The sequence below is a fragment of the Aquarana catesbeiana genome, linkage group LG02, assembly GCF_042186555.1.
Source record: "Aquarana catesbeiana isolate 2022-GZ linkage group LG02, ASM4218655v1, whole genome shotgun sequence".
Taxonomy (NCBI): Eukaryota; Metazoa; Chordata; class Amphibia; order Anura; family Ranidae; genus Aquarana; species Aquarana catesbeiana.
In genome coordinates, this window is record NC_133325.1 from 272234483 (window position 1) to 273387915 (window position 1153433).

Consider the following 1153433-nt stretch of genomic DNA (forward strand, 5'->3'; position numbering starts at 1 on the left):
ACCGTTTTTGAAAAGGCCTTTATTAAAAATGAAGAGTGTCCCACATCGTAGCTCCGTGTCTTCTTCCTCCAGTCTTCTCCCTTGGTTCTTCTCCCTCCGTTCCTTCTCCCTCTGCTTCTTCTCCTAATTCTTCTCCCTCTGCTTTTTTTCCCGGTTCTTATCCATCTGCTTCTTCTCCCGGTTCTTCTCGCTCTGCCGATGACTTCTTCCCCTGCTGACCTGGTCCTCCTCCGATGTAGGCTCCCGCTGTTGTGTCAGGTCTGGTGTTTGCCAGTTCTTATATAGCCATGGGGTGTGGCCATCCGGGGACGTCACCTGGAGACCCGCCTCTTGTGACATCACACGGAGACCACACTACTGCCATGAGGGGGCAGGGTCTCCAAGTGACGTCCCCGGATGGCCACACCCCATGACTATATAAGAACTGGCAGACACCGGACCTGGCACAACAGCGGCAGCCAGCATCAGAGGAGGACCGGGTCAGAGGAGGAAGAAGTCATCGGCGGAGGGAGAGGAACCGGAAGAAGAAGCGAAGGGAGAAGCCCGGAGGAAGAAGACATGGAGCTACGACGGGGACATTCCTAATTTTGAATAAAGGACTTTTCAAAAGCCATCTCTTTTTTTGTAACACTACACTTCTTTTTTTTTGGTGAATGGGTAGGGGTACCCCCTACCCATTCACATGGGGGGGCAGGATCTGGGGACCCCCTTGTTAAAGGGGGCCTCCAGATTCCAATAAGCCCCCTGCCCGCAGACCCCCACAAATACTGCCCAGGGTTGTCGGGAAGAGGCCCTTGTCCCCATGAACATGGGGTCAAGTTGCTTTGGGGTGGGGGTGCAGAACCCCCCTGCCCCAAAGCACCTATCCCCCCATGCTGAGGGCATGAGGCCTGGTATGGTCGCTCGACCCCCCTTTCCTGACCTGCCAGGCTGCATGCTTGTATAAGGGTTTGCTATGCATATTGGTGGGACCCCACACCATTTTTTATTTTTTTTTATTTTTTGGCTTGTGGTTCACTCTCAAGATCCATATCAGACTCAAAGGGCCTGGTATGGATCTGGGGGGGACCCCAGGCGTTTTATTTTTATTTTGGCGTGGGATTTTCCCTCAAGATCCTCAGAGCACAAGACTCATGTCACAAGTTGGATCAGTTAAGATGATGATCCTAACTTCCGTTCAAATCAATGGACTGAAATCGTGCCCAAGTCGGACCAAAGTAGAACAGGAAGCATTTTTAAAGTTGGACCAACACAAGTCGGACCAGTTAAAATGGTTCTCATAGGGAACCATTGATTTACATGTCATGTGACTTATGCTGTTGAAGTCGGAACTTTCAGGAAGTTGTACGCATGGAATCCTATGGCGGGGGTAGTACATTTTGAAGCCCCTGCTTAGAGCCAGAGGCTCTAATAGGCTTCAAAATAGGGTGGGCTCGGGGCGCAGAGAGTGCACCCTGATGCAACCCAATTGTGTGACCATAGCAAATTAATTTTCGCTATTTTCACACTAACCTTCCTCCCCGCCAAACAGGAGGCAGGACGTCAGACCTGATTGGCCAAAGCGCCAGGCCACCCCATTGGATGCCTGGCGCTTAGGAAGATGAGCGAGGCCACCGCTGCTCTGAGAGGTAAGTCCCCTCGGCTGAGTCAGCTGCATCCTGACCATACCCCCACGCGGATTGCAGCTCTGACACCCCCCCAGTGCCAGAGCCACAATCTGCGTGCGGGGGGTGCCAGAGTGGTGATCCGTGCGCGCGAGGGGGATGCAGCCAGAGACGCAAACCCCGCGAGTGGGGGGAGGTCGGTGGGCACAGGTGTCTGCATTTGATGGGTACAGGTGTCTGCATTTGATGGGCACAGGTGTCTGCATTTAGTGGGCAAGTGGCTGCATTTGATGTGCACAGGTGGCTGCATTTGATGGGCAAGTGGCTACATATGATGGGCACAGGTGGCTGCTTTTAATAGGCAAGTGGCTGCATTTGATAGGCACAGGTGGCTGCATACGATGGGCACAATTGGCTACATTTGAGCACAAGTAGCCAGGTTTGATGGGCACAATGGCTGCATTTGATGGGCACAGGTGGCTGCGTTTGGGCACAGGTGGCTGCATATGATGGGCACAGGTGGCTGCATATGATGGGCACAGGTGGTTGCATACGATGGGCACAATTGGCTACATTTGAGCACAAGTAGCCATGTGCCATGGATGTGTTTGATGGGCACAAGTGGCTGCGTTTGATGGGCACAAGTGGCTGCATTTGATGGGCACAGGTGGCTGCATTTGATGGGCAAGTGGCTGCATTTGATGGGCACAGGTGGCTGCATTTGATGGGCAGGTGGCTGCATATGATGGGCAGGTGGCTGCATATCATGGGCCCAGGTGGCTGGGTTTGATGGGCACAAGTGGCTGCATTTGATGGACACAGGTGGCTGCAATTGATGGGCAAATGGCTGCATTTGATGGGTACAGGTGGCTGTGTTTGATGGGCACAGGTGGCTGCGTTTGGGCACACGTGGCTGCATTTGATGGGCACATGTGGCTGCATATGATGGGCACAGCTGGCTGCATATGATGGGCACAGGTGGCTATGTTTGGGCACAAGTGGCTGCGTTTGATGGGCACAAGTGGCTGCGTTTGATGGGCACAAGTGGCTGCGTTTGATGGGCACAAGTGGCTGCATTTGATGGGCACAGGTGGCTTCATTTGATGGGTAAGTGGCTGCATTTTATGGGCACAGGTGGCTGCATTTGATGGGCACAGGTGGCTGCGTCTGATGGGCACAAGTGGCTGCATTTGATGGGCACAGGTGGCTGCATTTAATGGGCACAGGTGGCTGCATTTGATGGGCACAGGTAGCTGCATATAATGGGCACAAGTGGCTGCATTTGATGGGTACAGGTTGCTGCATATGATGGGCACAAGTGGCTGTGTTTTGGGCACAAATGGCTGCATTTTATGGCCACAGGTGGCCGCATTTGATGGGCACAGGTGGCTGCATTTGATGGGCACAAGTGGCTGCATTTGATGGGCACAGGTGGCTGCATTTGATGGGCAAGTGGCTGCATTTGATGGGCACAGGTGGCTGCATTTGATGGGCAAGTGGCTGAATATGATGGGCACAGGTGGCTGCATTTGATGGGCATAAGTGGCTGTGTTTGGGCACAGGTGGCTGTATTTGATGGGCACAGGTGGCTGCATTTGATGGGCAAGTGGCTGCATATGATGGGCACAGGTGGCTGCTTTGATGGGCATAAGTGGCTGTGTTTGGGCACAGGTGGCTGCATTTGATGAGCACAGGTGGCTGCATTTGATGGGCAAGTGGCTGCATTTGATGGGCACAGGTGGCTGCATATGATGGGCACAAGTGGCTGCGTTTGGGCACCAGTGGCTGCGTTTGGGCACAAGTGGCTGCATTTGATGGGCACAATGGCTGCCTTTGATGGGCACAAGTGGCTGTATTTGATGGGCACAGGTGGCTGCATTTGATGGTAAAGTGGCTGAGTTTGATGGGCACAATGGATGCGTTTGATGGGCACAAGTGGCTGCGTTTGATGGGCACAAGTGGCTGCATTTAATGGGGACAATGGCTGCGTTTGATGGGCACAATGGCTGCATATGATGGGCACAGTGGCTGCATATGATGGGCACAAGTGGCTGCAGATGATGGGCACAGTGTCTGCATATTTGGGCACAATCGCTGCATTTGATGGACACAAGTGGCTGCGCTTGGGCACAGTGAGGCTGCAATTGATGGGGGGGGGGGGTTTCAGTAATTTTCAGTTTGTTTTGCGCCCCCCCAAAAATTTTGAGCACCAGCTGCCACTGTAAGGAAATAGTTAACTTAGAGAGACCTATGCTATGTGTCTAGTGGTATTTCATTTCATTGCTGGGAGGGAAGTAAGGAATGTGCCAGTGGCAGCTGGTGGGGGCGGCAAACAATGCACCCATAGCCAACCACCCCCCTCAGGTGGTCGCCAGGTCACCTGCACCCGGCGCTGCACTTATCATATCTAGGTCGCGGCTGCTCCGGGCGGCAGACGGCAGCTTCCCCTGTGTCTCCTCCTCCCCTGCATCATACCGTGTGCCTCCTCCCTCCTCTCCTCCATGCGCCGTGCATCTCCTCCCTCCTTCACCTAGGTGGCCAATCGGATCGCCTCTTGTTTTGGCCAACGAGGTGACAGGTCTCAGGACCCACTTCCTGATTGACCAGGAGAACAATAAGGAAGACAATAGTGAATGTTCATTCACTATTGTCACACAAGAGGGTGTGCTCGGGGCTCGGGGAGCCCCTGGCTCTAATCACGTGCTTCAAAATAAAAAAAAAAACATTTAAATACATGCGTCCGGACGCTTGGATAGGGGGGCGGTACCCCTACGCCCCTTATGTACGGGCCGCCACTGGAAGGTACGCTGGACTGGTGGAGTGGGTAGTGGATCTGCATGTCCCTCCGAATGCAACACATACATTAGTTATATATGAGTAGATATTTGGAATGGAACATCTATGGAAGAACGCTGCACATTATTGCTGCACACACGTGGCTCGTCTCTAAGCCAATGGATTGCTCTTATGTTTGATTCTTCACATGATTGCAGCCTTTGCCTGATCCCGGGCATTGGTGAGCACACCTTTGGGGCATTAACCCACGTTCACGGGCGCAGTTAGACCCCGCCCACATAGGGGATGCATAAAGTGTAGAGTAAGATGTAAGGGGGTTCAGGGGGTGGGCGGTGCATCATGAAGTAAAATTTAAAAGGGTGTTCAACTGGTACAAAGCATGGAATTGTGGGCACTGCTGCTGATGATACACAGGAAGCATAAATGTAGCCATGCGCTTTAAGACTGGGTTCACACTATAGAACGCAGTGGCTCACAGCAGTAGTCTGGTGGGTCTCCATTCCCTATATCAGGTTTGGGCTGAATTCAGACCTGTAATGGACCAAAAGACACATAGGGAGCTGCTGTGGAGATGTGTGAACCTACTCCATAAGAGATTGGATGAGGAGAAACTCACATCCAATTCGCAATAGTGTGAACCCAGCCTTAAAGTGTTCCTAAATCCACAACAGTAAAATCTGTCTGTATATGCAGCATAGCATGCTTGTTATACTCACCGTGGAACTTAAAGTGGAAGTAAACCCATCCACAAAATGGTTTTATTTCCAGTACGTGCCGGAAATGTAACACTCCCATTAGTTGTGCTCTCAACCAAACTGTCAAACCATCCAATGGCTGGTGTCATAACTGATCACATGTGCAGCATCATGGTAGTTGTAGATTAAACAGAGGCCAATATGGCAGCTTCCTTGGCTGAAAACGATAGGAGGGTTCACTTACACTTTAAGGGTTTAATCCTCTGCATTGTGTAAAAAGGCTGTTTTATTCTGTATGCACAGATCATCCCCTCCCTGCACTGTCTATCTGGGGAAGGCCAGCTAACACAGTCAGGGTAGCTGACCTGCACATGCTCAGTCTTTTATGCTGGAGAGAACATTTACTTGTTTTCAGAGCTAGCCAGGTCACATGATATTTACATCACACATGTGGGTGTGTATACAGGCTGAAGTGGAAATCTCCTCCTACCTGAACTCTCAGCACTGAAGAAACTGTGCAGTTTATCACTGACCATGGTATACAGATCATCCAAAAAGGTATGTAGTGGCAGTATTTTAATGTAAAAAGAAGATTTATAAGCTGTGGGCACTGTAGGGAACTATTTTCATATTACTGGATTTAGTAACACATCTTATTCGCACATTTCTATGCATGGTTCTTTTGCATGGGGGACGAGAAAAATGGGACGAGAAAAATGTGCGGTTCTGCCCCAAAAAAGTTTGTGAAGGTTTTTTTGAATTTCACACAACAGGCATAGCTCCCAATTGTCCCTGATTTCGAGGGACTGTCCCTGATTTGGAGCAATGTCCCTCTGTCCCTCATTCCTCCTCATTTGTCCCTCATTTTGTCCTGATCTATACAGTTGTATATACAATTCACTTTTTATCTATCAAAAAGTGTTTTCCAGCACTAAACCTTTAACCACTTAAGGACCAGCCTCGTTTTGGATTTTAGGTGTTTACATGTTTAAAACAGTTTTTTTTTACTAGAAAATTACTTAGAACCCCCAAACATTCTATATGGTTTTTCTTCTAACACCCTAGAGAATAAAATGGCGGTTGTTGCAATACTTTTTTTTGCACCGTATTTGCACAGCGGTCTTAAAAGCGCACTTTTTTTGGAAAAAATTCACTTTTTTGAATAAAAAAATAACACAACAGTAAAGTTAGCCCAATTTTTTTTTATATTGTGAAATAAAATGTTACGCCAAGTAAATTGATACCCAACATGTCACGCTTGAAAATTGCGCCCGCTCGTGGAATGACGTCAAACTTTTACCCTCAAAAATCTCCATAGGCGACGTTTAAAAAAAATTCTACAGGTTGCATATTTTGCGGTACAGAGAAGGTCTAGGGCTAGAATTATTGCTCTCACTCTACCGGTCGCTGCGATACTTCACATGTGTGGTTTGACCACCGTTTTCATATGCTGGCGCTACTCGCGTATGCCTTCGCTTCTGCGCGCGAGCTCGTCGGGACGGGGGGTTTTAAAATTTTTTTTTTTTTTTTTTATTATTTATTTTACAATATTTTATTTATTTTTACACTGTTTAAAAAAAAATGGTGTCACTTTTATTCCTATTACAAGGAATGTAAACATCCCTTGTAATAGAAAAAAGCATGGCAGGACCTCTTAAATATGAGATCTGGGGTCAAAAAGACCTCAGATCTCATATTTACACTAAAATGCAATTTAAAAAAAAAAAAAAAGTCATTTAAAAAAATGACATTTGAAAAAATGTTCCTTTAAGAGGCGTGGACGGAAGTGACGTTTTTGACGTCGCTTCCGCCCAGCAGTGTCATGGAGACGAGTGGTCGCCATCTTAGCCTCACTCGTCTCCAGACACACCACAGAGGAGGACGCGATCGCCTCCGCCGCTACCGACGGCTCCGGTAAGCGGCGGAGGGCACTGGCTCTCAGCGGGAGGGGGGGGGGCCCTCTCCCACCACCGATAAAAGTGATCTCGCCGCAGGGACCACTTTTATCTGAAAGCCAGCCGCCGCAGGAAAACGGGGGATACCGTGGTTATAGCAGCTAGCTGCTGCCATAACCACGATATCCGCCGCCAAAGTTTGGACGTACATCGTAAGTGGTTAATCTGATTTCTAAATTGCTGCATTTGTAGATTCCAAAAGCCAATATAAATGAATTGTAGTGGTAAAAAAAGCACTTGTGAGTTTAACCAATCTTGTGTTTTTATTTTTTTTTTTCCTTTAAGGGGGCATGACAAGGGGTGTGTCCTATACCTGCATACTTTTGCTGATAGGTGTCCCTCATTCCCATCTCAAAACATTGGGAGGTATGCAACAGGTGACAAATGACACAACGCTCAGGTGTGAACAGGTTTACAAATAACGTGATTCTTCATCTTCTGGAAGGGTGCAACAAATCGCTCAGGTGGGAATGAGGGCTAAGCCATGCTTACCATTATTTCCAGAGACAAACCAAAATCTGAGAGCATCTCACAGCATTAACAGTTAGCAGCTACGCTCCTGTAAAGTGCTCGTGGTTGATAGGAATTGCCTGGAATGGGTGATGACAGGAAATCAGGAAGCAGCCAGCAGCAGCAGTGAGCAGAATCTCTCCATCAAAGGCACTGCTGCCTCCCTGGCTGCTGTAGAGTGTGTGCAGCTGTTCCTGCGTGTATGCCTGTGTCTCCCTTATCTGCCACCTCTAAGGAGGAAGGACCAGCACAATCACTCATCTCCATCCTCTCTGCACACACTACAAGCAGCCAGTGAGAATGAATAGAAGCTAGAGATGCAGGCTAAACTTCCATGCAAATGAAGGCAAAGGCAGTGCAATAGGTAGGTTGTGATCTCCTCGCTCCATGTTGTTGTATTGTTCATCTCCTATCTCTGACCCCCCCCTTGCTGTGTCCCCCATCCTCTGCTGCTGGGTATCTGCTGCTGCTGCAAGTGTTGGCTGCTGCTTTATGGCTTGGGGTGTCTAGGGGGGCCAGGGGACATCGAAGCAGCCAAGCAGGCCATTTGTTTGTCTTTGTAATGCTTTTACGTCTACGTGATATGCAGAGAATATTTCCGCCCATTTCGTAGAAGCTCATCAATGACATGCACATCAAGCCACTTCAGTATTTCTATTTGCAGCTCATTTGTACATTTTTTTTTTTGTGTGGCGTATATCTCTTCCATTTCTATGGTTCAGATAATATGTGTGTGCACAGCTTATAGAGATGAAGGATACAGTGCTTTGGTCCCCTCCCCCAAATGACAGGGGTTGTCATGGTGATGAGGCTGCCAGCTGCAGCATCCTAGTTATCAATGAGGAGGAGGAGGGGGAGGTGAATGGGAGATGTAGGAGAGTCCAAGGTTCACATGTACACAGACAAACCAGGCAAACACGGAAGAGACGAGGTGGGCAGGTATATCGACTTTATTTAACATATAGACAAGTTTAATGGCAGTCAAATACACAATTCTAGCAAATCAGCAAGAGCACCTTAAAAATCACAGATATGCTGCTGCGACTTAAATAAAGGTCACCATACATGTTACAATCTGAATGTGCAATCAATTTCAGTTACCAAAACTATGTAATATGAGGACCTATCCAAATGATCCAGTCAATCTCTTTCCAATCAGACATGCCCTTGTACAACATGTTGCTGGTAGATCTAAAGAAGATTGTACAGAAAAATTGTACCATGTGTGGTGAACTTAAATTAGAACTAGTGACAAACTTTTTTTTTTTTTTTTTTTTTTTTCATTTTGGATGGAGTAAAGCTGCCCTTACATTATGTAATTTTCTTTCCTTCCCCCATAGGTAGAGGGAAAGAAACTTGCTTGATTCCCCCATCAACACATCCCCTCCGCAGCACTATTGTGTTCTGCCAGCGGGGAGCCTTCCCTGCCTTCAGACCACAATGATCCGTGATTGCATGAAAAAAAACCTGACAGGTTGGTTGTACTGATGTCGATCGATGGATTGATCGACTTCAGTACGAACCAACCTGTCCATACATGCATTAAATCTCGAGCTGGTTCCTGCTGAACCAGTCAAGATTCGATCGATCTATGGCCGGCTTAAAGCTGACCATACACTAGTAGAATTTTAGTTTTTTTTTTCTAATTGTTAGTGGGGGGGGGGGGGGGTCAAATTGGTGTTCTTTTTCAACCACAGTGGTGACAAAATTTGACTGAGCAGTATGGAATATTTTTCTCAAAACAAATTTCTAACAGTGTGAGTGAGTTCTTGTTCAGGAAAGTACTTTTGAATGACATCAACTCATCAGATGTACTGAGGATTTTCAGGGGAACTGTTGTTCGAATATTTACTAGTGTATGGCCAGCTTTAGGGAGGGTTATGTCCACTGCTATATTTATTTAATTTTGTCATCTATGTCACACTGGGGAGGTTTCCCTTCACTTAAAAGAGAAGTATGGGTTTTTTTTTTTTCCTCCAATCATACTTACCTAGGTGGATGCAGCAAGGGTGTCAGTCCAGGCACCTGGCGGATCCAGACTTTGTCGGGATGATGCGGTGCCTGGACTGATATCCATAATGTCAGCAGAGAGTGGACTTCAGCCCGCTCTTTGCTGAAAATGGGTCACAGGAGTGCAAAACGAATTGCACTCCTGTGATCCATAGGAGAAGTACAGCCAAATGAGCTCAGGCTGGACTTCTCCTTTAATGTCCCATAGTCACAACAGGATGTAAGTGGAAATCACTCCTTGTCACTAGAACTAGTATTCTCCCTGGTAGATTTCCCTTCTATTTCTGTTCTGTTAACCACTCAAAATTTGGGACTTTCTTCACTCTCAGTGATGACGCGAACGGGACAAATAAAGCAGTATGAACCTCCCTAATCGTAGCCATACATGCTTCAATAATCCATTTCCAATCGATTTTTCCTGAAAGAAATATTTGATCCACAGTTGATAACCCATTCGATCACACATAGGAAAGTGAATTTTGATCGATAGTTAAGATATGATCATACCTTACCATTGTAAGTTATCAATGGAATCTCTGAAGATGTCTCTCTATGATGATGATCATGAAGAAATGATCTAAATGCAGCCAATTGATGCACAATGATCCAAACATTTCTGCTCCAGCTGAAAAACTCAGTTTAATCAAATCCAATCGAAATTGAGTCGAAATCGATGGGAAGGGAAGTTATGGCTTTTTGATTGTTTGTATCATTTTGATTCACACATTGATCGGATAAATAAATTGCAGTATGTGTGACTACCGTAACAGAGACACAGACAGAAGACAGGAGTTCCCTGTCCACTCTATCCAAATGTAAAAAAAAAAAAAAAAGTAGTTGTACTCAAAGTAGAGTAGAGTACTTTTAACATAAGTTACCATTTGTATAAAGAAACTGTATCTAAATAGGAACTATATCTTGGCACAGTTAATGTAAACCCAATTACTAAAATCTCATATAAGCTTTAACATGTTCATATCATTTCAATAGTCATTTAAAAGTTATTTTCAATGTTTTTTTTAAAATCTGCTGCTTTCATTATATTAATACCTCAAATCCATGATCCTTCCATTTCAGGTACTGATAGTGGGTGACAGTGCTTTGTCCCTGTCCCCTAATTGTACTTCTGTGTTGTCACCCTGTTACACAGACATCTGATGGAGATGGCTCTTCTGTTACACATTAGGCAGACATGGTCTGCTGCTGTCCCTGTACTGAGAAATTCTATGTAGCCATTGTTGAAGTACATAATGTAGACAGCAAGTGGTTGTAGGAGATCGGAGGCATGGAAGTGAACCAAAGAATGAAAAAAGGCTAAAATAAGTATGTTTAAAAAAAGGAGATCATTTTATGTCTTGTATTTTCGCAATTAATGCAAGATGTTTTCTGACTGGATGAGGCAGAGGGGCAGATGACATCACAATCTCTGATTCATCAAATTTGAGAATGCCTTGAATTAATATTCATTAAAAAAATACAAAACGATCTCTGATTGTGTAGGTGCGCAATGAGCAACTCCCTGTAGGCCCCATTCACACAAGCAGACCAAACTGGTCAACTTGTCAGTTTTTTAGGCAGACCTGTTCGGACCCTCTTTTCTCCTCAATGGAGTGGCGAGTGTAAAAGGGCATTTGTCCGTTTACACCCACTTACATCCAATCTGATCTGATCCGCTAAAAACAGGTGAATGAGGATCTGATCCCCTTTCATCTAGCAGATTGGATCAGATGGCAGTCTGGTGTAAATGGACAGACGGTCTGTTTACATCCGACTGCCCATAGAGGAGAGCGGGCTGTGTCTGTGTCCGCTCTGCATAAGCTGATCAGACAGGGACCAGCCATTTACCTGCTCAGCCGGGATCAGCGGACAGATTCCCTGCTGAGCAAGCGGACTTCTGGCAGAGTCTGCCCAATGTGGAAGGGGCCTTAGTCAGCTTAAAGAAGGTATGTCACTCGAGCAGTACCTGATGAAGTCCAGCGCTTACTGTATGTAGCATAGACGACTGTAAGGAATTTCTGTATTCCCAGTGGCTCCTGGATGTGGCTTTAGAATGCAACCAAACTGGGCCAATGTAAGTTTTAAAAAACAACAGATCATTCCTGAAGTCCAGCTTTACATTTAAGGCTCACAACACACATTACCGTCTGATTGTACAATCTCCGTTAGCTCTACCAGCAAGTATGTAGTAAAAAAGGTCTGCCTGATTGCATACAAACTGATTGAACAGTTTAGACAGGTCCTCTTCTTACATAGTTTTGGCAGATTTAAGTTGATTGTACAGTGAGATTATATTGTGTGTGTGATCAATCTTGTGGTCACCACACACATTACAAGCTGACCATAAAATCTTTCTACAATCAACTTTAGATTTATCAAAAAGTTATTAATATGAGAACGTACTTACTCTATCCAATCAATCTGTATATCAGACAGACCCCTGCATTACATTGTTGGCAGATCTGACAGAGATTGTACAGAAAAATTGAAAAGTGTGTTAAGCATTAGGCCTGATAAATACTTAAAACCCCAAAACATTATATATTTTCTGAAAGTGGAAAACCTGGGGAATAAAAAAATGGTAGCTGCAAATTTTTATGTGAGCGTAATTGTTTATCAAAACCATCAGTACAAAATACACTAAAATTATTTTAGTGTAAAAAATTCACAATATACTTTGTTTTTGTAAAATTTAAGAGAAGACTGTGTTGAGTAAATTGACAACATAGAAATGTAAATCCCTAAAAATGTGTGCATCCACGAAATACCAAAAAATTATGATAATCCAAATTATCTATAGGCAGTGCTTTAACAAACCATTTACGACTCGTTAGTTTGGAAAATACCATAAACAGCAACCCTAAAATTGGGAGGTGAAACTTCCTAGGTGTGTGTAAATATGGGTATCTGTGTGTGGTGGTGGTGGTGGTGGTGGTGGGGGGGGGGGGGGCTGGTGTGAAGGCATGTCTAAATCTTTTTTTATTTTTCGCTTTTTTCAAATTTATTTTATTAGACTTTATTTTTTGTTTTCGCTTTATTTTCTTACTATCACAAGGGTGCTAATAAGGCCCTATGTGATAGCACATTTTATATGACAAATCCTCTCTGCTCTGTGCAAAACCATTGCACAGAGCAGGTAAGTGTGACACGTTTATTATTTTAATTTAAAAAAAAATGGAAGCTTTAAAAAACACATTAAAGTAGTTGTATAGCCGCATTATCCATTATAACATTTGTTTCTAAAATAAGCAGTGTGTTTATTTAGAAAAAAATAAAATCTCTCAATCCCTTTTTGGGGTTTTCCTATAATGCAGTCACGTGTTCCCGAGCACAGGGACTCATCTGATAGGGGCTGCTATTCCTCTCCTGATGTATGTAACACAGCAGCTTTAAAGAGTAACTCCACTTTTGTTGGAAAAAACAACAACATTCCCCCCTGGGTGATCCGTGTACATTGCAGGGATTTTAACAAACGTTGTTGCAGATTCCTACCTTTTGTTATTCTGAAGAAATAGCTGTTTGTCTGCGTTCATGTGCAAAGTGAATCTGTATGGGACTGGTTTTATAATTATCAATCAGCTGCTGCACCTGCAGGGCTCTAAGTGCAGGGTAATTTCCCTTTGGGGGAAAAATGAAATTTTTGTTGCAGGGGATGCTCAAAATCTGATTTGTATCTTAGCGCAGACAGGGAAATTTGGTAAGCCAATCACACAAGTAGGAAATAATATTTCTGGGGGCATTCTGAACACTGTCTGTATCCCCTCCGCTAGCTGTCAAAGTGGGGGAGCGGGAGCTGGTCCTTTCATAACATGTTACACCCTGAATATGGATGTAAGATGTAACATGTTATTAAAGGTGAACTTATCATTTATGTCTTGTAATTCCATAGCCTGTTAACAAAAGCCTATTGACACAATTCTTTTTGTTATAGTGTGTATGTATAACTAGCAAACGTTCTAGTTCCAGTACAGACAAGGTTGGAGGATTTTACAATTTATTTAAAATGTAATGGGACAAGTAAACTGAGGAGTAGATGGGTATCTTTAGAGAGGGAGGTGTGGGGAGTGATGTGTCCGGCAGGAGTATGGATGTTAGCTGCAGGTAAGGCATCCATCAAGGAATGAATGCGAGGGCAGGTGAGGTTTCTGGCTGGAGAAAGTTATATGTATGTGTATCAGCTGACGGTAAGACGTCCGAATGGGGGCGGGGGGGATTAATGTGTGTCAGCAAAGGTTAGGTGAATGGGGTGGTAGAGGATCAGGCATGGGGGTGGAATGGTGACACCGAGGGGGGGGGGTTAGGGTGTCAACCACAGCTGTCTGGTAAGGGTAGGGGTTGCAGAGGCCAAACTGTAGGCACAGTAATGAGAATAGTGGAATACAGTTATGCATGAGAGCAGGGTAAGAACAAGGGGCAGGATGAAGGTCAGGTGAGTGGTGAGAGTGTTGGAGGAGTTAGGGTATCAGGTGCAGCAACATGGTGAAGGGTGATCTCAGAGGGTATCACATAACATAACAGAGAGGTATTGTAATCTGCACTAAGACTCAGGGAGTGGTGGTGTCAGCTGGAGAAGCCTCAGTGCTTGCTGCTCTCTTATACGGACTCTTTGTTGGGTGCCACAACAGCATCAGAACTCGCGGGGGATTGACTTGTGAACTGACAGGTCAGGGGCAGCCGAAACGTTGACTTCCTCTTGGGGTTGAAGACTGCCATCCTGCTACAGCAGTGTCAGAACTTGGGGCCGTGTCAGGTTACATTGCTGTGCACTGCCAAAAATGCTGCATGCCCTTTTTGATGCCTCTTGGTGCATTAGCTCATTCAAATTATTAGAATGCCTTAACACAACACACACTAGCGCTTGTGAAAGGGGCCACTAATTAGCCTGCCTAATGCACAAAAACACACCAAAAAGTGTATGTAGCATTTTTAACAGTGGAAGGCAACACATGGTAACACGTAGGTAAGGTGCTGGGGTACCATTCAGAATGAATTGCATCACATCCGTGAACTAGTCAAATCCAACGTGTGTACGCTTTCAACGTCTCAAAAACGGCAGAAAAAAATCGAAAAAAATAAAATACCCCATTCAAGATGTAGCACCCTGGTGTTTAGGCAGGGTTGCTACTAAATTTACATGCCAGGTATAGCTGCTTCGGCTAATTGTTGAGGATTAATTGGTTTCACTCTAAGTCTGGAAGATTTGTAAATATAGTATAATAGTATAATATTAGTCAAATTCTGTTTGCCATCAAGCGAGATGGTGTCAGTCACTCAAGCCCCACCCAACATGTTTCATCACTACAGAACAGGAGCCAGACTTAGCTTAGCTGTAGTTACAAGAGTGCAGTGCAGCACAGAAAAAAAATAGCTCATTTTTACTAGACCTGAATCAAACAGACATGTGCAGCAGAAGCCTACATTGTTGTCACTCTTTGTGTGCAGTAGAGATGTAGACAGGATAAATGTAAACAATACAATATTTATATTGGCCTGACCCTGCAAAAATCGCTAGGTACGAAGTTATGCTTTCAAAGTTGCTTGGCATCACTGGATATAATAAAATAGTTAATATGATTTTGCAGTTATCCTTAGTTGCATTGCAAATAAGAATAGTATATGAGAAACAAATCAGAATAAATTATATATTTTTATTGACAAATAAAATACCTTGTACTGACTGAGATGTTCGTTTTACAGATACTTGTACTTCTAATTTGTGTTGACCTTTTTTAAAAGTATAGTTTTTACTAAGTATGTACTAAGCACAAGAAAAGAAGTGGAAAGCATAGTGTGGGAGAGCCCTTATGACATAGTATTTAGTGACTCACGGATGTAAGAGAGAGTAGTTGGGATAATGACTGCAACCTGGATGTAACTCTTGTGGAGACTGTCTCCATGCAGATGTTGAGACGGTTGCTTTAGATGTTCAGGGAACTTTGGTCCAAAGTTCATCTGGCATACATTGGGATGGCAGAGTAAACTTAATCAATGTAAAAAGGCTGGGAGTGGTGTGTGGGCCACAGAAGAGTCCATCGATGGGTGGTGTAGGTGTACTCAGTGACTATACTGTGTAAAAAGAAAAGGATTCTGATAGCAAAAGTAAGCTTGATATTTAAATATTTAATACATCACCAATGATGCCTTTCGTGACTACAGTTACTTCCTCAGAAATATGGTGTAAACATTGATTGTTTAACAGTAATAGACAGGCATATGTAGCTATTCTAACAGGGCGTAAGTGCAATTTGCCTTGGCTCAGTTCTCATATGCACAAGGGAGGCCCCTTGCTCCGGTACAGCCTTCCTAACCAGCTGCGATATCTCTCTTTCAGCCAATCCAACTCCAGACATTCTCACAACTGTAGCCAACTCCAGTTGACCCCCATGCTCTCTGCCCCAGTCAGTGACGGTAACCGAGTCCATTCTCTCTTCAGTCCTGGACTCATCACATGACTTGCTTGAGCATCCCATGAGGGGTCTCTCGGACAAGCGACCAAATGTAGTGCTACCCCCCCATGAGGGCTTGCCTAAGAATCTGTACCCTACAGGTTGCTCTGACCTTGCAAGTCCTCTGACACCTCTGATATTCTGGGTTCCGACATTCTTGTTGTGACAAAAGATACTTAGAAACAGACTGAAGTATTAGTAGCATTGAAATTCAGCAAGATAAAATCGTTATCTGATGAGGATTTACTATGACAAATAACCCTGAAAAAACACAGTTAGAAGAATGATAACTGAGTGTAGTAAAATATAAAAATTTATACCGGACCAACTCTGCCTGGATTGAGCTCTATGGGCACAGGTAGAAGAAGGGCAGAGGAATGACCAGATTCGTGTCAGACCACTCCCTTCCGTTCCCCCGACATCACAGTCCCAAAGAACCGTATAAATCCTGTATTTAACTGAATTCAAATGGTATGACCAAAAAGTCTTTAGACCCACTATTTAGTGGTGTGCTTGAAGTGTCCTGACAAGTAGCGTGATGTAAAATGTGCTTGCGGTGTCCTGGCAAGCAGGTCGAACACTGTCGCTGCTTGCGGAAACTAATGCCGCGTACACACGAGCGGACTTTACGGCAGACTTGGTCCAGCGGACTTTTCAACGGACCTTCCGACGGACTTTACGAATGAACGGACTTGCGTACACACGATAAACTAAAGTCCGATGGATTCGTACGTGATGACGTACGACCGGACTAAAACAAGGAAGTTCATAGCCAGTAGCCAATAGCTGCCCTAGCGTCGGTTTTTGTCCGTCGGGCTAGCATACAGACGAGTGGACTTTTCGACCCGACTCGAGTCCGTCGGAAAGATTTGAAACATGTTTCATTTCTAGGTCTGTCAAACTTTTGGGAAAAAAAAGTCAGTTGGAGCCCACACACGATCGAATTGTCCGGCGGACCAAATCTGCCGTAAAGTCAGCTCATGTGTACGCGGCATTAGAGTAGCAGAAAGTTCTCCTACAAGTTTTAGTCAGAGAAACAATACAATGGTGTTTGCATGTTGTGTCTTTTGTTAAAGGAAGATCGGCAAGTGCCTGCTCAACAATCCCAGCGACTTTCGATATTAACCGATTCAGCCCCGGAAGAATTTACCCCTTTCCTGACCAGAGCGTTTTTTGGCGATTTGGCACTGCGTTGCTTTAACTGACAATTGCGTGGTCGTGCCACGTTGTACCCAAACAAAATTGACGTCCTTTTTTCCCCACAAATAGAGCTTTCTTTTGGTGGTATTTGATCGCCTCTGCATTTTTTATTTTTTGCACTGTAAACAAAAAAAGAGCGACAATTTTGAAAAAAAAGCAATATTTTTTACTTTTTTCTATAATAAATATTCCCCAAAAATATATTAAAATTTTTTTTTTCCTGAATTTATGCCGATACGTATTCTTCTACATATTTTTGGTAAAAAAAATCGCAATAAGTGTTTATTGATTGGTTTGCGCAAAAGTTATAGCGTCTATAAAATAGGGGATAGATTTATGGCATTTTTATTAATATTTTTTTAACTAGTAATGACAGCGATCAGTGATTTTTATTGTGACTGCGACATTATGGTGGCTACATCGGACACTTTTGGTGCTATTTTGGGACCATTCACATTTATACAGCGATCAGTGCGATTAAAAATGCACTGATTACTGTGTAAATGTGACTGGCAGTGAAGGGGTTAACCAGGAGGGGGTGCTGCAGGGGTTAAAGCGGGGTTCCACCCAAATTTTGAACAATATCTGTATGTATTCTCTTCCTTGCCTAGATGCTGACATGCCATTTAAAAAAATTTAAATCGCCGTAATTACCTTTTATTTTTCTATTCTTCTTTGCACTTCCTGGTTCTCCTCCAATGGGAGTAGCCATGTTTCTAGCCTCTCCCAGACTCCTGGGAGCTAGTCTCAGGCTTCCCAGGATGCCACTGAGCATGTGCGGGAACGAGCAGTGAATGCTGGGAGCACAGCATTCACCACATCCAGGAAATAAATGCTTGTGGGCTTCAAATGCCCACAATGAAGATGGAAACCGCCTGCAGTGAATAATATAAGTTATTCTTTCCGACGAAATCTGACACAGGCGGACATATTACACACAATATGTGAGTATGTAATGCTGAGAAGAAAAGTTTGTGAATGAACTCAAAAAAAAAAAACGATAGATAGGTGGACCCCCGCTTTAAGTGTGTCCTAGGGAGTGATTATAACTGTGGGAGGGATGGTAGCTGTGATCAGTGTCCTGTTACGGGGAAATGTTTGATTACATCAGCATTTCCCCGTTCTTCCTCTCCTTGAGATGATCACGGGTATCCCCACGGACGTTCGCGGGACCCACGGTCGGACTCACGGAGCTCACAGCAGGTGCGTGCGCCTGCTATCCGGACCTCGCAAGATCACATACATTAGCATGATTTCGTGCAGCGAAGCCAACCTGCCACAGTAAAACTGCGGTGGCTGGTCCGCAACCGGTTAAAGAGTGGCGTGAGGGTTCCGCAGCAGGCCTCTGCAAAGTCTGGCTCAAGGGATGGTGCTAAACCCCGTGTCGCACTGCGCTGCAGCCCAGCTAGATCAGGCATGGATGTGATGAGAGCAGCCTCCAGGCTGCCGCGGAATGACCATAAGTGGCTTGCAGTGGATGCTCCGGCACCTGTTCGAGATGACTCTCTTTCTCCCTGTTGCACAGGCTGCAACTCAGTGGCAGCACAGTCTAACACAGAGTCACTGCTTGCAGATCCAGGCCATGGTCCCAAGAGAGTGATTCTGTCCCCACGCAGGCTTTTTATTTCCTCTCCTAGCATTCTGTTCTTCCTCATCCGGCTGGGATTTGTAGTTCATAACAGTCCGACTGAATATAGAACTTGACTCTTTGGACTACATGTCCCAAGATGCTTTGCTCCATTCTTAGTTCTCATTCACCCTGACTTCAGGATGTGATGACATAGAGTCCGCGCTGGGCACTAGGGGGAAATACTGGGTCTCACTGTAAAGAAAAAAAATAATAAAAAAGAAAATAAAGAATAACATATGCATATATTTTCAATAGGTTTCATATGTAAAAAATACATTTCAACCAATTTCATTAAAGTGGTTGTAAACCTCTGACATGAAAGTATATCCCTCTGTAGCAGGGGTATTTAATTAAAATCCACGGAGGTCAAATTTTATTCCTGCAGAGGTCCGAATAACATGTTTGATTAATAATAGCCCCTCTGGGTATCGGCAAATGCAGTGAGTGCCAAACTGTATGTTGCTGCAGCACCATGTGGCTCAGCTTGGTGCAATTTAAAATAGGGACAGGGACCTCTTTTTTTATGCGTTTCTGCATGTAAGGCAGCCCATTAAAAAGGAATGAGCTGCCTACATGCACAACACAGGTTGCAATGAACGTAAATGTAACTCCAGATCCTTCACATCACAATCCCATTAATACATCAGTATTCTCAGTCCCCCTTCATATGACCCTCCCCCTTCACATCCCTGCCTTCAGTCCCCCTTTATATCATCCCCCTCCTCCTTCACATCCCTGCCCTCAGTCCCCCTTTATATCATCCCCCTCCTCCTTCACATCCCTGCCCTCAGTCCCCCTTTATATCATCCCCCTCCTCCTTCACATTCCTGTCCTGGTTTCTCGCCATATCACCCCTGTATTCCTTTTGCATTCCAGTCCTCTTTTATACAGTATCACCCCCATGGGAGTCTATGCCCCTTCCTGTCCCACCGCGCTGTCTGCTGGGACACACACAGGTCCCAGGAGATCATAGCGGGGACCAGTTAGGGCACGCAGTGCGATTCGCGTATGCACAGTAGGGAATCGGGAAGTGAAACCGCAACGCTTCACTTCCTGATTCCCTCACAGAGAATGGTGGCCGCAGCTGTCGAGGACCGAGGGACAGTTCAGCCTTGGGTGCCGACACTGCTCGATTCGGGAACAGGTGAGTGTCCTTATTTTAAAAGTCAGCAGCTGCAGTATTTGTAGCTGCTGACTTTTGAAAAAAAAATTTTCATGGGACTACCTCTTTAAATCATCAGTTCCCTTTGCATTAATAGTGTCTTCCTTTTTCTTCATCCACCCCGTGAATATTATTCCAAAAATGATTGTTAATGGCACTCCCATGAATCTGCAAATGCTGTTTGATGCTGCACATTTATGGAAAACTGTCAAAAATGTATTTTCTGCATTTCTTGCGCAGAGGGCAGCCAATTAAAATGAATGTAGATATAAATCAAGCCTAAATTACTGAATCCCCAGTGCTTTTGTAATGCAGCCCAGAAGATCCTAGAAGTTGTCTTTGACCATATTCCTGACTGCTATGTGTATATGTAAATAACTCAGATAGGGAACTTTACGGTCTCAGGGAATCTCTGTTAAAAATGTACTATATGTACAACTCATAATACATTAGTGTGATGGTCAGTGGGAAGAATTCCTCTCATACAAATAGCTAAAAAGATCAGTGGTGTCAGTGGGAACTTATCTCAGAGGCAGAACTTGCTCATTGCTCAATGAACCCCTAGCAACCTCTGAAGGAACCTTAGGGTTCCATGGAACCCTGATTGAGAAACCCTGGAGTAGAGAACAGATAGAGAGGGATCACTTTGATGCAGTTGGTCAGTTTGAACACATATTGTGATATATACAAATCAAGATTCCCTGTTATAGTTTGCAATGATATAAGGGTTGACATGTGGTTACAACTTTAGTATCTCATTTGTTGTATGTATCGACTTGAGCACAGGCATATCTTCTTTCCTACTCTAGAGTGTAGTTCAGTCATTGAAAGGGCAGGGATGTCTAAAGTTGCTGGATTATTCTTTAATAGGAACAATACATTATTCTCTATGTGCTGTACCTCTCTTGTATTGATACTCATTTATGTATAGGGCCACTCTACAAAGTCACAAGGGCCTCTAAAAGGCAGGGTTATGTATACCCTAAAAATGGCTTGGTGTTATGGGAATCCTGTCCTATATATTCCCTGGGGTATAGTGTGTATATTCCCATACTAGACCCCCAGTATATTTTTGTCCCATATACATGAAGGCAGTAAAAGTAACAGCAATAAAAGTTAATAAAAGATCTATTTGAGAGGGACCATGCATTAATATTTGTTTTATTTATATCAAGACATTTTTGTGACACTTGTAACCGAGTGTATTTATGGCTATACAAATACAGTTGACTACAAGTGTCACGGGACTGACGTAATATAAATAAAAAACACAATTATTTGTCTATGGTCCCCTAACCAATAGTTTTTTTTTTTTATTAATTTTATGTTAATTTATTTATTTGTTTTTAACTTAATTTTTCACTTTTTATATTTTAATTTTTATTGAGGAGTATTTGAGTTCTTGATCACACAAGATAAGATAATGGGCACAAATATCACTTACACTAAACTACATAGCCATTCACCATGTATTCCATTCACTTCTGTTCTCAGTCAGAGAATAGGAGTACAATTGGTAATAAACATGCTGTCCTCTGACAGCTTTATACACAGTGAATAGCCACAATGTACTATATAAAGGCAGGCCAGATTACTGGTTAATAAATAGACAACTACGTGTATCGCAGTTATAAATGTAAACATACTATTGAAAAAAAGCACACAGTATGTCCAGCCATAGTATATGCCATTAAAAAACAGTAGTATAATTCCATACTTGCCAATATCTTGTCTCAGTCTCTGGGACATGGTCACCCCCACCTATGACCCACACATCTCATGCCTTCCTTCTGGAAGGTCCTGCCCAGATCACACCTAATTTGTTGGTGGCTCTGCCCCAAGTTATGCTGGAACCGCACACTCAGCTGCAATTCCCTCACACTCAGCTGCAATTCCCTCAGTAATCCCCTCCTTTGAGTTATTGCGCATGCTCAGTAACTTAAATAAAGGGGATGCTGTGATCTCAGGGTGCAGTCCAAGACACAGCATCATTAGCACAGAGCACCTAGATGCAGGACTGTCCTGCCAAATCCAAGACAGTTGAAGTCTATGTAATTCGTAAATAGGACATGTAATGTTCATATTATGTATGTACATTCTGCCTAACTATTTTAAAATTGCTATTTTAAAAATTATTTGGATTCATATTATTCCTGAAGTCTGTTAGGCTATTGCCATCATATAGCATAGTCTAAAGGTTCCTTTGGCCAGAACCTAAAGACTAGCTTGAATACCAATATTATCTTACCCCAAGGAGATTTATTGTTCTTATTACTTTTCACTTCTTGCTGTTTTGGAAATCCATTAAATCCCAATTTCATATTATAGTTTGTTTATCTTTGATTTTCTCTCAAAGCTCCTTTCCTGTCTCAAAAAAGTCTGTTTTGCAATGCTGGCCTGTACAGTTTTTTTAGTAGTTTTTTATAGTCAAGACAACCCATATAAGTTGCCACGTGCTTGGGCTCATTTTGCGGGTCAGTCATCAAACTCATTGTAAAGTCCAAAAATTGTGAACGGAAATTCAAACCCCATTGCCAGCACTGTTTTATAGCCAAAGTCTAGGGACAAAATGGAAACATATTAGTGTAATGGCATCTGTGTCTCACCTAACTTGCTCCTGAAAGATAAAGTAAATGGTGAGCAGTGGATTCTGTAAGTTAAATTACATATTAATATTACAGTGTGTGCACCTCTGCCCCCTACTGTGGCTGTGGGACATGATTTGTACAATAATGTGTGCTTTGTGTACCTGAAAAAGTCAACTAATCAAGGGATCAAAGGCAACCATGCAACTGCTTTGATTGTTTTAGGCTTGCTTCACATGGGCTTCAGCTTGTTTAAGAGCAGTGTGAATAGTAAGCTTTGACAAAGTCTTTGCAGAGCTTTCAGCAAGCGTTGAAAATGTTTTCAAATGTTGAGCACAGATCCTAATGGGAGAGTTAACTGCTAGTGGGCTTTCAACAAGCTTTCATAAGTTCTGAAGCCTGCTAGCAGCTTGTGTAACCCTTTTGCTGCTTACAAACTGGAGCTAAATGGTACTTTAACCACTTGACAACTGGGCACTTAAACCCTCTTCCTAACCAGACCAATTTTCAGCTTTCGGTGCTCTCACATTTTGAATGACAATTACTCAGTTATACAATACTGTACCCATATGAAATTTTTGTCCTTTTTTCCACACAAATAGAGCTTTCTTTTGGTGGTATTTAATCACCGTTGGGTTTTTTATTTTTTGCGCTATAAAAGAAAAAAGACTGAAAATTTGGTAAAAAAATGAATTTTTCTTTGTTTCCGTTATAAAATTTAGCAAATTCGTAATTTTTCTTTGTAAATTTTGGCCAAAATTTATACTGCTACATATCTTTGGTAAAAAATAAGTACACATTGGTGTATATTATTTGGTCTTTGTGAAAGTTATAGAGTCCAAAAGCTGTGGTGCCAATATCTGAAAATTGATCACACCTGAAGTACTGACGGCCTATCTAATTTCTTGAGACCCTAACATGCCAGAAAAGTACAAATACGTAAATATTAAGTTGTCATTTTTTCCCACAATTCTTTGCAAAATCAAGATTTTTTTTTTCTTTTTCTTTTTTTCACAAAATTGTCATATTAGTAGGTTATTTCTTACACACAGCATATGCATACCACAAATTACACCCCAAAACACATTCTGCTATTACTCTCGAGTATTGCGATACCACACGTGTGAGATTTTTACACAGCGTGGCCACATACAGAGGGCCAACATGCATGGAGCACCTTCAGGCGTTCAGGAGCACCCAGGCCAATTCTGACATTTCTCTCCTACATGTAAAAATCATCATTTATTTGCTAGAAAATTACATACAACCCCAAAACATTATATATGCTTTTTTAGCAAAGACCCTAGAGAATACAATGGCGGTTGTTGCAACTTTTTATCTCGCACGGTATTTGCACAGCAATTTTTTTAACGTTTTTTTTGGGGGAAAAAAAATGTTTTGTGCTTTAAAAAAAAAACAAAACAGTAAAGTTAGCCCAATGTTTTTGCATAATGTGAAAGATGAAGTTATGCCAAGTAAATAGATACCTAACATGTCACCCTTTAAAATTTCACACGCTCGTGAAATGGCACCAAACTTCACTACTTAAAAATCCCCATAGGCGACGCTTTAAAATTTTTTACTGGTTACATGTTTTGAGTTACAGAGGAGGTCTAGGGCCAAAATTATTGCTCTCACTCTAACATTCACAGCGATACCTCACATGTGTGGTTTAAACACCGTTTTCATATGTGGGCGGGACTTACATGTGCGTTCACTTCTGCATGCGAGCACATGGACAGGGGCGCTTTAAAAAATGTTTTTTTCTTTTTATTGTTCATTTTACTTTATTTATTTTAGTTTTACACTTTGTTCCAAAAAAACATTTTTTTGACCACTTTTATTCCTATTACAAGGAATGTACACATTCCTTGTAATAGGAATATGGCATGACAGGTCCTCTTTACAGTGATATATGGGGTCAATAAGACTGAAATAAAAAAAATAAATAAACGATCCTGGCTTCAATCATAGCAGTGAGTCGGTAGAAGCACCGGAGGGCGGCTGGAAGGGGGGGGCATCCCCTCTTGCCTCCCGTAAGAATGATCAAGCAGTGGAACAGCTGCTATGATCATTCTTATGGTGTAGGGAATCGCCGGCTGAAAAAGTTGATATCTGAATGATGCCTGTAGCTGCAGGCATCATTCAGATATCCCCGCACAAAGTCAAGGACGTCGCATGATGGCCGATGGGCGGGAAGTGGTTAAAACGCATTTTTTTTTAACACAAAGTTGTCCATTTATACAATATTTCTAACACATAGCATGTACATACCAAAAATGACACCCCAAAATAGATTCTCCTACTTCTCCTGAGTACGGCGATACCACATGTGTGAGACTTCCACAGCCTGGCCACATACATAGGCCGCCGAGTATGGCTGAGCATGGCAGAGCATGGCCGAGTATGGCTCAGCATGGCAGGGTATTGCAGGGTATCGCCGAGTATGACTGGGTATGGCAGAGTATGGCTGGGTATCACCGAGTATTGCGGGGTATTGCAGAGTATTGCGGGGTATTGCAGAGTATTGCAGAGTATTGTGGGGTATTGCAGAGTATTCCGGGGTATTGCAGAGTATTCTGGGGTATTGCAGAGTATTGCGGGGTATTGCAGGGTATTGCGGGGTATTGCAGAGTATTGTGGGGTATTGCAGAGAATTGCGGGATATTGCAGGGTATTGCAGAGTATTGCGGGGTATTGCAGAGTAGTGCAGGGTAGTGCCAGGGTATTGCAGAGTAGTGGGAAAAGAAATTGACTCGCGCTAAAACAAAAAAAACTAGCACATGTATGATTACAAAAGTGCAAAGATAAACCTTATGTGAACATATAATATAATGTGACAACACCAAAATAGGTTGATAAATGAAAACAACCTCCCCTTAAGTAAGAAATAAAAAATGAATTATAAAAATTATATATAAAAAAAATCCATGTACAAAAATTCAATATAAAAGTCCATGTACAAGAAGCCCAAAAAAAAGTGCAGTAATGTGCAAAAAAAATTAATTAATTGAATGAAATCCCAGATGTGTGGGTCCACCACCATAGATGAAGTGCCTGGCCGCTTACCGGAACCCCATGACCCCCCGTTACAGAGGGTCTAACTGGGCATTGTAGTCATGTTGCTTCGGGCAACCCAGGAATCAGGATGGAACCGGAATGGAACCTCAGAAGCTGTAGTGCAAATGGATCCCCAGGGGAAGATAAAGCCCTGCCCTCAATGGAATGTTAACATCATGTGGGGAAAACAGAAGAAGGCTCCCATAGTGTAAAATCCAATGGTATTTATTGAAAAAATTTAATAAACACTCACATATAGAAAAACAATTCGTCCTCTGATGAAAGGACAGTCTGTGACACCAGCCGGATAGTCACAGGCCGCCCGTCCTGCTGGAGTGACAACGACAGAGGGAGGTGACGCGATGACACCGCTCAGCCCTACGCTGCGTTTCGCAAAAATTTGCGTCTTTTTTTGCACATTACTGCACTTTTTTTTGGGCTTCTTGTATATGGACTTTTATATTGAATTTTTGTACATGGATTTTTTTTATATATAATTTTTATAATTCATTTTTTATTTCTTACTTAAGGGGAGGTTGGTTTCATTTATCAACCTATTTTGGTGTTGTCACATTATATTATATGTTCACATAAGGTTTATCTTTGCACTTTTGTAATCATACATGTGCTAGTTTTTTTTTGTTTTAGCGCGAGTCAATTTCTTTTCCCATTCAAATTTGTGTGTTTGTGTCATATATAGGACTCTGCAGCATAGAAGGTCAATATCATTTACTAATTTTCGTTGCGCAGTTTTTCCTCTCTTTTTTTTCTCTATTGCAGAGTAGTGCAGGATATTGCATGGTATTGCACGGTATTGCACGGTATTGCAGAGTAGTGCAGGGTATTGCAGAGTAGTGCATGGTATTGCAGAGTAGTGCATGGTATTGTAGAGTATTGCACGGTATTGTAGAGTATTGCACGGTATTGTAGAGTATTGCACGGTATTGTAGAGTATTGCACGGTATTGCAGGGTATTGCAGAGTATTGCAGGTATTGCAGAGTAGTGCAGAGTATTGCACGGTATTGCAGGGTATGGCAGAGTATTGCATGGTATTGCACGTTATTGCAGAGTATTGCAGAGTATTGCACCGGTATTGCACGGTATAGTCCATGGACGCCCTCCCAGAATAAGCCGACCGCGCTGTAGCCGTCTTTCGGCTATGGCCCAGTCGGCAAGTGGTTAAAAGTTTGCTGAAAGCTCTGCAAATGCTTTGTCAAATCTTGCTGTTCACACTACTCTTATACAAGCAGAAATCCGAAACAGGCCTTAGAAGAAGCTGCTTTTACATTTGTCTAGTAAATTCTTACAAATCTTAACTAAAGTGATTGTAAAGGCAGAAGGTTTTTTATCTTAAAGCGGAGTTCCGCTTAAAAAAAAAGAAAAGTCAGCAGCTACAAATACTGCAGCTGCTGACTTTTAATAATCGGACACTTCTGTCACAGGGTCCAGTGTTGTGGGGGAACAAATCCCCGCTTGTCTCCCCCTCCTCTCTGCGGAGCTGGCATTGTCACTGTGGGCGCCCGGCTGTGGCTTCGCAGCCGGGCACGCACTGCGCATGCTCAAGCCGCACGCTGTGACTGGCCGGGCAATCATCTGGGACCTGTGACGTGTCCCAGATGATTGCCGAGAGGGAGGGGGGAGAGTTGATCTTCCTTCCGGTGTCGTGGTGCCCGGGAGGAAGTGGGAGCTGGAACCCTCTAAAAAGAGGGAAAAAAAAATTACATCCCAGATCTGGCATGTCAGGGGTCACCTTTCCTTAAAGCGGAAGTTCCATTTTTGGGTGGAACGCTGCTTTAATGCATTCTATGCATTAAGATAAAAAGCCTTCTGTATGCAGCAGCCCCTCTCAGCCCCTCTAATACTTACCTGAGCCCCATCTAGATCCAGCGGTGTTGTAGGAGTATGTCGGCTGCCCGGGACTCCCCTTCTCATTGGTTGAGACAGCAGCACGGCGTCATTGGCTCCCGCTGCTGTCAATCAAAGTCAGTCAGCCAATGAGGAGAGAAAGGGGGTGAGGTCACGATTCCGTGTCTGAATGGACACAGGGAGCTGTGGCTCGGCTCGGCACCGAAGAGGGACCCGAGAAGTGGGGGATCCTGGCTGCTCTGTGCAAATTCACTGCACAGGGCAGGAAAGTACAACATGTTTGTTATTTTTATAGAAAAAAAATGAGACTTTAGTATCACTTTAAGCCAAGGTATGTTCCTTGACAGAAAGACACTGGGATTGATTTACTAAAGGCAAATATACTGTGCACTGCAAATGCACTTGCTCCAGAGCTTCTCCTCATTTGAGAGCTTATCCTCAAATCAACTGCACTTGCAGTGCACAATATTCAGTGCCTTGAAAAAGTATTCATACCCCTTGAAATGTTCCACATTTTGTCATGTTACAATCAAATCCGTAAATATATTTTATTGGGATTTTATGTGATAGGACAACACAAAGTGGCACATAACTATGAAGTGGAAGGAAAATGATAAATGGTTTTCAACATTTTTTCGAATAAATATGTGAAAAGTGTGGTGTGTATTTGTATTCAGCCCCCTTTACTCTGATACCTCTAACTAAAATCTAGTGGAACCAATTGTCTTCAGAAGTTACTTAATTAGTAAATAGAGTCCACCCGTGTGTAATTTAATCTCAGTATAAATACAGCTGTTCTGTGAAGCCCTTAGAGGTTTGTTAGAGAACCTTAGTGAACAAACAGGATCATGAAGGCCAAGGAACACACCAGACAGGTCAGAGATAAAGATGTGGAGAAGTTTAAAGCAGGGTTAGGTTATAAAAAAATATCCCAAGCTTTGAACTTCTCATGGAGCACTGTTCAATCCATCATCCGAAAACAGAAAGAGTATAGCACAACTGCAAACCTACCAAGACATGGCCGTTCACCTAAACTGACGGGCTAGGCAAGGAGAATATTAATCAGAAAAGTAGTCAAGAGGCCCATGGTAACCCTGGAGGAGCTGCAGAGATCCACAGCTCAGGTGGGAGAATCTGTCCACAGGACAACTATTAATCATGCACTCCACAAATCTGGCATTTATGGAAGAGTGACAAGAAGAAAGCCATTGTTGAAAGAAAGCCATAAGAAGTCCCTTTTGCAGTTTGCGAGAAGCCATGTGGGGGACCCAGCAAACATGGAAGAAAGTGCTCTGGTCAGATGAGACCAAAATTTAACTTTGTGGCCTAAAAGCAAAACACTATGTCTGGCGGAAAACTAACACTGTACATCACCCTGAACACCCCATCCCCACCATGCAACATGGTGGTGGCAGCATCATGATGTAGGGATGTTTTTCTTCAGCAGGGACAGGGAAGCTGGTCAGAGTTGATGGGAAGAAGGATGGAGCCAAAAACCTGTTATGCCGCGCACACACGGTCGGATTTTCCGACGGGAAATGTTGGATGCGAGCTTGTTGTCGGAAAAACCGACCGTGTGTATGCTCAAATGAACATTTGCTGTTGGACTTTCCACCAGCAAATGTTTGCTAGCAGGTTCTCAAATTTTCCGCCAACAAAACTTTGTTGTTGGAAAGTCGAAATTTGTGTACACAAGTCCGTGCACAAAAGTTCACGCGTGCTCGGAATCAAGTACGAGCCGGAATTGCTCAGTCTTGTAAAACTAGCGTTCGTAATGGTGATAGCACATTCGTCACACGGCAGATTTTGAAATCTCTCAATGCAGCGCATTCTCTTCTTCTTTATAATGCTATAATAATGAAGTTGCTTTGCTGCTGATATTCACAGAGTTCCGACAAACATATTTTTTATTATTCCTCGTGATCTCATGAATAATATTTGTTTTTGTTGTTTTTTTTCTCGTGATCTCCAGAATAATCTTTTTTTTTTTCCTAGTGATCTCCATTTTTTTTTTTTTTGTTTTTTTTGTGATCTCCAGAATAATCTTTTTTTTTTTTTTTTCTAGTGATCTCCATTTTTTTATTTTTTTTTTCTAGTGATCTCCGTAATTTTTTTGTTGTTTTGTATGTCAGGTTACCACAACACCATTATTATCTTGTATTTTTTAACCTCAAATATACAACTATGTTGGTGTCCCTTGTTAATTTGACATTGTATTTTTGAAATGCACCTGCCTACTCACAAGCAAACTGTCCTTTTTGAAGTAAAACACATAGCCAAGTATTTGTCAAAACAAAAATGAGAAATTTAATAGTGGTCATAACAAAATAAAGAGGAAGGCAACGCTGGAGAAACAGTTGGCATTGGTGAAGCCTTTGTACCCCAGGGCAGACGTCAGTTATTTGACTGTCAAAATTGGTAACCTGAGGAGTCCATTTAATAGGGAGCACAATACAGTCCTGGACTCTGCGAGATCGGGAGCAGCAGCAGATGACATATATGTCCCGAGGCTGTGGTCTTACAACAGCCTGCATTTTTTACCAGACCACACCAAACCCAGGCCATCACTCTCAACACTTCCTTCCACACTTCCTTCCATGCTGCTGTGGTGGGTTGGGTGGCTGTGGTGTTGGTGGTGTTGCTGGAGGTGGTGGAGGAGTATGGTCCAACTCAAACAGGTGGATCTTATTTGTAAGTTCGCCCCTCATCCCCTTGTTTAGGGACTTCAAAATGATTTCCTCACAGATTGTGCCTTGGCCCTCCTCTGTGTGTTCGAGCCAGTCAAATGGCTGGTGGACACCAGCCTGCCATAGTAGCCTGGCGAAGGAAAACAGTCGCTGACTCCTCCGGCTTCCTCGCCTTCCTGGTCCTTTTGGTTGGAGGGCGGATGGGAGGAACCTGGGATTCTGTCAGGCTGCTTGCCACGACCACCTCCTGGCTAAGACTTTCCTATGTATGAAAATGGTACATAGTTTTAGTTTTTTGGTCATCAATCACACACAATTTAGCGCTCATGACTGTTGCAAATTGAATGTTAACAAATATAAAAGACTATCATTCTGACCCCAGCATTTTTCATTCTTGTCCCAATCATTTTTGGCTACTACTGTTTATTGATATGTAAACCACTTTGTTAAATCTGAAATTAGTCATCAATAACATTTAGTTAACATCATTCAATTTTTAAGAAATATGTTTAACAATGCTATACCTAGCTCAAGCTGGGCTCTTCCACATCTTCTTTCTGGGTGGAAGGCCCATGTTGGACTTCAGGAGCCTCAGCTGATGTGGAAGGAAGTGTTGAAGGAAGTGTAGATAGTGATGGCCTGGGTTCTGTTTGGTCTGACAAAAAACGCAGTCTGTCGTAGTACCACAGCCTGTGTACATATACGTCATCTGCTGCTGCTCCGGATCTCATGGAATCCTGGACCTTCTTGCGCTCCCTATTATATGTGCTCCTCAGGCTACCAATTTTGGCCTTCAAATAGTTAACGTCTGCCGTGGGATACACAGTCTTCACCAATTCCAAAACTTTATCCAGCGTTGCCTTCCTCTTTTGCTTGTTGGAGTAGTCCCTGTTTTGGACTTGCCAGAGACATGGCTGCTCCCTCTACATGTCTAGGAATTTGGGCAGGAAGTCCAGGTCAGTGAATTTATCCACCACTTTAGCTAAAAGACACAACACAAGACAAACCCTAATGTCAGGCTAAACTCTCCTAATCTTGTCCCAATATAGACCTCAATCTACAAGCAGTATAGGCCACTAACCACTAATGCCCCAAGTTACAATTGTACCTTTGTTTGCACGATCGGCGCTTACGATCCTCCGTCCTCCACTCACAGATCGTACGCCCGTGTGTTATACTTCATATACACTGCGCATGCGTCAAACTCCACCTCTATCCTTCTTTCTAGTGTATTCCCCGCCTCTTCTCTTTCGGGGCAGTGGGAGAGCACAGGGCGGAGACACAGCAGGCGTGTGCTGAGAGCAGCAATGACAAGGAAAGCTCAGGAGGAGATATAAGGCCTCAAATATGTCTTTTGAAGAGATAGTGGACATCTTGAAGAGGGCAGAGGATGATGGGAAGTATGGACCGTACAGAAACCCAAATGTGAGAAAGGCCAAGATCGTGACTAAATTTGTGAGAAGTCTGCACAGGACTTTTGGGGTAAGACGATCCAAGGAGCAATTGAGGAAACGCTGGTCAGACCTTAAATTGAGGGAGCTGGATCAGTATAGAAGGATCAGGAAAGTGCAGCAAAAAAGTAAGTATCTGTCCTGTGTTCCTATTGTTATCATTATTACTTTCGTGCTGGTACATGTGCTTTTCTTTACTGTTGTTCAGTTTAAAATGCCAAGTTTGAGGTTCGTGGGCACAGTAATTGTTTGTATTAAACATTGTTCGTTCGACCACTAATACGATGTTTTTGGCAGATGCAGTTTAACTACATTTGTTCATGCCTATTTGGATTAAAAGAAGTTTATTACATTGTTGTCTAGATGTGTTTGAAACTATAATGAAATTCCAACTTGATTCAGTGTAAGGAGAGGACATTCAGCAGCTGTTTACACATCTGGACGCAGGAGCACTAGTGTGGGACACCATAGCAACCTTTTTATGGTGTCCCACGCAGGTGCACAAGTAGATACTAGGAGTCTCTCCATGTGCGAAACTTGCACAAAACAGGTAAGTATTCCTGCTTTGGAAAGGGAAAAAATCATGTCTTCAGCTTGGAACTCTGCCAAAACAGACAATTGGAGGACACTTCCAAGCAATGTTTCATATTACTATTTCTCGCCTCAAATATCTATCTGCTAAGTATACTTTTTGTATTCACATAGGGGAGAAAAGAATTGTGACATTTGAGGACACCACGAACCCCACATCTCCTGAAGAAGGGGAACTCAGCACACAACCCGATGATGTGGGGGCAGAGGTTCAGGAAGTGGTCGAAATGGTGACCACAACAGGTCAGTGTCTGAGACCACAGCTTCAGGTAATAGATGTATGCCTGCATATTTATAATACATGGTGTGTTTTTTTATTTTTAGGTGATGTGGATGTTGTGACAGAAGAAACTCACTTCAACTGCAAGTGCACAAGTACTCATCAGTGAGATAATGGTGTGCAATCGGGATTTAGAGAAGGTCAAGCAAAATATCACTGATGTTCAAAAAAGACTGACCAGCATCAATGATGTTTTAGCCAAAATCTAAAACCATCAAAAAATGTCAATTTTGTCGTTATTGTTTTTAGCTTTTTAAAAGTTTTAAAGTAATTGCAAAGTCAAATTTTGAAGATGCACACAGTGTGTCAACATGTGCTATCTCCTATCATGGGATATCAATGTACGCGTTTTTTGGGTGCAACCTCTTCCTCGCAACTAAAGTAGGTGAGAGGAAGGGGTTGTACCCCCGAAACTGGTCCATTGATCCCCTATGATGGGAGCTAGCATATGTTGACACACGGCTTATTTGGGTAAGTCCCACTGCTGTTCGAATTGGGAGGCCACAGTCTGCCATTCCTGTGGGTTGGAAGGAAACTGTGGAGTCAAACAAGAAAATAAAAATGAGTACTTTTTGCACATAACATTGCAAGCAGATTAGACACAAACATTCTTGGCCAACATAAGTAGAACATTTATTGAAATAAGTATTTAAAGACAAAAGTATAAGGTCCACTTAGCAGATCCCCCCCCCCTCTGATGGCCCATTGGAAAACTTTTATGGTGGGGGGGAGATGTTTTGGACAGGTAACCGTCTCCCCTTCATTGAGAGCCCAAATGCATAAATAATGTGTGTTACTTTGGCCAGCACCTCCTTACTAACACTATTGGCAGCCCACTGGACAGGTAAGAAGTGTCATAATACAAAAATATGAATACACACTGTCCGAATTGAAGCACATTTTTACATTCTACAATTACCTGAAAAGATAATAAGAGAACAAAACAGTTCCATTTGAAAGTATTCAGGCAGGCACTTGCACTACATGCTTTGGTTAATTCATCCATAAATATGAACACAAAAGAGGTATAGTGTGTATGGGTTTGGCAAAGTCAGCAGATAGAGTATTGGTATTGGTTTCCAAATGAGTTTTGGCCCCAATAAAAAGCCTCTTGCACTATGCCTGAATTTAAGGATAACAATAATATTTGTACACATTTTAGGGGGTGTTTATGGTAAGCACTACAATGGAGCTGACAAAATACATTAAGTGACTAGGCTAGGTGTGTATGGGCCCAGGATTGCATGCTGGGGAGGTTAGTGAAGGCAAATATGCATGAAGGACAAAAAAGGAGCATTAAAAGCTTACAGCATGCATGAGGATAAAGAGGACATTCATAGCATATTACATTCATGGTAATTATGGAATGATGAAATAAATACAATACATTAGCAAACATTAAATGCATAGAATGTGATGTTAAAGGATAAAACTTACCTAAATATAGTCCTTCTGCAAGACCTGAATGATGGCAGAACAGGTCTCTCTAATAAAGATTCCCAGAGCCTGGGGGAGATCCCAGTCATGAACTTGATATCCTGGAGTCTTCTCCCTGTCGCCAAGTACTGCAAGGTGGCGACGAGCCTTTGCTCGGGAGTGATGGCTTGCCGCATGCAGGTGTCCTGCTTGGTAATATAGGGGACAGCAAAGCCAACAGACCGTGAAAAACAGGGTCCGTCATCTGGAGATAGTTCCTGAAATCATCAGAATTATTCTCCTGGAGCTCCCGCAGCAAAGGCATATGAGAGAATTGGTCACGATTAAGTAACCAGTTCTTTGTCCTTGAACTCCTCCTCCCCCTGTTCATGGACTGGACTTGGTTCAAAGCAAGAACTCCAACACCAAGCCCAACAACAGCACGAACTCTGTGATGAGTACATAACCGCAACATGGCTAGAAAATGGTCGGCTGCTCAAAACGAACTGACAGAAAGCACTAAAAATCAGGACCTGAGAAGAATGAGCTGAAAATCAGAAACGAGCAGACAAGAACGCACTAAAAAACAGAAGCGAACTATAAATAGAATGCACTGAAAGACAGGAACGAACTGACAACATGCACTGAAGAACAGATACGAACCGACAAGTACAAACTGAAAAGCAGAAACGAATTGAAAAGCACGAGGCTGAAAAGCGTGAATCGTCTCTCACCAAACTTCTACTAACACGAGATAAACACAAGATTAGCGGAAGGAGCCCAAAGGGTGGCGCACTGGCTATTGAACTTTCTTTTTATTTGCTTGTCATACGCGTTGTACATCACCGCGTTCCCACGTGTGTATGCAAAACAAGTTTAAGCCAACAACCTTCGAACAAAAATCCACGGTTTTGTTGGCGGAAAGTCCGATCGTGTGTACGCGACATTAGAGTCTGCAAAAGACTTGAGACTGGGGTGAAGGTTCACTTTCCAGCAGGACAAGGACCCTAAACATGGAATGGTTCAAAGCATATTCATGTGTTAGAATGGCCCAGTCAAAGTCCAGACCTAAATCCAATTGAGAATCTGTGGCAACACTTGAAAATTGCTGTTCAGAGATGCTCTCCATCCAATCTGACAGAGCTTGAGCTATTTTGCAAAGAAGAATGGGCAAACATGTAACTCTCTAGATGTGCAAAGCTGGTAGAGACATATCCAAAAAGACTTGCAGTTGTAATTGCAGCAAAAGGTGGTTCTACAAAGTATTCACTCAGGGGGGCTAAATACAAATGCACACCACACTTTACAGATATTTATTTGTAAAAAATGTTGAAAACCATTTAGCATTTTCCTTCCACTTCACAATTATGTGCCACTTTGTGTTGGTCTATCACATAAAATCCCAATAAAATACATATACGTTTTTGGTTGTAACATGACAAAATGTGGAAAATTTCAAGGGGTATGAATACTTTTTTCAAGGCACTGTATTTGCCTTTAGTAAATCAACCTCACTGTGTGGAGGCAGGCTTGCATGTAAGAACATCTGTTTATTTGAATCCCTACTATAGAAGGATTTTGGGAGTTAAGCCTGGTACACACTATGACCCGGTTGAACGAAAAAAAAACCTGTCAGCTATGCAAAGTTAGTGCAGCGATCTCGCCCGCTGAGCTATTGTGTTCTGACAGGGGGACGCACCCCCAAAACCCCCCCTGGCAGAACACTCCGATCAGCACTCTCTATCATTGGCTGAGAAAGCTGATTGGGAGTTGGTTGGCTGCTGGTTTTCCAGCATGCTTGTCAGACATAAGCTGACCAAACTGCCGGCTTCTGTCGGACAGACCGACATACACACGGGCCTAATGTAGGCCCTTTTTTTTTTTTTTTTTTTTAACCGGCTGATGTCTCCCGACATTCGGCCCGTGTGTATCAGGTTTAAGAGACAGACATGCTAGCATTTTAATTTTTATATGTTATATTGTTGGGGATCAGAACTGTTGACTATGTTTTCTGATGCTGGAAGCACAATAAAGCTGGTTGTGGTCAGTTTAAAACCTACCTCTACATAATTAAAGATAATTTTAGTGCTAGAGGCCTGCATGTTATTAACCCACTAGCATGTTCTTTATTCACTCAGCTTCTTCCAATACTTCTCTGAAGAGGCTATTTATCAAGGCACATTCACCTGTCTAGATTTTCTGCCAGTCATCCAACCCATTTGTAAAGCTTTCTGGTAACTGTTTTGCAAAGATGAGTGGCAACAAATGCAAAAGAAGGGTTGAGTGAAGGCATGACTAATTTGCACTGAAATAAACTTAAACATATCTTCATAGAAATCATTTGATTTTGCTAGATTACAGTGGCAAATGATGCCATTTTTTTAAAAGGTGAATATGTTGGTGATTATTAACAGCTAATATGCGTTATAAACCAGTGAGAAAGCAAATGTATGATGAACCTGATATTCAAGCCCTTAGATATTAACAATATATAAACAAATCAGCAGTAAGCATAACACTTTAATCCAATTTTGTAAATTTAACATCCTTTAGTAAGTTGTTAAAAAAAATGTAGCTGGATTTTTAAGGCTCACTAGTGATTAATTACTAATCTCAATTTCCTGGGAAGTGAGATGTTCAAGTAGGTGGGCATAGCAAATTATTTTGATTCAGATGCTTTCTAAGTGATACACATAATTCATTTTTCCATGGATAATATTACTGTAAAAAAAAAAAAAATTATTATATATATATATTTTCTTTATTATGGCTGTTTCTACAATTGTCAGATTGATTATAACATACTCTGGGTTGTTAGTCTATGCTTTTTCATTATTAGTGTGATGATTTTTATTTTTCCCTTAAAGCTTCGTACAAACGGGCTGAATGTCGAGACATCAGCCGGTTAAAAAAAAAATAGTTGACATTCGACCTGTGTGTATGTCAGTCTGTCTGATAGAAACCGGCCATTTGGCTGGCTTCTGTTGGATGAGCATGCTGGAAAACCAACAGCCGACCAACTCCCGAACAGTGCTCTATGGTGGAGAGTGTTGATAGGATGTTTTGGCGGGGGGGCTGTCTCATGCCGTGTACACACGAGTGGAATTTTCGACAGAAAGAGTGCGATGGGAGCTTTTCATTGTGTATTCCGATCGTGTGTGTGCCCCATCGGACTTTCTCCGTCGAAAATTCAGACGGACTTAGATCGAGAACATGTCCTATATTTTTCCCATGGAACAAATTACTATCGGAAAAACTGATCGTCTGTATGCTGTTCCGACGCACCAAAAACAATGCATGCTCTGAAGCAAGTACAAGACGGAAGCTATTGGCTTCTGGTTATTGAACTTCCATTTTCTAGTCCCATCGTACGCGCTGTACGTCACCGCGTTCTGGACGGTCAGAATTTGGTGTGAACGTGTGTATGCAACACAGTTTGAGCAGAATTCCATCTGAACTCCGTCAGAAAAACCTTCAGAGTTTATTCCGACGGCAAAACCGGTCGTGTGTACAGGGCATCACTGTTAGAACACAACAGCTCAGCAGGGGAGATCACTATACTAACTTTGCATAGCTAGTACAGCGGCTCCGAACGGAACTGAACTTTTTTTTTTTTTCTTTTAACCCACTAGGTTGAACAAAAAAACAATAGTGTGTACCAGGCTTTAGAAAAAAATGGTGGGGGGGGGGTCATTTACTAAAGGAGACTATTTATGATGTAAACATGTACTGACCTTAATAGATAAGGTGCCGCTGTGATCACTTGATTGGTTATTTATAGTGAATACAGTTTCGACTTATGCCAGATCGAAATTTTATCGGATCAGCAGGAACCGACCGAATTTCGAACCATGTATGGGAAGGGTGGTTGTATAGAGGTTCATATACTGATTGACTTCTGTACAACTGCCCTGTTGAATTTTTCTGCTCAATTGGTGAAAAAATGTCAGCAAGGCTGATAGCTCGCTGATCAGTGTATTCTGATGGTGGGGAAGTCTCTCCGCTGTCAGAATGCAATACTGTAGCTCAGTGTTGTGGGTTCCCCCATCCATACAGAATGTGTGGATGGAGAAATGAAAAAAATGGTTGAACAAAAAAAATTACTCCTCTATGGCTAGCCCCATTTACTATGTTTGACTTTTCAATGTGAACAGTTCCTGCTTCTTTAGTAAGTCAGCCCCATTGTTAAACACAGTAGTTCTGCTGCACTTAAGTTTGTAAAATGTAAACCTGCCTTTGTCTTAACATTCTGCTAAAACTTTTTGTGTGTTTAGTACTGCTTGGACCTTGAAGAAGGGGGTACACTGGGAAAGCTTGTCCTGTTTGTACAAATAAAAAAGTATTGTTCTTGTTGCAATTGTACTATTACAGCCAGGGCCGCCATCAGGGGGGTACAGGCAGTAGTTTTGTAAGGGGCCCAAGCATCTCAAGGGGCCCGGCGGTGGGCCCACTCTCTGACCTCCCCTCACATGAAAAGAAACTGTCATCTTCAGCCAACCGCTGGCCCGAGTGGCGCCCACAATAGGGAAAAATAGAGAATACAAGCCTGGGCCTCCACCACCGCTGCCTTTCACTAGCACACCCCAACCAACCCCCCCACACCACCACGGGCGGTGATCGCAGCTGGCACGCGCTCCGCTTCTTTCCCTGCTGAGGCAGAGCCTACTAAATGCTGCTGCTAGGTTGCAATTACATTGGTTGGTACCCGGGCAGGGGGTGTGGTCAGTTTGTTAGTGTTGAAAGAGGACCCAGCCCTCTCAGATGCCTGCAGATACAAGAGAGCGGCGTGTAGAGTAAATCACAGAGAGATATTGTGTACTGCTGTGCCCCCTGTGCTGTAGATGTTGCAGCGTCACTTAGTCACTCACTTAATCCATGGATGAAACACGGACACCTAAAGCTGACAAGCTGCCATGTTTGAGATGCATTGTGAAAATGTTTGAGGATGATTCTGGGTGGGGATGAGAGTTACATTGTGGAGAGCCTCTTCACTATGTAACTCTCATCCCCACCCAGAGTCATCCTCATCCCGCTCCATGATGTATTCCCATCCACGCCCAGAATCATCCATCCCTCTCCACAATATATCCCTACCTCCACCCAGCATTATCCATCCCTCTCCACAATATATCCCCACCTGTGCCCAGCATCATCCATCCCTCTCCACGATATATCTCCACCTCCGCCCAGCATCATCCATCTCTCTCCACAATATATCTCCACCTCCGCCCAGCATCATCCATCCCTCTCCACAATATATCCCCATCTCTGCCCGGAATCCTGGGGAGGCATGGATGATGCTGGGCGTGGATGGGGATATATTGTGGAGAGGGAAGGAGGATGCTGGGCGTGGATGGGAATATATTGTGGAGAGGGATGGATGATGTTGGGCAGAGGTGGGGATATATTGTAGAGAGGGATGGATGATGCTGGGCGGAGGTGGGGCTATATTGTGGAGAGGAATGGATGATGCTGGGCGGAGGTGGGGATATATTATGGAGAGGGATGGATAATGCTGGACGCAGGTGGAGTTAGTGTTAAAATAAAAGTGGGTGCACCGAAGGACTCAGTGGGATGGCCAGTGGGCATATCCGGTGGGACAGCCAGTGGGCAGGCCTTGGGGAAAGTTGGTGGTCAGGCCCTGGGGGGCCCAGGCCTGAAGCTGTGTAGGGGGCCCAAAAATTTCTGATGGCTGCCCTGATTATGGCTACAGTTGCCTCACAGTGGAAAAGAAAAACTGCTTTTCCTTTGTGTTAAAACTTTTTTACTGTCTGCAAGAGGACTACTGCATTTCTTAACCACTTCAGCCCCGGAAGGATTTACCCCCTTCCTGACCAGAGCACTTTTTACAATTCGGCACTGCGTCGCTTTAACTGCTAATTGCGCGGTCATGCAATGCTCTACCCAAACGAAATTTGCGTCCTTTTCTTCCCACAAATAGAGCTTTCTTTTGATGGTATTTGATCACCTCTGCCGTTTTTATTTTTTGCGCTATAAACGGAAAAAGACTGAAAATTTTGAAAAAAAATGATATTTTCTACTTTTTGTTATAAAAAAAATCCAATAAACTAAATTTTAGTCATACATTTAGGCCAAAATGTATTCGGCCACATGTCTTTGGTAAAAAAAATGTCAATAAGCGTATATTTATTAGTTTGCGCAAAAGTTATAGCGTCTACAAACTAGGGTACATTTTCTGGAATTTACACAGCTTTTAGTTTATGACTGCCTATGTCATTTCTTGAGGTGCTAAAATGGCAGGGCAGTACAAACCCCCCCCAAATGACCCCATTTTGGAAAGTAGACACCCCAAGGAAATTGCTGAGAGGCATGTTGAACCCATTGAATATTTATTTTTTTTGTCCCAAGTGATTGAATAATGACAAAAAAAAAAAAAAAAAAAAAAATTTACAAAAAGTTGTCACTAAATGATATATTGCTCACATAGGCCATGGGCATATGTGGAATTGCACCCCAAAATACATTCAGCTGCTTCTCCTGAGTATGGGGATACCACATGTGTGGCACTTTTTGGGAGCCTAGCCGCGTACGGGGCCCCGAAAACCCAGCACCACCTTCAGGATTTCTAAGGGCATACATTTTTGATTTCACTCCTCACTACCTATCACAGTTTTGAAGGCCATAAAATGCCAAGATGGCACAACCCCCCCCCAAATGACCCCATTTTGGAAAGTAGACACCCCAAGCTATTTGCTGAGAGGCATGGTGAGTATTTTGCAGCTCTCATTTGTTTTTGAAAATGAAGAAAGACCAGAAAAAAAATTTTTTTTTTTTCTTTTTTCAATTTTCAAAACCTTGTGACAAAAAGTGAGGTCTGCAAAATACTCACTATACCTCTCAGCAAATAGCTTGGGGTGTCTACTTTCCAAAATGGGGTCATTTGAGGGGGTTTTGTGCCACCTGGGCTTTCCATGGCCTCCGAAACTGTGATAGGCAGTGAAGAGTGAAATCAAAAATTTACGGCCTTAGAAAGCCTGAAGGCGGTTCTTGGTTTTCGGGGTCCCGTACGCGGCTAGGCTCCCAAAAAGTCCCACACATGTGGTATCCCCGTACTCAGGAGAAGCAACAGAATTTATTTTGGGGTGTAATTTCACAAATCCCCATGGTGTGTTTGAGCAATATAACATTTAGTGACAACTTTGTGCAAAAAAAAAAAATTTGTCTCTTTCCCGCAACTTGTGTCACAATATAAAATATTCCATGGACTCGACATGCCTCTCAGCAAATAGCTTGGGGTGTCTACTTTCCAAAATGGGGTCATTTGGGGGGGTTTTGTGCCACCTGGGCTTTCCATGGCCTCCGAAACTGTGATAGGCAGTGAAGAGTGAAATCAAAAATTTACGGCCTTAGAAAGCCTGAAGGCGGTTCTTGGTTTTCGGGGTCCCGTACGCGGCTAGGCTCCCAAAAAGTCCCACACATGTGGTATCCCCGTACTCAGGAGAAGCAACAGAATTTATTTTGGGGTGTAATTTCACAAATCCCCATGGTGTGTTTGAGCAATATAACATTTAGTGACAACTTTGTGCAAAAAAAAAAAATTTGTCTCTTTCCCGCAACTTGTGTCACAATATAAAATATTCCATGGACTCGACATGCCTCTCAGCAAATAGCTTGGGGTGTCTACTTTCCAAAATGGGGTCATTTGGGGGGGTTTGAACTGTCCTGGCATTTTATGCACAACATTTAGAAGCTTACGTCACACATCACCCACTCTTCTAACCACTTGAAGACAAAGCCCTTTCTGACACTTTTTGATTACATGAAAAAATTATTTTTTTTTGCAAGAAAATTACTTTGAACCCCCAAACATTATATATTATTTTAAAGCAAATGCCCTACAGATTAAAATGGTGGGTGTTTCATTTTTTTTTTTCACACAGTAATTGCGCAGCGATTTTTCAAACGCATTTTTTGTGGAAAAAACACACTTTTTTAAATTTTAATGCACTAAAACACACTATATTGCCCAAATGTTTGATGAAATAAAAAAGATGATCTTAGGCCGAGTACATGGATACCAAACATGACATGCTTTACAATTGCGCACAAACGTGCAGTGGCAACAAAATTAATACATTTTTAAAAGCCTTTAAAAGCCTTTACAGGTTACCACTTTAGATTTACAGAGGAGGTCTACTGCTAAAATTACTGCCCTCGATCTGACCTTCGCGGTGATACCTCACATGCATGGTGCAATTGCTGTTTACATTTGACGCCAGACCGACGCTTGCGTTCGCCTTAGCGCGAGAGCAGGGGGGACAGGGGTGCTTTTTTTTTTTTTTTTTTTTTTCTTTATTATTTTTTTGCTTTTTTATCTTATTTTTAAACTGTTCCTTTCATATTTTTTTTTAAATCATTTTTATTGTTATCTCAGGGAATGTAAATATCCCCTATGATAGCAATAGGTAGTGACAGGTACTCTTTTTTGAAAAAATTGGGGTCTATTAGACCCTAGATTTCTCCTCTGCCCTCAAAGCATCTGACCACACCAAGATCGGTGTGATAAAATGCTTTCCCAATTTCCCAATGGCGCTGTTTACATCCGGCGAAATCTAAGTCCTAAAATGCTCGTAGCTTCCGGTTTCTTAGGCCATAGAGATGTTTGGAGCCACTCTGGTCTCTGATCAGCTCTATGGTCAGCTGGCTGAATCACCGGCTGCATTCTCAGGTTCCCTGTTGAGACAGGAGAGCCAGAGAAAAACACGGAAGACGGTGGGGGGGGGGGGGGGGCATTCCCTCCCACTGCTTGTAAAAGCAGTCTAGAGGCTAATTAGCCACTAGGATTGCTTTTACATGAAAGCCGACCGCTGGCTGAAAAGAATGATACCAAGATGATACCTAAACCTGCAGGCATCATTCTGGTATAACCACTCAAAGTCGTGAATGGCGTACCTGAAGACAAAAAAATGGTTAACAATAAAGCACAGTAAACGGTAAAGTATAAAAAATTGCATACCTGAAAAGCAAACATGATAAAACATAATAACAATAAAACATTGCAGAATAGAATACAGTAAAAAAGAGCAGAACACCAGAGAGAGAATAGAGAGAGAGAGAACAATAAAACGACAACTATTTTTTTTTATTTTTGTTTGTGTTTTTTTTTTTTTACACTTTTTTTTGTAACTGTAACTTTTATAACTGTAACCGGTTCCAGGTTCGGGTCTCTCAAAATGCGATGGCATCTTGGGAGACCCTGTGAAAGTGTGTCCTAGTCTGTGCAATGCTGTACCCTACGCTAATACTCAACTAGTGAATGGTAGCGTTCAAAACATTCACCAATGCAAAGACCAGGATTGTCAGGACAGGAGGGACAATAATAGCGGGTGTCACGTCTATATACGCGCTTGCTGCAGACACATCTTTTTTGGGGGGGTTCGTTGGGTAGGGGTACTCGGGAGGACATATAAATGCCTCTCATGCAGCCGACTGCATTTGGTTGGGGATGTGAATGGGGGAAATACGGGCGCTGCAGAAGTGGTGGGTTCCCAATTAGGATTGGCAAATGCAGCAGGAAGGGCATTATGGGCACGACGGGCCTGTGTTTGTCTTTTTGGTGGCAGCGGGACACTACTTGTGCTTGCCACCTCACCAGCTTGAACTGCACTTATGGGACTCGCCACGTCACCAAGTGTTACTGCAGTGCTGGTATGACTACGACTGGGGTGTACTAGGCCGCTGGCGCTTGCCAGTTCACCAAAACGCTACAAAAAAAAGTGACGGTGATCGATCGATACTGCACTTGGGTGGGCTGGGCTGGGCCGGGCGGAGAGGCAAAACGCAGGTGCTAGCAGGTATCTGGGCTGATCCCACTAACACTGCGTTTTTGGGAACCCTAAACTGCTGGGGACGCTAGTATAGATCTGATCGGATCAGATATTGATCCGATCAGATACTATACCACTAAGGGAGGTGTACGGTGCGTGCGTGGGTGTTAGTGGTACTGGCGCTAATCTGACGCTACTTGGGGCTGGTGCTTGCCAGTTCACCAAAATGCTACCAAAAAAACTGTTAGCGATCGCAGGGATCAGGCCTGACTCTGCAAACGCTGCAGTTATGCGTTTAGTGTTTTGTAAGTGACAGTGATCGATCGATACTGCACTTGGGTGGGCTGGGCGGAGGGGCAAAACGCAGGTGCTAGCAGGTATCTGGGCTGATCCCGCTAACACTGCGTTTTTGGGAACCCTAAACTGCTGGGGACGCTAGTATAGATCTGATCGGATCAGATATTGATGTGTTCAGATACTATACCACTAAGGGAGGTGTACGGTGCGTGTACGGTGCGTGCGTAGGTGTTCGCGGTACTGGCGCTAATCTGACGCTGCCTGGGGCGACGCATATCACCGCCGGGCGATCAGGGGGCTAAACCTTTATTCGGTAATAAACGGCGGGTGCCCTGACACTAAAAAAAATAAACGAACTAACCAGCGTCACCCGTAACAGTTATACGGTGATCAGTGGTGAAAGGGTTAACTAGGGGGCAATCAAGGGGTTAAAACATTTATTAGGTAGTATATGGGGGTCCCTGTCGCTATAAAACGCTGACAGCGAACCTAAATATTTACGTTCCTAACTAGCGTCACCAGCGACACTAATACAGCGATCAGAAAAATGATCGCTTAGCGACACTGGTGACAGGGGGTGATCAAGGGGTTAAAACTTTATTAGGGGGGGTTAGGGGGGTACCCTAGACCTACAGGGGGCTAATACTAACTGTCCTACCACTGCTAACTGTCACAAACTGACACCATGCAGTAATCAGGAAAAAAACAAAACAAAACAAAAAAACCTGCTTGCTGTCAGTTTGTGACGGGGGGGGGGGGTGATTGGGGGGGGATCGGGGGGCGATCGGGGGTGTTTAGTGTGCCTGGCATGTTCTACTGTGTTGTGTGTGTGTGTTGTGCACTTACATGTCTTCTCTCCTCGGTGCTGGAACGGAAACTGGCCAGCCGAGGAGAGATGACATCACATCCTCTGCCTCTGTGTACTATACAGAGGCAGGGGATGTTTCTCATTGGCTGGGAGCGATCGCGAGGGGGGGGCCACGATCGGATGGTCTCCCCCTCGTCTCTCAACCCTCCCAGCCAAACGCCGACCGCCGATGGCACCGGGGGGGGGTCCGATCGGACCCCCCGCCCGCGGGAAGGCAATCACGTACCAGGTACGTGATTTTGCCTGCCCGTGCCGCTCTGCTCACGTATATATGCGTGAGGCGGTCGGCAAGTGGTTAATAAAAGAAAGTGACAAATGGAGGATTAATCATCCTAAAACACAATTCTTAGTCATTTAAACTATGTTATGTTGCCCTAGGTTGTGCCATAAACAATTTGTCAAAATTTCTCCAAGATTATTACTACATAGTCATTATATATGTTAAATCTAATTAGGTCATTGCATGTCTTGATAACCCATCTTAACAATATAAGGAAGATTTTTTGTATCTTAAAATATAAAGCCAGGCAAAATAATTCTATTTTTCATGGATATCCTATGTCTCTTATGATAATTTAAAGTAGTTCTAAACGCCATCTCTAAAATCTCTTTTAATATTTAACATGTCAGTGTAATTTCAAAAGTGATTTTCAATTATTATTGTTTTACTCTATAGTTCTTATTAAAATAATAACCTACAAACCTGTCATGAATGTCCTTGTTCAGGCACTTTCTGTTATGGGGTGACCAGGTTCCTGTTCCTGTCTTTCAATTGTGTTCAATTTCATTGTTCTCTCACATATGGACTATGGGGTTGTTTTACTAAAACCAAATAGACTGTTCCCTTTGCAAGGGAAGTTATACTTTGCAAGTGCATTTTCCCCAGAGGAAATGTGGTAAAATGTAACTTTGCAAAGAATATCATATCTTGTGCCAGAAAATAATTTGCTTGCACATGATTGGATAATGAAAGGCAGCCAAACGTTACATCATTCGCTAAGCTCTGGGGAAAATTCCCTTGCAAAGTGATCAGTCTATTTGCCTTTATTAGATAATCCAACGTCATTTGCTAAGCTCTGGGGAAAATTTCCTTGCAAAGTGCGACTTACCTTGCAAAGTGAACAGTCTACTTGCCTTTAGTAGATCATCCCCTATAAGTATCCTTATCGGGCCCTAAAGTGTTACTAAACCCACAACAGAAAAATCAGTCTGCATATGCAGAAAATCATGCTTGTTATACTCACTGCAGAACCTAAAGGGTTAATCCTTTGCATTGTGTAAAAAGGCTATTTGATCCTGTCTTCTCTGATCCTTCCCTTCTTCCACTGTCCCTAATCCATCTGCTAATAAGACAGAGCCTCTGGAGTTACTCTGCACATGCTCAGTTTGGTGTGTATTGCTAGAGGGTTTTTTTTTTTCTAGGGAGGGTGCATGTAATCAGCACAAGGCCAATCAGAATCGTGTAGACAGAGGGTCAAGGGTCCTGCAGCCTCATAGGACTGTCAGAGTAGAATGAAAACTCCTTCTACGAGCTTTAACCAGACACTGATAGAAGTCATAGGACTGCTATATACTGCTGATGAGAAAAAGTATTCAGCAGTTTATGGACTGAAATCACAAAGTAAAACAGAGGATGCACGGGCCTGGGAAATTATCCTCAATATAAATCTTTAATTAGTAAAAAAGTATGTATTATATTCAAAAATAAACACATGTATCTTCCTCAGAGCCAACAAGAGGCAAGTTCTTGAAACGCATTAGCCTGCTGTACTGCTGGATATTTGATCTGTTATGTGTTTAGTCTCATTGTGGACCTAAAGCTGCTGTCTTTTATGAAAAGCTGTGGTACATGCGTTTATTTCTGAGTATAATACTTACTTGTTTATTTATGAAAGGGTAAGTTCACCTTTACAGAAAAATCTGTGAGGTGAACTTACACAGGTCCCCCATCTCGCCCCCCCCCCCCCCCCAGGTCCCGCTGACCTGCATGGCGATGATCGCCCGTTCTGAGCCCCGGTATAGCCACCTCATGGCTCCGATGCTTAGAAATCCCCAGAGCTTAATCTTCTAAACATACCATGTCAGGAGGTATGTTTAGGAGCATTTTATTTGGTCGGCGTTGTCACATGGGCGGCACGGACCAATCAGAAGCCGCGTAACCCATCCTCTCAACGGGAAAGAAGAATAGAGAAAGCTGAGAAGATTTCTAAGCTCCGGAGCCATGAGACGGCTATACCGAGGCTTAGAACGTGCGATCGTCGCCATGCAGGTCAGCCGGACTGGGGGGGCGAGGTGGGGGTCCTGCGTAAGTTCACCTTACAGATTTTTCTGTAAAGGTGAACTTACACTTTAAAGATTTATGTTGAGAATAATGCACTGAGGGCAGCAAGGCATGGCATATCCAGATAAGCCAGGATGAGAGTCCAGACAAGAACCACATATAGGCCCACTTCTAAGCGCAGGAGATTGTATGTTTTGAACTTTGATTTAGCAGTTTATATTTATTAAAATAATTGCATTTCCATCTTCTGTGTACTGTAGCAGACCAGATATCGTGAATGCAGGATATAGAAACACTTTAATGCACAGGCATGTTCCCCCACTGTCACCATTAGAAAGCCCACTAGGAGTTGGAGCACTTCCTTACGGACATATGTAAAAGAAGAAAAACATACCAAGTGTTTTATACTTGATGCTTTTTCAAATTGAGACAGGGTTCACACTTTTCTGTAGTGCACCAAAATGCACAGAGTGTGTGCTTTTTTGGATGTTTTGGTGGCTTGCCAACCTATTCATTTGAATAAGCTACTTTAACGCAGCAGATGTTAATGCATGATAATACGCTGCACTGAACAAGTGTAAACCCAGATTATTTTTTGTTTGTTTTTTTTGGAGTTTTGGATTGAGGAAGGAATGGTTAAAAACATATCTCTGGCTTTTTTGCTGTTTGCTAAAAATGTGTTTTCATATCTGTGTGCCACTTGAAGAGTTCTAACTTTCTGCACTGGGGCTGGAGGAGAGTCTCCCCAACAAGACCAAAGTGAGCAGTGAAATGGGACAGAGGTTCTAACTCCAGTATCAGTAGTCTGCCTGAAGATTTGTACAGAGTGGAGAAGGGCTGAACTCTGTCAAATTTTTATTGCTGTTGGTGTCCCTACTGGGAAGAGTCACCCTTCTATCTGTACTGGTGACCCTTGTCACCAAAAAAAATAAAGGGAAAATCCTAAGTTTTAGCGCTGTCCTTAGAACAGGTGTTGAATAGGGGCACCTGTTCTGGGGACAACAGTTTAAGAGGCGAATTCCCCTCGCTTTGGCTTTTGCCATTTTGGTTCTCCTAAAATGTCTTATAGTTCCTAAATTAGAATGGGCCATCTTTTAAGGATTTTGTTGATAGGCATTGGGAAGCCCCCTTAAAACCCCTCTTTGCCATTGCAGCCAGCTATTGCTGCTATGTCTATTTGCCAGACTATTGCTACCTGGACAAGCAAATGGAACAGAGACCAAGAACCTATCTTTGAGGGCCCTGCCCTCTTATAACAATTGCAGCTGTTGCCCTCAGCATTGTTTTGTATTGAGCCATGTCTCTAGTAGGTCCCTTATCAGATGTGTGGGATTTTGTGGTTAAAAACTTGGTCTGCTGAACTTGCTTGCTGTCTTCTATGCACACCTTTTGACAGTGAATTGCTATGTGGAGAATCCCTTAATAAATCCATCAAATCACTGGGGAAAAGGAACACCCATGCCTTAAGGAAAAGCTCTCCTCAGGTGTGGACTTCCAAAACAAGGCTTAGTCTTTTGTCACAAGCCATGGACTTCCAAGTGTAGCAAGCCTACTCAAAAGCCCTCCTCACAAGGAAGGACACCTCTACTCCTCAGAGTGGGGGGACATCTACTCACATTTGCTCTAGTCTGGATTCAAGATGTCTGGGACATCAGGGTCCAATGTGTTATTTTTTCATGTACTCAGACTCAAGATCTGTTAATGTTTTACTCAGATAAGGGGAATTTCTGAAAGATGTCTGTCTATGCATCTCCTCACATCAAAAGATTCTACTTGCTTTCGGAGACCAACAGTTCCAATTTGTAGCACTACCATTCTGGTTCACCTGTTCACAAGTGCTTTCCCCACATCTGGTTCTTCTGTGAAATCAGGAATATTATATAAATCATAGAATGGACCTTGGAAATAGATGGGTACCCATAGTACACCACCATGTGATTTTAGCAGGCACATTTCCCTACCCCAGTTGCAGTTGTTGAACCGTAAAAATAAATTCTATCCCAGCCATCTATATTCTCAGTGTCTAGTGCTTGGCCAAATTGCCAGCACTGCAACTGCTGCCTTTTTAGCTGGTAAACTCTGCCCCTTTTTGTGAATTTGTGGAATATGCTGTACCTTAGTGGCAAGTTTCAAAAAAACATTTCTTTTCACGGAAGGCCATTCCGGCTCTCTACCGGCATGTGGAAGGCAATGTTTTGGCCTTGTTGGACAGTTTGTGGAATTATGGACAGAGCACTTGAGGCAGAACAGTGGGAGGAAGAGGAGGAGGACTTCCTTACCTCTCAAGGCCCCCTTTAGCCAGATAGCATTCCTGAGGGCCTGCCAAACACACAGGACGAAGAGGAGGATTGTGTCAGCCTGGATGCAGAGGATAACACTCAGCAGCAGTCTTCAAGGGATGGTTTTCAGTCCCCAGAAACCCAACGAGTAGTACGTGGCTGTGAGGAGGTAGTTACGGATCCTTAGTGGCCCAGAGGACTCGGAATCGCATGCCTCTGCAAACTTACACTGCATGGCCTTCCTGATTCTGCAAAGCCTGCGAAAGGACCCCAGGATTCGTGGTATCAAGGAGAGGGATCATTACTGGCTGGCAACCCTTCTTGATACACGTTACAAGGGTTAGGTTGCAGAACTCATCCTGCCTTCGCAGAGGGAGCAGAGAAAGAAGCATCTTCAGGGGGCCTTGAAAAAAACGCATTTCCAGACCCTGGGAGGTTACAATTTCCTGGTGCTGGACAATGTGTTGCTGAGGCTTTGTTCAGTCAGAGAAAGAGAGGTGGAGAAGGTGGCCGGCTGACCAATGCCTTTTAACAATTTTTCAGTCCTCAGCGCCAAGGTCTGATTGTTCAAACAACCATCGCCAGCATCTGCATTACATGGTACAGGAATATCTAGGGGAAAGAGCAGACTTGGAGACCTTTCCAACAGAGCATCCACTGGTTTACTGGGTCTTGAGGATGGACCACTGGCCAGAACTTGCTCAATATGCAATTGAGCTACTGGCCTGTCCTGCATCCAGCGTGCTTTCTGTATGCACATTCAGTGCTGCTGGAGGGTTCGTAATGGATCAAAGAGTGCGTCTGTCCACAGTCTCTGTTGATAGGCTCACATTCATAAAAATGAATCAGTCTTGGATCAGCAGCTATCAAGCACCTGATGCTGATCCCTTGAAGACTGCCTATGCTGACTATCCTATTCCTCCTCAATCATGATGATGCTAGCTTCCAACAATATTTTTGGTTTAGGGCACCACCACCAGCCAAGGCCCAATTTTTCTGCCCCTGTTCAACAGGGGCATGTAATTACAATTTTTGATCTAATATTTCACAGCAGGGCCCATTCTTGCGCCCAACAAGAGTATCTGTGAGGGGTTACAGTGTTGTGACACCACCACCCAAGGCCCAATTTTTCTGCCCCTGTTTAACAGGGGCATATAATTACAATTTTTGACCTAATATTTCACAACAGGGCCCGTTCTTGTGCCCAACAAGAGTATCTGTGAGGGGTTAAAGTGTTGTGGCACCACCACCCAAGGCCCAATTTTCTGCGGAGTATATAGGACAGGCTGTATAATATATATACTGTTGTTTAGAGTATATAGTGCCTGGGGGAACCCCACGCCATTTCTGTTTTTAAATTTGGGTGCGGTAATCCCTGTAATATCCATACCAGACCTGAAGGGCCTGGTAATGGACTGAGGGGGGGGACCCATGATTTTGCTGTGGTATTGTTCTAAACACAGTAAAATGCGCTACTTTACAGGCATACTAAGGACACCCCACAGGCATGATATTTAAAGGAATATTTCATTTTTATTGTTTCACTTTAAGCATTATTAAAATCACTGTTCCTTAAAAAACGGGTCATTTTTAAAACTTTTTTTTGCATTGATACATGTCCCCTGGGGCAGGCCCCGGGTCCCCAAACACTTTTTATGGCAATAACTTTCATACAAGCCTTTAAAATGAGCACTTTTGATTTTTCACGTTCGTGTCCCATAGACTTTAATGGTGTTTGCGTGTTCGAACTAATTTTTTGCCTGTTCGCATGTTCTACTGTGAACCGAACCTGGGGGTGTTTGGCTCATCCCTACTTCTTAGTCACTAGCTTTAATGGCATGGATGTTGAGACCCAAGTAATAAAGGATAGGGGTATCTCTGACTCAGTTATTTCCACCTTAGAGGAAGAAAATCTAACTACCACAAAATTTGCAAGGTGGATGTTCAGGCCTCAGCTGATGTACACTTCAGCTGCAAGATTCTTCAGACTGTTATCTGGGCCTGTTAGCTGTTCTGTTTGCTAAGTTGTTGCCAACCGCTCAAGGTTTTTTGCTTGGGTGTGTGCTATGGTCTATGATAACAAGTCCAGTGTCCTGTACTGTACAACTAAGATAATAAACATTTTGAGACATGACCAAAAAACACTACAGCGCTGACACTGTGCCTATCCTATAGTGATAAAATGTCATATACCAGGTTAAAAAAAGTATTGAAAGATACTTATTCCCGGAGGTATAGGAATAAAAATGTCAATTAGTAGAAAATGGCTGACATTGTGGTGGTGCTGGTAAGGCTGCTTTCATATATGGGCTGGAAATCCACAATCTGTAAATTAGGAAGGGAAGGGAAGAAAGCGCCAAACCAGCATAGTGTAGCACAATTTATTAAGTAAAATACCATATAAAACAAATGGAACTCACAAATGGGTGAGGGGAAGAGAGAGGATGACAGTCCACAGTGGATTGTAATGAACTGGGAGTGTGTGGTAGCTGTGTGGTAGTCCTTGGTGGAGAAGAATGCCGGCTGTGGAGGGGAGCAAGATGAGCCTAGAGTCCGTGCAGGGAGACCGGTGTCAGGCTGCACTGTGTGGCCATGATAGTATATCCAGAAATCGGATAACCGCCCAAAGACGATGTGTCAAGCTGGAGTGGTGAGAGGAGCTGTCAGTCCAACCGCTGTGTGAGCCAATTGGGATGTGTTTCGGAAGCTTAACCACACCAGGTGTGGTTAAGCTTCCAAAACGCATCCCGAATGGCTCACACAGCATATCCCAAGCTTTGAATTTCTCACGGAGCACTGTTCAATAACGGAGAGCATTAATCAGAGAAGCAACCAAGAGGCCCATGGTAACTCTAGAGGAGCTGCAGAGCTCAGGTGGGAGAATCTGTCCACAGGACAACTATTAGTTATGCACTCCATAAATCTGGCCTTTATGGAAGAGTGGCAAGAAGAAAGCCATTATTGAAAGAAAGCCATAAGAAGTCCCATTTGCAGTTTGCGAGAAGCCGTGTGGGGGACACAGCAAACATGTAGAAGAAGGTCCTCTGGTCAAATGAGACCAAAATTTTACTTTTTGACCTAAAAGCAAAACGCTACGTGTGATGGAAACTAACTGCACATCACCCTGAACATACCATCCCCACCGTGAAACATGGTGGTGGCAGCATCATGTTGTAGGGATGCTTTTCTTCAGCAGGGACAGGGAAGCTGGTCAGAGTTGATGGGAAGATGAATGGAGCCAAATACAGGGCAATCTTAGAAGAAAACCTGTTAGAGTCTGCAAAAGACTTGATACGGGGCGGAGGTTCACCTTCCAGCAGGACATTGAACCTAAACATACAGCCAGAGCTACAATGGAATGGTTTAGATCAATGCATATTCATGTATTAGAATGGCCCAGTCAAAGTCCAGACCTAAATCCAATTGAGAATCTATGGCAAGATTTGAAAATTTCTGTTCACAGACAGACAATCTCCATCTAATCTGACAGAGCTTATGCTATTTTGCAAAGAACAATGGGCAAAAATGTCACTCTCTAGATGTGCTGAAAACAAGCAGACTAAGGATAGGGATTAGACCAATATAAACCTATTTGGTTCAGATGGTGTCAAGTGTGTGTGGCTGCAGCACAGTGGCTGCAGCTACGTTGTTCAGTTAAAGTGTTACTAAACCCACAGTAAACAGTAAAATCAGTCTGTATATGCAGCATAGCATTCTTGTTATACTCACTGTGGAACTTAAAGGGTTAATCCTCTGCATTGTGTAAAAAAAGGCTGTTTTATCCTGTATTCACAGATCCTCCCCCTCCTGCAATGTCTTTCTGGGGAAGGCCAGCTAACACAGGCAGGGTAGCCCACCTGCACATGCTCAGTTGTGTCTTTTATGCAGGAGAGAACATTTACTTGTTCTCAGAGCTAGCCAGGTCACATGATATTGACATCACACATGTGGGCGTGTATACAGGCTGTAGTGGAAATCTCCTACCTGAACTCTCAGCACTGGAGAAACTGTGCAGTTTATCATGTGACCATGGTATACAGATCATCCAAAAAGGTATATAGTGGCAGTATTTTAATGTAAAAAGAAGATTCATAAACTGTGGGCACTGTGGGGAGGGGGAGGGGCAGACAAACTATTTTCATATTATTGGGTTTAGTAACACTTTAATGGGGCGTACACACGGTCGGACTTTTCGGCTACAAAAGTCCGACAGACTTTCGACGGACTTTTGGCAGACTTTTGGCGGACTTGCGGCAGACTTTCTTACGAACGGACTTGCCTACATACGATCACACAAAAGTCTGACGGATTCATACGTGATGACGTACACCGGACCAAAATAAGGAAGTTGATAGCCAGTAGCCAAAAGCTGCCCTAGCGTGGGTTTTTGTCTGTCGGACTAGCACACAGACGAGCGGATTTCTGGGTCCGGCGTAGTTACGACGTAAAGATTTGAAGCATGTTTCAAATCTAAAGTCCGTTGGATTTGAGGCTTAAAAAGTCCGCTGAAAGTCCGGGGAAGCCCACACACGATCGGATTGACAGCCAGCTTTAGTCCGTCGGCTTATGTCTGACTTTTGTAGACGAAAAGTCCGACCGTGTGTACGCCCCATAAGGCTTCTTTTAAAGCTTATTTACTGTTAAGAACTTATTTAAATATCTATGAGTTAGTGGATCCCCCAGTAAACTAGCTAAACTAGCAGACACCCATCAGGCCCCTTGTATGTTGCGTTGTACATAAAAAAAAAGACTATTAATTTGCAAGGTAGTAGGACTGATTCCATGTCAAAGGAAAAGGTCCATAAGCCGCACATCATGAAGCAGACCCATGTGTATGAAGTGAGATAAATGGCAGCCTCAGCCCACATTTCGCTCCACCCCTTGGAGCCTAATCATGATCCCCATGATTAAACTCCAAGAGGTGGAGCGAAATGCATTGGAGGCATGACCTGGCTGGAGTCCGGGCTGAGACTTCATAATGAGTGGCTTATGGACCTTTTCCTTTGCCATTGCTGCAGCTTGGAGCTAGGACTAGCTCCCTATCCCTGCCTGCACTCACAGTGGTCTAGTTGGACTTCACCTCTGTACCTGAGCGTCACCTAAATTTTGTCATTTTGGATCACAGTAGAACTGGTTCATGTTTATAAAATATTCCTACCGAGAACCAAAACAGTTTGCTAGGCATTCTGAAATTCTTACAGATAAAGGGTTGCATTCTTTTTTTATGTATCAGGACAGCAAGGAGGCTTAGACTTTCATCTCTGTATACACAGAGGTAATTTAATTGTGGATTATTAATGTTTGTATTTTTCTGTGCTTGCTTTGGTGAACCATTTTTGAAATGTGGACAGGTGTGTCAGGATGATCATTTAATAGACTCAGTGGGGATTGCAGGAGATTGCAGTGCACTTTCTTGCTGCAGTCTTAAAAATCCCAAAAGCACATAACTGATTGAATTTTGCATATTTCTTGATTTCTTTTAAAATAGCAAATCTATTTGGTAACCTAACTATATAGATAGAGATTTGTGTGTTGGAAAACAAAGACTTTTTGTTGATTATAAACAAAAGGGAGCGCTCAGTGGAAAGAATTAAAAATATATACTATATATATGTAGCATATTTTTTTTTTATTTCATTAATACCCATCAGGTAAATGCAATATATATATATATATATATATATATATATATATATATATATATATATATATATATATATATATAGTATATATTTTTCTTTAATTTGTAATTTATTTTCACTGAGCACTCCCTTTTGTTTATAATTCACCTGGTCTAAAGCACATTGTCACTTTAGTGGGGATAGCAGCTGTTCTATTTAGAGCACTATATTTAAATTACGAGGCGCAAAGTTTATTTACTATTTACAAAGACTTTTTGTTGTATGCCTTAAAGGGTAACTCTACTTTTGTGGGAAACAAATTTGCAAATAAAAACAAATATAGTGTATACAATTGTGACACAAATTTTTTAATCTACGCAGCACTGTATTAGCACTGTAACTTTCTGTAAAATGCAATGCAATATGGCAACTTGGAGGCATGCTGTACACAGATGGTGTACAGCATGCCCCCCCCGGAAATTTAATTTCCTGCTTATGTGATTGGCTCACTGATTTTTCCATAAGTATGCACTAAGATATAAGTCCGATTTTGGGCATCCCCTGAAACAAAAATGTAAATCACGTCTAAAGGAATGCAGACCCTGAAACTTTCCTCAATAGAGCCCTGCAGGTACAGAAGGTGAGTGATCACTTTAAAACCATTCCCATACAGATTCACTGTGCACATGGACACAGGCAAACAAACAGCTATTTCTTCAGAATAACTAAAGGTTATGCAGCAACAAAGTTTGTTAAAAGCCCTGCAATGTAAATAGATCATAGATATTTTTTTTCTCAACAAAAGTGGAGTTACTTTTTAAAGCAGTTGTTTGGTGACCTTTTACATGCATCTGTACAAATCACAAGCAAATATATTTTCTGTATTATACCATACAACCTGATCAAAAATATACTGTATACTGAAAACACTTACTCAAGACACCTTTGATAACAGCTGTCAAAAAATCCTCTGAGCAGTTACAGGCAAAAGGGCTTTTATCAATTCTGATACAGCAGATGAATAGAAAACTGTGGTGCAGCATAAAGCCTCATGTACACTGCTGCTGGTAAACGGACGTTTAGGAGCAGTTGGGCATTTTTTTTTCAGCTGCCCCTGAACTCTCCTCTATGTTATCTTATCAGTACATGTACACAGGTTTGTTTATAGTCGTTTCTAGGCAGTTGCGTTTAGAGGCTTTTTTTGGAACCCAAAAAAATGCGTTCAAAAGATAAGTTTAGAGGCATTTCAAGCGCCAAACGCTTCTAAACATGGCTAAAAACATTTATCCATGTTTTGTTTTACAGGTGTTTTTAATTTTTGGCTATTTAAAAAAAAAAAACTAATTTTTTTTCAAACGTTTCTAAACGCAAACACTGTTAAACGCGGCAAAATGGACGTTTTAAATGCGGGGTGTTATCTGTCAAGATAAATCGTTCAGGAGAGGTTGTAAAAACGTCCCGTGTACATTAAGCCTAATATGTAGAAATCATATGATGTGTTTCATGTTTGTTAGGGTAAAATGTGGTACAAATTGGTTTCACAATTTTTAAAATAATGTACCTGGGTTTTAGAGAAGCGCGTGGGCTTTCCATTCATCTACTGCTTTAAACCTGATCAAAAATGTTTTCTAATACTTTGTTTTTCCAACCCAACCATTAATATAGCATGCTTCCCAGGGCCTAAAATCCAAGAGCATGTCTCAATAATCAGTTTAAATTACATTTCACACATTTCATTAGTATTATTTTATTCAAACTGGGTTTCATAATGGTGATGTTTTTGCCAAATAGAAGTTGAGCTAAAAGTTGGAGAATGAATGGAACCAGACTTTCCAAACCGTTGCTTATCACACATATTATCTAAGCCATGGAATTTTGATTTGTGCATTTGCCAAGTGAAACTGTAATTGCTACTCTAGGAGCATTAGTGGAGGCCTTTCAGTGTTAATTGCACATTTTAACCAATAACAACACGCTAACCCAAAGAATACAGTCTTATAGTGCCTAACAGCTTGATAAACAGCTGTGGTTGTAAATAGTACTGGGGTTGTAGTGACAACATAAATGACATAATCAAAGAATTATTGATAGGTGGGTGACAGCGGAAGACTGATATAGTCTTTGAGCAGCTATCAATTGATGTAGATTCAAAGAAAACAGCATATAATTTATACCATTGTGTTCTGATTAACAGAGAGGCTAAACAGGCAAAATAGAATGTATACTTGTTGGTTAGTGGTTAACTCAGACAGTGAAACAATTACTAACTAACACAACTGACCTGAGCATCACAAATGATGATCTGATGGCATAGAAGTGGAGAAAAACACTTTGAAACACTTTGACATAAGTGGAAGTCTCCAGCATTTGTCATAGATATTACCCATTATCCAGGGTGCCTGTAATAGAAATGTTTCCAACACAAATGGCAATGAGTGTAATTAACAATCAGATTTGCAATAGATTTCTAAACATAGGAGTCATGACAGGCATAAATAGATTTTTTCACTTTATTACATGTAGCACCAGTTTAGGGTTTCCTAGCAGTAAGCTTGGAGTGATTAGAAATGCTAATTACCATGTTTAGGAATACTGGAGGCAAGGATGCAACATTTGAAATCATTCTAATGTTTGTAATGTCACCTGTTATGCGTGTCAGAATCCTAGGTGTTTGCCATCTCACCATATGTATATGTTGGGAGGGGTTGTTGTGATTGGTGTTGTTGTTGTGTATCTGATAATTGTGTTTTCTGGGGTGGGGGGCTAACTAGTTATGGGAGGTCAGCAGCACCCTGTGAACATTGCCCACTTCCTACCTTCATGTCAGCTGCAGAGCATGGAACTGGGCTGGCTGCTGCTTCTGTAATCTTTCAACCACTGCAAGGCATCGCAGGAAGAAGCCAGACAAAGGCAGACGGACTTGCATACAAAAAGAGGAAAAGCTAGAGAAGAACAACAGAGAAACAAAGAGGCATGGTATGTGCTGCTGTTATTGTATGTGAAGTGCCTTGACTTTGATATTTTTTCATAAATGCTTTAATAGAGTCAAAGAATCTTTTTTGATTCTGATTGTTTTCAAACCATATTTAACAATCTCATTTAACAGGTATCCGTTTTGATTAGGTTAAATGCCATGTTTGTTTTTATACCTTTTGCATTGCAAGCAAACAGCTTGGTGTTTTTTAGAAAATTCTTTGGATAATGAACATCATCTTTCCAAATATAAGTTTTGGTTTGCTCAATGGACATACACTTTTTAACCACCCTTAAGTCATAATAATATAAGTTTCTTTGTGCTGGAGTTATTATACAGTATGTGGCCTTTTACAATACAAAGTTCTTATTTTGAAGGGCTAATTTTTAAAGTGGTTGTAAACCCTCACTCTGTATAACCACTTTTACCTACAGGTGAGCCTATAATAAGGCTTACCTGTAGGTACCGTGAATTTCTCCTAAACTTGCACACTTTAGGAGATATTCACTGTATCCGCATGTGCCAACGTCATCAGCACATGCGCACTGAAGAAACGGCTCACTCGTGCCGTTTCTTCAGCTTCTGCAGCTTCTGTGCCGTTACTGGCGGCTCCCGTGCGGATTTTGCTCCGGCAATCACAGCGCCAGAGCCCGCAAACCCGGAAATAGCTCTGAGACGACATTGTTCTAAGGTAAGTATTTCATAATGAGCTAGTATGCGATGCATACTAGCTTATTATGTCTTTGTCCTGCAGGGTTTTTTTGTTTTTTTTCATCTCGGTTTACAACCGCTTTAAGAAGAGTTACCCATGGCAATTATTACCTATCCAACTAGCACTGGTCTAACTTATGAAGAAAGAATTCTAATTGCTTGCTAATGGATGCTTCAATTAGATACTAGCGTTTAGGAATATGAGCGTATACATAGCATGTACCCATTATATTTTTCTGAAGAGTCAAGAACAGATTCCTTTTTATAGTTCTCAAAATAACTTCGTGAAGCCTTAGAAACGTATTAAATTTCTTCCTGAATGGTTTTAAATGTCACCAGACGACAACTACTGTAGGTTATAAGCTGTATTATAACATTTCAATATCTCAAAAAACTTATTGATTAAGTATTTGAACCTTTAGTGCAATGATATCTTGAAAATTAAGTCAGACTATCCAATCCTTTAATTACCGTATATAAAAGCTCAGTTAGAGCTTCTTGGGTTTTTTTTCGCAAACTTTAGTTTTTCTATCAAGGATTATGCCAAAATCAATTTCCTTTTGACAGTGGGAGATTTTGCCTTCAGTAGTGATTTCTCCTCCTCCTTCCTTATCCTCTCCCCACCTCTTTCGCACCATTAACCAGTTACACTAGCAAAAATGCTATGCAAACCTCTGATCAGTTACACCTTCTAAACAACTACTGTCTTAAGTGCCTGTTCTTCTTCTGTCCAGGACCAATACAACATAACAGATCTGATAACTCAGCCTACTCAAGTGCCTGCTCTTCTACCCCTGTAATTGGCTTTTCCACATTACTGCTTTCTCTGACAGTGAGTGCATCACCTCTTAGACCGCTGTGCTCCTTGTCAATGGTTCAAATCGATCCCCTTCCTGCCCGCTCACACACCCTGAGGTGGAGTCAAGCATGCTCACTGGTTACCTCAACAGCCAAGGTGTTTCTGCAGCCACCTGTCCCCCCAACTGTGGAGCTCCCTAAGTGACATGGTGGGGGAGATTCTTCACATACCTGGAGTCATATTGGGGAGAAATGCATAGAGCCCGGAAGCCCCCGATTCTGGAGGAGACCCGCCTAAGCAGCTGGATGAGAGCTGTGGGGGTTGGAGTGGAGCATCTCTTTTCTCACCACCCAACATGCCTGACTGCCCCTTTTACCTCAATTTGGACAAATCTTACAATAAAATTCTATGCAGTCTTGGTGTGACTACACCACCTGAGAAATTTGCAAACTACCCTAACTGCATTAAAAAAATGTAACGGGAACCCAAAAATCACAAGGCCACATCTACATAAGAGAGTACTGTTTTTAAGCAACCCTGTACTGAACATAAAATATTTAAAGTAATAAAGTTTTACCACTGCTGTATCTACAGACCACTGTTGGAGCCATCTTATCAAAAAGCACCACATTTTTTTCACTGAGAGTTCCAGCAGCAGGAGCACAGGAGGCTATCCTCAGGTTGGAGCAGATACCATATAGAGCCTCCCTTACAGATTCACCATTACTTTGATACTTTCTCAGTACAAGGTTGCTTTAAGGAAATCCGATGATGATATTAATATGGAGGCTGCTGTTGCTGATGTCCTGAAAAGGTAGTGGTCTCACATCCTTAGTTGCAAGAAAGGTTAGTTATTTTCAGGTGAGTCCAATTAAGTTTGATAGTTCCATGGGCTGGTGCTAACGCTTTGTGAATTGAGTCTCTTGAGCCACAAAACTAGAAAAATCAGCAAGTGAAATCATACTAGAGTCCGAGCTCCTAAACTACATGGTTGAAGCCACAGGAATCGCATGACTGCAAGTCTGTTTTCAGAAGGTGTTTAGTAGTGACATCTCCTATATTTCTCTTCTGAAAGAATTCCTTTAATTCGGACCCCCAAACATCCCAGGTGTGCAAAATGTGATCCCGCTGCTCCTCTGTTTTATTCAGGACCAAGGTCAGACTCCCATTTGCTAAAGAAAGGAGGGACAAAACCCTCTCCTGAACTTGAGATCAATGTATATGTCACTGACTGCTATGTGACTGACTGTCAAAATGGCAAGGGGGAATCATAACTTGTATTTCCCTGATGGACTTCTACACAATACTTTTCACAAAGTCCTTGAGTTGAAATTGGTTGGAAATAAGCAACTGTTTAAAGCACGGATCAGAAACATTAGACAGCCTGTTTCCCCAATTACCCGTTACATACAAGAAGGATCAGCATTAAGAGAGGGAATACAGCCAGAGTTGCAATGAATCTTTAGAGTAACATCTGTTAATGGATGAAATTTGACTGCTGGAGGGAGGGAGGAATATTGCCAAGGCAGAGTTTGCAAGGGGCTGTGTCCTGTTCCAGCCTCATCAGGCATTTTAATGAGGTGTGTTTAATCCAATCTAAGACCCTGCAGAGGTGGACAGCCTGATGGTAGTTTGAACTTTGCCTTTTCTGTCAGCAGTGCCTGAAACTTCCCTCTCGCTATCCCAAGATCCCTTGCAGCCTGGGCCATGAGGGATTGTTTGTGTAACATCTCCAAGGTGCAAACCTGGTCTAACAGGAAGGACAGTGCAGCCTATCTCTCCTGCTTATTCCACATACTCAGTTTAACAAACTAACCCAGATCAAATATTTGTGGGCTTCCCAAAAAAATAAGAGTGAAACATCCAAGGATGAATTCACACAAGGCCTGCTGGACCTCTTGAGCATATTGGAGGTTTTGGATAAGGCTGTTATTCAAGCATCAAGAATCTTTCGGCTGTTAGCACTCACCAAGAATAATCAAAATGTGAACAGGGGCATTAGCAGACACAATCATAGTACTCATGTCTTCTGAACAAGCGATAGCAGTGATTACTGTACTAGAAAATAATCTAGAAACAAGTACAAGTTGTGCAGTGGGGAATAAAATGTGTAGTCCCGGACATCATTGTGAAAAATCGTCCAGTCATCTACTAGTTGTAGTGACATAAGTAGTTTTTTGAGTCTTCAAGGTTGCATAAGACAAGTGGGATGTGCCCCTGGAAACATTCACCAGAGGGTCTAAGACAACATTAAAGCATACAGTATATGTTAGTGAGGGTATCTTTATGACCCGAGATGCTGCCCTTAAAGGAATTGTAAAGTCAGAAGGTTTTTTACTCTTAATGCATTCTATGCATTAAGATAAAAGCCTTCTATGTGCAGCAGACCCCCTTAACCTCCCTAATACTTACCTGAGCCTCATCTCTGTCCAGCGATGTCTGCTCCCTCCTGATTGGCGGAGACACAGCAGTGGAGCCATTGGCTCCTGATGTTGTCAATCAAAGTCAGCCAGCCAATCAGGGGATAGAGGGGGTGGGGCCGGGCTGCAGCTCCGTGTCTGAATGGACACAGTAAGTTGTGACTTGGCTCGGGTGGGGGCCTTCGACAGGAGGGAGGGGCCAAGTGTAGTAAAGAGGGACCCAAGAAGAGGGGGATCTGGGCTGCTCTGTGCAAATTCACTGCACAGAGGTAAGTATAACATGTTTGTTATTTTTATTGAAAAAAACAAGACTTTACAATCACTTTAAGGAAGAGGGACCTACTAAGCTCATTCAACACCGAATCAAAGAAGGACCATTGAGCAATCCTTGAGATAAGTATGCTTACCCCCATCAGTCAGGCAAGCAACTCTGATATTTAAACCAGAAAATGGTGTGCAGTGACGTGATTGGAGAAAAACTTCTGTGTGTTCAAAATAATTCCAATGATGTGTGTTGTGGATTTGGACAGCCACAAACATGCACCTCCACCAATCTAGACAATCTAGACACTCACCAGATAGCGGACATCAATGAGCCTAGAATTATTGCTGTGAAGCAAAGTGGCCTCCTGCTCAGATGTTGTAATCAGATGATGAATTCCAGAGGGATTATCCACGAATGGTGAACATCAATGCACAATGATCACTTGCTATGAAGCATAATGGCCCCTGCCCTAGTGTAACGATCAGGTGATGATATCCAAAGGAGCCATACACTGTATAAAAAAAGGTCGCAACCGGAAGCCCAAATGATGCTCACATAGTGCAGCATAAAAAGATAAAAATTGTCCAGAAAAAACTTACAAGAGTAGCTGCTGTTTCTGCCATGTCATGTGACTCATTAGTGTTACAAGGTCTCAGGGGTGAATGGGGAGCAGGTGTATTAAATTTGGTGTCATCGCTCTCACGTTCTCATACTGGTCACTGGAAGTTCAACATGGCACCACATGGAAAAGAACTCTGAGAATCTGAAATAAAAAATTGTTTCTCTACATAAAGATGACCTAGGCTATAAAAAGATTGCCAGGACCCTGAATATGAGTTGCAGCACGGTGACAAAGACCATACAGCGATTTAACAGGACAGGTTCCACTCAGAACAGACCTCGCCATGGTTGACCAAAAAGGTTGAGTGCAGGTGCTCAGCGTCCTATCCAAAGGTTGTCTTTGGGAAATAGACATATGAGTGCTGCCAGCATTGCTGCAGAGGTTGAAGGGGTGGGCATTCAGCCTGTCAGTGCTCAGACCATACGCCGCACACTGCATCAAATTGGTCTGCAAGGCTGTCATTCCAGAAGGAAGCCTCTTCTAAAGATGATGCACAAGAAAGCCCGCAGTTTGAAGACAAGCAGACTAAGGACATGGATTACTGGGACCATGTCCTGTGATCTAATGAGACTAAGATAAACTTATTTGGTTCAAATGGTGTCAAGCGTGTGTGGCGGCAAACAGGTGAGGAGCACAAAGACAAGTGTGTCTTGCCTACTTCAGTCAAGCATGGTGGTGTCATGGTCTGGGGCTGCATGAATGCTGCCGGCACTGGGGAGCCACAGCTCATTGAGGGAACCATGAATGCCAACATGATCCCCTCCCTTCGAAGACTGGGCCGCAAGGCAGTATTCCAATATGATAACAACCCCAAACACACCTCCAAGACGACCACTGCCTCGCTAAAGAAGCTGAGGGTAAAGGTGATGGATTGGCCAAGCATGTCTCCAGATCTAAACCCTATTGAGCATCTGTGGGGCATCCTCAAGTGGAAGGTGGAGGAGTGCAAGGTCTCTAACATCCACCAGCTCCGTGATGTCATCATGGATGAGTGGAAGAGGACTCCATTGGCAACCTGTGAAGCTCTGGTGAACTCCATGTCCAAGAGGGTTAAGGCAGTGCTGGAAAATAATGGTGACCACACAAAATATTGACACTTTGGGCCCAAATTGGACATTTTCACTTAGGGGTGTATTCACTTTTTGTTGCCAGCGGTTTAGACCTTAATGGCTGTTTGTTTAGTTATTTTGAGGGGACAGCAAATTGACACTGTTATACAAGCTGTACACTCACTACTTTACATTGTAGCAAAGTGTCATTTCTTCGGTGTTGTCACATGAAAAGATATAATCAAATATTTACAAAAATGTGAGGGGTGTACTTACTTTTGTGAGATACTGTATATTCACTTTTGTGTGCTAAGCTGCTTATTTTTCTATACAGCGTCCACTTCATTTTGTTACTAAAACTCTGATATATGGTTGGATAACCGAAATTGGAGAGGTGTGGGGCCTCCCAATTGTAATTTGGGAAAGCATTCTCCAAATGTCTCCCAGGACTTGAGAACACTTTTCAGGGGTGTGCAATCCCCTCACATTTAGGGATGTGAAAAGCAGTTAGGTTGGACATAGGTTGGACTTGATGGACTTGTGTCTTTTTTCAACCTCACCTTCTATGTAACTATGTAACTATGTAACAGTTGAGGCATACCACCAGAGTTAAATCAAGGTGGACCAGGAGTAGGGGTGGGTAGAAAAAAGGGGAATAGGGAGAAACTGAAGAGGAATGAAAGAAAAGGAGGATAACAAGAAGAAAGGAAATGAGCCAGTAGACAAGATGTGATGGTAGGAATAGCAGAGAGAAAACAAAGGGATGTATAGTAATCACACGCACCCTGTTCTGCATACCTAAAGTAGGACCAAGGCCTATGCAAGGTGAAAGCGGAAACTGCATTAAGATGTCCGGTCCCTATATGGGTACATCGTAATGCCTTTAAATCAAACCCAGGGATGCTTAGGAGCTTGATGAGGAGTGCATGGGAGGAAGGGCAAGGAAAATCGGAAATTCAGCCATCGTCCACCCCTAAGGCTCCCCACGAAGAATGTTGGCTAAAGGAGAATGAATAACTTTTAGAGGTCCAGCCTGATTGGCATGTCAAAAAAAGGAGAAAAAATACAACATGTAAACCGTCATAATGAATGAATGAATGAATGAATGATTTATAAAGCGCTGCAAATGCGAACTGAATCGCCTCAAGGCGCTGGATGCATGATAATGGATAATGATTGCTTCATAATCATAGACTTAATAATGGACCCCCACTGGGCCAAAGGCATGAGGACCACAATGGCAGGTAGTCTAAATAGATGCACAGGCATATAAATAGGCAAACCCCCATAATGGGGACCCAGCTTCCCACATCTCTTATCGAACATATTGTAGGTGGCTGCCCCAGAAGCCCACAAGACCTATTGAGGTCAGGCTAGGGGCAGTTGAAAATGAACATTTAATGTGGTATAGGCCAGTAGGTACCATACATTAGTATGGTAAAAATTACTCCGGGGACAATGACTGGGGTTGCCTGAGCAAAGATGACATCCCCAACACCTTAAACATGTTATAACCTTATACCTTACTCCTGATAAAGAGTGCCTAGAAAGTACCTGACATCATGATCTCAAGCTCACAATTAAAGTCACACATACAACATAAAAAAAAATACAACTGGAAAACATTATAGCAAAGTGTGTGCAGAAAAAGAAGATGCTGGGTCCTGCCTGCTGGAAATTTGATTTCTCTACTCTGGAAGCTACATTGGGCAAGCAACCAGCCAAGGCTAGAAAAGTACCCCCGAGATCAGGAGATCTAGTCCCATTGCCAAAGTCTGTTCTCCATCCCAAAAACTCTAATGACCAGAGAAAACAGGATGATACAGGCCACTCACTCACCAATAACATACTACCTAAAACCAAGGAGACCTGCTAAATGGGGGGAGAACCTTGTTAGGGTTTGTTTACTAAAAATAACACTCAGTGTATGTCAGGAAATGTTCCATCCGCTGGTAATATCTGTTATTTGGCATGCAGTACTGAGGTCCACCAGCAGGTGTCTCCTGGCAGTTTGGAACTGTCAGGAGAGCTTTTCCCTGTTAATGTTATGTCATCTTTGACCCACAGTACTGGCGTCCACCAGCGGATGGATCCTGGCAGTATGGAGCAGGTATTCCCCTCTGCAGACAGGTGTCACCTGACGTTAATTAGCAGAGCTGCAGTATAAATACCCGGCAATTGCACACTTATGTTGCCCTGGTATTGTCCTTGAGCCCTGATCTGCATCCTGTTACCCTGATCCTGTAGTCTGATCCTGTAACCTGAACCCGAACCTGAACCCGAACCTGAACCCTGATTCCTGGAACCTGGAACCTGTTGATCCTGTTTCCTGTCCGTTACCTGAACCCTGAACCCTGGACTCTGGACTCTGAGCCTTGTACCTGACCCGTCCCTCCTGTATCCATCCATCCTCTCTTGTCCTGTTTATCTCCCTTCCCAGCTACTGATTCCCTGTTTATGACCCCAGCCTGGCTTGACTACGATTCTGGTACTCCCTCTTGCTACATATGCTGGTTGGTTTTATATCACTGATTGTTTGGTTGTTCACTCTGTATTGGTGGTGTGTTCACATATGCATTTTCCTTAAATAAACTTACTTTCACCTATTTATGTCTGGTTCATTCTGTTGCAGTCACACAGTTCTGGTCACATCTGGTTTATGACAGAATACCAGGGCCATCCCTGACCAGAAGTGGCTGCACTGGGGAACCATTTTGATTCAGTTGGTTGCAAACATGAATGCCGATGAGGTTATTTATTTTTCTCTGCTGGCATCTGAAAGTAGTGATTATTTCTGCCAGGCTTTGAAAGGATGGTCTAGTGACCTGTTGTTTGCCACTATACGTTTGGCTCACTCACTGGTCGATCAGGGTTATATATTGTTTGGGGAGGTGCAGCCTTTGATCAAGATCTGTACTGAGCTGGCCCTGCCCTGTATTCCAGAGGGCCGTGATGATTTCACTCCTCCTTTTGATTTGAATCAGGTTGTATCCCTAGTGTGGCTTTTTGAAGATGATCCAGCCGATTTTTGTGAGCACTATTCAGCCTGTTCCCCACAGGTGATTGCGGAGTGTATTGTGTCTGCTCAGTCTTTTGTTAGACAGGGAGATTTAAAAGCACAGTTTGTACAACCTATACTTTCAGCATGGTCTGACATGATGCAAGCAGCTCCAGCCAAACAAACCACCTCTGCCACCAAACACCAGCCTACCCAAATGTATGTTTCCCCATCACCCGTGTCAACTGCAGTGCAGCTCAGTATACGCTGCTGCCAACCAAATATTCATATCCAGTCTCTGCTCCCTGTACCTATCCTGCATTCAACCCACCTGTCTCTTCTCAGCTGCCCACAAATGCACAGGTACTTTGTCCAGCTACTGTTACCTCTTCTCTGCCATATCCAAATCCTCCTTTCCAGTCTGCTGCACCCCTCACCTACAGAGCTTCAGTGGCTAAGCCAAAGAAAAAACGAAAGTTTTTTCCAACCAAGACAATCCTGCCAGTAACCCAACCTGCCTCCGCACCAGCTAATCCAATCCAGCCTGACGTCTCGGTGCCTGCCTTCCAGCCTGATGTCTCGGTGCCTGCCTTCCAGCCTGATGTCTCGGTGCCTGCCTTCCAGCCTGACGTCTCGGTGCCTGCCTTCCAGCCTGACGCCTCGGTGCCTGCCTTCCAGCCTGACGCCTCGGTGCCTGCCTTCCAGCCTGACGCCTCGGTGCCTGCCTTCCAGCCTGACACCTCGGTGCCTGCCTGCCAGCCTGACGCCTCGGTGCCTGCCTTCCAGCCTGACGTTTCGGCGCCTGCCTTCCAGCCTTACGTCTCGGTGCCTGCCTCCCAGCCTGACGTCTCGGTGCCTGCCTCCCAGCCTGACGTCTCGGTGCCTGCCTCCCAGCCTGACGTCTCGGTGCCTGCCTCCCAGCCTGACGTCTCGGTGCCAGTGTTCCAGCCGGAAGTGCCAGTGCCTGCTCTCCAGCTTGATGAGCCTGCTCTCCAGTCTGATGTGCCCACTCTCCAGCCTGATGAGCCCGCTGCCGAGCTTGAAGTGCCCATGCCTGCTGCCGAGCTGGAAGTGCCCATGCCTGCTGCCGAGCTGGAAGTGCCCATGCCTGCTTCCCAGCTTGAAGTGCCCATGCCTGCTTCCCAGCTTGAAGTGCCCATGCCTGCTTCCCAGCTTGAAGTGCCCATGCCTGCTTCCCAGCTTGAAGTGCCCATGCCTGCTGCCCAGCTTGAAGTGCCCATGCCTGCTGCCCAGCTTGTTGTGCCACCGTCTGCTGCCCAGCCTGTTGTGCCACCGTCTGCTGCCCAGCTTGTTGTGCCACCGTCTGCTGCGCAGCTTGAAGTGCCCATGCCTGCTGCCCAGCTTGAAGTGCCCATGCCTGCTGCCCAGCTTGTTGTGCCACCGTCTGCTGCCCAGCCTGTTGTGCCACCGTCTGCTGCCCAGCTTGTTGTGCCACCGTCTGCTGCCCAGCTTGAAGTGCCCATGCCTGCTGCCCAGCTTGAAGTGCCCATGCCTGCTGCCCAGCTTGAAGTGCCCATGCCTGCTGCCCAGCTTGAAGTGCACATGCCTGCTGCCCAGCTTGTTGTGCCACCGTCTGCTGCCCAGCCTGTTGTGCCACCGTCTGCTGCCCAGCTTGTTGTGCCACCGTCTGCTGCCCAGCTTGAAGTGCCCATGCCTGCTGCCCAGCTTGAAGTGCCCATGCCTGCTGCCCAGCTTGTTGTGCCACCGTCTGCTGCCCAGCCTGTTGTGCCACCGTCTGCTGCCCAGCTTGTTGTGCCACCGTCTGCTGCCCAGCTTGAAGTGCCCATGCCTGCTGCCCAGCTTGTTGTGCCACCGTCTGCTGCCCAGCCTGTTGTGCCACCGTCTGCTGCCCAGCCTGTTGTGCCACCATCTGCTGCCCAGCCTGCTGTGCCACCGTCTGCTGCCCAACCTGTTGTGCCACCGTCCGCTGCCCAGCCTGAGGTGCCAGTGTCTGCTACTCAGCCTGTTGTACCAATGCCTGTGCCCGCTGTCCAGATTGAGGGTCCAGTACCTGCTGCCTGGTCTGATGTCTCGGTACCCGCTGTCCAGTCCGATGAGCCTGCTGCCCAGTTCAAGGACCCGGAGCCCGCTGTCTGGCCTGATGTGCCCGCTGTCTGCCCTGAGGTACCTGGTGCCCCGCCTGAAGTGCCTGTGGCCCAGCCTGATGTACCCCCATCTGTTGTTCTGCTTGATGCCATAGACTATGGACAATTACAACCAGTTGGAGCGTCCGGAGGCCGCTCCTTTGAGGGGGGGTACTGTCAGGAAATGTTCCATCCGCTGGTAATATCTGTTATTTGGCATGCAGTACTGAAGTCCACCAGCAGGTGTCTCCTGGCAGTTTGGAACTGTCAGGAGAGCTTTTCCCTGTTAATAATATGTCATCTTTGGGCTGCAGTACTGGCGTCCACAGCGGATGGATCCTGGCAGTATGGAGCAGGTATTCCCCTCTGCAGACAGGTGTCACCTGACGTTAATTAGCAGAGCTGCAGTATAAATACCCGGCAATTGCACACTTATGTTGCCCTGGTATTGTCCTTGAGCCCTGATCTGCATCCTGTTACCCTGATCCTGTAGTCTGATCCTGTAACCTGAACCCGAACCTGAACCCTGATTCCTGGAATCTGGAACCTGTTGATCCTGTTTCCTGTCTGTTACCTGAAACCTGAACCCTGGACTCTGGACTCTGAGCCTTGTACCTGACCCGTCCCTCCTGTATCCATCCATCCTCTCTTGTCCTGTTTATCTCCCTTCCCAGCTACTGATTCCCTGTTTATGACCCCGGCCTGGCTTGACTATGATTTTGGTACTCCCTCTTGCTACATATGCTGGTTGGTTTTATATCACTGATTGTTTGGTTGTTCACTCTGTATTGGTGGTGTGTTCACATATGCATTTTCCTTAAATAAACTTACTTTCACCTATTTATGTCTGGTTCATTCTGTTGCAGTCACACAGTTCTGGTCACATCTGGTTTATGACAGTGTAGCTGGCCTGCAGCTTTATCAGCAGCCACCAACCGATTTTGGACTGAAATTGGAGGGATTATTGGAAATTTCCTTCATCATGAAAAATTGCACCCTGTGTAATACATCCCTTGGAAAGGCCTGTCTGGGCTTCCTAGGGCCTGAGACTCATTGCATACGATCTAGTTCTAATTCCATCTCACGGTCCCAGTCCAGGTACCGATTCAGGGTCGCAATTGCCTTGCGTTTGACATCAGACACCAAGGTAGCCTCTAGGATGCCACGGAGTCCTATGTTGCTTCTGATTTCACTGTCCTCCACCCACAGCTGAAGGTGTGTGAGCCTCCTCTATACCTGCTTTGTGGCCGACTCCAGGGACGAGATGCAGGAGCCCTGGGTATTCAGCCGAGAGTCCAGTGCTGTTAGTTTAGTTTTGTTGGCAGCTACTTGAGACTTCATGGTCTCAACCTCAGCTTTCAGGGAGGTTTCAATGAGTGTGGCCCATTGATATAACTCCAGCCTGGTGGGCAACATGGAAAGCATAACCTATATGTCTGCAGATGCAGCAATTCAACAATGGAGGCACCAGAGCTTTCAGAGCTGACAGGAGAGTAGAGAGGATTAGATGCTGCATAGGTGAGTTAGCCCCATCACCCAGACTCTGAAGTGGTACACAGAGGGTGATCCTCTCCCCTGTTGTATTGGTGTCTCCCTGCCTTCAGTAATGAAGACGAAGAAGGCACCATGTTGGGATCAAGCCACACTGGTACCGCCAATGCCAGAGGGCCAAAAAACACCTGAATATCAGACACCTGGCAATCGTGGATGAGGTTCTAGGACTTCCTTCTCTTCAGCATGTAGTGTGAAAAGTCCACTGTAAGCACCCCTAGAAGCCAGAGCTCAGTCAGACATGTCCAAGCAGCTCCACAGTCATCCATGCCCCTTATATATTGTCTATTTAATAATCAGAGGGATTCCAGCTGAACATTCCAAAATGTTATCCAGAAAATAAAAATGTACAATATCTTTTGTGGACACAATTTAACTGGGTAAAATAGCTGGTAATTTAGTGTCAAAGAAAATAAAAGAGTCTATTATTTTTACAGATTAACATAACATAAGGTTTAAAGTGATACAGTACCTTTAGCGGCTAACCAAAGTAGAAATCAATGGAAGCCTCAAAAAGGCAATAATCTGTCAGATGAAGGAGCCCTTTTGAACCTTGGAAGTTTGTAATGACGCCATACTGTATTTGAAAATATCAATTTAAAAAATAAAGCACATATTAACTTATATTCTACTTGTAACATATTTGGCATGCTTTCTTCATTTTCCCAGTTATGCTTAACTGCCTAATATCAAAAAGTGCAGCGCAACACTGTGAATAACTAAAAAAGAAAAATCATGTTTGATCAGATATTTATGGACTTTATTATTACCTTTCACTGAGTGTCTGATACTTTTGTGTTTTTTTTTTTCTTTTTTACAGTTATTCACACTGTTGCGCTGCACTTTTCAATATTATGCATTTTTTAGGTGTGGGAACACTTGGCAGCTGTTTGTGGCAACACGCATATATACGTTTATATATTTTTTGAGTTTTTATGTTTAACTGTCTATTTTTCTACTTTTTGCTCTATTGCTTCAAAATTACTGGATGCCATGATGTTTGAAGGCAACAAATGAAAATAAATAAATAACTTGCCACGCTAGACTGTGATGTGCAATCAAAATAATCACTCAATTAATGTGAATTTCAAAAAACAAAACCCGTATACAGGTTTTTCACGAGATCCACTGCTGCACTGATAGTTAGAGACACTGACAGAAGTGAAACTTCTAAGAAGTTTCACTTCTATCAGTGCAGCAGTGGATCTCGTGAAATATATGGGTGGCCATTGATTTTAGCATACACTGGAAAGTGGGAGACATTGCAGAATTCCAGCCAAGCAGCACGGGTTGAACTCCTTCATAATGAGGCTATCATTTTCAGGCTGATTTGACTCTGTAAGGCTCGATTCACACCTATGCATGTTGCTTTTGAGCGTTTTTGGAGGTTTTTTTTTCATGCTTGCCACGTTTTTGAGCCGCTTTTATGCCGCGTTTTTGCGGCGTTTTTGCCGCGTTTTTGCCGCGATTTGCATTTTGCGTTTTTTTTTTTTTTTTTTTTTTTTCATTTTTTTTTACAGTCTTAAAAAAAAATTACAAAAAAAAAAAAACGGCAAAAACGCACCAAAAACGCACCAAAAACGCATCAAAAACGCTGCAAAAACGGTGCACTTGCGTTTTTGATGCTTGTCCATTGAAAACCATTACATGCAAAACGCTGCTTTTTGCATGAAAAAAAGTCCCCGACCCTTTCTAAAAACGCAGAGATACAAAAAAGCATTGATGTGAACATGTTCCATAGGAACCCATGTTAAAAAATTCCCATGCATTTCTGCAAAATGCAAAATGCATCAAAAAACGCGCTAGTGTGAATGGGGCCTTATAGGGTCTATCTGTTCCAGTAAGAGTCTCTTATGGTGAAGATTTGATTCAACATAATATTTGTAACAGTATGGTGGTGATTTGGCATTCATTTGAGACTCTCATTTTTTGCACATGTGTAAATTGGAGTTTATAATTTTTGGGGGATTTCACATTAATTAATTGAATGATTATTTTGTTTGCACATCATCACAGTTTACCCCAAGTTATTTATTATTATTAGACAGGTTTTATATAGCGCCAACAGTTTGCGCAGAGCTTTACAACATGAGGGCAGACATTACAGTTACATTACAATTTGGTACAAGAGGAATCAGAGAGCCCTGCTCGTTAGAGCTTACAATTTAAAAAGGAAGGGTCAATTGATACAAAAGGTAATAGCTGTGGGGGATGAGCTGATGGAGGAAGTAAAACAGTGTTAGTTAGAAGCAGGATAGACTTCTTTGAAGAGAAGGGTTTTCAGGGATCGCCTAAAGATTGATAGATTAGGGGATTGAGTCAGACAGATTGGGGTAGGGAGTTCCAAAGGATGGGAGAAGCTCTGGAGAAATCCTAGAGACGAGCATGGGAGGAGGTGACAAGGGAGCTAGAGAGTAGGAGGTCTTGGGATGACCGAAGAGAGAGGCTTGGTTGGTATTTTGGGACTAGGTTAGTGATGTAGCTGGGGGCAGAGTTATGGATGGCTTTGTAAATTATTGTTAGTGAGTACTCAAGTTAAAGTGCACCAAATATCACTTTCCATTGATTAAAGTAAATCCACGTACACATTTCCACATCTTTATTACATTTTGTTAATAAGCGCTCCCCCCATCATGTCTGGGAGGCCAACAAGGAGAGGCAAAAGTCCCCATGGCACTATGAGGGGGCAAGCAGTGTATGTGTTCACAGGCAATGGTGGATGTGATCCGTCCTCAGGCAGGGCCCCATTTCCTCTGTTTAGTGATGTTGTCCGTGCTATCCTGCCACAGTATGCAGAGGAGGTGGTGGACTGGCTTACTAAACCATCCTTATCCTCCTCATCCTCCCTCACTGAAGCAGAGACTAGTGAACAGTCCACAGCAGCTGCAAGAGTGGCTTATTCTGCCTCCTTGTCCACATCTACTTTTGCCATAGCCCTAGCATCAGGCATGGAGGAGTCAGCTGAGTTCTTTGAACACAGCGTTAGCCACTTCCTCCTTGACCATTCACAGCCATTACTTGATTCTGATGTTGGTTCTGAGGTTGAAGAAGGTAGGGACATGAGCCTACAGAGAGGGGAGAACACTGGTAAACAACAAATTTGCAGTCATGTTCCCCCAGCCGCAGCTTACTGGAGTTGTCTCCAGTGATAATGAGGATGGAGGGGATGATGATAATGAGGTCACTGATGTGACTTGGGTGCCGGATAGAGCAGAGGAGGAAAGTGAGGGTGAGGCACGACCCCAAAGGGGCAGCCATCATGGAAGTATAGAGAGCAGCTACCCTATTCCATCAGATTGTGGAGTTGTTATTTCCCAGCCCACTTCCTACAGCTCAGCTGTTTGGGCCTTTTTTAGCACATGTGCAGCCAATCGCACTGTTGCAATTTGCAAACTTTGCCTCAAGCAGATCAAGCTTGGCCAAAAACACCGGCCATTTGGGTACCACATGCGTGACAAGGCATTTAACCTCCCACCGCTCAGCCCGTTGCTAAGAGCACCTGAAAGCCACACAAAAGGGACGCAATTCTGCCCCTCCTCACTCCTCACCCTTCCAGTCTACCCCCGCTATACCTCATGACCTCTCAGCAGCCTCCACTGACAGGGATGATGGTATAGCGCAGGGTATCCCAGGTCCTTGCAGCACGTCTGCCAGTAGCACACCACCAGCTGTAGACTATAGCTGGCAAATTTCTCTGCCCCATCTGCTTCAGCGGGAAAAAAAAAAAAAAATCGCCACAACCCACATGCCCAGCATCTAAATCCAAGCTTGGCAAAGCTGCTGGCTTTACAACTCTTGCCTTTCTGTCTGGTGGATTGAGAGAATGGCTACCATATACGATGGCTTGAAGATAAAATTTAAACAGCTGGTTCGATCACCACTTTCTAGTAATAGTCTCCATATCTTCCAGAGCTCAAACATATAACAAAAGAGAAAACAATAGTGTGATATTGCAGAAACTGGTGTCAGCTGTCTAAAGCTGATACACTCACATGCGTTCACTGATAAAGCAGCGTGTATGACAGTCAGATTTCCCTTGAGAATGTCACGTGACCTTTGACGCAACGCGTTGGGAGGAGGAGCCAGCGACGTCAGCCACGAGTGTGCAGCTACTCGGACGAGCTGTGAGGAGTAGTGAGCCTGACTGCCATACACGCTGCTTTATCAGTGAACGCATGTGAGAGTATCAGCTTTAGACAGCTGACACCAGTTTCTGCAATACCACACTATTGTTTTCTCTTTTGTTATATGTTTGAGCTCTGGAAGATATGGAGATCATTACTAGAAAGGGGTGATCGAACCAGCTGTTTAAATTTTATCTTCAAGCCATCGTATGTGGTAGCCATTCTCTGGAGGATCTGTTATTTTAATTTTTGCTATAGATTTCTTATGCCTTTTTACCTGGCTGCAGTTTCACCAGCAGAAACAACAATGGACAGGACTTTTTAATACGTACTCTCTGCTGATAATTGGCTAATATCATTGATATCTAGTTCATTGCTATTTCAATAGTGTATATACCTGGTTTTATGTTACCAGCAGGATTTACTTTGGATGTGATTGGTTTAAACATGTATTTTTTACATTTTTGTTGTATTTACCACTATAGTGGGAATTAGTTCATTGTGCACATTCAACATTTAGCACATTTGTCTCTATTTGTTAATCACTAGCTATCCTGAAACACTTGGCACTTTATATAGTGGTTTAGCAATTTATAGGAATCACTACAGCACAAAGCACTTATCATTATCAGCATTTAGGATATTAGCGCACCATATATTTTATTTTTCATATTTATTAGTGAGAGATCACCGTTTTGGTTGCAGCTTTTATCACTTATATATACATTTATATACAATTTTATTTTTCATTATTTTACCAGCGCTAGGGATGAGCCGAACACCCCCCCTGTTCAGTTCGCACCAGAACTTGCGAACAGGCAAAAAATTCGTTCAAACACGCGAACACCGTTAAAGTCTATGGGACACGAACATGAATATTGAAAAGTGCTCATTTTAAAGGCTTATATGCAAGTTTATTGTCATAAAAAGTGTTTGGGGACCTGGGTCCTGCCCCAGGGGACAAGGATCAATGCAAAAAAAAGTTTTAAAAACGGCCCTTTTTTTGGGAGCAGTGATTTTAATAATGCTTAAAGTCAAACAATAAAAGTGTAATATCCCTTTAAATTTCGGACCTGGGGGGGTGTCTATAGTATGCATGTAAAGGGGCATATGTTTCCCGTGTTTAAAACAGTCTGACAGCAAAATGACATTTCAAAGGAAAAAAAGTCATTTAAAACTACTCACGGCTGGGGGGCGTGGCCTGGAAAGGAATGGAGTAGGACGCTTGCAGTGAGTGCTCCGCTCGTCCATACTCCTGCAACATCATCCTGCTTCCATCCTTACGATCCTGCCTAAAATCTACATCCCAACAGGCTTGCCATCTCCTCCGCCTGGCCCCTGGAGCTATTTGGCCGTTTTGGGCGCCATCCGCGGCCGCGATCGCCGGATCTCACCGCTCTGGGGCTGCCTCTAGGAAAGACCGCGGCTTCGGCCTACATCTCGGAGCGGCGGCCATTTTACTGCACCCGGCGGCGGCTCTCTCACACCTCCCTGCTACACCTTGCTCCCCTGAAGACTGCTCTCTCCCAGCCTTGGCCACCGAACTACCTCTGGACACTGCCACAACGATTTTATACCCTGCAGCAGTTGGTGGGATAGCCTGAGGCTCCGGCCTGGTCCCTGGAGCAGCGGCCATCTTGCTACACCCAGAGACTGCCTTACAAGTTTCCCTGGCCTGCTCAGCTCCCCAGAAACTGATGTCTGCCTGCCCTGACCACAAGAGCTTCTTCAGCAGCTAAGGTAGTACCCTCTCCTTCAGTGACAACCAGTGAGACGTGTGCAGCTTTGGGCCTGGTCCCTGGATAGGCGACCATCTTGCTTCACCCACAGTAAGTCTATGCAAGTGCTGCAAGAATACTTGATCCCCCTGAGCCCGATTTTCTCCATACTACAATCACCTACTCTCACACTCATCTGCAACTTATAGTCCCTATTGGGCCACTCGTGGGCTGCGGCGGGAGGGGATCATCGAGAACTCGGCCCTGTGAGCAGCGGCCACATTGGTGCACCCCGGAACTCCTCTGACCACCTTTGGACCATGTCTCCAGCGAAAAAGGCTTCCGAGACTACTGACAAACTTGCCAAATACCGTCGCCTTGAGGAAGACCAACAGGCTAAGGGTTCCCCCGGTCCATCCCCAGACACGGAACAATCCACGGCAGACACAAACAAAGTACTCGACGCTATTGCCCTATGCCAGACCACGCTCACCACCAAAATTGAAGAAGTCAAAATCGATGTGTCTCTTATCCGACAAGACCTCTCTGCCTTGCGGGACCGTGTGGCGGAGACAGAGACCCGTATTAGTAGAGCGGAAGATATATTGCACCCCCTCCAACATACTACTGACGAGATCCGCCGCCAACTCCAACAGATCAGTGCAAAACAGGACGACATGGAGAATCGCCTCCGGAGATGTAATCTCCGATTTATCGGCCTCCCTGAGAACGCCGAGGGCAACGACGCGGCAAGTTTTCTTGAAAACCTTCTAACATCCACCTTTGGCAGAGATGCATTCTCAGTAATGTTTGCGGTGGAAAGGGCTCATCGAATCCCTACCCGTCCTCCTCCTCCAGGGGCTCCACCGCGTACCCTGATAGCGAAGTTCCTTAACTTCAGGGACCGCGACAAGATCCTCCGCCTGACCAGAGAGAAGGGGAATATCCCCCATACCAATACACATGTGGCCGTGTTTCCGGACTTTTCCAATAAAGTACAACGACAAAGATCCAAATTTCAGGATGTTAAACGATGACTCCGAGTGCTGCACCTCAAATACGCTAAGCTGTATCCTGCAAAGCTCCGTGTCGAGTGTGAGGGCCGAACCCATTTTTTTGAAGACCCTGAATTAGCATCCGCTTGGATTGACCAGAGGGATCATCGAGACTGAATATACCACCTTACTTATAAGCTGTGAGTACTTTGGCCCCCCCCTTCCCATTCACTGACTCGTGATCCCCATTTCCCCTTTACATGCGAGATGCCTGTAGAGATCAGTAGATTGAAGGATACTAATGACTCTGTTAACTACTTATTCATCAACCTGATGGCAAGCGGAGCCTCCCCCCTGCACAGCTGTAATGACGCTGCACTTTTGCGGCCCCTACACCCCATGCACTTCTCAGAGAAGAAGTCGCCCCCCTAGTGTTTCTGTGAATCTTTTCATTCCACATTTGTTTGACGGTTTTTTTTTCCTTTTTGTTTTCTTTCTTGTCCTCATGGGTATCTATACTCCTTCGAAATTAAGTCCCTTGCCTCCAACGGGTCCTAAACGTTGGATGTCCCCTGTTGATACCTGGTTACGGGATATTATGTCCATGCCAAGTTTGGGAGGCATTGGACTGGGAGGGAGGGAAAATGTTGTCGTTGTTATTTTTCTCACACCACCATTTTTGCAACTGCTAATTTATGCTAAAGGTACTATGTTATTATCATACATGCACTGTCATTATTGGTTATCGCTGTGTTTTATACTGTCTGATGTGGCTATATCTGCTCTGCTGGTCCTGGTCCAACTGTGGTCCACCATATACACCCTTTTTCCGCCATGACTTCTCTGAAGTTCCTAACATGGAATGTTAGAGGCCTGCGTAATAAGATTAAGCGTACAGCCGCCCTGACATTCCTTAAATCCCAACAGGCCGACATTATTACGCTAGTTGAGACCCACATTACGGGCCACCTACAATCCTCTCTTAAAAAACCTTGGATTGGGTGGGCATATCACGCCACCCATACCTCTTACTCTAGAGGTGTGTCAGTCCTGATCGCCAAAAGGGTTCCGTTTGACCTAATACTGCTCCAGACGGACCAGCAGGGCAGATATGTATTTATACATGCCGCTATTAATGGATCCCCTATCCTGATACTAGCCTGCTATATCCCCCCTCCATACAACTCACTTGTGATAAAGGAGGGCTTAGCCTTTATGGCACAATACACCTCCGTACCGGCGGTGTGGATGGGGGACTTTAATATGACCCTCATTGTCACACTAGACCGAATGGGCACACCAGACCCCCCCTAGACCCGCCAACCCATACCAGACTGCACCGAATACTGACTGACTTCGCTCTTGTAGACACTTGGCGCCACAAGCACCCACACTCTAAAGTCTTTTCCTGTTTCTCAGCCAGCCATAACACAATGTCACGAATTGATTTTATTATAATTTCACAGACCCTGACGCCTAAACTAGAAGACGCAGGCTTTGCTCCGAGAATACTATTGGATCACGCACCCTACTGGATTACGATCCAGCTCCTGAAGGCCCCCCCTGCCCCTGTTTGGCGGTTAAACCCGTTTTGGCTGACTGCCCTGCAGGACCAGGATGATATCCCCACGGAACTGCAATACTATTTTGCAGCCAATGGGGAGTCTGCCGCACACGATGTAGTGTGGGAGACGTTCAAACTTCACGCTCGCTCCCTGCTCTCCACACGTATTAACAGACTTAAGCGATCATCGCAACTTATTGTCCAACAGGCCACAGAACACTTACAGGTGCTGGAGGAGGCGTTTCACCGGGACCCCTCGCCTAGTACTGCCAACAATCTCAAGATTCAGACACGGCAGGTCTCCCAATTGCATATTGAGAAGGCCAAGCAGCGCAACTTTTTCTGTAGGCAAAGGATATTTGAATATGGAGAAAGATCGGGCAAACTGCTTGCATATCTTGCTCACTTAGATTGGCGTCCCCCGGTGGTGGTGTCGTTGACCGACCCCGGGGGAAACGACATCACTGATCCGCAACAAGTAGCGGAGGATTTCGCAAGATTTTATCGTGCACTTTACACCTCCCGGGTCACTCACACTCCCCAAGATACCAAAGACTACTTAGAGAGAATTAAATTCCCTAGATTGACTGATGTACAACGTGAACTTTTAGAAGCTCCCATTACTAGGGAAGATATCTCTGAGGCTATCTCCTGTTTGGCTGCATCTAAGGCTCCAGGGTCAGACGGCTTACTACTTGAATTTTACGCCACCTACTCTGAAATTTTAACCCCTAAACTTCATGATTTATATAAATCTATATTTGATACGGGAATCCTACCCCTCTCTATGAGAGAAGCCCAAATTGTAGTAATCCCTAAGCCTGGTAAGGACCCCAAATACCCTGAATCATATAGACCCATCTCCTTACTACAGGTCGACATTAAAATACTCGCCAAGATTCTAGCCTCCCGCCTTAATCAAGTCATTCTTTCCCTGATTCACCCTGATCAGACAGGCTTCATGCCAGGGAAGAACACTGCTATGAATATCCGCCGGCTATTTATGAATCTCCAGGGCTCCCACAACGAAGTTGGCTCGAGGGTCGTGGTGGCTCTAGACGCCGCCAAGGCTTTCGACTCAGTGGAGTGGAACTACCTATGGGAGTGCCTCTCGAGATTTGGACTTGGCCCCAATTTTATCCGCTGGGTTCAACTCCTGTATCAGTCCCCAAAGGCCAAGGTGCTCGTAAATGGCTGGCTCTCTGATCAATTCTCACTAGAGAGAGGGACCCGACAAGGCTGCCCCCTCTCCCCCATGCTGTATGCATTGGCTGTGGAACCGCTGGCCATCATGGTTCGTGCGGACACTAATATCAGAGGCCTCAAGATAGGGAATCTGGAAGAAAAGATTGGGATGTACGCAGACGATACGCTCCTCTATTTAGCCGACTCTGGTCCCTCCCTCATTGCAGCCCTCCACTCCATAGAGCAAATTGGCAGTCACTCGGGCCTAAGTATTAATTGGTCCAAATCCCAGATCCTCCCGATTGACCATTTCCCCCCTTCACTCACATCCCCCCCTCTGACGCTCTCAAGGGTTTCTGTAATTAAGTACCTCGGAGTGCAAGTTACTAGATCACTTACAGACTACACACTCTTGAATATTGAACCCCTGTACACTCTGATCAAGACTAAGACACAAAATTGGGCTCGACTACCCCTGGGTGTCATGGGACGCATCAGTCTAGTCAAAATGATACTTCTCCCAAAAATACTTTATCTGGTGTGGCACGCTCCCCTATATATACCACAAAAATTTTTCAAAACAATTGAGTCTATTCTTAATTCGTTTATATGGGGACACAGCAGACACAAATTATCTTGGAGAATACTTAAGAACCCAGTGACATTGGGAGGAGCTGCCCTTCCAGATTTTCAGGACTATTATCTTGCCTCCCAACTGTCCCATTTCTATCATTTTGACAAGAGCGAGCTACCAAGATACCAACTACTACTCTGTGAACACCCTGATAACCCAGCTCACACCCCACTTCAGTCAGTCCTTAGGGCCCCATCGACAGGGCATACCCCCCAACACAAAGCGGGCATGTTGACACATCATCAGAGGGTGTGGCGGTTGGCACTTCAGAAACTTGGGACCCCACAGGTTCACTCCCACACCCCCCTATGGTTCAACACACGCCTGCCTGAGCTGTTGTCTATCCCAGACCCTACGGTTTGGATATGCAACGGGATCTTGTACATACACCAGATCATGACCACCACGGGACTTAAAACATTCCAAATGTTAAAAGACGAATTCTCACTTCCCAATCACCTCCTTTTCAGGTACTTACAACTCCGCCATGCTATACAAACTCAGTTTGCTGGTTCTAACCCATCCCTTACAGTCCCCTCCATAGTTGACACGATCACAGGTGCTGAGCCTGCCAAACTAATCTCCACTCTTTACTCCGCTATCCGTCTTCCAGACTCCACAGCCTTGGCCTATGGTGCTAAGACTAAATGGGAGGCGGACGTTGGATTGATTGAGGATGAGGACTGGGACGAGATCTTGGAAGACGCGAAAAAAGTCTCCCCTAAACTGTCAGACCGCCTAACACAATTGTATATTATACATAGGACATATTTGACCCCTCAGAGGTTAGCGCGTTTCAAACCCATGTATAATCCAGGTTGCCGTTTATGTGACCACACCCCAGGCTCTTTCTACCACCTTATATGGTCCTGCCCAACTATCCAAGCATACTGGATACAAGTGATTCGCTTCCTACACGACCAGATGGGCTCTCCGGCTACTCTAGACCCTAAGATGTGTCTACTCGGTTTGCTACCTGAATTAGACACTGACAAACCCCTCCGTACCTTTCTACATGAAACACTATTCTTGGCAAGAAAAGCGATAGCCCGCAATTGGATGCAGGCCCTACCCCCTACAATACAGTGCTGGAAAAAAGAAATTAACGACACTCTCCCATATAAGAAACTGATTTATATACATAGAGGATGCCCACATAAATACGAGCAGGTCTGGAACAGATGGTTAGAAGACGATGAAACATGTACTTGAAACGTTGTTATGTTCATCTCTTATTTTCCCCTCTCCTCTCCCCCATTCTTTTTTCTTTTCTGTTTTTTCTTCCCCCTTCTTCTCTATGGTGTACTGGCTTCATGTCCGGTGGATATTTCACTCTATATTACGTGGATAATTTAATGTGTTCATGTATGTACTACTGATTTTGCCATGTTGGCATATATTATTTTTATGTACCAAGCATATATTTTCTTAATAAAGTTGTTTTTTTCCAATTAAAAAAAAAAAAAAACTACTCGCGGCTATTAATGAAAATACACATAAAAGTTCATTGATAAAAACGGCATGGGAATTCCCCACAGGGGAACCCCGAACCAAAATTAAAAAAAAAAAAATGACGTGGGGGTCCCCCTAAATTCCATACCAGGCTCTTCAGGTCTGGTATGGATATTAAGGGGAACCCGGCCAAAATTTAAAAAAAAAAATGGTGTGGGGTCCCCCTCAAAATCTATACCAGACCCTTCAGGTCTGGTATGGATTTTAAGGGGAACCCCGCGCCAAAATTAAAAAAGAAAATGGCGTGGGGTCCCCCTAAAAATCCATACCAGACCCTTATCCGAGCACGCAACCTGACAGGCTGCAGGAAAAGAGGGGGGATGAGAGAGCGCCCCCTCCTGAACCGTACTAGGCCATATGCTCTCAACATTGGGAGGGTGCTTTGGGGTAGCCCCCCAAAACACCTTGTCTCCATGTTGATGAGGACAAGGGCCTCATCCCCACAACCCTGGCCGGTGGTTGTGGGGGTCTGCACGCGGGGGGCTTATCGAAATCTGGAAGCACCCTTTAACATGGGGACCCCCAGATCCCGGCCCTCCCCCGTGTGAAATGGTAAGGGGGTACAAAAGTACCCCTACCATTTTCACAAAAAAACTGTCAAAAATGTTAAAAATGACAATAGAAAGTTTTTGACAATTCCTTTATTTAAATGCTTCTTCTTTCTTCTTTCTTCCTTCGGTTTCTTCCTCCATCTTCTTCTTCTTCTGGTTCTTCTGGTTCTTCTGGTTCTTCCTCCAGTGTTCTCATCCGCCATCTTCCTCCGCGGAGACGGCGTCTTCTTCCCTTATTCTCCGGGCCGCTCAAATAATTCCGATAAGCCCCCCGCCCGCAGACCCCCACAACCACTGGCCAGGGTTGTGGGGATGAGGCCCTAGTCCTTATCAACATAGGGACAAGGTGTTTTGGGGGGCTACCCCAAAGCACCCTCCCAATGTTGAGGGCATGTGGCCTGGTACGGTTCAGGAGGGGGGGCGCTCTCTCGTTCCCCCCCTCTTTTCCTGCGGCCTGCCAGGTTGCGTGCTCGGATAAGGGTCTGGTATAGATTTTTGGGGGGACCCCACACCATTTTTTTTATTTTGGCGCGGGGTTCCCCTTAAAATCCATACCAGACCTAAAGGGTCTGGTATAGATTTTGAGGGGGACCCCACGCCATTTTTTTTGTAAATTTGGGCCAGGGTTCCCTCTAATATCCATACCAGACCTGAAGGGCCTGGTATGGAATTTAGGGGGACCCCCCACGTCATTTTTTTTTTAAGTTTGGTTCGGGGTTCCCCTGTGGGGAATTCCCATGCCATTTTTATCAATGATCAATTTTGGGGAAGGGAGTGATCTTTGTTCGGTTTGGGTATTAGGGACATGTTCGCCAGCAACATGTCCTCTGGGAAGGTGTGGCCTTCTAGTATGTGGTTAAAGAGCTTTACTAAATGGGGGATCAACTGACCTGAAATTTTTTTATAATATGTAGAAGAAAATCGGTCAGGTCCTGGGGCCTTAGAGGGTGTCAGGAAAGGATCCGTCCGCTGGCAAGATACATCGTTTGGCATGCAGTACTGGGGTCCACCAGCAGGTGTCTCCTGGCAGTGTTGAACTGTCAGGAGAATATTTCCTTGCTGGTGTCATTTCATCTTTTGGCCGCAGTACTGACGTCCACCAGCGGATGGATCCTGGCAGTATGGAGCAGACAACACTCCCTGCGCTCAGGTGTGACTTGAAGTCAATCACAGTCAGTCCTATAAATACCCGGCCAGCCCTCATATGCTTGCCTTGGTATCTCTCTCCTTGAGCCCTGACCTTGTTCGCCTGTTACCCGATCCTGAACCTGCATCTGACCTTGTGCCCGAGCTTATCCTGACCCGATCCCTTCAGTGTTCCTGTACCCTTCTGCCCGATCCATCCCCTCTCTGTCCTGTTGGTTCCCTGTCCCTCATTTACTGATCTTCCTGTGTATGACCTTGGCTTGGCTAAACAATTATGTCTCTGGTATATCCCTTGTTCTTGCTGACCTGCTGTGTATGACCCTGGCCTGGCTGACATCTGTGATTCCGGTATTGCCCCTTGCTGTAGATATTGTTGTTTGTAGTGGGTTTGTTGGGTTGGTTGTTTACTGTTTGTCTTTTCTAATTATCACCTATTTTAATAAATATCACTATTCACTTACATGTGTTTTGGGTTATCTCTGTGCAGTCCACACAGTCTGGTCTACTAGTCTCCTGACAGAGGGTTTCAGGGAGGCAATTATTGCCCAGATTTCTTTGGCGCTGCAGGGGGCATTCAGGGCATTGGTTTGCTCTTCAGTTAGAGAAGAGAGGGTCAGTCTGTCAAACCATGATTTGGTTGAGGGTCCAGGCAGGGATGAAGGGGTTGCTAGTAGGTCCTGGTAAAATTTGGAGAAGATCTTGAGTACCTCTGAGGGAAGGATGGCCATATCCCCCCTATCATTTCCAAGTTTATAAGAGTGTAGAGGTTGGATGGTGGAATTTAGTTTTCTAGCGAACATTGCTGAAGCTTTGTTGCTGTGCAATAAGAACTTAGCTTTCGACCATCTCAGTGTCTTTTCTGTTTGCTCAGAGAGGATCGTGTCTAACTCGATTCTCTTGGTGTTAATCTGCTTGAGGTTGTCGGGGGAGTGGGACTGGTTGTGTATATCATACAGTTTGGTCAACTCTCAGGAGAGTCTGGTGATATCTGCGAGTTTATGTTTTTTCCTAGCCATGGCTAGTACTATCAGATATCCCTGAATAACCGCCTTATGGGCAGCCCACAGCATAGTGGGGGGGTGTCCCATGTTTTATTTATCTGGAAGTATTCGTCTAGGTGGTCCGTGACTTTAGCAACCAGTTCAGGGTCTGAAAGGAGGGAGTCATTGAGGCGACAGGTAGCATTTATAGGTGAGATGCCAATATGTTTAATAGCTAACAGTACCATGTGGTGATCTGACCATGGGCACAGATGTATGTTTGCTGCACTGGAGTTGGCTAGTAGGACTGTGGTACTGAAGATATAGTCTAGCCTAGAATAGCTCTCATGGGGGTGTGAGTAGAAGGTGTAGTCTCGAGCACCTACATTGTGGGCCCGCCAAGAGTCTATCAGTTGGTGGGAGCTGAGCAAACGGGTGAGGGTCTTTGGAAATGCGTTGGCATTACTTACAACTCGACTTCTGTCTGGTCCCAAATTAGCCACCATATTGAAATCTCCTCCAATCACTAGGTGTGGGGAAAGATACCTGTCCAGGACCTGAAAAAAGGAAGCAAAAAATGAGGCTTGTGAGACATTAGGAACGTAAACATTTGCTATTGTAATCGCTTTGCCACAAATTGAGCCCTGGATTATCAGGAACCTGCTTGTGGGGTCCCTATACACGTGCTGCACATCCAATAACACTGAGCTTTTTATAAAAATGGCCACCCCCTTAGACGTTGAGTTAAAAGTAGTATAAAAGTGCTGTTTATATTGGCGGTCAAAGTAACTAAGGTGGTTGGAGTCAGAAGAGTGTGTCTCCTGAAGAAGCAGTATATCCGCTCCTAGGTGTCTATATAATCTAAAGGCCTTCTTCCTCTTTTGTGGGAAGTTAAAGCCTTCAAAATTATGTGATATTATTCTAATCCCCATGGTTACATCTTAACGAGTAGAAGATTGGGTTGATGTCAAGTGGAAAGATATGTTCAAAATTTAGCAAGTCCCCCCTGGGAAGCAGGAAACCCAAAGGTGCACAACAAAGGCGGCATACTGTAGACTTCCTCTCCTCCATAAGCAGCATAAGTACCTTACAATAATCATAACATTTTGCACGAGAACGAAAAAACAGTACAAAAAAATAAAAAAATAAAAAAGGGGAAAAATTAAGTGTATAGGAACATGTAAACAAAAAGGGACAAACATGAAAACCATGTTTGAATGGCGTCGGGGAGGAAGTAAGAACCAGTAAAAACATTACTTCCCCGCTGACTAACAGAAAAAACCTTCTTGGAGGACTGTGTAGTCCAATGCTCTAATATTCCAAATGAACCGTTAGAGTTCAGTGCAGGTGATCTCAACAGGGCCTGAGGTCTGGATGACCAGTATCTTGTAGGTTACCAAAGACCTTCAGACCAGGCTGTGAAAATGTAGAGCAGGGGGTCGATTAAGTGGGCTCAACAAGACTGGGAAGCCATCTTGCGACACATTTTGCTGAAAAGTAAAAAGGTGAGCGATCAGAAAGTCAGCAGCATACTGTAGATAATATAACTGATTCTCCTTTCTGTCAGAAGTGCGCCTCAGCTCTGTAGCTCTCGAAGCTCCTGGCGTTGTCTTCTACGATCTCGTTGGGGAGAAGGGGTGGCCCAGATCAGTGAGGGGCAAGGTGTAGAAGGCTGTCTGGGTAGGTGCTCAGGTGCTAAGAGTCCCAATTCAACCAGCAACTCCTTGCCATTTTGTAGCGTGGTGACCGTATAGGTAGTACCATTATGGGGGACCTGTAACTTAAAGGGGAAGCCCCATCTATAACTGATTCTTGCTGACTGCAGTACCGTGGTGACTTTTGTCAGGGTCCTGCGTCTCTCCAAAGTGGCTGGAGAGAGGTCAGGATAGATCTGGACAATGGTCCCGTCCAGTTGTATTATGTGGGTATTGTGGGATGCTCTTAGGATATCCTCTTTAATGAGATAATCCTTGAGACAAAGCACAATGTCCCTTGGTGGTTTGTCGTCTGGAGGCTTGGGGCACAGGGCTCTGTGAATCCTGTTGCAGGCAAAAGAGGCATCAGGGGTATCTGGCAACAGGGACAGAAACTGTCTCTTGATTGCTGGGAGTAAGTCTGTGGTCTGCTCTGGGACCCCCCTTACTCTCAAATTATTGCGCCTATTGCGATTGTCAGCTGGATGACTGTGTCTGTAAGTGATTCATGATCCCTGCAGAGGTCAGAATAGGCCAGCTGGAGTTCGTCGCGTTTTGTCTCCAACAAGTCAGTCCTCCCCCCTAGCACTGGCAGTTCCTGAGTCAGTGTGTTAGTGGACTTATGGAGCTCCACTTGGAACTTGTCAGCAAGCTTCTCATACATGGCAGAGAGGCTATCATCCAGCTCTGCCTTTGTGAGATAAACTGGGTACTCATAGTCTCCTAGCTGGAGAGGGTCCCGGGCCATGTGCTGCTGCCTGAGCACGTGGTGGCTGGGCGCCATTTTGCGACATCCCGCTCTGCTCCCGGACCCGAAGAAGGTAGTTAGTTAAGTATTTCTGCGCTGGTTTTCCGCGGCGAGCTTTGTGTCGGCATGCACCTCTGTGTCCCCCAGGGGTGCGGGCAGTTTGGGGTGGATTTCGGATAGTAATGGCCCCAGGGGAATGATAGAAGTCTCTGTTGCTTACAGAGCTCTCACTATAGGCATCCTTTTCCCATTGCACCGCGCATGCGCCTCTCTTGCTTTCTACTTATTTTGTTACATTACAGCCTTTTGTTCAATGTTTTTTTAATCTGAATTATATGTGATGGATCAGAACACAATAGTCTAAGTTGGTGAAGTAAAATTAGAAAAATATATACATAAAAATATTTTTCAGAAATAAAAAAATGATAATTGGCATGTGCATATGTATTCACCCCCTTTGTTATGAAGCCCATAAAAAGCTCTGGTGCAACCAATTACCTTCAGAAGTATCATAATTAGTAAAATTATGTCCATCTGTGTGCAATCTAAGTGTCACACTATCTGTCATTACATATACACACCTTTTTGAAAGGCCCCAGAGGCTGCAACACCTAAGCAAGAGGCACCAATAACCAAACACTGCCATGAAGACCAAGGAACTCTCAAAACAAGTAACGGACAATGTTGTTGAGAAGTACAAGTCAAGGTTATAAAAAAAATCCAAATCTTTGATGATCCCTAGGAGCACCATCAAATCTATCATAACCAAATGGAAAGAACATGGCACAACAGCAAACCTGTCAAGAGACGGCAGCACACCAAAACTCACAGACCGGGCAAGGAGGGCATTAACCAGAGAGGCAGCACAGAGACCTAAGGTAACCCTGGAGGAGCTGCAGAATTCCACAGCAGAGACTGGAGTATCTGTACATAGGACAACAATAAGCCGTACGCTCCATAGAGTTGGGCTTTATGGCAGAGTGGCCAGAAGAAAGCCATTACTTTCAGCAAAAAACAAAATGGCATGTTTCGAGTTTGCCTAAAGGCATGTGGGAGACTCCCAAAATGTATGGAGGAAGGTGCTCTGGTCTGACGAGACTAAAATTGAACTTTTTGGCCATCAAAGGAAACGCTATGTCTGGCACAAACCCAACACATCACATCACTCAAAAAACACCATCCCCACAGTGAAACGTGGTGGCAGCATCATGCTGTGGGGATGTTTTTCAGCAGTTGGGACTGGGAAACTGGATGGTGCTAAATTTAGGGATATTCTTGAGCAAAACCTGTACCATTATGTGTGTGATTTGAGGTTGGGACGGAGGTTCACCTTCCAGCAGGACAATGATTCCAAACACACTGCTAAAGCAACACTTGAGTGGTTAAAGGGGAAATATGTAAATGTGTTGGAATGGCTTAGTCAAAGCCCAGACCTCAATCCAATAGAAAATCTGTGGACAGACTTTAAGATTGCTGTTCACAAGCGCAAACCATCCAACTTGAAGGAGCTGGAGCAGTTTTGCAAGGAGGAATGGCCAAAAAATCCCAGTGGTAAGATGTGGCAAACTCATAGAGGCTTATCCAAAGCGACTTGGAGCTGTGATAGCCACAAAAGGTGGCTCTACAAAGTATTGACTTTAGGGGGGCGAATAGTTATACACATTGACTTTTTCTGTTATTTTGTCCTATTTGTTGTTTGCTTCACAATTAAAAAAAAAATCTTCAAGGTTGTGGGCATGTTCTGTAAATTAAATGATGCAAATCCTCAAATGATCCATGTTAATTCCAGGTTGTGAGGCAACAAAACACGAAAAATGCCAAGGGGGTGAATACTTTTGCAAGGCACTGTACTGCCTTTCCAGACTCTAGGAGGTTACAGTCTGGTGTAAAACGTAGTTTTGAAGCCTCTCTTGGTCAAGAGAGGAGCCTCAGGGATGCATTTCAAATTTTTTTTAGTCCTCTGTGCCCAGGGCTGTCAACTTTCATATCCCATCAGCAGCATGTGCATCATATGATGGGAGATTATCTAGGGGCGAAAACAGACATGGAGTGCTTTCCAGTTGACAATCCACTGGGTTATTGGGTCATGAGAATAAACCACTGGCCAGAACTTGCCCAGTATGCAATTAAGCTGCTGGGCTGCCCTGTCCTGAAATGCTTTCCAAACGGGCATTCAGTGCTGCCGGAGGTTTTGTGACAGGTAAGAGAGCCTGTGTGTCCACAGACTCTGTGAACCGCTGACATTTCTCAAAATGAATCAGTCCTGGTTTAGCAGCACCTATCAAGCCCCCGATGTCAATGTCGCTGTGCTTTCTGGATCTTGAATCTCTGAAAGACTGTCTAGGCTGCCTAGCTTTGTGGGTGTTGATTTCATCTGGAAGACATTTTTTGGTGTAAGTTTCATGGGCACAATTAACACCCACGGACCAATTTTTCTGCACCTGTTTGACAGCTGCATATCATTTGAATTTTTGACAGCAAAGCCAATTCTTATTTTCATCAAGCGTACCTCTATAGGGTTATGGTGTAAAGGCACCACCAACACCCAAAGATCAATTTTTCCACACCTGTTACTTCTATCCAAAGTATGCGAAAGAGACACCAGAACTTATCCAAAAAATCTCTAATCTTGTTCTGAGTGCGCTAAATTGTGGCCTCATCATAAAGACTACCTCCACAAGCTGTTGTTTATAAAACAAAAGAAAGCTTGAATGGAAAATGTCATTTTTTTTTGTTCTGCCACAAACCGAACAGAAGGTCGTTCGGCCCATCTCCAATCACCATTTCAGGATCTCCAGACTACAGGCAAAAGGTAGAATGATGAGTAGGTGCAGTACAGCAATGTCTGGGTGAAAAAGTAGACTACTCAACAGGTAGATAATGCTTGTCAGGGTTTAGTCCTCGACTTTTCCTGGCGTGTACCTTTAGTGTAGATCTAAATCCTAACTAGATAACATTTAAATGGAAAGGGGGAGGGTGTTATTTGTTTGGGACTTTAAATAAGGCACAAGATCTATGTGCCTCCATCCCTGTTACATGAACAAGAAGAATGGGTTGGGACTTTGAATGAGGTGCGTCACTACCAGTGGATAGTAGATGTTACATATGAATAAAACGATTATAAAAAATATTAATAAAAAAGTATTTTTATTAAATGGCCTTAATGGCGAGTCATAAAAAATATTATTATACATCATGGTTACACCAATACATGCAGTATAAAATTTACATGTTAGTAGGATAAAGCCATTCCACACTAACATGCGAATGTGGGATGTAAAGCTGATAATGTGAGGGGTCGCAGTTACAATGTATGTACATATCAAACAACCATAGTGGCATTACTAATCGAAAAGTATGACTAACGAAAAGATTGCATCCTTATTGCTCGACGTGTTTCATGGGATTCCAATTCCTCAGGAGCCTATGCAATCAGCATATCTACAGGGATCATATAGACAACAGTAAAGTAGAGTAATAAACAGAAAATACAAATATATAGAGAGACCAAAAAAATGAGTGCTCTTCAAGACTTCAACTCACAATTTAGCTTGTACTTTTGGCGTGTGATGTAAAGGGCCATATGGTGATGTCTAAACTGGGAACATCCCAACAATGCAAGGGACATTTGCGAGGACTGCAGGAGAAATGAAGATCTCCATAGTAGGAAAAATAACACAGCTTGCCATCCATATGAGATTCTATAAAAATGTTAATATTCCATATAAGTATATACAGTGCCTTGCAAAAGTATTCACCCCCTTGGCATTTTTCGTGTTTTGTTGCCTCACAACCTTGAAATAACATGGATTGCTTGAGGATTTGCATCATTTAATTTACAGAACATGCCCACAACTTTGAAGATGTGTTTTTTTTTTTATTGTGAAGCAAACAACAATAGGACAAAATAACAAAAAAGTCAATGTGCATAACTATTCACCCCCCTAAAGTCAATAATTTGTAGAGCCACCTTTTGCGGCTATCACAGCTCCAAGTCGCTTTGGATAAGTCTCTATGAGCTTGCCACATCTTACCACTGGGATTTTTTGGCCATTCCTCCTTGCAAAACTGCTCCAGCTCCTTCAAGTTGGATGGTTTGCGCTTGTGAACAGCAATCTTTAAGTTTGACCACAGATTTTCTATTGGATTGAGGTCTGGGATTTGACTAGGCCATTCCAACACATTTACATGTTTCCCCTTAAACCACTCAAGTGTTGCTTTAGCAGTGTGCTTGGGGTCATTGTCCTGCTGGAAGGCGAACCTCCATCCAAGCCTCAAATCACACAGAGTGGTACAGGTTTTGCTCAAGAATATCCCTGAATTTATCACCATCCACCTTTCCCTCAACTCTGACCAGTTTCCCAGTCTGACTGCTGAAAAACATCCCCACAGCATGATGTTGCCACCACGTTTCACTGTGTGGATGATGTTCTTTGAGTGATGTGATGTGTTGAGTTTGCGCCAGACATAGTGTTTTATTTGATAGCCAAAAAGTTCAACTCTAGTCTCATCAGACCAGAGCACCTTCCTCCATACATTTTGGGAGTCTCCCACATGCCTTTTCGCAAACTCAAAATGTGCCATTTTGTTTTTTGCTGAAAGTAATGGCTTTCTTCTGGCCACTCTGCCATAAAACCCAACTCTATGGAACGCACGGGTTATTGTCATCCTATGTACAGATACTCCAGTCTTTGGTGTGGAACTCTACAGCTCCTCCAGGGTTACCTTAGGTCTCTGTGCTGCCTCTCTGGTTAATGCCCTCCTTGCCCGGTCCGTGAGTTTTGGTGTGTGGCTGTCTCTTGGCAGGTTTGCTGTTGTGCCATGTTCTTTCCATTTGGTTATGATAGAATTGATGGTGCTCCTAGGGATCATCAAAGATTTGGATATTTTGTATAACCTATCCCTGACTTGTACTTCTCAACAACATTGTCCCTTACTTGTTTGGAGAGTTCCTTGGTCTTCATGGCAGTGTTTGGATAGTGGTGCCTCTTGCTTAGGTGTTGCAGCCTCTGGGGCCTTTCAAAAAGGTGTGTATATGTGATGACAGATCATGTGACACTTAGATTGCACACAGGTGGACATCATTTCACTAATTATGTGACTTCTGAAGGTAATTGGTTGCAATAGAGCTTTTTATGGGCTTCATAACAAAGGGGGTGAATACATACGCACATGCCAAGTATCAGTTTTTTATTTCTGAAAAATAGTTTCAAGTATATATTTTTCTAATTTTACTTCACCAACTTGGACTATTGTGTTCTGATCCATCACGTATAATTCAGATTTAAAAAAAGCATTGAACTGAAGGCTGTAATGTAACAAAACAGGTAAAAAGCCAAGGGGGGTGAATACTTTTGCAAGGCACTGTATTAAAAAAAAGAAAGTTGAACGTATATCTGATACTTGGTAGTAATTAATATGTGTTAGATGATTGCTGGTTAGATCCCAAAACTAGGAGAAAAAGTAAAAGGAAAAAGAAAAAACCCTGATTGAAGTGCAACTGATGTGTCACAATGCAAATGTGAACTTTTAGTGAAGCTACAATTTTGCAAGCCCAATTGAGATATACAGAGGAGAGTAAAGTGAATGAAGGTCAGTGTGTAAATAAAGTGAGGTATACAGATACAGCAAAGAAAATAGGAGAAAAAGGTGAAAAACAAGAGTGAACAAATAAGAGATCAAGTTAGAATTGGTTCCAGAGAGTTAGATAAAAGTGAATGCTAATGAAAGTGACAATATAAAATAACTTGATTGGAATAGCCAAACTCAGTTACCCAATGATACCTGTTAACGCCTGTTAATGATGAAAGTGTGGTAACGAATATCTTCAAAGAAAAAACAAGTGCAGTCCTGTTTTTAGAGGAAGTGTAAATACCCCCTCATAATTAGTCAAGGTAAATTCCCAAGGCCACGTGTGCACTCACCATGAGGGAACGTGTCATCACCTGGTCGGTAACATGCCGTCCAAGTGATTGGCGCCAAAAAGCTCCTTCGTGGGGTGAGTGCCGATGCTCACACTTCCGTTGGCCTGCTGACGTTGCCATAATGATACCACACATCAAACGCGGAGGGCATGGACCCGCCCGAACCTCCGCATCAGGAAGATGAAGAGGAAGGGGCGGGCAACCGAGGAGCATCGCAGTTCCCGGAAATAGACTAAAAAACAAACAGCCCTACATGTTCACACCAATTGGAAAATATTCAGGCCAAAGGTCCTAAAAACAAAATATAATGTAGACATATCCAGCAATGTTGCTGCAAGGTATTTTGTGTAGGAGAGTATTATAGACCGCAAATTAAAGGGCCAGCCACCTAATAACATAACCATGGGGCCATATAAACTACCAATAGTAGTGAATGCATCACCATCCTTACATATTGCAATGGAAAAGGGGGGGGGGGTTATTTGTTTGGGACTTTAAATGAGGCTCAAGATCCACGTGCCTCCATCCCTGATATATGAAAAAGAAGAATGGGTTGGGACTTTGAATGAGGTGTGTCACCACCAGTGGATAGTAAATGTTACATTTACATTGAACAAAATGAAGGCTCATGCATACAAACGAAAAAAAAAAAAAAATGAAACTAAAAAAAACAAGCATTTTTATTAAATGGCCTTAATGGTGAGTTGTTTTTTTTTTTTTTTGTTTTTTTGTTTTTTTGTTTTTAGATAACATTTCATTTTTGATAAAGCACAATGTATCATAAACCACCGCCAATCTGATTTTCATAGAATAAGATTTTACTTTTTCTCCATATTTTTAAATCTCAGGCTTGCTGATCTAAACCAGCCTCTTTCAGCCACATCCTATGTACAGCAGTGTTTCTTGCACATCATTGCTCTGGGCAAGTTTCAGGACTGCCATCTGTACCCTCCACCAGAGCAGCAAGTGGGAGGGTGACAATCCGTGAACATAATTGGAGACTGTTGTCCCCCCATAACAGGAAGTGCCTGAACAACTACCTTCATGGTAGAGTAATCATGTTTTTTTTAATGAAACCTACATATTTAAAAAGATTAAAAAACACTTTTGAAATTACATTGGCATGTTTAGTCTTATAAGAGATTTTAGTGATTGGGTTTAAATCCACTTTGAATCTCTGGCCATATTACTAGATGTCCACACCAAATGTAGAAAAGTTCATATCCATTATTTAACTGGACCATACTCTGACTGATTTGCCTCCTTAAATATTGTTTATATATTTGTCTTGTTCAAAAGATTTCATTCAAATGTTGTATGTTCAAATAATCAAATTGTACATAAATCTACAATAGGGTGTGCATATATGATGGATTGAACAGTATTCTAGAGGCTGGAACCAGGAAAGCATGGTAAAAAAAATTGCAGCACTACAGAGACTGATCCTATGACTTCCACATTGTAACAGCTTGCTCATGTTAGTGCGTCCCATTCAAAGGGCCAGGAAGGAAGGGCTGGAAGATGGGTTAAACATAGGGGAGTTCCTGGGGGCCTGGATCAAGGTAATGAAGCAGCTTTGAATTTATTTCAAAAGCTGGAAATAAATTAATATTGGTTGAGAAGAGGGAAGAAAATTATCTACCCATGGCTGCCAGATTTTAGTGTATTTGGAAATACAGTCTTGCAGAGTTGCTTCAATTCTGCAATGAATTATAATGCGCGTGGTCTGATTTTTAAGTTCGATTAGGCTAATGCCGGTCATTGACAGTTTGAACCTTGACTGGTTCAATAATTGAATCATTAACTTGGGTACAACCAGCCTGTAGGATTTTACATGAGATTGTTGCTAGCGGCTATTATAGCCAGTAGTGATAATCACTGTGTTCTTCCAGCAAAGCCGTCATAACTCCCTCCCCCCGCCGGGAGAACACAATGAAGTGAAGTGAATATTTGATAATAAACCACTGTGTTATACCTTAATTAGTCTTCCAAACTAGATGTAGAAAGTTGAAGAGTTTAGAATATGTATACTACAATAAATTAGTAGCAGATGCCTTGAACCTTGTGTGTGTACACATTTAGCAGGGTGTGGTGCTATGAACTAGTGGTATCCATTAACTAATTCAAACGGAAATGGATGAATAGATAAAGAAAAAGGAAAAAAGGAAAAAACATGTGTGTTACACACCCTGGCAACTAGTTGACAGTGGATTTAAAATGTGTCTGGGTTGTGTGACAGTTTCTGGCGGCTGCTTAGCAATGTAGTTTCAGTAGCCAAAAGTGATGCTTCATTGCAAAATAGTGTCTCATATGGATATTAGGCCCTGTAAGTGTTTATGCGAAATTTAAATAAATACTATTCACCAATGTTGTGATGAGGTTGCAAAAATAAATATGACATACAATAAATAAATATATTTTGTAAAAGTGCGTTTGAAAAAAGTGCTTAGTGATCAGAGAAAAATGCTACTTAGCAACAAAGAGCTAATTGCAAATTGACTTGTGCTCAAAAATGGAAAAAACAGTGCTTGCTGAAAAAACAATATTGTTTTTGAAGGAAAATTGTCTTATGCTCAAAAAGAAGCAGTTCTTATTGAAAGACGATATTGTTTAAAAGGTCTTCTTATTCAAGTGCTGGCTTGGTGATGGTGCTTCTTAATTTGTGCTCCTAATGTGCATACACTCACCAAATAGCCTTACCCCTGCAGGGGTATTGCGCGGTCACAGTATCTGCCACTGTGTAGCAACCTTTGGCAGCTCTGGTCTGTGCTTTAAATGTTGTCTAGCGACTTTTGGTGTGTTCAACATGTGAAAGAGAAGGGATGCCTATAGCGTAAAACCGTTTTTAAAACTTTATTTTGTACATGACAAAATAAAGTTTTAAAAAAGATGGTACTCACATTTTAAAAGATTAGTATAAGCATGAAAGGATCAATGGAAAAAAGCCATCAGAAAAACCTGTGTTCGTCTAACCGGAGGTGACGCAAGACGTTCGTAAACCCCACCCTACGCGTTTCGTCATTGGACGTCAACAGGACCGTCCATCTTGCTACACCTCCCGCTCTTAAATAGCATGCCGTGTCCTCAATGCGGTTGCGCACTTATGTTTAGCGGCGGCCATTTTGGCAAAGATAATGCAGACCGAAGCCCGCGCCGCTCGGATGATGGGGATGACTCCCAGCTATGACCCACCAGTCCACCGCAATGAAGTTTAGATTGATATCCGAGTCGGTGACACAAACGTCCTGTCACTGTCAGCATCCAAAAGTGTTTTTAGGATTAATTGTGCATATCCAAAGGTTAATCAGAGGAAAGAAAATTTATTAAAATAGATCACCGCATGTTGGCATTCAGGGTACATTGTTCTGACGGTATATACACAACAATTTATTAAAACATAATAAAATAATAAAAAATAATAAAATACAAATCAAATATGTAGAATGTGATAGTAAAATGAAATAAATAAAATAGAATTAAATAAATGAAATATCATGAAAGATAAATGTATTTATCTCTCATGATATTTATCTCTCATGATTTTATTTATCAATTTTATAGATTGAAATATTTTACACATATACATTTATTTAGTTATCATTCTTGTCACATTAATTATTAGGTTATTGGTTTAGATATTATCAATATGGATTGCACATCATGAGAGAAATAATTGACATTCAAACATATTATTACATAAACCAATATTCAATTATTTTTATCCTTTTTTCATTCACTCTACATTTCATTTTCATAAATTTTTATTTCACACCTTCTTTATCTTTATGGTTCTCTCCATCCTTATTATTAATCTACATCTTTTTCCATAACTCAGTAGCAACACAGATTCTAATAGTAAATAGATTTTATATATCATTAATTTCACCCAGTAGGAGACGGATCTTGATTTTGATTTTTTCTATTTTAATTTATTTCATTTTATTTTATTTCATATTACTATCACATGCTACATATTTGATTTGTATTTTATTATGTTTTAATAAATTGTTGTGTATATACCGTCAGAACAACGTACCCTGAATGCCAACATGCGGTGATCTATTTTAATAAATTTTCTTTCCTCTGATTAACCTTTGGATATGCACAATTAATCCTAAAAACACTTTCAGATGCTGACAGTGACAGGTCGTTTGTGTCACCGATCCGGATATCAGTCTAAACTTCATTGCGGTGGACTGGTGGGTCATAGCTGGGAGTCATCCCCATCATCCGAGCGGCGCGGGCTTCGGTCTGCATTATCTTCGCCAAAATGGCCGCCGCTAAACATAAGTGTGCAACCGCATCGAGGACATGGCATGCTATTTAAGAGCGGGAGGTGTAGCAAGATGGACGTTCCTGTTGACGTCCAATGATGAAACGCTTAGGGCGGGGTTTACGAACGTCTTGCGTCACCTCCAGTTAGACGAACACAGGTTTTTCTGATGGCTTTTTTCCATTGATCCTTTCATGCTTATACTAATCTTTTAAAATGTGAGTACCATCTTTGCTTATGTACAAAATAAAGCTTTAAAAATGGTTTTACGCTATGGGCATCCCTTCTCTTTCACATGTTGAACACACCAAAAGTCGCTAGACAACATTTAAAGTACAGACCAGAGCTGCCAAAGGTTGCTACACAGTGGCAGATACTGTGACCGCGCAATACCCCTGCAGGGGTAAGGCTATTTGGTGAGTGTATGCACATTAGGAGCACGATTAAGAAGCACCATCACCAAGCCAGCACTTGAATAAGAAGACCTTTTAAACAATATCGTCTTTCAATAAGAACTGCTTCTTTTTGAGCATAAGTCATTTTGCCTTCAAAAAAAATATTGTTTTTTTCAGCAAGCACTGTTTTTTCCATTTTTGAGCACAAGTCAATTTGCAATTAGCTCTTTGTTGCTAAGTAGCATTTTTCTCTGATCACTAAGCACTTTTTTCAAATGCACTTTTACAAAATATATTTATTTATTGTATGTCATATTTATTTTTGCAACCTCATCACAACATTGGTGAATAGTATTTATTTAAATTTTGCATAAACACTTACAGGGTGTAATATCCATATGAGACACTATTTTGCAATGAAGCATCACTTCTGGCTACTGAAACTACATTGCTAAGCAGCCGCAGGAAACTGTCACACAACCCAGACACATTTTAAATCCACCGTCAACTAGTTGCCAGGGGTTGTAACACACATGTTTTTTTTCCTTTTTTTCCTTTTTCTTTATCTATTCATCCATTTCCGTTTGAATTAGTTAATGGATACCACTAGTTCATGGCACCACACCCTGCTAAATGTGTACACACGCAAGGTTCAAGGCATCTACTACTAATTTATTGTAGTATACATATTCTAAACTCTTCAACTTTCTACATCTAGTTTGGAAGACTAATTAAGGTGTAACACAGTGGTTTATTATCGAACATTCACATCACTAGAACAGCGCCATACCTACATTTGCTTTTATTTTATTTATTCCAGTACACTCCACTCAGGTGGAATTGTACCTGTAGGGGCAGCAGTTCTATATTCTATCTGTAGTTATATCCACTGCGCGGATTCATTTTTACATTTCAGCAACCACTATTTGCTTTACTGAAGTCATGATTTGTAGGAAAAGCTTGAATTGTATAGCGGTTAAGCTATTGAGAGAATAGTAATAGGTTTGTTAAGTGCTGCTGAGAGGAGGTCAAAAATCTCTGTCCAAAATGTATAGGCTATTGTCCACCAGACATGCAGATGTGTTCCTAATTCTTTGCAGCCCCAAAAACACTCTGAGGGGTAATTTGGTAGCTTAGTAAATGTTAGGTCAACCCAGGCATGGAAGGAGGTTGAGGAGGTGTAGGCTGAGTAGAAGGGGTTCTGCATAAAGGATAGCATGGGAGACTTGGGGGGGGGGAGACCTGCTTGGTCTTTAATACAGCCCCAGATGGTGAGGAAATGTAGGGTAATAGAATTTTTGATGACTCTGTGATCATTTGGGGCTATGGAAAGGAAGTTAGTAATTGTTAGTGAGTCACACTCTGCCACTTCCCAACTCACCCAGTGGGGGACTCCTGTCTTTGTGTGCAATTTAGTCAATTGGGCCACCTGAGAGGCATGGTAATATATTATTAGGTGAGGAAGACCTAGGCCATTGCCTGATTTTGGCAAAAAGATGGTGGGTGTAAGAAGTCTTTAGTGAACATGTTCTCAAATTAAATGAAAGATGCGTCTTTGAAGAAGAGGTAGATAATGTATGTGCACCTTAAGCAGTAACACTAGGAAAAAATATAAGATTGTATGGAGAAGGGTTATTTTGACCACTGTAATTTTGCAGTGCCACGATACATGCAGAGGTGCCCACTGTTTCATTAAAGAGGTAAGTTTAGCTAATATGGGAGGGGTAGTTGGCCCTGTACAATGATTTCTATGTCTTGGTAAGGTTCATACCTAGTTTTGGGATTGAATTGGTAGCCAATGAGGGTTGAAGATTGTGGGGAGGTAAAATCTTGTGGGGAAAGTGTCAGGTTAAAGGCCTGTCATTTAGATTATCTGATCTCTAAGCCAGAGATGGTAACAAACTTTTCAAGGACCCTGGGTCCTGCTTAGGCTCCCCTCAAGATACCGAAATCCTGTGAGGTACATGCCACTGTTTATTTAGGGTGCAGGCTGGGAATGAGTCCATCCTGACTCAAGGCACACAGAGGAGATGAACAGAAGTGTCCTGGCTGCTGCACACCAGTGAAACGCATTGGAAACGTGGCCTCGATGGAGTGATCTGTAACTGCTATCTATATGGCTGGGTGAGGTGTGCAGTGGCCTAAACACTTCTCTTTATCTCCTCTGTGAACTTTTCAAGGACGTGTAATAGATTGAGAGTCATGACATATTGGTAGGTGATGAAGAGGAGGACATCATCAGCAGACAAAAAACAGACAAAGCAGTAAAAGAACATCCCAAATTTTGTGTTTACTCCAGAAAACTAATAGAGGGGAAATCATCCAATGGGGACACTAGTTCTGGTGACCTGGGGGGGACCAAGAGATTCCCTTAAATTTATAGGGATTTACTCTCACTGCCTGTTTGGCTATGGGACAGGAAGTGAAGGTAAATCTCCCCAATAGAACAATAATGGAAAAATTAACCTCACAGGGGTTATAACCCTCCTTTACCCTATCCAAAATGACCAAAAAACATTTTTCTTATAGTTCTACTTTAAAAATAACAGGAAATAATATGTTCTAGAATTGGATTATTGAATTTAAGAGAAAAGTGTAAGACTGCTAAATCTCAAATAAATTAGTGTTAAGGTTTTCTATATTTAAAGTCATCACATTATTGGAAAATTGTTAGAAAGCTTTGATTTTGTAACCTCTGATGGATAGTTTTTTGCAGTGTTTTTATCTAGCTGGTTTAATCCAGTAATTAAAAAACCAATGAAAGTGAACAGTCTCTCTGATTCTGTTGACATAGTCTGTCCATCTACTTAACCTTTGCTTGGGCTTGTGAGGCCAGTTTATGTGCTGCATGTATTACGTGATGAAAATAAAGTCAGAATCTTTTGTCTCTTATCCCTTGTGGTTGTTGCGGTGGCCTATCTTTTGAGGTCATTTGTTTTTGTACCTGTGGGTTGTTGATGATCGGCTTTTTGTTGCAAGCATATACTGTAGATATAGATAGTATGTTGCACATTACCCTTTTTTTAGCAACACGGTGCATCAAAAAGTATGGTATGGCATTGTGGTGCATTGCGGTGCATCGTGTATTGCACTCTACTGTACAGTGCCTTGGTGCGCCATTCATGATGAAAAGTACCACAACACACCACACACAGAGCAGATGTGTTGCAGAAAAATGCGCTAGTTTTACCATGCATGATCACAAAGCACAAATGTGTATTGGCCCTGCATGTTTGTAACTATTGTTAAAACTACTTTTTTTATGACCTGCACTGCAAACGAGAATTTAAAATGTTTTCTACTCCCTGTTAAAAACTGTTTAGGCATTAAAAAGTCCAACATTTATATAGTGTTTGGCTTATCGCTTTTGGATTGGCAGATGAGTAAAATTGCTTAGTATAGCATATTTTATGGTATTCATCTGATCTCAATAATCCCTTTCCACTTCCTCTGTTATACCCCTTGGAGACAGAACAGCAATGCTGACTTGACAACATTGCATAGGATACTTCATTCAATCCCTAAAGAGTTACTTTACTTCTAGTGTTCCGTGTCCCCACATTATTGAATAAATGCATGAACTTGTTCTAAAACCTTTATCAGCAAGTGTTACTGCAGCCTGGTGTTCATGCATTTTTCACATAAATATTATTTATTCTGATAACAAGTAATTCTTTTCTACTTGCATATAAGACCTATAACACAAAATACTGGGAAATGTACCCCTTTTACTTTGTTTGAGCTGTTATTTCTTATGCCGAATTATTATTTATGTACAAGGGCTACTTAATGTAATTCTTACCATATGTCTAACGCAAGAAATACATACTAGTCATATAACTTTCTTTTGGAAATTGATAAAAGGTATACTGCACTCAAATGAAAATAAAGAAAACCTTACAGTGCAGAAAGAGCTTTTGTTCTTGATTCAGTCGTACCTGTAGCACATCTGATCACGCCAGTGCTTTAAATCACCTTGTTTCAAATTATCTGTTTTTCTAGGGATATCCCTTGCTTGGATTTGTGCAGGTCAGGTATTCCTAGTCCCAGGTCAGGTATTCCTAGCCCCACACAAAACAGTTTTGTTGATAACTCTCACACACAAAGAGAAGGCAAAGAACCCTCTGTCTTGAGCTGCATTGCAATCCACGAAAATATGTGAGTAACTCATTAGTTTTCATCTTCTGAAATTTGCCTTGTTTGTTTTTGGCTTGCTCTTTTGGCACCAAAAATTTCTTCACAGGTATGTATGTTTTATCAAAAGTCCTTTCATATGCCACAAACACCTATATGTAAGGGTTTATATAGCATGAACGTTTTGAAGTATTTATACCTGGAGGCTCAAAAAATCCTTGAGCCATTTCTGTTTCATTGTTTTATAGATTGATATACACTAAGTGTTATACTATATATTTGTCACTGTTGATTGGCAAACTGCCCTGGGTTCGGTTCGCAAAAGGATTTGTGAACCTAGCCTGAAACCTGTGAACCCTGAACATAGCATCCAAGCCGCAATGAAGTTTATTTGAGCGAAATCTTGTTATTTTTTTTTTCTGCCATCAATGCCAATTGCACACCTTTGGTAAAAAGTAGCCCTGCCAACAAAATCATGTATCAATGCAAAAAAAGATACTGTTCTATGGGATTTTTTTTTTTAATAAGGCTTAATGAGCAACATTAAAAATACACAATTCCTTTAAATGACATGTTTGGAGGATGCCTTAAGCTTGCACATGAAATTGGGCATTGTTCATCATGACTGCTGATGGATCTATACAGCAATGTAGTTATGGACTGCTCTCCTAACAGTGCTCGATCTTGGTGACCAGTGGGTGCTTGTAGTGACACTTGCGAATGGCACAACGTAAACCACAGTAAGAAAGATGGGATATCACCACAATGCAAATAACATACACTTTTATTAGTGCAAAGTCACATATGTCATGTAAAGCCAATGTTTGAATGCTACGCAAGGTCCCATCCTCAAGGTGACAGTGATCACAAATGATTCAGAAGTATCTACCTATAAATAAATGCAGCAACTGACTAAATATTTCCATTGCGCAACTGTTCTGACATCCTGCCCCTGGGCGGGAATTAAAGTGGCTCTGGTGAACGTCCGGATGTGCCATTCATTGGGTACGCATGGTATGTATCCCGCACATGTGCACTGCACCAATCACTTGTGTTGAGCATGGGGTTCGCTGGGGCAATCCGCAAACATTGCTGCTGTCCAAACCTGTTACATAAGTATATCACCCATAGCATACACAGTTAATAAGCGAATGAAGGGAAGAAAAGGGTACTGCATACTCTGTGCATGCTACAGGCCATATACCCATGCGATAGGCTTTGGCAGCTGAATGCCTCAGGAAACCCCATTCAATGCACGACTGATTGGTGCAGAGCTAGATGTGTAGAATACATACTAAGCAAATTTCAATCTGGACTTTCAACATAGCTTTCTTTAGCATATGTCATGACTGTATTTGACAGAGCCCTTTTGCTCTTTCCCATACAATGACTATGGTGCTATCAAAAACTTTGGTTTTTATTTTTGCCCACAGGTCATTTGCTAATGGTTTTGTATTTTTTCCTTTCTTGTAATTTTTCTGCTTACATTATATTGCATTTGTTCACAATTTGATTCCTGTGTGTAATTTAGTGTGTTGTGGTGCGATTCTGATGTCATTATGACGTCTGAGGGTGTGTGCACGTTTGTCAGTTGTTGCATTTATACAGTATATGGTTGGATACCTCTGTGTCTTTTGTGGTAGCTGTTGCTTTGAACAAGGCACCCTGTGCTGCGCTAAAATGTTGACTTTACATGACACATGTGACTTTGCACTAGGAAAAGTGTATGGTATTTGCATCAGAGTGCTGTTGATGGCTCATATTTCTTACGGTAGTGATGGAACTATGTACCTTGGACAAAGTGATTGAATTTGAATTCTTGGTATTTTTTTAATAAAATGCTTTTCCAGTACTGTGAGTTTGGTCTCCAATTTACATTTTGTGAATGAGTAACAGGATCTATGTACCCTTTACTTATTAATGTAAGGAGGAGGGCTTGATATCTAAGTGTTCCTTTATCTTAAAAGGAGTTTTCAGATTCCAATATTCCAATTCCTCCCCCGCAGGCCTTCACATTTAACAGACATGGGGATCCTTTACGCTATCAAAATGGATACAAGGCACACTGCCAAGGGCCTTCGCTATATTGAGGGATAGTGGCCTGATATGTTTCTGGAGGGGGTGGCCACACTCATCCCTTTCCTGGCCTGCCATGCTGCATCTCATGCTAAGGGCCTCGTATGGATTTTGGAGGAACCCCATGCCATTTTGTAATTTCATTTATTTGCATAACGTCTTAATTGTTAACAAGCTCGTGGGCAGGCAAAAGTTATCATTTTTGTGTTGGAGTAATACTACTACTACTGCACAGTATGAATGACTTCTGACTGCAGCAGCCAGAGATTTGGGCAGGTGAACAAACTGGCCATATCTGGTAATTTTTTTGCCTGTTTGATAAATTGCAGGCCCGGGTACGACACAAACCCAATCCTCCTCCCTTAATATCAAACCAATGAATCATATAAAAAAATGTAATAGTCACTTGACATAAAATGTCAATGTGACAAGTTTCCCATAATAGAATAGGATTCCCAAAACTGATGAATCAAACTTTTTCCCATTTTTCTCTTTATATGCTGACTGATCATTATGTTAAATCATGCTAAATCAGAATTATTATTATTATTATTTTTTTTTTTAATGTCAACACTCAGAAATTGCAAGTTAAAAATAGTAAATGTGAGCACACTTGTAAATCTGTGTTTTGAAGTCTCTAAGCAGGTGCAAAGACAGTGTAGGACCTTTTGGTTTCAGCTCTTCTGACTAAACAGCTCACAGGTCATAGATTTTTCACACTTACCCCTTACACATGAACATTTAGCCCTTGTGCATGTAATTCCAGCATCTTTTTTTTTTTTTTTAATTACTTTATTTTTTTTATTCTTTAAATATCAAAAAGAGAACATACAATGGCATAAGATTGTATAACATCTCATAGTACAAAAAAACAAAACTGTTATTACTTTATCTTCCCTTTCCCTCCCAACCTGCTACCACCCACCCTCCCACACACCACCCAATTATTAGTTATGCATATATTTCTGTTAGTCACATGGCCAAAAGGGTAAGGGGGAAACCATCTCTTGGGGCAGGAGAAATGTAAAAGAGAAAAGCATCCAAGGCCACGTAAGGGCAAGAAGCAAGAACGAGGGACTGGCAAGGAATGAGAGAGAGTCTCTCACCATCCCCTTATAGGGGGTACCCCATCTCGTCCAGCCAGGGCCTCCACAATCTTTCAAACGTATTATAATTACCCTGCCTAATACCCTCTCGCTCCAAACCATTGAATTAATGGTCTAAACCCAGCTCTCCATTGTCGGGGGAGTCTGTGCCTGCCATTTCTGTGCTATTAATTTTCTTGCCTGAAACAGGCATCTCAACACTACTTCAATGGCGCCAGTCGGGACTCTACCTTCTTCCAAGCTTCCTAATAGGCAAGTCTTGACCTCCGGTTCCAGTGTGGTCCCAAAAGTTTTATTTATCCTAGCTACTATCTCCTCCCAGTATCTAAATAGCTTAGGACACTTCCACATCATATGAATCAGGTCGCCTGACACCTTACATCTGGGGCACTCATCATTTTGTCTCCTTCCAAATCTAAACATTTTTTGGGGGGTATAATAGACTCTATGAATTAGGAACAAATAGGATACTTTCTGCGAGGGAGAAATCGAGACCGAGTCTCCTCGTTCTAAGATCTTGTCCCATTGTTCCATAGTCATTGCCCCCACGTTTCTCTCCCACCCCGCTTTACTCCTGGATGGTCCTACTCCACTTATTATTCTAGCCCCCAATCTAGCATACAACTAAGGGATTAATCCTTTAGTTCTGGTTGGTTTATTTTTAGAAGTGTTGGGATCTGAGTCCATTAAATGGTTTGTGACCTAAACTGTGCTTGAATGGCATGCCTAATCTGCAGATATTTGTAATCTCAGCATCTTAGCATGCCTAGGAAGTGCCACAGGTGCAGCTTCAAGCCCTGCTGTCTGCAGCCTGTCTGTCACGTACCTGGTCTTGAGACTAAAATGACGAGAGGGCTAAATGCTCCACACCCTTGAGAATCATAACAGGGGATGCTGAACCCAAAGAAGCAGGGGTTTCCAGCTTTACTGAAGATAAGTAGCACTGTAGCGGTGAGACCTCTGCAGATGGTAACTAGATGAAGAGTGCAGTTGATCCTTCAGTAAGACACTGGATCATACAGGCAGAGATAGCAGTAGTTGAAGGAAGATTACAGCAAGTAGGTCAAAGAAGGCAGGGCAAGACAAGAGACGATGTCAGGAGTGAGTGCCAGGGTCAGAACACCGTAGTCAGCAGAGGGAAGATCAGGAGCATAGTCAGAGGCTAGCCAAGCTCATACACAGGAAGCAAACAGGAGCAGATCCGCGGAACAAGCAGAAGTCAGTGCCGGAAGAGAAGCAAGGGTAAGTGCAAAAGCTAGCTGGGTCAATAATAGTAAATCCAGTAGTATAAGCACACAGGAAACATGGGTAACAGGAAGCTGAAGGTCAGTCAGCAAAGTCTGTGGGCATCTGCCATCCTTATAGGGCATGAAAATCTATTGCACGTTCACATGAGCATGCAGCGGCACGTTTTCATAATGTTTGTGTGCAGATAGGCATGCCATGCTGGGCATTGGCGAGTGTGCCAGGTCTCTAAGCCAATCTTCTCCAGCTTGTCCCCTGACACTGTCAGTCTATGGAGGGTAAGATATGCTCTGGTTGGATGGTGCTGACTACTGTACCTAATGACATCCGTGTTTAGGGCCATATGCATTCAGGGACAAATGCCTAGAATGCAGAATAGCTGCTTATTTCCCATATTTTCCCACATCCTGTTGCCTGTTCACTTTGCCTGTTTGGATAGAATGCACTGTCCATCGTTATGACACAGTTTTTTCACTACATTATGTTTCCTGCTTCTGAATAAGAAACACCCTTCTAACATCAGGTGACCATGGCTGAAGCTCTTGTCTTAGTGTGGGTGCTCGACTGGTGTAGCAGAAAGGATTGAAAACGAGTCATAGCTCTGAAATGGGGAGAAACCTGCCTAGAGCGTTGTGGGACACAGGGGGCTCAATGAGCAACTGGTGTGGCAGCGGAGGAAATACCCTTCCCTCTGGGGACAACTTAGGGTTTCTGCCTATCTCGTATTATGTGGAATTGTCCCATTTTCTAGATTGACATTCTGCATTCTGTATCAACTCAACACAGGACACAGTTTCTCCCATATTTCCCCACCTCCTACTGCCTACCTCCTCACTCAGCCAATGGGTGCTGCTTGTGGGCATTAGGTCAACTACCAGTTCCAGTGTGTCTGCTTTGCTTCAGAGAAGACCAGTAGGCATACTAGATTACAGTTTACTAGGCCACCTTTTACCCCATCTCGCTCTCTGCCGTCCCACTCTACCCTCTTTATCTCCTTCCTCAGTCTTTCTCTACCTCTTTGCTCTTTTCCCCTTTCCCATTCTCCCTCCCTCACTCTTTCTATCCCTCTCTCACTCTTTCCCTTCTTGTCTCTCTCTCCTCTCCTTGCACTCTTTTGCCCTCTCCCTCCCTCTTTCTCTCTCTCACCCTCTCTCTCATGCTCTTGCTCTATTCTCATTACTCTTTGATCTCTTACTCCCTCCTTTGCAGTCTACCTCCCTTGTTCTCTCTCTCCTCTCTTTCTCCCTCCCATCTCACTCTCTCAGCCTCCTTACTTTAACCCCCCCCCCCCCACTCTCTCCTCCATTCACACCGTGTGGGCTGACCTTTGTTAATCTGCACAATACAATGTAGGCTCAGTGCTAGGGCACATAGAAAAATGTTTTTCTCTGTACCCCGCTTACACCACAACACTGCCTTTAGCTGGGTTGTAATGAGTTGCGTAAAAATGCAGACATGCTGCATGTTTCCACACTACACTGAACTTTCATCTCATACCACTGCTGGTCACCACAGCTCTGTCGTGGTGAACAAGAATGAATGAAATCTCATTTGTGATATTTCATTTGTGAAGTAAAAAAAAAAGTACACTATGCCTTACTTTGACAGGTGTTCTCTATTGGGTTACAGCCTGTGATGGCCTTAATCATCCTAGCATAATATGATTATGTATTCATAGGCCCCCTAGGTTATAATAAGTGTTACAAAAATCAGGAAAGCACATCTTTTCTAAAACTGACATTACCTGAGATTGACCGTGTCTATAGTTACCAACAGACCTCAGATATCCATGGCCAGGGCAAGGGGTGGGCAGGAGGGGCACTGTGGTATTATGTGAGGGGGCACCACAGGGATATTGGGGGAGGGGGATTTGTGTTGGAAGGGGGAATTTTGGGGGGGGTTACTAAGAGTGGTGATTTAGGGGGATTTGTGTTGGTGGGAGGGATGGGGAAGAAGATTTGCACTAGGGGGGAGATTTGGGGGGTAATTTGTGCAGGGAGGGGGGATTTGAAGTGGGGGGGAGAAGATGTGTACTAAGAGGGGTAATTTTAGGGGTAGAGGATTTGTGCTAGGAGGGATTCATTTTTTTTTGGGTGGGAGAGCATTTGAGATGGGGGGGGGGGGTTGGGGGGTGAGGGGGGGCAAATATTTGGGCTGAGAAGGAGGATTTAAGGAGGGGGTGGAGTTGTAGTGGCAGAAGGGGGGATTTATTCTTAGGAGGGGATTAGTGCTCAGTGTTTTTGTGGGGTAAATTTTGCTGGCACATAATGCTCATACATCTGGGGGGGGGGGCACAGTTTGGAATGTTTGCCCTGAGCTCTAGATGACGTTGTCCCAGCACTGTTCGTGGCTGTTTCATCTAGATTAAATAGGGTCTGGTCATGTCTGTTCTTTCTTAAACAAAAAAGCAATGGTTTAGCCCTGAAGTAAACCAGTGCCTAGTATATTCTCCTATTCTAGTCCACCTCCATTGCTGTAAACATGGCATTTCATGTTTGCATAGGATGTTTTGCCTTGATGTTTAAATGTCTTCTGTTCACTATAGATACTCTTTGAATAAGCTGTCCACAGTAACACTGTGCACCCTTTTCTTAAATTATGCTTTTCCTCTCTGTATATGGAAATGATCAAAAACAATTTTTCTGACTTCCATTGCAATGTTGCAGTGCTTGCTGTGAACCAGCTACTGAATAATGCATCAGCTATTTGGAGTTAAGTACAGACTTCTATTACCAAACATTAACAGAATGAAATCTGCTTATTTGTATGAAGGAAATGTTCCAAAGAAGAAAGATGGTGAAAAAAAAAGAAAACACATGGAAAAGGCCATTAGTACTCCAGAAATTACATTCAAAAGCACACTATTTTTTTCAAAGTAGGCAAAAAAGTTTGTAGGCAACTTGACAAAGGTACCCTGTGAATTCCTAGAACTTTGTTTCTCTGACTACTTCCACAATAAATGGTGTGTTTTTCATTGCAGCTTTTGGACTGCTGCTGGTCATTTCTAAACATTGTATGTGAATCAAGAACCTAACATCTTTGGAACATCACTGCTTAAACCTTCCATTTAATAAAACCATGTTATAGGTTTCTGTCTGAATTTTTGTAATTTGTTTTCTTCTCATTTTACATTTTGAACTTCTCTGTGGCTATCTTATTGGTGTGATCTGGATGTGAAGAACGAGACTTTACACTGCTCATAGGTTTTAGGGAATGTTTTATTGAAATTAAAAAAAAGCTGAGTACCCCATCCCCTACAATAGATTTATTTGCAGTGTCCCCATGGCTGAGGGTTTTAAAATGTGCTGAGGCCCCTGTCATGCGCATACAATCTGTATGTTGTTCAACATCTGTTACAGGGGTCCCCAGACTTTTTAAACAAAGGGCCAGTTTGTCACACATCAATCTGTTTGCTCTGTCATTGGAGGTCAGTAGGAGTAAAAATGCCCTTACGTTGGTGGTCAGTGGAATAGAATTTAAAAAAAGCCTTTACATTGATGGTTAGTGATATTAATAAATGGCCCTGCATCAAGTGGTCAGTGGGAGTACAAAATGCACTTGTGTCGGCAGTAATTGGGAGTAAAAAATGTCCTCAAATCAGAGCTCAACTGGAGTAAAAATGCCTTTGCATCTGTGATCATGCCTGGCCCTCTACTGTGGTCAGGGGAATAGCAAAAGATTGCTTGACATACACTGGTAGCCTAGCTCTTTCTCACCTGCTGCTCATTTTGACATCATGGCTGAGGTATTCTGTTATTCTGGTATTATTAGGCAGGAGTCATTATCTATGTTCTGGTATCATTAGGCAGGAGATCACTCTGCCTAATATTACTGTTTTTATTACCTGTGCCTGCCACCCACTTCCACAATGCGTGGCAGCTCCCCAGGTGTGCAGGGCCCTCTTGATGCAGGGGATGCTTCATGACAACCAATTGTTGTTCATCACCAATGCCCCAGAAGGTGGTGTGGGCAATGTAGAGGGCTTCCTGGCAACCACATATTAGGTTAAAAACATACAAGTTAAAAAAAAAAAAATATATATATATATATATATATATATATATTAGAAATAATGTCAAAATGGCCAAAAAGCCATAGGGATTCTATCCTCTGATTCTGATCCATATCTCCTCTTCTGTTAAAGAGCCCAGTCACTGCTGACACCAGTGTAAAAGGCCTTTAAATATCCAGTAAGCAAAAAACACCTCCCTTTAGTAGTCACTGAAAATGTTTCCCTTAGTACTTTTTCTGAGTTAGGTTAGGTATTACTAAAGCCATGTATTTATTTTTTTGAATAGAATAGGAGAGGGCTTTTTTGCCACTTGTGTTCCAATGGGGATATTCCCCTCCACTTCCTGACTCATAGCTATAACAGAAAATAAGACAACATCTTTCCATTGTGGGGAAATCCCCTCTTAGACAATTATCACCAAAACTAGCGTCCCCTACTGGAAGATTTCCCCTCTTTTCCTCCTGATTACATCACCAATGTGATTGGGTGTCACAGTGATCCGTGATTATTTTTCCCTCTGTTCATAAAAAGTACCCGGTCAAAGCTCAGTTAGTGTGCTGGGAGCAGGCAGGGAGCAAATACTCAGCACAGAACCTCAGAGCCCCATGCATACAAATGTGTGTTTTGGCTGAGCATGAAAGCCCACTGGTCCTGCCGCTGCATTATATGCATGTTAGCAAGAGGTTAAGGTAAGGGCCAGGTTCATGACTACCTCAGGGTAGTGGTCAATTTGTAAAAGCTTTGTTTATTCTACTTGGGATTGGCTTATGTTAGTTTGTGAAGTGCAAGGAATTTTGTCTTTGGCATGATGCCTTCTTTTTCAGCGTTTGTTTTGTTGCTTTTCCCCGCTCAGTTCCAGCCTGTATAGGTTACAATTTTAGCTCTGGCGAAATACACAATTGAACTTAAATTCTACACTTTTCTGTATACTCTATGGGGTTGATTTTCTAAGGGAAAATAGGCTATTCACTTTGCAAGGAAATTACCCCCAGAGCTTGGGGAATGAGGTGAAGCTCTGTCGATTTCAATCATCTAATCATGTGCAAGCAGAAATTCTGTATTTGTATTTATTTTCCATGCACTTAATTGGGTATGCTTTGCAAAGTGGGACTGTACCATATTCACTAATGCTCTGGGGAAATATCCCCTGCAAGTTCAACTTCCCTTGCAAAGTGAACAGCCTATTTGCTTTTAGTAAAGCAAAACTTATGACTGTTAACCATTATACTCAGTTCCAGGAGTTGCTTCAGTCTGTCACTGGTCAATACAGGAGCAGCAGCACACTGAATAGGTTATTCTGTGCTCTGCTCTCATGTAATTAAATTGACCATGTTAGACTGTAGGCTGCAGACATAGGCCCCTTCAACTCCTTTTCCCATACATCCCTGAATTCCTAGACCTACCGAGGGAAGGTACGTTTATTTGTTTCCCTCCCTTAGCAGTTTAGAGAGGCCACAGCTGAAGGGGTAGAGGTAGCTTGATAAGTGATTTGCAGCCAGGTAAGGATTCCCTCCACTCTCAAAATGGGCAGCTGGACCTGAGCCGAATAGCATGTTTCTACTCCAAAAGACCCTGCTACTGTGGGAAGCTCCTTCCCAATTGCTACCAGAGTACTCAAGTTTCAATGCTTGTCCTTGAGCCTTTGATCCATCCAACTGTTTACCTGTGTCACCAGAGCTACCCTGGACTTCACCGTAAGGTTGTGGGAAAATAACTTAAAGGGGCCTGTGGCTGCATCTGACCATGGTGAGTAAATGGGCACTCCACTACAGTCTAACACTGTAAATTAGATTATGGGAGAGCACAACACAAGTTTGCTGCTGCTCCTTGATACTTGGCATCTTACGTACAGGTACACGTCAGACAGTGGCAGTAGTGATGCTACAGCAGAACTTGTACTAGTACTACTCCAGAGGGAAGCAAGCAACTGCTTAGCAGGCACAACTAGCCAATAATACTTTCACAGGGAGCAAAAAGATTAATCCTGCTCCTTACAGCAGACCAAGTTTCCTTTGACAAAAAGCTAACTGTTTAGTAGTGGTGTATAGCCAAGCGGCAAAATCAGGGAACCTTATAGCCCACTTAATCAGCAGAAAGCAGAGAGGGGGTCAACCCATCATGCAATATGCACTTGATAGCCAGATGAAGGAACATTTTGTCAATGGACTACTGTCTGAAAAGGTCAGAGTAATCTTGCAAGGAAAGGAAAGCAAGGTAGGAGCCATTCTAATTTGAGGTTCCACAAACTGTTAGAAGCAGCCATAGCATGTCAGGAGACATACACGAACCTATGGTCATAGTAGGTGGGAAATCAGTAGACTGACCTGCAATTAAGCAAATGGCTCAATGGAAGGTGGCTATCCAGAAACTGATGACTCAGATCTAGACAGAGATTTGATGCATTGAAGCACATACAGGAAACTCCTCTAAGGGACAAGGAAAGTTACCCTCCATGAGCTGGGGCTGTCGAGTTGGGCCATCTTCAGAGAGACTGCTCCTTAATGTACAAATTAGAATGACTCCCTATTCAAGAAACAATGTGGATGAAGACGTTGGAGATAGAAAATCCTTGCCTTGACTGAGGGCCTCAGATGAAACTCATCTCTGTATTGGAAAGAATAATTGGGCAGAGACACATATGTAGCACCCTGATGTTTAGGCAGTGTTGCTCCTAAAATTTACCTGCCAGGTGTAGTTACCTTGGCTCAGTGTTAGGGACCAATTGAGTTCACCCTAAGTCTGGAATTGTTGCACTTTTCTCTTCTGCCGCTAGGTGGCCGGGTACCTGGTGACATTAGATAAGACAAGGGCAAAGCAAGGACAGACTAAGTGTATATGGGGTAGCTCAGCCAATGGACAGGGGTTTTCTTAAATCTCTTGGCCTGCTGGGAGAACCTATATTTTTGGGTGGAGTCAGGTGATCAGTGTTCTGTGCCATCCAGATGGCTATCTGGGTGGACGTGTGCTGTATTGCCCAGGCTGCTAGGCCGGAGTTTGAGCCTATCCTGGGCACATCTGGCTGCTAGGCTGTCTGAGGGCCTATCCAGAAGCAGGAGAATAGCATAGGGGTGGTATTGCGGCTTGCAGTCCAACCAGAAGTGATGGTCCTGCCGGCCGGAGAACCTGTCGTGGTCAGGGGTAGAGGGGAAGCTGTCGCCACTAAAGGACCAACCACCTTATTACCAGGGACCACAGTGAGTAGCTGAAGCAAGTACCGGAGCAGTATTCTCACCAACCTAAACCCTCTCTCCCAAAGTTCTGTTCAAGAGAAATAAAATCTCTTTGCATTCAAGAAGTGTCTGGCACCCATGAATATACCTTGCACTACACCTACTATGCCTTACAACCCACTCTATATGGAAGGATGGCAGCAGCTCTGGGCTCTGGAGGTTCTCATTAGACTAAAGGAGGCCTGGGACCTGGCTACACATAGGATGCAGTGGCTGTTCCACCAATAGAAGCAATATAGTTACAGCAGTGCTCAAGTCCTAGCGAAAGATTGAAGCTATTAACAAAACCAACAAATGGCTGAATGAGTGGTCCTCTCTTGTCCTGAGGAGTGATATACTGTACAGCAGAATAATGATCCCCCGTGACTCATCAGTGGTCATACTGTTAAAAGACTGGGCCCTCTCTGTGGCAGAAATAATCCAGTGTAAGTGGGACACTGGGTTGTCCACAAATGCCATCACTATTATGACATAAAGGTGCACACCAGCAAGAAAAACTCTTCAAGCCCATTGAGACCCACAGAGAAGGCCATAAGGGCATTTTTGAAGAACCTGTCCAGTGGTGGCTGCTTATTTCTTATTCACCGTTTTCTCCAAGATGCCAAGGAGAAGCTTTGGATCCTGACAATATTCCACAGCCCAGCAGGGCTGGACTGGGACAAAAATTTGGCCCTGGACTTCCTCATGACCGGCCCACTTTAATTTTGAGTGTCCCCAACAGCGCCCCCCTTACATCAGAGTGTCCCCAACAGCACCCCCCTTACATCACAATGTCCCCAACAGCATCCCCCTTACATCAGAGTGTCCCCAACAGCGCCCCCCTTACACCAGAGTGTCCCCAACAGCGCCCCCCTTACATCAGAGTGTCCCCAACAGCATCCCCCTTACATCATAGTGTCCCTAACAGTGTCCCCCTTACATCAGAGTGTCCTCAACAGCACCCCCCTTACATCAGAGTGTCCCCAACAGCACCCCCTTACATCAGAGTGTCCCCAACAGCATCCCCCTTACATCAAAGTGTCCCCAACAGCGCCCCCTTTCCATCAGAGTATCCCCAACAGAATCCCCCTTACATCAGAGAGTCTCAATCAGCAGCCCACTTCACATCAGAGTCCCCATCAGAGAGTCCCCACCAGCAGCTCCCTTCACATCAGTGTGTCCCCATCAGAAGCCCTTCACATCAGAGTCCCCACCAGCAGCCCACTTCACATCAATGTGTCCTCCCTCTCCTCCCCCTCACACATGTACTCACCGTTTTGAAGGCAGCTTCTCGTTCCTCTCTCCAGTCATGTGATAACAAGTGATAGAGGAGAGAGGAAGGAAAGTCTGCCGTTTGTCTATCTCCCCCTGCAGGCTGGAGGGAGCATAACGCCTAATGCTCTCTCCAGCATATGACGGAAGCAGCTCCTCCTGACAGGAATGAAATTGTGATCACTCACTGTCAGTGAGGAGCAGCTCCAGGACCGCACCTGACTGGCCCACTGAGCCATCAGCCCACCGGCAATCTCCCGGTAGTCCCGATGGCCAGTACATGCCTGCAGCCCAATGGTCACCCAGCTTAAGTTCATGTTCCCACTGTGAAGCCCTCTGAAGCACCATCCACTGATGTGCCTGAAGGCAGGGATGCATTGTCTTTTTCCCAAGAAAATGTGATTGAAACTCGAGGCACTCTCAGACCTACAGTGCCTTGAAAAGTATTCATACCCCTTGAAATTTTCCACATTTTGTCATGTTACAACCAAAAACGTAATTGTATTTTATTGGGATTTGTTATGATAGACCAAAACAAAGAAGCACATAATTGTTAAGTGGAAGGAAAATGATTAATGCTTTTCAACATTTTTTACAAATAAATATGTGAAAAATGTGACGTGCATTTGTATTTAGCCTCCCTGAGTCAATACTTTGTAGAACCACCTTTTGCTGCAACTACAGCTGCAAGTCTTTTTGGATATGTCTCTACTAGAAATGAGCTGAACACCCCCCAGGTTCGGTTCGCAGAAGAACATGCGAAGAGGCAAAAAATTTGTTCGAACACGCGAACACCATTAAAGTCTATGGGACACGAACGTGAAAAATCAAAAGTGATCATTTTAAAGGCTTATATACAAGTTATTGCCATAAAAAGTGTTTGGGGACCCGGGTCCTGCCTCAGGGGACATGTGTTAATGCAAAAAACAGTTTTAAAAAACGGACATTTTTTCGGGAGCAGTGATTTTAATAATGCTTAAAGTGAAACATAAAAATTAAATATTCCTTTAAATATTGTGTCTGGGGTGTGTCCTTAGTATGCCTGCAAATTAGCGCATGTTTCCCGTGTTTAGAACAATACCACAGCAAAATAACATTTCTAAAGGAAAAAATGTAATTTAAAACTACTCGCTGCTGTAATGTATTGTCGGGTCCCGGCATTATAGATGAAAATCATTGAAGAAAAACGGAATGGGTACCCCCCGTCCATTACCAGGCCCTTTGGGTCTGGTATGGATATTAAGAGGAACCCCGCACCCAAAAAAAAATGCCCAGGCCCCAAGGCACTATATACTCTGAACAGCAGTATATACTATACGGCCTGCCCTATATACTCTGCAGAAAATTGGACCTTAGGTGTTGGTGGTACCAGAACACTGTAAGCCCTCACAGTTACTCTTGGTGGGTGCAGGAACGGGCCCTGCTGTGAATATTATATCAAGAATTGTAATTACATGCCCCTGTTAAACAGGGGCAGAAAAATTGGGCCTTGGGTGGTGGTGGTGCCACAACACTGTAAGCCCTCACAGATACTCTTGTTGGGCACAGGAACGGGCCCTGCGTTGAAATATTGTATCAAAAATTCTAATTACATGCCCCTGTTAAACAGGGGCAGAAAAATTGGGCCTTGGGTGGTGATGCCCTAAACCAAAAATATTGTTGGAAGCTAGCATCATTAGATTGAGGAGGAATAGGATAGTTAGCATAGGCAGTCTTCAAGGGATCCCACATCCATAGCAAATTCAATCAGTTACATCAGCATCAGGTGTTTGATAGCTGATAAATAACATGCAACACAAAGGGATGGCTCCATCGTGCAGTATTTCCAAAACTTTTTTTTCAAAAAAACAGCAGTAACTTAGTTTAAAATTCGTATTCCAGCTAACAACATAGTACTTCTGGTCTCGGCCACGACCGGAAGTGATGACACCTGGCTCCTCCCTCAGACGACTTAAATAAAAGTTTTGGAAATACTGCACGATGGAGCCATCCCTTTGTATTGCATGTCCTCACAGCATTGGCCAAGCCTGAAGTTACCTTCCAAAAATCCGCCATTGTCGTGACGATCGTTGGAAGTCGATCGATTGCTGTGATCTGTTTAGTCAAAACTGAAGGCTTGGCTTGGCCCGTAGGGGTCTCCATTAGAGGTGAGAGGCTGGGGGAATTGTGTGGTGCACCACAGAATGTGTTAATGATTGGAGGAAGTTGACACCGATCAAATATATTTTTTGCACATGCACTTTGTGTTTTTTGCATGAACTATTATATGGAGGTTTGCTCCCTCCTCATTGGAGCTTAACTGCACTTCTTTGAACTATGCAATTTATTTCACTATATGCACTTTATGAGAATATTGGATGTATATAGAATTTTTATATTTTTTTCATATTTAAATTATCTGCACACCTTGTATGAATTATCCAACATTACAGTGAAGAGTTGTCACTTTTATGTGTTTACACACTGGCCGCGGCATTCTTTGTTAGCGGCTGAAAGTTTTTCTCTGTTTAGATTTACCTTTTCTTATGTCACATTAGTTTGTGCCACTTACTTTATCCCTTGAAGACTGCTGCTGAGTGTTATCCTCTACATCAGGAATATGCAATTAGCGGACCTCCAGCTGTTGCAGAACTACAAGTCCCATGAGGCATAGCAAGACTCTGACAGCCACAAGCATGACACACAGAGGCAGAAGCATGATGGGACTTGTAGTTTTGCAACAGCTGGGGGTCCGCTAATTGCATATCCCAGCTCTACATCCATGCTGACACAATCCTCATCCTCCTCCTCTTCTGCCTGTGTGTTCGGCGGGCCCACAGGAATGCTATCTGGATAAAGGGGGCCTTGAGAGGTAAGCAAGTCCTCCTCTTCCTCCCGCTGTTCTGCCTCAAGTGCCCTGTCCATAATTCCACAAAGCGTGTGCTCCAACAGGTAGACTAGAGGGACAGTGTCACTGATGCATGCATTGTCGCTGCTCACCATCCTTGTGGCCTCCTCAAATGGTGACAGGACAGTGCATGCAACCTTGATCAGTAGCCATTGGCATGGCGAAAAGATGCCAAGCTCCCCTGACCCTGTCCTGGTGCCATACTCGCACAGGTACTCATTGATGGCCCTCTGCTGTGTGTGCAGCCACTGCAGCATTGCCAAAGTTGAGTTCCACCTGGTGGGCATGTCACAAATGAGGCGGTTGGTGGGCAGGTTGCATTCCCTTTGAATGTCAGCCACCTGAGCACTGGCATTGTATGACTGGCGGAAATGACCACAGACTTTTCTGGCGTGCCTCTGGAGATTCTGTAAGCCTGGATACCTGCTCAAGAACCACTGCACCACCAAAGTCAGGACGTGTGCCAAACATGGAACATGAGTTAAGTGTCCCCGTTGGAGGGCAGAGAGATGGTTGGTGCCATTGTCGCATACAACCATTCCTGGCTGAAGCTGACATGGCGTCAACAACCTCTGAGCCTGCCCCTGCAGAGCTGACAGAATCTCTGCTCCAGTGTGGCTCCTGTCCCCTAGGCAGACCACAGAGGAAGAAGAAAAAGAGGGGGTGGAGAGAGCTGTGGCAGAATCACCACTAGCATTTTGGAAGCATAGTGGCGGAACAAGCTCCAACAACACTGAACCCTGTCCTGCATCCTTCACAGCTGCCAACAGAGTTACCCAGTGCACTGTGAAGGAAAGGTAACGTCCCTGCCCATGCCTGCTGGACCATGAGTTAGCAGTAATATGCACCTTACTGCTGACCGCCCTGTCCAAGGAGCCCAAAACATTGCCTTCAACATGCCGGTAGAGAGCCGGAATGGCCTTCCAGGAAAAGAAGTGACATTTTGGAACCTGCCACTGAGGTACAGCACATTTCACATATTCACAAAAGAGGGCAGAGTCTAGAAGCTGAAAAGGCAGCAGTTGCAGTGCTAGCAATTTGGTCAAGCTAGCATTTAGATGCTGAGCATGTGGATGGCTGGGACCAAATTTCTTTTTGGGGTTCAGCAACTGGAGTAGGGAAATTTGCCTGCTGAAATCAGATGGTGGTGTACTGCTAGCAGATTGGATGCAAGTACTTGGGACACCTATTGCTATACCTTCAGGTTTTTGAGAGGACTGGAGGTATAGTAGGGTTGGAGATCCCAGATAAGGAGCAAGGAGAAGTCCGCCTTTTTCTTTGATGTGGGTCTTTCAATTGCTGTGGCCAACAAACTGCATGGCAGGTCGTCATATGTCTGGTCAAGCATGTGGTGCCCAAGCGGCTGCTGTTCAGGCCAAAAAAAAAGGTCCACACCAAGGACATTTTAAAAGTCAGCGGAGAGCCAGCAGTGCCCTGCACCTGCGGAGCTCTGCGGTTTGATGCAATAGGGTGGCTGCCCTTAAGCTGCCCTCTGGAGGACATCCTGCCTCGTTGGAGTTGTGTCTCCTCCTCCTCCCTTCTCTCAGGCACCCATGTACAGTCAGTGACCCCATCATCCCCTCCCTCCTCATCACTGGAGCAAACTTGGCAGTAGACTGCAGCTGGGGGAACATGACTGCCAGTTTCCTGGCTTTCTTGGGAACCCCCTCTCTCTAGGCTCACGTTACTCCTTTCCTCAACCTGGGAACCAACATCGAAGCCTTCAAATCGCTGCGCATCCTCCAGCAGCATGTACCCAACACTGTGGTCGAATAATTCTGGGGACTCCACCGTGCATGGTGGTGGGGCTACAGAAGGAGTGACTGCGGACAAGGAGCCGGTGGAATAGGCCAATTTGGCAGCTGCATTGGAAGGCAAACTACTCTGAGCCTGGGTGACAGAGGATGAGGAGGATGAGGATGGCTTTGTTATCCACTCCATAGAAAATTGAGTACTGTCCGTGATATTTTTTTTATTTGCACTAACATACATACAATTTTTCAGGACAAGCTTTCGGGGTATGTCCTCTTCTTACTGATGCAGTACTGATTCACACATTTTTTTTTCTTTTACATTCTGCTTAAAAATGTGTGAATCAGTACTGCTTGGAACTTGAAGAAGGGGACATACCCCGAAAGCTTGTACTGAAAAATTGTGTGTTAGTGCAAATAAAAAAAGTATCACGGGCAGTACTCAATTTTCTATGTCACAATTGCACTAATACGGCTACAATCAAATCAAGTATGTTATCCACTCCACAAACTCTTCTGCATGTTCTGGCTCAATATCACAGCCAGCAGCAGAAAAAAAGGACAAGCGTGCCCCACGGCCACCTGCAGAGGATGCACCATGTCCACGACCAGTACTGCTGACTGTAGACACAGAGGCTGCTTGCCCTCTTTTAGTGGCCTGTGAGCGTCTGCCTCTCCTTGGTGGCCTTCTGGACATGATGTATATTTTGTTTTGCAACACCACACTACACTGTATTCGATACTGTATACACCACCAGAAGTGTAGTAGAAACTATACACACTGTTTTAGATACTGTGTACACCACCAGAAGTGTAGTAGAAACTGTACGCACTGTATTAGATACTGTGTACGCGGCCTGCACTGTATTAACAACTGTACTACTGCTGCAATGTATTGTGTAGACCAACAGAAGTGTAGTAGAACCTGTACACAATGTTTTAGATACTGTGTACACCGCCTGCACTGTATTTTATACTTTGTACACCACCAGAAGTGTAGTAGACACTGTACACACTGTATTAGATACTATGTACACTGCCTGCAGTGTATTGGCAACTGTACTACGGCTGCACTGTATTGTGTACACCACCAGAAGTGTAGCAGAAACTGTACACACTTTATTGGATACTGTGTACACCGCCTGCACTGTATTGGAAACTGTACTACGGCTGCACTGTATTGTGTACACCACCAGAAGTGTAGCAGAAACTGTACACACTGTATTAGATACTGTGTACACCACCTGCACTGTATTAGAAACTGTACAAAGGCTGCACTGTATTTTATACTTTCTACACCACCAGAAGTGTAGTAGACACTGTACACATTGTATTAGATACTGTGTACACTGCCTGCACTGTATTAGAAACTATACAACGGCTGCACTATATTTTATACTTTGTACACCACCAGAAGTGTAGTAGACACTGTACACACTTTATTAGATACCGTGTACACCGCCTGAAGTGTATCAGAAACAGTACACCACAGAATGCACTGTATATATAGGCTACACTGGATGCAGAGTGTATATAATTATATATATATATATATATATATATAGTGACGGTATGCGAGGTGAGGTCATACATTATCGGTATATTTCACCGAGCATTTGTTCTATTGTCAGAGACAGAACCGGAATCCGGCCCGGATTTTTCCAGCCTCTGTGGCAGGCTTGGTTCCGGTGCGGGTCTTCTGGTACACTTGAGTTCATGCTCAGGTGGACTTTAAATGACCAGGAAGAGAGCACAGCAGTGCTCTGGCCTGAGGCTCAGAAGGGAATCTGAGAGAGAGGAGTCCTGTTTGGATTGAAAATGAAGGTTTGCTTTACCCCTTGTTTTGTGGGTGACGGGGACCAGCCCTACACTGTATAGAGAGCACTGTACTGTTTAGTTTAGCGCTGGACGGCAAGGATTTGTTTTACTGTTTTGTTTATTTTTATGACTTTGCAAACCACCTGTAAATAAAGCTGGCAACCCGCCAGATTTTAAAGAAACTGCCTGTACGCTGACCTTCATTTCAAGAAAAGGTGATCCCCACGAGCTAATCACCCCACGTGTGGTGGATTCAGCGAGCAATTTCTGAAGATGGAGGAAATGATAAAGACCCTGCTACAGGCCAATGCAGCTCAGTGGGAAACCAACCGCCAAGTCACAGAGGCTGCTGCAGCTCAACAGGCAGTCGCTGCAGAACAACAGGCGAACCAGCAGGAGATGAACTGACAGTTCACAGAGGCTCTAGTGGAACTGAAAAAGAGGTCTGCACCTCCTGTGCCAGTGGAACAAAAGATGGTATGTGCCTCCTACCACCTACAGAAAATTACACTTGCTGATGATGTCGAGACATACCTTGCGACTTTTGAGAGAGTTGCTGTCCGAGAAGGATGGCCAAAAGAACAGTGGGCGGGTCTGTTGGCCCTAGGGTTGCCACATCATCCCTTTAATCCAGGACACATATGAATTACACAGGTTCTAAAGCTGATTTAATGCAGATAAGGCAGCAAGTGAGTTTAATTACCACCTTAATCAGCCACAGAATCTGTGTAATTAATGTGTGTCCTGGATTAAAGGGATGATGTGGCAACCCTAGTTGGCCCCATTTCTGACAGGAGAACCTCAAAGGCCCATTTTGATCTGGAACCGGATAAGGCCCAGGACTTTAAGACTCTGAAGACAGAGATACTCGCACGCTTGGGTGTCACTATGGCAGTGGATCTACTCCAGCAACCAGCCACCCCATTCTCAAATGTTCGACCTGGTCCACCTCACCAGGCAGTGGTTGCAGCCAGGGACCTTGACAGGCCCTCAGATCGTGGAGCTTGTGGTAATGGACCGGTACCTGTGTGCGCTCCCTGCTGCTCTGAGGAAGTGGGTCGGACAGGGGAACCCCAAAGCTGCAACCCAGTTGATGGACCTAGTGGAGTGGTACATTGCTACTGTGGACTTGGTGAACCCATCTACGCCCCACTTCGGTGTGTTCAGGAGTACAAGATCACCCAGCCATTCTGGTAAGACTGTTCCAGCGTTCAAGAGCATGGGAAAGTTAGATAAGACTGTTATGGCTGATGAGACTGTGGGTCCTAGACCTGGAGACTGGCCAAAGAAGCCAGGAAGCTCTTTGGGACCGTTAAGAGGACTGGGGGTAGAGCATATACTGTGTTTTCATTGCCATGCCTTAGGGCATATTTCTGCAAACTGTCCTATAAATGATGAACCCATGCAATGTGATTATGCTTTCATGAGAAGACTCATGTCTCTGTTTGCATAGGTCGCATGTACTGCATCATGTCAGGCTCGCATTGAAAAACAAATGTGTGTTATTTCAGTGGATGGGAAGCCACTCACAGCCCTGCTAGACTCTGGTAGTGTGGTGACCCTAGTCAGGGATGATTGTGTAAACCCCACAAAACTACACCCCAGTACTATTGGGGTAATTTACATCCATGGGGACACCCTGGACTACCAGACAGCGGTGGTTGAGATTGATACCCCCTGGGGCAGTGTAACACATTCAGTGGGGGTGGTACCTTCGCTGCTTCATGAAGCTTTAGTGGGGAAAGATTTTCCCCATTTTTGGAATTTATGGGAGAGAAAAGGGAGGCTGGTAGGTAGAGCCCCCCCCTGCTGGGGAAGCACGGGAACTCTCACCAGACCCTTTTTGCCAAAAGGAAGGGGATGCTGTTGGTGGGATCAAGGAATCCTCTTCCTTTCTCTGTCATGGCCGGGGAGCCAGAGGACCTGGAAGCTAGCTCCCAGCCTGCAGGTAATGAATGGGAGAACACCTCTGACCCTGACTGTCAGGAAAGGTCCCCTCCTAATATCGATCATTTGGCGTGCAGTGCTGAGGTCCACCAGCAGGTGTCTCCTGGCAGTTTGGAGCTGTCAGGAGAGCTTTTTCCTGCTGGTATTTTGTCACCTTTGGGTCGCAATACTGGCGTCCACCAGCGAAGGAATCCTGGCAGTATGGAGCAGGTATTCCCCTCTGCAGACAGGTGTCACCTGACCTTAAAGCGGAGTTCCACACAAAAATGGAACTTCCGCTTTTCGGAACCCTCCCCCCCTCCGGTGTCACATTTGGCACCTTTCAGGGGGGAGGGGGGTGCAGATACCTGTCTAAGACAGGTATTTGCACCCACTTCCGGCATAGACTCCCATGGGAGTCTATGCCTCTTCCTGTCCCCACCGCGCTGTCTCCTGGGAACACACAGCTCCCAGGAGAGAGCGGGGACCACTCGGGACGCGCAGCGCGACTCGTGCATGCGCAGTAGGGAACCGGGAAGTGAAGCCGCAACGCTTCACTTCCTGATTCCCTCACCTAGGATGGCGGCGGCAGCTGCCGAGAACCGAGCGGGTTCTCGGCGTCCCCTGCCGACATCGCTGGACCCTGGGACAGGTAAGTGGTCATGTATTAAAAGTCAGCAGCTGCAGTATTTGTAGCTGCTGGCTTTTAATATTTTTTTTTTTTTGGCGGTGTGGGTGAACCCCCGCTTTAATTAGCAGCTGCAGTATAAATACCCGGCAAGTGCACACTCATCTTGCCCTGGTATTCTCCTTGAGCCCTGACCCGCAGCCTGTATCCTGATTACCTGATTTCTAGAACCTGTGGATCCTGTTCCCTGTCTGTTACCTGAACCCTGGACCCTGAGCCTTGTATCTTACCCGTCCCTCCTGTGATCCATCCATCCTCTCTTTGTCCTGTTTGTTTCCCTTCCCCAGCTGCTGACCTCCTGTTGACGACCCTGGCCTGGCTCTGTTTACGATCTCGGTATTTCCCTTACTTGTATATACTTGTTCTGTTATTATTATTTGTGGGGTTCTGTTTTGTATTGGTTGTGGTGCACTGAGTGATATTGGAGGTGGTTGTGTTATATTTATTCATTTATCTTTAATAAATCATATTTATTTTCACTTATACACATCTGGGTTTCCTCTGTTGCAGGCCACACAGTTCTGGTCTTATCTGGTACATGACAGAATACCAGTGCCATCCCTGACCAGAAGTGGCTGCACAGAGGAACCATCTTGGTTCTGCTGGCTTTGCTGAAATGAATCCCAATGTGATCCCATATTATGCTCTGCTGGCGTCAGAAAGTGGCGAGTATCTCTGCCAGTCACTAAAAGAGTGGACCAATGACCAGCTACTTGAGCTCATCCGTTTGGCTCACTCCCTGGTTGACCAGGGCTGTATGTTGTTTGGGGATGTGCAGCCTTTGATCCAAATATGTGCTGAGCTAGCCCTGTCCTAGGTTCCTAAGACCAGTGATGATTTTTCTCCCCCTTTCAGTGCTGATCAGGTGGAGTCTCTGGTGTGGCTGTTAGAGGATTATTCCGCATGCTTTTTTGAGCACTATTCCATCTGTTCTCAGCAGAAGCTTTTGGAGTGTATCCACTCAGTACAGACTCTTGTTAGACAGGCAGCATGTGATCCGTCCTTTGTCCAACCCATACACTCAGCATGGTCTGATATGTTACAACCAGCCCCAACCAATCCACAACAAACCACCTCTGCCATCAGACACCTACCTGCCCACAAATCTGTCTCCCCATCACCCACGCCAAACTCAGTTGCAACTCAGTATACATTGCTCCCAACCAGATACTCATATCCAGTCTCTGCTCCCTGTACCTGTCCTGCATTCAACCCACCTGCCTCTTCTCAGCTGCCTATTAATCCACAAAAACTTCCCCCAGCTACTGTTATCTCTTCTCCACCATATCCCAATCCTCCTTTCCAGTCTGCTGCACCCCCCACCTACAGAGCCTCAGTGACTAAACCCAAGAAAAAACGAAAGTTTTTTCCAACCAAGATGATCCTGCCAGTAACCCAACCTGCTTCCGCACCAGCTAATCCAATCCAGTCTGACGTCCCAGTGCTTGCAACCCAGTCTGACGTCCCAGTGCTTGCAACCCAGTCTGACGTCCCAGTGCTTGCAACCCAGTCTGACGTCCCAGTGCTTGCAACCCAGTCTGACGTCCCAGTGCTTGCAACCCAGTCTGACGTCCCAGTGCTTGCAACCCAGTCTGACGTCCCAGTGCTTGCAACCCAGTCTGACGTCCCAGTGCCTGCTATCCAGTCTGACGTCCCAGTGCCTGCTATCCAGTCTGACGTCCCAGTGCCTGCTATCCAGTCTGACGTCCCAGTGCCTGCTATCCAGTCTGACATCCCAGTGCCTGCTATCCAGTCTGACGTCCCAGTGCCTGCTATCCAGTCTGACGTCCCAGTGCCTGTTATCCAATCTGATGTCCGGTTTCCAGCCTGATGTCCTGGTACCTGCCTTCCAGCCTGAGGGGCCAGTGTTCCAGCCGGAGGGGCTCCAGCTGGAGGTGCCAGTGTTCCAGCCGGAGGTGTTCCAGCCGGAGGGGCCAGTGTTCCAGCTGGAGGGGCCAGTGTTCCAGACGGAGGTGCCAGTGCCTACTTTCCAGCCTGATGTTCCTGCTCTCCAGCCTGATGTGCCCGCCTTCCAGCCTGATGTGCCACTGTCTGCTGCCCAGCTTGATGACCCAAAGCTTGCTGCCCAGCCTGATGACCCGGAGCTTGCTGCCCAGCCTGTGCCCATGCCCGCTGCCCAGCTTGAAGTGCCCGTGCCTGCTGCCCCACTTGATATGCCTGCTGCCCCACTTGATGTGCCTGCTGCCCAGCTTGAAGCGCCCGTGCCTGCTGCCCAGCTTGAAGCGCCCGCTGCCCAGCATGAAGTGCCCGTGCCTGCTGCCCAGCCCGGTGTGTTCCTTACCGCTGCCCAACCTAATATATTTCTGTCTGCTGCCCAGCCTGATGTGTCCCTGTCTGCTACCCTGCCTGATGTGCCACTGCCCACTGCCCAGCTTGAAGTGCTCGCTGCCCAGCTTAACGTGCCCGCTGCCCGGCTGGACACCATGGACTTTCCCCAGCAATGGCTAGTTGGAGCATCCGGAGGTCGCTCCTTCGAGAGGGGGTACTGTCAGGAAAGGTCCCCTCCACTGGTAATATCGATCATTTGGTATGCAGTACTGAGGTCCACCAGCAGGTGTCTCCTGGCAGTTTGGAGCTGTCAGAAGAGCTTTTTCCTGCTGGTATTCTGTCACCTTTGGGCCGCAGTACTGGCGTCCACCAGCGGAGGAATCCTGGCAGTATGGAGCAGGTATTCCCCTCTGCAGACAGGTGTCACCTGACCTTAATTAGCAGCTGCAGTATAAATACCCGGCAAGTGAACACTCATCTTGCCCTGGTATTTTCCTTGAGCCCTGACCCGCAGCCTGCATCCTGATTACCTGATTCCTCAAACCTGATTCCTAGAACCTGTGGATCCTGTTCCCTCTCTGTTACCTGAACTCTGCACCCTGAGCCTTGTATCTTACCCGTCCCTCCTGTGATCCATCCATCCTCTCTTTATCCTGTTTGTTTCCCTTCCCCAGCTGCTGACCTCCTGTTGACGAACCTGGCCTGGCTCTGTTTACGATCTCGGTATTTCCCTTACTTGTATATACTTGTTCTGTTATTATTTGTGGGGTTCTGTTTTGTATTGGTTGTGGTGCACTGAGTGATATTGGAGGTGGTTGTGTTATATTTATTCATTTATCTTTAATAAGTCATTTATATTTTCACTTATACATGTCTGGGTTTCCTCTGTAGCAGTCCACACAGTTCTGGTCTTATCTGGTACATGACACTGACAATGAGAGTAGCCAGAATGTGGTACCTGACTTAGAGGTCAGGAGAGAGGATTTCTGTACCGAGCAACTCCGAGATGCCACCCCCATGAGAGCCAGAGAAAACGTTAAGATGGTGGATGGGGAACCGGTGGATCGTAATTGGGGGGTGTCTCTCCCTTACATGGCCGTTAAAAACCACTTACTGTATCAGGTGATAAAACGGGGAGAGGACGTGGTAGAACATCTACTGGTTCCCAAACCCTTCCGTAGGGTGGTGCTAGACCTGGCCCATGGTCATGTAATGGGGGGATATCTTGGTATCAAAAAGACCAGGGGGAGAATCGCCCAGAGATTTTTCTGGCCCAGGTTGTATGCAGATGTCAGGGAGTACTGTGAATTTTGCCCTGAGTGCCAAATGTCGGCACCGTCGCCACATTTTCGCAGTCCCCTTGTTCCTGTAGCAATAATCAAAGTTCTGTTTGAGAGAACTGGCATGGACCTGGTGGGGCCAGTAGTGAAGTCTGCCCAGGGTCACCAGCATTTTTGGTAATCCTGGACTATGTGACGTGCTATCCTGAGGATGTTCCCTTGTGTTACACCTCGGCTAAGGCTATCGCCAAGGATCTAGTCCAGGTGTTTAGTCAAGTGGGGATCCCAAAAGAGGTCTTAACCGATCAGGGCACCCCATTTATGTCCAGGGTTACCAAGGAACTGTGTAAGTTATACAAAATCTCCCATCTCCGTACCTCTGTCTTCCACTCCCAAACAGATGGTCTTGTCGAAAGATTTAAAACTTTCAAAAGTATGCTGAAAAAGGTGGTTGACAAAGATGGGAGAAACTGGGATTTTTTTGCTACCTTATCTCATGTTTGCCATACGTGAGGTTCCAAAGGCATCCACAGGCTATTCCCCCTTTGAGCTCTTGTATGGTAGACATCCCAGGGGGCTACTAGATGTTGCCAAAGAAATGGGAAGGAGAGGCCACCCCATATAGAAGCATCATAGAGCATGTCTCCTGGATGCAGGATTGAATCGCAGCTGTCCTGCCCCTGGTACGAGAACATATGGAGCAAGCCCAGGAGGCTCAGTGGAGGGTCTATGATTGGGGTGCCAAGGTCCGTACTTTCAGCCCCGGGGACAGTGTTGGTACTGGTGCCCACGGTGGAAAGCAAGTTCCTAGCCAAGTGGCAGGGTCCCTTTGAGGTTGTCGAAAGGGTGGTGGAGGTAAACTACAAAGTCTACCAGCCAGGGAAAAGGAAACCATACCAAATTTCTTGTGAATTTCTTAAAACCCTGGAAGGACAGAGACTTTACTGGCCGGATCCCCACCTCCCACAGACCAGGTACTGGTGACACAGATTCTCTGTCCTTGGCACAACAAAGTGAAGTTAGGGCGTTTGTGTACAAAAATAGAGACATTTTCTCCCCCTTACCCAGACTGACCAAAGTGATCCAGCATGACATAACGACGGAACCTGGGGTTTGTGTAAATGTAAAGCCATATAGCATCCCAGAGGCCAGGCGAGAGGCAGTTGCGAAGGAAATCAAAAATATGTTAGAGTTGGATGTGATAGAGTCCCACAGTGACTGGTCGAGCCCCACAGTGCTCGTCCCAAAACCTGATGGCACTATCAGGTTTTGTAATGACTTTAGGAAACTCAACAGGGTGTCTAAGTTCGATGTATACCTGATGCCTCGGATCGACGAACTCGTGGACAGGTTGGGATAGGCTCACTACATAACAACCCTAGACCTAACGAAAGGCTATTGGCAAATACCGCTAACTGAATCAGCCAAAGAGAAGACTGCCTTTTCCACTCCTGAGGGCTTGTTTTAGTACGAGCGGATGCTTTTTGGTCTGTATGGAGCCCCTGCATCATTCCAGCGAATAATAGAAAAAACCTTGAGACTACATCGCCCTTATGCAGCTGCTTATTTGGACGATGTGGTCATCCACAGCCCAGATTGGGAATCGCACCTTCTCCGAGTACAAGCAGTGGTAGATTCCCTTAGGAAAGCAGGTCTCACGGCCAACCCAAAAAAGTGTGCCATAGGCCTGGAGGAGGCCAAATACCTTGGGTATGTTATTGGCCGGGGACTGGTCAAGCCCCAGACCAATAAGGTTGAGGCCATTCAAAAATGGCCCCAACCGGTAAACAAAAAAACAAGTTCGGGCCTTCTTGGGCATTACAGGGTATTACAGACGGTTTATACCCAACTTTGCCACCATTGCCACCCCTATGATCGACCTGACAAAGGGTAGAAGGTTGGTCATGGTTCAATGGAACCCTGAAGCCGAGGAGGCGTTCCAGAAATTAAAGCAGGTCCTTTGTGTACTACCGGTGCTAGTGACCCCGGACTTCACAAAGGAGTTTGTGGTACAGACGGATGCCTCTGAGGTGGGACTAGGGGCTGTACCATCTCAGAACAGAGATGGTGAGGAACACCTGGTTGTATACATGAGCCAGAAACTGAACAAGCACGAAAAAAAACTATGCCAGTGTCGAAAAGGAGTGTCTCGCTATTAAATGGGCCTTAGACTCCCTGAAGTAACTTGTTAGGAAGGTCATTTAAGCTCGTCACCGACCATGCTCCCCTAAAGTGGATGTGTGACACCAGAGAGAAAAATGGCCACGTGACAAGGTGGTTCCTGGCTTTACAACCCTTTAAATTTACAGTAAAGCATAGACCGGGCAAGCTCCAAAATAATGTAGATGCCCTCTCCCGCATACACTGTATGTTTGGGACAATTGCTCAGCCGCGGGGGCTTGATCAGAGGGGGAGGATATGTGACGGTATGCGAGGTGAGGTCATCGATTATCGGTATATTTCACCTCGCGTTTGTTCTATTGTCAGAGACTGAACCGGAATCCGGCCTGGATTTTTCCAGCCTCTGTGGCAGGCTTGGTGCTGGTCCAGGTCATCTGGTCCACTTGAGCTCATGCTCAGGTGGACTTTAAATGACCAGGAAGAGAGCACAGCAGTGCTCTGGCCTGAGACTCAGAAGGGAATCTGAGAGAGAGGAGCCCTGTTTGGATTGAAAACGAAGGTTTGCTTTACCTCCTTGTTTTGTGGGTGATGGAGACCAGCCCCACACCGTATAGAGAGCACTGTACTGTTTAGTTTAGCGCCGGACGGCAAGAATTTTTTTTACTGTTTTGTTGATTTCTATGACTTTGCAAACCACCTATAAATAAAGCTGGCAACCCGCCAGATTTTAAAGAAACTGCCTGTACGCTGACCTTCATTTCAAGAAAAGGTGATCCCCACAAGCTAATCACACATATATATATATATATATATATATATATATATATATATACACAGTGGGGACGAAAAGTATTCAGACCCCCTTAAATTTTTCACTCTTTTCTTTGTTATATTGCAGCCATTTGCTAAAATCATTTAGGTTAGTTTTTTCATCATTAATGTACACACAGCACCCCATATTGACAGAAAAACACAGAATTGTTGACATTTTTGCAGATTTATTAAAAAAGAAAAACTGAAATATCACATGGTCCTAAGTATTCAGACCCTTTGCTGTGACACTCATATATTTAACTCAGGTGCTGTCCATTTCTTCTGATCATCCTTGAGATGGTTCTACACCTTCATTTGAGTCCAGCTGTGTTTGATTATACTGATTGGACTTGATTAGAAAAGCTGCACACCTGTCTATATAAGAGCTTACAGCTCACAGTGCATGTCAGAGCAAATGAGAATCATGAGGTGAAAGGAACTGCCTGAAGAGCTCAGAGACAGAATTGTGGCAAGGCACAGATCTGGCCAAGGTTACAAAAAAATTTCTGCTGCACTTAAGGTTCCTAAGAGCACAGTGGCCTCCATAATCCTTAAATGGAAAACGTTTGTTACGACCAGAACCCTTCCTAGAGCTGGCCGTCCGGCCAAACTGAGTTATCGGGGGAGAAGAGCCTTGATGAGTGAGGTAAAGAAGAACCCAAAGATCACTGTGGCTGAGCTCCAGAGATGCAGTCGGGAGATGGGAGAAAGTTGCAGAAAGTCAACCATCACTGCAGCCCTCCACCAGTCGGGGCTTTATGGCAGAGTGGCCTGACGGAAACCTCTCCTCAGTGCAAGACACATGAAAGCCTGCGTGGAGTTTGCTAAAAAACACCTGAAGGACTCCAAGATGGTGAGAAATAAGATTCTCTGGTCTGATGAGACCAAGATAGAACTGTTTTTGGCCTTAATTCTAAGTGGTATGTGTGGAGAAAAACCAGGCACTGCTCATCACCTGTCCAATACAGTCCCAACAGTGAAGAATGGTGGTGGCAGTATCATGCTGTGGGGGTGTTTTTCAGCTGCAGGCACAGGACAACTGGTTGCAATCAAGGGAAAGAAGAATGCGGCCAAGTACAGGGATATCCTGGACAAAAACCTTCTACAGAGTGCTCAGGACCTCAGACTGGGCCGAAGGCTTACCTTCCAACAAGACAATGACCCTAAGCACACAGCTAAAATAACGAAGGAGTGGCTTCAAAACAACTCCATGACTGTTCTTGAATGGCCCAGCCAGAGCCCTGACTTAAGCGCAATTGAGCATCTCTGGAGAGATCTAAAAATGGCTGTCCACCAACGTTTACCATCCAACCTGACAGAACTGGAGAGGATCAGCAAGGAGGAATGGCAGAGGATCCCAAATCCAGGTGTGAAAAACTTGTTGCATCTTTCCCAAAAAGACTCATGGTTGTATTAGATCAAAAGGGTGCTTCTACTAAATACTGAGCAAAGGGTCTGAATAACTAGGACCATGTGATATTTCAGTTTTTTCTTTTTTAATAAATCTGCAAAAATGTCAACAATTCTGTGTTTTTCTGTGAATATGGGGTGCTGTGTGTACATTAATGAGGAAAAAAAATGAATTTAAATGATTATAGCAAATGGCTGCAATATTGTCTGTGTTTCCCAGGCAGAGAGTGAAGGCTGTCTGTCACAGGGGAGTCGTGTCCCCATCTCAACACCTGGCTTGTGTTTTACAGTGAAGGAGTAATCCTGTAGAGCCAAAAACCACATGTTCACCTATTAGTCTCCTTTTGGGCCGTCCTTCTTTAAGACTCAAAATTATTCCTCTGCTACTGGGGACCATTTCACCATTACGGAGTCTTTCCTTTTCATAAGGTCCGTCAGTGGGGCAGCTATAGTTGCAAAATTTGGGATAAACCTTCTATAATACCCCGCGATCCCAAGATAGGCCCTGACTTGCTTCTTGTTTGCAGGTTGTCGCCACTCCTGGATGGCTTCTATTTTATTCATTTCAGGTTCTATGTCACCACGGCCAATAGTGTAGCCCAAATATCTGGCTTCCTCTAAACCAACCAAACTTTTTTTGGATTTGCCGTAAAACCTTCTTTGAAGAGGGAATCAAGGACAGCCTGGACACGGGGGGGTAGTGAGATTCCCAGTCAGTGCTATGTACCACTATGCCATCTAGATAGGCTGCTGCATACCATCAGTGGGGTCTTAGGGTCCTGTCCATGGCTCTCTGAAATGTCGCAGGGGCATTTTGTAACCCAAAAAGCATTTTTTTTTTTTTTTTTTGAAAGGAACCCTCCGGGGTCACAAATGCAGTCTTCTCTTTGGTGCTACCAGCCAGGGGTATTTGCCATTAACCTTTTGTCAAGTCCAAAGTGGTCAGATAGCGGGCCTTGCCAAGTCAGTCTATAAGTTCGTCTACCCTGGGCAGTGGGTACGTGTCAAACTTTGTCACTGCATTAAGCCTTCTGAAGTTGTTACAAAACCTCCACGTGTCATCCGATTTTGGGACTAACACGATGGGGCTAGACCAGTCACTATTGGACTCCTCAATGACATCTAGCTCCAACATCCTTTTAATTTCATCACTGATATCCTTTCTTCTAGCTTCAGGAATTTAGTAGGGTTTGAGCTTGACACGGACCCCAGGTTCAGTAACTATATCAGGCTGAACTGCAGAAGTAATGCCAGGTAACTGAAAATTTCTCTCTATTCCTTATTAGGAACTCTAGCTTCCTGTTTTTGGGAATACGACAAGGTGTCTGGAATTGTGACCTCAGGGATCAGAGGGGACTCAGTACCCTTAGGCATTACTAGAAGGGACCTTGCAGTTAATGTAAGTCTATCCTTCCAGGGCTTTAACAGGTTTATGTGGTAAATCTGTTCAGGCTTCCTTTTACCTGGTTGATATACTTTGTAATTGACCTCCCCAACTCTTTCAATTACTTTGAAGGGACCCTGCCACTTAGCCAGGAATTTGCTTTCAACAGTGGGAACCAACACCAGGACCCTGTCACCAGGTGAGAAAACACGGAGTTGGGCCCCCCTGTTGTATATTCTCTGTTGGGCTGCTTGGGCCTGCAGCAAGTGTTCTGTTACCATAGGCACGATTGTTGCAATCCTGTCCTGCATTTGAGCGATATGCTCTATGACACTTTTGTGGGGTGTCTGCTCCCCCTCCCAGGATTCCTTGGCTATGTCTAAGAGTCCCCGAGGGTGTCTCCCATAAAGCAACTCAAATGGGGAGCACCCCATAGAGGACTGGGGAACCTCCCTGATGGTAAACATCAAGTATGGAATCAGGAAGTCCCAGTTTTTCCGATCCTTGTCAACATGCTCTTTAATGTTTTATTGAAGCGTTCAACCAAGCCATCAGTTTGGGGGTGGTACACAGAGGTTTGCAACTGCGTCACCTTAAATAACTTGCACAGCTCCCTAGTTATTCGTGACATAAATGGGGTGCCCTGGTCCGTAAGGACCTCCTTAGGGATGCCAGCATAGCTGAGCACCATGAACGGCTCTTTGGTAATGTTCTTAGCAGATGCGGTATGTAAGGGAATTGCCTCGGGGTAATGAGTAGCATAATCCATAATTACAAGGATATGCTGGTGACCCCGGGCAGACTTGGGGAGTGGACCCACAAGGTCCATGGCAATCCTCTCAAAGGGCACTTCAGTAATGGTCAAGGGCACTAAAGGACTTCGGAAGTGGGGTAGTGGGGCTGACATCTGACACAGAGGATAGGATTGACAATAATTCTAAATATCTTTCTGTATTCCGGGCCAGTTACACCTGTGTAACACCCTTTCAGTGGTTTTCTCAACCCCTAAATGACCTCCTAGCAAGTGCCCATGGGCAAGTTCCAACACCACCCGTCTGTATGGCTTGGGGACCACCAACTGTTCAACAATTTCATCATTCTTTTTATAGACATGATATAGTAAATTCTCATTGCTGCTGAAATAAGGAAAACAAGGCCTGTCCCCTAGTTCGACATCGTTAATCACTATTACATTTTCCCAGGCCCTGGCAAGAGTAGGGTCTTTTCTTTGCTCGGTACCAAAGTTTTCCTTGTGCACATTAAGGTCAGCAAACTATAATGTAGCCTCAGAATCAAAAGACGGCTGTCCACCTTCATTGGTTGTGGGGACTTCCTCAGGCTCCTCCAGTTTTCTTGCCATAACTGAGAAAGCAAAACCCGGGGGAACCCTGAGAGGAGTCTCCTGAACCCACATTGTTGGTGCTGGCCAAGAGTTCTGGCTCTGCCACTGAGTCAGTTACTGTGACCGAGTCGGGACGATCCCACAGTTCTCAAAACTTAGGGAAATCCGTAGCAATGATGGCCTCGTGCATCAGGTAGGGCACAAGTCCGACCGGATTGGTTACTGTACCTAAGTCAGTTTTAAAGTGAACAGTGGATACTCCCAGATATCCCCATGTACACAGATCACAGCAACTTTTTTAGCATGAAAATTTAAAGTTTCAACCATCTCAGCTTTAACCAAAGTCAATAGACTTCCAGAGTCCAGCAAGGCCATAATAGGCTTATTATCCCCAGTCATTTGGCACATGTGTTTCCTACATTTGGGGCTGCAGCGCATGAAACAGCAACAAACATAGACTGCCTTCTAATAGATGCATCATACTGCATGGGTTCATCTGTCAACAGACAGTTTGCTGCAACATGTCCCAGTTCTTGGAAACGGAAACACCTGATGTTGCCCCAGTTTGGTTTGCTGACAGGCAGTGGTTTCCCCTGTTTGGGACGCCAAACTTCAGTCCTGGCGCCAAAAATCTTCCCCCCCCTTATCTCCTTACCATGCTTACCACCCACTTCCCCTGGAACAGTCTTACGGGTTGCCTGGGGAGACCGTGGCTTTGGGTGGAAAGTGCAGCTCTCACAGACCCCAGTGTTGTCTGTGTTTTCCAGGTAGAGAGCAAAGGCTGTCTGTCACAGGTGAGTTTAAATTGGCCTGTGGGAGAGGACCAAGATCCGAACTGGATCGTGGAGAGATCCCTAAACGTGTATGAGAGGAGCCTGGGAGATGTATAAACCCCGAACAGGACTTTTCCTAGCTCTCTCTGGAACACTCTGCTACAATATACAGTATCTCACAAAAGTGAGTACACCCCTCACATTTTTGTAAATATTTTATTCTATCTTTTTATGTGACAACACTGAAGAAATGACACTTTGCTACAATGTATAGTAGTAAGTGTTCAGCTTGTATAATAGTGTAAATTTGCTGTCCTCTCAAAATAACTCAACACACAGCCATTAATGTCTAAGCCCCTGGCAACAAAAGTGAGTACACCCCTAAGTGAAAATGTCCAAATTGGGCCCAATTAGCCATTTTCCCTCCCCGGTGTCATGTGACTCGTTAGTGTTATAAGGTCTCAGGTGTGAATGGGGAGCAGGTGTGTTAAATTTGGTGTTATTGCTCTCACTCTCTCATACTGGTCACTGGAAGTTCAACATGGCACCTCATGGCAAAGAACTCTCTGAGGATCTAAAAAAAAAAAGAATTGTTGCTCTACATAAAGATGGCCTAGGCTATAAGAAGATCGCCAAGACCCTGAAATTGAGCTGCAGCACAGTGACCAAGACCATAAAGTTGTTTAACAGGTCAGGTTCCACTCAGAACAGGCCTCGCCGTAGTCGACCAAAGAAGCTGAGTGCACATGCTCAGCGTCATATCTAGAGATTGTCTTTGCGAAATAGACGTATGAGTGCTGCCAGCATTGCTGCAGAGGTTGAAGGGGTGGGGGGTCAGCCTATTAGTGCTCAGACCATACGCCGCACAGTGCATCAAATTGCTCTGCATGGCTGTAGTCCCAGAAGGAAGCCTCTTCCAAAGATGATGCACAAGAAAGCCCACAAACAGTTTGCTGAAGACTAGCAGACTAGGACATGGACTACTGGAATCATGTCCTGTGGTCTGATGATGCCAAGAAAAACTTATTTGGTTCAGATGGTGTTAAGCATGTGTGGTGGCAACCAGGTGAGGAGTACAAAGACAAGTCTGTCTTGCCTGCATTCAAGCATGGTGGTGGGAATGTCATGGTCTGGGGCTGCATAAGTGCTGCCGGCACTGGAGAGCTACAGTTCATTGAGGGAACCATGAATGTCAACAAGTACTGTGACATACTGAAGCAGAGCATGAGCCCCTCCCAGTATTTCAACATAACAATCCCAAACACACCTCCAAGATGACCACTGCCTTGCTAAAGAAGCTGAGGGTACAGTGGGGACTGAAAGTATTTAGACCCCCTTACATTTTTCACTCTTTGTTATATTGCAGCCAGTTAATTTTTTTCCTCATTAATGTACACACAGCACCCCACATTGACAGAAAAACACAGAATTGTTGACATTTTTGCAGATCTATTAATCACATGCTGACCGGGCCATAGCCAAAAGACGGCTACAGCGCGGTCGGCTTGTTCTGGGTGGACGTCCGTCGGACGTCCTCCAGAACTCTCACTCCCCACGCACCCGGTGGGGCACATGCACGATAATGTCCCTCGCAACATGGATCATGGTACAGGGCCAATGACAGCGGCCCTTTACCACGTGATCGCTCCCTCCAATGAGGGAGCGATCATAATGTCAACAAACTGGGGTCATGCAAAGGTCCCAGCTCTTTTCTCTAATCACACCGATACAGCGTGAGAGGAGAGAAGAGAGATTGAGTGACAAATCGACTGAGAAATAGTGAGTGAAAGTACTACAGTGCCCAGCAGTGCCATACAGTGCCACACAAGTGCCACTACAGTGCTAAATTGTGCCCTACAGTGCCACCAGTGCCACTACACTTCCCATCAGTGCCACTACAGTACCCATCTGTCCCATCAGTGCCACTACAGTACCCATCTGTGCCATCAGTGCCACTACAGTACCCATCTGTGCCACCTGTGCCACTACAGTACCCATCAGTGCCACTACAGTACCCATCAGTGCCACTAAAGTGTCCATCAGTGCCACAACAGTGCTCATCTGTGCCATCAGTGCCACTATAGTGCTCATCAGTGCCACATCAGTGCCACCAGTGCCCATCAGTGCCACCTCTGCCACTACAGTGCCCATCTGTGCCGCCAGTGCCACGTCAGTGCTCCGTCAGTGCCACACCAGTGCCCAGTGCCACTACAGTGCTCATCTATGCCACCAGTACCACATCGGTGCCACCTCTGCCACTTCAGTGCCCATCTGTGCTGTCAGTGCCATGTCAGTGCTCCGTCAGTGCCCAGTGCCACTACAGTGCTCATCTGTGCCACCAGTACCACATCGGTGCCACTAGTGCCCATCAGTGCCACCTGTGCCACTACAGTGCCGATCGTGCCACCAGTGCCACGTCAGTGCTCCATCAGTGCCACACCAGTGCCACTACAGTGCCCAGTGCCACTACAGTGCTCATCAGTGCCACATTAGTGCCAATACAGTGCTCATTTGTGCCATCAGTACCACATCGGCATCACTAGAGTGCTCATCTGCGCCACTACATTGCTCATCAGTGCCACTACAGAGCTCATCGGTGCCACTACAGTACAGTAGTCATCAGCGCCCATCAGTGCTACCTTATCAGTGCACATCAGTGCCAGATAATCAGTGCATCCTCAGTGTGGTAGATTAGTGTACATCAGGGCAACCTTATCAGTACCCATCAGTGCACCCTCATCGGTTCCCATCAGTGCACCCTCATCAGTACCCAGCAGTGCAGCCTTTTCAGCATCCAGCAGTGTAGCCTCATTAGACCAGCCTCATCAGCACCCATCAGTGCAACCATATCTGTCCAAGTGTCCCTACCACAGCAGTTTGTCACCACAGCCCACAGTCACCAGTATGGCGAAAAAAAATTTTCCCGCTGAGGAGGCATACCAACAGCTTAGCTTGACTGACGAGAGCAGCGGGGAGCTCTCTTGAGTCTGCGTCTGATGCTGGTTCAGAATATGAACCCGTTGTAAGCAGTGGGTCTGATACAGAAATGGAGGAAGAGCAAAGTGTGCCTGCGAAACAAAGGTGTTCTGGCATGGAGCAGCAGGCTACCACAAGTAGTGCTATGGCATCAACCAGCAGCTCAGTGGCATCCACCAAAAATGCAGTGGCTTCAACTAGCAGCTCAGTGCCATCCACCAGTAGCACAGTGCCATCCAGAAGAAATGAAGTACCATTGCAGCAAAGGCCAAGAACTAGCGGGGTGTCATCTCGGCCCCAAAAGCGTTAGGACCCATGCCAGCCTTCCCTATGCCCTTGAAAACCCTCTATGGCTCCCTCCTAATTCAGGAGCAGCAAACATCCCCCTTTCACCGCCCAGCCAGGTGTTCAGGTGAACACAGAAAATTTTGCCCCTATTGATTTTTTTAATTTAATTTTTACCCAAGACCTATTGTCCTCCATCGTGGCCCAGTGCAATCTCTATGCACAACAATTTATAACAAGCAACCCTGGTTCAAGTTATGCCCGTCCCTATGAGTGGAGAGCATTGACAGTGGAGGAATTTAAATTATTTTTTGGCCTAACATTCAATATGGGACTCACAAAAAAAATGAATTATACTCTTATTGGTCCACCAACCCCATCCACCATATGCCAATCTATTCATCCACTATGCGAAGATCAAGATACCTCATGATAATGCGTTTCCTCCATTACTATGACAACACCCAGTGCCCTCCCCGAAATAACCCATCACATGACAAATTATCTAATATTCGGCCACTTCTAAATTTTTTTCTCTGAGAAATTCCTGCAGTTATTTATCCCCGACCAAAACATCTCCGTGGATGAGTCATTGGTCCACTTCACAGGCAGGCTTGGCTTCAAGCAGTTTATCCCCAGCAAAAGGGCTTGATATGGGGTTAAGCTCTACAAGCTATGTGACCGAGTAACAGGGTGCATCTACGCCTTCCGGGTGTACGAAGGGAAGGACACCCAACTGCATTCCCCTGAATGTCCAGAGTACATCGGAGCCAACGGAAAGGTTGTTTGGGAGCTTGTATATCCACTCCTTGGAAAGGGTTACCACCTTTATGTGGATAATTACTATACAAGCTTGCCCATCTTCCGCAATCTTTACCACAAGGACACTCCAGCATGTGGTACAGTGCGAGCCAATAGGAAGGGCTTCCCGCAAAGGCTTGTTACTGAAAGACTACGACAAGGGGAGACGGCGTCTTTGCGGAATGAAGAGATATTGGCTCTCAGATGGAGGGACAGACGAAACATCCACATGCTCACAGCGATCCACAACGACACCTATGTGGAAATCCTCAGAAGAAACGGCCCAATCCAGAAACCAAAATGTGTCCATGATTATAATTTGTTCATGGGGGGAGTGGACTTCAATGATCAGATCATCGTACCCTACCTTCCCACAAGAAAAAGCCGCTTTTGGTATAAAAAAGTCTCCATATATCTTTTCAGTTTGGCCATTTACAATAGATTTGTTATTTACCATAAATCTACAGAGAGCCCCATATCTTATCTTCAGTACCAAGAAGAAATTATCTCCACCCTTTTGTACCCTAAAGGCGCACCAGAAAGCATTAGCTCGGATTCAGTGAGCAGACTCCACGAACGCCACTTTCCTGAGAAACTCCCTCACCATGAAACAGGCTGGAAACATCAGAAGAAATGCCAGGTGTGCTCCAGGGAAGGAGCTAGAAAAGACATCGTGTATTATTGTCCCAATTGTCCTTCCCAACCAGGCCTTTGTATTGATGAATGTTTCCGCCGTTACCATACTTCTCTATTATTAGGGAAGTATGGTAAACGTAATTGTCATTTACCGCCCCCCCCTTTATGCCACTGTACATACTGCTGCCTTCTCCGAAACTGACCCTGGCTTGCTAAATGACCACGCTTCTGCCTAACGCTAAACTGTACCTACCTCTGCCTGCTCTGGAACTGACCCTGGCCTGATATACGACCACGCTTCTGCCTAACGCTAAACTGTACCTACCTCTGCCTGCTCTGGAACTGATCTTGGACTGTTTGACCATGTTTTTTGTCTGCCTCTTGGACTGGTCTTTTACTCTGCTACTGGAGTAGTGGGCTTCATAACACAGGGGTCTCACATATGTGAGGGGCTCCAGAATTGTTTTTCTGGATGAAGAAAACTAATTTTTTAGTTTTCTCATTCCCGGATTAGGGTCTGGAGACTCGGAGGCTTCAAAGAGATTTGGGTGGGAGAAGCCTCTACCCCTGTCCCCATTCTTTCCTGGACTGCTACTTGGACTATGTTCCTGCTTACTACCAGGACCAATATTTTGGCACTGCTGGCAATGTCTCTACTTGCACTGACCCTGGACTGTATATGGACAGTATCCCTGCCTGTACTGACTATGGACAATATTCCTGCCTGCTGCCTGGACAATTACATTCACTGTCGCTGACCACGTCCCTGCCTGGATCAGGGCTCTCCTCCTGTGGACAACTGCACTACTAAAACCACAGGTAATTTTTTGTTTACCCTTTGCTTAGCAGAATTTATTTTAGGGTGTAATTCTTGGTTCATGCTATGTGTTAGAAATATGAAGGGCCTTAAAAAATGTGATAGATTGTAAGGAAATTACCACTTCAATGTTGGGCCTCTGTATGTGGCCAGGCTGTGTAAAAGTCTCATACATGTGGTATCGCCATACTCAGGAGGAGTAGCAGAATATATTTTGGGGTGTCATTTTTGCTATGTACATGCTATGTGTTGGAAATATCTTAGAAATGGACAACTTTATGTAAAAAAAAAAAAAATGCGTTTTCATTTTTTTTTCCACATTTTCCAAAAACTTCTGGAAAAAAATCAACTGTTCAAAAGACTCATTATGCCTCATAGATTATACGTTGGGGTGTTTGCTTTCCAAAATGGGGTCACTTTGTGGGCGTCTCCATTGTCCTTGTGCTCCAGGGCCTTCAAAAGTGTAATAGGTGGTTGAGAGATTAGATATGCAATTTATGCTCCTAGAACGCCTGAATTTGCTACTTCAATGTTCGGCCTCTGTATGTGGCCAGGCTGTGTAAAAGTCTCACACATGTGGTATTGCCATACTCAGGAGGAGTAGCAGAATATATTTTGGGGTGTCATTTGTGGAATGTACATGCCATGTGAGAGAAATAACCTGTTATAATGACAATTTGGTGTGAAAAAAAATAAAAATAAAAAAAATCTTAATTTTGCAAAGAATTGTGGGAAAAAATGACCACTTCAAAAAACTCACCATGCCTCTTACTAAATACCTTGGAATGTCTTCTTTCCAAAAAGGGGTCATTTTGTGGGTATTTGTACTTTCCTGGCTTGTTAGGGTCTCAATAAATGAGGCCTCAGTATATCAGGTGTGATCAGATGTGATCAATTTTCAGTGATTAGCACCATAGCTTGTAGACGCTATAACTTGCACACAGACTAAATAATATCTACTAATTTGGGTTATTTTTACCAAAGATATGTAGTAGTATAAATTTTGGCCCAAAATTTATGAAGAAAAATTACTTATTTGCAAAATTTTATAAAAGAAATTAAGAAAAATTCATTTTTGTTGGTCTTTTTTCATTTATAGCACAGAAAATAAAAAACCCAGAGGTGATCAAATACCACCAAAAGAAAGCTCTATTTGTGTGAAAAAAAGGAGACAAATTTCATATGGGTACAGTGTTGCATGACTAATTGTCATTCAAAGTGTGAGAGCACAGAAAGCTGAAAATTGGTCTGGTTAGGAAGGGGGTTTAAGTGCCCAGTGGTCAAGTGGTTAAAAAAGAAAAACTGAAATATCACATGGTCCTAAGTATTCAGACCCTTTGCTGTGACACTCATATATTTAACTCAGGTGCTGTCCATTTCTTCTGATCATCCTTGAGATGGTTCTACACCTTCATTTGAGTCCAGCTGTGTTTGATTAAACTGATTGGACTTGAAAGCCACACACCTGTCTATATAAGGCTCGATTCACACCTATGCATGTTGCTTTTGGGCGTTTTTGGAGGGTTTTTTTTCATGCTTGCAGCGTTTTTGCCGCGTTTTTGCCGCGATTTGCGTTTTGCGTTTTTTTTTTTTTTTTTTACAGTTTTTTTTTACAGTCTAAAAAAAAAAATGTAAAAAAAATAAAAAAAAAAAAAACCGGCAAAAACGCATCAAAAACGCTGCAAAAACGCTGCAAAAATGGTGCACTTGCGTTTTTGATGCTTGTCCATTGAAATCCATTACATGCAAAACGCTGCTTTTTGCATGAAAAAAAGTCCCTGACCCTTTCCAAAAATGCAGAGAAACAAAAAGGCATTGATGTGAACATGTTCCATAGGAACCCATGTTAAAAAATTCCCGTGCATTTCTGCAAAATGCAAAATGCATCAAAAAACGTGCTAGTGTGAATGGAGCCTAAGACCTTACAGCTCACAGTGCATGTCAGAGCAAACGAGAATCATGAGGTCAAAGGAACTGCCTGAAGAGCTCAGAAACAGAATCTGGCCAAGGTTACAAAAACATTTCTGCTGCACTTAAGGTTCCTAAGAGCACAGTGGCCTCCATAATCCTTAAATGGAAGACGTTTGGGATGACCAGAACCCTTCCTAGAGCTGGCCGTCCGGCCAAACTGAGCTATCGGGGGAGAAGAGCCTTGGTGAGAGAGGTAAAGAAGAACCCAAAGATCACTGTGGCTGAGCTCCAGAGATGCAGTCGGGAGATGGGAGAAAGTTTTAGAAAGTCAACCATCACTGCAGCCCTCCACCAGTCAGGGCTTTATGGCAGAATGGCCCGACGGAAGCCTTTCCTCAGTGCAAGACAGATGAAAGCCCGCGTGGAGTTTGCTAAAAAAACACCTGAAGGACTCCAAGATGGTGAGAAATAAGATTCTCTGGTCTGATGAGACCAAGATAGACCTTTTTGGCCTTAATTCTAAGCAGTATGTGTGGAGAAAACCAGGCACTGCTCATCACCTGTCCAATACAGTCCCAACAGTGAAGCATGGTGGTGGCAGCATCATGCTGTGAGGGTGTTTTTCAGCTGCAGGGGCAGGACGACTGGTTGCAATCGAGGGAAAGATGAATGCGGCCAAGTACAGGGGTATCCTGGACGAAAACCTTCTACAGAGTGCTCAGGACCTCAGACTAGGCCGAAGGTTTAACTTCCAACAAGATAATGACCCTAAGCACACAGCTAAAATAACGAAGGAGTGGCTTCACAACAACTCCGTGACTGTTCTTGAATGGCCCAGCCAGAGCCCTGACTTAAACCCAATTGAACATCTCTGGAGAGACCTAAAAATGGCTGTCGACCAACGTTTACCATCCAACCTGACAGAACTGGAGAGGATCTGCAAGGAGGAATGGCAGAGAATCCCAAAATCCAGGTGTGAAAAACTTGTTGCATCTTTCCCAAAAAGACTCATGGCTGTATGAGATCAAAAGGGTGCTTCTACTAAATACTGAGCAAAGGGTCTGAATACTTAGGACCATGTGATATTTCAATTTTTATTTTTTAATAAATCTGCAAAAATATCAACAATTCTGTGTTTTTCTGTCAATATGGGGTGCTGTGTGTACATTAATGAGGAAAAAAAATGAACTTAAATGATTTTAGCAAATGCCTGCAATATAACAGAGTGAACAATTTAAGGGGGTCTGAATACTTTCCATCCCCACTGTAAAGGTAATAGACTGGCCAAACATGTCTCCAGACCTAAGCCCTATTGAGCATCTGTGCGGCATTCTCAAATGGAAGGTGAAGGAGTGCAAGGTCTCTAACATCCACCAGCTCCGTCATGTCATCATGGAGAAGTGAAAGACGACTCCACTGGCAACCTGTGAAGCTCTGGTGAACTCCATGCCCAAGATGGTTAAGGCAGTGCTGGGAAATAATGGTGGCCACACAAAATATTGACACTTTGGGCCCAATTTGGACATTTTCATTTATGGGTGTACTCACTTTTGTTGCCAGTGGTTTAGACATCAATGGCTGTGTGTTGAGGTATTTTGAAGGGACAGCAAATTTACACTGTTATACAAGCTGTACACTCACTAGTTTACATTGTAACAAAGATATAATAAAATATTCACAAAAATGTGAGGGGTGTACTCATGCTGGATGCAGAATATATATACACACACACACACACACACACACACACACACACACACACACACACACACACACACACTGCCTGCACTGACTGAATATAAACACTGAATATATAGACTATGCTAAATGCAGAATATATATACTAGACTGACTGTATATATCAAATACACTGTCACTAACTGAATAACCTGCCTGTTTAATCCAAATCAATCTCTCGGTCCACACCAACAACACTACACACGGCCTCCGTGTAAGCAGCCTTATATAGTGTGGGGCATGGACTTAGTCGCCTTGAGCCATGATTGGTCAAAGGCACCCTGCCTTTGGCCAATTATGGCTCTCTTAGCAGAGGGCGCTGTGATTGGACAAAGCATGCAGGTCAGGTGCATGCTTTGGCCAATCATCATACAGCAATGCACTGTGATCTCGCAGTGCATTATGGGGCATTCCGCGGTGCTCTAATTTGCCGCGAACGCCCCTTAACCCCTTCCCGCCGACCATACGCAGATATGCGTACTCGGCTTTCGGGGGTTATACCGGGATGATGCCCGCAGCTGCAGGCATCATCCCGGTACCGCTGTTTAGAGCCGGCGATTGGCTATCCGTGTATAACAACCGATGCGGCTAAAAGCCGCTCGGCTGTTATACCGGAGCAGCGGGAGGGGACGTCCCCCCCCTCCCGCCGCGTCCCGCCGCTCTTACCGGGCCTCCTGGTCGATCCGGAGGCTCGATGACCAATCCGATGCCTCCGGGAGCTCTGGGCAGGCTGGAACGAAGCTGTGGGCGGCTTCGTTCCAGCCTTCAAATTGTAAGCGTGGAAGCGACGTCATGACGTCACTTCCCGTTTACTCGGCTGCCAATGGCACCGGTTTTTAAAAAGTACACAGTATTCAGAATCGCCGATCTGAATGCTTTGAAGTGTAAAGGAGGGATGGGGGGTCTTTTAGACCCCCGATCTCTCCATAAAGAGTACCTGTCACCACCTATTACTGTCACAAGGGATGTTTACATCCCTTGTGACAGCAATAAAAGTCATCAAAACATTTTTTTTTTTAAACACAATTTATGAATTTAAAAATAAATAAAATAAATAAGAAAAAAAAAATTTTTTTTAAAGCGCCCCCGTCCCCGCGAGCTCGCACAGCGAAGAAAACGCATACGGAAGTCGCGCCCGCATATGTAAACGGTGTTCAAATCACACATGTGACATATCGCCGTGATCGTCAGAGCGAGAGCAATAATTCTAGCACTAGACCTCCTCTGTAACTCTAACCTGGTAACCGTAAAAAATGTTTTAAAGCGTCGCATATGGAAATTCTTAGGTACCGTAGTTTGTCGCCATTCCACGAGTGTGTGCAATTATAAAGCCTGACATGTTTGGTATCTATTTACTCGGCGTAACATCATCTTTCACATTATACAAAAAAATTGGGGTAACTTTACTGTTTGGATTTTTTAAAATTCATGAAAGTGTCCCTTTTCCAAAAATTTGCGTTTAAAACACCGCTGCACAAATACCGTGTGATATAAAATATTGCAACAATCTCCATTTTATTCTCTAGATTCTCTGCTAAAAAAATATACATAATGTTTGGGGGTTCTAGGTAATTTTCTAGCAAAAAATACGGATTTTAACTTGTAAACACCAAATTTCAAAAATAGGCTTAGTCATGAAAGGGATCATGTTCGCTCTTCAGCAAACGGACAAACACCCGATGTTCGAGTCGGACTTACAGTATGTTCGACCCGAACATCAAGCTCATCCCTAGTCTCTACCAGCTTTGCACATCTAGAGAGTCAAATTTTTGCCCATTCTTTGCAAAATAGCTCAAGCTTTGTCAGATTGAATGGAGAGCGTCTGCAAATAGCAATTTTCAAGTGCCACAGATTCTCAATTGGATTTATGTCTGGAATTTGACTGGGCCATTCTAACACATGAATATGCTTTGATCTAAACCATTTCATTGTAGCTCTGGCTGTATGTTTAGGGTTGTTGTCCTGCTGGAAGTTAAACCTCCGCCCCAGTCTCAAGTCTTTTGCAGACTGTAACGGGTTTTCTTCTAAGATTGCCTTGTATTTGGCTCCATCATCTCTGATCAGCTTCTCTGTCCCCGCTGAAGAAGAATCCCCACAATATGATGCTGCCACCACCATGTTTCACGGTGGGGATGGTGTATTCAGGGTGATGTGTAGCGTTAGTTTTCCACTACACATAGCATTTTGCTATTAAGCCAGAAATTCAATTTTGGTCTCCTCTGACCAGAGCACCTTCTTCCACATATTTTCTGTGTCCCCCCACATGGCTTCTTGCAAACTGCAAATGGGAATTCTTATGGCTTTCTTTGAACAATGACTTTCTTCTTGCCACTCTTCCATAAATGCCAGATTTGTGGAGAGCACGCTAATAGTTATCCTGTGGACAGATTCTGCCACCTGAGCTGTGGATCTCTACAGCTCCTCCAGAGTTACCATGGGCCTCTTGGCTGCTTCTCTGATTAATGCTCTCCTTGCTCAGGCCTGTCAGTTTGTGTGGATGACCATGTCTTCGTAGGTTTGCAGTTGTGCCATACTCTTTCCATTTTCGGATGATGAATTGAACAGTGCTCCATGAGATGTTCAAAGCTTAGGATATTTTTTTTATAACCCAACCCTGCTTTAAACTTCTCCACAACTTTATCCCTGACCTGTATGGTATGTTCATTGGCCTTCATGATGCTGTTTGTTCACTAAGGTTCTCTAACAAACCTCTGAGGGTGTCACAGAAGAGCTGTATTTATAATGAGATTAAATTACACACAGGTGGAGTCTATTTACTAATTAGGTGACTTCTGAAGGCAATTGGTTCCACTAGATTTTCGTTAGGGGTATCAAAGTAAAGGGGGCTGAATACAAATGCACACCACACTTTTCAGATATTTATTTGTAAACAATTTTGAAAAACATTTATCATTTCCCTATCATTTCCATTTCCCTTCCACTTCACAATTATGCGCCACTTTGTGTTGGTCTATCACATAAAATTCCAATAAAATACATTTACGTTTTTGGTTGTAAAATGACAAAATGTGGAAAATGTTAAAGGGTATGAATACTAATACCCTTGTACACTTTGAGCAGGATGAATTTAAATGATCTGCAAATTTTGCAGGGACTGCAAGTTCAAGTGGGGTAGAGTATAACAGACTGGTCACTTATTCACCATGCTCAGATACCAGCACAGACTCTTTTTAACTAATTTTTTCACAACTCCCTGGGTGCCTACACACAGACACACAAAGATGGAAGTAAAGTTTCTCTGCTCCCTTTTCTCAGAAGCTCAGAGAGGCCACAACCAATGAGACAAAGGTAGCTGGGCAAGTGATCTGCAGCCAGGTGAGAAGCACTCCACTGTCTGAGTTGGCAGTGAAACGGGGGGTTGAGCTTTAACAGAGAAGCTGACCTTTAATAAAACAAATCAGACCTGGTTCACAGAGAAATGCCAAACACCCACTGCAGATATTACTGATAAAATCAACACATTTATTTATCTTATGTTTAACCACTTGCGGACAACCCGCCTCAGTTGTACGTCGGCTGTTTAAAGTGGAATACCGTTCTTATGGCAGCAGATAGCTGCCATAACCCCGGTATCCTCTTCAACAGCGTGCTTTTAGATAAAAGTGGTCTCTGCGGCAGATTCGCAGAATAAAAACCGTGTTCAAACCACACGTGAGGTATCGCCGTGACCATTAGAGCGAGAGCAATAATTCTAGCACTAGACCTCCTCCATAACTCAAAACTGGTAACCTGTAGAAATTTTTAAACGTTGCCTATGGAGATTTTTAAGGGTCAAAGTTTGTCACCATTCCACGAGCGGGCACAATTTTAAACCGTGACATGTTGGGTATCAATTTACTCAGCATACCATTTACTTTCACAATATATATATATATAAAAAAAAATTGGGCTAACTTTACTGTCTTTTTTTTTTTTATTCAAAAAAGTGTTTTTTTTTGTTTTTTTTTAAATGTGCTTGTAAGACCGCTACACAAATACAGTGTGACATAAAGTATTGCAATGACCGCTGTAACGACACCCCGAGTATGAAAGGGGTTAAAGTCGTTTAGGACATTCCATACCCAAACACAAAGGCAGCTACCGAACACTTCAATCAGCCAAACAATGAACCCATACAAATAATCCACCCCAAAAATTAGACAAGATGCTCTGTCTTCAGGGTCAAGCAGGAATCAATTCATTTATTATAACACATGGACACAACACATAAAATAACTCAGAGACTCTTCCCCCCCACCCTTGGAAAAGAGGCGGGTTAAACTGTCCAATGACCATGGACACACAGGTCAGGTGTGTTTAACGCCTCATCAGTACACAGTGTTAGCAGGGAGAGCTGTTGGAAGAATCCCCCCTCCCTCCAATGCAATACACATCCTGTGATCCAAGGCAGACAAACACAAACCCTCCAATGCAATACACATCCTGTGATCAAAGACAGACAAACACAAACCCTCCAATGCAATAAACATCCTGTGATCCAAGGCAGACAAACATAATAGAACATTGGTTTGCAGGAGGCTGGCATTCAGTCCCTTCCAAAAGTCTCTCTCCCGGCTAGGTCTGTCACATTTCTCCCCTTTTGGCAGGAGACTAACACAGGAGGAGACCCCAGACGGGTTGACTCTGAAGTTAGTCAGTAGTTCCAGTCCTCTAATGCTGGTATCCACACCATACCCCAAACAAATTGTTCCAAACAGATCATTACTTACCCAGGCAACCTCTTCCTCTCTCGGAGAACACGCCCGCCGCTGGGGAGAGGCCTGGACTGGCCCTTCTCCCTGTAGTCTTTTCAGCCGCTGGAGAGAAGACAGGGTGGCTGGGCTCAAGCCATCATGCTGTTGGGGATCTGGGCACGGATAGTCAATGGATTGGCTTCAGCGGGGCCTATCGGGGCGTAAGCAGAAATGAGGGGGGCCAAATCATTCCCCAGTAGTACATCCGCTGGCAAATCCTTCATCACCCCTACATTCACATGTCCCGAACCAACCCCCCAATCCAGGTGAACACGGGCAACGGGTAGCCGGAAAATGGTGCCTCCCGCTACCCTTACGACTACAGTGTCCTCGGTGTGTTGGCTCTCTGGGATGAGGTTCTTCCGTAGTAGGGTCATGGTGGCGCTAGTATCACGTAGGCCATTGGCTACCTTTCCATTAACCCGGACGGTCTGCCTGTGTTGCTGCCGGTTGTCCTGGTTAGCTGCTTGTACTAGATCAGCCTCGTGCAGGACACCCCAACGTTCTTCCTCCTCAATGCAGTGAGCCGCAGGCATGGATGTGCGAGGATTCCCTCCTGCTGGCTTTCTCCACAAGTGGGACTGCCTGGCTGGATTCAACGGACAGTCTGGCTTTTTGTGCCCTAGCTGTTTACACCCGAAACACCTGAGGCATTGTGAGTAGTCCTGGGAGTTGAACCTGGGCTGCCGAGAATAAGTGGCTACTGGAGGTGGTGCTGTAGGGCGGTACAACTGTGATTTGTAGGCACCAGCTGGAGGGGGTGCCGCTGATCGATTAACCACCCAAGCTGTTGTCTTGACCACAAGGTTATCCAGTTTGCGGGCGTCTGTGTATTCATCCGCCAGGCGAGCTGCTTCAGGCAAGATGAAAGGTTTTCGGTCCCGGACCCACTCTCTGACTTCCGGGGACAGCTTGTCAAAGAAGTGCTCCAGCAGGAACAGCTGCAGCACCTCTTCCCCGGATACTGCTTGGCATCCAGCGACCCAGTGGGATGCCGTGCGGTGTAGGCGGCATGCCCACTCAGTATATGAGTCTCCAGTCCACTTGCTCGTCTCTCGGAACCGCCTCCGGTATGCCTCCTTTGTGACGGCATACCTGGCCAAAAGTGCTTCTTTTACCAGCCCATAGTTCATAATATCTTCATCTGGGATGGCCCTAAATGCTTCACTGGCCCGGCTGGACAATTTCCCAGACAAAATGGTAACCCATTCCTCTGTGGGCAATCGGTGTAGGGCACATTGCTGTTCAAAATCTACAAGGTACCCATCAATCTCCCCTTCTGCTTCAATGAAGTTTTTAAAAGCAGCAAAATGTACCTTTCTCCTTTCAGTTGGTGCTGTTGTGACTCCCGCTGCTGCAGCAACTCTTTGCTGTAGCCAATTTGCATCAACAGCCGCTATAACTCGGTCTATGATCTCTGCTGTAGGGTTAGGGCCATAATGTACCAGTCTTATGTTAACAGCCCGATCAAAACTTGCCTCTTCGGGTGTCCTGTCTGTTACGCTGGGCCTTTCGATTATGTTGGGTCTTTCAGCTCTATCCATTTTGACTAGTTCTGCGATAATGTCCCTCTTCTTACGGTTGTTGGCCGGTTGGCCCCGGTTCTCCAGTAAGTCCTTGAGGGTAGAGAGCTTTAGCCGTCCATACTGTGCTTCCATTGTCCTGTGTCCTCTTGTAGCTGTCCTTCTGGGCTGTGGGAATGATCCCGCTGCTAGCCACCAGTGTAACGACACCCCGAGTATGAAAGAGGTTAAAGTCGTTTAGGACATTCCATACCCAAACACAAAGGCAGCTACCGAACACTTCAATCAGCCGAACAATGAATCCATACAAATAATCCACCCCAAAAACGAGACAAGATGCTCTGTCTTCAGGGTCAAGCAGGAATCAACTCATTTATTATAACACATGGACACAACACATAAAATAACTCAGAGACTCTTCCCCCCCACCCTTGGAAAAGAGGGCGGGTTAAACTGTCCAATTACCATGCACACACAGGTCAGGTGTGTTTAACGTCTCATAAGTACACAGTGTTAGCAGGGAGAGCTGTTGGAAGAATCCCCCCTCCCTCCAATGCAATACACATCCTGTGATCCAAGGCAGACAAACACAAACCCTCCAATGCAATACACATCCTGTGATCAAAGACAGACAAACACAAACCCTCCAATGCAATAAACAACCTGTGATCCAAGGCAGATAAACATAATAGAACATTGGTTTGCAGGAGGCTGGCATTCAGTCCCCTCCAAAAGTCTCTCTCCCGGCTAGGTCTTTCACAACTGCCATTTTATTCTCTAGGGTGTCTGGAAAAAAAAATCATGTTTGGGGTTCTAAGTCTGAAGTCTGAAAAATAGGCCCGGTCCTTAATTAGTTAATGAAAGGAAGACTAAACAAATTTCCCTGCAAGTTGTGGCTTCTGCTACTGCCAACATTTCTGCCTCCTGGCACCTCTCTTCCTTCTTTCCCTTCTCTTTGCCAATCAGTTGGCCCCTCAAATCCAGAACAAGCTGATTTTTTTTTTGAGAAATTTCTGTGCCATTTGTCTCAACATTGGCCCTTTTAAGGGCCACCTGGCCTAAGTTCAAAGGCCGGGTAGTGCCATATGGATACAAAGAATTAGGTATGGCCAATTCCCACAATAATTTGCTTGGATGATGGATTTTGAACATGCAAGGTTTGCCTTTTACTCATGGTGGAGATAAACCCGATTTTCATGCATAAAGGCATTATAAACCTTCCTACCTATGCGTTATGTTTTTCACCTTTATAAGATGTGCACTGATCATGTAATGCAATTTGTTTCCCTGTATGCACAGCCTATAGTAGAGTAAATCTCCACATGCCTGTGTCAGAAATATATGTTTGTGTTCCAATATGAGGCATACTGTATGGCATTGTACAGCTTAATGCATGACCTCTAAAGTCTACAAACTGACACTTCCTGTTAAGAAAATACGTATCCCACAATCCCTTGGTCTCTCAGTCTAGTGTTCTGTAGGTGAAAACTGCATAGTAATTAAATCTGACAGACACAATCAGAGCAATGAAGGAAACAGATGTGTTTAATCATATTAATACTCCTGAATGTGTGACATCACACATTGATTGGACACTGCGTGACCTGCAACAAGAAGTTATCAGTTCCTTTACACTAGGTTCACACTTATGCGTTTTTTAGTGCATTTTGCAGTTTGCAGAATACAGTCCATTTAATATGGCATCCTATAGTACACATTCACATCTATACGTTTTTCAGCCAATGCATTTTTGGAAAGGGTCAGGGGCTTTTTTTGCCTCAGTAGATTGCGTTTTGCGCCTAATAGACTTCAATGGACCCTCACCAAAAACGCAAGTGTTGCGTTTTTGATGCATCTTGCATTTTTTTCCCCCATAGCAAACTGTGTATAGCTGGTTGTTAAGGGACGGGCCAGGAAGCAGGCCGTAAAAACAACAATTGCCAGCAAAAAAAAATCTGGAAGAAAACAGCATGGGGTCCTCCACCCAATCCATACCAGGGCTTCCAGGTCTGGTATGGATTTTGAGGGGAACCCACGCAAATTTAAAAAAAAATGGCATTGTATCATGCCCAAAATCAATACCAGGCCCTTATCCGAGCATGCAGCCGGGCAAGTCAGGAAAGCGAGGGGTCCAGTGAGCGCCCTGAACCATTCCAGGCCATGTGCCTTCAACATAGGGTGGACTTTGGGGCAGAGGGGCTCTGCCCCCCCCAAAGCACATTGTCACCATGTTGATGGGGACAAGGGCCTTTTCCCCACAACTCTGGCTGGTGGTTGTGGGGGTCTTAGGGCGAGGGGCTTATTTGGAATTTGGAAGTCCCCTTAAACAAAGGGGCCCCCAGATCCCACCCCCCATGTGAATGACTATGGGGTACATAGTACCTTTACTCATTCACCCCCAAAAAAGGTGTAGTATAAAAAATTACAGTAGGCAGTTTCTGACAAGTCGTTTATTTAAAAAATAAAAATAAGAAACGATCCCCTGATGTAGATCGATCGTCAATCACGATGCCTGCTGCCACCGCCGACCTGAAAAAAGAAAGAAAAACGGTCCACTCCCGCCGTCTGCCATTTTCTAAATAACTAAGTAGAAGGGTCCCCCGCTGGCGTCAATGGGTGGCCCGCCCCCCTTGTGACGTCAGCCAGGGGCATGCTGGATCGACAATGTCACAAGGGGGCGGGGCCACCCAGTGATGTCAGCAGGTGACCCTGCCCCTTTGTTACTTAAGAACTGGCAGACAGCAGAGCTGAAAGAGGGAGGGGGTGGACTTTTTTTTTTTCCTTTTTTGTGGTCTGTGGTGGCAACGAGTGTCATGATTGATGATGGATCTATATCAGGGGACATTGTTTGTTTTTTAAATAAAGGAGGTCAAAAACTGTCTACTGTAATTTTTTACACTACAGTTTTTTTTTTTGTGAATTAGTATGGGTACTGTGCACCCCATTGTCATTCACATAGGGATCACATAGGGGTCATTCACATAGGTATCTCCTTGTTAAAGGGGGGCTTCCAGATTTTGAATAAGCCCCCACCCTCAGACTCCCACAATCACTGGTCAGGGTTGTGGGAAAGAGGCCCTTGTCCCCATCAACTTGAGGACAAGTCACTTTAGGGTGTGGAGGGGCAGAGCCCCTGCACCAAAGAACCCCCCATGTTGAGGGCATGTGGCCTGGTATGGTTCAGGAGGGAGGAGGTGCTCTCTCGCCCCCCCCCCCCTCCTGGCCTGCCAGGCTGCATGCTCAGAAAAGGGCCTGGTATGGATTTTGGGGGGGACTCCACTGCAGTTTTTTTTTTTTTATTTGGTGTGGGATTCCCCTCAAACTCCATACCAGGCCCTTTGGGGAAGAGGAACCCCACGCCGTTTTTTTCCCAATATTTTTTTTTTTCTGGCAATTCTTGTTTTTACATTCAGCTGCCAGACAGCTGATGACTCATTGGTTATTAAGGACATGGCAGCTGGCTTCCCAGCACACTCCTTAACAACCAACTATACACAGTTTGTTAAAGGGAAAAAGAAAAAATTGCAAAATGCATAAAAAACTCATGTTCAAAAATGCAAAACCCACCGCAAAACTTGATTGAAAACCGCATCAACCACAACCGCATAGATGTGAACCTAGGGTTAGTGAATAGGGACAAGCTAGGTAGATGAATACATGGACATAAGGGAATTAATCAGCCATGACAGTACAAACTAAGACAGCAACATGCAAGCCCATCGTTACAAGGTCAGGCAAACAAATCACACAGGGAAAATAACTACAGTAATATCTAGTTATTTAAAACAAAAACATTTGAGTGTACAATGATGCCTTTAATCCACAGGCATGAATGTGTTTGTGGCACACATGCTCAATAATGGGACCCAGCAGGGGCATTACTTTCTAATGGTTGTGTGGCCCTGGGCAGGGCAATACAGTGAGTATTGCTGGAATGGGAAGCAAGGTATCTTACCAGTTAGAATGAGTTTTGCTTGCAATTGGGTGTGTTGGCAGCCTATTCAAAATTAGTGTGCTGCTTTAACTCGGCACACATAATCTGTGCAGTGTTTTGTTTTACTGCACTGAAATGGTGTAAACCTAGCCTAACAATGGCCCATGAACAACTTAGCAGTCTAGGTGACTAACCCATTATTGCAAAGAGATTCTTTTCAGTTAGTTCCACTAGAAAGCATTTATTTTGTTAGCATGCCCCCTCTTGATAGAGCTAAAAAGTGCAGTTCTCAACATTGGCTCTCTTATTGTGTTAAATTTGAATAAAATGTTATGTACTTTTCAATGAATGTGCCAAATATTGTATAACACATTGCTCACACTTTAGTTCCCTAAAATGGAGGTGCTAGCTTGGAAGGTTTTTGTAAAAATTGTGAGATAAAAAAATGGATGATCTGTTAGTGGTGGTAAAAAAGAACATCCTCTACATGTTAATATTGTAACTATGTAAAAGTACTGGTAGTACTTAATATTCGTTTTTTTTTTTTCTTATCAGAATTTAGAGTATATTAAATCTTGTTCTTTTCTTGTCCAGTATTTTTTTTTTTGACTTTGAGAAAAGGAAAACAAAAAGGCAACCCAAAAGGTTACCAAAATCAGTACAATAGCAAAGCAGGTACATTGTATAACAGCAGCACAATTATTTATTCTGCTCAAGTACAATTAACAGCAACATATGGATAGGGATACCGAGAATAGCTATACAATCAGAGTATAGATCTGGTTAAAACTTTTAGTGTATATAATAGAGTATGAAATCTCTTCTTGATACCTTGAGGTAAACTAGAACTGGTAAGTGCGGGGGGGGGGGCGCAATGTATGGTATTTATAGTCGTTGTTATTTACCAGAAATGTTGATAGTAACTTACCCAATGAATAATCAACACCCTAGCAATACACCTCTTGTGTTGAATGTTGGGATCTGGCATAGAATATTCCTAAACCTCCATTTTCAGGCAGTAGAGGTAAGTGCACTACACCTTGCAGCCCTCTCAGGACTGGGGAAAAAAGTACTGGAAAAGAACAAAAAGAGGGCACACCAACCAAGTGCATTTTATCGTTAAAAGTAAGCAAGTGATTACTTACAGACATAGCAGTAAACAGAGCTCATCCTAGCGACAGACTTGTTCTGGCCACTCCGTATGCTCCTGTGGCTTAGGACATCTTCCTGGATCCAACCGACTTACGCGTTTCAAGGGTAAACTCAGACCCCCCCAAAAAAACAGAAGTGACAAAATCCTCATCACTTTCTGATTTTTACATTCCAGTGGGTAGGTGCGTACAGATGTACCTTCCTCCCCTGTCAGAGCAGAAACACACTGAGTAGCAACAGTATTGGGCTCCCTGATCACACCGGAGAGCCCAGTAAAGGTGGTCGTGGGGGGCCTCTTTCTGCACTGTGTAGAAGTGTTCGAGCAGCTATATAGCCACTCTGATCTATTCAACATGAAACCCAATCACTAAAAATTTTGATACTGGGATGATGTCTGCACCTCCCGGTATACCCACTTCAATTCAAGGAAGTACAGGTATGTCCTAAGAAGTTGAATTGTTTATGTAGCAGAAAAGAAGGCAAAAAAGGAAAGACAAAAAAAAAACTGTAAGGGCTCTTTCACACATGCGGACCGTTTAGGTCCGCCTGTCGGTTTTTCAGGTGGACCTGAACAGACGCCCCATGTACCTCTATGGAGCGACGGATGTCAGTGGTGATATGTCCGCTGACATCCGATCCGCTAAATGCAGACGGATGAAAACCCTATTTTCCATCCGCCTGGCGGATGGGATCGGATGAAAACTGACAGGCAGTTTGTTTTCATCCGATCCCCCATAGAGGAAAGCGAGGCTCTGACAGGTCTGTCTCTGCACAGTGAGTGGAGACGGACCTGTCATCTGCCGGCTCAGCGGGGATCAACAGATTTGACAGACTCTGCTTGCTCAGCAGGGATCAAACGGACATATTTGTGTGAAAGGGGCCTTATAGGAATCTACATTTACTATAAAAATGATTGCTAGTTCATAACATTGACCAATGCATCTCTGACTAATCTGACTAAAAAATGAGAGCAAGAAAAGAAAATATCCATTCAAAAAAAAATGCCAAATGTAGAAAGACTTAAAACTGAACTTTTTGCATTCCCTGGTTCCAACTTTCTACTTTTATCAACATGCTAATACAAATTGTAAATACAACCTTTCCATTTTAAATAGATACCTTATTTAAGATCCTATGATGTCACCACTGGGTTGCTGTGCTTCACTGTGCAATGAAGGCAGATAATGGCTGGTGGGAGGGGTCGACCGAGTGCTGTACATCGCTTCCTAAAAATATCACAGCACCCAGCCTGAGCACTCCCATCAGCCCTGATGCAGTCAGGGCGATGGCTCTTAAAAGGAGTAATACAAATGTCAAAAGTCCTTGGTGAGTGGATATCAGTCTTGGGACGTGAGCATTTCTAAGCAGGCAGCATTTGCATGCAAGAGGTTCAGTGCAGTGAAACCAGAATAAGTAATTTCAGTAAAAGAAAGGAGCCTGTGAAATGGTAGAAGACTGAAGGTAAGGCTGGAGTGCAACTTTAAATATCTCAATTTAGAAGATGATAGCTGAGATTAAAATAATAGATTTAAAAAAACAAAACCTAACTTGCACCCTGATGACTGAACTCCTTTAAAATATTATACAAATAATAGGCAGCATTGGATTTGGGAAACAAAAAAAAAAAAGACTATTTGGTTAAATGATTAGACAGTTTCCATTAGTAAAAGTGCCTAAACATTTCACTGCAACACTGCTTCTTCCTCCATTATACCTAACTTAATTTCCTTTCAATTCCCTTCACAACATTTCATATCTTTTTACTGCAGTTTAATAGCAATTGAAAACACAATGAGTATGTATGAAGCACTGTATATATGCACGGTTTTAAACGTATTTGTTTTGTGGACATTGACAAATTTAATGGGAAATAGTAATGGTTTTTAGTTAGTTTTCTTTTACTGTTTTAAGTTTTTAAACTGGTATTTTATATACAGTGTGTACATAGGGGTCTGTGTGTGTATATTCAGGATACATCCATGGTGCTCACTTTGTAGAGGAAGCAGGCTTTCTAGTAGGAAAGCCCAGCAATGTCTGTATACTTGTTGGTAACCTGTGCCTGTAATTTTTGTCATGAAATAAAAATAAGTCATAAATAACAATATACAGTCCATTTTCTTGAATATAAAATGAAACATCTGTTTGGGGGAAGAAGGTATTTTAAATTATTACCAGGGAAGTATTTAACTAAGTACCTACTGGGCACTCTTACCCCTTTCCTGCCCAGGCCAATTTTCAGCTTTCAGCGCTGTCACAAATTAAATGACAATTGTGCAGTAATGCAATGCTGTACCCAAACAAAAGTGTGATGAACAGTGCCCTGACTATCTGTTCAGAACTCCCCTGTGAGGAAATGCCGCTGATAAGCTCTCTTCTCCTCACACGCTGTCAGTGTGAGGAAAGGAATGCTAATTACTGGCATTTCCTTGTTTACATGTAATCAGCTGTGATTGGACACTGCGGGTCACATGGGAAAAGAGCCTCATCATTAGCTCTTTACCAAGATTGGTAATGCTCCATGTCCCAGGGACAGAGCACACTACCGATTGCTGCACCGCCTCTCTCTCGTTCTGGGATAACATCACATGACATCGTCCCACGTCCCAGAACAAAAGAGCCGCCACCTGCGACAATACAACGGGTGTGAGGTGGTTAAAGGGTAACTCCACTTTCATGAAAATATATATAAAAAAATAATATTGTATATGTAATTGCTACACAAGTAAAATTGTAATGCAGTGTTATTAACCACTTCAGGACTGTCCATCTGCATTATACTGCAGGCAGGCGGCTCCTACAGGCACAGCACAGTACCTGTACCCACCACCCATGACTTTCACTGTGAATGGACACAGCAGGATTTTCATTCATGCCTGAGACCTGCTGATTGGCTTTGTCCAATCAAAGCCTAGTGTCCTGTGTTAACCAACAACACATTTTTCTGATAGAGGGAACACTCCCTTTGTTTATTCTCCCAAGCAGCCCATAATACACACATTAACACTTATTAGGCATGCACTTAACCCCTTGATTACCCTGAGATGTTAACCCCTTCCCAGCCAGTGTATAGGATGCTCACTGTATTAGTGTCACTGGTGATGCCAGTGTCAGTCAGTTCCCACTGACTGTCAATTAGTGTCAATTAGTGCCGGTTCACACAGGGGCGGCACGACTTGCAGGTCGCCTCACCTAGGTGACCTGCACGCGACTTCAGCGGCGACTTGCAAAATGACTTCTGTATAGAAGTCAATGCAAGTCGCCTGAAGTCGCCCCAAAAATACTACAGGAACCTTTTTGCGTCGCTCCTATTAGAATGGTTCAGTAGTACAGAATGGGAGGCGACTCGTCAGGCGGCTAGGTCGCCTGACAAGTCGCCCCTGTGTGAACCGGCACTTAGTATCAAATTGCTATCACAATCCCACTACAAGTCACTGATCACCACCATTACAAGTATAAAAAAAAATACAAATTCCAATATATATACACCATAGATTGTAGACACTATAACTTTCACACAAACCAATCAATATACACTAATTGGGATTTATTTTTAATTTTTTTTACCAAAGACATGTAGCAGAATACTTTTTAGCCTAAATTTATGAAGACTTTTTTTTTTTTTTATTGGATATGCTTTATAGCAGAAAGTAAAAAAAGTTTTTTTATTTTATTTATATAATAAAAAAATAAAAAGCCCTATGGTGATCAAATACCACCAAAAGAAAGCTATATTTGTGTGAAAAAACTATATATAATTTTCATTTGCATACAGTTTCACATGACCGCCACCAGCTAAAGTAGCGCAGTGCTAAATAGCAAAAAATGGCCTGGTCATGAAGGGGGTAAAACCTTCCAGAGCTCAAATGGTTAAAAAATTTACTTTCTTTTTCAATCTGCAGAGCTGCAATTTTCTGTAAAATTCAATGCAATATGGCAAGCTGGAGGTGTTCTGTACACAGTTGGTATATGCAAGGCCCCCCTAGAAATGTAATTTCCTGTTTGTGTGCTTGGCTCACGGATTTTCCCAGAAGTCTGCATTAAGATACAAGTAACATTCTAGGCCAGTGTTTCTCAACTGCAGTCCTCAAGGCACCCCAACAGGTCATGTTTTCAGGATTTCCCTCAGATTAAATGGCTGTGGTAATTACTAAGGCAGTGAAACTGATCAAAATCACCTGAGCAAAATGATGGAGAGCCTGAAAACATTACCTGTTGGGGCGCCTTGAGGACTGGAAATGAGAAACACTGTTTTAGGCATCCTCTAAAATAGCAATTATATTTTTGGTGAGATATTCCCTAAGGGTTCATTACTTCTAAAGGGTTGCAGACACTGTAACTTTCCACAATAGAGCACTGCAAGTGTATCAGCTGATTTAGATGGAACACAGACACTCCCTTTCAGGAATCAGGTTTCCAAGGACATAGTAGAACTAATAACTTTTTCTCAAAGCGGAGCTCTACCCAACAGGGGAAGCCCTGCTTGTTCGCACCCTCCCACCTCCACTGCCACATTTGGCACTTTTTTGGGGGGAAGGGGAAGTGGATACCTGCTTTTGACAGGTACCCGCTCCTACTTCGGGGTAAGATTGCCACGGTGATCTATGAGTATGTCTGGCCCCTCCTCCTTCCGCCTGCAGCCTTCTGGGACACACACAGGTCCCAGAAGACTGCAGGACCATTCACAAAGCGAAGTGCGACTCGTGAATGCGCAGCACGAAACTAGCTGAAGGCTTCACCACTGGCTTCTGTTAGTGAAGATGCCGGCGCCTGCACCTGACGCCGATTGAAGAATCAGCTTGGGTGTCGCCATCACTGGACAGGTACAGTAGTTTGTTAAAATCCTTGCAATGTACTGTACATTTATTTTCAGAGGGGATTATTTTTTTCTCAACAAAAGTGGAGTTACTCGTTAGGCAACATAACTTTCTGGAGTTAGTATTTATTAAAATTTATTTTATAGCATTGCAACTTGTTTGACCATAGGAGGACATCTAAAATAACAGGTTTGCAACAACACAGCAGTAGATGATCACCTCCAGCATACTTCTAACTTAGGCTCGATTCACACAGGGGCAACACGACTTCAACGCGACTTTGCAACGCGACTTTAACCCGACTTCAACACGACTTGTGGATCCGACTTTCAATGAACGGGGATCCGACTTGGATCCCCGCCACTGTGTTTGGTATGAATCTTTAGGGGGAACACCGCGCCAAATTTTAAATAAAAATCCGGCATGGGTTCCCCCCCCCAGGGGCATACCAGGCCCTTGGGTCCGGTATGGATCTTGAGGGGAACCCCCCTACGCCGAAAGGACGGCGTGGGGGGTCCCCCCAATCCATACCAGACCCTTATCCGAGCACGCAGCCCGGCCGGACAGGAATGGGGGTGGGGACGAGCGAGCGCCCCCCCCCCCTCCTGAGCCGTACCAGGCCGCATGCCCTCAACATGGGGGGGGTTGGTGCCTTGGGGGAGGGGGGCGCGCTGCGGCCCCCCCCACCCCAAAGCACCTTGTCCCCATGTTGATGAGGACAAGGGCCTCTTCCCGACAACCCTGGCCGTTGGTTGTCGGGGTCTGCGGGCGGGGGGCTTATCGGAATCTGGGAGCCCCCTTTAATAAGGGGGCCCCCAGATCCCGGCCCCCCACCCTATGTGAATGAGTATGGGGTACATGGTACCCCTACCCATTCACCTAGGGGAAAAAAGCGTCAATAAAACAAACAGTACACAGGTTTTTTAAAATAATTTATTAGGCAGCTCCGGGATCTTCTTCCGACTTCGGGGGTCCTCTTCCGACTTCGGGGGTCTCTCCGCCGTCTCCTCCCGGTGTCCGCATCTTCTGCCGGCTCCTCCGCTATCTTCTGCAGCTCAATTGCTAGCGGTGGTCCGGACTTCTGCCTTCTTCTTTTCTTCCAAAGATGTTGACACGACGCTCTCTCCAGCTGGAATGGTCTCTGAACGCTCCGCAACGGACTTATATAGGCGGTGACCCCGCCCCCTTATGAGGTCACTGTCCCAGGGCATGCTGGGGCTGTGCCGTCATAAGGGGGTGTGGTCATCACCCGGTGACCACGCCTCCTAAAACGTCACAGACCCAGCATGCCCAGGGACTGTGACGGCATAAGGGGGCGGGGTCACGGCCTATATAAGTCCCTTGCAGAGCGCACAGAAACCATTCTGGCTGGGGAGAGCGTCGTGTCAACATCTCTGGAAGAGAAGAGGGAAGAAGATGATCCAGAGGTCCGGACCACCGCTAGCAAAAGAGCGCCAGAAGATAGCGGTGGAGCCGGCAGAAGATGCGGACACCGGGAGAAGACGCCGGAGAGACCCCCGGAGTCGGAAGAAGATCCCGGAGCTGCCTAATAAATTATTTTAAATACCTGTGTACTGTGTTTTTTATTGACGCTTTTTTCCCTAGGTGAATGGGTAGGGGTACCATGTACCCCATACCTATTCACATAGGGTGGGGGGCCGGGATCTGGGGGCCCCCTTATTAAAGGGGGCTCCCAGATTCCGATAAGCCCCCCGCCCGCAGACCCCGACAACCAACGGCCAGGGTTGTCGGGAAGAGGCCCTTGTCCTCATCAACATGGGGACAAGGTGCTTTGGGGTGGGGGGGGCCGCAGCGCGCCCCCCTCCCCCAAGGCACCAAACCCCCCATGTTGAGGGCATGCGGCCTGGTACGGTTCAGGAGGGGGGGGGGGCGCTCGCTCGTCCCCACCCCCATTCCTGTCCGGCCGGGCTGCGTGCTCGGATAAGGGTCTGGTATGGATGGGGGGGACCCCCCACGCCGTTTTTTTCGGCGTAGGGGGTTCTCCTCAAGGTCCATACCAGACCCAAGGGCCTGGTATGCCCCTGGAGGGGGAACCCATGCCGGATTTTTATTTAAAATTTGGCGCGGAGTTCCCCTCAAGATCATTTGAGCACAAGTCGCATGCCGAAGTCGGATCATGCGAGACGGCGATCCGACTTCAATGATAGTCAATAGGCTGAAGTCGGATCAAAGTCGGATCCAAGTAGTACAGGGAGTACGCTCTGAAGTCGGAGCGACTTCAGTAGTGTCTATTAAGACGCTCCCATGCACTGTAATGTGAATCTCTTTCTGGGGAGACTTGAGGGCTTACAAGTCGGATCCCAAGTCGCGGTAGTGTGAACCGAGCCTAGGCTCGGTTCACACTGGGGCGACTTGGGATCCGACTTGTACGTCCTCAAGTCGCCCCAAGTCGCTCCAGAAATAGTTTCAATGGGAGTTAACGCTAGCGTCTTAATAGAGACTACTGAAGTCGCTCCGACTTCAGAGCGTACTCCCTGTACTACTTTGATCCGACTTTGATCCGACTTCAGCCTATTGACTATCATTGAAGTCGGATCGCCGTCTCGCATGATCCGACTTCGGCATGCGACTTGTGCTCAAATGATCTTGAGGGGAACTCCGCGCCAAATTTTAAATAAAAATCCGGCATGGGTTCCCCCTCCAGGGGCATACCAGGCCCTTGGGTCTGGTATGGACCTTGAGGAGAACCCCCTACGCCGAAAAAACGGCGTGGGGGGTCCCCCCCAATCCATACCAGACCCTTATCCGAGCACGCAGCCCGGCCGGACAGGAATGGGGGTGGGGACGAGCGAGCGCCCCCCCCCTCCTGAGCCGTACCAGGCCGCATGCCCTCAACATGGGGGGGTTGGTGCCTTGGGGGAGGGGGCGCGCTGCGGCCCCCCCCACCCCAAAGCACCTTGTCCCCATGTTGATGAGGACAAGGGCCTCTTCCCGACAACCCTGGCCGTTGGTTGTCGGGGTCTGCGGGCGGGGGGCTTATCGGAATCTGGGAGCCCCCTTTAATAAGGGGGCCCCCAGATCCCGGCCCCCCACCCTATGTGAATGAGTATGGGGTACATGGTACCCCTACCCATTCACCTAGGGGAAAAAAGCATCAATAAAAAACACAGTACACAGGTATTTAAAATAATTTATTAGGCAGCTCCGGGATCTTCTTCCGACTCCGGGGGTCTCTCCGGCGTCTTCTCCCGGTGTCCGCATCTTCTGCCGGCTCCACCGCTATCTTCTGGCGCTCTTTTGCCAGCGGTGGTCCGGACCTCTGGATCATCTTCTTCCCTCTTCTCTTCCAGAGATGTTGACACGACGCTCTCCCCAGCCAGAATGGTTTCTGTGCGCTCTGCAAGGGACTTATATAGGCGGTGACCCCGCCCCCTTATGCCGTCACAGTCCCTGGGCATGCTGGGTCTGTGACGTTTTAGGAGGCGTGGTCACCGGGTGATGACCACGCCCCCTTATGACGGCACAGCCCCAGCATGCCCTGGGACAGTGACCTCATAAGGGGGCGGGGTCACCGCCTATATAAGTCCGTTGCGGAGCGTTCAGAGACCATTCCAGCTGGAGAGAGCGTCGTGTCAACATCTCTGGAAGAAAAGAAGAAGGCAGAAGTCCGGACCACCGCTAGCAATTGAGCTGCAGAAGATAGCGGAGGAGCCGGCAGAAGATGCGGACACCGGGAGGAGACGGCGGAGAGACCCCCGAAGTCGGAAGAAGATCCCGGAGCTGCCTAATAAATTATTTTAAAAAACCTGTGTACTGTTTGTTTTATTGACGCTTTTTTCCCCTAGGTGAATGGGTAGGGGTACCATGTACCCCATACTCATTCACATAGGGTGGGGGGCCGGGATCTGGGGGCCCCTTATTAAAGGGGGCTCCCAGATTCCGATAAGCCCCCCGCCCGCAGACCCCGACAACCAACGGCCAGGGTTGTCGGGAAGAGGCCCTTGTCCTCATCAACATGGGGACAAGGTGCTTTGGGGTGGGGGGGCCGCAGCGCGCCCCCCTCCCCCAAGGCACCAACCCCCCCCCATGTTGAGGGCATGTGGCCTGGTACGGTTCAGGAGGGGGGGGGGCGCTCGCTCGTCCCCACCCCCATTCCTGTCCGGCCGGGCTGCGTGCTCGGATAAGGGTCTGGTATGGATTGGGGGGACCCCCCACGCCGTCCTTTCGGCGTAGGGGGGTTCCCCTCAAGATCCATACCGGACCCAAGGGCCTGGTATGCCCCTGGGGGGGGAACCCATGCCGGATTTTTATTTAAAAATTGGCGCGGAGTTCCCCCTAAAGATTCATACCAAACACAGTGGCGGGGATCCAAGTCGGATCCCCGTTCATTGAAAGTCGGATCCACAAGTCGTGTTGAAGTCGGGTTGAAGTCGTGTTGCAAAGTCGCGTTGAAGTCGTGTTGCCCATGAGATGTAATATAAAATCCCAAGCCTGATAGAAACAGCAGCACCATACTTTGATACACTGACATTTTAAATCATTAAAACAACAGGAAAATGGAAAGCATGATACCTGATGCCAAAAAAAACTTGCTGTAAAGTTTCAAAAAACGTTTGCAATGTTTATTTCAAGGGAGGCCATGTTTTACAAACTTGTCAAAAGTTTGCAAACTTTCAGTTTTTGTATATAGTAACCCAGGGGTACAGGTTATGAAATGTGAACAGACCTCTTGTCCATGGTGCATCGGGCCACCCACTTCCCTAAATCATAGTTTTGTTAGTAACCATGTGTTTTGAGGACACAAGCTTTTCTCCTGTTTGAATATGTGGGGGGGGGGGGGTAAACCTTATCCCACCCACACAGTCATGAAACCAATAGATGCTCCAGAGGCCACTTCAAAGACATCAATCATTGACTGTGGCTCCTTGCTGCTCTAGCACATTTTGGACTTTATGTGTATGAAAGCTGAAATTGAAGACTTTATATTTGTAATGTATATTTATACTGTGTGGCAGGGGTTCTAGGATGCAGAGTTGAAATGATACATAAGGGGATCATTTGCATGACTCTTACCACCATTATAAAATAAGAAATAAACCCCTTGTTTTTTTAATTTGTGATGTGAGCTTTAAAAGCTTTTGATGTGTTTCATAATATAATTTAATGTGCTACTAATGTAGCGCTGGTAGATTTATGATCTGCATTCTGGGAGAGGGTATTTATGGGACAGACGCCATTGTTTAGGGGTTCCTTTTTCAGCCACCTGCTGGCCCTCCTGGCCGACAGATATGTGTTAGAGTACCACCTCGTGGTCCTCCGTTCCGGAGGCCCGCGTCGCTGCGGCGCGTGGGTGGGCCCAGAAGCCTGTCTGGGGCCTACCACAGCAGCCGAGGAATGGTCCTGAGCTGTCTATCCAGAGTGAAGAAGCTGGACAACCGAGAAGATCCCAGGGGAGGACCCATCATGGAAGGATCATGCAGAGTGCTGGTCTGGAGAGGGGCCTGGTGACTCGGTTGGAGGACGTATCCTGAAGTAGTCTTGTTACATGGTACTGCCGGGTTGGCTTAGAGGTTCAAGTACTGTGTCTGACATTCATCGTGACCAATACATCCTGTGGCAGAGGATCGTACGGGTTTATTTCAAGCAAGTCTGTGGCAGAGACTTTTGTTCGTGCTGCGTACTGGCTGCTAGGCAAGTGAGAGAGGCCTATCCAGGCGAGCAAAGATCGTGTCCCACAAAAGGGGATTGCATTCAATGACAGTATTCAACTTTAAAGTATGTTCTAAAGAAACCTAAAGAAAGGTATTTGAGCTTCCCTGCAGTTTTCCTCCTGCCTCTTTCCTGCTACTTCCTTCGTTACTTGGTTCAATAAAGCATTGAAAACGTACTCAAGTGTTTGGTGCTTATATCGTCCAGAGATAAACTCAATGGGACCCTAGACCCGGTGAAACAGAGGTATCAAGAGTGAAGGTAACAGCCCGCTTAAACCAGCAGCTCCACCGAGAGTTAGTGCTACACTAATTTGAACACTTGTTCACTATTTTGACATCTAGAAAACATAATTTTAGAGACCCAGATGATGTTTTTGGAAAAAAAATGGAACATAGAAAATTGAAGGTAGCAAGTTATATTTCATTTTCTTAGTGTAGGTTGAATGTTTGATTGGCCAAATGGTCTATTCCAGATTACATGCATCTCTCATTTTAGATAATCAAACAATTGTTATTGCAATATATACGGTATTAGTGTTTTATACATAATAATAATTCCTCCTGACCCTGAAAGTACAAGTTGGTTGGGATTTGGTTTATTAAACCACACATTAAATTGTTATCCTGGTTCTGCGATATAGATAGATTTGTAAGTGAAGGTCCTCTTGCCTTTTCAACGCTGTCTTGAAGGATTCTGGCTCAATTAAAACTCAGAGGTCACATCCTCACCTCTGACTTTGGTATGAAAAGTAACATCAGACTGGACTTATCTTAAAAATATTCTAACTCAGTGATGTATTAAACTCTATGCATCCATAAACATGTTTCTTTAGCAAGGGTCTGATTTTGTTTAGCAGTACACAGTGAACCCGGTTTGCAACATTTTATTAGTTTATTACATTTGCTTCCTGGGAGGCCCACCTATTATGTTATGTTACGTTATGTTAAAGATGTTGCCTAACAACCAGAGCCATTAGCATCCAACACACTGAAGGACTTATATTAAGTATCTAGGACAGCAGGTAAAAACTATAAACCACATAAAAAAAACAATAATCGTGAGATGTACCAGCTAAGCAGCTTATAATATGTTTCATTGCTCTTTGAATGTTGTGTACTTTTACTATACATACATAAATATTCTTAAAGTGTTAGAGCCACCAAAGTAAACTGTTCATAGAATGGTATCCCAGTTACCTCTAGGTACCTTCACATGGCTTCATTTAGCTTGTAGAACATTCTAGGAACCCCAAACCCAGGCTATAATATGTAAGTCCTGGCTTCAGTTAGGATGTCAGCCTTTGTCTCTGCTTCCTGCACCTTACAATTAGTCAGTGAGGCTGCCCATCACATTGATGGGCCAATATCAAACCATGTGAGATAGGAGAATGTGGAGTCCAGAAACATCAATACCATACATGAGATGTGCCTTTTTTAAGAAGATTATTGTGTGCCAATGAAATATGTTATGGAAGCGTGTTACATTTTTGCCCCAAGTAAAGCAAGTTCCAGAAGAAAAGAGCAAACTTGGGTTGAAGGGCTTTTAAGTTTCTGAGGTAAGAGACAGTGGAAGATTGAGGTACCTTCTGTACCATTCTATAAGCGGTTAAATACTGTGTCACTGGCTATAGGTTTGCTTTATGAAGAATGGGTGCAATTTTCACAAACAGTCAAATCCATTAAATGATATCAGTATGAATTCTCATATCAGTCCCTATTTGAAGCAAACTAATATGCATGATTGGTTAACCACAGAGTGAGAACATGTAGACATTTCTTGTACATAAAGCAAAAACAATCACAAGTAACTCTTTGCATTACTTGTAGTTCACACAAGATGACAATATGGGCTTTTTTTTCATTTCTATTTGCCAATAAATCTGTTATCTCTTCATTATTAACTACCTCCTAAAACATTTTTGGTTTCCTTGTCAACAACCCACCAATGGATATTTTGAGTAAATCCAGCAGCTAAACATCTAATTAATTTGTACTTAAGAATAATGAAGGATGCACAAATTACTTTAATTACAAGTGCTTACTCATAATGCTCTTAGAAAACTGCCATATTGTAGACCCTTATTCTCCCCGATCTTCAGCCCCCAATTATTTCAGCATTGCTCTCTATCTAAATAGAGCATGTACACTGATTCTAGATAGTATAATGTATAGTAAATACTATTTGTCATATATACTTGGTATATAGTTGTGTTTTAGCGCTTTTGCAGGGTTTTTAGTACAAAATGTAGAAAATTGTACTCATCAGTTTGCCAGAGTGCAATCCTTTGTATTGTGTATAGATAAAGTACAAAACATTTTACGTTATTATCACTACTTCTGTCCTGATAAAAAAAAAAAGCAGAGTAAAATGCAGCCATATGTGTTCTTTGATTTGAACGATTAACATAATCATCAGCAGTAACTACCAGGCAAGATTAAAATAAGTCAAAATTCAAAGTTGTTTTTTTTTATTTCACTTGCATGCTTTTGTTGTTGTTTCCATGGAGGTATTAGGTAGTACAAGAAATAGCTTTTATGACTGTGCTCATTGTTCATGCTTTTTTTATCTCAGAAAACCAAAAGTGACAACAGCATGCTGAAGCGAAAGCAGAGCTCCAGGGTAGAGGCCCAGCCAGTAACTGATTTTGGTCCAGATGAATCACTGTCTGATAATGCAGATATTCTGTGGATCAATAAGCCAGTAAGTGCTTTATTTTCTCTTTATTGTTAGTTTTTTTTTGTTTACCATTTCTTAATTATTGTTTATTTTCAGCATGTGGAAAAATAGGTTATGTTTCTGCCTAAGGCTTCGTTCAACTGGAGCTGGCAACCATCCAGGGTACAGGCTGCCTTTGCTTTTGCAGCTACATTTGCCCTGAGCTGCATACAGGCAGCCTATAGAGGTGCATGCATACGCAGCAGCTGCATGGACACAGCCACATGTCAAGATTTGACAACTTTGTCAGATATTAAATGCAGGTGTATCTCTGCAGCTGTTATAGGCTGCCTGCATGCAGCTCGGGGTGGTTGCAGACACCAAAACAAAGGTAGCATACATACAGGACAAGTGCAATTGCATATTTGAATGAAGCCTAAAGCCTATTTAACATGAGAATTTATTGCACCATTCAAGCATTTTATGGTGGTGTAATAATAATTTCCTTGTGTATCTAGCAGAATTCTGCATCTGTGAAAATGGGCTAATATTAATAGGGCAGAAATACTAACTAATAGGGAAACCCCATGACATGCACTGAGTAGTAGGTGTAAGGGACCATTCACATCATAATGCAGGCAACAAACTTCAACACATAAAACATAGGTCCTATCCATTTTTTTCAGTGCATGCCAATGCAACGCATGGAGCATATGCAACCTAAACCACAGGTGCATGGCAGTGCACCATGGATATGCATTGTTTAAGCCCATTTCCATTTTTGCAGTCAAATTGGAGGAACCACCACTGTATGTTTGTAATGTGTTCTTTTTCACACAACATACTTAATAAAATACTGTAAAAAATGACTCTTACCTTTCTAGTTGTTTCTTTACAGCAGGTTTATACATTGGACTGCAAGCTTTTCTGAACAATTTCAAAGTGTAATTAAAAGGACAAATTGGTGGAACATGAAATGTTCCACCCAAACCTTGAGATATTTAACCCTTGTTAGGACAGACAGTATTCAGTTCTAGTTTACAACTGGCATTGAGATCTGCCAGCACAGTGCAGGTAGGGACAATTAAAGTAAACATAGCTCCCCAGCCCCCACCTTAACATTACATAGAAGGTTAAATCTAGGTTAGTTTTTACGCAAGAAAAATCAACTAAAAAGCTAAGCAATATTTCTTATTTGTTTTTTTTTATTCTGCTTTGTGAACAAAAGCAAATATAAAGTTGGTGTTGTCCCCGTTTGGCTGCAGAAGTGGAAATACACTTTAAAATGGAATTATATCGCAATCCATCAGGACATACTCCTCCATTACTGTGCACGTGATAACACATATTATGTTGTGAATGAACCCAAAGTGTCAAGTGTGGAGAAATATTGTTTATGGATCTTAGTTTTGCCATATGATCTCAATGGTCACCTTACCCCCAAAGAAATGGGAATGAAAAAAAAAAACAAATCGTTTTAATACTGTACTTTTGGATCTGTCCCAAGGAAACACTGCAGTACTAGAAATGTCAGAGTCAATTATTACAGTGAAAAAATAGAGAAACTTTAATAATTTAACGTTAGTTGTATTTTGTACACTTTATGTTTTTTCTATAATATTTTATATATACTTTGTATATATACTTGTATACTTGTATTTATATATACTTTTATATATACTTTTATATATACTTATATTAAATCCTGTGAACTCTTTTAGGTAGTTAACTACATGACTGAATCTCCATACACCCCCCCACTGTGTGGGTGAATGTAATGAGCTCAATAAACCACTGTGCGACTACGATCTCTCTACCTCAAAGCCCTATTAGGTGAAATGCGTTGGAGAGGCAGTCCTAAGGCAAAGACTATTAATCTATTAATGTATGTGAAGCTTGTGGATATCCCATGCAACAAACATGGATAATAGTGATCCCTCTTGTGTGCAGTGGCTTTCTTTTCTCAGCATCTAGTCTTTGAATGGAGAATGGAGATGGCTTGCCCAGAGATGGCTTGCCCAGAGTAGGAGACACTTAAAGACTTCCATTGTTGACTTCTCCTGCTGAAAACAGTAGTTACTGGATGCCTTGTTGCCCTTCTGGCTTCAGTATCTTTTAGTCAGTGTGCTGGAATGAGAATGGTCTCTGGCTATTTTTTCACATTCCACATCTGTAAACCACTTACCGTATTCATAAAATCCAGTTAAACAGCAGAAAGAGGTCAGCAATGGACCTCTTGTATTTGTCTCATGACAGGACTGCTTTAGCATACTGCATCTCACAAAAGCTGATTTTTCAATGATAAATGCTATAATTCTTCAACACTGGAGATGTTTAATAGCGGCAGCCTTTTTTTTCCCACAAGGGAGAAACTGAAAAGAGAAGTATGGGATTTTTTTTATCCCATAATTATACTTACCTAGGTGGATGCAGCATCGGCCCGATGCTGCATCTGTTTACCGCCGCCTCTTCACTGAGAACCGAGTGATCGAACATCGCCGATGATGCGGTTCTCTCAGCTCCCCGAGCAGAGAGCTGCTGCCTGTCAATCATCAGGTCTCCTGCTCTGCTCCTCCACGCTCATTGGAGCACTGAGCTTTGGAGGGGCGGGGAGCGTCCGTCTCAGCCTCTCAGTGGCTCACTGAGAGGCTGAGACGGTTATCAGTCTTGCTGATCTTGATGACGTCAGTACAGAGCGGCCCACAGACTGCTCTTGGCTGAAAACAGGTTACAGGAGTGCAAAGTGAATTGCACTCCTGTGATCCATAGGAAAAGCCCAGCCGAACGAGCTCAGGCTGGACTTCTCCTTTAAAGTAGAACTAGAGGTGAAACTTTTTTTTCATTTTGGATAATGTAAAGGAGGGTAATAACCACTGAAAGGTTTATTTTTTGCCATCTTTGTCTTATTGGGGAGATTTACCTTCACTTCCTGTCCCATAGCCAAAACAGGAAGTGAGGGAAATCCCTGCAAATTAAGGGAATTCATTGGGGACCCCCAGGTCACTAGAACTAGTGTCCCCATTGGAAAATCTCTGCTGTATAAATTTTCTGGGGACAACCCAACATTTGGGGTTTTCTTTTACTTTCACTTTCGATGATAATGGTAAACAGGACAAACAGAGAGGGTAAATTATTCTAACAGGGGCACAGACCTAATAGGTGTTCTAATCCATCTCCAGTCTGTCCAAAACAAAAAATAAAGTTTTGCCTTTAGTTATAGTTTAACCACTTCCCGCCCGCCCTATAGCGGATTGACGTCCGGGAAGTGGTTCTGTTATCCTGACTGGACGTCATATGACGTCCAGCAGGATAACATGCCGCAGCGCGCCCCCGGGGGCGCGCATCGCGGCGATTGGTGGAGCGGTGTGTCAATCTGACACACCGCTACACTGGTCTTGGTAAAAAGCCTCCGGCGGAGGCTCTTTACCAAGTGATCAGCTGTGTCCAATCACGGCTGATCAGGCTGTCAAAAGCCGTTGATCGGCTCTTCCTCACTCGCATCTGACAGACGCAAGTAGAGGAGAGCCGATCAGCGGCTCTCCTGGCAGGGGGGGTCTGCGCTGATTGTTTATCAGCACAGCCCCCCCTCAGATCACCCCACTGGACTACCAGGGATGCCACTAGGACCACCAGGGAAGGGGCAACGTGGATGGCCAGGTATGTACCCCATGGCCATCCACATGTGCCCAATCTGTGCCAATCAGTGCCCACAAATGGGCACTGATTGGCACTATTATGTCAATGATCTGCCCAGCAATGCCCAGATCTGCCCAGCAATGCTTTATCAGTTCCACCTGTCATTGCCCATCTGTGCCACCTGTCAGTGCCCATCTGTGCCCATCAGTGCCCACCTATCAGTGCCCATCAGTGCCACACATCAGTGCCACACATAAGTACCCATCAGTGCCACCCATATATACAAATCAATGCCACCTACGAGTGCCCATCAGTGCCGCCTATGTGTGCCCATTGGTGCCACCTATGAGTGCCCATCAGTGCCGCATACCAGTGCCACCTATCAGTGCCCATCAGTGCCGCCTATCAGTGCCCATCATCAGTGCCTGTTAGTGCCACCTCATCAGTGCCACCTCATTGGTGCCACCTCATCTGTGCCCATCAGTGCAGCCATATCAGTGCCCATTATTGAAGGAGAAAGCGTACTTATTTACAAAAAAATTTAACAGAAACAAAGAAAAACTTGGTTTTTTTCGAAAATTTTCGGTCTTTTTTTATTTGTTGTGCAAAAAATAAAAACCACAGAGGTGATCAAATACCACCAAAAGAAAGCTCTATTTGTGGGAACAAAATGATAAAAAATTTGTTTGGGTACAGTGTAGCATGATCGCGCAATTGTCATTCAAATTGCAACAGCGCTGAAAGGTGAAAATTGGGCTGGGCGGGAAGGTGTCTAAGTGCCTGGTATTGAAGTGGTTAAGGAACACTAAAACAGTATCCAGAATTTCTACATGTAAATACATTGTAACTCAAATCATCTTACTACTGTTAGGCAGTCTATTTTCAATGGCCATCAAACTGCCTCTATGATTCTTTGGTAGTCTATGGAAAGCATTGCCAAGTGCAGATATCGCTCAAGAATCATATTCCATTAATATTAGCCTGTGATCACATGGAAAAACAAAATATAACAGGGCTAGCATCAGTGGTTTATGAGAAATATGACATGAGAGAAATACAGTATATAGGCTGCCAATGCTGATATCTAATCAATACCTCACAACTTTCAATTGGAATTAGGATGTAGATAAGGGGTTTTGAAATTTGCTGCATGCATTTTTCTGGGTCAGCTATGGCAGCCCATGTATTATATAACTTATTTACTTTAAATGTAACATTACACACAGGCAAAAACCCTTTTGTGTACCATACAAAATGATGTAAGCCACCAAAGACATCATGCTGACAGGTGGAAGTTGGCTTTTAAGCGTTAAAATTGCAAAGATGATATAGGTTAAATCAGTGTGAAATTCACATCTGCTGCATATATGAAACTCACATCTGTCAGATTTTTTGAATAAATGAATTTTTATAAACTGTATTTATTTTTGTAATTTAGTTCCAATGCCAATTTTGTAACAGCCGGGCACATGCTGAAAAGACTCCTAGTTTTAAGTAAATTTGTGCACATAGATTTGTCTGTGCAGTGTTAATTATGCTTGTCATACAGCCGTGCTTTCAGGAAGAAATGTATAATAAAATGTTCTTCTCTTTCAGTGGGTGCACTCATTACTACGCATCTGTGCAATTATCAGTGTCATTTCCGTTTGTATGAACACCCCGAAGACCTTTGAGCATTATCCTCCCCTTCAGTATGTGACAATTGCCCTTGATACTCTATTGATGTTTCTTTATACTGCAGAGATGATTGCAAAAATGCACATAAGAGGAATTGTCAAGGTGAGATAAACATTTTTTAATTTGACAGCATTGTGGGGGAGTTTTCCACACAGCTTTTTGTATGAATTACCAGAATCATTTACATTATATCCAAATGGTTACAAATGGTTTATACTGGAGCTCTTTAACACTAGGTGTTCACATTTTATATTCAACTTTGTTGAATAAAAAAAAAAAAGATGACCCACTTCAGGTGAACTATATACTCTACAAGAAAACATTATTGCAGATTTGTATGTGTATTTGTCTTAAGGAAACTAATGTTAGCCTTTTCATAGTCTTATTCCTTAAAGTGGAGTGCCAGGCTACACCTAACTTATCTTAAAAAATGCTCCTTCCTCCCTCCTAACACCTATGCTGACTAACCGTTTTTATTTATTTATTTTATTTTTAGCCTGCTTCAGTCCAGTTGCACAATCTTATTCCTGTGTCAGCCAGCTGCGGCTGCAGGGGAGAGGAGGGAGTTCCGGTGTTCTGCCGAGAAAGTTCCGCTCGGCGTATAAGTTCCCCCCTCTACTGCGCCTGCGCAGTAGGTATCGGCGGAAATAGCCGAAGCACAACAGCTGAAAATCAGCTGTACACGGCACCTGGAAGAGGGCCCCTTGCGGGCTCGCTTCGCTCGCCACGCTTCGGGCACGGCCTCGCTGCGCTCGGCACTTTTAGATTCCCCCTCTAGGTCCACTTGGATGGTGGGGAAGGAACCTGGACCCAGAGCGCAGGCGCCGTGTACAGCTGATTGAAGCATTTGAGCTTCGGCTATCTCCGGCGGCTGAGAGTAGTATGTACTGCGCAGGCGCTGTGTCTGCGCAGTACAGGGGGGAACTTATCCGCCGAGGGAACATTCTCGGCAAGACACCGGCATTGAATTGGCCTTAGGAGCTTATTGGTGATGTCACTGCTCCCAGGCATTTCAGCCTTGACAAGCACACTCCCCTCCTCTCTCCCTGCAGCTGGTGCTGGCTAACACAGAGGAGATCATGTAACTGGACCGGAGTGGCCTGAAAGTAGGTAAATATACAGATCTTTCTTAGGTTAGTCAGCATAGGTGTTGGGGGGGGGGGGGGGGGGCATTTTTAACATTAGGTGTAGCCTGGAATGCCACTTTAAAGTGTATCTAAACCTGAAGGCAAAAATGTAATCAATTTCAGCTTAGTAATCCTTTAATGTGGTGATTGCATTTGTTTTCTTTTTAATCCCTTTCTTCACTGTATTTTCACCTGTTTTTTAGTTTTTTGAGGTATTACTGCCTTAATTAATAATTGGGTGCATCTGCCTTCCTTTTCACCACCTGAGCAGCTAAAGCATTTTATTAAGAAATTAAACCATTACAGCATTCCTTTAAGAACTTTTTGAAAGTGGAACTTGCAGGAGATGTTGGAAATTTGACTTCAAGCTCTGTGGAGGCATCTTGGAAAACCAGTGTGCCAAACACACAAAAGGAAAATTATGTTATCATACACAAGCAGCACACAGAGAAGCCATGTGTTTTCTTTAAACACATTTTATGCACTGTACACCCCTGATGAAGCCTTGCTTTTAGGCAAAGCATGTTGGATCAAGGGATTTTTTTGTGGTTTTTATTATTTTTAATTATTTTTCATTACGGCACTTAGACTTATTGGGGCAATGTGGACTTATTGGCGCAATGTGGATTCAGTTGTAGGAGGAAAAGGGGGATTTTTGTGGACTGGTGGAGATAATGAATTGATAGACTTGAATGGTACTGTGGAATATTTGATGTTGATGGGCATTTGAGTCTTTTAGTAATCACACTAAACCTTTAATATCAATTCATAAACAAAAAAAGACTGACCAGTTTAAAAAACAATATTATTTACTTTCTGCTATAAAACACATCCAATACAAATTATTGAAAATAAAAAAAATGTCTTCATCAATTTAGGCCAATATGTATTCTGCTACATATTTTTGGTAAAAAAAATTGTTGTTTATATGGGCAGACCGCCACTCTCTCTCTGTACCAAACGATCGGCGGGTGGAGGCGGACATTGAGTCTGCGGTACCCGGTGGCACGCATTCAGCCCCTGCCCGGAAGTACTCGCTATCCGGATTATCCAGCACAGCCGTGGCACTATGCCGCCGTATATCTAAGTTATACGGTCGGCAAGTGGTTAATATTTCCCACGTAAAGATCAGTCGTACAAGTATACATCAGGTTGTTTTTTGTTTGTTTAGCATATAGAGAAGCTCAGAATAATGTAAGAAACATTTTTTTTTGTTTTTGGTCAGTTGTAGAACATTAGCTTTAGGTTAAAATGAAAAGGTATTGAAAAAACAAAATATATTACAAAAAGTTACTGTTATGTTTGCTGTATGTACGTATGTTTCATGCAGCTGCCTTTTCGGTCTTCTATCTGTGTTGATCCCACACCAGGTTTTCCCTTTAGTTAAAATATATCCTGTCTCAAGGGTCAAAATGTAGAGCAGATATTTCTCATGGTTTTACAGTGGAGCACCCAGCTTCATTCTGACACAATCTAATTGTTGTTCGTGTAACCACAAAAATTCCAATTGAATTAATTAACTAATTAACTATGACAATGTAGAAAACTATATGAATCTCCCAGAATACGGGAGTATATATATTTGAATGAATCACTATTAGATTATAGAAATGTAATATAAATTACTGAGCATTATCGGGTTTATTTAAAAATAAAGTGCTGCTGCCAACAGCAGTTCTCTTTTTTTTTTTTTTTCCCGACTGCTCTAAAATGAAAGCCAAAATTGAATGAATATGCTACAGCTTAATAGGTTACTGTGACATTGTACATCAACATGATGCATTTTCCTATTAAATAGTCCTGTATGTGTATTTTAATCCAGTATCTATGGCTTTTGTTTTAAAGATGGTGAATATGTCTCATTAGATTATAGTATGTAGTTGTGCGTCTTTATTTCATTGCATTAAAAACATCTGTCACTCGCTACACCAGCCTTATAGAGGCAGATGTTTTACTCACAGAACCTTAAATTAAGGTTTAGTATGTATTCCCAAAGACACAAGACTTTTAGATATAATGACTCTCAAAGATGTCAGCTGATTTGCTTACTTTTGACTTTTGGTTAACTATGTAAAGCCATTATTTCCTAGAAATTTGATATAATTATAACTGAAGATTGGCACTTGGCAGTATCACATTAATTGCAGCATAGCTCCATGCAAAGTTGTATATAAAATCTGAGTGAAAATTTTTGGTAATCCCTTTGTCTTTTAACAATGCATTTACATTGTAAGGTCAATTTACTAAAGACAAATAGGCTTTTTGCCTTGCAAGGGAATTTCCCCCAAAGCTTAGTGATCTGCTGTCAGTCATTTACTACTGACAATCCCCTGCAAGTATTCCTGACTGTAATGAGGTATAGATTTAAAGAATATGTTACTTCAACATTTCACATTTGTGATATGTGTCTGTTGTACCATGTACTTATATTAAAACGTATTTCCTTTGTGTGAATTGGTGTTCCTGCCAGTTCCCCTGCTTTCCAATTTCTAACTGACCAAGCTAGGCACATCTATCTCAGCTTGGTCAGTTTTCTGACACTAGTAGTGTGAGAAAGCAGGATTTAACCACTTGACCACTGGGCACTTAAACCCCCCTTCCTAACCAGACCAATTTTCAGCTTTCAGTGCTCTCACATTTTGAATGACAATTACTCAGTCATGCAACACTGTACCCATATGAAATTTTTGTCCTTTTTTTCATACAAATAGAGCTTTCTTTTGGTGGTATTTAATCACCGCTGGGTATTTTATTTTGTGCGCTATAAATCCAAAAAAAACTGAAAATTCGGTAAAAAAAAAATAAAAATTTTTGTTTCTGTTAAAATTTATTGGCAGAGTATTGGCAAGTATTGGCAGAGTAGGTATTGTAGGGTATTGTAGAGTATTGGCAGAGTATTGCACATTATTGCACATTATTGCAAAGTCTTGCACATTATTGCAGAGTATTGCACATTATTGCAGAGTATTGGCAGAGTATTGAACATTATTGCAGAGTACTGCAGAGTATGATATGACGCCAGTTCCGTCATTTGACAAAGCGATCATGTGGTAAACGGCTGCTACAAGCAGCCATTTACCATGATCCGTGATGCACCGGGTCTTCCGGGGCGCGCAAGAGCAACATTCTGGGAAGTCGTCCCACGGACGCCCACCCAGAATAACCCAACCGTGCTGTAGCCGTCTTTCGGCTATGGCCCGGTCGGCAAGTGGTTAAAAAAAAAATTCCTGCCAATGTATATACTTTTATTGAACGGTCTCTTTATACACTTTTTTGTTTCTCTTTAGTTCATGGACGGACACAGCGCTCCATTAAACTTGACTATAGGGTTATATCGCCCTCTACAGGAGTAGGACTAGGCAGAACAAAAAACTTGGCTACGCCCATGGGCTGTCCTCAGCTGGTATATAACCCCCTCCCTGCTATAGGCATGCAGTTTGTTTCTGTCTAGTCAGGAGTAAGGACCTAGGCTCCCTGCTAGGATCTTCTGGTCCTAGCAATTTTTTTCTCCTTCCGTGCATCTTTTTGCCTTTTTTCCTGGGAGTTCCACAATCAACTGTCGGGCTGGGCGACAGGCTGGATAATCTAGATCTAGTGTTTCCTCCAGTCCTGCCAGCGAGCGCATGCAGACAGCAGCTACGCGCTAGGTTGGCTGTGACATAGACTCAACGGACAGAGGCTGACCCCCGAGTTAAACGTCTCACAGGGTTGCATACAACTGTGCTCTGGTGTGAGTCGCAGTTTCCCCCTGGCCGACAGTCCCCCACTTCGGTGGAAAGGGGTACTGTCTGGAGCAACACCCACATCCATGGAGTGGTAAATATCTTCTCCTTTGTGCGGGGTGGGGTGGATGCACGTACCCTCCTGGGATGATTGGACCTGCCTATAGGTTCTCCTCCTCCCATCCTAGATCCCTCAGTTAAGCTGGGGTCCCCCCCCTTATTCATCCCCTCTTTTTGGATGTTCCCTGGGGGGCTCATGGGTGTGGGGTGCAGTACCTTTGTCTGGGACTGTTGGGGGGTGTAGTCCCAGTGCAGAGAACGTAATCTCTCCATTTCAGCGGTAGTGATTAGGCGCGTGTTGTGGCTTAGAATTGGTCTGCAGACCAAGCCTCCAAGAAAGCCCTCAGCAATCTGTCCTTTTAAGGTGATCGCCTGTTTGGGGCTACTCTGGATGACATCATTAAGGGTCTCACGGGGGGACGAGTATTTTCCTGCCGGAGTCTAGGAAAGGAAATGAGCTTTGTCGCAAACGTAGGCCCTCCTTCTCAGCCCATAAAAGATTCTTTCGTGTTTCCGGGACTGCAGATATGGGAAATAGATCTTTCAAATCTTCCCCGGCAGGTTCCAAGCAACCTTGGTCTCGTAAGCCTAGAGCTGGCTTCTCTGGACCCATAGACAAGATCCCTTTAGTATGACGGTCTGCCCTCACCCATAACCGGGGTGGGGGGACATTTTTGCTGGTTTCTGGCCTTGTGGATCTCCTTTGTGAGCATCAAGGGGATCCACTAAATTATCCCTTTTGGGGATACCAAAGAAGGGGGACAGAGTTTGTCCGTTTCTGGGTTTTTAGGCCCTGAGTCTCCTTGTGCGAATGTAGTTCCTGGAAAGGTTCAGGTGATATCCGAACTACCCAAAGTCCCCCCTGTCCCCATCCAGGAAATAGAATCACCTGGGTCTGACTCTGGATTTAATGTTAACCAGGTTGACCCTTATTCTGGTCAAACTTTGGAAACCATAGGCTGCTGTCACATGGACAGTCTTCTCTCCTGACTTGCATACAGGTTCTGCGTCTGGTGGTGTCAACCTTCAAGGCAGTTCCACTTGCACAGTCCTGTATGCAGTTCTTGGAGGGACCACGCAGCGTGCTGGTCTATAGAGGGGCCTGGTGACTCGGTTGGAGGACGTATCCGAAACTATACAGCATAGTGTTGCCGGGTTGGCTTAAAGGTTCAGGCACTGTGACTGACATTCAATACAGAAAATCTGATACATCCTGTGGCAGAGGATCGTATGGATTTTGTTCCCAAGCAAGTCTGTGGCAGAGACTTTGATTCGTGCTGCGTGCTGGCTGCTAGGCTGGTGAGAGAGGCCTATCCAGAGTTATTGCTACATGTGGGGGCATCGTCCGGGATTTGTTGACCGTCAATTCTCGCAACCCAGTGGAGTGTTTTACCGGGAGTTTACGAAGAGAATCTTTCAGGAAAAGGAAAGATAAAACTGCAGGACTTTATACGCCGGTATGGCATAACAAGAACCTTCCTGAGTTTTACAAAATTCATGACACATTTTTATGGTCCAAGCAGGGAGTATTTTACCTACACCACCTATTAAAAGATGGACATCTCAAAACCTTTGATTCACTTAAAGAAGAATTTGCAATTCAGAATCAGATGTTCTTTAGATTTCTACAAGTCCGTCATGCGACACAAGCACAATTTCCTGACTCCCGTCCAAACCCCACTCCTAATGTTCTCATGGCAGTAATTAAGAGCACAGACCCCCATAAATTGATCTCAGCTTTTTATAACATGCTCTCCACCCCTGTATCTACTAAAATAGCATATGATCTCAAACCAAGATGGGAAAGAGAGGTGGGACCAATAGAGGATGAGGAGTGGGGGGAGGCACTGGAGTCTTGCAAAGCTGTATCCCCCCAAATTATCAGACCGTCTGTCACAGCTTTACATTATTCACAGGGCATATCTTACACCCCTTAGAGTGGCAAGATATAAACGAACACAATCTACTACGTGCCAGATGTGTGGGAGGGAGACAGGCACTTTTTTCCACTTAATCTGGACATGTCCTAGGATTCAAGGCTTCTGGGAACAAATTGTGACATTTCTGCACGACACAATGGGCTCACCCATAGCTCTAGACCTAAAACAATGCCTTCTGGGTATAATTTCAGACACAATAGACAAATACACAAAAACATTTCTACATGAAACACTTTTTGCAGCAAGAAAGGTTATAGCCAAAAAGTGGATGAGACAAGCGCCTCCCAAAATAGTGGACTGGAAGGTGGAAGTAAATCATACCTTACCGTATAAAAAATGCATATATATTAATAGAGGGTGCCCTACCAAGTACAACAAGATATGGGATCGATGGCTGCAAGAATCTGATACCTGTGTATAACACAACTTAATTGATATAGAATGATTTACTGGATATGCGTTTGGATGTATTGTGTTTACGTGATAAGTGTATATACCCTGAATATCCCTTCACAACAAGCATATAGTATTTACTATCATCTGTATTGGATTTACAATAATTGATGTACTAATTACAGAGTTCATGTGTTAAAGCAAACATATTATGTATGCACCTGTTAATCAATAAAACCTTGTTTGATTTAAAAAAAACTGCAGGACTTTATTTCTGAGTGCGTAGACGGCGGGCGCCAGTAAAAGGCTCGAGAGCTACGTGACTAGAAGAACAAGTGGGATGAGTGACCCTACTTGCTACCGCGTGGGACGTGGGTATGTGTTTGGCGCCAGAGGAAAAGAGAAGCCTCGTGATCATGCTAAGAAGATCAGAGTGTGGCCATGTCTTGGGATCTCCTCGGTTGTCCAGCTTCGCCACACAGGACCGACAGCTCAGGACCATTCCTCAGCCGCAGTGGTAGTCCCCAGACAAGCCTCTAGACCCACCCCTGTGCCGTAGTATCGTGGGCCTCCGGAACGGAGGACCACGAGGTAGCTCCTTAACGCATACCTGTCGGCCAGGAGGGCCAGTAGGTGGCTAAAAAAAAGAACCCCAAAATATGGCGTCTGTCCCATAAATACCCTCGCCCAGAATGCAACTCAGAGGACCACCTCCACCGAGTTGTCTCCGGGACAGAAGAGCATCCATACGCTTCAACACGTTGCCTTTCCAACACTAACCAGTGATAACAGCGACACCCACCATTCAGCATGGAAACACACACAACGTCAGCCAAGCTGGAACAGAGGCAAACTTAACCTTCCTAACGAACAAGTTACTAATTTTACCTAACGTGCGGTAGATTGCAAATCTATCAGCGCTACATTTATTTTTGTGGTACTTTTTTAGCCACATCATGTTTGACCTTAATCCAAAATAAACATTTTTTTGACTATTTCATTGGGGTCAATTTCTCTTTTGGGCATTTTCTTGTTTTTGTGTGTTTATACAATATGAAAAAAAAAAGAATCTGAATAGCAACTTGAAAAATATAAAAAGACAATACATCATGTTTTACATTTTTTGATACTTTTTGGTGTTCTTGGTTCATATTTGAGATTTGTTCGACAATAGCAAAAGAAAAATAAATGGGCTGTAATAGCAAATGTAGTACTTTTACCACAGGGCATATGCTTGTTTCTTTTCTTTTTTTACATTTGTGTCTTTAAATTTTAAAGCTGATCTTTTTTAATATTGTCTGAAAAACCTCTAATAATAACAAATGTACTGCAGCGGCTGGTGCGAACATACTCTGAGAGGTTGATATAAGGACATAGTAATAATGCACCATGTTGTCATTCACACTCATGAATAGGCATTTGTTTACAAAATCAAGTGGCCATTTATGGCAGGGAGCCAGATGACTTTGATTACGTATCAAGGTCTCCTTGCATGGTGTGTGTGTTATGCTGATTTATCATTTAACTTGGAAGTATAAGAATATGAGGGAAAGCTCCAATTTGAAGGTGGGTATTGCAGCAAAATTAGCTTTTTATTTCAATTTTATCTTTTGATGGGCTATTACTTTTTTATTTTTGAATTCTGCTTTTAAAAATATCAAAAGCTTGAGGGTGACCTCAGTCATGGAATTTGAGCAAAGCACATATAGTATCTCACAAAAGTGAGCACACCCCTCACATTTTTGTAAATATTTTCATATATCTTTTCATGTGACAAACCCTGAAGAAATGACACTTTGCTACAATGTAAAGTAGTGAGTGTACAGCTTGTATAACTATGTAAATGTGATGTCCCCTCAAAATAACTCAACACACAGCCATTAATGTCTAAACCGCTGGCAAGAAAAGTGAGTACTGTATATCAGTAGTGTTTACTTATCTCTCTCGAAAAGCTCTGAGTGTTGTTTCTCTCTGGTGCTTTGTTTCTCTGTTATCAACATAAGTCACTTCTGAAAAGTTTTCCCGACACATGGGGGGAGGGGGAGGAGCTCAGCAGACAGCTTGTCTATTCAGAACACAATTCTTCTGCTGTGTGGAGGGGGTGTGTGCCTTTCATCCAATCAGCTCTCACGCACTGTAACTGCAGCCTCTCTGCCCCCACCTCTGTGCTCCTGACAGATGAAGAAAGATTTTAACACCTTTCTGCCCTTTTGAAGGGGCGTAGGGAAAAGAAGATGCAGATAAACAGGTCAAACCTATGTAGGAGGATTTGTCTCATCTCTGTGTATCATCTGAGGCTGTTTAATTCACTGAATATATGTGAGGATTTACAACCACTTTAATTCCGGCATGCTCATTACTCAATAGTTAATTCACAAATGCATTTAAACACATATAATTGTTTCTGTTTCTTATACATTATATATTTAATTATATCTGTTATTAAAAGTAGACTGACAGCTACATTTACTAATATAATACTATTAAATAGAATACATTTTTTTTTACAATAAAAATCTCATTAAAATGTAAATTATGCCCCATGCATTTGTGTAGTATTTTGCATTTTTTAATGGCAATATCTTACAACTGCTGTATGGTATACACATATTTTCATTATTTTATATTTATTGTTTCAAGGTTTACCAAAAATATCTTTTCAATGAACAAAATTGGCAAGGTAGTTTTCAGTGCAACGTTTTCTGTGGTAGAACTTTTATCACACCCAAAAATATAATTTGTAAACTCACCTGGCAGAAGCAGCAGCACAAGCCTTTGAGGAAAGAAGTGTGGTCCTGAAACTACTGCTGTGTGTCATTTTTAGTTACCAGTTGTGGGTGTGGCCTATTTACCCTGCAAGTACCTTTTTTGTGTACGCGCTCATCAATGCCCGGGACCAGGAGGGGCCACGTTCATGTAAAAGTCAAACATTATGGGGTTACACCGGTTTAGAGATCAGCTGTGCACAGTGTGCAGTAGGTAAATGTTCCTCTGAGAAACGTGCTGTCCTGTGTTACTACTCACCTTCCTTGTGTTTGATGCATTTAGGAGAGACACTGCTGAGCCTGTGCCCTCTCCATCAGTCCAGCGTACCTCTGCCACCTCACTCCCAGTGATAGAATGGGGGCCAGCTGAGCACCTAGTTTGGACCTCATGCGTGCTCTCACTTAACTCCTTCACTCTCTCCTACCATTCAGCTAGATACATGGGGTCCCCATACAGTGGGTTCATTCTCAGTTGATGTTGGCGAACCAACTGATATGGAGGGAGCCAGGACACTGACCCCCTCGCTCCCAGAGGACCTGTCACCTTCGCCAGCTACCACACTTCATGACCATCTGAAATACACTCCTCATCAGTTCTTGGTTACCCATAGCAACTGCTCTCCAACTCTCCTGCTAAATCAACCTTTCATTGTGGCCTTGCATTCATACCCGATGTGCTTTACAAGCCCAGTTTCTCTGAATGTACCACCATGCACCCCTTAAATAACTTCAGACCAGGCTTAAAACCGTTAACAGCTTTACTGAAAATTCAGCAATACAGTTCAATAGCACCTGCAATGACCCGACTTTACATGAACACACTTTATCCAGTTTATATGGACTTTATTAACTACTTCCTGCCCACCCTATACTACATATATGGCCTCATGGCCATTCTCTAGTTCTGGGAGGGCGTCCTTGGATGTCCTCCTGCTTGCCCCCTGGGGCACACATCGGAAACTCTCTGTGACCGCTGTGTGCCTTGGACACAGCGCATCACAGATTGGGGTAAAGGGTCAATCATCGCGGCCCTTTACCACATGAACGCTGTGTCCAATCACAAGTGATCACAGATGTAAACAAAGCAGGTCCTTGCCGGTTAACAGCTTTCCTTCCCTCACACACAGACTGCATGTGAGGAAAGGAGATCTGGATTTGTGAGGTGAGCAGTGAGTGTTTAGTTCACAGTGCTTTTAAAGTGTTTTACTGTGCCACATATCAGTGCCCTGATCATTAGTGCAGCTTCATCTGTGCCCTGATCATCAGTGCAGCCTCATCCATGCCTTGACCATCAGTGCACATCAGTGCCCTGATCATTCACATCTGTGCAGCCACATCTGTCCCAGTGTCACCATCACCGCAGTATAGTGTGACCAGAGCCAGTGTACACCATTTCCAAAAAAATCTACACCAGCGAGGAAGCATTTAAAATCCTTAGCATGACAGATGAGAACAGCAGAGAGCTCCCTCTGTCAGATTCGGATTTGGAGCATGAACCGGTGGAAAGTAGTGAGTCAGTAACAGAATCAGATGAGGAGCAAAGGGTGCCTGCAAAAAGGATGAAACATTCTGGAGAGGAGCAGGCAACCATCAGTAGTGCAATATCCTTGGATGAAAGGCCAAGTGCTAGTGGGGTGTCATGCCATTCACAAATGTAAGGGTCTATACCAGTATCCCACAGGCAAATACAAGCCAGGTATGGCTTCCAGCTAACTCAGGTTCAGTTAATACCCCCCTTTTACCACACAAGCAGGTGTTCAGGCCAACACAGAAACATTTTCACCATTTTTTTTTTCATTTTTTTTTACTGATTATTTATTCCTTTGAATTTTGAACCAGTACAACTTTATACCCAGAAATACATCACCAATAACCCAAATTTATGTTATGCCCCTCCATTTGAATGGAGACCTGTCACAGTGAAGGAATTCACAATCTTTTTGGGCCTTACACTAAATATGGAGTTCACAAAAATATTAGGTACATGCTTAGGGGTCCATGCTCCCCATTCATTATATGCCCGTGTATTTATCTGTTATGCTGAGAACACAATATAAAATGATCATGCGGTTTCTCCAATTCAGCAAAAATTCACAGTGCTCTCCCCAAAATCACCCTGCATATGACAAACTTTATAACATTTAGCCACCTGTTCATTTTTTTCCAGAGAAATTCTCCCAGTTGTATATCCCGGACAAACACATCTGTGTTGATGAGTTGCTTGTATACAGTATCTCACAAAAGTGAGTACACCCCCCTTTTTGTAAATATTTTATTATATCTTTTCATGTAACAACACTGAAGAAATGACACTTCGCTACAATGTAAAGTAGTGAGTGTACAGCTTGTATAACAGTGTAAATTTGCTGTCCCCTCAAAATAATTCAACACACAACCATTAATGTCTAAACCGCTGGCAACAAAAGTGAGTACACCCCTAAGTGAAAATGTTCAAATTGGACCCAAAGTGTAAATATTTTGTGTGGCCACCATTATTTTCCAGCACTGCCTTAACCCCCTTGGGCATGGAGTTCACCAGAGCTTCACAGGTTTTCACGGGAGTCCTCTTCCACTCCTCCATGACGACATCACGGAGCTGGTGGATGTTAGAGACTTTGCACTCCTCCACTTTCCATTTGAGGATGCTCCACAGCTGCTCAACAGGGTTTAGGTCTGGAGACATGCTTGGCCTGTCCATCACCTTTACCCTCAGCTTCTTTAACAAGGCAGTGGTCATCTTGGAGGTGTGTTTGGGGTGTTTATCATTCAGGGTTCCCTCAATGAACTGTAGCTCCCCAGTGCCGGCAGCAACATTTATGCAGCCCCAGACCATGACACTCCCACCACCATGCTTGACTGTAGGCAAGACACACTTGTCTTTGCACTCCTCACCTGGTTGCCACCACACACGCTTGACACCATTTGAACCAAATAAGTTTATCTTGGTCTCATCAGACCACAGGACATGGTTCCAGTAATCCATGTCCTTAGTCTGCTTGTCTTTAGCAAACTGTTGGTGGGCTTTCTTGTGCATCGTCTTTAGAAGAGGCTTCCTTCTGGGAAGACAGCCATGCAGACCAATTTAATGCACTGCGCGGCGCATGGTCTGAGCACTGACAGGCTCATCCCCCACCCCTTCAACCTCTGCAGCAATGCTGGCAGCACTCATACGTCTATTTCCCAAAGACAACCTCTGGATATGATGCTGAGCATGTGCACTCAACTTCTTTGGTCGACCATGGCGAGGCCTGTTCTGAGTGGAACCTGTCCTGTTAAACCGATGTATGGTCTTGGCCACTGTCCTGCAGCTCAGTTTCAGGGTCTTGGCAATTTTCTTATAGCCTAGGCCATCTTCATGTACAGCAACAATTCTTTTTTTCAGATCCTCAGAGAGTTCTTTGCCATGAGGTGCCATGTTGAACTTCCAGTGACCAGTATGAGAGAGTGAGAGCGATAACACCAAATTTAGCACACCTGCTCCCCATTCACACCTGAGACCTTGTAACACTAACGGGTCACAAGACACCGGGGAGGAGAAAAGGCTAATTGTGTCCAATCTAGATATTTTCACTTGGAGGTGTACTCACCTTTGTTGCCAATGGTTTAGACATGAATGGCTGTGTGTTTAGTTTTTTTGAGGGGACAGCGCATTTACACTGTTATACAAGCTGTACACTCACTACTTTACATTGCAGCAAAGTGTCATATCTTCTGTGTTGTCACATGAAAAGATAGAATAAAATATTTACAAAAATGTGAGGGGTGTACTCACTTTTGTGAGATACTGTATTTTACTGGCAGGCCAGATATGGGATTAAGCTGTACAAAATGTGTGAAAGAGTCACAGAGTACACATATGCCTTCCACATGTATGAAGGAAAGGACACACAGCTGCATCCCTCTGACTGCCCAGGCTATATTTTAACCAATGGAACAGTAATTTAAGACCATTTCCAGTATTCAGAAAGGGGTATCATCTGTATGTAGAAAACTACTACACCAGCCTGCTCATTTTCTGCCATGTTTACCTAAAGAAAACTCTAGCATGTGGCACAATGAGAGCTAATAAGAAGGGCTTCCCACAAAGGCTGGTGAATACAAAGCTACAAAGAGCAAAGTCAGTGAGCTTGCGGAACAAAGAAGTGTTGGCTATGAAGTGGAGGGACAAACACGATGTATGTATGCTTTCTTCAATCCACAGCAACACATCCGTGGAAATCCAACGAATGCATTGTCCAGTCCAGACACCTGAATGTGTACATCAGTACAAGCGGGTCATTGGGGGTGTCAATTATAATGATCAGGTGATACAGCCCTACCTAGCAACAAGAACAACCCACCACTGGTACAAAACTGTTTCCATTTACCTCTTTATTTGGCAATTTAAAATTCTTCTGTTATCAATCATAAATCTACTGAAAGATCCGGATCCTTTCTCAAATATTACAAGGATATTGTCACTGCCCTTGTGTACCAGGAAGGCCCTCCTCTAGAAAACATTTGCTCAGATGCAGTGAGCAGGCACCACAAAAGACATATAATCTCTTGCAGAGAAACAGGCCAAAAACTGCAAAAAAAAAAAAAGTCAGGTATGCACCACAGGGGGAGTTAGACGTGACATCTGTTGTTATTGTCCACAATGTCCCTCCCAACCAGCCCCTTTGCATAGGAGACTGCTTCCATCCTTACCATACTTCACTACAATGTTAGTGAAGTATGGTGAACGTAATTCTAATTCTAATTCCTTTATCCAATGTCCTTCTAATGTGCTGACCGTTTGCCTTTATACTGATCATGCTTCTGATCATGCTTCCTACTGCCTGAACTGACCATGCCTCTGTCTGCTCCTGAACTGAGAATGGCCTGTTAATAGATTATGCCTCTGCCTGCCATCTGCCACTCTCACCAGTGAGATTCAAGATAATACGGGGGAGGGGGGGGTCTCACGTATGTGAGGGGCTTCAGAGTAGTTTTCCAAGTGGAGAAAAACTATTTTTGTTTTTTTCTGGGTTTTGTTATTCCCGGATCAGGATCTGGAGTCCGGGGGCTTTGAAGGGATTTGGGTGGGAAGAAGCCTCTACCCCTGTGCCCACGTCTTACCTGACCGAGGCCCCAAGCCTGATTCTTCTGCCTGCTGCCGTCTGACCCTGGCCTGTTAATTGACCATGCCTTGTCTGCCTCCTGAACTGACTATGCCTCTGCCTGCTGCCTGTACTTACCTAGGCATGTTTATGGACCATGTTCCTGCCTACTGCCTGGACAAAACCTTTGGTTGTGCTGATCATGGCTCTGAATATTGCCTGGACAATTCCTTTGACTGTTGCTGACCACATCTCTGCCTGCTGTCTGGACCAATGGTTTGCTTGTTTTCTGTTTCCCTGGCTGGCACCAGTACTGACCCATTTACAAGTTCACTGATCCTCTGCAGACAACTGCACTACTAAAACCACAGGTAATCATTTTTTGACCCTTTGTTCAGCCTCCTGTACTTGACTAGGGCAGTCAGATAACTCACTACCCCAAACCACACATGTATACTGACTTACCATTATTAAAAATGATGACACTGACACCTGCTGGATGTAAATTATTTATTAACTAAAACCAAATAAATAACTTCTTATTTAAACATTATTCCAGCTCCAATCCCACTCCTTGGTTGCAGGTCCCTGACGACCCCATCTTCAACTTTTTGGTCTGTAATATTTCTTAGTTAGCATCTGTCCCCAGCCGCCAAAATTGCCTCGAGGACCACTAACTTACCACAGACCCCCAACAACTTATTACCCGGTAGTCTAAACTTAAACCAGACTAACCGGGAAGACTCCATACCTGAGAATGGGTCCCCATTCTTTCAATACCTCATGTATTTTAACCTTATCGCCAAGGACCCAACCGCCACCGCGGCACAAGTATAACGCCTTACACTTGTGCCCGCCGCCACACCAGCAAAGCTCTACGATTGCCATCTTCCAAACCTAAAGCCCAGAGGTCAATCCCGACTGGGTTGAGATGTACTCCATCCCCTCGTAAGTACCTCCAGGTGTCCACCTCCAATTCCAGGTGTCTCACCACCACCTCACCATTACGGGCAACAAACCTGCCCACCTCCTTGTTGACCTTTATACGAGTCTTATTAATTTTTTCAATAGACCGTGCCCCCCTCCAAGCCAAGCGTGCTACAATGTCCGACCAGACTACAATCATGTCAGGGAAGGAGGTCCCCAACCTAAGAAAATCCTACTTAATGTCTTTTATGACCTGTCTCATGGGTCTAATGGATAAATCATTGCCCCCCACATGGAGGACCAATATATCTGGAGGCTGGTCCAGCCGTGCAAAGCGATGTACCTCAGGGACCACCTTATGCCACATCATACCTGGCATCCCAATCCACCTGATCCTGCCTTCCTCTCTAGCCAGCCTCAACTGTTTCCCTTCTGGTCTAACATCCACCCTTTTTGCCCCCCAAAAAACATATGAGTGTGCCATTATCCAGATGAGACATTGTGGAGGATCTGAAAAGACATAACAAAGACATACAAGCCAGAGGCAACAAACACACATAAAACATGTAACGTTCAATATGATAAACAAATTATAACAAATGTGGTCGAACATACAACTGATATCTAGTAGATTCCCACCTACCAATCTTTTTTATGGCCTCCACCAGAAGTACCCACCTGGACGCCTCAGTGGCCGCCCCAATGCGAAATGAATGCACTGCAAAATCCCCAGGGCTAAGACCTGCTGCCAGTAGACCTTTTCGGAAAACCGCTGTAAATTGAAACCTTGACAAACATGATCTGTCAAGATGCACTAACAACACACCATCCCCTTGTGGACGAAGAGCCATGAACCGCTCTAACGCTGCCACTGGACAGAATTTTGTGCAATTTCCCCTGAATAATTCCACTACAACCCCTCTTCCGAGCTGATCCATTTTTGATCGCCTTACCAAAATCTTCACTGATTCCCCCAAACACTGTACCTCCCCAAGCCGTAAACCCCCCGCCACCTGTTTAGAGGGTGAAACCAGCTCCCCGATTCTAAAGGCTCCAAAGCCAGCACAAAAGCCGCCTGGAAAAGTACCCGCTCATATTCTGATGCACAGACTTCTTCCAGCTTTTCCAGAATTATTCCCAGCACCTCAAAAGACACCGGGCGTCTGGAATCCTTATTGGAACTGTCTTTGCAGTATCCCTGCAACGCCTTCCGGACCACAAAAGATTTAGTAAAATCTATATAACCCGCCAACTGAAACAAAAAGGCCAAGGCCGACATTTTTTTTCCTATAGCCGCCCCCGAAACACCATTCGAATAATTACTACATATAAACCACAAAAACCATGCTTGTATATCCTCAGAATCCTCCGACCTGCCTACCTCCTCCAGCAGCGCGAACCATTCCTGCCACACTTTTGAATACGCCTTCCAAAATCCAGCGCTGAGAGACTGCCTGATCAATCCAGTGGCGACTCCATTGCAATGTTCCATAAACCTGGCGGACAAGGCTCCCCTGCGAGATCCACCTCCGGTGCCAGCGTACGAAATTCCTCCCACTGGAAACGAGATAAAGCATCCGCTAACTTGTTATCCACCCCAGGAATATGAACTGCGTATATAGAAGCATTAAGCCTTAAACAATTAAGCACCAAGCGACACAACAACCTTATCACGGGGGGGAGGACTCTGTAATGTTATTAATCGCCGACACCACCCCCATGTTGTCGCAATTAAAATGTACTTTTTTGTTCCTCAATACCTCTCCCCAAATTTCAACCGACAAAACAATAGGAAATAGCTCCAACAACACTAAATTCTTCAGGAACCCAGCCTCCCGCCAAGTCGCAGGCCATGGATCTGCACTCCATCGTCCTTGACAGTAAGCACCATAACCCACGGACCCAGCCGCGTCCGTGAACAAGACCAAATTACCATTGCTAACCGGCCCCGCCTGCCACAAGGAATGACCATTGAAAGATTCTAGAAAGGCATCCCAAATCTTCAAATCATCATGCAATTCCTTGTTCAGGCGCACAAAGTGATTGGGTACACGTACCCCAGATGTTGCTGCCGACAGCCGTCAGCAAAAAATGCGACTCATGGGAATAATCCTGCAGGCAAAATTCAATTTACCTAATAACGATTGCAGCTCCTTCAATCGTATCTTATTCCTGCCACTCGCCATACTCACCTCCCTCCGCAGTGCCACCAGTTTGTCCTACATTCCATGGCCACAGAATGAATAGTGATTCCCAGAAAAACCAACTCCAAGGTCGGTCCTTCTGTTTTGCCGGCCGCCAATGGAATCTTGAAACCTCTCAGCCAGGTGTTGAACCGTCCCTAGCAAAACCCCACAACAGCAGGACTCCGGAGGGCCGATGCATAGGAAGTCATCCAGGTAATGGATCACCGAGTTAACCCCAGCAACTCCCCTAACTGCCCACTCGACAAACAAACTGAAGGCCTCAAACAGGGCACAGGATATGGAACAACCCATTGGAAAGCAACAATCTATAAAATAAGACCCCTGCCAACAACATCCTAACAAGTGACAACTTTGGGGATGCACCGGTAGTAGCCGAAACGCTGATTACACATCGGTTTTCGCCATCAGTGCCCCTCTCCCATATTTTCTAACCCATGAGATCGCCGCATCGAATGACGTATAGGTAACCGCACAAACTTGCGGGTCAATACCATCATTCACCGAACCTCCCTTGGGGTAAGACAGATGATGAATCATCTGAAACTGCCCTGGCTCCTTCTTCGGAACCACTCCAAATGGGGGAACTATTAGACCTGGCAATGGTGGGGCAGGGAATGGGCCAGCCATCCAGCCTAAAGCCACTTCCTTGAACAATTTGGCCAACACCACCTCGTGATGAAGAAGTGCCGACCTAAAATTTTCCGATACAGGAGGAACCTCCCGCATTGTGCTCGGAATTTTAAAACCTTCCCTAAAACCCACTTCTAACAAACCTGCCGTTGCACTATCAGGATACCTACTTAGAAAAGGCAACATCCTTTCCAATCTCACCAGCGTCATCCCTTTTTCCAGCAACATCCCCTATCCTTGTTAGAAATAGCGCATGAGGGGGTGTGCACCACTACACCCGGAGCATTCCTGTTTGTAGCGACATGAGCTGCCGAAACGGCACGTCCCCTCATTAAACTGCCAACATACCCCTTTCTTTCTAAGGGCCAGCGATCCTGCGGAGGAAGCGCCGCCGGCCCCCTGGAAAAAACTGACTGGTGGCCCTAGAAGAAGTCATCAACTTCATCCAGAGGCTAATATCCTTGTGGTCCCACCTAATAGAGGGACGAATGGCTTTCCGCTGACGAAATTGTTCGTCATACCGAAGCCATGCTAAACCTCCATACACCCTATGCGCCTCACTAATAGCTTCTAGGTAGCAGAACAAAGCCGAGCAATTCTCAGGGGCTTTTTCCCCAATCACACTCGCAAATATCGCAAACGCCTGCAACCAGTTTGCAAACGTGCGTGGAATAAGCCTGTACCTCCTCTTTTCTTCCTCTTCCTCCTTGCTCTCGTCCAGCTTTACCCGATCTAGATTGAATTTCTACAACGGGAGCAGAGAAAATATCTCCACAAACTTGTCTTTCCATATTTTTTCACGCACCTCTTGCTTCAAATGAGTCCCTAGGGGTCCTTCAAAGCACACGTATACTACGCACTTGGCCGCATCTGCCAAACGTACCTTTTCCGCGTCCTTGTCCTTTTGTGGCACTACCGCCACCGAACCCTCGCCCTCCTTTTCTGTTTGTGTCCCTGCCACCACCCCTGCCTTCTGCGGGGGGGGGCAATCGTGACCGGGGGCTCCCTAACCCCTGCGGGGGGCGCTGCCCAGGGCCTAACCGGTGCCGAGTTCTGCGATATCCTGCTCTCCAAGCGGCGAAGCAGCTCCTGCAAGGATTCCCAAATACCGTCCTCCCTGCTGCCCCCTAAATGACCTTGGACCTCACTAAGCACCCCCCCCCCCACACTATGAGCAGCAGACATGACAGAAGAAGATACAGGTACAGTTATCTTACCTGGCTGCGTAGGGCGAGAAGACCTTCCAGCCGTCGGTCCCGATACCACCGCCGCCTCCTGAGGATCTTCCGTCAGCTCACCGTCTTCACTGCTGCTGTTGTCTCCAGTAACTGATGTCACTCTGCCACTGCTCTCTCCTTCCCTTCCGGTGCGGCATGAGTGACTGGCGGTGTACAGCTGACTGTTCCCTGAGGGCTCCATCCATCCATGCTGCGTCCCTCCTCGCTGACATCATCCAGCTGCGCCCGCCGACGCGGCCAGCTCGCAGGCATCTCTCTGGCCAACCCTCCCAGGCCCTGACTGTGACCTGGAGGCGGGGCCTCTCAACCGACGTGTGCTACAGCCTGTAGAGCCTCTACCACGAGGCAAGATGGCGCCCCCCCGGGCGAGCCGCTGGCTGCAATCACGGAATGGCCGGCGAGGGGGTCTGCTTAGCAGGGGGGCCTGAAGGGGCCCAACTGGGACTCCCAAGCCGGCGTTGAGTCCTGGGGGTATTATCAGGGCTAAGGCGCTCCGGAGGCCTGGACCTCCTAGCCCGTGTGGAAGCAGGCCCTGGTGTAGAGGGGCCCTGTGTCACCCCCTGCAGAGATGCCGCAATCTGACTCTGTAGCCATTCAGTGCCATGGATCTCTGCTGAAGCCCTAAGCTGCCCTGAACTTTCCAACCTGCTTCTTCCTTCAACTGCTGAACTCTGAGTCTCACCTCCTGGACGTTACTTAACACCCCTCCCCCACTCATCTTATCCTCCAATCCAGTAAGTCTAAAACTTTCTCAAACACCCCTCCTTTATTTAACCCTTTTTTCTCCTTACGTTACTTACACCCTGTCATGTATGTCCTGCGTCTACATTTGCAATTCTGGCTACGTACATGTCTTCCTGGTCAGTGAACATAGCATTGTGCGATGGGGCAACTATGTTCCAGCATTTTATGACTTCTTGGCTTTTAGAAACAGGATCTGCTGTAGGTGAAGCTACACTATGCTATCTTTACTGAGCACTCTTACAGAGGCAACAATTACAGTAAATTATTTCTATACAGTGTTGGTTGATTTTTGTGTTATACTGTACATGTTGAATACACAATCAGTCCACACAATGAAAAGATCTTACATATGTGGTATCCCCATACTTGAGAGTAGCGCTTTCCAAAATGTAATAATTTTGTGGATGTTGCCATTGTCCTGGTGCTGTCCTGGTGCTCCTTCAAAAATGTGATAGTCAGGAAATGTATGTGTAATTCATGTGTAATTCATATGTAATTTATGCTCCTTGAAAGCCCAAAGCTGCTTCTTGGATTTTGGGCCCTCCCCTTACTTGGGAGGAGTAGCAGGATGTGCTTTGGGGTGTAACTGAAAGTATGTCTATGACGTGTTTGAGAAATAACTTGTTAAAAGGACAATTTTGAAAATTGTAAAATAATAAAAAATAATAAAAATAATAATTTATTTATTTGTTACTTATTTTATTATTAACTGCTTGCTGACCAGCCGCCATCATTATACTGTGGCAGGTTGGTAGCTATACGGCAGTGAGTGCATGAGAGATAGCGGGCTGTGCGCAGTGGGTCCGACGGATTTGATGTCCCTCACGATTGCGGTGTACAGAGGCAGAACGAGGATCTGCCAGTGTAAACAAGGCAGATCCCCATTCTGCCAGATGACATGTCAGAGATCTTCTGTTCCCAGTGATTGAGAACAGTGATCTCTGTCATGTCCCTGGCAGCCCATCCCCCCCTACAGTTAGAGCACACCCAGGGAACACACTTAACCCCTTGATCACCCCCTAGTGTTAACCCCTTCTCTGTCATTTATACATTGATCAGTGCAAAAACAATAAAAAATAAATAAAAGTCCCTAAATCTATCCCATAGTTTGTAGACGTGATAACTTTTGCGCAAACCAATCAATATACACCTATTGTGATTTTTTTTACCAAAAATATGTAGAAGAATATATATCGGCCTAAACTGATTAAAAAAAATGTATATTTTTTTTGGATATGTATTATAGCAGAATGTAAAAAAAAATGTTTTTTTTTTCACAATTGTCATTCTTTTTTTGTTCATAGCACAAAAAATAAAAACTGCAGAGGTGATCAAATACCACCAAAAGAAAGCTCTATTTTGTGGAAAACAAAAGGACATGAATTTTGTTTGGGTACCACATCGCACCAATGCACAATTGTCAATTAAAGCGATGCAGTGCCGTATCGCAGAAAATTGCCTGGTCGGGAAGTGGATAAATCCTTCCGGGGCTGAGTGGTTAAAGGCTCAAGGTTTTTTCTACGCATGAAGGTAAAAAACCTTATGTGTGCAGCAGCCCCCCCCCCCCAGCCTCCCAAATATTTACCTGAGCCTCATCATGACCAGCGATGCATGAAAGTCTCCGCTCTCTGGGGACTCTCCCTCCTCATTGGATGAGACTGTCAATCGCAGCCTGTGAGCTCATTAGAAGAGAGGGGGGCAGGACTGAGCCGCCACTCTATGTCTGAATGGACATGCAGAGCAGTGGCTAGGGAGTGGGCCTGCTTGGGTGCACTTGGCAGGAGGGTGGAGCCCGGAGCTCCGGAAAGGGACCCGTGAAGAGGGCAAAACCACTGCACAGAGCAGGTAAGTATAGCATGTTTGTTATCTTTTACATTTAAAAAATTGACTTTAGAATTACTTTAATTTCTTCATTTTCCAAAGAATTGTTGGAAAAAATTATAGCTTCAAAAAAATCACAATTCCTCTTACTAAATCTCTTGGGGTGTCTTCTTTCCAAAAAGGTGTCATTTGGGGGGAATTTGTACTGTCCTGGCATTTTAAGGCCTCAAGAAATGAGGCAGTCAGTACATTGGGATTGATCAATTTTCAGTTATATGTACCATAGCTTGTAGGCTCTATAACTTTCACACAGACTTAAACAATATACACTAATTTGGGTTATTTTTATCAAAGAAATGTGGCAGTATAAATTCTGGCTTAAATTTATGAAGAATAATTACTTATTTGAAACATTTTATAACAGAAACTAAGAACTTTTTTTTTTCAAAATTGTTGGTCTTATTTCATTTATTTAGCAAATAATTAAAAACCCAGCGGTGAAAAAATACCACCGAAAGGAAGCTCTATCTGTCTAAAAAAAATACAATTTTATTTGGGTACAGTGTTGCATGACTAAGTAATTGTCATTAAAAGTGTCACAGTGCTGAAAACTTAAAAATGGCCTGTGCAGGAAGGGGGTGAAAGTGTCTGATATTGAGGTGCTGAAACAGAATTAAAGTGATTGTAAAGTCTCGTTTCTTTTTTGTTTGTTTTTTTAATAACAAACATGTCATACTTACCTCCTATGTGCAGTGGTTTTGCACAGTGGTTTTGCACAGGGCAGCCTGGATCCTCCTCTTCTCGAGTCCCCCTTTGCTGCTCCTGGCCCTTCCCTCCTGTCTAGTGCCCCCACAGCAAGCAGCTTGCTATAGGAGCACTGAGCTGAGCTGCAGCTCCATGTGTCCATTCAGACACGGAGCTGCAGTTCGGCCCCGAACCCCTCTCTCTCCTGATTAGCTAACTGACTTTGATTGACAGCCGCGGGAGCCAATGGTGCCGCTGCTTTGTCTCAGCCAATCAGGAGGAGAGTCCCGGATGGCCCAGGGACTCGTGGACATCGCTGGATAGAGATGGGGCTCAGGTAAGTATTAGGGGGTGCTGGGGAGGCTGCTGCACATAGAAGGCTTTTTATCTTAATGCATAGAATGCATATGCATTAAGATAAAAAGCCTTCTGCCTTTGCAACTCTTTTAATCCATGTAAGTGAGAACTTTATTAAACAGAATTAGGCCATGTAAGAGAATGTTTTAGTTAGTTTCTAAGAAAATACAGTTTCAGTATCCTAGCAAGTGCTCTATCACAAAGTACAGAGTGTCACTGATAATTCCCCACAGCTGCCTATGAAATAACTGTTCAGGCTCACACTCTAGCTGAGAGAATGATATTTACACAGTGGTATTAAAACCAAATAATGCAGTGAGATAAACAGACACCATGGCATATCTATATACTGTAAATCCTATCTAAATGCAACTGCCCTACCTGGATCTCTGGCCAGTAAACCCTATAACTAAAGCACTGCCACTACACCTGGCATACAAACACGAATGAAAACGACAGCAAATGAGACACCACCCTTGTTAGCGACACACTGTTTTGAGAAGGATAAGGTGAAAACACTACAAGAACTTACATGGATAAAAGGGCTAAAAACATTATCCTACTGGGAATACCGCCAAATATGTAGTTTCATTTCAAATCCCAATAAGCGTAAACATTATACTAGGCCTCTGCAACCGCTTGAAGGATTTTGCTTACAGGCTGATAAAACTGATAAAACTATCTCTTTGGCATTACGTGGCTGCAGTCTTCAGGCACTACTAACTTAAATACCCATAAAAGACTATGGGAAGAAGCATTAAACACCTCACTTAGCGAGCAACAATGGCTACACGCCTGTGTGTTCGCACACAAATGCTCAATCAGCACGTGCCACCAGGAAACCTCATACAAACTCTTGACAAACTGGTACAATACACCTTCTAAAATTCATAAATGGTTCCCCATGGCTTCAGATGTCTGCTGGAGATGCAATGGGACCAGAGGAACCGCATACCACATTTGGTGGGAATGCAACCTTTATACGTCTATTTTGGCAAAAGGTTTGTGAGATCATGAAAAAAATTACCGAAACTTCGATTCAACTGATGGCAGCATGTTACCTATTACATATCACCAAACGTCCAATGAAAAAATATAAGAGTTCCCTAACAAGATTTTTACTCACTGCTGCCAAAGCCTTAATACCCAGGCATTGGAAATCCACCAAAACTCCCTCTATTAAAGAATGGCTCCTCAACGTACAGGAGATGTATAGTATGGAGGAAATACAGTCTACAGCTCTCGAAAACATAGAAAAATGTAACTCCTTATGGAGAGTATGGGTGGTTTACAGATATTCTGACTAGGGATGAGCTTCGAGTTCGAGTCGAACTCATGTTCTCCGAACAGCGAACAATTTGGGGTGTTCGCGGCAAATTCGAATGCCGCGGAACACCCTTTAAAAGTCTATGGGAGAAATCAAAAGTGCTAATTTTAAAGGCTAATATGCAAGTTATTGTCATAAAAAGTGTTTGGGGACCTGGGTCCTGCCCCAGGGGACATGGATCAATGCAAAAAAAAGTTTTAAAAACGGCCGTTTTTTCAGGAGCAGTGATTTTAATAATGCTTAAAGTCAAACAATAAAAGTGTAATATCCCTTTAAATTTTGTACCTGGGGGTGTCTATAGTATGCCTGTAAAGGAGCGCATGTTTCCTGTGTTTAGAACAGTCTGACAGCAAAATGACATTTTGAAGGAAAAAACTCATTTAAAACTATCCGCGGCTATTGCATTGCCGACAATACACATAGAAGTTCATTGATAAAAACGGCATGGGAATTCCCCAAAAGGGAACCCCGAACCAAAATTTTAAAAAAAAAATGACGTGAGAGTCCCCCTAAATTTCATACCAGGCCCTTCAGGTCTGATATGGATATTAAGGGGAACCCCGGCCAAAATTTAAAAAAAAAAATGACGTGGGGTTCCCCCTAAATTCCATACCAGACCCTTCAGGTCTGGTATGGATTTTAAGGGGAACCCCGCGCCAAAAAAAAAAAAAAAAACTGCGTGGGGTCCCCCCAAAAATCCATACCAGACCCTTATCCGAGCACGCAACCTGGCAGGCCGCAGAAAAAGAGGGGGGGACGAAAGTGCGGCCCCCCCCCTCCTGAACCGTACCAGGCCACATGCCCTCAACATTGGGAGGGTGCTTTGGGGTAGCCCCCCAAAACACCTTGTCCCCATGTTGATGAGGACAAGGGCCTCATCCCCACAACCCTGGCCGGTGGTTGTGGGGGTCTGCGGGTGGGGGGCTTATCGGGATCTGGAAGCCCCCTTTAACAAGGGGACCCCCAGATCCCGACCCCCCCCTGTGTGAAATGGTAAGGGGGTACTTACCCCTACCATTTCACTAAAAAACTGTCAAAAATGTTAAAAATGACACGAGATAGTTTTTGACAATTCCTTTATTTAAATACTTCTTCTTTCTTCTATCTTCCTTCATCTTCTGGTTCTTCTGGTTCTTCTGGCTCTTCTGGTTCTTCCTCTGGCGTTCTCGTCCAGCATCTCCTCCGCGGCGTCTTCTATCTTCTTCTCCTCGGGCCGCTCCGCACCCATGGCATGGGGGGGGGGCTCCCGCTCTTCTCTTCTTCTTTTCTTCTCTTCTTCTCTTCTTCTCCTCTTCTCTTCTTCATTTTCTTCTCCGGGCCGCTCCGCACCCATGCTGGCATGGAGGGAGGCTCCCGCTGTGTGACGGCGCTCCTCGTCTGACAGTTCTTAAATAACGGGGGGCGGGGCCACCCAGTGACCCCAGCCCCCCTCTGACGCATGGGACATGACGGGACTTCCCTGTGGCATTCCCCGTGACGTCACAGGGAAGTCCCGTCAAGTCACCGTGCGTCAGAGGGGGCGGGGTCACCGGGTGGCCCCGCCCCCCATTATTTAAGAACTGTCAGGCGAGGAGCGCCGTCACACAGCGGGAGCCTCCCTCCATGCCAGCATGGGTGCGGAGCGGCCCGGAGAAGAAAATGAAGAAGAGAAGAAAAGAACAAGAGAAGAGCGGGAGCCTCCCGCCATGCCATGGGTGCGGAGTGGCCCGAGGAGAAGAAGATAGAAGACGCCGCGGAGGAGATGCTGGATGAGAACGCCGAAGGAAGAACCAGAAGAGCTAGAAGAACCAGAAGAACCAGAAGATGAAGGAAGATAGAAGAAAGAAGAAGCATTTAAATAAAGGAATTGTCAAAAACTGTCTCTTGTCATTTTTAACATTTTTGACAGTTTTTTAGTGAAATGGTAGGGGTAAGTACCCCCTTACCATTTCACACAGGGGGGGGGGCCGGGATCTGGGGGTCCCCTTGTTAAAGGGGGCTTCCAGATTCTGATAAGCCCCCCGCCCGCAGACCCCCACAACCACCGGCCAGGGTTGTGGGGATGAGGCCCTTGTCCTCATCAACATGGGGACAAGGTGTTTTGGGGGGCTACCCCAAAGCACCCTCCCAATGTTGAGGGCATGTGGCCTGGTACGGTTCAGGAGGGGGGGCCGCACTCTCGTCCCCCCCTCTTTTCCTGCGGCCTGCCAGGTTGCGTGCTCGGATAAGGGTCTGGTATGGATTTTTCGGGGGACCCCACGCCGTTTTTTTTTTTGGCGCGGGGTTCCCCTTAAAATCCATACCAGACCTGAAGGGTCTGGTATGGAATTTAGGGGGAACCCCACGTCATTTTTTTTTTTAAATTTTGGCCGGGGTTCCCCTTAATATCCATATCAGACCTGAAGGGCCTGGTATGGAATTTAGGGGGACTCCCACATCATTTTTTTTTAAATTTTGGTTCGGGGTTCCCCTTGGGGGAACTCCCATGCCGTTTTTATCAATGAACTTCTATGTGTATTGTCGGCAATGCAATAGCCGCGAGTAGTTTTAAATGAGTTTTTTCCTTCAAAATGTCATTTTGCTGTCAGACTGTTCTAAACACAGGAAACATGCGCCCCTTTACAGGCATACTATAGACACCCCCCAGCTATGAAATTTAAAGGGATATTACACTTTTATTGTTTGACTTTAAGCATTATTAAAATCACTGCTCCTGAAAAAACGGCCGTTTTTAAAACTTTTTTTTGCATTGATCCATGTCCCCTGGGGCAGGACCCAGGTCCCCAAACACTTTTTTATGACAATAACTTGCATATTAGCCTTTAAAATTAGCACTTTTGATTATTCATGTTCGTGTCCCATAGACTTTAACGGTGTTCGCATGTTCGAACAAACTTTTTTCCTGTTCGCATGTTCTGGTGCGAACCGAACAGGGGGGTGTTCGGCTCATCCCTAATTCTGACGAATATAAAATGCTCACAGATACCTGAACTGCAGGTGTAGTCCCAGCAATCGCAAGATGTCTATCCTTCTCTTTTCATCCTCTTTCCTTTCTATTCTATTTGGACTATCTTTGGTCCCACACATACCTTGATAAAATGTGAAGTTACCATGATTAACACTACAATTTAATTGTATCTTTTTTGAGTTTTCTACATTTTATAGATAAGTATGCTTGTGCGGGGCACCCGGTTACGAATGGGAAACCAACAAGGTCATGTTCTTAATTCACTGTGTGAATGAGTGTTAAAGTGGTGTTCCGGACGAAATTATACTTTTTAAATAAAAATACCCCTATAATACACAAGCTTAATGTATTCTAGTAAAGTTAGTCTGTAAACTAAGGTCTGTTTTGTTAGTTTATAGCAGTAGTTTGTTATTTTATAAACTTACAGCAGGCCATGGCCATCTTAAGTGTGGGCATCTGAAGCCAGACTGTATTTCTTCCTGATCTCATCCTTGCATATCTCACACATGCTCAGTGCAGCACAAGCAGTGTAATAGGTTTCAGGTCAGGTTTCCATAGCAACGGCAGTTTCAGAGGAAGTTGCTGCCCCTTCCCAGAAGGCATTGCAAACAGGAAATGATGCAATGGGCCGCGGCCAGGAAGGAGGAAGTGAAAAATGAATACAGCAGATATACAGTAGGTGCTGAGAAAAAAAAAATTAAAAATATCCAATTTGTTTACAGTGCACAGTTTAGTGAGGGATGCTGAAGAGTTGTAAAAGTGGGTGGAACTCCACTTTAATGCATAAAGGTTTTAGATTGTTAGTAGAGTATTACAAGTTAAGCTCACACAAATTTTCATGTAATTCAATGAGCAATGTATGATTATGACTGTTTATGATACTGTTATGCTTCACTGTATTTCAATAAAAATTTTATTGTAAAAAAAAAAATAAAAAAAAAATAAAGCACTTCCACTATTGGGTCCCTTTCCTCACTGTGGAGCTCTTTTCCCAACAGGGGAATATGCAGTTAGCTGTAAAAAAAAAGTACAGTCCCCCTTGATAAAACTCCTTGCAGACAATGATCATTTCTGTTTCCAAGCTGGACCGTGTAACTATGTAAAAGTATTCATAGCCCTTAACATTTTCCACATTTGGTCATGTTACAACCAAAAATAAATGGCTTTTATTGGGATTTTATGTGATAAACCAACTCAAAGTGGCATATCATTGTGAAGTGGAAGGAAAATGATAAATGGTTTTCAATTTTTTTTTTACAAAGAAATATCTTAAAAGTGTGGCGTGCATTTGTATTCAGCCCCCCTGCGTCAATACTTTGTAGAACCACCTTTCGCTGCAATTACAGCTGCAAGTCTTTTTGGGGATGTCTCTACCAGCTTTGCACATCTAGAGAGGGCCATTTTTGCTCATTCTTCTTTGCAAAATAGCTCAAGCTCTGTCAGATTGGATGGAGAGCGTCTGTGAACAGCAATTTTCAAATATTGCCACTGATTCTCAATTGGATTTACAGTAGGTCTGGACTTTGACTAGGCCATTCTAACACATGAATATGCTTTGATCTAAACCACTTCATTGTAGCTCTGGTTTTATATTTAGGATCGTTGTCCTGCTGGAAGGTGAACCTCCACCCCAGTCTCAAGTCTTTTGCAGACTCTAACAAGTGTTCTTCTAAGATTGCCCTGTATTTGGCTACATCTATCTTCCCATCAACTCTGACCAGCTTTCCTGTCCCTGCTGAAGAAAAGCATCCCCACAACATGATGCTGCCACCACCATGTTTCACGGTGGGGATGGTGTGTTCAGGGTAATATGTTAGTTTTAGGCCAAAAAGTAAAATTTTGGTCTCATCTGATCAGAGCACCTTCTTCCACATGTTTGCTGTGTCCCCCACATGCCTCCTCCCAATCTGCAAACAGGACTTCTTATGGCTTTCTTTCATCAATGGCTTTCTTCTTGCCACTCTTCCAGAAGGACTAATAGTTGTCCTGTGGACAGATTCTCCCACCTGAGCTGTGGATCTCTGCAGCTCCTCCAGAGTTACCATGGGCCTCTTGGCTGCTTCTCTGATTAATGCTCTCCTTGCCCACGCCTGTCATTTTAGGTGGGTTTGAAGTAGTGCCATACTCTTTCCATTTTCGGATGATGGATTGAACAGTGCTCCTTGAGATGTTCAAAGCTTGGGCTATTTTTTTATAACCTAACCTTGCTTAAAACTTCTCCACAGCTTTATCCCTGGCCTGTCTGGTATGTTCATTGGCCTTCATGATGTTTTTTGTTCACTAAGGTTCTATAACAAACCTCTGAGGGCTTCACAGAACTGCTGTATTCATGCTGAGATTAAATTACACACAGGTGGACTCTATTTACCAATTAGGTGACTTCTGAAGGCAAATGGTTGCACTAGATTTTAGTTAGGGATATCAGAGTAAAGGGGCTGGATACAAATGCACGCCACACTTTTCAGATATTTACAGTTGTGCTCATAAGTTTACATACCCTGGCAGAATTTATGATAAACCATTTATCATTTTCCTTCCACCTCACAATTATGTGCCACTTTGTGTTGGTCTATCACATAAAAATACATTTAGGTTTTTGGTTGTAACATGACGAAATGTGGAAAATGTCAAGGGGTATGAATACTTTTTAAAGGCACTGTATACTGTAAGTCCTATCTAAATGTATCTGCCCTACCTGGATCACTGGCCAGTATACCCTATATCTAAAGCACTGCCACCATTGGGTCCCTTTTCCTGTGGAGCTCTCTTCCCCCCACATAAAACTCCTTTCGGACAATGACCATTTTGTATACATCTTCAGGCTGCAGTTACAGCTGATGCATAATGGTGTAGTGATATAGTATAGTGGTGTATGATAATTAATTTGTAGTTATTATAATGATGATGAAAGTACTCTTCCGCAGCAACCCAATTCTTCCAGAGAGATGCACTTTATTGACTTCCAACACAGAACAAAGTACAAAGTCCAAAGTCCACAGATGACAAAAAATCCAACAGAGTAAATATAACTCAGAGTCCCATTTTTCCTAGATCTGCACCATCATAGTCACACATAGTCAGACTAGACTATAGACTGAACGCCATTTTATATTCACTAGACACTGAATGGCTGAGCAATTTGATTGGCCGTTTACATTTAGGCCTTTGATATGCTTCTATCTTTCAGAGTCTTTCAGACAATAACCCCTAGCCGTGAACAGCTGCAGTCATAAACTGCCCTAATTTGCATTCTTGCATATTAACATCAACAAGTCCCCTTTGATATGTGTAATTAGATTAACAGATACCACCTTAACACCCTTTTGAGTCCTGGAATGCCTACATTCCTAATCTGTATTCTTGCATATTTACATCAACAAGTCCCCTTTGATATGTGTAACTAGATTAACAGATACCAATGTGGCCTGCTTAGAATGGACATGTCCTAGAATGCCTACATATTACACCATATACATAATAAAAATACATGCACACATATATACATACATGCACACATATATACATATATATATATATATATATATATATATATATATATATATATATATATATATATACACAGTGGGGACGGAATGTATTCAGACCCCCTTAAATTGTTCACTCTTTGTTATATTGCAGCTGTGATAGTGTGGTACCCCACCAGTGTATTGGTCCAGGATTCTCAACCAGGTAGGTTGAGGGGCTCCAGGGTATTTGCTTGTTTGAGAGGAAATTGGCTTTTCAGTTTCCTCATTATTTAGTAAGGTCCATTTTGGGACCTGGAGCCTGGGGATTTCTTAGAGATCCGGGTGGGATGAAATTCCCAGTCCTGAGTCCAGGTTTTGGGACTCACCGGCGCACTGATTGTTCAGGTGTGTGTGGGCCTGATAGCAGAGTCAGGACCATGATTCTGGGCTCCACCCACAGAGACAGGAGGTCTCCAGGAGTCCAGGCGTCCAAGGGAGAACCCAGAGAGTGCAGGGGTGCACTGAAGTATCCAGAGAGTGCAGGGGTGCACTGAAGTATCCAGAGAGTGCAGGCTGTAAGGTAAAAGCCAGAGACCTGATTCTGAGGTCGCTGACAGTAGTCAGGAGAGCTCCATGTGGGAGCCTGAGCAGTGGTGTGTCTGCTGCTGAAGAGAGCAAGGTGGCTCGGGTATTTTGTTTGCAATGCTGCATGTGTAAGCCAGGAGGCTAAATATCCTTTTGTTTAAAGCTGATGGTGAAAACCCGCTGCGAGGGAAACTACTTTTGTTTTTCATTTCTGGAACTTTGATTTTCTTTAATAAAAGTGGGCCAAAAAAGCCTTGAAAAGGAATCATCTGTGTGGACTGTTCTCGCTAGCAGGTGCTACACTTGAGCTAAACAAACCCAAAACTCACAAGTGGTGTTCGAATGCGGGCAGAGCTGGAGATCCCTGAAAAAAGTGAGTTCATCTGTTTTATATGAACTGTGTTTGTATGCATGATACAGCACAATCTGTGTGTGCAGGCGAGGGAAGCTTGCGTGAAGAAAAAAGCAACGTGCTTTAAAGTGACTGTGCTCCATTTTGTTGCTGGAATGCACAAAAGTGTTGTGGAGTGACTGCGAAGATGAAGCAAGGGTTTGAGCCTGCCGGCGAGTATTGCAGACTGTTTTTTGCTTCACCAACTCCAGTTAAAGGGAAAGTGCATGTTGTTGCCCCTGACAACACTGGTGCAAGCCGGTCAGCTATCAATGTGCAGAGGCCTAAGTTTGAAAGAGGATGCAATTGGGGAAGCCCTGTTAAGGCTCTGAAGCAAGAGCGCTGTTTGCGGTGCAGAGAGTGGGGTCATGTTGTCTCCAAGTGCCCATTGTCTCAGTCTCCAATACAAGGTGACATGGCCAGACAAAGGTCTACAACAATGTTTGGGAAGCCTGATTTGAGTGCCAGGAGTGATCAACAGGCTGACCGGAAGCTGAAGTATGTGTTTGCCCGTAGCAACAGTGGTAATGTCAAGGCTGCGGACCACAACGTGAGAAACGTATTGCCAACAGAGGATCGTGGCAAGTTGAAAGCAAGAATGCTTCAGGGAGCGCAAAGTCGCTGGGTTTGGGAGAGTCAGCAAACTACAGCTGGAAGAGTGCCATCTCCCTTAGCAACGAGAGATCAAGTGTTAACCAGAAGGAGGAGCTACATTGGAGATGTGGAGCAGCGACCCACTAAAGATATGTGCAGAAATGTACCATGCCTAGAATGTGGTCAACTGGGGCATGGAATTTTTTCTTGTCCCAGGTTGTGGAAAATAGCTGGTGATACTGGTCAAAAGTCTCTTTCTGCAAGCCCAGGTTCCTGTTTAAAAATGTTTTCAGTCACCTCTGGAAACAGTGAGGAAGTACCTGTTGTGCCTGCAGGGGGTGCTACGGAGTCAGAAATGGCTGCTGCAATTTCATCCCATGGCCACCAGGGAGAGTTGGCCAGTGAAAGTGCAACAAAAAGGATAGACCACGTACTCAAGTGAACATGCCAACTCCTGTTACATTGATGGGTAAGACTGGTGCTGGTAAATGCATAGAAGAGACTGAGTATGTGACTGTGCACACTGGAGTGGAGGTGACTCCAAATGGGAGATCCACTATCTGTGTGGAAAAGGACTTGCCTCGCTGCAGTGCCCTGTCCAGTGGGGAGGCAAGTGGTAAACTTGAATGTGACAGTGTGATGGGTAAAACTGATAATATTGTGTTGGCTAAAGTTGATGGTCCAGTTGCTAATGAGCTAGTGTAGCTCACTAGAGGTAAAAACATTGCGGTGACGAATTCCACAGAGGTTTCCCTAGAAACCCCCAGGGAGCTCTGCGTTTTGGAGCCAGGGGTTGCCTGGGACAACTATGGTGCTGCTCTGAGGGATAAGAGGGTACCTGAACATGGTGATGACAGGATGTTAAATGTTAAAACTAAAATGTTTGAAAACGCTCATGGTGGAAATGGGTTAATGCAGTCTGGCAATGACAGATATGAAAGCGTTCATGCGTTTAATGAAGCACCACCAGAGCAAGGTGGTGAAGGTGTGGTATTGCAGTCTGCTATGGTTAAAAATGTAGTGCCACAATCTTATGTGAACCAAAGTGATATGTGCAATGTGTTGGTTGCTGAACCACTCTGTCCCTCTGGGTCTCCTTGTGCAGTAGGAGCGGTACTGCGTGGTACCTCTGGGAGCATGGAAATAACAGACTGGGACAGGTGAACAAAAAGTCTGTTGGCTTTGTTGGAAAAGGCCTCTGTTGGTAAAAGTGGAGCAGACATGATTTCTGCGGTGCCAGATGAAGGACCTGCAGAGCCACTTATATGCAAGGGTACACTTGCTACTGCAGACGATGTTGCTCATGAGATTGAAACGCCAAGTAAGGGCGAACGCACAGAAGAGGTCGTGTCTGTGATCCACAAAGGGCCTAATGATGTGGTAATAGATAATGCCGTGCCAAATGAGCTGGTGTGGGTAGAAGTACCAGATGGCACAGCAATACATGAAGTGATTGTAGTCACAGGTCCAAATGTTTTATGCGATGATGGTCAGGAGTCAGGACAGTTGTTGGCACAGGATCTCACGCCAGTGGAGTTGGTGTATAGTGAAGCTGCCATAGACAACCCCTCCGCTGGGTGCAGTTCCTCTTCAGACACTGCCCTGCCGAACATGAGTGAAATGAAATATGGCAAATGCATTGATATTTCTGACCGTGATGAAAAGTGCAGCGCATTGTCAATTTTTGATGGTTTGGTTAGCATGGGTGACAACAAAAATAATGGCAGACCTGATGGTCTTGATCAAGTTGATCTGGTTGTAGCAAACCCTGAAAAATGTAATGAGATAGGGAATGGTATCATTGACACAGAAGAGGTAGAGAAATTTCTAAGGTCTGAGAAGAACCGTGGTAAACAATGGTCGGAAGGAAATAGCCCAAAGCGCAGCAAGGTGTCACAGGACTTAAAAACCTCAGAGTGGCAAGCCGGTCAGGATGTCCTTCAGAGGGAGACTAGGATGGGACTGCAGTCATATGAGGATGTTAATGATGAAACTGACAAAAGGGAGCATGCAGTGTACAGGAAACAAGTGACGCTGAGTTTGGACGGTAAGAGGGTGCCCATACATAGAGCGCAGAGAGGGACCAGTGTCACCCCAATAAAAGAGCCCCTGCTTATCACTAAACATGAGTTTAAAAATTGGATTCCTTCCAAATTAATTAAAGAGAAAAAGGGTGGTCTAGTGGAAATTAAGGGAGCACTTTATAACTTTACCAATGTCCGACCCTTAAAGCTCAGATGTCCGCCTCATGTTAAAAAAGGAACCAAGATTAGTAAACTCCCTACTGTCAAGGTGGCTAGTGTAGGCCCAAGGGAAATAGAAAGACATTGCTTTTGGAAGCGTACGTGTAAAAAGGCATGGGAGTGTCTTTGTAGAGCCCGAGTAAATGTAGCAGGGCGACGTGGAGAAAGTCACCTGATGGGACAAGATTTGGCCCATGTGGGTGGTAGCTTGCATGGTCATGCCAAAGTGAGGAGGTTGTACTGGTGTGTTCTGCCCTCTGGGTCGAAACAAGGGGGAGGGATATGTTTTAGTGTGGTACCCCACCAGTGTATTGGTCCAGGATTCTCAACCAGGCAGGTTGGGGGGCTCCAGGGTATTTGATTGTTTGAGAGGAAACTGGCTTTTCAGTTTCCTCATTATTTAGTAAGGTCCATTTTGGGACCTGGAGCCTGGGGATTTCTTATGCCCCGTACACATGGTCGGATTTTCCGACGGAAAATGTGTGATAGGACCTTGTTGTCGGAAATTCCGACCGTGTGTAGGCTCCATCACACATTTTCCATCGGATTTTCCGACACACTAAGTTTGAGAGCAGGATATAAAATTTTCCGACAACAAAATTCGTTGTCGGAAATTCCGATCGTGTGTACACAAATCCGACGGACAAAGTGCCACGCATGCTCAGAATAAATAAAGAGATGAAAGCTATTGGCCACTGCCCCGTTTATAGTCCTGACGTACATGTTTTACGTCACCGCGTTTAGAACGATCGGATTTTCCGACAACTTTGTGTGACTGTGTGTATGCAAGACAAGTTTGAGCCAACATCCGTGGAACTTTGATTTTCTTTAATAAAAGTGGGCCAAAAAAGCCCTGAAAAGGAATCATCTGTGTGGACTGTTCTCGCTAGCAGGTGCTACACTTGAGTTAAACAACCCCCAAACCTCACACAGCCATATTCTAAAATCATTAAAGTTCATTTTTTTTTTCCTCATTAATGTACACACAGCACCCCATATTGACAGAAAAACACAGAATTGTTGACATTTTTGCAGATTTATTAAAAAAGAAAAACTGAAATGTCACATGGTCCTAAGTAGGGCTGGGGAAAAAATTGATTCAAATCTTGAATCGAGTTGAGAGGTCAAATCGATTCAAAATTTAAACAAATCGATTTTTTTTTTTTTTTTTACCACGCCGGTCCTTAGGCGCTGCGGGCATGAGTTTTTAGCCAGACACGGCGGACTAAGCCGAAGCCGCGGTCTCGCCTAAACACTCATGCCCGCAGCGCCTCAGGACCGGCGCGGTTTCCAAAAAAAAAAATTTGAATCGTGAATCGAGTTATTTTTTTTTAAGAAAATCTCCCAGCCCTAGTCCTAAGTATTCGGACCCTTTGCTGTGACACTCATATATTTAACTCAGGTGCTGTCCATTTCTTCTGATCATCCTTGAGATGGTTCTACACCTTCATTTGAGCCCAGCTGTGTTTGATTATACTGATTGGACTTGATTAGGAAAGCCACACACCTGTCTATATAAGACCTTACAGCTCACAGTGCATGTCAGAGCCAATGAGAATAATGAGGACAAAGGAACTGCCTGAAGAGCTCAGAGACAGAATGGTGGCAAGGCACAGATCTGGCCAAGGTTACAAACAAATTTCTGCTGCACTTAAGGTTCCTAAGAGCACAGTGGCCTCCATAATCCTTAAATGGAAGACGTTTGGGACGACCAGAACCCTTCCTAGAGCTGGCTGTCCAGCCAAACTGAGCTATCGGGAGAGAAGAGCCTTGGTGAGAGAGGTAAAGAAGAACCCAAAGATCTGAGCTCCAGAGATGCAGTCGGGAGATGGGAGAGAGTTGTAGAAAGTCAACCATCACTGCAGCCCTCCACCAGTCGGGGCTTTATGGCAGAGTGGCCCGACGGAAGCCTCTCCTCAGTGCAAGACACATAAAAGCCTGCATGGTGTTTGCTAAAAAACACCTGAAGGACTCCAAGATGGTGAGAAATAAGATTCTTTGGTCTGATGAGACCAAGATAGAACTTTTTGGCCTTAATTCTAAGCGGTATGTGTGGAGAAAACCAGGCACTTCTCATCACCTGTCCAATACAGTCCCAACAGTGAACCATGGTTGTGGCAGCATCATGCTGTGGGAGTGTTTTTCAGCTGCAGGGACAGGACAACTGGTTGCAATTGAGGGAAAGATGAATGCGGCCAAGTACAGGGATATCCTGGATGAAAACCTTCTCCAGAGTGCTCAGGACCTCAGACTCTGCTGAAGGTTTACCTTCCAACAAGACAATGACCCTAAGCACACAGCTAAAATAATGGAGTGGCTTCACAACAACTCCGTGACTGTTCTTGAATGGCCCAGCCAGAGCCCTGACTTAAACCCAATTGAGCATCTCTGGAGAGACCTAAAAATGGCTGTCCACCAATGTTTACCATCCAACCTGACAGAACTGGAGAGGATCTGCAAGGAGGAATGGCAGAGGATCCCCAAATCCAGGTGTGATAAACTTGTTGCATCTTTCCCAAAAAGACTCATGGCTGTATTAGATCAAAAGGGTGCTTCTACTAAATACTGAGCAAAGGGTCTGAATACTTAGGACCATGTAATATTTCAGTTTTTCTTTTTTAATACAGCTGCAAAAATGTCAATAATTCTGTGTTTTTCTGTCAATATGGGTTGCTGTGTGTACATTAATGAGGAAAAAAACGAGCTTAAATTATTTTAGCAAATGGCCTTGCCGTCCCCACTGTGTGTGTGTGTGTATGTATGTATATATATATATATATATATATATATATATATATATATATACAAATATACAAAACACTACAGATGGCTATCTTTATTTTTTAAAACCAATTTGCATGTCATCAGTGTCATAGCTGACAGAGAGATCACATGATCTGGAACCACCTTGATTGCTCCCTGATTAATGGGCATCGGAGCTGTCAGTGACACAGCTCTGTAGGTTAAGGTTTCCTCTGTAGGAACCATTGTGCAAGGGAGAAATAATCTACGTAGATGCCAAAGGGCTAAATTGGAGACCACTTTAAAGTAGATGTTTAATCTTCTACAAAATGTATAATATTTAAAACAACATTTTAGATGCACATGTAAAGTGGTCAGCTTGATGTTAATAATGGTATTAGCATGTAGTCATTTTTAACAATTGTTTTTTTTTTGTTTAGTTTGTAGTTCACAAAGCAAATCTATGAATCTGCTGTTTTTTGAAAACCATGCACTCCCTAACGTGGTTGCAGTTGCTAAGCAGGGAGGTTACATAAGGCAGATTCAGATATCTGCTCTGCGTAATGGTTAATCTTCAAAGTTTTATTTATATTGTAGAATAATAAAAATATGTTCATTGCAAGCATTTAAAATTGTAAAAAAAGTCTTTAAAGTAAACACTGTGATATTAGAAATACACACTATACTTTCCATTTAAAAATGGCATGTATAGGACCGAAAGTTCAGATGTAAGAAAAAAAACAGTTAAAGTAAAGTTTGAAGGTTGTTCCGTTTTAGGAAAAAAAAAGTATACATACTGTACATCATTTGAATTATTGCAATTAATTTTACTGTACAAATCTTGTAATTGAAAATGAAACTCGCAAGAGTAGAATATCATATGAAATGTAAGCCCAAGATAAAAATCTCAGCATAAAGGGATTCCACCAAAAATGAATCTGCAAGCAGATGGCTGAGACGGAAATGAAGTGACCCCAGGGAATGAGATATGAATAGAGAAAATTTTCATGCTGTGATAAAGAAACGGGGAAACCCTTTCATATCTTCTGGGCAGATTAATTACTTATACTTTTGTATTAAGCACAGAACACATTAAATACCGGATGGTTTTAAGTCCAGGCTATAATACGGGTATATGCTGTGTATCTTTTGTGTATCTAGAATTATAGGTGGTTGAAGTGAGAAGAAATAAGACTTTTTTGCTTTGTATTGTTCATCGGGAAACTTTGAACAGCAATAGTGAATATTTGTTTTTTGATTCAGAAGGTACTAAAGTTAGGTACAGTTAAAAATGTAAACTTATGGCAAACAATAAATGTAGATGTTGTTTTCCTATGAGTATAATCTGAAAAATAACAATGAACAGTACAAATTAAAAGATATAAAGAGAAACGAAGGCTTATTTACACATATCAGAGGCAACATAGAAAGATTCCAACTTTCTCTAATCCAGAATAGCTAATTTAAATGTATCCTCACATTTCCTGACACAGCATGACAGCATATACATGTGGGTAGGCTCCGCCCTCTGCCCTATCACAGGACAGGTTATACTATAAGATTAGGTCTCCTCCCTACCTCCAGTATTCTATTTTTTTTTTCCCCTCACTGCTAACAGCCGGTTATGCTGCTGCTGAAAGAGCAGGATTTTTTCCCTCACCTGTCAGACACTTCTGACCAAGCTGCACAGGTTCGAGCCTCTCCTGTGACGAAGCTCCCCGCTGTAAAGGCTGACATGAATGCCTATATGAGGGAGACCTCACCCCACAAGGATCCTGGAGCGGGGTGCAGATATCTGGTCTCTAGGGATTGCTCCTTTATCATGACGCCATGGATGGACATTCATTGTACTTTCTGTTTGGACTTGAAGCATGCAGGTGGTAAGGCACCACCTGGTGCACAATCAATAATATTCAGTTACTGCTGCAAGTATGTTAAGCTTTCATCTCTGAAAGGTTGTGGTTTGTGTCTGCAATACTGCTATGCTGATAGCAGGTGTGCTGTGCTGTGCTAAACCTTCCTATTAAACGGTGCAAAATCTGGTCCTACAGGCTTGACTTGTTGTCTGCATGTATGCTGTTAGTTTGCATTTCTGAAAAGCATATATCACACATGCGAATCTTACTGGCTGTCTATAGGGCCACTCTGTTTACGAAAGTTTCACAGGTTGAAGTCTGTGTCTGCAGTATTGCTAATGCTTGGACTGATAACAGGTGATGCTGAGCCCTTTTCTATTAACGCAGGGCCTGGCCCTGCAGATTGGGCTCACTGTGTATTGATGTTTGGTTGTGGTATGATCCTTGGCAGTACATGTGTCTGAGGTAGGTTAACCTACTAGTGCCAATTGTCAGATGACTATTAACTTGCGCTGCTTACCTGTGATTACATTAACTCTACAGTATCAATGACTGTTATGTGTTTATTTCTATGCATTAACATGCTGACCTTGCTGCTAAAATAAAAGTCAGGATCTGTTTAGTCACATTCCTTAGTACTTGTTAGCAATGTGTAATTGCTTGTGTTATTTGGGGTACCCCCACAGAGAGATATGTGGTTTGTTGTGGTTACTACTTATGGCAAATACTCTCACTCATGACTCCAGGCTTTCAGCTCATCTGTAAACCAGTAGCAATCGGCCTTCCTAGAGACCAGCAACTTTAACTAAAAGGTGAGGGTAGCTAGGTATATACTATATCCTAAAAGAGTGCACATTATGGGCATAATGAGTGTAATCTCTCTAGCCCTCAACACTAGTCAACCTGCTTCTGCCACAGGGGACAGGCCCTTTGCAGCCCTGAAGGAACCACTATGTATTTAACTGCCAGAAGAAGAAATCTCTACAGTAATCATAGTGGTCTGGTGGTAAATGGTGTGTTGGCCAGAAGCAGTGACAAATGGGCAGAGACTGAGAAAGCCTACAGTCACTAATGGTTACATACCAAGCCTAATCAAACAGCTGTGTTTATTTAAAGGCAACCTCTACCTAAGAGGCACTTCACCAGGGAGTTTATATCAGACTGGCCAGAGGGGTCAGCCTTAGCTTGCTTCTGGGAAATTGCTATGGCAAGTTGGCATATCAGAAGCAAAGGTGGATACTTTAACCCCATCCAAACTGACTGTGTGGAGCTCAGGTACTAAGCTATTCAAACAGTCATCTAAAAGGTACCTCTACCTCAAAAGCAGCCGGCCAAACAGGCTTCATCAGATTAACCAAAGGTGCCATTCTTCCAACAGAAGAAACAATATCCTTTGCAGAGACCCTGGGACAGAAAATTAGAGTCAGAGATGAAGAAGGTTCATACGACTGTTAAGTAGTGTTTTGTGACCTGGGTCTGACCTCACTTCGGTAGCCAGAGTGTCAGGACCCCAGACAGGATGAAAGCAGAGCTCTGGTCAGTGATAAACTCTCTATGATGGCGGATCCTATATTGAAAATGGAGTAGCCAATGATTCAGTTCAGCCACTGCGGATACAAGACTGTATGCTGTTTCTCCAGTAATCATTGTGGTCAGTGAACCCTTATGGCTCATCCCACAAACACATGTCGCTTTAAGTCAGAGTGGTGACTGTTCAAGTCTGATCTGGTGATATCTAGAAGGAGGATTAATCCCTTATGTTAATCGCCAATGACCAGAGGATAGCCAAAAAGGCAAAGTAACGAAGAGTGAATGACAGGCTATACCTAGGGGAACTATAGCAGAAAATAAAGAATCCATTATCATCTTTATTTGCCTAAACCCAAGCCGCCCAGTAGGGCAGCTGACAGTTCTATGTAAATTTGAGCTTAGGATCCATGGGTCCTGTGCATTAAGGAAACAGATGGAATTTTCATTCCTCTCTGCCAATTCATTGCATCCCCTCCATGACGCATTCGAAGCACAAGGGTTATGACTACATGGTCATTAGTCAAAAGTAAGACTTGAATAACAAGCAGAAGGATGAGGATCCAAAATTGAATAGGCCATCATTGCAATTAATCTCTTCAGCCGTCAGTAAGGCTTGGCCTCCACAAATCATACCCCATGATTTTCAAGAAGTATCGTTTATAGCGGTGCAACTCCAAGTCGCAGCGACTTCAAAGTAGTCCCTACACTACTTTTGATCCCACTGTGATGTACTTGGGACCATGGACATCAAGAATACGCAGGCATTGATTCAAGTCGCATAGAAATCGCAGTAAAATCGCACGATTTTTAGGTCGTAATAGTGGAAACCTAGGCTAAGACTGTAGATGGTCTTTGGACCTAGCAAGTTGCATGGTTGCAAAGTGGGTGAGGTTGAGGATAGACACAAGTCGATCAAGTCCAACCTATGTGTGTGATATGTTGGTATTACCTTGTATATCCTGTATGTTGTGGTCGTTCACAAGTGGTGTGTGTGTGTTTGAGTGTATACTGTATACACACTTTGAGATTCCCATGTTTCGGCAAGTACCTTCGCTTGGCCGTTAGAGTTCACTACGAGTTCATCGGGCAGACTGTGACTTTTTCACAAACTCCAGGCATTTTGCGGGATATTGGGTCCAGTAGGGGCCAACTTGCTGGAGCAAGGACTTCTGGTGAGCCTTGTTTGAGCAACAGACTGGCGCAAAGACTTCCAGGTTCTGGGAAAAGAGTCCCAGGACAGAATCTGAACGAGTCAGAAGGAGTCCTCATCTAGAGACCAACTAGTCTCATTACAACAATGACCTATCAGGAAGCAGTTCTGAATCTCTGAAAAAATACAATAAAGTTACCCTCAGAGAGAGCAACAGTATAAGTATCTCACTTGAACAAATATATCTCTTTTCCATTGGTTGCATCCCATGGTCGCAAGAGGGATAAAGTAACCTGTAGTAACCCAGGTGGTCCAAAGGGCCCAAGGGAAGGTTGACAACTGTATTAACTGTTTTTTCGTAGTAAGGCAAGAATTACTTCCTGCACCAGGAACAGTGAATCCACAGAGGAAACGAGTCCCCTTTTGAGGAGGTAGCTAAGCTAACTAATCTTTCAGTGTATCAGCTATTGGGCATATCAATCATCACAAGTTGTTACACGTCGGGTATTCATGCAGATGAAGGACAAGGTGTCCAAAAGTCAGAGTTGCAGTGGTCGCAGACTTAAGTCTTTCCGAAACGCAACAAAAAGAGCCTCAACTATGCTGCAAAGACTCAGCAAAATGGGGAAGGCCTATCTTTGCTGTCAAGAATAAATGCAGAACTAGTCAACTTCTGTCAGAGGTATCTCCCAGTCAGGTCTACCAGCACGTTAGGTAGGGTTTCTAGAACTTACTGCCAGACAGCGTAAGGTACAAAGGCCGTTGGATGACAAATGGATAGTCTCCAAGCCAATCAAGGGATCGGCAACAAGTAAAGGCTATCAAGATATTGGTCTGACAATAACCTGGGTGGCATCCCAGAGGTGGAAGCAGAGAAACTAATCCCAGCCAGCTGGGCATACAGACTGGCCAATATGTATATTGAACAAACCTAACAGTCTCCAGGATCCTTATCCGGATTCACGGCCGTTCAGTGGTGATAACAATAATGGCCCTGTGGCTTGCAGGCCATGATATACGCAGGTACAATATCATCCTATGCTCCTGCCAGAGGTCCAACACCTTATACAGCGTGGTCAACGGTATCTTTTAATTCCATACAAGTTATATCTAGATGCTGGAGACCAAGAAGGGGAGGTCTCACCTTTTTAGTGTTTGAAATCCTATGGAGGTCAGAACGCCTACTCCAGACTTCAAGTACATTAGATACGAGAAAAACCTACAGAATTTAAAGGATGGAATTCTGTTTCTTGCTGTAAGGATTGAATTGTATACAAGTAAGCCTAGAGACAGCATTAAAGGATACAGGAAACTCCGTCGTGTCCTCGCCCTCTGGGATCCAATAAGGGTTACACATCTTGGCAACCAATACCGAAAGAACTGGGCAGATTATTCTTTCCCCCATGGGGTCTTCCAAATAGTGTGAGTCACACTTCATCCAGAAGGATAAAACATCCCCAACATGGCCAGTAACACGGAATAAGTATTCTGTATGGCAAATGGGTCTAGAAGGATCTCAGACATCCAAGTGTCAAGCCATAAACTGCCTTGTTGCTGAAATTATCAGGCAAAATGGCTCTAGTTTTTTCCAACACTATACAAAGGTTAGTGTCTTTGCAACCTGGGTTAGAACCTCATCCTTCTGGCATATCCAAACTAAAGTGTTTGAAGTACCACAAACCTTGAAAATAGATTCAAGGTTGAAGATGATAGACATAGAATTGGCCCTTCTTCAAGAAGCAAAATGATAGGCTCGTCAGGCCTAACGACATCAGAAGACAAGCACTGTCCAATAAAGACAATCGCAGGAGTGCAGATCAAGTCAGTCAAAGGGCTTAGATGGCTAGGACAAATCTATCACATAAGGGCAGAGACCGCTCTTCCAAACTGATTACGCATCCATAGGCAGAACTCCAAAGGAGTCCCTCCAGAGTTAATATGTAAACTAAGACCTGGTCTACATTCAATACGCTGGAGGTCCATTCTTATGGACCAGCATCCTGTCATGCTGTGTCAGGAATGAGGAAAATTTTATACTTCCCTAACGGTAATTTTCCTTTCCTGATGCAAGCATGACAGCATATAGGGGTCCCTCCCGTAAAAAATAAATAAAATTTTTTTTATATATATAAACGAAAGGCCTCGCAGTGATACTAAATTACGAGAATAGAGGTAGGGAGGAGACCTAATCTTATAGTATAACCGTTCCTGTGATAGGGCAGGGGGCGGAGCCTACCCACACGTATATGCTGTCATGCTTGCATCAGTAAAGGAAAATTGCCGTTGGGTAAGTATAAAATTTTCGGCATTTCCATATATACAGAATAACTGTGCATTTATGTGAAAAAACACAAACATTAATTTACATGAACATGCATACATAGAGAGTGAGATTGTAAGCTTACCCTTGATATCCAATGGTTTTCTTTATATTGGCATGTCTGCCCTGCTGTTATACAAAAATCAAATGCAGCAGCTGGGCAAGTTTTCTGACAGCTGCTGGTGGTGGCTGTTATAAAACAATGGGTGGCGTTAAAGATTTGTCCTTCTGTGCTCAATAGCTTGGATGGAGGGATCTGCTAGTTTTTTTTTTTTTTGTTTTTTTTTTTTTTTTTTCAGCTCATAAGCTGAACAAATAAAAATTAACAGTTTATGACCACTCAAGAAGCTGCAGATTGGCATTCCATGTTGTTATTAAATCTGTTACAGTATCTACCAGAACACACAGGCCAACCTTGACTTACCGAGTTTTACTCCTAAAGATGCATGCATGTTTGAGCCATAGCTCCAAACTGTCCCTCTTTTGGAGGTACTGTCCCTCATTTGTAACCAAATCCCTATGTTTTTCTTTCATTCTATGTTGTCCCTCCATGTATTAGTCCTCTTTAAAAAAAAATCTACCATTTAACTACCAAAAAAAGTTATACTGCTTTTAAAGTAAAAATAAAGGCAAAACTTTTTTTATTTTGGATAGAGTAAGGTAGGGTTAAAACCCCTGTCATGTTTTTTGTTTTGTGATTATTATTTTTTTTTTTTTTTTTTTGCCATCTGTGTCTGAAGAGATTTCGCTTCACTTCCTGTCCCGTAGCTACTGTAAAACAGGAAGTAAGAAGAAATCCCTCCAAAGTGATCGAAATCCCAGGTTGTCACCAGAACTATTGGAAGATTTCCACTCTATTACTGTTCTGGGGACAACACAATATTTGGGATTCTCTTTTACTTTAACTTTTGTTGATAACCATAAACAGAACAAATAGAGAAGGTAGATTTCTTGAAGGCCCCTTTCACACTGAAGCGCTTGTAAACTGCCAGTAAAACACTGAGCACTTTTGAAGAGCTTTTCAGGTGCTTTTGAAGTGCTTTCCATTCATTTCAGTGGAGAGGGGCATTTTTGTCACCACCCTGCCAGCGCACTGCCCCAGTGTGAAAGCATTCAATGATTTTAATGAAAATAGGTTTTCATGAGCTTTTCAGGCGCTTTTTTTAGCGTGAAAGCACCTAAAAAAGCACCTCAGTGTGAAAGGGGTCGAACAGGGAGGGGCCCAGACAGCAAAAAAACCTGCCAAGTGTTCCAATCCCTCTCCACTCTATCCAAATGTAAAGAAAACGTTTGCCTAATGCGCGTTGACTTGTGGTGATCTGTGTTTTAGTGCACTTATAAAATGCAGGTCAATGCATAGACACATAAAAGAATTATTGTTTTTCTATGTCAAACACGCATAAAATGGATGGAAATGTACATGTATTTTCCCGGCATTTTATAGCAAGCCAGTGTGAATTCAGCCTTATACTTTAATTATACTAAGCCTCGGGCACATTTATACCAGGTACTTTGACCTGCTTAGATCTACATTAATCAACACAGGCCCAAAGCAAGGGCACACAGAAAACAATTGTTCCATGTGGCCTATTAACACCAAGTGTGTGCAGTTTGTGCATTGCATAAAAATTCAGCTTTCCTGTATTTTTATGCAGCACAAGGAATGTCGCCACATGTCAATGGTGCATAGAGTTCAATCAAGTGTTTTATTGTAATTTTAAAGGTAAAAACAAGAAATGTGCAATGTGTTTACATTACACTGTCCCTACACAATGCACACCAGCGATCTGTTTAGGATAACACGAGCAGACTGGTGACCTTCTTTCTAAATTATTGTGATTTTTAAAATTTTTTTTTTTTTAAATATAAAGAAAAACCCATATGTGAAAAAAACTAGTTTTTTTGTGCATTCATTTTTTTTTTTTTTTTTTTTCTTTGTTGAGAGGTATGGTTTTAGCCTCTAAGTGCATAGTGCAACATTTAGGATTAAGGCCATGTTCACACTGGTGCAACACGAAAGTCGCATGACTTTCGATCCGACTTTGCCCTGTGACTTCGGTCCGACTTCTATGCGACTTTAATGACCAGGATCCAGTTATGATCCAACTTTGAGATGAGTGCAACTTGTCCTTTGACAAATCAAAACAATTCCTTTTGGCTCTGGTATGGATGAAACCTCATGCCAAATTTATTTTTAAGCCTGGTTTCACACATGTGCGGTGCGAATTGAAGCTCAGGTTTCACTGGGGAGATAACAATCTCCTGTTCAACGGATTCATTGCGTTTTTGCTCAGGATTAGAGAGCAGGGAGAAGGGGAGGGAGGGGGGGGGGAGAGGGGGAGGTGTAGTGAGGAGAAAGAGAAAATCCTTGTTCAGAACGCAATGCATCTGCGAATCAGATGCGTTCCCATAGGAGATAATAGGCTTGTAGTTCGCACCGCAATGCCCAAAAAACGCACACGTTTTTTGTGCAATGCGCAGTGCGAATGCAACGCACATATGTGAACCAGATACATTCATATGAATGTATTTTAAAATGTCCTGCGAATTAGATGCGGTGTAAGCCGCATCTAATTCGCATAGGTGTGAACCCGGGCTAAAAGACGGCGTGAGGTCCCCCCTCAAATTCATCCTAGGTCTTTTGGGTCTTGTGTGGATCTTGAGGGGGGATCCCCATGCCAAAAAAAAGAAAACGGCGTGGGTTACCCCCCCCCCCCCCCCCCAAGACCATACCAGACCCTTCAGTCCCTTCAAAGGCCAAATGAAAGGGTTGTAGTCTACAAATTCCTGCTATCATTTTAGGTCAGATGTTTCTACTTAAACTACTAAAAAATAGCCAAGTTTGTGGAGAGATCTGCTAGGTATTTTAACCCAGAATTTTAGGGACCTCAGAGGTACCTTTCTGTACTTAAAGTTCGGTTATTCTCTAACTTAAAATGTTTGCTACCCCCTGTTGTGCCCTCACTGTGTGCTTGAGGTACAAGGCTTGGCAGACAGCTAACAACTTCTCAATAAAGACTCAGGAGGAAGGGCTTGTAATCTTTAATGAGAATTAGTTTTTTTATAACTGCAAAACACAAATTCTAAAAATATGCATTAGCATTTTACATTACAAAATTCAAATAGTGACAGGCATGCTACAATACTGTTAGAGCCCTTGCACACTGGGGCGGTTTGCAGGCGCTATTGCGCTAATAATAGCGCCTGCAAACCGCCCCGAAAGTGCCGCTGCTGTCATCCCAGTGTGAAAGCCCCGAGGGCTTGCACACTGGAGCGATGCGCTGGCAGGACGGTAAAAAAAGTCCTGCCAGCAGCATCTTCAGAGCGGTGAAGGAGCGGTGTGTATACCGCTCCTTTACCGCTCCTGCCCATTGAAATCAATGGGACGGCGCGGCTATACCGCCGGCAATGCGCCTCTGCAGAGGCGCTTTGCGGTGGTATTTAACCCTTTCTCGGCCGCTAGCGGGGGGTAAAACCGCCCCGCTAGCGGCCGCATACCGACGGTAAAACGCAGCTAATAATAGCGGCGTTTTACCGCCGACGCCGCCCCCCGCCCCAGTGTGCAAGGGCTCTTAAGGCTCTAGCTAACAGGAAATGAGGCCTAGCTAAAAGAACTCCTTGACAGAAAAATACTGCCAAACATATCAAAATGTAGTTGAATTAGTAGAACATATACTAATTAATTGAAAACTAATGACAGCCTACTTACAGACTGATGCTTCCAAGGCTAGTATTAAAAAATAGTGGAGCTCTTCTGATACTACTTAACTGTAGAAGGAATTAAGCAAAATGTCTGCTGGGCAGGAAGTGGGCGTAATAGACTACGATTTCTGTCAGTAATGGATGCCAATTTATAGCAACATTAAAAAAATGCATGTCTGTGTTGCTCTCAGCAGCATGCCAGTTAGGCATCTGGGTGGATCCCAAAATTATCATTGGGATCCCTGCAGAGCGAAGTGGAATCCTTTGACCTACAGGAGAAGTATGGCCAAAAAAGCTTTGACAGAGAGCGGCCCATCCATTATGGGCACCGCATCCCCTATCCCTCCTGCCACCCCCCCGTATTCATGCGCCGATTACAGGATGCCGGGCGCATGAATTTTTATGGCGTCGGTGGGCGGGGGTGTGTTTTTGAAGCAGCTGATTAGAGCCAAAGGCTCTAATAGGCTTCAAAATAGGGTGGGCTCGGAGCACAGAGCATTGTGTCTGGAGCCCACCCAGGTGTGTTGCAACAGCGAGTCCAATCGGGAAGTGGGTCTGATACCTGTCACCCGATTGGCTGAAAGGACAGGCGATCCTATTGGACGCCTAGGAGGGGAGGAGCTGGAAGTCGCCATGGAGGAGAGGATGCAGAGCTGAGCCGCTGCACGCTGCCTGCCACCCACCACGATGGGGTACGTGCCGGACCGACCGCAAACAGTGGGGGGGTTCATCAGCCTGTGCAGTGTCCCTGTGCTGGTGTTGGGTGTCATAGATCAGCTGGACTCGTCTCCCTCATTCCTCCAGCAGCAGTTCCCGGTGTCTGGCTGTCAGTCTGGGTGTGTAGATGGGAGGGGATCAGAGCACACACAGCCCTTTAGTACTGGGAGCCCAGACCAACCAGCAGGGGGAGGGTTTTTTTTTTTTTTTTGTGGGGGGGTGGCAAACAAACCACTCGACCCCGCCCCATTTGGTCGGTAAAGCCCCCCACCTCCCCTTGCTTGATCAGGGAACAAACCTGCCCCTCCGCTATTCCCCCATCTGCCCACCAGCCCCGCACTTACCCCATCCAGGTCACGGGCAGCTTCGGTGGCTTCCCCCTGCATCTCCTCCTCAGCACCTTCTCCCTTGCTTCTGCTCCTGGCCAATATGGTCGCTCGGCTCCAAAAACCCACCCCTTTTGAAGCCAATTAGAACCTCAGGTTTTAATCACGTGCTTCAAAAAAACCCCCAAAACATTAAAATCCATGCGTCCATCGCCCTGCAGGTAGATTAGGGGCCGGGCGCTTGGATTAGGGGGGTGAGTCCCCTGCGCCCCTAATGGAGCGCCCACCACTGGCTTTGACCATACTTCTTCTCCTTTAAAAACCCATGGTCTTGACAATTGTTCTTCATTGTTGTCATTCTGAGCACACTAACCACAGAAACGCATCCATGCTCGTGTGGTCAGTTTGCATATTTGTTGTTCCTCCATAAAGATGCAGGACTCCGTTCCTATATCTCAGTCTGTTTAGCTGGTGCACCCCCTGACTGGCCCTGCTGTGTTGATTGACAGTGGTACCCAGCAATAGCTGTCAAAGCTGAAGAGGGTATTGTACTGTACTTCCCTGCTATGTGTGATCTCACTCTGCCCGTCCAGTAGTACATCGCACTGTTTGCACACTAGTCTGTCACCCTGCCCACCTTCCTTCTAACATAGACATGCCCACCACTTTGGAGGAATGAACATGAAGAGAGGCTGTGCAGTAACATGACTGTAAATAAAATATTTTTAAAAAGGTACATAACCATTAGTTTGTATTTTTGTTAAAAAGCTACAATATGATTAGAGTTTATAGCACTAGGTTTTACAAAAAAATTAAGATGTTTCAGTTCAAAGGGTTCTGTGGGGTTGCTAAAAACTATAGGCCACGTGTTGATAATCTTATGTCTAACTGATGTAAATATTACAGCAGTAGAAGCATTTTTATATTGTAAATTACAGGAAATGACACCCGCATTTACAACATCCTTTGCCATTATCAGTGAAGAAATACTTGGCAATCAAGTTTAATTCATATTTATATCAAACTTCATTTAGTTCTTTTGTATAACAGCTGGTCTTTTGAAATATTTATTTTCCAAGTAAATTGTCAGTGGCCTTCATTTATTTAGCATGGTAAATGAAAATTGGTGGGTTTTTTTTTTTTTTTTGCAAAATTGTTATATGGAATCACCCTTTTCCTTTTTAAATTTCTTGCCATTAAAGTGATTCTAAAGTCAGAAGGTTTTTTATCTTAATGCATTCTATACATTAAAATAAAAAAACCTTCTGTGTGTAGCAGCCCCCCTAATACTTATCTGAGCCCCCTATCAATACAGCGATGTGCATAACTGCCTCGGCCGCCTCTGACACTCTCTCTCCTGACTGGCTGAAACACAGCAGCGTCGCCATTGGCACCTGATGCTCTCAATCAAATTGGTTAGCCAAACAGGAGAGGGTGTGGGGCTAAATCGCGGCTCCGCGTCTGAATGGACATACGGAGCTGCAGATCGGCTCAGGTGCCCCCGTAGCAAGCTATCTGCTGTGGGGGCACTCGACAGGAGGGAGGGGCCAAGAGAGCCAGGGAAGGACCCAAAAAGAGGAGGATCGGTGCTGCTCTGTGCAAAACCATTTCACAGAGCAGGTAATTATAACATGTTTGTTATTAAAGAAAAAACGAGTTTTTAGTATTTAAGTTTGAGGAGTATACCTTTTTTTTTTTTTTTTTTTTTTTTTTTTTTTTTAATATATGTTTATAACCCTAAAACATACTAAAGTATGCACATATGACATCAATAAAACAAGCAATAATTACTAAGAGCTTGAAGGACTAGTGGTAGGAGTTTTGAGTGCAAGCAAATAATCCTGTCCCAGGAAACTATTAAAATTCTTATGCCAACTCTTGCAGTTTTCAACTTTCAATGCTGCTGGCTCCTGCTACCTCAGTGCTGCTTCTCTGAACTTCAGGTCTTCACAATAAAAAGTTAACAGTGGATAGTGCTGTGTGGAGTCAGTCTGTTAGTTTGGAGATTGAATAGGGGGAAAAGAGGGAGGAGCAGGGAATGCCTTACCATCCTAGGCTATGGGGTTGTGTGTTTCTATTGATGAACAAAGTGTAGGGAGACACAACTCTAGCCCCTGCATGCAAGGCCACCCTGCAACAAGAAACCTTGGGGAACGGTTACAGCACCAGCTTAAACTGGAACATAGTCAGGGAGTAAAAGATAAAGAAGCTGTATGCTTATTACGTGAATAAATCAGCATCTGAATGTGCTTAAAAAGCAGAGGATTTAATCCCACTTTAACATGTATATATTGCACTTATTAAACAGATGTAACACAATAATTGCAGTAGTATATTCAACAGACCAAAACAGTATTTATTTTTTAGTAAATAAACCATATTATGTCGTTGATCACAAGCACCTTTTTGCTATTAAGGATGAGCTCCGGCGTGTTCGCACACTCCATGTCCAGAGCCCGCCAGGAAGTCGGCACAGTGCTGTGCTAATCACAGGCAGTGAGATATTTTCCCAATGTGCAGCTGCAGAGATCGGAAAATGTCTCATTGCCTGTGATCAGCGCAGTGCCGACTTCCTGGCGTGCTCTGCACGTGGAGTGTGCGAACACGCCAGAGCTCATCCTTATTTGCTATACTTCCTTAATCAATCCCCTGATTGATTAAGGAAGTAAAGATTTAATTTTTATTTATTTTTACTGGAAAGTGTCCTATTCATCTTGGTGTCTTTATTTAAAGAGATCCTGTCATTTTGCCCATTCAGGGCTAACTTAAGTGTTTCCTGATACCCCCCCCTACCTATCCATCTGTGATCCTTCCCATGCTTTTCTGCTCCAATGCCCTCACTATGCTACTCTAATAGAGCAGGGCTTGAAGGTATGGGGGAGAATGTAACCTCCCAAACTCCCCAAAGTAGCTCTTGAGCCTGAGTGGTCATCCAACAGACTCAAACATTGTGAGGGGGCAGTAACGTCAACCACCTGGGTCAACACCAACACCATCCAACATTGGACACTAATTCTCTTTAATTTAATTTTTGTCTGATGATCCTGCCAGCAACACACTTTCTGTCCTAGAGTGACAATGCTTCTTTACTGGATTGTACCTATAGAGGAGCAGCACTGTCAACCTAGGTGTCACGGTGTAGACTGCAATTCCTGCCTGTGAAATTCTGACCTCCTTGCTTCAGTTGTTCTGCTATGATATGTGATTACAATCACACGTGTTTCTGGCTCCTAGTTTAACTTCCACTAGTTTTCAGAGTTCAACTGGGCAGAAATTATAAAACTTTTTGAGATTTTAGTGCAGCAGAGGCAGACTACGCAGAAAGTTACAAGCCATTTTAATTTTTGGTAGAAGTACAGAAGAAATAGGTAGAAGAAATCCGATCGTTCTGAACGCGGTGACGTAAAACACGTATGTCGGGACTATAAACAGGGCAGTAGCCAAACACTTTCATCTCAATTTATTCTGAGCAATCGTGGCACTTTGTGCGTCGGATTTATGTACGCACGATCGGAATTTCTGACAACGGATTTTGTTGTCAGAAAATTTTATAGCAAGCTCTCAAACTTTGTGTGTCGGAAATTCTGATGGAAAATGTGTGATGGAGCCCACACACGGTCGGAATTTCTGACAACAATGTCCTATTGCACATTTTCCATTGGAAAATCCTATCGTGTGTACAGGGCATTAGAGTGTTATACAGCACAGTGCTTGTGCTGTGTCATTTGGGCCCCCCATAACACCTAAAAAACTGGCTGATCCTGCCTGGCTATACCCTCCGCTCTGCAAACTGACCAAGATAATCAGGGCTGCTGAGCCCTGACACCATGGTCCGTTTACATGATTCCTTCATCCGCAGCCTGCTATCTTCTCTCCTGTGTCCTCTCTGACCTCCTCCCCCCCCTCCCCCCCTCTCCTCCCTGCCTGTTTGCCATCACTAGTGCCCCCCCTGCTCCTGCTGCTCTCATAACTGCAGCTAAATCATCTTATCCCCTCTGTACCATAATAACAAGTGTGCCTGTGTAATGTAAAAAATCTTCCAATCTGTACCTATCTGAGTTCAGCTGACGTGCGGCTCTCTCTCTCTCCTCTCCTCCCCAGTTGACGTCAGTGGGATGGCTCAGCCCCGCCCACTGCAGCTGTGAGCTGGAGAGTGAGGAGAGATGACAAGATCGGAAGATTTTTTACTTGTTATGGTACAGAGGGGATAAGATGATTTAACTGGAGTGGGTTAACAACCACTTTAAGGTAAGCAGTGATGTTTCTCACAATACCATTGTCCTCTTTATCCGCTTGCTGACCGTGTACTGTACATATACGGCAGCAAAGTAGCTCCCCTGTGAAGAATCACATACCTGTACATGATTCTGCACTTCTGGGACTGCCGCCGGTGACCCGCATCTGCTGTGGCTGGACACAGCGGGAGCCAATCAGTGTCCGCCCGGCCTCACCGATCATTTGAAAGACAGGCAGAATGGCGATCTGCCTATGTAAACAAGGCAGATCGTCATTCTGTGACAAGGGAAGACTGATTCTTTCTGCTAAGCAGAAACATTGATCTCTGCCTTCCCTTAGTACAAGCACTCCCCCCACACACTTAGCAAGCACTCCCTAGGAACACCTTTAACCCTTTGCTCGCCCCTGATGTTAACCCGTTCTCTGCCAGTGTCATTAGTACAGTGACAGTACATATTTTTAGCCCTGATCACTGTATTAGTGTCACTGGTCCCCAAAATTGTCACTATTTGTCCGCTGCAATATCGCAGTCTCGCTATAAGTCGCTAATCGCTGCCATCACTAGTATAAAAATTCCATAAATCGATCCCATAGATTGTAAACACTATTACCTTTGTGCAAACCAATCAATCTACACTTATTGGAATTCTTTTTACCAAAAACATGTAGCAGAGTACATATTGGCCTAAATTGATGAAGAAATTGGATATTTTCCATTTTTTTTTTTTTTTTTTTTTTTTTTTTTTTTATTGGCTGTGTCTTATAGCAAAGTAAGAAATCCTGTTTTTTTTTTTTTTTTTTTGTTTTTTTTTTTTTTTTTTGTTTTTTTTTTTTTCAAAATTGTCGGTCTTTTTTTGTTTATAGCGCAAAAAATAAAAAACGCAGAGGTGATCAAATACCACTAGAGCGGCACGATTTAATCGTTAAAAAAATCGCTTTCTCGATTAAACCCCCCCCCCCTTCCAAATTTAAGCCAGCATTTCCACGATTCATGTAAACAGTGCTGAGCCGTTCTCTGCTCACTCACAGCTGTCAAACTTTGCCAGCTGCTCCCTTTTTTTTTTTTTTATCACAACATTGCTCAGAATTGAGAGATCAACGGAATGAACTTCAGTCTGCAAATGAGGTCCGTTTTTAAAGCAGACCTTCAGTCATTTTTTTTTCAACTTTCCATCTATTAAATCTTTTGCCCTTGTTGTTTTATCTTTGGATAGAAAAACCATTTTTTTTCTGCCAGTAAATACCTTATACAGCCCACTTCCTGTTTCTTGTCTGGTCATTAGCCTAGGCTTATGCCATCATGCACAGCTCTCTCTCTCACTCTCGTGAGAGTTTGCCAGGAAGCGTGGGGGGATGAGTCATAAGGGAGCCAATGAAAGCTGCAGAGCTGGAGGTGTGCCTCTGTGTGTCTGTGTAAAACCAGGAAGTGAACAGACAACAACTTCAGCTACCCATAGTTAAAATGGATGCAGCCAGACTCAGTGGAGGGAGATTTCTGCAGCATATTTGGCAAGTACAGAATCACAGTATATCAAAGGAATGGAGGTTAATCACAAATATCTGCTGTGAAGGCAAGCCAACATCCCAAACTAGAATATATATATATATATATATATATATATATATATATATATATATATATATATTGGTTTCCCCTTACAGGCAGGAATTTAAAGGCATGGACTCGTGAAACAAACAGTATTATAAAAAATATATACATTTTATTGGATACTATACAAAAAAACTAGTACATACATATAGAAAAATCTGTACTCACAGAATCACAGTATATATAAAATAAGCTTCAGAATGGCAAAGATGTATTTTTATTACAAATTATGTGAGCAGACTGCAGTTCCTCTTTAACCACTTAAATATTAAGCCTTTTTCTGACACTTGTCTCTCAAAGTTAAAATCCGTATTTTTTGCTAGGAAATTACTTAGAACCCCCAAACATTTTAAATGCAGTATATTTTTAGCAGAGACCCTAGAGCATAAAATGGCAGTCGTAGCAATATTTTATGTTTATGTCACACTGTATTTGCACAGCAGTCTTTTAGGCTGGGTTCACATATGTGCGAATTGAAGCTCAGGTTTCACTGCGAAGATAAAAATCAGTTGTTCAGAGGTTCCTCTGCATTTTAGCTGTGGATCAGTGAGCAGGGAGAGGGGGGGAGAGGGAGGAGGTGTAGTGAGGAGAAGGGGAGAATTCATGTTCAGAACGGAATGCATCTGCGAATCAGATTTTTTGCGCAGTGCGAATGCAACGCACATATGTGAACCAGATCCATTCAAATTAATGTATTTTAAAATGTTATGCGAATTGGATGCGGTGTAAGTCGCATCTTATTCACATAGGTGCGAACTGGGGCGCAAATGCAATTTTTTGGGAAAAAATACACTTCAATAAATAAAAAAGGAAACATTAAAGTTAGCATAATTTTTTGTATAATGTGAAATATGATGTTACGCCGAGAATCGTGATCTTTATTCTATGCAAAAAAATTGTGGTTCTCATTTTATCCAGAATCGTGCAGCTCTAAATACCACCAAAAAAAAGCTCTATTTCTGGGGAAAAAAAGAACCTTTTTTTTTTTTTTTTTTTTTTTTTTTTTGGTATAGCGCCATGCGACTGCGCAATTATCAGTTGAAGTAATGCAGTGCCGTATCGCAGAAAATGGCCTGGTCATTAAGGGTGGGGGGGGTGGTAAACCTTCCGGAGGGCAAGTGGTTCATGAATGGTCAAAAACTAGAAAGGTCCAGAGCGCTAACAGGAAATATCCGCTTTCAAAAAACAAAAATATTTTCTTTTACATTTTTACTAACGCTGTTTATTACTTTGATAAATGTTATGTTGTTAAACACAAAAATGTTTCACACAAAAAGTGACAAGCATTTAACAAAAACCGCACGTTCACATTACCTTTCCAGCCCGTTCACACTGAGTTACAGTAATTCTAGTTGCTGTAATGCACAATCTGCAGAGTGGTGAGTTGCAGAGCCATTCATTTTAAATCACATTGCAGATCATTACAACGCAGATGCCCTGTGTTGTGGTACACTACCTTAAAAAAGATTCATATCTTTTCTTTTTACATTAAGGGCCGCTGGCAGGCCATATAAAATGAATGGGTTGTCTTATGCCCTGTACACACAGTCAGAAATTGATCGGACATTCCGGCAACAAAATCCATGGATTTTTTTTCCGACGGATGTTGGCTCAAACTTGTCTTGCATACACACGGTCGCACAAAATCCGATCATTCTGAACGCTGTGACGTAAAACACGTACGTCGGGACTATAAACGGGGCAGTAGCCAATAGCTTTCATCTCTTAATTTATTCTGAGCATGCGTGGCACTTTGTGCGTCGGATTTGTGTACACACGATCGGAATTTCCGACAACGGATTTTGTTGTCGGAAAATTTTATAGCAAGCTCTCAAACTTTGTGTCGGTAATTCCTGTGGAAAATGTGTGATGGAGCCCACACACGATCGGCATTTCTGACAACAAGGTCCTATCACACATTTTCCATTGGAAAATCCGACCGTGTGTACGGGGCATTAGTGTAGCATGATTTCAAGTGTTGCCCTAATTTAGCATGTGCAGTAAAACCAAGGAATACTGTGAATGAGCCCTAATTTTGTAATTTATTTAAACATATAGCATTTTAAATAATCCCTGGAATGTATCTACAGCTTGAATTCAGATGTCTGTTGATAATATATTTCCATCAGTTCAAACCGCTATTTACAGTTTCTAAAAGTGATTATTTGTACTTACACGGTACTGCCTCAAGCTGTCACTTGTAATGCACAAACTGCATTTTACACAAAGCTGATGGTTTTATTCTCTGTGCAGAGATCGATTTACATGTAAAAATGTATACAGTAAATAATTCTAAACCCAGGGCGACAGCTCTAAAACATTCTGTTTACTAACATTTCCATTGTGAATTCCTAAACACAGAACATTCTTTTTATATTTTATAACAGGCCAATTTATTTTTCTTGCAGACACAAAGCATTCCTGATTTTATGCATGCACCTGTAAATGAGAAGCATATACCATTGTTTTATGTTTATTTTTTTTTTTTTTTTACAAGATCACAACAAATATCCAACAAGGAACATGCAATCTCACAAAAAAGACATTACTGAAAGTCCTACAACCATCACAAAAAAGGTGGTGGTACCATAAGCAGCCAATGTCAGTTTCAAATTTTCAAACGAGAATCAAAATATGTCAGTCTTTATAATATACAAATAAAGTAAAGGGGGACTACAGATCACTTTTGACATGACAAAACACTGAATGATTCTGAATAATTAAATATCCATTCAATTTAAACATGATCAGTTTGCATTTTACTCCCACACTAGGTAAATCCCTATATTGATACTAATCTCTTTTTTTCTGAATGGTCTTGAAGCTAAGCTTAGGGAAATTCCTCAGTTTTTTTTCTATGATTCTATTGACATTAACAGCTCCATTCTGAGGCCCCTGCAGCCTGAGACACTGTCTGTTTTTCATTGCTCTCTGTGTCTACATTGGGGAGATTTGTTGTTGCCTCCTGAGTGATCAGTGGGTCAGGAAGTGAGAGGACTCTCTCCACTTGGGACACACAGAAACACAAACTCAGGAGGAAGAGGGGTGACCCCCTGAATGCCACACATCTAGGTGTCCTGTGAGGTGAATGGAGTGGCAACCTCAGCCTCGACTCCAACCAGACCACGCCCCAACACGTTTCGCTCTGCCTCCGGAGGTTAGTCATGGGGATCAGATCTCAGAATAGAAAAACAAATCTTTAAGAGAATGGGGGGAGGGTTAGATCCTCCCAGAGGGGCCTTTTGTCCTGTTGGGAATTTTCCCTCACTTCTCGTATGGTCACTAAGACACAGAGAGCAATTTAGTTTTACTTGAATTATTTTACTGCATTAAGATTATAGACATGTGTTTTTTTTTTCAGGGAGATACATCCTATGTAAAGGATCGCTGGTGTGTTTTTGATGGCTTCATGGTATTTTGTCTTTGGGTATCCCTAGTACTCCAGGTAATATTTGTTTACAAATTAAGTACCGAAAGTGTAATAAGATAGACTTTCACTATCCTAGTTTTCCTAAAGCTGTGTGATACTTTTTATTTTCCAATTCCTCAATACTTACTTTTGCTGCTTGCGCTGTTTCTGTCCAACTTGCACCCCTCATCCAATGCTGCTTTTTGCGCTGGAGCTGTACACACATCTCTATTAGATGTTGGGTGCATATTCTCATGAGAAGCCCTTTGAAAATGCAAGGTCAGGCCAGTCGTGCAAAATGCCAACTGTGCTAAGGGTTTGAGTACTTAAAGACAGCCTGAATTTCAACAGGACGAGAAGAAATGAGACATTTGGGGTCTCGATTAGCAGATATACGGTCCATTGAAATTGGTAAAATATCAGGTGACAGGTGGTGCTGGAACTCAACAAGTTGATTAGGCAGAGATTATACAGATAAAAGAAAATATTTATAGCACTGATTCAACAATATAATATGCTGTCCTCTCCCCATTCAATGGTTATATTTCATAGCCAGCGTAAAAATAACAGAAAAACAGGCTCTCATAGTGTCAGAGTGGGTGGTGGCTGGCAGCCAACACATCTATATGCTTGATTTTAGGTTTATGCTTAAACAGCTTTTGTCAGTATCTAACCACTGAGTGGGGACAGCAATGGAGGTGAAGCCTTTAAATTGACTGCACCTGTTTGGAAGATCTTTGGAATTACTGCAAGCTGTGTTTGCCTAATCTTGTAGTGAAATAGGCACGCCCATCTGGTAAGTGTGTTTTCTTGTACTAGTGTTGGTGGTCACCTTGGATCAAAGGTTTTTCTACACTTGGAAGAATAATACTGGTGATGAGAATGTTTTAGTCATTACAGCATTGGATTGCTTAATTTAAACTTATTTTGTTTGAAATTTTTTGATATTTTTGGTTAAAAAGATTTTCATCTGTTGTTTGGGACCTTAATTTGATCACGGTATTTATTGTGCGTGAATTTTCACACTGATGAATATTCTATATTATTGGATCAGTGCTGTAATTATTATTTTGTTTTATCACTTAGGGGGTTATTTTTATTTACAGCTGCTGGTTTGTTTCACAGTTGTGCAAAATAATTTGCTCACAAGACATTCAGAAGCTGGACCTGCAAGTGTGGCAGTAGGCTGTAAGCAAGCAACAAAGTCAAACAGTCCAAAAAATAGCAGCTGGAGTTGATGGTTGAAGTCAATCAATCGTTCAGTCCTAATAAACACAAATGGATCATTAGACTGAAAACAAGTCTTCTTTAAAAAGAATAAATTAAACTGCATACACCAGGTCACATTATGTGCACTTTGAATATACAGATGTTGAAACAACTTTAATGCTTTCAGGGAAAAAAACTGAGCTGGTTTTACCATTGATCACTTATTAAACTTTTTTAAAGAGGGCTTAAAAATACCCTTCATGAAGAGGACTACATTCCCCCCCCCCCCCCCATCTTGCACACATCGTAAATCAGGAGTTTTGTTTCTTGCCTGGTGCATATGGTCACAGGTCAGGGCCACTGATAAGTCAGTACAACCAGTCCTGTTGTACTGGGCCCAGGCCCCATCAGCTAAACAGGGGGGCCCTGAGCAGCTTTATTGTTTGTTTCTGCATAAATGGATTTTACTAGACCACATCCTCATTCCTACTTGCTTACCAGAGCTTAAATAACATTTCCCTGGGCCCCATCAGGTTAACAGAGGGGCCCAGGAGATGGGAGCAGAGGGACTTTTTTTTCCCCATTTTCAAGGTGTAGGCAGATAAGGTCAGTGCTGCTTTTCTGCTGCACCTGGGGGATGGGGGAGGGGGGGTTGTAGGTGGGGTGTAGGCGGAGTTGGGAGGGTCCCATCAGGAGGGCTGTATGGGTATAGCTTTTCACCCTAGCTTTATCCGTTGCCAATGTGGAGGCTATGACAAGTTTCCTTTATAAACCATTAAGGCACATAATATAGATAGTGGTTCATAGTCATAACCTAACAGCTTGTTTGCCAAACATCCATGTAGATGCATAGTTGTGCAGTTCTGAAAATAAAACTGTTGCACAGACATGACCCTTCACTAAGGCTGATGTAGGAAATACTGGATTATAGTAAGCACATTTAAGATAAACATATGTAATGAAGCTGTCTTTTATTCAAAGTATTTTCTTTCACAGTTGGCAAAAATAACGAACAGTATTTTTATTGCTCATATTGAAATAATGTGAATGGGGCTCATTTTTAAAGCAGTTAAACACACTGTCCAGGATTAAAAATGTTTCTAATTGTTAAATGCAATGTATCAATTGCTTGTGTTTTAAAGTTGAAGTTAACTCAAAATTTGTCTTAATTTTGAATGGGCTAGGCATAGGTTAGAAACTATTTCAGATGTTGTTTGCTACCTGTGTTTAAACCAAAAGTCTTACTTTAATCTCTTCCAGTTACTGCTGCCACCTAGGACACAAAGTAATGTAAAAAAAAAAGCATATACACCAATATAAACTTTTTTTAATAGCGTAGGGAAGCATTAGAACTATTCTAAACCTATTTCCACTCTATCCAAAGCTAAAAGAAAAAAAGAAAAAAAATGGGTTGACTTCTACTCTAAAGGAAAGGAAAAAAAGATTTGTACAAGCTTTATTCAAGGTTACTTAATGCAGTGTAAATGTAGAACTTAATGTTCAGGTTACCATATGGTGAGTGAATAATTTAGTATTTTCCTGTGATCATAGATAATTTAAAAATGAGTATAAAAATGTATAATCAGTGTTGAGAAACTATTATTGTTCACATTCAGAACTAATAAGGTAGTGGTGTAGTAATGTCACTTTGAGGTTGTATTGCTACACAATAAACATTACTATAACAATGTAATTTTTCAGCCTGCTATTGTGATTAATTCTTCACAATATTCTAAAATGAAAGCATTTTATTTTAAACATAACAGCAGGAAATGTGTTCCCAAAAGAACTGTAAATGTTCAAGGAATGAAAGGTCACCAGAAACCCCGTATTAGGTTATAACTACTGTAAAATAGAAACTCTTTGAGGGTGATTTACTAAGAAGAAGGCACTGCATCAATTCATACATTAATTTGTGCGCATTGAAGCTAAAATAGCGATAATAAAAACCTGCATATGTAAACTGCAACTATCGTTAGGAAAACTGCGTTTTTTTCATTGATAATAGTGCACGCCCAATACAATTGGTTAATTTCATCTCATTGGATGTATCTTCTTAGGCAATTAGTAGGTGTTCTCAGTTAGTTAACCCTTTTGATGCCAATCTCATTCCTATCACTTCTAATATATCTATGAAATTTGATTTTTTTTTTTCTCCTTTTTTTTTACCCAAATCTTTCAATACGTTACTAAGAACAGAGAAGGGTTTCTAAACCCAATAAATTCATATTTTCAGATTTTGATCTTTAAAGGTGACCATACACTACAATCAGTTAGATCGTAAATAAATTTGGTTTAGTGCAAGAGCCTGTTCAATTTCCTATAATTTGAATTAATTGTTCAAGTGCGTCTTCCTATTTTTCCTAAATATCGAGTTGTACAGAGATTGGCCAATCAGATTGCATAGTGCGTGACCATTTTAAGTGCCAAATTTGAATATTGTTGGCCATTATACAAGGCAAATGAAAACATTTCTTTTTTCAAGACATGCTAGAGCAGTCGTTCTCAACTTCAGTCCTCAGGGCCCACCAACAAGCCAGATTTTAAGTATTACCTTGGAGAGATGCAGACTAGCACACTGCAATCACTGAGCAGCAAATGATTTCACCTGTGATGTATTTCAGTTATTTTGCAAACCTGGCCTGTTAGTGGGTCCTGAGGACCGGAGTTGAGAACCACTGTGCTAGAGTGATCGGGAATCTTCAAACTACGGCTCTCCAGCTGTTGCGGAACTACACATCCCATGAGACATTGTAAAACTCTGACATTAGACATAACTAGACATGATGGGAATTGTAGTTCCTGAACAACTGGAGGGGCGTAGTTTGAAGACTCCTGTGCTAGACCATTATTATGCCTCCAGAATTGGGAGTATGGCATCTACCCAACTACTCTCTGCCTGTGCACACAAGAACCTACAACTATAGATATATCTATATATACAGTGGGGTGTGTGTGTATGTGTGTGTGTGTGTGTGTGTGTGTGTGTGTGTGTGTGTGTGTGTGTGTGTGTATATATATATATATATATATATATATATATATATATATATATATATATATATATATATATATACACAGTGGGGCAAAAAAGTATTTAGTCAGGCACCAATTGTGCAAGTTCTCCCACTTAAAAAGATGAGAGAGGCCTGTATTTGTCATCATAGGTATACCTCAACTATGAGAGATAAAATGTGGAAACAAATCCAGACAATCACATTGTCTAATTTTTGAAAGAATTTATTTGCAAATTATGGTGGAAAATAAGTATTTGGTCACCTACAAACAAGCAAGATTTCTGGCTCTCACATACCTGTATCTTCTTCTTTAAGAGGCTCCTCTGTCCTTCACTCATTACCTGTATTAATGACACCTGTTTTGAACTTGTTATCAGTATAAAAGACACCTGTCCACAACCTCAAACAGTCACACTCCAAACTCCACTATGGTGAAGACCAAAGATCTGTCGAAGGACACCAGAAACAAAATTGTAGACCTGCACCAGGCTGGGAAGACTGAATCTGCAATAGGCAAGCAGCTTGGTGTGAAGAAATCAACTGTGGGAGCAATAATTAGAAAATGGAAGACATACATGACCACTGATAATCTCCCTTGATCTTGGGCTCCACACAAGATCTCACCCCGTGGGGTCAAAATGATCACAAGAACGGTGAGCAAAAATCCCAGAACCACACGGGGGGACCTAGTGAATGACCTGCAGAGAGCTGGGACCAACATAACAAAGGCTACCATCAGTAACGCACTACGCCGCCAGGGACTAAGATCCTGCAGTGCCAGACGCGTTGCCCTGCTTAGGCCAGTACATGTCCGGGCCTGTCTGAGGTTTGCTAGAGAGCATTCGGATGATCCAGAAGAGGATTGGGAGAATGTCATATGATCAGATGAAACCAAAGTAGAACTGTTTGGTAGAAACACAACTAGTCGTGTTTGGAGGAGAGAGAATGCTAAGTTGCAACCAGAGAACACCATACCTACTGTGAAGCATTGGGGTAGCAACATCATACTTTGGGGCTGTTTCTCTGCAAAGGGAACAGGACGACTGATCCGTGTACATGAAAGAATGAATGGGGCCATGTATTGTGAGATTTTGAGTGCAAACCTCCTCCCATCAGCAATTTATTGGGATGTGGCACACCCTTCTAGGGTACTCCCTGTCAGATTCTCCTCTTTTTTTTTTTTTTTTTTTGCATGTTTTGGTAGCAAATACCAGTGCCCGCTCTTTTTCTGACAGCGACTATCCAGTCACTATATAAACTATTTTGTAGTATTTACTTTCAGTTATACTCCCATTCTATATTTTTTTTCTATTGTTCATTTTTTCTTTTTATTCCAGTATTTTTTGTTTAGGATTGTGGGTTTTTGTCATGGCAAACTTTACAGGCAGTGACTGGGACAATCTTATGACTGGTTATCTCAATGATTTTGGGAAAAATGAGCACATTGACTCTGAGGTAAACAGTTTGTTTCTGAAACTTACCAGAACGCTTGAAAAGAAATCCTATGTTTTGGCATATTAAATCCTTTAAAGATTACATCAAAGATGATATAAACCCCTTGGGGCTCAGAGTACAGATTTTTCCCAGTTTGGAGGGTCTTGACTCTGACTTCACAAACGCGTGGGAAAAAATTATTACGCACTTGTTCAAAAGACAAGACGCAACTCCTTGTTGAGTATGAAAAACGTTTGGGGGTTCTGGATGGTGATATAGAAGCTACCTGTCTACGATTACAAACCTTTAAAGCACACAAGACTTTTGTGGATAGAGAGACAAAACTCAAAAAACATCTAGAGGATTACAATAAGGATGTTTTGACTTAAAAAGTTGGTAAATATGGTAGGAATCGATGTGCCTTTGAGGAAAATCGTGCCTATAGATGGAATAGTGGTCAACAACACCAAAAACAAATAGATTTAAAAATAGGAAAGAACACTACTCCGCTATTTCAAATTCTTCCTCTAGTCTGTCATCTGTTTCCTCACAGGTTCAGGTCCCTCAAAAACCAAAAAGGCTCCCTGATATAATCGAGGTGACAAACACCCACAAGGACAAAAAAACAAAACTGAAAGTCCCCTGGGGTGTTCTGTGGTGGTTCCTCCAGCAGTAGGTAAAGTAACTATGGTGACAATGGTCTCTACCGTGTCTTCCTTACCATCTCAGGGAAGTAGCAGCAGTTTACCCCCGGTCACTAGATCCAAAACTGCACTTGGGGGAGAAATCCCTTTTTAGTGGAAGCACTTTTAACAAAATCCATCAACAAAATCTGATTGAGGAAGGACAGCCTTTTGAGGCTACTAAGGAAACAGATATGTCTCTAAACATCATTAACTTTTCTTCTTATATTTTATCAGAAAAGGAGACCCAAGTTTGAGGTAGTGAAGGACTTGGAATTATTTACACAAACTCATGCTAAAAAATATGTACCAGATCTACTGACACCCAAGGAAATCAGGCCATTGATCAGCTGGTGTCGCTCTTGGAAGAGAGCGACACCACTGATCTAATTGATCGCATTGATCGTACTTTCCCTTCCACTGGATGATACCAACAGGCCTGCCCAGAATCAAACCAAAGGGTCTAAATTGAAGAAAAAATCGGTACAATTCCCACCCCCCCAGCTCCAATCCCAATATTTCTAAATTTTTGAAGTTGGTTAACAAGGAGATCGACAAAATCAATGTTCGGTCCCCGCGACTGACCAATGTCAATACGTTGGATAGGCAGGCATTAAAAAGTGACAATACATCAATTGTCATTAAACAGGCTGACAAGGGGGGCAACATTGTCCTCATGGACCATGCTCAATACACTTCTATGTGTTTAAAGATTTGGATGAATAAGAACTGGTATAGGAAGATTACCAGGGATATTGTCCCATCAAGAATATTACTCATTGGTTGATCTTGCCTATACCAACAAAATCATAAATAAAACCATTTGGGAATATATCAGGACTAAATTTGCAATAGTCCCGACCTTTTTATTCTTTACCAAAGGTCCACAAGGACAAAACCAACCCCACAGGCAGACCGATCATCTCGGGGAGGGGATCCATCAGCAAAAATGCCAGCAGATTGATCGCTGAATATTTAAAACCCCATGTCACAAGTCTACTTTCCTTTTGTGAAGGATATGATTCATTTTTTGAGGATTATTGAAAATTTTAGGATACCCGACAATGCCCACTTAGTTACCATTGATGTAGAATCCCTAGATTGTAGATTCCACACTCCAAGGGATTGGCAGCTGTGAAGCATGCAATCTATCAGAGAGGGGATGGTGACTGGGGGTATAATGAGTTCATTTTATCTTTGCTGGAGTATATTCTGTATCATAACATCTTTATCTTTGATGGTTTCCACTTCCTCCGGGTACAGGGAGTTGCCATGGGGACATGCTGTGCCCCATCCTATGCTAACCTGTACCTGGGGGAGTGGGAAAACATGTTTCTTGGTGATGAAATATTATCGATCTATACGGACCATCTCCCTGTATGGTTTTGATATATCGATGACATTTTTACCCTTTGGGATGGCCCTCTGGAACCCTTGCATCAATGTCTCGACAGAATGAACAGGAACCAATTTAATCTAACTTTCACAATGTCTTCCAGTTGCAGCGATATTTCTTTCTTGGATGTTCTGGTTTCTAGAGGGGATGACGGTATGCTCTGCAGTGTCCTCTTTCGGAAGGCCACGCGGGTAATACTATATTACATGTGTCAAGTTTTCATCCACAGAGCCTCATTAGATTGATAATGTACAGTCAGTACCTTAGGGTACGAAGGAATTGTACTGATGATGCTACATTTAAAACTGAGGCAGACAATTTACGTGAAAGGCTTCTTCTTAGAGGCTATTCACGCAGGTCCTTGAAAAAAGCTTTCAGACGGGCCACATCCCATACTCGCCATAAACTAATTTTCTCACAGAAAACCCAAAATCAGGATAATCCTCTTCGCATCATCACCAAATATATAATCAACATGCAGAAGTGAGAAAAATAGTTTCTAAATGCTGACATGTTTTAACTATGGACTCCAATTTAGGTAGACTCCTCGCTGAAAGCCCTTTGTTCACTTTCAAAAAAGCCACCTCGGTGGCATCCAGATTGGTGAGGAGTGAATTTAAGGGGGACAGTGACATGGTACATTGTTAGTATAAGGGCACATTCATGTGCGGGGCCTGTGGGTACTGTAAACTCATGTACACTATTGGGAATCCTATTCTACCGGATGGCAGTATCTTCAGGCCAAAACACTTCGCTAATTGTAAGACCCTGGGTGTTATATACATGCTCCGATGTGATTGCGGGTGCTTCTATGTCAGGAAAACGGAGCTCGAGTTCTGGCATAGGGCATACCGACATATTCGGAGCATGCAAACATGTGATCCTGGGAAGACATAAGAGATTGTACATCATGGGGTCTTCCCTAAGATCAAGTTTTTGATCCTGGACAGGGTACATCCCAATCCGTGGGGGGGGGGAGACTGGAACAAGAGTCTCCTCCAATTCGAATTACGTTGGATTTATAGTTTAAAAGCCACTCAGCCCCCAGGGCTTAATGATGCGGTCTGTTTCAAACCCTTCTTGAAGGGTTTTGATTCAGGGGGCATGGAGAAGTGAGGTATTCTATCTATTTTGTCTTACAGGCTAGTCAGTCTATTGGTCTACATTTTCAGATTTCTGAAATTGCTTTTTATCCATTATTGTGTCTCTTTATTTTTTGATAATTTTTGTTGTGTTTTGCCTATTTTTAAATTTTTTTCGTTAGACCCATTTTCATTTTTTGTTTTGTCCTTCAGACAATAATGAAGGTTATGTTTTCACTATATTTATTTTGATGTATTTTTTCTGTATTTGACTGTCATATGTTGTTTGGTTTAATTTTGCCTTCTATCTGCCTGTATTTTGCTCTGCTTTGTCCCACTTTCATGTCCTCACGGGTGGCCCCTGCTGGCGCCTTCCACTACAATGATCGGATGATGCACGTATTTTTAATGCATACGGCTTTGATCTGATAAATTGTTCTATACAGCACAGGTATAGGGAGCCAGTGGTCAGCAGAATTTTCTTTGCTTTTGGCACACCATTTAACTGTGCAGTACATATCTATACACCTATAGTGGTCCTTGATGATCCTTATTATGTTTAATGGTGTTTTTTATTCAGGCTTTTTGAGTTTTCCATCTATTGGGATGCTGCCTCTGGGTGCATCCTGGGTGTTGATTTCTATGTGCGGCGATGCTGTCCTCCTTTGAGGACAATGAGTGGGGGGCTGTCCTCTTTTCCATCCTGACATCCCCCCGCTCTCAGCTCTGGGTCAGCCCGCTCCGGCTGTCTCCAGGGCAGGTTCGCCGTGTCGGTGGGAGTTGACCATGGCACCTCACTCCACGGCGCTGCTCTATGACGCTTCCCCCCCTGTGCGTTCCAGCGTGGCTGGCGCGCATGCGTGGGACGTTGCTGATGTCTGCGGGGTGTGGAGGCGGGCGCGACTGATGCCCAGGGGGCCCTGTATGAGGGGCGGGTCTATGGCATGCTTACATCCAGCTGGTTCCTACTAGGAATCAGCTAGGATGTGATGGATGGGGCTGCATTAGGCAGGTTTGTGGCATACCTCCATCCAGCTGATTCCTATCTGGAATCGGCTGTATGAGGGGCTGGTCTATGGCATGCCTACATCCAGCTGATTCCTATAGGGAATCTTCTAGGATGTGACTGATGGGGTTGCACTAGGGGCGGGTTTGTGATACACCTCCATCCAGCTGATCCTTATCTGGAATCAGCTGTGATGGATTCGATGGGGCTACAAATAGCTCTGCCTGTTTATTACTTGACAAAGTAGGGAGCAGGACGGTTGTGCTAAAGAGGTGCTGAAGAGAGTGCTGAAGAGGTTCCCCAAAGTAAGTAGATTTTTGCTTTATTGAATTTTGCATCCTTCATTCTTACTGGTTTTGGATGCGTACTCATTATTAATTAGCTGCCCCATGTTCTTCTTTTTTTTTTTTTTTTTTCTTCGCCCCGTCTCTGCCTTTGTCACTAACTATTTGATGCTTGGACTTTTGTGGCCATGTGGATACTACAGCCGTCCTGGTTTGAGACCATCTACCAGGACCATCTGCACCCCTCACACCTGCCAACCAGCCTATCTACCTATCTACCTATGATGACAATTGACAATTACAGGCCTCTCCCATCTTTTTAAGTGGGAGAACTTGCACAATTGGTGGCTGACTAAATTCTTTTTTGCCCCACTATATAAAAAATATATAAGCAATAAACATTGTCCTGGAAGTGAATCTGTACACAGAACGTAGGTGTGTGTTTTTGAGGCCAAATCATTTAGACATATACACATGACCCACACAAACATCACCCCATGTAAAAATAAATTAAAATTTATCTTAATTTGCAAATAAGGATCATCTCCTGGAGGGGCGTGATGTCATTCCTGTGTGCTGGCCACCGCTTCCAGGGAACAGATATGTGCCACGGGTACATACCTTTGCGCACACAGCAGTTGCACATCTCACATACACAGCGGTCTTGCATCGAGTTGCGATTGGCGCATCTAGCTGCAGGAACCCAATTTTTATGGAAATTATTAGTAAAGCAGTTGCAGATTTCCAGGACTGGACTAACAAATGTTTATAGTGAAAGGCAACTGGTGTTTTCTATTAAACAAGGTCTAAATGGGCCATTGACATGCATCACAGTTTAACTTAGGAATGTGTCTTTGTAAAGTTAAACTAAATGAAATCCTTTCTTATTTTTGCCTGGGGATAGAGTGCAGAGGGATTTGAAGTCTTGTCAGTTTCTGGGGATGTCTGCACCCCTGATAGGGTGAAGACAACCTTCCAAATTTTGCTAGTTTCTCCTTCAAATTTATTCACTTCCTGTCACATAGCCAAACAGAAATTGAGGGTAAAAACCTACCACTGTCTTTCATTGGAGACACACAGGTCAATCTAAATAGTTTCCCCATTAGGTAAATTTCACTCTAGCATGTTGCTGTGTACACCCCAAATTGTTAGGTATCTTGGACTTTGGGGTTTATTTACTAAAGGCAAATCCACTTTGCACTACAAGTGCACTTGGAAGTGCAGTTGCTGGAGAGCCGAGGGGGACATGCAAGGAAAATAAAAAAAACAGCATCTTTGCTTCTACATGATTGGATGATAAAATCACCAGTGCTTCCCCTCAGATTTTCAGCAAGTACACTTGTATTGCAGAGTGGATTTGCCTTTAATAAACCCCAAAATACCTCATAATTTGGGGTGTACACAACAAAGTGCTAGAGTGCAATTTTCCTAATGGGGATGCTAGTTAGATTGACCTGTGTGTCCCCAAGGAAAGACCTTGGTAGGGTTTTTCTCACTTCCTGTTTGGCTATGTGACAGGAAATTAAGCCAATTTTCAGAAAAGGGACACAAAGCCCAACCTAAAAGACAAACAGGGGTTCTAACATTCACTTGGTTTCCCTCAAATGCCCACGATTAAAATAGGATTGTCTTGAGCTAGATTTTAGCTCAGTGCTCTAAATCAGTGGTTCTCAACCCTGTCCTCAAGTACCCCCAACAGGCCATGTTTGCAGGTTTTCCTTCGTCTTGCACAGGTGCTTTAAATCACAGTCAATGGCTTGGTATTTTGGACAGCTATTTTAGCTAAGATGAATTCCCAAAACATGTCCTGTTAGGGGTTCTTGAGGACTAAGAACCACTGTGCTAAAATGGAAAATTGAATACTTACCTCTCTGTAATTTTCCTTTCCTGGTGCCTATTTATGGCAGCATGTACATAATCCATGACATGCCAATCAGCCTAGTTAAACTGCAGCTGGGAAATCTGTTGGATGAAAAATTGTTTAGGGGGTGGGGGAGAGTGTAAAATGCATTACTTGGATTGAACATGCACCTGCAAAACAAATTATTAACAAAACACATAAAACAAAAATTTGCTACAAAATTTATTGGTCAACAAAACAGGACTTGGAAAAGAGCAAGGAAAGCAAACAACACATGTATGTTAATTTGAGACACTAACAGAATACGGTTTTGAGGTCTGACCATTTTGAAGAGGAATTTACAGGAGTTAAAAGGACTGTGCCCACAAACAGTCAGTCTCTTAAGGATTTAAACATTTATTAGTCACAACAGCTTGAGAAAGATTTTGCAAGATAATGCAACACAGACAATTAAATCAAAGTGAAACTAACAATCTAAACACCACTGGTTGACAACATCAAAAATATTTCAGTGAAAAATATCACACCCCCCCCCCCCCAAAAAAAAAAACAACAAAAGCAAAAAATACTTGCTCTACATCTGTTTTGCAAAGAGATAACAAACAAAATACAAAGAGAAAATAAATGCGTTACAAACTCTATAAAGACACACACAATATGGGCTCTTTTCAGGGCAAGGTAAAGAATGCTATCTGGAAGCTTTATATAACATAGGTTTGTGTGCTAATGAGGCAATTGAAAACACATGCAGTCCATGAAACACACAAAATGCAAGTTCACACAATGTAGAGAGAGAACTTCAGAGTGGGTACACCAGTTAAGGATGTCCTTAAATTACTAACCAAATAAACACACTTTATGAGCATGCCAAGAAAAATCCAAGTGCTGTTCACACACACAAAGCACAAAAAAAATAAAATAAAAACAAAGTCCCCGAGCATGGAACAACCCAAATGCAGCTAGCACAAAACAAGCCACCCCGCTGTCCAAAATTAAGCACATCATCCTTCATACTACAAAATTACAGATGGGACAAACACCCCCCAGTCCAGGGGGCAAACAAAGAGCCAAACATGGGCAAAAGTTATACAACAAATAACATTGCAGTCTATGGGAACTGACTTCTTAATTTTGCTAGTCCCCACTTGGCTGGCTTATATTCTAGTTATTCACCTTAAAATGGGTGTGGGGGCTCAGGTCCCACCTTGAGGGACATATATATCAATGTCACCAATTTGGACAACCCCAAAAACGAAACAAGGAGAAGTGCCTTTAAAAATGCAAAATTGCTTGAAAGCTCGTAACTTGGGGGGGGGGGCTTACTTTGCCTGTAAAGTGGTGCATCTGGAACATGTATCCAAAATGCTGCTTCAAAGATGTACAGCTTTAGAGAAAACTTACAAATCTACATTACAGCTGCAAGATTTTAACCCAAAACAGAAAATAGCCTGCCCCCCAATACATACATGGCCATTTGGGTCTGTTAAGGCTTAAAATGAGAACCCCCCCACGTGAAAAATACCACTCCAAACTAAAAATATTGTGCCCCTCCCACACACTAACAAACCCCTAGCCAAACTCACAGCAAGCCAGCCCATGAAAGGGGTGGATGTTTGTGGGCAGGAGGGGCTTAGGCAACCCCAAAATTCAACCACCTTGTTCCCATATTCAGGGGGACAAGGGCCTCTTCCATACAACCCTAGGCTGGGATTGTGGGGGCTCGCAGACTGGGGGCTTTACGGAATGTGGAAAACCCCTTTAAACTAGTGGGTACAAGGTGCTTTGTGGTTGGTATTTTGTTGAGCCCAACATGCCCCAAAGGCAGCCAACTATGTTAAGTGCATGTGGTCTTGTATGGTTCTGGAGGGGGTTGGGCGATCGCTCTTCTCACCCCTTTCCTAGCTGGCCCTGTTGTATGCTCTGAGAAAGGATGTGGTTTGGATTGGTGAAGGCAGCTCACAGCCTTTGGAGAATAGAGTGGAGTGTGGAGTTCCCTTTTAAAAGCAAAAGTTAACCCATGGAAATCCAAGGGGTTAGACGGGGGAGACAAGAGCATTGGAGAATGAAGTGTGGAGTTCCCCTTTAAAAGCAAAAGTAAGCCAAAGGAAATCATATGCATTAGAGGGGGAAGGTTAAATGTCCTTTTAGGAGGAGCTAGAGGAGCGAGATTTTTTTTTACATAATTTTAACAAGGTGCATGTCACATGCTGGCAACGTAACATGCTAACAAGACCTGTGTGCAAATCACCTTTAAAAAATACATAGAGGTAAACCAGCGTAAAAAAAAAAGTGTCAAGTTTAGAGGTGCATCCGTTCAACCCATGCAATTGCATGTACGTTGACCGCGCAGTGAACAAACGCATGTGAACGAGCGCAACAGCTGCTTGCGCATGCACACTGCTTACATGGATCTCGCGTACTTGCAGGCACAGCAGTCTTTCTCTGAAAAAGTTACTTTCTCATTCTATTTTGGGCATATTTGTTACTTGGGCAGTTGTTACTAAATTCCCTCACATCACTCCATAATATTGGCACCTCCATCTTCTGTCAATATTGATTTGGAGATGCCGTGCGCCATAGCGGCACACAGATTGCATTCTCCCATGTGCCAAGATCGCTATAGTAAATGGAGGATTTGCGCTCTGTTACCGGAGCACAACTTTGTAAATATGGAAATGTGCGCTGCGCCTCGCGCCTCTACTGGCTTTCGTAAATCACCCCCAGTGTTACTCATCCTCATCAGCGATAAACATTGTAGAGATTAAACGGAACGATAATTTGGCACTTACTAAGTGCAAAAAACTGAAAATTGAATTCAAATACTTAATGTAATTTTCCTTTCCTGACGAGCTCCATGGCAGCACAGCTGGATATAGGCTCTGCCCCCCCCCCAATGCCTCCAAGACTTAACTCATATCAATCTGAGCCCACCTACAGCCTCGGCGTTCTGTAACTAGTCCTACCAAGCTGGGTGGGATCTGTGCTGCCATGGAGCTCGTCAGGAAAGGAAAATTACAGTAAGTATTTGAATTCAATTTTCCATTTTCCTGACGGCTCCATGTCAGCACAACTGGGAACTAACTGGCCAAAAAAGGGGAGGGATAATGCTACACACTCCTCAATTCTGGCTAAAAAAAACAGAAGCCAGGATGCCTCTGCCAAACTCAACTATCATTAAGCCATGAATATGAATATTTTTGTGCCCATATAGCTGCCTTGCAGATAGTTTCAGACACTCGGCCTGCTGCCACTCTCACGGTCGAGACCCTTCTAGTGAAGGGTGCCATGATTCTCCTGGCACGGCCAACCCTTTCAACTTGTAGGCCAAGGAGATGAGCTTTACCAAACAAGAGGCAATAATCTTGCTGGAAGCTGTAAAGTCATTATGTGTTCCACCTGTAATGACAAACAGATGCTCCGACTTCCTGAATGCAGAAGTCGCCTTGATTAAACATTTTAAAGCTTGGCCCACATCCAATGGGCTTATTTCCTGAGTACCCAAAATGAACATAGGAGGACAACCTCTTGTGTGATATGGACTCTGAAGGTCAGTTCAGGCACAAAATTCAAGCATTGACATGAATACCACCCTGTCTGGGAAGTACGCAAGTATTGGTTCTTTAAACCCCAAGGCCACCAATGCTGACTCTCTTCTGGCTGATGTTATTGCCATCAGGAAAGCAATTTCAGTTAGAGGTACCACAGGGTGATTGAAGGCATCTGATGCAATAACGTCCAACAGCAATTGGAGATCCCATTTTGGAAACAACAATTTGAGGTTTCAACCAAATTGCATCTTGAAAAACAGTATAACTAGGTGTTGGATGCCCACTGTATGCCGGTGAAGGCAGAGATAGCCAAAATGTGTGCCTATAACATACTTACGCATAGACCTAAATCAAGCCATGCCTGCTGGCATTTCAGAAAAGACTTCTGAAGAGTCCAGCGTAAAATCTTGATCAGCAATATTGGGAATTTATGCCATATTCTACTATAGGCACGGTTAGCGCTGTCTTTTTTTTTTTCCTAAGAGTATTTACAATCTTCACAGAGCATTCAAAATCTATTAGCCTCTGCCTCTCTAGACCCAGGCCATCAGCCTGAGCCTGTCGGATGCTGGATGAATGGGATTATGGAGAAGATTTGATCTTACATACAGAAGGAGTCAATCCTTGACACTTATAAGGATGAGCAAAGAGTACCAAGGCCAGAACTGTCACCTCCCCCCGCCACAGCCTCAGCTGGAAACTGAGAATCAGAGAGCGCAGCAGAAAGGCATAAGCTGTCTTGGAGATCCACTGTGCAGTCAGCACCTCCACCCCGATTGCTTGCAGATTCTGGGCCCTGGAATGGAACTTCAGCAACTTGGTGTTGACTGGGGATGTGAGCGGTCTACCTCTGGAAGAAGAATACCAAGCTCTGTTGTCGAAAGACTTGCAGTAGTCTGGACTATTCATTGTCGTCCAGACTTGTCCTGGACAAATAGTTTGCCCGAAGATTCTTCTGACCAGGCACATAGACCGCAGATAGCTGCAGAAGATTGACTTGGGCAGATTACAGAATTAGAGAAACCTCCTTCAGAAGGGAGAGACTGACCCTTGTTTCCAGATGTAGGCCACAGTCGTTGTGCTGTCCAACTTTACCAGGACAGGCTTACCCTGGAACATTGCAGATGATTTAGTTTCTTCAACCACAAGTTTAGGACACTGGTCAAGAAACCCGACTTGAACGGGAGCGAGAGTTAAACTGAGCCTACCTGAGCTGCTGGAGCGAGGCGATTTCTATGGCTCAATCTATGACGTGAAGGATAAAAGATCTCCAAACATGGCCTAAAATGCTTTCCTTAATGGACCACGTGTCGATCATCAAAACTCTACCTATGTCCACAGAGGAGCCACATAGTGCCCCTAAGGCATGTATTTGGGAGGTACAATCCCAAAATAACAGAAAGCATCCTGACATGGAACTTTTTACTGACTTCTTGGTTTATGCGTTGGTTTCCCAGTTTTTCCTGGACTCCCAGCCAGAAATGCAGAAGCTAACCTCTCTGGAGTAAGAGTGAGCGTGGAAACTGACTCTTGAGTTTTTCGGTCTCCTTTAACTCCGCAGACATTCATCCTAAAGCAGGAAGCCAAACTGACCACTATTAAATTTAGGCTTGACCTTCTATGATCAAGAAAAATGCAGTGATAGTGTTTGTCCTTGAATGCCACAACATCTTCTGATGGTAAGGACATGTATATGGCCAATCCCACAAGGGACCAGAGGGGTGATCCCAAACCCTGGACATCTTTCAGTTCAAAAGGGCATAACTTTCACATCCTGCTGTGACAACATACTTCAATCTTGTAGAACTAGCACTTGATTCATCGAACATAAGGAATTGTCAAGCTGTCCTCTGGAGGTACTTCAAATACTTCCAAACCTTCACTTCTTTTTAAAGGTATTTCACCAATCTTACCAATCTGGACAAAAGGTCATCCTCATCTTCCTGTTCAGAAGAGACTGAAGAGGATTGATTGGCTTGAGAAGGCCCTGAATAGAAGACTGGACATTGCCAGAATAGATGGCCCTTGCAGAAGATGAATTCAGCAATTCCTTTAGAGTGTCTTGACCATGTGCTTAACTGTAACAAATTGGTCACCATCATCTTAATCACAGCCTGCCTGAACAAAGAAGGAATTACATGTTCATTCACCTCTACTTGGGAAGAAGCTGACAAGGGTTAATTTGCCTCAGGAGGTTCTGAGACTACCCATTGGCACCATATATGACCCCATCACAGAGTGAGTAGAAACGACTCCTTTAGAGCGTATTGACCACATGCTTAATGAATGTGACAACCGGTTAGGTGTCAATGTCATGCTCGCCTGTGTTCTCTTTGGAAGTATCCGAAGCAGATTTCTTGCCTGGGAAGGCTTGAGACTGCTCGGTAACCCTCTCACACGGTGAGTGGAAACCCTCCTTTAGAGTGTATTGACCACAGGCTTAACAAATGTGACAACCTGTTAGGTGTCGTTATCCTTATTGTTGGTCGCTTGAACAAAGCAGAATTATGCAGTCATGTCCATCCGGAAATTCGGAAAATGGGCTGTTTCACCTGGTATGGCTAAGCAGCTTCTTATTGCCAGAGCAGTTAACCATTTCAAAGGGTGAGCAGAAACCACTCCTTTAGCGTGTATTGACAATGTGTTATTGAATGTGACATCCTATTAGGTGTCATCCTTATCCCCGGCTGCTTGAGACAGTGGGATACATACTGTCATGCCCATCCGTGTATTCCTCTTATAGAGTCTGAATAGGGATGTTTTGCTTGGGAAGGCTGTGAGACTGCTCCTTGCCAGAGAATTCAACCCCTTCACAGGGTAAGTGGGAATAACTTCTTTGAGTGTATTGGCCACTTGTTTAATAAATAAGACAACCTGTTGGGTATCATCATCCTCATCTCCGGTTGCTTAATCAAAGCAAGATTCACACAGTCCTGTTCCTCCACACCTTCCCCTTTGGAGAGTCCGAAGAGGCTGATTTGCCTGAAAAGGCTATTAGACTGGTCATTGCCAGAACATATAACCAAATAAAGTAAGACTCATACTGCCATGTCCATCCACGTCTTCTTTATTGAAGAGGGCTGTTTTGCTCTGAGACTGGTAATTACCACAGGGTTGTGCATGCCATTTAACAAACCAGCCCATAAAAATAATTAAATGCAGTAAAATTGTTTGCTTAGTAAAAAACCCTAAAGGGTTAACCACTGCTAGAGGGAGACTAAAGCCTCCATCTACAGCCCTGATTCACCAGGTGGTTAATGAGCTAAACCTTGCCCTGCTAGGAATCAGGACATAATGAAAAAGTTTGTTTAGAACAGTAACAAAAAGGTAGGAATTTTCAACAGAAGTATAATAATAATCTGCAATGTACACAAACCAAGGGAATTGTAGACATCATATACATGCTTCTCACCCTTTTTTTTTTTTGGTGAAAAACTGGAGAGCACATAGAAATATAAAAGGATATCACATATCTCAACAGGCCATAGCTGGCTACAGTAGTCATCCACAGGTGACTCCTCTACCTTCTCTGGAAATGCTGGTCTTTTGAGGCTGTTGGCACAATAGTAAAGCAAACATGAAAAGCCACCAGCAGGTTATTGCCATGTGAGTCTATGCATAGAGGCTGCAGGGAGCAAGGCACCACAATACCCAGCAATGCAGCATTCATTTGGATACAAAGCCTTATTCAAATTTAGCCCACCCAACCTCCGTCATCCGACCATATACACTGGCATAGTGCGGGTGCGTGTGCATAGGGGAGACTCTGCCATGACTAGTGTAGTCCAGATGTACCCCATTTTTACCCATACTGTTAGCCACCCATACTCCACCCTCTTCTTACCAACTTAAATAACGAGACCACACCTTTCATCTGGAGTATAAATGGCCATAACAGCCTTTTATTAAACAACTGTATAAAAATACCTCCAATATTAACTTCAATATGAATAACATATAAACTCAGATAAAACAACAGGTTTTAAACAATCTGTTGGTCAATGACGGAGCTACCCCAGTTTACCACATATCCACCAGAGGGCACTGCAGGAACATGTTTCAAAAACTGATAAGGCCTCCAGCTGTACCGCTCGGAGACAACCCCCTCCCGCAGTGCAACATACCGGTATTCCTTTCAGGAATACACAGGAGGGGCCATACTATTGCTGACCCCCCACCCCTTTTAACCTTTTATTTACCGCTACCGTCACCGACCAACAACAACAAACCAGCCAACCATCCAGCTGTCATGACGACCAAATGCTTCCAATCCTGAAAAATAAACACACACATTAACAACACTAACAACACATTACACAGGGAGGGAGGGTGGGAAATTCTGCATCCTCGTGTCTCCTTCCCAGCACACTGTTCCGTTTTTGCTCCTCCCCTCTTTTATATGGCCAATCCTCCTTACTTTCCTGTTATCTCCTCCCACACTTTTCCTTGAAACATTAACCCTATGTGTGTCACTAGACACACTGTCATGCCCGGCCCTGCACTATTCCTCTTCTTTCCATCATTCCGGGCCTCACTCGACTAGTGTAGTCCAGATGTACCCCATTTTTACCCATACTGTTAGCCACCCATACTCCACCCTCTTACCAACTTAAATAATGAGACCACACCTTTCATCTGGAGTATAAATGGCCATAACAGCCTTTTATTAAACAACTGTATAAAAATACCTCCAATATTAACTTCAATATAAATAACATATAAACTCAGATAAAACAACATGTTTTAAACAATCTGTTGGTCAATGACGGAGCTACCCCAGTTTACCACATATCCACCAGAGGGCACTGCAGGAACATGTTTCAAAAACTGATAAGGCCTCCAGCTGTACCGCTCGGAGACAACCCCCCCCCACAGTGCAACATACCGGTATTGCTTTCAGGAATACACAGGAGGGGCCATACTATTGCTGACCCCCCACCCCTTTTAACCTTTTATTTACCGCTACCGTCACCGACCAACAACAACAAACCAGCCACAGCCCGAAAGGATGAAACCTTATCCTTAAGGGCCCCTCCACACCCTCAAGGCCCGTTGTATTCCTTCCTGCAAACCCATGGTCCAAAGATCCGTCCCCACATCTGTGAGGTGAACCCCATCCCTCCTCAAATAGAGGCCTACATTTATCTCAAGCTCTCTGTGCCGAATCACCATGCCCTCTTGTTGAACCAAAAACCTCCCCACCACCTTGTTGACACGTATACGAGCCTTGTTAATCCTTGCCACAGACCTAGCCTTGCGCCACGAAGTTCGTGCCACAATATCAGACCATAGTAGCAAAGTGTTCGGATAAGTAGTGTGCAAGTGCAACAAATCCGCTTTTACATCCTCTATCAGTTCCCTGAGCGTCCTCACCCCCAAATCGTTACCTCCAGCGTGTATGACCAACACATCCGGAGGTCTATCTAGCCGGGCAAATCATTCCACCTCTGAAACCACTCTGCCCCACATCATTCCTGGTCTCCCCAGCCACTTGATAAAAGCCTCCCTTCTCGATATGCCTAACTGGCGCCCATCTGGTCTCGCATCACCTCTCCTTGCCCCCCAACAAACGTAGGAGTGTCCCAGTATCCAGACGAGGCGTGGAGACACTCCATCTGAAACGAAAAGACAACAAGGCAGGGTGATATCACCAACGCAACAAACAAACACCCACTACCTATATGTGAAAACCAAACTTATACAACGTACGGGTTTTATTTATCTTTTCATTTATTTATTTATTTTATTTATTTATTTATTTTAATTATTATTCCACTGCTAATTGAGGGCGAATGTATGAATGGAATCTCTTTGATTCCCATCTACCAATCCTCCGTACCGCTGCCTCATCCAACCCGCATCTGGCAGCTTCCCAATGCGGAAGGAGTGTGAGGCGTATGCCTTCTCATCCAAACCTATCATCGATAAGCATTTTCGAAACACCGCCACGAATTGAAACTTTGAAAGGTAAGCACCATTCTCATTACATAAAAATGGACCCTCACCTACCGGTCTAATCTTCCCAAATTCACCAACCGTCCTCACCGGACATACTGGCGATCCTGGTAATGTATGCAGCCACACCTCTATGCCTTTTCCCAATTGGTCTGTTTTTCGACCTCCTCAGCCGCAAACACACCCTCCCCGTGCATGCCCGCACGTCCTGCACCAAAATACCCCCCGCTTCCTTTTTGGACGGGCTGACCAACTCCCCTACCCGAAACGCCCCAAAAAACGCCAGCGAAAAAGCCGCTGTAAACAGTAAACATTCATAACTTGAGCTGCACACCAACCCTAGCTGATCACAAATTGCCAACAGGTTGGCAAAAGTGAAAGGAAGAAAAAGTGTAGCGCTATATTGTGCAAAGAAATGTATCATATATAACACCTGTGTACTTAACACAAACTAGGTCTTGCTAGACCTCACAAGTGAGCAGGTTAATCGTGGCCTGTCTAAAGATCAGGTGATCTAAAAAAATCATTAATATCAGCATCCAAAATAGTGAAAAAACAATGTGAGTTGTGTATACACAATGAAAAAATACCAGACCTTCAGGTCAAAACATAAACATATATAATGAGAGTTGGGGTAGGGGTATATGGCAAGTCCCTGGGATATAGGACAGTTCATTAAGTTTAACAAAGAGATCCTGGAGCATAGATGTAAGTGTTACAGTAGCATCTATTCCTGTCTCCAATAGACTTTTTCAAATACTTGACCCCGCAGGAAATAACATAAAATGCCCTTACCGGACGTGGTGGACTCACAGGCCGTTGGCGGTGAGTCATATGCGCTTGCACCGTCAGATACGGTAAGGTTATAGTTGTCCTTGGTCCATGGCGCGAGGGTCCTGGAAGGGTTCCCAATCTTAAACGGTACCATGGATTCGTCCTCCAGCGAACATTTGGGTCTCATGCAATTGAGATAAAGGGATAGGGAGAAAAAAGGCTCCGCATAGTGTGAATTCCGGATTACCAAAAAAATTTTTTTTATTGTGTTTAAAAAAATTCCAACACAAATTCAAATAAAAACAAAGTTCATAAAAGTACTTTTAGCGCAGTAAATAGATGATTGAGGTGGCGTCTAACACCCGACGCGTTTCGTCTTCAAAATACTTCAACTGGGGTAAAGCTTACCTCTCATCTACTGCGCTATTTATTTAAGAATGCTAGAATTTACATCGGGGACACCTGTGCGGCGTGACTTCCGGGATTAGCATCATGTGAGGGTTTTCCTGGTCAGCTGACTCTCAGCTGACTATCTTTCCAGCCTATCCCGGAGTTAGACATAGTCACAGGACCAAGCCTCAGTCTGATCTTCCTACTCAGCCAATTAAAATGAAGCAAAGAGGCCATGTGATCACTACGTCGAGGCGTCTCAGCGCAATGACACGGATCACACAACACTCATCCATGTTAGCTGGTTATTTCCTGATTGACGCGTCATCACGTGTTAGCGCGATGACGTCATGGATCAGACATACCTTCTCATTTTCAGGAGAGTACGTCCCATAGAACACACGTCCTATCACGCAGGTGCATCAGCGCAGGCCTGGGGGTTCCTCTCCCTTCAGTGTGTCAGTACTGACGATGCAAATAGGCGTATATTAAGATTGCATCTTATACCACTACGGCCACTCACCTTCCTCATTGCGTTCAACAAGGCTACTTAATCGCAACCTGGTTGGCCAATAACACAAAGAGAGAACACAATCATTGGGACACAGAGGTGGTATAGGCATACAAACTGTCAAATCATTGAAGGTGACATCTCCCCTGATTCGAGAACTATCCTAGTCATATCGCACAAGTTCCCCTGTGTTTACAAATATTACTTCCAAACACTTTTAAAATGATTAAAAGGAAATTCGGCACACAGAGAAATAAAATACCATTAAACTTAAAATTAAAATTAAAAAGTAGAAATTCATTCTATGTTCTAATAGAATGGCCATCTCCCCCAGACATATATCCAGGGGGGGAAACATATGTAGCTTATGTTGTGCAACTCAAAAATTAATCTCAGGTTTGCTCAAAATAAATATAAAAAAAATATAAAAATGCTTATAAAAATGATTTGTGAGAATAGTAGGGATAATATTGTCTATTATAAATATAACTGATGAAAAATGCCCCTGAATACAATCTTCACGGGGGCTTAGCATACAGAGGTAAACCGAGGAACATGACTGGGACATTATGACTGATTGATAAACGCATTAATGTCCCACTCAATGTTCAAACCATGGGGTACATAACATTTGATTTGATGTATCCACCATGTTTCGAGTCTAGAAACTCCCCTTATACTAGATTCACCTCTCCAATGCGGTGTAAATTTGTCTATGACCTGAAAAGTGGTCCCTGTTGGATTACGGTCATGGTATAATGCATAGTGTTTGGAAACACTGTGATTGGTTTTACCTTTTTTTTAATTGCTGTGATGTGTTCTTTTACTCTTGTGGTGAAATTGCGTATTGTCCGACCAATATATTGACTTTTGCACGGACAAGTGATGAGGTATACAATATATTTGGTTTTGCATGTAGCAAATTGCTTCATTTTATATTCTTTCCCAGTAACAGTAGAATTAAATGTTTCCATTTTACGTGCTTTACAGGCATTCCATTTACAAACTGTGCATCTCCGGCAAGGATAAAAACCTTTCATGTTATGAAAAAATGAAATTTTCTCTGGGGGATCGATCACATTTGATGCGATCTGCCCCTTAATTGATGGAGCACCCCTAAAAATGGTGGCTGCCTGTTCAGGTAGTATAGGGCCCAGAATGGTGTCACTTTTTAGTATTCTCCAATGTTTTTTAATAATATCCTTAACTTGTTTATGCTGAGTGGAAAAACTTGTCAGAAAGGACCACTTGTGTTTAAGGTTTGCAGTTTTTTTTGGTCTTTCCGATTGTACCATCAACAAAGAGGCACGATCTATTAGAGCCACTTGTTGAATCTCTTTATCAATCAGGGAGCTAACGTATCCTTTTTCACAGAAACGTGATTTTAAGATCTCCGCTTGCTGGAAGTAATCGGAAAGATGGGAACAATTTCTCCTTATTCTCATCAACTGGCTTCTTGGGACAGATTTTAACCATGTCTCATGATGGCAGCTATCAGTCGAAATATAGCCATTGACTCGGTTGAATTGATGATAGGCAACTCCTATCCTCATATTGATTAGTGGTTCCAAATTAATAACTACTGCAGTAGGGAACAGACACAAAAGATACGCTCAGCATCTTTCCAAATTACTGTTCTGCTTTATTATGACGCAATTGAAGGTTTTTATGCACATGATTACGTAGGTATCACATTAATATTACAATTGTAGGTTTATCGTAACAAGGGGCGTTACATAGGCAGGCTTATTCTAATCAGGACTCAAAAGAATGTAAACATTTACTGAAAACATTATTAGTGCCGTGTGCACAGTGAGGGCCGTGTGCAATACATACAAAATACAATACAATTATATACAGAACTTACAAATTTCCATTACACCATTACGGTCCGTAGACTTAAAGTAGGTTTTTGTATCAAGATGGCCATTGTTGGATGTAATCTCTAAATCCAAAAAGTGGATCTTGGACAGACTGGCCTCATGAGTTAGATGGATCCCCCTCCGGTTATCATTCGGAGCAGCAATGAACGAATTCAAAGAGTCCATGCTGCCCCTCCATAGGAGGAGGATGTCGTCTATGTACCTCACCCACAGAACTAATTCCGGGGGATTTAGGGCATAGACGACATCCTCCTCCCATTTAGCCATGAAAATGTTCACCAGGCTGGGGGCAAACTTGGCCCCCATGGCCACTCCTTTTGTTTGCAGATAAAACTGGTCATCATACCAAAAATAATTGGCACCTGTGGCAAATCTTAGTAAGTCGTTACCTCCAGCGTGTATGACCAACACATCCGGAGGTCTATCTAGCCGGGCAAATCATTCCACCTCTGAAACCACTCTGCCCCACATCATTCCTGGTCTCCCCAGCCACTTGATAAAAGCCTCCCTTCTCGATATGCCTAACTGGCGCCCATCTGGTCTCGCATCACCTCTCCTTGCCCCCCAACAAACGTAGGAGTGTCCCAGTATCCAGACGAGGCGTGGAGACACTCCATCTGAAACGAAAAGACAACAAGGCAGGGTATCATCGATAAGCATTTTCGAAACACCGCCACAAATTGAAACTTTGAAAGGTAAGCACCATTCTCATGACATAAAAATGGACCCTCACCTACCGGTCTAATCTTCCCAAATTCACCAACCGTCCTCACCGGTCATACTGGCGATCCCGGTAATGCATGCAGCCACACATCTATGCCTTTTCCCAATTGGTCTGTTTTCGACCTCCTCAGCCGCAAACACACCCTCTCCGTGCATGCCCGCACGTCCTGCACCAAAATACCCCCCGCTTCCTTTTTGGACGGGCTGACCAACTCCCCTACCCGAAACGCCCCAAAAAACAGCAGCGAAAAAGCCACTGTAAACAGTAAACATTCATAACTTGAGCTGCACACCAACCCTAGCTGATCACAAATTGCCAACAGGTTGGCAAAAGTGACCGGTCTACGGTTATCTTTTTTCTTGTGCCCCTTCCGGTACCCTTTTAATGCCTGCCGTACCCAAAATTCCTTCGTCCAATCCTCCATCCCCTGTAACTTAAACAGAAACGACAGCGCCGCCAACTTCTTACCAATAGACGATGCCCCCACTCCATTTTCCATGTTCCTGGACACAAAATAAAGGACCAATAATCTCAACTCTCCCACGTCATCCTCTGCTCCGGATTCCCGTACAAGTCCCAACCATTCTCCCCATACCTTCACATAGGCCGACCATGTGGACTCACTCACAGACTGTTGTATCCATCCTGCGACGACTCCAATGCCAGCTCCCAGATCCAACCCGGGCAAGGAATCCCTTCCTTCTCTGCAGCCGGAGGTAATTCCCTGAACCTGTCCCACTGAAAGCGAGACAGTGAATCAGCCAGCGTGTTTTCAATCCCAGGTATATGCACAGCATATATGAAAATATTCAATTGCAAGCACCGTAACACCAACTGTCGCAATAGTCTTATGACAGGTTGAGAAGACGCTGACAAGCGATTGACTACCTGCACCACTCCCATATTATCACAGTTCAGCCGCAACTTTAAATTCTGACAAGCTTTGCCCCATAATTCCATAGCCAGAACTACTGCAAACAATTCCAGTAGTACCAAGTTACGAAGGAAACCTGCTTCAACCCAGGATTTTGGCCATGGTTCCGCGCTCCATTGACCCTTAAAGAATGCCCCATATCCAGTAGATCCCGCCGCGTCAGTAACCAATTCTACATCGAAGTTACTTACCGGACCAGACATCCACACTGACCTCCCGTTGTATTCCGACAAAAATTGATACCATATTTTTAGGTCCTCACAATGATCCTTAGTAAGCCTAATGAAATGGGCCGGTGCTTTTACCCCAGCTGTAGCTGCTGACAGCCATCGGCAAAAGACCCTACCCATGGGTATGATTCTACAAGCAAAGTTCAACTTACCAAGCAAAGATTGGAGATCCCTCAGCTGTATTTTCTTCATCCCATGGATCCGCCTTATTTCTGTCTGCAGATCCACTAACTTTTCTTGCGGTAACCTACATTCCATTGCCATTGAGTCAATAACAATGCCCAAAAAGCTAATCTCTGGGGTGGGGCCCTCAGTTTTGTCAGCGGCCAGGGGAACTCCAAACCGTTCTGCAATGTGTTGCAACGTTGACAATAAAATCGCACACACACTGGAAGAAGGTGGGCCTATGCATAAGAAATCATCTAAATAGTGTATCATAGATTCAAGGCCGGACACCTCTCTTACCACCCACTCCAAAAAGGAACTGAAAACTTCAAACTCCCCGGTACGTTTTCCTTTTTTGAAACACCGAGACAGGGTGTGGGCTCCCCCACAGCCTGAACACTCATGCTTGAACTTGCAGGACCCCCCAAACTTACAGGATCCTTCATTATACTGCCAGCATACCCCCCATTTTGTGCCGGCCGGTAGTCCTGAGGAGTTAGTACCCCCGGCCCCCCCTTGAAATAACTGAGGTGGGGTCCTAGCCGACTACATCAGTTTCATCCATAGGCTAATATCCTTATGGTCCCAACGCAGAGCCGGACGCACCGATCTGCGTTGACGAAACTGCTCATCGTAACGTAGCCACGCAGTTCCCCCGTACACTCTATGTGCCTCACCTATAGCATCCATATAACAAAACAACCCCGAACAATGTTCAGGGTTCTTTTCGCCAATGACACTAGCCATGATAGCGAACGCTTGCAACCAATTCACAAATGTCCGCGGTATCAATCTATATCTCCTCTTCTCCTCATCCTCCTTCTTGGAATCGTCGGGTTTAACCCTATCCAGGTTAAACTTTTCCAATGGCAACAAGGAGAAAATTTCCACGTACTCACCTTTTATGAATTTTTTCTCTCACTTCAGGTTTCAAGTGTGCCCCTAACGGGCCTTCGAAACAAACATATATCTCACATTTTGCAGCATCTGCCAGCCTAACCACATCAGTCCTGCCTTTTGTTTCTGCAGCCCCCTTCTCACCTGCTGTTTCCTTGTCTGCCACCTTCTCTGGCGTTGTGGTAGCTGGCACCTCTGTAACCGCAGCCCCCCCTGTCCCCCTTTGTGCATCCCCTTGCGGAGCCTGCCCTGGTCCCTCTCCAAAGCGACCAACCAGGACCCTTAAACCCTCCAATAGCTCCTGGAGCTGTCCCCCTGACCCCGAACTGGCGGGTGCAGTACTCGCCAGTTGGTCAGTAGCCTGACCCTCCCGCTCTGCGAAGGTGTCACCATCCCTCCTGCAGTCGTTGCTATCCCCCCCAGCAAACCCTGCAAAGCATTAGTAAAGGAAAAGTTATCACTAGACTTACCGGGCTGACCAGGATTCCTCCCAACAGCCGCTGTGCCGCTCTCCCTCGCTGGTTCCGGCTGCTGTAGCCCATCTTCCTCATTGGACACCTCGTCTTCGGACTGTTCCCCTTGCACTGGGACTGGCGTCAGAGGTAGCCCCCCAGGAGAAGCCCTCCTGGAGGCTGGAAGCCCTCGCTGGTGTGAGGCCTGCACTGTGCGACGAGTCACTGCTGATCCACGCTGCCCTGAACTGCCGGCTACCGGGCCAGCCTGGGCACTGTTTCCATCGCCATCTTGGGACACGTCCCCCCCGCCCGGTAAGCTCCGCCCACCCAGGCTCGATCCACGCGACCCAGACGTTGCTGCTCTCGGCGCCGTTCTCCCCCTTCTGTCCACCCGCTCACACTCGTGCAGAGATACTGAGGGGCTGTTTGAAATCCTCCATGCAGTGCCAGCGTGCGGGGAAGCGGCGCCATGCTGGCCCGTGGCCCCACCCACCGCTCCGTGACCGCGGCATGTAACCCGCCCGGGCCCCGCCGACTCAACTGTGTGGGTCCTCTTGGCCGGCGGTGTCGATTGCTCCCCCCTCGGGCTCCGTGTCAGGCGACCCGCTCCGTGTGCTGACCCAGGTGAATAGCGCGCCGGAGGCCGCGATCTCCGCGCACGCGCAGACGGCTCACCTTCTCCCACTGCATGGCTTGCTTCTCCCCCGAGCATCGCTGCGACCTGGCTGCAAAGCCAGTCGGATCCATTCGCCGCCGCCGCCTGCCGCAACCGCGACAAAATCGCCTCAACGTCCGCCATTGTGTCTGAGGAGCAGAGAAATTCTGCCTCCTCGTGTCTCCTTCCCAGCACACTATTCTGTTTTTTGCTCCTCCCCTCTTTTATATGGCCACTCCTCCTTACTTTCCTGTTATCTCCTCCCACACTTTTCCTTGAAACATTAACCCTATGTGTGTCACTAGAAACACTGTCATGCCCGGCCCTGCACTATTCCTCTTCTTTCCATCATTCCGGGCCTCACTACACAGCTGCCCACTTTACATGGACCCAGCGGACCCCAGACAAGGCTGTTAGCCCTGATAAAAGCCACCCCGAGGACCAGCAGCGGGGCTCCCTGGATTATGGGTCATTTAGCCGAGACACCAGGGACTGCGTTGAGTCTAATCCACACATGGACAAACGAACGGACAGCCAGCCCTTTAGACCAGCCAGGTAGAGGAGGACACCTAGGTCCTGTGCATAGGAGGAAAAAAGAACGCCAAGGCTGTAGGTGGGCTCAAATTTATGTGAGTTAAGTCCTGGAGGCATGGGGGACGGAGCCTATACCCAGCTGTGCTGACATGGAGCCATCAGGAAAATAATGTAAAATGAAGACAAAACAAGGATAGTGTTAAAAAAAAAATTATATTGGCTACACAGTTTGTTTTTATTTATAGGCACCATTTGGCTAGGCAGTTTTTTGGTAAACATAAACTAACCCTTTAAGCTCTAAATAAAGCAAGACTCCTATTCCTTTACAGAAGTAATCAATGAGAGTACTCCTATCAGGGTTATATACTCCCAAAGTAGATGAGCTGAACATTTTGGTTCAGGATCGGTGTGCAGGTGATTTTGCAAAACTTTTTCTCAAGTACTGAATATTACTCTCAACCCTATTAAAGTCTGGCTTAAAGTCAGTTTTGTAGGAGGACTTTACTGATGCTTGCACCTATAAACTGATATCCATCCAACGAAAATGAGTAAAGCCATCAAATTTAATTGTACAATGTTTCATAAAACAGAATAAAACATTTGAAGTTGACAAAAAGTGTTTTATCCTCATAAAAGGTGTTTGTGTGTGTGTGTGTGTGTGTGTGTGTGTGTGTGTATATATATAAAAAATATTATATATACAGTGGGACAAAAAAGTATTTAGTCAGCCACCAATTGTGCAAGTTCTCCCACTTTAAAAAGATGGGAGAGGCCTATAATTGTCATCATAGGCATACCTCAACTATGCGAGACAAAATGTGTAAACAAATCCAGACAATCACATCGTCTGATTTTCGAAAGAATTTATTTGCAAATTATGGTGGAAAATAAGTATTTTGTCAATATCAAAAGTTCATCTCAATACTTTGTTATATATCATTTGTTGGCAAAGACAGATGTCAGACGTTTTCTGTAAGTCTTCACAAGGTTGTTCCACACTGTTGCTGGTATGTTGGCCCATTCCTCCATGCAGATCTCCTCTAGAGCAGTGATGTTTTGGGGCTGTTGCTGGGCAACACGGACTTTTAACTCCCTCCAAAGATTTTCTATGGGGTTGAGATCTGGAGACTAGCTTGGCCACTCCAGGACCTTGAAATGCTTCTTACGAAGCCACTCCTTCGTTGCCTGGGCAGTGTGTTTGGGATCATTTTCATGCTGAAAGACCCAGCCACGTTTCATCTTCAATGCCCTTGCTGACGGGAGGAGGTTTGCACTCAAAATCTCATGATACATGGCCCCATTCATTCTTTCATGTACACGGATCAGTCGTCCTGTTCCCTTTGCAGAGAAACAGCCCCAAAGCATGATGTTGCCACCCCCATGCTACACAGTAGGTATGGTGTTCTTTGGTTGCAACTCAGCATTCTCTCTCCTCCAAACACGACGAGTTGTGTTTCTACCAAACAGTTCTACTTTGGTTTCATCTGACCATATGACATTCTCCCAATCCTCTTCTGGATCATCCAAATGCTCTCTAGCAAACCTCAGACGGGAATGGTCATGTACTGGCTTAAGCAGGGGGACACATCTGCCACTGCAGGATCTGAGTCCCTGACGGCGTAATGTGTTACTGATGGTAGCCTTTGTTACGTTGGTCCCAGCTCTCTGCAGGTCATTCGCTAGGTCCCCCTGTGTGTTTCTGGGATTTTTGCTCACCTTTCTTGTGATCATTTTGACCCCACGGGGTGAGACCTTGCGTGGAGCCCCAGATCGAGGGAGATTATCAGTGGTCTTGTATGTCTTCCATTTTCTAATTATTGCTCCCACAGATGATTTCTTTACACCAAGCTGCTTGCCTATTGCATATTCAGTCTTCCCAGCCTGGTGCAGGTCTACAATTTTGTTTCTGGTGTCCTTCAACAGCTCTTTGGTCTTCACCATAGTGGAGTTTGGAGTGTGACTGTTTGAGGTTGTGGACAGGTGTCTTTTATACTGATAACAAGATTAAACAGGTGTCATTAATACAGGTAATGAGTGGAGGACAGAGGAGCCTCTTAAAAAAGAAGATACAGGTCTGTAAGAGCCAGAAATCTTGCTTGTTTGTAGGTAACCAAATACTTTATTTTCCACCATAATTTGCAAATAAATTCTTTCAAAAATCAGACAATGTGATTGTCTGGATTTGTTTTCACATTTTGTCTCTCATAGTTGAGGTATACCTATGATGACAATTACAGGTCTCTCTCAACTTTTTAAGTGGGAGAACTTGCACAATTGGTGGCTGACTAAATACTTTTTTTCCCCACTGTATATATAAATTATTATTATTATACAGGATTTATAAAGCGCCAACAGTTTGAGCAGTGCTTTACAAAAAGAAGGCAGAAATTAGTTACAATACAATTTGGCACAAGAGGAATCAGAGGGCCTGATATGTATGTATATCAACACTCTCTGCTTTATATGACATTGTGTGATACATGATATACATGATCAAAATATGCATAGTCAGCTATGTATATTAAAAGCAGTTCATATATTATCTGTCTCTCCAACAGGTGCTGACCCCACCCAGTGGAATTCTGGAGTGGAATGTCTAGAGGGTCCTAATTGGTCACTGGTATAAATTAAATATTGGCATATTATTGAGCCTCTAACTTTTTGGGAGAAGTTTCCGTGCCACCTGATTATATATTGTACATGGTGGACCTGTGGACAGCCTTTCGTTATGGGACTATTGTGACATCTCCCTGCTGTGCATCTTCTTTTTCCTTTTGGGCTGCCATGCCAATATTGAATCCATAGCAGTCACCAATGGGGAAACTCTAGACAGCCTTTTGTGTGCACCCCAATTTTCTTTGTATGCGTGAAAATTGAATTTTTGTACTTTCCTGTAAAATCCATTTCTGGGGGTACATCATGGGGCACAGAGCAGACTAAAAGTCAAGATTACCTGGGTTATGCACCACCTATAAGTGAATAGACACTGGCATAGAAAACAGGCGGAAAGTCACCCTGTATAACCCCTCCCACTCATGAAGTTTCTCCTTTTGTAGCAAGCAGTAAACCCCCAGAAAGTGGTGAAGGACGTCTGTGTCCATGATGTACTGCAAGAAATTAATTTTACAGGCAAGTACAAAAATCCAGTTTTCTTTTTCATACACGTACATTGCGGGACACAGAGAAGGCTATAAACCATGACTAACTGGGATGTCCCAAAGCAATGCACATAAGGGGATAGAGACACAGCAGCCACTGCCAGGTCCCAAGGAAGCTACTCTGCAGCCCGGGAAACGCTGCAGCCAAAAGCAGCATCTTCGGCAGTCTTTACGTCCACCTTGTAAAAGTGTGCACCAAAAACCAGGTTGCAGATTTGCAAACCTGACCCACTGACACCTGATGCAGATTGCCTAAGAGGCCCCCACACTTCCAGTAGAGTGTGCCTTTACCTGAAAAGGTCAAGTCTTGCCCTTCAAGGCATAGGCTTGTTTAAGAAGCTGCCAGATCTGCGATGAAATAGTCGACTTAGTAGCTGCCAGGCCATTCTTAGACCCCCTCCGGAAGGACAAAAATGAATCCGACTTCCATTTTCAAATATATCTTGACAGCCCGACCCACATCTAATGTGTGCAGAACTTTTTCTTCTCCGGATCAAGGACTGGGAAAAACAGAACGTAAAATAATATCTTGATTCATATGAAAACTTGAAACCACCTTCAGCATGAAAGATGGAGGAGAATGCAGTACCACCTTGTCACGGCAGAGAACTAAAATAGCCAGTCAATAGGACTAACGAAATCTCACAAATTGGCTCAGAAGGCAGTCTTTAAAAAAACAGACAAAACTAAATTTAAGTCTCATAGACACAGGAAATTTAACAGGTGGAACAATATTGCTTACCCTCTGAACAAAAGTGTCTACCAATAAGTGAGAAGCAATTGGTCTCTAGAAAATAACTGCTAGGGCTGAAATCTGGCCTTTACTGGTACTTAAGGCCAACTTCATCTCTACCCCTGATTGGAGGAATACCAAAATGCGACCAGTCCTATATATATGAGTATTATACTTCCTGGTCTACTACCAGGACACATAGAACCTCCAAGTTCTATGCTTTCTGGAGGGGGGCTTCCTGACCTTCAACAATGTAGGTATATCTGCCTCAGACCCCTTGATCCTTCGGCACCTGGACTTCAACAGCCAATCCATAAAACCCAGTGACTGTAAGGCAGGGTGCAATATTGGACCCTGTGACAGGAGGTCTGATCAGGCCAGAAGCGCCCAAGGGCCATCCACAGGGCCGGACTTACTATTGGGCTTGACTGGGCTCAAGCCCATGGGCCCCGCCCAATAGGGGGCCCTGCGGCGCCCGCGCTATAGCCAAAAGATGGCTACAGCGCGGACGCCAATTGCCGGGAGGGCGTCCCTGGATGTCCTCCTGTTTACTTCTCCTCTGCGTGCCGCTGCGGGCGCGCATTGGGGAAGTTCTGTGTTGGCCGCGTCCCTTGGACAAAGCTAATCACAGATTATGCTAAATGGCCAATCACAGCGGCCAATTAGCACTCGATCGGAGTGTCCAATGAGGGGTCTATTACCAGAGACCTTCAAATGCTACATTGCCAAGGTGCCATACTAAAATGCCACATTTTGCCCATTTTTCGGTGAAATGCCATATTTCGCCGATTTTCAGGAAAATGCCACATTTTGTGCCATATTTTTCCTTATTTGGGCCAAGAAAAAAGAAAAATATTCTAATATTCTTCAAGTGGGACAGTAATATCTGTCATTAGAAATATGACAATTTAATACCACCTTACACAGTGTATTCCATGTGCTTGTCTGTAAGAGAGACACACAGACTGTCATTGGCAGACTTCCCTATTGTTTGTGTATTGGGAGGAAATGTGGATTGTGCCTGTCTCATTGTTAATGACCTCACATTGTTCTGTCTGCCTTAAGATAAACTTATTATGGGATGTATATGTGTATGTGGATTGGCTGCTAAGGGGGAGAGGGGATTGTCCCACAGTGTATATCTTTGTGTACACTGTATGTAAAAATCCATTAGCAGGGGGGAGGACCGTAGGGAAACACAAATATACAGTATATCAGCTCCCTTTCCCACGTCCTTCATACCAAGCTGAAGTGTATTACTGAAGTCATCGCTCGTGTTTTACATTTTCGTGTTTTTCCAATTTAATATGCCTAAAGTTGCTAATTCAAACGTAACCCTTTTCAAGAAGTGGATTAATGGTGACAGCAATTTCACCATGGAAGCTGGGAAGATATTCTGCAAGTTGTGCACAAAATCGGTAAGTTTTTGTTCAGTTTTCTTTGAGAACTCTTGAAATACACGCAATGAAATACGCGCCTGGAACATCAGCCGACATAGAGAGGACTTTTTCAAAAATAAGTACATCATCAGCGACCGTTGCCTCAATTTTTCTATGGAGAGCATAGTCGCTCACGTAAAATTATACTATGATAAAAAATAAAAATGTTGTAAATACCTGTAAATAGTAATAAAGTAGTTAATATGATTCAAGTTGCACGATTTAATATCCCTTTTACGATGGGAAGGGGGGTGGAAAGTTGAAAAATAAATGCCACATTTGGCAAAAATAAGTGCCATATTGCCACATTTTTTAGTGCCACATTTTGTAAAAATAAATGCCACATTTTGAAGGTCTCTGATTATTAAGTTTTTTTTAACATGTAACACTGTCTACGGTACCAGTCAACATTTTGTTCTATTTAAAGTAATGTATAGAAGGTAGGGCCCGAAAGTGACTCAAGCCCAGGGGCCCCCACCACCCTAAGTCCTGCCCTGGCCGTCCACCACTAAGTTTATGATGTTGGAGTAACATGCCCTCATGGGTCAGGCTGGTGCAACTAAGATTACCAGTTCTTTCCTCCCAGATCTTGCTGAACGGACGTGGAAAAAGCTGGAATAGTGGGAAGGCATAAATTAAGGAGAAATGGTCCCACAGTGTTACTAGGGTGTACAACCCTAATCGTCTGCTGAGCTCGCATCCAAGAGGCAAACCTGTCCAGCTTCGTGTTGAACCTGGATGCTAGAAGATCCACGTCTGGTTTGCCCCAGCTTTGACAAATTGCACTGAATATGTCATTATGAAGAGACCACTCCCCTGGGATCAGTTGCTGGTGACTTAGAAAACCCATCTGCCAGTTCTCTGCCCCAAGATACGTACTGAAAACAGGGCCAGAAAATGATGTTCTCCTCACTCCAGAATATGATCCACTTCTATCTGGGAAGCCCAACTCCTCATGCCACCCTGATGGTTGATATATGCCACTGCCGTGGCATTGTCTGACTAGACTCGGACTGGAAGCCCCCACAGCTGTCTTGTCCAGTGGATCAGTGCAAGATAAACCACCCGAAGCTTCAAAATGTTGATGGATAAAGCCCTTTCCTGAAGAGACCAATTCCCCTGCACTGAAAGAGACCCAAGAGCGGCACCGCATCCTGTTAGACTGGAATCAGTGGTCAGTACCTTTCACACAACAGGAAGAAATGACTTCCCCACCTCCAACTTCAATGGTCCATCCACCAGTTTAATGCCCGACATGTCCTAGGGACCTAGGGACATTTGGCAATCCAATGACTGTTCCATTCAAACAGAATATTCCTCTGCAATGGCTTGGAATGGAACTGTGCATATGGAATTACCTCAAATGTGGCAATCATTCTCTCCAACATGCTCATACAAAAACGCATAGGAGACCTATGATTTTTCAACATTGACACCTGATTTCTCAGAGAAAGGCTTTTCTATGGAGGAAAAAACACATACTCCTGGACCCGTGTACAGAACTAGGCCTAAATACTCCAAGCTCTGTGCTAGTTCCAATGCAATGCAATGCAGCCCATATCTTCCAGTATACGAATCGTGAGAGAAACGTTTTGCCTCACCTGATGCACCGACCGTTCTCTGAGAAACAGGTCATCTGAAATACCCCAGGATGCACACTCCCTGGACCCTTAACAAGCTCAGCACTGGGGCTAACACCTTTGTAAAAACTCGAGGAGCTGTGAGCAGGCCAAAGGATAGGGCCATAATCTGAAAGTGCCGATCCTCTATCGAAAATCGCAAGAACGTCTGATGTGCAAGCAAAATCAGCACATGGAGCTATGCATCCTTTATATCTACTGACACAAGATAGGCTCTGTGTAGGAGAGATGCCACTACTGACCAAATTGACTCCATATGAAATATTCAAACTTTGAGAAACTTGTTTAGATTCTTTTGAGGTCCAAAATTGGAGATACATCCCCGTTCAGCTTTAGGACCATAGGAGATTGAAGTTAAATCTGAGAAACTTTTCAGCCACAGGTGCTAAGCTGAGATCACACCTCCCTTGAGCGTGCAGACAATTGAGCACCTGAAACAAAGAAGCCCTTTTCTGCTGATCTGCAAAAAAATGTGACTTATTTCAGTCTTCATTGAACAGGTGTTCTCCATGAAAGGGGAAAACCTGCTAACAGTTTTTTACAGGGCAGTTCAACCACAGAACCCTATGTATGTAACACTTGAGCAAAACAAGAAATGTTTTGGATAGTGTCCATCAGGACATCTACTGCAAGACACAGGGCTTAAAGACAATATTACACTATCTATGCCTTTCTGTGGCTCGTTTATGGTGGAGCCCAACTTTACAGACTGAATGAAAGGGAGCTGTGGATATGTGTCCATGAGTACAGTTGATTGAGGAATTTACCATTCTATGCCATCCATGATTGGATTGAGGCCCGGCTAACTTTGGAAGCAGTTGAAAAAAGCTGTATGTGGCTTGGAAGAACTCAGCCAAAGGAGGAAGGATCCCTTTTGTTATATGCCTGGTGGTCACTTTGTGGCCAAAGATATCTGGTGAGCACATTTATGTCACTTCTTTCAAGATTTGAAGCACATTGCACTTTAGGAGGCACGGTGGTGGAGATTATATAGAAGACCCAAATCAGCACATTGTTTTATATCAATAATATAATGTATATTATAATATATTTTTTTGGGACACAAAATATATGATTCACTTGTTGATATGGTATATCATGCACTTTATTTAATAATGTATTACTTCATGTTCTATTTGCGCCCTTAACCACTATTTTATAGCGCAGACATGACCACAATCCTCAGAACTTGTTGGTTGTGCCTCTGTACCCCACCCAAGTATGCTCCTCCCTCCCCGGTTTCCGAGACATCCTAAGCTTGCTTAGGAATAATGGGGTCTGTGCCACCTGGCAACCCCTCTCAGCTGCGAGGACAGTCCTGCCACAATATACATCAATGCCCAGCAATGTCCCTCTCACCTAGCTGCCCAGTGATTTCCCTCCATGATACTTGTGTCCCAGCAACAAGGGGAAGTCTGCCTGTGCCCCTTAGGTGATAATCCACAGATGCAGCTGCCTTGAAGCCAAGCCTGTATAGGAGAACGCTGACTTCATATACCTAAGCAAGATGGCCACCAACTCTGCCCCCCAATAATGAATTTCTGTTTCTGCTCTCACATGCCATGTGCAGGAGCCCGCCGCACCGAGTCCACAGAACATCTAATTTAAGCTGCTATCAGTGGCTTAACAGTGAAAACACACCCTTATCAGCAGCACACAGCCAAAACTTTATTCCAGCATCTGTGCTTTTAACTACATCCCAGGGACAAACATATAACAGGCACAGGGAATGTAAGATTCGACCACCCTTGCCCCTAGAGACCACAACTGGAAAGACAACCTAGGCAGCTTAAGCTGTGATCCCTCACAAGGGTTCCTACACTGCAGGGACACTTGTCATTTCTCACCGCAGGTTCCTGTCATAGACGTCTGTCCAACCTTCACCCATTATCGGGGGCCATGTCACCTTCATGTACTTGATCCCCCTTACCTTTGGGATCCCCTGCCCTGGATCTGTACAGCACCCCACTGTAGCAATCACTTTGAAAATGGGCTTGTCGAGATACTGAATGCTTGGCATCCTGTTGTCTGGTGTTACCAGATATGTGTATCTCCTTGAGAGAAACTGAAGTAGACAAGACTACTATAAAATACGCAAAACTAATGGCACAAACCATATGCAGCAACAATTCTATTTACAACACTATATATACAAAACAACAGATACAAGGACAAACTAAATGTGGAGGCAGAAAGGCAGGGTAATAGGTGGTATACAGGTCAGGGGTGGGACAGAATGGATAGCTGGCAATTTAGAACCAGGCCAGTGTAGCTATAAAGTAGATTTTGGCACCAAAGCAGAGGGAGTGTTAAAAAAACACATACGGCATCTTAAATGAGTTGTATTACAGCGCATATTGTTGATTGGCTGGTAGGGATGGGTGAACGGTTCAGCCCGAGCATAAGTTAGGGCTGAACTTTCGCTGTTCGGGCATTCGATGAACAGCTGAACAAACGGGTGGTTTGACCATTTGTTCGGCCCCCTGAACAGACCACAATGCATTGCGGCACTGAACAGTGCATTGCAAGTTCTGATTGGCTGAAGCATTCAAAGCTTCAGCCAATCAGGGCACAGAGCACTGTCAGAGTCATGACTGGACACTGTCATCATGACTTTATCCAATCATGGCTCATTCCCCACAGTATAAAAGTATTCTTTCAATGGCAGCCATTTTCAGTGTGATTTTGGCGTGGAGAGAGATAGAACAGGGCTCTGTTCAGTGCTATTAGTTAGTTAGTGTGCTATACTGTGCTATTTTGCTTCAATTGTCAGCATAGAATATTAGTTTAGTGTCTAGGGATAGTGTGAGTGTAGTGAGGACCATCATTCAGCTTTGCATAGTGTGCAGCTAGAGTAGGGACAGCTCAGATAGTTTCAGTGTAGTGTAGTGAGACTGAGTCATTCATACATACATACATACATTAGTGTAGCGTAGGGACAGGTCAGATAGTTTCAGTGTACTGTAGTGAGACTGTGTTAGTAATCTTTACATTAGTGTATAGCTAGAGTAGGGACAGTTAGAGTCAGTGTAGTGACGGTTGAACACCGTCTATTTGATTGCGCTACTGCCAGTTTAACGCCATTTAGTTCTGTGTGCATTACTGCCAGTTTAATGCCATATAGTTTTGTGCGTTACTGCCAGTTTAACACCATTTACTTCTGTGTGCATTACTGCCAGTTTAACGCCATTTACTTTTGTGTACGTTACTGAGAGTTTAACGCCATATAGTTCTGTGCGTCACTGTACATTTGGCGCATTATATTGCAGTATATTATAGTGTATCCGTGGAGTGTCTGTGTAGTGTGAGTACTCAAATTAAAGTGCACCGAACACCTCTTTACATTGATTAAAGTGCATCTACATACAGATTCTTCTTCAACTTCTTCTTTACATTTGCTTATAAGCACCGCCCCCTCCCTCCCAATAATGTCTAGGAGGACAACAAGGAGAGGCAGACATTCCCTTGGCACTGTAAGGAGGCCAGCAACAAATGTGTTCACAGGCAAAGGTGGACGTTGTGGAAAGTCCTCAGGCAGGGCATCATTTCCTCTGTTTAGTGAGTTTGCTGGTGCTATCCAGCCACAGCATGCAGAGGAGGTGGTGGACTGGCTTACTAAACCTTCCTCATCCTCATCCTCTGTCAAGCAAGCAGAAACATGTGTGCAGTCCCCTGCAGTTGCCAGAGTGGATAAACCTGCCTCCTTGTCCACATCTATTCCTCCCATAGCCCCAACATCAGCCATTGAGAAGTTAGCTGAGTTATTTGACCACAGCATCAGCCACTTGCTCCTTGATGATGCCCAGCCATTACTGGTTTCAGATGTTGGTTCTGAGCTTGAGGATGACAGGAACATGAGCCTAGAGAGAGGGAGGAACACTGGTAGACAATTTGGCATTCATGTTCCCCAAGCCGCAGCGTATTGCCAAGTTGTCTCCAGTGGTAATGATGAAGATGGAGGAGATGGAGATGATAATGATGATGATACTGATGCGACTTGGGTGCCAGATGGAGCAGAGGAGGAAACTGAAGGTGAGGTGGCACAACCCCAAGGAGGCCGATATCAAGAAAGAGTAGAGAGCAGACACCCTATTCCATTACATTCTGCAGCTGTTATCTCCCGGCCCACTCCCCAAAGCTCAGCTGTCTGGGCCTTTTTCAGCACATCTGCAGCAGATCGCACTGCTGCTATCTGCAAACTGTGTCTCAGGCACATCAAACATGGTAAAAACACCAACCATATGCATATCATTGCAATTTTTTTTTGCCTTCATCAAGAGCACCTCTATAGGGTTACGGTGGGAAGGTGCCCCCGACACCCAAAGAGTAATTTTTCTGCACCTGTTTGACAGGTGCATATTATTGCAATTTTTTTTACAGCAAGGCCAATTCTTGCTTTCATCAAGAGTTCCTCTATAGGGTTACAGTGAGAAGGCGCCACCGACACCCAAAGACCAATTTTTACGCACCCGTTACTTCTATACAAAGTCAAAGTGACACCAGAATGTATCCTAAAAATCACCAATCTTGTTCCCAGTGCACTACATTGTAGCCCCATCATACACACTGGCTCCCCAGCTGTTGCTGAGCAAAATAAAGGCAGCTTGCAGGGAAAATTTCATTTTTATTGGCTTTATAAATGCAATTATTGCTGCAGCATATTCTAGACATGGTACAGATCTGCCACTTTACAGGTAGACTAATCCCAGGCACTATATTGGAAGGAATTTCAGGCTTTCACTTTAAAAATCAAAAAAATCACTGCTCATTTAAAAATGATGTTTTTCGCAAACTTTTTTTTTTATTGATACACATCCGCCAGGGCAGGACCCGGACCCCTATAACCATTGTATGCTCAATTACTTGCATATAAGCCTTCAAACTGGGCACTTTTGATTTTTGATGTTTGGGTCCCATTGACTTTAATGGGGCTTGTTATTCGGGTCTGAACTTTTTTGGTGTTCTGGTGCGAACCGAACAGGGGTCTGTTCGGCCCATCCCTAATGGCTGGTTGTTAAGGATGCCAGCGGGTGCTGGTTCCTCAACAACCTGCTATTCATTGAAGGTTAATGAGCCAGGACCCTCCAGTGCCTTCCCCTAGTGGTCAGCATGCTCCAGCTCCTCTTGTGCTGGAGCAATGCTACTGTACCACCAAAGACTGCAGGAGGCTGTGTGAAGGGAGCATTCTTTACATCCTTGCTGATTGTCAAAGAAGCCAGCAGGTGCCAGCTCCTTTACAATCAGCTATTCACTGGTTATTAGGGAAACCCGGCTTGTGCACACTCCTTAACAACCAGCATATTTTTGTCACATGACTCCAAAAACGCACCTAAAAATGAACCATAGGTGCATTTTTGGTGCATTTTTGGTGCGTTTCCCATTAACTTCAATGGAAGGTGCATCTTTGGTGCGCTTTTTAAAAGTGCACCAAAGATGCAGCATGCGGGACTTTTCAAACCGAAATCGCAAAAACAGTGCAGCATTGTGAAAAGTCCCAAAGGCTTTAAAGGGATATAATTTTTAAAGGAAGAAAGGTGCGCTACAGTGCGCATCAGTGAGAAAGGGGTCAAAAGGCAGAGAAAAATAGCAATCCAAAACCCAGCATCAGGTGATAAACAATAAATAATCTCTCCCAGCTGCTGGAAACACTCACTACTATGTGGGAGACACCACTCAGAAACTACAGTGCTACCAGCAGGTGTTCTGGCTGTTTTGCATGTTCTTAACAAGGCTAAATATGCAAATATATTTGTTCAACATACAGTAAATCATAACATTTATCCATTTCCTGGAATCCTAAATTGCTTAATTCTTTGCACATAAGATAAGATACAGCTACATCATAATATTCATACAAATCTAAAATCGCCAATTATCTTCACTCGGTCATCACTATAATCACTATCTCTGACCTTGTGCCTTGATTGCTACTTTAGGGCCACATTCTAGCCATTTTCAAGTGGCTACTTCCAGAAGGACAATAAGCCATTTTTCACAAAGCATGAATCAAGTAATTACACAGTAGTGGTGGCCCGTCCATTGGGGCGCAAGGGTGCCACCCCCCCCCCAATCCATGTGCCCGGCCCCTAATCTATATGCATGGCACCGGATGCATGGATTCCAGTGGATTTTTTTTTTTAAGCACAGGATTAGAGCCAGAGGCTTCAAAAAAGGGTGGGATCGGGGCGCAGAGCCCACCCAGTTGTGTGACAATAGCGAAATAATATTTGCTATTGTCTTCCTGGTTCTCCTCCTGGCCAATTGGGTAGCGGGTCCTGAGACCCAATTGGCTCTTGCCTCAGCAAGCTGGAGCAAGAAGCAGCATCGGCCTCCTAAGGTATCGCCGCCATCCGTCTCCCGCGGAGGGGGGGACTGATTGCTGCCGTCCGTCTCCCATGGGGGGAGTGCCACTAATCACTGTCATCCCTCTCCTGTGGGGGGGGGCACTGATCGCTGTCTTCTGTCTCCCACGGGGGGGGCAGGTTTGTTTGATTCCCCCCAAAATATTGAGCACCAGCCGCCACTGTTGCACAGTAATTTGAGAGTACTGAATTGGCCTAAGCAGTTCCTAGATATGACGCCTTTGAGATAAGCTGGAATGGGTAGTTTGCATCATATATGTGTCACCAACAGAACTATGTGAGGCTATCAAGTCAACATTATCCAGTATCTCTAATGCCACGTACACATGAGCGGACTTTCCGGCAGGCTTGGTCCAGCAGACCGGACTCCGTCGGACAATTCGATTGTGTGTGGGCTCCAGCGGACTTTTTTTCCCCAAAAGTCCAACGGACCTAGAAATAAAACATGTTTCAAAGCTTTCCGACGGACTCCAGTCCGGTCAAAAAATCCGCTCGTCTGTATGCTAGTCCGACGGACTAAAACCGACGCTAGGGCAGCTATTGGCTACTGGCCATCAACTTCATTACTTTAGTCCGGTCGTACGTCATCCCGTACGAATCCATTGGACTTTGGTGTGATCGTGTTTAGGCAAGTCCGTTCATTAGGAAAGTCCGTTGGAAGTCCGCCGAAAGTCCGTCGGATAGACCGTCAGACCAGTCCGGTCGAAAAGTCTGCTCGTGTGTACACGGCATAAGAATAATACTGAATACCTTTAATGAATTTATCTATCCCAAAAAATATGTGCAATAAATTAAATATACTTAAATTCCTGCAATTAAAGCAAATCATAAAAAACATACTATATTAATACATAAGTGACTCTACGTGAAGTGTATATAACCCATAAATCATGTATCTTTCCAATTGGTAATATAATGTCCACAAAACTCAATGCCAATAATATCTTCCTCCTCTTTGTGCTTAATGATCACAACAATCCACCCCAACATGCAGTGCGTCCCACCACTATTCTTCAAATGCGCTCACCTTCAATCACCCCACCTCCAATTCAAGTGCGCTCACCTCCAATAGGTCTATATATGCATTTCCCCTTGGGGGTATGAGTATGCTTGGTTGCCTCCTCACATTGGGATCTTCACCTTTATAACATGCCACCTGGTGTGTCCCCCTTTAAGACCCCTTTCACACTGTGCCGCCACCGGCATCAGCGGTAAAGCGGCGCTATTTTTAGCTCCAATTTACCGTCATTTTATTGGCGCTATTCGGCCGCTAGTGGGGCAGTTTTAACCCCCCCACTAGCGGCCGAAAAGGGGTTAAATCCGCCCGCAAAATGCCTCCGGTATTGCAGCATTGCCCCTTTGATTTCAGTGGGGAGCAGCAGTGGAGGAGCTGTAAGTTCACCGCTCCTTCACCACTCCAAAGACGCTGCTGGCAGGACTTTTTCTGGTGCCCTGCCAGTGCACCGCTCCAGTGTGAAAGTCCTCGGCCTTTCACACTGGAGTGAATGGAGCAGCTGTTTTAGAGGGTTTGCAGGCGCTATTTTTAATGCTATAGCACCGGCAAAATACTCCAGTGTGAAAGGAGTCTACGAGACCTCCAGTCTCTGCCTTTTCCGCTGTTAAAATGGTTCAAGCAGACATGGGATGGGCTCTCATAGTGTAGTAAAATCAGTACCAGAATTTTATTAAAGAACTGCACTTACAATCAAGAAGTGGTAAAATTGCCTTTAAAATGTACCGTGATCCAACTATCCTTCGGCATTAGTGTGGAGGCACATTGGTGTGGCTAAAGGGGCACTCCTGAATGCCCTGAAACACGTAACCGCATCCCCTCCACTTCCTGTCATCACCCAGCTGAAAGAGGTGCTGTTTGGAGCCGCAGCCATCTTGGCACTTTTGGAAGCTGCTGGTGCTTATGTTTCAGCCTGAAGCCTGACAGCTGTACTTACATCAAGAACTCTGCTTCAACTTGCCACATGCCTGCAGAGCTCTGCAGCCTCATGGTGATCCTATGGAGGTCTATATGGGTTTATGACAAACCTTGATCCACTATATCTATTATAGGGATCCGGGTCCTAGCCTGGGGGACATGTATCAATAAAAAAAAAGGTTTTTTTTAATTAAATGAGCAGTGATGTTTTGATTTTTTTTTTTTAAAGTGAAAACATAAAAATGAAAAATTCCTTCCAATATAGTGCCTGGGGGGGGGTCCCCTTAGACTACCTGTAAAGTGGCAGATCTGTACCATGTCTGGAATCTGCTGCAGCAATAATTGCATTTATAAAAGCCAAAAAAAAGACATTTTCCCTGAAAGCTGCCTTTATTTGCTCAGCAACTGCTGGGGAGCCAGTGTATATGATGACGCCACAATGTAGTGCACTGGGAACAAGATTAGAGTTTTTTTGGATACATTCTGGTGTCACTTTGACTTTGTATAGAAGTAACGGGTGCGTAAAAATTGGTCTTTGGGTGTCTGTGGCGCCTTCTCACCATAACCCTATAGAGGTGCTCTTGAGGAAAGCAAGAATTGGCTTTTCTGTAAAAAATTGCAATAATATGCACCTGTCAAATTACTCTTTGGGTGTTAGGGGCGCCCTCCGTCTGTAACCCAATAGAGGTGCTCTTGATGAAGGCAAAAAAATGGCAATGATATGCACCTTTCAAACAGGTGCTGAAAAATTGGTCTTTGGGTGTTAATTGTGCCCATGAAACCTATACCAAAAACATTTTTCCAGATGAAAGGATTGAACACCCTCAAAGCTAGACAGCCTCGAAGTCCTGCAGAGATTCCACATCCCAAAAAGACTTAATTAGAGATGCACTGAAATTTCGGCCGCCGAAACATATCGGCTGAAAATGGCCCTTTCGGCAAAAAGCCGAAAGAGAATTTTTGCCGATACCGAACGGGGTGGGGCCTGGGCAGGGGCGGGGCTCTGCCCCCGCCCCTGGTGCTGCCTATCAGGGGGGCTTCCTATATCGTAGAAGATAGGAGAGTCGCCGCCTGTTTCATTACAGCGCAGGGAACATCACAGCTTTCATTTCAATAGCTGTGTTCCCCACTGCACACCATCACATACAGCCCCTCCCCCTTGTCCAGGCACTTTGATAGACAGATCACCTGTCCACGGGTGATCTGTCTATCAAAGTGCCTGGACAAGGGGGAGGGGCTGTATGTGACGGTGCACAGCGGGGAACACACAGCTATTGAAATGAAAGCTGTGATGTTCCCGGCACTGTAATCAAACAGGCAGCGGTGGCTCTCCTCTCCCTTCACTGGCTGCAATGGGGACACAGGCTGAACTACTGGGGACACTGGCTGCAATGGGGACACTGGCTGAAATGGGGAGACTGGCTGCACTACTGGGGACACTGTCTGCAATGGGGACACAGGCTGCAATGGGGACACAGGCTGCACTACTGGGGACACTGTCTGCAATGGGGACACAGGCTGCACTACTGGGGACAATGGCTGCAATGGGGACACAGGCTGCACTACTGGGGACATTGGCTGCAATGGGGACACAGGCTGCAAAGGGGACACTGGCTGCACTACTGGGGGCACTGGCTGCAGTGGGGACACAGGCTGCACTACTGGAGACACAGGCTGCACTACTGGGGACACAGGCTGCACTACTGGGGACACAGGCTGCACTACCGGGGACACAGGCTGCACTACCGGGGACACTGGCTGGTTGCATCTGACGGATACTGGTGAGGTTGCATTGATCTCCTGTATCATGTCCGCAGTCTCTGACTCTCTGACCATGTCCCCAGTCTCTGACCATCTCCTGTACCATTTCCTCAGTCTCTGACCATCTCCTGTACCATGTCTGCAGTCTCTGACCATCTCCTGTACCATGTCTGCAATCTCTGACCATCTCCTGTACCATGTCTGCAGTCTCTGACCATCTGCTGAACCATGTCCTCAGTCTCTGACCATCTCCTGTACCATCTCTGCAGTCTCTGACCATCTCCTGTACCATGTCTGCAGTCTCTGACCATCTCCTGTACCATGTCTGCAGTCTCTGACCATCTCCTGTACCATGTCTTCAGTCTCTGACCATCTCCTGTTCCATGTCTGCAGTCTGACCATCTCCTGTACCGTGTCCCCAGTCTCTGACCATCTCCTGTACCATGTCTGCAGTCTCTGACCATCTCCTGTACCATGTCTGCAGTCTCTGATCATCTCCTTACCGTGTCTGCAGTCTCTGACCATCTCCTGTACCATGTCCTCAGTCTCTGACCATCTCCTGTACCATCTTTGCAGTCTCTGACCATCTCCTGTACCATCTCTGCAGTCTCTGACCATCTCCTGTACCATATCTGCAGTCTCTGACCATTTTCTGTACCATGTCCCCAGTCGCTGACCATCTCCTGTATAAAAATATTTTTAAAAACAGTCACTTTCGGTATCGGTGTTGTTTCAGTATTGGTTTTCGGGATCAAGGAAGATTTATTTTCGGTTTCGGCACCAAAAAACCCATTCAAGGCATCCCTAGACTTAATCAGTGATATCAGCATCAGGAACTAAATCATTTTTTTAAAAGTCAAACGGCCCATGGAATCTGTGGACAGACGCATTCTATGATCAGTAATGAAACCTCCTGCAGCACTGAATGCCCGTTCTAAAAGCACACAGGACAGCCCAACAACTCAATAGCATAATGGGTAAGTTCTGGCCAGTGGTCTATTCTCATGACCCAGTAAGTCAGTGGATCGTCAGCTGGAAAGCTCTCCATCTCTGTTTTGGCCCCAAGGTAATCGTCCACCATGTGATGCAGACACTGCCGATGGGATGTGGAAGCTGACAGCAGTGAGGAATTCAGAAAAATTCAGAAATGCCCCACTTAGGTGGACGCCTTCTCCAACGCTCCTCTCTTGACCAACAGAAGACTCAAAACTACGTTTTCCACTACATTGTAATCTACTGGAGTCAGGAAAAATGTTCAATAAAATCCTCTTTAACGTGTCCTCAGGAGATTTTATTTTCTGCACTCTCTGTGGGGATGGCATGACCTTCCCCTTATAAGGGTGGTCAAGGAGGGTTGCCAACTAGTAATCATCCTTCTCCTTTATGCCACGTATTCTTGGGTCCTTTTGCAGGCTTTGAAGCATGAGGTTGCCCATGCGCCTCCAAATTTGCAAAGGCTTGAGAAGCAGACTCCTTGGGGTCACTCAGAATGACAGCATCTGGAACTTCCTCCTCCCAGCCACGTACTACTCCCAAGGGTCCTGGGGTTGGAAAGCCATTGCTTACAGATTGAGGCATGTTTTCCTATTCTTCGAAGCCTATGAAAGTGCCAGAATCCTCCTCCCCATCCTCCTCCCCTCTCTCCTCCTGTGTGTTCTGTGACATAGGAATGATGGTGTCTGGATAAAGTGGGCCTTGGGAGGAAAGGAAGTCCTCCTCTTCCTCCTGCTGCTCTGCCTCCAGCGTCCTCTTCATAATGCCACGCAGAGTCTGCTCCAGCAGGAACACGGCAGGGACTGTGTCACTGATGCATGCACTGTCACAGCTCACCATCCTTGTGGCCTCCTCAAATGGTGACAATACAGTACATGCATCCCTAATGATCAGCCATCGGCGTGGAGAAAAAAAAAGGCCTCAGCCTATCATCGTGCCGTACTTGCAGAGGTACTCGTTGACGGCCCTCTGCTGCATGTATAACCGCTGCAGCATTGCCAAAGTCAAGTTCGAGTGGGCATGTCACAAATCAGGCAATTTACAGGCTGGTGGAATTCCCGCTTAATTTCTGCCAACCAAGCACTGGCAGTGTATGACCGCCTGAAATAGCTACAGACTCTTCTGGCCAGCTTTAGCACATCTTTCAACCCTGGGTATGTATTTAGGAAATGCTGCACCACCAAATTGAGGACATGTGTCCGGCATGGCACGCGTGTCAACTTTCCCTGTCTAAGGGCGGACAGGAGGTTTGAGCCATTATCGCACACCACCATTCCTGGCTCCAGCTGGCATGGTGTGAACCACCTCTGGGCCTGTCCTTGCAGAGCTGCAAGAATCCCTGCTTCAGTGTGGTTTCTGTCCCCTAAACACACCAGCTGAAGCACTGCATGGCACCTTTTAGCCTGACTCATGTAATAGCCCTTTGAATGCTTAGGGGGTACCTGATGTTCATAGGACAATTCTGCAGAGGAGGGCATAGAGGTGGCAGAGGAGGAGGAGGGGGTAGAGCTTACAGGTCTGGTATCATCACCACCAGCTGTATGGAGACGTGGGGGCACAACAAGCTGTAGCACCGAGCCCTGTCCTCCATCCTTTCGAGTTCCAAGCAGCATTACCCAGTGTGCTGTAAACAAAATATATTGTCCTTGCCCATGCTTGCTGGACCACGTGTCAGTAGTAAGGTGGATTTTACGGCTGACTACCTTGCCCAACGATACCAGAACACTCCCTTCCACGTGATGGTAGAGGGATGGAACGGCCTTACGTGAAAAGTAGTAGGGAACCTGCCATTGTGGTACAGCACAATTTGCGAATTCACGGAAGGGGGCAGGATCCACCAGGCTGAAAGGCAGAAGTTGGAGAGCCAACAGCTTTGACAAGCTTGCATTTAGACGCTGGGCATGTGGGTGGCAGGGATTATATCTTTTTTTTCCGCTGCAGCAGATAGGGCAGAGAAATTTGCCGGCTACAGTCTACAGCTAGTGGTGTGCTGCTGGCAGATGTGCTGCTAGGACCTGGGACACCCTGTGCTATACCATCATCCCTGTCAGTGGAGGCTGCTGAGAGGCAGGCATGTACTGGCCATTGGGACTACAGGGAGTTTCCCGGTGGGCCGATGGCTCAGTGGGCCGATTTCAGTGACAGTGGACCGCTGCCTCCCTCCGGTCCTCTGTCCCCCCCCCCCCGCAGTGTTCACCTCCTCTCCCTGGCTAGTTATGCAGCGCGCCTGAATACAGACATGATGCTCAGGAGTCAACACTGAGAAGCTCATCATACGATCTGAAAGGAGGGCGGCCTCACTTTCCTGCCTAATCTTGTCCCATTGGGGGGGGGGGGGGGCGCCAAACTGATTCTTTGCCCCAGGTGAAATAATGTCTAGCTTCCCCACTGGTACTGCCTATAAGAGAAATAATGTAGAACGGCTAATGGCTAGTGGGGGGGGGGGGGCTTGGGTGGCAAGCCGGCATGGGAGAGACCTGTCAAAGTGGGCCAGTCTGGATGAAGTCCAGGGCCAAATTTTTGTCCCAGTCCAGCCCTGCTGAGAGGTAATGACTCGGTATAGCAGGGGCAGACTGAAGTGGGTAAGGAGGAGGAGGGACAGATTTGTGGCCCTTTTATGTGGCTTTTAGGTGCTTTTGTCAACAGTGTGGCTGGTTGAAGTGGTTGGATGTTAAATGCCTTGTTAAGCATGTGGTACCCAAATGGTTGGTGTTTTTTCCACGTTTGATGTGCCTGAGACACAGTTTGCAGATAGTAACAGTGTGATCTGCTGCAGATGTGCTGAAAAAGGCCAAGACAGCTGAGCTTTGGGGAGTGGGCCGGGAGATAACAGCTGCAGAATATGATGGAATAGGGTGGCTGCTCTCTACTCTTTCTTCATATCGGCCTCCTTGGGGTTGTGCCGCCTCACCTTCAGTTTCCTCCCCTGCTCTATCTGGCACCCAAGTTGCATCAGTGACCTCATCTCCATCTTCTCCATCTTCATCATTACCACTGGAGACAACTTGGCAATACGCTGCGGCTTGGGGAACATGAATGCCAATTTGTCTACCAGTGTTCCTCCCTCTCTCTAGGTTTATGTTCCTGTCATCCTCAACCTCAGAACCAACAGCTGAAACCAGTAATGGCTGGGCATCATCAAGGAGCAAGTGGCTGACACTGTGGTAAAATAACTCAGCTAACTTCTCAATGGCTGATGTTGGGGCTATGGCAGGAATAGATGTGGACAAGGAGGCAGGTTTATCCACTCTGGCAACTGCATGGGACTGCACTCTTGTTTCTGCTTGCGTGACAGAGGATGAGGAGGTTGTCTGCCTCTCCTTGTTGTCCTCCCAGACATTATTGGGATGAAGGGGGCAGTGCTTATAAGCAAATGTAAAGAAGAAGTTGAAATCTGTAGATAGATGCACTTTAATCAATGTAAAGAGGTGTTTGGTGCACTTTAATTTGAGTACTCACTACACAGACACACTCCACAGATACACTATCATATACTGCAATATAATGCGCCAAACGTACTGTGACGCACAGAACTATATGGCGTTAAACTAGCAGTAATGCACACAGAAGTAAATGGCATTAAACTGGCAGTAACGCACACAGAACTATATGGTGTTAAACTGGCATTAACGTACACAGAACTATATGACGTTAAACTGGCAGTAACGCACACAGAAATAAATGGCGTTAAACCTGCAGTAACGTGCAAAACTATATGGCATTAAACTGGCAGTAATGCACAAAACTATATGACATTAAACTGGCAGTAACGCACACAGAACTATATGGCGTTAAACTGGCAGCAACGCACACAAAAGTAAATGCCGTTAAATTGGCAGTACTGCACAAACTATATTGTGTTAAACTGGCAGTAACGCACACAGAAGTAAATGGCGTTAAACTGGCAGTAACGCAATCAAATAGACGGTGATCAACCGTCACTACACTGACGCTATCTGAACTGTCCCTACTAGCTATTCACTAATGTAAAGATTACTGAAACTATATGAGCTGTCCCTACTCTTCACTAATGTATGTATGAATGACACGGTCTCACTACACTACAGTGAAACTGTCTGAGCTGTCCCTACTATAGCTGCACACTATGCAAAGCTGAATGATTTTCCCCCTACTACACTCACACTATCCCTAGACTGACACTAAACTAATATTCTACACTGACAGTTGAAGCAGAATAGCACAGTATAGCATACTAACAGAGTCCTGTTCTATCTCTCTCCACATCGAAATCACACTGAAAATGGCTGCCATTGAAAGCATACTTTTATACAGTGGGACGGGAATGAGCCATGATTGGATAAAGTCATGATGACAGTGTCCAATCTTGACTCTGACAGTGCTCTGTGCCCTGATTGGCTGAAGCTTTTACTGCCTCAGCCAATCAGGGCTTGCAATGCACTGTTCAGCGCTGCAATGCATTGTGGTCGGTTCGGGGGGGCCAACAAATGGTCGAACGATGTTCGCCAAACGACCGAACAATGAAAGTTCGGCCCGAACTTATGCTCGGGCTGAACCGTTTGCCCATCCCCACTAATAATATACTCACCGAGTATATTGATAATAATAAGCAGAAAATTATGTATTTAGTGCCACCCCTCTTGCTATCATTGTAAACTATATACTAATTACAAATCAACAGGCTTCTTGTCAGGGCTGGGCTCAGCCCTTCGTTTTTTGAGCTGGCGGCTCAGCTGGCAGCTAATTGTCAGCTCCTGTCTCTCCACAGTGACTCACCTGTTGATGATATTCTGCTTGCCAGTCCTGCCTACTTAAGCCGTCCAGCCCAGATGATCTCTGCCTGTCTGTGTTCCGGTTAATGACTTGCTTGGCTGACATTCCTTCTGGCTCCAGATCCTGCTTACTGTTCTACTACGCTCATCTCTGGCACCCTGATGTTTTCTCTTGTCTGACTATCCGTTCCGGTTCCTGAACTCTGGCTATGTTTTGACTATGTTTACTCTGTTTACCTTTTTTTATTATTATTAAACAAGTGTGATTTAACTGTACTTCTGTCTCAGTCTGATTCATGGTTTCTTACAGTAGGCGAAGGACATGAATTCAGAAGATGCAGTCAATCCACTTGTTGGTAATATTTTTTCCAGTTTGGATGAGCAGGATCACCGCATGGATCAGTTTGCCATGGCGTTACAAACGCTTCTGAGCCACACGGCTCACCTGGATACTCCCACTGTGGCTGCTCCGGTACAACCTGTGTTGCAGGCCATCCCTGCTGCTGCTCCAGTCTCTGTGCAGGCACCTGCCTTGAGTGTTACCTCTATAAGAGTTATGTCTGGTTCGGCTCTGCTTCCCCAGTGGTTTGGGGGCAATACAGTTCAATGCAGAGGGTTTCTCAACCAGATTGAGATATAGTTTGAGATGCTGCCCCAGGCGTTTCCCATGGACAGAAGCAAAGTAGGTTTCATGATATCTTTGCTTTCTGAGAGAGCCTTGGCCTGGGCAAATCCCCTATGGTAGACGCAAAAACCTGTTGTCTTGAGTTACCCTGGGTTTGTGGCCTCCTTTAAAAGGGTATTTGGGGGGCGTGTCTGGGATGGCAGAGGGAGCAGGTGTGTGAGACCTGAGCTCCCGCAGATCAGCTATTAATCCTCCTTTTCTGGGGTGCAGAGGCCCACAAAACAATCCTCCTGTGCCCCCCTAACCTCTGAGACACCCCTGGGGTATGTACAGGAGGAATTCCCAACTGAAATCCCGGAAAAAGGCAGCGCAGCCGAGAACCGCGGACAAGGCCGAAGCCGCAGCCTCGCCTAAATCTCCTACCCACATGGAGAACCAGGCCGGTGGATCGAACGAACCAGAGCGGCTCCCGGACGCGGCAGCGGACTTTAAGGCTGTAATGCAGGCCATAACTTCCCTGACAGAGAAAGTGGACCACATACAGACCCACGTGGAGTTCATCAGGAAGGATTTTGATACCCTGAGAGGCCGCATGCATGAGGTGGAACAGAGGGTCTCCCACAATGAAGACACGGTACGTGATCATGGGGCTGATTTACATATGCTTAAAACCAAAGTTAAAGTGCTGGAGGCCAGGGCGGAGGATGCCGAAAATCGCAACAGAAGAAACAACTCGCAAATTTTGGGCCTTCCAGAAGGGGCAGAGGGTACGGACCCCATTGCATTTGCTGAACGTTTATTGCAACAATTGCTCCCTTCGGCACGGTTTTCCCCATTCTTCACCGTGTAAAGAGCACATCGCATACCCTCCATTAGGGGCCCACAGGGGGCACCACCCCGCACCTTCATTTTTAAATCACTTCACTTTCGTGATCGTGACACGTGATGAAGGAGGCGAGAGCACAGGGAGAGCTCCGCATTGAAAATGCCAAACTCCTGATCTTTCCAGATTATTAGCTGGAAATGCAGAAACAGCGGAAATCTTTCGACGCAGTGAGAGCCAGACTCCGAGCCAAGGATATCAAGTACAGCATGCTGTTTCCGGCTAGGCTGTGAGTGGAAGACGGCGAATCGGTGCGATTCTTCAATTCTCCTGAGGATGCCTCCATGTGGATTGACACGCTACCTCACAGATAAGTTTCCCTACACAAGGAAATCTGTTTATTTCTAGTTAAGTGTGCCATGGCCGACTGGTGCTTTAGAGACGTGCCTCCTTTATTTACTGGCCTGTTCACTATTCTTGGCCCAGAAGGCTCCCCACGTGCTACATGTCACCTTGCCTTACGGTAGACGGGAGCCCGGGGTTTCATTGATTCCCAAGCTACATTATAGCTCCTTGAGATGTCCTAGCAGGAGGGGTGGGAGTTGACTGTTCCTTTGCATATCCTTCTCCCCCCCCCTTATCCTCCCTAACAATGTTGGTCATGAAAATACAACTGTTCCTGCAACGTTGAGGTTCAAGTTTGTACCCCCGCCTGTTGCCGGGAGACTGCACCCGCTTCTTATGATCCGATCTCCAGCAGAGGACTGGATGTTCTTCATCATCTGACTGCTGCACTGTGAATGCTGTTCCGCTCACGGTACCCCATTACAGGCGTGTTCGCTTTGGTTCTGAGTTGGGATCCTGAGCCTCCCCAGGGTTTGGGTCGAGGTTGGCGGAGTGGGGGTTGGGGGGCATGGTTGGGAATGTTTTGTTATAACCTGTTGTTTTGTTGTTTTTTCACAAGCGATGTACTCATGTTTGTCACAAAGTGCGCTGGCTGCCACGTTTTGACCTTTTTAAGGGTCCAGACCTGGCATCTGTTCTTATATGGTGAGATATGGATGGAAAATGTGATACCAGGCATCAGGGGCGGACTGACCATTGAGCCACTCGGGCATTGCCCGAGGGCCCTGGGCCACTAGGGGGCCCCATCAGGGTTGCCAGCCTCAGTAAAACCAGAGACAGTATGTATAAATCTGTGTGTTTTTTTTTTTTTTACATCTGTCTGTGTATACTGTGTGTACATGTATGTGTATACTGTGTGATTGTATACTGTGTGTGTGTATACTGTGTGGCCCCATAATCTCTGATTGCCTGGGGTCCCCATAATCTCCTATTGCCCAGGGGCCCCATGAGTTATCAGTCCGCCCCTGCCAGGCATGGATGGCTGATTGTACCATAATCTCATGGAACACCAGGGGCTTGAATTCCTCTGTTAAGAGGTCACTGGTGTTCCAGTTCCTCAAAACATATCACCCCCAAATTTGCATACTACAGGAGACCCACCTGACGGGAAGCAAACTTCTGAGTCTTAGATGAACCTGGGTGGGACACCAATATCATTCCACGTATACCAAGTACTCCAGGGGAGTCAGCATTCTAGTGAACAAATCCTTACCGTTTAGACTGCTGGCGCTGGAGCTTGACCCTGATGGTCGGTTTGTGATATTGCATGCCATTGTAGACAGATTAGAGCTGGTTGTGGTGGGATTGTACCTACCCCCCCAGCCTCTATAAGAGTACTCAACCAAATTATTTCCAAAATAGCTGCCTTTGGTACAGATAATGTGGTGATGCTGGGGGATTTTAACCTGGTCCCGGATCCTGCAATGGACAGGCTCACGCCCAGAATGGGCATGCCTTCCGAGCTGTCCTCATGGGTTGAGGCATCTAATTTGACCGACGTGTGGAGGTGGCGTCATCCTTCTCGACGGGCCTACACATGCCACTCAGCCTCATACAAGACCCTATCGCGTATAGATCTTGCATATGTGGGGGGGTCTGTCCTGCCCAGGGTTCAGGACATTAATGTACTCCCCATGGCATATCCGATCACGCTCCGCTTGCTTTAAAGCTTTGTGTGTCCTATGCTCCAGGGGAGAGTCTCTGGACGGGACGATCTTGACCGATCCCACAGATGTTAACAACAGATTCGCATAATTTTATCAAGAGCTCTATGGCTCTCGGATGGGATGCTCGGATGAGGAGCTGACAGCATACCTCGACGGGTTGGAGCTCCCTTGCCTGACATCCACATTTAGGGAAGCATTAGATGGCCCGATCCTACTAGAGGAAATTCAGCGAGCAGTAGCCTCCTTACAAAATGGTAAAACACCAAGTCCAGACGGAATTCCAGCGGAATTCTATAAAACATACGCTGAAGAAATACTTCCATTGTTTAAGTTAATGCTCCAAAAAGCCATGGAGGGAAACTCACTGACCCCGACAATGGCTGAAGCGGTCATTGTGGTCATTCTTAAACCTAGCAAACCCCCTGATTAGTGCTCCTCGTATCAGCCAATTTCACTTCTTAACGTCGATGCAAAGCTATTGGCCAAAGTATTGGCTGGACGATTAAACACTGTGATCATGGCACTGGTCCTTCCAGACCAGTCTGGATTCATGCTAGGAAGGGGGATTGATATAAACATTAGACGTCTCCTTACACATCTTTCCAGGGCAGGCGGGGATGGTCCGGAGGTAGCAGCCTCTCTTGATGCTGAGAAAGCTTTTGACTCGGTCGAGTGGCGCTACCTCTGGGCTGTCCTGCGCAAATTTGGATTTGGCCCTCGCTTCATTAGCTGGGTACAGATGTTATACCACAGCCCCATGGCACGCATACGTACAAATAACTCGCTGTCATCGCCCTTCCCTCTATCTCCCGGACTGTTTGCCCTTGCCATGGAACCCATGGCTGCCCGTATCAGATCCGCCCCCTCAGTACAGGGCATCCAAGTGGGGGTGGTAATGAATAAAATATCCCTTTATGCTGATGATACCCTTCTCTTCCTCAAAGACATTTCCTCCCTCTCACCAGCACTTCAAATAATAGACAAGTTTGGCATGTTCTCAGGAATTAAGGTGAACTGGGGGAAATCGATCCTTTTTTCATTAAACGCATCCAGTCAAAATCCACCGACAGGTACTCCCCTAAACTGGACATCTGAATTTAAATATTTAGGAGTAAGGGTTGGAGCTCCACTATCTACATATTTTGAGCTGAATCTCCAGCCACTACTCAAAAACCTCTCGCAAAAATGTACAGAATGGAAAACTCTCCCCCTCTCTCCGGTGGGGAGGGTAAACTTAATCAAAATGATATACCTGCCTAAATTTCTGTACTTTTTTCGAAATTCACCCTTGATTCCCCCAGCCTCATTTTTTGCCAAGCTGAAAAGTATAATATCCTCTTTTATCTGGAATGGAAGGTCCCCAAGACTGGCTATTGCTACCCTCCAGCTACCCATCACTCAGGGGGGTCTATCTTTACCGGACTTCCAAGTCTACTTCTGGGCAGCTGTCCTGGTGACAGTTAGATGGTGGTTCTCTCAACCACATGACAACCCGACGGTGACCTTGGAAGCCGCTATCATGGGTTCCTACTCCTCTCTCAGCAATGTGGTGTTCAGAGGGATGAAATCCCACCCTGGCATTACGGAGCTAATGAGCACTACAATCGCAGTTTGGAACAGGGCCAGGAACCGCTTTAACACTCCAGGGATGTTCTCCCCGCACATTCCCCTGTGGGGCAACCCTAGACTGCCGCACTTGGAGTCAGTTCCAGACCCCCAAATCTGGGCAAGGAAGGGAATTGTTAAGCTAAAACACATCGTGGTGGGTGGTAAACTAAGAACCTTCTCTGACCTCAAAAATGCTTATTCACTACCAGGTTGGATGCTGTTTAGATACTATCAGCTTCGACATGCTTATAGGAAACAGTTTCCATCTCTCCTTCAGTTAGAATCAGACCCTGTGGAGGGACTACTTACCGCTAAGATCATAGATAAACCATTATCCTCTATATATTTCCATTTGTCCATACCCCCTACAAAGGAACTTGAGAAAACTCTGAACAAGTGGAAAATAGACATTCCTGATTTGTCAGAGGATGAATGGGAAACATGTGTATCCTCCTTTGTTATAATGCGATTTCGGCTAGAGATCGATTTATGCAGGTCAAGTTCCTCCACAGAGCCTATTACACCCCAAAACGTCTGACAATCATGACACCTAGCAACCCGGTGGCCTGCTCCAGGTGTGGTCTGGAGTCTGCCTCCTTTCTTCATATGGTGTTGTCTTGCCCCCGCCTCAGAGACTATTGGACGGAAATAATTAACACTCTTGATCAGGTTACCTCCTTAGATGTGGGGGCTCACCCCATAGCGATTCCAATGTAAGGGGAAAATATACCAAACTATTTTTGCATTATGCTACGTTTTATGCTCGGAAAGAGATATTTCTCCACTGGAAAGATGCATCACCCCTTAGAGTATCTTCATGGCGCCTAGCAATTAATTCTGTACTCCTATTATACAAACTCACATATCTTAATCGTACTTTCCCCACAAAATTTGATAAGATATGGTCGGGTTGGATAGACACATGGGGTGCTGAGGCTGTAGACGATATCCAAGATGATGCTGAAGTACCAGCTCTATGATTATACACCACGACTGAGCTCTCTTTAATCCGCACATGTTGTGTTTGCTAAGTTAAGCTAATGAGGTATTTGTGGTTCCTTCCTTGTCTCCCCCCCCATCTTTTATCTATCCTTTATCCACCCCCCCCCCCATCCCCTCCCACAAGACCTCCTTGGTTGATTCGCTTTAATCTACTGCCTCTACACCAATATTTTGCTGCAATGTCATGTAATGCTTTCATACTTCTTTCTATTGTTTATGTGAACAATTAATCACCTACTTTGTGACTACATATGTAATCTTACCATATCTAACTGTGTCTATGAATCGCTTGTACTGTTAAATACCTTGAATAAACATTTTTTTCTTGTGAAAAAAGGGTATTTGACGTTCCCGCGTGCTCCACTTCTGCTGCCAAGTGCCTCATGTCCATCAAACAGAGTACAAGAACCGTTGTCAACTAGGCCATTGAATTCCATACTCTGGCAGCAGCGGTTGCTTGGAACAATGAGTCCCTCGTGGGTTCTTTTTCTCATGGTCTCTCGGATTCCATCAAGGATGAGATAGCAGCCCGAGATACTGTGCATTTGCCTCCGAGCTTTGCAGTCCCACCCGTGCCTCCCTCATCTCCCATGCCTCCTGATATGAGTCGGTCAGTGAAGATGAACCCATGCACTTGGGCTTCACACGTCTCTCTGCGGATGAGAGAGCCTTTAGGAGGAGGGAGAGATTGCGCCTTTATAGTGGCCAGGCAGGTCACTTTTTGAAATCTTGTCCTACCCTTCCAGGGAATGCCCAAACCTTGATGTCCTGTCATGGACAGACCTTAGGTGGTGTTTAGTCCCCAGTTATCCAGAAGGATAAGCCCCTGGTTTCGGTTACCCTTTCTTGGACTGAGTCGTCCATCGAGATACAGGCTCTAATCAAATCTGGGGCTGCAGGCCTGTTCATTGATGCTGCTTTTGTATTGAAGCACTCAATTCCGCTGCAGCTGTGTGACACTCCACTTGCCATTGAAGCTCTTGACGGGAGACCTCTACAGCCTGCCCATGTGACTCATGAGACTGTTCCGTTGTCCATAGTCGTAGGGGCTCTTCACTATGAGATAATACAATTCCAAGTTATTTCCTCACCTAAGTTTCCGCTGGTTATTGGTTATCCTTGGTTACAGAGGCACAACCCATCTTTTGATTGGCTTCGTGCTGAGGTTATCTCCTGGTCGCCACAATGCAGTAAGACATGCTTCCAGAAGGTAGCCAAGGTCCTGTGCACTTCTTCTCTCTGCTCCCTGCCGGAGCAGTACCGCAATTTTAGGGATGTCTTTGTCAAAGCTCAGGCTGGTAGTTTGCCTCCACACCAGTCGTATGATTTTGCAATTGACCTTCAGACTGTGCCACCCCCCTCTGTGGCCGGGTTTACCCTTTGTCGGTCTTGGAGGATAAGGTCATGGAGGAGTATGTGGCAGACGCACTTTCTCGAAATTTCATCCGCAAATACTCATCTCCTGCTGGTGCTGGTTTCTTCCTTGTGAGAAAGAGGAGTGGTGACTTGGGACCTTGTATTGTTTGTTGGGGTCTCAATCGTATCACAATTAAGAATGTCTATCCGATTCCGGAGTTATTTGACCGCCTCAAGGGAGCAATGGTTTTCACAAAGCTTGATTTGAGAGGGGCATACAATCTTGTGAGTATTAACCACTTAAGGACCGCCTAACGCCGATTTACGTCGGCAAGGCGGCACGGGCAGGCAAAATCACGTACATGTACGTGATTTGCCTCTCGCGGGTGGGGGGTCCGATCGGACCCCCCCCGGTGCCCGAAGCGGTCCCGTTCTGTTCCCCGGCGATCCGAGATGAGGGGGAGGCCATCCGTTCGTGGCCCCCCCTCGCGATCGCCGCCGGCCAATGGGAACACTCCTTTGCTGCTGTATGCTAAACAGCAGCAAAGGAAATGATGTCATCTCCCCTCGGCTCGGTAGTTTCCGTTCCAGCGCCGAGGGGAGAAGACATCAATGTGAGTGCACAACACACACACACACAGTAGAACATGCCAGGCATACAAAACACCCCGATCCCCCCCCCAATCACCCCCCCCCTGTCACAAACTGACACCAGCAGGTTTTTTTTTTTTTTTTTCTGATTACTGCATAGTGTCAGTTTGTGACAGTTACAGTGTTGGGACAGTGAGTATTACCCCCCTTTAGGTCTAGGATACCCCCCTAACCCCCCCCTAATAAAGTTTTAACCCCTTGATCACCCCCCATCGCCAGTGTCGCTAAGCGATCATTTTTCTGATCGCTGTATTAGTGTCACTGGTGACGCTAGTTAGTGAGGTAAATATTTAGGTTCGCCGTCAGCGTTTTATAGCGACAGGGACCCCCATATACTACCTAATAAATGTTTTAACCCCTTGATTGCCCCCTAGTTAACCCTTTCACCACTGATCACCGTATAACTGTTACGGGTGACGCTGGTTAGTTCGTTTATTTTTTATAGTGTCAGGGCACCCGCCGTTTATTACCGAATAAAGGTTTAGCCCCCTGATCGCCCGGCGGTGATATGCGTCGCCCCAGGCAGCGTCAGATTAGCGCCAGTACCGCTAACACCCACGCACGCAGCATGCGCCTCCCTTAGTGGTATAGTATCTGATCGGATCAATATCTGATCCGATCAGATCTATACTAGCGTCCCCAGCAGTTTAGGGTTCCCAAAAACACAGTGTTAGCGGGATCAGCCCAGATACCCGCTAGCACCTGCGTTTTGCCCCTCCGCCCAGCCCACCCAAGTGCAGTATCGATCGATCACTGTCACTTACAAAACACTAAACGCATAACTGCAGCGTTCGCAGAGTCAGGCCTGATCCCTACGATCGCTAACAGTTTTTTTGGTAGCATTTTGGTGAACTGGCAAGCAAGCACCAGGCAGCGTCAGGTTAGCGCCAGTAGCGCTAACACCCACGCACGCACCGTACACCTCCCTTAGTGGTATAGTATCTGATCGGATCAATATCTGATCCGATCAGATCTATACTAGCGTCCCCAGCAGTTTAGGGTTCCCAAAAACGCAGTGTTAGCGGGATCAGCCCAGATACCTGCTAGCACCTGCGTTGTGCCCCTCCGCCCGGCCCAGCCCAGCCCACCCAAGTGCAGTATCGATCGATCACTGTCACTTACAAGGCACTAAACGCATAACTGCAGCGTTCGCAGAGTCAGGCCTGATCCCTGCGATCGCTAACAGTTTTTTTGGTAGCATTTTGGTGAACTAGCAAGCACCGGCCCCAGGCAGCGTCAGTACCACTAACACCCACGCACGCAGCATACGCCTCCTTTAGTGGTATAGTATCTGAACGGATCAATATCTGATCCGATCAGATCTATACTAGCGTCCCCAGCAGTTTAGGGTTCCCAAAAACGCAGTGTTAGCGGGATCAGCCCAGATACCTGCTAGCACCTGCGTTTTGCCCCTCCGCCCGGCCCAGTCCAGCCCACCCAAGTGCAGTATCGATCGATCACTGACACTTACAAAACACTAAATGCATAACTGCAGCGTTCGCAGAGTCAGACCTGATCCCTGCGATCGCTAACAGTTTTTTTGGAAGCTTTTTATTGAACTGGCAAGCACCAGCGGCCTAGTATACCCCGGTCGTAGTCAAACCAGCGCTGCAGTAACACTTGGTGACGTGGCGAGTCCCATAAGTGCAGTTCAAGCTGGTGAGGTGGCAAGCACAAGTAGTGTCCCGCTGCCACCAAAAAGACAAACACAGGCCCGTCGTGCCCATAGTGCCCTTCCTGCTGCATTCGCCAATCCTAATTGGGAACCCACCGCTTCTGCAGCACCCGTACTTCCCCCATTCACATCCCCAACCAAATGCAGTCGGCTGCATGAGAGGCATTTTCTTTATGTCCTCCCGAGTACCCCTACCCAACGAACCCCCCCAAAAAGATGTTGTGTCTGCAGCAAACGCGGATATAGGCGTGACACCCGCTATTATTGTCCCTCCTGTCCTGACAATCCTGGTCTTTGCATTGGTGAATGTTTTGAACGCTACCATACACTAGTTGAGTATTAGCGTAGGGTACAGCATTGCACAGACTAGGCACACTTTCACAGGGTCTCCCAAGATGCCATCGCATTTTGAGAGACCCGAACCTGGAACCGGTTACCGTTATAAAAGTTAGTTACAAAAAAAGTGTAAAAAAAAAAATATATATATATAAAATAAAAAAAAATAGTTGTCGTTTTATTGTTCTCTCTCTCTATTCTCTCTCTCTATTGTTCTGCTCTTTTTTTACTGTATTCTATTCTGCAGTGTTTTATTGTTATTGTTATTGTTATTGTTATTATGTTTTATCATGTTTGTTTTTCAGGTATGTAATTATTTATACTTTACTGTTTACTGTGCTTTATTGTTAACCATTTTTTTGTCTTCAGGTACGCCATTCACAACTTTGAGTGGTTATACCAGAATGATGCCTGCAGGTTTAGGTATCATCTTGGTATCATTCTTTTCAGCCAGCGGTCGGCTTTCATGTAAAAGCAATCCTAGCGGCTAATTAGCCTCTAGACTGCCTTTACAAGCCGTGGGAGGGAATGCCCCCCCCCCCACCGTCTTCCGTGTTTTTCTCTGGCTCTCCTGTCTCAACAGGGAACCTGAGAATGCAGCCGGTGATTCAGCCAGCTGACCATAGAGCTGATCAGAGACAAGAGTGGCTCCAAACATCTCTATGGCCTAAGAAACCGGAAGCTACGAGCATTTTATGACTTAGATTTCGCCGGATGTAAATAGCGCCATTGGGAAATTGGGGAAGCATTTTATCACACCGATCTTGGTGTGGTCAGATGCTTTGAAGGCAGAGGAGAGATCTAGGGTCTAATAGACCCCAATTTTTTCAAAAAAGAGTACCTGTCACTACCTATTGCTATCATAGGGGATATTTACATTCCCCGAGATAACAATAAAAATGATTTAAAAAAAAAAAAATGAAAGGAACAGTTTAAAAATAAGATAAAAAAGCAAAAAAATAATAAAGAAAAAAAAAAAAAAAAAAAAAAAAGCACCCCTGTCGCCCCCTGCTCTTGCGCTAAGGCGAACGCAAGCGGCGGTCTGTCGTCAAACGTAAACAGCAATTGCACCATGCATGTGAGGTATCGCCGCGAAGGTCAGATCGAGGGCAGTAATTTTAGCAGTAGACCTCCTCTGCAAATCTAAAGTGGTAACCTGTAAAGGCTTTTAAAGGCTTTTAAAAATGTATTTATTTTGTTGCCACTGCACGTTTGTGCGCAATTGTAAAGCATGTCATGTTTGGTATCCATGTACTCGGTCTAAGATCATCTTTTTTATTTCATCAAACATTTGGGCAATATAGTGTGTTTTAGTGCATTAAAATTTAAAAAAGTGTGTTTTTTCCCCAAAAAATGCGTTTGAAAAATCGCTGCGCAAATACTGTGTGAAAAAAAAAAATGAAACACCCACCATTTTAATCTGTAGGGCATTTGCTTTAAAAAAATATATAATGTTTGGGGGTTCAAAGTAATTTTCTTGCAAAAAAAAAAAACTTTTTCATGTAAAAAATAAGTGTCAGAAAGGGCTTTGTCTTCAAGTGGTTAGAAGAGTGGGTGATGTGTGACATAAGCTTCTAAATGTTGTGCATAAAATGCCAGGACAGTTCAAAACCCCCCCCAAATGACCCCATTTTGGAAAGTAGACACCCCAAGCTATTTGCTGAGAGGCATGTCGAGTCCATGGAATATTTTATATTGCGACACAAGTTGCGGGAAAGAGACAAATTTTTATTTTTTTTTTTTTTTTTTTTGCACAAAGTTGTCACTAAATGATATATTGCTCAAACATGCCATGGGAATATGTGAAATTACACCCCAAAATACATTCTGCTGCTTCTCCTGAGTACGGGGATACCACATGTGTGAGACTTTTTGGGAGCCTAGCCGTGTACGGGACCCCGAAAACCAAGCACCGCCTTCAGGCTTTCTAAGGGCGTGAATTTTTGATTTCACTCTTCACTGCCTATCACAGTTTCGGAGGCCATGGAATGCCCAGGTGGCACAAAACCCCCCCAAATGACCCCATTTTGGAAAGTAGACACCCCAAGCTATTTGCTGAGAGGTATAGTGAGTATTTTGCAGACCTCACTTTTTGTCACAAAGTTTTGAAATTTGAAAAAAGAAAAAAAAAAAAAGTTTTTTCTTGTCTTTCTTCATTTTCAAAAACAAATGAGAGCTGCAAAATACTCACCATGCCTCTCAGCAAATAGCTTGGGGTGTCTACTTTCCAAAATGGGGTCATTTGGGGGGGTTTTGTGCCACCTGGGCATTCCATGGCCTCCGAAACGGTGTTAGGCAGTGAAGAGTAAAATCAAAAATTCACGCCCTTAAAAACGCTGAAGGCGGTGATTGGTTTTCGGGGTCCCGTACGCGGCTAGGCTCCCAAAAAGTCTCACACATGTGGTATCCCTATACTCAGGAGAAGCAGCTAAATGTATTTTGGGGTGCAATTCCACATAGGCCCATGGCCTGTGTGAGCAATATATCATTTAGTGACAACTTTGTGCAAAAAAAAAAAAAAAAAAAAAAAAAAAGTGTCACTTTCCCGCAACTTGTGTCAAAATATAAAATATTCCATGGACTCAATATGCCTCTCAGCAAATAGCTTGGGGTGTCTACTTTCCAAAATGGGGTCATTTGGGGGGGGGTTGTGCCACCTGGGCATTCCATGGCCTCCGAAACTGTGATAGGCAGTGAAGAGTGAAATCAAAAAGTTACACCCTTAGAAATCCTGAAGGCGGTGATTGGTTTTCGGGGTCCCATACGCGGCTAGGCTCCCAAAAAGTCCCACACATGTGGTATCCCCGTACTCAGGAGAAGTAGCTGAATATATTTTGGGGTGCAATTCCACATAGGCCCATGGCCTGTGTGAGCAATATATCATTTAGTGACAACTTTTTGTAAATATTTTTTTTTTTTTTTTTTTTTTGTCATTATTCAATCACTTGGGACAAAAAAAATAAATATTCAATGGGTTCAACATGCCTATCAGCAATTTCCTTGGGGTGTCTACTTTACAAAATGGGGTCATTTGGGGGGGTTTTGTACTGCCCTGCCATTTTAGCACCTCAAGAAATGACATAGGCAGTCATAAACTAAAAGCTGTGTAAATTCCAGAAAATGTACCCTAGTTTGTAGACGCTATAACTTTTGCGCAAACCAATAAATATACGCTTATTGACATTTTTTTTACCAAAGACATGTGGCCGAATACATTTTGGCCTAAATGTATGACTAAAATTGAGTTTATTGGATTTTTTTTATAACAAAAAGTAGAAAATATCATTTTTTTTCAAAATTTGCGGTCTTTTTCCGTTTATAGCGCAAAAAATAAAAACTGCAGAGGTGATCAAATACCATCAAAAGAAAGCTCTATTTGTGGGAAGAAAAGGACGCAAATTTCGTTTGGGTACAGCATTGCATGACCGCGCAATTAGCAGTTAAAGCGACGCAGTGCCAAATTGGAAAAAGACCTCTGGTCCTTAGGCAGCATAATGGTCCGGGGCTCAAGTGGTTAAGGAGGGCGACGAGTGGAAAACTGTGTTTATTACCAGAACAGGCCATTATGAGTACCTGCGTAAGTATGTGTCACCGGCGCAAAAAAACTTCTAAATCAATCAGTGTTATTATCAGAATTGCTGCATTCAGAAAAACCCTTCTTTAAGAATGGGAAATGTGAAAATTGGTATATGTGAATGCGCTATTCGTATCTCTACACCACTTGCAATATAAATTTCTATTCCTAATGTTATGTGATGGAAAAAATATGTCATACGGTAATATCTCCTAAAAATTCAAATATCTATCTTCTGTGTACAAATAAAAAACCATAAATCAAATAAGTGCATATAAACCAATAGCCTTCTATTGTGTGTGAATCACACTGAAAACCTGAAAAAACAGCTGAAAACCATATATCAAATTGCCCCTCCTGTGCATATAAACAATGTTAAAGTCCCATAAACCATGAGAATCCAAAAAATCTTCTTTCAATTGCTGTGACTGTATTCTTATCGTGTTCTTGTGTCTCTTCTTATTTATAAGTGACTTTGTGACACACCACCACCTTGCAGATTGGCCACTCACCAGATATTTGTTAAATGATGTGCCTTTGGTTCATTCATGGGATAACCACTCCACCTTAAAAACTGCTCCACCTTAATTGCGCTCCACCTTATTATCACTTCTCATCGGCTATGCTTTAGTTTTCCTCATTTAAAAGTGCATTCGAGCCGGCACTGAGCGAATCCAGCAGATAAGGACAAGTTCTGAGCGGTTCCGTGGTTCGTATATGGCCTCCACGTTCGGCTTGCGCCTCACCCCTCTCTCTCGTATGTGTTTCCGCCCGCTGCCCGGATGTTTCCGATCACCTGTTCCGAGAGAACTCCCAGCAGCCTCTACGCGTTTCGCATCATCATATGCGTCATCGGGAAGCTGCCGTGTGATTGGTGCGTGCTGTATTTATACTCCGTGCAACCGGAAGTACGTGTGTCACCATCTTAACTAAGGGATGCTATTCCCAATTCCTATTCTCTATAGCTGGAAGTGCGTATCCCGCCATCTTAAATAAGGGATGTTTTGCCCAATTACTATTCTCTGGTTACCTTCCTTATAATATCATATACCCCACTTGGTTAACTTAATTACTTGTTCTATTACGAAAACCAGTATTTTTTCGAAGATGTGGCCCATCTTTATCTGCTGAAGAGACTCTTACAATATCTTAAAACAATTAAACCACTTATAGTGTTCCGCAGTATCAACTGACCTGCAGGCATTATGGGGCGGCAAAAATCTATTTATTACCCCCACAGTCTAAAAAGTAACTATATTTTATGTACCTCATATAATCCAATCACTATTTATTTAAAATAAGGGATTATTCTAATATTGACAAATAAGTTAAATGAAAAAATATATAAAATTAAAATTATAAAAAAGACATAAAAAATAATAAAAAATTTAAATAAAATAAAATAAAATGAAAATAGAAAATAATAAAAATAAAAATAAAAAAATGAAAAGTAAATAAAATAGTAAAAAATTAGAAAAAATTAGAACAAATTAGAAAAAAATGTACCAGAAAAAATAAAAAAATAGAAAGAATAGAAAAAATGTGAGACAATGAAAAACATGAAAAAATGAAAAAAGTGAAAAAAAAATGAAAAAAATTGTAGATAAAAAAGTAAAAATAAATAAAAATAAAAAAATATAAAAATAAAAAAAAATATATAAAAATAAAAATAATATAAAAATAAACCATAGGCAAAATAAGGCATAGATAAAATAAGAAAAATGTACTAATAATCTTCCATATAATCCCTTATTTTAAATAAATAGTGATTGGATTATATGAGGTACATAAAATATAGTTACTTTTTAGACTGTAGGGGTAATAAATAGATTTTTGCCACCCCATAATGCCTGCAGGTCAGTTGATACTGCGGAACACTATAAGTGGTTTAATTGTTTTAAGATATTGTAAGAGTCTCTTCAGCAGATAAAGATGGGCCACATCTTCGAAAAAATACCAGTTTCCGTAATAGAACAAGTAATTAAGTTAACCAAGTGGGGTATATGATATTATAAGGAAGGTAACCAGAGAATAGTAATTGGGCAAAACATCCCTTAGTTAAGATGGCGGGATACGCACTTCCGGCTATAGAGAATAGGAATTGGGAATAGCATCCCTTAGCTAAGATGGCGACACACGTACTTCCGGTTGCACGGAGTATAAATACAGCACGCACCAATCACACGGCAGCTTTCTGATGACGCATATGATGATGCGAAACGCGTGGAGGCTGCTGGGAGTTCTCTCGGAACAGGTGATCGGAAACATCCGGGCAGCGGGCAGAAACACGTACGAGAGAGAGGGGTGAGGCGCAAGCCGAACCTGGAGGCCATATACGAACCACGGAACCGCTCAAAACTTGTCCTTATCTGCTGGATTCGCTCAGTGCCGGCTTGAAGGCACTTTTAAATGAGGAAAACTAAAGCATAGCCGATGAGAAGTGATAAGGTGGAGCGCAATTAAGGTGGAGCAGTTTTTAAGGTGGAGTGGTTATCCCATGAATGAACCAAAGGCACATCATTTAACAAATATCTGGTGAGTGGCCAATCTGCAAGGTGGTGGTGTGTCACAAAGTCACTTATAAATAAGAAGAGACACAAGAGCACGATAAGAATACAGTCACAGCAATTGAAAGAGGATTTTTTGGATTCTCATGGTTTATGGGACTTTAACATTGTTTATATGCACAGGAGGGGCAATTTGATATATGGTTTTCAGCTGTTTTTTGGTTTTCAGTGTGATTCACACACAATAGAAGGCTATTGGTTTATATGCACTTATTTGATTTATGGTTTTTTATTTGTACACAGAAGATGGATATTTGAATTTTTAGGAGATATTACCGTATGACATATTTTTTCCATCACATAATATTAGGAATAGAAATTTATATTGCAAGTGGTGTAGAGATACGAATAGCGCATTCACATATACCAATTTTCACATTATGAGTACCTGGTAATGCCTTTTGGCCCTTGTAACACCCCGGCAGTTTTCCAGGAATTTATTAACAATGTCCTTCAAGATTTGTTGCAGTTATGTGTGGTGGTTTATCTCGACGATATCCTCATATTTTACAAGTCCCTGGAGAGCCACCACACAGATGTCTGTCATGTGCTTCAGCAGCTAAGAGAGAACAATCTCTATTGTAAATTGGAGAAGTGCGAATTCCATTGTGACCAGGTTAAATTCCTAGGTTATGTCATTTCCACTGCTGGTTTTTCGATGAACCCAGAGAAACTTTCAGCAGTCCTACAGTGGCCCCGACCCATGAGTTTACATCCTATGCAGCGTTTTCTGGGCTTTGCCAACTTTTATCTGAAGTTTATTCGTAACTTCTCGTCTCTGGTCAAGCCTTTGACTGATATGACCAGAAAGGACGGTAATCCACAGGGTTGGTCTCCGGAGTCCATTAAGGAGTTTGAGAGTTTCAAGGCTGCCTTTGTTTCTGCTCCTATGTTGGCACATTCTGATCCTACGTTACCTTTTATCCTTGAGGTTGATGCTTCTGAGACTGCAGTTGGCGCCCTTCTGTCTCAACGTCCTACCTCTGAGAGTGCTATGCATCCTTGTGGCTACTTTTCTAAGAAATTGTCACCTGTGGAGTGCAATTACAAGATTGGTGACAGAGAGCTGTTGGAGATCATTTTAGCCTCGAAAGAATGGAGACACTGTGCCAGTTCTCATTCTTACTGACCATAAGAATCTCACATTCTTGTCTGAGGCTAAATGCCTCTCTCCCAAAAGGGCGCGATGTGCTCTTTTCTTGTCTAGTTTAAATTACATTGTCTCATTCTTACAGGGATATAAATTATTGCGGCGCTGAAAAGTTCAAAAATGAAATTGAAGAGTGGGAGGAATCCAATCACCAAATATATTGTGCAGATGTAGAAAGAGTCACTCGTCACCACGTGGTAATGTAGTCTGCTTACCAGAAGGTATTAAGGATTAGGCATAGATGATAAATACTCAAAAGCATCCAGCAAATCCAGCCCACTGGAACCCCTCGTCAGACCACAACATCTGTGGGATTTCCTTCACATATAAACTTCTCCCAATGGTCACTTCAGAATTAGGCATTCAGGCATGTAGTCATCATATATCCGAGAAAAGAAAATGAAGGACCCATAGTGAAGCCCGTAATGATAGATAAAAAACGTTTATTGTAGTAACTTACAGTTGAAGCTTAAAACAGCATGCATCCGGGCAGCGGGCAGAAACACATACGAGAGAGAGGGGTGAGGCGCAAGCCGAACCTGGAGGCCATATACGAACCACGGAACCGCTCAAAACTTGTCCTTGAACCGCTCACATTGAATGAAGATAACTATATGCACAGTTTATGGACTATTATTTGCACTTTTACCTTATGAACTCCTTTTGTATCCTCCACGGCTAGTGGAGTCACGGAAGTGGAGTGTGCCCGCTCTATGCGGTCATATTATTCACAATAGTCACATTTTGTTTTTAGATTTGGTTATATTTTAGGTGTCACTTATATATATGTGGTTTACAACCTACAGGTTGCCTGTTTATCATCTGGTTTTTGGGTGGTAATAGGCATCACCTGAGAACCTGTAGCACGACTTTGATTATTATATCTTACATCTAGAGACCCCCTAGGGGAACTCTATTAGGGGAGGCTGCACACCTATTGGTTATCCTAAGCGCAGTCACTTATCATTTACTTTCATACCTAGTTACATAGTTACATAGTTAATAAGGTTGAAAAAAGACACCAGTCCATCCAGTTCAACCTGTGGTGTGTGGGTGTGCTTGTGTTTATGTCATTATTACATTGCATATCCCTGTATGTTGTGATCGTTAAGGTGCCCATCTAATAGTTTTTTGAAACTATCAACACTCCCTGCTGATACCACTGCTTGTGAAAGAGAATTCCATATCCTTACCACTCTAACAGTAAAGAACCCTCTATGCAGTTTAAGGTTAAACCGCGTCTCTTCCAATTTCAGTGAATGGCCATGTGTCTTTTTGAATTCCCTTTCCCTGAAAAGTTTTTTCCCCAGTAAGATATTTGTACATTGCTATCATATCCCCTCTCTCAAGCGTCTCCTCTCCAGGGAGAATAAGTTCAATGATTGTAGTCTTTTCCCATAGCTAAGATCCTTTAGTCCCCTTATTAGCTTTATTGCCCTTTTCTGGACTCTTTCTAGCCCATTCTGCTTGAAGACTGGTGCCCAGAACTGAATATTATATTTAATGCCGCGTACACACGAGCAGACTTTTCAAACAGACTGGTCCGACAGACTATCTGACGGACTTTTGGCGGACTTCCAACGGACTTTACCAACGAACGGACTTGCCTACACACGATCACACCAAAGTCCGACGGATTTGTACGTGATGACGTACGACCAGACTAAAATAAGGAAGTTGATAGCCAGTAGCCAATAGCTGCCCTAGCATTGGTTTTTGTCCATCGGACTAGCATACAGACGAGCGGGCTTTTCAATAGGAACTGGGTCCAGCGGAGTTCCGACGTAAAGATTTGAAACATGTTCCAAATCTAAAGTCTGTCAGATTTTCGACTGAAAAAGTCAGCTGCAGGTCCGATGTAGCCCACACATGGTCGAATTGTCCACCGGACTCGGTCCATCGGACCAGTCCGGTCGAAAATTCTGCTCGTGTGTACGCGGCATAAGATGCGACCAGACCAAAGTCTTGTAGGATGGAAGAATTATCGTTTTATCTCTGGAGTGAATACCCCTTTTAATGCATGCCAATATTCTATTGGCTTTGCTTGCAGCAGCTTGGCATTGCATGCCATTGCTGAGCCTGTCATCTACTAGGACCCCCAGGTCCTTTTCCATCCTAGATTCCCCCAGATGTTCTCCCCCTAGCGAGTAACTTGCATTCGTATTTTTAGCACCCAAATGCATTACTTTAAAATTTTCAACATTAAACCTCATTTGCCATGTACTTTACTAGGTATATAATACTAGGGAAATTTTAGACAGTAGCCAATTAACCTACCAATAAGTCTTTAGAGTGTAGGTTAAATAGAGGTGTATGTGGAGGAAACCTATACAAACACAGTGAGAACATGCAAACTCTATTCAAATAGTGCTCAGACCAGGACTCCAAAAAAAGGACTCCAGAGCTGCAAGTGCTATCCACTAATCCACGGGTCATTTCCTTTATCCATACCCCCACAGGTATATTAAAACTAAAATGCTAGTCTTTTGTCATCATTATATCCTAGCATGAATATTGTATCACTCACGTGTAAATGAACAGGAAAGTTAAATTAGTATCCTGAATTCTGCTTCCTGGCTCATCTACCTCAAATGATGCTTTACTATGTTGGTCTCTAAGCTGATTTCCAATAACAATTTCAAATTGCATCTCAGATCTAAAAGTGCTCTCTTGCCTATACTCGGCACTAACTGACTTTTTTCATAGCTTCAGCAACAATCACTGGGCTATTTTTAGATGAATGTTTAAAAAGTGGCACTTGGCAGATGGCTCTGACCATTTCCAAGCATCCCTCAAATGCTGTAACTGATTGAATATTCTGTTCAGTACAAAAGATTACTTGCTGGACATTTCATTGTGCAAAATGGATTAAATGCCGTGGCCATTCACTGCATTGGTTTAGGTGAACATTCTGATTGTGCCCTAAGAAGAGTGTTATAGTTCACCTATACAAACATGTGTACAATAGTCATAATACATTCTGTTCAGTCTCTGATGTACCACTGCTTCCCCCTCCACTTTCTTATAGCATAGCTATTCACCACATACAATACATTGTTTACTTTTTCCTTTAAATCTTTTTTTATCCATTATTCCTTTAGTTTTGTTTGCTTGTCAGAGACGGTTGCTCTCTCTTACTGTATCATATTTTGCTTTATATTCTTAAGTCTTGTTCAAATATTTTTGTCAAATGGTACTACAAAGTCTACATTGTGGAATGCCACAGAAGAAAACCACTTGCCACTGCCATAGTTACAGATTCAAAATTCGCATTCCCCGAGAGTTTGTGTGGATCTGCCCAGAGAATTTTTTAAAACTACAATGCATTGCATGGTCTTTTAAACTATGGTCAGCAGGTTTAGGCAAATTTGGGGTATTTGCTCAACCAAAACCCTAACTATAATGCCCCGTACACACGGTCGGATTTTCCGATGGAAAATGTCTGATCGGAGCGTGTTGTCGGAAATTCCAACCGTGTGTGGGCTCCATCAGACATTTTCCATCGGATTTTCCGACACACAAAGTTGGAGAGCAGGAGATAAAATTTTCCGACAACAAAATCCGTTGTCGGAAACTCCGATCGTGTGTACACAAATCCGACGGACAAAGTGCCACGCATGCTCAGAATAAATAAAGAGATGAAAGCTATTGGCCACTGCCCCGTTTATAGTCCCGAAGTACATGTTTTACGTCACCGCGTTTAAAACGATCGGATTTTCCGACAACTTGGTGTGACCGTGTGTATGCAAGACAAGTTTGAGCCAACATCCGTCTGAAAAAATCCTAGGATTTTATTGTCGGAATGTCCGAACAAAGTCCGACCGTGTTTATGCCCTATAAAAGGGGAGGGAGCGTAGTGCAGCCGGAGCATTAGTGAACAATGTTATGGGAAAAACGCATGCGCAGTGTGTGCCCGGGTGTGAAGCCACAGCCGGGCTCCCACAGTCACAATGTCGGCGCAGAGGAGAGGAGGGGGAGAGGAGTGGGTCTTCATTCTCCTACATCGCTGGACCGTGGGACAGATGAGTGTCCGATTATTAAAAGTCAGCAACTACACTTTTTGTAGCTGCTGACTTTTATATGGGTGGAACTCCACTTTCATTTAAGGAATAAAAAATGTTAGTCCTTAATGTTATATCATTCACTCATTCACTCAAATGTTATATCATTCACTTTCACTACACCCCCATTAACATAGATAAGATGAAAGTTAGGTACACAACACATATGCCTACTATTCTTATTTAAAATGGTACTGCTGCTGGACAATTTTACACTGCTGTATTATCTACAGTAACTTATTTCACTTAGTAAAGCCCCACTCTGTGTTCTTTGTCCCTTGTATATTTGGGCCTAGCCTTGCTCATTAAAATTGTCCTGCTGGTTGGTGGTCTTTTTGGCTCATTTTCCCTTATTAAATGGACAAGTCTACATTGCTGTATTTTCTGTAGTATCAGAATTCGCTAATAAAACCCCCACCAGATCTGTTGTGAATTTGGGCCTTGCCTTGCTCATTAAAATTGTTCTACTGCTGGCCAATTTCACAAGCCCTAAGTAAGTCCAATGATGTAACATGCAGGGTGGAGTGAAGGTGACATCATTATGCTAACAGAGTCTGTAAGAGAATGGCAGTACAGCCGCAAATGTATTTGGAAAAAGGTTATATACCCTGTGTCTGCATATTGCCCTAATGCACAAGTGTTGGTGCACCTACCAATGTGAGTGTGATTTGAATGTTTTGTTTTTAAGATTAAACATATTTTTGGAAAGCACTATGGGGATCTTCTACACTTTGTCTTGAGTGCTATTGCCTGGGGAGTCAGTAGATTTGCACTGAAGTGAAAAGTGACAGTGCATTTTCCTACTGAAGGGGAAAATTAAATTATAGACTTTTTTTTAGGTTAAAGGTCCTACTTAAAAGATGAGAGCACATCTGAAGATGGTGTGATGCACAAGTTAGAGAAAAAGGGCAATTAATCTAAGAAGAGTTACAAAGAATAGACTTACAGTATGTGTTTTTAAATTTGTGGACTTCTGGAAATTAACATTCAAAATTTTGGATTTAAAATAGTTTTAAAATCAAAACATTTTTTACCTTAATGAGTTTTCTGTATAAGGATGAAAAACTCCAAACTACCTGTCCTGTCTCCCCCAGTCCTAAACATTCACCTGACTCCTCCCACTGCTCCAGCGCTGTCTCCTCTGCAGCACTGCTCCTCCACTTCCTGATCTCACAGGTCAACTGGTCCCATAGGTTCCCGCTGATGTCAGACAAATCCTCTGAAGAAGTAGTGGGAGGCACTGGTGGGGGCCCCAGAAGAAGATGTATGAGACCGCTCTGTGCAATACCATTGCACAGAGCAGGTAAGTATAATGTAATTTTTTCCCCTTAAATAAAAAAGACATTTAGAAATGTTTTAATGTTTCTACACACATTAAGCATTTGTGCCTTTTGTATAGAAATTATTTGTATAGGTTTATGTGGAATGAGGTTAATTATATATACAGTTTCTATGATTAGGTCGAAGTAAAGTAGATAGTGTCACACTTTGGCAATATAAATGAATAACAATACATTGTAGATATTTTAGGTCAGTACTGGATAACGGATAGTCATAATAGAAGAGAAATGTAATATATTTTTGTTAATGTGACATAATCCAACATACCTTTGTGGCTTAATTTCTATTTACTTTTTGTTAAACCAGGTATTTGAAATAGCAGATGTAGTGGATCAGATGTCTCCATGGGGAATGTTGAGGATTCCACGTCCACTGATAATGATTCGAGCTTTCCGCATTTATTTCCGATTTGAGCTGCCAAGAACTAGGATAACAAATATTTTAAAGTATGATTTTCCTACTTAACTTTAGTAAATATATTCAACTAATATGTATGAAGCAACTTTACTTTGTTTTACGAGCAGCAGGTGTGTAGAGTGTAGCCAAACTCACATTGAATAAAACACATAACATAAAGCACACTGTGTTTTTCACCTTGGAGCCAACTGTTTGCACCAAGTATCCAAGTAATATGAGTAAAATATAAGTCACACCAGAACAAAAAAAATTGCAAGTCAATGTTAGGTTAGTTTGTAAATTCTTCTCATATCAAGGTCAGAAGAGTTGAGAATTTCAAATACTTTCTCATAAGATTTTGTTCCTCAAAAGGAAACCAGTCACTTCCCAGATTGCTTATTAAAATTCTCTAAAATTACTTAAAGATCTGAGATTTAATTTCCTGATTTGCATTCAGCTAATTAAGATGTAAAATTGCCTTAAGAAACATCCTAGCTAATTACCATATGAGACTGTATGCTCAGTGTTGATACACCTATTGATAGATTGTTCAGTATAAAATAATTTTATATATTTTTTTAATAACTTTTATATTACTTTTTTATATTACATTGCGTTTTCTAATTAGCAATAAATTAATAAGTTAACTGCATATGTATTGATTTTTGTTAATCATTTACATTGGCATCTAAAAATTCCTTTAAAAGCTGTGTAGGAATGGTTAAAGAAGATCAATTCTTAAACATGTTTTATGTTTTTTTTTTTAACTCCTTGGGGGTACCAAGTGCATATAGCATATGAATGAGCGATTAATGCTGCCGGGCTTTGTTATGCATGGCACAGTTCCCAACACCGCTGATCGCTCATTCATAAAAGTGAAGACTCATGCAGCACTATGGCGATGTGTGATTCATTGACCAGGGCTGTGCATGTGAAAGAGCAGCTGCTGATAGACACACAGAGCCGCAGCACTAAGTTATCTGCCCCTTCTATTAATGAGCAATCAGCTATGGCTTTGTGTAAAGTATTTTCAGCTGCTTGCACATTTACGTAGAACATCGGTAGACACCTTGCAGAGAGTCAAAGCTCTGAGGGATCTTTTACTCTTATGAATGAACAAGCAGTGCTGATAGTACTTTCATAAAAGCAACAAATCACTCAGCTTAGAGAAGAGGGCTCTGTGCTGGCTTTACCTCCCCCACAGAAAAGCTCTTAATATGAGCTTCAAAAGGGGTTGGAGCTATGGCCAGCATTACGAGGTGTGTTTGGGGGACAATGGGGCCACTAATTAGAAAGGCACCAAGTGCTATTTGCACCTAGCCTCCTGAGGAGTTCAATACAATTTAAAAAAGTGATAGTTTAAGAGATAGCTTTTGGGCAAAGTCATGTAACTGAGATGTGGCAGGTAATAATTAGCTTAACACCCAAAGGAGTAAACAAACAGTTACTTTATTGCAAAACTAGGTCTAACATCACAGTACCACATTAACTAGTACAGCAAAGCAGTATCAACTAGCAGTATGTGCTGCAAACATGTATAACATTTATGTGTAACCCTGTACTAAAATCCCACATGTTTCATCCTTACAATTAAGCAGTTCTCCAAATACACTGATTATAAATAAATCCCAACAATACAGGGGTTTTAAATCCCAAAGTCCCCGTTCACTGGATCCCCTACATTAACAGTAGTATCAGCAGCAGTGATAGTAAGAGGGCTGTGTGTAGCAACGAATATCCCTTCATAATCCATGGCAGTTGGTTTCCTTAATTGTGGTCCTGTTTTCTGTTCAGTACAGGAAAAATACTCTGTTGCTCCTTTTGTGGTCCTGACTATTCAATCCTTCAGCAGCTTTTCTCTTCAGTCCTCACAGCAGCAGCATTCTTTCCTCCAGCACCCATATGGCTCCCCCACCCTAAGACTTGGGACCATGCCTCCCTGCCCTCTTCATGAACAATATAGATTCCAGGGGTGTTCTATCTGGAAATGTCCCTAGCTAAGAACATCATTGTTCTATCCTTCACACATGTGGCCTTCTCTCACCCATAAATAATAAAGATTCCAGCATCTTCTCTTCTAGGAAACTTTATTGCTTCCTTACTGCTAGTATCTTTTATCCTCTTCTGAAGATCCTGTACAGTTATAGTCACATAGGACATTTTAGATGTTTGGGTGTAATAAGTAAATGCTGCAAAGAAATAAGCAAATAATGCAAAGTACACTACCCATACCAAAAAAACAGTAGTGCCTGAAACCACAGTAGGTCGAGTTCAAGATATTTATGGACAAGCGAGTGTAAAAGGACTTGTCTCTTTAGTAGAGGATTCTTGCACACTTTTAGCGTTACACCCTCTGGGAGCATGTTTCATTTCTCTTTTCTTCTTCTTCTCAATGTTCCCATCCACCCTCCACCTTTCTTTGATCTATATTAAATGTTATTCTGTTTATGTGCTGCCTGGTCTTATCCAATTTTTTTAGGCCCCTTTCACATGGGTGATCCGATCAGGTCCACCTGTCAGTTTTACAGGTGGACCTGATCGGAAGATCCACGCATTCTTATGGACAAGCGAGTGTAAAAGGACTTGTCTCTGTTTATACCCACCTACTTCCAGGTCTGTTCCAGTCCGCTAAAAAAACGGAAGGGAAACCGTCCTTTTCCATTGATGAGGATTGTATTGGAGGGTAGTCGGGTGTAAACAAACAGTGGAGTCCGTTTACTCCTGGCCACCCATAGAGCAGAACGGACTCTGTCCATGTTCACCCTGCAGAAACTGATCAGACACTGATATGTCATCCACTTGCTCTGCTCTAATCAGCAGGAGATCTGTGAGCTGATCTGCTGCTGATCAGAACCGAATCCACTCCCATCTGAAAAGGGGCCTTATCCAACTTTCCTTTTTAATCTCTGTTCCCCTCCTCTTCAGTGATTTTTCCACAAGCAATTTTTACTTCTTTTTTCAATCATTCTCCTAATGTCAGGAAATGGATCTAAAGCTGCAACCTCTGCTGTGTCTGGCGGTGTCTCTTCTTGCTGAGCCACCTGGAATACTAGACAGAAGCCTGCAAAATTCCTTGAATAATCTTACCTTGAACATTGTTTCTCTTGAACCTTGAACCCTTTGCTCTTTCTATGAACTTCCTATTTTAGCCATGCCTTTCCTACTCCGGTTTGCCAGATTATTGTGCTCTCTTCAGCCAATATCTCACTCTTGTCACTCCTACTGCCTTTCTTATCTTTGCTACCACTCGTTACCAACCCTTGGCTTGTTCCTCGACTACACTTCTGCTTGATCCCAACCTGCAACCACTTGTTACTGTTCTTTGGCTTGTTACTGACTATGGTCCTGCTTGATCTGTACCAGCTATATCTGCTACTGGACCTCAGCTTACTCATCTCCTAGTGAGGTGATCCTGATGTCCACAACCTGGTACTAACACACAGAAAAATCCATCTCCACCATCAGGAGTTCTGGTGAACACTGATTAGCCTCTCTACTGCTATAGCTATTGGTCTCTAAAGGCTGACCAATGACTGTGACACCTGAACTGTTTCTATTCTTTAATCTGTCCATTAGCATAATTTCTCTCTTCGTCCATTTGTCACTACACTCCTTCTTTGCAGTCTTTTCTCCTTCTGACCAGTGTTTTCTCAATATTCCCCTCTGTATCCTTTGCTCCTTTTCCCAGATGTTTTCTCAATGCTTCTGCATCCACTGCCCAAAGAGTCTTAGAGCCACTTCGTGGTGCTTCCCTGCCCTCTTTATACTATTGTCACTTCTGTCCTCTTTGCCCTAATGATTTTTTCAAATTATCCCTCTTCTGCGCTCTCTGCTCCGGCCCAAAACTTTCAGTGCCTCCCATAGGGCCATTTCTATTATCAACACTCTTCTTTCCCACCTATGAATTCTCTCAAATTATTTCACTGATCTCTGTTAGTGATAATAAATCCAGAACTCCGTACACCTGAATTGATCCCCAGTGGGTTCTAAAAGAGGTGACTGGGGGCTTCATCCCAAAACACAATCCAGGTACAAAGCTGAAGGGACAGTTTGGGGTCCTTGTATTTAGGTCATCCTTGGCAATTATACCTAACAGGCAGTTAGATTTTCTTTTGCTAAAATTATGAAGGTGGGTTGTTACATGGCAATAGATTTTATTACTGTGGTCAGTTGTACACTGTATTAATACAAAAAATGACTTGTATGAGGTATTGTACAAAAATTATACTCTGCATACTTATTTTATTTCAGGCGCTCAGGGGAACAAATCTGGAGTGTCTCCATATTTTTGTTATTTTTTCTTCTCCTCTATGGAATTCTTGGAGTTCAAATGTTTGGAACTTTCACTTATCATTGTGTTACAAATGACACACAGCCAGGGTAAGTGATGTGGTCCTGTTTTTATTTAAACCTTAAAATTATTTGGGTTAGTCATATTTGCATTTCAGTAGAAATCTACAAAAAACCCAACAATAACTGGTATTGATGAAAAAGCATTTTAATGGTGTGTTCTCACATATTATAATATCAATGGTGCTTGAAGCATAACTTTATAAGCCAGATTACAATAGTAAGGTGCTTTTTAGTCCTGAAGACAATTATTACATTTCACTGCTGTAAGTACTATATAACAAAGAGGATTATTTTTTTCTTTGGTTTTCTGATATAAAAAGGTTTCCAGAATACATTTCATACAGTTTTTTAGTCCACATTTTTCCAGGAGAAGGCTGTGATTTGAAAATGCACCCTTTCATTGCCATTGCTCTGCCCGCTGAGCCAGCATTGAAGTTTTGATGTGCAGCAATAAAACACGCCAAGCACTTCAATTTCTCCAAATCTACAGTATGTATGATATTAAGATGGTTTCTATAATTTTCTAAATACAGTATATGTTTAACAAAAATTACCTAAAAACCATGAACTGAATATTTCCTTCTAAAAGCCCTTTCACACTGACGGCTTTACTGTCATTTTTGCAGCGTTTTTTGGGCGCTAGCAGGGCACTTTTAACCCTCGCTAGCAGCTGAAGCGCTTTGCAGGTGCTTTTACGGCGCTGCCCATTGATTTCAATGGGCAGGGGCGCTTTAGGAGCGGTGTAAACGCTGCTCCTAAAGCGCCTCAAAGAAGCTACTTGCAAGTCCTGCCAGCGCAGTGCCCCAGTGTGAAAGCACTCGGGCTTTCACACTGGGATTGCAGATGAGGCTTTTTTCAGGCGCTTTACAGGCGCTATTTTTAGAAAAACGCCTACAGTGTGAAAGGGGTTTAGGTATATTAAAAGTTAAAACATTGCAGGTTTGTGATGGACATTCAACGGCATAACAAACTTAATGGGTTTGGGAATGACCAATGGATGCAAATCATTTGGGTGTCTCTGTACATATTGTATATGGTTCCTGTATGTATGTGTTTGTTGTGTCTATACAATTGGATTAGTGTGTTATATGTGTATGCAAATTGCTTAGGTCAAAGTGTATAACCGTGCAGCCAAAATAGTTTTTTTTAATAATATTGGATTGAGTAGGGAAGGGTGAGAACACCTGTCAGGTTTTTACTGCTATAAAGGGCTCCTCAATTACTGTTCTAGTGACAATGGTTTCACTAGACAGGAAGTGAGGAAAAATCTCTAACATGAACACAGACAGAAATAAAAATATGACAGAGATTCAAATCTTCCCCTAATGCCGTGTACACACGAGCGGACTTTTCGACCAGACTGGTCCGATGGTCTATCCAACTGACTTTCCGAACAAACAGACTTGCCTATACTCAATCACACCAAAGTCTGACGTATTTGTACGTGATAACGTACAACCGGACTAAAATAAGGAAGTTGATAGCCAGTAGCCAATAGCTGCCCTAGTGTCAGTTTTCGTCTGTCGGACTAGCATACAGACGAGCTGACTTTTCGATAGGAACTGGGTCCGGCAGAGTTCCGACGTAAAGATTTGAAACATGTTCCAAATCTAAAGTCCGTCAGATTTTCGACTGAAAAAGTCAGCTGCAGGTCCGATGAAGCCCACACACGGTTGAATTGTCCACCGGACTCGGTCCGTCGGACCAGTCTGGTCGAAAAGTTCGCTCGTGTGTACGCAGCATTAGTCTACTGAAGAAAAGGTATTGCTGTTTGTGTTGCCGTTTCAGATTTTCTCTCACTTCCTGTTTGGTAAAACCATTATCACCTTGACAGTAAGGCCTCATGTACAAGGGCAGTTGAAAACCTCTTCTGAATGCTGGAAACTAACAGCTGATAAACGACAGTGAAAAACAACAATTTAACAGCTTTTACATATTGAGTTTAGCAGCAGTTATCAGCAGTTGAGGTTAAAAGCTTTTAAAGATAACCTCTTAAGACCCTCTTAAATGTCCACAATGCAGGAAAAACATGTAAATTATTAACTATTTCAGCCATTCTAAGAGAGAAGAGAGTGCAGTGTGCTTTAACAATGGATTCACTCTGTCTGTCTCCCTCTGCCTCTTTCTGTCCGTCTCTCTCTCTCTCTCTTTCTGACAGTCTGTCTCTCTCTCTGCCAGTCTCTCTCTCTGCCTGTCTGTCTGTCTCTCTTTCTCTGCCCGTCTCTCTCTCTGTCTGTGACTGTCTCTCTCTCTCTCTGCCACTCTCTCTCTCTCTCTCTCTCTCTCTCTGTGCCGGTCTCTCTATCTGCCAATCTCTCGCTCTCTCTCTTAATTTGTGCCTGTCTCTCTCTCTGCCTGTGTGTCTCTCTCTCTCTCTGCCTGTCTCTCTGTGCCTCTCTCTCTCTGCCTCTCTCTCTCTCTCTGTGCCTGTCTCTGTCTCTCTGTGCCTGTCTCTCTCTCCCACCGTGCCTGTCTCTCTCTCTCTCTGTGCCTCTCTCTCTCTCCCCCCCTGTCTCTCTTTCTGTGCATCTCTCTCTCTCTCTCTCTCTCCCATCTCTCTCTCTCTCCCCCCCTGTCTCTTTTTCTGTGCATCTCTCTCTCTCTCTCCCATCTCTCTCTCTCTCCCACTCTCTCTCTGCCTGTCTCTCTCTGCCTGTCTCTCTCTCTCTCTGCCTGTCTCTCTCTGCCTGTCTTTCTGTTTGAAGGACAACTGTACCATTGTAAAATTGTTCTTTAATAAACTGCCCTGATTGCTGCTGTAGTTAAAAAATTAACTACCTAAAGTTTAGATATATGTGATAGAGTCTTGCGAGCTACCCAAAAACCAAAACTAACTATATATACCTGAAACACAGTTTGTAAATTGTCCAAGGTTCACCCACACTTATGGGTATAAAACCACTCATATATTGTGTGCATTCTATGCATTAAGTTGAAAAACCTCCTGTGCTGCAGCAGCGCCGCCGAGCCCCCTTATACTTACCTGACCCCCATAATTCCTACGACCGGAATGAACACACCAGCCCTGACCGGTGTCCTGATTGGATAGATTCATAGCAGCGCAGCCATTGGCTCCCACTGCTGTCAATCAAATCCAATGATGCGGGCACCAGCGGCGAAGCCGAGTCCTGCTGTCTATGTCTACGGACGCAGCAGCAGGACATGGGAGTGTGCCCGCACGGGTGTCCACGAAGGAGAGCGCTTCTCAAACGAGGCACTCTATGCGGAGAAGGAGCCAGGAGCGCCACAGAGGGACCCTGGAAGAGGAGGATTGGGGCCACTCTGCAAAACCAACTGCACAGCGGAGGTAAGTATAACATGTTTGTTATTTTTTTTCTAAAAAAGTACCTTCACAACCACTTTAAGTTTTCATAGTTCTTCCATTTAAAGTCAAACAAAAAGTCCTATTGTGTTTTTAGAAGTGTCTGCATTGGACTACAGCTGTAAAACATGCAGCAACAAATCTGAGCAAACCTTTAGAAATGTGCTAACTGTGCTTGTATATGTTTATAAAGTCAGATTGTGCATTTTCCATTTTTTGGGGGGGGGGATAGGGATGAGCTTCGAGTTCGAGTCGAACTCATGTTCGACTCGAACATCGGCTGTTCGCCAGTTCGCCGAACCGCGAACAATTTGGGGTGTTCGCGGTAAATTCGAAAGCCGCGGAACATTCTTTAAAAGTCTATGGGAGAAATCAAAAGTGCTAATTTTAAAGGCTTATATGCATAGTATTGTCATAAAAAGTGTTTGGAGACCTGGGTCCTGCCCCAGGGGACATGGATCAATGCAAAAAAAGTTTTAAAAACTGACGTTTTTTCGGGAGCAGTGATTTTAATAATGCTTAAAGTGAAACAATGAAAGTGCAATATTCCTTTAAATTTTGTACCTGGGGGGTGTCTATAGTATGCTTGTAAAGGGGCGCATGTTTCCTGTGTTTAGAACAGTCTGACAGCAAAATGACATTTCAAAGGAAAAAAAGTCATTTAAAACTACTCGGCTATTAATGAATTGCCGGTCCCACAAAACACATAAAAGTTCATTGATAAAAACGGCATGCGAATTCCCCACAGGGGAACCCCGAACCAAAATTTAAAAAAAAATGACGTGGGGGTCCCCCTAAATTCCATACCAGGCCCTTCAGGTCTGGTATGGATAGTAAGGGGAACCCCGGCCAAAAAAAAAAATGGCATGGGGTCCCCCTCAAAATCTATACCAGACCCTTCAGGTCTGGTATGGATTTTAAGGGGAACCCCGCGCCAACATTTAAAAAAAAAATGGCATGGGGTCCCCCCAAAAATCCATACCATACCCTTATCCGAGCATGCAACCTGGCAGGCCGCAGAAAAAGAGGGGGGGACGAGAGAGCGCCCCCCCTCCTGAACCATACCAGGCCACATGCCCCCAACATTGGGAGGGTGCTTTGGACAAGGGCCTCATCCCCACAACCCCTGCCCGGTGGTTGTGGGGGTCTGCGGGCAAGGGGGCTTATAGGAATCTGGAAGCCCCCTTTAACAAGGGGATCCCCAGATCCCGTTCCCCCCCGTGTGAAATGGTAAGGGGGTACAAAAGTACCCCTACCATTTCACAAAAAAAGTGTCAAAAATGTTAAAAATGACAAGAGACAATTTTTGACAATGCCTTTATTTAAATGCTTCTTCTTTCTTCTATCTTCTATCTTCCTTCACTTTCTTCCTCCATCTTCTTCTTCTTCTAGTTCTTCTGGTTCTTCCTCTGGTGTTCTCGTCCGGCATCTTCCTCCGTGGTGCCGGCGTCTTCTTCCCTTCTTCTCCTCGGGCCCCTCCGCATACATGATGGCATGATGGGAGGCTCCCACTGTGTGACGCTTCTCCTCTTCTGACGGTTCTTAACCACTTCCATACAGGGCATTTTCACCCCTTTCCTGCCCAAGCCAATTTTCAGCTTTCAGCGCTGTCACATTTTGAATAACAATTGCGCAGTCATACAACACTGTACCCAAATGAAATTTTTATCATTTTTTCCCCACTAATAGAGCTTTCTGTTGGTGGTATTTGATCAACCCTGGGGTTTTTATTTCTTGCGCTATAAACAAAACAAGAGTGACAAGTTTGAAAAAAACACTATTTTTTACTTTTTGCTATAATAAATATCCAAATAAGCGTATATTTATTGGTTTGCGCAAAAGTTATAGCGCCTACAAAATAAGGGGATAGATTTATAGCATTTTTATTATTATTTTTTTTTTACTAGTAATGGCAGCGATCTGCGATTTTTATCATGGCTGCGATATTGCGGTGGACACATCGGACAATTTTGACACATTTTTGGGACCATTCACATTTATACAGCGATTCGTGCTATAAAAATGCATTGATTACTGTATAAATGTGACTGGCAATGAAGGGGTTAACCAGGAGGGGGCGCTGTAGGGTTAAATGTGTTCCTAAGGAGTGATTCTAACTGTGGGGGGAAGGGATTCACAAGGGGAGGAGACCGATCGGTGTTCCTCTGTACAAGGAACACACCATCAGTCTCCTCCCATCTGACAGGACGTGGATCTGTGTGTTTACACACACAGATCCATGGTCCTGCTCGGTTCCCGGGCAATCGCGGGTGCCCGGCGGCCATCGCGGCTGCTGGGCACGCGCATCGGGACACGAGTGATGCGTCGCCCCCTAGGGATCCTGGAAGGCAGCACCGTCATATGATGACGGCCCAGGATAACAGCTGCACCATCCCGCCGTCATATGATGGTGGGCGGGCAGCAAGTCGTTAAATAATGAGGGGCGGGGCCACCCGGTGACCCCGCCCCCCTCTGATGCACAGGGACTTGACGGGCATTCCCCATGATGTCAGAAGGGGGCGGGGTTACGTAACAGGTGACCCCCCCTTTGACGTCACGGGGAATGCCACAGGGAAGACCCGTCAAGTCCCCGTGCATCAGAGGAGGGCGGTGTCACCGGGTGGCCCCGCTCCCCCGTTATTTAAGAACTGTCAGAAGAGGAGAAGCGTCACACAGCGGGAGCCTCCCATCATGCCCTCATGTATGCGGAGCGGCCCGAGGAGAAGAAGGGAAGAAGACACCAGCGCCGCGGAGGAAGATGCCAGACGAGAATACCGGAGGAAGAACCAGAAGAAGAAGAAGATGGAGGAAGAAACCGAAGGAAGATAGAAGATAGAAGATAGAAGAAAGAAGAAGCATTTAAATAAAGGCATTGTCAAAAACTCTCTTGTCATTAACATTTTTGACACTTTTTTTGTGAAATGGTAGGGGTACTTTTGTACTCCCTTACCATTTCACACAGGAGGGAGGGCTGGGATCTGGGGGTCCCCTTGTTAAAGGGGGCTTCCAGATTTCGCTAAGCCCTCCGCCCGCAGACCCCCACAACCACCGGGCAAGGGTTGTGGGGATGAGGCCCTTGTCCCCATCAACATGGGGACAAGGCGTTTTGGGGGGCTACCCCAAAGCACCCTCCCAATGTTGAGGGCATGTGGCCTGGTACGGTTCAGGGGGGAGGGGCGCTCTCTCATCCCCCCTCTTTTCCTGCAGCCTGCCAGGTTGCGTGCTTGGATAAGGGTCTGGTATGGATTTTTGGGGGGACCCCACGCCATTTTTTTTATTTTGGCGCGGGGTTCCCCCTAAAATCCATACCAGACCTGAAGGGTCTGGTATAGATCTTGAGGGGGACCCCACGCCATTTTTTTTTTTTTTTATTTTGGCCGGGGTTCCCCTTAATATCCATATACCAGACCTGAAGGGCCTAGTATGGAATTTAGGGGGACCCCCACATAATTTTTTTTTTTAATTTTGGATCGGGGTTCCCCTGTGGGGAATTCCCATGCCGTTTTTATCAATGAACTTTCATGTGTATTGTCGGACCGGCAATGCATTAATAGTCGCGAGTAGTTTTAAATGACTTTTTTTCCTTTGAAATGTCATTTTGCGGTCAGACTGTTCTAAACACGGGAAACATGCGCCCCTTTACAGGCATACTATAGACACCCCCCAGGTACGAAATTTAAAGGAATATTACACTTTTATTGTTTCACTTTAAGCATTATTAAAATTACTGCTCCCGAAAAAACGACCACTTTTAAAACTTTTTTTTGCATTGATCCATGTCCCCTGGGGCAGGACCCGGGTCCCCAAACACTTTTTATGACAATAACTTGCATATAAGCCTTTAAAATTAGCACTTTTGATTATTTATGTTCGTGTCCCATAGACTTTAACGGTGTTCGTGCGTTCAAACTAATTTTTTGCCTGTTCGCAAGTTCTGGTGCGAACCGAACAGGGGGGTGTTCGGCTCATCCCTAGCGGAGGATAGATTTTTTTTGCAGATGATAGTTGTTTTTTTTTGCGGACTGTTCACTTAGAACAGTTGTCCTTTAAATAAATGTTTCTATACCCACAGTGAGTGTATTTGTATTTCAAGGGGACTAAGGCCCCCATTAACACTTGCAAATGGGACCGTTAGGGCACTTTCCCAATTCAATTCAAACACTTCAAGCACTATTGGAGTATTTTTCTCTGCATATACTCTGCTGCTGACATACTGAGAAAGAGATCTTGGAAGAAGTTTAGGAGCCAGCTGTGTTGGATACCCTGCTGAGTCCTGGGGTGGCTCACAGGCGTTTTCTGACCCTGCCTAGTTGGGGGGTCGCACTCCCAGAGGTGAACCTATACATTAGGGCGGAGCACAAGTGAGGTGTTGGTGGTCTGGAAACTTTATATATAGGATTTCACAATAACATTTAGTTGTTCATCAATCAACATCCATTTGTGGAATTTTCACTGCTTTAAAATTGACTTTTTTGCACATTATTGTATGGACATTTAATTATGCACTTTATATGTTTGATTCAATGATTTTTGATATTTGTTTATATTTCACAATTCAGCGCTGCACTCTTATATATTGATTACCTAAAGTTTAGGCCCCTGTAAGAAGCATGTGCCTTCTTGTGGAAGCTTTACTGGCAAAGCAAATGTTAAAATTTAATTGTGGACAGCAGTAGGTGCCTGCACCCCTGACAGGTTTTCTTTGACCTCCATCTTAAAGCGGGACTCCAGGAATTGGAGCACTTTGAAAAATATGTTGGTTTATAAAGGTTAAGTCCAATGAGGTGTATGCCACTTTGTGGACTAATATTTTATTTACTATTTACATTTTTACTGAGTACACAAGTATACTCCCAGTGGTCTGACAGGAGAGATTTACTCTGCTACTTTGCTACACAGCAGCTGCTCTGCCCACCCCTTCACTGTCCATTCATATAATGCTTTGCATTTTGTGAATAATTCACGTAATACAAAGTAATACATGATTGGGCAAGAGGAGAGGAGGGGCAGGCAGAGCAACTGCAAATGAGTCTCAGCTGCTGTATCAGAGATCTGAAGGTCCAGCGTTAAAGTGCTGGAAGTATAGCAAAGGATATACTCCCAGAACTCTGTAAAACTCTCAAAAGTATATAACAGAGAACACTTCACAAGATGCTATACACCTCGCTGGACTTAACCCTTTTAAAGACAGTAGATTTTTTAAAGTTCCATGATTACAGGAGTTCTGCTTTTAAATGCAGTTTCTCTAGCTATGTCCTTGTTTAGAATTTACTAAAATGGCCACCAGGCCCAATCATCACACATCAGATTTTAAGATTTCTTTATGGAACCACATAATGGAGGTGTTTGGGGCTCTACTTTCAAAGCATAAAATTTAAGCAACTGGGATATCTAGCATTTTCAGAATTCATTGACGAAGTTCCAGACTTAGCTGCTGTTCACCTCCTTGTTTTGGGCACTTCCACTCACCCCTAGGTATACTTACATCACCTATTGCATTCTCCATAACATAGAACAACATGAAATCTCCAGAGTGTATAGTTCACTCTCTCTGCAATAATCACGGCAGATATTCAAAGGTTTCAACCTTGTGAGACTTAAGAAAAACTTGAAAGATCAGCTTTTGTGGGTCCGGATGTTTAAGGGTAATACAATGCAACTTTTAGAACTGGAATCTGAATTTTCTAGCATTTCAAAAGGCATTGAATCTAGTACAATTCCTGAAGGCTTACCATAGATGGTTAATTTTTTTTTTTAATTAATTAGCCAACGGGTTGATGAAAAAGAAATGGACTCCCCCATCCGTACATGCAAGGAATCCTCCCTGCTATGTCATTGTATTCTGACAGCAAGACACTCCACTGTCAGAATAAACTGAACGGCGGCTTCAAAAAGCTTTCCAACAAACACTTTTCAACTGTTTCACTGGGAAACTGCCATAGATGGATCAAAATGTGTCCATTCCCTGCTGAACTGGCTAAATTTCGATCCATCTATGGGTATCTTTATTCAGTATTAGAAATGAGCTCCAACCAAACAATAATTAAACGTGCACTATCCTTGTGCTATATAAAAGTTAATAAATCACATAAGAAACACAATAAAAGTGCTTTAAACATATGATAAACTCATCCTAAATATACATATCTGTGCAAATAAAGTCCATATAAAATGTGCAAACACTGTGCAAAATAATATATTAAGTAACAAATATATATATATATATATATAGTGCAAAAAGGTGCTCAGATTTTCTAAACATCAATAGTTCATCTTTCTTTGCCGTGAAATGATGATATTGTGCACCACTGAAGAAAAAGTGCTAGCAAAAGGAATGACCACAAACTACAGTATTAAATTAGCTACTTACCAGCTGCTCTGATCTCACAAAGAGACCATCGGACGCCTTGCTGCATAGCAGCCATATACACCACGATCTTGCATGCAAAGGTTCTATGATCTCCTAAGCCAAGACAGACTCTATGGAGGAAGTTAAAGTACAGGGGGAATCCACATAGTGTAGTATTCCACCTAGATTTTAAAAAGATTATAAAATCACACTTACAATTTTGAAGGAATTACACAGCATGTGTTACAAACCACCAGCAGGTCCAAGCAGTCAGGCCGACTTGCGGAATTACTTCACGTGTGAGGCCCCTCCCATCACGTTTCTCGGTAACCAGCGTCATCTGTGAATATGAGGCTTATGCGGGACGTTAATACTGAGACCTATATACAGCCCAAAAGGGCCACCACTGTTAACAATGCAGTTAGATATTAGGGAGAAAAAGCACTAATTTTATATAAGTTTATATACCCACAAACATAAATGAAAGTGCCTTTGTTTTAATATTTTATGCTCTGTAATTTATGATGGAAAAGAAGTTATTAAAAAAAATGTTTGAGGGCACGTTCAAAACACACTGGGGGTGCGATCTGCTGCAGGTATCAATATAAATCTAACAACACCCCAAAGGCAGATCACCAGAGCAGTGTGTTTGCTTGCATTGGATCGCATGGTAACGCAGTACTGTGCAATCTGGTGCAGTGCATTTTTGAAAAATAGTGCATGCACTACTTTTGGTGCAATCCAGTGAGATTTTCAGTCTATTAAAATGAATGGGCTACAAATCGCACCAGAGTTGCACAGAATTAGCAAAGGAACATGGACCAAGTTCCTGTGCAATTCAGGTGTTAGCTGCCCCAAAATTAACAACATTTGTATGCAAAGTAGGAATCACTGTAAATTCACTAATGCCAGAAAGCAAAATTACCGTACTTTTATCACACTGGTGTTTTCTTACATAAAAAAATGGAGGAACTATATGGACTTTACAGTGGGGGGTTGATGATTTAAATTATAGCAGCTGTAATGCATAGACAGCATGTTTCTTTGTGTGTACAAAGTAGATCAATATTAAAATGATCAGATTTCTTGAGACACTAAATAAACCTTTTAGTGCATACATTTTAAAAAAGAGACAGAATGTTTTCTGTGTAGTGTTATATGGCTATAGTACTATTTGAAAGTCCATTGAATGATATAAAAAAGCTGGAATAAGCTGAACACAAGTGACTACAAGATATCTGACTCAAAAGTTTTATGTGTGTTCTGTGAAGGACTTCCCAATGACCATTATTTGCTTGTACCCATCAAGAGCTCACAGTGTGTCTGTATTTACACAGTAGAGTGGAGAAATTCAGAGAATTACATTGGAAGTGTACACTGAAGCTGCCTGTTGTGTACAGTATGATGTATTTGAAAGTATTACTAAGCAATCGAACAGCAGCTGGAAAATGAAGTGATCTAGCAGTCATGCAGTAATGACTGTTCCCCAGCTGTACAAATTATTATGGATGGTTTGAATAAGCAGCCTGCCATAACAAGTGAAGCATTTTACTTTCTTTAAAACATTGGTTTTAACTAGTTTATTAGGATATGGTTGGAAGGAAAAATGGAAAATCATTTTAACTCAAGCTAATTGTATTTATTTTTTATATTTGTATTTGTTAAGGGCACATATGTCTGAAAAAAAAAAGATACAAGCAGTTATAAGATATCAGTAGGGCTGATGCTAGGAACTAAGGTCATCAGGATTCACAACATTGTAATATCAGCTATATGGGTCAAGGACACAAATTACACTTACAGCCGTGGCCAAAAGTTTTGAGAATGACACAAATATTAATTTTTATTATGGAATTTACATATACTTCAGAATGTCATGAAGAGTGATCAAATGAATTGCAATTAATTTCAAAGTCCCTCTTTGTTTGCCTAAGAACACAGCCATGGATAAAGAATGGTACAAAAACTTCCTCCAAAAGCAAGTTCTCCCAACCATCCAAGAACAGTTTGGTCAATCCTCAAGAGGTGGGTGAACAAAAAGAACCCCACAAATTTAAACAAACTCCAAGCATTGATTATGCAAGAATGGGCTGCCTTCAGTCAGGATATGGCTCAGAAGCTGATTGACAGCATGCCAGGGCGAATTGCAGAGGCCTTGAAAAAGAAGGGTCAACACTGCAAATATTGACTCTTTGCATAAACTTAATGTAATTGTCAATAAAAGCCTTTGCCACTTATGAAATGCTTGTAATTATACTTCAGTATAAAATTGTAACATCTGACAAAAAGATCTAAAAACAATGAAGTAGCAAACTTTGTGAAAATTAATATTTGTGTCATTCTCAAATCTTTTAGCCACGGCTGTACATTGGAAACTGTATATTTTTGTACTGCTTAATGAACTCTGGAATTTAGCAGCAGTTTAAATGTGATAAAATAAACCTGACCACAGCTTCATCCTTCCCTGAAGCTATATCTATTAGATTGTAAGGTCTTATGATCAGGGCCCTCTTGTATTTTATTGTATTATAACTGTACTGTCTCTCAGTATATTGTAAAGCAGTGCGCAAACTGTTGGCGCTATATAGATCCTGTATAATAATAATAAAAAAATACCTATGTTCTGTCATTCAGGTATTATGACAGGGAGTAGGGTTTGACACTGGAAGATTATAGGGCTTAATCTATACCTGGTGTTGACTGTGTGTATATGGTCGTGTGTACAGTTTTGGCTTAGGATACAAGGCATTCCACGTGAATGTGAGGATCAGTTTGAGGATTAACTGCATAATTAACTTTTTAGGCCATGTCTGATTCACTTTTACATAGGTTGCCCTGCTTTAATTTCTCTGCAAATATCTGCTGTATTCAGTCCAGTTTCCTTAATTTGGGTGTAGTTCTATCTTAAAAAAAATTGCCTGCCTCTCAGCTTTTATTGCCCACTAAAATATCAATTTGCAAAAGATCTCGGAGGAGAGGCTTTCTATAGGTTAAATGATGAAAATGGTTTAGAGTGTCAATAGAGATGATCAAATTATCTGCAAATTTTAAGTTTGAACTTGTAGCAATGCATTGCTTTTTTAAAATCTGCCTATTTGTAATGAATAAATGAAGGAAATTTTATTGTTTTAATAAATTCAATTATTTTTAGCCATTTTACGCTATGTGGGCATTTGTATTTTATGTTTTTTCTGCATTGCTTGAGAAACAAGGCTTAGGAGCAGTGAATAAAGAAGAGCTGGAGAGAGGAGATCTGCCTGTAAAAGTAAAGTTTGACCTGATAATCTAAGTAGGGTCTAGTGCAGGGGTCTGCAATTAGCGGACCTCCAGCTCTTGTAAAACTACAAGTCCCATCATGCCTCTGCCTCTGGGTGTCATGCTTGTGGTTGTCAGTCTTGCTATGCCTCATGGGATTTGTAGTTCTGCAACAGCTGGAGGTCCGCTAATTGCATATCCCTGGTCTAGTGAGTTCAATTTACCACCAATGTAGGGAGAGCACATTCTGTCATTCATTGAAGTGAAGGAAAAAGAAGAAACAGCGTTACAGTTGTTCTAAGAAGATCTTTATACATTTTGCAACTCTTCACACACACACATGCAACAATGTTTGAATGGTTTGATTAACACTGTGATAGAAAGTCAAAGAGACTTTACGCATTCACTTACAAAGGATTGAGTTTATATTTTTTTTTTCACTAATAATACACAGTTGTTCATTTATTTTATTTCTTTGTTTAAAAAAGGGGTGTGGATAGGGGAGAATACTATGGATATTGGTGGATGTGCTTATGTTTGATGGTCTAAATTTGTGCGTTTTGTACAATTTCCATAGCTACATTTAAAGGTTGTGTACATAGATATATCAGACCTCAAAATTTCCATTTGTCTCTGGGCTTGATGGTTTTACACTTCTTTACTATAAAACATTTCAGACCCAGCTTGCTCGATACTTTACCACGGCCTTTAATTCCATCCTAGAGGGACATAGTGTCCCTCCAGATATGTTACGAGCATCCATCTCTTCAATTCCAAAGCCAGGAAAGGACCCGCTTCTGTGTTCTAGTAACAGACCCATTTCTCTTCTAAATTGTGATATTAAACTTTTCTCAAAAATGTTAGCCTCTAGGCTGAATGGCTTACTGCAAGGGTTGGTTGCAACAGATCAGGTTGGCTTCATCCAGACGCGAGAGGCAAGAGACAAGAGACAACACTATCCGGACACTGTCATAAAGAAAGTCAAGAGATACCGCATCCCTCTTCTACTCCTGTCCACTGATGCCGGAAAAGCATTCGACAGGGTAGACTGGGTGTTTCCTCAGGAGACACTACGTACAGTAGGGATGCCTAGGTTTATCCTGGCTTGGATCGCAATATTATACACTAATGTCATGGCTACAGTTTGGGTAAATGGACTTGATTCTGATGTCTTTGCGATTTCAAACGGCACCAGACAGGGCTGTCCCCTCTCACCACTGATATTTGTTCTTTCTCTAGAGCCTTTTCTTCACCATTTAAAAGATAGCCCTAATATTAGTGGTGTTCAAACAGGTCAATACCAGAACAAAGTAGCAGCATATACAGACGACCTTCTATTTTTTTATTACTAAACCTTTAATCTCTTTGCCCTCACTGCTACAAGAATTGAAACGGTATGGCACTCTTTCCAAATTTAAGGTTAACCTCCAAAAATCAGAAGCGCTGAATGTCTCTTTATCAGACCACATTCTGATTGGTCTACGCCCCTTTTTTCCATTTAAATGGGCCACTAGTTCAATACAATATTTGGGAACTAGAATTCCCGCAAACTTGAATGACGTTCTCCCCCTGAATTTTTGGCCCTTCCTGTTATAGCTCACTTCAGACCTGAAGGAATGGGATTCCCTTGCTCTGTCTTGGTTTGGCCACTGCAACATACTGAAGATGAATTCCATGCCAAGACTCTTGTATCTGTTACAAGCCCTGCCGGTTAAAATACCCCAGACTTTTTTCCACGCTATACGTTCAGCCTTTACCAAGTTTCTCTGGTGCTGCAAACACCCACGTATTGGTAGGGCATTGCTGTTGAGGCTGAAGCTCAGGGGAGGAATTGGCTTCCCAGACCCTGCCCTATACTACACGTGACACACATGACACGGGTAGTTGATTGGTGTCGTCATGGAGACTTGAAGCTCTGAGAAGCACTTGAACAGGAGGCTGCCCGGGCTACACTGGCCGGCCTACCCTGGGCAGGCAAGCAATCGACTTCCCACTTGGCTACCCATCTGCTAATTGGCCCCACTCTTTCCAGGATGGAAACGTTCTTTCGGTTATCTTCCTTGATTAGTTTTCCCTCCCCCATGACACCAATTGTTTGACATCCGAGATTCCCACTGGGCCTATCTGACCTGGCTTTTACCTTGCAGGCTCCGAAAAGGGCTCTTACATGCCTCCCACTTTCAACGGCACACAGGCTGGGCCCCTACTAAGACCATAGTAACGGGTCAAACACCTGTTGCACTAGACCTGTGGAGAGCTATACAGCTCTCTCATTTCCTTAGCTCCATGCCCAAACATGCACTCTTCCACCAGCAGCTCCACCCATTTGAAGAACTCTGAGGGACGGCCCGATTTGTAGATCCCTTTCTACATCATACAAAATTTTGCTGGACCTTCACCCTGCCACTGACCCTCCTTTCTTGGCAAAGTGGGAAAGAGTCTTGCAAACCACATTTACTGAACCACAAAAGGAACGCATACTTTTTTTTGCGCAAAAGTCATCGCTTTGTAGTAATTATCAGGAAATTTCCTACAAATTAACCACACGTTGGTATCGTACCCCGTCAATTCTGCTAAATTATTTCCCATTCAGTCTGAATGTTGTTGGCGCTGTGAGCAACACCCGGGCACTATTCTCCATATTTTTGGGGAATGTTCCAAGCTCCAAACCTTTTGGCAACCGCTCCTTCGACTCATTCACAAATTTACGGACATTTCCCTATCTAATGACTCTACAGCAGTCCTATTTAACCAAATCTCTTCTTAAACACCCTCTCAATGCTGCTCAGACGTGTATACCGAGCCAATGGAAACAACAGTCTGCCCTTACAGTAGCCCAATGGTTCGCAAGGGTTAATGATATTGAACAGATAGAAGACCTGACTGCTACCATTCAGGATAAATCTGAGGAACATAACACCAGGTGGTTTTACTGGGACCTTTTCCGCTTCTCAGACGAATACCTCCACTATACGTAGCTCAGCTTTAATGGGTGTCAAGAGCTTCAGCTTTAAACCTGACACCCACAATGTTTGATGAAAACAGACGCTCCTTACCCCCTAGCTGGAACTTCCCTCTCCCCTATCACCCTCCCCTCTTTTTTTTTTTTTTTTTCTCTCTCTCCCTTTTTCTCTCTGTCCTCCGCTTTTCTATTATAATTTTAAAAAATTGGTATGTCTTGACCCTAATGGGACACCCCACATTAAACTTCCCCCATGCCCTAGTAATTGTTCTTCAAGAACATAGGGACCCCTCCCTATGGCAGTGTGGGCGATTGTGTAATCTGCCTAAGAGGAACCTTAGACTTCTGTATCGTAGGTATCAGGACTGCCCAATTATTTATGTATTTATCCTTTGGTAACTATCTAATGTGACCCTATCGTGGATAGTATGCATCCAAATACTGGTCGCCTACATGTTATTTTGTACTGACAACTTATGTGAAGTTATCTTTTCATTGTGTATGCCGCATACCACTGAATAAAAAAAAACTCTCCACTCGTCTGCCCGCATTTGGCGAGTTGAAATAAGCCGAGGGTGAGTGTGGAGCCACATCAGGAGGGGGGCGCCACTGGGATGGGAGCCAATTTTCCTCCCAGCGATCAGCCAGGAAACTCTGGGGAAGCAAGAGAAGAGGAAGAGGAGAGCCAGCCGGATCACACAGAGAGGGTAACTCCTTCTGTTACACAGCTTGGATCTGAAACGCTCCTATTATAGACAGCACACTAGTCCACTATGCCAGGAAATTTAAGTAGTGTGACGTCTATTATAGGAGGTGGTCCAGGAGGCAGGACTTTGTTTGACAGCAGTCGGCCTGTCAGATCCAAGCTGTGTCACAGTATGAGAGCCTCTCTCTGTATGATCTGGCTGGCTCTCCTCCTGATTCCTCCCTGTGATTCCTGTGCAGTGGTAGGCTGCATTGATGGGCACTGATAGGTTGCATTTATAGGCACTGTTGAGGCTGCACTGTTGGGCTTTGATGAGGCTGCAGTGAGGGACACTGATAGGCTGCGCTGATGGGCACTAATAGGCTGCATTGATAGGCACTGATAGGCTGCAATAATGGGCACTGATGGCCACTGATAAGCTGCATTGATGGGCACTGATGGGCACTGATGAGGCCGCACTGATGGGCACTGATAGGCTGCGCTGATAGACACTGATGAGGCTGCACTGACTGGAACTGATAAGGCTGCATTAATGGGAACTGATGAGGCTGCACTGATGGGCACTGATAGGCTGCACTGATGGGCACTGATGAAGCTGCACTGATGGGTACTGATAGGCTGCACTGATGAGCACTGCTGGGCACTGATAGGCTGCACTGATGGGCACTCATAGGCTGCACTGATAGGCTGCACTGATGGGCACAGATGAGGCCGCACTGATGGGCACTGATAGGCTGCGCTGATAGACACTGATGAGGCTGCACTGACTGGAACTGATAAGGCTGCATTAATGGGACCTGATGAGGCTGCACTGATGGGCACTGATAGGCTGCACTGATGGGCACTGATGAAGCTGCACTGATGGGTACTGATAGGCTGCATTGATGAGCACTCATAGGCTGCACACGATCGGACTTTGTTCCGACATTCCGACAACAAAATCCTAGGATTTTTTCCGACGGATGTTGGCTCAAACTTGTCTTGCATACACACGGTCAAAGTTGTCGGAAAATCCGATCGTTTTAAACGCGGTGACGTAAAACATGTACGTCGGGACTATAAACGGGGCAGTGGCCAATAGCTTTCATCTCTTTATTTATTCTGAGCATGCGTGGCACTTTGTCCGTCGGATTTGTGTACATACGATCGGAATTTCCGACAACGGATTTTGTTGTCGGGAAATTTTATCTCCTGCTCTCCAACTTTGTGTGTCGGAAAATCCGATGGAAAATGTCCGATGGAGCCCACACACGGTCGGAATTTCCGACAACACGCTCCGATCGGACATTTTCTATCGGAAAATCCGACCGTGTGTACGGGGCAATAGGCTGCACTGATGTGGACTGATAGGCTGCGCTGATGGGCACTGATTAAGCTGCATTAATAAGCACTGATAGCGCTGCCTGTCAGTGCCCATCAGTGCATCCTATCAGTGCTATTAATGCAGCTTCATCAGTGCCCATCAGCGCAGCTTATCAGTCCACATTAGTGCAGCCTATCAGTGCCCATCAGTGCAGCCTAAGGTGCACTTATAGGCTGCATTGATGGGCACTGATAGGCTGCATTTATGGGCACTGTTGAGGCTGCACTGATGGGCATTGATAAGACTGCATTGAGGGACACTGATAGGCTGCGCTGATGGGCACTGATAGGCTACACTGATGGGCACTGGATGAGGCTGTATTGATGGGCTCTGATGAGGCTGCACCGATGGGCACTGATAAGCTGCGCTGATAGGTACTGAGGCTGCACTGATGGGAACTGATAAGGCTGCATTAATGGGAACTAATGAGGCTGCACGGATGGGCACCGATAGGCTGTGCTGATGGGCACTGATGAAACTGCACTTATGGACACTGATAGGCTACACTGATGGGCACTGATAGGCTGTGCTGATGGGCACTAACGAGGCTGCACTGATAGGCTGCAATAAAGGGCACTGATAGGCTGCATTGATGGGCACTGATGAGGCTGCACTGCTGGGGACTGCTAGGCTACATTGATGGGCACTGATAGGCTGCATTGATGGGTACTAATAGGCTGCATTGATGAGCAGTGATGGGCACTGATAGACTGCACTGATGGGCACTGATAGGCTGCACTGATGAGGCTGCACTGATGTGGACCGATAGGCTGCGCTGATGGGCACTGATGAAGCTGCATTAATAAGCACTGATAGGCTGCATTGATGGGCACTGATAGGCTGTGCTAAGGGGCACTGATAGGCTTCATTGATGGGCACTGATATGGCTGCAATAATGGGCAATAATAGGCTGTGCAGATGGGCACTGAGGCTGCACCAATTGGCACGGATAGGCTGCATTTATGGGCACTGTTGAGGCTGCACTGATGGGCATTGAAAAGGCTGCATTGGGGGACACTGATAGGCTGCGCTGATGGGCACTGATAGGCTACACTGATGGGCATTGATGAGGCTGTGTTGATTGGAACTGATTAGACTGCACCAATGAGGCTGCACTGAGAAGCTGCGCTGATAGGCACTGATGAGGCTGCACTGATGGCCACTGATAGGCTGTGCTGATGGGCACTGATGAAGCTGCACTTATGGACACTGATAGGCTACACTGATGGGCACTGATAGGCTGTGCTGATGGGCACTAATGAGGCTGCACCGATAGGCTGCATTAAAGGGCACTGATAGGCTGCATTAATGGACACTGATGAGGCTGCACTGCTGGGGACTGCTAGGCTACATTGATGGGCACTGATAGGCTGCATTGATGGGCACTGATAAGGCTGCATTGATGGGCAATGATAAGGCTGCACTGAGGGGAACTGATGAGGCTGCACTGATAGTCACCAATGAGGCTTCACTGATGTGCACTGATGAGGCTGCATTGATGGGTACTAATAGGCTGCATTAATGGGAAATGATAGGCTGTGCTAATGGGCACTGAGGCTGCACAGATGGGCACTGATAGGCTGCTAGGATGGGCACTGATGAGGTGGCACTGATGACAAGAAAACATTTTTAAAATCACATGTAAACCTCCAGAGTAGCACCGCCATGTCCACATACACAGTGCCTGGCTCTACTCTGGCGCTACTCTGGAGGTTTACACGTGATTTTAAAAGTTTTATCTTGTAAGTGCAACTTGTCTTTTTGGGGGCTTTGAATAAGTTTGTATACGGAGAACACTATGGTCTCTATACTTATTATTTACATGTCGTGAACTCATGGAATCTTGAGCCAAGCTGGAAGCAAAGAGCTCGTGGGGAGATCCGCATATGAGTTTTCACTCATCTGGGAGGTGAGCGCGCATTTTTACTGGTGGTGGTGTGCACTCCTTTTGAGGACGAATAATCACTGTGGTGGAATTGTGTGGATACACTGATCATAAGAAGAGTTTTCCATTTTTAATTTTTTCATTTTTTAATGGACTATTTTATATTAATATGTAGGATTTATTTATATTAGAGATTTGCACCTTATATTTATATTATTATATATTTAAATACACATAGTGCTACATTTATTTATTACTATCAACTGGTGATGAATACATCTTAAAGAGGAGTTCCACCCAGGGGGGCCATCAAAAAAAAAAAAAAAATTAAAAGTCAGCAGCTACAAATACTGCAGCTGCTGACTTTTAATTGGACACTTACCTGTCCCTGGGTCCAGCGATGCGGGGGATCGAAGCCCCGCTCGTCCCCCCCCTCCGCTCGTCAGCGCCGGCATTTCAACTGTGGGCGCCGGGCTGTGGCTTCACAGCCTGGCACCCACTGCACATGCGCGAGCTGCGCCGCGCGCCGTGATTGGCCACTCAATCACCTGGGACCTGTAATGGGTCCCAGATGATTGACAGGAGGGAGCAGAGCGGAGCCCTTCCTGTGCCTGGGGGGGAAGTGATGTCACCAGCCCAGGCAAAGGAACAGGCAGACTACGAGGGACCACCTAGCAACAGGCATTTAGAGGTAAGTGAAAAAAAAAAAATATCCAAATTTTTTTTGTTTTTTTTTTTAGAATTTTTACAGGTATTTTTGTTTTTTGGGTGGAACCCCACTTTAAGGCCTGGCTAGTAGCTCAGGACTTGAAAGTTTGAGCACTGGATATATTGTATATAATGTACTGTACCTCCTTTGCTGCAAAAACTAAAATAAAATTAACCTATAGCTAGCCAGCACCAATGATCACAAAGAAAGACATATAAACAAGTGTGTTCAGCACTCGATCAAACATAAACCATAAATACATACATATATATCATGCAAGAAAGAAAAATAATATTTGTGAATTAAATAACTAAGAACAGGGGCAGACTGACAACTCATGGGGCCCCCGGGCAATAGGCCACCTGGCTTACAGGTGGCTGAAATGCTAGGAGTAGGTAACAAAAAAAACAAACATATAGAGTACAGCAGTCAGGATGAGTGCCACGCTCACATCAGAGTCCTCCTCCTTTACACAAAAGTCCCAACATTCTCCCTATACATCACAGTCCGCAGAGTCCTACCTTATGGCAGAGCCCTCCAGTGTGTCACCTTCTATCAGTGTCCCCTTACACACACCTTTGCACCCTAGTGCTTGGTGTGGCAGGCAGCTGGCAGGAAAAGGCCTTTAAATTAGAAAAAAAATCCACTTGTTGCAGGCTCTGAAGTGCGTAAGTGAGTCTTAGAGCCAGCGAAATAGTGAACTGCTGTGGTTGGCCTCAGATCTGGCAGTGGGGCGTGTGAATAAAAGCCATGCTTGATGTGTGCCATATCACCGCACAGGCACGCACCCAGACCTGCCCTGCTGCCTGATCCGAGGCCAGGCTCAGCAGTTCACCATTCAGCTGCCTCCGGATGGCAACAAGTGGATTTTTCACGAGCATAGGATTGTTAGATCGACTTCTGTTTAGCGGCAGTAGGCACAAATGAAACATACACATACAGTATACAAACACATAGACCCACACATTATACATATATACACATAGACACCAGTGGCGGCTGCTGCTCAAAATTTTTTGGGGGGCGCAAACAAACTGAAAAAAAAAAAACATCAATTGCAGCCACTGTGCCCATCAAACGCAGCTACTGTGCCCAAACGCAGCTACTGTGCCCATCAATCGCTGCCACTGTGCCCATCAAATGCAGCCACTGTGCCCATCAAATGCAGCCACTGTGCCCATCAAACGCAGCCACTGTGTCATCAATCGCAGCCACTGTGCCATCAAATGCAGCCACTGTGTCATCAAACACAGCTACTGTACCCATAAATTGCCACCACTGTACTCATAAATTGCCGCCACTGTACCCATCAAACGCTGCTACTGTGCCCATCAAACGCAGCTACTGTGCCCATCAATTGTCGCCACTGTGCCCATCAAGCGCAGCCACTGTGCCCATCAAGTGCAGCCACTGTGCCCATCAAATGTAGCCACTGTGCCATCAAACGCAGCCACTGTACCCATAAATTGCCGCCACTGTGCCCATCAAACGCAGCCACTGTGCCCATCAAACGCAGCCACTGTGCCCATTAGTTGCTGCCATTATGCCCATCAATTGCCGCTACTGTGCCCATCAATTGCTGCCAGTGTGCTCATCAATTGCTGCCAGTGTGCCCATCAATTGCCGCTACTGTGCCCCATCAAATGCTGCCAGTGTGCCCATCAATTGCCACTACTGTGCCCCATCAAATGCTGCAGTGTGCCCATCAAATGCTGCCAGTGTGCCCATCAATTGTCGCTACTGTGCCCCATCAAATGCTGCCAGTGTGCATCGCTCTGCACTTACCTGTCTCGCAGTGGGTCAGCTGCGGTGTCCTGCACGCTCCTCGATGTTTTCTTCCGTCCTTTCTATCAGGCGTCCAATCACAGCGCCTGACACTTCAGCCAATCAGGTGACAGGTAACAGACCCGAGCACCTGATTGGCTGAGAGGCGGTTCAGTGTTAGCAAAGTGAATTCCTTCGCTTTGCTAACACACAGCTGTTCACCTTTTTGGGTGCCTATTAGAGCCTACGAATCTAATCAGGTGCTTCCCAAAAACACCCCCTCCACTGTAATTCAAGTGCCCGGTGCCCGAAAAGGGGCCGGGCACCTGAATAGGGGGTGTCAGCGGCGACCATAGATTCATGCAATGCATGAATCTATCTATGGTGATAGAGAGGTGCCAGGAGAGAGAAGGCAGCGCCCATGTGCCCCTTATAGACGCACACAGTATACATATATACACATAGACACACAGTATACATATATATACACATAGACACACAGTATACATATATACACATAGACACACAGACACACAGTATACATACACACACACACACACACACACCAACACTTTTCACCCAAAAATCAGCCTAAAAAAAACACACTGCTGCCTCCATCTCCTGGCATCCTGGGACTTGTAGTGTCCCAACAGCTCACAGACACTTTAGGTGGTAATGCAGGAGAGGAGGGGACTGTGTCTGTGTATTGGTGGCCAGGTAATGAGTGAGCAGGGTAGCAGAGATTGGGGGAGAAGTTCAGAACATCCTTCCTCCAGAAGCATGGCACTTCTCACACAGAAAATCGATCTAACAGCTTCAGAGACAGGAGGAGTCCTGCTAGAGGAAAAAAAACCCCTCCCCCTCCCCCTTGCTCACCAGGGTAATCCACTGACAAAAATACAATCAGTTCAGCTCAGCAAGCTTACCTTCCAGCAGGTTGCAGCCTTTCCCACTCTGCAGGCTGTCTCCTCCTCCTTCTCCTCTCCTCCAGCTGTCGGCAATCTCCTGCTCTGAAATCAAATGAGCCGCGGTGAGGAAGGGGGTGTGTACACTGTTCCCACTGGCTGAGGAGGCAGTACAGAGGCGGGCAGCTATAGCCTCGTTTTTTTTTACAGCAAAATGATGTTGGCAAGGGACTTTTCAGGGACAGATGTAAAAAAACACAGATTTTTACATACTGTCCCTGCTTTTAGTGAGGCTGGCCACTCTGATGGAGCCCCCTAGTGTCATGGGGCCCTCGGTCCGTGCCCAAGTGCCCAAATGGTCAGTCCGCGCCTGTTAAAGAGTCCAATAACATCCCACATTAAAAAAAGTCCAGTTGTTCGAAAGACAAGTATCTGTTCAAACTCTAATCTTCTGTGATGTACTCCATCCAGAAATTGCAAATCCAATTGAGAAAGTGTACTCTGCCATGAGTTCAACCATCCAAACAGTCCAACCAGTTGTGCTCTCACCTTATATAATTGGACCCACTGACTCATAGGTCCTACAATTGCTTGTAAGCACTAAAGCTGGGTCTACACAGATCGAAAATCATCCAAAAACAGTCCGTTCGGCAGAAACCGGCTGACTTTTGGCCTGTGTTTACAGATCCTCATGTGACAGAAGCCGGTCTCATGACAGCATCCAATCAGCGTTTGCAGCCAATATGTTCTGGCGGGGGGGAGTGGAAACTCCCCGTTTCAGTCCACAGTAGCTCTGCCGGGAGAATGCCGCACTAACATCGGATGTGTTAGTATGGTAATCTGTAGGTTTTTGTTTTCTTTCAACCTGTATCAGCAATTGATGGGCACACTGGCAGCAATTGATGGGCACGGTAGCGGCAATTGATGGGCACACTGGCAGCAATTGATGGGCACAGTGTCAGCAATTGATGGGCACACTGGCAGCAATTGATGGGCACGGTAGCGGCAATTGATGAGCACAGTAGCGCCAATTTATGGGCACAGTGGCTGCGTTTCATGGGCACAGTGGCTGCATTTGATGGCACAGTGGCGGCAGTTTATGAGGAGTGGCTGCATTTGATGGGCACAATGGCTGCAATTGATGTTTTTTTTTCAGTTTGTTTGAGCACCCCCAAAAAATTTTGAGCACCAGCCGCCACTGTACAGTATACACACAATTACACATACACACACACACACACCAGCACATTTCACCCAAAAATCAGCCTGATTGAACACACTGCTGCCCCCATCTCTTGGCATGCTGGGACTTGTAGTGCCCCAGCAGTTCACAGACACATTAGTTGGTAATGCAGGAGAGGAGGGGACTGTGCCTGTTTAGTCGTGGGCAGCTAATGAGTAGGGAGGTGTAGTAGAGATTGGGGGAGACATTCAGGACATGTTCTTCCTCTAGGAGCATTGCACTTATCACACACACAATCGATCTAATAGCCTCAGAGACAGGAGGAGCTCTGCTAGAGGCAACACATCCTCTCTCTCCCTCTCTGCTCACCAGGGTAATCCACTAACTGGAATCCATTTTGTAAAGCTCAGCCAGCTTACCTTATCAGGCAGCAGCCCATCCCACACTGCAAGCTGTCCTCTCCTCTCCTCTCCTCTCCTCTCCTCCCTCTCCTCTCCTCTCCTCTCCTCCAGCAGTTGGCATCTCCTGCTCCTGTGTCAAAAAAGCTGTGGAAGGGTGTGTACAGCGTGTTCCTATTGGCTGAGGCGGCAGTGCAGAGGCGGAGCAGATATAATCTCGGGATTTGCACATCAAAATTATGTCGGCAAGGGACATTTTAGGGACAGATGTAAAAATACACGGATTTTTACATATTGTCCCTAGTTTTACTGAGGCTGGCCACCCTGATGGGGCCCCTAGTGGCATGGGGCCCTCGGTCAGTGCCCGAGTGGCCGAATGGTCAGTCCGCCCTTGTTCAGACCCTAGCTTTGTTGCCCTTCTTTGTGCTCGCTCCATTTCCAGTACATCCTTCCTATGGACTGGTGCCCAGAACTGGACAGCTATCTCTATGTGCGGCCAGACCAGAGTCTTGTAGAGTTCGAGAATTATCGTTTTATCTCTGAAGTTGATCCCCTTTTTAATGCATGCCATTATTCTGTTTGCTTTGTTAGCAGCAGCTTGGCATTGCATGCCATTGCTGAGCCTATCATCTACTAGAACCCCCAGGTCCTTTTCCATCCTAGGTTCCCCCAGAGGTTCTCCCCACAGCGTATAGACCTCCTTGATGACGCCCTGTGGGAGGGTGAAACGCGTAGACGTAATTTCCAGTTCCTAGTTCTTCTGACGTCACTTCCGGTATCGGTGGAACGCACGCCATGAACGGCATTATTGTACTCACAGCTCCTCATTTTTTATATGTAAAAAAACCCAAAAAGGGTTAACGCTGCGCTAGAAACCCAATAATTGATTGGTAGCTATAAGGGATTAACCTTTACAGACTAAAAACACATTAATAAAAAACAAGGTTTTAACCCAAATTACCAAAGCAGCCAGCATAAAAGAGTCAGACACATACTCTAGATAATAGTAATAATATTATGCAGCGCTAAGGACAACCAATAAAATGAAAATACCAATATTATTAAAAATTATTAAACCTAATATCATAATTAATAACGTGAAAAATTACCATAATTATTTATGACCACTGTAGGATATGTGTATAATGAGATACTAAAATTGATAGTGCCAAATAAACCAAAAAGAGCACATAAAAAGTCCCATCACAAATAGTGCGATTAAAAAAATTCATATATAAAGTTCATAAGCGTAAAAAAGAAGAAGAACTAATCCAAAATCCGTGATAAAGGAAATCCAATCTCCCAAAAAGTGAATACACCCAAGTGGATATGAGGCTCCTTACCGACTCAAAAGACCAACAAAGGTCTATCCAGGCATATGGGAGATTACAGGTTTCCCAATAACCTATACCAGCATCTGGGTCTGTGGCTGAGGCTGTATGGCTCCGGAAATAAAAGCAAGAAAGGCTCCCATAGTGTAATCGTTCCAATCAATAATATTTAATGAATAAAAAGATGCACTTACAAGTAGTTCCAATAAACGAGTGTCAGAGTAATCTCAATGATACAGCGTCTCCGTAGGCTTCCCGCTGTGCATACACTTCCCATCAAATTCAGCAAAGAGGAACAGCATAGTGACGTCAGCGTCATAGGCCACACCCTACGCGTTTCGTCACGATAGGACTTGGCCCAACCCCAGACGATGTCCTATCGTGACGAAACGCGTAGGGTGTGGCCTATGACGCTGACGTCACTACGCTGTTCCTCTTTGCTGAATTTGATGGGAAGTGTATGCACAGCGGGAAGCCTACGGAGACGCTGTATCATTGAGATTACTCTGACACTCGTTTATTGGAACTACTTGTAAGTGCATCTTTTTATTCATTAAATATTATTGATTGGAACGATTACACTATGGGAGCCTTTCTTGCTTTTATTTCCAGAGCCATACAGCCTCAGCCACAGACCCAGATGCTGGTATAGGTTATTGGGAAACCTGTAATCTCCCATATGCCTGGATAGACCTTTGTTGGTCTTTTGAGTCGGTAAGGAGCCTCATATCCACTTGGGTGTATTCACTTTTTGGGAGATTGGATTTCCTTTATCACAGATTTTGGATTAGTTCTTCTTCTTTTTTACGCTTATGAACTTTATATATGAATTTTTTTAAACGCACTATTTGTGATGGGACTTTTTATGTCCTCATTTTTTATGCCTGATTTTATCTTGCTTCATGTAAGTTTTCATTTTTATGAGCAATAAATCATTGCCAAAATGGTACTTCACTATTAGTCTCTTCCTTTCATTCTGGGTACCTTTTATCCTGGCTGAGTATCCACCTGATGATCTGATGTTAAAGTTGCCATCCCTGGCCACCATTTATAAGCCTGAAGTGACCCCTAGACTAAAAAGTTGGGGGTCCATTCCATCTATTGAGTGGGGACACAGAAGGGGGTGTTGTGGTACACCTTGAAAACTCTGGAGCACTTTTGTTGGATTGGAGCACATCAGTCACTTTATATGGACTTTCACTCTTTATTACTTATGATTTTTTTTCTTATTTATTCGTGTTGTGTTTGCTAGCTCTGTTATTCATATTTTTTTTGTAACCTACCACTAATGCCCCCAGTAATACCCTCTGGAATATGTTCCACGCTGACTATCTCTACCTCTGGGCCCTCCCCCCCGTCGCCTAGTTTAGAAACCCCTCTAACTTTTTGGCCATCTTCACTCCCAGCAGATTTGCACCCTCCCCATTTAGGTGCAGTCCGTCCCTTCTATAGTACTGGTGACCGGCTGAGAAGTCGACCCAGTCCTCCAGGAACCCAAACCCCTCCTTACTACACCAGCTCTTCAGCCACTTGTTTACTTCCTTAATCTCCCTCTGCCTTTCTGGTGTGGCTCGAGGTACCGGAAGTATTCCTGAGAATACTACTTTGGAGGTCCTTTTCCTCAATTTCGCTCCCAAGTCCCTAAAATCGTTCTTTAGGACACTCCATCTGCTTCTGACTTTGTCATTGGTGTCAGCATGCACCATGACAGCCGGGTCTTCCCCAGCCCTTCCCAGTAATCTGTCCACCAGATCCGTGATGTGCCGAACCCGAGTGCCCGGTAGACAACATACAGTTCGGCGCTTCATTGCTTTGTTACAGATTGCCCTCTCTGTCCTTCTAAGAACTGAGTCCCCTACCACCAGAATCTGTCTTTCTTTTCCCTTCGCTTCCCCCCCACTCTCACTGGAGGAATTCTTTCTCCAGCAGCTAGGAGAGTCCCTCAGCTCCAGCAGTGCTGATCCCTGACTGGTTTCACCAATGTCACTCAATGGGGCATACTTATTAGGATGCCCCAGCCCTGGATCGACCTGCCTGGCATTTCCCCTCTACCCTTCCTGACTGTCACCCATCCACTCTTTCCTAGTGCCTGCACCTCTTTGTCTCCACCCGCTTCTGTGCTGGCCCCTGCCGTGTACGTTCCTGGATCTCCTTTAGTATGGAGGGTCTCCTCAGTGCTAACGGTTGCTTCCCCAGATTCAGAACCTGGGCTTCCAGGGAAACAATGTGCTTACATTTTGCACAGCAGTATTCGGATGATCAAGGAAAGCGTACATGCCACAAGATGTACATCAAGTCGCATCTCCACACCTGCTGGGCATCGTATCTACTAATTTAATGAGGATTGGGGATTTTACCCTGTCCAAATTACCTAACAACTATCTTCCTGACACTAATACTCAACAAAACAATACACAGGTACTCACAGACCCACGTGCACTCGCAGACCCACGTGAACTCGCAGACCCACGTGCACTCGCAGGCCAATGTGCACTCGCAGACCCACGTGCACTCGCAGACCAATGTGCACTGGCAGACCCACGTGCACACAATACAAAAGTGCTAACGATCCACACACACTACTCAGACAACACTCAGGTACTCACAATACACAGGTACTACCTGACACCAATACTCAATACAGCTCACGTGCACTCGCATGACTTATGTACTTACAATACACAGGTACACACTCACCCTACACAGGTACATGACCCCTGTTATAACCTCTTGTTTTCAACTCTGGTTTTTAACTCACCTCTTAGGCCAGTTCCACTCATTCTGGTTTTTAACTCACCACTTAGTCCAGTTCCACTTGGTCTAAGTTCCAGCAAGTTCAAAGATGAGCAGGCTCACAATGAGTTCTACAGAAAGTTATATAGTACTCAAGCAATTGTGACCAATTAACCACTACCCTTATGTGATCATTCTTTGAATAAAAAAAATTTGGATGAAATTGATGATCCTTGGTGTGCTGGCGGATATCTACAAATTGTATAGGTTCCAGTATCCAGCTGGCGGTCGTTACAGAACCCGGTATTTTAAGAGCTTAATCCAGGGAATATGGACTATGGTATTGATCACAGAACCAATAAGATGGAACTCAGTAGTAACTAAGTAGTAATTTTTGAAAAGGTTTAACCACTTCAGCCCCGGAAGGATTTACTCCCTTCCAGACCAGAGCACTTTTTACAATTTGGCACTGCGTCTCTTTAACTGCTAATTGCGCGGTCATGCAATGCTGTACCCAAACAAAATTTGCGTCCTTTTCTTCCCACAAATAGAGCTTTCTTTTGATGGTATTTGATCACCTCTGTGGTTTTTATTTTTTTCGCTATAAATGGAAAAAGACCGAAAATTTTGTTATAAAAAAAATCCAATAAACTCAATTTTAGTCATACATTTAGGCCAAAATGTATTCGGCCACATGTCTTTGCTAAAAAAAATGTCAATAAGCGTATATTTATTGGTTTGCACAAAAGTTATAGCGTCTACAAACTAGGGTACATTTTCTGGAATTTACACAGCTTTTAGTTTATGACTGCCTATGTCATTTCTTGAGGTGCTAAAATGGCAGGGCAGTACAAAAACCCCCCAAATGACCCCATTTTGGAAAGTAGACACCCCAAGGAAATTGCTGAGAGGCATGTTGAACCCAATGAATATTAATTTTTTTGTCCCAAGTGATTGAATAATGAAAAAAAAAAAAAATTTACATAAAGTTGTCACTAAATGATATATTGCTCACACAGGTCATGGGCATATGTGGAATTGCACCCCAAAATACATTTAGCTACTTCTGAGTACGGAGATACCACATGTGTGGGACTTTTTGGGAGCCTAGCCGCGTACGGGGCTCCGAAAACCAATCACCGCCTTCAGGATTTCTAAGGGCGTAAATTTTTGATTTCACTCCTCACTACCTATCACAGTTTTGAAGGCCATAAAATGCCCAGATGGTGCAACCCCCCCCAAATGACCCCATTTTGGAAAGTAGACACCCCAAGCTATTTGTTGAGAGGCATGTTGAGTCTATGGATAATTTTATATTTTGACACAAGTTGCGGGAAAGTGACAATTTTTTTTTTTGCACAAAGTTGTCACTAAATGATATATTGCTCACACAGGCCATGGGCATATGTGGAATTGCACCCCAAAATACATTTAGCTACTTCTCCTGAGTATGGGGATACCACATGTGTGGGACTTTTTGGGAGCCTAGCCGCGTACGGGGCCCCGAAAACCAATCACCGCCTTCAGGATTTCTAAGGGCGTGAATTTTTGATTTCACTCCTCACTGCCTATCACAGTTTTGGAGGCCACGGAATGCCCAGATGGCACAACCCCCCCCCCATAACCCCATTTTGGAAAGTAGACACCCCAAGCTATTTGCTGAGAGGCATGGTGAGTATTTTTCAGCTCTCATTTGTTTTTGAAAATGAAGAAAGACAAGAAAAAAAAATTTTTTTTTTCTTTTTTCAATTTTCAAAACTTTGTGACAAAAAGTGAGGTCTGCAAAATACTCACTATACCTCTCAGCAAATAGCTTGGGGTGTCTACTTTCCAAAATGGGATCATTTGGGGGGGGGGTTTGAACTGTCCTGGCATTTTATGCACAACATTTAAAAGCTTATGTCACACATAACTCACTCTTCTAACCACTTGAAGACAAAGCCCTTTCTGACACTTTTTGCTTACATGAAAAAATATTTTTTTTTTTTTGCAAGAAAATTACTTTGAACCCCCAAACATTATATATTTTTTTAAAGCAAAGGCCCTACAGATTAAAATGGTGGGTGTTTAATTTTTTTTTTCACACAGTATTTACATAGCGATTTTTCAAACGCATTTTTTTGGGGAAAAAACACACTTTTTTAAATTTTAATGCACTAAAACACACTATATTGCCCAAATGTTTGATGGAATAAAAAAGATGATCTTAGGCCGAGTACATGGATACCAAACATGACATGCTTTAAAATTGCGCACAAACGTGCAGTGGCGACAATCTACATACATTTTTAAAAGCCTTTAAAAGCCTTTACAGGTTACCACTTTAGATTTACAGAGGAAATTACTGCCCTCGATCTGACCTTCGCGGTGATACCTCACATGCATGGTGCAATTGCTGTTTACATTTGACGCCAGACCAACGCGTACATTTTTTTTTTTTTTTGCTTATTTTTTTTGCTTTTTTATCTTATTTTAAACTGTTCCTTTCATTTTTTTTTTTTATCATTTTTATTGTTATCTCAGGGAATGTAAATATCCCCTATGATAGCAATAGGTAGTGACAGGTACTCTTTTTTTTTTTTTTAAATTGGGGTCTATTAGACCCTAGATCTCTCCTCTGCCCTCAAAGCATCTGACCACACCAAGATCGGTGTGATAAAATGCTTTCCCAATTTCCCAATGGCGCTGTTTACATCCAGCAAAATCTAAGTCATGAAATGCTCGTAGCTTCCGGTTTCTTAGGCCATAGAGATGATTGGAGCCATTCTGGTCTCCGATCAGCTCTATGGTCAGCTGGCCGAATCACCGGCTGCATTCTCAGGTTCCCTGTTGGGACAGGAGAGCCAGAGAAAAACATGGAAGACGGTGGGAGGGGGGGTATTCCCTCCTACTGCTTGTAAAAGCAGTCTAGAGGCTAATTAGCCACTAGGATTGCTTTTACATGAAAGCCGACTGCTGGCTGAAAAGAATGATACCAAGATGATACCTAAACCTGCAGGCATCATTCTGGTATAACCACTCAAAGCCGTGAATGGCATACCTGAAAACAAAAAAATGGTTAACAATAAAACACAGTAAACAGTAAAGTATAAAAAATTACATACCTGAAAAGTAAACATGATAAAACATAACAGCAATAAAACATTGCAGAACAGAATACAGTAAAAAAGAGCAGAACAATAGAGAGAGAATAGAGCGAGAGAGAACAATAAAACGACAACTATTTTTGTTTTTTTTATTTTATATATATATTTTTTTTTTTTACACTTTTTTTTGTAACTTTTATAACTGTAACCGGTTCCAGGTTCTGGTCTCTCAAAATGCGATGGCATCTTGGGAGACCCTGTGAAAGTATGCCTAGTCTGTGCAATGCTGTACCCTACGCTAATAACTAGTGCATGGTAGCGTTCAAAACATTCACCAATGCAAAGACCAGGATTGTCAGGACAGGAGGGAAAATAATAGCGGGTGTCACGCCTATATCCGCGCTTGCTGCACACACGACATCTTTTTTGGGGGGGTTCATCGGGTAGGGATACTCGGGAGGACCTAAAGAAAATGCCTCTCATGCAGCCGACTGCATTTGGTTGGGGATGTGAATGGGGGAAGTACGGGCGCTGCAGAAGCGGTGGGTTCCCAATTAGGATTGGCGAATGCAGCAGGAAGGGCACTATGGGCACGACGGGCCTGTGTTTGCCTTCTTCTTGGTGGCAGCGGGACACTACTTGTGCTTGCCACCTCACCAGCTTGAACTGCATTTATGGGACTCGCCACGTCACCAAGTGTTACTGCAGTGCTGGTTTGACTACGACCGGGGTGTACTAGGGCGCTGGTGCTTGCCAGTTCACCAAAACGCTACCAAAAAAACTGTTAGCGATCACAGGGATCAGGCCGAACGCTGCAGTTATGCGTTTAGTGTTTTGTAAGTGTCAGTGATCGATCGATACTGCACTTGGGTGGGCTGGGCTGGGCCGGGCGGAGGGGCAAAATGCAGGTGCTAGCAGGTATCTGGGCTGATTCCGCTAACACTGCATTTTTGGGAACCCTAAACTGCTGGGGACGCTAGTATAGATCTGATCGGATCAGATATTAATCCGTTCAGATACTATACCACTAAGGGAGGTGTACAGTGCGTGCGTGGATGTTAGCGGTACTGGCACTAATCTGACGCTGCCTGGGGCTGGTGCTTGCCAGTTCACCAAAACGCTACAAAAAAAACTGTTAGTGATCGCAGGGATCAGGCCTGACTCTGCGAACGCTGCAGTTTTGCGTTTAGTGTTTTGTAAGTGTCAGTGATCGAGCGATACTGCACTTGGGTGGGCTGGGCTGGGCCGGGCGGAGGGGTAAAACGCAGGTGCTAGCAGGTATCTGGGCTGATCCCGCTAACACTGCGTTTTTGGGAACCCTAAACTGCTGGGGACGCTAGTATAGATCTGAACGGATCAGATATTGATCCTGTAACGAGCCCCTTGCTCGCTCGGTTCCACTCTCCCGACACTCCTCTGCAGCTATAGAATCAGATTGCAGATCGCAACATCTGATTGTTCGGTCATCCAATGTTCCGGGATTAGAACTACAGCTATGTGCCGTTCTAACCCAGTTGTGATAGCTCAGAACAAACACCAGGCAGGCTGTATGTAAGTTCAACCAGGAATCTCTCTTTATTGACAGGAATACAGTCTTATTTATACAATAAAAGAGGAGGTGCAGGCCTCCTACTCATATTACTCTAACAATACAGCTGTAACTTTATTAACCTAATTAACATGAGCTAATTAACTAATCCCTTTAGACAGCCTAGATGACTCAGACATGACCTTTAGGCCAGACTGGCCGTCTTGTAGTTCAGAAAATCCAATCAACATTATCACAATAGCAGAGTTAATTAAACACAAATAACAATGGGGATCTAATGACTCTTAGATCCCATACTAGAGACTTATTTACAATACACATTTTAGCAGACGACAGGTAGCTGGAATTGATGACATTAGCATTTAACAGTAGGAGTCCCAATGGTATGAATCAGTCACTATTCCAATAGTCCGTGTGTCCTGGGGGACCAGGACCCGAATCCACAGTAATACCACCTCAAGGGTCCCCCAGGCATACAGCTCACAAAGAGCACCGTTCCCCCAAATGCCAGGGCCCACGATCGATCGGCAAGAGGCTAGCATACAGTCCCCTCCAAAAGTCTCTCTCCCGGCTAGGTCTGTCACAGATCCGTTCAGATACTATACCACTAAGGGAGGTGTACGGTGCGTGCGTGGGTGTTAGCGCTACTGGCACTAACCTGACGCTGCCTGGGGCTGGTGCTTGCCAATTCACCAAAACGCTACCAAAAAAACTGTTAGCGATCGCAGGGATCAGGTCTGACTCTGCGAACGCTGCAGTTATGCGTTTAGTGTTTTGTAAGTGACAGTGATCGATCGATACTGCACTTGGGTGGGCTGGGCCGGGCGGAGGGGCAAAACGCAGGTGCTAGCAGGTATCTGGGCTAATCCCGCCAACACTGCGTTTTTGGGAACCCTAAACTGCTGGGGACGCTAGTATAGATCTGATCGGTTTAGATATTGATCCGTTCAGATACTATACCACTAAGGGAGGTGTATGGTGCGTGCGTGGGTGTTAGCGGTACTGACGCTAACCTGACGCTGCCTGGGGCGACGCAGACCTTATCTGACACTAAAACCTAACTTATATCATTGCCGTCGATCAGGGAGCTAAACCTTTATTCGGTAATAAATGGCGGGTGCCCTGACACTATAAAAAATAAACTAACCAGCGTCACCCGTAACAGTTATACGGTGATCACTGGTGAAAGGGTTAACTAGGGGGCAATCAAGGGGTTAAAACCTTTATTCGGTAGTATATGGGGGTCCCTGTCACTATAAAACGCTGACAGCGTACCTAAATATTTATCTCCCTAACTAGCGTCACCAGCGACACTAATACAGCGATCAGAAAAATGATCGCTTAGCGACACTGGTGACAGGGGGTGATCAAGGGGTTAAAACTTTATTAGGGGGGGTTAGGGGGGTATCCTAGACCTAAAGGGGGCTACCACTAACTGCCCTACCACACTAACTGTCACAAACTGACACCAATGCAGTAATCAGGAAAAAAAAAAAAACTTCTTGGTGGTGTGATTAAGGGGGGATTAAGGGGGGATCGGGGGGGGGAGGGGTGATTAAGGGGGGATCTGGGGGGGGATCGGGGGGTGTAAAGTATGCCTGGCATGTTCTACTGTGTTTGTGTGTTGGTGTAACTCACTTGGATGTCTTCTCTCCTCCGCGCCGGAACGGAAAATACCGAGCCGAGGAGAGATGACATCACTTCCTCTGCCTCTGTGTACTATACAGAGGCAGGGGAAGATTCTCATTTGCTGGGAGCGATCGCGAGGGTGGGGCCACGAATTGATGGTCTCCACCTTAACTCTGATTGCTCCCAGTCAGAAGCCGACCGCCTCGGGCACCGGGGGTGTCCGATCTGACCCCCCGCCCGCGGCAGGCAATCACATACCAGATACGTGATTTTGCCTGCCCGCGCCATTCTGCCGCAGTATATCTGCGTTAGGCGGTCGGCAACTGGTTAAGATCATCCCTGAAATAAAAGGGGTAACAATCAGCGCAAACACATATGGACAAATAGCAGAAATGCAAGCTGAACACTACAGGTAATCACTTATGCCTGAGGGGTAACAAAAATATTGAAGGGTAAGTGCAGCGCAAAGTATCAATAAACCAAACAATCAAAATGAACTGAATAAGTTCCCCAATAGTCCATCAGGAAAGATCCATATAAACTTCAGATAACAGGAATCATTTTTATATACAGTATCCAATTGCGTTTACCAGAGAAAATGGACCTCTGCACAGCAGGGGTCAAACTCACATATATCCCCACGGGGATGATGGTATTCCTAGTGGTGTCACTGGAGGGGATCACTGCAGTGGGAGATCCAGATATCCAAAGGAGTGAACTGACCTTCCAACAGGGAGATACCAGAGATGTGAAACCGCCAGGTTGGAGATGTGTGGGTCGGTACTACACTGTATTGTAATCCGACCTTATCTATACCATCTGCGCTTGTTAGCGATTTGTTTTTATGACAATATTTTTGGATTTTTAATAAAATACAGATGGTGTCACGTACCTGGTATCAGAGCCCAAGTGTAGAAGGAGACCTCTCTTACAGCCCTGGCTCGGGGAGCACTGGGGTTGCAACAGTGGTACAGGAGCGCAGTGAGGTAGAAGTGCCTGTATGATCCGTTGTAGCTGATGCAGGTGGTAGAGGTGATCCACCGGACGGACTTGTAGCAGAAGCAGTAGGAAGCGGTGGAATAGGTGCGGGTCAGCGACCCCTGGATCTAGGCGGAGCTGGATCAGAAACGGACTAAGCAGCGTGAGACAAGCCTGGGTCAGAATGGGCAACAGGTAGTACAATCAACAGGCAAAGGATAGTCAGCAGGCAGGCAGAGGTTCGGCAACAGGAGATCAATAGTTTCAGGAGTAGCATGGTCAAGCAGGCCGGGTCAGGAGAGGAGAAGGCAGCAGTAGTCAATCGAAGCAAGGTCAGGTAACACAGCAGGTTCAGGATCAAACTCAGGTTTAGACTGCAGATCAGACATCACTGTACCAGAGCAGCTGCTGGCTTTTTAAAGGGGAACTGGCGCCAAGCCGAGTCAGCGCGCGCTCACGCACCGCTGCCTGGTACAGCGCGCTCCCATAGGAACATGTGTGCGCACGTACGCCTGAGTGTCTGTCCTGCCACAGGGTATCCCTGACAGACGGATTACTCTTAGATGGTATCCTCTTTATTTTTATTTTCATTTGCCACTGACATCTGAGAACGGTCTTTTTCAACATCTCCAACCTGGTGGTTTCACATCTCTGGTATCTCCCTGTTGGAAGGTCGGTTCACTCCTTTGGATATCTGGATCTCCCACTGCAGTGATCCCCTCCAGTGATACCACTAGGAATACCATCATCCCCGTGGGGATATATGTGAGTTTGACCCCTGCTGTGCAGAGGTCCATTTTCTCTGGTAAGCGCAATTGGATACTGTATATAAGACTGATTCCTGTTATCTGAAGTTTATATGGATCTGTCCTGATGGACTATTGGGGAACTTATTCAGTTCATTTTGATTGTTTGGTTTATTGATACTTTGCGCTGCACTTACCCTTCAATATTTTTGTCATCCCTGAAATAAATATATTCTTTGTCATTGTACAAAAGACTTAATTAACTCCTGTAAAAGTAAAACATTTAATCTTCCCCAATATAGTGTATATGGTTCCTGTTATTTCAAGTCACCTGTCTGTGTGCATGTACTGATACTACTAGCTTTGTAGAGCTTGGGCAGTGCTGAAACATTCATGTTTTCCCAGCTGCCAGTAAAGTTAATTCAGCTGGCTGCACATACACTATAAAGCAATCTAAATGCTTGCCTGTTTTGGCTTACATTTTGGATAACAGAATGTAAACTTTTCATAAAATGTGACTACAGTATATGTAAAGTAATAATAATATTCTTGCTTTGGTATGTTTAAGCCAATCCCTTTTGCAAATAAATTGGATGCATATTGTACTATATACTGTATATATTATGAAAACAGTGTACAGAATATTTAATAATCAAGTAGACACATCAAAGCAAATTGGGCAGAAATAACAGCCTTTGTGTATGATCTGTATGTATCTGGATTTTTGCTTAGTAAAATAAAGGAAAAACATATTTATATTAATAAAAGCATAGAGCCTTTGAGTCTGATCAGGATAACTGGGTGATTCACTTACTGATGTGACAGAGGTAGATAAATTGGGAAGGAAAATATCAAGCATCAGCATTTATTGTTATTTTGCTCAAAATAAGGGGTGAGCATAAGTCAGCTAGAATATTGTTTAAGAAACCAAGTTGATGAGGATATTTATAAATCTTGGCATACAGCAAGAAGAAGCCTAAATAGAGGTACAAAGTATCATATAGTGCATGGTACATGTATACATAGAAATGCTACCACAGTCTTTTTTTTTTGCAAAGAAAATGGTTTATGCTTTTAGATGCAATGAGTTGTTCGCTGTGTAACCACCCTTTGTCACTGACAAATCAGTTAAAACATTCAAGACAAATTTGATTCAGATCCATTTTTTCTGCTACTAGTGGCCTGTACACACGATGGAAAATGTGTGATAGGACCTTGTCGGAAATTCTGACCGTGTGTAGGCTCCATCACACATTTTCCATCGGAATTTCCAACACACAAACTTTGAGAGCTTGCTATAAAATTTTCCGACAACAAAATCCGTTGTCGGAAATTCCGATCGTGTGTACACAAATCCAATGCACAAAGTGCCACGCATGCTCAGAATAAATTAAGAGACGAAAGCTATTGGCTACTGCCCCGTTTATAGTCCCGTCGTACGTGTTTTACGTCACCGCATTCAGAACGATCGGATTTTCCGACAACTTTGTGTGACCGTGTGTATGCAAGACAAGTTTGAGCCAACATCCGTCGGAAAAAATCCATGGATTTTGTTGTCTCAATGTCCGACCATGTGTACGGGGCATAAGAGTTAAAGCGGAATTTCAGTCATTTTTTTCATCTTTCCATCTATTAAATCTTCTATACTTGTTGTTTTAACTTGGGGATGTAACACATTTTTTTTCTGCCAGTAAATACCTTATACAGCCCACTTCCTGTTTCTTGTCTGGTCATTAGCCTAGGCTTATGACATTGTGCACAGCTCTCTCTCTCACTCTCGTGAGAGTTTGCCAGGAAGGGAGGGGGGATGAGTCATAGGAGGGCCAATGAGAGCTGCAGAGCTGGAGGTGTGTCTCTGTGTGTCTGTGTAAATCCAGGAAGTGAACAGACAGCAGCCTCAGCTGCCCACAGTTAAAATGGATGCAGCCAGACTCAGTGGAGGGAGATTTCTGCAGCATATTTGGCAAGTACAAAATCACAGTATAAATAAAATAATGCGCAAAGTGGTTGGAGGAAAGCTTCAGAATGGCAAAGATGTTTTTATCACAAACTATGTGAGCAGACTGCAGTTGCTCTTTAACCTACCTAAAACGTGCAGATTGTGTTAAAGTGTAGGCGTCTTGTGGTTCCTGCAAGTATCTGTTAGTCTTCATATTAATTCCTGTGTCCCCTCAGTGTGCCTTGGATCCTAGACTAAGGCTGAATATGGGGCTTTAATTTATCTCCCAGTTAAGTCTGTCCTTCCATAAAATCTGTCCTTCCACAGCTCTGTCCTTCAACAAAACTTTTTTTAGTCAAGGTACCCTTTAAAATCCTGCACAATTTTGAGGCACGCCATTCTAAAATGTAAAATAAATAAACTAATAGTTTCACACAACACAGCAACATCCACACGTATGGCACCCAACATTAGAGGGGATTTATTCCTTCACCCTTGCAAACTGGCACTGTTTAATATTTCAGCGTTTTGCTTCTCCCTCGTTTCCGCTCCCTCACTCAGCTAATGTGATGTCAGCACTGACAGAGGGACAATCAAGGATGTTGAGCAGGTCCCCCTTATTAACCGATTATGTCATTGGCTGGTGGCTGGAAGGTTGTAATGGTACACAAAAAGAAAACCTGTGGCTTTGTGTACCTAAAAGCAGGTTTCATCCACCCACTGGCCAAGGCACCCCTGATGAAACCTGAAGGCACTCCAGAGTGAAAAAGGTTTCTTTGGGTACATTCCGTTTCAGACATTATCAACATTAACCAATAAAGTACAGTTCACCCTAATAAAACATATGCCTTTCAGAAATTTGCTGAGATTTTATTTATGTTGTGTATCTACACAACTTTCTATCACCCACTCCAGTATGATTAATTTGCCTTTGGTTCATTAAAAGCAGTTGCTGATACTGCTGACCAGTTCATGCTGATAATGCAAGCCTAATCATTAGCCACTAAGAATAATAATTGTGATGACACGGTGTATACATGAGAACAGACTACTTCATAAACATTGCTTGCATATGTGTTAATGAAAATGATTATCTTTGTATGCTGTGCAGGTTTTGAGAGATTCTGGGAAGACAACTAGAAAAAAAAACTAAATAATGGAAAAATATATAACTACATGAAAAGGGAGTGTATTTGAAGTAACCATATAAAAAAATATGCCAAACTGTTTAACATGGTAAAGCATCCATGGTATTATGTGTAGCACTACCCCATGCAGGGGCTGCTAGCTAGTATTATCCGGGTCCTCTGTTCTTACTTGTACTTTGATAATGACCTTGGCCCCTCTGACACCTCAGGTTATACCACTTTGAGCACTGGGAGTTAACAATTTCACCACACTTAGGGGGCACCTTAAAATTAAACTTGAGACTCAGTAGTAAACAACTGTGTATATTGTTCTTTGAGAACAAATAAAGCAGAATATAACAACACAGGATGTAATAGCACAAGAAATACTCTGATGTTATTATGAGGTATAGCAGAAGCTAAACTGAACTTTGACGCAATAAGCATACACTTGAACTAAAACTTGAACTAGGTTGCCTATGAGCACTCATAGTAAGGGAGCTAGGCCTAGGCTCTTGACAGATGTTAAAATATGCAGAAATAGAAAGGCTGTGCTAATAAACAAGTGAAATATATACAGTTCTTTTGGAATCAGTCTTCTGTCAGCTTCAGGGGTCCTTGATGACACTGATGTGCTTAGATGGTACATCTTCCTGCACACAGTGTAGTCGCAAAGAAAGCAAAGGAGTTTCTGGGTGCATAGGGGTAAGCCAGCTCAAGTAGTAAGTGCTTGCAGGTGTTAACTCAGCAGAACAGTATGGACTGGGCTTAAGATCAATGGTATAAAGCTTAGAAGATGCATAGATTGAATTTGGGCTTCCTATGGAGATGTTCAACAAGACAAATGGTGGGTTAAAGACCTGCTCACCAGCTCTATGGTCTGAGCAGCAGACTGTAGTTGTGGAGGGGCCCCATTGGGTTGAATGGTGTTTCTGTGTTGTTTTCTTGCAGCTCTTTGGTGGATGGACAGCTGAGTGAGTTCTCAAGCAAAATACAGGCTTCTCTGGTACTGGCAGACACGGTGTCAGACTCGGTACATTGTGTTCGGGCCCCCATGTGGCAGATCTTTCAGCAGAATCTGTATAGCAGCAGCCACTTGCAGATTCTCTGCAGAACCCAGTGCAAGTATCTGCAATGCTCACAGTGGCTGCCAGTTGCTCAGCGATGAAGTAACTTTTGTTTCCGTCTTCCTAGCCCCCCAGCAGCAGATTCTTCCTACTGTCCTGGCTGGCGGTGATCCTCCCAAAGCCCCTGCTCTTTCCTGAGCTTTCTAATTTGTATGACTCTTTGTAGACTTCTCCTGCCTCCAGCTGCACTGGAACTTGTAGTTTTCTCAGCAGCTGTATTGGCTGCCAGCATTCAATGTTCTGCCTTTGTAATTCAGAAGCACAGTATGTCCACAAGCTCCATTTTGTGACAGAAAGAAGAAAGCTTTCTTATGCAACTTTCACAATAACAATTAACTTAATGCTCTGCATAACTTGGTAACAGCATGCCTAGTTACATATGGATAGCCATTACACAAGAATATTATATCTGATGATTGCTGTGCATGGTCTTAACACGGCAAAATAACACATGACCATTTTACAGGCCTAGGTATTCCCCATGGTATACATGCATGGCAACAATGCATTGTGCATAGTGTGACGTCTACAGAATGCTTTTGGGCATGGTCAAAAAACAAGATATGGTCAATAAAGCAGGGTGTATGGCTTGTATTTTGGCATATTTCCCTCTTTGTTGTGGTTTGTTTTAGACCAGGGGTCTCCCAAATTTCTAATAAATGGGCCAGTTTACTATCCTTCAAACTTTAGGGGGGGTGAACTGTGGCCAGGGAGAGTAGAAAATGTCCTGGCGACAGAGGGAGAAAACAGTGCCCCATGATTGCTATTAGGGGGAGTAATAATGCCCCAGCGTTGATATCAATGGGAGGACTAGTTCCCCATTATTTGTGTCGGTGGAAGGAATAGTGCCCCAATGTTGGTGTCAGTGGCAGGAACTATGCCCCACTTTTGCTGACAGTGGAGGGAATACTGCCCCAAGGGCTGGATAAAAGCAAGCAAAGAGCTGTGTCTGGCCCCCAGGCCGCAGTTTGGGGACCACAGTTTTAGATAAACTAGGGCCTTGGGGTACAGAGAAGAGGGAATTAAATAAGCCCCATGATTGGTGCCATTGGCAGCAATAATAAACTCCATCATTTTGATCAGTGATAACAATATTAGCCCCCAGCAATGCTTTCAGTGACTGCAATATTAACCTCCGGCATTGGCATCAGTTGGCATTGCAAATCCCTACCTCATGGGTGTCAGTGGGTGCAGCAAAAAAACAAAAAAATAAAAACAACATTGGTGTCAATGGGTGCAGTAAAAGAAAAGCCCTTGCAGCACTTGCATTGTGATCTGGGAAAAGTGTGTGGGCCGCTCAGGCTCGATAGGGATGGGGTATGTGGACAGTGCATCTGCAGCTGCTGTTAGAGTGCTGACAGGGGATGGAGGCAGTCCTGGCTCCTGCAAAGGTTCAAGAAAGGAAGGGTAACCCCTGGAATTCGCACATCTATGGTGTCCTAGTGCAATGAATGGAGTGGCAACCGCAGCCTGGACTCCGACCAGGTGCATGGACTGGTCGGAGTCCAGGCTGAGGTCACCACTCTATTTATTGCAGTAGGACACCATAGATGTGCGACTTCCAGGGGTTACCCTACCTTTCCAGCACTTGCATTGTGTTTGGTATTTTGTAGAGCATTGTCAGTTTGTATTTTTTTTTGTATGTAAACATATATTTTGCATTTTGCATATAAACGCATTGGTATTCAGTGATTTTTTTTTTCTTATCTGAGCATGGTGCTGACTCTCTGAAGCTGAAGCCAGCACTATAATTTAACTGTCATGCAAGAGATCAATGTAGTGTATTACTGGAATAATTCCTGTAGATACTATGCCTGAACTAAAATTGCTCATGTTGATGGCTGAATATATTTCTGTTTGAACTGCCCTACCAAAGTGCATTTATTCCTGTTGGCGAATATGAACACCAATGAACAGGTTGCAGTGTGCAGTAACCAATACCAACATATCACAGTTAATTTTTGATCAGTCAAACATCTTGGTTGTTACACCCCACTACTGTGCTTACCACTGCCAAACTACAAAGCAGCCCTGGCATATAAAGGATACAAAATCACACTCGGAAGTTGTGTTGGATCCCCTGGGCTGTTATATTGCAGTCTCAGGGACCATCGATGGGATGTTGTACACCTTCGTCTCGTATTATGCCCCTAACAAGGGCCAGAAAGCCTTCTTTGACTCCCTGCTGCATAAGCTACAACCACACTTGAAGGGCACAATTTTTATTGGTGGGGACTCCAACACAGCTTTCGACTTCGCATTAGACAAGTCAAGTTCCGGTATGCCTAGGCCCAAACGCCCGTCCAAGCAAAGTTCTAAAATCGCTAAACTCCTTCATAACAAGGGCTTAATAGACATCTGGAGGGAAACTAATCCACATTCTAAAGACTACACTCATTATTCAGCCCCTAACACTCCGAGATGGAGATTACAGGAATCCATCTTAAGTGACCCTATACAATGTACCATCATAGAAGGAGCTATTAAGGAATACTTTGACATAAATGCCACGAACGAGGTCTCCCCCGAGAATGTTTGGGCTGCGCACAAAACAGTGATAAGGGGAAAAATAATCCAAATTACAGCCCAACTACGGTCAGAACATAAAGCGGACGTTCTGAAACTCACAGCAGAATTTCAGGTCCTATCAAGAGCCCACAAGCTGAATCCGTCTCTTGAGTTGCTAGACAAATTAGATAAGGCTCGAGCTCAATTGAACATGATTCTTACTACATCAGCAGAGGAACAGCTTAGATGGTCGGGGGCCAAACTATACTCCCAAAAAGACAAAATGGGCTCCAAACTTGCAATTAAGCTTAGCCCTAAACCCAGATCGCTAGCCTTCCCAAAAGTAAAGATACAATCCGGGGACCTATCTCAGAACCCCGTTAAAATAATGGAGGCCTTCCTCCAATACTATGTGGAACTATATAAACCACACCCACCACAAATAAATAAAACACAACAGGAATTCCTGAATTCCATAGTATTACCCTCCATCTCTAAGGAGCATAGCGATCTGATGGAGAGCCCCATCTCCCAGAAGTATTAGATACAATCAAATCCTTAAAATTAGGCTCCGCTCCAGGCCCGGATGGATTCTCCACAGGATACTATAACAAATTTGCCCCTACTCTAGCTCCACACCTTTCAAAGTTTTTCAATGCCCTTAGAGAAGGTACCCCATTGGGTGCAGACCTGAACACGGCCTATATTTCCATGATCCCTAAACCAGAGAAAGACCCCAGTGAGGTGGGTAATTATCGCCCCATATCGTTAATCAATAATGACATTAAGATTTTAACAAAAATTCTGGCAAACAGGGTTTCAAGCTTTATCTCCTCATACATTCATAGGGATCAGGTGGGGTTCATTCCTAGCCAGCAGGGAACGGATCAGATCAGACAGACCATAGATATTATTTCACTGTTACAGCCACACTTGGATGGAGGTCCCCCCAATCCGGTTTTCTTTTATCAATTGACCTGCATAAGGCTTTTGATTCCATAGACTGGACATACTTTTTTGAGACTCTACAAAAATGGGGTTTTGGGCCAAATTGTCTGAATCTGATTCGCTCTCTGTATTGAAATCTGATGGCGCAGGTACGCTTGATGGGTAGGTACTCCACTTCGTTCCCTATAGGCAGGGGCACGAGACAAGGGTGTCCCTTATCCCCTCTCCTATTTGCGATAGCGATTGAAACCCTAGCCATAGCTTTCAGATCAAACCCGGACATTAAGGGGGTACAGTGCGGAGATCAGGAACACAAATGTGCCCTTTATGCGGACGACCTCATGTTATATGTTACTTCCCCACTCACCTCCGTTCCTGAAATATACAAAGCCCTCAATGCGTTTAGTGCAGCCTCAGGCTTAAAGGTCAATATGGGCAAATCTACTGCGCTGAACATTTCGGTACCGTCCGGTCTTCTCTCCCAAATTGCGAGCAATTTTGATTTCCCTTGGGCCCAGAAGTCCGTTCGATATCTGGGAGTCAACCTCACAGCGGACGTCGGCAATCTGTTCAAAGTGAATTATATACCCATGTTCAGTAAATGCAGTGGCGAACTAGATAAATGGGCGAAGTGTGGTCTATCCTGGCTGGGAAGGGTCCACGCGGTTATAATGACACTTCTTCCACGTCTCCTGTATTTGTTCCGCTCCCTTTCCATCCTGATCAAGAAAAATTTCCTACGAAAACTGCAGGCGGACGTTATAAGCTTTGTCTGGGGTAAGAGGGGATATAGATGTCCGTCCAACATCCTTTTACGTCTCAAATCCCAGGGCGGAATGGGCTTACCTGATCTTTGGACTTATTATCAAGCAGCTCAACTGGCTTAGTTGTCCATGATATTCTCCCAGGGTTCGAAACCAGATTGGGTCGCTATTGAGAGAAGAGCTATGCCTCATCACACCTTAGACTACCTCTTGTGGTGCGACCCCAAAACCAGACCAGCAATCATGTCCCCCACTCTTTCACATTCCATTGCTCTCAGCACTAAATTGTTCAGGCAATCTTAACTGACTTCTCCTATGAAACCTCTTGCCCATATCTTCCATAATTCCGAGTTTCCTCCGGGAGTAAATATAAAAGCATTTAAATGGTGGACTGATAAAGGACTTTATCGCATTGGACATTTTTTTACCCCAACCGGTCCAATAACCTTAGCTTACTGCCGGAGGACTCTCGATATGACGGACACCGAAAAATTCAGGTTTACACAAATTTCACATTTCCTTCACACAATCTGGTGCAACAATTCAGATTCTTCTTCCATTACTCCTTACAAACAATGGTGCGCTAATATCCAGGACCAAAAAGGAGGCATCTCCCTGATCTATTCGGCACTGATGACAAAATCGGACAAACCAGTTTACTCTAAGTCCTGGGAGGAGGATACAGGCCAGACGTGGACATCGATAGAGTGGTATAAATATTGATTTTGCTCCTTTAAAGGTATATGCAATATAGCTCTTATAGAAGCCAGCATAAAGGTTATATCAAGGTGGTATTACGTTCCTGCCAGGTTGGCAGTGATGTTCCCGGGAGCCTCCACCTTATGCTTCAGGGATTGTGAGCTTGAGGGTTCAATGATACATATTTGGTGGTCATGCCCCCATATTAGATCCTTTTGGCGGAAAATTTTCCGCATTATCAGTAACGTATCTAAAATACTGGTATACCCCAACATACATATTGCACTTCTCAATCAAAATATACCGGGGATATCCAAACAGGCTCAAGGTCTCGCATTTTTTATTTTATTAGGAGCTAAGATCACCATAGCTAAAAGCTGGAAAAAGCCAACGGTACCCTTCAAGAGCTGTATTAGGAAAATATCATGGATTATGGCTCAAGAGCATATAGTGGCCAAACTCAATGACAAAGTGGGGAGGTTTATGTCCACTTGGGAACCGTGGGCTACATTTCAGAACATTAACCTCATACCAGGTATGACAGGTGGAGGATCTATTTATACCCTCACCGCCGGTCCCAATGCACTCTAATCCCTCTCCTAACTTCCCCTCTCCCTTTCTTCTTTTCCTACGTTTATTTCCCTCCTTCTTCGGGATTCTCTTGTCCCTAATTCTCTGATAACCTACAGGACCTTGTATTTCTCGCCTAAAGGAATTCCCCGGTGGACCTTACCCACCCACCGGAGGTTCATTAATCATTTTGCAGATATTGTTTATATTACATAATAGGGAAGGTACTGAGTACAAGGGGACTTACCTTGTACTGCCCCCCGCAAGTTATCAATCATCAGTTACTAGGTTACGGAGATTGGACACGGGGGGGTTCCACGGACACTCCTACAGAAAGTTCCCATCTAGGTGGGGTGTGCGGGGGGCCCTGGTTGGTCTAACTCAGGTATTAAGGAAACGGGAGGGTTCTATAGAGATGGCTCAAGATACAGCACAAGTTCTTTCTGTTTTGTTTTACCCTCGTGAATCTCTATCTGCTCAAGGTATGTGGCTATGGGGTAATCAGTTATCAAGTCCGTATTAGGAGAACAAACAAGAAGTAATACCTGCACGTTATCTTCCCATAATGTATTTGGTTCTGTAATCTACTGAATTCTTGTATGTTTGCTTTGTATTCTTCTACATGAGTGTATAATCCTTTTTATACAAAATTTAATAAAAATATTTAAATATAAAGGATACAAAATCACTTGTACATGTATAAAGTTTGCAGTCAGGTGAAATAACAACAATAAAATGTACTAATTCCAGGCAAAAAAATGCAGTGGCCTGGGAGCGTGGCCGGCAGCGGAGCGAGATGGATGTGTGAGAGCTGAGCTCTTCTCCTTACAGATAAACGGCGGCTAATACCGACTTTCCAGAGGGGGTTTTCACCCCAAAAACGGAGCAATCTGCACACCACAGCATCGATGACCATGGCCAGGAAAAGAAAAGACCTCAGGAAGCCCCAGAAACTTACGGATTTTGTATCATGGCAGACACATGGAGGTAGGCAAGATGGCGCCGGCCATTCATCCACCCCGGCCCATAACACACACTCCACTTCTGCTAACTCTGCATCTGTCAGCAAAAATAGTGGGTCCCCAGACAACCAGCAATCCTATCCTAATACCCCTCAGTCTGCAAGCCCAGCTAAAGCCAAATTCCGGATGGATGGCTCTGGATGCAGCCCCACAGCCAGCCCCAGCACTGATTCTGGGGAGGACACTAGAGAGCTACCTGACAGCATTGAGGTGTTCCCAACAAACAATCAGCCAGTTATGGACACAGTGCTAAAGGACATGTTACTGTCCCTAAGGAGCTCAATCTAAACTGACATGATGTCATGCATGCAAAAGTTCAATAAGGAGATACAGGCTGTTGAATCCAGAGTGGGGCACATTGAAAACAAGATGGTGGAGTTTGCAGATACTGTGAATGATTTGGTAGATGCCCATGATGAAAAAGAGGAGGTAATAGAAGGGCTCAAATCTAAAATGGCTGACACGGAGGACAGAAATATAAGGAACAATCTAAAAATCAGAGGGATCCCAGAGTCTGTACAGCAAGGAGACCTGCATGAGTATGCCACTACTCTGTTTAAAGAAATCCTTCCTGACCTCAGGGATCTAGATGTGATAATAGACAAGATCCATCGCCTGCCCAAACCTTCATACCTCCCCGATCAGATCCCTAAGGATGTAATACTACGGTTACATTTTTACCAAGAGAAATTGATGTCTGCAATGCGCACTAAGGATAATATTCCTCCACAGCATCAAAATCTGCAATTTTTTGCAGATCTATCGCAGTACACTCTACAAAAAAGAAGAAGCCTCACCACAATTACCAAAGCCCTTAGGATTCATAGGATCAACTACGGATGGGGCTTCCCCACAAAAATCACGATTACTAAAGAGGGTCATACTTTCATCACAGACTGCCTGGAAAAAGGTCTGTCCCTGCTTAAGGGCTGGCAGATACTTCCAGAGCCTGTCAGCAGGCCTGGCTCACCTGGGAGTGTTCCCCATGCAGATCCTGGATGGCAAAAGGTAACAGCTAAGAATGCTAAAAGGCACTGACTACCTGGAAAGCTAATAAGTATTATCTTTTGTTCTATGGGGAGAGCAGTCTCTCTCGGCTCACAAACTCACCCCCCTTGATACTACTTGAGCAGCAAATGCTGCATACAGGTATGAAATACCCATGCTTGGATCACAATGTTCACTTGAAAAATTCAAACATGTTATTCAAAGTTCAAGTTTTAAAGTTCACAGTCAGTTTTATTTTTCTTCTTGTTATATTTTTCCGCCACAGTCAGAACTTACAGCTTACTTTACAGTTCTCAGATGAAGCCACTACTGTTTCTCCTAGGTCAACACCTCCAAAGAGAATTCACCAGAACCGCCAGGCTGGAAAGATGCCTGCACTTTTAACTGTGAGTACAACAAATCTATGGTCTGCACTAGCACTTAACAAAATGATCTATACCAGCTCTGACCACTTGAGGGCACTCTCCACTCACAAAAGAATTTACATGAACACAGAATGTCAAACATCTAAACCTACTTTGTCCACATGGGGGTGACATTTCTTTCTATAAATACCAAAGGACATAACCATCCTGTCAAGTGTAAGTCATTATAGAAGGAAGCTCAACAATTTAAAAGCGATGTCCTATGTGCTCAGGAAACGCATTTTAATAGTTCCTCCCCCCCAAAATGCACAAATAAACAGTTTCCCCATATCTTGACTGCAAACTTAGATTAAGAGTCCTTATTGCAATAAGGGACACTGTCTCATTTCAACTCCATGAAGTGATTGTAGACCCACAAGGATGGTTCATAATATTAATTTGCGATATCAGCTCCTCAACGTACACTATTTGAACCTTTACGCCCCGAATTCCAACCAAATACGCTTTCTTAACAGAACTTTTCGGAAGATACTGGCCCACCAAAAAGGAGCTCTGGTGATCTGTGGGGACTTCAACCTTATCCCAGACTCACAACTTGATTCCACTTCTACCCCCATCAGGAAAATCCAAATGCTTCAAATCACCATACATCAGCAAAACTCATTCGACGCCTGGAGATGCCTTCAAGCAGGGGAAAAAGACTTCACTTTTTTTTCTTCACCACACAGGTCATACTCACAAATTGATCAATTCCTAGTAGATCAATGGACCTTGTCCAGAACTGTAGAAGTATCCATAAATGATATTACGTGGTCAGTATGTATCTGTAGAGCTAACCCACTTCTTTTACAGGAAAAACTCACTAAAACTATATTGGAACAACATTTAACGCAATATTTTAGCGATAATGTGAATTCTGTGGATGATAAGTTTACATTGTGGAATGCCCATAAGGCGTTCATGAGGGGTATCTTTATTAAACTGGGGGCAGGGAGAAAGAGGCAGCACCAACAGCAAATACAGGATCTCACAAACATGTCTGACAGCAAAACTTGCCCTTTACAGGCATACTATAGACACCCCCCAGGTACAAAATTTAAAGGAATATTACACTTTTATTGTTTCACTTTAAGCATTATTAAAATCACTGCTCCCGAAAAAACGGCCATTTTTAAAACTTTTTGCATTGATACATGTCCCCTGGGGCAGGACCCAGGTCCTCAAACACTTTTTATGACAATACCATGCATATAAGCCTTTAAAATTAGCACTTTTGATTTCTCCTATAGACTTTTAAATGGTGTTCCGCGGCTTTCGAATTTGCCGCGAACACCCCAAATTGTTCGCTGTTCGGCAAACTGGCGAACAGCCGATGTTCGAGTCGAACATGAGTTCGACTCGAACTCGACGCTCATCCCTAGTCCTGAGCAGTTAGGCAGTGCTCCCTTTATGCATTTCAAGGATTAACTACAGTTATAACTGGCGTATACTTGTAACATCATTGGTAGCCTAATAAAGAATTAGGTCTGAATACAAAATGGGTATAGACTGCAGTAAAATATAATAGTGTCTATTGTTACTGGGCAAAAGCCCACAGAAGTTCATATTGACCCTTGTGGCAAATGTTAGGGTTTACAAAATACCAGCCTGCACCTACTTTCCACACTGTGAGATTTGATTACCCATGCATGCTTCTTCATCAAAGTAAATATAAAGTGCAGAAAGCTATAGCAATCCAATTACAGTTTGCTGATTTCTTTGTGCATTGCACCTTGCTTTATTAAGTAAGCCCAGAAGAGTTCTATGTTGTGTAGAAAAATGTGTATATGGAGATATTTGAACCAATTACTGTGGCAGAAAGATTTACAATACACACTCAAATCCAATATTAAAAGTTTACACTACCTGGAAGTTTACAGCAAATAGGCTAAATTTATAGGCAACATAAAATCCCAGCAACTATATTCTATTGAACTTTGCACATGGTAAAAGCTGCAAAGAGATGTGCTATTTTTGGACAGTGAAAGGTCAATTCCTCCCGGCTGATTTTGTCCTTTTTATTGCAATGGTCATTCAAAGTGCACTGAAGATTGATTTTTAACACTGTGGCATGGTATGTGAGGAGAATGATAGTTTTTGAATAAATTATATAAACATTTTACATGAATATATGTTTTACCAATTGAGTCTGTGTTAAATATAGCTAGAAATATAAAGCCCTAGGCCTCATTATGTGATTGACTTAATAAATTATTTGTAGACGGCAGATGTTGACTAAGCTCAGCTGGGCTGCGTAATTATTATGCTGGTGGAATAAAATTAAAAATCCCTCCACCCCATAAACACACACACACATACACCACACACAGTATACACGCACAAAAACACCTACACACTTCAAGCAAAAATGGTTGCGAATGTAATTGAAAATAACTACTAAGTACTTGCTACTATTTTATGATCTCATTGTGTTGCTATTTTTATGTCATGTAAAAACAAACACAGAATAAAATAATGTAATGTATCTGTTAGAGTCTTCCTATATGCACTGTATATGATTGAGTTTTGCAACTGAGCCTGGGTTCACACATCCAATTCACATGGAGGAGATTGTGACTGGCTCACAGTTCACATCTCCGAAGCGGCTGCGCAGTCCTGTGCATCTTTGGCTCTGTTTCAGGTCCAAATTCAGGCAAAAATTTGGGCCTGATTCGTCCCTGAAATGGAGAACAGGGATGCACTGGACCCCTGCTGCGAGCCGCATCCGTCTGCAGTGTGAACCCAGCTTAAGGGCTTGTTTGTACTTGCTTTAAAATGTGACATTTGACATACTTTTTAAGCACTCTGAATGCTAATCAAAGCACCTTTCACCAAATAAAATGGTTTCCTTACTGTTATTGAGTTTTCTTTGCTTCAGAAATTATACCCCATGTTGCATTCATCGTGCTTTGCAGCATCTCAAATCCCCCAAAGGAGTTTATGGCCTTATTTAGACTTGCTTTGATGTCTGAAGTACAATACGCTCTAGGATCACTTTTTTTGACAGCAGTAAACAAGCGGTGATGAGGCATTGTATCACCTCTTCACTGTCTGTTATAACCCCCTAATTATCAGACAACCACATTGCAACCACCCCACAACAGGTTTGCCGAAGCACAGCATAGGGGCCGTGACATGTATACAACCAAATCTAGCCTGTCTGATGTGGGGGTGCAGTAGAAAATGTCAGGGGGCAGAGGATGGGAGGTCAACAGGGTAGTATACTGGGGGTCAGCTGGGCAGAGGATAGGGTCAGCAGTTTGTAGGGCAGTGTACAGAAGCTATTGGTTTTTAAGGCAGTGTGCAGGGAGTCAGCAGGGGATTGTACAGAAATTGGAATGGTTCCTGTGTATGAATTTTTGTTCATGCACAGAAGGTCAGTAGGGCAAAGGACCAAGGTCAACAGAGCCGAGGATAGGGGTCAGCTGAGCTAAGGACAGGGTCAGCAGGGTGGAGGACAGGGGTCACCACTGGAGAGGCGGAAGATAGAGATCATTGCTGGCAGGACAGAGAACAGGGGTCATTGCTGGAGAGGCAGATGGCAGGGATCTCTACTGGAGAGGCAAAGGACAGGGATCACCACTGGCAGAGGACAGGGATCGCCACTGGCAGGGCAGAGGACAGGGATCACCACTGGAGAGTGAAAGGACAGGGATTACAGCTGGAGAGGCAGAGAACAGGGATCACCCCTGGGAGGGGCAAAGGACAAGGGTCACCCCTGGAGAGGCAAAGGACAGGGGTCACCCCTGGATCGGCAAAGGACAGGGATCACCCCTGGATCGGCAAAGGACAGGGATCACCCCTGGAGCGGCAGAGGACAGGGATCACTGCTGGAGAGGCAGAGGACAGGGATCATTCCTGATGAAGCAGAGGAGAGGGATCACTGCTGGCGAGGCAGAGGACAAGGATCATTGCTGAAGAGGCAAAAAACAGGGATCACTGCTGGCAGAGCACTCGGCAGAGCTCCTTTTCCATCCCAGCACAGCACACAGCTCCTCCTTCCCACACTACACACAGCTGAAATTGCACAGCCACGATCTGCATAGTGTGTAGCTGGCTGCTATGTTGCAAATCTGCCCTGTGAAATTCACTGGTCAGAATGGCAGTGTAGGTGCAGTAATCAGTTATACACTGTGGAGATTGTGAGTGTGTGTAAAGGAATACAATCTCAGCTGTGTGTAGTGTGGGGAAAAAGAGCTGTGTGCTGTGCTGGGATGGGAAAGAAGCTCAGTGGTTCGGTAGAGCATCCGGGGTGAAGGGGGGTTTGTCAGAGAGCTTTGGGGGGCATAACTGAAATCTGGGGGGGGGGGCATAGCCCACCCCAGCACCTCCAGCCATGTGTACAACCCTGGCTGTGCTCTGTGTTCATGTCCAGGCTGTGGTTTTCAGTGTGGAGCAGCAGGAAGGTTAGTAGGGGATCAGCAGTGGTGCACAGTGAGGACCGGAGCGAGAATTGAGCGGGGAACTGAGTGGTGGAGAATCAGCAGAGCAGGGGATCAGCAGTGTTGAGGGAGATGGTCAGCAAATTAGGGAGAGGGAGCCGGTGTGTGTGTGTGTGTGTGTGTGTGTGGGGGGGGGGGGTGTAGCTGCTGAGAGATGGTAGCAGAGAAATTCATAAAATAAAACTGCTGGTACAATGATTCAGTGCAAATGGGACAGAATCAGATATTTTTAGGCTATTTCTGCTACATTTTTTCATGTTATTCATTTATAAAAAATGCTGAGTAGTTCAGGAAAATACCACATTATGGTCAATAGATGGAGCTGCAAGTCATAGGAAGAAAGTATTAGCTATGATCTTCAACTCCACCTAGTGCCATAATGCAGTACAACTTATTTTTCCATGAATTAATAAAATTCGACCTGCAGAAGAAATAGGAGAACATGTGATTTTGCCCAATATGCACAGAACAAATGTACTAGTAGTGTTAATGGACAAATAGCTATGCATTTTTTTGTTTTATAATTTAACTCCTTATCTTTCAATTTCCAGCTTCTTAAAATCTATATCTATAAGTTGATACTCTCATTTTTATTATTGATTTAAAGTGTTATTAAACCCACAGCCACCATTGAACAGGAAGGATTACTAATAGAGCATTATAACCAACCACATTTAGTACAGATTAAAAAAAAATGATTTTCAAATTCCTTATTTGCAGTCTTGTGTACACTGGTCGCATGATGTTCTTTCACTTACTCTGCACGGCAATGTTTTTTTGGTGGGTGCAGGAAGCAGGAAAAGTCTGAAGTGTCACTGCAGGAAGCTTTTTTTATGGCCACCCAGCAGTTTTTGATCTGTGGTGGTTGCATGGTGTGAATCACATGGGGTGGAGGGAAGAGGGAGCAGAAACAGACAGTGAGACAGTCTGAGCCACCCTACAAGTGATGAAAAGAGTGGTTTGGTTTCAAAAGGAGAAACACAGAGGACAATAGCTGCCCAACAGGTAGCAAGCAAAGCATGTGCAATAAAGGTGGCAATGTAGCAGACAGAGAATTGGCTGCCTTTGCATTGCCACAGACAACAGGTAGGTGTATGGAAAGGCAGGATCAACTAAATACTTCCAAAAAAAAAAAACGTACATATGCGCAGTAGAAACCTGCTGCATGCAGCTAGGTAATTATAACCATGTCAGGTCACCTTGAGGCTAGGTGACAGATGCATTCTGTAGGAGTCAGAAGTGCACCGCTAGGTAGTGGACCCTAGGACGGCTGCGGATTGAACCCTGGGAGGTTCAGGAAGCAGGTCTACTGGATCACTGACACAGATCCCACTGGGAGCTAGAGCATAGATTCCCCAGGGTGCAGAGTCTAAGAGCCAGCAGGTGTTCACCAGAGCCTCTAGTGGTGAGGAGGAACTGCGCGGCAGTCTGGCTCCAGGTCACGGCCCCCAAGGTCTCACAGTTCACGCTCACGGTAGACTACAGGAGAAGAGGAAGGAGGCAGCAGGCTGGAACAACGAGGAAAGTAAGGGACAAGCCAAGGTCGGAGCCACAAGCAGACAAGGACAACAGAGTTCACGCCAAGGTTCAGGGTCACAGGCAAACAGGTATGGTCGGGGACACGCCAAAGGTCAGGGTCACGAGCAGACAGGAATAGTTAAGGACAGGCCAAAGTCGGTAACTGGAATCAGATGTAGGAAACACAGCAAGTACACACGAAAGCTAACACACAATGGTTGATCAGCACTGCTGGCTTGCAGTGCACAGGTTAATATAGGGTTCCCTGATAGGAGCTGGGGTGGAGCCATGCTAGAGGAGAGTTTAGAAAAGCAGTCAGGTGAGGGTCAGCTGGTCTTTAAAGATGAACACATGGAGACAGGTAAGCTGACAAACAAACTCTATTGCATAACCATGACAGTACCCCCCCCTTATGAGGCCTCCCCCTCCTCCGCCTGTGCCCAGGCTTAAAGGGAAACTCCAGATGGAACCTCCTCAATAGACGAGGAGCAAAGACCTCAGATGCAGTGATCCAAGACCTCTCCTCAGGACCAAACACTTTCCAATGTACGAGGTACTGAAGAATGCCTTTACGGAGCCGGGAATCCAAAACTTGACTAACCTCATACTTAAGATTATCCTCAGAGACCGGAACCGAGGTAGGGAGAGGACGAAAGGACTTATTGAGGACTAAAGGCTTTTTAGAAATGGGTAAGGGCACGAGAAGACCATTAGAAGTCTGAGCAGGGTCCCCCAGACCCTTAAAGATGAGCTGGACATCCAACACAGGACCATCAGACTGGGTAGAGGTCAGTGAATCCCTGAGGTCAGGTTGGTTAAAAGGTGACGGTTCACAAAAGTTAAGCTGAATAGCTGAAACACAAACAGAATGCAGAGAGCCCTGAACAAAAGATTGAAAATCCCACCTGGCCGAATGAGGCAGTCTATCCAAAGAATAGATTGAGCCTCTTAAACAGGTTTGAATGGACGTAGTAGCAGTAGGGTGAGGCCAGGTTACATCCTGAACAAGAAGCAGGAAGCTCACTGGGCATAGGCTGGACTGGTGCAGAGGCCGACTGAACAGCATCGCCAGGTGCAGCGACCACCAGAATTGCATTGCAGGGCGTAGCGACTGTGGAACTGGTGGATGAGTCAGCCTGGGTGTGTGTCCAAGGTGGTCCAGGGACAGGCAAAGGGAAATGGCCATGCAAACTGGAGTGACTGATCGGCTCAGGTTCACAGGTGGGCTCCTCATCCAGAGTGGCACACGACCCAGGGAGTGCCTCAGCCCGACTATTGCAGGAGACATTCCAGAAATCGCTATATGCAGCGGGAAGAGCAGAAGATTCTGGGATGGTGGCAACAGGAAGTTTCTCTTTTGGGGTAACCTTGAGTAGGCAGGAGGAGGAACAGGAGGAACCCCAAGTCAAGATCTATCCAGCAGTCCAGTCAACATGTGGAGAATGGAGCCGTAACCAAGGAAGACCTAATATGATAGGAGATGAAGCCTTAGGTAAGATAAGGAAGGATATCCACTACTGGTGGAGTGTCCCTACCGACATCTTAACAGGCAGGGTCTGGAAGCGGATAGGGCCCCCTGGGAGAACAGTGCCATCAATCGCCAAGACCTCCAGATGGAACCTCCTCAATAGACGAGGAGCAAAGACCTCAGATGCAGTGATCCAAGACCTCTCCTCAGGACCAAACACTTTCCAATGTACGAGGTACTGAAGAATGCCTTTACGGAGCCGGGAATCCAAAACTTGACTAAAAGGGGCAAAAGATTAAGTCTCATGGAAGACGCAGTTCCCCAGTCCATGAAATTGCCAGCGGCTCCGGAATCCAGATAGGCCGAAACCGAAAGAGGGGAAGCGCTAACATGAAGGAACACAGAAAGGAGAAGACGAGAAGGTGGAGGTGATATTTCAGAGTCCAATACTCCACCTTCCAGATGTATTAGCCCTGAGCGTTTTTCCGGACGAAGAGAACAAGTATCACGAAAATGACCTTTGACGCCACAGTAGAGGCACAGGCCCAGAGTTCTGCGCCTAGTGCTTACTTCGGGAGATAACTTGGTCCGGCCCAGCTGCATAGGTTCCTCAGCAGGCAGGAGGTGCTCCTCGGAATGAAGAGAAGGGTCATGGAGCTCAGGCTGCCTAAAGAACAGGGAGTGCTGGCGTCTTTTTTCCAGGGCCCTCTCCTGAAAGCGAATATCGATCTGGTTACACAAGGTGATGACACCATCCAGATCAGCAGGGAGAGATCTTCCTGCTAATTCATCCTTCACTCTATCAGAGAATCCATGTAAAAAGGTTGCAACTAGGGCCTCATTATTCCAACTCAGCTCAGCAGTCAAAGTACGAAAATGAAGAGCGTACTGTCCCACAGAAGCGGACTCTTGACAGAGACGTAAAAGGGCGCTGGCCGCTGAGGAGACATGACCCGGTTCCTAGAAGATATTCTGAAAAAGTTTCAAGAAAGCAGACAGGCTATCCTGCAGGCCTTGGAGTCCCCACAGAAACGGGCCGGAGCTGGCAGATGTAATGAATGTGTGGCTGCGACTTGTGCGATAGGTGCAGCAGCAGATAGCGGTTGAGGTTGTTGAACCGGGGGTCCTAATGAGGCCTGAACCTGTTCAAAACGGGATGCCAAATCCTGAAGGAATTGCATCACCTGGGTCTGATGCGATTCCTGGGTCTCAAGTCTGCGAACTAAGCCCTGCAACGGATCATCTGCGGGTAGCGGCACATCAGCCGGGTCCATGCCTGATCAAACTGTCAGATCACCTCGAGGCTAGGTGACAGATGCACTCTGTAGGAGTCAGAAGTGCACCGCTAGGTAGTGGACCCTAGGACTGACTGCTGTGGATTGAACCCTGGGAGGTTCAGGAAGCAGGTCTACTGGATCACTGACACAGATCCCACTGGGAGCTAGAACATAGATTCCCCAGGGTGTGGAGTCTAAGAGCCAGCAGGTGTTCACCAGAGCCTCTAGTGGTGAGGATGGACTGCGCTGCAGTCTGGCTCCAGGTCGCGGCCCCCAGGGTCTCACAGCTCACGCTCACAGTAGACTACAGGAGAAGAGGAAGGAGGCAGCAGGCTGGAACAACAAGGAAAGTAAGGGACAAGCCAAGGTCGGGGCCACAAGCAGACAAGGACAACAGAGTTCATGCCAAGGTTCAGGGTCACAGGCAAACAGGGATGGTCGTGCACACGCCAAAGGTCAGGGTCACGAGCAGACAGGAATAGTTAAGAACAGGCCAAAGTTGGTAACTGGAATCAGACGTAGGAAACACCGCAAGTACACACGAAAGCTAACACACAATGGTTGATCAGCACTGCTGGCTTGCAGTGCACACGTTAATATAGGGTTTCCTGATAGGAGCTGGGGTGGAGCCATGCTAGAGGAGAGTTTACAAAAGCAGTCAGGTGAGGGTCAGCTGGTCTCTAGAGATGAACACATGGAGACAGGTAAGCTGTTTTACTGCTACAGGGCGGCACTTGTGCACCAGATCACGTATATATACGTGATGTGACACTCCTAGGTAGGGGCGCATGTGCACAGCTGCCGGCTCGCTTCTGCTGTGATTACACACAGTTGAAGCCGATCAGTGGGTACACGGTACCCAACGTCCGCCAGCACCCGCTGATCATCAGGCAGAAAGGCAGAATGGTGATCTGCCTATGTAAACAAGGCAGATTGCCATTCTGACAGGAGGGAAGTGTTGGAATTTGTGTCCCTGCAAAGCAGGGAATAAATTTAATCTCTTCCCCTAGTAAAAGCACCTCACACAGTATAGTAAAACACTGGCTAGGCACACAGTTAACCCTTTGATCGCCCCTGATGTTAACCCCTTCCCAGTCAGTGTTATTAGTACAGTGATAGTGCATATTTGTTTAGCACTGATCACTGTATTAGTGTCACTGGTCCCCAAAAAGTGTCAGTGTCAGAATGTCATTTTCAATATAGTAGTGCCACTATAAGTCTCTGATCATCACCACTTTTGTGCAAACCGATCACTATACGCTTATTTGGATTTTTTACCAAAAATATGTAGCAGAATACATATACAATTTTTTTTTTATTGGATATGTTTTATAGCAGAAAATAAAAAAAAAAATTTTTCAAAATTGTCAGGGTTTTTATTTATAGTGCAAAAAAATAAAAAACACAGATCAAATACCACCATAAGAAAGCTCTATTTGTGGAAAAAAGGACATACATTTAATTTGGGTACAGTGTTTCATGACTGTACAATTGTCAGTTAAAGTAACGCAGTGCCGTATTGCAAAAAAAAAGGGCGCAGTGATGAAGGGGTAAATCTTCCAGAGGTCAAGACACATGCAAATTTTGATGGCGTCGTGACACTTTAAACAACACACATACAGTATTTAAAAAAATTGTATGAATAAAATGTAATTTGCATAGTAAAATGCATGCAGGGGAAAAACGAGCAGAAGGTTTCTCCATTTAACCGGTACAAATTGAGAAGTCAATGGCTAGTTAGCTCATCTAACTTAAATGTTGGTATCTGGTAGACAAACTATTCAAAAATACTGTAATACACAAATTGTATTTCCTGGTGCCTCCCATGTCAGCATACCCATGGTTGGTTGCTCTGCCCTCTACCAACCCACAGGACCATTTTAACTCTATAAAAAAAGAGTTCCTCCCCTTAGTCAGTATTCTTTACTTTGTCCTCATGCCTGCAGGATCATTATCAGCCTTACCTCACCGCTTTGTGGTGTAACCGTTGCAGGTTCATGCTCTCCTGCAGTATGGAGTCCCATCGCTTGGGCTGCTAAAGGCGCCAGATAAGTATGGGATGCCGTTTTTTTCTGTGGATATTTTTTTGGGCCATATTGGAAGATTAACAGGAGCTTAGCCTCTCCTCTATGCTCTTCCCTGATGGTATGTCTCCTATCCGTATGTGAGCAGGCTGTTACTTGCATTGCAGTGCCCCTCCATGGATTATGTCCCCCCCTCCTCCTGTAGCAGTGTGAGGCGCTTCGCGCGCACCGATCGGCTCTGTTTTACTCAAGAGTGACGTCATGTGACAGTATGGTGCATGCCCAGTAGCAAACTGAAGCTGTCGGCGGCCATCTTGGTACTCCCAAAGTGCTCTCAGCATAAATGGAGAGCCTGGGATTCATTACAGGACCAGCTATCAAGGTGAAGACATCTCCCTTAAGTGTTTTCCCTATTTTTTGCAATGGAGCCTGGCCAAGGTATTTAGGGGCTTGCAAATGGGTACTTTTGTTTAATGTTATGTATATGTATTGTGAATTGGTATGTGAGAAGTGTCTACTAGAGGCTACAGGGGATAAAGAGAAAGATAAGCAGCAGTCTCTGGAATCAATTAAGAGCTTGATCAAGGATTCAATCAGGGAGTTGGCCCTCTCCCAAGACCAAATTAACCCACCCTCGCCTGAAGCAGCAGTAAGCGTGTCCACTCCTCATTCAGACGCAGAGGTGGATTCTGAAGACGAGGCGGAAGGGGTGGATAGCAATATTTCGGCTTTTGACTTCGCTCTAGTTGAGCCTTTCATAACCGCGGTCAAGGATGCAATCCAGTGGGAGGAAAATCCGGAGCCACCTTCTAAAACAAAGAAATATTTCCCACATCTGAAAAAGAAGGTATCAACTTTTCCCTTGATGGAAGAAATCAAGGAGGTGGTAACAGATGAATGGCAGAAGGTAGACAGAAGACCTATGGAGGGAGTATAGAAGGGGCTGGAAAGGTTCACAAGCTACCTTTCTGAGGTCGGCTAAACCAAAAGCCTCTACATCCACAGTTGATGGCCAGAAGTCCTTTTGACGCCCTCTCCACCCAAACCGGTCCGGTAGGAGCCCGTCTAAAGGCGTTTGCCCGGGTTTGGGTGGAAGGTTGCGTAGACCAGTGGGCAGTGTCCACGGTCTGTCAAGGTCATTTCTGGGGATTCAAAAGGCAGCCTCCCCTCTATTCCTTTCAGGCCACCAAGATTCCAACCTCCAGAGAGAAGAAGGAGGCCCTTCTTCAATATGTCAAAATGCTTGTTCTCCAGCAGGCAGTAGTACCAGTTCCAGACTTGGAGAAGCACTTAGGCTTTTATTCCCCAGTCTTCTTGGTCCCCAAAAAATCGGGGGGTTGGAGGCCGGTGCTAGACCTGAAGAGGCTGAACAGGTATATCCGGGTGGAACATTTCAAGATGGAGTCCTTAAACACGGTCATTCTATCTGTTCAGCCAGGAGATTGGATGGGGTCCATAGACCTTCAGGATGCGTATCTGCACATACCTATCCGCCCTCAGTTTCAACCCTTTTCTTTGGTTCAGAATAGGCGACTTACATCTTCAATTCCAATGCCTTCCCTTCGGGATTTCAACAGTGCCCAGAACTTTCACCAAAGTGCTAGTAGCGATCTTGGCTCCTCTTCGAGAGAAGGGGATTCGAGTACTACACTATTTGGACGATATTCTAGTTCTTTCTCAGCACAGGCAGACCTTGGTGATACATGTACAGTTGGTCCTAGACACACTGATAAAGTTTGGTTGGCTAATCAACTACGCCAAAAGTCAACTTACGCCCACACAGGAGATAATTTACCCAGGGGCATTCTTCAACACTCCAGGAAGAGCACTTTCACTCCCGGCAGAAAAAATCCCTTCATTGATAGGGAAAGTGAAAAGGGCGCTAGCGAGCCATTCTATGGCAGCATCAGACTGTCTAAGCCTGCTAGGTTCCCTCTCTTCATGCATACCTATGGTGAAATGGGCCAGATGGCATCTACGGACTTACCAGGTGGGCTTCTTATCACAGTGGAAGAAAGATCGCCTAGAGCAGAGGATATTGATTACACCTACAATGAAATCCAGCCTTTGGTGGTGGACAAGACCATCCAACCTTCTGCTTCACTGTCCCCTTGGCCCCATCCCATGGACTGTTCTGACGACAGACGCAAGTTAGTTAGGATGGGGGGCACATTACCAAGACCAGTTGGTACAGGGCAGATGGCAATTCAATGCGACAGAGGTAGTATCAAACACCTTGGAGCTAAGGGCGGCTTGGTTAGCAATCCTGTCTCTGGCCACCTTCCTCAGGGGAAAATCCATCCTTCTCCAGATGGACAACAAAGCGGCAGTAGCTTATGTTCAGAATCAAGGAGGAACGCACAGCAGGTCCCTTCTGAACGAAGTGACACCCATTCTGACATGGGCCGAGAGGAATTTAGTCAACCTACGAGCCTCATATATCCCAGGGCCAGAGAACCAGTTAGCCGATCAGCTTTCAAGATCTTTCAGCCACAACAACGAGTGGTCTGTGAATCCGAGGGTCTTCTCCTGGATATGCCAACAATGGGGCACTCCCGAAATAGACCTATTTGCCTCCCCGCTCAATGCGAAGACACCGCTTTTCTTTTCAAGGTTCCCATCTTCGAAATTAGCAGGGGTGGATGCCCTAACCCAGCCATGGAACTTTCAGATGGCATACGCATACCTACCAACTCCACTGATACTGAGGTTTCTCCAACATCTAACCACAGAAGCGATCACAGTTTTAGCAGTGATTCCATACTGGCCCAAGAGACCGTGGTTCACGTTGCTAATCAAGATGACCTTGTGCAAACCGCTTCACCTTCCACGCATAGACAACCTTCTGTCTCAAGGCAAGTTCTGTCACCCGCACCCGGAGATCCTAGACTTGAGGGTTTGGAAGTTGAGCGGAAAAGGTTGGGAGAGTTAGGATGTTCACATAATGTCATTCAAACACTACTAAAGGCCAGAAAAGCATCTACGAATTCCACATACTATAGAGTTTGGAGAAAGTTTACGGAATTGGCAGAAACTAACCATTTCGATCCTCTAAACCCCGGAATCCAGAACATACTCCTCTTTTTACAGAGTGGATTGGACTTAGGTTTGGGCCTGAATACGCTTAAGGTCCAGGCTTCAGCCCTTTCAGCTCTAACAGACACCCGGTGGGCGCTAGATCCTCTGGTGGAACGTTTCTTGAAAGCAGTTCTAAGATTGAGACCGCCTAGAAAGACGCTATACCCCAAATGGGATTTGACTATCGTGCTTAATATCCTTTCAAAACCTCCGTTTGCTCGCACAGAAGAAAGCACCTTGGAGGATATTTCTCTGAAGGCAGTCTTTCTAGTCGCCATCACTTCGGGTCCCAGGGTATCAGAGATCCAAGCATTAGGGTCACAAGAACCCTACATTACCTTCTTCTCGGACAGGGTGGTGTTGCAACCTATTCATCAGTTCATCCTTAAAGTACCTTCAGTCTTCCATCTGAACCAAGAGTGGGTTCTTCCAGCATTCGGGGAGGATCCAGCCTCTTCAAAACTGCATGAGTTGGATATAGCCAGATCCCTAAGTGACTACCTAAATTTGACGCAGCAGTTCAGGAAAGATCAATGGCTATTTGTCATCCCCAAGGGTGCCAGAAAGGGAATGGCAGCATCTAAGACGACCTTGGCAAGCTGGATTGTAAGGTTAATCCAAAGAGCATATCGGGCTAGTGGTCTCCCAGTTCCATATGCGGTCAATGCGCACTCAACGCATGGAATAGCCTCCTCCTGGGCAGCTTTGGCGCGAGTCTCCCCTGAGACAATTTGTCGAGCGGCCAGTTGGTCGTCCTTCAGCACGTTTATGTCCCACTATAGTGTGGACCCAGCAGTCCTTACTTCCCCAAGAGTTTGGGGAAAGGACTTTGCAGTCATCTGTACTGTAGCTTTTTTGTTTAATTAAATTGCTTTATTGCAGTACCCTCCCTGTAAGCGAGTTATTTACCATGGGTATGCTGACATGGGATGTACAAAAAATGGAAGAAGACACTAGAGAGGAGGAAAGGGATTGCTGCTCACCCCTTAGAGACTGAAAACAAAAGAAAAAGGTTCCCCCAGGGTGGGGTTTTTAGGCAGCGCAATAACAAAAAAGGAGTCAAATTGGATATCAAAAAATATGACAAATTTATTAAATAGTATACCATGAAAGCTAAAACAATGAGCTCCAGTGGGGGGTACTTGAAATAAAATTATATATTAAATAAGCTGAACACACATTGGCAGACACATATTCACAACAACGCTGGGTAGCATGAATATTTAAAACTGACGTGTTTCAACCCCTGTGCTTGGGGTCTTCTTCAGAGGATCAGTCTGCTGGAAAATATACATAAGTAGAATTGATACACATAAGTAGGTTGCATTGATATAACAATAATTACATTCACCATATGGTGCATAAATGCAGTATAGTTACCCAATAATGTGTGTCCAGCAGGAAAAGGAACAGAACCTCCCACATGGAGATCCCCTAAAAGGACTGTCCCCCCGTCTTCCCCAAAGGGAGAACACCAGGCGCCTCTATCACCAACACAACACGGACCGGGGCAGTGAAAGCAGCGACGTGACTTGCGAGAGGTCACACTCTTGAACACCGCCCGCCGAGCCAACGACCGACCAGGGAGCACAGAAATTACACCTGTAGTGGGAACCAAAAAAGTGTCCATAGTAAATTAGGTCACTTAAGCCACATTAATTATGTGTCCAAGAAGAGACGCTGGGGGACAGATGCCTCCAACATACACCAAGAGTACAGACATAAGGTATATGAGTATGTATGATATTCTTCATAGGCAATATAGGGTGTAGGCAATCCCTCAGTTGATGCTCTATGTGAAAGTGGTCCAGTGAACGAATAGGAAATATAGTGAAGTGATGAGAAAAGTGGGTGGTAAAAAACAACCACTAAATGTGAGAATGTGATAAAACAAAAGTGAATAGACCAAAATGTACCAGGGAGAGGACAGGTGAGGGAGAAGGGAGGGGAAAGGGGGGGGGAGGGGGAAGAAAAAAAAAAAAAGGAGAGAAAGGAGGGGAGGGGAAGGACGGAGGGAAAAGGGGAGGGGGACGGGACGGAGGGGAAAGGGGAGGAAACACGAGGGAATTGCACATGGAGAAAAGGGGTAACAAAGGGGAGGGGAGGGGGAGGGAAGGTTTGGCAAATGTGGACGTTGGGTTAATTACCTCAAAAAGGTGCTGTATAGCATGTGTATTAGCACTGAGTTGCCCCATACAAGTTAGACTGTTGCTTGTCAGCCAACCCGGGATTGGTCACAAACTATATCGGGCTCAGTGGATTAGTATCCAACCCTGAGTCCACCAGTCTAGGAATAAACAAAACAATATCAAAATGTAAAAGGAGGGTAATGACCATGGGAGGCACAAGGAAAACGGAAAATTGAATACTTACCTTTCCGTAATTTTCCTTGCCTGGTGCCTGCCCATGGCAGCATACACCCTCCCTTCAATGATCCTTAGCGTTATGAGATCTAGTTACAAGAATACTGACTAAGGGGAGGACCTCTTTTTTTATAGAGTTAAAATGGTCCTGTGGGTTGGTGGAGGGCGGAGCAACCAACCATGGGTATGCTGCCATGGGCAGGCACCAGGAAAGGAAAATTACGGAAAGGTAAGTATTCAATTTTCCGTTTTCAGCAACGAATTAGCCTATTGTGCCTATGATTGAGAATGACTGCGTTGACTTAATAGGAATGTTAATGCTTTAGTGTATAGTTGTTTTTTTGTTTTTTTTTATGATTGGAACTAAAAAATAAAAAAGACGGGTTTAGTCTGTAAATAAAAATATACCATATTAATACTATACATTCTCATGTCTGCTGGAAGGTGGAGCTTTAAGCTTTCATGTTTTCCAATTCCTACCTATGATAAAAAACTGTTTTTTGTTTTTTTTCTACAAAGCCCAGTCGCTAAAATGTATACTTGAATGATTTGAAGCATTTCACAACTTTGGGTGTGGTCTTAAAAGGCCCCATCCAAAGTTTTAATGGTAGAGGCCTGCCTGAAATGCCAAAAATACATTTGCTCTTTCTTTAGATAATCAAAAGTTGTCTAGCTAGATATATATATATATATATATATATATATATATATATATATATATATATATATATATATATATATATATATATATATATATATATATATATATATATATATATACAATAAAAAAAGTGAAAACGTTTTTAAAGCTTATAAATTAAAAAAAATAGAAAAGACTCAAAACCACTGCAGCGTGGCTTTAATGTTCCAGCACTACCCTTTGTCTATGAAATTATGTCAGTATTGTATTTGTTAGCTTGACTGCATTTCTTTTTTTATTGTTTTTTTATTCCAGAAATGTGACTTGGAATAATCTTGCTATTCCGGATACTCATTGTTCACCAGATGGAGAAGGATACCAATGTCCCCGAGGCTTTAAGTGTATGGATCTGGAAAACCTTGGTCTGAGTAGACAGGAACTTGGATATAGTGGCTTCAATGAAATTGGTATGTCTTAGTACAATATATATCTTTCAGTGCAGTTTTAATATTTATAAAACTATTCGAATATATGCATATGTACAGTATCTCACAAAAGTGAGTACACCCCTCACATTTTAGTAAATAATTTATTATATCTCTTCATGTGACAACACTTAAGAAATGACACTTTGCTACAATGTAAAGTAGTAAGTGTACAGCTTGTATAACAGTGTAAATTTGCTGTCCCCTCAAAATAACTCAACACACAGCCATTAATGTCTAAAACGCTGGCAACAAAAGTCAGTACACCCCCAAGTGAGGGAGGTTCAACATGGCACCTCATGGCAAAGAACTCTCTGAGGATCTGGAAAAAAGAATTGTTGCTCTACATAAAGATGGCCTAGGCTATAAGAAGATTAGCTGCAGCACGGTGGCCAAGACCATACAGCAGTTTAACAGGACAGGTTCCACTTAGAACAGGCCTCACCATGGTCGACCAAGGAAGTTGATTGCATGTGCTCCACATCATATCCAGAGGTTGTCTTTGGGAAAATAGACGTATGAGTGCTGCCAGCATTGCTGCAGAGGTTGAAGGGATGGGGGGTCAGCCTGTCAGTGCTCAGACCATACGCCAAATACTGCATCAAATTGGTCTGCATGGCTGTCGTCCCAGAAGGAAGCCTCTTCTAAAGATGATGCACAAGAAAGCCCGCAAACAGTTTGCTGAAGACTAGCAGACTAAGGACATGGATTACTGGAACCATGTCCTGTGGTCTGATGAGACCAAGATAAACTTATTTGGTTCAGATGGTGTCAAGCGTGTGTGGCGGCAACCAGGTGAGGAGTACAAAGACAAGTGTGTCTTGCCTACAGTCAAGCATGGTAGTAGGAGTGTCATGGTCTGGGGCTGCATGAGTGCTGCCGGCACTGGGGAGCTACAGTTTAGTGAGAGAACCATGAATGCCAACATGTACTGTGACATACTGAAGCAGAGAATGATCCCCTCCCTTCTGAGACTTGGCCACAGGGCAGTATTCCAACATGATAATGACCCCAAGCACACCTCCAAGATGACCACTGCCTTGCTAAAGAAGCTGAGGGTAAAGATTATGGACTGGCCAAGCATGTCTCCAAACCTAAACCCTATTGAGCATCTGTGGGGCATCCTCAACTGGAAGGTGAAGGAGCGCAAGGTCTCTATCATCCACCAGCTCCATGATATCTTCATGGAGGAGTGGAAGAGGACTTCAGTGGAGACCTGTGAAGCTCTGGTGAACTCCATGTCCAAGAGGGTTAAGGCAGTGCTGGAAAATAATGGTGGCCACACAAAATATTGACACTTTGGGCCCAATTTGGACATTTTCACTTAGGGGTGTACTTACTTTTGTTGCCAGTGGTTTAGACATTAATGGCTGTGTGTTGAGTTATTTTGAGGGGGCAGCAAATTTACACTGTTATGCAAGCTGTACACTCACTACTTTACATTGTAGCAAAGTGTCATTTCTTGAGTGTTGTCACATGAAAAGAAATAATAAAATATTTACAAAAATGTGAGGGGTGTACTCACTTTTGTGAGATACTGTATGTGTTTACAGTTTTACCTGCCAAAGGACTTGTATTTCTGTCCATCCTGTCCGGGGATTTACACAGCTATCCCACATACCATTGCTCTGTCTGGCAGGAGAGGGGTCCTGTTGCAGTTCAATAACAATTACAGATTTCCTCCTCACTCTCACCCTGTGACTGGACAGTAAAATTATAAGCCGCAGGCTGATGAGCTCTTTCTTCTTCTATCAGCATGCTCTCTGCACTAGAGCACAACTGACTGGCTCCTTGCTGTGCATCTTCCTACCCAACTCAGAGCTCTGCTGTATAGAGACTGCAAGAGGTTGATGCCCAGTCAAAACAATGTGCTTTTTAGTGCATTGCATATAATGCAGACATGCTGCATTTTTATGCAATGCACATCAGTGCTCTTGTATGGTGTGACATAGGCACATAGAAAACAATTGCTTTGCCAGGGTCCTTGAGTTCAGCCTGCATTGAGCCTGCAAATCAACGCACCTGGTGTTAACAAGCCCCTAAGAATGTATTAATGTATTACAGAGCTGCTTTCATTTGTGTTTTTTTTATATATCTGCCTTGAGTTCAGTTTTAACCATATTAGAATATTGTGGCTGTATAACTAACTTCATATGAGACTGTATTTCTGCTGGCGACGGGAAAGAAAGTGTATGGTCAATGAATTCACAGGAGAAAGATGCTCTTTTGTTTGTGCTGCCTCTAGGCACAGTGGCATCTCAAGGTGATTCTGCCCCTCGGTGTGGGTTATTTATATGATAAAGATGTGCAGTAATCTGAATAATATACAACTGTGCTTTTGCCATGTGATGTGCGTGCTGGTTGAGCTTTGCGCTCAAACAACTTTTTGAAGGATTGTTTTTATAGTGCAAATATTTTTGATACCAATTAAGCTAATACATAGTTTTAGGCGGTAATGAAGGATTTCTTAGGTTTATGGTCAAGGGCTAGGGTGTTAATTAAGGGTTAGGTGTGTGTGTTGGGGGGGAGTGGTGGGGGGGTGGGGTAGGATTTCTTTAGGAACGAAGGATTAATTGTACACATTTGGTTTAAGTGTTAAAATGAGACTTGCAGTATGAGAAATAAAGGGCACCTTTCTTCTAAGAATACTAGTAGCCTAGCTTTATCTGGCTTCAGTACTTTCACTGATCTGGACTAGACATGTGCATTCGTTTTCGTCCGAATGCATTTTAGTCCAAATTTCAGGTATTTTCATTATCATTTTAACAAACGATAACGAAAGTGCAGAATACGAAAACCGAAAGATCCGACATAAACAAATGCTTTATTTTTGTTTTCTTTGCGACAACAGTTTCATATAGATAGGAGATTCGACATGACGCTGACAATAACAATCTGTGTCTATTGAACCTGTGGTCGAATGTGCCTAACCTTAACTCTATTAGTCCAAGATTATTCTACATAGAGAGAAAAGATTCGACATAGAGAGAAAAGATTCGACATAGAGAGAAAAGATTTGACATAGAGAGAAAAGATCGCTGCTGGAATTGGGTGGGGGAAGTCAAATAAAAATAATGATGATGATGAATATTATTGGCCGATTGTAACCAAAGAGGAGGGGCAGTAAAATAGCTAGAACTAAGTAAGTACACACGTACAGCCAACTTACTTTCACTTACGATTTGCTAGCAGAGAGACACACACACACTGAATCATTTCAAAAGACAGACATACAACATTAGAATTCTACTACAGCTAGCTTGTAGGCGGAAAATTCGATCGGAAATGTATGATTGCGGCATCGTACAGTTTAGCTGCTCCGTTAAATCTTTGAACATTCGACAGACACCATAAGCCTTCAATGACAGATTCAACCTTAATTAATTTGTATTTTCGGACGAATGCAATTTTTAACGAAAATGGAAATAAATAAAAACGAATTTCGGGAGTAACTAAATAAATGTATTTTTCGGACGAAAACGAAATTCCGAAACAAAATATTTCAGTGTGCACATGTCTAATCTGGACCAAGCATGCAGATTGGATAGCCAGAATAAAATTGGAATTCCTGATCTCCTTGTCCCAGATCAATGCCCCATAAAGTTCCTCACATCAGGCAACATTGCTTTTTCAATGGCAGGAGAGGAGAGGACTGAGCTGGACGAAACTCCTGGCAGCATGGAGATAAGACTTCAAAACCTTTAGACTGGGTATGGAAAGTTCCCAGATATGAATGAGTGTTATGCCCGTACACACGATCGGATTTTCCCAGCAACAGATGTTGGATGTGAGCTTGTTGGCTGAAAGTCCGACCGTGTGTATGCTCCATCAACATTTGTTGTCGGACTTTCCGACAATAAATGTTGGCTAGCAGGTTCTCAAATTTCCCGCCAACAAATGTTTGTTGTCAGACTTTACAATCGTGTGTAGACAAGTCCATCGGACAAAAGTCCACGCATGCTTGGAATCAAGTAAGATCCAGAGATATAACTAGTGTTCGTAATGGAGATATCACGTACGTCTTGTACGTCACTACATTCAGAATTGTTGGCCAACATTTGTGTGACTGTGTGTATGCAAGACAAGTTGGAGCCAACATCCTTCGAACAAAAATCCACGGTTTTGTTGTCGGAAAGTCCAATCGTGTGTACGGGGCATTAGGGTTAGGTTGTGTGTTCAGGACAGTTTATAAAATGAGGTCAGGGTCATGGGTGCTCACATTTTAATTGACGCTTGTTTTTGGTCCTGTAAGCCCTGTCCTGAAACCCAAACTCAACACACCAAAAATAAAAAGCAATATATCATGCTTAACGTAGCTAAGATACAAGCTTTTTTTATTTGCACTAACATACAATTTTTCAGGACAAGCTTACGGGGGCAATGTCCCCTTTTTCAAAGTCCAAGCAGTACTAGTAGTAGAAGGGGACTTACCACCAAAAGCTTGTCCTGAAAAATTGTATGTTAGTGCATATAAAAAAGTATCATGGACAGTACTCAATTTTCTCTGTTAGAAGAACAAACAGTGCACAGTCCACATGGGCTTTGCTGCTTAACTTGCAGGCAGGAACAGGAACTTTATTACAGAGAAAAGACATAGAGTTTAAGCATATAGCAGCTAGAAACTTATAAACACTGCCATCTACTGGCTGATGTAGTTGTTGCACAAAAAAGATGAACAATGTATTCCAACACCCCACTCAAAAACTACTCCTTATATTAGTCCCATTTCGGATCTCAGTTCTATAAACCTGTTACTTGTGAGCGGTTTTGTCAAAACATCTGCAATCTTCATCAGTAATTTTGATCCACTTTTGTTTCTCATGAGTTAGAAGTCTTTGCATCTTATCCCATGAATCTGGCTTTGGTTTTAATGCTATGTGAGCAACATAAGACAAACGTTTGGCTGGTATACCTTTATAGCTTCTGGTGGATTTCCTGATTGAAGCCTCTTGTGGCCTGTTTTCTTCTTTTACAGTATTTGGATTGTCTGCGTTAATTTCTATTTCTTTGTCACTTTCTTGCTTATCTTCATGTGACACTTATGTGGAATTTTCCTCAGTTTAAAGTGTTTGTGTTAGCTCATGAAATTTTGAACACACTGAAGTTTCATTGACAATTACACGTCTACTGATGATTACCTTGTTTGTGTCTTGGTATAGAATTCTGTATCCCATTTGAGATTCACTGTACCCCTCAAGTACACCTTCCTTTGTGCGAGCATCCTATTTTGTAAGTTTGTTTGGGGGATGTCTACATAGACTTTGCTTCCAAAAATTTTAGATGGTTCAAATTTGGCGCTTTTCCATTCTACAGTTCATATGGAGTTTTCTCACTTGATTGTCCTGGTAGTCAATTTTGCAGATAGCATGTGGTCATAATTGCCTCCTCCCCCCAGTATGTGGTTAGCATTTCTGCATCAAACAGCATGGTTCTTCCACTCTCACATAGAATATGGTTCATTCTTTCTGCAACCCCATTTTGTTCTGGGTTGTATGGTACAGTAATTTGAAATATTATAACATGTTTTCTGAGAATCGCCTGTGTGTTATCACCTGTATATTCAGCTCCACTGTCTGTGCGCAATACATTCGGCATTTTTCAAAATTTGTTGCTTACTTGAACCAAATACTGTTCAAGTTTCTCTGGTACTTCACGTTTGTTGTGTAACAGATATAGCAGGGATATGCAATTAGCGGACCTCCAGCTGTTACAGAACTACAAGTTCCATAAGGCATAGCAAGACTCTGACAGCCACAAGCATGACACCCAGAGGCAGAGGCGTGATGGGACTTATAGTTTTGCAACAGCTGGAGGTCCGCTAATTACATATCCCTGAGATATAGTGTAGTACTGTATATCTGGGGTAATCGTCTTTCGTGGAGTCAAGTTTTCCACCGCAAACTTGCAAAGATCTGAATTATTTAAAGTTCACCTTTGTAAATTTGTATGCACCAATATAGCATTCATGTACTTTTTTTGCAAAAATATCAAAGCTTTCCAATAAATCTACTATTACCCACTCTTCTTGTTCTAATACACGTTTCCAGATGTTTCCATTAGTAATGTCTTCTTCCTGATCAGACTTAAGTTAATGCCACAGGAAGGAGTTGACCAGCTGACCTCATTAGCACACACCCTGCATCATCCACCCACCCATTCCCAGGTGCACATTTTTTAAATGAAATGCAATCAATCAGTGATCACCCTTCTCACTAAATAAACGATCAGATTGCATAGTGTATGGCCATCTTTATACAAGTACATAGGAGGGAGTGGACAGAAACACTCAGCTGTCAAGCCCCGTTCACAACTAGCATTTTCACTTATCACAAATAGGGCAGCCCATCCACCTGAATGAGCTGCCCTACACACAGCAATCGCCCCAATGAAGCTTCAGAACTTTTTTTTAGAGTGGAGCTGGGTGCGTTTTTTTACTGCGATTTTTGGTGCAGCGCATTTCTGAAAATGCAAGGAAACGCACAGATGTGAATGGAGCCTCATTGTTCTTGTGTTACTGCATCAATTTCACAGCGAAATTTCATAGCAAAATGTGTGTTTGCTTCTGTGTTTGGTGTGCCATTTATAATAAATGGCACTGAAAGCGCAACTAGTAATTTTAGGTGTATAAACATGGCCATACACTATACAATCTGATTGTGTATTGTGTATTTAGTGAGAAGGGTGATCACTGATTGATTGCATTTCATTTAAAAAATGTACACCTGGGAATGGGTTGGTGAATGATGCAGGGTGTGTGCTAATAAGGTCAGCTGGTCAACTCCTTCCTGTGTCATGGCCTACAGTCTGATCAAGAAGAAAGACATTACTAATGGAAATGTCTGGAAACGTGGATTAGGACTAGGGATGAGCCGAACACCCCCCTGTTCGGTTCGCACCAGAACATGCGAACAGGAAAAAAGTTCGTTCGAACACGCGAACACCGTTAAAGTCTATGGGACACGAACATGAATAATCAAAAGTGCTAATTTTAAAGGCTAATATGCAAGTTATTGTCATAAAAAGTGTTTGGGGATCCGGGTCCTGCCCCAGGGGACATGGATCAATGCAAAAAAAAGTTTTAAAAACGGCCGTTTTTTCAGGAGCAGTGATTTTAATAATGCTTAAAGTCAAACAATAAAAGTGTAATATCCCTTTAAATTTCGTACCTGGGGGGTGTCTATAGTATGCCTCTAAAGGGGCGCATGTTTCCTGTGTTTAGAACAGTCTGACAGCAAAATGACATTTTGAAGGAAAAAACTCATTTAAAACTACCCGCGGCTATTGCATTGCCGACAATACACATAGAAGTTCATTGATAAAAACGGCATGGGAATTCCCCAAAGGGGAACCCCGAACCAAAATTTAAAAAAAAAAATGACATGGGAGTCCCCCTAAATTCCATACCAGGCCCTTCAGGTCTGGTATGGATATTAAGGGGAACCCCGGCCAAAATTAAAAAAAAAAAATGACGTGGGGTTCCCCCTAAATTCCATATCAGACCCTTCAGGTCTGGTATGGATTTTAAGGGGAACCCCGCGCTAAAAAAAAAAAAAAAAAACGGCGTGGGGTCCCCCAAAAAATCCATACCAGACCCTTATCCGAGCACGCAACCTGGCAGGCCGCAGGAAAAGAGGGGGGGACGAGAGTGCGGCCCCCCCTCCCTCCTGAACCGTACCAGGCCACATGCCCTCAACATTGGGAGGGTGCTTTGGGGTAGCCCCCCAAAACACCTTGTCCCCATGTTGATGAGGACAAGGGCCTCATCCCCACAACCCTGGCCGGTGGTTGTGGGGGTCTGCGGGCGGGGGGCTTATCGGAATCTGGAAGCCCCCTTTAACAAGGTGACCCCCAGATCCCGCCCCCCCCCGTGTGAAATGGTAAGGGGGTACATAAGTACCCCTACCATTTCATGAAAAAAGTGTCAAAAATGTTAAAAATGACAAGAGACAGTTTTTGACAATTCCTTTATTTAAATGCTTCTTCTTTCTTCTATCTTCCTTCATCTTCTGGTTCTTCTGGCTCTTCTGGTTCTTCCTCCGGCGTTCTCGTCCAGCATCTCCTCCGCGGCGTCTTCTATCTTCTTCTCCTCGGGCCGCTCCACACCCATGGCATGGGGGGGAGGCTCCCGCTCTTCTCTTCTTCTTTTCTTCTCTTCTTCTCTTCTTCATTTTCTTCTCCGGGCCGCTCCGCAATCCATGCTGGCATGGAGGGAGGCTCCCGCTGTGTGACGGCGCTCCTCGTCTGACAGTTCTTAAATAACGGGGGGGGCCACCCGGTGACCCCGCCCCCCTCTGACGCACGGGACATGACGGGACTTCCCTGTGGCATTCCCCGTGACGTCACAGGGAAGTCCCGTCAAGTCACCGTGCGTCAGAGGGGGGCGGGGTCACCGGGTGGCCCCGCCCCCCCGTTATTTAAGAACTGTCAGACGAGGAGCGCCGTCACACAGCGGGAGCCTCCCTCCATGCCAGCATGGATTGCGGAGCGGCCCGGAGAAGAAAATGAAGAAGAGAAGAAGAGAAGAAAAGAAGAAGAGAAGAAGAGAAGAGCGGGAGCCTCCCCCCAATGCCATGGGTGCGGAGCGGCCCGAGGAGCAGAAGATAGAAGACGCCGCGGAGGAGATGCTGGACGAGAACGCCGGAGGAAGAACCAGAAGAGCCAGAAGAACCAGAAGAACCAGAAGATGAAGGAAGATAGAAAAAAGAAGAAGCATTTAAATAAAGGAATTGTCAAAAACTGTCTCTTGTCATTTTTAACATTTTTGACAGTTTTTTAGTGAAATGGTAGGGGTAAGAACCCCCTTACCATTTCACACAGGGGGGGGCCGGGATCTGGGGGTCCCCTTGTTAAAGGGGGCTTCCAGATTCCGATAAGCCCCCCGCCCGCAGACCCCACAACCACCGGCCAGGGTTGTGGGGATGAGGCCCTTGTCCTCATCAACATGGGGACAAGGTGTTTTGGGGGGCTACCCCAAAGCACCCTCCCAATGTTGAGGGCATGTGGCCTGGTACGGTTCAGGAGGGGGGGGGGCCGCACTCTCGTCCCCCCCTCTTTTCCTGCGGCCTGCCAGGTTGCGTGCTTGGATAAGGGTCTGGTATGGATTTTTGGGGGGACCCCACGCCGTTTTTTTTTTTTTTTTTTTTTGGCGCGGGGTTCCCCTTAAAATCCATACCAGACCTGAAGGGCCTGGTATGGAATTTAGGGGGACTCCCACGTAATTTTTTTTTTTTAAATTTTGGTTCGGGGTTCCCCTTTGGGGAATTCCCATGCCGTTTTTATCAATGAACTTCTATGTGTATTGTCGGCAATGCAATAGCCGCGGGTAGTTTTAAATGAGCTTTTTCCTTCAAAATGTCATTTTGCTGTCAGACTATTCTAAACACAGGAAACATGCGCCCCTTTACAGGCATGCTATAGACACCCCCCAGGTACGAAATTTAAAGGGATATTACACTTTTATTGTTTGACTTTAAGCATTATTAAAATCACTGCTCCTGAAAAAACGGCCGTTTTTAAAACTTTTTTTTGCATTGATCCATGTCCCCTGGGGCAGGACCCAGGTCCCCAAACACTTTTTATGACAATAACTTGCATATTAGCCTTTAAAATTAGCACTTTTGATTTCTCCCATAGACTTTTAAAGGGTGTTCCGCGGCATTCGAATTTGCCGCGAACACCCCAAATTGTTCGCTGTTCGGCGAACTTGCGAACAGCCAATGTTCGAGTCGAACATGAGTTCGACTCGAACTCGAAGCTCATCCCTAATTAGGACAAGAAAAGTAAGTGACTGTAGATTTAATGGAAAGCTTTGATATTTTTGCAAAAAAAGTACATGAATGCTATATTGGCGCATAGGGGAGCTGGAATTAAAAAAAAAAAAGTGTACAAAGGTGAACTTATCCTTTAAGTCCAGAGGTTTCTTAGCTCTGCTGTTACTCTGACAAGAAAAGCCTTTCCAAAGCATTTTCCCTTTTATACGGTTGGTGCATTTCATTGTTTGATCACATGGACTAATTTGTATTCCGTTTGCATAGTCATTCTCAGTTAATACCTTTATTATGTCAGGACTTTAGAGCCCAAGTTCACTGTGCCATATGTAAATGCAGTTTGAATGTTTTTCCTCTTTGGCAGTATTAATCACTTCGTTGCAGTTCAGCTGATACAGTTCACCTGTAATTTTAGCCTTTGCAAGTAAGATATCCCCTACATTGCCTTGTTTTGTGAGCTTTTTCACTGACAAAATAATAGTTTCAAGAGTGGGGACACTTTTTACAGGTATCTTTCTGGTGACACCCTGGTAAATATAACAGTAAAGAAAACCGTCTCCTATTCCTCCTGATTCCATTATTTGCTCATAAGCTGTGGTGATTTTTTTCTGTTTTACTCTGGTCAAGGTGAATTAAGAAATTTCTGTCAGTTGTCATGTGACTTGTAGCTCCTGAATCACCACACCATGCCTGCAAAGATGAGGTACAACTTTTGAATTTAAAATATTCATTATCTGAAGCAAAATCAGTTTATATATATATATATATATATATATATATATATATATATATATATATATATATATATATATATATATATATATAGCATGTTTGGGGGTTCCAAGTCATTTTCTAGCAAAAAAAACTGATTTTAACTTGTAAAGAGCTACCGAGTCTGAAAAACAGGCCCGGCCCTTAAGTGGTTAAAGCAGACTCAGTGACAGAAGCACTGTCACTATTAATGTTTCTGTTTTACACTTATATTCATCCACAAGCTTGCCCTTAATGTGCTACAAAACCCAGGATCCTGCATTCGCTATATATGGTCTCCCACAGTACACAGAACATAGAAATGCAATTATTTTAGTAAATTTAATCTGCTAAATACCCTTTCTCATCAGCAGTATATAGCAGTCTTATGACTTCTATCAGTGTTTGGTTAAAGCTTGTAGGAGGAGTTTTCATTCTCCTCTGACTGACCTATGAGGCTGTAGGACTCCTGACCCTCTATCTAGACAGTGGTGATTGGCCCTGTGCTGATCACATGTACCCTCCCAAGAAAAAAAAACTCTCTAGCAATACACACCAAACTGAGCAGGTGCAGAGTGCCTGCAAGGCTCTGTACTGTCAGGAGATGGATTAGGGACAGTAAAGAAGGGGAGGATCAGAGAATACAGGATCAAACAGTCTTTTTACACACTGCACAGGATTTACCCCTTAGATTCCACAGCAAATATAACAAACATGCTTTACTGCATATACAGACTGATTTTACTGTTGGGGGTTTAGTAACCCTTTAACATATTCCAATGTCAGTTCATCATCTGGACGTGCTGTGACAAGTGTTTCATAACTTTCTGGTAAGCCATTTAGCAATAGTGCTGCAACATGAATATCTTTGATTTCTTCTCCTATACCTCTCAGACATTCAACCATTTCCAAGGTGTGCCTTATGTAATCCTGCATATCCTGGCCTGTTATCAGCTTGGTTTGGTAAAGCTTTCAAATTAAATACAGTTTATTGTTGAGATTAGCTCTTTCATGTACCTTTTGTAATCCTTCCCACATTTCTTTAGCAGTTTCACACTTACATATATGTATGATTTGATCATCTCCTATGCTAAGAGAGATTGTGCTCTGAGCTTTTTGGTCTTCCTCTATCCCCTCATCTGAAGGGTGTACTGGCCTGACTTAATTTATTCATTTCCACATACCTTCTCTTATTGGCAGCATTTTCATCTTGAATTTCCAAGACTGGTAGTTCTGGTTTGTCAGATTTGCAAATGAAAGCTTTGTGTTTTGTGAAAGCTGTGTTAATGGCCATTTTCTTTCATTATTTTGTTGCAGTGTTCTTTCTGTTGCTGTATCTTGCACTTCTTATGTTCTGTACCTGGCTATGACTGGGTATCTTGTTGGGTTTCTGGACCCATAGACTGTTTGTTCTGTAGGGCTATATACAGAATTTCTAACAGTGCACAGTCCACATGGGCTTTGCTGCTTAACTTGCAGACAGGAACAGGAACTTTATTACAGAGAAAAGACATAGAGTTTAAATAATAGAGCAGCTACAAACTTATAAACACTACCATCTATTGGCTGATGTAGTTGTTGCAGAAAATACATTTCAACAATTTTGCTATTAGGTTCCAAAGAAATATCATGTGAACAGTAAATAAAAGGGAAATAAAGGAATTGACAGCATACATATGTTATGATACCATTTTGCACCTCAGACATACTTGTGTCTGTATATCTGCATGTCATATAGTTGTGTTATCTCCCATCAATAAATAAAATAATCATTACAAAAGAAACACGGTCAGCTGGTTATAGAAAATATTGCAAAATTTTGAGTTAATAGACATGTCAAATTCTACATAATACCATCTTCACATGCAATGTAAGATTATAACAAGTATTTACTGTTTGAAAACTTAATAGGTGGTCTATCCAGCCAAGGTATAGGAGTTTAGCCTTATTAAATATGAATGCCGACATACTGTTTACTGTATGCAGACAGCTTTTTCCTGTTCATTTGCATTTAGATGAAGGTACTTCTTTTGCCCACTTACCTACAGTTGTCACATGTGTAGTGTAAAATGACCACTATCAAAAAGCATGTTTGTTTGTTTTCCTATTACTAGGCATGTGCATTTCGTTTCATTCCGAATCGAAATTCGGACGAATTTTTCATTATTCGGAAATTCGGATGCATCCGAATTTCCGAATGACAAAAGTAAAGAACTTAAACGAATCCAAAAAAAAACGAACGAATTCGAATCGAATTCGAAAACATATTCGAATCGAATTCGAAAACATAATCGAATCGAATTCGAAAACATAATCGAATCGAATTCGAAAACATATTCGAATCGAATTCGAAAACATATTCGAAAACATATTCGAATCGAATTCGAAAACATAATCAAATTAAAAAAAAAATAGAAAACGTTTTTCTAAAAGAAACAATAAGGTAGAATATAAAATAATAAAGCAATAGAATATGTGTATATATATATAATTTTTTTTTATTATTCTCTTCTATTGTTTTTTTATGCTTTTCTTTTCTATTATTTTATATTCTATAATAGTATTTTCAATTCAAATTCATTCTATATATTATATTTTCTTCTATTCTGTTCTATTGTTTTTCTAGTCTATTCTTTTCTATTATTTTTTATTCTATTCTAATCTTTTACATTCAAATTTGATTTCGGTCTATATGAAATTCGAATTTTGGAAGATGTTATATATATATATATATATATATATATATATATATATAATTTTCTATTCTGTTTCATTGTTTTTCTATGCTATTCTTTTCTATTCTATTCTAAACTTTTCTATTCGAATTTGAATTCATTCTATACGAAATTCGAATTTCGGAAGATGGCTTCTGAAAGTGGAATTTCGTATAGAATGAATTCGAATTTAAATAGAAAAGATTAGAATAGAAAATAATAGACTAGACAAACAATAGAACAGAACAGAATAAAATATAATATATATAATTTATTCTATTCTGTTCTATTGTTTTTCTAGTCTTTTCTCTTCTACTCTATTCTAATCTTTTCTATTCAAATTCGAATTCATTTTATAAGAAATTCAAATTTCGGAAGATGGTTTTATATATATATATATATATTATACATATACATATATATATATTATACATATATACACACACACACACATATATATATATATAAAACCATCTTCCGAAATTTGAATTTCTTATAAAATGAATTCGAATTTGAATAGAAAAGATTAGAACAGAGTAGAAGAGAAAAGACTAGAAAAACAATAGAACAGAATACAAAAAATTATATATATTATATTTTATTCTGTTCTATTGTTTGTCTAGTCTATTATTTTCTATTCTAATCTTTTCTATTCAAATTCGAATTCATTCTATACGAAATTCCACTTTCAGAAGCCATCTTCCGAAATTCGAATTTCGTATAGAATGAATTCAAATTCGAATAGAAAAGTTTAGAATAGAATAGAAAAGAATAGCATAGAAAAACAATGAAACAGAATAGAAAATTTTATATATATATATATATATATATATATATATATATAAAACATCTTCCAAAATTCGAATTTCATATAGACCGAAATCAAATTTGAATATAAAAGATTAGAATAGAATAGAAAAGAATAGACTAGAAAAACAATAGAACAGAATAGAAGAAAATATAATATATAATATATATATATATTATATTTTCTTCTATTCTGTTCTATTGTTTTTCTAGTCTATTCTTTTCTATTATTTTCTGTTCTAATCTTTTCCATTCAAATTCGAATTCATTCTATAAGAAATTCAAACTTCAGAAGTCATGTTCCGAAATTCGAATTTCGTATAGAATGAATTTGAATTGAAAAGACTATTATAGAATATAAAATAATAGAAAAGAAAAGCATAAAAAAACAATAGAAGAGAATAATACAAAAAAATTACCGTATTTATCGGCGTATAACACGCACAGGCGTATAACACGCACCCCAAGTTTAGGAGGGAATTTTAAGGAAAAAAAAACTTTTAGGAGGGAAGTTTAAGGGAAAAAAACTTACATTTAAATGCCCATCATTGCAGCCTTCTCAGTGCAGCCTTGCCTCAGTGCAGCCATGTCAGTGCAGCCTTGTCAGTGCAGCCTTGTCAGTGCAGCCTTCCCAGTGTCCATTGCAGTCTTATCCCAGTGCAGCCTTGCCCCAGTGCAGCCTTGCCCCAGTGCAGCCTTGCAGCTCGCAGTTTGAAAATCCTATGATCCCCTGCGATCCTGAGCTTCAAAATCGCCGACCGCGATTTGAAAATGGTGCCGCCGACGCCAAAATACACAGAGCCGGTCCTCGGCTCTTCTCGGCGGCTCTCGTTCACTTTCGGCTCCACTCGTAGTCCCGCCCGGGATGGGCGTGACTGTGAGCGGAGCTATCCGAACCTAGCCGAGTACACTCGGCTAGGTTCGGGCGGCGCTCGAGTGAAGCCGAAAGTGGCCGAGAAGAGCCGAGGACCGGCTCTGTGTATTTCGGCGCCATTTTCAAATCGCGGTCGGCGATTCTGAAGATCTGTCAGCTCAGGATCGCAAGGGATCGGCGTATAACACGCACCCATGATTTTCCCCTGATTTTAAGGGGAAAAAAGTGCGTGTTATATGCCGATAAATACGGTATATATATTTATATATATATTTTTTATTTTTATTTTTTTTCTATGCTGGTCTATTGTTTTTCTATTCTTTTCTATTCTTTTCTATTTTATTCTAATCTTTTCTATTTGAATGCGAAATCATTCTATACGAAATTTGAATTTCCGAAAATGGTTATACAGAAACAGAATGAAATAGAATGAAATAGAATTCTAATAGAAAAGACTAGAACAGAAAAACAATAGAACAGAATAGAAAAAAAAAAAAAAAAAATATATATATATATATATATATATATATATATACACACACATCTTCCGAAATTGGAATTTGGTACAGAATGAATTCAAATAGAAAAGATTAGAATAGAACAGAAAATAATATAAAAGAATAGCATAGAAAAACAATAGAACAGAATAGAAAAAAATATAAAATATTCTATTCTAATCTTTTCTATTCGAATTAATTCTGTACCAAATTCCAATTTCGGAAGATGATTTTATTTATTTATATATATATATATAAAAAAAATATTTCTTTCTATTCTGTTCTATTGTTTTTCTATTCTATTCTTTTCGAATTTGATTTCATTCTATTTCTATATAACTATTTTCTGAAATTTGAATTTTGTATAGAATGAATTTGAATTCAAATAGAAAAGATCAGAATATAATAGAAAATAATAGAAAAACAATAGAACAGAATAGAAAAAATATTTTATATATATATATATATATATAAAACCATCTTCCAAAATTCGAATTTCGTATAAAATTAATTTGAATAGAAAAGATTAAAATAGAGTAGAAAGAATAGACTAGAAAAACAATAGAACAGAATAGAATAAGATATAATATATATATTATATTTTATTCTGTTCTGTTCTATTGTTTTTCTAGTCTATTCTTTTCTATTCAACTTCAAATTCATTCTATACGAAATTCGAATTTCAGAAGCCATCTTCTGAAATTCGAATTTCGTATAGAATGAATTCAAATTCGAATAGAAAAGTTTAGAATAGAATAAAAAAGAATAGCATAGAAAAACAATGAAACAGAATAGAAAAAAATATATATATATTATATTTTATTCTCTTCTGTTCTATTGTTTTTCTAGTCTATTCTATTTCTATTCTAATCTTTTCTATTCAAATTCGAATTCATTCTATACGAAATTCTAATTTTAGAAGCCATCTTCCGAAATTCGAATTTCGCATAGAATTAATTCAAATTCGAATAGAAAAGTTTAGAATAGAATAGAAAAGAATAGCATAGAAAAACAATGGAACAGAATAGAAAAAAAATATAATATATATATTTAACCATCTTCCAAAATTGGAATTTGGTACAGAATGAATTCGAATTCAAATAGAAAAGCTTAGAATACAATATATTATATTTTTTTCTATTCTGATCTATTGTTTTTCTATGCTATTCTTTTATACTTTCTATTCTATCCTAATCTTTTCTATTGGAATTCGATTTCATTCTATACGAATTTAAAATTTCGCAAAATGGTTATATATAGTTTACTTTTTCAAATTCAGTTATTGTTTTTTTCAAATTTTATAGTTTTTTTCGAATGTGGTAGAAATTTTTCGAATTTGACAGTTTTTTTTGACTGTGGTAGAATTTTTTCGAATTTGACAGTTTTTTTCGAATGTGGTAGAATTTTTTCGAATTTGACAGTTTTTTTCGAATGTGGTAGAATTTTTTCGAATTTGATAGTTTTTTTCGAATGTGGTAGAATTTTTTCGAATTTGACAGTTTTTTTCGAATGTGGTAGAATTTTTTCGAATTTGATAGTTTTTTTCGAATGTGGTAGAATTTTTTCGAATTTGATAGTTTTTTTCGAATGTGGTAGAATTTTTTCGAATTTGACAGTTTTTTTCGAATGTGTTAGAATTTTTTCGAATTTGATAGTTTTTTTCGAATACGGTCGAATTTTTTCGAATGCGGTAGAATTTTTTCGAATGCGGTAGAATTTTTTCGAATTCGAATACGAAACGAAACGAATTCCGAAAACGAATGTAATGAATGCAACGAATTTAACTAAACGAATTAAGTTAAATAACGAATCGAAACGAAACTAAACTAAACGAATTTTTTCATCCTGCACATTACCTCAATAAGAAAAATACAAATAGGTGCAAAAATCAATATATACAGTCAGGTCCATAAATATTGGGACATTGACACAATTGTAATCTTTTTGGCTCTATACACCACCACAATGGATTTGAAATTAAACTAACAAGATGTGCTTTAACTGCAGACTTTCAGCTTTAATTTGAGGGTATTTACATCCAAATCAGGTGACGGTGTAGGAATTACAACAGTTTGTATATGTGCCTCCAAGTTTTTAAGGGACCAAAAGTAATGGGACAATTGGGTCTCAGCTGTTCCATGGCCAGGTGTGTGTTATTCCCTCATTATCCCATTTACAAGGAGCAGATAAAAAGTCCAGAGTTAATTTCAAGTGTGCTATTTGCATTTGGATTCTGTTGCTGTCAACTCTCAATATGAGATCCAAAGAGCTGTCACTATCAGTGAAGCAAGCCATCATTAGGCTGAAAAAACAAAACAAACCCATCAGAGAGATAGCAAAAACATTAGGCGTGGCCAAATCAACTGTTTGGAACATCCTTAAAAAGAAAGAACGCATCGGTGAGCTCAGCCACACCAAAAGACCCAGAAGACCATGGAAAACAACTGTGGTGGATAACTGAAGAATTCTTTCCCTGGTGAAGAAAACACCCTTCACAACAGTTGGCCAGATCAAGAACACTCTCCAGGAGGTAGGTGTATGTGTGTCAAAGTCAACAATCAAGAGAAGACTTCTCCAGAGTGAATATAGAGGGTTCACCACCAGATGTAAACCATTGGTGAGCCTCAAAAACAGGAAGGCCAGATTAGAGTTTGCCAAAGAACATCTAAAAAAGCCTTCACAGTTCTGGAACAACATCCTAGGGACAGATGAGACCAAGATCAACTTGTACCAGAGTGATGGGAAGAGAAGTGCATGGAGAAGGAAAGGAACTGCTCATGATCCAAAGCATACCACCTCATCGGTGAAGCATGGTGGTGGTAGTGTCATGACATGGGCATGTATGGCCGCCAATGGAACTGGTTCTCTTGTATTTATTAATGATGTGACTGCTGACAAAAGCAGCAGGATGAATTCTGAAGTGTTTTGGGCAATATTATCTGCTCATATTCCGCAAAATACTTCAGAACTCATTGGACGGTGCTTCACAGTGCAGATGGACAATGACCCGAAGCATACTGCAAAAGCAACCAAAGAGTTTTTTAAGGGAAAGAAGTGGAATGTTATGCAATGGCCAAGTCAGTCACCTGACCTGAATCCGATTGAGCATGCATTTCACTTGCTGAAGACAAAACTGAAGGGAAAATTCCCCAAGAACAAGCAGGAACTGAAGACAGTTGCAGTAGAGGCCTGGCAGAGCATCACCAGGGATGAAACCCAACATCTGGTGATGTCTATATGTTCCAGACTTCAGGCTTTGCAACCAAGTATTAAAAAGTGAAAGTTTGATGGATGATTGTTAATCTGTCCCATTACTTTTGGTCCCTTAAAAAGTTGGAGGCACATATACAAACTGTTTTAATTCCTACACTGTTCACCTGATTTGGATGTAAATACCCTCAAATTAAAGCTGAAAGTCTGTAGTTAAAGCACATCTTGTTCGTTTTATTTCAAATCCATTGTGGTGGTCTATAAAGCCAAAAAGATTAGAATTGTGTCGATGTCCCAATATTTATGGACCTGACTGTATATGTATATATACAGTACCACACAAAAGTGAGTACACCCCTCACATTTTTGTAGATATTTTATTATATCTTTTTATGTGACAACACTGAAGAAATGACACTTTGCTACAACGTAAAGTAGTGAGTGTACTGCTTGTATAACAGTGTAAATTTGCTGTCCCCTCAAAATAACGCAACACACAGCCATTAATGTCTATACTGCTAGCAACAAAAGTGAGTACACCCCTAAGTGAAAATGTCCAAATTGGGCCCAAAGTGTCAATATTTTGTGTGGCCACCATTATTTTCCAGCACTGCCTTAACCATCTTGGGCATGGAGTTCACCAGAGCTTCACAGGTTTCCACTGGAGTCCTCTTCCACTCCTCCATGACGACATCACGGAGCTGGTGAATGTTAGAGACCTTGCGCTCCTCCACCTTCCATTTGAGGATGCCCCACAGATGCTCAATAGGGTTTAGGTCTGGAGACATGCTTTGCCAGTCCATCACCTTTACCCTCAGCTTCTTTAGGAAGGCAGTGGTCATCTTGGAGGTGTGTTTGGGGCCATTATCATGTTGGAATACTGCCCTGCGGCCCAGTCTCTGAAGGGAGAGGATCATGCTCTGCTTCAAAATGTCACAGCACATGTTGGCATTCATGGTTCCCTCAATGAACTGTAGCTCCCCAGTGCCGGAAGCACTAATGCAGCCCCAGACCATGACACTCCCACCACCATGCTTGACTGTAGGCAAGACACACTTGTCTTTGTACTCCTCACCTGGTTGCCGCCACACACGCTTGATACCATCTGAATCAAATAAGTTTATCTTGGTCTCATCAGACCACAGGACAGGGTTCCAGTAATCCATGTCCTTAGTCTGCTTGTCTTCAGCAAACTGTTTTTTAGCTTTCTTGTGCATCATCTTTAGAAGAGGTTTCCTTCTGGGACAACAGCCATGCAGACCAATTTGATGCAGTGTGCGGCATATGGTCTGAGCACTGACAGGCTGACCCCCCACCCCTTCAACCTCTGCAGCAATGCTGGCAGCACTCATACGTCTATTTCCCAAAGACAACCTCTGGATATAACGCTGAGCACGTGCACTCAACTTCTTTAGTTGACCATGGCAAGGCCTGTTCTGAGTGGAACCTGTCCTGTTAAACCACGGTATGATCTTGGCCACCATGCTGCAGCTCAGTTTCAGGGTCTTGGCAATCTTCTTATAGCCTAGGCCATCTTTATGTAGAGCAACAATTCTTTTTTTCAGATCCTCAGAGTTCTTTGCCATGAGCAGGCATGTTGAACTTCCAGTGACCAGTATGAGAGAGTGACAGTGATAACACCAAATTTAACACACCTGCTCCCCATTCACACCTGAGACCTTGTAACACTAACGAGTCACATGACACAGGTGAGGGAAAATGGCTAATTGGGCCCAATTTGGATATTTTCACTTAGGGGTGTACTTACTTTTGTTGCTAGTGGTTTAGACATTAATGGCTGTGTGTTGCGTTATTTTGAGGGGACAGCAAATTTACACTGTTATACAAGCTGTACAATCACTACTTTACATTGTAGCAAAGTGTAATTTCTTCAGTGTTGTCACATGAAAAGATAGAACAAAATATTTACAAAAATTTAAATATCTCACTTTTGTGAGATATTGTGTGTGTGTATATATATATATTTATAGATAGATAGATAGATAGATAGATAGATAGATAGATAGATAGATTTTTTTTTTCATTTATTGGTCTTTCACAAGATTTGCTGTACTTTCTGCAGTGTTAAAAAAAATGTGATAGGAAGTGTGTGTGTGTGTGTACGCGTGTGTGCGCGGGGGGGGGACACACTAAGAGACGATTCTTTGCCTCCAATTTACTTTTTTACTTTTTATTTACTTTAAATATAAACTTTCTAACTGTTCTGGAAAGTTTAAAAGTTTACCTTCAGTCTTTCCCCAGGCCCTATCCAGTAGATAAAACCTTTCCTGTCAGTCAAGATAAGCACCGCCAGGCTCATGTAGAAGTCCCACATGCACTGGCTTCACATCTGTGCATTGTGGTAGCATGCAGTAAAGCATGCGTGCATTGTGATGTAGTGTTTTTTTTTTTTTGTTTTTTTTTTAGAAAGGTTTATGTTTGGTTTTTGATGCTTGGTGTTATGTTGACAGCTCATTCAAAATGAAAGGGGATAGCTTAAAGCAATGTGCATTAAAAGAGAAGTATGGGTTTGGGGGTTATTGCAGTTTTATACTTACCTAGGTGGATACAGCATCGGTCCGATGCTGCATCTGTCCCCCGGCGTCTCTGCACTGAGAACCGAGCCATCAAATAGCTCCGATGGCTCGGTTCTCTCGGCTTCCCGAGCAGAGAGCTGCTGCCTGTCAGTCATAGCTTTCCGTTCTGCTCCTCCACGCTCACTGGAACGATGAGATGTGAAGGGGCAGGGAGCGGCCATCTCAGCAGTTAGCTGAGAGCCTGAGACGGTTATCAGTCCAGGCACCTGGTGGATTCTGACTCCCAGAGTCCGGATGATGCAGTGCCTGGACTGATATTGGTGACGTCAGCAGAGAGCGGACTTCAGACTCTCTGCTGAATACGAGTCACAGAAGTGCAAAACGAATTGCATTCCTGTGACGTCTAGCTCAGGCTAGACTTCTCCTTTAAAGTGCTACATATTGCACATTAAGATGCATGTGGTAACAGCCCATGTGTGAAGAGAACCTAAAATATACCTTTCCTAAGGGAAACAGAGACTGCCTTAAAGGCATTGAAAACTTCTAAATGTCTTTGTTACAAAGTATTTTAACTATGGTAGGTATTATTGTAGTTGTATTACCTGTGTCTTTTGTTTGCCATACCTTGTAATAATGGGCTCACATGTTGTGGCTGCAGTTTGTAGTGTCATAGCTGATTGATTCCCCTGTATCCATGCATTTTTCCACCTAGGTTGTCCCTCTTCACCAGAAAACAATCAACATCTTGTGTTAAATACTGTATGATCCAATCCATGCCTTGCCATTTCTTCTGTGTTGCATCACAAATGTGGGAGTGCTAATGTGATGAAAATACATCTCTCCCCTTCATTTTTCTGCCTGTTTTGGTCTGTGTCCGATCTAATTTCTATTTACTCTTACCTGCACCTGTGTTATCTGAGAGATCTAGGGATTGTGGGATATATTGTTTCTTCACAAGAAGTGTCAGTTCTTAGACTACAGACAGAGGTACTGTATTAAACTGTGTAGTTCCATACTGCATGCCTTATGTGTAAACACAAGCAGAAATTTCTGATATAGGAATGAAAAGTGTCAATCTAATACAGGCTTTGTGTACATGGCAGCGAACGACACCATGAAACTACATGACCAACGTACATCTTATGCAGTTGAAAAAACACAAGGTGTAAATAGGAGGGTTTATCATGCTTTTACCTGCTCGTCCAGCAAATTCTAGTTGCCTAGTTGCCTTTTTTATCATTAACAAAGACTTGATTGTACATGTACATACTTGTTCTGAGTCAATGACACAGATAGTATTGAATCTAGTGGGTAAGTATAACAACTGGTAAATTGGCATTATAAAAATGAAGTTAATTACAGCAGACCTAATTTTTCTTTCAGAATAGATTTGTTAGCACTCCCAACAGTAAAATCAACCACATGCCCATGTCACTATCATTTTCGGTGCTGCTTATTCTACAGACAAACAGTTAAATAAAGTACATAAAAATACATACAAATATTGATTATTGAATTTGTTTCTTTACCACATCAGCATAACAAAACACAATCATTTTTGGTGATGGTTGTCCTATAACCTGCTTGATGCATGGCCTCACCTACCTGCACGTTGGTAGAGTCTATCAAGTGGGCAGAATCTGCTGCTGACCACATAGGAGATTTTTGATTTTCCTCTGAATATCTAATCATATTTCTGAAGACCAGAAAATAAGAAAGCAAAATAGCATCCTTCCAGTGACTCTGTGTGAATGTAGATTTTCTGATTATGCAAATGCTTTATTGCTAAAAACAGAAAACAGATTGAACATTTCACACGCCTCAAAGAATATGAAGAATTAATGTAGATGCAGAGATCTTTTGAAGTGATTCCACTCTCCTTGATCTTTTATACAAATATACAGTTTACATTTTTTCCCACTTTACATGCTTTTGCTGATTTGATAGTATACAGTAATTCTGGAGTTTTTACAGAAACTTGTCACAAACTGTCATACGCTTAGAGCTAGTATTAGTAGAATGCCATTTTGGCAGGAGTGTTAACTTGTCCAATTAAATCATACATCTTCATACAGAGCTCACTAACAATGCCTGCAAGGGTGCTGGTTATAGTGCAGAAACTTGAAAAGCAAAAGTTCATCATAATTTAAAAAACTGACATTGCTGTCAAAATTTGCTGACTATGCGGTCTTTTTTTGGGGTTATTTTTTTAACTACAGTACATGAAAGGAAATCTGTCATTATAGAAATAATTAGTCTGCCATTGTAATCATCTGGTATTGAAGGATGTCTATCATGTTGATCTTAAGGCTTTAATACTTTTAGCCACTGACCTGGGAGGACAGACCATATTGGCCCCATAAAGAATGAGGAAGGACATCTGGTTACAAAGGATGGGGAGATGGTGAAGGTATTGAATTTATTCTTCTCCTCAGTCTTCACAAGGGAATCTGGGGGCTTCAGTAACCAAAACTGCAGTGTTTATCCTCATGACACATCACAGGAAGCACCTCCATGGTTAACAGAGGACAGAATTAAAATTAGACTTGGGAAACTTAAAATTAATAAATCACCAGGACCAGATGGCTTGCACCCGAGGGCACTTAGGGAACTCAGTCAAGTAATTGCCAGACCATTGTTTCTAATTTTTACTGACAGTCTACTGACTGGAATGGTACCAGCTGATTGGAGAAAAGCCAATGTGGCACCAATATTTAAAAAGGACCCAAAATACATCCCTGGGAATTACAGACCAGTTAGCCTAACATCAATTGTATTTAAACTCTTGGAGGGGATGATAAGGGACTATATACAAGATTTTAGTAATGAGAATGGTATCATTAGCAGTAATCAGCATGGATTCATGAAGAATTGTTCTTGCCAATCTATTAACCTTCTATGAGGAGGTGAGTTGCCATCTAGATAAAGGAAGGCCCATAGACGTGGTGTATCTGGATTTTGCAAAAGCATTTGACACAGTTCCTCATAAAAGTTTACTGTACAAAATAAGGTCAGTACATGGATTGAAAACTGGCTACAAGGGCAAGTTCAGAGGGTGGTAATAAATGGGGAGTACTCGGAATGGTCAGGGGTGGGTAGTGGGGTCCCCCAGGGTTCTGTGCTGGGACCAATCCTATTTAATTTGTTCATAAACGACCTGGAGGATGGGGTAAACAGTTCAATATCTGTATTTGCAGACGATACTAAGCTAAGCAGGGCAATAACTTCTCTGCAGAATGTGGAAACCTTGCAAAAAGATCTGAACAAATTAATGGGGTGGGCAGCTACATGGCAAATGAGGTTCAATGTAGAAAAATGTAAAATAATGCATTTGGGTGGCAAAAATATGAACGCAATCTATACACTGGGGGGAGAATGTCTGGGGGAATCTAGGATGGAAAAGGACCTGGGGTCCTAGTAGATGATAGGCTCAGCAATGGCATGCAATGCCAAGCTGCTGCTAACAAAGCAAACAGAATATTGGCATGCAATAAAAAGGGGATCAACTCCAGAGATAAAACGATAATTCTCACGCTCTACAAGACTCTGGTTCGGCCGCACCTAGCGTATGCTGTCCAGTTCTGGGCACCAGTCCTCAGGAAGGACGTACTGGAAATGGAGCGAGTACAAAGAAGGGCAACAAAGCTAATAAGGGGTCTGGAGGATATTAGTTATGAGCAAAGGTTGCAAGCACTGAACTTATTCTCTCTGGAGAAGAAACGCTTGAGAGGGGATATGATTTCAATATACAAATACCATACTGGTGACCCCACTTAGGGATAAAACTTTTTTTGCAGAAGGGAGTTTAACAAGACTCGTGGCCATTCATTAAAATTAAAAGAGGAAACCTTAAAGGGGTTGTAAAGGTAAAAATTTTTTCACCTTAATGCATTCTATGCATTAAGGTGAAAAAACTTCTGACAGAACCGCCGCCCCCAGCCCCCCCGTTTTACTTACCTGACGCCTCGAAAGTCAGCTTCGCGTTCCCGACATCTGTTCCTCCGCTCACCCTGGCCGCTGATTGGCTGCAGTGGATGGATTGAAAGCAGCGCAGCCATTGGCTCGCGCTGCTGTCAATCACATCCGATGACGCGGCGCGCCGGGGGGCGGGGCCGAGTGATACAGCGAGCGGCTATAGCCGCCGGCTGTATCACGGGAGCGCGCCCGCAAGCACTCACCACCGTGCGAGGGAGCTCGCATTAAGGTGGTGAATGCTTGCGGGGAGGAGCTGAAACAGCCGCCGAGGGACCCCAGAAGACGAGGTTCGGGGCCACTCTGTGCAGAACGAGCTGCACAGTGAAGGTAAGTATAACATGTTTGTTATTTTAAAAAAAAAAAAAAAACACCTTTACAAACGCTTTAAACTACGTAGAGGGTTCTTTTTTTTTTTTACGTTGAACAAAGGTTTTTATTAATCAACTGGTGCATACATGTTATGCTTGCTTTTACATATAGACTTAGTGATTGATACATTGAGTGTTATACAGTCTGTAATTAAGATAACTGGTACATTATTTTCATCATGTGAGTGTATTCTTGAAGTATACATTTAGTACATAGAAACCACATATTGAGGTGTGTGTCTGAGTATTAATTTCCAATTAGTTTGATTTTATTATACACAGGTATCAGATTCCTGGAGCCATCGATCCCATATTTTGTTGTATTTGTTGGGGCATCCTCTGTTAATATATATGCATTTCTTATACGGCAAGGTATTATTCACTTCTATTTTCCATTCTACTAGTTTGGGAGGAGTTTGTCTCATCCATTTTTTAGCTATGATTTTTCTTGCTGCGAACAGCGTCTCATGAAGAAATATTTTTGTATACTTATCAATTGCATCTGGTATTTTGCCAAGTAGGCATTGTTTTGGGTCTAATGCTAAGAGTGAGCCCATTGTATCGTGTAGAAATGTCACGATTTGTTTCCACAAGCCTTGAATCTTGGGATATGTCCAGATCAAGTAGAAGAAAGTGCCCATCTCTCTTCCACACATCAGGCATGTGGTAGATTGGGTGCGTTTGTATCTTGCCACTCTAAGGGGTGTGAGGTATGCCCTGTGCAGAATGTAGATTTTTTCAGGTCATATGCTATTTTAGTAGAGATGGGGGTTGAGAGCATGTTGTAAAATGCTGAGATCAGTTTGTGGGGATCCGTGTTCTTAATTACTGCCATAATGACATTGGGTGCAGAGTTTGGGACAGTGTCAGAAAATTGCGATTGTGTCACATGGCGGAGTTGCAGAAATCTAAAGAACATTCGATTTTCAATTGTGAATTCTTCTTTAAGTGAGTTAAAGGTTTTAAGGTGCCCGTCTTTTAGTATGTGATGCAGGTAGAATATTCCTTGCCTGGACCATATACTTTTGTCATGAATTTTGTTGAATTAGGGAAGGTTCTTGTTGTGCCATATCGGTGTGTAGTCATTGATTTGTGGGATTTCAAGTTTGGAAGCGGCCAAGTCCCATATTTTCCTATAGTGATATAGCATGGTTTGTCTATTTTCCCCTGGCTCCGACCCTCCCGAACCCGATTCTATTGCGCGTATCGAGTCCTTGGTGTGTTGTGCCCATTTTGGATATAGGAGCGTGAGAAATCTCTCTCTATCCGTTTTATCCAAGTGAAAGAGCTGTGATAGTTGTGATGCGATGTAATATAGGTTAAAGTCAGGGAGAGCTGTGCCACCAAGGTCAGTTGGGTTTTTGAGAGTTTGCCATGCCAGTTTGTGTCTGTTGGTTCCCCACACAAAGGGCTTGAGAAGAGACTCCAAAGATTTGAAATGTTTCAGGGGTAAGTAAACTGGAGTATGCCATAGGACATACAGTATCTTAGGGAGTAGGATCATTTTAATTAAATTTATGCGGCCCCAGGTCCCAATTGGGAGTTTGGACCAGATCTGTACTTTGGTTTTAACAAGGGAGAGGAGAGGGTCTATATTAAGGGATATGTAGTCTGTAGGGGATCTGGATATATGGATCCCCAGGTATTTGATGACAGCAACTCTCTGTAAAGGTAGTCTGGCCTGGGATTCTGGGGGTGGGAAGCTATCAATTGGTAGAATTTGGGACTTATCCCAATTTATTTTCAGTCCTGAAAATGTTCTGAATTGTTCGATCGTGTGGAGTGTGGTGTGTAAAGATGGGCCTGAGTCTGCTAAATATAACAGCGTGTCATCCGCATACATACTGATTTTTTCAATTAAGGAGCCCATTCTCAGTCCTTTAATCTCTGGGTTTGCTCGGATGGATATCGCAAGGAGTTCTGCCGCAAGGGCATACAATAGTGGGGACAAAGGGCAGCCCTGTCTCGTGCCTCTGCTGAGGTCAAACATCTGAGACAGTCACCCATTGGCTACCACCTTGGCTTTAGGTGCCTGGTATAGTAGTTGAACCCACTTAATATATTTGGGACCAAAGCCATAGCCCTCCAAGCATCTCCAGAGATACCTCCACTCCACCGAGTCGAAAGCTTTTGCTGTATCCAGAGTCACTACTACTCGTGAACCAACCTCCTCATGTGTGGCCTGCATATTTATGTATAATTTCCGGAGATTAAACGATGTATTGCGACCAGGCATGAAACCTGCCTGGTCTGGATGTATTAGAGACAAGATGACCTGATTGAGCCTGATGGATAGTACTTTGGCCAATATTTTGATGTCAACCTGTAATGGGGCGGTAAGATTCAGGGTATCCCGGGTCTTTTCCTGGTTTGGGGATGAGGACTATTGTTGCCTCTGTCATGGATGTGGGTAGAGTCCCAGTCTCAAAGAGATGGTTGTATAGAGCCAGTAATTTGGGGGTGAGTGTTTCACTAAATTGGGAATAAAACTCAATTGGGAGTCCTTCTGATCCTGGGGATTTAGACCTGGCGAAACTGGCAATGGTGGTTGTGATTTCGTCTGTGGTGAGGGGTGCCTCTAGTAGGTCTATCTGTTCTTTCATCGGTTGTGGGAAAGTCACCTTCTCAAGGAAGAGAAACATTGATTGCGTCTCAGTGGGAGCTGTCGTTTTGTACAAGTCGGCAAAGAAGTCTCTAAACATGGAGGTTACCATGGGTGGGTCTGTTATTTGTTCCCCGCCAGGGCCATGTAGTGTGATAACCACTGGGGGTCTATCTTCACTGTGCACTAAGTACGCCAATAGCTTGCCTGCTTTTTCCCCATATTCAAACATTTTTTGTTTAGAGAAAAAAAGTTTTTGTCTTGCTTTTTGAAATTGTAGCTGGGTGACTACTCTAGTTTGTAGTTTGAGCAGGTTTGCATTTGTGGGGGTGGGGGTGGCGGCAAAGTCTCACTCAGAGGAGGACAGGTCTGCCATTGCCTTACCGAGGGCACTGGCTGAATCTGCCTTAATTTTACTGTTATCTGTAATTAGCGTTGAGCGAGCGAAAATCTTAAAGGAGTCCCATACTGCGGAGGGTGATGCTGACTTGTCATTCTCCGCAAAGTATAATCTCCATTTACTCGTAAGCTCATCATCCTCTGGTAGAAGAGATAGCCAAAATGGATTCAAATGCCATGATCATGGTGGTTTGGCTATGGGGAGGCTTAATGTGATCCAGTAGGGGCTATGATCCGAAAGTATTCTGGGGCAGAACTCAGCCTCTAGTAGTCGCGGCGTCAGTCTGTGGGAAATGAGTATGAAGTCTATGCGGGACATGGAGTTATGGGAGGATGAGAAACATGAGTACGCTTTCGTTTGTGGGAACTTGTGGCGCCATGTGTCTGTTAAATGGAAGGTAGAGAGGATCTTGTAGAACCTAGTTTCGTTGGGAACATTCAAGTTGGGTGAAGTCGGTTGTAACCTGTCCAGGTTTGGATGTAGTGTGGTATTAAAATCACCCAACCAGACTGCAGATACTGCAGGGTGGTGGGCCAAGAACGACAGACCCTCTTTAATTATGGTGATGTTAAATGGGGGTAGCACATAAAAGGCCAGTATGAGTAGGGGTTCACCGTGTAAGTTAGCTAGGAGGAATACATATCGTCCTTGTGCATCAGTAGATAGTTCACATAACTCAAAATGTACAGATTTAGCTATCAAGATTGAGACTCCCCTGGCATGGGATGTGTGGGTAGAATGATACACCCACCCAACCCATGGGCGGCAAAGTGCCATCTGGATGCTCCCCTCAACATGTGTTTCCACCAAGGCTATCACATCGGCATGCTGTTTCTTGAGGAATGCGAAGACTGCTGCACGCTTAATTTTCTCGCACATGCCCCTCACATTCCACGTAAGAAATTTTAGAGATGCCATCGGTAGAACTTTTTGAAATTTAATGACACAAAGATATTAAATGATTTTCTCTTTGTACATGAGGCACTTAGGTACCTAATATTCAAACATGGATGCATCAATACTGTATCGCACAACAAATATGGACACTCACTTGAACACGACCTTCGAAATGTTACCTGTTTTTTGTGGTTAGTATGCACAAACAATTTCAACAAAACTGTAAACAAATTAACTCCCTCCCTGCCCTGCACTTTCCCAAACTGGTGCGGGCGTATTCCCCTAACTTGTGTCCAACTGGGAAACATTCCATCTTCCAGGTTGTATAGAAGATGTAGTACATCTGGCTGAGTTTCCGGGGTCTAAGTAGGTCAATGGATATCATCCATATCAGTAATTTCAGGTGTGTTACTGTTATTTGATCCCTTTGTTTCCCGTTAAAGGTAGCTAACATGCTCCAGAGAAAATTCCAGTAAACATAATACTGCTTCCCAGTGGTGTGTGGGGTAAAGTCTCGCTGCACGATGCATGAGGCTTGTAGGACTTCTGCATCTCCGGAGCTCCGAAGAGTAATTGGACTCCTGTACAACAATTATCTAGGGTTTATGTCCTGTATCCGCGCTGATGTGTAGACGGTTCCGTATCTCATTGAGGGGCTCACTATGTGCGGTACAAAACGTTCCACGTCTAGAAATGGGTGATTTCAAATAAGGTTCCAATGCGACTGCAGGGGACAATCCGATTCTGGAGAAAAGTTGCGCTGTAGATGAGGTTGGACAAAGTTAATTATAGCTTTATATCTGGGACTATGTCATTCAGCTCTTTCAGGGTTAGCATGGCGTTCCAGCCAGGAGATCACTTCTTCTGAATCCTCAAAGAAGACTGCACAGCCGTCATGTTCTATCCTGAGGCGGGCAGGAAAGAGCATGGAGTATTTGTAATGTAGGTTCCTCAGCCTGCGCTTGGCCTCCATAAAGCTCTGACGACGGCGTTGTACCTCCACTGAAAAATCAGGGAAAATAGCTACTTTAACATTCCCTACTGGGATGTTTCCTTTCTCCCTCGGCATCCGTAAGGCTGCGTCTCGGTCTTTGTAGTTGAGGAGTTTGGCTATGAATGTGCGAGGAGGGGCTCCCTGTGGGGGGGTGTCTGGCTGGCATGCGGTGTGCCCTCTCTACCGCAAACATGGGGGAGAAGGCTTCTCTCCCATAAGTGTTAATTAGGAGTTGTTGCAAGAACGTGGTAGTGTCCTTGCCTCCAGTCCCCTCCGGTAGGCCTATAAGGCGCAAATTACACCTTCTCAGCCTATTTTCCATAGCATCTTGTTTGGTAAGGAGTATGTAAGGAGGTGTATTTGCTGTTGCATGCGGTCTGAGGATGCTTGTAGGGGTGTAATGGCGTCCTCCACTGCACTCAGCCTGGTCTCAGCTCCCTTCACCCGGTCCCTGAGTTTTTGGAAGTCTTGCCTGATGAGGGAAATACCCATCCTCAATTTGTGCTGTAAGGGAAGTTCCGCAGAAAGTGATTGCTTCAAGTAATCTGTCAGTATCGCCTGCCGTTCGTCCCCTCCCTCCTGCTTTCTCAGGGACGCCTTCTTCCTCCATATCATCCTTGTCTTGGCGGCTGTACTGCTCGAGTTTCGCCGCCGCTGCTTTCTGTAATTTTGTTGGTAACATACCGAGGGAGTCCAGGGAGTCACGTAGTGGGTTTTAGGTTCTGTGTAGGTAGATCTGTTAATCTGCGGGACAGAAGACAGCGCTGGCCTTGTCCTATATACCTCCAAGATGGTCGCGGATCTCCAACGGTAGGATTTTCCTAAATGCTACTGCTGCTCCGTTTGGGTTACAGGATTTCTGGAGATCTGCGATGAGGTGGGGTGTATGAAAGGTCCCCGAGAAGGTTTCCCAGTGGAATCCAGCGGACAGGAGGGTGAACATGTAATACAGGCCGGTTGCTATGGTGGACCAAGATGGCCGCGGACCTCCGTGGGTAAGCCAAAGCCTCGGACTTGCCTGAATGCGGCCGTCTCTCCGTCTGAGATGCCGTGCGTCTGGAGGCCTGTAAGGGTTGGGTGAGGTGCGCTGAGGGTCCCCAAGAAGTTCGCCCGGGTGAATCCAGAAGGCAGCAGGGCGAGGATAAATCACAGGACGGGTGTACCAAGATGGCCGCGGACCTCCGTGACTAGGCCGAAGCCGCCGACTCGCCTAAATGCGGCCGCCGTGTGGAGGATCGCCGTTCCGCTCGGGCCGCCGCTGGTCCGGTCACCTGTAGGGTCAGTGGAAGGGATAGTGGATGTCCCCAGGAAGGTCTGTCCAGTGGATGGCAGGTACTGCAGAGTAAAGGATGAATTAGAGCAGGAGTAATAGATGGAGCTCAGGGCTTGCACGTCCTACTCCATGCTGCGTTTTGTTGGCGACATACCGAGGGAGTCCAGGGAGTCACGTAGTGGGTTTTCAGTTCTGTGTAGGTAGATCTGTTAATCTGCGGGACAGAAGACAGCGCTGGCCTTGTCCTATATACCTCCAAGATGGTCGCGGATCTCCAACGGTAGGATTTTCCTAAATGCTACTGCCGCTCCGCTTGGGTTACAGGATTTCTGGAGATCTGCGATGAGGTGGGGTGTATGAAAGGTCCCCGAGAAGGTTTCCCAGTGGAATCCAGCGGACAGGAGAGTGAACATGTAATACAGGCCGGGTGCTATGGTGGACCAAGATGGCCGCGGACCTCCGTGGGTAAGCCAAAGCCTCGGACTTGCCTGAATGCGGCCGTCTCTCCGTCTGAGATGCCGTGCATCTGGAGGCCTGTAAGGGTTGGGTGAGGTGCGCTGAGGGTCCCCAAGAAGGTCGCCCGGGTGAATCCAGAAGGCAGCAGGGCGAGGATAAATCACAGGACGGGTGTACCAAGATGGCCGCGGACCTCCGTGACTAGGCCGAAGCCGCGGAGTAGCCTAAATGCGGCCGCCGTGCGGAGGATCGCCGTTCCGCTCGGGCCGCCGCTGGTCCGGTCACCTGTAGGGTCAGTGGAAGGGATAGTGGATGTCCCCAGGAAGGTCTGTCCAGTGGATGGCAGGTATTGCAGAGTAAAGGATGAATTAGAGCAGGAGTAATAGATGGAGCTCAGGGCTTGCACGTCCTACTCCATGCTGCGTACGTAGAGGGTTCTTTACTGTAAGTGCGGCAAGGATGTGGTATTCCCTTCCACAGGCGGTGGTCTCAGCAGGGGGCATTGATGGTTTCAAGAAACTATTAGATAAGCACCTGAACAACCACAACATACAGGGATATACAATGTAATACTGACATATAATCACACACATAGGTTGGACTTGATACCCTTTTTAGCAGATCACTTACAGACTTCTTGAATCAAAGGACAAAAACATCTTTCTTTCAGCAGATCTTGAATACCTGGGTAGGTCTCTCACACAGACCTAGCAACCAGTAAATACCTGGATAAGCCTCTCTCACAGACTTAGCAGCCAGTAGATGCCTGGATAAGTCTCTCTCACAAACTTAGCATCCAGGAGCATATTACCTTGATTAGATTGTAGAGCAGCTTGACAGTACCAGAACCTTTAAGCCGACCCGGCGGTACTGTAAGGGTAGTTATATATAGGTGCATCCTCCAAGTGAGTTACCAGGCCCTTCTGAGAGACCAGCCTTCATCCTGGCTCTCTCCAGCAAGGGTCCTCCCCTGGATCTTGTCAGCTTGGCTTGGCTTCTTCCGTTCAGGCAAGACAGCCTAAGGACCACCTCAGGAGTAGTAGGACAGGACTTCTGGGCCTACTGCAAAAGATGCAGCGATACAGCCCCAGGCCAGAAGGGCCCCGAGGTACGAACTGACTAGAGCACATTGCCTCTGTTCGATAAATACCCCTTCCCAGAATGCACAGCGGCCAGGAACCTCCTACTGGGCTGTTTCCAGAAAAAGAATATTCATTACAGCTCAACCTAGTTGTAATTTTCACACTGTCCTGTGGTACCATTGACACCTACTGGCAACAGTGGGAAATGTACAACACAGTCAAGTTTAGAACAGAACCAAATAAACTATGTACAATCAATCTGAGTTGTTTACAACTCAGCCAAAAACTAAATTTACACTATAGCCCCATTTTTGGGAACAGGGGGCTACACTTGCTATAATAAAAAAAAAATGTAAAAAACAAATTTCTTCATCAGTTTAGGACAATATGTATTCTTCTACATATTTTAGGTAAAAAAATCGCAAAAAGAGTATATTGCACAATATATTTATGGCATTTTTTATTAATTATTTTTTTACTAGTAATGGCGGTGATCAGCGATTTTTAGCAGGACAGATCGGACACTTTTTTGGGACCATTGACATTTATACAGCGATCAGAGCTAAAAATAGCCACTGATTACTGTAGAAGAGTCACAGGCAGGGAAGGCGTTAACACTAGGGGGCAATGAAGGGGTTAAGTGTTCCCTCGGGAGGTGATTCTAACTGTGGGGGGGAGTGGACTGACAGGGAATAGAGAGAAATCTCTGTTCCTGATCACCATGAACAGCAGATCTCTCTCTACTTCCCTGACAGAACGGGGATCTGTCTGTTTACATTGACGGATCCCCGTTCTGGCTCTCTGAGAAGTGATTGCGGGTCATCGGTGGACATCGCGACCGCCGGCCACGTGCATCGGTTTAGGCAGCGCGCGCACACGCCCTCTATAGCTCTTAAAGTGGCTGACATACACCTACGGTGGTTTGCACAGCCGTGCCAACCTGCTGCAGTATAATGACGGCGGCTGGTCGGCAAGAGGTTAAAGACTCCTGTACTATGTATACTATATTCTACAAATTATTTTTTTTTTTTACTTTCTGCTATATTACATATACAAAAAAATATAAAAAAAACAAATTTATCCATCAGTTTAAGCCAATATGTATTCTTCTACATATTTTTGGTAAAAAAAAATTGCAATAGGTGTATATTAAATGGTTTGCGCAAAAGTTATCATGCCTACAAACTAGACGATAGATTTAGGGACTTTTATTTTTCTTGTTGGTAATGGCGGTGATCTGCGATTTTTAGCCGGACTGCGACATTGCAGCAGACAAATATGACCCTAAATTACACTTTTTGGGGACCAGTGACAATATTACATTGATCAGTGCCCTGATCAATGTAAAAAGGACACTGGCAGGGAAGGGGTTAACACTAGGGGGCGATCAACACAGCACAGCTCACTGATTATAGGCCTCCTTTTTGGCAGGCCTCACAAGCAGCTATGACTGTAGCTTAGTGGGCAAATGCGCCCTGCTAGCAACCATGAGGTTGTGAGTTTGAATCCCATGCTAAACATGGAATGTGAATTAATTAAAATTGATCTGGGTGCTGCAAGAAGCTGCCAGGGTTGAATTGGTTACTCCTGGTTCTTTTCACCCAGATCAGGGTCCACAATCCAAAGGCTTCAAAAAGGGTGGGGCAAAGCCTTGAATCCTGTGTCCATGTAGGTGTGCACACTCATTATAAGTGAAGACCTGTACCAGGGACATTTTATAAAATCAGTGGGCCTGTGAGAAACATAAGCTGAGCCCCATTGCTCAATGTGGTATGCTTAGTGTGCTGTAGTGAATGGCCGTGGTTTTCATTGTGCCAGGGGTGTTGAAATGATTATAAAAGACCTGGGATACCTTTGGGAACTGAGAGTAGAATAGTAATGTGGCACATGGTGGGTGTGGCCAAATTATGTTACTAGTGGGAGGGGCTAAAATGGGTGTGGCTACATAAAATAAAAGCCTTCTTGTACCCATAAAATATGCTTAGGCTGCTGTGCCATAAGTAACAGTCTCAGACATGCATAACCTTAGCGCAATACGTTTTTGAATAATGAAATGATTTTGTTCATACTGAAAATACACAGATGGCTAACACTTTGAGCCTTAAAGAAGAATTTCACTAGAATTTTAAGGACTGATTGGCAACCAGCAACTGTTAAGACAATGAATATTTAGGTCAGTAGTGTATAATGTAGAATATAGTGCAGGAGTCTTTAACCTCTTGCCGACCACCTGCTGTCATTATACTGCGGCAGGTTGGCACGGCTGCGCAAACCACCGTAGGTGTATGTCAGCCGCTTTAAGAGCTATAGGGGGCGTGCGCGCGCTGCCTAAACTGATGCACGTGGCCGGCGGCCGCGATGTCCACCAATGACCCGCAATTGCTTCTCAGAGAGCCAGAACGGGGGTCTATCAATGTAAACAGACAGAAAACCGTTCTGTCAGGGAAGTAGAGAGAGATCTGCTGTTCCTATTGATCAGGAACAGCGATTTCTTTCTACTCCCTGTCAGTCCACTCCCCCCCACAGTTAGAAACACCTCCCTAGGGAACACTTAACCCCTTCATCGCCCCCTAGCGTTAACCCCTTCCCTGCCAGTGATATTTATACAGTAATCAGTGGCTATTTTTAGCTCTGATCGCTCTATAAATGTAATTGGTCCCAAAAAAGTGTCAAAAGTGTCCGATCTGTCCTGCTAAAAATCGCTGATCACCACCATTACTAGTAAAAAAATAATAATAAAAATGCCATAAATATATTGCGCAATATACTCTTATTGAGATTTTTTTTTACCAAAAATATGTAGAGGAATACATATTGTCCTAAACTGATAAAGAATTTTTTTTTTTTTTTTTTTGGATATTTATTATAGCAAGTAAAAAAATATTGTTTTTTTTTTTTTTTTTTTTTTTTTCAAAATTGACGCTCTTTTTTTGTTTATAGCGCAAAAAATAAAAACCGCAGTGGTGATCAAATACCACCAAAAGAAAGCTCTATATGTGGGAAAAAAAGGACATAAATTTTGTTTGTGCATGACCGCGCAATTGTCAGTTAAGGCGATGCAGTGCCGTATCGCAAATAATGGCCTGGTCAGGAAGTGGGTAAATCCTTCCGGGGCTGAAGTGGTTAATATACAATATAGTGCAGGGTTTCTCAAATTTTATACATTGGAGGAACCCTTGGCAAAAAGATTGAGATCGCAGGGAACCTCTTAAATATTTTGCACACCAATGCACACATACATGGAAGGCAGAGCATGGCACGTTACACGGAAGACATGGAAGACAGCAGTATGTCCCTCCCTCAGCACAATCAATACACTTTTATCCCCCCCCCCATTCAGTCTGTCACAGTGTGCAGAACTCCCTCCTTCTTCCTCCTCACTAAATACACAGACCTCAGCCAGACTTCAGCGGCATACTCCCAGGCTCCCGGTGGTTCAGATGATGTCATTGTCCCACCCCCAGAGAACTGCTTACAGCTCCCGAACTTTGAGAGGATCTGTCTCTTAGATCCAGTAACAGGAGCCATGCAGGGAGAGACAGGCACAGCTGCACAGGCTGAGACATCTCATCCATGTGTGCAGTGTTGGACAGAGCACTGTGGGCCCCTCTTCCCTTGTGGGCACCCTGCACACATGGCATACATGGATGATAGGCCACTGACCTGACCATAGTGCAAGGCTCCAATTTTAAGACTGTAATGTGCTCCTGTCAGGGGACAGAGGTGCTCTCCTCCATGCTGGAGGAGAAATTTTATGTCCATAGGACTTGGAGAGTTGAGGCAGCTAAGTAATTCTGGGAGACTGAGAGACAGCGGGGTAACTAGGCAAGTCCAGGGAACTGAGGGAATCTGGAGGTCTCAGAGGAGTGAGGGAGCCCGGGGTGTCAGGAGAATTCCTATTGGGAAGCCATGGAGTGGGCCTATGAATCAGACAGAGAGGGCCAGGAGAGCTAGGTGAGACAGTCTGAGGGACCAGTGAGTAGCCAAGGTTAACGTCTAAGCAGTGGCACTGCTGAAAAGGGAGCCAGGTGGCTTGGCATTATTTTTGTTATTTATTTTTGTGGTGGAAACCCCCTTGTGGGCATTTTTTCTGTAAAACGTTTACATTTGTTTTTTTAATCAAAGTGGGCTGACCTAAAATAGAGTTCAGACTGACAGGATCTCACTAAAAGTGCTACTACCACTGAGCTGAATTCCCCAATATCACAATATATACAGTATATAAATCTATATATCATTTTTTTATTTATATTTGACAAAGTCTGCAGATGACCTCCTGACTAGTCTGGGATAAAGTTTAGACAATTTATGAAATACTTAGGAGGGAGATTGAGACTTTGCATTGCCAGTGTTCTGCTTTATTAGGGCTCTACGGTCAGTCACTATTACTCTTGAGTTTTTCATCAGTGGCTATACAAATGCTAGACATTTTGTAAGTTAGAGACATGTGGCTCTAAAAGGTCATCTGTAAAAAAAAAAAAAAAAAAAAATCATAACGGACGTCTCTTATATATCTATATCTATATATTCTCTAATATATCATATATCTATGACTATTTCATAGCTTATAGTTCAGAAAGAGCCAAGATTGATTCAGAGAGAACTGCATTCCCTGGCATTCATCAGAATACATTTGTGTCACACTCAATCGATGTAAGCAGTTTATAGCTTAGCAACAGAGATGACGGGCAGCCCCAATTGAAAGAAAATTATATTTTCACATATTATTGATTTGGCATAGCTTAGGAGTACTATGTCGTTTTGGCAGCAGGTGTATATCTCATAGAAGAATTTCATTTTTGGATGGCAGTGTGAAACATTCCATGGCAAACATTTTTTGTAATTTCTATTTTTAGATAGGAATAGAAACACCACTACGTAAGTATTATTTTAGCAAAACAATCTTTTGCTAAAAGCAAAATGAACACATTTGTCATCCCATAAGACCCCTTTCACACGGAGGCAGTTTTCAGGCGTTTTAGCGTTAGAAATAGCATCTGCAAAGCGCCTGAAAACTGCCTCCCATTGATTACAATTAGTGCTTTCAAACCCGGGCGGTGCGCTTGCAGGACATTCAGAAAAGTCCTGCAAGCAGCATCTTTGGGTAAGTTTGGGAGCGCTATATACAGCACTCCCAAAACGGCCCTGCCAATTGCAATGAATGGGCAGCGCTTCAGAAGCGCCTGAAAAACACTTCGGAAGCGCTGCAACATGAGAGTTTTTAACCCCTTCTTTGGGGTTAAAAGTGCCCCGCTAGTGGCCGAAATGCGCCCACTTAAAATGAAGTTCCACCCATTTAAAAGTCAGCAGCTACAATAAGTGTAGCTGCTGACTTTTAATAATCAGGCACTCATTCACCTGTCCCACGGTCCAGCGATGCGGCCGCACGAAGCCTCACTCCTCTCCCTCTCCTCTCCACGTCACCGGCATTCTAACTGTGGGTGCCCGGCTATGGCTTCATACGCAAGCCTTGCTGTACGCTGTGAATGGCCAGGCATTCTTCTGGGACCTCTGACGTGTCCCAGAAAATTGCAGGGAGGGATGGGGGAGAGGTGAACTTCCTTCCGGTGCCACTGAGCCAGAGAAGGAAGTGGGAGCTTGGTGCCCTTAATAACTGGGTACATGCCCAAAAGAAATGACATGCCAAATGTCACCATCACTTAAAGCGGAAGTTCCATTTTTGGGTGGAACTCCACTTTAAACAGCGCTAAAGTGCCCCTAAGACAAGCGGTGCTTTAGCGCTAATGTTGCCTCAGCCCCAGTGTGAAAGGGATCTAACAGAAAGTGTTTTCATTACGGGATCACTAGGTATTATTTTAATTAAAACAACTGATTAAAGATAGCCTTTTTTAATATATTTTTTTCCATTAGTCAGCAAGCTGAGCAAAAAGAAAAATGTACTAACTGATTCCTCCATTCATGAGATGGTTAGAGGAATTCCCCTACTTGGGCACTGTATTCTGACAACAGGGATCCGCCAATGTCAGAATACACTAATTAGTGGCCGAAGCCATTGATTGTCATAAGATTTCCAGGGTGTCCCTTCATCAAATGATCAAATCAAGTTACTTTTGCTATGTACACTAATGGAATGTGTACCTTTTTATTTTTAATGTATTGTGTTTGATAAATAAAAACTTTTCTGTTAAAAAAAAAAAATTGATGATGCCTGAACATACCTTAATCATCCAGTGTGGCACAGATTCCCCCTGTGTCACCCTCCTCTGCAGTACTTTCAGCTTCCCCCTCTCCTCTCCCACCGGCCGCTGCTGGGGAATGTTTCAGGATGGAAAGTGGGGCAAGAGACCGGTAAATATGTAATTTACTGGCCCTTCTTTTTCTGAATGAACACAGTAAGTGATCGGCATCGACCACTTCTATGTCCATTCATAAATGAAGCATAATAAACTATATTTACTATGCTTCAGTTCGTGAATGGACAGGAAGCCGCTCTGCACAGAACACCTCCCATTCATTCACTGGCCAGTGCAGCTGCAGAGAAAGGGATTGGGGAATCTCTGTCCTCTATCCTTTTTTCTGTCTCAAAGTGAGACATCAGGGGTCTATTTAAACCCCTGATGTTTCACCAAAGCCCCTAAAAAAAATGTAAAAAAATAATAAAAAATAAAAAAAAAAATATTAAAAAACTGCTGACACCATCCACTGCCCTGCTTACACTAACTTCTGCCCTACTGACATGTCCCCTGCTCTACTGACACGTCCATGTTTTTATACATTTTAAAATGTTTGTTTACATTTATGTATAAGTGTGTGTGTTTGAGTTTTGGGGTGTACACCAGTGGCGGCCCATCCATAGGGGGCGGACAGGCACTGCGTCCCCATTCCATGCGTTCCGTCCCCTAATCTACATGTGGGGGGCCGGTTGCATGGATTTTAATGGTGTTTTTTTTTTAAGCACATGATTAGAGCCTGAGGCTCTAATTGGCTTCAAAAAAGGGTGGGCTCGGGGCGCAGAGGGCTGCGCCCCAAGCCCACCCACTTGTGTGACAATAGCGATTTAATATTCTCTATTGTCTTCCTGATTCTCCTCCCAGCCAATCAGGAAGCAGCTCTTGAGACCCGATTGGCCAGGGAGTCTTAGGACTCCCGGCCAATCGAGTCTCAGTCAGGACCCACTTACTGTTTGGTCTGGAAGAGAAGCGATGGCACCCAGATCGAGGAGCTGCAGCCCAGATCCATGTCTGCCTGATCTGCCTCCTTCCTAAGATAAGGAGGCCTCTGATCGCTGCCGCATTCACATCCGACTCCCGCGCGCGGGGGGGGGATCACTGCATTCCAGTCCGTCTCCTGCAAGGGGAGGTTGGCATTGGTTTGCTGCCCCCTCAAAAAATATTGAGCACCAGCCGCCACTGGTGTACACCCTAATGTAATAGGCTGTGCACACCTAAGAAGATAACGTTGATCAAATGATCGACTTCTGCCGACCAGGGACGGCCAGACAGTGTTTATAAGTCAGCTGCTCCCTGCTGATCTGGCCAAATTTCAAACAGTGTATAGCCAACTTTAAAGGACTGAAAATAACTTTTTGATATACTATTAACATGTTAATGAGACACTTGCATGTCTCCTGTGGCTGCTATTGAAAAATTAACTCCTCTCATGATGCAATGCTTGAACGTAGCAGCCAGTCGCTAGACCACCCATTCTCAACCAGTGTGCTCCAGAGGTTGCTAGGGGTTCCTTGAGCTGTGGCTGATGAACCACCTATTTGATGATGTCTACAGAGTTCAAGGTTCAGCACCACTTAGCAAAGCCAGCAGCATGACATCAAATATCTTTTTTTAGGTGGCATTCTGAACAACACTTTAAGGGGGACATTCTTCCTATTGACCACCAATATAAGGAGCATTGTGCCTATTGAGCCCTGATGATTTGGTTTTAGGAAGGGTTCCTCGAGACATGAAAATTATTTTTGGGGTTCCTCTAGGGTTAAAAGGTTGAGAAAGCCTGCGCTAGACCATAGCAATATCACATGATAGGGTTTTTATTTGGTGGCAGTTGTGACAAAGGAATGAGCAACAGGGGGCCACTGAAGAGTATGTGGTTGAGGGATGTGCTTTACGCAAACACTGTCACATTGTTATGAATGGGCAAAGTGGCCGTATCTTTTTTAAAGCTTATATGAGATTTAATGATTGGGTTAAGATCTTCTGTAATGACTCTTACTTTTTAATATTGTTGCTTTTTGTTACAGTGTGATGCATTATCACAGTGGTCTAATACATGTTTTTTTTCTTAAAGGGTAGAAGGCATACCTCCCAACATTTTGAGAGGGGAATGAGGGACACCTACTAACAAATGTATGTAGGCATAGGACACTCCCCCTGCCACACCCCCTTAAAGAAGAACTAACCAAAAAAAAAGGTTAATTAAATCCACAAAGACTTTTCTTTACCACTACTATTCCTTTATATTGGTTTTTAAAATGTACAAATGCAGCAATTTAGAAATTGGATGGAAGGTTTAGTACTGGGAAACACTTTTTGAAAGATAAAGTGTGTTTTGTATACAACTATATGGATCAAACCAAAATGAGGGGGAAAGAGGGACAGAGGGACATTGCTCCAAATCAGGGACAGTCCCTCGAAATCAGGGATAGTTGGGAGCTATGGTAGAATGTTGTCTTTGCAAAATGATTTTAACGTGGCTGTACACAGCCCGACATTGGAGATTTTTAGAATATGTAGGGGTTAACTAAAGGGCTAACAGTACTTCTTTATACATGGAGTTTTTACTGTGTGTTTCTACGAAAGGAAGGAGGAAGCAACATTTATGGTATATTGTACAGTTGGTGTAGTCAGGAAAAAGACTGTGGTAAGCATTGGTGCTATGGCAGTACAAGTGAGGACAAGGCAGATGTGTCACAAACTACTGTTGTTTGCGAGACACTTGCCTGTCTAAATATATGTTTGTCAGAGCAATCCAGTTTTCATTATTTGTTAAATTATTTAAATTAGAAGTTTAATGTTTATTCTTCATCAGAGTACATGTCAGTATTACCAAAATGTGTAAAAGAAAATATTGGGAAAAAAATGTCTGACAGATTGGACAGACACTCTTTTGCAGCTTGGTAGGTTTTGTGCTGGGGTTTTTCTTTCTAGTTGACAAGGGAATTCATTTGACAGCAGTCCAAGGGCATGAAATGACATTTGTCTGATTTTGTCTACTTGGGAAACCTTTCCGGATCTCTATTGCACTTCCCAAGATCAGCAGCTCCAGCAGTGTCTGCATTGCTCAACTCACCTTGCAAGTTTTAGGTCCATCATCTCACTTTTGTTTTTCAACAACCTACACAGTCTACAGTAGATCACCAGGAGCTTTATGAATGTTGGACTTCAGAGACCCCAGACAGTTCCTGTCTGACAAAACGTTAATAAGGCAGGATGTGTAACATTGTCAGCATATGTAATGAACAAATATGGCTGCCACCTATATTTATAATTACAGACTGTACACAAAAAGTACACTAACTCACAATTTTTCCGTTTTGTTCATCGAGCTGAACAGATATATAAATGTGTGTATATATATATATATATATATATATATATGCAGCACTGCCCCCTTGTGAACTGCTAAGAATTACCTGCTTATATGCACCGCCATGGCCAAGTGAACCTTCCAGCCCACCTGACACTATGGGTTCAGACATCCTGTTAATACTATAAAGCAAGAATCAAACAACTCAGTAGTATAAGGTTCTGAAATGTTTTACTGGAACCAAATAGGAAAGTTATTTCATAAAGAAAGGCGTAGATCCGCTGAGCGGTGATAACAACGCCAACTCAGCAAACGGGCTCCTCCCGGTACACAACAATGGTTGAACAATGAAGAATGTTATTTAGGCAAGGATACACTATATTCAGATCCAAATGCACCTCCTGTAGCAATAATCCGGAATGCAACTGCAGCACAAGCGTTTTCCCCGCACGAGGTTGTATCCAAACCAGGTATAAACTGAATGTTGCTCTCCAGAGTTGAAAAGCCCCAGGTGCTGGCTAATGCTAATCCATGTTGTGAGGGAAGAAAAAAGTCCAGACAGCCGCACACCAGGAGAATATAATCCAACGAAATTTCTTGTAAAATCAGGAACAAATCATGTACAAAGCACCATGGATAGAATGTACAGATAATTAGCTGATTATCTGTACATTCTATCCATGGTGCTTTGTACATGATTTGTTCCTGATTTTACAATAAAGAAATTTAGTTGGATTATATTCTCCTGGTGTGCGGCTGTCCGTACTTTTTTCTTCCCTCACAAATGCACTTCCTGGTGGATGTTTCAGTTAACTACACTTGTGGCCACACTAAGATAAATGTAATCTAAACAGCCTATGCTATATTCATGGGAGAGCTAATCTCCCACTTGTGTTATATATACAGTGGGGACGGAAAGTATTCAGACCCCCTTAAATTTTTCACTCTTTGTTATATTGCAGCCATTTGCTAAAATCATTTAAGTTAATTTTTTTCCTCATTAATGTATACACAGCACCCCATATTGACAGAAAAACACAGAATTTTTGCAGATTTATTAAAAAAGAAAAACTGAAATATCATATTGTCCGAAGTATTCAGACCCTTTGCTCAGTATTTAGTAAAAGCACTCTTTTGATCTAATACAGCCATGAGTCTTTTTTGAAAAGATGCAACAAGTTTTCACACCTGGATTTGGGGATCCTCTGCCATTCCTCCTTGCAGATCCTCTCCAGTTCTGTCAGGTTGGATGGTAAACATTGGTGGACAGCCATTTTTAGGTCTCTCCAGAGATGCTCAATTGGATTTAAGTCAGGGCTCTGGCTGGGCCATTCAAGAATAGTCATGGAGTTGTTGTGAAGTCACTCCTTTGTTATTTTAGCTGTGTGCTTAGGGTCATTGTCTTGTTGGAGGGTAAACCTTCGGCCCATTCTGAGGTCCTGAGCATTCTGGAGAAGGTTTTCATCCAGGATACCCCTGTACTTGGCCGCATTCATCTTTCCCTCGATTGCAATCAGTCCTCCTGTCCCTGCAGCTGAAAAACACCCCCACAGCATGATGCTGCCACCACCATGCTTCAATGTTGGGACTGTATTGGACAGGTGATGAGCAGTGCCTGGTTTTCTCCACACATACCGCTTAGAATTAAGGCCAAAACGTTAGATCTTGGTCTCATCAAACCAAAGAATATTATTTCTCACCATCTTGGAGTCCTTCAGGTGTTTTTATTAGCAAACTCCATGTGGGCTTTCATGTGTCTTGCACTGAGGAGAGGCTTTCGTTGGGCCACTCTGCCATAAAGCCCTGACTGGTGGAGGGCTGCAGTGATGGTTGACTTTCTACATCTTTCTCCCATCTCACGAATGCATCTCTGGAGCTCAGCCACAGTGATCTTTGAGTTCTTCTTTACCTCTCTCACCAAGGCTCTTGTCCCCCGATACCTCAGTTTGGGCGGACGGCCAGCTCTAGGAAGGGTTCTGGTCATTCCAAACGTCTTCCATTTAAGGATTATGGAGGCCACTGTGCTCTTAGGAACCTTAAGTGCAGCAGAAATTTTTTTGTAACCTTGGCCAGATCTGTGCCTTGCCACAATTCTGTCTCTGAGCTCTTCGGGCAGTTCCTTTGACCTCATGATTCTCATTTGCTCTGACATGCACTGTGAGCTGTAAGGTCTTATATAGATGGGTGTGTGGCTTTCCTAATCAAGTCCAATCAGTATAATCAAACACAGCGGGACTCAAATGAAGGTGTAGAACCATCTCAAGGATGATCAGAAGAATGGACAGCACCTGAGTTAAATATATGAGTGTCACAGCAAAGGGTCTGAATACTTAGGACCATGTGATATTTCAGTTTTTCTTTTTTAATAAACCTGCAAAAATGTCAACAATTCAGTGTTTTTCTGTCAATATGGGGTGCTGTGTGTACATTAATGAGGAAAAAAATGAACTTAAATGATTTTAGCAAATGGCTGCAATATAACAAAGAGTGAAAAATTTAAGGGGGTCTGAATACTTTCCGTCCCCACTGTATATATAGATGTTTCCTATAGGTGATGGCAGTAGAGGTCCTCGTGGCAGATCAGTTATTCTTCACTAGCTTAGTTGGAGCTCATTAATTGTAATCCATTAGGTGGCAGATGAAACGATGAATTCCAAGTACTATAGGCCTAAGGCTTCTGAGTACAGTGTTCCAGCAATTCAGTAAAGTGTTCTTGGGTGAAGATGTGTACGCACTGTGTTCTGTAATGGTGGTAGTGGATAGATAAAGATTGAGCATATTGCTCTCTCACCAACGACCCAAATAGTTTTGCAGTCTTCTGGACAGGAACATGGATGGCGACACTCCAGTAGCGGATCCTCTGTCTCGATCTTCCGTAGCAAATTTCCCCACACATCCGCATTGATGGTTAAGCACTGTAAATGATGTTAGTAACAGGATGTCTGCCAGTGGATAAAAGGACCCGGCCTCTCAGGTCTTGTGGTGGAAGTATTGTTCCGTGTGGTAGGCCTCGACCTCTCCCTGTGTCACACAGAGAGGTCTGTCTTGCGTCAGGACCAGGAGGAAGAGAGCGCGCCCAGCTTTCTGGGCTCCTTTTCTCAACCCCCCCAACAACCTTCAGGCCACCGCAAGGGTCTCTGGGATTTGTAGTCTTAGATTACAGGAATGTATCGCAGCAGATTCCAGATAGGCTGTATGCCCCATCACTCACTCTGCTGGCGCACAGGTATGGGGTCACTGGCTGCCGAATAATCACAGGGACAAACAATGTTCAGAACACTGGAAGGTACAAAACTTTCTGGTAACAGCCCACATTGCTACATCTATATATACTGTATATATATATATATATATATATATATATATATATATATATATATATATATATATATATATATCAACGCGAGTTTACCCATAGAAGTCAATGGAAACTCAGATAATTAGTTCCACAGTGACTTCCCGTTAACCGAGTTACTCGCAATCCGAGGTATTACTGTATCTATATGTAGATACAGAAATCACAATAGTTCCCCATTAACGTGTATTAGTAACAATAAAGAATGAAGCGGAATTTGTAATTGTGTAATTTGTCAACAAATGCATATGGGAATTGGATAGTTTAGCCATACATATGACCAGTTAAAAGCCAAACTTTAAACAGAAATAAACACATAAATTACTGCAGCTTTTAATTTTTTATTTTTTTTGTTCATTGTGTGCTTTTCAAATGCAAGCAGTATATGTCCCTTGATTTAATTTGATATCAGCCTAAATTAGTTGACTGTGTTCATAAATCAGAATCTCAATCTGTCTAACACAAGTAAAAAATATAAATAAAAAGTGTCTGAGTTTCCCTGCAGCTACCTGTGGGTGGGGCCACTCGCCCTGCACATGGGGGTACATTTTGTCCTGCACACACTCACCAATGCCTGGGACCAAAGGGGGATCGCTGACACGTGAACATCAAATATTATTGTGGTTCCCCAGGTTAGGGATGAGCCGTGTCACTGTATGCAGCAATACAAGCACAGAATTCCTCTTAAAATTGCTGTCTCGTGTCACTACACACCTTGTGTAATGTATGTTGCAATTAGGAGGGACACTGCTGAGCCCATGCCCTCTCCACCACCTACCTCTGTTACTTCACTCCCAGTAACAAAATGGGGTCCCGCTGTGCACTTAGCGTGGACCTCATGCATGCAGTTCTTAACTCCTTCAATGTTGTCCCATGTGTCCAGGTTATGTGTCTCCGTAACGGGAGTTAGATCCTGGTTGCTATGGGAAAACTGCTGGGGAGGGAGCCAGAATACCAACCACCTCGCTACCAGAGGACCATTCACCTACACCAGGTACCACGCTTCATGACTGGCTGCACTGTAACTCGCGCTAGTTCTTGGTTACCCATAGCAACTGTATTCATCTTCCTGTTTCACTTGCCGAGTAGACCTTTTGTAGTGGCTGTGCTTTATATGCCATATGTGCTTTACTGACCCTACTTCCTTCATATGTCAGGAACTATCAAGTACCCCTTTTAAATCACTTCAGACCAGGCTTAGAACAGTTGATGCAACTTTATTTAAATTGTCTGCATAGTATAGTCCAACATGAACAGCAACATTAGAATGTCCCCAACTATCTCTATCATGATGCCCAGGCATACCTCCATGAGGTAAAAGTCCATGTTTGGTGCTCTCCAGGCGCTGGTGAATCTCCAGACTCCTGAAACGGACTGCAAGGTCCTACTGCAGCAATCACGTCTTCTTACTTGTAGGAGAGGGTGAAGAGGGTGGATAGGCTGGATCCAAAAAGCCCAGGAACAGCAACACACATTAACTCTTTACCCAGCCCGAGCAAGCCACTATCTAAACTACTATTACTGTAGGCAGCCTGCCTACACTTCAGTCAGATTTTTTTAATGCTTTGGAAGATTCAATTTATAAAATGTGGTAGAAAAAGTGTTTAAAGTGATGTTATGGAGCAGAAAAATAATTTCTCATTAGATTGAGACTTGTGTAATTACTGAATGCAATGGGACTAATTTGTTTAAATTAGAGGAAAAGTGGAGGTCTTAGCATTACATTTTTATATTCCCTGTTTCACTTCATATCTGAAATTATGAGCAGCCATTCTAATTTTGAATATTATTTTTCATAAACTATGCACAGTTGCCAGATTCTGTGTGCTCCAGTTTTGATAAATCTCCTCCAAATTTTCATTCTGCATGAATGAACAGACTGGACCACCAATAACTCTCACAATGGTCACCAGTCAGCTTCACACTCACCCGTGACCTTCAATGCTCCTTTCCACAGTAGTGCAGTAGCGGGCAATGATTCACACCAGGGAGTGTCTCTTTGTAAATTGTAATGTGCATTGCATTTTCCAAAAATGATAGTTTTTCTCACTATCATGCTGGTATATATTTGCTTTGTACTATAATAAGGAACTGAACTCTAAATGTTGTGTGCAAATAAAGGCACATATAAGGCAAAGGACTAGCTACAAGTTTTGTCTGCGGTCTTCCCTTAGCTGATCTTTCTCCATTATTGACTTATCATGCCTTGTTGTACACTGTGTCAACGTGTGGAGGCAGTCCTCTTGGTCAAGAAAGGGCTTTGATTCCTTATGTCAGAGCCTCCAGAAAGCTGAACAACGATCTGCAGCAAAGTGATATCCCTAGCAGAGAGGGGCATCAGTGCCTTAGATCTCACACTGCATATTTAACAGTTATGAGGCCTAGGCGAACTCTCATTTACAGAAGTGCACTGCCATTTTCAAGGAGAAATTCCAGTCAAAGGGAAACATTTTCTGAGTACTGGTTAGGCACAATTAACATTTATGAAATGTTTCCTGTAACAGAGCAAATGTTCAGGTCCACTTTAAGTGACTTACCTGGAACAAATAGATCAGGTATGCTAAATCCACTTTGACCTAACTTACTAAAAGCTTGATTTGGGTTAGTAACCTAAAACGTATCAAAGCCAGAAATAGACAGGCAGTTATTAATTTTAGAAAGTAGTCAAGCAATGGCATCCTACAATTCTCATTATAGTTTTCCTTTACAACTATAATATACAGCAGTACAAAGAAACACATGGTTTTGTCAGTAGACGTAAATTTGCAACCATGTAAGAGAAAACAATGTTACAGATGACACTGCTCTCAGCAGGCTGACGCTGCTCATGTCTCTGCCCTGAATCACCATTTTGGACACAAATCACCATCTTGTTTACAGGTGGACAATTCTAATGCCCCTGTACACACGGTCGGATTTTCCGACGGAAAATGTGTGATAGGACCTTGTTGCCGGAAATTCCGACCATGTGTAGGCTCCATCACACATTTTCCATCGGATTTTCCGACACACAAAGTTTGAGAGCAAGCTATAAAATTTTCTGACAACAAAATCCGTTGTCGGAAATTCCGATCGTGTGTACACAAATCCGACGGACAAAGTGCCACGCATGCTCAGAATAAATAAAGAGATGAAAGCTATTGGCCACTGCCCCGTTTATAGTCCCGATGTTACGTCACTGCGTTCAGAATGATCGGATTTTCCGACAACTTTGTGTGACCGTGTGTATGCAAGACAAGTTTGAGCCAACATCCGTCGGAAAAAATCCTAGGATTTTGTTGTCGGAATGTCCGAACAAAGTCCGACCGTGTGTACGGGGCATTAGAAGAAAGTTAGAAGAAGCTTCTACCACCCGCCCCCTGCAATCTTCTTGCAAGTATTTGCCCACTTAATTTCAAAGGTAAAGTTACTGCTGAATCTACAATTCTTCCATGTCACATCAAAGCTGCTCAGAAACCAGTCTAAAGCTAGGAGCAAGGAGTGATTTCAATTTCAAAGATCATAATCAGAAAATCTCCATAATAGGAATAAGGTGAGGTTCTAGGTTGGACTTGATGGACTTGTGTCTTTTTTCAACCTCACCTACTATGTAACTATGTGAGGATGGGTGTTTTAGAAATTTGGAACTGCTCATTATTGCACAGAATTATTTTTCCAAACATCACACATGTCCCTGGCATTGCTGCTATTACCCATGGAGTCTTTGATTATGGATGTAGCTACTCCACAACCATCCACCCAACAGTGCATGGGTAACCAGGAGGATTTTATATATAATGCTAATATATCCCTGAACAGGAGCAGGTGGATGTTAATCCCAGTATAAACCCTAAAATATTCTGGTTAAACTTGTGTTTCCAGCAGTTAGTTTGTGTGTGATTTTTGCAGCAGGCAGTAGAATGTAGAATGTGTCTAGAAGCTCAATCCATATTCAGGTCAACAAGAAATAATGTTACTTTCACCTGTGCCATTATAATACGGTGCATGATAGTTTTGTAGTTTTTTATTCTTTATAAAGTTGGAAAATGTAAGAACCAATAATCTTGAATATCAGAATAATATACCCGTAGTCTTGTATTTTCGATCATAACAAAGCTGATATAAGCCTTTAGTCTTTACAAGTAATCCTTTGTAATTGGCAAGCTGTTTTAACACTGCTTCTTCTTTGTTGTAGCATCCCTGATGGTCAATTAATACTTTGCGTTTGGATAGTGTATTAGTACTGCAAGCTCGTGTTTTGAAAAATTGGCTTATTTACAAGTAAGGTTAGAAAACTTCACAAACATTATTAGCACCATGGTGTGTTGCTTTGCATCTGGAATCCCTAAAAAAAAAAGGGTAAGAAAATTATAGCCTCAAAAGAGAGTAGCTTATTAAAGTCACAATCCAGGTAAAACTGAAAATGAATAATTGAAATGCATCTAGGGTCAAATCCTGTCTGCTCAGCTTTTCAGCTCATCATTCAGGTATTGCTATAGTGCACCATTCTTTTGTCAATAATTTGAGAATTTTTTTTTGTAATGCAAAACAGATATTTCTAATGGTACTGTTTCTAAGCGTCACCAATCAGATTTTAGCCTACTTTGAAAATTTTAATTTGTTTGGTGATGCAGCAAGCAGGCAGGAAGTCATACAACAAATGATTCAGAAAGTACACACTCACTGAACAATTCAAGAAGCTGTGTTAGCAGGGCCGGTGCTAGACTATTATGTGCCCTCGGCAAGACTAGCTACTTGTACCCCCCCACACTAAAAAAAAAAACAAAAAAAACAAAAACTACACACTGCATTCCCCTCCTACTACCTCCTTCAGGCCTACCAATCACAGTGCCTGGACCCCCTTGGGGATGGTGGTGTCAGGTGACCCCCTATGGTGTCAGTGGTGGTATCAGGTGACCCTCTATGATGATGGTGGTGTCAGGTGACCCCCTATGGTGGTGGTATTATCAGGTGACTCTGTAAGGTGGAGGTGGTGTTAGGTGACCCTCTATGGTGATGGTGGTGTCAGATGACCCCCTATGGTGGTGGTGTCAGGTGGAGGAAAGGAGGGGCGGACCACAGAAACACATCACCCAGGTCACCTTAGCTGGAGTCTGCACTGCCACCATACAAGTCCTCCAGTGACCTCCACTGACCAGCATAGTGCCACTGAGCTGCCCAGCATCCCAGCTTTATGATTAGAAGAGAAGGCAAAGCCTGGCACACCAGACCCCGCTCGCTCCTCCATGGGGAAAGAAGACACTGTGAGTGTTGAGTCCTGGCTATTCATGGTGCAGGGCTCTCCAGGGGTAAAAGGTAACCACGGCCGCCTACTACTGGCATTAGCACCTGTGATTGGTCAGCTAGGATTAACTGTGAATGGTGGCTACGAGGACAGGGATCATTTTCCTGTTTATGTGGCTGTGGCAAGGTGAAAGCATGTCAGCGTACATGTGCTGTGCGGGCTCTGTCCTTCTACAGTGGTCATGGCCGCACCCTAGGCAGCTGTGCTCCCTAGGTGGCTGCCTAGTTTGCCTAGTGGTAGCGCTGTGTGTTAGGTCCATCTGTTCACTATTATAGAGAACTCGTATTGAGTAAATTGAATACTTTTGTACTTTTAGCACAGTTGCAGTCTTTGTGCTAGCATTTATAGCTGACTGATTTCACTTGTCCCTTTTGTTTAAAATAGAACGGTGGTTTCTTATTAAATAATTAAATATATGCTGTAGCACTTAATTATGTATGTGCGATACACTACAGCAGAATGAATAAAGGTTGTAGGGCTATGGCTGTCAGCATTTTCACTGCTGGTTCACAAGCCTGTAGTTTGTCAGTCAGCACTTGGCCATACCTAGTCCTGCCAACTACTTTTTAGATTGAAAGTACTTCCTCTGTTGCCAAAACAATCCCACTTTGAGCTGCAATGTTAGAAAGGAAGATCATTTAAGGGGCAAATTAAGAAAGATTTTCCTCAATTAGGGAAGGATAAAGAAGTGTTTATTTTTATCTGTCACTGGTTGACACTGTCAAGCAGGAGTCTTTTGTTCTACTATGTTTTTGGGATGTACATTTGCTGAGAGGTTTGGTTTCCCTAATGTACAGGTCTTGGCATTCTTTACTACAGTGCACTGGACTGCATATATCAAGTTACGTTGCTTGTGTTTGGGCCTTAGGTCTTTTGAATGTACAAGCTTTTATGTCATGTTTTATCTTTTCAAAGTTGTCATTTATCTGATCATCCAAACTCTCATTGCTTCAGAGCTCCCAAACAAGGTAAATGTCGCATCCACAAAAAGCAGGGCTCCAATGCGTCACCTCCTTCAACAAGTGTTATTCTATACAGTGCATCCTCAGCTCTTCCACCTCATGAGCATCTCTAATGCATTTCAACGTATTGGGCTTAATCATACATAATATATCAGGTTAGGGGACTGTGCCATATGATACACCAAAGAGGGTACATGATATGCCTTGACTTTCCTTTTCTTTACTTAACATAGGTTCTATAGCTTCTTATCCCAGTAGTGCTCATAGTCATTGTAAATCAAGGGATGATGAAATGACAATGACAAATGTTTTGAACTGCAGCTTCTACAATTGGAAAACTAAAATGATATCTTTGTGTTAATGCTAAATATTGTTGTAAATACAAAGTAGTGTTATAATTAAACTGCATTGATGAATATGACATACATATTTTGACACGTATACATAGAGTATATACACTGAATGCATACATAATTAATTACCATGCCCTTTAAAATCTAAGGTTCAGTGCTGAAGATTATATGCAGTTGCTCCCATAGCCTTTAGAATTACCTATAAGGAGTCAGTCATTTCAATTTGCATGCATTATTGTGGCCTATTTAAAATAATAGGTTGAATTAGCATATGAGCAGGTTGTCCAGAAGCCCACCACTTCAGTCCCTTGATAACACTGCTTGAAATGAGCTGCTTAATACGCATAAGAGGATTTTATTGTTTGTACCGAGAGTCTGCAAGGACCAAAGAGCCAAATGTAAAGCTGCCTCAGCATTGTATTCCCAGGGTGAAGCACATGCTGTAAATAAGATGCTATTAAGTATTCTCCTGATTATCATTATTTTGCACAAAATACTGATTGCGTTCAGTGCATCATTTCTAATAACTGCATATTCAGTACTGTTAAAGCATATAAAATATTGCTTGTCTAAAACAGATATGAAACATGTATGGTATGTTAAATACATTACTACTGTATTTTTAATACTTTGCCCTAAAGCTGATATATGGCCTTTGCAGTTTTTTGATGCAGCTAGAATAAATGCCTGAATGTATCTTTATATCACTAGTCTATAATTTACAACACATTGATTTTATTGGGATTAAAAGCTTGAACAAAATATCCAGAGAAGTCTTACGGACAAGTATTACCATTTGGTTTTGTGGATATTTGTTGTTGAAAAAAAAAAAAAGGGCACCTTCTCTTTTGAAAACAATGGACCTTCTCTTGAAGATGGAGGGCTGATGTGCTCAAATCAATATTGTAAGCACCTATCTGGGGCATATGGGCAGAGTGAATGCTTATCACCGGGGCCAAAGATTGGACACTTTTTGTAGACTTGTTTGTATTTGAACCTCTTATTTCCATTGTTAGTGCTTACAAATGCTTAACACCAACTAGTGTAAGTACCTGAACCTGATTTAACATCAGCCTCTCACAATCCATTGTAAAGCAGAGCTTAGACTGGTAGAGGGCAAGGCAACACAATAAATTAGCCGGTTGCTGTTCATGTGCTAACAAGGAACTTGCTGAGAGGAGGAGAGAGCAGAATAAGAAAGAGACGAACTCATTAGTCTGCTGCTTCTCCTTTTACAGGCTGGGGTAAAGTCAAAACCTGTAATGGTAGCTATACAAATGATCTACTACGCACAGGTTGAACCTAGGCAATATTTTTTTTTTAAGTAGCGTTGGAAAAGTCTATAACAACCAATAGCTTTTTATTGCTATCTGTGTCCCTCTAGCAGATTTTTCTTCACTTTCTGTCAGGGAAAACTGTTGTCACTAGAAGAGAAAGTGAGAGTAAGTGGGGGCTTGAAGTTGGGGGCGGGGCCTCTAAAAAGCTGGTGTTGGGCTTTAAACTTTTCTTATATCTCTTGCAGACTGCATTGGTGAGATCTCTGTACTTGAGTCCCTGGGTTCCTTGGTGTGGCAAAAAAATGGGACTCCTAAGCTTGTTTTTGGTATTTTTAGCTATTTTGATATACTGACCAGGAGGTGATGGAGCAATCAGACATGATATCAGTGACTAACTCTACTTGCAACTAAAATATGTCTTTTGGGTGGCCTGGCCATTTAAATACTGTAATATTTATGGAGACTACTGTAGTGCCCTGCCATAGGCTAGATACATTTAGCTTTTGTCTCTGCTGTACTCAGCAATTTATTTTTCAGGTCTGGTCAGGTCTATTCCTGAACTTAGGGGTTGCCTGCTACTGCCTGCTTGTGGAATAAGCTTCCAGAAATACAGTAGGAGGATTAATCTTTGGACTATGAATAATAATCTGACCTCAGCAAATCCCTGGGAGGAAGCACCCAGAAGGTGGCTGGGGAGAAGATAAATGTTTGTGAAGGCCTGTTCAACGCCCTCTTCTCCGTGGGGCCTCCTCCCCTGGGAGGCAGCCTGTGCTACTTAAGATCTTTTGCTGTTAGACCTCAGCATGTGCTTGGTTGAAGGCCTGAAAGACATCTGATGAAGGAAACTACCTTTAGGAAGCTGGGCCGGAGAAAGACCCCCTTTCACTGAAGAGTTTTAAAGAGAAGCTGGTTGGCTAGCTGTCTCTAAACATTGTGAGTAGGACCTTTGCCTAGAGCTTCAGGTGTGCCTGTGTTTTAGGGGTTAGATGCTAAGGGTAGCTACAAGGACTGAAATGCCTTTTACAGAGTCTCAGATGGACTGGCAGTTCCCTCTACTTTCAGTAATATTTAAAAGCTGCTGCAGAAGGATTTTTGATTAAGAATCTGTCCTCCTGTACCTGTTTGCATTTTTTTTTCTTTCCATGAAATTTTATTAAGGTTTTATAAAACAAGCAACAATACAACCAATGTAGAAAAATCCTCAAAAGAGAAAACTAAGATAAATTAAAAATGTTACAGTTAGGAAGGGGTAACCATCCCTATGAATACAACAAATAATTCCATTTTATGAAAAGAATGAAGTAGGAGGGAGTAGTGCAGAACAACAAAAATAATGTGTGAGTTCAAAAGGATCTGAACAGTCATGGTAAAGGATATAGTGGGGTAATTAGTCCATACTGAACATAGTGCCTAAGAACCATGTTCCTATTTTGAGGAGTTATAAAAGGAGTTGGCAGGCTAAGGCTGGAAGCTGATATCTGTTGATATTAGGGCTCAGGGCCCATGAAAAAGAAAGACCAGAGAGAGGGAAAAACAAAAAATAGGAGAAAAAAAATGAAAGGGGAGGGTGAGGGGGGCATAAGGTAGAGGGGAGGGAGAGGTGGATCAGTTGGGGATAGGTTGAGCCAAATGATCTCCACCTCTCTCAGCTGCAGTTAGTATGTCGGGGAGATAGATTGCCTAGTTTAACTGTCGCTAAGAATTTGCCATGCATCAGGTGAAATCTGCGGATTCTTGGTACCGGAGACAACAGGCCCAGGTGTGGGTAAATTTGGAAGACTTGCATTTTTTTTATCCTGTACTCTAACCCCTCTCTCCTGTTCAAATAATGCAATAAAACTGCAAAAAGACACGCATAGACTGAGCCTATGGGTGTTGGTGTGCACTTGAACTGGTACCTGGGCTGTCAGCCTCTGAACAGATATGAGAAATCTGTCTATTTCCAACAGCCCCTTTGGGGGTGAGCGCTACACTACAAAATACTATTATGATTATTTTCTTTCTCTGTTAAGTAATTTATCATGTTGTATTGTTATATTGATTGTTCAAACATGTATTCTTTATATATTCACTTTGATAATATCAGAGAGATAAGAATCAAAGTTTATTTGTGTAAGCCGTAGAAAAATTTCCTCCTGTGAATCGAGATAATAAAAAGTGCAGCTCTTTATTTCTTACCCTTTTTTTTTCCCTTGCTACCTCCCATATTACCAGAGCCGTCTTTAATATTGATTGGACCCTGGACAAAAATTTTCTTGGGCCCAAACCCCCCCCCATGCAATTTCGCTCTCCACCTGCTCTGAGACATACAATAAATATCAGCTAGACTAAATCAGTTTACTGTATCAGATCAGGCAGCGATTGTGATGGGTTGCCCGAGGTTACAGCATGTCATTAACACTTACTGACTGGTTGCTAGAGGTTACAGCACACATTAGAGGTTACAGCACATTATTTTTGCTTGTTGATTGGTTGCTAGAGACTGTACTGTAATACTGCTCACTGATTGGTTGCTAGAGGTTACAGCACATTATCTCCTCACTGCAGAGGGGTCTCAGTTATTTACATAAAAATGCTGCCGCTATTTACATATGAATGACAGTTATTTACATGTAAACACAAGGTCTGCAGGTGAGTCATCTGTACACAATAGGGCAGAGCTGGGCAGCATTAGTAGCAGCACTTCACACTGAGATATCAAGACACAGCACAGGACTAAAACTTCAAGGGACAAGGGAATTTAAACTAGGGTAGTTGGCAAGTATGAGGCAGCTGCTTTGGGCCCCACAACAATGACAGGGCCCAGGGCAGCTGCCCATTTTGCCCTGCCTTAAAGACGGCCCTGCATATTACCATGCACGTTGACTACACAATGAAGGACAGTGTGACACAAGACAGTCACATTTCTTCCAGCAGCCATTGCCTTTCCGGTTCAGAAGTTGACAGCTTAAGTGTAGGTACATTTACATATCTTAATGTTTTCACATTTCTGCCACTTGCAGCAACATTGCAGAATGCATGACAAGTGGCCAGTGCCAGCAGACATTGCTGCAGGAATAGTGACTAATGGTCATGAGGTATAGGCACAGTTCTGTAGTATAAGCTGCTTTGGGTAGCATAAATTAAGCAGACAGAGCAAAGGAGTAGTAAACAACAGAACTATTTGCATTTGAAGGAGACACAGCCCCAGGTGGCATTAGTTGAGAGAACATCCTGCATCTATATTCAGAAAGGCAATGCTGTCTACATCCTTATCCCTTAAAAGAGTATAAACATAGCTTCATTTTTTTTAAATTTTTAACAGTTGGAGAACCGTTGAGCTAAAAAACAGTAATTATAGCAGAATCACCGTTTGTGTTGTGCATTGAGAAAATCTTGTTGCAGACTATGTATGTATTTTGCTATGTCTTGACACAAAAACATAATATAAATATTAATAACAAATGATCTCTGTGCAACCCCTTCAATATTACATTCACCAGAATTCAGTAAATAAAGTGCTACCACTCCAATATTCCAACCTAAACTAACAATCAAATATATCCATTGCTGCACACTGTGCTGTGTTTTCCACATCCATAATAGTCAATGTTACCAAAATAGTAACACACATCAATAACAGAAAAAAATATTTACCACATATTCAATGTATAAAAAAATCAAAGATACTTAAACATAGAATTGCCCATTGTTCGTTGTATCAATTTGCTCATGTATCTGAACAATATGCTACACTTTTATTTAAACTATTCCAATTGGTGCTATATCATGTGTATAAAATTGTGACTAGTCCTTTGTGATTTAAAATCAGGGGGTTCCACCATCACTGTTTTATTGCTGTCACAATGTATAAATAAAGTTATTAACAAACTTATTCACTTGCCATATGTGATTCTAACACTCCTTATAGTGCAGAACATCTACGCTCACAGTAATAAGTTGACCTATCAGGATCAATATATCATCATGTGCTTTCCCCTTTAATGGTTCCTAATAGGTTTCCTAGGGTGACCGGACTCCTCCACTGCTCCTTCTTATCGTAGCAATGATAAGGTATAATTGGACCCCTTAATCCACCATCCAATCAACTCAAAACAATAAAGGTTATACATAGTGTTTTACCGCATTAAATCAATAGCAATTGTATTAAAACAGTAGTAAAATGCACTCTCATAACATCACTGAAATCCAGCAGTGCACCACCTTAAAAGTTTTCAATTGGTAATAAGGAACATGCTCTCTTTAAATGCAAGACAATAGCATCACCAATTGTGGAGTTCCATGGGTACTTCCGGATGGCGCAATGACATCACCAAGCTCCGCCCTGACAGGTTTCATCACTTCCCCCATGATTTCATTAAAAGAAAATAGAGCACTGCTATCTTACTGCCTTAAATACCATGTACAGGACAGGGACTGCCCTTTCTTTGTTTTTGTTTTTTTTATGACATACGCTATACATCTGATCAAGGCTCTTAGCTAAGTTTCAGTATATTCTATAATCCCGACCTTTTTAATATGTCTACATTGTCAGTGAATGACAATATGTCAATTTTGTGCTAATGTGATTGGTAGGTAGCAAGCAAATTGTAACATCTAAAAAGGCATTTAATTTTATAAAATAAATAGAAATCAGACTTTTCACGGAACAGAATCACCTTATATTGTTCCTAGAATATGAAGCATATTGTTGTAAAAACAATTACATTCTGTATCCTTTGCAGGTTCCTTTTGATTCAGGATACCTTTTAAAATATGTGGTTTTAGTTGCACATTAGACTACATGACATAAAGATGTAAAGAGGCTACAGTAGAACCATCCTGTATCACATCTTGGCATGAAGGCTTGCATTTCCCTTTAGGTGACATTATCTGTTCATTTATGAGGAACATATGGAGTGGGGATCCCACAGGTTGTCTTCTTTGACATGTTAGAGTTTTTGATAAAGTACTCGCTAAAATTTTAAATTACCTTTGTTAATAGTGGTTATGGTCCAAAATTGCAAAAATGCTAACATGCTGCTTATTTTGCTGTATAAATTGCCAAGGTCATTATTACTGATCTGATGAAAAATTACTTTAATAAAAAGGAGAGACTGTCCAGAGATCACTAATTTGCACTTTTAGATCTGTTACGAATGGCTGTTCAACTGTTTCTTTAACACAAGAAAAATATTAGGTGCTTATTTTCTTCTAGTATGTATCCTTCATAATTATCTCTTATGTATACGGCGGGTAAAATAAGTATTGAACATGTCACCATTTTTCTAGGTAAATATATTTCTAAAGGCGCTATTGACATGAAATTTTCACATGTCGGTAACAACCAATGCAATCCATCTGTACAAAGATACCAAACCAAATAAGTTCAGAAAGTAAATTTTGTGTAATAAAATGGACTGACACAGGGAAAAAGCATTGAACACGCTAAATTAAATTTATTTAATGCTTCGAACAAAATCCTTTGTTGGTAATGACAACTTCAAGACGCCTCCTGTATGGATAGTCACATGCATTGCTCAGGTGTGATTTTGGCCCATTCTTCCCCACAAGAACGTCTTTAAATCTTGAAGGTTCAGTGGGACTCTTCTATGAACTCTGATCTTTAGCTCTTTCCATATATTTTCTATTGGATCTAAGTCAGGTGATTGACTGGGCCATTCTAGCAGCTTTATTTTATTTATTTAAAACCAATTAAGAGTTTCCTTGGCTTTGTGTTTGGGATCATTGCCTTGCTGAAATGTCCACCCTCGTTTCAACGTCCTCATCTTGGTAGTTGGCAGCAGATTTTTATCAAGAATGTCTTTGTACATTTTTCCATTCATTCTTCCTTCAATGATATAAAGTTTGCCAGTACCATATGCTGAGAAACAGCCCCACACCATGATGATCCCACCTCCAAATCTCACTGTTGGTATGGTGTCTTTGGGGTGATGTGCAGTGCCATTTGACCTCCAAACATGGAGTGTATTATGGCATCCAAAGAGTTAAATTTTGGTCTCATCTGACCAGATTATATTTTCCCAGTATTTCACAGGCTTGCCTAAATGTTGGGCAGCAAACTTTAAACACGCTTCAAAATGCTTTTTTTTTTTAGCAATTAAGTCTTGTGTGGTGAGCATGCTTATTGTTTGCTTTGAAACAATATAGGTGTTATAGCTAAGCTTTTGGTAAGCTATTGTATATGGTATAACAGTTTGAAACCATGAAGGATCATCCTGGTGCCTTTGATGCCTGAACACATTTTTGCTAGCATGTATAGGGTAGAAGGGGTCAATCTCAGGAAATGGGGGGGGGGGGGGGCGCTAGAGAGGGAGTGATATGTGATGTGATGTGGTATACTGCAAATTTGCTGTTACAACTTTGCAATAATCTGTTTTATACAGAGCTACCAATACTGCAAAGCTGCAAACACAACAATACACTATATCTATTCCAAACACACTTTATTGAATAAGAGGATATTCTAAACTAAGATATAAAATTTAGCAATGCAGAATTATCATCCCTCCTAGCTGAAGGACAGGTACATATTTATTGTCCAGGTAGGAGTCTTCCTATTTTTTTGTTAGGCAGATAAATATGAACTATATTAATATAGAGCTCTGTGCGCTGTGTAACATTTCTCAGGGAAGACTAGTCTTTCCTGCTTTATGAAAAAAGGCCTGTTGTTAATAGAGCTCTACAGCTCAAATTGAAATTTGCTCACGCAAGTGAAGCAACTTTGAAATATGCAAATCCTTTAAATTACAGGTTTTCGAGGTTCATTAAATGGTATGTGGTATTACAGACCAGGATGATTTTTAGGGACTACCTCAGTAAAAAGCTTACCTTTGGCAGCACATATCTTGTTTTGTAATTTATTTGTTTTTCTTTTAAAAGTTGCTTTGCTTAGAGACAGCAACAACATCCCAATCCATTACTATTTCAATCATATCAAATTATATGTGTTTTATCAAGCAGAACTAGGTCTGCTTTGACAAGGATATACAAATTGACTGGCATTTTCAAAGATATTGCTCTGTGGTTTGATAGACATTTGCCAGCAGTAGGAATGTTTTTGCATCAGTGGGAACAGCCCCAAATGCTGGTATTTTCCTATAAAAAATTAGTGTGTCAGCCATCACATGAAGATTTGTAAAAACTGGACAGCGGCTGGAAATGTTGGCATGAGCGATTACAGGCCTACCTGGTCTAGGTCTTAAAGGATTTTATTTGGCATGTAACTTGTAACGTGTTACTTTGGAGCAGCCAATCTTTCCCCCCTCACCCGCCCTCCCATGACAGAATGAACTACAAGCCACTGTGACAGACTGCTTGTAGTTCTCAATGAACTACATGGGTGCTTGTGGGCACTCTTGTAGTTCATTATTCCTTCCTGCACTTCAGTATCTGTTTGCTAATATGGGAGCACCCTGACAGCTAGCTCGTGAAGAGGTCCCTGCTAAAATCAGGTGTACCTGACCCCATGTTGCTGAAGTGCTAGAAATGCATAATTATGCTCAGATGCAGCAGGACGCAAATATTAATGCTGCACTAATTTTTGGTGATCTGGCAAGCACTAGCAGCGTAGTACATCCAGCACTGTAGTATTTCATGGTGAAGCTACGAGCACCAGCAGTGCAGTATAAAAATGGTGAAGTAGCTAGTACTAGTAGCGTAATGCAACCATTTAGGCAGGTGCAGTCTACTTTCTCCACTGTAGGTGGTGCTCATCTACAGTGGCAGTGCAGTTGGAGAGGAAGTCAAGGGGAACATGGTTCCTCTACTGCTTCCTGAGTTACTGGGGAAGCTATCCGGTTGGATGCTGCCGCCCCATGTGACTCTAGCAGAGATCTTGGGTTAGGCAGAGCATATTTAAGGCCCTGACTCCCAGGCTTGGTGTACATTGTGTGAGTGGGTAGAGTAAGGACAGGTACCCCGTCTGGTAGGGACAGAACTAGTGGCAGGGGAACATTCCTGATAAGGAGAGAAAGCATAGGGCTCACAACTTTTCTGGACATCTTGTCACATGCGCACGAGATGGCCAGGCCACATTCTGACCCTCCTAACAGGTGCTGTCAGTTCGGCTGAAACGTGTTCTCTACACACTGTGGACCCGTGACTTCCCACTGAGTTTATTGTGAGCTGTCTTTGCATTACTTAAATTCAAGTTCTTACATCGCACTTGGACTGTGTGTTATTGCTGCTGTACCCCACTTACAACCGCAGCCACCAAGAGTTCAAGTACAGGCCCATACAGCCCATAGTAGCCTTCCAGATTGGCTGCCCCCAGATTCAGCAGTACCTTTTATCCCCTCATTCACAGCCCAGCCCAGGGTTCAGGTGGAAACAGCCAACTTAACAATGTTCCTCCACTTTTTTTACCTGTTTTTCACCATAGACCTATATCATTTGATTGTGGACCAAATTAATGTTTATGCCCTACAGCAGTGTTTCTCAACTCCAGTCCTCAAGGCGCCACAACAGGTCATGTTTTCAGGATTTCCCTCAGATGAAATGTCTGTGGTAATTACTAAGGCAGTGAAACTGATCAAATCACCTGTGCCAAATAAAGGAAAGCCTGAAAACATGACCTGTTGGGGCGCCTTGAGGACCGGAGTTGAGAAACACTGCTCTACAGTATATCGCCACCAACCCAAATTTATACCTTGCCAGGCCATTCGAGTGGAAACCTATCAGTTTCTGAATCTGAAAAGTTTTTGGCCCTGACCCTTAACTTGGGCATTACAAAAAGAATGAATTGCGGTTATATTGGTCTACAAATCCAATTCATCATATGCCTGTGTTCTCTGTTGCAATGGGCAGGTACGCATTTTATGCATTTCATTGACAATAGCCTCTGTCGTTCCCAGGGTGACCCTGACTACTGCACAAAATTTGGCCTCTCGGATATTTGCAGATGTATATACATCCGAACAAAACCTCTGCATAGACTACTGATGAAGAAAGGGGGTTTGGAAATTTGTGGGACTTTATATGAGGAAGTGATGTAGTCAGTAACTCCATCCCTATATTAATAGACAAGAAGTAAAGAGGCGGGACTTTGCATGAACTACATGGGGGATAGAATTAATAATAAAATATTGTAATAAGCACATCTATGATATATATACTGTATTATATTATAATCTTTGACATGTTTTAACATATTATTAACTGTACCTTGGAGTATCTACTTTCCAAAAAGGAATCATTTGGGGGGGGGTTGTGCTATTCTGGCATTTTAGGGACTCCGAAACTGTAATAGTAGTCAGGAAAAATGAGCAAGTTAAGCCCTTCGAAAGCTTGAAGGCTTTCTTTGCTTTCTTTTGGGGGCCAAAAACTTGTAGCAAAAAAAATCTTTCATGAACTCAACGTGCCTCTCAGATAATACCTTGGGGTGTCTACTTTTCAAAGAGGGGGAATTTTGGAGGTGTCATAGCATTTTAGGAACTCTAAAAACATTACATATATGGCCAGCATTAGGAGTTTCTGCCACACTGTTCTTTTTTGAGAAAAAAAATTGAACCCCCCTGCTAGAAAAAAAGTATATGCCAAGCATAGGAGCTACTTCACGCTCCTAATGCTGGGCATGCACAAATCCTTTTTTTTAACTGCCAATGGAGAAATCTCCCCCTGCCACCTCAATTCCTGCTGCTGTCAGAATACACAGAGCAGTGCTGCAGCTAATTGGCATTCCTGCAAAACAAACAAATTAGTAAAACACAGTAACACTATAGCATTAACTCAATAAAACATTTTTTTTGTATCTTCTTGTGCAGAATTGTGTTGACCCCTATACTGTGCCATGCTGTACCCTAGAATTATAGTTCACTAAGGTGTGGTAGCAACGGAAGCAGTCCTTGATGCAGAGGCCAGGTTGGTCAGGACAGGAGTGACACAAAAAAAACTAGGTGTCACGCTTTATTCTGCAAAAACAACAGACACATCTTTTTTGAGATAGGTTGGAGGACATCTGAAAAATGCCTCTCATGTAGCCTGCTAACTACATCTGGCTTTGGACCACAGCTTTGTGAATAACAAATGCATTGTATAGAACCAATTAAGATAAATATATAGACACTTTTTTGTTCCAGAGTCTACCTCTGCGGGAGGTTAAGTACGGCTTCATCATTTGGTCGATGAAGTCTACACCTTCCATATTTACATTATAGTTGTGGACATCAAGAGGCTTTCCAACGACACCAGATGCTGTTTGAATTTTGACCATTGTATCTGGGTAAATGGAAGAACAGATGAATAAATCAAGTTTTTCCTTCCATTTTATAGCTAGTAGTTCTTTGATACCGCAAACAGGCTTTCTCCCCCTTTCTAAGTAGGGTGTTTTAATGAGCCATTGGGGGAAGCCCCTGCAATTAGGTTGCATGGTGCCACAGCAACCAATTTTTTAATGAACACATTTCTAAAAAGTGGCACGCTTGCTTAAAAGTAGTCTACATTCAAACATTAGCCCATATTGAACAAGGGTGACAACAAGTCCCACACTATCTTACCACTGTTCTCCATATAGTCTCGGCATCCAGGGGGCTCCGCTTGACTGTCTTTTACCTCATAATATCTAAAGCAGTATGTATAGCACGTGGCCCTCTCACAGAACTCATACATCTTGACCCCATTTCTCGCACGTTTGTTGTGGAGATATTGCTTGATTGCAAGCCTGCCAGTAAAAAGTTACTAGTCTATGCAGACAAGAAGCAAAGAGGCTTTTCATAAAGTACGCGGGGGATAGGATTAATAATAAAATATTGCATTGCAATAAGCACATCTATGATATATATCTATATCTATATCTATAGATATATATATATATATATATATATATATATATATATATATATATATATATATATATATATATAGCTATATATATATATATAGCTATATATATATATATATATATATATATATATATATATATATATATATATATATATATATATATATATATATATATATATATATATATATATATATATATATAGCTATATATATATATATATAGCTATATATAGCTATATAGATATAGATAGATCTATATCTATATATATATAGATAGATATATATTATATTATAATCTATGACACATTGTAACATATTATTAACTGTATTATATTCCATATTCAATAAAATATTCATATATATATATATATATATATATATATATATATATATATATACATGATTCGATACCTGCATGATCTAAAGTTACTCTATTCCCAAACATTAAAGAGGGATAGGAGCATGTACAAAATAAAACATTTTTTATTAGACATGGATGGATACACAATCCATAATTACTCCATGGGAACTTGTCAACACATAAAGAAGGAGGCCAATATTTATTAGGTACAAACAATTTATACAATGGAGGATACACTAATATGACACATGACTGGAACACAACATCTGTTGGCTCAACACGTTTCATGACTTATCGTCATTCATCGGGAGCAAGAGTGTAATGTGTCTCTGTAATGACATATAAATTTCTGATTGATCCAATATATTCACAAATAGATAGACAATAAATGGGGAGATAAAAAAAAACATATATTACTTACAGGGTATCTAGTGTTGATGATATGGTGTTGTGGGTCTTGTGTACCCCCACACAAACACACAGGGAACATTTTTTCCGGGGGCTGAGATGGCGTATTCCATGACAGACAGTCCACATGGGCCCCACCTAGGATGGACGAGCATCAGGCAATGAATAAATAGTGAGCATGATATCAGAGAGAAAACTGTAGCTGTGAAACATGTGTGGTATGGATTAGACCAAATAGTGCATGAGATCCCCTATCTAAATTGGACAAGTGTTGCTAAGAAAGAAAGAGAGAGTGTGTGGTGAATAAAAACCAAGGACGACCAGTGCAAACATGAATGAGTGAAACCCAAAGAAAGAGATCCAAGAAAGTAAAAGAGATAGGAATGAAAAAAAACTTGTGGAAATGAAACAGGAGCATTGTGATAACTGGAAGTGTTACCTGCCAAACAGACTGTAAGGCATATGGTGTATGATGTCCTGTGGAGTAGGAGGAAGCCAAATTCCTGAACCACCCATGGAGGGCGCCTATATAAATGCCACTGCAGGAAAAACCCCATCAACATCATACACGTGAGCACACGGGAAGGGGAGGCGCTTACACCAATTGGGGCGCCAAACCACCTTCCGTACGGCTTGCAGCTGGAATCTCACCGGCATATCAGTGCCAACGTACATGACGCGGCACACCTGGCGTGAAAGGCATGACATTGCACGCAGTGTACGGACACCCCCCGCAAAATGGGCGGGGGAAGGGAGGGCCAGCAGTGCGTGTCACAGCTCCCAGATCCGAGGAAAACCCAAGGACGGCGGCGACACAGCCCAACCCCAAATCACCATACAAAGATATCAATGTAATTGGACTAGAAATTTGGTAAAAGGAACCACATCAGGCATATTACCAAATAGCATATTGGGCATAATAGAAAAAAAACAACATGGAATAAATAATAAATACTGGGCAGGAACATAATATTGCAATAAATGTCCCATAGCGCGTACTTACATCCCTAATTGATTACCGATAAGGAAAGGGAGTTTGGGAATTTGTGGGACTTTATATGAGGAAATGACGTAGTCATTAACTCCATCCCTATATTAATAGACAAAAAGCAAAGAGGCGGGACTTTGCATGAAGCGGGGGATAGGATTAATAATAAAATATTGTAATAAGCACATCTATGATATATGTATTACTGTATATTATAATCTATGATACATTTTAACATATTATTAACTGTAATATATTCCATATTCAATAAAACCATATACACATATACACATTATTTGATACCTGCATGATCTAAAGTTACTCTATTCCCAAACATTAAAGAGGGATAGGAGCATTAGGAGCATGTACAAAATAAATCATTTTATTAGACATTGACGGATACACAATTCAAAATGACTCCATGGGAACTTGCCAACACATAAAGATGGGATGGAATTAAGGATGGAAGTACGTGCCAAGGGGCATTTATTTGCCAAGGGGCATTTATTATAATTCTATGTTCCTGCCCAGTAATTATTATTTACTCCATGTTGTTTTTTTTCTGTTGGCTAAGTTCTTATTATGCCCATTATGCTATTTGGTAATTTGCCTGATGTGGTCCCTTTTACCAAATTTCTAGTCCAATTACATTGATATCTTTGTATGGTGATTTGGGGTTGGTCTGTGTCGCCGCCCTCCTCTGGTTTTCCTCGGATCCGGGAGCTGCGACACGCATTGCTGGCCATCCCTTCACCTGCCCTTTTTGCGGGGGTGTGGGTCTGCATGTACGTTGGCGCTGATATGCCGATGAATTTCCAGCTACAAGCTGTATGGAAGGTGGTTTGGCGCCCTACTACCAGGCAGCTCTTCTGCATTGGTGTAAGCACATCCCCTTCCTGTGTGCTTGTGTGCATGATGTTGATGGGGTTTTCCCCGCGGCGGCGTTTATATGGGCGCCATCCATGGGTGGTTCAGGCATTTGGCTTCCACCTACCCCACAGAACATCATACACCATATGCCTTCCAGACTGTTTGGCAGTTAACACTTCCAGTTATCACCCTGCTCGTGTTTTATTTTTTTACAAGTTTTTTTTCAGTCCTATCTCTTTTACTTTCTTCACTCCCTTTCTTGGGGTTTCACTCATTCATGTTTGCACTGGTCATCCTTGGTTTTTATTCACCACGCACTCTTTCTTTCTTAGCACCATTTGTCCAATTTAGATAGGGGATCTCATGCATTATTTGGTCTAATCGATATCACACATGTTTCACAGCTACAGTTTTGTCTCTGGTATTATTCTCACTCTTCATTCATTGCCTGATGCTCGTCTTTATGTGTTGACAAGTTCCCATGGAGTAATTATGAATTGTGTATCCATCAATGTCTAATAAAATGTTTTATTTTGTACATGCTCCTATCCCTCTATAATGTTTGGGAATAGAGTAACTTTAGATCATGCAGGAATCGAATCATGTGTATATATATGGTTTTATTGAATAAGAAATATAGTTAATAATATGTTAAAATGTGTCATAGACTATAATATTTTATATATATATATATATATATATATATATATATATATCATAGATGTGCTTATTACAATATTTTTTTATTAATCCTATACCCCGCGTACTTTATGCAAAGCCTCTTTGCTTTTTGTCTGCATAGACTAGTAACTTTTTTACTGGCAGGCTTGCAATCAAGCAATATCTCCTCAACAAGCGTGCGAGAAATAGGGTCAAGATGTATAAGCTCTGTGAGAGGGCCACGCTTTAGAATTTATGATGGAAAAGACAATCAAGCGGAGCCCCCTGGATGCCCAGACTACATGGAGAACATTGGTAAGATAGTGGGGGACTTGTTGTCACCCTTGTTCAATATGGGCTACTGTTTTAATGTAGACTACTTTTAAGCAAGCGTGCCGCTTTTTAGAAATGTGTTCCTTAAAAAAATTGGCTGCTGTGGCACCATGCAACCTAATTGCAGGGGCTTCCCTCAATGGCTCATTAAAACACCCCACTTAGAAAGGGGGAGAAAGCCTGTTTGCGGTATTAAAGAACTACTAGCTGTAAAATGGAAGGAAAAACTTGATATATTCATCTGTTCTTCCATTTACCCAGAGACAGTGGTCAAAATTCACTCCGCGTCTGGTGTTGTTGGAAAGCCTCATGGTGTCCACAACTATAATCTAAATATGGAAGGTGTAGACTTCATTGACCAAATGACGAAGCCGTACTTAACCTCCCGCAGAGCTAGACACTGGAACAAAAAAGTGTCTATATATTTATCTTAATTGGTTCTATGCAATGCGTTTGTTATTTACAAAGCTGTGGTCCAAAGCCAAATGCAGTTAGCAGGCTACATGAGAGGCATTTTTCAGATGTCCTCCAACCTATCCAAAAAAAAATGTGTCTGTTGTTTTTGCAGAATAAAGCGTGGCACCTAGTTTTTTTTTGTGTCACTCCTGTCCTGACCAACCTTGCCTCCGCATTAAGGACTGCTTCCATTGCTACCACACCTTAGTGAACTATAAATCTAGGGTACAGCATGGCACAGTATAGGGGTCAACACAATTCTGCACAAAAGGTTACAAAAAAAATTTTTTATTGAGTTAATGCTATATTGTTACTGTGTTTTATTAACTGTTGTTTGTTTTGCAGGAATGCCAATTAGCTTCAGCACTGCTCTGTGTATTCTGACAGCAGCAGGGAGTGAGGTGACAGGGGGAGATTTCTCCATTGGCAGTTAAAAAAAAGAATGTGTATGCCCAGCATTAGGAGCGTGAAGTAGCTCCTATGCTTGGCATATACTTTTTTCTAGCAGAGATTTCTTAATTCACATCGATTGATGTGAATGAAGCAATCTGTTCAATTTTTTTTTTCTCAAAAAATAACATTGCATGTATGCCCAACATTAGGAGTGTGGCAGAAACTCCTAATGCTGGCCATACATGTAATGTTTTTAGAGTTCCTAAAATGCTATGACACCTCCAAAATGTCCCCTATTTGGAAAGTAGACACCCCAAGGTATTATGTGAGAGGCATGTTGAGTTCCTGAAAGATTTTTTTTGCCACAAGTTTTTGGCCCTCCAAAAAAAGCAAAGAAAGCCTTCAAGCTTTCGAAGGGCGTAACTTGCTCATTTGATTTCCTGACTACTATTACAGTTTCGGAAACCCTAAAATGCCAGAATAGCACAAACCCTCCCCCCCCAAATGATTCCTTTTTGGAAAGTAGATACTCCAAGGTATTTTCTAAGAGACATAGCAAGTATTTTGTAGATCTCATTTGTTACCACAATTTTTTGGAAAATTAAAGAAAAAAACTCAAATTTATTTTTGCATTTTCTTTTTTCATTTTTCAAAACCTTGCAACGAAAAATGAGATCTGCAAAATGCTCACCTTGCCTCTTATCAAATACCTGTTTACTCTCCAATAGGGGCCATTTGGAGGGTGTTTTTACACCTTGTGTAAAAAAAAGAAAATAAACTTTTTTTGCATTTCCCAAAAACATGTGGCAAAAAAATCTTCCATGGACTCAGCATGCCTCTTAGCAACTACCTTGGGGTATCTACTTTCCAAAAAGGGGTCATTTGGGGGGAGGGGTGTTTTTACTGTCCTGGCATTTTAGCGCCTCAAGTTATGTGATAGGCAGTCAGAAAGTCAGAGCTGCTTAAAACCTACCTAAAATTCCAGTATCTATAACCTTGTTTTGTGCACTTGTCTAAATCATTTGGTGGAGGGGGGGTTATGGTATGGTATTGTTTTTCAGGGGTTGGGCTTGGCCCCTTAGTCACAGTGAAGGGAACTCTTAAGGTGGCAGCATACCAAGACATTTTGGGCAATTTCATGCTCCCAACTTTGTGAGAATAGTTTGGGGATGGCCCCTTCCTGTTCCAACATGACTGCACACCAGTGCACAAAGCAAGGTCCATAAAGTCATGGATGAGTGCGTTTGAGGTGGAGGAACTTGACTGGCCTGCAGGGAGTCCTGACCTCAACCCAATAGAACACCTTTCGAATGAATTAGAGCGGAGACTGCGAGCCAAGTCTTCTCGCCCACGTCAGTGCTTGACCTCACAAATGCACTTCTGGAAAAATGGTCAAACATTCCCATAGACACACTCCTAAACCTTGTGAACAGCCTTCCCAGAAGAGTTGAAGCTGTTATAGCTGCAAGGGGTGGGCCAACTCAATATTGAAAAAAGCAGGCGTCTCAATATTTTTGGTAATATAGTGTATATTTCAACAATTTTTCATACTGTATAACAAAAAAATTTGGAACCTTAAATTAGATGAAAGCACAAATATTTCTACTTCTGTCCCCTCTTTAGCAGACGTATTGCCTATCACTTACTCTGCCCTTAGGGCACCTCAATAGATCTGTTTCATTTTTTGCTTTTTATATGTTAGCTGTTGTTTGATAAAGAAATATCCACCAAACTAACATAGTCTTAAAAGTACTGATGATATCACTGAGGCATTATTAAATATTCTAACTTTTATAAACTTGATAATCATTACTTAGTTAAAAAGGTTTGGAAGTTTTAGTTGTTGTTTTCTAGGGTGTCGTTTTGTTTATATTGGGACACTTAACTACTCAACTCTCCAAGGTGAAAATTCAGATTCAAGAATTTGACATGTGCAGCTTTCTTTTTGCTTCTAATAAAAGAAAGCCATCTGCTAGTTTAGTATTCTGGGACCATGTGCATAGCATCAATAATTGCTTGGAAACACTTGTGCACCCAGGTAGTGTTTTGTTGTTTATTTGGTTTCTGCAAAGAAAGAATACAGCTTTAGATATTGAAAGCAGATTTGTTACATCTATAGTTGCTTAAAAAGTTAAATTAACAATAGTTTTAATACAGACCAGCATACTTTTGTTGATTCCTCCCAAAAACCCAGTGTGCCTTATGTTCTTGAACTTGCATTGAATATAACTAACTTCAACAAATGCAATTAAATAAGAACTAAAGGCAAAAAAGTTATTTTTTTGGATAGAGTAAGGGAGGGTATAATCCCTCCAAAGGGAAGAAATCCCTGGTTGTCTCCAGGGTCAGCATGTCTAGTCCCCCATTGGAAGATTTCCCCCCTATTCCTGTTCTGGTGGCAACTCAAAATTTGTGATTTCCTTTCACTCTCAGTAAAAACAGTAAACAGGACAAATAGAGAGGGTAGATCTTCCTAACAGGGACACAGACCGCAATAAAAACTTGACAAGGGTTCTGATCCCTCTCCACACTATCCAAAACGTAAAAAAAAATACTTTAGTTATACTTTAACAGACAAGCATCACAAGTACACAGTAAGTTCACTCGCAACTGGTGTATCAGTTGCAGTTGACCTAGGCTAAGGAAATATGGGGCGCTATCTCAAGGAAGTGAAATATCTGGTCGTCTTTGACCCATCTGTGAAAAGAAAACTCTCACTTGAGATTTTCTCCCTGAAGAGTATTTCAAATATTTTATTGGCACATAGAGTATGATGAAGGAATCATTTCTCTTCCCGTGGAAAAAAAGTAAAAATTCTCATGCAAGTTGCAGAAATCTATCAATATATTTGAATATATTTGTGTGCAATAGCAACACATTTTTCTACTTGTAATGTAAGAAAATCTCAGATAAATCACATTACCTGTAGAGAATTGTTTATGTACTGTATGGGTGTTCCTAACACCTTTAGCTCAATAAACACGGCTTTTAAAATCACATGATCATTTTACAAGTCTCTCCTTACCGATTCACTTTTTCAAGCTTATGATTACCCATTCTGTGACTTTACTCCTCATTACACCTTTCTATGTTGAATCCCTTGAGACTTAATGGTATCTCCAAAGTGGCTTACAGAAATAGACAGAAAGCTTGATGAGTTTCAGTACCCTGGGGAAAGCACAGCTTTGTCTTCTATTTCTGAACCATCCATCTTGCCATAAATTCAGTCATGAAGTAAATTGCTACGTGCCAAATGACACCAACAGCCAAAATAAAGGAGATGAAAGTCATAAACTCCACAAACACATCTTTGAGATCCATTCCTCTAGAAGGGGCTGGAAGCACTAATCTGAAAAAAACCTGCTGAAGAATTTGCCATAGTGGTCTTTTCACATTCCTCAATTCCATATAATTTCCAAAAAATATTTCTAATGACATTACGTAAGGAAATTTTTTCCACATGGTGAATCCTGTCTTTTTTCAAATCTAGTCTGGATCATTATTTAGCCTTGACTACCATCAAAGGTCAAATCTCTGCCCTAGTGGTTCTTTTCAAATACTGCCTCCCTTTAACTCTCTTGTGAAGGTATTTGTACATGGTATTGCTCATATTATCACCCCTGTACATTCCCCAGGGGCCCCATGAGATCTTAATCTGATTCCGTTGATCATATAGAAACCACTCTTGAATCTATTAAGGGTATTTCTCTGTCTACTTTTGGTCACAAGGTTGCCTTCCTGTTTTCTATTACCTCTGCTCCATGAGTTTTTGAGTTGGCGGCCTTAACATGTACAGAACCTTTTCTTGTGCTACACAGAGACCGGGTTGCCTTGAGATCAAAGGCCTCTTTTCTTTTTAAGGTAGTTTCTTCCTTTCACATTAACTAGGAGATTATACTTACTGTCCTACTTTACAACATCCAAAATAGATTTTCCTCCATTGTCTGGATGTGGTTTGCACTGTCCTTTGGACCGTCTGACTCTCCTGAAGGCCCCTATAGAGAAAACCCGCCTTCATGCTTTATTATTGCAAGGTGTATCCAGCATATCATCATTTAAGCCTATAAACAAGGTTACCTTTTTCCCTGTCAAAGCATGCTCTAGTAAATCAGTTAGTGCTTATTGGGCTTTTAGGCATCATACATCTGTTTGTCAGATTTGCAAGGCTCCCACCTGGTCTTCAGTTCACATTTTTTAAGTTTTACATGGTAAACTTTTAGGCCGCAGCTGATGCTGGCTTTGGATATAAGGTTCTTCAGGCAGCTCTGCAGGGTCTGTTGAGCCCTCTCTGTCAAATTGTTGTTTTCATGGACCTGTTAGCGTGTTATTTGCTATGTTGCCTATGCCTCAGTTGGACTGCTTGTGCAAGACCCAATGTACCTGAATGACTTCATCCCATGTTCCTTAAAGCGTTGGTAAAGATAAAAAGTTTTTTTTATACCTTAATGCACTCTCTGCATTAAGGTAACAAAAGCCTTCTGTGTCTAGCTCCCCTCTCAGCCCCCTATATACTTATCTGAGCCCGATCTCGATATAGAGCTGTGCCTGAGAGCAGCAGCTCTCTTTACTTACTCTCTCTCTCTCTCTCTCTCTCTCATCTATAGACATGGAGGCAGAAGTGGGAGCCATTGGCTCCTGTTGCTGTCAATCACAGTCTGTGAGGAGAGAGTGGGGGGTGGGGCCGAGCCACGCTGTGTGTGTCTTTGGACACAAGCAGTGCGGCTCAGGACTGAGTCTGCACTAGTGCCCCTATAGTAAGCAGATTCCTAGGGGGGCACTTAGCAGGGGGAGGAGCCAGGAGCACCATCAGGGGACCCCAAATGAGGATTGGGGCAACTCTGTGCAAAATCATTGCATAGAGCAGGTAAGCTTGACGTGTTTGTTATGTAAAAAAAAAAAGGTTTTCAATAACTTGCGCTTCATTGCGATTAAGGAAAAACAATAATTGACTTACCATAAAATTATATTTTGGAGTACATTAAGGGACACATTGCTTCTCTCTGTTCTTATGATCCACTCCCACTATTGTTTGCTACAAAACTGAAGTGTGATGATAGTGTCTTACAGCTTTGTTTGCAAGTGTCCAATCTCCTGAAAGCAGCAGCATAACTCGGTGTACCTGATTCCAACATCCTGCATCCCTTAACTGCTTTCCACCATATAACCTACATATACAGCAACAAGGCGGCTCTGCTGTGCAGGTTCACGTACCTAGTACACGATCCTGTACTTCTGGGTTTGTGTGCTGCCAGGGGCCTGCACTGCCTGATACTGATCGTCACATACAACGGACTCGATGTCCGCCAGCACCTACTGATGCTTCCGCACAGAGGAAGAACGGCAATCTGCCTATATAAAATAGACAGATCCCTGTTCTGTCAGTACAGAAGGCATGGATCCTGTGTCTCTGCAAAACAGGGGCACAGATCCATGCCTTCCCCTAATGCAAGCACCTCCCCCACAGTAGTAAAACACCAGCTAGTTACACAGTTAACCGTTTGATAGCCCCTGATGTTAACCTCTTCCCAGCCAGTGTGATTAGTACAGTGACAGTGCTTATTTTTTAGCACTGATCACTGTATTAGTGTCACTGGTCCCCAAAAAGTGGGAGTTAGTGTGCGATTTGTCCGCTGTTATATCACAGTCCCACTATAAGTTGCTGATCACTGCCATTACTAGTAAAATAAATAAATAAATAAATAAATAAATAAATAAATAAATAAAACAATTTTTTTTAAATCCCATAGCTTGTAGGTGCTATAACTTTTTTGCAAACCAATCAATATACGCTTATTGGGATTTTTTTACTAAAAATATGTAGCAGAATACATATTGGCCTAAATTGATGAAGAAATTCGATTTTTCATTTTTTTTTATTGGATGTGTTTTATGGCAGAAAGTAAAAAATATAATTTTTTTTTCAAAATTGCCGCTTTTTTTTGTTTAAAGCGCAAAACATAAAAACCGCAGCGGTGATCAAATACCACCAAAAGAGGCTCTATTTTGGGGAAAAAAGGACATACATTTTATTTGGGTACATCTTTGCATGACTGCGCAATTTTCAGTTAAAGTAACGCAGTACCATATCGCAAAAAAACGGACTGGTCATGAAGGGGGTAATTACTCCAAGAAAAGGATTTTATGGTAATTCACAATTTTATTATAATTCATGTCATAACCAACAAAGCTGTATGTGAGAAAAGAGCTGCTCCCTGCCAGGAAACATGCATTATCTTGAGACCCACTACCAGGGATTGCTGAGTGAGTAGTGCCAACTAAATATAGAGGCCAGTATACCAAAAAAAAAAAGACTCTTTACTCAGTCACTGAATTACACCTTTTTTGTTTTTATCAGACTTTCATACTCATACAGTATTAGTTGGCTAACAGAAAATACAACATTTAAGCATTATTCACACTGGCACTATCAGACCTACATTTATATGTATTTAGAGGACATTTCTAAACACAAATAAATGCATGTAATGGTTTTCTATTATGTCATTTACACTGTGCATTTATCTGCATTTGGGTGCGGTCAGTTTAGCTGTTTTTAGAGAACAGAATTCTGTACGTCCAGGCTAATCTAAATATGGCTAATTGCATTTAAATGCACATGAGCATGACTAAAGATAGCTAAACCTGTTTTAAAGCAGGAACATCTAAACACAGAAAAAAGTAATCTAGAAAGCATGAAAGTGTTTATAGTTCCCAAATCACTTTTCCTGCGTTTAGAAAAGCTAAACACAGGAGTGCGATAATGAATGAAGCCTTTGATGTATCATATTTTAAACACCTCTATCTTAACATCATTGCTTTGAAGATCATGCTGTGAGAAGCATACAAGTGGTAGAATTAACCCTGAGGAGAATGGGGCAGCTGGACATACAACAGCAATATATATTACTACATCTCATGGGTTTGTTCATCCTTATTACAAAAGCAAACTTTGAGATAGCTGATTTGGCCTGGTCTCTGTGTTGTATGCTGTTTATTATATCCACTTATCATTGGCTTCTCCTTTCAACTTCCCCATTATTTAAGAGAGCCTGCTATTCGGGTTCAGGTTTCCTTATATTCTGATACTGTAACTCTGTATTAGTTATCTACACTGGCCAAATCTTCCACTCTAATGCCCCGTACACACGGTCGGACTTTGTTCGGACATTCCGACAACAAAATCCTAGGATTTTTTCCGTCGGATGTTGGCTCAAACTTGTCTTGCATACACACGGTCACACAAAGTTGTCGGAAAATCCGATCGTTCTAAACGCGGTGACGTAAAACACGTACGTCGGGACTATAAACGGGGCAGTGGCCAATAGCTTTCATCTCTTTATTTATTCTGAGCATGCGTGGCACTTTGTCAGTCGGATTTGTGTACACACGATCGGAATTTCCGACAACGGATTTTGTTGTCGGAAAATTTTATCTCCTGCTGTCCAACTTTGTGTGTCGGAAAATCCGATGGAAAATGTCCGATGGAGCCCACACACGGTCGGAATTTCCGACAACACGCTCCGATCGGACATTTTCCATCGGAAAATCCGACCGTGTGTACGGGGCATAACTCCTAGTGTTTCTAACCCTCAGCTAACAAAACTCTCCCACATACTGATGGAATTCTTTCTAATGGATGCCTGGTGAGTGAAAATCCTCACAGACATCTGGTTTCATTATAATGTTTTTCTTTTGTGCATCACATAGTTACCAGAACTGATATGATCTTGCTCAAAACTTAATATTCTACTAAGACTGTGGACGTTGATTACTTGCCCTAATCTCTTTCCAGTTACCTGCTCTGTATGATACATTTTTACTGGCTTCCTAAACTACTTTTCAAGTTGTTGAAGCTTCATCCATTCTGGCTAACTTAACTAAAAGATTTTACTTAACTCACCTTGGAGTGGCCACGCTGTTTTGATTCCAATAATGACTCTGTCAACCCAATTGTCCTATGGGAGGTCTTCAAACTACAGATGTGCAGTCTTATCTTTTGTTAATGCGCTCAAGTGGAACACCACCTCTGAGTATGGGAGATTTTCAAACCAAACACCTTAGACACTGCTTAGTTCAAACCACGCATCACATCCAAATCTTTTTCTCTGTAAATGCCCTCAAGTGGCACACTGCTTCTTTAAAAATTGCAGGCAAAATTTTAAAGCGGGGAAACCAACAGAAGGTTCCTCACAAAATCTTCACTTCAAACTGAAAATCCTCTAAAGTTATGAGTTAGAGTTTTGAAGCAAATCCAGATCATCAGGACAAAAATAAATTATTTTTCTTCAAGCACAGAATAACTGCATAAGCATGAAGGCCGATATTTTGACTCCCAAGATGGTATGGTACCCGGTCTCTCTTTGGAGGACTGGGCTCTGAGAAAACCAGGCTTGGTGTACTATTAAAACAGTGGCACAAAAGTTTCTGGCAGAGTCCTTTACAGGTTCAGGTAAGAGGTTTCTCTGAGTAGGAACCCAAAAAATCCTGAAGATTGGCACAATGCTACCCGCCGTGATGGGTGAAGGCTGGAAACTGTCTGTTCTCAGCAGTTCCTGCGGCGGGGACAGGTAAGAGAAGTTAATCCTATATATATATATATTTATATTACAAATGAATTTTCTTCAATGAGTAGTTGCATGTCTTACCTGATTTCCACCACTAGAGGGAGTAAGGAGCAAACTTACGTGCCTTTCAGATACACACTCAGTGAAGCTGGTGTCCAATCCGCTCACTTCCTCCACTGCAGGTGTGCAGACACCAGGTGGCTAATTTAAAAGCCCAGAGCGTTCAGAGCTCTGGAAACAGATGGACACAGAGTGTGGGCAGTGAGCATCCTAAAGTGGTCGGATCCAGGCTAAACCTAAGACACCTACTCGGCATCAGGTTGTGCAGTATTAAGCATATATGTATATTGCGAGACTTTTAGCACAACAGTGATTGCATATGTGCTAGTACCTCTGCATTGTAGATTGGGACTATGTCTCCTCATAAGAGGGTCTCGGGGGGAGGTAACAAGGGCACAAGAAAGTCACCGCCTGTGTCTAGGGGTCCTAAAGATGCCTGCAGATTACCATCCCCCCCTGCAAGACTGGAGCCAGCCTCGCAGGATGAGTCAGTGCCCCTGTCAGGTTTTGCAGCCTCTCCTAATGTTACAGCCCCAGCGTATGTCACAGAGGATTTCCTTAGGCCTATGTTGGAGGGTTTTGAGGGAAAAAATATGAATTTTATTTCAGCTTCCTTAAAAGATAGCAGAAAAAGGGGTAGATCCCCTCCCTCTGCTGCACTTTCTCTTTCAGATGATTCTTCTGACAATGAGGAGAGATCCCTATCCAGAGATAGGGATCAAGAGCAGTCTGAGGATTCAGAGGAAGAGGAAAGAGCTTCTTCCTCTCAGGCACTCAAGAAGCAGGTAAAGTATTAAACTGAACTAGTGCATTCCACATTTAAAATGCCCTCTGCTGAGGCCGCTACATCCTCTGTTTCTTCCCTGGGGGTCAGAAGGATCCCACAGACTGCTTTTTCCTTTCCAATTCATCCTTTAATGGATAAATTGTTGTATGAGGACTGGGGACATCCCCATAAACTGTTTACTCCTCCTAAAAGGTTTTCTATGCTTTATCCTCTGGAGGAAAGTTTCACCAAGAAGTGGGAGGTCCCATCCGTGGATGCGGCTGTCTCTTGTGTGAATAAAAACCTGACCTGTCCCTTGGACAATGCTCAGGTGTTTAAAGATCCAACTGATAAAAAGCTGGAAACTTTATTAAAAGCCTCCTTCTCCATGGCTGGCGCTGTAGTTCAACCTACAGTCGCAACTGTGGGTTTGTGTCAATTCCTCAAGGAACAGGTTAAGCAGATGCTTGGCCTCCTTCCCAGTGAGGAAGTGGAGAACTATGCAGACCTTCCACAGGTGCTGTGTTTTATGATTGATGCCATTCTGGATTCTGCCCAGCAAGCATCTCGTTTGTCTCTCCTGTTGGTACACATGCGCAGGTTTTTCATGCAAAACATATTTAGCTGGCTTTCCATTCAAAGGGGAATGCCTATTTGGGGATGACCTAGATCATTTTATCCAAAGAATTACAGGTGGTAAATCTACACTTCTACCAGTATAGAGGAGTAAACATCCACCATTCAAAAGGTCTCTTTCCCTTTCCCCTGGAACATCAGACTCTAAGCAGTGGCAACGGCCTTCCCAATCTACTTTCAGAGGAAAGGCCCAGGGTCACACCCAAGGGCAGAAAAAGGCTTGGGGACGAAAGCCTGCCAAGCAGGGCCCCAAAACATCCCTGTGAAGGGGCGCCCCCACTTGGCCGAGTGGGGGGAAGGCTCCTACAGTTTTCAGGAGCCTGGCGGGAAGAGGTTCAAGACAAGTGGGTGGTCTCTTCAGTATCTCTAGGTTACAAAATAGAGTTGCTAGAGCTTCCACCAGCTTGTTTCCTAAGGTCAAAAGTTCCCAAAGATCCAGTAAAGCGAGAACTGCTACTACTGGCCTTAGATCGGTTACTATCCCAGGGAGTGATAGTAGAAATGAACCTAAAAGATCAGGGTTCAGGGTTCTACTCGAATCTCTTCACCGTTCCAAAGCCAAATGGAGATGTCAGACCCATCCTAGATCTAAAGGATCTGAATCAATTTCTACACATTCGATCCCTCCGAATGCAGTCAATTCGTTCAGTGGTCTCCACCCTGCAGGGGGGAGAATTTATGGCATCAATAGATATCAAGGATGCATACCTTCATGTGCTGATTTTTCCCGCTCACCAAAGATATCTAAGGTTTGCGGTAGACCGGCGCCATTTCCAGTTTGTGGCCCTTCCTTTCGGTCTCGCTACAGGTCCTCGAATTTTTACAAAAATTCTAGACCCTCCCTCAGGGCATAACTGTGGTAGTTTATCTAGACGATTTGCTACTCATAGAGCAATCGGTGGCACACCTGAACAGCGCTGTCTTCAAGACAGTAAGACATTTGGAAAGACTAGGCTGGATAATCAACCTAGAAAAGTATTCTTTGCAACCTTCAACAAGGTTGGAGTATCTAGGCATGATCATAGACACCGCTCAAGGCAGGGTGTTTCTACCAGAGCCAAAGGTCAAAGCCGTAAGAGCTCTAGTCCGCTTAGTATTAAGCAAAAAGAGTCCATCCATTCGGCTATGTATGAGACTGTTAGGAAAGATGGTTGCCACTTTCGAGGCTGTTCCATTTGCCCAGTTTCACTCAAGGCCCCTGCAGAGAAGCATTCTCACAGCTTGGAACAAAAAGACTCATGCCTTGGATCTTCCAATGTGCCTATCCCCAAGGATACGAAAAAGCCTCAATTGGTGGTTACGAACCAAAAATCTTTTGAAAGGCAAAGCCTTTCTTCCACTACAATGGAAGATCATAACCACAGATGCCAGTCTGACAGGCTGGGGAGCAGTTCTGGAAGAAACATGCATGCAGGGAAGATGGTCTGCAACCGAGAGATGCTTGCCCATCAATATTCTTGAAATTCGGGCAATTTACTTGGCCCTCATGGACTGGTCTTACAGGCTACAGGGTCATCCTATTCGCATACAATCTGACAATGCCACGGCTGTGGCTTACATCAATCACCAAGGAGGCACCAGAAGTCTGGATGCCCAAAGGGAGGTGAATCGCATTCTTGCATGGGCAGAAAGCCATGTTCCCTGCCTGTCTGCGGTATTCATCCCAGGAGTGGAAAATTGGCAAGCGGATTTCTTAAGCCGCTGGCAATTATGCCCAGGAGAATGGTCCCTACACCCCGACATATTCCAAACCATATGTCAAAGGTGGGGAACACCAGATGTGGATCTATTCGCGTCCAGATTCAACAGGAAGCTGGACAAATTTGTGTCCAGAACAAGGGATGTACTTGCTCAGGGGTCAGATGCTCTGACTATCCCATGGGATCAGTACAATCTAATGTATGCCTTCCCTCCGAACCCACTTCTTCCACGGTTCCTGGGAAGGGTCAAAAGGGAAGCAAAGTCGGTCCTTTTAGTAGCCCCGGCTTGGCCCAGAGGACCTTGGTATGCAGAGATCGTAAAGATGGCAGTGGGCAGGCCTTGGGCCCTCCCATTCCTGCCAGATCTGCTCACACAGGGTCCGATTTGCCACCCTGCTTTACGAAGTCTAAATTTGATGGCTTGGCTGCTGAAACTCACATTTTAAAAGACCGTGGGCTCTCGGAGTCAGTCCTTTCCACTCTGATCAATGCCAGAAAGTCGGCCTCCAGGCTTATTTACTACAAAATCTGGAAGGCATATGTTTCCTGGTATGAACCCTGGGGATGGCATCCTAGAAGGTATATGATTAGCAGAATCTTGACCTTTCTTCAGTCAGGCCTGGAAATGAGATTGGCTTTGAGCACTATCAAAGTCCAAATTTTGACTTTGTCTGTATTTTTTCAGAAGCCAATTGCTTCACATTCCCTTGTCCGGGCCTTTATTCAGGGGACACTGTGGTTGAATTTGCCAGTCAAACCTCCAGTATACCCATGGGATTTGAATTTGGTGTTGTCGGCTTTACAGGGACAACCCTTTGAGCCACTGCACGTGGCTCCTTTGGCGCTTTTGACAAAAAAATTAGTCTTCTTGATAGCCATATCCTTTGCTAGGAGAGTATCAGAATTGGCAGCTTTTTCTTGTAAAGAGCCATATTTAATTATTCACAAAGACAGGATTGTTATGCATCCTAATCGTTCCTTCTTACCTAAGGTGGTTTCAGGATTCCATTGGAATCAAGATGTAATCCTACCATCCTTTTTTCCAGATCTGCAGTCCGCAGAGGAAGAATCTTTGCACACTCTTGATGTGGTTAGAGTAGTCAGTGTCTATCTGCAGTCAACCGCTCAGATACGGAAAATTGATTGTTTGTTTATTCTGCTAGATGGCCATAAGAAAGGCCAAGCAGCGTCGAAATCCACTCTTTCTAGATGGATTAGACAGGTTATTTTTCAGGCTGATATAAAGAGGAAGACTCTTCCTTTTCATGTGAAAGCGCACTCAACTAGGGCTGTTAGTGCTTCTTGGGCAGTGCATCACCAGGCCTCCATGGCTCAGATCTGTAAGGCTGCGATTTTGTCTTCAGTCCATACATTCACCAGATTCTATCAGGTGGATGTAAGAGGGCAAGAGGATACCGCCTTCGGGCGCAGTGCACTGCAGGCTGCAGTTTAGTTCCTCTGGTCCTTTTGCGGTCTATATTTTCTGATGTGTGTCTCCCTCCCCTTAAATGAGCATTGCTTTGGGACATCCCACTGTAATGTAATACTCTGTGTCCCGTGATGTATGATCAAGAAAATAGGATTTTTAAATACAGTTTACCTGTAAAATCCTTTTCTTGAGAGTACATCACGGGACACAGAGCTCCCGCCCTTCTATGGGTTTTACGTGGTTACCTATTGCTTTGCTACAAAACTGAGGTCCTCCCCGTATGGGAGGGGTTATATAGGGGAGGAATTCTCCTTAATTGGGGTTAACCAGTGTCCAATCACCGATGGTGCCTATCTAACCCACTATGTAATGAATACTCTGTGTCCCGTGATGTACTCTCAAGAAAGGGATTTTACAGGTAAGCTGTATTTAAAAATCCCATTTTACTGTACCTCTCCTATGTCCAACACAGTATCCTAGAGGCACCTCTTACATCAGATAAAATAGCTGATGCTATTATTTTTTAAATTTTATTATTTTTTAAATCTTTAAATAGATGTTAAAATATTATCTGATCCAATATATCCTAAAATCCAACGCACCTTCTCCTAGATATATCAGAGCAAATAAGAGGCGCTCATATCCCTAGTGCTAGAAATCGCATGTGCTGCAATTTCATCAAAAATAAAGGTTGAAAATATCTTAAGTGTGCAAATTAATGCATGAAACTTAACGGTGTTTACCAATACTAATCAAACCATGCGAAAGTACATCCAAAGTGCACGTGAAAAAAGCTGTGACAGCAAAATAATAAATAAATGGCTAAAAATCCCCAGTTATTGTGTTGCATAAATTAAAGTGCAGAAAAAATTGTAATTGATTATATAATTATATTACAAACAAATTAATTGGTTAAAGCATGAAAAATCAGTCCTTTACAATCTTGTGACAAATAACGTGATTAAATTTGTGACAGAAAAGTGCATAAAAATCGCATAAAAATCGCACAAATCTTCTAAGGTGCAGTGATCTTGAAAATGCTGAATTCCACGTGTCCTTCACCTCACCACCGTGATACGTGAATCCACTCCCAAAGGAATCTCACTCACCGAATAATTTTGCCAGCACTCTCATGCACGGCAAAAAACGCTTAATAGCCACACTCCAGAGAACTCCAGCAAGCAGCAGCAGCAATGCCACAGTGTGTAGAATCAATCCACATGTAAAAAAATGAGGAACTCACATAGCGTAAACCAGCACGGCAAGTTTATTTAAAACCACTACAATCTTCAATGGAAACACTCACATTTTAAAGATAAAAATCAGCAGTAAAACCAATGTGATTCACAGCAAGCTTCAATCATTAGTGGATACACTCAGAACAACAAATGGTCACGGCGGACCCGAGGTGTGTTGATGCTCAGACTCACGGTCTTTCTCACCCCCCTCCGTGGTGCGCCGTGCAATGACAGACTCTCCTTCGTATAGTGCGGCTCTCAGCGTTGCTTGTCACATCTCATAGCCACGCCCCCGACATGTTTCGTCATCGATCAGACTTATTCATGGGATTGGCTAACTAGGCCGTCCCTCAACCCTTATATCTCCTCCTCCCTGGTCTCCCATAGGTTGGTGAGTCCGCATGCGCACATCTCGTGTCCCCGCTCCTATAATAGACAAGAGACTACGGCGCGCCGCTGTACAGGGATGCGGTTAGCCTATATTTAACTGTGGACTGATTGCAGCAAATACCTTAGATGGATAGCTCAGCCATCATACATTCTGCATACCAGTGTGAACGGTCACAGTATTACTACCATGCTCACATCTGAAGCAAACCTAATTAACACTTACTGTATACCTGTATAAGTGATCATAGCGTTGCCCCCATGGTCACGTCTGAGGCATACTTAGTCTGGATATTTCGCACACCAATATAAGTAACCATAACATTACTGCTACGGCCACATTTAGAACGACCTAATTTTATATTTATCCAACAACATCTCATCATAACCATATCGGTCTATAATTTGCTAAATCAGAGGTTTACACTTTGATCACTGAAATATTCACCATTGGCTGGACTTATACCCACAGGTAATTACATGTTGGATACAATTCAAATAAAGTGCGAGTGTATTAAAACAAGATAAAATTATTAAATAATCCTTAAATAACCCTACGATTGTCCCAAATATTAGCAACATGGTGAGAATCTAATTAAATAAATACCTTAAAATAAAACTTTAAAGGTATTTATTTAATTAGATTCTCACCATGTTGCTAATATTTGGGACAATCGTAGGGTTATTTAAGGATTATTTAATAATTTTATCTTGTTTTAATACACTCGCACTTTATTTGAATTGTATCCAACATGTAATTACCTGTGGGTATAAGTCCAGCCAATGGTGAATATTTCAGTGATCAAAGTGTAAACCTCTGATTTAGCAAATTATAGACCGATATGGTTATGATGAGATGTTGTTGGATAAATATAAAATTAGGTCGTTCTAAATGTGGCCGTAGCAGTAATGTTATGGTTACTTATATTGGTGTGCGAAATATCCAGACTAAGTATGCCTCAGACGTGACCATGGGGGCAACGCTATGATCACTTATACAGGTATACAGTAAGTGTTAATTAGGTTTGCTTCAGATGTGAGCATGGTAGTAATACTGTGACCGTTCACACTGGTATGCAGAATGTATGATGGCTGAGCTATCCATCTAAGGTATTTGCTGCAATCAGTCCACAGTTAAATATAGGCTAACCGCATCCCTGTACAGCAGCGCGCCGTAGTCTCTTGTCTATTATAGGAGCGGGGACACGAGATGTGCGCATGCGGACTCACCAACCTATGGGAGACCAGGGAGGAGGAGATATAAGGGTTGAGGGACGGCCTAGTTAGCCAATCCCATGAATAAGTCTGATCGATGACGAAACATGTCGGGGGCGTGGCTATGAGATGTGACAAGCAACGCTGAGAGCCGCACTATACGAAGGAGAGTCTGTCATTGCACGGCGCACCACGGAGGGGGGTGAGAAAGACCGTGAGTCTGAGCATCAACACACCTCGGGTCCGCCGTGACCATTTGTTGTTCTGAGTGTATCCACTAATGATTGAAGCTTGCTGTGAATCACATTGGTTTTACTGCTGATTTTTATCTTTAAAATGTGAGTGTTTCCATTGAAGATTGTAGTGGTTTTAAATAAACTTGCCGTGCTGGTTTACGCTATGTGAGTTCCTCATTTTTTTACATGTGGATTGATTCTACACACTGTGGCATTGCTGCTGCTGCTTGCTGGAGTTCTCTGGAGTGTGGCTATTAAGCGTTTTTTGCCGTGCATGAGAGTGCTGGCAAAATTATTCGGTGAGTGAGATTCCTTTGGGAGTGGATTCACGTATCACGGTGGTGAGGTGAAGGACACGTGGAATTCAGCATTTTCAAGATCACTGCACCTTAGAAGATTTGTGCGATTTTTATGCGATTTTTATGCACTTTTCTGTCACAAATTTAATCACGTTATTTGTCACAAGATTGTAAAGGACTGATTTTTCATGCTTTAACCAATTAATTTGTTTGTAATATAATTATATAATCAATTACAATTTTTTCTGCACTTTAATTTATGCAACACAATAACTGGGGATTTTTAGCCATTTATTTATTATTTTGCTGTCACAGCTTTTTTCACGTGCACTTTGGATGTACTTTCGCATGGTTTGATTAGTATTGGTAAACACCGTTAAGTTTCATGCATTAATTTGCACACTTAAGATATTTTCAACCTTTATTTTTGATGAAATTGCAGCACATGCGATTTCTAGCACTAGGGATATGAGCGCCTCTTATTTGCTCTGATATATCTAGGAGAAGGTGCGTTGGATTTTAGGATATATTGGATCAGATAATATTTTAGTTTGGTAGCTTCTTAAAGGGGCAGCTCTCTTTTTCGCTTTTCATTTAGTGAGTTATATATGGTTACACATATTTTGTTATACACCAAATGAGCCATTCACTGGATCTTATTTCTGTTTGTTGCAAATTCTATTCATTGGCGCAGTGGGGGTTGTTTTGAATTGAGGGCGGCTCACTATTCTGACTACCCATTTTTTTATTTTAAATAGATGTTACAATTTTGGCAAATATCTAAATGGAGTGGCCACCTCTATAGTTTAACACAGAAAAAACAGGATTTATACTAAAAAAAACTGATTGTTTTCAACAAAATACAATCTAAGTACAGTGTATAAATACTCACATTTCTCATAGTAACATGGGTTTGAGAAACCAAAACATTTTAAAGCGGTCCTTCAGGGGTCCCCCACAGCGAGCCCTGTACTATGGGGGTATACATGCAGGCATGCTCCCGAGCCAAGCTGCATGTGCCTATAGACACACACAGCATGACTTGGCTACATCTCCTACTCCCCCTCACAGGATTTGACTGACAGCAGCAGGAGCAAATGCCATGTGAGAAAAGGAACAGAGAAGAGCACTGCTGCAGCGGGGCACAGCGCTGGATCAAGAGAGGTTGGTTCCGGGAGGATGCCATATGACATTGTCCCAGTTGTGCACCTCCTGCGCACTCTGGCAACTTTGCTGAGGCTTGATTTGTCCCCTACTGTGTCCACCAGACAAACTGGATGACAGATCGGTGTATCAGGCTGGCTTCGGTATCATGTGATCAATGAATCACAGCGATCACATAACAGTTGTACACAATCAAAGGCTTTCATTCATAGCCATTCATTGTGCCACTCCTGTGTTGATCCTCTTTCATTGGTCACAGTGATCACATGGTACAGACAGAATCAATCACAGTGCACTGTACGATTTGATTGCTGTGGTCCCAATAGTATATAATGGCTATAAATGGAGGCCATTTATAAAAAGGATTGCTTATAACAGTGATCATCGCTGTTATAAGCAATCATAGTGTTCAAAAAATCGTGGTAACACTGCAATGCTCTGGCCACAGTATGTAACGAAAAAATGATAAAAACTGAAAAAAAAAATTGTAAAAAGAAAAAAAGTTTGGGAAATTGACAGGAAAATTGTGAAAAAAATTATTTTACTTATTTTCTTAAATTTCCAAAATAAAATGTGACAAAAAAAAAATACAATTTCAAATAATTCACCATGCCTTCTACTAAAATACCTAAGATTGTCTACTTTCCAAAAAGGGGTAATTTGGAGGGGTATTTGTGCTGTCCTGCCATTTTAGGGTCTCAAAAAATGAAAAAGGCAGTCAGTACATCAGGACTTATCAATTTGGGTACAATGTTGCATGACTGAGTAATGGTCATTCAAAGTGAGACATCGCTAAAAGCTGAAAATTGGCCTGGGCATAAAAGGGGGGTGAAAGTGTCTAGTTTTAAAGTGGTAAAAAAAACTGTACACATACATTTTAGACATAAGCTACTCCCATGATTTGGGTACATTATGTAGAAAACATATGTTTGATATTATTTGCCAAATATGATATGCCCTCCCCATCAAAGGTCTTTCTTTGTGGAGTAAAAGTACCCTCTGTTTTAGAGGAACATTAGGAAGGAAGTAGTGCAGGTGATTACAGGGAAGTGCGGACACAGGCTGAAGAATGGGAAGATATTCTTGAAATGTGTTTCTGTGATCTTTTCCTGGCGAAAGAGGGCAGCATGAGAGGTGGAAGCGCTATACACGGGATCAAAGTTGGTATTGACTATACTGATTTTTTTTCTCTGTATGGTTAATCAAGAGCATTCCCCAGCTGCCGGCATTGGCATGGAGAGGATATGCTCAAATCACTGTACCTTTCAGTGGCGGCCTGTCCATAGGGAGCGCATGGGCACAGGGAATCCGGAAGTGGCGTCAGAAGCTACGTGGAACGCACGGCCCAAGCAGAGCTGGTAAATAAGGCTGCAAAATAGGTGAATTGTGAGCGTCATGCTTGGCGCCCGCAGTCCACTCAGCTGTGCTAGGAAAGTGAATGACTATTCGCTTTCCTAACACTGAACTGCCTCTCCGCCAATCAGGTGCTCAGGTCTGTTACCTGTCACCTGATTGGCTGGCTGAAACGTCAGGCGCTGCTATTGGATGCCTATCAGGAGGCAGGAGACGCATGAAGGATCCCGCTCTTCTCCGTTACCCGCTGCCCCACAGAAACAGGGTAAGTGCCGGGCAGACGGTGAGCAGGCGGGGGGGTACACTGGCAGCATTTAATGGGCATACTAGCAGCATTTGATGGACACACTGGCAGCATAGGATGGGCAGTTGGGCATACTGGCAGCATTTGATTGGCACACTGGCAGAATATGATGGGCAGTTGGGCACACTGGCAGCATTTGATGGGCAGTTGGGCACACTGGCGGTGTTTGATGGGCACACTGGCAGCATATGATGGGCAGTTGGCCACACTGGCAGCATATGATGGGCACACTGGTAGCATTTGATGGGCACACTGGCAGCATTTGATGGGCAGTTGGGCACACTGGCAGCATATAACGGGCAAAAATAAAAATTAAGTACAGCGCTGCATTTGAGCCAAAGAAAGGTAGGATAGCAGCCAACACACCTATAGACTCAAGGCAAAAAAATATCGAAAAAATAAAAATGTAGCGCTATATTCCACATCCACAAACGTGTGTATCGCAATACATAAGTGCATATAAAAAGTGAATACTATCAAAACATGTATGACCATAAAAATGGATGATGCCAAATAATTAAACAGTGTTGATCACATGAAAGATTATATAGACAATAATAGTACTTAGTTATCAAATGTATCAGTGTTTAGTAGAAACCCGTGCTGGTTCTATGAACCAAACACCAAAAAATCAAAAAATCATAAAACATAACAGTCCATATTAAGTATATAAAAAATGTATAGAAAAATAGTGAAGAGAACGTCAGCAAAGGTCTATAGGGGTGATGAATGGCCAGATGGTGGAAAGAAACTCCCAAATTCACAGATGGATGGTTTCACCAGATCTGACGAGTGGGTAGAAAGAAGACCACAAGTGTGCAAAGATTTTACATCAGTGCCGGGGCCATCACCAGAAGTAGAGGAGGCTTACCGGAACTACTTGACCTGAAATGGCGTACGCCAAACAAGTCAAAACGGCTTAATAACCACTGATTCTGAGAAGTGCGTCTTGTCAGATGTCATCAACATATGGTGGAGAAAGGGGTAACAGCACGGCTTCCTCACTTATGGACAATCCAGCATAAACCAAACGTATAATTCATATGCCATGCAAGGAGTAAAAAAACTCACATAGCGTGATAACGTTTTAAAACACTTATAGAGTGGTGAGGTGAGGGTGGTCCATACCCCAGATGACGGCTTCTTAGCTGAAACATGTCAGGTGGACCCCTCACGATCGCCGCTATATGATATTTGAGCTTTTTTCGTTCTTCCAAAATGTGAGTCTGTTTTTATAATTTTAATAAATTAGTGTTTTAAAACGTTATCACGCTGTGAGTTTAACAGCAGCAGCAGTGCAGGCAGGCAGGTGAGTACTTACAGAAGAGGAATGCACCTTGACAGGCCTTTCGTAGCCTCTCATGAGGCCCCCTACTGACCCCGGGTCCTCGGCAGTCCACCTCTGATTTTCCACTTGTTATATCCATGACAGATAAATGTTAACTAAAATGGTGTACATTTAACCTTTCTTTCTCAGGGTTCTTGTTCAACTGTATACTCTTACTATATTTCACTTTCCTGTATACTAACTAGTTGTATACTTGTCACTTATCTAGTCATTTTGCAGGTAATACAGATGAATACATTTCCACTCGCCTGCTCGCATTTGGCGAGTGGAAATTAGCTGAGGGCAAGTGTGGAGCAGGGTCAGACTGGGCTGACAGTTTCCTGCCCCCCTTGCCACTGTTGCCCTGTAAAAAAGGCTGCACCGCTTGTGCCAAAAGCGATCAGCCAGGAAACTGTCAGGAGAAGAGCCGGCCCGATCACACAGAAAGAAGAATCTCCCACTGTGACACAGCTTGGATATGAAACGCCAGCCGCTGTCAAACAAAGTCCCACCTCCTGGACCGGCTCCTATGATAGACAGCACACTGGTCCAATGCCGGTCCAGGAGGTGAGACTTTGTTTGACAGCGGGGCATACCAATGATTTCTACTCTAGCAAATGTAACAGCATTTATTACACTTTAATGCTGCATTTCTGAAAATGAACCATGGATCTTTAGTTGCATTTTAGCTTATTGTCTTATTTGTGCACAAAATAGACAAGCAAGCATTATGGCACAGATCATGTATTTACAAAAGTTTCTATTTTTTGATGAAAGCTGCCATTTATTAGCCAAACATGGCACCATAACATGGGGGTAATTTTATACAATTTGTATGAAAGTTTTTTCCATTTAAAATGTTACATGTCATGCCTGAAACTGTTTCCACTGCTCTTTCTCCAGCATCTTGTAATACTTTTTTTAAAAAACGCTAGCAAGCTTATGTAATGACGCATTTCACATTAAATATAAGCTTTAATTTCTCTGAGTACCTTGAAAATTGGATACATCTGGTTCCCTATACTGTTAAAATTATCTAATTGCAAGTTCATTTCAAAAGTTGATCGTAGACATGTTGCACAATTACACTATGTGATTTCTACAGCACATTCAAGTGTTCATGATTGCTTGGTTTTCCCTCATGCCGAGCACCTTATAAGTACCAGAAATTATATGCTGTGCAATACTGTTAGCTGATTGGAGCGATTACTATGGAACCCAATCACAAGCAAATCATTCTTGTGATTTTCTTTAAACAGTAAACAATTTGTTTCCTTAACACTATTCATTGTGTTTTTGAACAGACAACAGTGTGGCATGGGGAATTAATGTCTTACCAGCTTTAATGTATGGTAAATGTTCTAGATTTATATTCACATTTTTGTGATTATAAAGACTTAAATTTTAGTTGGCAGTTACTGAAAAAAAAACAAGCACCTATATACCCATTGTATGTAGAAGTATCTAATACTTGAATATTCATCGTTCTCTATTTGAGAACATGGCACCTTACTCATTTTAAAAACATCCAGTAATATATTTGCTAAAGTGGCTGAGAAAAGGTAAAGCCAACCAAATCCGATAATTCAGTTTTCGGAAGTCCTAGTTTCCCAGATCTGCCCACCAGCTGTGGCAATCCCAGGAAGGTTTCACTTTCTTTGTTGGATATTTTACATGTATTTCGCGATATGGAAACTGCAACAAGAAGGGTGGAAACAGAGAAAGTGAGACACTGGCTGAAACAGAACCAAGAACTATGGTAGAGAGAATCCATCCAATGTTAAAAGCTTCACGTGCCACTCCAGGTGCGATTAGACTTTATAAATACAGAAAAAAGTGCAGCGCTGGATATATGCAAAACCCATAAAATGGTGCTATTAAATAATTATTATATATTAGCCATGTACATTGGAAATAAATCAAGCACAAATATATGCACCTATGTAAAAGAAGTGCTTCACCATAGGAATACGTGTGTGGTTAATACCACCATAATGACATATCTAAGTAAAATTCAAGAAACAAAACAAAAGTGTCCATAGAAGGTTAAAGATTGAAGTGACTTTGTTGTAGAGATAAATTCGTGACTATCACCGTGATGTACGCCCGTCACCTTGTGTAGATTAAAGGCTTGCCAGACAGCCTCTGATCAGAGGCATAATAGCATCAACTCGTGGTGTTGTCCTCACAGAGAATGGACCTCTTCCAGGGTGGTAAATGTATGTTAGCAAACGATCTCCATAAGCCTCCAGACAGCAACCCAATGAAGAAAACTCACTCCCAGATAACCAAGGGGGAAAGAAAGGAAACTCCAGTAGTGTAGAGCGTTTTGACTTTCCTTTATTAAAAATCGCCGCATCGGTATCCATAAAACTTTATCTTTGCAAGGACGTATATTAAAAACAACTCAGCTCAAAAACAAAACTCCGCGCATGCGCCGTCGGTACGAGCGTGTCTACTCTACGGCCGTTTCGACCTTCTATGGACACTTTTGTTTTGTTTCTTGAATTTCTTGAATTTTACTTAGATATGTCATTATGGTGGTATTAACCACACACGTATTCCTATGGTGAAGCACTTCTTTTACATAGGTGCATATATTTGTGCTTGATTTATTTCCAATGTACATGGCTAATATATAATAATTATTTAATAGCACCATTTTATGGGTTTTGCATATATCCAGCGCTGCACTTTTTTTCTGTATTTATCTAGTAGTGCCCTTTATCAAGGTTATAGTGCTTAGCTGCAGGATATTCCTTCACAGGTTGTTTTATTCACTTTGAAATTGATTTACACACCTAGCGCAAATTTTTTTCTTTTATAAATATTGAGATTAGACTTTATACTCCATAGTTATGTCTCAGATGCTGGCCTGGCTTGTCTTCACTGAAGCAGTCATTTAATCAACAGGTACACTGAACACTGTGATGCAAAGGGACATCTCTTTTTTGAAAAAATAAAAAATCTAGTAAGAGCAAGTTCTGTTCTGAGGTGTTTTGCAATTGGCACAGGGCTGTCACAAAGAAATGCATAATAGTTTGCAGTAGATGGTATAGTGGACCATCCCACTTGGCCACTAGCCAAGAAGATAGTCAGTGGGCTAGACTACAATTTTTAATTAGGGTAACAGTCATCTTGCAATTAACCTAGAAGTGCCTGGTCCTTGACTCTGGAGTGGTGAGTATAAGGAATTTTGCAAAATATAAAGAAAACATGCAGCACATTGATATTTTGTTGGAACGTATGTATGCAGTCTTTCTCGTAAACTAAGAAATTTCTGAGCTTTAAGCAGTTATTGATTAAGTCCATATATGTATTTCTAAGGTTTCATGTCATCAAAGTAAATAGGAAAACTTTAATGCCTGTAACAAATAATATGTGTTCTTTATAGCACTTTATATAATTCCACTTAGCTCGGTAAATTTTTAGGTTGAAGTTAAGTGCTTTAGGGAGGAAATGTTGTGCCCTATAGAAATCAAACCATTTTTTTCCCATTGTTCCATACTTAAGCAGTGGAATAAACGTGAGTATCTTATAGGCTGCTGTGTTAAAACAATTAATCCTTCACTTAAAATGAAAGTCAAATTTTATAGCACATTCTCATTAAGCCCAGAGATTGCCAATACAGGATTAGCAATTGTCGAAAGCCCTAGCTATCTTTTATAAAGGGAATCTTATAGACCCCTCGATTTCCTAAATGAAAGAACTTGGAAGAGTATATAATACTGTGAAGATCATCCTCTTCCTATTACATTCTTACAAAAGTCAGTCTTTACAAAATTATGCAAGTTTCCAAGTAAAGGCCATTTAACCAAATATTGTTCACTGTAACATAAAATATACTGCTTCTTTTTCTAGTGATATGTAGTTTGACCTGCCATACCCCACAGTCCTTCAGTTCTGGTTGTGAGAGTGACTACCAGTCTCCCAAATTCACTGTTCTTGCCTTTCTATGACCATTCTTGTCATCACCAAACTCACCAACTCTATCACCTACAATGCAAAACCAGAGGTCATCACTGGTTCTACATTATTTGTAAGTGATAATGTAACAGTGCCAGTGTATATTCTGGCTCTGGAGAGAGGGGGACCAACCTGCTAGCTTTCACTGGGCCAAGGAGTAAGCAAGGTTATACTCTTATATTATTCCCTAGAAAAAGAAGCAGTATATCATTATTCATCTGGAGGAGGGCAATTTTAATTTTTAAAGAACTGTCTAGAGTTTCACTTTAAAACTTTGCAGCATTTGTTTTAGTGTCCTCTATCCTATTCCTACTAGTCTTATTTAACCACTTGCCCACTAGGCACTTAAACCCCCTTTCTAACCAGGCCAATTTTCAGCTTTCAGCGCTCTCACACTTTGGATGACAATTACTCAGTCATGCAACACTGGGGGTTATTTACTAAAGGCAAATCCACTACAAGTGCAAACTACAAGTGCAAAGTGCACTTGAAATTGCACTGAAAGTGCACTTGGAAGTGAATTCGCTGTAGATCTGAGGGAGACATGCAAGGAAAATAAAAAACAGCAATTTAGCTTGCACATGATTGGATGATAAAATCAGCAGAGCTTCCCCTCATTTCAAATCTACCCTTCAGATTTACATCGACTGCACTTCCAAGTGTACTTTCAGTGCAATTTCAAGTGCACTTTGCACTTGTAGTTTGCACTTGTAGTGCAAAGTGGATTTGACTTTCGTAAATAACTCCCACTTTACCCATATGAATTTTTTGTCCTTTTTTTTCATACAAATAGAGCTTTCTTTTGGTGGTATTTAATCATTACTGGGTTTTTTATTTTTTTGTGCTATAAATAAAAAAAGATCGAAAATTTGGTTAAAAAATGCATTTTTCTTCATTTCTGTTATAAAATTTTGCAAATTAGTAATTTTTCTTCATAAATTTTGCCCAAAATGTATATTGCTACATATCTTTGGTAAAAAATAACCCACATCAGCGTATAGTATTTGGTTTTTTGTGAAAGTTATAGAGTCTACAAGCTATGGTGCCAATCATTGAAAATCGATCACACCTGATCACATCTGATGTACTGACGGCCTATCTCATTTCTTGAGACAGTAATAAGCCAGGAAAGTACAAATGACCCCTTTTTGGAAAGTAGACATTCCAATGTATTTAGTAAGAGGCACTGGGAGTTTTTTCACGTTTACATTTTTTCCCACAATTCTTTGCAAAATGAAGATTATTTATTTATTTATTTATTTTCACAAAAGTGTCATATTAACAGGTTATTTCTCTCACATGGCATATGCATACTTACAACTACACCCCAAAACACATTCTGCTACTTCTCCTGAGTATGACAATACCACATGCGTGTGACTTTTTCAGAGTCTGGCCACATACAGAGGCTCAACATGTAGGGAGCACCGTCAGGAGTTCTAGGGACACAAATTAGACATATCATTTCCTGACAACCTATCACATTTTTTAAGGCCCCGGAGCACCAGGTCAATGGAAACGCCCACAAAATGACTGCATTTTGGAAAGAAAACCCCCAGTGTATATTCTATGAGGCATAATGAGTCTTTTGAACATGTAATTTTTTCCACAAGTTTTTGGAACATGTGGAAAGAAAATGAAAACGCATTTTTCTACGCATTTTTCTACGCATTTTTCACACATTTTTACGGCACTGATGGGCACTGATGAGGATCCACTGATAGGGTGGCACTGATGAACACTTGCTGATGGGCACTAATGGGCACTTTAGAGAACAAATGTGGCACTGATGTACCACAAATGTGCACTGATGGGGCACTGTGGAGCACTGATGGGGCACTGTAGAGCACTGATGGGGCACAGATGTGGCACTGCTGGAGAACTGTAGAGCACTGCTGGGCACAGATGTGGCACTGCTGGGCACGGATGTGGCACTACTGGGTACTGATGTGACACTGCCGGGCACAGATGTGCATTGTTGGGGAACTGTAGAGCACTGCTGTGGAACAGATGTGCACTAATGGGGCACAGATCTGCACTGCTGGGGCACAAATGTGGCAATGCTGGGACACAGATGTGCACTGATATAGCACAGATGTGGCACTACTGGGGCACAGATGTGCACTGCTGGGGCACTGCCGGGCACTTGGTATAGAAAAAAAACTCACACAGCCTCACGCTGCAGCTTCTCCCTCCTCTTCTCACACAATCGGTGTGAGCAGCGGAGAGAACCGAACATGACACCGGTTTGTTGACAGTGATCGCTCTGTTGTTGGACGGAGCAATTACGTGGTAAAGGGCCACTGGGATTGGACCTTTACCCCTATCTGTGATGCGCCGGGTTCCGAGAACCCGACACGCACAGACACTCCTGTGTGCGCACCCCATGGGGCGCACAGGGAGTGCGATTCTGGGAGCATGTCATTGTACGCCCTCCCAGAATTATCCGATCGCTCTGTAGCCGTCATTCGCATATGGCCCGGTCAGTAAGTGGTTAACAGGCTGAGAAGCAATGGATCATGAGCTTATACCAACAATCATCAATTATCTTCCAATGCTCTTTGGCCATCATCTTTGTTCATGGCCCTGCCTTACTAAATTAGCCTATTTGACCTGAAATGTGTTTAATCAATGAAAATATTGATGGACAAAACACCAAGGAGACCTCCCCATCAGGGAAACTAAGATTCTAGAAGATGCCAAGGGTGTCAAATTTAAATTTAGGAATAGTGTTGTGGCGTTGAACTGTCAAATATTCCATATTGTAGACATCATGAAGACGTTTGTAAAGATCAGTTTGAGAAGGCAGTAATTACTGTTTCCATTTTAATGCTATCAAATATCTGGCTACAGTAAGAATATGGTTGATCAATTTGGCAGCTGTTTTAGCTGTGCTTAGCAAGGGAAGCCCTAAAAGATAATGAACTGGATCCAGAGGGAGTGAAGAGCCAAAAAGAGGTTCCAAAAGAGTACCAGTTGATTTCCAAAAGGGACGTATTTTAGGGCATTCACAATAAATATGGTATAATGTTCCTATAGACATGTTACATCGCCAACAAGTAGAGCGTAATATTGGATTAATAGCATGTAAAATTTCAGGTGTAAGGTACCAATGAAACAAAATTTTGTATTGATTTTCTTTATACAGCTTGCATATGAATATTTTGTTCTTCCCAGTCCAGCCTAAGGTGTCTTCCAATATCAAAACCAGAGAAAATTAAATATATATACCAAAGTGCATTTATAGCAAAATTCACAGTAGCGCAACAATAACACCTAATTAATTCAGTGCTCAATACAAAAATGTAATAATCAAATATATATAATATTCCAAGTGCAAAGAAAATATAAAAATTATAAAAGATAAATAAATTAAAATGTCATAAACATAAAAACAAAACAAGGGTCCAGTAGCACTCCTCTTATAACAACGAAAAAATGTTGATTATATTCCCAATGATGTCCTCCTGATTAAGAAAAAAAACCACCACCATATGTGTAGCATCAGACCCATTCCCATCAGGTGGAAACTCACCAATTTTATTTGCCTACCACTCTCATGGTTAGGGTAGTAAGCCATAAGAATCAGTTCAAAGATTCCTTAATAAGCCAATCCACTTCTCCACGGTTCCATGTAGAAAAGGTGCATATCCATGGGTACATGGAAAAGAAAGGCTCCACTAGTGTAATATTGTAAAGCTTAATCTTTAATCTAAAAACAATACCCGGTCCACTCACATATAAAAAACCTTGTATAAAACATTGTATAGCTCATGACGTAATCAAACGATCCCCTTCAGTCTCACCACCTCCATGCTGGCTGACGACTATCCAGGGAAACGCCAATTGCTCTCAAAATGTTAGTGCGATGATTCCGGTTGCCGTCCAGTTACACCCCTAGGGTGCCTTCCAACTTTAACAAATAAGTGTGTTTGGTGAAATGGAGTAGTGTCAATGGTGGTAAGGAGTCTGTAAATGTCTCTGATAAGATGTAGGCATGTAGGACCATCAAGACATATTTTCTCAAATAGGGATAGTTTCGAAAACTTGAGTTGATCAGTAAATGGCTATGCATAAATTTTAATTTGGAGATTATTACTTAATTTGGTTATTATTACTATGTCTACCATTATCCCAAGAGAAGTCCAAAAACAATTGTTGCAGTTTTTTTTCTGTCAGCAAAGGGCACTCTGATTGGTCAGGTTTCATAGAGATAGAGTAGTTTAGGAAGAAGGGACATTTTAACAGAAGTAATTCTTCCTATCCAAGAAAGCTGAAGATGTTTTTTCATTTTGACATAGTGTTATTGAGTTCCCTGATAAGTGGATAGTAATTAACATTGTAAAGTTCAGGTATCCTAGGTGTTAGATAAATCCTTAGGTATTTAAGTTTATCTATTTTCCAGTTATAAGTGAAAGTGGTTTGCAAAGCTGAGAGAGTTGAAGAAGGTATAATTGTGGGCAGGGCTTCGTTTTTTATAAGCTTCAACTTATAGCCTGGAGAGTATGGAAAAAACTGTCTTTATGTAAATTTGGTAGCGAGATAAGCAGCCTTGTAAGTGTCAGTAGAATGTCATCAGCAAAAAGGGATAATTTAAATAAAAATCTCAGACTTTTATGCCCCAAGATGTCAGTTGAGAGTCTAAAAGTGGTGAAAGAGGACACCCTTGCCTTATTCCATTGTGAATTTGGAACGAAGAGGACATTACAAAAGGTAGTTTAATGAAGGTCACAGAAGTAGTGTAGAGGTGTTGAATCGCAGAGAGTATAGGACCCTGAAAGCCAATATGCTGGAGGACAGTGAATGTAAAAGTCCAGCTGAGGTGATCAAACACTTTTTTGGCACCTAAACTTAAAAGTAGGGTTTTTTCTTCCGGTTTACTATATCTAGCAAATCAGTGGTACTCTGGGTATTGTCTCCCACATGATGTGCAAAGACAAACCCTATCTGGTCAAGGTGGATTGATTTAGGCAGTAACACTCCCACACATAATAAGTGAGTTTTTTGGTAAAGATTTTTAAATCAGAATTTAAAAGCACAGTAGAGCAGTAGTTAGTACAGAACATGTGGTCCTTTCCAGGTTAAAATGTGTTTAAACTTTTTAAAATAAGGATAAGTAAGACCATCAGGACCCAGGGCTTTTCCTGAGGGAAGTTGTTTTATCATGTGATGTATTTCCTCTACTGAGATATGTGCATTTAGAGACGTTAAATAAGAGCCAGTTAAACACTTCAGACTCAGAAGGTTTGGCTACTGAATGACCGGGCCATTTTTTGCGATTCGGCACTGTCGCTTTGAGTGACAATTTCCCTGGTGTGCCATGGTGACAATTTCCCTGGTGACGCTGCACCCTAACAAAATTGACGCCCTTTTTTTCACACAAATAGAGCTTTCTTTTGGTGGTATTTGATCGCCGCTGCGGTTTTTATTTTTTGCGCTATAAACAAAAAAAGCGACAATTTTGTAAAAAACACAATATTTTGTACTTTTTTCTATAATAAATATCCCCTTTTTTTTTTTTAAAAAAAAGCTATTTTTTTCTCAGTTTAGGCCGATATGTATTCTTCTACATATTTTTGGTAAAAAAAATCGCAGTAAGCATATATTGATTGGTTTGCGCAAAAGTTATAGCGTCTACAGAATAGGGGATAGATTTATAGCATTTTTATTATTTTTTTTTACTAGTAATGGTGGCGATCTGTCATCATAATATTGTTTGCTGGATGCATTTAAAAAGGAGCCACTGCAGTTCCTGAGACATGGAGCAGGTCATATTATCAAATTAACAGCCAGGTCTCCTTGACTATACTAGCAGAGCAGTGGAGAAAAAGCAGCATAGTATGCCAGTGATGCCTGAATTACTTTTTTGAGTTGGAATTAATAACCTTGTCCCAATGTAGCTATGCTTTTCCATGGAATGTTCAGTTCTGCTGCCTAAAAATTCATATGGGATTACAAACTGTTGATCAGCACTGTGTTGCTATGCTAACAAAGAGGTTAGGTGTGCTACACACAAGTCTGCAAAAAGGTCACTGTGTTTTTTTAGAATGCAGGTTTTTTTTTTTTTTTTTCCCCTTGAAACATGCTTGTGTCTGTGCTTTACAATAGACTGGTGCAATATGTTGGCATGATTCATCCTATGGTGTTCATTTCCTAAAAACAACAAGTTTGTTCACTTTGCAAGGGAATTTTCATTCTGCAAGTGAATTTGATGAAAATTCACATTGCATAGAATACCCAACCAAGTGCAAGGGAAATTTAAAAAAAACATATTTTTGCTTGCAGATGATTGGATGATGGATGTTATCAGAGCTTCACCCAAAAATAAGGTAAAATTCCCTTGCAAAGAGGACAGCCTATTTTTTTTTAGTAAATCAATCCCTATCAGCCCAAACATAAAAAGTGACCACAAGAATGCCAATCAAGGTCAGTGAACTTTACTAAAGTCTGGTTCCAGCATTGCAAGTCTGGTGCTAGACTTGTTTATGTTTTTTTTTTAACTTAACCCAGACACGCCAGTTTCCAAGGGGTGTCTGCAATCATATCAAAAGCAAAAAATTATGCAGACCCCTGGAGGATAATTGGTGTTTTAGTAAACAGGGCTAGAAAAATTAACATTAAAGTGATTGTGAAGGCTTCATTTTTATTTTTCTAAAATAATAAACATATGATACTTACCTGCTTTGTTCAACATTTTCACACAGAGCAGCCCCAAAGCTCATCTTCTGGGTCCCCTGCTGGTGCTCCTAGCTCCTTCTATTCTCTGGGTTCCCCCCAAAGCAAGCCACTTGCTGTGGGAGGCACTCGAGCAGTCTATTGACACACACAATGCGGCTCAGCCCCGCCCCACGATCTTTGCTCATAGGATTTGATTGACACCAGCCGGAGCCAATGGTCCCGCTGTTGATGAGCCTCCTGTTAAAAGAGGGGAGAGAAGAACAGTGCTTATGCTCTCGGATACAGCGCTAGATCAAGATCAGGCTTAGGTAAGTATTTTAGGTGGTACAGTGGGAGCTGACATAAAAAAGGTTTTTTTACCTTTATGCAGAAATTGCATTAAGTTAAAAAAACTTTTACCTTTACAACCACTTTAAACTATGTTGTATTATCAGTCCCATAATTTTCAATAAATCATCAGATTTTGTTTCAAACATGCATGGACCTTGTTTATATATGAGTAGTTTATCCCTTTTTTTTCTACAAACATTTTTAACAACAGAATACTTTATATCTTACTAATTATTTTCCCTCAGGTTATGCTCTTCACAGTGCTTTACTACTTTTTCACGAAACAGTAGCGTGATATCTTTTAGGAAAAATAATATACAAAAAATATATACACTAAATTTTCTTTTAAATCAGGAAACCCTAAGACAAAGTACTTAGGGATCTGAAATACTGTAAAGAGCGAGAGAGAATAGAGGATGTATATGTTATTACTAGTTAAAAACAGTAATAAAACAGTTTATTGCACACATACTGTACATTTATTTCTAAGTAATGTTTAAAATTATATACATGGAAGAATAAAATCTGATAGTATGTATTTTACTTTACATGGTGATCAACTTTTTTTTTCTGTTACAAAACCAATATTTCAAGATGTTTATTGCTACTGACTTACTTCTTTTCAGTATATTGTCTTCAACTTCATATGTAGGAACAATGAATTGAATCCATTATCCTGCTTCTGACTCATACTGCATGGTGAAGTTTCTTTGAAAGGGTTATATATCAGTACATTGTATCCTAGGATACCACATCTACATATTTTGTTAAAGACCTGTTTATCTCTTACAGGAACCAGCATATTTACAGTGTACGAAGCTGCATCTCAGGAAGGATGGGTTTTCCTTATGTACAGAGCAATCGACAGTTTCCCCAGATGGCGTTCCTATTTCTATTTCATTACCCTCATTTTCTTCCTTGCTTGGCTTGTTAAGGTATTGTATAATAGGTTTTTTTCCAATGTGCTCATCATTTCTTAGCATTAAGTAATAGCTTATGCTAACATTGTCAACCCTTATTTTGTAGAATGTCTTTATTGCTGTGATTATTGAGACTTTTGCTGAAATTCGAGTGCAGTTTCAACAGATGTGGGGCTCACGAAGTAGCACAACGTCAACTGCCACTACAACGGTAATTATAGTTGTTCAGTCTCCATCTGACAAATTTCACTTTGCAACCTTTGTTATTGTTCCTTTTTGTTAATCGTACAGAACAGGACACAGGCATATTCACAGATGAGTTTGTTATATGCTGCTACTTTCAGGTGACAAGACACTGGCAAACAGAACTGTTAGGACCCCTATATAACCCCTCCCACTGGTCATTATCCTCAGTTTTTTGGCTCGCTATTTTGGCTGTTCCCTGTCTAAAGCTCAGAGACATCATATCTGTACTGGTGGATGACGTTTGTTTCTGTTTAAAATTGAGCCTCTGGACAACATCCAACTAAAAGTTACAAGTATAGGCTCCAAAAAGGCTCCTAAGCTATTCAAGACCCTTCCTATGCACTCTGTAGTAGATGAGACTTTATATGGTGACTGGTCTCATCCTGGAAAGGTTTTTTTATTTACAATTTTTTTTTTTGCAGCAGTATCCCATAGAAGAGGGTGTCAGGGCTGGGCTCAGCCCTTCCTTCTTTGAGCTGGCCGCTCAGCTGTCGGCTAATTGCCAGCTCCTATCTCTCCACAGTTACTCAACTGTTGATGATATCCTGCTTGTTAGTCTTGCCTACTTAAGCCGTCCAGTCCAGAGGATCTCTGCCTTCGCCTTGGTCAACATCACAGAAACTCCTGCGATCCTGTTCAAGACTTGCTTTGCTGACATCCCTTCTGGCTCCAGATCCCGCATGCTGTTCCACTACATTGATCCCTGACTTCTGGCTTGGTTGACTATCTGTTGCAGTTACTGAACTTTGGCTATGTTTTTTGACTACATTTGTTCTTTTTACTTTTATTATTAAACAAGTGTGATTTAACTGTACTTCTGTCTTGGCCTGATTTCATGGTTTCTGACAGTAGGTGAAGGCCATGAATTCAGAAGATGCAGTCAATCCACTTGTTCGTAATAATTTTTCCAGATTGGATGAACTGGATCACCGCATGGATCAGTTTGCCATGGCATTACAAACGCTCCTGAGTCACACGGCTATACTGGAATCTCCCACTGTGGCTGCCCCTGTACAACATATGTTGTAGGCTGAACCTGCTGCTGCACCAGTCTCTTTGCACCTCTTCACTCTTCTCCCTGCTGGGGGAGAACCGCGATTTTAGCGATGTCTTTGACAAAGGTCAAGCAGGTAGTTTGCCTCCACACCGGCCATATGATTGTGCAATTGACCTTCAACCTGGTGCCATACCCCCTCGTGGGCGGGTTTACCCTTTGTCGGTCTTGGAGGATAAGGCCATGGAGGAGTATGTTACAGACGTACTTTCTGGAGGTTTCATCTACAAATCCTTGTCTCCTGCTGGTGCTGGTTTCTTCTTTGTGAAGAAGAAGAGTGGGGAACTGAGACCTTGTATTGACTATAGGGGTCTCAATCATTTCATGATTAAGAATGCCTATCCGATTCCGTTGATTATGGAATTATTTGACCGCCTTAAGGGAGCAACGCTTGCATGAAGATTGATTTGAGAGGGGCATACAGTCTAGTGAGGATTAAGGAGGGCGATGAGTGGAAAACTGCGTTTAATACCAGAACAGGCCATTATGTGTACCTCTCAATGCCTTTTGGCCTTTGGAACACCCCGGCAGTTTTCCAGGAATTTATTAATGATGTCCTCTGAGATTTTTTGCAGTTATGTGTAGTGTTTTATCTCAATGATATCATCATATTTTCCAAGTCCCCGGAGAGCCACCACACAGATGTCTGTCCTGTGCTTCAGAAACTAAGAGAGAACAATCTCTATTGTAAACTGGAGAAGTGTGAGTTCCATCATGAACAGGTTAAATTCCTGGGTTATGTCATTTCCACTGCTGGTTTTTCGATGGACCCAGAGAAACATTCAGCAGTTCTACAATGGCCCTGAACCATGGGTTTACATCCTCTGCAGCGTTTCCTGGGCTTTGCCAACTATTATCGGAAGTTTATTCGTAACTTCTCGTCTCTGGTCAAGCCCCTGACTGATATGACCAGAAAGGACAGTAACCCACAGAGTTGGTCTCCGGAGTCGATTAAGGCCTTTGAGAGCCTCAAGGCTACCTTTGTTTCTGCTCCTGTATCGGCACATTCTATGTTACCTATTATCCTTGAGGTTGATGCTTCTGAGAGTGGTGTTGGTGCCCTTCTGTCTCAGCGTCCTACCTTTGAGAGTGCTATGCATCCTTATGGCTACTTTTCCAAGAAATTTTCACCTGCGGAGTGCAATTACGAGATTGGTGACAGAGAGCTGTTGGCAATAATTTTAGCCCTGAAAGAATGGAGACATCTCCTTGAAGGTACCACTGTGCCGGTTATCATTCTTATTGGCCATAAGAATCTCACATTCTTGTCTGAGGCTAAACACCTCTCTCCCAGAAGGGAGCGATGGGCTCTTTTCTTGTCAAGTTTCAATTACATCGTCTCATTCTTACCCGGTACTAAGAATGTAAGGGCTGATACCTTGTCATGACAATTTTCCTCCACGTCCAAGTTGGAGTCGGTTCCAGTTCCTGTGATTCCTCCTTATCGTATTCTGGATACGGTTCGCACCAGTCTCTCTTCTCCTTTGGGTGACAAAATTCTTGCTGCTCAGGTCCATGCTCCTCCTGAGAAACCTTGTGACTGCTGCTTTGTCCCAGAGAGTCTCCGTACTGCCATGCTCCAGACTTACCATTCTACCAAGGCTGCTGGCCACCTTGCGAAGAATCAACTCTTTTGGGCCATTTCCCAACAATTCTGGTGGCCTAGTCTATGAACTGATGTAACTGCCTTCATGGCTGCCTGTTCCATGTGTGCTCAGAGTAAGACTCCACAACACCTTCCAGTGGGCCTCCTACAACCCATACCCAATGGAGAGAGGCCCTGGACCCACCTGTCGGGTGTCAGACCTTGGCGCAATTCCTACGTTGCTATATTTCTGACCATCATACCAACTGGTCAGACCTATTACCCTGGGCAAAGTTTGCTCACAACAGCGCCTTGAATTGTCCCTATTGTCCCCATTTATGATGAATTATGGTTTCCAACCTTCCATGTTGCCTGGGTCATTTGTTCCGCAGAGTATTTCTGTGTTAGAGGAGCACTTCCGTGGTCTTCGTTCCACTTGGGCACAAGTCCAGGAGGCTTTGCGACATGTTAATGATAGGTACAGACTCCATGCTGATCGCAGACGCCTACCTGCTCCTTCCTACCAGGTTGGGGACAGGGTCTGGCTGTCATCTCGCAACCTCTGACTTTGTGTTCCCTCACTGAAGTTCGCACCTCAGTTTATTTGGCCTTTCCATATTCTTCGCAGGATTAACCCTGTGGCTTACACATTAGAACTTCCTTCTAATATGCGTATTTTGAATGTATTTCATGTCTCCTTATTAAAACCTTTGGTCTGAAACCGCTTTACCACCTCGGTGCCACATCCTCACCCTGTACAGGTTGAGAACCATGAGGAGTATCAAGTATAGTCCATTGTTGACTCCCATAGGTTCCATGGGTGCATACAGTACCTGGTGCATTGGAAAGGGTACGGTCCAGAGGAACGCTCTTGGGTCTCATCCTCGGACGTACATGCCCCTGTCCTCCTCTGTGATTTCCATAGACATTTTCCCCTCAAGCCTGGTGGTCCTCCGAGGGGGAGGGTTCATTGAGAAGGGGGTACTGTCAGGGCTGGGCTCAGCCCTTCCTTCTTAGAGCTGGCCGCTCAGCTGTCGGCTAATTGCCAGCTCCTATCACTCCACAGTTATTCAGCTGTTGATGATATCCTGCTCATCAGTCCTGCCTACTTAAGCCGTTCAGCCCAGTGGATCTCTGAGTTCACCTTGGTCAACATCACAGAAACTATCTCCTGCGATCCTGTTCAAGACTTGCTTTGCTGACATCCCTTCTGGCTCCAGATCCTGCTTGCTGTTTCACTACATTGATCCCTGACTTCTGGCTTGGCTGACAATCCATTCTGGTTACTGAACTTTGGTTTTGACTACGTTTGTTCTTTTTACTTTTATTATTAAACAAGTGTGATTTAACTGTACTTCAATGGCTTAGAGACTTGAACTTGATCTACAGCATGCTATACCCAGCAAAATTGCGCATTGTGGATAATGGCAAGGTGCATTTTTTTACCACACCCACGGAGGCTTCTGAATGGCTGGATGCTAGGGGGCGCCCAAGGGGAGGGATCTCCCCGAGACCTCCATAACCACTTCTACACTACATAATCCGGGTCCTGGAAGATGATGGCTGTGACAGAGGGAGTTTTGGATATCACTGAGCCACATTTTTACTGCCTTTTTTCTACCTGAATAATTTTCATGATCCCAGGATATACAGACTAGAGACATGAGATCTGGCCTTATCTACCTGGCAGTCCAGAGGGCTACAATCTGTTGTTTTGTTTTTTTTGATGATCTATGATTGATCTTTTTGGTTTTATTCGCTCAGACTTTCTTATAAAATTGAGGAATCTGCAGACGGTTCTCCTCACGGTCTTTTTTTTGGTGTTTTTTATTTTTTTCTTGAAGAGAAGAATAGGACGGAGGGAGGGAGGCAGAAAAAAAGGAGGGTTTGTTTCCCACCTCTTTGACTGTTGTTTTTTTGGGTTTTTTTTTTTTGGTTTTATTTTCTTCTCTTTTGGTTGAACTTTCTTATGCACGGTTGAACTTGCTCCTCGCAGTGCTGAGCCTGTGGGATTTTTTTGAATCTCACATCTGTTATACCCATTTTTTGGGCTGAGGTTTGGGGAATGAAGTGCCTGGCAAGTTGGGGTGGGGGGAGGGAGTCAAGAGGGGTAGAAAGAATCTGGGACAAATGTCAATATATTTTCTGTATGCTCTCTTTTACCAGTATGTATACAATGTGTGTTGTCTGCCTTCTGTGCTGGTGCTCTGTGGAGGTGGGGGGGAGTGGTGGAGCCCTGAAAGGTATCCTGTCCCATTGTTGGAGGGGGAAAGTCCTCATATATGTTCAATATGGCTGTAAACCTTAGAGTGGTGTCTTGGAACGTCTGAGGCCTTAATTCTAAATTTAAAAGATTGTTGGTGTTTGATTATCTAAAAAAGTATAAGCCACATTTGATTTTGTTGCAGGAGACACACCTGCAGGGCTCCAGGACTCTCTATCTCTGAAAAGGGCTCATATTGGGGGGGGGCCGTACCACTCCAGCTACTCCTCATCTGCTAGGGGAGTCCCCAATTTAGTGGCAAAATCTTTACCCATTTGCATTCATGCGATAAAAACTGATATAAAGGGTAGATATGTTGTTCTAGTGATAAAAGTCCATAATCGATTTCTGACTTTTGTGAATTTGTATGTACCGCCTCCCTTCTCCTTGTCTCATTTGAATGACATGCTACGCGCGGTCTATGAGATAGCGGAGCGGAGGATTTTCATCTTAGGAGACCTAAATGCAGTGGCGGATCCGACACTGGATAGGTTGGATGCGCCACCGGGGATCCCGGCGCCACTGGCAGGGTGGCTGTTGGCTAATGGTTTCTGTGATGCATGGCGTGTTAGACATCCGTACAATAGGGAATACTCCTGTTACTCCGAGACGCATAAGGCGCTGTCCAGAATAGACACTGTGTTGGTTGAATTTGAGGGACTGCAAATGGTGGGCGAGACGAGGTACCTACCCAGAGTGCACTCGGATCATTCACCTATATTATTAGATATCACATTAGGACAGAGGCAAGGAATACAACACTGGCGGATGGAGGCTAACTGGTTGCAGGAAGAATATGTTAAAATCAAATGTACAGAGGCTATCCAGCTGTTCTGGAAGGAAAACCAGGACACTGGATCTGATCTCATTAAGTGGGAGGCATTTAAAGCTACAGTGAGAGGGGTATTTATGGCGGAGGTGAGTGGATTCAAGAAACAGTTGACCTCCTCAATACATGACAGGGAACAGGAAGTATCTCTGGCGGAAGCAGAGTATGTTAGATGACCAACTAAGGAAGGTCTACGGACTCTCCAGGATAGGATGCGGGCATATCGGGAGGTTTTGACGGATCAGACTACTAAGTTTAGACTTGCGCAGTGTAGACGCATTTTTGAGTTCGGTGACAAAAATGGTAGACTGTTAGCGTACTTGGCAAAGCCGGACTATGCGCCCACTTGTATAACGAGTATCTATGACCAGAATGGAGTTGAGGTGAGTGATTCTGAGGGCATGCTACGGGCGTTTACCCACTTCTATAAAGAACTTTACAAATCATGCGTTCCTCCTGGGGGGAAGTACCTTAAAAAATTATATGGATGATATTGACCTCCCTCGATTGACGAGCGAGGACTGTAATACCCTAAAAGCAGATATCACCGTGGAGGAGGTGGAGGGAGCAATATCTTCCTTTGCTCCTAGGAAATCTCCGGGCCTGGATGGTATGCCTAGGAGTGGTATACTACCTTCAGTGGTGGACTGGCACCCCGACTCATGCGTGTGTTCACAGCTGCTAGGTGGGAGGGAAGACTTCCCTCCTCTATGAGAGAGGCTCTTGTGGTCTTAATACATAAAGGGTGAAAGGATCCCAAAGAATGTGAATCCTATAGACCTATCTCGTTGATGAATGTCGACACCAAAATTCTTGCGAAAGTTCTAGCAGGGAGACTACAATCGGTAATTCTGAAACGTGTTAATCCGGACCAGACTGGCTTTATAAAAGGGCGATGTGCACAAATGAATATCAGGAGGCTCTTTGTTAACCTGCAAACTGAGCATGACAATTCAGGGCAGAGAGTGGTGGCCTCTTTGGACACCAGGAAGGCCTTTGATTCAGTGGAGTGGGATTACCTGTTTGGTCTTCTGGAGATAATGGGATTTGGACCTACTTTTATATCGTGGGTGAAGCTGTTGTACACAGAACCATTAATAAGGGTAAGAGTAAATGGAATTATATCTGAACCCTTCCCTGTCCTCCGGGGGACCAGACAGGGATGCCCGTTGTCCCCTCTTTTGTTTGCTCTGGCCATAGAGCCCCTGGCGACAAAATTAAGGGATAATCCCCGCATGACTGGACTTAGGGTGGGAGGGATTGAGTCTCCCTTTACGCGGATGACATGCTTCTGTATCTACAAGATCCAGGAGCTTCGTTGTCCATGGCTTTTCAATTGATACAGGAGTTCGGAGACTATTCTGGATTTCGAATTAATTGGTCCAAATCATCCCTATTCCCCATTGATGGTACATTGACGGTCCCAGTGGATTGTCCTATCCAATTGTCCCAGTCATTTAGATACCTGGGGGTGGTGGTTCAACTTCCCATTTCTAGATATTTGGACCTCAATTTGAGACCAGTAATGGGGGCTCTTCGGGAGAGAGTACAGAGATGGCGGAACATGCCGCTGACAGTGATGGGTTGCATAAAGCTATTTAAAATGATCTTTCTTCCAAAGTTACTGTACATTCTCTCGAATTCACCTTTGTATGTCTCGGTGAAACTGTTCAGAGATATAGACTCTATAGTAGTGGAATTCTTGTGGGGATCCAAGGCCCCCAGAATAGCTTTGGCAGTCCTGAAGCTACCGCTGGCAAGGGGGGTCTAGATATGCCAGATATGAGATCCTATTTTTTTGCATCTCAATTGGTATTTCTACATTGGCGATGCTTTCCCCAGATCCCTAACGCCACTACCCTGCTGGAGGCGGCGGTGACCACATCCCAGGAAACACTGTTAAATATGATGTTTAGAAAGGAGATACCGGGGAGGACGGTGGGGTCTGTTATGGCGCTACCAGGAAAGATGTTTCACCTATGTGCGCAGAGGATGAGGGATGACCCGTTATGGATGTCACCCAATTGTCCTTTGTGGTGTAATAAATCTCTAAGAGAAGTTTGCAAAATTGAAGATGGATATAGGTGGGCCAAATATGGGATAAAATATCTTCACCATATATACCAGGATGGTAAGTTGATTTCTTTTGCACAACTGCGGGAACAGTTTGGCGTGCCTGGAACTTGGTACTTCCGATATGCCCAACTGCAGCATGTAGCGACAGCTCAGTTCGGGAGGGGGGAGGTGAAAGTGCAAAATACGAATTTGGAAAAGGTTCTGATTGACCCAGAACCAACTAAGCATATATCCAGATACTATAGGGAGATAGGACTGGGAGGCCCTGATCTGACTGATAAGATTAAAACTAGATGGACAGCGATTATACCAGAATTGACTGAAGAACTGTGGCAGGAGGTGCATGATACATTCCTTGTTTCGGTTATCTCCTCCACAGATAGAATGATACAGCTTCGATATTTACATCAGGTGTACTACACTCCAACTAGGTTATTTAAAATGCATAAAAAAGACACTGCAGAGTGCCATAAATGCAGGGGAGGTGAGGGAACTTTTTTCCACATGATATGGGATTGTCCTAAAATAAGGCCATTATGGTCCCAGGTGACCGAGTTCATATCTGACCATTTTGACCTTCCGAATATATGTTCTCCCATAAGGTGTCTGTTGGGTGTCTTCGACAAAAAGAGCTTAATCTGAATACAAAGCTGTTTCTCAGATTTCTGTACTTCGGAATGCGAAAGTTGATCGCCCGAAGATGGATTTATGATGAACAACTCACGTTGTGAATGTGGAAAAAATCATTAAATGCAGACGTACCCATGTATAAAATGACATATGAGGCACGGGGGCCCCTAAGAAGTTTAGGAAGGTATGGTTTAGGTGGATTGACTCTAAAAACACCTTAGCGGTTGAGGGGGGGGAGGGAGAGGGAGACAGACGAACGTAGGCAGAACATGAAAATGTACAGTAAATGGGATAGTTGAAAGGATGCATACAACAATATTCTGGACAGATAAAATCTGAAGGGGGGAGGGGAGGGGTGGGAAGGGAACACATTGGTCTCTCTAGTTGAAAATATGTTTCTATGGTTGATGTCGACAGTTCAGACATCATAATTACTTTATTACTATTTTTTAATTCTTTATTAAAATAAAAAAAAATAAAAAAAGATGAAAGGAGAGTCTAGCAGAGCTCAGGAGAGCTACTAGTAGCAAGTGTTGATGGTATTCATACAAAGTGATAATCTGATGTTCTTAATGTGATGTATCCCAACCTAATGATTGATGTATGAGATGTAACAATCTGCTGAATAAAAATCTCTTTAAAAAAAAAAAAGGGTGGCCTGGCCCTAACCCTCTCTCCCAAAAATTCTATTAAGAGAAATGAAAATCTTTTTTGATTCAAAATGTGTCTAGCACCCAATAACTTTAACTACCTTGTACCCACTATGCCTCACAACCCACCATATTCAGAAGGATGTCAGCTATCTCTGGCTCTGGAGGTTCTCATTAGACCGAAGGAGGCCTGGGACATTGCTACACATGGGATTTCAATCTAATGCTTATGGATCTTCAGAAGCCTCACTTTGAACGTATTTGGAAAAATTCTAAACTCATAAGGTTCTTCTTATTTCCATCAGTTATGCTCGGTGTGTATTGGAAATGGTGGCATTATCTTGTAAGGAACCCTAACTGGTGTTTCACGAATATAAGGTTGTCCTGAGACCTAGGGTTTCTTTTTTTCCCAAAGTGGTCTCTTCCTTTTACCTTAATCAGACATTGTTCTGCCATTTTTCTGTCTAGCTTCTAAACACCATTGAGAGGTTTCTCTTCACTGTTTGAATGTAGTTTATGTTGTACATGTTTACCTGTCAGCTATGGTCTCCTTAGACTTATGGATTATCTCTATGTACTTCTCAAAGGCTGTCGGAGAGGGTATCCTGCTTCTTGTCCACCATTGCTAGATTTGACAGGTCATTGTTTAAGCCTATTCCCTAGAGCAGGGATATGCAATTAGCGGACCTCCAGCTGTTGCAGAACTACAAGTCCCATGAGGCATAGCAAGACTTTGACAGCCACAGGCATGACACCCAGAGGCAGAGGCATGATGGGACTTGTAGTTTTGCAACAGCTGGAGGTCCACTAATTGCATATCCCTGCCCTATAGTATAAGGTTCCTCCCTTTCCTTTTAAGGTGCACTCCACTAGACTTGTGGGAGTTTCTTGTGTGTTTCAGCATCAAGTATCTGTTTCACAGGTTTGTAAGGCTGTCAAATGGTCCCCTGTTCACATGCTTGCAAAATTTTACCAAGTGGATGTTTAAGCCTCTGCTGATAACAGCTTCAGCTAAAAGGTGTTACAAGCAGCTGTCTACTGCACAGTGTCCTTTACTGTATGATCTGGAGAAAAGTTTGTTTACTTACCTGTAAAATCCCTTTCTTGGGGTACAGTACAGGGCACAGGACCTTCTCCTTTTCTTCAGTTAATCCTTCGTTGCTTTCTAAAAAACTGAGGATTACTGTGAGTGGGAGGTGAGTTATCTTGGACTATGCTCTGTGTGTGGATTTTACAGGCGAGTCAAAAATCCTTTTTTTTCTGACAGTTACTTTAAGTGATAATATAAAATGAAGTGTATAAACTGTCTCAGACAATTAAAAAATACCAGGTATGACTAGGCTTATGTAAAAATCTTTTAATTTAGAAACTTGTGTAGGTGTAACTCAGAAATATTTATTATTTACCTTTTTTTAACTAAGCTTAAGGCCTCTTTCACACGATCAGACCGACTGGGTCCGCCAATCTGTTTTTCAGGCGGATCCGATCGGGCCACCCATTGTCCTCTATGGGGAGGCAGATGTCAGTGGACATCCACCTCTGATCACCTAATTTATGTCAGATCCCATATTTCTGTCCTTACAGGCTCCTTTTATACAGTCCCTACAGTTCTTTCCTGTAATGGTGTCATACATCAGACCCAAAGAGAAAGATTAGGAGTAGATTAGAGTACTGAAAGTCTCTGTTATGTCTGATATCATTTTATTCACTTGTATTTTGTTTTTCATTACTGACAATCTTTTTTTCAAAAAACTGCAGAAGATGCATTTTTTTTGGTCAGTTACAATGAAAAAGGTATTTGTATAGTAATGATAATAATAATAATGTCACCTTTTGTAGATAAACTGTCGTGTTGTTTCTCCTTGTCTAGGAAGGGTTTTCTTGTGTTGAATTTCAATACCTAAACCTCGGGACACATAGCAGTCAGGGAAGGCAGCTCCATGTTCCAGCTCATGCCCCAGGGTAGCTTTGAAGGAAAATTTAAAAGATCTTTTCAAGACACACAGTGGGCAAAATGCTTTTTGCAACATGTCAGATTTTGCTCAGCAAGACATTTGCTTAAGGTCAAATGATCTGAAACATGGTCCCTCGTGGTTGTATGTGTCAATTTAGTTTAGCCTCACACATCTGATTTATTGTAAAGCTTACAACCATGTTAATGCCAGCAAAACAAACTTCTGTGAATCTTGGTAGGATAAAGCATGAGTGGAGAATAACCAGAGAATTAGTTATTATTGTTGTTATTATTATTATTATTATCCAGAAGATTTACCCCCCTTCATGACCAGGCCTGTACCCAAATAAAATTGGTGTAATTTTTTCCCACAAATAGAGCTTTCTTTTGGTGGTATTTGATCACCACTACATTTTTTTTTATTTTTTGCACTATGAACAAAAAAAGACCAACAATTAAAAAAAAAAAAAACCTATATTTTCTTTTTCATACATCATGGGACATAGAGTCAGGCTAATATTCATTATCTACTGGGTTATACTCCATCTCCAGGTGAATGGACACTGGTAGAACAAAAGTTCTTTAGACAGGAAGTGATCCCGTATATAACCCCTCCCATACAGGAAGAACTTCAGTTTTTTTTACCAGTGTCTGCAAGATGGATGGCACAGTTTGTTTGAGCTCTCTGAGCTCCAGATTTCTAGTCCCACAAACGTTTCTTAAATGAATCAAGGGATTGACCGATCGGATCCATTTTAAACAGGCTTTATATGCTTAGATAAATGCTACCTAAGCCTCTCAAAGACTTAAGGTCCTGCGCCTGTAATGCGGCCTCCGGGTGCTGGACCCTGCGAAGTGGAATCTTGGACACCACAGTGCTCAGTGCTGTACAGGTCCAAGGGAGTGGACCCTAAACATGAAAAGGGTACCCAGTCCTTCAAAGTCCTCAAGTTACAGGAACCCACCATGATGGGTGAAGTTTGGGCTCTTAGTTTCTAAGCTGCCCTGCGCCTGGACGGGTAAGTGAAACCCCTTTACTTATTATTGTGGGGTGTCCCAGTGATTGTAACAATCGGTCAAGCTAGCTAGAGGCTGGACACCTGCGTGTGGTGACCATAGGGGGGAGTTTTGGGCTAGCTGTAGGTGTTTGCAAAGTGTACCTTTTTTGCTTGTGTCTGGCTGTTTTTTTCCTGTATGATGGCACATGATGGTGCGCCATTTCACCTTGGTTCACCATGGCGCACATGCATTCGCAAGAATGTCCCTGTGCTTAGCAGTTATCTGTTTGGCGGCCATGGTGCACGTACATTCACAAAAGCACCGCTGGACTTAGCAGTTTGTTTGTTTGGCGGCCATGAAGCACGCGGCTTCGCCGCAAATGCGGAGTTGCCTTTATCTGGGCACACAAAGATTCACGTCATATGCAAATACAGCCACGCCAGCTAGCCAGGACTGCACACGTGCGTGTGCATGCATGCACAGAACATTCTGGTGCACACCCAGCTTATTTAAGCTGTGTAGACCAAGCATGCGGTGCTTCCAGAAGGCAGCTGTGGGACACAGAACAGGCTCTGAACAGCAGTTCATTTCTCCTTACCCGGGTCACATGAGTCACCAAGTGTGGCTTGGCAGGCTTAAGGTGCTTAGCAGGATTGTTACATAGGGGCTTGGTGAGCCCTATTAAAGGGTCTCCCTTCTGAGGTGTTTTAATACTACACCCAAGTACTCTCTTTTTGTGGCTGGTAAATGTCTTCAAAAAAGAGGAGCGGGACTAACACTACAGAGAATGGCATACCTATGTCTTCAGTAGTTCCTGATAAACCTAATCGTATCCCTAGTGTTGTATCCCCTGAAGGACCAGGGGCTTCCGGGCAATCTAAGCCGCTGATCCTGGTATTGTGCCTACAGTCAACGCTGCTGCTTCACCCTTTATCGCCAAGGATGAACTGTCCTAGGCCCTAGCCGGGTTAGAGCATAGGATTGCTGGCATGATTATGTGGGAGGCACATATACAAACTGTTGTAATTCCTTCACCTGATTTGGATGTAAATACCCTCAAATTAAAGCTGAAAGTCTGCAGTTAAAGCATACCTTGTTTGTTTCATTTCAAATTGTGGTGGCATATAGAGCCAAAAAGATTAGAGTTGTGTTGATGTCCCAATATTTATGGACCTGACTGTATGCACAGACTTTTGTGGCTTAAGAACTGGTCAGCCAAGCTTCCTTGTAAAAAGTCATTGGCAGGTTTCCCTTTTCATGGCGAAAGTTTATTTGGTGATCATTTGGACAAATATATCCAAAAGATTTCCAGAGGGAAGAGTTTTCTACTTCCTGTGAAGAAAAGCACCAGACGTCCCTCCTTTAAAACCTCAGGGACTGCTTCCTCAAATGTCAAATGTCTCAGCGTCAAGACGGTTCCGCCGCCAACAGAGTGCTAGGGCCAGGGGCAAGCCGCAGGGCCAGGGCTAGAAGAAGCCCTGGGTCCAAAATGCTTCTAAACCCAGCACCAATCCCTCCTTTTGAGGGGACGCCCCACTCCATCGAGTGGGGGGAAGGCTGCTGTACTTTGCAGACATTTGGAGAACAATAATTCAGGACGAGTGGGTCACCTCAATTATATCTCGTGGTTACAAGCTGGAGCTGCGGGGGGTTCCCCCTCAGAGGTTTTTAAGATCCTCCAAAAAGCTTCAGGCACTACATCATCTAGTGCATCAAGAAGTGATTGTCGAGGTCCCTGTATCCGAAAGGGACACATGGTTTTACTCAAACATGTTTACGGTTCAGAAACCAAACAGGGACACAAAGCCCATTTTGGACCTAAGAGTCTGTCCACTCAGTAGTAACCTCACTCCAGAGTGGAGACTTTTTAGCCTCCATCGATATAAAGGAAGCGTACTTACACATACCTATCTATCAGCCTCATCAGAGGTTCCTACGTTTGCAGTAGAGGAATGTCATTTTCAGTTTGTGGCTCTACCCTTCGGGCTTGTTACAGCTCCCGGGGTGTTCACAAAGGTCCTAGCACCAGTACTGGGTCTTTTAAGGGCCCAAGGGATCCTGGTGCTTGGGTATCTGGATGACCTCCTACTCAGAGATCAATCATTACAGGCTCTAGAACAGAGCATGATATGCACAGTGCGGTATTTGGAAAGCTTAGGCTGGATCATAAATACCGAAAAGTCAGCCTTGAAACTAGCTAAAAGTCTAAAGTATTTAGGTCTGATCCTAGATACGTTTCTAGCAAGAGTATTCTTGCCACCTGTAAGGATCTGTGCCCTGAAGGTTCAGGTGCGTCAGCTAAGGGGCACCAGACAACCCTCCATTCGCCTCTGTATGGGTCCTCTAGGTAGGATGGTATCCTCCTTCGAGGCAGTGCCCTATGCCCAGTTCCATTCCAGGCCTTTACAACAAGACATCTTGTTGGCTTGGAACAGAAGAGGACAAGCCCTGGATTATCCAATGTGCTTATCTCCTCGGGCAAGCTTAAGCCTAAACTGGTGGTTGCAGGATCAGAACCTGCGAAAGGGAAAATCCTTTCTCCCGGCAACTTGGAAAGTACTAACTACAGATGCCAGTCTCTCAGGCTGGGGAGCAACCCTAGAAGGGTTCACAGCTCAGGGGAAATGGTCAGGGACAGAACAGATCCTGCCCATCAAAGTCCAGGGATTACGGGCAGTACGTCTGGCCCTACGGTCCTGAACGGTGGAGCTTCAGGACTGCCCTATCAAGGTTCAGTCCAACAATGCCACTGCAGTGGCCTATATAAACCACCAAGGTGGTACCAGGAGTTGTTTAGCTCTGAAGGAGGTGAACCCCATACTGGCCTTGGCAGAGGGACTTGCCGATTCTATCGGCAGTCCATATCCCGGGAGTAGAGAACTGGAAGGCAGATTATCTCAGCCGCCAGCAGATCTGCCTGGGGGAATGGTCCCTACACCCAGGGATGTCCCAGGAAATTTGCCAGCGTTGGGAATAGCCAGAGGTCAACCTATTGGCATCCAGGTTCAACAACAAGTTGCAGCAATTTGTGTCCCGAACAAGGGATCCTCTGGCAATCGGAGCAGATGCTCTTATAGTTCCATGGAGACAGTACTCCCTGGTTTGTGCTTTCCTTCCAATCCCTCTGCTTCCACATTTGTTGCACAGGATTAGAATAGAGGGGGTTCCAGTCATTCTGGTGGCACCAGCCTCGCCCAGAAGGCCCTGGTTCCCGGAGATTGTGCGACTGACAATAGACGGGCCATGGACGCTTCCACATCGCCCCGATCTACTGTCTCAAGGTCCTATCATTCCACCCCAATTTACAGTCTCTAAATTTGATGGCATGGCTATTGAAGCCAGGGTGCTGAAGAACCGTGGCAACTCGGGACCAGTAGTGTCTACCCTAGTAAATGCTATAAAAGCTGTCACTAGGTAAGTTTATCATAAGGTCTGGAAGACTTATATTGCTTGGTGTGAAGCCAGAAAATGGCATCCTCGGAAATACGTTTGGGAGAATTATCTCTTTTCTACAGTCAGCTGTGGAAATCAGATTGGCTTTGAGTACAATGAGAGGTCAGATTGTGCCTTGTCAGTATTCTTCCAAAGGCCTTTAGCATCCCATTCGTTAGTCCGAACCTTTATGCAAGGGGCGACACATTTGCTTCCTCCCATTAGGTTACCTATGTGTCCTTGGGACTTGAACTTGGTGCTGTCTGTGTTACAGAAACATCCATTTTAACCTATCAAGAAATTCAATTAGACTTGTCACACAAGCTAGCCTTCCTGATGGCCATCACCACGGCTAGAAGGGTGTCGGAGTTAGCGGCTCTTTCGTGCAGGGAACCATACTTGAGCCTTCACCACGACAGGGTCGTGTTACGACCTGTTCCATCCTTTTTGCCAAAAGTGGTGTCGGACTTTCATTTAAATCAGGGCATTATTTTGCCTTCTTTTTTTTCTCAGCCTCGCTTGGCGGAAGAGAGATGACCACATTCATTGGACGTTGTACAGGCAGCCAAGGTTTATTTGTCTACATCTGTGGAGGTCCGAGGATCAGACTCCTTTTTTGTTTTTCCAAAAGAACCCAAAAAGGGGCAGGCAGTTTCCAAGGCTTCCATTGCCAATTGGGTCCGTCAATTGATCATTCATGCCTACGGTCTGAAACGTAGAGCTCCTCCCTTTAGGGTGAAAGCTCATTCTATCAGGGGTGTAGGAACCTCCTGGGCTTTTCACCATCAGGTATCTGTGGCTCAGATTTGTAAGACTGCTACCTGGTCTTCAGTGCATACGTTCACAAAATGTTATCAAATGGATGTTCGAGCAGCCGAGGATTCAGCTTTCGGCCGCAGTGTACTGCGGGCTGCCGTATAAGTTCTTATGGCTATTGTTTGGCAGGGTGTCTGCCTCCCCTCAAGGCTATTGCTCTGGGATGACCCAGCAGGTAATGAATATTAGCCTGACTCTGTGTCCCATGATATATGAAAAAAAAAATAGGATTTTTTCATCATACTTACCTGTAAAATCCTTTTCTTTGAGTACATCATGGGAAACGGAGATCCCTCCCCTCTTTTTTGAGGATTCAGTGCTTGCTACAAAACTGAAGTACTTCCTGTTATATAGGGGATCACTTCCTGTCTAAAGACCTTTAGTCTACCAGTGTAGACACAGAGTCAGGCTAATATTCATTACCTGCTGGGTTATACTCCATCTCCAGGGGAATGGACACTGGTAGACTAAAGGTCTTTAGACAGGAAGTGATCCCCTATATAACCCCTCCCATACAGGAAGTACTTGAGTTTTGTAGCAAGCACTGAATCCTCAAAAAAGAGGGGAGGGGTCTCCGTTTCCCATGATGTACTCAAAGAAAAGGATTTTACAGGTGAGTATGACGAAAAAATCCTATTTTTTACTTTCTGCTATAAAACATATCCAATATAATTTAGAAAAAAAATCAAATTTCTTCATAAATCTAGGCTGATATGTATTCTGCTACATATTTTTGGTAAAAAAAAAAAAATCTCAATAAGCGTATATTGATTGTTTTGTGCAAAAGTTATAGCATCTGCAAACTATGTTATACTGTATATACTGGAATTTTTATTTATTTATTTTACACTAGTAATGGCGGCGATCAGCGACTTATAGTGGGACTGCGATATTGCAGCAGACAGTCAAACACTAACTGACACTTTTGACACTTTGTGGGAAACAGTCACACTATTACAGTGATCCATGCTAAAAATATGCACTGTCATTGGCACAGGGACACAAAATCCATCACTTTCCCCCTGTCAGAAGAGATCTCTGCCTTGTTTACATAGGTAGAGCTCTGTCTTGTGTCTCTACCCAATGATCTCTGGGTGATAGTGGACATCAATGGCCTGGCACCCACAGATTGGCTTCTGCTGTGAGTAATCACAGCAGAAGCGGCCCGCTAGTGGCACGTGTGTCCTCTAGGCGGAAGTGCAAAATCATGTATGTATACATGATTCTGCACAGAATAGCTGCCCTGTAGCAGTATATCTGTTATGGGGCGCTTGGGGAGTTGTTATACAGGATTTATATAGCGCAGTGTTTTACAACATGAGGGCAGACAGTACACTTGCAATACAATTCAATACAGGAGGAATCAGATGCTCATGAGAGTTAGTTAGAGAGTTAGTTAGCTTTAATGTGTGAAATTTTGGCCTTGTTATCATGTAACATTACCATGTGGTAGCGATGAGCTAATTAGTGCTTACAGAAAAATTACATAAGCCATGGTTGAGTTTACCTTTAGACGGAGTAGGCTTGTACCTTTAGGAATTACTTATTTTCTTATTTACACATTGTCTCAATATTTTAAGGCCAGGTTAGAGCCAGTAAACCAAGATGCTTGGTGTAAAAGTGTTGATCCTACTGGAGGGGTGTTTCTTAGAACATTAAAGATTTTGTGCCTACAAGCTCCAGGGAAATCTAGCCCTGTTCAGAGTTAAACCTTTATTCAAGCCAAACACACATTACTTAAAAATGCAGATATCACTTTTACCCTGTGATTTTCCTAATATTATTTCTACATTATTTGCTGTCCGCCAGCTAACAGTTTTTTTTAATCTCAGTGAGAGTTCTAGCACTGGATAGACAATGGATGGGTTGGGATACTAACTATGCAAGTTCAAATAACTAGGTAAGGTACAGAATGTGGGATTTTGCTACAAAGCAATTTTGGGCTTAGAAAATAGTGCCATACTTTTTGAAGCTTAAGCTGTTCTGCTAGACATTGGCAAAGCTGGTTGACCCCACAGGGGAAAGTGAAGCTATAAACTTCTCTGTTACAATTGAATTAGACAAACCTAATGAAAGGAAAAATGCTGCTGTAAAATCTACTTTTGTAAAGTGCATCATCTATTCAAAGTATATAAAATTATTATTTTCAATGTATAGACCATACATATGCATTTATGCCAGACTATGTTTTTCTTGCAAGATGTTCCACGAAGATGCAGCTGGTGGATGGCAACTGGTTGCAGTTGACGTGAATAAACCCCAGGGAAGGGCTCCAGCATGTCTGCAGGTAACCTGGGATTATAATTATTATATAATGTTTGACGTATTCTTTGGTTTTTAGAAGCCAAACAGTTTCTCTTGTTTTAATATGCAATTCAGAGGACACGTTCATTTTGTGTATAGCTTAAATGCTCTAAAAATTCGTACATGGTGAATGTTCATCCCTGGAACAGAATAATAGATCATAGATGAGGAACAAGAGTTGTGTATACCCATCACCACATTATAGCTAAGTGAAAAAAAGATTCAAAGATTTGTTCGCCTGTACAGGATCCCCTTATCTCTTGGGCTAGCTTTACTCTGAAGTATGACTAAATCACTATCCATTTGAGTCATCATGGGTTTGTAACCATGACTGAAAAAATTAAACAGAAGGCAGATTCAACCCAGCAAAAAAAATTGCATTAGTGGACTGTGCAGACGGATGACAAAGTGAAGTTTTTAGAAATCTGTTCATCTCTTCTGTTCAAACAATTGAACAAATGATTTTGTGCAGTATTGAATGGCTGATTTGCTGTTTTTTTTTTTATACTTTGTTTTTGTGTGTTGCCAATACAATTAAGGAGTTAATAACATTTCCTAACCTGGAATATAATGTACCAGTAGTTTTTAACTTAAAATACAGATTTATCCAGTCCAGAGAATTGATAGTACTAATGATTAGCGAGTGCAACCTTCTCTTCAAAGTACACTTTCTTAAATGTTCTTCCCCATTAAGCTTTATCGGGTTATTACTGATAATGGACTATAAAAACATAGAATTACAAATGTATACCGTAATGCCAAATTAATGCGCCAAATTGGAATCCCAACCACGGCACAACCTGCCTTGAGTTCATATGTTCTATCTGTGCCTATGTGGGCTTCCTTGAGGGCAGAGAATGATGTGAATGTAAAATATACCGTATTTATCGGCATATAACACGCACATTTTCCCCCTTAAAATCACGGGAAAATCGCGGGGGCGTGTTATATGCCGATCCCGTTTGTGAACGGAGCGAGCTGGCCGCCGATATACATACATAGCCGAGTGTACTCGGCTAGGCTCAGCTAGTTCCTCTCACAGTCACGCCCAGTCCCGCCCTATGATCGACATAACACAGGGACTGGGTGTGACTGTGAGCGGAGCTAGCCGAACCTAGCCGAGTACACTCGGCTATGTATGTATATGGCCGGCGCTCGGCTCCGCTCACAGTCACGCCCAGTCTGGGCGGGACTACGAGAGGAGCCGAGAAGAGCCAAGAAGAGCTGGCTCTGTGTATCTCAGGGCCAGCGGCGCCAATTTCAAAATGCAATGACACTGATAAGTCACTGCAGTTTAACTGCAGCCTGGGCAAGGCTGCAGATGGACACTGACAAGGCTACAAGGCTGCAGATGGACACTGACAAGACTGCAAGGCTGCAGATGGACACTGACAAGGCTGCAAGGCTGCAGGTGGACACTGATAAGGCTGCAAATGACACTGTCAAGGCTGCAAATGACACTGGACAAGCATGCAGATGGACACTGACAAGGCTGCAGATGGACATTAATAAGGCTGCATTGATGGGCATTTAAATGTAAGTTTTTTTCCTTAAGTTTTTTTCCTTAAAATTCCCTCCTATACTTGGGGTGCGTGTTATACGCCGGCATGTGTTATACGCCGATAAATACGGTATATGTAAAGCATTGCATGCATTGTCAGTATTATACAAGTACTTGTAATAAATAAAGAGTAGAAAAATAAATTCAGTTCATACTTTCCCTTTATGTCACATATAACTTGAAACCTTTACATGAATGTGATTTTAGCATAAAGAGTAAAATTGTGCCTTTTGAATGCAAGTCTATTTTTTTTTTAAATAATGATGTGCTATTTTTGACAGAAATAGATATTATATACAGCCTATAGGCCTCACCATTCATAGCATGGATGACAGACATTAACGTTTGTCATAGGTTGTATGCAATATAACAACACAATTACAGATTCATTATAAAAAAAGCTTAACAAGTTCAATTTACATTGTTGAACAAGTTTAAAGAGGCAGTTATCAGAGGCATAACATTCCAATAGGAAGAAAAGAACGGTTAACCACCACAAGAACGTTCCAACGATTGTATTCCAAAAAATAGCAATAAACAGCCAACAAAGACAGAGTGTCTGAACCCAGGAGGTGACGCGTGCATTTCACACTGACCTCAGTGCTTCTTCAAACCTGGTTTGAAGAAGCACTGAGGTCAGTATGAAACACACACGTCACATCCTGGGTTTGGACACTCTGTCTTTGTTGGCTGTTTATTGCTATTTTGTGGAATAAAATCATTGGAACGTTCCTGTGATGTGCAGCTGTTCTTTTCTTCCTATTGATCATCGGTGGCAGGCCGTGGCTTGCACCCAGCGCATTCAAACTGTAGTGACTGCTCACCTGGAGCGGCGTCTTCCTTGTTTGAATCTTCATAACATTGCAATGTCACTCCTGTTGGCCAGATGACTCTAGGGAGAGCAAGGAGCAGAAGGAACAGAGATAAGTGCAAGTTCTTAAGGATTACTTGCCCTGATTTCATTTAAATGGAACTTCATTGTGTGCTATAATTTGCCCCATAATTAAATACAGGATATTATGCCAAAACATAAAGTTACTTTTAGATTTAAATATATAAACAGTGTTCACTTCTTGGAACGCTAACCATATACAGGTATAATATAATATAATATAATATAATATAATATAATATAATACAGGCAAGTCAAAACTTGTTGTTCTATGAGCTTGTTCTTGAGTACACAGTCTTATGATTCACAATACAATTCTCCTCCATTCTCCTCCTAATGTGATGTGAAGAGAAAAGGTAAAATAGTTTATTTCCTATTAAGCAAAATTTATCTCAATGCATGTAGCTTTGTAATGGCTTTCAAATGGCTCCCTGCACTGTTAAGTTCTAAAAGTGAGTTTGATCACAAGTTAATAAAAACAGAAAGGGTGCATTAATAGGACGATGGTTATATAAGAGTATGAGGTCTATTGCCAGGAAACTGGTAAATGCTCAATAAAAATTATATGTATTGAGAAAATGATTTTTCTGCCGGTAACAGTGACTCCTGCTGCAATAAATGCTGTTCTGAATAGCCAGACACGAATATCACAGTAACATGGAGTGTGTGATATAGGAGGCCAGCACAGTCAGACTTTTCTTCCTGCTCATATGAGAATTATGACATTTTTAGAAGTGGATGTAAGTTGCCTTAATAAATAATGAAAGTGACTTGTGCCTGTCTGACTTATTGTGTAGCTTAGGGACTATTTTTTATGCAGGGAGCTTGTCTTAAACTCCTGCCATTCTCTTTATACCCACAGCCACTTTTTATTCTCACAAGCTACGATTACAGCAACGATTAAAGTGGTATTGAATGCCCATGTAGTCATAAAATAAATACCCTAAACTGGATTTATGACAATATCTTTTAATCTCTTCATTACATATTCAATACAAGCATTATGAGTAGAATAATAAGGTGGGGGGAGAAAAAGGAAAATCTAAAACCAGAACATCTGTATTTTAAAATGTAAGAATAGACACCTGTGCTATATAAAACATCTTAAAAAATATAAGATGGTAGATATAAAGTGTTAAAAAAATAACTGATTATCTTGACTAAAAACTAAAACAGAGAACAGACAACATTTATAATTCAAAGTTAATTATTTTGGTCCATTTGTTACGAAAAAAATGACAGCTGAAAAGTTACATATAGTAAATATTATATGAGTTAAGGTAGAGGGTGACAGCATAGTCTAGCATATGAAAGTTAATGCCAACCAATTAAAATAATATCTTTTGCATTTCATGTCATTTTCCCGAGGTATTTTGCAGGATGATTTTGTACGATTTTGTTTGATTTAGTTGTTAATACTAAGGAGTTAATTAAAAAAACCACATAGAGATTTGCCCAGTGAATGGGACAAAAAAAAGGATTGTAAATAAGCTTTATCCTGTGGTTGATTTAAAAAAAAAAATATTGCATTTAGTCAATAGACAGAGCAAAGTTCTACAGAAAGTTATTATAATACTTTGCGCCATCTAGAGGACAAATGCAATATTTTACATTTAAAATCAATTATTTACATTCAGGCTTCACAGGATATTGTCTATTTACATCTGTTTTTGCCCCATTCACACAGAACATGTGACAACACTAAAGAAATTACACTTTGCTACAATGTAATTTTCCCTCCCCGGTGTCATGCGACTCGTTAGTGTTACAAGGTCTATGGTGTGAATAGGGAGCAGGTGTGTTAAATTTGGTGTTATCACTCTCACTATCTCATACTGGTCACTGGAAGTTCAACATGGCACCTCATGGCAAAAAACTCTCTGAGGACCTGAAAAAAAGAATTGTTGCTCTTCATAAAGATGGCTTCAGCTATAAGAAGATTGCCAAGACCCTGAAATTAAGCTGCAGCACGGTGGACAAGACAATACAGAGGGACAGTTTCCACTCAGAACATGCCTCACTATGTTCGACCAAAGAAGTTGCATGCACATGCTTAGCGTCATATCCAGAGGTTTTCTTTGGGACATATGAGTGCTGCCAGCATTGCTGCAGAGGTTGAAGGGGTGGGGGGTCAGCCTGTCAGTGTTCAGACCAAGCGCCGCACATGGCATCAAATTGGTCTGCATGGCGGTCGTCCCAGAAGGAAGCCTCTTCTAAAGATGATGCACAAGAAAGCCTGCAAACAGTTTGCTGAAGACAAGTAGACTAAGGACATGGATTACTAGAACCATGTCCTGTGGTCTGATGAAGCCAATATAAACGTATTTGGTTCAAATGGTGTCAAGCGTGTGTGGTGGCAACCAAGTGAGGAGTACAAAGTCAAGTGTGTCTTGCCTACAGTCAAACATGGTGGTGGGAGTGTCATGGTCTGGGGCTGCATGAGTGCTGCCGGCACTGGGGAGCTTCAGTTCATTGAGGGAACCATGAATGCCAACATGTACTGTGACATACTGAAGGAGAGCACGATCCTCTCCCTTCAGGGACTGGATTGCCGGGCAGTATTCCAACATGATAACGACCCCAAACACACCTCCAAGATGATCACTGCCTTGCTGAATTAGCTGAGGGTAAAGGTGATGAACTGGCTAAGCATGTCTCCAGACCTAAACCCTATTGAGCATCTGTGGGGCATCCTCAAACAGAAGGTGGGGGAGTGCAAGGTCTCTAACATCCACCAGCTCCATGGTGTCATCATGGAGGAGTGGAAGAGGACTCCAGTGGCAACCTGTGAAGCTCTGGTGAACTCCATGCCCAAGAGGGTTAAGGCAGTGCTGGAAAATGGTGGCCACACAAAATATTGACACTTTGGGCCCAATTTGGACATTTTTACTTAGCGGTGTACTCACTTTTGTTGCCAGTGTTTTAGACATTTTTGGCTGTGTGTTAAGTTATTTTGAGTGGACAGCAAATTTACACTGTTATACAAGCTGTACTCTCACTGCTTTACATTGTAGCAAAGTGTCATTTCTTCAGTGTTGTCACATGAAAAGATATAATAAAATATTTACAAAAATGTGAGGGGTATACTCACTTTTGTGAGATACTGTACATTTATTTCTAAGTAACGTTTAGAATTATATACATGGAAGAATAAAATCTGATAGTATGTATTTACATGGTGTACTCACTTTTTTGAGATACTGTATGTACTTGCACTTTCGGTGGGTGAATGGCAGTGCAAATTGCTTAGAAAATAAACTCCTAAGTTTAGTAAAACGAATTGTTTGGTCTTACACCACTCAGGATGTGCATTAAGCTCAGAACGTTCAGTCTTTTTCACCTGTTCTCGAACATAATCACTCTTTGTCAATTGGGTGTAGCCATCTGCTTCTGTCATGTTTGGCATGAGGTTTCAGTGCGTTCTTGTCTGCTCCTTTATGATTTTCAGATCGTTCTTCTCAGGTCCTTTCTGATTTTCAGTGCGTTCTGTTAGTTCGTTCTGACCAGCCGTTCGTTTTCAAGCCATGTTGTGGGTACGTACTCATCGTAGAGTTTGTGCTGTGCAAGGGCTTGGTGTTGGAGTTCTTGCTTTGACCCAAGTCCAGTCCATGAACAGGACGAGGAGGAGTTCATGGACGAAGAATTGGTTGCTCCAGCGTGACCAATTCTCTCACATGCCTTTGCTGCGAAAGATCCGGGAGAATAATCCTGATAATTTCAGGAATTATCTCCAGATGATGGACCCCGTTTTTCACCGTCTGTTGGCTTTTCTGTCACCTTATATTACCAAGCAGGACACCTGCATGCAGAAAGCCATCAGTCCCGAGCAGAGGCTCATCGCCACCTTGCAGTACTTGGCGACGGGGAGAAGTCTCCAGGATATCAAATTTACGACTGGAATCTCCCCCCAGGCTCTGGGAATCATTATTCCAGAGACCTGTTCTGCCATCATACAGGTCCTGCAGAAGGACTATATTAAAGTAAGTTTTCTCCTTTAACATCACATTCTATGTATTTAATGTTTGCTAATGTATTGTGTTTATTTAATCATTTCATAATTACCATTATTGTAATATGCTGTGAATGTTCTGTTTGTCCTCATGCATGCTGGAAGCTTTTAAAGTTCCTTTTTTGTCCTTCGTGGATATTTGCCTTCACTAACCTCCCCAGCATGCTATCCTGGGCCCATACACACCTAGCCTAGTCACTTAACAACGTATTTTGTCAGCTCCATTGTAGTGCTTACCCTAAACACCTCCTAAAACATGTACAAATGTTATTGTTGTCCTTAAATAAAGGCAGAGTGCAAGAGGCTTTTTTTTGGGGGGGGGGGCAAAACTCATTTGGAACCCTCCTTCCCCCTCAACTGCTAAGTCAACCGATACTAATCCTCTATCTGCTGACTTTACCAAACCCATACACACTATACCTACCTCTTTTGTGTTCATATTTATGGATTAATTCACCAAAGCATGTAGTACAAGTGCCTGCCTGAATACTTTCAAATGGTACTGTTTAAAGTTTTGTTCTCCTATTATCTCGATAGGTAATTGCAGAATATATAAATGTGCTTCAATTTGGACAATGTGTATTCCTGTTTTTGTATTATGACACTTCTTGCCTGTCCAGTGGGCTGCCAATAGTGTAAGTAAGGGGGGGGGGGGCTGGCCAAAGTAATACACATTATTTATGCATTCATCTCCCAATGAAGTGGAGAGAGTTACCTGTCCAAAATATCTTCCCACCCCCCCACCCTAAAATTTTTCCAATGGGCCATCAGAGGGGGTGAGCAATCTGATAAGTGGACCTTATACTTTTGTCTTTAAATACTCCTTAAAATAAATGTTATACTTATGTTGGCCAAGAATGTTTGTGTCTAATCTACTTGCAATGTTATGTGCAAAAGTACTAATTTTCTTTTTTCTTGTTTGACTCCACAGTTTCCTTCAAACCCACGGGAGTAGCAGACTGTGGCCTCCCAGTTTGCTCAGCAGTGGGACTTTCCCAACTGCGGAGGGGCAATAAATGGGAAGCATGTCCACATAGTCCCACCCCCCAACTCGGGGTCATACTATTACAATTATAAGGGGTTTAATAGTATTGTGCCATTGGTGGTGGTGTCAGCGACATACGAGTTCCTGTATGTGGACGTGGGGAAATATGTCCGAATGTCGGATGGTGAGGTCATTGCCCAGATGGAGTTCTTCAGACGTCTCCAGAATGGCAGCTAGGGCTTGCCACCTCCGGAAGACAACGTGACAGGACTCTAATTTGCCTTCATTGCTGATGAAGCTTTTGGGCTGGGTGACCATCTGATACGGTCGTTCTCCATGAGGAACCTAACCCTGGACCAGAGGGTTTTTAATTACCAGCTGGCCATAGCCAGAAGTGTGGTGGAGAATGCCTTTGGAATAATGGCCAGCTGATTCCGCCGATCAACATGGCAGAATATAAAATAAATCATATTGTCCTTGCATGCTGCATACTCCATAATTTCTTAAGAAAAAATGCATCAAACTATGTGGCCTCATTTGGGATTCTGATCCTTCAACCCTGATGGCTCTTGAAGCTGGCCTTCCTGGCTTGCCCCCCCAAAGCGCCCGTGAAGTTTGACAAAAGTATGTAGAGTACTCTGCGGGTAGGGGGGGGCATTGATATGCCAGACAATGTCTAAAACATGTTTTAAATTAAAAAAAAATATAAACTGAACTCATATTTCATTTGATTTACTGCTTGTGTTTCTTTTAGCTGTCTCCTCAGCTATCCATTGTCCTTTTATTCTAGGCCATTTTCTTTAATAGTGCAAACGTAATTTATTTGATACATGAGGTGACAATCTCTTCTTTAACTAATTATTATGTTGTGGGTCTGCTACACACACACACAATGTTTTTGTCGTTAATGTATGTAATGCATTAATGATACAAATAGTCATCCTTTTCAGCTCCATGAATTAATTGCTTTGAGTCCCTAAAATGGCCTGATTGGGGCAAATTTTAGAGCACTGTGGGGGTTATTTACTAAAGGAAAATCCACTTTGCACTACAAGTGCACTGCAAGTGCACTTGAAAGTGCACTGAAAGTTCAGTTGTAGTGCAAAGTGGATTTGCCTTTAGTAAATACCCCATTGTCACTGTAAGTACACCAACTTACTCCAAAAACTGGTATTGAGCATTGAAATAAGAAGCCACACATTGTTGCATATAAAACATTTTACTCCATGCACATTCACATGAGCGTTAAAAAAGGTTTTTTAACAAACCTACATCTTTGGTGTATAACATGTTTGTGTGACAGTATATAGCCTTTTTTTTGGTTAAACAGGCATGTATAAAACCATAAAACATCCACATCCACAACTCAGGAACTTACAAAGTTCAACTTTGATAAATTTAAGGCAATATGTGACATTAGTATATCAGAACTGTGTTGATTTTGCCTTCATCAGATGGGGTGAGCTCACCCCTGTAAAAGTCAAATTTTGAAGATGCACACAAATTGGGAGTGAAAATGTGATTTCCCTCCTGATCCCATGCCTAATGTCAACATGTGCTAGCTCACATCATGGGGGATCAATGGACATGTTTCGGGGGTGCAACCCCTTCCTTTCATCTACTTTAGTTGCGAGGAAGGGGTTGCACCCACAAAACGCGTACATTGATATCCCGTGATGGGAGATATCACATGTTGACACACTGTGCATCTTCGAAATTTGGCTTTCAAATTAGTTTAAAACTTTAATAAAAATAAAAAATACAAAGACAAACTGTTCAATTTTTGGGTGTTTTAGATTCTGCCTAAAACATCAATGATGTTCTTCATTTTTTGTTGTACATCATTGATGTTTTCCTTGACCTTCTCTAAATCCCGATTGCACACCATTACCTCCCCGATGAGGATCTGTGCACTTGCACATGAGTTTCTTCTTCCACAACATCCACATCACCTAAGAATAAAAAAAAACACACCGTGTATTATAAATATGCAGGCATACATCTATTACCCGAAGCTGTGGTCTCAGACACTGACCTGTTGTGAACCTCTCCTCCCTCCACATCTTCTTCAGGGTGTGTGGGGATTTCCCCTTCTTCTGAGGTAGTGGGGTTCCTGGTGTCCTCAGATGTCCCGAATTTTTTCTCCCATATGTGAATAATAAAAAAGGTATACTTAGCACACAGATATTTGAGGCAAGAAATAGGAATATGAAACATTGCTTGGAAGTGTCGTACAATTGTCTGTTTTGGCAGATGATTTTTTCCCTTTCTTTTTTCCCTTTCTTTTTTCCCTTTCTTAAAACTGGAATGCTTACCTTTTTTGGTAAAGTATCACACATAGAGAGACCCCTAGTATTCACTGGCGCACCTACATGGGACACCCTAAAAAGGTTGTTCTGGTGTCCCACACTAGTGCTCCTGCGTCCAGATGTGTAAACAGCTGCTGCGTGTCCTCTCCTTACACTGAATCAAGTTTGCATTTCATTCTAGTTACAAACCCATCTAGACAACAATGTACTTATCTTATTTTAATACAAATAGGCATGAACAAATGTAGTTAACCTGCATCTGCCAAAAACATTGTGGGCGAACAAAAGATGTTTACTACGAACGATTACTGTGCCCACGAACCTGAAACTTGCCATTTTAAACTGTACAACAGTAAAGAAAAGCACATGGAGCAGCACGAAAGTAATAAAAATAGGAACACACGACAAATACTAACTTTTTTGCAGCACTCTCTTGATCCTTCTGTACTGATCCTGCTCCCTCAATTTAAGGTCTGACCAGCGTTTTCTCAATTGCTCTTTGAATCGTCATACCCCAGAATTCCTCTACTTCTCACAACTTTAATCATGATCTTGACCTTTCTCACATTTGGGTTTCTGTACGGTCCATACTTCCCATCATAGTTGGCCCTCTTCAAGATGTCCACCATCTTCACCATCTCTACAGAGGACATATTTGAGGCGTTAAATCTCCTCCTGGATCGGGACGTTTCTGGCTCTGGGCTTTCGTCGTCATTGCTGCTATTCTCACGCACCTGTTGTCTCTCCGCCATGTGCTCTCCCACTGCGCAGAAAGAGAAGGGGCGGGGAATACACTAGAATAAAGGTCAGGTGCGGAGTTTCACGCATGCGCAGTGTATAGAAAGCATGACACGAGTGCGTCGTAGGTACAATCTGTGAGCAGAAGATGGAGTAGTTTAAGCGCCGATTGTGCAAACGAAGGTACAATTTTAACTTGGTGCTTCAGTGGTTAGTGGCCTATACGGCTTATAGATTGAGGCCTATATTGGGACAAGATTAGGAGAGTTTAGCCTGACATTAGGGTTTGTCTTTTGTTGTGTCTTGCAGAGAAAATGGATAAATTTAATGACCATGACTTCCTCCCAAACTTTATTGATAAGTACAGAGAGCTGACCTGTCTGTGGCAAGTAAAACACCAATATTATAATAACAAACTAAAGAGGAAGGCAGTGCTGGATCAGCTGTTGGAATTAGTAAAGCCTGTGATTCCCACAGCAGACATCAACTATTTGAATGCCAAAATTGGTGGACTGAGGAGCACATATAATAGGGAGCGCAAAAAGGTCCAGGATTCCATGAGATCAGAAGCAGCAGCTTATGACATTTATGTCCCCAGGCTGCGGTGCTACAACAGACTGCGTTTTTTGCCAGACCAGAGTGAACCCAGGCCATCGCTCTCAACCCTTCCTTCCACACTTCCTTCCACTCTTCCTTCCACATCAGATGAGGTTTCCGATGTACAACCTGGGCCTTCCACTCAGGAAGATGATGTGGAGGAGCCCAGCTTGAGCCAGGTCTAGCATTGTTCAACATACAGTATTTCTTGTCAAAAAATTATTGATGTTAACTAGATGTTATTATTGATCACTAATTTCTGATTTAACAACGTGGTTTACATATCAATAGACAGTAGTAGCCAAAAATGATTGGGACAAGAATGAAAAATGCTGGGGTCAGAAGGATAGTCTTTTCTATTTGGTAAAATTCAATTTGCAACATCATGAGCTCAAAATTGTGTGTGATTGATGACCAAAAAAACTAAAACTATGTCCCATTTTCATACACAGGAAAGTCTCAGCCAGGAGGAGGCCGTGGAAAGTGGCAGCCAGGAGGTGGCCATGAAAAGTGGCTGCCAGGTGGTGGCCGTGGAAAGTGGCAGCCAGGAGGTGGCCACGCCCAGTAGCCTGACCGAATCCCAGGTTCCTCCCCTCCGCCTTCCAACAAAAAGGACCAGAAAGGCGAAGAGCTTGGAGGAGTCAGCAACTTCTTTGATTCGGCAGGTTACTGCAGTCCTCACAACCACCCTTAGTGTCCAGGAGGCCTTCGCTTGTATGACGGCCAGTAAGATGCACGTAATGGAGGAATGGAGGAGAGCCATTGCCTCATCTGTGAGGAGGTAATATTTCAGGCCCTAAATAAGGGGATGAGGGGCCAACTCACCAATAAAAGCCACGTCTGTGAGTTGGACCATACTCCTTCATCACCTTCAGCAACACCTCCAACGCCACAGCCTGGAAGGAAGCGTGCAAGGAAGTCTTGAGAGTGATGGCCTGGGTTCAGTCTAGTCTGGCAAAAAATGCAGGCTGTTCTAAGACCACAGCCTCTGGACTTCTGCTGCTGCTCCTGATCTCTCTTAGTCCTGGACCATATTGTGCTCCCTATTAAATGAACTTCTCAGGCTACCAATTTGGCCTGTCAAATAATTGATGTCTGTCCTGGGGTACAAAGGCTTCACCAATTCCAACTGTTTCTCCAGCATTGCCTTCCTCTTTATTTTGATAGGACCCCTAATAAATTTAACATTTTTGTTTTGATAAATACTTGGCTATGTGTTTTACTTCAAAAAGGACATTTTGTTTGTGAGTAGGCAGGTACATTTCAAAACTACAATGTCAAATTAACAAGGGTCACCAACACCAACCAACCTCTTTGAGGTTAAAAAATACAAGATAATAATGGTGTTGTGGTGACTTGACACACAAAACGACAAAAAATATTATGGAGATCACTATAAAAAAAAAATTCTGGAGATCTTGAGAGAAAAAAAAAAGTAGATCACTATAAAAAAATAAAGATTATTCTGGAGATCTTGAGAAAAAACAAAACAAAAACAAAGATTATTCAGGCTATCACGAGAAATAATAAGAAATCCGTTTGTCAGAACTGTGTGTGAATATCAGCAGCAAAGCAATTTCTTTATTCTAGCATTATAAAGAAGAAGAGAATGCGCTGCATTGAAAGATTTAAAAATTTGTAGTGTGACGAATGTGCTATCTCCATTACGAACACTAGTTTTACAAGACCGAGCGCTTCTGTTTTGTACTTGATTCTGAGCATGCGTAGAATGTTGTGCGTCAGACTTGTGTACACACGCTCGGAATTTCCGACAACAAAGTTTGTTGTCGGAAAATTTGAGAACCTGCTCTCAAACATTTGTTGGCGGAAATTCCGACAGTAAATGTCCGATGGAGCATACACACGGTCGGACTTTCCGACAACAAGCTCACATCGAACATTTCCTGTCGGAAAATCCGATCATGTGTACACGGCATTACACTGCCAACACAATTCTCAATAAAAATATTTTAAAAAAGCTAGAAATGTGTGTTTCCTGACAGACTCCATGGCAGCCTACGTGTGGGTTAACCCCGCCTCCTCTCCAATGCTATAGGACCCCATTCCCATAAGTTTGAGCTCACAGCCAGAGACTGTGTTCCTTTGTCCTCGTCATTGGACCTACAGTAATGCACTTAAGTTTTTTTTTTACATGATGTCCAACACCGGATGGATAAGCCCCGAGTGGGCCAGAGTCAGGCATACTATTCAAGCGGTGCGAAAAGCCCAGGGCCCAGCCATGGGCGGGTGAGTGGCTTCAGGCATGTGTGTTCCAGTGGTGGGGGACAGCCTGCATATGCCCAGAGGAGACGTCTAGCATGGTGTCGGCTGGCAAGGTCTGGAGCAGCAGAAACCCCTCCATGGCAGCAGTTTATGTTTTTTCTATGTCGTTTTGTCAAATTCACTTGTATGCTCTCCCTGGCTCTACTTACTCTCATGGCACCTGGAGCACTTCTGCGTTCCAAGATGCTGTCTCTCTCATCCAGGTCATGGTAACGGTGAGCTGCGTGACATGCGTGACACCACGGGTGAAACCGTGGCTTGGTTCGTGCATGTGCAGCTCAGCGGGGGACCCAGCGGTCGTGCAGGCGCCTGATGGGGGGTTGCCACGGCGCAGGAGCGAACAGGGCACGGCGGTGACATCACCAGGGCGGGAAATTTGAAAACCCTGTCAGCCCCTGTCTTTGTGGGATTACCTGCGGGCAGTGTGCAGCAGTTTCCCCAGGTGCTGGGCACCCAGCATCAGGTAAGCACCAGCTCAGGATTATGGTGCAGGGGGGCGACTCTTAAGGGGAAGTGTATTTCTTTTGTGTTGCCACTTTCCTACATCTTTTGTTCCAGGACGGTGTGGTGTTCCTACAAGCTGCAGGATCTTTGCCTAATCGTCCTTCAGGGTGCCATGGACAGGTCACTGCCTCCGTGCAGCCAGCCTTCACGCTCTAGGTATGTGTGGGTGAGAGGAAGAGGGCCAGGTCCGCTGATGGGTGGACATGCGTCCTAATGTTATGCCCCTTTTTCCCTACCCTTTTCTTTTATTTAGCCCTTACAGGTCCGATTGCCAGATCGTGGTATGGGACAACAAAGACCTTGCCAAGCCGCAACTTCAGCGTTCTTCATCCAGGTCCAGATGTTACTCCCCATCTAGGACCCATCAACAAAAGAGATGTTCCCATTCCTCCTCCAGACACCGCACCCACCGCTATGACAGCCACTCTGACCACAGAGCCTGCTGGGGATGTGGGACACGAGTCCCGGAGGGCAAACCTCTATGTGACCCGTGTTATGCCCGGGCAGTCAGTGAAAACTAGACTGAAAAGCAACAAATGGAGTCTCTAGTGAAGCGTGTGGTGCAGCAGTACCTGAAGGAGTGGGGTACGACCCGCACGCGGAGCCAGTCCACCACTATATCAGGCTCCCTGGCTGATGAGGCCCGAGAGGAGCCAGGCCTATCCCAGCCTTATGATGCATCTCCCGGATCTGCAGATAGCGAAGTGGAGGGATACGAGTTTCTTGGAGGCTTCGACTTGCCCTAGTCTCACCTCTGATTAAAGCGGTCAAGGATGCCTTCAAACGGGAGGACCCTTCCACTCCCCCAACTAAGCAAAGAAAGTTCTTTAAGCACTTAGGGAAAGAGCACCCCAATTTTCCACTCCCTTCAGAGTTGAAACATATCATTGAGGAGGAATGGAGTAAAGTAGACAAGAAGACCTCTCTGTCAAATAAAACCTCAAGACTATACAGCTTCAAGGCAGAGGAAGTAAAGCATTTGGAAAGCGCTCCCCTGGTAGACGCAGCACTGATGCACCTGGCTAAGCACGTCACTCTTCCTCTAGAGGGCTTGAGAGGAAAATAGATCAGGACCTCAAGAGGATATACGGGCTAGCCAGTAAAGCCTGCAAACCTGCCTTGGCCCTCGCGGCCATGTCCAAGGCAATGGAGGCCTGGACAGAAAATGTAGATTTCGTGCTCAGGGGCCTGGCTTGCTGATCTAGCTTCTAAACAAGCCTGGTGTAGGATCCCCTTTCAAGTGCCCTCCTTGTTTGGCAACAGGCTGGATATCGCTATAGCCAGGGCCACGGGTGGAAAGTCAGGCTTCTTGCCCCAGGATTGGCATCTGTTTGTCCAGAAGAGGCCCCAGCAGAGAAGACGCAGTACTGAGCATTCAAGAGAAGCACGCTCCTACAGGCCCAGCTGGGATTTCAGGAGGAATTGGAGAAGGGGTCAGACATCTTTGAAAAACCAGCCAAAGGCCAGGCATCTAGCTGACCTGATCTGGCTAAGTCACTTTCCTCATGGCCATCACATCGGCTAAGAGGGTCTCTGAGATTGGGTCCTTAGGCCATAAAGAACCATTCCTGACTTTCTTTCTGGACCGGGTGGTCCTCATCCCTATGCTCGGCTCAAATTAGAAAGTCACGTCAGTATTCCTTGAGAATCAAGAAATTGTCCTACCTACATTCAGGGCCCCAGGGACTGCGGAGGCTCACCCACTAGATGTAGGAGAAATACTGAAACTACTTCCTCCTTTAGACGCTTGGATCATGTTTCTCCTACACTCCAGAAGTAACAAGGGGAAACGGGCTTCAACTAGAACGATTGCGGCCTGGATCGTCCAAACCATCCAGCAGGCTTATAAGGCCAGGGCTTGGCTCCTCCAGAGGCCGTGACAACACATTCAACTAGAGACATAGCGACTTCCTGGGTGGCAGCCCGACGCTTGGCTCCAGATGTCATCTGCAAAGCGGCCTCGTGAGCCTCCATTAACACTTTCATGTCACATTATTGCATAGAACCCGCATCCTTATCATCTGTAAACTTTGGTCTAAGAATCCTGTCGGTTGACAGGGCAAATTAAAGTTTTGTTTTGATCAGCATACCTGCCCGTGTGGTTTGGCTAGTTATTTCCCTCATGTAGGCTGCCATGGAATCTGTCAGGAAAACTTTCTATCAAATACTAACTGTAATTTTCCTTTCCTGATGGGTTACTACCCACCGGTCAAGAGTTGGCTAGTTATGGAATGCAGTCTCTGGCTGTGAGCTCAAATTTATGGGAATGGGGTCCTATAGCATTGGAGAGGAGGCGAGGTTAACCCACACGTAGGTTGCCATGGAGTTTATCAGGGAAGAAAAATTACGGTAAGTACCGGTATTTGATAGAAATTTTTCAGTTTTTATCTCGTTTTCTAGGATTTCATCAAATCAATTTACAATTAGCAGAAATATCATCTAATTCAATTAGCTTGCAGGGTTTTTTTTTATATAATTTTCCTTGCTTGTCATGATTGAGTTTGTTAAATTTAAGCCATGTTAAGTGCAAATGAGAATGATTTCAGGATTGGTGACATAAGATAATACTGGTGACTATGTGGCCAATAAATGTTTTAGCAAATTAGTAAATTTAGCCTATAGTTTATACTAATGTACTGATTTAATAGTGCTTAGGACCTTAAAGATAGGATCGTTAATATCAATTAAAAATCAAAACAACACCTGTTAATGTATTATGTGCAGTCTTTGGAAAAAGCTAATTAGCATTCAAACAATCTACAAGGAAATATGCAGGTATACAGTGACAAATGGCATCTTTGAAAATGTAGTTTTAACTTCCAGATCCCAAGCTTGCTAAGTAGGCATTAAATTATGATAAATACTGCCTTATTTGTAATTCGTATTTGCTTGCCAACTCTATAAACCTGCTAGTGTTCCACTGAAAAGGGAACACCTGATCCTGAAGAATAAATGAATAACATATTGAACCTGGAGACAAATCAGTTATGGTTCTAAATTTGTTCTTTAATGGTTATTGTATACACTATAACTAAGTACTTTAGTCATTTGTTTTGCGTTCATCCTCCCATTTTTGGTAACAAATGTTAGCTTTTGCAAATTGTGTCTAAATATATACAGTAAAACCTTGGCCTGCAAGCATAATTTGTTTCGGAAACATGCTTGTAATCCAAAGTACTCGTATATCAAATTTCCCCATAAGAAATAATGGAAACTCGAATGATTCATTCCACAACCATTTATTCATAAGTCCTTCAGTTTATAGTCCATATAAAAAGATTATAGCAATGTGACAGGTTATGTATCCATAAAATGTCCATCCACAAATGGCAGCCTCCACAAGTGGATTAGAAGCAAAATCCAGCAGGAGCTACAGAGTATAAAAGAGAAGAGAGGTGCCTCTAAGGCTCCATTCACATCTAGGCATCCTGGATGCACGATTGCAGACTGACAGCAGTGAGAGCTGGTGGTGCGGAGGACGGTCTATGTGGACAGCTTTACCCCAGATGCCTGTATACTTAGATGTGCCTGTTTTAAACATCAACTGTGTAAGTTGTTAAATGTTGTACCTTCATTTAATGTAACCATATTGCTACACTTAGGCTCTGTTCACATCTAGGTGTCCCAGGTCATGGGCAGAATCACTGCGATTCTGCCTGCAATCCCAAATCATGGCAAATCGTGGGATGCCCTTACAATCTCCATCACTTCCAATGGCACCCTGACTGCGGCGTGATCTTTCCGCGATTGTCACCCGACGAATTGCGGTAAAATTGCGCACACAGAATCAAAGTATGCCTTCCGCCCAAAAGGAGTTCCAGAACTTCTTTTGGGCAACAGGTGTACTGTGATTTTGTTTTTACCATTTTACCGCAATTATTCGGGCGACAATCGGGTGCCATTGGAAGTTACGGGGATTGCAAGGGTGTCCCATGATTTGCCATGATTCGGGATCACGGGCAGAATCGCGGTGATTCCGCCCACGATCCGGGAAACCTAGATGTGAACAGAGCCTAACTGTAGCAATATGGTTATATTTAATGATGGCACAACATTTAACAACTTACATGGTTGATGATTAAAACAGGCACTTCTAAACAGGCATTCAGGGTAATGCTGTCCACATAGACCGTTCTCCGCACCGCCAGCTCTCACTGCTGTCAGTCTTCAATCGTGACCAGGAAGACTACCCTTCAGTAGAGCGACCTGAAAGTGTGGCTTGAGGTGCTCGTGGAGCTGAGCGTGGAAGGGATGACGTCGATGGCGGTGGCAGTGCGGAGGATGGTCTATGAGGACAGCTTTACCCCGGCTGCTTGTATACTTAGATGTGCCAGTTTTAATCATCAACCATGTGAGTTGCTAAATGTTGTACCTTCATTAAATGTAACCATATTGCTACAATTAGAGGCATCTCTCTTCTCTTTTATACTCAGTTGTGACGTGGCGCTACTCGAATATCAAGACATCGCTCGTTTATCAAGTCAAAATGTATACAAAAAATTTTGCTCCTCTTGCAAAACACTGGCAGACCAAGTTACTTGCAATCCAAGGTTTTACTGTACTATGTAACCTTTATCAAGCCCCATGGCCTTACCAAATTTCAAGCTCAGAAAAAGTCATCTCTGTGTTTAGGTTTGTAAAACACTAGTAGCCCTGTGTATACAAAGCAAGGTTTATCATCAAGTGGAAAAATATTGGTAATGGCTGTGAAACCAGCTTGAAATATTTTACCGGGATAACCACTCTGAAAGTTTCCTTGCATAAAAATCCCTGCAACTTTGACAGATTCCAATGTCAATAGAAATGTCTATTGGGCTGCAGACATTACCTTTTGAGTGTTTACAGAACAATTCTGCTTTATCACTGGTTTGTACATATTCATTAAATTTCTGTTACAGAAAAAAAAACAGCAGATCTTCAGCTCACAATATGTTCTAGTTTTAATCATTCTTAATCCATCATTAGCTCTTTCACGCTTGCTAAAGTATTCCTACAGAAAAAGTGTACAGAGTGCATTGCAAAATATATAACTGGCCAACCTACCAGGGAATTCCATGTCAAGAAAGTAGGTAACTGCATGCAAAAACATCACACATACCGTAGCACACAACTCCGTTTTTTTGTCCCACAAAGCAGAAAAATCAGTTACACAGGAGTTATCATAATTTAACGTACTTGTGATTTTCCACGTCGTTTTTTTTATGTATTTTTTAAACTGTTTTTCAAGTAGAATTGAACAGTAAACTTGTCTGTAAATTTTGCAAAGCAGCTAATTTAACTATATTACTAAATAAAGTTAACAGTTGAACTCTAGGTATAGTTTTTTTGCATAATTATATTATTAATTACAGTATATCACCTTAAAAATTAGCACAAGATGCTCTTGGTAAGCTATGAAAAAGCATTCAGGTTGTGCCACATGAGACCACATTCTAATAGATGTGCCAAAAAAAAGATAAAATATACAAATTCATGCAATATTCTTAATAGCACCAGTATTTTTATAAGGTTGTACATTTTGGACCTTTCAAGGTAATTTTTTTTATAGATACATTGTAGGTTCAACCGACAAAGCAAACACACCTTTAAAAAAATGACAGTTAGTTTCAGCTAATCAAAGGAGCTTTACAAATTATAGTCACTTGGCTAAAATGAAGAGACCTATCCTTGTGTTAAAGCTTTTTCAATTAAGGCTTATATCTGTTGTAAAAGAAGGGTAGCACATAAACGATATTACAAGTTTGTTATTACTGGCTACCCAATTCCAGACCAGCCCTTTTTTGTCACTTTTTGTTTGTCACAATCAATATTTTTTTTCTAGAAAATTACTTCAACCCCCCCCCCCCAAATATTATTATTTTTTTTTTAAACCATGAGAGTAAATTGGTGGGTTTTACAATTTTTTTTATGTCACACTGTATTTTCATAACCCATTTTTTTTTTGTAAAATATAAAAGAAAATGTTTTGCTGAGTAAATAGGCACAAAAAATGTCATGCTTTAAAATTGCGAATATCTGTCCAATGGTGACAAATTATGTAAATTTTACTATCCATAGGCGATTCTTTAAAAGCCTTTACATGTTACAACTTTAGATTTACAGAGGGAGTCTAGTACAAGAATTACTGACAATGATCTGACGTTTGCGATGATACCTCACATGGGTGGGACGTTCACTGTTTGTGTGCATGCAAGACCAACACGCGTCAGCGTGGGGCACCTTCATTTTTTTAAATTATTATTATTATTTCGTTTTTTTGTTTTTTTTTTATACTGTTGCTTTAATGTAAACATCCTTATGATAGAAATAGGCATGTGATAGGTACTCTTTATGAAGAGATCTATAAGACCCCAAGTTCCTCATCTTCCTTTAAAAGCATTAAAATTTGCCAAGATCTGTGTTTTCGAATGCTTTTGATTTTTTTAAAATGGTTGACATCTGGGTAAACAGAAAGTCATCGATTCCGGGATATCATAGTGGAGAGCCGAACAAAGCCGATTCTTCTTGATTCAATAAAGAGCAAAATTTCAGGTGTTCATAATATGTAGTTTGTCACATCTATATGTATACAACAGCTACATAGACATATGGTAAACGAGTTTAGACTAGAGGTCGACCGATATGGGTTTTTCTCTGGCCGATGCCGATGCCGATATTTAGAAATCGCGGTGGCCGATGGCCGATATGTGATGCCGATTTTTTTTTTTTTTTTCCCCTTCATCTCATAAAATCTAATAGTTAGACCCCTTTCACACTGGGGCGTTTTTCAGGTGCTTTTGGGCTAAAAATAGCAGCTGTAAAGTGCCTGTAAAACGGCTCCCCTGCAGTCTCAGTGTGATATCCCAAGTGCTTGCACACTGAGGCGATGCTCCGGCAGGATGTTAAAAAAAAGTCCTGCAAGCGGCATCTTTGGAGCGGTGTATACCGCTCCTCCACCACTCCTGCCCATTGAAATTAATGCGCACCGCTGCCGAAGCGCCTGCAAAGCGTTTCAGCAGCGGCGATTCAGGGGCGCATTTAACCCCTTCCTCAGCTGCTAGCTGGGTTATAAGCGCCCTGCTAGCAGCTGAATAACGCCTCTAAAATGACGGTAAAGTGCCGCTAAAACTAGCAGCGTTTTACCGTCAACGCATGCCTGCTCCAGTGTGAAAGCAACCTTAAGTGATACAGAAAATTTTTTACATTTAAATATTTATTAAACAAAACAAACCTCCAATCAGTTCACTTGTATGTAGAATTTATATTAAAAAAAAAAAAAAAAAAAAAAAACTATATCTTAAATATTAAATACACAAAAACAGGTAATCAAAACTTTTGGATGAAAAAAAATGGGCTAACTTTACTGCTTAGTTTTTTTTTTTTAATTTATTAGTGTATTTTTTTAAAAAAAAGTGCGTTTGAAAGACCGCTGCACAAATACCGTGTGACATAAAATATTGCAACAGCCGCTATTTTATTCCCTAGGGTCTCTGCTAAAAAATATATATATATATAATGTTTGGGGGTTCTAAGTGATTTTCTAGCAGAAAATACAGGATTTTTACTTGTAAGCAACAAATGTCAGAAAAGATTTAGTCTTTAAATGGTTAAACTGAGAACTTCTCCACAAGGAGCTCAGTTCATTCATAAGTGTAAACATTGTATCCTTCAGGTTCTTTTTATCAGATTTGGCAGGCTGCCCAGAGGAGGAGAGAAGTGCTTCACAGAAGATTACAGGCAACTTGTATTGACTTCTATTACAGAAGTCATTTGCAAGTCCGCTGATATCGGCCTTTTTTATCAGCACAATCAGCCGATGCCGATTAAGTAAAAAACACCAAATATCGGCCGATATATCGGTCGACCTCTAGTTTAGACTATACTGTGTCTTGGCCATGCTATCAATTAGTTAAATAAAATAAATCTAAAGAATCTTTTTTGCTCATCCCTAAACTTTTATTGTGCCGACCTCTTACTACAATGTATTTTTTTCCTGAGCTATGGGCAGCCCATTATGTCACTCACAGGGGAAGCTCTACAGCTCTACTACACCTAAGCAGCTGACAGTGTGTGTGAGACAGATATACAAAGACAAACACACACATAGTAATAGAAACATTTTTATAGGGTAACATACACTTTATCACCACTTTATCTTTTAATTTGAATGATGAAAAGCGAGAATGTCAGGTTAAATACTGCTCCTGTCATTTGAAAATGCAGCACTGGACACGCTAATACTGTTCACATTTTTATTTTTTATCGATGCTTTCTACCTTGCCAAGAGATACTCACTCACACACCAGGTGTATACTTGACCAGTATTGGGTGTTGTCATTCCAGTAATCCATTATAGAGCAGCACAGGAGATATAGGTGGTCTCCGGTAAGTTGCCAGCTTTGCCCATAGTGACTTGGTAGAAGAGTCTTTTGAGTATATCTGTCAAGCTGGAGTTGAAAGTAAATTACATGATCCTTTGCTCTTCAGCTTTTAATATTTGATGTATTCTCCACAAAAGATAAGATTTGGTGGAAGGTGGACAAAAACATAAGATACTTCTTTTATACTTTTCTTTTAAATGTATACGTTTTATACGTTTCTTTTAAATGAGTTAATGGTGGTGATTGTCTTTGTTACAAATAAAGATTTTTCTAACGTGTCAGCCATTGTTTTTAGTTTCAATAATTGTATAGGAGGTACTACATATGTATAAATGACTTACATCACATTCTAGGGTACAGCTGGTATTGTGAGAGGGGCCCTTTTTTACATTCCCCTTCAGAAGCATCTGATACTGAATGGCATATAGGCTGATATCATCATAAAGGGGGCTTCAAAGGTTGGGGCTCTCCAGATATGGAGAGAGCAACCTGTTTTGAAATCAAATTCCATAGGAACATGGATCAGAATTGGAAAGTAAGGAAAGAACTCACTTAAAGTGGTTGTATACCCTGCTTGGTGATTTTTACCTACAGGTAATCCTATAATAAGGCTTACCTGTAGGTAAAAAGAATATCTCCTACTTGCATGGTTTCAGAGATATTGACCCTGCATGCCACCACTGACGTCAGGGAGAGAAGGGCTCCCGCGCGCATGACGTCAACGTGGCCTTGGCCACTCACAGCGCCGGAGCCAGCAATCCCAAAAGAAATGCCGAGGCAACATGTCAGCTCTCTCAGCAGTGAACGGGCACCACTGCAGGGCTTCGTTCTAAGGTAAGTATTTTATAATGTGCTAGTATGCTATTGTATTGCAGGTTTTTTTTTTTTTTTCATCAGTTCACTACCGCTTTAAGACTTACCCACCAGCTTGACTGTTTTACTAAATTTAGCACAAATACCAATAGGACATGTTCCTATTGAGGTGCTTTGCACCCTATATGCAGCAGTTTGGAGACACTTTTGTTGTGTTAAGTGGGGCCCAATGTAAGCAAAGGTCATATGACTTTTTAAATATCTGTAAATATGATCCCACAAAAAAGTTTTCCACTTTATTTTTTTTTCCTGGGTTTTTCTTATTTATTTATTTTTAACACTGACAAGCAGTTCCAAGGTTACTAGCACTTGGCAATAATTTTGTTTTTGAGTCCTCAAAAGTTTTCATCATTTGTTGTGTCACAAGGATTCATTATGCCTTCAGAAACCCATGAAAAATAATAGATTTCCCAGGGTAGCTGAAGAAAAGAAAGCTGAGCTGACTATATGCATAAAAAACATATATGATTTAAGAGTTACACAAAGCTGCAAAGCAACTTGATAATTCATTAGTTTCTTAAAGTGGTTTTACAATTATATAAATTATATCAAATAAATTATATAAAATATTAGTGGCATAACAGAACTTAGTACTGGCTTAGATCCCCCGAGTTTGGCAGTGGGAACTTGAAGGTAATAATATCTAATGAAGCATACACATGGCCACTAATGCCTATACTTCCATTAGTTTAATGGTGGACACCTCTGTAAGAATGTGGCTAAGGATTTTGTATAAACAAGTATTGACCTTCTTGTGTTGTACTTAGTACATTGCTCAATGTCAAGTGTGATAGATAATGCTTTGCCTTTGAGGAATTAAAAATGCTTTACTCTGGCGAAATGACAAATTCACTTCCTCACATAAAGGATTTATTTAATTCTCTTTTCCATTAAACCTGTCGTTCTCTCTTAAACAAGAATGCCTAATGTACAGTTAAAAGCCACACTGATTGCAGTTGGTGAGTGTCATGTAGCATTTGTAAAATTACTACAGATGGTTACATATTTAGAAAAAAATATCTATTCATGTTTTAAACCCCAATGAAATTGAAGAATTTCCAATGAATAGCTTAACTGTGAAAACATAAAATGTTGATCTTGAACTGCATCTCTAAACAACCTTTGTGTCTTGTGTTTTGTTTCTTGTCCATTAACAGAAGATGATGAGATCATCCATTTTCCACATGTTCATACTAAGCATGGTTGCAGTAGATGTAATTGTAGCTGCCAGCAACTACTATAAAGGAGAGAACTTTAAAAGACAATACGATGAGTTCTATCTTGCAGAGGTAGGTATACATATTGCCATTTCAAGTAGTTAGGTAGTCGCCGTTCAACATACTATAAATTATTCCCTGAAGATCTTAAAAAAAAAATATTCCCAACGTGTTCACATCCTTTGTCTGACAATGAATAAAGGCTGTCAGCCAATAATCCGGAAGCTAGTTTCCTGAAAGAAAATGTCAGTGGTAATGAGCTGATGCTTGAGTGGAACCTCTGTAGGCAATCCATGATGGTTGCTAAGCTGCTTATTATCATCAAGAATGCAACCGACAGGAACTCTTATATAACATTTTTCAAACCTTAAATGGCACATTGTGTTAAGAACATGGTTATATTAAACATAATTAGAAGTATACCATTGTATTTCCTGATTTCATTTGAAGATTTGTCACCACATAAGCGTTTCATGCATTCATTTGCTCATTTAGGCTTCAATGATTTTCTACACAGAAGAAACCCAAATCTGCTCAAGATACCAAATTATATTTTGATGGTTACATAACATAATTGTGCATCTGAATTCCAGTCTAACCTTCAGTCTTGCACAGTTGTACAGTCTCCTCTACTATACTGAAATCGCTTACTCTGATTTCACTGCACACTGAGCTTCTCATAGTGTGCATTAAAAGCTGCATAATATCAGATACAGCCTACCTCATTTCTTGGAGCTTGTCCAGAATCTTCTAGCCCTCCCCTTTCATTCATTAATTTTGGTAGTGGAGACTCAGCATCACATGTGGCCCTTACCCAGGGTAATGTACATGCCTACCTAGGAGCACCCACTCCTCTAGACTGACATTCCCTACCAAGCATTTTGATGTTTAAGTGGTAGTAAAGTCCACTTATTTATTTATACGTACAGATATGCCTATAATAAGGCTTACCTGTAGGTACAGTAAATCTCTCTGAAACATGCACTGTTTAGGAGAAATGTACTTTAGTTGTAGCTGGTGACATCATCAGTGCATATGCAATGAGGTGAGTGGGGATTATACGCCTGTTTATTTGTCTCTTCTTCATTGACCTACCTATGTATATTGTGAATAGGCGGTCTCAATGATGAAACATAGAAGATCTGCCTGGCTTTGTATATCACATTAAAATTACTCAAATTCTTATCTTTTCTTCACTACTTGGTGTTTCACTGACCTGGAAGAAGTGCCTGCATATCAGGGGTCAGGACACTAAATATGCACGTGCTGCTCCTAGGTTAAGAAGTTGCAGGGGTGGATTTACTAAAGGAGTAGGACATGTTTACTCTGAAAAGTAATCTTTCACTTTTCAGGCGAATTTTCTCAGTTTAGTAAATAAGGTGAAACTGTCAATCATCCAATTAGGTAAATTTGTGAAACAGAGGGCCGGCGTTGGGACTTTAAATATGCTAATGAGAACACAATTAGAGTCTATACATTTTTTTTTTAATACAAAAAGTTTTAATGTTTCACATAAAAAGACAACATTTTCTTTAAAAGACTTTTGTACAAAAGAACCTTCAAACAGTTCAGAGCTTCAGCGGTATTATAAATACATGCATTCGTGGGTGGTATACGAGTTTCGTGGGATCCCCCGTTTCTTCAGGACCATACGTGTATCATGAATGTGGTATGTATAATGCTCTTACTATGATCAAAAACCTTTTTTTTCTTGATCATAGTACGAGCCTTATACATAACGCATTCATGATACATGTAGCGTTCTAAAGTAGCGGGGGATCCAGCGAAAACGCATATATCACCCATGAATGCATGTATTTATAATACTGCTAAAGCTCTGAACTGTTTGAAGGTTCTTTTGGACAAAATGTTGTCATTTTATGTGAAACAATAAAACTTTATGTATTTTAAAAAAGATATACATATATATATATATATATATATATATATATATATATATATATATATATATATATATACTATGATTGAGTTCTCATTGACATATTTAAAGTCCTGATGCCACCCCCCTCTTTCACAAATTTACCTATACATTTATGGGATGCTGCCAATGTTACCCTAATTAAATGTAAATATACACGAAATGTCACCTGCTAAATCATCCGCACCACACCAAATTTCCTTTTAAAGTGAAATTTTCCTCCTTGTAAAGTGAACCTGCAGTACTCCCTTAGTAAATAAACCCTGCTGAGTAATAAAGGAATGGTTAGGATAACAGCCCTGAGGCATGAACATTTAAAATGACAGCTTCCCTCATTTTTCCTATGTAGCGTTTCCCCCACAGCAATTTGGGTTCTCTGTTCTGCACCTCAACTCCAAGTACACTTTCAGCCCCTCTGACAGACCTAGTTGAATGAAAATTACTGCAAGCACTTACAAGATAATGAGTATAGATACCTTTATTTGGCTGTGAATAAGCACCAGGAAATAGACACAAGACAGTTTAGTGGTAAATGAACCCAATGTATTGGTGTGGGTTCACTATGCCAAGATACAGTGCTATGAAATTAAATGATTCAGATCATCAAACAATTTTAATATTACACAAAGATAACCCAAGTATATCCAAGATGCAGTTTTTAAATTATTATTTCATTTATTAAGGAAAAAAAGCTGTTTAAACCCGTCTGGCCTTATGTGGAAAGGTAATTGCCCCCTCTCATGCTGAATCATGAATGAACTGTGATTAACCACATTTTTTTGAAAAGCTGAGTTAAATTTCACTTGCCACACTCAGCCCTGATTACTGCAAGACCTGTTAAATCGAGAAATCACATAAATAGAAGCTGTCTGACAAAGTGAAGCACGCTAACAGATCACAAAAAGCAATTAAAAAAAATTCAAGAACAGATTAGAAACAAAGTAATGTGCATGTATTGGTCTAGGAAGGGTTGTAAAGCCATTTCTAAGTCTTTGGAACTCCAGTGAACCACGGGGAGAGCCATTATCCACAAATTGAGATAACTTGGAACAATGGTGAACCTTCCCAGAAGTGGCCGGCCTAGAGAAATTACTCCAAGAGCATGACGACGACTCAACCAGGAGGTCATAAAAGAACTTAGAACAACATCTAAAGAACTGCAGGCCTCACCTGCCTCAGGTACGATCAGTGTTCATGATTCAACAATAAGAAAGAGACTGGGCAAAAATGGCATCCATGGGAGAGTTCCAAGGCCAAAGCCACTGCTGACCAAAAAGAACACAAAGATTCATCTCACATTTACCAAAAAACATCTTAATTATCCCCAAGACTTTTAGGCAAATATTCTGTGGACTGATGAGACATAAATGTAACTTTTTGGAAGGTGTGTGTCCCGTTACATCTGGCATAAAATGAATATACAGCATTTCATAGCAAGAACATCATACCAAAAGTCAGACATGGTGGTGATAGCGTGATGGTCTGGGGCTGCTTTGCAGCTTCAGGAGCTGGACGACGTACCATAATTGATGGAACCATGAATTCTGAGCTCTATCAGGAAATCCTAAAGGAGAATGTCCAGCCATCAGTTTGTGACCTCAAGCTCCTCTACACTTGGGTTATGCAGCAGGACAATGATCCAAATGGTTCAAACAAAGCAAAATTTAGGTTTTGGAGTGGCCGAGTGAAAGCCCGGACTTAAATCCAATTGGGATGCTGTATCGTGACCTTACACAGGCCGTACATGCTGGAAAACCCTCCAATGTGGCTGAATTAAAAAAAATCTGCAAAGAAAAGTGGGCCAAACTTGCTCCACAGCAATGTGAAAGACTTATTAACAGTTATCGCAAAAGCTTGATTGCAGTTGTTGCCGCCAAGGGTGGCACAACCAGTAATTAGGTTTAGGGGGCAATTACTTTTTCACATAAAGTCATTTAGGTTTGGAAAGCTTTTTTGCTTTAATAAATGAAACCATTGTTTAAAAACTGCATTTTGTATTTACTCCGATTATCTTTGTGTAATAATACAATTGTTTGATCTGAGTCATTTAAGTGGGACAAATATGCAAAAAACAAAATCATAAAGGGGGAGAATACTTTTTCACAGCATTGTAACATGGAAAAGAGTTCTGTGTCACTAGACTGGGATTAACTCATGAATCAGCAAAGTCAGTAATAAAAAGTGCATATAAGCATCAAAAGAGAAGTAGAATGGGATGACAAGAAAACAAATATATATATAATTTTTTTATTTTTATTTTCACCTAGATGGCTGCAGCTGTCCCCATGCCAGTCAGGCATGTGAGTGGATCCTGACATTATTGCCTTGACTAGCTCTGTGACGTCAGCCAACAGCAGACTTTAGCCTGCTGTTGGCTGAATCTGTGTCACAGGAGTGAAAAATGAATTGCACTCCCGTGACCCACAGAGCTTTTGCCATACTTCTCCTTTTAATTGCAATGTGAAATACTATAATTAATCTAGAGTGCACTCTAGAAGAATGGTTAGGGTATGGTGCAATGTTCCCTAAGAGGTAGCTCTTAGCATAAGCAATACAGTGCCTTTAAAAAGTATTCATACCCCTTGAAATTTTCCACAGTTTGTCATGTTACGACCAAAAATGTAAATGTATTTTATTGGGATTTTATGTGATAGACCAACACAAAGTGGAACATAATTGTGAAGTGGAAGGAAAATGATAACTGGTTTTCAACATTTTTTACAAATAAATATCTGAAAAGTGTGGTGTGCAAATCTTTTTGGATATGTCTCTACCAGCTTTGCACATCTAGAGAGTGACAATTTTGCCCATTCTTCTTTGCAAAATAGCTCAAGCTCTGTCAGATTGGATGAAAAGCGTCTGTGAACAGCAGTTTTTAAGTCTTGCCACAGATTCTTAATTGGATTTAGGTCTGGAATTTGACTAGGCCATTCTAACACATGAATATGCTTTAATCTAAACCATTCCATTGTAGCTCTGGCTTTATGTATAGGGTCGTTGTCCTGCTGGAAGGTAAACCTCCGCCCCAGTCTCAAGTCTTTTGCAGACTCTAACAGGTTTTCTTCTAAGATTGCCCTGTATTTGGCTCCATCCATCTTCCCATCAACTCTGACCAGCTTCCCTGTCCCTGCTGAAGAAAAGCAGCATGATGCTACCACCACCATGTTTCAAGATGGAGGATGTGTTCAGGGTGATGTGCATTGTTAGTTTTCCGCCACACATAGCGTTTTGCTCTTAGGCCAAAAATTTCAATTTTGGTCTCATCTGACCAGAGCACCTTCTTCCACATGTTTGCTGTGTCCCCACATAGCTTCTCACAAACTGCAAATGGGACTTCTTATGATTTGTGGAGTGCACAACTAATAGCTGTCCTGTTGACAGATTCCCCCCATCTGAGTTGTGGATCTCTGCAGCTCCTCCAGAGTTACCATGGCTGCTTCTCTGAAAAATGCTCTCCTTGCCCGGCCTGTCAGTTTAGGTGGATGGCCATGTCTTAGCAGCCTTGCATTTGTGCCATACTCTTTCCATTTTCCTTGGGATATTTTTTCATAACCTAACCCTGCTTTAAACTTCCCCACCACTTCATCCCTGACTTATCTTGTGTGTTCCTTGGCCTTCATGATGCTGTTTGTTCACTAAGGTTCTCTAACAAACCTTTGAGGGCTTCACAGAACAGCTGTATTTATACTGGGATTAAATTACACACAGATGGACTATATTTACTAATTAGGTGACTTCTGAAGGTAATTGTTTTCACTAGATTTTACCTAGGGGTATTAAAGTAAAGGGGGCTGAATACAAATGCACTCTACACTTTTCAGATATTTATTTGTACAAGATTTTGAAAACCATTGATCACTTTTCTTCCACTTCACAATTTTGTGCCACTTTGTATTGGTCTATCACATAAAATCCCCCCAAAAATTTACTTTTTTGGTTGTAACATGACAAAATGTGGAAAATTTCGAGGGGTATGAATACTTTTTCAAGACACTGTCGGTGAAGATATCTATGTAGCAGCTATAAAGGGGCCAGTCTTTAGTCTTAAAGGATAAGTTCACCTTTCGTAAAATGTTACACCCATATTCATGGTGTAACATGTAACATGTTATGAATGGACTCTCACCTCCCTGATTCCCCGATTTGACAGCAAAACTACAATGTCCAGCAGCCTTTGCAGCTGTTGGCTTGTAGTTTTCAATGAATTACCATGGTATGTACTGGCACAGATACACTGGCAGATCTGCTGGAGACCTGCATGGCACTAGCTGTGTCCTGTACAGCCTGAGAAAATGCAGCTCTTTCCCTCCTCCTGGCAATCTCTGAGAAATACAGTTCAAAAGCTCTTAATTACAGTATAGTGTCTCTCCTCTAGACTACAATTCCCACAGTGCATTGCTGCTCGACTATTGAATTGTTCGTGCTTAACAGCTCCCTCTTGTTGCTGATATAGCTGTTAACCAGTTCTGCACTGCAGGGCAGCATCTACAGAGAGCAGCTGCAGCCAGTGTTTCTCTCATGCAGCGTACATACAGGCGGACAATCCGACCGTGTGTGGGCTTCATCGGACCTCCGACGGACCTTTTCGGTCGAAAATCCGACGAACTTTAGATTTGAAACATGTTTCAAATCTTTCCACCGGAACTCCGCCGGATCCAGTTCCTATCGGGAAGCCAGTTCGTCTGTATGCTGGTCCAACGGACCAAATACGACGCAAGGGCAGCGAGCGCGAGGCTACAATGTCCCTTAGATCTGGTATGGATTTTAAGGGGAACCCCCTACGCCGAAAAAACGGCGTGGGGGTCCCCCAAAATTCATACCAGACCCTTATCCGAGCACGCAGCCCGGCCGGTCAGGTAAGGGGGTGGGGAGGAGCGAGCGGCCCCCGCCTCCGGTACCGTACCAGGCCGCATGCCCTCAACATGGGGGGGTGGGTGCTTTGGGGGAGGAGGGCACCCTGCGACCCCCCCACCCCAAAGCACCTTCGGGAAGACCCCCGAAGTCGGAAGAAGACCCCAGGAGCTGCCTAATAAATTACTTTAAAAACCTGTGTAGTGTGTTTTTTTATTGACACTTTTTTTCCCCAGGTGAATGGGTAGGGGTACAGGATTCCCGGATTCTGATAAGCCCCCCGCCCGCAGACCCCAACAACCAATGGCCAGGGTTGTCGGGAAGAGGCCCTTGTCCTCATCAACATGGGGACAAGGTGCTTTGGGGTGGGGGGCCACAGGGCGCCCCCTCCCCCAAAGCACCCACCCCCCCATGTTGAGGGCATGCGGCCTGGTATGGTTCAGGAGGAGGGGGGCGCTCGCTCGTCCCCACCCCCTTTCCTGACCGGCCGGGCTGGGATAAGGGTCTGGTATGGATTTTGGGGGGACCCCCATGCCATTTTTTCGGCATAGGGGTTCCCCTTAAAATCCATACCAGACCTAAGGGCCTGGTATGCTCTGCGACGGGGCTTGCAAGGTGTCAATCTCACTGATAAACTGGCGAGATTGACTTCCTTTTCTAGTCCCATCGTACCTCATCACGTTCAAAATGAGTGGACTTTAGTCGGTGTGTGGGCAAGTCCGTTCATTCGGAAGTCCGCCGTAACTCCGTTGAAATTCCGTCGGGAAGACCGGCGGACCTAGTCTGCCGGAAAGTCCGGTCGTGTGTAGGCAAGTCCGTTCATTCGGAAAGTCCGTCGTAAGTCTGCCGGAAGTCCATCGGGAAGACCGTCGGACCTAGTCTGCCAGAAAGTACAGTCGTGTGTACAGGGCATTACTCTCCACTCTTAGCCAAGCACCTGGCTACACATATATGCATTCAATTTAAGTACTGGAGCAAGGATTGTTAGGGTTAGGCTCAATTTAAGGTTGGAAGGTTAGAGGGGATTGTAGCTGTATTAGTACTCTTGTAATTCATGCACCTTGAAAAATTAAAGTGGTAGTTAACTTTGTGTGTGACCTTGCAATGGTGCTAACATATGGGTGCAATGAATATTTCCTAAACGTGCACCTTTTTGGAGATATTCACATCAGCAATAGCTGATGACATCATCCGGGCATGTGCAGTAATGCTCTGCATTCAGGGCATACAGAGTGTGCCGCGGAATGCTGGGTGTCGTGCTGCAATTGTGACTCCTGTGAGCATGTGCAGGAGTGACATCATCACGGCCCAGCCATTCAAACGGCCGAAGCCCACAAACCCAAAAGGAAGATCAGATGAAGATGGAAGCCCCAGTAGTGGTGACAGAGCACTGCTATAGGGCTTTGTTTGAAAGGTAAGCTTGTCATAATGCGCTAGTATGTGTGCATACTAGCACAGTATAGCATAAACCTGCAGGGGGCCCAGTTTTTTTTTGCCAGTTTACTATTGTTTTAACTGTTATTTCAACTAACAGTGTATTACATACTCAGTTGAGAATATAGGGTTTGGAGTATGATTGTTGCCACAGCAAAAAAATCGTATGAACTGGTGTGAGTGACATATGTTTAGATGGCCAATAAAAATATGCAAATTTATGTGCCTATTCCCAATATATTTAAAACCTCTGTGCCAACACATCAGTGTCAAAAATAGTTGAAGCAATTTTGAGGGACCAAAAAAGCACCGCGTGACCTGTACTACAGAAAGACATGCTACAATTGAAGGCTTCATGCAAATATGTTCCTTCGGGGAAAATGTCTTTACATTTTTCAAATTGTGTTTTTCATTTTATGTATATTAATATTAGCATATTGACATTAGCCATACAATTCTACTTTTGTTATGGTAGGAATGGTGTTATAAATATCTCTTAAGATGAAAAAAAAACATCTTGGCTGCACAATCTTTAAAATTGCTTTTTGACAGTCAGTGTGTTATCTGAAGCAAGAGGCAGTTATAGATCTACAGGGTAGCAGCAAAATCTGTATCTCTCATTAAAGTAGGGGGAACTACTTATAAAAGAGACAAGTGCACAGTAAGTAAAGACAAATTGCTCAAGAGTGTCAAGTGTTCTAACACCTCTTGACACTCTATAGGTTACTGTTGTGCTTAAAAGCAAAGCAAATAATTAACACAAGTTTACATCCACAGTAACAGCTAACATTATACAGTGTGTGTGAAATAAAAGAGCTGGGTTGTTCATAGAGGATTCCAACAGGGTTACAAGCAAGAATAACAGCAAAGAAATGCATTGAAATAGAGAAATCACACATTTAGAAATGAAAAGGGTACACACCCCAAAAAAATTGCAATATGGAAAAGTTCCCCCAAGGATTTTTTTAGCAGCAAAACAGGGTTAAATTTGTCAAAAAAAGAAGAGGTAACTGTTTGTAAAATTCTTTTTATTGCTATATGAAATTCCAATAGCATGTATGAATTAAAATATGAGCTCTGGTTATGCAACACATTTCATCATGAATAGCGATATTGATACAGTGGAGGAAAACATTACATTACAGAATGCCAGCCACATAGATACCCCAAAAACTTTAATACAAACTATGCATCTAAAAATATTATATGTGAAAATAGAACAAAAAAGGGGAGAGGAGGAACCTCAGCTGCTCCTAAGGAAAAACCGGTGTTCACAAGTGATAAATACCTGGCCATATGTCGGCCCCACTTTTTAAAGATTCACCCGGTTCCACCTTCTACCTGGGGTATTTCAAAAAGAATAAATGTTTAGAAAAACCACCAGAGTAATTGTCCTCTGAATTAAGTATATATAGAACAAAATTTGTGAAGAGATCACGAAGCAATTCTTCATAAAGGACAGGTCAGTGGATAATTTTAAATCATTTATTGATTATCCATATCTACAAAAAAGCTTAGCCAAAATCGCAAAATAGAATACACAGATAATACCCCTATCTCCAATACAAAATAAAAAGACCTAATGTCTATATAGGACAGCAGTGGCCACCGTGTCACTGGTTCAACCAAAAATATCCCCTTTCATTCACACACGCACTCACACACATGTATAGATCTGGATCGATGCAAAATTGGGTAAAGTTAATGGTAACAGATATCCATGAACACTGGGTCAGTGCCAATGATAGTAATCAGGCTCTCTGCTTGTGGAAATATATGAGTCCATGGCTATTTCTCCTCAAGAAAAAGAAAACGAGAAGTTATCTGTTGGTTTTTATGAAAGTGCTAGTGCTGTGTGTGTTTCCTTCATAGCTCCGTTATGGAAACTCTGTAGCAAAGGAGAAAGATCCTTGTATATATTTGTATAGGCAGTTATTGTGAAATAGCTGACTAGTGCCACAAAGTTTCAACCTGGATAATACACTGAGAGTTGACTTATCACTGAAATGGTAATCTCGATAACAGATACAAGAATATGATACAGCTCACCACCTCTCCTGATATAGAGTTGCTCGCAGCTTGAGGCATCTAGACGGGATTTTCCGTGATCCACTGGTATCGTCACAGCCGCTGCAGGGGGATGCCGATCAGGTGTGGTAGAGCTGTGTTCTTTGCAGGATACAAAGGTCCGTTGGTAATTAAGGTAAACGAGATAAGTCAGCCAAATGCATGGAAAGTCTTTCTCCTAGCAATGCGATAGAGGTATCACCCCTATTCGTTAGAGCGATGATCGCTCTCCAGGTATAGGTTGCCAGATCGAAGAAGAATTTAAAAGGGGGGGATCCAGTGGGCAGATGGCGGTCCCGGTGTCCTCATCACGGATACCATGTTTGTCGTAATGCTTACATGTTTCGCTTTGTGAAAAACTTCTTCAGAGCATGATGAGGACACTGGGACCGCCATCTGCCCACTGGATCCCCCCTTTTAAATTCTTCCTCGAAGAATTACGTTAAATTCTTCCTGTTCTGAAAATATTATATATAGTCCTGTATCAGGTATAATAACAAAACATATTGAAGGTTTATCTTATGGGAGCTATGTGCTTATTCAATATTCCATATTCTTTATTATATACACTATATGTATACAGTTTGTGAAATGAATCTTGGCTATATATATGTACACCAAAAAATGGAGCTAGGTCTATTGGGCAAAGTCGGTCTCATAATCTGACATTGAATTTGCCCATTTTTCGCCCTGAAAAATGCTCACTTTTATTTAATCATGTGATTTTTTACAATATTAGAATATTGAAAGCAACACAGCTCAACATTTTGACTTTTCATGTGTGAAAGGGGGGGGGGGGGGGGTGTTTATCCACCTAGAGAAGTCGAAATAGAGAAATGCACTGAGGTGCTCCCTTCCTCTCCTTTCACATGAGCCCATCCTCATATTGTGCTTTGCAGAAAGGAACTGCATCCACACGTTTTGATTCCAATAATTAAAAAAAGCTCATCTATGGTTTTACAGGTAGGCAAACAACTTTTGCTTGTCATGTCACTGCAGGTTCCTGAACTACTTATCCCAGATACCCTTGCAGCAAATTAATCATGTGGGTGCCTGTGTCCATACTTTCTTTTAAGGGGGGTTTTGATTTGGTTTTGAATATAACCAGAACTGCTTGAACTCCTTCTGTCTTTCGATTAACAGAAGTTTCAACGGCAGGACAGTATACTGCTCTACATGCAACATTATAGGTTCCCTGGCCAAGCTGAGTTACTTTACACTGGCAGCCAATTTAGAGGATTGAGGGTAAAAATTACTTAGAGGGACTATTCCAACATTATATGTTTAGCTTTCTTAAAGTGTTTGTAAACCCTCACTTATAGCCAGTGAAGTGAATAGCCTCAGGTGATACACAAAGAAGAAACAAATCCTGCTACATAAGTTTTGCTTGTATATCTGCTGTCTTCCCCTTTCTACATTCTTTGGAAAATAAGTGTAGATCGTGTTAGGGGTGAGTGAGGAGCCTGGGCTCACACCGTGTGAGAGCGAATTGGAGCAAAGGGACAGCCCCCCTCCACACAGGCACAGGTAAAGGAGCAAGAAGTGCTGTAGTCTGAATAGACAAGCTCTCTGCTTATCTATCTCTAAGCTCCCTCCCCAACACAAATTTTCAGTTACTGTTATCTTATGTGTCTCTCAGAAGAGCTTTGGAGAGAGATAACACTACAGATAGATGTGTTTAGGTCAAATGTCATGAATGGGATTTACAACCACTTTAAAGCTTAAACGTAATCAAAAAGTGTTTAAAAAATCAGCAAAAGTTTTAGTTGAAATCTTCAGTCCTCTGATCCCCCCCTCAACCCACTATGAATGGAGGATTGGTTGATGAATGGATGTTTGGCCTACTCCATTCATAGAATGTATTGAGTGGAGGTGGGCAAAAAAGGCAGGCATAGTCGGCACTCTTGGCACTAGGGATGAGCCGAACACCCCCCAGTTTGGTTCGCAGCAGAACATGCGAACAGACCAAAAATTTGTTAAACACCGTTAAAGTCTATGGGACTTGAACGTGAAAAATCAAAAGTGCTAATTTTAAAGGCTAATATGCAAGTTTTTGTCATAAACAGCGTTTAGGGACCCAGGTCCTGCCTGAGGGGACATGAATCAATGCAAAAAAAAGTTTTAAAAACAGCCGTTTTTTCGGGAGCAGTGATTTTAATAATGCTTAAAGTGAAACAATAAAAGTGAAATATTTCTTTAAATATCATGCCCGGGGAGTGTCTATATTAAGCCTGTAAAGTGGCTCATTTTTCCCATGTTTGGAACAGTCCCTGTACAAAATGACATTTCTAAGGGAATAAAAGTCATTTAAAACTGCTTGCGGCTGTAATGTAATGTTGCCCCCCCCAGCCTGAGGTGAACCCCGCACCCAAATTTAAAAAAAAAAGGCGTGGGGCCTCCAGGCCCTAAATACTCTTAACAGCAGCAGTATACAGGCGGTCCCCAGGTTACAAACAAGATAGGGACTGTAGGTTTGTTCTTAAGTTGAATCTGTTTGTAATTTGGAACAGGTACATTTTCTAAGTGTAGCCCCAGCCAAAAAATCTATTTTTAAGCTTTTTAGATAACATAGGGAAGGGTTATCATCACCCCTGTAACATTTGTTTTGCTGTCTGTTGCCCTGTTCAGAAGATTTCACCTCACTTTCTGTCCCAATGACAATTGGATTTTAAAAATTTTGGGTTGTAGTAGAAACAAGGATTGGTGTTAAAGCATCAGTGGAGACACCTTTTCCCATATTAACTCTTACAGGAGAGAATTTCCCTTCCTAGGGGTAGATTTCCTCTCACTTCCTGTTGTCTCCCTCCGTTTGTAAGTAGGAGTCGTTTGAAAATAGGGGGCCGCCTGTATATACTATACGGCCTGCCCTATACACTCGGCAGAAAATTGGGCCTTAGGTGTTGGTGTATGTATTGTGTACACCACCAGGAAAGTAGTAGCAACTACTAAGTAGTGCACGGTACTGTGTACACCAACAGAAGTTTAACAACAACTATGGGTGCACTCTATGTATTGTGTACACCACCAGGAAAGTAGTAGCAACTGCACTAGGGGTGCACGGTACTGTCTACATCAACAGAAGTTTAATAACAACTATGGGTGCACTGTATGTATTGTGTACACCACCAGGAAAGTAGTAGCAACTGCACTAGGGGTGCACGGTACTGTGTACACCAACAGAAGTGTAATAACAACTATGGGTGTACTGTATTGTGTACACCACCAGAAAAGTAGTAGCAACTGCACTATGGGTGCACAGTACTGTATACTGAATATTAGAGTATATTAGTATACTCTAAGTATATTCTAAGTATATTAGAAACAGTACACCAGGAACGGCCTGCAGTGAGATGTAGCTGAACTGTATGCAGTGCATATATATATATATATATATATATATATATATATATATATGAGACTATCTGTATATATATATATATATATATTAAATACATTGCAGCTAACTGAATCACCTGCCTGCCTGAAGTATATTAGGAACAGTACACCAGGAATGGACTGCAGTCAGATCTAGCTAAACTGGATATAGTGGATATATATATATATATATATATATATATATATATATATATATATATATATATATACACAAGACTGTCTGTATATATATTAAATACACTGCAGCTAGCTGAATAATCTTCCTGCCTGCCTGCTCAATCTAAATGAGACTCTCTCTCCATCCACGGCAACAAAACACTACACGATGCCGACGTGCAGGCAGCCTTATATAGTGTGGGGCGTGGACTTAGTTACCCTGAGCCATGGTTGGCGAAAGGCACCCTGCCTTTGGCCAATTATGGCTCTCTTAACTGAGGGCGCTGTGATTAGCCAAAGCATGCAGGTCATGGTGCATGCTCTGGCCAATCATCATACAGTAATGCACTGCGCTCCCGCGGTGCATTATGGGCCGTTAGGCGCCGTTCGAATTTGGAGCGAATGTCCCATAATGTTCAGTTTTCGACGAACGGGCGAACAGCCAATGTTCGAGTCGAACTCATGTTCGCCCCAAACAGAAAGCTCATCCCTACTTGGCACAGTCCCACTTGTATTAACACTCACAGCATTGGGAGATTAAGGCTGAAAGGGTAGGGGAGAGGTGACAGAGAACTTAAGATTTCAACTTAAACCTTAGCCAGTAATACAAGGGACAATTCTCTTCATTTTAAGTAATGCCCCTGTGCTGATTTTTAAAAAGTTTTGACTCAACTTAGGCTGGCCATAGATGGATTGAAATTCAGTTGGTTTAGCAGGGACCAGATGAATTTTGATCCATGTGTGGTCGCCCCCACTCATCGATCAATTTTTTGTCAAACAGGAATATTGGGGAACTTTTCTCGATCAGCGATTGCAGCAAATTGGCTACAGCCACTAATCAGTATATTCTGACAACAGAGAGCCCTGCTGTCAGGCTACAATGTCCCAGCTGGGAAGATTCCTTCATTGTCCTTGCTTGTGTGGATGGAGGAATCCACTCTTTTATTTTCACTCAGAACACTCACTGAATGAAAAAAAAGACCCATCTATGGCTGGCTTTAAACCAATATACAAGCTTATATTTTGAGAGACATCTTTTATCATTAAAGGGGACTTGCTCTTTTTATTGGCAGTAGATTGGGGAAGTTGCACTAAGAATGCTGGTGAATTCAGTGTAGCGTTATCGTTATCCTTTGACGCTAAATGTTGACCTTGATTTGTCTGACCTTTGCTGAAAATATATCTGCATGATTTGTTTGTCAATTTACTGTTATGCCTTAGATTTTTTTTCCAAACAAAACTCTTTTCAAAGGGAATACCAACTTACAAGCCCTGGTTCAAATACATTTTTCCATGGTATGTAGCCCCGTTATTACCTAATTTTTTGAGTGGTTTTACAAGAAAGCAAGAATAACTAAAAATGTTACACTCAAAGCCCCCAGAGTCTAATTACAATTAAAACTTGTGATAATACTATGCAGTCATTTTTGTATTTTCGTCTCTTCACAGGTAGCGTTTACTGTACTATTTGACTTGGAAGCTCTATTAAAAATATGGTGTTTAGGCTTCACAGGCTACATTAGCTCCTCCCTTCATAAATTTGAACTACTGCTAGTGGTTGGGACAACTCTTCACATTTATCCTGTGCTTTACCACTCACAATTCACTTACTTTCAGGTAAGTCAAAAAGATGGCTTTCTAGGTCCATTTCATAGGAAACATTAAATGCTGGATTGTTCTCTTTAGTCGTCGTCAATGAATCATACTTTACCTATTACTACAATGCAGGTGGAATTCAGTTGGCACTTTTTTATTTCAGACCTCAGTGGAATTTACATAAGATAAGACCATACTAAAAGTTGAATTCTGTATCAGAGAAAACATATTCAAGTTCCCCCATCCCCCCTTCCCACGGGGAGTGATCTGATATTTTCTTTTGTGACAAGTAAGCTACATGAAGAAATTTGGGAAACAACTCTGAAAATCATTTCCAGTCTTGGCAATATATTATAAGAGTTAAATTGGCGCGGAAACTCTCTGTGCATAGGATATTTTCAATGCCATAAATCTACCATATTAAATCACTGAGTCAAATCATGTAAGGCTGAGGAATAAACTTGTGCACATCCAAATATGTCCAGGTGGGAGTCCAACACTGTATTAAAGAGGCCTGCTAAAATATATATCCATATATTACTGAAAGCGAAGTTTTTTCCTAGATATTGAAATATCAAAATTACATAGCAGACACAAGGACATGTCCTCATTTTCATAACTTCCAAGTGCAATGTTTTATAAATCAAGATTGAGACACCTCTGGAAAATGATATGACGGCGGGACGAGGCCTCTCTTGTTCTGGGCGGACGTCATATGACGTGATCGCCCTCCCGGGCCACTAGGGGTCACGCGCGTGTGCCCGCTGCGTCGCTCGGGACCCGGTGCACCCGCGATTGCCGGGTAACAGAGCAGGACCGTGGATCTGTGCATGTAAACACAGATCCACGTCCTGTCAGAGAGGAGAGGAGACTGATGGTGTGTCCCTTGTACATAGAGACAACGATCGGTCACCTCCCCCAGTCAGTCCCCTCCCCCCACAGTTAGAATCACCTCCCTAGGTCATACATTAACCCCTCGATCGCCCCCTAGTGTTAACCCCTTCCCTGCCAGTCACATTTACACAGTAATCAATGCATTTTTATAGCACGGATCGCTGTATAAATGTGAATGGTCCCAAAAATGTGTCAAAAGTGTCCGATATGTCCGCTGCAATATCGCAGTCACAATAAAAATCGCAGATCGCCGCCATTACTAGTAAAAAATAAATAAACAAATAAAAATGCTATAAATCTATCCCCTATTTTGTAGACGCTATAACTTTTGCGCAAACCAATCAATATACGCTTATTGCGATTTTTTTTTTACCAAAAATATGTAGAAGAATACATATCGGCCTAAACTGAGGAAAAAATTTGTTTAAAAAAAAAAATTGGGTATTTATTATAGCAAAAAGTAAAAAATATTGTGTTTTTTCAAAATTGTCCCTCTTCTTTTGTTTATAGCGCAATAAATAAAAACCACAGATGTGATCAAATACCACCAAAAGAAAGCTCTATTTGTGGGGAAAAAAATGATAAAAATTTCATTAGGGTGCAGTGTAACATGACTGCGCAATTGTCATTCAAAGTGTGACAGCGCTGAAAACTGAAAAATGGCTTGGGCAGGAAGGGGGTGAAAGTGCCCTGTATTGAGGTGGTTACGAGTCAACACCTTTAATCCAAACAAGTGAATCTCCTCACCAAGGAGTATTTAATGGGGTTTAAAGTGTTTATAAAGGCAAAAGGTATTTTTTTGCCTTAATGTATTCTCTGAGTCCTGTATCAATCTGGTTCTTTCCTCCTCTCTTCCTACTTTCACTGGGAGCAAAGGTAGCCATTGGCATGGGGTGGGGCTGAGTTAATCTGTGTGTGTCTGTGGACACACACAGCCCAGCTAGGGCCTACATGTCTGCCCCATAAAAAGAAGCTTGCAATGGGGCAGACAGAGAAGAGGAGGAGCCTAGAGCGCTGGCAGAGGGACCCCAGAAAAGGGGGTTCGGGACCACTCTGTGCAATACCATTTTAAGAAAAAAAAGACTTTACAACAGCTTTATTCCTTTTCTATATGATCAAACACCAATTATTTTTGTTCCCTGGCATTTCAGGTTATTTTTTTAACCCCTGCAGCCCTGCTGCTCCCTCTTCTTGGTCTCACAGGAGACTCTGAGAGCATTGAGACCCATAGGCTCCTGCTGGTGTCCGTCAATTCCTGTGAGGAGGGAGCAGGGGGCATGGCTGAGCTGTGATGTGTGTGTTTAATGGACGCACACAGCCTGGCTAGGGAGTGCACCCACACAGAAGCCCCCTTAGCACAATGCTTGCTGAGGGGGCACTGGTAAGAAAAAGGAGCAGATAACGCTGGTGGGGGATTCCAGAATAGGATATACAGGACTGCTCTGTGTAATGGTAAGTGTAACATGTTTTTTTATGTTAAGTGTAGCAAGGTCCTGGGCCTCTTTAGGCCTCATGGGGACCTCCAGTGTTAGGGACAGCCGACATCCTTCTCTGTAGAGTGGGTTACAAGGCATGCTGGGTGTAATGCAAAGTAGATTGATGGGCGCCAGACACTTCTTGAATGCAAAGAGATTTATTGTCTCTTAAACAGAACTGTGCAAGAGAGGGTTGGGGCCAGGACACCCTTAAGTAGATGCAATGTTAATTGGCAGACTCCGAGACTTCTAAAGGCAGACAGCCATGCAGGGAAAGGCATCCAGCTAGACAACACATCTGCATGAGTAGGACCGCTGTCTCCTATGGCAACAATCTTGAAACAGTTTCTAACAAAAGTTGTAATGAACTCCTTCACTTCTTCTACAATCTCCTATTGTAGATCTTCACTCAACTGAGCTCCCAGTCTATCACTTAGACTTTCTGATCCACTGCCACTGGCTCCCCCTGAGCTCTTCCAATCTTCTTACTCAGTATCTTCCTCAAGCATCACCCCCGTGTCCCTGCTGGGTCCCTAGCTTGGCACTCACAGATACTCTTCCAGCGTCACCCCACTGGCCTGCTTGGTCCCTGGCTTGGCACACAATGCTCTGCAAGCATCACCTCCACTGGCTGGGTCCTTGGTTTGACATCTGCTGAAGTTTCCCAATTATTTACCGTCCCCGGTTGTTGAGAATACTGCTCTGATACTTGCTTCAGCAACTCCCAGTGGTCCCTGGTAATAAGGTGGATGGTTCCTTAGTGGCGACAGCTTCCCCTCTACCTCTGACCACGACAGGTTCTTCAGCTGCTGCTCTCTGGCTTCTGGATAGGCCCTCAGACAGCCTAGCCGCCAGATGTCCTTGGCATAGGCCCCAGGTCTGTAGCCTAGCAGCCCGGGGCAACATGACACGCGTTCACACAAACAGCCGTCCAGGTGGCACAGAACCCCGATCACCTGACTCCACCCAAATAAACAGGCTCTCCCAGCAGGCCAAGGGACCCAAGAAAATGCCTGCCTATTGGCTGAGACACCCAATTAATTTCTAATCTGTCATTGCAATGCTCTTGTCTTATCTAATGCCACCAGATACCTGGCCATCTAGTGACAGAAGTGCAGCAATTCCAGAATTAGGGTGAAATCAAATGACCTCCTATCAATTGGCCAAGGCAACTATCACTTGGCAAATAAATTTACTAGTAACCTTGCCTAAACATCAGGGTGCTACATCAGTTAAAATAAATAGCCATTAATATGGCTTTAAGATTAGTTGTCAACAAGGTTTAGAGGAGAAGCAAGAAGTGGTAAGTAGGCATCTTCGCTAAATCTTAGTAGGAGTAGATATACTGAAGCTACAGCCTATAATCAGTGTGGTTACGGTCTGAAGGTTATGGCAATAGAAGGGTTGACTGACAGCACAAACAATCCAAATAATGCAGTAATATTGATAAGGGTATCTAGGGATATATTTTCAAATTTCAAAGTTTGGTAATATGCAATAAATTTTCACAGCCAATCATAACTTGCCTTCCATCAGCTTGTTGCCGTGGACTAACATAAATTACTTTGTATGTTATTAAAGGGACTTTCATCATGATAATAGTAAAAACATCCACCAAAGGCTCGTCTGGGATTGGCATGGATCGTACTGTACAACCACTACAGATAAGCTGTTCTCTGTGCCTAAGAGTTAAGATTTAAGGCTTTTTGCACATTTAAAGCTGCTCAAGTTCTTTTACAGTGCAGCTCAGCTCGGTTCCCAGAAACCTATTAAAAGTGGAAGGTTTTCAAGGCATTGTTTTGTTCTGAAAAAAGACCAGCAGGACAGACTATTTTATTAATCTAGAGAAGTTTTCACTATATTGACAAATTATAAAATTCCTTTATCCATAGATAACAGACATGCAAGAAATATTTGTTTTTAACAAATTAGCAAGTATAAAAGCATAGCATATTATTGTATCTTCTTGCAGGTTCTGAGAGTAGTTCGACTGATCAAGATATCGCCTGCACTGGAAGACTTTGTATATAAAATATTTGGTCCTGGTAAAAAGCTTGGAAGTTTGGTGGTTTTTACTGCTAGCCTTTTAATTGTCATGTCAGCAATCAGTCTGCAGATGTTCTGCTTTGTGGAAGAGCTGGACCGCTTCACCACATTTCCTCGGGTATGTAGCAGAACACCTTTTTACTTACACAAACCCTTAATTTTGTAAAAACAAATTATCATATATTTCATAAGGCTAGTAATAACAGATAGAAGGCTGGTTATTTTTATTTGGCTTCATATATTTAATTTAAACAATTCAGCAGAGCATAGTACTGTACGTACATACAGAAGTATAAGTCAACAAAAGTATTATAACAGGATTAGGATATACAAAAAAAATAATTTGACTTGATTGTTACAAGGGGAAAATATGGAGGATGGGAAAAGTGAATAGAAGAATGATAAAAGAGAAGGGTAGAAGGGAATATATATGAAAGACAAGAATTCATATGCAAATCAGGATCCTCTATAAACATGAAGACTTTTTTATTGTAATTGTGAGTTGTGAATACTGTTTTTATTGACAGCCAGAATAGGCGACATTATTTTTTTGTCATGTGACAATTTCATTTATACCAGTTACTATATTTTATTAACTTTCAATTACTTCAAAAAAGCAGCACAGTGGATAAGTGGTTAGCACTTCCGCCTATCAGCTACTAGGGTCATTGGTTCAAATCCTAACCATAGCACTACCTACCTGGCGTGTGTATGTTCTCCCTGTGCCTGCATGGGTTTCCCTCCACACTCCAACGACATGCTGGTAGGTTAATTGGCTCAAGTATGTGTATGTATGAATGTGAGTTAGGGACTTTAGATTGTAAGCTTGTTGAGGACAGGGACATATGTGAATGTACAATATACACAACTGTATGTGTAAAGCACTCTGTAAATTGATGGTGCTAAATAAGTTCCTGTAATAAATAATCAAAATACAAAGAAGTGTGTACTAGGCACACTCTGCCATTGGACAGGTCTTGTGTATTTGCTCCATACCCCACCCTTTCATTTTTGTCCTTTAATTTAACCATAATTTCTCATTATCTTTGGTGAGTATGGGAAAAGGAATACAAGGATTAAAAAAAAAAGACTTAAGTTGTATCTCCTTAATGTGTCCTCTAGTCATGTGATAAAAATTAAAGAAGTACAGTAAAAGCTCATTTGGCTGTACTTCTGTGGCTAAAGCCCGCTGTCGGCTGACGTTGCAGAGATGGTCCAGGTTTAGGCAAGATCGTTACAATGAAGTCAGGAGGATCACCCCATATACTTGGACCAGCACCCGGCTCAGCCTCTCAGCGAGCCACTGAGAGGCTGAGCCGGCCGCTCCTGCCCCCTCCACAGCCCAGCGCTCCAGTGAGCGAGGAGGTGGCAGAGCAGAGAACCAAATCTAACAGTCGTCAACTCTCTGCTCAGGGAACTGTGGCAACTGAGCGATCTGTGGTGTTTGATTGCTTGGCATCGGACTGATGCTGCATCCTTCTAGGTAAGTATGAATCTGTAAAAAAAATTCCCATACATCTTTTAAATAAAGGTGAGTGAAGAAATAATATGGTAAGTATATAGCATAAAACATTACTAATTTTTGTATTAAGACTAGGGATGAGCCGAACACCCCCCAGTTCGGTTCGCAGCAGAACATGCAAACAGACAAAAAATTTGTTGTAACACGCAAACACCGTTAAAGTCTATGGGACACGAACATGAATAATCAAAAGTGCTAGTTTTAAAGGCTGATATGCAAGTTATTGTCATAAAAAGTGGGGACCTGCAAATGCAAATACCTTTGTTAATATGGTTGAAACAAAAAAAACAAAATTGTAAATGTTTGTTTAGATTTTTGGACGATGTGTTTGTGATTAGGGATGAGCTTCGAGTTCGAGTCGAACTCATGTTTGACTTGAACATCGGCTGTTCGCAAGTTCACCGAACAGTGAACAATTTGGGGTGTTCGCAGCAAATTCGAATGCCGCGGAACACCCTTTAAAAGTCTATGGGAGAAATCAAAAGTGCTAATTTTAAAGGCTTATATTCATGGTATTGTCATAAAAAGTGTTTGGGGACCTGGGTCCTGCCCCAGGGGACATGAATCAATGCCAAAAAAAGGTTTAAAAACTGAAGTTTTTTCAGGAGCAGTGATTTTAATAATGCTTAAAGTGAAACAATAAAAGTGAAATATTCCTTTAAATTTCGTACCTAGGGGTTGTCTATAGTATGCGTGTAAAATGGCACATGTTTCCCGTGTTTAGAACAGTTCGAGAGCAAAATGACATTTCTAAAGGAAAAAAAAAAATTTAAAAGTACTCGCGGCTATAATGAATTGTTGTTCGCGTCAATACACATAAAAGTTCATTCATAACAATTGCATGGGATTTCCCCACAGTCCATTACCAGGCCCTTTGGGTCTGGTATGAATATTAAGGGAAACCCCAAACCAAAATTAAAAAAAAAAAAAATGCGTGGAGGTTCCCCCAAATTCCATACCACGCCCTTTAGGTCTGGTATGGATATTAAGGGGAATACTGCTCCAAAAAAAAAAATGGCGTGGGGGTCCCCCTCAAAATCTATACCAGACCCGAAGGTATGGGTTTTAAGGGGAACCCCACGCCAAAAATTTAAAAAAATGGTGTGGGGGTCCCCCCAAAAATCCATACCAGACCCTTATCTGAGCACGCAACCTGGCAGGCCGCAGGAAAAGAGGGGGGCGAGAGAGCGGCCTCCCTCCTGAACCGTACCAGGCCACATGCCCTCAACATGGGGAGAATGTCCCCATGTTGATGGGGACAAGGGCCTCATCCCCACACCCTTTGCCCGGTGGTTGTGGGGGTCTGCGGGCGAGGGCTTATCGGAATCTGGAAGCCCCCTTTAACAAGGGGAGCCCCAGATTCTGCCCCCCCTGTGTGAATTGGTAATGGGATACAAGTACCCCTACCATTTCACAAAAAAGTGTCTAAAATGTTAAAAAAGACAATAGCCGGTTTTTGACAATCCCTTTATTAATGTCTTCTTCTTTCCCCGCTTCTTCTGGTCTTCCTTCGGTTTTCTTCTTCTTCCTCCATCTTGTTCTTCCCCCGCTTCTTCCTCTATCATCCTCTGCTTCTTCCTCCGGTCTTCTCCTCCGGCATCTTCCTCCGGTCTTCTCCTCTGGCATCTTCCTCTGGCTTCTTCTTCCCCGCTTCGTCCTCCAGACGATCCGCCTCAATGGGGGGTTCCCATTGTGGGACGCTTCTGTTCTTGTGAAAGCTCTTATATAACACACAGGGACTTCCCTATGGCTTCCCCGTGGTGTCAGAGGGGGGGCGGGGTCACCCAAAACGGGTGACCCTGCCACCTCTGACACCACAGGGGAAGCCATAGAGAAGTATCCATGCATCAGAGGGAGCGGGGTGCCGGGATCTAGGGGTCCCATTGTTAAAGGGAGCTTCCAGATTCCAATAAGCCCCCTGCCCGCAGACCCCCACAACCACCGGGCAAGGATTATGGGGATGAGACCCTTGTCCCCATCAACATGGGGACATCCTCCCCATGTTAAGGGCATGTGGCCTGGTACGGTTCAGGAGGGGGGGTGCTCTCTCATCCCCCTCTTTTCCTGTGGCCTTCCAGGTTGCATGCTCGGATAAGGGTCTGGTATGGATTTTTGGGGGGACCCCCACGCCTTTTTTTTTTAATTTTGGCATGGGATTCCCCTTAAAATCCATACCAGACCTGAAGGGCCTGGTATGGATTTTGAGGGGGACCCCCACGCCATTTTTTTAAATTTTGGCGTTAGGTACCCCTTAATATCCATACAAGACCTGAAGGGCCTGGTATGGAATTTGGGGGGACCCCCACGCATTTTTTTTTTAAATTTTGGTTCCCCTTAATATTCATACCAGACCCAAAGGGCCTGGTAATGGACTGTGGGGGAATCCCATGCCATTTTTATCAATGAACCTTTATGTGTATTGCCGGGACCAACAATTCATTATAGCTGCAAGTATGTTCTCGGACTGTTCTAAACACGGGAAACATGCACCACTTTACAGGCATACTATAGACACCCCCAGGTATGAAAGTTAAAGGAATATTTCACTTTTATTGTTTCACTTTAGGCATTATTAAAATCACTGCTCCCGAAAAAATGGTCGTTTTTAAAACTTTTTTGCGTTGATACATGTCCCCTGGGGCAGGACCCAGGTCCCCAAACACTTTTTATGACAATACCATGCATATAAGCCTTTAAAATTATCACTTTTGATTTCTCCCATAGACTTTTAAAGGGTGTTCTGCGGCTTTCGAATTTGCCGTGAACACCCTAAATTGTTCGCTATTCGACAAACGGGCGAACAGCCAATGTTCGAGTCGAACTCATGTTCGACCCGAACATAAAGCTCATCCCTAATTAAGACTCACCTTTGAGTTTACTGTTGTTGAGAAGAAGAAGGCACTTCCTAGCATAGCTGAAATCTTATGCTGTGGGAAGTAAAATCATGGACAGCTCAGGTTCTGACAATGCCAATGTACTGCTTGCCTAAATAGTAAGTTTAGGAATTGCTCTCCTTTACTTATTTTCATACGATTATTAAAGAATGGTCTATTAGCTGAAACCTCTAGCTTAGACAGATGGCTTTTTTGTCTGTGACATATACAGTACATGGCCAAATTATCCATACTGACTTGTTCAGTGAAAAAATTCTGCTTGATATAAACACTTGGGATGTGTTTTGTATGTCAGGATAACATCGCCTACCATTCATCAACTGTTATTTTCAGTTTGATTGAGCTGTTTTGCCACAAATCATATATGATGTTGGAAGCATTGCCCTTGATCTCTGCATGTAATATTTTGTTGATGAAACAGGCAGCTCTTCCTCTAAAGGGCATTGTTGTTATATAATCAAAATAAGGTGTCACCCCCCAGCAAATTGCACATTTGTACTAAGCAAACTGATGTAATGATTTGTGAAAGTCCAGGTTTACAGGAACATTGTCAGCTTTGATCAAGCTGTTAGTAAACTGTTTAAAATAAATGTAGACAAGTTTAGCCTGGATCTGTCAGAGGCTTTCTTGTTTATTCTTAAGTCCCTGCAGTAAAAGAAAAAAAAAAGAACAAATATAAGTGCAAAAGGTGTTGCCTGTTTTTGTAATAGAGTTGTTTATTATTAGTTGTTATTACTATGTTAGTGTTATATATTGGTATAGGTTGTATTGTTTCATAAAAAATAAAATAAATAAAAAATATATGTGTATACACATACACTGTGTATATATATATATATATATATATATATATATATATATATATATATATATATATATATATAGCGCTGGTAGATTTTAATCTACCGCTAATAGGTAAATTTAGTGGGTCGCTTATTAGAGGGAGTTAGATTTGCCTCTGTTCCAGCTTGGCTGACGTTGCGTGTAGTTCCACATTGTGCCGGTGGGTGTCGTTGTCACCATTGGCTGGTGTTGGAAGAGCAACATGTTGAAGCGGATGAGTGCTCCTCTGTCGCGGAGTTAACTCGGTGGAGGTGGTCCTCCGAGTTGCATTCTGGGAGAGGGTATTTATGGGACAGACGCCATGTTTTAGGGTTCATTTTCAGCCACCTGCTGGCCCTCCTGGCCGACAGGTATGCACTAGGAGTACCACCTCATGGTCCTCCATTCCGGAGGCCCGCGTTGCTGCGGCATGCGGGTGGGCCCAGAAGCCTGTCTGGGGCCTACCACAGCAGCAGAGGAATGGTCCTGAGCTGTCTATCCTGAGTGAAGAAGTTGGACAACCGAGGAGATCCCAGGGGAGGACCCGTTGTGGAAGGATCACGCAGCATGCTGGTCTGGAGAGGGGCCTGGTGACTCGGTTGGAGGATGCATTCCGAAGTAATCTTACAGTATAGTACTGCCGGGTTGGCTTAAAGGTTCAAGTACTGTGTCTGACTTTCATCACAAACAAATACATCCTGTGGCAGAGGATCGTACGGGTTTTATTCCAAACAAGTCTATGGCAGAGACTTTAGTTCGTGCTACGTACTGGCTGCTAGACAAGTGAGAGAGGCCTATCCAGGCGGGCAAAGATTGAATCCCACAGGGAGAGTATTTTCAACTACAAGTGATCAATATTCAGAGAAATGTTCTCAAGAATACTAAGAAGAGTATTTGAGCTTCCCTGCAGCTTTCCTTCTACCTCTTTCCTGCTATTTCCCTTGTTCATTTATTAAAGCATTGGAAAACCTACTCAACTGTTTGGTGCTTATATCGTCCAGAGGTAAACTCAACGGAACCCTAGACCCGGTGCCGGTGAAACAGAGGTATCGAGAGTGAAGGTAACAAGCCCGCTTAATTCAGCAGCTCCACGAGAGTTATTGCTACATATATATATATATATATATATATATATATATATATACATATATACACAGATGTGGTAGACAGCACATGGTATACGTCCTAGTGCCAGCAATCAAGCCTTCCCAAAGGCCATACATTAGGAAAAAGTCCAGGGTTTCCTGCACTTAAAGTTTATTAATTCGACACTTAATAATTTGCATACTTTTCATGTCGTTCCAAATAAGAGTTTCGGGTTACAAAGCTTATGCCCTTCTTCAGATGGGAACAAGATATTACTGACATTATTACATTTCACAGCAGAAATCCATTAGGCATCAATTAATCAATTAATCAATACAAATTATCAGAATTATTTTCATCCTAGATTCCAGAGAGATGGCTCAATGAGCTAGCTTCCTGTGTGTTTGACTAGGGGTTTCTTAGTGTGTGGGAGGGGCACAATTTTTTTTAGTTTGGGGTGGTATTTTTCACGTGGGGGTTCTCATTTTAAGACTTAACAGACTCAAATGGCCTTGTATGTATTGGGGGGGGGGGGGGGGGGGGGCAGGCTATTTTTTGCTTTGGGTTAAAATCTTGCAGCTGCAATGTAGATTTGTAAGTGTTCTCTAAAGCCATACATCTTTGAACCAGCATTTTGGATACATGCTGCAGATGCACCACTTTACAGGCAGAGCACCACTTTACAGGCAATTTTTCATTTTTAAAGGCACTTCTCCGTGTTTCAATTTTGGGGTTGTCCAAATTGGTGACATTGATATATGTCCCTCAGGGTGGGACCTGGGCAAGATTGCTTGCTTGTGTATTTGTATTTGGGTATCCTTAGAGTTTGTAACACATGTATTTTCTTTTTGTATTTTGTTTATGTCTTTGCAAAACAGATGTGTTTTAGAGCATTCGAGTATTTTTTACTTTGGTTTATTTTTTATTTTTTTGCAGGAGAGATATTTTTCAATAAAATATTTTTGATGTTTTGATATTTTTGACAAAAATTTTTGTCAATGTTTGTTGTTTGTAGGTTGTTAGTTTCACTTTGACTTAATTGTCTGTGCTGCATTATTTTGCAAAATCTTCCTCAAAATGTTGTGACTAATAAATGTTTAAATCCTTAAAAGACTGTCCATTTGTGGGTGCAGTTCTTTTAACTCCTGTTCATTTCCTCTGCAAAATGGTTAGACCTCAAAACCATATTCTGTTAGTGTTTCAAATACATGTGTTTTTTGCTTTCCTTGCTCTTTTTCAACTCCTGTTTTGTTGACCAATAAAGTTTGTAGCAAAACTTTATATTTTTATGTTTTGTTAATAATTTGTTTTGCAGATGCATGCCTTGGGTAATGCATTTTACACCCCCCCCCCCCCCCCCCCCCCAAAAAATGTTTTCATGCAACAGATTTCCCAGCTGCAGCTTAACTTGGCTGATTGGCATGGCAAAACCAAAAAAGGTATGATTTGTCTAAAAGCTACTTTCCTGGTGCCTTCATGGTAGCATATGTATGGATTGTGCATATGCTGCCATGGTGCCATGGATAGGCACCAGGAAAGGAAAATTACAGAGAGATAAGTATTCAATTTTTCATTTTAGCACAGTGGTTCTCAGTCTCAGTCCTCAAGTACCCCCGAAAGGACACGTTTTGGGAATTTATCTTAGCTAAAATAGCTGTCCAAAATACCAAGCCATTGACTCTGATTTAAAGCACCTGTGCAAGATGAAGGAAAACCTGCAAACATGGCTTGTTGGGGGTATTTGAGGACAGGGTTGAGAACCGCTGATTTAGAGCACTGAGCTAAAATCTAGCTTAAGACAATCCTAATCTAATTGTGGGCATTTGAGGGAAACCAATTGAGTGTTAGAACCCCTGCTTGTCTTTTTTAGGTTGGGCTTTGTGTCCCTTTTCTGAAAATTGGCTTCACTTCCTGTCACATAGCCAAACAGGAAGTGAGGGTCAAAATCCTACCAATGTCTACATTGACACAGGTCAATCTAACTAGCGTCCCCATTAGGCAAATTGCACTCTAGCACTTTGTTGTGTACACCCCAAATTATTAGGTATTTTGGGGTTTATTAAAGGCAAATCCACTCTGCAATACAAGTTTAATCGCTGTAAATCTGAGGGGAAGCACTGGTGATTTTATCATCCAATCATATAGAAGCAACAATGCTGTTTTTTTATTTTCCTTGCATGTCCCCCTTGGATCTCAAGCAACTGCACTTCCAAGTGCACTTGTAGCGCAAAGTGGATTTGCCTTAAGTAAATAAACCACAAAGTCCAAGATACCTAATAATTTGGGGTGTACACAGCAAAATGTTAGAGTGCAATTTACCTAATGGGGAAACTACTTAGATTGACCTGTGTGTCTCCAAGAAAAGACATTGGTAGGGTTTTACCCTTACTTCCTGTTTGGCTATGTGACAGAAAGTGAATAAATTTGAAGGAGTAACTGGCAAAATTTGGAAGGTGTCTTCACCCTATCAGGGGTGCAGACATCCCCAAAAACTGACAAGACTTCTAATCCCTCTGCACCCTATCCCCAAGCAAAAAATAAGAAAGGATTTCATTTAGCTTAACTTTGCAAAGACACATTCCTAAGTTCAACTTTGATGCATGTCAATGGCCCATTTAGACCTTGTTTAATAGAAAACACCAGTTGCCTTTCACTATAAACATTTGTTAGTCCAGTCCTGGAACTCTGCATCTGCTTTACTATTAATATCCATAAAAATTGGGTTCCTGCAGCTAGATGCGCGACCGATGTGTATGTGAGATGAGCAACTGTTGTGTGCGTGGAGGTATGTACCTATGGCTCATATATGGTTCCCGGAAGCGGTGGCCAGCACACAGGAATGACATCACACCCCTCCAGGAAGTTGCTTGTACTGCTGCTAATTTCTTCCCACCACCATGCCCCGCTCACTGTTCTCTGAGGAAGAGATGATTCTTATTTGCAAATTAAGATAATTTTTTATTTATTTTTACAGGGGGTGGTTTTTGTGTGGGTCATGTGTGTATGTCTAAATGATTTGGCCTCAAAACACACACCTACTTCCTGTGCACAGATTCACTTCCAGGCCAATGTACATTATCTCACAAAAGTGAGTGCACTTTTCTCCTTTCCTCCCTAATAGTCTCTATAGGATACCCCCTCTAAACAATTTATTTTCCATTTCATCTAAACGTTTATCTCGGTCTTCACAATTAGTAACAATTCTATTTACCCTAATAAGCTGACTCTTGGGAATTAATTTGAATACCCCAGGTGTGTGGAAATTATTGAAATGCAAAAGTTGATTACGATCGGTCAGTTTTCTGTATAAATCACTACTAAGTCTCCCATTTACCACACTAATACATGTAACCAAGAAGGGCATTTTTTCTTGACTATAAGTCATATTAAACTCCAGACCAGGTATCAAATAATTAATATAGGTATTAAATAATGATAAAGAGTTCAAGTCGCTCTCCCATATCACAAATAGGGATGAGCCGAACACCCCCCTGTTCGGTTCGCACATGCGAACAGGCAAAAAATTTGTTCGAACACGCGAACACCGTTAAAGTCTATGGGACACGAACATGAATAATCAAAAGTGCTAATTTTAAAGGCTTATATGCAGGTTATTGTCATAAAAAGTGTTTGGGGACCTGGGTCCTGCCCCAGGGGACATGGATCAATGCAAAAAAAAGTTTTAAAAACGGACGTTTTTTTCGGGAGCAGTGATTTTAATAATGCTTAAAGTGAAACACTAAAAGTGTAATATCCCTTTAAATTTCATACCTGGGGGGTGTCTATAGTATGCCTGGAAAGGGGCGCATGTTTCCCGTGTTTAGAACAGTCTGACAGCAAAATGACATTTCAAAGGAAAAAAAGTCATTTAAAACTACTCGCGGCTATTAATGCATTGCCGGTCCGACAATACACATAGAAGTTCATTTATAAAAACGGCATGGGAATTCCCCACAGGGGAACCCCGAACCAAAATTTAAAAAAAAATGACGTGGGGGTCCCCCTAAATTCCATACCAGGCCCTTCAGGTCTGGTATGGATAATAAGGGGAACCCTGGCCAAAATTTAAAAAAAAAATGGCATGGGGTCCCCCTCAAAATCTATACCAGACCCTTCAGGTCTGGTATGGATTTTAAGGGGAACCCTGCGCCAAAATTTAAAAAAAAAACAGCGTGGGGTTCCCCTAAAAATCCATACCAGACCCTTATCTGAGCACGCAACCTGGCAGGCCGCAGGAAAAGAGGGGGGGACGAGAGAGCGCCCCCCTCCTGAACCGTACCAGGCCACATGCCCTCAACATTGGGAGGGTGCTTTGGGGTAGCCCCCCAAAACACCTTGTCCCCATGTTGATGAGGACAAGGGCCTCATCCCCACAACCCTGGCCGGTGGTTGTGGGGGTCTGCGGGTGGGGGGCTTATCGGAATCTGGAAGCCCCCTTTAACAAGGGGACCCCCAGATCCCGGCCCTCCCCCCGTGTGAAATGGTAAGGGGGTACCCCTACCATTTCACTAAAAAACTGTCAAAAATGTTAAAAATGACAAGAGACAGTTTTTGACAATTCCTTTATTTAAATGCTTCTTCTTTCTTCTTTATTCTATCTTCCTTCGGTTTCTTCCTCCATCTTCTTCTTCTTCTGGTTCTTCTAGTTCTTCTGGTTATTCCTCTGGTGTTCTCGTTCGGCATCTCCTCCGTGGCGTCGGCGTCTTTTTCCCTTCTTCTCCTCGGCCGCTCCGCATCCATGATGGCATGGAGGGAGGCTCCTGCTCTTCTCTTCATCTTCTTCTCTTCATCTTCTTTTCGGACCGCTTCGCATCCAAGATGGCATGGAGGGAGACGCCCGCTGTGTGACGCTTCTCCTCTTCTGACGGTTCTTAAATAACAGGGGGGGCCACCCGGTGACCCCGCCCCCCTCTGACGCACAGTGACTTGACGGGACTTCCCTGTGGCATCACAAGAAGATGGAAGAAGAAACCGAAGGAAGATAGAAGAAAGAAGAAGCATTTAAATAAACGAAATTGTTAAAAACTGTCTCTTGTCATTTTTAACATTTTTTACAGTTTTTTAGTGAAATGGTAGGGGTACTTTTGTACCCCCTTACCATTTCACACAGGTGGGAGGGCCGGGATCTGGGGGTCCCCTTGTTAAAGGGGGCTTCCAGATTCCAATAAGCCCCCCGCCCGCAGACCCTCACAACCACTGGCCAGGGTCCATGTTTTAGACACAGCCGACTGTGAACAACCAACATCTTGTGCAACACTGCGTGATTATTTACCCTCTTTACCTACATACTAACAAGCAGATTTAATCTGATGCAGGTGTTAGTGTTTGTAATGAAAATTTACAGGGTGATTCCATAATTTTTTCCTCAGAATTGAGTGATTCCATAATGTATTCCCTGTGCTTGTTCTATAAATCTAACTGTTACTGGCCACCACAATTATTTTTCTTGATTTCTGTTAGTGTTTCTTAAAGCCAGAAAGTTGCCATTTGAAATGCCTTTAGTTTTTGGCTATGTCTGTGATCTGCTTTTTTCCTACAACAATAAACAACTGAAGGAACATCCTCAGGGACTGGTAATTCCATAATTTTTGCCAGGGGTTGTATATATATATACTCTGCCCTCAGTGTAGCCCATATCTACAGTGCGTTCTGCGGTGTACTGTTTCTAATACACTTCAGGCGGTGTGTTAATATATATACAGTCTTGTGTATATATACATAGATATATACTCTGCATCCAGTGTAGTGTATCTACAGTGCAAGAGGCGTACACAGTATTTAATACAATGTGTACTGTTTCTACTACACTTCTGGTGGTGTACACAGTATACAATACAGTGCAGTCGTTGTACAGTTGCTAATACAGTGCAGGTGGTGTACACAGTATCTAATACAGTGTACAGTTTCTAATACACTTCTGGTGGTCTACACAGTATATAATACAATGCAGCCGTTGTACATTTGCTAATACAGTGCAGGCAGTGTACACAGTATCTAATACAGTGTGTATCGTTTCTGTGCTGAACCGTCAAACACGCCAGGTGTTTCTATCCTTTTCTCACCAACCCAACTCCCATTCATTGCGGCCCTGCACCCACGCAAAACCTTATCAGCAGCCTGTCACTCTTATTGAGACCCTTGCAAAAACGCAATATCGTCTGCGCTACCCCTCACTCGTCAAAAAAAAAAAAAAAAAATATATATATATATATATATATATATATATATATATATATATATATATATGAATGAGGTAGATAGATAGACAGAAAGATAGATAGATAGATAGATAGATAGATAGATAGATAGATAGATAGATAGATAGATAGATAGATAGATAGATAGATAGATAGATAGATAGATAGATAGATAACCCCCTTTGCCACCATGCAGTCTTGGTACTCATTTAAGACCTTTGCAAATGCAATACCGTCTCAGCAGCCTGACACTCGCAGAGACCCTTGCAACCACGCAATATCGTCTCAAAACAGACCACATACTCATTGAGACCCTTGCAATCACGCAATATCATCTTAGCAGCCGGACACTCACAGAAACCCTTGCAACCATGCAATATCATCTCAGCAGACCAGACTGAGACCCTTGCAACCACGCAATATCGTCTCAGCAGCCTAAACACTCATAGTGACCTTCGCAACCACGCAACGCCATCTCATCTCCAGTATCGTTAAAACATTTGGGGCACAAACCAACTTACAAACACACCACGGGTCACTCAATCAGCCTCCCATACACGTAGCAACATCCAGTTATACATTTACCTACAGTGGCGTGCCGGCTACTCATCATCCTCTCTGTCTTTTTCCTCAGGTCAGTCGAGTTCACGTTCACACAAGGTTGGTCGTTTCTCACCCGGGTAAAAAAAAAAAAAAAATATATATATATAAAAATATATATATATATATACACACACACACATATATACATACAGTTCGCATCCCACCAGGGCCAATCACATGGCAAGGGTAGGTCACTTTGCTTCTCAGCTAAAGGAAAATACATGTTACTTTTACTCACCCTTATCGCCAGTCGACCCAGTCTCAATCCGTGCCAGGACCTCGCTACTAGGGCATCACTTGGGTGTGTAGTTCACGGATCTTTCTCAAAAAACCCAGTCGCTGTGTCCCACTTGCTTTCTGTCCAATACTACATTTCTTCATAACACTTGCACCCCCCTATTTTCTTATAGTCGGAGTCATGTCGCAGACCGGCAGCGAGGACCTCACACCCACCCCTCTGTCACCCTCTATGGGCTCAGAGAGTGGCAGCCTGCAGTCCCTCCGCACATGGACCATTCCCAAGATCATAGCTGAGCTTAGACGCAAGGGCATCCCCTACCCTTCTACAGCCAGGAAGGCAGAGCTACATAGTTACATAGTTACATAGTAGGTGAGGTTGAAAAAATACACAAGTCCATCAAGTCCAACCTATGTGTGTGATTATGTGTCAGTATTACATTGTATATCCCTGTATGCTGCGGTCATTCAGGTGATTATCTAATAGTTTCTTGAAGCTATCAATGCTCCCCGCTGAGACCACCGCCTGTAGAAGGGAATTCCACATCCTTGCCGCTCTTATAGTAAAGAACTCTCTACGTAGTTTAAGGTTAAACCTCTTTTCTTCTAATTGTAATGAGTGGCCACGAGTCTTATTAAACTCTCTTCTGCGAAAAAGTTTTATCCCTATTGTGGGGTCACCAGTACAGTATTTGTAAATTGAAATCATATCCCCTCTCAAGCGTCTCTTCTCCAGAGAGAATAAGTTCAGTGCTCGCAACCTTTCCTCATAACTAAGATCCTCCAGACCCTTTATTAGCTTTGTTGCCCTTCTTTGTACTTGCTCCATTTCCAGTACATCCTTCCTGAGGACTGGTGCCCAGAACTGGACAGCATACTACAGGTGCGGCCGGACCAGAGCCTTGTAGAGTGGGAGAATTATCGTTTTATCTGTGGAGTTGATCCCCCTTTTAATGCATGCCAATATTCTGTTTGCTTTGCTAGCAGCAGCTTGGCATTGCATGCCATTGCTGAGCCTATCATCTACTAGGACCCCCAGGTCCTTTTCCATCCTAGATTCCCCCAGAAGTTCTCCCCCCAGTGTATAGATTGCATTCATATTTTTGCCACCCAAATGCATTATTTTACATTTTTCTGAACCTCATTTGCCATGTAGTCGCCCACCCCATTAATTTGTTCAGGTCTTTTTGCAAGGTTTCCACATCCTGCGGAGAAGTTATTGCCCTGCTTAGCTTAGTATCATCTGCAAATACAGAGATTGAACTGTTTATCCCATCCTCCAGGTCGTTTATGAACAAATTAAATAGGATCGGTCCCAGCACAGAACCCTGGGGAACCCCACTACCCACCCCTGACCATTCTGAGTACTCTCCATTTATCACCACCCTCTGAACTCGCCCTTGTAGCCAGTTTTCAATCCATGTACTCACCCTATGGTCCATGCCAACGGACCTTATTTTGTACAGTAAACGCTTATGGGGAACTGTGTCAAACGCTTTTGCAAAATCCAGATACACCACGTCTACGGGCCTTCCTTTATCTAGATGGCAACTCACCTCCTCATAGAAGGTTAATAGATTGGTTTGGCAAGAACGATTCTTCATGAATCCATGCTGATTACTGCTAATGATACCGTTCTTATTACTAAAATCTTGTATATAGTCCCTTATCATCCCCTCCAAGAGTTTACATACTATTGATGTTAGGCTAACTGGTCTATAATTCCCAGGGATGTATTTTGGGCCCTTTTTAAAAATTGGTGCTACATTGGCTTTACTTAAAGAATTTCTTGGGATTTTTTTTGCTCTCCTCCGCTATGTGTCTTTCATGTTCTATCTTAGCTGTCCTAATTGCACCCTTACATTTCTTGTTGCATTCTTTATAAAGTCTGAATGCTGAGGATGATCCCTCAACCTTGTATTTTTTGAAGGCCTTCTCCTTTGCTTTTATATGCATTTTTACATTGGAGTTAAGCCATCCAGGATTTTTGTTCGCTCTTTTAAATTTATTACCCAATGGGATACATTGGCTAATGCCCTTATTTAATATGCTCTTAAAGCAAACCCATCTCTCCTCCGTATTCTTTGTTCCTAATATTTTATCCCAATTTATGCCTTTTAGCAAGGTTTGTAGTTTAGGGAAGTTGGCTCTTTTGAAATTCAGTGTCTTTGTATTCCCTTTATGTTTCCTATTTGTGTGATTTATACTGAAACAAATTGACCTGTGATCGCTGTTACCTAAATTGCCCCGTATTTCCACATCCGTGATCAGGTCTGTATTGTTGGTAATCAGTAGATCCAGTAATGTTTTATTTCTAGTTGGTACGTCTACCATCTGACCCATAAAATTGTCCTGCAAGACATTAAGGAACTGGCGAGCCTTAAATGAATGCACGGTTCCCTCCGCCCAGTCTATGTCTGGATAATTAAAATCCCCCATTATGATAACACTTCCCGTCCTTGCTGCTAATCCAATTTGTGATAGGAGAGCCATCTCCACTTCCTCCCTCAGGTTAGGGGGCCTATAGCATACTCCCAGTATTATTTTCCCCTTAGCTTCATCCCTTTGGAGCTCTACCCATAAGGATTCCACCTCCTCTCTAGCTCCCTCAGTGATGTCATCTCTCACATTCACTTGTACATTATTCTTGATATATAGGCATACCCCTCCCCCTTTTTTACCCTCTCTATCCTTGCGGTATAGGGTATACCCTTGAATGTTTGCCAGCCAATCATGAGAGCTGTTGAACCAGGTCTCTGAAATTCCCACAAAATCCAAATCCTCCTCGTACAACAATATCTCTAGTTCACCCATCTTGTCAGACATGCTCCTGGCATTGGTGAACATGCCACATAGTTTAGACCGGTCGCATATTGTCCTCGTATTGGGTGTTTCGAGATTGCAACTAGGACTTGCTACTATACTCACCTTGTGCTTTGGTCAACCTACCACTAATGCCCCCAATACTACCCTCTGGAATATCTTCCGCGCTGGCTATCTCTGTCTCTGGACCCTCCCCCCATCGCCTAGTTTAAAAACCCCTCTAACTTTTTGGCCATCTTCATTCCCAGCAGATCTGCACCCTCCTCATTTAGGTGCAGCCCATCCCTTCTATAGTACCGGTTACCGACTGAGAAGTCGGCCCAGTCCTCCAGGAACCCAAACCCCTCCTTACTACACCAGCTCTTCAGCCACTTGTTTACTTCCTTAATCTCCCTCTGCCTTTCTGGTGTGGCTCAATGTAGCAGTAGTATTCCTGAGAATACTACCTTGGAGGTTCTTTTCCTCAATTTAGCTCCTAAGTCCCTAAAATCGTTCTTTAGGACACTCCATCTGACTCTGACTTTGTCATTGGTGCCAACGTGCACCATGACAGCCGGGTCTTCCCCAGCCCCTCCCAGTAATCTGTCCACAAGATCCGTGATGTGCTGAACCCGAGCGTCCGGTAGACAACATACTGTTCGGTGCTTCAGGTCTTGGTTACAGATTGTCCTCTCTGTCCTTCTAAGAATTGAGTCCCCTACCACCAGAATCTGTCTTTCCTTTCCCTTTGCTGCCCCCCCACTCTCACTGGAGGAGTTCTTCCCCCGGCAGCTAGGAGAGTCCCTCAGCTCCAGCAGTGCTGGTCCCTGACTGGTTTCACCAATGTCACTCAATGGAGTGTACTTATTGGGATACTCCAGTCCTGGATCGGCCTCCCTGGCACTTCCCCCTCTACCCCTCCTGACTGTCACCCATCTACTCTTTGCTAGTGCCTGCAACTCTTTGTCTCCACCCGCCTCTGTGCTGGCCCCTGCCGGCACCTGCCGTGTAGGTCCTGGCTCTCCTTTAGTATGGAGGGACTTCTCAGTGCTGACAGTTGCTTCCCCAGATTCAGAACCTGGGCTTCCAGGGAAACAATGTGCTTACATTTTGCACAGCAGTATTCGCCCTCGATCGGATGATCAAGAAACGCATACATGCAGGGGATTTTACCCTGTCCAAATTACCTAACAGCTAGCTTCCTGGCACTAATACTCAAGACAATACACAGGTACACAACAAGACAATACACAGGTACTCACAGACCTACGTGCAATCGCAGAACAGTCGCAGACCTACGTGCACTCGCAATACTCAAGTATACAGTACACAATACACAAGTACTAACGATCCACACACACTACTCAGAAAACACTCAGGTACTCACACTACACAGGTACTATGACCCCTGTTATAACCTCCTGTTTTAAACTCTGGTTTTTAACTCACCACTTAGACCAATTCCACTTGGACTAAGTTCCACAGCCTCACACTGAACAGGCTCAGGATGAGTCCTACACACAGTTATATAGGCACCTGTGAGCAATTAACCACTCCCCTTAATTGATAGCCTGAAGGAACCAGAGAAAAAAAAAAAAAAAAAGCTATTTAAAAAGTGACAGAAAAAGGTGATTGAAAAACTAAAAGGAAAAGCCCCAAAAATGCAACCCAGCAAACAAAAAGCAAGACTTGTTCACTCTAATGCCCCGTACACACGGTCGGACTTTGTTCAGACATCCCGACAACAAAATCCTAGGATTTTTTCCGACGGATGTTGGCTCAAACTTGTCTTGCATACACACGGTCACACAAAGTTGTCAGAAAATCCAATCGTTCTGAACGCGGTGACGTAAAACACGTACGTCGGGACTATAAACGGGGCAGTGGCCAATAGCTTTCATCTCTTTATTTATTCTGAGCATGCGTGGCACTTTGTCCGTCGGATTTGTGTACACACGATCGGAATTTCCGACAACGGATTTTGTTGTTGGAAAATTTTATATCCTGCTCTCAAACTTTGTGTGTCGGAAAATCCGATGGAAAATGTGTGATGGAGCCTACACATGGTCAGAATTTCCGACAACAAGGTCCTATCACACATTTTCTGTCGGAAAATCCGACCGTGTGTACGGGGCATTACTCTGGTCTTTAACTCACCACTTAGACCAGTTCCACTTGGACTAAGTTCCACAGCCTCACACTGAGCAGGCTCAGGATGAGTCCTACACACAGTTATATAGGCACCTGTGAGCAATTAACCACTCCCCTTAATTGATAGCCTGAAGGAACCAGAGAAAAAAAAAAAAAAGCTATTTAAAAAGTGACAGAAAAAGGTGATTGAAAAACTAAAAGGAAAAGCCCCAAAAATGCAACCCAGCAAACAAAAAGCAAGACTTGTTCACTCTAATGCCCCGTACACACGGTTAGATTTTCCGACGGAAAATGTGTGATAGGACCTTGTTGTCGGAAATTCCGACCATGTGTAGGCTCCATCACACATTTTCCATCGGATTTTCCGACACACAAAGTTTGAGAGCAGGATATAAAATTTTCCGACAACAAAATTCGTTGTCGGAAATTCCGATCTTGTGTACACAAATCTGACAGACAAAGTGCCACGCATGCTCAGAATAAATAAAGAGATGAAAGCTATTGGCCACTGCCCCGTTTATAGTCCCGATGTACGTGTTTTACGTCACCGCGTTTAGAATGATCGGATTTTCCTACAACTTTGTGCGACCGTGTGTATGCAAGACAAGTTTGAGCCAACATCCGTCGGAAAAAATCCTAGGATCCAAACAAAGTCCGACTGTGTGTACGGGGCATAACTCTTGTTTTTAACTCACCACTTAGACCAGTTCCACTTGGACTGAGTTCCACAGCCTCACACTGAGCAGGCTCAGGATGAGTCCTACCCACAGTTATATAGGCACCTGTGAGCAATTAACCACTCCCCTTAATTGATAGCCTGAAGGAACCAGAGAAAAAAAAAAAAAAGAAAAGCTATTTAAAAAGTGACAGAAAAAGGTGATAGCTCTTCAGGCTACTCTTCCCGCTGACAGCTACTACAGGACCCAGCGCCCATCAAGCATCCTTGCAGTCCATATCTGGGGCCATCTCCCTGCTGCACTCTATGGTCTCCTCACTGTCCGCAACAGTTACTGTTGTGCAGACCAGAGTTGCAGCCCTGGAAGTTCGTGCTCCCTTACCCAGTCATGGTCACGGTGCTGGCATCCCCTCCTGCAGGTGCGCCAGAGTCCTCTTCTACCATCCTCTCTGCTGGCCTTGTCCCTGCCAGCCTCAGGAAGGACATCTTGGAGGGCAAGATCATAAATTTAGCATCTCTGCTGATTTCGGTGCACGATGTGGCTGACAACAGAGCATATGCCTGGGGGGTTGTCTCGGTGGTCATTAAGTCGAAAGACCCCAGGCTCAGCCACAAACTTACAGTCACCAAATTCATTTTGGCTTTCGGATGTTCAGGGATGTTGTCTGCTCAGCCGCCCCCAGCAGGAGGGAAGAGCTGGACCTATATCTCCATTCAGTTACAGATTTAGTGTACAAGTATGGAGGGCACGCCTTTTATGACTACCACCGCTCATTTTCGGCCCAGGCAGCCGCCAAGCTCAGCCAGTTCCAGGTCAAGACAGACTGGAGCATTTCTGACACAGAGCTATTCTGCCCCCATTTCACAGGCCTCCACTCACAGCTGTCCAGCATTTGCCAGTCCGCTACCCACATGGCGAATTGGTGCTCTGAAGCGACCACAAGGCACCCCTTCTACCCTCCTTCCTCCTCCAGCACCAGTCAGGGCCTCCCAGCCCCCGGTCAGCCACGACCAGTGGATAGAGTAGGATAGCCTATCCTTTCTCTAGGAGGAGCCCCCATTTGCAACAATTTTAATCACGGCGGATGCTTCATAGCCAGTGCAGGCTGCTCCATATTTGCACAGCATGCCATAAAGCTCACCCGAGAACCACCTGTCAAGTCAAACTGGAGGGAAAGTCCTGACTAGGCCGCATAGATTGGGTCTACACACCCAACTCCCTCCCAGGCGATATTCCTGGTGCACAGCTTCTCAGAAGGGTTCCACACCGGCCTCATCGCTTTACCACTCACTACACACAAATGCAGAAACCACCAGTCAGCAGCCAGCGACACACAAGCAACAGACTCCTAACTACAGTCAGAAGTGGATAAAGGCTTTATTATTGGCTCCTTCCCACAGTCACCTTTCCCAGTCTGGAGAGTCAGCCCTATTGGGCTTGTCAAGGGCCAGTTCAGTAATAAACTCTGCTTAGTGCACAACTTGTCTGCGCCTCATTCTTCTTACATCCCTAGCCTGAATTCCCTGATTCCCTCCGAGGAGTTTTCCCTCAAGTACGCCTCAGTTGACCTGGCCATCCAAGCCATAATTGGGATAGGTCCCTGCGCCTGGCTATCCAAAGCAGACATATCTGATGCATTCAAGCTCCTCCCTATCGAACCATCCCTCTGGCGGTAGCACGGTATTAAGTGGAGGGAGTCATACTACTTCACCACCAAGTTGACCTTCGGGTCCAAGTGCAGCCCGTGGCTGTTCAACATCTTCCCTCAGGCCCTCACATGGATTCTGTCTCACCAGGCCCGCTGTCACACGGTCACCACTACCTTGATGACTTCCTGCTTATCGAGCAACCAGGCACAGCCCTGGCAGATCTAGACAAGTTAAGAATAGTTTTCAACAACCTCAACGTGCCTGCCTCCTAACAAACTAGTCCGTATCAAGGCAACTATCCACGACTTCACCCAGTCGCAAGGGTGCACCAGGAAGCAGTTGCAGTCCTTACTAGAAATGCTGAACTTTGCAGTGAGGATTATTCCTCAAGGGTGGTCCTTGATATCATGGCTTTTAGTCTTTCTCAAACCATTGAAAGACCCAAACCGAATTCTCAAACTAGATCAAGCAGCAGTAGCAGGTTTGGCTATGTGGGACGAGTTCCTCACCAGCTGAAACTGCATTTCAATGTTCATCCCGACAGTGTCAGCCAAGTCACCACAGGTCACCAATGTCACAGCCTCCATGGGCTTAACAGCCATTTGGCCGCCACTGGTTGGCCAAACCTTGAACCCCAGAAGTTCTCCTAATCCCTGGTTGCACCCAGTCTTCATCTCTCTTCGAGCTATATCCCATTGTAGCAGCTTCCCAGGTCTGGGGCCACACTTGGACAAAACAGACGGTGCTTTTCACCACGAACAAACAGGCCATGGCCGACATCATTAACAAAGGTAGATCCAAGTCACTCCCTATCATGTCCTTTCTGTGCAGGCTTGTGCAGCTGTCACTTCGTCACCACTTTAATTCATTCTGTAGACATATTCCAGGCAAATGTAATATCGCAGCTGATGCGCTGTTACATTTCAACCTTACTTTGTTTTTCCAGCAGGAGCCTGGAGCGACCCAACGACTACTCCTGTCCCACACTGGTTGTTGCTGACGATGGATTAAAATCGTACTTCGCCAACACAACCCAGCTCATTAACCAATCCTTGGCACGCAACACACTGAAGGCCTATCGCACTGCTTGGAACACTTACCACAAGTTTTTGACCTCTTGCTCAGGAGACGCTAGATACGTCCTAGTCTTCATATCATATTGCCATACGCAGATAGCTCTTGCTCACAACACCATCAGGCTAGACCTAGCTGGCTTCCAGCATTTTCTATTAATACAGGACCCCAGTAACAGTCAGTATTCTCGGCAGTCAAGTCACTCCTATGGGGCATACAGAAGCACCAACCTGTAGCCAGTGGCACACGCCTACCTATCACGAGTGCCATATTCAGGTACATGTCTGAAATCCTTACTCATTCTTCCTTTGGAACTTTGCCCAGCTTAGTCATCCAAGCAGCCATCTACCTGGCCTTCTACGGTTTCCTACAACCTAGTGAATTACCGTCAGCGGCTCCGGCAGTCAGCCACTGCTCCAACGCCACCTGACTCACTTTCCGAACCATTACACCCTTCATCTCACAGTCTGCAAAATGCAACAAACCGGCCCAGGGGAGACATCAACCTTTTTCAGACTAACAATGCCTGGTGCCCAGTGACGGCCCTTAACCGACTACTGTCCCAGCTACCCATCTAGCCACATCTGATGGTAGCCCGTTGCTACCCTTTCTAACCAGCCCCCTGAGTGGTAGCCAGTTTATCAAGTATGTCAGGATCCTCCTAAGCAACTTGGGCTTCAACCCCAGTCAGTTCTCTGGACATTCCTTCCGGATTGGAGCAGCTTCAGCTGCATCCCAGCATGGAGTACCAGACCACGTAATCAAGAAACTAGGCCGATGGAAGTCCGCGTGTTTTGCCACATACATCCCAAATCCTCAGGAAGAAATGGCACAAGCCTTCACCAAGCTGGCTCAATAACCACAAGAAATCAATAAAGATTTATTCCCCTATCTGAGTTTTTTGCCCCCTTTTCTTGGCATACTGACCAGACCACCAAAGCACACTTCAGGTCTATTTATGTTGTAAGTCTTGTTGCATGTTTATGTGATCCACATCTCTCTCAGTCATAGGGCCACGACCATAAAAAAGAAGGCCAGTATGGTGGCCTGAATTTATGGGAGGAGACTGGAGGGTATTTAAGCAGCCCACTAGCCCATGCTCTTTGTCGGTTCCAGTGCGTGATACCCTCCTGTCCTTCCCTTTTTCAGGGCACTTTCCAGCACATCCTTCTTCATAAACTACCCATTACTTATCTTGGGTATGCTCCCTTTTCTTGGCATACTGACCAGACCACCAAGGCACACTTCAGGTCTTTTTATGTTGTAAGTCTTGTCGCATGTTTAAGTGATCCACATCTCTCTCGGTCATAGGACCACGACCTTAAATTTTATATATATATCTCACACAAACACACACACACATATATATATATATATATATATATATATATATATATATATATACACACAGTATCTCACAAAAGTGAGTACACCCTTCACATTTTTTTGTAAATATTTTATTATGTATTTTCATATGACAACACTGAAGAAATGACACTTTGCTACAATGTATAGTAGTGAGTGTACAGCTTGTATAACAGTGTACATTTTCTGTCCCCTCAAAATAACTCAACACACATTTTGTGTGGCCACCATTATTTTCCAGCACTGCCTTAACCCTCTTGGGAATGGAGTTCACCAGAGCTTCACAGGTTGCCACTTGAGTCCTCTTCCACTCCTCCATGACGACACCACGAAGTTGGTGGATGTTAGAGACCTTGCGCTCCTCCACCTTCCATTTGAGGATGCCCCACAGATGCTCAATAGGGTTTAGGTCTGGAGACATGCTTGGCCAGTCCATCACCTTTACCCTCAGCTTCTTTAGCAAGGCAGTGGTCGCCTTGGAGGTGTGTTTGGGGTCGTTATCATGTTGGAATACTGCCCTGCGGCCCAGTCTCTGAAGGGGAGGGATCATGCTCTGCTTCAATATGTCACAGTACATGAAATAAGGAATTGGGAGCCTGGTACCAACCAGGCTACCATAGAGGACATAAGGGCAATTAGGACTATGTCCTCTATGGTAGCCTGATTGGGGACCAGGCTCCAAATTCCTTATTTCTTGAATCCTGGATGATGGTACAAGTTTATCTATTTCTATCTATTAACCTATTAGAGACCATGCTTATTCTCTTAATGTCACAGTACATGTTGGCATGCATGGTTCCCTCAATGAACTGTAGCTCCCCAGTGTCGGCAGTACTCATGCAGCCCCAGACCATGACACTCCCACCACCATGCTTGACTGTAGGCAAGACACACTTGTCTTTGTACTCCTCACCTGGTTGCTGCCACACACACACTCGACACCATCTGAACCAAATAAGTTTATCTTGGTCTCATCAGACCACAGGACATGGTTACAGTAATCCATGTCCTTAGTCTGCTTGTCTTCAGCAAACTGTTTGCGGGCTTTCTTGTGCATCATCTTTAGAAGAGGCTTCCTTCTGGGACGACAGCCATTCAGACCAATTTGATGCAGTGTGCAGCGTATGGTCTGAGCACTGACAGGCTGACCCCACCCACCCCTTCAACCTCTGCAGCAATGCTGGCAGCACTCATACACCTATTTCCTATAGACAAACTCTGGATATGATGCTGAGCTTGTGCACTCAACTTCTTTGGTCGACCATGGCGAGGTCTGTTCTGAGTGGAACCTGTGCTGTTAAACCGTTGTATGGACTTGGCCACTGTGCTGCAGCTCAGTTTCAGGGTCTTTGCAATTTTCTTATAGCCCAGGCCATCTTTATGTAGAACAACAATTCTTTTTTTTCAGATCCTCAGAGTTCTTTGCCATTAGGTGCCATGTTGAACTTCCAGTGACCAGTATGAGAGAGTGAGAGCGATAACACCAAATTTAACACACCTGCTCCCCATTCACACTTGAGACCTTGTAACACTAACCAGTCACAAGTCACATGACACCGGGAGAAAATGGCTAATTGGGCCTAATTTGGAGATTTTCACTTAGTGGAACAGCAAATTTACACCATTATACAAACTGTACACTCACTACTTTACATTGTAGAAAAGTTTAATTTCTTCAGTGTTGTCACATGAAAAGGTATAATAAAATATTTACAAAAATGGGAGGGTGCACTCAGTTTTGTGAGATACTGTATATACACATTAATGTACACATTAAAAATAATATAGAAATGTCATGGCTGACATGTGTACATGTGTATCTATGACAATAAGTACATAATTTATCAGAACATCACAACTCTCTGCCATCAGCTATTTAGCTGTAGATACAGCACAGACTATTTGATGTTTACTCTAAGCATCCAGGATTACATTTTAAAGATGCAAATAGGTCAGGCTGTATGTATTCAATTATATTTCCTTTAAAACATACATGGTTCTTTTCTCATACTTATACCTTGCAAATGTGAGCTTACACTTGTCTGACAAGAACTAAGTGTTAACAGACAGTTCAGTAATAGTAGAATCACCTGCAAACTAATATGATACTTGGGCTGGAGCTTAAAAAAGAGAATTAACTATATATTCTATATTGGATTTGGTACACTTGGGGTCTAATTCAGGTACCAAGAGCAAAATTGGCTTTTGCGGATGTCTTGCAGTACTTAAACTTAAATTGTTTGTAAAGACAGAAGATTTTTTTATCTTAATGCATTCTATGCACTAAGATAAAATGCCTTCTGTGTGCAGCAGCCCCCCTATGCCCCTCTAATACTTACCTGAGCCCCATCTAGATCCAGCGATGTTGTAGGATTGGCTCGGCTACCCGGGACTCCACTTCTCATTGGCTGAGATAGCAGCGCGGTGCCATTGGCTCCCGCTGCTGTCAATCAAACTCAGTCAGCTAATGAGGAGAGAATGGGGCGAGGCCGGGCAACAACTCCATGTCTGATTGGACACAGGCAGCTGTGGCTCGGGTCAGGTGCCTCCATAGCAAGCTGCTTGCTGAAGGGGCACTCAACAGAAGGGAGGGGCCAGGAGTGTCGAAGAGGGACCCAAGAAGAGGAGGATCCAGGCTGCTCTGTGCAAAACCACTTCACAGAGCAGGTAAGTATAGGCATATACTTTTGTGTTTTGCATATTAATTATAGTTGAGAAAAATGGAGAAAAAAACATTTTTCTTCTTATGATCATACATTTAAAACTTTGGTGTTTTGCATACTATCAAACTTTTAAAATGGTTGATCACACCAAAGGTTTATGGAGGGAATCGATATGATCATAATAATAATAAGGGTCTTACGATTAGGTACCACATTGTGAAACACATCAAGCCATTCTATGACCACTGCTAATGCTTGTAATTAATCTTCAGTAAACCTCTGAGATGATATCCTGGATGCCATCACATAGACCCTTGTCTTTATTGTTTTATATTGATGACCATAACAGGCTCAATTCACAACCCCACTTAAAATATTTGAGTGGAGTACTCCTTTAAAGGACAACTCTAATCTAAACTTTTTAGTTTCTCATAAAAATGTTTAAAAAAAACCTCTCAAATCTGTGCATTTCCCAACGCAAAAACTAGAATATTTTATTACTGGAAGTCTGTATGAAGCATTATATGTTCACACCTGCCACACGCAGCTTGTATTTGCATTCTTCTATGTCTGCATGATTACGAAAGGCATTATTATTATAGGAATTATCCCATAAAATGTATATACATTTATATACTTTTTATATACATATGTAAACATGTACATACACCAATGACAGCATATTTTATAAAAAAATTGTATATTAAAAAAGAATGAATATATATATATATATATATATATATATATATATATATATATATATATATATATATATATATTTTATCAGTGTCTACATATAAATAATATATTAATATTTTGTTGTTTTTTTTTTTTTTTTTTACAAAATGAATTGTTTATCTGTTTATTTAACCTCAGCCTGTGCTGTTGTATATCATTAGACTGTTAATCAATACATCAAAGTACAAAAATATCTTCATGTATTACAGTGAACATATAGTGGTTCACAAAAAAACAATGTATTGATAACACTGGGAGCAGTCATCACATACAATGGCTCTGTGCTGCCCTCTAGTGAATATTTCATTGAATTGAAAACTTGGGAACTATAAGGAATGTTTTTTCACTAGCTTTATTCTGAAATGAAATTCATTGTGTGTTTTTCACTCATTTGTAGAAAATGTCAAATGTAAATGGCAACATGCACAACTACACCACATGATATGGTGAAGTTTACATCTTAATAAATCGACAGTCAAGGAAAAAAAATACTTTTCATTAAAAATATCACATTTAGAAATACATATACTTTCTACATAATACTTTGTATCACATTTTCATATAGTTAGATAAAAATATATATATATTTTTATGCAACAGCATTAGGTTTATGTGATAGCACTCAGCCTTACCATGTTCTCTATTTTCATAATTTCACTTGATGTTAAACTAATGAATATCTACTGCTTTGGGTCTACTCAGCATGGGCAATTCTCTGTAACAGAAATTCCATTATATCCTAAAATCTGTAAACAAAACAAATAAAAATGTTAAAATTGCTGCTTATGTGTAAGCACTCTGTTACAGTTTTAAACTACTTAAATCACTCTCCAAACATTCTTAAAAAAAAAAAAACTTTCACAATTTGCTTTAAAGTAAATTTACAGCAAAAACATGTTAAAATAACTTGAATTTTATAAACAAATGTGCAGTACAAATTACAGGAAATACAATTTAAATAAAACAGACTTCCATCACAGTCAGCCTGCTCGTCCCTTTATAAGAGGCGCTTTAAACTGCTTAGCCATTTCACAGCATAGGTCTTTGGCAAAATTAGACCTCCCACTTTCACTAATGCTTTCAAATTGTATGTTTTCTCCCAGTTATTCTTTTACTTGACATCAGAGAATAAGCACCAGTTCATTGTTGCCATGGTGACAAATTGTAGTTATCTTTTTTCTATTCCTGTATCTCTGATGGCTTGATTTTATCTGAAAGAACCAGCAAACACACACACACACATTTTCTTTACTGCTTCCAAAAGATTAAATGCATTCCATTTTTATCAGAGCTGATTTTAACGTGGATGGTTCTGGATCTTGGAGTATTTGCATGTTGGGAGAGTATGGAGGAGTTTTGATTAAAACAAAGTGATTTCCATTTGAGTAATGCCTGAGAGTTGTTTACGGTGCAAATTGATTTGGCTTACAAATTACAGTATATTATACATAGGCTATCCCTGATGCTGTTTTTCAGAGCTTCGCAGCTGCTTTTGCAGTCGATGTACCCTTTCAAAATGCTCAATTGCCTGTCTTAAGAATTAGAAAAAACTACTATAATTTGGTTACATAATGCAGTCCTAATAACTGTAAATGTTTTCTTGCTGAGGTCCACCGTAATGCAAAGAGAAAGGACTAACGCTATCTAAATCAAAGAATGAAGCACGCTACTTGTCCATTGCAAAAAATGTATATATTTTTCAATGTACCATAAAAAATATATTGTAATAAAAATATGTCCATGTAAAAAGAAAGAAGACTTATGCCCCATACACACGATCGGATTTTCTGACAACAAATGTTGGATGTGTGCTTGTTGGCGGAAAGTCCGACCATGTGTATGCTCCATCGAACATTTGTTGTCGGACTTTCCGCCAACAAATGTTGGTTAGCAGGTTCTCAAATTTTCTGCCAACAAACGTTTGTTGTCGGACTTTCCGATCATATGTACACAAGTTCATCGGACAAAAGTCCACGCATGCTCGGAATCAAGTACGAGCCGGAGATATATCTAGCGTTCGTAATGGAGATACCACGTACGTCTTGTACGTCACTACATTCGTAATTGTTGGCCAACATTTGTGTGACCGTGTGTATGCAAGACAAGTTGGAGCCAACATCCTTCGAACAAAAATCCATGGTTTTGTTGTCAGAAAGTCCGTGTGTACGGGGCACAAGAATGTATCTAAACCCAGGTATAAAAATGTAACACATTGCAGCTTGTCTGTCTCTAGATGTGGTGGCTGCATGTATTTTCATTTTTTTTCAGCCTTCCTTTCCTTTATTTTCATCTGCTAATCCTGCCAGAAGCATTTCCCTACCCAGGGTGACAACTCTCCCTAGCTACACTATATCTATGATGAAACAGTATTGTCACCCTAGAAAAGGAAGTGTATTAGGACTACGGAACACCTCTCCTCATCTCTGTTTGACAGAGGGGATGTTCTGTAGTTCTCGGATAGAGCTAGGGACAATGCTGACTGATAGGAGTTATCAGTGGCAGAGAGCATAACCACTTTTCAGCTCACAAAATTTCTGGCAGTATCAACAGGTGTTTTTTTGCACTTATAGAATAGATATAACATTACATTTTTTAAATGACACCAAAAAAAAAAAAAAAGACTAAATAAGAGAAGTTCATAATTAGAACTCTAATAACGAACTTCTCTTATTTAGTCTTTTTTTTTTTTTTTTTTTGGTGTCATTTAAAAAATGTAATGTTATATCTATTCTATAAGTGCAAAAAAACACCTGTTGATACTGCCAGAAATTTTGAATGAATGTATAGCCACACTTTTTTTTTTTATTAGTTTTGGGTAAAGTAGGGAAGAGGTTAATCCCCTGTTTCTCCTGAATAGAGAAAATGCTTGGTGTCAGTGGTCAACTGCAGCAAAAATGCCACAGTGGGTGGAAGGGGGTGGAGGGATTGGTGCTCAATAGGGAAAGAGAAGGAACATTGGTACTCTGTGGGGGGAGAGGGGGGCACTGATCCTCTGCAGAAGAAGTGGGGCATGGGTATTTTGTGCGGCTATAGAGGAGCTCTGGCTCAGTGAGGTTATAACGGTGCACCCGCTCTGCTGCCTCCCTCTTCCAGAACTATAGTGCTCATGTCAGGCAGGAGATCACACTTGACAGATCAGGAAAGGAGCAGATGCCAGGTGCTGGAGCGAGTTGCGAGTTGCTATGAAATGTGATTTTATAAACATCTCCATATGTTTTAGGTATGCATTCTGTCTAGTGGTTTCACTGACAGGTAATGAGGAAAATATCTATTGCAAATATGAAATGTATTCAGTTTTTGCTTACTGAACTTGAGCATGTATGATTTAAAATTTTAAGAAAACCCAGAAGAATTGATGATGAAGACCCCCCAAACCATATATTTTCTGAAAGCACATGACCTGTAGAATAAAAATAAGGTGCTACTTATTTGCACATGTTTATAAAAACAATATGTTTACTGAAAATACACTGAAACCATTATTATCAGATAAAAACACAGCAATATTTACAAAATTCCTACTAAATATAACAGCTTAACCTGTATAGAGTTAATAATTAATACATTTTTACATTGCACCTTTTTGCAAAATGGTGAAAATCAAACGTACGCAAAAATGTAAATATCCAAATTTCTCAAAAAATCTGAAGGTTTTCATTTTTCCCTTACAGCTTTAAGAATTTGTAAAAGACCCCCCCCCTCCCCTCCCCCCAAAACCATATATTTACTGAAATCACATTACCTGTAGAATAAAGCTAAGGTGCTACTGATTTTTAAGGCTCCGCGATATTTGCGCAAATGTTTATCAAAACAATATTTTCACAAAAAGTGTACTAAAATCATTATTAGCAGACAACAACACAGCAAATTTTACAACATTTCTGCTAGATTCCTACTAAATATGAAAGCTTACCCTATATTGAGTCAATAAATAACAAATATTTGTCAATTTTAAATTGTGCCTTTTTTGCCAAGAATGTCTCTAAAATTGACATGCAGAATAAAAAGAAGGTGCCTTTTTTAGCCCCACAATTCTTGTGCAAATGTTTATCAGATCGCTATTTTCACTGAAAAAAACGCAAAAAAATCCTTATTTGCACATAAAACCACAACATAACTTACAACATTTCTGATAAATTCCTACTAAGGCCTCACTCAATTGGGTGTGCTACATCGTATGCCCATGGAGGGCTGTGTTTACCTGCACACAGATGCACAGGTGTTCTGTGCATGCCTGTGCAGGCAGCCCTATGTCAATTGGGATGCAGAGGTTGCAAAGACAGATTTGACATCAGTGCGGGTGTTGGGGCATGAACCCAAACGCAGCCATGTGAGTTCAGGAACATGCACCCACATGGATGTCAAGTTAGGAGCAAGAGCTGTCTCGATGCAGCAACTGCATCCCAATAAATATGAATGGTACTGCCTGCACAGGAATGCACGGAACACCCTTGCATCCCTGTGCAGCTCAGCATGGCCTCACTGTAGTATGCCCCACGTGAACAAGGCCTTTGATCTTGTTTAGACTTGCAGTTGGGGGCGGCAAAAATGTGCGGTTAAGCTGCGTTTTTGCTGCCTGCCAAAGACCCCCACCTCTAAAGAGAAGCTCCAGTCTCCGCCCAAAAAATTAAAAGTCAACAGCTACAAATACTGTAGCTGCTGACTTCTTATACAAGGACACCTACCTGTCCAGGGATCCAGTGATTTCATCACCCGAGTCGATTCTTTAATCGGCTTCGGGTGCAGGTGCTGGGATATTCACTAAGGGAAACTGGCAGTGAATCCTTCCGGCTTCACAGCCGGTTTCCTTCTGCACATGAGCGAGTCGCACTGCGCTTCATGAATGGTCCTGCACCCCCTTTTGGGTGGAGCTCTGCTTTAAGCTGTAATAGGCAGTGGATGGTGCTGATGCTGTGATGCTTTGCACATGCGGCATACTTGACCCAACTTGTAGCGATGTCTTCTGCCGAACACTACACCTTCATGTGAAGGGGAAGCTGCACAAACTCCCCGCAACCTTGTGCAATGCATGCGGTTGCGGTGCATTTGTTGGTAAAATGGGGTTAAAGCTGGTGGTGAGGAGGCAACACATTGCTTCCCCACCCCCCCGTCAGTAGCCTCTGAAGCTCGATCCAAATATGGATTGGGCTTCAGAGACGAGGGAAATTTAGACATATGTCTAAATCTACCCTTACTATTTATTTTTTATTTATTTTCTTTACAACTTTTTTTTTTAATACTTTTTTTTTAATACTTTTTTTTTGGGGGGGGGGGGGCACTTTGGAGAGACATCAACGGGTCTAAACAGACCTCTAATGTGTCTTTTTTGAAACAGAAAAAAGGAACTAAAGTCCCTTTCTCTGCAGCCTGAGATGCTCTGTATATGAATGAATAAGGCCCCTTTCACACTTGTACGACTTGCCCTGTGACTTGGGACTACAAAGTCGCATGACAAGCTGTTCCCCATGATTTCCAATGACAACCATTCATATTAGCACGACTTCAAGTCGTCCCGACTTCAAAGTAGTCCCTGCACTACTTTGGTCTGACTTTGATCCTACTTCAGCCCATTGAATATCACTGAAGTCGGATCAAAGTTGGATCACCGTTTTAACTGATCCGACTTTGGAATGCGACTTCTGCTCTGATCTTGAAGGGGAACTCCACGCCAAATAAAAAAAAAAACAGTATGGGTTCCCCCTCCAAGAGCATACCAGGCCCTTCGGTCTGGTATGGATTTTAAGGGAAACCCCCACGCCGAAAAAACTGCATGGGGGTCCCCTCAAAATCCATAGCAGACGCTTATCTGAGCACACAGCCCAGCAGGTCAGGAAAGGGGGTGGGGATGAGCGCCCCCCCGAACCGTACAAGGCCACATGCCCTCAACATGGGGGGGTGGGTGCTTTACAGGGCCCCCACCCCAAAGCACCTTGTCCCTACATTGATGAGGACAAGGGCCTCTTCCCGACAACCCTGGCCATTGCTTGTTGGGGTTTGCGGGCGGGGAACTTATCAGAATCTGGAAGCCCTCGTTAACAAGGGGGCCCCTAGATCCCGGCCCCCCACCCTATGTGAATGAGTATCGGGTACATTGTACCTCTACAAAAAAAAAAAAATAAAACACAGTACACAGGTTTTTAAAGTAATTTATTAAGGCAGCTCTGGCGTCGCTTCCGATTTCTTCTCCCCTCTCCAGGTCGTCTTCACTCTCCACTGATGTCTTCTAGCCCTCACTGGTTCTTCTCCCTCTGTCCGCTGTCTTCTGCCTCTGGTGGGTCTTCTCCACTGTCTTCTCGCTCTTTTTCCGGGTCTTCTCAGCTGTCTTCTCCCTCTGTTCTTCTTCCGATGTTGACTCGACGCTCTCTCCCGCTCCAATGCTTAACCACTTCAGCCCCGGAGTATTTGGCAGCTCAATGACCGGAGGACTTTTTACAATTTGGCACTGCGCTGCTTTAACTGGTAATTGCACTGTCAAGCAAACAAAATTTTCCCACAAATACAGCTTTCTTTTGATGGTATTTGATTGCCTCTGCGATTTTAATTTTTTGCGATATAAAGGCAAAAAGCCTGAAAATTTTGAAAATAAATGACATTTTCTACTTTTTGTTATAAAAAAAATTAATAAACTAAATTTTAGTCATACATTTAGGACAAAATGTATTCAGCCACATGTCTTTGGTAAAAAAAAATGTCAATAAACGTATATTTATTGGTTTGCGCAAAAGTTATAGCATCTACAAACTAGGAGTACATTTTCTGGAATTTACGCAGCTTTTAGTTTATGACTACCTATCTCATTTCTTGAGGTGCGAAAATGGCAGGGCAGTACACCCAACCCCCCCCCCCCTCCAAATGACCCCGTTTTGGAAAGTAGACACCCCAAGGAAATTGCATGCTGAGCCCATTATATATATATTTTTTTTTGTCACAAGTGATTGAAAAATGACAAAAAAAAAAAAAAGTTGTCACTAAATGATATATTGCTCACACATGGAATGGTTATATGTGGAATTACACCCCAAAATACATTCTACTGCTTCTCTTGAGTATGGAATACCTCATGTGTGAGACTTTTTGGGAGCCTACCCGCGTACAGGACCCCGAAAACCAATCACTGCCTTCAGGATTTATAAGGGTATAAATTTTTGATTTCACACCTCACTACCTATCACAGTTTTGAAGGCCATAAAATGCCAAGATAGCACAAAGCCACCTCCAAATGACCCCATTTTGGAAAGACACTTTGATGGGCGTACATGCACCATTTTTTTTTTAACTGTGGTGGTGAAATCACCTCCGACAGCACTGGAGTCACGGCTTTATGTATCGTGGGAGCAAATGCTGTTGCTGTCAAGATAAATAAATCCGTGCTGCAGCAGAATGGCGTACCTGCTAAGCAAATGATGGTTAACAGTAAAACAAAGTAACATTACAGTATAACAGTAATGCCCCGTACACACAGTCGGATTTTCCGTCGGAAAATGTGCGATCGGAGCGCGTTGTCGGAAAATCCGACCGTGTGTGGGCTCCATCGGACTTTTTCCATCGGATTTTCCGACACACAAAGTTTGGGAGCAGGCTATAAAATTTTCCGACAACAAAATCCGATTGCTTCAATTCCGACCATGTGTGGACAATTCCGACGCACAAAGTGCCATGCATGCTCAGAAGAAATTCCGAGACGGAACAGCACGGTCTGGTAAAATTAGCGTTCGGAATGGATAGAGCACTTTCGTCAGGCTGCAGTGTTTAAAATTGTTTAATACAGCGCACTCTCTTCTTCTTTATAATGCAGGAAGAACAAAGTAATTTTGCTGCTGATATTCACACAGACTTCTCACAAACTTATTTCTTTATTATTTATCGTGATTCCCTCAATATATTATGATTTGTCACATCTGACAAAAAATCTATATCATTTTTTTTTTGTTTTTTGTTTTTTTTTTGTTCAAGCCTGATGTGTTTTTTTTTTTGTTTTTTTTGGTTTGTATTTTTTTCAAAGCTCATCTTGTTTTTTTTTTTTTTTTAGTTATTTAACATCCTGAATATTTTTGTGTGTGTTTTGTGTGTCAAGTTACCACAACACCATTATTGTCTTGAATTATTTAATCTCAAGGAGGTTGCTTGGTGTTGGTGTCTCTTGTTAATTTCACATTGTACTTTAGAAATGTACCTGAATCCTCACAAACAAACTGTCCTTTTTGAATGAAAACACACATAGGCGAGTATAATTGAAACCAAAAAACCTTTATTAAGGGCTCATAACCAAACTAAGAGGGAGGCAACGCTGGAGAAACAGCAGAGATTTGTGAAGCCTTTGACCCCCAGGGCACACATCAATTATTTTAATGCAAAAGTGGTGGCCTGAGGAGTCCATATCTAAGGGAGTGCAGTCTGGTCCAGAAGTCCCAGAGATCATGAAAGCAGCAGATGACTCTGTGTCCCCAGGCTGTGGTCATAAAAGAGCCTGCATCTTTTGCCAGACCAGACTGAACCCAGGTCATCACTCTCTGGTCTTCCTTCCATGCTTCCTTCCACACTGTGGCTGTGGTTGTGTAGTTGTGGCAGGAGCAGGAGGAGGGGGAGGAGGAGGTGGATGGTCCAACTCACTCAGGTGGGTATTGGGTGTGATTTTGCCCCTCACCCCCTTAGTTAAGACTTTATAAATAAGGTCCTCACACAGCTGGCGTTGGCCCTCCTGCATGCCTTGCAGTTTGGAGGTAGCCATGCAGGCAAAGGCCTCTTCAGGAGTGGGGGTGGCTCTGAGGGACGCAGAAGCCTCCTGAATCAACCTGAGTGCTGAATCCTGCATGTGACTCCTCTTCCTGGGTCTTTTGGTTGGAAGGCGGAGGGGAGGGATCTGCGATTCTGTCAGGCTCCTACTGGGCCCAGGCTTCTCCTGGCTGTCACTTAGCCCTGCCTCCTCCTGGCTGCCACTAACCCCCGCCTCCTCCTGGCTGCCACATTCTACAGCCTCCTCCTGTGTGCCACATTCCAGAGCCTCATCCTGGCTGAGGTCTTCCTGTGTATGAAAAAGGGACATGGTTTTTGTTTTTTTTTCATCAATCACACACAATTTTCATCTCATGACTGTTGCAAATTGAATGTTAACAAATATAACTGATGATCATTCTGAGCCCAGCATTTTTCATTCTTGTCCCAATTATTTTTGGCCACTACTGTATATTGATATGTAAAACACTTTATTAAATCAGCAATTAGTGATCAATAATAACATCTAGTAAACATCATTTATTTCTTGACCAGAAATCTGTAGAAGAATTCTATACCTGGCTCCAGCTGGGCTCCTCCACTTCTTCCTGGCTGGAAGTCCCAGGTTGGACATCGGAAGCCTCAGCTGGGGTGGAAGGAAGAGTGGAAGGAAGAGTGGAGAGGGATTCCCTGACTCCGGTCTGGTCTGACAGAAATCGCAGTCTCTCATAGTACCACAGCCTGGGGACATAAATGTCATCTGCTGCAGCTCCGGATCTCTGGCAATCCGTGACCTTCTTGCGCTCCCTAAGATAAGTGCTCCTCAGGCCACCAATTTTGGCTTTTAAATAGGGGATGGTTGCCGTGGGGACCACCGGCTTCACCAACCCCAGCAGTTTCTCCAGCGCTGTCTGCCTCTTTTGTTTATGATTATAATGTGGATGTTTCACCTGCCACAGACAGGGCAGCTCCCTGTACTTATCTATGAACAGGGGGAGGAAGTTGTGGTCATTGAAGCCATCCATTTTATCTGCAATACACAAGACAAACCCTAATGTCAGGTAAAACTCTCCTAATCTTGTTACAATATAGGCCTCAATCTAGAAGCAGTATAGGCCCAAGTATTTACCTTCATTATCACATTCGGCGCCTCCGATACTCCTTCCTCCGCTCACAGATCGTACGTACTACGCACGCGTGTTACGCTTTATAGACACTGCGCATGCGTAAAACTCCGCCCGCCCCAATGTTCTTTCTAGTCTATTCCCTGCCCCTTCTCGTTCGGGGCAGTGGGGGAAGAGCACATGGCGTAGACACAGCAGGTGTGTGCTAATTACAGCAACGAGGAGGAGGAGGAGGAGGAGGGGGAGGAAAGGCCGGAGCCTGAAACATCACGATCCCGGAGGAGAAGATTTAAGGCCTCAAATATGTCCTTTGGGGAGATGTTGGAGATGGTCGACATCCTGAAGAAGGCTGACTATGATGGGAAGTATGGACCTTACCCCAACCCCAATGTCAGAAAGGCCAAGATAATGGCAAAAGTGGTCAAGAGTCTGCACCGGAATTTCGGGGTAGGACGATCGAAATATCAGCTCAGGAAGCGGTGGTCGGACCTCAAATTAAGAGAGCATGAGCAGTACAGAAGGATCCGGAGAGTTCTGCAAAAAAGTAAGTAGTTGTCCTGTGTTCCTATTCTTTATGTGTATTACGTTCGTGCTGCTCATTGTGCTTTTCTTAACTGTTGTCCAGTTTAAAATGTCAACTTTCATGTTCATGGGCACATTATTCGTTCGTATAAAACATTGTTCGTTCGGCCTAGAAAACACCATTGTTTTGGCCATATGCATTTGCCAACATTTTTTATGGCCTACTTGTCTGAAAATAATTTGGTTGTGTAGATGGGTTTGTAACTAGAATGAAATGCAAACTAGATTCTGTGTAAGGAGAGGACACTCAGCAGTTTTCACATCTGGACTCTGGAGCACTAGTGTGGGACACAAGAACACACTTTTTATTAGGGGGTCCCACACAGGTGCTCCAGTGTATACTATAGGGGTGTCTCCATCTGTGAAGCTTGTACTAAACAGGTAAAGTATTGAAGCTTGACAAAGGACAATAAAAATTCTACATCTTGAAACTCTGCCAAAACAGACAATTGTACCCCACTTCCAAGCAATGTTTCATATTCCTATTTCTGTCATCAAATATCTGTGTGCTAAGTATACCTATTTTTTTTAACATAGGGGATAAAAGACTCGGAGGACACCCCTAATCCGAGGAGACCAGAGACCCCCCACCTCATGAAGAAGTGGAGACTAGGGATGAGCCAAACACCCCCCTGTTCGGTTCGCACCAGAACATGCGAACAGGCAAAAAATTTGTTCGAACACGCGAACACCGTTAGTCTATGGGACACGAACATGAATAATCAAAAGTGCTAATTTTAAAGGCTTATAAGCAAGTTATTGTCATAAAAAGTGTTTGGGGACCTGGGTCCTGCCCCAGGGGACATGGATCAATGCAAAAAAAAGTTTTAAAAACAGCCGTTTTTTCGGGAGCAGTGATTTTAATAATGCTTAAAGTGAAACTATAAAAGTGTAAAATCCCTTTAAATTTCTTACCTGGGGGGTGTCTATAGTATGCCTATAAAGGGGCGCATGTTTCCTGTGTTTAGAAAAGTCTGACAGCAAAATGACATTTCAAAGGAAAAAAAGTCATTTAAAACTACTCGCGGCTATTAATGCATTGCCGGTCTGACAATACACATAGAAGTTCATTGATAAAAATGGAGTGGGAATTCGCCACAGGGGAACCCCAAACCAAAATTTAAAAAAAAAATGACGTAGGGGGTCCCCCTAAATTCCATACCAGGCCCTTCAGGTCTGGTATGGATATTAAGGGAAACCCCGGCCAAAATTTTTTTAAAGAATGGCGTGGGGTCCCCCTCAAAATCTATACCAGACCCTTCAGGTCTGGTATGAATTTTAAGGGGAACCCCGCGCCAAAATAAATTAAAAAAACGGCATGGGGTCCCCCCAAAAATTCATACCAGACCCTTATCCGAGTACACAACCTGGCAGGCTGCAGGAAAGGAGGGGGGGACGAGAGAGCGCCCCCCCTCCTGAACCGTACCAGGCCACATGCCCTCAACATTGGGAGGGTGCTTTGGGGTTGCCCCCTAAAACACCTTGTCCCCATGTTGATGAGGACAAAGGCCTCATCCCCACAACCCTGGCCAGTGGTTGTGAGGGTCTGCGGGCGGGGGGCTTATCGGAATCTGGAAGCCCCCTTTAACAAGGGGACCCCCAGATCCCGGCCCTCCCCCCTGTGTGAAATGGTAAGGGGGTACAAAAGTACCCCTACCATTTTACCAAAAAACTGTCAAAAATCTTAAAAATGACAAGAGACAGTTTTTGACAATTCCTTTATTTAAATGCTTCTTCTTTCTTCTATCTTCCTTCGGTTTCTTCCTCCACCTTTTTCTTCTTCTGGTTCTTCTGGTTCTTCCTCCGGTGTTCTCGTCCGGAATCTCCTCTGCGGCGTCGGCGTCTTCTTCCCTTCTTCTCCTCGGGCCGCTCCACATCCATGATGGCATGGAGGGAGGCTCCCGCACTTCTCTTCATCTTCTTCTCTTCATCTTCTTCTCGGGCCGCTCTGCATCCATGATGGCATGGAGGGAGGCTCCCGCTGTGTGATGCTTCTCCTCTTCTGACGGTTCTTAAATAACGGGGGGCGGGGCCACCTGGTGACCCCGCCCCCCCTGACGCACGGTGACTTGACGGGACTTCCCTGTGGCCCCGTGACGCCACATGGAAGTCCCGTCAAGTCACCGTGCGTCAGAGGTGCCCCGCCCCCCCGTTATTTATTTAAGAACCGTCAGAAGAGTAGAAGCGTCACACAGCAGGAGCCTCCCTCCATGCCATCATGGATGCGGAGCGGCCCGAAAAGAAGATGAAGAGAAGAAGATGAAGAGAAGAAGATGAAGAGAAGAAGATGAAGAGAAGAGCGGGAGCCTCCCTCCATGCCATCATGGATGCGGAGCGGCCCGAGGAGAAGGAGGGAAGAAGACGTCGACGCCGCGGAGGAGATGCCGGACGAGAACACCGGAGGAAGAACCAGAAGAATCAGAGGAAGAAGATGGAGGAAGAAACTGAAGGAAGAAAGAAAAAAGAAGAAGCATTTAAATAAAGGAATTGTCAAAAACTGTCTCTTGTCATTTTTAAAATTTTTGACAGTTTTTTAGTGAAATTGTAGGGGTACTTTTGTACCCCCCTACCATTTCACACAGGGGGGAGGGCCGGGATCTGGGGGTCCCCTTGTTAATGGGGGCTTCCAGATTCCGATAAGCTCCCCGCCCGCAGACCCCCACAGCCACCGGCCAGGGTTGTGGGGATGAGGCCCTTGTCCTCATCAACATGGGGACAAGGTGTTTTGGGGGGCTACCCCAAAGCACCCTCCCAATGTTGAGGAAAAAGTGGTCTGGTACGGTTCAGGGGGGGCGCAATGTAGGCGTTTTGGTGTTGAACCCCTTCCTCAATAATAAAGTAGCTGTGAGGAAGGGGTTGCACCCACAAAACACGTCCCTTGATCCCCCATGATGGCAGCTAGCACATGTTGACACACTGTGTGCATCTTCAAAATTTGGCTTTGCGCAAATATGTCAAAAAATGATCAAAAGTTTTAGCTCACAAAAAGCACAAAAAAACAAAGGGATTTCGAGGGGTTTTAAACTCTCCCTAAAACATCAATGATGTTCTTCTTTTTTTTTGAACATCATTGATGCTTTTCTGGATGTTTTCCAAGTCCCTATTACACCTCATGATCTCCCCGATCAGGATCTGTGCACTTTCAGAGGTGAAATGACCTGGATCCACAACATCACGATCACCTAAAAAGATAGAAACAAAAACACACCATGTATTTTAAATCTGCCGGCATCCATCTCTTACCTGAGCCTGTGGTCGCAGACATTCACCTGATGTGGTGACAATTTCCACCACGTCTCCTTCCTCCTCCTGCTCTGCTTGGCTTGGGTGGGTCTCCACTAGGGATGAGCTTTGAGTTAGAGTCGAACTCATGTTCGACTCGAACATCGGCTGTTCGCAAGTTTGCCGAACAGCGAACAATTTGGGGATTTCGGCAATTTGTGTGCATCTTCAAAATTTGGCTTTTCTAGGGGTGACCTCACCTCATCTGAACGCAATATCAAACACAGTTTGTAAATACTCATGTCTGATATTGCCTTCAAGTTCTATGTGAACTTTGTAAGTTAAAGATTTGTGTCTTTCTTGTTGGTTTTAAACATGCCTGTTTTATCTATAATGGACATTTCTACTTTTTCTAATGTGACCCCAAAAATTGTTATACAACAAACATGTTGGTTTGTTCTAAAAACCTTTTCTAAATGCACATGTGATTGTGCTGGTATTAAAAAGATTGTTAATCAAGAATGTGTGGATTATTGTTTCAACACTCCAAAACTTTTGTTGTGCTCTAATTGGTGTTTTCAGTGACAATGGGGGTTATTTCCTAAGGGAAAATCCACTTTGCACTACAAGTGCAGTTTCAAGTGCACTTGTAGTGCAAAGTGTCTTTGCCTTTAGTAAATAACACCCAACAATGCTTTGTAATGTTACACAATCACGCCATTTTCAGGACTCACCACATTTCTGTCACGGTCAGCTAAAAGAAACATAAGCAGTAAATGTCACCAAAGATTTTAGTAGTTAAATTTTTTTTTTATTTGAAAAAGGTTTCAGACATTGTCTGGCATATTGATAGCCCCCCTACCCGCAAAGTATTCAAGGTATCTTAGATGGACATCACAGGCACTCAGGGGAGGCAAGCCAGGACGGTCACTTTCAAGCGCCATCAGGGTTGGTTCATTTTGAATTCCAGCCTCAGGCCCAACTGAGCCAGCATAGTTGGCAGAATGTTGCCGTAAAATGTTGTGTAGAACACAGCACGCCAGGATGATATGATTCAATTTGTACTCCGCCATGTGTATGGGTGTAAGAAATAGGCGGAACTGGCTGGCCATGATTCCAAACGTGTTCTCCACCACTCTTCTGGCTCTGGCCAGCTGGTAATTAAAAACCCTCTGGTCCGGGGTGAGGGTCCTCATCGGAAATGGCCGCATAAGATGGTCCCCCAGTGGAAACGCTTCATCCACTACGAAGACAAATGGGAGTCCTTCCACATTGTCTTCTGGAGGTGGCAAGTCCAAGCTGCCATTCTGGAGACGCCTGTAGAACTCCGTCTGGGCGATGACTCTACCATCGGACATCCGGCCATTCTTCCCCACATCCACATACAGGAACTCATAAGTAGCCAACACCACCGCCAACATCACAATACTATTGAACCCCTTATAGTTGAAATAGTATGACCCCGAGTTGGGTGGTGGGATGATGTGGACGTGTTTTCCATCAATTGCCCCTCCGCAGTTAGGAAAGTCCCACCGCTGGGCAAAGTGGGAGGCCACAGTCTGCCATTCCTGTGGGTTGGAAGGAAACTGTGGAGTCAAACAAGAAAAAAAAAATTGCACATAAACAGGGAAAGCAGATTAGACACAAACATTCTTGGCCAACATCAAGATAACATTTATTTGAGGGAGTTTTTAAAGACCAAAGTATAAGGTACACCTATCAGACTCCCCCCATGGGCCATTTCTAACATATTAGGGGGGAGATCTTTTGGACAGGTAACCCTCTCCACTTCATTGAGAGATGAATGCCTAAATAATGTGTATTACTTTGGCTAGCCTCTCCTTAGTTACACTATTGACAGCCCACTGGACAGGTAAGAAGTGACATAATACAAAGATATAAATACACACTGTACACATTTGAGCACTTTTGGAAATTCTGCTATTGCCTATCAAGATAATAATAGGATACAAAAACTTGAAACAATACCATTTGAAAGTATTCAGGCAGGCCCTTGCACTACATGCTTTGGGCAATTCATCCATACATCTGACCACTAAAGAGATGACTATAGTGTGCATGGGTTTGGCAAAGTCACCAGATAGATGGATTGAGGATAGACAGAGAATTGGTATCAGCTGACTTAGCAGTTGGGGGGAGAGAGGGTTCCAAATGATTTGGGGACCCCCTTAAAAAAGCCTCTGGCACTCTGCCTGAATTTAAAGCACAAATCACATTTAAAAACATTTTAGGGGGTGTTTGGGGTAAAGCACTACTATGGAGCTGATAAAATACATTGTTAAGTGACTACATGAGGTGAATATAGGACCAAGAGACCATGCTGGGGAGGTAAGTGAAGGCAAATTTGTATGAAGGACAAAAAAAATGACAGAAAAATCCAGCATGCATGAGGGCAAAGGGGACATTCACAGCATATTACAAACATGGTAATTAGGGAATAAGGAAATAAATACAATATATTATCTAACATTAAATACAATAAAATGTGATATTAGAGGATAATAATCTTACCTTAATATACTCCTTCTGCAGGACCTGGATGATGGCAGAACAGGTCTCTGGGATAATGATCTCCAGAGCCTGGGGGGAGATGCCTGTCGAGAACTTCAAGTCCTGCAGGCTTCTCCCCGTCGTCAAGTACCGCAGGGTGGCGACAAGCCTCTGCTCCGGAGTGATGGCTTGCCTCATGCAGGTATCCTGCCTGCTAATTCAAGGGGTCAGCAAAGCCAACAAATGGTGAAATATGGGGTCCGTCATCCGGAGAAAGTTCCTGAAATCATCAGGATTATTCTCACGGATCTCACGGAGCAAAGGCATATGACAGAACTGGTCACGCTGAAGCAACCAATTCTTGGTCCATGAACTCCTCCCCGCCCTGTTCATGGACTGGACTTGTGTCAAGGTAAGGACCCCAACACCAAGCCCCCGCACAGCACGAACTCTACGAGGAGTACGTATACGCAACATGGCTAGAAAACGGTCGGCTGCTCAGAACGAAGTAACAGAACGCACTGAAGAACAGCAAGGCCTGTGAAGAGCGACTTGAAAAACAGTAACGAACGAACAAGAACACAATGACAAGAGTCACGCGTAACTCGCTGCACACACTGAAGACCAGATACAAACCCACAAGCACAAACTGAACAGCAGAAAATGATCTGAAAACCACGAGTATGAAAAAGCGCGAATCGTCTCTCACCAAACTTTTACTAACACGAGATTAGCAAAAGGAGCCCAAAGGGTGCCGCGCTTGGTTCTGAACTGGCCGTTTCTGGTCTCGTCGTACGTGGTGTACGTCACTGTGTTCTTGGCGATCGGAAATTCCGACAACTTTGTGCGACCGTGTGTACGCTAAACAAGTTTGAGCCAACATCCGTCGGAAAAAATCCATGGATTTTGTTATCGGAATGTCCGATCAATGTCCGATCATGTGTTCGGGGCATAAGACTTACCATGCCTGCAAAGCAAATACAATAAAACATAGTAAAAATAAAACATTGCAATCTGTGACTAAAAAAATATATGCTGAAGCATGGGAGCAATCCGCCCCTAATGTTAGGAGCAAATCACTCCTCCACCCGTGCCCCCATGCTTCGGCATATATGCTCTTTTTTTTTAACTGTGGTGGTGAAATCACCTCCGACAGCGCTGGGGTCATGGCTTTATGTATCGTGGGAGCAAACGCTGTTGCTGTCAAGATAAATAAACCCGTGCTGCAGCTGAATGATGTACCTGCTAAGCAGATGATGGTTAACAATAAAACAAACATTACAGTATAACATTAAAATGAATGGTAAGGGGAGAGTGGCACGTCCTATAATAATGGGAACAGAATCCCTATACATGAATATGTATAATGCACCCAGGTGTAGATGTGCTTCAACCACCTAACTAAAGAATAGGTGTTGTACCGTGTATCACTATATGTGTATACAATATGGCAGCAAATAATAACAAAAATATGTATACTACACTACTACAAGTGTGGATGTGCTACACCACCTAAATAAAACTAAATGTAAACAGTGTTTGTTGTACCTTGTAACACTAATATGTAGTATGTATTAATACAACATCTAATAATAGATACAAATAAATCAGTCAAACGCTTCAATGGTGCAGTATAAAGGAATGCACCATCAGCAGAAAACAGGGGTCTCCCCCACAGGAATTCCCAACTACCAATAGAAAGTGACGTCCAAAGAAATATATAAATACCACAAAATATATATATAATAATAATAATAAACGTCCAGATATTGGATTCCTCAATTGTGAAGATGAAGCTCAAAAATAGCGAAGTGTACAAAAAATATATAAATATAAAAATAAAATATATGGGACAAAAAATGATTCAGAAAGTGATCAAAAGAATGAATAAAAATGAGACTCTAAAAAATGGCATAGTGTTCATAGCAGAAAATTATTCAAAAAATAAATGTTCATAAGCATCTAGGTGACTCTTGTGCTCCAAAAGCATCCAGTGACTTCTGTGATCCCCCTTGGGTCCCCACTCACCAACTCCTGGCACCCCTACAGGGGTAGAAAGCATGTAGTATTAAAGGTGGATGAGCTCCTATCCCGGATGGGACGTCCCCACCGATCCTGTGTTCAGCACGACTGTATCCAGGAGATGATTCACCGGCTTTCAGTAGTCACATCCTCTTAAGAAAAGAGACAGGGCTCCCATAGTGCAGTAGTTAAAAAACTTTTATTTGTAAAACTAATAAAAGCAATACTTCCCGCCAGGGGAGAAAACGCTACAGCTATGGTCAAAATTAGCAGTGTCCATGGAGCGGGCGGTCCACAGCGTGCGCCTCAGCTGCGCTCCAAGCACTATAATTACAGTATAACATATCATAATTGCAAAGCAAATAGAATAAAACATAGTAAAAATAAAACAGAGAGAGAACGATAGATATAGAACAAAGGAGTGAACAGTAGAGAGGACAGTAGAGAGCGAACATAAGAGAGAGAACAATAGAAAGAGAGAAGAAAAATACAACCACAACTATTTTTGGATTTTTTATTTTATATTTTTTTGTGTTTTTGTGTGTTTTTTTTCACTTTTTTCACTTTTATAAAAACTGTAAAAAAACTGTAAACTGAATGTTGCAGATTAGGGTCTCTCAAAATGTGATGGCCATCACATCTTTCGAGACCCTGAGACCCTGTGTTAGTGTGCCTAGGACTGTGTGGTGCTGTACCCTACGCTAATACTCAACTAGTGTGTGGTAGCGTTTGAAACTTTCACCAAAGCAGAGACCAGGTTGGTCAGGACAGGAGGGACAATAAAAGCAGGTGTCAAGCCTAAATCCGCGTTTACTGCAGACACAACATCTTCTTTGTGGTGTTCTTTGGGTAGGGGTACCAGGGAGGGCAAGAGCACCGTCTGGAAACAGAAGGGCTCTGATGATTTCTTCCTGGAATTTAAGGAAGGATCCAGTCCGTCTTGAAGCTTTGTATAGCACAAGCAAAAGCGTTCAGCAAAGCCAATTGAAATAAATAAACTGACACTTTTTTGTACCAGCGCCTGGCCTTACGGGCAATTAGGTACGGCGCCAACAACTAGTTGTTGAGGTCCACCCCTCCCATGTTAAGGTTGTATTCGTGGACAGAAGGATTTCTCCACAACACCAGTCGTCGTTGGAATTTGGACTGCCATGTCTGCGTGAACCAAGGACAGAACGAAAACATTCCGTGAATCCCTCCACTTCACTGCTAACAAATTATTACACTTCAAGCAGGCTCTCTCCCCCCATCTAAGTCAGGATTTTACAAGCCATTGGGGGAAGCCCCGGCGATTAGATCGCACAGTGCCACATGCGCTAATTCCATAATCAAAAAGGTGACTAAAAAGTGGCACGGTCATGTCATAATTGTCCAAGTACAAGTGGTACTCCTTTCCGAATAAGGGTGACACCAAGTCCCACACTATCTTACCAGCGCTCCCTATGTAGTCTGGGCAGTTCTCCGGCTCTATCTGACTATCTTTTCCCTTGTAAACCATAAAACTATATGTATAGTCTGTGGCCCTGTCACAGAGCTTATACATCTTGACCCACGTATCCGGCACACTTGCTGGGAAGATACTGTTTGATAGACAAACGACCAAAGAACTTAAAGTGGTTGTAAACCCTCTGGGACCACTTTAACCTACAGGTAAGCCTAGATTAAGGCTTACCTGTAGGTGCAAGAAATATCTCCGGAGGAGGCGAACGAGGGTCACTTTGGGGGCTTCGATCTGAGGTAAGTTATTCATAATGAGCTAGTATGCTATGCCTTGCAGGGTGTATTTTTTTTTTTTTTTTTTAGGCTTTACTTCCTCTTTAATCAGGGACTCATCAATGCAGACAACTTGATCAGGAGTAAACAAGGCTGCAAAACGTTGGTTCAAGTGATTTACGAGGGGCCGAATTTTGTAGAGCCGATCAAATCCAGGGTCACCCCGAGGACAACAGAGTTCATTGTCATTGAAGTGCATGAACCGCAAGATATGCTTGTATCGTGTCCTGGTCATGGAGGCAGAGAACAAGGGCATATGATGAACTGGGTCAGTGGACCAATATGAGCACAACTCACTCTTTTTAGTTATGCCCGTGAGGAGGGATAGGCCCAGAAAGGTCTTAAATTCAGAAACCGTAATTGGTTTCCAATCTCTGGCAAGGGGGATTAGCGGCGATGAATTGACCAGCATACAAATTGCTTTGGTCCACAATAGATCTATAGAGATCTTCGGTGAAAAACAGCGAATAAAAATCAAGTGACGTAAAATCAACAGTTTCCACCTGAATTCCAGGTTGGCCAGCGAATAGGGGAAGTACGGGTGCTGCAGAAGTGGTGGGCTCCCAATTAGGATTGGCGAATGCAGGAGGAAGGGCACTATGGGTTCGACGGGCCTGTGTTTGTCTCCTTGGTGGCAGCAGGACACTACTCGTGCTTGCCATCTCGCCAGCTTGAACTGTACTTATGTGACTCGCCATGTCACCAAGTGTTACTGCAGTGCTGGATGTACGACCAGGATATACTAGGCCGCTGGTGCTTGCCAGTTCACCAGAAGGATGAGTGGCGCTAGTACTGGCTCTCTGCTCCATACAAGGGACCTGCGGTTCTTGCACCTCAACGACAGCAGAAGAACGGGGTCTGGTACGCCTGACCTAGGCAGGGACCACAACTCCGTTGTCAGAGCTATCTGTCAGGGTGCCGTTGCTGTCTACCGATTCGTATTCTGAGCCTGAATCTGACAGATGAGTGACTTCCTCTTCACTATCTGTCATGCTCAGAAATGTGTAGGCCTCTTCAGTACTGTACCTTCGATTTGACATTTTGGTCTCTAAATTTACTGGTACAGTAATGAGACTCACAGGTAAAAAAGCTTCTGACTGTTAGCGACTGATTCAAACGCTACCAAAAAAACTGTTAGCGTTTGGCAGGGATCAGGCCTGACTCTGCGAATGCTGCAGTTATGTGTTTAGTGTTTTGTAAGTGACAGTGATAGCTTGATGCTGCACTTGGGTGGGCTGGGCTGGGCAGAGGGGCTAAACGCAGGTGCTAACAGGTATCTGGGCTGATCCCGCTAACACTGTGTTTTTGGGAACCCTAAACTGCTGGGGACGCTAGTATAGATCTTGTCAGAACAGATATCGATCCCTTCAGACACTATACTACTAAAGGGAGGTGTATGGTGCGTGCGAGTGTGTTAGCGCTACTGGCACTAATCTAATGCTGCCTGGGGTGATGCAGAGCCTATCTGACACTGAAACCTAACTTTGATCACCCACCGGGTGATCAGGGGGTTAAACCTTTATTGGGTAAAATACGGCGGGTGTTCTGACAATATAAAATAAAATCTAGCTAAACTGCATCACCCGTGACACTTATACAGTGATCACAGGTGTCGGGGTGATCAAGGGGTTAAACCTTTATTGGGGGGATGTTAAGGGAGGTCTGAAGCTGATTTGATGCTGCCTGGGGCAACACAGACCCTATCTGGCACTAAAACCTAACTTTGATCACCCTCCGGGTGATTAGGGGGTTAAACCTTTATTGGGTAAAATACGGCAGGTGCCCTGACGCTATTAAAAAAAAAAATCTAGGTAAATTGCGTGACACTTATACAGTGATCACAGGTGATGGGGTAATCAAGGGGTTAAACCTTTATTGGGGGGTTGGGGGGGTCCCTAGACCTATCTGGGGCTAATACTAATTGCCCTAACGCTGATTTGTGTCACTAATGACACCAGTACAGCGATCAAAAAAAAAATCTGATTGCTGAACTGGGTGACACAGTGACAGGTGGTGAAGGTGTTAACTGGGGGAGTGATCGGGGGGTGATTGGGGGGTGAATTGTGGGCCTACACGACCTGGTGTCAGTGTAGTGTTGTGCAACTCACTCTGTGGTGTTTTCTCTCCTCAGTCTGGAACGGAAAAGACCGTCACGAGGAGAGATGACATCACTTCCTCTGTCAATGTTTACACTTATACGACAGGGGAAGGATCTCATTCGCCAGGACCGATCACCAGGTCCAGGCCAGATATCATTGGCCTAGACCTGGGGATTGATCGGTTCCTGATCGAATCCGATGGTTCTGGACCAGCGGGGGGGCGCGCGTGCCCCCCCAGCCGGCCACGTGCGTATAGTTACGACGCTTCACGCAGCCGCACCAACCTGCCATAGTATAACTGCGGCTGCTGGTCCGGAACCGGTTAAAGTGTATCGAAACTCAAGATCAAAAATGTAATATAATGCAGCTTACCAGTCTTTAAGTGTGTAGGCTGCACTAGTTTCATATTTTTCTTTTCTTTTTTTCTCCTTTATTTTCAGCTGGTAATGTGGCCAGTAACACACCAGGGTGGCATCACTTACTCCATGTCCTCACTCTCCTCATTTACATAACATAGAGGGAAGATTTCTATAGCTCAGAGAATAGTGATTGGTGAGAACTGCTAACATTGTTTGAGATTCGGTGCACATGACTTTAAGGGTGCTGGATTTCTAGAAAGCTAAACAGATATTTTTACTTTCATGTTCATGTAGAAAATGTACTTAGCTTAAAAAAGAAGTCACAATATCCAACCGGTAACTGCAAAAAGCTAATTTTTGTGTCTAGGTTTTGATGCCCTTAATGGCCTATTTCTATTAGATGGCTCAAAAATAAATGTTAATCCGACAAATGGCACCTCATAGCAGGCAGAACCTGCTGTGTATTTTCTTTAGCTAACCCATTGTGCTTTGGGAAATCTCTGTTGTGTATCCAATGTTTGTTATACCAAAAAAAAAAGATATCTAAAAACAACAGTTTATTATCATATAAGACAAAAAGAAAAAAAAATGATATTTTAACCATAATCATTGTAGTTTACTTTTAAGTGGAAGAGCTCCTAATTTTGTGAAGGATAAAGAAGGTGTCAACCTGAACAGGTTGTCCCAATAGGTATACTGGTGTTCCTACCTGGTATTGACAGACTTTTGGGGAGTTTAATTTGATCCTGTGGTTTAGATTTAGTAATACAGAGGCTATTATCATCCTAAAATATTTGTACATAATGGAAAAAGAGTTTGCATCTCAGATGTGTTCACTTTTGAATTACTGACAGCTAAAAGTAAACATTGACAAGTGCCATGTCTGTGAGTGTGATTAATGATGACAACATTTTGGTATTGTTTAAGAACAGGACAAGGATGTATTGTGACTGTAAAAGTACTGCTAGACACAGAGAAATGCATCCAGCAAAAGTGCACTCAGCAATGTTGATCACTTAGTCCCAAAATGTCCCATAGGAAGAAGGAATGGGTAAAGAGGCAGCTGCTCTTCAGAGAAGTTCTGCCCAACTCCTATTGTTGCAATTTTCATCTATCTTCAATTACAGTGGGGACAGAAAGTATTCAGACCCCCTTAAATTTTTCACTCTTTGCTATATTGCAGCAATTTGCTAAAATCATTTAAGTTCATTTTTTTCCTCATTAATGTACACACTGCACCCCATATTGACAGAAAAAAAACAGAATTGTTGACATTTTTGCAGATTTATTAAAAAAGAAAAACTGAAATATCACATGGTCCTAAGTATTCAGACCCTTTGCTCAGTATTTAGTAGAAGGGTCCTTTTGATCTAATACAGCCATGAGTCTTTTTGGGAAAGATACAACAAGTTTTTCACACCTGGATTTGGGGATCATCTGCCATTCCTCTTTGCAGATCCTCTCCAGTTCTGTCAGGTTGGATGGTAAACGTTGGTGGACCGCCATTTTTAGGTCTCTCCAGAGATGCTCAATTGGGTTTAAGTCAGGGCTCTGGCTGGGGCATTCAAGAACAGTCACGGAATTGTTGTGAAGCCACTCCTTCATTATTTTAGCTGTGTGCTTAGGGTCATTGTCTTGTTGGAAGGTAAACCTTCGGCCCAGTATGAGGTCTTAAGCACTCTGGAGAAGGTTTTCATCTAGGATATCCCTGTACTTGGCCGCATTCATCTTTCCCTCGATTGCAACCAGTCGTCCTGTCCCTGCAGCTGCAAAACACCCCCACAGCATGATGCTGCCACCACCATGCTTCACTGTTGGGACTGTATTGGACAGGTGATGAGCAGTGCCTGGTTTTCTCCATACATACTGCTTAGAATTAAGGCAAAAAAGTTCTATCTTGGTCTCATCAGACCAAAGAATCTTATTTCTCACCATCTTGGAGTCCTTCAGGTGTTTTTTAGCAAACTCCATGCAGGCTTTCATGTGTCTTGCACTGAGGAAAGGCTTCTGTTGGGCCACGCTGCCATAAAGCCCTGACTGGTGGAGGGCTGCAGTGATGGTTGACTTTCTACAACTTTCTCCCATCTCCCGACTGCATCTCTGGAGCTCAGTCACAGTGATCTTTGGGTTCTTCTTTACCTTTCTCACCAAGACTCTTCTCCCCCGATAGCTCAGTTTGGCCGGACGGCCAGCTCTAGGAAGGGTTCTAGTCATCCCAAATGTCTTCCATTTAAGGATTATGGAGGCCACTGTGCTGTTAGGAACCTTAAGTGCAGCAGAATTTTTTTGTAACCTTGGCCAGATCTGTGCCTTGTCACAATTCTGTCTCTGAGCTCTTCAGGCAGTTCCTTTGACCTCATGATTCTCATTTGCTCTGACATGCACTGTGAGCTGTAAGGTCTTATATAGACAGGTGTGTGGCTTTCCTAATCAAGTCCAATCAGTATAATCAAACACAGCTGGACTCAAATGAAGGTGTAGAACCATCTCAAGGATGATCAGAAGAAATGGACAGCACCTGAGTTAAATATATGAGTGTCACAGCAAAGGGTCTGAATACTTAGGACCATGTGATATTTCAGTTTTTCTTTTTCAATAAATCTGCAAAAATGTCAACAATTCTGTGTTTTTCTGTCAATATGGGGTGCTGCGTGTACATTAATGAGGAAAAAAAATGAACTTAAATGATTTTAGCAAATGGCTGCAATATAACAAAGAGTGAAAAATTTAAGGGGGTCTGAAAACTTTCCGTCCCCACTGTATATGAATTATTTTCAGTGTACACCCTGGGCATTTGGCCAAACCTGGATACACTAGAATTAAGAAAAGAGTGGGTATATTGTGTGCAGTAAATATTGAGTCTTTGAGTTTTGTTAATACTGGATCAATTTTGAAATGTTTATATAGGCTAGTTGTATTTTATATATCTTCAGTATATCAATCCAATACATACACATTTTTCCAACGCACTTCCTGTCCTAAGGTGACAATGCTTCTCCATACATACAGTACAGTGAGTGAGCGTGTCTATTCTAGGACAGAAACTGGATCACTGGCAGGATCACGAGACGATAATAGAAAAAAAAAGCCTAAAAAAAAAAGAAAACAAATTCAACCACCACATCTAAGAAATGGTAAGCTGCAATATATCAATTTTTTTGTTTTAGGGTTTAGATATAGTTTAAAAAGTGATTAGTTTCTACTGTGACAGGAATCCCATTCCATCCAATCTGTGGCAAAACCCTTATTCTGCATAGTACATGTAGTTTAATATTCTAGATCAGGGGTCTCCAAACTATGGCCCTCCAGTTGTTCAGGAATTACAATCCTATGTCTATGAATGTCAGAGTCTTACAATGCCTCAAGGGATGTGTAATTCCGCAACAGCTGGAGGGCCATAGTTTGGAGATCCCTGTTCTAGATGAATGGTTGGTATTCTTCCAATGTAGGAACAGGTCACCATACAAACATCTAGCAAAATTCAGTTTTGAGGTGCTTTGTCCATCGGGTTACTTCCCACCTAATCTTAAATTTGTTCTGGAAATTAATATAGGTAAATTTGAACTATAATATGAGTGATTCCAAACAAGAACACATTAAATGTCTTCCTCTTTACATTCCCCAAAACGGTTTTAATGATATTTCCATTAGAATGACATACCTGACATTTGTACTGCAAGGATCCAATATCCAGTCCTTTGTTCAAATGTGCCTGAAATGTTATTGTTTAGTTAATACAGGATTGTAGAAGTAACAGTGAATCCTTCATTTTCCATTTTCATGCAATGTGCCATAGTTGTACCATTCATCTGAGTGATTTTAACCATCATTTTGGCTATTAGTTCATCTCTCCAGTCAACTGCACAGCTTCTTGAGTGTGATGTGTATGTAATATAAAATGATCTTCTTGCCCTTGTCATTCTCACCCACCACTTAGGAAAACTATTCAATTTGGTGATTGAAACAGTCATTTTATGCTGTTACTCTATGACAATCTCTTTCAGCAATCATACTAAAAAAAAGTAAAATTTTATGAAACGGTTTATCATGGTCCTGTTGCTTTATAGCATAATCACCACAGACCTTAAAGAAACATATTAATTTATAATGCCTCTTGCATATACATTGTGATGCTTAAGCATTTAAAACACCTTTTCCATCAATGCAATATATATATATAGTACATCCTACATCCTAAGTCATATGCTATTGATTATGAATGTTCTAAGGTTAATATAGTATTATAAAAACTGTTTACTTTTTGTAGAAGGCTTGATTCATGAATTTACATTGTTATGTTTATTTCCAAAAGTAAATTATTGCTGGCCATACATGGATGGAAATTCCAGCCAAATTCCTGTCCATGTATGTCCATGTGTGGCAACACTGATTATTGTATTTTGATGGTGGGGAAGTTTCCACACTGTCAGAATACAAACCCTCAGTAGGAAAGATTCCACACATTTGGTGTGGATGGGGGGAAAAGGCTCATATTTTATGTTCAACCATCCCTCTGGTTGAACATAAAAAATTGAATCTTCCATGGCCAGTTTTAGGCATGCATCAAAGGAACACAGCGCACCTTTTCAACATTTTGGTTTTATTATTCAGTAATTTTACAGTCCACCCTATGTCGTTTTATTGGTAGTCCTGTGATCTATGAATATGAGTCTGGCTTCTTTGCAGCCTTTCCCATACAGAAAGCCAGAGGTGAAGTTTCTCTCAGCTTCTGCATTGTGTATGCCATTCTATATACTGCATACTCCTCACTACTGCTATATGCAGGCTGGACTTATATTACATTTTATTGACCACTGTTCTCTTTATGCTGGGCTGTGCATTACATACTTCTGACTACTGCAGCCTGTACACTGAGTTTATTGTTATAAACTCCTGAACACTGCAGTCTGGCATGTTGTATGTTGCATACTTTTCACCATTGCCCTCTGTAAATTGGGCTGTATGTTACATACTCTTGACCCATGCATTTTGTTTACATGGCTATATGTTACCAACTCCTGGCTGCTGTACTCTGCATGCTGAATTTTACATTACATACTCCCGACTGCTGTATTCAATATGCTGTGCTGTGTGTTGCATAGTCCTAAATGTTATACAAGTAACCATATCAGTTATGATATGCATTAAGGGTTAAGGAAAGTTAACAACCTGTTCTATAGGGTACTGCTAATTAATTCAGAAATCCATATTAACATAAATCTTAAGATTTTATTTTTGCAGCTGTTGGTTCTGTCAGTTTGATGGTTGCCTTTCAGATTCGCTTTAGCATAAGCTGATGGGGGTTTACCATTTTAACTAAAAGGAGTATTTTGTTTGATCATGCACTGGGAAGCATGCTCTGTAATCTCACAGAGCTGCTTTCCGTCACTTTTGAAAGTGCTTTTGGTGTCACATGTTAGATCAAAAACTATTACATTATGAAAACTATTTTAGCCAAAAATGTACTTATAACAAAGTAGTCTTGAAAAAGATTTTCTTTTGAGCCTGTCCTAAAAAGTGATTTGCTGTATTACGCTGGTGACAGTACTATATTCTATATAGCACTTTCACTTCTGTACTTTTGTAAATTATATTATATATGTCTGTAACAGTGACATAACTTGTGATGGTGAAAACTAGCGCCATTACATGTTATTGTGTATAATGCTCTGTATGGATGTTGTGGTTGAGTGGTGTGACTAAAGCTTTGCTTCCTGACCAGTGTTTAGAAATCCAGGTGATGCAGTAAACATATCTTCTGTATCCCATCCTATCACACACACAACAAATCACTTGCCAAGGCCAATAAAAGTGGAGATCTACACATTTTTCTTTACAGAATAATAATAAGGGTAATAAATTCTGTATAGGAACAGACACCAGAAGATCACAGCTGTGATCAAGGCTAAAGTTGCCGAAACATGTTAGCCGTTTGCTTTTACTGAACCATATTTCAATAAACTCCAGAAGGTATTCCAGAGCAGTCGGCTCTCCATTTGTTTGTTTGAGCTATGCTATATGGAAGTGTGGGAGGACATCTGAGCCTGAGCACCTGGGATAGAACAGCCGACCTTTAATGGATAGCATCTCATTGATTAGAGCGGTGCCTTTTTGTGTTGTATCTCATTCCCGTATTAGCCATACACTTTCCTGTCTCTAATAATAATAATTTATTATTTAGTTACTGGGGACTGACTTCCGACTTCTCGGCCTGCCAGAGAGCACAATGGTGCTTCCCATACTCTTGGATGCATGTGTCAGGGACCAGGGTCATATCAAAGGTCTGTGTGTTGAGTTTTGACATCCTTGCACTTGGAGGAACTAATTCATTTGAAAATGCATTTGTTTAATTGCTCCACAGCACTTGTGTCAATGCAGATTGTTATCATGTTACTCATTCCCTACAGGCATTCATGTCAATGTTCCAGATTTTGACTCAAGAGGGATGGGTGGATGTAATGGATCAAACTCTTATTGCTGTAGGACACATGTGGGCTCCTGTGGTTGCCATTTATTTTATCCTTTACCATCTTTTTGCTACATTGGTAAGTACATCTTTTTGGCTTTTTTAAAAAAAATAACACATTTAGATAGACTTATATTACAAATATAAATGTCAAGTGTCCTCATATTTGGACAGTTGAAAAAAAGGATGTTTTATTAGCATATACAACTTTAGCCTTATCAATGGCACAATGTTATTGCAGATAACCTTAGCACTCTGTTGTTTAAAGGGTCATGTATTCATGTATGCAGATAGTCTCTCTTCATTCTCACTGCTTGCTCATCACTGTTGTAATTAAACTGAAGACAAAACTTAAAGCCTCTCGGGTATGAATACTTGATTAGAAATCAGTGCAGCTATTTCCTAAATTCTGGCTTAAAGTGAACACCAGGGGTTTGTTTCACTGCTTCACTAATAAAGCCAAAATGCTATAAATAGATTAATTGGGGATTTACGAAAAGGGAAAAAAAAATCAAGATAGGCTTGACATTTTAATGTCCTCTTCCATATGTTGAGGAATGACTGTTGAGGCAAAAGACTTTTAAAGGGAGACTGTAATGTTCATAAAGATATGGTTTATAGTCTCTGTGCCATAAATGCTTTTCTCTACTTTCCAAGCTAAATGAAATGAAGCTTCCTGCTCTGTAGTAAGAGAAATTCACTAGTTTTATAGATAAATGTAATGCCCAACTAAAGGTACAGTTTAAATGGGCTAAATATATTCCAGATGCTTTGGAAACAAAGGTGTGCTAAGTTTCACAGTTCATTGTTTTAGAAAGCAATTACAGCCTGAGTAGAAAAACCTGTCACCTGCCAGCATGTTGTAGAGAAGGACCCTTGCTCTCTGTATGGAAGCAGTGATCTCTTTGCAGAGGTCAGACACTCTCTGAATCAGGAGGGGAGATTAGCATGTGCTAATCTCAGCGACAGTTTAATTTTACCCAATTTGTTTGCATATTTGTTTGACCTAAAGGGTCTGGTATGGATTTTGAGGGGGACCCCTACGCCATAATTTTTTTTTAATTTGGCGCAGGGTTCCCCTTAATATCCATACCAGACCTGAAGAGCCTGGTATGGAATTTGGGGGGACCCCCACGCAATATTTTTTTAAATTTTGGTTCAGGGTTCCTCTTAATATTCATACCAGACCCAAAGGGCCTGGTAATGGACTGGGGGGGGGGAACTCATGCTGTTTTTTTCTATGACTTTTATCTGTATTGCCGGGACCCAACAATTTATTATAGTCGCAAGTAGTTTTAAATGACTTTTTTTCCTTTAGAAATGTCATTTTTTTGCAGGGACTGTTCTAAAAATGGGAAAAATGTGCCACTTTACATTCATACTATAGTCACCCCCAGTTACGAAATTTAAAGGAATATTTCACTTTTATTGTTTCACTTTAAGTATCATTAAAATCACTGCTCCCGAAAAAACGTTAATTTTTAAAAATTTTTTTTGCATTGATACATGTCCCCTGGGGCAGGACCCAGGTCCCCAGACACTTTTTATGACAATAACTTGCATATAAGCCTTTAAAATTAACACTTTTTATTATTCATGTTCGTGTCCTATAGACTTTAACGGTGTGCGCGTGTTCTCGCCAAATTTTTTGCCTGTTCACATGTTCTGCTGTGAACCGAACAGGAGGGTGTTCGGCTCATCTCTACTTATCATGTTCCTATTAACTACTTGGTGCCCACGCTATAGCAAAAAGACAGCTACAGCTTAGGCTTAAACTGCCGGGAGGGCGTCCATGTATGTCCTCCCGTTCTCGCACTGCAGCCAGTGTGCTCTGTGATCGCTGAGTCCTTGGGACTCAGGTGATCACTGATCGATATAAAAGACCAATCACAGTGGGCCCTTTACCACATGATCAGCTGTCAGCCAAAGACAGTTGATCGCTGCGATAAACAGAAATCAGTTATCTGTTTTTTTTTCTTCATGCTGTCAGCGTGAAGAACAGAAGAAGCCCATTAATCGGCTTCTGTTAGAGGGACATCGGTCCCCCTAGTGCCCTCCAGTGCTGCTAATAAGTGCCCTCCAGGGCTGCTAATCAGTGCCCACCAGTCACATCTATCAGTGCCCATCAGTGCTGCCAATCAGTACCCATCACTGCCGCATCATCAGTGTCACTTATCAGTGCTGCATATCAGTGCTGCCTATCAGTGCCACCTCTCCGTGCTGCATATCAGTGCCCATCAGTGCCACCCATCAGTGCAGCCTCATCAATGCCTTCTTATCAGTGCCCACCAGGGCCGCCTCATCAGTTCCACCTATCAGTGCCACCTCATCAGTGCCCATCAGTGCAGCCTATCAGAGCCCACCAATGATGGAGAATAATTATCTGTTTGCAAAGTTTTATAACAAAGCATGAAAAACCTTCTTTTTTTGTTTGTTTTTTCAAAATTTTCTGTCTTTTTTTTTGTTTGTTTAACAAAAACAAGAAAAACCCAGTGGTGATTAAATACCACCAAAATAAAGCTCTATTTGTGTGAGAAAAATGCTAAAAATGTCATATGGGTACAGTTTTGCATGACTGCACAATTGTCATTCAAAGTGTGACAGGGCTGAAAGCTGAAAATTGGCCTGGGCAGGAAGAAGGTTTAAAGTGGATGTAAACCCGAAAAAAAAAAGTTATGTCACAATGTAGAGCATAAGATTTCCTATCATTTGAGCCCAGTCTTGCCACAAAGAGTTTATCCAGATCTGAGCAATCCTCTTTTATTGTTCAGTGAGATAAAACTTGACAGACAGAGAAAAACTTTGTCAAATCCTCCCCCTTGCTGTGAGTGACAGATGATTTACATATCTCATGCGCTAGCCTAAGACATGCATTATTTTTTAATACCCACCCCCACTCTTTTCTTCAGCAGCTCTGCAAGGATTGGCTGTTCCACACCTCAGCATGATTTGGCATGCGGTTACTTTACTGTCTTTTCACTGGATGTTAGAGATCATAGCAGAAGTTCAGTGTAAGAAATACACAGGAGAAAATGCATATTGACAAGGGGAATGTAGAGGTGGGCGGGGAGTCTGCTGACATCACGACTCCACCCACCGAGCTCCAGACAACAGACCCACCCACAGAAGCAGAATATGCAGTTTTTCGGGTCTCATAACAGACAGAGGGGAGACATTTGACAGGTAAAGATACATGCAGGAGGCATGTATATCCTTATAGATAACCCCTATGGCAGTAGTTTAGAAAGGATGACATTGGGTTTACATCCACTTTAAGTGCCCAGTAAGCAACTGCAAGCAAATTAGGTAAAGTGCGGGGCATCCTGAATGTTATGCCAATTTTTCAACCAGTGGTGCAGCTTATCCGCATTGGTATTTCTTGCAGCTTTACTTGTTAAAATATTTTCTAAAAATTGTAAATCATATACTTGGCAAGCCCTGCACATTATACAAGTACTGTATACACAATGGGAAACATCGCATTGTGCCATCAGTAGTTGTGTAGACTCTCCATTGTTTGTAGGAATACCCTAGTTGCAGACACCTCCTGGCTAATTGTTTCTGACTAGTTTCTGCAGTTCCAAAAAAAGAATAGAGATGGCCATCTGTTATGCATGCCAATAATTTTGTTAACAAGCCTTTAAATTTAATCAGAACCCATAAATATGCAGGTAATTCACTAAGAAGTTGTTGAAAAGAATGAATTACAAATGTGACAAAATATGTGTTTCCTTGTGCATGTACAGTTTTTTCATACTATAAAAAAAAACACAAATCTGTCAAACACTATTCAGTATTTGTAAGGTAGGCCCAATTTTATGTCAAACTTCTCCCTGTGGGAAACGGATATATTGCTATGTGATGCTGGTTTTTAAAACAGAACATTATCATTATGAGATTTCAGAAGATCTCTCTCAGTTTATGCTTCACATTAGAGCTAGGTTACTCGTTTAACAACAATTTGCTATATAATTACTCCCACTCAGCTGTCAAAAAATGGTGGGTGGTTTAAAGCTTAACTGCCAAACTGGTTATGTCTTCATCATTTTTAGGATGTTATTTTCTTAACTACTGCCTCATTGCAATGTTTTTAAGTTGTGCAGGTGGTGGGAAAATTGCTGTAAAAGCCACACAGTTCTGAGTACAGGAATGTTTTTCTAGGTTAAAAATGTTAAGAGAAGAACAAAATGTTCATTGTTACTATGCATCAAAACAGTCCCCTATGAGGTCCAATATTTTCATTCAATAAATTTTTATTAAATTTTCAAAAGGAAGAAGTACAGACATAAACAGAAATTATTTAAAATCATGTTAAATACAAAACCGTATAACAAAGAATTTGTGAGTGATTTAATTTGAAGCTACATAAATCACACTACATCCGAACAGAGAGTGAGGCATTGTCATTAAATGATCAGCTGGGACATCGCCCCCCCACCCAGACACCCTATCCGGGAGCAAGCTGTGTCTAAAGGCGGAAGGCAACACAGCCAACCCCAGCTTACTAACTTCCAAAATTTTGAGTTAGCTCTATGTTCAGAGGAATTGGGATACAAATATAAGTGTGTTATAGACCCAATATTTTCAATGTATCCTCTCAATTAACAAATAATGCAATAAATAAAGCAATATGTTAAGCTGTTTTAGCTATAGCCCATGTTCTGCATATTATTCCACTGTTTCTAAGCCCCTGCAAGGGACAGAACATAGAAAGAGTGTGTTATGCCAAAATAAGGTATGGTTTTTCAATGATAATTGCAAGGCATATTCTATCAGGGCTGTACATGCTTCTGGCATCCCAGAAGATTAAACCTAATCACAAAAAAATAAAAGTATAATTCTGTAATGACCAGAATTGAGTTTTGTTTCATATTGGTGAATGCTAACTAATTAGTGTGATGCAATTTATTGCTGATTTAATCAAAATCGTGATATTAACCTCAGTAGGGATAGATTCAGTTAAACTGCCTATCAGATAAACACATGGAGACAGGGCATAGCTAAGTGCAGCATTAGATACCTTTATTCAAAGCAAAAATATTATAAAAAATGGGCAATCACAAAAGTGATGATGTCAAGTGCATATCAAAGAAACTGCTTGGATTAAGGCACTCCTCCAATCCATTGGAGCCTGGGGCTACAGATGTAGCGAAGCTGGCAAAGTCTTGCCACCTGAGAGCAGCTCTGACAAGTACAGACTCGACATAGCAGAGTGAATGGGAGCCTGATGACGTGACTATCTATCTGTCAAAGCCTCTCTCAGGTTGCGAGGCTTTGCTGATTTCACAACATATGGACAGCCACAGTTAAACATAGGAATACTTGCCTAATAGACTCAGATTCTGGTCTGGGTAAGTATATCTCTGGAAACTCCCATTTATATAACATCACAGTCCTCCAGTTGGAGTTTCTGAGCCAGTTAGCAGGTAATTAATAAGGAAAAGCTATTTACAAATACAGAAAGTAGAGGACAGCATATCCTTACATATGACTTATTTTGCACTGTGGAGGTGTGCATTTGACTGTAGGCAGGGCTTTGCTTTCTCATGTCAGATATTCCCAAATCTCACTTTAAATGTGCTGAGTATAGAGGTTAGAGGCAGCAGTGGTCTCACACTGCAAATATATAGATCAGAGGCTGTAGGGACCTTTAGGCAATAGCCTAGGCACCATAGGCACCCTCACACACAAGAAAATGTACTGCTATACAAAATACATGTTTCAGAGTATTTCTTACAGGTAACGTTTATAAATACTCCTATAGCCTAGCAAATCTTTACTTTTTTAGTTCAGGCCACTTTAGCATTACTCTAACACAATAAATCCCCAAACCTAAAACTATCTTGTTTTAACTCAAAAGCTAAGCCTTAAAACTAATGAACCCCATGTAAAATAACCATACTGCCTGATAGGGATCTGAGTGTATTTGAAGCAAGTATTAGGAATGCTTTAGAGCATATGAGACAAGTACCTGTTTAAATAAGTTAGGATTGCTTTAGTAAAATAGGAAAGATTACAATGCACTTTTAGTGTTAGTGAAACCAATATACAGTAAAGGTAGATGGAATAAAATATAGGCATCCCCTCTCTGTCTCATTTGCAAAGGCTTTAGTGCATTTTGGAAGTATGCAGACAAAGCTGACCTCCAGGATAGTTGCTAATTATCTTTGTAAAGCCCCTGACATCCCTGCTTTTAAAGAAGAACTGCAGCTATGTGCAGGAGGAGATGCCAATAAAGTGGTAACATCATTTCCTCTCACTGTACAGCACTGCTTGAACACACTGCAATTCCCATCAAGCAATGGGAACTGTACCTGGCAATGGGCGTGGCCGATTATTGATGACATTTTCAGCTTTCAATACTGCACAATCAGAGGTGATGTCAGTAATCATATCTGTGAGCCTAGTAGCCTTATTTACATAGTCTGGCAATCAATTTAGAGTACACTGGCCTGTCAGTCAAGGTATGATATCATTGTGGGTGGGACAGACCAGGGGTCTCCTGGTCTGTCAATTAAATTGGACAGCTACAGTTTGCAGGAAAGACCGGTAATCTTCCTACTACAGTGAACAATGGCCTAATGGTGCCACCACTGTTAGAATTAAAGTACAAAGGGGAAGTTACATGACCATGGCCCAGGGAAGGAGTGGGAACAGCGGCCACTGGTTTTGCATAGATGTCTGGAACTCTAAGCTCTGGAAATGCTGTCTTTAATACCAGATATTAGCAGCTGCTATTTACAACATATTTGTTAAAGGTTAAAAATTACTTTTATAATACTTTTTAACCCACTGAAATCAGGGGAGGGCTAGAAATCTTTGGCTTGAAGGCAAAAGCAACCAACTAACCCTTTCATGGTTGGGACAGATTTCTGTGGGCTACAGAAAAGTGTAACATGTAGTATGTTCCATGATGCTGCTATGGCTGGTGGGAATGATGGAAGATAGATGTTCCTCAAGGGCATGGCTCATTGTGACAAACTATTTTACATTGCTCAGCATCAGCTTCCTTTGGGAAACTCTGCATTTATACACATGATATTTCAGAACCCCAAAATAAATGAAGGCTGGAAGACATCCCGCTGCTCCATTTTATTTTGCTGATAGTTCTATTTCTACAGAAGATGTCCCTGACTACGTGTCTAGCTTTAATCATTGTCTAAATGATGAAGCATCTCCACCAAGGACCACCAATCTAACATCTTCTACACTGCCCTGGGGACAAAGGCTAGTCCCCCCCCCCCTCCCGGGCTAGTACTCTCTTGAATAAACCCTATCTTTTAAAGTGGTTCTAAAGTCTTACTTTTTTGCCTTAATGAATTCTATGTATTAAAGAGGAACTGCAGTCTGCTCACATAATTTGTAATAAAAACATCTTTGCCATTCTGATGCTTCCCTCCAACCACTTTGCATATTAGTTTATATATACTGATATTCTGTACTTGCCAAATATGCAGCAAAAATCTTCCTCCAATAATTCTGACTGCATCCATTTTAACTGTGGGCAGCTGAAGCTGCTGCCTTTTCACTTCCTGGATTTTCACAGACACACAGAGGCACACCTCCAGCTCTGCAGCCCTGCAGTTTTCATTGGCTCTCTTATGACTCATTCCCCCTCCCTTCCTGGCAAACTCTCACAAGAGTGAGAGAGAGAGCTGTGCATGATGTCATAAGCCTAGGCTAATGACCAGACAAGATACAGGAAGTGGGCTGTATAAGCGATTTACTGGCAGAAAAAAAAATTACTATCCAAAGTGTAAACAACAAGGGCAGAAGATTTAATAGATGGAAAGTTGACTAAAAAATGACTGAAGGTCCGCTTTAAGGTAAAAAACCTTTTGGGCTGTATGATCAGCGGCTCACTGCTCTCGCTCTCCTCACTGGACAGATTGGCTCTTGCTGCTGTCAATCAAATTATGTGATAATGAATCGGGGGTTGCGGCCGAGCTGCATGGTCTGTATAAATGGATGCAGACAAGGCGGCTTGGGAGCAAGCCTGCACGAGTGCCCCCATAGGAAGCAGCTTTATATGGGGGCACTCACCAAAGATGAGGAGCCAGGAGTGCTGGTGGGGGGCCCAAGAAGAGGAGGATGAAGGCTGCTCTGTGCAAAACCATTGCACAGAGCAGATAAGCATGACATGCTTATTATTTTAATGCAAAAAAGAATGAAGCTTTAATGTTACATTAGTGTCTAAGAGGACACCCAACTTAGTTGTGCCAGGAAAGTCCTTTTCACGCCTACTTAATAGAGTTCAAATTCATACAGCCACCTCTTCTTCTTTATCAATAGCATAGTTGCCAACATTGTAAAAAAACATTTTAGGGACACTTTTTTGGCTGTAGGCAGAGTCACATTATAATCAGGGGGCAGGGCAAGCATTTGTAGGTGTGGCATAGGGGAAAAATGTGGCGCGCTAAGAAAAATGGGTGTGGTTTATGCGGAATAGTGGGCATGGCTGAAATGGGCATAGCTCAAGGGGGTGTGGTTAGAGTCTGAGATGAATGAAGGATGTAGCGGGAAAGGGGGCAGGGGTGAAGGGAGAGGGATGGAGGGACAGCAGCCCCAGATCCTACACCACAATAGAAATATGTGTATTCCAGAGTTTAACAATCAGCAGATAAAGATACTCCAAACACCTGGTGTTAGCGCTTCAATCATCCCAGCACCATGGTTGTTATGGTGCCAGGATGATTGAAGCACATTATTTCTATTATTACATTGTAATATCAAATTAAATCATTTAACTCACTATAATGCATAATCAGTGGGACCCCTGAGCGTGTCACCTGCCACGTCACCTGCAACCAGCAGAGTCCGTCCTTGCATCAGGTGTCCCCAGCAAAGTCCGTCCTTGCATCAGGTGCCCCCAGCAGAGTCCATCCTTGCATCAGGTGCCCCAGCAGAGTCCGTCCTTGCATCAGGTGCCCCCCAGCAGAGTCCGTCCTTGCATCAGGTGCCCCCCAGCAGCATCTGTCCTTGCATCAGGTGCCCCCAGCAGAGTCTGTCCTTGCATCGGGTGCCCCCACCTGTACATAGTAACCCCCCTGTACTTAGTAACTCCTCCGTACATAGTAACCCCCCCTGTACATAGTTACTACCCTACTAGTTACTACCCTAATAGTTACTAATAGTCACTACCCTACTATGCAGCTGCACCTATGCCAAGATGTTTGGATCATTCTTCAGCCAAATGTCAAGCAAGATTTTGCTTTTTTAAAGGCTAAAAGTTTTTTCTTTTAGTAAAGCATTTAAAAACATATTCCCAGTGTGCCAGCCAACTTATCTTTCTCTGACACTGTGTGCATCTACCATACTAAAGTGTACCCTCCTACAGGCTGTACATTACTGTTATATCGCTGCTGACCTGCCCTGGGCTTTGGGACAAGAGCAGAGCAAACTCCACGAGCGGCGCCGTGTGTTCAGTGTAGAGGGGAGGGGCCAATCCATGCAGCTAACCCCGGCTTTAGAATTGTGAAGAGAGAAGCCAATTCATTGGCTGCACGGATCGAGTCCCCTCCCCTCTCCACTGAACACAAGGGTAACGATCTAGCTGCGGCGCCGGCGGCCATTTTGTTGGAGCCAACTGCTGCAAAAGCAAACATTCCCGATTTCCCTGGACAAAAAAGGCAAAATCCCGAATCGGGACGGCCTTCGATCTGGACGAGGGTCCCAAATTCGGGATTGTCCCGGGAAAATTGATACTGTTGGCAACTATGCAATAGCATTTCTAGGACAGCCCCTAATTTTACAAATTATGATTTACAGATTATGCTGCATATCTAATACATTAGAACAAAAGTTTAAAATTAAACAAAATGGCAGGGCAAAAGAACAATTACGAATAGCAATAATGTATATACACCAATACTCCAAAAACCGTTTTACATTTTATTATGTTTTACTCCTGTCTAATCATTCATAGAGAAAAAGTAAGACTAAAGATCCTCATAGAAAATAATGATCACTATATTGCAGCACATTTAGTGAAAAAGTAACACTTTAATTAGAAACAATGCATTATGCTAACAAGTGCTGCAGAAATAATAGTAAAGCATCTTCAAACTATTTAATAAATGTGGGCAAGCAACTGTTGTTATTGTCCTAAAAAATGACTGATGATGCCTAAAGGCATAGCATGCTAAATGATGATGAGTCTACTGTTTGTCTTAATGTAAAAATAGCATCAACATATCAATTTTATATGGTATAGTGGAGAAAATGTAATTTGCTTTTATTTAATGCTGTATTTTATGTGTATATCTATCATTTTTATATTTGTGCAACATATTAGCATACTGTAATCTATGTCATACATTATGCTTCACAAGTGGAGTAACATTTTTTTTTTGTGGACAATTTTCGCAAAAAATCATTTTTTCTTTAAAAGCAAACACAATGTGCAAAAGCAATACAATCAAACCAAACATTCAAAAATCCCATGTGTTCACATACCTACAGTAAACTAATGATAACGTGATGAAGTATGATAAGTTATGGTTGGTTAATGAACTAAAGTAAAAAATACCTGCAAATGGAATAAATGACCGTTATCCAAAACTCACTCTCATTTTTATGGTTAACCTTTTAAGGGTGACAGACAATTATGTGGTGCACTTGTTTGTGACAATGACCAGGGCCGGCCCTACCATGGGTCCTGGTGGGTCCATGGGACCCAGGCGATGATTTGAGAGGGGCGGCAGAGGCATCTCCAGGCGGTCCCCTTGCCTCGCGGCCGCCTAATTGAAGTGCCGCCTCTGGGGGTAAATAGCAGAGCTCCCTGCTATACCGCACTGGCTGCTCTTTGATCTCAGACTCCCCGTCTGTGTGCTCGGTCAGCTCCTCTGGGTCTCTCTCTTCTGCACCATGCAGCTCCAGCAGGGTTGCCAATTTTCGATAAATGTATGAACAGTTTGTAAAATCCATACTTTTTGCATCTGTCTGTGAATGTCCTTTGCGGACATGCAGGCTGCATATCTGTAATGGACATTCATGGACAGATGCAACAGTTATGGATTTTACAATCTGCAAATTTACTGAAAGTTGGGAACCCTGAGCACCGCTTAGCCCAGTGTCCTCCCCAGCCAGAGTCCCACCCTCCGAGTCAGCTCCAGCTCCCGCGTAAAGTATAAGCACACAGGAGCTGCAGTGCAGGAGCCCTATGAGAGCCAGAGGACACTGCAGGCTTGTCTGCCAGGCCAGCCCCCCTCCCCCTGTCATACATAGACCTCCCTCAGAGTCCATGCCGTGCTGCTGCAGATGAGAGCCCAGGTGACCATGGATGAGTGCCCTGCAGCTTGGACATGGTGAGTGAGATATCCCCCACACACCATCCCATACCCCTCTCATTCTCACCTGGGGACAGGGACCCCATATTTCCCTGGGGAAAGGGACCCCATCTTTGCCTGGGGACAGGGACCACATCTAACCTGGGGAAAGGGACCCCATCTCCCCTGGGGACATGGACCCCATCTCCCCTTGGGAAAGGGACCCCATCTTCGCCTGGGGACAGGGACCCCATCTCACCTGGGGAAAAGGGACCCCATCTTCCCCTGGGGATAGGGACCCCATCTTCCCCTGGGGAAAGGACCTCATCTTTCCCTGGGGACAGGGACACCATCTTCCCCTGGGGACAGGGACCCCTTCTTCCCCTGGGGACAGGGACCCCTTCTTCCCCTGGGGACAGGGACCCCTTCTCACCTCCTGGCTTCTCTGCGGCTATCTCCCACCAGGAGCTTTTCCCCTACGGGGAGTCCTGGGGAACATACTGCTGCCCCTTCTCTTCTGTTTGGCTCAGTTCAAGGAGCTCTATGTGAGTACAGCACAGATAGAGAGAGAGAGAGCACTGACACCAGCGCTGAGGTAGAGCTCACTGACACAAGCAATAAGAGAGTGTGCACTGACACCAGCACTGAGATAAAGGACACTGACACTGACACCAGCACTGCGATAGAGGACACTGACACCAGCACTAAGAGAGTGTGCACTAAGAAAGAGTGCCATGACACCAGCACTGGGATAGAGGACACGGAGATAGAGTACACTGACACCAGCACTGAGAACACACTGAGAGCACACTGACACCAGGACTGACACCAGTACTGAGAGCACACTGACACCAGTGCTGAGATAGGACACTGACACCAGGTCCAAGACACACTGCACTAAGATAGAGTGCCCCGGTGCCAGTGCTGAGAGAGAGTGCACTGACACCAGCACTTTAAGGCTCTTAATATATGTAATTTATACAGTTAATTTTTATCACTTGAATTATTTTTCCCATTATGGGCGTGAGTGGGGCGTCATGTGTAAGTTATGCCTAAGGCCTCACAAAGCCTAGACTCGCGCCTGAGGGGCAGCAAAATTAACGCCCAGGAGGATTATTTTCCAGCAGTCTTGTGTGTCATCAGTTTGCGGCGCATTGCGGGCGGCACTTCCCCTTCTCATACTGCCATCCATTTTTTTGGGGGGGAGGGGGCAGCATTTCATTCTTGGACCCAGGCAGCACAATGTCTTGGGCCAGCCCTGACGATGACACACACCATAATATAGACTGGTGCTAGAAGGAGAGCAAGGCATTGTAGCGGCAATCATCTGTGACCTTTGTGCAAAACAAACCTGGATACTATTTTAACAAAGCTCCCTTTTGGAAGGCTTCAAAAATTCCCCAATTTTGCTCTTGTTAAGCAAAATATTCAGCAGTCAACTTTGCCTTTTGATAATGACAATGCATTTGTCTCTCTACAGATAAACACATATGTTGGGGTGCTACAGTAGCCGAGCTGCCATATACAGAGCAGTGCTTCCCAATCTTTTTTCAGTCAAGGCACACTTTAGAATTGTGTACGATCTTTGGGTACAGTGTGAGGGCTCATTCACACTTAGAGGTGCGTCTGTGTCTCACTTTTTTGCATGTTCACTTGCATTGTGTTTTTTAATGGGCTGATCTATCCTCCTCTCCTCCAAAATCTCCTTTTTTTTTAGGCAACAATTGTCTATGTTGACATAATTTGCGTCTCCCTAAAATAAACCTAGTAATTAAAGTGTTACTAAACCCAGGACCCTGCATTCACTATAACTGATCTCCCACAGTATACAGAACATGGAAATGCAATAGCTTTAGTAAATATTAACTGCTAAATACATTTTCTCATTAGCAGTATATAGCAGTCTTGTGACTTCTATCAGTGTGTGATTAAAGCTTGTAGGAGGAGTTTTCATACTGCACTGGCTGTCTTATCAGGATGCAGGACCCCTGACCCTCTGTGTGGACAGTGCTGATTGGCCTTTTGCTGATCACATGCACCCTCCAAAGAAAAAAAAAAACTCTAGCAATACACACCAAACTGAGCATGTGCAGCCTGACTCCAGTAACTCTGTCTTATCCGGACATGTTTAGGGAGCACTGCATTAAGGGGAGGATCTGTTCATACAGCATCAAACAGCCTTTTTACACAATGCAGAGGACTAACCCCTTAGGTTCCACAGTGAGTATAACAAGCATGCTTTATACGGACTAATTTTATTGTTGTAGGTTTAGTAACACTTTAATATATCTCTTTAATGTGCTGCCACTGCATAGAAAGGAGAGACTTCACACTTATGTTCTTGAAGTGGTTGTAAAGGCTCAACTTTTTTTACCTTCATGCATATTCATGAAGGTAAAAAACCTTCTGTGTGCCTCAGCCCCCCCCCCCAATACTAACCTGAGCACCATCACGATCCAGCAATGTGCACAAAAGCTTTGCATTCTGGGGGATCTCCCGCTACTGTCAATCACAGCCAGTGAACCAATGAGGAGAGAGAGGAAGTGGGACCAAGCCGCTGTTCTGTGTGTGAAAAGACACACAGAGCAGCGACTTACAGCGAGCCTGCTCTGGTGCCCCCATAGCAAGCTGCAGGAGTGCTGGCGGTGACCCGAGAAGAATAAGATCAGGGCTGCAGGTACGTATAACATGTTTGTTATTTAAAAAAAAAAAAATACCACTTTAAATTCCTGTCCTGCATTATATTTTCAGTTGCTGCTTACATCTGCTAGTGTAATGTTTGAGCATGTACAGGGCAGAACTATCTTGATTGTATTATTATAATTAAGTTATTGATATTATTTAAAAGTTAGGCCTCCTTCACACTGGCACTGTCAAACCAACGTTTATATGTGTTTCAATGACAGTTCTAAAGGAAATGAGTTTTCAAACAAAAAAAAATGTGCTGGTCTTTATCAAATGTAGTTTCCAAGCACCATCATTTGTATACATGTATAATATGGCATTTAATTTGTGATGAAGATACCAAAATGTTTCATGTTCTATTCAATTTTATCCAACACATGTTAAATTGTGTATTGTGAAAGCACACCTGCAGCCATCATAGAGGTGGACTTTCTCTCACTGATGTTTATGAGGCAACTATGAAAAATGCAGCTTCAAATGGTGCATTGAAAACTTTTTTTTTAACCAAGAAAATAAAGAACAGAGGTAATACCATGAGCAGATAGCAACAGTTTAGATGGAAACATGGTAGAAACTGAAAAAGCAATAAGAATTTTTTTTTAAACTGTGAATGAAGCAAGTACATGCTTGAAATAACAATAAGATGCACATGTGGGGAAAACATTAGGGAATGAACTGCTTAGTTATTGGAATATAAAGGAACACAGTGTGGAGTGAAATGAACTGGTTATATCTGTTTGCTGTGCTGCCTCCAGAATTATATTGACAATGCAATTGTATTTGTGTTTATTTTCTGTGTATTGTACATAAGATAAAGTGGTGTTAAACAAAAAAAAAATCAAACAAAAAAAAAGGTTCCTTGCAGCATACCAATTCTCAATTGTGGTGGCTGCATTAGTTTTCTTTCATAGGTGTATTTTCCTTTATTTTCACATGGTGATAAAGCCAGTTACACACAATGACACAGTGACGCATTGTCAGTCTAGGGAGAGGGTAGTGTTAGACCCCATACACATGTTTAGATTTTTTGCAGATTTTTGTCTTCAGTTTGACCAAAACCATGTAGTGCAAGGGCATGCCTGATTGCATACAAATTAAAACTCCTAAGGTTTGACCTCATATCATATGGGCAGGGCCGTCTTTAATTTTGATTGGGCCCTGGGCAAACATTTTCTTGGGGCCCCCCCTCCATTCTGAGACATACAAAAAATAGCAGGTAGACTCAAAATCAGTTTACTGCAGCAGATCACGCAGCGATTGCAATTGTTTGCCAGAGGTTACAGCCTATCATTACTGCTCAATGGCTGGTTTCTAGAGGTTACAACACATACAGTAATTTCTGCTTGCCGATTAGTTGCTAGAGGTTAATGTACATTATTAGCGCTCACTAATTGGTTGCTAGGGGTTACAGAACATCTTTAGCACTTACTGATTGGTTGCTAGAGGTTAAAGCAGATCACTACTGTTTGCTGATTGGTTGCTAGAGGTTCATGCACATCATTACCTCTCACTGAGCAGTGGAGCAATCCCAAATAATTGAGCAAGTAAAGGGGCACATTAATACACATACTACAGGAGAGGTTCAGAGACTGCGGACATACTGCAGGAGGCAATCAGAGACTGCGGACATACTGCAGGAGACAATCAGAGACTGCGGATATACTGCAGGAGACAATCAGAGACTGCGGACATACTGCAGGAGATTACCAGAGACTGCGGACATACTGCAGGAGATTACCAGAGACTGTGGACATACTGCAGGAGACAATCAGAGACTGCGGACATATGGCAGGAGACAATCAGAGACTGCGGACATACTGCAGGAGACAATCAGAGACTGCGGACATACGGCAGGAGAAAATCAGAGACTGCGGACATAATACAGGGGATGGTCAGAGAACTTTCAGCAATGCACAGCTTTACAGTTAAATAACACAGCTCAGGGTTTAAACAGTCAGGCATTTTACTGCAGGAGACAATCAGAGACTGCGGACATATGGCAGGAGACAATCAGAGACTGCGGACATACAGCAGGAGACAATCAGAGACTGTGTAAATACTGCAGGAGACAATCAGAGACTGCGGACATACTGTAGGAGACAATCAGAGACTGCAGACATACGGCAGGAGACAATCAGAGACTGCGGACATACTGCAGGAGACAATCAGAGACTGCGGACATACTGCAGGAGAAACTCAGAAGCTGCGGACATACTGTAGGAGACAATCAGAGACTGCGGACATACGGCAGGAGACAACCAGAGACTGCGGACATACTGCAGGAGACAATCAGAGACTGTGGACATACGGCAGGAGACAATCAGAGACTGCGGACATACTGCAGGAGACAATCAGAGACTGCGGACATACTGCAGGAGACAATCAGAGACTGCGGACATACTGCAGGAGACAATCAGAGACTGCGGACATACTGCAGGAGACAATCAGAGACTGCGGACATACGGCAGGAGACAATCAGAGACTGCGGACATACTGCAGGAGACAATCAGAGACTGCGGACATACTGCAGGAGACAATCAGAGACTGCGGACATACGGCAGGAGACAATCAGAGACTGCGGACATACTGCAGGAGACAATCAGAGACTGCGGACATACGGCAGGAGACAATCAGAGACTGCGGACATACTGCAGGAGACAATCAGAGACTGCGGACATACTGCAGGAGACAATCAGAGACTGTGTAAATACTGCAGGAGACAATCAGAGACTGCGGACATACGGCAGGAGACAATCAGAGACTGCGGACATACTGCAGGAGACAATCAGAGACTGCGGACATACGGCAGGAGACAATCAGAGACTGCGGACATACTGCAGGAGACAATCAGAGACTGTGTAAATACTGCAGGAGACAATCAGAGACTGCGGACATACGGCAGGAGACAATCAGAGACTGCGGACATACGGCAGGAGACAAACGGAGACTGCGGACATACGGCAGGAGACACTCAGAGACTGCGGACATACTGCAGGAGACAATCAGAGACTGCGGACATACGGCAGGAGACAATCAGAGACTGCGGACATACTGCAGGAGACAATCAGAGACTGCGGACATACTGCAGGAGACAATCAGAGACTGCGGACATACGGCAGGAGACAATCAGAGACTGCGGACATACTGCAGGAGACAATCAGAGACTGCGGACATACGGCAGGAGACAATCAGAGACTGCGGACATACTGCAGGAGACAATCAGAGACTGCGGACATACTGCAGGAGACAATCAGAGACTGTGTAAATACTGCAGGAGACAATCAGAGACTGCAGACATACGGCAGGAGACAATCAGAGACTGCGGACATACTGCAGGAGACAATCAGAGACTGCGGACATACGGCAGGAGACAATCAGAGACTGCGGACATACTGCAGGAGACAATCAGAGACTGTGTAAATACTGCAGGAGACAATCAGAGACTGCGGACATACGGCAGGAGACAATCAGAGACTGCGGACATACGGCAGGAGACAAACGGAGACTGCGGACATACGGCAGGAGACACTCAGAGACTGCGGACATACTGCAGGAGACAATCAGAGACTGCGGACATACTGCAGGAGACACTCAGAGACTGCGGACATACGGCAGGAGACAATCAGAGACTGCGGACATACTGCAGGAGAAACTCAGAGGCTGCGGACATACTGCAGGAGACAATCAGAAACTGTGGACATACGGCAGGAGACAATCAGAGACTGCGGACATACGGCAGGAGACAATCAGAGACTGCGGACATACTGCAGGAGACAATCAGAGACTGCGGACATACTGCAGGAGACAATCAGAGACTGCGGACATACTGCAGGAGACAATCAGAGACTGCGGACATACTGCAGGAGACAATCAGAGACTGCGGACATACAGCAGGAGACAATCAGAGACTGCGGACATACAGCAGGAGACAATCAGAGACTGCGGACATACAGCAGGAGACAATCAGAGACTGCAGACATTATACAGGGGATGGTCAGAGAACTTTCAGCAATGCACAGCTTTACAGTTAAATAACACAGCTCAGGGTTTAAACAGTCAGGCATTTTATGGTTGTAAGGACATACCTGGCCAGCCAAACTCACTACATACATTCAGGACTGTGGGCGGGGCTTCCACTCTCTGCTCTCACTAAAGCAGCTGGGAGCCCCACTGATGCTTTGTTGGGTGGGCCCACATCACCCGTGAATTGTCGCCCTGATGACAGCTTTGCAGAGCGAACAGAGGACATGGGAGGATGTATTCCGCGCTAGCCAGATGAGAGGGGCGGGGCTGGGAGCTCCACTGACGCTCTGACCCCGCCCACGTGCAGCCTGTGTACTGGGAATAGAGCGCCTGTTGTGAGAGCCAGTGATCGGAGTGGGAGTGTCATTGGAGCTCCCGGCCCCGCCCCCGGACCTCTGTATTCACCAGTCAGTATAGAGGGGGCGGGGCCGGAATCTCCACTGACACTAGCACTCCGATCACTGGCCCTCACTACAGAAGCTCTTTTCCGAGTACACAGGCTGCACGTGGGCGGGGTCAGAGCGTCAGTGGAGCTCCCGGCCCCGCCCCCTCTCAGCTGGCTAGCGAGGAATACATCCTCCCGTGTCCTCTGTTCGCTCTGCAAAGCTGTGATCGGGGCCCCAAGTCACGGCTAGCGCGGGCCCCCCAACAAAGTTTGGGCCCAGGGCAAGTGCCGCATTTGCCCTGCGCTAAAGATGGCCCTGCATATGGGTCTGGTAAATCTGAAGACAAAAATCTGCAGAAAATCTAATAGTGTGTATGGGATCTTATGCCGTGTACGAGCGGACTCTCCGGCATACTTGGTCCGGCGGACCAGAGTCCGCCGGACAATCTGACCGTGTGTAGGCTCCGGCTGACTTTTCCGGCGGACTTTTTACTGATTTGAAACATGTTTTAAATCTTTCTGTTGGACTCAGTTTCTGACGGAAAGTCCGCTTGTCTGTGTGCTGGTCCGACGGAAAGCCCGCTCGTCTGTATGCTGGTCCAACGGACCAGATACGACGCAAGGGCAGGGTATTGCATTTCGCGCTCGCTGCAATAGGAAAAACAAATTTTCGTATTGCGGAGAGCGCGGGGTATCCCAGGTCCTTAGGTCTGGTATGGATTTTAAAGGGAACCCCCTACGCCGAAAAAACAGCGTGGTCACTGGGTGATGTTGACCACGCCCCCTAAAACGTCACAGTCCCAGCATGCCCAGGGACTGTGACGTCATAAGGGGGCGGGGTCTCCGCCTATATAAGTCACATTGGTGCACTCAGAGAGCAGTCCAGCCGGAGAGAGCGTCGTGTCAACATCTGGAGAAGAGAAGAGGGAAGAAGACAAGAAGCCCAGAAGTCCGGACCTCCACTGGCAAAAGAGCGGCATGAAGACAGCGGAGGAGCCGGCAGAAGAACTGGAACACCGGGAGAAGAGGCCAGAGAGAGCGGAGAAGAACCAAGAAGAGGAGAGGAACCGGAGGGACCCCCGAAGCCGGAAGAAGACCCCCGAAGGCGGAGGAAGACCCCCGAAGCCGGAGGAAGACCCCCCTGGAGCTGTTTAATAAATTATTTTAAAAAAATAGTTGTAGTGTGTTTTATTATTGACACTTTTTCCCTAGGTGAATGGGTAGGGGTACCATGTACCCCATACTCATTCACATAGGGTGGGGGGCCGGGATTTGGGGGCCCTCTTATTATAGGGGGCTCCCAGATTCCCATAAGCCCCCCGCCCGCAGACCCCGAGGGCATGCGGCCTGGTACGGTTCAGGAGGGGGGGCGCTCGCTCGTCCCCACCCCCTTTCCTGACCGGCCGGGCTGCGTGCTCGGATCGGGATCTGGTATGGATTTTAGGGGGGACCTCACGCCGTTTTACCGGCGTAGGGGGTTCCCTTTATAACCCATACCAGACGTAAGGGCCTGGTATGACCCGCGACGGGGCTCGCAAGGTGTCAATCTCGCCGATAAAAGCGGCAAGATTGACTTCCTTTTCTAGTCCCGTCGTACCTGAGTCACGTTCAAAATGAACAGACTTGTCCGTGTGTGGGCAAGTCCGTTCATTCTGAAAGTCCGCTGTAACTCCGGCGAAAGTCCGACGGAAAGACGAGCGGACCTAGCCCGCCGGAAAGTCCAGTCGTGTGTGGGCAAGTCCATCTGTTTTAAAGTCCGGCGCACCTGGCGGACAAAGTCCGTCAGAAAGTCTGCCGGACCAAGTATGCCAGAAAGTCCGATCATGTGTACGCGGCATTAGATGCACTAGCAGATTTAGATGGACTTGACTATAAAATTAAAGCCAAACTCCAGCTAACAGTTTTTAAGCAGTTACACTAGCAGTTTTGTTTCCTTTTGGAATAAAGATTTTACTTACATGAATAAAAGCTGACCATTATAAGCACCCCTATCAGTGGTAAGGAGTTTGTCTCAACCATCTAACTGCCATTTTTGCTGGAAAGCTTGGTTTTTTAAGAGAAGATGAAAAATGACAGACCTACTGGCAAGATTACCAGGTTAAAAAAGCATTTAAAAAAAATGTAGCCACCACATCTAAGAATCGGTAGGATGCAAAGTAATACATTTTAGCTTTTTGGTTTAATACGATATTAAACTGAGTGATCAGCGATGATCGATCGCTTGGTTTTCAGTGTAGAGCGCCGGGGGGCAGATGCAGCATTGGACTGATGCTGCATCCACCTACGTAAGTATGAATATGGAAGACAAAAAAAAACATACTTCTCTTAAGACTAGGCGTAGATGTCTCAGGAATGTATAAGTCAGTCTTGAAACTACTGAAGTCAGAATATATATGATTAATACTAGAATACTATGCTAGAATAATATATGTTTCCGATATGCAGAAATTAAAAAAAATATTTTTTCCAATTTTTTTCTTCAACAGATTTTGCTGAGCTTGTTTGTGGCAGTTATTTTGGACAATTTGGAGCTTGATGAAGATTTAAAAAAGCTTAAGCAGGTAATCCATACTAATAATAAGATATTCTTTTTTCTTTAGGTTTTCAGTGGACTTAATTTAGACAGATTTTCTTCTACTAGTGTGACACCCACACATGTGCTTACAAATCCCCCTCCCCTTTATAGCATCCATGCTAACAAGGAGGTACTGCCAGCCTTAATGTACCAGGCTTGGGCTCTATTGGGTCAAGAAGTGCCTGTCCTGTACCACTGCAGAGAACAGATATCTGGTCGTGGCAACTCTGCTTTCCTAGAGGCAGCAGGGAGTGGGTGTGTCACGTACCTGGTGGTAGAGCCTGACGTGAAGAGGGAGGCCTCTCATACAGCTCAAGCTCAGGGACCACTGGTGGTGAGAGACAGTGGTCACAAAAGCACAGTGAGGTAAGAGTGCCTGTGAGGTGTCCAGCAGACTGTGCAGGTAAGTGGCTGGTGCTTCACCAGGTATAGATCAGATGGCAAGGACAGCAGATGAAAACAGGTGTGGCAGACTCTAGGTTGGCAGATGTCAGACTGGCAGTTGCTTGGCTGCCAGATGACTGACCACTTGTGCAAGCAGGTTGGCAGGCACTTAGCTGGCAGATGACCAGCAGGGACCAGATAAGTAGCATGCTGGTCAGGGAATGCTGAGTATATAGGACAAGGCAGGATGCATGGTCAAACAAGCCGGGTCAGTAACAGACAGTCAGATCAGGCATGGACAGCAGGCAGGAGAATGGATAAGGTACAGAAAAGGTCAGCATCATACAAGCAAGCAGATAAGCAGAAGGCAAAGCAGAGTCCAAGACAAGATCAGGGCAGGAGAAGATCAAACTTGGTCAAGACATGCTGGGTCAAACACAGGAGTAAATACAGAACTTGGCACAGGAGCACAGGAAGGCTATAGATCAGACAGCACTGACTAGTACAGCTGTTAAGTAAGTAGCCCAATTGGCACCAGTATCAGCAGTGGGTGCACGCATGCATGTGCCCACGTCTATTCACAGGAAAACAAGCACCTGCAGGCCCATGCCTTTGCATCTGTATTGTGCTTCAGAGCTTCATTTGTACTATGGACGGCACTTCACTGACAGGGTGGCTCAACATCATATATTTTTAATGGCAGTCTGCAGTGGCCAAAAGAGATGCCCAAGGTGTGTTACACGCTGCCCCAAACCATTAGAAGTATAGCTGGCATGACCAGATGGACCGAGGAGCTCACATGTGGGTGTGGCACCATCCAATCATGTGATGCCTGTTCATTAGAAAGTGAGTGAAAAGCAGGCGGTGGAGGTGGGGGAAGGTGATTAAATATCAAATTTGGAGGTGATCTTACCACCCATAGAGAGGCATACTAGTCATTACATGTCTTGTGCTTTACATGTGATTAGGGACTAATTTAGCTCAAAGATGAGGTTAAGCTAATACAGCTACAGCTGCATCATTCATAAGTACTGAAATCATAACAAGTACAAGTACTGTGGATCATAGCACAAGTGTAGCACTATCTCCGCAAGGGTTGCCGGTAACTGGCTCCCCTATTACTGCCACAAAAGATGATCAGGCGCCTGCTAAAGAGTAACAGATAATGTTGAAGAACAACAACTAATGTCAGCCCCGTGGATCGTAGCTGCTGAGAAAATACTCCTGGGAGGAAGTAACGAAACAAACAGCATAAAAATTCCTGAAAGTGCTTGGATCCAGGATATGATGTCTCAAGTAAAAGTAAACAGTTAGCTACTGTTGTTTGGTTGTATACCTCTGACACTTGATTTGGGCCAAGCTTCTTATCATGTTCTCCTTTTTAATAAACAGTGCGCTTATTTAAGGGAAGTTGGTGTGTCTTCAAGTTATATATCATCATTACACCAAACCTTACTTGAGACATCATATCCTGGATCCAAGCGATTTCATGATTTTTTTTTGTTGCTTGTTCCCCTATTTCTGCGCAGCCAGGCAACATGCATTTTTCACTTGCACCCATATACAAGAAGTCAGTCCATTGGCTTTGTTTTTGTTTTATTAGGGATAACAACTTGGATAGGGAAGAGGAATTTATGGGATGCCCAACTTGACTTGAAGAACACAGATGAGAACAACTTTCTTCCTATATACAGAGATAAGATCCTGGACTGTTCTCCTGGACACACTCAGTCAGTCTCACTCAGGATCAGTAGCAAAAGTCCCTTACGGACTAGGAGCTCCTAGTCCTCCTTGGGAAATAGCACAAAAAAGTTGCAAAACTGCATGCAGGAGTATCTCCTCTCCTATTGTAAAACTGCTCCCAGCTCCACTGCTCGCAGGCACTACCAGCCCTCCTGGCTGCTGTTCTGAAGATCTTCCAGGGCAAGGGATAAAGGGGTTAAGCACAGCACTGTCCCTTGAAATATGTGGTCTGGTAAGTAGGATAATTACCTTCATTTCACTTGGTCTGTTACCTTCAGTTCACCTTTATCCTGGCTTTATTGATCTTTTCAACAGAGCGAGCCATACGCCACTCAGACCTGGCAACTATATAGGACCACACAAATAACCCGACCCAACAGATAGCAAACCTTATACGTTACAATAAATGAGGGCGCACATATTACCAAAACCTGGCTGATTTCCACCACCCAAAGCGCTGAACGACCTGGTCATTAAGTCCTCATTAAACCGCTTCCATTGCTGCCCCAATCTGAAAATAATGAGAAGATTAGTTGTCTGCACTCCAACCAGCAGACAACAGGCATGAAACTCAAATGAAACTGGGCATCGAGCGTCTGTCACAGATAATAATCCTGATCCCATAATCCTGCATAGCCTACCTGGCAAGAAAATCTTTGCAACATCTCTGTGACCTGACAACTTAAACATGAAAGCCAGACTGGCCAACTGCTGAGACATAGCAAAGACAGACACACCTCGTTCAAAATTCCTGCCGATCAGATAAAGAAACACATGTACATCATCGTCCTCACAAGAACACACCCCATCTTCATTCACCAGATTCCTGCCGCACTCTGCAGTATGAGGACCAAGCTGACTCATATACTAAATGATGAATTGAGAACTTGGAAGCGGCAATGCGATGCTCCACAGATGCTTGGGGCATAGAATTACACACTGCTCCACTTCCAGTGCCAACTAACGGAATCTGTCCCACTGGAAATGAGACAAAGCATCAGCCACTGAGTTATCAACTCCTGCAATGTGCATAATTCCATGCATAGTATAATGGGAAAACAGTTCCCGAACGGCCAAATTACCAACTAAAGTAACCTCCCCCCATTCCACTGGCCAACCAACACTCAGCACTTTAATGACCCTGACAGGTTCCATAACGAGCAGAGCCTGCCATGTCAGTGAACAGTTCTAGTTCAAAATTGGAAATCACCTGCTCCAGCCAAAGAGAGATCATTGTAAGAAACTAGAAATTAATCCCACACTCGCAAGTCCTCACGCTGATCCTGCCCCAGCTGAATATAAGGATGTGGTGCCTTAATGCCAGCTGCGGCAGCTGTCGCAGCCACCAGGCTACAAAAAGCGTGGCCCATGGGCATACTGCAACAAGCAAAATTCAACTTGCCCAAGAGAGTTTGCAAAGCACAAAGTTGAATTTTTTTGCATTGCCTGGTGGCAGAAACCATCTTCTTGAGATCTTCAGGTTTGTCCAAAGGCAAATGACATTCCATCGCCACGGTGTCAATGACAATACCCAGAAACCACAACTCAGTGGCCGGGTCCTCCGTCTTGTCAGGGGCCAATGGCACACCAAAAAACTGGAAAGCATGTTGGACCATGGCCAAAAGAGGCATAGATTAGGCCTGGAAGCATCCCGAACCACCCATTTTAAAAAGAAACTAAACATTTCAAACAACAAGCAAGAAATGGCACAGCCCATTGATAAACACCTATCAAAAAAATCTGCCCTTGCCATTTTCTCCCCAACAGATGGCAACAACTAGGATGTACCGGCAACAAACGAAAATCCACCTCAATATTAGTCTTAGCCAACAACATACCTTTACCATACCTAGGAGCCCACGACACTGCCATATAAAAAGAAATATAGGACACCATGCAAAGCTTCGGATCAATGGCATCATTCACTGAACCCCCTTTAGAATGCGACAAGTGATGAATGAGGCGTAACTTATTTGGTTCTTTTTTGGGGATAATACCCAATGGGAAAAATTAGCGGTGAATCAAAAGGGCCAGCAATGCGACCCAAAGCAACTACTTAGTTTTCCGGAAAGCGACAACTGGATGTAAACGAGATGACGGCAAGCTATCTGCCATAGGAGGAACAACCAGCAACTGGCAGAGTATCAGAAAACTCCACGAGAAACCCAGCTGCAACACATGAGCTGCTTGCCTATTAGAATAACTCTTTAGGAAAGGTGCCATCTTTTCTACCTTCACCGGCGTCTTTCCTCTTTTCAGCGTCACCTCCTTTTCCTTGTTTGAAGCATCTGGACAGTGCATGCGGTGCCAAATTTGCAAAATCTGGCATTGAATTGCCAACATAACCCCCTGCGATTTGCGTCCATTTGTGAAGTGGCTGTCGCATCCTCGGCCCCAACCCTGAAAGGTAGGAACCAAACTTTGTGGAGATGACATCAGTTAATCCAGAGAATGATGTTTTTGTGGTCCACCATAAAGAGGTCCGGACTGCCTTGCACTGACGAAAATGCTCGTCATAGCGAAACCAAGAAACCCCACCATAAACTCGCTGGGCTTCGCTAATAGAGTCCAGATAACGCAATAAAAAAGGGGGAGCAATTCTCAGGGGCCTTTTCCCCAATAACACTAGCTAAAATTGCATACACCTGCAACCGATTTGAGAAGGTACGGGGAATCAACTGATACCGCCGTTTTCTTCTTCCTTCTTACTTTCATCTAGTCTAACTTTAAAGTTAAATTTCTCCAATGGCAACAAAGAAGACATTTCCACATACTCACCCTTCCATATACTCTCCTTCATTTTTTGCAGCATTTGCCAGATGTACCCCATCAACCCCCGGCCACTCCTTTGTTAGCCGCTTTGCCAAAGCCTTACTGGTTGTTGTTACCACAGACACCACCAGCCATTGACCGGAGGAATCTGGTGGTCCCGCACCCGCACCAAGAGGGCGAGCTGAGGCCTCAGATGGAACCCTGACCGCCTGACCACTGACACCGGAGGTGGCAGCTTGTGCTGTGGACCCCGCAGCTACCAGAGAGGAAGAAGCTCCAGACGTCACCCCAGCTTCACAGCATGCCAGCAACTCCCCAAGACCTGCTACCAGGATGTGTATGACACCATACACGCCAGGGGCCCCACCAAAGAAGGGACTGAGGACCCAGCACTGCCCCCCAAAACTCCAGCCACCCCCTCATTGTCCCGAACCCTGCTGAGCTTTCAACTAAGCCCCTTGGAGCCCCCTTGAACAGAGAGAGAATAAGAACAAGAAAGAGGGCATGAAACAAAAGGCTCTCCTGGCTGCCTCTGTCCCTCAGGATATCCAGCCACAGATCCCCATGCAGCGTGAGGGAGTTCACCATCTTCAGAGCCGCTGAGCACCCCTTCAGACTGGCTCTGTTCACCTAGCCGTGCTGTCGCTCTCTCCCCTCAGCAGACTCCAGCGTGCGGTTGCTGGGCCCAGAGCCCGGTGGGCGTCTGCTGATGATGTCAGCAGCCACCGCCTCACCGGAACCCCCAGCGATCCCTCTCCCACTCCCACGCTGGGCTCTGTGAGAGATATAGGAAGCCTCAAAAGCTGACACCCGGCTCCTTCCATCTGTGGTGCACTCTCTGCGATGCCAGGACACAGGGGAAAGCTGCCACCTGTGTCTTCTGTCACTGGGGGCCCTGACCAATCCCGGAAACCTGGTCGGCACCTGCAGCACTGCCACTGCTACGCCGGGCCCGACTCACACACCAGGGGAAGCAGGTGTGCGCTTGGCTGGTGGGGTCAGAGAGTCCCTTGAGAGGCTTCCAGAATGGCACTGAGCCTGAGATGTCACCTCAAGAATGAATCGCTCAGAATGCCTAGACCTCCTAGCACGTGGGTGACTAGGAGAGGCCCAGGAAAGACCTGCCTGGGCTCCTGCAATAAGTCTGATAGTTTGTCTTGTAACCACCCAGGGCCTCTGGCCACAGCTGTAGCTCTAAGCTGGCACAGCATGTTGTCCAAGTCTCCCACCTTTTGTTCTTCCTACAGATGAAGTCCAGGAACAAAGAAGAAAACCATCTGATTCTGTGATGAGCTATGACTGAGCTTTGACACGATCCCCCCTCCTCATAACCCATAACCCATTACAAGACACACCCATCATGCATCATTCTAAAACACCCACTAATACGCCGCCTCTTCTGCAGCCCCCCCCCCGATAAAGCAGAACTTGCACCACACAAAGTATTGGTTGCTTATCTGTTACAGAGTCACTCTTGCCCCATAACTGCATCTCCCCCCAGAAAGTTAAGTATACAGCTTCATCCTGCTTATTATGCCTTCATTTTATTTTAGCTTGATCCTGCATTTGCTAGGTTTGTTGTGTCCCTCTAACACTTGTGCCTGTTTCTTCCCTTCTTTCTACTTCTACATTCACTATAGGCAGTCCTGTCACAATGTAATATATCAGGGCTAGATTTGTTGTATTAATTACATTTTGGTATACACATTTAGTTTGATTTTCTGTGCCTGTTTTTCAGTTTTCAGCATATAATATGCCGTGTTGTTATTTTTGTGTCCCCTGGGACGTGCATCCAGCGCAATCATAGTGGCTCTTTACCATGTGATCAGCTGATCACATGTACTTGCTGAGTATCGGCAGCCCTTTCCTCCCATGTAGTGATGAGCTTCGAGTTCGAGTCAAACTCATGTTCGACTCGAATATCGGCTGTTCGCCAGTTCGCCAAACAGCGAACAATTTGGGGTGTTCGCGGCAAATTCGAATGCCGCGGAACACCCTTTAAAAGTCTATGGGAGAAATCAAAAGTGCAAATTTTAAAGGCTTGTATGCATGGTATTGTCATAAAAAGTGTTTGGGGACCTGGGTCCTGCCCCAGGGGACATGGATCAATGCAAAAAAAAGTTTTAAAAACTGAAGTTTTTTCGGGAGCAGTGATTTTAATAATGCTTAAAGTGAAACAATAAAAGTGTAATATCCCTTTAAATTTCATACCTGGGGAGTGTCTATAGTATGCCTGTAAAGGAGCGCATGTTTCCCTGTGTTTAGAACAGTCCGACAGCAAAATGACGTTTCAAAGGAAAAAAAGTCATTTAAAACTGCTCGTGGCTATTAATGAATTGCCGGTCCGACAATACACATAAAAGTTCATTGATAAAAACGACATGAGAATTCCCCACAGGGGAACCCCGAACCAAAATTAAAAAAAAAAATTACGTGGGGGTCCCCCTAAATTCTTCAGGTCTGGTATGGATATTAAGGGGAATCCCGGCCAAAATTTAAAAAAAATGGCGTGGGGTCCCCCTTTAAAATCTATACCAGACCCTTCAGGTCTGGTATGGATTTTAAGGGGAACCCCATGCCAAAATTTAAAAAAAAAATGGCGTGGGGTCCCCCCAAAAATCCATACCAGACCCTTATCCGAGCACGCAACCTGGCAGGCCGCAGGAAAAGAGGGGGGGACGAGAGAGCGCCCCCCCTCCTGAACCGTACCAGGCCACATGCCCTCAACATTGGGAGGGTGCTTTGGGGTAGCCCCCCAAAACACCTTGTCCCCATGTTGATGAGGACAAGGGCCTCATCCCCACAACCCTAGCCGGTGGTTGTGTGGGTCTGCGGGCGGGGGGCTTATCGGGATCTGGAAGCCCCCTTTAACAAGGGGACCCCCAGATCCCGTCCCTCTCCCCTGTGTGAAATGGTAAGGGGGTACAAAAGTACCCCTACCATTTCACTAAAAAACTGTCAAAAATGACAAGAGACAGTTTTTGACAATTCCTTTATTTAAATTCTTCTTCTTTCTTCTATCTTCTATCTTCCTTCAGTTTCTTCTTCCATCTTCTTTTTCTTCTGGTTCTTCTGGTTCTTCCTCCGGTGTTCTCGTCCGGCATCTTCCTCCGCGGCATCGGCGTCTTCTTCCCTTCTTCTCCTCGGGCCGCTCCGCATCCATGATGGCATGGAGGGAGGCTCCCGCTGTGTGACGCTTCTCTCTTCATCTTCTTCTCTTCATCTTCTTCTCTTCATCTTCTTGTTTTCTTCTTATTTTCGGGCCGCTCCACATCCATGATGGCATGGAGGGAGGCTCCCGCTGTGTGACGCTTCTCCTCTTCTTAAATAACGGGGGGGCGGAGCCACCCGGTGACCCCACCCCCCTCTGACGCACGGGGACTTGACGGGGAATGCCACAGGGAAGTCCCCGTGCGTCAGAGGGGGCGGGGTCACCAGGTGGCCCCACCCCCATTATTTAAGAACCGTCAGAAGAGGAGAAGCGTCACACAGCGGGAGCCTCCCTCCATGCCATCATGGATGCGGAGCGGCCCGAAAAGAAGATGAAGACAAGAAGATGAAGAGAAGAAGATGAAGAGAAGAAGATAAAGAGGAGAAGCATCATACAGTGGAAGCCTCCCTCCATGCCATCATGGATGTGGAGCGGCCCAAGGAGAAGAAGGGAAGAAGTTGCTGATGCCGCGGAGGAAGATGCCAGACGAGAACACCGGAGGAAGAACCAGAAGAAAAAGAATATGGAGGAAGAAACCAAAGGCAGATAGAAGATAGAAGAAAGAAGAAAGACGAAAGAAGATAGAAGAAAGAAGAAGCATTTAAATAAAGGAATTGTCAAAAACTGTCTCTTGTCATTTTTAACATTTTTGACACTTTTTTAGTCAAATGGTAGGGATACTTTTGTACCCCCTTACCATTTCACACAGGGGGGAGGGCCGAGATCTGGGGGTACCCTTGTTAAAGGGGGCTTCCAGATTCCGATAAGCCCCCCGCCCGCAGACCCCCACAACCACCGGCTAGGGTTGTGGGGATGAGGCCCTTGTCCTCATCAACATGGGGACAAGGTGTTTTGGGGGGCTACCCCAAAGCACCCTCCCAATGTTGAGGGCATGTGGCCTGGTACGGTTCAGGAGGGGGGGCGCTCTCTCTTCTTCCCCTCTTTTCCAGTGGCCTGCCAGGTTGCGTGCTCGGATAAGGGTCTGGTATGGATTTTTAGGGGGACCCCACGCCATTTTTTTTAAATTTTGGCGCGGGGTTCCCCTTAAAATCCATACCAGACCTGAAGGGTCTGGTATAGATTTTGAGGGGGGCCCCAAGCCTTTTTTTTTTAATTTTGGCCGGGCTTCCCCTTAATATCCATACCAGACCTGAAGGGCCTGGTATGGAATTTAGTGGGACACCCCACGTCATTTTTTTTTTAAATTTTGGTTCGGGGTTCCCCTGTGGGGAATTCCCATGCTGTTTTTATCAATGAACTTCTATGTGTATTGTTGGACCAGCAATTCATTAATAGCCGCGAGTAGTTTTAAATGACTTTTTTTCCTTTGAAATGTCATTTTGCTGTCAGACTGTTCTAAAAACGGGAAACATGCGCCCCTTTACAGGCATACTATAGACACCCCCCAGGTACAAAATTTAAAGGGATATTACACTTTTATTGTTTCACTTTAAGCATTATTAAAATCACTGCTCCCGAAAAAACGGCCGTTTTTAAAACTTTTTTTTGCATTGATCCATGTCCCCTGGGGCAGGACCCAGGTCCCCAAACACTTTTTATGACAATAACTTGCATATAAGCCTTTAAAATTAGCACTTTTGATTATTCATGTTCATGTCCCATAGACTTTAACGGTGTTCGCGTATTCGAACAAATTTTTTGCCTGTTCGCATGTTCTGGTGGGAACCGAACAGGGGGGGTGTTCGGCTCATCCCTACTCCCAAGCTGTGTCTGTGTGAGGAAAGGAGAGGCAACAATGTCAGTAAATTGTTTACACTGATAATTCGTGCCCTGATCATCAATGCTGCCTATCAGTGCTCATCAATGCCATCCATCAGTTCCCATTAATTCCGCCTATCAGTGCCAACTATCATTGCTTATCAATGCTGCCTATCAGTGCCCATCAGTGCTCATCAATGCCCCCTATCAGTGCCCATCGGTGCCACCTAAATGGTGTCTATCAGTGCCACCTATCAGTGCTCAATGCCCATCAGTGCCGCTTATCAGTGTTCATCAATGCCGCCTATCAGTACCTCCTATCAGTGCTCAATGCTGCCTAACAGTGTCACCTATCAGTGCTCATCAATGCCGCCTATCAGTGCCACCTATCATTGCTCATCAATGCCGCTTACCAGTGCAGCTTATCAGTGCTGCCTATCAGTGCCCATCAGTGCCGCCTATCAGTGCTCATCAATGGCTCCTATCAGTGCCTCCTCATCAGTGGCCACCAATGCTGCCTATAAGTGCTTAAAGCCCATCAGTGCCACCTATCATTACTCATCAATGCCCCCTATCAGTGCCACCTATTATTGCCACCTACCAGTGCAGCTTATCAGTGCTGTCTATCAGTGCCGCCTATCAGTGTTCATCAATGCCACCTATAAGTGCCCCCTTATCAGTGCAGCCTATCAGTGGCCATCAATGCTGCCTATCAGTGGTCAATGCCCATCAGTGCCACCTATCAGTGCTCATCGATGCATCCTATCAGTGCCCATCAGTGCTGCCTATCAGTGCCCATCAGTGCCATCTATCAGTGCTCATCAATCCCACCTATTAGTGCCCATCAGTGCCACCTATCTGTGCTCATAAGTGCTGCCTATCAGTGACCATCAGTGCCACCTATCAGTGCTCATCAATCCCACCTATCAGTGCCACCTATCAGTGCTCATCAATCCCACCTATCAGTGCCCATCAGTGCTGCCTATCAGTGCCCAGCAGTGCCACCTATCAGTGCTCATTAATCCCACATATCAGTGCCCATCAGTGCCACCTATCAGTGCTCATAAGTGCTGCCTATCAGTGCCCATCTGTGCCACCTATCAGTGCTCATCAATCCCATCTATCAGTGCCCATTGGGGATGAGCCGAACACCCCCTGGTTCGGTTCGCAGCAGAACATGCGAACAGGTAAAACATTTGTGCGAACACGCAAACAGCGTTAAAGTCTATGGAACACGAACATGAAAAATCAAAAATGCTCATTTTAAAGGCTTATATGCAAGTTATTGCCATAAAAAGTGTTTGGAGACCCGAGTCCTGCCCCAGGGGACATGTATCAATGCAAAAAAATGTTTCAAAAAATTTTATTAATTCTTAATGTAAAACAATAAAAATGAAATATTCCTTTAAATATTGTGGCGGGGGGGGGGTCCCTTTAGTCTGCCTGTAAAGTAGTGCATCTTTCCCATGTTCATAACAGTCCCGCAGCAAAATTACATTTCTAAAACAGAAAAGCCCTTTCCTCCCAAGCTGTGTTAGGAAAGGAGAGGCAACAATGTCAGTAAATTGTTTACACTGATCATTAGGGCTCTGATCATCAAGGCTGCCTCTCAGTGCTCATCAATGCCACCTATCAGTGCCCATCAATTCCGCCTATCAGTGACAACTATCATCGCTTATCAATGCTGCCTATCAGTGCCCATCAGTGCTCATCAATGCCACCTATAAGTGTCCATCGGTGCCACCTCAATGGTGTCTATCAGTGCCACCTATCAGTGCTGCCTATCAGTGCTCAATGCCCATCAGTGCCGCCTATCAGTGTTCATCAATGCCACCTATCAGTGCCTCCTATCAGTGCTCAATGCTGCCTATCAGTGCCACCTATCAGTGCTCATCAATGCCGCCCATCAGTGTCACCTATCAGTGGTCATTAATGCCGCCTATCAGTGCCACCTATTATTGCTCATCAATGCCGCCTACCAGTGCTGCCTATCAGTGCTCATGAATGCCACCTATCAGTGCCACCTATCATTGCTCATCAATGCTATCAGTGCCCATCAGTGCCACCTATCAGTGCTCATCAATCTCACCTGTCAGTGCCCATCGGTGCCACCTATCAGTGCTCATCAATCTCACCTGTCAGTGCCCATTAGGGATGAGCCGAACAACTCCTGGTTCGGTTCACAGCAGAACATGCGAACAGGCAAAAAATTTGTGCGAACACAATGGGACACAAACATGAAAAATCAAAAGTGCTCATTTTAAAGGCTTGTATGCAAATTGCCATAAAAAGTGTATGGGGACCCTGGGTATTGCCCCAGAGGACATGTATCAATGCAAAAATGTGTGTTTTTCGGGAGCAGTAATTTTAATAATGCTTAAAGTGAAACAATAAAAATGAAATATTTCATTAAATATCATGCCGGGGGGGGGGGGTGTCCCCTTAGTCTGAATGTAAAGTAGTACATCTTTCCCATGTTCATAACAGTCCCGCAGCAAAATTAAATTTCTAAAGCAAAGAAAAGCAATTTAAAATTGCTTGCGGCTGTAATGTATTGCCGACTCCCAGCAATATACATACAAAATATGTCCATTACCATTCGGGTCTGGTATGGATATTAAGGGGAACCCCACGCCAAAATTTAAAAAAAAATGGCGTGGGGGTCTCCCAGGCACTATATACTCTGAACTGCAGTATTTATACTATACGGACTGCACTATATACTTGTTGGGCGCAGGAACAGTTAAATATTATATCAAAAATTGTAATTACATGCCCCTGTTAAACAGGGGCAGAAAAATTTGGCCTTGGGTGGTGGTGCCACAACACTATAACCCCTCACAGTTACTCTTGTTGGGCGTAGGAATGGGCCCTGCTGTTGAATATTATATCAAAAATTGTAATTACATGCCCCTGTTAAACAGGGGCAGAAAAATTGGGCCTTGGGTGGTGATGGTGCCCTAAACCAAAAATATTGTTGGAAGCTAGCATCATCAAGATTCAGGAGGAATAGGATAGGCAGCATAGGCAGTCTTCAAGGGATCCCAGATCCATAGCAAATTCAATAAGTTACATCAGCCTCAGGTGCTTGATAGCTGCTGATCCAGGACTGATTCATTTTTATAAATGTGATACCAACAAGACCTGGGGAATGCCCAGGAGAAAATCCAAGCCTACTAACCACCAGCTCGCAGGCAACCAATTGACCTGTCTAACAGTATGCATTAAAAACAGGGGTTTAGTCCGCACGCATTTGCAAACGCATGCGTAAGTCACAGAGCCACGTCACGGCACCCTGATATCTGTGGTCCTAACACAAAAATTTGAGTGTCTCCACAGTGGAGGCACATGCATTCTGATGGATAAGTGAGGGCAGGTAAACTGAAGGGAGCCAACCCCTTTTTAAAGGTACAGGAGCACACCAAACACCCAACAGGTAGCACAATGGCTGCAAAGGTGTTGGTGCGTTGCTGGACCAATACACACACACCAACGTGATCACAAAAAACTTGCCACACCCTCATTTATAGCTGGCTATCACAGTAAGTGGCATTGGAAGGCTACAAACAGATACCAACAAAACCTGGAGAATGCCCAGGAAAAAATCCAAGCCTACTTACCACCAGCTCGCAGACAACCAATTGACCTATCTAACAGTATGCGTTAAAAACAGGGGTTTAGTCCGCATGCATTTGCAAATGCATGCGTAAGCCACAGAGCCACCTCACGGGACCCTGATATCTGTGGTCCTAACACTAAAATTTGAGCGTCTCCACAGTGGAGGCACATGCATTCTGATGGATAAGTGAGGGCATGTTGGCTGAATGTGAGGCTATCAATGGAGTCTGTGGACAGGCGCACTCTTTGATTCATTACAAACCCCCCAGCAGCACTGAATGTGTGTTCAGAAAGCACACTGGATGCAGGACAGGCCAGTAGCTTGACTGCATATTGAACAAGTTCTGGCCAGTGGTCCATCCTCAAGACCCAGTAACCCAGTGGATGCTCTGTTGGAAAGGTCTCTCCTGTCCCTAGATATTCCTGCACCATATAATGCAGACGTTGGCAATGGTTGCTTGAACCTATCAGACCTTGGCGCTGAGGACTGAAAAATAGTTTAAAGGCATCAGTCAGCCGGCCATCTTCTCCATCGCTCTTCCTCTGACCGAATGAAGCCTCAGAAAAATGTTGTCTAGCACCAGGAAATGGTATTCCCAGGGTCTGGAAATGCGTTACACAAACTTTTCTTCAAGGCCTCCTGAAAATGTTTCATCCTTTGCTCCCACTGCGAAGGAAGAATGAGTTCTGCAACTTTATCCTTGTAACGTAGATCAAGAAGGGTTACCAGCCAGTAATGATCCCTCTCCTTAATACCACGAATCCTAGGGTCCTTTCACAGGCTTTGCAGAATCAGGGAGGCCATGCAGTGTAAGTTTGCAGAGGCATTCGTTCTAAGTCCTCTGGGTCAATAAGGATCACATTATTTGTAACTACCTTCTCCCAGCCACGTACAACTCCTTGGGTTTCTGGGAACTGAAAACCATCCCTTGAAGACTGCTGCGTGTTATCCTGTACATCAATGCTGACACAATCCTCCTCCTTCTCTTCTTCCTGTGTGTTTGGTGGCCCCGCAGGAATGCTATCTGGATAAAGGGGGCCTTGAGAGGAAAGGAAGTCCTCCTCTTCCTCCCGCTGTTCTGCCTCAAGTGCCCAGTCCATGATTCCACGAAGCGTGTGCTCCAGCAGGAAGACTAGAGGGACAGTGTCACTGATGCATGCATTGTCGCTGCTCATCATCCTTGTGGCCTCCTAAAATAGTGACAGAACAGTGCATGCATCCTTGATCAGTAGCCACTGGGGTGGCAAAACAAAGCCAAGCTCCCCTGACCCTGTCCTGGTGCCATTCACGCACAGGTACTCATTGATGGTCCTCTGTGGTGTGTGCAGCCGCTGCAGCATTGCCAACATTGAGTTCCACCTGGTGGGCATGTCACAAATGAGGCGGTTGGTGGGCAGGTTGCATTCCCTTTGAATGTCAGCCAGCCAAGCACTGGCATTGTATGACCAGCGGAAATGACCACAGACTTTTCTGGCCTGCCTCAGGAGATCTTGTAAGCCTGGGTATCTGGTTAAGAAACGCTGCACCACCAAATTTAGGATGCGTGCCAAACATGGAACATGGGTCAAGTGTCCCTGTCAATGGGCGGAGAGAAGGTTAGTGCCATTGTCGCATACAACCATTCTTGGCGGAAGCTGGCATGGCGTCAAACACCTCTGAGCCTGCCCCTGCAGAGCTGACAGAATCTCTGCCCCAGTGTGGCTCCTGTCCCCTAGGAAGACCAACTCAAGCACCACATGGCCTCTTTTAGCCTGACTGCTTGCGTAGCCCTTTGAGCACTTAGAGAGCACTGCTGGTTCAGAGGACAATTCTGCAGAAGAGGCCATAGAGGAAGAAGAAGAGAAGGGAGAAGAGCATACAGATGTTGTGGCAGAATCACCACCAGCTTTTTGGAGGCATGGGGATGGAACAAGCTCCAACACTGAACCCTGTCCTGCATCCTTCCCAGCTGCCAGCAGAGTTACCCAGTGCACCGTGAAGGAAAGGTAACGTCCCTGCCCATGCCTGCTGGACCATGAGTCAGCGGTAAAATGAATCTTACTGCTGACTGCCCTGTCCAACGAGGCTAAATCATTGCCTTCCATATGCCGGTAGAGAGCCAGAATGGCCTTATGAGAAAAGAAATGCCATTTTGGAACCTGCCACTGTGATACAGCACATTCCACAAATTCACAAAAAGGGGCAGAGTCTACCAGCTGAAAAGGCAGCAGTTGCAGTGCTAGCAATTTGGCCAAGCTAGCATTTAGACGCTGAGCATGTGGATGGCTGGGAGTAATTTCTTTTTACGGTTCAGCAACTGGGGTAGGGAAATTTGCCTGCTGAAATCAATTGGTGGTGTACTGCTGCAAGTACTTGTGACACCTATTGCTATATCTTCATTCTGCTCAGTGCAGGTTTTTGAGAGGACAGGAGGTATAGTAGGGTTGGAGATCCCAGGTGAGGAGCAAGGAGAAGTCCGCCTTTTTCTGTGATGTGGGTCTTTCAAGTGCTGTTGTCAATGGACTGCATGGCAGGTCGTCATATGTCTGGTCAAGCATGTGGTGCCCAAGCGGCTGCTGTAATGGCCACGCTTGATCCACTTCAGACGTAGGTTGCAAACAGCGAAGGTGTGATCTGCTGCACCTGCAGAGCTCTGTGGTGTGATGCAATAGGGTGGCTGCCCAAGCGGCTGCTGTAATGGCCACGCTTGATCCACTTCAGACGTAGGTTGCAAACAGCGAAGGTGTGATCTGCTGCACCTGCAGAGCTCTGTGGTGTGATGCAATAGGGTGGCTGCCCTTAAGCTGCCCCCTGGAGGACATCTTGCCTCATTGGAATTGTGCCTCCTTCTCCTCCTCCTCACTTTCCTCCGCTCTTCTCTCAGGCACCCAAATACAGTCAGTTACCTCGTCATCCCCTCCCTTCTCCTCACTGGCGCAAACTTGGCAGTATGCTGCAGCAGGGGGGACATGACTGCCAGTTTCTTGTCCTTATGTGGCACCCCCTCTCTCTAGGCTCACGTTACTCCCTTCCACGAACTACCTATAATTTAATTAAGAAAGAAAGGTACCAATGGGGTAATAAACCAGGGAAACATCTGGTGAAGGTACTTAAAAAAAAAAAACTGTTAATTATATACAGAAGATACAAACAAGTATAGGGGAACTGGTATATAAAATGGCAGAAATTGCTAAGACCTTTCAAGACTACTATGGGAGACTCTACGCAATCAACAAGAATGATACAATAGGAGATTAGAAGGGAAACAGGAGAAAATAAAATTTTTCTAAAAGATACCTGCTTAAACAGAATTCCAGAAGATAAACTTAGCTACTTAGAGGCCCCCATAACAGAAGAGGAGATAACAAAAACCCTAAAAGAATCACTGGCTGGAAAGAGTCCAGGACCCGACGGCCTGACGAACCTATACTATAAAAAATTCAAAGATATTTTAATCCCTAAACTGTGTGCTTATATGAATGGGATCGGGGATAAATGGGAGATGAGAAATGAGGCGCCGGAGGCCATTATAGCTATTATTTTGAAAGAGGGGAAAGATAGCACACTTTGCTCCAGTTATAGACCTATTTCGCTCCTAAATTCCGACACTAAACTATTCGCGAAGGTAATTGCAGGGAGATTGAAAGCAATAATGAATGACATTATAGATCAAGTAGGATTTGTCCCAGGAAGGGAGGGGAAGGATAATGGAATTACAACACTCCTGGCAGTACAGAAAATTAAAGAAAGCAGAGCCCCAGGACTACTCCTGTCTATTGATGCTGAAAATGCATTTGACAGGGTAGACTGGGGCTTTATCCAGAGTACTATGGAGGCATTGGGTTTAGAAGTGAAAATGAGAAGCTGGATAAAAGCATTGTACACCCGACCTACAGCGAGGGTAAAGGTAAACGGGGCTGCCTCGGGACCATTCTAACTGTTTAACGGCACTAGACAGGGGTGCCCACTATCTCCCCTACTGTTCGTGAAGGCATTAGAAGCCCTCTTAAAGAGGATAAGACAAAATCCAGATATTGGGGGGTAAAGGTAGGGGAGGAGGAACACAAGTTAGCGGCCTATGCAGACGATATTCTATTTTTTATTACTAGCCCCAGGATAACCCTCCCAAACTTAATAAAATCCTTAAAAGAGTACGGAGAGATATCTAACTTTAAGATAAACCCAGCCAAATCAAAAACTCTGACTATCAATACATTAAAAACAGAGGAGCTCGTATATCAAAAAGACTTCCCATTTGTGTGGGGGGAAAAAAGAATTAAACTACCTTGGGGTCAAGATAACAACATCTATGGAGACATTGTACCAAGCAAATTTTATACCATTACTGAATGATATTAAAGCAGAATTATTGAATAGAATCACAACAGGACAGCTATCCTGGGGGGGGGGGGGGATTAATATTTTTAAAATGGTAATTTTACCTAAAATTACATATAAGATGCAAATGCTCCCAATCCCACTTTCACAGGCATATTTTAAGACACTACAAATGTTGTTTCTAAGGTTTATTTGGAGAGGGAAAAAAGCATGTATTAGTTTGGCACAGTTGATAAAAGAGAAGGCGCAAGGAGGATGGGGTGCACCGGATTTAAGAAAATATTACAACGCTATAAATTTAGCACAAATAATAGAATGCGCAAAAAACAATAAGGAAAAGAGATGGGTAAAAATGGAAAGCACAATCAGTAAAGTCACATTGGGAAATTAATTTGGATTCCTGCACAATATAGGGAACTTAGTAAAGACACGCATGACATCACTAACAATGCACTAAAAATATGGGATAATTGGGAGAAATGGGAATACAATTCACCCCTGATCCCACTGAAAGGCACAAAATACGTCACACCCGGGATGGAGGAAATGTTTGGTAATTGGATTATACAGGAAGACACACAACTAAAAGAAGTAATGATACAAGATAAAATGTGCACTTATCAGGAATTAATAAACAAAAGAGAACTGATGGTGATAGATGTTTGGCGGTATACCCAACTGAAACATTTTCTTGAGACTCTACCCCAACCTATAAGATCAGTAGAAAACCTACTCCCACTTGAGATGTGTGTAGATAAAAACAAGAAGAGGGTGATCTCTAGGATCTATAAAATACTGAATGATTTGAAAGGGCCGGAGATACCGCCATACATCGAGAAATGAGAAAAAGAACTGGGAACACGGGTGAAAGGGCTAGAGATTCGAGAACTGTTGAAGCGGGTTCCCTCTACGTCAGTAAACAGCAACATGACAGAGTTAAACTACAAGTGCCTGGCCAGATGGTATATCACCCCCGACAAGGCACATAATTGCCAAAGGGAAACATCACAGCTTTGTTGGCAGGGGTGTAAAGAAATTGGGACTGTGGCCCACATATTGTGGCTATGCCCTAAAATTAAAATATATTGGGAAGAGATCAGGCAATTAATAACTGAGATTACTGACATAGAGGTTCCGGATGACCCGTAGGGGTGCTTATTCCATGGGATTAGAATGCCATCTAAGCAATATAAGAGAACAGTGCTCTCATGTTACTCCCTTCCTCAAACTGGGAACCAACATCGGAGCCTTCAAATCGCTACGCATCCTCAAGCAGCATGTAACCAACACTGTGGTTAAATAATTCTGGGGACTCCTCTGTGCATGATGGTGGGGCTACGGAGGATGAGGAGGATGAGGATGGCTTTGTTATCCTCTCCACCAACTCTTCTGCATGTTGTGGCTCAATAACACGGCCAGCAGCAGAAAAAAAGGACAAGCGTGCCCCACGGCCACCTGTAAAGGATGCACCATGTCCACATCCATCACTGTTGACTGTAGACACAGAGGCTGCTTGCCCTCTTTTAGTGGCTTGTAAGGATCTGGCTCTCCTTGGTGGCGTTTTGGACATGATGTTTTTTTTTTCGTAACACTGCACTACACTGTTTTATATACTGTGTACACCGCCTGAAGTGTATTAGAAACAGTACACCACCGAATGCACTGTATGTATAGGCTACACTGAATGCAGAGTATATACAGTATATATATATATATATATATATATATATATATATATTAAACTATATATATATATATATATATATATATATATATATATATATATATATATATATATATATAATACACCGCCTGAAGTGTATTAGAAACTGTACACACTGTATTAGTTACTGTGTACACCGCCTGCACTGTATTAGAAACTGTACAAGGGCTGCACTGTATTAGATACTATGTACACCACCAGAAGTGTATTAGAAACCATACACACTGTATTAGATACTGTGTACACCACTTGTACTGTATTAGAAACTGTACAATGGCTGCACTGTATTATATACTGTGTTCACCACCTGAAGTGTATTAGAAACTGTACACCCTGTATTATATATACTGTGTACACCGCCTGAAGTGTATTAGAAACAGTACACCACCGAATGCACTGTATATATATATATATATATATATATATATATATATATATATATAATAGGCTATACTGAATTCAGAGTATATACAGTATATATATATATATATATATATATATATATTCTAGACTGTATATATATATTAATACACCGCCTGAAGTGTATTAGAAACCTTGTACACCGCCTGCACTGTATTAGAAACTGTACTATGGCTGCACTGTATTATATACTGCGTACACACTGTATTAGATACAGTGTGCACCACCTGTACAGTATTAGAAACTGTACAACGGCTGCACTTTTATTATATACTGTGTACACCACCTGAAGTGTATTAGAAACTGTATACCACCGAATGCACTGTATATATAGGCTACACGGAATGCATATTATATATATATATATATAGATATATATATATATCTATATATATAGATATATATAGATATAGATATAGATACACTGACTGCATTGACTAAATATAGTGTATACACTGAATATATAGTCTATGCTAAATGCAGAGTATATATATAAATATATACTAGACTGACTGTATATATATATATATATATATATATATATCAAGTAAACTGCCACTAACTAAATAACATGCCTGCTTAAGCTATCTCTTCGTCCATGCCACCAACACTATACACGGCCGCTATGTAAGTAGCCTTATATGGTGTGGGCCGTGGACTTAGTCCCCTGAGCCATGATTGGCCAAAGGCACCCTGCCTTTGGCCAATTATGGCTCTCCCAGCAGAGCACACTGTGATTGGCCAAAGCATGCAGGTCAGGTGCATGCTTTGGCCAATCGTCATACATCAATCTCGCAGTGCATTATGGGGCGTTCTGCAGGGCTCGAATTTCCCGCGAACACCCCATAATGTTTGCTGTTCGGCGAACGGGCTAACACACGATGTTCGAATCAAACTTACGTTCGGCCTAACCATCGAGCTCATCATTAGTGCCCATCAGTGCAACCTATCAGTGCTCATCAGTGCCACCTATCTGTGCTCATCAATCCGCCACCTATCTGTGCTCATCAATCCCACCTCTCAGTTCCCACCAGTGCTCATCAATCCCACCTATCATTGCCCAACAGTGCTCATCAATCCCACCTATCAGTGCCCACCAGTGCTCATCAATCCCACCTGTTAGTGCCCTTCAGTGCCACCTATCAGTGCTCATCAATCCCACCTATCGGTGCTCATCAGTCCCACCTATCAGTGCCCATTAGTGCCACCTATCAGTGCTTATTAATCCCACCTATCAGTGCCCATTAGTGCCACCTATCAGTGCTCATCAATCCCCCCTATCAGTGCCCATTAGTGTCACCTATCAGTGGTTATCAATCCCACCTATCAGTGCTCATGAATGCCGCCTTTCTCCTCAGCACAGCTCTGAGCTGAGATCATCTCTCTCATACAGCTCAGAGCCAGTGCTCTGTTGAATACTGCCTCCCATCCACCCTCCCTCCTCCGTCCTCTTTCGCATGGGATGAGAGAGGAGACAGCCAGTCTGCTCATCCTCCCCCCACGGCTTACCTCCCGTGTGTGCTCTGCGGGAAGTGTGCACTCGTTAGCTTTACACTTGACTTCCCGCAGAGTACACACAGGAGGAGAGCGGAGGGGGGAGAATTGGCAGCTGTCTTCTCTCTCATCTTGTGCGAGAGAGGACGGAGGGGGAGGGAGGACAGGAGGCAGTATTCGATAGAACACCGGCTCTGAGCTGTATGAGAGAGACGCTCTCAGCTCAGAGCCGTGCGACTAGCAACCCCGCTGGGGCCCCCCCTGACAATGGCGAAATGCCAGGGCCAGGTAGCAAGTGCGACTGTTGTGACCCTGGTAGTTCCGCCACTGACACAATAAATATCTCATAATCCAAAAGAAATTAGAAACATAAAACACAGTAAATATATACACAATTAAAATGGTGTATCTTTTTGGCTTACAGCTCAAAATCTATAAGTGTCCAAAATCACAAAAAATCACTGTCCCAGTCACACAGGGGCAACGCCGTTCATACTGATCACGCTGTCATAGGGCTTAGGGAGGCAGGGACCAGTGGCTAGTATTTGCTAACCCAGCAGTTCTCTCTGAGGCTCCAGTCTGCCTCTGTCCTCATTGCCCTCTATTAGCACTTACTGTTTACAGTCGATATTAAATCACTGTCACACATCTGTTATCATACTGATGTGGGAACTGTTTTCTCCAAGCCAACAATGCTCTCTGCATGGTGCCCTGTGCCTTTCCTGACATCTGATTTTTTAAGCTCCTGATATGGAATCGCTCCAATTGAGTTAATGTATGTGACCATCCTCCATCCTGTACCCCTGACGAAGGTGTAAAAAAATGGAAACGCGTCGGGTATTAGGGTATTTACCCATCAGAGAGTATCAGTGTCATTGTGTATTTCATTTGGTTTTCGTGTTCTGCCATGTTTGTTGTATGCACTTTTAAACGCTACACGTCTTTTTATATTTGTTCACTTGTCTAAATTCGTAACATTTGTGTAAGTAACTTTTGTACATACACCTAGAGTTGGTGGTCTTTTAAAGTCCCATCTAGGGGGTATTTTTTCTTGGTCTGCTAATCAAGGATGGGACCACCACACTTTTTTCCTGACATGGTGGAAGCTTCTTTCTTTTCCACTCCTGCCTCTATGTCCTGTGAGGAGAGAAACCAGCACTGGATCAAGATCAGGCTCAGGTAGGTATTTAAGGGGAGAGCTGGGGGGAACTGACATTGAAAGGTTATTTATCTTAATGCAGAGAATGCAATAAAGTAAAAAACTGTTTGCCTTTGGAACCACTTTAAGGACGTTCAGGAGGTAACTATCTCTGCCAAATGGACCAGTGCGGGAAATAGCTTTGGTCTTACTTATTCTTAACCTGACTGAAAAGTATTTTCCCCTCTAGAGTGGCCTTTCAGCTATATCAGTGTCTTTGTTATATTGGCATGCTTGTCTGAAATAGGCTTGTATAGTTCCAAAGCACATTAGAATTTTATACAAGAAAATGTCTGAGAGAGGAACTTTTTATGTTCCCATAGAAAACAGATCCCTCTTTCAGTTTCAACCTACATTAGGAACATGAAAATATTTATTTGGTATGATGCTGTTGGCAACATGGACTGTTTTTCTCTTGAACACATTCATATGGTTGCCTAGTTCTTTTAAAATTACTAAGCTAGACCAAAACAAACTTCATATTTCTTGCTAAACATTTAGCTAAGCTCTGAGTTCAGAGAACCATTATAAAAGGGAAATACAACAGTAATTGCATGGAAAGAGAAGACACTGTCAACTTTAATCAGATCATTTTTTTTTCCTGTATGACGTCTGACCATTAAGGTAATACCTTGAATATGCATTGTAACTAACTAGACAGACAGTTTACAGAGACAGCATAAAATGTTCTTTTGAGAGAGTAATTAGTTTTTTGCTACAATAAACATTTTGGCATATGTGAATAAAATTCAATGCATTTGTAAAGAGCCTGGTTAGAAACTGTTCCCATTAAGCCAGGGACAAAAGATAATGAGGTTCAGTGTAACTCTTGAAAAAGTGAGCCTGTGTTCACCTCAAACAGCCAGTCATATGTAGAGAAATTGGAACTTCTGCATATTACTTGAAGTTTATGCAAACGTGTTCACTTTACTGGCACTAGAAAATACTCCTAATAGATTCACCTTCAATCTGTCGTGATAAAACATAATTTAATGTTCACTTCTATGAGGATTTGCAGATTAATCCAAAAAAAGAGTGAGTTTGTATTTTTTTTTTAATTACCACAAATAATATTGTGTCATGATAATGGCAGTCCTTTTTTTTGTGAGCAATACATATTTGTTGGATTTATGTTATATAGAAATTATTATTTCTTAAATTTGTTAGGTTGTACAGGGCCAAGATACAGGTAGTGTCAAGAGTTAGTGTCACAATGTTCACAGCATAAGATCATGCACATGCATGTATTAGGTGAAGGAACCTCACAGTGAAATGAATTAAAAAGCTACACAATACACCTAAGCCCCTAATGCAGAAAATGACTCCAGCATGTCTCTCCTCAGCTGATTCCTTTGTCATGAATGGTGGCAGCAGTTGTTATATAGAGTGGGATTGTCTGATCTTTGACAGCCAACATATAGGACTGGTGCTAACTCACAAGGCAAGTGTGTGTGTATATATGTGTTTATGAATATGTGTGTGTGTGTCTGTGCGTGTATATGTATATATATATATATATATATATATATATATATATATATATATATATATATATATATATATATACACATACAGTATCTCACAAAAGTGAGTACACCCCTCACATTTTTGTAAATATTTTATTATATCTTTTTGTGACAATACTGAAGAAATTACACTTTGCTACAATGTAAAGTAGTGAGTGTACAGCTTGTGTAACAGTGTAAATTTGCTGCCCCCTCAAAATAACTCAATAGCCATTAATGTCTAAACCGCTGGCAACAAAAGTGAGTACACCCCTAAGCGAAAATGTCCAAACTGGGCCCAATTAGCCATTTTCCCTCCCCGGTGTCATGTGACTCGTTAGTGTTACAAGATCTCAGGTGTGAATGGGAAGCAGGTGTGTTAAATTTTGTGTTATCGCTCTCACTCTCTCATACTGGTCACTGGAAGTTCAACATGTCACCTCATGGCAAAGAACTTTCTAAGGATCTGAAAAAAAGAATTGTTGCTCTACATAAAGATGGCCTAGTCTATAAGAAGATTGCCAAGACCCTGAAACTGAGCTGCAGCACGGTGGCCAAGACTATACAGAGGTTTAACAGGACAGGTTCCACTCAGAACAGGACTCGCCATGGTCGACCAAAGAAGTTGAGTGCTCAGCGTCATATCCAGAGGTTGTTTTGGGGAAATAGACGTATGAGTGCTGTCAGCATTTCTGCAGAGGTTGAAGGGGTGGGGTGGTCAGCCTGTCAGTGCTCATATCATACGCCACATACTGCATCAAATTGGTCTGCATGGGTGTTGTCCCAGAAGGAAGCCTCTTCTAAAGATGATGCACAAGAAAGCCCGAAAACAGTTTGCTGAAGACAAGCAGACTAAGGACATGGATTGCTGGAACCATGTCCTGTGGTCTGATGAGACCAAGATAAACATATTTGGTTCAGATGGTGTCAAGCGTGTGCAACCAGGTGAGGAGCACAAAGCCAAGTGTGTCTTGCATATAGTCAAGCATGGTGGTGGGAGTGTCATGGTCTGGGGCTGCATGAGTGCTGCTGGAACTGGGGAGCTACAGTTCATTGAGGGAACCATGAATGCCAACATGTACTGTGTCATACTGAAGCCGAGCATGATCCCCTCCCTTCTGGGACCTTCAGAGATTTTTGGAGACTGGACCACTGGGCAGTATTCCAACATGATAACGACCCCAAACACACTTCCAAGACAACCACTGACTTGCTAAAGAAGCTGAGGGTTAAGGTGATGGACTGACCAAGCATGTTTCCAGACCCAAACTCTATGAGTTTGGAGCATCTCAAAACGGAAGGTGGAGGAGTGCAACTCCTCCACCAGCTCCGTGATGTCGTCATGGAGTAGTAGAAGGGGACTCCAGTGGCAACCTGTGAAGCTCTGGTGAACTCTATGTTCAAGAGGGTTAGGGCAGTGCTGTAAAATAATGGTGACCACACAAAATATTGACACTTTGGGCACAATTTGGACATTATCAATTACATTACATTACACTGTAACATTACACTGTTATACAAGCTGTACACTCACTACTTTACATTGTAGCAAAGTGTCATTTCTTCAGTGTTGTCACATGAAAAGATATAATAAAATATTTTCAAAAATGTGAGGGGTGTACTCACTTTTGTGAGATACTGTATACTGTATGTGTGTAATGGGATGTAAGTCTCCTTTATGTTGTAGTCCCACCCATGGGTTGCTAGAGCATTCCCCTGACCATCATCCTGGCTTACTAGGGGCATATATAACCTTTAGAGGGAGGAACTGGGTAGCTAGGTGCATTAGAAAATGAAAAGGCCCAGGTTTCTGGAAAGGATGAGTATGTTATGCACCACAATGCAGTGGCATGGTAAATTCCTTTTCCCCTTATGGGTAGTATGAATGTGCTACTTTTTAATGAGTATGAGGACTAGAGACTGCAAGCCATGTGTGGGTGCTGCAACTCTCTTCCTGGTACTAATGACAATGCCCTTTGAAGAGTAGGACGTAGTGATGTGACCTGAACCCTGCTATGGGAATTGTTGTGCTGTGCACTGTTAAAGAATTGTGTATACTTTACTGTTATGAGAAGTCATTGAAGATGTATCTGTTGTCCAAGTAAATGTTTGCTGCAATCGGGTATGCTGGACTAGTCTCACATTCTTTATCACAAGGCAACAGTGTAACCAATGCCTTGGTAAAGAAGATGGAAGTCAACTTTGTGGGAAATTGATAGCTGGCCTGGCAAAGAAGTACACTGTGTCAGAGATAAGCACCAGGATATCTAAAGCTGGTAAACCGCTCAGAGTTTTGGTATTTTGCTGGCCTGGATGGAGCATCGGCCCCTTATGAAGTGCCTGGAGTTACCAGGAATAAAGAGGCTTCTTGAGACAAGGTCTTCCCAGTATTGAACCGCGTAGTAGTGAGTCATACTTTATACGGGATTCTGAGGCTAGGTAAACCTGCTGGTTAAATATAAATACTGATCATTCATAACTTCATGGCCATCTACCTAATATTGAGTAGGTCCCTCTTTTGCCACCAAAATAGCCCTAAGCCATCGGGGCATGGGCACCACTAAACTTCTGAAGGTATGATGAATCTGGCACCAAGCCATCAGTAGCAGATCCTTTAAGTCCTGTAAGTTGCGAGGCAGGACCTCAATGGATTAGAGGTGTTTTTCCAGCGCATCTCACAGATGCTTAATTGGATTGAGATCTGGAGAATTTGGAGGCCAGGTCAACACCTCAAAATTGTTATTGTGCTCCCCACACTTATTGAACCATTTTTGCAGGGTGGCAGGGCACATTTTCCTGCTGAATGAGGCCACTGCCATCAGGAAATATGTAAATAAAACTTTTTTTTTTCCTATGAACTAATTTTTACTATAGTTTAAAATCATGCACCAGTGGAAACTAACATAGATGACTCTTATTATACAAGTCTGAAAGTTTAAAATGGACACTAATAATACTGAATGTAGTTACTTTTTAGGATACCTGCAAGATGACCAAATTTTGATGCACCATAGTTGTTTTATGATCCCAGAAGCACAACTTTTGCAGGAACATCTGCGTCAGACACCAGACTGCGTCAGACACCCTAACATCTAGTCTATTTCAACACGTTGATTATAAAAACCAGCCTAAAGCTTGGTACTGTCAGAGAAAGATGGCGGTATGCTATGCACACAGCCATATCTCCTGTGCTAATAAGCACCCATTTCCGTCTTAATGATATACCATACCTTTTGATCGCATGTCTCACCTCTGGTTCCCCATTCCCCAGTAAACAGACATCAACACATTCTTACGTTCTCATCACAGCATCTCTGCCTCCCTCCGCCATGAGTCTGCTTTTATTTACACAAAAGGTTTCACAAACAGGAAGTGATGGTTCCAACAGCCAATCACTTCTTACATGGCAAGTGACATTACAAGATATGACCATATAAGGATTTAACAACACAGGAAAATGCAACAACCAATGAACAATGACTACAGGAGTCTTATGGGTGTGTCTGAGCAGAGACAGGGTGCATATATGCTTTAAGAAGCCACATGGCTTTCAAACATTGACTCTGTCTCCATCCAAAACAACCCAAAACTCCCGTATTGATAGAAATCCCTATTATACATTGTTCCAGAGAACAATATATACCTGGATTATTCTTCTATCTTTGTGGACGAGAGATTATCGGCAGGCGTACACTCATTGGGCCACAAATATGTTGATCAGGCACACAGGGGCAACATGAGCGCACACTCGTTAAACCAATAATGTCTTTGCAGAGCGAACACACCCCCACCAGATGATCGTTCTGTGCATCGCGCAGGGGCCCTTAGCTGTCCCCACTCCACAAACATTTCTCTACATCCCCAAAGAGCTTTTCACTACCAAACGGATCTCAACCAACGTCATTCTGCCCCAGTCAGCTCTTTAGAGCGGCCTGCGAGAGAACGGACACTGGGAGACTCTTATGACAATACATTAAAATACATCTTCATAAAATTTTCCACAACAGTACATACATTCAATTGTTTTCTTTTTTCAGTCAACCCAGCGGGCTGAAAGAAAAAAAACACCTGAGAGATTGTTGTACTAACTAAGCAATGTTAGTGCCATGATCTTTCCCTCTGTACCTTTGTGTTCTGACAGGGGGACACCTCGCTATTGGTTGCGCTGATTGAATGCCGGTTTTCCAACATGTCCCTTCAACAAAAGCCGGTCAGACAGCTGTACAAATTGTCCGAATGTCATCTGGTTCAGGAGGATATTTGGACCGTGTGTACCCAGCTTAAGACCTAGCCCTCAGCTAACCCGTGGACGTTGATGAGCTAAGAATAGTCTTCTATACGAATATAAGAAACTTCTGGAGAACCTCACCCAAGGCTTGCTTACATTATTGTCCTTAATTAGTAACAACTAAAAACAAAACTCAAAGGTATAGGAGGATTACTGAAGCTATAGAACAGCTGAGAACAACAGATGCAATTATATCTTAAAGTTAGATAGTTTTAATGGCAAAAAATACTTCTGATCTGTTTGGAAAGTATGGATGATTAAAAGAGTAATTTCAACTAAGCATCACTGTTTTTAGTGTTCATTAAGCTGTGGTATTAATTGCAAATTACCATATGTTAGAAGCACAATCTAACAGCTAAGGAACAGCTTCTTGGTTTATTTTGTGCATTTTTCCAGAAAGTAAATTTCATTTAAATTGTATTTCTCTATGAAAAGCATATGGCATCAATTATGTTGCAAAGTGAGAATCTAATGGTGGTCTACAATTCCAAAACCCTACTAAACAAAATTTAAAATATATTAAAATAGCCACTTAAACTAAATGTGGCCTTCTAAGTACATTCCTTTTTTCAAGTGATCCACTGATCCACTTTGTTTCTCTTTTGTTGACCAAAATGGTACCTGTCTTTGCCATGCAACCTCTAAAGTCCCCCTGGAATCCATAGCTGGGGTTCTTATATGTCTATTGCAGGCTTAGTTTGTCTCTAGAGCACAATGGCAGTCCATTGTGCAAATCCTTTCTTTGCAAATGTAAGTTAAGAAATGTCCCACTCCCTCACATTATATTGAGCACCCAACAGCAAGGTGTGAAAGGTGAGGGGGCAGGGTGGAACAACTCCTTAAATGATTTGTGTCAAGTACTATCAAGTAACTTTATGCTTTTATTTTGCAGTTGGCTATTAAGATATAGGAATACACAATTCAAGCAAATGATACGTTGGCTACACCTGAACTATAAAATTTATTTTAGTAATGTTTTTTCTTAAAACGTATCTTAGGCTGGGTTCACACTAAGTGCAGCTGGGGCTCATAGCAGGGGTCCGGTGCATCCCTGTTCTCCGATACTCTTCTGCACACAGAAAGATATTACTTTTTATGTCTAAGCCTACCGTAAGCCCCCGTTCACATTGAATGTGACTTTGAAATTATGCTACTTCACTTGCAAGTCACACCTGAAATTGCAAAAATTTGTGCAGGAACATTTTTTCAAATTGGTGTGGCGCCGCAAAGTCGGAGTCGCAACGATTTGAACAGTTCCATTGCCAACAATAGGGTGCAACTTGTCATGTGAGTTGGAACTCAAATCGCATGACAAGTGGCCCGGTGTGAACGGGGGCTAAAGAAGAGCTGGGACAATGAACACCTTGGTCAGGATCATGTAATGTACAACAAAGTGTGTAGAGTGCAAGGGTCAGAACAAGCCCCCCTTGGTCAAATCAGATTGCTCACAGCCCCCCTCCCTTTATATCCGGGTCCCCAGAGTCTCCCTCTTTAAATCAGGGTGCCCAGAGTTCCCTTTTTTCATTAGGGTCCCCAGTGTCACCTCCTTCCATACATCAGGGTCCCCAGTGTCATCTCCCTTACATAAGGGTTCCCAGAGTCCCCTTCATCAAATCAGAGCCCCCACATTTCCCACCCCTTACATCAGAGTCCCCAGAGTTCTTCCCTTACATCAGATCCCCCCCCCTTTCGTTAAGGTCCCCAAAATCCCCCCTTACATCAGTGTCCGCAGTGTCATCCCCTTAAATCAAGGTACTCGTGCTTTCTGCTCCCCTTACATTTGGGTCTCCAGAGTTATCCCAATAAATTGGGGTCCCCAGAATCCCCTCTTAAATCAGGGTCCCCAGAGTCTCCCTCAGCTTACAATCAGGGTCCTTAGAGTCCCTCCCTCTTACGTCAGAGTCCCGCCTTTTATTAGGGTCCCCAGATTCCCCGCTTTATCAGGGTCCCCTGAGTTCCTCCCTTACACACGAGCCCCCTTTTACTAGGACCCCCAAATTTCACCCCCCTCACATCAGGACCCACTGAGTTTCCCCTTACATCAGGGTCCCCTGTGTTACCCCCTTTTTCACTAGGGTCCCCAAAGTTCCCTCACATCAGGGCCCCCAGAGTCTTGCACTTACATCAGAGCCCCCAAAGTTCCCCTTCTTTACATCAGGGTTACCAGTGTCAGTCTTCTTATGTTAGGGTCCCAAGAGTCTCCCCTCTTTAAATCTGGGTCCCCAGAGTTCCATCTTTACATCAGGGTCCCCAGAGTTCCCACCTTACATCAGGGTTTCCCCCTTATGTCAAGGTCCCCCTCCTTAAATTAAGGTCCCCAGAGTCACCCCATTATATCAGAGTTCCCCCTTTTATTAAGGTCATCAAAGTTTCCTCCCTCATAGCATGGTACCCAGATTCCCCATCTTATATTAGGGTACCCAAAGTCCCCTCTCCTCACATCAGGGTCCCAAGAGTTTTCCACTTGTATTAGGGACCCCAGAGCTTTCCATTAGATCATGGTCTCCAAAGATCTTACTGAACAGCATGGCCCGTTACTTCTCTTCTTTTATAGGACTGGCAGGTGGAAGCTGAGTTTTGGGGACCGGCTGGATTTCGGGGAGGAAGTTCCATTCCCCTCCTCCTCTAAAAGTCAGGACCTGGGGGAGGGGCAAACACATTATTTGTTGCTTGGACACTGGCGAGGCAACCTACCACTATCACTGACAGGCAGTGGGCCTCAGAGTCTCCCTCAGGTTACAATCAGGGTCCTTAGAGTCCCTCCCTCTTACGTCAGAGTCCCGCCTTTTATTAGGGTCCCCAGATTCCTTGCTTTTATCAGGGTCCCCTGAGTTCCTCCCTTACACACGAGCCCCCTTTTACTAGGACCCCCAAATTTCACCCCCCCTCACATCAGGACCCACTGAGTTTTGCCTTACATCAGGGTCCCCAGTGTTACCCCCTTTTTCACTAGGGTCCCCAAAGTTCCTTCACATCAGGGCCCCCAGAGTCTTGCACTTACATCAGAGCCCCCACAGTTCCCCTTCTTTACATCAGGGTTACCAGTGTCAGTCTTCTTATGTTAGGGTCCCAAGAGTCTCCCCTCTTTAAATCTGGGTCCCCAGAGTTCCATCTTTACATCAGGGTCCCCAGAGTTCCCACCTTACATCAGAGTTTCCCCCTTATGTCAAGGTCCCCCTCCTTACATGAAGGTCCCCAGAGTCACCCCATTACATCAGAGTTCCCCCTTTTATTAAGGTCATCAAGGTTTCCTCCCTCATAGCATGGTACCCAGATTCCCCATCTTATATTAGGGTACCCAGAGTCCCCTCTCCTCACATCAGGGTCCCTAGAGTTTTCCACTTGTATTAGGGTCCCCAGAGCTTCCCATTAGATCATGGTCTCCAAAGATCTTACTAAACAGCATGGCCCGTTACTTCTCTTCTTTTATAGGACTGGCAGGTGGAAGCTGAGTTTTGGGGACCGGCTGGATTTCGGGGAGGAAGTTCCATTCCCCTCCTCCTCTGAAAATCAGGACCTGGGGGAGGGGCAAACACATTATTTGTTGCTGGGACACTGGCGAGGCAACCTACCACTATTACTGACAGGCAGTGGGCCACAGCGGTGAGTGGGATGAATGCTGTCTGCTGGCTTATTTGCACTGATAGCTCTGCTTGCTGAAGCCTGTCAGTGTGGCCGTGGCAGCAGGGACACTGGCATTTGTTAAGGACACTCTGGTGGGTGAGGGAAGCTATATCTATCAAGAGAGGAATACAGGGTTGCAACTTGCCATTATCTACGCCTCTGGCAGCAGAGTCAGGACAAGTGCCCCTCCCACCCACCCACAATTGTCCCGGCCCTGACCACAGTCACCTCTTTATAGTATAGTATGTCCCTAAAACTTTTGCAAAACCTCCTCATACTGTATAATGGTAAGTAAGCAAAATCTTACTATTCCTATAGATAGTACAGCAGCCTACCAGACATACTGTAGTAAAAATCTGTCTCCCACCACTATGCAGTAAAGCCAGCCAGCCAACAGACCTCTTGTGAATCAGAGATAGAGCCCTCCATTCTGCAATGTAATTTGTTTTGTGCATTTACTTATTCAGTATTGATTTTTGTTTCACACCAGAGTTGGTTCACCAATTTTTGAATTTTTGTAAGTGTACATTGTTTTCACTGATCGCTAGCGTTGTATTTAATGGGGACTCTCACTATCAAGTATTTTCATATAGTTTTATGGGTTTGACCAGTGTTTGTTGTATTTTTTAATTGCCACTCATATTTAAAACATTAATTATTGTGTTCCTGCTATGACATTATAATAATATATGGAACTACTATACTTCATACAGTATCACTTTTGGTGCTTTGCCTCTTTTGCACATTCTTTACGCATCCATATGAATCTTTATGTTCTTAAGCCTATAGAATTCCAAAACAAAGTAATAGAGAGAAGCAATTATAATGGCAGCAGCTATTAAAGTTAAAAAGAAAAAAAAACTGTTTTGTCTTGGGAATTCAATACGTTTTTAATTTCCAGGTGAAGTTAGAAAGCGTAAACAATTATAACTTGCTAACGTTTCCATTATCATCTTTTGTTAAAGGCTGTGAAGCTGAATCCAGAAAAAAAAACTCCAGCGTTTCTGTTCTGTCTTTAAATGCTTTATTTTAATTTCCTGTGATATCTCTTCTTTTTGTCACATCTTTAGTAATTACTTTTTCTTTGTGTTACATCAGGCCTATTCTTTTCTGTTGAATTATGCCATCTATTAGAACATGTGCAATACCTAATGCACAGTGTGCTACTCTCAAATAGATCAATTTTGACACTGACTCTTAGCATATATCATTAATTCATGGTTGCATATTAAGATACACTTTTTGTCCTTTTTATTGTGTCTAATCAATGTTTAAAATTTAACCAATGACTGAAACAACTATTTATATAACTGCCGGAAAAATTCAAATGGACACTTTGAGGCCTCATACACATAGACGTTTTAAAAAACGAGCTGTAAAGCTAGTACCAACGCCAGGAAAACGCAATTTTATCCATGTTTTGCATTGCACGTTTAGCCGTGCTAGCTTTCAGCCGTGTTTCTCTGCCTCTATTCAAAATTAATGGTTCCCTATGGGAGCCCATTGATTTGAATAGAAGTCACACCAGAAGTCAGATAAAGATTTGACTTGCAGTGCAACTTGTGCGCTGAGAATCTTGAAGAGGAACCCCACCAAAATGTAAACAAATTATTTGCGTGAGGTTCCCCCCAAGAAGATACCAGACCCTTCGGTCTGGTATGGATCTTAAGGGGAACCCCCCACACTAAAAAAAATGGTGGGGTGGGTGCTTTGAGGCAGGGAGGGCTCTGTGCCCCCCACCCCAAAGCACCTTATCCCCATGTTGATGAGGACAAGGGCCTCTTCCCGACAACCCTTGCTGTTGGTTGTTGGGGTCTGCGGTGGGGGCTTATTGGAATCTGGAGGCCCACTTTAACAAGGGGGGCCCCAGATACCAACCCCCACCCTAGGTGAATGAGTATATGGGAACCCATTCACCGAAAAGAAAGTGTCAAAAATAAACACACTACACAGGTAAGTATTTTATTAAGGTAGCTCTTACTCTTCTCCCTCTTCTGGTGACTTATTCCCCCTCTGCTGGTTCTTCTCTCTCCCCTGTCTTCTCTCTCTGCTGTCTTCTCACTCTTTTGCCAGGTCCTCTCCGCTGTCTTCTTGCCCTTTTGCTGGGTCTTTTCATCAACATGGGGACAAGGTGCTTTGGGGTGGGGTGCTAGGCAATTAACAAAGCAGAATACACCAACACATTTTATATGTTTTTCATTCTCATTTTATTTTTACCATAAAAGGATAAACAAATTACTATTTTAGCAGACACCATGAAGATAATTAACAAGAATACATGATGTGCAAGAGATACAGTTCTGTCAGTCTGTCAAGGAACATAGAGCCTTATTTGACACATCTTTGCTTCCTCCGAATCTATTCTCTTCCATTTCATTCAGGCCTTTCTCAGCATTGATCGCTTTATTAGTTTCAGTCAAGGTTTACTTTCCCCATTGAGTCATTTGTTTTTCTAAGAATATTACTAAGCTGCCCCTTTTCCCACTGTATGACCTCCAAGTTAATGTTTTTCAGCTTTGTTTTCATGTGAAATTTTTCATTGTGTATGGCCAATAAAAAGGGCTAATTCTACGCAAACAACGGTTTATTAAAGCTTGTATTGTGGGATCAGTGTGCTTTCCCCATTTTTCACTCATTAAGGCTCCATTCACACTAGCGCGTTTTTTGATGCATTTTGCATTTTGCAGAAATGCATGGGAATTTTTTAACATGGGTTCCTATGGAACATGTTCACATCAATGCTTTTTTGTATCTCTGCGTTTTTGGAAAGGGTCGGGGACTTTTTTTCATGCAAAAAGCAGCGTTTTGCATGTAATGGATTTCAATGGACAAGCATCAAAAACGCAAGTGCACCGTTTTTGCAGCGTTTTTGCAGCGTTTTTGGTGCGTTTTTGGTGCGTTTTTGCCGTTTTTTTATTTTTTTTTTGTAATTTTTTTTAAGACTGTAAAAAAAAATGAAAAAAAAAAAAAAAAAAAAAAAAACGCAAAACGCAAATCGCGGCAAAAACGCGGCAAAAACGCCGCAAAAACGCTACAAAAACGCTGCTCAAAAACGTGCCAAGCATGAAAAAAAAACCTCCAAAAACGCTCAAAAGCAACATGCATAGGTGTGAATCGAGCCTAAGACTGATTTAAAAGTCCTGCCAAAGATGTATAGTTCAGTATGGGTTAAAATACAAACATCTCTCTTTGAGAGGGTTGTTCCTTCACTTGCATTATCAGCCAATATATAGGTTTCATTTATTTATCAGGTTCACTATGTTTTTGTATAGCGTTGTACCTGTGATTCTGTGTCATTGATTATATGTGATCTATGTGAATCTTGATGCTCTGCTGGATCACTCTTTTACACCTAATTTCTTTTACCTTGAAATGTTTTTGGTTGTTTTGAAACTCCACTAAATGTTTTCTGTTAAAAAAAAGTATAGAAACATTTCCATATATTGTGAAAGATAGTAAAGGCATTTTTGGCCTTCAAGATCCTGTTGTATGCATTAGGGGTAATTTCCTCCACATCCATCAAAGCACCTTAACAGTACACTTCCTAATAAAAAATAAAATATTGAGTTTTCCATACCCTCACCTGTAAACTTCACCCACCATCACTTATACAGCCAGTTTAATATCCGAGGTTACGATTTTTATTTTTTTTTATATACTCTAAACGTTGCTTCCGCTCCTAAAGGCACTAAGGTTTGTACTGTCACATCATCCTGATGCTATAATATTGTCATACAGGTAGTTACTGTGCTACTGATTTTTCTCTATGTTTTTACGAGACTGTATATGAGTCAAAACTCATTTACCATGTACTTATGTAAAAAACCCAATAAACATTTATCAAAAAAAAATGTAAAAAAAATTAACCTCTTCCCACCTAGGCCTAAGTAGCAGGCCAAAATTGCTGGGTGGGCATCCATGTACAACCTCCAATGCATGTGCTGCCTGCATGCCCCCTGCAGGGCACAGGCTCTGTGATCAGCGAGTCCATGAGACTTGGCTAATCACAGATCGGAGTAAGGGGCTGATCCTGGCCCTTTACCACGTGATCAGCTGTCAGCCAATGACAGCTGATCACATGATGTAAACAGAAGCCTGTAATCAGCTTTTTTTTCTCCTCACGCTAACAGCGTGAAGAAAAAAAAAAAAGCAATTTTCCAGCTTTGGCTCCCGCACGCATGCACGGGATTGACATCATCATGGCTCCGGCCAATCCCAGCGCCGGAGCCGTGATACCCAGAAGCAAGCCCCAGGCGACATGTCGGCGGCCTGAGGGGGAGACGAGGACGGCTGCGGGGGCTTCGTTCTCGGGTAAGTAATTCATAATGAGCTAGCCTTATGCCTTTATCTTGCAGGATGTGTTTTTATTTATTTTTTTTACTTCTCTTTAATGCATAATCCTTTTATAAACAAAAAAATTATAAATATAACGTCCTGCAATAATCCAAAAACAAAAATTGTCCATCTTTTCAGTCCATTATAAACCATCCACCGTGTGACCACTGGTAAATCGCCGCCTCGAAATAGTGTTTTACTTCATACAGATTCACCACACTTTAACATACACTGCCATTCACCAGATATTAGGACCCAATGTTTCTTCCCTCCATATGCAGCTTAGAGACTACTTCTGCTCTCTTCAAACCTCCGCTCCTCACCCGATAATGGCTTAGAAACAAAAGGGAGACATGCTCCTCATAGAGCAACCAGGCTTACATTTATTAAAAGACACTGCTTATATCGCTGGGTGCTGGTCTAGGCACCAAGAAATGTAAATTATAATTTTACTGTACCTTTTAAACTTTTAATAAATGTAAGCCTGGTTGCACTATGAGGAACATGTCTGCCTTTTGTTTCTTAGCCATTATCGGGTGAGAAGCAGGGGTTTGAAGAGAGCAGGAGTAGTCTCTAAGCTACATACCAAGGGAAGGATAGGAGGTCCGGAGCAAGTGGTTGTACTGTTAAGCACAAGCTGACCCACAAAACATTGGATCCTAATATCTGGTGAGTGGCAGTGTATGTCTAATGCCCCGTACACACGGTCAGACTTTCCGACGGAATATGTGCGATCGGAGCTTGTTGTCGGAAATTCCGACCATGTGTGGGCTCCATCAGACTTTTTCCATTGGAATTTCCGACACACAAAGTTTGAGAGCAGGCTATAAAATTTTCCGACAACAAAATCTGATCCTTTAAATTCCGATCGTGTGTAGACAAATCCGATGGACAAAGTGCCACGCATGCTCAAAATAAATTAAGAGACGAAAGCTATTGGCTATTGCTCCGTTTATAGTCCCGACGTACGTGTTCTACGTCACCGCGTTCAGAATGATCGGATTTTCCGACAACTTTGTGCGACCGTGTGTATGCAAGACAAGTTTGAGCCAACATCAATGTCCGAACGTGTGTACAGGGCATAAATGTGGTGAGGATCACAGAACACACCAGTCTACAGCACAGTTGTCTGCATGAAGTAGAACACTATATGGGGGTGGCGATTTACCAGTGGTCACAGTGGTGGATGATTTATAATGGACTGAAAAGATGGACAAATTTTGTTTATGGATTATTGCAGAACGGTTTATTTAAAAAACATTTTTGTTTATAAGAGGATTATGTATTAATTGAAGTGTCACAACAATAAGGAGATAGCTACACCATTCATACCTTTTAAAAATAAATCTTAATAAATCATTTAAATAACATGGCTGTAAAATTAAGGCCCCATTCACACTTGGTGATTAGGAATAGCCCGCAGAACTGTGCTAAACTCAAGGCAAAACATGCACCGTGCATTTCAAAGGCACCCACAAATGCAGTGTGATTTTGCCGTAATTGCCACACAACAGAGTCGTGGGTCAGTTACCCAAAACGCACACTAATCCTACAAAATCCCTGACTTTGTGCAAGTGTACAACGTGTGCAAGTATAAGAATTGATGCTGGTTTGACGCCGAAGGGTAGTCACACCAAATATTGATTTGATTTCGATTTTTATTCTGTTCGCTCGCTTTGCAATAGATAATCCAAATATATTTTTTTTAAAGCATTCTTTCTCTACAGCATTTCTTCACACCTACCTAAAACTTTATTGATTTAACTGTTATTTACAAGAGTTTCTAACCTTCTCAATGGGTTTTGGGTGTGTGTACTTATGTTTATTTCACTGTTCTCTCTTGGCTGGCTCCTCACATCTCAGTCGATTCTCCTTTCCGTCTTTGCTAATTCAACCTCTTGGCTGGAGAAGCAGGGATGGAGGTATTTCATACTAATGGCCAGTGGGGTCCTTAGATCTCCCTTTCAAAAACAGGCCATTTCTGTAACAATGAATGAGAGAAGCATTGTATGCTGAGATGATCAGTGGAAAAGATCTCAACTGATTATCTTCCTTACATAAACTGCTAATGATCTGAGATGGGCAGCTCATCTCAGTTTCATAATTGGACAACTATGTACTAGAGCTCCAGCGTGTTCTGCTCCAAGGAGGGGGTCAGTAGTTTTTTACTTTCAAATATTTTTATTGTTTTTTATACGATATACAGTGTATAAGCACAGATACATTCACAGAGAGTTTACTGAAATCGAATACAAAAACAATATCATAGTGTACACCTGAAAATGAATGTTGAGATGGAGCAATAAGCTAGGGCGTAAACTAAAACAACTTCATAAATATGAGCTTTTTCCCGAGTGGGCTTATATCATTGCCCAGACTGCCAAGGGGCCCAAAGCCACCTCCGTTATACAGGATATGGACTGGCCGAGGTGCCCCGCACAACCCTCCCCAGTGGGATCTTCCTGAAGGTGTGTGCAGAAACCCCCCCCCCAATCCATCTCCAAACCCCTAGGGGAGGTCGCAGGGCAGACAATAGCAGGCTATAACCATAAAGCTCTCCTTTTCGCTGTACGACTGTAAGGGTGGAGGATAACTGAAGGCACAAGAGGGGCGAGGGCCTCCCGGCAGTCCTGGGAAAAATACGAAAAAATGTGCGCAGTCCTCCTCTAAGGGAGAACTACGAGTCCCTATGCGCTACAGAAATATAACAAACAGGAAAGTCCCAGAAGAGAAAGAAAGAAAACGTGTGAAAAGAAGAGGGGGAGGAGGTAGAAGGGCAAGAGTATAGTTGGGTCAGGGAGAGGAAGTGTTAATACCAGATCCTGCTGTCAATCCCGGGATGAGCGAAATGTTGTGAAGCGGGTCCCACGGTTCCCAGGTGGACATGAACCTCCCCACTTTATCATTGAGTTTTGCTACTAAATGCTCCAGGGACATAATTCACGAATTTTTCCTGATACAGCTCTTGATGGATACAGTGGGTTTTTTCCAACATTTAGCAATGGTAATGTTAGCTCCTAAAAGGATAAAATAAGATAGTGTCTGTGAGTGTTTAGGTAAACTAGGAACAGTCTGATTAAGAAGATCTATGTGTATGTTGGGGGCTACTGAGGTGTGAAATAAGGTACTGATAATTCGGAAGATTTTCTGCCAAAATGTTCTGATACGAGGGCAGGTCCACCAGATGTGAATCATTGTTCCCTTGAGCGAACACCCTCTGAAGCATAGAAGAGATGTACCAGGAAAAATCAGTGCCAGTCTGGAGGGAACATAGTACCATCTTGATATAACCTTCAGACTGGCTTCTATAAGAGAGATATTGCAAATACCTTTGTAGGAGCGCGTCCAGGATCTGGACCACTCTGCTGGTGTCCAAGCTCGGCCTGTGTCCTCCTCCCAGGTCTTAGCATATACTGGTTTGTCCGGCTTTGTTATGAGCGCCGTGTAGATCAGGGAAATGTCCCCTTTCTGGCCTGGGTATTGGAGCACCAATGTTCATAAGGAGTTATGAATGGAATTTCGGAATTTTTACACCAAATAGAGTGTAGAAAGTGAGACAGTTGAGTGAATCATGTCGAGTTTAGTCTTACAGTAAGATAAAGTTAGGGGGCCAGTTGGAGTAAGGAAGTGACCGATCCGATAAAGGCCTTTATCAGTCCACCATCTAAATGCTTGTATGTTAACTCAGTATTATTAAAAATATGGGATAGGGGTTTTAGAGGAGAGGTCAGGGTGGTTTGTCTGAAAATCTTAGTGCTTAGTGAGATGGAGTGTGATAAGGTGGGAGCTAGTATAGCTGGTCTGATTTTTGGGTCACACCACAGGAGATAGTCAAGTGTGTTGTGAGGAGTTGCTCTTCTTTGAATAGAGAGCCAGTCAGGTTTTGGGCCCTTAGAGAAGATCATTGAAATCTGGGCTAATTGAGCCGCCTGGTAGTATCCCCAAAGATCCGGTAGTCCCAATCCGACCTGAGATTTAAGGTGAAGAAGGATGCTGGACTTACATCTATATCCCTTCTTTCCCCAGACAAAGCGTGCAATCTCCGACTGGAATTTGCGGAGGAAATTTTTAGTGAGCGGGATTAGTAGGGAGCGGAATAAATAAAGGAGGCGTGGGAGGAGAGTCATTTTCACCGCATGCACCCTTCCCAGCCGGGACAGACCACATCTAGACCACCCATCAAGATCTCCCCTGCATTTATTAATCATAGGGGGATAGTTGGCTTTAAAGAGACTACTGAAATCAGCTGTGAGGTTAATTCCCAGATATCAGATGATCCTGGGGGCCCAGGGGAAGTCAAAGTTGCTGGTGAGTTGTGAGAGAAGACCCGAAGGGACCGTAACATTAAGCGCAATAGATTTATTCATATTAACCGTCAGACCTGACAGAGCACTAAAAGCGTTCAGGACTTTGTATAATCCCGGAATTGAGATCAGGGGTGAGGTAATATACAGTATAAGGTCATCTGCGTAAAGTGCGCATTTATGTTCCTGATCTCCGCACCGTACCCCTTGTCTGGGTTTGATCTGATAGCTATGGCCAGGGTTTCTATAGCTATTGCAAATAGGAGGGGAGACAGTGGACACCCCTGTCTGGTACCCCTGCCTATAGGGAATGAGGTCGAGTATCTGCCCAGCAGACGAACTTGTGCCGTTGGGGTAGAATACAGGGAGCGAATTAGATTTAGACAATACGAACTAAATCCCATTTATGCAGGATATCAAACAGGTATGTCCAATCAATGGAATTAAAAGCCTTATGTAAGTCAATTGATAAAAGAAAACCCTTTTGAGGGGAGCTACCGTTCCAGTGGAACTGTAGAAGGGATATAATATCAATAGTCCGTCTAATCTGATCTGAACCTTGTCGACCAGGGATAAAACCCACCTGATCTTTGTGGATATATGTGGGAATGAAGCTTGCCACCCTGTTTGCCAAAATTTTTGTTAGGATCTTAATGTCATTATTAATTAATGATATTGGGTGATAATTTCCAACCTCACTTGGGTCTTTCCCTGGTTTGGGAATCATTGAGATAAAAACTGCATTCAGGTCCGTACCTAAAGGAGAACCCTCTCTAAGGAAGTTAAAAAATTTTGAAAGGTGTGGAGCTAGTGTAGGTGCAAACTTCTTATAATACCCAGTTGAAAATCCATCCGGTCCCGGTGCGAAGCCTAATTTTAGAGACTTAATTGTGTCTAGGATCTCCGACTGGGAGAAAGGACTTTCAAGTAAGTCACTATGTTCCTTAGATAGGGAAGGCAATAAGAGGGAGTCCAAAAAGTCCTGCTGTGGTTTAACTGATTGAGGGGACCATGGTTTATAAAGTTCCCAGTAGTATTGGAGGAAAGTGTCCATAATCTTAGTGGGGTTCTGAGAAAGATCCCTGGATTGTAGCCTCACTTTCGGGAATGCTTAACCGCTAATTTCGAGCAAATCTTGTCCCTTTGAGAGTAGAATTTAGCTCCCGACCATCTGAGGTGTTTTTCAGCTGTGGTAGTGAGATTCATATTCAGTAGTGCCCGAGCTTTATCCAATTTATCTAGTTAGACCTGGGAAGGGTTTAGCTTGTGAGCCCGAGAGAGAGATTTGAAGTCTGCTGTTAGTTTAATCAGATCCACTTTATGTTCCACCCTAAGCTTGGCTGTCATTTGGATTAGCTTCCCCCTGATTACTGATTTGTGTGCAGCCCACACAGTCTCGGGGGAGACATCATTTGTAGAGTTAATATGAAAGTATTCCTTAATGGAACCTTCAAGAATGGCACACTGTATGGGGTCGCTCAGTAAGGATTCCTGTAAACGCCATCTGGGGGGGTCTGTGTGTCCCGAGGATCGTTGAGTTACCAGAGTGACCATCAAGTGGTCGGATAGGGAGGTGCCCACTATTTTGGAGTTTATAACCAGAGGGATTGTAGAGGGCCTGGCGAAGATGTGGTCTATCCTGGCATAGGAGTTATGTGGAGTAATGCATGTAGTCTTTAGAGTGAGGGTGAAACTCCCTCCAGATGCCTATTAATCCCCTCTCATGTAGGAGTTTCGCTATGTTGGCGTTTTGTCTGATAGGGCGTTTAGGTATAGGAATACCGGAGCCCGTCTTGTCCATAGAGAAATCAAAAGCTGTGTTGGAGTCCCCGCCTAGGAAGATTGTGCCCTTAAGGTGTGGTTGGAGTTTATGCAGGAGGGAATCAAAGAAAGCTTTCTGACCCTTATTGGGCGAGTATTAAGATACAAAAGTATATAACTCTCCATCAATGGCCCCTGATACTAAAATGAAATGTCCCTGAGGGTCCAACACAGTTTCCAAAATTGAAATATTAATGTGTTTGGCGAAGCATATGGCGATGCCCTTCGTTTTGTTATGTGCAGATGCGAGGAAAAATTGGGGGAAGTGCTGGTGAAGGAACGTGGGTTGGTATGAAGTGGGGAAGTGAGTCTCTTGTAAGAAGAGGACATCTGTGTGCATAGACTGGTAAAGTTGGAAAAGTTTTCTGCATTTAATGGGGGAGCTGAATCCCTGTACATTATGTGATGTGATTTTAAGTGTAGGTTTCTTAGTACGATCGTTAGCCATTACATAGGTGTGGAGATATCAGGCGTAATTTATAAGTCTTACCTTGCCGATTGGAGGTCAGAGCTCCAAAGGGCCCTGGTGTGGAGACTGTCGGCGTGTTGAGACCGAAGCCGAACCTGGGTCTGTAAGCATTCAACTGGATGGGGGAGGGAGAGGGGGAGAAAAGAGATGAAAGAGAAAAGGGGAGAAAACACAAGAGTTATATCAATTTTCAATAGCAAATGCACTTATGAGAAAAAATAACATTGTTTAGAACCTTGGGAGTCCCTAGACCCCCCCAATGCCCAGGGTAGGATGAGGGGGCCCATCCTGACCCTTCAACCTGAGAGGACCGGAGCCCCACCCTTGGGGCAGCCAGGCAAGGAACCAGTGCATTAACTGCACTTTGGGTTCCTAATGGAGGTGCACGGTATCCACCACTGCCCTGCCACCTGTGGAACATAACTAAAAGGAAGACGGAAGTCAAAGGGGCCGTCTTCCTTGAGATAACTGTCAGAACGACCCAGAAAACCTGAACTAATTAAATAAAAATACACAACAAAAATACAGAAACAAAACTGCAACCGAGAATTTGTTATCTTATCTGTCCTTCCCCCGAAGGGCTCCTTCTACCTCCTCACAGCCCAGGGGGGAAGGGCATATCAGAGTGAGGAGAGCCCCGGTTCACAACTCAAGAGGGAGACAGATTATGCCTTCTGCCTAAAAGGCCGTATCATTTGGGACTGGAATTCAACTTTAGGGGAAAATGTCCAGCAAGGGCAATAGGTATAAATTCTCCCCCCCCCTATTCTGGAAAAATCCATGTGAATACCAGTTAATGGAAAAGAGAGACAAGGCATAAAGTCCCAAATATATAACCTGATCAGCTCGGGAGGTCCTGAGGCCGGTATAGAGGTATGGAATTTCGGACTGCCCCCTAGCCCCAAAGGGAATGAAGAGAGGGGTTTCCTCAGGGAAGCTTCCTCAAGAGGTTTGAGTATGATAAAGACCCTAACTGAGGCATGTCCTAAAAGCCAGTGGGCCCGTAAGCAGAGAGAGTCACAAATAGAGTCAGACGGTCATCTCCGGCCCATAGTAGGCAAAGGGAAAGTTCCGGATCAGGGCCCTGATCCTAAGGGGGCCAGATCATCATTTTCCTTGGAGCGTTTGGAGCTTTGTTTCAGCCAGGAAGGCTGGAGCGGACTCGCTGGAGATGGTCGTTTCGTAGATGTGGGAGTATTCCTGCCTTGCTGGGAGTGTGACGGGTCTTGTGAAATCAGGCCTAGGTGCAACAAGAGACGCTCTCCTTCAGCAAGGGTTGAGAAGCCGTAGTTCTTGTTTTTGTATGCAAAGTTCAGACGCAGGGGAAACGACCAGCGATATGTAATCTCCCGTTCGATCAGATGTTGGATCAGCGGTTTGAAAGAACGCCTTTTCTGCACCGTGTACGGTGATAAATCAGCAAATATCTGAATCCTGTGGCCTAGCAATTTGAGGTCTTCAGTTCCTCTAGACCTTCTTATTACCTCCTCTTTAACCGAATAAAAGTGAGGTTTCACTATTATATCGCGAGGGAGCCCATCTGAACGAGGGGGATGCGGGGCTCTGTGCGCTCTATCGAGCTCCAGACATTGTTGCGAAATGTCAGGAATTAGATCTCTCAGCAGTTTTTTGCCTGCAGCGTGAGTGTCCTTTTCAGATTCTGGGAGGCCTCTAATGCGGAAATTATAACGTCTCGATCTGTTTTCGAGATCGTCGATTTTGGCAAAAGCCGTTTTAAGTTGATCCTGCATGTCCTGCATTCTGGCTGAATTTTGGTTGATATAGGAAACTGCTTGGTCAGCTTTCTTTTCAATGGTATCCATTCTCTGCCCCAGTTGTTGCAGGTCAGCATAGATGGAGAACGTTATTTGAGCAGCATTCAGGGCCAGGCTTTTAGAAAGTAAATGGGAAAAAGCTTCCATCATGGATGGGAAGTCTGTGGGTACAGGGGAGGTTGCCAGTGGTTCAGAAACAGACAATAGTAAGCCTGTATGAGGGTCCATCGAGGGAGTGGAGGGGCAGCAGGGATCCAGATGGCCCAGCAAGGATTCAGTAGAAGTGGGTGAAGTGATCTGAGGCGGGGGGAAGTCTATACCTGGAGAAGGTGAGCGCTGCAAGTCCTGATCCGCAATGGATTCCTCTGTGTCTCCTGTGTTGAGGGAACCTCGTGGGGCCACCGCCATTTTAGCGTAGCTGACTGGGACGGCTGCCGCTGTCATCTGGCCTGTGAGGCTGCGCCGGGCTTGTGTCGTTGTGTTGTGCTCGTTCCCGGGGGTCTCCCCCGCTCGTTTACCCCGTTGGGGTCCGCTCTGGAGGCTCTGGTGGCGAATTTTGGGCAGCGGTGGAGTGGAGCTCTAGAAGCCGGTGGCCACCTTAGACGCTGCCGCGCATGCGCCTCCGGGTCAGTAGTTTTTTATTCTCTTGAGTATTTGAGGACTATTACTTTACTACTACTTTGAGTAGCCCTTCTTTTCATTCTACTGGAAATCTTTAATTTTCAGATAACAGATACATGGAGGTGGAGATACTTTGTCAGTGACAGAAGAATCTATTGATTCTCAAGCATTCATGTATATGCCTGGGCCACTGGGCACATACTGTGGGTCTTCTCCTTGGTTATCCAAATGTCAGGGATACATTTGCCATTAAAATATTACATCATTAAAGTATTCATTGCTGTGTGTATTCCCCTTCCCACCTCTATTCCCAGTATCTCATCTGACAGCATGATTCTGTGAGTACTCTTTATTGGTAACAGATATATTGATGTAGTGGTGCTAATCTGGCACCCCTCCTCTGAAGCTGCACCATGTACCTGTGCCTTTACTTTGTCACCAAGTTTTGAGTTGGTCTATAGTTGCATATGGGTGTCTGTGACTATATTTGAGGCTCTGGTGGATGTCTTTTAACTGCAAAATTTGGTTGTGGGAGGTAGGCATGTAGCTATACAAAGAGAGCTATGTGAGGGGAAGCATTAGTAGACTCTGTGGCTGTCTAAATAGGTTTTTGTGGGGTGATACAGTGGCTGTATTTTGAAACTAAAGTGTGGGGTGAGGCAGCTGCCCAAAGGGCAGCTTTTAAGGAGAGTATAATAACTGAACATAAGGTGGAAGGTTATGAGGAAGCCATGATAGTCTCATGTTATTTCTTTTCTTTTTTTTTACCTATTGGTTGACATCAACAATTGCCTCTACCATAGACAAGTATATTAGGGAGGGCCTGCTATGTGAACACGGTTCCCTAAATATTTTGGAGTCTTCTGTATAATTGGCATTTTTATATTCTACATTATTCCCTGCTATTACCAACATTAGCTGCTTCTTCTGCTGGTTGGAGAAGCTCTTCTGCCTATAAAGTATATGGTTATCACACTAGATCCAACATCCTTGATTAATGTCTCTTATATGCTGGGCATATTAAGTTATTTGCAGAATGCACAAAGATACCCCACGTGTCACATACCATAATATTACCTCTTCTGTCCTTCATCTTCATTGCTGGCAAATTAACAATTTAGCATCACATAAATGATATATGGACCAAATGTCCACTGGTGATCCTCCACCACTTCCCAGGTTTTACTTTACCAGAAAATTATCTCACGCTATACTTCTATATGTACAGTGCCTTGCAAAAGTATTCACCCCCCTTGGCATTTTTCGTGTTTTGTTGCCTCACAACCTGGAATTAACATGGATTGTTTGTGGATTTGCATAATTTAATCTACAGAACGTGCCCACAACTTTGAAGATGTTTTTTTTATTGTGAAACAAACAACAAATAGGACAAAATAACAGAAAAAGTCAATGTGCATAACTATTCACCCCCCAAAGCCAATACTTTGTAGAGCCACCTTTTGCGGCTATCAGGGCTCCAAGTTGCTTTGGATAAGTCTCTATGAGCTCGCCACATCTTACCACTGGGATTTTTGCCCATTCCTCCTTGCAAAACTGCTCCAGCTCCTTCAAGTTGGAAGGTTTGCTCTTGTGAACAGCAATCTTTAAGTCTGACCACAGATTTTCTATTGGATTCAGGTCTGGCTTTGACTAGGCCATTCCAACACATTTACATGTTTCCCCTTAAACCACTCAAGTGTTGCTTTAGCAGTGTGTTTGGGGTCATTGTCCTGCTGGAAGGTGAAGCTCAGTCCTAGCCTCAAATCACACACAGAGTGTATCATATACCAGATAAGACCAGAACTGTGTGGACTGCAACAGAGGAAACCCAGACGTGTATAAGTGAAAATACAAATGATTTATTAAAGGTGAATGAATAAGTATAACACAACCACCTCCAATATCACTCAGTGCACCACACCCAATACAAAACAGAATCCCACAAATAATAATAATAATAATAATAACAGAACAAATATATACAAGTAAGGGAAATACCGAGATCATAAACAGAGCCAGGCCAGGGTCGTCAACGGGAGGTCAGCAGCTGGGGAAGGGAAACAAATAGGACAAGACAGGATGGATGGATCACAGGAGGGACGGGTCAGATACAAGGCTCAGGGTCCAGAGCAAGGAAACAGACAGGGAACAGGAACAACAGGAATCAGGTCTCAGGAACAGGAATCAGGTTTCAGGAATTAGGTAAACAGGATGCAGGCTGCAGGTCAGGGCTCAAGGAAAGAGATACCAAGGCAAGCATGTGAGGGCTTGCCGGGTATTTATGGGACTGACAATAATTGTCTTCATGTAGCACCTGAGCGCAGGGAATGTTGTCTGCTCCATACTGCCAGGATCCATCCACTGGTGGACGTCAGTACTGCGGCCAAAAGATGAAATAACACCAGCAGGGAAAGATTCCCCTGACAGTTCCAAACTGCCAGGAGACACCTGCTGGTGAACCCCAGTACTACACGCCAAATGATATATCTTACCAGCGGATCGACCCTTTCCTGACAGTACCCCCCCCAAAGAAGCGGCCTCCGGACGCTCCAACTAGTCTTCGTTGTCCGTAGTCTATGGCATCAGGCAGAATGGTGGAAGAGAGTATTTCAGGCTGGTCATCAGGCACATCCGGGCAGACAGCTGGCACATCCGGGGTCATTGAGCTGGGCAGCGGGCATCAAGACATCAGTTTGAAAGGCAGGCATCGAGACATCAGGCTGAAAAGCAGGCATCGAGACATCAGGCTGGAAGGCAGGCACCGAGACAACAGGTTGGAAGGCAGGCACAAGCTGGGCAGCAGACAGGAACACACCAAGCTGAGCAGCGGACAAGAACACACCAAGCTGGGCAGCGGACAGGAACACACCAAGCTGGGCAGTGGACAGGAACACACCAAGCTGGGCAGCGGACAGGAACACACCAAGCTGGGCAGTGGACAGGAACACACCAAGCTGGGCAGTGGACAGGATCACACCAAGCTGGGCAGCGGACAGGAACACATCAGGCTGAGCAGCGGACAGGAACACATCAGGCTGGGCAGCGGACAGGAACACATCAAGCTGAGCAGCGGACAGGAACACATCAAGCTGAGCAGCGGACAGGAACACATCAGGCTGGGCAGCAGGCACGGGCACTTCAAGCTGGGCAGCAGACACAGGCACTTCAAGCTGGGCAGCAGGCACATCAGGCTGGGCAGCAGGCACAGGTAGTTCAAGCTGGGCAGCAGGCATGGGCAGTTCAAGCTGGGCAGCAGGCACATCAGGCTGGGCAGCAGGCATGGGCACTTTGAGCTTGGCAGCAGCCACGGGCACTTCAAGCTGGGCAGCAGGCACATCAGGCTGGGCAGCAGGCATGGGTGGTTCAACTGGGCAGCAGGCATGGGCAGTTCAAGCTGGGCAGCAGGCACATCAGGCTGGGCAGCAGGCATGGGCACTTCGAGCTGGGCAGCAGGTACGGGCACTTCAAGCTGGGCAGCAGGTACGGGCACTTCAAGCTGGGCAGCAGGCACGGGCACTTCAAGCTGGGCAGCAGGCACATCAGGCTGGGCAGCAGGCACGGCACTTCAAGCTGGGCAGCAGGCATGGGCACTTCAAGCTAGGCAGCAGGCACATCAGGCTGGGCAGCAGGCTCTGGCACTTCAAGCTGGGCAGCAGGCATGGGCACTTCAAGCTGGGCAGCGGGCACTTCAAGCTGGGCAGCGGGCATGGGCACTTCAAGCTGGGCAGTGGGCACTTCAAGCGGGGCAGCAGGCACATCAAGCACATCAGGCTGGGCAGCAGGCACAGGCACTTCAAGCTGGGCAGCAGGCACGGGCACTTCAAGTTGGGCAGCAGGCACATCAGGCTGAGCAGCAGGCACATCAAGCGGGGCAGCAGGCACATCAAGCTGGAAGGCGGGTTCATCAGACTGGAAAGTGGGCTCATCAGACTGGAACGCGGGCTCATCAGGCTGGAGAGCGGGCACTGGCACCTCTGGCTGGAACACTGGCCCCTCAGACTGGAACACTGGTCCCTCAGGCTGGAACACTGGTCCCTCAGGCTGGAACACTGGCACCTCCGGCTGGAACACTGGCACCTCCGGCTGGAACACTGGTACCTCGGGCTGGAACACTGGTACCTCAGGCTGGAACACTGGCACCTCAGGCTGGAACACTTTCACCTCAGGCTAAAACACTGGCACCTCAGGCTGGAACACTGGCACCTCCGGCTGGAACACCTCCGGCTGGAACACTGGCCCCTCAGGCTGGAACACTGGCCCCTCAGGCTGGAACACTGGCACCTCAGGCTGGAACACTGGTCCCTCAGGCTGGAACACTGGTCCCTCAGGCTGGAACACTGGCACCTCCGGCTGGAACACTGGCACCTCTGGCTGGAACACTGGTACCTCGGGCTGGAACACTGGTACCTCAGGCTGGAACACTGGCACCTCAGGCTGGAACACTTTCACCTCAGGCTAAAACACTGGCACCTCAGGCTGGAACACTGGCACCTCCGGCTGGAACACCTCCGGCTGGAACACTGGCCCCTCAGGCTGGAACACTGGCCCCTCAGGCTGGAACACTGGCACCTCAGGCTGGAACACTGGCACCTCAGGCTGGAAGGCGGGTACCAGGACATCGGACTGAATAACAGTTACTGGGACGTCACACTGGATAGCAAGCACTGGGATGTCAGACTGGGTTGCAAGCACTGGGACATTGGAGCGGGTTGCATTAGCTGGTGCGGAGGCAGGTTGGGTTACTGGCAGGATCGTCTTGGTTTGAAAAAACTTTCGTTTTTTCTTGGGTTTAGTCACTGAGGCTCTGTAGGTGGGGGGTGCAGCAGACTGGAAAGGAGAATTGGGATATGGTGGAGAAGAGATAACAGTAGCTGGGGGAAGTTTTTGTGGATTAGTAGGCAGCTGAGAAGAGGCAGGTGGGTTGAATGCAGGATAGGTACAGGGAGCAGAGACCGGATATAAGTATCTGGTTGGGAGCAATGTATACTGAGCTACAACTGAGTTTGGTGTGGGTGATAAGGAGACAGACTTGTGGGCAGGTAGGTGTCTGATGGCAGAGGTGGTTTGTTGTGGATTGGTTGGGGCTGGTTGTAACATATCAGACCATGCTGAGTGTATGGGTTTGACAAAGGACGGATCACATACTACCTGTCTAACAAGGGTCTGTACTGAGTGAATACACTCCATAAGCTTCTGCTGAGAACAGATGGAATAGTGTTTAAAAAAGCATGCAGAATCATCCTCTAACAGCCACACCAGAGACTCCACCTGATCAGCATGAAAGGGGGAGAAAAATCATCACTGGTCTTAGGAACACAGGACAGGGCTAGCTCAGCACATATTTGGATCAAATGCTGCACATCCCCAAACAACATACAGCTCTGGTCAACCAGGGAGTGAGCCAAACGGATGAGCTCAAGTAGCTGGTCATTGGTCCACTCTTTTAGTGACTGGCAGAGATACTCGCCACTTTCTGACGCCAGCAGAGCATAATATGGGATCACATTGGGATTAATTCCAGCAAAGCCAGCAGAACCAAGATGGTTCCTCTGTGCAGCCACTTCTGGTCAGGGATGGCCTTGGTATTCTATCATATACCAGATAAGACCAGAACTGTGTGGCCTGCAACAGAGGAAACCCAGACGTGTATAAGTGAAAATATAAATGATTTATTAAAGAATGAATAAATATAACACAACCACCTCCAATATCACTCAGTGCACCACAACCAATACAAAACAGAACCCCACAAATAATAATAATAACAGAACAAATATATACAAGTAAGGGAAATACCGAGATCATAAACAGAGTCAGGCCAGGGTCGTCAACGGGAGATCAGCAGCTGGGGAAGGGAAACAAACAGGACAAGACAGGATGGATGGATCACAGGAGGGACGGGTCAGATACAAGGCTCAGGGTCCAGAGCAAGGAAACAGACAGGGAACAGGAACAACAGGAATCAGGTCTCAGGAACAGGAATCAGGTTTCAGGAATCAGGAATCAGGTAAACAGGATGCAGGCTGCAGGTCAGGGCTCAAGGAAAGAGATACCAAGGCAAGCATGTGAGGGCTTGCCGGGTATTTATGGGACTGACAATAATTGTCTTCATGTAACACCTGAGCGCAGGGAATGTTGTCTGCTCCATACCGCCAGGATCCATCTGCTGGTGGTCGTCAGTACTGCGGCCAAAAGATGAAATAACACCAGCAGGAAAAGATTCCAAACTGCCAAACTGCCAGGAGACACCTGCTGGTGGACCCCAGTACTGCACGCCAAATGATCTATCTTACCAGCGGACGGACCTTATCCTGACAGAGTGGTACAGGTTTTGCTCAAGAATATCCCTGTATTTAGCACCATCCATCTTTCCCTAAACTCTGACCAGTTTCCCAGTCCCGAAGGCTGAAAAACATCCCCACAGCATGAAGCTGCCACCACCATGTTTCACTGTGGGGATGGTGTTCTTTGGGTGATGTGATGTGTTGGGTTTGTGCCAGACATAGCGTTTTCTTTGATGGCCAAAAAGTTCAATTCAAGTCTCATCAAAACAGAGCACCTTCCTCCATACATTTTGGGAGTCTCCCACATGCCTTTTCGCAAACTCAAAACATGCCATTTTGTTTTTTGCCATTTTGTTTTTTGCTGAAAGTAATGGCTTTCTTCTGGCCACTCTGCCATAAAGCCCAACTCTATGGTGCGTACGGCTTATTGTCGTCCTATGTACAGATACTCCAGTCTCTGCTGTGGAACTCTGCAGCTCCTCCAGGGTTACCTTAGGTCTCTGTGCTGCCTCTCTGATTAATGCCCTCCTTGCCAGGTCCGTGAGTTTTGGTGTGCGGCCGTCTCTTGGCAGGTTTGCTGTTGTGCCATGTTCTTTCCATTTGGTTATGATAGATTTGATGGTGCTCCTAGGGATCATCAAAGATTTGGATATTTTTTTATAACCTAACCCTGACTTGTACTTCTCAACAACATTGTCCCTTACTTGTTTGGAGAGTTCCTTGGTCTTCATGGAAATGTTTGGTTAGTGGTGCCTCTTGCTTAGGTGTTGCAGCCTCTGGGGCCTTTCAAAAAGGTGTGTATATGTAATGACAGATCATGTGACACTTAGATTGCACATAGGTGGACATCATTTCACTAATTATGTGACTTCTGAAGGTAATTGGTTGCACCAGAGCTTTTTATGGGCTTAATAACAAAGAGGGTGAATACATACGCACATGCCAATTATCAATTTTTAATTTCTGAAAAATAGTTTTATGTATATATTTTTCTAATTTTACTTCACCAACTTAGACTATTGTGTTCTGATCTATCACATATAATTCAGATTTTAAAAAAACAGTGAACTAAAGGCTGTAATGTAACAAAATATGTAAAAAGCCAAGGGGGTGAATACTTTTGCAAGGCACTGTATAATACCTTGCCTGCTTCCATCCAATCTCTGCTACCACTTACCTTCATTACTACCTGAAACATATTATATAAAACACATTCCCTTGCTTTTAGAAGAAATAAATCTCTGCATCTAAAGGTTAAATACTATCTTTACCTGCTCCAATACTTCTTGCTGCGAGCTCTAAAAACCCTTAAAGTAAACATGTTCTGAGAAAAAAAGAGACTGCTATTGCTGCTATGTGCCCAGCTGTAAAAGGGCTCCTCTGGCTGTAATAGTTATTGCATTACTGACTAGGAACAAATACATGTGCAGTCAGGGCGGGCGGAATGAAGTCACAACTCTGGTTGTGGCAGACCTATATAGAGAGACTTGGGTCCATGCTGGAAATTGATATACTGTTCATCAGCTGATGACATTGTGGCACACAAATGTTTTCATTCACAAAAGTATATGTGTTTGTTCTACATGGTGTGATGAAAGGTTCCCTTTAAACAAATATATGAGGTGTGTTCATCACTCTAAGACTGCAGTTCTCCACATTCTTCATGAAATGTGAGGCTCAGCGGGGAATTCTTATAATCCTTGAAATGGCAATGGAGCATTTAATCTCAACCACAATGATAATGAGCTTGTCAATTAAGCTGTATAAGCGCAGAACAGACTTACTGAGATGTGAGAACCTCACTGAACTAATAATTCTGCCTTTATTATTTCCTCTCTTATTTTTAGCAAAAAAAAAAAATGAAACTGAAAGGTGCTTGCATATTTTAATATCTTCCACGATTATATCCTTTTATTCTGCTAAGTTCCAATGGGGCAAAGACACATTTCCTGTGTATTTTGAGATGCCGTATTGTGAAAGCTTGAGAAGACTTAGATAACTTTATTTTATAGTTCACCAACTCCAGAATAAATTATATTGTTAGTTTGAAATCTCTTTGCAGCTCACCTTATCAAATGTTTATAGAATAAAACTGAATGCAATACAAAAACTTGCATCCTCTGAAAGGTGAAGATAAATGCGTTAATTAGAAACTGACTGATCTGGCAGCAATTTCTAGTTATAAATTGCCTTTGAGAAAATACTGGAGGAAATAGTCTCTATTGCAAATATTAACATCTAAAATTCACTAAGCTATTACAGCTGACACCTTCTTCCAATGTCTGTGCTGCTTTTTTGATTTTTGTTGTTCGATTGTAATTGATAATAAAGCAATTGTTTTATAGGCCTATTGTTAGCAAGAAATATAATCATTTAAGTACATGCAATTGATGGCAACAATGGAGGTGTCGTGCTTGGCAATTTTGCACTACTTATTATTCAGCAGTACATACAGTATACTATCTATAAAGTGTGCAGGATATTAGAAGTACACAGATAAAACGCATCTCCCACTTATCGAAAGCTGCGATTGTCCAAACCCAAGTAGACCGGCACTAACAGTCAATGGCGTCCCTAGGGGGGCCAGAGGGGGCCCTGAGGGGGCCCTGACCCCCCCCCCCCAACATTATGCTGTACCCCACCATGTACCCCCCCCCCCCAATTAAAAAAAAATATTTTTTTTTACAAAAAGGCAGTGTCTAAGAGGGAGAGCGTCCCCAGTCAGCTCCTGCGGGTGACTCCTCCCCCCTCCCTCTGCTCGCTGACACTGCATAATGCGATCGCTCACACAAGCACGGCCACCCGATCTGCTCCTTCCCTGCATCCTCATTGGCAGGGAGAAGAGTGAGTTGCAGGAAGGACTCCACCAGGACTCTCAGTTACTGAAAAAATATACTGATTTCTCCCGTCCTTAGGACAGGAGAACCAGCCTGTAAATTCCAAGAGATGCCAGAGCAGCATTGTTAATAGCAGGAGCAGGACAGTAAGAGGAGGCTGGGGAACCCCACAGTGGCAGAACACCAGGGCCCGGTGGCAAGACAACCTTTGCAACCCACTGCTTTGGACCCTTATATTTTCTTGGTATGCTGGTGACATATATCTCTTGTTTTCTGCCACCCTGGGGGGGGGGGGGCAATACAGTAGGAAGGGAGCTGCAGAACATGTGAAAGGGCCGTTGTGGGATTGTAGTAAAGGGCCCCAGGATATATATATATATATATATATATATTTGCATTTTATAGTTGCCCCCCTACTTTTGTCCCTGCCCCCCCATGTGCCCCCCTAAATATGAAAGCTGGAGATGCCACTGCTAACAGTATGACCAATATGAGATGTGAGATGCATGCTCAAAGCTAAGGCCCCTCCATCTTTCCTGTTAATGTATTCTCAATGGATAGCGTGATAGCAAAGAACAAGGTTTAACTCTGTGAGCGGGAGTGGATTATCTCCAAAATTGAGAAGCTGAGCATATAGTGTCAAAAAACAGCATATAGGGCTACTACAGAGCTTGACCTGCAGCATCAGATTACAATGAGTGTCCAAAAGAGGATGCATCCCTTAGAAAAATGCACATGCTATGAAAGAGAACTACATTCCTGTTAACCAGACAATGGAAGGAGCTTATTTTAGATTGTGGGACTTTTATGGTACCAATGTCGTTTACATAGACCATGATTAAAAATAGACAATTATTTTATTTTAACAAATAACCATGTTAAAATCTATTACCATAAAATCAAATGAGAAATACCCATTGTCAGCACACATGCAGGTAATCAGATTATTAATTTATTAGTTTCCTGTGCCCAACACATTGATTACAGCTGGAATTTTTGTAGATGTTTAATAAGTAGTTTCTTCAACGCATTTCAAGATGATCTTCGTCAGGAAACCATACTAGTTGACAGCAGTGCTGCATTTGCTCAAGACATGTCACAGGACATCTATAGTTAGTCACTCAGTAATGACGGCCACCCCCCCACACACAAATCTAGAAGGAGAGTGCAAGCCATGGACAACAGAAAAAAAGAGATAAGGTACTTCCACTTGATAAAATTAATTATGAGTGTGAGCACAGGAGGGCACCAATGTTTAGATTGTAACACACGGTCCAAACAGCAGAACTCCATTACCTTTGGTTGCATTGTCTTGGCAGCTCCATATCTCTGTATTTGTTGGGGGGGTGGCTGCCATTACTGAATGACTATAGGTGTCCTGTGACCTGTCTTGAGCAAATCCAGGTTTGTTGTCCAGTAGTATGTCGTCTTGATGAAACTCATCGCAAAACGCATTGAAGAAACTACTTCTTAATCATCTATAGAAATTCCCTCTGTAATCAATGTGCTAGACACCTGAAACTAATAAGTGTATAATCTGATTACTTGCATATGTGCTGACAATGGGCATTTCCCATTTGATTTTATGATGATAGATTTTAACATGGTTTTTGTTACAAAAAAAACAAATAATTGCCTCTTTTTAATCATCGTCTGTGTAAACATCACTGGCACCTTAAACGTCCCACAATCTAAAATATGTTCCCCCTTTAATATACATATTAAATTTAAATCCTTAAAAAGGAGTTCCAGACATTTGTTTGTTTGCTAAAAACGCTGCTGACTTTTAATAAACAGCCGCTCACCTGTACCACGGTTCAGCTGTGTATTCACCGCAGCCGCGCTCTCCCTGTGTCCTCCCTCGGCGGCGCCGTCATCTCTACTATGGGCACCTGGCTGTGACAGCTTGTGGTTTCACAGCCGGGTGCCCACTGCACATGCGCGAGCGGCACTGTGGTCTGTGACTGTCCCCGAAGTCTTCTAGGACCTGTCATATGTCCCAGATGACTTCAGGAGGGGCAGTTTCTGCTTCTGGTCGCCTGGGCGACCGGAACAGAAGTGGGAGCAGGTACCTGTCAAATTCGAGTACCTGCTTTCCCCCTCCTCCCCAAAAACTCAGTTTCACAAACAGGATTCGGGGAGAATGTCTTAAAGCGGAAGTTCCACTTTTGGTTGTAACTCCGCTTTAAATCTTGCTGTTATACAATATATAGCTTCAATAGGAAAATACTGTTTTTTGATAAATATGTTGATCATCCAATACCTTCACTGCACATAACATAGAAGAATGGTAAAATATATAGAGAGAGACTAGTTTCAAGGGTTCTCTAAATCTGGACCTCACTGGATAAGCTTGCTGTGTCTTGCAATCCTATAAAATAGCCATTCTGTTCTCCATAGCCATATAATATGTAATTCATGTGAACTAGAAATGTGTCAGAGTAAAATGTATGACTTGTGTTGTTATATGAGCAAAAATAGCCATCTTGTGTAGCAGTTTTCTTTATCACAAATTTTCAAATAGCTGTGTAAGCTATATGAATAATGCATGAATATCCACATAGCTTGATCCCCTGGGTATCGTTTGCTATCCGCACTGTACCCACCCAGGATCCAGGCACCGTAGAAGCCGATATATAGTGGTTTTTTTGTTTGTTTTTTAAATATTGAACCTGAACTCTAGGAATTATGTCTACTGCATACTTGGTCCAGCTTGGCACAATGTAAGTATACATTACTTAGATGATGAACTGCTGAGGTAGCTGGAAATCACTGTAATAGTTATTGCTACTAAAGTGATAACCACAATCTTCTGGGTCCCGCTCAGGTACCACTGCACATTGACCACAGGGGGGTCACTTGCTTTGCACTGCTGCCAATCATAGAATGCCTTGTTTTTTTTTTTTCAATGAATTCATGGCGTTTTCTAGTTGGGTGAGGTGAAGTGGTGATGTCACAATCTCCATATTGTCTAATCAGAAAACATCTTGTATTCATTGAAAAAATACAAAATGATCCATCATTGACAGCAGTGCCAAGCGAGAAATCCTCTGCCGTAAGTGTGGGGCAACTGCTCACAACCGGAGCAGGATCCAGAAGATTGTGTCTATCACTATAGTAGCACTGACTACTACAGTGATTTCCAGATTCCCCAGTGGTCCATTGGGAATTATTTGTATTGCACACCTACACTGGTCCAGCATGGCACAATGTAAGCATGCATTACTCATACCTCAAGTTCAGTTTTAAATATGGCATTTACCTATGCACTCTGGGTGTCTGATAAATATGTGGATTCAAGTCACTACATTTTTTTATTAATGGTATTAAGTGACAACATCCCAATTGAAGGGTTCTCCTGCACATATAATGTTTTGAGTTTTCAGATCAGTAAAGATAATACCAAATACTTTAGCATTTTTCTTTGCTTGCAAATAACATGGTATAAGCTGTAATTCAATTGCAATAGTGATTTGTGGCATAAATATATAGAAGCAAAAAATAGAGTATGCCATAGGACCTCTTGCCAATTGCCATTTAGACCTCAAGCTTTAAGTGCCAATGATAAATTTACTGATAACATAGATGCTGATCACAGTTATGCCGCATACACACGAGCGGACTTTCCGGCATACTTGGTCCGGCGGACCAGAGTCTGCCGGACAATCCGACCGTGTGTAGGCCCCGGCGGATTTTTCCGGTGGACTTTTTCCCAAAAGCCCGCCGGACCTAGATTTGAAACATGTTTTAAATATTTCCGTCGGACTCAGTTTCTGGCGGAAAGTCCGCTCGTCTGTGTGCTGGTCCGACGGAGAGCCCGCTCGTCTGTATGCTGGTCCAACGGACCAGATACGACGCAAGGGCAGGGTATTGCATTTCGCGCTCGCTGCAATAGGAAAAACAAATTTTCCTATTGCGGCGAGCGCGGGGCATACCAGGCCCTTAGGTCTGGTATGGATTTTAAAGGGAAGCCCCTATGCTGAAAAAACGGCGTGGGGTCCCCCCTAAAATCCATACCAGACCCCGATCCGAGCACGCAGCCCGGCCGGTCAGGAAAGGGGGTGGGGACGAGCGAGCGCCCCCCCCTCCTGAACCGTACCAGGCCACATGCCCTTAACATGGGGGGTGGGTGCTTCGGGGGATGGGGCGCCCCGCGGGGCCCCCCACCCCAAAGCACCTTGTCCCCATGTTGATGAGGACAAGGGCCTCTTCCCAACAACCCTGGCCATTGGTTGTGGGGGTCTGCGGGCGGGGGGGCTTATCGGAATCCGGGAGCCCCCTATAATAAGAGGGCCCCGAGATCCCGGCTTCCCACCCTATGTGAATGAGTATGGGGTACATGGTACCCCTACTCATTCACCTAGGGAAAAAGTGTCAGTAATAAAACACACTACACAGGTTTTTAAAATAATTTATTAAACAGCTCCTGGGGGGGTCTTCCTCCGGCTTCGGGGTCTTCCTCCGGCTTCGGGGGTCCCTCCGGTTCCTCTTCTCCCAGCGTCTGGTTGGTTCTTCTCCGCTCTCTCCGGCCTCTTCTCCCGGTGTTCCAGTTCTTCGGCCGGCTCCTCCACTGTCTTCAGGCCGCTCTTTTGCCAGCGGAGGTCTGGACTTCTGGGCTTCTTGTCTTCTTCCCTCTTCTCTTCTCCAGATGTTGACATGACACTCTCTCCGGCTGGACTGCTCTCTGAGGGCTCCGTTGTGACTTAAATAGGCGGAGACCCCGCCCCCTTATGATGTCACAGTCCCTGGGCATGCTGGGACTGTGACGGGAGAAGAGGAACCGGAGGGACCCCCGAAGCCGGAAGAAGACCCCCGAAGCCGGAGGAAGACCCCCGAAGCCAGAGGAAGACCCCCCCCCCGAGCTGTTTAATAAATTATTTTAAAAACCTGTGTAGTGTGTTTTATTATTGACACTTTTTCCCTAGGTGAATGGGTACCCCATACTCATTCATGATTATGAATGATCTGGGGGCCCTCTTATTATAGGGGGCTCCCGGATTCCGATAAGCCCCCCGCCCGCAGACCCCGACAACCAACGGCCAGGGTTGTCGGCAAGAGGCCCTTGTCCTCATCAACATGGGGACAAGGTGCTTTGGGGTGGGGGGCCCCGCGGGGTGCCCCCTCCCCCAAAGCACCCACCCCCCATGTTGAGGGCATGTGACCTGGTACGGTTCAGGGGGGGCGCTCGCTCGTCCCCACCCCCTTTCCTGAGCGGCCGGGCTGCGTGCTTGGATCGGGGTCTGGTATGGATTTTAGGGGGGACCCCACGCCGTTTTTTCGGCGTAGGGGCTTCCCTTTAAAATCCATACCAGACCTAAGGGCCTGGTATGACCCGCGACAGGGCTCGCAAGGTGTCAATCTCGCCGATAAAAGCGGCAAGATTGACTTCCTTTTCTAGTCCCGTCGCACCTGAGTCACGTTCAAAATGAACGGACTTGTCCATGTGTGGGCAAGTCCGTTCATTCTGAAAGTCCGCCGTAACTCCGGCGAAAGTCCATCGGAAAGACAGGCGGACTTAGCCCACCGAAAAGTCCGGTTGTGTGTGGGCAAGTCCGTCCGTTTTAAAGTCCGGCGCACCTGGCGGACAAAATCCATTGGAAAGTGTGCCAAAAAGTCCGATCATGTGTACGCGGCCTTAGGCATATCTTCTATATTTGTCAATTTTTCAGATTGCTAAGTATTGGCATACCCGTGATTTATGTTCCAACAACAGCAAAATATTTTTCTATTGGAAATAGTAGTGCTAGAACACTTAGCCACAGAAAAAAATTGCACACATAAAAAGGTGGGATGTCCCCAAGAGGTACAAATCTAAGTATTGGGTTGGCAGAATTGTTCTCAACATTGTTTGTTTCAAGAGCATTCATTAGATCCTCCAATTCTTATGATTGTGAAATCGACCTTTGTTTTCGACCACAGTGATGAGAAAATTTGAAGCATTCCTCAGACGCCTTTGCTTCAGGCAGATCCCATTGAGGAACTATTGGCGTCTGGAGATGTCTCTAAGCCCCTTTCCACCTTGTATGCTGTACTCCTGGGTAAGGACTCTCCTAAAATAGCAAAACTATGGGACAGTTGGCACACCGACATTCCATCATTAGACAGAGGATTGGGAGGAATGTCTAGATAATGGCCCTAAACTGGTGATTGCATCCAAGGATAAATTAATCCAGGTCAAATTTATACATAGGACTTACTACACCCCACAGAGATTCCATCGCATATTCCCTGACAGAGACCCTATGTGTAACAAATGTAAGTGTCACATTGGAACCTTTTTCCACATGTTCTGGGAATGCCCATTGATAGCAACATATTGGTGTGCAATATTTGCAGAGATAAATTCCAGGTTGCAAATATCCATACCAAATACTCCGGAGTTGGCCCTTCTCGGGATTCATGACAATGAACAAAGAGCCTATCATTTAAAACTGCTTGTTTCCTTTCTACTTTATTATGCCAAGAAGGAGATACTGATGAAGTGGACAGACCCCTCACCCCCGACCGTGTCGGCCTGGGAGGCACAGATTGAGGCAGCTATACCTGTGTACAGAATCACATATATCAATCGAGGTTGTCCATGGAAATTTGAGAAAGTGTGGACACCTTGGCTCTCATCTTAGGGAACCACAGTGGATTTATGTATTATGTGGGGGGGAGGGAGGGGTAGTCCCCGGATACAGGTACTTTTCTCTGTGATCATCTTGTCTAAAATATTAATATATACTGATGTTTCACCTCCTACACATGTATGACACTGCTATGCGATTGCTCATGCTTATCTGTCATGTAATGTTCTGAATTATGTCAAGAGGTATTCTGTAACCTTCTTCCTTGTGATACAATAAAGCACACCTGTTTGTTAAAAAAAAAAAAGAAAATTTGAAGCAGTAGGATGTAAATTTCTTTTCAAATTAACAATTGCCGAAAAGTATATGTGGGTTTTGCTCAGGAATGTCCATTCCTTCCAAAATTGAAAGTTAAAAGCAAATGAAAAAAGTACTTTTGAATGGCATTTGTTCAGTCATCGACTACAAAGAATTATCATAAGAATGCTCATACAGATATTGATATGATTGCTTGTTTAAAAATCTACTAGTGTATGCCAGCAGAACTTTTGCAAAAGTTGTGAACAAAGCCTGCATAATTGGCCAAATTGAAAAAAAGCATCAACAGGTTACATTAGAGGCTTGTGTATATAAATACCCTGTTTCCCCGAAAATAAGACCTAGTGTGATTGTCGGTGATGGCTGCAATATAAGCCCTACCCCCCAAATAAGCCCTAGTTAAAGTCCTTGTAGGTCTTATTTTCAGGGTAGGGCTTATTTTTGGGGAAACAGGGTAGGGCTTATTTGGGGGGTAGGGCTTATATGCAGCCATCACTGACAATCACGCTAGGTGTTATTTTCGGGGAAACAGGGTATCTACTGTATATACAAAGGGGCCTAAAAAATGCATACACACTTATGTTATCTATGGCCATTTTTAAAACCCAAATTGAATGATGGCAGCAATGTGTAGCATTGTGTTTCCCCTAAATATGTCAGTAGTTGCACCATTGTTGTCATCATGTTACCGGCGATTCATGCGGTTTATGAGGATGACCAATTTTACTTCCAGCAAAATGGCACACAACCTCACTACCAATGAGACGTGAGAGCCTATCTTGATCTTGATTATATTCTGCCAGGATTTTGGATAGGATGCATAGTTGCTGTTGATTTCCTTCCACGTTCCCTGGACTTAACGTCCTTCGATTTCTATCTGTGTGGATGTGGTGTACTGAAGAAAACTACCTACACTGACTGCACTATGGAAAGAAATTGAAACATCATGCAGAGCAATTCCTGTGGACACTCTAGTCAATGTTGTTCATGCAGTAGTTGCTGAAATCAAAAGTGTATGGATCCCAATGGGAAATACAGAGAGGTCTGAGATAGAGAGGACTAATGCCCCGTACACACGGTCGGACTTTGTTCGGACATTCCGACAACAAAATCCTAGGATTTTTTCCGACGGATGTTGGCTCAAACTTGTCTTGCATACACACGGTCACACAAAGTTGTCGGAAAATCCGATCGTTCTGAACGCGGTGACGTAAAACACGTACGTTGGGACTATAAACGGGGCAGTGGCCAATAGCTTTCATCTCTTTATTTATTCTGAGCATGCGTGGCACTTTGTCCGTCGGATTTGTGTACACACGATCGGAATTTCCGACAACGGATTTAGTTGTCGGAAAATTTTATCTCCTGCTCTCCAACTCTCCAAATCCGATGGAAAATGTCCGATGGAGCCCACACACGGTCGGAATTTCCGACAACACGCTCCGATCGGACATTTTCCATCAGAAAATCCGACCGTGTGTACGGGGCATAAGGGTGGGCTAACATCCCTGTGTACAAAATACAAAGAACAGGGTTCCCCCTTATGGAATTTTAATGGCCCCAGTGGTGATATAACAACCACAAACATAATACGTATTATATATAAAAATAGTAAATTATTATACTATAAATGATTACAAAAAACACATGACATACAGATTCTTGCTGCAAAAAGAAGTGACTAATATAATTACATGACAACGTGAAATAATGACTAGATGTTATGAGGGTCCTGAGACACCACACTATAGAATGCAGGCTTCACACCCAATGTTTCAGAAATGACTTCCTTCTTCAGGGGTGTATCAATAGATGCAGACATTCATACTATAAATGCAAATAGATAAGATTTAAACCAATGCAGCGTAACAAGGCAAGAACAAAATAGCATTTGTCTATTATGGAAACCAAGTCCAAGTACAGACTTACATGTTGATAATGAAAAATTGCATATTCACCACATAAGTTTAGAAATTTAAAAATAGCCAAATTTAACCAGGGGTAACCCATGCGCCAAAAGAATCACTCACCATCACCGAGGCTCTAATTAAGGACACCCAGTGAGGTTAAACAACAATTAAGCTGTAAAAAAGAACAAAAAATGCTACTTATAAATTATATTGAGTCAGCAGTAGGTGGAGGGGGGGGGGGGGATTTTTTAGCCACTCTTGTGGTGAGATATGCAGCTTTTATATCAAATGACCTGCAATATGTGTATGTAACATGGTTGCTGCAATCAGCATAATATGGAAGTAAAGCTTTAGCTATAGAGTTCAAAGAATATATGTATAAAAGGATTCATTAATCAAAATAAAGCATTCCTATCGTTACTTTTTAGCCAGCAACAAATGACTCTATGCAAGACCCATATGCTTCATTACAAGACAATTAAAAAAAGCTGTGTCCATACATTACTCACCAGAGAGGATATGGGCTAAAGCGTCCCCTGGAAGGAGGTAGATAACCCCCTGCTAGCAAAGAGCGTATAGGAGTGCCAAAACTCTCCAGGGCTCCACATCTTAAATACTCCATAGGGGGATTAGCCCAGCTGTCATGCCGACCAACGGCGCATGGCGCCATGCTGGGCTGGCGTGCGTTCCACCACTCACCTCCAGGAGCATGGCACGGCGTGCCCTCATCCAGAGGGGTGGAGCCACATCCTGGGTCACACTCCTGCCGACGCACATGTGGGAGGAGCTAAAGCAATGCAGCCAAACAGTCCCCAGGGTTGCCAAACAACTCAGGGGCGTAACGGCCGCCGTCCAGCAAGAACCCTCGCCCAAGATAGTAAAATGCCATCCGCTGCAATCGCATGGGTGGCCTGGGTGTGCCGGGTGAAAGCCCAAAATAACTGAGGGACCCGAGCAGATATAGGGCAGGTGACTCCCGGATGGAGGAGGCTGAAAAGACATGTTAAAAGGAATCCTAAAGATGCTGCAGCAGACATGAAATCTACACTGAAACAAACACAGGACACAGAAAAAATACAAACAATGAATAAATTAAATAAGTACAAAAAGAATGGGACAGTAAAATAACATGAAATAAATTATATAAAAAAAGGAAGAAAAAGTAAAAATGGGGAGTTACCATATAATAAAAGGAAAAGAACTAAAAAAGCAAGAAAAGTCAGAGCAAGGGAAGGAAAAAGGGAACAAATTAGGTATTGAAATGGAGTACTGTATGGATATAGAGTGATCCTAATTACCATAGGGCAGAGTTGTAGTTTACCCCCCCCCGCTACATGCAAAGATGCTAGAGTTCTAAAATTGCAGACTCCCATAACCAGCTAAAACGTCTCATTTTTCCCTACCTTCCGAGACAAAACCCTCTAAAAAGGTTTGAAATTAGTAGCCTCGTTAAGCACAGGGGGTGAAGTAGCACCCAGATGGTATATCCATCTTAGTTCAGATTGCAATAATTTTTTATTCCAATCGTCCCCCCTGGAGGGGGGTGTACTCTATCCAATATAAGGAATCTAATTCAGGGGAATTTTCCATTGTGGATATCCCTGACATGTCTCCCCCACGGTAACTCTGGGTTACATGATTTCATGCTCAAAATTTGTCTGTATGCGCGCTTCCAAAATTCCTGTATGGTTTTACCCACGTTGAAGCAGCAGCACTCACAGGTAAGGAGATATACGACCCCTTGTGTTTTACAGTTGGCGTAGTGTCGGTGTTTGAAAATAGTACCATTAGGTAAACATACTTGTTTTGCTGTTTGCATAAATTGACAATAATTACATCCTCCGCACCGAAAGGTGCCGGGGTATTTGTATGGATCTTTTCTACTGTAAATTCGCTGTGGACCAATTGGTTCTTTATCGATTTAGCCCTCCTATATGTAATGGAGGGTTGGTCTGAGATATGTGGCCCAATATCAGGGTCCATACTCAAAAGGTGCCAGTATTTTTCCATAATTCTCCTTACCTGTGAGTGCTGGCCATAATATCAGGTTATGATATATGTGGTTGTATTAGCCTTAGGTTTCCTAGACGTATATAATAGGGACTGCCTATTTGGAATAGTGGCACATCTAAACGCCTTTTTGAGACAAGTTTTGGAGTAGCCTCTTGCTAAAAGTCTCTTCTGTAGGGCATTTGCCTCTATCTTGAAAGTGATATCGCTAGAGCAGTTTCCACAAATCCCTTTTTTGCGATACGGCACTGTGTCATTTTAACTGACAATTGCGTGACTTTGTACCCAAACAAAATTGATGTTCTTTTTTCCCACAAATAAAGCTTTCTTTTGGTGGTATTTGATCACCTCTGCGGTTTTAATTTGTTGCGCTTTAATCAAAAAAAGAGCGACAATTTTGATAAAAAAGCAATATTTTTTACTTTTTGCTATAATAAAAATCCCCAAAAATATATATAAAAAAAACTAATTTCTTCCACAGTTTAGGCCAATATGTATTCTTCTACATATATTTGGTAAAAAAAAAATCACATAAAATCACATAAAATAAGCGTATATTGATTGGTTTGCGCAAAAGTTATCGCGTCTACAAATTAGGGGATAGATTTATGGCATTTTTTTATTTTTTTTTATTAGTAATGGCGGCGATCTGTGATTTTTATCATGACTGCGACATTGTGGCGGACTTGTGGCTATAAAAATGCACTGATTACTGTGTAAATGTTGTACAGAAAAAGGGAGCAGCTACATACAGTGTGACTAAAACAATACAAAGATAATAAGAAAATGTAGCGCATAGTGAACAAACAATGACAAAATGGTGGTGCTGAAATATATTCCAGTCCAAACAAGAAAAAATTAATAGTAAAGTCCTTCAACCCAGTGTAGTAAACTGAACATATGGTATACCCAAAGTCAATGTACTAAAGAGCAGATGGGTAGGGGGTATAATATCCCACTGTATAAACATGGATGCAATCCCCAAAAAGAATGGTGTTCAAAAGGATGTCAAAAGGCTATGTTGATCCGGAGGGGCAAACCACATCAACCGGAAAATGGCATCAAGGAGAAACATGGTATGAATGAATTCTTACCAGATCCAATGGACTCCCCTGTCAGCGACAGGGAGTCTTAAAGGCAGTGTGCCACCCTGGCCGAATGGAAGGATATCCCGACAGTCAGAACCTCCAGATTGGACTCTGCGTAGACTCCAGGGATCACCAGGTAGATCTTCACGGTCAGTAAACCCAATATGGATCTGGAAGATGGAATGTCCCTCATATGGCGGAAGCTAGGCATTCACTCCCATTCCAATAGTATGTGAAAAGAAAAAGTGTGCTTCCACATTTTATAGTGCAGATAAAAGGGGTGTTTTTTATTGCGGAGAAACTGCCTTTAAAACGCAATAAAAAACACCCCTTTTATCTGCACTATGTAGAAGCACACTTTTTCTTTTCACATACTATCGGAATGGGAGTGAATGCCTAGCTTCCGCCATATGAGCGACATTCCATCTTCCAGATCCATATTGGGTTTACTGACCGTGAAGATCTACCTGGTGATCCCTGGAGTCTACGCAGAGTCCAATCTGGAGGTTCTGACTGTCGGGATATCCTTCCATACACCCAGGGTGGCACACTGCCTTTAAGACTCCCTGTCGCTGACAGGGGAGTCCATTGGATCTGGTAAGAGTTCATTCATACCGTCTTTCTCCTTGATGCCATTTTCCGGTTGATGCGGTTTGCCCCTCCGGATCAACATAGCCTTTTGACATCCTTTTGAACACCATTCTTTTTGGGGATTGCATCCATGTTTATACACAGTGGGATGTTATACCCCCTACCCATCTGCCCTTTAGTACATTGACTTTGGGTATACCATATGTTCGGTTTACTACACTGAGTTGAAGGACTTTACTATTCATTTTTTCTTGTTTGCACTGGAATATATTTCAGCACCACCATTTTGTCATTGTTTGTTCACTCTGCTCTACATTTTCTTATTATCTTTGTACTGTGTAAATGTCACTGGCAGGGAAGGGGTTAGACACTAGGGAGCGATCAAGGGGTTAACTGTGTTCCCTCAGAATGTTCTAACTGTAGGGGTGGGGGGATGGGCTCACTAGAACATGACAGAGATCACTACTCCTGATCAATGGAAGCAGTAGATTCCTGTCATGTTGCTAGGCAGAACAGGGAAATGCCTTGTTTACATAGGCATCTCCCCTTCTGCCTCTCCGTGACACTATTGCAGACATCGAGTCTGCGGGACCCGCGGGCACGCTCCGTGCGGCGCCGGTGGTATGCGCACTCCCGCTAGCCGTGGATGACGCAGCGACGTACAAGTACGTCGTTTTGCTCACCCATGCCACTTTGCCAACGTATATCGGCGTGAGATGGTCGGCAAGTGGTTAAAAAGCAATAACAATCTATAACAAAAATATTAGACAGACATTAGATAAAATACATATAAATCAGTGCAAGCGTGGTCAAAACATTCTCCCTGGACCACCGCCTTGCTATACTCAGAATCTCTAGGCCCCCATTGTATCCCTTGAGCCCGTCGGACTCTAGATAGATGGTGGACTGGGGAGAAGGTTTTAACCACTCTTGCACTGATTTATATGTATTTTTATCTAATGTCTGTCTAATATTTTTTTTATAGATTCTAATAAAACTTTGTTATACCTTTTTAAGTATTCCTATAAAGTCCATTCTTTCAAAGCCCTATTTTATGACAATCCACTCTATAGACTGGTACAAAAGGTTAATCTCTTCACCATCCATGGAAATTCTGTTTTCAGTCCAAAATGCAGGATGTTTGTTACCAAACAAGGATCTTTGACTTTTTTAATTTTAAAATCTTGCCCTCTACCTTTTCCTAGTGCAGTAGTAGGAACTGTACTTTCCAATTTAAATCGCAGGGTATCCAAATGGACAATTTACTAGTTTATTCTAGAACAGAGATTTGTAAACTTGGGAAATTGAAAAACAAACAAGAAGTAAATAGTGAACCGACCATTTTAAGCCTTTATAAATAGACCCCCTCGTTTTTTAATCATGCAGTCTGTTTAGGTTTACTTATATTAGTTATTATCTGACAATAGTTTAGAGCTCTCAGAGGAGAATCAGAAGACTATACAAGATATTGGATTTGTTCTGTTTCAGATAAATATTAGTTTCACATTCTCAAAAAGTAATATATTTTTAATACCAAAAGAAAGTAATTTATGTGTTATCAGCAGCTACTTTGTTTCATGTTTCATCTCAAAAACAACTGTAATCACAGCACTCTTTACAGCGCTTTAGTCAATATCTTCTTTAGCTTACTTTAGAAATACTTTTGGATAAAAACAAAGCCCAAGCTGTAAAGTTCTAAAATTAAAAAAAAACAAGGAGCCTCTGAGTATTTGAACATATATCATAACTTATTAACTTTTTTTGCATTTACTTGACAATTTATCAATATTCATTGATACTAGTACAGTGCCTATTGACTCTGTTGTCTTTCATGTTGTTTCTAGTTTTACCAAAGTGAATGTTATGTTAATAAATCTAAAATGTGAAAAAACAATCACAATTATTCCTTTATGAAAACATACCTTAGATAATGAACCTAACATACTAAAGAAGAGCAGACTTAAATCGCTCTGTATGCTTGCATTGCAGGAGTGCGTGAGTGTACAATATGCAACCCCTAAGCTTAACTGCAAATCATGCACTGATGTTCAGCACAAACAAAGTGGACCCATGTGTTGAAAAACCAAATAATGTTGCTTATGTGCCTTCTGTTTTAATAAAGTGCACTAAAAAATCAACCTTTTACCTAAAAATAAAATAGCATATCTATCACCACAGTTAGGGCCTACGTTGACAGACTTTTGTTCATATCAGAACTGCTTCTCTCCTAAGAGCCCTTGCACACTGGGGCGGGGGGCGGCATCAGCGGTAAAACGCCGCCATTATTAGCGGCGTTTTACCGTCGGTATGCGGCCGCTAGCGGGGGCAGTTTTACCCCCCGCTAGCGGCCGAGAAAGGGTTAAATACCACCGTAAAGCGCCTCTGCAGAGGCACTTTGCCGGCGGTATAGCCGCGCCGTCCCATTGATTTCAATGGGCAGGAGCAGTAAAGGAGCGGTATACACACCGCTCCTTCACCGCTCCGAAGATGCTGCTAGCAGGACTTTTTTTACCGTCCTGCCAGCGCATCGCTCCAGTGTGCAAGCCCTCGGGGCTTGCACACTGGAATGAAAGTAGCGGCACTTTCGGGGCGGTTTGCAGGCGCTATTATTAGCGCAATACGCCTGCAAACCGCCCCAGTGTGCAAGGGCTCTAGTACAAATTGATGGGAATGCAAAAGCAACTTAAAGCAGAGCAGTGTGGTGCAGCTTAGTATGTCAAACACAGGTCAGAATGATTTTAACTGCAGGTCAAATCCACCTGTTAAGTTCCCATTATAAAAAAATAAATAAACACCTGTCAATGAACTCTAAGAAGCATCTCAAACTAATCTCAAATGTAAGTAAAATGCACTTAGAAGCAATCTGCTTTCCCCATTGGCACAACCTCAATTCTGTTGTCACAGGTCTCTACCAGCTAATCATGGAACGCACTAGGTCAAAAAGACCTGTATGCCACGGTAACTGAACTTTAGAAGCCTATCCCAAGCAGCAGTGTATTAAATTTTGTGTGCATGCTTGTTGTGTCAACAATGCACCTACTTGTGTATGTGAACCATATTACCCTTAGCACAGCATTAACCATGTTTTTTTTTTCTGTTATATTTTTACTTTTAATATATTTTTTAATTACCTTTAAAGCAGACCCTTTCCCATTTCACTAACATTCAGTAGACAGCTCTTTTGTGAAATCATTTTACATCCATTAATTTACACAAGCATTTTTTTTTACCTTTGCTTTCAATTACTGTTTTTCCACTTCCTGGTTGAGTGAAGCACTGGTGATGTAGTCAGGGCCTCAAAGCTACATCTTGGGAAGGCTATATCACCAGTGCTTTCTGTCTCAGATGATGTGCACATTCACATGTTCCAGGAAAGTGAAAGAGAGATAGATTCACCTTAGTAAAAATGTTCACTGTGAGTAGAATGGAGATGAAAAGAAAAACAAGATATGCAAAAAATGAAAAGCCTCCTATCTAATATATGTTTGTAGATTGTTAAAGTACTAAACATTTTTTAAGGCCATGGCCATATTTGGTCAATGATGTCACCACTTTCCCTGCCCCTTTCCTTATATAGCTGACAATCTGTGGCCATCTAATTATGATGGATTTTCCATTAAATTCTGTACACCAGGACCAATAGCGAAGCTAAGATTATCGCAGAGAGGACACAGACAGCCATAAAAACTTGAATAGTCTATGTTATATACACAATTAATTGCCTTTACATACGCCTTCAGTTAAGGCAAAGTTTGCCAAGTTGCTTTTTTGCCATGCATATTATTTAGCACCAAAGTAATTGTACCTTAAGCTACCATGCCAAAGTCACCACAGCTAAAGTGGATGACTTTTTTTTTCTTAAATTCAAGTGGACTGCAAAATATGTTCTGTTACTTTAGCTGATTGAATGGCATGGGATGGGATGTGGTGATGATGGCTGATTAGGAACTAATACCACTGAAAAAAGAAAACCGTGAAGTCACTGGGTGTGCAGAAACTAAGAAGCATTAAATTTGGTGGTCATTTAGGATTTTGTCATTTTTTTAGTACTGTGTCATAATACAAAACAATAGGTGTTAAAATACAATATGTAATGAATAATTATCACTTCATTATGTAATGAATAATTATCGCTTCAATATGCATACTGCTTTCATTATTTCTAGCTGTGGGGAATATTTTTCTCATTAGCAAAAAATGAACAGGGACTTTTGAAATGTGGTCTCCTTAATCTTGGTTCCAGTTGATGACCAACCCATTTTAATGGACAAAAATGCCTTTAATACGAGCTAGATTTAAACTTCAGTTTAAGAACCCTGAAAATATTCGTCTTATATAGAGTTAAAAATTTTTTCCAAAAAAGTCAGAGATGCCTTTAACTTTATATCAACAGCGAGTAGCATTAAATAAGCATAGGGCGTGGCATGAACAGACACACTGACTGAGCGTGCTGCTCAGTGATCCCCGGGCTCCTGGAAGATAGGCTGTGGTGTTCAGCAAGCTACCGTGCTTAGCGCTTACCTCTTGATGCAGAGTGCGGATCCTGGTCACGCAATTAAAAGAACCCCAGTCCAAGAGGGAAGGAATTTCGGCTCCCCTGATCTGAGGGGGGAACCGGGGAGGGTCGGACGTGATCCCCCCATACAGGGCCGAGGAGTGACAGGCTTTGGAAGGGGTGTTTCAGCACATGGCAATGGCCAAATACCTCTGAGCCCAAAGCAGAGCTGTACAACCCTGGAAAGGGATCTCCCAGGAGAAGGGAGAGACACCTCGGTTTATGCTGGTGGAACGGAGGGTCCGGAAAGGGAGGGTATTGGAGGGGACCCAAGTCTTCAGGAGGTGGAAGGAATCCCAGGAGGGACCGTTGAACCCTTGGAAGTTGAAAGCCGTGGTACTACAAAACCCAGCAGTGAATCAGCAAAAATCAGAAAGGACTTGTGATGAATCCAGAGATAGCCTCTACAGGGCAGGTGCAGTATGTTAACCCTTTGTATGGTGATCTTAATAATGAACTAAGTGCATCTCAATCAGAGTTAATAGTGGATTGGGACTTAAGAGAACATTTGAGAGCACTTCCTACAAAGAAAGACATTCAATTACTTAGAACTGCTGTTGAATCATCCTGCAAAAAAGGCTGTGGAGGGGTTAAGGGAGGAAATAGGGGCACTGGGACACAGAGTAGAGGAAATGGAGGTGGGCCAGGATGATATTAGACAAGGAGTGGCTGATATCCAAGATATGACAAAACATCATGAGGAAGTGTTAAATTCCCCGTTAGATCAAAGGGATAATCAAGAAAATAGAGATTGTGGGCAAAATATAAGCATAAGGGGCCTGTCTGAAAAAAAAAAGAAACTTTTTGAATTACTTCTAAAGGTGATCAGTCTGTTCCAGTTAATTCTGGGGGCATCTGCACCCGATAAGATTGAAATAGATAGAGTCCATCGTGCCCTCGCCCCTACCCCCAAAAATGCAGAAAAACCAAGAGATGTCATTTGTAAACTACATAGATACCCAGTGAAAGAAGCCATCATGAAAGCAGCCCATAATAAATCCATGGTTGATTTTGAATGTGTACAAATAGCCTTATTTCCAGATTTATCATATAAAACTCTTATGCAGCTGATGTTAAGCAGCTGATGTTAAATATCGCTGGGGATATCCCTTTAAGGTTGTAGCAACCCAGAATGGGAAAACAGCAACACTTAAAACAAAAGATGACTTGCAACACTTCATAGCGGTGCTGGAGCTCCCCCTAGTGGACTTTCCAGATTGGAGCTTGAATAACTACAAAACATTACTACAACGACCAGAACGATGGCAACAAGTGCCAGTTAAAGGTCGACGGACAATTGATGTGGATGTGGATAAGACAGGATTATAATCCGGTCATAGAAAGATATGCCTGAGTAGTGGTGTAAAGTGAAAAAGGCTAAGAGAAAAGGATTGCCTAGAGTTGATTGAGGGGGATGTTTTGGGTTGGGGGGGATGGGGGAGGGAGAGGAGAGGTTGTTTTTTCCCCTGTTCTCTTTTAATCCCCCACCACCCTCCCCCTTTTTTTTTCTTTTTTTTAATCCCTTAATACCCCCCTTTTTTTTGGGGGGGGGAGATGGGGGAGGGGTGATGTTGTCCCCCACCACCCTCCCCCCTTTTTTTTTCTTCCCTTCCTTTTTTCCCTCCCTAAATACTTTTTTGTTTTCTCCCCTTTGGTGGGAATTTTTGAGGCAACACGCTGTAATACCACAAAAAAAAATGATATAAAAATATAAATGGAAGCCCATGGTTCACGAGGTACTCTGTTCATGTTTTTATCCATCTTTTCCCTAATAGGTCGGTCCTGAGACAAAGTAATTTGTTTTCTGCCAAAAGGCGGGGGGGGGGGACTCCGGGCAGAGGTGCACCTCTGCCCGGATTCACCCTCCCTTTAGGGAGATGTGCCACAGACAGTGGCATAGTAGGTTATGTTTTTTAGATGGTTTTGTGTGTTTTTTTTCTTCTCCTCCTCCCTCCTTCTTCTCATCAGATGCATCCAAGGTGGGAGAGCTCAAAAGGCTGGGTGCAGACACCGATCAGGCACAGCAGTACAATAAGAGACTCATGGGAGTAATGAGAGAATGGCAGGTAGAATGAAGATTTTATCGTATAATGTGAGAGGGCTTTGTTCAATTGGCAAGAGGGGCCACCTCTGACATGAACTGTGTCACAAAAAGTGTTATCGAAATTTGGTTGTACGCAAAGCACACAGCCAAATCTCCTGTTTCTAATCATAATAGCAATTTCGTCTAATGATATAATACCAGTGCATCTCACCTTTCGATCGTATCCATCCTCTGGTGTGTGCCCCATCCATCCAACAAGACAAAACACATGGTTCTTACATTCTCATCTCAGCAAGACTGGCTTTTCAGCTCTGTCCGCCTCCTTTATTCAAAAGACCACAAAAGCAATCACAAACAGGAAGCCCTGGCCCCAACAGCCAATCGTTTCGTTCACAGGGTGTGACCTCAGCCTCACAGGATATGACCTCACAGGATGTAAGTGACCATATAAGGATTTAACAACAGAATACAAAACAACCAATGAACAATGACCACAGGACATGATACAATATACTAAATGACGATGACTAAAGTTCCTTGTGCATGGATGAGAGATTATCTGCAGGTATACGTCATGTCACCCCAAACATGTTGATCAGGCATACCAGGGGCGACAAGAGCAAAACACCTCTAAACCGATAATGTCTTTGCAGAGTGAACGCACTCCCACCAGATGATCGTTCTGTGCATTGCACAGGGGCCCTTTGCTGGCGGACATGTCCTCTCTCCGCAAACACTTCTCTCCAAACACCAGGAAGTTTTCCATTACCTAACAGGTCTCAGCCAGCATTGATCTGCCCCAGCCAGTTCTTTAGAACGGGCTGTGGTTGATCAGACACACTGGGAGACTTATGACAACACATTAATATAAAATTTCCACAACAGTCCCTCCTCTTGTCATATGATCCCATGTGTCCCTCGATGAATCCTGATCTTCTTAGTCCATAAAAAGTAAAACACGGCTTGACATGTAGACTCTGTTGGAGATGACATGGTGAGCTGTAGTAGTCGCCGGTCGGTCTGGGATCCTCTGTGTCTTGTACGTGGGTCGGGCTTCGGGGCATCTCATCAGGGAAGATGTGGTCATGTGCTCAGGCTCTGGTCACGCGTCCAATCAGGCAACAGGAGCACCTCATCATGGCATATAGAAGGAATAGAAACAAAAACAACATAAGTATATATACCCCTACTACCTTCACTATGATCCGCTGCAAGATAAAAATTAAATCTCCAATGATTCCCAAACCCTTAAAAGGATTCCAACCTTCACTATCTATAGCTCTGGCTTTGCCTTGCAGGGATCTAAACCTTTCCATATGGGCCTGAACTTTGTCACTACTATCCCCGATCCAGATATAACAATCTTTACTTATGAATTCCCAGAAACCCCCTTGGAATGTAGGAACTTCCTTGTAGCTTCAACCGTTACATGAAACATCCCATCCTCAATGGATGAGAAATTGTTCAAGCGTTTCATAAGCTCAAGCCCCCACCGTGTATAAGCAATTCCCTTCCAGCTGTCCCTGCCATTCTTACTTTCTCTCGTGCCATCAGATCCTCACGATCGGCCACGACATAAGATGCTGGGACGAGTTTCATCAGCACACATGAACCTCTTGCCTTACTGGAAATTACCTTATAAACTGTAGATACGCATTAATACCAAACTTCAGTTGTAGCACACTTGTGGACTACCTCGTTATCCCGATACCAAAGCTGGCAAGAACCCTCTAGAAATGTTTTGTTGTTAAGTTCTTTTGACAGGTGTCTGTTTGGATTTTACTAGTTTATCAAAACTCCTCACACCAATATGAACGTCACATATAGCATGTACCGCCGTCATCGCTGGGGCACTAATACCCGACCATGTGTCCTGTTCTCTTTCTTAGCTGTTGGGATGCTTTTCATCGTTACCCTTGCCAAAATTTATTAAACAAAAAAATATAAATAAACGAAGATACCCCTCTACTCTTTTGTGGTTGATCAGCTTCTTGCAGTGGCTGGCGTGGTCTCATCCCTCAAGCTTCTTTACAATGACCCAGTCACCTGGTTGGGAAGAATGTAAACTGGTTATTGTGTCAGGGTCCGGGATGGACTCGTGAACCCTGTGGTGGACCTTTTGAAGTTCATGTTACTGTGATTGCACCCACCCCATCAGCTGAGAATGTAGGTGACAGCTAATGAGGAAAGTACAATTCTGTTTTTGGTTGACCTTCAAACAAACCTCATATGACAATAACCCAGACATCGGGACTGTGGTCACTGCATAACCTGTGCGTGGCTTACCATCCGGGGTGTAATACCTGGAACCAGTGACAAAAAGGTTCTTAGCATCTGGGATGGGAGCCTACTTCACCAGACTGCTGCTTGCTGATTCAAATTCTATCAAAGAAAGACAGTCTTGGCACAAACTTGGTTAGAATTAGAGCGGTTAGTATTGTTGGTTTGAAAATGTGTTATTCTCACCACTCTCATCCCCCCTTTTCTTCCCTCCTCATTACAAACTGGAGGAAGACATGCAGGGTTTGGAATGGTGCAGAATAAAACAGTGAAATAGCCTATGATACTTTTACCTTCTTATACACCTGTACACACACTTCCAGAAACTGGACCTGAAAAGATACTTATAAACAAAAGTTATTACTCTATCCTTCAAAGAATGGTAAACAATACAACATTTGTGTACATTGGTAAATTGTCACCGACATTCCACAAAACTGATAATAACTAAACCCTCTGTAAATCTTACTTTCACGTTTTTTTTTTTTCCCCTAAAATACAAAACAGCCGCGACACACAAGAGGGCTGTCACGGGAGGTTCAAACATCTTGTTACCACATACAAACAATGAGACAAAGACAAACATTTAGATACAAATGTGGGGGAGATATTTCATAGTTCCCAAAAACGAAAAAATAAAAACGACCAGATGGAATGCTGCCTTCATTCTTTTAGCGATAGAAAAGAATACAATTTGAAAGGCACGAGAGCATTTCAAAATCTTTGCATGGACCAGCCACACAAAGTTCAAAAACAGGCCTGTGTATTTTTAATCACACAAATGTATACTACGCATCCATCAACTCACTCAACGTTACAGATTTCTGAAGCCACAGTCGCGCTACATCAACTCCAGAGGGATACCCAAAATAGTATCCTTGGACCACCTATGTCAATCTTTCTGGGGTTTAATGGCCTTTTCCTCAGAACTCAGATTTCATGTATTATGTAGCTGTCTGACTGGGGTGCATGGACGACCTATTGCCCATGACGATTCAAATCGCTTTTTTTGGCGAACTCTGCGTCCAGAGAACCCTGCGCTTTATTTTCGGAGCGATTATGGTTTGCGCCTTTATCACCATAATCGACCCCCGCATTCCGATTATTATACACGGCCTGAGCGGGGCTGTTAGCGTACTACTCCTCACGTTTATGCTAATACAATTGCGAACTGGAATTCCGACTATTATACACGGCCCGACCAGTCTCACGATATACAGCCTTCTAAACGTGTTTGTCCGACAACTACAAAAACACCATGAAAATCCTCCGCTATTCAAAACAAAAACAAACTTATGGCTTCTATCTGTACCCAGATATTACAACAATAACATGGATGCCTCCTGTTTGCTCTCTACCCAAAACTGTATTACAGTATAAACCTTAATTTAAACTTTAATTTAAAAATAAAAATGATTTCGTCCTTCCAAACACAAGTCAAAAGACCCCAAGCCCCTCCCACCAACTTCCTGTTGCACACCTGAGTAGGAAGAGGGAGGGGGAGGGGAAGCCTCAAATAGCTTCATATTTTTTTCTATCAAAACATTAGAAAAATCTATGGCTAACATCAACAGATAAAAACTCTTTGTCCCGGAGTGGGTGGAATAAGCCCCCATATTGCAAATGGGAGGGAATCCCCCTTGACTCACATATCCCCTAGGAAAACCACAAGTTTTGACCGAAATACCACACAACAGTGTAACAAAAGCCAAAAACTGAAACTCCTGCAAAAAGATGGCTGAAGGAGTTCTATTCCCTTCCACGGCAGCCACAAACACAATGGTGCCATTAACACATGAAATTTAGTTGTTGATCCCGCCAAAATCGAGATTTCTTCACTAGAAACATAAACTTCTTTAAAACAACTGGTATAAAAACCTAAATGATTCTACTGGAAATGAAATTCAGTACAAAACCAGAGATATTTCGCTGGAGACTAAAATCAGCATAAACAAAAAGGCAGTTGCAGCAATCGAAAATCGGTCCACGGCAAAATGGTGAATGAAACCCGGACTACAGAAAAATGGCCGACATTAACAAATGACAAGACACAAAGTTACATAAAACGTCTTAAACAATACACTCTTGTCGCAAATACAACACAATATTTGACTCAGAGTTAGAACTCGCCCCATGTTATTACCTAGAAACCAGAGACCCCCACAGGGTGTAAACAGCTCCTATTGTGATGTCCTAACAATGCGTGGGCACTTGGATATGTGACAGGCATTTCAACTTAAAACCAATATTCAATACAGAAAACGCAATAGTTTCCTTGAAAAGTATGTAAACAGTACAAAAATAGAATTCACAAAATGGTGCCTAAAAGCCAGATTGTAGCTTAAAGCACATGGCTTTGCACACACAAATGAATACACAATGGAGCAGCTCCAGGGGGAGCTCACAGGTCTTCAAAATGGCCACCGATGCACATGGTGACCACAACAAAGGCCAGACCACAACAAAATGGCGCATTTTCCCGCCAAAACTGACCAAGATGGATAAACATTTCAAAGTTCACACACAAAGGAAAAGAAAATGGCCAACCGTAGTCACATGGTAGACAACAACAAGAGAACAAAAGGAAGTAGCAGACAAAAACCATTTTCCTGCCAAAACCAAAAATTTCTCCCCAAAAACTTACACATTTGAGATACTAAATGAACGCTTAGACAAACATTTAAAAGTGTTAAAGTTACAAAAAGCACAACTTCGGAACACATGCTATCCAACGAAACAACCAAGCCACATAACCCACAATTACACGGCTGAAACATACCCTCAAACTCAGTTCACATCAGCTTTCACAGGAACAAGACATTGAAAGATACAGACAGTGAATGCTTGCAATGTCTGTTCAGAACATTAGAGTTCCCTTCCCCCAGGGCGTAGCCCCTTTCAATACAAAAACAACAATGCCTGCCCCTTCACTAAACTCATCTTTACAAACAGGTTCAGCTACTTACAAAACTACTCCACACACACATTGCAGGCTGCAAATAATATCAATTCATACATTTCTATTTCAAACATCTGCATTATAAACTTGTTACACAGCATCAGTCACACACACACACACACACACACAGTCTCCTTACACAAAGATTCGAAATACAAATCACACACACACAAGCAGGCACACACACACACACACAAGCAGGCACACACACACACACAGGCGCACACCAGACATACGATCAAACTTCCAGCATTATTTCAAAAGACGAAAAATTTGTTCTTTTTGTGAAGCAGACCCTCCCCAGCACATCTTAATGATCCGATTCTGAAGGAGGTTCTGTTCACTCCTACGTTCTGGCTCGCCATGCTGTTATCGAAATTTGGTTGTACGCAAAGCACACAGCCAAATCTCCTGTTTCTAATCATAATAGCAATTTCGTCTAATGATATAATACCAGTGCATCTCACCTTTCGATCGTATCCATCCTCTGGTGTGTGCCCCATCCATCCAACAAGACAAAACACATGGTTCTTACATTCTCATCTCAGCAAGACTGGCTTTTCAGCTCTGTCCGCCTCCTTTATTCAAAAGACCACAAAAGCAATCACAAACAGGAAGCCCTGGCCCCAACAGCCAATCGTTTCGTTCACAGGGTGTGACCTCAGCCTCACAGGATATGACCTCACAGGATGTAAGTGACCATATAAGGATTTAACAACAGAATACAAAACAACCAATGAACAATGACTACAGGACATGATACAATATACTAAATGACGATGACTAAAGTTCCTCGTGCATGGATGAGAGATTATCTGCAGGTATACGTCATGTCACCCCAAACATGTTGATCAGGCATACCAGGGGCGACAAGAGCAAAACACCTCTAAACCGATAATGTCTTTGCAGAGTGAACGCACTCCCACCAGATGATCGTTCTGTGCATTGCACAGGGGCCCTTTGCTGGCGGACATGTCCTCTCTCCGCAAACACTTCTCTCCAAACACCAGGAAGTTTTCCATTACCTAACAGGTCTCAGCCAGCATTGATCTGCCCCAGCCAGTTCTTTAGAATGGGCTGTGGTTGATCAGACACACTGGGAGACTTATGACAACACATTAATATAAAATTTCCACAACAAAAAGGCAGAGATAGTTTTTTTGCAAGAGACACATTTCGTGTCAGGGTCAACCCCTCGTATGCCTCTTTTCCCATATAATCAATGGTTTCTTTCACCTTTACCCATTCCTAGGGCTAGATGAGTTACAATAGCTATGCACAAACAATGTCCCCTAGTACTCATAGAAATATGAGTAGATCCTGAGGGCCGTTTTTTTTGCTAAAGGAAAGATCCCGGGCCAGTGTTATAACCTAGCTACTATATATGCCCCCAATAGCCATACCGTTAAAACTTTGGATATCCTGGGGAAATTTCGGGAAGGTCTATTGGTTATGAAAGGGGATTTTAACATTACCTTGGACCCTAGTCTAGACACCTCTTCGGGGAAAACCTTTGTGTCTCATAAGGCGTTAAGATATGCTAAACAGCGCCTTCGCTCTCTGCATTTGGTGGACAGTTGGAGGGTGCTGCATGAGCGGGACAGGGATTTCAGTTATTACTCCAAAATACACAATGTATATTCAAGGATCGATATGTTGTTGATCAATCAATATTACCTGAATTATGTAAATTCATCAACTATTGAGTCAATCACCATGTCAGACCATGTTCCAATAAGGATGATAAACAGAATGTGGAATCCTTGTCCTGCACACTAGCACTATATTTTGAGACCAATATATCAGAGGAGGTGTCTGACCAAGTGGTATGGGAAGCCCACAAAGTGGTCATCAGAGGGGAGTTAATTTCAATGGGTTTGCAAATTAAAAAAGAGAGACAGAAGGAAATGGTCGTGCTCTTAGAGGAAATACATAAACTTGAAATTATACATAAGGCCCATTTAAAACCTGCGGACATGCAGAGACTGGAGAAACTGCGGGCAGACTTAAAATAGCTTCTCGATTGAAGAGTTCAAAATAAACATAGATACTTTGCCCACTGATTCTATGTACAGGGGAATAAGGGTGGGAGACTATTGGCTAGACAACTAAAGAAACAACAGGATTCACGCCATGTTCACGCTATAAAGACAGGCGATAAGCAGATAGTGGAATCCCAAGCAATAGCAGCTGAGTTTCATTGCTTTTATGCGTCTCTATATAACATGGACTCAGTTCCTGTGAGGGCGGAGGAGGGGGGACTTTGGATAGAATTTGGGAATATCTTGAGGCCTCAGGGCTATTCCATCTGCGGGTCTGAGAGAGCGGATGATGGGATGGGTGATGGCACTGTGTGCAGATCCTAGATCAAGTAGATCAAGGGTTAAGAGTTAAGGTAGACCATCAGATTATTTTGAGATACGGAATGAGACTAGGCAGGGATGCCCACTGTCCCCATTGTTATTTGCTGTGGTGCTGGAGCCCTTTCTGCATACAATTAGGGGAAATAGGAAGATCAAGGGGATTTGTATTGGATCAACGGAACATAAGATCTCAGCTTACGCAGATGATCTACTGTTGTACCTCTCCTCTCCTCAAGAGTCTTTGATGGAATTGATGTTGGAAATAGACAGGTTTGGACTTATATCTAATTTTAAAATAAATATTGAGAAATCAGTGTTGATGCCGAGCCATGTGCCTTTGAAGATGAGGACCACCTTGCAACAATATTTTCCTTTTGTTTGGCACCTTGATTCTATATTCTCTTCAGATATAAAGCACCTATATGATCTAAACTTTGGACCCTTGATGGTATCCATAATAAAAGATTTGCAAAAGTGGAGAAGCCATACTCTGACATGGCTTGGCAGGGTAAACATGCTTAAAATGAGTGTAATTAGCAGGCTTATTTATGTTTTACATACCGTACCCATAACACTCCCACAGATATTCGTTAAACAAATACGAAGGGCTTTTATGACCTTTGTATGGGAAGATAAACATCCCAGGTTGGCACACAAGATTTTTAGGAGATCAAAATGGGAGGGTGGGGTGGGACTCCCGGATATAGTGTTTTATTACAGAGCCATGGCCCTGGTTTGTATAATGAGCCGGTGCCATGACTCTGCTAGTAAAATTTGGGTGCCCTTAGAGAAAACATGAGCAGGTAGGAACTTGGCCGGAGCCTCCTGGATTCCAGTTTCTTATAGGGGGTTGTCGGCATATGCATCACCATTGACAAAGACAACACTATCCATTTGGGATAGAATGAACAGTATGGGAAAGTTTGCCCCCCCCAATATCCCCTATAACACCATTGGAGGGATTTCCCTGGTTTTCTCTGGGGGAAGAGAAAGGGAGTTTAGATCGCTGGGGAATGAATGGGAAGGGTAATTGCGCTGGCATGGCCCCACAGGGTAAATTTCTTTCATTGGTGGATTTGGTTCAACTACTGGGGGAAGTACCAAAGGCTGTATGGAAATACTGTCAACTGACAGACTTGTCCAATAAATGGAAGTAGCAAATCAGGCCAGCGAACTAACTTATTACTTTTGAGGAATGGTGTGTTAACTTATCAGAGCCGGGTCATTTGTTTTCTCAAATGTATAGGCTGGTTCTGAGCGCCCAAAATATGGCAACTCTCTATTTAATTTGAGAATGGGAAAGAGAACTGGGCTATAATTTTACATCAGAGCAAATTCAAAGGCTGATGGGAGCGACACACCATATTTCAATAAGTTCTCATATATAGGCGATGTCTTACAAGCTCCTGACAAGATGGCATTGTACACCGGCTTGATTGGCTCAGATATATCCATCGGCGGATGTTAACTGCTAGAGGGGATTTAACCAAAGGGGTTAATTTCTGCATTTATGGTGGCATTGCCCAAAGATTAAAGTTTTCTGGGAGGAGATAGCCCCTTGGATTAAGAAAATGAGACTTAGACCTATAGAATTCTCTCCATTACATTTTCTTTTTCATGGGATGCCATCATCTGCTAGGTATTATAAGAGAAGCGTTACTCCCCATTCGCTAAATGCAGCCAAAATATTGATACCTAGATTTTGGAAACAGTCTGGATGTCCCACTATAATGGATTGGAAAAGGGAGGTAGAAAAAATAATGGAAACAGAGAGATGGGTACATATGGATAAAGACCAACAGAATCAATTTAAAGATACATGGGCAGGATGGCTGCATTACTCATCAGAAATAGGGGTGGATTAAACCCTTTTGGGGCCGATGCTGTGTTATGGATCGGATAGTCTGTGGGATGTATCTGGTGGGGGGAAATTGGGAGGAGGTGGGGGGGGGGTGTCTTTTTTTTTTTTTTGTGTTGTTTCTTTTTTCCTCCTCTGGGAGGCACAGTGGAGAGATGGTTGATGTCATTAAAGGAAGAAGATAAGTTATAATAGTAAATTAGGCATGGGATGGGCAACAAGTAATGGAACCACATAAAGAAGGGTAGATTGAAATGAAAGGTGGAGAGGTATAAAAATGAAATAGTAGAGTGAGATTATATTGAATTAAAACACTAAACATAATAGGACACGAAAATAGTAATTCAAAATTATGCATTTTTTAAAAAATATTTATATATTTTTTTATTATTCACATATATATATATATATATATATATATATATATATATATATATATATATATATATATATATATATATATATATATATATATATATATATATATAATATTGTATTGTTGGTTGTTTAAAACATGTAATAGGGTGCTCTAAAGCCCCTTCTTAATTATACTTTGAATAATGTTTTGCACAAACTGAGTTTAGGTTATGGTTAGGTAAGTGGGTGGGCTTTTTTCTTTTTTTTTTTCTTTCTCTCTTTTGAAGAGGACGTGATCAAGGACCCGGTGTGTTTTCTTGGGATGGGGGGGTTAGTGTGGTGTATGTTAAGGAAAAGATTTATATAGATATATTGTGCAATATGTATTTCTATGTTGTATGTTGGAACATCTCTTAATAAAGAAAAAGTGATTATAAAAAAAAGCATTAAATATGCGTAGCCATAGCTACATAATTACGTATGCTTATACTATATAGTTACCAAGTAATCCTTGATTGCTTGATATAAAGCCAGAGAGTTTTTCTTTTTCATTAATATAGATGCGTGGGTACAGATAATGTTCCTGAGTTGCGGTAAATATGCTTTAAAGCATATATCGTACCCCTTTTAGTGAAGTATAGCTAATTACATTTAGCCCTTTGTGATCTTGTTAATTATGATTTTCTCACCTACACAGGAAATTATGTACCATGTTTCATACATACCCAGCTGTGTTAAATGCTTGTATCTATTAGGCGTATGCTTCCTAGACAACACTAAACAGCTGAATGTTATTCTAAAAAGTTGCTGCATTAGATCACTTAGGCTGGGTTCACACTGGTGCGACACGACAGCCGTCCTACTTTGGATCCGACTTTGCCCTGCGACATGAAGCCGGCATGTGTCCGACTTTCAATGAACGGGGATCCGACTTGGATCCCCGCCAATGCCGGCACTGTGTTTGGTATGAATCTTTAGGGGGGAACTCCGCGCCAAATTTTAAATAAAAAACCGGCATGGGTTCCCCCTCCAGAGGCATACCAGGCCCTTGGGTCTGGTATGGACCTTGAGGGGAACCCCCTACGCCGAAAAAACGGCGTGGGGGGTCGCCCCCAATCCATACCAGACCCTTATCCGAGCACGCAGCCCGGCCGGACAGGAATGGGGGTGGGGACGAGCGAGCGCCCCCCCCCTCCTGAACCGTACCAGGCCGCATGCCCTCAACATGGGGGGTGGTGCCTTGGGGGAGGGGGGCGCGCTGCGGCCCCCCCACCCCAAAGCACCTTGTCCCCATGTCGATGAGGACAAGGGCCTCTTCCCGACAACCCTGGCCGTTGGTTGTCGGGGTCTGCGGGCGGGGGGCTTATCGGAATCCGGGAGCCCCCTTTAATAAGGGAGCCCCCAGATCCCGGCCCCCCACCCTATGTGAATGAGTATGGGGTACAGCGTACCCCTACCCATTCACCTAGGAAAAAAGTGTCAATTTAAAAAAAAACACTACACAGATTTTTAAAGCATTTTATTAGACAGCTCCGGGGGTCTTCTTCCGACTTCGGGGGTCTCTCCGGTTCTTCTCCACGCTCTCCGGATCTTCTGCCGGGCTCCTCCGCTCTCTTCTGCTCTTTTGCCGCTCTTTTGCTAAAGCGGAGGAGCCCGGTCTTCAATCTTCTGCCTTCTGCCTTCTGCCTTCTGCCCTCTTCTCCTGATGTTGACACGACGCTCTCCGGGGCTAGAATGCTCTCTGTGCGCTCTGCTCTGACTTATATAGGCGGTGACCCCGCCCCCTTATGCCGTCACAGTCCCTGGGCATGCTGGGACTGTGACGTTTTAGGGGGCGTGGTCATCACCCGATGTACCCCATACTCATTCACATAGGGTGGGGGGCCGGGATCTGGGGGCTCCCTTATTAAAGGGGGCTCCCGGATTCCGATAAGCCCCCCGCCCGCAGACCCCGACAACCAACGGCCAGGGTTGTCGGGAAGAGGCCCTTGTCCTCATCGACATGGGGACAAGGTGCTTTGGGGTGGGGGGCCGCAGCGCGCCCCCTCCCCCAAAGCACCAACCCCCCATGTTGAGGGCATGCGGCCTGGTACGGCTCAGGAGGGGGGGGGGCGCTCGCTCGTCCCCACCCCCATTCCTGTCCGGCCGGGCTGCGTGCTCGGATAAGGGTCTGGTATGGATTGGGGGGGACCCCCACGCCGTTTTTATCGGCGTAGGGGGTTCCCCTCAAGGTCCATACCAGACCCAAGGGCCTGGTATGCTCTTGGAGGGGGAACCCATGCCGGTTTTTTATTTAAAATTTGGCGCGGAGTTCCCCCTCAAGAACATCTGAGCACAAGTCGCGTGCCAAAGTCGGATCATGCAAGACGGCAATCCGACTTTGATCCGACTTCAATGATAGTCAATAGACTGAAGTAGGATCAAAGTCGGACCAAAGTAGTACAGGGAGCATTTCTAAAGTCGGAACGACTTGTGTCGGACCAGTTAGGACGGCTCCCATAGGGAAACATTAAATTTCACACGTCATGCGACATGAGCTCCCAATGTCGGAGCGTTTGTCGGACCAGTGTGAACCCAGCCTCAGTGTGTTTCAAGGTAAACTGAAGTTCCAGCCAAACAGCTAGAATATGATTCAAATAATTTACATATGTGAACTGTTTATCATGTCAAAATATTTGTAATTCTGTGGGACCATACTTGTGATTTTTAGATGTCCCTACCACACTGCATGCCGAAGATAACGATATCACTATTCAGTATTGCACCTTTGCAGCTTTCTGTCATCTGCCTTCTCACTGGACTGTGAAAAGATATCATAACATTGTTGAAATACTACACATACTCCCTTCTACTGTAAACTACTAAAGTGATGTGGAAGTTGTGGGAATCTTAATTTTATAGTTGTGTTATTTATGTTGCTGCTAATTGATTGTAATAGTAGAAGAGGTGTGCATAGTTTATTTTATTATTGAAAATACTCTTTTAGGAGTACACTTCCAGTGTACCTACGAAGAGTTACTTTAAATATGGCTGGAGAAGATTACGCAGGTGATCGGGTGATTAATATACTGTACCTGTTCGCTGTTGCATCAAGAAGGCGCTTTGGCGGTGGGGGGGGCAAATCCCCGCCTCAAAGCACCCCCCATGTTGAGGACATGTGGCCTGGTATGGTTCAGGAGGGGGGGCGCTCACTCGTTCCCTCCCTTTCTTGACTTGCCAGGCTGCATGCTCGGATAAGGGTCTGGTATGGAACTGGGGGGGGAACACACATCGGTTTTTTTTCCATTTTCCCCTTAAAATCCATACCAGACCTGAAGGGCCTGGTATGCATTGAAGGGGGGACTTCACACTGTATGTTTTTCAAAATTTTTAATTGCCGGCATGTTTTGTGTACATTCAGCTGTCAGCAGGCTTCCCAGCCTGCTTCTTAACAACCAGCTATTGGGGGGAACCCCCCCACGCTGTATCTAACAAAATACTACATGTAATACTGCCATCAAAACCCTGGTGATAAATGTTGCATCTTTTTTTATTTTCTGTACCGTTTGCGAATTGGACCTAAGAGCTTACCGCATGTTTTTTTTTTTTTTTCCTTGCACATTTTTCATTTTCTGTCAAATATCGCAGAGTCTTTTTTTTGTGAATTGGACTTTTTTTTACCGTAAGCAACCATTTATGCAAATGAGTGACGTGACCATGCTATCGCATGCGGTAACCGTTATTGAATTAACTCCTATATTTATAAAGCAGTGAATGTGATAGCCAACCAAGAATTCACTGCAGGTGTGTCTTTTTTGGTGCATGTGTTTTAAATTACAGTAATTGGTTCACCTGCAGAGAATGTTTGCTTTCTAGAAATGCCCCCATGTGTACTGTATTCTCACAGTATTTACTATGCACACACTTGCAGAGATGCACACAAATATTATAGTGAACATGTGACTATTTTGCTAAAAATTATTGTTTGCTAAGCAGTACCCTGCTCTTCCACCTGAACGTATGCCAGCTAAGTGGTGGTGTACCAAGAATTTAATAGTATATTTTCTTTTATCTTTTTTAGAGTAGTCTTATATCAATTAGTCATTTTAGTTAACTTTTATATAACAAGCATATAAAATAAAAAATATATACTGTATATAACATAACATGTGCTTTGTAGAGATAACGCATGTGCACAGTTCACATGCTGCTACTTGTGAATACTTGTAATGTGATAAAAATCCATATTTATGCTGCCTTATTTTTTCAAAGAACGTGGCATAGAGGTGTTGCATTTATATATGGCATAAATGCACCTTTAATAGTGAGCAATTATGTATTTGACCATGACTCTAATTGTTTATACTGTATATATATTTAGGCAGCAACCTAATACACACATTCCTGAATGCAACATGTCTGCATGTAAATCACAAAAGAAGCCTTATTTAGATGTTCAATACAAACCACAAACGAGACTGCAAAGTATGCATTTAGCAAGGCCGTACTAAAATCCACACAATCATATCAACCTGAAACACAAGCGTATAGCCTTCATGGTGATTGTTCCCAGCTCTTGTGCATTTCCTTTTAATTGGGTCTAACATATTAAAACAATACTGAATGGTTTCCCAACTTAGAGTGTGCATATGAGTTTATTAAAACTGTCTCCAGTTTTAAACAGGGTTTTCTGCTTGTATAGTAAAGATATGGAATGGTGATATACCCTATGATCCCTTTCCAGGCTGACACAGTCATAATTAGTATAGCTTTGCTGCCATCTTCTGTTTACTATGATTAGTGCTCCAATATGAGATTTTTTTTCTTTTGCTTTTTTTTATAGCTGAAACAAAGTGAAGCAAATGCTGATACAAAAGAAAAATTGCCACTGCGTCTACGTATCTTTGAAAAATTCCCCAACAGGCCACAGATGGTGAAGATCTCTAAACTTCCTTCTGATTTCACTGTACCAAAAATAAGGTAAATGTTTATTTGATTTCCATGCATTACCAAGAAGCAGTGTCACATTCAGACTCTTGACTATTTGTGGAATAAGGCAATTCATCTAAGGATATCTAACCCAAGAAAAAAAATGTAATATAGTGTGGCTTACCAAACTATAGATGTAGTGGCTGCATTTGTTTTCTTTCTTTTTTTCATGCAAGTACAAAAAAAAGTTTGATTCTGTGTCTTTGTAGAATCTTGTGCACTGAACTGATATCTCATATAATGTTAACAGTTTTCCCAGTGATTTTCTGTGAACTAAAAAACTTCCTATGTAATGGAGATGTGGAGAGGAAGGTGTTTGTAGTCCAAATGAGCAGAGCAGCCCAGGGTGACAACGCTGCTCCTCCATAGATGAGTTTGCTGAGTAAGCGTTGTCACCCTAAGAAAGGAAGAATGTTACTGGTAGGATTACTAGGGGCAAATGAAAACGAATGCCACTACCACATCTAAAGGCTGGTAAGCTGCAATATATTACATTTTTGTTTTTGGGTTTACCTATGCTTTAAATGTTTTTGCACAGAAGATAGCAACAGGACCTTTATTAGGCATATCTGTACAGTGGGTAGTGTTTTTTTAGAAAGGCTAAATTACACTTAGGCCCCATTCATACTTGGCGATTTGGAATTGTGAACGGAATGGCCATGATTCTGCCCGCAATTCCAAATCGCATGGCAATCGCTCCAAAGCTTGTGATGCGTGTCTGGGTGCATTCATTAGAAACGGCACCCCCAAATGCAGTAGGATTCTTCCCTGCAACAGAATCCCGCCGCCATTGTGCCTTTTAAAAGTTGCATGAAATGCATCACCCAAAAAGGAGCAGGAGCTTCTTTGGGCGACAAACACGCATAGGCCAGCCCGTTGAAGTGAATGGGCTGTTTTATGCGTGACACACGGAATTGTGTGAAAGTAGCCCACACAAAACCACCACTAGGAAAGACAAGTTTACTAATTCTCTTAAAGTGACACTAAATGGTATCCTTTTTCTACAAAAATAATTCATGTCACATCTGCTAATTAATGGCCCTGTAATCTGTGTGTTTTGAAATCATTTCTTGCTGTGATTTCTGCCTTCTTGTAATGTCCCGTGTAAGCTACCAAACCTCTCCTTTTCCCCCTTATGTCTGTTGTTTGCACATTCATTGTGATCATGTGCAATGCTCTACTGTATGTACACTACAAATCTCATAGTTGTAAGCAATATCATAGAATAAGCAATAGAAGGTGGCTAAGATGTTCTTACAAACGGTGGGACCACGGAGAAGGAATGAAGCCACCCCTAACAGGAAGTTAGATCACAGCAACAAAAAAAAAAAGGAATTTGGAGTTATGGGGGAGGCTAAAGGTAATGGAAGGTACATTTTTGAGTTAAGAATTTATACTAAAAGTGGAAGTAAACTTCCATCACTAACTTTTACCTATAGGTAAGCCTATAATGTAAATATCTCCTAAACGTGCGCCATTTAGGAGATATTTATTGTACATGCAGCCAGTGACATCACTGGCCCATGCGCTCTGAAGGAAGGACTCCGGCCAGTCACAGAGCCGTACTCCACGAACCCGGAAGCAAGACAGGTGAAGATGGGAGCGCCTGCAGTTCTGACATCTCGGCGCTGGAAGGGCTTCATTTTAAGGTAAGTTTAACATAATGTACTAGAATGCGATGCATACTAGCACATTATGACATTACCTTGCAGGTAAGAAGGAAAAAAAAAAGTCCAGCAGTTTACAACTTAAATAGATTTTTTTTTTTTTTAAAACAGAGTTTAGTGTGACTTAAAAGAACAAACTTGGTAAATTACTGACGGTAATCCTCGAAAAACTAGCAGCCCTCCCTTATTGTCTACACCCTGTAGTAGGCTGCCTGTGCCTGTACACTAACATATTGCAGACTTACATGAGGACATACATCTCTCATTCTCTGTACTGCAGAAACAACATTCACTTCAAGTCTATGAGAAGTTAGTGTGCAGGCGGCCTGACTCCAGATTTTTACCTGCCAGTATGTAGACAATGCCACCACTGTCAGAGGCTTACATAAGAAGGATAGTTCAGTTTACTGTATTTAGGTGGCTAGGGAGTTAGGATTTAACTGAGCTTGACCTTTAAAAGAAAACGACTGCAAATTTTCTTAGTGAGTAAATATTTAAAATTATGACTGCAACATTTAAGTATTTTTTTATTTTACTCCCTCATGTTTACAATTTAGTCCTTCCATAATTTTTGTTCTTTTAATATTGATCATTGTAGTCACTAGAGGGAGCTCTGTGTTTTATTGCAATCAATAATTTTCCCTGCTTAAAGTGTGTTTATCCCTTACCAATGAAACTTTTATTATTATTATTATAATACAGGATTTACATAGCGCCAACAGTTTGCGCAGCACTTAACAAAATGAAGGCAGACATTACAATTTGGTACAAGAGGAATCAGAGGGCCCTGCTCGCTAGAGCTTACAATCTAGGAGGGAGGGTCAATTGATACAAAAGGTAATATAATAGAATAGGAAATAACAGATAAGAATAGAAAATAAAAAATAGAATAGAAAAGAATAGAATAGAATAAACAAATAGAAAAAGAAAGGAATTAAAAAAACAATCAATTTGAATCAATTAGAATCAATTTGAATAGAATAGAAAATAGATTAACGTTAAGATTAACGACTACATTAACAAACGTGAGGTTTTTTGGATATACATGTTTGACTCACTTGCCCCCAAAGGGTTAAATGAGGAGTTGGAGACATGTAGCTTTGTGTAAACTCTGGTGTATAAAGAATGGCCGTATTCTATTTCATGTAACTGATGTAAATACCCATGTATGTTTTATTGTGTTATTTATGTTTTCCATTGCGAGTCCATTGAGCAGCGGGGATTTTGAACTGGAGACCATATCCTTCTTGCCCTCCCCCCCCCCCCAACCCCCCTCTTCCCGTTCTCGCAATGGGCCAATCACTCCCGCCCGCATTTTAATGTCTTTCCCCTTCCCTTCCATTGCTCCTTTTTCCGTTTTTGTTTTTTTTTTTCTCCCCTCCCCCCCTTTTTTCCATTTAACATTCTTGTATTTAAACTTTGGAAGTTGCCTTCTTTCCTTGACTATGAAAAAGCGCTTATGCGTGAAATGCGTCGTCAAGGCAACCTTATGACAGAGGTCCCATTCAGAATCATGCCACAATGAACATCCATCCATCCATTTTTGGGAGTTTTAATTTGCCCACAGCAAGAATTTCCATTCATACGGCTAACTCTATCCTTCTCCTCCTGGCTGGCTATTTATGCCCTTACTATCGGATTCCCTGAGTGTCATCACTTTTTATTGAGGCTTTTTATTGAGGCTTTTCCAGAGAAGGCACAGACATGTGAGCTTTCAGCTTATTGTCATCAGCTGACTCTATGGCAGTCTTCTATACATCATTCCACTTTTGGCTGTTTTTATCCATGTTAATACTGGCTTCCCCGAGTGACACCATCTCCCACTGAGTCTGTTTTCACCCAGTGGGGACACAGACCGGTGAGTCAGCAGCCCAGCACCATCAGCTGTCTCTCCGGCGACTCCCTCGTGTGCAGCCACGCCCCCCCCCTCCAGCTGGACTGACGTCATCGCTCCTGGGCACGGAGCTCCGGCCGGACTTCCCTCCTCACTGTGGAATCACTGCCTGTTCTCAGGTTACATGCACGAAGCCGCCTTCAGGAACTGGTGAGCCATCCCCTCTGTATCCCACAGCCAGTGGGGAGTATGTGAGTCTCCAGAGGCTGCAAGCTTTGGGCTTTTTCCTCCCTTTTATCCCCTTTCACTCACAGCCTGGGGTTAGATCAGTTGGATGGATATCCGGTTCAGGCTATCTGCTACTGATTGGACTTTTCTGTCTGTTTTATATTTTTACATTTCTCATTCAAGTTTACAATGCTTTGTTATCTTGGTATTGATTTTGACAATTGTCTTACTATTCACTATTTTTTTTATATTCTGGATCTATTAAAACTTTTTAATTAAGTTTCACCTTGGACTGCTGCTATTGTCATTGTGACACCCAGAGCGCTGGACAATTTTTGTTTGTTTTTTGCTAGAAAATAGAATAGGAAGATAGTTATATTCCTTCTATTCTATTAATAGTAGGATTTTATCTGGCTGTAATTCTTGGTAAGAAATCCTTTTTCAGTAATCCCAGATCATGAATTGTTGCAGTAATTAATTTAGGTGACCCATGAATCATAAAGGTGTTACGTATGATGTAACAGCAGAAATTATGTGCAGAGTAAGTTCGCTACTTTTCATAAAACAAGTCAATTATGGATTAGGAACTCCTACTTATTTTTCACATGACTTACTGCTGTAGCCAGAATCTATACTCATCACCCACACACTAATGTAACATATTTAACCCTCACCCACATAACACTGACTATTGGCCTGTGAGATGCTATAATCAATGCCAGCATTCAGTAATAGATGCAGTTAGGAGAGCATTTATTTGAACAAAATAAGACCATGTTGTGAAGCAGTATATGAAAATGTAAAGCTGTTTGTTTCACCTATGTTGTCAAGAGTTTGCAGCGTTCTACTGTATGTCATAATATATTATTAATAGTATTATTATTAGTATACACGTTTTATACAGGATTTATAAAGTGCCAAAAGTTTGCACAGCGCTTTACAAAATGGAGGGAGTACAGTTACTGTGATGTTGTGGAGGGAGGTAGTGCTTCCTAGTGAGTTCAGTCCTCTCCAGAAATGTGGTTTAAAGGCTTGCTGGCCCACTTTTTTAAAAAGAATGGAAAAAGTTCCCACAGAAAATCAGTTTCTTATGCAGGAGTTTCCACTATCAACACAAACGTAAATGGCATTCAGCCTTGTGGCTCTCTCCAGCAGCACCACTGCTCAGGCTTTTTGTCTTGGTCCTTCTGACCATCTAACACAGTACCTCAGTGTTCCTGTACCTTGGCTCTTTTCCAGCTCTTTGCTGCTCTGTCACTTACTACACCTGCATTGTGCAGACAAACATGCTTCTGCCCGTACAGTGTTTCTGACTCCTGGGGAAAGATTGGAATCCTCCTGTCTCTCGGGTGGAGCTCCGAACTATTGTCAGCTCCCTGAATTTAAGGGCTATAAACACCTGCCCACTCAGGTTTCTGGCAAAAGCCAGACATAGGATTGGAGACTCCTTCCTTCCAAAAGCACTTTGAAGTCTCTGAGCTTCAAACCTTGATTCAGAAATTACAAAACCCAGAGAAAAATGAAAAGGCACCCCTCTCCACTCAAAACCTACATTCTGGAGCCACTTTAATGTATTCTTGAGCACCCTGTGTTTTCTCCTATATTTTCTCAGTGCAGGGCTTCGCACTTTCACATTCAATACAGTGCAATACAAGAGGGATCAGAGGGCCCTGCTCATTATAGCTTACCACCTAAAAGGAAGTTTAAAGTGATATAAAAGGTAATAACTGTGGGGGATGAGCTGATGGAGAAAGTAAAATTACAGTTTATTAGTTAGAGGCCTAGTTAGAGGCCTCTCTGAAGAGATGGATTTTCAGGGATCACCTAAAGGTTGATCAAGTGGGAGATAGTTGTGCAGATTAGGATAAGGAGTTCCAGAAGATGGAGAGGCTCTGGAGAAGTCAAGCAGGTGAGATTGGGAGGTGACAAGGGAGCTACAGAGCAGGAGGTCATGGAAGGAGCAAAGAGAATAGTTTGGTTGGTATTTTGAGATGAGGTGTGTATTGTAGTTGGGGGCAGAGTTTTGCCAGGTGCAATCTTGGATGTTGAATTTTGGGTGGCTATGTAGTTGGTTGCTAGTATTTTGAATTATATTTCTTGAGTGAGCATAAGCCAATGGAGGAATTAGCAGAGAGAGAGAGAGGTGACAGGCACCGAATGTTTGGTAAGGTGGATGGCAGCAGCATTCAAGATGGACTAAAGGGGAGGCAAATCTATGTATAGGTAGGCCTACGAGGAGGGAGTTAGCAATAGCTGAGGCAAGCAATTACCAAGGAATGAGTTAGCTTTGGGGTGTCATGGATAAGTAGGGACGTATTTTGGAGATTGCACTGAGTTTGAGGCACACGATTTTGACAATAATTGAATGTGGGTTCCACAGGAAAATTCAGCATCCAAGATTGCACCTGGCACGTAGGGATGGACTGATAGGTGTGCCATCAATCTTGACAGAGAAGTCAGTGGAAAGGGCACGTGGAGAGGAAAGATTATAAGCTCAGTTTTAGTTTGATTGAGTTTGAGGAAATGTTGTGGTATCCATACTGATATCTCCATTAGTAATGAGAGGAGACTGATGGGGTGAGCTGAGAAGTTGAAAGATAGATTTGGGTGTCGTCAGCACACAAGTGATATTGGAAACTGTGGGAGACTATCAGCTGACTCAGTTAGAAGGTATAGAAAGGGAATAGAAGAGGTCAGAGGGTGGAACCTTGGGGGACCTGGACAGAAAGAGAAATAAGAGAGAAGGAAGTGGAGTTATAAGTGACACTGAAGTTGCATTGGGATGGGTTAGAGGAAAAAGGTAAAGTTGGTTATCGATAGTCTTTTAATGCCAAAAGGAAAAAGTGTAATTTATAAGTGAACAAAATCTGACCTGATTGCATCACATTGCTTTCTGGAAGTACTGTGGCAGAATCAGCATACATAGGTTGCAGTTCTGTAGTGAAGTTCCAGTTGGCACAGTTTAATCAGCTTACCCCAGCTGGCAGAGGATGGGCTTTTTCTACTTGGGCTGTGACTGTTTTCTAAAGAAAAAAATAAGTTGTAAGCCTTTGAACACATTTTCTTTAACTGTATCTGGAATGCATTTGACTGATTTTAGCTGAAATTCAATTGAGCTTTAAACTTTCTGTGTTTATCTCAGTTCCACCACCTCTGGCCCAGACCCTTTGGTGCCTGCTCACCACAATCACTTGTAAACACAGAAGTCTGGTTTCTGTGTTTACAAGTGACAGCTTTGCACTAGGTATGTAATGCAATCCTGGTATTTAATGCCCCTTTAAGACCCTCCTACTGTTTTCGTGAAATTTGAATGAACACACCCACTATTTGATGTGATTTGGAGGCTGTCTGTAGGGAGAGGGGTTTTGTGGGGCCGCGGTTAAGTTCCAGCACCTATTGTTTGAGAAAAAAAGCCCTGCCTGCAGTAGCTGATTTCTGCAGTTCAGCTGTTTCATGAATGACATTTTGTAATGTTGTAATGGCTTGTATGTTCCACTCTCTTTATTCACCCTGTTTGTTCTGCTCTCTTCACACACCTGCCAAATGTGAGAAAACATCACAAACCACATTAATGGTATATTGTAGTGCTCCCTTTTATTTCTTTGTATGTTTTTCAGGGAAAGTTTCATGAAGCAATTCATTGACCGGCAACAACAGGATACTAGCTGCTTACTAAGAAGGCTTCCATCAGCTTCATCCTCTTCTTGTGATCATTCTAAACGATCTGGAATTGAAGAGAATAAGTACATTGACCAGAAGGTAAACTATAGCTCCTTATGTCATTCCAACTTTATAAATTGCAGCACGCTACTTTCATTTGTAATACATTTATGGACTTCGCTGTTCCTAACCTTCTACTATTAACGTCCTAAACAGTGTAGTATATCTTTTGTGCTTCTTTACACCTTTTTCAAAGCCTTTACATTATCTTTGAGTTCTTCTTATTGTGTTTTCTCCTGTCTTTGGATATTACACTTAACTGTTCTGTGTATAAAAAAATATATCTTGATACAAGGGCTGTGTCAGAAAAATAATTTAGTACTTGCAGTTCAGGAGTTTCGCTGCAGCATACACATTAGTAAATGAAAGCCCATCTCTGAGCAAAAATGAGTTCCCCCTTTCACCCATCTCTAACCTATACTGCACATTTTTGTTGTCTTACCTTGTGAAGCAAGTTATATTCACTTAAGTCCACCATTCAGATCCCTCACTGGCACAATGTCTGGGTGTGGAGGACTGCTAATCGAGCGCTATAGATGTGCTCCAGCTGCTCCCCTAGAGTCCCTTGCACTCACACCACTTCTTCTGGATCCTGAAGAAGTGCCACTGGACTGCCATAAGGAACAGTCCTCATCATGTAGGTAGTGATGTGGACAACTGAAGAATGACCCCTTCTGCTGTAAAAAGAAAAGAATAGACGACTCAGGACTAGAGCATCATGTGACTGCAGCTTTAGGTGAGTAAAAAGGATATTTTTAAATGCCAGTGATCAGATTGAGTGGGGTGAGGTGAGGGGGGGCTGGGGGATCCCATAAATCAACTTTAAAGCTTACAGCGTGCATTAGATGGGCAAATATGTAGTCAGATTAAGACTAAATTAAGACTAAATGGGGTCCTAGGCAGAATGAAAACTTTGGGCATCCATACTTCCTTTTCCAAATGTAATTTTCAAACTGCTGTACTCCATAAACTATATTGTGAAGTGATGCTACTAGGAATTTTTTAAGGAATTCATATTCATCCTATTCAATTATTGGGCACACTTTTGCTAATATTTTAAATCCCTTTAGAAATTGTACTACTGGTGCTATGGAAGACAGGGTCAAATGTGATATAATGGGGGTGTTTTACTAAAAGAAGAAAGTGCAAAATCTGGTGCAGGTGTGCATGGTAGCCAATCAGCTTTTAACTTCAGCTCACTCAATTAAATTTTGCCAAAAAAACTAAGAAAAGAGGGCGCACCAACTATGCGCATCCCCTCGAAATGCGTCAGCCAACTGGGAGTTTCCCCGACTTGATGGGAACAGTCTTGGTGACCTGGTCACTTTGTGTCTACTATGGACCTTGACATGCTTTTATCATTAATGTGTTTGTGAGTATTCTTTTCATACATTATTAAAGATACCAGTTGGGTAATGTGCAAGGTTAGTGCGCCCTCTTTTCTTTGTTTTACAATATAACAAGTTATAACTCACTCCCTGCTTTTTTATATGTTGCTCTTCTGTGTTTAAGCCAATGTAGCACCAATATTTAAAAAGGGCCCAAAAAACATCCCTGGGAATTACAGACCAGTTAGCCTAACATCAATAGTATGTAAACTCTTGGAGGGGATGATATGGGACTATATACAAGATTTTAGTAATAAGAACGATATCATTAGCAGTAATCAGCATGGATTCATGAAGAATCGTTCTTGCCAAACCAATCTATTAACCTTCTATGAGGAGGTGAGTTGCCATCTAGATAAAGGAATGCCCGCAGACGTGGTGTATCTGGATTTTGCAAAAGCATTTGACACAGTTCCCCATAAACGTTTACTGTACAAAATAAGGTGCGTTGGCATGGACCATAGGGTGAGTACATGGATTGAAAACTGGCTATAAGGGCGTGTTCAGAGGGTGGTGATAAACGGGAAGTACTCAGAATGGTCAGGGGTGGGTAGTGGGGTTCCCCAGGGTTCTGTGCTGGGACCAATCCTATTTAATTTGTTTATAAACGACCTGGAGGATGGGATAAACAGTTCAATCCCTGTATTTGCAGACGATACTAAGCTAAGCAGGGCAATAACTTCTCCGCAGGATGTGGAAACCTTGCAAAAAGACCTGAACAACTTAATGGGGTGGGTGACTACATGGCAAATGAGGTTCAATGTAGAAAAATGTAAAAAAATGCATTTGGGTGGCAAAAATATGAATGCAATCTATACACTGGGGGGAGAACCTCTGGGGGAATCTAGGATGGAAAAGGACCTGGGGGTCCTAGTAGATGATAGGCTCAGCAATGGCATGCAATGCCAAGCTGCTGCTAATAAAGCAAACAGAATATTGGCATGCATTAAAAGGGGGATCAACTCCAGAGATAAAACGATAATTCTCCCGCTCTACAAGACTCTGGTCCGGCCGCACCTGGAGTATGCTGTCCAGTTCTGGGCACCAGTCCTCAGGAGGGATGTACTGGAAATGGAGCGAGTACAAAGAAGGGCAACAAAGCTAATAAAGGGTCTGGAGGATCTTAGTTATGAGGAAAGGTTGCGAGCACTGAACTTATTCTCTCTGGAGAAGAGACGCTTGAGAGGGGATATGATTTCAATTTACAAATACTGTACTGGTGACCCCACAATAGGGATAAAACTTTTTCGCAGAAGAGAGTTTAATAAGACTCGTGGCCACTCATTACAATTAGAAGAAAAGAGGTTTAACCTTAAACTACGTAGAGGGTTCTTTACTGTAAGAGCGGCAAGGATGTGGAATTCCCTTCCACAGGCGGTGGTCTCAGCGGGGAGCATTGATAGCTTCAAGAAACTATTAGATAATCACCTGAATGACCGCAACATACAGGGATATGTAATGTAATACTGACACATAATCACACACATAGGTTGGACTTGATGGACTTGTGTCTTTTTTCAACCTCACCTACTATGTAACTATGTTGTGTAATTTTTTTCTGGCAATCTGTAGTCATTGGGGCATGCCCCTTCTTTTACCCTAAGGGCCACTCCACACTAGAATGCGTGCGTTCACATGCCTAGTGATTACTCTTGTTCCAACCAAATGTCTTAGTGAAAGTTTCAGCTGTGAAACATCTACATCCACTGAACGGTCAGTAACCCCCCAAAGGCACTAACCTGCAACTCAGCTGACAAGTGAAGCAACATACACATGGTAGAAAAGGAAATGATTAGATCACCATACAGAGATTTTCCAACAAATAGCAAAAACAATAAAAATTCTCTGAAAATATGCTAAATACGAATCCCAATGGAGAAAACTAGATTTAAAGACATCCATTAGTGATACACTTAGCAAAAATAAAATCCTTAACAAATCCTTTGCTTTACCTGTCCAAGGTAAAAAAAAGACTTGCTTTAATGATGGCCTTTCCAGCAGTTTATACTTGCCTTACTGTCACTCTACCTCTGCCTTGTTCAGAGTAGAAAGAAAAGGCTCTGTGTAAGCTCTAAGTTGCACTGTGTTGGAGATTACATTAGAGTGAGTAATCTCTCCATACATTTATATGCCATTGCTAAGTGCCTAGTCGCCAACCACCAAACACCATCCTTGTCTCATAATGGGAAAATGTAAGTCGCATGCACTCCAAACCTAGAGCCTGCAAACAGTTTGCTGAAGACAAGCACACTAAAGACATGGATTACTGGAACCATGTCCTGTGGTCTGATGAAGCCAAGATAAACTTATTTGGTTCAGATGGTGTCAAGCATGTGTGGCGGCAACCAGTTGAGGAGTACAAAGGCAAGTGTGTCTTGCCTACAGTCAAGTATGGTGGTGGGAGTGCCATGACCTGAGGTTGCATGAGTGCTGCCAGGACTGGGGGCTACAGTTAATTGAGGGAACCATGAATGCCAACATGTACTGTGACATACTAAAGCAGAGCATGATCCCTTCCCTTCGGAGACTGGGCCGCAGAGCAATATTCCAACATGATAACGACCCCAAACACACCTCCAAGATGACCACTGCCTTGCTAAAGAAGCTGAGGGTAAAGGTAATGGACTGGCGGGTGATGGATGGAGGAGCACAAGGTCTCTAACATCCACCAGCTCCATGATGTCATCATGGAGGAGTGGAAGAGGACTCCAGTGGCAACCTGTGAAGCTCTGGTGAACTCCATGCCCAAGAGGGTTAAGGCAGTGCTGGAAAATAATGGTGGCCACACAAAATTTTGACACTTTGGGTCCAATTTGGACATTTTCACTTAGGTGTGTACTCACTTTTGTTGCCAGAGGTTTAGATATTAATGGCTGTGTGTTGAGTTATTTTGAGGGGACAGCAAATTTACACTGTTATACAAGCTGTACACTCACTACTTTGCTTTGTAGCAAAGTGTAATTTCTTCAGTGTTGTCACATGAAAAGGTATAAAATATTTACAAAAATGTGAGGAACGTACTCACTTTTGTGAGATACTGTGTATATATAAAATATTGGTACATATCTGAGTGCGGATCCCATTGTTTGTTATTATTGATATAGATATAAAATTAAACAGGAGGAGATGTCGGAGGCTGCGGGCATGGTGCAGGAGGAGTTAGTCAGAGGCTGTATATATATATATATATATATATATATATATATATATATATATATATATATATATATATATATATATATACACACCTCCAGCACCAAATGTATGTAATAGCAAAGGATGTGCTGGAGGGTCTATTGATGCTGTCTGCTGGGGGATTTATGGTAACTGGGGGGGACCTGCTTTTGTGTAAGGGTCTATTATTGCTTGTGGGGGATCTGTTGTTGCTGGTGGGGTGTCTTATGGTGCTTGTAGGGATCTACTGTTGTGGGAGAGGTCTATTGTTGCTGGCTGCTGCAGGGTCTATTAATGACCGCTGGGAAATCTGTTGATGCTGCTGGGGGGCGGGGTCTAATGTTGCTAGGGTGGATCTTATGTTGCTGACGGTGGTATTTTGTTGTGGATGGTCCATTGTTTCTGTGTTGGGGGGTCTATTGTTGTGTCGAGAACTGTTGTTGCTGGGGTGGGGTCTGTTGTTGCTGGGGGGAACTATTGTTACTGGGGTGGGGACCATTGTTGCTGGGGGAGTCTATTGCTGTGTGAGGGATCTATTGTTGCTAGGGTGGTGTCTATTATTGCTGGGAGGGGAATTTTTGTTGCTTGGGAGGACCTTTTGTTGTTGGGGTGGGGTCTATTATTGGTGGGAGGGGAATCTGTTGTTGCTTGGGAGGATCTATTATTACTGGGGTGGGGTCTATTGTTGCTGGCTCCAGTGCATCTATTTTTACTGCTTTTCTTATTATTAGACAAGAATAAATTCCATACAAATTATTTAGCAAATGATACTTTGGGCTGTACTGGGAGGTGGGTAGGGGGTGGAATCAAGGGACGGTGCTTGGAGGTGGGTAGGGGGCAGAGACAAGGGGGGACTTAGAAGGGGGGAGATGTATATATTTATTTATTTTTTTAGGGACAAACAAGGCTTTCTTTTTATGATTAGACAAAAAATCTAATGAAAATAAAAAATTCACTTTTTTTCTTCGTTGACCTGTTGGCACACCTTGCAGCAAGCAGAGGTACCCTCAGTGAAATATAATTAATATTACTGTTACAATTAACGATGATGAAACCTGTCTTTTTCTTTTATATCTGTACAACCAGAAGAGAAAAATTGTTTAATAACAGTGGGGAAAGGAGTGTCCTTTACTGTTTATTCTTGCAGCCACACTGGAATTGGGTTTTAGTCCACGTGGGGCAGATTTGGGGCAAATTGCAGACACAGTAAAAAAAAAAAAAAAAAAAAAATATATATATATATATATATATATATATATGTATGTATGTATGTATGTATGTATGTGTGTGTGTGTGTGTGTGTGTGTGTGTGTGTGTGTGTACAGGGAGCTTTACATATAGAGCAGTTCTGTGCTGTATGGCATTTGAAGGTGAAAAGCCCCCCCTTATCTAAATTCCATACACCAGGGATTATCTAAACATTGTTTTTTTTTAAGCATTATGTAGTGAAACCCTTTATGTCACTCTCTCCCTGGCTAAATCATCAAACCATATTAATTGAGACAAAATGTTGCAATCATTTTGTTCTTTAACCTAGAAAATGCATTATACAAGATGAATGGACTGTAAGTGGCATTACATGGCTAAATCATGATGCATACTGAAAATAGAAATATTTTCTATAGCCATGCATAATCCAAGTGGATTAGGTTACTTGCCATCCTTTCAGAATCTTTATTCATTCATAGTCCTTGTAACGTGTAAATGGGATCTTTTGTGTGGTAACTCAGAAGAAGATTACTCATCATGTAAAGCAATTTGATAAGGAAGAAGTGTGGGAGGGATGTGAAAAGGGTATTGTCAGTAAAATTCTGGGAACGTACTTGAAGGCTAAAAATAATAACAACATTGAAAGGTGCTCACGAAAAGAAGACATTTATTGCATATTCCTGACAATATAACATTGCAAATGAAAGCTTATATGAATATTTTTTTTAATTGAAAATGAATGCAAGGATGTGGAAAATGAATAAAAATAAAAATACCCAGAATACAAAAATATTTAAATATAGCATGAGCACAACATTTACAATGATAAGTTAACATTCTCCTGTCATTTTTATGTTTATTATAAATGTAAAAAAGGTAGTACTGACATTTGGCAGTGATGGTGTCTTTGTGCTAACTAGTTTTTCATATTTTAGTTGAAGATTAAAAAAAAGACACAGGTTCATCCAGTTCAACCTACAGTCAGGTCCATAAATATTGGAACATCAACACAATTGTAATCTTTTTGGCTCTATACACCACCACAATGAATTTGAAATGAAACAAACAAGATGTGCTTTAACTGCAGACTTTCAGCTTTAATTTAAGGGTATTTACATCCAAATCAAGTGAACGGTGTAGGAATTACAACAGTTTGTATATGTGCCTCCCAGTTTTTAAAGGACCAAAAGTAATGGGACAATTGGCTGCTCAGCTGTTCCATGGCTGGGTGTGTGTTATTCCCACATCATCCCATTTACAAGGAGAAGATAAAAGGTCCAGAGTTCATTTCAAGTGTGCTATTTGCATTTGGAATCTGTTGCTGTCAACTCTCAATATGAGATCCAAAGAGCTGTCACTATCAGTGAAGCAAGCCATCATTAAGCTGAAAAAGCAAAACAAACCCATCAGAGAGATAGCAAAAACATTAGGTGTGGCCAAATCAACTGTTTGGAACATCCTTAAAAAGAAAGAATGCACCAGTGAGCTCAGCAACACCAAAAGATCCAGGAAGACCACAAAAAACAACTGTGGTGGATGACCGAAGAATTCTTTCCCTGGTGAAGAAAACACCCTTCACAACAGTTGGCCAGATCAAGAACACTCTCCAGGAGGTAGGTGTATGTGTGTCAAAGTAAACAATCAAGAGAAGATTTCACCAGAGTGAATACCGAGGGTTCACCACAAGATGTAAACCATTGGTGAGCCTCAAAAACAGGAAGGCCAGATTAGAGTTTGCCAAACCACATCTAAAAAAGCCTTCACAGTTCTGGAACAACATCCTATGGACAGAGGAGACCAAGATCCACTTGTACCAGAGTGATGGGAAGAGAAGAGTATGGAGAAGGTAAAGAACTGCTCATGATCCAAAGCATACCACCTCATCAGTGAAGCGTGGGCATGTATAGCTGCCAATGGAACTGGTTCTCTTGTATTTATTGATGATGTGACTGCTGACAAAAGCAGCAAGATGAATTCTGAAGTGTTTCGGGCAATATTATCTGCTCATATTCAGCAAAATGCTTCAGAACTCATTGGACGGCACTTCACAGTGCAGATGGACAATGACCCGAAGCATACTGCAAAGCAACCAAAGAGTTTTTTAAGGGAAAGAAGTGGAATGTTATGCAATGGCCACGTCAATCACCTGACCTGCATCCGATTGAGCATGCATTTCACTTGCTGAAGACAAAACTGAAGGGAAAATGCCCCAAGAATAAGCAGGAACTGAAGACAATTGCAGTAGAGACCTGGCAGAGCATCACCAGGGATGAAACCCATGCGTTCCAGACTTCAGGCTGTAATTGACTGCAAAGGATTTGCAACCAAGTATTAAAAAGTTGATGGATGATTGTTAATCTGTCCCATTACTTTTGGTCCCTTAAAAAGTGGGAGGAACATATACAAACTGTTGTAATTCTTACACTGTTCACCTGATTTGGATGTAAATACCCTCGAATTAAAGCTGAAAGTCTGCAGTTAAAGCAAATCTTGTTTGTTTCATTTCAAATCCATTGTGGTGGTGTATAGAGCCAAAAAGATTAGAATTGTGTCGATGTCCCAATATTTATGGACCTGACTGTATGTGTGTAAATTTGTGTCTTTAAGAATTCCCACCCCCATATAATGTGCAAATACTACTACTTGGGGAAGGGAGAGCAGATTTTTACTGCTCCATAAAGAAACCCTTATGTAATTTAATATTAAATCTCTGTTCGTCCAATCTCAAATTGTGGCAGTGTGTTTTCCTCAGGGACCTTACAGTAAACAGGTTCTTAAAGTTACTATAATCACCTTTCATATACTTGTACATCGTGATTATATCACCTCTTAAGCTGCTATTCTCCAGACTTAAGCAAAGGTTTGAATTATTTGGTTATCCCTTGAATATATGCTCATTTTAATACATGTAAGTATTCTGCTAGCTTTATTAGCTGCAAATTGGCATCCCATGATATTGATAAGTATGTGGTCTACAAGAATCCCTGAATCTTTTCCATCACTGATTTTCCCAGAAACTCCCCTCCTAATTGATATTTTGCATGCATATTTTTAGCATCCAAGTGCACAGCTTTATAGTACCCTATTTTGAATATTGGCACCACATTTGCTCTATGCCAATTCATGGGTACCATTCCAGTTAGTAAGGTGTCTTAAAAAAATTAGAAACATTAGAAAGTATTATTGATGTTATTATTACTACTATTAATATTATTATTAGTATTATTATATTGATTTTAAAGGGGTTGTAAAGGCAGTGCTCACAATCATGTTATACTTACCTACTCTGTTGTGGTGGATTTGCACAGAGCAGCCTGGATCCTCCTCTTCTTGGGTCCCTCCTCTGTGATTCTGGCCCTCCCTCCTGTTGAGTGCCCCCACAGCAAGCAGCTTGCTGTGGGGGCACCCGAACTGAGTCACAGCTCCCTGTGTTCATTCAGACACAGAGCTCTAACCCAGCCTCGCCCCCTCTCTCTTATTGGCTAGTTGACTGACAGTAGCCAAAGGCGCCGCTGCTGTGCCTCAGCCAATCAGGAAGAAGAATCTCGGACAGCTGAGCCATTCGTGGACATCACTGGACAGAGAGGGACCTCACCTAAGTGTTAGGGGGCCTGCTGCACACAGAAGGCTTTTTATTTGAATGCACAGAATGCATTAAGATAAAAAATCTTCTTCCTTTACAACCCCTTTAAAGTAGATTTAAAGGCAAACCTTTTAACATCTGAATAGAATAAGGGAGGGTTATAACCCTTGTCAGTTCTTTTTTTTTGCCATCTGTGTTTCATTGGGGAAATTTCCTTACACTTCCTGTCCCACAGTCAAAGCAGGAAACCCGTCCAAAGTGATGGAATAATGGGGTGTCACCAGAGCTAGCATCTTCATTGAAAGATAAACTTTGAGCAAAACCTTAAATCCTAACTCTTGACAAATAGTAACCCCTTCTCATTCCTCCCTAACTGCTTACTGGCATTAGGGGGAAAAATGTCCTATGTACTCGCGCTCATGTGGTGCTCAATTCCTGGGTTTTCTCTCCTCATCTGTTTACATGAGTTCCTTATTGTGTGTCCACATCACTGGCTACATGATGTGGACCCTTTCCATTGTCTGTGCAATGGCAGGGTTCTCTCAGGATCCAGACGAGTGGGTGATATCAGTGTAAGGGGATTGTCAGGGACTAGCTGGCATTGGCACACCTGCAACACTGGATTAGCGGTCTCCCGCACCCGTAAACATGCCAACAAGAGACCTGTATAGTTGATTTGGGCAAGTATATTTTGTTTCACATGGTAAAAGAAGAGAAAATGTCCATGATGGGTTGAGGGGTGGGAGTGAGGTTAATATTTGCTCAGAGTTACGCTTTGAATAAAAAGATGCAGAAAAGGATACAATGTGTTTTACTTTCTGCACATAAACTTTTCCTTATGTAGCTGATTTGTATTTCCTTTTCCGTGGCAACAATTGAAACCATGGTTTTGTTTACCAGTAAAAAACAAACAAAACCCTGGTAGTCTTAATTATCTGTCTTGAATATCGCTTAGATGTAAAATAAGTGACTTTACCTTATAAAATTAGACCATCCAACCTAAAATATGTGCTAGCTAAAAGTCTTAACAGTATTGTAACCATTTTAGTTTGTACATTAATGTAATCTAATCTTAATTTAAGAATTAACTTTTGTAAAGCTATCTATTGGCATTAAAAATTGATCAGATGGGCTATCTTGATCCAGTGATATGTTAGTTTTTGGCTCATTAAACTTGGCAATAACATTTTAAGCCAAAATTGTTTGTGGTCACCCGCCAGTGTTGGCCTGTAATGCAGGGCGCACCCATGCTATCCCCTGTCCATGCGTCTGTTTACGGGGCGCTGGACTCATGGATTCCAATGGGTTTTTGAAGCATGTGATTAGAGCCAGAGGCTCGAATAAGCTTCAAAAAAGGGTGGGCTCGGGTGCAGAGCACTGCACCCAGAGCCCACCCAGTTGTGTGATAATAGCAAATGAATATTCACTATTGTCATACTGATCCTGAGACCCGTTTCCCAATTGGCCGGAAGGAGAAGTGAGCCCATTGGCCTAGGAGGAGGAGGAGGGTGGGGATGGTATAGCAGCAGGCACCTGCTGCTCTGTCCTTGGAAGATGCTTACAGCATGGCCAAGAGCCTGGGCTCCGAGCTGCAGAGCCTCACCGAACAGTATGGCCTGAAGTCTGTTTGGGGTGGTCCCATAAGTGGTTCAGGTGCTGGAGCTGCTGGAGAGTTTTGTGGCCACCGGGAGAGAGCGGAGGTGTACAGAGGAGGAGCTGCTGATCAGAGCTGTGCAGATTATGGGCAGAGAGGAGCGACAGTCCCTGGTGTGTATACTGAGCCTGACCTGTACAATCTCAGGGGGACTACAAATCCCAGAGACCGCATCGTGCATCCACAGGCACTGCATGACCTCTCTAGATATGGCGCTGCAGTAGGCAGGCGTGCAGTACAATGTGCGGTGTTGACAGCTGATCTTGGTTGTTCCATCGACAGTGTTGTGGTTATTCATTCTTTCATCATTTTGTATTTACTTCTACCATATCTATTTGTATATGTTTTAATTCTGCACCAAAACCTTTTAATATTTCCAATTAATACATTTTAAACTTTTTACACTATCAAATCTTGCCTCCTTGGAGTTCATGTCCTACAAAGTCCCATTAGAGGGTTTTCTTTGTCCTCTCACAGCCGACTCACCCATGGAGGGGGCGGGGAGGTGGTTGATGCTGGTGACCCAACTGACAGGGGGGGGGCTGGGGGTGCATTGTTGGCCCCACCCTTCCCCACAAATACCACAAATATACCACTAGCCACCACTGTCACCCGCAGTGTGTTCCCATCATAGCAATCTACTGTACTCTTATTTGTGATCCCAATCTCTAAACATACCCCTATCCTAAACCTCATCATTTCTGTTTTTTTTTACTGTTTGTTGCATATGAAAGTACACACAAAATAAGTGATAATATATTCACAGCAAAACATTTTTATCCAATTCTGTAAACAGCAATTTCACTGCATTTTGAGAAGAACAGACTTGCCAAATAAAACTGTTCAAAAATATCACACATATACTGTATGCATATTAATGTATTAAATTCTTCTCGATTAAAAAATTAAAGTGTAAACTACCAATAAGTCTGACTTGAGTTTGAGAGAATGTAGAATAACAGCAGGGTGCTAAAAATAAAAGAAAATATAGGAACCAATAGGTTCCAAACCCACACAAAACAAAAACGAAAGAAACTACAATAAAGAGCTACGTCTTGTAAAGTGTAAAAAACACAACATGAAAAGGAACAAAGGAACCGCGCTTTTAAATAATAAATTACATATCAACATAGTGAATAAACAAATAGATAAAACTTCTTCATTTAAATTATAAAAAATACATATAAATTGTGAAGTCTATGTATAAATCCCACACGTGATAAATGTCCTCAGTGAGTATAGGAAAGTTTCCTCTCCACTAGCATGCAGACACGCTGTGCACTCACCAGACTTAATCGACCCCTATTACAGTGAGTCAAATTACGCATACAGTATGGGAAAATCCAAAATGTCATACATGAGGTCACAGGAATGAATTCAAACCGCTGCTGTCATCCATTCAATATACAGTATCAATACAACCTTCTTTTCTAAATAAATGATTTGAAATACTGCACCATGAGAGTGTTATTTCCTATCCCTCTCTATATGGCAACACTGAAGCTTTGAATATGCTATCTATATATACACAGTATCTCACAAAAGTGAGTACCCCCTCATATTTTTGTAAATACTTTATTATATCTTTTCATGTGACAGCACTTAGGAAATTACATTTTGCTATAATGTAAAGTAGTGAGTGTTTTTTTATAACAGTGTAAATGTGTTGTCAACTCAAAATAATTCAACACACAGCTGTTAATGTCTAAACCGCTGGCAACAAAAGTGAGTACACCCCTAAGTGAAAATGTCCAAATTGGGCCCATCAAACCCATCATGTGACTCGTTAGTGTTACAAGGTCTCAGGTATCAATGGTGAGCAGGTGTGTTAAATTTGGTGTTATCCCTCTCATTCTCTCATACTGGTCACTGGAAGTTCAGCATGGTACCTCATGGCAAAGAACTCTCTGAGGATCTGAAAAAAAGAATTGTTACTCTACATTAAGATGGCCTAGGCTATAAGAAGATTGCTATGACCATGAAACTGAGCAGCAGCATGGTGGCCAAGATCATACAGTGGTTTAACAGGAGAGGTTTCACTCAGAACAGGCCTCACCATGGTCGACCAAAGAAGTTAAGTGCACGTGTCCAGAGGATGTCTTTGAGAAATAGATGTATGAGTGCTGCCAAAATTGCTGCAGAGTGCTGCCAGCATTGCTGCAGAGGTTGAAGTGGTGGGTGGTCAGCCTGTCAGTGCTCAGACTATACGCACTGCATCAAATTGGTCTGCATGGCTGTCATCCTAGAAGGAAGCCTCTTCTAAAGATGATGCACAAGAAAGCCCACAAACAGATTGCTGAAGACAAGCAGACTAAGGACATGGATTACTGGAACCATGTCCTGTGGTCTGATGAGACCAAGATAAACTTATTTGGTTCAAATGGTGTCAAGCGTGTGTGGCAGCAACAAGGTGAGGAGTACAAAGACAAATGTGTCTTGCCTACAGTCAAGCATGGTAGTGGGATTATAATGGTCTGGGGCTGCATGAGTGCTGCCAGAACTGGGGAACGACAGTTCATTGAGGGAACCATGAATGCCAACATGTACTGTGACATACTGAAGCAGAGTATGTTTCCCCTCCCTTCGGACATCGGGCCGCAGGCCAGTATTCCAACGTAACGACCCCAAACACAACTCTAAAATGACCACTGCCTTTCTAAAGAAGCTGAGGGTAAAGGTGATGGACTGGCCAAGCATGTCTTCAGACTTAAACCCTATTGAGCATCTGTGGGGCATCCTCAAATGGAAGGTGTAGGATCGCAAGGTCTCTAACATCCACCAGCTCCCTGTTGTCATCATGGAGGAGTGGTGGAGACTCCAGTGGCAACATGTGAAGCTCTGGTGAATGCCATGCCCAAGATGGTTAAGGCAGTGCTGGAAAATAATGGTGGCCATACAAAATATTGACACTTTGGGCCCGATTTGGACATTTTCACTTAGGGGGTGTACTCACTTTTGTTGCCAGCAGTTTAGATATTAATGGCTGTGTGTTGAGTTATTTTGAGGAGACAGCAAATTTACACTGTTATACAAGCTGTTACACTTTGCTACAATGTAAAGTAGTAAGTGTAATTTCTTCAGTGTTGTCACATGAAAAGATATAATAAAATATTTACAAAGATGTGAGGGCTGTACTCACTTTTGTGAGATACTGTGTATATATAGATGGCATATTCAAAGCTCCAGTGTTGCCATATAGAGAAGGATAGGAAATAACACTCTCATGGTGCAGTATTTCAAATCGTTTATTTAGAAAAGAAGGTTGTATTGCACTTACTTCAAAGAAGACAGGGATCAGCGTGTATTGTATAGGAATCACTGGTTTGTGCTTTACTTGCGTTCCAGCTGACCAGAAATTACGTATATCAGTCACCACCCAAGGCCGTTTCGTCAACCTATGTCTGACGTCATATTTTTAAATGCTGGTGGAGAGGAACCTTTCCTATACTCAATGAGGACGTTATTCACGTGTGGGATTTCTACATGGACTTCACAATTTTTATGTATTTTTTATAATTTAAATGAAGATGTTTTATTTATTTGTTTATTATATGTAATTTATGATATAAGGGTGTGCTAAAAATACCCAGCACAGATTCGGTAAATTATATTCCCTACAAGATATTAATCAGCTGGAATCTCTCTTTGATTTCATTGCTTTCAATGGACATCATCAGCTAAAACCATCTGGATTGGTACAAAGTTTTCTCATAACTATAGGTGGTTTAACCTCTAAGGTAATTCCAGGTAAATATAGCATCTACAATAAAGGAAAGAATACTATATATATCACAATAATATAAGAAGACTGACTGTACAACCCAGAGGCCCATTATGCAGTGACTCAGCCCCCCTTTCGCTCTCCCTCTTCCCTGCCTCTCAGTAACCCGCATCCCAGGCTGAAGCACCGCTCCGGGTACTCTCTGCTCACTAGGTGGGTCGGGCTGAACAGTGCCTGCTGCATCGACTCTGGGTTCCCGAACTGGCTGGCATATGGTGGCTGAGAGATGCAGGAAGGAGCCAGGGTGGCTCGGTCAAGGCTGGCTGTGGGAGGGCAGCCTCCGATGGGCCACTTAGCTGACCACTGCTCAGATATGGCATACTCCATCCATACCGGGGGGCATCCTGCACTCTGTCCTCATCCAGCACTTGGTAGGACAACGATGTGGACTTTTTACTCCTCTTTACCAGGAAGCCTTTAGCAGGGGTATTTTATGAAATCAGTGGGCCTGTGTGCAAGATTACAAGTTGGGCCCCTTTATTTGATAAAAATAAAAAAAGAACGCGGTGACGTACAACACGTACGACGAGCCGAGAAAAATGAAGTTCAATAGCCAGTGCGGTTCTTCTGCTTGATTCTGAGCATGCATGGAATTTTATGTGTCGGAATTGTGTACACACGATCGGAATTTACGACAACGGATTTTGTTGTTGGAAAATTTGAGATCCAGCTCTCAAATTTTTGTTGTCGGAAATTCTGACAACAAATGTCCGATGGTGCCCACACACAATCGGAATTTCAGACAGCAAGCCCACATTGAACATTTGTTGATGGAAATTCCGACCATGTGTATGCGGCATTAGGGTATTTTTAGCTACCTATTGTAGAGTAGCAATGGGGCATTCAAAGTGGGAGGGGCCTAAAGTGGTGTGGCTAAAGAAAATCAGAAGCCTTCTTGTACTCAAAAAATATGCTTTGATTATTTTACAGTGTATATAGTGCAGGAGTCTGTAATCTAATACACAGTGCAGAGTTTCTTATCCTTTTTACCTTGGCGGAAACCTTGGCAAAAATTATGAGATCTTGGAGAACCCATGACATAATGTTCACATTCTACAGCTCATAGAACATTGGTGTGATCAGTGAGCTGTTGATTTGTTAACAATTATTTTTAGAAACCACATTAGATAATAGAATAAATATTAAAATGTACCTATTTAATGTGGCACTTCTGTTTGCTTTTTTTCTGCACAGATGCCAGTTCTGGGTCAAACCTGAGAAAAGCAGAGCACAGGAGGCCAGCATGGCAAAGTATAGGGGTTTCAACAGGGCAGTTGAAAGAAGGTTAGCAGAACACATTACATGGGGGGCTCAGCAGAGCACATTACATGGGGGCTCAGCAGGGAACATTACATGGGGGGCTCAGCAGAACACATGACATGGGGGGCTCAGCAGGGCACAATATGACATGGGGGGCTCAGCAGGGCATATGACATGGGGGGCTCAGTAGAGCACATTACATAGGGCACAACAGGGCACATTATATGAGGGGCACATCAAGGCACATTATATGAGGGGCACATCAGGGCACATTTACATTCACTGTCCCTCCACACATGCCAGGGTGCTGAGTGTAATCCTTGACTCTGACCTCTCCTTCAGCCCCCACATCCAATCGCTGGCTAAATCCTGCCGCCTTAACCTCTGCAACATCTCCAGAATTCAACACTTGACTAATAACACCACAAAGCAACTTATTCACTCCTTGATTATTTCTCGCTTTGACTACTGCAACTCTATCCTTAATAGCCTACCCTTACGCAGGTTATCCTCCTTCAGTCTATTATGAATGCTGCTGCTAGACTAATACACCTCACTAACCGCTCCGTGACTGCTGCTCCTCTCTGCCAATCCCTTCACTGACTTCCCCTACCCCACCATATAAAAATGTTAACCACAACATACAAGGCCATCCACAACATCGCCCCCAGCTACATCACCAATCTCATTTGCAGATATCACCCAAATTGTCCCCTCCACTCCTCCCAGGACCTCCTGCTCTCTAGCTCCCTTGTTACCTCCTCCCATGATTGCCTTCAGGACTTCTCCAGAGCCTCTCTCATCCTCTGGAACTCCCTGTCCCGGTATATCTGATCAGCCCCTAACCTGTCCTCCTTTAGGAGATGCCTGAAAACTCACTTCTTCAGGGAAGCCTATCCCACACCCACCTAACAACTGTCCCAGAGCCACCCCCATCAAATCATTCCCTGCATCTATTACCTTTTGTACCACCACCCCCTCCCTTTAGAATGTAAGCTCTACGAGCAGGGCCCTCCTATCCCTTCTGTATTGAACTGTACTGTAATTGTGCTGTCCCCCCTCTAAATTGTAAAGCGCTGTGTAAACTGTTGGCGCTATATAAATCGTGTATTATTATAATAATTTACATAAGGGGCACAGCAGGGTACATTACATGAAAGAGCAGCAGGGCACATTACATTGGGGGCACACTGTGTGAGAATACTCTGTTTACTCTATGCTGTCCTTGTCCTCTCTGCAATATATATATATATATATATATATATATATATATATATATATATATATACTGCATATATGTCCCCTGTACTGAATATATACACTGTATATGCTGGCTCCTGTACTATACATATACATACACTGAATACTCTCTTCTCTGGGGGCGAACAATGATTGCAGTGACCATGGGAAGCCAGGTTCCGCCCACCGACTGCCCCTCTCATCAATTAGTGGATATATTTCCCTATCTCTTACTCCTATTGGCTGCTGCTGCTCAGTCCTGTGACCTATTTATTTGGTCAGGAGAGATAGGGCAGACTGTGTCTACAGCGCTGCCTGTCGAGGCACTGGCAGCTATGTTTTGGGTGATATGATAAGCTGTCTCAACAGCCAGCAGCGGGCACAGCTGCTATGGCTAGGATTTGTCACAGACACCTCTGTGTGCGCAGTGTGGCTCAGAGCACAGTGGGTCCCCTTCCCTCGGGGCTTGTGTGCCACGCACACACTGCACACATGGATGATACACCACTTGCCTTTAGATATGCCAGCAGTGGAAGCAATGCAGCCTTTTTATGGGGCATCAGAGTGGCCCACCCCTGCTATATACAGTATCTTTAGAAAAGATGGCACACAGGTTTTATTTCATGCAAAGCTGTATTTCGTTCAAATAAAATGTTTTTTTTTTTAATTTACTGAAAACTACCCATAAAAGGAAGACCTCTATTTAGACCACTGGCCATACTTTCAGCTTGGAAAAGGCTACCTATGTGACATGATCTTTTCTTTTATTCTTTTTGCAAGTATTTTTATGAGCTAAAGCTGCTGACCTTAAAGGCATCATGAGATATATGAGGTACGCTTAAGAAAAACTTGTCATGAGAGAAACATGGAGGTTATCTTTGCTGAGGTCTTATTCTGTGTCATTCTAACTCACAGACTTCAGTACTTTCTGAACCTTTCACCTTGAATAAGTATATGAATGAGAAAAATAGAGAACATTTTTATCCAGTCATGGCCTTTCTGATGTCCGCATGCACCACCATTATACGGAAGGACATCAGGGGCCCATAATCCTACAGGGAGTGGGTGGGAAATGCAGTAATAAACTTTCCTGTGCAGGAGGAGGGGGCAATTTATTTTTTAATTGGAGTGCAACTATAAGTTCTGATTATTCAAATTGCAAATCTGACTATATATTTTAAGATCATATTTTAAGATCAGTACTTCCAGTACTCCCATCTATCTGTCTAAAACTGGACTGCTAGGATTGTGCTGGCGGTTATAAAAACATGCCATGCAATGGTTTCATAAAAGGGATAATTGTAAAATCAGAATCTCCATCTCATCCATATGATTCCTGAGTGGATAATGCTCAGGCGGGGGAGTTGTTAGCACAATGCACAGGACAATAATCTGCAGATTACGTATAAACCCTAATGGGCTAAATTATCAAACTGTATGAGAGGTGTCTGGAGAAAAAAATAATCGTATGCACATAATTCAGATCTTTCTTATCTCAAATGTAAACCTTCTGATTAGTTCAAATAACTGTACACTTTTGTAGAATTTCTAATGAATGCATACTTTCCAAGCATATTTTTCCATAAACCCAGTATTTATCCAGTTTAAAAATAAATCTTCACAGCTTATTTTTCAACGGTTGACACAGAAGATGGTTAATGTTAACTTTCATATTCGAAACAAACACATTTGGAGAATGCTTAGCAGATTGTCCTGCTTCCTGGTGATAAAAAGCATTGGCAGATGGTTATGTCAGTGTTTTGATAATCAAAGTATAACCTTTGATGGTTTCATAACAAGCAACACAATCATTCTGGCAATTATAAAATATTTCTACTGATTCTTGATTGTTTTGTAATAGTAGCATTGAAAAGATGCAAAATAGATTTTTTTTTAATTTTATATAAAAATACTTGCATTATCATACTGCAATACTGTTTCATTTTCAATTTATAGGATTTTTATCAACCATATTTCAATCAATCACACAGATTTTGAATAATAGACACTAAATACAAAAACTTACATAATTATATAACACTCACCAGCAAGGATGGTGACTTCATGACGTCATGAAACAGCCACTGAACTTTGTTTTTTTTTTATTTTATTGGGGGATAGAACTTGGATGGGGATGGAGTATATGGGATACCCAGTAAAGGATCAATAGCAAATAGGTTTGGGACAAACTATGTATACTCCCTGTACATAATCCTTCAACGTTCTCTTGCACACTCTTGCTTGAAGTTACCTCTCCTTACTCCTCCAGCACATCACTTGCTGCAGACGATTACTCTCTGCCACCTCCAGCACATCACTTAATTCCCAGGACGAGCTAGTATATTTGTATCAGTAGGCCTGACACTGGCTTGGCCAAGCCTCAGCAACTGCCTTTTGCAGACAGGGACCACAGGCACCTATAGTGTAGCAGGAAAAATAGCAAAAGTCCTTGTACTAGCTGTCCTACACGTGGCTTCTGACCCCTTTTAGCCCTCTTCAGGCCCTGCCAGTCCTCCTGGCTGCAGCTGCCTCTCTGCACTGCCCCTTTCACCACAGTCCACACTTCTGGTTCTGCACCCATACAGACTGCAAATTCCAAGTCCTGTTAGGCATGCCTCCCCAGTCCTCCTGACTGTGCCTCACTCGGCAGCCCTCCTGCCTGCGACCAGTTGTCTTCCCTGGAGTCTCTTAACAGTGCTCTCTTCCGCTGTCCTCTCCTTGCTCTGTCTTTTGACTCCGGCCCAGGCCCTCTTCATGCTTTCCTGAAGGTGGTCCCCGGCTGCACCCGAGTAAAGGCCCAAGCTCACCCCCCCCCCAGATTGGGGAGCTCCCTCAAAGGTCCTGACAGCCTCCACACTCTCACTCCAGCTCTTTCCTTCCGACAACTCCTCCCCAGCTGGGCTGACCTTGGGTATTTAAGGAGGCCTGCCCCCTGCCAATCCAGGTTGGGGATTGGTCAGTGCTCCCTAATACACCCCAGGCAGCTCCACCTCTCCTCTCTTCCTCCCTTTCCAGAACTTTCTACCCAGCTCTGAAAAAAAGAGGGCTTAGTGATGCTGCCTATGAGTCACCAGTTGCTACCCTGAGCCACTCCCAGCCCAGATCAAAACAAAACAAATAGGCATGACTACCAGCCAAGCCTGCCTAAATTTAGCGGTCCTAACAAAACTTCTACCTCTAGCACCTACCTACCTAGAGGGTGCTACACTCATCCCCCACCAAAATCTGCCAGTCCCTTCGTTGGGAAAATTTGAAAAATAACTCCTGGGGCCAGGAGCAAGGGCATCCCATAAATTGAATAGGAGGGTAAAAGGAAACAAACTTGAATGGGAAACATATATACAAATAAATATGTATCAAAAATATAAAAGATTATTCTGTTCAGTATCTACGGCATATACATTGCATTCCTAACTACAAATCCCTACCACTACAAAAATTATGCACATTACATAGTCCAGAGCATCTCCCTCTCAAGGGAAATCCTCTGTTCACAGGTTTTGCAGCTCTAGCCGGAGAGGGATAAACAGCCGTCCCATCCTGAAGGGTCCTGCAAAACAAACAACATCCTATTCTACCAACTACCTGTACATTTTACAAGAATTTCTGTCAGAAGGGGGTTATAAGCCTACTGACAGAACACTGAGTGAAGAACACATTATTCCTCAAAGCAAGAGTTCTTTTTGGAGTTCCTGATGGGAGGGGCCCCCTCCCCGGGCAAACCGGCTCCTCAAAGAGTTGGTTTAGGAAACAGACCTCACCCTAATTGTCCTTGCAACAGGAAAGATCCATCATTGGGCACATTGGGTGGCAGGCTGGTCTGTTCCTGCAAAGTCAGGGAAGGGGACACATTCTGCTACTCTCTAGCAGTTCATGTGGCAGTTCCTATGGTAGACTGTACTCTCCAACAGTCCCCTCATATATAGAAGTGCGGGTCAGTCAATCTCCTCCTGTTACCCCCTTCCTCTCTGATGGAGACAGAGTGACTACTTTCAGGCAGCTCCGCCATCACTACCATCACCCTGTCTTTGTATATAGCTCTCCCCAGTCTTCATTCTTTCCGAATGTCCACAAAACAGGCCTAAGTCTCCTCACACTCGAGTGCCCACAGAGGCCTGGGGATATGCAGAAACTCCCAGACCAAATCATCTTCCCACTCTTTCCTAGAGTTCTCCACGATGTCCATGCTCTCGGGAGGGGCATGGGGATAATGCAGACCCCACTCCAGAGCAACTCTCCTTTGTACTTCCCGCTGAAACCTGGAAAACCTGGGTAGCTCTCTAGGGTTTCCCTTACCCTGCAGGACGCAGGCATCAGGGAACCTCTTCACCTACTGCCTATAGGTGGGCGCTCTGGTCCGGGGGGGGGAGGGTCTTTGGACAAAAAGTTGTCTGTAACTGTTGGGGGTTCCAGCAGCATCTTCAGGCCTCCCAGCAGACTCTGGCTCTTCTCCTCCCTTGGACGGAACTTCCGGGACCTGGAAACCTCCTGTCTCCCATTCCCCCTCCAAGCAGCTATCAGGAGATGAACATTCTGCTAACCTCTCCAGGAACCCGAACTTAGCTAACAGTCTAGGAGAACCCCAATCTATGGCTCAGCCCTCTCACTCTCCGTCCAGCTCACCTGAGGGCGCACCCCCCTCCAGCACTGGCTCCTTCTGGACTAGGATAGCAGGGAACATAAGAGTGGAACATTTCAAGGACAGTTTCTGGTTCCTGCCTGGCAGTACTTACAGTCACCAGGTCCCCGACCAGGCCGCAAGCCACGACATTCTCATCTTCCCCTATGTTGCTGATATTCCCCGGGGAGTCACCAGGCTCAGACTCTACCCTGCCTTTCGATTCCAGGCCAACTCCGGCCTTCCAGGATTTCCGTGGCTACACGCGACACAGTCCTGAGTGTAGGTCCATGCTGTAATACTGTGGCTCCTGCTGGCTGGAGTTGAGCAAGTCGATTGTATGGTTCGCCACAATGACTGCACCGGACTCAGAACGCACTGATGACCGCGGTCGATATCCTGCAATCTGGACACAACAGGCACAGCCGTTCCATCCGAACAATCACCCCGAGGGCGAATCCCCCACGATGCTCCAACCAAACCTGTATCGACCAGTGTCCACTCCTGCACATCAGGCAATCAGTTCAGCGCTGAGAGCATGCGACTACCCTCCACCATCTAGCTCCTTTGCCTTGTGGTGTCTGCTGCTAGCAGGGAATGCTGGGTCTCCTGTAGGGCGTGGCACTGCCCCCTCACTTCCAGACAAGCTGGCATCTGTAGAAATGATAGGCAGGCCCCTCCCTGAGCATGCTGCTGTAACCCCTTGTTGGATGAACTGAAGTTTGCAGGCATGCTTCGACTAGCAGGACTGTTCCAGGCATGTTGCTCAGCATCGACTGTGCCCAAACAATTGAAAGTAGATGGTCGCTGACCTCTCCGGTGGTTGCCAGTAGCAACAATAAAGTTAGTAGCCCATGTCTCACTGAAAGGAACATTCTTAGCACATTCCCACCCACAGGCTTACTCCAATTACCCCAGGCAACAGTAGACAGTTCCAGGTACACTTCACTGTAACAAGCAGGAATTTGAAGCAGAAGTTCAGAATGTCCAGCAGTAGCAGGTTGCTGGAAAAATTTGTAATCCACAAAGAGATGTCCAGCATTAGCAGATCGCTGGACATATTTGTAATCCATGGGCACAATCGCCCACCGTGGTTGCCACGGGTGACAGCACATGGTACAAAGTTACTGAATTGCAGGATCAGCACAAGTGTCCATCCCAGCCGCGGTTGGGGAAACTGGGCAAGCAGGCAGCAATAAGGTATATATAAATTGGTGCTGCGCTGTTCTTAAATTAAAAAAAAACAAAAAACCTATGCTGCTAGAGGTAGTAGTACAAAGGTAAATGAACACGTAAAATGATATAAACATATAAAAAAACAGAAACAATATAAGAATAAGTACAATCAATATAGAGCACTTCTATACCCAATAGGTGCAGTGTGATATTCCACAATAATCGGTGGTAATAGCAAAGTGCAAAGTGCAAGAAAATCATTCAATAAAGACTTAAGGCCAGATGTGATAAGTATCTTACTGGAAACACTAAAATCAATATACAGTCACTAAAAACCTCAATGGACCATGCAAGTAGGCAAAAAACATTGTGCAAAAAACAGCAATTAATAAATTAAATGTGCAACATGCAATCAATATGTGCAAAAATCGCAAAAATCGCAAATGCAGTGTATAATAAACATATAACCAAAAAATCAATATACAATCACTAAACACCTCAATGGATCATGCAAGTAGGCAAAAAAATTGTGCAAAAAACAGCAATTAATAAATTAAATGTGCAACATGCGATCAATATGTGCAAAAATTGCAAAAATCGCAAATGCAGTATATAATAAACATATAACCAAAATAAGTCCACTGTAGAACTTGTGAAAATTCAAACAAAGGTAAACATATGCAAAATATATAATGGGACTGGGAATGTAGTCCAATGTGATTTAAATCCTTTTAATGTGGCTAATCAGAAAATGTGCAAAAAAGTGCAATAAGGTGCTGATAGCATGGGGGTGATCTCCTCTTCGTGCACAGGACACACAGTAGTGTGAAGTAGCCTCTTACCTTGCGGTAAAGAGGTAACCGCATAAAGTTGCTGGTAATGGCTGCTTCTCCCTAACTGCCTCTCTCTTGGATTCCTGGGCTGGATGGAGCTGTTAGTGGGTCTTTGTCTCTCAGTGGAGCAGGAGGGGGATTAAAGGAAAGAAGGGGGCAGATAGTGTAGTATTTCAATCAGAGGTTGGTTTTTATTAAAACAATGGTGAGGGTACTCACTTCACTTACAAGAAAAAACACACAGAAAACGTATCTCCTATGAGCAGCGAGCTTGTTTGCATATATCAGTCTTGGATGCCTATCCCGTCCCTATGCGTGACGTCACGGTTACGTGACTTCACCAGGGGATGAAGTCACATGATGTCACGGTCACGTGACCGTGACATCACGCGTAGGGACGGGATAGGGACGGGACGGGACGGGATAGGGACGGGATATTTCTGTTGCACACAGAGGCAAGCCTAACTCAGTCCGACCGGTAGTATAATTAGAGGTGCAGCGCAGCACTGCAGCCAACGCTAGAGGAAGCAGTATAGCAGCACCTTCTGTCACATGGGCAAATGGGGTGAAGTCAGGGCTGGAGCCAATGGGGGCGGCAAAATTAGGTTTCGCCTAGAGTGTCAAAAATCATTGCATCAGCGCTGAGTGAAGCCCTTCCCTCTGAGACTATCTGTATATCGTGGTGTGATCAACATGTCAAATACAAATGTACTACAGACACTACAGAATACTAGTCGCACTTTTCAGTTATTGGGAGATAATCCACTGAGAGCCAATGCAAGTGAGACTTTAAACAGCAAAACAGATAACGATACTGGCTCAGTGAGTGCTCTCTTCCGTAGGCTTGAAAAAAGTATGCTGAAGGAGATCAGGGCATATTGGGACTTGAGCTCTTTCTCTGAATACCGGTCCAAGGAATGGATACCGTGGGGATTGAGGGTAAAGAAGTTCCCGAAATTTGAGTTGTTTGATGAATCTCTAGCTTTGAACAGACGCTCTATCTGCATGTTCCTTTGCTCTGATTGACATTATAATTACATCAAAGAGAAAGGAAATGGAAGTGTTACAACAAGAGATTCTGGAACTACAACAAGCCTTGAAACCGTTACAAAGTGTTACACAGTTTGCTGACCTTGATTCACGTCTAAATGAGAAACTGAACCGTTTGGAAAAAGAAATGATATCGGGTAAAGAAGAGAAAATGTTACAAGATAAGATTGACTACCATACAAACAACGTATATGTTTGGAAACGGAGGTGCCAATGGAGTGGGACATCCCAGTCAGCCGGTGGGACAGTGAAACATGTTAGCTTTTCGGATACAGAAGCTGAGTTCTGGGATGAGATCCTGGCTGCATCAGATTCAAACCATCATGACCGGCCACTAGAGGCGCACACGCTGGAATTACTCCGTCTACAGCGGCAAAAAATAGAGAATTGGTGGTAGAGAATCGGAACTGAAATATAAAAGGACATGCCAGGGACACAGAAGGAGAGGAGACTGAGGAGCAGAAGAGGTACCCATTCAATTTGTAAATGACTATTCCAATGTTTTGAATCTGTGTGACAGGGTGCTTGTGGACAGTGAGAAATTGTTACTATCAAATGGACTTAATTTTTGTCCACAGAGACATTTAAACTTATTTGACACTATTTTAGATGTCAATAGGTTTATTAGAAATCTCACAATAAAAAGGCATTATTTTTCAGCAGATGGTGTAGAAAGTTTTGATCAATCTAGGTTTGGGTCTATCAATATGGAGGGAGAGGATTTCTCTTTTAGGGAACACTGTGCTGTTAGAGATCTGGTGGATTTATTGTCCTGCAATAATCCCCCACTGCCCCGGTTGTTGATGCTAGTGCCGTTAGACCGTTAGTGCCGTTAGACCGGTTGTTGATGCTAGTGCCGTTAGACCGTTTAAAACTAAATCTGATTTTTATCCTGTCAATTCCCGCACCCCAGAAATGACAACATTTAAAAAAACGGTAGAGCGGGATTTGACGGCACTGGCTCAACAGACGATGGGGGGGACTACAGAGTGGCAAGATAACTTGACTAGGGAAGAGAGAATATCTTTAAAGAATCTAGAGGAAGATAATTCCATTGTTATCCACAACTCTGACAAGGGAGGGCTCATAGTGGTTATGAATGTGGATTCCTATAGAGAAGAGGCAATTTGTCAGTTGTCAGATACCCGTACATATATCAAACTTAGGGGGTATAGAGCAGCCCTTGTGGGACTTATAAATTGGGGGGGTTAGAGCAGGTTTTTTTTAATGAGAAGGAAGCTACAATAATTATGGCAGAATACCCTACCCTTCCCACGTTCTATCATCTTCCCAAAACGCAAAAGGGGTTAAATCCCTTGCAGGGACGACCAATTATATCAGGTATTAATTCCCTTAATGAGAGACTAGGGCAGTGGCTGGACAAGCAATTACAGCCTTTGGTCCAGCAGCTTCATGGTTATCTGAAAGATACTAACCATCTTCTCAATATTTTGAAGTATTTCAAGTGGCAGAGTGGTTTCCCATGGGTCACTTGACGTTACAACGTGACGTTGCAAGTTTATACTCTTACATTCCTCAAGACCTTGCAGTATCAGCTGTTTCCTTTTATTTAGAGACATCTACTGATTTACCTGTTGAACAGCGAGAATATATTCTGGAAGTCCTGAATATTGTGGGACAATACCTACTGTCCCACAACAACTTCACTTTTGATAGGGGATTCTACCTCCAGAGATGCGGGGCTGCGATTGGGGAGAAAACTTTTTTAGCCCTCCCTAGCCAACCTTTATATGGGTTGGTGGGAGTGGACCCGCATATTTGGAGGGGAGAACCCCTTTAGGTCTTCCATCAAACTATACAGGGCCGATCCCAGACGGGGTGCACGGGGTGCAGTGCACCCCAGCGCCAGAGAGGTGGGGGCGCTGAAGTGCCAGAGAACTCCCTTCCCTCCATCTCCTCCTCTTGTTTGTGTCCTGCTGCGGCGCCTCTCCACTGGTGTTCTCAGAAGAAAGCGCCGCTGTATTCACTGCTCAAGCCGGGCCCCTCCCTCCTTCAGCCAGCCGAAGATGAGAAGGGAGGCAGAGCGGCTGGTCTCTGTGTGGGGAGAGACCAGCCGTGCAGTGAGTGATGTCGCGCGGGGGGAGCGGAGCGGTCCGTGCTGTGCTGACACATTCTCCTCCTCTGTGTGTCTCTCACTCCTGCTGCCTGTGTACTCTTCTGTTCTCCACCCTAATGGAGGGGGGGGGGGGTCTGTACTAATGGAGGAGGAGGGCTCTGTCCTGGGGGGTCTGTACTAATAGAGGGGGGCTCTGTCCTGGGGGGTCTGTACTAATAGAGGGGGGCTCTGTCCTGGGGGTCTGTACTAATAGAGGGGGGCTCTGTCCTGGGGGGTCTGTACTAATAGAGGGGGGGTCTGTACTAATAGAGGGGGGCTCTGTCCTGGGGGGTCTGTACTAATAGAGGGGGGCTCTGTCCTGGGGGGTTTGTACTAATAGAGGGGGGCTCTGTCCTGGGGGTCTGTACTAATAGAGGGGGGCTCTGTCCTGGGGGTCTGTACTAATAGAGGGGGGCTCTGTCCTGGGGGGTCTGTAGTAATGGAGGGGGGGCTCTGTCCTGGGGGGGTCTGTACTAATGGAGGAGGAGGGCTCTGTCCTAGGGGGTCTGTACTAATAGAGGGGGGCTCTGTCCTGGGGGTCTGTACTAATAGAGGGGGGCTCTGTCCTGGGGGGTCTGTACTAATAGAGGGGGGCTCTGTCCTGGGGGTCTGTACTAATAGAGGGGGGCTCTGTCCTGGTGTGTCTGTACTAATAGAGGGGGGCTCTGTCCTGGGGGTCTGTACTAATAGAGGGGGGCTCTGTCCTGGGGGTCTGTACTAATAGAGGGGGGCTCTGTCCTGGGGGGTCTGTACTAATAGAGGGGGGCTCTGTCCTGGGGGTCTGTACTAATAGAGGGGGGCTCTGTCCTGGGGGGTCTGTAGTAATGGAGGGGGGCTCTGTCCTGGGGGGTCTGTACTATTGGAGGGGGGTCTGTAGTAATGGAGGGGGGCTCTGTCCTGGAGGGTCTGTAGTAATGAAGGGGGGGCTCTGTCCTGGGGGGGTCTGTACTAATAAAGGGGGGCTCTGTCCTGGGGGGTCCTGCCCTGGGGGGTCTGTACTATTGGAGGAGGAGGGCTCTGTCCTGGGGGGTCTGTACTAATAGAGGGGGGCTCTGTCCTGGGGGGTCTGTACTAATAGAGGGGGGCTCTGTCCTGGGGGGTCTGTACTAATAGAAGGGGGCTCTGTCCTGGGGGCTCTGTACTAATAGAGGGGGGCTCTGTACTAATAGAGGGGGGCTCTGTCCTGGGGGGTTTGTACTAATAGAGGGGGGCTCTGTCCTGGGGGGTTTGTACTAATAGAGGGGGGCTCTGTCCTGGGGGTCTGTACTAATAGAGGGGGGCTCTGTCCTGGGGGGTCTGTACTAATAGATGGGGGCTCAGTCCTGGGGGGTCTGTACTAATAGAGGGGGGCTCTGTCCTGGGGGGTCTGTAGTAATGGAGGGGGGGGGGCTCTGTCCTGGGGGGGTCTGTACTAATGGAGGAGGAGGGCTCTGTCCTGGGGGGTCTTTACTAATAGAGGGGGGCTCTGTCCTGGGGGGTCTGTACTAATAGAGGGGGGCTCTGTCCTGGGGGTCTGTACTAATAGAGGGGGGCTCTGTCCTGGGGGTCTGTACTAATAGAGGGGGGCTCTGTCCTGGGGGGTCTGTACTAATAGAGGGGGGCTCTGTCTTGGGGGTCTGTACTAATAGAGGGGGGCTCTGTCCTGGGGGGTCTGTAGTAATGGAGGGGGGCTCTGTCCTGGGGGGGTCTGTACTATTGGAGGGGGGTCTGTGGTAATGGAGGGGGGCTCTGTCCTGGGGGGTCTGTAGTAATGGAGGGGGGGCTCTGTCCTGGGGGGGTCTGTACTAATAGAGGGGGGCTCTGTACTATTGGAGGAGGAGGGCTCTGTCCTGGGGGGTCTGTACTAATAGAGGGGGGCTCTGTCCTGGGGGGTCTGTACTAATAGAGGGGGGCTCTGTCCTGGGGGGGTCTGTACTAATAGAGGGGGGCTCTGTCCTGGGGGGTCTGTAGTAATGGAGGGGGGGCTCTGTCCTGGGGGGTCTGTACTATTGGAGGGGGGTCTGTAGTAATGGAGGGGGGCTCTGTCCTGGGGGGTCTGTAGTAATGGAGGGGGGCTCTGTCCTGGGGGGTCTATACTAATGGAGGGGGGGTCCTGCCCTGGGGGGTCTGTACTATTGGAGGGGGGTCTGTCCTGGGAGGTCTGTAGTAATGGAGGGGTGGTCTGTCCTGGGGAGTCTGTACTAATGGAGGGGTCTCTGTCCTGGAGGGTCTGTAGTAATGGAGGGGGGCTCTGTCCTGGGGGGGTCTGTACTATTGGAGGGGGGTCTGTCCTGGGGGTCTGTAGTAATGGAGGGGGGCTCTGTCCTGGGGGGTCTGTACTAATGGAGGGCGGTCTGTCCTGGGGGGGTCTATACTAATGGAGGGGGGGTCCTGTCCTGGGGGGTCTGTACTAATTGAGGGGGTCTGTCCTGGGGGTCTGTACTAACAGAGGGGGTGTCTTTCCTGGGGGGTCTGTACTAATGAAGGAGGGGTCTGTCCTGGGGGGGTCTGTACTAATGAAGGAGGGGTCTGTCCTGGGGGGTCTATACTAATGGAGGGGGGGTCCTGTCCTGGGGGGTTTGTACTAATTGAGGGGGTCTGTCCTGGGGGTCTGTACTAACAGAGGGGGGTCTTTCCTGGGGGGGTCTGTACTAATGAAGGAGGGGTCTGTCCTGGGGGGTCTGTACTAATGGAGGGGGGGTCTGTCCTGGGGGGGTCTGTACTAATGGAGGGGGGGTGTCTGTACTAACGGAGGGGGGGTTTTCCTGGGGGGGGTCTGTACTGAGTAAGGTCTGTACTGAGGGAGGGGTTTATACTTAGTGCGGGTTCTGCACTGATGGAGGGGGCTCTATACTTAGTGGAGGGGGTTCTGTACTGAGGGGCAACTATAGTTGGTGGAAGGGGGGGTGACCCCAACCCTAGTGATGCCAATGCAGCTGCGGGCTCTTCTTTCCCCCTCCCTCTCCCCCCTCCCTCTTGCGCACGCTGCTGTACTAGTGAGCAGCGCTTGCCAGCACAGCTGCCCACTATGTATCTTCCCCCGCCTTCATATACCCAGGGAAGAAACAGAATAGAAAAAGGAGCAGAGAAGAGGATTGTGGGACATGTAGTCCCGAGGACTGGCAGCCCCACTGTAACATGGAAACTGCAGCTCACACAGCATGCTCAGCTAAATGGGAGAGAGAGAGAGAGCCAGGAGCCCAGGAAAGCTTTCAGGGAAGTACACCAAGGACTCCAGAGGGAGACGACAGTGCTGAGAGAACACCATCAGAGAGAGAGAACCCCGCTGACCTGCGCCACAAGAGGGAAAGACACACAGCCTAGCGCCATCCCTGGCAGAGAAAGGAATGGAGTCATTGCCTGAATATAGATCTGGGCTCTACCCAGCGGAGTCGCCACGGGCAATTCAGAGTGAGCTGACTCCTGATCACAGGAACCATTGCTGTATCGCTGGGTCAGGTGAGAGGGCCGATCGGCCATTATCTACTAACGTGTTCATAGGAAATGCAGTCTCTGATCATCTCCTGTACTATGTCTGCAGTCTCTGATCATCTCCTGTACTATGTCTGCAGTCTCTGACCATCTCCTGTACTGTGTCTGCAGTCTCTGACCATCTCCTGTACTGTGTCTGCAGTCTCTGATCATCTCCTGTACTGTGTCTGCAGTCTCTGATCATCTCCTGTACTGTGTCTGCAGTCTCTGATCATCTCCTGTACTGTGTCTGCAGTCTCTGATCATCTCCTGTACTGTGTCTGCAGTCTCTGATCATCTCCTGCACTGTGTCTGCAGTCTCTGATCATCTCCTGTACTGTGTCTGCAGTCTCTGATCATCTCCTGTACTATGTCTGCAGTCTCTGATCATCTCCTGTATTATGTCTGCAGTCTCTGATCATCTCCTGTATTATTTCTGCAGTCTCTGATCATCTCCTGTACTATGTCTGCAGTCTCTGATCATCTCCTGTATTATGTCTGCAGTCTCTGATCATCTCCTGTATTATGTCTGCAGTCTCTGATCATCCCCTTTACTATGTCTGCAGTCTCTGATCATCTCCTGTAGTATGTCTGCAGTCTCTGATCATCTCCTGTACTATGTCTGCAGTCTCTGACCATCTCCTGTACTATGTCTGCAGTCTCTGACCATCTCCTGTACTATGTCTGCAGTCTCTGATCATCTCCTGTACTATGTCTGCAGTCTCTGATCATCTCCTGTACTATGTCTGCAGTCTCTGATCATCTCCTGTACTATGTCTGCAGTCTCTGACCATCTCCTGTACTGTGTCTGCAGTCTCTGATCATCTGCTGTACTCTGTCTGCAGTCTCTGATCATCTCCTGTACTATGTCTGCAGTCTCTGATCATCTCCTGTATTATGTCTGCAGTCTCTGATCATCTCCTGTATTATGTCTGCAGTCTCTGATCATCCCCTTTACTATGTCTGCAGTCTCTGATCATCTCCTGTAGTATGTCTGCAGTCTCTGATCATCTCCTGTACTATGTCTGCAGTCTCTGACCATCTCCTGTACTATGTCTGCAGTCTCTGACCATCTCCTGTACTATGTCTGCAGTCTCTGATCATCTCCTGTACTATGTCTGCAGTCTCTGATCATCTCCTGTACTATGTCTGCAGTCTCTGATCATCTCCTGTACTATGTCTGCAGTCTCTGATCATCTTCTGTACTATGTCTGCAGTCTCTGATCATCTCCTGTACTATGTCTGCAGTCTCTGACCATCTCCTGTAGGATGTCTGCAGTCTCTGATCATCTCCTGTACTATGTCTGCAGTCTCTGATCATCTCCTGTACTATGTCTGCAGTCTCTGACCATCTCTTGTAGGATGTCTGCAGTCTCTGATCATCTCCTGTACTATGTCTGCAGTCTCTGATCATCTCCTGTACTATGTCTGCAGTCTCTGATCATCTCCTGTACTATGTCTGCAGTCTCTGATCATCTCCTGTACCATGTCTGCAGTCTCTGATCATCTCCTGTACTATGTCTGCAGTCTCTGATCATCTCTTATATCCCGTCTGCAGTCTCTGGTCATCTCCTGTACTATGTCTACAGTGTCTGACCATCTCCTGTAGCATGTCTGCAGTTTCTGATCATCTGTACTATGTCTGCAGTCTCTGATCATCTCCTATACTATGTCTGCAGTCTCTGATCATCTCCTGTATTATGTCTGCAGTCTCCGATCATCTCCTGTAGTATGTCTGCAGTCTCTGATCATCTCCTGTACTATGTCTGCAGTCTCTGATCATCTCCTGTACTATGTCTGCAGTCTCTGATCATCTCTTATATCCTGTCTGCAGTCTCTGATCATCTCCTGTACTATGTCTGCAGTCTCTGACCATCTCCTGTACTATGTCTGCAGTCTCTGACCATCTCCTGTACTATGTCTGCAGTCTCTGACCATCTCCTGTACTATGTCTGCAGTCTCTGATCATCTCCTGTACTATGTCTGCAGTCTCTGATCATCTCCTGTACTATGTCTGCAGTCTCTGATCATCTCTTATATCCTGTCTGCAGTCTCTGATCATCTCCTGTACTATGTCTGCAGTCTCTGACCATCTCCTGTAGCATGTCTGCAGTTTCTGATCATCTGTACTATGTCTACAGTCTCTGATCATCTCCTGTACTATGTCTGCAGTCTCTGATCATCTCCTGTAGGATGTCTGCAGTCTCTGATCATCTCCTGTACTATGTCTGCAGTCTCTGATCATCTCCTGTATCATGTCTGCAGTCTCTGATCATCTTATGTACTATGTCTGCAGTCTCTGACCATCTCCTGTACTATGTCTGCAGTCTCTGATCATCTCCTGTACTATGTCTGCAGTCTCTGATCATCTCCTGTATTATGTCTGCAGTCTCTGATCATCTCCTGTACTATGTCTGCAGTCTCTGATCATCTCTTATATCCTGTCTGCAGTCTCTGGTCATCTCCTGTACTATGTCTGCAGTCTCTGATCATCTCCTGTACTATGTCTGCAGTCTCTGACCATCTCCTGTAGCATGTCTGCAGTTTCTGATCATCTGTACTATGTCTGCAGTCTCTGATCATCTCCTGTACTATGTCTGCAGTCTCTGATCATCTCCTGTACTATGTCTGCAGTCTCTGATCATCTCCTGTATTATGTCTGCAGTCTCTGATCATCTCCTGTATTATGTCTGCAGTCTCTGATCATCTCCTGTACTATGTCTGCAGTCTCTGATCATCTCTTATATCCTGTCTGCAGTCTCTGACCATCTCCTGTAGCATGTCTGCAGTTTCTGATCATCTCCTGTACTATGTCTGCAGTCTCTGATCATCTCCTGTACTATGTCTGCAGTCTCTGATCATCTCCTGTAGGATGTCTGCAGTCTCTGATCATCTCCTGTACTATGTCTGCAGTCTCTGATCATCTCCTGTACTCTGTCTGCAGTCTCTGATCATCTTCTGTACTATGTCTGCAGTCTCTGATCATCTCCTGTACTATGTCTGCAGTCTCTGATCATCTCCTGTACTATGTCTGCAGTCTCTGATCATCTCCTGTAGGATGTCTGCAGTCTCTGATCATCTCCTGTACCATGTCTGCAGTCTCTGATCATCTTCTGTACTATGTCTGCAGTCTCTGATCATCTCCTGTACTGTGTCTGCAGTCTCTGACCATCTTCTGTAATATGTCTGGGGGCTCTTTCTAACAGACTCTCTAACAGAAGCCCTCTCTGTGTGCATCAGAGAGACTCCCCTCCAGGTCTCATTAGTGTACGCTCTTCCTGTATTTTCTTTATTAAAAGATCACAGGAGGATCCCAGGGTAACAAAGACTTCTTAGGGGAGCATCTCTGTGTTTGAGTCGTTGCCATAGAAACATTTGTAAAGGGGAGGAGTTGGTAGGATGACCACGCCCATGTGGGGGCGCCAGAAATATTTCTGCACCCAGGCGCCGGTGACCCTAGGATCGGCCCTGAAACTATACCTGAGATATATTGATGATCTAATATTAATTATAGAGGATAGGACTTCCAGATTGACTCTTTTCTTGGAATATCTAAATTGCAATAATAAAAATCTTGCTTTCACGGGTAAGGCTAATGGGAAGGAGATTCACTTTCTAGATGTTTGCCTGACAGGTGCTAATTTGAAGGTTCATTCTACTCTATATAGGAAACCACTGTTGGTAACTCCCTTTTACTTGCACAGTCGGACAACCAAGGCATACCATCAAGGGTATACCCGTAGGACAGTTCCTATGGGTGAGGAGAATCTGTAGTGATGATCTACAGTTCCAACGAAAGGCAGCTTCCCTGTATAAATGGTTTTTAGACAGGGGTTACCCTAAGTGGATGGTTAATAGGGCATTGGCTATTGCTAGAAGCAAAGATAGGAAGGATCTACTTAAAAAAAAGGATACAGGATAGTCATCTACATCAATATAAATTGACCCTGTGCACTCCAGTTCAGGGAGATACGGGATATTATTAATAGATACCTCCCTATTTTATATTCAGATGAGACCTGTGCAAACATTCTATGGGGAGGCATTAATATAGTATCACCGAGGGCTCCTACTATAGGTCACTCTCTGTCCCCAAGCTTCTTTAATAGGAACACAATGAAATCAGTAAAATGGTTACACTTTAAGGGAAACTTTAGATGTGGAACAACAGAGTGCATGTGCTGCGGTCACATTATGGGTGGTAACAAGTTTCGTTCAACGGTGGCACAAAAAAAGTATGATATTTGTACCTTCCATAATTGCAATACCAGCTATGTAGTGTATCTGCTTACTTGTGACAACAGACGCCTTTGTGATCGCTTTCACGAACACGTCTATAGTGTGGATAAAAATCAATGAACGAATGTGGCAAAACATTTTAATTTGTGCCATAATGGCTATACATCGACCATGCGTGTGCAGGTGATTGACAATATGGCTCAAAAAAGAGGGGGTGATGTTTTTCAATTACTTTACTGGAGAGAGGTGTTCTGGATTTTTCACCTCCAGACTCGCATCCCACGTGGGTTTAATTTCGAGTGGGATGTGAGTCACTTTTATGAGTAAATGGTTATACGCGTTCTCTCCGGCAGTGATCGATACATTTAGCCATCTCCTGTATACATGCAGAGGATGATGAATGGTATACTATATGTATATTATATATATATTTCGTGTGTATTCGTTCATTCTCTGCATATGTGTGTGTGTATATATATATATATATATATATATGTATATTCGTCTTTTGTGTATGACTAGGTACCTTATATGACTATACGTTGTGAAGATGTGTGGCTGGACGAATGGCAATTAGTTTTTTATTAGGTCTCTTTATTTGGAGATGTGGAGTAGTACTTCGTCTGTCCTATGCTCACCGCCCACCAACTTTTTGGTTGTTATGATGTGATAGTCCTCTGTCGGTTTTTACTGAACATTTGCGCACTATATATATCCTCGTCCCACATCTTGTCCTTGTGTCTCTTTCTCTTTGTGCTGTTTGTCTTCTATCTCCCTGCTCTGTGAAGTCGTCAAGTTTTAGTTGATTATTACTTATTTACTATTATAAATAAGGATCAGTGATTTTATTGTGGGGAGATATAATTTAGTTATGTACATACGACAAGGGAGATAGGTACACACATTAGTATAGAGTTACATAGTTAGGTTGAAAAAAGACATAAGTCCATCTAGTTCAACCATAAATAAATAACTAAATGGATAAATAAAATTAAAAATATCATACAATCCCATATACCCAATCCTATACCCACAGTTGATCCAGAGAAAGGCGAACCCCCCCCCCCCCCCCCCCCCCAGAAAAGCAGTATTCAATTTGCTACAGCAGGGGAAAAATTTCCTTCCTGATCCCAGAGAGGCAATCGGATTTTCCCTGGATCAACTTTACCTATAAATGTTAGTACCCAGTTATATTATGTACATTTAGGAAAGAATCCAGGACTTTCTTAAAGCAATATACTGAGCTGGCCAGAACCACCTCTGGAGGGAGTCTATTCCACATTATCGCAGCTCTTACTGTGAAGAAACCTTTCCGTATTTGGAGATGAAATCTCTTTTCCTCTAGACGTAAAGAGTGCCCCCTTGTCCTCAGTGTTGACCGTAAAGTGAATCACTCAACACTAAGTTCGCTATATGGACCCCTTATATATTTACACATGGTGATTATATCCCTCAGTTCCTCTAATCTTTCCTCATAGCTGAGCTCCTCCATGCCTCTTATCAGTTTGGTTGCCCTTCTCTGCACTTTCTCCAGTTCCCCGATATCCTTTTTGAGAACTGGTGCCCAAAACTGAACTGCATGCTATGAATCTATCTAATCAAGAGCCGGGACCCCATGGAGGGAGGGACAGCACATCCCCACCAAGGAGATGAAGGGGTTCAGGTAAGTAAAATGGGGGGCTGGGGGCCGGTGACTGCCAGTTGTTTTTTCACCTTAATGCATAGGATGCATTAAGGTGAAAAAACACGAGGGTTTACAACCCCTTTAATTCACAGGAGCAGCTAGTACATGCATATGAGTAGGACTGACACTTTCTTGACCAAGCCTCAGCAACCTCCTTTTGCAGGCAGGGACCGCAGGCCCCTATAGTGTAGCAGGGAAAATAGCAAAAGTCCTAGCTGTCCTATCTGTGGCTACTGATCCCAGTTAGCCCTCTTCAGGCCCTGCCAGCTCTCTTGGCTGCAGCTGCCTCTCTCCACTGTCCCTTCCACCACAGTCCACACTTCTGGTTCTGCACCCATATAGACTGCAAGCTCTCAGTCCTCCTCAACGTGCCTCACTCAGCAGCACTCCTGGCTGCGACCAGTTGTCCTCCCTGGAATATCTTAACAGTGCTCTCTTCCACCGTCCTCTCCTTGCTCTCTCTTGTGCCTCCGGCCCAGAACCTCTTCGTGCGTTCCTGAAAGGTGATCCTGGCTGCACCTGAGCCCACGCCCAAGGTCACCCCCCCTAGACTGGGGGAGCTCCCTCAAAGGCCCCCGACAGCCTCCACACCCCCCCCCAGCTCTTTCCTCCCGACAACTCCTCCCCAGCTGGGCTCACCTTGGGTATTTAAGGAGGCCTTCACCCTGCCAATCCAGGTTTGGGGATGGTCAGAGCTCTCTAAAACACCCCAGGCAGCTCCACATCTCCTCTCCTCCTCTCTTTCCAGAACTTTCTACCCAGCTCTGAAAAGAAGAGGGAGGTTAGTGATGCTGCCTATGAGTCACCAGCTGCTACCCTGAGCCACTTCCAGCCCAGATCAAAACAAAATAAACATGCCTGACTACCAGCCAGGGCTGCCTAAATTTACCTGTCCTAACAAAACTTCTACCTCTAGCACCTACCTACCTAGAGGGTGCTACAAATATTTTTATTGTAATAAAAAAAAAGCAAGCACACCATATGCCACTGCGAAAATTTTACTGGAAAACCATGTCAAATGTTTATACATTCCGGAGGCATGAATGTCCCATACTACTTGCCTCTATGATAAAAGGGACCTTCATGTCACCAGCCTGTTGGTACATTGGACATGGCTTTCCAGTAAATTTTATCAACAGGATATGGGGCCTCTTCCCATTGGATGTCCTCGGCGCCACTGTGAATCCTTTACATTATTGGCAATAAGGAAACCGTATAGCCTGGATAGTTGTTAAGAAATTATTATAGGATTTTGTTTAAAGGGTTAGTTATCTCCAAGGCATTTAGATTTTGCTAGATACTAGATAGTTAAATCACCTTACATTTTATTGCTTCTCTTGGAATGCTCACCTTCTATGATAGTTATATTGGATCCCACTCTCCTTGTTGAATTTTTAATCTATTGCTTGAAATTATGCAGCACAGGTCTTGAAAATGTGTTTGTAGGCATTCTGTGTGCTAGAAGTAACAAAAAGCAACGTAAAGTGTGTACTATCCCAACATTTCATATTCCTGATATATGGTATCTCACAGAAGTGAGTACACCCCTCACATTTTTGTATATATTTTATTATATCTTTTCATGTGACAACACTGAAGAAATGACACTTTGCTACAATGTAAAGTAGTGAGTGTACAGCTTGTATAACAGTGTAAATTTGCTGTCCCCTCAAAACAACTCAACACGCAGTCATTAATGTCTAAACCGCGGGGCCCAATTAGCCATTTCCCCTCCCCGGTGTCATGTGATCAGGAGTTACAAGGCCTCAGAAGTGAATCGGGAGCAGGTGTTATCGCTCTCACTCTCTCAAACTGCTCACTGAAAGTTCAACATGGCGCCTCATGGCAAAGAATTCTCTGAGGATCTGAAAAAAAGAATTGTTGCTCTATATAAAGATGGCCTAGGCTGTAAGAAGATTGCCAAGTCCCTGAAACTGAACTGCAGCACGGTGGTCAAGACCATACAGTGGTTTAACAGGATGGGTTTCACTCAGAACAGGCCTTGCCATGGTCAACCAAAGAAGTTTAGTGCACATGCTCAGTGTCATATCCCGAAGTTGTCTTTGGGAAATAGACATATGAGTGCTGCCAGCATTACTTCAGAGGTTGAAGGGGTCAGCCTGCAGTGCTCAGACCATAGGCCGCACACTGCATCAAATTGGTCTGCATGGCTGTCGTACTAGAAGGAAGCCTCTTCTAAAGATGATGCACAAGAAAGCCTACAAACAGTTTGCTGAAGACAAGCAGACTAAGGACAAGGATTACTGGAACCATGTCCTGTGGTCTAATGAGACCAAGATAAACCTTTTTGGTTCAGATGGTGTCAAGCGTGTGTGGCGGCAACCAGGTGAGGCGTACAAAGACAAGTGTGTCTTGCCTACAGTGAAGCATGGTGGTGGGAGTGTCATGGTCTGGGAATGCATGAGTGCTGCCGGCACTGGGGAGCTACTGTTCATTGAGGGAACCATGGATGCCAATATGTACTGTGACATACTGAAGCAGAGCATGATCCCCTCCCTTCAGAGACTGGGCCGCAGGGCAGTATTCCAACATAATAACGACCCCAAACACACCTCCAAGACGACCACTGCCTTGCTAAAGAAGCTGAGGGTAAAAGTGATGAACTGGCCAAGCATGTCTCCAGACCTAAACCATATTGAGCCTCTGTGGAGCATCCTCAAACGGAAGGTGGAGGAGCGCAAGGTCTCTAACATCCACCAGCTCCCTGTTGTCATCATGGAGGAGCGGTGAGGACTCCAGTGTTAACCTGTGAAGCTCTGGTGAACTCCTTGCACAAGAGGGTTAAGGCAGTGCTGGAAAATAATGGTGGCCACACAAAATATTGACACTTTGGGCCCAATTTGGACATTTCCACTTAGGGGTGTACTCACTTTTGTTGCCAGCGGTTTAGACATTAATGACTGTGTGTTGAGTTATTTTGAGGGGACAGTAAATTTACACTGTTATACAAGCTGTACACTCATTACTTTACATTGTAGCAAAGTGTCATTTCTTCAGTGTCGTCACATGAAAAGATATAATAAAATATTTACAAAAATGTGAGGGGTGTACTCACTTTTGTGAGATACTGTATGTCTGTGTTACCATGTACTTGTATTCAAAATCATCCTGTTCTCTTTGCATTGCTTCCTTTGTGTAAAATACCTGGTGATCCTGTCAGTCCCCCAGCTTGTCCTTTTTTTTTTTGTTTAAATGCATTGGAGTTGAGGTAAAATGAAAGCATATCTGAACACCAAAACAATCAAAAACAGTAATGTAATAAAATGCAGTTTACTGGTCCTCAGATGTAGTGGCTTCATTCTTTTTTTCAGGCTTTTCTCCCTTTATTTTCACTTGGTAATCCTGTGAATAGCACTTATTGTCCCTTTGTGTCTACACTCATTCTCTACTGTGTATATGGATGGAGCTGTGCTTGTCAAACAGTCTGGACTTCAAACATGTCTGTCTTTTTCATCCCCGTGATGACATAATAAAATAATGGGACTAGTAGTTTACACGAGAAAGCTAAGTAGTTTGACTTTTTTCAGCTCACATGAAGTGACAAGGACACTGAATTTCTTGCAAAATTAACAGTTATTTTCTGTAGTTACTTAAAATGCTCTCTGACTGAAAAATTAAGCCAAAACATCTAAAGAATGGTAAGCTGCAATATATACATTTTTTGTTTTACTGTTTAGATTCAGTTTTGAAGGGTGCAATGGACCTTAAATTACAAACCTTCATTAGCTGCTTATATGGTACTAGATAATGGGGAACAAAGTAACTCTAACCTTAACCTTTCATACAAATGGACAGAAAATATGAGAAAAAATATTTAAGAAAATATTCTATATTTTTAAACCTCTAAATAAAAAAATAAAAAAAAAGTATTATTATTTTATTTTTATTATTGGGATACTGTCTTCTATAAGACTACTAATACTTTCCAGATGTGCATCACTAGGTGCTACATTGGCAGCTGACATTGTATATCAACACAGTAATTGATAACCATATCAGTGATTACATTTTTTTAATAAGCAGTCCACCTGCTAATATGTAAGGCTACTTTTGACGAAATGTCAGTGAAGCCAAACTTGGTAATTTCACTGTGAAATCACATACCCAAGTCAGGATTTCTACCCCCAGCAGTGTCCATAGTCCCATTAGATCTGTGTGCAGATAGCAACTTTCTGAAAGCCTTTGTTTATATACACATAGCATCCCCTCTCCGTTACCACGTGGAATTGGAGGAAATTTAGGGGTCAGTATGTGCTGCTTGGAAAACATAGTCTGCAAGAGAATATGTGTGCTGACTGCTTTAGTAAGAACACAAGTTTGCTTTAAGAGATTGCTACAAGTTAACATTATAGATAGCGAAGTGTGCAATCTGATTTGCTTTTGTTACATAGTTGACATAGCTCTCCATGCTGGTCAATAACTGGACTCACATTCTGTTGCATAGACATCCAAACATTATGACACAATAAAGGAAAAAAGATTCAGCAGGCTGCAGAAAAAACGTGTGGTCTATTTAGAGAAGTACATCACCTAGAGGGTAGTGCTGAGCCATTGTAGGATCAGACATAATGCAACATATTCATTCTTACTTTCTCGCTCTTTCAAAAAATGTAACAATATTGTATAGCATTTTTTGTGTTTTTTTTATGTCTTCTACATTTTTTTGTAATAACTGCTGACATTGTACTTGTTTGCAGATAAAATCTCAAGTTAAAGCGGAACTTCATCCAAAAGTGGAAGTTTCACTCCCCCCCCCCCCCCCTCCTTTACCACTTTTGGACATTTTTTTTTTTGGGAGGGGGAGGGGGGGAGCAGATACTTGGTTTTGACAAGTTCACCTCCTCCATAACTCATTGCCCGCAGCCTTCAGGAACATGTCACAGGTTCCAGAAGGCTGCAGGACCATTTGCAAAGCACAGTGCAGCTCGCTCATGTGCAGTGGGAAGCCGGTTCTAAAGCCACAAGGAGTCACAGGTGGCTTACCTTGGTAAACATGCCGGGGACGTGAAGACTGGCAAAGACCCAGCCTAGGTGAGGTCAGCGCTGGATCCCTGGACAGGTAAGTGTCCTTTTATTAAAAGTCAGCAGCTATGGTATTTATAGCTGCTGACTTTTATTTTTTTTATTTTTTTTTTGAGGCGGGGGCTGAAGATCCTTTTTAAAGTGATTGTAAACCATTGAAATGAAGAATGAACAAACCTTATCCCTCTTTACTGTATCCTAGCCTCAATCCAAAGCACCTAGTGCGATTTCTGTCTATCCTCCTTCTGCCATCTGCATATGTCACTGCAGACACCACTGAATCCCGGGGGGTGCCCCCCGCTCCAGCACACAGAAAGGGATCGGCAGCCTCAGCTGTGCATGTTCCCTATGAGATTGTGTTGAGGGGGTGTGTCCATTCCCTCCAATAAAATCTCAGCTTACACTTTGCTCCCTGCTTTATGCTGTGCAGTATGTGATGTCAGATCCCAGTCCCCTGCCTTCAAGAAGCTGAGAAATGCTGTGTGAACTGTGTGCTTTAGGAGGCTGTAGAGAAGAGAAGGCTTAAGATAAACAGGTATAACTTATTCAGGTGGATTTGTTTCATTTCTGTGTATCACCTGATACTGGTCACTTCAGTGGGTATATGTAAGGGTTTACAACTACTGTATTAATTTAGCCTGTCCCAATCTATGCAATGCTTTATGTCAAAAAGCCCATACTGCCATCTTCTAAAAATTTAATAAAGAAGAAGCCTCATATGTAGTGTGGTAGGACAAACTAAAATTTACTTTGTAGACTAAATGTAACTAATCATAAATCTGATGGGAATAATTTATGAATATTACATTTGCAGTAACTAAATCCTTCTTTCATACCAATACCAAACAAATTGTTGAGACAGCAGTCAATGTAAGTACCATAATGCCTTAATGCATACACCACACCTTGTATCTTCACTTTATATGTCCCATTGTAGAGAGTAGTTAAAGTAAATGGTAAACTCAATCATTAATGTTAATGTAATGTACATCTACTGGTGATCCTGATCATTTCTGTTATGGAGTGCCAATGCTCTGCCCTTGTCTCCCAAATGTTGTAATCCTATCACATAGACCACCACTGGGAACTACAAGGGGCCATGCCATGGCACATTGCACAGGTATGTTTATTACTGTCACCATGAAGAAGTCTGCCTTGCCTTTGCAAGACTGCATGCATGTTGACAGCAAGCATGCAGTCTTGCAAAAGTAGAGGCAGTAGGATCCCAAAAATGATGAAAGAGGTGAAAGCAGAATTTAAATTTAAAAAAAAGTACACCTTCCTATAGCAAACTAAATGTCATCAAGTTGGAGTTTTAATCTAGTCCCTACCTTGGAACTCCAGCTGTTGTGGAACTACACGTCCCATGATGCATTGCAAGCCTCTGGCAGTCACAGGCATGACTCCCAAGGGCAGAATTGTGATGGGATTTCTAGTTTCATCACAGCTGCAGTGCCAAGGTTTCCTACTCCTGGTCTAACCCCTAGGGTTTAGAATAAAATTAATCAAAATAAAAGATACTTTGCGGAGCTTATAGTTGAATCAGATAACTGAATACATATTTTGTCATAAAAGTTATTATGTTATGTTTTTTCTTACAGTTACGCAAATCAGTTTTTAGTATCAGAGCAAGAAATCTCCTTGAAAAAGAAACTGCAGTAAATAAAATACTCAGGTAAAAATGGATTAATGATAACAAAGGAACACTGGCTTGGGACGTTTCATGTTTCTGTGAATGGATTAATTGTCATTTCTCTTGGACACATGTTTTTACTTTAATACCTGCAATGCCTGTTTCTCCTGCTGGTGTCATTCTGTCATAGATCTTATCTGGCAGTGTTTGCAGTGGTCATCAGCAGGGGTCTCCCAACTGTAATCTGGCCCTTGCAATGTTCATCAGCTGCAACAGTGTACTTGGGGAGCTTTTTAACCCCACCTCTTCATTAGCAAAAGGCCTCAGTATTTTGTAAGCATCACTAAGTAGGGTTTCCTAACTGACCTCAATCTCCACCCGTGCATTTTTTTCCAGCTTTCCCTATCCTTTTCCCTAGAGCGGTTTTCAATACACTGATGCTATGGCTGCTCTTTGCCCCCTCATTTTTAGTGATGGGGCTGGATTAATTTAATGCCCCTCTAACGGCTCTTCAAATCCCGCTGGCCATAGTTTAAAGGCCATATAGGCCTTGTGGTTACCAATAGTTCAACCCACCAAATTCTCACTGTAATATTAATGGCAATTAAAAAAATATCCAACCTACATGATTCACCTCAAACCCATGGTAGCACAGAACCCAAACCTCATCCCAAGTTCTAAATCTTCCCAAAACATAAAAAAATAAAAATAAAGGTTTTACCTTTAGATAAAGAGAAAAGGGGAAAGCAGCATCTGTGCTTTAATGTCCTCTTTCCAGCAGCACATCCTTGCCAATCCTTCACTCCCCTACAGCTCCAATCATGGAGCGGAGAGAAAAAAAAAATTTCTAGGAATTGAGGAGTGTGTGACAATGCTGTTGCTCAGTGACGAGCTCAGCAACGTCAAAAAGGGGTCTCATCCTTGTGAAATCTTCACCTAAAGAGTTTCAGAATTTACACTGGTCTTCTATAATATTGCATTTCTGTGCAAAGGGGACATTTAGATTAGTTATTTTTTACTGAATAAGATGAGAAAGCAAGATGTAAAAGTAGAATATGCAGATGAAGATAGATATGTACATCTAACAATGTGCAGATAAAAGAGTCATTGCCAAAAAGGCAATGTAAGGTAACTATAGAATGGTTTGGAGACAAGGAGATGGGGTATGTTATTATAGTCCACTTATATTCAAGATATGGCTCCTAAACATCAGTGATCTTAGTAGGCAATATAATCGTGTGTGGTTATGAAATGATGACCTCCTGCCAGGTTTAAAAGTGATGTAGCAAGAGCCTCAGGGTAATTGAGAGGAAGTGTGATAGAATCTTGTCAGAGGGAGGCCATGGATGTGTTTTGGTGTCAGATGAGCTTTCAGTGATATGTTCAGGTTAATTAGCATTTTTAGTAGTTTCCATCAATGCATAATGTGTGATTATAGGTGTTATGTTTTATAGTTCAACTAAAGTATAAGTGGTATAAAAACAGCTAGTCATTGGACTTCATAATATTCAAGTGAAAAATACCTTTTAAATAGTACCAGTTATATTTAGTTTTGCACCACAATCTCTATATTACACCAATTATAGGCAAATCAAGATGCGTATTTAGATAAGCCAGAGGGTATTAAAATCCCCTAAGGGAATACTTATGGGTGCTTTCATATTACCAATTTGGTGAAGGTACTGCTGAATTTATATGCAACTTACATAGTGATTTTAAAATGTTTTGTACAAGCTGACCTCACCTTGCAAATAACTGTGTCTTTGATCAGTTTTACTATGACAACGAGTGACAAAATAGACCTATATTGCGGTTTAAAGATGATTTATATTTTCGGTGTTTAACCCAGCAGGGAAGTTCTGTTTGTGAACAAGGGACCCCCCTCTGGCTGTGACTAGAGAAACTAAAGACAGGAGCATGATAGATTGCCAACAGAAATATATGAATGAGAAGCTGAGGGTCAAACACCACAATGGATTGTTGACCAAAGCAAAAACTGAAAGTTGAAATCAGGCAACACTAAACTAAAGCACGGGCACAGGAAGACAAAGGACAGTCCTAGTACCCAACCTTGTATCAAAGAAAGGATTCACAGTTAGCTTTCCTCCCTGTACCAGCTGGCATGCCCTGGAGCTCAATAGGGGCTATATATACAGGGTCCAGGAGGTGTGTATGCCAATATTTTAGTAAAGTTCTGTGCTTATTAATATGTTATTTTTTAGCCTTATGAATACAAGCATGCTTGGTGGTTTTGTTTGCCAGGGGAAAAAATGTGGTAAGGAAACTCTACTACTTTTTGGCTTGCCCTTCTAACTAATTTTGCTGTGATTTTAAAACACACCACATTTATAAAGAGCTGTTTGGCAGATGTGTTCAACTTTTTTTTACAAATACATACTTTTCCTCCCACATACATCCCCTTTGTTCAAGGGGTTATACAGTCAGAGGTTTGGGGACAGGGTAACACGTGAAGTAGGCTAATAGGGCGTACACACGGTCGGACTTTGTTCGGACATTCCGACAACAAAATCCTAGGATTTTTTCTGACGGATGTTGGCTCAAACTTGTCTTGAATACACACGGTCACACAAAGTTGTTGGAAAATCCGATCGTTCTGAACGCGGTGACGTAAAACACGTACGTCGGGACTATAAACGGGGCAGTGGCCAATAGCTTTCATCTCTTTATTTATTCTGAGCATGCGTGGCACTTTGTCCGTTGGATTTGTGTACACACGATCGGAATTTTCGACAACGGATTTTGTTGTCGGAAAATTTTATCTCCTGCTCTCCAACTTTGTGTGTCGGAAAATCCGATGGAAAATGTCCGATGGAGCCCACACACGGTCGGAATTTCCGACAACACGCTCCGATCGGACATTTTCCATCGGAAAATCCGACCGTGTGTACGGGGCATTACACTGGACACGCTAAGCAGGGTAACTATGTTAAGACAAAACTCTAAGTAAAGTTATGTTTACTGTTCTACCTGCCTTCTTATTCGTACACTTTATTTTATAAAGATAAAGGACATGCTACTACTTTTGAGCTTGCCCTCCTAATTGGGCACGGGTAATAATGCTGATTCATGAGCAAGGTGTAAGCAGAGACAAGTCATAGGAAATAAATGTTTGGTAGTGTGTGAAAATGACAAGACTAGCTGACCAGAATTCCTTCAACTAGTAATGAAATAAGAACATACAGTGGGGACGCAAAGTATTCAGACCCCTTTAAATTTTTCACTCTGTGTTATATTGCAGCCATTTGCTAAAATCATTTAAGTTCATTTTTTTCCTCATTAATGTGCACACAGCACCCCATATTGACAGAAAAACACAGAATTGTTGACTTTTTTGCAGATTTATTAAAAAAGAAAAACTGAAATATCACATGGTCCTAAGTATTCAGACCCTTTGCCGTGACACTCATATATTTAACTCAGGTGCTGTCCATTTATTCTGATCATCTTTGAGATGGTTCTACACCTTCATTTGAGTCCAGTTGTGTTTGATTACACTGATTTGACTTGATTAGGAAAGCCAAACACCTGTCTATATAAGACCTTACAGCTCACAGTGCATGTCAGAGCAAATGAGAATCATGAGGTCAAAGGAACTGCCTGCAGAGCTCAGAGACAGAATTGTGGCAAGGCACAGAAATGGCCAAGGTTACAAAAAAATTTCTGCTGCACTTAAGGTTCCTAAGAGCACAGTGGCCTCCATAATCCTTAAATGGAAGACGTTTGGGACGACCAGAACCCTTCCTAGAGCTGGCCGTCCGGCCAAACTGAGCTATCGGGGGAGAAGAGCCTTGGTGAGAGAGGTAAAGAAGAACCCAAAGATCACTGTGGCTGAGCTCCAGAGACACATTCGGGAGATGGGAGAAAGTTGTAGAAAGTCAACCATCACTGCAGCCCTCCACCAGTCGGGGCTTTATGGCAGAGTGACCCGACGGAAGCCTCTCCTCAGTGCAAGACACATGAAAGCCAGCATGGAGTTTGCTAAAAAAAAACACCTGAAGGACTCCAAGATGGTGTGAAATAAGATTCTTTGGTCTGATGAGACCAAGATAGAACTTTTTGGCCTTAATTCTAAGCGGTATGTGTGGAGAAAACCAGACACTGCTCATCACCTGTCCAATAGAGTCCCAACAGTGAAGCATGGTGGTGGCAGCATCATGCTGTGGGGGTGTTTTGCAGCTGCAGGGACAGGACGACTGGTTGCAATTGAGGGAAAGATGAATGCGGCCAAGTACAGGGATATCCTGGATGAAAACCTTCTCCAGAGTCCTCAGGACCTCAGACTGGGCCGACGGTTTACCTTCCAACAAGACAATGACCCTAAGCACACAGCTAAAATAATGAAGGAGTGGCTTCACAACAACTCTGTGACTGTTCTTGAATGGCCCAGCCAGAGCCCCGACTTAAACCCAATTGAGCATCTCTGGAGAGACCTAAAAATGTCTGTCCACCAACGTTTACCATCCAACCTGGCAGAACTGGAGAGGATCTGCAAGGAGCAGAGAATCCCCAAATCCAGGTGTGAAAAACTTGTTACATCTTTCCCAAAAAGACTCATGGCTGTATTAGATCAAAAGGGTGCTTCTACTAAATACTGAACAAAGGGTCTGAATACTTAGGACCATGTGATATTTCAGTTTTTCTTTTTTAATAAATCTGCAAAAATGTCAACAATTCTGTGTTGTTCTGTCAATATGGGGTGCTGTGTGTACATTAACGAGGAAAAAATTGAACTTAAATGATTTTAGCAAATGGCTGCAATATAACAAAGAGTGAAAAATTTAAGGGGGTCTGAATACTTTCCATCCCCACTGTATGTAGCTGATACTGTATATTTAACAGTTTCCCTAGAGTTCGTCTATCTAAATGCAATAACGAAAATGTATACATTTTACTAGTCCTTAGATGAAGTGGCTGTTTTCGTTTCCTATTTTCAGGTTTTTTTTTCCTTTATTTTCACTTAGTGATTCTGCCAGCAAAACACTTCTTGTCCTAGGGTGACAGCACTTACTCAATGTACACTATGAAGAAGCAGGAATTCATGAGACAGAAAGTGTGTTAGGACATTAATCGTTTTTTATCATATATAGGTGTACATGTTATGGTCATATAAATGGTTCATGACCACACTCACTTATTCACAGCAGCGCAGCCTTTCTTTGTAAAGTGTGTTAGGACTACAGAACACCTCCCCCTCTTCTCATCTCTATAACATAGGGCAGGGATACGCAATTAGCGGACCTCCAGCTGTTGCAAAACTACACGTCCCATCATGCCTCTGCCTCTGGGTGTCATGCTTGTGGCTGTCAGAGTCTTGCTATGCCTCATGGGACTTGTAGTTCTGCAACAGCTGGAGGTCCGCTAATTGCATATCCCCGACATAGGGGTTCTTTAGTACAGAAAATTAAATGAGAACAATGTTAATAAATTACAGTCAGCAAAGGGAGAGAACATGGGAAGTTATCAGCTAAGCTTAATAGGTATCTGACAATACCAAATGGTATATTTTTGCACCTACGGAGAAGATATAACAAAACCCTTTCAACAGTATGTAGCGCTGGTAGATTTATGATCTACCATCTGATAGGTAAATTTAGTGAATTGCTCGTTATAGGAAGTTAGATTTGCCTCTGTTCTAGCTTGGCTGACATTGCGTGTGGTTCCACATTGTGCCGGTGGGTGTCGTTGTCGCCATCGGCGGGTGTTGAAAAAGCAACGTGTTAAAGCGGATGAGTGCTCCTCTGTCCTGGAGACAACTCGGTGGAGATGGTCCTCCGAGTTGCATTCTGGGAGAGGGTATTTATGGGACAGACGCCATGTTTAGAGGTTCGTTTTTCAGCCACCTGCTGGCCCTCCTGGCCGACAGGTATGTGTTAGAGTACCACCTTGTGGTCCTCCGTTCCGGAGGCCCGTGTCGCTGCGGGCACAGAAGCCTGTCTGGGGCCTACCACAGCAGCCGAGGAATGGTCCTGAGCTGTCTATCCAGAGTGAAGAAGCTGGACAACCCAGAAGAGTGCTGGTCTGGAGAGGGGCCTGGTGACTCGGCTGGAGGACGTATCCTAAAGTAGTCTTATTGCATGGTACTGCCGGGTTGGCTTAGAGGTCCAAGTACTGTGTCTGACATTCATTGTGAATCAATACATCCTGTGGCAGAGGATCGTACGGGTTTATTTCAAGCAAGTCTGTGGCAGATACTTTTGTTCGTGCTACGTACTGGCTGCTAGGCAAGTGAGAGAGGCCTATCCAGGCGAGCAAAGATCGTGTCCCAAAAAGGGGATTGCATTCAATGACAGTATTCAACTTTAAAGGATGTTCTAAAGAAACCTAAAGAAAGGTATTTGAGCTTCCCTGCAGTTTTCCTTCTGCCTCTTTCCTGCTACTTCCTTCATTACTTGGTTCAATAAAGCATTGAAAGCGTACTAAAGTGTTGGTGCTTATATCGTCCAGAGGTAAACGCAACGGAACCCTAGACCCGGTGCCGGTGAAACAGAGGTATCGAGAGTGAAGGTAACAGCCCGCTTAAACCAGCAGCTCCACCGAGAGTTAGTGCTACATATACTTTAAGCATTAGGGCAGGAGAGAGCAGGACAGCAGAATCAAGAAACAAATCAGAAGGCAGAAGCCTAAAAGCACAAAGGCAAAACTTAAGTTGGCCATGGATTGAAGATTTGACCAGTTCAGCATGGGTCAGCTGAATTTCGATCTCTGTTTGGCCATTCCCACTTAACAGAACTCAATGTAACAATCAAATTCTGTCAAACAGTCTTGTTGAAAATAGTTTTTCAATCAGGGACTTTAGCCACTGATCAGTGCATTCTGACACCGAAGGGTTCCCGCTGTCTGAGTACAATGTCTCAGTGAGGAGGATTCCTCTACCCACCTCCAATTTGTGGATGGTGAAATCGGTTCCCTTTTTTCATTCAGCCTACTGGCCATCTATGGTCATCTTAAGTCCAAACAGATTTAGAGACTTAACACACTAGATCGGTGTCAGGGGAGCAGAGTCACAAAAGATAAATCCAAACAAAAAAGAGAGGTACAGAAGACCCATCCAAACTACAATACTCAATGACTATATGCACACACTCTAGGATTGCAGATAAACACTCCACAATGAAACTACAGTCACTTTATGAAGCTGGACTGTAAGGACAAACCACAGTTAACAGGTTGTGGGGAAAAAGAGCACCATAATGCCAAAAGAGAGTTCACAGAGAGACGCAGGATCCAGTAAGACATTCAATGTGTGTTCCATGCTTCTGATGATTGCACATCATGCTTGATGAGTGCCAGAAACAAGGAAGAAACACATTCTATTTTGTTCCCCAGATTAAATAAAGGGGGCCTAAGGACCTATCATAGCCTGTTTTGGTACATCTATATGTGAAAAATGTATAATATAAACATTGTATTTGTGTAATCATCATTTGTACAAGCATGTGCTGTTTTTGATAGTTATATAATGTTGTAAAGGAGGACAAGTGTATTTATAGTACCTATAGCTTACCAACTGAACACCCCATTTTCCAAAATGTATTGTAGGATTACAGTTCAGAATTTCAGAGGTATAAAAAATATTATGAAAAATGTTGCTAAATTTCTCTGCTTTAAATGAAATGCCTATACACAGTTCAGTGAACTATATTGCCTAGCCTAAATAAAACAAGAATGAAAAAAGTGCTGTCTTATTTTGGTGATGCATAGCCTAAAGCTTTTTGACAAATGTATGTGTTTCCATTTATAGACTAGCAGACAGCAGAGTCCGAGCCTCTTTTCATGTTGCACAGTCTAATTTATTTCCCTTTTGCAAATCATTTCTTTCAGAGCATGCACAAGGCAGCGCATGCTGAGTGGTTCCTTTGAAGGGCAGCCTGCCAAGGAGAGATCAATCCTTAGTGTGCAACATCATATACGACAAGAAAGAAGGTAACTTTAGCTAGAAAGTATTACATTTTCATTCCCTTCCATCTGTCACAATATTGTTTGCTCTGCTATAATGTTCCACAATAAGAATAACAACTTTTTTCCTCTAAACATGCTGTTGCAAGATGTATTATTAGAAATATAATTTCATTCAAATGCAGCACCACTATCAATTTAAATATCAAAGCAAATAATGTGTTCTTTGTTCAAGTAGAGTATATATTTAATTTTAAGAGGACACAAGTCTTTACACCCCAAACTGCCTGGACTGACATACTTTTCAAAAGCTCATTTAGCTAAGCATTTTTTATTCCTTTTCAAGCACTATCTGCACCTATAGCTCAAAGAAATTGTCAAACTTTGTTTTCTCTTTTTCTCTTTTTTTCTATTGCAATTGTGTTGCTTGTCACAGATCACTAAGACATGGCTCAAACAGTCAAAGAATCAGCAGGGGGAAATCTCTGGAAACCTTAACTCAAGATGTAAGTTTAATCAGTCATCGACCCTTACAAGTTGTAATGGAGGCTGATTTATTAATGAAGGTGAGTATCTTCACAAAATATTGTGTAAATATTCACTTCAATTATCCAATCACGTGAAAAGCAAGTTCCTGTTCATTATTTTGTCTGCACATGATTGGCTAATTGAAGTGAAAATTCACACAATTTAAGTTCTGAAGATTCTCAACTCCTTTAGTAAATTAGTCTGAAATTATCTGTTTTACTTTTATTTTACATTTTAAATAGACTATGAAAGGCTGACTCTCGTTGTTAGCATGCAATAGTTAAAGGTGAATTCCAACCCAAACTGAAAATCCATTGTTGAGTAGAATCAGACCGTGTTAGTCAATCCAAGTTTTATATCTCCAAGGCACCAAAGTTATTGCAGGCTATGATTAAGGTCCTGCACATCCAAAACATACAAATGTTTTTTTTTTATCCTGGTGGTGTTTTCCACTCCAGTAGTCTATGCTAGCATAGCTGAGTACCAGCCACACCCCCTCATCACAACTATCTTTACACAGACTTATATTGCAGAGAAAAAATAGGGTGTGTCAGACTAAGTAAGTCTGTTACTGAGTGATGCCTACTAAGAGTACTGAGTATATGTTGCATGAGACCTTGCACTGCTGCTATAACAGGTAAGTGGGTGTAAGACTATGGAGTTGGTTAGTGTCTGTTTCACTTCATATATATTGCTTTGACTTTAGTCAGGATTTAGTGCTGTCTTTAACAACTTCATAAGTGGACAGAGATTAATGGGACATTCCTCCCAAAAGTGTCACAAATAACAGGGTCCTAAGTCTTTGCCCAAGCTATGAAAAACTTAATGCAAAAAGTTTGGCTTGGCATTTCACTTAACTCTGGAGTTAATAAGTATATAAGACAAAAACCCTATTTTTTTAAACACTTGGTAAAAGCTGTATTATCAATTCATTGGTTCATTTAGACATTTGGAAAGTGGTATCACAAGCCTGCACCAAGCACAGTAAGCCAAACCTAAGTCATAAATTATAACATCTAGGGTGAAACTTTAACACAGAACAACATAGATTACTAGATAGAAATAGAAAGGTAAGCATTGACAAAAATTAGCATCATTTATTGATTTTTTAAACTCTGCTTATTTGTCTAACAGGTAATACAATATATTATATATATATTATAAATATAATATAGATATTCTTATTACATAGTATGGAGGCACATTATTCAGGAGATTTGTTAGTTTGCCAAATATACATGATTCTGTGAGAGATGTTTTTGCTATTAAAGTGTATCTAGACCCATAAACAAAAATGTAATATAGTGAAGCTTTGAATCAGTTTTTAGTAAAGGTGCTTGCCTTAGTTTTCCGCAGACATATTCCCCATTATTATCACCCAATAATTTTCTAAATAACACATTTTCTGACCCTTGGGGTACTTGCACACTGGGTCGGTGCTGGCATTGGCGGTAAAGCACCGCTAGTTTTAGCGGTGCTTTACCGCTGTTATAAGGGCTAGAAAGGGTTAAAAACACCCATGCTGCAGCGCTGCCAAAGCGCTTTGCAGGCGCTTCGGCAGCGCTGCCCATTAAATTCAATGGACAGGGTGTTTTGGGAGCGGTGTATACACCACTCCTGCACCGCCCCAAAAATGCTGCTTACAGGACTTTTTTTCCTGTCTTGCAAGCACACCGCCCCAGTGTGAAAGCACTCACTGGGGAAGCATGAGAGGCACTTTTCAGGCACTTTACAGGTGCTATTTTTCACGCTAAAATGTCTGAAAAGCAGTGGGCAGCCCCGAGTTGATGGGAATAGTAGTTGACAAAATAAAGAACATATTTCACTGTCTGTTCAGAGCACATGAAGGAACAAGGACACTGCATTTCTAGCAAGAATGACAGGTATTTTCTGTACTTGCGGAAAATGTTTTACCTGAAAATGAAAAACTAACACAGTCACCACATCTTCACTTGGGTAAGTTGCATTACATTAACTTTTTGTTCTTGGGTTTAGTTATTCTTTAACTATTAAAGCACAGTCAGAAACAATGGAAATAAGGAAGGAAAATCTGAGAATTGGTAGAAGGTTAAAATGCATTTGGGAAAACAGGGTATTATTTGTGGCTCACTTTATATTGGATTTGTATTCTTGCCTCTCTGAAATTGTAGCACTCCAACACGGTACGGTACAGAAATGCCCAGAGAGAAGACAGTGAAATTAAAATGATACAAGAAAAGAAGGAGCAAGCAGAGATGAAAAGGTATTTGTATTTTTTCTGTGTATATTTATAGATACAGTGTACAATACATGTTCAAAATAAAGCCTAACTTCAATATTTGGTTCAATAGAAAAGTACAAGAAGAAGAGCTACGAGAAAATCATCCATATTTTGACAAGCCACTCTTTATTGTTGGTCGTGAGCATAGATTTAGGAACTTTTGCCGAGTCATTGTTCGAGCTCGATTTAATGCGTAAGTAAAGAACAGAATCAATAAAGACCTACACTGCATTTAGTGTATTCAGTAGTAGATTTTACAAAGTACATTTTACATACTGTAAATATTCTATGTTATCTAATTTGGTACCTAGATAGGCATAACATAAACTTTTATTGGATTGCTACTCTACAGTATTTCCATCCCTATAACAATAATAAAGAAGTTTATATAAATCATCCAAATATCTTAATGTGGTTTCTGGCAAAAATTCTACATGTTTTCTTTGGTAGGTAAATAGAATTTAGAAGTCTTTAGAAATACTAGAGAAGCAAAGCTTTACAATAAAATTTTCTGACTAAAGAAATACATGTTTTGGATATATAGAACATTTCTGTTGACAATCTGTACTTTTATTATTCTAGGTTTAGAACCTTTTCCCTCTTGATAATGCTTGTACGTATATCATCCAGGAGGAACTTGAAGTATATATTACAGAGCTACCCAAGGCTCAAATGATTTAACTTTGTATTTATTTTTCAAAAGATTCAAAATAATACAAGAAGCCATAAATGATACGAAGGCAGAGTGCAGTTGGCAGCATTTTTTTTTAACAAAAAGAATGTTCCTTTATTGAAAACATTGGCATGGTACAAAAATCAGCAATAAAGAATGGAATTAAGGCAGAACACACAATGACAGTATTGACAACTTAATGTCCACGTGGCCTAACAGAAGTACACCCCATAATTTTGTCTGAATCAATTTATCCCATATATCCAGTAGTTTGGTGCTATCCTCAAAACAGTCCTCCCAGTCTTCCCTATCAAGGTCAGAAAGGTCTGCCTTTGATGTTTTCCACAGCCTTTCCATCTTAGGGGAACCCACACTAAGCATGGCCAAGTAAAGAGAAGACAGAGGATTGGATAGGGATTCCTGTGCAAGGAGCTTCTCAATAGGGTCAATAACTAGGCTCGGAGATCAGGGAATTAGGCTCTGGCTGTATGGCGTATTTAAAAATAGAGGAAGTACATCCATCTGGGTAGTCTATATGTCACCCTAAGGTCAGAAACATACAGGAACCCACTGAAATAACATCCCACAGATATTTTAACACCAAAACAGGCTCAAGGCTGAGGATCAGGCACATCAAATGTGATAGGTTGGCGTTTCCCCAGAGTGGGCAGTATGGTGACCAACAATTGGGTCACAGAAATCTCTGCCTAGCCACAGTCCAAACCCTGAGTGTTCTGCTAGTGGGGTGTGGGAGACCGAAATATGCCCCAGGGCCCCTATAAACCAGGTTACTAAGCTCCTGAAGTGACCCCAGCATGGCTGCTTCTAAGCAAATTGTGGCATTGGCTCAGGAGTGCATAAACCTCCAGTGGGCGGTAACAAGAATAGCCACCCAGTAGTAGGCCAGATCTTCACACCGCACCAGAGGATGGAAGTGGACTTAGCCAACCGAGGGAGGGCACCCCCATATAAATTTCCCTACATATGGGTCAACCTCCCTAGAGAAAGTATTAGGTATTCAGGTTTGTCATTTGCAAAAGACAATTTAGGGAGAAAAATAATTTTTAGAAGGTTGATACGCCCCTTGAGATTCAATGGCAGAGTAGCCCAGGAGGCACATTTTTCATGAAGTTAAAGCAGTAGCGGACACAAATTAAGGTCATGAAAACTCAATGGCTACTCAAGTACTTCACTTCAATGGGGTGTTCATTGCGGCCTCTCGTGCCCAGGGGTCTAAAGAGAAAAAAGTAAATTTTAACCAGTTGATTCGGATCCCCAACAATGTCCAAACTCGTCAAAAATATCAAATGCAGCCTGTAAGGAGGAATTAGCGTAATAGAGATAGAGGAGGGCATCATCTGCATAGAGCGAAGTTCTTTCCTCTAAAGGGCTCACCCACAACCTCTTGACAAGAGGGGATCCTTGAATCACAATGGCCAAGGGTTTAAGTGCCAAGGTGAAAAAGGGAGGGGGATAGGGGACATCCCTGCCGAATGCCTCTCTGCAACAGTAAGGTCTCAGAGTCTTTCATTTGGTACGATTATGGACCTTGGGAGCTCGGTATAGCATACTCAACCACTGGAGGAGTTTGGGTCCAAATTTATGTATCACCTCCCACAGCAAGTCCCACTCCACCAAGTCAAACGCCTTTTTGGCGTCCAGGGAGGTGATGACTCTATGTCCGCTAATAGCATGGGTGGTCAACAGATTTAGAAATAGACATCGAAGGTTGATGTCAGTGCTCTTCCCAGGTATGAAACCAGTCTGGTCTACATAGATAACATCCTCAAGGACCTAGATAGGTGGTTAGCCAGAATTGTAACCAAAATCTTGACGTCCACGTTAATTAAAGATATTGGCCTATAAGAGGCACAGTCCTGATACAGGGAGTAGTATTCTGCAGGGATACCATCCACCCCCGGGGTTTTACCAGGTTGATGTTGAGCTATGGCTTTCTGCACTTTCTCAAGGGTAACATCCTGGTCAAGACTGGAGCTAACATCATGGTCAAGTGTAGGGAAGTCAATCTTGTCAAGGTAAGTACTCTAAAGTGATATAGGCCACTCAATCTATATGATATATGGAATATAAGGTTTTGTAGTATTGGAAGAATCTATCGTTAATACAAGCAGGCAACCTTAACAATTCCCCGTCAGCATCTCTAATACCACTAATATGGATGGCAGGGAACTGACCCTTAGCCAGCCATGCCAATGACTTGCCATTCTTGTTGCCGTGTTCAAAAACTCCCTGAGCTTTGTACAACAGAGATTTCTGGGTCAGCTCAGCCCGAAGCAAATATACTTCCCTCAGAGTGTGCTGCCAGGCCCCATAGCTAGTCTGATCTGGGTTCCCCAAATATGCGGCCTCCTGTTGTTGGAGATCCCTCTCTAACTCCTCAGGAGATTGCGCAGAAGCCCTTCAAGCCACAGGAGTTTGTGCCATGTACTCCCCCCAGAGCCAGGCCTTAAAGGCATCCTAAACCACTGTGGGGGTGGTGGACTCAGAGTTGGTTAACCAGTCCTGACACAAACCCTTCGGCAAAGCTTCCTGAATAGTCTGGTCCATTATCCAATATTTGGACAGTCTCCACAGCCTTTCCCCCGTCGGGCCTAGCAAGCTGAAATGGAAGCGATCTGTGCACCAGGACACTGACCCCTCTAGAGTAAGTGGAGTATGTGGCGTGGTAAAGGGAGCTCACTCATGCTTGTTTGAGGCCTAAGATACGGGAGCCTAGGGGGTGGGTCTCCTGTAAGACACACATCTGTGAAGAAAATTTGCGGATAATTTTGAACACCAAGGATCTCTTAATGGCTGAGTTAAGACCCTGTACATTTCAAGAGACTATGGATAGCTTAGCCATTACATAGAAGTTTGGTAATTAGAAACAGGAGGAAAAGGAAGGTGCGCACTCAAGTACTCCTAAGGACATTGGTTAAAGTGAGCCCCCTGTGACAGGCAGGATTCCCCACCCACCCACCTATTCCAGACCCACAAATCACTGTCAACAAGTGTAGTAAAGTAAAGTCCATGCCATAAAGGAACATAAAGTCCAAATAATAAAAAGAACAAAAACAACATGTGAAGAACCAAAACGAATCAGCAACAGCTGACATCTCATCCTCCTGCCCCATAGAACCCACATAGTGTGGGAATGCTTAGTGCGGGCAATAGAAAATTTGGAGGCGTGCAGTCAAATGTGGAGTGTCAAATGGACTCTTCAGTCGACATCCAGGGTCCTGGAGCATAAGATGTAACAACCATAAAAGTTCCAACAGGAGATGCTGGAGTGGTAATAATAGATGGGTTCAAAATCACCTGGGCTAGGCAAGGGGCACAAACTTAGTTAGCTGGTGCAACAAAATAGAGCCACCAATTGCAGAGGTAATGACAAAGAACTTTGGGCAGCCAGTACTGGGATCACAGGGCATCTTGAAGGGGGGGGGAGAGGGGAACCCCCCTGGTCATCCAGGCCCCAGCCAACCATAGCAGCAAGTTTTCACATGTTCAGAGGTAAGTACCATCCTTAGGGGTGGACCGTCTCCCCATCCACGACCCTCAATTGAGCTGAAAAGAGGATACTGTACTTGATCCCTTTGGCTCTTAGCACGGCTTTAACTGAGTCAAAGCACCTTTGGAGCTTCTGCGTGGAATAGTCCAGAAACCACATTGGGCAGCTGTTCTGGTAGATGAGCTCTCCAGCTGCCCGAGCAGCTTGGAGTATTTCATCCTGGTCTCTGAAGTTTAGGTGTTGCAGGATGTGTGAGGGGGGGCTCCCTGCAGGCCAGGCTGTGGTGGCATTCGGCGAGCGTTTTACACAGTGAAGTAAGGGGAGAGCTGGGCAGCAGGCAGAAGGGACCTCCACAAAGACCATGGGGTTCTTGCCCTCCACTCCCTCAGCCCAATAATGGGGATAATATTCCATCTACAGTGATTCTCTGCGTCTTCAGTGTGGTACTCAATCACCTTTACTTTGGATTGTAGAGTGCGGATTGCAACAATGTGTTCCACTGCCGTGTCCTCCACGTGGCCTTCCCTCAGCTCTGCGGTAGTCAGCTTGGAGCGGATATTGTCTAGGTCTTACCAGAGCAATCCAATGTCCAGCTGCACAGCTCTGATTTTGGTGGTAAGAGCAGATTGGGAGGTAGTGATGGCTGCCATAACCTTCAGGATCCCTGGCACAGGAAGAACGGGCTCCTCTGGTGGGTACGTTTGAGACACCTTGTTGACACATGGCTCTGGCTTGACCCCTGGCTGAGGTTCAGAGCTAGCTATAGCTAGTATCCCCGGGGGAAAGCGGAGCTTCTTACCCCATTTAGTACGCCCAGAAAGCCTGTAAGGCATTCGTGGTCAAGGCACCAGTGCATTATCTTAAAAGTTCCTAGGTAAGGAACTCCAGGAAGTATGTCTGGTCACCCCGCCATCTTGAACACCAGCATTTTATTTAACATAAGCTCTTATATCAAAGTGGGCACATTAAATATTGTAGCACATTTTGATAACCTAGAGAATAGCATATCCAAATAATATTAAGAAGGAAAAATTACTCAAATATTCTTTGTCATAGTGTATACTCTCTCAGAATTATTGGCGTAAGTTATATAATTAGCAATAAAGATCTTACACATTCTGTCTTGTTTGTATATACTTTTTCATTTTTTTTTTCACATAAGAATTGAGGAAGGATGCTGTGTTAAAGTGATTGTAAACAATCAATTTGTAAAACAACCCATTCAGTTTAAAATATAAATGAAAGGCAAAACATTTTTGTATAGATATAAAAAAATAATAAATACCTTTTTTCCCCTTTTTTACAAGTAATTACATTCCCTCTGTTCTCAGCTGCAAGAGCTGGGGGGGGAGAAGCAGCAGGGTGTTGCAGCGCGTGCATGAGTCTGATCATTGGAGGAGAGCACCCTGAGTTCCCAGCGTAGCTAAGTGTGGCCAGTTTACACTGAGCTTCCCAGTAAATGGCTGTGCAGCATAGGCATGTCAGGGCAAGTCTGATCATTGGAGGAGAGCACACTGAGTTCCCAGCATAGCTAAGTGTGGTCAGTTTTATTAGGAAAGCTGAGGGACTGACAGGAACACCAGGGATTTCACACAAAGGAAGCAATGCAGAATAGGATACTTTCTCATACACGTACATGCTACAGCAGACACATATCAGGAATATGTAGTGTAATAAACATTTTAAGTAGTTGAAGGAAAAGGAGGAGAGATTGAGAAGAAATGAAAAAAAAAAACGTAAAATAAAACAAGAAAAGAATGAAAAGCTGAAAAGGGAGATGGAGAAAAAATACACACCAATGAGTTAAATGGCCCAGTACATTCTGAAAAATATAATTATCCATTATCCCTTAAGCCATGTTATCGCCACAAAAGGAGTATATAGTAAATAGCCTATAGAAGGGTAAATCCATTGATAGAAATTAAGTCTAAGGGAATATTTGTAAATAACCATAGACTACCATATAGCACTATTAGCGTTACTTACAATTCTACTTTCTCCTCTCCTCTTCTTTTTTCTGTTGGGGTCCCCCAAGGTTCTGTTCTTGGACCTCTCCTATTTTCAATCTACACCACCTTCCTGGGTCAGCTGATAGCCTCCCATGGCTTCCAATACTGTCTCTACGCTGACGACACCCAAATCTATTTCTCTACCCCTCAGCTAACTCCCTCCGTCTCCTCACGTATCACTAATTTACTAACACATGTATCAGTCTGGATGTCACACCCCTTCCTCAAACTGAATCTATCCAAAACCGAACTTATAATTTTTCCTCCCCCATGTGCCCCCTCCCTCGATCTTTCTGTCAAAATCGATGGCACAACTATAACCCCATCCCCGCATGCCAAGGTCCTAGGTGTAGTCCTGGACTCTGAACTCTCCTTTAAGCCCCACGTCCAATCACTGTCCAAATCTTGCCGCCTCAACCTCTGCAACATCTCCAAAATACGCCCCTTTCTAACCAATGACACAATATAGCCCTTAATTCACTTTCTGGTCATCTCTCGACTGCAATTCCCTTTTCATTGGCTTACCTCTACATTGGCTATCCCCCTCTTCAGTCCATCATGACTGCTGCTGCCAGACTCATCCACCTTACCAACTGCTCAGTATCTGCTACATCTCTGTCAATCCCTCCACTGGCTTCCCCTCACCCAACAATTTAAATTCAAAATACTGGCAACTACTTACAAAGCCATCCACAACTCAGCCTCCAGCTATATCACTTGCCTAGTCTCAAAATACCAACCTAATCATTCTCTTCATTCCTCTCAAGACCTTCTGCTCTCTAGCTCCCTCGTCACCTCCTCCCATGCTCACCTCCAGGACTTTTCCAGAGCCTCTCCAATCCTATGGAACTCGTTACCCCAATCTGTCCGATTAGCTCCTACTCTATTAGCTTTTAGACGATCCCTGAAAACCCTCCTCTTTAGAGAAGCCTATCCTACCCACACCTAGCACCTTTATGTCTATTTCCTCCATCAGCTCAGCCCCACAGTTATTACCTTTTAGTTCACTTAACCCTCCCTTCTAGATTGTAAGCTCTAACAAGCAGGGCCCTCTGATTCCTCCTGTATGAACTGTATTGCAACTGTACTGTCTGCCCTCATGTTGTAAAGCGCTGAGCAAACTGTTGGCGCTATATAAATCCTGTATAATAATAATAATACCATATGAGATAGAGAGAAATGATTTTGAACTTTCATTAAGGAAAACAGCCTCAGGGATTTCTTGTCTATTGACTGTTAAATCTAAAAGGGTTCTGATTCTCCTGTGCTCAACCTTATCACAGACAATCCTACATTGTCTTGCATGATTTAGGTGAATTAAAATTCTCTAGTCATAAAATTGGCTGTGGTAAGATGGAATGTATCCTTCGATTGCCTCTCTAGTTTTCTAGAATTAGGTCATTTGTCCAGCTTGGATAAATAACTGTATGCCAAAAATGTGGCCCAACTACCACATGTCTTCATTGTTCTTAATGATACCCTGTCCTGACTAGTCTTCCTTGATTTCTAATTGCTAAAAGCACCAGTGAGGATTTTGTGATTGCAGTTCTACACAGTGTATGAACTCTGAGATCTTTAATGGGAACTTTTTTAAAGGGAAAGTTTAAAATGGAAGTAAAGATACTATAGTAAAAAGTACTCTATTAGCAATGTATTTCTTTTTTTAAAGAAGTAATTTTAAATCACTATATATGAGGTTCAAATTTCCTCTATTTATACATTTGTTTCAAAAGTTTCTCTTAGCTAATATGTTTGGTCGTTATATCTTTGTCATTTTAAACAATTGTGAAAAGTTTATTGGGTAAAAATGTATAGGTGTGGGGAAAATGTTATCCACAGTGAGACATCTCAGGGAACCCCAACGGTGCATGAAACCAAATAGGTGATCTATCATCAAGTAATTATTTCAGCCTTAATCTGAAATGATTGAACTGTTTGTTACCTTTATGCCTACATATTCTGGTTATATATGTTCTATATTCGACTAAAATATTGATAATGTAACAAGAAACACGTGTTATATCTTTTATATCTTAATAAAAAATTTATAGTTAAAAAAACAAAACAAATAGGTGACAAAAGTGATAAATGTAAGTAACCATCTCTGAGCTTACAATTACATAATTTACTGGTTCTATAAGATTAAACTATGGCAAGATAATTCTGTTCTCTAGAGTACAAAGCCTTGGCAAATTATAAGCTACCAGATTTATATATCCATATTCTACATGTGTGACTTTTAAATATCTCCTTATCAAATCTATGAACTTTTTTTTTATTCAATTAGTGAAAGTGTTTTTACCCATTATACTTGCCCATTACCCAATTATACCTTCCTGTCTGTGGTAACAGTATATATCTGTTAAGTTTCAGTACTGCATGAAGTCTCAATATACAGTATCATGATCATAATTAGCAATTTCACTGCATACACCATATTACTTTAAAGGGACCTTTCCCCTCCTTTGGTTTATACTTATTAAGGCTGTTAGTCGTTTTAAATATTGTGAAGAAAAACAGAGAGGTACCAAATGTTTACCTTACAATCACAGATCACACAAAACATTTATGCTAGAAAAATATAACTACAAATGAGATACCCTGCTTAGATGTGTATTTGCTGACCAAATCAATGACATTTATTTCTAGGGAAGAATGTCCATAAATGGAACACCCAGATTTTAATATGCTACTTGTTCTGTAACCTTTTCAGCTATGCAGCTATGCAGAGATAATTTAGGACTAATAGCTTTTGGATAATGGCAGATTTATAGCCCCAACCTGACTTTTTAAAAGGTCAAGAGGTGCTTATGAAGCCATAAAAAATGCTAGTATGTTTTGTAATGTGTGTGTGTATATAGTGTGAGGAATTTGGCTTGCAGGATTGTTAATGGTGTATATGTGTCATCTACATTTCTCGCCTACAATTAGTGAGAGGTTCCATAGCTAGGGAAAAAAGGCCTCAGTTCCTAGGCCAACATCTTACCTAGTAGCCAAACCTTTTTATTAGTCTCAGCTGTGCACAGGCCTTTAAATATGTGAGCTGACTGATGACCATTGCTCTCTCTCTTTTGCTCTGTCTGCTGTGGGAGCCTGTGGCTGGAGGCTGGATAAAAATCTGAGTGCTCATCAAACAATAAATGTACAGAACATATTAGAGGGCACCTAATTAGTCAGAAATTAGTGCAATAGGCTGCGCACACCTATGTGTTTAAAAGAGCTGACATCCCCCCTTCACCTGAAGTTGCACAAGACAGATAAACGCTAAGTCCTGCGTGCGTAGTGCTGACTCCTAGGTTTTTAAATCTTGCTCATAGTTGAGATTTTTCCAGGCTTGACTTAACCACTTCAGCCCCGTTAGGATTTACCCCCTTCCTGACCAGAGCACTTTTTGCGATACGGCACTGCGTCGCTTTAACTGACAATTGTGTGGTCGTGCGACGTTGCACCCAAACAAAATTAAAATTTTTTTCCCCACAAATAGAGCTTTCTTTTGGTGAGTATTTGATCACCTCTGCAGGGTTTTTATTTTTTGCGCTATAAACCAAAAAAGAGCAAAATTTTTTTAAAAAAAGCAATATTTTTTAATATCCCCAAAAAACATAAAAAAACTATTTTTTTTTCTCAGTTTAGGCCGATATGTATTCTTCTACACATGGTTTGCGCAAAAGTTATAGTGTCTACAAAATAGGGGTTAGATTTATAGCATTTTTATTATTCATTTTTTTTTTTTTTTAGTAATTGCGGCAATCTGCGATTTTTATCATGACTGCGAAATTATGACGGACACATTGGACACTTTTGACACCATTTTAGGACCATTGTCATTTATACAGCGATCAGTACTATAAAAATGCACTGATTACTGTGTAAATGACAATGGCAGGGAAGGGGTTAAACACGGGGGGATCAAGGGGTTAAGTGTGTCCTAAGGAGGTGTTCTAACTGTTGGGGGGATGGGCTTCCACTGACATGACAGCGATCACTGCTCCCAATGACAGGGAGCAGTAGATCCCTGTCATGTCACTAGGCAGAAAGGGGAAATGCCTTGTTTACACAGGCATCTCCCTGTTCTTCTGCTCTATGACACGATTGCAGGCCCCCCAGTGGACAACGAGCCCCCGACGGCGCACGCGCACCCAAAATGCCGCAATTTAAAAGGGACATACCTGTACGCCCATTTGAACAGCCGTGCCATTGTGCCAACGTACATCGTCGTGTGCTGGTTGGCTAGTGGTTAATATATTATTAAGCATTTATTTGGAAGGCTCCTGCCTGTTTCTTCCCTAATAAAAATGTGCACCAAAACAACTAGTAGTTAGGCTGGCACAAAGAATATATACAAATATAAATGTACCCTAAAATAGGTGCTAAAAACAGAGAACTACTTTAAGTATACAAGCAGTGTTGGATTTATAAGGGGTGCAACTGCCATGGGTCCCTTGAGAGAAGCCCCCCCCCCCCCATGCAAAAATAATATAAAACAATATAAAAATGTATATAAAGTAATAAAAAATAAATAATATAAAACATATAATAATGAAATAAATCCTTTCTTTTATTAAATGTATCTTTGGAAGTAAAGTTTTGCCTGCCATCCTCTGTAAAAGGTTTTACTCTGGACTGGTATATAGTGTCAATTTTAAAAATGAATTTTGGCAGGTCAAGCAAACCATACATAGAGCGCTTATGCTCTTAAGTGTAGTGGTGCCCCCCGTGGGGTCACTGAGTGTAGTAGTTCCACCTTTCACCCTGTCAGCCAGGCATTCACTTCCAGTCACACTTTGCTAGACAATGAACAGCCCATCAGCTTGTTTTTGTTATTTTATTGAGGGGATTTTACTTGGATGGGGTAAAGGGAACATGGGATGCCCAGAATTCAAATAGACAAAAAAGATAGTTGGAATCTGTACTTGCAGTCTCTAAAGCTCCACACTCCTCCAGCACATCACTTAGTCATCTCTGCTTCCTTTACTGCACAATGCTTGATTCCTGGCACAGCTAGCACATGGTTAGGCCCCACTCTGAATAAGGCCTAACAGTTATGCATTCACCATTTGCTGGCAGGGGTCTGTAGTCCCCTTTGGTGTACCAACCAATAACAACTGAAAAGAGTCTTTTTGTGCTAGCTGTAACTTGGTGAACAACTGGTCCCAGTTAGTCCTACACAGGCTCTGCCAACCCTCCTGGCTGCAACAGCCTGTCTGTCACGTACCTGGATCGTGAGCCTGATGAGTAGAGGAAGGACTCTCGCAGCACACCCGCTTGTGGGTTACTGAAGGTGAGACAGCAGCCACAGAAGCATGGTGGCGTAGGAGTGCCTGAGATCAGTCCTGTAGTCTGTATGGCTGGTTGTCCGTGGATGGATGTGCAGCAGGCAGGCAGGTGGTGGTTAGGCAGACCAGGGCCGTGGCAGGCTGGGATTGCAACTAGAGTAGGATCCAGATGCGGATTAAAGAGCAGAGCCATGGCAGGCTGGATGAGCAGGTGCAGGGTCAGGCAAGCCGGGTCGGTAATGTTCAGGCAGATAGACAGAGCAGCAGGCAGAAGAGGAGTCCAAAACAAGCCGGGGTCGGGGTATCAAGCAGACAACGTTAGTGAGAACAAGCCGGATCAAGATCAGAGGTCAGCACAGGTAACAGGTCAGAACACACAGAAGCTGAAGACAAAACAGCAATGAGTCTATGCAGAAGCTCAGTTTAAATAGCCCGCTTGGCGTACGCTGATGCGTGAGTGTTCATGTGTGAACGCCTATGTGCCAATGCGATAGTGCGCATGTACGTATACCAAGAACATCTATGTGTACTGCGGACTTGTCTTTCCTGACACTGTTGCTAAACCTAGTGATATCACAGTCTCTACTTCTGGCTTTACATCCATTCCTGGCATGTCTTTCCCAGATCTTCTTACCTCTCTTGTACCTTCTTACCATCATGTACCTCTCACTCACCGACCCTGGATGGATCCCTCCTGATGAGTTGCCCAGCAATGTTCCTGGCTGTCCTTCTCCTGCTCCCGTTCAGGACACCTCTCGTTTGGGTTGTATGGAGAGGTTCCTTCCCAGCTCCCAAGCTCCAGGCCCAAGGTCACCCCCCAGAAAGGGGGCTCCCTCAAAGGCCATGACAGCCTAACACTCCATCACTCAGTTCTTTCATCCGACTACACCTCCCCCCCGCAGGCTGACCCTGGGTCTATATAGGTGGCCTGCCCCCTGCCAATCCTAGTTGGGGATTGGTCAGGGCTCCCAGATACACCCCATGTCACTCCAGTCCTCTCTCCCCACCTCTTTTCCAGAACCCTCCAGAAACCAGAGGGAGGTGCCAGAGAGATGAAGCCACATGGCAGTCACCTGCTGCTACTCTCAAACCACTCCCAGCCCCAGATCAAAAACAAGGTTCCTTCCCAGCTCCCAAGCTCCAGGCCCAAGGTCACCCCCCAGAAAGGGGGCTCACTCAAAGGCCATGACAGCCTAACACTCCATCACTCAGTTCTTTCACCCGACTACTCCTCCCCCCCACAGGCTGACCCTGGGTCTATATAGGTGGCCTGCCCCCTGCCAATCCTAGTTGGGGATTGGTCAGGGCTCCCAGATACACCCCATGTCACTCCAGTCCTCTCTCCCCACCTCTTTTCCAGAACCCTCCGGAAACCAGAGGGAGGTGCCAGAGAGATGAAGCCACATGTCAGTCACCTGCTTCTACTCTCAAACCACTCCCAGCCCCAGATCAAAAACAAACAGGCCTAGCTTTCAGCTAGTCCTGCCTAAATTTACCTTTACTGGCTGTAAAAATAAAACTACCTCTAGCAACCTACCTAAGGTAGAGGGTGCTACATAAGGAAGGTTGTCTATGACTGCGTGCATGTGTGCACATGTGACCTCAGAATAACGTTGTGTAATGCATTTTGAAAATGTGTGACTGTGATTGAGAATTGAAACCAGCTCTGTGTATGAGGCGCCCTGCGAACCTGAAATGCCCCTGGCCCCCCAAGGTCTAAATCTGGCTCTGTATACAAGGTGATCTTTACAGTAGTTTTTGTGCTTTTAGGCTGGGTTCACAATTATGCAAATTGGATGCGGCTTTCCCTGCTTCCAAGTCGCATGACAAGAGAGTGTGACCGGCCCTCAATGGAACTAGTTCACACATCTTCGGGGCGGCCACAGAGCGTACTGTAGGAGGGTCCTGTGCATCTTTGGCTCCATTTCAGGTCCAAATTCAGGCAAAAATTTGGACCTAATTTGAACCTGAAACGGTGAACGGGGACGCATCGGAACCCCTGCTGCGAGCCATGCCGCATATAGTGTGAACCCAGCCTCAGTGTTTTCCAAACTTTTCTGTCCTTTGTCCTCTTTCATTTTATTTCCTCTATCATTCTCATGCCTTTCATTTCCTTGTGCTGTTATCATTCTTAATAATATTATCTTTGTGTTGGGTTTGTGGCATTTTTCACTTCGTTCCTTTCTAGGCAAAAGTATTGAATGTTGTGACTGGCAGATAAGAAGTGTTTATCCATCTCATTAGTCTGTCTATCTTGGGTAGAATCATGCGCTTGTCTTATTTTCTTATTTGATAAACACAATAGCCTAATGCTGTACCCAATAACAGAACTTATACAACTACTATATTCTAATATTGCAAAATGTTTAATCAATCCTCTCTATTAAACCTGCTGATATCTCTTGAGAAATTTAAAAAAAAAATTGTTTTGCTTTAATCATCTAATATAGGAGTTGGTGTTTCACAGATAAGAGATCTTTTCATAATTTTGAGCTTTAATCTTAAAATATTTCATTAATGCTATACCTATGTACTTTTTAGTGACTGTTCCTATGTCTTGATGCAAACGTGTGTGCGGGTCAGACATGTAACTAAGCTTATCTCAGCAGTCCTTAAAGGACTCAAGCAACCTCAATCTCCAGCCAGTGAGACAGTCAGTTGCAAATATAGCATTTACAGTAGGAATTCTGCAGCTGCACTTTGCTCAAGCCCACTTTTCTCATCTGTTCACGGCTGATTTGCAAGTAAGGAAGGAAAGGTTAGGACTTTATTCTTCCTTTTTTTCTTTTTGTCCCATTAGTATGATTTGCCTTCACGTCCTCTCCTGATGATTTGACAGGAAAGGTTTCTTTTGTCAGAGATGCAACAGGAAATGAGAGGAAATCTCTCCACATTGAGTGGAAACTCTCTTACAGTACATAGTTGCCACTGAAACCTCTCTAAGCTGGCCCTCCACACATATGCTTACCCTTCTTCTTTGTGTATCCCAATAATGGTAAACAGTAGTAGAGATGGGCCGAACACCCCCCTGTTTGGTTCACAGCAGAACTCCCGAACAGGGGAAAAGACATAACCCGAACAGCGAACCCCACTGAAGTCTAAGGGAGCCGAACAGGAAAAATCGAAAGTGCCCATTTTGAAGGCTTATATGCAAATAATTCGCCATAAAAGGGGTATGAGATTCCGGTTACTGCGCTGGGGAACATGTATCAATGTAAAAAGTTTTTTCAAACAATCATTTTTTTCAGGAGCAGTGATTTTAATGATGCTTAAAGTGCAACAATAAAAATGAAAAATTCCTTTAAATATAGTGTCTGGGGAGTCTCCTTGGTGTACCTGTAAAGTGGCGCATTTGTAGCATATCTAGAACATGCTGCAGCAAAAATGACATTTCTAAAGAAAAAAAAGAATCAAATCACATTTAGTTTGACTCGTGGTTGCAATTGCCGGAACCTGGCTATTGAAAAAAACAAAGGGTCAAGGGTCTCTTCCCCAAAACCCTGGCTGGTGGTTGAGGGGGTATGCGGGCAGGGGGCTTTTTGTAATCTGAAAGCCCCCTTTAACAAGGGGCCCCCAAATCCCCCCCCCCCATGTGAATGAGCATGGCCTACCCATTCACCAAAAAAGTGTCAAAGAGTAATAAAAACACAGAGACAGTTTTTGACAATACCTTTATTATGTTACTATACCCACAACAGTAAAATCAGTCTGTATATGCAGTATGCTTGTTATACTCACTGTGGAACCTAAGGGGTTTATCCTCTGCATTGGGTATAAAGGCTGTGTGATCCTGTCTCTCTGATCCTCCTCTTCTTTAACTGACTCCAACCCATCTCCTGATAGAACAAAGCATTAGGTGTCAGGCTGTGCATGCTCAGTTTGGTGTGTATTGCTAGAAAGTTGTTTCCTTTTGTGTACTGTGGGAGACCAGATATAGTGAATGCAGGGTCCTGGGTTTAGCAACACTTTAAAAAAGAAAAAAACAGTGTACCCCAATGTAAATCACGCCGGCCTCCGCACCCGAAAAAAACGCTCATGCAGTCCATGAAGGCTGGTCGCCTACTGCCTCCTCCACCGTTTGACAGTTCTTATATGGTTAAGAGGCAGGGCCACCTGCCTATGTCACCTGGTGGCACCACCCCCCTTCTGATCACGGACCGTTGCATGCTGGGTCAGTGACGTCACAAAGGGGCGGTGCCACCAGGGGACATAGCCAGGTGGCCCCACCCCTTACCTATATAAGAAGTGTCAAACAGCAGAGTCTGCAGTAGGTGGCCAGCCTTCATGGACAGCAGGAGCATTTTTTTTTGTTTTTTTGGGGTGGTGGCGGTGGCGTGATTAATGATGGATTTACATCGGGGATGCTGTTTTTTTTATTCTTTAATAAAGGAATTGTCACTAACTATACAAATGTGTAAAACAGTCAGCGTCACCCTAAATTAATCAAAGTTGCAGCCGCTATACACTTTAAGTGAAATCAATTCCTAAGGAGTCTTATGAATGCTGCATGTTTCTGATACAACAGATAAAAAGAATAAACAATCCTTGGGTGAATAATAGTGGCATACATAATGTGTCAGATATCAAATACAGTATGTATTAGTTATATACATTTCATTAGGTCAACCAACATTTAATACACAATAATAATTAAACTGAGGAGATGGGCCTACCAGAATGCTCAAGAAGAGCACTCCCTTCTTCTTGAGCATTCTGGTAGGCCCGTCTCCTCAATTTGAATATTATTGTGTATTAAATGTTGGTTGACCTAATGAAATGTATATAACTTATACGTATTTGATATCTGACATAATATGTATGTCACTATTATCCACCTAAGAATTGTTTATCCTTTTTATCTGTAATCAGCAGCTTTTTATCAGCAACATGTAACATTCATAAGACTCCTGAGGAAGCCTATACAGTGAAACATGTAGAGCGTAAGCTGCTGCACTGCTGTTCAAAATCACATCTTTTGTGATGGTTTTTATTACCACTTTTTTTAACTTGATATGAAATAAAATCTATGCTTTATTGAATCTTACCTATCGTGTGACATAGTGGTTTCTGGCACCTTAAAAGTCTAATTTTGCTTCAATATTTTGATACTTACATATGTGGGATGTGGTGCCCTTTGGACCTTCACTGCCCGCTCCATTGATTGACATAGTTAGTACTTATTGTGTTTACGAATACTAATATCAGGGTGGAGTGTTTATAGCGCTTGTAGCTATCAGTAAAACACAGTCAATTTGTGAAACAGCTGTGGGCTATGGTGGCTTTCATATGTGACTCAACGGCTAATAAAGATTGGATTTCTACTGAATGAGGAACCTGTACTTTTCTGTTGCATCATAGAAATATTATAGTGACTGGTGTGCTGAACAGAAAGAAAGATGCTTATATTCTCTGCTTCCAGTAATGGAAAATTCCAGTTGTCTACAACTATGCCTGTGAAGGTTATAGGTGGGCTTTCTGGACACTTGCTGGGCTTAAGGTGTCTGGTTTGATTGCCTTGCAGGTGATCCAGTTCATGCAGCAATCATTTTAGTGATGGTGCAAACTACTACTAGGCAACTCTTCCTGTTCCTGACACATACCAATGAAACCATCAATATAATTCATAATCAAAAGCAGGAATAGGTTGATTATGCCTCTAATGATGTACTGATTATTACGTGTGAGTCTAAAAGAAAGGCACAGTAAAACACCACCAAAACTTAAAACAGCAAGATGTGAAGGGAACAAAATCTCTCCAATGGGTTACATAGACTTTGCTGACTGACTAAGGCTGGCCATACACTATTCAATTTTCCTGTTCAACTTTCCTTTAGATTTACCAAAAACATATAAGATCAAACCTAAACCCTTTCAATGTGTATGCAATCAGGCAGACCCTTGCACTACATAGTTGAAGGTAAATCTAAAGAATATTGAATAAGAAAATTGTATGGTGTATGGCCAACTTAATTTTTGTCTAATCTAGCCAATTTTCTTCAAAAATGGCCCTCAATGTGTCAAGTATAAGCTGAATAATGTTGGAAGATATAAAAGGCTCTCTATTGACCTTTTTTTAATCTCTGATACAACACGTATTCCGCAGGATGGTTTGATTCTTTAGAACTTGAAATATTGGCCATTTTTCTTGCTATACTGTTGAAAATAGACTAGTAATTTAAAAAAAAAAGAAATGTTTATTGTTGTTTATCATTTATTGTTCAGCGTTTCTAGTGCTTAAACTGTCTCTTAAAACATTAAGAAATTCCTGCTTAGCCCCATGAGAACTTAGTCATGTCCAAATTCAAATATGGTTACCTGATCCACAATATTATGCAATTTGTCCATGATGCACAGTAGAGATCTGGCATCAGTCCTGAACTCGCTTCTGAATTAGCCAAAGAAAACATTATTACCCAGGAAATATTGTTCATGTGTCTTTCATCCTGTTTTAGCAATCTTAGAAAAATTGCTCAGTGAATTAGTCATAAAGGTTATTTATGGGTTGTATATTTTGGCAAGGATTTTATTTTTACAAATTTTGCCACATTTCCTGTTTTACAGCTCTAAAACGGACCCTATTACCGGAGCAGTAAAAAATACCAAATACCACCAGCTATAGTAAGTAAATTTGGGATACATGAATATATATACACACTTTAGTATGCATTTATCTAGTACCCATCAGAGGGTGCACGCAGTCACCTACAACACTTATGTAGAATTCAAACTATGCTTGATTGATTTTAAGGTTCTAATATCTGTCACCACCCAGAATTGACAGAGGATCGGATAGATCCATGGATTATTGCTATTGGGATGATTTACTTAATTTAGCAAAGTGTATGTTCACTTTGCAAAGTGAATGTTAGTGTAATACTGTAAAGCTGTAATTGCTTTAAAAATTAGTTGTGCAATAGCAAGAATCCTGTTTTCTTCTCTTGCACACATTTGGGTATTCAAAGTGAACACATATCATCTTATTTATGTACATTCTCTTTGCTAAATGAACAATCTCTAATCCTTTAATATATTAGCCCCATTGCAGGCCAAATTCTGATTCTACCACAAACTGATTATTTAAGCTCCTTCTGTCAGCTTGAATAAGCTTGTCGATTCTCCTGTAACATATCCCATTAACAAGGTGTTTTTTTTCACATTTTCTGTAAAATCTAGAAATTGTATTACATAAAATTCCCAGGCTGCCATCAGTTTCTGAGATGCTGCAACTATCACATCTGGAATGAACAACTTTTTCATGGTCAAATCAGCTTAGATTACACACATTGCATCCATGCAATTCCCTGCTTAGCTAGTGCACAGATGTACTTAATAAAGTAGCCACTGTGTGTTTGTATAATATTTTATTATATTCCCTGGGTCTGGATTTTTTATAAACATGGCAATGTTTTTCTTTTGTTTGTTTTTGTGATTAGGTATCAAAACACACACACACAGTTGTGTGAAAAAGTATCTTGCCCCCTTTCTTTTTTTTTTGCATATTTGTCACACTTAAATGACTCAGATAATCAAAAAAATTTATTATTACACAAAGATAACCCGAGAAAATACAAAATGCAGTTTTTAAATGATAATTTCATTTATTAAGGCAAAAAAGCTGCCCAAACCTGCCTGGCTTTATGTAAAACAGTAATTGCCCCCTAAACCTAATAACTGGTTGTGCCACCCTTGGCGGCAACAACTGCAATCAAGCGTTTGCGATAACTCGCAAGGAGTCTTTCACATTGCTGTGGAGCAATTTTGGCCCACTCTTCTTTGCAAAATTGTTTTAATTCAGCCACATTGGAGAGTTTTCCAGCCTTTGTAAGGTCATGATACAGCATCTCAATTGAATTTAAGTCCGAGCTTTCACTAGGCCAATCCAAAACCTAAATTTTGCTTTGTTTGAACTATTTGGAGGTAGACTTGCTGTTGTGTTTCGGATCATTGTCCTGCTGCATAACCCAAGTGCACTTGAGCTTGAGGTAACGAACTGATGGCCAGACATTCTGTCATCAGAAGGTGACACTCGCACAGCCGCGGGGCCACACAGCGGTGCGATCTGTCACCAGCTGTGTCCATGGTACACAGCCAATGACTACACTGGCCCGCTGTCAGTGCCATGTGATCACTGTGACCAATCACAGCAGATCACATGACAATTGTAAACAATGGCTAGCTTTCTTTCATGCCATTCATTGTATACAATTGTGTTGCTAGCTGTGATTAGTCACAGTAATCAAATGGTACAGAAAGGGCTAATCACAGCCCAACTGTACCATGTGATTAGCTTTGGCCAATCACGGCTAATCACGAGAAAGACACTGAATGAATCAGATTCATTCAGTAAAAATAGTTGCTTATACCAAATAAATGTATTGGTTTTAGCAATAATAATGTGTAAAAAAAAAATAAAAATCCTGATCACTTCTTCAGAGTAGTACAGTGTAACTATGGTAACACTGTATTGCTCTGGTCACAGTGTGTTAAAAACATACTGTCACCAGTCGGTTTCCCTGATCACCACCACACAAGTTATATGATAAAACTGTACTTCACTGGTGACAGTATGTAAAAAAAAAAAAAAATTGTGATTTTTTTTTTTTGTTTCTTCATCTTCCAAAAAATTGTGACAAAAAATTACAACTTCAAAAAACTTGCCATGCCTCCTACTATGTACCTTGAACCGTCTACTTTCCAAAAAGGGCTAATTTGAGGTATATTTGTACTGACCTGGTGTTTTTGGGCCTCAAGAAATGAGGTGGACCATCAGTGCATCAGGACTGATAGATTTTCAGAGATACTTTATATACCATAGTTTATAATACTATAACTTTTCTACAGACTAAATAATATACACTGATTTGTGTTATTTTTACCAGGGAAATATAGCAGAATACATTTTGACCTATATTTATGAAGAAAGGGTATTCATTTGTATAATTTTATAACAGAAATGAAGAAAAATGCATTTTTTTCTTCAAAGTTTTCAGCCTTTTTTTGTTTATTTAGCAATGTGAAAAAATGATACACATTTCATTTGAATACAGTGTTGCATGACTGCGCACATGGCCTCTATTGACATAATATGACTAGGCCAATGTCTTATATTAAATTTCTGCAGCATATCTACCCAGGCCAAAATGCATAGCCATAACAATATAGCATTACAGCCTTAACATATAAAATTAATGAATTTCAAGAGCAACAATAAGAACAACAATTAAGCAGGATATGCCATAACATAATAAGAACAACACAGATAAAATTGCATATAAAATGTGCAGGGAATAGAAAGAAATGTATAGAACTTTTATTATGTAGAGATGAGTCCTTTGTGTCCTCTTAGCTGTAACATGTTACAGACTTGGGAGAATTTGTATAACATTCTGATACCCACTTTCAACTCACAACCAGGAAGCATATATAGTGCTACCCCCCGTAGGAGCTGCTGGTGAGGTGAATATGGGTATCTCTCACCCTGCACAGCCAGGCACACAAATTTTCCCCACCGCTGGAGTCAGGAATCAGTCCTTGCAGCTTTGTTTTTGTATTTTATTTGGGGAGTTGAACTTGGATAGGGGATAGGGTTATATGGTATGCCCACTTGATCAGTACAGAAAGAATTTGTCAGGGACACAATTATATAAGGTCCATATTCTCCTCTTCTACCTCCAGCACAATCTTGCTTGTAGAACTACATCTCCCAGGACCAGATAGCACTGAAAAGATGATCCAACCTAGATCCGGTTAGATCTGTAGAAGATGCCCTTTGCAGGCAGGGACCGCAGGCCCCTATGGTAGTGTAGCAGAAAAGAAGTCCCAAAGCTTAGCTGTCCTATTCCTGTGGCTACTGATCCCAGTACCACCTCTTCAGGCACTGCCACCCCGCCTGGCTGCAGCTGCCCCTTTCACTAGCCCTCCTGGCTAAAACTCCACAGTCCTCCCAGACTGACTCTGCATCCATCCCAGACTGCTTGCACCCAGTCCCTTCAGGCATGCCTCTTAGTCCTCTGACTGTAACACTCACCAGTCCTCCTGGTTGACTTTTTCCCTGGAGATTTGGACAGCAATGTTCTCCTGCTGTCCTCTTCTTGCTCCCAGGCCTCCTGGTCAGGATCCTCCTCTGTGTCTTGTAGGGGGGTCCCTTCCACACACAAGCCCAGGTCTTAGTTCACCTCCCCAGACTAGAAGGTTACTCTCAAAGGCTTCCAACAACCTAACACTCCATCTTCCACCCAAACTCCACTAGCTGGGCTGATCCTGGGTATTTGAGGGGGCCTGCCCCTGCCAACCCATCAGTTGGGGATTGATCAGGGTCCTCAGAATACTCCAGGCAGCTCCTCCTTCCCTCCTAGCCCATCCTTCTGGAATCTTCTGATAGTTTCCAGAAGTAGGAGGAGGTATCAGAGATGCTGCCAGCGAGTCATACCTGCCTCCCTGAGTCACTCAACCCTGACCCAGAAAAACACACAGGCTTGGCTGCTAGACAAGCCTGAGAAATTACCCACTCTGTACAAAATCCTAGCTCTAGCAACACTAGGGGGTGCCACATATAATATCCCCAATCAAAGCTAGATCTTAACCTAGATCTATCCATATTTGAAGTTTGAGACCTGGGTGTGGCTAGATTCTGAAGTATGACAACACTATTTAAAATTGCCAAGTAGCTGGTGAGTGCACATCAGATACCAAACTAGTAGCTGGTGTACTGTCACAGAAACAACATTTTATCAAAGATGTCACCATGTGTTCTTGAACATTTTTACAATTATAGAGTATTTTGAACTATACACTATCGTTATAATTCAAAGTAAAGCTTAAGTACAAAAGGTTTTTCTTTGGATAAATTGGCAAAAAGTTAGAACCACTGTCACATTTTATTGCTGTTTTATTGCTTCACTGTGCATTCACTGGGGTGGTTTCCCACTATTTGCTGCCCAACATCTTCACAGTATGAATCCCAAAAAATTCTTCAAAGTCAAGGGGAATCCTACGGTTGTCAACAGAAAAGGTGTCACCACTGGAAAATTCTGGATCTACTGTTACATTTGGAGGGTGTGGATCTACCCATTGCGGGATATAGATGCTCAGAAAAAATTGACAGCATTTCTAAGCTTCCCCTCCAACACCCAAAGTCTGGCATTCCAATTAAAATATGTTTTCTGAGTGTAGCTTCTTAATACATGTTTTCTAATGTGAATTGACTGTAGAAAGGTAGACTTAAAAGTGTTACTAAACCAACAACAGTAAAATCAGTCTGTATCTGCAGTAAAAGCATGCTTGGTATACTCACTGTGGAACCTAAGGGGTTAATCCTCTGCATTGCGTAAACAGGCTGTTTGACCTATCTTCTCTGATCCTCCCCTTGTTTTACTGTCTCCAATCCAACTGCTGATAACCCAGAGCCTTGGGGGTACTCTACTCATGCTCAGTTAGGTATGTATTGCTAGAGATCAACACAGGGCCAATCAGCACAGTCTAGCAAAGGGTCAGGGGTCATGTAGCCTCATAGGACAGTCAGAGGAGAATGAAAGCTCCTCCTACAAGCTTTACCAGTGCTCAGCCGGACACTGATAGAAGTCACAAGACTGCTATATACTGCTGAAAAGAAAAGGTATTTAGCAGTTTATATTTACTAAAATAATTGAATTTCCATGTTTTGTGTACTGTGAGAGACCAGATATAGTGAATGCAGGGTTCTGGGTTTAGTAACACTTTAATCCTTTTATGTTCATTCATTTTTGGATAAATAATTAGCTGTATAAAAAGAAGCCCATGGTATAAACAAATGTCCAATATTGTAAGCAGACCATATCTCATACTTTCAATGTTTTTTTTTCTTCTGTGTTTGTGGCTTATTGCTCAGTTCCACCTGAATGATACTCATTATCCTTTTATTTTTCTTCATCTTCTTTTGTAGTCTGTTCAGTCCATCACTACGGATCTTCCTTTTCATCCCCTCTTAATAACAAATCCTATAATGGTCTTTTATACACATTTCTACATCTGTAATCTGTCAGTATTCCATAAAGGGCACAGATTATGTTGCTGTAAAGATGTATTACTTTGTAGCAGATTTCTCTCCTTATGTGGCCCTAATCCATGTAATGGCCTGAAATTGTCTAGATTCTTTCCATGTCAGAGGAATTCCTATCAGGCAAGAGCATTTGATGTTACTTTAGAAATATAATTAATGAGTCACACCATAACAAAAAGAACCCTGGCAGGTTCTTTACTGTGTATTACTCTGATAAGACCACATGATGGGAATATGTTCATATGGCAAAGTTGTGCACAAATCTCATGTTATATAATCAGGCCAAGATCTAATTACTAACTACCAATTCATTTTGAGCATGAATTTTGTTGTCTCAATTTTTACAATCTCCACTCTAAGGCTGTTTCATATGATTTTAAGACTTATGAAAATGGCAATTTGTGTTATTGTATTTCATAGCAAATTGCATAATCAGAGGAACATATACAGTATATCTCAAGACTAACCTGGAGGACCTGTCTACACAGTCTTAGGTTTATTAGTACAAGAACCACATTGCCTCCACCTAATATTTATAATATTTAATACCTCCCTAATAGGGATGAGCCCAACACCCCCCAGGTTCGGTTCGCAGCAGAACATGCAAACAGGCAAAAAATGTGTTCAAACATGCGAACACCGTTAAAGTCTATGGGACATGAACATGAAAAATCAAATGTGTTAATTTTAAAAGCTTATATGCAAGTTATTGTCATAAAAAATGTTTGGGGACCTGGGTCCTGCCCCAGGGGACATGTATCAAAAGTTTTAAAAACGGACGTTTTTTCGGGAGCAGTGATTTTAATAATGCTTAAAGTGAAACAATAAAAGTGAAATATTCCTTTAAATTTCATGCCTAGGGGGTGTCTATAGTATGCCTGTAAAGTGGCGCATGTTTCCCATGTTTACAACAGTCCCTGCACAAAATGACATTTCTAAAGGAAAAAAAGTCATTTAAAACTACTCGCGGCTATAATGAACTGTTGGTCCCGGCAATACACATAAAAGCCATTGAAAAAAACTGCATGGGATTCCCCCACAGTCCATTACCAGGCCCTTTGGGTCTGGTATGAATATTAAGGTGAACCCCCGAACCAAAATTAAAAAAAAAAAATTGCGTGGGGGTTCCCCCAAATTCCATAACAGGCCCTTCAGGTCTGGTATGGATATTAAGGGGAACCCCACACCAAAATTTTTTAAAAAATGGCGTGGGGGTCCCTCCAAAAATCCATACCAGACCCTTATCCGAGCACGCAACCTGGCAGGCCACAGGAAATAGCACATCAACAGTTAAAAGTATATTTTTTATAAAGTAAGCAATCAACCATAACTACCATTTCCCCAGTTAAAGGGTAACTCCACTTCCAAGGGAAAAAAAATAGCGAGTAAAGAAAAAAAATAATATAGCATATACAATTGTGACTCAAGTCATATTGTAATTGAATGTTATTAAAAATTACCTTTTCTTTTCAATCTGCAGCTCTGTAATTTTCTGTAAAATGCAATGTATTATGGCTACCTGGAGGCCTTCTGTACACAGAATGTGTACAGAACGCCCCCAAAAACATAATTTCCTGCTTGTGTGATTGGCTCACTGATTTTTCCAGAAGTCAGCACTAAGATACAAGTAGAATATTTGGCACCCCTGCAACAAAAATTTCATTTTTGTGAGATACTCCCAATAGTTAATCACATCTAAAGGGATGCAGACTCTGCAATGTTGCACATTAGAGCCCTGCAGGTGCAGCAGCTGATTGATAATTATGGAACCACTCCCATTAGATTCACTTACTGCATGGACACAGACAAACACACAGGGATTTCTTCAGAATAACAAAAGGTAGGAATCTGCAACAAACTTTGTTAAAATCACTGCAATGTACATAGATCACCCAGAAGGGAATGTGTTTTCTCAACAAAAGTGGAGCTACTCTTTAAACATTATCATATTTGTACCTAGAATTTCTGACTATCTTTGAGCTATCAATACCCATAGTATAAATGCTTTGATTTTCAGTGTTCAGGGTCCCGTTAAACCCTAAGTATGTATGTAATGAGAGGCAATAGCAATATAACACAACCTGAGCTTTTTATACCAATTATACCCATCCCAAAACCAATAACTAGATATTTGTGATTGTTCAGTTTAGTATGGAAGATATGCATAATTTCCTTGTAATGAAATATAATGAACTTTTCTTAGACTGACCTTAAAAAAAATATGATAAATAAAGAACGGGGGGTTGGGGGTTGAGATTTGTGCTAACCAGTTTCTGGTTTTTGACAGTGACCTATTGGGATTGGTGACCTACCTTGACTGGGTCATGATCGTTGTTACCATATGTTCCTGTATATCCATGATGTTTGAATCCCCTTTTAGGAGAGTAATGCACACACCGACTTTGCAGGTAAAACTTTAAAAAAAAATTACTTAATTTCCTTTGCTTAATATCCACTTTGTTAATCGTGTCTTTCTTCTTTGTCAGATTGCGGAGTATGTTTTTGTCATATTCATGAGCATTGAACTGAACTTGAAGATTATGGCAGATGGCTTATTTTTTACTCCCACAGCTGTTATAAGGGATTTTGGAGGAGTGATGGACATATTCATATATCTTGTAAGTTAATACCTTTCTGTTCTAGGCTAATACATACTGTATAATACAGCATATCATAAAGTATATTTTAAATGAGGAAATTACCATGAGTATCGATGAATGAAACAGAAATATTTATCCAGACCTATGGAAAATCTGTTTTACATTATAAGCATGTGATTCAAGTGAAAGAGCAAAAAAAAACTAAAATATTTGATGTTCCTAAAATAATTGCTGCTTCATGCTCCGTCCAATGCTGCTCACATAATCAAAAGTGTTGGTGATGTGATTTCTGATAAAAGGGGCAATTGGTGTTCATATTGGTTGATCCCCCCCCCCTTCAGCAGAGATCATGTAGCCCAAAGCTTTGCAATTTGACATTATAGTCAACATATTGCTTAGGCATCTGTCATAACCACTTGCTGACCCTATAGCACTTTTACTGCTACAGGGTGGCAGCTGTGCGCAAGATCATGTATTTATATGTGATTCTGCATTTCCATCTGTATGGGGAAAACACATGCCATCAGCGTGTTCCTTCTGCTGTGATCGTTTACAGCAGAAGCCGATCTGAGTGTGTGGGGCACTCAATGCACTCGGTGATCGTCAATAAAACACAAAGAACTGAGATGTGTCTATGGAAACAAGGCATATCTCAGTTCTGACAGGAGGAAAGGAATTAATTATGTGTCTTTGCAAAGCAGGGGCTAGAATCCATTACTTCCTCTAGTGAAAGCAGCACACTGTGTACAAAAAAAACACTGGTTAGGCACACATTTAACCCTCTGATCGCTCCTGATGTTTAACCCCTTCCCAGCCAGTGTCATTAGTACAGTGACAGTACATATTTTTAGCACTGATCACTGTATTAGTGTCAAAAGTGTCAGTTAGTGACTGTCCGCCGCAATATCTCAGTCCCGCTATAAGTCGCTGATCACCGCCATTACTAGTATGAAAAAAAGAAACAACAAAAACTTCATAAATATATCCCATAGTTTGTAGATGCTATAACGTTTGCGTAAACAAATTAATATACACTTAAATTTTATTTAGGTACAGTGTCGCGCAACCGTGCAATTGTCAGTTAAAATAGTGCAGTGCCGTATCCCAAAAAATAGCCTGCCATGAGGGGGGATAAATCTTCCGGAAGTCAAGTGAATAAATAATTACAAGGCAGTTGTACATACAGTACAGGTGCAATTGAAATATTTATTAAAGCTAAATATATCTTGCTCTAATATAGTAGACACATGTTTAGACCTTACTAGACTCTCCGTTACTTAGCGCTTAATTATGTATGATTTATTCACAAAGGGTAGGCAGATAGAAAATATATAAAATATTCCTATTTAGCCTAATATTAGCCTTTTGTACAGTAATTCCCTGAAGAGCAGGATTTAGAGTGGGAGAGAAAAAAGCAACACTGCAAGCCAGTCAGGCTTTACTACATTGTACAATGTACAAGAAGCTGACTGGTGGGGAGCAGGGCTGGACTGGGACAAAAATTTGGCCCTGGACTTCACCCAGACTGGCCCACTTTGACAGGTCTCTCCCATGCCGGCTTGCCACCCAAGCCCCCCCCCCCCCCACTAGCTATTAGCCGTTCTACATTATTTCTCTTATAGGCAGTACCAGTGGGGAAGCTAGACATTATTTCACCTGGGGCAAAGAATCAGTTTGGCGCCCACCCCCCCAATGGAACAAGATTAGGCAGGAAAGTGAGGCCGCCCTCCTTCCAGATCGTATGATGAGCTTCTAAGTGTTGACTCCTGAGCATCATGTCTGTATTCAGGCGCGCTGCATAACTTGCCAGGGAGAGGAGGTGAGCACTGCGGGGAGGACAGAGGACTGGAGGGAGGCAGCGGTCCACTGTCACTGAAATCGGCCCACTGAGCCATCGGCCCACCGGGAAACTCCCTGTAGTCCCAATGGCCAGTACATGCCTGGTGGGGAGAACATGAAGTTGATCCCCTAAGTGCTTTGCTGCTCCTTCTTTACCCAGTCACAAGCAGGGTGGTCCTCAGCCAGGATGACAGAAGCATATTTAAAGAAACCATATTATAAGGGAAATAAGTCCTTTGAAAATGTAAATGGACCTTTGCTCCAACTTAACTATGTCACTTGGCTAAAAAAAAAAAACATGAAATTACTGCGAGGTCTCAGATGCTGGCAATTGACAGTGCACAGTTGAGGGAACTCCTAGACTCCTCCTCGCGGTATCATATGACACCGCCGAAGGGAGACTGGGGATGCAGAAGTTTTCCTACTTCTGTGTCGTGCTGAATCTGAGGGCTGGTAAGTGGGGCAGCATCAATTTTCTGTTTTGGGAAGGAGGAAGTGAGAATTCCAGCCTGGGAAGTTTCTTTTGGTGGGGGGTTAAGGAAAGGGGGGGTGGGTTTGCTTTTGGAGAAGAGGGGAGTTTCTTGTAGAGAGGTTTACAGAAGGTGGTTAATGGCAGGGATTTGCTTCTGGTAGGGAGTTTGATTGGATGAAAGGAGATTTTCTTCATAATTAGGAATCTTTGCTGGGGGAGTGGGTGTTGACTGAGGGAGATATTTTTGCTTTGGGGGGGTCCATTTAGAGACAGGGGGCGTTTAATTTTGGGGGGGATATTTGAGGGAGGGAGATATTTTACAGTGGGAATCTTTGCTTGGGGATGGAGGGTTCTTAGAAGGGAGAGGGGGATTTTCCTTTAAAAGAGATGTTTTTTTTTTCAATTATACTTACCTAGGTGGATGGAGTATCGATCCAATGTTGCACCAGCTGCTTCTAAGACCAACAACAGAGCGATTAAAGACCGCTGATCACTCAGTTCTCTGCCTTCAGTGAGCAAAGAGAGGTGACTGTCAGTCCCTGGCTCTGCCCCCCCTCCCCCAAGCTCAATGGAATGCCAGACTGTGGAGGGGGCAGGAGCGGCTGGCTCAGGGTCGCTGCAGCTCACTGAAAGGCTGAGCGACCTACTGGTCCAGGTGACAGCAGTCTATAGCTGGCTGTCAGCTAAAAATGTGTCAAAGTGCAGATCGAACTGCACTCCTCCCCAGGAGAAGTACAACTAAGCGGTATGCTGTCCCTTCAGATCGCATGCACCGGTGACATCACCGGATGCTTTCCATGTGAATATCTCCTAAACACCACATGTTTAGGAGATATTCACTGTACCTACAGGTAAGCTTTATTATAGGCTTACCTGTAGGTTAAGTTGAAGTACTACATTAAGACTGAATAAAAGCCAACCATATTGACCAGGTGCAAAGGGCACCATCCTGTGGTAGGCAGTGCATATTTTTTGTTTTTCATCTCTTAAAACATTGCATAAAATTTCGTAGGACACAGTTTTTTAAGGTTTAAATCAATCACTGAATTTACTGCCTACCACAATATGTTGCCCCTTGCACCTGCTCAACTTGCACAGTAAGATTAACTAAAATCCAGTCTTGGGTCTCATTCATATATCCTACATGACCATAGTGCAGCAAGTATACTGCAAATACCTGCACCCGGGATCTCAGATGTTCTAATATCTGCTCAGCCTGTACACCTGAGTGATGGGCTGAAAAGAGCCAAGGCTGTCTGCTGCTGTAAACATGTATCCACCTGTATCTGCACATCCAGTGGTTACCTGCAGGATAAAATCTCTCTGCATCCAGGGTCAGAAATTTGTCCCTAACCACTGTGACCCACGGTTTGTTAGTGTGTTGCTCAGGCTCAATCAATGTGGGAAGTAATGTAGATGATACCGAATGTGCTGCAGGAGTGTCGGCAAGGGATGGAGCTCATCCCAGCTCCTGTAGTCACTGAAAGGAAGGGAGAAAAAAAATCCCTGGTGCCGCACATCCACCAAGTCCTGTGGTAATGTAGTAGTGATGGGAGAGATTGCCTCAGCCCGGGTTCCCGCCAGGCCACACCCCAACATGTTTTTCTTTGTTCCACGTAGATTAAACATGGAGACCACTGGATGCGCAGATACATATTAACAGCAGTGGCTCTTTTCAGTCCCTCACTCAGGTGAAGAGGCTGAGCAGCTGACAAAAATTGGAACATTTGGGATCCTGGCTATAGGTATTCATGGTATATTTGCCCTTCCATGGTCATTTAGAACATATGAATGAGATCTAAAGCCTGGCTCACACGGTAAGTTTTTTTTAGTTCAACCCAGCGGGCTGAACGAAAAAAAAAAAAAACTAGGGAGCTTAGGAGGAGCTTGCTGTACTAATGAGTACACTACCGCACCACAACTGCGTGCATTGCGTTCTATTCAGTTGAATGGGGATCATTTTTGATGCACTGCATTGCAAAGCCTCATGGTCCTACTCTGCTGTCACATGTTTTTACTGTACCTCCCCCAACATAAAAGTGTAAATGATGCCTTTAAGTGTGAAAGACCTGAACCCTCCCCAGGAAAAAAAAATTATCTACGGCCCTGCTCTGCTGTGCAATGCAATTCCTCCTGCCGCCTCCTTCTTTGATGAAGGTAGTAACATAGGGGTCTACAGAAGGAATCACTGCACACAGCAAGGGATGCAGACATTTGACACTCCCAGAAATGTTGAAAATAAAGAATCTTGAGGTGCATACAGCTCTTAAACTCAGAATAACAAATCTCTTCAAAGTCAGAGCAAATCCCACATTAGAGAGTTGTCACTTGAACTAGTGTCTTCATAAAAATTTTTCCCCTTACCTGTCCCTTTGACAACTGTAACATTCTGATTTCCCCTCATGTTCTGTACCAGTCAAATCTCAAACTTTTTCAAAATCAGGTTTTTACCGAACCCCTTTCATTTGCAAAGAATCCCTAATGAATCATTAGTGTGCTTGCTTCATTTGCCAACAGAGAAGCTCACAAAGGGTGCTGATAGGGGGTAGGAATAAGCATAACTTTAATGAGGTTTTAAGTACATTTGGACTTGCATATAGCTTTAGCTTCCAATTTCTCAGGATCTACTAAGTTCCACTAAATGTTAAGTCTTATGTTTATAAATTTTCTTCACATGTTCAGTTTGAATTTTCCAGCTTTGAAACACTACTTTCCTAGAAACAGAAAAAAACAAAATATATAGAATATAATGTTGTTCTAGATATATTATGCTTATTACCATGTCTATATATGTCAGGGGTCAGCAACCTTTTTCCACTTAAGGGCCGGATTCAATGTATGTGAATGCATGGAGGGCCACATTCACCTGCTAATAAATGAAGATAATAATAATCCTAACATAGTAATAATAACAGTACAGGTTTACCTCACTTTAATGTGCTTCACTACTACAAAGCCAGTTCATCCTGAGGGAGCACGTGGCTGGGGATTCGTATTTTACTACCCCCTCCCCCATCCTAGCACCCAAGGGTGGCTGACGCCAGCCCTGCCAGGGATCCCTGTCCCCAGGTGTCATGGGGTCCCTGTCCTCAGGGGTGATGGGGTCCCCAATAGGTTCCCCCCATTGCAGTGTTTTCTGTACCCCATAGCAGTGTCCTCTGTCCCCCTTCACATCACTCCCATAGTGTCCTCTGCTCCTCTCACCATAGCAAGTTTCCTGTGCCCCCAAAGCAGTGTCCTCTGTCTCCTGCACCCCCCCCCCACTGTAGTGTCCTCTGTCCCCACCATAGTGTCCTCAGTCACCACCAAAGTGTCCTCTGTACCCCCCATAGTGTCCTCTGTACCCCCCCCATAGGGTCCTCTGTCCCCACCATAGTGTCCTATATCCACGCCATAGTGTCCTCTGTCCCCCTCCACCCCACACACACACACACACACACACACACTGTGTAGGTAGAATTCTTCTACCTTACACAGGTGTACAGCGAGCAGAGCAGAGATCGATATCATAGGGCTGGTTGGGAGCGGGAACTGCTAGTTAAGTCTTCACATTAACAGGCTGGTGATTAGTTGCTAGGATTGCCCGGCAACCAATCACCTACTGTGTAATGTAAAACATTAACTCCAGCGGTTCCCACCCCCACCCAGCTCTGTGATACCACCGCTCACTGCTGTCCAATGAAGAGGACAGCGGCCAAAATGTCTGTGGGCCGGGTGCCCGTGAATTAATCATGGGCACTGATGGGCTGGACATCTAGCGGTAGTGGGCCGTGGGTTGCTGACCCCTGATGCATGTCTTTAATAAACTTTTTCTCATTGTAAAGATTTAGTTCTAATTTCGTTAGTCTTAACATTCCTTTACATTTCTACCAGTTCTTGTTTTATACAATGTAGAAGCCAGCATGCTTTTTATGTTTATTTGCCATTAAAGAATGTAACATTTGCCTCAATTTTCTGCAGTAGCTTTCACCCTTTTATTGCTTGACATTGTGAAATATGTAGCATTCAATTCATGAGCACAAGAGTAAACAAGTACAAAATAGAAAGTTTGCAATATGTTTTCTCATTTGGCTTATAATCCTCATATTGAAAAACAGACATTTTAAAATAATAACCTAAACCATCAGACAAGGCGTAGCATTGTTCTTAGAGTTTATTACTCATTATATATTTTTGAATGTTAAGGTCAGCTTGATCTTTCTTTGCTGGATGCCATACAATGTTCCCGCAAAGTCTGGAACGCAGCTTTTAATGGTACTGCGATGCCTGAGACCTCTCCGCATATTCAAGCTGGTCCCCCAAATGAGGAAAGTTGTACGTGAGCTCTTTAGTGGATTCAAGGAAATATTTTTGGTATGTTAAAACAATTTACCACAAGTTTGTTTATAAAATGGGACTACTGTTACATCAAGTGTTTTATTTAGGCAGTCACAGTGCTTTTGCATAACTGAATGATACGTCTATAGTAGTCTACTTAGAGGCATATGTTGATTATTTAGACAGCACATTTGCGTTGTAATAAATGCTATTTTTGTTGTTCTGTTATGAAATAATTTGTGATATCAGGTTGCTGTCTCATATCATAAATTAAAGCAATCAATATTTAAAGCAACAGAGAGAGGGGGAGTAAAAATAGAGGAGGGAGTGAAAAAATTGAGAGGGGGGACACAAAAAGAGAGGGAGAGCAAAAAATAGAGGAGAAGCAAAAAGAAAGGAAGGAGATCGAGAGTCCATTAAAAAATTGAGCGAGAGTGAATGAAAAAGAGAGAGAGGGAAAGCAAAAAAGAGAGGGGGAATTGAAAAAGAGAGAAGGTGAGTGAAAAAGAAAGCGAGAGTGGGAAAAAGGAAAGAGGAGCAGAAAAGCATGACCGAGGGGATGAAAGAGAGTGAGGCAGGGGGGAAGAAAGCTGAGATATCAAAAAGATATCAAAAATTGTAGCTTTTTTAATATTGTAATTCATTCCATATAACATTTGCAGTTTCATCAAGTTTTAACTTCTTTAATAAAAAAATGTTCCTTATGTTTGCAGGTGTCTATTCTGTTACTTACACTGATGCTGGTATTTGCCAGCTTTGGTGTCCAGCTATTTGCAGGGAAGCTTGCAAAGTGCAATGATCCAACTATTGATACCCGGGTGAGTATTATAGAAAAGAAAAGTGTCAGAGGTTTTCCACTCACAAATGAAGGTACAATTATATAGTAGAACTGCAATTCACCTTTTTTCTAGTATATTTACCTAAATTCAATCACCTGTTTTCTTCAAGCTTCTACTCACCTTCTCTAACAAATCCTACCACTGTTTGAGTCTTACAGCATTTATATCACTACAAAGATCTTGTTGATCACATTCATCAGGAAAATTGATAGGTCAGAGGAGAAACTCTTAGGCCCCTTTACACTTGTGAGACTTGTCCTGCGACTCAGGACTGCAAAGTCGCATGACAAGTCGTACCCCATGATTTCTAATGAGTATCGTTCATATCTGTGCGACTTCAAGTTGTAGTGACTTCAAAGTAGTCCCTGCAGTACTTTGGTCTGACTATGATGCGACTTGAGGTCCATAGATCTCAAGATTACACAGGTATTGCTTCAAGTTGCGTCAAACTTGCGTGGTAAAGTTGCGTGACTTTCAGGTCCTTTAAGTGTGAAAGGGGCCCTAATACCTTGGGCCTGTTGGGGAAAAAAGAAACAGATTCAGCCAGTGAGGACTTGATATAGTAAATGACTAGGCATACAAGCCTATGTACTAATAAGGAACTGATTACTGGTAGATAACATTTCTCTGATGGGTCAAAAAGTGTTGTTTTTGGCTAGTTGTTACAGTAACCGTAGATGCAGGAAGGCAGCCGTGTTTTCACACACAATCCAACCTTTACCTGTCAAGATTTATTTTATGCAGAAACCTGAATATTCTTAGTGATTATAACCGTTCAGGCATCCTCATCAAAGATCTTTCTTTTTTAGCTTTACTATACTTTACTTTTTCTGAGCCTGCCACTTTAGCCAGAGCTCCAGGAGGTCTGAGGTCACAAAGACGATTTCCATCTCTCAACTGACTTAACACAGCACACACTCAAATGATATGATAAAAACTTTGAGATCAGACAAGTGTATGTGGACCCAAATGTTTCATTTTAGTTTTGGATAAAGTAAGCAATGGTTAAAACTTTTTTTAGTTTTTTTTTTAATTGTCTTTGTCCTTTTGGGGAGATTTCCCTTCACTGCTTGTTGTGAGGATGCAACAGAAAATGAGGCAATACAAAAAAGGCTGTAGGGCCAGATATGCCAGAACCTGCCTAACTAGCTGGACTTGAAAGGCTCAACATAGGAAACGTAAAATATATAAAATATTGTCTTTATTGTACAAAATTCATAAAAACAGAGCCAAAACAGCCTAAAATGGATCCACAGATAAATGTTGCAAAATACACTCTACTTAGGTCCTGGAAGACCCTATAGATATAAGTATCAAGACCTATAACAGCACTTGTAGAAATGTATCCTTCAGGTAACCAGATCTGCTAGGTCAACATTTCGCCAATAACACAGCTTCTTTAGGACCCGATATGGCAAAGTAGAGCAACACTAAATATTATATAGAAAAAGAAAATGTAAATATACATACAATGTATCAAAAACACCAATAAACATATTATTTCTTTAACCAATCAACATGCTTACAATATTGCAGTGGATTGTGCTTAAGTCACATCATGTTTCGGATGTGGCTTGGGCCAAAATATATTTCTTTATAGAAAATGAGGCAAATTGTAATCAAAGTAAAGGGAATTATCATCTTATATAGTTGTCACTGAACAAGTGCCCCATTGGAAAATGTACCCTCGCCTCTTGTTTTGGTGACAAAAATTTCAGATCTCTCATCACTTGACAATGGTCACCAAAAAACAAAAAAAGGGGTGAATCTTGCCTGTAGGTGCACAAAAAAAGCTTTAAAGTGTGTCTAACTCTTTCAGGTTCTTTCCAAAACGTATAAAACAATTTGATTTTACAGATACTTTAACAGATCCGCAACTGTCAGACTTCAAATGATCTCTGACATACTTACCGCAATTGCAGCTCCTGTATTTACTATCTGAAAGGGGAAGATACTTTTCAGTATGTGTATATATATATATATATATATATATATATATATATATTTATACAAGTGACAGCATATGTTTGATAATAGAAAGACAGATACTGTAGCATGCAGTAGAAGAGTATTGTTTCTTTATATTTCTAAAAATGGGAATTCTATTTGCATTTGGAGTTGAAAGCATAAACTTACAGCTGTATTCAATGTGTCTGTTTCTTTATTCTTATTTCTTAGGAAAAATGCCATGGAATATTTAGGATTAATGTCAGTGTCTCTAAAAATTTAAACTTGAAATTGAAACCAGATGAAAAGAAGCCAGGATTCTGGGTTCCAAGAGTCTGGTAAGCTTTTTTTGTAAACTACTCTTAGCTGTGCAAACAATTAAACAATGCGCATAGCAATGTTTAAAGATGTTGAATTTATGTTAGTATAATATATCGTTATACAGAGTGGAACTGAATTATTTATTGTCTACTCCAGGGATTACAGTAGATTGAAACTCACAATAAATAGTATTTAATGATTTGTTCAAAACTGTATCTTAAAAATGCTACTACTAGTGAAAATGCGTAATACGTAAAATCTGACTTTATGTAGGCTTCAGCAAAATCAAGCTGATAGTGGTCATGCCAGTACTGTGAGAAAGTCAGACTCTACTGTATACATGTTACCATGATCCTAACATGTGCCAGACACATAGGCTGGAAAGTAAAGTTTTAATATTACAGGAGGAGAATGCACAGAGAGTCAGCAATAAGAAGTGGTATGATAAACCTGCTGGCATTCAGCATGGTAAAGTTAGTAAATCACAAGAATTAAAGTGTATCTAAAGTAAAAACTTTTTTTATGTTTGATACAGTGGGGAAGAATTGGAGCCTCTGTTAAAGTCATATGTTATTGTTAAGTATGTATGTCCATTTGAAAGATCCCCCTCCCTCCACATTTCCTTTTTGACCCATGTCCCCAGAGACAGAAAGTAAGGGAAATGCAAAATTGTTAAGCTGTCACCAGAGTAAGCATTGGGGTAATAAATGTCCAAGACTGGAAATTCCTTCACTTTGGCAATATCTCCTCTTATTTACTATTGAATCTCCAGCACATTAAAACGCTTGTTACCCCAACACTCAATATTCTTGATATGTACCTGCTGTACCATATACTTGTATGAGAAAATATCCTGTTCTTTTTGTGTTGCTTCCATTATGTGAAATCCCTGGTGTTCCTGTCAGTCCCTCTGCTTTCCTTTTAAAAACTGACCACACTAAGCAGGAGAGCACACCATGGTCAGTTCTCTAGTTATGCTGGGAACTCAGTGTGCTTTCCTCCAATGATCAGACCTGTCCTGACCCCCCCCCCCCCCGCTGCACAGCCATTCACTTGGAAGATCAATGTGCTGCTGCTTCTCCTCCCTCCAGCTCTTATGCAGCTGCTAACAGACAGAATGTGATCATTTATAAAAAAGGGAAAAGGGTATTTATAATGTATTTTTATATCTATACAAAAATGTTGTGCCTTCATTTTTATTTTAAACTGAATGGGCTGTTTTGCAAGATGATTATTTACAATCACTTTAAAGCGGGGGTTCTGGCCACGAAAAAAATAAATAAATTAAAGTCAGCAGCTACAAACACTGTAGCCGCTGACTTTAAATAAGTAGACTTACTTGTCCTGGGTGCCCGCGATGTTGGCCGCCCGAGGCCGACCCATCCCTCGGCGCTTGGGTCCCAGCACTGCCATCCTAACTAACGGAAACAGGCAGTGGAGCCTTGCGGCTTCACTGCCAGTTTCCTACTGCGTACGCGAGAGCGGCGCAGCGCTCTGTGAATAGCCCCGTGGTTTTCTGGGAACACACACAGTTCCCAGAAGGCAACGGGGCCGCTCACTGAGGAGCAGGACACGCTGCGGAATAGGAAGAGGCAGATTAGGAAGACTGCCTAGCAACAAGGGTTTGAGGTAAGTAAATTTTTTTTTTCACATGTTTTTTTTTTTATTTTTTGCAGATTTTTGGTGCAATTTTGTTTTTTAGGGTTCCCCTCCACTTTAAGTGAAGGAAAACCTTCCAAGTGCCACACAGATGTCAAAAAATGTAACTGATATACTACTCCCTATCCAAGACTAAAATGTTTTCACCATATATACATTTTTAAAGATATTTTAACAGAAATGTAGTTCACATATTTAGATATTTGGTTGGAGTTCAGCTTAAAAATGAACAAGAATATGTACTGTAAATCTATTCTTAACAGCTGTTAAACATTGGCTGACCTTAAATAAAAGCACAATTTCTGTCATTTAAATGGTCTGCCTGAGAGATGTTACCTAACAGGAAAATGTGATGTTTTGCTCTGTTTAAAAAAAAAAATTGTAATTGTAGTCTTGTATACAGGCTACTGGCGTATTTTTTTTATATTAAAATATGTTGCCTATTATTCATTCCCAGATGCAAGAGACCTCTTTTGTGATGTATATTAAAGGACATAAATCTTCTCATTATAAATAAATAGTCCTTTATCCTAGAGGACTAATACCCTGTCAGCCATTGTAAAGGGGTCTTCATTAGTCTAATGAGACCAAGGCTTTATCTACTTTTTTTGCATTATGTAGTGAATAAGGCTGGCCAGGAACAACTCATATTTTTACAAGCAAAGTATCTTGTTTTACAGACAGTAAAATCAGTCTGTATATGCAGTAAAGCATGCTTGTTATACTTACTGTGGAACCTAAGGGGTTAATCCTTTGCATTATATAAAAAGGCTTTCTGATCCTGTCTTCTCTGATCTTCCTCTTCTTCCACTGACACCTAATAATTTCCCGATAACACATAGTCTATGGAGTCAGGCTGCACATACTCAGCTTGGTGTGTATTGCAAGTTTTTTTTTTTTTTCTTGGGAGTGCATGTGATCAGCACAGGGACAATCAGCACTGTCCAGACAGAGGGTCAGGGGTCTTGCAGTCTCATAGGTCAGTCAGAAAACTCATCCTACAAGCTTTAACCAGTACATGACTGGATCTTGCCTTTGGTCTTGACTTTTTTTGAGAAAGGAGACTGCTTTCACTGTGCACTGGCAGTGTTGGTGATTCTGCCAATCTTTAGCGCTATTGCTTCTGCATAGGGCAGATCTTACATCTTTTAAAGTTTTGGCTTGAGTTTCATATTACCATATCTCACAATATTAATATTTTGACGCAAACACTGATGATAACTGTTCTCTTAAAGCACATCTGTAATGAGAGATTTACAGAGGCTGGCTGTCTTCTGAAAATGCTAGTTACCTTGCTGTGTTCTGCTTCAGTACTTTTGAGTCATAAACCCTGGAATAAGAATGTTGTAAAGATTTTTAGAAACATATTAGAATTCTTTCTGTATATTTGTTTTTGGCCAGTGACTCAAGAAGCATTGCAGTGAAAGCATGGCACCCAGGGAACTAGCATTTCCAAGAGAGGAGAGGCCAGTAATAGTGGCATATACAGTATAATTCTGTCATGATAAGTGTACTTTAAAGTTATCTAATCTCCTAGGCAAATCTCCTTAATTTTGACAATTTTGAATAACTATTGTGTTTTTTTACTCTCTAGGGCAAATCCCCGTAACTTTAATTTTGACAATGTGGGAAATGCTATGCTGGCTTTGTTTGAAGTGCTATCTTTAAAAGGCTGGGTTGAAGTTCGGGATGTCATCATTCATCGTGTAGGACCTGTAAGTGTACAGTATATTGAAAAGGCTTGTGTACACTGGCAATTATTTCCATTCAATTCATGTGAATGCTGCTCAAAGTAACAATGAAGCTGTTTAAAGTTGATCAGAAGCAAGTCAAATCAACTCATAATTGAATCATAAGCAACATAGAAACCAATCAAAAGCAAGTAAAAGTAACTCAAAATCATACTGCATTTGACCTGTTTTTGAGTTTGAAATCTTTGTATATAAAACGTCTTTGATATTGCAACGCTACCCCTGCAGGAGTTGCTTCTTAATTTGGGTTCTCTGTTCTGTGCCTTAACTCCAAAATCAATCTCAGCCCCTCTGACATACCTAGTTCAATGAAAGTTACTGCAAGCACTTATAAGAGCAGAAGTATGGGGACCTTTAACTCCGCTGTGAAGAAGCACCATGAAATAGACACAAGATATTTTAGTGTTTAATTAATTTAATGTATTGCTATGGTTAAGAATAAATGGTGGTTTGAACTCAACACATTGAAGGTAGGTTCGGACACAGTCTGCTAAAAAAAAACAGTAAAATCTCTATATCAATGTAACATAGAATACAGTTCTGTACCACTAGAAATGGATTAACTAATGAACTAGCAAAGTCAGCAATAAACAGTGCATATAATGATTAACTTATATGCAAATAATAATACTATACAGGGCGCACGGCCGCCGCCCCCTCTATCCACGCCCTCACCACCCCTATATGGTTAATGGATAGATTCATGCATAGCATGAATCTATCCACGGCCGCCACAGCCACCCCGTATTCATGTATCCGGCCCCTTTCAGGACGCCGGGTGCCTGAATTACAGTGGCGGAGGTGTTTTAAGCATCCGATTAGAGTCATAGGCTCTAATATCCTTCAAAATAGGGTGGACTCGGAGTGCAGAGCATTGAGTTCGGAGCCCACCCAGGTGTGTTAGAAAAGCAGATGAATATTTGCTTTTCTAACACTGAATCGCCTCTCAGGAAGTGTAGGTCTGATAGCCGTTTCCCAATTGGCTGAAAGGTCAGGTGATCTTATTGGACGCCTAGGCGGAGGGGAGGAGATGCACAACGGAAGCCGCCGTGATCTCAGAAGAAAAGAGGACACATGAGATGCTGCCAGATGCCCACCACAGCCTGATCCCCTGTCCGATATGCCCGCCGATCCCCGATGTGCCCACCGATCCCCGCCGCTGAAGTGCAGATGGACCAGCAGACAGCAAGGGGAGGTTTGAGGTGCCCCCCAAACAAAAAACTACCAGCCGTAACTGATACTATAACTAGACTAGAGTGCACTCTAGGACAATGGCTAGGATATGGTGCAATGTCCCCTGAGAGGTACCTATTAGTATAAGCAATAGGTGAAGGTCTCTGTATAGCAGCTGTAAAGGTACAGTCTTTAGTCCTAACTCTAGCTAGTGTTTGGGCCCAGTTGTACCATAGGTGCAAATGAGACTAGTTCCAGTCAAGCCTGAAGGCAACAGTAAGGCTGCTAGATGACTGTATGGTCAGTTCCTAAAGGTCTCAGTCCCTCTGGCAGCAGATAGTAAATCTGCACAGCAGCAGCTCACCAGTCCCAGCAATATTGTAGCTCATCATTCAGTTACACACAGCGATTAGTCCTCACTGCACCCAGGTGACTCTGACTGTCAGCACTCCGCTTCCCGCTCAGGCTTTCAATATGCAGTAGTAATGGTGCACACTGGAAAGAGAAGTACACTCTCAGGTCTCCTTCATGGCAAGAGAAAGCTGTGTCCTGTATAGCAAGAGAAAACAATGCTCTTTATGCTCCTCCTGGCAATCTCTCTCTGGAAATGCAGTTCAAAAGCTCTTGATTACGGTAGAGTTTCTCTCCTCTGGACTACAGGTCCAACAGTGCTGTGCTGCCCGACTCAGTCTATTGAACTCTTCCTGCTCAGCAGCTTCCTCCTCTTGCTGATATAACTGTTAACCAGTTCAGCAAAAGCTACAGAGAGCAGCTGCAGCCAGTGTTTCGCTCACTCTCCATTCTTAGCCAAGCACCCGGCTATACTTTGCAGATTTTTAATTAACATGTTCATCTGTCTTTTCTTACAGATACATGGAATATACATTCATGTTTTTGTGTTCCTTGGTTGCATGATAGGCCTTACTCTTTTTGTTGGTGTGGTGATTGCCAATTTCAATGAAAACAAGGTAAGATCTGTGTTTTCACTACATATAATCTAACACATTAAGATATTTTTTGTCAGCTTAGCCAGTTATAAAACTATAATCTGAATAACTATTCTTTCATGGCTGTTTTTTCTTTATCTATTTAACCTTTTTACGGCTGAGCCCTGCCTCCCGTTAGTCACCTCAAGTGGCCAGACCATTTTTAGTAATTTATTACTTACAGCTTTGAAAGTCAGCAAAAGGTTCCCCTTCCGCTCCACAAATCATATTTTTTTGAAAGCACAAGGCCTGTATTCCCGGTTCTATGAAGGTGGCACAATTCTTCCTTGTCAAAAGAAGTTTATTGAGTATACAATGTTATAAAGATACATAAAGTAAGTTTACAAGGATCTATAAAGTAAGCTCATTGTTTTACAGTAGGGTTTATATAGGTAAATATCATGAAATTTCAAATATTAAACATTGGGTTCACGTAAACCTAAATTAAAGATATATATAATTTCCTTAGTTACTTTTGTAGGTATTTAAATGATTTATACCTACTATACATATTGTTTACAAGTAGAGTGTATATAGGTCAAATAAATTCTGATAATGAGCTTTAATCGTAAGGTGGAGAAAAGGAAAGAGAAAGAAGAAAAAAGGTTGAAAGGCAGAGTTATGGTCCACAAGGTTGTCACGCTCGTCAGTTTATTATTCTTTTTAGTTCTCTTTGAAGCCTTAGAATGGGTGTCTCTGTAAGTCATTTAATCTGTTACCATGGCAACAGGACAGAGTCATTGAAGTTTGACAGGAACTGTTGTTTTATCCAAGGATGCCAAAGTTTTTCAAATTTTGGAATTTGATTTTGATCGATGGCTACCATCTTAGCATGGGACATTGTATTATTTATTCTGTGAATTGTTTCTGCTAGTACCAATGTAGGAGATTTCCATGCCTTGGCCACTGTTTGTTTTGCAGCCGTTATTAGTTGGATCATAAGTTTGAATTGAGAGAGTGTTAACCATTCCGGTTTTAGATTAAGTAAAGTTAAATATGGATCTGGTTGTATTATTTTTTTAAATATTTTAGATGCAATCACGAAGACTTCCTTCCAGAAGGTTTGGATTACTGGGCACGTCCACCATATGTGTAAATATGTGCCTATTTCTGGGCATCCTCGAAAACAAAGAGCTGAGGTATTAGGTGAATATTTTGCCACTCTAGCGGGTACAAGGTACCAGCGAGTTAGGACTTTATAATTTGTCTCCAGTGCTAAGATGTTGGGTGAAGATGACTTAGATGTCAGCCATATGTTAGACCAGTCCGTGTCTTCTAAAGTTCGTCCCAGGTCCTCCTCCCACCTCTGAACGTAAGAGGGTCTATTAAGATTTGCTACTCCATATAATTGATTATAAAGTGATGAAATTGTACCTTTAGCAAATGGATCTTTTGTACAGATTGATTCAAAAATGGATAATTGGGATAATGGTGTATCCCCCTTTAGGAATGGTGTATAGAAATTTTTGATTTGGAGATATCTAAATATCTCAGAGTTTGGTAGATCATATTTTTCTCTAAGCGATGGGAATGAAAGGAATGATTTAGATGCTATGAAGTCATTTAGTGTCTGAATGCCTGATGTTGTCCAAGCTTTAAAAGAATTTGGGTAGATCCATGCCGGATAAAAGGCCGGATTTCTGATAAAAGAAAGGAGAGGATTGTGTGGAGATTGTAACTGATATTTGGTTTTTAGTTTATCCCAGAGAGATAAGAAGTGTTTAGTTATGGGATTATGAATTTTAAAGCGGTCTTTAGGATCAAGCCATAATAAATTTGATATTAATAGAGGGTCATTTTCTGAAGCCTCTATAAATACCCATAATGGGATTTCCTGTTTTGCATGGTATTTGGACAGACTGGCCAAATGTGCTGCTCTGTAGTAGTTAGTAAAATTAGGGTATCCCAGGCCTCCTTTATTTTTGGGAAGATGTAGTGTGTGTATAGGTATACGTGGTTTAGAAGAGCCCCATATAAATGAAGTTGCTCTTTTTTGTACTATTCTCAAAAAATAGGAAGGAATTGGAATAGGGAGGACTCTGAATAGATAAAGCAATTTGGGTAGAATAGTCATTTTGATTGCATTAATCTTCCCTATCCAGGATAAAGGAAGTTGCGACCATTGTTTTATTAGATTTGTGATCTGTCTTAATACAGGAGGATAATTGGTTGAGAATAAGTCAGAATGAGATGCTGTTAAATGAATTCCAAGATATGGGATTGATTTTTCTGCCCATGTGAATGGGAGTGCAGCCCTAGCCGGGATCAATTCCATGTTTGTGAGTGAAATATTAAGCACTAGGCATTTCTTAGGATTAATCAAAAGGCCGGATAGGGCTGCAAATCCATCAAGAGCTGGTATTAAGTTAGGACCAGAGACCTGTTGGGATGATAGAAAAAGTAATATATCGTCTGCAAATATACATAATTTGTGTGTAATACCTCCTACTTCAATGCCAGTTATAGTTTGGTTAGTTCTGATATATTGGGCCATGGGTTCGATTATAAGGGCAAATAATAAGGGAGATAATGGGCAACCCTGTCGGGTACCTCTTTCGATATTAAAGGCTTCAGATTTGTATCCAGCATATTTTATATAGGCTTTGGGTTTATTATATAATGCTTTGATCCATGTTAAAAAGTGGGGTCCAAAACCCCATTTTTGTAATGAATATTGCATATATTGCCAGGATACTGTGTCAAATGCCCTCTTAATATCGAGAGATAGAAAACATAAAGGGATTTTCCGTTTTTTAGCAATATGTGCCAATAACACTGCCCTGCGTATATTATCGCCTGCCTGTCTATTTGGCATGAAGCCTACTTGATCTCTATGTATTAATTTTCCTATAATGCTATTGAGGCGTTTTGCTATTATTTTTGCTAATAATTTAATATCGAGGTTTAACAGAGAGATAGGCCGATAATTCACACAGGAAGTATCATCAGAAAGGGGTTTTGGGATCATACAAACAATTGCCATTAGTGTTTCTTGCCGAAAAGAATGTCCATCTAGAAGTTTGTTAAAAGTTTCAGTGAGAATGGGAGAGAGTATTTCTGAGAATGTTTTATAGTATAAAGCCGAGTAGCCGTCTGGGCCTGGTCTTTTGTTAAGTTTTAGGTCTTTTATGGCGTTAGCAACTTCATCTATAGTTATAGGCTCATCCAAACTGCTTTTTTGATTCTGAGATAACTCAGGTAAGGTTATTTTTGAGAAGAAGGATTCAGCCTCTGTAGGATTAAATTCATTGTTTGTCTTGTATAAAGTTGAGAGATGTGAGTGAGATGTGAGATTTTAACTGGATTTTAACTGGATTACAAGTGTAAACATTTTTTGATAATTTCAAACGTATTGGTTTGAAAGATTTGTTAGTTGAATTTAATGCCCGAGCCAAATATGTACCTGGTTTGTTTATATTCATGTAGAAATTGTGTTTGGAGCGTTTGAGGGATTTATCAACTGACTCAGTGAGAAATAGATCGTATTCCAATCTAGATTTTTCCAGATGAGATTTTGTATTCTGAGATGGATTATCTTGAAATGATATGTAGGCTGCATTAAAATTGAGTTCTAGTTTTTTTGCTAGATTTTTGCGTTCCCGTTTAAATAGTGCCATTTGTCTTTGTATTGTACCACGCAAGACAGGCTTATGAGCATTCCACAGTGTTATTGGGGAGATGTCTGATGTATTATTAATTGATATGTATTCCTTTAAAGCTTGTTCAATGGCCATCTGATGTAGTGGGTGTTTGAGCATTATGTCCGGTAAGTACCACGTTGGGTCATGCGCTTTTGGTATGGCTGAGGCTATAGTAGTATATACTGCATTATGGTCAGACCACGGAATCGGAATTATATCTGATGCAATAATTTCTGGTATCATTCCTATTGTTAGAAAAATATGATCTATTCTGGTGAAGGTTTGATGAGGGTGTGAGAAATAAGTGAATTTCTTTTTCATTGGGTTACTTTCTCTCCATGAATCTACCAGATTGTATTTGGAAAGAAGTTGAGAAAAAGGTAATCTAGAGGTTATTTTGGATGGTGTAAAAGGTGATTTATCTAGAAATGGGAGGAGGACCTGGTTCGAATCCCCACACATTATCACTGTTCCTATTTTGTGTGTATTAATCACTTGTAATATATGTGAGAGGAATGGTGTAGGTTGTTTGTTAGGAGCGTAGTAGGAAATCACCGTGATTGCTGTATCCATTATATAACCCATGAGTATCAGGTATCTACCTTCTGGGTCTTTAATTTCTGATGATAAGGTGAATGGTGTGGATCGGTGAAATGCAATTAGAGTTCCCCTTTGCTTGGTACAGGCAGAAGCCGTGTAAATTTGTTGATAAAAAGGAGAAATATATTTTGGAGTAGAATCTTTGGTGAAGTGTGTTTCTTGGAGGCATACTATGTGAGCCTTTTTGTTATGGAAAGTACGGAAGGCTTTGGTCCTTTTTTGAGGGACATTTATTCCCTGAACATTCAGGGAAAGTATATTCAGTGGTGCCATGGCAATAGATCAAATAGTTTTGACTTACTTTTTGTTATGCAGAGCTGACTGCGCAGATCAACCTGTGTGGACTGAAGAGATGAATAGATAGAAAAGAAACCAGTGAATTCTGGAGTAAAGAGTAAACAAAAAACATATGAGATTAGATGATACATTGTATAAATTATTTTTTGCAAGTAATCACAATTACGTGAAATTACGTGAAAGAGAATAAATATCTCTCTCAGGGGAATAAGTGCCTTCGTCACACTCCCACATAATATGGTTGGGAGAATGAGGAGGGGTAATGGGGGTACACGGATCTTCCGCTTACAGGAGAGAAGTGCTATGTCAAAAGACATCATAATGATGTTTCATTAATTGGAGTGCAGAATATAGTTTTTGTTGAAATTATTTATTCCAGGGTGGTTGTATATGGTTAGTCTTGCCCTAGGCTAAATAATTCAGTTAGAAAGGTACTGTTAATAACTTTGGTATTGATGAAGACAGTTTGAATTATTTTGGGATTTTAACCCTTTTAGAGTAAACAATTACATATTTTATTCATATGTAACTGTTTAGATATGTTAACTCATAAAATTGAGGTTGTATTGCTTCAGATTAGAATAAACAAAAACATAATTCTAGGAACTAGTTAGGTACTAATATATTTGTTTTAAGAAAAGAAAGAAAAAGCTTCCATTACTTCTGGAGTATTGAACATATTTGTCCTAAAAAGTAATAAATCTATTGTTATTACCTGATAATATATAACTGAACAAGAATTTCCTTATTTCACTTATATATTCTAAGGCTATATGAATCAGAAGTAATAAGAAATATAACTGGAATGTAACATGATCCCACACAGTGTGTGACTATCAGAATGCAGTTACATTCAGTTATAAATACAGGTTTTTTATAGAGAACCATCTCTTAGTATAATAAATGAAGAGATATCAGGAATTAGGATGTCAGTCCATTGAATCTTCTTGGTCCATGGATGATGTGGCATAACGGCCTCTTTTGTGAGAATGATGATTCCCATTTTGTTCTGAAATTTTCTGGGTGCTGCCTGAAGGTGAAGATGATGCCATTCTTCTGCGTGTGGGAGTGTTGCTGCTTGTGGGTTCTGTCAGATTTAATTTTAAAAGGGTTTGTTGTAGTTCATCTGCTGATCTGCTTCTGTAAATTGTACCTTGGTAGTTAAATCTGACTGAAAAGGGGAAGCCCCATTGATACAAAATGTTGTGGCGTTGCAGTTCCATTAGTTGGGGTTTCATGGATCGTCTTTTAGTAATAGTAAGTTGGGATAGGTCAGCAAAAATTTGATAATTGTGTCCTTGAAAATTAAGTTCCTTTTTTTCTCTTGCAGCAATTAGTATTTGTTCTTTCGTTCTGTAATAATGAAATTTTGTGATTATATCACGTGGGGGTCCATCTTTCTTTTTGGCTGTGAGGGCTCTGTGTACTCTGTCCAGTTCTAAACGTTCAATAGGGATATCTGGCTTTAGTTCTTGTAATAGAGCAGTAATAGTAGATTGCAGGTCTGTCACAGTTTCAGGTATTCCCCTTATGCGCAAGTTTGAACGTCTGGCTCTATTTTCGTAATCTTCGAGCTTAGTTTGAAGTATTAAATTCTCTTTTTTTAATTGTTCCAATTCTGTTATATTTTCTTGGGTTGTAATTTCAATTTCATCCATTTTTATTTCTAAGGCTGCGGTGCGGTTTCCCAGCTCTCTTATTTCTTTGGTTAGGCTTTTTGTTATTTGGTCTGAGGTTTGTTTTAAAGCCTTATGAAGCATCTTTTCAAATTGTAATAATATTACTGGGGATGCTGAGGAGGCTTGTGGAGAAGTTTGTGAGAGGATTTGTTCTGTATCTGACTCAAATGGAGAGTCTTGCTGTGACATTTTCTGTCTGTGAGAGCGCCCTGATGCTGTATATTGTGAGGTGACTGGAGCTGCTTCAGCTGCAGTGAGTGCCTGTGAGCTCTTTGTGAGGTGATTTTTATTTCTGCCACGGTTTCCTCCCAGTACCATATTTCCTGCCCAAACTTTCACAGTTTGTTCCCTGGGGCAAAAAGGTTCAAATGGATACCTTTTGAGTCTGCAGGCTCCACTTTGTCCTTCTCTTCTCTCCTCAGCGGTGTGGAGCTCTAACAATGCATGTCTGCTCTGGTGGCACAATTCTTTATCATATATATATATATATATATATATATATATATATATATATATATATATTATTTTTTTTTTTTTTTCTTTTTAAATATATTTATTACATTTTCATACAAAAGTTTAACATTTTTGAATCTGGAGTAAAATGCCAGCAAGGGCAACAAAGTAAAAAATATAGTACGACATATCAAGCAAGATAGAACCGCGCAACTTGGAACCTACAAACATTCATATGAGAACTAGTAGCATAGTATCTGGTCTAACAAGAGTAACTAACCAATGATTCTACCAAAGAGGTGACCTAAGGAGGGGAAGCAGGTGAACATTCCACCCTGGAATGGGTATAAAGGCAAGTTATGAAGAAATAAAGAACATATCACATCAAATAAGGTACAACTTGATCACATAGAGTAGGTGAAATCCTAGGGAAGGGGATATGGGGCGGTCGAGGAGTTGGAGGAGTCCTGGATCCTAAGTTTGCCCAGTGTATTGGCAAGGTCTGCATGCATATACCAGGCTGTATAGTGGAAGGGAGTCATGTGAAAAGAAATCTCTTCTGGAGAGAAAGAATGTTCCATGAAGCGACGCCATCTGGTAATAAAACGTTTTCATGATGTAGAATGTTGGGTGATAGTGTCCATTTTCTCAATGTGAAATAGGGTTTGGAGTGCTTTTTTCACCGAAGCAATTTGCGGCGGGGAAGGGTGGATCCAGGTTTCCATTAGTGCCCTGTGAGCTGTCAGAAGGCAGATATGGAAAATCTATATTTTTAACACTAAAATCATTTTTAGCACACACAAATAACTTCTAAGAATGGTGCCCTTTGTGCTAAATTGTGAAAGTAGGAGCGCAAAACTGTAAATGTTAAGACATTAAGCTAAAAACCTTGAAGCTAGCCTTACACCAACGTATTTGTTCTGGTTGTGCAGTGCTATTAATTTTAAATTACACCCTAAAATACCTTGCCAGGGCACCTCAACACATTGTGCACTTTTACTCACAACACTGCACAGACAGAAACCCCCTGTATAATTAAGTGAGCTGCACTGAAAGAAAAAAATCCTGTTTGTAAAATGTACATTATACAGAAACTGACACCTTGTTACCACAATGCACATACTGTGGAGCATAGCGAAGCATCTAAATGCATTTTAATGTTTTGGTGCACAGCACTGCATTGTAAAAAAAAAGGGCCATGTAAATTTTTAGTATTGGAGTGAGTTGACTGCACATTCAAAATGAACAATATTCCATGTGCCTAACAAATATGCAGTAACATACAACAACACAATGCAAATGTGTAACTCTAACCTCAAATATTTCCAACACCTTGGTTTTTATTGGACAATAAAAAAAAGAATGAACAAAAAAACAAAACAAATTGTTTATATATATTATATATGGTTGAAGGGCCAGTTCACACCACATGCAGTCCAGTGCGTTTTTTTTTTTTTTCTGCATCAAAAACACATGCAGAAAAGCATCTGGAATGCATCCCAACTGTGTTTCTATGGTGTGAATTGGCCCTCAAAAAAAAATCAGCAAAAAATTACAACAAAAGTGGGTGGAGTTAACTGTGTCCGCAGTTCTTCATTATCAGCTGTAAACCAGATTAAAACACTGTTTTAATAAAGGGTTCAAAATTTACAAACCACTCCCCCTGTATTGTATGTCAAAGCAGTATTAAACCCAGAAGCAAACATTAATTATAATTCAGCCTACCAATTCTTAGATGTGGCGGCTGCATTCATTTTCTATTTTGGGCTCTCTCTTTTATTTTTATCTGGTGATCTAACCAATAAGTCTGTTGTTTTTTCAAAAGAGCAAGCTGTCTTGTAGATGTAGCAGTTATAGAGCTGAGTTAAACCATTTAACACTGATAGGGGTGCTTGCATTGATCAGCGTTTATTAATTTATGTAAAACCTTTATCCCAAAAGAAAGAAAACTGTTACTATAACTGTCTGAAAAAGTGTTAGTTTTTTTCATTTTGCCACTGATTTTAAATTTGCTAATACAGCTAAAACTCCCCTTCCCACGGTCTGACAATGCTGCTGTCCAAAGGTGTCTCTGTTGCTCCTTCTTCTAAAGTGTAGGCACCGTAATACAGGAGGTGTGTTACTGTCCAGATCATCAGGTGAAAACTGAAAAGAAAAAGCCTAAAAATACTAAACTAATGCAGCCATCACATCTAATGATTGGTAAGCTGCAATATTACATTTTTGGTTTTGGGTTTATCACCACTTTAATGAGGGATAGTTTGGGGACAAAGACTCTAAATGTTTCTAAGAAGAAGGCGTCGTGGCTGATTTTAAGAATTTCTTTAAAGGGTAGGTAATGTGTTTTATTTTATTATTTGTTTTTAGGTATGTTGTGTGAACGGGAACACATACCAAACAAATAGTGTGGTTTTATGAAATTTGGTTTTATGGATTTGAAAACTGAGTCTCCGTGACATCACAGAAGTGAATTTCTCAAAATGACTGGTTTACAGTTGCCAATTGTGAAAGACACAAACTACTGAAATAACAATTTTAGAAAAATTCTTTAATTTTTGTTAAGAAAAATAATTTCATAGTTCATGGTTTTTGCCATCATTTCAGCTAATGCCGTGTACACACAAGCGGAATGTCTGACAGAAAAAGTCAGACGGGAGCTTTTCCTCGTATATTCCAATCGTGTGTATGCCTCATCAGACTTTTTACGTTGAAAATTCTGACTGACCTAGAAAGAAAACATGTTCTAAACTTTTCCAACCAATTCCTATCGGGAAAACCGCTCGTCTGTATGCTGTTCCGACTTACCAAAACGACACATGCTCTGAAGCAAGTACGAGACGGAAGCTATTGGCTACTGGCTATTGAACTTCCGTTTTCTAGTCCCGTCGTACGTGTTGTACGTCACCGTGTTCTGGACAGTCGGAATTTGGTGTGACCGTGTGTATGCAAGACAGCTTGAGCGGAATTCCGTTCCGAACTCCATTGGAAAAACCTTCAGAGTTTATTCCGACGGGAAAACCAGTCGTGTGTACAGGGCATAAGCCTCCCCCACCCTAAAATTTACCATTCTGCACTGGCTAGGTATATAGTATGTATAAGACATAGTTAGTCTAGTTAGGCCCCTTTCACACGGGACGGATCCGTGTTGATCCGCCCCGTGAACATCCGCTGCTCAGCGGGGATCGCTCCGTTTTCCCCAGCTGAGCAGGCAGATGACAGGGCGGGACCCGCACACTGTGCAGGGACCGCCCTGTCAGATCTCCGCTCTCTCCTATGGGGGATCGGAGGAACACGGACCGTCTGTCCGTGTTCCTCCGATCCGCTCTGCAGACGGATAGAAAAATAGGATTTTCTTCTGTCCGCAGAATCGGACGAGAGCGGAGGCGGACGACATCGGGTGTTAGCGGATGTACATCCGCTGACACCCGCTATCCCATAGGGATGCATGTATGTCCGTATTTCATCCGAAAACGGATGGATGAAATACGGACATACTGTCCGCATGTGTGAAAGGGGCCTTACATTTGTGCAAGTTTTGGTCATCAATTGACAACATATTTCTTAATTTCTGAAAGAGAATTTATAGAGGGGATGTTAATTTTTCTCCTATATATTCCTACACAGTCTGCTGCTATATAGGTAGTTAGGTCTAATATCACCATTTGAATTTGCTTATCCCCTCTACCTTCTCTCAAAAACATTCAGTCCCCTTAAAAATCCTTGCAATATATTTAGTTTATGCTTGTTCTTATTAATTTATTTTTTATAAATTGTTTGCTACAAACCATGAAGTGCAGTGAGAAAAGCTTGAAAGAGAAAGGGCAAAATATTGATGATACTTGTTACAAAGAAAGCAAACTGAGATTTGAATGGAAAGCTCAGCGGTGTTAAGTGTTTACAAAGTAATTTTTTTCACAGTAAGGGAGTGGAAGTTGTCGCAGATGCATTTAGATGGATGCCTATACAAATCTTTTATCATTATTCACTATAAACAATATTTCTGGAGGGGCGTGGCCTAGCGATGGCTGAGTGAGGACGTGTTTCTTGAGAGCTCCTGGTATCCCCCTTCCTCACCCACGATCCTAACGACCCCACATTCCTGGAAAAGAGGTATGCCAACCTCCAAGAGATACAGGACAAGATCGCATACAAACGGGACTCAGACAGCCTCACCTCGGGGTAGCATCCGGAGCTATTTCCAGGACTCACGGAGGAGATCACCGGGCGCCATAGTGTCAACGCCACGTGAGCAGCTAATGGCAGACTCTGATACGCCTGAACTACCTAGCTCCCCGGCGTCATCTGCGGCTTCAGAATATCTACCGGAGACCCCAGCTATTTTTAGATCTACCATGGCAACTACAACACAGAAGCACAGTAGCATACCAGACGATCTACATGCCATTTTGCGCGCCCTTCCTACTAAGGCAGACATTGAGGCCTTACCCTCCAAGTCTGATATTGAGACTCTCATATCCCGGGTAGAAGAAGCCCACGCCAGAGACATCAAAGAAATAAGGGAGGAGATTCAGGCGATAACGGAGCGAGTGGATACGGGAGAGAGTACAATTGCCTCCCTCACACAACGAGTGGCTTCTTTAGAGCAATCCCAGGCTACCCAGATGACCACGGCGGTGGAACTACAATTACGCTGTGAAGATTTGGAGGACCGCAGCCGCCGCAACAACCTGAGGTTGCGAGGCCTTCCGGAGGCTACAGGGACCGAAGACCTGGAAGCAACGGTAGTGGCTATCTTTCAACAGATCCTGGGGACCTCCCCACCTACACTTGAACTTGACCGCGTTCACAGAGCCTTGGGTCCTAGATCGTCAGACCCAGACAGACCCCGAGACGTGATTTGCCGTCTCCATCGTTACACACAAAAGGAACAAATCCTGCGGAAGGCATGGGACCACGGTGCTGTGGAATTCGATGGTGCAGCGGTCAAAATCTTACCGGATCTGTCAAGGGCGACCCTGCAGAGAAGAGCGATACTGAGACCAATCCTGGATCTGGCCCGCCATCACGGATGTACTTACCGTTGGGGGTACCCTCTAGCTGTCAACCTCCGTAACGGGCCCGCGACCTTCACTCTGCGATCCCCGTCAGACCTGCCAGATCTCTTCACTTTTTTAGGTGCAGAACCGATCTCAGTTCCGAATTGGCTGACACTGCTCCGCCGTCCGACTGGACACCCAGGCTCTACATTCCAACGGAGCTCCCAACCTCCCCGCCAGCAACGATCCAGAAGGAGGAACCGGGCTCTCTCGGAAGATGATATACGGGAATCGTAACAGTGCTTCTATACGGAGGACTGCCAGGACCAGTGCAACAGTTTTACCCATGTGAGTTAAAGCCCTTATCAGTTCTGTTTATCTTTTTCTTTACATGATTTGACCTGCTACACTGCATACGAACTTATCCCTATACCAGCAGTTAGATTATATAACGCATTCAGTGATCCTACCCCCCACACAAGGACTTCCAAGGATCGATACTAGGAACCGCTGCTGCAGAGTCTTGTGTTGCCCAGAGTGCAGGGAGAGACGGAACTATTTCAGCCGGAACCTTGATTAACACATTCTGGGACACGGTGAGAACTACTACTCCACAAGGACAGAGACAGTGCTCCTTTCATTCCGGTCCCCCAGACTAAAGGTTAGACGATGCAAGTCCATACTTCCGGCTCACAACCTATCCACCCATATCGAACCTGGACTTCCATAATGATCCTTAAGGTAGAGGTTGTATGGGCCTAATCGAAAGTAATGCTGTCGTATAAGGAGACTTGGGTGATAACAGAGTATGCCAGTAGTAAGGATATGATGGTGCCTGACTACCCTAGGTAAATTGCTTACACATTGGAGATTATCAGGCTTAGACACTCCAGAGAGGAGGCTTAGGGGTGAAAGGGGAGGGAGGAATACACCCTTATCAATCCATGATTTCCTTGGCAGTTGACTCGGGGAGATACACCCTGGAACCTACAAGCTCATAAATCTAGGCGATCCAGGAGCTCCCAGGTTCTGGGATATCCTGGATCTGACTTGTGGAGAGGGGATAGAACAGAATAGAATCTAATACACATATAGTCTACTATAAATGGGAAACTCATACCTTTGGTTTTTAGTAGGGCTCAGTTGGGAGAGTTATAGTTGTGACCTGGCCTGATATCCAACTGATGAATACAAATTTGATGGGATGCTATGTGATACCCTTAATACAGTTGCCTTTAATGCTCTTGTTAGTAATAAGTTACCTGTTATGCAAGTAATACAGTCGTTATCGTTACAATGTAAATGTATGCTTTATACATGTGGGTGGGGAAGGGGACCAGTGGGTTCACCTCTGGCTGTCGCTTCCTGCGTTCCCACATAGGCCTGCGCTCGACTACCAGTTTCTCGCTGGTGAGCGTTATAGCATTAGCGTGCTATTCTCTTAGAGTGTCTGGAAGCACCCTAGAGGTGCGTATCTGATATTTTCTCCTTATCTAAATCTCACACCTTTTCTTAACCCTCCCTTATCTTCGCTCCTCTTTTCCCCCCTCTTAGTCCCAATCCCCCCGTGCACGAGTGTTGTCCTGCCGGACATACAAAATTTAGTTGAGCAACATGGAGACGCTCAGAATTTTTTCTTTAAATGTGAAAGGCCTAAACGTCCCCGAAAAAAGGCGGATGCTGACTGATGATCTTAGACGCCATAAAGTTAATGTGGCGTTTCTTCAGGAGACCCATTTTAAGAAAGATAATCTTCCGATCATGAAAAACAAATTCTTTCCAACGACCTACCACTCCACTTTCGCGACTACTAAATCGCGAGGAGTCTCCATTCTCTTTTCACGATCAGTCCCCTGGAAATGCGCAGAAATAAGACAGGATCCTGAGGGACGGTACTTATTCCTTAGAGGTGATATAGGGGGTCAAGAAGTAACTTTTGCTAATATCTACGCACCCAATAGCCACCAGGATCAGTTCATTGTCAAGACCTTAGAAACATTGATGGCATTCACGAGAGGACAATTGATTCTCGGGGGTGACTTTAATGTGCCTTTGATTCCCACGGAGGACACCTCTTCAGGTCACTCCTCAATTACACCAACAATTAGGAAACGTATAGCTCGCTCCTTGCATTCAGCTCACTTGATTGACGTGTGGAGGCTTCTACACCCAAGTGAGAGAGACTACACCTTCTATTCCAACCCGCATAAAATATACTCACGAATAGATTTTTTTCTGATCCCACACACCCAATTACATGCCATACGGAGCTCTATGATTGACTCAATCACATGGTCCGATCATGCACCAATTATTCTAGACTATGCCTTGACTGACATTCACACCTCTAGAACACGATCTTGGAGACTTAATGAAAGTCTCCTACAAGATGAAGAAATATGCAAGGACGTCATCAGGGAATTAGACCATTATTTTAAGACTAACACTACTCCTGACATAGACCCTGGAATATTATGGGAAGCACATAAGACGGTAATCCGCGGCACCCTTATTAAACACGGGGCACGGGTCAAAAGACAACGTACGGCACAGGTAAAATCCCTCCTAGATGACCTACATAGGGCTGAAGCTAAACATAAACATATACAAACCCCTGTGGATACTGCCGAAATATTACTCCTACGCAATAAAATTTCCGATCTCATGCTATTTCAGGCTAAAGCGGCAATCCAGAAATGCAGACGGATTACATATGAGTCGGGCAACAAATGCGGTAGGCAACTGGCTAAATCACTTCAGACACAGGTATTGACAAATTATATCCCTCATGTGATGTCACCCGCGGGTCAGAAGATTACCCTACCCCATCAAATTGCGCAGGAATTCAAGGATTTTTATGCGTCGCTTTACAATTTACGCCCGACGCCACCCACGCAGGGCTCCATTAAGACATACTTAGATAAATCTGGGCTCTCCTCTCTCTCTTCTGAGACTAGTAAGGCATTAGATGAACCAATAACCATCGAAGAAATCCAGGCAGCAGTGAAGACTACCAAATCAGGGAAGGCCCCTGGACCGGATGGACTCTCTGCTCAATATTACAAAATACTACTACCATCCTTGGGGGGTCACATGCTTAAACTTTTCAATTCCATAGGGTCGGAAACAGTCATCCCAAGAGATACCTTAGCTGCACATATAGCATTAATCCTGAAAGAGGGGAAAGATCCCTTGGCCTGTGGCAGTTACAGACCAATTTCCCTACTTAATGTAGACCTTAAAATTTTCACCAAAATACTGGCCACCAGAATCCAAATGCATATCCCATCCTTAATACACCTAGACCAAGTAGGTTTTGTCCCAACCAGAGAGGCAAGGGATAACACGATAAAAGTCCTGAACCTCATTCATTCAGTGGATCATACTAAAACTCCCTGTATTATTCTTAGTGTGGACGCAGAGAAGGCCTTTGACAGGGTGAATTGGCAATTCATGATGTCAGTCCTGGAACATGTTGGTCTGGGTAATACAATGCTAAATTGGATAGGGGCACTATATACCACCCCCACGGCGCGAGTACGAGCTAATGGGGTTTTATCAGATCCGTTCACTATTAAAAACGGAACACGACAGGGGTGCCCCCTGTCCCCACTCCTGTTCGCCCTGTCTCTGGAACCCTTCCTGTGTACCATAAGATCTAATCCAGACATAACTGGGGTTAGGATGGGTGACTCCCATCAGAAAGTAGCCGCGTATGCGGATGACATGTTATTCACACTTACTAACCCAGCTGTCTCCCTTCCAAATTTATTACACGAATTTAGAACATATGGTAGTTTATCCAACCTGAAAATTAATCTCACTAAATCAGAGGCTATGGGCATAGGAGTCCAACCACGTTTGCTCACTTCCCTTAAAGGTAATTTCCAATTTAAATGGACTACCACGGCCCTTAAGTACCTAGGTACCCACATCCCTCCCAAACTATCCAGGATATTTGCACTAAATTTCCCCCCGTTGCTGACCTCGGTCAGAGCCTTACTAAATAGATGGCATACAGGCCTACACTCGTGGTTTGGGAGATGCAACATCCTGAAGATGTCTATTCTTCCCAAGTTCTTGTATTTATTACAAGCTCTGCCGATCCAAATACCATCTTCCTATTTCGACCAGATTAACACCCTATTCTTTGACTTTATTTGGGCTCATAAAAGACCCAGACTAGCAAGACGGCTCCTCACTATGCCCAAAATGTATGGAGGACTAGCGGTCCCAGACCTTCGTAAATACTACTACGCTACACACTTGACCAGACTTATAGACTGGAACCGTCACCAGACTACTAAACAGTGGACTAGACTGGAACAAACCCAAAGTGACATCCCCCTGGACAGAGCTCCCTGGTGCTATGATAGTCTCCCAAGAAATGTAAAAGCTCACCCTCTGATAGGAGTGACCATACGCATATGTTCGGCTCTTTTCACGAAATTTCGGCTCGTATCCCCCACATCCCCACTACGACCGATTTTAGGAACGCCAGAATTCACCCCAGGATACACGGACCCGGTCTTTCAATCCTTGAGGGAATTGAAACTATTTCAGGCCTCCCACTTTATATCGAACGGCAAATGGCCTACAGTAGCTGAACTGATGTCCCCATCGGGCCCATACCACTTAGATTTCTGGAGAGCTGCACAGCTCAACCATTTCCTTGGAACATTACCGCCCCCCAGGAGTTTTGACCAAAATCTGACGACGTACGAGATTTACTGCTCAGAGGAAGATATTATGCCTCATGCCCTGTCTGCCACATATCAGTTACTCATTACACCACCTAATGACTTCAAATTGCACTACATAGAGGACTGGGAGCGAGATTTACAATGCACACTGACGACACGTCAAAAACAGAATATCATACATTTTACATATAAATCCTCGATCTGCACGAAAATGCAAGAAACGAACTACAAGTTGTTAACACGATGGTACAATACTCCTGCAAAATTACATAAGATATTCCCTTCCTCCTCGGACAGGTGCTGGAGATGTCAGGGGGAGAGAGGCACCATTCTCCACATCTTTTGGAGCTGCCCCCTGCTGGAGCAGTTCTGGAAGACTGTTCAGTCCATTGTCCAGAAATTCACAGAACGTCAAATCCCAAATGACCCGGCTCTCTTCCTGCTCCACGCTGCTCACTCATCGAATAAAGTGTATAAAAAATCATTAATACGACACTTACTGGACGGGGCCAAAGCATGTATCCCTTTATTGTGGAAGTCCACACGACCCCCCTCAGTGAGTACGTGGATCAGGAGAGTGGAGGATATCAAACAAATGGAAGATCTGATTCTGACTGCGAAAAATCGAAATGAACAATTCTCTGAAACCTGGACTAGATGGAATATGTTTATATATTCTGATGAGGGACAGCTACTTTTGGGGAGTGACAAATAGGTGATAAAAGAACCCTCTATATAGCTGGGCCCCACCGACCTTAACGATTTAATGCTGACAGCTCTATACATTAGACACCCCTTGGGACATCCACCTTCTTCAGATATATCTCATATGCACAGCCCCTCCCTCCCCCTTCCCTATACATCCCTTCCTCCCCACCTCCCCCCTCTTTTTTCCTATCCCCCCTTATCTCTTCTTTCTTCATCTCTCTAATTTCTGACCTCTTTCTGTCTCTTCTTCTTCTCTATGTATTGAAAATGGAAAATGAGGGGGATAGCTCCAATCACCCTTATTTTATTTTATTTCAGACAAGGTTTACCTGACATATAGTATTGAATGTGCTAAAATATATGGGATTCATCATAATCTCAATAGTAAATGATGGACCTACATGATGTGATGACCCTTGATGAGCTATGTAAGCCTACTTTGTCCTTTATGTGATGGAGTTGTACCCTTCTTTGTGTTTGAATAAAGTATAATTTGAAAAAAAAAAAAAAAAAAAAAACAATATTTCTATTATAAACACTATTTATAAACACTATTTAGACTATGCCTGTTATTTCTTAGCGAAAAGCATAAGCTAACATACTTTGAGGTTTAGGATTCATTTTTTCTGTGTGAAATGTTACACTTACTGAAAATAATCTGTGACCACAGCTTAAACTTTAATTCTGGAAATTTTACATTTCATTTTTTTTTATTTGCATAGGTTTTAAAATAAATTATGGTTTAACAACTGCCTCATTTATATTACAATATTTTCTTATATATTTATGTTAAGTAAATCTGCATTTCGTGGTATCAACCTCTATATTTTTTCTTCATTTATGCTGAAATAAGATTTGCTTAATTTTATATATCGTGCTTTAAAATGCCTGTCACGTGTTTCTCAGGGAACAGCTTTACTGACTGTTGATCAAAGAAGATGGGAAGATCTGAAGAGCAGACTCAAGATAGCTCAACCACTTCACCTCCCTCCTCGTCCAGGTATTAAAGAAATTTCACATCCCATGTTGTTTTTTTTTTTTCTTGTCTTTCCTTTTGTGTGGTTTGTGCTCATTTTAGTGCAACCAACAAGTAACATGTGCTAAAATAATTTTTTTTGATTTGCAATGAACATCTTAAAGTGGAAGTAAGCCCTCCTATCATTTTCAGCCAAAGGAAGCCGCCAGCTTGGCCTCTTTTTGATCTTCAACTGCCATGATGCTGCACATGTGATCAGTTATGACACCATCCATTGGATGGTTTGACAGTTTGGTTGAGAGCACATCCAATGTGACAGTTACATTTCCGTCACATGGCGTAAATGTAATTGTTTTTCAAAACTGTTAAAGCTATGAGTTTACTTCCACTTTATTATTATTATTAGTATTATACACGATTTATATAGCGTCAACAGTTTACGCAGTGCTTTACAATGTAGAGGGGGAAAGCACAATTACAGTGCAGTTCAATACAGAAGGGACAGGAGGGCCCTGCTCATAGAGCTTACATTCTAAATGGCAGGCTACATAAGGTAATAGATGCAGTGAATGATTTAATGGGGGTGGCTCGGGGACAGTTGTTAGGTGGGTGTGGGATAGGCTTCCCTAAATAAGTGAGTTTTCAGGGATCTTTAAGGGCACTTTAAGGGCTTTGCAGATGCAGATACAGTTGTGATTTCATACCTTGTATTTTATTGTTAAAGGAAATCATTCAAGATATTTGGAGTCTTGTTATGAAAGCACATCCCCATCTCTCTGGAATAGTTATTTGTCTTGTTATTTATTGGCATTCTCCCCTTCCCAGAGCAAAACTTAGGTTCAGTGTTTAGCTAGAAGCTACCGGAAAGGCTATCTCACCTCATGCCTCAGCTAAGTGCAGAAAATAAGCACTCTGTTTAGGCTTTTAAGGCGGGTACTACTGTTGGAGATCTGGCTTCTCTCTATTATTGATGTTCTGCTTGTTGGAAACATTTTTGTTATGATCCTGTTGATATTACTTATATACTCTTGTCCTGATATTTGCATATTCCTATCTGATTTGCTCAATTTTTCTTCAGCCCCCCGTTTCTCTCTTTACCTCCTGTTCTGGGTCTCTAGTCTGCATTGCGCCAAGTGGCATCTTTCACCACCAGTGGGCTCTTCTAGTGTCAGGATCATTGCATTTTAGTATCTTTTTCTTACTTTTCACCTGTCCTCTTTGCCTGTTTGAGGAATGCTGTCACTTCTGGTTCACCTGCATATCTTGATATCATGCAGATTGTTGACCCTTGTAGTGACAAAGGTTGCATTAAAAGCTTTTCTGTAAAAAATAGGGACAGTCTCCCCAAATTTTGCCTCTGCCTATAGTTTAACTGTATGAATTCCTAATGACAGTCATAGATATAACATTTAAAGCTTCCAAGACCTGCAACATCCATACTTACAATGCAAATGTCACAGTCAAGGGTCAGGCTCAGAGACCAGTAACTATAGCAGTAGAGAGGTTCACACCAACCAGCAAGAAACATACATGAGCAGGTCAGTCTGGCGGATGTTGCGGATTCACTTGAGGCACGGGTTCTAAGCACTAACCTTCACCAGAGCTCCTGATGGTGGAGATGGGCTTTGTTACATGCTGGTGCCAGGTTACGGTCCTTTAGGATTGCCCCACCAAGAGGTGAGCAAGCAGGTAATAGATGTGTTATGTAGTGATCAAGCAGAAGTGTAGTTAGTAAACAAGCCAAAAGTCGATAACAAGTGGTTGCAGGTTTGGTTCAAGCGAAAGCATAGTCGAGGTAAACGCCAAAGGTTGGTAGCAAATGGTAACGAAGATAAGTAGAGCTGCATGTACACAAGGAGCAAGATATCAGCTGGAGAGGGCACAATAATCTGGTAAAGCAGAAAGTGCAGAGAAATGGCTTAAATCAGGAAGTGCAAATGAGGAGCAAAGAGTTCAAGGTTCACCAGAAACACGAACAAGAAACAAGGAAAGATTGTCCAAGGGATCATACAGGGAGCTGCCCTGCATATCAGGTGGCAGAGCAAGGAGAGGGGTCCCAGGTTCAGATCTGTACCCTGACAGCAAACTCCAGTGAATGTCCTGTATTTGTCCTGAGACCCATCAGCAGCATGGCCCCCCATACAATGTGAGCATGGGAGAGAAAAATGGAGCTTAAAGGAACGCAATGCATGCACAGACAGGTAGAGTTCCTATCTTGGCTCTATTGACCCCTCCCCATTCACACATTAGCTAAGGTAACCTTGTATCTTTTCAGACTCTTTCACCTGTTCCTCTTCCCTTACTAGCCCATACCTTCTCATCTGTTTCCCTTCCCCTCTTTTTTTTCTGTGGGCCTCCCCTACCTTTCCATTCCCTGTAAGTCTCTCCCCTTTCACACTCATTGTAAGTGCCAACTGACTTGCTGGCTATGCTGGTTTTCAGAGAGTTGTTCTTCCTCTGGGTTGCAGCCTTTGCTGTTTTGGCCAGGCATTGTGCATGGCTCTCCTGCAGTTCAGAGAATGTACTTACTCATTGTAGTGTGTAACTAATCTGACATTCTGAAATTGCAGCCATTCAGGAAATGTCACATGACAGTATCAGAAATACCAGGGTTGATTGCAGTATCAAGATATTTGATATTTGCACATTACAAAGAGTGAATACATTCTCTAAACTGTAGGACCACAGTTTTTTATTGACTTTGGCTGTCATTTACATCCCCACTGCAGCCCATCTCTGTCTCCAAGATCTCACAGTTACAGTAATGACCCACTAATTGCATCATAATTATGGCATTGCCGAGTCATGTCTGTACATTTCTGGGGTATGAACTTATCTCTGAATCCAAGCTGAACTGTTATTCCTTTGAACATGACCTGCAGGATTTCTGATCATTACAAAACTGTATGAGCATAAGGGATTTTGTACAGGCAACACTAAGATTAAAAATCATCAGTTTTATTGTATACAACATTAAAAATTTATATCCCACATATACGTATTAGAATATATGTGACACTATTTTCACCAACAATCTATCAATTAAAACATTTGTTGATACGTTTCACAGTAAAATCAGTTTCCTCAGGACAGGGTAAATGTTTAATATCACATGAAAGGAATCAGTCATTTGTATAATCCATCTGAAAATGAACACACACATTTCAGTGCACACAAATTTATACATATATACATTACCATACAGTAATTTTATGCAAGATACTTTGACGGTATTCTTCATTTATGTATATATATGAACAAAGTATAAATCCACGTACATCATTTCTATCCAAATATTGGCCATCAAAACCACCTCATAGGAAACAAGGCGTTGGTTTACCCAGTTATCAGCAAGAGGGAAAAAGTGAAAAAAAACCCCAAAAAATAAGGCCCGGGGTCCCAGCAGTTCATGTGTGGGAAAGGTATAAACAACAATAAGGAAAGGAGAGAGCCACTATGAATTCCACAGGGAGAGTTGGTAGAAAAACGCAGGATCATATATGTGCATTCTTTAACAGCTACACCCCTTTTAATAGATCTGCCCACCATGGCAGAATGGATTTTTGGAGAAGATTAGTGGAATACCCACTACTTCCTTCTGAACCCTTATATGTACCCCCTACAGGCTCCATATGAAGCCCAGTGGGTGGAGCTTGTACCCTGCACCTTTCACTTCTGCATGAGATGCACATAGGAGGCGCAAGCCAAGAGGAATCCATAGGTGCATCACAAGACCCCTATTGATAAAATTACTAGCTGAACCAGAATCTATGAAGGCCAATATGTAGTGGGTAAGAGAGTCCAAGGGGAGCTGGGCTGGATCTAATAATATGTTGCGGTTCACCCCCGATATAACTTTGGCATTTCCTGATTTGTTGGGGCACCTAGCAGCAAAGTGGCCTTGATCGCCACCATTTAGATAAACAAGTGGTCAGGCAGGTTAAATGTGGGCAGCACAGTGGCTAAGTGATTAGCGCTTTCACCTAGCAGCACTAGGGTCGTCGGTTCGAATCCCAACCATAGCTCTACCAGCAAAGAGTTTGCATGTCCTCCCTGTGCCTGCTTGGGTTACCTCTGGGTACTCTGTTTTCCTACCACACTAAAAAAGACCTGCTGGTAGGTTAATTGGCCCCTGTCTAAATTAGTCCTAATATGTGTATGAATGAATGTGAGTTAGGAACCTTAGATTGTAAGCTCTTTGGGGAAGGGACTGATGTGAATGTGCAATATATGTGTAAAGCACTGTCTAAATTAATGGTGCTATATACTGTAACTACCTCTAATAATAAATCAATAAACTTTAGGTTTGGAATCCAACCACAGCTTGTTGAGGCAGGTGCAAGAATAAGTTGTGAACGTAGCAAAACATTTTACACAGTTTTTTAGCAAACAAATGGGTCTGTGAGGAATCCACAACTCCTTTTATAGTAAAGTGGATTGTGATAATGTAATGCATAGCCCAAATGCCTAGGCCAGAAACTATAGCTAGTGAGTGTTTCTTCTGGCCATAGCAGCCCCACTCCCTTAAGACAAACAGGCATACTGATATTTTGTTGCCCCCGGATCTTAGTATACAATTCTATAGTTCCTGTCCACATGACACTGGGACTAGCAAAAATTACAGGAAAGGTTTTTTGTAGTCTAGAGCTAGAGAGGCTTATTGGGTAGAGTCCATAGCACCACTAGATAGCTTCTGTGTGACAGTCCAAAGTCAGGGCAGGCTGTGGGCAAGCATGATCCAGTATATGGTTCCAGCGTCAGGTCTGGATGCAGGCAAGCATAATCCAGAAGATGATTCCGAGGTCAGGGCAGTTGGCAGATAAGCTTTGTCCAGTAAACAGTCCAAGGCAGGCGGCAATCCAAAAGAATATTCAGTAATTCCAACAGTGGGTCAGCAATGTGAAATACAAAACAGGTAGATAGGACAAGTACTAACAAAAATACAGGTGAGAAGCCAGCAACGCTATCACAAGCCCCGAGCATTGGGCTTGTGATCCCTATTTGAGGTGCCAGAGAAGTGCAGCCAATCAAGGCAGGACAGCCAGAGGCAGGGGTGTATGGCCACTGGCCAATCTGACAAGGATGAGAGCTAGGCAGGCAGGGCAACTTGCTGCCTAGCTCTTCGTTGTCCAGCAACACAGGTGTGAGTGCTGCCGAGAGCAGCCAAGCAGTGGTGGCGGAGGTAGGTGCATGAGACTGACTCACTCTCCTAACAGTAACGTTTTACATGGCTTACATTTTTTTTTTTTTTTGTAATGACTTGGAATTAACATATTTCTCAAAGGCATGTTGTTGGGTCTGTCATATACAAAATGTTGGATGTCTGGGGCTTTCTTGAAAAAGTAACAGAGCAGGTGGACTGATTATTTGCCCATTTATGGCCTTTTTATTGTTGTAGCCATGCTACAGCAGTCTACTTTTTAGACCTCTAATCTCTTTTTAAAAGTTCTCATCAATTGTCCAATTTTACCTCAGATTTAGGTATTGGCCATCCACAGGAGTGGTTTATTTACTCCAATGTAAGTAAGATAAGGTAATGAGATGTAGGCTAACTGGAGGGTGAGCTATGGGAAGAGGCATTTTAGACTGTGGTTACATGCTCACTGAATGTGATGCAAAAGCTGAGTCAATTGTATATCTTGTTGAGGGAATATTTCATTCCCCGTAGATTGCATCTGATGGGCTTGAAAACAGAGGCTACATGTACAAGGTGTAAGTGGGATGATGGAGACCTAATTCACCTTTTATGGAGGTGTCCAAAATTACGCTCTTATTGGACAAGGGTGGTGCAAAAAATCAACTCAGTGTTTCATATGTCCCTCGCACTAGACCTGAAAGCTTGTTTGAGTATATTGGAACTATATGGTTAGAAAATATACACAAAAGAGGCCATACCTAGAGTGCTGTTCCAGGCACGAAAGCTGATCATGGTACATTGGAATTTGGTAGGCCCCCCTTACGGTGGGAGAATGGATCAAAAACGTAGGCGAATCGCTAAGAATGGAAAAGATAATTTATCAACATAGAGGCAGTACGCTTAAATATGAGAGACTATGGGCACCGTGGTTGGATGTTCCGGGGCTAGCCCCGGTGGATCTAATCATGGACAGGTTACTTGGGCTTAATACTGGATAACTATGCTCCTCTTGGGGAAACAGAAACTGTAGGTCACTTGTGAGGTAGTAGTTTTGGTTCTCAGATATGTGCAGAAATTTATGGAATACGTTGAAGTTATTGAGCTGTTGAGATTACCACGATATAGGAATTAACCTCTCTGGCGGGTGTACATCCGATGTGTTTTACACTGACATGCAATGCTAGCAATGTAAGATGCTAAATCTTCAATAAAAAACATTGTTGGATTAAAAAAAAAGTAAGATAAGGTAAGCACAAATCTTTTTATGCGGGCCGGACTAAATGTAAATTCTGACAAAGAATACACAATCATGTGTATGATACCTCATATGGGCTTCTTTGAAGCCCCGTTGCCAGGTTCTTTGCCCATTTTCACATTTACCAATCACAAGGCCTATCATTATTAGCACTGCACAGAATGCATCCCCATCCCCACCCCTAAGGGGAAGACTGTGACACAATAACTTTACAAATAGAAGCTAGATTGATCTGCAAATTTCAGTCTCTATGCATAGTTACTTTAGTCCAGCTCTGACCAGTGTAAGTCTGTGTGTACCTGTGCGATACCTGTGGGCCCCCTGTGGAAGCTGGAAATCACTTCTATTACAGTGATTGCTGCTAGATTCTGGGTCTCATACTGAGTGCCTGCCGTGCTGATTCCTGAACACAAGAGGTCAGCCTCTCAGCACAGGTGCCATTGAGAGAACATGTTGCATTTTCTCAGTGAATGCATTGAGTTCTCTGATTGGCCATGGTGGAGATTGCCGTGTCCCCACCCTCCTCCCCACCTCGTAGTGCCTATGTCAAGGTTCCTCTGTATATTGTGGTTCTAACTTTATGGTTTTGAGAGTCACCAAGTTGGAGCACATATAACAGTGGTTAGATTAAGGGCAGGTTAGCCTGGAGGGATCCTATTCCTTCTGCAAGGCACAGGGATGCACGGAATGCCCAGCAAAAGCACAATGGCAGCTAAAGGCATCCAGTGTGTCCCTGCATCAAATTAAACCAACTGTACAAACAAATGACAACCACTCCAATCTATAACTAGATTTTGCAGTAAAGTGTAAAATGAAGGGCAACGCACATCACAAACAAAAAAAGAAACCTTTAACCCCTTCCGTAGACCGGCTCACGCCGATATACGTCGGCACTTTGAAGAGGGATATCTTTGTTATGGCAGCAGCTAGCTGCCATAACCCTGGTATCCTCTTCTTCAGTCCGGTTTCCGATAAAAGTGGTCTTTGCGGCCGCAAGATCACTTATATCGGTGGCGGGAGAGGGCCCTCCCTCCCGCCGCTCTCCACTGCTTACCGGAGCCGTCAGTAGCGGCAGATGCGATCGGGTCCTCTTACTGGCTTGGTATGGAGACAAGTGAGGGGAAGATGGCCCCCACCCATCTCCATACAATTGCAGGGTGGAAGCGGCGTCAAAACCTCACTTCCGCCCATAGCTCTTAAAGTACCATTTTTATTTATTTTAAATGACATTTTCATTTTTTTTATTGCATTTTAGTGTAAATACTGTATAAGATCTGAGGTCTTTTTGACCCCAGATCTCATATTTAAGAGATCCTGTCATGCTTTTTTTCTATTACAAGGGATGTTTACATTCCTTGCAATAGGAATAAAAGTGACGCTTTTTTTTTTTTTTTTTTTTTTTAAGAACAGTGTAAAAAAATAAATAAAAGGTAAAATAAATAATAAGAAAAAAATTTTTTTTTTAAAAGCATCCCGTCCCGTCGAGCTCGCATGGAGAAGCGAACACATACGCGAGTAGCGCCCGCATATGAAAATGGTGTTCAAATCACACATGTGAAGTATCACCACAATTGGTAGAGTGAGTGCAATAATTATAGCCCTAGACCTCCTCTGTAACTCAAAACTGCCATTCCACAAGCGGGCACAATTTTGAAGTGTGACAAGTGTTAGGTATAAATTTACTCGGCGTAACATTATCTTTCACAATATAAAAAAAAATTGGGCTAACTTTACTGTTGTCTTATTTTTTAATTAAAAAAAGTGTATTTTTTCCCAAAAAAGTGCGCTTGTAAGACTGCTGCGCAAATACCGTGTGATAGAAAGTATTGCAACGACCGCCATTTTATTCTCCAGGGTGTTAGAAAAAAATATATATAATGTTTGAGGGTAAGTAATTTAAAAAAAAAAAATGTTTTTAACTTGTAAACAACAAATCTCAGAAAGAGGCTCGGTCCTTAAGTGATTAAGGAGGGATGGGCTCCCTCTAGACAAACCTGCCCTTAATCTATCCACTGCTATATGTGCTCCAACTTGGAGACTTTCAAAACTATAAAGTTAGGACTGCAATATACAAAGAAGCCTTGACATAGTAGCTTAAACATATATTTGCAAATGTGTGCAAACTAAATCCTCTGTTTTTAAAGTGAATTTTTGACAGCAACATTTTTTATTTTTTTTGCAGGCTAGTCAGTAAGTGTGCTGGGAAATTTCTGTTTGTTTAGGATATGCAATGTCCTTCCATGTACCCTTACTGCAAAGGCTAGTTATAGATTCGGGTAGTTGCCACTTTTTTGTTCAATAATAATGTGTTCGTAATAATGGTGTCACTAAGATCTAATATTTATGTACTATTTATTGTAATGTACCTCCAGGAACTTTACTGTTATAATGTATATGGCTGATACATATTTTACATTTGTTGTTTTTTTTAATTATTATTATTACAGGTCATTATTTAGCTTGGCAAAATATGTAGCACTTTACATATAGTGTACCTGTATATTCACATAAGTTCCTGCCCTCGAGATGCTTGCAATCTAGGGTCCCTACCTCACATGCATACATACACATAGTAGGGTCAATTTAGACAAAAGCAAAACCTGGAGAAAAAAAACATGCAAACACATGGAGAACGTGTACTTTTGTATCCAATAAAACTGTGATATTTTTATGAAGTGCTCTCTCCAGTGCTGACTGTACAAAATCCCTTCTCTTTCTTATTTGAATGTTATATACAGTATTTGTATAGTAAGGATCTGTACATTAATCTACATCATTTCTACTCTCATACTTTTGTTTTTGAGGGGGGGGGGGGCTTCAAGGGTTGTTTTCCATATGCTTCTGACAGCACTTTTTACAGTTCTTTTTTTTTTACTTTGTTGGCTCTGACATGCATTCCTTAAAGAGGAACTGCGGTTTGCTCACATAATTTGTAATAGAAACACATTTGCCATTCTGAAGCTTCCCTCCAACCACCCTGCATATTATTTCATATATACTGTGATTCTGTAATTGCCAAATATGCTGCAGAAATCTCCCTCCACTGAGTCTGGCTGCAGCCATTTTAACTGTGGGCAGCTGAAGCTGCTGCCTGTTCACTTCCTGGATTTACACAGAAACACAGAGGCACACCTCCAGCTCTGCAGCTCTCATTGACCCTCTTATGACTCACCCCTCTCCCTTCCTGGCAAACTCCCAGGAGAGAGAGAGCTGTGCATGATGTCATAAGCCTAGGCTTTTTACCAGACAAGAAACAGAAAGTGGGCTGTATAAGGTATTTACTGGCAGGAAAAAAAGTTTTACTATCCAAAGTTAAACCAAGGGCAGATGATTTAATAGATGGAAAGTTGAAAAAATTACTGAAGGTGCGCTTTAAAGTGGATGTAAACCCTTACATATACCCAGTGAAGTGAACATCCTCAGATACACAGAGATTAAACAAATCCTCCTACATAAGTTCTACTTGTATATCTGCTGCCTTCAGCTTTCTACCCTCTTTAAAAGGTGCAGATCGTATTACAAATCTTGTTTCCTCATTCAGCAGTGGATGTGGAGTCTGTGCTTACACTGTGTGTGAGCTTATTGGAGGAAAGGCACACACCCCCACTCCACATAGGCAGATGAATGAAGAAACTTGCAGAGCTGCAGTCTGAATAGACAAGCTCTATGCTGATCAATCTCTAAGCAGCCTCGCTGACATAAATTTCCAGCTGCTTTTATCTTATGTGTCGGAGAACTTGCCAGAAGTCATCATGCTGATAACAGAGGAACCAAGCAGCAGAAAGACATGGCACTTAGAGCTTTGGGGAGAGAGAGGTAAACACTACAGATATATGTGCCTAGGTCAGATTTCATTAATGAGGTTTACATCCACTTTAAGCTTTAACTGATGCCTTGACTTTTAGGGCATCACTACACCAATTATTTTAAACCAAGTGTTAATAAAAAAAAAATCAAACAGCAGGCAATATATTGCAGCTGTTTTCCTGAATTGTAAATGGCTGGTCATCGTCACGTTCTCACGCTAAACCTGTCATATCCTCTTTTTTTTTTTTACAAATCTTTTATTTAAGCGAAGGACATGGTTCAAGGACACAATCATATCCTCTCTTAATTACTGTGTACAGTACATAATGATGGATGTATTTGCAAAAAGTTCTGTTATACACTATGATGTCTGCATTGTCTCAAATGTCAAATGCAATGCAATAAAGCCTTCATAGTATGCCATTATTAAAAGTGCAGAAAAGTGTAAGTTACAACTGATTCCACAAGCTTTTTTTTAATTGGTATTTGTATTGCAGATAATGATGGCTTCAGAGCACGAATGTACGACATCACACAGCATCCATTTTTCAAGAGAACTATTGCAGTTCTGGTCTTGGCGCAATCAGTTCTTCTTTCTGTTAAGGTATGAAACGTGAACTTATGCCAGATAAAACACATTAAAATTGATAGTAGGATATACTACTATATATACTACTATATAAAACGACCAATCAAAAACCTTAAAGTGATTGTAAACCCTCACATTGTAAAACAACCCATTCAGTTTAAAATAGAAATGAAAGGCAAAACATTAGTGCATACATATGAAAAACATTATAAACACTTTTTTCCCCTCTTCATAAGTGATTGCATTCCCTCTGTTCTCAGCTGCATAAGAGCCGGAGGAGGAGAAACCGAAGCACACTGATCTTCCCAGTGAATGGCTGTGCGGGGGGGGGGGTTGAGGACAAGTCTGATTATTGGAGGAGAGCAGGCTGTGTTTCCAGAGTTTCCAGCAAAGCTAGAGAACTGAGACCACGCTGTGCTCTCATGCCTAGTGTGGTCAGTTTTTAATAGGAAAGTAGAAGGAATGGCAGGAACACCACAGATTTCACACAAAGGAAGCAATACAAAGAGAACAGGATACTTTTTCATACAAGTACAATGGTGCAGCAGGCACATATCAGGAATATGAAATGTTGGGTTTACATATTCTTTAATGTATGTGAAGCCTGGGTGAGCTGCATGTTACAAAACACTAGAATACTGAACCATAGAGATACAGGCATAAATAAATTATAAAATAAATGATAAAATGATAAAAAAATTAAGAATACAAATTATATATATATATATATATATATATATATATATATATATATATATATAAAATTATATACAGTATATTTAAAAAATATAAATACATGTAAAACAGAGTACCAGTTTTGCATATAAGGAGGATAAGGGGGATGGCTAGAATACAGCAAAAAACAAGAGGACACTAGCAACAAAACAAAAAGAGAGGGAAACTACAAGGACACAATTGGGGAAAAATATACTTTATATTATATTAATCAAACAGTTCATATCCCAGTCAACATTAAAGCCATAGGGAGAAATTGTTTTTATTTCGTGAATCCGGCACATTTTCAATTTTGAGACCTCTTGCATTCTTTCCACTGGGATTGTAACCTGTCAATCGCCAAGAACTTAATACCTCTAGGGTTTCTGCCAAGGTATTTTCTAAAATGTGCTGACAAACTGTGATTCTTATAGCCTCTCTTAATAAAATATGCTCCATAAAATGATCACTAAGTTTCCTGGTTGTTCTCTCTCGACATTGCTTGCCACACGGGCATTGTAATAAATATACCACAAACCTGGTATCACATGATATAAAAGAACCAATTTCATACTCTCTCTCTGTAACTGTTAACTGAAACTGTAACTGAAAACCCTTACTTTTGAACCATCTGCTTCTCTCTAAAGTACATATAACACATTTGTTACATGGGTAAAAACCTGTTAATTCTGAAAAAAAATTCTTTTATGGAGAGGATCAATTACATTCGGTGCAATCTTATCTCTTTATTAAGGGCTAAGTGAGAAAAATGGAACATATTTAATTTCAGCTTAATTTTACTGATGGCTTCTGTGAAATTAAGCAAATTTCACTGAAGCAGCTCTTTGAGTCCTTACTTTTGCTGAATTTCACTGATGACCGTTGCAAAATCAGTTTTACCAAAATCACTCCACTTATTCCTACTTTACATCAAAAAGTTACTGTGCACATTTTCTTTTTGAAATGTTTACTCCCCAAAATGTATGACTTTTTTTACCTGGTATTATGAATGGCTGAATCCCAATGAAACATGAAGGGAGATAAATGCTTCTCTGTGCAGGAGTATCATGTACTACATGTATATAAACCAATCAACATTATGACCACTCCCCATGACCCATTGAGGTATGGACTCCAGAAGGTTTGTATATATACATATTTTGCATGGAAGAAAACAATAAAATACTGTTACTGTATTGCTATTGCTCTTGCTCAAGCATGCAGATGTCTAGAAAACTTTGACAAACGATTGGCTGTACAGTTAGTCACCATAAAATTTAAGAGAACTGAAAGGTTTAAATATTTATTGGTTATAGCAACTCTTTGTGGATTGATATAGCAGGAGGTGTGTGAGAATATATTAGGATTTTAGAAGATGGTGAACCGGAATGTGTGTTATAAGATAGAACTGCTGTTATGTTTTTGTCTTGGATAGAGTAAGGAAGAAGAAGCTCTGTCAAATGTTTGTCTGTGTCTCCCTACTGGGGAGAATTCTCTCAGTTTCAGAACTAATGGCAGCAGTTAAGCTGTCCATACATGGGTCAAAATACATCCAATTCAGCAGGGACCAGCCAAATTTTGATCCAAGTATGGGCACCCCGGTTGACCTGTACAGAAGTTGATCTATTGATCAACTTGTGTGCAACCAGCATGTCGGGTTTCTCCCGAATGGGTAGTGCCGCAGGCTATAGCCGGCAACACTAATAATTGTGTTCTGCCAGAAGGAAAGGCTCCCCATCGGTAGAACAAAATAGCGCTGTTGGAGGAATTCCCCCATCAACAGTGACTGTGTTGATGGGAGAATCAAGTAATTTTCTTTGCTTCCACCCATGGTGGAAGCAAAGAAAACTGCATAATGTATGTATGTAGGACAAAGAGTAAAAGACTAATCTTGACTGAGAGGTCACAGGCAGCAACCTACAAGAAGTTTGCATGATGTAAACTGTAACACAAAAGGAGTAATTACTAAAAGACAACAGATCTACACTGAGGTTGCATAACAAGATGTAGTTGTGCTTACCTGTTAACATAAGTTCTTGTTTACATTAATATGTATACAATGTATATTATGTATTATATTCTGTATTTAGTACAGGGCTGTAAAGTATTAATCTCTCCCTTAAACCCAGTCCAATTATAGAATCCAAACATTTTAAAGCAATAACTTACAGTATTCTTCTCATAGATGGCTTGATGAATGTATATGCTATTTCCAATTTTGTACATTATTTGCAAGTATGGGGTTGTTTTGTCTGTACTAGAGGTTGATAATAAATGCCTAAATCAGTCAGAGACGCAAATTATTGCACCAGTGTGTAGGCATTGCAAGACTCTGACAGCCACAAGCATGACACCCAGAGGCAGAGGCATGATGGGACTTGTAGTTTTGCAACAGCTGGAGGTCCGCTAATTGCATATCCCTGTACTATACATTACTCTTACCATAATGTTCCAAATTGGATTCACCTCCTTGACTATATTAAAGAATTCTGAAAATGTGTTTGTGTTTACATTATGTTAAAATTTAAAAAAATGATTGATATGTTCTTTTTCCAGTGGGATGTTGATGACCCATCTACTGTTCCTCTAGCAACTATATCAGTAGTTTTTACCTTCATTTTTGTTCTAGAGGTAAAGTATTTCCAGTTATATTGTTCTTCTTGAAGACTAGCTAAGGAAGGTCAGTCAAAGTATGTGCCAATATGAATAGAACTCTTCCCAAACATTAAATTACATAACATTGGTACTAGTATACTGTATGCAGATCTATTACATTTTGGACAGCTAGATGAATTTCACTTGCTTTTGAATCAAGTTATAAGAACCTCCAATGTGATAAAGACACAACAAACCTTTTTTCTTACTGAGATATTAATTGTCTTTTTATGAGTGTGTAAAAGATAAATGAATAGGCACCAAACTATAGAAAAATACATTTATAATGATCACCTCCAAAAAACAAATATGGGACTCACATAGCACAACAAACCAGAATAATCATATTTGTTCACTTACATTGAATGACAAGGTCAATGTCAACTGAATTTGTCTTTACCTTCCATGACTCAGCCAACTCCTCCTTTATTTGTGCTTCACACTCTCTCCACCTCCTAGAAATTACAGCCTACAATGGAAAAGTTACAGCAATAGCAGCAGTGCTGCCAATCCAGAAAGCAGTGGGCAGGACTAACTATAAGCTACAGGCTTTGAAATCAGCAATGAAGATGCTGATAATGCAACCCCTACAAAATCATCTTATCAAACTGTAGTACACGTAGGCACAGACTACATTGGAAAGGAAATTCTGCTCTGAATTTAGGAGCAGTGCAGCATTGTTGCCACACAATCACAAGAAGCTGCATTGGGCAGACTTTACTGGCAGGATGAACAGATATTTGGAGGCTTTGCAGGGGGACAAAGTGAAAACAAAGTGCAGATGCACTTTTAATTAGGTGCTGTATTTTTTTTATTGTGAGGCCATAGTTCTACTTTTTTTAACAGAAACGTTTTATTAGTGAACAAAGCAGGTTCAAAATCCATTCACAAAACAATGAGGTATATGATACATCGAGATAGTGTATATATACATACAGTCACATGTACATTTCTGGATATAATAAAAGGGAGCAGAACATAACATGAGAAATAAATGTCGGTATACATTCAATCATTGTCTTTGAACAAGGAGCTGAAAAAGTCTGTAAACATATATAAAAGAATAATTGCTGGTCAGAGTAGTCACCAGTTATGGGGGACAGGGATTTACTAAAGTAGACCTGCTGAATATTTCCCCAGGTTGTTATGAAGAAAAGAAGGTTAGAGCACAAAGTTATGCAAAGGTATGTGATGACACAAAAAAAATGGAAATAAAAATAGGAGAGGGGGGAAGAGAAATTAAAATAAAAAATATAAGGGGAGGGATGACGACAAAGGCCAATAAGGGGGAAGGTACATAGAAAGGGCAAAATAAAATAAAGGGGGGAGGGGGGCTGGGAGGGGCCCACCCCTGAGAGTCACAACCATATCTATATAACCAAGATTTCGGGGTCTACATCTAGCTCAAACTTCTGCTTGAGTTTAAATTCCATAGTTCTACTTTAAAAGAATTCACTTTTGTACATAGCAAAACAGACTTCTGTGATCACTAAGCTAAAAGAGATCCCATCTAACTATTTGTTTATCTTTTATAATATTTGATAGACTGATTCCTTGTTCAAATATTTTATTGAAGAACAACAATAATAAAAACAGAAACAAGTAAAAATGTGTCCATAGGGTAGGTAACTAGAAAGTACATAATAAAGTGCAAAACAAGCACAGAGGGAGCAGGGTATCAGCTACACCATAGATGAGAAAGAACTTAGAGGCCGGAGCCGTGAGCATACAGAGAAGTACATCTAGATATCAAAAGAAATGATAAAACAATATACAGTAAATGTAAACACTTCTATTCCCCTATAGAACCAGGTATCAAGATGTATCAATAACAGGACAGTGGGTCTGAGACCAATGAAAAATACATCATAGGCCAGCTGCCTGTAAAAAAGTAAAAGGGAAAAGAAGAATAAGAGAAAACTGAATTCAAGAAAAAAGATAGGGAAAGGGGGGTAAAGAAGAGAAGGAGGAGGGGGAAAAGAAAAAATAAGAGAAGAAAGGAAAAGGATCTGCAAGAAGTGTGGGGGGGGGGGGAATTCTGGGGTTAACTGGAGAGATGAGTTACATATCAAGGGAGCAACAAAGACTCATAAAAGTTTGGAGGTAAATTATGGGTCACCCAAGGGCTCCAGAGTTTTTCATATTTGTTCACTTTACCCAATAGGACCACCTCCATTTTCACATGGCTCATAGCCTGTGTGATCCTTTGTTTAGCAGTGAGGATGCATAGGGTGGGAGATTTCCAGGCTTTTCCGATGGTTTGTTTGGCTGCCTTGGTGATCTACGGGAGTAGTGTGAATTGGCAATGGGTAAAGTTAGGGAGTTTTTTGTTCAGGAGTGCTGCAATACTGTCTGGAGACATTGGAGTGTCAAAAAGTGTAGAAAGAATGCCAAAAATGTCAGACCAAAAGGCCTGGGTGATGGGGCAGTCCCACCAAATGTGTAGGTGCATGCCTGCAGCAATACAGCCACGGAAGCAATAGGGGGTAATATTGCAGTACGTACTTCGCATTCCTGGCAGGAATTAAGTACCAACGTGTAAGGACTTTGTAATGGGTTTCCAATGCTGCAATATTCAGTGAGGAGGATTTTGTGGCCTGCCAGATGTGGATCCACTCAGTAAGGTCTAAAGTGGTTCCAAGGTCTCTCTCCCACTTAGTGACATAAGAAAAAGGAGTAGCGTTTGGGGACTCCAGCAGGTGGGAGTATAAGGCAGAAATTAGGCCCTTTCTAGGTGGATCACTGTTACAGGTACATTCAAGGAAGGACATTGAGGAAGAAGAGGGATACATTTAAATGAAAGGGGTGAGGAAGTGCTTGATCTGAAGGTAGTAGAAAAGGGTCAAAAACATTTTAACAGTGGTGGAAACCATACATTTATATGCCTGGTTTAAGTTGGCAGTAGACCACACTGAGAAGGGGCTGAGGAAGACCAAGCCATAAAATGCTGGGTTACAGAAGAAAGAAAGGGGTTATGGGGTGAAGGATGTAGTGGGTTATAAGCTTATTCCATAAAGTAAGAGAATGATGCGTAGGGAGGCAGGGTTTAAGTGTGCTCCAAACATAAGAAGATGTGGGGCTTTGCAGGAGCCAAAGAAAATATGCTGGCACTGAAATAGGCAGCACCCAGAAGAGGTACAAAATCTTAGGCAGGATTGCCATCAGGGCCGATCCCAGGTGGGGTGCAGTGCACCCCGGCGCCAGAGAGGTGAGGGCGCTGAAGCACCAGAGTGCTCCCCTCCCTCCTCCTCCTCCTCTCTGTGTCCAGAGGCAGCTCCCTCCGCAGGTCACCGCTGCTGCTGGGGGGCGGTGCGGTCTGTGCCTGACGTGTTCTCTTCCTCTGTCTCATACTCCCACCAAAGCCTGTCTCCATCTGCTCTCCACTCGGGCGGCACAGCTGCACACTGTCCTCTCCTCTCTAGCTGCCGCCCCGATGTTTTTATGTACACTAATGGAGGGGGGGTGTCTACTAATAGAGGGGGGTTTGTCCTGGGGGGTCTGTACTAATGGAAGGGGGGTCTGTACTAATGGAGGGGGGGTCTCTACTAATGGAGGGGGGTTTGTCCTGGGGGTCTGTACTTATGGAGGGGGGGTTTGTCCTGGGGGGTCTCTACTAATGGAGAGGAGGGGGCAGTTTGTCCTGGGTGGGTCTGTACTAATGGAGAGGGGGGGCGGTTTGTCCTGGGGGTGTCTGTACTAATGGAGGGGGGGTTTGTCCTGGGGGGTCTGTACTAATGGAGGGGGGGTTCTCCTGGGGGTCTGTACTAATGGAGGGGGGTTTGTCCTGGGGGTCTGTACTAAGGGAGAGGGGGGGCGGTTTGTCCTGGGGGGTCTGTACTAATGGAGGGGGGGTTGTCCTGGGGGGTCTGTACTAATAGAGGGGGGGTTGTCTTAGGGGGGGTCTGTACTAAGGGATGGGGGGTGGTTTGTCCTGGGGGGGGTCTGTACTAATGGAGGGGGGTTTGTCCTGGGGGGTCTGTACTAATGGAGGGGGGATTTGTCCTGGGGGTCTGTACTAATGGAGGGGGGTTGTCCTGGGGGGGTCTGTACTAATGGAGGGGGGTTTGTCTTGGGGGGTCTGTACTAATGAAGGGGGTTTGTCCTGGGGGTCTGTACTAATGGAGGGGGGTTTGTCCTGGGGGGATCTATACTAATGGAGGGGGGGTTTGTCCTGGTAGGGGTCTGTACTAATGGAGGGGGGTTTGTCCTGGGGGTCTGTACTAATGGAGGGAGGGTTTGTCCTGGGGGGTCTGTACTAAGGGAGAGGGGGCGGTTTGTCCTGGGGGTCTGTACTAATGGAGGGGGGTTTGTCCTGGGGGAGTCTGTACTAATAGAGAGGGGTTTGTCCTGGGGGGTCTGTACTAAGGGAGAGGGGGACGGTTTGTCCTGGGGGGTCTGTACTAAGGGGGAGGGGGGCAGTTTGTAATGGGGGTCTGTACTAATGGAGGGGGGTTTATCCTGGGGGGTCTGTACTAAGGGAGAGGGGGGGCGGTTTGTCCTGGGGGCCTGTACTAATGGAGGGGGGGGTTTGTCCTTGGGGGGTCTGTACTAATGGAGGGGGGGTTTGTCCTGGGGGTCTGTACTAATGGAGGGGGGTTTGTCTTGGGGGTCTGTACTAATGGAGGGGGGTTTGTCCTGGGGGGATCTATACTAATGGAAGGGGGTTTGTCCTGGTGGGGGTCTGTACTAATGGAGGAGGGGTGGTTTGTACTGGGGGTCTATACTGATGAAGGGGGGTCTGTATTGAGGGAGGGGTTTATACTTAGTGGGGGGTCTGCACTAGATCGGAGCGGCTGGTCTCTGTGTGGAGAGAGACCAGCCGCGCAGTGACATTGCTGGGGGGGGCGGTGCGGTCTGTGCCTGACGTGTTCTCTTCCTCTGTCTCATACTCCCACCAAAGCCTGTCTCCATCTGCTCTCCACTCGGGCAGCACGGCTGCACACTGTCCTCGCCTCTCTAGCTGCCGCCCAGATGTTTTTATGTACACTAATGGAGGGGGGGTGTCTACTAATAGAGGGGGGTTTGTCCTGGGGGGTCTGTACTAAGGGAGAGGGGGGCGGTTTGTCCTGGGGGGCCTGTACTAATGGAGGGGGGGTTTGTCCTTGGGGGGTCTGTACTAATGGAGGGGGGGTTTGTCCTGGGGGTCTGTACTAATGGAGGGGGGTTTGTCTTGGGGGGTCTGTACTAATGGAGGGGGGTTTGTCCTGGGGGGAGCTATACTAATGGAAGGGGGTTTGTCCTGGTGGGGGTCTGTACTAATGGAGGGGGGGTGGTTTGTCCTGGGGGGTCTATACTGATGAAGGGGGGTCTGTATTGAGGGATGGGTTTATACTTAGTGGGGGGTCTGCACTGACGAAGGGGGTTTATACTTAGTGGAGGGAGGTCTGTACTGAGGGGCGACTATAGTTGGTGGAAGGGGGGGTGACACCATGTTATACCACACCTGGTGACACCAACCCTAGTGACACCACTGTAGCTGCGGGCTCTTCTTTCCCCCCTCCCACTCCCTCTCCCTCTCCTCCTCATATGCACTGCTGTACTAGTGAGCGGCGCTAGCCAGCACAGCCTCCCACTATGTTTCTTCCCCCGTCTTCATATCAGCCAGGGAAGAAATAGAATAGAAAAAGGTGCAGAGAAGATGATTGTGGGACATGTAGTCCTGAGGACTGGCAGCCCCACAGTAACATGTAAATTGCAGCCCACACAGCATGCTCAGCTGAATGGGAGAGAGAGCCAGGAGTCCGGAAAAGCTTTCAGGGAAGTACACCCAGGACTCCAGAGGGAGAGGGCAGTGCTGAGAGAACACCATCAGAGAGAGAACCCTGCTGCCCTGCGCCACCAGAGGAAAAGCCACACAGCCTAGCGCCATCCCTGGTGGATAAAGGAATGGAGTCATTGCCAGAATACAGATCTGGGTGCTACCCAGCGGAGCCGCCACGGGCAATTCAGAGTGAGCTGACTCCTGATCAGAGGAACCATTGCTGTATTGCTGGGTCAGGTGAGAGGGCCGATCGGCCATTATCTACTAATGTCCATAGGAACTGCAGTCTCTGACCATCTCCTGTATTATATCTGTAGTATCTGACCATCTCCTGTATTATATCTGCAGTCTCTGACCATCTCCTGTATTATATCTGCAGCCTCTGACCATCTCTTGTATAATTTCTGCAGTCTCTGACCATCTCTTGTATCATGTCTGCAGTCTCCGACCATTTCTTGTATCATGTCTGCAGTCTCTGACCATCTCTTGTATCATGTCTGCAGTCTCTGACCATCTCTTGTATCATGTCTGCAGTCTTTGACCATCTCCTGTACCATGTCTGCAGTCTCTGACCATCTGCTGTATTATGTCTGCAGTCTCTGACCATCTCCTGTACTATGATTGCAGTCTCTGACCATCTGCTGTATTATGTCTGCAGTCTCTGACCATCTCCTGTACTATGATTGCAGTCTCTGACCATCTCCTGTATTATGTCTGCAGTCTCTGACCATCTCCTGTACTATGATTACAGTCTCTGACCATCTCCTGTATCATGTCTGCAGTCTCTGACCATCTCCTTTATTATGTCTGCAGTCTCTGACCGTCTCTTGTATCATGTCTGCAGTCTTTGACCGTATTATGTCTAGGGGCTCTTTCTAACAGACAGCCCTCTTTGTGTGCATCAGAGAGTCTCCCCTCCAGGTCTCATTAGTGTACTCTCTTCCCATATTTTCTTTATTGTTAGGAGATCATGGGAGGATCCCAAGGTAACAAAGACTTCTAAGGGGAGCATCTCTGTGTTTGAGTCGTTGCCATAGAAACATTTGTAGAGGGGAGGAGTTGGCAAGATGACCACGCCCATGTGGGGGCGCCAGAAATATTTCTGCACCCAGGCGTCTGTGACCCTAGGATCAGCCCTTATTGCCATTTTGACCACTGTAATTCTACCCATAACGGTCAATGGTAAAGTAGACTATTTAGTCAGTAAGATGAGATTGGAAATATAACATGACAACCAGGAGAATGGTAAGACTTCCTGCAGTTGACAGAACAAGGGTGGTGGCAAAGAGATATTAAGAGCCACTGATTTTTGGGAATTAACCTTTAGATCCCCAAACTGGACCAAATTGGACCAATAGTTGGAGGAGATTGGGTGTAGAAATAAGTGGAAAAATCAGGACATCATCAACGAAGAGGCAGAGCTTGTGATGGTTGCCACCAAGCTCCAAGCCTCAAATGTTGGGATCCGTTCAAAGCAGGAGGGCTTAAGATTCCATGGCTAAAGCAAAGAGCTATGGTGAAAGCGGGCAGTCTTGCCAAGTCCCTCTTCTAACAGCAAAGGTGTCAGATTTATGGCCTGCGTCTCTCACATAAGCCTTGGGGTTGGCATAAATTGAGTAGATTCAGGTAAGAAAGTGTGTACCAAAACTCCAACGGCATAAAGCAAACTGAAGGTAGGGCCAAGAGACTGTGTCAAAAGCCTTTCTAATATCCATTGATATAAAACAAGTTAGAATATTGCAGGTACAAGCAGCATGGGCAAGAAGGACTGCATGGCGAATATTGTCACTGGCTTGTTGGGAGGGAATAAAGCCCACCCTAGTCTTGTGGATCAAGGAACCAATAATTGAGTTCAAGCGATTGGAAAGGATTTTTGCAAGAATTTTGATATCAAGGTTGAGAAGGGAGATAGGCTTATAATTAGACCAAGAAGTGTCATCCATATGGGGTTGTGGGAGCATGGAGATAACAGCTGTCAACGTTTCGGTCCAGAAGGAATGACCATCAAGAATAGAGGTAAAAGCATTAACCAATAGGGGGGCAAGGATTTTAGCGAATTTCTTATGATAGGTGGACGAAAGCCCATCCAGGCCAGAGCGCTTATGGGGTCTCAGGGCTTTGATAACCAAAAGAACTTCAGTGGCCTAGATAGGCTTTTCGAGGCCTTCGCATTGTGAGACAGAAAGCGTTGGGAAAGTGACATGGGAAATAAGAGTGTTCGCGTGGGAATGGCCAGTGTCAGTATAGAGGTGAGCTAGGTGTTTACGAAATTCCTGAAGGTTTTTTAGAGGATTTTTGGTATAGGAATCTTGGGAAAGCTTCAAGCATACAGGTTTACCAACGTGGTCTACCTCATGGAGGGTAAGAGCCAAGAACATATGCTGGGATCTGCACAGTTTTTTCGGCTGATTCAGTGAGAGAGAGATAGAGCTCTAATCTATCTTTATAAAGGTTCTGATAATCCTTGATCCCAATTTCTATGTCAAGATTATGAGCCGGATGGGCCAAAACACTTTTACTCATACACCAGGTAGTGTCATGAGAGGTGAGCCTTAGAGAAGTCAAAGTGGTAAGGACAGTGCTATGGTTAGTCCAAGTGAAGTGGAAGATAACTAGGAAAGGGAGAAGAGCCAATGGTGATCAATATGGGGTCAATGTGTGAAAGCGTTTTGCTTGGAAAGGAGTAATGGATGTATTGCCACCTAACCGGGTTATGTTCTCACCAGGAATTCAGCAAAGAGTAGCAGCGTAGGAGTTGCTGGAAGGTGAGCTTGCCAGGACTAGAAGAAGATGGTATAGGGGATTTATCTAGGAAAGGGTATAGAGTTTGCTTAGAATATCCACAGATAAGTAATGTGCCTCACTTATGGGAATCAACGACTGTCAGTAAGTGGGAGAGAAACTGGATTGGATTCTTGTTAGGAGCATATTAGGATACAACAGTAACCTCACTATCGAGTAAATGTCCAATCAAAACAAGATAGCAGCCCTCAGGGTCCTTAATCTTTACCAGGAGGGTAAAAGGGCTTGCCAACGGAATGCTACAAGGATGTCTCTGCGTTTGGTTTTAGGTAAAAAAAAAAAAGGGGTTGACAAAAAAGAGTCCCCAAAACTGGAGTCTGAAGAGAGAATGGAACAAAAGGCAGAACCCCTGAAGTCCATGTGTGTGCTCGTGTGATTGTAGGTCAGTGATCAACTCCGGGGTCCCTCGCATGCGGAGATTCGAGCACGGGGCTCTGTTCTCAAAATCCTTGAGGCATGATTGTAGGGTGAGGTTCTCTTCCCTGAGAGCTTTCAGCTCATCAGCATTGTTGTGGGTGAGAGTATCGAGGCTGTCCTTCTGTTGTTTGGGGTCCGCTGTGCATTGGCCTAGTTTACAGATCTCACTGGACAGTCTATCCTTAATGTGGTCATAAGTCTGCTAGGGCCTTGCTGAGCATCCAATCAAAATGTTTTAACAGGTCAGGTTGCGAGAAGTCAGGATGAAATGCAATGAGAGTTATCACAAAATCAGTGTCTGACTCACCATCTGCAGTGGCTGAGGGCTGTGCCTGATGGGTGGAGCTTTGCATGCTTGGCTGTGATGATGGAGGCGCCATCTTGGAAGAGGCCCAAGTGAACACCTCCCAGATGGATTTTGGCTTGGGTTTCTGTCGAGAGCTGCCGTACACCATCTTGTGAGGCTCAGGGCAGGTACTAGAATGAAGAGAAGCAGTGGGTATGCTGTAAGGAGCCGGGAGGGAGCTGTGAGCGGCTGTGTGGACTTGTGTGACACAGAGCCTCAATCAGGCATGTCTGTCCCAGCCGGCTTCATGCATGCGCCCCCCCCCACATTGACAGACTGATTCCTAACTGAACATCATACTGACTGGGCTTTCTATGAGTTTACTAGATACAGGTCTGTTATTACTCACAATCCTGTTAGTGAATTGTTAGAGAATAGAACAATTTAGCCATGTTAGAGATGTAAAGACATTAACAGAACTTTAATGTAGTTCTTAAGTTAGTAATTCCTTGTTAACCAGTGGCAACTGTAAACATTATTGTCATAATGAAAATGTGTTAATTCAATCTTAACTGTTAACACATTCTTGATTTTTGTTCCCATAGGTAACAATGAAGATAACCGCTATGTCACCAGCGGGATTTTGGCAGAGTAGGAGAAATCGATATGACCTTCTTGTGACATCACTTGGTGTCATTTGGGTGATACTTCATTTTGCCTTACTAGTAAGGGAGATTAAAACTACTACTATTTTTTACTATTGAGAAAAAATGTGTTCAAAATGATTATTCTTAGTTGACTCAATGTAATGTTATTACATTTCCCTAGGTTGTCCTTAAAACTGTATTCTAAAATTACATTATTATTAGTTATTAAGCAGAATTCTGGGGATTTCAGGACAGTTCAAAGCAGAAGTGTACGTATATTGTACACCAATTTATATATTTTTATGTATCAAGCTAGATTTCTTTCATTCTACTGAATGAAGATGGATGCACCATTCTAAATCTAGTCACCCAGTTTTGGAACCTTGTTACATGCTGAATAGAAGTCCATATTTCTGTATGCCAATGGAAAGACTATTGGATATATACGGCAAGCAGCCAGCTACTGAAGAATATTATGAAACTGAGGGACCAAATTCTTTGTAGCTTGCATGGATGGTCCACTGGCCAACGAAAATGCATTGTAATTCCACTTGTCATTTTGCAGTTGAATAGGAAAGTTGCAGAGATTTCAACTGCACTAGGTATAAAAGGCATGTAAGGCACTGACTGCAAATTCCTGCTCTCACAATCATTTCACCTTCCTGTCACTGTTCATTTATTTACTTTATTCTTACAAGCTCAGCATCACAAATCATCTTCTTCCCTGCAGCTGTTATGCTGAATATACACTCAGTAGTTTTAATTACTTTCACCCAGCTTTAAATGGCAAAAATCATTTAAAAGGTGAAGGCAGCCGACAAACATGCCTGTTGTATAAATATAAATTATATGTTGTTGGTGATAAGATGCCTTGTTCCTACCTAAAGGTAGTTTGGAATTGGTAAATAAAATCTTTAGTTATTGGCATGCGGACGACCAACATTAGTGTTAAATTACTGAGATACTTGTTGTAGTCCTCAGATGGCTATCAGCATCTCTGTGGTTAGAGACTTGTCACCCACAGTGAAAATGAGCATTTAGGAATAATGAGGATAGCTAAGACAACAGTAAGAATACATTGGAGGAGGGGGGATCTGGAATCAGTGGAGTAACACACATCTAGGCCCACCTGCCTAATTGTTTTCTTGGTTTTAGTCCAACCACATGTTCACTAACATTTCTTCACGAACACACCAAAGATAAATTAGATTCGATTACATACTAGATTAGATACTTTGTGATATAAGACAGTATTGTATATGTTTTTCCAAAAAAAATGTCTTATAATATGAGCTAAATTTAAAAAAATCAGATTTGTCCAGTATGCATGTAATATATATTTTTCTTTTACAGAATGAATATACATATATGATGGGCGCTTGTATAATAGTCTTCAGGTTTTTCTCCATATGTGGAAAACATGTAAGTTAAGAAAACTAAAGAAACTATAGTTGATTAATTATGTGCACGTTAATGCATTGTAATAGCCAGAATTCTAGACAATGGAATGCATTAGCGCCAGATGCGGGAATGCGCATGAATGCTCATTAACTTGCATGCAAAAACATGGCTTTTACCACGTTTTTGATTCTGAAAACTCAAAAAGCATATTTGAGCTTCTCAGTTTGCATGAGCCGAAAGGGGTTTTTTTTTTTCTGCCTGTAAACTCCCCTGCCACTAAACTCCTGAAAATGCCTATAGTGTTCATGGACACTTAGGCTAACATGGAAGGGAGTTAACAGGCAGAGAAAAGTAAAAGCTCAAAACAGCTCAAACACCTGTAGGAGCAGCTTTTTTGATCTGCAGTGTGCATGAGACCTTAGGGTTTAATAACATTTTAAATCAATTTAGGCTTATACTTGCAACTTCAATGTGCCATGTAATAACTGCAAAAACACATCATTTGGCCAATTGCAGCAAACAGTCACTGAGCGCCAAAGTAGTTTGAATGACCAGGCTGTCATGCAGTTTGTGCTGGGCCCCCTAAGTGGTCCAACTGGAGCATATAGATTATGCAAGAACTATTCAGTGAATGTAAAATAGTGTAGTGAAAGCATTAAACAAATATAATACCTAGTTGTACTTGCAGACACAGAGGTACAGCAGCAGATTAATTATCAAATTAAACAAAATGTTGGCGCTATATAAATCCTGTATAATAATAATAAGAAGAATAATAATAATTATAGCACTGTAAGGTCATTGTACAGATGCCTATCTTCCTTGTCAGACATTCAGTATTTGATATTTACAGATGCTTATACCAGGATTATATGTCATCCAATTATAGACCGATTCTGTGATGTTTGTCATGACACTTTGCATTAAGAACAGGCTGGAATGCACCTTAAAGAGAGTGTAAACCTCCCTTTAATGTAAATATCTCTTAAAAGTGCGCCATTTAGGAGATATTCACTGTTTACTGCACCGATTATGTCATCAGCGCATGAGCTCTGAAGGAACGTTTCTTGCCATTTCTTCAGGCAAGTGTTCCGTGACCGGTGGCTCCCACTGATGTCACGCGGCTCCGGCCAATCACAGAGCCGAAGTCTGCGGCCCCGGAAGTAAGACGGGCAAAGATTTTACTTTACTTTGCAGGGAATTAGAAAGGAAGAAAAACCCACCAGGGTTTACTTTCTCTTTAACATATGAAAATGTAGTGCTGCATTTTTTTGCAGTGCAATGTAACAAAATACGCATTGTGTATTGCAGCCATACAAAATGAATGGCTCCACAAACCACCAATGCACATACAGTACATTTATAAATAAACATAATATGAAAACTGTGTGCATTGTATTAATGCATGTATTTTCCTGCAAATTACAGTAACATTTGTGTTTCAATGAGCCCTAATTAAGACACATGCATTTTGCATATTTATTTTTATATGTCTGGGTGTCTATTTTTCTGTCTGTCCTTGTATTCATAAGGTGTATGTATATATAAATTTATATTTACTGTATATTTTATGTTCCTATAGACTCTATGACATTGCCACTAGACCCTCCCTTGCAGTCATATACTATATGTTTGTAAATTATACTGTCATTTTATTCCTTTGAAAACACCTCACTTCAAAGGCCTATTTTATTTTTCAATGTAACTAGATTTTCTTGTTGTAGTTTGAGAAAAATCTTTCCAATAAGCCCTGTGCGAGAATTTATTCTTCCAAATCAAGTTTCTGTTAAAAAGACATGCTGAGAGAAAAATAACTACCCACAATTTACTTTTATCTCTAAGTAGAGCATAAAATAGCTTTTTCGTGGTTGCTTGTCATCATACCACTTAGCTTGTCTATTTGCAGACATACTATTTTCATTTTAATTGTGTTTTGAGTTGTTTAATATTAGACATAAAATGCATTTTATTCCTGGAGTAATTTATTTTAGTTGCATATAAATTTAAAAAAGCGTGAAATCAGCAACCTTTACGTCATCCTCCTTATCCTTGAGACTTAAAGAATGATATTGGAGTTAGAAAGCTTTGATTGCAAATATAAAGTGAATAAAAGCAAGTTTTCTATATGGGTTTCAGCAGATATTGACAATATTACATGCATCACGCTTAAGCAACCTGTATTTTTACTCAATCCTTGTTTCATCTATGTGGATATCTGTCCTGTACCTGTTAGCCAATGCTTTTTATTCCCTCCTGTCTTAAAAAAAAATAAAAAAAAAAAAAAACGGCAAAAACGCACCAAAAACGCACCAAAAACGCTGCAAAAACGCTGCAAAAACGCTGCACTTGCATTTTTGATGCTTGTCCATTGAAATCCATTACATGCAAAACGCTGCTTTTTGCATGAAAAAAAGTCCCCGACCCTTTCCAAAAACGCAGAGATACAAAAAAGCATTGATGTGAACATGTTCCATAGGAACCCATGTTAAAAAATTCCCATGCATTTCTGCAAAATGCAAAATGCATCAAAAAACGCGCTAGTGTGAATGGAGCCTAAAGGTAAGTCCAGAAGAGATAAGAGTGTATATCCGGAATCAAATAGCTTTCAAACTAATGAAAAGCCAGCAGTTCTTTAGGGATAAATCTCAAACAGATCAGCGGTGAATGATGGAATAGCAATATAACCACCGGCTTCACTCTATCTTCACATTCAGTAGGAACATGTAAGATACAAACACTCAATGCAGTACATCTTTAAAATAAAATTTATCACGAAGAGAAAATGCACTCACATTATGTATAAAATAGACTGGCATCAACATTGCAAAAGCTGGAGCAATGGTAACATCCACAATACTTTCCTTATGGCTGGCGGCTGCTGTGGGTGGTGACATAGCATTAGGCATGGCCTCATGACGAAATACTTTGGGCGGTGCCTAATGTGACACCACCACGCACAGTGGCCGCAGGCCGGAAGGAACGTTTTTACTGCAAAATGTGCAAGCACAGTTTGTGTTGGCACATCTGTTTGTGGTTGAGCTTTGAAGTATGCAGGAAAGGGTGCCAGTGCCCCAACTGAAATGAGTGAACATTGTCACCCCAGAAAAGGATCATCAGGAATTATTACATTAATAGCAAGAAATATAGTGGGTGTACAATAAGTACATGAGCCACAACTTATTTGGTTTAAGTGTTTGGGTTTATATACTTTAATTTTAGAAAAACAATTAAAGAGGTGATGGAAATCAAGTGGAAACCACACAACTAGACCTCTTTAATTTTCTAATCTGTTTTAGAAGAATACTATGTGGAATCTGGCAGCTGTGAACAACATGTCCGCTTTCATTTCCTCCACTTTGGTGGAATGTCCCTACAATTATCTGAAGACTAGAAAAACTGAAGAGTTCAAAATGTCAGAATTAGCACTAGCAGATACCTGAGGCAGCTATGGTATTATAGGCATTTGGCTCCAGGGATAAGTGAAATGGAGAATGTTAATCTCCCTGAAATCTCAACAGAAATCTGGAGATTTTGTCAAAATATCTCCATTTTAGCAAAATGTATTTGCTTTAATGGTGAAGATTTGTAAGGGTGCGCTGGGCTTTAAAAGGCTCCTTAAGGTTAGTGCTCACTTAACCTTTTTGTACAGAAGGAAAAACAAGCAAAAAAATATTGAGTAAAAATATGGCCTAAGCAGCTAAGTGTATGTCAAAATGCATGTTACCAAAATCATTGCACTCATTCCTATTTTGTAAAATCCACAGATAGCTCTTGAAATTTATGACTACAGTTGGTAACACAGAAAAAAGTTTGAGGAATACGAAATTTGCAACTGCTATCTCCATTCTTTGTTAAAAATTCCAATAAATATATTGAAAAGAAAAGTTTGAGGAATAATGGTTTACCCATTTTTGGAGGAAAGTGTGCCTAAAATGGACCCTCCATAAAAATGGTGTTTAAAAAAGAAGCTGTTGCAAGAAAAAAAAAAAAAGAAAATAAATACCCCAACTTCGGCTTTTTCTTAGAATGAGGTAATTTCGTGCTTTTTTTTTTGCAATAGCTGTATTTTTTAAATGCCTTTTGTAGGCAATTTGACTTTGGGGTGTGGGAGTCTTTCAATGGAATGGACCTTGCATTTTCAGAAAAGGGTCGCTTTAAGTGTGTCACCCTATCTTTTTCGTGTTTTATAGCTTCATAGAAGTATTGTGTGGAATATGGTGCATCTGTATATCAAGTATAAACGGAAGGTCATGTCCACTCAAATGATGTAAAACTTGGATTTCATAGATCATTATTACCAGTACTAAAACAATTTAATCTCTTGTTTCTAGGTTACACTGAAAATGTTATTACTCACTGTTGTCGTCAGCATGTATAAGAGTTTCTTCATTATTGTGGGAATGTTTTTATTGCTTCTTTGCTATGCTTTTGCTGGGGTTGTTCTTTTTGGAACAGTGAAATATGGCGAAAACATCAATAGGTGAGTGTATGTATATACCATCATAGGATGTACAAACATAGTGATTTTCATTCCCTCATTTCTGCTCTGTTTGTGCATAGATTAAAGGTACAATATAAGATGGCTTATTTAGAAATAATATTATACAGGATAGTCTTGTAGGGTCACCAAAAACCGGTAATTGTTTTTAGTTTTTTTTTTATATTCTCATTTTGTACACTGTAGCACAAAAAGTCTCCAAATGGCATCACATTTTTTTTTATATAAAATAATGTTTGGTATCTTCCAGAGCAACCTGGCTTATGTCATTCTCTAGGCCTGGGAATAGGTATGACAATCATAGAATCATTATCTGTCTCCTTGATATACAGTGCCTTGAAAAAGTATTCATACCCCTTGAAATTTTCCACATTTTGCCATGTTACAACCAAAAACGTAAATGTATTTTATTGAGATTTTTTGATAAACCAAAACACAAGTGGCACATAATTGTGAAGTGGAAGGAAAATGATAAACGTTTTTCAAAATTATTTACAAATAAATATTTGAAAAATGTGGCGTGCATTTGTTTTCAGCCCCCCGAGTCAATACTTTGTAGAACCACCTTTCACTGCAATTACAGCTGCAAGTCTTTTTGGGTATGTCTCTATAGTTACATAGTAGGTGAGGTTGAAAAAAGACACAAGTCCATCAAGTCCAACCTATGTGTGTGATTATGTGTCAGTATTACATTACATATCCCTGTATATTGCGGTCATTCAGGTGATTATCTAATAGTTTCTTGAAGCTATCAATGCTCCCCGCTGAGACCACCGCCTGTGGAAGGGAATTCCACATCCTTGCCGCTCTTACAGTAAAGAACCTTCTACGTAGTTTAAGGTTAAACCTCTTTTCTTCTAATTGTAACGAGTGGCCACGAGTCTTATTAAACTCTCTTCTGCGAAAAAGTTTTATCCCTATTGTGGGGTCACCAGTACAGTATTTGTAAATTTAAATCATATCCCCTCTCAAGCGTCTCTTCTCCAGAGAGAATAAGTTCAGTGCTCGCAACCTTTCCTCATAACTAAGATCCTCCAGACCCTTTATTAGCTTTGTTGCCCTTCTTTGTACTCGCTCCATTTCCAGTACGTCCCTCCTGAGGACTGGTGCCCAGAACTGGACAGCATACTCCAGGTGCGGGCGGACCAGAGTCTTGTAGAGCGGGAGAATTATCGTTTTATCTCTGCAGTTGATCCCCCTTTTAATGCATGCCAATATTCTGTTTGCTTTGCTGAGCCTATCATCCACTAGGACCCCCAGGTCCTTTTCCAGGTCCTTTTCCATCCTAGATTCCCCCAGAGGTTCTCCCCCCAGTGTATAGATTGCATTCATATTTTTGCCACCCAAATGCATTATTTTACATTTTTCTACATTGAACCTCATTTGCCATGTAGTCGTCCACCCCATTCATTTGTTCAGGTCTTTTTGCAAGATTTCCACATCCTGCGGAGAAATTATTGCCCTGCTTAGCTTAGCATCGTCTGCAAATACAGAGATTGAACTGTTTATCCCATCCTCCAGGTCGTTTATGAACAAATTAAATAGGATTGGTCCCAGCACAGAACCCTGGGGAACCCCACTACCCACCCCTGACCATTCTGAGTACTCCCCATTTATCACCACCCTCTGAACACGCCCTTGTAGCCAGTTTTCAATCCATGTACTCACCCTATGGTCCATGCCAACGCACCTTATTTTGTACAGTAAACGTTTATGGGGAACTGTGTCAAATGCTTTTGCAAAATCCAGATACACCACGTCTACGGGCCTTCCTTTATCTAGATGGCAACTCGCCTCCTCATAGAAGGTTAATAGATTGGTTTGGCAAGAACGATTCTTCATGAATCCATGCTGATTACTGCTAATGATATCATTCTTATTACTAAAATCTTGTATATAGTCCCTTATCATCCCCTCCAAGAGTTTACATACTATTGATGTTAGGCTAACTGGTCTGTAATTCCCAGGGATGTTTTTTGGGCCCTTTTTAAATATTGGTGCTACATTGGCTTTTCTCCAATCAGCTGGTACCATTCCAGTCAATAGACTGTCTGTAAAAATTAGGAACAACGGTCTGGCAATCACCTGACTGAGTTCCCTAAGTACCCTCGGATGCAAGCCATCTGGTCCCGGTGATTTATTAATGTTAAGTTTCTCAAGTCTAATTTTAATTCCGTCCTCTGTTAACCATGTAGGTGCTTCCTGTGTTGTGTCATGAGGATAAACACTGCAGTTTTGGTTACTGAAGCCCCCCGATTCACTCGTGAAGACTGAGGAGAAGAATAAATTCAATACCTTTGCCATCTTCCCATCCTTTCCAGCTTGATCCTGCAAAGAAGACGTGGCAGCAGCTGAATAGGGGGGAATGCATAAATGATCAGTGAGAACTGATCCCACGGGGTCACCAATGCATCTGTTCCACATGCGAGTGGATCCCTTGTCCTGGACACAAAGTTGACCAACTTCATGTTGAACCTGGACGCCAAAAGATCTACGTCCGGGATCCCCCATCTTTGGCAAATAGCCAGAAAGATGTCGGGATGAAGGGACCATTCCCCCTGGAACAATTGCTGGTGACACAAGTAGTCCGCCTGCCAATTCTCTATTCCCAGAATGAAGACTGCCGATAGGCAAGGGACATTCCTTTCTGCCCAAGCTAGAATATGGTTCACTTCTCTCTTTCGGTTCTTGACCACTGTCCCTGGACCGTTATCTTTTCTAGTACTGCTCCCCAGCCGAAAAGGCTGGCATCTGTCGTTACTACTTTCCAAATAACTGGTATGAAGGATTTTCATTTTTTTTTTTATGATTCCGGGTTACCAACCACCAATTGAGGCTCTGGGATACCTTTTGGGGACAGCCGCATTGGCAAATCTAGAGCTTGGACCCTTTTGTTCCAAGCAGACGGGATACTGTTTTGCAACAGTCTGGAATGGAACTGGGCATAGGGAACCACTTCAAAAGAAGCCACCATCTTTCCTAACAACCTCATGCAAAGGCGGATGAATGGATTTCTGTTCGACCTGACCATCTGCACCAGCTCTCTTATGGCGTTGATCTTTGCCTGAGGCAAAAACACCTTTTTGTGGGCTGTGTCTATGATCAGACCTAAGTATTCCAGCCTTTTTAATGGTTTTAAGGAAGAGAATCCAACCTAGGCTTTCCAGGTATTTGGCTGTGTTGCACACGCTTTGCTCCAAGCGGGCAACCGGCCGATCTATTAGCAATAGATCGTCCAGGTATGCCAGGACTGTTATGCCCTGCGCCCTTAGCCTAACTAACAGTGGAGCCAGAACCTTTGTAAACACCCGGGGTGCTGTAGCCAATCTTAAGGGCAGGGCTGCGTACTGAAAATAGTGCTGTTCCACCTCGAACTGCAGAAATCTTTGGTGAGCGGGAAATATAGGAACATACAGATATGCATCCCTGATGTCGATTGACGCCAGAAGTTCCCCTCCTTGTAGGAGAGAAACAACCGACCTGATTGACTCCATGCGAAAGGGGCGGGCCTTCAGGAATTGATTTAGATTTTTGAGATCTAGAATGGGCCTGACATCTCCATTCAGTTTTGGTACTGTGAAGAGGTTTGAATAGAACCCCAAACCTTGCTCTTCTGTGGGGATTTCCAAAATCACCCCCTCAGCCAGCAATCGCTCTAATGCTGGATCTTTGGGAACATTTGACTTAAAAAAACAAGGCGGTGGAAACTCCCGAAACTCCAGTAACTCAGAGCAATTGTGGAGATGACCCATCTGTCCCGAATATCCTCCTGCCAGACCTCTGAGAACTGCAGAAGTCTTCCCCCCACCATGACGAGTGGGGGCGCCCCTTCATAATGAGGCTTTAGAAATCTGTTTTGCAGGTTTCCACCCCCAGGACTTCTTTTGTCCCTGAGGCTTACGAAGGACGTTTATTCCTTCCTTTCAAAAAAAAATTTAAGTTTACCTGGATCAACCACCAAAATTATTATTAACAATGAGTGTTGGCATATACCAGACAATCAACCACACAGGAGGCGGGATACCATAAGGGGATGCCCTAAATGCATATAGAAAAAACAAAGAGAGCAAATGTCTCTTAAGAGGGAATAAAAAACCCCAAGGCACTGTCTGAGAAAAGCAAGACAAAATTATTAAACACAATGAAAAATACACCACACAGATAAATATAAACTACAAAAAATTATATTGCAAGCGGGCCATGGTAGGTAACCAATCACAGACCCTAAAAATTAAAAATGACAACGTTGTTGTTAAAAACAGGGAAGCCACGGCTATGCATACCACATATATACACCATTCACCATTCAAACTCATATGAAATTGATTCAAGGCAGCAAGCAGCTGTTTCTGAGTCTTCTGAATCTGCTCTTGACTCTGGTGGGGTCTTTTTTTTTTTTTGTTTTGTTTTTGTTTTCTGTTTTTGTTTTGTATGTATATTGGCCTTTACTTAGCCATTTAATTGGCTTTTATGCTCTTTGTTCATTTATAACTAATGGTGATCGATCATCTATAGTCATTTGGACTTGGTATTCAAAAGAAATTCCCTTGCTGTTTGTTCGTTATGTGAGGTGATCTTGGATGACATCTGGTGGTAAATATGTGTAATTTCATCTGATTACCCTGTCTATATATGCTTGATCCACTGACTCCTCCTTGCTCTGAGGAAACCAGCGGTCATTGGCTGGTGAAACGCGTCAGCATGTGACATCAGCACGCTATCCCGGAACCACGTGCAAACGCTGTGGTTGGAGGAACAGCTGGGACCAAACAGCTGATGACCGGCGCTCTAGCAGCTTTACCTATACAGCCTAAACAGCGCAGCGTGAACACCGCTTTCCAAACAGGAATATGGCACTGTATGGACTAACACTCCAAGCCAGAACTTGGGACTGAGCATGGCATTCCATGGATGCTGGTGACTGGCCAGGTGGTGAGAAGAAGTACTGTTGTTATGACTGCCTAATGCCTCTTCATTGCCGCTCATTACCCCCTTTCCTTGCTTGCTGCTGCCATTAATACCGCTGTCTTATCTGCTTAATTTGCATTTGAATCATTCAATTTTGCTGGTCTCGCTTTGCTGTGTCCCCCTGGGTTACCCTTCAAGTGCCCTGATTAGATGCTGTTCTTTACTGGGCTCTATTAGCCCGTTACACGGACTTCCAATATTCTTTCCATCCATAAATACCCACAACTCCTGAAATACCATGCCTCTGAAAAGTGATTCACAATACTTCATCAACTGCTGCTTGCTGCCTTGAATCAATTTCATATGAGTTTGAATGGTGAATGGTGTATATATGTGGTATGCATAGCCGTGGCTTCCCTGTTTTTAACGACAACGTTGTCATTTTTAATTTTTTAGGGTCTGTGATTGATTACCTACCATGGCCCACTTGCAATATCATTTTTTGTAGTTTATATTTATCTGTGTGGTGTATTTTTCATTGTGTTTAATAAATTTGGCTTGCTTTTCTCAGACAGTGCCTTGGGGGGGTTTTTTTGCCCTCTTAAGAGACATTTGCTCTCTTTGTTTTTTCTTTATTCCTTCCTTTGACTGGCAAGAGGGTACTTTTCCCACTTTAAATTTTTTGGATGTACTTGTCCAAATCATCCCCAAATAGCCGATCCCCATGAAAAGGAAAACCAGTCAGGAGCCTTTTGCATGGCGCTTCGGCTGACCATTTTTTCAACCACAGAATCCTACGCATATGCACGAGCATAATCGCAAGGCGAGACGCCTGGTGAATAGGATCCTTAATGGCGTCAATGGCAAAACACAATGCCCTTGGCAGTTCAGCCAAGTCTCAGGCATGTTGTACAGGAATCTCCTTAAGGGCCTGTTTAAACTGATCCTTTGAGGATTGACAGATGCCTATTCCTGCGACTGCAGGCTGAGTAACTGCACCTGCCAAAGAAAAAGAGGATTTTAACAGGAATTCCAATTTATTTATCTGTTAGATCTCTAAGCATCAGAGCATTGTCTACTGGACAAGTTAGACTTTTAATCACACTGGATATAGCAGCGTCAACTGCTGGTACATTCCATCTTTTGGCGAATCTCTCCTCCATGGGATAAAGTACTGAAAACCTTTTCGGAGGGAGAAAATGCTTATCCGGATGATCCCATTCAGCATAAATAAGCTGTTCTAGTAATGCATGGAAGGGAAACACATGCAAAGTCTGTGGAGGTTTTAAAGAACCCAAAGAAGAAACTGAACTTTCGGCTAACTCAGTTAGGGGCAGCTTGAAAGCAGAACGAACCATTTCCGTAAGAAACTGTACCAGCAATTTTTCAGATTGCCAGGCTGAAAAGGGTTCATCCACCGTTGATTCCTCCAAAGAGGAGTCATTGGATTGTCTTTCCTCCTGATCCCCGAGGGTAATACCTCATCCTCCACCCACTGTTCCCTTGGTAAAGGGTCTGAGGCAGGGGAGGGGATCTACCATGCTTCCTATCACTTTGGATGGAAGATGTGATTAAAGCTGCTAGTCTTTCCTCTAGTCCAAACAGGGCGGAGGAAAAAGGCATCTTCAGTCACGTATACAAGGGCTGAGATGTTAAAAGCAGCTGCAACACCTACTGGTTCCAATGGCTCACCCTGGCTAGCCACCTGGTATTTCAGGAGAAGATGATAATGTGGAGGCATGACTAGAGTCCTCAGCACCTGGGGATGATGTTTTTGGTACCTTTTTGGAGGTGTTTGCACTGGCCTTTTTGGGAGGCATAGTCCTAAGCACAAAAGCAGAGGCACTAAGTAAATGTACTACTTGCTGAACAATAGTCTAGCAAAAGAAATGCCACTAATTAAAGTTCAGCCTTTTGCTGAGTAAATTGTCTTTCCTCTATTGGGAATGCCTGCATGCAGCCCTTACGTGCCCCCAACGATCCTGTGCGATTAGCCGCTGTACTCTCCAGCTATCCAGCTGAGGAGAGTCTGCCTTTTGGACTCAGCTTCCCCCTCACCTGCGCCGTGTGTCCTCGTGGATGCTACATCCTGCACACGGGATGTAGCGCCTAGGCCCTGCCCCTCCATACATCACCCGCCCCCCTCCTGTTTTGAAATTCAGATAGTTCCCGCGTGGGCGGCATTCGGGTCTGTCACTCAGCAAACCTGGCAAGGGCCCAATGGTGCTACTTGAGCAGAGTGGGGAAAAAATAGAGCAAAGGAAGCCGCCACACCCCCGCGGGAGGGGGGTTGCAGGGGGAGTACCAACTATTGTTGTACCTCCCAACCTCTTTGTCCCTCCATGGAAGAGAAATGCAGTATGGCAAATCTCTTTGCTGCATGAGGTAAACCCCGCTGAGAAAAGCTGCTGTGGAGCCCACACACATGCTGTGACACTGAGCTGAAGTGAGAGACAACGTACTATGTGCATTTACTCCCTCTAGTGGAGTTTTAAGGTATGACAACATGTTACCCAAGGAAGAAAAACCATAGGTGGACTTTTTACAGTTCCTAGGCTTCTTCCCTTACCTTATCCTTGCCGCAGGATTCTGCTGATAACAGACAGATCCAACCTTCACCCATCACAGCAGGCTGCATTTAGAAAACCTTCAAGGACCGGGTCCCTTTTTATCAGGGTTCCACTCCCTTGGACCTGTATAGCACCCGGCCAGGAAAACTTTATGGTAATGTGAGCATGACCAAAGCACTGGGTCCTGGGGTCCAGCCCCCCAAGGAGAGGTGTTACAGGCAAAACCTTGCTCTTCTTATACGAGGCCCGGGTACCATCCACCTTGGCTTCAGTGGCACTTTGGATGGAAACGGTCTGTAAAAGCTGGTTTCAATCCAGTGAAGGATCCTTCCAGCGGAGCTCCTCAGAGCATATCTTCAATCGTGACCAACACCTTAGACACTGCCGAAAAAAACTGAGGTACTCCCGGTAATGGGAGGGGTTATATAGGGAGTGGACTTCCTGTCTTGGGTGTGCCAGTGTCCATCACCTGAAGGTGCCCTATATACCCATATAGTTATTACTATGGCTCTGTGTCCCATGATGTATGATAAAGAAATTTTAATTTTGGTCTCATCTGACCAGAGCACCTTCTTCCACATGTTTGCTGTGTCCCCCACATGGCTTCTCGCAAACTGCAAACGGAACTTCCTATGGCTTTCCTTCAACAATGGCTTTTTTCTTGCCACTCTTCCATAAAAGCCACATTTGTGGAGTGCATGACTAATAGTTGTCCTGTGAACATATTCTTCCACCCGAGCTGTGGATCTCTGCAGCTCCTCCAGAATTACCATGGGCCTCTTGGCTGCTTCTCTGATTAATGCTTTCCTAGCCCAGCCTGTCAGTTTAGGTGGGCGGCCATGTCTAGGTTTCCGAGTTGTGCCATGCTCTTTCCATTTTCAGATGATGGATTGAACAGTACTGAGCTGTTCAAAGCGTGAAATTTTTTTTTTAACCTAACCCTGCTTTAAACTGCTCCACAACTTTATCCCTGACCTGTCTGGTGGTCTGCTTTGGCCTTCAAGATGCTGTTTGTTCACTAAGGTTCTCTAACAAACCTCTGAGGGATTCACAAAACAGCTGTATTTATACTGAGATTAAAATTACACAGGTGGACTCTTTTTACCTATTAGGTGACTTCTGAAGGCAATTTGTTCCACTAGATTTTAGTTCGGGGCATCAAGGTAAAGGGGGCTGAATACAAATGCACGCCACACTTTTCAGATATTTATTTGTAAAAAAAATGTGAAACCCATTTATAATTTTCCCATTCACTTCACAATTATGTGCCACTTTGTGTTAGTCTATCACATAAAATCCCAATAAAATACATTTACGTTTTTGGTTGTAACATGACAAAATGTGGAAAATTTCAAGGGGTATGAATACTTTTTTAAGGCACTGTATAAAGCATTTCAAATGATTTATGAAATAGGTATTGTATGTCAAAAGGAATTTACCCATTTTTGACATTACATTTTATTTGCACATCAATTCAATTTATGACAGTGCTTCTCATAACTTTTCCCTAATGCCGCGTACACACGATCAGAAATTCCGCCAGCAAAAGTCCGATGTGAGCTTTTGGTCGGAAATTCAGACCGTATGTATGCTCCACTAGACTTTTGCTGGTGGAATTTCCGCCAGCAAAAGATTGAGAGCAGGTTCTCTATTTTTCCATCGGAAAAAGTTCCTATCAGAAATTCCATTCGTCTGTATGCAATTCCAACGTGCAAAAAAACACGCATACTCAGAATCAAGTACAAGATGGAAGCGCTCGGTCTGGTAAAACTAGCGTTTGTAATGGAGATAGCCCATTCGTCGCGCTGTAAATTGTTGGATCTTTTAATGCAGCGCATTCTTTTGTTCTTTCTAATGCTGGAAGAATGAAGTTGTTTTGCTGCTGATATTCACACAGAGTTCTGACAAACTTATTTCTTGTGATCTCCTTAATAATATTTTGATTTTTTGAAGCCAGATCTCCATAATAATGTTTAGAAATATTTTTATAGTAATTTTTTTTTCATTTTTTTATTTAAATCAAGATCTCCTTTTTTTTGATTATTTTTAAATTATTTTTTTTTATTTTTTTTTATTATTTTAAAATTATTTTCTAGTGATCTCCATATTTTTATTTTTTTTTGTGAGTCACGTTGCCACAACAACATTATTATCTTGTATTTTTTAACCTCAAGGAGGTTGGTGTCCCTTGTTAATTTGACATTGTATTTTTGAAATGGACCTGCCTACTCACAAACAAACTGTCCTTTTTTAATAAAAACACATAGGCAAGTATTTTCTGGAAACAAAATTACCATTTATTCTGGGTCATAACAAAAGAAAGAGGGAAGGCAATGCTGGAGAAACTGCAGAAATTTGCGAAGCCTTTGGACCCCAGGGCACACATCAGCTATTTGAAAAAGAAAATTGGTAGCCTGAGGAGTCCATACAATAGGGAGCATAATCTGGTCCTGGACTCCAAGAGATCAAGAACAGCAGTAGATCACATATATGTCCCCAGGCTGTGGTACTACAACAGCCTGCATCTTCTGTCAGACCAGACTGAACCCAGGCCATCACTTTCTTGTCTTAGTTGCATACTTCCCTGCACGCTGTGGCTTTGTTTGTCGAGTTGTGGCAGGAGGTGCAGGAGGTGGAGGAGGAGGAGGAGGAGGATGGACAAACTCAGAAAGATATGTGTTTTCTGTCAGTTGGCCACTCAACCCCTTATTTATGGTCAGGAAAATGATGTTCTCACAGATGAGGCGTTGGCCCCCCTTCATTTCCTGCATTTTCGCTGCTACTATGCAGCCATAGCCCTCTTGAAAGGAGGGTCTCTCAGGGTCGCATGAGCATCCTGAATGAGGGCAAGTGCTGCCTCCTCCAGGTTCCTCCCCTTCCTGGGCCTTTTGGGTGGAAGGCGGAGGGGAGGGACCTGGAATTGGGTCAGTCCACTGGGCCCGGCCACCTCCTGGCTGCCACTTCCCCCTGCCACCTTCTGGCTGCCACATTCCAGACCCTCATCCTGGCTGAGGCTTTCCTGTGTATGAAAAAGGGACATAGTTTTAGTTTTTGCTTCATCAATCACACACATTTTTCAGATCATGACTGTTGCAAATTGAATGTTAATAAATAGAAAAGACTATCATTCTGACCCCAGCATTTTTCATTCTTGTCCCAATCATTTTTGGCCACTACTGTCTATTGATATGTAAAACACTTTTTGTTCAATCATTCATTTCTTATCAATAATAACATCTAGTTAACATCATTAATTTTAGGACAAGAAATATGTAGAAAAATACTATACCTGCCTCAACCTGGGCTCCTCCACTTCTTCCTGGGTGGAAGGCCCAGGTTGGTCCTCGGAAGCCTCAGCTGGGGGGGAAGGAAGTGTGGAAAGTGATGACCTCACTTCAGTCTGGTCTTCCAGAAAACCATTTTGTTGTAGTACCACAGACTGGGTACATTCACGTCCTCTGCTGCTGCTCCTGACCTCAGGGATGCCAGGACCTTATTACGCTCCTTTTTTGTATGTGCTCCTCAAGCTACCAATTTTCCTGTCCAAAAAATTGCTGTCTGCTTTGGGGACCTCCATCTTCACAAATTCCAGCAGTTTCTCCAGCGCTGCCTTCCTAGCTGGTCTGTTATGATATAAATTATGTTTGACTTGCCACAAACTGGGCAGCTCCCTGTTACCTATTGATAAACTGGCTCATAAACTCAGGCTTTTTGAACGGATTCATTATTTCTGCAAGACAAAAAAACAAGTGAAAAATACTAATGTCAGGCTAAACTCTCATAATCTTATCACAATATAGGCCTCAATCTAGAAGCAGTATAGTCCACTGATGCCCCAAGTTAAAATGTTACCTTTGTTCTCACGATCGGCACTTTCTCCACTCACAGATCGTACGTCCGACACACGGGCGTTACGCTTTATATACACTGCGCATGCGTGAAACTCCGCCCGCGCCACCTGCCCCTGACATTCTTTCTAGAATATTCCCCGCCCCTTCTCTTTCAGCGCAGTGGGAGAGGACATGGCGGAGACACAGCAGGTGTGGAGTTCCAGTAACGACGAGGAAAGCCCGGAGCCAGAAATGTCCCGATCCCGGAGGAGATATAAGGCCCCAAACATGTCCTTTGTAGAGATGGTGGAGATGGTGGACATCTTGAAGAGGGCCGACTATGATGGAAAGTATAGACCTTACCTAAATGCAAATGTGAGAAAGGCCAAGATCATGTCTAAAGTTGTGAGAAGTCTGCACAGGAATTTTGGGGTACGGCAATCCGAGGAGCAATTGAGGAAACGCTAGTCAGACCTGAAATTGAGGGAGCAGGATCAGTACAGCAGGATCAAGAAACTGCTTCTAAAAAGTAAGTAGTTGTCTTGTGTTCCTATTATTATTATTACTTGCAAGCTCCATGTGCTTTTCTTTACTGTTGTACAGTTTTAAATGGCAATTTTCAGGCTTGTGGGCACAGTAATCGGTCCTAGTAAACATTGTTCGTTCGCCCACTAATAATACAATGTTTTTTGCAGATACAGGGTTAACTACATTTGGTAATGCCTATTTGTATTAAAATAAATTTAGTACATTGTTGTCTAGATGTGTTTGTAACTAGAATGAAATGCAAACTTGATTCAGTGTAATGTAAGGAGAAGACACTCAGCAGCTGTTTACACATCTGGAGCACTAGTGTGGGACACCAGAACAAGCTTTTTAGGGTGTCCCTCACAGGTGCTCCAGGGGATACTAGGGGCGTCTCCATGTGTGAATATTGTACAAAAAAATTAAGTATTCCAGGTTTGTTAAGGGAAAAAAATCATGTATTCAGCTTGGAACTGTGCCAAAACAGACAATTGTACCACACTTCCAAGCAATGTTTCATAATCCTATTTCTGGCCTCAAATATCTGTGTGCTAAGTATACCTTTTGTTTAATTCTCATAGAGGAGAAAAGACTCGGGACTGAGGACACCAGGAACCCCCAACTTCATAAAGAAGGGGAACTCAGCACACCACAACCTGAGGATGTGGAGGAAGGAGAGGTGGATGGTGTGGTTGAAATAGTGACCACAACAGGTGAGTGTCTGAGACCACAGCTTCAGGTAATAGATGTATGCCTGCATATTTATAATACATGGTGTGTTTTTTTGATTTTAGGTGATGTGCATGTTGTGGAATTACAAACTCCTCATTTCAGTAGTGCAAGTGCACAAATGCTAATGCAGGACATAATGGTGTGTAGTTGGGATTCAGACATCATAAAGCAAAAAACCAATGATGTTGAACAAAAAATGAAGAACATGATTGATGTATTAGGGACAATCTAAAAAACAACAAATTGACACCATTTTAGAAGTTTTTTGAGAAATTTCCTAAAGTTTTAATACATTTTAAAGGCCAAAGTTTGAAAATGCACGTGTGTCAACATGTGCTATCTGCCATCATGGGATATCAATGTACGCATTTTGTGGGTGCAACCGCTTCCTCGCAACTCTAGTAGGTGAGAGGAAGGGGTTGCACCCCCAAAATATGTCCTTTGATCCCCCATGATGGGAGCTAGCACATGTTGACATTAGGCATGAGAACAGGAGAGAAATCCCCATTTTGAATCCCAATTTTTGTACATCTTCAAAATTTGGCTTTTACAGGGGTGACATCACCCCATCTGATGAAGCCAAGATCAACACAGTTTTGACATACTCATGTCTGATATTTCCTTCACTTTTTGTACGTTGAACTTTGTAAGTTCCAGAGTTGTGTATGTTATGGTTTGAAACATGCCTGTTAAAGCAAAATATAAAACTAAAAATGTCAAACTTAATTAAACAAAGATGTATTTTTGGTGGAAAAATGTTTTACAACGCACATGTGAATGTGCACAGAGTAAAAGTTTTTATACTCAACAATGTGTGGCTTCTTCTTTCAATGCTCAATACCAGTTTTTGTATTAAGTTGGTGTTTACAGTCACAATGGGGGTTATTTAATAAAGCAAAATCTACTTGGCACTACAAGTGCACTAGGAGAACTGAGGAGACAGCTAAAAGAAACACAAGCAGTAAATCAAATTCAAGATGATTTCAGATCAAAATAATTTTTAATTTTAGAAAAGAATCAAAAATTTGCTGGCATAGCAATGGCTCCCCTACCCGTAAAATAGTCAAGATACTTTTGCTGCACATCACAGGCGCTTTGGGGGAGCAAGCCAGGACGGCCAGCTTCCAGGGCCGTCATTGGATTTATGTCTTGAATTGCGGCCTCAGGCCCAACTGAGGCCACATAATTTGGAGCATTTCTCTTTAAATAATTATGTAGAATACAGCATGCTAGCACTATGTGATTCAGTTTATACTCTGCCATGTTGATTGCCGTAAGAAATAGGTGGAACCGGCTGGCCATCATACCAACCGCATTTTCCACCACTCTTCTGGCTCTGGCCAGCCGGTAATTAAAAACCCTCTTCTCTGGGGTGAGGGTCCTCTGGGGGAATTGCCTCATCAGATGTTCACCCAGACCAAATGCTTCATCTGCGACAAACACAAATGGGAGTCCTTCCATGTTCCCTTCAGCAGGTGGCAATCCCAAGCCACCACTCTGGAAATGTCGGTAGAACCCTGTCTGGGCAAAGACTCCAACATCCGACATCCGGCCATTCTTCCCCACGTCCACATATAAAAACTCATATGTCCCCGACACCACCGCCATCAACTCGATACAATGAAACCCCTTATAGTTAAAATAGTATGACCCTGAATGGGGTGGTGGGACAATGTGGACATGTTTCCCATCGATTGCCCCTCCGCAGTTGGGAAAGTCCCACTGCTCGGCAAACTGGGAGGCCACAGTCTGCCATTCCTGTGGCATTGAAGGAAACTGTGGAGTCAAACCAGAAAAAATAAAATTACTACTTTTGCACATAACATTGCAAGCAGATTAGACACAAACATTCTTGGCCAAACATCATCATAACATTTATTTTAAGGAGTATTTAAAGACAAAAAGATAAGGTACACTTATCAGATTCCTCGCCCCCTCTGATGGCCCATTGTAAAAATTTTAGGGGGGTTCTAGAGTTTGGGACCCCAAAAAAAGATTATGGCACTCTGCCCAAATTTATTTAACAATAACATTTGTACTCATTTTATGGTGTGTTTAGGGTAAAGCACTACTATGGAGCTGACAAAATACATTGTTAAGTGACTAGGCTAGGTGTGTATGGGCCCAGGATAGCATGCTGGGGAGGTTAGTGAAGGCAAATATGCATGAAGGACAAAAAAAGAGCATTAAAAGCTTACAGTATGCATGAGGACAAAGGGGACATTCACAGCATATTACAATCACGGTAATTAGGGAATGATGAAAGAAATACAATACATTAGCAAACATAAAATACATAAAATGTGATGTTAAAGGAGAAAACTTACCTTAATATAGTCCTTCTGCAGGACCTGTATAATGGCAGAACAGGTCTCTGAAATAATTATCCCCAGAGCCTGGGGGGAGATGCCTGTTGAGAACTTGAGGTTCTGCAGACTTCTCCCTGTCGCCAAGTACCGCAACGTGGCGACTAGCCTCTGTTCAAGAGTGATGGCTTGCCGCATGCAGGTGTCCTGCTTTGTAATATAAGGGGACAGCAAAGCCAACAGAAAGTGAAAAACGGGGTCCGTCATTCGGAGAAAATTCCTGAAATCAACAGGATTATTCTCCTGGATCACCCACAACAAAGGCATATAACAGAATTGGTCACACTGGAGCAACCAATTCTTGGTCCATGAACTCCTCCCCTCCCTGTTAATGGACTGGGCTTGGGTCAAAGCAAGAACCCCAACACCAAGCCCCCGCACAACACGAACTCTACGACGAGTACGTAACCGCAACATGGCTTCAAAACAGTCAGCTGGTCAGAACGAACTAACAGAAAGTGCTGAAAAACAGAAAGGCCTGAGAAGAGCGAGCTGAAAATCAGAAAAGAGCAGACAAGAACGCACTGAAAAACAAATACGTACTATAATAATACGCACTGAAACCCAGATGCGAACTGACTACATGCACTGAAGAACAGATACGAACCCACAAGCACAAACTGAAGAGCAGTAATGATCTGAAAAGCATGAGGCTGAAAAGCGCGAATCGTATCTCACCAAACTTCTACTAACACGAGATTAGCAGAAGGAGCCCAAGGGTGGCGCGCTTCGTATGGAACTTCCCTTTTTTAGTGCCGTCGTTCGTGTTGTACGTCACCGCGTTCTTGGTGGTCGAAAGTTCAGAGAACTTTTGTGTGACCGTGTGTATGCAAGACAAGCTTTAGCGGAATTCCGTCGGAAAAACCACCAAAGGTTTTTCCGAAAAATTCTGATCATGTGTACGCGGCATAAGTCTCAAAGACAGTGCACATTTTCCAGATCTTAGGAAAAACCGGTGAAATAAATAACTAATTAGCACCATAGTCTAATTACAATTAGAACACCTATTCTATTACCAAAAAAAATATGGAATTTCTGTGCAGTTAAACTGTTGAGAACCAAATCTGTTTATTAGCAATATCTGTTTCAGGATAGGGGCTTACACTGGTTCTACTAAGGTGTGATCTTCATTTAGAAAATGTAAAAATAATGTTTTATCTCACAGTCAGAAAAAAACATTATAAATGTTAGCAATAGTTTTCATATAAATTAAACTGCGCTTTTAAAGATGTTTAGAATTAAAAGTGGCTGAAAAGAAAATTAATTAACAAACTGAAACATTTTGTATGTCATAGTTCTTAGTGTTTTGCCACTCTAACTCCCTAAGTACTGTTACAATTATAATGTGGGTTTTGTTCACAAAGTGTTTATAGGAACAGCACCTCATAGTAATAATCAGCATGTTGTAACTGTTGTGTTTGTCAGATAAAACTAATGCGTGCTGTGTTTTTTTTTTTTTTTTTTTTTATTCATTCGGTCTTCACAACCTAGGCATGCCAACTTCTCAACGGCAGGTAAAGCTATTACGGTGCTATTCAGGATAGTAACTGGGGAAGACTGGAATAAAATAATGCATGACTGTATGGTAAGTGGAGAGAAACACAATAGAAGATTGGCAAACTGTTAATGCCAGGGGAAATATGATTGCACATTTTCTCAAGCTCCATGAAAGACCATTAAATGTGCATTGAAAAGTAAATTTTGTGGTTAGATTAAACAATCATGTAATGATGTCTTGGTGTAGCTCATTAACTCTCAATCTAGATTGGGAGTTTTTTGCTTTGTGTTTTAATCATGAACAGACTGTGGAGATATAAACACGCTTTAATGGGCCATGCAGCCTAGTACTTGTTAAACAGAAAAAAAAACAGAAAAAACATAATTTGCTGTGATAGCTAAACACAACTAATAGGTTAGCATCATGGTACATTATAAATATTAGCTAACATCATCTTACATCAAAAGCTGAACCTTTAAAATTGATCTAATGGAAGGAAAATGAATCGTAGAAATGTTACAACACTTAAAGGATTATAGATGCTAAAAAATACAATTCATCTTACATGCTCATTAAAATGTTTAAAATGTTTATATGCATTGCTACTACTACTGTTTCTTGTGATTATTGCTATTAGTAGTACTTTATTTTACAATATATTATATTACTGCTTCTTCCAAACCCATAAGTTGGGTTGCTTAGAGTTTATTTATTACCAGGTATGTTATCACCTTGACACTTGAAGTTAAACATTAATGTATATTTATAAAGTCCCTTTATTTTCTTGTTCAGGGGGTGAACAAAATAAAAAAAGGCACTAACCTGTGAAGAAAGTAAGTATTATTATACATACCTGTCTTTCAGCCTGTTTGATAAAACAGCAGAGCTCCTGGAAACAATCCAATTCAACTCCTTGGGCTGCTAAAATAGAACACCTGCACTGTTTTCTCCTGCTGACTTAGTAGTCACTGTGGACACAATAGTGACCTAGAGCAGTGTTTCTCAACTCCAGTCCTCAAGGCGCACCAACAGGTCATGTTTTCGGGATTTCCACTATTTTGCACAGGTGATTTGATCAGTTTTCACTGCCTTAGTAATTACCACAGCCGTTTCATCTGAGGGAAATCCTGAAAACATTACCTGTTGGTGCGCCTTGAGGACTGGAGTTGAGAAACACTGACCTAGAGACTGCCAGAGGAACACAGTGACGAGTGGAGGGGACACTCTTCGTACATATCTGAAATCTGATTGGTGCTGGGAACTCTGCTACAGAATGATGGTTTAGCTAACACAGAGATGAACAGGCATATATGCAATACTGCTTTCTTCACAGTTTAGAGCCTTTTTTGTACCCCAAGTCAGGATCCCTAAAGAACACAACACCTGAAGTGGTGCTGCACAAATGACATCTCCCATGGAGCTATGTATGGACAACAGCTGCTGATGAGTGGTATCTACAGGCTGATAATCATGCCCACTCCATGCATATCTACCTACTGCTGTAGTTCTAGCAGCCATAGCAACTGTAAGGGTGGTAAAGAACACTTATGTTCTCACCTCAAAGCAGACTATTGACATCCAAATATTCTACTTTAATGACGTGAATAATAAATGAACATTTCTCCTGGCAGGATCAACAGATAATTATGTAACATTGCAGGGGGGTCTTGAAATAGAAAGGGAATTCTTTTCAATAATTGGGACTGAAAAACACATCTGATTTTATAATTTTCTCATAGTTCCATTCTATATTCTGTTCTATGTCTCCAATAGTTGAAAATATGTTACTGTATGTCATTCTTTTCCATAGAGGAACCCAGGAATTCTTTCACCTTCAGGTTATGCTGCTGCATAAAAGAGGATTGGACACTGGCAAACAAAAAATTGTAGACCAGCTCAGGATAACCTCTCCAACGACCAGCATGTCTCAGATTTTTGCTAATGTCCTAGGGGGTAGACATCTTCTGTTCATCTCTACATGTTTAATAGTAGCTTAGTGGGGGGCGTGGCCGAACGGAGATCAGAGTAGATGTGCCTGGGGTGAGCTCCTCCAGGCATAGAACGCACCTGGAGCTGTACTCACCCGCGGACTGGCGCTAACCCCACCAGAGCCCTAGGGAGTCCCACAGACCAGGAGGGCGCCATCTGGGATCGAGATCACGGCGATCGCAGAGCTCCGGCCGCCTGAGAGGAAAGGCCATGGCTCTGGCCTACTCACGGAGAATGGTGGCCATCTTGCTCACCCGGATGCCGTGCCGGCGCTGCCTCCGGCTGCTACACCTGCCCTGAGACCGGATCTCCTCCTGCACTACAACTGGGGACATCCAGCCTGCTACTCAGGGCCCACAATCCCCCCCTGTGCCGCTCTAGTAGGCCTACCAGTGGGACCTGGTAAGTGACGGCGGCCATCTTGCTACACCCAGCGGCCTCTCCGTCTCTCCTGGGCTCAATCTGAACCCTAGCCACCCCCAGGAGCATCCTGGCCTGGCCAATCGAGACCCCCGACGGGGATATTAAGTTAACATTCACCCCATCTGTGCTCAAAGTTCAGCCACGGCCCTGGCCCCAGAGACTGAGTGTGGCGGCCATCTTGCTACACCCCAGAAGCCCCTTGTCTCCTCTGGGCATAATCTCAGCCTCACCCACCCCTGGGGGCATCCTGGCCTGGTGGATTGTGGCCCTCATAGGAGATACTAGCAACCATCTACCCACATCAGTACGCGGACTGTGACCACGGCCCCGACCACTAGTGGCGGCCATGTTGCTCCACCCAAGCTGCAGTATCCACATGCGCTCCTGGTCTCCTTACCCCTCTGTGCCTGGATCACTCCCTGCACAGCCACAAGAGTAGCCCAGCAGGGTCAGCGCCCACCTGTGGTCCCCATCCGTACAACTTTGCAGAGGAGCATGACCATGTATGGCTTAAGCAATGAGATGCTGAGCTCTGTGACCACCTGTAGCTGACAACCTTTCCTTCAGTCATCGCACATCTTTGAAAAGCATGTTCGCACACAGTGCTCAATCTACTGAGTCCACGGATCTGCAACAGGGCACAATCCAACGATACCTGCTCTGCACATCTCAGTCTGATACCCACACTCCCAAAGACAAGATGGCACCCGCTCGAAACCTGGGGAAGGGCAAGCCTCCTCCCCCCGCTCAGCCGGCGACAGACAGCAGCTAGGAATTGGATGACCCCCCTGTCCTGCACTCGGACCTACCAGCTGTGGCATCAAGGTCTGGGACTCCTGCTGCCCCGCTTCCGGACACAGGCCCTGGGGATATGGCCCCTCAAGCTTCAGGAGGATCGCCTAGATCTGAGGCCTCGACCCTTCTGGTGGCCTTCTGAGTGGAGTTTGAGTCCTGGGCGATCAAAATTGAGACCTCACTCCACAAAGGCCTCCAGGCCCTCCAACAGCAGGTCTCAACTAATAAGATCGCAGTGTCTGCCCTAGCTGACATTCAATCTGACCATGCTGCCCGCATCACATCCCTCGAGTGGGCCTCCAGGGAGCACCTGCACTGCATATGACAACATCAATTGCGTATAGAAAACGGAGAAAATAGGAGCCGCAGGAATAATATACGGCTACAAGGCATACCGGAGGCCACGGCAGGTACAGACTTAAAACCTTCTGTCACTGCCATCCTCAGCGTAGTCCTGGGAAGAGAGGCTTCATCCCCCATTGAACTAGACCTGGTGCACAGAGTGGGGGGGCCGAGGAGAGAACATAGTGACCGCCCACGTGATATCCGCTGCAGGGTTTATTATTACACCCTTAAAGAAGAACTTATGCTCAAGGTATGGCGTTTGGGTCCCGTGGACTTTGATGGTTTTGCTATTCACCTATACCCAGACCTCTCTTGCAACACTCTCCACATGAGCCGCATGGTCCACCCACTACTAGACCTGATATGTCAAGCCGTAGCAACTTACACGTGGGGACACCCCTTCAGTATTAAGGTGACCAGGGCTGAGCATAAATTTACCCTCTCCAACCCGGATCAACTCCCAGCCTTTTTCAGCTTTCTGGAACAAGACCCAACTGATGTACCAAACTGGCTGAACCCGTCGGATGACAACACCAGGGTGCAAACACGTAATCCTCTCCCACAACGACGCAGGCACCCAAGGTCCAGATCACATTCTATAGGCCCTAGAATACGTCAGCCTACCTCCCCAGGAGATTAAGGTACCTCTAAGACGTTGCATGAAGCCATTTCAACGCTCTCCATATGACTAGCACCATCCCAGTACACTGCTCATCTCTTGTCTCCTGGTCAGGTCAATGTTTGGAACCCCCCACCCCCGCTCTACAGAATTTTCAGGGTGGGGGTTTCTTTTCTTTTTACATTTTTCCTCTTTTGTTCCACCTGATTTCAGCTGCATATGTTACGCTTGGAGACAAAATGACCTGCTCCGTACCCCAATGTCTCAGGATAGCTGGTGCAAAACATTGGCGGGCCTTCTCCCTGCCCTTTGCTAGTGTGCTCTACCTAGCTGGGGTTTGGGAGAGGCTAAGGGACTGCAAATTTCTGATGTTTGATTTGGATATGCAATTGTTGAGCTTTTAATATATTTTACTGCATTGGGCTAATCTTTATGTATTTAGCGGAAATGTCCCACCTGGATACAGGTGGAGGGGCCGACAGATGGACTGGCTGGGTCCACGGCCTCTTGCCATTATCCACGTGGACACCTTTAACTCTCCGTATACAGTTTCTCATACACCGCTTATAGTCTCACCTTAAAATGTTATTACACATTGTTACTGATTTCAGTATTACTACACAGATTTGTTTCCGGGGCCCCTGTTGGGGTCTATGGATAGCATATGTTGAAAATGTTTACTTCCCCCCCATGATGTTATTTCATGCATTGATGTCTCCTCTGTGAAGGAGAGAGGGCGGGCTTGCGAAGAGACATTTTCCCACAGGGACTGCCACCCTCCTTCACAGATGATCTTATGTGTGTTCTGCTGTTTAAATGTTTTGTTACACTGATGTGCCTCAGTTAACCTACATATGCCTGTTATACTACTGGGCTCTTGTCGGAATTTGCAGAAGGTAAACTAATCATAGGTGGGGATTTTAACGCCCCTCTGGATCCATTCTTAAACTTATCGACCACTCGCTCATCCATCTCCTTTACTAAGCTAAGGCCATTCAAATGGGCTATGTACGATCTACGTCTAATCGTCATTTGGCGGATTCTGTTCCCAAAAAATCGCAACTATACCCACTTCTCACAGGTGTCAGGGCTGGGCTCAGCCCTTCCTTCTCTGAGCTGGCCGCTGTGCTGTCGGCTAATTGCCAGCTCCCATCTCTCTCCACAGTTACCCAGCTGTTGTTGATTCTGTTCGTCAGTCCTGCCTACTTAAAGACGTAAAGACTTTATCCTACGGTCAGACTTGCTCGGCTGACGTTCCTTCTAGCTCCTGATCCTGCTTGCTATACTACTACGTTTATCTCTGGCTCTCTGACATTTGCTTGGCTGACTACCCGATCCGGTTACTGAACTCTAGCTTGTTTTGACTACGCTTATTCTGTTTACCTTATTATTATTATTATTATTAAACAAGTGTGATTTAACTATACTTCTGTCTCGGTCTGATTCATGGTTCCTGATGACAGGTCCATCACTCTTATAGTCGTATTGACTATTTTTCTTCTTGACCATAACTGTTTGGATTGGTCACCTGAATGCGAGATAGACTCAGTGGTCTGGTCTGACCACTCACTTATCTATCTAATACGAATGATTCCTTCCACCCCGGTGAGGGAGTGGATGTGGAGGCTGAATGATTCGCTTTTCACAAGCTCTGACTGTTCCCACAAGGTTTCAGAAACCATTTCTAATTTCTTAATAGATCATGCATCAGACACTACCTCGCTACCCTTACAATGGGAGGCGCTTAAAGCTGTCCTGCGAGGAATCTTTATTCAGATGGGGACCCGCTTGAAGAAGGTTCCCTCAGCTGCAATAACCTCAGCAATGCAAAAGCTTTGAGACCTTGAGACCCAACACAAACAAGCCCTGTTAGGGAAATTTGGTTGTACGCAAAGCACACAGCCAAATCTCCTGTTTCTAATCATAATAACAATTTTGTCTAATGATATAATACCGTCTCACCTTTTGATCATATGTCTCTCCTCTGGTGTATCTCATCCTCTGGTGTGTGCCTCATGCTTACAAATAGAATCACAACACATCCTTCTTACATTCTCATCTCAGCAAGACCGCCCTTACAGCTCTCAGTCTGCCTCCTTTATTCAAAAAGACCACAAAAGCAATCACAAACAGGAATCCCTGGCCCCAACAGCCAATCGCTTCCTTCACAGGATATGACCTCACAGGATGTGAGTGACCATATAAGGATTTAACAACAGAACACAAAACAACCAATGAACAATGACTACAGAACATGATACAATATACTAAATGACGATGACTAAAGTTCCTCGTGCATGGGAGATTATCTGCAGGTGTATGTCATGGCACCCCAAACATGTTGATCAATCATACCAGGGGTGACAAGAGCAAAACACCTCTAAACCGATAATGTCTTTGCAGAGTGAACGCATCCCCACCAGACGATCGTTCTGTGCATTGCACAGGGGCCCTTTGCTGGCGGACATGCCCTTTCTCCGCAAACACTTCTCTCCAAACACCAGGAAGTTTTCTACTACCTAACAGGTCTCAGCCAGGGTCGGTCTGCCCCAGTCAGCTCTTTAGAGTGGGCTGCGATTGAACACACACTGGGAGACTTATGACAATACATTAATATAACATTTTCCACAACAGTCCCTCCTCTTGTCATATGATCCCATGTGTCCCTCGATGAATCCTGATCTTCTTCTTAGTCCATAAAAAGTAAAACACAGCTTGACATGTAGACTCTGTTGGAGATGACGTGGTGAGCTGTAGTAGTCGCCGGTCGGTCTGGGATCCTCTGTGTCTTGTACGTGGGTCGGGCTTCGGGGCATCTCATCAGGGAAGATGTGGTCATCTGCTCAGGCTCTGGTCACGCGTCCAATCAGGCAACAGGAGCACCTCATCATGGCATATAGAAGGAATAGAAACAAAAACAACATGAGTATATATACCCCTACTTCCTTCACTATGATCCGCTGCAAGATAAAAAATTAAATCTCCAACGATTCCCAACCCCTTAAAAAGGATTCCAACCTTCACTATCTATAGCTCTGGCTTTGCCTTGTAGGGATCTAAACCTTATCCATATGGGCCTGAACTTTGTCACTACTATCCCTGATCCCGATATAACAATCTTTACTTATGAATTCCCAGAAACCCTTGGACTGTGGGAACTTCCTTGTAGCTTCAACAGTTACATGAAAACATCTCATCCTCAATGGATGAGAAATTGTTCAAGCGTTTCATAAGCTCAAGCCCCCACCGTGTACAAGCAATTCCCTTCCAGCTGTCCCTGCCATTCTTACCTTCTCTCGCGCCATCAGATCCTCATGATCGGCCGCGACATAAGATGCTGGGACGAGTTTCACCAGCACACATGAACCTCTTGCCTTAGGGGAATTACCTTATAAGCTGTAGATCCGCATTAATACCAAACTACAGTTGTAGCACACTTGTGGGCTACCTAGTTATCCCGATACCAAAGCTGGCAAGAACCAGAGCTATTGTTAAAATTATAATTAATATTACCCTCTATAAATGTTCTGTTAAGTTCTTTTGACAGGTGTCTGTTTGGATTTTACTAGTCTGTCAAAACTCCTCACACCAATATGAACGTCACGTAGCATGTACCGCTGGGGCACTAGTAGACCCGACCATGTGTCCTGTTCTCTTTCTTAGCCAGTTGGGATGCTTTTCATCGTTACCCTTGCCAAAATTTATTAAACAAAAAAATATAAATGAACAAAGATACTCCTCTACTCTTTTGTGGTTGATCAGCTTCTTGCAGTGGCTGGCATGGTCTCATCCCTCAAGCTTCTTTACAATGACCCAGTCACCTGGTTGGAAAGAATGTAAACTGGTTATTGTGTCAGGGTCCAGGATGGACTCGTGAACCCTGTGGTGGACCTTTTGAAATTCATGTTACAGTGATTGCACCCACCCCATCAGCTGAGAATGTAGGTGACAGCTAATGAGGAAAGTACAATTCTGTTTTTGGTTGACCTTTAAACAAACCTCATATGACAATAACCTAGACATCGGGACTGTGGTCACTGCATAACCTGTGTGTGGCTTATCATCCGGGGTGTAATACCTGGAACCAGTGACAAAAAGGTTCTTAGCATCTGGGATGGGAGCCTCTTTCACCAGACTGCTGCTTGCTGATTCAAATTCCATCAAAGAAAGACAGACAGTCTTGGCACATACTTGGTTAGAATTAGAGCGGTTAGTATTGTTGGTTTGAAAATGTGTCATTCTCACCACTCTCATCCCCCCTTTTCTTCCCTCCTCCTTACAAACTGGAGGAAGACATGCAGGGTTTAGAACGGTGCAGAATAAAACAGTGAAATAGCCTATGATACTTTTACCTTCTTATACACCTGTGCACACACTTCCAGCAACTCTTTGGACCTGAAAAGATACTTATAAACAAAAGTTATTACTCTATCCTTCAAAGAATGGTAAACAATACAATATTCATGTACATTGGTAAATTGTCACTGACATTCCACAAAACCGATAATAACTAAACCCTCTGTAAATCTTACTTTCACGTTTTTTTTTTTTTTTCCTAAAATACAACAGCCGCGACACGCAAGAGGGCTGTCACGGGAGGTTCAAACATCTTGTTATCACATACAAACAATGAAACAAAGACAAACATTTAGATACAAATGTAGGGGAGATATTTCATAGTTCCCAAAAACGAAAAATGAAAAAAATAAAAACGACCAGATGGAATGCTGCCTTCACTCTTTTAGCGATAGAAAAGAATACAATTTGTAAAGCACGAGAGCATTTCGAAATCTTTGCATGGACCAGCCACACAAAGTTCAAAAACAGGCCTGTGTATTTTTAATCACACAAATGTGTACTACGCATCCACCAACTCACTCAACATTACAGATTTCTGAAGCCACAGCTGAATTACTTCCAAGGTATTTTTATTCTGGGGTCTCGTACCTCCAGACATCAAAAGTACCTTCCAAAGGACTACACCTTATTGTACCCTCTGACCATATCTGCCAATCTTTAAGGGGTCTCATGTCCGGAGTCCCAAACCCAGATCTCATGTGAGGTGCAGCTGTCTGACTGGTGTGGAGCCTCATTTTTTTCCTCCAACGCATGGACCAACATTACCCATGACGATTCGAATTGCTTATGACGGTCCCTGCGTCCAGGGCACCCTTGCACTAGTTTTCGGATCAGTACTGCTTAGTGACTATTTTTACAGTACTGGCACCCGGCGTTCTCCGATTATTTTACACGGCCTCCCGATGTGCTAGCGTACTAATCCTCACATTTATATGCTCTACAACCGGTTATCGGCAGCCCTATAAATGTGCTGTCAGACAAACTACAAAACACCATGAAATCCTCCACTATTCAAAACAATATTATGGCTTCTCTCTGTACCTAGATATTACAACAATAACTTGGATGCCTCCTCTTTGCTCGCTACCCAAAACTGTATTACAGCATAAACCTTAATATAATTTAAAAATAAAAATGATTTCGTCCTTCCAAACACAAGTCAAAAGACCCCAAGCCCCTCCCACCAACATCCTGTTGCACACCTGAGTAGGAAGAGATATTTCACTGGAGACTAAAATCAGCATAAACAAAAAGGCAGTTGCAGCAATCGAAAATCGGTCCACGGCAAAATGGTGAATGAAACCAGGACTACAGAAAATGGCCGACATTAACAAATGACAAGACACAAAATTACATAAGACATGAAATAAAACGTCTTAAACAATACATTCTATTTGACTCTGAGAGTTAGAACTCCCCCCATGCTATTACCTAGAAGCCTGAGACCCCCACAGGGTGTAAACAGCTCCTATTGTGATGTCCCAACAATGCATGGGCTCTTGGATATGCGACAGGCATTTCAACTTAAAACCAATATTCAATACAGAAAACGCAATAGTTTCCTTGAAAAGTATGTAAACAGTACAAAAATAGAATTCACAAAATGGTGCCTAAAAGCCAGATTGTAGCTTGAAGCACATGGCTTTGCACACACAAAGGAATACACAATGGAACAGATTTCCCTATAGGAAGCCTCACAGGTCTTCAAAATGGCCACCAATGCCACCGATGCACATGGTGACCACAACAAAAGCCAGACCCCAACAAAATGGCGCATTTTCCCGCCAAAACTGACCAAGATGGATAAACATTTCAAAGTTCACACACAAAGGAAAAGAAAATGGCTGACCTTAGTCATATGGTAGACAACAAGAGAACAAAAGGAAGTAGCAGACAAAAACCATTTTCCTGCCAAAACCAAAAATGTCTCCCCAAAAACTTACACATTTGAGATACTAAATGAACGCTTAGACAAACATTTAAAAGTGTTAAAGTTACAAAAAAAAACACAACTTAGGAACACATGCTATCCAATGAAACAACCAAGCCACATAACCCACAATTACACGGCTGAAACATACCCTCAAACTCAGTTCACATCAGCTTTCACAGGAACGAGAGATACAGACAGTGAATGCTTGTATGTCTGTTCAGAACATTAGAGTTTCCCTTCCCCCAGGGCGTAGCCCCTTTCAATACAAAAACAACAATGCCTGCCCCTTCACTAAACTCATGGCATCTTTACAGGTTCAGCTACTTACAAAACTACTCAGCCACACACACATTGCAGGCTGCAAATAATATCAATTCATACAGTTATATTTCTCATATGCATTACAAACTTGTTACACAGCATCAGTCACACACACACACGCACACACACAGTTTTCTTACACAAAGATTCGAGATACAATTCACACACACACACGCAGGCATACGCACACACAGGCACACACACACACACCAGACATACGATCAAACTTCCAGCATTATTTCAAAAGACGAAAAATGTTTCTTTTGCAGAGCAAAGGCTCCCCAACACATCGGAAAGAAATGTCCTAAACTGGGATCCATTCTCCCCCCTTTTCTCACCGATGTGGACGGGGGTCCTGTCTTCTCCATAAAGTACCTGGCTCGCCATTCTGTTAGCGAAATTTGGTTGTACGCAAAGCACACAGCCAAATCTCCTGTTTCTAATCATAACAATTTCGTCTAATAATATAATATCATCTCACCTTTTGATCATATGTCTCTCCTCTGGTGTGTGCCTCATGCTTACAAATAGAATCACAACACATCCTTCTTACATTCTCATCTCAGCAAGACTGCCCTTCCAGCTCTCAGTCTGCCTCCTTTATTCAAAAAGACCACAAAAGCAATCACAAACAGGAAGCCCTGGCACCAACAGCCAATCGCTTCCTTCACAGGATATGACCTCACAGGATGTGAGTGACCATATAAGGATTTAACAACAGAACACAAAACAACCAATGAACAATGACTACAGGACATGATACAATATACTAAATGACGATGACTAAAGTTCCTCGTGCATGGGAGATTATCTGCAGGTGTATGTCATGGCACCCCAAACATGTTGATCAGGCATACCAGGGGTGACAAGAGCAAAACACCTCTAAACCGATAATGTCTTTGCAGAGTGAACGCATCCCCACCAGACGATCGTTCTGTGCATTGCACAGGGGCCCTTTGCTGGCGGACATGCCCTCTCTCCGCAAACACTTCTCTCCAAACACCAGGAAGTTTTCTACTACCTAACAGGTCTCAGCCAGGATCGGTCTGCCCCAGTCAGCTCTTTAGAGCAGGCTGCGATTGAACACACACTGGGAGACTTATGACAATACATTAATATATAATTTTCCACAACAGCCCCAACGGTGGTGGCTCTTACAGAGGTCTCAACGGCTCGATCCCAACTCAAGGACTTGTATGAGGCCTTGGCTCGTACTTATGTGGACACACTTGCATTACATCAGTACCGATTCCAAGATAAATGCGGTAGACCGTTGGCTCGCACCCTTCACCCAAACACGTCTTCCACATTTATACCCCAGATTCGGGCCCCTTCTGGAGAAATGCTCAGTGAGCCCTCCAAGATATCACAAACATTCCGAGATTTCTACCAAACACTATACAATCTATCGCCCGGCGTCTCCTCTAGCCCCACCCTTACCCCTGAGACCGATAGACAGTCTTATATTGAGGAAACGGAGCTCTCTACATTGGATGGCAATACTGTAGAAGAGCTGGAGCAGGTAATTACAGCAGACGAGGTCTTAGGGGCGATAGTGGCCACCCCGTCCGGTAAAACCCCGGGGCCCTGCGGTTTCACCCTTAAATTTTACAAGACATTTGCTCCCCTACTGACCCCCTTCTTGGCTAAGGTGCTCAACACCCTATAAGAAGACTCGGCGTTTACTCCACAAATTCTTGAAGCCCACATTACCATTATCCCAAAACCGGATAAGGACCCTACTTTGTGCGCTAATTATAGGCCCATATCGTTAATTGGAGTGGACTTGAAAATATATGCCGAAATTTTAGCCACTAGATTGCAGCCGCTGCTCCCCCGCCTCATACACCTGGACCAGGTGGGTTTTGTAAGTGGTCGCGAGGCAAGGGATAACACCCTGAAAACCCTGCTTCTTACCGTCTATGCACGCACCCATGACGTCCCTCTATGCCTTTTGACGGTCAATGCAGAAAAGGCATTTGACCGGATCAACTGGCAATTCCTCCAGATGTCTCAGATCTGGGCCCCAAAATGCTATCCTGAATTATGTCCCTTTACTCCTCTCCTTCTGCTAGAATTCGGATGAATGGCTCATTATCACCTAAATTTTCCATCCATAACGGGACACGGGACAAGGCTGTCCTCTATCTCCCCTTCTCAATGTCCTTGTCATGGAACACCTGGCAATTGCCTTGCACAATAACCCTAACATCTCAGGTGTATCGATAGGCCCTACACATTCCAAACTGTCTCTCTTTGCGGATGACCTGTTAATGTTTGTAACCCAACCCCATCTATCTTTACCACATATTATGCGGAAATTCAAAAGGTTTGGGAAGCTGAGCGATTTCAAAGTGAACCATACTAAGTCAGAAATCCTGAACATCTCTTTGTCCCAGGAGGCCCTCCGCCAAGTCTCCATTAAGTTTCCCTTTAAAACAGGTTCCACTTCCATCCGTTACCTCAGAATCCAAATACTCACAGAAAGGTCCCAATTGTTCTCTCTGAACTATACTTCCCTTCTGATTAGAACCAAGACAGATCTATCAAACTACACGAAGAAACGCCTATCATGGCTAGGCAGGGTGAATGCTCTAAAAATGGACGTCGTCCCTTGGTTTCTCTATTTGTTCCAGACAATTCCCATTTCAATACCCTCCTGGTTCTTTAAGAAGCACCGCCAACTGTTCTCCTGCTTTATCTGGAGGGGACTCATCCTCAGATACGCTATGAGACTCTATCACTCCCCAAGATTCGTGGTAGAGCTGGAGCTCCAGATGCCTCTACATACTACAGAGCAGCAGTACTCACACGTATACTTAACTGGTTCCATCATTCCCCCACCAAATTATGGGTACAAATAGAGAGCCATCTCAATTCAATAGATGTCCGCACCCTACCGTGGATGCCTACTGAATTCCTGAAAGGGGGGATACCCCTTAGCGACCTCACCCGACAAACCATACAAATTTGGACCCGAATTAATTCCTCCAAGACACTATCTCCTCTGAAAGGACCCATGACTCCACTGTTTGGAACTCCGGCTTTTCCACTGGCCCTACAGGGAGCGAGTTTTGGCCCTTGGTGTAAGGAGGACCACAGGCGACTTGCCCAAGTCCTGTGTTCAGATTCTTCTCTGATTCAAGACGTTCCCTCCGGCCCATTTTCCCATACTTCGACGCATTGGCTGCAGAGGCAACAGGTGATATCCCTTATTCAAACCTTCCCATCCTTGCCTGATATACTTACTGACTTAACAGACTTGGAGAGCATGCTGCTCCAGACTGCCCCCCCAAGCATGTGGTCTCTCAACTATACTCTCTCATACATATGGTCTATAATCCCGACCTCCCCCCATACACACAGGCCTGGAAGGAAGATTTGGATCACTCCATTTTACCTGTAGATTGGAAAAAGTGCTTCATTCTGACACACAAAATATCCTTAGCCTCCAAAATGCAAGAAAAAGGATTCAAGTTGGTGACCCATTGGTACAGATGCCGGGTTTTGCTCTGGATAAACCCGGCACTTCTGGATACCTGCTGGCATTGTTTGTCATCCAAGGGAACCTTACTCCACATTTGGTGGGAATGTCCCCCTTTACGGAGGTTCTGGCAAAAGATCCTCGACTTGTACTGCAGACTCATGGTGACCTCAGTTACATCCTCTCCTGAGATAGTTCTGCTTTCTATGCTCCCTGACCTGCTTAAATCGGTCAAAAAAGATGTTCTGTGTCACTTTCTGGTGGCAGCTAGAACGGTTCTGCCCAGACATTGGAAGTCGACAAGCGTGCCTTCCCTGGAGGATTGGGCAATTGAAGTGGAACAAATCAATAGCTTGGAACGAATGTTGTTGCAGGAAATGGGTAAGGAGGAGCAATTCTCCAAGACCTGGACCTCGTGGTCTATGTTTCCTTACTCCGCGGAATTTATTCCATGGGCTACAGCAACGCAACTGTGTAACCAGAGTGGAATATCTTCCTCTTAATATCTATATTCCTTACTACCTTGTCCCCTCTATCCCCACTCTTCTTTTTTCCTTTCCCTTTATATGTTGGAGTGCTACACGATCACCTGAATCATAATCTCTAGTCTCATCAGACCGATAGTGTGGCACACACAGAGCTTCCCCCTCAGAGAAAAGGCGATTAGCACAGCAACAAAAGCCCTAGCTTGTTATTAATAGGTGGAAGCCACTCGAGTGGATAGTGGTGCTCACCTACCCTTAATAAGTCAGGTTAGACGATATAGCTATACAGGCTTATACCGGTATATCAAACTAAATCAATCAAAGCTCACGAATTGTCTAAACCATGAGATGATATTTTACCAGTATTGCAATGATGTCTAATGCTATTTTTTTGTTATTGAATGATATAACTGTCTACTGTACATTTTTCTTTCTCAATAAAACAAGATTGAATTAAAAGTAGCTTAGTTTTACTTACAACCGTTTTTCTTACTACAAGATTCTTCTTCTTTAATCAAGACTCTTCCCTACATTGTCGCTAGAGCAACCCTGAGCCTGGCATTTGGAGTGCCATGTCCAGACCCCATAGGACTGGACATTGCCGTGTTATCCTGGAAGTGAAATCTGGCCACTGGGTTCTGAGTAGTGTGCTTTCCAGACTCTATTCTGTTGAAAGGTAGCTGCAGAGCTCTTTTCATGTTCAAAGCTGCTGGCCTTGCCTCAGCATTTGACCTGCCTCTGAAAACTGACTTTGTGAGTAAGCCAGTCAGGCTGAGCATAGGGAGCTACCTCAATTACAAGGGTCACTGGGCACTTTTAAAATCCCTCATTTACTGCTGGCTTTGTAGAGGAAGATGTTACTGATGTAGGACTAAGCACTAGCACTATCCACTGGGTTGCACATGAGCACTTTCCTTTCTTTTCTGGCAGACAGTGTCAAGGAAGTATCTCCCTTCTTGCAAAGAGCCACATGAATCTTTGATCTTCAATCTGTTCCTTCCCTTGTAACTTTAGTAACCACTGGCCATCTGACCAGTTTTCTGGGTGTCATTGCCTTTCCTCTATGTAGTCACAACATGCCTGATTCGAGACATGGGTGGAAGGGAGGACAGGGCGGGCAGGCCCTACTTTAACCAGTGTCCCCAGCTTACATTCTACTTACATCTGTGGGGTTGCTTGCAGTGTGCCTACTAATAGTCCCAACAGCTTCAGCCTGAAATCCTATTGCCCTCTGCTCCTAGAGTCTATTCCATCATTGGAGTCCTTTTTAACATTGTTGGCTGTGGCCAGTTCTGCATTTTCATCTGGGGTTTTTACTACAGCCTTTCTAGACTTTAAGGCCCAAATCACACAGTTATTTGATGACTCTGACCCAGGGTCAGTGCTACCACTAGGCAAACTAGGCAGCCACCTAGGGTGCACTGCTGCCTAGGGCGCCCGGCTGCTGGTTTCTATACTCTCCGTCTCCGTGTTATGTAAGTTTTTGGTGCTGTATTAAAAATACCTCTGTAATAAATGTTATAACCTCTAGTGGGCCGCTGCTGGGTTAAAGCATGTACATCTAGGGGGATGCAGGGGATGCCTCTGCTGCATGTTACTTGGGCAGCCTCTCTGTAGTGTCATTATAGAGGCGCAGCACTGGAGGACATGTCCTGATGGAACGGAAGCAAACATCCCCTTTGCGACTCTATGATCAGTGCTCTCTACTGCAGCCGCATGCTTCCTCTAGCACCGGCTTTTGTCACACTGATGCTCTGGCAAAAGGCTGGATTCTGAGGCCCTTCTTTCACAGCCCCCAATCCATCTCCTGATAGTACAGAGCATCAGGGGAACTCTGCACATGCTCAGTTTCAAGTGTATTGCTAGAGATTTTTTTTTTCTTTTGGAAGGGTGAATGTAATCAGCACAGGGCCAATCAGCACTGTCCAGACAGAGGGACAGGGGTCATGCAGCCTCATAGGACAGTCAGAGGAGAATGAAAATTCTATATATGATGTATGTAGCTTAGAGTTTGCCTTTGTCTAGATAGAGGAACTGTGGAGAGATCTTGTGCATGTACTCTGATGTACTGTTTTGTCTCTATATGATGCTTTCTTTCATAAATATATGAAAATCAAAAAGCTAGTTGTTTGGAGTGCTTCCTATAATTTATTTCCAGAACCAATCCCATGTATATGGTATGCCTTTCTGCACTCAAGAGACTGGGGAGGTCTGAATGCATGTAAATCACAAAATAAAACAGAGGGCGCACAGGCCTAGTGCATTATCCTCAACATGTGTCTTTAAGTCCTTGACGCTGAGCGCACGTAAATATGCAGCCTCTAGGCGGCCTGGCCTGGGCATATTTGCATGCAATAGCACCAATAGAGTTGTGCCAAGGTGTGTACGTGCTCCCGACACAGTTACCAGTGGCTAACTGAAAGATTCTGTTCGTATTTTGCAAATGGGAGCTTTACGATCATGCAACCACCATGACAGCCAATCACAGCAGTCACATGACGATAAACCCCACCTCCCGACATTGTAAACCTTGTAAAGGGCTGGCATGTGCCGCATCTAAGAGGATAATAAATAAAAAAGGTAAGTATTATACTCGAAAAAAAAAAACGTGTACCTTTAAAAAAAACAGCAGCTAAAGGTCCATGATGCAGCATATCACATAACAAATCAAATATCCAGCAGTACAGCAGGCTAATGTGTTTTTCAAGGCCTTGCCTCTTCCTCGGAGGCATGCTAGCTGCTGCTGTTTGTTTGAAAAGCTGTGACGCAACATTTATTTGTGAGTATAATACTTATCTCTTTTATTTATTAAAGACACATATTGAGGATAATGCACTAGGCCTGTGTGCACTGCCCTCTTATTTTGTGATTTCAGTAGGAAAAGTTGTCCTGGGCTGGCCTACAATGTTTTTTTATTGTATTTGTCCAATCTTCCAGTAGGTGGCAATATAACCCAAAGGTGAAAGATGTCCTGTGTCCCTCAATGAACTCCAAGAAAAGGATTTTATAATAAGTATAAAAATCTATTTTGGCCAGTATTCATTGTGTAATACAATATTAACTAACTCCTATGTACTTTTAACAAGATATAAAGAGACATTCCTTATTGGATGCTTTTAGCTTATTAGTATCTAGCAGACCCTTTCATAGTTAGTTTAGTACGGTTACCCCATGACCTGAGAGATGGTAACACAGTCTACTTGAAGCATCATACCACTTGGTCTGGTTTACAAATACATTGATACTTATCCAATATACAATTTCTTACATACATGCCACAGATGGCTCCTTTTGTGAGTGCTATGAAGCAGGTCACCTCCTGCTACTTCCAGTCATCAATCAGCTACTGACAGGTAGGGATGAGTTGCCATTTTGTTCCAAACCTAGGCCTGTTCAGGGGTTTGGCAAACAGCCAAACTAAGTTGGTGTTCAATCGAGTCAAACCACGGATGGCAGCGGGAAGTAAAACATTCAGTCTGCATCCACGGGCGTCTGCAGAACTTTTTTCAGGGGGGGGGGGGGGGGGGCACTGGCGCTTTACTGATAACACGGCCAGATGGCAGTGTGAAATAGCTCTTGAGATAATTCAGCTTCACTTTGTATGGAAGTTACTCAGTCTCAGGCACCATGCCCATATAAATATAGCCTAGAGTATGTACATCTTTCTATATTGCAATGCAGTATAGGTTGTTTTCATCAAGATCAAAATATGGCCACAATAGATGTATTGCAATATAGAAAGATGTACATTCTCTAGGCTATATTTATATGGGCATGGTATGCCTGAGACTGAGTAACTTCCATACAAAGTGAAGAAGATTATATAACACACAAATATCTTTTCCAGCAATAGCTCAGCTGTCCAACTTCCCAAGCAATAAATATATCTAAATTCTCCTCCTAACTGGCACTGCTGTTACCTGTGGTTCTTCAGGATTTCCTCCTGTGATGCGATAGGCCCAGGCACTGGCAGCGTATTCTCGGCCACTGACTGATTGCACGCACCTGTGGGTGGAGCCGGCGCCGCTAGTGATGTACATACACAGGCAGGCAGCCAATCACGGAACAGCTGAGATGTCGAGCAGAGGCCCGAGCGGCAGAGCCAATCCGATGATCAGGCAGGGAGCGAGGGAGGGACGAATGTCTGTATTATCTGTGATAATTCGGAAAAGAGAGCAGCCCCAGGCCAGCAGACTCAGAAATAAAGTCTACGGTGGCTGCGATGGCGGCTGCGGCGGCCATTGCAACACAGGGCAACTGTTTTCAACAACTTCTTACGATTCCAGGGGGGGGCATTGCCCCCCCTGCCCTATGCTTCGGACGCCCATGTCTGCATCCTAACAATCAGGAGTCAACCCCACCCAGCCCATTCAGCTGCAAGTTTGGGATTTCAGGCTGGCAGCAGAATGTAAACAAAGGGGTGGGATTATGTAAAACAAATTTGCATGGGTCCCCCATATTCATACCAAATCTTTCAGGTGTGGTGCCGATTTTCGGCAGGACCCCAAACAAAAAAAAATCAAGAAAAAAGGGTGTGGTACCTCTCAGTCCACAGCAGACCCTAATTTGAGCATGCAGCCTGGCATGCACACCAGGTCACATGCCCTCAACGTGGAGAGGTACCTTGCCAGGGTCGACCCCACTGATGATTGACCCCCACAGTCATCAGGCCAGGGTTGTGGGGAAGAGGCCCTTATCCTCATCAATATGGGCACAAGGTGCTTTGCAAGAGGAGTTCCTCGCAGCAAGGCACCCCTATGTTAAGGACACGTGTTCTGGTATGAACTTGGGGGGACCCTCATTTAGGATATGGGTCTGTATAGATGAAGGGAAATTCTGGCTGCTTTATTTACAAACAGAAGTAAGTGGCCTGGGAGCCGTCATTTACCAGCAATTTAAACAGCTTTGTAAATGTCAGTTTTGCTACAATAGGTTGTATACATTGTGCAGATGCGCCACTTTAAGGGCGCGTTCTGGGCATCTCCCACAAAAGCTAGTTAAATGAATTTTCCATTTCTGATGTTTCACTTAAAGCATTAGTAAAATTGATGCCTAATGTAATAATTAAAAAAAAAACATTTTGCTTTGGTGCATGTTCTTCAAGACAATGCCCAGCCCTCCATGTAATGGCCATTACTGATTTTAAAAATTCAGCTCCCCCTGACCTAATTTAGGTTCGGATTCAGCACCCAAACTTTAGGTACTGGCAACTCATCCCCGCTGACAACCTGCTGATACTGTCAAAATGTTATTGTAGGCCAAGGCAGGATGGAGAAACTACTGGAGAAGAGAAGAGCAAATAATGGATTATTTCCTGTATTTGTTCAGCACACAGGAATAACTTTAAACTGGAGCATTGGAATGTGTTTTTCTATCTCTAACTAATATCTCTCTAAAGATATCATTATTTAGTTGCGCTGGTTTCTTAATTTCAGGTACAGCCACCATTCTGTACTCCAGATGACACAAGATACTGGGAAACCGACTGTGGCAATTATGCTGGAGCACTGATGTATTTCTGTTCGTTTTATGTTATCATTGCCTACATCATGTTAAACCTACTGGTTGGTAAGTGGAACATAACAGTATTCAAAAATAATTTTCATAATGTTTCATAAAATTATACTCTATACATTGATTTGAACAAAAATTTAGGAAGCTGACAAGATTTGTAAGACTAGGTTCATACCAGTCCGGTGCGAATTCCAGTTCCGTTCTCTGTGCGAAGAGAAAAAGCAGCTGTTCAGCGCTTCCTCTCCATTGTAGCTGCGGATCAGCTGAGCAAAGAGAGGGGGAGTTGTAGTGAGGAGGGGGAGAGAATGCCTGTTCACAACGGAACGCATCTGCGAATCAGATGTGTTCCCATAGAAGAATATGTGTCTGCAATTCGCACCGCACTGCCTAGAAAACGCTCACGTTTTTTGGACAATGTGGAGTGCGAATGCAACACACATATGTGAACCAGACTGATTGAAAGTAATAGATTTTAAAATGTTCTGCGAATTGGATACGTATAAGCCGCATCCAATTCGCATAGGTGTGAACCCAGCCTAAGTCTATTTGTTGTTAGATTTCAACTCTGGGCTCAATGGGCATGGTTTCACCCTGGGAGGCTGAGAACATCTATGGTGTAATGAAGAAATTAGGGACAGCTCAGGAGAAGTATATAATTCAGGCACAGCTGCTTTTTATGTTTTACACCTCCTGGGGCACTATTTAAAAAGACAAAAGTTCAAAAAAGAAAAAAAAAATCTTTTACAATACTGATCTTAAATGTACAAATTTAGAATATTATGTCTAGGTAGGAATGGACCTATGACAAACACTACACAAATGCAGGCACAATCACATCTAGATGTGTGCATATTGAACAACATTTTCTGAATTGTAAAGCTGACTGGTCAAGATTGGAAAGGTCAAAGACAAATTCCAGCATTAAATTATTCTGTGATGAACTTACAGCAAATGTGGGCCTAGCAAATAAACAGTGCAATTAGTCTTCAGAAATCCTTGAAATGTCCATTTCCAAATGGTGAGGACTGGTTCACACCAGATGCTTTCCAGTGCATCTTTAAACTGCATCCTGACTGCATGCACAACATTTTCTATGTATTCCAATGACTGTAATTCACAACAGTGTGGTCAGTTCCAGTGCAGGAACCAGAAACCAGACCCGAGCAGGAACTGACACTGGAATAAGTCAAAGGGAAATTAATCGATGAATATGACAGAAGGAAAGAAAATACGCACCATGATGACAAAGCTCTTAAGATGTACAAAGGCACAAAGCACAATAAAGAAAGCAGAGCCTGTTTTCGTTGTAAAAGGACCGGGCACTTAAAAAAGGACTGTTCTATCTGGAAAGCCGAGCAGCGAAAGCTAAAGATATCCACAAGTGTCAAAGCAATCACAAAAGAAACTGCAGACACATCATGGAGTGGCACCTTTAAAGTAACAGAAAGTTGCAATCCACGCGGCTGGTTCATAGATGAAAGAGCGAAAAGCCACATGACTAGTGATGAGGCCTTCTTCACAAACATCGATTACAGTGCAAAAGACAAAGTTTTCCTATCCAACGGGAAAAGCATTACATCCGAAGGTAAAGGCCAGGGCTTCCTGAACTTCATTACACCACAAGGAGGTAAGTAGGGATGGGTGAACGGTTCGTCCCAAGCATAAGTTGGGGCCGAACTTTCGTTGTTCGGTCATTCGGCGAACATCCCAACAAATGGGTCGTTCAACTGTTTGTTCCCCCCCCCCCGAAAGCTTCAGCCAATCAGGGTACAGTCAGCCAGTCTACCACCTCTTCTGCATGCTGTGGCTGGATAGCATGGGCAAACTCACTAAACAGAGGAAATGACGCACTGCCTGAGGACTGACCACCACGTCCACCTTTCCATGTTGACACATTTGTTGCTGACCCCCTTACAGTGCCATGGGAATGTCTGCCTCTCCTGGTTGTCCTCCCAGACATTATTGGGAGGGAAGGGGCGGTGCTTATAAGCAAATGTAAAGAAGAAGTTGAAATCTGTACGTGAATGCGCTTTAATCAATGTAAAAAGGTGTTTGGTGCACTTTAATTTGAGTACTCACACTACACAGACTCACTCCACGGATACACTATAATATACTGCAATATAATGTGCCAAACGTATAGTGACGCACAGAACTATATGGTGTTAAACTGGCAGTAACGCACACAGAACTATATGGCGTTAAACTGGCAGTAACGCACACAGAAGTAAATAGCGTTAAACTGGCAGTAACACACAAAACTATATGGTGTTAAACTGGCAGTAAGGCACACAAAACTATATGGCGTTAAACTGGCAGTAACGCAATCAAATAGACGGTGTTCAACTGTCACTACACTAACACTATCTAAACTGTCCCTACTTTAGCTATACACTACTGACATGGTCTCACTACACTACAGTGAAACGTAGTGTAGTGGGAGTTCATACGTCCAAACAGCTAAAGTTCGGCCCGAACTTATGCTCGGGCCGAACTGTTCGCCCATCCCTACTCGCAAGGATGCAGGACAGGGCTCGGTGCTGCAGCTTGTTGTGCCCCCACATCTCCATACAGCTGGTGGTGATGATGCCAGACCTGTGAGCTCTACCCCCTCCTCCTCCGCCACCTCCACGCCCTCCTCTGCAGAATTGTCCTATGAACATCAGGTACCCCTAAGCGTTCAAAGGGCTATTCCCAGAGTCAGGCTAAAAGGTGCCATGCAGTGCTTCAGCTGGTGTGTTTAGGGGACAGGAACCACACAAGAGCAGAGATTCGTGCAGCTCTGCAGGGACAGGCCAAAGTGGTTCACACTACGCCAGCTGGAGCCAGGAATGGTGGTGTGCGATAATGTCTCAAACCTCCTTTCCGCCCTTAGACAGGGAAAGTTGACACATGTACCCTACTTCCATTTAACCACTTAAGGACCGCCTCACGGCGATGTACGTCGACAAGGTGGCATGGGCAGGCAGAATCACGTACATATACGTGATCTGCCTCCCGCGGGCGGGGGGTCCGATTGGAACCCCCCCCGGTGCCCAAGGCGGTCCGCTTCTGACCAGCGGCGATCAGGGATGAGGGGGAGACCATACATTCGTGGCCCCCCTCGCGATCGCCGCCGACCAATCAAATCATTCCTTTGCTGCTGTATGCTAAACAGCAGCAAAGGAAATGATGTCATCTCTCCTCGGCTCGGTATTTTCCGTTCCGGCGCCGGGGAGAGAAGAGTTACACAAACACACACATACAGTAGAACACGCCAGGCATACATTACACCCACGATCCCCCCCCCCCCCCCCCCCCGTCACACTGACACCAAGCAGTTTTTTTTTTTTTTCTGATTACTGCATGGTGTCAGTTTGTGACAGTTACTGTGTTAGGGCAGTTACTGTTAGCCCCCTTTAGGTCTAGGATACACCCCTAACCCCCCTAATAAAGTTTTAACCCCTTGATCAACCCCCGTCGCCAGTGTCACTAAGCGATCATTTTTCTGATCGCTGTATTAGTGTCGCTGGTGACGCTAGTTAGGGAGGTAAATATTTAGGTTCGCCGTCAGCGTTTTATAGCGACAGGGACCCCCATATACTACCTAATAAATGTTTTAACCCCTTGATTGCCCCCTAGTTAACCCTTTCACCATTGATCACCGTATAACTGTTACGGGTGACGCTGGTTAGTTTGTTTATTTTTTATAGTGTCAGGGCACCCGCCGTTTATTACCGAATAAAGGTTTAGCCCCCTGATCGCTCGGCGGTGATATGCGTCGCCCCAGGCAGCGTCAGATTAGCGCCAGTACCACTAACACCCACGCACGCAGCATACGCCTCCCTTAGTGGTATAGTATCTGAACGGATCAATATCTGATCCGATCAGATCTATAATAGCGTCCCCAGCAGTTTAGGGTTCCCAAAAACGCAGTGTTAGTGGGATCAGCCCAGATACCTGCTAGCACCTGCGTTTTGCCCAGCCCACCCAAGTGCAGTATCGATCGATCACTGTCACTTACAAAACACTAAACGCATAACTGCAGCATTTGCAGAGTCAGGCCTGATCCCTGCAATCGCTAACAGTTTTTTTGGTAGCATTTTGGTGAACTGGCAAGCACCAGCCCCAGGCAGCGTCAGGTTAGCGCCAGTACCGCTAACACCCACGCACGCACCGTACACCTCCATTAGTGGTATAGTATCTGATCGGATCAATATCTGATCCGATCAGATCTATACTAGCGTCCCCAGCAGTTTAGGGTTCCCAAAAACGCAGTGTTAGTGGGATCAGCCCAGATACCTGCTAGCACCTGCGTTTTGCCCCTCCGCCCAGCCCACCCAAGTGCAGTATCGATCGATCACTGTCACTTACAAAACACTAAACGCATAACTGCAGCGTTCGCAGAGTCAGGCCTGATCCCTGCGATTGCTAACAGTTTTTTTGGTAGCATTTTGGTGAACTGGCAAGCACCAGCGCCAGACAGCGTCAGGTTAGTGACAGTACCGCTAACACCCACGCACGCAGCATACGCCTCCCTTAGTGGTATAGTATCTGAACGGATCAATATCTGATCCGATCAGATCTATACTAGCGTCCCCAGCAGTTTAGGGTTCCCAAAAACGCAGTGTTAGCAGGATCAGCCCAGATACCTGCTAGCACCTGCGTTTTACCCCTCCGCCCGGCCCAGCCCACCCAAGTGCAGTATCGATCGATCACTGTCACTTACAAAACACTAAACGCATAACTGCAGCGTTCGCAGAGTCAGGCCTGATCCCTGCGATCGCTAACAGTTTTTTTGGTAGCGTTTTGGTGAACTGGCAAGCACCAGTGGCCTAGTACACCCCGGTCGTTGTCAAACGAGCACTGCAGTAACACTTGGTGACGTGGCGAGTCCCATAAGTGCAGTTCAAGCTGGTGAGGTGGCAAGCACAAGTAGTGTCCCGCTGCCACCAAGAAGAAGACAAACACAGACCCGTCGTGCCCATAGTGCCCTTCCTGCTGCATTCGCCAATCCTAATTGGGAACCCACCACTTCTGCAGCGCCCGTACTTCCCCCATTCACATCCCCAACCAAATGCAGTCGGCTGCATGAGAGGCATTTTCTTTATGTCCTCCCAAGTACCCCTACCCAACGAACCCCCCCCCCAAAAAGATGTCGTGTCTGCAGCAAGCACGGATATAGGCGTGACACCCGCTATTATTGTCCCTCCTGTCCTGACAATCTTGGTCTTTGCATTGGTGAATGTTTTGAACACTACCATTCACTAGTTGAGTATTAGCGTAGGGTACAGCATTGCGCAGACTAGGCACACTTTCACAGGGTCCCCCAAGATGCCATCGCATTTTGAGAGACCCGAACCTGGAACAGTTATAAAAGTTAGTTACAAAAAAAAGTGCAAAAAAAAATATATAAATTAAAAAAATAGTTGTTGTTTTATTGTTCTCTCTCTCTCTATTCTCTCTCTATTGTTCTGCTCTTTTGCTCTTTTTTACTGTATTCTATTCTGCAATGTTTTATTGTTATTATGTTTTATCATGTTTGCTTTTCAGTTATGCAATTTTTTATACTTTACCGTTTACTGTGTTTTATTGTTAACCATTTTTTTGTCTTCAGGTACGCCATTCACGACTTTGAGTGGTTATACCAGAATGATGCCTGCAGGTTTAGGTATCATCTTGGTATCATTCTTTTCAGCCAGCGGTCGGCTTTCATGTAAAAGGAATCCTAGCGGCTAATTAGCCTCTAGACTGCTTTTACAAGCAGTGGGAGGGAATAGCCCCCCCCCACCGTCTTCCGTGTTTTTCTCTGGCTCTCCTGTCTCAACAGGGAACCTGAGAATGCAGCCGGTGATTCAGCCAGCTGACCATAGAGCTGATCAGAGACCAGAGTGGCTCCAAACATCTCTATGGCCTAAGAAACCGGAAGCTACGAGCATTTCATGACTTAGATTTCGCCGGATGTAAACAGCGCCATTGGGAAATTGGGAAAGCATTTTATCACACCGATCTTGGTGTGGTCAGATGCTTTGAGGGCAGAGGAGAGATCTAGGGTCTAATAGACCCCAATTTTTTCAAAAAAGAGTACCTGTCACCTATTGCTATCATAGGGGATATTTACATTCCCTGAGATAACAATAAAAATGATTAAAAAAAAAAATGAAAGGAACAGTTTAAAAATAAGATAAAAAAGCAAAAAAATAATAAAGAAAAAAAAAAAAAGCACCCCTGTCCCCCCCTGCTCTCGCGCAAAGGCGAATGCAAGCGTCGGACTGGCATCAAATGTAAACAGCAATTGCACCATGCAAGTGAGGTGTCACCGCGAACGTCAGATCAAGGGAAGTAATTTTAGCAGTAGACCTCCTCTGTAAATCTAAAGTGGTAACCTGTAAAGGCTTTTAAAGGCTTTTAAAAATGTATTTAGTTTGTCGCCACTGCACGTTTGTGCGCAATTTTAAAGCTAAAGCATGTCATGTTTGGTATCCATGTACTCGGCCTAAGATCATCTTTTTTATTTCATCAAACATTTTGGCAATATAGTGTGTTTTAGTGCATTAAAATTTTAAAAAGTGTGTTTTTTCCCCAAAAAATGCGTTTGAAAAATCGCTGCGCAAATACTGTGTGAAAAAAAAAAATGAAACACCCACCATTTTAATCTGTAGGGCATTTGCTTTAAAAAAATATATAATGTTTGGGGGTTCAAAGTAATTTTCTTGCAAAAAAAAATAATTTTTTCATGTAAACAAAAAGTGTCAGAAAGGGCTTTGTCTTCAAGTGGTTAGAAGAGTAGGTGATGTGTGACATAAGCTTCTAAATGTTGTGCATAAAATGCCAGGACAGTTCAAACCCCCCCAAATGACCCCATTTTGGAAAGTAGACACCACAAGCTATTTGCTGAGAGTCATGTCGAGTCCATGGAATATTTTATATTGTGACACAAGTTGCGGGAAAGAGACCAATTTTTTTTTTTTTTTTTTGCACAAAGTTGTCACTAAATGATATATTGCTCAAACATGCCATGGGAATATGTGAAATTACACCCCAAAATACATTCTGTTGCTTCTCCTGAGTATGGGGATACCACATGTGTGAGACTTTTTGGGAGCCTAGCCGCGTACGGGACCCCCGAAAACCAAGCACTGCCTTCAGGCTTTCTAACGGCGTAAATTTTTGATTTCACTCTTCACTGCCTATCACAGTTTCGGAGGCCATGGAATGCCCAGGTTGCACAAACCCCCCCCCAAATGACCCCATTTTGGAAAGTAGACACCCCAAGCTATTTGCTGAGAGGTATAGTGAGTATTTTGCAGACCTCACTTTTTGTCACAAAGTTTTGCAAATTGAAAAAAGAAAAAAAAAAAAGTTTTTTCTTGTCTTTCTTCGTTTTCAAAAACAAATGAGAGCTGCAAAATACTCACCATGCCTCTCAGCAAATAGCTTGGGGTGTCTACTTTCCAAAATGGGGTCATTTGGGGGGGTTTGTGCAACCTGGGCATTCCATGGCCTCCGAAACTGTGATAGGCAGTGAAGAGTGAAATCAAAAATTTACACCCTTAGAAATCCTGAAGGCGGTGATTGGTTTTCGGGGCCCCGTACGCGGCTAGGCTCCCAAAAAGTCCCACACATGTGGTATCCCCATACTCAGGAGAAGCAGCTAAATGTATTTTGGGGTGCAATTCCACATATGCCCATGGCCTGTGTGAGCAATATATCATTTAGTGACAACTTTGTGCAAAAAAAAAAAAAAAAAATTGTCACTTTCCCGCAACTTGTGTCAAAATATAAAATATTCCATGGACTCAACATGCCTCTCAGCAAATAGCTTGGGGTGTCTACTTTCCAAAATGGGATCATTTGGGGGGGGTTTTGTGCCATCTGGGCATTTTATGGCCTTCAAAACTGTGATTGGTGGTGATTGGTTTTCGGGGCCCCGTACGTGGCTAGGCTCCCAAAAAGTCCCACACATGTGGTATCCCTGTACTCAGGAGAAGCAGCTGAATGTATTTTGGGGTGCAATTACACATATACCCATGGCCTGTGTGAGCAATATATCATTTAGTGACAACTTTTTGTAAATATTTTTTTTTTTTGTCTTTATTCAATCACTTGGGACAAAAAAATAAATATTCAATGGGTTCAACATGCCTCTGAGCAATTTCCTTGGGGTGTCTACTTTCCAAAATGGGGTCATTTGGGGGGGGGGTTGTACTGCCCTGCCATTTTAGCACCTCAAGAAATGACATAGGCAGTCATAAACTAAAAGCTGTGTAAATTCCAGAAAATGTACCCTAGTTTGTAGACGCTATAACTTTTGCGCAAACCAATAAATATACGCTTATTGACTTTTTTTTTACCAAAGACATGTGGCCGAATACATTTTGGCCTAAATGTATGACTAAAATTGATTTTTGGATTTTTTTTTATAACAAACAGTAGAAAATATCATTTTTTTTCAAAATTTTCAGTCTTTTTCCGTTTATAGCGCAAAAAATAAAAACGGCAGAGGTGATCATATACCATCAAAAGAAAGCTCTATTTGTGGGAAGAAAAGGATGCAAATTTCGTTTGGGTACAGCAATGACCGCGCAATTAGCAGTTAAAGCGACGCAGTGCCAAATTGGAAAAAGTCCTCTGGTCCTTAGGCAGCATAATGGTCCGGGGTTGAAGTGGTTAAAGTCAAAGTGACAACAGAATGTATCCAAAAAATCTCTAATCTTGTTCCCAGTGCACTACATTGTGGCCTCATCATATACACTGGCTCCCCAGCTGTTGCTGAGCAAAATAAAGGCAGCTTGCAGGAAAAATGTCTTTTTTTTTTGACTTTATAAATGCAATTATTGCTGCAGCAGATTCTAGACGTGGTACAGATCTGCCACTTTACAGGTAGAATAAGGGGACCCCCCAGGCACTATATTGGAAGGAATTTTTAATTTTTAGGCTTTCACTTTAAAAATCAAAAAATCACTGCTCATTTAAAAATGACGTTTTTCACAAACTTTTTTTTATTGATACATGTCACCCAGGGCAGGACCCAGACCCCTATAACCATTATATGCCCAATTACTTGCATATAAGCCTTCAAAATGGGCACTTTTGATTTTTGACGTTCGGGTCCCATTGACTTTAATGGGGTTCGATATTCGGGTCCGAACTTTCACAGTGTTTGAAAGTTCTGGTGCGAACTGAACAGGGGTCCGTTCGGCCCATCCCTAGAGGTAAGCACAGTAACCTTGTAAAGAAAGTGCTGTATGTTCCTGAACTAGAAGGCAGCCTTCTATCAGTGAAAAGTCTTGCAAACAACAGTCTCACAGTTAGAAGTTGGGCAAAACTTTTTTTTTCATTTTGGATAGAGTATGGGAGGGTTATAACCCCTGTCAGATTTATTTTCTCTGCCCCATTGCAGAGATTTCGCTTCACTTCCTGCCCACTAGCCAAACAGGAAGTGAGAGGAAATATCTGCAAATTAAAAGAATTTCTTGGGGACCCCCAGTTAACCAGAACTAGTGTCCCCACTGGAAGATTTCCCATCTATTACTTTTCTTGGGACAACCCAAAATTTGGGGTTTTATTTTTACTTTCACTTTCAATGATAATGGTAAACAGGACAGATAGAGAGGGTGAATCTCCTTAACTGGGGCACAGACAGCAATACAAATTGACAGGGGCTCTAATCCCTCTTCACTCTATCCAAAACTAAAAAAAGAGTTGTGCCTTCATTTATACTAAGTTCCAGGGTGATGAATGCACAATTCACAATAAAAAGAGATTCCTCTCAAAAGGAAAACTAGATGATCACCTATACAGGCTCATCACCACAGACCAGTAAGCCAATATAGTCTCTAATGACCTGCACAGCAAATTTGTTCACTTATGGCACAGGCGGCTGGGACACAGTCCAGAAGCTATACAGGATATTATAAAAAGAGGTTTATCAGAAGATTTAACCATAGCGCCTTGAAAAGTACTCATGAAACTCATGCTCCCCTTCCACAGGCTTCTCAAAGAAAAACTGCGGTACAATGAAAACTCCCATGTCAGGCGGGAACAGATATCTACTGGCTTACATTTATGATTATTCCAGGTACACAACTACTTATCTGATGAAACACAAGCATGAAACTTCAGAGAAATTTCAAGGCTTCGTTGCCATGGCTAGCAACAAATTCCAATGCAAATCAGGAATAATACGCCCCGACAATGGAGGAGAATACATAAGCAAAGAATAGTACACCAGACTACCGCACCATACACTCCTGAACAAAATGGTGTAGCAGAAAGGAAAAATCGCACTCTTATAGAAATGGCCAGATGCATGTTGTCAGATGCCAACCTACCTCACAATTACTGGGGAGAAGCAGTCATGACTGCAACCTACCTACAGAACAGACTACCCTCAAGAGCCATTAAAAGTACTCCATTTGAAATGTGGCATGGATCAAAGCCTATCTTAGGGCACATCAGAGTATTTGGATGTAAAGCATATGTCTATATTCCAAGTGGGAAGCGATCCAAGCTGGAGAACACAGCCATAGAGGACATTCTAATAGGCTAGAGTGAGCAAACTAAGGGTTACAGAACCCTACACCCAATGACTGACAAAGTGACAATAAGCCGTAGTGTTTATTTTGATGAGAGCCCATCACTAGAAACACTGATCCCTGAAAGCTGTGAAGTGAATATGCCAAGCAAACCAGAAGAAAAGGTCAAACAAAGCAAACCTTTGCAGGAGTCATAACAAGAGGTGGAACTCACATCGCCTATATCAAGTTCCCCACCAGATCCTGCTGAACTGCCTGAAGTCAGAAGATCCCCTCGGACTACAAAGGGGATACCACCCCGCAAGCTGTCATACACTGTCAAAACACAGAGCATTCTTGAACCAACACCTTGGGAAGACATAGAAAAACTGCCAAAACGTGAAGCCAATAAATGGAGAAAAGCGGCATAAGTCACTTCAAGAAAATTAAACTTGGACACTCACCGAGCTCCCTCCTAACCACAAAACTATAGGAAGTAAGTGGATTTTTAAAGTAAAGTCAGACGCATTAGAGAATATCCACAAATACAAAGCCAGACTAGTTGCCAAGGGTTACTCCCAGAAATTTGGTGAAGATTACGATGAAACATTCGCTCCCGTTTAAAACACTGCACCATCAGAGCACTTCTTAGTGTTGCATCCGGGAAGGGTATTCAAGTCAAACACCTAGACGTTAAAACTGCTTTCTTGTATGGAGACAATAAGGAAGATCTCTACATGGAGCAACCACCAGGGTTTGAGCAAGGAGACAACCTTGTGTGTAAACTTCAGAAGAGCATCTACGGTCTTCTGCAATCTGCAGGGATGTGGAATGAGAAAGTGAACAAAGTACTTACTAGAGAGGGATTCTCAAGAACTAAAGCAAACCCCTGTCTCTACTCCAGGAATTAAGAAGACAGATGGATATACATCCTTATCTATGTTGATGACATTATAACTTGTTTTGAACAAGAAGGGGATTACAATCAGATAGTTCACAAGCTGAAAGAGATTTTTGAAATCAAAGAGCTAGGGAACATTAGCTACTATCTGGGAATCCTAATAGAGAGAGAAGAAGAGAAGATGAAAGTTATCTTCTCAACCAATCTCAGAAAATCTCCAAAATCTTGGAACAATTCCATATGCAAGATGCAAAGGAAGTGAAAACTCAAAAGAGCTATCAAAAGAGCGCTCTGCATAGCGGAGGTAAAGTGACCCTGGAAGCGCTCCCTGGATGTGGAGATATCGCAGTTCATCTATACTGGCAATCAGGAGCTTTACTGCTTCAGCCATCAGCCGCAAACAGTGGAGAAGAGTTGGGAGTGAGTGGTGGATGTCCGAGTGGAGTCAGTAGAGGTGGTGAGATGATTTTCAAACAATACTGACTGTCATATGATGTATGCTTGAACGGCTTGGATCTCTCCCCTCCCTCCCTCCCTCAGGTGAATTTTCCCACCATCCTCCCCTTGATGAACTATTACTAAGAGCATCTGTATCCCAGGGTGTTCTTACCATATTTGATACTGGTCATTATCAATGTGATTGACCAAGCATTACCTGTAATCACAGCCCACAGCCACAGAGAACTGAGTACCGGGACAGCAGGAAGTACCTTGATGGACATTTACATTATCTTTAAAATTCAGTCAATTTCTTGAGCTGTTCCTGAATGTGCAAGCTGCTTTGTAGTACCTGCAACCATGCCAGTGGATATACACATTCCATCTATGGTCTCATGTTAATCCTATATGGATTGCATAGTGCAATCAACAAATTATTAGTATTATGATAGACCGAATTGAAGTGTGACTGCTGGATGAATTGATGTGAGCACAACATTGTTTTTTTTAATGTAATTTGGAAGATTTTTTCAAATGAAATTTTGTTGTTGTGTATATTATGGTACTTTTTCTACTAATAAACAAATATATTTTTATTCAACTGTGGTGCTCTGCAGTAGTGTCCTTCTTGGTAGGATTTCTTTTCCTCCTCTTTTTTTTGCTATGGTTTTTTGTTCACGTGGACTGTGCCATATATGATCGGCATATGGTGATTGGTTGAGCGACTATTTATAAAGCTATACATACTGATTGACAGTTTAAGCGGTAGCCCAGGCTTCTTTTGATTTATTTGATCAAAAGAGCAATGAAGCAGAAAACTTGCTACCCAACAATGACACATATCGCAGAGCAATCGGTAAGCTGTTATATGCTGTCACTGTGACGAGACCAGACATAGCCGCAGCAGTGGTCATACTATACAGGAAAGTTTCAGCTCCCTTTCAGCGTGACTGGAACACAGTAAAAAGAGTGATACAGTACCTCAAAGGAACAATTCAGATGAAGTTACAGTTACCAGCAACATCACATCCAAAACTAGTCGGATATGTGGATGCTGATTGGCCCGGGGATTGCACAGACCTCAAATCCTCAAGTGGATTTATCTTCCAGTATGGGGAAGGAACCATAAGTTGGTCTAGTCGAAAGCAATCAACTGTCACTCTATCTTCAACTGAAGCAGAGTACATTGCAGCAGCAGCATACGCATGTCAAGAGGTAATATGGATTCGTCAACTTTTTGTGGACATTGGGATAGACATGTCAAAACCAATTTCCATTTTTGAAGACAACCAGGGATGTATAAAGCTTACGCAATCAGAAAGGGTAAATCCTAGGACCAAACATATGAATGTCAAGTATCACCTACTGAGGAACAATCAAGAGCAAGGTGTTATTGATATTCAATACTGCCCGTCAGAGGAGATGACTGCTGATGCACTCACCAAGTCTTTATTGAAGGAACGTCATAGTTATTTCCAGAAGAAGCTGAATATAATTTGACAAAGCACATTCTGTTGAGAAGGGGTGTTGAAAGAAGCAACAGCAGGTGGTTTTATATATTGTGAACTATATGCATTATATTTCTCTATACCAGCAGGTGGTACTGCAGTATGATAGTGTGTATTCTATAGTACAAGGTAATAAGAGGATGTACCTTCTGTATCTAAGTGTGTATTTGTTTGTTGTTCTCTTCCTGTCTATGATAAAAGGCATGTAATATATTCCTCCATGAAAGTAAAGTATTCTGCCATAGCCCATGAATTTAATACCCTGCTAATACTTTCAACCAAAGTCCAACCTGCTACATTTTTGTTTGTTTTTTTGTCCGGAATGCATAAAAACACACGTACATGCACCGGGCTACACCAGAATGCACATTGTCCTAATGAAAATAAAGATTTTTCAAGTGTTAAAATGAAAAAAATGAAAAAATGTACTCGACTGCATTGAAATTAGTCAAAAACACATAAAAAATTTGAGTAAATGTGTATACAAAAATGTATCTGGAATGCTGAAATTGTGATATGAACCAGTTCTGAATGTTACAGGATTAAGCCTTTGGGGAATACATCATTGACTGCTTTTTAAATCTTGCAGAAACATGGGATAAAAAATAAATCTAGATGTTGGCAAATCTCTTTTAGAGCTGCGCCGGGCTGTAATAGGTATATTAATACTGTTTACTCCCAGTGCACACCAACAGCTATGCATTCAGCGTGGCTTACTGGTGTGAACACGCACTTAAAGGATTGAATGTTTCAAAGAATGATAATAACAAAGGTTGACGGCAAATAGTGATGGCAAAGGGGTTTTGAAAGTTAAATAAATGATTGGCATCGAATGTATGATGAATCATGCATTAATGTTAGGTAAAGCTTCCATATGACACTTTATAAATACAAACCTGTTATAGGCTGTCTTGCATTATTCTTCAAGACAGAGCTATCCGCAGCTGCTAGGTAAAGCAAACTTTAATAAACTTGAAATTAAAAGAAATATGACCTGACCAGTACCAGAGACTGTTATCATCTGAATTCTGATTCTCTACTAGCTATGAGGCAGTGCACAAGGATATACCTGCACACAAAATAGCTAGCCAGCTTTAGAACTAACACTAGTACTTGGAGTGCTGAATGGGAGCCTGGGCTAAATCAGCTACGAGATTATGTGACTTGATACTTTGAAAGACTACAGGCCATTTTTTATAACTATAATATGAATAATATGAGCTGGTTAAAAACAATTAAAGAGATTTCCCAACATGTACTTTCATTATGACAACGGTTTTACCAAACAGGAGGCAAAGGAAAATCTGCAACAGAGACACAGCAATAAAAAGCTGACTGGAATCCTAGTGTTCTCTTATTTGGCTATTAAAAAAGTCATTTTTTTTCTTTTTTTGCTGTTTTTGTATTTTGTTAAAGATTTTCCCTTCCTGTCTAGTGAAACTGTTATCACGTGAACTGTAAACATTTCTGATTTTTTTTGGCGCAGGTTCAGAAAGTGCAGCAAAATGTCTGCATGCTGCATCTTTGGTGCGCTTTCTGAAACTGCACCAAAACCAGAGGACCTCATAGAAGTCTATAGGAAAGCACAGCTAACCTGCACGAAAATCACAGGTTTGCTTCGCTTTGCTCAAAGCGCAGCGGGGCAGTGTAAAGCCGCTCCAACTTATCTCACAACACAGCCCAGAAAGTAAAATGGTTGTTCGTATTTACAATGCTGTCAGGTTGGCCTTAAATTTAATCCTAGCGATATATTCTAAAATGTCCTAACATCATTTTACCTTAAAGTGGAACTAAACCCATCGATTTAACGGTTTAAAAAAAACAGTTAGGGCTTGTTCACATCTGCAGCAGAAAACAGCAGGTCTCTGCAAGACAAACAGGAAAGAATTGTGTCTGTTCACACCAAAACATTGGAGTGGAGCTGTGCGGGATTATGCAGCATGTCTGCAGTTTTCCACAGAGCTTCGCACCTAAACTGAAGGAAACGGACAGCATGGCTCTGCACTCTGTGTGACAGGCAGAGTAGAGTGGTGCCCTGTTTCCCAGTGTCCCGACAGCACAGCCACAGCTAAGAGGAGGCAGCATGAAGACTCACACGGTGGACCAGAGGGGGGATCAGTGTGGTGGGGGAAGAGGGTGGCAGGCAATTACAAGATCCTGCGGCTGCTGAAAGCTACTGCTCCTCTTCTCCCTCTCGCCGGCTTTCAGCTGCTGCAGGTACTGTAGAGACACACAGATGATCAGATCTTGTAATTGCCAGCTCCCCCTCTTCCACTGCTGCACCAATCCCCCTCTGGTCCACCATGCAAGTCTTCATGCTGCCCGACTCCTGTGTCCCCCCCCCGCCACACCCACACCCCCACCACTGCCGGCTTCCCCCTTGTCCCTCCCACTGGGATTTTTCAGTCTGCAGATTAGGGAAAGGGGCCCAGTAAATATGTAATTTACTGGCCTCCTACCTTTTCTGAATAAACACAGTCAGTGATCAGTACTGATCAGTAGTAAACTATTTACTATTCTTCAGTTTATTATGAATGAACAGGAGCCTCTGTATAGCTAGAGCCTTCTGCTCATTCATTCTGCAGTACAGTTGAGGCTGCAGGGACAGGGATTGAGGAATGTTTTTAGTTCTTTTCTATGTCTCAAAAGTGAGATAAAGGGTCTGTTTAGACCCTTAATATTTCACCAAAGCCCCCACAAAAAGTATTGTGAAAAAAATAAAAAATAAAAAATTCTAACAAATTAAAAAAATTGTAAAAAATATAATGAAAAAAGCGTAAGGTCTCATTCAGACTTGACACCCCCCCCCCAAGCTGCAATAGGCAGCGGTCGGAGATGTTTACATGCTGTTGCTATGCTTCACATGGCAAAAGTGACCAAACTTGAAGCAATCAGTGGGGAGTAAGGCCGCCAAACGCTACACATTCAAGTCGGTGGGAGAGTGCCTCAAACGCCCCACAACCACGTGCAATGCACTCACTTGCAGCACTTTTGTCTGCAAAAAGGGGTTAAACCAGGTGGTGAGGAGGCGTTGCATTGCTTTCTCACCACCTGTCAGTAGCCTATAGAGCACAATTCGAACGCAGGCTTCAGAGGCAAGGGAGATTTAGATGCATGTCTAAGGGCTTGTTCACACCTTCTGCAAGGATCTGTAGGTCTCTGCTAGAAACACAGAAAACAATTGTTTTCTATGTCTCTCGTTCACACCAAAATGCAGGTGTGATGTCCCATGCAGAGGGGTGCGGGATTATGCAGCATGTTAGCATTTTTCCCTCACAGCTCCACACTGGAAGGCAGACAAAACTGACAGAGCCGCTCTGCATGACCCCATGTGACAGGAAGTGGGAGAGAAAGCAGAGCAGTGCTCTGTTTCTATATTGCCCACCTACTTTCCATTACATCGGATCCTGGCTGGGATAATGCTGCCACTCAGGAATATCTGATGCAAGGAGGAATGTTGCCAGGCACTGATGGTGGGGGGCAGAACAGTGACACAGATGAAGAACAAAGAATGTTGGGGAGAGAATGGCAGGGTAAACTAATGGTGGGGGACAGAATGGCGGCACATGATTGCACAGATGAGGACAACAGAATTGCAGAGGACACTGATGGTGGGAGACAGAATGGCGGCACATATGAGGACAACAGAATGGTGGGCACAGATTAAGAGGAAAGAATGGTGGGCACTGATGAGATGGACAGAATGGTGGGCACTGATGAGATAGACAGAATGATGGGCACTAATGACAGAATGAGGACATAGGATGTGATGTCAGTCTATGCATAAAAACTGATGGCAACGTGCATGAAAACTGGTGTCAACATGCATGAAAACTGATGTGGAACTGATGCAGACTCTGCAACTGAAATCTGCGCATTTTGCCCCATCATTTTTTATGCACATACTAAGTGGTGTGAACGAGCCCTTATTTTCCCAGCATGCTAGGAATGCTAACTGTCATATTTGGTTGTGCGCTTAACAAGACTGTTAAACCATCAAATGGCCAGTGTCATAACTGATCACATGTGCAGCACCATGACAGTTGCAGATCAAGATCAAACAGGAACTAAGATGGCAGCTTCCTTGGCTAAAAAGAATAGGAGATTCAAGTACAACTATGGCCTCTCATTTAAAAAAAAATGCCACAACACTTAATTATAACTGCATTTGCACTCACAGTTTTCTGCTAGTCCCCTTGCAAAGTCCAGTAAAGTCTACCTAATGGAGCTTGCTGTGGTGACAACAATGCTGCACTGTTCCTGAGTTTAGAGCAGCATTCCACTCTCATATAGGATGTTGCAGGGAGTGTGTCTATCAGCATTGTCACTGCTGATTCACAAGCCTGTGGCTTATGAATAAGGATGGGCTCGGGCGTGTTCGCACATCCCACATGCAGAGCCCGCCAGGAAGTCGGCACTGCGCTGCGCCAATCACAGGCAGTGAGACATTTCCCGATCTCTGCAGCCACACGTCGGGAAATGTCTTACTGCCTGTGATTAGCGCAGTGCCCTGCCGACTTCCCGGCGGGCTCTGCATGTGGGCTGTGTGAACACGCCCGAGCCCATCCTTACTTATGAATCAGCACCTGGCCTCAGCCAATCCTGCCCACTGTTTTCTGTGTTGACAGCACTGCCTATGTTGCCAAAACCCTCCCGCTGTGAGCTGTAGTGTTTGGAATAGGAAAGAGCAAGAGGCACAAATGAAGGAGGATTTGGCTCAATCAGGAGAGGTACAGTCAGTTTACTATGAAGCTTGTGCATCACAGAGTAACTGGATTTGGTACTTGTTTAGACTGTCATACCAGAGCCTTTGGTTGTACTTTTAGCACTTCATATATTTTCCTTTGTTTTACTGATTATTTTTCTAATATTTATATCTGTTTATATTTGTTTTAGCCATAATTGTGGAAAATTTCTCTTTGTTCTACTCCACTGAAGAAGACCAACTACTAAGTCCTAATGATCTTAGACATTATCAAATTATATGGAATATGGTAGATGACAAGAGAGAGGTACGGTTTTTAGCAAATAGGTTTTTTTATCTTGCTTATAAAAATTGCACCAGAGCGTGACCTGTTGTCCAAAACATCCAATTGCAACCTTAAAGTCAAATAAAAAAATCCAGGTGTTGTGAGCAGCCACTCAGTTTCTGGTCTAGTCTTACTGACCAGATTTCATAAATCAGTCCTATCAATTTTGTTAATCAGAGAAAGATTAATTCCTTGAAATGTTTGAAAATATTAATTCTGCTTTCAGTGGCAATCTTTCTGGCTTTTATTTTGAGCTAAAATCTAGCCTAAAGAAAAAACGCATGAATGTATTCTGCACTGATGGTTCTGGAGCTACTGAACTGGTTTTACTACCATTCTACCAATCTCTTAAATGACAAAGAAAAAACATTATACTTTCATACTGCAAAGTAATATTAGAAATTACATCATCAGCAGGACAATATTGAGGTTCAATCCAAATGTTGTTTTGGTACCCCTCAGTGAAATAAACAAATGTTTCTCACTCGCAGTGAGGAGGTTGAGAGATTGAGAGGTAATCTCTTTTTAATACGCAACTCCAACTTCTAATTTGCCACTGCAATTGTTGGCCAAAAACTGGTATTTTGCATTATATAGTATATTATGATTTTCCCATACCGAAATGGGACAGTTGTTCCAGTAAAACTGTCCAAGAGAGGATTTCCCTTGTTTTGGAGAGATTACGTCTTACTTCTGTTGTGGAAATTTTTATTAATGTATGTTGTCAGATGTCCCCAGTGTCTGTTTTGCTGTAATACACTTATGCGAGGGTATTCGCACATACAGATGCTGGTGGAAGACCATTAGATGCGGAAACCTTCCCGTGGACACGGCAGATCTGTTTGCTTTTTTAGGGAGGTTTGTTTATGCCTCACCAAGGGACTGGCCACTCCATGGCAACCGCATTTAAACTCCGAAGTAAGCAGATCTTCGTACATGGGAACCATAGCATAACCATACAAAATTATCGTCCACTGAGCCATGATAGGGTATGGCTCGCGTCATTGGTAGCAGTGGGAATGTGCACACGATCGTGTTCAGAACCATGTGCTTGCTGCATGGTTTTGCACACGACCATCTGCACACGTCACTACTGCATTTCTATTTGAATATATACGTGTGTGATTGGTTCTTTTGAAAGAATACAAGTGTCTGATTGGCTGAAAAGCATTCAAGGCAGGATTCTGCTGAGTTCAACGTGATACCAGCGTCTGTTTGTGTTACTGAGAGACATGCAAAGTGCACTTCCCCGGCATATGAGAGAGCTGTTTTTTGTGCTTTTAAGCACAAAGCAATTATTTGCTTATAAGGAGAAGCTTAGAATTTCCCTTACACTTCCATTTGGTTCTCCAGGACAAAAAGTAAGGTTGTTCTTCCCACGAGGACACAGATTGCAATAAAGAAGTCCATTAAATCCAACACCTCCAAGCACACATCTCATATGCTGTACTGCATAAGAATAGACTTAATCATAGAGTATAAGGAGGTTGGAGGAGGGGCATTTATCAACTATTCCACTGCTATGCAAACTCTTTAAATTACAATGCAACCTAATCATCGTGAAGTATTGCAAAAGTAAAAGGTAAAGATAAAGCATGAATAGTGAGATAATATTGGGGTGTTTTATCATTCAGCTGCTATTTGCACTCCTGAAGCACAGAGTAACTATGGTTGTCAAAACAAGGGCCTGATCTCCCAAATTATAGTATTTTAGGGCCTGAATTGTACCCTTGACAAGTTACTGTATATAGAGATTTTAAAATATCCCAGAGGCAGGGTAAAGTATTCATTAGCGTGACAATGTTTTATGCCTAAATTATCTAAACCCAAGAACAAAAATGTAATATTCTGCAATTCACTAGTCCTTCGATGTAGTAGCTGCGTTCGTTTTTGATTTTTTTCACCAGGTGACCCTGCCAGTAACAAATTTCTTCTCCTAGGGTGACAACCCCAGAACAGTAGTACAGAACACCTTCCCCTCTCTTCTCTAAAACAGTGGGGAGATGTGTTCTGTAATACACAGGGATAGCTGGGATCAATACTGACAGATAACAGTGCAGCATGAGCATAGAGCTGCCTGCATAAGCTCACAAGATTTTTGACAGGATCAAGAGGTATTTTTTGCACTTAACAAACAGATATAACAGAAAACATTCAATTGTATATTCAACAGACATAAACAGAGCAAAAGATTTAATTTTTGGGGGTTTACATACACTATAATACCTTTTGAGGTAAGATATCAATTGGTAAAACAGGAAATATATTGTTTTAGCCAATTTAAGGATTTGCACTGCTAAAAGCAGCAGTAAAGGACACCCACTGTGGTTGCAGACAGGCAGATCAGCTGGTAATGTAATGTGCAAAATTGGCTGCCTGTACAGCATATGCATACAAACAAGGCTTTTAAATCTAAAGCACTTGCTGATATGATTCCTTACATCAAGATGAGCCATTTCACAATTTAAAAGCATAGAAAGTTCATTATTCCTTTAAGAAAATAAGCCTGCTTTGAATAGATGCCCCAAAGACACCCTTCTCCAGCTTCAGGAAAATAAAAAAAACATATACCCTAGCATTGGTAATGTTTAACACATGAACTTGCATGGTCGACTGCCATAGACTGCATTGTATTCTGTTTAAAGACTAAGCACAAGTCCTGGCAAATGGACAGGGGATATATAGTGAAGAACAATAAAAGCACCTGTTTGCACCATGGTACATGTTCTAAATGCTGTTATTCTCTATGGTCACACTGATGCATTTGCCTCTGTGCAACTGAGTAGAGCACAGGCTGCGGCAGCTCTGAACGGGCCATGCAGCTAAAATGTATTGACAATAGGATTTGTGATCACAGCAAACTGGACAGGACCCTTACATACAAGCGTCATCAGTTCAATCAGTTTAGATTTTTAGTCATAGGTGAACAAAAGTATAAACAAAGAATATGCTTTTTGCCTAAAAACAAATTTAAACAGAAAGGAAGTAAATGGATGACCTACATTCACATCTGTTTATGTCTATGAAAAGAGAAAAAGACACAAAACCTTTTTTTTTTTTTTCTATGGACATAAGCAGACTTGTATGTAAGTCAATCCAAACAGGCATAGAATACATTTTCAAGAATTAATTAAAAGTTATGCTTGCATCATATTAAACATTAAAATCTGTTTGCCCATAAATTTTACACTGTGGCTCGATCTGGATCTGTCTGAAAAACTGACAGAGTGATCCAAACTGAACCATGTACAGTGTTGTCTTTGCATACCTTTGACTTTCAAAAGCTGACTTGCTTGTACTTTCCCCGACACCACCTATTGGTGATTAAGCTCATCCATCTTGGTGATAGCCACTAAGAAGGTCAAGGAGATGGATGGCCAGTTATCAATACTGCTATGAAATGGCAGCATTTGCATACCTGAAACAACTTTATTAGTACATGCCCAAGTTTAAAGGTACTGTATGTATATGCATTGAAATCCTATAAGGTAGAGTGTGTGTGTACACTGTAACAAAAGTGCACTTATTTAGCAATTACAAGGCCTCTGTGAAAAACTGGTCTATACTGAGGTACTGTAAATAATTACATAAATCCTCAATGACTGAATGCCATAATTTCCTGTTATATGTATTGGCAGGGTGTCATTCCAGCATTCCGTGTGAAGTTCCTCTTGAGACTACTACGTGGCCGCCTGGAAGTGGACTTGGATAAAGACAAGCTTCTATTTAAGCACATGTGCTATGAAATGGAACGCTTACATAGTGGTGGTGATGTGACTTTTCATGATGTGCTCAGGTAATTTGGATTATTTACTGTAAAAAAGGGAACAGTAGTGTGTACCAAAATTACACTTATCAAACCACACAACTGTCTTCTGTTTTTGTCTGCCCCTGAGGCCTACATGAAAGGGCTTCAGGTAATCCAACTACCCTTCGTGTTATTAGAAGACATTGCACACAACATGGACAAAGCTCACAGTAAAGAACTTATCCAAAGTTTAGACCTCAGGCCACCTTTGCAGAGACAGGCTCAGCTGGAATCACAATTTTCCCATTGTTGCCAAAAAAAGCAAAGCTTTCTTTGCAGAATACATTGTCAAAAATTATGTTTGCATCATATTAAACATATTAAAATGTATATACAAAATCATGCTACTTTATTTACTCCATTATTATTACTATTATTATTATTAATACAGGTACTTATATTGCACCATCAATCTACGCAGCGCTTTACATACACTCTGTACATTCACATCAGTCCCTGCCCTCAAGGAGCTTAGAATCTAAGGTCCCTAACTCACATTCATACACATAATGGGCCAATTTAGACAGGATCCAATTAACCCACAAGCATGTCTTTGGATTGTGGGAGGAAATCGGAATACCTGGAGGAACGCCATGCAGGCACAGGGCAAACATGCAATTTCCAGTCAGGTAGTGCCGTTGTTGGGATGCTACACCCCTCATCTAATGGGCACCACCCAATCTCCATCCACCCCAATCTGCTGTTTAAAACTGTGAAAAGGAAAAAAAAAAGAAAAAGGTAATTGTATTGTGAGCAACCTTGAGTGACCAGCTATTTATGTTTTACCTACAGCATGCTGTCATACAGATCTGTGGACATCAGGAAGAGCCTTCAGCTGGAGGAATTGCTGGCAAGGGAACAACTGGAGTATACCATAGAAGAAGAAGTGGCTAAGCAAACCATACGTATGTGGCTCAAAAAATGCCTCAAACGTATACGAGCGGTAAGTAAGTTAGATACCCTGTTTGCATGATATTGTAATTACATTATTTAGAGAGAGTTTATCATTTATTCGATAGCCTAATTAATTACTGATGAAATGTATTGCTTTCCTGAAACATTGTAGTGTTATTTTTTTCTCCCTTCTAACTGCAACAGAGTTCAATTTTATTTTGAGGACCTACACCAGAGCAATGAGATACTAAACACACTCTATTATGCTAGATTCACATCTATGTGGGTGCAGGATGGCGTGTAAATCGTACATGTATCTGCGTCCCCTGCAAAAACGTGCTGTGTACTAACGTGAAACCAAAAGTTTCTGGTTTCTCTCTGATCTCTCCTCTCTCTGCTATTTGCATGACTCCTAACTAGGGATGAGCTGAACACCCCCCCCCTCCGGTTCGGTTCGCAGCAGAACATGCGAACAGGCAAAAATTTGTTCGAACACTGTTAAAGTCTATGGGACACGAACATGAATAATCAAAAGTGCTAATTTTAAAGGCTTATATGCAAGTTTTTCTCATAAAAAGTGTTTGGGGACCTGGGACCTGCCCCAGCGGACATGTATCAATGCAAAAAAAAGTTTCAAAAACAGCCGTTTTTTCAGGAGCAGTGATTTTAATAATGCTTTAAGTGAAACAATAAAAGTGAAATATTCCTTTAAATTTTGTACCTGGGGGGTGTCTATAGTATGCCTGTAAAGTGGCGCATGTTTCCCGTGTTTACAACAGTCTCTGCACAAAATGGCATTTCTAAAGGAAAAAAAGTAATCTAAAAGTACTCGCGGCTATAATGAATTGAATCGGTCCCGGCAATACACATAAAAGTCATTGAAAAAAACGGCATGGGATTCCCCCACAGTCCATTACCCGGCCCTTTGGGTTTGGAATGAATATTAAGGGGAACCCCGAACCAAAATTTTTTTAAAAAATTGCGTAGGGGCCCCCCAAATTCCATACCAGGCCCTTCAGGTCTGGTATGGATATTAAGGGGAACCCTGCGCCAAAATAAAAAAAAAATGGCGTGGGGGCCCCCCTCAAAATCCATACCAGACTCTTCAGGTCTGGTATGGATTTTAAGAGGAACCCCGCGGCAAAATTAAAAAAAAAAATGGCATAGGGGTCCCCCCAAAAATCCATACCAAACCATTATCCAAGCAGGCAACCTGGTAGGCCGCAGGAAAAGGAGGAGGATGAGAGAGCGCCCCCCCTCCTGAACCATACCAGGCCACATGCCCTTAACATGGGGTCACCAAGTTACGTCACTGGGTGGCCCGCCCCCCCTGATGCCACGGGGAAGCCATAGGGATGTCCCCGTGCGTCAGAGGGGGCCCCACCCTCAGTTATAAAATAACTGTCACCTGAGAGGACGGTCATTTGTACCCCGTTACCATTTCACACAGGGGGGAGGCCGGGGACTGGGGGTCCTCTTGTTAAAGGGGGCTTCCAGATTCTGATAAGCCTCCCGCCCGCAGACCCCCACAACCACCGGGCAAGGGTTGTGGGGATGAGGTCCTTGTCACTATCAACATGGGGACAAGGTGCTTTGGGGTGCTACCCCAAAGCACCCTCCCCATTTTGAGGGCATGTGGCCATGCATATAAGCCTTTAAAATTAGCACTTTTGATTTCTCCCATAGACTTGTGTTCCGCGGCTTTCGAATTTGCCGCGAACACCCCAAATTGTTCGCTATTCTGTGAACAGGTGAACACCCGATGTTCGAGTCGAACTCACGTTCGTCTCGAACATCGGGCTCATCCCTACTCCTAACACATAGTTGCCAACATTTTGAAAAAATATATAGGGACACTTTTTTGTATGTAGGCGGGGTCTTATTATAATTAGAGGGCAGGGCATTCATTTGCAGGCGTGACTTGCAGGGGAAGAAAAATGGTGCGCATGAAGCACACCATGGCAAAAAAATGGGTGTGGTTTAAATGAAATATCGGGTGTGGCTTAAAGGGTCGTGGCTCAAAGGGAATGTGGTTCAAGTCTGAGATGAATGAGGGGTGGAGGCACAGAGAGAGAAAGAAAGAGATAGGGAGGGAAGGAGAGAGAAGGAAGGAAAGAAAGAAAAGAAAGTTTAACAATCGGCAGATAAAGATACTCCAAACACCTGTTGTTAGCACTTCAAACATCATGGCACCATGGTTGGTATGGTGTCAAGATGATTGAAGCGCATTATTTATATTATTACATTGTAATATAAAATGAAATCATTCAACTCACCATAATGCCGAATCACTGGGAGCCCTGAGTGTGTCACTTGCCACGTCGCCTGCCACCAGATGCCATCAGGTGTTCTCCAGCAGAGTCCCTCCTTACACCAAGCATTCCCAGCAGAGTCCCTCCTTACATCAGGTGTCCCCAACAGAGTCCCTCCTTACATCAGGTGTCCCCAATAGAGTCCCTCCTTACATCAGTCACACCTGGGTAGCGACGTACTGGTGATTTGGTCTCCATGCCATTTACAGAAGACCTGCTCATGGAGGCCGAAGGGAAAAACCAAGAGGCGGAGCCTGGGTTCCGCCTCTTGTTTCTTCCTCACGATAGCTGGTCTTCTGTAAAATGGCGGCTAGTAGAGACAATTCACCAGTGCCGATTTCCCGGTACATTTCCTGGGATACGGTAAGACTGGGACAACGGTCTAAATACCGGGAATGTCCCAGGAAATACGGGACAGTTGGGAACTATGCTAATATATTACGCCGACACCTCAGCCTGCACCCCGCCCCCCAGCACACAGCTGGTGAAACACAGACTCTGTTCTATGTTTCTTTGAGCTTGTATTAAGGGGGGGTATCACTTCCATCTATTCATCTGATTTCACAGAGCTCTGTACTCTAGCTCTGCAGTGTGTGTGACATTAGATCCCCAGCCCCTGTTTTCTATTGCTGAGATGTGCTGTGTTTTGGAAGACTGTAGAGAAGAGAGAGCTGCATATAAACAGGTACAACTTGTGTAGGAGGATTTGTTTCACCTCTGTATATCACCTGAGACAAGTCACTTGACTGGGTATACAGTGTGTAAGGGTTTACATCCACTTTAAGATGTTTCGGACCTTGAAATATATACTGTATGTAAGCATTTGTTAATACTTCACATCCAAGCAGGAATGTATGTATGTATTCTTACAGGTTACTATTGGTTTACTAGCATTTAGACACCAATATCTAGACATCGTTTTGGGTTTCACAAAAACAAAACCCCTCTGACATATAATGTAGTGTCTATACTTTATGCAGTTAATCAAATTATATTAAAAGGTGGTATATGAAAGAGTTGTTAATTTCAGTTGCATTGTGTGTTCTGCTAATTTCCTCAGAAACAACAACAGTCCTGCAGCATCATTCACAGCCTTCGAGAAAGTCAGCAACAAGAGCTTAGTCGGTTCCTGAATCCTCCCAGTATTGAAACAACACAGCCCAGTGATGATTTGAATCTTAATAACCAGGACAATGCTCAACCAGAGGTATTATCTTCTACTCATGTCTTCTAAAGATGACAATAAGTATGCAGATTTCCCCCCATGAACAACAAGCAGGGAGACATCTTCTAGTCTTTCAACATGCTAGTAATTGCTACTATGTACTGTATCTCACAAAAGTGAGTACACCCCTCACATTTTTGTAAATATTTTATTATATCTTTTCACGTGACAACACTGAAGAAATGACACTTTGCTACAATGTAAAGTAGTGAGTGTACAGCTTGTATAATAGTGTAAATTTGCTGTCCCCTTAACCACTTCAGCCCCGGAAGGATTTACCCCCTTCCTGACCAGAGCACTTTTTACAATTTGGCACTGCGTCACTTTAACTGCTAATTGCGCGGTCATGCAATGCTGTACCCAAACTAAATTTGCGTTCTTTTCTTCCCACAAATACAGCTTTCTTTTGATGGTATTTGATCACCTCTGGGGTTTTTATTTTTTGCTCTATAAACGGAAAAAGACAGAAAATTTTGAAAAAAATTATATTTTCTACTTTTTGTTATAAAAAAAATCCAATAAACTCAATTTTAGTCATACATTTAGGCCAAAATGTATTCGGCCACATGTCTTTGGTAAAAAAAAAGTCAATAAGTGTATATTTATTGGTTTGCGCAAAAGTTATAGCGTCTACAAACTAGGGTACATTTTCTGGAATTTACACAGCTTTTAGTTTGACTGCCTATTTCTTGAGGTGCTAAAATGGCAGGGCAGTACAAAACCCCCCCAAATGACCCCATTTTGGAAAGTAGACACCCCAAGGAAATTGCTGAGAGGCATGTTCAGCCCATTGAATATTACTTTTTTTTGTCCCAAGTGATTGAATAATGACAAAAAAAAATTTTTACAAAAAGTTGTCACTAAATGATATATTGCTCACACAGGCCATGGGCATATGTGGAATTGCACCCCAAAATACATTCTGCTGATTCTCCTGAGTACGGGGATACCACATGTGTGGGACTTTTTGGGAGCCTAGCCGCATACGGGGCCCCGAAAACCAATCACCGCCTTCAGGATTTCTAAGGGCGTAAATTTTTGATTTCACTCCTCACTACCTATCACAGTTTTGAAGGCCATAAAATGTCCAGATGGCACAAACCCCCCCAAATGACCCCATTTTGGAAAGTAGACACCCCAAGCTATTTGCTGAGAGGCATGTTGAGTCCATGGAATATTTTATATTTTAACACAAGTTGCGGGAAAGTGACAAATTTTTTTTTTGCACAAAGTTGTCACTAAATGATATATTGCTCACACAGGCCATGGGCATATGTGGAATTGCACCCCAAAATACATTTAGCTGCTTCTCCTGAGTATGGGGATACCACATGTGTGGGACTTTTTGGGAGCCTAGCTGCGTACGGGACACCGAAAACCAAGCACCGCCTTCAGGCTTTCTAAGGGCGTAAATTTTTGATTTCACTCTTCACTGCCTATCACAGTTTCGGAGGCCATGGAATGCCCAGGTGACACAAACCCCCCCAAATGAGCCCATTTTGGAAAGTAGACACCTCAAGCTATTTGCTGAGAGGCATGGTGAGTATTTTGCAGCTCTCATTTGTTTTTGAAAATGAAGAAAGACAGGAAAAAAAATTTTTTTTTTCTTTTTTCAATTTTCAAAGCTTTGTGACAAAAAGTGAGGTCTGCAAAATATTCACTATACCTCTCAGCAAATAGCTTGGGGTGTCTACTTTCCAAAATAGGGTCATTTGGGGGGGTTTGCACCACCTGGGCATTCCATGGCCTCCAAAACTGTGATAGGCAGTGAAGAGTGAAATAAAAAATTTATGCCCTTAGAAAGCCTGAAGGCGGTGCTTGGTTTTCGGGGTCCCGTACACGGCTAGGCTCCCAAAAAGTCTTACACATGTGGTATCCTCGTACTCAGGAGAAGCAACAGAATGTATTTTGGGGTGTAAATTCACATATTCCCATGGCATGTTTGAGCAATATATCATTTAATGACAACTTTGTGCAAAAAAAAAAAAAAAAAAATTTGTCTTTTTCCCGCAACTTGTCTCACAATATAAAATATTCCTTGTCAAAAGAAGTTTATTGAGTATACAATGTTATAAAGATACATAAAGTAAGTTTACAAGGATCTATAAAGTAAGCTCATTGTTTTACAGTAGGGTTTATATAGGTAAATATCATGAAATTTCAAATATTAAACATTGGGTTCACGTAAACCTAAATTAAAGATATATATAATTTCCTTAGTTACTTTTGTAGGTATTTAAATGATTTATACCTACTATACATATTGTTTACAAGTAGAGTGTATATAGGTCAAATAAATTCTGATAATGAGCTTTAATCGTAAGGTGGAGAAAAGGAAAGAGAAAGAAGAAAAAGGGTTGAAAGGTAGAGGTATGGTCCACAAGGTTGTCCCGCTCGTCAGTTTATTATTCTTTTTAGTTCTCTTTGAAGCCTTAGAATGGGTGTCTCTGTAAGTCATTTAATCTGTTACCATGGCAACAGGACAGAGTCATTGAAATTTGACAGGAACTGTTGTTTTATCCAAGGATGCCAAAGTTTTTCAAATTTTGGAATTTGATTTTGATCGATGGCTACCATCTTAGCATGGGACATTGTATTATTCATTCTGTGAATTGTTTCTGCTAGTACCAATGTAGGAGATTTCCATGCCTTGGCCACTGTTTGTTTTGCAGCCGTTATTAGTTGGATCATAAGTTTGAATTGAGAGAGTGTTAACCATTCCGGTTTTAGATTAAGTAAAGTTAAATATGGATTTGGTTGTATTATCTTTTTAAATATTTTAGATGCAATCACGAAAACTTCCTTCCAGAAGGTTTGGATTACTGGGCACGTCCACCATATGTGTAAATATGTGCCTATTTCTGGGCATCCTCGAAAACAAAGAGCTGAGGTATTAGGTGAATATTTTGCCACTCTAGCGGGTACAAGGTACCAGCGAGTTAGGACTTTATAATTTGTCTCCAGTGCTAAGATGTTGGGTGAAGATGACTTAGATGTGAGCCATATGTTAGACCAGTCCGTGTCTTCTAAAGTTCGTCCCAGGTCCTCCTCCCACCTCTGAACGTAAGAGGGTCTATTAAGATTTGCTACTCCATATAATTGATTATAAAGTGATGAAATTGTACCTTTAGCAAATGGATCTTTTGTACAGATTGATTCAAAAATGGATAATTGGGATAATGGTGTATCCCCCTTTAGGAATGGTGTATAGAAATTTTTGATTTGGAGATATCTAAATATCTCAGAGTTTGGTAGATCATATTTTTCTCTAAGCGATGGGAATGAAAGGAATGATTTAGATGCTATGAAGTCATTTAGTGTCTGAATGCCTGATGTTGTCCAAGCTTTAAAAGAATTTGGGTAGATCCATGCCGGATAAAAGGCCGGATTTCTGATAAAAGAAAGGAGAGGATTGTGTGGAGATTGTAACTGATATTTGGTTTTTAGTTTATCCCAGAGAGATAAGAAGTGTTTAGTTATGGGATTATGAATTTTAAAGCGGTCTTTAGGATCAAGCCATAATAAATTTGATATTAATAGAGGGTCATTTTCTGAAGCCTCTATAAATACCCATAATGGGATTTCCTGTTTTGCATGGTATTTGGACAGACTGGCCAAATGTGCTGCTCTGTAGTAGTTAGTAAAATTAGGGTATCCCAGGCCTCCTTTATTTTTGGGAAGATGTAGTGTGTGTATAGGTATACGTGGTTTAGAAGAGCCCCATATAAACGAAGTTGCTCTTTTTTGTACTATTCTCAAAAAATAGGAAGGAATTGGAATAGGGAGGACTCTGAATAGATAAAGCAATTTGGGTAGAATAGTCATTTTGATTGCATTAATTTTCCCTATCCAGGATAAAGGAAGTTGCGACCATTGTTTTATTAGATTTGTGATCTGTCTTAATACAGGAGGATAATTGGTTGAGAATAAGTCAGAATGAGATGCTGTTAAATGAATTCCAAGATATGGGATTGATTTTTCTGCCCATGTGAATGGGAGTGCAGCCCTAGCCGGGATCAATTCCATGTTTGTGAGTGAAATATTAAGCACTAGGCATTTCTTAGGATTAATCATAAGGCCGGATAGGGCTGAAAATCCATCAAGAGCTGGTATTAAGTTAGGACCAGAGACTTGTGGTGATGATAGAAATAGTAATATATCGTCTGCAAATATACATAATTTGTGTGTAATACCTCCTACTTCAATGCCAGTTATAGTTTGGTTTGTTCTGATGTATTGGGCCATGGGTTCGAGTATAAGGGCAAATAATAAGGGAGATAATGGGCAACCCTGTCGGGTACCTCTTTCGATATTAAAGGCTTCAGATTTGTATCCAGCATATTTTATATAGGCTTTGGGTTTATTATATAATGCTTTGATCCATGTTAAAAAGTGGGGTCCAAAACCCCATTTTTGTAATGAATATTGCATATATTGCCAGGATACTGTGTCAAATGCCCTCTTAATATCGAGAGATAGAAAACATAAAGGGATTTTCCGTTTTTTAGCAATATGTGCCAATAACACTGCCCTGCGTATATTATCGCCTGCCTGTCTATTTGGCATGAAGCCTACTTGATCTCTATGTATTAATTTTCCTATAATGCTATTGAGGCGTTTTGCTATTATTTTTGCTAATAATTTAATATCAAGGTTTAACAGAGAGATAGGCCGATAATTCACACAGGAAGTATCATCAGAAAGGGGTTTTGGGATCATACAAACAATTGCCATTAGTGTTTCTTGCCGAAAAGAATGTCCATCTAGAAGTTTGTTAAAAGTTTCAGTGAGAATGGGAGAGAGTATTTCTGAGAATGTTTTATAGTATAAAGCCGAGTAGCCGTCTGGGCCTGGTCTTTTGTTAAGTTTTAGGTCTTTTATGGCGTTAGCAACTTCATCTATAGTTATAGGCTCATCCAAACTGCTTTTGTGATTCTGAGATAACTCAGGTAAGTTTATTTTTGAGAAGAAGGATTCAGCTTCTGTAGGATTAAATTCATTGTTTGTCTTGTATAAAGTTGCGAGATGTGAGTGAAATTTATGGACTATTTTAACTGGATTACAAGTGTAAACATTTTTTGATAATTTCAAACGTATTGGTTTGAAAGATTTGTTAGTTGAATTTAATGCCCGAGCCAAATATGTACCTGGTTTGTTTGTATTCATGTAGAAATTGTGTTTGGAGCGTTTGAGGGATTTATCAACTGACTCAGTGAGAAATAGATCGTATTCCAATCTAGATTTTTCCAGATGAGATTTTGTACTCTGAGATGGATTATCTTGAAATGATATGTAGGCTGCATTAAAATTGAGTTCTAGTTTTTTTGCTAGATTTTTGCGTTCCCGTTTAAATAGTGCCATTTGTCTTTGTATTGTACCACGCAAGACAGGCTTATGAGCTTCCCACAATGTTATTGGGGAGATGTCTGTTGTATTATTAATTGATATGTATTCCTTTAAAGCTTGTTCAATGGCCATCTGATGTAGTGGGTGTTTGAGCATTATGTCCGGTAAGTACCACGTTGGGTCATGCGCTTTTGGTATGGCTGAGGCTATAGTAGTGTATACTGCATTATGGTCAGACCACGGAATCGGAATAATATCTGATGCAATAATTTCTGGTATCATTCCTATTGTTAGAAAAATATGATCTATTCTGGTGAAGGTTTGATGAGGGTGCGAGAAATAAGTGAATTTCTTTTTCATTGGGTTACTTTCTCTCCATGAATCTACCAGATTGTATTTGGAAAGAAGTTGAGAAAAAGGTAATCTAGAGGTTATTTTGGATGGTGTAAAAGGTGATTTATCTAGAAATGGGAGGAGGACCTGGTTCGAATCCCCGCACATTATCACTGTTCCTATTTTGTGTGTATTAATCACTTGTAATATATGTGAGAGGAATGGTGTAGGTTGTTTGTTAGGAGCGTAGTAGGAAATCACAGTGATTGCTGTATCCATTATATAACCCATGAGTATCAGGTATCTACCTTCTGGGTCTTTAATTTCTGATGATAAGGTGAATGGTGTGGATCGGTGAAATGCAATTAGAGTTCCCCTTTGCTTGGTACAGGCAGAAGCCGTGTAAATTTGTTGATAAAAAGGAGAAATATATTTTGGAGTAGAATCTTTGGTGAAGTGTGTTTCTTGGAGGCATACTATGTGAGCCTTCTTGTTATGGAAAGTACGGAAGGCTTTGGTCCTTTTTTGAGGGACATTTATTCCCTGAACATTCAGGGAAAGTATATTCAGTGGTGCCATGGCAATAGATCAAATAGTTTTGACTTACTTTTTGTTATGCAGAGCTGACTGCGCAGATCAACCTGTGTGGACTGAAGAGATGAATAGATAGAAAAGAAACCAGTGAATTCTGGAGTAAAGAGTAAACAAAAAACATATGAGATTAAATGATACATTGTATAAATTATTTTTTGCAAGTAATCACAATTTACCCGTGAAAGAGAGTAAATATCTCTCTCAGGGGAATAAGTGCCTTCGTCACACTCCCACATAATATGATTGGGAGAATGAGGAGGGCTAATGGGGGTACACGGATCTTCCGCTTACAGGAGAGAAGTGCTATGTCAAAAGACATCAAAATGATGTTTCATTAATTGGAGTGCAGAATATAGTTTTTGTTGAAATTATTTATTCCAGGGTGGTTGTATATGGTTAGTCTTGCCCTAGGCTAAATAATTCAGTTAGAAAGGTACTGTTAATAACTTTGGTATTGATGAAGATAGTTTGAATTATTTTGGGATTTTAACCAATTTAGAGTAAACAATTACATATTTTATTCATATGCAACTGTTTAGATATGTTAACTCATAAAATTGAGGTTGTATTGCTTCAGATTAGAATAAACAAAAACATAATTCTAGGAACTAGTTAGATAATAATATATTTGTTTTAAGAAAAGAAAGAAAAAGCTTCCATTACTTCTGGATTATTGAACATATTTGTCCTAAAAAGTAATAAATCTATTATTACCTGATAATATATAACTGAACAAGAATTTCCTTATTTCACTTATATATTCTAAGGCTATATGAATCAGAAGTAATAAAAAATATAACTGGAATGTAACATGATCCCACACAGTGTGTGAGTATCAGAATGCAGTTACATTCAGTTATAAATATAGGTTTTTTAAAGAGAACCATCTCTTAGTATAATAAATGAAGAGATATCAGGAATTAGGATGTCAGTCCATTGAATCTTCTTGGTCCATGGATGATGTGGCATAACGGCCTCTTTTGTGAGAATGATGATTCCCATTTTGTTCTGAAATTTTCTGGGTGCTGCCTGAAGGTGAAGATGACACCATTCTTCTGCGTGTGGGAGTGTTGCTGCTTGTGGGTTCTGTCAGATTTAATTTTAAAAGGGTTTGTTGTAGTTCATCTGCTGATCTGCTTCTGTAAATTGTACCTTGGTAGTTAAATCTGACTGAAAAGGGGAAGCCCCATTGATACATAATGTTGTGGCGTTGCAGTTCCATTAGTTGGGGTTTCATGGATCGTCTTTTAGTAATAGTAAGTTGGGATAGGTCAGCAAAAATGTGATAATTGTGTCCTTGAAAATTAAGTTCCTTTTTTTCTCTTGCAGCAATTAGTATTTGTTCTTTCGTTCTGTAATAATGAAATTTTGTGATTATATCACGTGGGGGTCCATCTTTCTTTTTGGCTGTGAGGGCTCTGTGTACTCTGTCCAGTTCTAAACGTTCAATAGGGATATCTGGCTTTAGTTCTTGTAATAGAGCAGTAATAGTAGATTGCAGGTCTGTCACAGATTCAGGTATTCCCCTTATGCGCAAGTTTGAACGTCTGGCTCTATTTTCGTAATCTTCGAGCTTAGTTTGAAGTATTAAATTCTCTTTTTTTAATTGTTCCAATTCTGTTATATTTTCTTGGGTTGTAATTTCAATTTCATCCATTTTTATTTCTAAGGCTGCGGTGCGGTTTCCCAGCTCTCTTATTTCTTTGGTTAGGCTTTTTGTTATTTGGTCTGAGGTTTATTTTAAAGCCTTATGAAGCATCTTTTCAAATTGTAATAATATTTCTGGGGATACTGAGGAGGCTTGTGGAGAAGTTTGTGAGAGGATTTGTTCTGTATCTGACTCAAATGGAGAGTCTTGCTGTGACATTTTCTGTCTGTGAGAGCGCCCTGATGCTGTATATTGTGAGGTGACTGGAGCTGCTTCAGCTGCAGTGAGTGCCTGTGTGCTCTTTGTGAGGTGATTTTTATTTCTGCCACGGTTTCCTCCCAGTACCATATTTCCTGCCCAAACTTTCACAGTTTGTTCCCTGGGACAAAAAGGTTCAAATGGATACCTTTTGAGCCTGCAGGCTCCGCTTTGTCCTTCTCTTCTCTCCTCAGCGGTGTGGAGCTCTAACAATGCATGTCTGCTCTGCTAGGCTCCGCCTCCTGCCCCCTACAATATAAAATATTCAATGGACTCGACATGTCTCTTAGCAAATAGCTTGGGGTGTCTACTTTCCAAAATGGGGTCATTTGGGTGGGGGTTTGAACTGTCCTGGCATTTTATGCACAACATTTAGAAGCTTGTGTCACACATCACCCACTCTTCTAACCACTTGAAGACAAAGCCCTTTCTGACACTTTTTGTTTACATGAAAAAATTAATTTTTTTTGCAAGAAAATTACTTTGAACCCCCAAACATTATATATTTTTTTTTAAAGCAAATGCCCTACAGATTAAAATGTTGGGTGTTTCATTTTTTTTTTCCACACAGTATTTGCGCAGCGATTTTTCAAACGCATTTTTTGGGGAAAAAACACACTTTTTAAAATGTTAATTCACTAAAACACACTATATTGCCCAAATGTTTGATGCAATAAAAAAGATGATCTTAGGCCGAGTACATGGATACCAAACATGACATGCTTTAAAATTGCGCACAAACGTGTAGTGGCGACAAACTAAATATATTTTTAAAAGCCTTTAAAAGCCTTTACAGGTTACCACTTCAGATTTACAGAGGAGGTCTACTGCTAAAATTACTGTCCTCGATCTGACCTTCGCGGTGATACCTCACATGCATGGTGCAATTGCTGTTTACATTTGACGCCAGACCGATGCTTGCGTTCGCCTTTGCGCGAGAGCAGGGGGGGACGGGGTGCTTTTTTTTTTTTTTTTCTTTATTATTGTTTTTCTTTTTTGTCTTATTTTTAAACTGTCCCTTTCATTTTTATTTTTTTTTAATCATTTTTATTGTTATCTCTGGGAATGTAAATATCCCCTATGATAGCAATAGGTAGTGACAGGTATTCTTTTTTGAAAAAATTAGGGTCTATTAGACCCTAGATCTCTCCTCTGCCCTCAAAGCATCTGACCACACCAAGATCGGTGTGATAAAATGCTTTCCCAATTTCCCAATGGCGCTGTTTACATCCGGCAAAATCTAAGTCATGAAATGCTCGTAGCTTCCAGTTTCTTAGGCCATAGAGATGTTTGGAGCCACTCTGGTCTCTGATCAGCTCTATGGTTAGCTGACTGAATCACCGGCTGCATTCTCAGGTTCCCTGTTGAGACAGGAGAGCCAGAGAAAAACATGGAAGACGGTGGGGGGGGGGCATTCCCTCCCACTGATTGTAAAAGCAGTCTAGAGGCTAATTAGCTGCTAGGATTGCTTTTACATGAAAGCCGACCACTGGCTGAAAAGAATGATACCAAGATGATACCTAAACCTGCAGGCATCATTCTGGTATAACCACTCAAAGTCGTGAATGGCATACCTGAAGACAAAAAAAAGGTTAACAATAAAACACAGTAAACAGTAAAGTTTAAAAAATTGCATACCTGAAAAGCAAACATGATAAAACATAATAACAATAAAACATTGCAGAATAGAATACAGTAAAAAAGAGCAGAACTATAGAGAGAGAATAGAGAGAGAGAACAATAAAACGACAACTATTTTTTTATTCTATATATTTTCTTGTGTTTTTTTTTTGTTTTTTTACACTTTTTTGTAACTGTAACTTTTATAACTGTAAGCGGTTCCATATTCGGGTCTCTCAAAATGCGATGGCATCTTGGGAGACCCTGTGTTAGTGTGCCTAGTCTGTGCAATGCTGTACGCTAATACTCAACTAGTGTATGGTAGCATTCAAAACATTCACCAATGCAAAGACCAGGATTGTCAGGACAGGAGGGACAATAATAGCGGGTGTCACGCCTATATCCACGCTTGCTGCAGACACGACATCTTTTTTGGGGGGTTCGTTGGGTAGGGGTACTCGGGAGGACATAAAGAAAATGCCTCTCATGCAGCCGACTGCATTTGGTTGGGGATGTGAATGGGGGAAGTACGGGTGCTGCAGAAGTAGTGGGTTCCCAATTTGGATTGGCGAATGCTGCAGGAAGGGCACTATGGGCACGACGGGCCTGTGTTTGTCTTCTTGGTGGCAGCGGGACACTACTTGTGCTTGCCACCTCACCAGCTTGAACTGCACTTATGGGACTCGCCACGTTACCAAGTGTTACTGCAGTCCTGGTTTGACTACAACCGGGGTGTACTAGGCCGCTGGTGCTTGCCAGTTCACCAAAACGCTACCAAAAAAACTGTTAGCGATCGCAGGGATCAGGCCTGACTCTGCGAATGCTGCAGTAATGCATTTAGTGTTTTGTAAGTGACAGTGATCGATCGATACTGCACTTGGGTGGGCTGGGCTGGGTCGGGCGGAGGGGCAAAACGCAGTTGCTAGCAGGTATATGGGCTGATCCTGCTAACACTGCATTTTTTGGAACCCTAAACTGGTGGGGACGCTAGTATAGATCTGATCGGATCAGATATTGATCCGTTCAGATACTATACCACTAAGGGAAGTGTATGGTGCGTGCGTGGGTGTTATCGCTACTGGCACTAACCTGACGCTGCCTGGGGCTGGTGCTCGCCAGTTCACCAAAACGCTACCAAAAAAACTGTTAGCGATCGCAGGTATCAGGCCTGACTCTGCAAACGCTGCAGTTATGCAAAGGTATAAAATAAATACTGCGCTTACACTAATTTACATGAGCTGCGACTAAAAAGTAGTAAACCATATAATCTAATAAAATTCAAAAAGTCGCACTAAAAAACTGAGAGTGGCAACAAACAAGTGCCCAAAAACCTCATAAAAATATGAGGATAAGTAGTGGTCACTGAGCAAATATTTCAATGCTAGTCAGTGTATGAATGCACCATAATAAAAATAAATAAGTGAATGTCTCAAAACACTGAGGCAAAATATAATAATGTGACAAATATATATCTGTGCCAAAAACATAAAATAAATAATCAGTGTAGAGATAAACAAAATTATAAAACCCAAAAAAAGTCCATGGCTATACAGAAACGATAATGATTATAGTCCGTACATGCTTTGTAACACGCATGCAAAACAAAATGATGAGTGTCCCCAAGTGCTGAGTGAATACTGGAACAAAAACTTGCTGTAGTGACATAAGGTGCGTAGATAGACCTCCACCTCTCAAAAACTGCTCCCTCTTACCAGAAAAAATTGGTCTCTTAGTTATAGGAGACCTGAAAGAGCGGATGGCTACAACCCCAGCCAGGGATCTGTACAACAGGCACTTGTCATCCAAATCCAGGAACTCTCTCCACCAATCACATCACCATGGATAGGATGTGTCCCCATGAAAGAAATAAAGTGCTCCACATAGCATAAAATCCAACGTTTTATTGAATAAAAAAGTAAAGATTGCACTTACAGAATCAGTAGCATAAAAAAACGTATAGGAAAGCCGGCCGGCTCCAAGGCAACCCGTGTCTTCCGGGTGTTCGAATCGCGGTGTCGTCGGGACGTAGCTCCTCCTCCCTTTTTGCTATAATAAATATACCCCCTGTATACCTGAACCTGCACACCTGAACGGTTTGTCCTGGTCAGCTTGTGCTACGCTGGCTTCCTGTGCCTGTGCTGTCCCAGTGCTTCTTGTGCTGTGTTGGGGCTGCAAGTAGTGGGCTGCTGGCTGTTGGCTTTCTGCCTTATCGCTTTCCGGAGGGTCTCCAGAGGACTCGTGGATCATCTAATGGTTTCCACGAGTCCTCTGGAGACCCTCCGGAAAGCGATAAGGCAGAAAGCCAACAGCCAGCAGCCCACTATGGTGCATTCATACACTGACTAGCATTGAAATATTTGCTGCAGTTATACGTTTAGGGTTTTGTAAGTGACAGTGATCGATCGATACTGCACTTGGGTGGGCTGGACTGGGCCGGGCAGAGGGGCAAAACGCAGGTGCTAGTAGGTATCTGGGCTGATCCCGCTAACACTGCGTTTCTGGGAACCCTAAACTGCTGGGGACGCTAGTATAGATCTGATCGGATCAGATATTAATCCGTTCAGATACTATACCACTAAGGGAGGCGTATGCTGCGTGCGTGGGTGTTAGTGCTACTGGCGCTAACCTGACACTGCCTGGGGCGACGCAGACCCTAAAACCTAAGTTATATCACCGCCGGGCGATCAGGGGGCTAAACCTTTATTAGGTAATAAACGGCGGGTGCCCTGACACTATAAAAAATAAACTAACTAAGCAGCGTCACCCATAACAGTTATACGGCGATCACTGGTGAAAGGGTTAACTAGGGGGCAATCAAGGGGTTAAAACCTTTATTATTAGTATATGGGGGTCCCTGACGCTATAAAATGTTGATGGCGAACCTATTTATTTACCTCCCTAACTAGCGTCACCAGTGACACTAATAAAGCGATCAGAAAAATGATCGCTTAGTGACACTGGCGACGGGGGTGATCAAGGGGTTAAAACTTTATTAGGGGGGGTTAGGGGGTACCCTAGACCTAAAGGGGGCTAACACTAACTGCCCTACCACACTAACTGACACCAATGCAGTAATCAGAAAAAAAAAAACTGCTTGGTGTCAGTGTGACGGGGGGGTGATTGGGGGGTGATCGGGGGTGATCAAGGGGTGATGGGGGGTGTAATGTGTGCCTGGCATGTTCTACTGTGTGTGTTGTGTTGTGCAACTCACTCAGATGTCTTCTCTCCTCTGCGCCGGAACGGAAAATACCGATCCGAGGAGAGATGATATCACTTCCTCTGCTGCTGTTTACTATACAGCAGCAGAGGAAGAATCTAATTGGCTGGGAGCGATCGCGAGGGGGGGCCACGAATGGATGGTCTCCCCCTCACCTCTGATCACTCCCGGACAGAAGCCGACCATCTCGGGCACCGGGGGGGGTCCGATCGGACCCCCCACCCACGGGAGGCAGATCAGGTACGTGATTTTACCTGCCCGTGCCATTCTGCCACATTATATCTGCGTGAGGCGGTCGGCAACTGGTTAAAAAAACTCAACACACAGCAATTAATGTCTAAACCGCTGGCAACACAAGTGAGTACACCCCTAAGTTAAAATGTCCAAATTGGGCCCAATTAGCCATTTTCCCTCCCCGGTGTCATGTAACTCGTTAGTGTTACAAGGTCTCAGGTGTGAATGGGGAGCAGGTGTGTTAAATTTGGTGTTATTGCTCTCATTTTCTCATACTGGTCACTGGAAGTTCAACAAGGCACCTCATGGCAAAGAACTCTCTAAGGATCTGAAAAAAAGAATTGCTGCTCTACATAAAGATGGCCTAGGCTATAAGAAGATTGCCAAGACCCTGAAACTGAGCTGCAGCACGGTGGCCAAGACCATACAGCAGTTTAACAGGACAGGTTCTACTCAGAACAGGCCTCACCATGGTCGACCAAAGGAGTTGAGTGCACGTGCTCAGCATCATATCCAGAGGTTGTCTTTGGGAAATAGAGGTATGAGTGCTGCCAGCATTGCTGCAGAGGTTGAAGGGGTGGGAGGTCAGCCTGTCAGTGCTCAGACCATACGCTGCACACTGCATCAAATTGGTCTGCATGGCTATCGTCCCAGAAGGAAGCCTCTTCTAAAGATGATGCACAAGGAAGCCCACAAACAGTTTGCTGAAGACAACCTGACTAAGGACATGGATTACTGGAACCATGTCCTGTGGTCTGTTGAGATGGCTGATGGCTGTGTGTTGAGTTATTTTGAGGGGACATCAAATTTACATTTGTTATACAAACAGTACACTCACTACTTTACATTGTAACAAAGTGTCATTTCTTCAGCGTTATCACATGAAAAGATATAATAAAATATTTACAAAAATTTGAAGGGTGTACCCACTTATATGAGATACTGTATCTTGGGACTTGGGTCAGTTACTACCTTTTGTGCTCTCAAAAGGGAAGGGTTGAAAGTGATTTTCTTCCTATAGAATAATTCTGTTTGGTGCGACCCTGCCCACAAGATGTTAATAATCAATACAAGATTGAAACAGATTTAGCAACCCACGCTGCCTTTCAGTGAATAGTTTAAGGCCTCCTTCACATGGATGATCATGTGCATACAGCAGATCCCACAGCAAGAATCAGCAGATGTAAGCAGATCTCAGGTGTATGTGAGCAAAATAATGACAGGTTGAGAGGAGCTGTTCACATGTATCCACACATCTAATGGTTACCTGTGGTTAGGGACAAATGAGTGACCCTGGACGTTTAAGTATAATTGCTGTAAAACTCAGTGCATGTTTTAGACCAAAAATTGATTTCTTAAGCTCTATTGAAAATCGTCATTGAGCTTATTGCTACTGGCACCCTGCCATTCCCTTATAAAACTGTGTTTTGTTGCTTAGTGTTTGAGTCTAATTGGAAGAACTTCAAAGAACAGATCTAGCAGAAACTGGTGGACAAAGGAGAAACCACTTACTAGATTATTTGTGTAGTCTGGTTTTAGGTAGTCAGCAGAATCCTAAAGTCCTGGCAATTATGTTTTCTTTATCAATGCCCAAGGGAACAAGATTTGGTTATTCTGAACTGATTAGTTATACTGCCCCCTACAGAAGGATTTGGACACTGACAAACAAAAGGCCATTGGCCAGCCAAGAAACCCCTTCTGTGAAGAAAATAGTCTAAGGAGCAGAGAATGGGGTGACATACTGAAAAATTACCAGTATGTGACACAAATTAGATTTACTATTTTTGTCTGTAGGGTCAGCAGAGAACCATTCCGTTACACCTTACCAGTAAACACTTCAGCCTAAAACAACATGAATTCCCTTTACACCATTCAAGGTAGAGTGGGGACGTCCATAATTAGCCATGATGAGCTGCAAAACATCTCCATGGTAATTATGAGACCAGAACACCAGATACCTCATGATTAACCTCTACATGGTTAATTATGAGACTGGAAAACCAGATACCTTTTAATGAGTCTATAACAAATCCCATTACTAGGACAAAAAACAAACAGGGTCACAACTACTTAAGCCAGCAGTTAAGAGGATAAACATTTCTAAGTCTGGTGTTTTCATAAGTGACTTGCAAAGCAATTTAGCAGCTCTGCAATTGGGGTCTAGCAAGATCTGACCTAGAATGTCCTTTCATACAATGCAGCTCTCAATATCCACACATAATTCATAAATCCTGCTATGATAGTTTTACATTAATAATAACAGCAAATCGAATGTAGAAGAAAATACAGTACAATTGAAGATCAAACATGGTCTATCATTTACAGGAGGCAAAGTAGACATATTTCATCTAGCATAAAATAAAAATATAACTGCATTTACAAAACTAACATTGTGGATGGGTCTTCTAGAATCATAAATGGTTTAGCACTCCTACTACTCAGCCCCTGCTCAGGCTCTTTGGTTGGTCATGTTATTTCTGCAAATGCTCTCCTCAGGGGTCACAAAAAGCTATTGCAACTGAAGAGTGAGAGCTTTTCTTTTTCATCAAAACAACACACTCATGCTGAGATTCATTCTGAGAGCCAATGTCTGTGATACACCAGAGCAGGCTTATGCTACACTGAACTAGACTTTGCCTGAGCTAAAGACCAGGAAAACCTAAGTACTTTTCATTTTTATTTTCATTTATTTTACTGTTGCTATAATTATATTTTCTGTATTTTTTTTTCTGTATATACTGTATCTTGTTTGCACCATTTTTGTCTTTCTTAATAGTTTATTTTTAAAAAATGAAGTCTTATCTCCAATGCCCTGGACCAGAACTTAAGGAATCCCTGTCTCTTTGGAGAGTACTACTATAATTTAACCCCTGTTTTATCCCTGTCTGTCATGATAGCATGTATTACGGACATTTTTTAATAGTCAGAATTATTAAAGTAGATACTGTGAAAGGCGTCTGTCTCTGTTAAACATGTGGCAACAGCTCATGTGTGTGTAAAGGGTTAACTGGGGTCCATAGTCTCTTATTGGTGACAGCAACAGTTTAGTGATCTGGTATTCATCACATTTTTTATGGCAGCAGCTATAATTCTACACTGCTGTTTCCACACCTCCCACTCCTACTATGTTTGAGCTTTTTGCTTATATCCCAGGATATTTTTTTTCTTCACTCAAGACCTCATCTTCCTGCTACTAAGCTGGGCTTTGTATGCAGCTGTCCTGCTGAGGGTTTCCTGATTCCCTGGAGACTGTACCCAGAAACCCATGAACCAATGGTTGCGGGGACTACATGTTATGTGACTTTCGGGTAGCTCAGACTTTGTTGCTCCCCAGACCATCAGTACTGTGTAAGTTAGATGCAGAGAGTTTTCCAGTTCCAGAGCAATGACACAGCCTCCCGTGTGACCCAGTATTTAAAGACTCCTAATGAGTATACCATATGGGCTGAGTTTTGGGAACTATGCATTGTTTGGCAACATTGAATGCCGCCTTTACCTGTTTCCTCAGTTTCTGTGGAAAGGGGTTAGCATGCCGAGGAATTAGGTGCCGTGTTATTATTTTGAGTGTCATGGCTCATTCCTGCTATTGGTCCTATCTGCAAGAGACATGTTGTTTTACACTTTTTTTTTTAACTCCTTTATTTTTATGATTTTTACAAAAACATATACTACTGAACGAGAGGCACCTCGAACCATATACATATTATTATAACATCTTTACAGTGTTGTGTATAAATTCACACTTAAATAACCTTCAATAAATTATACACCCTTCGTATTTGCTTCCTTTAAAAAGGTAAAAAAGAGCATTAGAAGACACAGAGCTACTACCAGTACTTCAACTCCCTCTCCTCTGTGGTTCTCTAACCTTTTGTGACCCCTCTGTCCTATTATAACCCCTCCCTCCCTTCGCCTCCCTCATAATCTCCCTTATGATAAGGTGCAAACCGTCCCATCCATACACCATGTCTATTTAAATAACAGTTATATTATGTGTTCTTATTCCTCTCTTCTCTCTCTCTTATTTGCCGCTTAGCTTCGTCCTCTCCACTCCAACCTTATTTTCCTGGTCATATCCACCTAGTCTTTAAGTATGGTCTCCTCTCCTTAATTATTCCTTTTAAGGAGGACATCCCATTTTATCTAACCAGGGCTTCCACATCTTTAAGAATTTATCCAGGTTCCTCCGTCTTATAAATACCACTTTTTCCCTCCATACTGTAGCGTCCATCACTTTGGTCCATTCTTCTGATGTCGGAGGTCTCACTGATTGCCAGTTCTTAGCTATTATCTTTCGAGCTTGGAATAAACATCTTATTACTGCAATTTTACTATTTACTATTTTCCTCTATTTTCCCCAACAGACACGTAGTACCATTCAGGTCCAGCTTAAGCCCAAAAGTACGATTAATATCCTCCAATATCCCTGTCCAGTACCTGAATAGTTTTGGGCACCTCCACATCATGTGAATCAAATCACCTATTCCTTGACACCTTGGGTATTTGTCATCAGCTCTATATCCGTACCGAAACAACTTCTTTGGAGTATAATAAACTCTATGTAGCAAAAATAGTTGCAACATTTTTTGTGAGGGAGAGACTGACACCTGAGAGCTCAGGTCCAATATCCTTCTCCACTGTTCTCCTGTTATTTTTTCCCCCAGGTCCTCTTCCCATCCCTTTTTATTTTTAGCCAATCTTTCCCTGGTAATGGTTTTACTACATATCTGTTCATATATCTCTGATATTAAGCCGTTGGAGGATCCTGTCACAGCTATTTTTTGTATAAGAGTTACTTTGCACCATTCCACCCTTTGTATTTTAAAGTGGGCATTCAAGGCATGTCTAATTTGAAGATACCGGTAGAATGATTGGTTTGGGATACCATACTCCTGAAATTATTTCAACGTACTCCCTTCATAAAGTTGCGCAGGTTTTCTGATACCAAAAACCTCCCACTCACTTATTTTACCCATGGGGATCAAATCTGGAAATTGCTTGTTGTCCCATATAGGGGTATATTCTGTTGGCCCCCTGTATCCCATTACTACCTTGGCCGCCTGTCATACTTTTGTTATTAGTTTTAATTTGGGGCATCCAGCGAGTAGGAAGTCCGCTTCCAGGGCTTCCACCAAGCTGCTATGCGAGGCTCCCTGCAGCATCATTCGTGCATTTTTATTACTCTCCCCTGGTATATTGCATCCCCTGAGATGCTGCAACTGGGCAGCCAAAAAATAACTATGCGGGTGTGGGACTGCCGCTCCTCCCTCTTTTATTGGTAGCTGCAATATCTGTAAGCTAATACTAGCCTGCCCCTTCTTCCAGGTTAGCTCCTGGAACAGTGTTTCAATTTTCTTGAACCATCCCATTCCGATCCAAACTGGGAAATGATGTAGCTGATACAAAAGTTGGGGCATCCAAATCATTTTAATGAGGCTAATTCTTCCAGCTGCTGACAGGGGAAGATAGCTCCAAATATCATACTTCCACTTAAATTTAAGCAGAAGAGGGGCAAGGTTATCCTCAATATACTGATCTGGGTCCCTTGTTAACCATACTCCTAAGTACTTCATCCTGTCTACCACCCTTAATTGCCCAACCAAGAATGGGAAGAGGTTTATTGGGTCTACAGGCATCAGGGCCGATTTCTCCCAGTTAATTACCAGACCTGAGAACTTCCCAAAGTCCTCCACTATGTTCATGACCCCTGCCAAGGAAGAGTCTATATCTCCAAGGAAGAACAGAATATCGTCTGCATATAATGCGATCCTTTCTTCCCCTATCTCTCTTTTAAATCCCTGTATCCCCCTTGCATATCTAATCACAATTGCTAGTGGCTCTATTGCTAAGGCAAACAATAGAGGTGACAGGGGGCATCCCTGCCGTGTTTCCCTCTCCAGCTGGATCAGATCAGAGTATGGATTATTAATCCTTATCTTAGCGCTTGGTGTCTTATAAAGTGCTTTCACCCAGCCTATAAAAGTGGGTCCAAACCCAAACACCTCCAGAGCCTGCCACAAATAGGCCCACTCCAAGCTATCGAAAGCCTTGGCAGCATCCAAAGAGACGACAGCTCGTGGACACCCATTTACCGTTGGGATCTGAAGGTTCAGGTACACCCGCCTTATATTAATGTTAGTAGATCTGTTGGGGATAAACCCGGATTGATCTGGGTGTATGAGCTTTTGTATATATTTATTCACCCTGGCGGCCAGTGCTTTTGCCAGTATTTTTGCATCTGAACATAGTAGGGAGATTGGCCTATAGGGCGAGGTATCCATTTGATCTTTCCCCTCTTTTGGGATAACCACTATTGTGGCTTCTGCCATTGAGAAGGGCATCCTCCGCCCCGCGGCCACCTCCCCGAGCATACCGCCTATAAATTTCTGTGAGAAGACCATCTGGGCCGGGGGACTTCTGGTTAGCCATATCAGCCACTGCGCTTTGCAATTCTTCCAGAGTTATGGGGGCTTCTAGCTTGTTTTTTTCCTGTTCTGAGAGAGCTGGTACCTCAATCCCCCCAAAAAAGCGATCCATATCTCCTGCCACTTCTACCAGCCTGTATTTATATAGATTCGCGTAGTATTGTCTAAATGCGTCAAGTATTTCAGGGGTCCGAGAAGAAATTTCTCCCTCTGGAGTCCTGATTGCTGCAATTACTTATGGGGAGTTATTGGTCTTCACCAACCGGGCCAGAAAACAGCCTGCACACTCCCCCTCAGCAAAGGCACATTGGCTCTGAAAAAGACGCTTATTCTCTGCCTTTCTAGTGATAATGTTATGATATTTTTGTTGACTTTTAAGCCACCTCTCTTTTTTTTCTGGGGTTGGATCAGCCACGTACTGATTTTCAGACTCCACAGCTTCCCTCTAAGTAACCTTCTCCCATTCCCTGGACCTCCTTTTGATCTTTGCAACCTCCTGTATTATTAATCCTCTGAGGAAAGCCTTCAAAGTGTACCACACTATCCCGGCTCTTGCGGAGCCCCTATTCAATGTTACAAATACCTTTAATTTTAATGTTACGTTTGTTGGTTCCCTCATTAACTCCAACCAAAATGGACTTTTACTCCACGCTCTTGGGGGGTTCTAACCTTCCAACTGAATCATCATAATTAATGGTGAATAGTCAGACACTCCCCTAGTAGCGTATACTATACTTTTTACCAAATGTACCATATCCCCGTTTCCAAAAGCCATGTCTATTCTTGACAATGTTGCATATGAGCTAGAGAGACATGAATATTGCTGCCTCATTGGGTTCTGGGTTCTCCAAACATCGCACAATCCGAACTCTTCCATAAATTGGGCTAACCGTCCATCAGAAACTTTGTCAGATTGTTTCCCCAGAGGGAATCGATCTTTGCTCTTATCAATAACTTCTTTAAAGTCCCCCACCACTATAACCGGTATATCCTCTTTATCTTCAAGAAATTCTGACAATTTATATAGGACCTCCATCTTAAAAGGAGGCGAAATATAAAGATTGGCCACAATATATGGTTTGTTTTCTATCTGACAGTACAGAAACACATACCGTCCTTCTGTATCTATCTTGGTTTCCCTACAGGAGAAGCGCACCCCAGTTCTTACCATTGTGCTTATGCCCCTAGAATAAGAGGAATGCACTGAGTGTTATTGAAACCGGAATTTCCTACCATACAGGCCTGCTCTCCTGTCTCTCGTTAAGTGTCTCTCCTGTAGGCAGACCAAATCTATCCGACCCTTCTCGAGTGTGGAGAAAACCGCCATCTTTTTAACCGGGTTCCCAAGCCCTCTAACATTCCAGGAGGCTATATTAAGAGTACTAGGTTGCATCTCGGGGGTCTCTATAATATTCCTGGAGTGGTAGAGGGCGTGGGCAGAAGGCAAGTACGTTATATCCCTTCCTCACAGAGAGAGCACACCAAACTATTAGCATTACACCATTTTCTATACATACATAATTGTCGTTTACCAGTGCGTTTACCTTGAAAAAGTGTTTTGTTGTGCTTTTGTGTGACTACCCAGCATACTTTCTTTGTGTCTTTGTTCTTATTCTTTATATCTTTAACCCCATTCGGTGTGTACCTCTTTATATAAATAGTAATGTACCTCCCCCCCACCCACCTCCCATCCCCCCACCCGCCTCCACCCCGTCCCCCTCCCATCCCCCCACCCACCCCACCCCACTCTCAATCCACCCTCCCACCCCACTTGTGCTTGCCTACCTAGGCTAACCCCTGGGGTTTTATACATGACCATTTCCCACTCTACTCCCCATTCATCCCACTCATACCACCCCTCTATTATGTGTTGTCATGTTTTAATGTTGTCCCTCCCCCTCCGCCAACTCCCACCAAAACCAAAACAATCAAAAACATCCCCACTGGTGCACAACCTACCGCATAAATTATAATACTATCCTACATATACCTCCCCCCTCCCCCCCTCCTAACCCCACGGTCCACCACTTATACTCTTCTGGCCCACCAGTCCATAAATTCTTTTTATTTTCTTCAAACCATCTTGCCGTTTCAGTTTGTGTATCAAAAAATTGGATTCCCCAGCTACCGTAATTCTCAGACGTGCAGGGTACAACAGGCCATAATTAATTGTATGTTTCTGGAGGGAGCGTTTAATCTCTATGAACTCTGCTCTTCACTTTTGCACTGTTGGGGAGTAGCCTGGGTAAAATTATGTCCTGACGCCTTTAAAAAAATATTACCCATCTCCTAACCCTTCTTAGGAGAATCTCCTTGTCCTTATAATTAAGGAATTCTGGAAGGATTGACCGGGGACACCTGCCTGATGGCGGTGCCCTGGCAGGGACTGTATGGCCTCTCTCTATTTAAAAACAGCTGTGAGAAGGTGTCTTCCACAAATGTCTCCTTGAGCCATTTCTCTAGGAACTCAGCAGGCTGGGGGCCTTCGACCATCTCTGGGAATCCCACCACTCGCACATTACTCCTGCGTGCCCTTTTCTCACATTCATCCAGTTTTGAGGCTTGAAGGCCCATTAGTTCTCTCATTACTTTAATTTCCTGTTTTAAGAGGAAAAAAATCATCTTCAATTAAACTCAGTCTCTCCTCTAGGGCACTTGTCCTTTCCTCGACTTTCTTCAAATCCTGGCCCATCACAAGCAATTCCTCCTTGATTCCCCCAATTTGTTCAGATAGACTATTTAATGAGCATTTGCATGCATTTACCGCCATAAGTATATCCTTCAATGTTGGTTCTGGTTCTTCCTGTGATACTGACACTATATGAGGTATTGGTTCAAAAGGGAGTGGCGGATTCTCACTTTCTGCCCCCCTGTTACCTGCCATTTTTGTGCCTGTTAATACCGTGGCCTTCTGACCCTGACCTTGACTCTTTTTGTCCTGTGAGGGTCCTGGTTGGGCCTTTACACCTGACTGTGGATGCCCTTTGTTAGGTGACTTTCCAGGAGTATGGGCAAACCTCTTCAGTTTAGCTGCCGCTGCAGCCTGGTTCCCTTTTCCCTTTACTGAATGTGTTGCCAAAGATCCGGTGTTCTCCTGCTGTGCCTGCTCCTCTCCCTTCTTTCTAGTCATACTGTTTGCCCCCTCCAGAGCCCGTGAGGCCACTAGACACCCTATAGACTTGAATGTCCAAGTAATAAAGCAACAGTTCAAACACTGGTTCACTTGGGGTAACAACACACAGCACTATAGCTAATAGTCCCGGCTAGGTGTATGTGACATAAGCATAGGCAACACCTTCAAGATTAGCAACTTAGCGCTCAGAAAAGAAAAAAAAAATGTTTTTTTCATTTGCGCTTCCCGGTACTTATATGGTTTATATGGCTTATATATAATGTCCCAGGCACAACCAAACACAGGGTCTCCAGGTATCCTGCTTTAATACCAGAAAAAAAAAGGATCTCTAAGGTGAAGCAGTCCAGACATCAGGGGGTCTCTGAGTGCAGGTGGTGTGTGCACATATATATTTTGACTGTGGAGGAGTCCCTCCCCAATCAGATTACTTATATGTCACCAACTATTCCCATCTCTTTTCACTGGTGCCTTCGGTGAGAATCCTTGGTTTCAAACTTTCAGATTCCCTCAAAGGGTTCCTTCACAGTATACAGCATCACGCTTGTATTTTAATTATAGTAAAGTCACTCACCAGCCAGCCAGTCTGAACCCTGATCACTCCTACTTGCACATCACCTGTCTCCCATGAATCTCTTCACTGGTGTCGCTGGTGTTGCTAATATATATACCCACAAAGCTTGTGTTGCGTGTGATGGAACACCACTGGGTCACACGGGGGCACTCCACAGCTCCATTTCCCGTCCAACCGCTCCGCAAAAAGAATCCCGACAGCCAGTCAAATGCAGTGCGGAACTGTGCGGCAGGCATCTACCTCTCCACACATCATGCAGCCTAATTTACAGCTGCTCTGGGCACTCCAGCAGTCTTTCTGTCTGGGGTGCTACATCAAAGGGGAGACAGAGGAGAGGCACATATGCCCTCTTCTCATCTCATGCTCTCCCACATCTCACATCCGGTGTTGTTTTACACTTTGGTTGATCCTTGCTGCCACCTACACTAACCTTGCCACCTCCATCCATTGTATCTCTCCTGCTTCAGACAGCCAGTTGTGAGTAACCAAAGTTTTACCTGGTGCTCCCTATTAAGTTGGGCCTGTTATGCCAGTACAGCATGTTGCATCCCAAGAGCAAGTAGAGTGGTCCTCCTGTATTGGGTCTTTCCAGCTCAAGATCCACTAACAGTTCCAGGGTGGTCTTCATTGTCCCTCCTGCCAAGGAACCTGTCACTGACAGTGTGGATCATTGTCTCCTGCTTGATTCAACACATTCCACAAAGTATCACCTAGTTTTAACAGGTTTCGCCTCCCCCTTTGCTTTATGTAGCGGGAGTTCTCCACAGTTATGGTAGATTTCATGAACAGCTTACAACTATGGTCGCTAACTTTAAATCCAGAGGCTGTAAGTATACTTCTATGCCTTCTCTTCCACTGTACTGTCTGACAAAGAGCCCCATATATCATTGGTGGCTGGATTTGTTCCTGAAAAGTCACAATTAGCTGATGAAGCTCCTGCGCTTAAACATTTAATATGGGCTGCTATTGATGCTGTACGAGACACCTTTTAAATGGAACAGCCTAATACTTCTACTAGTTCCATTCCCAGTCAGAGATTCCTAAAAGATCCAAAAACTATCAAAACTTTTCCAATATACTCATTCAACCTGTTCTGTATGGAGTCTGGAATAATCCTTACAATTTTTTATTCCTCCCATACTCTTTTAAAACCAGTATCCATTTGTTGAGAATTTTTTTAAAGTCAGCCATACCTCAATAAAATACTGAATGCTGCAGTATTTAAAGTGGTTGTAAAATCATTTTTTTCCTTTTAATTAACAGACATGTCAAGTTTGATATGTGCAATGATTTTGCACAGAGCAGCTATGATCCTCCTCTTCTCGGGTTCCCAGCCACAGCTCCTTGTTATGGGGGCACTTGTGTGGGCTCAATTTGCGAGCTGGGCTCTGTGTGTCCATGGGCACACAGCGCTGCTCGACCCCACCCTATGCTCTCTCCTTACTAGCTGTGATTGACAGCAGTGGGAATCAATGATTCCTGCTGCTGTCTCTGAGCCTATAATAAGGGAGAGAGCAGAGAGACCCGCTGCTCTCGTGCATATCGCTGGATCAAGATCAAGCTCAGGTAAGTATAAAGGGGACTCAAGGTGGGCTACACTCAGAAGATTTTTTTACTTTAATGCAGATACGGTAAAAAAAACTTCAGCCTTTAGACCCACTTTAAGGATCCAGCTGACAGATGTTTGGAAGTCTTTTCTAAATCCTTATTTTTGCAGGCTAGATTTGTATCTCTATCTCCACCTTGCTTTATGTTGTCCAATCTGTTTGGGTCTTGCTCAGACTAGCAGACCTCTGTACTGCTCTTACAGACTCTTAGGTAATAACTAATTGGTTCTATGTGCCAAAACTGGAAAGGTTTTAGAGCTTCAATCTTTTTACAGTTTCAAAATCAAAAGGGGACCTTTTCCCCATGTTGGATCTGAAAGTCTTAATTATATTTATTCAAGTCCAAAAGTTCATGGAATCCACTAAGTCTTTCAAAGCCTCCCTCCACCAGGGAGTCTTTCTAGCTCTGAATTACTGCATGAGAGTTCTGGTATAATGGTAGCCTCCTTTGAGGTAGTTTTATTTTCCAATTCCCACTCTAGACCCCTTCAGCACATTTTTTTCATTGTGAGACAAATTGGTTCAGTTTCTGAACAAACTTACTCAGCTAAAACCAAAGACCAGATTGTCTCTGGCTTGGTGGCTCACAAATTCAACTCTGGAATCAGGGAAATCCTTTCCCCCCTCTCCCTTGGAACACGCTCATAATGGATGCCTGATGGTCTGAGGAGGAGCCCTAGACATCTTGTCAGCACAGAGGACTTGGACACAGGATAGAGATGGAGGTCATTGGCCCAGGGGGATGTGGTACTCCAACCTGATAATACTTCTGATTGACACCCCATGGGCCTCTTCAGATCATCCTGACTTCCTATGTTAAGGACCACCACCCTGCTCCACATTTACTGGCTTTAATAGCATGGCTGTTGAAACCTAGGTCTTGACAGACAGGGGTCTCTCTGATTCGGTAATTACCATGCTATTAAAGGCTAGAAAATCTTTCTCTTATATGATGTACAATTACACAAGGAAGAGTTACTTTGCTTTGTGCAAGGAAAGAAGATTTTACCCCAGATCATACTCTGTGCGAACCAAGGCTGGACTGGGAATAAAAACCAGCCCTGGAAATCATTTCATACCAGCCCCATAGCATTATAATACCAGCCCAACAGCATAGCGTCATTATTTTCTTGTTCATACAAGGGAAAAACAATGTATTTTAAAGCACATTTGAAGCGTGTATTATACTCACCAGTGCCCATCAGCGCAGCCTCATCGGTGCCCATCAAAGCAGCCTCACCAGTACCCATAAATGCAGCGTCACCAGTGCCCATCAATGCAGCTTGATCAGTGCCCATCAATGCAGCCTCATCAGTGTCCATCAGTGCAACCTGATCAGTGCCCATCAATGCAGCCTGATCAGTGCCCATCTATGCAGCCTCACCAGTGCTCATCTATGCAGCCTGATCTGTGCCCTCTATGCAGCCTGATCTGTGCCCATCAATGCAGCCTCACCAGTGCCCAACAATGCAGCCTATTAAAGCGGAGTTTCACCCAAAAAATGGAACTTCCACTTTAAGTGTTGGTGTCCCCCTGACATGCCACATTTGGCATGTCATTTTTTTGGGGGGAGCGGGTACCCTGTTTTTAGAGGCACCCAGCTCCCACTTCCTCTCCTGGCTCCGCAGCGCCAGAAGGAAGATCACCTCTCCCCATCCCTCCCTGCAATCTTCTGGGACACGTCACAGGTCCCAGAAGATTGCCTGGCCATTCACAGCGTGCAGAGCGGCTCGCACATGCGCAGTGCACGCCTGGCTGTGAAGCCACAGCTGGGCGCCCACAGTAAGAATGCTGGCGCTGCGGAGAGGAGAGGAAGAGGAGCGGGGCTTCGTGCGCCTGCATTGCTGGACCATGGGACAGGTGAGTGTCTGATTATTAAAAGTCAGCAGCTACACTGTTTGTAGCTGCTGACTTTAAAATGTGTGGAACTCCACTTTAAGTGCCCATCAATGCAGCCTCACCAGTGCCCATCAATGCAATCTGGTCAGTGCCCATCAATGCAGCCTCACCAGTGCCCATCAATGTAGCCTCACCTGTGTCCATCAATGCAGTCTGATCAGTACCAAAAAAATGCAGCCTCACCAATGCTCATCAGTGCAGCCTCACCAGTGTCCATTAGTGCAGCCTGATTAGTGCCCATCAATGCAGCCTGATCAGTGCCCATCAATGCAGACTCCCCAGTGCCCATCAATGCAGCCTCACCAGTGCCATCTATGCAGCCTGATCAGTGCCCATCAATGCAACCTCACCAGTGCCCATCAATGCAGCCTCACCAGTGCCCATCAATGCAACCTACCTGTGTTCATCAATGCAGTCTGATCAGTGCTCATCAGTGCAGCCTCACCAATGCAGCCTCACCAGTGCCCAACAATGCAACCTGATCAGTGCCCATCGATGCAGCCTCACCAGTGCTCATCAGTGCAGCCTCACCAGTGCCCTTCAATGCAGCCTCATCTGTGTCTATCATTGTAGCCTGATCAGTGCCCATCAATGCAGCCTCACCAGTGTCCATCAATGCAGCCTCACCAGTGCCCATCCATGCAGCCTGATCAGTGCCCATCAAGTCAGCCTCACCAGTGCCTATCAGCTCAGCCTCACCAATGCCCATCTATGGAGTCTGACCAGTGCAGCCTCACCAATGCCCATCAATGCAGCCTCACCAGTGCCCATCAACACAGCCTGATCAGTGCCCATCAATGCAGCCTCACCAGTGCCCATCAATGCAGCCTCACCAGTGCTCATCAATGCAGCCTGATCAGTGCCCATCAATGCAGCATGATCAGTGCCCATCAATGCAGCATGATCAGTGCCCATCAATGCAGCCTCACCAGTGTCCATCAATGCAGCCTCACCAGGGCAGCTTTACCAGTGCCCATCAATACAGCCTCACCAGTGCCCATCTCCAATCTATGCAGCCTGATCAGTGCCCATCAATGCAGCCTCACCAGTGTCCATCAATGCAGCCTCACCTGTGCAAATCAATGCAGCATGATCAGTGCCCATCAATGCAGCCTCACCAGTGTCCATCAATGCAGCCTCACCAGGACAGCTTTACCAGTGCCCATCAATACAGCCTCACCAGTGCCCATCTCCCATCTATGCAGCCTGACCAGTGCCCATCAGCTCAGCCTCACCAGTGCCCGTCTATGCAGCCTGGTCAGTGCCCATCAATGCGGTCTCACTCGTGCTCAGTGCCCATCAAAGCAGCCTCACCAGTGCCCATCTGTGCAGCTTGATTAGTGCCCATCTATGCAGCCTGAACAGTGCCCATCAATGCAGCCTCACCATTGCCCAATGTCCATCAATGCAGCCTCACCAATGCCCATCTATGCAGCCTGACCAGTGCAGCCTCACCAATGCATCTATGCAGCTTGACCAGTACAGCCTCACCAATACCCATCTATGCAAGACTGACCAGTGCTGCCTCACCAATACCGGTGCAGCCTGACTAGTGCAGCCTCACCAATGCCATCTATGCAGCCTGACCAGTGCAGCCTCACCAATGCCCCTCTATGCAGCTTGATGTGTGCAACCTCACCAATGCCCATATATGCAGCTTGACCAGTGCTCATCAGTCAGATAGAAAAAAAATCTAGCACCTTAATTCTTCTGGCCGTTCTCCCTCTGGATATCACTCCACACTGGCTGCAGGCATGAGTTCAGTGGGCGGTGCCACGCCGGATCTAAAGAGGAATCCAGAGGCTTCATTCTGATGGCCCAAGGCCATTCTCCCGCTGCTCCGGGCATATCACTCCTCAGCCACAGGAACCAGTTCAGTGGGTGACGCTGTGAAGAGGAGCATTGCATCGCGGCTGCCGCCACTTCTTTTCAGATGACAGCAGCAAGCTCCTAGCCCAAAGCAGCCCTAGGGCATTGAGGGCAGCCGGCCTACACGGAAATTTCCCGTTGTCCTGGTAGGCCAGTCCGGCTCTGGTGCGAACACTCTTAAACTTTCTGAAATCGGGTCTGGATCGGCAATTTTCGCTTGATTACCATCAAAGGACAAATCTTGGCCCCTAAAATCCTATTTTAATGTTTTACCAATTGAATGTTAAATCCTCTGATGCTAGCTTTGAGTGTAAGGTCCTTTAGGCATGTCTTTAAGCTGCAGACTGTCCCCAGTTCTATTGTTTTTTTTGTTATTTGTTTTTTGCTATGTAGGCCTGTTACTGTAGCCCAGCCTTTAGTTGGAATGCTTTGGCTGTCCCAGTCATTGCAGACACATGCTGGGTGTGAGAGGGGTTATGCATGGCTTGCCAATGGCTTTTTTGTTTGCCAGTGTCCAAATCCTCCTATTGGCTGCTGTATATACAATTGTCTCGGAATAACTGAATACTGTGTCCCTTAAAAAAACTCTAAAAAATAGATTCTATGGCAAGTAGAAATATCCTGTTTTTATGGAGTTTGAATTCCTTAGTTGCCAAAAGTCCTGTCTGAAATTTTGAAATCTACTTCTGCCACATCCTGGTGATTTAGCAATTAATCCTCATTGTCAATTCATCTGTTAAAAGCATGGCTTTCTGCTCAAGTTTTCTTAAACGTTAGGTTTAGCGAAAAATAAAAACAGGAAAATCAGCACAAGGGACATATGGTAACTTACAAGTGGCTTGTTCTGAATCTACTTTCAGTAAAAATCTTCATCTGTGACAGGGCAACAACTGTAGGTGTACATTTGGGTACAGCGTACTATCACCCAATAGAGGGAAGTGCCATTAAGCATCTTACTGACAGAATAAATGGAAGATGCGTATAAAAAGATTATATGAAATTTTAATGAATGGATTTAGACATTGTAGCAGAGCGTCCCAGAGAGAGCCTGGGAAAAGTCTTGTTCAAAGTTTATACATCTTTCAGGCTCTTCTCATACACGTTCAGGGATCTCTGATCCATGATTCAGTTCGGATCTTGGTCCTCTCCCCCAGGCTAATTTAAGCTCACCTGAAACAGACAGCCAGTGCTCTCTGCCTGGGAAACTCAGACGACACTGGTCTGTGAGAGAAAAATGTTGGTTAAAGTTATCAAGCTGCATATGTGGAAGCTGGCAAGCTTTAGGCTTGCTAAGCCTGGTAGTTAGGGCCTGTATTTTGTAGAGTTAGTGCCGAGACACGGCTAGGGTTTTGTTTTGCTCTTTTTGTTCTGTTTGTTTTCTGAAACACTGTACAGCACCTGTATATAAAAGACTTGGGCCTCTTTCACATGGACGATCCGTTCAGGTCCGCCTGTCAGCTTTTTAGGCGGACCTGAATGGACGCTCCATAAACCTTTATGGAGCGTTGGATGTCAGCGGTGACATGTCCGATGACATCCGACCCGCTCCGATCCGAAAAAGTGTGATGGAGGAAAAACCTACTTTTCCATCCGTCTGCGGATCGGATCGGGTGACGACGGACTCTACGGTCCGTCTTCATCCGATCCCCCATAAGGGAGAGCGGCACTCTGACAGGTCCGTTCCTGCACAGCGTGCAGAGACGGACCTGTCATCTGCCTGCTCAGCGGGGATCGACGGAGCGATCCCCCGCTGAGCAGAGCAGGCTCCGTACACGGACACATCCGTGTGAAGGAGCCCTTGTATATATCACAAATAAACACCGCACTGTTTGTCACTACCTCACTGGATTTGTTATCTGTGCCTGAAAGACTGTTTATCCCAGGGAGCTTTGTACCCCCAGCTTACAACATATTTGAAACAAGCAGGACTCATAAGTGGATCTTTCACTTCTTTCACTTTCAGTTTTTGTTTACACGAAAACCAGGATGACGATTTTATTATTATCCAACATGGCACGGCTAAACAATTGGAAAAGAGACAAAACTTAATGAATGTTTGTACCTTTCTATATACACTGATAGCCTGTGGTTCTTACTTTATCCATTGTAGGAATGGTGATTCCCTGCCACTCATTCTATCTTGATTGGCATTTAACACAAGATACTCCTCTCCTACCTTACAGAAACAAAAACAATTGATATAATAATATGCTTAAAGTTTACAAAACACATAATGTATTTATGTCATTTTTTTGTTTCTGTTTGTTTGTAGACAAGTAGTCAACAGCAGCTTCTAAGCCCAACGCTGTCTGACAGAGGAAGCTATAGACAAGATTCTATTGAAGCTGGTAAACGTCTGAGAAGATTTGGCCAGTGGCACCTACCATCAGGTAAACAGAAATGGCAGCATGTGGAGATATGTTTGAAACTATGGAAAAATCATTTTAATCACTGGTTAAAGTTTCTTTAAAGTTAATAAAATATAATACACAATGTTAAAATCTAAATTGATAAAATATAGGCTAAAAGATGGAAAGTTTAGTGAGCCTAACGCCTGCACAAAGGCTACACTATCAGGGAAAAATCTGGAAATCATGAAAAAACAGCTTTAGGTTTGTTTTTTAAGCAGCTTTTCAACTGCCAGGAGTTCTGAAATTCAGAGAGGAAAAGTATACACCCAGTGTGCGTGAGACCATACATTTTAAGGAAGGGAATAAAAAAACCATACATAGTGCAAAGAGGTGTTTTATTAAAACTACAAACATTAAAAGGTATTTTAAAAATCACTTGTACAATCATATATAAGCACAAACTCTATACCATTGCAAGCGGGTCATATACTGATGTCAAAACCTTTTCAGTATACATAACTAAACTTTACAGAGCCAGGAATTTAATCTATACAAACTAAATTCTACACCCAAACTCATTATTTCCTCTTTTACTTTATTCTTTCACATTTCCTTCTCAGTCATGTATGTCAGTATATTTCAATCAGTCATTCTTTTTTTTTTCCTTTTCTATTGGGTAAAGACCTTTCATTATGTGGCAGCTATTAGTGCTTATCAGTGATCTAATAATAAAATAAAATACAGAGGGAGTGGAGTACACACAGCAGGAGCTGGGAGTGCAGTACAGCCAGCCGGAGCTGGGAGAACAAATATTTAGTAGAGCAAATATTAGGTGGTTGTAGCTGATCAGAATTTTTATATTGATTCAATGAGAGGAATTTTAGGAATTAATTTATAGCCCCCACATTAAAAAGGAAAATACTAAAGTCTATCAATCATTTTTGCAAGCCAATATATTATCAGCAGTTTCCAAATCCAGTTAACCTATACACATCATCATAGTCTGTTTTTTTTTTTTTTTACAGCACCAAAGCCTATAAGTCATTCTGTATCCTCTGTCAATTTGCGCTTTGGTGGTCGCTCCACTATGAAGTCTGTAGTGTGCAAGATGAATGCCATGTCTGATGCTGCTTCTTGTGGTTCAGAAGTCAAGAAATGGTGGACAAGGCAACTTACTGTAGAGAGTGATGAAAGTGGAGATGATCTACTTGACATGTAAGGACAACGCAAGCAAAACTCAAAGCAAAATTTAGATTACCTTTTATAATGGAAACTAATGTGTACTCATTATTACTAGGTTGTCGGTCTAAAGGATGCTTCATGTCAAGTGAGGAGAGCCAAATTCTGTTATTCAGTATTGTTGAGCTCACAGTGAAATGCTGAATGTAAATGATGTGATGAAAAATGATAAAGCTGTCCATAGACATGAGATGGCAACATTCGTGTCTTAGAACAATCAGTAAATAAACATGCAGAGTTATATCTGCTGAATGTGCATGTTTATGCACCGAGTAGACCTTATTTCAAAGGAATAATAGCAGTCAGCTGGTAAAATCCATTCTAGGTGAAATTTTTTCCCTTAAAATCAAGTGCCTCTAGAGGGTACAGACTGCTCATTAGGGATGAGCCGAACACCCCCCTGTTCGGTTCGCACCAGAACATACGAACAGGAAAAAAGTTTGTTCGAACACGCGAACACCGTTAAAGTCTATGGGACATGAACATGAATAATCAAAAGTGCTAATTTTAAAGGTTTATATGCATGGTATTGTCATAAAAAGTGTTTGGGGACCTGGGTCCTGCCCCAGGGGACATGGATCAATGCAAAAAAAAAAGTTTTAAAAACGTCCGTTTTTTTGGGAGCAGTGATTTTAATAATGCTTAAAGTGAAACAATTAGAACGGTCTGACAGCAAAATGACATTTCAAAGGAAAAAAAGTCATTTAAAACTACTCGCGGCTATTAATGCAGTCCGACAATACACATAGAAGTTCATTGATAAAAACGGCATGGGAATTCCCCACAGGGGAACCCCGAACCAAAATTAAAAAAATAAATGACATGGGGGGGTCCCCCTAAATTCCATACCAGGCCCTTCAGGTCTGGTATGGATATTAAGGGGAACCCCGGCCAAAATTTAAAAAAAAAATGACGTGGGGGGTCCCCCTAAATTCCATACCAGGCCCTTCAGGTCTGGTATGGATATTAAGGGGAACCCTGGCCAAAATTAAAAAAAAAAATGATGTGGGGGTTCCCCCTAAATTCCATACCAGGCCCTTCAGGTCTGGTATGGATATTAAGGGGAACCCCGGCCAAAATTTTTTTAAAAAAATGATGTGGGGGTCCCCCTAAATTCCATACCTTCGGGTCTGGTATGGATATTAAGGGGAACCCCGCGCCAAAATTTAAAAAAAAAGGCGTGGGGTCCCCCCAAAAATCCATACTAGACCCTTATCCGAGCACGCAACCTGGCAGGCAGCAGGAAAAGAGGGGGGGACGAGAGAGCGCCCCCCCTCCTGAACCGTACCAGGCCACATGCCCTCAACATTGGGAGGTAGCCCCCCAAAACACCTTGTCCCCATGTTGATGAGGACAAGGGCCTCATCCCCACAACCCTGGCCGGTGGTTGTGGTGGTCTGCGGGTGGGGGGCTTATCGGAATCTGGAAGCCCCCTTTAACAAGGGGACCCCCAGATCCCGGCCCTCCCCCCTGTGTGAAATGGTAAGGCCTACCATTTCACTAAATAAGTGTCAAAAATATTCAAAATGACAAGAGACAGTTTTTGACAATTCCTTTATTTAAATGCTTCTTCTTTATTCTATCTTCCTTCATCGTCTTCTTCTTCTTCTGGTTCTTCTGGTTCTTCCTCCGGTGTTCTCGTCCAGTCATTTTTAACATTTTTGACACTTTTTTAGTGAAATGTTAGGGGTACTTTTGTACCCCCTTACCATTTTACACAGGGGGGAGGGCCGGGATCTGGGGGTCCCCTTGTTAAAGGGGGCTTCCAGATTCCGATAAGCCCCCCACCCGCAGACCCCCACAACCACTGGCCAGGGTTGTGGGAATGAGGCCCTTGTCCTCATCAACATGGGGACAAGGTGTTTTGGGGGGCTACCCCAAAGCACCCTCCCAATGTTAAGGGCATGTGGCCTGGTACGGTTCAGGAGGGGGGGCGCTCTCTCGTCCCCCCCTCTTTTCCTGCGGCCTGCCAGGTTGCGTGCTCGGATAAGGGTCTAGTATGGATTTTTGGGGGGACCCCACGCCATTTTTTTTTTTATTTTGGCGCGGGGTTCCCCTTAATATACATACCAGTATGGAATTTAGGGGGGCCCCCACGTCATTTTTTTTTTTAATTTTGGCCGGGGTTCTCCTTAATATCCATACCAGACCTGAAGGGCCTGGTATGGAATTTAGGGGGACCCCCATGTCATTTTTTTTTTTTTAATTTTGGTTTGGGGGTTCCCCTGTGGGGAATTCCCATGCCGTTATTATAAATGAACTTCTATGTGTATTGTCGGACCGGCAATGCATTAATAGCCGCAAGTAGTTTTAAATGACTTTTTTTCCTATGAAATGTCATTTTGCTGTCAGACTGTTCTAAACACGGGAAAAATGCGCCCCTTTACAGGCATACTATAGACACCCCCCAGCTACGAAATTTAAAGGGATATTACACTTTTATTGTTTCACTTTAAGCATTATTAAAATCACTGCTCCCGAAAAAACGGCCGTTTTTAAAACTTTTTTTTGCATTGATCCATGTCCCCTGGGGCAGGACCCAGGTCAACAAACACATTTTATGACAATACCATGCATATAAGCCTTTAAAATAAGCACTTTTGATTTCTCCCATAGACTTTTAAAGGGTGTTCCGCGGCATTCGAATTTGCCGCGAACTCCCCAAATTGTTCGCTGTTCGGCGAACTTGCGAACAGCCGATGTTCGAGTCGAACTTGAAGCTCATCCCTACTGCTCATAGATAAATGACCATTTCCCAGTACAATCATAATTGGCCAGAAGACATTAATGTCATCTTGGATCTTACAGTATGTATGAAAAGTGTTGTCCATGGCCACCAGTTAGCTTCTGTCATTTCTGCAGTGTTGAAGTGAAAATGAGACATGATTCTCATTAGTTAATATTGGCTGCAAAAATATTTACTGCTTTTCATAAATGGCCCCCGTCAAGTGGATGATAAGCTTTGGAACACCTCGTATGACTTTAACAGCATATATTGCAGGGCTCGTTAGTAAAAACTATGTTTACAATCTTCAAATTATTACCTATCATTCCTATACCATATCCTTACTGCAAGATATTCTGTATAACCACTTGCCGACCAGCCGCCGTTATTGTACTGCGGCAGGCCGGCTCTTTCCTGCAAATCGCCGTCATTGTACATTGGTTCGGGAGAGCCAATCAGCTGGTGGGGTGGACTTGAAGTCCGCAGGCCACCCGCGATCGCTCCCAGCAGTGACAGAACGGGGATCTGCCTGTGTAAACAAGGCAAATCTCCATTCTGACAGGGGAGGTTACTAGTAAAAAAATTACTTTTACTTAGTCATGCCATTACTAGTTAAAAAAATAATAATAATCTATTCCCTATTTTGTAGATGCTATAACTTTTGCGCAAACCAAAAAATGTGCGCTTATTGCGAATTTTTTTTTTTTACCAAAAATATGTAGAAGAATATATATCGGCCTAAACTGAGGAAGAAATAAATTTTTAAATTTTTTTTGGGGGGGATATTTATTATAGCAAAAAGTAAAAAAATTTTTACTTTTTTTTTTTCAAAATTGTCACTCTTTTTTTGTTTATAGTGCAAAAAATAAAAACCACAGAGGTGATAAATTACCACCAAAAAATCTCTATTAGTGGGGAAAAAAAGGACATAAATTTTGTTTGGGTACAGGGTCGCATGACCGCGCAATTGTCAGTTAAAGCGACACAGTGCCGTATTGCAAAAAATGGCCTGGTCATTAAGGGGGTAAATCCTTCTGGTCCTTAAGTGGTTAACTGTGAAATAAAACCTTCTATAGTGACCAAAAATATGCCAGCATCGACTGTTGTATATGTATTTCTATTAAAAGTATTGGGAACATGCTATTGAATTGCACATTATGTTTTGTTGATCTAGATGTTAAAGAATGTCTGTTACATAAAGTATGTAAGTGTTAAAGGGACATACCTCAATTATTTAATGACTTTAACACTTATTTGAAGTTATTTGACTGTACATGCTTTCTCCCCAAAAAATTATTTTTGTTAAAGTTTAAGGCTTCATTAACAAGTTAATTCTACGGGAATGTGTGCGTAGGGACAAACATGTTGTTGTTAATGGCACTCCAAAACACCATGCCAATGCGTGTGCATTTTAGTGCACCACATGGTTTGCTGCCTTTCAAAAAAAGGCATGCATATCTTGCCCTAATGCAGTGCACGTTATTACACAAAGTAATGCACATTAATGCATTCACAGCACAAAGGTGAGAACTTAGTGTCAAGGTAAAAGACAAATCAAAGGGAATACTGTGGAATTATTTATGTAGTTTCTTTTATATATAATACAATGTATAACATAATTTTCACAAATGCCTTTATATATGTGTACATGTGAAAGATATCTATTATAATTATTATAATTTTATAAAGGTTGGATATATCTGGAGGTGAATATTTTTCTTGGAAAATATACTGTCTACTGTGCTAACAAACCTGCCTTTAATCTATAGGGGAAAAGTCACCACTTGGGTGACAAAATGACCTGGACACTAGGGAGTTAATTTATTAAAATAATTGTAAAGTCTCGTTTTTTTTTTTTAATAACAAATATGTTATACTTACCTGCCCTGTGCAGTGGATTTGCACAGAGCAGCCCAGATCCTCCTCTTGGGTCTTTCTTCGCTGCTTCTGGTCCCTCCCTCCTTTCGACTGCCCCCACAGCAAGCAGGTTGCTATGGGGGCAGCTGAGCTGAGCTGCAGCTCAATGTGTCCATTCAGACATAGAGCTGCCATTCGGCCCCACCTCCACACTCTCCTAAATGGCTAACTGACTTTGACTGCCGCGGGAGCCAATGGCACTGCTGCTGTATCTCAGCCAGCCAGAAGGAGAGTCCTGAACAGCTGAGGAACACGTGGACATCGCTGGAGAGAGATGGGGTTTAGGTAAGTATTAGGGGGTGCTGGGGAGGCTGCTACACACAAGGCTTTTTATCTTAATGCATAAAATGCATTAAGATAAAAAAACTTCTATCTTTGCACTTTGCAAGGGAGGTTGAACTTTGCAAGAAAAATTTCCTCAGAGCTTAGTGAATAAAGTAAACCTATGCTAACTACCCCCATCGAATCATAAGCAAGCAAAAATGCATTTTTTAAAAATTTTCCTTGCATGTGATTGGGCATACTTTGCAACCTGAAAGTTCACCACATTAACTAATCTCTGGGGAAAATTTGCAACCTCCCTTGCAAAGTGAACAGTCTTTAGTAAATCAAGCCATATATGTGGTTTAGAGGAACCTTATTCCATAGTACATGCTATTGTTAAGCCACTTCCATTTAAGCCACTTCTAACACAAACCGATTTTCTGAATTGGGTTCAAAGCATTGTGATTTTTAAACTTTGACCATAAATGAACGAATATGACCAAATGCATAAAAAGATTTAATACTCTGGTGGTGTAAGGGAACCCTAAGGCTAGCCATAGATGGGCAAATAGCTCACCTGCATGACTGTTCTCTGTTATATTACCACAAACTACCTGGGATTTGCTGCATCATTTAATTGATAACTTGGTCAGTGCGTCGTTAAGAGCTAAATTCCTTTTCTCAAAAGAAAAGGGATTGATCTATGTCTGGTTATGGGTTATGTAAACTGTACTTCCCTAGAATCAGTGTTTATTTTTTATTTTTTTATCTCCCCGTTTAAATAGTAATAAAGGCTCTAAATGAAAAAATAATAAAAATGAATAGTTTGTATGGAAAGGCACAATATTGTGCATTTTATACAGCATTTTTTTAAAGTGATTGCAATGGTTCAAATTTATTTTCCTAAAATAATAAACATGTTCTACTTACCCACTCCATGCAATGATTTTTTACAGTGCAGCCTTGATCTTCCTTTTCTGGGGTCACTCGCCAGCACTCCAGGCTCCTCCTATTCTCTGAGTGCCCCCATAGCAAACCACTTGCTATAATGGCTCGATCCTCATCTCTGCTCACAGGATTTAATTGATAGCAACAGGAGCCAATGGCTGCTGAGCCTCCTGTGAGAAGAGGGGAGAGAAGAACAGCGCTACTGCAGGCGGGCACAGCACTGAATCGAAATCAGGCTCAGGTATTTGACATGGAAAGGGTTTTTTACCATATTGCAGAGAATGTATTAAGGTTAAAAAAAGAAAACCTTTACAACCACTTTAAAATCCCCCATATATTTCTGCTGCTATAAAAAAAACTTCTCTGCCTGCTAGCATGTTTCTCTTAATTGAACACTGAGCTGTATATGTGCAACTCATTGTACAATATCAGCACTCCTTGGGTGCTGGAAGGAAATAAGAGGGAAGTTTATAGGTCACATAACTGGAGGAGGGCATTTTGAGAGGTAAGTGTGTTCCATATCGTGCCATTAAGCTGTGCATACTTGCACGCTATGGCATGAGCCCTAGGGGTCCCTTAAGAATAAGTTCAGATTGAAATAATGTTTAAACATTAAAATTTACTTGTATGGGATATGACTGAAAGATTCAATGAGATCAGAATAGTGCAGATAAAATTCTAGTCAAATATCTGTATTTCCCATGTCAAAGATTAGAAAGCATTGAACCCCACATTTTTAAAGCAAACCTGAACTAAACAGTACAAAACATTGCTAGATGTTAGGGATTTTTTTTTTCCAGAAATCTGTCCCCAAGCAATTGTTAATTTGCAGCGCACACTGAAAGCACTGCACACTATGCGGTGTACTTTTCAGACTCATTACCATCATCTGTAAGAAGAGGGTGCCTGGGAACCTGATGGCTGAGATCAAGGACAGAGCTAGAGAGACAGAGCCTGCATGCCACATCGCTGGAGAGGGGAAATACGTGTAAGGGAGGTGTGTCACAATGTGCAAGTATGCTGTGCATACTTGCACATTATGGCAAAAAGCCACACGAAGGTTTAATTCCACTTCATGTACCAAAAAACAAGGAAAAGCATATTCTCACAAGCAATGAAAACCGATAGCCACATTCTATTTGTGACCAGAGTGTGAGCACAGAATGGTTCAGCATTGGAAAGTCCATTCTGCTTGTTCCTGTAACTGCCTTGATATTAAATGTTTTGATTACCTTCCCTGTAATATTATAATGTTGATGTGCCTGTCATTATAGTACTAATTCAATTTACATTTGTTAGAAATAAGATCTCTTTATGTTATGTAACAAAATACAGTATTGTTAATGTATGATTTTATGTTTTATTATTATATCTTTTGTTGATTTCCTTTGATGGAAGAACTTTTGTCCAATAATAACAGCTTGGCTTTATTCTTCTTCTAGTTTTCACTATGGGGATTAAAGATGATATTTGAGGAGCACTAAATTCAGTAAAGTTAATTTTGTCTCATAATCAGCCTAGTCATACTCAACAAATAAGTAAACAAAGCTGCCGAGTGCAGGATTAGTGAAACATATTGCCAAATATCTCTCTAAATAACAGCGTTCATTAGCCTCCACTTCAGCTTAATGTCAGATAAACTGAGAGTTTGTTTCTTTTTCTAAATTAGTTTACAAGTCTAATAAATCCAAGCTCTCGCAAGACAAAGCATATGAGAAGCATTAAAAGTAAAAGAGTTTACATTGTATATAGAAAAAGAAATTAAGGGGATACAATAGGAACAGCAAATTAATGAAATAAATATAGTAATATTATGGTAAATATTTTTTTACTAATTTACATTCAATTTTAAGGCTGCCGATTAAGTTGAAAAAGGCAGAGCACTGTGGCCACCTACTTTATTCCACAAGTTCTTTAAATGATATAACTGATTAGTTGTTGGTAGTGGTGGTAATGAAATACAGCAAGACCTTATCAAAATTTCTATGTGGGGAGAGAGGTTTAAATTAACACTATGAATAGAATAGTCATCTTATATGCATTAGGTTCAATGGTTTCTAATTTTGGTTACTGATATGTTTGAAATGTGTCCTCTGCAGAATTGTAGATACATTTTCTTTTATGTTACATAGTTACATAGTAGGTGAGGTTAAAAAAAAGACACAAGTCCACCAAGTCCAACCCATGTAACCTCTCTACATAGACTGTTGCTCTGTATAAACTTCAATTACAGGCAAAACGGGGCAAAATGTTGATTTTCTTATATGAGAATGAAATTCTTTTGACATAGCAAAATACATCACTTTTCATTTAAAGCAACTCTGTCAGTTTACCTAAAAAATCTATCAAGCATAAGCACCTCTACTTGTAGCAGCCTCCAATTCTTCCCTGCTATACACAAATGCTAGGCCAATTTGACAAAGTCCTTCCTGGTAATATTGAAACATCCCTGTCCCTTCTTGCTTCTTATGGCCAGTGAATTTATGGGAGGAGGGAGATAGCAGGCAACCCTCAAAGCTAAAAAAAAAAAGTGTGGGAGCCTTGCCCATCAGAATGGCCTATAGCGGCAGTGAGCTAAGAGACTGCTTCAGATTTGAGTAGGCACTTCTAGTTGCCTGCGCATAGTTTTTAAATTAAAATTACATTGCTGTCAAATACAAACTAGAGGCTCCCCTTCAAAGGCCTTCCTTCTCCCTTTGAGATCCCCTCAGTGGTATTTTATGCCTTTTTTTAATGTCTTCTGGCTGGTCACACTCTGGGATAAGCTGGGTCTTCCATAATCTTCCAGTGGTAGGCAGTTATGGATGATGCAGAAAATGTAATTGTTGTGATAAATATACTTTGAGTGTAGGGCACCATGCTCAAGAGACAGGGCCGTGACATTCTTTTTCTCAGTCTTTTAGGTTTAGTGAAGTTGGGCGCCATTTAACCCTGAGGGTAACTTGTGGCCAAAAAGAGGTACTATGGAGGACAGCTTATGATTTAAGGCAAGGCCATTCATTAAACAAAGCATAGTAGATTTATTCATGAAACAGTCATTCTTGGGTGGACATTACCTTTTATGTTCTACATACACATTTTAAAGATTTGGATTCTCAGGGTGACTTACCTGGTATTCAATGTATGCAATGTTTATAAAGTGCATGTGCATTATAAATGAACAGGGGAGATCCCATGTTCAAATTACACCAACAACATAAGTAATCTATAGAATATAGGATCTGCTGAGGTCACTCCAGTCATACTAAGATTTTTTTGGTCAACAAAGCCCAGCCAGACATTTTGCACAAAGGTTTATAAGGCCAGCAGATTTTGATAAATCCAGAAATATTTTTCATCAAAAGTTTACCATTGGGTATTCCTTAGAAATAAATAATTTTTGTATTAAACATTTCCTTTATTTTACTTTATGTAAATAATAAAATATATATAAGCTTTAACACTGTAAATAAAACTTTAAAATGTATTTGATATATTTCTGTTAAAGGAACTTGAACAACTGTGAGTAAATTTACCGCAAAGCGTCTGTCTTTTATTATTATTTTAAATTTTGTATGTTTCGTTGAATTTTTTCAGTGCTGTTGTAATTTTAAACATTAAGAAGAATGTTATGTTTGTACATCAGCCAGTTATGTAAAACAAGTGTTTGCCCATGTCTTCTCTCTGTTTCAACTTTGGGCCCAGCAGTATTTTACTTGTCAGTCAATGGCTCCATTGTGTTGGTCTAGTTTGCAAATTGACAAGATAGTCACTTTGGGTTTGTATTTTGTAAACACATGGGGGTCATTTACAACATGTGGGCACAGTTAAATTACAGGTCTTATTTTGCTTTTTGACATTTGATTAGAGTTGTACCCGATGTGACATCTGTCTGAGAGCTATTATTAAAATGTGATTGCTGCTACTATACAGTGCAACCTCAAGAGTAAAAGAACAGACCTATAGGCAATAGTAAAGGGTTTGAGCCTTGCCACAGCACCCTTCTCCAACCCCAATCTCATAAACCCTTACCTAAATCCACAGTTGTACCCTTTCTCCACCTAAAGCGTTTGTTAACCCCAAAAAAATAGATCCTGCTCCTTTAAAGCATGTTATATGACACAGTGCTTGTCCCGTGTCATGTGGCCCCCTGTAACAACTAAAAAACCTGGCTGATCCTGCCAGTTTCTCCCCACTCCTCTGTAAACTGACCACGGTGTATCATGGCTGCTGAGACCAGACACCGTGGTCAGTTTATGTGCCTCTGTCATCAGCAGCCTGCTATCTGTTCTCCTCTCTGCTCCTGTGTCCCCTTCCCCCCTTCCCTCTCTGTCTGTATGTGAGCCGCCCCTCCCCCTCCTGCTTCTCTCATAACACTAACCTATATACACCATCAGCACTGCTGCCTATTGCAGTGTCCCCCTCTGTGAATGATTTATAAATGCTGTAAAAACCTCATTTAAGAGCTGAGACTACGATCATATGATCAGCCAGCTCTCTCCTCCTCTCCTCCTCCCGTCCTCCTCCCCTCCAGACTGACATCAGTAGAGGAATCTCAGCCCAGCCCACTGTATCTCTCAGAGGAGGAAAGGAGAAAACTGGACAGTCATGTGATCGCAATCTCGGCAGTGAAATTAGGTATTTACAGCATTTATTTTTATAAATCACACAAAGAGGGGGATTCTACAATAGGAGGCAGTGCTGATGGTGTATGCAGGTTAGAGTGGTTTAACAACCACTTTAAATGAAAATAAACCATTTCCTGCTTGAAATAATTATTTATGATTTTCGGCTTGGTTAGCAACAGTTTGTTGGTGTTAGGGCAAGGAGCATTTAAAGCAAACATATATATTTTGTGCATGCCAGATGTTGGAAATGACACTCAGTAAGTTTTCCTTTTGTACATGTACTGTAAATCACAATTTTCTCATTATATGAAGCATAAGAGAGTTGTATCTCAGGCAGTGTTTCATCAGGGTTACTGAATATGTTGCCATGATGATTACAATTTGGTGTTTCCCGTAAGTGGAAGTGAATGTAACTCTTTCTACATTAAAGTAATTATTGGTAAACGCTATTTCTTAAATGATCTACCAATAAATTAATAAATTACAAACAATTATTGAGACTTTTACTTTTTTTTTTTCAGTCACTGGAATTGTATAAATTAGGTTTCTGATTAGAAAACCCACAACTTTCTACATGTACATTGGCAGCCTGTGAATAATTGTCTACTGTAGATGCTCACATTTGATTTGATTTTCGTTTGATATTCAGGTATATTTTTACCATAAATACAGTTGAAAAAGCCCATAGGGAGTTCCTTGTCTTGTATAGGGAAACACGCCTACTGGCTGCAAGTGGTAACTATAAAATATTCACATGTAAGTGGCATACAGTGCCTTGAAAAAGTATTCATACTCCTTGAAATGTTCCACATTTTGTCATGTTACAACCAAAAACGTAAGTGTATTTTATTGGGATTTTATGTGATAGACCAACACAAAGTGGCAAATAATTGTGGATTGGAAGAAAAATGATAAATGGTTTTATATTTTTTTACAAATAAATATCTGAAAAGTGTGGCATGCTTTTGCATTCAGACCCCTTTATTCTGATACCCCTAACTAAAATGTTGTGGAACCAATTGCCTTCAGAAGTCACCTAATTAGTAAAGAGAGTCCACCTGTGTGTAATTTAATCTCAGTATTCATACAGCTGTTCTGTGAAGCCCTCAGATGTTTGTTAGAGAACCTTAGTGAGCAAACAGCATCATGAAGGCCAAGGAACACACCAGACAGGTCAGGGATAAAGTTGTGGAGAAGTTTAAAGCAAGGTTAGATTATAAAAAAAATAAACCCTAGCTTTGAACATCTCATAGAGCACTGTTCAATCCATCATTCAAAAATGGAAAGAGTATGGCACAACTGTAAACCTACCAAGACATGGCCGTCCACCTAAACTGACAGGTCGGGCAAGGAGAGCATTAATTAGATAAGCAGCCAAGAGGCCTGTGGTAACTCTGAAGGAGCTGCATAGATCCACAGCTCAGGTGGGAAAATCTGTCCACAGGACAACTATTAGTCAAGCACTCCACAAATCTGGCCTTTATGGAAGAGTGGCAAGAAGAAAGCCATTGTTGAAAGAAAACGATAAGAAGTCCTGTTTGTAGTTTGTGAGAAGCCATGTGGGGGATATAGCAAACATGTGGAAGAAGGTGCTCTGGTCACATGAAACCAAAATTTAAATTTGGCCTAAAAGCAAAGCCTTATTTGTGGCGGAAAACTAACACTGCACATCACCCTGAACACACCATCCCCACCGTGAAACATGGTGGTGGCAGCATCATGTTGTGGGGATGCTTTTCTTCAACAGGGACAGGGAAGCTGGTCAGAGTTGATGGGAAGATGGATGGAGCCAAATACAGGGCAATTTTAGAAGAAAACCTGTTATGCCCTGTACACACGGTCGGTCATTGATCTGACATTCCGACAACAAAAGCCATGGATTTTTTCTGACGGATGTTGGCTCAAACTTGTCTTGCATACACACGGTCGCACAAAGTTGTTGGAAAATCTGATCGTACTGAACGCGGTGACGTAAAACACGTACGTCGGGACTATAAACGGGGCAGTAGCCAATAACTTTCGTCTCTTAATTTATTCTGAGCATGCGGGGCACTTTGTGCGTCGGATTTGTGTACACACAATCGGAATTTCCCACAACGGATTTTGTTGTCGGAAAATTTTATAGCAAGCTCTCAAACTTTGTGTGTCGGAAATTCCTATGGAAAATGTGTGATGGAGCCTACACACAGTCGGAATTTCCGACAACAAGGTCCTATCACACATTTTCCATCGGAAAATCCTATCGTGTGTACAGGGCATAAGAGTCTGCAAAAGACTTGAGAATCGGACAGAGGTTCACCTTCCAGCAGGACAACGACCCTAACATACAGCCAGAGCTACAATAGAATGGTTTAGATCAAAGCATATTCATGTGTTAGAATGGCCGAATTCAAAGTCCAAACCTAAATCCAATTGAGAATCTGAGGCAAGACTTGAATATTGCTGTTCACAGATGCTCTCCATCCAATCTGACAGAGCTTGAGCTATTTTGCAAAGAAGAATGGGCAATAATTTCACTCTCTAGATGTGCAAAGCTAGTAGAGGCATACCCAAAAAGAAAACAAAGAAAAAACTGCGCTATGCCATGAATAACAATAAATGCATAAAAATCAATTAGTGCAAATTCAAAGAATGTGAAAAAACATCAAAAATGAATATATACGTTGAGATTGTATAGCCAAGTCCATAGATCAGAAGTTTGAAGAATTTTCTGAATAATAATAAGTGCATATAAATCGATTATTGCCACAAAAATATATATAGTGAAAAAACATCAAATGTGAATATAAGTATTAATATTATATAGCAGAATCCATAGGTCAGAAAATCAGAGAATCTTCAAGGGGGATGGGAAGAGTCCCCTAATAGCTCTTCATACCCAAAAAGACTTGCAGCTGTAATGCATGCTAAACGTTTCACATAGTTATTTGTAAAAAAAAATCCAATTATTAATTTATTTATCTCTAACTTTGTGTTGGTCTATCACATAAAATCCCAATAAAATACATTTACGTTTTTTGTTGTAACATGACAAAATGTGGATAATTTCAAGGGTTATGAATACTTTTTCAAGGCATTGGGGGTTATTTACTAAAGGAAACTCCACTTTGCACTGCAAGTGCACTTGAAAGTGCACTGAAAGTGCACTGAAAGTGCAGTTGGAAGTAAAGTTGCTGTAGATCCAGCGGGGACATGCAAGGAAAATAAAAAAACAGCATTTTATTCTGCACATGATTGGATGATAAAATCAGCAGAGCTTCCACTCATTTCAGATCTACCGCTTAGATTTAGAGTGACTGCACTTCCAAGTGCACTTTCAGTGCAAAGTGGATTTGCCTTTCGTAAATAATCCCCATTGTATTTAACCAACTGGAAAGTAATGAATCTATTTAAAAAGTATATATTTTAATGGTGAACAAAGTGAATAATTAAAAAACAGGATATATAATAGATATATTGCCGTTACAGCAATATTAACCTTCACAGTGGTTCAAACCTGACACTGTGACAGATCACTCTGAGTAAACATCATAGTAGAATTCAAGGTCGTGTATTAACTCTTGTGAGAGTAATATAGGCCGTCATTCCATTGTAGTTTATGGTTTTAGCATTTGATAGGATAAAAGCTTAGTCTAAAGCATACCCCCCACATATAAACTGATCTCTAGATTACAATAGAAATTACCACCTTTGAATACTTATGTTCTGATGTGATAACTGAAAATAACTTCCATTAGCACTACAAAAACGCCTGCTGGGGCCAAATTAGTTTCATTTGATACCAACCGAGAAAAATATTGACATCTGGGCGTTTTTTTGTTCATGGCTATTTATAGTTAGCCTGAATCCATGTTCTGTTGTTAGAAAGCTAGAATGCTCCAAATTCTTCCACTTACTCTCACCTTTAATGTTGTCTGCCATCTTTAAACCCAGTCCCTTTAAAGATAGATTGGTAAATCTGCTCTCGTTTTCCTTGTGCATATCCCCTGCAGAGCAGACATAAATGCCTGTGTGACTCTTTGTACTTGGCTTTCAGGTAAATGTATTATATCATTTTGTATTCTAAGGAAAAGCCCTAATAGGTTTTATAGGCTAGTATATTTTATTAAATAGAATTGGTTTCCCACTGCCTTGGCTGAAGTGTTTGCATGTAGTGCAGTATAAAAAATAAAAAAATATCTGTGTTACACAAAAAGCTGGAGATCAATGTTTTTTTTTTTTTTTTTTTTTTGCTTTTAGTGCTGCAATTGGAGCCAAAGATAGAACCATAGTATTTATAACATGACACATTACCAGTATGAGAGCTCCCGGGAAAACTATTCATTATAATATACATGTGCTGCACTAAAATTTACACTATTCGTTATGCAAAATGCCTACTGCTTGAAGACCAGTAAAAAAAGAACAGATTAGGAAAGAATTACACTTGTCACCTAGGATAAATAGTAGTTAATTACAGTAGTTGTCTCTTTTTGTAGGAAAGGAATTCTTTACTTTTAAAAAATGCAGACCATCCTTAACAGACATTTGTTCACTTATAATTGTATCCATAAATAAAAGTAAAAGCAATCGATTAATATATCTTCACAGAAAGCATGGGACTGAGATGATATATCATAATGTTCATTTTATATTGTCTTATTTGTTGTGTAATGTGCAGTACATAACAAATACTCTTACCTGTTAAGATATATTAGACACAGGGAGGTATCAGGTGCATTATGGATATACTGTATGCTTACTATGACCCATTGTATGTAAAATATGTGAGAAATGAAAACTGGAACAACCAGTACAAAAATAGTTTATATTTTCCAAGCCTTCACCAGAAAATGGAAGATATAGCTGGAATAAAATGTAGCTGGTGGAATGTGACTGCTATGACCAATGACACCCTTTTATCTTCCCTTTTTTTGCACTCAGTTCTTCTCAGATCACAGGGCTTTTGAATTATTACTGTTGAGTTATATACTACCAACTTCAAGTGCATAAACACTGACACGCAAAGGGTGCTGGTCTTCTCCCAGGCATATAACCCCTCACAGACTGGAAGGCTCTCAGGGTTTTGTCAGTGTCCTTAGGTGATGAACGTAGTCAAGTCTTTCAGTTCTACAAGGATATTCATTTTAAATGCATAGACAAATGCTTTTAGGCAAGGTGTTCTGTATCCAGATGCTATACAGGTCTACGAGAGAGGTCTGCTGAGGTGGAGCCCAGCCCTTAAAGATTTTCAGGTAAACCCAACCAGAGGGGGTGAAGACGGAGCTGACTTTGCTAAGACCAAAGCCTCTTTGCACTGCAGTTTATATGCAGGATCAGGGGGATAATAATGGTAGCATTCATTTTTGGGACTATTTGTTCAGTTTCGCCTCTCCCATTGCCATCTCCCATCAGCCGGCGAACTGCTGTTTTTATATTACATTCCTGTAAGTTTTCTACTTTATTTTCAATAAATTGTTTTATCGGATTCACGCTATGGCCACCTTTCCTTTGTCCTTATGTCCTTGAATTCGGGTTGCTGTATCATCCATTTACATGCCTGAAGCCACGCTGCACAGAGAGATGCCCTACTGCTAGCTGGACACCCGGATATAAGTCTACTAAGTGCCTGTTTTGTTTATCATCTGCTATGCTGCTTAGAAGGATGCTTCATTGTTAGCCGCATACCCGGATTTGGCATACGTGCCTGTTGTGCTTGCAATCTGGTAAGCGCATATTTTAGGTGGTGGAGGATCACTGTGAGGGGTGTTTTTATTTCCTACCTTTTCACACTGGCTTTCATGGAGCGCTATCGGGGGATTCTTCCCATCTCCATAGAAGATTCTCTGGTTTTTTGAGCTCATGGACTTTGCTATCATTTTGTACACTCATGATTTGATGTATTTTGATGTTTTTTCATATATTTTCAATTTATTTTGCATTAATTGATTTTTATGCACTTTTTTAAATTTATGGTATAGCGCAGTTTTTTCCTTGTTTTTTTTTCGCCTTACCTATATCTCCCCTCTCCTCCTCTGTGTTAATTGCTGTAGAAATTGCTCTGCCTTCTATGAGCAACATGGCTGCCATGTATTTAGACAATGCCTTTTTGTGGGCGGCTCTTCAATCTCAGGTTGATGATGCACTTCCTATTTCAGACAGATGCAGCCACTATTTTGGACTGTGCACAGGGAATCACTCACAGTGCCACAGGTACAGCAGGATCAGGCTGAAGGTGCCGCAGGAGTACTGAGAACCACAGCTGTGTCCCTGCCGAGATTCAGGTGGATCCTGAATCTTCAGAAATCAGTGGTGATCCCCACACACTGCTTGGAATGCCTGAGCCTTTTAATGGAAAAGGCTCAATCCAAGGTGCTTCTTCCATAGTTAAGGTTAAGCCACCATGCATTTCTGCATTTCTGCATGTACTGGCCATCGGGACTACCAAGAGTTTCCCGGTAGGCCAATGGCTCAGTGGGCTGGTTTCAGTGACAGCCAGTGGCTAGGGGTGGCTTTTGAGGCTATAGCCCTGCATCTGGGGCCCATAGCCTGAGTCCCAGGGGCCCCCAACCACAGGGCCCTGGGATAAGCCAGCTCCTTTTTCACTTTAGATGTCTTTTAACCACTTCAGCCCCGGAAGGATTTGCCCTGCTCCTGACCTGGCCATTTTTTGCGATACCGCACTGCGACGCTTTAACTAACAATTGTGCAGTCGTGCAACGTTGTACCCAAACAAAATTTATGTCCTTTTTTTCCACAAATAGAGCTTTCTTTTGGTGGTATTTGATCACCTCTGCAGTTTTTATTTTTTGCGCTATAAACAAAAAAAAGACAGACAATTTTGAAAAAAAAGCAATATTTTTTACTTTTTGCTATCATAAATATACCCGAAAGAATGTAAAAAAAAACAAATTTCTTCATCCAATATGTTTTCTTGGAAAAAAAATTGCAATAAGCGTATATTGATTGGTTTGCGCAAAAGTTATTGCGTCTACAAAATAGAGGCCAGATTTATGGCATTTTTATTATTTATTTTTTTACTAATAATGGCGGCAATGTGCGATTTTGAGCTGAACTGCGACATTGTGGAAGACAGATCAGACACTTTTGACACTTTTTTGGGACCACTGACATTTATACAGCGATCAGTGCTATAAATAGCCACTGATTACTGTGTAAATGTCACTGGCAGGGAAGGGGTTAACACTAGGGGGCAATCAAGGGGTTAAATGTGTTCCCTAGGTGTGTTTCTAACTGTGAGAGGATAGGACTGACTAGAGGAGGAGCCAGATTGTTGTTCCTACTTAGTAGGAACAGACTATCTGTTTCTCCTCCCGTCAGAACAGGGATTTGTGTGTTTACAATGGTTCCGGGTACACGCTGTGGCCTGCGTGCCTGCTATAGCGCTTTGAAGAGCCGGCGTACCATGACAGCGATTCGCGGAGCCATGCCAACCTGCCTCAGTTTACCTGTGGCGGCGGGTCAGCAATTAGTTAAAGTTCTTTCTATAGGTTTTATAGGCTGTCATTTTTAGTGCCTTACCCTTAATCCTCTTGTTTTATTCCTCTTATTTAAGGGCAGTTTAGGGGACTGGGGTTTTTCCACACTGGATGAATACCAGTTACTTCTATGACACTTAGAAAACAAATGTAAAATACACAATACCTATGTGGTGTAAAAATGTATGTAAAGTTATAAAATCCACCATGAATAATAATATGAGAAGAATTGACTTTGGAAAATTTGAAGGGAAATGAAGAACCAACAGCCAGCAATAACGTGGATGGATATAGCCACAGAAACTGTGAACAGAACAAATACTATGAACATGCCAAGACCAAACAAATGACAGGTTATTCTGGAGAAAAACTATCTATGTGGCAACAGGAAGCCCCATGGACTTGACAACACTCAATAATTTTAATAAAATGACATTGATTATAATCAAAAGGGAAATTAGAACATTCTGCATAGGTGTCATAACATAAACATAACAGTTTGATCAGTTCAACAGTATTGTTTTACAACCTGTAAACTACAATCCCAAAAGAGGTCCCCAAATATATTATTTATGAAATTTTTAAATCTGTTTTGTTTTGCAAACGTAATCTTATTTGGATGCTGTGTCAAAGTCAGCCAGGCAGTTATTGTTCAAGAGAAATTGTGATTCTTGGGGCTCTACCATACAAAGAGGACCTGTAGGATAACCAATGCATTTTAACATGTCTTCTTACATTTGAGTCACCACATCCAGTTGACTCTATCTGCACACAGAACAACTTTTACAGCTGAAATAGTCTAATTACCCCAAAGTGTCCCGTCCCTCATTTATGTGAGCAATATGCAGTTCTATCTGTTTGAATTCCTGACATGATCTGTTGATCGTGTCAGAAAGTCAGATCTGCGTTGTGTCCTGTGCACACTTACTGTGTTATCTCAAGGAAACTACCCCTCCCAATTCAAATCTGAATTACAGAACACTTAGTCCCTATGCTCGAGAGATGAGAAGAGGGGGATACATTCTGTAGTTTAGAAAAAGGCAATTGGGCAGGACTGACATCATTCATTGCACAAGATTGCTTTGCCTTGTCAGCCCACAACAGAAATAAGAATTTAAATACATTTCTGGCACTAAAACAGATACTGTTCTGTACTTTGAGGGTCTGCATATCTATTACAGAGATATACTGCAAAATATGGAGGGGAGTTTGCACTGACATACACTTTAAACCTCTACCGTCCACCTCTGTGTCTCTTTATAAAGTTCTAAATGCCAGGTGAAAGGAAAGATGTGTTGCCACTGCCCACATGTGTGAGCATAAAAATCAACAGCCAAAGGGGTGATTTTTTGAAAAATAAGAAACAATGATCTTCATGCCCCCATTCCATTGATTGGTTGCTTGAAACTCCATGGCCTGAGCAGCTCAGTTGTTTCTCCTGAAGTCTGTGGAGGGATAAAGTATCCAAAATTAGCCTTAGCAGCAACCAAATGTGAAGACATAATTTAACTACTTGCCGACCAGCCGCCGTTATACGGCAGCAGGTTGGCTGCCCTGTGCGAATCGCCATAGCTGTACAGTGGCCGCTTTAAGGGGTATAGGGGGCGTGCACGCCCGCCATGTGATGATGGAGCCGATGCGCGTGGCCGGCGGCCGCGATGTCTGCCGGCAACCCGCGATCACTCCTGTTGGAGACAGAACTTAACCCCTTGATCGCCCCCTAGTGTTAACCCCTTCCCTGCCAGTGACATTTATACAGCAATCAGTGGCTATTTTTAGCTCTGATCGCTGTATAAATGTCAATGGTCCCAAAAAAGTGTCAAAAGTGTCTGTCCGCCGCAATGTCGCAGTCCCACTAAAAATCACAGATCACCGCCATTACTAGTAAAAAAATAATAATAATAAAAATGCCATAAATCTATTCCCTATTTTATAGACACTATAACTTTTGCGCAAACCAATCAATATACGCTTATTGCAATACATGTTGGCCTAAACTGATGAAGAAATTTGTTTTTTTTACATTTTCTTTTTTGGATATTTATTATAGCAATAAGTAAAAAATATTGTTTGTTTTAAAAAAAATTGTCAGTCTTTTTTTGGTTTATAGCGCAAAAAATAAAAACCACAGAGGTGATCAAATACCACCATAAGAAAGCTCTATTTGTGGGAAAAAAAGGACGTCAATTTTGTTTGGGTACAGCATCGCACGACTGTGCAATTGTCAGTTAAAGCGACGCAGTGTCGTATCGCAAAAAATGGCCTGGTCATTAAGGGGCCAATCTTCCGGTCCTTAAGTAGTTAAAGTGGTTGTAAACCCCATTCATAAGAGTTGAACTAAGCACATATATCTGCAGTGTTTACTCATCTCTTGCCAAAGCTCTAAATGCTGTTTCTCTCTGGTGCTCTATTCCTCTGTTATCAGTATGAGTCCCTTCTGACAAGCTCTCCGACACATGAGATAACAGTAGCTTAAAATGTGTGTTGGGGAGGGAGTTTACAGGGAGCTTGTCTATTCAGACTACAGCCCCACATGTTCCTTCGTTCCTCTGCCTATGTGGAGGGGGGATCCCTTTCCTCCCATAGTGTGAGTCCAGTATCCCCACCCACCCCTATGTGCTGCTGAAAGAGGAAGAAATATTTTTTAACATGATCTACACTTTCCAAAGAGTGTAGAAAGCTGAAGACAGCAGATATACAAGTAAAAATTATGTAGGAGGATTTGTTTCATCTCTATGTATCATCTGTGGCTATTCACTTTGCTGGGTTTATGTGAGGGTTTACATCCGCTTTAAGCAATAAAAGAGAAGTTTAGAAATCTCACCCTATTCGTAACCTCTTTTCCTCATACATGGAATACATGCTTACAATATTCTCAGACTGATCCCTATTGGACTTATCTGTTCTTCAGGTATAAATATCTTGTTTCTGTGGTTTCAACCTTCTATAACTGTTCTGATCCAGTGTACAATGAAAAACAATGGGGTGAAAAAACTACACAAACTTTAGAAGATACTTTATAATCAGTTGGCACTATGAGGTAAACACACAAAGCCAAGAGAGTTTATACAATCCAATCAAGCCAGTGATTTATGTCTACTATCAAATTGGGAAGGATTAACCTCCACATTTCTCCCATCCCTCAAACAGGATTTTTCAATTACACAATAAATACTCTTGACATTAACCTGCTCTTTTGACAAGGAATTATCTGATGATGCTCTTTATTCATGTTTTATTGTTAGTAAATTGTATTTCAACATTGTAAATAAAGTGTCAGACCTGATAATGATCATTGTTCAGAACAGTAACTACTTTCAGATCTGACTGACATACATGCACATTTTCTGATGTTTTAATGATGTATTTGTGATTTTTAGCTTGATTTGTGTAATAAAATGTATTTTTTGGAACAAATTGTTGTATGTGTCTAAAAGGTACCAAGAAAGTACATTCTTCAATCAGATCTCTAGTGATAGGATGTGGTAGGCTCTGTCCTTTTGATTTTTTCATTTGGCGCTAGTCCAAGGTCTCATTACCTACCTTGGTTATGCCTTCATTTTTTTTAGAAAACCCTTGTATTTCCTTGTAAAAATACCATTTTCAGACAGCGATTTTAATGTTATCAACTTTCAGCTTGCCTTTGGGTCCCATTGTGGCCAGAATGATTTTACAAATGTAAGACAGTAAAGTTAAAATAAGTGTGTGTATTTAACAAACCATAATCCTAATAACATACTTTATTTACATACTTCAATGGTAAAAGCTCTGCGTAGGAGGTTTTATTGATTCTGACAGACATTATTTACTAATGCATTTGCTGGCAAGCAAAATATATCATTACATTAATTACAGTACAAACTACAGGAATGCTTCAAGCTTGCAAACAAGCCTACTTGTCATATGCAAAAAAGGAGCTTGTATTGTGTGCCAAATAATTTTGCACCTGGCTAAAGAGAATGTCTCTATCTCTAAACTGCAAAATAACTTGACTGAAAGGCACATGTTTATTTAAATAGATCTCATATGCAGCAATGACCAAATACAAAAAAAGTTTCAAAGTATGATTATGGAAACATCGTTTTGTAACACAGTAGGAATAACAAATGTGTACTGATCACAGTCATGTGAATACAAAAAAGTCCCAGAAATATATGACCAAACTGTTGTAGTTTGGTCATAAGTTTTATATAAAAGTGGTGAAGGGTTAAAACAGAGTACATGGGGCAACTTTAAAATAAACTATGACTTGTTTTTCTTATATTGTTTCATTATTCTTGTCACCTTTGGATATTTGTGGCTGAATTTATCAAGAATCCTTTGGGAGAACGTGTGTAGAGGATGCTGTGAGGCGATGGCAAGAAATATAAAACCATGCATCCACTTTCTTGTTTACAGGATAGCTAAACTTAAGTTAAAAATAATACAGTAAAACCTTGGTTTGAGAGAAACTTGGTTTGAGAGCATTTTGCAAGACAAGAACATTTTTTTAAGAAATTTTCACTTGATTTACAAGTGACATCTTGATATACGAGTAGCATCATGTCACAGCTGAGTATAAAAGAGAACAGAGGAGCCTCTAAGTGTAGCAATGTGGTTACATTTAATGAGGGTACAACATTTAGCAACATATTGAAGGGTCATAGCATTATGCTGGGGCCCACATGGGATGGCTCAGAAGGGGCTGCAGTTTCTCTCCCCCCCCTTTCTTTATCTATTTAGGTTGCCATTGGTTGCCACTGTTGCTCAGGGCAGCAACAGCCAGAGGATTGGTAGCAAGGGCCAGCGTTGGATTGGAGGAATTTGGCGGGCGCTGAGCAGCGCTGAAGAAGCCTATATAAGGGGCTGAGTGCAGCGGCTCACTGACTGTTTGAAGCAGAACGAGCGATGACACAGAGCTCCTGCAGCATGAAGCGCCGCTCGTCAAACAGTCGGGAAGAACTCCTGTGTGGCCTTATTGAGAGAACGGAGGGAGAGGGCGGTGAAGAATGGCTCCTTCAGTGCCTAGGGGAGGAGCGCGACTCGGCTCCGCCTGCAGAGACATCCCTCACAAACCCGAAGATGGAGGAAACTTCAGCCTCAGTCGGAGGCGGGACTAGACAACAGCCGGGGAGAAAGAAGAAATGCCTGAGAACAGCGGCTTCGCCTCAGGTGACAAGGGAGGAGAGAGCTGGCATTTCCAGAACACAGAGAGAGACGGCTATGAGGGAGAGCAGCGCTACTCAGCTTCCCCAGGCTGCTGCACTCAGTGAGCATCCGTCAGTATCAAATGATGGTGAGCAGTGTCAGTTTACTAATATTGCAGATGTTTCATTACTAGTTAATTCATTGTCAAATATTTTAAAACAATTTAAAGGGGCACAGACTGTTGGTGCTAATAATAGTTTTAAAGGTGCACAGGTCACTGGTGCATTGAATGTTAAGCAACCTAATGTTAATTCTCAATTTCTAGGGGCACAAAAAGAGAAAATTGGTGCTAGTCATATTATGCATACCAGTAAAATTGGTCAGAGGGCACAGATATCTGGTGCTTCCGAACCTGTTGGTAGTGATACTGAAATATTTACAGGGGCACATGATTATGGTGCTGTTAGAAAATTACCACTGAATGATTATATGACTGAAGTTAGTTCAGTATGGCAAAATTTAAATGAGTCACAAATGATTGATCATGGCATGTTAAACCATGATAATGTTGTTAACTCTCCATTATCTGTTGATCCCATCCTGCCTATCAGGCCTTCAGCAGTGGCAGTTGGGGAGGCTTCTTTTAAAGAACCCTTACCATGTGTATTGTCACCTTTAGGGTTCCATTTAGCCAAGTCTGTTAAAGAAAAGATTTGGGGAGGAGAATTCATTGACATATTGTCACTTTTGCCGTCTTCTAAAGAGTTTTTGTTGAAATCTGACAGGCTGGCAGTAGATAGATCTGAGGAGGACAGGAGAAGGGCTATACCACGGACCTTCCAAAATTGGTTGCAGGCTTTATGCAGCAGTTATGGGTGAACTTTTCCCTGCAAAGTGTTCAGGTTTATTCCAACACTTGGATATTGTTGCAGAGGCTTTTCGTCATTTCGGCGGCTCTGCGTGGTTCACATATCACGAAAATTTTCGGCAAAAGTTGGCAGTCCACCCCTCCCTACATTGGGGATCCAAAGACGTTGGACTGTGGTTGAATCTCATGTTGCCTCCTAAGCCTCAGTTCACTCCAAAAGCGGTATCTAACGCACAGTCTGCGTTTCGTAAAGGATTTTGCTTTTCTTTCAATGAAGGGCAATGCAAGTTTCTCTCAAATTGCAGATATAAACACGAATGCTCCCACTGTAGCGGGAACCATCCGGCTAGTAGGTGCTTTCGCAAATCTGCAGCGACGGCCTTTCAGCCATTTCCCGGGCACGCTTATGGGAAGAGCAGTGACTCCAGTGAACCTCTCAAGAATGCTCCCGTGGTTAGAGCGCTATCCAGATCGCAGAATGGTGGCTCTGCTAACTGAAGGTTTTAGGGAAGGTTTTTTGGTCCCGGCCTTTCAAGGCACCGGCTGTTCTATGGTTCGGAATTTGAAATCTGTTTATACTAACACGTCAGTGGTTAGAAAAAAAATTTACAAAGAACTGGAAGAAGGGAGGGTGGCAGGTCCTTTTGCTTCTCCACCATTTGCAAATTTTAGGCTCTCCCCGTTAGGGTTAGTTCCTAAAAAAGAGCAAGGTTCTTACCCTTTGATACATCACCTTTCATATCCAGAGAACTCTTCTTTAAATGATGATGTGGCTGGTGTTGAAGCTCCAGTTTGTTACGCATCATTCGATGAGGCTTTGGTTATATTAAGGAATCATGGACAAGGGGCTTTGCTAGCCAAGGCAGATATTAAGTCAGCATTTCGGCTGCTCCCGGTCCATCCGCAAGGCTTCAGTTCGCTAGGTTTTCAATTCTCGGGTGAATATTTCTTTGACAAATGTATGCCCATGGGGTTTTCTTTGTCTTGTTTTTATTTTGAAGCTTTTTCAACTTTTTTACACTGGATTCTGTCAGATCTCTATCCCTGTGGGGATTTTCTGCATTATCTAGATGATTTATTATTTGTTGGTCCATCTGATTCCCCCTCGTGCCTAAAATCTCTTCAGATATTTTTCAATATTTGTGATCACTTTGGGATCCCTCTAGCAGCAGAAAAGACAGTGTTTCCATCTACTTCTATTGAATTTTTAGGGATTACCATCGATTCAGCTGCAATGGAATTTAAATTGCCTCTTCAAAAAATACAAAAAATGAGATCCCTGATTTCAGTTTTTCTTGTAAGAAAGAAAGTACTATTGAAGGAGGCTCAATCTCTTTTGGGTCTGTTCGCTTTTGCAGCCCGAGTCATTCCAATGGCTAGGGTGTTTTCTCGCAAGTTTTTGTTGGCAATCAAAGGTTTTACAAACCCATATTCCCATATTCGTATCTCCAAGAGCGTTCGGGAAGACCTTAGAATTTGGGATGCTTTTCTGTGTAATTTTTAATGGTTATACCATATGGCAACAAGACTTTGTTACTAACTATCAGCTCAATTTTTTTCACGGATGCAGCTGGGTCTTCAGGCTTTGGAGCATTTATGGATGGGCATTGGTGCGCAGGTAAGTGGCATCAGGACTGGTTACAAAAGGACATCATTCAGAATTTGGTCCTTCTGGAGCTTTTCCCTGTGATAGTTTCTTTAGTAGTTTGGAAAGACGTTTTTGCGAATCGTAGAGTTCTGGTGCATACTGATAATAAAGATGTTTTGTATGCAGTAAATACTTTATCCTCTAAGTCCGAGCTGGTGATTAAACTACTACGTTTTCTTGTTTTACAATGCATGCGTTTAAATATTTGGTTGAAAGCAGAGCACATTCCAGGCGTACAAAATAATATTGCTGATGCTTTATCTCGTTCACAGTTCACAAGGTTTCGGGAATTGGCTCCAACATCAGATCGGTGCGGAACCCCTTGCCCGGATTTCCTCTGGGGCTTAATATGGAGTTAATACTTGGTAACCTCAAGTATTCAATGTCGAAGAAAACGTGGTTAGATTATCGCCTATCTTGGACCAGATGGTGCTCCTTTTGTCAGGACTTTGGTCTGGATTCTCTTGTTGTAACTTCTTATGTCTCCCTGTCCTTCGTGTCTTCATTGCTTCAGGCTAATCTTAGCCCAGCTTCTATCAGCAAAATTTTAGCGGGTGTCTCCTTCTTTCTAAAATTTGCTGGTCTGCCATCTTTAACCTCTTTCTTTCAAGTCAATCAAGTTTTAAAAGGTTTTAGGAGGTCAAGACCTTTGTTAGATAATAGGCGCCCTATTTCGGCTGCTCTGTTGGTTGATCTTCTTAAGATTCTAGAAGTGGTGTGTTTCTCAGAATTTGAGTTAATTTTGTTCAGGGCCGTTTTTTCAGTTGCCTTTTTTGGTGCCCTCAGAATTGGGGAATTTACAGCAGAAAATAGAAGGTCCTCATCTTTTCTCCGCAAATCACATATCGCTGTGTATGATGGGTCCCTTAGACTTTCCCTTTGTAGGTCAAAATCCCTTCCAACAGGTCAAGGTCATTGGATTTCTCTGGCTAGCTCTATTAATCCTACAATATGCCTGGTTCTACTGGTTTCTAGATATATGTCAATTAGACCATGTTCCTTTTTTATTCATCAGGATCTGTCCTCCTTGACTAGATATCAGTTTTCAGCTGTGTTGGCTGCTTCTTTGAAACGCCTGAACCTGTCTGGCTTCTGCTTTTCTTCACATTCATTTCACATTGGGGCAGCCACCACAGCTGACTCTTTAGGTTTTCCGGCAGAAACTTTAAAAAAAATTGGCCGTTGGGGTAGTGATAGATATAAGATTTATGTTCGCCCTGATCTTCTAATTTTGTAATCTCTTTTCAGGATCTCCCAAAGCTACGGTCTGGATTGTAGGTCATTCCTACGTATTTTGGGCAGCCAAGCATGCTGAAACTAGAACCTACTCTGCTAATTTAGGTCTGGACTCTAAGTCTTTCACAGTTTTGTGGTCAGGTATTAAGGGCTTGAGGTGGAAAAATCTGAGAGATCATTTACTTCACCTAGCTAACATTTGGCCTTTACCCCAGATCTTAGTTCTTCATGCTGGGGCCAATGATTTAGGTAAAGTTAAGACGTGGGATCTTCTATGTGAAATTAAGAGAGATCTTTGTTATATCCAACTTTTATTCCCAAATGCTATAGTGGCATTTTCAGAGATGATTCCTCGTCTTCTATGGTCTCCTTCGGGCAACTTATTTTATGTAGATAAGATTAGAAGACGTCTCAATAGAACAATCCATAGTTTTCTAATTTCTTTTGGTGGTATATCTTTTCGCCATTTAGAATTAGAAGGTTTTGTTCATAATTTATTTCGTAAAGATATGGTCCATTTATCTGTGATAGGCTTAGATATATTTAATATGGGTTTACAAAATCTAATTGAATCAGCCACGGTGTTGGGGGGGGCCTCGGCCGGCAGCGCTGCTGCTGTCCTCAGCCGGTGGGGAGTAGTCGTCCAGCATTGTTGGATGGACACCGTTTAATTTGTTCAATTTTAGCCAAGATGGCTTTATATTCTTTAAAATAAATTAGAGTACTTTTAGGTAACCCCTATGGATAACACCGTGGCCTTATAAATACCAATTAATAAATAATTTGTTGAAATTTAAATAACAGTGTTTGTCTTTATTGTGAATCCCGTCTGTGCTAGCCCATGAAGGGTCATAGCATTATGCTGGGGCCCACATGTGATGGCTCAGAAGGGGCTGCAGTTTCTTTCCCCCCCCCCTTTCTTTATCTATTTAGGTTGCCATTGGTTGCCACTGTTGCTCAGGGCAGCAACAGCCAGAGGATTGGTAGCAAGGGCCAGCGCTGGATTGGAGGAATTTGGCGGGCGCTGAGCAGCGCTGAAGAAGCCTATATAAGGGGCTGAGTGCAGCGGCTCACTGACCGTTTGAAGCAGAACGAGCGACGCCCACCCACCCGCCCCCTTTTTTGTCATGATGTTGTCCATGAGGGGGAGTAGTCGTCCAGCATTGTTGGATGGACACCGTTTAATTTGTTCAATTTTAGCCAGGGTGGCTTTATAGTCTTTAAAATAAATTAGAGTACTTTTAGGTAACTCCTATGGATATCACCGTGGCCTTATAAATACCAATTAATAAATAATTTGTTGAAATTTAAATAACAGTGTTTGTCTTTATTGTGAATCCCGTCTGTGCTAGCCCATGCTACACTTAGCAGGCCTCTCTTCTCTTTTATACTCTGTAGCTCCTGCTGGATTTTGCTTCTAATCCCCTTGTGGAGGCTTCCATTTGTGGATGAACATTTTATAGTTACACAACCTAGTCGCATTGCTATAATATTTTTATATGGACTATAAACTGAAGGATTTATGAATAAATGGTTGTGGAATGAATCATTTGAGTTTCCATTATTTCTTATGGGGAAATTCGCTTTGATATACAAGTGCTTTGGACTACAAGCATGTTTCTGGAACAAATTATGCTCGCAATCCAAGGTTTTACTGTATATTGTAGCTTACTAATCTTAGATGTAGTGGCTGCATATATAACACATTTTTATTTTTAGGCTAAGGACATTTTCAGCATTAACCCCCTCCCGGCAACTGTACGTATACATGCGGCCTCACGGAAGTGAGTCTTTCTCCGTGGGGCCACATATATGCATATATCTCTTTGTGCTGGGAGCGCACCACACAGCATCCCAGCACAGTGCCTGGGCTCCCACCAAGAGCCCTGTGTCTCGTACTAACAATCAGGACCCGGGACTCCCAAATCCAGGTCATCTGATTACTATGATAACCTCTGATTGGCTATCACAGTGATCAGTCACTGTGAGCCCGCCCCTGTGCTTACTTCCTCTTCTGAATGTAGTGGAAGATACTATGGGGTTGATTTACTAAAGGTCAATAGAATGTGAACCTTGCAAAGTGCAATTGCACTCTGCAAGGACAGATGCTCCAGAGCTTAGTAAATTAAGTAAAGCTTCACTTTGCAAAGAATACCCAATCACGTGCAAAGAGAATTAAAAAAAATACATTTTTGCTTGCACATGATTGGTTGATGAAAGTCAGCAGAGCTTCTGCTCATTTATTAAGCTCTGGAGCAATTGCTCTTACAGTGTGCAACTGCACGTTTTTTTTGCCTTTAGTAAATAAACCTCATTGTATCCTCCTCTCCTTGCAGTAGATGAAGCTGTAACTAAAGTGTGTAAAAAAATAAAGAAAGAAAAAATAAAGAAAAAATATCAGGATCCAGGTTTGCCAGGGTTAGTGTTAGGGTTAAGGTCAGGGTCGAAGGTCCGAATCAGCATATTTTGGGTAGAATTTAAAAAATGTATCTTAAATTAGTATCAGTGTCGAGGACAGGAGGCAGAGCCTAGCGGAGCAGACATGCATTGTTAGAGCTCCCCACCGCTGAGGAGAGAAGAGAAGGACAAAGCGGAGCCTGCAGGCTCAAAAGGTATCCATTTGAACCTTTTTGCCCCAGGGAACAAACTGTGAAAGTTTGGGCAGGAAATATGGTACTGGGAGGAAGCCGTGGCAGAAATAAAAATCACCTCACAAAGAGCTCACAGGCACTCACTGCAACTAAAGCAGCTCCAGTCACCTCACAATATACAGCATCAGGGCGCTCTCACAGACAGAAAATGTCACAGCAAGACTCTCCATTTGAGTCAGATACAGAACAAATCCTCTCACAAACTTCTCCACAAGCCTCCTCAGCATCCCCAGTAATATTATTACAATTTGAAAAGATGCTTCATAAGGCTTTAAAACAAACCTCAGACCAAATAACAAACAGCCTAACCAAAGAAATAAGAGAGCTGGGAAATCACACCACAGCCTTAGAAATAAAAATTGATGAAATTGAAATTACAACCCAAGAAAATATAACAGAATTGGAACAATTAAAAGAAGAGAATTTAATACTTCAAACTAAGCTCGAAGATTACGAAAATAGAGCCAGACGTTCAAACTTGCGCATAAGGGGAATACCTGAAACTGTGACAGACCTGCAATCTACTATTACTGCTCTATTACAAGAACTAAAGCCAGATATCCCTATTGAACGTTTAGAACTGGACAGAGTACACAGAGCCCTCACAGCCAAAAAGAAAGACGGACCCCCACGTGATATAATCACAAAATTTCATTATTACAGAACGAAAGAACAAATACTAATTGCTGCAAGAGAAAAAAAGGAACTTAATTTTCAAGGACACAATTATCAAATTTTTGCTGACCTATCCCAACTTACTATTACTAAAAGACGATCCATGAAACCCCAACTAATGGAACTGCAACGCCACAACACTATGTATCAATGGGGCTTCCCCTTTTCAGTCAGATTTAACTACCAAGGTACAATTTACAGAAGCAGATCAGCAGATGAACTACAACAAGCCCTTTTAAAATTAAATCTGACAGAACCCACAAGCAGCAACACCCCCACACGCAGAAGAATGGCATCATCTTCACCTTCAGGCAGCACCCAGAAAATTTCAGAACAAAATGGGAATCATCATTCTCACAAAAGAGGCCGTTATGCCACATCATCCATGGACCAAGAAGATTCAATGGACTGACATCCTAATTCCTGATATCTCTTCATTTATTATACTAAGAGATGGTTCTCTATAAAAAACCTGTATTTATAACTGAATGTAACTGCATTCTGATAGTCACACACTGTATGGGATCAAGTTACATTACAGTTATATTTCTTATTACTTCTGATTCATATAGCCTTAGAATATATAAGTGAAATAAGGAAATTCTTGTTCAGTTATATATTTTCAGGTAATAACAATAGATTTATTACTTTTTAGGACAAATATGTTCAATAATCCAGAAGTAATGGAAGCTTTTTCTTTCTTTTCTTAAAACAAATATATTAGTACCTAACTAGTTCCTAGAACTATGTTTTTGTTTATTCTAATCCAGTGGTTCTCAACCTGGGGGTCGGGACCCCCTCGGGGGTCGAATGACAATTTGCCAGGGGTCACTGAATCCTGGGCTGTTCCTGAAGCCTGCACTGCTCTCCCAGCCTTTTCGTGGCCACCCAGCAGGGCTGTCCCTGGAGCCTGTGGCTGCCTTGCTGGGCTGTTCCTGGAGCCCGTGGCCGCTCACTCAGCCTCTTCACAGCCGCCCATTCAGTTCACGGCATGGCTGGGGGGCAAAGACTAGAGGTCAGCTGACTGGTGAGGAATGTGAAGTGGGAGGGGCTGGAGGAGACCCTATCTCCTGATTATAGCATAGGTGTCACTGTTATGAGACACCACTAAGTCGGAGACACAGGGAAGCCAGGGACACAGTAACACTACCTGTGATTATAGTTGCCATTAAAAGTCCCCACTACAGTTCTCAGATCAGCAGATGACCTTGATCAAGAGCAGTTAAGTTGGCTGATCAGAAATCCCCCAGCACTGCCACTTATCCCAACTCCCCACCAGCACTGCCACTTATCCCAACTCCCCACCAGCACTGCCACTTATCCCAACTCCCTGCCAGCACTGCCACTTATCCCAACTCCCCACCAGCACTGCCACTTATCCCAACTCCCCGCCAGCACTGCCACTTATCCCAACTCCCCGCCAGCACTGCCACTTATCCCAACTCCCCGCCAGCACTGCCACTTATCCCAACTCCCCGCCAGCACTGCCACTTATCCCAACTCCCCGCCAGCACTGCCACTTATCCCATTCCCCCACCCCCCATCAAGGAGTAAGGGAAGGAAAAAAATAGAGAATACATGGAAGGGAGAGGAAAAGAGGGGGAAGAACAAAGAAAAAGGGAGAGAAAGAATAAGAGAAAAACAAGAAAGAAGGCTAGAGAGAGAGATGGGGGAAAAACAAGAAATTAGCATAGAGAGAAATAAAAGGGAAAGAAAGGAGAACAAAGAGAAAGAGTGGTACATCCTAAAATGTACCATAAGGGGTTTTAATACTGTACGAGTGGAAGGGACTCAGGAAGCGCTAAATGTCCATGGATTAGGGGCGCAAATCACTTGTCTTGCCTTGGGTGCTTACAACCCATGCTACAAAAATAATTTTACTGTTAGGGGTCCCCACAACTTGGGAAATTTTATCAAGGGGTCACGACACTATAAAGGTTGAGAACCACTGTTCTAATCTGAAGCAATACAACCTCAATTTTATGAGTTAACATATCTAAACAGTTACATATGAATAAAATATGTGATTGTTTACTCTAAAAGGGTTAAAATCCCAAAATAATTCAAACTATCTTCATCAATACCAAAGTTATTAACAGTACCTTTCTAACTGAATTATTTAGCCTAGGGCAAGACTAACCATATACAACCACCCTGGAATAAATAATTTCAACAAAAACTATATTCTGCACTCCAATTAATGAATCATCATTTTGATGTCTTTTGACATAGCACTTCTCTCCTGTAAGCGGAAGATCCGTGTACCCCCATTAGCCCTCCTCATTCTCCCAACCATATTATGTGGGAGTGTGACAAAGGCACTTATTCCCCTGAGAGAGATATTTATTCTCTTTCACGGGTAAATTGTGATTACTTGCAAAAAATAATTTATACAATGTATCATCTAATCTCATATGTTTTTTGTTTACTCTTTACTCCAGAATTCACTGGTTTCTTTTCTATCTTTTCATCTCTTCAGTCCACACAGGTTGATCTGCGCAGTCAGCTCTGCATAACAAAAAGTAAGTCAAAACTATTTGATCTGTTGCCATGGCACCACTGAATATACTTTCCCTGAATGTTCAGGGAATAAATGTCCCTCAAAAAAGGACCAAAGCCTTCCGTACTTTCCATAACAAGAAGGCTCACATAGTATGCCTCCAAGAAACACACTTCACCAAAGATTCTACTCCAAAATATATTTCTCCTTTTTATCAACAAATTTACACGGCTTCTGCCTGTACCAAACAAAGGGGTACTCTAATTGCATTTCACCGATCCACACCATTCACCTTATCATCAGAAATTAAAGACCCAGAAGGTAGATACCTGATACTCATGGGTTATATAATGGATACAGCAATCACTGTGATTTCCTACTACGTTCCTAACAAACAACCTACACCATTCCTCTCACATATATTACAAGTGATTAATACACACAAAATAGGAACAGTGATAATGTGCGGGGATTCGAACCAGGTCCTCCTCCCATTTCTAGATAAATCACCTTTTACACCATCCAAAATAACCTCTAGATTACCTTTTTCTCAACTTCTTTCCAAATACAATCTGGTAGATTCGTGGAGAGAAAGTAACCCAATGAAAAAGAAATTCACTTATTTCTCGCACCCTCATCAAACCTTCACCAGAATAGATCATATTTTTCTAACAATAGGAATGATACCAGAAATTATTGCATCAGATATAATTCCGATTCCATGGTCTGACCATAATGCAGTATACACTACTATAGCCTCAGCCATACCAAAAGCGCATGACCCAACGTGGTACTTACCGGACATAATGCTCAAACACCCACTACATCAGATGGCCATTGAACAAGCTTTAAAGGAATACATATCAATTAATAATACAACAGACATTTCCCCAATAACACTGTGGGAAGCTCATAAGCCTGTCTTGCGTGGTACAATACAAAGACAAATGGCACTATTTAAACGGGAACGCAAAAATCTAGCAAAAAAACTAGAACTCAATTTTAATGCAGCCTACATATCATTTCAAGATAATCCATCTCAGAGTACAAAATCTCATCTGGAAAAATCTAGATTGAAATACGATCTATTTCTCACTGAGTCAGTTGATAAATCCCTCAAACGCTCCAAACACAATTTCTACATGAATACAAACAAACCAGGTATATATTTGGCTCGGGCATTAAATTCAACTAACAAATCTTTCAAACCAATACGTTTGAAATTATCAAAAAATGTTTATACTTGTAATCCAGTTAAAATAGTCCATAAATTTCACTCACATCTCGCAACTTTATACAAGACAAACAATGAATTTAATCCTACAGAGGCTGAATCCTTCTTCTCAAAAATAACCTTACCTGAGTTGTCTCCAGAATCAAAAAAGCAGTTTGGATGAGCCTATAACTATAGATGAAGTTGCTAACGCCATAAAAGACCTAAAACTTAACAAAAGACCAGGCCCAGACGGCTACTCGGCTTTATACTATAAAACATTCTCAGAAATACCCTCTCCCATTCTCACTGAAACTTTTAACAAACTTCTAGAAGGACATTCTTTTCAGCAAGAAACACTAATGGCAATTGTTTGTATGATCCCAAAACCCCTTTCTGATGATACTTCCTGTGTGAATTATCGGCCTATCTCTCTGTTAAACCTTGATATTAAATTATTAGCAAAAATAATAGCAAAACGCCTCAATAGCATTATAGGAAAATTAATACATAGAGATCAAGTAGGCTTCATGCCAAATAGACAGGCAGGCGATAATATACGCAGGGCAGTGTTATTGGCACATATTGCTAAAAAACGGAAAATCCCTTTATGTTTTCTATCTCTCGATATTAAGAGGGCATTTGACACAGTATCCTGGCAATATATGCAATATTCATTACAAAAATGGGGTTTTGGACCCCACTTTTTAACATGGATCAAAGCATTATATAATAAACCCAAAGCCTATATAAAATACGCTGGATACAAATCTGATGCCTTTAATATCGAAAGAGGTACCCGACAGGGTTGCCCATTATCTCCCTTATTATTTGCCCTTATACTCGAACCCATGGCCCAATACATCAGAACAAACCAAACTATAACTGGCATTGAAGTAGGAGGTATTACACACAAATTATGTATATTTGCAGACGATATATTACTTTTTCTATCATCACCACAGGTCTCTGGTCCTAACTTAATACCAGCTCTTGATGGATTTGCAGCCCTATCCGGCCTTATGATTAATCCTAAGAAATGCCTAGTGCTTAATATTTCGCTCACAAACATGGAATTGATCCCGGCTAGGGCTGCACTCCCATTCACATGGGCAGAAAAATCAATCCCATATCTTGGAATTCATTTAACAGCATCTCATTCTGACTTATTCTCAACCAATTATCCTCCTGTATTAAGACAGATCACAAATCTAATAAAACAATGGGCGCAACTTCCTTTAACTTGGATAGGGAAGATTAATGCAATCAAAATGACTATTTTACCCAAATTGCTTTATCTATTCAGAGTCCTCCCTATTCCAATTCCTTCCTATTTTTTGAGAATAGTACAAAAAAGAGCAACTTCATTTATATGGGGCTCTTCTAAACCACGTATACCTATACACACACTACATCTTCCCAAAAATAAAGGAGGCCTGGGATACCCTAATTTTACTAACTACTACAGAGCAGCACATTTGGCCAGTCTGTCCAAATACCATGCAAAACAGGAAATCCCATTATGGGTATTTATAGAGGCTTCAGAAAATGACCCTCTATTAATATCAAACTTGTTATGGCTTGATCCTAAAGACCGCTTTAAAATTCATAATCCCATAACTAAACACTTCTTATCTCTCTGGGATAAACTAAAAACCAAATATCAGTTACAATCTCCACACAATCCTCTCCTTTCTTTTATCAGAAATCCGGCCTTTTATCCGGCATGGATCTACCCAAATTCTTTTAAAGCTTGGACAACATCAGGCATTCAGACACTAAATGACTTCATAGCATCTAAATCATTCCTTTCATTCCCATCACTTAGAGAAAAATATGATCTACCAAACTCTGAGATATTTAGATATCTCCAAATCAAAAATTTCTATACACCATTCCTAAAGGGGGATACAACATTATCCCAATTATCCATTTTTGAATCAATCTGTACAAAAGATCCATTTGCTAAAGGTACAATTTCATCACTTTATAATCAATTATATGGAGTAGTAAATCTTAATAGACCCTCTTACGTTCAGAGGTGGGAGGAGGACCTGGGACGAACTTTAGAAGACACGGACTGGTCTAACATATGGCTCACATCTAAGTCATCCTCACCCAACATCTTAGCACTGGAGACAAATTATAAAGTCCTAACTCGCTGGTACCTTGTACCCGCTAGAGTGGCAAAATATTCACCTAATACCTCAGCTCTTTGTTTTCGAGGATGCCCAGAAATAGGCACACATTTACACATATGGTGGACGTGCCCAGTAATCCAAACCTTCTGGAAGGAAGTCTTCGTGATTGCATCTAAAATATTTAAAAAAATAATACAACCAGATCCATATATAACTTTACTTAATCTAAAACCGGAATGGTTAACACTCTCTCAATTCAAACGTATGATCCAACTAATAACAGGTGCAAAACAAACAGTGGCCAAAGCATGGAAATCTCCTACGTTGGTACTAGCAGAAACAATTCACAGAATGAATAATACAATGTCCCATGCTAAGATGGTAGCCATCGATCAAAATCAAATTCCAAAATTTGAAAAACTTTGGCATCCTTGGATAAAACAACAGTTCCTGTCAAATTTCAATGACTCTGTCCTGTTGCCATGGTAACAGATTAAATGACTTACAGAGACACCCATTCTAAGGCTTCAAAGAGAACTAAAAAGAATAATAAACTGACGAGCGGGACAACCTTGTGGACCATACCTCTGCCTTTCTACCCTTTTTCTTCTTTCTCTTTCCTTTTCTCCACCTTACGATTAAAGCTCATTATCAGAATTTATTTGGCCTATATACACTATACCTGTAAACAATATATATAGTAGGTATAAATCATTTAAATACCTACAAAAGTAACTAAGGAAATGATATATATCTTTAATTTAGGTTTACGTGAACCCAATGTTTAATATTTGAAATTTCATGATATTTACCTATATAATCCCTGCTGTAAAACAATGAGCTTACTTTATAGATCCTTGTAAATTTACTTTATGTATCTTTATAATATTGTATACTCAATAAACTTCTTTTGACAAGGAAATTAGTATCAGTGTCAGTGTGTTTTAGGCAGGATAAAGGTGCACCATTGTTTCTGGGCCCTACTACGGGTACAAACAACAACTAACATACACATATGTGGTATTGCTGCAACCATCAGCAGCAGGGGAATTTATTTTGGGTTGTTTCTTGATGGTAAATCATTGTATTAGCAATAAATATACACCTACATTAACCACTTGCTGACCAGCCACCGCCAATATACGGCGGCAGGTCGGCTCTATTGTGGGAATGGCTGTATCGGTATGGCGGTTCATTTAATAGATATAGCAGAGCCGTGCGGCCCTCTAGCCGATGCGCGTGGCTGGTGGCCGCAATGTCGACCGGCCACCCGCGATCGCTCCACAGAGAGGCAGAACGGGGATCTGTCAATGTAAACAAACAGATCCTCGTTCTGTCAAGGGATTACAAAGAGATTGTCTGTTTCTAGTAATTAGGAACAGCGATCTCTCCTTCCCTGCCAGTGTCATTTATACAGTAATCAGTGCATTTTTATAACACTGATTGCTGTACGAATCATGAGTCACTGGTCCCAAAAAAGTGTCAAAAGTGTCCGATCTGTCTGCCGCAATGCCGCAGTCCTGCTAAAAATCGCTGTTCACAGCCATTACTGGGAAAATTAAAAAAATAATAATAAAAATGCCATAAATCTATCCCCTATTTTGTAGACGCTGTAACTTTTGCTCAAAGCAATCAATATACGCTTATTGCCATTTTATTTACCAAAAATATGTAGTAGAATACATAATGGCCTAAACTGATGAAGAAATTAGGTTTTTTTTGCATTTTTTGGGGGATATTTATTATAGCAAAAAGTAAAAAATATTGTTTTTTTTTTCAAAATTGCCTGTCTTTTTTTGTTTATAGTGCAGAAAAAAATAAAAACCGCAGAGGTGATCAAATACCACAAAAAGAAAGCTCTATTTGTGGGAAAAAAGGACATCAAATTTATTTGGGTATAGCGTCGCACAACCGGACAATTGTCAGTTAAAGCGATGCAGTGCCATATCACAAAAAATGGGCTGGTCATTAAGGGGATAAATCCTCCCGGGACTAAAGTAGTAAAAATTATTATTATTTTTTTTTTTTTTTTTTACTATTTTGGGCCAGTTTTCCTTTGATAAAAAAAAAAACAGAAAAAAAACAAGTATAATTCACCTGGATACACAAAGTAGTTGTGACTCTATGTACAGTTTGTACATATCAAGTGTCAAAGTTGCAAAATTGTGCTTAGACATTAACATGTATTTTAAATTTAGTTAAAGTGGGAAAAAAACGGTTGATTTGGCTAGATAGACAGCTTCCTGTGAGCTACACAGACAACAACAAAAAATCTTATCTTTGTTTTGTAAACAACAAATCCCCCCATGCAATGGAAATGAACAAAGACAGACATGTAGGTAGTCCAGCCTGGGTGAAAACAAAGGCTCCATCCATAGATATAGTGGAAAAATAAGTGTAGCCATCCAGGGACAGGGAGTGTGTTATTTGTGTGTTTACCAGGTGAAAACAAAGGTTAAAAAAAGCTTAAGGAAATTAATGCAAGCACCTCATTTAATTACTGGTGTGCTAAACTATATTCAATTTTAATTTTTGTATTTGAAGAAGCTTTAAATGTCTGTACATGTTAAAAGGAGCAGGTATAAAGCAGATAACATGCTTCATTCAGTAGTACAGTCTAACATTTTTTACTAAAGTATTTGTTATTCAATGGTCAAAGGTTGTACAACAGAGCATCACCATTCAGGTGTGCCTTGGGCAGTAACTGTCCTGGTCCCTACTGCGGATAATTCTTTTCACTCCCTATCCCTCTGTTACTAGGACAAGAAGTTTAATAGAGTGAGGATGGGTTAGAACTCAGTGGCGGCTGGTGGTTTTTTATTTGGGGGGGTGGCAAACAACCACCCCCCTGTGGAACCTCAAACCCCCTTACAACCCCCCACGCTGTCTGCCGGTCAACCGGCACTTACCCCATCTAGGCAGCAGATGAATATTCATTCACTGTTGCACCACAACTGGGTGGGGTCCAGACGCAATGCTCTGCGCCCCCTATTTTGAAGCCTATTAGAGCCTTTGGCTCTAATCAGGTGCTTCAAAAAACACCCCCACCCACCCCGCTATAGGAATTTCTGTGCCTGGCATCCTGAAAGGGGCAGGGCACATGGTAGGGAGGGCAGTGGCTGTGGGTAGGGGAGGCGGTGGCGGCGCCCGTGCACCCATAATGGACGGACTGCCCCTGTTAGAACTTCTGTCATGTTCTTAATGTTTTTAGTGTTCTGCCTGCCCTTTGTCAGTGGCGGTCGCTCTATTAGGGGCGCAGGGGCGCCGCCCACCTGATCCATGCACCCAACCCCTAATCTACATGCAGGGCACTGGACGCATGGATTTCAATGGGTTTTTTTTCTTTTTTGAAGCACATGATTAGAGCCTAAGTCTCTAATTGGCTTCAAAAAAGGGTGGGCTCAGGGCTCAGAGCACTACACCCCAAGCCCATTCAGTTGTGTGACAATAGCAAATTAATATTTGCTAATGTCTTCTTCTCCTCCCGGCCAATCAGGAAGTGGGTCCTGAGACTCGATTGGCCAGAGATTCTTAGGACTCCCAGCCAATCGGTTCTCAGGACCCACTTTCTGTTTGGCCGGGAGGAGAAGCAATGGCCTGGCTTTTCCCTCAGCAAGCTGCAGCAGGTGGAGGGGCGGAGGGGCAGCTTCCAGGAGCCCTACCCCGGATCCAGCACCACCTCCTAAGGTAAGGACATGGATGGCCACCTTCCCGTCTGGGCGGGGGATGTGCTAGTGCGAGTAAAGGGGCCAGGGGTAGCTTCCAGGAGCCCACACCACCTCTGATCACGGCCCACCATCCGATTGCCGCCTTACCGTCCGCCTCCCGCTGGGAGGGGGGGTGGCGGTCTGTGCGAGTGAGAGGGGCAGGTTTGTTTACCCCCCTAAAAAATATTGAGCACCAGCCGCCACTGCTTTTTGTAGCTATATAGAAAAAATATAGGTATTTACAACATTATTCACAGTCTGAGCCTACCTCAAAGAGGAACTTCAGTTTGCTTGTTTTTTTGTTTTGTTTTTTTTCAAATTCAGCAGCTACAAATACTTTGGTATTGGTAGCTTCTGACTTTAAAAAATCAGGTACTTACCACTGCCTGAAGTTCAACACTGTCTTCCCACAACCAGTTCTTACAGCTGTGGGTCCCCGGTATGGGAGCTCATCTGACTCCCCACTGTGCAAGAGTTGTGTGAGTGGTCCTGCAGCCTCCTGAGATCTATGACATTTCCCAGGAGGCTACAAGAGAGGAGGGGGCAGGGCAAGAGATGTCATCCTCATTTAGGAGAGGATTGCAGAAGTGGGAGCTGAGTGCTAATAAAAATCGGTACTCGCTCCTCCCCCTACCCCTCAAAATAACTCTGTAAAGTCTAGTACACACAGGCCCGCATGTCGAGCGACATCGGCTGGTTCAATAGAAACCAGCCAACATTCAGACTTATGTGTGCTGTAGCCTGTCAATGGGGCATGACCGAAAAAGGTCTGCCAATTGGCTCCCGATCAACCGAAGGGTTTTAGCAGGGGGGCCGTCCCCCTGTCAGAACACAATAGAAAGGCAGGGGAGATCGCTGTACTAACATTGGATAGTTAGTACAGCTGCTCCTCCTAGGCTGTCAGGTTTTTTTTTCATTCAGCCCTGCTAGGTTGAATGAAAAAAAACTACTAATGTGTACTAGGTTTAATTCAGGTACAGGCTGGGGAAAGGAAGCAAACCAGTGGGACTGTTTGAGTGAAGTTCCACTTTAAAGAGGAACTTTATTAGAATAGTTGAGGACTACTTAGAAATTAGCAACTGTTGAGACAATTAACTTTGTACTATAAAGAACAGCTTACAAAGTCCAGTAATCAGGACTATAATAAATACAACATATAGTATATGTATTGAATGTAATGGTCAGGAGTATGCCATGTACAGCACACTTCATAGAATGCAATGGTCAGGATTATGTAATGTATAACACACTTTTATAGAGTATGCCCTCTGGTATGTGCTAGGTTTGAGAAGACTGAGAATTCAACACACAACAAAAGCAACGCGATACATTAAAAATGCTATTAAACAGTTTCTCTATAACTTGAAAATGTCAAATTAACCTATCAGCCAGATTAGGAGCATGTTAGTTAGCCATATTCATACTAACTTAGAAGGGACAGCAACTGGATACTGATAAATTGTTGAAATCAGGGTTCTTAACTTGGTTTGCACTGCTTTTTATGGAAAGACAAACTATATTTTTTAGGAGAATACTTAAAACCTAAAGTGTTAATAAACCCAGAAACCTGCATTCACTATATCTGGTCTCCCACAGTACACATAACACGGAAATTCAATTTATTTAGTAATTATAAACTGCTAAATACCTTTTCTCATCAGCAGTTAGCGCAGTCTTGTGACTTCTATCAGCGTCCAGCCAAGCACTGGTTAAAGCTTGTAGGAGGAGATTTCTGACTGTCCTATGAGACTGCAAGACCCCTGACCCTCTGTCTGAACAGTGCTGATTGGCCCTGTGCTAATCACATGCACTCTCCCAAGAAAAAAAAAAACCTTTCTAGCAATACACACCAAACTGAGCATGTGCAGCCTGACTCCATAGACTCTGTATTATCAGGAAATTATCAGGGAGCAGTGGAATGAGGGGAAGATAAGAGAAGCCAGGATCAAACAGCCTTTTTACACAATGTGGAGGATTGCCCCCTTAGGTTCCACAGTAAGTATAACAAGCATGCTGCCTATATAGACTGATTTTACTGTTGTGGGTTTAGTAACATTTTAAGCATAGATCCAGGATAAATGTGCTCAGAAGCTATAGAGAGCCTTTTTATTATTATTACAGCTTTAAGCAGACAGGAAACATAGCAAGCTCTAGTTTCTGGTCTGCTCTGACAGGTAAACCTTAGCCATTGGAGAAGTTGGTGGCTACAGCTCAGCAGTGTGTGTAGGCAGGTGCAGTCTATTTTCTCCGTTGCAGGTGGCGCTCATTCATAGAGGCAATTCAAGTGGAGGTGGAAGTTAAAAAGAGCCTCAGTCCTCTTTGAACTCCTCAGTCACAGAGAGGCAGCCTTCCATTGGATGCTGGCATCCCATGTGACTTTGGCAGCCATCTTGGGTCAGGCAAAGTCTATTTAAAACCCTGGCTCCTGGAGTTGGCATGCATTTTGCATTTGAATCGAGTAGGGACAGGTCACCTGTCTGTCAGAAACAGTGTTTAGCATCAGGGAGAGATTCCAGAGAAGTAGGGAAAGTGCGGGGACACGCCATCCTTCCTGGAAGTCTCTCCACATGGGTCCGGACCACCAGGCCACATTCCGTCTCTTGAGATGAACCCTGTCAGCACACCTGATACCTACTGCTACTTCTGATCGCTGTTCATCCTGTGAGTGTGCCTGGTGGGTTGCCTTCCCACCAAGCTTGTTGTGCATTACTGAACTTCAATTACAATACAGTTCTGTTTACTGTAAACCAGACTCTGCCACACCATGCTGCACCTCCACACAAGTGTGCTGTCCTGCACTCCCACTAGCTCCTGGAGTGGGGATGATGATGCAAGAGTCCTTCTGGCCATCTCTGGCTACCCTGGGTGCCTGACAGTCCCTAAAATGATGTACACAAGGCTCCAGCTCCCCAACTAAAACAGAACAGTAGCTGAAGTTGGTTGGAGGGAGCCTAGTGGCTTTGCACTTGTCCTAGGGGCCAGCGGCAGTGTAGGACAGCATGGATTTGTATGCCATGGAGGTGAAGTGCCACCTCCCTGAAATGAGTTTGCCACCTCCCTGAAATGAATTTCTGCAGGCTGGGATGTCTGTCTATGGATCGCTCCGGAGGGGAACACCAGAGTATTCCATCAGCGGATCTTTGATTCTACAAAGCACTGTTTGACCCCCCTGAGTAAGGGAGGTTGTAAGCTTTCTGGTAAGCCTTTTATCTTAATGAGGTGATGGGTATCATGGTGTCAAGCATCCGATCTACGTTCTACATTGCGCTTGAAGTCACTTTATTGGATTCCAGCAATACGTGAACTTTTGATATTAATCAATTTTTTTTTTGCATACATATTGAATTTTTAGCATGCTTGTGCGTTCTGTATGCGATTCTGGCTTTATTGTACATAATCGCATAGAACTGCACAATTTTTGCACCTTTTTTTATTGTATATAGTATTGCCTATTATATTGCACTGCACATTTGCACTTTATTGGACATATGTCATTTATGTCTTAGGTCATATTGCACATTTACTGTATTGTTTTGCACTTTTATTCTGATACACGTTATTCATGCATAGGGTCATTTTGTGCATAACCTAGCGTTGCATTTTATTATTTGTATCAGCTCTGTACACCAAACCATCCAGTGATGGCTCTGTTTCAACCAGTAATGGGTGGACAGACTGCCTGAGGGTGATTTTGCTGTTTTTAGGAGTATGTTGTATATATATATATCGTTAAACCCTTTCTTGCTTCCTATTTCTGTCAAAGTTTGGCTCTGTTTACAGTTCCTGCAAAAGCCTTGTTCCTGGTGATTTGGTTTATTTGTGTAAAGACCTTGGCCTGTGATTTCAATCCTGAACCTTCCCAGCCTGCTTGGACCCCTGCCTGAATACAAACTACAAATTTAATCTTGGACTGGAACAGGACTAAACTTCACTGCCGGAGACTGTTTAACCTTCACTCCCTGCCTGTGGATCTGATTCATGAAGTTTTAAAAGTTTTGCTACAAAAACAATGACACCCACAACACTCCTGATAGCCATAAATGATGTGATCTAGGCTGCCTAGGCTTTAGGTTATATAAAGTAGTGCAGAAGCCTGGGTCCTTAAATAATGGAAAGCAAGAGATTCTTAAAATAATAATTTGGTAATGCTAGTTTGAATAGTTCATTTTTCCTTAGATGAGCTGCAATTATTTATGGATGTGAACGGCTTATGTAAAAACTACATTTCACTACAATCTTGCAAAGCAAAAATATGAACTATTTACAGTGAGGGAAAAAAGTTTTTGATCCCCTGCTGATTTTGTACATTCGCCCACCGACAAAGAAATGATCAGTCTATAATTTTAATGGTAAGTTTATTTTAACAGTGAGAGACAGAAAAATAACAAAAAAAAAAATTTCAAAAAAGTTATGAATAGATTTGCATTTTAATGAGTGGAATAAGTATTTGATCCCCTATCAATCAGCAATAGTTCTGGCTTTCGGCTCCAAACACAAAATAGCTGTCAATCTCCCTCAGTCTTGGGCTCAATGCAAGATCTCACCTCGTGGAGTTCCACTGATCATGAGAAAAGTGAGGAATCATCCCAGAACTACACAGGAGAATCTTGTCAATGATTTCAAGGCAGCTGGGACCATAGCCACCAAGAAAACAATTTGTAACACACTGCGCTGTGAAGGACTGAAATCCTAGCCAGTCTCCAGGCCATAATTCCATAGAAAACATGTGGAGGAAGCTGAAGGTGCAAGTTACCAAATGTCATCCCGAAAACATTAATGACTTGGAGAGGATCTGCAAAGAGGAGTGGAACAAAATATCTCCTGAGATGTCTGAAAACCTGGTGGCCAACTACAAGAAACATCAGTACTCTGTGGCAAAACCCTTGTAGGCAATCACAGAGGTCAAAGTCATGTTTTGCAAAGGGGTCAGACACTTATTTCACTCATTAAAATGCAAATAAATCTATAACTTTTTGAAATGCGTTTTTTTCTGGATTTTTGGTTGTTATTCTGTCTCTAACTGTTAAAATAAACATGCCATTAAAATTATTTGTCAGTGGGCAAACGTACAAAATCAGCAGGGGATCAAATACTGTATTTATTGGAGTATAACACTCACTTTTTTACCATGAAAATCGGGTGCAAATAGCGTGTGCGTGTTATATGCCAATACTTCAATTTTAGCTGCCTCGGAGGGGACAAGGAGGGGGGCCGGACGAGCGCTGTCAGATTACATACAGCGAGAATCTCCTGTTTACTTGGCAGCCTCTGTAATAGGAAGTCCTGTCTCCTGGGCCGCCATTGGACCACTGTTCTGTCTATCATAGGAGATTCTCTTTGTATGTAATCTGTCGGCGCTCGTCCCGCCCCCTCCCTGTCCCCTCTAGGCTGCAGGTGGACGTCAATCAGGCTGCACTGATGGCAATGGTGAGGCTGCTGCATTGAAGGCAATCGTGAGGCTGTATTGATGTGGATTGATGAGGCTGCAGATGGGCACTGACCCTTATTTTGCTCCAAAGTTCCTTATTTAAAATTTTAGTTTTTTTCCTGAAACTTCCCTTTTAAAATGAATGTGCGTGTTATACGCCTGTGCGTGTTATACGCCGATAAATACAGTACTTTTTTCTCCTCGCTGTAGCTATTTCTATGCCACAGCCTGGATTTCTGTTTCAAAGTGGGATCTCTAATCAGTCTGGACAGTATATTTCTTGTAAACCAATGATGTTTGTCATATCCACAGTGGGGCACTAATCTAAGTGGAGCGGCTGAATTGTTTTGCAATTTCTCTGCACACCTAAAGATGACACACCTCGCTCACCCAGCACTTACTGACAAACCTTGAGGTATTTCAAAGAATTTATTAGGCCAAGCATAGCCTAAAAGAAGAGAGCATTAGCAAGTGTACTTATCTCTTAAAGTGTTTGTAAACCCAGATATATAACTCAATGCTAGCCCCTCTATTATAGGCAGGCATAGCACACTGTAGAAGTCTTTTAGAAAAATTAGGCTTGTAAATACCTGTTTAGAGCGATTTTCAGGCCGGTCACATGACTCATGACCGCTGTATACCTCTGATGGATGGCTTCTGCAGGGGGGCTGAGATCTCCCTCTGACGTCATCTGGGGAGCTTACTTGGCCGCTCAGCCTCTTCTGCAGTAGCCCTGGAAACCGGCCGAGAGACATGTGACCGGCCTGAAGCTCGCTCGAAAACTGTATTTACAAGTCTTGTTTTTATAAGAGATTTATACAGTGTGCTATGCCAGGCTATAATAGAGGGGCTGGCAGTGACCATATATAAACTTTTAATTATACTAGTAGCAGTGGGGATGGGGGGAGAAACAGAACACAGAGCTGACAGGCAGGGAGGAGGGGAGAGAGGAGAGCTGAGAGCAGAGCTGCGGATAATGGAGGGACGTACACTGACCACGGTGGTCAGGGGTCAGCAGCCCTGATTTTTGTGGACAGCGCAGAGAGGGGGATACAGGAAGTGGCAGGTTCAGCAAGGTTTTTTACAGTTTAGAGAGGGGCAGATTACACAGCACAAGCACTGTGCTGTTTAATCTACTTTAAAAAAACTGGATCTATATTTCTTTTTTTTTATTCCTTCTTTTTTTGGGGTTAACAAAACCTTTAAGGAAAGTTAATGTCTTATTGATTGTATATGTTTAACCACTAGCCGATTTACGTCAGCACAATAGCACGGCTGGGCAAATTGGTGTACAGGTACGTCCCCTTTAAGACGCAGCATTGTGGGCACGCAGCATGCTCTGTGATCATGCCCGTGGGTCCCGCGGACTCAATGTCCGCCGGGGGCTTGTGATCATGTCACGGAGTGGAAGAACGGGGAGATGCCTTTATAAACAAGGCATTTCCCCGTTCTGCCTAGTGACATGGCAGGAATCTACTGCTCCCTGTGATCGGGAGCAGTGATCGCTGTCATGTCAGTGGAAGCCCATCCCCCCTACAGTTAGAATACCTCCTTAGGACACACTTAACCCCTTGATCATGCCCTAGTGCTTAACCCCTTTCCTGCCAGTGCCATTTACACAGTAATCAGTGCATTTTTATAGCACTGATCGCTGCATAAATGACAATGGTCCTAAAATGGTGTCAAAAGTGTCCGTTGTGTCCGCCATAATGTTGCAGTCACGATAAAAATCGCAGATCGCCGCCATTACTAATAAAAAAAAATAATAATAAAAATGCCATAAATCTATCCCCTATTTTGTAGAAGCTATATCTTTTGCGCAAACCAATCAATATACGCTTATTGCGATTTTTTTTTACCAAAAATATGTAGAAGAATAAATATTGGCCTAAACTGTGAAAGAAATTCGTTTTTTTATATATTTTTGGGGGATATTTATTATAGAAAAAAGTAAAAAAATATTGCTTTTTTTTTCAAAATTGTCGCTTTTTTTTTATAGCTCAAAAAATAAAAACCGCCGGAGGTGATCAAATACCACCAAAAGAAAGCTCTATTTGTGGGAAAAAAAGTATGTCAATTTTGTTTGGGTGCAACATCGCATGACCGCGCAATTGTCAGTTAAAACGACGCAGTGCCGTATCACAAAAGTGCTCTGGTCAGGAAGAGGGTAAATCCTTCCGGGGCTGAAGTGGTTAACCACTTCAATACCGGACACTTTTACCTCTTTCCTGCCCAGGCCAATTTTCAGCTTTCAGCACTCTCATACTTTGAATGACAATTGCACATCATGCAACACTGTACCCAATTTTATCATTTTGTTCTCACAAATAGAGCTTCCTTTTGGTGATATTTAATCACCACTGTTTTTGTTTTCCCAAATTAATGAGAAAAGACTAAAAATTTCTAGAATAAAATACCCTTTTTATTTGTTTCTGTTATAAAATTTAGCAAATAAATGATTTTTCTTCATGTATTTAGGCCAAAATGTATTCTGCTACATTTCTTTGATGAAAATAACCCAAATTGGTGTATATTATTTAGTCTGTAGGAAAGTTATACGGTCCCATTGATTTATTTCCCACAGTTATACAATCTCATTTCTTGAGGCCCAAAAATGTCAGGACAGTACAGATATCCCCCAAATAACCCCTTTTTGGAATGTAAACAGCCCAAGATATTTAGTAAGAGGCATGGAGAGTTTTTTGAAGTTGTCATTTTTTGTCATCATTTTTTGGAAAATAAAGAAATAAAAAAAAAAACATATTTTTTTTTCGCATACTTTCACCAGTGCAGTACAGTGTCATCATATAACAGGTGTGGTGGTGATCAGGGACACACTGGTGACAAAAAAAAAATAGAGTAAAAGATTATTCATTTTTTTATTCATACTATTTTTTTATATTTTTTTCTTTTTATTCCAATTTTTGATAACACACTTTGACCAAAGCAATATACAGTGCCTTGAAAAAGTATTCATACCCCTTGAAATTTTCCACATTTTGTCATGTTACAGCCAAAAACGTAAATGTATTTTATTGGGATTTTATGTGATAGACCAACACAAAGTGGCACATAATTGTAAAGTGGAAGGGAAATGATAAATGGTTTTCAAAATTTTTTTACAAATAAATATCTGAAAAGTGTGGTGTGCCTTTGTATTCAGCCCCCTTTACTCTGATACCCCTAACTAAAATCTAGTGGAACCAATTGCCTTCAGAAGTCACCTAATTAGTAATTAGGGATGCTTTTCTTCAGCAGGAACAGGGAAGCTGGTCAGAGTTGATGGGATGATGGATGGAGCCAAATACAGGGCAATCTTAGATGAAAACTTAAGCCTCGTACACACGATTGGATTGTTGGCCAACAAAACCGTGGACTTTTATCGTTGGCCCAAACTTGTCTTGCATACACATGGCACACAATTGTTGGCCAACAATCACGAACGTAGTGACATACGTGGTTTTTCAGCTCTTTAGCACCACCCTTTGGGCTCCTTCTGCTAATTTCGTGTTAGTAGAAGTTTGGTAAGTGTTGATTCACGCTTTTCATTTAGCGCTTTTCATTTTGCGCTTTTCATTTTGTGCTTTTCAGTTCATTTCTGAGCGGCCGTTCATCATCCAGACATGTTGCAGAGTCGGAGGAGATAACGTGTTATTTATTATTGGCATTGGAGTTTTTGCTTTGACCCAAGTCTAGTCCAGGAACAGGAGAATGAGGAGTTCTTGGACCAAAAATTGGTTGCTTTATTAATCATGACCAATTATGTCATATGCCTTTGCTGCGGGAGCTCCAGGAGAATAATCCAGATGTTTTTCAGAATTACCCCTGCTTTCACCAACTCTTGGGATTGTTGACCCCCTATATTAAGAAGCAGGACACATGCATGAGGCTTTTATTTTATTTTATGGTTGAATAATAATGATTTGATTTGTTATATTTTCTATATTTTTGGATGCATAGAATGCACTTTTTGGTTAAGTTCTATTGGCAGATAGCATGTTTAATTATATTTGTTTTCTTTTTTTAATGCAAAATAAAACAAAATGTGGAGAATACTTTTTACTTTTTACATTTTACTTCAAATGACAGTTTGGGAGTAGGCAGTTACATTTAAAAAAATACAATGTAAAATTGGCAAGGGACACCAACATAGTTGTATCTTTGATCTTAAAAACTACGGGATAATGGTGTTGTGGTAACTTGCCCAAAAAAAAAAAAAAAAAAAAGCATAATAATATTATTCTTGATATCACTAGAAAAAAAAAGCCTTTGAAAATTTGTTTGCAATAACTCCATCAGTATCACCAGCAAAGCAGATTCATTATTATCCCATTAACTGCTTGCCGTCTGCCCACCGTCAAATGATGGTGGGGTGGTGCGGCTCTCGTTCTGGGATGCTGTCATATGACGGCGTCCTAGAACGGCCGATCTCGCATGCCCACGGGGAACACGGCTGCTAGGACATGGCGCGACCCTGATCTCTGTAAAGAGCCGCATCCGTGGCTCTTTAACCATGTGATCGGCTGTGTCCAATCATAGCCGGTCACATCTAAACAAGGAAATGCCAGTAATCAGTGCTCCTCACACTCTCCTCCCCCTCACACTGACAGAGTGTGAGGAGAGGAGAGCCGATCAGCGGCATCTCCTCACAGGGGACAGCTAGGAATGTATTCAGGGCACTGATCATCAGTGCCCTGATTACAATATTGCAATATAGTGTCACAAATTAGTGCCCACCATTGCCCACCAATGCCAGCTATCAGTGCCCACCAGTGGCAGCAATCAGTGCCCACCACTGCCCACAAGTGCCACCAATCAGTGCCCATTAGTGATGCCAGTCAGTGCTGGCAATCAGTGCCGCCTATCAGTGCTGCCCATCAATGCCCATCACTGCTGTCAATCAATGCCCATCAGTAATGCCCATCAGTGTCGCCCATCAGTGCCACCCTTTAATGCCCATCAGTGCCCATCAGTACCGTCTATCCGTGCCGCCTATCAGTGCCCACCAGTGCCGCCTATCAGTGCCCACCAATGCTGCCTATTAGTGCCCAGTGTCACCTAACAGTGCCCATCAGTGCCGCCTATCAGTGCTCATCAGTTCCACATATCAGTGTCCATAAGTGCAGCATATTAATGCCTCCTCATCAGTGCCACCTAATCAGTGCCCATAAGTGCCGCCTCTTCAGTGCCCATAAGTGGCATCTCATCAATGCCCACCAGTTCAGCCTATCAGTGCCCATCAGTGCCGCCTCATCAGTGCACATCAGTGAGGGCGAAAAATTACTTAGTTCAAAATGTTTAGTCTTTTTTTTTGTAAAAAATAAAAAACCCAGCAGTGATTAAATACCACCAAAAGAAAGCTCTATTTGTGTGAAGAAAATGATAAAAAATGTGTTAGGGTACAGTGTAGCAGGACCGCGCAATTGTCATTCAAAGTGCGACAGCGCTGAAAGCTGAAAAATGGCTTGGGCAGGAAGGGGGTGAAAGTGCCTGGTAGGCAGGTGGTTAAAGAAGAGAATGTGCACTGCATTTCGAGATTTCATAATTTGCCACGTCACAAATGTTAATTCTCCATTACGAACGCTAGTTTACAAGACCGACTGCTTCTGGCTCGTCCTTGCTTCCGAGCATGCGTGTTTGTACTTTGGACTTTTGTCGTACAGTCTTGTGTGTACACGTTCGGAAAATCCGACGACAGACATTTGTCCGCGGAAAATTTTAAAACCTGCTATCCAACAATTTTCCGCGGAAAATCCGACAATAATTGTCCGATAGAGCATACACACAGCCTGTCACACATCACACATTTCCCGTCGGAAAATCCGATCGTGTGTACGAAGCTTTAGAGTTTGTAAAAAACTTGAGACTGGGGTGGAGGTTCACCTTCCAGCAGGACAATGACCCTAAACATACAGCCAGAGTTGCAATGGAATTGTTTAGATCAAAGCATATTCATGTGTTAGAATGGCCGAGTCAAAGTCCAGACCTAAATCCAATTGAGAATCTGTGGCAAGACTTGAAAATTGCTGTTCACAGATGCTCTCCATCCAATCTGACAGAGTTTGAGCTATTTTGCTAAGAAGAATGGGCAAAAATGTCACTCTCTATATGGTCAAAGCTGGTAGAGACATACCCCAAAAGACTTGCAGCTGTAATTACAATGAAGTATTGACTCAGGGGGGCTGAATACAAATGCACGCCACACTTTTCTGATATTTATTTTTATAAAATTTGGAAAACCATTTATCATTTTCCTTCCACTTCACAATTATGTGCCACTTTGTGTTGGTCTATCACATAAAATCCCAATTAAATACATTTACGTTTTTGGTTGTAACATGACAAAATGTGCAAAATGTCAAGGGGTGTGAATACTTTTTCAAAGCACTATAATGTTACCATAGTAACATTGTACTACTCTGGGTAAGTGATTAGTATTTTTTTTAACACATTATGTTTACATATAGCAATTAATTTCATTGCTATATGCAAGCATTTTACTGCATGAAATTGGTTCATTCAGTTTTGTTGTGATTAGGGATGAACCAAACACCCCCCAGTTCAGTTCGCAGCAGAACATGCGAACAGGCAAAAAATTTGTGCAAACACCGTTAAAGTCTATGGGACACAAATGTGAAAAATCAAAAATGCTCATTTTAAAGGCATATATGCAAGATCTTGCCTTAAAAAGTGTTTGGGGACCTGGGTCCTGCCCCAGGGGACAAGTATCAATGCAAAAAAAAGTTTTAAAAACGGTTGTTTTTTCAGGAGCAGTGATTTTTATAAGGCTTAAAGTAAAACAATAAAAATGAAATATAGATTGTGCCTGGGGGGGGGGTCTCCTTAGTCTGCCTGTAAAGTAGTGTATCTTTCCCATGTTTATAACACAGCAAAATTACATTTCTAAAAGGAAAAAATGTCATTTAAAACTGCTTGCGGCTGTAATGTATTGCTGGATCCCGGCAATATAGATAAAAATCATTGAAAAAAGCGGCTTGAGTTCCCCCCAGTCCATTACCAGGCCCTTTGGGTATGAATATTAAGGGGAACCCCGTGTCAAAATTAAAACAAAAATGGTGTGGGGGAACCCCCAAAATCCATACCAGGCCCTTCAGGTCTGGTATGCATTTTAAGGGGAACCCCGTGCCAAAATGTAAAAAAAATAGTATGGGGGTCCCCCCAAAATCCATACCAGACCCTTATCCGAGCACCCAACCTGGCAGGACACTCTCTCGCCCCCCCTCCTGAACCGTACCAGGCCACATGCCCTCAACATGGGGAGGGTGCTTTGGGTCCCCCCAAACACCTTGTCCCCATGTTGATGGGGACAAGGGCCTCTTCCCCACAATCCTTGCCCGGTGGTTGTGGGGGTCTGCGGGCAGGGGGCTTATCGGAATATAGAAGCCCCCTTTAACAAGTTGGCCCCCAGATCCCGGCCCCCCTATATGAATGGGTATTGGGTATATTGTACCCCTACACATTCACTAATAAAAGTGTCAAAAAAGTAAAAATGACAGGAGATAGTTTTTGACAATTCCTTTATTAAAAAAAAGTGCCCCGCGATGTAAATCCATCTTCAATCACAGTGCCAACGACCCGAGAAAAGAAAAAAAGGAAAAACTCTGCCTCAAAGGGAGGCGTCCCCGCAACTGCAGCCTTTTCACGATGACAGCTGTTATATAGCTGAGGGCGAGGCCACTCGGTGACGTAACTGGGTGACCCCGACCCCTTCTGACATCAGGTGACATCATCCGTTTTTTTCTCTTGGGTCATCGGCGCTGTGAAGATGGATGGAGTTCGTGGGACAATTTCTTTTTTTTTTTAAATAAAGGAATTGTCCAAAACTGTCTCCTGTCATTTTTATTTTTTTGACACTTTATTGGTGAATGTGTAGGGGTACAATGTACTGATACCCATTCACATAGGGGGGGGGGGGCGGGATCTGGGATTCCAGATTCTAATAAACCCCCCATTCGCAGACCTCCACTGGGGAAGAGGCCCTTGTCCCCATCAACATGGGGACAAGGTGTTTTGGGGGGACCCCAAAGCACCCTCCCCATGTTGAGGGCACATGGCTTGGTGTGGTTCAGGGGGGCACTCTCTTGTCTCCCCCCTTTTCCTGCGGCCTGTCAGGTTGCATGCTCGGATAAGGATCTGGTATGGATTTTAGGGGGACAGTGCATTGACGGTCTCGCAGTGCATTATGGGGAGTTCCACGGGCGCTCGAATTTCCGGCGAATGCCCCATAATGTTCTGTGAAAATCAGGCTCATCCCTAGTTGTGATTAGCTGGGATGGCCATAGCTGATCGTATGGCACAGATGGGTCATAGTTGGCCTAGTCTGTACCATGTGATCACTGTGACCAATCACAGCTAGCAACACAATTGTACACAATGGATGGCTTGAAAGGAAGCCATCCATTGTTTACAACTATCATGTGACCTGCTGTGATTGGTTACAGCAGTCACATGGTACCGGCAGCAGGCCGGTACAGTGATCAAACATCGACTGTGTCTGGTGTAAGCAGCCGGTGACAGACAGTACCACTTCACGGCCCCACGGCTGCGCGCGAGGCGCGATCCAGGAGGATGTCATATGATGTCAACGAGAGGCCGGCCCCGATGTCATTCGCCCATAGGCCGGGCAAGAACTGGTTAAAAACCTGTAGTAATCTGATTAACAGTAATGGACAGAACTGAACTGCATTTACTTAGCAACAGTATATAAAGACAGTCCTAACTTGTTAAAACAGTCCCCATTTTGTTACAAAGTTGGGGCTTGCAAGAAGCACAACCATTCCCCCAAATAACAGATTAATTGGTGCAATGTTAGTCTCTACCATACCCAGAGCACCATCTTCTGGGTCTCTGAACACATGTTCTGATTCAGTAAAAGTCAAGTTCAAGTCAGACAGGGATAGATGTTGCTGTGAGTTCTCTCAATCTTGCTGAGACAGTCCTCTTTTCCTTCTTTACAAGTGCTGGGAGTGCTCCTTCTTGTACAATCTGATCATACACCCTCCCAGGGAGAAGGATCACAGTTTCTGAAGTAAGGTCCTGCGTATCTTGGTATCTCTCAGGTCCCACCCGATTGTGGTCAACTATGGCAGTTTTTTGTTTAGGCAGCAGCTCAGTCTTCTTCCAACACCCTGATAACCTTTTTGGCTACCCCCTTTCCTCCAGCAGGCTCCAGAGACACTCTCCTTGCTTTGTTGCATCAGGCAATCACCCTCAGTGTAATTATATTTTCTATGTCGTTTGTTTGCCTTACCTTGTAATAATAGACTCACATGTTGTTGCTGCAGTTTGAAGTGTCATGGCTGATCAATATCCATGTGTCTATGTATTTATTCACCTAGCCTAAGTTAAGCCGGGTACACACTGGTAGTGCAGCCCCTTAGGAGCCGCAAGTAGAAAAGGATTCCCCACCCTGCACAGCCAGGCACACTGAATTTCCACAGGCACTCCAGAGTCAGAGAACAGTCCATTACTTTGATAGGGATGGGAGATTATGGGATGCCCACTTGACTTCAGAATAAACTTCAGGGACAACTCTTTCTATATACAGCTCCTCTTCTTCCTCCAGCACTCACTTCCTTACAGAACCCAGCTGGAACACTGTGAATTATCCAACAGTCAATCAGTCAGATGAAGCAATAGCCCATTACAGGAACCTGATGCCCCTTGGTTGTGTAGCAAAAGTCCACTGTCCAGCTTACATTCATCCTCTGGCTACTGGTCCCAGCACCACCTCTTCAGGCACTGCCGACCCACTTGGCTGCAGCTGCCCCTTTTACTAGCCCTCCAGGCTAATTTCTTCCCACAGTCCTCCAGAATGACACTCACCAGCCCACCCGGCTGACTCTCAGGAGATTTCCTAGACGTGCTGAACTGCTTCCGCTGTCCTCTCTCCTTGCTCCCATGCCTCCAGGAAGGGTTTCCTCTATGTGTTTTAGTGGGAATCTTCCAGCACCCGAGCCCGAGGTCACCCCCTAGGCTAGGGGGCACCCTCAAGGGCTACCGACAGCCTGCTCAGCACTCCATCTCCATCTTCCACCTGACTGCCCTCGCTGGCATGGCCCATGTCTATCTATGAGGTAAGCTCTGCCCCTGCTAGCCCAAAGCTGGGGATTGGCTGAGGCCTAATAAATATGCATGGCAGCCCCTCCTTACTTCCACCCTCCAGCTCTGGAAGCATCTACAAACTTCCAAACCAGGGGGAAGTGCCAGAGCAAGCTGCCAGATGAGTCATCCAGCCCCTGAATCACTGAACCCTGACCCAGATTCACAGCCCAAACCTGGCCCTCAGCCAAGCTAAAATTTTCCTACACTAACAAATATACTAACATTACCTCTAGCACACGCTAGAGGGTGCTACAGAAGTAACGGAATTTGGCCGGTTTAGTAGTGATCAGCTGAAATTTGATCTCTGTGTAGCCCTTCCAGGTTGACAGAAGCTGGTCATTAGATCCACTTCTGTCAAATGGACCTGCTGGAAAACCTTCTTTAATGAGCGGCTGCAATCGGCCCTGCTGTCAGAATACAATGTCCCAGCGGGGGAGATTCCTGCACCTTTTGTGTCAGTGTGTGCCCAGCCTTAGAATTCAGACAGAGGTCATGCGTTAACCATGTGGCATGGCTCATGTTTGAACACAGATAGAAACTGCTAATACCAGAATGTGAAGATTCACTTTAAGTGTTTACAGGATAAGGGCTCTTTCACACGGGGCAGATCAGTCATGATCCGCCCCGTGAACACCCGCTTGCTCAGCAGGCAGATGAGCAGGAAGATGACAGGTCCATCGCTGCACGCTGTGCAGCGGCGGACCTGTCAGAGCGCCGCTCTCCCCTATGGGGGGGATCGGATGATGACGGACCGTATTGTCCGTCGTCACCCGATCCGATCCGAAAATGGATGGAAAAGTAGGTTTTTCCTCCGTTACACTTTTCGGATCGGAGCGGGTCGGATGTCAGTGGACATGTCACTGCTGACATCCGACGCTCCATAGGGATGAATGTATGTCTCTTTATATGCTCTTTATATGCTCTTGTAAGAACGATCTTTTTTTAATATAATTTTTGCATTGATGTCCCCCGGGGCAGAACCCAGGCCCCCATACCCTTTTTATGGCCAATAACTTGCATATAAGTCTTCAAAATGGGGACTTTTGATTTCTCATGTTCGGATCTCATAGACTTTAATAGAGTTCACGGTTCGGGGCCAAATTTTTTACCTGTTTATGAGTTTGTTTTGTTCTGGTGTAAACCAAACAGGGGGGAGTACAGCCCATCACTATCGATTACCTGGCAAAGAATGATGAAATTCCCATGCATGTGCATAAGAGATACTTTATCCCAACCCCCACGGCATGCTGAGATTGTACACTAAGATGTGAGGTTTAGTGTACAATTGGAAGAAAATTGCTGATGGGCAGAAGAGGAACTTTATTATTACAGAAAAGTATTTTCTGCCATGAAAGCCTACCAGCTAGCAACTGCAAAAAACACGCATTTACGTCTGCTTTACATTATCCTACTGTATATACTGTATTCTCACCTTCTGCTTCAATATCACATGGTAACTAAGCAGAGAGAACCCAGCACCAGATCTGCCTATCCCACTGGAAATAAACTTCTGGCAACAATGCAAAAAGTGTGCAATTCACAGGGTATCTTCTGATAGCTTCATTTACTGTACATTACAAAATGTGTTTTTGGGTAACAACATAAAAAAAAACAGAATTCCTCCATAACATACACCCATCTCTAATTAAACATTTGATATAATCGTACCAACCTGCTGTTACTGTTTGGATTTGTGGATACAGAAACAGAAGAAGCTTAAATACAAATATGGATTTCAATGAACTGGGTAGGGCTAAAAGTGAACACACTTGGGGATTATTTTAGCTGGCTTTTCAGCTTTTTGATATTTGCCAAAATTGATTTAAATGTGTCTGGCTTAAACTCAACTATGATGCACTAAGTGATGCAGCATGCTGGCAAATAATAAAATGGAGTATGTTAAATAACTACAAGAGGGTTACTAGACTGTAAAAGTATAACTCATCCCATAGGGAGTGACACCATTGGCAAGATGCTCTAAATTCACTTAATTTTGCAATATGTTATCTATGGACAAACTGTTGCTAAGATACAAAGTGTAATTTTGATGGTTTGGCAGAAACTATCATAACAGATAAGACTGTGGGAAGCCCCTGGCAACAGCTTAGGAAGAAATCCCTCACTTGCTGACACTAAGCTCATATACATGATGTGATAAGGTTACTTTAATTAACTTGGAGACAACATGTTAAACCTACAGGTCTCCAAGGCTCCAAATCCCCCTTTATATTTTAGAAAATATAGCTGCACTTTTAAGCCTGACAAAATAAGCTGATAACTATGTAAATTTGGCTCAAAGACAAATATGAAATACTTTTATGGTACATGCATTCCATTAAATTAACAATGCTATACAAAGAAAGCTATTCCAGCTTAGCTGTTTAAGATATAATCTCATCAATTGTCTCTTTCGTTCTTCTAACATAAAACTAAAATTAGGTTACTTTTGACAGTTAAATCGTTCTCCTTTTTTTTTGTATTCTTCTGGTCCAAATTTGACTGTTGTTTTCATCTAGTTAAGGATCTGCTTATGTGAGGCACCATCTGCAGGGATGAAAAAACTATACATATTGCAATTTTTTTAGAGTATTTTGTACCACTATCCTCATAGAAGTTGCTGGATAGAATGGGTCCTCTGTTTTTTGCGTCAACCATCTCAAGAACCTCAGCCCCTCTAACACACCAGGTTGAGTATACAAACATACAATATCACAGGAATTCAATGAAAGTAATACTTAATACCCAATAGTGGCACTATATCAAAGAAAACAGGAATCAAACTTAATATATTGTCACCCAATATAATTGGTAACTAGGCAAGCATAAAATGGATTAACTATGGTAACAACACAATTTAGCATACAAAGTTATTAACAGTAGGAACTAGGCACACCTCAAGTGCAGCAGTGAGTAGTGGCAAAGTCTAATTTACCGCATTAGCGCATTTATGGTGGAAATGCTAGTCCTAGACCAACTGGGTATGCACTGTCCAAAGGAAAAAGAGGATGGTAGAGGAGGGGGGGTCAGGAGATCAAAGGGGGCTCACAGAATAATTATTATCAGAGGGGCAGTCCTTGTGATGTTTTTCTGCTCGCTTTCGTTGTGGCCGTTTAAGAGCACTGGTGCACATAAGAACAGCTTCAGTTAACCTGCACGCAGTATAGGTATGGTATAGTACAAGGTAGATGTGATTCAGATATGGTAAAGGTTCAGTATAATGGGGCAGTCTAGGTTTGGTATAAGTGAGGTATAGAGTGCAGTATGGGTGCGGTATGGATTGGGTACACTTGGTGTCCTGCTCAGTCCCTGCTAGCAGTATCAACAATAGCCCTCTCGCCAGTCCCCAGGATGCTGCAGTAACCTCTCGCTGTAGAAGGGGTCCCTTGGTCACTCCCCGAAAGCCTATGGTGATCAGCTGTGGGAAGCAGAGGGTGAGTAGATGCTCTAGTCTCTCTGCAGTAGCTGTGCTGGTGTTGTGATATGGGAGGTGCTGCACTGCCCCCAGGGTGTCCTCACTCCAAGTCTCAGGCTTGGAGACAGGTATGGTCTCCCGCTGGCAGGTGAATATCCAGACAGAGGTGCTCTCTCTAACACCCTTGGTGCTAAAAGGAAGAACTTTCATGGGCAGTTTAATAAAAAGCATTTCTCCACTCCTACCACTGCACAGTGTCTAGTGGGATCTGTAGAGTAAGGCGTGTATTCATCTCATTATATGGCAGCCGTCTCAAACTACAACTCCCATGATTCTCAACACGCTGCATAGAGTCTATGAGCTTGCTTGGCTTTAGCGCTCTTCCTGCTGGCCTGAGGAGAATGGTGCAGCATAACATCAGTATCTCAGAAGAGGGAGAGAAGAATAAAAGGCAATGTCTCCTTCTATATATTGCTGTAGCCCAGCACCTGGCTACAATTGCCTAAAGTGGTGCCAAGAATGTAAAACATACATTTAAATGTGGTTAAAGACAGTTCATAATGTTGGGAAATCAGTTTTAAACCCTAAGTATTTTTTGTGGTTACAATGTACACGTCACCATACCAGCTACTCTTAGCATTTTAAGATCATGATAAAAGTCAATCAGACACATGTCAAAGCTTCAGACAGCTGAAGGTTTTGAAGCAAAACTAACCTTCATTTTTAATTCATGCACTGATACATGTTCCGCATTTTTGTTTGCAGTTCAATACTCCTGCACCAGGTTGTATAGTTATTGAGATCCTACTGAATGCTGGTAAACAAAAAAATTTCCAGTGCACTTGGGTTGCAGACTACAGCTAGCATAAATTGTATATGACAATTAAAACATATTGTGAAAAAATGCAGCGCTCTAAAAGTCCATTCATATAAAAGTCCACAATTCCTAGGACACTCCCAGAGTGACACAAATGTAGTCCTCTAAAAGTTCAAACATATAAAAGTCCACAAATCCTAGGGGACAACAGGCTGGACACAACACGTCACAGCCCTGCATGTCTGGACCGCAACTATCTCGCTGGTTAGATTCTATCAAGCATGTGTACCTGACTCAATTTTAGTGTGAGTAAGTGTGAGTATTATGGGTTTATTTTATTAAACCTTTGAGTGCTTCTACCTACTACACTATGAGGTGTTTTTTGTTCTCATTTTGGCACATCTGACCTGTTTAGAGATGTTCTCAGAGGGGCCAACAGGACCTAGTCTGATGCAATCTTTGATGAACAGGAGCGAACCTGGTGAGTGTTGAAGCACTGTTAGACCACCTATAATTTAGTGGTCCAGATCTGAGAGTGTCCCCTAGAATTTGTGGACTTTTATATGTATGAACTTTTAGAGGGCTACATGTGTGCAACATACTCTAGGAATTCCATACTGTATATTGACCTGTATAAAAAAATGTTATCATCTCACTAAAGGCATTTTAGTATTTAAAGTTGGATGGCTCCTAGCAGAGGAGACACAGGAGCTGAAGATAATTAGTTTGCTAATAGCTTTTACAGCAGAAAGAATGAAATAGCAATGTAACACTTAGGGCTGGTTCATACCATATGCATTGGGCTGCGTTGGCATTGAAATGCATAGATAAGGCAAAAAACCTAAAGCCTCGTACACATGATCGGACTTTCCGACAACAAAACCGTGGAATTTTGTTTGAAGGGTGTTGGCTCCAACTTGTCTTGCATACACACGGTCACACAAATGTTGGCCAACAATTACGATCGTAGTGACGTACAAGACGTATGACGAGCCGCTAAAAAAGGAGGTTCAATAGTCGTGCGCCACCCTTCGGGCTCCTTCTGCTAATCTTGTGTTTATCTCGTGTTAGTAGAAGTTTGGTGAGTGACAGTTCGCACTTTTCAGCCTCGTGCTTTTCAGTTCGTTTCTGCTTTTCAGGTTGTGCTTGTCAGTTCGTATCTGTTTTTCAGTGCGTACTTGTCAGGTAATTTCTGTCTTTTAGTGCATTCTATTTATAGTTCGCTTCTGATCTTCAGTGCGTGCTTGTCCGGTCATTTCTGATTTTCAGGTTGTGCTGGTCAGGTCCTTTCTGATTTTCAGTGCGTTGTGTCAGTTCGTTCTGAGCAGCCGTTCATTAACTAGCCCTGTTGCGTTCTTGTCGGAGAGATCGTGCTATTATTGGGCTTGGTGTTATTGCTTTGACCCAAGTCCAGCCCATGAACAGGGGGAGGAGGAGTTCTTGGACCAAAAATTGGTTGCTTAATCATGACCAATTCTGTCATATGCCTTTGCTGCGGGAGCTCCAGCAGTATAATTCTGATGATTTCAGAAATTATCTCCGGATGATGGACCCCGTCTTTCACCGTCTATTGCCTTTGCTGTCCCCTTATATTACGAAGCAGGACACCTGTATGCGGCAAGCTATCTCTCCTGAGCAAAGGCTCGTCGCCACCTTGCCGTACTTGGTGATGGGGAGAAGTCTCCAGGACCTGAAGTTCACGACTGGGATTTTCCCCCAGGCTCTGGGAATCATTATTCCAGAGACCTGTTCTGCCATTATTCAAGTCCTGCAGAAGGACTATATTAGGGTAAGTTTTATCCTTTAACATCACATTCTATGTATTTAATGTTTGCTAATGTATTATATTAATTTCTTTATTCCATAATTACAATGATTATAATATGCTGTGAATGTCCTCTTTGTCCTCATGCATGCTGTAAGCTTTTAATGCTCCTTTTTTGTCCTTCATGCATATTTTCCTTCACTAACCTCCCTAGCATGCTATCCTGGGCCCAGACACACCGAGCCTTGTAACTTAACAATGTATTTTGTCAGCTCCATTGTAGTGCTTACCCTATACACCCCCTAAAATTTTTTCAAAATGTTATTGTCCTTAGATTCAGGCAGAGTGCAAGAGGCTTTTTTGGGGGGGGCCCAAACTCATTTTGAACCCTCCTCCCCCCCAATCGCTAAGTCAACCGATACCAATACTCTGCTGACCTACCTCTTTTGTGTTCATATTTATGGATGAATTCACCAAAGCATGTAGGCAAGTGCCTGCCTGAATACTTTCAAATGGCACTGTTAAAAGTTTTGTTCTCCTATTATCTTAATACGTATTTGCAGAATGTAAAAATGTGCTTAAATTTGGACAGTGTGTATTCATATTTTTGGTTTATGATCTCTTACCTGTCCAGTGGGCTGCCAATAGTGTAAGTAAGGAGGAGCTGGCCAAAGTAACACACATTATTTATGCATTCAGCTCTCAATGAAGTGGAGAGGGTTACCTGTCCAAAACATCTACCCACCCCCCCGCCATAAATTTTCTCCAATGGGCCACCAGAGGGGGTGAGGAATGAATAGACTTCCCTGTGGCATTCGCAATGACGTCACAAGGAAGTCCCGTCAAGTCACCGTGCGTCAGAGGGGGCGGGGTCACCGGGTGGCCCCACCCCCGTTATTTAAGAACCGTCAGACGAGGAGACGCCGTCACACAGCGGGAGCCTCCCTCCATGCCAGCATGGATGCAGAGCGACCCGGAGAAGAAAATGAAGAAGAGAAGAAGAGAAGAAAAGAAGAAGAGAAGAATATGAAGAAGATGAAGAGAAGAGCGGGAGCCTCCCCCCATGCCATGGGTGCGGAGCGGCCTGAGGAGAAGAAGATAGAAGACGCCGGGGAGGAGATGCTGGACGAGAACGCCGGGGGAAGAACCAGAAGAGCCAGAAGAACCAGAAGAAGAAGATGAAGGAAGATAGAAGAAAGAAGAAGCATTTAAATAAAGGAATTGTCAAAAACTGTCTCTTGTCATTTGTAACATTTTTGACAGTTTTTTAGTGAAATGGTAGGGGTAAGTACCCCCTTACCATTTCACACAGAGGGGGGGCCGGGATCTGGGGGTCCCCTTGTTAAAGGGGGCTTCCAGATTCCGATAAGCCCCCCACCCGCAGACCCCCACAACCACCGGCCAGGGTTGTGGGGATGAGGCCCTTGTCCTCATCAACATGGGGACAAGGTGTTTTGGGGGGCTACCCCAAAGCACCCTCCCAATGTTGAGGGCATGTGGCCTGGTACGGTTCAGGAGGGGGGGCACACTCTCGTCCCCCCTCTTTTCCTGCGGCCTGCCAGGTTGTGTGCTCGGATAAGGGTCTGGTATGGATTTTTGGGGGGACCCCACGCCGTTTTATTTATTTTTTTTGGCGTGGGGTTCTCCTTAAAATCTGTACCAGACCTGAAGGGTCTGGTATGGAATTTAGGGGGACCCCCACGTCATTTTTAAAAAAAATTTTGGCCGGGGTTCCCCTTAATATCCATACCAGACCTGAAGGGCCTGGTATGGAATTTAGGGGGACCCCCACGTCATTTTTTTTTTAAATTTTGGTTCGGGGTTCCCCTGTGGGGAATTCCCATGCCGTTTTTATCAATGAACTTCTATGTGTATTGTCGGACCGGCAATGCATTAATAGCCGCGAGTAGTTTTAAATGGGTTTTTTCCTTCGAAATGTCATTTTGCTGTCAGACTGTTCTAAACACAGGAAACATGCGCCCCTTTACAGGCATACTATAGACACCCCCCCAGCTACGAAATTTAAAGGGATATTACACTTTTATTGTTTGACTTTAAGCATTATTAAAATCACTGCTCCTGAAATAACGGCCGTTTTTAAAACTTTTTTTTGCATTGATCCATGTCCCCTGGAGCAGGACCCAGGTCCCCAAACACTTTTTATGACAATGACTTGCATATAAGCCTTTAAAATTAGCACTTTTGATTTTTCCCATGGACTTTTAAAGGGTGTTCCGCGGCATTCGAATTTGCCGCGAACACCCCAAATTGTTCGCTGTTCGGCGAACTTGCGAACAGCCAATGTTCGAGTCGAACTCAAAGCTCATCCCTAGTGACGGTCAATTATGAATTTGTCTACCTGGACGTTGGGAAGAACGGCCGTAACTCTGATGGAGGAGTGATCGTTTTACCGGCGTCTACAAAATGGCACCTTGGGGTTGCCACCTCCAGAGAAGAATGTTGCCGGCCTCAATTTCGTGTTTGTGGCAGATGAGGCCTTTGCTCTGGGGGAACATCTTATGAGGCCATTCCCCATGAGGAACATGACCCCAGAGCAGAGGGTTTTTAATTACCGGCTGGCCCGTGCCAGAAGAGTGGCTGAGAATGCCTTTGGCATAATGGCCAGCCGGTTCAGGCTTTTCCTTACATCCATCAACCTGGCCGAATACAAACTTAATCCTGTTGTGTTGAGCTGCTGCATTCTGCACAACTACCTTCAAAAGTATGCAGCCAGCTATCTGGCCTCAGTTGCGACTGAGGCCGACTTTTCAGTAGAACCTGCATCAATGACAGCGCTCGAAAGTGGCCGTTCTGGCAAGCGCCCGCAAGGTCAGGCAAAACTATGTTGATTACTTCGTATGTAGGGGGGAAATTGATTTACAATAAAATCTTGCAGATGTTTAATAACATTTTTTATAGGCAAAATCTAAACAAAAAATACATTTTAAAGTTGTCGTTATGTTGTATGTGTTTTTACAGTTTTAAATGAATTGTAAAGCCAAATTTTGAAGATGCACACAGTGTGTCAACATGTGCTATCTCCCATTATGGGATATCAATGTACGCGTTTTGTGGGTGCAACCCCTTCCTCCAAACTAAAGTAGGTGAGAGGAAGGGGTTGCACCCCGAAACATGTCCATTGATCCTCAATGATGGGAGCTAGCAAACGTTGACACACCGGGGCTTATTTCAGAAAGGACAATCCAATTTGCCCTACAAGGGCACTTGAATTGCACTTGTAGGGCAAAGTGGTTTTGCACTAATTTTGGGGTATAGAACAGTTGGATAGAGGGGCGGATCATTATATCAGACAACACAGTAAAAGGCAATCCTTCTGGATTTATGAAAGTAAGGTACTTTGGCCGAGGCGTTTGAACGTGGACTTCAAATTGAACTGTTTTATCAGTAATTTATGAGTTATTCATGATTTTACATATTTTTATATTTCTGCATCTTTATTTTATAATAAAATTATTTTTATTGTTTTTTTTATGTATTTGTGTAATTTTATTATATTAAATGTGGTCAAGATGCTTACAGGATGGTGTTGCCAGTGGTAGGTTTAATAATGGTCACTTACACAATAGTTTTTTCTATGAAAAAACCTGACTTGGGAAAAATTGATATTCAGCTTGTCAGACGTCCCCATGTGTATGTGTGCTGGTTTCACCACTTCCTGTTTCCTGTGTCAGCCCGGATGGGTGTGCCATGAGGCCTGGTTCAGCAAGGTGGGCTGGACCAGGAAGTGATGATGCAACACACTTGATTAGAGATTATTAATTATTATTTTAAACAGCGGTGAGACGTCCAGTCTTCAGCTCTTACTGAAGAAAACACGGTGGTGTAGTAGCCCATTTAACGTAACGCGTATAGGGGGAAGAAGTCGCAGTGGCAACGTCATCCTGCAAGCATCTTGTTATTTCTATGCATCCTGAGCCGGCACTGCTCAAGTGCTGTGTTTGTGAGTAACGTTTTAATGTTTTTATGAGGAAATAAACCGTTTTGATAACCGTCTTTCTATACTGATCTTGCTCTCTCGATTTCAGGTCTGACCAACATTTCCTCAATTGATCCTTGGATCGTCGTACCCCAAAATTCCTGTGCAGACTTCTGACAACTTTAGCCATGATCCTGGCCTTTCTCACATTAGGGTTTCTGTACGGCCCATGATTCCCATCACAGTCTGTCCTCTTTAAGATGTCCACCATCTCCACCATTTCTTCAAAGGACATATTTGAGGCCTTATATCTCCTCCTGGATCTGGAAATGCCTTGCTCCGGGCTTTGGTCGTTGCTGATACCAGCACACACCTGCTGTGTCTCCGCCATGTGCTCTCCCACTGTCCCGAAAGAGAAGAGGCGGGGAATACACTAGAAAGAAGGACAGGGGAGGAGTTTCACGCATGCACAGTGTATATAAAGCATAACACGCAGGTGATGTAACGGACATATGTACAATCTGTGAGTGGAGGACGGAGGATCGTTATCGCCGATCTTTCAAACGAAGATACAATTGTAACTTGGGGCATCAGTGGTTAGTGGCCTATACTGCTTATAGATTAAGGCCTATATTGGGACAAGATTAGAAGAGTTTAGCCTGACATTAGGGTTTATCTTGTGTTGTGTCTTGCAGATAAAATGGTTGATAAATTTACAGCCCCAGATTTTCTGCCAGACTTTATGGAAAAATACAGGGAGCTGCCATGTCTCTGGCAGGTACAATGCAGGGACTATTCAAACAAGCTAAAGAGTAAGGCAGCGCTGGAGAAACTGTTGGAATTAGTGAGGCCTGTGTATCCCACGACAGACATCACCTATTTGAAGGCCAAAATTGGTAGCCTGAGGAGCACATATAATAGGGAGTGCAAGAAAGTCCAAGATTCCCTGAGATCTGGAGCATCAGCAGATGACATATATGTCCCCAGGCTGTGGTACTACCACAGCCTGCATTTTTTGTCCGACCAGACGGAACCAAGGCCATCGCTCTCAACACTTCCTTCGACATCAGCTGAGGCTCCTGAGGTCCACCCTGGGCCTTCCACCCAGGAAGAAAATGTGGAGGAGCCCAGCTTGACCCAGGTATAGCATTGTTGAACATATTTCTTGTCAAAAATTGAATGATGTTAACTAGATGTTATTGATAACAAATTTCTAATTTAACAAAGTGGTTTACATATCAATAGACAGTAGTAGCCAAAAATGATTGGGACAAGAATGAAAAATTCTGGGGTCAGAATGATAATCTTTTCTACTTGTTAACATTCAATTTGCAAAAGTCATGAGTTCAAAATTGTGTGTGATTGATGACCAAAAACCTAAAACTATGTACCATTTTCATACACAGGAAAGTCTCAGCCAGGAGGAGGCCGTGGCAAGCAGCCTAACCTGAATCTCAAGTTCCTCCCCTCCGCCCTCCAACCAAAAGGGCCAGGAAGGCAAGGAACCTGGAGGAGGCCATGGCTGCTTTCCTTCAACATGCTACTGTGGCAATTAGCATGGTCCCTGATGGCCAGGAGGCATTTTGATGCGTCACAGCAAATAAATTAAAACAGATGAAGGAGGCCCAGTGCACTATATGTGTGGAGATATTTCTACATGCCCTAAACAAGGGGATGAGGGGCGAACTCACCCATCAAACACACCTCTCTGAGTTGGACCATGCTCCTCCACCACCTCCACCAACAACACAGCCACCCCACCCACCACAGCAGCATGGAAGGAAGTCTGGAAGGAAGTGCTGAGAGTGATGGCCTGGGTTTGGTGTGGTCTGGCAAAAAACGCAGGCTGTTGTAAGACCACAGCCTCGGGACATATATGTCATATGCTGCTGCTCCCGATCTCTCGGAGTCCTGGACCGTATTATGCCCCCTATTAAATGTACTCCTCAGGTTACCAATTTTGACATTCAAATATTTGATGTCTGCCCTGGGGTACAAAGGCTTCACCAATTCCAATTGTTTCTCCATCGTTGCCTTCCTCTTTATTTTGATATGACCTTGTGCTCCTTGTTAAATTAAAAATTTTTGTTTTGACAAATACTTGGCTATGTGTTTTACTTTAAAAAGGACAGTTTGTGAGTAGGCAGGTACATTTCAAAAATACAATGTCAAATTAACAAGGGACACTAACATAGTTGGTGTCTTTGAGGTTAAAAAATACAAGATAATAATGGTGTTGTGGTAAATTGAAACACAAAACTAAAAAAAAATATTCTGGAGATGACTAGAAAAAAAACACAAAAAAAATATTTTTCTGGAGATCACTAGAAAAAAAACACAAAAAAAATTATTATTCTGGAGATCACTAGAAAAAAAAGAAATACGTTTGTCAGAACTCTGTGAATATCAGCAGCAAAGCAGCTTCATTATTATCCCATTATAAAGAAGAAGAGAATGCGCTGCATTGAGAGATTTTATAATTTGCCACGTCACGAATATAATATCTCCATTACGAACGCTAGTTTTACAAGACTGAGCACTTCCACCTCGTCCTTGATTCCGAGCATGCGTGTTTGTACTTTGGACTTTTGTCCAACAAACTTGTGTACACATGATAGGAAAATCCGACAACAAACATTTGTTGGCGGAAAATTTGAGAACATGCTAGCCAACATTTGTTGGTGGAAAGTCCGACAACAAATGTCCGATGGAGCATACACATGGTCCGACTTACCGCCAACAAGCTCACATCCAACATTTCCCATCTGAAAAATCCGATCGTGTGTACGCGGCATTAGTCTTTATAGTGCCTTTCACACCTATGTGCTGCATTAGTGTTTATTGTAAGTAACACAAAAATTATGCAGAAATCTCTTTTAAGAGGGGCGGTTTCCTTTGCTGACTCGGACTCCGTGATCCACTACCCTCCACTAGCTCGTATTCCGAACCAGAATCAGATAATGAGAGCTCCCCGCTGCTCTCATTATCCGACATGGTAAGGATGTTATATGCCTCCTCAGCTGTATAAACTTTTCTAAACATGATGGTGGTACTTTTGGCGGGCCTGTGTGACGGAACTGGTGGTGCTACTGACAGCTCATTGATGGCGGGCCTGTGTGATGGTACTGACAGGTTAATGATGGCCTGTGTGATGGTACTTATGGCAGGACTGTGCGGCGGTAGTGATGGTGGGCCTGTGTGACAGATGGGCTATAACAGATGGGCTGTCAGATCCAGATGGCACCGATGGCGGTACTGATAGCGGTACCATTAATGGTACTGATGGCGGCCTGTGTGACAGATGGGCTGTCATATCCAGATGGTACCGATGGCAGTACTGATGGCGGTACTGATGGCGGCCTTTGTGATAGATGGGCTGTGACAGATGGGCTGTCAGATCCAGATGGTACTGATGGCTGTACTTATGGTGGTACTGATAGCGGTACTGTTAGTGGTACTGATGGCAGCCTGTGTGACAGATGGGCTGTCAGATCCAGATGGTACCGATGGCGGTACCAGTGTCGGTGCTGATGGCGGGCTGTGACAGATCCAGATGGGCTGTGACAGGTTCTGATGGGCTGTGACAGGTTCTGATTGGCTGTGACAGATCCAGATGGGCTGTGAAAGGTTCTGATGGGCTTTGACAGATCCAGATTGGCTGTGGTTCTCTTTATTGGTGGGGGGTGCGTGTTGTTCAGACAGTAAATGTAATAAAATGTTTCACTCACTGATATCAGATCTCTCCTTCTCTCTCCTCACATGATCGATGTGTAAGGAGAGAGAAGGAGAGATCCCTGGAAGCGCCACAATGTTTATACTTGTCACCGACTGTGATTGGGCACAGCCAATCACGTGGGTAAACAGCCAATTCATTGGCTGTTTACCCTGAATGGGATGGGGCTATGTCCAAGGGACATGCGCCATCTCTGATCAGCGAAATGCACGTCCCCCGGCGGCGCACATTGGGCGCGAACATGATTTGATTTTACATGTGACCGGCTGTTATTGGACACAGCCAATCACATGGTAAACAGCCAATGAATTGGCTGTTTACCCTGATCGGGGATGCGCTGTGTCCGAGGGACAAGCATCATCCCGATCGCCGTAGTGTGCGCCCCTGGGGCATCCTGGCCGATGTCATATGATGTCCGGTCAGGGTATTCAAACCACTTTGCCGCTGTCGTTTTGTAATAAGGCGGGCGGCAAGTGGCTAAAGAGCAATAGGGGCACGTGCGCGCTCGCAGTACGTCGCTGGAGCCGAAGAGCGTGACCAGCGGACGCAATGTCTGCTGGCGTCCCACGATCGCTTCTCAGAGAGCCAGACTGGGGATCTGTCAGTGTAAACAGACAGATCCCCATTCTGAAAGCGGAGTAGAGAGAGATCTGCTGTTCCTAGTGATCAGGAACAGCGATCTCTCTCTCCTCCTCTAGTCAGTACACTGCCCCCACGGTTAGAAACACCTCCCTAGGGAACACTTAACCCCTTGATCTCCCCCTAGTGTTAACTCCTTCCCTGCCAGTGGCATTTATACAGTAATCAGTGGCTATTTTTAGCTCTGATCGCTGTATAAATGTCACTTGTCCCAAAAAAGTGTCAAAAGTGTCCGATCTGTCTGCCGCAATGTCGCAGTCCCACTAAAAATCGCAGATCTCCACCGTTACTAGTAAAAAATAAATAAATAATAAAAATGCCATAAATATTTCCCCTATTTTGTAGACGCTATAACTTTTGCGCAAACCAATCAATATACGCTTAGTGCGATTTTTTTTTACCAAAAATATGTAGAATACATATTGGCCTAAACTGATGAAGAAATTTGTTTTTTATTTATGTTTTGTATACTATTAAAGCAAAAAATAAAAAAATATAGTTTTAAAAACCACAGAGGTGATCAAATACCACCAAAAGAAAGCTCTATTTTTGGGAAAAAAGGACATAAATTTTGTTGCCATATCGCAAAAAATGGCCTGGTCATTAAGGGGGCAAATCCTTCCAGGCATTAAATGATTAAAGCGGCACTATACTCACCTGTTCTCCGGTGCTGTGATCCCCCAAAGCTACCTGCTGTCTGCTGACATCTTTAGCCCATTGGCTTTTGGATATCGATCCAGGGCCATTTCTTTATTGGCCGTCCAAAAATTACATCAATCCCATGTATGTGAAGAGTTCAGTCATGTTTTTTCTCTTCTGCATCAAAGATCCTGCCTGTCCACAATTTTAATTTTTTTCTTTAAAGTTCCAGCAAAATGTTGATCTGCCAGCATAACAGCAATAGAGGGGCAATCAGTGGCATTGCTATGGGGGGGGGCGCGGGGCGCACCCGGATGACACCCGCCAGAGGGGTGATACCAAGAGCAGGACAAGGGGGGTGAAGATATGACAGTGCAGGCTAAAGTACACAGATCACTGCTTAAAGCGGAGCGCCGCAGAAAATTTTTTTTTTAAAAGTCAGCAGCTACAAATACTGCAGCTGCTGACTTTTAAAACATGGACGCTTACCTGTCCAGGGCGCCCGCGATGTCGGCACCCGAGGCCGAAGCGTCTCTCCGTCCTCGGGTGCTGCCGCCTCCATCTTCGGTAAGGGAATCAGGAAGTGAAGCCGTGCGGCTTCACTTCCCGGTTCCCTACTGCGCATGCGCGAGTCGCGCCGCACAATACGAATGCTCCCTGCTGCCTCTGGGACCCGTGTGTTTCCCAGCAGGCAGCGGGGAGGGAGCAGGAAGTGGCGTAAATAACCGCAGATTCTGCGGCTATCTACGCCGGAAGTGGGTACAGATACCTGTAATATACAGGTATCTGTACCCCCCTCCCCCCTGAAAGGTGCCAACTGTGTCACCGGAGGGGGGGAGGAACCTGATGAGTGGAAGTTCCACTTTTGGGTGGAACTCCACTTTAAGTCAGACCCTGCAAAATGCCCTTGCAGAGCTGCAGCGGGGTGCCGAGTGCAGGAACGCTCCCTGTGCGCCTCCTGCACTCGGCACTATTAGACATCCATTACACTTTTCTATAAGGCACAGTGAACTCCGCCACCACAGATCATTTCTAGTCCCCGCCTCTGTCATGATGTAATTCAGAGGCTGGGACAGGAAGAGAGAGAGGCACCGCGAGGGAGCGTGCATGTTGCTTGGATTAGGTAAGTGAGCAGAGACAGACAGAGGAGAATATATGTGTAATGTTGCAGTGACTCAGCCATAGGACTTTTCCAGTGTATTGGACTGGTTAATGCCTTGGGAACCATGGTGGATTTTGTGATTGGGGATTAATTAACTAACACTGCCATTAGCCAGTAATATGCAGAAGGAAGGGGTTAATGTGATGACATTGGCCACTAATTCAGCACAAGGCTTTAATGAGCACTACCATTGATCTCTAATGCATTAGTGACCAGTGGAAGTTAATTAACCCCTTTGTGCTGCATTAGAGGCCAGTGTCAGTGTAAATTCACCCATTCATGCTGTAATACAAGTCGGTTAATTAACCTCAATAGAAGTCCTCCCGTGCTCGAGTGGCCTGCGTGCCCCCTGCAGGGCGTGTGCGGCACGCTCTTTGATCAACGAGTCTATGAGACTCGGCTGATCACAGATCGGTGTAAGGGGTCAATCCTGACCCCTTACCATGTGATCAGCTGTCAGCCAATGACAGCTGATCATGTGATGTAAAAAGAGCCGGTAATTGGCTATTTGTTTCTCCTCGCGCTGATAGCGTGAGGAGAAAAAAAAAGCCGATTGCCGGCGGCTGTGAGAGGGACATCAGTCCCAATCGTGGAGAGCCTCTGCAGAGTCATCTGTGCCCACCTGTGCCACCTGCCAGTGCCACCTACCAGTGCACAACCAGTGCCATACAGTGCCGCCTACCAGTGCCCACCAGCGCCACCTACCAGTGCCCACAGTACCACCCATCAGTGCCCACAGTGTCACCTATCGTTGCCCACAGTGCCACCTATAAATGTCACCAATCAGTGCCTCATCACCAGTGCTGCCTTTCAATGCCACTTACCAGTGCCCATCAGTGCCCAGTGCCACCTATCAGTGCCCATCAGTGCCATCTATCAGTGACATCTATAAGTGCCCTTCAGTGCCCATCAGTGCCACCCATCAGTGCCACTCATCAGTGCCACCTATCAGGGCCCATCAGTGATGCCTCATCAGTGCCATCTTATCATTGCCCATCAGTGCCATCTTATCAGTGCCTATCAGTGTCGCCTTATCTGTGCCTATCAATGCAGCTCATCAGGGGCCATCAGTGCCAATCAGTGCAACCTATCAGTGCCCATCAGTGCAGCCTCATCAGCAAATATCAATGAAGGAGAAAAATTACCTGGTTGCAAAATTTTTTAGCAAACTATGAAACATGTTTTTTTTGTTAGTTTAGCAAAAAATAAAAACCCAAGTGGTGATTAAATACCACCAAAAGAAAGCTTTATTTGTGTGAAAAAAATGCTAAAAAATTAATTTGAGTACAGTGTTGCATGACCGCGCAATTGTCATTCAAAGTGTGACAGCGCTGAAAGCTTAAAATTGGTCTGGGCAGGAGGGGGGTTTAAGTGCCCAGTATGCAAGTGGTTAACTCTGACCACTAATACAGCACAAAGGGGTTAATTAACACAGCCACTGGCCATCACTCCATTAATGATCAATGGCAGTGTTAATTGAGCCTTTTTTGCTGAATTAGTGGCCAGTGTTTTTTTAACTCCTTTATGCTACAGGATTTAAAATAGCATAATTCCACTGACCATCTATGCTGAGGGCTATTATTGCAGCTACTGTACCATTGCTGGGGATCATTGCAGAAACAGGCACCAATGCTGGCAGTTATTATTCCAGAAACTGACACCAATGCTGGGGATCATTGCATAATCTGGCACCAATGCTGGGGATCGTTGCACAAACTGGCACCAATGCTGGCAGTTATTATTCCGGAAACTGACACCAATGCTGGGGACCATTGCATAATCTGGCACCAATGCTGGGGATTGTTGCACCAACTGGCACCAATGCTGGCAGTTATTACTCCAGAAACTGACAACAATGCAGGGGATCATTACATAATCTGGCACCAATGCTGGGGAGCATTGCAGAAACTGGCACCAATGCTGGCAGTTATTATTGCAGAAACTGATACCAATGCTGGGGATCATTGCAGAAACTGACACCAATGCTGGGGATCATTGCATAATCTGGCACCAATGCTGTGGATTATTGCTGCTGGGCAGTGTTGCCAAAACCTTGAAGTGAAATTTACTGGCAGAACGCCAAAATTTACAAACGGTGTCAATTTTTTACTGGCAAAAAAACATGAAATTTACTGGTGGATCCACATTCTTTACTGGCACTGCAAAAAAGTACCTAAAATTACTGTTTTTAGTGCTAAACAGTGAAAATATCAATATTTGAACTATAAACACATAGTTAGTGCTATTAGCAATGTGTTTAAGTTAAAAAAAGTAAAAAACATATTTCTCAATTAACATGAAGGCCAGGATACTATAACCCGGCCAGCAGAGAGTTCCCCCTTACATCAGAGTGTGCAGGATGGTGACCAGAGACCACCTTCCTCAGAGTGAATACACTAAGGTAAGGGGGGTTACTAATATAGGGGGGAACCTTTATATCAGTGCCCTCTTACATTATTGTATTCACTCCACCCTTACATTAGTGACCCCCCAGACTGGCCTGGCAGCGCTGTCACTGACCTCCTCTCAGGTGCACCTTGCAGTACTTAGTCAGACGGCTCCAGCTTGGCGGCTATTCTATAGTCTCCTCTCCACAGTCCACACATGTCTGCCTCTTCCCGTAACCCCCATCCCGGCAGCGCTCCCACTCTTGACTCCTTTCTAGGATCCCCTCAGAGACTGCAGACATGATAAAAGACAAGAGATGGTCAGAGGCTGCAAACATGATACAGGAGGTGGACAGAGGCTGCAGACATACTACAGGAGGTGGATAGAGGCTGCGGACATACTACAGGAGGTGGACAGAGGCTGCGGGCATGATACAGGAGGTGGAAAGAGACTGCGGAGTGCGGACATACTACAGGAGGTGGACAGAGGCTGCGGACATACTATGGGAGGTGGACAGAGGCTGCGGACATACTACAGGAGGTGGACAGAGGCTGCAGACATACTACAGGAGGTGGACAGAGGCTGTGGGCATGATACATCCTCAGAGTAGCCTCCTCCTCTGCCCACCATCATATTACTTCTCCACATCATCAGTGTGCTGTGTCCTCCTCCTGTACCCCTTTCACCTCTCCACAGGTCAGGGCAGCACTGTGCTGCCCTGACCTGTGGAGAGATGAAAGGGGCACAGGAGGAGGACACAGCACACTGATGATGTGGACTAGAGAAGTAATATTATGGTGAATAGAGCACATCAGTCTCTGTCCCTTGCATATGCCATGCAGCCAGGGCCCAGGGACAGAGACTGATGTGCTCTATTCACCATCATATTACTTCTCCCAGCCGGCTCCCAGTAACGTCCTCCTTTTACTACAAATATTATATCCCCCCTACAGCTTCACTCTCCTCCGGTACCTCCGCCTATGACGAGTGTGCAGTCATCCACTACATGACAGGACAGAGTCGCCCTGGCTGGCCGCCGTGGTCTCTCTCGATGGATTCGAAAACGGCGCCAGGTGGCGCAATTACGTTACTGCGCATGCACAGTTGTGTGGTCAGCTCACGGCCATCATTTTTACGGGCACCAGTGTCTACTGGCTGGTGGCAACACTGTTGCTGGGGATCATTGCATAATCTGGCACCAATGCTGGGGATCATTGCATAATCTGGCACTAATGCGGGAAATCATTGCAGATACTGACACCAGTACTGGCAGTTATTATTGAGGAAACTGACTCCAATGCTTTGGATCATTGCATAATCTGGCACCAATGCTGGGGATCATTGCAGATACTGGCACCAATGCTGGCAGTTATTATTGCGGAAACTGACACCAATGCTGCTGGGGATCGTTGCACAAACTGGTACCAATGCTGGAAGATATTATTGAAGATACTGGCACCAATGCTGGGGATCCTTGCAGAAACTGGCACCAAAGCTGGCGGGTTATTTTTGCTGAAACTGACAGTAATGTTGTGGATCATTATTGCGGAAACTGACAGTAATGCTAGGGATTGTTATTGCAGAAACTGGCACTGATGCTGGGGGGTTGTTATTTCCTGGGAGAATTAAATTTTTTTCATATCTTATTGTTATTTAAATTTGCTAGTTGCTTTATAGTTATTAACAACACTACTGTTGCCATTATATGTAGTCTTATATGGGAAAAAAAATATTGGGGGGGTAACACTGTGTTTTACCACACCAGGAAAACAGAAAATTGTATACTCACCTTTCTGTAATTTTCCTTTCCTGGTGCATCTTCATGGCAGCATACAATGGGTTATGGCTCCACCCCCACAACCTGATAGGACTGGGTAACTATAAATCAAAGACAGACCCAGCTCACAGCATTCTCTGTAACGCTCACCATTTCGGTGGGAATCTGTATGCTGCCATGAAGATGCACCAGGAAAGGAAAGTTACAGAAAGGGGAGTATACAAATTTCCAATTTACTGGTGCATCATGCCAGCATAAAATGGGAACTAACTCGCGATACGGGAGGGTGCAATTAAAATGTTGTAATGGTCAGTAGTGTAAGTGAGCACAACAAAATTTTCAGATGTTACTGTTGTAAGCTGAGCTGGGTTAACCTAATAAAAGCATAATGAAGGTGTCCTGGACCATATTGCTGACTTGCAAATAAACTCAGGAGACAATCAGCACTGCTCTGTCCACAGAGCTGGCACTGCCCTGGTTGAATGTAGGGATGGGCTGACTGTTTGAGTCGAACATGAGTTCGACTCGAACATCGGCTGTTCGATCGTTCGACGAAGATCGAACATTATGGGTCGTTCGCGCCAAATTCGAGCGGCGCGTCACGGCCCATAAGGCACTGCGTTATCGAAGTGCTTTGCTGGCTGATGATTGGCCAAGCATGCACTATGACCCACATGCTTTGGCCAATCACTGCGCCGTAAGCAAACAGAGCCATAATTGGCCAAAGACAGGGTGTCTTTAGCCAATTATGGCTCAGAGGGTTAAGTACATGCCCCACACTATATAAGGCCGCCTGCACGTCAGCCCTGTGTAGTGTGTTGCTGGCGTTATAGAGAGATAGATCGAGAGAGAGACAGAGAGAGAGAGAGAGAGAGTGTCATTTCATTTACTTTGAGCAGGCAGTTTATTCAGTTAGCTGGATCTCACTGCAGACCGTTCCTGCTGTACTATTTCTAATCTACTTCAGGCAGGCAGTTGATTCAGTTAGCTGCAGTGTATTTCATATATATATACAGGCTTGTGTGTATATATATATATATATATATATATATATATATATATATATATATATAGTCTAGCCAAGCCTATACCTGACTGTAGGCCATTCCTGGAGTACGTGTTTAAAGACACTTTCAGGCAGGTGACTCAGTGAGGTGCAGTTCATAAATATATATCCACTGCATTGTAGTGCAGCCAAGCCTATACCTGACAGTAGGCCATTCCTGGAGTATGTGTTCAAAGACACTTTCAGGCAGGTGACTCAGTGAGGTGCAGTTCATAAAATATATATCCACTGCATTGTAGTCCAGCCAAGCCTATACCTGACAGTAAGCCATTCCTGGAGTACACGTTCAAAGACACTTTCAGGCAGGTGACTCAGTGAGCTGCAGTTCATTTAACCACTTGCTTACCGGGCACATAAACCCCCCTCCTATCCAGACCAATTTTCAGCTTTCAGCACTGACGCACTTTGAATGACAATTGCGTGGTTATACAACACTGTACCCAAATAAAATTTTTATCATTTTTTCCCCACAAATAGAGCTTTCTTTTGGTGTTATTTGATCACCTCTGCGGTTTTTATTTTTTGTAAAAAAAATTTAAAAAGACTGAATTTAAAACAAAAAAATAAAATTATATTTTGTTATAAAAAATTTAAAACAGGTAATTTTTCTCCTTCATTGATGTACCCTGATGAGGCGGCACTGATGCGCACTGATAGGCGGCAGTGATGGGCACTGATGGGTGGCAGTGATGGGCACTGATGGGTGGCAATAATGGGCACTGATTAGTTACACTGATAGGCAGCACTGCTAGGTGGCACTGATTGGCACTACTGGTGGGCATTGATAGCTGGCACTTGTGGGCACTGTTAGGTGGCACTGTGGGCACTGTTAGGTGGCAATTGTGAGCACTGTTAGGTGGCACTGTGGGCACTGTTATGTGGCACTCTTAGGTGGCACAGATGAGGCAGATGTGCCTCTTCCACTTCGGGACCGATGTCCCTCACATCTGAGCCGGTGATCGGCTTTTTTTTCTACTCACGCTGTCATTCTCTCCTGTAAGAGTTAATATGGGAAAAAGGTGTCTCCTCCACTGATTTATCACCAATGCTTGTTTCCCTTAAAAATCCCAAGTTTTCAAAATCCAATTGTCATTGGGACAGAATGTGAGGTGAAATCTTCTGAACAGGGGCACAGACAGCAAAACAAATGTTACAGGGGTGATAACCCTTCCCTATGTTTTCCAAAAAGCTTAAAAATAGATTTTTTTGGCTGGAGCTACACTTACAAAATGTACCTGTTCCAAATTACAAACAGATTCTACATAAGAACAAACCTACAGTCCCTGTCTTGTTTGGACCGCCTGTATACTGCTGTGAGTATATAGGGCCTGGGGGCCCCACGCCTTTTCTTTTTGTAATTTGGGGGTGGGGTTCCCCTTAATATTCATACAATACCCAAAGGGCCTGGTAATGGACTGGGGGGGTGGGGGGTACCCATGCCATTTTTCTCAATAATTTTCATCCATATTGCCAGGACCCGACATTACATTACAGCCGCAAGCAGTTTTAAATGACTTTTATTCCTTTAGAAATGTCATTTTGTGTAGGGACTGTTCTAAACAAGGGAAACACGCGCCACTTTACCGGCATACTATAGACACCCCCCAGGTACAATATTTAAAGGAATATTTCACTTTTATTTTTTCACTTTAAGCTAAAATCACTGCTCCCGGAAAAACGTCTGTTTTTAAAACTTTCTTTTCTATTGAGACATGTTCCTTGGGGCAGGACCCAGGTCTCCGAACCCTTTTTAGGACAATAACTTGCATATTAGCCTTTAAAATTCGCACTTTTGATTTCTCACGTTCGAGTCCCATAGACTTTAATGATGTTCTAATGTTCGCGCATGTTCTGGATGCGAATCGAACCGGGGGGTGTTCGGCCCATCCCTAGTTGAATGTGCTCTTAAGTCTTCTGGAACAGGAAGGTCTTGAGAAGAGTAGGCTCTTTTAATTGTCTTAACAATCTAGGAAGTGACTGTACATGTTGATGCTGACTGACCCTGCCTTAAGCCATGTCAGAACTAAGCACAGATTTCAGCTTTCCCGATTGAAAAGCTAGCTACCAAGCAGGCCATCAGAGTTAGATCAACATCCAGGGGATGTGGTTCTCCCACTTCACCACAGAAAGATGGTAAATTGACTTCCTGGTTAAAGTGAATGGAGAAAGACACCTTAGAGATATAAGTGGTCTGAGGGTTTTAGGACTATTCTGTCTGGGTAAAACGTTAGATGAGGCTGCTTGTGTACAAAGCCTGCAGCTCTGACACCATTTTCACGGAGCTCGTAGCAGCCAGAAATTTGGTCTTTAGGGATAGATTGCAGAGTGTAACCAATTCTGTAGGATAGAAATGAGGCCTTGATAAAGCTGAGGACCATAAGCAAGTCCTACTTAAAAAACAATGGCTTTCTGGCAGGTCTATAAATTCATGCAAGTCTTTTAAGAATGCATCTCTAAAGGGTTAAGGGCACCTTAAACCCCTGTAAGTGCGGACAAGGCTGAACTTTGAACTTTTAAACATATTTGAACCTAGGCCACTGTCCAGACCCAGTTGTAAGAGCTGCAGAACCTTGGCTGGTTTTGGCAATAAAGGACTCCAGGCTCTTGCTGCATAAGATCTGCAAATTTTTATACATATTCTCTGGTACGTCTTATTCACTGAGACCTCTCTAGCTACACAAGGTAGCCACTACCTACAATGAGCACCCTTGACTTGGTGCCTTCGCCTCTCAACTTCCATGCCATAAAAAGTAGTCTCTTGGGGCTGGATGGCAAAACTGGCCATAAGAGAGCAGATCCGTCATCATTGGCAGAAGCAGTAGTGACTCAATGCTCAACTGTAGGAGAGACAGGCACCAGAGCCTCCTAAACCTAAATGGTATGATTGCAATTATTGATACTGGAAGGTCCACTGACATACCCTTCCACTGCTGCCTAGGCAGAGTACAACTCTTGTTCCTCTTATAAAAGGAGTGACTGGCAGAAGGGCTTTGAACACTGCTCTCAGTTCAAGAGCATTCAATACTATGGGGGTTATTTACGAAAGGCAAATCCACTTTGCACTACAAGTGCACTTGAAAGTACACTGAAAGTGTACTTGGAAGTGCAGTCGCTCTAAATCTAAGGGGTAGACCTGAAATGAGTGGAAGCTCTGCTGATTTTATCATCCAATCATGTGCAAGCTAAAATGCTGTTTTTTATTTTCCTTGCATATCCCCCTCGGATCTACAGCGACTTTACTTCCAAGTGTACTTTCAGTGCACTTTCAAGTGCACTTGCAGTGCAAAGTGGATTTGCCTTTCGTAAATAACCCCCTATGTCTCATAAGCTTAACATCCCATGACCTTGCGCAGCCTGCTTTTTGAAATGCATCCCCCAACCTTTCTGGCTGGGATATGATGTGATAACGTTTCATTCGAAAACAACAATTGGTCAGTTAAGAAGAACCAAGAATACTCAGACACTGTTCTGCTGGAAGAGACTGCGCTCCCAAAGCACCTTTGACTTTCTCTATCAGAGGATGGATCTTCCCTCGTGGAAGTTCTACTGAATTTTTCTGTGTATCCAAAGATGCCCCCAGGAATGCTATTTCTTGGGCTGGGCAGAGGAAGCTCTTCCAATTAATTATCTATCAAAATTTTGTAGATTGCGTAGCAGAGCATCCCGATGCAGGATAAGCATCTCCAAATTGCTGGCTAGAAGAAGAATGTCGTCCAAGTAGTGGTGTATTTTCATCCCCCTGGCTAGAAGAAGGATGCCGTCCAAGTAGTGGTGTATTTTCATCCCCCTCGCTATTACAGACAGTATTAGCAGACATTTTGTGAATGTCCAGGGGGAGGTGGACAGACAGAAGGGGAGACACTGAAACTGGTTGTGGAACTGAAATGCAGGATAGATTGGGACAAGTAGCTGTCTGATGAAACTACAGAGAGAATCCAATAATCCAATCTCAGATTTATCAATAATAGAATTGATTGGAGGTTTTCTGTCTTGCACAACTTCAACTTTCTGTGCTTGTTGAGTTTTATCAAGTCTAGCACTGGGCACAGATCGCCTGATTGTTTTTTTTTACTAGGAACAGAGGTTAACCAAATCCTCATCTTCTCTGGGCACTTGGAACCTTCACGATCGCTCATTTTTTATTTAATTCAGCTACAAACTGGACCAAAATTTTTTACTTTTCCATCAAATCCGGTAGCCTGGCTGGCTGGAAGAGATCGGACGGTGAATATTTCCTAAACTTCCACCAATATAGCTGATATAGCCTACTGATCCTGAATATTTTTCATCCAGGCATGTGTGTGCAGAGCTTCATCTGGCTCCCAGAGGCACTCCCTGGATGAGCGCACTCTTAAAAGGACTTCTGCTGTTTTCTCAACAATGAAGATTGGGTACTTTCTAGTTCATTTTGTAATCTTTTCCCTGTCCGTAGAATTTTCCCTTCTCAGCTCTACCCGGGAGATGCCCTCTATATGTTGGACCTTTCTAATTTTTCTGATTTTTGTCAGATGATATCTGCCCTAACCTGTCAGTGGTCACCCTTGAGATGGCTGTATCCAGTCTACTCCCAAATAGATTGGCGCCATTGTTTGGTATCTTGCACTGATTTTAAAATGGGATTCACCGATCATGGCTTCAGCCATAATGCCCTCCTTGCCATGGCCGTGGGCAACATCGCTCCTAAAGAACTTCAAATAACGTCTACTACGCCACAGAATCTCCCGCCAATTTCAGCTCTTACAAAGCTGATACTACCTTGTCTCTCTCCACTTCATCCACAAGGGCTTCCATAATATTGACCATTCAACTTGATATTGCTCTGCCTACCACTGCAAATGTTATTACTGGCCTGCAGGCACATGCAGATGCTACAGTACGTAGAAGCACTTCAGATCTAGATCTAATTTTCGGACTCGAGCATCCTTGAACGTCACTGCAAGGTGATGTGTCTTGTCAGTCGCATTAATGATAAATGCATCATCGAAGGAGACAGCAGCAGGTTGACCTCTGGCTCTTTCTGGGGATTCAGTTTTGGAAAACTGTTGTTTATACAGGCCTTTTTCTCTGGTCCCTGCCATTCTTCCTGGATTAACTCCTCCAGTCATTAAGTGAAGGGAAAAGAGTACTTTCTAACCTTGTGGAGAGTTTCCTCCACTTCACCCCAGGCAATTACATTCTTAACTTTCCTTGCAAAAGGCTCTGTTGGGCAAATGTCAAAGCCTGTGTCCCCTTTATTGTCTTTGTCCTCAGACAAACTTTCCAATTTGGACACCACCTACTGGCTCTGGTTGGAACTGCTAGGCAATTCAGCCACTGACTGAGGAGTACAGGCTTTGTGTATCGACTTCTTGGGCGATTCTTTAATCAAGACCGCTACTTCCTGACTTCCCCTACTTTGTCAGTTGTCACTTCTTCCATTCTAGCTTGTTAGGTAATGACTTTCCACCACAAACGCAGCAACCATTAAGGCTGGTAACCTGTGGTGTTTGTAGATGGAGAGTAAAAACACTGAGATGAGATGATGACCTTGATCAATGTTGCCTGGATTCCTGTGCTTAATTTTTGAATGTTCTGGCCCGTAGAGGGCTCCCTTCATCTTAAGGTCCTTGCAGGGCTGTATGCCACTTGCTCCAGGCAGACTTGACATACTAGCTTGTCAGGCAATGACTTTCCACCACAAACGCAGCAACTATTAGGTTTGATAGCCTGTGGTGTTTGTAGACGGCGATGATAATGAGAGGTAAGATGATGAATTTGATCCACATTGCCAGGATGTCTGCTCTTAGGTGGTGACTTGTCTTGACCTTTAGAGGTCTCCTTCTGTCTTGAGGCCCTTACAGGGCTGTAGATATTGGCTCTCTTTTTCTCAATATCTTCACTACTTACCTAATCACTTTACCTTACAAGCAATGAGTGGTCTGACTGTGCAGCACTCCTCATAGAATAAGAGCAAAGCAGCAGACTGAAATACACCATGACAGTAATCCCAAAGCAAGCATTGAGAAGGAGATAGGCAGGGCTGGATTAACTTAGGACAGAGAGGTGATAAGGGCGCTCTGGTGGAGGTGGGTAGCTGGTCAGAGGGATGATAGTGATGAGATGGCACTTCTGGCAGCACTTTGGTTAGAGGAGAAGCAACTCTGAAGATATAAAAAAGGAAAAGAAAGGCGCCTCTAAGTGCAGTATGTAAAATTTAATAGAGTGCACAAAGGGTTAAAAGCACTTACAAGATTGTTGAGTGTTAAAAGACATGATAAAAAGGACCACCCCCTTCTCTACACTGACACCATCAGCCTTGTGTGTCCCGCAGTGAATACAGGCTTCCCTGCTGCCTCCTCTTTTCAACACGTATGAGAACGCTTTACAGCTGCTGGACGGCTCTACACTGCTCTCTATCACCGTGCTGAGGATGGACACATGCCACAGATGAGGACTCCTGATTTTATCATGTCTTTTAACACTCAACAATCTTGTAAGTGCTTTTAACCCTTTGTGCACTCTATTAAATTTTACATACTGCACTTAGAGGCGCCTTTCTTTTCCTTTTTTTCTGGATTAACTTAGGGGCTATTGGAGCGGAAGATCCAGACCCCTTACCTTAAGATAGGCCCATTTGCCAAAAAAACCCCCCAAAATAACGATCGACTTCGAGTGTCGTGCCTTGGCCACCAGGGGTCACTGAAGACCTACCCCACAACTGCTCACAATATGGGGCTCCTATCATCTATGGTTCTGGAGATACAGGGCTCCTTACGCAGCCTGTCAGAAGCTACATACAGAGCGACCAGTTTAAATAGAAGCTGGCACACCCTGTTTGCAGCAGACTGAGAGGATGAGCTTACAGTGCCTCTCCTCACTTCTTGTCAGAGGCATTGAGCTCAATGGACAGCTTTGAGCCTGTAGAGTTTGACAGGCAGCACCGCCTGTCAAACTCACCTATTGATTTCCATGGGGAAACTCTGCAACTACAAGCCAAACTCGCTCGCAGTAGCAGCATAGTCCAACAAAACAATGTAAAACTACCATTCAGCTATGTAAAAAAAACAAAAAAAACAAGGAGGCGGCAGTAGCACCTCATGAATGCCTTTCAGCTGCTGCTATAACTCTTGTTGAAACGCAATCCACCACAGATCACTTTTCAGAGGGCAGTAAGCATTGCCACAAACATGAAAGAAACTTGAAACACATCATCCATTTCACACTCACCACCAACCAGGTCACTCCCCAGCCACTTCTCATGTTAGCCACCTCCTTTCAACTTATATCACAGGTGACCATTTCCCAACCCGCAAATGACAGACCCTAATCCAAAAGATGTTACTCCCCCCGCCCGCTGATTAATATCGCTCCATGACCACCTCACACCCCCCCTGCTGACAGACATCTCTCCCCAGCCTGTCCCCACACATGCTCTCACCTGCTGACCTGTGGATGGGAGAATCACTCCTGCAGTGTTATTGTGTTCTGCCAGTGGGGAGCCTTCCCCACCCACAGAATACAATGATCAGTGTTGCTAATTATAGCTGGCAGCACTGATTTTTTTTTTTTTTTAAACTTGACAGGCTGGTTGTACTCAAGTCGATTAACAGATTAACTTGTGTACAACCAGCTAGCCCATATATAGATCGACTATGGCTGGTCTCTGCTTAATTGGCTTAATTTCAATCCATGTATGGCCCGCTTAACCACAAAGTCCCTAAACATCCTTCGACAAACCTTTACATTTTTCCTTCACAGATTCCTTCATCCTCCTCACCTGTACATATTGCCCGCCATCATACCCTTCACACTCCTCTCCTGTACATAGTGCTCACTATCATACTCTCCACACTCCTCTCCTATACATAGTGCCACTGTCATACCCTCCACTTTTCTCTTCTATACATAGTTCCCCCTGTAATATGCCCCACAAACCTTTCCTGTACATACTGCCCACTGTCATACACTTCTCTCCTGTACATAGTGCCTGCTGTCATACCCTCTACACTCCTCTCCTGTACATACTGCTCACTGTCATACTCTCCACACTCCTCTCCTATATATAGTGCCCACTGTCATACACTTCTCTCCTATACATAGTGCCCACTGTCATACGTTTGACTTGCACAGGACAGTTTACAGTTGCAGGATCCCTATGTGCTGTTTTGCTGTCTACATCAACAATACTTTTTCACTTACTTCAGAGCCTTCAGAGTCCCTCCTGGACAAGTGCAATCCAGCAGGAAGCCGCACTCAGCTGACTCAGCTTAACTCTTCTCTGGGCGGAATCTGGCTGCTATATCCTCCTGACACCGCTGTGTGGAGCTAGGACGTTTGACTACCTAAAGGAAATCGCACTTGCACAGGACAGTTTATATTTGCAGGATCCCCTTGTGCTGCTTTGCTATCTACATCAACAATACTTTTTCACTTATCTCAGAGCTTTCAGAGTCCCTCCTGGACAAGTGCAATCCAGCAGGAAGCCGCACTCAGCTGACTCAGCTTAACTCTTCTCTGGGTGGAGTATGGCTGCAATATCCTCCTGACCGGAGGTGCGCCAGAGGGAAGCCCGTCTGTGCCCATCCGTGGCGAGGCTGACGGGCACCTTAGTATTTTATTATAGGTAACCTATTCTGAGTGCAGTTTTTTTTAAATTTTAAAATAATTTTTATTGAGATATTTCACATATAACAAAGAGTTGCGTATAATCAGAATACAATAAAGTCCTGAGACAGATACATGCAATTGCTTGCTAGATCTTTACAGCTGTCTGAATAGTAAATAACAAACTGTTTTTGAGGTAAAAGAGGAGAGCAGAAGTACCATACGGGAGTAGAATAAGAACAAAGTGAAAGAAAATCGTATCGTAATTGCTACTAAATACTCAAAAACTTCCTATAAACCCTTCCAGCCATGTAGTATGGTGTGAATAAGGTGGACAGAGAGTGAACATTCAATGTCAAACAACTGTGTAGGCAAGCTAGAGGGCATATAATGGCTGTATGAGGGTAGTAATAAACTATGATAACTTCCGGGGTAAATGGTAGAGTGCTCCAGGGGAATACGGTTTGGCCCAGTGCAATAGATCAATATATTCAGGTCAGAGCAGTCGGAGGGAGCCCAGCACCGCTGGAGTAGGATACCATGTTAAAGTATGTGTTCCTGCTGGGTGTACACCAGGACCTCCTGGGGGTCCTCACACACTACCCCAATGGGATCTTCCTGTAGGTGTGATAAGGATCTCCCCAGCATCCCTTGCCACCCCCAGGATTATGAGGTCTAAGAGGGAGGGCTATAAAGGTGGAGCCCTCTGTAATGAGCCCCTTGCTCGCTCAGTTCCACTCTCCCGACACTCCTCTGCAGCTATTGAATCAGATTGTAATGTGTGATGGTTCGGTCATCCGATGCTCTGGGACTAGAACTACAGCTCTCTGCCGTTCTAGTCCAGTTGTGATAGCTCAGAACAAACACCAGGCAGGCTGTATGTAAGTTCAAACAGGAATATCCTTTATTGCAAAATACAGGCTTTTATACACTAAAAGTGGAGGTGCAGACCTCCTGCTCATATTACTCTAACAATACAGCTGTAACCTAATTAACCTAATTAACATGAGCTAACTAACTAATCCCTTTAGACAGCCTAGATGTCTCAGACATGACCGTTAGGCCAGACTGGCCGTCTTGTAGTTCAGAAAATCCAATCAACATTATCACAATCAACATAGACTCTTCTTCACACCATAGCAGAGTTAATTAACACAAATAACAATGGGGATCTAATGACTCTTAGATCCCATAGTAGACTTATTTACAATACACATTTTAGCAGACAATAGACAGACAGGTGTTGGAATTTACATCAGCATCTCCTAACAGTATCTGTCCCAGCATTATGAATCAGCCACTATTCCAATATGGCAAATCCAGGGTCCCCAGAGTCTGTGTGTCCTGGGGGACCAGGACCCGAATCCACATTAATACCACCTCAAGGGTCCCCAGGCATACAGCTCACAAAGAGCACCGTTCCCCCAAATGCAAGGGCCCCCGATCGATCAGCAAGAGGCTAGCATACAGTCCCCTCCAAAAGTCTCTTTCCCGGCTAGGTCTCATTTCTCCCCTTTCGGCAGGAGACTAACAGAGGAGGAGACCCCAGACGGGTTGACTCCGAAGTTAGTCAGTAGTTCCAGTCCTCTAATGCCTGTACCCACACAGTACCCCAAACAAATTGTTCCAAACAAAGCATTACTCACCCAGCCAACCTCTGCCTCTCTCAGAGAACATATCTGCTGCTGGGGAGAGGCCTGGACTGGCCCTTCTCCCTGGAGTCCTTTCTGCCGCTGGAGAGAAGACAGGGTGTCTGGGCTCACTCCGTCATGCTGTTGGGGATCTGGGCCGACTGCCCAGCATCCCTGGGGTATACAGGTGGAGACTGAAGTCCCATCCACCTTCACAGGACATCCATCCTCTGTTAGTTGAGGGCAGAGTCCAGCAGTACTCGGCCCTGTTGCCAGCCCTTCTGCTGAAAACCCCACACCATCTGCTCCGGCTAACTGTTGGGGAGGGACGACGAACACCTCCTCTCCCTTCTCCCCCTGTATCCTGATCTGCTGCTGGGAAGTGACCACCTCCTTCTCACCCTGAGCCTCCGGAACTGCCGCAGGTGTAGGGCAGAGATCTTGGACCCTCTGTTCGATTGCCAGCGCTTCAGCTGGGGAAGTTCCTTGTGACTTCACAGATACTTCTGTTGGTGCTGGGCAGAGCATAGTGAAGTTTGGCCCTAATAACAGCTCTTCTTCTGCTGGAGGCTCACCAGGTTGTTCTTCCTCAGCAGAAAAGTCTATCAAATCCCCTGTCTCTGCAACTGGTGTCTGGGGATAAAGGTTCACCATCTCCTCTCCATGGAACCCAGAAGATGCTATCAGTGCTGGGCAGAGGTTAGCAGAGCTCTGCCCTGTTGTCAGCACTTCAGGTTTGGGAACGGCAATCTTCAGATTTTCCACTGCCGATTCTCTGGCATTCTGCTGGACAGGCACATTCCTCCATCCAAGATCATCCAATGCAGAAACAGGTCCATCAAGGTCAGTCAGCACTTGCTGCATCCGCCATAAGACCTCCCCCTCCATAGCTGCGGGTGCAGGTTGGCAAAGCACACCATTACTCTGCCACATTGTCAACTCTTCAGCCAGGATTTCAGAGTTGTCAACTGGTACTTCATGATAGTCCCAGGCAAAGGGAGCACCACCCTGCTGCTGAGCAGAGTCTAACAGCTGTTTGTAGGTGATCTCCAACTCCCATTCCTGAACGGCCAGAAACTCCAAATCTTCCAGTGCCCACTGCACTTCTGAGACATTCAGTCTCCGCTCTCTGTGCTCCATTATTTCCTCCAAATGCCACTCCCGATCACTTCCAAAGTCAGGGTCCCTGGACAGCCTCCAGTATAACAATCCCAGGCCATCGTAGTCAAAGCCTTCCGTGGGGCTGTCATCCGCTGTCCATGGGCACACTTGGGCTACATACCACTGGAGGGCTCTGTAGCTCTCGTCCAACTGCATTTCTGCCCAGATCAGCCTGCTTAACTCGGCTGTCCACTCCTGGTTCGGCTGTTCCCCCAAAAACAGCATTCGCACTTCATACTGTGACCAGTACCTCACATGGATGGAGGGGAGAACTTTTCCCTGGTGTCGCTGCTCAGGGGCTAGCGCTTCCTTCCAGAGTTCACAGCGGATAGAATCAAACCATCCTAGCAGGACCTGCTCTAATACTGGTCCTCTGTGCTGTATCTCCTCTCGCAACCTCCTTCTGAATTCCTCATCCATGGTGGCTGGTATTTCTCCTCTCCTGCTATCCTGCTACCTTGGATCCAGGTGATGGTTTGGATGTGTTCACGGCAAGGAAGCACGATCCCACCATTCCCTCCACGGCTCTTAAGGCTGTATGTAAGTTCAAACAGGAATATCCTTTATTGCAAAATACAGGCTTTTATACACTAAAAGTGGAGGTGCAGACCTCCTGCTCATATTACTCTAACAATACAGCTGTAACCTAATTAACCTAATTAACATGAGCTAATTAACGAATCCCTTTAGACAGCCTAGATGACTCAGACATGACCGTTAGGCCAGACTGGCCGTCTTGTAGTTCAGAAAATCCAATCAACATTATCACAATCAACATAGACTCTTCTTCACACCATAGCAGAGTTAATTAACACAAATAACAATGGGGATCTAATGACTCTTACATCCCATAGTAGACTTATTTACAATACACATTTTAGCAGACAATAGACAGACAGGTGTTGGAATTTACATCAGCATCTCCTAACAGTATCTGTCCCAGCATTATGAATCAGCCACTATTCCAATATGGCAAATCCCCAGAGTCTGTGTGTCCTGGGGGACCAGGACCCGAATCCACATTAATACCACCTCAAGGGTCCCCAGGCATACAGCTCACAAAGAGCACCGTTCCCCCAAATGCAAGGGCCCCCGATCGATCGGCAAGAGGCTAGCATACAGTCCCCTCCAAAAGTCTCTTTCCCAGCTAGGTCTGTCACACCCTCCAAGTCTTGACCAATATGGAGGTGAAGATTAAATTTATCGAGCTGTGAAGGGGTTCCTCCAACGTCTCAACCAACCGTCTCCAAGATTTCCCCCGCCTAAGGGGTTAAAGTTTTTTAGTACTTCAAAAGAGCCTAAGAGGCTAAGAAGATCCAGAGAATAGGGAGAGAAAACGTGGGAAAAGGGAGGATAGAGGAGAACAAGGGTAGGGAGTTGATTAGCTTAAAGCAGGAGCAGATACGGGACTAGGCTCCAACCCCGGTATGAGAGTTATATTACAGAACATGGCCCAAGGCTCCCATACAGCATAAAACTTCTCCATTTTGTCATTCAGCTTAGCAACTATTTGTTCCTGGGACATGATCTAAGACACCTTTCTTTTGCAACACTGGAAAGATACCGTGGTTTTCTTCCAGGCACTAGCTATAGTGATTTTTGCCCCCAAAAGGACAAAAAAAGAGAGAGCCTGTAGATGTTTAGGTATTTCAGGGATGGCGTGGTTAAACAAGGCAATGTAGGGGCTGGGGCCTACTGAAACCTTTACTAATTTGCTAATTGTGTGGAAGATTTTCCGCCAAAAGGTTCTAATGCGGGAACAAGTCCACCAGGTATGTAGCATAGATCCCACTAGCTCACAACCCCTAAAACAAAGAGGTGAGGTCCCAGGATAGATCAAAGCTAGTCTAGAGGGGACATAGTACCACCTGGACAGAACCTTTACATTAGCCTCAATAAGGGAGATGTTACATATACCTCTGAAGGAGCGTATCCAGGCCCGGAACCATTCTGTTGTCGGCCACATTCCGCCCGTGTCCTCCTCCCAGGCCTCCGCATAGCTCGGCTTGCCCAGATTCGTCTGTAATGTGGTGTATATTAGTGAAATTCCTCCCTTTTGATCTGAAATGCTAGAGCACCAATGCTCGTAGGGGGTAATTGAGGGAGGTTCCGGTTTGGTGACCCAAATAGCGTTTAGGAAGTGTGAGATTTGTGTGAATCTAAACTGTTCCGAATTGGGCATGTCTAACTTACGTTTACAGTAGGATAAGGTAAGAGGGCCAGTTTGGGAGAGGAAGTGGCCTATCCGGTAGAGACCTTTATCTGTCCACCATCGGAAAGCCTATATATTTAATCCCGGGGGAAATTTAGGGTTGTGAAAGACGTGGGACAAAGGTTTTAGGGGGATATGATAGAGGTAAGTGTGAATAGCTTGGTGCTTAAAGAGATAGAGTGTGAAAGGTAGGGGCCATTATAGCCGGTCTTTGTTTGGGGTCACACCATAGGAGGAAGTCGATGGTCTTGAGGGGTGTTGCCCACCTTTCCATAGAGAGCCATTTCGGCTTCATGCCTTTAGAAAAGATCATCTGGATTTGTGATAAGTGTGCCGCCTGGTAGTAACCCCAGAGGTCCGGCAGGCCCAAGCCACCTTGGGACTTAAGGCGGAAAAGTATTTTGGACGGACATCTATACCCCTTGTTTCCCCAGACAAAGCAAATTATCTCCGATTGGAATTCCCCTAAAAAGCTCTTCGGGAGCGGGATTGGTAGCGATCGGAATAAGTATAAGAGGCGAGGCAAGAGAGTCATCTTTACGGCATGCACCCTTCCCAACCAGGATAGACCACATCTCGACCACCGTTGAAGATCCCCTCTACATTTGGTGATCATTGGGGGGTAGTTGGCTTTAAATAGGTCTTTAATATCCGGAGTCAAGTATATCCCCAAATAGAGAATGGCCTTAGGAGCCCAGGAAAACGCGAAGTTATTAGTGAGCTGTGATAGTAGTTCAGGGGGGACCGTGACATTTAAGGCTGTGGATTTGGACATATTACCCTTTAAACCTGATATTCTACTGAATGAGTTCAGAACCCCATATATGACTGGCGTAGAAATTAGAGGAGACGTTATGTAAAGCAAGAGGTCATCCGCATACAGGGCGCATTTGTGTTCCTTGTCACCGCAGGTCACCCCCTTAATATCGGGATTTGTTCTAAGAGCTATAGCTAAGGTTTCAATGGCTATGGCGAAGAGGAGGGGGGAAAGAGGACAACCCTGTCTGGTCCCCCTACCAATGGGAAATGATGCTGAGTATCTGCCCATTAGTCTCACCTGAGCTGAAGGTTTGGAGTACATGGAGTGGATTAAGTTCATGAAGTGAGGGCCAAAGCCCCATCTTCTCAGAATCTCTGACAGGTAGCCCCAGTCTATGGTATCAAAAGCCTTGTGTAGGTCAATCGACAATAGGAAGCCTGTTTGTGGAGGGCCCCCGTCCCATTGTGATTTAAGGAGAGAGATCACATCTATGGACCGTCTAATCTGATCGGGTCCCTGCCTCCCCGGTATAAAGCCCACCTGGTCTCCGTGAATGTAAGAAGGGATAAAACTCGCTAGTCTATTTGCTAAAATCTTGGTCATAATCTTGATGTCGTTATTAATTAGCGAGATAGGCCGATAGTTCCCTACTTCGCTCATGTCTTTCCCCGGTTTGGGAATCACCGAGATATATGCTGTGTTTAAATCTGTCCCCAAAGGGGAGCCTTTCCGGAGAAAGTTAAAAAACTTAGAGAGGTGAGGTGCCAAAGTAGTACCGAATTTTTTATAATACCCGGTGGAGAACCCGTCTGGACCAGGAGAGGAGCCTACTTTCAAAGTTTTGATTGTATCGAGGACCTCTGATGATGAGAACGGGCTGTCCAACAGGTCCTTATGTTCTTTAGACACTGCAGGTAAACTTAATGAATCAAGGAAACTGCTTTGTGGCTGCCCCGATGAGGGACATTGAGGTTTGTGTAGTTCCGAATAGAACCGATGGAATTCCTCCATAATTTTTGTAGGGTGCTGAGTTAGGTCTCCCGAGTGCAACTTGATTTTGGGGAAGGCTAGTTGGCGAGGTTTAGGGCTAAGTTTAACCTCCAGTTTCGAACCTATCCTATCTTTCTGGGAGTAGAAACGCGCCCCCGTCCACCTGAGGTGCTTTTCAGCAGCTGTCGTTAAGGACAAATTGAGAAGGGCCCGAGCTTTGTCCAGGTTAGCCAAAGAATCCAGGGTGGGATGGAGTTTGTGGGCTTTTGCGAGAGATTGAAATTATGCCGTCAATTTAACCGTATCTGCTCTATGTTCTGCTTTAAGTTTAGCTGACAATTGAATTAGTTTTCCCCTGATCACAGATTTATGTGCCGCCCATACTGTCGCTGGGGAGATATCCGTCGTAGAGTTTAAGCTGAAGTATTCCTTAATTGCTTCCTCAATGATAGAGGCTTGTAGGGGGTCACTAAAAATAGATTCCTGTAGACGCCAGCACGGGCGAACTCTATGTCCCGAGGGTCTGAGGGCTGTCAAAGTGACCATAGAGTGGTCCGATAAAAGGGTATCCACAATCCGGGATTTTACCAGTAAAGGGATCGAATTGGAGCACGTGAAGATGTGGTCTATCCTGGCATAAGAGCCATGGGGTGCCGAAAAATGCATGTAGTCTCTTGCCCGAGGGTTAATTTCCCTCCAAATGTCTACCAAGCCCGCCCCATGTATTAGCTTCGCTATTCGGACACTTTGTTTGGAAGGACTTTAGATTTTGACAACCCAGATCCAGATTTGTCCAGGGGAGTGCAGTTTTTTTTTAATCATGATTGTTTATTCATCTGATCAGCTAAAGACGTTGAATACAGCTGGTCAGATCTCACAGAGGGTAGCTGACAAACTACAGAAATTTGGTTTATCCATAGCCTCTGAGCCTACATGCCTAAAAGTTTTTAATAATGCTCTAGAAGTAGCTGAAAGCGGCACAGACAAGTTTGAAGGGAGGTTAGTGGTAGGATTAATTAATGCTCGCTCAGCTATAAAGAAAGCCACTGCTATTCATGATACCATCTGTCTACATAAACTGGATTATTTAGCAGTCACGGAAACATGGTTTTCCTCGGCCGCTCCCCCTAGAATGGATGAACTAGCCCCTAATGGTTTTAGCATCATAAATCATGATAGATTAGCAGGGAGAGGGGGAGGAGTGGCTCTTATATTTCCTTCCCATCTGATGTTCACTAAAATTGCTACAGAGGAAATGGTTTCTTCGTTTGAATTTGCCTCTTTTCAATGCAAACTAGGACCTGAAGAAACCATGGGGTTAATGATTATTTATCAGCCCCCTGGTTAAACAGCTGATTTCTTAGAGGAGATGTGGCAAGTACTCATTAACCAGTCTTTGTGTTATAATAAAAACATTGTACTTGGAGATTTCAACTGTTGGGCAGATGATGTTGATCATCTAGTTGTGCAGCTGATAAATTTTGCAGCGAGTGCGGGGTATACCCAGGGTGTTAGTGGTCCCACTCATACGGCAGGCCAGACCCTGGATTGGGTTTTATATGGTGGGCTTCTACTTAAGTTCTTCCCATCCTGTGAGATGATTTGGAGCGACCATTATTTAATCTGGTTTACCCATGATGTAAAAATGTATAAAAAGGAACCTCATATTCCTAATAGAAACATCCATTTAAAAATGATACGGAATATATCCAAAGTGTCTGCAGATGATTTTGGCAGACACTTTGTGAAAAATATAGATAATTTAAGTTTTAAAAATCTGAGTCAGTTGCTGAAAAAATTGATTTTTTCAACGCTGCTATTATAAAAACCCTCGATTTCCTAGCTCCTTTAAAAATCTCTATAATAAGGGATCCTGAGAAAAATCAGCTCTGGTTCTCTCACGAGACAAGAGAATTAAAATGGCAATGTAGGGCTGCTGAAAGAGCATGGAGAAAATCCCCAAATGAATCATCAGAATTAAATAATACCCCCACAATCCTCTCCTGTACATACTGCCCACTGTCATACACTTCTCTCCTGTACATAATACCCGCTGTCATACCCTCCATATTCCTCTCCTGTACATACTGCCCACTGTCATATCCTCCACACTCCTCTCCTGTACATACTGCCCACTGGCATACCCTCCACACTCCTCTCCTGTACATACTACCCTCTGTCATACCCCCCACACTCCTCTCCGGTACATACTGCCCATTGTCATATCCTCCACTCTCCTCTCCTGTACATAGCGCCCACTGCCATACCCTCCACACTCCTCTCTTGTACATAGTGCCCACTGTTATACACTCCCTCACCTGCACATACTTCCCACTTTTATACCATCCATACTCCTCCCCTATGCCTCTTACCCACAAAAACAGTTCAGTTCTTATATTGAATATCCTCAATGTTACCAGCTCTAGAATGGGCACACTTTTGTTAGTTCAACTAAAAGAAATCTTTTCAGTCCTCATATTTGTTCTGCCCATTATTAGTACTCATTTAAATTTGTGATTACTATTGTGATGTATAGAGGAACATAGTGGATTTCAGCTACTCTAAATATACCACTGGTAAAAAAGTGTCCCTGAAAATAGTTTTGAAATGTTGGCAAATATGCTCTTGGGCACTGCCCAAGGGCCACCGGGTCAGTAGGGGGCCCATGAGAGGCTCCTGGGATCCTGTGATATTAAAGTGGTAGTAAACATCGCTAACATTACTACTTTTTAGAGGCCCTGAGGTAGGCTATGCCATAATATACTAGTATGCACAGCATATTAGCACATTAGGGTACACTTACCTGTCAGACTGAGCCCTCCAGCGCTGCTCTGTGATCAATCCGGCGGGTCCCGGGCTCTTCCATTTTTACCGGGTCTTCCTTCTAGGTTCTGTGCCTTCAGTCACTTGCCTTGGCCTTGCTGCGTTGCTGTCACTGCCACACATACTCATGCACATCCTCTCTCCCTCTCTCATCCCCCTTCTCTCTCTCATCATTCCTCCCTTACCCCTCACCCCTCTCTCATCCCCTTTCTCTCATCCTCCTCTCTCTATTTAATTTAATTTGTTGTCACAAAAAAAGTTTGCATTTTTATTTATTTATTTATTTATTTATTTATTTTTATAAAAATCCCCACCAAAATCCTCAGCACCAGGCCCGTGATGTTCTTAATCCGGCCCTGGAGATAGGAAGAGCTCAGGTTAATGCTAAATGCTATACATAGCACAGTCATCCCAGAGCAACACTGAGAAGGAGATAGGAAAAGCCCAGGTGAATGCCATAAAAAGGGAAAACATACCTGCAAACAATGACCACATAAGCATCCAGCATGCATGAGTAGAGAACACCACCATGTGTTGGCCAAACATGCCTTAAAACCATTTTAAACTGGCACCCTTGACCATTAGTTGTTATATCACTGCCTAAGCATGCTCAGATCACCATCTTGGAAAAGGGCAAGCCAGGAAACTGGCCACAGTGTCCACATCACTTCCTGCCTTTCATGCTCAGAGTGCTCACAATGTACTGCTGCTGTGATCTTGGAAATGGCAAACACCCAGAACGCAGACAGGTGTAGGAAAGCACTGACAAACAGAGAAAAGAAGTGAAATGCATATGGAAAACAAAGGGAAAATGTTGCCACTTATGCCAAAGCTTGTTTAAGGCTTTCTTTGACAGGCTTGCACAACCAGAATGGGGCTCCAACCATATAGCTCATTTGAAGGCTGTACAGGAAGGACTTCCACCCAGAAGAGGCTGAACTATGCCCCCCAGACCACCAGAATGAGGCTCCAACCATATAGCTAATTTAGAGGCTGTACAGGAAGGACTTCCACCCAGGAGAGGCTGAACCTGGCTGGGGCGACAAATGGTAAAGGATACCTTGCGACTCTAGTCCTGTTAGGTGAGGACAAAAAGGAGAATGCTGTGAGCTGGGTCTGTCTTTGATTTATAGTTAACTAGTCCTATAAGGTTGTTGTTCACAGCCCATTGTATGCTGCCATGATGCACCAGGAAAAAAGCATATCATACATAATACGTTCTTTGCAAGTGGTTGTTATAATGTGGTGAACCATGCACTATAAATATCAAAAAAATGTTTTTGTTTTCATGTAAATATATACTACTCAATATTTTAGGGTTGTTGGTATACATATTATTAGTGGTAGCGCACCTATTTACATGGCCAGAGAACCGGAAGTGACATCGCTCCGGTCCTCCAAGAGCATATAGATGAGGGGTGGCTATGTTGCCATTGCTTATCTCTATGGGAAAACCCTTCCAACGATGGATGGTTCCCGGTCTCAGCGATTGGTAACGTTAGCCTGGAAACCACCGGGAAGAGGCAAGAGGGGGGGCACCTCTCCCACCGCTTCTAAATGTGATCCCACAGCAAATTGGTCACTGGGATCATTTTTATCGGAAAGCTGGTTACCTGAGGAAAAAAAATAACGGGGGCTATGGCTGCTAGCTGCTAGCTGCAGCCATGACCCCGTTATTTGACGTCACACTAATGATATATATTTTCAGTTAGACAGTCGGCAAGTGGTTTTAACAATTTTGTGCAGTTGTTATACAGGGCCCGAGGGCTTGACGTTGTTGTGTCCTCCGTACTAATATCAAATGGTGGAGATGCCGTCATGTTATCAGCTGTTGTAAACTCCATACTGTTATCAGATGCCATATTGTTCTCTGATGGTGATGATGGTCTAACTGAATGTGCTTTGAGGACATTCGAATCACTACTTCTTTTATGACCAATTAATTTGTTAACAGCATTAGAATTTGTTCTTTTCATCTGCTGAGCTGCCAGATTTATGTAATGCATCCCTTACCTTCAGATATTGAGCCTGCAGTTTTTCAGCTTTGCACGACACTGCTTATCAGGGCCAGTGCTAGCAATAGGCAGGTCAGGCAGCTGCCTAGGGCACCAGGGTAGGGGAGCAGCAAAATCTAGATCCCCAGCCACTCGCTGGGGATTTGTATTTTTAAAATATCTGTCTGTCCCTCCAGCATGCAAACTAAAACTTCCACCTTGCACACCATAGAAGAGAGGGCGTAGCATGAAAGCTTTAGTTTGCCTGTGGGGATCAGGATGAGGAGCTGGGGAAGCCGTTGAGCAGAGGAGGGGCCAGGTTGCAGAGGAGGGGTGGGGCTTGCCATGCATGGCTCCCCTGGAGGGGGTATTCTCTGTACTGTGGACAGACACCGGGGTACCCCCTGTCTCCATCCTGTCCTTGGGTAAGGGGGGGCCATGCGTGTGTGCGCGGGGACCAGGGGCGGATTGACCATTCATTAGGGGACCCCATGAGAGGCTCCTGGGAGGACGTACAGGATGGATGGAGAAAGCAGGCCTGTCCTGTGCAGAGAGAGCGAGCCAGAGACAGCCTGGGGAGGAAAAGGAGGGACACTTCCCAAACCAGTGAAAGAACTGGTTCAGCAAGTGTCCGATTTGGTTCAGCAGCACCACTTACACATAGGCAGATGTGTGTTTTATAAATTGTCATCTGTCTCCCTGTGTCTGAATTAACCAAGGAGCGCTCTAGCAGAGCGCACTTGGGTTGAATCGGGACCAGCAGTAAAACCGTCAGTATGAAAACCTTCTCATGGGATTGGAGACGTGTTCTGTGTGTGTGTGTGGGCCTTTGCCGGTTTGTAAGTATCAAGCGCAATGCGCTGGACTTCTTGCCTTCAAATGTCTATGCACATTAGAGAAGCGAAGTCCGCATAACAAGAGAAACATTATTTTATCTCTGTGTGGCTACGCTATCCCTTTTGTATACATATCTGCTTTATTAAGAGGACATTGATATATGCCTTGTTAATATACTCGTACTGTATATTGACAACACCAGTAGCAATGTCTCTGCAGATCTTCTCAAGCCTGTAAAAACAAGTAGAATGATCTTACTAGATACTGGTTACTCTGAGCAGTATTTAGTAGGATCCCTGCTGACAAAGATGGTGGATGTGCATGCATTAGGCTGGGCGGAGAGGGCAGTGTACATGCCTCGAGTGGGACATGTGCACTTCTCCCTCCCACTCCTGTGGATGCCCTCCCCTTTAGTGTCATTTCCTGTGATGCCATTTTGCATGGAAGAAGCGATTGGCTGTTGGGGCCATGATTTTCTGTGTTGTCATATCCTGTGAGGTCACATCCTGTTTGTGGCTTCCTGTGTGTAAATAAAAAGCAAAGAGTCTCTGCCCTACTGGGGAGATGAAGGAACGATGGAGCTGAGATGGTGATTATGGCCGTTCACTAGGGAAAAGGGGAGACATGAGTTATTTAGAGATGCATTATACCATTATGGTGAAGGGGCGCGTGTTAGCGGGTGAGATTGGTTATGAATGGCCAATGCAACATGTGTGCAGTGATGGAATATGTATACAGGGAGGTACAGTGTTGGAACATAGGGGGTAGAGAGGATCATGTATGTGTTTGGGGGGAGCATTGTACTTCATATAATGGGGGCCCCTGTGTGTTCTGAGCAGGGACATTGTACTCATAATTGGGGACACCCTGTCATATGGATTAGGGAGACTGCGCTCATATTGAGAGGCCCCTGTGTGTCCTGAGGATGGGGGCACTGTACTTCTAATGGGGACCACCTGTGTGACCTCAGTATGGGGACCTCAGTACATCTTATAATGGGGTACCCCCTGAATGACCTGGGGATGGAGGCTTTGTACACCTTGTAATGAGAGGCACACGTTGTGACCTGAGAATTAGGACTTATTGTGCTTTATAATTGGGGAGCCCCTTTCTGCCCTGGGTGGGGGCTCTGTGTGCCTTATAATGAGGGGTCCACTCTGTGACTTGAGGATGAGCATATACTCTGCAATTAATAATAGGAAACCCCTGTGTGCCCTGAGGATAGGGGGCACTGTATATCTTATAATGGGGTGTCTTGTGTGTCCCTTTGTATGTATGGGGGACTCTGTATGTCTTATAATAGGGGACCCCCTGTGTGTTCCAAGGATGGGGGCACTATACGTCTTATACCGAGGGACCTGCTGCATGACTTTAGGATGGGGCACTATACATCTTATCATGGAAATTTCCTGTGTGACCTGAGTGTCACTCTCACCACCCTCTTTTTCTTGCTCACCTCCCTTTCCCACCCACCCCCTTCTCTCTCCCCTCTTTCTTTCAGCCCCCTTCTCGCCATCTCCCTCTTGCCCCCCTTCTATCTCCTCCCCCCTTTTCTCTCTCTCATCCCCCTTCTCGCAACCCCCCTCATCTCTCTCCTACTGTCTGATCTCCCCCGCTCACTACCATAACCTGTCCATATCCTACCCTAGCCTGTCCATATACCTGCAGACCATAGCTGGCATGAGGAAGCAAGCCGGTGCCGACTATTTGCCTTCAGGCCAGATCCAAAGGTGCAGGTGTGGTGCTGCAGACCACAGCTAAATAAATATGTGTAGAGGTGCCGCAAAGGTCTCCAAACCCGCCATCTCCCCTGTATACATGAGCAGGGCAAAGGGGGTGGAGTCAGGGGTGGAGCCAATGGGGGGCAAAATAAGGTTTCACCTAGGGTGTCAAAAATCGTTGTACCAGCCTTGCTGCTTATTTATGTTCTTTCAAATGTTTACTGATTTTGCCTAAGATCTCAAGTCTGTGATTTGAGGATATTCAGATCACTACTTGGATTGGCGCAGGGCGAACGTGGTGCCTATATTTAAAAAGGGATCAAAGTCTTTACCAAGTAACTATAGACCTGTTAGTTTAACTTCTATAGTCGGGAAGATACTGGAGCGTTTAATAAAAGACCACATAGACGAGTTCTTGCTGGAAAAAAACATTTTAAGCAACAGACAGCATGGATTCATGAAAGACAGAAGTTGTCAGACAAACCTGATTTCTTTTTATGAAGAGGTAAGTAAAACCTTGGACAGAGGGGTGGCTGTGGACGTGGTTTACTTGGATTTTGCAAAAGCGTTCGATACAGTTCCGCACACAAGGCTCATGTGTAAGCTAAAGTCTACAGGGTTGGAAATATCAGTTTGTAAATGGATAGAAAACTGGCTAAAAGACAGAATTCAGAGAGTAGTGGTTAATGATTCTTACTCTGAATGGTCTAAGGTTATCAGTGGTGTACCCCAAGGTTCAGTGCTGGGACCCTTACTCTTTAATATCTTTATAAATGATATTGGGTCTGGGATCAAAAGTAACATTTCTGTCTTTGCAGATGACACCAAGCTATGCAGTGGAATAACGTCCTTACAGGATGTCTCCAATTTACAAGCCGACCTCAATGCACTGTCTAATTGGGCGACTATGTGGCAGATGAGGTTTAATGTTGAGAAATGTAAAGTTATGCACTTGGGGGCTAAGAATATGCATGCATCATACATTCTAGGGGGAGTACAACTGGGGGAATCCGTAGTGGAGAAGGATCTAATAATAACAACAATGCCAAGCTGCGGTTTCCAAAGCGAGCAAAGTTCTTTCTTGTATTAAGAGAGGTATGGACTCCAGAGAGAGAGACATCATTTTGCCCCTGTTCAAATCATTAGTAAGACCTCATCTGGAATATGCCATTCAGTTTTGGGCACCAGCTCTCAAAAAGGATATCAGGGAACTGGAGAAAGTGCAGAGAAGGGCAACCAAACTGATAAGAGGCATGGGGGAGCTCAGCTATGAGGAAAGATTAGAGGAACTGAATTTGTTCACTCTTGAGAAGAGGAGAATAAGGGGGGATATGATCAACATGTTTAAATATATAAGGGGTCCATATAGTGAACTTGGTGTTGAGTTATTCACTTTACGGTCAACACAGAGGACAAGGGGGCACTCTTTACGACTGGAGGAAAAGAGATTTCATCTCCAAATACGGAAAGGTTTCTTCACAGTAAGAGCTGTGAAAATGTGGAATAGACTCCCTCCAGAGGTGGTTCTGGCCAGCTCAGTAGATTGCTTTAAGAAAGGCCTGGATACTTTCCTAAATGTACATAATATAACTGGGTACTGACATTTATAGGTAAAGTTGATCCAGGGATAATCCGATTGCCTCTCTGGGATCAGGAAGGAATTTTTTCCCCTGCTGTAGCAAATTGGAGCATGCTCTGCTGGGGTTTTTTGCCTTCCTCTGGATCAACTGTGGGTATAGTATTGGGTATATTGTTTTTTTGTTTTTTTTGTTTTTTTATGGTTGGACTGGATGGACTTGTGTCTTTTTTCAACCTGACTAACTATGTAACTATGTACTTGATTTATGACTTATTATTTTGTTCACATTACTGTACCATTGGAATTTATCCTTTTCATCCTTTGAGCTGCCATATTTACATAGCACATTCTGTACCTTCAGATATTGAGCCCACAGTTCCTTCAGCTTTGCACAAAGCTTTATGCTTGTTTTGTATTCATGTTCTTGCAGATGCTCACTCATTTTGGCAAAGATATCTGCATTCTCGTGTGTTTTGTCCTGCTGCTCTTGTATGTTATCGTCCACAGGGAGCCTTTAGATATTTTGCCATGTGATTGGCGCACAGATGATCATCATCAGAGTGCTATCTTTCCTATCTATGGTGCAGTTCTGGATTGGTTTGCACTACCACTGCAGAAAACCGTTCCAATCTCGAAGTGAACTGCGCCCAGGACCACTTGTTCCATGTGATCTCAGGCGCAGTTTGATTAACCGGTCCTGGATGTGGTTTGTTGCACTCACACCACAAAAACGAACCTGCCCAAAGGGGCTGAACCATGCCCGGGGACTGGTTAAAGTGTTTGTGTGAGTGCACCCTAAGATTTAATATTGTCTCCATACTTCTGTTTAAAATGTTCATGACTGAAAAACACTTTCTCCCTCTTTCTTAAAGGCACTTAATAAGTATGATAACTTTATTTCTACTGAAAGACAATTTACAGATACTCAGTAAAGTCATGCAGTAGCTTTCTAATTGTCTGCTTATGAAAGGAACTTTTGCCTTTTTAGTTAATATCATCCTTTTTATGTTGACACATCTGGAAAGGCTTCCTAAGGCATGCAGTCCAACAGAGAGGATTATACATTACAGCATTGAACTGTAATTATCTGTTGAGCACAATAAATCTGGTAAGTGCTTTTTTTAAGGTATTTGAGAAACTCTTGACATGTCAGGGAGACAGCTCCAAAAATAAATGTTTTAACCAAAGTAGATCGAAAAAGGTATCATGACAAGTCTATGCTTTTGAATGTACAGATACTTGACCTTTATGTCTGATCCAAACAAAAAATCTGCAACACCTAGCTGCATGGCCTACATTTACAATAGTAGTACAATAGTACTTCGTAGTTTATTAACTTTACAAAGATTACAATGTATCTTGCAATACATTTACAATCCATGCAAAAGTTTTCTATTGCTCTGTCTGTAAACACATGCTGCACACCATGCATTAAGCAAAACCATTATTCATACTAGCACATACAATCAAATGTTACTTAAAGTTATGTATATTCTATGTTACATACATAGTGTAAACTCCTTCTGTTTAAACTCCTGTGTTTTAACTGCACTTATTCCAATGCACTTGTTTGCAATCCAAGTGAGCAAGCTCAGTGAGCTGTGCACTTGCTTATACCACAGTTGCAAACACTTAACCACTCCCCTAATTAGTGAACTGAAAACAAAAAATGCTGTTTAAAAAGTGAAAGAAAGGCATAAGAGTTTATGGTATACTTGAGATTCAAACTCACAACCTTAGAGGTGCTAGTAGGGTGCATTTACCAACAAAGCGATGGCCACAGCTGCTTAGGAAGCTTGCCCAAAAGGAGGCCTATATCAGCTAAAGAACCCACGTGTCAACCACTCCCCTAATTTATTGGCAAGTTTCGATGTCTAACAAAGCCCTAGTTTTTGGAAGGTGTCACAAGCAGATCTGGCTGTGGCTCAGCGGGTTAATGCCTCGCTGGTACTACTGTGAGCTTGTGCAGTTATGAGTTTGAATCCTGGCAGCGGTATGCTCAGATTGATGCAACAATAGCTTGTCATTGGCTTCGAAGCTGCAGCAAGAATGAAGTTGGCTGGCCTAAGAGGAAGATAAAGTTGGGGTTGTTCAATAGAAGGGCAAGCTGTAATTACGGGTACAATAAGAGGGAGGGTACTGAGGTGTCTGTCAAAGGTGTAATAGGTCTAGAGGCTGCAGCAAGAGTGAGCTCGGCATGTTGTGTTCTGGAACGGGGAGGTTATAATTGAGGAGGGGGCAAAATAGAAGGGAAAGCTATCTCATGGCTGCAGCAAAGGAGGAGATTGGGGGAGCAGAAAGTGGGCTCTTGGTCAAAGGTCAGCTAGGCATGTTGGGCTCTGGAAGGGGGGAGCTTAAAATTGGGGCTGCAAAATAGAAGCTGTCTCTATGAGTGCAGCAAAGGAGGTGGTTGGCTATTGGTTCTAAGAAGAAGCTAAAAGTGGGGATGCTAGAAAGGGATATGTGTGAAGACCACCTTCAACTGAGATCTGCCCATCTACTTCCTTGGGGACTCCCTCTCTCCTCCTTTTGTTACCCCTCCTGCCATCTACTCTTTTGGGTACCCCCTAAGCTACTCCGAGCCCCCCCCCCCCCCGCTTTACCCGCTCCAATAAAGCTGTGTAACCGTGAATGCAAAAGAAAGGGTACGGGGGGAGGGGTACTCAGGGGAGTAGGCGTGAGGCCATGATGTAGATGGTAAGCAAAAGGAGGGGTACACAAATCCCTCCCTCCTGCACCCCGCACATCTACTCCTTTGGGTAACCCCCAAACTCCTGCACCTCAACTCCTTTCAGTATCCCCCCCAAGCTCCTGCACCCTTCCATGCTACCCAAGCACCAGGAACCCCTCCCATCTAGGCCCTTGGGTCCCTGCCCCCCGCTCCCTCCTTTTGCTACCCTTTAAACGCCAGCTCCTCCCTTGGGTACCCCCACAAACTCCCATTTCCCCCCTTTTGCTGTTCCTTCTTGAGTCCCCCCCCCGCTCCCTCTTTTTGAAGCTCCTCCCTTGGGTACCCCCCACAAACTCCCATTTCCCTCCTTTTGCTGTTCCTCCCATCTACTTCCTTGGGGACTCCCCCCCCCCACAAACTCCCCTCCTTTTGCCCCTCCTCCCATACCCCCCCACAAGCCCCCCTCCTTTTGCCACTCCCCCATCTCCTCTTTTGGGTACCCCCCTAAACTCCTGCTCCCCCCCCCCAGAAAAGCTGTGTAACGGCAAATGCAAAAGAAGGGGTACAGGGGAGTAGACGTGTAGATGGTAAGCAAAAGGAGGGGTGCACAAATCCCTCCCTCCTGCACCCATCGCATCTATTCCTTTGGGTAACTCCTTTCTGTACCCTCCAAGCTCCTGCACCCCTCCGTGCTACCCAAGCACCAGGAATCCCTCCCATCTAAGAAGCTCTCCCCCAAACTCCAGCTCCTCCCTTGGGTACCCCCCCACAAACTCCCATTTCCCTCCTTTTTCTGTTCCTCCCATCTACTTCCTTGGGGACTCCCCTCCTTTTGCCCCTCCTCCCATATGCCCCCACAACCCCCCCTCCTTTTGCCACTCCCCCATCTCCTCTTTTGGGTACCCCCCTAAACTCCAGCTCCCCCCCCCCCAGAAAAGCTGTGTAACCGCGAATGCAAAAGTAGGGGTACAGGGGAGTAGACGTGTAGATGGTAAGCAAAAGAAGGGGTGCACAAATCCCTCCCTCACCTATTCCTTTGGATAACCCCTAAACTCCTTTCTGTACCCCCCAAGCTCCCCTCTAAGAAGCTCTCCCCCAAACTCCAGCTCATCCCTTGGGTACCCCCCCCCCACAAACTTCCATTCCCCTCCTTTTGCTATCCCTCCCATTGACTTCCTCCCCCTCCTTCTCCACAAACCCCAGCTCCTCCATTGGGTACCCCCTCCCCCACACAAAGTTCCATTTCCCATAGTGGTCCCAGCAAGCCCCTGTCTCCCCAACTCATATCTCACCATCCCCTTTTTAGCCCAGCTGCCTTATCACTTCCAGGTCTCCCCACCCCCCCCAGCACATACACAACTTCTTCCGTAACCAATTCAACCCTGGCAGCTTCTCGCAGCACCCAGCTCAATTCTAAGTAAATCACATTGCACGTTTAGCATGGCACACGCTGGATTCGAACTCACAACCTCATGGTTGCTAGCAGGGCGCATTTGCCCACTAAGCCACAGTGGTCGCTGCTTGTGAAGCCTGCCAAAAAGGAGGCCTATATTCAGTGCACTTGCTTATACCACAGCTGCAAACACTTAACCACTCCCCTAATTTATTGGCAAGTTTCGATGTCTAACAAAGCCCTAGTTTTTGGAAGGTGTCACAAGCAGATCTGGCTGTGGCTCAGCGGGTTAATGCCTCGCTGGTACTACTGTGAGCTTGTGCAGTTATGAGTTTGAATCCTGGCAGCGGTATGCTCAGATTGATGCAACAATAGCTTGTCATTGGCTTCGAAGCTGCAGCAAGAATGAAGTTGGCTGGCCTAAGAGGAAGATAAAGTTGGGGTTGTTCAATAGAAGGGCAAGCTGTAATTACGGGTACAATAAGAGGGAGGGTACTGAGGTGTCTGTCAAAGGTGTAATAGGTCTAGAGGCTGCAGCAAGAGTGAGCTCGGCATGTTGTGTTCTGGAACGGGGAGGTTATAATTGAGGAGGGGGCAAAATAGAAGGGAAAGCTATCTCATGGCTGCAGCAAAGGAGGAGATTGGGGGAGCAGAAAGTGGGCTCTTGGTCAAAGGTCAGCTAGGCATGTTGGGCTCTGGAAGGGGGGAGCTTAAAATTGGGGCTGCAAAATAGAAGCTGTCTCTATGAGTGCAGCAAAGGAGGTGGTTGGCTATTGGTTCTAAGAAGAAGCTAAAAGTGGGGATGCTAGAAAGGGATATGTGTGAAGACCACCTTCAATTGAGATCTGCCCATCTACTTCCTTGGGGACTCCCTCTCTCCTCCTTTTGTTACCCCTTCTGCCATCTACTCTTTTGGGTACCCCCTAAGCTACTCCGAGCCCCCCCCCCCCCCGCTTTACCCGCTCCAATAAAGCTGTGTAACCGTGAATGCAAAAGAAAGGGTACGGGGGGAGGGGTACTCAGGGGAGTAGGCGTGAGGCCATGATGTAGATGGTAAGCAAAAGGAGGGGTACACAAATCCCTCCCTCCTGCACCCCGCACATCTACTCCTTTGGGTAACCCCCAAACTCCTGCACCTCAACTCCTTTCAGTATCCCCCCCAAGCTCCTGCACCCTTCCATGCTACCCAAGCACCAGGAACCCCTCCCATCTAGGCCCTTGGGTCCCTGCCCCCCGCTCCCTCCTTTTGCTACCCTTTAAACGCCAGCTCCTCCCTTGGGTACCCCCACAAACTCCCATTTCCCCCCTTTTGCTGTTCCTTCTTGAGTCCCCCCCCCGCTCCCTCTTTTTGAAGCTCCTCCCTTGGGTACCCCCCACAAACTCCCATTTCCCTCCTTTTGCTGTTCCTCCCATCTACTTCCTTGGGGACTCCCCCCCCCCACAAACTCCCCTCCTTTTGCCCCTCCTCCCATACCCCCCCACAAGCCCCCCTCCTTTTGCCACTCCCCCATCTCCTCTTTTGGGTACCCCCCTAAACTCCTGCTCCCCCCCCCCAGAAAAGCTGTGTAACGGCAAATGCAAAAGAAGGGGTACAGGGGAGTAGACGTGTAGATGGTAAGCAAAAGGAGGGGTGCACAAATCCCTCCCTCCTGCACCCATCGCATCTATTCCTTTGGGTAACTCCTTTCTGTACCCTCCAAGCTCCTGCACCCCTCCGTGCTACCCAAGCACCAGGAATCCCTCCCATCTAAGAAGCTCTCCTCCAAACTCCAGCTCCTCCCTTGGGTACCCCCCCACAAACTCCCATTTCCCTCCTTTTTCTGTTCCTCCCATCTACTTCCTTGGGGACTCCCCTCCTTTTGCCCCTCCTCCCATATGCCCCCACAACCCCCCCTCCTTTTGCCACTCCCCCATCTCCTCTTTTGGGTACCCCCCTAAACTCCAGCTCCCCCCCCCCCAGAAAAGCTGTGTAACCGCGAATGCAAAAGTAGGGGTACAGGGGAGTAGACGTGTAGATGGTAAGCAAAAGAAGGGGTGCACAAATCCCTCCCTCACCTATTCCTTTGGATAACCCCTAAACTCCTTTCTGTACCCCCCAAGCTCCCCTCTAAGAAGCTCTCCCCCAAACTCCAGCTCATCCCTTGGGTACCCCCCCCCACAAACTTCCATTCCCCTCCTTTTGCTATCCCTCCCATTGACTTCCTCCCCCTCCTTCTCCACAAACCCCAGCTCCTCCATTGGGTACCCCCTCCCCCACACAAAGTTCCATTTCCCATAGTGGTCCCAGCAAGCCCCTGTCTCCCCAACTCATATCTCACCATCCCCTTTTTAGCCCAGCTGCCTTATCACTTCCAGGTCTCCCCACCCCCCCCAGCACATACACAACTTCTTCCGTAACCAATTCAACCCTGGCAGCTTCTCGCAGCACCCAGCTCAATTCTAAGTAAATCACATTGCACGTTTAGCATGGCACACGCTGGATTCGAACTCACAACCTCATGGTTGCTAGCAGGGCGCATTTGCCCACTAAGCCACAGTGGTCGCTGCTTGTGAAGCCTGCCAAAAAGGAGGCCTATATTCAGTGCACTTGCTTATACCACAGCTGCAAACACTTAACCACTCCCCTAATTTATTGGCAAGTTTCGATGTCTAACAAAGCCCTAGTTTTTGGAAGGTGTCACAAGCAGATCTGGCTGTGGCTCAGCGGGTTAATGCCTCGCTGGTACTACTGTGAGCTTGTGCAGTTATGAGTTTGAATCCTGGCAGCGGTATGCTCAGATTGATGCAACAATAGCTTGTCATTGGCTTCGAAGCTGCAGCAAGAATGAAGTTGGCTGGCCTAAGAGGAAGATAAAGTTGGGGTTGTTCAATAGAAGGGCAAGCTGTAATTACGGGTACAATAAGAGGGAGGGTACTGAGGTGTCTGTCAAAGGTGTAATAGGTCTAGAGGCTGCAGCAAGAGTGAGCTCGGCATGTTGTGTTCTGGAACGGGGAGGTTATAATTGAGGAGGGGGCAAAATAGAAGGGAAAGCTATCTCATGGCTGCAGCAAAGGAGGAGATTGGGGGAGCAGAAAGTGGGCTCTTGGTCAAAGGTCAGCTAGGCATGTTGGGCTCTGGAAGGGGGGAGCTTAAAATTGGGGCTGCAAAATAGAAGCTGTCTCTATGAGTGCAGCAAAGGAGGTGGTTGGCTATTGGTTCTAAGAAGAAGCTAAAAGTGGGGATGCTAGAAAGGGATATGTGTGAAGACCACCTTCAACTGAGATCTGCCCATCTACTTCCTTGGGGACTCCCTCTCTCCTCCTTTTGTTACCCCTCCTGCCATCTACTCTTTTGGGTACCCCCTAAGCTACTCCGAGCCCCCCCCCCCCCCCCCGCTTTACCCGCTCCAATAAAGCTGTGTAACCGTGAATGCAAAAGAAAGGGTACGGGGGGAGGGGTACTCAGGGGAGTAGGCGTGAGGCCATGATGTAGATGGTAAGCAAAAGGAGGGGTACACAAATCCCTCCCTCCTGCACCCCGCACATCTACTCCTTTGGGTAACCCCCAAACTCCTGCACCTCAACTCCTTTCAGTATCCCCCCCAAGCTCCTGCACCCTTCCATGCTACCCAAGCACCAGGAACCCCTCCCATCTAGGCCCTTGGGTCCCTGCCCCCCGCTCCCTCCTTTTGCTACCCTTTAAACGCCAGCTCCTCCCTTGGGTACCCCCACAAACTCCCATTTCCCCCCTTTTGCTGTTCCTTCTTGAGTCCCCCCCCCGCTCCCTCTTTTTGAAGCTCCTCCCTTGGGTACCCCCCACAAACTCCCATTTCCCTCCTTTTGCTGTTCCTCCCATCTACTTCCTTGGGGACTCCCCCCCCCCACAAACTCCCCTCCTTTTGCCCCTCCTCCCATACCCCCCCACAAGCCCCCCTCCTTTTGCCACTCCCCCATCTCCTCTTTTGGGTACCCCCCTAAACTCCTGCTCCCCCCCCCCAGAAAAGCTGTGTAACGGCAAATGCAAAAGAAGGGGTACAGGGGAGTAGACGTGTAGATGGTAAGCAAAAGGAGGGGTGCACAAATCCCTCCCTCCTGCACCCATCGCATCTATTCCTTTGGGTAACTCCTTTCTGTACCCTCCAAGCTCCTGCACCCCTCCGTGCTACCCAAGCACCAGGAATCCCTCCCATCTAAGAAGCTCTCCCCCAAACTCCAGCTCCTCCCTTGGGTACCCCCCCACAAACTCCCATTTCCCTCCTTTTTCTGTTCCTCCCATCTACTTCCTTGGGGACTCCCCTCCTTTTGCCCCTCCTCCCATATGCCCCCACAACCCCCCCTCCTTTTGCCACTCCCCCATCTCCTCTTTTGGGTACCCCCCTAAACTCCAGCTCCCCCCCCCCCAGAAAAGCTGTGTAACCGCGAATGCAAAAGTAGGGGTACAGGGGAGTAGACGTGTAGATGGTAAGCAAAAGAAGGGGTGCACAAATCCCTCCCTCACCTATTCCTTTGGATAACCCCTAAACTCCTTTCTGTACCCCCCAAGCTCCCCTCTAAGAAGCTCTCCCCCAAACTCCAGCTCATCCCTTGGGTACCCCCCCCCACAAACTTCCATTCCCCTCCTTTTGCTATCCCTCCCATTGACTTCCTCCCCCTCCTTCTCCACAAACCCCAGCTCCTCCATTGGGTACCCCCTCCCCCACACAAAGTTCCATTTCCCATAGTGGTCCCAGCAAGCCCCTGTCTCCCCAACTCATATCTCACCATCCCCTTTTTAGCCCAGCTGCCTTATCACTTCCAGGTCTCCCCACCCCCCCCAGCACATACACAACTTCTTCCGTAACCAATTCAACCCTGGCAGCTTCTCGCAGCACCCAGCTCAATTCTAAGTAAATCACATTGCACGTTTAGCATGGCACACGCTGGATTCGAACTCACAACCTCATGGTTGCTAGCAGGGCGCATTTGCCCACTAAGCCACAGTGGTCGCTGCTTGTGAAGCCTGCCAAAAAGGAGGCCTATATTCAGTGCACTTGCTTATACCACAGCTGCAAACACTTAACCACTCCCCTAATTTATTGGCAAGTTTCGATGTCTAACAAAGCCCTAGTTTTTGGAAGGTGTCACAAGCAGATCTGGCTGTGGCTCAGCGGGTTAATGCCTCGCTGGTACTACTGTGAGCTTGTGCAGTTATGAGTTTGAATCCTGGCAGCGGTATGCTCAGATTGATGCAACAATAGCTTGTCATTGGCTTCGAAGCTGCAGCAAGAATGAAGTTGGCTGGCCTAAGAGGAAGATAAAGTTGGGGTTGTTCAATAGAAGGGCAAGCTGTAATTACGGGTACAATAAGAGGGAGGGTACTGAGGTGTCTGTCAAAGGTGTAATAGGTCTAGAGGCTGCAGCAAGAGTGAGCTCGGCATGTTGTGTTCTGGAACGGGGAGGTTATAATTGAGGAGGGGGCAAAATAGAAGGGAAAGCTATCTCATGGCTGCAGCAAAGGAGGAGATTGGGGGAGCAGAAAGTGGGCTCTTGGTCAAAGGTCAGCTAGGCATGTTGGGCTCTGGAAGGGGGGAGCTTAAAATTGGGGCTGCAAAATAGAAGCTGTCTCTATGAGTGCAGCAAAGGAGGTGGTTGGCTATTGGTTCTAAGAAGAAGCTAAAAGTGGGGATGCTAGAAAGGGATATGTGTGAAGACCACCTTCAACTGAGATCTGCCCATCTACTTCCTTGGGGACTCCCTCTCTCCTCCTTTTGTTACCCCTCCTGCCATCTACTCTTTTGGGTACCCCCTAAGCTACTCCGAGCCCCCCCCCCCCCCCCCGCTTTACCCGCTCCAATAAAGCTGTGTAACCGTGAATGCAAAAGAAAGGGTACGGGGGGAGGGGTACTCAGGGGAGTAGGCGTGAGGCCATGATGTAGATGGTAAGCAAAAGGAGGGGTACACAAATCCCTCCCTCCTGCACCCCGCACATCTACTCCTTTGGGTAACCCCCAAACTCCTGCACCTCAACTCCTTTCAGTATCCCCCCCAAGCTCCTGCACCCTTCCATGCTACCCAAGCACCAGGAACCCCTCCCATCTAGGCCCTTGGGTCCCTGCCCCCCGCTCCCTCCTTTTGCTACCCTTTAAACGCCAGCTCCTCCCTTGGGTACCCCCACAAACTCCCATTTCCCCCCTTTTGCTGTTCCTTCTTGAGTCCCCCCCCCGCTCCCTCTTTTTGAAGCTCCTCCCTTGGGTACCCCCCACAAACTCCCATTTCCCTCCTTTTGCTGTTCCTCCCATCTACTTCCTTGGGGACTCCCCCCCCCCACAAACTCCCCTCCTTTTGCCCCTCCTCCCATACCCCCCCACAAGCCCCCCTCCTTTTGCCACTCCCCCATCTCCTCTTTTGGGTACCCCCCTAAACTCCTGCTCCCCCCCCCCAGAAAAGCTGTGTAACGGCAAATGCAAAAGAAGGGGTACAGGGGAGTAGACGTGTAGATGGTAAGCAAAAGGAGGGGTGCACAAATCCCTCCCTCCTGCACCCATCGCATCTATTCCTTTGGGTAACTCCTTTCTGTACCCTCCAAGCTCCTGCACCCCTCCGTGCTACCCAAGCACCAGGAATCCCTCCCATCTAAGAAGCTCTCCCCCAAACTCCAGCACCTCCCTTGGGTACCCCCCCACAAACTCCCATTTCCCTCCTTTTTCTGTTCCTCCCATCTACTTCCTTGGGGACTCCCCTCCTTTTGCCCCTCCTCCCATATGCCCCCACAACCCCCCCTCCTTTTGCCACTCCCCCATCTCCTCTTTTGGGTACCCCCCTAAACTCCAGCTCCCCCCCCCCCAGAAAAGCTGTGTAACCGCGAATGCAAAAGTAGGGGTACAGGGGAGTAGACGTGTAGATGGTAAGCAAAAGAAGGGGTGCACAAATCCCTCCCTCACCTATTCCTTTGGATAACCCCTAAACTCCTTTCTGTACCCCCCAAGCTCCCCTCTAAGAAGCTCTCCCCCAAACTCCAGCTCATCCCTTGGGTACCCCCCCCCCACAAACTTCCATTCCCCTCCTTTTGCTATCCCTCCCATTGACTTCCTCCCCCTCCTTCTCCACAAACCCCAGCTCCTCCATTGGGTACCCCCTCCCCCACACAAAGTTCCATTTCCCATAGTGGTCCCAGCAAGCCCCTGTCTCCCCAACTCATATCTCACCATCCCCTTTTTAGCCCAGCTGCCTTATCACTTCCAGGTCTCCCCACCCCCCCCAGCACATACACAACTTCTTCCGTAACCAATTCAACCCTGGCAGCTTCTCGCAGCACCCAGCTCAATTCTAAGTAAATCACATTGCACGTTTAGCATGGCACACGCTGGATTCGAACTCACAACCTCATGGTTGCTAGCAGGGCGCATTTGCCCACTAAGCCACAGTGGTCGCTGCTTGTGAAGCCTGCCAAAAAGGAGGCCTATATTCAGTGCACTTGCTTATACCACAGCTGCAAACACTTAACCACTCCCCTAATTTATTGGCAAGTTTCGATGTCTAACAAAGCCCTAGTTTTTGGAAGGTGTCACAAGCAGATCTGGCTGTGGCTCAGCGGGTTAATGCCTCGCTGGTACTACTGTGAGCTTGTGCAGTTATGAGTTTGAATCCTGGCAGCGGTATGCTCAGATTGATGCAACAATAGCTTGTCATTGGCTTCGAAGCTGCAGCAAGAATGAAGTTGGCTGGCCTAAGAGGAAGATAAAGTTGGGGTTGTTCAATAGAAGGGCAAGCTGTAATTACGGGTACAATAAGAGGGAGGGTACTGAGGTGTCTGTCAAAGGTGTAATAGGTCTAGAGGCTGCAGCAAGAGTGAGCTCGGCATGTTGTGTTCTGGAACGGGGAGGTTATAATTGAGGAGGGGGCAAAATAGAAGGGAAAGCTATCTCATGGCTGCAGCAAAGGAGGAGATTGGGGGAGCAGAAAGTGGGCTCTTGGTCAAAGGTCAGCTAGGCATGTTGGGCTCTGGAAGGGGGGAGCTTAAAATTGGGGCTGCAAAATAGAAGCTGTCTCTATGAGTGCAGCAAAGGAGGTGGTTGGCTATTGGTTCTAAGAAGAAGCTAAAAGTGGGGATGCTAGAAAGGGATATGTGTGAAGACCACCTTCAACTGAGATCTGCCCATCTACTTCCTTGGGGACTCCCTCTCTCCTCCTTTTGTTACCCCTCCTGCCATCTACTCTTTTGGGTACCCCCTAAGCTACTCCGAGCCCCCCCCCCCCCCCCCCGCTTTACCCGCTCCAATAAAGCTGTGTAACCGTGAATGCAAAAGAAAGGGTACGGGGGGAGGGGTACTCAGGGGAGTAGGCGTGAGGCCATGATGTAGATGGTAAGCAAAAGGAGGGGTACACAAATCCCTCCCTCCTGCACCCCGCACATCTACTCCTTTGGGTAACCCCCAAACTCCTGCACCTCAACTCCTTTCAGTATCCCCCCCAAGCTCCTGCACCCTTCCATGCTACCCAAGCACCAGGAACCCCTCCCATCTAGGCCCTTGGGTCCCTGCCCCCCGCTCCCTCCTTTTGCTACCCTTTAAACGCCAGCTCCTCCCTTGGGTACCCCCACAAACTCCCATTTCCCCCCTTTTGCTGTTCCTTCTTGAGTCCCCCCCCCGCTCCCTCTTTTTGAAGCTCCTCCCTTGGGTACCCCCCACAAACTCCCATTTCCCTCCTTTTGCTGTTCCTCCCATCTACTTCCTTGGGGACTCCCCCCCCCCACAAACTCCCCTCCTTTTGCCCCTCCTCCCATACCCCCCCACAAGCCCCCCTCCTTTTGCCACTCCCCCATCTCCTCTTTTGGGTACCCCCCTAAACTCCTGCTCCCCCCCCCCAGAAAAGCTGTGTAACGGCAAATGCAAAAGAAGGGGTACAGGGGAGTAGACGTGTAGATGGTAAGCAAAAGGAGGGGTGCACAAATCCCTCCCTCCTGCACCCATCGCATCTATTCCTTTGGGTAACTCCTTTCTGTACCCTCCAAGCTCCTGCACCCCTCCGTGCTACCCAAGCACCAGGAATCCCTCCCATCTAAGAAGCTCTCCCCCAAACTCCAGCACCTCCCTTGGGTACCCCCCCACAAACTCCCATTTCCCTCCTTTTTCTGTTCCTCCCATCTACTTCCTTGGGGACTCCCCTCCTTTTGCCCCTCCTCCCATATGCCCCCACAACCCCCCCTCCTTTTGCCACTCCCCCATCTCCTCTTTTGGGTACCCCCCTAAACTCCAGCTCCCCCCCCCCAGAAAAGCTGTGTAACCGCGAATGCAAAAGTAGGGGTACAGGGGAGTAGACGTGTAGATGGTAAGCAAAAGAAGGGGTGCACAAATCCCTCCCTCACCTATTCCTTTGGATAACCCCTAAACTCCTTTCTGTACCCCCCAAGCTCCCCTCTAAGAAGCTCTCCCCCAAACTCCAGCTCATCCCTTGGGTACCCCCCCCCCACAAACTTCCATTCCCCTCCTTTTGCTATCCCTCCCATTGACTTCCTCCCCCTCCTTCTCCACAAACCCCAGCTCCTCCATTGGGTACCCCCTCCCCCACACAAAGTTCCATTTCCCATAGTGGTCCCAGCAAGCCCCTGTCTCCCCAACTCATATCTCACCATCCCCTTTTTAGCCCAGCTGCCTTATCACTTCCAGGTCTCCCCACCCCCCCCAGCACATACACAACTTCTTCCGTAACCAATTCAACCCTGGCAGCTTCTCGCAGCACCCAGCTCAATTCTAAGTAAATCACATTGCACGTTTAGCATGGCACACGCTGGATTCGAACTCACAACCTCATGGTTGCTAGCAGGGCGCATTTGCCCACTAAGCCACAGTGGTCGCTGCTTGTGAAGCCTGCCAAAAAGGAGGCCTATATTCAGTGCACTTGCTTATACCACAGCTGCAAACACTTAACCACTCCCCTAATTTATTGGCAAGTTTCGATGTCTAACAAAGCCCTAGTTTTTGGAAGGTGTCACAAGCAGATCTGGCTGTGGCTCAGCGGGTTAATGCCTCGCTGGTACTACTGTGAGCTTGTGCAGTTATGAGTTTGAATCCTGGCAGCGGTATGCTCAGATTGATGCAACAATAGCTTGTCATTGGCTTCGAAGCTGCAGCAAGAATGAAGTTGGCTGGCCTAAGAGGAAGATAAAGTTGGGGTTGTTCAATAGAAGGGCAAGCTGTAATTACGGGTACAATAAGAGGGAGGGTACTGAGGTGTCTGTCAAAGGTGTAATAGGTCTAGAGGCTGCAGCAAGAGTGAGCTCGGCATGTTGTGTTCTGGAACGGGGAGGTTATAATTGAGGAGGGGGCAAAATAGAAGGGAAAGCTATCTCATGGCTGCAGCAAAGGAGGAGATTGGGGGAGCAGAAAGTGGGCTCTTGGTCAAAGGTCAGCTAGGCATGTTGGGCTCTGGAAGGGGGGAGCTTAAAATTGGGGCTGCAAAATAGAAGCTGTCTCTATGAGTGCAGCAAAGGAGGTGGTTGGCTATTGGTTCTAAGAAGAAGCTAAAAGTGGGGATGCTAGAAAGGGATATGTGTGAAGACCACCTTCAACTGAGATCTGCCCATCTACTTCCTTGGGGACTCCCTCTCTCCTCCTTTTGTTACCCCTCCTGCCATCTACTCTTTTGGGTACCCCCTAAGCTACTCCGAGCCCCCCCCCCCCCCCGCTTTACCCGCTCCAATAAAGCTGTGTAACCGTGAATGCAAAAGAAAGGGTACGGGGGGAGGGGTACTCAGGGGAGTAGGCGTGAGGCCATGATGTAGATGGTAAGCAAAAGGAGGGGTACACAAATCCCTCCCTCCTGCACCCCGCACATCTACTCCTTTGGGTAACCCCCAAACTCCTGCACCTCAACTCCTTTCAGTATCCCCCCCAAGCTCCTGCACCCTTCCATGCTACCCAAGCACCAGGAACCCCTCCCATCTAGGCCCTTGGGTCCCTGCCCCCCGCTCCCTCCTTTTGCTACCCTTTAAACGCCAGCTCCTCCCTTGGGTACCCCCACAAACTCCCATTTCCCCCCTTTTGCTGTTCCTTCTTGAGTCCCCCCCCTGCTCCCTCTTTTTGAAGCTCCTCCCTTGGGTACCCCCCACAAACTCCCATTTCCCTCCTTTTGCTGTTCCTCCCATCTACTTCCTTGGGGACTCCCCCCCCCCACAAACTCCCCTCCTTTTGCCCCTCCTCCCATACCCCCCCACAAGCCCCCCTCCTTTTGCCACTCCCCCATCTCCTCTTTTGGGTACCCCCCTAAACTCCTGCTCCCCCCCCCCAGAAAAGCTGTGTAACGGCAAATGCAAAAGAAGGGGTACAGGGGAGTAGACGTGTAGATGGTAAGCAAAAGGAGGGGTGCACAAATCCCTCCCTCCTGCACCCATCGCATCTATTCCTTTGGGTAACTCCTTTCTGTACCCTCCAAGCTCCTGCACCCCTCCGTGCTACCCAAGCACCAGGAATCCCTCCCATCTAAGAAGCTCTCCCCCAAACTCCAGCTCCTCCCTTGGGTACCCCCCCACAAACTCCCATTTCCCTCCTTTTTCTGTTCCTCCCATCTACTTCCTTGGGGACTCCCCTCCTTTTGCCCCTCCTCCCATATGCCCCCACAACCCCCCCTCCTTTTGCCACTCCCCCATCTCCTCTTTTGGGTACCCCCCTAAACTCCAGCTCCCCCCCCCCCAGAAAAGCTGTGTAACCGCGAATGCAAAAGTAGGGGTACAGGGGAGTAGACGTGTAGATGGTAAGCAAAAGAAGGGGTGCACAAATCCCTCCCTCACCTATTCCTTTGGATAACCCCTAAACTCCTTTCTGTACCCCCCAAGCTCCCCTCTAAGAAGCTCTCCCCCAAACTCCAGCTCATCCCTTGGGTACCCCCCCCCCACAAACTTCCATTCCCCTCCTTTTGCTATCCCTCCCATTGACTTCCTCCCCCTCCTTCTCCACAAACCCCAGCTCCTCCATTGGGTACCCCCTCCCCCACACAAAGTTCCATTTCCCATAGTGGTCCCAGCAAGCCCCTGTCTCCCCAACTCATATCTCACCATCCCCTTTTTAGCCCAGCTGCCTTATCACTTCCAGGTCTCCCCACCCCCCCCAGCACATACACAACTTCTTCCGTAACCAATTCAACCCTGGCAGCTTCTCGCAGCACCCAGCTCAATTCTAAGTAAATCACATTGCACGTTTAGCATGGCACACGCTGGATTCGAACTCACAACCTCATGGTTGCTAGCAGGGCGCATTTGCCCACTAAGCCACAGTGGTCGCTGCTTGTGAAGCCTGCCAAAAAGGAGGCCTATATTCAGTGCACTTGCTTATACCACAGCTGCAAACACTTAACCACTCCCCTAATTTATTGGCAAGTTTCGATGTCTAACAAAGCCCTAGTTTTTGGAAGGTGTCACAAGCAGATCTGGCTGTGGCTCAGCGGGTTAATGCCTCGCTGGTACTACTGTGAGCTTGTGCAGTTATGAGTTTGAATCCTGGCAGCGGTATGCTCAGATTGATGCAACAATAGCTTGTCATTGGCTTCGAAGCTGCAGCAAGAATGAAGTTGGCTGGCCTAAGAGGAAGATAAAGTTGGGGTTGTTCAATAGAAGGGCAAGCTGTAATTACGGGTACAATAAGAGGGAGGGTACTGAGGTGTCTGTCAAAGGTGTAATAGGTCTAGAGGCTGCAGCAAGAGTGAGCTCGGCATGTTGTGTTCTGGAACGGGGAGGTTATAATTGAGGAGGGGGCAAAATAGAAGGGAAAGCTATCTCATGGCTGCAGCAAAGGAGGAGATTGGGGGAGCAGAAAGTGGGCTCTTGGTCAAAGGTCAGCTAGGCATGTTGGGCTCTGGAAGGGGGGAGCTTAAAATTGGGGCTGCAAAATAGAAGCTGTCTCTATGAGTGCAGCAAAGGAGGTGGTTGGCTATTGGTTCTAAGAAGAAGCTAAAAGTGGGGATGCTAGAAAGGGATATGTGTGAAGACCACCTTCAACTGAGATCTGCCCATCTACTTCCTTGGGGACTCCCTCTCTCCTCCTTTTGTTACCCCTCCTGCCATCTACTCTTTTGGGTACCCCCTAAGCTACTCCGAGCCCCCCCCCCCCCCCCCCGCTTTACCCGCTCCAATAAAGCTGTGTAACCGTGAATGCAAAAGAAAGGGTACGGGGGGAGGGGTACTCAGGGGAGTAGGCGTGAGGCCATGATGTAGATGGTAAGCAAAAGGAGGGGTACACAAATCCCTCCCTCCTGCACCCCGCACATCTACTCCTTTGGGTAACCCCCAAACTCCTGCACCTCAACTCCTTTCAGTATCCCCCCCAAGCTCCTGCACCCTTCCATGCTACCCAAGCACCAGGAACCCCTCCCATCTAGGCCCTTGGGTCCCTGCCCCCCGCTCCCTCCTTTTGCTACCCTTTAAACGCCAGCTCCTCCCTTGGGTACCCCCACAAACTCCCATTTCCCCCCTTTTGCTGTTCCTTCTTGAGTCCCCCCCCCGCTCCCTCTTTTTGAAGCTCCTCCCTTGGGTACCCCCCACAAACTCCCATTTCCCTCCTTTTGCTGTTCCTCCCATCTACTTCCTTGGGGACTCCCCCCCCCCACAAACTCCCCTCCTTTTGCCCCTCCTCCCATACCCCCCCACAAGCCCCCCTCCTTTTGCCACTCCCCCATCTCCTCTTTTGGGTACCCCCCTAAACTCCTGCTCCCCCCCCCCAGAAAAGCTGTGTAACGGCAAATGCAAAAGAAGGGGTACAGGGGAGTAGACGTGTAGATGGTAAGCAAAAGGAGGGGTGCACAAATCCCTCCCTCCTGCACCCATCGCATCTATTCCTTTGGGTAACTCCTTTCTGTACCCTCCAAGCTCCTGCACCCCTCCGTGCTACCCAAGCACCAGGAATCCCTCCCATCTAAGAAGCTCTCCCCCAAACTCCAGCTCCTCCCTTGGGTACCCCCCCACAAACTCCCATTTCCCTCCTTTTTCTGTTCCTCCCATCTACTTCCTTGGGGACTCCCCTCCTTTTGCCCCTCCTCCCATATGCCCCCACAACCCCCCCTCCTTTTGCCACTCCCCCATCTCCTCTTTTGGGTACCCCCCTAAACTCCAGCTCCCCCCCCCCCAGAAAAGCTGTGTAACCGCGAATGCAAAAGTAGGGGTACAGGGGAGTAGACGTGTAGATGGTAAGCAAAAGAAGGGGTGCACAAATCCCTCCCTCACCTATTCCTTTGGATAACCCCTAAACTCCTTTCTGTACCCCCCAAGCTCCCCTCTAAGAAGCTCTCCCCCAAACTCCAGCTCATCCCTTGGGTACCCCCCCCCACAAACTTCCATTCCCCTCCTTTTGCTATCCCTCCCATTGACTTCCTCCCCCTCCTTCTCCACAAACCCCAGCTCCTCCATTGGGTACCCCCTCCCCCACACAAAGTTCCATTTCCCATAGTGGTCCCAGCAAGCCCCTGTCTCCCCAACTCATATCTCACCATCCCCTTTTTAGCCCAGCTGCCTTATCACTTCCAGGTCTCCCCACCCCCCCCAGCACATACACAACTTCTTCCGTAACCAATTCAACCCTGGCAGCTTCTCGCAGCACCCAGCTCAATTCTAAGTAAATCACATTGCACGTTTAGCATGGCACACGCTGGATTCGAACTCACAACCTCATGGTTGCTAGCAGGGCGCATTTGCCCACTAAGCCACAGTGGTCGCTGCTTGTGAAGCCTGCCAAAAAGGAGGCCTATATTCAGTGCACTTGCTTATACCACAGCTGCAAACACTTAACCACTCCCCTAATTTATTGGCAAGTTTCGATGTCTAACAAAGCCCTAGTTTTTGGAAGGTGTCACAAGCAGATCTGGCTGTGGCTCAGCGGGTTAATGCCTCGCTGGTACTACTGTGAGCTTGTGCAGTTATGAGTTTGAATCCTGGCAGCGGTATGCTCAGATTGATGCAACAATAGCTTGTCATTGGCTTCGAAGCTGCAGCAAGAATGAAGTTGGCTGGCCTAAGAGGAAGATAAAGTTGGGGTTGTTCAATAGAAGGGCAAGCTGTAATTACGGGTACAATAAGAGGGAGGGTACTGAGGTGTCTGTCAAAGGTGTAATAGGTCTAGAGGCTGCAGCAAGAGTGAGCTCGGCATGTTGTGTTCTGGAACGGGGAGGTTATAATTGAGGAGGGGGCAAAATAGAAGGGAAAGCTATCTCATGGCTGCAGCAAAGGAGGAGATTGGGGGAGCAGAAAGTGGGCTCTTGGTCAAAGGTCAGCTAGGCATGTTGGGCTCTGGAAGGGGGGAGCTTAAAATTGGGGCTGCAAAATAGAAGCTGTCTCTATGAGTGCAGCAAAGGAGGTGGTTGGCTATTGGTTCTAAGAAGAAGCTAAAAGTGGGGATGCTAGAAAGGGATATGTGTGAAGACCACCTTCAACTGAGATCTGCCCATCTACTTCCTTGGGGACTCCCTCTCTCCTCCTTTTGTTACCCCTCCTGCCATCTACTCTTTTGGGTACCCCCTAAGCTACTCCGAGCCCCCCCCCCCCCCCCCGCTTTACCCGCTCCAATAAAGCTGTGTAACCGTGAATGCAAAAGAAAGGGTACGGGGGGAGGGGTACTCAGGGGAGTAGGCGTGAGGCCATGATGTAGATGGTAAGCAAAAGGAGGGGTACACAAATCCCTCCCTCCTGCACCCCGCACATCTACTCCTTTGGGTAACCCCCAAACTCCTGCACCTCAACTCCTTTCAGTATCCCCCCCAAGCTCCTGCACCCTTCCATGCTACCCAAGCACCAGGAACCCCTCCCATCTAGGCCCTTGGGTCCCTGCCCCCCGCTCCCTCCTTTTGCTACCCTTTAAACGCCAGCTCCTCCCTTGGGTACCCCCACAAACTCCCATTTCCCCCCTTTTGCTGTTCCTTCTTGAGTCCCCCCCCCGCTCCCTCTTTTTGAAGCTCCTCCCTTGGGTACCCCCCACAAACTCCCATTTCCCTCCTTTTGCTGTTCCTCCCATCTACTTCCTTGGGGACTCCCCCCCCCCACAAACTCCCCTCCTTTTGCCCCTCCTCCCATACCCCCCCACAAGCCCCCCTCCTTTTGCCACTCCCCCATCTCCTCTTTTGGGTACCCCCCTAAACTCCTGCTCCCCCCCCCCAGAAAAGCTGTGTAACGGCAAATGCAAAAGAAGGGGTACAGGGGAGTAGACGTGTAGATGGTAAGCAAAAGGAGGGGTGCACAAATCCCTCCCTCCTGCACCCATCGCATCTATTCCTTTGGGTAACTCCTTTCTGTACCCTCCAAGCTCCTGCACCCCTCCGTGCTACCCAAGCACCAGGAATCCCTCCCATCTAAGAAGCTCTCCCCCAAACTCCAGCTCCTCCCTTGGGTACCCCCCCACAAACTCCCATTTCCCTCCTTTTTCTGTTCCTCCCATCTACTTCCTTGGGGACTCCCCTCCTTTTGCCCCTCCTCCCATATGCCCCCACAACCCCCCCTCCTTTTGCCACTCCCCCATCTCCTCTTTTGGGTACCCCCCTAAACTCCAGCTCCCCCCCCCCCAGAAAAGCTGTGTAACCGCGAATGCAAAAGTAGGGGTACAGGGGAGTAGACGTGTAGATGGTAAGCAAAAGAAGGGGTGCACAAATCCCTCCCTCACCTATTCCTTTGGATAACCCCTAAACTCCTTTCTGTACCCCCCAAGCTCCCCTCTAAGAAGCTCTCCCCCAAACTCCAGCTCATCCCTTGGGTACCCCCCCCCCACAAACTTCCATTCCCCTCCTTTTGCTATCCCTCCCATTGACTTCCTCCCCCTCCTTCTCCACAAACCCCAGCTCCTCCATTGGGTACCCCCTCCCCCACACAAAGTTCCATTTCCCATAGTGGTCCCAGCAAGCCCCTGTCTCCCCAACTCATATCTCACCATCCCCTTTTTAGCCCAGCTGCCTTATCACTTCCAGGTCTCCCCACCCCCCCCAGCACATACACAACTTCTTCCGTAACCAATTCAACCCTGGCAGCTTCTCGCAGCACCCAGCTCAATTCTAAGTAAATCACATTGCACGTTTAGCATGGCACACGCTGGATTCGAACTCACAACCTCATGGTTGCTAGCAGGGCGCATTTGCCCACTAAGCCACAGTGGTCGCTGCTTGTGAAGCCTGCCAAAAAGGAGGCCTATATTCAGTGCACTTGCTTATACCACAGCTGCAAACACTTAACCACTCCCCTAATTTATTGGCAAGTTTCGATGTCTAACAAAGCCCTAGTTTTTGGAAGGTGTCACAAGCAGATCTGGCTGTGGCTCAGCGGGTTAATGCCTCGCTGGTACTACTGTGAGCTTGTGCAGTTATGAGTTTGAATCCTGGCAGCGGTATGCTCAGATTGATGCAACAATAGCTTGTCATTGGCTTCGAAGCTGCAGCAAGAATGAAGTTGGCTGGCCTAAGAGGAAGATAAAGTTGGGGTTGTTCAATAGAAGGGCAAGCTGTAATTACGGGTACAATAAGAGGGAGGGTACTGAGGTGTCTGTCAAAGGTGTAATAGGTCTAGAGGCTGCAGCAAGAGTGAGCTCGGCATGTTGTGTTCTGGAACGGGGAGGTTATAATTGAGGAGGGGGCAAAATAGAAGGGAAAGCTATCTCATGGCTGCAGCAAAGGAGGAGATTGGGGGAGCAGAAAGTGGGCTCTTGGTCAAAGGTCAGCTAGGCATGTTGGGCTCTGGAAGGGGGGAGCTTAAAATTGGGGCTGCAAAATAGAAGCTGTCTCTATGAGTGCAGCAAAGGAGGTGGTTGGCTATTGGTTCTAAGAAGAAGCTAAAAGTGGGGATGCTAGAAAGGGATATGTGTGAAGACCACCTTCAACTGAGATCTGCCCATCTACTTCCTTGGGGACTCCCTCTCTCCTCCTTTTGTTACCCCTCCTGCCATCTACTCTTTTGGGTACCCCCTAAGCTACTCCGAGCCCCCCCCCCCCCCCCCCGCTTTACCCGCTCCAATAAAGCTGTGTAACCGTGAATGCAAAAGAAAGGGTACGGGGGGAGGGGTACTCAGGGGAGTAGGCGTGAGGCCATGATGTAGATGGTAAGCAAAAGGAGGGGTACACAAATCCCTCCCTCCTGCACCCCGCACATCTACTCCTTTGGGTAACCCCCAAACTCCTGCACCTCAACTCCTTTCAGTATCCCCCCCAAGCTCCTGCACCCTTCCATGCTACCCAAGCACCAGGAACCCCTCCCATCTAGGCCCTTGGGTCCCTGCCCCCCGCTCCCTCCTTTTGCTACCCTTTAAACGCCAGCTCCTCCCTTGGGTACCCCCACAAACTCCCATTTCCCCCCTTTTGCTGTTCCTTCTTGAGTCCCCCCCCCGCTCCCTCTTTTTGAAGCTCCTCCCTTGGGTACCCCCCACAAACTCCCATTTCCCTCCTTTTGCTGTTCCTCCCATCTACTTCCTTGGGGACTCCCCCCCCCCACAAACTCCCCTCCTTTTGCCCCTCCTCCCATACCCCCCCACAAGCCCCCCTCCTTTTGCCACTCCCCCATCTCCTCTTTTGGGTACCCCCCTAAACTCCTGCTCCCCCCCCCCAGAAAAGCTGTGTAACGGCAAATGCAAAAGAAGGGGTACAGGGGAGTAGACGTGTAGATGGTAAGCAAAAGGAGGGGTGCACAAATCCCTCCCTCCTGCACCCATCGCATCTATTCCTTTGGGTAACTCCTTTCTGTACCCTCCAAGCTCCTGCACCCCTCCGTGCTACCCAAGCACCAGGAATCCCTCCCATCTAAGAAGCTCTCCCCCAAACTCCAGCACCTCCCTTGGGTACCCCCCCACAAACTCCCATTTCCCTCCTTTTTCTGTTCCTCCCATCTACTTCCTTGGGGACTCCCCTCCTTTTGCCCCTCCTCCCATATGCCCCCACAACCCCCCCTCCTTTTGCCACTCCCCCATCTCCTCTTTTGGGTACCCCCCTAAACTCCAGCTCCCCCCCCCCCAGAAAAGCTGTGTAACCGCGAATGCAAAAGTAGGGGTACAGGGGAGTAGACGTGTAGATGGTAAGCAAAAGAAGGGGTGCACAAATCCCTCCCTCACCTATTCCTTTGGATAACCCCTAAACTCCTTTCTGTACCCCCCAAGCTCCCCTCTAAGAAGCTCTCCCCCAAACTCCAGCTCATCCCTTGGGTACCCCCCCCCCCACAAACTTCCATTCCCCTCCTTTTGCTATCCCTCCCATTGACTTCCTCCCCCTCCTTCTCCACAAACCCCAGCTCCTCCATTGGGTACCCCCTCCCCCACACAAAGTTCCATTTCCCATAGTGGTCCCAGCAAGCCCCTGTCTCCCCAACTCATATCTCACCATCCCCTTTTTAGCCCAGCTGCCTTATCACTTCCAGGTCTCCCCACCCCCCCCAGCACATACACAACTTCTTCCGTAACCAATTCAACCCTGGCAGCTTCTCGCAGCACCCAGCTCAATTCTAAGTAAATCACATTGCACGTTTAGCATGGCACACGCTGGATTCGAACTCACAACCTCATGGTTGCTAGCAGGGCGCATTTGCCCACTAAGCCACAGTGGTCGCTGCTTGTGAAGCCTGCCAAAAAGGAGGCCTATATTCAGTGCACTTGCTTATACCACAGCTGCAAACACTTAACCACTCCCCTAATTTATTGGCAAGTTTCGATGTCTAACAAAGCCCTAGTTTTTGGAAGGTGTCACAAGCAGATCTGGCTGTGGCTCAGCGGGTTAATGCCTCGCTGGTACTACTGTGAGCTTGTGCAGTTATGAGTTTGAATCCTGGCAGCGGTATGCTCAGATTGATGCAACAATAGCTTGTCATTGGCTTCGAAGCTGCAGCAAGAATGAAGTTGGCTGGCCTAAGAGGAAGATAAAGTTGGGGTTGTTCAATAGAAGGGCAAGCTGTAATTACGGGTACAATAAGAGGGAGGGTACTGAGGTGTCTGTCAAAGGTGTAATAGGTCTAGAGGCTGCAGCAAGAGTGAGCTCGGCATGTTGTGTTCTGGAACGGGGAGGTTATAATTGAGGAGGGGGCAAAATAGAAGGGAAAGCTATCTCATGGCTGCAGCAAAGGAGGAGATTGGGGGAGCAGAAAGTGGGCTCTTGGTCAAAGGTCAGCTAGGCATGTTGGGCTCTGGAAGGGGGGAGCTTAAAATTGGGGCTGCAAAATAGAAGCTGTCTCTATGAGTGCAGCAAAGGAGGTGGTTGGCTATTGGTTCTAAGAAGAAGCTAAAAGTGGGGATGCTAGAAAGGGATATGTGTGAAGACCACCTTCAACTGAGATCTGCCCATCTACTTCCTTGGGGACTCCCTCTCTCCTCCTTTTGTTACCCCTCCTGCCATCTACTCTTTTGGGTACCCCCTAAGCTACTCCGAGCCCCCCCCCCCCCCCCCCCCGCTTTACCCGCTCCAATAAAGCTGTGTAACCGTGAATGCAAAAGAAAGGGTACGGGGGGAGGGGTACTCAGGGGAGTAGGCGTGAGGCCATGATGTAGATGGTAAGCAAAAGGAGGGGTACACAAATCCCTCCCTCCTGCACCCCGCACATCTACTCCTTTGGGTAACCCCCAAACTCCTGCACCTCAACTCCTTTCAGTATCCCCCCCAAGCTCCTGCACCCTTCCATGCTACCCAAGCACCAGGAACCCCTCCCATCTAGGCCCTTGGGTCCCTGCCCCCCGCTCCCTCCTTTTGCTACCCTTTAAACGCCAGCTCCTCCCTTGGGTACCCCCACAAACTCCCATTTCCCCCCTTTTGCTGTTCCTTCTTGAGTCCCCCCCCTGCTCCCTCTTTTTGAAGCTCCTCCCTTGGGTACCCCCCACAAACTCCCATTTCCCTCCTTTTGCTGTTCCTCCCATCTACTTCCTTGGGGACTCCCCCCCCCCACAAACTCCCCTCCTTTTGCCCCTCCTCCCATACCCCCCCACAAGCCCCCCTCCTTTTGCCACTCCCCCATCTCCTCTTTTGGGTACCCCCCTAAACTCCTGCTCCCCCCCCCAGAAAAGCTGTGTAACGGCAAATGCAAAAGAAGGGGTACAGGGGAGTAGACGTGTAGATGGTAAGCAAAAGGAGGGGTGCACAAATCCCTCCCTCCTGCACCCATCGCATCTATTCCTTTGGGTAACTCCTTTCTGTACCCTCCAAGCTCCTGCACCCCTCCGTGCTACCCAAGCACCAGGAATCCCTCCCATCTAAGAAGCTCTCCCCCAAACTCCAGCTCCTCCCTTGGGTACCCCCCCACAAACTCCCATTTCCCTCCTTTTTCTGTTCCTCCCATCTACTTCCTTGGGGACTCCCCTCCTTTTGCCCCTCCTCCCATATGCCCCCACAACCCCCCCTCCTTTTGCCACTCCCCCATCTCCTCTTTTGGGTACCCCCCTAAACTCCAGCTCCCCCCCCCCCAAAAAGCTGTGTAACCGCGAATGCAAAAGTAGGGGTACAGGGGAGTAGACGTGTAGATGGTAAGCAAAAGAAGGGGTGCACAAATCCCTCCCTCACCTATTCCTTTGGATAACCCCTAAACTCCTTTCTGTACCCCCCAAGCTCCCCTCTAAGAAGCTCTCCCCCAAACTCCAGCTCATCCCTTGGGTACCCCCCCCCCACAAACTTCCATTCCCCTCCTTTTGCTATCCCTCCCATTGACTTCCTCCCCCTCCTTCTCCACAAACCCCAGCTCCTCCATTGGGTACCCCCTCCCCCACACAAAGTTCCATTTCCCATAGTGGTCCCAGCAAGCCCCTGTCTCCCCAACTCATATCTCACCATCCCCTTTTTAGCCCAGCTGCCTTATCACTTCCAGGTCTCCCCACCCCCCCCAGCACATACACAACTTCTTCCGTAACCAATTCAACCCTGGCAGCTTCTCGCAGCACCCAGCTCAATTCTAAGTAAATCACATTGCACGTTTAGCATGGCACACGCTGGATTCGAACTCACAACCTCATGGTTGCTAGCAGGGCGCATTTGCCCACTAAGCCACAGTGGTCGCTGCTTGTGAAGCCTGCCAAAAAGGAGGCCTATATTCAGTGCACTTGCTTATACCACAGCTGCAAACACTTAACCACTCCCCTAATTTATTGGCAAGTTTCGATGTCTAACAAAGCCCTAGTTTTTGGAAGGTGTCACAAGCAGATCTGGCTGTGGCTCAGCGGGTTAATGCCTCGCTGGTACTACTGTGAGCTTGTGCAGTTATGAGTTTGAATCCTGGCAGCGGTATGCTCAGATTGATGCAACAATAGCTTGTCATTGGCTTCGAAGCTGCAGCAAGAATGAAGTTGGCTGGCCTAAGAGGAAGATAAAGTTGGGGTTGTTCAATAGAAGGGCAAGCTGTAATTACGGGTACAATAAGAGGGAGGGTACTGAGGTGTCTGTCAAAGGTGTAATAGGTCTAGAGGCTGCAGCAAGAGTGAGCTCGGCATGTTGTGTTCTGGAACGGGGAGGTTATAATTGAGGAGGGGGCAAAATAGAAGGGAAAGCTATCTCATGGCTGCAGCAAAGGAGGAGATTGGGGGAGCAGAAAGTGGGCTCTTGGTCAAAGGTCAGCTAGGCATGTTGGGCTCTGGAAGGGGGGAGCTTAAAATTGGGGCTGCAAAATAGAAGCTGTCTCTATGAGTGCAGCAAAGGAGGTGGTTGGCTATTGGTTCTAAGAAGAAGCTAAAAGTGGGGATGCTAGAAAGGGATATGTGTGAAGACCACCTTCAACTGAGATCTGCCCATCTACTTCCTTGGGGACTCCCTCTCTCCTCCTTTTGTTACCCCTCCTGCCATCTACTCTTTTGGGTACCCCCTAAGCTACTCCGAGCCCCCCCCCCCCCCCGCTTTACCCGCTCCAATAAAGCTGTGTAACCGTGAATGCAAAAGAAAGGGTACGGGGGGAGGGGTACTCAGGGGAGTAGGCGTGAGGCCATGATGTAGATGGTAAGCAAAAGGAGGGGTACACAAATCCCTCCCTCCTGCACCCCGCACATCTACTCCTTTGGGTAACCCCCAAACTCCTGCACCTCAACTCCTTTCAGTATCCCCCCCAAGCTCCTGCACCCTTCCATGCTACCCAAGCACCAGGAACCCCTCCCATCTAGGCCCTTGGGTCCCTGCCCCCCGCTCCCTCCTTTTGCTACCCTTTAAACGCCAGCTCCTCCCTTGGGTACCCCCACAAACTCCCATTTCCCCCCTTTTGCTGTTCCTTCTTGAGTCCCCCCCCCGCTCCCTCTTTTTGAAGCTCCTCCCTTGGGTACCCCCCACAAACTCCCATTTCCCTCCTTTTGCTGTTCCTCCCATCTACTTCCTTGGGGACTCCCCCCCCCCACAAACTCCCCTCCTTTTGCCCCTCCTCCCATACCCCCCCACAAGCCCCCCTCCTTTTGCCACTCCCCCATCTCCTCTTTTGGGTACCCCCCTAAACTCCTGCTCCCCCCCCCCAGAAAAGCTGTGTAACGGCAAATGCAAAAGAAGGGGTACAGGGGAGTAGACGTGTAGATGGTAAGCAAAAGGAGGGGTGCACAAATCCCTCCCTCCTGCACCCATCGCATCTATTCCTTTGGGTAACTCCTTTCTGTACCCTCCAAGCTCCTGCACCCCTCCGTGCTACCCAAGCACCAGGAATCCCTCCCATCTAAGAAGCTCTCCCCCAAACTCCAGCTCCTCCCTTGGGTACCCCCCCACAAACTCCCATTTCCCTCCTTTTTCTGTTCCTCCCATCTACTTCCTTGGGGACTCCCCTCCTTTTGCCCCTCCTCCCATATGCCCCCACAACCCCCCCTCCTTTTGCCACTCCCCCATCTCCTCTTTTGGGTACCCCCCTAAACTCCAGCTCCCCCCCCCCCAGAAAAGCTGTGTAACCGCGAATGCAAAAGTAGGGGTACAGGGGAGTAGACGTGTAGATGGTAAGCAAAAGAAGGGGTGCACAAATCCCTCCCTCACCTATTCCTTTGGATAACCCCTAAACTCCTTTCTGTACCCCCCAAGCTCCCCTCTAAGAAGCTCTCCCCCAAACTCCAGCTCATCCCTTGGGTACCCCCCCCCCACAAACTTCCATTCCCCTCCTTTTGCTATCCCTCCCATTGACTTCCTCCCCCTCCTTCTCCACAAACCCCAGCTCCTCCATTGGGTACCCCCTCCCCCACACAAAGTTCCATTTCCCATAGTGGTCCCAGCAAGCCCCTGTCTCCCCAACTCATATCTCACCATCCCCTTTTTAGCCCAGCTGCCTTATCACTTCCAGGTCTCCCCACCCCCCCCAGCACATACACAACTTCTTCCGTAACCAATTCAACCCTGGCAGCTTCTCGCAGCACCCAGCTCAATTCTAAGTAAATCACATTGCACGTTTAGCATGGCACACGCTGGATTCGAACTCACAACCTCATGGTTGCTAGCAGGGCGCATTTGCCCACTAAGCCACAGTGGTCGCTGCTTGTGAAGCCTGCCAAAAAGGAGGCCTATATTCAGTGCACTTGCTTATACCACAGCTGCAAACACTTAACCACTCCCCTAATTTATTGGCAAGTTTCGATGTCTAACAAAGCCCTAGTTTTTGGAAGGTGTCACAAGCAGATCTGGCTGTGGCTCAGCGGGTTAATGCCTCGCTGGTACTACTGTGAGCTTGTGCAGTTATGAGTTTGAATCCTGGCAGCGGTATGCTCAGATTGATGCAACAATAGCTTGTCATTGGCTTCGAAGCTGCAGCAAGAATGAAGTTGGCTGGCCTAAGAGGAAGATAAAGTTGGGGTTGTTCAATAGAAGGGCAAGCTGTAATTACGGGTACAATAAGAGGGAGGGTACTGAGGTGTCTGTCAAAGGTGTAATAGGTCTAGAGGCTGCAGCAAGAGTGAGCTCGGCATGTTGTGTTCTGGAACGGGGAGGTTATAATTGAGGAGGGGGCAAAATAGAAGGGAAAGCTATCTCATGGCTGCAGCAAAGGAGGAGATTGGGGGAGCAGAAAGTGGGCTCTTGGTCAAAGGTCAGCTAGGCATGTTGGGCTCTGGAAGGGGGGAGCTTAAAATTGGGGCTGCAAAATAGAAGCTGTCTCTATGAGTGCAGCAAAGGAGGTGGTTGGCTATTGGTTCTAAGAAGAAGCTAAAAGTGGGGATGCTAGAAAGGGATATGTGTGAAGACCACCTTCAACTGAGATCTGCCCATCTACTTCCTTGGGGACTCCCTCTCTCCTCCTTTTGTTACCCCTCCTGCCATCTACTCTTTTGGGTACCCCCTAAGCTACTCCGAGCCCCCCCCCCCCCCCCCGCTTTACCCGCTCCAATAAAGCTGTGTAACCGTGAATGCAAAAGAAAGGGTACGGGGGGAGGGGTACTCAGGGGAGTAGGCGTGAGGCCATGATGTAGATGGTAAGCAAAAGGAGGGGTACACAAATCCCTCCCTCCTGCACCCCGCACATCTACTCCTTTGGGTAACCCCCAAACTCCTGCACCTCAACTCCTTTCAGTATCCCCCCCAAGCTCCTGCACCCTTCCATGCTACCCAAGCACCAGGAACCCCTCCCATCTAGGCCCTTGGGTCCCTGCCCCCCGCTCCCTCCTTTTGCTACCCTTTAAACGCCAGCTCCTCCCTTGGGTACCCCCACAAACTCCCATTTCCCCCCTTTTGCTGTTCCTTCTTGAGTCCCCCCCCCGCTCCCTCTTTTTGAAGCTCCTCCCTTGGGTACCCCCCACAAACTCCCATTTCCCTCCTTTTGCTGTTCCTCCCATCTACTTCCTTGGGGACTCCCCCCCCCCACAAACTCCCCTCCTTTTGCCCCTCCTCCCATACCCCCCCACAAGCCCCCCTCCTTTTGCCACTCCCCCATCTCCTCTTTTGGGTACCCCCCTAAACTCCTGCTCCCCCCCCCCAGAAAAGCTGTGTAACGGCAAATGCAAAAGAAGGGGTACAGGGGAGTAGACGTGTAGATGGTAAGCAAAAGGAGGGGTGCACAAATCCCTCCCTCCTGCACCCATCGCATCTATTCCTTTGGGTAACTCCTTTCTGTACCCTCCAAGCTCCTGCACCCCTCCGTGCTACCCAAGCACCAGGAATCCCTCCCATCTAAGAAGCTCTCCCCCAAACTCCAGCTCCTCCCTTGGGTACCCCCCCACAAACTCCCATTTCCCTCCTTTTTCTGTTCCTCCCATCTACTTCCTTGGGGACTCCCCTCCTTTTGCCCCTCCTCCCATATGCCCCCACAACCCCCCCTCCTTTTGCCACTCCCCCATCTCCTCTTTTGGGTACCCCCCTAAACTCCAGCTCCCCCCCCCCCAGAAAAGCTGTGTAACCGCGAATGCAAAAGTAGGGGTACAGGGGAGTAGACGTGTAGATGGTAAGCAAAAGAAGGGGTGCACAAATCCCTCCCTCACCTATTCCTTTGGATAACCCCTAAACTCCTTTCTGTACCCCCCAAGCTCCCCTCTAAGAAGCTCTCCCCCAAACTCCAGCTCATCCCTTGGGTACCCCCCCCCCACAAACTTCCATTCCCCTCCTTTTGCTATCCCTCCCATTGACTTCCTCCCCCTCCTTCTCCACAAACCCCAGCTCCTCCATTGGGTACCCCCTCCCCCACACAAAGTTCCATTTCCCATAGTGGTCCCAGCAAGCCCCTGTCTCCCCAACTCATATCTCACCATCCCCTTTTTAGCCCAGCTGCCTTATCACTTCCAGGTCTCCCCACCCCCCCCAGCACATACACAACTTCTTCCGTAACCAATTCAACCCTGGCAGCTTCTCGCAGCACCCAGCTCAATTCTAAGTAAATCACATTGCACGTTTAGCATGGCACACGCTGGATTCGAACTCACAACCTCATGGTTGCTAGCAGGGCGCATTTGCCCACTAAGCCACAGTGGTCGCTGCTTGTGAAGCCTGCCAAAAAGGAGGCCTATATTCAGTGCACTTGCTTATACCACAGCTGCAAACACTTAACCACTCCCCTAATTTATTGGCAAGTTTCGATGTCTAACAAAGCCCTAGTTTTTGGAAGGTGTCACAAGCAGATCTGGCTGTGGCTCAGCGGGTTAATGCCTCGCTGGTACTACTGTGAGCTTGTGCAGTTATGAGTTTGAATCCTGGCAGCGGTATGCTCAGATTGATGCAACAATAGCTTGTCATTGGCTTCGAAGCTGCAGCAAGAATGAAGTTGGCTGGCCTAAGAGGAAGATAAAGTTGGGGTTGTTCAATAGAAGGGCAAGCTGTAATTACGGGTACAATAAGAGGGAGGGTACTGAGGTGTCTGTCAAAGGTGTAATAGGTCTAGAGGCTGCAGCAAGAGTGAGCTCGGCATGTTGTGTTCTGGAACGGGGAGGTTATAATTGAGGAGGGGGCAAAATAGAAGGGAAAGCTATCTCATGGCTGCAGCAAAGGAGGAGATTGGGGGAGCAGAAAGTGGGCTCTTGGTCAAAGGTCAGCTAGGCATGTTGGGCTCTGGAAGGGGGGAGCTTAAAATTGGGGCTGCAAAATAGAAGCTGTCTCTATGAGTGCAGCAAAGGAGGTGGTTGGCTATTGGTTCTAAGAAGAAGCTAAAAGTGGGGATGCTAGAAAGGGATATGTGTGAAGACCACCTTCAATTGAGATCTGCCCATCTACTTCCTTGGGGACTCCCTCTCTCCTCCTTTTGTTACCCCTTCTGCCATCTACTCTTTTGGGTACCCCCTAAGCTACTCCGAGCCCCCCCCCCCCCCCGCTTTACCCGCTCCAATAAAGCTGTGTAACCGTGAATGCAAAAGAAAGGGTACGGGGGGAGGGGTACTCAGGGGAGTAGGCGTGAGGCCATGATGTAGATGGTAAGCAAAAGGAGGGGTACACAAATCCCTCCCTCCTGCACCCCGCACATCTACTCCTTTGGGTAACCCCCAAACTCCTGCACCTCAACTCCTTTCAGTATCCCCCCAAGCTCCTGCACCCTTCCATGCTACCCAAGCACCAGGAACCCCTCCCATCTAGGCCCTTGGGTCCCTGCCCCCCGCTCCCTCCTTTTGCTACCCTTTAAACGCCAGCTCCTCCCTTGGGTACCCCCACAAACTCCCATTTCCCCCCTTTTGCTGTTCCTTCTTGAGTCCCCCCCCCGCTCCCTCTTTTTGAAGCTCCTCCCTTGGGTACCCCCCACAAACTCCCATTTCCCTCCTTTTGCTGTTCCTCCCATCTACTTCCTTGGGGACTCCCCCCCCCCACAAACTCCCCTCCTTTTGCCCCTCCTCCCATACCCCCCACAAGCCCCCCTCCTTTTGCCACTCCCCCATCTCCTCTTTTGGGTACCCCCCTAAACTCCTGCTCCCCCCCCCCAGAAAAGCTGTGTAACGGCAAATGCAAAAGAAGGGGTACAGGGGAGTAGACGTGTAGATGGTAAGCAAAAGGAGGGGTGCACAAATCCCTCCCTCCTGCACCCATCGCATCTATTCCTTTGGGTAACTCCTTTCTGTACCCTCCAAGCTCCTGCACCCCTCCGTGCTACCCAAGCACCAGGAATCCCTCCCATCTAAGAAGCTCTCCCCAAACTCCAGCTCCTCCCTTGGGTACCCCCCCACAAACTCCCATTTCCCTCCTTTTTCTGTTCCTCCCATCTACTTCCTTGGGGACTCCCCTCCTTTTGCCCCTCCTCCCATATGCCCCCACAACCCCCCCTCCTTTTGCCACTCCCCCATCTCCTCTTTTGGGTACCCCCCTAAACTCCAGCTCCCCCCCCCCCAGAAAAGCTGTGTAACCGCGAATGCAAAAGTAGGGGTACAGGGGAGTAGACGTGTAGATGGTAAGCAAAAGAAGGGGTGCACAAATCCCTCCCTCACCTATTCCTTTGGATAACCCCTAAACTCCTTTCTGTACCCCCAAGCTCCCCTCTAAGAAGCTCTCCCCCAAACTCCAGCTCATCCCTTGGGTACCCCCCCCCACAAACTTCCATTCCCCTCCTTTTGCTATCCCTCCCATTGACTTCCTCCCCCTCCTTCTCCACAAACCCCAGCTCCTCCATTGGGTACCCCCTCCCCCACACAAAGTTCCATTTCCCATAGTGGTCCCAGCAAGCCCCTGTCTCCCCAACTCATATCTCACCATCCCCTTTTAGCCCAGCTGCCTTATCACTTCCAGGTCTCCCCACCCCCCCAGCACATACACAACTTCTTCCGTAACCAATTCAACCCTGGCAGCTTCTCGCAGCACCCAGCTCAATTCTAAGTAAATCACATTGCACGTTTAGCATGGCACACGCTGGATTCGAGCTCACAACCTCATGGTTGCTAGCAGGGCGCATTTGCCCACTAAGCCACAGTGGTCGCTGCTTGTGAAGCCTGCCAAAAAGGAGGCCTATATTCAGTGCACTTGCTTATACCACAGCTGCAAACACTTAACCACTCCCCTAATTTATTGGCAAGTTTCGATGTCTAACAAAGCCCTAGTTTTTGGAAGGTGTCACAAGCAGATCTGGCTGTGGCTCAGCGGGTTAATGCCTCGCTGGTACTACTGTGAGCTTGTGCAGTTATGAGTTTGAATCCTGGCAGCGGTATGCTCAGATTGATGCAACAATAGCTTGTCATTGGCTTCGAAGCTGCAGCAAGAATGAAGTTGGCTGGCCTAAGAGGAAGATAAAGTTGGGGTTGTTCAATAGAAGGGCAAGCTGTAATTACGGGTACAATAAGAGGGAGGGTACTGAGGTGTCTGTCAAAGGTGTAATAGGTCTAGAGGCTGCAGCAAGAGTGAGCTCGGCATGTTGTGTTCTGGAACGGGGAGGTTATAATTGAGGAGGGGGCAAAATAGAAGGGAAAGCTATCTCATGGCTGCAGCAAAGGAGGAGATTGGGGGAGCAGAAAGTGGGCTCTTGGTCAAAGGTCAGCTAGGCATGTTGGGCTCTGGAAGGGGGAGCTTAAAATTGGGGCTGCAAAATAGAAGCTGTCTCTATGAGTGCAGCAAAGGAGGTGGTTGGCTATTGGTTCTAAGAAGAAGCTAAAAGTGGGGATGCTAGAAAGGGATATGTGTGAAGACCACCTTCAATTGAGATCTGCCCATCTACTTCCTTGGGGACTCCCTCTCTCCTCCTTTTGTTACCCCTCCTGCCATCTACTCTTTTGGGTACCCCCTAAGCTACTCCGAGCCCCCCCCCCCCCCCGCTTTACCCGCTCCAATAAAGCTGTGTAACCGTGAATGCAAAAGAAAGGGTACGGGGGGAGGGGTACTCAGGGGAGTAGGCGTGAGGCCATGATGTAGATGGTAAGCAAAAGGAGGGGTACACAAATCCCTCCCTCCTGCACCCCGCACATCTACTCCTTTGGGTAACCCCCAAACTCCTGCACCTCAACTCCTTTCAGTATCCCCCCCAAGCTCCTGCACCCTTCCATGCTACCCAAGCACCAGGAACCCCTCCCATCTAGGCCCTTGGGTCCCTGCCCCCCGCTCCCTCCTTTTGCTACCCTTTAAACGCCAGCTCCTCCCTTGGGTACCCCCACAAACTCCCATTTCCCCCCTTTTGCTGTTCCTTCTTGAGTCCCCCCCCCGCTCCCTCTTTTTGAAGCTCCTCCCTTGGGTACCCCCCACAAACTCCCATTTCCCTCCTTTTGCTGTTCCTCCCATCTACTTCCTTGGGGACTCCCCCCCCCCACAAACTCCCCTCCTTTTGCCCCTCCTCCCATACCCCCCCACAAGCCCCCCTCCTTTTGCCACTCCCCCATCTCCTCTTTTGGGTACCCCCCTAAACTCCTGCTCCCCCCCCCCAGAAAAGCTGTGTAACGGCAAATGCAAAAGAAGGGGTACAGGGGAGTAGACGTGTAGATGGTAAGCAAAAGGAGGGGTGCACAAATCCCTCTCCCTCCTGCACCCATCGCATCTATTCCTTTGGGTAACTCCTTTCTGTACCCTCCAAGCTCCTGCACCCCTCCGTGCTACCCAAGCACCAGGAATCCCTCCCATCTAAGAAGCTCTCCCCCAAACTCCAGCTCCTCCCTTGGGTACCCCCCCACAAACTCCCATTTCCCTCCTTTTTCTGTTCCTCCCATCTACTTCCTTGGGGACTCCCCTCCTTTTGCCCCTCCTCCCATATGCCCCCACAACCCCCCCTCCTTTTGCCACTCCCCCATCTCCTCTTTTGGGTACCCCCCTAAACTCCAGCTCCCCCCCCCAGAAAAGCTGTGTAACCGCGAATGCAAAAGTAGGGGTACAGGGGAGTAGACGTGTAGATGGTAAGCAAAAGAAGGGGTGCACAAATCCCTCCCTCACCTATTCCTTTGGATAACCCCTAAACTCCTTTCTGTACCCCCCAAGCTCCCCTCTAAGAAGCTCTCCCCCAAACTCCAGCTCATCCCTTGGGTACCCCCCGCCACAAACTTCCATTCCCCTCCTTTTGCTATCCCTCCCATTGACTTCCTCCCCCTCCTTCTCCACAAACCCCAGCTCCTCCATTGGGTACCCCCTCCCCCACACAAAGTTCCATTTCCCATAGTGGTCCCAGCAAGCCCCTGTCTCCCCAACTCATATCTCACCATCCCCTTTTTAGCCCAGCTGCCTTATCACTTCCAGGTCTCCCCACCCCCCCCAGCACATACACAACTTCTTCCGTAACCAATTCAACCCTGGCAGCTTCTCGCAGCACCCAGCTCAATTCTAAGTAAATCACATTGCACGTTTAGCATGGCACACGCTGGATTCGAACTCACAACCTCATGGTTGCTAGCAGGGCGCATTTGCCCACTAAGCCACAGTGGTCGCTGCTTGTGAAGCCTGCCAAAAAGGAGGCCTATATTCAGTGCACTTGCTTATACCACAGCTGCAAACACTTAACCACTCCCCTAATTTATTGGCAAGTTTCGATGTCTAACAAAGCCCTAGTTTTTGGAAGGTGTCACAAGCAGATCTGGCTGTGGCTCAGCGGGTTAATGCCTCGCTGGTACTACTGTGAGCTTGTGCAGTTATGAGTTTGAATCCTGGCAGCGGTATGCTCAGATTGATGCCAACAATAGCTTGTCATTGGCTTCGAAGCTGCAGCAAGAATGAAGTTGGCTGGCCTAAGAGGAAGATAAAGTTGGGGTTGTTCAATAGAAGGGCAAGCTGTAATTACGGGTACAATAAGAGGGAGGGTACTGAGGTGTCTGTCAAAGGTGTAATAGGTCTAGAGGCTGCAGCAAGAGTGAGCTCGGCATGTTGTGTTCTGGAACGGGGAGGTTATAATTGAGGAGGGGGCAAAATAGAAGGGAAAGCTATCTCATGGCTGCAGCAAAGGAGGAGATTGGGGGAGCAGAAAGTGGGCTCTTGGTCAAAGGTCAGCTAGGCATGTTGGGCTCTGGAAGGGGGGAGCTTAAAATTGGGGCTGCAAAATAGAAGCTGTCTCTATGAGTGCAGCAAAGGAGGTGGTTGGCTATTGGTTCTAAGAAGAAGCTAAAAGTGGGGATGCTAGAAAGGGATATGTGTGAAGACCACCTTCAACTGAGATCTGCCCATCTACTTCCTTGGGGACTCCCTCTCTCCTCCTTTTGTTACCCCTCCTGCCATCTACTCTTTTGGGTACCCCCTAAGCTACTCCGAGCCCCCCCCCCCCCCCGCTTTACCCGCTCCAATAAAGCTGTGTAACCGTGAATGCAAAAGAAAGGGTACGGGGGGAGGGGTACTCAGGGGAGTAGGCGTGAGGCCATGATGTAGATGGTAAGCAAAAGGAGGGGTACACAAATCCCTCCCTCCTGCACCCCGCACATCTACTCCTTTGGGTAACCCCCAAACTCCTGCACCTCAACTCCTTTCAGTATCCCCCCCAAGCTCCTGCACCCTTCCATGCTACCCAAGCACCAGGAACCCCTCCCATCTAGGCCCTTGGGTCCCTGCCCCCCGCTCCCTCCTTTTGCTACCCTTTAAACGCCAGCTCCTCCCTTGGGTACCCCCACAAACTCCCATTTCCCCCCTTTTGCTGTTCCTTCTTGAGTCCCCCCCCCGCTCCCTCTTTTTGAAGCTCCTCCCTTGGGTACCCCCCACAAACTCCCATTTCCCTCCTTTTGCTGTTCCTCCCATCTACTTCCTTGGGGACTCCCCCCCCCCACAAACTCCCCTCCTTTTGCCCCTCCTCCCATACCCCCCCACAAGCCCCCCTCCTTTTGCCACTCCCCCATCTCCTCTTTTGGGTACCCCCCTAAACTCCTGCTCCCCCCCCCCAGAAAAGCTGTGTAACGGCAAATGCAAAAGAAGGGGTACAGGGGAGTAGACGTGTAGATGGTAAGCAAAAGGAGGGGTGCACAAATCCCTCCCTCCTGCACCCATCGCATCTATTCCTTTGGGTAACTCCTTTCTGTACCCTCCAAGCTCCTGCACCCCTCCGTGCTACCCAAGCACCAGGAATCCCTCCCATCTAAGAAGCTCTCCCCCAAACTCCAGCTCCTCCCTTGGGTACCCCCCCACAAACTCCCATTTCCCTCCTTTTTCTGTTCCTCCCATCTACTTCCTTGGGGACTCCCCTCCTTTTGCCCCTCCTCCCATATGCCCCCACAACCCCCCCTCCTTTTGCCACTCCCCCATCTCCTCTTTTGGGTACCCCCCTAAACTCCAGCTCCCCCCCCCCCAGAAAAGCTGTGTAACCGCGAATGCAAAAGTAGGGGTACAGGGGAGTAGACGTGTAGATGGTAAGCAAAAGAAGGGGTGCACAAATCCCTCCCTCACCTATTCCTTTGGATAACCCCTAAACTCCTTTCTGTACCCCCCAAGCTCCCCTCTAAGAAGCTCTCCCCCAAACTCCAGCTCATCCCTTGGGTACCCCCCCCCCACAAACTTCCATTCCCCTCCTTTTGCTATCCCTCCCATTGACTTCCTCCCCCTCCTTCTCCACAAACCCCAGCTCCTCCATTGGGTACCCCCTCCCCCACACAAAGTTCCATTTCCCATAGTGGTCCCAGCAAGCCCCTGTCTCCCCAACTCATATCTCACCATCCCCTTTTTAGCCCAGCTGCCTTATCACTTCCAGGTCTCCCCACCCCCCCCAGCACATACACAACTTCTTCCGTAACCAATTCAACCCTGGCAGCTTCTCGCAGCACCCAGCTCAATTCTAAGTAAATCACATTGCACGTTTAGCATGGCACACGCTGGATTCGAACTCACAACCTCATGGTTGCTAGCAGGGCGCATTTGCCCACTAAGCCACAGTGGTCGCTGCTTGTGAAGCCTGCCAAAAAGGAGGCCTATATTCAGTGCACTTGCTTATACCACAGCTGCAAACACTTAACCACTCCCCTAATTTATTGGCAAGTTTCGATGTCTAACAAAGCCCTAGTTTTTGGAAGGTGTCACAAGCAGATCTGGCTGTGGCTCAGCGGGTTAATGCCTCGCTGGTACTACTGTGAGCTTGTGCAGTTATGAGTTTGAATCCTGGCAGCGGTATGCTCAGATTGATGCAACAATAGCTTGTCATTGGCTTCGAAGCTGCAGCAAGAATGAAGTTGGCTGGCCTAAGAGGAAGATAAAGTTGGGGTTGTTCAATAGAAGGGCAAGCTGTAATTACGGGTACAATAAGAGGGAGGGTACTGAGGTGTCTGTCAAAGGTGTAATAGGTCTAGAGGCTGCAGCAAGAGTGAGCTCGGCATGTTGTGTTCTGGAACGGGGAGGTTATAATTGAGGAGGGGGCAAAATAGAAGGGAAAGCTATCTCATGGCTGCAGCAAAGGAGGAGATTGGGGGAGCAGAAAGTGGGCTCTTGGTCAAAGGTCAGCTAGGCATGTTGGGCTCTGGAAGGGGGGAGCTTAAAATTGGGGCTGCAAAATAGAAGCTGTCTCTATGAGTGCAGCAAAGGAGGTGGTTGGCTATTGGTTCTAAGAAGAAGCTAAAAGTGGGGATGCTAGAAAGGGATATGTGTGAAGACCACCTTCAATTGAGATCTGCCCATCTACTTCCTTGGGGACTCCCTCTCTCCTCCTTTTGTTACCCCTTCTGCCATCTACTCTTTTGGGTACCCCCTAAGCTACTCCGAGCCCCCCCCCCCCCCGCTTTACCCGCTCCAATAAAGCTGTGTAACCGTGAATGCAAAAGAAAGGGTACGGGGGGAGGGGTACTCAGGGGAGTAGGCGTGAGGCCATGATGTAGATGGTAAGCAAAAGGAGGGGTACACAAATCCCTCCCTCCTGCACCCCGCACATCTACTCCTTTGGGTAACCCCCAAACTCCTGCACCTCAACTCCTTTCAGTATCCCCCCCAAGCTCCTGCACCCTTCCATGCTACCCAAGCACCAGGAACCCCTCCCATCTAGGCCCTTGGGTCCCTGCCCCCCGCTCCCTCCTTTTGCTACCCTTTAAACGCCAGCTCCTCCCTTGGGTACCCCCACAAACTCCCATTTCCCCCCTTTTGCTGTTCCTTCTTGAGTCCCCCCCCCGCTCCCTCTTTTTGAAGCTCCTCCCTTGGGTACCCCCCACAAACTCCCATTTCCCTCCTTTTGCTGTTCCTCCCATCTACTTCCTTGGGGACTCCCCCCCCCCACAAACTCCCCTCCTTTTGCCCCTCCTCCCATACCCCCCCACAAGCCCCCCTCCTTTTGCCACTCCCCCATCTCCTCTTTTGGGTACCCCCCTAAACTCCTGCTCCCCCCCCCCAGAAAAGCTGTGTAACGGCAAATGCAAAAGAAGGGGTACAGGGGAGTAGACGTGTAGATGGTAAGCAAAAGGAGGGGTGCACAAATCCCTCCCTCCTGCACCCATCGCATCTATTCCTTTGGGTAACTCCTTTCTGTACCCTCCAAGCTCCTGCACCCCTCCGTGCTACCCAAGCACCAGGAATCCCTCCCATCTAAGAAGCTCTCCTCCAAACTCCAGCTCCTCCCTTGGGTACCCCCCCACAAACTCCCATTTCCCTCCTTTTTCTGTTCCTCCCATCTACTTCCTTGGGGACTCCCCTCCTTTTGCCCCTCCTCCCATATGCCCCCACAACCCCCCCTCCTTTTGCCACTCCCCCATCTCCTCTTTTGGGTACCCCCCTAAACTCCAGCTCCCCCCCCCCCAGAAAAGCTGTGTAACCGCGAATGCAAAAGTAGGGGTACAGGGGAGTAGACGTGTAGATGGTAAGCAAAAGAAGGGGTGCACAAATCCCTCCCTCACCTATTCCTTTGGATAACCCCTAAACTCCTTTCTGTACCCCCCAAGCTCCCCTCTAAGAAGCTCTCCCCCAAACTCCAGCTCATCCCTTGGGTACCCCCCCCCACAAACTTCCATTCCCCTCCTTTTGCTATCCCTCCCATTGACTTCCTCCCCCTCCTTCTCCACAAACCCCAGCTCCTCCATTGGGTACCCCCTCCCCCACACAAAGTTCCATTTCCCATAGTGGTCCCAGCAAGCCCCTGTCTCCCCAACTCATATCTCACCATCCCCTTTTTAGCCCAGCTGCCTTATCACTTCCAGGTCTCCCCACCCCCCCCAGCACATACACAACTTCTTCCGTAACCAATTCAACCCTGGCAGCTTCTCGCAGCACCCAGCTCAATTCTAAGTAAATCACATTGCACGTTTAGCATGGCACACGCTGGATTCGAACTCACAACCTCATGGTTGCTAGCAGGGCGCATTTGCCCACTAAGCCACAGTGGTCGCTGCTTGTGAAGCCTGCCAAAAAGGAGGCCTATATTCAGTGTACTTGCTTATACCACAGCTGCAAACACTTAACCACTCCCCTAATTTATTGGCAAGTTTCGATGTCTAACAAAGCCCTAGTTTTTGGAAGGTGTCACAAGCAGATCTGGCTGTGGCTCAGCGGGTTAATGCCTCGCTGGTACTACTGTGAGCTTGTGCAGTTATGAGTTTGAATCCTGGCAGCGGTATGCTCAGATTGATGCAACAATAGCTTGTCATTGGCTTCGAAGCTGCAGCAAGAATGAAGTTGGCTGGCCTAAGAGGAAGATAAAGTTGGGGTTGTTCAATAGAAGGGCAAGCTGTAATTACGGGTACAATAAGAGGGAGGGTACTGAGGTGTCTGTCAAAGGTGTAATAGGTCTAGAGGCTGCAGCAAGAGTGAGCTCGGCATGTTGTGTTCTGGAACGGGGAGGTTATAATTGAGGAGGGGGCAAAATAGAAGGGAAAGCTATCTCATGGCTGCAGCAAAGGAGGAGATTGGGGGAGCAGAAAGTGGGCTCTTGGTCAAAGGTCAGCTAGGCATGTTGGGCTCTGGAAGGGGGGAGCTTAAAATTGGGGCTGCAAAATAGAAGCGTCTCTATGAGTGCAGCAAAGGAGGTGGTTGGCTATTGGTTCTAAGAAGAAGCTAAAAGTGGGGATGCTAGAAAGGGATATGTGTGAAGACCACCTTCAACTGAGATCTGCCCATCTACTTCCTTGGGGACTCCCTCTCTCCTCCTTTTGTTACCCCTCCTGCCATCTACTCTTTTGGGTACCCCCTAAGCTACTCCGAGCCCCCCCCCCCCCCCGCTTTACCCGCTCCAATAAAGCTGTGTAACCGTGAATGCAAAAGAAAGGGTACGGGGGGAGGGGTACTCAGGGGAGTAGGCGTGAGGCCATGATGTAGATGGTAAGCAAAAGGAGGGGTACACAAATCCCTCCCTCCTGCACCCCGCACATCTACTCCTTTGGGTAACCCCCAAACTCCTGCACCTCAACTCCTTTCAGTATCCCCCCCAAGCTCCTGCACCCTTCCATGCTACCCAAGCACCAGGAACCCCTCCCATCTAGGCCCTTGGGTCCCTGCCCCCCGCTCCCTCCTTTTGCTACCCTTTAAACGCCAGCTCCTCCCTTGGGTACCCCCACAAACTCCCATTTCCCCCCTTTTGCTGTTCCTTCTTGAGTCCCCCCCCCGCTCCCTCTTTTTGAAGCTCCTCCCTTGGGTACCCCCCACAAACTCCCATTTCCCTCCTTTTGCTGTTCCTCCCATCTACTTCCTTGGGGACTCCCCCCCCCCACAAACTCCCCTCCTTTTGCCCCTCCTCCCATACCCCCCCACAAGCCCCCCTCCTTTTGCCACTCCCCCATCTCCTCTTTTGGGTACCCCCCTAAACTCCTGCTCCCCCCCCCCAGAAAAGCTGTGTAACGGCAAATGCAAAAGAAGGGGTACAGGGGAGTAGACGTGTAGATGGTAAGCAAAAGGAGGGGTGCACAAATCCCTCCCTCCTGCACCCATCGCATCTATTCCTTTGGGTAACTCCTTTCTGTACCCTCCAAGCTCCTGCACCCCTCCGTGCTACCCAAGCACCAGGAATCCCTCCCATCTAAGAAGCTCTCCCCCAAACTCCAGCTCCTCCCTTGGGTACCCCCCCACAAACTCCCATTTCCCTCCTTTTTCTGTTCCTCCCATCTACTTCCTTGGGGACTCCCCTCCTTTTGCCCCTCCTCCCATATGCCCCCACAACCCCCCCTCCTTTTGCCACTCCCCCATCTCCTCTTTTGGGTACCCCCCTAAACTCCAGCTCCCCCCCCCCCAGAAAAGCTGTGTAACCGCGAATGCAAAAGTAGGGGTACAGGGGAGTAGACGTGTAGATGGTAAGCAAAAGAAGGGGTGCACAAATCCCTCCCTCACCTATTCCTTTGGATAACCCCTAAACTCCTTTCTGTACCCCCCAAGCTCCCCTCTAAGAAGCTCTCCCCCAAACTCCAGCTCATCCCTTGGGTACCCCCCCCCCACAAACTTCCATTCCCCTCCTTTTGCTATCCCTCCCATTGACTTCCTCCCCCTCCTTCTCCACAAACCCCAGCTCCTCCATTGGGTACCCCCTCCCCCACACAAAGTTCCATTTCCCATAGTGGTCCCAGCAAGCCCCTGTCTCCCCAACTCATATCTCACCATCCCCTTTTTAGCCCAGCTGCCTTATCACTTCCAGGTCTCCCCACCCCCCCCAGCACATACACAACTTCTTCCGTAACCAATTCAACCCTGGCAGCTTCTCGCAGCACCCAGCTCAATTCTAAGTAAATCACATTGCACGTTTAGCATGGCACACGCTGGATTCGAACTCACAACCTCATGGTTGCTAGCAGGGCGCATTTGCCCACTAAGCCACAGTGGTCGCTGCTTGTGAAGCCTGCCAAAAAGGAGGCCTATATTCAGTGCACTTGCTTATACCACAGCTGCAAACACTTAACCACTCCCCTAATTTATTGGCAAGTTTCGATGTCTAACAAAGCCCTAGTTTTTGGAAGGTGTCACAAGCAGATCTGGCTGTGGCTCAGCGGGTTAATGCCTCGCTGGTACTACTGTGAGCTTGTGCAGTTATGAGTTTGAATCCTGGCAGCGGTATGCTCAGATTGATGCAACAATAGCTTGTCATTGGCTTCGAAGCTGCAGCAAGAATGAAGTTGGCTGGCCTAAGAGGAAGATAAAGTTGGGGTTGTTCAATAGAAGGGCAAGCTGTAATTACGGGTACAATAAGAGGGAGGGTACTGAGGTGTCTGTCAAAGGTGTAATAGGTCTAGAGGCTGCAGCAAGAGTGAGCTCGGCATGTTGTGTTCTGGAACGGGGAGGTTATAATTGAGGAGGGGGCAAAATAGAAGGGAAAGCTATCTCATGGCTGCAGCAAAGGAGGAGATTGGGGGAGCAGAAAGTGGGCTCTTGGTCAAAGGTCAGCTAGGCATGTTGGGCTCTGGAAGGGGGGAGCTTAAAATTGGGGCTGCAAAATAGAAGCTGTCTCTATGAGTGCAGCAAAGGAGGTGGTTGGCTATTGGTTCTAAGAAGAAGCTAAAAGTGGGGATGCTAGAAAGGGATATGTGTGAAGACCACCTTCAACTGAGATCTGCCCATCTACTTCCTTGGGGACTCCCTCTCTCCTCCTTTTGTTACCCCTCCTGCCATCTACTCTTTTGGGTACCCCCTAAGCTACTCCGAGCCCCCCCCCCCCCCCCCCGCTTTACCCGCTCCAATAAAGCTGTGTAACCGTGAATGCAAAAGAAAGGGTACGGGGGGAGGGGTACTCAGGGGAGTAGGCGTGAGGCCATGATGTAGATGGTAAGCAAAAGGAGGGGTACACAAATCCCTCCCTCCTGCACCCCGCACATCTACTCCTTTGGGTAACCCCCAAACTCCTGCACCTCAACTCCTTTCAGTATCCCCCCCAAGCTCCTGCACCCTTCCATGCTACCCAAGCACCAGGAACCCCTCCCATCTAGGCCCTTGGGTCCCTGCCCCCCGCTCCCTCCTTTTGCTACCCTTTAAACGCCAGCTCCTCCCTTGGGTACCCCCACAAACTCCCATTTCCCCCCTTTTGCTGTTCCTTCTTGAGTCCCCCCCCCGCTCCCTCTTTTTGAAGCTCCTCCCTTGGGTACCCCCCACAAACTCCCATTTCCCTCCTTTTGCTGTTCCTCCCATCTACTTCCTTGGGGACTCCCCCCCCCCACAAACTCCCCTCCTTTTGCCCCTCCTCCCATACCCCCCCACAAGCCCCCCTCCTTTTGCCACTCCCCCATCTCCTCTTTTGGGTACCCCCCTAAACTCCTGCTCCCCCCCCCCAGAAAAGCTGTGTAACGGCAAATGCAAAAGAAGGGGTACAGGGGAGTAGACGTGTAGATGGTAAGCAAAAGGAGGGGTGCACAAATCCCTCCCTCCTGCACCCATCGCATCTATTCCTTTGGGTAACTCCTTTCTGTACCCTCCAAGCTCCTGCACCCCTCCGTGCTACCCAAGCACCAGGAATCCCTCCCATCTAAGAAGCTCTCCCCCAAACTCCAGCACCTCCCTTGGGTACCCCCCCACAAACTCCCATTTCCCTCCTTTTTCTGTTCCTCCCATCTACTTCCTTGGGGACTCCCCTCCTTTTGCCCCTCCTCCCATATGCCCCCACAACCCCCCCTCCTTTTGCCACTCCCCCATCTCCTCTTTTGGGTACCCCCCTAAACTCCAGCTCCCCCCCCCCCAGAAAAGCTGTGTAACCGCGAATGCAAAAGTAGGGGTACAGGGGAGTAGACGTGTAGATGGTAAGCAAAAGAAGGGGTGCACAAATCCCTCCCTCACCTATTCCTTTGGATAACCCCTAAACTCCTTTCTGTACCCCCCAAGCTCCCCTCTAAGAAGCTCTCCCCCAAACTCCAGCTCATCCCTTGGGTACCCCCCCCCCACAAACTTCCATTCCCCTCCTTTTGCTATCCCTCCCATTGACTTCCTCCCCCTCCTTCTCCACAAACCCCAGCTCCTCCATTGGGTACCCCCTCCCCCACACAAAGTTCCATTTCCCATAGTGGTCCCAGCAAGCCCCTGTCTCCCCAACTCATATCTCACCATCCCCTTTTTAGCCCAGCTGCCTTATCACTTCCAGGTCTCCCCACCCCCCCCAGCACATACACAACTTCTTCCGTAACCAATTCAACCCTGGCAGCTTCTCGCAGCACCCAGCTCAATTCTAAGTAAATCACATTGCACGTTTAGCATGGCACACGCTGGATTCGAACTCACAACCTCATGGTTGCTAGCAGGGCGCATTTGCCCACTAAGCCACAGTGGTCGCTGCTTGTGAAGCCTGCCAAAAAGGAGGCCTATATTCAGTGCACTTGCTTATACCACAGCTGCAAACACTTAACCACTCCCCTAATTTATTGGCAAGTTTCGATGTCTAACAAAGCCCTAGTTTTTGGAAGGTGTCACAAGCAGATCTGGCTGTGGCTCAGCGGGTTAATGCCTCGCTGGTACTACTGTGAGCTTGTGCAGTTATGAGTTTGAATCCTGGCAGCGGTATGCTCAGATTGATGCAACAATAGCTTGTCATTGGCTTCGAAGCTGCAGCAAGAATGAAGTTGGCTGGCCTAAGAGGAAGATAAAGTTGGGGTTGTTCAATAGAAGGGCAAGCTGTAATTACGGGTACAATAAGAGGGAGGGTACTGAGGTGTCTGTCAAAGGTGTAATAGGTCTAGAGGCTGCAGCAAGAGTGAGCTCGGCATGTTGTGTTCTGGAACGGGGAGGTTATAATTGAGGAGGGGGCAAAATAGAAGGGAAAGCTATCTCATGGCTGCAGCAAAGGAGGAGATTGGGGGAGCAGAAAGTGGGCTCTTGGTCAAAGGTCAGCTAGGCATGTTGGGCTCTGGAAGGGGGGAGCTTAAAATTGGGGCTGCAAAATAGAAGCTGTCTCTATGAGTGCAGCAAAGGAGGTGGTTGGCTATTGGTTCTAAGAAGAAGCTAAAAGTGGGGATGCTAGAAAGGGATATGTGTGAAGACCACCTTCAACTGAGATCTGCCCATCTACTTCCTTGGGGACTCCCTCTCTCCTCCTTTTGTTACCCCTCCTGCCATCTACTCTTTTGGGTACCCCCTAAGCTACTCCGAGCCCCCCCCCCCCCCCCCCCGCTTTACCCGCTCCAATAAAGCTGTGTAACCGTGAATGCAAAAGAAAGGGTACGGGGGGAGGGGTACTCAGGGGAGTAGGCGTGAGGCCATGATGTAGATGGTAAGCAAAAGGAGGGGTACACAAATCCCTCCCTCCTGCACCCCGCACATCTACTCCTTTGGGTAACCCCCAAACTCCTGCACCTCAACTCCTTTCAGTATCCCCCCCAAGCTCCTGCACCCTTCCATGCTACCCAAGCACCAGGAACCCCTCCCATCTAGGCCCTTGGGTCCCTGCCCCCCGCTCCCTCCTTTTGCTACCCTTTAAACGCCAGCTCCTCCCTTGGGTACCCCCACAAACTCCCATTTCCCCCCTTTTGCTGTTCCTTCTTGAGTCCCCCCCCTGCTCCCTCTTTTTGAAGCTCCTCCCTTGGGTACCCCCCACAAACTCCCATTTCCCTCCTTTTGCTGTTCCTCCCATCTACTTCCTTGGGGACTCCCCCCCCCCACAAACTCCCCTCCTTTTGCCCCTCCTCCCATACCCCCCCACAAGCCCCCCTCCTTTTGCCACTCCCCCATCTCCTCTTTTGGGTACCCCCCTAAACTCCTGCTCCCCCCCCCAGAAAAGCTGTGTAACGGCAAATGCAAAAGAAGGGGTACAGGGGAGTAGACGTGTAGATGGTAAGCAAAAGGAGGGGTGCACAAATCCCTCCCTCCTGCACCCATCGCATCTATTCCTTTGGGTAACTCCTTTCTGTACCCTCCAAGCTCCTGCACCCCTCCGTGCTACCCAAGCACCAGGAATCCCTCCCATCTAAGAAGCTCTCCCCCAAACTCCAGCTCCTCCCTTGGGTACCCCCCCACAAACTCCCATTTCCCTCCTTTTTCTGTTCCTCCCATCTACTTCCTTGGGGACTCCCCTCCTTTTGCCCCTCCTCCCATATGCCCCCACAACCCCCCCTCCTTTTGCCACTCCCCCATCTCCTCTTTTGGGTACCCCCCTAAACTCCAGCTCCCCCCCCCCCAGAAAAGCTGTGTAACCGCGAATGCAAAAGTAGGGGTACAGGGGAGTAGACGTGTAGATGGTAAGCAAAAGAAGGGGTGCACAAATCCCTCCCTCACCTATTCCTTTGGATAACCCCTAAACTCCTTTCTGTACCCCCCAAGCTCCCCTCTAAGAAGCTCTCCCCCAAACTCCAGCTCATCCCTTGGGTACCCCCCCCCACAAACTTCCATTCCCCTCCTTTTGCTATCCCTCCCATTGACTTCCTCCCCCTCCTTCTCCACAAACCCCAGCTCCTCCATTGGGTACCCCCTCCCCCACACAAAGTTCCATTTCCCATAGTGGTCCCAGCAAGCCCCTGTCTCCCCAACTCATATCTCACCATCCCCTTTTTAGCCCAGCTGCCTTATCACTTCCAGGTCTCCCCACCCCCCCCAGCACATACACAACTTCTTCCGTAACCAATTCAACCCTGGCAGCTTCTCGCAGCACCCAGCTCAATTCTAAGTAAATCACATTGCACGTTTAGCATGGCACACGCTGGATTCGAACTCACAACCTCATGGTTGCTAGCAGGGCGCATTTGCCCACTAAGCCACAGTGGTCGCTGCTTGTGAAGCCTGCCAAAAAGGAGGCCTATATTCAGTGCACTTGCTTATACCACAGCTGCAAACACTTAACCACTCCCCTAATTTATTGGCAAGTTTCGATGTCTAACAAAGCCCTAGTTTTTGGAAGGTGTCACAAGCAGATCTGGCTGTGGCTCAGCGGGTTAATGCCTCGCTGGTACTACTGTGAGCTTGTGCAGTTATGAGTTTGAATCCTGGCAGCGGTATGCTCAGATTGATGCAACAATAGCTTGTCATTGGCTTCGAAGCTGCAGCAAGAATGAAGTTGGCTGGCCTAAGAGGAAGATAAAGTTGGGGTTGTTCAATAGAAGGGCAAGCTGTAATTACGGGTACAATAAGAGGGAGGGTACTGAGGTGTCTGTCAAAGGTGTAATAGGTCTAGAGGCTGCAGCAAGAGTGAGCTCGGCATGTTGTGTTCTGGAACGGGGAGGTTATAATTGAGGAGGGGGCAAAATAGAAGGGAAAGCTATCTCATGGCTGCAGCAAAGGAGGAGATTGGGGGAGCAGAAAGTGGGCTCTTGGTCAAAGGTCAGCTAGGCATGTTGGGCTCTGGAAGGGGGGAGCTTAAAATTGGGGCTGCAAAATAGAAGCTGTCTCTATGAGTGCAGCAAAGGAGGTGGTTGGCTATTGGTTCTAAGAAGAAGCTAAAAGTGGGGATGCTAGAAAGGGATATGTGTGAAGACCACCTTCAACTGAGATCTGCCCATCTACTTCCTTGGGGACTCCCTCTCTCCTCCTTTTGTTACCCCTCCTGCCATCTACTCTTTTGGGTACCCCCTAAGCTACTCCGAGCCCCCCCCCCCCCCCCCGCTTTACCCGCTCCAATAAAGCTGTGTAACCGTGAATGCAAAAGAAAGGGTACGGGGGGAGGGGTACTCAGGGGAGTAGGCGTGAGGCCATGATGTAGATGGTAAGCAAAAGGAGGGGTACACAAATCCCTCCCTCCTGCACCCCGCACATCTACTCCTTTGGGTAACCCCCAAACTCCTGCACCTCAACTCCTTTCAGTATCCCCCCCAAGCTCCTGCACCCTTCCATGCTACCCAAGCACCAGGAACCCCTCCCATCTAGGCCCTTGGGTCCCTGCCCCCCGCTCCCTCCTTTTGCTACCCTTTAAACGCCAGCTCCTCCCTTGGGTACCCCCACAAACTCCCATTTCCCCCCTTTTGCTGTTCCTTCTTGAGTCCCCCCCCCGCTCCCTCTTTTTGAAGCTCCTCCCTTGGGTACCCCCCACAAACTCCCATTTCCCTCCTTTTGCTGTTCCTCCCATCTACTTCCTTGGGGACTCCCCCCCCCCACAAACTCCCCTCCTTTTGCCCCTCCTCCCATACCCCCCCACAAGCCCCCCTCCTTTTGCCACTCCCCCATCTCCTCTTTTGGGTACCCCCCTAAACTCCTGCTCCCCCCCCCCAGAAAAGCTGTGTAACGGCAAATGCAAAAGAAGGGGTACAGGGGAGTAGACGTGTAGATGGTAAGCAAAAGGAGGGGTGCACAAATCCCTCCCTCCTGCACCCATCGCATCTATTCCTTTGGGTAACTCCTTTCTGTACCCTCCAAGCTCCTGCACCCCTCCGTGCTACCCAAGCACCAGGAATCCCTCCCATCTAAGAAGCTCTCCCCCAAACTCCAGCTCCTCCCTTGGGTACCCCCCCACAAACTCCCATTTCCCTCCTTTTTCTGTTCCTCCCATCTACTTCCTTGGGGACTCCCCTCCTTTTGCCCCTCCTCCCATATGCCCCCACAACCCCCCCTCCTTTTGCCACTCCCCCATCTCCTCTTTTGGGTACCCCCCTAAACTCCAGCTCCCCCCCCCCCAGAAAAGCTGTGTAACCGCGAATGCAAAAGTAGGGGTACAGGGGAGTAGACGTGTAGATGGTAAGCAAAAGAAGGGGTGCACAAATCCCTCCCTCACCTATTCCTTTGGATAACCCCTAAACTCCTTTCTGTACCCCCCAAGCTCCCCTCTAAGAAGCTCTCCCCCAAACTCCAGCTCATCCCTTGGGTACCCCCCCCCACAAACTTCCATTCCCCTCCTTTTGCTATCCCTCCCATTGACTTCCTCCCCCTCCTTCTCCACAAACCCCAGCTCCTCCATTGGGTACCCCCTCCCCCACACAAAGTTCCATTTCCCATAGTGGTCCCAGCAAGCCCCTGTCTCCCCAACTCATATCTCACCATCCCCTTTTTAGCCCAGCTGCCTTATCACTTCCAGGTCTCCCCACCCCCCCCAGCACATACACAACTTCTTCCGTAACCAATTCAACCCTGGCAGCTTCTCGCAGCACCCAGCTCAATTCTAAGTAAATCACATTGCACGTTTAGCATGGCACACGCTGGATTCGAACTCACAACCTCATGGTTGCTAGCAGGGCGCATTTGCCCACTAAGCCACAGTGGTCGCTGCTTGTGAAGCCTGCCAAAAAGGAGGCCTATATTCAGTGCACTTGCTTATACCACAGCTGCAAACACTTAACCACTCCCCTAATTTATTGGCAAGTTTCGATGTCTAACAAAGCCCTAGTTTTTGGAAGGTGTCACAAGCAGATCTGGCTGTGGCTCAGCGGGTTAATGCCTCGCTGGTACTACTGTGAGCTTGTGCAGTTATGAGTTTGAATCCTGGCAGCGGTATGCTCAGATTGATGCAACAATAGCTTGTCATTGGCTTCGAAGCTGCAGCAAGAATGAAGTTGGCTGGCCTAAGAGGAAGATAAAGTTGGGGTTGTTCAATAGAAGGGCAAGCTGTAATTACGGGTACAATAAGAGGGAGGGTACTGAGGTGTCTGTCAAAGGTGTAATAGGTCTAGAGGCTGCAGCAAGAGTGAGCTCGGCATGTTGTGTTCTGGAACGGGGAGGTTATAATTGAGGAGGGGGCAAAATAGAAGGGAAAGCTATCTCATGGCTGCAGCAAAGGAGGAGATTGGGGGAGCAGAAAGTGGGCTCTTGGTCAAAGGTCAGCTAGGCATGTTGGGCTCTGGAAGGGGGGAGCTTAAAATTGGGGCTGCAAAATAGAAGCTGTCTCTATGAGTGCAGCAAAGGAGGTGGTTGGCTATTGGTTCTAAGAAGAAGCTAAAAGTGGGGATGCTAGAAAGGGATATGTGTGAAGACCACCTTCAACTGAGATCTGCCCATCTACTTCCTTGGGGACTCCCTCTCTCCTCCTTTTGTTACCCCTCCTGCCATCTACTCTTTTGGGTACCCCCTAAGCTACTCCGAGCCCCCCCCCCCCCCCGCTTTACCCGCTCCAATAAAGCTGTGTAACCGTGAATGCAAAAGAAAGGGTACGGGGGGAGGGGTACTCAGGGGAGTAGGCGTGAGGCCATGATGTAGATGGTAAGCAAAAGGAGGGGTACACAAATCCCTCCCTCCTGCACCCCGCACATCTACTCCTTTGGGTAACCCCCAAACTCCTGCACCTCAACTCCTTTCAGTATCCCCCCCAAGCTCCTGCACCCTTCCATGCTACCCAAGCACCAGGAACCCCTCCCATCTAGGCCCTTGGGTCCCTGCCCCCCGCTCCCTCCTTTTGCTACCCTTTAAACGCCAGCTCCTCCCTTGGGTACCCCCACAAACTCCCATTTCCCCCCTTTTGCTGTTCCTTCTTGAGTCCCCCCCCCGCTCCCTCTTTTTGAAGCTCCTCCCTTGGGTACCCCCCACAAACTCCCATTTCCCTCCTTTTGCTGTTCCTCCCATCTACTTCCTTGGGGACTCCCCCCCCCCACAAACTCCCCTCCTTTTGCCCCTCCTCCCATACCCCCCCACAAGCCCCCCTCCTTTTGCCACTCCCCCATCTCCTCTTTTGGGTACCCCCCTAAACTCCTGCTCCCCCCCCCCAGAAAAGCTGTGTAACGGCAAATGCAAAAGAAGGGGTACAGGGGAGTAGACGTGTAGATGGTAAGCAAAAGGAGGGGTGCACAAATCCCTCCCTCCTGCACCCATCGCATCTATTCCTTTGGGTAACTCCTTTCTGTACCCTCCAAGCTCCTGCACCCCTCCGTGCTACCCAAGCACCAGGAATCCCTCCCATCTAAGAAGCTCTCCCCCAAACTCCAGCTCCTCCCTTGGGTACCCCCCCACAAACTCCCATTTCCCTCCTTTTTCTGTTCCTCCCATCTACTTCCTTGGGGACTCCCCTCCTTTTGCCCCTCCTCCCATATGCCCCCACAACCCCCCCTCCTTTTGCCACTCCCCCATCTCCTCTTTTGGGTACCCCCCTAAACTCCAGCTCCCCCCCCCCCAGAAAAGCTGTGTAACCGCGAATGCAAAAGTAGGGGTACAGGGGAGTAGACGTGTAGATGGTAAGCAAAAGAAGGGGTGCACAAATCCCTCCCTCACCTATTCCTTTGGATAACCCCTAAACTCCTTTCTGTACCCCCCAAGCTCCCCTCTAAGAAGCTCTCCCCCAAACTCCAGCTCATCCCTTGGGTACCCCCCCCCCACAAACTTCCATTCCCCTCCTTTTGCTATCCCTCCCATTGACTTCCTCCCCCTCCTTCTCCACAAACCCCAGCTCCTCCATTGGGTACCCCCTCCCCCACACAAAGTTCCATTTCCCATAGTGGTCCCAGCAAGCCCCTGTCTCCCCAACTCATATCTCACCATCCCCTTTTTAGCCCAGCTGCCTTATCACTTCCAGGTCTCCCCACCCCCCCCAGCACATACACAACTTCTTCCGTAACCAATTCAACCCTGGCAGCTTCTCGCAGCACCCAGCTCAATTCTAAGTAAATCACATTGCACGTTTAGCATGGCACACGCTGGATTCGAACTCACAACCTCATGGTTGCTAGCAGGGCGCATTTGCCCACTAAGCCACAGTGGTCGCTGCTTGTGAAGCCTGCCAAAAAGGAGGCCTATATTCAGTGCACTTGCTTATACCACAGCTGCAAACACTTAACCACTCCCCTAATTTATTGGCAAGTTTCGATGTCTAACAAAGCCCTAGTTTTTGGAAGGTGTCACAAGCAGATCTGGCTGTGGCTCAGCGGGTTAATGCCTCGCTGGTACTACTGTGAGCTTGTGCAGTTATGAGTTTGAATCCTGGCAGCGGTATGCTCAGATTGATGCAACAATAGCTTGTCATTGGCTTCGAAGCTGCAGCAAGAATGAAGTTGGCTGGCCTAAGAGGAAGATAAAGTTGGGGTTGTTCAATAGAAGGGCAAGCTGTAATTACGGGTACAATAAGAGGGAGGGTACTGAGGTGTCTGTCAAAGGTGTAATAGGTCTAGAGGCTGCAGCAAGAGTGAGCTCGGCATGTTGTGTTCTGGAACGGGGAGGTTATAATTGAGGAGGGGGCAAAATAGAAGGGAAAGCTATCTCATGGCTGCAGCAAAGGAGGAGATTGGGGGAGCAGAAAGTGGGCTCTTGGTCAAAGGTCAGCTAGGCATGTTGGGCTCTGGAAGGGGGGAGCTTAAAATTGGGGCTGCAAAATAGAAGCTGTCTCTATGAGTGCAGCAAAGGAGGTGGTTGGCTATTGGTTCTAAGAAGAAGCTAAAAGTGGGGATGCTAGAAAGGGATATGTGTGAAGACCACCTTCAACTGAGATCTGCCCATCTACTTCCTTGGGGACTCCCTCTCTCCTCCTTTTGTTACCCCTCCTGCCATCTACTCTTTTGGGTACCCCCTAAGCTACTCCGAGCCCCCCCCCCCCCCCCGCTTTACCCGCTCCAATAAAGCTGTGTAACCGTGAATGCAAAAGAAAGGGTACGGGGGGAGGGGTACTCAGGGGAGTAGGCGTGAGGCCATGATGTAGATGGTAAGCAAAAGGAGGGGTACACAAATCCCTCCCTCCTGCACCCCGCACATCTACTCCTTTGGGTAACCCCCAAACTCCTGCACCTCAACTCCTTTCAGTATCCCCCCCAAGCTCCTGCACCCTTCCATGCTACCCAAGCACCAGGAACCCCTCCCATCTAGGCCCTTGGGTCCCTGCCCCCCGCTCCCTCCTTTTGCTACCCTTTAAACGCCAGCTCCTCCCTTGGGTACCCCCACAAACTCCCATTTCCCCCCTTTTGCTGTTCCTTCTTGAGTCCCCCCCCCGCTCCCTCTTTTTGAAGCTCCTCCCTTGGGTACCCCCCACAAACTCCCATTTCCCTCCTTTTGCTGTTCCTCCCATCTACTTCCTTGGGGACTCCCCCCCCCCACAAACTCCCCTCCTTTTGCCCCTCCTCCCATACCCCCCCACAAGCCCCCCTCCTTTTGCCACTCCCCCATCTCCTCTTTTGGGTACCCCCCTAAACTCCTGCTCCCCCCCCCCAGAAAAGCTGTGTAACGGCAAATGCAAAAGAAGGGGTACAGGGGAGTAGACGTGTAGATGGTAAGCAAAAGGAGGGGTGCACAAATCCCTCCCTCCTGCACCCATCGCATCTATTCCTTTGGGTAACTCCTTTCTGTACCCTCCAAGCTCCTGCACCCCTCCGTGCTACCCAAGCACCAGGAATCCCTCCCATCTAAGAAGCTCTCCCCCAAACTCCAGCTCCTCCCTTGGGTACCCCCCCACAAACTCCCATTTCCCTCCTTTTTCTGTTCCTCCCATCTACTTCCTTGGGGACTCCCCTCCTTTTGCCCCTCCTCCCATATGCCCCCACAACCCCCCCTCCTTTTGCCACTCCCCCATCTCCTCTTTTGGGTACCCCCCTAAACTCCAGCTCCCCCCCCCCCAGAAAAGCTGTGTAACCGCGAATGCAAAAGTAGGGGTACAGGGGAGTAGACGTGTAGATGGTAAGCAAAAGAAGGGGTGCACAAATCCCTCCCTCACCTATTCCTTTGGATAACCCCTAAACTCCTTTCTGTACCCCCCAAGCTCCCCTCTAAGAAGCTCTCCCCCAAACTCCAGCTCATCCCTTGGGTACCCCCCCCCCACAAACTTCCATTCCCCTCCTTTTGCTATCCCTCCCATTGACTTCCTCCCCCTCCTTCTCCACAAACCCCAGCTCCTCCATTGGGTACCCCCTCCCCCACACAAAGTTCCATTTCCCATAGTGGTCCCAGCAAGCCCCTGTCTCCCCAACTCATATCTCACCATCCCCTTTTTAGCCCAGCTGCCTTATCACTTCCAGGTCTCCCCACCCCCCCCAGCACATACACAACTTCTTCCGTAACCAATTCAACCCTGGCAGCTTCTCGCAGCACCCAGCTCAATTCTAAGTAAATCACATTGCACGTTTAGCATGGCACACGCTGGATTCGAACTCACAACCTCATGGTTGCTAGCAGGGCGCATTTGCCCACTAAGCCACAGTGGTCGCTGCTTGTGAAGCCTGCCAAAAAGGAGGCCTATATTCAGTGCACTTGCTTATACCACAGCTGCAAACACTTAACCACTCCCCTAATTTATTGGCAAGTTTCGATGTCTAACAAAGCCCTAGTTTTTGGAAGGTGTCACAAGCAGATCTGGCTGTGGCTCAGCGGGTTAATGCCTCGCTGGTACTACTGTGAGCTTGTGCAGTTATGAGTTTGAATCCTGGCAGCGGTATGCTCAGATTGATGCAACAATAGCTTGTCATTGGCTTCGAAGCTGCAGCAAGAATGAAGTTGGCTGGCCTAAGAGGAAGATAAAGTTGGGGTTGTTCAATAGAAGGGCAAGCTGTAATTACGGGTACAATAAGAGGGAGGGTACTGAGGTGTCTGTCAAAGGTGTAATAGGTCTAGAGGCTGCAGCAAGAGTGAGCTCGGCATGTTGTGTTCTGGAACGGGGAGGTTATAATTGAGGAGGGGGCAAAATAGAAGGGAAAGCTATCTCATGGCTGCAGCAAAGGAGGAGATTGGGGGAGCAGAAAGTGGGCTCTTGGTCAAAGGTCAGCTAGGCATGTTGGGCTCTGGAAGGGGGGAGCTTAAAATTGGGGCTGCAAAATAGAAGCTGTCTCTATGAGTGCAGCAAAGGAGGTGGTTGGCTATTGGTTCTAAGAAGAAGCTAAAAGTGGGGATGCTAGAAAGGGATATGTGTGAAGACCACCTTCAATTGAGATCTGCCCATCTACTTCCTTGGGGACTCCCTCTCTCCTCCTTTTGTTACCCCTTCTGCCATCTACTCTTTTGGGTACCCCCTAAGCTACTCCGAGCCCCCCCCCCCCCCCGCTTTACCCGCTCCAATAAAGCTGTGTAACCGTGAATGCAAAAGAAAGGGTACGGGGGGAGGGGTACTCAGGGGAGTAGGCGTGAGGCCATGATGTAGATGGTAAGCAAAAGGAGGGGTACACAAATCCCTCCCTCCTGCACCCCGCACATCTACTCCTTTGGGTAACCCCCAAACTCCTGCACCTCAACTCCTTTCAGTATCCCCCCCAAGCTCCTGCACCCTTCCATGCTACCCAAGCACCAGGAACCCCTCCCATCTAGGCCCTTGGGTCCCTGCCCCCCGCTCCCTCCTTTTGCTACCCTTTAAACGCCAGCTCCTCCCTTGGGTACCCCCACAAACTCCCATTTCCCCCCTTTTGCTGTTCCTTCTTGAGTCCCCCCCCCGCTCCCTCTTTTTGAAGCTCCTCCCTTGGGTACCCCCCACAAACTCCCATTTCCCTCCTTTTGCTGTTCCTCCCATCTACTTCCTTGGGGACTCCCCCCCCCCACAAACTCCCCTCCTTTTGCCCCTCCTCCCATACCCCCCCACAAGCCCCCCTCCTTTTGCCACTCCCCCATCTCCTCTTTTGGGTACCCCCCTAAACTCCTGCTCCCCCCCCCCAGAAAAGCTGTGTAACGGCAAATGCAAAAGAAGGGGTACAGGGGAGTAGACGTGTAGATGGTAAGCAAAAGGAGGGGTGCACAAATCCCTCCCTCCTGCACCCATCGCATCTATTCCTTTGGGTAACTCCTTTCTGTACCCTCCAAGCTCCTGCACCCCTCCGTGCTACCCAAGCACCAGGAATCCCTCCCATCTAAGAAGCTCTCCCCCAAACTCCAGCTCCTCCCTTGGGTACCCCCCCACAAACTCCCATTTCCCTCCTTTTTCTGTTCCTCCCATCTACTTCCTTGGGGACTCCCCTCCTTTTGCCCCTCCTCCCATATGCCCCCACAACCCCCCCTCCTTTTGCCACTCCCCCATCTCCTCTTTTGGGTACCCCCCTAAACTCCAGCTCCCCCCCCCCCAGAAAAGCTGTGTAACCGCGAATGCAAAAGTAGGGGTACAGGGGAGTAGACGTGTAGATGGTAAGCAAAAGAAGGGGTGCACAAATCCCTCCCTCACCTATTCCTTTGGATAACCCCTAAACTCCTTTCTGTACCCCCCAAGCTCCCCTCTAAGAAGCTCTCCCCCAAACTCCAGCTCATCCCTTGGGTACCCCCCCCCACAAACTTCCATTCCCCTCCTTTTGCTATCCCTCCCATTGACTTCCTCCCCCTCCTTCTCCACAAACCCCAGCTCCTCCATTGGGTACCCCCTCCCCCACACAAAGTTCCATTTCCCATAGTGGTCCCAGCAAGCCCCTGTCTCCCCAACTCATATCTCACCATCCCCTTTTTAGCCCAGCTGCCTTATCACTTCCAGGTCTCCCCACCCCCCCCCAGCACATACACAACTTCTTCCGTAACCAATTCAACCCTGGCAGCTTCTCGCAGCACCCAGCTCAATTCTAAGTAAATCACATTGCACGTTTAGCATGGCACACGCTGGATTCGAACTCACAACCTCATGGTTGCTAGCAGGGCGCATTTGCCCACTAAGCCACAGTGGTCGCTGCTTGTGAAGCCTGCCAAAAAGGAGGCCTATATTCAGTGCACTTGCTTATACCACAGCTGCAAACACTTAACCACTCCCCTAATTTATTGGCAAGTTTCGATGTCTAACAAAGCCCTAGTTTTTGGAAGGTGTCACAAGCAGATCTGGCTGTGGCTCAGCGGGTTAATGCCTCGCTGGTACTACTGTGAGCTTGTGCAGTTATGAGTTTGAATCCTGGCAGCGGTATGCTCAGATTGATGCAACAATAGCTTGTCATTGGCTTCGAAGCTGCAGCAAGAATGAAGTTGGCTGGCCTAAGAGGAAGATAAAGTTGGGGTTGTTCAATAGAAGGGCAAGCTGTAATTACGGGTACAATAAGAGGGAGGGTACTGAGGTGTCTGTCAAAGGTGTAATAGGTCTAGAGGCTGCAGCAAGAGTGAGCTCGGCATGTTGTGTTCTGGAACGGGGAGGTTATAATTGAGGAGGGGGCAAAATAGAAGGGAAAGCTATCTCATGGCTGCAGCAAAGGAGGAGATTGGGGGAGCAGAAAGTGGGCTCTTGGTCAAAGGTCAGCTAGGCATGTTGGGCTCTGGAAGGGGGGAGCTTAAAATTGGGGCTGCAAAATAGAAGCTGTCTCTATGAGTGCAGCAAAGGAGGTGGTTGGCTATTGGTTCTAAGAAGAAGCTAAAAGTGGGGATGCTAGAAAGGGATATGTGTGAAGACCACCTTCAACTGAGATCTGCCCATCTACTTCCTTGGGGACTCCCTCTCTCCTCCTTTTGTTACCCCTCCTGCCATCTACTCTTTTGGGTACCCCCTAAGCTACTCCGAGCCCCCCCCCCCCCCCCCCGCTTTACCCGCTCCAATAAAGCTGTGTAACCGTGAATGCAAAAGAAAGGGTACGGGGGGAGGGGTACTCAGGGGAGTAGGCGTGAGGCCATGATGTAGATGGTAAGCAAAAGGAGGGGTACACAAATCCCTCCCTCCTGCACCCCGCACATCTACTCCTTTGGGTAACCCCCAAACTCCTGCACCTCAACTCCTTTCAGTATCCCCCCCAAGCTCCTGCACCCTTCCATGCTACCCAAGCACCAGGAACCCCTCCCATCTAGGCCCTTGGGTCCCTGCCCCCCGCTCCCTCCTTTTGCTACCCTTTAAACGCCAGCTCCTCCCTTGGGTACCCCCACAAACTCCCATTTCCCCCCTTTTGCTGTTCCTTCTTGAGTCCCCCCCCCGCTCCCTCTTTTTGAAGCTCCTCCCTTGGGTACCCCCCACAAACTCCCATTTCCCTCCTTTTGCTGTTCCTCCCATCTACTTCCTTGGGGACTCCCCCCCCCCACAAACTCCCCTCCTTTTGCCCCTCCTCCCATACCCCCCCACAAGCCCCCCTCCTTTTGCCACTCCCCCATCTCCTCTTTTGGGTACCCCCCTAAACTCCTGCTCCCCCCCCCCAGAAAAGCTGTGTAACGGCAAATGCAAAAGAAGGGGTACAGGGGAGTAGACGTGTAGATGGTAAGCAAAAGGAGGGGTGCACAAATCCCTCCCTCCTGCACCCATCGCATCTATTCCTTTGGGTAACTCCTTTCTGTACCCTCCAAGCTCCTGCACCCCTCCGTGCTACCCAAGCACCAGGAATCCCTCCCATCTAAGAAGCTCTCCCCCAAACTCCAGCTCCTCCCTTGGGTACCCCCCCACAAACTCCCATTTCCCTCCTTTTTCTGTTCCTCCCATCTACTTCCTTGGGGACTCCCCTCCTTTTGCCCCTCCTCCCATATGCCCCCACAACCCCCCCTCCTTTTGCCACTCCCCCATCTCCTCTTTTGGGTACCCCCCTAAACTCCAGCTCCCCCCCCCCCAGAAAAGCTGTGTAACCGCGAATGCAAAAGTAGGGGTACAGGGGAGTAGACGTGTAGATGGTAAGCAAAAGAAGGGGTGCACAAATCCCTCCCTCACCTATTCCTTTGGATAACCCCTAAACTCCTTTCTGTACCCCCCAAGCTCCCCTCTAAGAAGCTCTCCCCCAAACTCCAGCTCATCCCTTGGGTACCCCCCCCCACAAACTTCCATTCCCCTCCTTTTGCTATCCCTCCCATTGACTTCCTCCCCCTCCTTCTCCACAAACCCCAGCTCCTCCATTGGGTACCCCCTCCCCCACACAAAGTTCCATTTCCCATAGTGGTCCCAGCAAGCCCCTGTCTCCCCAACTCATATCTCACCATCCCCTTTTTAGCCCAGCTGCCTTATCACTTCCAGGTCTCCCCACCCCCCCCAGCACATACACAACTTCTTCCGTAACCAATTCAACCCTGGCAGCTTCTCGCAGCACCCAGCTCAATTCTAAGTAAATCACATTGCACGTTTAGCATGGCACACGCTGGATTCGAGCTCACAACCTCATGGTTGCTAGCAGGGCGCATTTGCCCACTAAGCCACAGTGGTCGCTGCTTGTGAAGCCTGCCAAAAAGGAGGCCTATATTCAGTGCACTTGCTTATACCACAGCTGCAAACACTTAACCACTCCCCTAATTTATTGGCAAGTTTCGATGTCTAACAAAGCCCTAGTTTTTGGAAGGTGTCACAAGCAGATCTGGCTGTGGCTCAGCGGGTTAATGCCTCGCTGGTACTACTGTGAGCTTGTGCAGTTATGAGTTTGAATCCTGGCAGCGGTATGCTCAGATTGATGCAACAATAGCTTGTCATTGGCTTCGAAGCTGCAGCAAGAATGAAGTTGGCTGGCCTAAGAGGAAGATAAAGTTGGGGTTGTTCAATAGAAGGGCAAGCTGTAATTACGGGTACAATAAGAGGGAGGGTACTGAGGTGTCTGTCAAAGGTGTAATAGGTCTAGAGGCTGCAGCAAGAGTGAGCTCGGCATGTTGTGTTCTGGAACGGGGAGGTTATAATTGAGGAGGGGGCAAAATAGAAGGGAAAGCTATCTCATGGCTGCAGCAAAGGAGGAGATTGGGGGAGCAGAAAGTGGGCTCTTGGTCAAAGGTCAGCTAGGCATGTTGGGCTCTGGAAGGGGGGAGCTTAAAATTGGGGCTGCAAAATAGAAGCTGTCTCTATGAGTGCAGCAAAGGAGGTGGTTGGCTATTGGTTCTAAGAAGAAGCTAAAAGTGGGGATGCTAGAAAGGGATATGTGTGAAGACCACCTTCAATTGAGATCTGCCCATCTACTTCCTTGGGGACTCCCTCTCTCCTCCTTTTGTTACCCCTCCTGCCATCTACTCTTTTGGGTACCCCCTAAGCTACTCCGAGCCCCCCCCCCCCCCCGCTTTACCCGCTCCAATAAAGCTGTGTAACCGTGAATGCAAAAGAAAGGGTACGGGGGGAGGGGTACTCAGGGGAGTAGGCGTGAGGCCATGATGTAGATGGTAAGCAAAAGGAGGGGTACACAAATCCCTCCCTCCTGCACCCCGCACATCTACTCCTTTGGGTAACCCCCAAACTCCTGCACCTCAACTCCTTTCAGTATCCCCCCCAAGCTCCTGCACCCTTCCATGCTACCCAAGCACCAGGAACCCCTCCCATCTAGGCCCTTGGGTCCCTGCCCCCCGCTCCCTCCTTTTGCTACCCTTTAAACGCCAGCTCCTCCCTTGGGTACCCCCACAAACTCCCATTTCCCCCCTTTTGCTGTTCCTTCTTGAGTCCCCCCCCCGCTCCCTCTTTTTGAAGCTCCTCCCTTGGGTACCCCCCACAAACTCCCATTTCCCTCCTTTTGCTGTTCCTCCCATCTACTTCCTTGGGGACTCCCCCCCCCCACAAACTCCCCTCCTTTTGCCCCTCCTCCCATACCCCCCCACAAGCCCCCCTCCTTTTGCCACTCCCCCATCTCCTCTTTTGGGTACCCCCCTAAACTCCTGCTCCCCCCCCCCAGAAAAGCTGTGTAACGGCAAATGCAAAAGAAGGGGTACAGGGGAGTAGACGTGTAGATGGTAAGCAAAAGGAGGGGTGCACAAATCCCTCCCTCCTGCACCCATCGCATCTATTCCTTTGGGTAACTCCTTTCTGTACCCTCCAAGCTCCTGCACCCCTCCGTGCTACCCAAGCACCAGGAATCCCTCCCATCTAAGAAGCTCTCCCCCAAACTCCAGCTCCTCCCTTGGGTACCCCCCCACAAACTCCCATTTCCCTCCTTTTTCTGTTCCTCCCATCTACTTCCTTGGGGACTCCCCTCCTTTTGCCCCTCCTCCCATATGCCCCCACAACCCCCCCTCCTTTTGCCACTCCCCCATCTCCTCTTTTGGGTACCCCCCTAAACTCCAGCTCCCCCCCCCCAGAAAAGCTGTGTAACCGCGAATGCAAAAGTAGGGGTACAGGGGAGTAGACGTGTAGATGGTAAGCAAAAGAAGGGGTGCACAAATCCCTCCCTCACCTATTCCTTTGGATAACCCCTAAACTCCTTTCTGTACCCCCCAAGCTCCCCTCTAAGAAGCTCTCCCCCAAACTCCAGCTCATCCCTTGGGTACCCCCCCCCCACAAACTTCCATTCCCCTCCTTTTGCTATCCCTCCCATTGACTTCCTCCCCCTCCTTCTCCACAAACCCCAGCTCCTCCATTGGGTACCCCCTCCCCCACACAAAGTTCCATTTCCCATAGTGGTCCCAGCAAGCCCCTGTCTCCCCAACTCATATCTCACCATCCCCTTTTTAGCCCAGCTGCCTTATCACTTCCAGGTCTCCCCACCCCCCCCAGCACATACACAACTTCTTCCGTAACCAATTCAACCCTGGCAGCTTCTCGCAGCACCCAGCTCAATTCTAAGTAAATCACATTGCACGTTTAGCATGGCACACGCTGGATTCGAACTCACAACCTCATGGTTGCTAGCAGGGCGCATTTGCCCACTAAGCCACAGTGGTCGCTGCTTGTGAAGCCTGCCAAAAAGGAGGCCTATATTCAGTGCACTTGCTTATACCACAGCTGCAAACACTTAACCACTCCCCTAATTTATTGGCAAGTTTCGATGTCTAACAAAGCCCTAGTTTTTGGAAGGTGTCACAAGCAGATCTGGCTGTGGCTCAGCGGGTTAATGCCTCGCTGGTACTACTGTGAGCTTGTGCAGTTATGAGTTTGAATCCTGGCAGCGGTATGCTCAGATTGATGCAACAATAGCTTGTCATTGGCTTCGAAGCTGCAGCAAGAATGAAGTTGGCTGGCCTAAGAGGAAGATAAAGTTGGGGTTGTTCAATAGAAGGGCAAGCTGTAATTACGGGTACAATAAGAGGGAGGGTACTGAGGTGTCTGTCAAAGGTGTAATAGGTCTAGAGGCTGCAGCAAGAGTGAGCTCGGCATGTTGTGTTCTGGAACGGGGAGGTTATAATTGAGGAGGGGGCAAAATAGAAGGGAAAGCTATCTCATGGCTGCAGCAAAGGAGGAGATTGGGGGAGCAGAAAGTGGGCTCTTGGTCAAAGGTCAGCTAGGCATGTTGGGCTCTGGAAGGGGGGAGCTTAAAATTGGGGCTGCAAAATAGAAGCTGTCTCTATGAGTGCAGCAAAGGAGGTGGTTGGCTATTGGTTCTAAGAAGAAGCTAAAAGTGGGGATGCTAGAAAGGGATATGTGTGAAGACCACCTTCAACTGAGATCTGCCCATCTACTTCCTTGGGGACTCCCTCTCTCCTCCTTTTGTTACCCCTCCTGCCATCTACTCTTTTGGGTACCCCCTAAGCTACTCCGAGCCCCCCCCCCCCCCCCCGCTTTACCCGCTCCAATAAAGCTGTGTAACCGTGAATGCAAAAGAAAGGGTACGGGGGGAGGGGTACTCAGGGGAGTAGGCGTGAGGCCATGATGTAGATGGTAAGCAAAAGGAGGGGTACACAAATCCCTCCCTCCTGCACCCCGCACATCTACTCCTTTGGGTAACCCCCAAACTCCTGCACCTCAACTCCTTTCAGTATCCCCCCCAAGCTCCTGCACCCTTCCATGCTACCCAAGCACCAGGAACCCCTCCCATCTAGGCCCTTGGGTCCCTGCCCCCCGCTCCCTCCTTTTGCTACCCTTTAAACGCCAGCTCCTCCCTTGGGTACCCCCACAAACTCCCATTTCCCCCCTTTTGCTGTTCCTTCTTGAGTCCCCCCCCCGCTCCCTCTTTTTGAAGCTCCTCCCTTGGGTACCCCCCACAAACTCCCATTTCCCTCCTTTTGCTGTTCCTCCCATCTACTTCCTTGGGGACTCCCCCCCCCCACAAACTCCCCTCCTTTTGCCCCTCCTCCCATACCCCCCCACAAGCCCCCCTCCTTTTGCCACTCCCCCATCTCCTCTTTTGGGTACCCCCCTAAACTCCTGCTCCCCCCCCCCAGAAAAGCTGTGTAACGGCAAATGCAAAAGAAGGGGTACAGGGGAGTAGACGTGTAGATGGTAAGCAAAAGGAGGGGTGCACAAATCCCTCCCTCCTGCACCCATCGCATCTATTCCTTTGGGTAACTCCTTTCTGTACCCTCCAAGCTCCTGCACCCCTCCGTGCTACCCAAGCACCAGGAATCCCTCCCATCTAAGAAGCTCTCCCCCAAACTCCAGCTCCTCCCTTGGGTACCCCCCCACAAACTCCCATTTCCCTCCTTTTTCTGTTCCTCCCATCTACTTCCTTGGGGACTCCCCTCCTTTTGCCCCTCCTCCCATATGCCCCCACAACCCCCCCTCCTTTTGCCACTCCCCCATCTCCTCTTTTGGGTACCCCCCTAAACTCCAGCTCCCCCCCCCCCAGAAAAGCTGTGTAACCGCGAATGCAAAAGTAGGGGTACAGGGGAGTAGACGTGTAGATGGTAAGCAAAAGAAGGGGTGCACAAATCCCTCCCTCACCTATTCCTTTGGATAACCCCTAAACTCCTTTCTGTACCCCCCAAGCTCCCCTCTAAGAAGCTCTCCCCCAAACTCCAGCTCATCCCTTGGGTACCCCCCCCCACAAACTTCCATTCCCCTCCTTTTGCTATCCCTCCCATTGACTTCCTCCCCCTCCTTCTCCACAAACCCCAGCTCCTCCATTGGGTACCCCCTCCCCCACACAAAGTTCCATTTCCCATAGTGGTCCCAGCAAGCCCCTGTCTCCCCAACTCATATCTCACCATCCCCTTTTTAGCCCAGCTGCCTTATCACTTCCAGGTCTCCCCACCCCCCCCAGCACATACACAACTTCTTCCGTAACCAATTCAACCCTGGCAGCTTCTCGCAGCACCCAGCTCAATTCTAAGTAAATCACATTGCACGTTTAGCATGGCACACGCTGGATTCGAACTCACAACCTCATGGTTGCTAGCAGGGCGCATTTGCCCACTAAGCCACAGTGGTCGCTGCTTGTGAAGCCTGCCAAAAAGGAGGCCTATATTCAGTGCACTTGCTTATACCACAGCTGCAAACACTTAACCACTCCCCTAATTTATTGGCAAGTTTCGATGTCTAACAAAGCCCTAGTTTTTGGAAGGTGTCACAAGCAGATCTGGCTGTGGCTCAGCGGGTTAATGCCTCGCTGGTACTACTGTGAGCTTGTGCAGTTATGAGTTTGAATCCTGGCAGCGGTATGCTCAGATTGATGCAACAATAGCTTGTCATTGGCTTCGAAGCTGCAGCAAGAATGAAGTTGGCTGGCCTAAGAGGAAGATAAAGTTGGGGTTGTTCAATAGAAGGGCAAGCTGTAATTACGGGTACAATAAGAGGGAGGGTACTGAGGTGTCTGTCAAAGGTGTAATAGGTCTAGAGGCTGCAGCAAGAGTGAGCTCGGCATGTTGTGTTCTGGAACGGGGAGGTTATAATTGAGGAGGGGGCAAAATAGAAGGGAAAGCTATCTCATGGCTGCAGCAAAGGAGGAGATTGGGGGAGCAGAAAGTGGGCTCTTGGTCAAAGGTCAGCTAGGCATGTTGGGCTCTGGAAGGGGGGAGCTTAAAATTGGGGCTGCAAAATAGAAGCTGTCTCTATGAGTGCAGCAAAGGAGGTGGTTGGCTATTGGTTCTAAGAAGAAGCTAAAAGTGGGGATGCTAGAAAGGGATATGTGTGAAGACCACCTTCAATTGAGATCTGCCCATCTACTTCCTTGGGGACTCCCTCTCTCCTCCTTTTGTTACCCCTTCTGCCATCTACTCTTTTGGGTACCCCCTAAGCTACTCCGAGCCCCCCCCCCCCCCGCTTTACCCGCTCCAATAAAGCTGTGTAACCGTGAATGCAAAAGAAAGGGTACGGGGGGAGGGGTACTCAGGGGAGTAGGCGTGAGGCCATGATGTAGATGGTAAGCAAAAGGAGGGGTACACAAATCCCTCCCTCCTGCACCCCGCACATCTACTCCTTTGGGTAACCCCCAAACTCCTGCACCTCAACTCCTTTCAGTATCCCCCCCAAGCTCCTGCACCCTTCCATGCTACCCAAGCACCAGGAACCCCTCCCATCTAGGCCCTTGGGTCCCTGCCCCCCGCTCCCTCCTTTTGCTACCCTTTAAACGCCAGCTCCTCCCTTGGGTACCCCCACAAACTCCCATTTCCCCCCTTTTGCTGTTCCTTCTTGAGTCCCCCCCCCGCTCCCTCTTTTTGAAGCTCCTCCCTTGGGTACCCCCCACAAACTCCCATTTCCCTCCTTTTGCTGTTCCTCCCATCTACTTCCTTGGGGACTCCCCCCCCCCACAAACTCCCCTCCTTTTGCCCCTCCTCCCATACCCCCCCACAAGCCCCCCTCCTTTTGCCACTCCCCCATCTCCTCTTTTGGGTACCCCCCTAAACTCCTGCTCCCCCCCCCCAGAAAAGCTGTGTAACGGCAAATGCAAAAGAAGGGGTACAGGGGAGTAGACGTGTAGATGGTAAGCAAAAGGAGGGGTGCACAAATCCCTCCCTCCTGCACCCATCGCATCTATTCCTTTGGGTAACTCCTTTCTGTACCCTCCAAGCTCCTGCACCCCTCCGTGCTACCCAAGCACCAGGAATCCCTCCCATCTAAGAAGCTCTCCTCCAAACTCCAGCTCCTCCCTTGGGTACCCCCCCACAAACTCCCATTTCCCTCCTTTTTCTGTTCCTCCCATCTACTTCCTTGGGGACTCCCCTCCTTTTGCCCCTCCTCCCATATGCCCCCACAACCCCCCCTCCTTTTGCCACTCCCCCATCTCCTCTTTTGGGTACCCCCCTAAACTCCAGCTCCCCCCCCCCCAGAAAAGCTGTGTAACCGCGAATGCAAAAGTAGGGGTACAGGGGAGTAGACGTGTAGATGGTAAGCAAAAGAAGGGGTGCACAAATCCCTCCCTCACCTATTCCTTTGGATAACCCCTAAACTCCTTTCTGTACCCCCCAAGCTCCCCTCTAAGAAGCTCTCCCCCAAACTCCAGCTCATCCCTTGGGTACCCCCCCCCCACAAACTTCCATTCCCCTCCTTTTGCTATCCCTCCCATTGACTTCCTCCCCCTCCTTCTCCACAAACCCCAGCTCCTCCATTGGGTACCCCCTCCCCCACACAAAGTTCCATTTCCCATAGTGGTCCCAGCAAGCCCCTGTCTCCCCAACTCATATCTCACCATCCCCTTTTTAGCCCAGCTGCCTTATCACTTCCAGGTCTCCCCACCCCCCCCAGCACATACACAACTTCTTCCGTAACCAATTCAACCCTGGCAGCTTCTCGCAGCACCCAGCTCAATTCTAAGTAAATCACATTGCACGTTTAGCATGGCACACGCTGGATTCGAACTCACAACCTCATGGTTGCTAGCAGGGCGCATTTGCCCACTAAGCCACAGTGGTCGCTGCTTGTGAAGCCTGCCAAAAAGGAGGCCTATATTCAGTGCACTTGCTTATACCACAGCTGCAAACACTTAACCACTCCCCTAATTTATTGGCAAGTTTCGATGTCTAACAAAGCCCTAGTTTTTGGAAGGTGTCACAAGCAGATCTGGCTGTGGCTCAGCGGGTTAATGCCTCGCTGGTACTACTGTGAGCTTGTGCAGTTATGAGTTTGAATCCTGGCAGCGGTATGCTCAGATTGATGCAACAATAGCTTGTCATTGGCTTCGAAGCTGCAGCAAGAATGAAGTTGGCTGGCCTAAGAGGAAGATAAAGTTGGGGTTGTTCAATAGAAGGGCAAGCTGTAATTACGGGTACAATAAGAGGGAGGGTACTGAGGTGTCTGTCAAAGGTGTAATAGGTCTAGAGGCTGCAGCAAGAGTGAGCTCGGCATGTTGTGTTCTGGAACGGGGAGGTTATAATTGAGGAGGGGGCAAAATAGAAGGGAAAGCTATCTCATGGCTGCAGCAAAGGAGGAGATTGGGGGAGCAGAAAGTGGGCTCTTGGTCAAAGGTCAGCTAGGCATGTTGGGCTCTGGAAGGGGGGAGCTTAAAATTGGGGCTGCAAAATAGAAGCTGTCTCTATGAGTGCAGCAAAGGAGGTGGTTGGCTATTGGTTCTAAGAAGAAGCTAAAAGTGGGGATGCTAGAAAGGGATATGTGTGAAGACCACCTTCAACTGAGATCTGCCCATCTACTTCCTTGGGGACTCCCTCTCTCCTCCTTTTGTTACCCCTCCTGCCATCTACTCTTTTGGGTACCCCCTAAGCTACTCCGAGCCCCCCCCCCCCCCCCCCCGCTTTACCCGCTCCAATAAAGCTGTGTAACCGTGAATGCAAAAGAAAGGGTACGGGGGGAGGGGTACTCAGGGGAGTAGGCGTGAGGCCATGATGTAGATGGTAAGCAAAAGGAGGGGTACACAAATCCCTCCCTCCTGCACCCCGCACATCTACTCCTTTGGGTAACCCCCAAACTCCTGCACCTCAACTCCTTTCAGTATCCCCCCCAAGCTCCTGCACCCTTCCATGCTACCCAAGCACCAGGAACCCCTCCCATCTAGGCCCTTGGGTCCCTGCCCCCCGCTCCCTCCTTTTGCTACCCTTTAAACGCCAGCTCCTCCCTTGGGTACCCCCACAAACTCCCATTTCCCCCCTTTTGCTGTTCCTTCTTGAGTCCCCCCCCCGCTCCCTCTTTTTGAAGCTCCTCCCTTGGGTACCCCCCACAAACTCCCATTTCCCTCCTTTTGCTGTTCCTCCCATCTACTTCCTTGGGGACTCCCCCCCCCCACAAACTCCCCTCCTTTTGCCCCTCCTCCCATACCCCCCCACAAGCCCCCCTCCTTTTGCCACTCCCCCATCTCCTCTTTTGGGTACCCCCCTAAACTCCTGCTCCCCCCCCCCAGAAAAGCTGTGTAACGGCAAATGCAAAAGAAGGGGTACAGGGGAGTAGACGTGTAGATGGTAAGCAAAAGGAGGGGTGCACAAATCCCTCCCTCCTGCACCCATCGCATCTATTCCTTTGGGTAACTCCTTTCTGTACCCTCCAAGCTCCTGCACCCCTCCGTGCTACCCAAGCACCAGGAATCCCTCCCATCTAAGAAGCTCTCCCCCAAACTCCAGCTCCTCCCTTGGGTACCCCCCCACAAACTCCCATTTCCCTCCTTTTTCTGTTCCTCCCATCTACTTCCTTGGGGACTCCCCTCCTTTTGCCCCTCCTCCCATATGCCCCCACAACCCCCCCTCCTTTTGCCACTCCCCCATCTCCTCTTTTGGGTACCCCCCTAAACTCCAGCTCCCCCCCCCCCAGAAAAGCTGTGTAACCGCGAATGCAAAAGTAGGGGTACAGGGGAGTAGACGTGTAGATGGTAAGCAAAAGAAGGGGTGCACAAATCCCTCCCTCACCTATTCCTTTGGATAACCCCTAAACTCCTTTCTGTACCCCCCAAGCTCCCCTCTAAGAAGCTCTCCCCCAAACTCCAGCTCATCCCTTGGGTACCCCCCCCCACAAACTTCCATTCCCCTCCTTTTGCTATCCCTCCCATTGACTTCCTCCCCCTCCTTCTCCACAAACCCCAGCTCCTCCATTGGGTACCCCCTCCCCCACACAAAGTTCCATTTCCCATAGTGGTCCCAGCAAGCCCCTGTCTCCCCAACTCATATCTCACCATCCCCTTTTTAGCCCAGCTGCCTTATCACTTCCAGGTCTCCCCACCCCCCCCAGCACATACACAACTTCTTCCGTAACCAATTCAACCCTGGCAGCTTCTCGCAGCACCCAGCTCAATTCTAAGTAAATCACATTGCACGTTTAGCATGGCACACGCTGGATTCGAACTCACAACCTCATGGTTGCTAGCAGGGCGCATTTGCCCACTAAGCCACAGTGGTCGCTGCTTGTGAAGCCTGCCAAAAAGGAGGCCTATATTCAGTGCACTTGCTTATACCACAGCTGCAAACACTTAACCACTCCCCTAATTTATTGGCAAGTTTCGATGTCTAACAAAGCCCTAGTTTTTGGAAGGTGTCACAAGCAGATCTGGCTGTGGCTCAGCGGGTTAATGCCTCGCTGGTACTACTGTGAGCTTGTGCAGTTATGAGTTTGAATCCTGGCAGCGGTATGCTCAGATTGATGCAACAATAGCTTGTCATTGGCTTCGAAGCTGCAGCAAGAATGAAGTTGGCTGGCCTAAGAGGAAGATAAAGTTGGGGTTGTTCAATAGAAGGGCAAGCTGTAATTACGGGTACAATAAGAGGGAGGGTACTGAGGTGTCTGTCAAAGGTGTAATAGGTCTAGAGGCTGCAGCAAGAGTGAGCTCGGCATGTTGTGTTCTGGAACGGGGAGGTTATAATTGAGGAGGGGGCAAAATAGAAGGGAAAGCTATCTCATGGCTGCAGCAAAGGAGGAGATTGGGGGAGCTGAAAGTGGGCTCTTGGTCAAAGGTCAGCTAGGCATGTTGGGCTCTGGAAGGGGGGAGCTTAAAATTGGGGCTGCAAAATAGAAGCTGTCTCTATGAGTGCAGCAAAGGAGGTGGTTGGCTATTGGTTCTAAGAAGAAGCTAAAAGTGGGGATGCTAGAAAGGGATATGTGTGAAGACCACCTTCAACTGAGATCTGCCCATCTACTTCCTTGGGGACTCCCTCTCTCCTCCTTTTGTTACCCCTCCTGCCATCTACTCTTTTGGGTACCCCCTAAGCTACTCCGAGCCCCCCCCCCCCCCCCCGCTTTACCCGCTCCAATAAAGCTGTGTAACCGTGAATGCAAAAGAAAGGGTACGGGGGGAGGGGTACTCAGGGGAGTAGGCGTGAGGCCATGATGTAGATGGTAAGCAAAAGGAGGGGTACACAAATCCCTCCCTCCTGCACCCCGCACATCTACTCCTTTGGGTAACCCCCAAACTCCTGCACCTCAACTCCTTTCAGTATCCCCCCCAAGCTCCTGCACCCTTCCATGCTACCCAAGCACCAGGAACCCCTCCCATCTAGGCCCTTGGGTCCCTGCCCCCCGCTCCCTCCTTTTGCTACCCTTTAAACGCCAGCTCCTCCCTTGGGTACCCCCACAAACTCCCATTTCCCCCCTTTTGCTGTTCCTTCTTGAGTCCCCCCCCCGCTCCCTCTTTTTGAAGCTCCTCCCTTGGGTACCCCCCACAAACTCCCATTTCCCTCCTTTTGCTGTTCCTCCCATCTACTTCCTTGGGGACTCCCCCCCCCCACAAACTCCCCTCCTTTTGCCCCTCCTCCCATACCCCCCCACAAGCCCCCCTCCTTTTGCCACTCCCCCATCTCCTCTTTTGGGTACCCCCCTAAACTCCTGCTCCCCCCCCCCAGAAAAGCTGTGTAACGGCAAATGCAAAAGAAGGGGTACAGGGGAGTAGACGTGTAGATGGTAAGCAAAAGGAGGGGTGCACAAATCCCTCCCTCCTGCACCCATCGCATCTATTCCTTTGGGTAACTCCTTTCTGTACCCTCCAAGCTCCTGCACCCCTCCGTGCTACCCAAGCACCAGGAATCCCTCCCATCTAAGAAGCTCTCCTCCAAACTCCAGCTCCTCCCTTGGGTACCCCCCCACAAACTCCCATTTCCCTCCTTTTTCTGTTCCTCCCATCTACTTCCTTGGGGACTCCCCTCCTTTTGCCCCTCCTCCCATATGCCCCCACAACCCCCCCTCCTTTTGCCACTCCCCCATCTCCTCTTTTGGGTACCCCCCTAAACTCCAGCTCCCCCCCCCCCAGAAAAGCTGTGTAACCGCGAATGCAAAAGTAGGGGTACAGGGGAGTAGACGTGTAGATGGTAAGCAAAAGAAGGGGTGCACAAATCCCTCCCTCACCTATTCCTTTGGATAACCCCTAAACTCCTTTCTGTACCCCCCAAGCTCCCCTCTAAGAAGCTCTCCCCCAAACTCCAGCTCATCCCTTGGGTACCCCCCCCCACAAACTTCCATTCCCCTCCTTTTGCTATCCCTCCCATTGACTTCCTCCCCCTCCTTCTCCACAAACCCCAGCTCCTCCATTGGGTACCCCCTCCCCCACACAAAGTTCCATTTCCCATAGTGGTCCCAGCAAGCCCCTGTCTCCCCAACTCATATCTCACCATCCCCTTTTTAGCCCAGCTGCCTTATCACTTCCAGGTCTCCCCACCCCCCCCAGCACATACACAACTTCTTCCGTAACCAATTCAACCCTGGCAGCTTCTCGCAGCACCCAGCTCAATTCTAAGTAAATCACATTGCACGTTTAGCATGGCACACGCTGGATTCGAACTCACAACCTCATGGTTGCTAGCAGGGCGCATTTGCCCACTAAGCCACAGTGGTCGCTGCTTGTGAAGCCTGCCAAAAAGGAGGCCTATATTCAGTGCACTTGCTTATACCACAGCTGCAAACACTTAACCACTCCCCTAATTTATTGGCAAGTTTCGATGTCTAACAAAGCCCTAGTTTTTGGAAGGTGTCACAAGCAGATCTGGCTGTGGCTCAGCGGGTTAATGCCTCGCTGGTACTACTGTGAGCTTGTGCAGTTATGAGTTTGAATCCTGGCAGCGGTATGCTCAGATTGATGCAACAATAGCTTGTCATTGGCTTCGAAGCTGCAGCAAGAATGAAGTTGGCTGGCCTAAGAGGAAGATAAAGTTGGGGTTGTTCAATAGAAGGGCAAGCTGTAATTACGGGTACAATAAGAGGGAGGGTACTGAGGTGTCTGTCAAAGGTGTAATAGGTCTAGAGGCTGCAGCAAGAGTGAGCTCGGCATGTTGTGTTCTGGAACGGGGAGGTTATAATTGAGGAGGGGGCAAAATAGAAGGGAAAGCTATCTCATGGCTGCAGCAAAGGAGGAGATTGGGGGAGCAGAAAGTGGGCTCTTGGTCAAAGGTCAGCTAGGCATGTTGGGCTCTGGAAGGGGGGAGCTTAAAATTGGGGCTGCAAAATAGAAGCTGTCTCTATGAGTGCAGCAAAGGAGGTGGTTGGCTATTGGTTCTAAGAAGAAGCTAAAAGTGGGGATGCTAGAAAGGGATATGTGTGAAGACCACCTTCAACTGAGATCTGCCCATCTACTTCCTTGGGGACTCCCTCTCTCCTCCTTTTGTTACCCCTCCTGCCATCTACTCTTTTGGGTACCCCCTAAGCTACTCCGAGCCCCCCCCCCCCCCCCCCGCTTTACCCGCTCCAATAAAGCTGTGTAACCGTGAATGCAAAAGAAAGGGTACGGGGGGAGGGGTACTCAGGGGAGTAGGCGTGAGGCCATGATGTAGATGGTAAGCAAAAGGAGGGGTACACAAATCCCTCCCTCCTGCACCCCGCACATCTACTCCTTTGGGTAACCCCCAAACTCCTGCACCTCAACTCCTTTCAGTATCCCCCCCAAGCTCCTGCACCCTTCCATGCTACCCAAGCACCAGGAACCCCTCCCATCTAGGCCCTTGGGTCCCTGCCCCCCGCTCCCTCCTTTTGCTACCCTTTAAACGCCAGCTCCTCCCTTGGGTACCCCCACAAACTCCCATTTCCCCCCTTTTGCTGTTCCTTCTTGAGTCCCCCCCCCGCTCCCTCTTTTTGAAGCTCCTCCCTTGGGTACCCCCCACAAACTCCCATTTCCCTCCTTTTGCTGTTCCTCCCATCTACTTCCTTGGGGACTCCCCCCCCCCACAAACTCCCCTCCTTTTGCCCCTCCTCCCATACCCCCCCACAAGCCCCCCTCCTTTTGCCACTCCCCCATCTCCTCTTTTGGGTACCCCCCTAAACTCCTGCTCCCCCCCCCCAGAAAAGCTGTGTAACGGCAAATGCAAAAGAAGGGGTACAGGGGAGTAGACGTGTAGATGGTAAGCAAAAGGAGGGGTGCACAAATCCCTCCCTCCTGCACCCATCGCATCTATTCCTTTGGGTAACTCCTTTCTGTACCCTCCAAGCTCCTGCACCCCTCCGTGCTACCCAAGCACCAGGAATCCCTCCCATCTAAGAAGCTCTCCCCCAAACTCCAGCTCCTCCCTTGGGTACCCCCCCACAAACTCCCATTTCCCTCCTTTTTCTGTTCCTCCCATCTACTTCCTTGGGGACTCCCCTCCTTTTGCCCCTCCTCCCATATGCCCCCACAACCCCCCCTCCTTTTGCCACTCCCCCATCTCCTCTTTTGGGTACCCCCCTAAACTCCAGCTCCCCCCCCCCCAGAAAAGCTGTGTAACCGCGAATGCAAAAGTAGGGGTACAGGGGAGTAGACGTGTAGATGGTAAGCAAAAGAAGGGGTGCACAAATCCCTCCCTCACCTATTCCTTTGGATAACCCCTAAACTCCTTTCTGTACCCCCCAAGCTCCCCTCTAAGAAGCTCTCCCCCAAACTCCAGCTCATCCCTTGGGTACCCCCCCCCCACAAACTTCCATTCCCCTCCTTTTGCTATCCCTCCCATTGACTTCCTCCCCCTCCTTCTCCACAAACCCCAGCTCCTCCATTGGGTACCCCCTCCCCCACAGAAAGTTCCATTTCCCATAGTGGTCCCAGCAAGCCCCTGTCTCCCCAACTCATATCTCACCATCCCCTTTTTAGCCCAGCTGCCTTATCACTTCCAGGTCTCCCCACCCCCCCCAGCACATACACAACTTCTTCCGTAACCAATTCAACCCTGGCAGCTTCTCGCAGCACCCAGCTCAATTCTAAGTAAATCACATTGCACGTTTAGCATGGCACACGCTGGATTCGAACTCACAACCTCATGGTTGCTAGCAGGGCGCATTTGCCCACTAAGCCACAGTGGTCGCTGCTTGTGAAGCCTGCCAAAAAGGAGGCCTATATTCAGTGCACTTGCTTATACCACAGCTGCAAACACTTAACCACTCCCCTAATTTATTGGCAAGTTTCGATGTCTAACAAAGCCCTAGTTTTTGGAAGGTGTCACAAGCAGATCTGGCTGTGGCTCAGCGGGTTAATGCCTCGCTGGTACTACTGTGAGCTTGTGCAGTTATGAGTTTGAATCCTGGCAGCGGTATGCTCAGATTGATGCAACAATAGCTTGTCATTGGCTTCGAAGCTGCAGCAAGAATGAAGTTGGCTGGCCTAAGAGGAAGATAAAGTTGGGGTTGTTCAATAGAAGGGCAAGCTGTAATTACGGGTACAATAAGAGGGAGGGTACTGAGGTGTCTGTCAAAGGTGTAATAGGTCTAGAGGCTGCAGCAAGAGTGAGCTCGGCATGTTGTGTTCTGGAACGGGGAGGTTATAATTGAGGAGGGGGCAAAATAGAAGGGAAAGCTATCTCATGGCTGCAGCAAAGGAGGAGATTGGGGGAGCAGAAAGTGGGCTCTTGGTCAAAGGTCAGCTAGGCATGTTGGGCTCTGGAAGGGGGGAGCTTAAAATTGGGGCTGCAAAATAGAAGCTGTCTCTATGAGTGCAGCAAAGGAGGTGGTTGGCTATTGGTTCTAAGAAGAAGCTAAAAGTGGGGATGCTAGAAAGGGATATGTGTGAAGACCACCTTCAACTGAGATCTGCCCATCTACTTCCTTGGGGACTCCCTCTCTCCTCCTTTTGTTACCCCTCCTGCCATCTACTCTTTTGGGTACCCCCTAAGCTACTCCGAGCCCCCCCCCCCCCCCGCTTTACCCGCTCCAATAAAGCTGTGTAACCGTGAATGCAAAAGAAAGGGTACGGGGGGAGGGGTACTCAGGGGAGTAGGCGTGAGGCCATGATGTAGATGGTAAGCAAAAGGAGGGGTACACAAATCCCTCCCTCCTGCACCCCGCACATCTACTCCTTTGGGTAACCCCCAAACTCCTGCACCTCAACTCCTTTCAGTATCCCCCCCAAGCTCCTGCACCCTTCCATGCTACCCAAGCACCAGGAACCCCTCCCATCTAGGCCCTTGGGTCCCTGCCCCCCGCTCCCTCCTTTTGCTACCCTTTAAACGCCAGCTCCTCCCTTGGGTACCCCCACAAACTCCCATTTCCCCCCTTTTGCTGTTCCTTCTTGAGTCCCCCCCCCGCTCCCTCTTTTTGAAGCTCCTCCCTTGGGTACCCCCCACAAACTCCCATTTCCCTCCTTTTGCTGTTCCTCCCATCTACTTCCTTGGGGACTCCCCCCCCCCACAAACTCCCCTCCTTTTGCCCCTCCTCCCATACCCCCCCACAAGCCCCCCTCCTTTTGCCACTCCCCCATCTCCTCTTTTGGGTACCCCCCTAAACTCCTGCTCCCCCCCCCCAGAAAAGCTGTGTAACGGCAAATGCAAAAGAAGGGGTACAGGGGAGTAGACGTGTAGATGGTAAGCAAAAGGAGGGGTGCACAAATCCCTCCCTCCTGCACCCATCGCATCTATTCCTTTGGGTAACTCCTTTCTGTACCCTCCAAGCTCCTGCACCCCTCCGTGCTACCCAAGCACCAGGAATCCCTCCCATCTAAGAAGCTCTCCCCCAAACTCCAGCTCCTCCCTTGGGTACCCCCCCACAAACTCCCATTTCCCTCCTTTTTCTGTTCCTCCCATCTACTTCCTTGGGGACTCCCCTCCTTTTGCCCCTCCTCCCATATGCCCCCACAACCCCCCCTCCTTTTGCCACTCCCCCATCTCCTCTTTTGGGTACCCCCCTAAACTCCAGCTCCCCCCCCCCCAGAAAAGCTGTGTAACCGCGAATGCAAAAGTAGGGGTACAGGGGAGTAGACGTGTAGATGGTAAGCAAAAGAAGGGGTGCACAAATCCCTCCCTCACCTATTCCTTTGGATAACCCCTAAACTCCTTTCTGTACCCCCCAAGCTCCCCTCTAAGAAGCTCTCCCCCAAACTCCAGCTCATCCCTTGGGTACCCCCCCCCCACAAACTTCCATTCCCCTCCTTTTGCTATCCCTCCCATTGACTTCCTCCCCCTCCTTCTCCACAAACCCCAGCTCCTCCATTGGGTACCCCCTCCCCCACACAAAGTTCCATTTCCCATAGTGGTCCCAGCAAGCCCCTGTCTCCCCAACTCATATCTCACCATCCCCTTTTTAGCCCAGCTGCCTTATCACTTCCAGGTCTCCCCACCCCCCCCAGCACATACACAACTTCTTCCGTAACCAATTCAACCCTGGCAGCTTCTCGCAGCACCCAGCTCAATTCTAAGTAAATCACATTGCACGTTTAGCATGGCACACGCTGGATTCGAACTCACAACCTCATGGTTGCTAGCAGGGCGCATTTGCCCACTAAGCCACAGTGGTCGCTGCTTGTGAAGCCTGCCAAAAAGGAGGCCTATATTCAGTGCACTTGCTTATACCACAGCTGCAAACACTTAACCACTCCCCTAATTTATTGGCAAGTTTCGATGTCTAACAAAGCCCTAGTTTTTGGAAGGTGTCACAAGCAGATCTGGCTGTGGCTCAGCGGGTTAATGCCTCGCTGGTACTACTGTGAGCTTGTGCAGTTATGAGTTTGAATCCTGGCAGCGGTATGCTCAGATTGATGCAACAATAGCTTGTCATTGGCTTCGAAGCTGCAGCAAGAATGAAGTTGGCTGGCCTAAGAGGAAGATAAAGTTGGGGTTGTTCAATAGAAGGGCAAGCTGTAATTACGGGTACAATAAGAGGGAGGGTACTGAGGTGTCTGTCAAAGGTGTAATAGGTCTAGAGGCTGCAGCAAGAGTGAGCTCGGCATGTTGTGTTCTGGAACGGGGAGGTTATAATTGAGGAGGGGGCAAAATAGAAGGGAAAGCTATCTCATGGCTGCAGCAAAGGAGGAGATTGGGGGAGCAGAAAGTGGGCTCTTGGTCAAAGGTCAGCTAGGCATGTTGGGCTCTGGAAGGGGGGAGCTTAAAATTGGGGCTGCAAAATAGAAGCTGTCTCTATGAGTGCAGCAAAGGAGGTGGTTGGCTATTGGTTCTAAGAAGAAGCTAAAAGTGGGGATGCTAGAAAGGGATATGTGTGAAGACCACCTTCAATTGAGATCTGCCCATCTACTTCCTTGGGGACTCCCTCTCTCCTCCTTTTGTTACCCCTTCTGCCATCTACTCTTTTGGGTACCCCCTAAGCTACTCCGAGCCCCCCCCCCCCCGCTTTACCCGCTCCAATAAAGCTGTGTAACCGTGAATGCAAAAGAAAGGGTACGGGGGGAGGGGTACTCAGGGGAGTAGGCGTGAGGCCATGATGTAGATGGTAAGCAAAAGGAGGGGTACACAAATCCCTCCCTCCTGCACCCCGCACATCTACTCCTTTGGGTAACCCCCAAACTCCTGCACCTCAACTCCTTTCAGTATCCCCCCCAAGCTCCTGCACCCTTCCATGCTACCCAAGCACCAGGAACCCCTCCCATCTAGGCCCTTGGGTCCCTGCCCCCCGCTCCCTCCTTTTGCTACCCTTTAAACGCCAGCTCCTCCCTTGGGTACCCCCACAAACTCCCATTTCCCCCCTTTTGCTGTTCCTTCTTGAGTCCCCCCCCGCTCCCTCTTTTTGAAGCTCCTCCCTTGGGTACCCCCCACAAACTCCCATTTCCCTCCTTTTGCTGTTCCTCCCATCTACTTCCTTGGGGACTCCCCCCCCCCACAAACTCCCCTCCTTTTGCCCCTCCTCCCATACCCCCCCACAAGCCCCCCTCCTTTTGCCACTCCCCCATCTCCTCTTTTGGGTACCCCCCTAAACTCCTGCTCCCCCCCCCCAGAAAAGCTGTGTAACGGCAAATGCAAAAGAAGGGGTACAGGGGAGTAGACGTGTAGATGGTAAGCAAAAGGAGGGGTGCACAAATCCCTCCCTCCTGCACCCATCGCATCTATTCCTTTGGGTAACTCCTTTCTGTACCCTCCAAGCTCCTGCACCCCTCCGTGCTACCCAAGCACCAGGAATCCCTCCCATCTAAGAAGCTCTCCCCCAAACTCCAGCTCCTCCCTTGGGTACCCCCCCACAAACTCCCATTTCCCTCCTTTTTCTGTTCCTCCCATCTACTTCCTTGGGGACTCCCCTCCTTTTGCCCCTCCTCCCATATGCCCCCACAACCCCCCCTCCTTTTGCCACTCCCCCATCTCCTCTTTTGGGTACCCCCCTAAACTCCAGCTCCCCCCCCCCCAGAAAAGCTGTGTAACCGCGAATGCAAAAGTAGGGGTACAGGGGAGTAGACGTGTAGATGGTAAGCAAAAGAAGGGGTGCACAAATCCCTCCCTCACCTATTCCTTTGGATAACCCCTAAACTCCTTTCTGTACCCCCCAAGCTCCCCTCTAAGAAGCTCTCCCCCAAACTCCAGCTCATCCCTTGGGTACCCCCCCCCCACAAACTTCCATTCCCCTCCTTTTGCTATCCCTCCCATTGACTTCCTCCCCCTCCTTCTCCACAAACCCCAGCTCCTCCATTGGGTACCCCCTCCCCCACACAAAGTTCCATTTCCCATAGTGGTCCCAGCAAGCCCCTGTCTCCCCAACTCATATCTCACCATCCCCTTTTTAGCCCAGCTGCCTTATCACTTCCAGGTCTCCCCACCCCCCCCAGCACATACACAACTTCTTCCGTAACCAATTCAACCCTGGCAGCTTCTCGCAGCACCCAGCTCAATTCTAAGTAAATCACATTGCACGTTTAGCATGGCACACGCTGGATTCGAACTCACAACCTCATGGTTGCTAGCAGGGCGCATTTGCCCACTAAGCCACAGTGGTCGCTGCTTGTGAAGCCTGCCAAAAAGGAGGCCTATATTCAGTGCACTTGCTTATACCACAGCTGCAAACACTTAACCACTCCCCTAATTTATTGGCAAGTTTCGATGTCTAACAAAGCCCTAGTTTTTGGAAGGTGTCACAAGCAGATCTGGCTGTGGCTCAGCGGGTTAATGCCTCGCTGGTACTACTGTGAGCTTGTGCAGTTATGAGTTTGAATCCTGGCAGCGGTATGCTCAGATTGATGCAACAATAGCTTGTCATTGGCTTCGAAGCTGCAAGCAAGAATGAAGTTGGCTGGCCTAAGAGGAAGATAAAGTTGGGGTTGTTCAATAGAAGGGCAAGCTGTAATTACGGGTACAATAAGAGGGAGGGTACTGAGGTGTCTGTCAAAGGTGTAATAGGTCTAGAGGCTGCAGCAAGAGTGAGCTCGGCATGTTGTGTTCTGGAACGGGGAGGTTATAATTGAGGAGGGGGCAAAATAGAAGGGAAAGCTATCTCATGGCTGCAGCAAAGGAGGAGATTGGGGGAGCAGAAAGTGGGCTCTTGGTCAAAGGTCAGCTAGGCATGTTGGGCTCTGGAAGGGGGGAGCTTAAAATTGGGGCTGCAAAATAGAAGCTGTCTCTATGAGTGCAGCAAAGGAGGTGGTTGGCTATTGGTTCTAAGAAGAAGCTAAAAGTGGGGATGCTAGAAAGGGATATGTGTGAAGACCACCTTCAACTGAGATCTGCCCATCTACTTCCTTGGGGACTCCCTCTCTCCTCCTTTTGTTACCCCTCCTGCCATCTACTCTTTTGGGTACCCCCTAAGCTACTCCGAGCCCCCCCCCCCCCCCCCCGCTTTACCCGCTCCAATAAAGCTGTGTAACCGTGAATGCAAAAGAAAGGGTACGGGGGGAGGGGTACTCAGGGGAGTAGGCGTGAGGCCATGATGTAGATGGTAAGCAAAAGGAGGGGTACACAAATCCCTCCCTCCTGCACCCCGCACATCTACTCCTTTGGGTAACCCCCAAACTCCTGCACCTCAACTCCTTTCAGTATCCCCCCCAAGCTCCTGCACCCTTCCATGCTACCCAAGCACCAGGAACCCCTCCCATCTAGGCCCTTGGGTCCCTGCCCCCCGCTCCCTCCTTTTGCTACCCTTTAAACGCCAGCTCCTCCCTTGGGTACCCCCACAAACTCCCATTTCCCCCCTTTTGCTGTTCCTTCTTGAGTCCCCCCCCCGCTCCCTCTTTTTGAAGCTCCTCCCTTGGGTACCCCCCACAAACTCCCATTTCCCTCCTTTTGCTGTTCCTCCCATCTACTTCCTTGGGGACTCCCCCCCCCCACAAACTCCCCTCCTTTTGCCCCTCCTCCCATACCCCCCCACAAGCCCCCCTCCTTTTGCCACTCCCCCATCTCCTCTTTTGGGTACCCCCCTAAACTCCTGCTCCCCCCCCCCAGAAAAGCTGTGTAACGGCAAATGCAAAAGAAGGGGTACAGGGGAGTAGACGTGTAGATGGTAAGCAAAAGGAGGGGTGCACAAATCCCTCCCTCCTGCACCCATCGCATCTATTCCTTTGGGTAACTCCTTTCTGTACCCTCCAAGCTCCTGCACCCCTCCGTGCTACCCAAGCACCAGGAATCCCTCCCATCTAAGAAGCTCTCCCCCAAACTCCAGCTCCTCCCTTGGGTACCCCCCCACAAACTCCCATTTCCCTCCTTTTTCTGTTCCTCCCATCTACTTCCTTGGGGACTCCCCTCCTTTTGCCCCTCCTCCCATATGCCCCCACAACCCCCCCTCCTTTTGCCACTCCCCCATCTCCTCTTTTGGGTACCCCCCTAAACTCCAGCTCCCCCCCCCCCAGAAAAGCTGTGTAACCGCGAATGCAAAAGTAGGGGTACAGGGGAGTAGACGTGTAGATGGTAAGCAAAAGAAGGGGTGCACAAATCCCTCCCTCACCTATTCCTTTGGATAACCCCTAAACTCCTTTCTGTACCCCCCAAGCTCCCCTCTAAGAAGCTCTCCCCCAAACTCCAGCTCATCCCTTGGGTACCCCCCCCCCACAAACTTCCATTCCCCTCCTTTTGCTATCCCTCCCATTGACTTCCTCCCCCTCCTTCTCCACAAACCCCAGCTCCTCCATTGGGTACCCCCTCCCCCACACAAAGTTCCATTTCCCATAGTGGTCCCAGCAAGCCCCTGTCTCCCCAACTCATATCTCACCATCCCCTTTTTAGCCCAGCTGCCTTATCACTTCCAGGTCTCCCCACCCCCCCCAGCACATACACAACTTCTTCCGTAACCAATTCAACCCTGGCAGCTTCTCGCAGCACCCAGCTCAATTCTAAGTAAATCACATTGCACGTTTAGCATGGCACACGCTGGATTCGAACTCACAACCTCATGGTTGCTAGCAGGGCGCATTTGCCCACTAAGCCACAGTGGTCGCTGCTTGTGAAGCCTGCCAAAAAGGAGGCCTATATTCAGTGCACTTGCTTATACCACAGCTGCAAACACTTAACCACTCCCCTAATTTATTGGCAAGTTTCGATGTCTAACAAAGCCCTAGTTTTTGGAAGGTGTCACAAGCAGATCTGGCTGTGGCTCAGCGGGTTAATGCCTCGCTGGTACTACTGTGAGCTTGTGCAGTTATGAGTTTGAATCCTGGCAGCGGTATGCTCAGATTGATGCAACAATAGCTTGTCATTGGCTTCGAAGCTGCAGCAAGAATGAAGTTGGCTGGCCTAAGAGGAAGATAAAGTTGGGGTTGTTCAATAGAAGGGCAAGCTGTAATTACGGGTACAATAAGAGGGAGGGTACTGAGGTGTCTGTCAAAGGTGTAATAGGTCTAGAGGCTGCAGCAAGAGTGAGCTTGGCATGTTGTGTTCTGGAACGGGGAGGTTATAATTGAGGAGGGGGCAAAATAGAAGGGAAAGCTATCTCATGGCTGCAGCAAAGGAGGAGATTGGGGGAGCAGAAAGTGGGCTCTTGGTCAAAGGTCAGCTAGGCATGTTGGGCTCTGGAAGGGGGGAGCTTAAAATTGGGGCTGCAAAATAGAAGCTGTCTCTATGAGTGCAGCAAAGGAGGTGGTTGGCTATTGGTTCTAAGAAGAAGCTAAAAGTGGGGATGCTAGAAAGGGATATGTGTGAAGACCACCTTCAACTGAGATCTGCCCATCTACTTCCTTGGGGACTCCCTCTCTCCTCCTTTTGTTACCCCCTCCTGCCATCTACTCTTTTGGGTACCCCCTAAGCTACTCCGAGTCCCCCCCCCCCCCGCTTTACCCGCTCCAATAAAGCTGTGTAACCGTGAATGCAAAAGAAAGGGTACGGGGGGAGGGGTACTCAGGGGAGTAGGCGTGAGGCCATGATGTAGATGGTAAGCAAAAGGAGGGGTACACAAATCCCTCCCTCCTGCACCCCGCACATCTACTCCTTTGGGTAACCCCCAAACTCCTGCACCTCAACTCCTTTCAGTATCCCCCCCAAGCTCCTGCACCCTTCCATGCTACCCAAGCACCAGGAACCCCTCCCATCTAGGCCCTTGGGTCCCTGCCCCCCGCTCCCTCCTTTTGCTACCCTTTAAACGCCAGCTCCTCCCTTGGGTACCCCCACAAACTCCCATTTCCCCCCTTTTGCTGTTCCTTCTTGAGTCCCCCCCCGCTCCCTCTTTTTGAAGCTCCTCCCTTGGGTACCCCCCACAAACTCCCATTTCCCTCCTTTTGCTGTTCCTCCCATCTACTTCCTTGGGGACTCCCCCCCCCCACAAACTCCCCTCCTTTTGCCCCTCCTCCCATACCCCCCCACAAGCCCCCCTCCTTTTGCCACTCCCCCATCTCCTCTTTTGGGTACCCCCCTAAACTCCTGCTCCCCCCCCCCAGAAAAGCTGTGTAACGGCAAATGCAAAAGAAGGGGTACAGGGGAGTAGACGTGTAGATGGTAAGCAAAAGGAGGGGTGCACAAATCCCTCCCTCCTGCACCCATCGCATCTATTCCTTTGGGTAACTCCTTTCTGTACCCTCCAAGCTCCTGCACCCCTCCGTGCTACCCAAGCACCAGGAATCCCTCCCATCTAAGAAGCTCTCCCCCAAACTCCAGCTCCTCCCTTGGGTACCCCCCCACAAACTCCCATTTCCCTCCTTTTTCTGTTCCTCCCATCTACTTCCTTGGGGACTCCCCTCCTTTTGCCCCTCCTCCCATATGCCCCCACAACCCCCCCTCCTTTTGCCACTCCCCCATCTCCTCTTTTGGGTACCCCCCTAAACTCCAGCTCCCCCCCCCCCAGAAAAGCTGTGTAACCGCGAATGCAAAAGTAGGGGTACAGGGGAGTAGACGTGTAGATGGTAAGCAAAAGAAGGGGTGCACAAATCCCTCCCTCACCTATTCCTTTGGATAACCCCTAAACTCCTTTCTGTACCCCCCAAGCTCCCCTCTAAGAAGCTCTCCCCCAAACTCCAGCTCATCCCTTGGGTACCCCCCCCCACAAACTTCCATTCCCCTCCTTTTGCTATCCCTCCCATTGACTTCCTCCCCCTCCTTCTCCACAAACCCCAGCTCCTCCATTGGGTACCCCCTCCCCCACACAAAGTTCCATTTCCCATAGTGGTCCCAGCAAGCCCCTGTCTCCCCAACTCATATCTCACCATCCCCTTTTTAGCCCAGCTGCCTTATCACTTCCAGGTCTCCCCACCCCCCCCAGCACATACACAACTTCTTCCGTAACCAATTCAACCCTGGCAGCTTCTCGCAGCACCCAGCTCAATTCTAAGTAAATCACATTGCACGTTTAGCATGGCACACGCTGGATTCGAACTCACAACCTCATGGTTGCTAGCAGGGCGCATTTGCCCACTAAGCCACAGTGGTCGCTGCTTGTGAAGCCTGCCAAAAAGGAGGCCTATATTCAGTGCACTTGCTTATACCACAGCTGCAAACACTTAACCACTCCCCTAATTTATTGGCAAGTTTCGATGTCTAACAAAGCCCTAGTTTTTGGAAGGTGTCACAAGCAGATCTGGCTGTGGCTCAGCGGGTTAATGCCTCGCTGGTACTACTGTGAGCTTGTGCAGTTATGAGTTTGAATCCTGGCAGCGGTATGCTCAGATTGATGCAACAATAGCTTGTCATTGGCTTCGAAGCTGCAGCAAGAATGAAGTTGGCTGGCCTAAGAGGAAGATAAAGTTGGGGTTGTTCAATAGAAGGGCAAGCTGTAATTACGGGTACAATAAGAGGGAGGGTACTGAGGTGTCTGTCAAAGGTGTAATAGGTCTAGAGGCTGCAGCAAGAGTGAGCTCGGCATGTTGTGTTCTGGAACGGGGAGGTTATAATTGAGGAGGGGGCAAAATAGAAGGGAAAGCTATCTCATGGCTGCAGCAAAGGAGGAGATTGGGGGAGCAGAAAGTGGGCTCTTGGTCAAAGGTCAGCTAGGCATGTTGGGCTCTGGAAGGGGGGAGCTTAAAATTGGGGCTGCAAAATAGAAGCTGTCTCTATGAGTGCAGCAAAGGAGGTGGTTGGCTATTGGTTCTAAGAAGAAGCTAAAAGTGGGGATGCTAGAAAGGGATATGTGTGAAGACCACCTTCAACTGAGATCTGCCCATCTACTTCCTTGGGGACTCCCTCTCTCCTCCTTTTGTTACCCCTCCTGCCATCTACTCTTTTGGGTACCCCCTAAGCTACTCCGAGCCCCCCCCCCCCCCCCCGCTTTACCCGCTCCAATAAAGCTGTGTAACCGTGAATGCAAAAGAAAGGGTACGGGGGGAGGGGTACTCAGGGGAGTAGGCGTGAGGCCATGATGTAGATGGTAAGCAAAAGGAGGGGTACACAAATCCCTCCCTCCTGCACCCCGCACATCTACTCCTTTGGGTAACCCCCAAACTCCTGCACCTCAACTCCTTTCAGTATCCCCCCCAAGCTCCTGCACCCTTCCATGCTACCCAAGCACCAGGAACCCCTCCCATCTAGGCCCTTGGGTCCCTGCCCCCCGCTCCCTCCTTTTGCTACCCTTTAAACGCCAGCTCCTCCCTTGGGTACCCCCACAAACTCCCATTTCCCCCCTTTTGCTGTTCCTTCTTGAGTCCCCCCCCCGCTCCCTCTTTTTGAAGCTCCTCCCTTGGGTACCCCCCACAAACTCCCATTTCCCTCCTTTTGCTGTTCCTCCCATCTACTTCCTTGGGGACTCCCCCCCCCCACAAACTCCCCTCCTTTTGCCCCTCCTCCCATACCCCCCCACAAGCCCCCCTCCTTTTGCCACTCCCCCATCTCCTCTTTTGGGTACCCCCCTAAACTCCTGCTCCCCCCCCCCAGAAAAGCTGTGTAACGGCGGCAAATGCAAAAGAAGGGGTACAGGGGAGTAGACGTGTAGATGGTAAGCAAAAGGAGGGGTGCACAAATCCCTCCCTCCTGCACCCATCGCATCTATTCCTTTGGGTAACTCCTTTCTGTACCCTCCAAGCTCCTGCACCCCTCCGTGCTACCCAAGCACCAGGAATCCCTCCCATCTAAGAAGCTCTCCCCCAAACTCCAGCTCCTCCCTTGGGTACCCCCCCACAAACTCCCATTTCCCTCCTTTTTCTGTTCCTCCCATCTACTTCCTTGGGGACTCCCCTCCTTTTGCCCCTCCTCCCATATGCCCCCACAACCCCCCCTCCTTTTGCCACTCCCCCATCTCCTCTTTTGGGTACCCCCCTAAACTCCAGCTCCCCCCCCCCCAGAAAAGCTGTGTAACCGCGAATGCAAAAGTAGGGGTACAGGGGAGTAGACGTGTAGATGGTAAGCAAAAGAAGGGGTGCACAAATCCCTCCCTCACCTATTCCTTTGGATAACCCCTAAACTCCTTTCTGTACCCCCCAAGCTCCCCTCTAAGAAGCTCTCCCCCAAACTCCAGCTCATCCCTTGGGTACCCCCCCCCCACAAACTTCCATTCCCCTCCTTTTGCTATCCCTCCCATTGACTTCCTCCCCCTCCTTCTCCACAAACCCCAGCTCCTCCATTGGGTACCCCCTCCCCCACACAAAGTTCCATTTCCCATAGTGGTCCCAGCAAGCCCCTGTCTCCCCAACTCATATCTCACCATCCCCTTTTTAGCCCAGCTGCCTTATCACTTCCAGGTCTCCCCACCCCCCCCAGCACATACACAACTTCTTCCGTAACCAATTCAACCCTGGCAGCTTCTCGCAGCACCCAGCTCAATTCTAAGTAAATCACATTGCACGTTTAGCATGGCACACGCTGGATTCGAACTCACAACCTCATGGTTGCTAGCAGGGCGCATTTGCCCACTAAGCCACAGTGGTCGCTGCTTGTGAAGCCTGCCAAAAAGGAGGCCTATATTCAGTGCACTTGCTTATACCACAGCTGCAAACACTTAACCACTCCCCTAATTTATTGGCAAGTTTCGATGTCTAACAAAGCCCTAGTTTTTGGAAGGTGTCACAAGCAGATCTGGCTGTGGCTCAGCGGGTTAATGCCTCGCTGGTACTACTGTGAGCTTGTGCAGTTATGAGTTTGAATCCTGGCAGCGGTATGCTCAGATTGATGCAACAATAGCTTGTCATTGGCTTCGAAGCTGCAGCAAGAATGAAGTTGGCTGGCCTAAGAGGAAGATAAAGTTGGGGTTGTTCAATAGAAGGGCAAGCTGTAATTACGGGTACAATAAGAGGGAGGGTACTGAGGTGTCTGTCAAAGGTGTAATAGGTCTAGAGGCTGCAGCAAGAGTGAGCTCGGCATGTTGTGTTCTGGAACGGGGAGGTTATAATTGAGGAGGGGGCAAAATAGAAGGGAAAGCTATCTCATGGCTGCAGCAAAGGAGGAGATTGGGGGAGCAGAAAGTGGGCTCTTGGTCAAAGGTCAGCTAGGCATGTTGGGCTCTGGAAGGGGGGAGCTTAAAATTGGGGCTGCAAAATAGAAGCTGTCTCTATGAGTGCAGCAAAGGAGGTGGTTGGCTATTGGTTCTAAGAAGAAGCTAAAAGTGGGGATGCTAGAAAGGGATATGTGTGAAGACCACCTTCAACTGAGATCTGCCCATCTACTTCCTTGGGGACTCCCTCTCTCCTCCTTTTGTTACCCCTCCTGCCATCTACTCTTTTGGGTACCCCCTAAGCTACTCCGAGCCCCCCCCCCCCCCCCCGCTTTACCCGCTCCAATAAAGCTGTGTAACCGTGAATGCAAAAGAAAGGGTACGGGGGGAGGGGTACTCAGGGGAGTAGGCGTGAGGCCATGATGTAGATGGTAAGCAAAAGGAGGGGTACACAAATCCCTCCCTCCTGCACCCCGCACATCTACTCCTTTGGGTAACCCCCAAACTCCTGCACCTCAACTCCTTTCAGTATCCCCCCCAAGCTCCTGCACCCTTCCATGCTACCCAAGCACCAGGAACCCCTCCCATCTAGGCCCTTGGGTCCCTGCCCCCCGCTCCCTCCTTTTGCTACCCTTTAAACGCCAGCTCCTCCCTTGGGTACCCCCACAAACTCCCATTTCCCCCCTTTTGCTGTTCCTTCTTGAGTCCCCCCCCGCTCCCTCTTTTTGAAGCTCCTCCCTTGGGTACCCCCCACAAACTCCCATTTCCCTCCTTTTGCTGTTCCTCCCATCTACTTCCTTGGGGACTCCCCCCCCCCACAAACTCCCCTCCTTTTGCCCCTCCTCCCATACCCCCCCACAAGCCCCCCTCCTTTTGCCACTCCCCCATCTCCTCTTTTGGGTACCCCCCTAAACTCCTGCTCCCCCCCCCCAGAAAAGCTGTGTAACGGCAAATGCAAAAGAAGGGGTACAGGGGAGTAGACGTGTAGATGGTAAGCAAAAGGAGGGGTGCACAAATCCCTCCCTCCTGCACCCATCGCATCTATTCCTTTGGGTAACTCCTTTCTGTACCCTCCAAGCTCCTGCACCCCTCCGTGCTACCCAAGCACCAGGAATCCCTCCCATCTAAGAAGCTCTCCCCCAAACTCCAGCTCCTCCCTTGGGTACCCCCCCACAAACTCCCATTTCCCTCCTTTTTCTGTTCCTCCCATCTACTTCCTTGGGGACTCCCCTCCTTTTGCCCCTCCTCCCATATGCCCCCACAACCCCCCCTCCTTTTGCCACTCCCCCATCTCCTCTTTTGGGTACCCCCCTAAACTCCAGCTCCCCCCCCCCCAGAAAAGCTGTGTAACCGCGAATGCAAAAGTAGGGGTACAGGGGAGTAGACGTGTAGATGGTAAGCAAAAGAAGGGGTGCACAAATCCCTCCCTCACCTATTCCTTTGGATAACCCCTAAACTCCTTTCTGTACCCCCCAAGCTCCCCTCTAAGAAGCTCTCCCCCAAACTCCAGCTCATCCCTTGGGTACCCCCCCCCCACAAACTTCCATTCCCCTCCTTTTGCTATCCCTCCCATTGACTTCCTCCCCCTCCTTCTCCACAAACCCCAGCTCCTCCATTGGGTACCCCCTCCCCCACACAAAGTTCCATTTCCCATAGTGGTCCCAGCAAGCCCCTGTCTCCCCAACTCATATCTCACCATCCCCTTTTTAGCCCAGCTGCCTTATCACTTCCAGGTCTCCCCACCCCCCCCAGCACATACACAACTTCTTCCGTAACCAATTCAACCCTGGCAGCTTCTCGCAGCACCCAGCTCAATTCTAAGTAAATCACATTGCACGTTTAGCATGGCACACGCTGGATTCGAACTCACAACCTCATGGTTGCTAGCAGGGCGCATTTGCCCACTAAGCCACAGTGGTCGCTGCTTGTGAAGCCTGCCAAAAAGGAGGCCTATATTCAGTGCACTTGCTTATACCACAGCTGCAAACACTTAACCACTCCCCTAATTTATTGGCAAGTTTCGATGTCTAACAAAGCCCTAGTTTTTGGAAGGTGTCACAAGCAGATCTGGCTGTGGCTCAGCGGGTTAATGCCTCGCTGGTACTACTGTGAGCTTGTGCAGTTATGAGTTTGAATCCTGGCAGCGGTATGCTCAGATTGATGCAACAATAGCTTGTCATTGGCTTCGAAGCTGCAGCAAGAATGAAGTTGGCTGGCCTAAGAGGAAGATAAAGTTGGGGTTGTTCAATAGAAGGGCAAGCTGTAATTACGGGTACAATAAGAGGGAGGGTACTGAGGTGTCTGTCAAAGGTGTAATAGGTCTAGAGGCTGCAGCAAGAGTGAGCTCGGCATGTTGTGTTCTGGAACGGGGAGGTTATAATTGAGGAGGGGGCAAAATAGAAGGGAAAGCTATCTCATGGCTGCAGCAAAGGAGGAGATTGGGGGAGCAGAAAGTGGGCTCTTGGTCAAAGGTCAGCTAGGCATGTTGGGCTCTGGAAGGGGGGAGCTTAAAATTGGGGCTGCAAAATAGAAGCTGTCTCTATGAGTGCAGCAAAGGAGGTGGTTGGCTATTGGTTCTAAGAAGAAGCTAAAAGTGGGGATGCTAGAAAGGGATATGTGTGAAGACCACCTTCAACTGAGATCTGCCCATCTACTTCCTTGGGGACTCCCTCTCTCCTCCTTTTGTTACCCCTCCTGCCATCTACTCTTTTGGGTACCCCCTAAGCTACTCCGAGTCCCCCCCCCCCCCCTTTACCCGCTCCAATAAAGCTGTGTAACCGTGAATGCAAAAGAAAGGGTACGGGGGGAGGGGTACTCAGGGGAGTAGGCGTGAGGCCATGATGTAGATGGTAAGCAAAAGGAGGGGTACACAAATCCCTCCCTCCTGCACCCCGCACATCTACTCCTTTGGGTAACCCCCAAACTCCTGCACCTCAACTCCTTTCAGTATCCCCCCCAAGCTCCTGCACCCTTCCATGCTACCCAAGCACCAGGAACCCCTCCCATCTAGGCCCTTGGGTCCCTGCCCCCCGCTCCCTCCTTTTGCTACCCTTTAAACGCCAGCTCCTCCCTTGGGTACCCCCACAAACTCCCATTTCCCCCCTTTTGCTGTTCCTTCTTGAGTCCCCCCCCGCTCCCTCTTTTTGAAGCTCCTCCCTTGGGTACCCCCCACAAACTCCCATTTCCCTCCTTTTGCTGTTCCTCCCATCTACTTCCTTGGGGACTCCCCCCCCCCACAAACTCCCCTCCTTTTGCCCCTCCTCCCATACCCCCCCACAAGCCCCCCTCCTTTTGCCACTCCCCCATCTCCTCTTTTGGGTACCCCCCTAAACTCCTGCTCCCCCCCCCCAGAAAAGCTGTGTAACGGCAAATGCAAAAGAAGGGGTACAGGGGAGTAGACGTGTAGATGGTAAGCAAAAGGAGGGGTGCACAAATCCCTCCCTCCTGCACCCATCGCATCTATTCCTTTGGGTAACTCCTTTCTGTACCCTCCAAGCTCCTGCACCCCTCCGTGCTACCCAAGCACCAGGAATCCCTCCCATCTAAGAAGCTCTCCCCCAAACTCCAGCTCCTCCCTTGGGTACCCCCCCACAAACTCCCATTTCCCTCCTTTTTCTGTTCCTCCCATCTACTTCCTTGGGGACTCCCCTCCTTTTGCCCCTCCTCCCATATGCCCCCACAACCCCCCCTCCTTTTGCCACTCCCCCATCTCCTCTTTTGGGTACCCCCCTAAACTCCAGCTCCCCCCCCCCCAGAAAAGCTGTGTAACCGCGAATGCAAAAGTAGGGGTACAGGGGAGTAGACGTGTAGATGGTAAGCAAAAGAAGGGGTGCACAAATCCCTCCCTCACCTATTCCTTTGGATAACCCCTAAACTCCTTTCTGTACCCCCCAAGCTCCCCTCTAAGAAGCTCTCCCCCAAACTCCAGCTCATCCCTTGGGTACCCCCCCCCCACAAACTTCCATTCCCCTCCTTTTGCTATCCCTCCCATTGACTTCCTCCCCCTCCTTCTCCACAAACCCCAGCTCCTCCATTGGGTACCCCCTCCCCCACACAAAGTTCCATTTCCCATAGTGGTCCCAGCAAGCCCCTGTCTCCCCAACTCATATCTCACCATCCCCTTTTTAGCCCAGCTGCCTTATCACTTCCAGGTCTCCCCACCCCCCCCAGCACATACACAACTTCTTCCGTAACCAATTCAACCCTGGCAGCTTCTCGCAGCACCCAGCTCAATTCTAAGTAAATCACATTGCACGTTTAGCATGGCACACGCTGGATTCGAACTCACAACCTCATGGTTGCTAGCAGGGCGCATTTGCCCACTAAGCCACAGTGGTCGCTGCTTGTGAAGCCTGCCAAAAAGGAGGCCTATATTCAGTGCACTTGCTTATACCACAGCTGCAAACACTTAACCACTCCCCTAATTTATTGGCAAGTTTCGATGTCTAACAAAGCCCTAGTTTTTGGAAGGTGTCACAAGCAGATCTGGCTGTGGCTCAGCGGGTTAATGCCTCGCTGGTACTACTGTGAGCTTGTGCAGTTATGAGTTTGAATCCTGGCAGCGGTATGCTCAGATTGATGCAACAATAGCTTGTCATTGGCTTCGAAGCTGCAGCAAGAATGAAGTTGGCTGGCCTAAGAGGAAGATAAAGTTGGGGTTGTTCAATAGAAGGGCAAGCTGTAATTACGGGTACAATAAGAGGGAGGGTACTGAGGTGTCTGTCAAAGGTGTAATAGGTCTAGAGGCTGCAGCAAGAGTGAGCTCGGCATGTTGTGTTCTGGAACGGGGAGGTTATAATTGAGGAGGGGGCAAAATAGAAGGGAAAGCTATCTCATGGCTGCAGCAAAGGAGGAGATTGGGGGAGCAGAAAGTGGGCTCTTGGTCAAAGGTCAGCTAGGCATGTTGGGCTCTGGAAGGGGGGAGCTTAAAATTGGGGCTGCAAAATAGAAGCTGTCTCTATGAGTGCAGCAAAGGAGGTGGTTGGCTATTGGTTCTAAGAAGAAGCTAAAAGTGGGGATGCTAGAAAGGGATATGTGTGAAGACCACCTTCAACTGAGATCTGCCCATCTACTTCCTTGGGGACTCCCTCTCTCCTCCTTTTGTTACCCCTCCTGCCATCTACTCTTTTGGGTACCCCCTAAGCTACTCCGAGCCCCCCCCCCCCCCGCTTTACCCGCTCCAATAAAGCTGTGTAACCGTGAATGCAAAAGAAAGGGTACGGGGGGAGGGGTACTCAGGGGAGTAGGCGTGAGGCCATGATGTAGATGGTAAGCAAAAGGAGGGGTACACAAATCCCTCCCTCCTGCACCCCGCACATCTACTCCTTTGGGTAACCCCCAAACTCCTGCACCTCAACTCCTTTCAGTATCCCCCCCAAGCTCCTGCACCCTTCCATGCTACCCAAGCACCAGGAACCCCTCCCATCTAGGCCCTTGGGTCCCTGCCCCCCGCTCCCTCCTTTTGCTACCCTTTAAACGCCAGCTCCTCCCTTGGGTACCCCCACAAACTCCCATTTCCCCCCTTTTGCTGTTCCTTCTTGAGTCCCCCCCCGCTCCCTCTTTTTGAAGCTCCTCCCTTGGGTACCCCCCACAAACTCCCATTTCCCTCCTTTTGCTGTTCCTCCCATCTACTTCCTTGGGGACTCCCCCCCCCCACAAACTCCCCTCCTTTTGCCCCTCCTCCCATACCCCCCCACAAGCCCCCCTCCTTTTGCCACTCCCCCATCTCCTCTTTTGGGTACCCCCCTAAACTCCTGCTCCCCCCCCCCAGAAAAGCTGTGTAACGGCAAATGCAAAAGAAGGGGTACAGGGGAGTAGACGTGTAGATGGTAAGCAAAAGGAGGGGTGCACAAATCCCTCCCTCCTGCACCCATCGCATCTATTCCTTTGGGTAACTCCTTTCTGTACCCTCCAAGCTCCTGCACCCCTCCGTGCTACCCAAGCACCAGGAATCCCTCCCATCTAAGAAGCTCTCCCCCAAACTCCAGCTCCTCCCTTGGGTACCCCCCCACAAACTCCCATTTCCCTCCTTTTTCTGTTCCTCCCATCTACTTCCTTGGGGACTCCCCTCCTTTTGCCCCTCCTCCCATATGCCCCCACAACCCCCCCTCCTTTTGCCACTCCCCCATCTCCTCTTTTGGGTACCCCCCTAAACTCCAGCTCCCCCCCCCCCAGAAAAGCTGTGTAACCGCGAATGCAAAAGTAGGGGTACAGGGGAGTAGACGTGTAGATGGTAAGCAAAAGAAGGGGTGCACAAATCCCTCCCTCACCTATTCCTTTGGATAACCCCTAAACTCCTTTCTGTACCCCCCAAGCTCCCCTCTAAGAAGCTCTCCCCCAAACTCCAGCTCATCCCTTGGGTACCCCCCCCCCACAAACTTCCATTCCCCTCCTTTTGCTATCCCTCCCATTGACTTCCTCCCCCTCCTTCTCCACAAACCCCAGCTCCTCCATTGGGTACCCCCTCCCCCACACAAAGTTCCATTTCCCATAGTGGTCCCAGCAAGCCCCTGTCTCCCCAACTCATATCTCACCATCCCCTTTTTAGCCCAGCTGCCTTATCACTTCCAGGTCTCCCCACCCCCCCCAGCACATACACAACTTCTTCCGTAACCAATTCAACCCTGGCAGCTTCTCGCAGCACCCAGCTCAATTCTAAGTAAATCACATTGCACGTTTAGCATGGCACACGCTGGATTCGAACTCACAACCTCATGGTTGCTAGCAGGGCGCATTTGCCCACTAAGCCACAGTGGTCGCTGCTTGTGAAGCCTGCCAAAAAGGAGGCCTATATTCAGTGCACTTGCTTATACCACAGCTGCAAACACTTAACCACTCCCCTAATTTATTGGCAAGTTTCGATGTCTAACAAAGCCCTAGTTTTTGGAAGGTGTCACAAGCAGATCTGGCTGTGGCTCAGCGGGTTAATGCCTCGCTGGTACTACTGTGAGCTTGTGCAGTTATGAGTTTGAATCCTGGCAGCGGTATGCTCAGATTGATGCAACAATAGCTTGTCATTGGCTTCGAAGCTGCAGCAAGAATGAAGTTGGCTGGCCTAAGAGGAAGATAAAGTTGGGGTTGTTCAATAGAAGGGCAAGCTGTAATTACGGGTACAATAAGAGGGAGGGTACTGAGGTGTCTGTCAAAGGTGTAATAGGTCTAGAGGCTGCAGCAAGAGTGAGCTCGGCATGTTGTGTTCTGGAACGGGGAGGTTATAATTGAGGAGGGGGCAAAATAGAAGGGAAAGCTATCTCATGGCTGCAGCAAAGGAGGAGATTGGGGGAGCAGAAAGTGGGCTCTTGGTCAAAGGTCAGCTAGGCATGTTGGGCTCTGGAAGGGGGGAGCTTAAAATTGGGGCTGCAAAATAGAAGCTGTCTCTATGAGTGCAGCAAAGGAGGTGGTTGGCTATTGGTTCTAAGAAGAAGCTAAAAGTGGGGATGCTAGAAAGGGATATGTGTGAAGACCACCTTCAACTGAGATCTGCCCATCTACTTCCTTGGGGACTCCCTCTCTCCTCCTTTTGTTACCCCTCCTGCCATCTACTCTTTTGGGTACCCCCTAAGCTACTCCGAGCCCCCCCCCCCCCCCCCCGCTTTACCCGCTCCAATAAAGCTGTGTAACCGTGAATGCAAAAGAAAGGGTACGGGGGGAGGGGTACTCAGGGGAGTAGGCGTGAGGCCATGATGTAGATGGTAAGCAAAAGGAGGGGTACACAAATCCCTCCCTCCTGCACCCCGCACATCTACTCCTTTGGGTAACCCCCAAACTCCTGCACCTCAACTCCTTTCAGTATCCCCCCCAAGCTCCTGCACCCTTCCATGCTACCCAAGCACCAGGAACCCCTCCCATCTAGGCCCTTGGGTCCCTGCCCCCCGCTCCCTCCTTTTGCTACCCTTTAAACGCCAGCTCCTCCCTTGGGTACCCCCACAAACTCCCATTTCCCCCCTTTTGCTGTTCCTTCTTGAGTCCCCCCCCGCTCCCTCTTTTTGAAGCTCCTCCCTTGGGTACCCCCCACAAACTCCCATTTCCCTCCTTTTGCTGTTCCTCCCATCTACTTCCTTGGGGACTCCCCCCCCCCACAAACTCCCCTCCTTTTGCCCCTCCTCCCATACCCCCCCACAAGCCCCCCTCCTTTTGCCACTCCCCCATCTCCTCTTTTGGGTACCCCCCTAAACTCCTGCTCCCCCCCCCCAGAAAAGCTGTGTAACGGCAAATGCAAAAGAAGGGGTACAGGGGAGTAGACGTGTAGATGGTAAGCAAAAGGAGGGGTGCACAAATCCCTCCCTCCTGCACCCATCGCATCTATTCCTTTGGGTAACTCCTTTCTGTACCCTCCAAGCTCCTGCACCCCTCCGTGCTACCCAAGCACCAGGAATCCCTCCCATCTAAGAAGCTCTCCCCCAAACTCCAGCTCCTCCCTTGGGTACCCCCCCACAAACTCCCATTTCCCTCCTTTTTCTGTTCCTCCCATCTACTTCCTTGGGGACTCCCCTCCTTTTGCCCCTCCTCCCATATGCCCCCACAACCCCCCCTCCTTTTGCCACTCCCCCATCTCCTCTTTTGGGTACCCCCCTAAACTCCAGCTCCCCCCCCCCCCAGAAAAGCTGTGTAACCGCGAATGCAAAAGTAGGGGTACAGGGGAGTAGACGTGTAGATGGTAAGCAAAAGAAGGGGTGCACAAATCCCTCCCTCACCTATTCCTTTGGATAACCCCTAAACTCCTTTCTGTACCCCCCAAGCTCCCCTCTAAGAAGCTCTCCCCCAAACTCCAGCTCATCCCTTGGGTACCCCCCCCCCACAAACTTCCATTCCCCTCCTTTTGCTATCCCTCCCATTGACTTCCTCCCCCTCCTTCTCCACAAACCCCAGCTCCTCCATTGGGTACCCCCTCCCCCACACAAAGTTCCATTTCCCATAGTGGTCCCAGCAAGCCCCTGTCTCCCCAACTCATATCTCACCATCCCCTTTTTAGCCCAGCTGCCTTATCACTTCCAGGTCTCCCCACCCCCCCCAGCACATACACAACTTCTTCCGTAACCAATTCAACCCTGGCAGCTTCTCGCAGCACCCAGCTCAATTCTAAGTAAATCACATTGCACGTTTAGCATGGCACACGCTGGATTCGAACTCACAACCTCATGGTTGCTAGCAGGGCGCATTTGCCCACTAAGCCACAGTGGTCGCTGCTTGTGAAGCCTGCCAAAAAGGAGGCCTATATTCAGTGCACTTGCTTATACCACAGCTGCAAACACTTAACCACTCCCCTAATTTATTGGCAAGTTTCGATGTCTAACAAAGCCCTAGTTTTTGGAAGGTGTCACAAGCAGATCTGGCTGTGGCTCAGCGGGTTAATGCCTCGCTGGTACTACTGTGAGCTTGTGCAGTTATGAGTTTGAATCCTGGCAGCGGTATGCTCAGATTGATGCAACAATAGCTTGTCATTGGCTTCGAAGCTGCAGCAAGAATGAAGTTGGCTGGCCTAAGAGGAAGATAAAGTTGGGGTTGTTCAATAGAAGGGCAAGCTGTAATTACGGGTACAATAAGAGGGAGGGTACTGAGGTGTCTGTCAAAGGTGTAATAGGTCTAGAGGCTGCAGCAAGAGTGAGCTCGGCATGTTGTGTTCTGGAACGGGGAGGTTATAATTGAGGAGGGGGCAAAATAGAAGGGAAAGCTATCTCATGGCTGCAGCAAAGGAGGAGATTGGGGGAGCAGAAAGTGGGCTCTTGGTCAAAGGTCAGCTAGGCATGTTGGGCTCTGGAAGGGGGGAGCTTAAAATTGGGGCTGCAAAATAGAAGCTGTCTCTATGAGTGCAGCAAAGGAGGTGGTTGGCTATTGGTTCTAAGAAGAAGCTAAAAGTGGGGATGCTAGAAAGGGATATGTGTGAAGACCACCTTCAACTGAGATCTGCCCATCTACTTCCTTGGGGACTCCCTCTCTCCTCCTTTTGTTACCCCTCCTGCCATCTACTCTTTTGGGTACCCCCTAAGCTACTCCGAGCCCCCCCCCCCCCCCCGCTTTACCCGCTCCAATAAAGCTGTGTAACCGTGAATGCAAAAGAAAGGGTACGGGGGGA

At 43.9% G+C, this 1153433-nt stretch overlaps 1 protein-coding gene across 3 annotated transcripts; it reads left to right on the plus strand.

Moving 5' to 3' along the window:
* The first annotated feature begins 7578 nt into the window (after positions 1 to 7578).
* NALCN (sodium leak channel, non-selective) lies at positions 7579 to 955977 on the plus strand. 3 transcript variants are annotated; one of them, XM_073614436.1, is made up of 46 exons: positions 7580 to 7924; positions 57904 to 58052; positions 169134 to 169262; positions 174450 to 174632; positions 233390 to 233473; positions 308979 to 309118; positions 313320 to 313448; positions 379516 to 379667; positions 481316 to 481458; positions 481550 to 481654; positions 500178 to 500264; positions 524550 to 524681; positions 539902 to 540069; positions 544390 to 544581; positions 599755 to 599892; positions 620660 to 620734; positions 708936 to 709072; positions 716428 to 716569; positions 759629 to 759702; positions 767503 to 767604; positions 768014 to 768083; positions 770256 to 770347; positions 770436 to 770558; positions 788396 to 788452; positions 796159 to 796279; positions 796358 to 796489; positions 802968 to 803135; positions 803813 to 803917; positions 806117 to 806223; positions 809460 to 809580; positions 811659 to 811757; positions 829760 to 829853; positions 840526 to 840632; positions 843888 to 843962; positions 853858 to 853977; positions 855253 to 855321; positions 859632 to 859780; positions 876221 to 876314; positions 896416 to 896548; positions 914734 to 914849; positions 918506 to 918663; positions 919468 to 919618; positions 922942 to 923088; positions 954133 to 954250; positions 955237 to 955426; positions 955509 to 955977. In XM_073614436.1, exons 2-46 carry the CDS (start codon positions 58050 to 58052, stop codon positions 955519 to 955521), a joined length of 5244 nt encoding a protein of 1747 aa, XP_073470537.1. In that variant the 5' UTR covers positions 7580 to 7924; positions 57904 to 58049; the 3' UTR covers positions 955522 to 955977. The 3 variants fall into 3 exon arrangements, with proteins under 3 accessions (XP_073470539.1, XP_073470537.1, XP_073470538.1); XM_073614438.1 differs by lacking the exon at positions 57904 to 58052 and having other exon boundaries at positions 7579 to 7924; XM_073614437.1 differs by having other exon boundaries at positions 955237 to 955977.
* The last annotated feature ends 197456 nt before the right edge of the window (positions 955978 to 1153433 follow it).

Coding starts and splice junctions, on each gene's coding strand:
- NALCN (XM_073614436.1), top strand. Junction 481,459..481,549: donor TCCTTGCTTGGCTTGTTAAG/GTATTGTATAAT, acceptor CTTATTTTGTAG/AATGTCTTTATTGCTGTGAT. Junction 770,559..788,395: donor GTTCGAGCTCGATTTAATGC/GTAAGTAAAGAA, acceptor CCTGTTTTACAG/CTCTAAAACGGACCCTATTA.